Source organism: Crinia signifera, chromosome 12 (genome assembly GCF_055691185.1).
Source record: "Crinia signifera chromosome 12, ASM5569118v1, whole genome shotgun sequence".
Lineage (NCBI taxonomy): Eukaryota > Metazoa > Chordata > Amphibia > Anura > Myobatrachidae > Crinia > Crinia signifera.
In genome coordinates this window covers 23819759-24944229 of record NC_139228.1, presented here as the reverse complement: position 1 = coordinate 24944229, position 1124471 = coordinate 23819759, and the positions used below count along the sequence as shown (strand labels likewise).

The following is a 1124471-nucleotide window of genomic DNA, read 5'->3' as shown; positions in this document are numbered from 1 at the left end:
GGTGAGGGGGTTCAAATTCAGTCCAAAATCTCCCACTCTGAGGAATATTATTGCAGGCGCAGGATTCAGGGGAAGGGAACTACTAACTCCCTCCCCAGGTGACACTGGACATTATCCCCTTAATTAATTCACTGGTAATCCCGAGAATTTTCCGAGCTATGCCTTAATGCCCAGACTGGCAAGCCCGGAAAATTCTCAGGATTGTCAGTGTTTGGCGCCGGCTCCCTCTCCTCCTCCGCCTCACCCACACTCCAGACCCTGGTTTTTTTTAAGGTAGTGCTCCCCCTAAAATACTCGCCCAGTGGGGAGCGCTACCTTAAAAAAAAATAAAAAACACCACTGAAGGGGTTAATAGACATTATACACTGATAGTATAGGCTGTTTCAAACATTTAAATAATATAAATCTGTGCCTAGGAAAATGTTAAACATATCATTATAAAAAATACACAAACATAATAGAACATGAGCTAAGAAACTCGTTCTCCCACCTTATGGTAAGGCTCCTGTCTCTGTTTCCTGGTAGCTGCTCTCTGGTCCAGAGTGCACCGATTGAGGATCCACACACAGCAAACTTGATAGAAGCAGCAGCTACCACTAGACATGTGCAGCAGCTCCACTCTCTATCTGTATAATGTGACAGCAGCTTTAGTAATATTATATACCATTGCTATTGTTATAATTTGAACAACTTCACAAGAGGAGGGGTGTTTCCTTGGCATCTGGAACCCCTCTGCGTTTGCCTATGAGTCTGGGTCAACTCTGTCCTTTCAAACCATTACACGCCTGGGCAGCTTGTGCTCTTGGCATGCCAATGGGATAAGTTTGCAAAGTCCATCAGTTACTCAATTCATTGTTTACAGAAATGCAAATCTTCTACAGTGTGCAGTAACATGACGGTAACATCTATCTTTTGCCACACATTCTCCTCCTGGTCTCACACGGACAATATGCAGACATTGGCATCTCTTGCATCTGCCCACTCGGGAGAGTATCACAAATGGGAGATCTTGCATAGCTTGCAATACACCACATTTATCATATAAATATACACATCTAAATATTGTCTACCTTCATCAAATGTACTTCTATTAACATCAAGTATTGAAGAAAAGACCTGTTTAAACCGCTCCAGCCATTCTGGGGGGAAATCGCGAGTGACTTCAAGACGAGGAAGGATCTTAGCCTCGGCAAGACCTTCATAGGACATGCAGAGAACATATGATGGTTATAATATGCTTAAATTTCAAATACCAAATAAGGCAATGGTAACCAAAATGTTGGCTAGGACCCATTAGAAGAAGCACATACATGTAAGCAGGGTGACTAGGCCGAAGAAGGGCTGTATAAAAGAGATTGTGCAGCTTTTTATTATCCTGGGCAAACCGGTTCTGGCCTGCACATGTTCCACCATCAGAGGCCCTCCATCCTGATGACTTCATAGCACACAAATACCAAGCTAAGAAGTACAGAGGTCCACACCATCCGATGCAGCACACAGAAGGTGATTCTTAAAGTATTGTTAGTCAATTTTAAAACGTATTTATTTTGCGTTAGACCATGGGAAAGACAAGTCTTCTAATCACTTAGTTTGTAGCTAAACCTCTGTGGTCAAGTGCTAACCTAAACAATATAGCAACATTTCCCTCCCTTCCAAATGGATCTGATACGATTTGCCGGCGGTCGGGATCCCGGCGGTCGGAATCCCGACACTGGAATCCCGACCGCCGAAATCCCGACAAGGGGGGGACATGGATCGCCCCCCCTTGCGGGCTCGCTGCGCTCGCCACGCAGCGGGCCCGGTGCCTCGCTACGCTCGGCACGCTATTTTATTCTACCTCTATGGGTGTCGTGGACACCCACAGAGGGAGAAAGTTTCGGGATTTCGGCGGTCGGGATTCCAGTGTCGGGATTCCGACCGCTGGGATCCCGACCGCCGGCAAATTAACTGCATCCCCTTCCAAATGCAGTTAAAGAAAGACAATGATACCAGAATCTGTAACTAATAATTAGAAAGTGTAAAGTGTGACCGGAAAGTACCAGATCACTGTAGAATTAAAATAACTGGGCGGGGTGTCAGATTCCAGACAATAATCACCTGTGTTGCCCTCAAAATTTTGAAATCGTACTTAATATGTCCAAGTCCCACCCTCTGAAAACTCACCCTGCTGTCACTCTTATATCCAGTACAATTGCTGATAGGGGACCAGTGCCTGGGTGTGAATTGCCGCACAGAAAACATCTAGGTCGACTGTAGACTATCAAGCACATGGAAAAGGTTGGCACATGAAACGTTCAATGTCAACACATGCACACGTGGGCCCTCAATTAGCGTACGACATCTCCGTTGTACTTGCAGGGGTGCCTTGGGTTGGTGGACCAAGATCACTGACCTACACATGGTCAGCCATTGAATACCCCATTGCTTTCCTGCCAAAGACTGACTCTTAGACCATGGCCCGCCACCTAGTGACACTAGACCATCAATACTGAAGTGAAAACCGCTGAGTGACCAACAGATCCATTCCTTGCATGCATTTGTGCCTCACTTCTGACCCCCGGACCCTATCTATCCCTTGGAAAAAATCCATAAAGGGCGATGGCCATTGTAATGCAGACGTGATAACTATTTTTCATGTAAATTTGGAAAGTGGTAGTGAATATTTTTACTAAGATGCATTTGGCAAAAGATTGATAAGACCCCTCCTTGGCAAAGAGCTGGAAGCCGGGTGATAGCGTAAGGTTATTAGATGGTTTCGTAGTTCGGGTACCCAGCAGTCAATGTGCATGCATGGCTGGATCCCTCTCCGGTAGAATTTGTTATGTAGTAGCCAATTGACTATTTTGGAAATGCCATTTGGAGATGGCGATATCCTATCGATGGCAAGCATTCTAGAATTGGTATATCTGACCGTATTCTTGGTGCACCTGCATTTCTCTTTTCTTTAATGGTTTTGTCTGCCCTGAGAATCTGCAATACTAAACACAACGTCAGCTTCTCATTTGTTCAGGACATCTAACCAATTATATAGTTAAAGTGTTATTATTCCTGTCCAAGTGGCTTGATTCAGAAAAAAATGTCACGGGGTGGGTGGCGGTGGGGCACCATGACAGGAAAAGAGGGTCATTGGGGTGTGTTCAAGAGCGCTCCTGGTACACATGGGCATGGCCTAGCAACAAGGCACGTGTCCTCAATCGGTATAACAAAGATAACATAATACCTTGTAGAGAGAGAGAGTCGCAGAGGGCAAAGCAATAGGTACTGGGGAGAGGAAGTGGGAGATGGAGAGGCAGTGAGGGACAGGGGAGGATTAGGGTGACAGTGAGAGGCAGTGGGTGACCCCAGGGAATGGGTGATAGGAAGTGGGTGAAGCAGTGGGTGACAGAAAAGCGTGATGGGTGACAATGCAGTTGGTAACAGGGAGAAGCAGTAAGTGACCAGAAGGATGCAGTGGGTGATGCCAGGGAATGGGCGACAATGAAAGTAAGTGGCACAAGGAGGAGGCAGTAGGGGATGCAGAGGATAATGGGGAGAAATCGTACAAGAAGGTGAAGCAGCAAGTGACAGGAAAGGGTGACAAGGAAATGCAGTGGGTGACCCAGAAGATGGGGAGAGAGGAACACAAACAAGGAGAGGACAGAGAACATGGCCGTGGTTTATGGAAAGAGGAAGTAAGTGACAGGGAGAGGCATGGGTCACAGGGAGATAGTGTGTGACTGGAGAGGCAGTGACAGTATGGCAGCAATAAGGTGCTGCAGGCACACATACTGTTACTTACTATTTTGGATCTAGAGTCCGCAACAGAGCAGCATACAGTAGCTGGCTTGGCAGAGTCTGGGAGAAGCCTAGGACATGTACCCTAGCGACTAGGGTAAAATGTACAGTGATGGGACTGTGCTAAACAGTTTGTACCGTGATGTACTCATTACATGACCCATGTCGACATGGTTATAGGTAGACAGGTCATTAGTTCGACAATGTCTAGGTCGACAGTCAAAAGGTCAACATTGGGTTTTTTACTGTTTTTTTTTTTTTACCTGAATGTCAACATGGACACAGTTTAAAGTGCACTGCATCCCCTCGCATCTTCTGCTATGCGTCAGGCGCGGTGCCTCGCTATGTTCGGCACACTATTTTATTCTCCCATCACGCCCTAGTGGATGGTAGGGCCTGAAATCACGCCTGTCGGTACAGGTCGGCTCAAAAAAACAGTGAAAACCCCCATGTCGACCTTTTTGACTGTCAGACTAATGACCTTTCTACCTAGAACCATGTCGACCCTTTCCCATGTCGACCTAATGACTGTCAACCATCATGCTGTAGACCAAATTTATTTATTTTATTTACAGTTTCTTATATAGCGCAGCAGATTCCATTGCGCTTTACAATAGTAGACAAATGACCACATTCCCTCATTACTAGGGAAGAATTGGATCACAAAACCCATGACAACTGCCTTTTTTTGCTGTAAAGTGAGCCACACAAAGCAGTTTTTTAGGCGGTTTATTTTCTTATTTAGAAAATAGGAAACAGTTTTTGTTCAGGGCAGCAAATACAGATTCCTGAATATTTTATGTCTTTATCCTTCAGTTTTAAAAGAAAAAAGTTATTGAATGTATTCAACTTGTAGAATACGGAGACATGGTAAAGTCTGACATAGAAACAAAGGGCGGTATTCAATGAGGCTGATTTGTGCTGTAAGGCGATTTTGTGCTGTAAGGCGAATTTTTGACTAAAACGGTGAATCACCCTATTCAATGACCGGATGGCGAATACATTTCAAGGTTTTTTCGCCATGATTCACTGAGTACCAATCGATATCTTTTTATGGTGAAGTGGAATGTGAACTTTTAAAATAAAGTGTTTTGTTTTTTACATTTGGTCAAAAAATCCGGAATTTTATTCTGAGGAGGGGCATGCTATTTTTATTCATGTGCTGTAAGCACATGAATATATATTTAATTTAAACAAGAAATATATATATATATTTTTTTTTTTTACACAGAGCAGCCAGCAGGGGGCCGGGAGCCCCTCATTAGATATTCATATATTCACTGGACCCGATCATTACATATGCATGATCGGGTGTAGTGAATATACCCGGTCCCCTGCTGGCACCCCCAGGGGGCAGCCTGTGCTGCCTGGCACCCGGGGAGCCCACCTCCCCCCCACAAACGTTCTGGGGCAGGCAGGGAGACTTCCATCTCCCTGCCTGCCGCCGTCCTCAGGCTCCCTGCGGCATCGCCGCAGGAGTTAAAATTCACCAGTCAGGGGCAGTGAGCCCCTGACTCGTTGAATACTGGAGCCGGCGAGGCTCCGGAACGCAGCGAGCAGTGGCGATTGTGCAGCAAATCCTAAACAGGATTCGCCGCACATCGCCAAAATGATCATTAAATACTGCACAAAGACATAATTATGTGAAAGCATACCATGGGGCTCTATGTGATTGTTTATGACCACATAACGATGGCAATTGGTTAAAGGCTGGTTACCTAGAACCTCCTAAATTGCATCTTAAGATCTATTGCAAAAGTTGTGTCTGTGTGTGTCAGGAAATAAAGATTACTTGCAAATCTGACCCAATTAAAAATGGTTCCAAAAGATTGATTTAACATATAGACACTCCAATTGGGGAAAAACATAGGAAGCGTACGATCACTAGCCAAAAAACATTTTATTTAATAAAAAAAAAAAAGTGTCTGCAAATACCTACCCGATGGTGGTGGTGGTGCATGCTTTTCGTGTGGTGGTGGTGGGGGGCAACCCAGTCTTGAAGAGTGATCAAGTGGAGACAGAGGAAGTCCCATCCAATCAATTCCTAACTGCCGAGTTAAGCCGGCCATACAGTACATCTACAAATAGATTGGCTGGTTGGAACAAAAACCTGGTAATATCTGAATGACAGTTTTTGAGTTTTCCAGCATTTCGAAGCAAATGGTCAACTGTCACTTGCTCTCTTCCATTACCAGGTTTTTGTTCCAACCAGCCAGATCTGACAATAAATTTGTAGATGTATGGCCAGCTTTACAGGCGGTGTTCCAAAAAATGACAGGACCTGATTGATTCTTTATCTCTCTCCACTCTCCAAGGAATAGTACATCTGCCCCGTTGTGTTTATATTCCACTCACTACTGTATACACACCGTGTACACCTAGTATAGGTCAGATTTAGGCAAGCTCCTGAAAGAGAGCTATTCATTTTAATGGTCTTTCTTAAGCTCCCTTGCTTGGCCTGGCCAGATGTTTGGTTCCCTTTGATCTGAACAACACGTCAGGCTTCAGACAGTAAGATTGGTTTACAATTTATTGCGCCTTTGATTCCTGCACACTGAGGAGTTTTAAATTTGTTACCAAGCGCGCCGCCCGCACGAGGAGGGACCACAGAGGGAAATAAGGCCTGCAGGCACTGGGGAAAAAAAAGTGGATCAGGTTTCAACTTCTACTTGAAAGACAATTGAAAACCAAGACTGACTCACTCGGTAGCTGCCTTTTATACTGCAAATACATCCTGAGCGGTCAAAGGAGACAGGTGGAATACACGTTGGTATCATTCCCAAATCCTACATACTGTATTTATAGACACATGACTTTATATTGCAAGGACCTCAGAGATCCAGATGCAGGTATAAGACAAGGCTGTAATTGTTGGGGGAATTACTTGATCTAAACGGCAAACTTACTATTCTTAAACCATCCGAGTACCACAGCAGACACACAGAGAGGGGCTTATTTCAATATCTGTGGATATTTTAAGAAAGAATGTCCCTACTTACCAAACGGTGAACTTAAAAAAATAAAAACATCCATAGTGGTACGGACCACTGTCTTTTATTAGGTGGTGGTGCAGTTTTCATATTGTTCAAAAGTACATACTCTAACCATTTGAAGTTTAATTTTTATGGGCAATTCAAACTGTTCAAATTAATTGTAATTTTTTTCTTTTCAACAAGAGATAAACAGGTGATAAAGAGAGATAAACGTCCAGCCAATCACCTCCTAACTGCCATGTTACAGGCTGTGTTTGAAAAAAAAAAAAAAGTCAGTAAGGAGCTGATTGGCTGGACATTTATCTCTCTTTATCACCCTCTTGGTAAAGCTTAATAGAAAGAAGAAAAATTGCAGGATAGTGAAGATAATTCTTAGGAGTGCTGAATTGAAGATGGTATACAATCTACTGGAATCTTGTAAACTTAGCAAACACATTTTATGGTGTCCATCAGCTTATGGGCTTCAAGGAACACCATTGACAAATGTCAAACGTAGTTGCCTGCTCTTACAGAAGGGAGTTCCCCCAGCTTCCAGGGAAGAAGGCAACTCTCTATGAATTGAAACACTGCAGCCCCTACCCCCAAAATGCTATTCCAAAGTTCTTATCACTGCATCACAGGGCAAGGGTCAACAACAGAACAATTAGCTGCTCTCTTTATACCTTGGCCTGGTACACTGTACCCTTTGGACTTCCCAGGCCACAGTGGATCCCACAAAGACGACAAGGGAGTAAGATGTCACTCAAAACTAGAGATCCATTGTCATCACTGGGACTTCTCAGACACGTTGTTAATCATTCTTACCCTTCACTGACATTCCCCTACAATAACATAATTGGGTGGGATTGACCATCATTTGGGTTTCTTGAAGTCTACAACCTGGGGACATGATAATAGGTGCTTCCTAAGCACACATCCTCTGTTGAAGTGGGTGGCCAACCAATCAGAGGCAAAGAGCCAAAAAATACGTTCTGGTAAGACAAAGAGCAGATACCATGCAAAAGTGGGCATGGCCTAGCTCTGAAAGACCATGCCCCATTTTTAAATGGGTTGTGGCCTATATACAGATTGATCTGGTTTCATCTATCTGCCTGGAGCGCGATATCTTTCCATTTCGATGCGCTGTTCACTGAGCATGGGATGCGTGTGCATGTGAGACAACCAAGCGTCTCCGTCACGGAAACCAGCACGCCGAGATGGAAAGATGCAATGAACCGGCCATATAGATGAAACTGGGTCCACCTGTATATGTATGTATGTATGTATGTATAGATAAAATAAATAGATCGATAGATAGTGGGTGGTACCAGGGTGGCCCTCAATGGACTTCAAACATCAGAAATTGCAGACCACACCAGCAAGTAGTTTCAACGTTTTGGTAATTTAATACCGTTATCAAAGACCATCACAATCAAAATGATACTTACCTAAATAGAAGAAAGACACCCATGCAGGACGCCAGCACCGCCCGGCTCACTCCACATCGGTGTCACAGAGTGACGTCATCAGACACTGCCCTCTGCAGAGTGTCTTAACAAAAATAAGTAATAAGTAACGGTCATCGGTGGGCACAAAACAGAATGACTTCTCTGCAAATTAATGGTTCGCAAAGTAAATGGGATGGGATTCAAATTCATTGTAGATAAATTTGCAGTACAAATTGCGTTCCTGTTTGGCAAGTTCACTTCCACAAATTTGCTGTACCACACGGCATAAGAGTCACGTACACATGTTAAGGAGCTGGAAAAGGCAGCAAGCATGGGGTGTCCGATGTAGGGTTTTTTCCCCCCTCTGTTCTTCCTGTTCTAATTTCGATCTGGCTTCGGATTCTTTAACAGAATGACCCCATGATGTCTGAGCTTGGCAGTAAAAACGTCTTATGGCTTTGCCAAGAGAGGGATTTTGCAATATTCAAACCATCAGAGGATGGAGAGCCGCACAACTTCCCTCTAAAGTCTTAGAAGTCTTCCTACTTCTGTGATGAAGCAGTATATTAAGGGGAGGAAATTTAGAACCTCATAAAAACAAACAGCATGAAGCAACAGACACATGAGAGCGGGTTTTTATTAAAAGTGACTCAACATATTTACATCTGTATGCCATAAATATTGTGTTTTTTACAAGTTAAAAATATAAGTGTTATGTCAACTGGAGGTTTACAAAGAACAGCGAGAGCCTGCACTTGTGTGACATCATCACACACACACACCTCGCATCACTTCAATACATCCCAGACACAAAACAGCCAATCAATTAACCTTTCAGCAACGAGACAGGAGTTGTAAATTTAAATGAAAGGAACGGGACATCTCAAAGCTTTCAAATGGAGTTTATTAATGAGAGAATACTGATCCTCCAATTCCGCGGAATTCTTTATGAATCCACGTATACGAACAGTGCCATAGCTATTTTACTGTATGTACAAAAATACACTTAAATTAAGTTAACAATATTTTGAAAAAATAAAAAATATACAACTTTCCGATCATTTACGGACTACATTTCATCTTCTGAATGATTAAAAATAACAATACAAATATATATTTTTTTTTGGTTCCAGGCTAAGGCCTGTATTTTAGGAAAATAGCGATTCTTAAGGATTTCCAGACACGATACACGAAACTTCATATGAGCAGCTGTGATAGTATAATTTTGTAATTACTGGTGGAAATTCATACAAAGCTTTGGTTGACTTACACAATGGAGTTTACAGCAACTACTGCAAAAGTGCCACATTTGCTGTAACCCATGAACTCTAATAAATAAACTAATAGACCACAGAAAGATTGTTCCTATGGGCTCAACTACATTTTAACTTTGCTACCGGTACACCAGTTTTCATGAATGATCGCGGAACATTCCTAATATTTATAAAGTATAGACCAGTCCACCATATTTTATAATCCCAGTTTTTCCCAGTCCTCAAAGCAGCTAGCAAAGTATGTTTTTTAAAAGGACCACATTGTAGAGCAAATTACTTATTATAATCTATTGATTGAGGAGTATTTTTTATGCTGGAGATTCTGAATTTGAATTAGGCTTGTGTAGCAAAAACTCGAATGTCAATTCCCTGGTACCCAATAGCCTTGGCCAAGAGTGTCCTAGATTCTAATCCCCACTCTGATCTACCCATATCAGGAGCAAACGCAGGATTTCAAGAGTGAGTGTAGCGTGACCAAAACCAATCACAACGCCCGATACCCTACTGCAGGTATAGGGAACCTTTGGCCCTCCAGCTGTTAAGGAACTAGACATCCTAGCACGCCCTTGCCCTGCTACAGTTTTGCTATTTGGTGATGCTAAAACTGTTGCAGGGCATGCTGGGAAGCATAGTTCAAAAACAGTTGTAGGGCCAAAGGTTCCCCATCCGTGCTCTACTCGATCATTATCGAAAGTGGGTAACAGGGGCTGCCAGACAGCTCTCCTATATGCCTGTGGGTATGATCCTCACCTTAGCGGGTAACGTGGGAATAGAAGAGAAATAGTGCGCAGTTAGCAGCCAAATCAGTCCAACTCCCAAAGGTCTCTTACACCCTTCACCAAAATACCAAAAAACAAGTGGAGTATCCGCCGCTTTATCATCGGTCCATGTGCTGCACTGGCTCCATCCAGCAAATATTTATCATATGGAATATATATATATATATATATATATATATATATAAATATCATGGCATAGTACAACACAGATATTTAATAGGCATAAAAAACATACATTCAGAAACATATAAAACATAGGTGATATTCAGCGATGTCAGCATAAAAAGCTGGTAATTACCAGATAGAGAGAACTGCAACACACAGAGAAACAAGCACATGTGTTAAATGAAGGGAGTAGGGATCCCGGTACTCCTTCCTCCCTCTGTACGCTGATCGGCTCCCTCGGTCTGGCTGTTGTACTACACCATGATATTTTTTATATATATTTTCCATATGACGAATATTTGCTGGATGAAACAAGTGCAGCACATTGACCTGTGATAGAGCGCCCCGGATAAGTCATATGATCCTCACCTTACTGCATCAACAGTGACCGGTGGTGGCAAAACGGATCCCCCAGGCTCATCCACATTGCCCAGATACACCCGCTCATCCCTGAGTAACAAAGTTCCTCACGCCATGATCTTAATGTGCCAATTAATGACATCCTACTTCCAATATCAGAAATGTTGCGTCCTTGCTCTCTTTCCTCGAGTAGTCTTAATCATTTGTTGTTGCTGTCAATAATGGAATTTGCACCGTATTAAATGTCTCTTGTATAGACGAGGCTGGTGCTAAAGGGACATGTTTTTTGTTGGGACAAGGGACTGTGGAATGCGACACTGTCTGTGCTGTGTAATTTAAGATCTGTGCAGAACAACATTCCATATTTAAATGATTAAAGAGCCTTTATTCACTAGGATGAGAATGTACTGTTATTAGTTTTGAGTCATGTGGTTTTTATTTTTGTTTAGCAAACAGTGCAACAGTTTTAGCGGAAGAACATTTAACGTAATATAAAAAATTGACACTTTTCTGACCACAGAATGTGGTAGTTGTAGGCTTATTGCATACCACAGTGTGTTGGCTATGTTTCGAGGTAAACTAATATTCAGCCCGCCGGTTCACAGTTGTTAGTGAGATGACTGCAGTATGAGGCAATTTGCAGCTCATACCTTAGTGAGGTCAGGTCAACATTTATTTCATAGCACGCAACCCAGTTAGAAGATGCATAATTACAGTACAGGAACTGCAGCATAACACTTCAGGATAATACAAGTGTTGTAGTAAAAAGTTACAAGGGCAACTTATTCCTAATACAAGAAAGTCAAAAATAAGAAAAATGTAAAGTGGTAAAGCCAGGGGACGGTGTTAAAAAGATTAGGGGAGATCAGAAGGAAGGAAGGCCCTGCTCGCACTCAATTGGGGCGGTACACTGAACTCCTCCTCCTTAGAAAAGCAGTGCAGTCATTGGATAATTTTGCTTGAATGGAAACACTTTAGGCAGCCATTAACCTTCTTATTTTCCTGCTAATCTTGCATTTTAAAGGGTCAATAAAACTCTGCCACGTAACACCTGTACGGTGCAAGTTTTTCCGCCCGCCTCTATGGGTTCTGGATGTGTCAAGCAAAAACGGCACGTAGCAATCATGGTAGTCCCCACTCTCACATTTAATCACCATATTGGACCTCTATATTTGAAAAGGCATGTCAGGGAGATTGTGTAGGTGACACCTAGAGGCGTGGATGTGTACTGCTACATCTGAGAGGTGCCCCAAAGCAGTTTGTAATACCTGCTGTACTTGTTGAAGAAGAGACACTGATATGTGTTAGGGCTTGTAGTCGTAGAGATCATTGTGCTTTTTACAGATGGAGCGCCTCTCAGCCAGCCTTTAGAATCGCTAGAGAGGAGCTCAATCTGACGGGGAGGCGCGTGCGTCTCACATGCTCCCGCGTCCCCGTCAGCATGGTGGCTGGGAGCGGATTCCCTGCCCGCTTCAGGGAGATGGGCAGGGCAAGTGGGAGGTGCAGGGGGGCTACGGGGGAGGATGGAGGAGCAGGCAAAGGCAGGCTCTGACAGAATGGGACGCACGAGCGTCTCATGCCCACTTCTGTCAGCTGGCAGTGACAGGAGTAGCTCCAATGTGAGCTGCTCCATTTGTATCCAATGGAGGAAATGCCATTTGAATGTATATATCTCAGATTAATAGTTTTCTCCACCTAAATGTAAAAGCTGCATAATAAAGGTTAGGTGAAATCAGGGAGATTGCTAGACTCTGCAGGGAGTCGGGGAGATTGCTAGTATTTCAGGAAGTCTCCTGTAGAACGCGGGATGGTAGGCAACTATGGTACAAAGATTGCTACATCTGCAAATAGATGCTAGTAAGTAACCATAACATTTATTGTAGTAGATCAAAACAAAAAAGTCCCCTTAAGCTACTATACCATCAAGAAGATTTGGGTGTGTGTTGAACTCATTAGGAGCTGGGCGCTTGTAGGGATAGATTTCTGTCCCCAGTTAGTCACTGGTGGCGTCTCTAAGCAGTGTACACAGATAGAGTTACCCTGCTTGAAACTCCTTGTAACTCCCAGCACAGTCCAGTGACAGTCGATACTCCGCATCACAGGTAACTTATGTGAAAGGTCACCAAATGCCAAGGGTTAGATACACAGAACTTTCGGGACAAAAAAAAACATGACCTTTATGACCATTGACCTTCCCGTTGTTGGCCTAATTCTTGTGCTGAACTTCCTACCCTGTCGACCTATTTTATGTGTCCACATAGGCCATGTCGACCTTCATCTAGACCTGGACAGAACGAAAGATATAATATAAAAATAGGATAACTGGGTTGTAGTAACAATAATTCCTGAAAATATACATGAAGCCTAGAACACAGACTAGAACATCTGACAACAGCTGTAGTATCGCCTTTTCCTGTGAGGTTCTCTTAGATAGAATACAGAGACCACCAGGGTGACAGCAGCCTTATATATTTGTGGACTGCCTCCAGCAAAACACTGGTGATCAAGGGAATTAGTGAGCAAAGCAGTAAATCTTATTAACAACACTTACTGCCCAGTATCACCGTTTAACAGGGGCTGAGTTTATCGCCAGAGCAGCAAACCGAAGAGCACACAGATAAGGCAGAGGGCAAAGATCAGGACCGTGCCGCTCCTTATTGTACCCAGGTGGAGACAGTCCGTCTTTGCCTCACATAATACAGAAAGGACCTAAATAAAAGCCACCAAAGAGTATAGTTGCAAAATAGAGATAGTCGCTTCTTTAAGGATAGTTCTAAATTCCTCGTCATTAGCCAAAATAAAATATAAAAGGAAAGAATCCAATAAGAACCACACAAAAGACAACTGTACAGGGAGTGACTGGAAATATCCAAAATAACCACAGAACATGACATATAGTATAATCTTTGCCCAATGATCAAACAATAAATCACAGACCATATACAGTATGCACCTACTTAGATGTGTTTGGCAATGATATTCTGCTGTACTACTTCTATACTACAGGTAAATTTTTCACCTGTTTATAAAGGAACCGCGTCTTAAAGAGGAATCTAATATATTCAAGTATGTACAAAGTGGCCGGGGCAGCTTGTGAAACGCGTGAGGTTAATTACATAACTAAATGTGGATAGTAGTCTACATGCGCAGTTGCCCGCCTTCCCTATCTATATTCCTATCATAGTTACCATCAGTGTCAGTGACCACATGAGCTAGCTATATCGCCATTGCAAGTGATCCATCTGAAAGCATGCATATCTTCCAAGAACGCACAAGTCTACATAGACAGCAGTTCCAACAAGCCCATAGCTTTTCATATATGCAAATGCCCCATTACCACCCAGTTAAACATTTAAGTTGCCTACGGAGCATGTGCGGTGAAAACCACATGCAAGCTTAGACAGCAAAAATGCATGCAACTCTTGATAAACCCTGAAGAATGTACCAGTTTTCATTACTGCGCTTTAAGTGATCTTACAAGGGACACCATTAAAATAGTTTGGGTGAAATTCTTTGTTGCACATAGCAACATCTGTGAGTTACGGCAAATGTCGCTACACCTCACATGTGTACATCAGCCCCAACAGTGCCTTTGTACATATACACTAACGTATGCGTTGCGGAAAATCTTAGCACATGTGCAGATGCTAACAATCGCTGAATACATGCAGAAATAGGCGTGTGCGGCACATTTTATTAGGGCGTGTACCGTCAAAGGGTTGTGTGTAGCACCATCTATTGGGCATGTCAAACACTGCCCATTGGGTGTGTCTAACACTACAAATCAAGCGTGTCTACCATCATTTTTTGGCAAAGTCTCTCAGCCACACCATAATCTCCTGCCTATTTCACTTTTAATATAATTACTCTGTGTAACAGTACATGCAAATAAAGTAAAAACATCTATGGATATGGCAGGTATGTAGGGATAGGACAATGGTCTAGTACAATTAACAATGCAAAACACACATAACTGATTGATGGGTGCTTCTTTTAATGGAATACAGTTCTAAATGCAAAACTCTTTGGTAAATGGTATTGCTAGCTGCAGGAATGTGTTCATTGGAGTGGAAACAGCATTAGGGGGTGCCTGTGCACCCCTAACACTCAATGTGCGCACACCTATGCATGCAGATCATCAACATTGCGTGCAACCTGTGGGAGTCTCCGAGTCAGGGCTTTAATGTGTCTAGAACATTCTGCAGCAAAGTCTTTTTATAAGCTGCAGTTGTTTTTTTTACCGTTCTTCTTCTCCGGCAATTTCCAAATTGCCACATGTTAACCGATTGCGTTTATTGACCAAGCTCTCCTTTGGTGGTTGGGGTCATATTAGGGACCTGTGGTCTCAGGAGGTCCTATTACTGCAATAACTAACATTATGAAGACTCCCAGGGGAAAGTTGAATCGTTGGCAATGTGCCGCTAACCAAATATACCATGTACAGTAGTGTGGCATTGCACATTTCTCTGCACTTCTCTAGCGCGCAACGTCAATGTACAATATATAATTTCAGACTGGCACAAGCAGATAGCCAAATTGAATCCCATACCCACCCCAAAATAAATATATATATATATATATATATATATATATATATATATATATAAATAATAATAATAATTTTGTTATTTGTTCGCTTTACCAATCACGGTAACTGGCTTCTACCACAACCATCTAGGTCCTTGATGGCTATCCTAGACACTCCAGCTGTTGTTGAACTTACACATCCCAGCATGCTCTGCATCAGAATTAGCATGGCCAAATAGCAAAACTGTAGCAGGGCATGCTGGGATGTGTAGTTCAACAACAGCTGGAGTGTCAAGTTTAGCCATCAAGGATCTAGGTTCATTAACAGCAGAGCTCGATGGCAAAGAAACATAACAGCATCATTTTCTCTCTTAACTCACTAGGTGCAGCTTTACCATGGCTGTAACATCTGCACCAGGGGTGGCTAAACCGGTCCTCAAAATCTACCAACGGCCCACGTTTTCCAAATCACCTAGCCGGTGCACAGCTGCAGTCATTACTAACTGTCACATTTTCAAACCTGCTGCACTCATTGCTACTATAGATCCACAGGTTGTCTGAGACTCACGAACTGTTGAAAGATCTTGAGGACAGGTTTGGCCACCCCTGATGTACACGCTCTCCCACTGATATTGAAATGTAATATAGGGCAGGTGTAACTGTGAGCCAAAATACATGTCATTCATTTAAAACAAGAACTTTATTTTTGCGAATATAACAGTAACAAATATTGGATTTTATGGCAAATGGCAGCTACATAAAATGGTCTTTCAACATAAATGAGATGTCACAACACAATGATTGATTGCCCTGCATTTTTTGATGGATGGGAGAATGACAAACGACAGACACATCCATATCCGCTACTCTCACCTGCGGTACGATTATGATTTTACCTGCTATCACATAGTAGTAAGCCATTTGTTGCAGAAGTATTTTGTAAATATCTCAAACGGACGTTCGCCAATGGGAGAGGTCGCCACAGATATGGATGTCTCAATGCAACACTTACATGCCGCGCCAAATCACTGTTGTCGCAAGCAGACACCCAATCTTACATGGTGCAGTCCGTGACGGAGCTCACGAATCCTCAACGGTATCTGCGCATCTTATAAAGATAAACCAGAATTTGGGGAAAGAAAAAAAAAAAAAGTCCGTAGTGCAATTTTTTATCCGCTCAACAAATATGGGTGGAAAAAAAATAAATGGACTGCAATTTCCTACTAGGCCAAAATGAACCAGTTATTAGGATCACACAGCAGGAATCTTGCAACAGCTATAAAATTCATCTATATATTTAAACACACAGGGAACATTTAATTATTAACATATTTTATCCTGCATAAATAGATTTATATAGATATATATATATATATATTTATCTCACAAATATTTATACACCAATATACAAGTCTATAAAAAATAACAGAAAATAAAACAATCGTTGCAGATAGGTTTAGTAAAAAAAAAAAAGAAAAAAAAAATCTGGGACATTTCCAGCAGTTTGTTCTGTTCCAGATTACAGGAATTAAACCTATCAGCTATATAAAGCTCTTTTATTTTTTTCCTTCAGCTCAGGATATATACAGTTTGATTGGACAGCCCTCAACAGCTGGAAGAGGCCAAATAAACTCTAGGTATCTATTTACATGAAGAGAAGAGCGGTCCCCGATTTTAGAAATATATATTACGTATCTGCTTTATCCTAGCATTGTCGGGTAGGTTCCGTACTTCTGGCTCTCCACCGTGTACCTTTACAGCAATATTATTCTTTGGATGGTGTCCCGAATGATTGTCCGACCTTATTAATTACACAGTTCTGCAAGCCCCCTTTGGGTAATGTCAATTGTTGCTGACACCTGCTTCTTTTTGCCGCAGTCTTTCTTTCTGTATTTCAAGACAAAATAAAAATAAACTGTAAAATAAAGTCAAGGGATAACAAGGACACATATCTCAGGGTTTGGAGAAAATTTACATTTGCTCTCGGAGATAAAGAAATGTAATGCCATTTTGCCCGGGAATCGCCTGCTTGACAGATGTCAATGCGGCCAAGCCTGAGGCCAGGCAAAAGTTGGTAGAGAGAAACTTTCTTTAATAGGTTACAGACTTGTCTTGGTTCCTAGCACCTCAGTGAAAGTGGTCTTTAGCCACCTCCTAAATCGCATCCTTGGCTCTCAGACTGGCTGCTGCAACAGACATTACACAGAGACATCTCTCGTTAAGGCTGTCTAACGATTTCTTGCTCTCTGAACAGGATCAGATTCACTCTCAACGCTAGACGCATTTCAGGCACTGCTTGACAGCTTACCGCGAGGCTGGGAAATTCCTCTGCTCGGGAGTAAAAATCAGCAAAGACAAAACAATGATTCACATGGTTTTGTCCATTTTTGGACCATCTTAAAGGTCCCTGTATATAATCAGAGATCAGCTATACTATACAACCTGGGGAAAAGTCAAACATCCTAAACAGACTTTCTAATTTATTTTGTTGTTGTACAACTAGCTGTCATATTAAATGGGGAAAGCATGTCAGTATTTAATGGGGCCCATTTATCTATAAACTAATAGACTACTAACAGTACCCGAATTTCCCTGAATTAATTTGGGGGTTGAGCTTTCAGCGCTGTGACTCCAACTCTATGGAACTAACTTCCCCGCTCAGTTCGAGAAGCTTCCACTCTGGAAACATTCAAAAATAGACTCAAGACTTTCCTGTTCACCCAAGCAATTCACTAATATCCCTTGTTAGGTTTGTTTTGTATTTTGTGCAGTAAAAGGCTAATGCAAGCACTTTGAGTCTTATTAGGAGAAAAGTGTTCTATAAATAAAATTATTATAAACAAATTTTCATTGTGCTCTTGGCAGGATATTACTGGGCAAAATCGTAACGCAGAATGCACTAACAGAGAGAGGTTTTGAAAACATTGCATGACCGAGCTTGAGGAATCTGGCGGCATTGCATTCCCCAGGGAAACGTATAGGGGGTTGTTGCTGCAGTCGGGAATGGAGGAATTGCAGCTGATAAAGGAGATACAGTATCTGCTGCCATCCCCAAATCATACATTAAAGCGAAACTAAGGAATTGCAGCCACCTCCCCAAAACCGGGTGTTTTTAAGAGATAACGTGCAAATAAATGGGCCCCTAAATCCATCATCTCCCAAGAGGATATTGGATACTTTGATTTTACAAAAACCCAAAGTCAGCCAAGGCTAATAAAAAGTTCACACATAGAACCCTGCACAAGATCAGCATTTCAGACCTGTTCTGTTACAGAATAAACTACAGCGCAGGTGAGATTGGGATCATTATGCTTTAAGCTGGGTACACACAAAGCGGTGTACCCAGCAAGATCGGGAGTGACGAGGACTGGAAGCAACAAGTGCATTCACACGTAATGGTTACAACATCAAGGGTGAAATGTTACAGGGTGAGAGAATCAGTAAGTGAAAGATTTGGCAAGAAATCTCCAGTTTTTTTAAAGCGGTGATAATTTACACTGCAAAATTTAACTGGAGATTTCTTACCAAATCTCTCATACTATTAAATTTCCCCCAAGTGTACACACTGGACAATAGTTAGATTTTTGAATGTGAAAACCCAGATTTCTGGTCACCAGATGTTCGGATCAGTAAACATACAGTATAATACACAATAATTATTCATGTACATAAACTATAACAAATTGACGACCATGTGTTTTTATTCCTTCTTCAAATGCGATCAATGAAAAATGGAGCAGTCATTCTAAGGGACATGTTTATTAAAATTTGCCGTATTATCACAAATATGATCAGTCAGTACCGCTACATAGCGAGGGTACACTATGAAGTCCCTCTCGGAGGTCTGACGGATTTACAAGTGATTACTTACGAGTTGCCTAGTCCAAAAAAGTTGTAATGCACATGGCATTCAGTGCGAATGTGCAAAACATCCGCATCGCTCACATTTGTTATATAAGTTCAAATAAAAAAATGTTGTTGTTTAAAAAAGATTATATTTCCTATATAAGGTAACCATTACAGGTCATTATGATGAATTAGAAGGTTTGCGTGCCAATTTTCACACCTATTGTGACAAACTCACTTGGCGCCCAAAAGGGTTAACATCTCTGCAGTCACTATGCTCAGTGGAGGTGGCAGAGAGGTGCAGGGTCACCAGAAGCATTTACAGGAACAACCTTTTGCCAGCCAATCATTGCCATGGTGAAATTGTTTTATATCCTGAAAGAATTTCCCTATATGTCAAAATTCTGCTCAAGAAGGCCTGTTAGTGATGGCCAGCCAACATATATGAATAAAACTATACACATGACCAATTAGAGCATGTAACCCAGGCATGTCCAAACTATGGCCCTCCAGTTGTTGTGAAACTACACATCCCATCATGCCTTGCCACAGAGTTTTGCTATTCGGGAATGCTAAAACTATAGCAAGGCATGCTGGGATGTGTAATTTCACAACAGCTGGAGGGCCACAGTTTGGACATGTCTGATGTAACCTATCACTGGGAATCAGCACCTTGTGGATCTTAGGCCGAGACATCACCTAATAACATCATTAATTTAACAATTCGATAGACTGCACAAGAGTTTAAGGAATTTACTATTAGCACCTCGAGAGAGAAGGAAATTCTCGTTCGTCAAGGGTCCACAGCCTAGCGTGTAGGACTGAATTAGGCCATTAATTACCAGAGATGACTATTTTTCAAGCGTGCGATAGTAACTAGGGTTTCACAATATTTACCAGACTGGCTGTTGGGTTAATCTTTTTAGTTTCCACTTTCTTCTCTGCTGTCAGCTTGTTAACAGTCTCCTGAGCCAGACGGAGCCTGAAAAAGGTAAGAGACGAGACATCAGGACACATCTGAGATTAAGTGCCACAATATGGAGAAAGTAATCCCTCGTTACCGGAAAGCATGAGATTTGCCTGCAATCAAAATTATCCAAGTGCATATTAATGCTCGTGACAATTGTGCATACGTCTAAAATCACTATACTGGAACAATTAGTGACAGCATGTTACATTTTCAAACGGATAGTTCCCGGAGGGGAGGAGCAAGTCGCCACTAGCGGACGCATGTCCTTACGGCTTTGTGACATGCTCTCCCGTGAGCCCAAAATTTAGGAGTCTCTGGGAGAGAAGGAAAATAGGTGCTATAATAGCAGGTCCATTTTCCGTGACATACTGAACGGCAGCTATATAAAAAAGTCAGGCCAGGTTCTTCGTTCCCAATTGTAGCCAATCTGGACAGTAAAGTACAAAAAAAGTTCAAAAAATTGAAATTTTTTTGAAAAACTTATGACAATTGACCGCTTTGTGGTGGACAATGGTCCACCTGGTGCAACACTGTCAACGAATCATCCAGGTCCCTAACGCTTCAAATGCAAGTTTTTGAACAAAAAATAAAAAACACACAACAGTCTGGTACTTTTGCGTACAAGGTGCATAATTTATCCAGAATTTAGACAGAATGAATTTAATGTATTGCCAAGAACAGATGCTTTCAGTTGTTTCACTACAACTGGAACTCCAAGCAATGGCTAGAAGTTGTTTTTTCGGAGCCAGGTTCTCGCCAAGTGAGTGCCTTTGTTTTCTTATTCAAAAATGATAGAATCAAAAAGTATGGCTCCAACAACAGCAGAACGCTACAGGGAAAACACACTTCAGAGGTCCGTCTGCGTTTTGCACCTTTATTAATCAGCATTTATTCATGTAGTGCCTGAATATTCTATTGCACTTTCCAATCGCACCATAAAGCCAGGAGCACTAACCAATCTGTAAACTCCACTTATGTAAGGAATATATTTTCTCCTCCCACCAGAAGGCACATTTAATAATGGATGGTAGGGTTGTAACATTAGAACTAGTACACACTTCTTTAGAGGCATCTGCAACATTGCACATGGTGGCTGTAAACTCCTTCACAGAGAGTGGCCTTGTTACGTGCTAGCAAGGACCTCTGAACTTAAAGAGTTTTTTTTAATAAAAAATAAAAACAACAAAAATACTACAACTAAGCAAAAATGAAATGCAAAGGTGTAGGATGTTCTGCGCACCTATACTTCTGCAAAGTAGGTTGCGTCCATTTGGCTGGAAATATCTGCATTAAGTGTGTTGCCACAAAAACTTCCCCGCTCCCCTACTGGAGCTTAACATGTCCCATAGGACACTGCAGATTCGACTTCAAAACTATTAAATGCATCTGGTTACCCTTTTCCCACCACACTGCGTTACACTGTTTAAATCTCTTAATTGATTTATTTTAGTCAATAAAATAAATGCCACAGAGCCTCTCGCTGCTCAGTTTCCAGGTTTATGTCGGAGCGAGACGTTCGGACGGCATGAAAAGGCAGGGAGATGGGGACGGGGGACGGGGGGGGGGGGTGAGCAGCGGGCAGAAATCAGCAAGCGTTTTTTATTAGCTCTATATAAGGAAATGTGTAATGCATAGGTGTGTAAGAAGGGGATCTGGTGGGTGGTCACCTAATTGTTCTAGTTTAATCATGTGCACAGACTCATGTGAAAAAGGAACACAGAGTTGTAATCCTATTATTGGACTACTCAGGAATGTTGCTGTGCACCAAGGGCCAATGACTTAACCAAGATGGAGCTTTGAATTTACCGCTGGAATAATAGCCGACTGCTAGTAAGCAATCTGGCAGCGCTATCACTCCTGGTGATGACACGGTTCTTGAGGAGTTAAGTAACATTTCTATTTTTTTATTTATCTTACAGTGAAAAAAACAGTTGCAGAAAGTACAAGAAAGAAACACCTGTGGCCAAATGTAACAGCCTAAGAGGGGGTAGACCGTTAAAAATATGAGCAGCTAAGGTTTTCAATCCCAGCTGGGACTCGACCACTACAGACTGCCTCTGTACTGTCAGAAACGGCTGTGGATTGTCGAATCCAATCAGTTTTCGGCAATTCACAAACTTTCCGACACTCGACAGACGGAATATTGAATTACTGCTGTCAAGTTGCAGTCGAGAGGACTGAAAACGGCATGGGGACATTACAACAGAGTTCAGCAGATGTGCCGGATGTTTTTTAAAAAGGCAGTCATTTACAATGCAAAACCATGTCTTGTAAAATATTGCCCCTTTAAAAAAAACTCTGAGTCCCGCTGGCATCCCGCATGGATGTTGAACTCTAAGGCGATTAAGTCTGGAACCTGGTGTTGCAAAAATTGCTTGGTTATTGTGTGGACAGAAGACTATGACTATGGGGGCTTATTATAGTAAACCAGCAGAGAGGGCAATGTTCTGTGCGTGTAGCACAGTATATACAATCAGAAGCTGGAGCAGTCGGAAGGTGTTACATTTACAACCTTTACCAGCACGGTCTTCAAACAATGTAAATACAGAGAAACATGCCTGAAACGATAACCTCGGGAATTCTGCTATACAGTGTTCTAGCCGGTTACCCAATAAAATATATCATAAACTTTATGTATACTTTGAAACATTACATTATTAACAAATGTCGTCTGAACATTCAATGGCCCTGTGCAATACTTTCACTTGCGGTTCTGCATCCGCCGCTGAAGAGAACACATGAGTTTAATATCGGCTAATGCAATGAACCCATGATAAACATGCCACGGAAAACTACCGGAGCGTGCAGGGGAAAACAGCGACCGTTTGCTGCTTGGACGGAACACAGAATGGCAAATCTAAAAAGGTGCCAGAATTCAGCTGAATGCTAACTTGCTGCTCTTACAAAAATCAACAAAAACTGGTATCACTTTGATGGACGCGGCACACTTATATGGTGTCCATGTTAATTTAAGTCGACAGACACAAAAATACCCATGAAAAACTCATGACGATCTTTTTTCACGTTGACTTTTTCCATGTCCACCTAATGCTTGTGTCGACCCAAATGACCTCATCGATCTAATGCATGTCGACTTAGTAACCCTCAGACACCAGTGAGAATGAAGAGAAAGAGGGAAAAGAAAAAAAAAGATACTGGGGAAACGGCATCAGAGAAGGCGGTGGGATCTGTTCCAAATTAGCAGAGGTCTCCTTTCATTTTACTAGCAAGTAATTGGAAGCGGTAAAGAAAAGTGTAACTTATCGGATCTGGCGTGTTTATCTTTTCGTGAGGACAGGCAGCCGCTGGTGGGTTCCCTCTGGAGCCCTGGGGGGGAAAATCACCTTCCCTTGATGTCCATTTGATCCGAAAAGAAAACAAAGGCGCCTGTGGAACGAGTGACTGTAATTTGGGCGGCCCAGATGCTGTGTAATGCAAGGAAAGGGTCTTGATTGGAAACGTACCTTTCTGTCGAGAGGGTTTTGCTCTCTCGTTTCCACACACTCTTGAAGTCACCGCAGAATTCGTACCACACCACAAAGAAGGAGTTGGGGCTTACTTCCTTATCGCCAGCCTTTGGCTTGGCTCCAAAATACCCAACGGTTTCTTCAAAGCTGCGAGTGGGAAGAAGAGCCGTCAGCAAGCCTGATCTCTTAAGAAGATGCATTTCCGCACTGTCCCATTACTATCTCCACCAATAAAAAGGAAAAAAAAATTCACCCAAAAAACAAAAAAAAACTGGTATAGTCTTAACCTTGGGGGAAAATAAATATACTAGGTAACTCGAGTGCAGAGGAAACCATAAACCTAAACAAACATCATCCAATCATGATGGATATAGTCATAAATTAGATTCTAAATATATATTTTATGTTTCTAACCCTATGTTAAGACTTAAGGGTTCTTTACATCCAGTAATAGAAAAAACCTGTAAGTAGATTTCCAGAGTTAAAAGGGAACAACTCCCGTGCATGTTTATGAGACATATATATAAAAAGGTCCCAGCGAGCATGTTGTTATCAATATGCGGACCAGGTGCGCGGGCTCCACCAGCGAGAATGGTAAACGGATGTTACCTGCTCTGTGCTTTGCTCAGGTTGGACTCCTCTGTTTTGTATTCTTCTTTGGCTGCAAAAAAAAAAAAAAACACAAAAAGTTAATTAAGATGAATGTTAAAAACACACCAAAAAATAGCCTTATTAGAAGACTAACAAACTACATATAGGTTGGCATCTTCAAAACTGCCAAGGCGGCATGACTCATCCTGACTCATCTAGTGGCTTCCGACAGTATATTGACAGTCAGTATTCAATGTACCGACTGTCAAATATACCTGCCTATATTGTAGAATTAGCATCCGTTTCCGACTAAAAAGACGTGGATTTGCCGATCCATGTCTTTACTGACTTTCGGAAGGTTTCAGAAAGTCAAAAAAAAAAAAAAAAAAAACTGTAAAAACATTGAATAGGTTGAATATTAATTTGATCTATTCTAGGCTAAAACTGCCAATATGTCCGAATATCAGAAATATTGGCAGGGATTTAATAACCCCCTATAGGATATAAACTGCTAACGCACATTTGAGGTTGTGCCTCTGGGAACAGGGGTCCAGGGTGCCAACAGGTACTTAATGTCATACAAGTGACAGGAGGAGACAGAGCAGCAGATAGCGGGGATGATTGTGGGAGGGGGGGGGGGGCCCAGCAAGTCTACCCATCACAAAATGAACGATGTTCACGAGGAAGATATCCTTTTTGTACATAACGCAGTTGGCGGCTGTGGAACTTCTCCGCCACACTTTCACTTGAGTAATGTGGGAATTGGTGGCAGTGTGGGGTTGGTGGGTGGAGTACAGTAGGTTGAAGTTTTGCCTAGGGTACCTTTAAGTCTTACATCGTCCCTGGGTTTAGCTTCCAGATAATGGCATCTTGCCTAAAGTGGTGGGGAACTTTTCTTTAGAAGAACCCTTCAGTCCTGATTGACAACGTATGATAATAAAGCAAGCAGAATGAATGGTTAGCGGTTCTGCAGCTCTATTACCCACTGGTGGGAACAGCTTACAGCTGTTTCACGTCTACATGTTCGCTAAGAACTTGTTAGATTGGCTTCTTACAAATCCAGTAAAGTCTTTCTGACATCTCTCTCCAATCCACAAGACTCCGTCCAATAAATCTTATGAATATTTTTTCTGGCAAGAACATTCCACGTTACACCAAAACCGCTCTCTCAGCTGTTCTCTTACAGACCTCAGTGGTTGAGCAGGTTCCTGGAGAAGTTGCGCTTCCAGCAGAAACGGTTACAAGGTGTCTGAGCACAATTTGCATGTTCCACAATTGTAGGGATGTGCGTCCTCCCCGCTTGCATGCCATCTGTTCAAGACGATCTCCCTCACACAGTGAACTTCAAATACTATTTACGTGTACGTTGCCGTGCTTGCCAGAACATGTTGTAACAATAGGATTCTAATAAAAACGTTATCTCAGCAGAGGAATGGGACGAATTAGATAGGCTGCAGGGGCTTGGGTAAAACAATGGAGTGACATTCTCCCAAGTAGACCGAGCTGCCAGGACAACTGGGAATGAGAAATAGCACTGTGGCGTGGACTCCGGAAAAGAGAAGAGACACCAAGATCATATATTAACCATATGGTTAAGAATGGGGCAGACTAGATTGGCTAAGTGGTTCTTCTCTGCAGTCACATCCTATGATCCTGAAGGGCACAGTACAGTTAAAGGAAACAAGGAGATGGTTTAAGTCAGTGGTTCTCAACCTCGGCCCTCAGGGCCCCCAACAGTGCACGTTTTCCAGGTCACCCGGCAGGTGCACTCATTACTCACTGACACATTTTAAAAGATCACAGGTGGAGCTAACTATTTCACTTGTGATTCTGTGTGGAGACCTGGAAAACATGCACTGTTGGGGGGTCCTGAGGACCGAGGTTGAGAACCACTGGTTTAATTAAAAGAAGGAAGGGGGCATGAGGAAAGAGGGACCTGCTCGTGAGAGCGTACATTCAAAGGGGGAGGGGCAGACAGACAGGGGTGACACAGATGACTGATACACAATTGAAGTGCACTCACCTTTCTGGATAAACTCAGTCATTCTGTCTTTAAAGGGCTGGAGGTGGTTCTCCGGAGAATCCCTGATCACCATGTTTGCCTGCTTCTCACACACTACAGACAGGAAAAAAAGTGCTTTATCAGAAACCATACTCTCTACGTAAAGGTTATTCTTTTGGTATGATGTGTGAGATACCTGATGGGTACAGTGAGAAAACCTGCACCAGAAGTTACATAAGCGGGACAGCCACATTTACTTTCTAACTCTGCCCCCTTTCAGAGGCTCAACCTCCTCTACAGAGTCCCGCTCCCTGAGCTACAAATGTTAGTAGGTGTGCCGTGGAGAGAGAGAAATTACTAACCAATCAGCTCCTGCCATGTTTTAAACACAGCCTGTAAAGTCACAGTTAGGAAGGGATCCCTGCCCCAGTGGAGCTTACAATCAACATTCTCTACCACAGGGTAATATTGTTGTTCCCAATTAACTAATCAGTATATTTCCGGAGTGTGGAAAGAAATCGGAGTACCCAGAGAAAACCCACCCATCCACGGGAAATCAAACTCAACACAATAGTGGGAACCAAACTCTTCTATAGAAGTTTCACATCTTATTTATTGTAAAAACCACTGGATCAAGGACTTGACTGTAATAAGTAGGGGCTATATGAATAAAGATTAATGATTATTTATATCAGTGTCTGCCCAGACATATAAACAAAAGAGTTCTTTATGCACAATATCTTTCTACTTGCAAATTGTGTGCATTAATCAGTTGCCCTCCTTTACAATTTAGTTTAGGTGCAGTCCCTACACATAATGGCATCAAAAGGCTTTATATTTTGGATAAAAATACAGATTTGTCCTCATACATGTAGCCTCAATAAGCCATGTAGCGAGAGATGCCCTGTTTTAGAGCATTAAATAAGTCTTATTTGTGATGCATGACTAGGATGAGTAGAACTTGTACTGGAAAAATCTGTAGCTGCTACTGTGTACACAGATTCATAAATTTAGTTGCAAACCGATATAAAATTAACCAGCAGAGTCTTCGTTTTTCCACTAAAACACATTTGTACTCTTTACCTAGAAGGGCGCCCGTCGCGGGCATCGCGGGTACATTTATGTATGGCCGCGACGCGACCGACGCGATGCCCGCGATTTCCCATTGAAACCAATGTTAAACATGGAAATCGTGTCGGTCGCGTCGCGGCCGGCCATAAATGTACCCGCGATGCCCGCGACGCGATGCTCCCGATTTCCCATAGGAATCCATGTTAAAAGGCGCGATGGACCCGATTTTACTGTTAAATGGCTCAATCCACCCGATTTGGCCATAGGAATCAATGTTAAATGGGCCACAGAGCCCATTAACCCTTAAATGTCCCCCCAAATTTTTAACGCCACCCCACGATCCACGCCAACCCGAAGCGTGGCGAGCGCAGCGAGCCCGCGAGGGGCGGCGGTACGCGTCCTCCGACCTTTTCATGCCCTACTATCCACTAGGGCGTGGTGTGAGAATATAATAGTGTGGCGAGCGCAGCGAGCCACCGAGCCCGAAGCGTGGCGAGCGCAGCGAGCCCCGCGAGGGGACGCGGATACCTTCACAGTTATGCGCGTCCCCTCGCGGGCTTCACAGGTGTCCGTGGCGAGGCGGACACCTGTGAAGCCCGCGAGGGGACGCGTCTACCTGTGAAGGTATCCGCGTCCGCTCGCCACGCTTCGGGCTCGGTGGCTCGCTGCGCTCGCCACACTATTATATTCTCACACCACGCCCTAGTGGATAGTAGGGCATGAAAAGGTCGGAGGACGCGTACCGCCGCCCCTCGCGGGCTCGCTGCGCTCGCCACGCTTCGGGTTGGCGTGGATCGTGGGGTGGCGTTAAAAATTTGGGGGGACATTTAAGGGTTAATTTGGCCTATTTGGCCCCAAATCGGGTCCATTGAGGCATTTAACAGTAAAATCGCGGTCAATCTGCCGTTTTAACATTGTTCCCTATGGGAAAATCGCGGTGATCGCGGCCATCCCGATTTTCCCGCGATGCCCGCGATTTTTACCCCCGACGACCGCGATTTCAATCGCTGGCGCCCTTCTAGGTAAAGAGTACCGAAAAAACTCAGCCAGGCCAGTCCATTAAGACAAAGAACTTGATAGGGCTAATGAAATCCTGGCACTCTGCAAGTGTAACAGAGCATAAACATCAGCCTTATCTATAGATCAATAAGTGTCATAATCTCTTGGCCCCCAGACATAATCTGAAACATTGCTCCCCTACAGTAAAAGCTTCTATTGTACAAATCAAGTTAGGCTAAGAAATCAATCCCAGATATTTCAGTTTTGCAGGGCTAGAAACTTGGCTGTAAGTTATCTTGCAGGCATGTTTTTTTTTTCAATTGGCCTAAATTGCACTGGTTAACCTTGAGGCAATGAACAAACCCCTTGACCCGGTAGTATTTCATATAATCTGTTTAATGCCTGATATCTGCAGCCTAGGACCGGAAATCAGATTTGTATTGCAAAACATTTCAACAGAACTAAACCAGCTGGGCAATTTGGGTACCATATAATCTACAGATATGTCCTCATACATCTTTGCTGCAGTCACGCCAAGCACCCCATCTTGGCACGCCAGGTCGTATCAGAATTTTCTAGTGTCGGCCATCTTCTTTTTTTTTTTTTTTTGCTTATTTTTCTCCATAAAATGTGTTGGGTTTTTTAAGGGTTAATGGGCTCTGTGGCCCATTTAACATTGATTCCTATGGCCAAATCGGGTGGATTGAGCCATTTAACAGTAAAATCGGGTCCATCGCGCCTTTTAACATGGATTCCTATGGGAAATCGGGAGCATCGCGTCGCGGGCATCGCGGGTACATTTATGGCCGGCCGCGACGCGACCGACACGATTTCCATGTTTAACATTGGTTTCAATGGGAAATCGCGGGCATCGCGTCGGTCGCGTCGCGGCCATACATAAATGTACCCGCGATGCCCGCGACGGGCGCCCTTCTAGGTAAAGAGTACCGTTTTTTCAACCGGCTTCATTTTCAAAGTGACGGCTTACAGGTAAAATGGCATAACAGCCAGTGTAAAGCCGGCCTGGTCACGAGTACCTGCTTAAAATTTTCACCTCCAAGCCGCCACTTTGTAAATAAAGCCCGTAGAGTATGACGTCATGTTTTTCTGAAATTTTTATATTTTTCGTAGACACATTTTACCCTTAAACCTTGTTGTGATCAGTGACTATTAACCGTTAGAATTGTTTACTTTATTTTTCCACTAAACCACTTGCAAGAAACAGCTTTACATCAGCCCACTCTAAATTGTAACTAAAGGTCCATACACACTGGGTGATTTTGCCCAGTTTGTATGCCGAGCGAACATGGGGAAAGTCGCTGGCCGGGAAACCGCACAGCGCACACATACTAAATGTGATGAACCGTTTTCCAAAGTAGGAGAAAGCAGCTCACTCGGCCGGTGAAACAGGCCGACAGACGGTGGAGGCTGGCAATGATACGGGAGCGCACATCAGCGCTCATTGCTCATTGTCCGTTCATACCACTTGAAGATTTTAAAGACCAAAGTAGTTCAAAATGGGAAACTAAGCTACTTTGTGCTCAAAATGTCTTCTTACTTACAAGGGCTAAATATTTCCACACATCTGGTAATAGGTTTTAAGTATGTGTATTGAGCTTTACATTTACTTATAGGTAGAAATCTTATTCAGTAACATCACTGTCTTTTGGTCCTTTTTAATAAGTGAGCAATGTAGTGTTTGAAACATCACTTAAGTTTCCTAAGTAATTTAGGAATTACAGATTATAATCTTCTATAATGAAATTTAGTCTACTGTATATCAGGAAATGCTGTGGCCTAGAGTCCAGGTAACTTGAGTCCTTCAACAAATGATAATTAGGGTAATATTTACTATGCTGCAGCTTGAAGGAAAAAAACAAAAACAAACAAACAAAAAAAAAAGGTCACTGCCTCTCTATGGGGGTTTTTCAATCCCTGCCAGGGGAAATGGCTGCAGGCGCCTATTCAATGCTACCTTGGCCTACAACATTGAAGAGGCAGATTGAAATAACCGGCCCCACTTTAAAAGCAATCAGGACAGTTTTGTTGTTAACGGCCGTGAATTGTCACGATCACGGCCAAATCGCGACAATCCACGCCCATTTATGCGAACACGCCCCCTTTTCGCTGATCGCCAAGCAGGACATGCATTTTAATATTCCTTCTTACATACACCAAGAAATAGCAACTTGCTTCAGGGGGAATTCAATTAGCTCCAATAATTTATCAGGAATGAATAAAGGTGAATTAATATTCAAGGCTATTCATTTACAGCCCCTTTTTTGCTCAATGATCTGCTATGCTGGTAAACACACAAAGGAGTCTATTTACTAAGCCTTGGGCGGAGATAAAGTAGACGGAGATTTTTTTTAAACGCAGCCTGTGACATGGCAATTAAGAGCTGATTGGCTGGTACTGTCTCTCCATCCACGGCTTAGTAAATAACGTTCCCAGTCCTGCAGTTAATTCAATGTTTGCGCCTGATTACCGGCTAATTAACATGTTTTTCTTTATGGGTCTACTCAGTACCAAAAATAAATATGCATTAAGTGCAGAGATTCGGAATGATTTTGGGGTAATTTTATAGCGGCTATTTGAATTTCTCCTTAGTAAATTAACTCATGAATATTGGTGATACTTCTAAAAAAGGCACCATTGGCCTGCACAGAGTGATCCAAAACTACTACTAATAAAATAAAATATAACAAAAACCCTAAAATCTGCTTTTTTTGGAACAAAACACGAGCAATTTCGAGATCAAAGCTTAACGGCTTGATAATCATTTTGAAAAGTAACAGTAATTACATAAAATAAATATCTTGTACGTATGAACAGGGCGTGCACTTACAGTATCTTGGACTGCAGGACCCTCAGACGAGACATTATAATCAGGGAAGGCCCCCTTTTTTATTTGGAATTTTATTGTTCCAGTCTATGAGCTGTAGACATGCCTTCAGCCTGTTAATTTGCTTTTCGAAAATTAAGCCATGCATGATCTCACCTTCACTTGTTTCTTTGAACTAATTTCAATAGAGACTGTGATGTTGACACCAATACATAACTTTATTTGCCAATTTTAAATAAGCTTTGTACCGTTGAATTTAAACAGATCTAGAACATGTGCTTTATTTGGCGCCTTTACCAGATGACCGATGTCATTCAGAAAGGGAGGATACAAAGGATGTCCCATTATTCCAATCAATAAACAGGTAATTAAATTTTCCATTGCTAAAACTGTCAGCAGGTGGGAGGATATTTGTGAATTTAATTGTTTGGTAAGACAACTCTTCACAGCAAGATCTCTACCTCTCTGTGCCAAATACTATTATTTCATCTTATTTATAAAAAGGCACCACAAGTGGTTGGCAGCACTGTACATATGGTGCAAATTAGGAAATACAGGGTACACAGAGCTAGACATACTGTAACAGTAACTGAAAAAATAAAAACACAGCTAACAATTAGCATCACCAGTACAATTCTTAGTACACAACACAGCTTATATGTAGGGAAGCAAAAGGAGTTGTCAGCGTACTACTAGGGGCAGGCTGCCGTTGGAAGAGATTAATAATTACAAGTGAGAAGAGATGACGGTATAGACAGTCACTGAGAAGGAGAGAGCTGTAATTAAAATGAGAAGAGGGCTGCGAGAACAGGAGGGAAAAGGCCCCTGCTCCAAGGAGCTTACAATCTAGAGATCCAAGAAATATTATATATCTACAGCTATTAAGTTTCTTGGTCAAAACATGTAAATGGGCTTCTCTTATAATGACTGTATTGTACATAAAGTGTATGTCCAGTTTTCCTACGTGTTTGGAGAATAGTTTCTATTAAGCAATAGGCAAGTCAGTCATTGACATTTATTTTAAATGCCCCTATTCGTTTTCTTCCATATCATGAAAAGCAAATAATAAAAATAGAGATTCCCATTGACATGCGTACGAGTGGGAGTGAAAGTCATTTAGAGTCGTTTGTTAAAATTCAAGTGACCTTTGCTAATGAACGGTGGGGATTAGGAGCGAGGAACCCTAATTAAGAGCGGCAGCCACAACCATTTGTTAAATGGATCACTGGGTATCGGTCTAGTATCACGTTGGGGCAACCTTCCAGAGAAGGGGTCAGGAAATCTAGGAGGACAAATGGGGTCTAGGTTATGCAAACAAATCTCCAAGTCTTGGAAGATCAAGTAAACCTTTAAATTTCATCTTGTTAAAGGCTTATGTTTCAGTAGCCCAACGTCTCCACAAACACCAAGTTCTAAGAAGAACAACATTACACTACATATCTTAGACAAACATACAAGATTGTGCACTGTTCCTGGAGATATAATAACGGTAAGCAGAATGTGGTATGAATATCCGCAGTGTTCTCTATCTTTATTTATATTCACCAACCTGCCTGAATAATTCTAAAAATAAATGATTGACCTTTACATTCTAAAAAAAACAAAACCTGAGATTTTAGAACTCAAATAAAAATGAGTTGTTACACAGAATCATGGTGTAAACAAATGTATGGGTTGCCGTTATCTTTATTATTACCACTTTATTTGTGGAGTCAAAGGGTGCACACCATGCTGTACTGTGATCTTTAATAATGTGTTTAGCCATGTAAAAATGCAACTAGACAGATAAGGCTGGCAGTACACGTTACATGCTCCAATACAAAACGTCTTATTGGGGGAAAATTAATAATAGGCGGATTTACTAACCGCAGTAAAAACGGCCAGAAATATAAAAGTTTAGAAACAGCTGGCCGACACATTGCTCTCCTGCAGTTCTATTTGTATAAACTGTAAATCACCTGTTTTATCAAGAGGCAGCTTTGAAAACTGACAGTAAACACGGCAGAACCGGGTGCAACTTGTAGGGGTATGTTTAAGAAGCATGCTTCTGAATACACTTTTTAAGGCAATTATTATTGATGGAGGAAGAGGAGAATACCATTAATAATATGCTTATCGGGGTAATTGTATTTTATGATTTATTTAAAAAATTAATGTCTAATTTGACACACACACATACATACATACATACATACATACATACATACATACATACATATATATATATATATATATATATATATAAATAAATGATAGATAGATAGATAGAAATATATATATAGATCTCTATAGAAAGAGAGCGAGTGAAAAGAGATTTTCGACTTTAACTTGAAGCACACTTATACCCCTTTCACACAGAAAATGAAATACCCGGGTGAAGCAGTTCCACCCGGGAATTTCATTAAATACACGGGTCCTTTTTCTGTGTGAAAGGGCACACCCGTGTCATAAATCCCGTGTCTCCGACCCGGGAATTGACCAGGGTCGAGGACACGGGATTTATGACCCGTGTTGACCCTTTCACACAGAAGAATTACCCGTGTTATTCAACAAATTACCAGGTAGAAATTTTCAACCCGGTAATTTTGTTCTTCTGTGTGAAGGGGGGTCAGGCTGCTCCCGGCAAATTGACACGGCATTTGAAATGCCGTGTATTTGCCGGGATTTTCAGACTTTTCTGTCTGAAAGGGGTATAAGTAAGATTTAAAAAATTCCCAAGACACACACCATGAGATCCCCAAAGGATAAAACAGATTGCCTGCCCCCCCCCCCCCCCCCCCCACCACAGGAAAACAAACAAACAAACAAACCAAGTGGCCCCTATATAAAAAACAATCACACTGGTCCCCACAGGTAACAAACATTAAAATACATTGACCCTTTACATGAAAAAGAGGACCAGTAAATAACAGTTGAACTGGGGTGGCTGTAAACTGGTTTGGGCATCTCTAGATCTGGGGACACACTTGAGAACAGCTCACTAGTGTGCCATGGCACAGTAGTTGAAAAGCCCTGATCTAAATAGAGAGCATTTATTATTTTATGGCTCTAGAAATGGTGGTCCCTCTCCTAAAAAAATTTTTAACCATTAATATTACCCCTTTATTATAGGTAATGTATAATGTTGTTTTCTTAAATCAAATATGTTTTGCACCAAATTATTTTACTAGAATAATATTGTCCTTCTAGAGTACTGGTAATGCTCATTTAGAGTACATACGTAGTGACTGCCTTCATTAAAAGTGCATTAGGAGACCTCACCCTCCATTTAGCAAATAACTGCGGTGGCTTTATCAATTGGTTTACACCAAACTGCTGGTGTTTTGCCATTTTGTAACCATCCAGCATTGCTGTTGAGTTTCAATCCACCATCTAAACCAGGGAGTAGTGTATCTGGCAGTTTGAAAGTGAAAACCTAGAGCCTCTTGTTTATCTTATCAAATTGCGTGCATGTTACCACTGAACGCCCTTTTCATTGTATTAACTGGTTGACTGTCACCAAGAATTCCACTCTGTTTTTTTTTTTAAGAAGTAGCTTTGCTGAGATGATGCTCCCTGGAACCCCCGATCGTGGCCACAAAAGTACACAGGGCGACAACTTTCATAGAAATATAATTAGTACACATATGGGGGTTATTCAATCCCCTGACGCTATTTCCGATGGGGGAAATACCAGTGGGCACCTATTCAATGCTGTCTTTCCCGACAGCATTGAACAGGCATCTTGGCAAAACGAGCCTGACTTTAAAAGCAGTCCGGTTCGTTTTGCTGAGAACGGCCGTGGATGGTCAAGCTCACGGCCAGATCTTGACGATCCACGGCCATTTCTTGTGGCCACGCCCCCTTTCCGGCACTCAGCAGGTGGGACATTGAATCCCTCCTGCCGAGATGCAGTCGAGCGGACAAATAATGGCACCGGGATTGAATACAGCCCGCAGACTTTTGCAGCAAGAGCATTTTTGTTTTAAATCCCTTCATTTTGCATCTCCTAAAACTTACTGCCTGAGATTGCTGCCTCCGTGTAAGCTGCGATTATTTTTACAGACTGCACAGCAGGCATGTTACAAAACCCGAGACATTTGGTGGCTGAACTCTGCGATATTTCCACTATTGTAATGTGACTAAAGGTTACTGATATCATCCTGAGGATATGAAATCCAAAAACCATCCCCCAGTGATGCTGTAAATAAGAAGTCCAATCCAATCTGGCCACAAACAAATTGGAGTAGCTCAGGCATCACTGCCAGCTCCCTTACAGCATCAGAGAAAATTACTGACAAAGGCCAACAAACATCAACAGTCATTTTTCAAAAGCATCCACCAAACATATCCAAAAGTGATCCAATCAATTGTTATCGGACATGGAATCGCTTTGAAAATAAACAGTCTTTGACTCTCAGGCCAATTTTAAAATACTGTATTACAGCCAATCTCCTAGGCTAGAGAAACAACCACACTCAGGCTCCAGCTAGAGAGTATGTGATGCAGAGGAAGAAGGAACCTGTAAAAGATGACTCTGGAATAATTTTAGTGCAATAAGTGCTTAGCAGGGACTCGGGAGACATTGGCACGAATGTCCATCACTGCAGTGAGCAAGTATTTTTGGATCAGTGCAGAGCAGGTGTGTGTGTGTGTGTGTGTGTGTGTGTGTGTGTGTGTGCTTACGATAGCTGTGGCTTCAGTTTACAGGGGAATGTTAAATCAAAACTTTGATTAAAAAAATTATTAACTGCCACAATACTTCAAAGCTCCCCATTTATACCATTTTAGCGTAAAACCTTGAAATTAAGAAACAGAATACGTGCGTGGTTGTTAATGCAGCAGCCTTTGATCTCCGAGCCGCAAACATGTTTATTCTATGCCCCAATGTTAAAACTTAATCTCTAATTTTGGCCAACGTCCTTTGCTTCCAAAGCAAACCCCTTTCGCAGATTGAAAATTCTTTTCTCCGAGCTGTTAAGTAGCTGTTACACGAGTACGGGGAGAAGCATTTCTCTTATTAAACAAGTTCCGCAGAGTTAAACACATGGCCTGACAGATGACAGAGAGGAATTCCTACATGCTTGAAGACCATTTCCCACAGATTTGCAATACACGGGTAACTAAACCTCCCACCCCCAAGTTCAGCCTTATTATTGCTACACACATCATATATTAAGAGAGTACCCATGTTGTTTACGTTACCGTTATCATTTCATATTGCTCAGAAATTAAATAACCATTATTTTTTTGCTCGAGTTGTAGAAGTCAACTTTGGCGGCTTCAGATCCAAGGCTGTATATTGTTTTGCTTATTAATTTCCCAGCAGAGATTAGTTCATTTGAAAAATATTAAATGCGTATTGTAATGCCTTTAGTTTAAATATTTAACAGCTACAGATATGAGGGGTTGGAGCGGCAAGATAAAAATGACTCTGATCTTGGCCGAGAGAGTCAAATGTCTACTAACTGTTTAACATTCCCTAAATTTGGACCGAAGTTATTCAAAACACTGCAACCTATCTAAAAGGGAATGAGGGGGGACACCGCTTAGAACGTATGTTGCTAAATGTTACAACGCAAAGAGAGGCCATAGGCGTATTTATCAAAAATCAAGGTTTTACCTTCAATGTCTTTGTGCAGTTTTCGTAAATCCTTTTCAAGGTCCTCAAATTTCACCTGTGCGGCCAGGAAGAAATCCTGGGGCTCTAACAATGGAAAGACACTCTTCTCTGTTCCGCCATCCTATAAAAAAAAAGTACTAAATCTCAGCACAAGAAGAGGAAGCATTCCGATTTATTCTGAATAAATGTGTTTTTATTACGCGGATTGGCTATATCAGACCATAATACAGGCATTACATACGCCCACCATTGCAAAGTACTGATTTTCTGCACAGGACCCATTCTGTGTGGGGTGTGGTACAATTCACCGACAGTCGGGATTCCGACAGTCATTACTTAGACGTCGGAATCCCGACTGCACAGCGGGGGGAGCACAATGAAGCCCCTTGCGGGCTCGCTGCGCTCGCTATGCTGCGGGCACGGTGGCGAGCTGTGCTTGCCACCTATTTTATTCTCCCTCTATGGGGGTCGTGGACCCCCACGAGGGAGCAGTCGGGATTCCGACTTCGGAGTAATGACTGTCGGAATGCCGACTGTCGGGGAGCCGTCCGGCACCCTTCTGTGTGTGCACGAATGGGTCCTGCAATACAAGACCCACAGCGGCAGCAGACTGTCAGTGATTGACAGTCTCCTGCCTTCTGGGGGTGGCAACGGCAGTGGTTCACAGTCAACTGCCTTCTGGGGGTGGCGATGGCCTCAGTTTGTGAAAATAGAGGCGTGTGACCGCTGTGCAGAGGGAGGAAAGAGGCACTGATCTCCTTCATAGGATGGAGATTTACTGGCCTATGCAACGGTCAGCTTGCGTGCCACCATAGGTGCCGTAAACCAGCTGACGGGGAGTGATCGAATGATGCATTCTAGGCAGGGCCGGCGCCACCACTAGGCAGGACTAGGCATTTGCCTAGGGCGACGGCCGCTGGAGGGCGGTACTGAGCCGCCAAGGTACCATAGAGAGGTACCCGAAAGCAGGGAGCGGGGAGTAGGTAAGTCTGTGATCCATCCTTCATCCTCCCTCTCCTATCCCGTACGTGGCGTGAATCAACGCTGCTCCCCCCGCTCCCCGCTGGTGGGATTTCTGCGCGGCACCACCTGTGCTCTGGGGGGGGGGGGGGGATTTGTATCTGGGGCGGGGGGCTTGCACCGGCCCTGATTTTAGGAAGCAGGTCGGTTCACTACTGCAGCAGGATGCTACATTACCATACAGCGCTACCACTGCTGCTCCGAATAATGCAGCAGCGATAGCAACTCCAATCTGAATCGGGACCATTGTGTTAAGCACGTGAAGGAAATCCTCATTAAAGTATTTAACAATATATGGTCTCACCTGGTCAAAGTGTCGAATATAATAACGGACCACGTAGTCCACAAGGCTGATACCACTATCCTAAAGAAAAAACAAACAGGTTAAACATCCATAACATTTAAGATTAGAATAAGTTTTATCCGTGGCCAAACCGTACTCTTGCCTGGTGGCATCCTTAATAACCTAGTGTCTTTGCATCACAAAAGGTCACCTAACAGACTTGTAGTTAACCAGGGACGGAGGATTTGCACTTTTTTGTGGCAGTGTAAATTCGGTACTTGTGTAGTTTCACGGCGCCAGCATGGTGCCGTGCTACTTCCGGGTTGTACGCTCGCCACAAACTATGTAAAATAAAGTAACTTCACTCCATGCCAACATGGATAATTCATACCTCCACTATCCATGTTGGCATGGAGTTGATTTTAGATAGCGTGGTAAGCGTAGCGAGCCCGCAGCGTGGGCGAAGCTGGCGCCGTGAAACTACACAAGTACCGTAAATTCTCATAATACAGTGTGGCAGAACCAACAATCAGTGCAAAAAAAACTATAAGATACATATTGGGGAATTTATTAAAATGGGAGGAGTTCGATTTCACATAGGATGTTGCTATGGGCAACCAGATACTATTCTATTCTAGAACAGGGATGGGGGAACTTTGACCCGCCAGCTATTGTTGAACTATGCATTCCCTGCTACATTTTTGCTATTTGGCCATGCTAAAACTGTTGCAGGGCATGCTGGGATGTGTAGTTGAACAACAGCTGGAGGGCCGAAGGTTCCCCATCACTGTTCTAGAGGGTGCTAAATAAGTAGATTCTGATTGGCTGCCCATAGCAACATCCCATGTTAAATCGAACTTCCGTCTTCATATATTTCCCCCATATAAAATACATATAACATAGCTTATCAAATAATACAGCTATGAAAACATTAGTATTCTCAGATATACTGTAGGAACGGATGCATCTTACATGGCTTTCCAGACACTTACAGATCAAGTCATGCACTGGTCTTTCTTATGGTTAATTAATAAAGGCACCATGGGAGTAGTCTTGCTTTCTTGATGAGTAATGCTGGGTACACACCAAAACAATTTTGGCACAATCCCATCAATCTGGATCCAATTCAGACTGATTAGATGCAGATTTGGTTAAAATCGTTCGGTTGGATCTGAATTGGATCCGAATCCGATCCTACCCGCTGCATGTAGGATCTGTAAAAGATCCATTCATCTGAATACAGAGGGGATCGGATCGTATGCAAATCGTATGTAAATCGTATGCAAATCGTATGCTCCAATTTGCATACGATTTGCATCCAATCCAAATCGTTTTGGTGTGTACCCAGCATAACTTAGCCCAGAATGACCCTGTTTAACAAGCTCGGAAACTCACCCTACTTTTGACATCTTTTAATTTGGGCAAAATTTCCAAACCAAATCCATCCGCTTGTCCCCGTGTCCGGTTGCCTCCATTCATGTAGTTTCCAAAAGCAAGGATCAAACCAATTATGTCTTTCACACTCTCCATTTCCAACAAGCCCTGTCAACATAAGCATGTCGTTATCCCACAACTAAATATTTTAAAATAAGGACACGATAAAGCTGAGAAAATATCCTATTCCATAATTACTACACACTTCATAACTACTACACCCAGTCTCTGCGCAATGCACATAAATCCAAAACCAGGAACTAGCCCATGAAAACTTCATGCAATGCAGGCCAAATTAATGCTATCATTCTATTTGGATTCCAAACCAAAAAGTAAAAAAATATGAAAACAAATTTAAGAAAATTGTAATGTGTGTACACACGGTACAATTCAGCATGAGGTTTTGACTATATAGTCAAAATCGCATGTAGATCGCACAGTTTATTTACCTTGCCATCCCGATGCAAACTCCCGGGACAGCAAAAATCGAAACCCAGATAGACAGAGCAGCAATGACTATATAGTGGAAATCTAATGCAGATAGCATGAATTGTATGTAAATAGCACACGAGCTAGCAAAGATTGTATAGCAATCGAATCCTAAGTCGGTTAGGAAGGGAATCTCACCGTGTGTACACACCATTAGTTACGCAATGACTGTTCAGACAATGAACGGTATGCAAGCCACTCCTGTTAGGACCATGGCTGATGGAAATTGTATTTTGAATTATGATCGCTGTATGCAGCCACACTTACATTACAGGTCCGGATGACAATATCTATTTTCCTACGCAGTGAGGTAATTACTTCAGCGAAGACGGTTTGGAAAATAATACATTTCGATCGCTCTGTAAAGTTTGGGATCTGAGATAACTCATACAGGAACCTGGATAAAAATATAAGAATTTTTTTTATTATAAAATTTAAAAAACAACAACAGTACTTGCAGTAGAGTGACAAAAGGAGAATTACTAATTCTTCGTACAATAAATAATACTCAACAACAACGGGTGCGAATCACGGGGTAGATCGGAATTAGGTCAACTGTCTTGGGTGACCCAAAAAGGTTGACATGCAACATTAGCAAAATGGTGGGAAAGGTCAGTGCTCACCTGGAGTCGATAATGGCTAATAGCCGCTGGTCTCTGAATTGGGTGGCCGCCCTCTAAATACAAGAATGCAGGATCTCGCAATATTGTATATTCGTAGGTCGTGACCCTGGCTGGTTGGACACCCTATGAATCCATTGTCGCGTCTCATCACCAGACCCATTACAACCCTCAGATATCGGTTCTGTACGATTGATATCCCTCGTATCCCCCCCCAACCCTCACATTGCGGTGTAGCATATACATTATTAGAGCGCAAGTCTCTCTCCACCATTTTGTATTCTCTAACATTAGCAAAATGTATTATTACTCTAATTAGTAATGTGTGAAAGGTGCATTATTTCTTTTTAAGAAGGCCACGTGGAAATTATAGGATGTTTCACTTTTGACTTTGCATGAATTGAAACATCAAAAGCACGAAAACGAAGGACTGACAATGACAAAATAAAAGAATGCTCACTGTTCAGGTTTGTCCAATAACTTCACATCTTCTGCTGCGGAGGTCTCATAGTATTTCTTGATGGTTTCCAGCTCATCTTTCTGTGCTCTCTAGGATGATACAGTGAATATAAATATGTATAACAAGTCCGGGTATATTAAATATAAAAGTAGTGAACAAAAACCGTTAAACCTCAAAAGCGAAATGAGACAGCCTTAACATGCACAACAAAAAAACATGCGTAACAATAAAACTGAATAGAACAAAATCTGAGACCTACGCGTAAAGAGGCGCTCTATTAAATATATACATTTATATTGGGCATGTAACCTTTTTTGGATTTCTTTGGCATCGCCAGCTTTGATAAAGGTCTCTGTTTACGTATTGTTACACTCTTTTTACTTACGTTTTCATACAAGGCTTCTATTGTCTCCATATCTACAACAGAATCGTCTACATTTAGAATAGCTGCAGAAAGAAAATAGAGAATAAAAGGAAATAGTTTAAAGGTGATACCAATAAACAAAGACCAAAATGCTCTGTTCTGTTAAATTTTTTTATATATACATATATATATATATATATATATATATATATATATATATATAATCATTTGGTGTCTGATTAATATAAGAATAACTTTATAAATGTATTAATTAAATAACCCGATGTAAATTCAAAAATGTCTGTATTACATGTTTTACACTTCATCGTATCCATGTGTCGCCTCTCCTCTGGGATGCATTGTGACGACTACTGAAGGTTGACAGGCCTTAGGCCTAAAGGTGCCCATACACGTCCCGATACTGCCGTACTTTTTGTGCTAATATAGCATCGCATTGCATGCGTTGTGCACGCGATGTGATAAAAAGACAGTACAAAAGTATGTGCAGCACATACTTTTTGTACTGTGCCATGAAATGCCGTGGGAGTGCGCATCTCAAAGCACACATCGCATCGGCACCTTAAGAGCCATGTGAGGGGACACAGTGTCCATGTTGAGTGTGTGTCGACATTCATGTAAAAAAACCAGAAAAACTCATATCGACCTTTTGACCGTCTAATGCTGATCAACCTATTTCAGTTGTCGACCCAATGCATGTCGACCTAAATTGGGTCTACCGAAAAAATATTAGTAATCAGCGAGCCATGCGAGTGGACATGGTGCACTTTTTTATTGTCCGTGTCGATATTAGTTTAAAAAAAGTGACAAAAACCCCATTACCTTACCCAATGCTGACTTTCATGCATGTCGACCTAGTTGCTGTCCAATGATCCATACCCATTTCTACAATTTTGTGGGTATTGGCGAGACAGATTTTGGGACTGTGATAAAATAATTACTAGGTCAATACTGTGAAACCTACCCATTAACTTTCATCTTGCAATCAATCACTGACCACTTCCTTATAACCAAAATCTCCTAAGCATTATAGACATTGCATTAAAGCAGGGCTGGGCAACACCGGCCCTCCAGATGTTGATGAACTACACATCCCAGCATGCCTTGCATCAGTTTCAGCATGGCCACATAGCAAAACTAATGTAAAGCATCCTGGGATGTGTAGTTCATTAACATCTGGAGGGCCGGTGTTGCCCAGCCCTGCATTAAAGTCTTCCCTGAATTATCACATGTCCTGTAGTCATCAGAAATGCCAATGAGTGAAACAGCTGACTACTCGCATGTCCCAAAAGATTATAGATATGAAAAAAAAGGTACACCCCCCCCCCCCAAAAAAAACCCTTAAGGGCTATATTTATTTACTCCAAGTCTGTGTATAGCCTGTTTTAACGTTTCACCTCCAACCTTAAGTACAAAAGCAGACACTTACTAAATAAGTCCCTAAAATGTCTCTGAATGCACAATAGAACCTCAACTTCTAAAGACTGACTAAGCGTCCAAAGAATAAGAAAATGAAGTTGACATTTGAAATTTAGTACGTTCTATTGGAAGAAAAGGGATTTAAGTATAGTCATCACCACGACATAATGTGTTATATTGTACACATAGCAGGAATACCCTCGCTGTCCCGTATACAGTATGGGTGCTGAGCGGCCTCACAAGGTCACAGACTCTTCCTGCTTCAGGGCAGCTTATGAAAGCAGTAGGACGGAACATTACATTAAAGTTTTTCTAGGCCCACTAAGCGGTTCAGCAGGACAGAGCCGCTTCCCATTATACAAGGTACAAAAGATGACAAAGCACAGGTGACACCACTTTACATTTTCAAGGGCAATAAAAATGTCCCCCGTTTATCGCTGCATGCACGAAAACTTTTTTTCTTTTGCTGCAATTCATCTTTAAAGTAGAATACCTTTTGCCCCATTTAGCCGCCTGCATACTAATCTCGCAGGGCTCACACCTCCAACAGTCTGAAAAGTGCTAATGTTATGAAGCTCGTCTGCACGAAGCTTGCCATGTAATGCAAATTAGTCTCATTAAAGCCGGTCTCCCCTGGTGGGTTTTCACTTCCCTCCAACATACACTGTCAGCCGCCTGAATATCTCACCTACACCTCCCAATAACTCCAAAAGGAAGCAGACACATGCTGTGCGAGGCTGGTAATTTTATTGGGTTCCTCAACCTTTAAAAAAATCTGTTACAAGCCTGGTCTGGTTTTGGAGATCCTATTTTGCAGGGAAATTAAGGCAAACGTTTTTATGTGGCCCTACAGTGTCTGCTCGCTGCAAGAAGAATTTATATACAGCAGCATCATTAGAGCAGACCTGCTCCCATTAGGACATAATAGACGTCAGATGGGACACAAAGCAGAACATAGCCCAGCTCCCAGGCAGGCAAGCGCTCATAAACTAGATGAAGAAAAAAATAAAATACATGCCAGCTACATTTCACACGCTCTGGTTATTGGATTGTTTTAAGTAGAAACTTTACTTCACGCCCTGGACTTTAACGCACTAAATTTGAAATGATTACACAAGGCTGCCCTCTGTACAGGTCACACCGCTTGCAATACACTCTCAGGTGCCGCCGAGGGCATTTACGAGATCTGGGAGGACAAATAGGTCCGTTGAAAGAAAGAGAACTCTAATATTTGTTTGAAAGCTTAGTTAGATCACATGAATCCATTGACAAGGGAATGAGGCTTAACCGTTTGAGTGCCAACAATGCTGTGAGATGTGCAAAATATCCGCTAAAAATGACAGGGCTGTAGTCGAGGAATATTAAATCACTTTAGTTATTGCTGGCAAATGATCCATTAATTGAAGTTTAGTTAAATATCGCACCCAAAAAAAAAAATTGCTGTGAGTGAGGCTGCCATTTTTGGCGGATATTTTTCCCATGTCTCACAGCAACGTTGGCACTCAAGCGGTTAAAGATATGGAGGAGAGGTTTTAACTTTCAAGGTGTCAATACTTTCCTCCACAGTCAGTGCCTGGAACATCACATTAAAATCGGCTGCTGTTGGGTTCTACACCACTATGGCTTGGGCTGGTTTAGAAGAGCAATTCTTTATATTTTATGATGGAATGTGCATTTTTAAGTCATCTTGGTGCACTGGTTTTAAGCTGGATATCGGTCTATTGCCCCGTACACAGGGTTCAATGTGGTCTATTTTTTTATTTGATTTTACTTATACAGGTTGAGTATCCCTTATCCGACATGCTCGGGACAACGAGCATTCCGTATAAGGGAATTTTCCGGGTTTTGGAATAAAAGTTTGTTAGGCATACTAACCTGTCCCCTGGTGGTGCCCGGTGGTCCCTCAGCATCCACGTTGTCCCCTGGAGTCCACAGCAGGACTTCAGCATCCTCTCTGGCGTCTCCAGCGGTCCCAGGAGTGCTTTGCGCGAGTTCCCAGGCGCACTCACGCAAAGCACTCCTGGGACCGCTGGAGATGCCGGAGAGGATGCTGAAGGCCTGCCATGGACGTTGGGGGACTTGGTAAGTATTAAAAAAGGGTTAGGGGGGGACAATTTTTTTTTCAAATTATTCCCAAAAAAAACCACGGCTTTTGGAATAATTCGGATACGGGATGCACGGATAGGGGATACTCTACCTGTATAAGCAAAATCGAAACAAAAATCAAATACATTCAATTTGATCCTGATGTTCGGCATCGAAACCCAATAGAAAAATAGACTACGCAGGCAGGACTATATAGTACAGATCTGTACTATATATAGTGAGTTTGCCTCGCCGTGCAATTCAATCCCGAGAGAGAGAGGGAGGCAAATAGAGAGAGGGGGAAGGGGAGGGAAAGAAAGAGAGAGGGAGGGAAAGAAAGAGAGAGGGAGGGAGGGAAAGAGAGAGGGAGGGAAAGAGAGGGAGGGAAAGAGGGAGGGAGGGAAAGAGGGAAAGAGGGAGGGAGGGAGGGAAAGAGGGAGGGAAAGAGGGAGGGAAAGAGGGAAAGAGAGGGAGGGAAAGAGGGAAAGGGAAAGAGGGAAAGGGAAAGAGAGGGAGGGAAAGAGGGAAAGAGAGGGAGGGAAAGAGGGAAAGAGAGGGAGGGAGGGAAAGAGAGAGGGAGGGAGGGGGAGAAAGAAACAGACAGAGAGACCTTCATCCCACTGTAAGAGGGTTTTGTGAGTGGGGCATCACTCCAAGGGAGGGTCTGGGTACTAGCATGTATTTATAAATACAAATTAAATAAATACATTTTAAAATTCAAAAATACAACACCTAAAAAATATATGCTTGCAGTGCTCTTTTTGTATAAGTAGTCAAAGTAGAAATGCTGTACAAGACCACCAATAACTTCTCAGAACCCCTTTCTCAGTGTTTTGCTATATCAAGTATTAGCCGTTCCTCACTTTTATTTATCATTCACTACCTTGGCATACAGTACTATTAATCATGTACTGGACACAAGTTTAAAGTTACACTTACAGCGTTTACATTTTCACACACTCAGAACAGACAAAAATGCAACATTTCAGACAGCGCAGAACATTCTTTCACTTCAATAAAAAGGGACAGGAGTTTGCGAGTGGCATGTTGAGATGTTCGCTCTGAAAATACAATCTGTTACAAAATATATTACTAATATAAAAAGGAAGACACATTGTTTTATGATATTAGTGTTGAACACGAGTATGGAACGTAACTCTGTAAAAACAATATGCAGATTCTTTATTACAATTGGAAGAGATAAAGCAGATTTATGTGAATAACTCCAACTCTGAAAACGATACGCAGTAGACAACTTTCCTTAAAGTGCTGACAGCGGTTGACATCTACTGCAGAAAAACATATATGGAAGGCGTACACACAATAGCTATTTCACTACATACAACAAACATATTTAAACACCTTCAATATTTGCGAGTGTTGCAGGACTATAATTGATAGGCACTGTAAATGCCCTGCCAACCGACTTGCAGAAAGTAATGCTTTAAAGCGGCAGGTGTATTATTAGCAAACTTTTTGAAAACCACCAACTGACAGCAGCTCTGGCTGCGGGACTGAGACAGCGCGGGTTTTGCATTGAATATTATTGCCCTTTAAAAAACAAAAGTCAGAACTGCTGCCAAGCTTAGAAAATCTATTAATAATAATAATAATAATAATAAAATATTATTCAGTAAATCTAGAAAAGGAGAGACCTGAAATACTGTACTTGAATATTGACAACTACAGTCACACACAATATATAATCAAGTGTTTACTGGGTCAAAAATAGCACTGAGAATTATCTCTATGGGCCTTATTCAGAGATGCTTGCTAGACTGCATATATTCGCTGCATAGCGAGTGGGTAAAAGGTGCCGTGCCCCCGCACTAGCGAATTATGTCCTGCGCAATCAGGTCTATGTACTTCAATGACTTAACGACGTCTAGTACAAGAAGGGTATCCGGCTCCATGGTTCCCCATGGAACCAATAACTTAAATTTAAAAAAAGTGTGAACACCTTCCCATATATTGCAAGTGCTATGTGCAGTATAACAAGCAAAAAGCACACGCCTACAGGAGTAATAAGCTATGGCTAGGTCATACAGCGCAAAAGGTTCTATCCCAATGAATTGAACATCTTCAGATACACAAAATCTTCACGCGGCCCACATAAAGAACAGATCCAATTGCATAGAAATGACCCACATGAGTATAAAGGTGGAAAGGAGCTTCTATCTAGATTGGGATATTTCCTCATTTCCAAGACTCTCCAGAATTAAAGCTTATTTTGCACTTCAATATAAAATGCACCTGCTCAATAAATGTAATCAAGTTATCACAACAGAATTCCATCAACTGTGTATGATCCTTTGGCGGTAACGTAGCAGCCTACATTTCATATGTACGGTAGAAATACCTCCGTAAAAATTAGGATTTTACCAGCCTGCTGTACTTGTTTCAAGATCACCATTTTGATTCCACGAAAGGTTTTCACGATTTGCAGATCAATTTTTTTTTTTTAGCAAAAGCTATAGACATTTTTTTACATTTCCCTCTTCCACAGATACTATTCGGCCACAAAGCTTGGTCACGTAATAGCCCGACTCAAAAAACTTGGACTGAACAAAATGAGTGAAGTATGGAGCCGGACTGCCTATATGCAGTTCTGGCATATGCCAGATGGTTGATGGTATGGCCCAGTTGATATTCCTATGGCTGTGTTGTTCTGCCTCCTGGATAAATTTAAGGTTTAAAGGGATTTTACATTATAATAGAGAGGCTAAAAGCTGCTGGAAAAGCCAAGATTAAAGCCCCATAGATACTAGATCATTTAAAAAAGAAAAGAAAAGGTACTTGTGTAGTTTCACGGTGCCAGCATGGCAGCGCGATACTTCCGGGTTCTGCGCTCGCCAAACTTTCTAAAATAAACTAGATAAATGCCATGCCAACGTGGATAGTTCATAAACCCACTATCCACGTTGGCATGGAGTCTATTTTAGATAGCGTGGCGAGCGTCGTGAACCACTGAGCCCGTAGCATAGGCGAGTGTCTGAGGGACTCAGACGCACGGCCATGCTGGCGCAGTGAAACTACACAAGTACAAAAAACAAAAACAAAAACTCTCCTTTTGGTACTTCTAAACAATATTGTTTAAATAGTTTAGTGTGTATGCTTGATTCTGCATCGATAACTACCCCCCAAACCTGAGGCATGAAGCAGGGGATGGGTGGCATTGTTTACAGATATCGTTCAATGTGTACGCATAATATTGCTTGCCTGGGCTTACCGCCAATAATATTAATGATCGTGGTGATAGAGTCTAGTGTGTATGGGACATATGCTGGCCACACATCAGACCAACTTTCCTCCAACCATCCAACTGGTTGGTTGGATGGAATAAAAACCTGGTACTGGATAGGAGCAAATGTAATTTGTAATTAAAGTAATTTGTTTCCCAATTGTAAAATGGACAACAACTGTCACTCAGACAATGTTTTAAACAAATTCACTGAACGTTTTTGTCCATTCTCCTGAGTTTATGAGCAAATTGCTTATTGGCATTTGCCCCCAACAGTACCAGATTTTCAGTCCAACCAACCAACTAGTTGGATGGTTGGAGGAAAGTTGGTCTGATGTGTGGCCAGCATTAGGGCCTTATTTTAGTTCACTCTTAGAGGCAAATTCCTTCTTAGCTGGACAAAACCATATGCACTGCAGGGGGGCAGATTTAACATGTGCAGAGAGATTTAGCTTTGGGTGAGGCTGAAGAAATAACTCTTCCTTACAATAACCCTACTGAAGGGACTTTGTAAAAAACCAAAGAGGCAGCCAAAAATAGAGGCATACACTACTCATTTATGGGTACTATGAGACTTCATGGAATAAAATCAAAGAATATACATTATTTGCAGATTCAACCCAACAAGGAGGGACAAGCAATAGAATTAGGCCGTATAAATTTTGAACAGAGTATTTTTCCTTTGCGGCAAGATAAAGCAGAAATATCAGTAAATCAATGACAAGCTCTTACATATTTAATAATGTCTTTATAAATTACATTCTGATAAAGAGAAAACCATGTCAGAAAGTGTATCCAGCTGACTGAGTTAAACCCCTAAGCCAAATGTTCCCCTGAGGTTAAAATGTTTATATACATAAACAAAAAGAGTGAAGTGAACAGATTTGCCAGTTTCGGGAGCACAAAAGGGACCGTTTAGCCATATCATACCTATGTGACTGTAATGCGCGTGGAGTTCTAAGCTACAGATATGAAAATCATAAGAAGCGACCTTACCAGCTTCAGTTGACTGGTTACCAAATTAGGAAGAAGTTTTACTTGATGGCTGGGATTCCTCCAGTGAAGTCAAAGGTTGTCATACTAACCAAATGTTGATGGATACTTTAGGCCAGTCATATCCATACTATGGCCCTCCAGCTGTTGTAAAACTACAAGTCCCATAATGCCTTGCCACAGTTTTGCCACTAGGGAATGCTAAACCTATAGCAAGGCATGCTGGGATGTGTAGTTTCACAACAGCTGGAGTGCCATGGTTTGGACATGCTGATGTGATGCACCTGGGGGGGTTTACATTAAGGCACTTCATTTTAGAAGGACTCTTCTGATATAGTGAAAGTAAAGAAAAAAACCACTACTGGCTCTCACGCTTAAAAGAGAAGGTGACTTTGGAACTCCTATTTATAAAGCAGCTGGTGTGCTAATAAGATGGCTAGGCAAGATTGACACATTTTTCAGTTTTAATGGTAAATTCGAAGCATGGGGGCATACCGTGAAGATGGTTCTGAAAGCAGGGATTGTAAACACCTGGCCATCTCCATCACCTTCTCTTGGGCTTGGTAGGCGTGTACACTAACAGCATCATTGTGAGACTGACCACTTCTGGCCTATACAGTGATCTAATGCACAAGCTTTCTGAACATGGTATCTGTAAATTGAAATCCCAGGAGCCCAGGAAAGGCAGAGTCTACTTTACTTTGCAAGGCTTGTGGCAGGTTTCATTTGTGACAATGGGGCAGATGTATTAAGCCTGGAGAAGAGATAAAGTGGAGCTAAAGTGTAAGGAGATAAAGGACCAGCCAATGCACTGTGTTTGAAAATGACAGTTGGGAGATGATTGGCTGGTGCTTATCTCCATCCACTTTATCTCTTCTCCAGGCTTAATACATCTGCCCCAATAAGTATTATACATTTATATTCTATTTGGGTTCCATTGTAGTTTTATCAAATGCATGCTCGGAAGGGTCTCTGTGCTACGCAAAATCATAGGTCTCTGTTAAAATCAGCTGCTTGCAACGTGGCCATTGTTTGCAGGTTATAGTTAAAAGGCGGAATATTACTTTAGAGGAAATAAATGGTTTGAATGCCATTTCCCAGCGCTACCACCAATTTGTAGGAAATAAGATAATCATTACCCATTTTAAACCCAGTAGAGTTATCCACCAAGTCACCATCTGTGAAGTTTATAGCATATTGGTGCCAGTGTTGGACAGGCCAGTAGGGGTAAAGGGGAAATCCCTTCCTCGAATGTCCGGTTCCAGACTCTGTTCTCAAACCATACTCTATAAGAGTGTTGATAACATGTTGTCTAACGACTGGCCAAGGATCTGGGGAGCCAGCCACACCCCATATGCTAATTGACCACACACCTTAAGCATGGGCCTTTACCACTGCATTTCCCTGGTTGCCACGTCATGTTCCAGTCCGACACGGATTGGTGGAGACTTGGCAGACCCGCATTGCCTTCTCATTTGCAATTAGTCTTCTTTGGAGTCGTCCACTGTTATATGGGTATACTTATTGAAGTTTGATCTTTTTGAATGAGATCATATGCGGTTTTCAAACTGAAAGATTTGGTTGCATTCAGATAACTGAAAAAAAAATATACCGTTCTGCAGCTTTGCCAATAACTTGCAGGAAACATTAAGTGGATAAGATCAAGTACAAAGGAGATACATTTAAAAAGTAGAAAAAAAAGGATGGTATTGAATATATATTGGCGTTGCCAAACCCGAATACTGTAGATTAAAAATCTTACAAGGATTGCAACAGTTGAATAATCCAGGAATCAATCCCTGGAAGCAATTTTCTGAATTCTGAGAAATAAATTAACACATTACAGCAGGGTTTTATACTAACAGAATTTGTAGTCATTCATTACCTTTTGGCGAAATTAAAAACTCATACAAGAGTCATGTTCAATTAGTTTAACTAGTTGAGAATGCAAACAGCACATTCCGAGTAAATAAAGAAATGCAATCCTCTCTCCAAAAAAATAGCAAAACTCTCAAATCACAGTTCAACCAAGTAATCCAAATTTATCCCTGCGCTTTGGAGAATAAATATCGCAGCTTTGAAAAATAGTCTTCAGGAAGTATCAATCCTAAGTATTTACATAGGCAATCTAAAGCAAATCAGTGGATTAAGAAGAGCTGCACCACTAAGAAAAATCACTGTGGCGCAAACTTTGTTTTCTACTTTTTCAAAACATATATTTTACTACCTTTAATTTAACCCATATATTGTACAAAAAAAAACATTGCGTGAAATTACACTCACTATATCTTAAAACGAGACAGAAACTATTCCACAAACATCCATAGTTTTGAAAACTATTATGTTTTAACAGTCTTTAAAATGTGTTCCTTCGTTTCAGTGAAACAAAACATTTATAAGCGTTTTTTGAAACCAAACATGACCAATTGCTTATGTAGATTTGTGATTATTTATAAACATTTATATGGGTTGTAGTCAGGATCCTTGTTCATTGTTGGACTGTGGCATGATGGATAGTGTTGATTCTAGCACCCTGCTCCTTGTAAAATCCTTGTAGTTCCTCCTTCCTGCCTGGGGTGTCACTGTCTGCTGTGGTACTTCAAGAACAGTCTGGTTTGTATGTTGAGATACAAAGCAGACAGTTGTAGAAACACCACAGAAAAAAAAGAGTGACACCCCAGGCAGGAAGAAAAAACTGCAAGGATTTTTCAAGGAGCAGGGTGCTAGAATTTAGACTAATGGAGGACTCTCCAGGAGAAAGCAGTAGTAGGTGCCCATGTTTAGGGGTATGCCCAGTCCGGAAGAAAGCAGCAGTGCTCTGAGCCTGGTACATGCCTAATTATGTGTATTCAAATTACATCCGAGTGCTGCTGCTTTCTTCTTTTGGATATCTATTGCACGTTTATAGAGGGCAGCGGAGCCATTGTAGAACATGTATAATACATGTGCACAGTGTGGAACCTGATCCTTATAGGAGTCAGCAGTGGATACCCTGTACCCCTGTGGGCCAGTCCAACCCTGTCCTAGTCACAATATCAGCTACGAAATCCTATCAAAATACAGATGGATTTTAACGATGAGTGTTCGGTTTAGGGGTATGTGCTAGGGGAAGTTTTAGGGACAAGCAGCTGGAGGGTTGGGGTCAGGGTTACAATATTGACCAAAATCTGTTGGTATTCCGCTGACAGCATTACGGCAGTTGGTATGGTCATCGCCGATAATTTAAACCCAATCCGTTTATATTCTGTCAGCATATTGTACTGCACTTTAAAAACCACTAATTTAAACCATCCTTCCAGCCCAAATATTAGGCCAAAGAATTACATGGAGCTAACTTTCAGACAGACGTATGGAATTAAACGTGCTTCACGAACTATCAGGGCAAAAACTTCTTAGAGAAGAGAATATTTAAAATGAATGATGAGAACAAAATCAGGAACTGTTCTATATCATGTTCTAGAACAAAACCAGTTGATCTAATGGAGTCTCTATAAGGGCACAGAAAGGCAAAATAATCAAATGAACTGGAAATCCTCTTTCTAGTGAGTATATATTTGGAAAGATAAAAACAGCACCAGAGGAGGCAGCAAAGAGTAATGATGACCCTTCAGTTCTGTTTAAACGTCTCCTGTGAACTTGACTTATCAGACACTTCCCTCCCTAACAGTGTCTATAACATGCCTGGTGATTTATGAGGCGGGGAAGATGTAAGGTCTTAATGCGAGATCAGGAGACTCCCTCGTTACATAAAGTCGTCAGAAAGAAGACTCTGGCACCAGAGATACACAGACCACATCCAGACTGGTCCATCCTACAGCTCTGCACAGACAGTCTGTAGTTCAAACTCATAACCTGTTAACTGCTGGAGGGAGCAAAATCCTAGAGCAGAACCCAGATGCACTGTGCAAAGCTCGACAAAGACGCGTAAAATGGTAACAAATACATTTTTATGTAAATTCTCTATTACAAAACACTGACCGATCTCTGTGAGTGACTATACATGCTCTACGTAATAGGTATACATAAACTTATGCGGTCCTATAAAAGAACAATATATGGTCTCAAAAGATCTCATTCAAAACTTAACATTAGGAGCCAGATTAGGGGGAGGGGGGCGCTCTGTGGGTCAATACCCCTGGGGACCCCTCTCTGAAAGGGCCCCCCCCCCACCAGCCAGCACCAAATGTATCTGTCATAGATACGTTCCGCGGCACGTTCCGCGGCACTGTGCACTGTCAGCCACCACAGCTGCCGGTGCGGCAGAACCAGCACGGGTTGTGTGTGACGGCTGACTTCTAAACTGTAAGGACCCCCCCAGATCTCTCATTAGGCCCATACACACTAGAATATTATCTTCCCAATCTGGCTGGTTGGAATGAAAATCTGGAAGTTTTTGGGTGTAAATGACAATTTGCTCCTAAACATGAAAAAAAGACAAAAATTGGTCCTACAGACAAATTGGTTCAATTAATTTATGCAGATGACTTTCCAGCGTTTGGGAGCAAATGGTTGATTGTAATTTGTTACCAGAAATTTCCAGATTTTCATTCCAACCAGCCAGATTGGAAAGATAACCTTCTAGTGTGTATGGGCGTTTACCGATCAGATCTGCAGCGCTGTGCTCCTGGCTGCCCTGTCAGCCGCCGGGGCAGTATAGCAGAATAAACTCAGCTGTCCAATAGAGTCTGAAGCAGCAGCCTGCAGCTCAGTGATTGGCTAAGCATGCAGGCTGCAGGAAACAGAGTGGGAGAGGGAGTGTGGATCCAGAAGGCAGCCAGTGACGGGCAGGATGGAGGGGCACTCTGATGGACTTAATCACCAATAACACATCCAAGAAGCTGGACAGTCACTAGGTCCTGATCAACATTTTGGTTTTTAATAACCTTTGTCAAGATTGTATATATCGAATGTGCAGGTGTCCAAATTTTAGACCTTAGGGCCTTCCTATCTTTAGTACCCCAAGCCCCCCAAAGCCTTAATCCAGCTCTGTGGCGAGCCAATGCATGTCGAACTAACGATCGCTTTCCCCCCTGACTTCCAGCAGAGAGGTAACAAGAACAGAGCAGCCAAGTTTATAACCACAGAGGAGAAATCAATTGTACTAAAATACATCATCACCTATCTAAAATGCCTTAAATACGCTACATGTATTAGACTTTTGCATATAAATACACCAACCATGGTTATAAAATGTAACGGAAAAAAAAAAGTTTGTTTTCCAAATACCTGTATTCAATCAAAAATAAATAATGGTGGAATACATTTAAAACAAGAGGAATAAAAAGCCACATCAGGTGCAAATATACACATCAGTCAAACTTCTTGGTCACGCATATTAGCTGACCATTTATCATATTGCACCACATACTCCGCGCTGCAGAGCAGGTCAATGCTAAGATTTATTACGCAGTCAGGCAGATAGTTATGCATGATGAAGCAGCTACATACAAATAAAGACATATATAAGAGCCGCTACAAAATGCAACATAGATTAAACATGTGGACCCGGGTGGCCCTATCATTGACGCGTAACAGCGCAGTGATTTTCAGCAGAATGGCACTCGTACACCAAGGGAACATTGCAACTGTATGTTTAGAAGTTGTGTTATAAAACACAGAGGGAGATTGTGCGTCTCTTCCCGGAGAGAATGGCAATTTTACTTAGTCAGCTGCAGGAACGCACTTTGTCAGTGATCTACAATAGGAAGGTTAATGCACTGGATTCATCACATTCAATTGCAAGATGATCCTGGACAAAAACGTCAAGACAGTCACGTCAGTATCTTAAAACGCAGCCATTCCTCTTTGAATTAGCCATGCTCGGAGTTATTTTCAAAGGAACAACAAATCATGTGATTATGATTCTGCTCTAGAGATCAAAGCTTCGCTCTTCCTCCCTGACCCGAGCAGTCTTCCTAATGCAGGTCCCAGAAGTCCATAACCCCATCTCCAGAGCTACTTACGTGTCATAAGACTATTTAATATTAAACCCCTCGCAGCTAAACAGTTCTATGAAATACATCATTGGCCTCAACAATCCGGGATGGACATGTAAGTGGGGATAAAGGAGAAGTGGGAACAGAAAATCCTACTTTATTAGATATATAAAAAGGTATACAGGTTGGATATTCCCAAACAGAAATTTTCTGAAAACTGTACATTTTCTGAATATTTCAGGCTTTTATGTTTTGTCGTGTCCCCCCCCCCACACCGCACCTTTATTTATACTCCCCTCGTCGCCCATTGTACTCCTCTGCAGCAGCATCCTCGGTCCCAAGGATGCATTAGGTCCACAATGCATCCTTGGGACCGGGGATACTGCCACCGAAGAGGAGTCCGATGGCCGCCATAGAACACTATGAACGCCGGGGTACCATTGGATATTAAAAAAAAAAAAAAATATTTCAGAATAATCCCTTATCCAAAATGTTCGTGGTCCCGAGCATTGTGCATAAGTGATGCTCTACCTGTATCTGAAACATGCAGGAGATTTAAAAAAAAATGGATGAAAAAAAATTAAATAAACTACATTTTATAATGTGTACAAGATCTGGATGATAGCGCGACAGTGAATTGGTCAATGCACTAGATGGACAATGACAAAATATCGACAAGCAAAAATGTTGACATGACAATGGGCGGTACATGAAAAGGTCGAAATGAGTTTCACATTTTCTTTAGACTTTTTCTTAAATGCGACTGTACATGTTATTGGGGTTCCACTTGCTTAGGTGGAGAAATGGACACCAAAATAAACCAAAGCATGTCGACCATGTGCATGTTAATCTTTTCGTGTCGACTATAAAATTTGTTGACATTGACATTGGGGATTAATATTATATTAAATTACCTTTATTACCAATCAAGTTTTGAGGTTTTAGAAAGGCCTGAAAATGGGGAATAAAAAGTTTGGTACTTGTTTCCTAGCATGGTGCCCACTAAGCTATTTGCTTAGTGGGCTATTCTGCATAGTGACATTGCATCGCATCGCATGGGCCATGTGATCTGCGATGCAATGCGATTTTCCTATGTAATTTATTCACTGCTCTCTCAGCCCCGAGCCATCGCATCTGATTTTATAGGGTGTGTGATGCCATGACATTAGGTATACAATAATATGATTGTATGTCCCAAAAATAGGTTTAACGCACCCCCCCCCCCACACACACTATCCATACCACCCCGCGAGGGGCGGCGGAATGTGTCCTCCTACTTTTTCATTACTCCACGTCGGCGTGGAGTTTATTTTATATAGTGTGGCGAGCGCAGCGAGCCCCGTGAGGGGAAGCGGAATAAATGTAACGTAATCCGCGTCCGCTCGCCACGCTTCGGGCTCTATATAAAATCAACTCCACGCCGACGTGGATAGCGGGGTAATGAAAAAGTCTGAGGACGCGTTCCGCCAGGCTTCGGGGTGGCGTGCGTTAAATCTATTTTTGGGACATACAATCATATTATTGTATACCTAATGTCATGGCATCGCACACCCTATAAAATCAGATGCGATTTTGCGGGACATGCGATGCAATATAGTGGTGTACAATGAGTAATACATTAAAAAAATCGCATGCCGCTAAAATGGCCCATGCGATGCAATGTGATTTCCCTACGGTGCCGTACGTAGAAAATCTGGGCACCGTGCTAGGAAACAAGTACCAAAAGTTTAACAGCAAACACATCAAAAATAAAAAAAATTAGCACCAGTGAATGTACCCGTGATAAAGTATGAAAAACTTCCTGCTCCCCCCCGGCAGAGTGCCTCGCTGGCCGCTGATGAAAACGGGACACCCAGCAGTTTGGTCGCTGAGCAACTCATCGCTCCGTACACACAGAGCTTTAGATTAGAAAGGGGGTTGTAGATCAGCACTCTTCTCTGGGCCTAATTGGGTAGTAGCAGTATCTAAATGGTCATACAACCCCCTTTGCAATCTGCCAGTTGTACCAGAGACCAGGATCTTCTTGGACGATATCCGCAGCTAGCACTTCCGCTAGGCTTATAAGTGAGCGCAGGTCTACATCCAGGAGACAAAGTAAGCAAGGCTTGTGAACTATGTCAAATGTTTAGTTAACAAGTGAAAATCATGACATAAATATTTTAATATTTCACATATTTTTAATTGTTTGTTTAATAAATTTAGCTGAAGCATGTTCTAAAGTTCTGCACAGAGTCAAGAAAAAAATGGCGGATCAGATCTTTCACGTATCTAGAAGGTGCGGGAACTTTCATGTGGATTTATGAATGTAACAAATCGCTTTTCACACAGGAAGACTTATACTTTAGCATGGCGTGTTTAATAATATTTAGAAACAGAGCACTTTTAGTTTATAGGGAATGCAAAACTGGTGTGCAAACAATGTGCTCTAAAGGAGACACTTTTGAACTCTATAAACGGTGATAAATATTGTCTCCAAAGCTAAGACTGTAAATTTTAATATGTTCATTTATGCGTAATGCTGGAAAAATCCCATCACCGGCTGATCCTCATGTTTCAGACTTCCAGGTAATGTTTAAATACAACCGACCTTCTTTCTTTTGACCCTGTTGAGCTTTTGGAGTAGACCTATTGAATAAGGGAGTGGACATTTTGCCTACAAACTACATTTTCAATGACCGGTCAGGACTCCTGAGAAAAATGTGCCCTCTTTTTTTGAAAAATAGTAATAAAAACATTCACAAATATACAAGTCTTTTTTTAGTATTAAGCTGGGAATACAATATGCAAAACGCTCAGTCAACATGATCGATAACTACTTCCCTTTAACACCCCAGAGCTCCAGAATAAACGATATAATGCATACGCACTGAAAGATTTAACAAACGATAACGTTATATATCTTTGGTTTTACTAGTGACCATCTTGCATCGAGCCATCAACAAAATTTGACAGGGGTAGGGGGGTGGGGCTGTATTAAAAAGGAGAAAAAATAACTTCTTATGTTGATGAGAGGCCCAGCACGCTCCAAGTGGTCAAGCGGGTCCAAGCCATCATGCTGAAACTCACCAATGTGTTAAACTAATTAAAAAGTAGCTAAATCCTTAATAATGAGCGGCAAGAGGGCAAGGAGGGGGGGGGGGGTGCTAATTCCTGGAGGGACTGGAGGGGAAAGCAGTGTTAAACACGGCATAGCCCCTGTAATACTTCCATCTAAGTGGCCCTTGATCTAACGAGCTCTGTACATCAAAGACTAAGGTCAGTGCTGCTGTAATGGGATACAGATGAATCCGTAAGCAGTAGGTGAAGGGATTAGTGCACACCTTCTTCCCTGTCATTCGCTACACAAAAGCCACACATTTGGTCAAACAATGCTAGTGAATTTTTAACAGAACATCCCACAGATGCAATCAGTATGTAATAAAACGGATATTGAAGAAAATTATAGAGGATATATATTACTCTATCTTTAAGGCGAGACAGACAACCACCAAAACATTTTATTACATAGATATTTAGCATTACTGGGGGAGATAATGTAGTAGTAGTTTGTTTATTTATAAGGCGCCGCAAGGTGTCCGCAGCGCCGTACATAGCAAACAAAATACAAGGTAATGTACAGGGTGTGTTGATAAAATACAGCATAAATAGGGTATAGCTGGTAGAACTAAAATCAGCATCAGTTCTGAAGTAGGTGTCGAAATTGTCTAGGAGACTGAAGATGAAGTAGAGGAAGGGAAGAACAGGGCAGGAGCACTGGTGAGGTAAAGAGGTAGGGTGAGGAAGGAGGGCCCTACTCATAACAGTTAACAGACTAAAAGGAGGTGGGTGGACGAACGAAAAACAATAGGATAAGTAGGAACGTATGGGAACAGATGGAGGGGTAGGGTAGGCAGGATAGGAGGAGCGAAAGAGGTTAGGAGGAGGAGGCATAGGCTAGTCGGAAGAAGTGTGTTTTGAGGGAGCACTTGAAGGAAGTAAGGGAATCAGAAAGCCTGATGGGTGGTGGGAGGTTGTTCCAATGCAAGGGGGCAGCGCGAGAGAAGTCTTGGACACGGGAGTGGGAGGAGGTGATTAGGTGAGAGGTCAGGCGGCGGAGCGAAGAGGACGGGAGGGAGTGTGGATAGAGATTAGTGAAGAGAGGTAAGGAGCGGTGGAGGAGGAGAGAGCCTTGTAGGTGGTGGTGAGGAGTTTGACAAGAACTCGGAAAGAAAAGGGGAGCATGTGAAGAGATAGACAGAGGGGGGAGGCGGAGGTAGAGCGACGGGAGAGGTAGATGCGCCTAGCAACGGCGTTAAGAATGAATCGGAGAGGGGCGAGGCGGGTAAAAGGTAGCTCGGAGAGAAAGATGTTGCAGTAGTCAAGGCAGGAGATGACAAGAGAGTGAATGAGAATTTTGGTCGCGTCAGTGGAGAGGAATGGTTTGATGCGCGAGATGTTGCGGAAGTGAAAGCGGCAAGACTGTGAGAGAGCACGAATGTGGGGGGTGAAAGGGAGGGAGGAGTCAATGATGACACCGAGGCAGCGCATTTGGTCGGTGGAGGTGATCTCGGTTTCACCAATGCTGATGGAGATAGTGGGAGAAGAGGGGATGTTCGGGGGATGGAAGAATAGAAGTTCAGTTTTAGCCATAAAATGAAAAAGGATAGGGTCCCTCTACTTGCTGGATTGGCAAGGGAGGAGTCCCCTAGGGGCGCAAGGTGTGACCTGTTTCACTCTAAAGCAGCTGCAATACGATCAGGTGTGTCAAACCTGAGAATATACACAACAAAAGGACAAATTTTGCAGCGCTAGTAAAAATAAAAACCAATTAGCAGTTGGATTGACTTCACAATTTTATGTTAAAATATAAAAAGAATTAGCACAATTTAATAGGCCACATGGCCACACATATGATACATATAGTATTGAAGATAAAAATGCATGGGTGCAGTAGCAGAACTCGGATCCACTGTAATAACTGTCCGTTCCTATATTGCCTAGAAATGTATAATGGGACTGCCTCTGTGACCAGAGCGAATTTTATAGTTACCGTCCACCTTGCTCAATTGAGGGGAGAATGGATCCTGATGGAATAGAATTTCCCTTGATATGTCCAAAGTCCCTTATGAGTGGAGCATGGAGTGGGGCTTGCCACTCCAACACCAAAATTCGCTCTGGTCACAGAGGCGGTCCCATTATACATTTCTAGGCAATATAGGAACGGACAGTTATTACAGTGGATCCGAGTTCTGCTACTGCACCCATGCATTTTTATCTTCAATACTATAGGTATCATATGTGTGGCCATGTGGCCTATTAAATTGTGCTAATTCTTTTTATATTTTAACATAAAATTGTGAAGTCAATCCAACTGCTAATTGGTTTTTATTTTTACTAGCGCTGCAAAATGTGTCCTTTTGTTCAGTTTTAGCCATGTTTAGTTTCAGGAAGTGTTGGGTCATTCAGGCTGAGATGGCTGTGAGGCATTCGGAGACCTTGGACAGGAGTGATGGGGATAGGTCGGGGGAGGAGAGATAGATTATTAGGGTATCATCAGCATAAAGGTGGTAATGGAAGCCGTAGGAGCTGATGAGGGTGCCCAGAGAGGTGGTGCAGAGGGAGAAGAGGAGAGAGCCAAGGACTGACCCTTGGTGAACACCGACTGGCTGCGGGGTAGTAGGAGAGGAGGAGCTCGGAGTGGAGACGGAGAAGGAGCGATCGGAGAGGTATGAGGGGAACCAGGAGAAGACCGTGCCAGTGATGCCAAAGAAAAATGAGGGGTCACATGCAAGAAAAATGAGGGGGTCACACTGTGATGATCAGAAGTGTCAGCTTGCACTATTAACAGCTGGAATGCATATATCCTTATCAATAATGAATGCCATGTTCTAGATAAAAGTTAGTTAACATTGGTTTGGTTGCTACATCTGCCCCTATGCTCAGATAATAGAAAATGACAAAAAACATCACTTGTAGGTGAAGCATGTGTAATGACATACTTTTATTTTAATAATTTAGACCCACTGAACATTAATACCCAGCGACCACGGACCAGGAATAGAAGAGTCACTCACCATGTTGGATGTCCTTCATGTCCAAATGTAAACTGGATATTAAAATGCCCACAGCCTGCGATCGCTTCCCATCCAACAGTTTTATAATCTGGGAAAAAAAAAAGGATTTTCAACCTTTTTACCTTGCGGCACACTAAATAAGATTTTAAAACTGCCAAGGCACACCACGAGATTCCCCACAAGGCAAACCACATTGGCCCCCACAGGAAAAAAAACAAAAAAACCTAATGGCCCCCCATATAAAAAAAAAAACAATCACACTGGTCTTCACAGGGGGAAAAAAAAGAAAATTAGCCCTTTACATGAAAAGAAGGAACCAGTAAAATAACAGTTGAACTGGTGGTGGCTGTAAACTGGTTTGGCTATCTCTAGATCTGGAGGCACACTTGAGAAGAGCTCAAGGCACACTTGTGTGCCACTGCACAGTGGTTGAAAAACACTGGTATAGAGATAACGTAAGGAGTTTCTCTGTAAAACAGCAACAGTAGCAAACAATTATTAGCTAAATAGAACTAAAATAAATAAAAAAAAAAATTTTTTCTTAGAAACTCAGGAGCCAGAGGTGTGCTCCCTACCACCAGTGCTGTGACTAAACACGTGCAAAGGGGGCCGTGCGATCGAAGTGTGCTTTCTCCCGAAGGAGAAGGGCCCCGTTTTTCCCCTAACCCCTCTCAACCATAAAGCCGAAGAGGGGAAAATAGGGAACGGTGGGTCCTCTTGGCTGAAGCTTAGAGAGACCCTCATTCCTCAACCCCCGGAAGGGTTAGGACGATGGGTCCTCCGCAGCCGAAGGTTTGGAGAGACCCTCAGTAGACTTCCCTCCGCCTTGCGGCTCGGGGTCGTCATCGAGGGGACCGAAGCTCTCCCCAAAAGGCGAGAGCTTCGGCACATTGGGGAAATGGAAGGCCCGAAAGTGTCGACCACACTACCCAAAAAAACGTGACAAAACTACAAAAAACAAGGAACGTGAAAAGTGACGAACGTGAGAGGGGAAGAGAAATAAATAATAAAGATACTTCAGCCAGAAGGCCGGGGTGGGGGTGTGAAAAATTGTCCTAGCCCATCCTAAAGGACGAGGTAAGGACGTGAAGCGCTACCTGAAGGGAAGTGCGCAGTGCAAGTGCATGGTGATTTTGGGATCACCCGTGCATGTTCGGCACCCCCGAGTTTCCCTGGGGGAACAGTGCAGCCTCGGATTCCAAGCAACGGACCGATCAGCGTCCGACCAAGTGTTTCTCTGCTCCCATCATAGGGCACTTTCCAGCCCCTGGCATGGGAATGGGTACTCCACTGGGCTTTTCGACTTACTCCCTTAGGGACTGCGACCCCCTTGGAAGAGCAATCTACTCAGTCGCAGTGTTTCTCCAATCCCAAGGTTAAGGTACTAAGCTGGGCCTTTCGCGGTCTCCCCATCAGAGGCTACGAACCTCTGGCACAGGAGCCATCTGCTCAGTCCCAGCCTTTCTCCGCTCCTTGGGAATGGATACTAGACTGAGCCTTTCGCTGTCTCATCCTTCGGGGGCTACGAACCCCGTCAAGAGAGCCAAACTACTAGGCCCAGTGTTTCTCCCCCCCTCTCACCAGTGGGTTTACGGAAACAACACCTCCTACCAAAGGCAGAGGTGAAGGTACTCAGCCAGACTTTTCACCACTCCCAGGCAAAAAAGAGGGGTCCCACACCCTCTGCCCATCAGAGCAGCTACTCAGTCCAGCCTTTCTCTATTCTCTGCCAGAGGCCAGTCCATACCCACTGATAAGAACAGATACTACACTTGATCTTAGCCAAAAGGCAGAGAAGCGATACTAATACATCGATATGTAGCCATTCTGGGGTTAAAAGATGAATTTCTTCCTAACCACAGACTCTGAACCCAGAGCTCTTATTTACGGCTCAACGGTCCTGTAAACATTCAGTGGGCAAACTAGCACAGAAATCATCCAAAAGAGGTGCTGCAGCAGCTATGTACCTGCTAAATTTCCAGTTCTTAAAATGCTTAAACTCAGGATTGGGACAGTGGAAACAAATTGCAGGGACCATTGAAAACCTCACTGTTCTACATAGCCCGTCATAGGCTAAAATCACGTTAAAGTACTTGTCAATTACTAAAGTAGATTTAAGATGAGTTGCTTAGAAACATCTGTGGGTGATCCATCATTTTGGGGGGGAATGTTGGAAACTTGGGAAGTGTATTATACAGGGACACAGTGTCTGTGACCACGGACTTGTTATGGGAGAAAACAGCTGTCTCGATCTAGAACCTGCTTCTCCACAATGACTATGTATTAGAAGTGACAGATACAATGAAGCGATTGATTACAGAACTGGAGTCAGGCAGACGCTGCCTGTCTGTCTATCCGAAGGAGCGCTAACCCTTTCCTGCACTTCGTGTAAACAACTGATCGCAAACTTGGACACGGCTATGGAGTCAAATGTTTCCAAACTATTGTAGTCTTAACTTATATTAAACACAGATAAATAGGTTCAGTTATGTAATCCCACAGCCCACCATGAACCTCCACAAAACGGATATATGTAGCACTTATCCTCATGTATATAATCCCAATTTCCCTATAGGCAGTAAACGTGAAAGCAGGGCCCTCTTACCTCTATGTCTGCCTGCTATAACTCCGTCCCCTATTATGGTTCTTGCTTGTAAAGCTCAATAGAATAGGTTTGTGCTATAAGTAAATGTTAATAAATTAAATAATGACTGTGCCAGGGATATACATTATTATAACCCTTTACAAAGCATTTTGTAAGGGGATACGGTCACTTGGTCTACAAGTATTAGGCTGACAAGCATTAGGTCGACACCACTAGGTCGTTATGTATGAAGGTCGACATGACTGAAAGTAGAAATGGGTTAGGTCTACAGAGGTCAACAGTCAAAAGGTTCACATGGGGTTTTTCACCTTTTTTTGAGCCGACATGTGTCGACAGGTGGTATTTCATGCCCTACCATCAACTAGGGTGTGGTGGGAGAATAAAATAGTGCCAGCGAGCCATGCGGTGCTACGTTTCAGTGTTCATGTCGACATTCGGGACAAAAAAAGTGAAAAACCTAATGTTGACCTTTTTGACTGTCAACCTACATGTATGTCAACCTACATGTATGTCAACCTACATGTATGTCAACCTACATGTATGTCAACCTACATGTATGTCAACCTACATGTATGTCAACCTAAATGTATGTCAACCTAAATGTATGTCAACCTAAATGTATGTCAACCTAAATGTATGTCAACCTAATGATCCCTACCCTTTGTAAGCAGTGGTGAACAATGTTCTGCCTGTAGAAATCCTTAAAAGTAAAGATTAATTCAAGGATTTGGATCCAAATCAATAGAATCACCCTATAATCAAAAATGCTACAATGGGAGGAGAACTGTAGGCCCTGGATAGAATGACCATTCCTAATGTTGCCGGCTATATATTCGTACATCACAAGGTGTGTATTTTTAACCTATTAGCCACACCAGCCCAAAATGAATTCTAAAGCAATGATATGCGGGAACGGCCAGCGGCAAATAGTTAAATATCTACTGTATAATAAACACAGAAATATTCAGAGCAAAATAACTGGGTGGGTGGAGAGGTGGGGGAATCTCAGTGATAAACACCCCACACCCAAAATCCTTTTATTCTAAATATTTGAGAAGTCCACGTAATGCTCAGCCAAGAAGTTCAGGTCTCTAAACACAAATACACATGGTCACAATTACTCAGAGACTGGGCCCTCTGGGAGAGTAAGGGAATCATTAACACACTGTTGCCCAGACTGAACCATCCCACAGTTACTGTGGCGGTGCCAGGCTAGGGGGGCAGCACCTGAATAGTAATTCTGTAGACACATCTAAGGTTGTTTTTTTTTTTAATGGCCACCCGTGACCCTTCCACGCACAGCAAATTAATTCTTGCGGGGTGAATTCGTTTTGGAGACAAACGCCTTCCATACCCAGTAGGCATTCTGCACACCATTTGGAAGGAGTTACCTGCAATCTTTATTATCTAATATTATTCCCCAATTGCACCCAACGTGGAAACACCAACGGTTACTTTTGTTAACTTGATAAAGCACATTAATTCCTTTTGCGTCTTATCTGGTAAAAAATAAGGCTCCGAAACTATTAGCCATTTTATCGCACTCTGTTTATGCTGAACCCAACGGTCAATGCACACTCCCGTGGGTCGTTTATGACCCCCTCCGCACAGACGTAAGAGCGAATTGTTAACAATGTTAGATTGCACAATAAATGGGACCATGAATACAAAATATACTAATGGGTCAAAGTATTAAACTCCTAAATGTGAAAAGAGGAGCTGTTGTCCCTAACCCCAGATTCTAGCTATCAATTCTCGATTGCATCCTAGAAAATGAAAGACGGAATCTGAATGGTTGCTATGGGCAACCCAAACCCCCCCCCCCCCATGTTTTCCCTTTTAGAAGCTTTATTAAATGTACCCCTAAGTGTGTTGCTACACAAGGATTTGGTATTGAAATTCCCGGAATGAGATGAAAGCGCACATTGGAAATCTAGTTGTTTTCTTCTCATCAAGGACGTGAGGACTCGTTTAGGTAAACAATAAACTTGCGGCAAATTGTCTTCATTAAAACCATGTTCTATTTCTACACTGTTAGGATGGAACAATGAAACGAGACACTTCAGGATGATGCATAAGGAGTGGGTGATGGATAATTGACATATCTAATCTTTTGTGTCTGGTCTGGTGTAAATTCTCAAGCGAACGCATCACAGGCGGTACTCAAAGTTCTTTCCAGAGAGAAAGGTATCCACGTTAAACTTGTTAAAGAGCGCAGAAGATCTCAATACCCACTCACATGTAGAACTACTTAAAATTAGGCTGTTCTGCTGGGTGGGTGGGGGTGTTTGTATAAAATGTGTGGACAGATTTAAAGCCGGGGAGGGGAGAGTCCCATTTCAGTTCTAAAATTTAGCACTAAATAAAAGCTGGCAAATATTTGTTTGCTGTATACACAAGCAGACAAATTAAAAAAAAAAAAGACTTTTATAAACTACTGGTAGATCAGGCACATTGTAATCTATGAATCCACACGTGATAGAAAATCTAATACATATGGGTCCTAAAGCCTGCGTTTCATGTTGGGGCGGCACAGACGGTGTAATGGGTAGCATTACTGCCTCACAGCGCTGAGGTCATGGGTTCCATTCCCACCACAGCCCTAACGGTGCGTGTTTATATAGTCTCCCTGTGCTTGCGTGGGTTTCCTCCGGGTACTCCGGGTTCCTCCCACAATCCAAAAATATACTGGTAGGTTCATTGGCTCCCAACAAACTAAAACTAGAATTTGAATTTTCAACTGTTCTCTGTAAAGCGCTGCGGAATATGAGTGCGCTATAACTATCTGAGCACGACGTTCTAATGTGTCGACACTACGCAAGCATACTGGCCAATGTGTTATCAAACAAAACCCTACAACCCATGCTGTAATGATCAGCTGAACCCTGCTCGCCATACATTAATCATAAGCTCTGCGTACACATTGCCGAACACTAAACTCTTATCTGTGATCAGAGGCCAATGTTATTCGTGCTCCTGACCTAAAGACTCCAAGCTATGATTACATGACCCTCGCAAAAAGAATCTCTCTCCTGGGACTAGGACCAGTCAAGCGGCAGTGACACATCTATACTTTGACATAGGACCCTTGTCCCTCTGTTCCTAGGCTTATAAAAACACATGAAAGCAATTAGGCAGATTCAGGGGGGGAGACGCCATAAGGCCGCTATGCTAACCAAGTCTTTAGCTTTGATATGTTAATCATGGTGATGACATATGTAGGATGATGGATCACAAATCATCTCCCATAAAACATCCCAATGGTTGTTATCAGAACAGGTCACATGTCCACACTGGATTCATTTTTGTCACTCAGGCCACAGCAATGAAAGTATAATTAAATAATATACTGTGCAATGAATTACCAGCTTTCCCTGAGCGTCGCGGTATTTTCCATCTATACACACACACACCTTACTGCATGTGTTATTCAGCCCGCAGCAGTGCTCAAAGTGGGCCGCTATACAACGGTATGGCATACCGACACTTCACTTCGAGCACTGCTTTTAGGGCCACACTAATCCTGCTCTGACAACCCCACCAGCAGCACCGCCCTCCTGCTCTTACGACCCCACCAGCAGCACCGCCCTCCTGCTCTGACGACCCCACCAGCAGCACTGCCCTCCCGCTCTGACCCCATCAGCTGCGCCACCCTCCCGCTCTGACCCCATCAGCTGCGCCGCCCTCCCGCTCTGACCCCATCAGCTGCGCTGCCGTCCTGCTCTGACCCCGCTGTTGCTGGCAAGAGGGAGACCCCAAAGACCCAGTGACACTTTAGGTACACAGTACACTCTATACCCTCTTACTATCTCTCTCTCGCCCTCTATCCTCACTCCCATCTCTTAACTTCATTTTTCATTCTCACCCCCATCTCTTAACTCCATTTTTCATTCTGTCTCGCTCTGGCACTGCCTCTTGCTCTGTCTGTCTGACACCCTTTCTCACCCACATGTATGTCCCACCAGGCCTATGTCTCCATGTGCCCCTCCCCCCAGTGTGCCCAGTAGTACCAGTCCCAGTAGTATAAGGGATCCTACTACTATGGTGTATATGGTACATTACACTTAGCTATGCCCCCTTTTGTGTGGCCATGCCCCCTTTTCTGGAGCACACTCCTTTGGCACGCACAGAAAAACATGACTGACTTTTACATACCCCCACTAAAAAATTTCCACTTCGACCACTGGCCCGGAGTAAATGTGACTTCACTAGAGTAATCAGCCGACAAGACACGAACGGTAGTAATGCCTATAGGTATGAAGGCCATGGGTGATGTACAGTAGATTATTAGATAACCGTAAAGTTGGCTCAACAAATCTTAGTTTGACCTAGAAATGACTGCCTGCAACAAGTGTACTGTAGATAGAGTTCAATAGTTTCCTGTAACTGTCCGAGCCCATTTGGATATTGAAATCACAGCCCTAATAACACAACCCTTTGAGTGCCAACGTTGCTGAGAGAGATCCTCAAAATATCCATTAAAAATGCCGGCACCGCTCACAGCGACTGTTCTTTTTTTTAGGTGCGATATTCAATGAAACTTGAATTAATTGACTTGGCCGTAATTGTATTTATTTATACTAAAAGAACAGTCGCTGTGAGCGGCGCTGGCATTTTTACTGGATATTTTGAGGCTCTCTCACAGCAACTTTGGCACTCAGTGTTAAAGAGGAAGGTCCGAATTTCTCTATAGATTGAAAAAAAGTTTGAGTATTTTATGAATTATATTTTAAGAGAGCAAAATGATTAATTATCTATGTTATGTATTACCTCCATCTCCTGTAGTGTTCCCGCTAGGCTTATTTCACAGGGCGCTGCGCCCTGCCCCTTTTAAAGCCGCCGATTTCCGCCCTGCCCGTTTTTGCCCGCCCTGCACAAGTTAATAGTTGCTGCCGCGCTAGAGGTCTCCTCCCGCTCATAGTGTAAGCTTCTAGCGAGGCAGCCCAGACCCCTTTATATTCATTGGCCTCAGCTGCCTCTCCTCCTGTGTGACCCCACCTCCTCCCGAGCGCTGCATAGAACAGGTCCGTGTGGAATCACCTCCCCTGACTGCACATAGACTCTCTGTGCAGTCAGAGAAGGCTGGGCCACACGGACGTGCTCTTGGCAGCCATGCCACTTACAAAAGCAGCGGACGTGGCTGGCATCTCCCCCCCAACCAGTGGCTCCGCCCGGATGTCTGCCCACCCGCAGGTAGCTGACAGCCGGGCAGACTGTATGTGCGCTGCCCGGCTGTAGTATCCGGCAGGAGAATCTGTATTTTCACAGATCTCCTGCTGGACCGCCGGCAACCAATCAGGAGCTGCTATCAATGCCGCCGCTCCTGATTGGCTGCCCGGCGGTCCAGTGGGAGATATGAAGATACAGATTCTCCTGCCAGAGACTACAGTACAGCCGGACAGCGCACATACAGTCTGCCCGGCTGTCATCAATTACGCAGCAGCACACCGGTACTGCGGACGGGCGATTCGGGCGGGGGGGGGGAGAGACATTGCGGGCACCGGCAGTTATAGGGTTTACAAAAAAAAAAAAAAACAACACCCTTGGAGGGTGTCATTTAAATTGCTACAGGTGGGGGGGATGGAGGGACGGTGCAGGGGTATCACCAGGGGATCCCCAGCAGCAGTGCTGATTCCCATCTGATCTGCGGGGCCGGGGGATGGTACTCCGCATGGATTATATAGCATAAATGTGCTGATGGTGTGACGCATAGGTGTCACAAGATGGTTATATAGCATAAATGTGCTGATGGTGTGACGCTCAGGTGTCACAGGATGGGTTATATAGCATAAATGTGCTGATGGTGTGACGCTCCGGTGTCACAAGATGGATTATATAGCATAAATGTGCTGATGGTGTGACGCTCAGGTGTCACAAGATGGTTATATAGCATAAATGTGATGATGGTGTGACGCTCAGGTGTCACAAGATGGTTATATAGCATAAATGTGCTGATTGTGTGACGCTCTGGTGTCACAAGATGATTATATAGCATAAATGTGCTGATGGTGTGACGCTCAGGTGTCACAAGATGGATTATATAGCATAAATGTGCGGATGGTGTGACACTCAGGTGTCACAAGGTGGCTATATGCATAAATGTGCTGATGGTGTGACACTCAGGTGTCACAAGATGATTATATAGCATAAATGTCCTGATGGTGTGACGCTCAGGTGTCACAAGGTGGCTATATGCATAAATGTGCTGATGGTGTGACACTAAGGTGTCACAAGATGGATTATATAGCATAAATGTGCTGATGGTGTGACGCTCAGGTGTCACAAGATGGTTATATAGCATAAATGTGCTGATGGTGTGACGCTCAGGTGTCACAAGATGGTTATATAGCATAAATGTGCTGATGGTGTGACACTCAGGTGTCACAAGGTGGCTATATGCATAAATGTGCTGATGGTGTGACGCTCAGGTGTCACAAGATGGTTATATAGCATAAATGTGCCGATGGTGTGACGCTCTCAGGTGTCACAAGATGGATTATATAGCATAAATGTGCTGATGGTTTGAAGCTCAGGTGTCACCATTTTGACATTTTAAATTAAATGTGCCCTCGCGATTGAAAAATGTGCCCTTCCCGTGGTCAGCAGCCTGCCCTAAAAAACACTATCCTGGTAAGTACTATTTTAAAACTTATAGGTCATGTCTAGATGCCCATTCAATGGAGAAACCACGAAACCTTGCACAGTGTAAGTCTCACTAATAAAGTTTGTCAAATACAGATGGAGCCGCGGTCAGCCCGCCTATCTGATCGCCAGATCCCCCTAGCTGATGTATAAGGACGCAGGAGCATCTCACTCGCTCTGGTGTCCCTGTCTGCAAGGGAGGTGGGACCGGGTCCTTCCCTGCCTGTTTCCGCTTCAGGGAGATGGGCAGGGAGCAGGGACGGGCACTGAGCTGGTGATGGCTGCAGGGCTTCTGTGAGAATGGGGCACGCGGGCGTCTCATGCACACGCGCCCCATTCTGTGGCCTGGTGGAGGACAGTGTTTGAATCACCAGGAGCCGCCATAATGAAAGTGGCTCCATCTGTATACAGGATTAAGCATATTAGTAGTACAATACACAACCACCCTGATTAGTTCACCACCGCTTGGAGTGGGACGGGCCCTGCATTTTGAACCTGATAAATCCTCTCAATCTTAAGATACTTCTCCCTCCATTTACCAATCTGAACGCAGATATGTTGGAAATGCAACAGCATCTGAACTACAGGCATCAACGGGATTCCAAGACAAAAAAAATGGGGGAATTAACAAACATTAATTTAGAGCGCTCGTCACGTGCGGTCTGCTCAAAGCCGCTGCTCAGAGGGAGTAGTCAGCTCCCTATAACTGGCAAAATACAAGAAAAAGAAAAGAAAGAGCAGTGCTACACAAATAAATAACTAACTAAGTTAGTCGATCAACTGGATTCCAATGGGTTTTAATGTAGCAATGGTAGGTTTTGCTTTTTGAATGATTGCAACTTTAAAACATTGGGCAGCTTTGCAAGGAACCAACCTGGTGCATATATGTCAAAGCTTAGCAGCTGTAATACTAGTCTTTCTTGCGGTAAATTTGGACCACTGTTTGCCTTCTGGTGTCCTGCGGTTTAACGCCAGTGTGTTCATCCTGATTAACTATCCCACCCAATACACATCCCCCACCAGCAAAAGATGCTAATCAAATTTAACAAATGTAAAGGCCCCATACAGTAGGCCGTAACCAATCCAAATGAATGGAAAGCGGCCCCCCATTTGGGCTCTCAGTCAATCACTGGCTGCCCTTTTTTTTTTTTTTTTTTAAGTTCGCCCGCCTCCCGGCTTCCCTCGCCAGCCTCTCTGTGTAAGTAGTAAGTTTAATTTATATAGCGCACTCTCTCCAACAGGACTCAAGGTGCTTGACTATAGCACTTCCTCTGTGTGAAACCCCTCCCCCCACACACCTTTTTTGTTCCATGTTGTATTACGTGAAAGCTAAATAAATTAAAATAAAAAAGCATGTATAAGCTAGCTGCATGGAGATCTTAAGGTACAATATTTCCGTGCGTTTTGAACTAGATCACATCGCATGTGATTTGCGTACGATGCGATACAAAGCTAGTTAAAAAAACAGGAGCTGCATAGACTGTGTGTGCTGCGCGATGGGATGCCTGCAGGAGAGCACATTCGCATGGCACCCTTGCACCATGTATGGGCACCTTTAGATGTGTCCTAGGCTCTATAGTGACTACATTTTTAAACAGAGCATCCGCAGATCAAGGACAGAAGACAGTGCCAGTGTATGAGCTGGACAATGCTGCTGAGCTCCAATGGGAATGTATCTGTGGAATGTAGTTGTGTATTGTATTGTATGGATGCATGTATGTCTGTATGTCCATTTTCATATTTCATACAGTGCTTGTGTATAAATATCGCACAGACACACACAGTGCAATAAAACACAATTATAAATGATAAAAAAAGATATTTAAAAAAAAATAATATACAAGAAAGAAATCCAAAAAAAGGTCATACAAACGTCACTAGACTACAGTATGGACATTTAGTTATATTTATGAAACTTCAAATCCAGTGCTCCAAGGATACAATCAATATGCAGAATTTAGAGTACGTACCTTCCTCGCTTTCGTTTTCTTCTCATAAGACTCAGAAAGTGGCTTTTTCTTCTTTTGAACACTGGCTTTACAAAACAGCTCCTCAAACTCTTTGGTGTCTTCGATATCTGGTTCCTTCAGGGATTCCCACAGAGATGGCTGGGCACTAGTGTTATATAAAATATATGCATTAAAGTAAATACCTGAATATAGGAAGAGAAAACAGACGAAAAAAAAATACACCTCTGTGCTACTCTAACAACATCATAAATATAGTCACAAGTCCTTACTGTCCCACCATAAACACTTTTAAATGTAGACATCAGTAGCAAGGAAGAACCAGGACAGGAAAAAAGCAAAGATGGCATTGCCAAGCAAGTGTTAATGAAATATACACACATCCGGAACACGCTGTCAGACAGAAAACATGCCCCCCCGTTCACTCAAGACCATTCTTATATGAAATAAATGCAGAATAAAAATGCACTTTAACCCCTTCCTGACAGAGCCAGTTTTTGCGTTCCTGACAGAGCCCTTTTTTTCAAATCTGACATGTCAAGTGGGGATAACTTTTTTTTGCTTTTACTTATCCCAGTGATTTTGAGATTGTTTTTTCGTGACACATTGTACTTCAAATTAGTGGTAAATTTGGGTCAATACAGTCTGTGTTTTTTTGTGAAAAATACCAAAATGTCGTAAAAAAATGGAAAATGTAGCAATTTGCAAAATGTTAAATTTTCTGCTTGTGAGACAAATAATCATACCACTCAAAATAGTTAATAACTAACATAGACCATATGTCTACTTTATGTTGACATCATTATTTCAACTTCCTTTTCATTTTTTTGGACACTAGGAGGCTTACAATATGAATAGCAAATTCTCAAATTTTCAAGAAAATTTCAAACACTGATTTTTTTAGGGACCAGTTCAGTTCTGATGTGACTTTGAGGGACTTGTATGTGAGACACCCCCATAAATGATACCATTTCAAAAACTGCACCCCTCACAGTATTCAAAACAGCATTTTGGAAGTTTGTTAACCCTTTAGGTGTTTCACAGGAATTAAAACAAAGTGTAGGTGAAATTTCAAAATTTCATTTTTTTTGCAGATTTGCAATTTGAATACATTTTTCTAAGGAACACAGTACATTTTACTAGAGAAATGTGACTAAAAATTGATTCCCCCAATTCTTTTGTTTTCATAAATATCCTATATGTGGCCCTAGTGTGCACGTTGACCAAACCACAGGCTTCATAATAGAAGGAGCACCTACTTGATTTTGGAGCCTCCTTTTTATGAGATTATTTTTTAGGCACCATGTAGGTTTCTAGGCACCATAAGATGCTAAAAGTTAGGAATACCCCCACAAGTGACCCCATTTTGCAAACTACACCCCTCAGGGAATTCATCTAGGGGTATAGTGTACATTTCAAACCCCCAGGGGTTTCACCAATTTTGATACAAGTGGGCAGTGAAAATGAAAAATTACATTTTTTTACACAAAAATGCAGTTCTGGCTCAAAATTTTTCATTTTCAGAAGGTATGAAGGAGAAAAAGCACCCCAAAATATGTGCCCCAATTTCTCCCGAGTACGGCAATGCCTCACATGTGACCAAAAAATACCAGTTGGGTGCATGGCAGGACTCAGAAGGGAAGGAGTGATTTTTGGATTTTGCAGCTCAGATTCTGGTGGAATTTTGGTGGGTGCTATGTCGCATTAGCAAGACCCCCCAAGCACCAATACAGTGGAACCCCCCCACAAGTGACCGCATTTTGCAAACTACACCCCTCAGGGAATTCATCTAGGGGTATAGTGTACATTTCAAACCCCCAGGGGTTTCACCAATTTTGATACAACTGGGCAGTAAAAATGAAAAATTAAATTTTTTTACACAAAAATGCAGTTCTGGCTCAAAATTTTTCATTTTCAGAAGGTATGAAGGAGAAAAAGCACCCCAAAATATGTGCCCCAATTTCTCCCGAGTACGGCAATGCCTCACATGTGACCAAAAAATACCAGTTGGGTGCATGGCAGGACTCAGAAGGGAAGGAGTGATTTTTGGATTTTGCAGCACAGATTTTGGTGGAATGAATGGTGGGTGCTATTTTGCACCAATACAGTGGAACCCCCCCACAAGTCACCCCATTTTGCAAAGTACACCCCTCAGGGAATTCATCTAGGGGTATAGTGTACATTTCAAACCCCCAGGGGTTTCACCAATTTTGATACAAGTGGGCAGTGAAAATGAAAAATTACATTTTTTTACACAAAAATGCAGTTCTGGCTCAAAATTTTTCATTTTCAGAAGGTATGAAGGAGAAAAAGCACCCCAAAATATGTGCCCCAATTTCTCCCGAGTACGGCAATGCCTCACATGTGACCAAAAAATACCAGTTGGGTGCATGGCAGGACTCAGAAGGGAAGGAGTGATTTTTGGATTTTGCAGCTCAGATTCTGGTGGAATTTTGGTGGGTGCTATGTCGCATTAGCAAGACCCCCCAAGCACCAATACAGTGGAACCCCCCCACAAGTGACCCCATTTTGCAAACTACACCCCTCAGGGAATTCATCTAGGGGTATAGTGTACATTTCAAACCCCCAGGGGTTTCACCAATTTTGATACAACTGGGCAGTGAAAATGAAAAATTACATTTTTTTACACAAAAATGCAGTTCTGGCTCAAAATTTTTCATTTTCAGAAGGTATGAAGGAGAAAAAGCACCCCAAAATCTGTGCCCCAATTTCTCCCGAGTACGGCAATGCCTCACATGTGACCAAAAAATACCAGTTGGGTGCATGGCAGGACTCAGAAGGGAAGGAGTGATTTTTGGATTTTGCAGCACAGATTTTGGTGGAATGAATGGTGGGTGCTATGTTGCACCAATACAGTGGAACCCCCCCACAAGTCACCCCATTTTGCAAAGTAAACCCCTCAGGGAATTCATCTAGGGGTATAGTGTACATTTCAAACCCCCAGGGGTTTCACCAATTTTGATACAAGTGGGCAGTGAAAATGAAAAATTACATTTTTTTACACAAAAATGCAGTTCTGGCTCAAAATTTTTCATTTTCAGAAGGTATGAAGGAGAAAAAGCACCCCAAAATATGTGCCCCAATTTCTCCCGAGTACGGCAATGCCTCACATGTGACCAAAAAATACCAGTTGGGTGCATGGCAGGACTCAGAAGGGAAGGAGTGATTTTTGGATTTTGCAGCTCAGATTCTGGTGGAATTTTGGTGGGTGCTATGTCGCATTAGCAAGACCCCCCAAGCACCAATACAGTGGAACCCCCCCACAAGTGACCCCATTTTGCAAACTACACCCCTCAGGGAATTCATCTAGGGGTATAGTGTACATTTCAAACCCCCAGGGGTTTCACCAATTTTGATACAACTGGGCAGTGAAAATGAAAAATTACATTTTTTTACACAAAAATGCAGTTCTAGCTCAAAATTTTTCATTTTCAGAAGGTATGAAGGAGAAAAAGCACCCCAAAATCTGTGTCCCAATTTCTCCCGAGTACGGCAATGCCTCACATGTGACCAAAAAATACCAGTTGGGTGCATGGCAGGACTCAGAAGGGAAGGAGTGATTTTTGGATTTTGCAGCTCAGATTCTGGTGGAATTTTGGTGGGTGCTATGTCGCATTAGCAAGACCCCCCAAGCACCAATACAGTGGAACCCCCCCACAAGTGACGCCATTTTGCAAACTACACCCCTCAGGGAATTCATCTAGGGGTATAGTGTACATTTCAAACCCCCAGGGGTTTCACCAATTTTGATACAAGTGGGCAGTGAAAATGAAAAATACATTTTTTTACACAAAAATGCAGTTCTGGCTCAAAATTTTTCATTTTCAGAAGGTATGAAGGAGAAAAAGCACCCCAAAATATGTGCCCCAATTTCTCCCGAGTACGGCAATGCCTCACATGTGACCAAAAAATACCAGTTGGGTGCATGGCAGGACTCAGAAGGGAAGGAGTGATTTTTGGATTTTGCAGCTCAGATTCTGGTGGAATTTTGGTGGGTGCTATGTCGCATTAGCAAGACCCCCCAAGCACCAATACAGTGGAACCCCCCCACAAGTGACCCCATTTTGCAAACTACACCCCTCAGGGAATTCATCTAGGGGTATAGTGTACATTTCAAACCCCCAGGGGTTTCACCAATTTTGATACAACTGGGCAGTGAAAATGAAAAATTACATTTTTTTACACAAAAATGCAGTTCTAGCTCAAAATTTTTCATTTTCAGAAGGTATGAAGGAGAAAAAGCACCCCAAAATCTGTGTCCCAATTTCTCCCGAGTACGGCAATGCCTCACATGTGACCAAAAAATACCAGTTGGGTGCATGGCAGGACTCAGAAGGGAAGGAGTGATTTTTGGATTTTGCAGCTCAGATTCTGGTGGAATTTTGGTGGGTGCTATGTCGCATTAGCAAGACCCCCCAAGCACCAATACAGTGGAACCCCCCCACAAGTGACGCCATTTTGCAAACTACACCCCTCAGGGAATTCATCTAGGGGTATAGTGTACATTTCAAGCCCCCAGGGGTTTCACCAATTTTGATACAACTGGGCAGTGAAAATGAAAAATTACATTTTTTTTTACACAAAAATGCAGTTCTAGCTCAAAATTTTTCATTTTCAGAAGGTATGAAGGAGAAAAAGCACCCCAAAATCTGTGCCCCAATTTCTCCCGAGTACGGCAATGCCTCACATGTGACCAAAAAATACCAGTTGGGTGCATGGCAGGACTCAGAAGGGAAGGAGTGATTTTTGGATTTTGCAGCACAGATTTTGGTGGAATGAATGGTGGGTGCTATGTTGCACCAATACAGTGGAACCCCCCCACAAGTCACCCCATTTTGCAAACTACACCCCTCAGGGAATTGATCTAGGGGTATAGTGTACATTTCAAACCCCCAGGGGTTTCACCAATTTTGATACAAGTGGGCAGTGAAAATGAAAAATTACATTTTTTTACACAAAAATGCAGTTCTGGCTCAAAATTTTTCATTTTCAGAAGGAATGAAGGAGACAAAGCACCCCAAAATGTGCCCCAATTTCTCCCGAGTACGGCAATGCCTCATGTGTGACCAAAAAGTGGCAGGACTCAGAAGGGAAGGAGTGATATTTGGATTTTGCAGCACAAATTCTGGTGGAATGATGGTGGGTGCTATGTCGCATTAGCAAGACCCCCAAAGCACCAATACAGTGGAACCCCCCCACAAGTGACCCCATTTTGCAAACTACACCCCTCAGGGAATTCATCTAGGGGTATAGTGTACATTTCAAACCCCCAGGGGTTTCACCAATTTTGATACAAGTGGGCAGTGAAAATGAAAAATTACATTTTTTTACACAAAAATGCAGTTCTGGCTCAAAATTTTTCATTTTCAGAAGGTATGAAGGAGAAAAAGCACCCCAAAATCTGTGCCCCAATTTCTCCCGAGTATGGCAATGCCTCATATGTGACCAAAAAATACCAGTTGGGTGCATGGCAGGACTCAGAAGGGAAGGAGTGATTTTTGGATTTTGCAGCTCAGATTCTGGTGGAATGTTGGTGGGTGCTATGTGGCATTAGCAAGACCCCCAAAGTACGGTGAAATGATGAACCTAATAATCCATAGATGTGTGGTATATTTTAAAACACTCCTTTATACATAGGCCGGGTTTGTCGGGGCAAGTTTCACAGTGGAAAATAGTTTCCTTTCTTATTCCCTTTTTATAGCAAACTTTGCACCTTTTTTGTGTCCTGCCCTTTCTTGCAGTGGAGGGGATTTCGTTCGGAAAATGCTGCCCTGGTACAATACGGGGGCCAGTACTAGAAGTACTGGGGCCCTCTGCCTGCTGGTTCCCAAATACTAGGCCCTTTATGACTTCCTCTTGAAAGTGCATAAATGTCCCCCTCTGGCCGGTAGAACGGAATAGCACGTAAGCGTTATACAGTGCCATCTGGATGATATACACGGCCAGCTTCTTGTACCAGATTTTTGTTTTCCGCAGGGCACTGTACGGCTTCAGTACCTGATCTGAAAGATCCACTCCGCCCATGTACCTATTGTAATCCAGGATACAATTAGGTTTTGAGGTGTGGGTACTGGTACCTCGTACAGGGACGGAGGTGGTACTGTCTCCGTGAATTGTTGTCAGTATAAGGACATCCCTCTTGTCCTTATATTTGACCAACAACATATTTTCGGTGCATATTCCCCTGCTTTCACCCCTTCTCATTACTTGGGCAATGTGCGTTTTTGGGAGGCCTCTTTGATTCTTGCGCACAGTACCGCAAGCTGCTGTACCTCTTGAACCAAGGGCCTTAAACAGGGGGATGCTAGTGTAAAAGTTATCCACATAGAGGTGATAACCTTTATCCAGGAAGGGGTGCACTAAATCCCAGACAATTTTTCCACTAACACCTACGAGGGAGGGGGGGCATTCTGGCGGTTCAATTCTTGAATCCTTCCCTTCATATACCCTAAACCTGTGAGTGTACCCTGAGGTGCTTTCACACAGCTTATACATTTTTATGCCATACCTTGCCCTCTTACTGGGAAGGTACTGGCGGAATTTAACCCTTCCTTTAAAATGTATAAGGGACTCGTCTATGCAAATGAATTTATCTGGGATGTACATCTCTTCAAATTTGGCACTGAAATGATCAATGACCGGCCTGACTTTGAATAGCCGGTCAAAGGTGGGATCATCTCTGGGTGGGCACTGTGCATTATCGTTGTAATGCAAAAATTTAAGGATCGTCTCAAATCGAGCCCGGGGCATGGCCATACGGTAAAATGGGGTGCTGTACAGAACATCTGTACTCCAATATTGCCTAATTTCTGGCTTTTTTACTATGCCCATATGAAACACCAGACCCCAAAACGTCATCATCTCTACTGCATCTACAGGGGTCCACCTAGCAAATGATGACGTGGGGTTTTGAGCAATAAACTGCTGGGCATATAAATTAGTTTGGTCCACCATTAAATTTATAAAATCATCAGAGAAAAATAATTTGAAAAAGTCAATTTCTCTGAGACCTGTGGAATCAAATTGGATTCCTGGCATGGCCAAAAACTCAGGAACCTGGGGCTCAAAATTGTCTGGTGGTGGGGTCCATACGAGATCAATTATTGGGGGGGGGGTCTCAGCTGCTCTACGGGGGCGTCTTTGAGGGGGTCCCTCATCACCAGAGGAGGAAGAGGAGCTTAAGGCGAATCCTTCAAATTCCCCGCTTGCATCACTGGCTGTGTCAGAGTCAGAAGCAAGCATGGCATATGCCTCCTCCACTGAATACATTCTTCTGGATGACTGGGATGACATTTGGGATGACATTTGGGATGCCATTTTTATTTTTGTGTTACTGGTAGTGAAATGTTTCAACACGTGTATAGTGTAGGGGGGGGGTACAAACTTTATTTCAACCAGGGGGGTATGTAGTGTGTAGTGTGTATGTAGTGCAGAAAAAAAAAAATACTTTATACAAAAAAAAATAAAAAATGAAGGGGTTTAAAAAAAAAAAAAAAATTGAAGGGGTTAAAAAAAAAAAAAAAAAAGGTCCTGCGCCAAAAATTGAGCACAGATGTTGGTCAGTAACGTCCGTCACTGAACAGCGCTCAAAGGCAACAGGAATTTGATAAAAAAAAAAAAAAAATAGATCAACCCTGTGCCGAAAAAGATGATCAGTGATGTACGTCACTGATCAGCGCACAGCAGCCACCGGACACCCCCAAAATCACAGTGTGTGTAAAAAAAAAATTAAAAAAAGACCCCACAGCACACACACAAAAAAAAAAGGTGATCAGTGATGCGACACTGATTACCAGTGAGGGGCAGCAGGTGCACAACCTTTGGTGCAACTGACAGTGCAACTGGCAGGTATATATAAAAAAAAAAAAACCTCTGCACCCCTAAAAAGTTGCTGATCACCTCAGATATAGTGATCAGCACAAAAGGCGGGGGCAGCAGACACAAAATTTAGCACTCTCTATCACTCTCTGTCACTATCTCTCTCTATCTCTCTCTATCTCACTATCTATCACTCTATGACACTGCAGCAGCAGCACTGACAGTTATATATATGAAAAATAACCCCTGCACCCCCAAAAAGTTGCTGGGGGTGCACAAAAGGGGGGCAGCAGACAAAATATAGCAGTCTCTATCACTCTCTGTCACTATCTCTCTCTATCTCTCTATCTCTCACTATCTATCACTCTATGACACTGCAGCAGGTATATATATATATATATATATATAAAAAATACCCTGCGCCCCCAAAAAGTTGCTGATCAGTTAATTTATACTGATCAGCACAAAAGGGGGGGCAGCAGTCAGTTATATAAAAAAATATATAGCACGATCTGTCACTATCTCTATCTCTCTCTATCTCTCTCTCTCTATCTCTCTATCTATAACTCTATTACACTGCAGCAGCACAAAATATAGCACTCTCTGTCACTAGGCCTCTCTATCTCTCTCTCTCTATCTCTCTCTCTCTCTAACTCGATGACACTGCAGCAGCACAACACAGCACAACACAGCACAGGATGTCACAAGATGAAGCAAGATCCCAAGCAGTGATCAGGTAAGTATTGAGCAAGGTTCTGGTCAGTAAATGGCGACAGCTGGGCACGGTGACCGCACTGCACGCTATTCCAGACCGGAATGGCGTCTGCAGTGTAGTCCCCGTTAGTTTAAACCCCCCTCCATGGCTGTGATTGGTCCGTCGGTCCGACGGACCAATCACGGCCTTTGGGGGCGGGCGGGGTGAGGTGGGGTGACACCAGTGTCACCCTTACACCCCGCGGTGATTGGTGCTGTACTTTACAGCACCAATCACCTCCGATCCCGTGTCACCGGCGAACGTTATTCGCCGGTGACACAGAAAACGCTGTAATTGGCTGTTCACACTGAACAGCCAATCACAGCGATCGCCGACGGGGGGCGGCATCGCAGCCCCCCCTGGGCATGCAGGGACATGTCTGCTGTCAGGGACAGCAGACATCGTCCCTCTGTCACTGCGTCTCTAGACGCAGTGACAGTTAGAAGCCATGACGTATATATACGTCATGTGTCGGGAAGTACTTCCCGGCCATGACGTATATATACGTCAAATGTCGGGAAGGGGTTAAGCACACGGGAATTTTACCGAATGTAATACAATCTTGGTCTCTGGCAAACTGTACCAATATGTGGTCAGCTCATGTGGTACATATTTACCCAGTATTATTTTGCAATCATAAAACCATTTTTCACTTTGAAAACTTTGGCAAGTCACAGTGTGTACACAATCATAATTTTAAGATCATTACTATTATGTAATTAAATATTTGTTTTTATTACTCAAATGGTCTCATTCTATTGAACCCATAAATGAGCCATAGGTTTTCCAGTATACAGTATTATAACAGGTACTTTACTAAAAGAACCAAATACCTGTTACTTTTAAGTTGAATTCTTGTCCAGTAAAGTGGTTTCATTGGGCAACCCGGTTCTACAGGGGGCTTGCGTGGAGGTTTGTTTGTTGACATGAGTCCACCAAAGAAGGAAAGAGATGGAGGTGGTGGAAGACCAAAGCCTGGTGGGGGTGGTGGTGGAGGAGGACCTGAACCACCGGGTAGTGGAGGTGGAGGAGGCGGACCAGAACCTGGAGGCAACGGAGGTGGTGGGGGAACAAATCCAGGTAAAGGAGGTGGTGCAGGTGGTCTAAAACCTGGCAGTGGAGGGGGTGGGGGAATCGAACTAGTACCAGGAAAAGGAGGAGCTGGTGGAACTGTCCCAGAATGTGATGAGGTAGGTAGTGGAGGCACATTCAGAGATAGCTCCGGAGCTTCTGTAGGGCTTGCTAGGCTCTGAGTCAGTGATGGGATGTTTAGCTTCTTAGGAAGTATGTGGTTGTTCTTTTGAGTTTTGCTGTCCTGGTCATTGGGCTTTAGGAAGGTGTCTCGGTCAGTCTGAATATAAACATTGCGAAAGGTCTTTGGGAGGTTCTCATCTTCAGTAGAAATGCAGGCATCTCGGACTTCTCCCTTTCCCTTATTTAGTCTGTTTTCTAACTCCTCTCGAAGGCTCTGTATGCTATCCTCCAGCTTAGAGATTTGGACCGCCTGCTCTCCTCGTACGTTGAAAATGTCAATTTCAAATTGTGACTAAGGAACCCAAACAGAAAAAACAAACAAACAAAGGTTAAGATAATAACAGGATAGAAATCAGTTTAAACACTTAAAAAGTCTAAAAAAAATATAAACACATTATGGCATCTCAGAAAGCCACAAATTAATGTTATGTGGCTGTGGAATCTACAATGACTAGATCAACACCAAATGGTTGACCGGCATCAGGTCAACATTAACAGAAAGTTGCCACAAGGTAAAGATTGACATGATAGTGGTTGATGCGAGTTAAAAAAATTTTTTTTGGTATATTTTGTTTTACTTGAAAAAACTTTAATATCCAAGTGGACTATGATTGGAAATGGTTAAGGGAACAGTGCAGCAGTGCCGGAGCTACAATAATTGTGGGTCAAAGGGTTTGTCAGGTCAATGTGAATCGACATCCGTGGCTGGTTGTGTTCTGGTATAACGGCACGACAGTCAAATAGGTCAGCACCAAATGGTCATTCTAGACAAAGGGTCGACATGGAAAAAGTCGGCACACGAAAATGTCAATATTCGTTTTTCAGCTGCAATTTGGACAATTTGCATGTGGTGCAATTATTTTGCTGGGAGACCCAAGTAGAGGGAATTGCAGTGGTCTAGGTGTGATGATACAAGTGCATGTACTGCATTAAGATGTCCCATGAAATTTAATGTGGCTGTTGCCCAAGTTTAAGAACCATGCCACCATGGGCTTGACAGTTAATTGTCCCAATACGTAAAACACGTATTTGAAAGACACAACTGTATACCATGTAAGTGTTTCTAGTTCTGATTTAGTTCTATTGTATATTTCCAATCAGTTATACTAAAAAATCAAAAACCTTTAAAACTCTAAAGCCGAACAAAAAAAGAAAATGATGAGAAACAAGAGAATACTGGTAATTTAGAAAAGATCTGAAAGAAAGGAGTTCACAAATGAGATTTTCAGACCATCAAATAGAAATCCGAAACGTTGCTCAACACAGAACAGAATATGAGCATCGCATGCGACCAAATCTTATGCGATGGTCCCGATTTTTCCATAGGATTCAATGTTAAAATGGTCTGAGTCCATTTTAACATAGAATTCAATGGGAAAAAGGGGTCCTTTTCCTTTCCCCACTATCCAAGTGGGCATGGAGTCGGATATAAACCTGTGGCGAGGGTGGCGAGCCCGAAGCGTGGCGAGCATAGCGAGCCCCGCGAGGGGACACAGAATACTTTTTAAGAAATCTGCGTTCGCTCGCCACGATTCGGGCTCGGTGGCTCGCTACTCTCGCCACAGGTTTATATCCAACTCCATGCCCACTTGGATAGTGGGGAAATGAACAGGACCTTGTTAACATTCAATCCTAGACAAAATCGCATCGAATCGCACCTTAAGGTAGGGCATTAAATCAGAAAATCGGCAGCCCAGATACTACATAAGTACCATTGATGAGTACTTCATTATAAATGCTAAAAAATTGCCCAAACTAATTAGCGTAAGAGACACTATGCACACATCCTAAACTAGAAAATTGTTTATTTTGCTAGTGCGAGGTTAATGTCCCAGATCTTTAAAACACCCAGGACGCCAATCACAGAAGTGCATACAGCACAGCACACAGTGTACGGATGGGGCAGATCTTCACTGCCAATAAGGAACATAACTAATGGTTTAAATGATAAAAAAACTTTATGCACCGAAAATCACAGTATCAGACTTCATCCATGTGGAGAGTTGTGTACATTGGCAACATTGCACAAAAATAAAATGCGCGCCATAAAAAAAATAAAAAAAAAAGATTTTATTTTCCATATTGTAAACTTCTGTACTAAAGTTAATCTCTCCTAGTCTAACAAAGTCAACATATTAGAAATCTGGAGAACAGATGAATCGGCTGATAAAATGCCTCTTAGTTGATTTTCGTTAGGACTTAATAATGTATCATATTTTCCCCCCCGACAATGTTTTGGAGTCATAGAACGATTCTATTTGTGAGCAGGCTGGAACACAACTCTCTGTAATGTGGCATGGGTCATTAAATGGTAATTCTGCTGGGCCTTCTCATCATCAAATTGCCCTCAATTAATAATGTCTATCTGGCAGTTGGCAAGAGACTAAACAATTTGCATCTGGTCGGAATTAAGACGAGTAACCATTTTTTTGTTTGGAAAACATAGCAACCAATTTTTCAAGACAGGTTTGGTTTGAGAGCCTAAGACACATTCATACGCAATACTTTTTGGATGCCAAAGAACAAGGGTTTCACAGAATACAAATTGCTCCAGTTAACCGTCCCATGGTCACCGGGATACCAGACACAAGAATGAAGAATTACTTGCTTCGGGTATCTGCGCACAAGTGTTGCTGTAGCGTCGCCAACAGAAAAAAAAAAACACTGCCATCTTAATATCCTTAAGCCTGCTCTTGTCTATTGTAATATTGGGGCAGATGTACTAAGCCTGAACAAGAGATAAATGGGTACTTATTTCCTAGCATGGCGCCCATCGCATAATCTTATGCGATCACATACAATTGAAAAGATTTTTAATTGTATGTACAATATCGCATCTTATGGATCTCATCTTATGGATCTCATGGATCTTATGCATCAATAAGATGCATAAGATCCATGAGATCCATAAGATGCCATAAGATACAAGATCCATCAACACCAACCCGAAGCGTGGCGAGCCCAGTGAGCCTGCGAGGGGCGGCGGTACGCGTCCTGCGACCTTTTCATACCCCCACTATCTACAGCGGCGTGGAGTTGATTTTATATAGTGTGGCGAGCGCAGCGGGGACGCGTAATACCTGTGAAGTAATGCGCCACACTATATAAAATGTTGCTGGCTATGCAGACTGTGATTAATACACACATTCTATGCCTGACTGCCAGCCTCCAGCTGGAGTTATCCACCAATCAATGTGCTGAATGCCATCACTATGAGAGAATGTGGATTGACAGTTCCGAACTGCAGGGGTAATTTATGTCTTTTGTATATATTGTGACAGGGACAACAATGTGGAAGATCCAGTCCAGGTTTAAGAGCAGCAGCAAGAAAACTGATGATCAAGGTTGGGCTGATTACCAGCACCTGTGGCTTCCTAATAGAGTGTTACCAGGGCAGGAGGTCATTGCCCTTGATGATGGGATATCAAGCCAAGTGATAGGCTGCGGGTGTGGACTATGGTAGGGACCACTGGAGCTTTGTGAAGAGCTTGAACTATGCTGTGGTTACCTGTATTCCGCTTGCTGCAACTATACTTTCCTATGCTGTGTAGCTGGTTGCTGTGACCTGCTCCAAAAATAAAAGAACAATACATCTTGTATGTGATTCCTTGCCGTAAGAACTATAAAATTAAGTAGCAAGTCAAGTAACCTCCTAGGGACCCATAACTCATTCATATTGGAGGCAAGCCTTCACCTAAGGTCGATCTCTCAAATACATTGTTGAGTCAAACCAACGTATCAAGAAAAATATATGGGTCGGAGTATTAAAGTTTCTTCTTTATTTTGGATGCCATTTATATGACAGGGTTTGTGGTTTGCTTTTTCAGATTTTGGTAATCAAAATAAGACTGAAAATAGAGGATACTGGGAAAGTCGTAACAGAGATGCACAATTCATGAATGCGCAATGAAAGTTGTACCGGTCTTTCGCAATTATTTGAAAATCCCAAGATCTATTTTTATCCATCTATTCCAAACATTATAAAGCAGACTGTAAGCCTATACGAGCGCGGACAGGGTAAATGGAAAGGCTATATTGGCTCACAGATGGCTGAAAATAAAGAAGATAATGAAGTACTTCTCAGGAATGCTTTTTATCAAGAAAACAAGTTTTACCACTGTATGGATGGAGGCAGGAACGCCAGTGGAAAAACTGCGCCCAAACCGAATGCAGATTTGTTCAAAAGTTGCTTTCTGGACTGCATACAGAAATGTTATCGAGAAATCCATTGTGATGTTCCAAGTATCATTAAAACCATAGGAATCTAAACAAGATCTACAGCCAACCACCATTAAACATGCAAACTGTGAAAGATATAAAGCACGCCAGTCTCTCGAAGCTTTCATCAAGTCTCAGTTAGCAAACTAAAGCCAAGTTAGGAATCAACAAACGATTAGAGGGCTGAGAGATCAAACACACAAAGTATTCTGGTGTGAAACCTTTGTTTCCAGTTATACCCCTTTCAGACATAAAGGGGTATTCAATATGAGATTCCGACTGTCGGAACTTCTCGACAGTCGGAATCCTGGGCCATTTTCATTTTGACCAGTGGTGTAGCTAGGTGCTACGGTGCCCGGAGCAAGGGCATGTCCCCCCCCCCCCCCCCCCATTTGTAGTAGGCGGGGCTCTTGCGTGGCAAAAAGGGGGTGCGGTCTAACATTATACCACACACCGTAATGCACATTTTAGCAAACTTTGTAATGCTCATTAAACATAAAGCCACATGCCTTAATGCCAATTACACATAAGACCACACATAATGCCCATTACATACTAAATAACAAACCATAATGCCCAAAGTTCTTCCCTGCAATGTCGATCGCATTGCAGATCCAGGCATTAAGGCCCTTATTCAGATCTGATTGCAGTTTTGTTCTCAAAATGGGCAAAACCATGCTGCACTGCAGGTGGGGCAGATAAAACATGTGCAAAGAGTTAGATTTGTGCGAGTTATTTTGTTTCCATGCAGGGTAAATACTGGCTGCATTATTTTTACACTGCAATTTAGATTTCAGTTTCAACAGACCCCACCCAAATTTAACTCTCTCTGTACATGTTACATCTGCCCCACCTGCAGTACACATGGTTTTGCCCATTTTGAGAACAAATTTGTACTGCGATCAGATCTGAATAAGGGCTTAAGGGTAGCCTCCTGCATTCGCAGCCTGGCTGTGTAGGCAGACGCATTGCTGTAATTTTTGTCTCACAGCGGCTGCATGTGACATTATGCAGCTACCCCAAAGGAAGCTGCCTGAGGCTGTGACAGAAACAGTACAAAGAAAAAAGGGGGTTCAAACTGCGCTAAACTGACAAACATGCAACAGGTGTAAAAAGTAAAAGTAAAAAATATACTTGGTAATTAAAAAGCAATATTCAAAACCTTGAAAAAGCTTCACTGCGAAACCTACAGCATACCCATTCACCCACTACCACCCTGTCCACAAAGGATAACCTGTGACCGGACCAGCTCCCACACCACTCCACCAGCCAATTTCATTGGGACTATCTACAGCCAGCACAAATACGGCAGGAGAGCGCAGCCTCCCCACAAACAGAGCCCCAGGCTTGGAGAAAACACCTTTGCCTCAATTACTGAGATACAAAAAGGAAGAATAAAAGGAACGGACACTGGACAGGACAACTACACTGAACAGTGGGTGACTATATAAACCTTTTAATAATGGTTTCTTCACAAGAATAGCAGTGCCCTTTTACCTCCAAGCAATTGAATATTGCTTTTTAATTACCAAGTATATTTTTTACTTAATAATTTGTTACTTTTATACACCTGTTGCATGTTTGTCAGTTTAGCGCAGTTTGAACCCCCTTTTTTCTTTGTACAGTATTGCTGTCTGGGCTTGACACCCAGACATTTTCTCACTGCTGCTTCAGCAACACAGCTCCTCCCTGGGCGCCCCCCTGGGACACCTAGTGCCCCACAATCCCCCTTTTTTTCTGTGACAGAAACTGGAAGAGCCAGGGCTGATGCACGGAGTCCACTGTTGGCGGGGCCAGCATCAGGAAATCAGAGCCCTGGCTGCCGGTTTGTTTGCTCCTCCTACTAATCTAGACTTCCTCTGTGTGCAGACTGACTGAGCAGCTCAGCCACCGCTACCCACCGGGGCAGAGCAGGGAGTGGGCGGGTGAGCAGGTGGGGGGGAGCCGGCTGTGCATGGTTCCAGCGCCCCTTGATCACTCGGCGCCCGGAGCTTGTGCACCGCTGGCTCCGCCCTCCCTACGCCCCTGGTTTCGACAGCAACTCGACAGTCGGAATTCATTGTTCCTAGTGTCAGAAAGTCTGTGGATCGGATTGTCTAAAAACGGCTGTTAAGTAGACAATCCGCAGCCAATTCAGACAAAGCAGATGCAACTTTAAAAACAGTCGGATCTGACGCTCTTCAATGCTGTTGATAAAGGCATAAATGAATAGGTGAGTTCCAATATTTCCAGTCGGGAAATATCGCCACATATTGAATACTCCCCATAAGCCTAAAACCCGGGTAATGCACATGAACGCACATAGATTCGGATCAAGCTATGGCCTGAACCCCAGATTAGGTCTGAAAGGTAAAGACCCAGGTTATGCCTAAAAAAAAATTAATCGGCTGGGGACAGTTGCACTTAGAGATGACATGCTCTGCAAGCACTCAATGAATGCCAGAAGACCTAGGTCAGCGGAAGATCTGGGTCCGGTGTGAAAGGGGAGGGCCTGGCTTTATCCTGTACACTGAACCTATTGCCAAGGCTAAACAACTTTTTAATCATTAGCTTAGCAGTAAATGAGTGCTCCATGGAGTCAATTCAACAGAGAACCCCACAATATCCAGCTATATCTTATGGGCGTCAGAATACAACACGTATACACAGCTCACACAGTCAACTAATAGGCCAGACATGCAAAACTGTTCTCCGCCCTCTTTGGCAGGAAGGGTAGGACTTAAGATGGCGGGTCATAGACCTCAGAATGACACTATACCTGCAAACCGCTCTCATACATATATTCCCTGCGGATGTCTCAACAAATGTTCCCTCTAATTTTACGAAGGCTGTGTGCGGCAAAAGAGTTTGGCTGTGCAACTTTGGAAGGAAATTTTAAAAAATTGTGCGTCACATATATAAATGGAAAATGACGTTCAGCATTTGTGTTAAATTTACTTCAAAATGATGTTAAACATTTAAACATTCAAAACACATCACACAATGTAGTTAATGGGTGAAACACAAATTAATTGAGTCCACAACTGCAAAAATGGACCACTGCTGCTTTGTGCGCACACACGCGCACAGCTTAGAGCAGTGGTCGCCAACCCGTCGCTCACGAGCTACCGGTAGCTCGTCTGAGCGAAACGGGTGGCTCGACCACTGCTGCCTGCCCGGTCCGCCCGCTGTTGCCGCTGCCTTGCCCCGCTACAGCCGCCGCCACCTTCCCCCCCACTGTAGTCCTTGTACGGGGACAGAGGAGACAGCAGGCGCTAAGCACTCCCGGGTAACGCTGCAGCGTTGTGTTCCCGGTCATATGCAAATATGACTTCTAGCATGGTGTGGTGGAAGAACGGACGGACTCCATAAGCCAGCAAGGGGATGATGGAGCTGAGCTCCGAACGCGGCAGCAGCAATGACTAATTTATTATTCAGGAATTTATTATAGTGAAACTGCCCACTATGCCCATTTGAAGACGGGCATAGTGGAGGGGGCAAGCAGTGACCCCCTTGTCAATGAGCATTAACCCCTGGCAACAAAAATGAACCCCTGACAGCAAGCAGGTAATTTACATTTTTTTATTAGAAGCCTTACTGTGGGACATTGTGTGCAATATGTGTAATGGGCATCATTTGTGTGGCACATGTTTAATGAGCATCAAGGTGTGGGGCATATGTATAAAGGAGCTTCACGTTGTGGGTCATAGGCATAATCGGTATCACGGTGTGTGGCATATGTATAATGGAGCATCACGGTGTGTGGCATATGTATAATGGAGCATCACGGTGTGTGGCATATGTATAATGGGCATCACGGTGTGTGGCATATGTATAATGGAGTATCACGGTGTGTGGCATATGTATAATGGAGTATCACGGTGTGGCAAATGTATAATGGGCATCACGGTGTGGCAAATGTATAATGGGCATCACGGTGTGGGGCATATATATAATGGTGCATCACGGTTGTGTGGCATATGTATAATGGAGTATCACGGTGTGGCATATGTATAATGGGCATCACGGTGTGTGGCATATGTATAATGGAGTGTCACGGTGTGGCATATGTATAATGGAGCATCACGGTGTGGCATATGTATAATGGAGCATCACGGTGTGGCATATGTATAATGGTGCATCACGGTGTGTGGCATATGTATAATGGTGCATCACGGTGTGTTGCATATGTATAATGGAGCATCACGGTGTGTGGCATATGTATAATGGAGCATCACGGTGTGTGGCATATGTATAATGGAGCATCACGGTGTGTGGCATATGTATAATGGTGCATCACGGTGTGTGGCATATGTATAATGGAGCATCACGGTGTGTGGCATATGTATAATGGAGCATCACGGTGTGTGGCATATGTATAATGGAGCATCACGGTGTGTGGCATATGTATAATGGAGCATCACGGTGTGTGGCATATGTATAATGGTGCATCACGGTGTGTGGCATATGTATAATGGAGCATCACGGTGTGTGGCATATGTATAATGGAGCATCACGGTGTGTGGCATATGTATAATGGAGCATCACGGTGTGTGGCATATGTATAATGGAGCATCACGGTGTGTTGCATATGTATAATGGTGCATCACGGTGTGGGGCATTTGTATAATGGGCAACGTGTGTGTGTGTGGCATATGTATAATGGAGCATCACGGTGTGTGGCATATGTATAATGGGCAACGTGTGTGTGTGTGACATATGCATAATGGAGCATCACGGTGTGGGGCATTTGTATAATGGAGCATCACGGTGCGGGGCATATTTATAATGGGTATCACGGACTGCAATATTGTGGTCATGTGTATCTGGCAATAGGGGTTATGGGGATGACCCAAGCCACACCAGGTGACTATAGGTCATGTGCGCCTGATATGAGCTGTATTTACCAGCTGCTGCTCTGTGACAGGATAGTTAGTCCTGTACTGGTAGACAAAAGAAAATGTAGGGTGGGTTTGAGCAGCGCTAAAAAAATATTATATTAAAAAATGAGTAAAGATTGGTTAGATCTAGTACAAAAGATACTTTTATTATTCTAAAATACGAATAGCATATAGCCAGAATTTATAAACTTGTAAAAACAGAAATAAAATGTTCGTGTCTCACCAACCAACCAAGGCAGTCGGGTAGTCTGGGTAGTCCCGCAAGTCCACAGAGAGCTGAGATGGTGTCCCAAAATTGGGTTAAAGGGAGGGAGGACCAGATGTGATGTTAAGGAGTGGCCCAAGTTGGCTCGAATAACCGACTCCCTCCGCTAGATGGAGTATAGCGGGCTGGTGACCTCTACCTCTAATGGATGTTGGTAACCAAATAGGGTCAGGATCTGGTATAGAAGGTAGGTTGGTAGTCTTAGAATCTCCAACCAGCTGAGGGCTTGTGGTGACCTGGATGGTCTCGCAGGTCTGGACGGAGCTGTGGTAGCGTCCCCAATGTGACTGAGGGGAGGGAGGACTAGATGGAATATCCAGGAGTGGCCCCAGGTGGCTCAAATAACAGACTCCCTCCGCTTTCGATGGAATACAGCAGGCTGGTGTCCTCAACCTCTCCTTTTTTTAGCAGGGTATTTGTATCCAAATTGGATGGGAATCTGGATGTAGAATAGGCGGGTAGGTAGTCCCAGGATCTCCAGTTGGTAAGTATATAGTAATTGGGAAGGTTGGTGAGAGAATCCTAACCGGTTTCGCTGCTCCAGGCAGCTTTGTCACGCGCAGATGACTTCTCCTCTGCCTCCAGTGTTGGGAGGTATGTTTTGGGGCATTGCAGTGTGTGGCATAATGTGTCTGGGGCATTACAGTTTGTGGCATTATGTGTAAAGGGCATTTTTTGGGATATTATGCAGATTTTTAATTTTTTTTTTTACTTTAGTAGCTCTTCGGGCGGTTTATTTTGTCGCGAGTAGCTCCCGACCCAAAAAAGGTTGGAGACCACTGGCTTAGAGGGAACACTGGTCCCAACCCATCAACCGATACCTCCTTAGTCACATTTATATTGCTGCCTCCTTTATCGTTAATAACCAAAATTGAGCACAGCTTCCTGATGGAGACTGAGTTGCCCTTACTCTAAGATGATGATGGAATGGTATAAGCGGACATACACTATATGTGTATTCTGTAGTGTTCATTCTAGCACGAACCAGCTTTGAAAACCCATGCAGTTCATCTTCCCAGCCTGGGGTCGCTGTCTGCTGTAGTGCTTCTAGCACAGGGTAGACTGTATTTCAGCACTGATATGCAAACCAGACCTGTGCTAGAAACACCACAGCAGACAGCGACACCCCAGGCAGGGAAGAGGAACTGCATGGGTTTTCAAAGATGGCGGGTGCTAGAATGAACACTAATTCTACTAATGAGGGTTCTGGTACTATATAATGCTTTTGACAAATTATACTTTGTGAATCATTTTCCACTTACAACTGTATCGCAAAAGATATTTATTGAGCATTCATCTGTATGTAAGGTGTAAATAATATTTTATTTACAGTCACTCTTTAAATGTACTGTTATATGGTAAACCAATTACTATCTTTAGAACATAGGTGTCAAACCATATAGCAAACTATAGTATTAAAGGATTAACACATTTGCTAATATTTTTTGAGCTCTTCATATTCCAACATCCAATTCGTAAATCAATGGGAGTAAATTCATCCAAGGCCTTTTCTTCAGGTTTGGCAAGACAGTAAGCTCACAGGGAGCAAATATATGTACACAGCTACATAAGAAAAAAAAATTTATAGAGGCAATTCAATTGTTTTATTGCCCCCGATCTCCAAGGAGAGCTCATCTCCCAATAAAGTGCCTTTTGGGTGCCCAACCGGGTCACTTTTTCGCACATTTCAGCACATCAGTATGCGCACTGTGAGCTGAAACGTGTCTTTCCGTGGCTCGGAGCGCCCAAACCGAGCAACAATTGAATTACTCCATTGGATGCCATCTAGTGAGAAAATGTAATTCCCGCCATAGAATTGGGACATTTTTTCGGTGTAATGGAACTTTTATTTGTATAGCAGGACTAGAAGCAGAAGCTTTTGTTCCAAATGTGTTGTGACTGGTCAGGCTTGGTGGTAAGGAGGGTTAGATACGCAGCAGAAGCTACTGCTGGTTACTGTACACAGCAGTCTCATGCCCTATCCCACGTGAACACTGAAATATTTATTTCAAGATGACGGACCAAAACTACAACTATAATCTTAAATTTTAAAGAATCATCAAAAACTATTTATACTGGGGAAAAAAAAACAACTTCTAAAATCTGCTTAAGGGGATCCTTTAGATACGAAACAAGACAAGCAAAACTAAAAAAAAAAAAAAAAAGATACACAGATTCTCTGTGTCCCTGAACCAATACGCAAGGTCACACAACAACATCCGTGCACACGGCTGTTCGGAGAGCAGGATGATTGCTCCGCTCATTACGCTGTTCCCTTGTTAGATGTGTTTAATCAAAGTCTCTTCCACGTTGCTTGGAATCCTAGAGCATTAACATCACTGCTTGGTGAAGTAATCTGCTAACAATTTCACATTGCATTCCCCTTTGCAGGAACCTCTGTTTAGAAGAACATATATATTATATAGATGGGTAGTCCGAGACGCCACTACTAAGCAATATAGGACCCCTGTGTACACTAAAGTCGTGATACTCGGAGTCTTGTAACGGCAAACATTTGTGTATTGAAAGAGTCACATACTGTACAGAGCCAATTCAGGGCTCATAGCCCCTATGTCATACGAATAAATAATAATATATATGGTTGTTACATATTTTGCAAAATATCAGCATCTGCCAGAACTGTCCACATAACCTAATGTCAGATAACCATGTTCCCTGTTCCATAAGGGAGACTTTATGATGGTATGGCCTAGTAGCAGACAGCTGAACAAGCCAATATGAACATTTCAAGCCAAGTTACAAAAGTAATGTATGTACCTGAAGCAATCCAATTTATTCTGTGCCTACTATATAAACCATAGAACTTTACAGAAAAACAATACATAATAATCTGAAAAGAACAACCCCAGAGAAGTGATGTTGAATGCAGCTGCGAGGCTGATCTTCCTGGCTAGATGCTCATCATCTGCTGATCCGCTTGGTCAGTCAGTGATCGCGAAAACCCCCAAAAATGATGGGTCCCTGGGACCCCTCACTTAAAAAAATCGGGGTCCTACTTGACCTTTTCTGGGTCCCAACGGAATAAAGCCTCCTCTCCCCTTCCCCAGCATGGCACATACAGAAGCCTCCTCCTCTCTTCCATATGGCATATACAATGAGCCAAGGGCCAGACTGAGCCTATTTATTTTTTGACGAGCAAACATAGATTTGAACATCCCAAAACTGTGGCTATTGTGAGATGGGGGTGGGGTGGGGTGGGATGGGGGGGGGGGGGGGGTAATCAATTGGCAATTTGCCCACTCACATAAAGCAAGATACACATATACTTGAAAAAGGCATAATGTCGGAATAGGGACACCTGTGCTGCACCGATCAGAATTGTAAAAGTAATGGCAGCAGGAACAGGAGGGATAGGGTTAGTGAATTCCCAGCAGTCTATAGGCTCCTCCCCTACAGGCAGCTCTGCCTGTTAAGAGTTAATTGGTGACCTGCAGCCTCTCTGCCAGCTGTGCAGTGACTGGAGGAGGGGACGAGTGGGCCATTAACAACCAGCACTCAGAGCCTGGAGGAGGTGACAGTGACACACAAGAGAGCAGCACCGCGAGGTAGGAGAGGAGGAGGGAAGTCTGCAGCCCGAGTCCTGCTAGCAATAAATCCCCTTACATGACACAGCCAAGCAGCCTGCTAAATGGACCACGCACCCCTTTTACCTTTACTTCCTGCCCGGGTCTGCTCCGTCCTCACTGTCACACCTCGCTGGTTCTGGCCCCCAAATCTGGTGTAAGTTCCTCGTGCTCCGTCCTCACACCAGCCGCAGCTCTGTTCCCCTGCTGAGCAGCTGCTTCTGGTGTTGGCTCCAGGCGTCTGTTGTTGAGGCACAGTGCAGGAGCCAGCTTACGCGGCTTCCGTGCACTGCTGCCTATGACTCTGCGGTGACAGGGACCCTTTCATTTTCGCGCCCAGATGTATGAAGCGGCCACCCTTGTCACACTTATTAACACGGCGTGCACGCCGAAATGGCTCGGTCCCAGGGGACCCAGCCATTCATAAAAAATGAGTCCCTGGTGCTCCAAAGTGGGTAAAATACTCGCTATAGCGAGTATTTGCGAACTCTGGTCAGTCCCCCATTGGTTGCGTGTATTTTACCGCATTCAATATAAAATACTTCTACTTACATACAAAGCCATTACTCTCACTACACAGACTTATATCTATTCGCTTATCTCAAGATATATCCCTACCCGACCTCTCCGCTCTGCACAAGATCTGCGTCTCTCTTCTGCACGGATCACCAGCTCTCTTTCACTATTATAGGACTTTCATTGGGCTGCTCCCACCCTATGGAATACCCTTCCACGCACAATAAGACTCTGCTCTAGCCTCCAACTTTTCAAGCGTTCCCTGAAAACTCACCTCTTCAGGCAAACATATCATATTCCAGAACCCCCACATAACCTCCAGGAGCTTTCATATATAATTGCACCCCAACAGGACTGTCTCGTAATCTGGTGGGACAGGGTGCGGTCACAATCTCGGCGATCGGAATCCCGAAGGTCGAAATACCGACCACCTTAATCCTGGCACTGTCCCCCTCTATGGGTGTCCACGACATGTGCCGAGCTTAGCGAGGCACTGGGCCCGCTGCGTGGAGAGTCCAGCAAGCCCACAGGGGGGGGGGGAATCCATGGCCCCCCTTAACGGTACTGCGGCGGTCGGGATTCAGGCGGCGGTATTTCAGCCGCTGGGATTTAATACTGGTCCCGGTGGGACGGCCATGCTATGGAATTCTATCCTTATGTATCCCTCCTATTATCACTATAGATTTGTAATCTTGCGAGCAGGGCCCTCCTACCTCTATGTCGGTTTGTTTCTACCCAGTTTGTTTAATCACGGTTTCCAATTGTAAAGCGCAACGAAATATGCTGCCGCTATATAAAACACTGTAAATAAAAATGAAGTTCCAATTTCCCAGCGGCGGCCAAACCCAGTTATCTACAGAAGAACAGTCAGAGAAAGATTTCAATACTACTGATCAAAGTCTTTAGTTCATGAGGTATCTGAATGATAGGTTCGCAATGTCTAGGTCAACATGCATAAGCTTCACATTGACAAAAGGTCGACATGACACTTGTCCACACATATAAAGGTTGGCATGAGTTTTTCATGATTTTTCGAGTTTTGTTCTTCAAATTTTCACACCATACACAATTTTTTTTACAAAAAATCCACTGAAAAGCTCACGACTAACTTTTTGTGTCAATCTATTAACTATTCAGACATGGTCGACCCTTTAATCCATAGCCAGTACATGAGGACAGGACTATATTCTCCCCTACATCACTGAGGGAAAGCTGCGGCACAGCGTGTCCACAGGTACCCAGGATTCAGAGGACAGTATCCCATTTCTACTTGCTGATACCTAACCTGCCTATAGAACACAGCATTATAACTATAGGATCATTTTGCATAACAGCTTCACCGCCGAAAAATATAAGGTAAATATATATTATCTCATAACAAAGGCAACTGACAAGGGCTGGAATATATTAGGCAGCGAGTGAACACTCGGGTCTTGTGGTTGATGTGTTGGCAGCAGCAAAAGTAAAGGACCGGAGTGACATTGACCAGGACTAAAATTGTAATGGCTAGATGACCAGGTCAGGGCATCTCCAACATGCCAGGTCTTGTGGGATTCAAGGAAGAACAACCAATGAACAGATGAGAGTACAGTACACATAGTGCCACGCTGCTGGCCAAGTACGGTGCTGCGTAGCCGCTAACTAGTCAGAGTTCCTATGCTGAGCCTATCGCAAGGAACTACAATAACGACAAAACTGGACCATGGAGCAATGGAAGAAAGTGGCCTGGTCTGGTGGATCACATTTCACCAAGAAAACCTTGGGTCCTAGCAGTCACGCGGACGTAAAATTGGTACATACCACCTACAGTATGTGCAGGCCTTCAGGGTAGTGATGTTCCTTGATGGCAGTGACCTCTTTCAGTAGGACAATGCACCCTGCCACACTACAAAGACTGCGAAACATGACATGATTCAAGGTGTTGACTTGACTGAACTCCGAATGCCCCAAAACCCCATCTGTGTGCAGTGCTGGAGAAACAAGACTGAGTCCTGGAGGCCCCACCTCACAACTTACAGGATTCTGCTGCTAACTTCTAGGTGACAGGTATTATAGAACACCTTCAGATGTCTTGGGAAGTCCCTGCCTCAATGGGTCAGTGCGGTTTAGCTGGTACAATGGAGAACGGGACACGGTCATTAGGTCTACAGTAACTAGGTCGACAAGCAATGGGTCGACACCACTAGGTCGACATGCAGCAAGGTCATGGAGTCAATACTAGCGTTAGGTCGACATGGGCTCGGTCGACATTGGGTTTTTCGCTTTTTTGAGCCGGCAGGTGGTATTTCATGCCCTACCATCCACTAGAGCGTGGTGAGAGAATAAAATAGTGTGCTGAGCTTAGTGAGGCACCGTACCCAAAGCATCGCGAGCGCAGCAAGGGGATGCTTTGCACTTCAAACTGTTTCCATGTCGACTGTGTCGACATTCGGGTCAAAAACAGTGAAAAACCCCATGTCAACCTTTTGACTGTCGACCATGTGGACCTAACGCTATTGTCGACCTAGACCCACGCCGACCTAATGCTTGTCGACCTAGTTATAAGTCGACTAAATGATCCCAACCCTGGGAACTACATAGTACTAGGCAACTGGTTTTAATGTGAGAAACCTGTTGAATCGGCAGCTGGATCACATATGATATATCATACGCAGTCCGGGACATACATTATTTCCCGTTACACCTATAGGCATGCAAAGGCACAAGCAATATCAACATGAGTTTTTAACTTTTTGGGTATTAATTTGAACACATGGGTATCCGGATGACACACAGAAAATGCTTAGGTCTACAGTCAAGTAAGTACACACCACTATTGGTCCACATGCATTCAGTCGACATCAACTATGTCAACAAGCAAAAAGGCAGACAAGTTTTTCAAGATTTTTTTTTTTTTTTATACTTAATCAGCCATATGTACTATGATTGGAAAAGTAAAGTGTTCCAAGCCCAGCAGAATGAGGTACCCAGCGAGGTGACACTAATTGGGTTCCACATGTTCAGATTCAACCTGCGGACTGTTGACCTAGATATGGTCTGTGAGCTATACCACACCAATTCGTGTACAGCTTCGCTCTGCACGCTTTGGGACAGGGGCCTCTGGCTCCATTACCGCTGCTGCGCTCTATACACTTTACCATTCCGATCGTAGTTCATGTAGATGAGAACGTATAATAAAGTAAAAAAAAAAAATCATGGTTGACCTTTCCATGTGTCCACTATGTCAACTTAATGCATGTTGCCCAATAGTGGTCAACCCTGTTACGGTCAATCAAAATGCGCGTCGACCCAAGTCTGGATCAATACTGCTATATAACCAAGGGACGAGAAACCTTTAAAATAGAATAAGTGCTTTTTTTCTAAACCAATCAAGTTGCAGTTTAAGTTGAGTGAATAGAACACCGCTCAAGACATCTTTATGCAGGAATTCACCCAATTGCATAAATAAGTGGCTTAAGTGGAGAGTAATACTGCCCTCCAGTGGTGTACACAGGTGGTGCTTCTGTGCAATTACAAGCGGTCTGATCAAATGGGCAAAAAATACCTTCAGATTCTCCACCTCCTCCTTGTGCTTCCTCTTCTGTTGCAAGATTGCAGCTTGGTATTCTGAAAAATAAGATATCAGAGATTTACAAGTAAATCCACCAATCAGTCCCACTAACCTAATAATACGGAGACAAACAGAACAATAAAAAAAACATTAAAAAAGTTTGCCGGAACCCGAGTGTGAAATTGAATTAATCCCGGGTTATTAGGAAAATGATTAGTCCTCAAATCTTGGGTGGAAGTCTATAATACAGAGTAATGCTCTGGGGGTGGGGGGGGGGGGTGGGGGGTGGGGGGGTGGTTTCTAGAATATGCGTCCACCCCGTGGCTCATCTGCTGGTAATGCCTGTATGGCGAGCAGGGATGTACTGCGGCTATTTCAACCCCCCCACATACCTTATGGAACACTAATAGATTGATGCCCAGTTTGAACTACAACTGTCGGTTGAGCATAAGAAGGACATTTCTGTGCTGCACGTAAGCTCACAGACAATGCACATGCCAACTTCCTAACCACCTTGCACTTCTGGTGATTCCTTCTGCAGGGGGGTGGTGGTATGTCAATTATGTGGACACAAATCTGGTCAACATGAAAAAAAATGTCCATATAGAAAATGTATGTAAAGAAGGAATAATAAAATTTGAGAATATTTATATTTTAAATTCAAATTGTTCAAAAGTTTATCACCGCTATATAAAACACGGCGTATATCTGTAGGTGAAGGCTTTTGGTATAATGAAACACATGTAAGGCTTACGATTTAAATGAATTTCAGAGTCTCGGCTTTAAATCAGCTTTTCACATCTACAAATACTACAACAATCCTCAGTTTTACCAATATATGCACCTGGTTAAAAATAATTATTCTCATAATCCATTACGCAGTAGAATAAGGAGGGGTATTTAATCCCCGCCGATATTTCCAACGGGGGAAATATCGGTGGGCGCCTATTCAATGCTGTCTTGACAGTCACATCCTCCAACAACTGGGACCGCTCGCTGGAGACCCCCACAAACCAGCACGAAGCAAGTGCTATCTCCAAGGGTGAGCAATACAACTAAAACCTGCGACTGTATATCTGTAAACTAAATTATCACCTGACTCTGTATGAACTGGACATTTTTCCCCATTTATCACTACATTACCACCCTCAATTCTTGGTTATACAACCTCATTAAAACAAGCTACATTGCTGCAAGTCTGCCACAATTGGCTAAAGATATTTTTACTTATCTTAAAGGATCCCAATTCATGAGATACTTTTAGTATCATTGAATTGATTGTTTGTATGTATTAAATGTATGTATATGTATTAATATATTTTTCCATATAAAATTATAAATATAACAGTGTGTCCAGAATTCATTCATTTTTTCTCAGCCAATCAGTGTGTTCCTAAATTTTTCTAATCAGCAGCGCAATCCACTTCAACCCCCCCTTCTATTCTCTTTTTGTGTGAGTCGAGACGGGCTCACAGAAGTGTATGCTCCAGCTGTAAAAACCTCATTTATTATTATAATTCAATTTAACTCACTAAAACCGCTAAGCGCCAGGAGGTGTCTCTCAGAGTGATCTAATTTTTGGTCACTTCGATCCACACTTACCCCTGCCAGACTGGGCACTGAGGCACAGCCCGGAAAAGTCTCGGGATTGCCACTGAAGGGGTTAATAACTCAGGCACACACTTTAAAAAGAGCCACAGTTGGAGGTAATTCTATCACTTGTGATTCTATGAGGAGACCTGGAAAACACGCACTGTTTGGGGTGCGGAGGACAGAGTTTGAACACCTAAGTATTATACCTAAAGTAAACCTATTGGAACCAAAAGGCCTTTAAGTCATGTCCACGACTCTGTAATTAACTTGTTACGGCAAATAGTGGTTTTATGCTTTGAAAATCTAATGCTGCATTACAGTGACAACTAATGATAGTTATTTAGAAGGTCTTGTAGTCATTCCCAGATAATGCTGGAGGCAGAGAGAAATGAGGCAATACACAACCCCTGGATTGTCACAGCATACTGTTTATTGCTGTACTTATCTTGACATTCTGTGGTTTAAGCGGATTCCAATGCTCTACTTCTTTTTAGAAGTCATCATATTCCATTTAACTCCTGCAGCATTGAGCCTATTGTGGTACTTGTATATAGCCGGCCATATTCCATCATTAATGCCATTACTTGTGCACTACCCAAACGCTGCAGCAGAACGGACATTCCCTGAGAATAGCACGAGATGGTTTATTTTTTCTCACACAACAAAGGGGTATGGGTCATTGGATTGACAGCAACTAAGTAGACAAGCATTAGCTCAACACCACTAGGTCTACATGCATTAATGTCGACACGACTGAAGGACGGCACAAGCATTGGGTCAACATTAGGAAGGTTTTCAGCCAAAAGGTCGACATGGGGTTTTTCACGCCCCAAATTTCGAGACAGTCGACATGGACACTGAAACGTAGCACCGCATCCCCTCGCATGGCTCACTGTGCTCGCCATGCTTCGGGCGCGGTGCATCGCTACGCTTGGCACACTATTTTATTCTCCCATTATAATGTAGTGGATGGTAGGGTATGAAATACCACCTGTCGGCACATGTCTGCTCAAAAAAAAAAAAAAATTAAACACCCCCAGTCGACACACTGAATTTCCCCTCTTAGCTTTAGGGTGCCTACTTCAAAGCTCTCCTCATTAAATTCCTTTAATTATATATGGGATATTTGCTCAATATGGATGAACGGCAGTTAGGATGCCAGTGGTCAGAATACAGACGCCAGCATCACCAAGGAGAGAATACCGACAAAAGGTGGCCCATACTCTGCTGCGATGTCTCGCCGATACCCCACGAGCCGCCCGGAACAGTGTGTTGATGGTAATTACATCTCTACACTGGCTAATGTTTTTCTTATCACATTTGAATATTAGTCTGAGCAGCCTGATAAGCTGACCATTGGCAGGTAGTAATTTTAGCAGCACATTGCATAAGACAGGTAGTACAGGTCGTAGTCCATGGCTCAGAATAGTGCGCTCTCTCTGTACGATCATGTTTGCAGAAGGAGTTGCTTCAAATAGAAAAGGGTGTCAGCTACAGCTATCTGTGTTATATGCTGCTCCCATGTTATCTGGGTGATTAATTCAGCCACAGGTTTAATCATCTCATTTATCTAGTGGCTCCCAAAGCTAGTAACAGCCAGAACACAAGCCGAAGGGACGAATGTCAGCGTAGAAGAACACCCTTGTCCACTGTCCTGATAGGTATAGAGCATAAATGTTATTATAGAACAATGTATTCTCTCATTTTGGGGAATTCTAGGGAAATACACAGCTATGACTACACTTATGTATAAAGCCCCAAACCACCACCACCACACTAAGTGATCTCATAAACTAGATCACTCATTTCAGCCATTATGAACGTCATCGTGTGGATGCTCAATATAGTTTATATGTGCTCCTGCACATCGTTAATGATCCTCGTGGTCTGTACTGCATGCTCAGTGTTGACTAGAGCCCCATACGCACAAGGACAGGCATGTCCAAACTATGGCCCTCCAGCTGTTGTGAAACTACAAGTCCCATCATGCCTTGCCACAATTTTGCTATTAGGGAATGTTAAAACTATGGCAAGGCATGCTGGGATGTGTAGTTTCACGTTTGGAGGAAGTGTTTTTATTCCGCACAGAGTGTTCGGACGTACGGACCCTGTACAATTCCCTGCTGTTCCTTTATTCTTCTTATTTACATTCCACACTATTAGTTGTGTGTTTTCTTCTATTTTCTATTGTTTGACATGTGTAGTTTCACAACAGCTGGAGGGCCACAGTTTGGATATGCCGGCACTAGGCAATACACTCCACCACAATATCGTTGACAATCCTGGCAGTAATCCCGGGTGAAAGACCGAGCGCATACACAATGAACGACATCAAACGGTGACGTTACTTGGCATAGCCATGTTCAGCAGGGTCGGAAGGTTGACAAGCATTAGATTGACAATGTGAAGGTGGACAGTAAAAAGGTTGAGTTTTTCAGGTTGCGCATCGGGATAAGCCCTGTACACACACATCGATTTGCTTTTGATTCGACGTTAGATTCGATTTTCTATTAGATCTGGCATGAGATCTTCCAATTCGATTTGGCATTAGATCTGTACTTTTGCATTAGATATTGAATTAAATATACATTCATGGTACATTGTACACATTCAATTTACTAGATCGAATTCGATATTTCCTTGGATGCACAGTAGATTTTTCTGTTTGATTTTGAGAAAACAGGAGCGCGCATCGAATCGAATGCAGATCGAAAGTGTCCTAAAAACCATTCGATTTAGTTTAGGATTAGATTTTGCTTCGAATCGAAAATCGGGAAAAATTGATGCATGTGTACAGGGCTTTATACTGCTAACACTGAGCGATTCAGGATCAGTTTTGAGCCGATTTGGACTATCTAGTCCAAATCAAAATTCGAAAGTGACACTGAATCGCACCGTGTGTGCGGGGCGTAAGCCAGATACGCATGGTATGATGTATCAGCTCTGCAGCCGGAGCACGGAGCTTTAGAGCGCACCTGGACATTCCCAAGGAAACCTTTGTCTCTTGCTACAAAACAGCAACATCGGGAATAGAGGCACTCATGCCGGCTCGTCTTCCAAATAACACCTAGAGGACCAGAATGTCTTATCTCCTACTTCCTCCACAGCAGCCAGCACGCGTCGCCCTGTAATAATACTCACAAGCTTATTAATGATCGTGCCAGGCTAAAGTTAGACACGAAACAAACCCAGGTTAACTATATCCTGTAGCTGAAAAGCACGTTTCTATGCTCGTGGCCGGCCCCCCTTTATGTAGTAGGCATAGGTGCTTCCCATTTAGCTGTAAATGTAGGGGGGGCTGTAAATGCTGTAGGGGGGAGTAAAGGGTGCAATTTACAGCTGCTGCGGTGTTTGAACCCCTACAGGCTGCACTGAGTGGGGCTGCTGCCATGCTGATTTGGCAGGTGAAGTCATTGACCAGTAACATTTTATTTCCCAAAATGTGAATTCTAAAAATTGTGGGGAATAGCAAAGCAAAGGCAGACCTGTAACATTATAGCAAACACAGAAGGTCCAGCAGAGGCAGACCTGTAACATTATAGGTGACCCACAAGGACCAGCAAAGGCAGACCTGTAACATTATAGGTAACCCACAAGGACCAGCAGAGGCAGACCTGTAACATTATAAGTAACCACAAGGACCAGCAGAGGCAGACCTGTAACATTATAGGTGACCCACAAGGACCAGCAGAGGCAGACCTGTAACATTATAGGTGACCCACAAGGACCAGCAGAGGCAGACCTGTAACATTATAGGTAACCCACAAGGACCAGAGGCAGACCTGTAACATTATAGGGAACCCACAAGGACCAGCAGAGGCAGACCTGTAACATTATAGGTAACCCACAAGGACCAGCAGAGGCAGCCCTGTAACATTATAGGTGACCCACAAGGACCAGCAGAGGCAGACCTGTAACATTATAGGTAACCCACAAGCACCAGCAGAGGCAGACCTGTAACATTATAGGTAACCCACAAGGACCAGAGGCAGACCTGTAACATTATAGGGAACCCACAAGGACCAGCAGAGGCAGACCTGTAACATTATAGGGAACCCACAAGGACCAGCAGAGGCAGACCTGTAACATTATAGGGAACCCACAAGGACCAGCAGAGGCAGACCTGTAACATTATAGGGAACCCACAAGGACCAGCAGAGGCAGACCCGTAACATTATAGGGGACCCACAAGGACCAGCAGAGGCAGACCCGTAACATTATAGGTAACCCACAAGGACCAGCAGAGGCAGACCCGTAACATTATAGGTAACCCACAAGGACCAGCAGAGGCAGACCCGTAACATTATAGGTAACCCACAAGGACCAGCAGAGGCAGACCTGTAACATTATAGGTAACCCACAAGGACCAGCAGAGGCAGACCTGTAACATTATAGGTAACCCACAAGGACCAGCAGAGGCAGACCCGTAACATTATAGGTAACACACAAGGACCAGCAGAGGCAGACCTGTAACATTATAGGTGACCCACAAGGACCAGCAGAGGCTGACCCGTAACATTATAGGTAACCCACAAGGACCAGCAGAGGCAGCCCTGTAACATTATAGGGAACCCACAAGGACCAGCAGAGGCAGCCCTGTAACATTATAGGGAACCTACAAGGACCAGCAGAGGCAGACCTGTAACATTATAGGGAACCCACAAGGACCAGCAGAAGCAGACCTGTAACATTATAGGGAACCCACAAGGACCAGCAGAGGCAGACCTGTAACATTATAGGAAACCCACAAGGACCAGCAGAGGCAGACCTGTAACATTATAGGTAACCACAAGGACCAGCAGAGACGGACCTGTAACATTATAGGTAACACACAAGGACCAGCAGAGGCAGACCTGTAACATTATAGGTAACCACAAGGACCAGCAGAGGCAGACCTGTAACATTATAGGTAACCCACAAGGACCAGCAGAGGCAGACCTGTAACATTATAGGTAACCACAAGGACCAGCAGAGGCAGACCTGTAACATTATAGGTAACCCACAAGGACCAGCAGAGGCAGCCCTGTAACATTATAGGTAACCCACTACGAGCTTCGCAGCTTACTGAGTCAATTAGATGTGGTGCAAACTAGTACAGAAGCTTTCACGCTATAGGTAGTAAGAACACTGAGTATTCGCCTCTTATGCCCCGTACAGGGGGGCAAGTCAGCATTTGTGCTGAGTGATCTAGTTGAGCACAGATCGATCAGCACACAGCGATGCACCAGCGGATGGAGGATCTGACAGGGGAGTTCATGGGAAATCAGGTCCAATTTCTGCCTCAGACCACTCGCACCTGTGTATTGGAGCCTTTAAATTCACTGTGAGCAAATCCTTTGCTGGCCCTTTAACCAGCATGTCATAGGCAGAGGACAATAAATCTGCACAATGGCAGCCACTTCCTATAAGATTACCTCTGCTGTGGGTGAGCTGGGAGCCCTTACAGCAGGGGTGTCAAACACAAGGCCCGCGGGCCAAATCTGGCCCACGCAGCCGCCGCCAGCCTTCACCTTTTATTCTCGATTTTTTTTTTTTAAACAAGAAAGCCGCCTCTTCAGTGCATATGCGGCAGCCTACAAGCCAGAGAATGTCTGCCCTCTAGCGCAGTGCCGCCGGTCGTCAACCCCTCCTCCGCTCCCACCTGCTGTATAGGAGCCAGAGAGAGGAAAGAGCAGGTCCGCCGTGGTGAATGGTGCTGCTGCTGCTGTGTGCTCCAGGTCACTTACTGCTGAGTGTGCACTGCACAGTGACCGGGAGCACGCTGCCCCCCACTCCTGGATAGATAGTGCGAGGAGCGCTACTCACAGGAGGGAGGGGGAAATGCGCCTGTGTGAGAGCGCAGCTGTGTCCTTGGTGGTGGAGCAGCTCAGACTGGAGTGGACGCATCAGAGCGGGTAAGTGTCAAACTCTCTGCCTATGTGTGTGTGTGTGCACTGGCACATTGCAGCCCATCATTAATTGCTGTGTCCCATGATAATAAGCAGGACATATGCCCTAAGACTGAGTGCTGCCCCCCTGTGCAAGCAGCGTGTGCCCTAATGCACTGCAGCTCACAGCAATAGCAGGAGGGAAATGCTACTGCTGAGTATACAATAATTGAATGCAGTGACAATAATTTACGATAATAAAGAGTGGACACATAGTCCTACAGATACAACCGGCCCTTTGAGGGTGACCAAACTGCTGATGCGGCCCCCGATGAATTTGAGTTTGACACCCCTGCTCTACTGCATTGTAACTTTGTTGGATCCTGCATTAACTACAACAATAACTGCAATTTTGTTTTGAATCTGATTAAGTATCAAGTGGAGATGAGCATTTAGCAGAAGACAGTTGCTATTCACACATACATAGAACACATACACACCTATGTTTAAGACAATGAAGCATGTTAAACCATGTCACCAGTACACCACACATCACCGCCTGGGAACACAGACACCGCCCACTACTCCTCTTTCACAGATGCCAGACACACATAAAAGCCATCTGTCCTTCACACATACAGAGCTGGCAGTGAGCAGCAGCAGGCTCCTAATGGGGAACTGAAGAGAAGATGGGACAGATACTGTAGCTCCCTAAGCTCACTCAGTTATAGCTCGCACACAATGGAGGTAGCCATAGTCACAGCAAGTTTAGTGTAATTAAGTACGAAAGTCTCTGTTACACATTTGGGGTCTACGTTAGGACGAAAGCAAATAAAGCAAGTTACTTTGCACATAGAACAAACCAAGTTGCAATTCAATGGGTACATTTAAATTCTGCATGCAGAATATATACAGGCTGTTTTTTGCATGAGGTCCACAAATGCTGGGCCGCTTTATTAGCCTAAAGGGGTGTACACACGGGGTGATTCTCCCAGGCAATTTTTGATACATTATCAACATAATGTAAAGGTTAGGCAGAATCGTCCTTTGTGCGCACATCGGGTGATAGCGATGCTCGGCACTGCAGAGTCGCTATTGCCTGGCCAAATAGACTGTCCTGACAAGAATATTTTCACTAGATGCCACCTAAACTGTCACTTTCTGCGGCTGGGGAAGGCAGGATGTAGTTGGCCGCATAATCTCTGAAAGTTATCTACATCTTGATTACACATGGGGCTTAAGGTGCCCACACACTAGAAAGATCTGCGATCATAAGATGTGCGCATAAATTAGCCTTCAAATCTTTTGCCTGTCCTGGACAAAAGATATCAGGCCAGCACACATCTTACCAAAGATTTTTCTTAAGATCCCGTGTCCTATGGATCTTTTGGTAAATGTTCTGATCTTTCATGCAGCACGTAAGATCAGAAGATTTAGCAAAAGATCCACGGGAGGGCGCATCGTACCGAAATCAGCCGATTTTCGGTAAACACCGAACGATATATCGGCCGATTTATCGGAAATCGGCCAAAAAATCGTTCTAGTGTGTGGGCACCTTTAGTCTAAATTGCTGCACCAAGTCCTGTGTGTACACCCCTTAAGAAGAAGAATAAATTTGAGCTTTACTCATTTTTGTATATTGTTTAATATCCTTTTAGAGCAGGCATGTCCAACGATGGCCCTCCAGATGTTTTGAAACTACACATCCCAGCATGCTTTGCCAAAGTTTTGCTATTAGAGAATGCTAAAACTATTGCAAAGCATGCTGGGATGTGTAGTTTCAAAACATCTGGAGGGCCAACGTTGGACATGCCTGTTTTAGAGCGAAGCAACTAACACCCCTATGTTTTACTTAGAAAATTACGAACACAAAAAAGGCAAATATCCCTCAATCTAAATACTCAAATGGGTTATATATACGAGGATTGAAAAATAAGGCCTCCATGGCTATGAGTTTTTTATTTGTGAATGCATTTGAACACTTTATTTTTAATAACTTAGTTTATCCTCTGTGTAGTGCACTATACACTTTTCAATGTAGTCCCCATCCCTTTCCACTCATGTGCGCCAATGCTTGGCGAGTTGGGCAAACCAATCAGAGAAGAAAGCTGGCGGTTGTCGTCAACTCCAGGACTGAACGGCAGCTTTCACCTCGTTGTCAGAATTGAAGTGTTGACCCTTAATATCTATCTATCGCTAACTACTCCACACCTCTGAGGTAAAGTATCACCAGTGACCACTAGAGGCCAGTCAACAGAACAAATTGAAAGTGAAAGACATTTTTGCAGGGAAACTGATTTGTTTAAAACTTGTAGGATATGGAGAGAGGGAGTAGATAGGGACAGGATGGGGCGGAGAGTCACAGTTCAAAGTGAAAGTACACTGCAGAATCTGTCATTTTGATGGGCTTTTAACTAGTATTCACTTAAACTGGTGTTTCCCTGTAGCACACAGAATATGGACAAATTCCTGATACAACATACTGTACATGCCGATAACTCTCCAGTCATACACATATACCCCTGCAATTTACACATCTGTCCTCATACATCTTTACAGCAGTTGTGCTGAACAGCCCCTCTTGGTGCGCAGGGTTGCGCGAGAACCTTCTAGCAATGTGCAGGTTTTTTGCCGAAAATGCATCTTCATTGCAATGCAAAGCTGATAGGAGACTGATAAACTACGGTGATATGAAACTGCTCTGCACAGTGTGCGACAGTCTCTGCATCTGTATACGCAGCGTTACAATGTAGCAGCTGCAGATTTTTTCCAATACAAGTTCTGTTCAGCTCCATATACAGACGCTGCCACACACAATATACAAGTGCATATCACATTCACCAGAGAAGCCTCCTGCTGCGCCCTAGTCACGTTACGTTGTGATGATGACTGATTTTAGAGTTGCACGCGACCTGGATGCTTACTGATTGCCAGGCAACTCGCGCTATTGAGGCTACATGTATGAGGACACATCTGTAGCATCTACTCTCCAGTTCTCCAAACACAACACTGAAGCTTTGCTTTCCTCTGACGTGAATACTAAGGGATATGGTCGACATACATTAGGTTGACCACTGAAGGTCCACAGGGTGGGAAGGTCGACAGTAAAAGATCAACATGAGTGGTTAACTTTTTTTCGAGCCGACAGGCGGTATTTCATACCGTACCATCCACTATGGCAGGGCTGGGCAATTGCGGCCCTCCAGATGTTGATGAACTACACATCCCAGGATGCTTTGCATTAGTTTTGGTATGTGGCCATGCTGAAACTGATGCAAGGCATGCTGGGATGTGTAGTTCATCAACATCTGGAGGGCCGCAATTGCCCAGCCCTGCACTATGGCATGGCGGGAGAATACAATAATGTGCCCAAATGATGGTGAGGGCACTTAGATGGTGTCCATGTTGACTATGTCGACATTTGGGACAAAAAAGTTACAACCTTATGTCGACCTTTTGACTGTCAAACTTCTCATTGTCGACCTAATGCTTGGGTCGACTGGTCAGCCTTCAGTGGTCGATCCCATGTATGTCTACCTTTATACAGTTGACCCTATGACCCATAGCAAATACTAAAGCCCCTTAAATGAAAACACCAATAACATAACAATCACCATAGCTTCCGAGTTTTATAGTAATTTGTTCCAATCCAGACTAAATGAGAACCTGAACTACAATACTACACACATTACACTAGAACAGCATCATTCCTTACATACACCGTAAGGTCAGACCCCCCCTCACAAGGCAACAGGACCACCGGTCTCGTACGTCACATTAGCAATGTACTATAATGAAAGTGATAGTGCCTCTACCAGGACAATGCATAAAATTAGACACGCTCATATGTTTTCTATACTCCGCCAATTGGGTGATAAAATCGTTCCCACTTAAAAGCTCAAGGAATACATTATTCAACGATGCCGCACACATCTGGTAGCTTTGTAGATTAAACACCCCCGATCTATCGGCTATGGCAGTGGAACCAACAGGACTACTGTATGTGCTACACACGCTCACTTACCTGCTTCAGTGTACTTCAGCCCCACTTTCTCCTCCTCATCTTTGGGCTTTGGGGGTGGCCACACAGCCTGAAGTCTCCCTGGGGTCCGGTCATCTGGGTCAGAGGGACTATTGTCTGGCTGTAACAGATGCACAGAAGGATCAGATAACGGATCATGCAAATGATGAAATATCTAAAGCAAAGTATAAATCTGATCATTATTGCATATCAATGCCCTTGTAAAAAACAAAAGCCTGAACTCAGACAGTTCAAGACACAGCACTGTATAAATGTAAAGCTACAGGTAATATTATAGGTAAAGGTCTCTTACATAAATTCGACATCTCTCAATCCGCTACACTTTATCTCTTAATGTACCGTACTTAAAGCAGATTTTGCTATGTATCATATACATCAGGAATTTGATTAAGAACACCTCTAGAGTAATGCTAGGTACAGAACTAGCAGAATCCCCCCCCCCCCCCCCCCCAATTTCCCAATCGCGATGATTGAACAGGAGATTCAGGTAATATCAGCCACTTGACATATTGGTCCGATCATCCAGGGACTGACTTCGCAGCTGGGCGGGCAAATTCACCGGCCCGCCCAGCTGTGAAGTCAGTCCCTGCATAAATTACACAGGGGTGGTTGGCAGATAGTCTGTACACAAAACCAGATGCACCAATATATCAGCAGATATATCGGCCAATGTCTGTGCTGCAGAGCTGCTCACAATATATATCGACCGTTCCCTGGAATGGTTGATATATAGCCCAGTGTCCCCCAGCTTTACACACAAAGATTCAAGTCTAAGTTAAATATAAAAATAATATCGTACACTTTTCATTTCTGAAGACTGGTCAGGGTCTGTGGATCTTGGTTTTTCAAAGATTGACTTCAGGGACTCCTTCTCCATCTTCTGCTTGCGTTTCACAGTCTCGAGATCAGGAGAGTTTTTGGGAGACTTCCGAGGAGCACCTGTGAAAAAAGACTTAAATGCTTCCAGTGCAGACTCTTGTTTCTCCTCTGTGTCATCGGTGGCAGGAGAATTGTCCTCACTTTGCTTCGGAAGTGACCCTTCTTCACTCTCTTCTTGCTTTGGCGCATCAAAGCTCAACAGCTGGGAAAGTTGCTCCATGAATTTGGAGTTTGCTTTGGGCTCCACTGACTTCCTTACTTCCCGCTTCTGGGCCTGGGGCCCATTTGGAAGCTTAGACTTCTGCACTGGTTGGGTTAGTTTTAGCAAAGCTAAGTCGCTATCCCCTTGTTTAACCGGGACGGTATCCTTATCATCCGTAGATGCTCCCTTCTTGTGCACAAGAAAACCACTGAATATGGCTGGAAGCTGAAACGGCTTCTCTCCAGGGGTGTCTGGGGAAGAGGCAGATATTTGAGAACTCGGAACGGTCTCTACTACATTCGGATCAGTGGCGCCCATGTTGCCAACGTTCTCAACATTGGTGTCTGCATTTTCTGATCTGTTTAGGGCCAGTCCAATCTGGCCCTTTTCTTCAGTAACATCACTATCTTCAGTCTTCGGAGTTTCTGGAAACGGCTTCTCTCCAGGGGTGTCTGGGGAAGAGGCAGATATTTGAGAACTCGGAAGGGTCTCTACTACATTCGGATCAGTGGCACCCACGTTGCCCACGTTGGGGTCTGCATTTTCTAATCTGTTTAGGGCCAGCCCAACCTGGCCCTTTCCTTCAGTAACATCACTATCTACAGTCTTCGGAGTTTCTGGATTCTTTTTGAGGCCACTGTTCAACGATGTACGAGAAGACGATAAATTCTTGGACATAGCCTTTCTTGCTCTCTGGCCTGTACGTTCCTTTGAGCTCTCACCATCAGACTCTGAATCACTAGATATGTGGACTAGAGTACCACGAACCAGCATACCATCCTGGTCATAGTCTATTTGACCTGAGACAGCGTCGGCCATGGAAGGCACCTCAGGCATAGCATCCCCACAGACGTCTGAAGCTTCTGGATGCGGTGTGTACACTCCCTTCTTTTCATGTGTCTGCTCTTGTAAAACTTGAGCTTCTGTAACTCCCAGATTATCTATTTGCGGATGGTGTTCTTTGTTTTGCTCTGGGAAGCCGTCACTTTTACTTTGTCCCCCGGTGACTTGTGAATCCACTTCTTCCTGGTGTAAATCCTCTGCATTTGTCATTACTAAATCCTCGTGTAAGAGTTCCTCCTGACTAATTTGTCCATCTTTAATTGTCTCTTTTATCAACGCGTCATCGTCCATCTCCCCTTCGGGAGCCGCGTCTGGCCGTTTAATAAATTCACCGCTTTTTGAATCTTCTGCAATATCTGGTGGGTCAACCGGCACATCCGTTTTAGTACTTAGTGATCGGAATGCTTTCAGAACTGCACTTTCCTCTTTGGGCTTTTGATTTTCCATCTTTGTTGAAATACCAAAAAATGATTTTAGGGAGAATTTGGCATGCACGGTTGGTGCTGCAGTTTCGGTTCCATTGGCAGATGTAGAGCTGGGAGCAGGTGGCTCCGCAATATTTTCTTTGCCCTCCATGTCCAAGTCTATCTTTAAAGTGCAAAAGCAGGTTCACAATTTTAAGACATAGGCATCTACAGGAGAGCTGTATCCATCAAAACAAGAGTAACTTTCTTCTCAACACACAGTAGCTGGGGGAAAACAAAAAATAGCTGGTGTACTGTAATGCTGAAAACAGTTTCCGAATAGTCAAGCCATAACACAATAAAATATCGGGTCCTCTGCTACGGTCTGTAGTAACCGCACCAGCTTGCAGATCCCAGCTTCCTGGTTTCAAAAACGGAGTTCCTTAGTTGCTTGGCAGCTTAATTACATACATATGACACAGAGTTTGTAAGCAATGACCATCCTGACAGCTATGAAAAAGGTCTCTGTTCAACTCCAGCGCTCTGGTAATTAAAAGCCAGACAAAAAGTATAAAAACAAAAACAACCCAACAACATAAAAAGAAGCCAACGTGTCACCAAAGTTACAAGAAACAAAAAATAAACTTGTGTTCCACAGGCGTTCAAGTGCTTTCAGCTGAATCAGGAGGAGATCTCCCTCTTCCGTCTTTGCTGCAGTCTTTCTGTGGAATGTAAATGTCACCGTCTGGAGTCAGCCTGAAAGGAGGCCGGCATCAGATTACTTAACCTCCCCACTTTCAGGTAACAGGTATTTAATGTAATGGGAGTGCTTGCCACACCTACCCCCTGGGAAAGGAGGCGTGCCAAGCAGGTCAGATACTAGCTGACCAGAAAGCATTCACACACACACAGAGGCCATGGAACAAGCTAGTGTGACTATTTTACATACAGCCTGGCTTCCGAATGACAACCTCCGCAGCAGGAGAGGAGTTACCCAAGTTATTTCCAATACTGAAACATGCATTTTATACCATTTCAAAGTGACTCTGAAGCCAATGGAAAAAGATCTTTGCTTTAATACAGGCTGAAACCGTGCTGATATTGGAAAGCAGCAAGTTGTAAGAGAAAAAAAAAAAGTTTAAAAATAATTTACAATTAAAATGGTGTTGTTTTTGAACTTGTATTCCTGCTACACCTGGGACAAACTGTTCCACAGAACAGAGTTACTTAAGGCATTTCTTTTGTTTTACTGAAGAGTTAAACATACATATTTCCATATAATAAATCCACTATTTATTTATTTATTAACAGTTTCTTATATAGCACACACATATCCCGCAGCGCTTTACAGAGAATATTTGAACATTCACAGTGGAGCTTACAATCTATATTCCCTACCACATGTACACGCACACACAGACATTCTAGGGTTCATTTTTGTTGGAAGCCAATTAACCCTATCTGTATATTTTTGGATTGTGGGAGGAAACCGGAGTAAACCCACGCAAGTACGGGGAGAATATGCAAACTCCGCACAGTTAGCCATGGTGGGGATCGAACCCATGACCTCAGCGCTGTGAGGCAGTAATGCTAACCATTACAACATCCGTACTGCCCACTATTTGTATTTTAATAAAAAAGTTTTTACATATGGCTGGAGGTGAGAGATCCGCTAAAAATCCAGCAAAAATTATCCTGCCCCAGGGACCGTTGGCACACCACACTTACCTTTTCGCTCTCTGGTGGGGGGTTTTGGGATAGGATTGATTTGGGTGTTGTTATTATTTTTCTTTTTGTTGGTACCTGGATCTAGTCTATCTATTCTAACTCTGTTTGGCTATTGCAGTTAGCTAAGGTATTCATTTCAGTGACTCCTATTATACGGGAGGGTATTGTCCACGTTCGCCTACAAGTGTAATTTCATTCTACATACTATGCTCCCTTTTTTATTTGTGCCTGAATGGCACCTTCGGGTACTGATCCAAATACTGGGCGGTGATCTTCTGAGCCTCTTGTGCGTGATACAAAGACCCTTCTTCTCTATGTACAACTGTTGATTCCTGTTCTACATGTATTTTTGCCTGCTATACTGATATCTGTATCGATTCAGCTGCCCACTTATATATTTTTAGGGAGATTATTATGTAAAATTGAAAACTTTCAATAAAAATTAGTAAATAAAAAAAAAAGAAGAAGGTTTTACATGTTTCATGTGCAGATAAGCAGCGGTAAGAACCTGTAGAACATGGTGTCGCAGGGCTGCAATGTCACAATTTATGTACGCTTACATTTATTTCCAGAGTCAGGTGCAGAAGATTTCTATCAGGCCTTGCATGCTGATCCCGGCTTGTCAATACTCTTCCATCAGAACCTTCAACTTGTGAATCTATCAGCGACTTTGGTACAATGCCGCCTCCTATACAAGATAATGGGTACAAAAATAAAATAAAATTATGATAAAACACAAACCAATTTCCAGCAAAAAAAATGAAAATGAAGTACAGTAGCATTCAATCCATTTAAATTGACGCCAGTGTGACTAAAAAGTCTATGCTCCATATTAGAATTTGATTGGATTGTAAAAAAAAAAAAATATATATATTTTTAAGTGGACTGTACAAAGATTGTTCTCCCCTCCCCTCATCTGTAATACCAGCAGATAAGCGGCGGTGACAGAAAATGTTGCGGTAGTGCGCATCAGCGCTCATCGCTGCCCCGTACTCATTGGGCGGCTTTCAGCTCAAAATCGCCCACAAGTCGCTGTACAAGTACCAGACAATCTGCTCCAAACTGCTACATTACAGGCTTCATTTAACAAATGACAGTTGAAGCATATTGGGCCAGATGTATCAAGCTTCAAAAAGTGATAAAGTGGAAAGTGATTAACAGCCAGCCAATCAGCTCCTACCTCTTATTTTTCAAACCCAGCCTGTGACATGGCAGGTAGGAGCTGATTGGCTGGCTGTTTATCAATCGTTTATCAATCTCCATTTTATCACTTTAACAGGCTTAATACATCTGTCCCACAGGTTGATAGTTTATATTTCTCCACTTTACCTCTCTCCAAGGCTTATGCTGCTCATACACTTAAGCGATCGGATGCGATATAGAAGTACGATGACATCGCATTTGATCGCATCTTATGGTGCAAAAGTGCCCCCTTTCAGCACACTATGTCGCATGCCATCTTGGGTGCTTGAAGAGGGCGGCGGAGTAGCGTAGCACTGTGAAGGAGTGCTAGCAGGTGGCAAAAAAAATAATTGTAAAACACTGGGCGGCCCTCAGAGAGCTCAGGCAGCCAATCAGAGGGCCGCCCAGTGTTTTAAACACATTTTTCAAATTCTCCCGCTGCCTGCCAGTGCTCTTTCACAGCGCTAAACTACCCAGATACACACCACCAAAAGAGTTTCCTCCACCTTCCATCCGCAGATTGTATGTGGTTAAAACCACACGCGATTGCTCCTGCAATTCGATAGATATTATTTGCAGCTCATACTATCTAAATGACGTGACATTCGACTGGTGGCCTCTGCATTGCATGGTCCCTAAAATGTGCATACAATCATTCGATTTATCAAACAGATGAGGTCAAAATCGAATGATTGCATGCAATTGGGCGGATGTATTAAGCAGCCCATAACGACTGCAAAATATGTGCATAAGGAGAAGTGGGCACCCGTTATGGCCAAATCAATTAAGACACCCCCCCCCCCCCCCCCCGCCAGTAAGGAGAGCCGTTATGCCCATCGTTAACGACTCTCCTAACCGGCGCCCCAGGCAGCCCTGCACCTGCGAGAGATCTTGCACAGCCCGGGGCCAGCAGCAGGGCTGGCGTTGTCCCCGCAGTGGGGATAGGACAACGCTAGCCCTAGGCTGGCAAAGCGGCTGGGGCAGATTAACACCTTGAAGGCTGTTAATCCATCGCCACGGGCGCTAATTACTGGGGGGGATTGCAGGGGACAGCCCCGCCGTGCATCACTCAGCATGCTGTCCCTAGAGCACGTTAGGTGCGCTGTAAGTACAGTTAGTACGTAATCCCCCCCCCCCCCGTTATCTAACAGAAATGCACCTACAGCTAGTTCATACATCTGCGCGAACATCTCATAAGTGTATGGGCTACATTGGGGCAGATGTATTAAGCTTTAACAAGAGATAAATGCAAGGGTGATAAGGAGAGATAAACGCCCAGCCAATCACCTGCTAACTGCCATGTTACAGGCTGTGTTTGAAAAAAGTCAGTAAGGAGCTAATTGGCTGGACGTTTATCTCTCTTTATCACCCTTTCATTTAACTTGTTAAAGCTTAATACATCTGCCCCAATAGTACATAGACCCCTTAATCGTCCCTGCACCCTTTTAGCTATGCTGTAAGTAGGACATTGTACGTCATAAACTTTGTTCTACACCTACAATACCTGTGTATGGCACTACATAAACTGCAGGAACAACTCAAAACTTTTTTTTTTTTTTACACATACACCCCACTTTGATGTTGTGCTCTTTACCGAACCATTAGTGGTGTAGGGATCATTAGATCAGACATAATAATAATAATAATAATAATAATAATAATAAATTATTAGGTGGGATCACTCTCCTGGAACGGTTTGCAGACGATAGCGATCGCCAGCTGAAGAGGATTTTAGATACAGGGGCGAAGCTTCTAAAATACTTAATCCAAATCTGCCCAAAAACCATGTATATTTCGGTGGATAGCATGCAGTTATTTTCTATATTTATATAAAAAAATGAGCCTCAATACACAGCGGCAGTGTGGGAGGCCTGGCATGAGTGGGACGTTGGGTTCACAGCAATTCTGACATCCGACCATTTATGTACATAGATATACAAGTTTTGCATAATTAGCAGTGTCCCCTCGGAGCACCATCGCATTGATTCTATTGTTGTACAAAGCCGTAAACAAGATGCCTGTTGCTGGAATATTCTCACTTGACCTGGCTCGCCCGGCGGGGCGGTTTGGCATGACTGCAGAAAATATGTTATGAGGACACATCTGTCCACGCACAATTATCCTTATGGGCAAAATAATAATTTTATAAAGACATTTTTGCCAATAGACAAAACCATGCTGCACTCACATGTGTGCAGTGAGTTAGATTTGGGCGGGGTGTGATCAAACTGAAATCTAAATTGCTGTGTAAAAATAAAAGCAGCCAGTATTTACCCTGCACGGAAACAAAATAACTCACCCAAATCTAACTCTGCACATGTAACATCTGCCCCACCTGCAGTGCAGGATGATAAGTTATTTATATAGCACACACATATTCCACAGCGTTTTACAGAGAATATTTAAACATTTATATATCGGTCATGGTTTTGACCATCTGCAAAAATAAAAGCCTTGCCAGCGCCTCTGAATTGGGCCCATAGTCACATGCTTCAAAATTCAACGTAGTCACCTCATCTTTGTATTTATTATGGTAAGTTTAATTAACGATACATTATGTACAGATTTGGAACGATACTGTACAGTGTTGCTGCGGTAGCACCAAACAGCCCCTTTCAGTGTGCCGGGCCTTTTGAAACCCTGCTACAACCGGAAATCTTTTTACCTGAAAATGCATCTTTGTCACAAAACAACCAGGACACAAGGAAACTAGGGGGATTAATTTATATATCTCCGTGCGACTGAGTCTTTTAGTCTGTTTATGAAGTGCTAGGATACAGTGTCCGTGGCCTTTTTTCCATGCCTTGCGCTAAGTGGCGTATTGCGGCTAGATACGGCCAACACATCTGTAAGCAAATATCTCTTCCTACATGATGTGATGAATACAGAGGAACAGCAACTGGGCCCAGCAGTGTGGAGAACATGCAGGGATTTCCCAGTGTACAGCACCATTTTTGTATAGAATTTCACACACTTACACAAGTGTATTTACCCATTGTGTATGAAAACCTATTTTAGCCTGCATAAAAACGAAAAAAGGAAAATCTATTCAACGACAACTACAGTAACTCGTAGTCACATGGACAAAGTGACACCACCCCATAAACGGTTACCGCAGTGATTATGAAGATAGTGGCTCTTATGGGAACCTGTTGCTACAAATAGAGTGTGCACAGGCCCATAAAGAAATAAACTGCTAACCATTTACCGCAGAAACGTGAATAAAAAAATGATGCTATAGCCAGGAGCAGAGGAACGTGGAGGCAGCCGGGAGGGATCAGAGGATCCCTCTCCACCTATGCCCACCTGTAAGATTATACCACCTGACTATATCTTCAAAGCAAAATGCTTTGGAGTCTGGTAACTAGGTGAGACTGCAGTATGCAGTGCATGCTGGGTATACTCTTGACCGACATAACTCATTCATGTATCAAACAATATACAGTATCAGTATTTAATTTGCATCATTCACAGACTCATTAGATTGGCCCTGCCGATATACCACTGACCCGCAGACCGTCCCGTATGCCAGCCTACAGGACCCGCCATCATTGACATCACAGCTGCACAAAAACTCAAACTGCCCGCCCATTGGCGATAGGGCTGATTGGTAAATGAATATGCTCATCACAGTGTGTACCCAGCCTAAGGCCGGAGCTCGCGCTTGTAGAGCAGTAATAGGTTGCCATAAAAATGGTTCCTCTTACCACAGGGGGAAGTGATCTGAGGTTTCTTTCTAGGATACTTTAATCTCAATGCACTTAACACATCCTCTCAAACAGCCAACAGGTTACAGCTGTCTGACAAATGGTCTCCGACTCCGATTACAGATCAGTTTCAAACAAATGCAAATTCAGTGTACACAATCCGTTCTACCTACTGTGTACATAACTACATCGCTGCTGCGCTCTGTAGAACATGCGCCTATCACACAAACTTCATGCTTCCAACGTGAGTAGGGAACTCATTCTTCTGCCAACATCTCTTTTATGGGAGGTGTTTCAGTGGTACCGAGGATGCCCTAAATATTCACAGGGAGTCGTTTATGTCTCATAGGGGCCTGATCGCTGGATAAATATTTTATTCTAGAAACCTACATGTATAATGCAGCACTTTAGCATCTGGAGTCTTATTGGAAAAAAAAAAGCGCTGTATAAATTTCTACCATTTTGGAAGGTGGTTTATATTTAATCAAGAACCACAAAAGCATTTCTTGATGGCGGTTTAAGACACACATGCCAAAAAAAAAAAAAAACCTGGGAGGGAGTGTTAATGGCGCTCCTTACTGATACCCGAGGCATCCCTGCGCATGCATTCGATCGCACATTCCCCCTGGCCAGCTGTAATAGGAAGGAATGCGCAAGATCTCGCTATTATCGTGAGATCTCAAGCACAGCCTGGAGGGCTAGCATTGTCCCCGCAGTGGGGATATGACAATGCAGCCGGTGTGATTTAACACCTAGGCGGGTGGGGATTGCAGGGGACAGCCCCGTCGAGCATTACCCGGTGGGCTGTCCCTAGCGCATGTAATCCCCCCTCCCAGGTAATTAGAGTTAAGAAATGCACTTAACGCTGGTTAATACATATGCCCCATGGAACAATAGCAATGGGACTACAAGGGAAGGAGGAATCTCCAAATACCAACATACCAGGCACTTCTACCCAAGTCCCACACAGCACTGATTATTATTATTACCCATCAGTTATCAATGATTTAATTGTCTTGTTTAAATTGAACAATACAAGTTAATGAGACACCTCAACTCTAATTGCTGGGTAATGACAGATACATTGTAATGGGCAGAGACATTGCAATGGGAAGAAGATACAAAGAATAAGCGGTGAATGGTGTTGATGTGCCATAGGCTGGTATTATATGCTGATCTTATTTTAATTATAATGTAATGAATAATCATTAGGTTAAAAGGCGATGATGTCACCTGCCAGTACCAGTAACCGCTGCCACACCTTTAAAATGTACAGTGTATGCTTTCCAAAGCTCTTTATTGTGTCATAATACCGGACTTCCACTGCTACAGTCAGCTGCCCAAAGGACAGTCAGCACATCCCTCAGAATAGAACAACAATGGACGACAGGCTGTAGGAAACAAAAAGCAACAGAAAGAGATACTAAATATTGTAATGGCATTATGTATTTAATAGGATGTGACTGCAGTCCAATATTTGAGATTTAATATAGAAATAATAGGACCATATATTTGCTATAGTCTAGCACTCTCATGTTTTCAGCAGGTTCCTTGAATAAAAGTAAAAAGGTGTACACACAGGGCGATAGTGATGCGCGACCCCGCAGTGACGCTATCACCCAGCCAAAGAGTCAGTGTAGACCAGAACATATTTTGCTGCATTGTATTTGGCTGTGGCTCCCGGGGCTGGCAGGGTGTAGTTAGCCATGTTGGACGGCTTAACTACATCATTATACACATAGGGCTCAATCAAAATCACCAGGACAAGTCTCGTGTTTACACATCTTATGGCGTGTACACATGGTGAGATTCCTTTGCTATTCGACTTGCTATGCAATCTTTGCTAACTCATGTGCTAATTGGGTGTGGTATAGGGGTCTGACAGTCGGGATCCCGACAGTCATTATCCCGACTGGCCGGACCCAGACAGCATGGTGAGCGCAACTAAGCCCCTTTCGGGCTCACCGCGCTGCGAGCACGGTGGGCTCGCTATGCGAGCCACCTATTCTATTCTCCCTCTATGGGGGTCGTGGACCCCCACGAGTGAAAATAGCAGGTGGCCGTCGGGATCCCGACGTCGGGCGAATGCCTGCCGGGATCCGGACTGTCGGGACCCCGTCCAGCACCCGTGCTACTTACATACAATTCATGCTATCTGCATTAGATTTTCAATATATAGTCATTGCTGCCCTATGTATCTGGGTTTCGATTTGTGCTGTCCCGGGAGCATAAGGTAAAAAACCTGTGCAATCTGCATGCGATCCCAATGCAATTTTGACTATATAGTCAAAATGTAATGCTGGATTGTGCCGTGTGTACGCAGCATTAAAGGTCCATGCGATTTTGCACCCGTATATATGGATGGATAACAGTGATGGGGGGGAAATATCGCTGGGCTGAAAATTTTTAAAATTCACCCTTCTGAGCAATGTTCACAGGGGGCGGACAACTTTCCATAGCAGGACACTATGGAAATACCAGCAGATACGTGGCGGACACCAGCAATGATGCGTGAGTGTGCATCACCGCTCATCGCTGCCTCATACACACTGGGCGACTTTTAAAGTGAAAGCAGCTCGAATAAAAAAAGCCGCCCAGTGTGTATGGGCCTTATGACAGCACAAGTCATGTTCATATTCGCAAAACCTATTTTAGGACCGGTTAAATGTGTTAAACCCAACAAAAAAACAACAATGTAGCTTCTAGTGACTGGGGAGGTCTCTTGGTGCTTGTTATGGTCACACACTCTTTTGTTTAGTTTAATTTAATTGATACAGAAGTAACATTGTCAGGGCAAAGCTGTAAACAAACATTTCTAAGGGATTGGTCTAGGTCAGTTTCTTTTTTATTAAATCTGATAGAAATTAATCACACACCAGCAACATCCCGCTGATTACACCAGCAGAGTCAGCTTCATGATATGGAGAGAACTACCACTAAAAACAGTGGACAGAATTCTTGTGACCAGGACGGTAAATTAACATGCGATATGAAATATGGAGTACATGGTGGAGTCTGGGATCTGGAGCATACGATAACACCAAAAACGTCAACATGCACTAGCTAGTCATTGACAAAAGGTTGACACAAGCAAAGGGTCCACATGGCACATAAAAAGGTCTACATGAGTTTTTCACAATGGTTTTAATAATTTGGACTTTTTCATACGTAATGGGGCAGTACAGATGGTGTAGTGGTTAGCATTACTGCCTCACAGCGCTGAGGTCATGGGTTCTATTCCCACCAAGGCCCTAACTGTGCAGAGTTTGTGGGTCCCTCCGGGTACTCCGGTATCCTCCCACAATCCAAAAATATACTGGTAGGCTAATTGGCTTCCAACAAATTAACCCTAGAATGTGTGTGTGTGTGTGTGTGTGTACATGTAGTAGGGAATATAGATTGTAAGCTCCACTGGGGCAGGGACTGATGTGAATGTTCAAATATTATATGTAAAGCGCTGCGGAATATGTGTGCGCTATATAAATAACTCCTACTGCAGGTCTAAAATGGTAAATTGCCGATTTTTCAGCGCAATTTACCGTTTAAGGCTGCAGTGGGAAAGTGCCAGAGTTGAAATACCGGTTAAAGATAACCGGTATTTGAAGCAGTGGGAATGCCTCTGAAAAATCGGAGTGGGGTCCCACCCTCTGCCGTAACCAGCACCAGGCTGAAAGAGCCGGGGCTGGCATAAAAAAAAAAAAAAAAAAAAAAAAAAAAATCAGGAAACCCGACAAATAGGGCTTCGCTGATTTTTTAAATCCAGCCCCAGGCTCAAGGTCCGGGGCTGGTTCCCAAAATACGGGGGACAAAATGAGTAGGGGTCCCCCGTATTTTAAGAACCAGCCCCAGGCACAACCAGCCAGCAGGGTAATGCCACAGCCGGGGGACACTTATTATATAAGGTCCCGCGGCCAAAGCATTAACCCTACCGACCAGTCAGCCTGGCCAGGGGTCCTGGGGACCCCCCAATAAAGGGGTCCCCCCCCTCCAGGACTTACCTGACCAGGCTGAAGATTGATGCTGTCCCCGGTGGCTAATCATTGTGTAAAAAAAATAGATGAAAAACCTATTGTTTTAAACTGTGGAACTATGAGTCCCAGCAAGCCTCCCCCGCAAGCTGGGACTTGGAGAACCACTAGTCCCAGCCTGCGGGGCATTAAAAGGCCCGCTGCGTCTTGTAGTTCCACAGTAAAAAAAATAGATAAATACACACTGACACATTATAAAAATAAAAGTTTAATACATACATTACACAAACACACTGATACTTACCTATCTTGAGCCCGTAGGTAGGTCCCAGGGTCCGGTCCGGGGCCATGGTTCCGGGGCTGGTCCAGGTCCGAAGAGTCCGGGGTCCTGGATCCGGAGTAATCCAAAGGGGTAGCACAGCGGGTACCACAGCAGCCAGGAGCAGCGCGTCTTGAAGTGAAGATGCCGGGGTGGAGGCCAGAGGACAGGTGAGTAGGATTTCTTTCCCCAGGTACCCCTTTGGATTACTACGGATCCAGGACCCCGGACTCTTCAGCCCTGGAGCCCCGGACCAGCCCCGGAACCAAGGCACCAGACCTGACCCTGGGACCTACCTACGGGCTCAAGATAGGTAAGTATCAGTGTGTTTGTGTAATGTATGTATTAAACTTTTATTTTTATAATGTGTCAGTGTGTATTTATCTATTTTTTTTACTGTGGAACTACAAGACCCAGCGGGCCGTTTAATGCCCCGCAGGCTGGGACTTGTGGTTCTCCAAGTCCCAGCTTGCGGGGGAGGCTTGCTGGGACTCATAGTTCCACAGTTTAACACAATAGGTTTTTCATCTATTTTTTTACACAATGATCGGTGGCCACCGCACAGAGCCACCGGGGACAGCACCAGGCTTCAGCCTGGTCAGGTAAGTCATGGAGGGGGGGACCCCTTTATTGGGGGGGTCCCCACTCCCCCAGGGCCTCTGGCCAGGCTGACTGGTCGGTAGGACTTGTATAAAAAGTCTCCCCCCGGCTGTGGCATTACCCTGCTGGCTGGTTCTTAAAATACGGGGGACCCCCTACTAATTTTGTCCCACGTATTTTTGGAACCAGCCCCGGACCTGGAGCTGGTTGTTAAAAATCGGGGAACCCCTATTTGTCGGGTTCCCTGATTTTTAATTACTGGCCCTGGCTCTTTCAGCCTGGTGCTTGTTACAGCTGTGGGGGGGACCCCACGCTGTTTTTTTTTTAATCCCCCCCCCTCATTTTTTTATGGGTTAAACGGGTTTTTAAACGGCAGTGTGAATGTGCCAAAAACGGCTTTTAAACGGTAATTTACCGTTTAAAAGCTGCAGTGGGAAAGGGTCTTTATGGCTCTTGCCGTTTAAAAACCCTTTTAAAAAAAAACGAGTAATGACCCGTTTCAGCAGTGGGAAAGCAGCATAAGTTACCATCTATGTGGACTTCGATTGGGAATGGTAAAGCATAGCAAGCAAAATGAGACTAAGGGTCCATGTGATCAGGTGGACACCAAAAACAGCATGCTGACATTTTCATGTGTCGACCTGTTCCATGTCAACTTTTTACTTGTGTCGACCTATTGACTGCCGGTATTAGACATTGTCTATCCTTTGAGCCATACCTAAACCAATTCTGACATATTTAATAATAAAAAATAAAACACAAAGAAAATAGAATTGGGCAACTGGATACTGTCACTAGGTCGACCCGCGGGAAGGTAGACAGTCAAAAAGTTGACATGGGGTTTTCACTTTTTTGAGCTGACAGGCGGCATTTCACGCCCTACCATCTAACTAGGGAGAATAAAATAGTGTGCTGAGCGCAGCAAGGCCCCGTGCCTGAGGCAAGGCGAGCCATGCGAGGGGACGTGGTGCTACGTTTCGTTGTCCATATCGACATACGGGACAAAGATTGTGAAAAATCGCATGTCGACCTAGTTGCTGTCTATCCAATGATGCATAACCTTGGGCAACAGCCTGATTATTTTGATAGATGTGTAGGGTCATTCCGTTGCATTCGTCCAATCAGAGGAGGACACGGAGAGGAGGTGCTCTGTGCCTTCCCCACATTTTCTGCATGAATTAAAAAAAAAAAAAAAATTTGCTTCTGCCCCCAACTGCTGACAAACCGAATAAAAAGATTGAAAAAGAATTTGTGCCTAACCCTTACCAAACTTTAAAAATCAGCCAGCTGTTCCAGGGTGTACCCCACAAAGCATAGGTTTCTTTCAGCTCCGGCTGTATTAATTCCACACAGAGGCTGTGTAAACCCATATCCTTCCACAGTTACAGGCCAAAAAACAAGTTCCAGCTCCACCTAGTGGCCAAAATCAAAACAGACACGTTTTACTCATTGAAAACAGCACTACAACTGAAAACCGTCCTAAAAGATCATTCTCCTACCATTTGGATTGTTTAAAATGTGCGGTACTATTGTCTATATACTGCATATATTTCAAAGAAGCATATATTCTATATAAAAATATTTCCTCTGACCATCCCAGATCATAAAAAAGACAACGCTGCTCTCTACCTTTAGTCAAGTGTTTTTTGCGCCGGCGGCCACTAGATGGCACAAGCCAAGTGTTGCGCAGTTTGGGCATGCCGGCGATGAAGACCTGAACATTATGTCATTTCTCATTTGGTCAGGCTAGCAACTAGTATTGTATAAAACAGGACATAAAAAGTCGGGGACAGTCTTGTCATCGATGGCCAGGAATACAAACGATCACTATTCGCAGACGATCTGTTGATAGCTCTGACCAATCCCTCCATTTCAATCCCCAACCTCATCTCTGAATTCCATACATTCGGGGCTCTGTCGCACTTCAAAATTAATTTTTCCAAATCCACTGCCCTTAACCTCACCGCCCCCACCACTCTGGTAGACAACTGGAAACGCACCTTCCCCTTTGCATGGCATCCCTCAAAAATTTAATATTTGGGTGTGGATAAATAGAGACTTATCTCAACTATACTCAGACAACTTTTTTCCACTCCTGAACAAACTTAAAAACGAACTCCGGGATTGGCGTAAAGGCACATTTTCCTGGATGGGAAGAACGAGTATTATTAAAATGAATGTCCTCCCCAGGATTCTCTACCTATTCCCAAACCATCCCCATCCATATACCTAAAATATGGTTCCTTAAAATCCAGCGACTGATTCGGGAGTTTGTATGGGGCTCTAACAACCCCTGCTTTCGACATGACGTATTATTTCGCCGTAGAAATTTAGGAGGTTTACAGCTACCCCACCTACCCTCATACTACGAGGCGATCACGCTGGGGAGAGTCATGGAATGGACTAGACAAGCACCCGATAAACAATGGGTGATGCTCGAGAGCTATGGGCTGCCATCCCGACTCGGACTGGCTGCCTGGCTTCAGACACCACCCTTGACAGCTCACCCCACAGTAGGCCCAACGCTATCGATGTGGAGATTGCTCCGGAGGAAACCTTGTGTCTCTTCCCCAATCTCCCCACTGACCCCGCTATTGAACAATCCCGATTTCCCGTCCGGGAATGAATCCTTTGGCATACCGCCACTGGTCTCAGGCGGGGAAGCTACGCATTGGCCGGTTGGTGTCTCATTCTGAGACGACACCTTTCCCAGAGATGCGGGAGACTTGGAACTTGCCTCCGTCGGAGATCTGGAGGTACATACCTATCAAACACCTACTCTCCAGACAACCGTACAAGACAGCGGCACACAGACCACCCACCCCATTCGAGGCCTTATGTCTGGCCACATCCCCCCCCCAGCACTTTCTATCGACAGGGTACAAACTTCTAATAGACGATACCTTCGCTACATTGCCACGGTTTACCTCTGATTGGGAGAAGGATCTAGGTATTTCTTTACAACCAAAAGATTGGAGTAAAATCTTCCAGGTCACGCTATCTTGCTCACCCAGTTACTCAGTGTTAGAGACCCAGTATAAAATTCTATCCTGGTGGTACAGATGCCCCACAGTACTAGCGAAAATGTTCCCGGGAGTCGGGGCGACATGTTGGAGGTGCAATGCAGCCCCAGGCTCTCCGCTACATATTTGGTGGGAATGCTCTGCCATAAGGCCATTTTGGAATTCGGTGATCTCGATAACTAAAGAAATTATGGGATCAGACATACACCCTGAGCCCACATTCTGGCTGCTGAACAAAATTGGCCCATCCCAGCATATAAAAAGTCTTTACTCAAACACATAAATAGCGCAGCCAAGGCTGTCATTCCGGTTCATTGGAGGTCTACCTCCCCTCCAACCATAGTGGAATGGTTTAACCGCCTCGAGTTCTATATGTCCATGGACGACATAGCCCTGTCCGGCTCTTCTAACCATAAAACTTTCCAGACAATATGGGCCCCCTGGCTCTTTTTCAAAGACACCCTTTCCTACCTAAATTACACCAGGACTTAACCAAATAATAACAGCTAAACTACCAACATGTAAACCCCCCCCCCCCCCCCCCCCCCCGGGCAACCACCCCTCCTTCACCCCCAGACCCCCTGTTCTCATACCCTCTTATTCATCTTTCCCCCTTTGCTGCTTATCCTGACTGGTCTGGCGACTCTTTCTAGACCCCTTTCCTTCACAGTTATGATTACAATTTGAATATGTCTTTATTATCTACAGGTTAGTGCACCTATACCTAACAAATATTCAACTCTTATGTCTAGTAAAGACTATGTTAAGAATTTCCATATGCAAAGCCCGACTGCGTCGGTTGTTATGTAACCTAGGTTTCCTTTTTTTTTATGCACATTTCTTTCAATAAAAACTTTAATGCAAAAAAAAAAAAAAAAGTCGGGGACAGACATTTTGCAGCATACATGCAAGCTTTTAAAGTCAGTTTCAAAGGGGTAAATTAACCAAGCTGAGAGTTCTACTGAAGATGGGATGGGACTAATTGCTGCAAGCAGAGATCATGTGCAAACTACTTGTTGGCATCATATGACAATATTTGAGGCCCTTAGTTGTGTTCGAGGCAGGACAGAGACTAGAACTACATGTTCCATGCCAACACATTACAATTAATACAGGAAAGTTAATTTATATTTTCCTGCTAATCTACCAAAACGACATCATACGCAAGTTGATCACAACTGCACCAGTACATTTTGCACATGACTTAATGCAGATATTTTCCCACATACCACGTTCTATGGTGACCGCACCGCCCTTATGTGTCCGCTTGGTTATACTGCCACCATCATTACCGTTATGTATTTCCATCACCAAAAGCCTTAGTACTCGGACAGTCTGTGTACTGTAATATAGAGTCCAGCCTTTCACACCTCCCCCGTCCCCTTGCAATTTTCGGAATTTGTTAATCTCTGAATGCTGAGCCACAAATCCTGGCATTCTTGTAATAAATGACCGATAAATGTAACTGAATAGGTAAAAAAAAAAAAAAAAACTTAAATAAAGCAGCTCTACAAGTAAACCACTCTAGTAGCGACATAAAAATGAAGCCATTTAATAATGGTTAAAAATACAGATGTGACCGTGCGACTAGGGCGCGCCAGGCAGCTGTGCCAATATCTGAACTGATCTATCCATTAGGCCCTTATTCTGGTTCACTTGCAAAGGCACATTCCTTCTCAAATGGACAAAACTATGTGCACTGCGGGGGGGGGGGGGGGGGGGCAGATTTAACATGTGCAGAGAGAGTTAGATTTGGGTGAGTTATTTTGTTTCTGTGCAGGGAAAATACTGACTTCTTTATTTGTACACTGCAATATAGCTCTCACTTTGAAGTAAAACCCCACCCAAATCTAATACCCCTTTCACACTGGCCATCCAGCAATTACCTGGCATTTTTAAGTGCCGGGTAATTTTGCTGGGTGCAGCCGGACCCCATTCACACCACAAAGCAAATTTACCGGGTTAAACTTTTCAACCCTGTAATTTGCCGGGAAACCTGGGATTTTCGGTGGTGTGAAAGGGTCAACACGGGTCTGAAATCACGGCACTCCCACCCTGGTCAAGAGCAGGGTCGGACTGCCGGGATTTAAGACAACTTTTTTTTTTTTTTTTTTGCATCAGGCGCAGGTGGTCTTGATTTTTGCTGCTGGGACACATTGCATTATGGCTATAAAAGGTAATTTTTCTTCTTAGATTAAAGTTAAACCACTCCTGGTGGGCAGATTGGAAGCAGGGCCTTTCTACCTTTTTGACTATCTGTGTAAATACCCAGTTTGTTGTATCACTGCCTCCCAATTGTAATATGCTGGAATATGTAAGAAACTAAATAAAATAACCTGTAGTGCATTAGGTACAACAGATACTATTAAAGAGATACACGCACTGATTATAACTGGCAGCAAGGCAACCATACACATAGGGGATTCTCTTAGATGCGATAAAGGGTTTTTGCAGAATAACAAAAAAAAAATGCGTCCATTTGCACAAATTACTTTATTACAGCTATTCTTTTATTTACATGTGATAATTCTCCATATGGTTTATTGTGAATTCTCTAAACCTACGCTGAGCAGGTGAAAAGTTAAAAAGCCCTATTTTGGGAGAGGAGGGGGGGGGGATGAAGAATCCCCCCCTTAAATACAGGTTGAAATATGTGCAAGACAATGATTGCTTGCCATTCAAATTCAGTACCTGAGATAGGACACAAACTTTTACCGCTTTCACACTGCGAAAACGTTTAAAAAAATTGTATTTTTAAACGGTATTTAAAACGAGTCTGAGTCTTGACATTGCAGTAGATTACCGTTTTAAATACCGTTTAAGTACCATTCACATCAGCCAACCCGTTTAATCCCCTGAACACGTTTCAAGGCAAAATGCAGGGGACAGCCTATCACAGGTCTGTAATCTGTTGTTTTTACTAAATACCGTTTCAGAGCCAGTCTCACTGTATAAAAAATGGCTCTGAAATGTGTAGAAAATACCGGTTATCTTTAACCGGTAAATCAACTGTGGCGCTTTCCCACCGCAGCCTTAAACGTTTTGAAATAGGAAAAAAACGGCAATATACCATTTAACAAGTGCGGTGTGAAAGGGGTATTAGTTTCATGTTTTAAGCACAAATAAAATGTGTGAATTTCTTGTGTTTGTACAACATAAATGCAAAGATACATCATTGAAATATAAAAATATTCTGAAATACAGAATAATGCATTATCCAAGCATTTTGGATAAGGGTTGCTCAACCTGTATATACTTCTACACATCTTCAGTTAGCCCAAATTTTCTGAGCCTTTATTTTACACAGAACATGTTTAAATTGAAAACCTAGACATGGGAAAAAGCGGGCATGCGATCAATCCTGGTGGCCGAGCATGCACCCACACCTGCCATCATGATACATATGCCAGAAAAAAAAATGTAAAAAAAAAAAATATTACAAAAAAATTCAGTGAGGCACAGTATATGGGACAGATGAGTCATCACTGACTTACAGTGCCGCTGTCACGCCCTTACAAGTTTGATGCAGTTGTGTGTCTATAAATCATATAAACATACTTTATAGACTCTTAATAAAATATTTTACTTATTTGAGTGCATAATACAGTATATTATATGTTTTATCTTTCTTATAGTATATACAAATTACAAGTGTGGGCCATTGTGGTTGCTTTCTCTTTTCCAAATGTTGGACTTGTGACCTGTTGGAAAGAAAGCGTTCGCCTTTAATAAGAGGCAACTCCGTAAAATAAACAACACATTGAGGAACCATCCTTTTGCCTATTCAATTGTGCACAAAAACCCTGTGTGGTGACCCAAAGGGCCTTATTCTAGTTCACTCTGACAAAATCCTTCTTGGATGGACAAAACCATGTGCAGATGTAACATGTGCAGAGAGAATTAGATTTGGGTGAGTTATTTTGTTTCTGTGCAGGGAAAATACTGGCTGCTTTATTTTTACACTGCAATATAGATGTCACTGAAGTAAAACCCCACCCAAATCTAACTCTCTATGCACAAGTAACACCTGCGCCCCTGCAGTGCACATGGTTTTGTCCATCTAAGAAGGAATTTGTCAGAAAGAGTGAACTAGAATAAGGCCCAAAGTTTAGATTCATACGCCCATAAGACCTTTTTCCAGTCGTCCGTAGTCCTCTGGGAGGAGTTTCATGGCCTAGGGCCGGTATGTCCAAACTGCGGCCCTCCAGCTGTTGTGAAACTACACATCCCAGCATGCCTTGCCATAGTTTTAGCATTCCCTAATAGCAAAACTGTGGCAAGGCATGATGGGACGTGTAGTTTCACAACAGCTGGAGGGCCATAGTTTGGACATGACTGGCCTAGGTCAAGATGAGATGTCTCAGGTATATTCGGTATATCAGTGTTTGGGGAAAGGGTGCATCCTTGCTCAACTTCTATCAAGCCCGGTACGGGACACTGCAGATGAAGAGGGGGGACGCCATTTAGAATTTGTGTGAGTAAATTATACTTTTATGTTAAAAAAACAACTGTGTTCTTTGGCTGTATTATGCTGTTGAAGACTACTAGAGACCCTAGCACAGAAGCAGACAGAATACTCATACTTTTAGTTCAATAGTCAGAGAGCCACGGGGATACTTAGCGTGAAATCCATCTAGGAACTGTACTCGAACCGGATACTTAGCCAGTACAAATTCCCAGTTGGGGGATGTAAGCTCAGCTACAGCTGTAGAGTCACTGGGAAGCTGCAACTCATTCAGAGATCAGTTCTGTGCGGGCACTTGGGTTTGTGCTTGGTAAGAACGACCTCATGAAACCTCATTACAGCCAATGTTCAGTGACTCAGTAAATCAGATCTGACAGAGCAACCTGCACACAAGGAAGACTTACCATCCACATGCACCTTTTATGTAATGTTGTAGACATGGCGACCATGGGCATCGGCGTGGAAACATCAGCAAAGCATCCCAAAAATTAATCTGCCATGCTACTATAAAGTGCCCACCGGGAGTGGTTTAAATACATATTGAGTCTGGATATGAAGCTTACTACAAAAACAAAGTACTTTATTTTTTTTTTAATTTAGTAACAGAATACCCTAGAGCAAAAATAAAAGTAAAACTATAATTAAAACCCTCACCTGCCTTTCTGTGCGAGCAGTGCTGTAGTAACTATGCCAGTGGTTCCCAAACTGTGCGCCTAGGCTCCCTGGGGTGCCTCGGGACACTTGCAGGGGTGCCTCGGGTTGGTTGTCCAGGACCAATTCAAATTATTTATGATCAATTATTTCGGGCCAAAACCAGTGCTGGTGGCTGCCAATCATAAAATATGTACAATCAGAACCAAATCCTGCCCTTTACCACATAACTGAACCTAAGAAGCAGATATAAACACAATCTACTTAATTTGATATATATTTTTGGGGGCCTAGGGGTGCCGTGGAAAAATTCTGATACTCTAGGGTGCCGTGATTAGAAAAAGATTGGGAACCCCTGAACTATGCATTATGTCCCGCGCTTGGCAGGTTATAGCTGACTATAAAGCCAAGTCATATATACAAGACTGGTTGTCATTACACTTATATACAAAATAGGAACAGATGACTCTCTTTGTTGGGGCACAACTTTAAATTAAAATTTTAAATTTTATTAATATTTATTAAAAGTTTTTGTTATAGGGGAACTCTCTAAACACCTTCCAACACCGTTATTAGGGTATATTTTATTTAAGACAGAGAAAGGAGAGATACTATATCTGTATGTGACTCTGTAGGACAAATTGATACAGTATCAATTTGGATCAAATTGAGACTCTATCAAATAAAATTTGTGTCAGCCACGGTCAAACATGTTCTCAATGAAGGGATGTCATCCCATGAGGCATTATAATCGCCTGGCTGATTTTTATTTTTTGTTTGCGTGACAAAAAAAGAAATATCAGATTTTTACCTGATAATGTGTTTTCCTCTACTCCACCATGGCAGCCATCACTTATGGGTTCTTCCCCTATTGGGTAGCTTTGGAAAGGAAAAAAAGACGCCCCTTCTCCATAAAAAGGCTCCTCCTCCTTCTCTCTGTGTCTTTCGTTTTCTAGCTCTTAAACACAAATAGTTAATCGCACACAGAAATTATAACATCACTTGGGTCGGGAACTATGCTGCCATGGTGGAGTAGAGGAAAACACATTATCAGGTAAAAATCTGATATTTCCTCTACCTCCCCCATGGCAGCCATCACTTATGGGAAATGCCCCAGCAGTTCAATTCTCACTGGGCTGGGTACATAATCAAATTAATCAATTATAATAACAAAACAAGGATTTTTTTTTTTTTTTTTTTTTTTTATACTACCGCAGATAAGACTTTTCTTCCAAATTTGGCGTCTGCCGACGACATGACATCTACCCTGTAGTGCCTTGTAAACGTATGCACGGACGACCACCCTGCTGCTTTGCACAGATCTGAAATGGAGGCCGCCCCTTTCTCTGCCCATGAGGTTGCTACTGCCCTCGTGGAATGCGCTTTCAGGCCTTCTGGGGGTACCTGATTGCTTGCCTTGTATGCTTCTGTAATGCAGCTTTTTATCCATCTTGCAATTGTCATCTTGGAAGCTGCCTCACCTTTGTTCTTCCCTTCCGTTAGTACGAACAAATTTTTTGTCTTCCTAACTTTCTTTAACCTATCTAGATACACCTTTAACACTCTGACTACATCTAGTTTGTTAAGTCGGTCTTCTTTTACATTTGCGGGCTTCGCACAGAACGAAGGTAGTATTATTTCTTGATTTACATGGAAGTCTGAAACTACCTTAGGTAAGAACATGGGATTTGTCCTCATTACTACCTTGTCTTCGAACATATTCATAAAAGGTTCTTCTGCCCAGAGGGCCTGTAGCTCCGACACCCTTCTGGCGGACGTTATAGCTACCAAAAATGCTGCTTTCCATGACAGAATTTTTAATGGGATTTCCTGAATAGGTTCGAAAGGCTCTTTCGTAAGGGCATTGAGAACTAGGTTTAGATCCCATGGAGCTATGGGTTGATGAAACCGTGGCCTTATCTTTTTGGCCGCCTGTATAAATCTTTGAATATACTTGTTGCTAGCGATATTGATGTCTAGCATGGCTGATAGCGCTGATATTTGCACCTTCAGAGTGCTGACTGCCAGTTGTTTCTCCAATCCTTTTTGTAAAAACTCGAGAATAGTGGGTATCTGCTCTGGCAACCTCTTATTTTCCTTACACCAGTGTGTATACTTCAGCCAGACTTTGTAGTAAGATTTGGAAGTAGATGTTTTCCTAGCTTTCAATAAGGTATTCACTACTTGCTCTGAAAACCCTTGGCCTAGCAGCGCCCTGGTTTCAGTAGCCACGCCATCAAGTTCCAATCCTCTGGTTGGTGTTTCTTTACTTTGCCTTGAACCAGCAGGTCTGGTCTCTTTGGGAGTTTCCACGGCCCGTCTAATGCTAGACGTAGAAGCTGTGCAAACCATGCCCTTCTGGGCCAGTATGGTAGGATCGCGATCACGGTTGCCCTTTCCTCCCTTACTTTTCTCAGAAACTTTGGTATTATCGGAAATGGGGGAAACGCATAGGACAATCCCTTCGGCCAATCCGCCGTCAACGCATCCCACTGCTCCGCCTGTGGGTCTCTGAACCTGGACATATATCTGTTGACTTTCCTGTTCTGAAATGTTGCCATGAGGTCTATCTTTGGATTGCCCCACATCCTTGTCAGCGTCCTGAACACCTCTACATTTAGGCCCCACTCGCCTGGTAGACACATTGTCCTGCTCAAGCCGTCCGCTACTGCATTCTCCTCGCCTGCCAGATATACTGCCCGTATATCCTCCACGTTGTTTTCCGCCCAGGCAAACAGTTTCTCTGCTTCCATCATCATGTGTAGGCTGTGAGTGCCCCCTTGTTTGTTTATATATGATACCACTGCCTGGTTGTCTGACCTGACTACTACTTCCCTGCTGACCAGTTGTGATTGGAAACTTTTGCATGCGCATAGTACCGCTTTCATTTCTCTGAGGTTGGAGTGTTTTTCCCTTTCCTCGAGTAACCATGCTCCTTGGGCTGTCTGATCTTGACACACTGCTCCCCATCCTATCATACTCGCATCCGTGGTCACCACCACCTGAGTCGTCTTGGCGAAGGACCTTCCTCTTGCTAGTCTGCTTTTGTGGGACCACCACCTGATGTCCTCCTTTGCCCTTTTTGTTAACACTATCCTTTGTGATAGGTCTTTGCTGATTCCGTTCCACTGTGATAGGAAGCATCTTTGTAGCTTTCTGGTATGAAACCTCGCCCATTGCACGGTCTCCAGGGCCGACGCCATGAGCCCTAGCATTTTCATGCACAACTCTGCTGACACGACCGATTTCCCTATTGTGGATTCCATCGTCTGCACCATTTTTTGCTGTCTTTCTGGACTTAGGCTTACTCTCATATCTTGCGTATCCAGTATCACCCCCAGGTATTTTATCCGGTTTGTGGGCTCCAGCTGGCTCTTTTTCTGATTTATCAACCAGCCATGTTCCTTCAGGCACTGCATTGTCCTGCTGGTATGTCTTATGACCAAGTCCCTTGTTTCCGCCATTATCAATAGGTCGTCTAGATATGGCCAGACCATTATCCCCTCTTTCCTGAGGTTCGCCACTACTATGATCAGAACCTTGGTAAACGTCCTGGGGGATGTGGCTAGCCCGAACGGCAGTGCCGTGAACTGATAACTTACTCCTTCGATGTAGAACCTCAAATATTTCTGATGTCCCTTGAATATAGGTACATGCAGGTATGCATCTTTGAGGTCTATAGAGGTCATGTATGAACCTCGTTTTAAGTCCGGGAGTATACTTCTCACCGACTCCATTTTGAATGACCTTACTTTTAGAAATTGATTCAGTTTCCTTAAGTCCAAAATCGTCCTGTAACCCCCTGACGCTTTTTGGACCACAAAAAAGCGGGAATGCCAACCCATCCCCACTTGATCTCGGGGAGTTCTTATCACTACCCCTTGATCTATCATCTCTTTTAAACTCGTCAGCAATGCTTCTTTTTCTGATGAGACTCTCGGTATGGGGGATTCTGTAAAAAAATTCCCTGGAATCTTCCCGAACTCCAGTTTGTATCCTGTCCTTACTATCTCGAGGACCCACTTGTCCGTCGTGGACCTCTCCCAGGTGCTTACGTATCTCAGCAGCCTGGCTCCGACCTTCTGATGCTCGGCGTCATTGTGAGCTTTGCCCTGCGGCAAATCTATTTCCTCTCCCCCTTTGGGAGCGAAAATTTGTCCTGGACGACCAATTACTTCTGTGAAAACCTCTACCTGGTCGGTAGCTTCTCGCCTCTTTATAGTCTTGTGGTTGGTATCTAACCGACCTATTCACTGTTGACCCCTTTACTTTCTCCTGCGGCAGCCAAACAGACTTTCCTCCTGATATCTTTGTTATGATTTGGTCTAACTGTGCTCCAAATAAATAATCTCCTTGAAAAGGGAGTGACAATAACTTCATCTTGGATTGCACGTCTGCGGCCCAGGATTTGAGCCAGAGCGCTCTCCTGACTACCGTAGCTGTAGCATTTGCTCTCGCCGTCAGCCTCATTGCATCCAAAGATGCTTCACACAAAAATTCGACGGCCAGCTGTATATTTTGCACTGTTGTCAGCATGTCGGACCTCCTTAGACCATCCATCATATCCGCTTCCAATTGCTGACACCACTCTCGCACTACTCTGGATGTGGTAGCCATAGAGGCCGCCGGCTTCATAGCTGCTCCTAGTGTTAGGTGCTGTTTCCTCAGCCCCAGCTCCACTCTCCTCTCCATCGGATCTTTGAATATGTTCGCGTCCTCGAGAGGCAAGGTCGTCTTCTTTGATATCCTTGCTATTGCTGCGTCGACTTTAGGAACCTCATCCCAAGTGGACGTCTGATCTTTAGGGAATGGATACATCTTCCCTATCTTCGCCGGGACAGTGACCCTCTTATCCGGATGCTTCCACTCATCCGACACCACATCCTTTAATGTCTGAGGTAGAGGGAAAGTCTTCCCCTTCTTTCTTTTATCACGGAACAGAAGCTCCTGGAGTTTCACCTCCTCCTGCGCTTCTTCTATATTCAGGGATTTGTGTATCAATGTTAGTAGGTTTTCTACCATGTCCGCATTGAAATCCGTTTCTGATTTGTCGACAACCAGATCCTCAGCCTCATCTGCTGCTGTATCTGCTATATCATCTCCAGACTCTGCCGATGCTTCGCTTACTCTGGAGCGACTTCTCTTTCCTGTGCTTTTGGCCTTATCCTTTTTGGCCACAAAGGTGTCGGCAAGGGCTGTCTTCAACATGTCGACCAACCCCGTCATCTGTGACAGGGGTAACAATTGTGGGGTCTTGCATTTTTCACATACACTCCCCATGTATTTATCCGGCAGTGTTATGTTGCACATAAGACACTTAGCCGTGTGCATTTTCTTGTGCCTGGATTTCTCTCCTTTTTCCTTGCTGTTGTCAGATCTGTATAATAATACATACTATCAGCTGGATCTTGTCACATGCCCCACCGAAAAAATATATACCTCTACTTCTTGTGGCTTACCCTGACTTTTGAGAGACCTGCCTCCTCTCTTCCTCCATTCTTGTAATGACCCTTCAGGCTGTCTATAAATAATAGCAACCTATCAGGGCACTTGTAATAATACAGCATAGCCATTTCAATAGTGGAGCCGTTTGGCACACTTACCGCCTTTTGCTTTTTAAGTCCGGGAGTATATTGCCAAAATATGCTTCCTTGCAGACCGTGGAGCTGACCCCTTCGTTGGTGGTACAGTGTCCCCACACGCTTCCTCCTTTTAAAGGAAGCGTTCTTCCGCGTGTCACCGGCGACCGCGTCATCCGAGGGCGCCGGCGATGCGTCGTGACGTCACCGCGTCAGACGCCGACGCCGGCAATACTCGCGTCAGACGCCTGCCGCGTCAGACGCCGGCGCCAGCCCCTGCCGCGTCAGACGCTGCGTTGCCTCCTGCGCCCATAAGGACGCGCTGACTGGCCGCGCCGCGGCCCGTTTGTCTGCTTGTCACCCGCCGCGGGTGACGACGTCCGCCCGGTCTCACCTGGATTCCGGACAGGAGACCTCCACTCTGCCTCCTTGGACGCCACCGCTTGTTAGCCGCCCAAACCTGAGGACGGCATGCGGCTTCCTGAGGTTTCACCAACTGCCTGGTTACTTTGTTTCCACCTGAACGCTCCAGGCGACGGTGGAAACCAGATCCACTTCACAGGGTAAGCCACTGAAAAAACAAAAACCGTCTGCTACCCTCCTGGGAAAGGAAAAAAAGACACAGAGAGAAGGAGGAGGAGCCTTTTTATGGAGAAGGGGCGTCTTTTTTTCCTTTCCAAAGCTACCCAATAGGGGAAGAACCCATAAGTGATGGCTGCCATGGGGGAGGTAGAGGAAATATCGTGTATAATCATATAACTTCAATTAAATAAAGTGTATAATAAATGTGGAAAGAATCAAAAAAATATAATAATAGTCTAAGACCATAAAATTATGGCGAAAATATGATGTTCTTAGTGACTTGTCATGGGGGGTACCCACAGTGTATATTTCTGCGGTACTTAAGTGGTTTGGCTTATATTACTCATATGTCATATTTACACTGAGCATAAATTCACAACCTGTATATACATGCGGGATAGAATCAGAGATGGAGATATGAGATGCTCTCATTGGGCTCAGATCATTTCTACTTTCCGGCCGTGTGTCTCTAGGGCAGTGAACGGACCGAATGAGAGAATGATACAATTGAGGCCAAGATAGTGAGGGCACTTTGAAGGAAGAAAAATAGGGATCTGCTGTTGTTCACCAGTCTCATGTATCACCCCCTTTTAGTAAAAACCAGCGCAAGGGATCAAATAGTGACTGGGTTCAATGAGAGTCCCTTAATAAGAGGCAAGTACAGTCCCTATACATGGGTACATCATTTCCTCATATTATAATCATAACCTCATGGTATTCCTTCTATAATCTCATTATATCATTCTTCCCACATAAGAATCGTACTCCTGTAGCTCCCCATCAATATGAGAATTAGCTACACAAATAAGGCTTAAATGCCTTACAAACAAATCAAAGATTGGAGAAAATCGGTTCTTAGCAACAGGTAAATTGGAGATATAATCTCTCTGTGATACTCATCGTATGTCTGCTCCGTGTTCTATGCCCCAAATGGCAGCCTCCCCTCCGTGACAGTCACTCCTTCTGGACGCGCGTTTCGCCCCTGCTTGTTCACCAGTACCTACTATGTGTCATACTGTGTCTTTTTAAACACCGAGATTTCGCGGGGAAAGAGTAACTACCATTTTCATTGGTTAAACCCCCTCCATACCTCCTAAATTCATTGGTGGTTGCAGCGGTGTATTGCATTATGCTGCCTATCATGTCCGGCTCTTAGTCACGTGACCATCGCGTCATGTATACGCAAGGTACGTGATGTACGGCCGTCTCCCCAGCCGGAAGCTCGTCGGCCTTGGCAACAATCTCCATGATGCACCACTGCGTCACTCTTGTAAACATTAATCACGTGATGCATAGCCGTGTCTCCGGCTGTGGAGAAGACGTCACCCGTCACTGCGTGTGTTACGCTGTATACGGCCGTGTCTTCGGCCTGTCACCTAGGTTACTGGTGGCGTCTTTTAACCGCATAGGCTACATTTCCATCGCGGCGTAAGTTGCATTGCATGTGGCCGTATCATTTCTTGCTGGATGGTAAGTAGGTGCAATTTGGCTGTCATATATCCACGTAATCCCGTACTACTGGGTGACAGCAAAAGACACTATATTATGGACTCCTGTATGTCTTTTCTTTACTGTTTTTTGTCTGTTTGGCTTGTTTCCCTTCCTATTGTTTCCTTTTTATGTATTTCGCCAGATAAAAAGTCATTTACATGCTGCTCATGGCTTATTTCTATATGAGCATCTTAGCTATCCTAGGGGGTCAAGGGTATCTTGTTTTACTCTGCTAGCTCCTCCCATAGGGACCGTTTTGGATATAATACGCTATCTTGCTTATTTTGTGTGTGATGTATGTATTTTTATTTATTCACTGATTCATCTAAAATAAACAAAAATTGAAAAAGATTAGGAAAGATATGAAATATCTCTCTATTCCTGTTATTATTGTATCTAACTGAATTATGTTATGTGATACTTGTTTTCCTGGTGACTGAAGTGAAAGTGCTGAAAAAACATGCAAAGCCGTGACAAAATAATAATAGTGTTGTGCTCAACATATTTAAAAGAAAGAAAAACATATATAAAGATAAATAAAAAAATAAAAAAGTTTTTTCTATAAGTTTATCTCTTATAAAATACATATATATAAGGGGTATATATATGTAAAAAGATGTGAGTAGGGAACGCTATCCCATCCCTACCTGGTGACTATTTATTCTTACCTAATCTAGATTAAGTAAGATTGTGCGTGTGTGTGTATTTCAATCTCAATTGAACAGTGTGTGGTGGTTTTACTGCGGACCTATGCTTGTCCGCAAGATAAGAGCCACCATCTATCTGTGCTAAGTCTGTGTTAGTACAGTAAGAACTCTTACTGTCAATGAAAATGAGTTGTGAACCACAATGTTAGAGGAAATGAACATAAAATTGTGCATAACATGATAAAGGCCCTTATTCTGAATCGGACGGTACGGCCCGCGTGCGGCCGTACCGCCGATGTTTTTAGTCTGCACATGCGCAGAGGTCAATCTGCGCATGTGCAGCCCCATTCGCCGCAGACGTATTTCGTCCGCCGCAAAGGGGGCGTATAGGGGCGTGAGGGGCTTCATACCCTCATTTCCCTATGTATACGCCCCGCGTTTCATGGGCGTTCCCATGCAAACGCGGGGCGTATGCATGCTAATCAGGGTATGACGCCACTGATGGGGGCGGAAAGCTGACGTCGCCGGATGTCAGCTCTCAGCCCCCATACAAGCTATCACACGGACGATTGTCCGTGTGGTCTCAGCTTGCGGGAGCTGCTGTGGCGTGCGGCCCTGCCTTCGATGGTCTACGACCATCGAATGCAGGGGGCAGCTCCCACCATGGTGGAGGCGTACGCCCCACCATTTTTATGCGGATCGCCAGCCGTCCGTGTACGGACGGCCGTGGCGATCCGTCTCGTGGGCGGGGATTGGTTTGTGCGGCCGGAGCACCGTGTGCGGCTCCGGCCGCACCAACCAGAATAAGGGCCCTATATTGGAAATTAACTGGTTATTATCTCCTTCATACCTTCTGAAAATGAAAAATTTTGAGCCAGAACTGCATTTTTGTGTAAAAAAATGTAATTTTTCATTTTCATTTTCACTGCCCACTTGTATCAAAATTGGTGAAACCCCTGGGGGTTTGAAATGTACACTATACCCCTAGATGAATTCCCTGAGGGGTGTAGTTTGCAAAATGGGGTCACTTGTGGGGGGGTTCCACTGTATTGGTGCTTGGGGGGTCTTGCTAATGCGACATAGCACCCACCAAAATTCCACCAGAATCTGAGCTGCAAAATCCAAAAATCACTCCTTCCCTTCTGAGTCCTGCCATGCACCCAACTGGTATTTTTTGGTCACATGTGAGGCATTGCGGTACTCGGGAGAAATTGGGGCACAGATTTTGGGGTGCTTTGTCTCCTTCATTCCTTGTGAAAATGAAAAATTTTGAGCCAGAACTGCATTTTTGTGTAAAAAATGTAATTTTTCATTTTCACTGCCCAGTTGTACCACAATTGGTGAAACCCCTGGGGGTTTGAAATGTACACTATACCCCTAGATGAATTCCCTGAGGGGTGTAGTTTGCAAAATGGGGTAACTTGTGGGGGGGTTCCTAAATTTTAGCATCTTATGGTGCCTAGAAACCTACATGGTGCCTAAAAAATAATCTCATAAAAAGGAGGCTCCAAAATCAAGTAGGTGCTCCTTCTATTATGAAGCCTGTGGTTTGGTCAACGTGCACACTAGGGCCACATATAGGATATTTTTTAAAACAAAAGAATTGGGGGAATCAATTTTTAGTCACATTTCTCTAGTAAAATGTACTGTGTTCCTTAGAAAAATGTATTAAAATTGCAAATCTGCAAAAAAAATGAAATTTTGAAATTTCACCTACACTTTGTTTTAATTCCTGTGAAACACCTAAAGGGTTAACAAACTTCCAAAATGCTGTTTTGAATACTGTGAGGGGTGCAGTTTTTGAAATGGCATCATTTATGGGGGTGTCTCACATACAAGTCCCTCAAAGTCATATCAGAACTGAACTGGTCCCTAAAAAAATCAGTGTTTGAAATTTTCTTGAAAATTTGAGAATTTGCTATTCATATTGTAAGCCTCCTAGTGTCCAAAAAAATTAAAAGGAAGTTGAAATAATGATGGAAACATAAAGTAGACATATGGTCTATGTTAGTTATTAACTATTTTGAGTGGTATGATTATTTGTCTCACAAGCAGAAAATTTAACATTTTGCAAATCGCTAAATTTTCCATTTTTTCACGACATTTTGGTATTTTTCACAAAAAAACACAGACTGTATCGACCCAAATTTACCACTAATTTGAAGTACAATGTGTCACGAAAAAACAATCTCAAAATCACTGGGATAAGTAAAAGCAAAAAAAAGTTATCCCCACTTAAGTGAGACATGTCAGATTTGAAAAAAATGGCTCTGTCAGGAACGCAAAAACTAGCTCTGTCAGGAAGGGGTTAAGAGGCTATATGTTAATGATTTTTGTTAATGGTTTGATAAATAGATAGGTTGCGCAGAATTTGCGATAGGTTGCACAGAAGCAAGTGAAAAGCAAGGTTGCACAGAAGCAAGTGAAAAGCAAGTGAAATTGTGCCACTGAATAATGAATGCACCTGTGCACCTGCCGGGTGACCTGGAAAACGTTAACTGTGTGGGGTCCTGAGGGCAAAGTTTGGGAACCACTGTTCTAGAGAATACACCTAGGTTTTACACACACTGGATGGCTGTGACATTTCCATACTGTTCATGTAAAAAAAATTACCTGCCTGCATTATGCCATCTGTGAAGTTTGGTGGGAGGAGGGATAATGGGATGGGGCTGCTTTTCAGGGTTTCGGCTAGGCCATTATCTCCAGTGAATCTTATACAAGGAAAAAAAAAGGGACATACACTGCGCTAAAATCTGGTAAACAAATTGTTTCAATATTCAATAAAATGTGCAACTATGGTGCCATTGATATTCAAATTTAAATAAAAATACATTTATTACCATATATCAGTGGTTCCCAACCCTGGTCCTCAAGTACCCCCAACAGTGCACGTTTTCCAGGTCTCCACACAGAATCACAAGTGAAATAATTAGCTCCACCTGTGGATCTTTTAAAATGTGTCTGAATAATGAGTGCACCTGCCGGGTGACTTGGAAAACGTGCACTGTTGGGGGTACTTGAGGACCAGGGTTGAGAACCACTGCCATATAGAATAAAAAACAGTCAAGAACATATTACATTCAATCCTTCAATTTTCCTTGTATATTGTTTACCTACGGGTTTTGACAACCCTATCATACCCCTTTCACATCGCACTTTTAAAACGGTAAATTGCCGTTTTTTTCCCTTTTTAAACGTTTAAGCCTGCACTGTGAATGCACCACAGCCGATTTACCGTTTAAAGTTAACTGGCATTTCGAACCGTGTAAAAAGCAGAGTCCTACACGGTTCCTTGCCGTTTTTTGTGCAATGTGAATGTGTACAATGTGTCTGAAACGGTATTTCAGGCAAACAACACAAGCTCCCCTTTAAAATGACAGGCAATGTTGACACTCTGGCTTGAAACGTGTTCGGGTTGAAACGGTTTGACTGCTATGTTGAATGAGACTTAACCGGTATTTAAAACGGTAATCTGCGGCAATGTTAAGGCTCTGACCCGTTTTAATTACCGTTTTAAAATACCGGTTTTTAAAACGTGTCGGCGATGTGAAAGTGGTATCAGTACACCGCAGCTTGACAAGGCAGCTCAGTCCTTTTTGCGCCCATACTTGATAACTCGTTATCACCACCCTCCTCTCCAGTGAATCTCACTCCTCCAGCATACATAGACATTTTGAACAATGCAATGCTTCCAACTCTGTGGCAACAGTTTGGTGAATGCCCTTTTCTATTCCAACATGACTGTGCCCCAGTACACAAAGCAAGGACTATATATACATGGTTTGGTGTATAAGGACTTGACTGGCCCTCACATAGCCCTGACCACAAACAAGCACCTTTGGGATGAACTGGATCGCGAGCCAGGCCTTCTGATCCAACATCAGTGTCTGACCTCTTAAATGCTCTACAGCACAGATTATGAAACTCGGTCCTCAGAACCCTACATAGTTCCTGTTATCCAGGTCACCTGTGGATTTTTAACATGTGACAGTTGGCGACACACAGTGTAACTGCAGGGCGAACTGGAAAACGTGACCTGTGTGGGGTACTGGGGACCGAGTTTGAGAACCACTGCACAACAGAATGAATGGGCACAAATTCCCACGGAAACCCTCCAAATTCTTATGATCTGCCTTCCAAGAAGAAGGTAAGCAGTTATACCCAGTTAAGCGGTAAGACAATAGCCATTGGGAGAAAGCGCACAACAAAACAAACAAACAAAAAAATAACACTTTCGATGAATGTACAGTAAGTAACAAGTCTCCTAGGATTAAAAAAAAAACCAAACAAACAAAAAAACAATTACCATTCTGTTTCGCATTATATTGCAAAGGCTGGATATAGCTAGGGATGGCCATCGAGGTTTAGAAAACATTGATGGTTTGTGGCCGATGTTCAATAGTTTCAACATTGATGGAGGAGAACCAGATGGTTTCCCACCATCGATGTCCAGCTTAAATGAATAGTTTTGTTTTCTTTTTTTCCTGGGACACGGAGCAAAGCTCCGCCCTCGACACCCGTTAAGCCCCATCCCTGTATTCTGATCGTCTAACAAGCCAATCAGTCAAAGACAATGGATGACCATCAATATCTAAAAACATTGATAGTCATCCATTGCATAGTTATGCACCATCGATGGCCAGTTGCACTTTTGCAGTTGATGGCAAAGGCAAAGATGGCCATCCCTAGATATACTGTAGCTACTATTGTATGGGGTTAATCTCAGGCTTTAATCTTCTAGACTAGAACGTATTACAGCAGCTGTAATGCCACGTCCATGTTTAACAAGCTTATGGAGGACAGAATGCCTGACCTGGCCAAGTGATACTGTGAAAGTAGTGGACTACGGTGACATCGCTTTGAAAGCGGATAAAAAAGCACAGCCCTGCCCTCACTAGTTTTATCTAGTTTACCATCAGACGATAATCAGGAGTCAGGTATTTGCAGATGCTCTTTTACGCACCTTTAAACAATATGAACATAATTGCCAGACATAGCATAGGCTAGATTGTCTGTGCAACAATATATCGGTTCTAAAATGATTCATGTGTTTGGGAAATCCGTGTAATATGTGGGGAGGGAGGGATGGGAAATTGCCGTTTCCGCTAATGTAATAGTCAGGCATTTTTATATATGTGAAACAATATTGCAGGTATTTGCATAGCCACACCTTAACAAGTAAGACACACCCTGTCCTGTGACAAATTAATTACAGAACTACTTGTTTTTTTTGCTTTAGGAAAGAACAGTTCTCGCCTACCATAATGGCTGGCTGTCAACCAGAACAGATAGAGGGCCAGATTCTCTAAGTTTCCAAAGTGATAAAATGGAGAGTGATAAACAGACAGCCAATCAGCTCCTGCCTGACATTTTTCAAAACACAGTCTGTGACATGGCAGGTAGGAGCTGATTGGCTGGCTGTTTATCACTCTCCATTTTATCACTTTTGAAGCTTAGAGAATCTAGCCCCAAGAATGAAAACAACTCTGATAATATAAATGTTGAGCAAGTACTACATGTATATTTCTGAAGAGCTACAGTCATTAGGTCGACACTCATTAAGGTGACACCACTAACGACATGCTGAAAGGTCAACATAGGTCTAGGTCAACATGGGACAAGGTCGACAGGTCATTAGGTCAACACAATCATTAGGTCGATATGGGCTCGGTCGACAGTCAAAAGGTCAACATGGGGTTATTCACAGTTTTTTGACCTGACAGGCGGTATTTCATGCCCTACCATCCACTAGGTCATGGTGGGAGAATAAAATAGTGTGCCCGAAGCATGGCGAGTGAGGGGACGCGGTGCACTTCATCCTGTGTCCATGTCGACTGTCGGGTCAAACTCAGTGAAAAACACCATGTCAGCCTTTTGAATGTTAACCTAATGCTTGTGTCGAACCTAATGACCTGTCTACCTAGACCCATGTTGACCTTTCAGCATGTCGAACTGATGACTGTCGATCACCTTATGGTCGGCTAAATGATCCATACCCTTTCTGAATGTGTACACTTGTTAGTTTAGATGTTGCGTGAAACCAATATAACCTTGTATTTCATAGTTGTGTCACAAATTTGCGGTTGTGAACTGGGGTAGCGAAATATTGTTGCATGCTTGCAAAGTCTGTAGAGCAGAGGTCATCAAGAACGACCTTTACGTAGTGCATTTGACCCCAGGATAGTGCTTATACGAGTCTATTAATCTTCCAAATCAATGCGCCTCCAGTATCATTCCTGTAATGGAAAACCATATATCTACATGCAGGGCATCTTGTGTTACTACTAAGTGCTTTAACGTTTAAAGAGCATGTGGTGTAATAAATAACAAGGCGTGCCATTTAAAAACTAGACAACCTAATGGCATCAAATGATGGCACCCCTGAGTTTATTGAAGCCATGATGGGAGATATCCGGGCATCGGACCCTGCCCATCTGTGAAGGTCTTAACACTTTCTGTAATGTAGGGCGTTATGGCCTGGTGAGGACAAGACAATGTGCAGTATTCAATGCCAGTGCGAGCGGCCGGCGAGGGGGTTAAACTGCGAGGATCACAGAAAACCAGTGATCCTCGCAGTTTAACCCCCGCGCCGGCCGCTCGCACTATGCAACGTTCCGGGGGAATCCTCGCCGTCACAGAACTGCGAGGATTCCCCTAAACTGCGAGAGCCGCGGCTAGTGCAGCAAACTCGCTGTAATTAGCCTCGGCTCTCGCAGCTTTTGGAGGCACATTCGCAAATTCCCCCTCGCTCAAAAAACGGAGCGAGGGGGAATTTGCGAATGAGGGGGGGTCAGTTGAATACTGACAGGGTGAGCGGTGACTGCGAGCAAAAAGTCCTGCTCGCAGTCAGCGCTCGCCCACGGCATTGAATATATGCCAATAGCTACTGAGGTTGGTTTTCTGTAGTGTAGGTAGAAAGTTTCAAGAGAATACCACTAAGGGGCCACATTCTTTGAACGAGGGAAGGCTTTCAACTCAAAGTTCCCCTGAGCTCATGCAAACCAGGATGGAAGAGACACAGGATGGAATCTTAAGGATTTATTTATTATTAATTATCAGCAGGGGAGGCTCCAGGGGTGGAACTGCAGCACAGTTCAAAATTCAAATAGGTGAACCGCACCAACTGCCATTCCAAACGGACGCACTGGCAGTTGGTATTTCTCCCCTATATAAATTTCGAACTGTGCTGCAGCCCCACCCCTGAAGTTGCCACTGGTTTCCAGCCCGTGAAAATGGCAGAATTTTATACGAGTCATGTCAGCGCCGACAGCTGTGCACGCCCGAATGGAGCAGCACTTTAATTGCTCATTCAGGCGCCATCTATTGGCCTCTGTGCAAAACACTTTATAGAGGTGAGGGTTGCCATGGTGTTAAACATTATGAGAGAATAACTTGATGTGCAAGATTATTGGTGATAGAGCACTAAAAAAAAAAAAAAAAAGGCCTGTGTCTACATTTTTGTGTTGACTGTTTCCCTAAGACCCAGGGCCAGATTCTCGAAGCTTCAAAAGTGATAAAATAGAGAGTGATAAACAGCCAGCCAATCAGCTCCTGATATTTTTCAAACAAACACAGTCTGTGACATGGCAGGATGGCAGGTAGGTGCTGATTGGCTGGCTGTTTATCACTCTCCATTTGATCACTTTTGAAGCTTAGAGAATCTGGCCCCCAGACTGATTTTTTTATTGAAAAAAAAAAAAAGGAACCAATTGGATAGGGATAAACACAAAAACAGTTGAGGCTAATTGAATATCCCACTTAAGAGGCATACACACAGAGCGATTTTGTGCTATTTTCTAACCAATCTGACAAGATTGCTTAGAAAGAAAGCACAGATCTCTCTGTGTGTATGCTCCGAGAGATTAAATATCTCTTGCTAACAAAGTCAGTGCATGCAGTCAAAATCTAGTTAGATTGCTTAGCAAATCTAAGATTGCTACTGCAAATCTCTATGTGTGTACAGAATGAGAGATACTGATCGCAATCTCTCATTCTGAACCACTACCCGGCCTTTTTTTGCTTAGTAAAATGGTTTAGCACAAATCTCTGCGTGTGTATGTGCTCTCCATGGGTGATCTGGACCCCAGGAAATCGCCTACACTAAATAGCTTAGCAAAATTGCTTAGCACCCATCTCTATGTGTGCATGCCCCTTTAGGGGTAAATTTACTAGGATGGGAGTTCTATTGAAGGCTACTAATCCTTCTACTTATTTATTTAGCACAGTCTAGAACACAATAGATAGAATCTGATTGGTTGCTATGGGCAACATCCCGTCTTCAATAGAACTCCCATCTTAGCAAAATGTACCCCTTAGTGTTGACCAAAAAATAAAAAGCTTCATTGCATGTTCTTGCTCCCAGCAGTACTGTACAGTGGGTGACAGGGTCACAATGACGATTTATCACGCCACTCTCCCGCACCTACCCCTTCCCTATTCTCCTGGAGGGCAATCCTGAAAAGTCTGCAAAGATGGGCTAAATACCTCTTAATTATTTTATCATCTTTATACATATATCCCTTTATTGAATGCATGTTCGTAAAAAGAACCAGCAGCCAATCATGTTGTCAGAATGCTCACAAGAGTATTTTAGGCCATAAGTATGCAGATCTACAGTCCTGATAGTGTAAGACAGGCATTTCCAAACTGTGGCCCTCCAGCTGTTTAAAAACTACACATCCCAGCATGCCTTGCCATTGTTTAAGCATTCCCTAGAAGCAAAACTGTGGCAAGGCATGATGGGACTTGAAGTTTCTCAACAGCTTGAGGGCCATAGTTTGGACATGCCTGGTGTAAGATGATGAAGAGAAAGCATTATTGCCCAAGTACAGTGCATGGAGAAGCAATGTATCTACAGTATGTTTCACTTCCGTCACATTGGGCCTTATTCTAGTTCACTCTTAGAGGCAAATTCCTTCTTCGCTGGACAAAACCATGTGCACTGCAGGGGGGCAGATGTAACATGTGCAGAGAGATTTAGCTTTGGGTGAAATATTTTGTTTCTGTGCAGGGAAAATACAGACTGCTTTGTTTTTACACTGCAATATAGATCTCACTTTAAAGAAAAACCCCACCCAAATCTAATTCTCTGCACGTTACATCAGCCCCACCTGCAGTGCACATGGTTTTGTCCAGCTAAGAAGAATTTGCCTCTAAGAGTGAACTAGAATAAGGCCCATTGATTTATAGGCACTGTCCTGTTAAATGCGCTGCTATAGGATAAAAAGTTTATATACACAGCAATTTCAGTGAAGGAGATTATACACTTAACCCAAGATGAACGCCTTTTTTTTGTAAGCAGTCACAAGGTACATTGTAACACCCCATACTACTGTACCGTATCAAGATATTCATTTTTCCAAGAAGGCCGAGTCTACCCTGCAGTATAGAGCGGAACCAGGCAGCTCAGACACTGCAGTGCTCGGACACAGCCAAAGCTCACAGACCGCAGACATTCATTTTGATCCGCAGGCCTGCCAAAGTGAATGCTTCTCATCTGCTGCAACATAAAATATAACAAAATCCTTTACCCCTGGACTGCTCATGCGCAGTAGCATCCCTTGGTCACCCTGCACTACTTGGCTTTGAGCTGTAAGTCACATGTTACTCAATGTAAGCTCTGTGTAAAACATTTCCAGTTGCGGTTTATAATTTCCAAACAACATTTATAGTGCCAGGCCCTTCAGCAAAAAAAAAAAAAAAAAAGTGAAGAATTGTGCATTTGTAGCGTTTTAGAAATAAACCTGTGTTTTACCAGGTCAAAGAGTAAACACTTAAATGATAACAGCAGAGGATTCAGACAGGTTGCTGCATGCTCTAAAAAAGCTATGCAAATCGTTTATATGCCTTAAGTATTACAGAAAAGCCACACTCCCCGTTCCCAAACTATATATTGTGAAATAAATTTAGTACAGTACGTACTGGTCGTGAATCCCACATTTTCAGCCTTTCACTGGGAAAGTATGTAATTTTGCAGCCGACAGCAAAGTGCCGACGTGTTTGTGTGATTTCTTTTTTAACCCTTTGAGTGCCAACATCTGTGAGGGATATGCAAAATATCTGCTAAAAAAAAAAAAAAAAAAAAAAAAGCCAGCCTTGCTCAGATTTGTTATATAAATTCAAATAAAAAAATGTTATGTAAAAAAAAAAAAAAAAAAAAAATTATATTTCCTATATAAAGTAAGCTAACCAGAACATGTCATTATGATGAATAAAAATGTTTGCTTTGTAATTTTCACAACTATTTTGCCAAATTCACTCGAAGGGTTAAGCATTCTAAGCCTTTATCACCTGGTATCCAGATGATAGGAAGACAGGGTCTAGGTCAACAGTAAATCGGTCAACACTATGGTTGACATGGTTAAATGGTCGACATATGAACAGGTAGACTTTTTTTTTTGGAATGGTTTTTCCTTTTAGCAGATAAATGTCCAGAAAATGTTCATAAGAATGCTGATCATTTGGATTAATATTAGTAAGCAGTAGACATAAGCTCTTTCTAGGATAGTGGCCTATGGGAATATTAAAATGTATGGCAGACGTATTAAGTCTGTTGAAGTGATAAATTGGAAGGTGAAAACACAGCAGCCAATCAGTTCCTAACTGTCGCAGTTTGAAAGAAGACCGTCAGGAGCTTATTGGCTGCTGCGATATCACCTTCCACTTTATCAGGCTTAAGTAATCCGCCCCTGTGTTCCATAGCTCTAAACACTGATGTGATGTGAAAAGACAGTTGCATACCTGGAGGTGGTAGATCTAGCTGTAGGGCGGTGACTCTCCCATTTCCTGAATGCTTTAGCCGGGACTCCTCGTTAAGCCAGGAATCTGGGCCCAGGTTGCCAAGGCTGGATGCCTTGCGTCTAGCCCCCGCTGCAGAGAACGATGACGACTCTTGGATAAAGTCACGCGATGCTGGCCAAAGCATTTCTCTCCCCCCGGAGGGGCGACCACCCTCAGATAGTGGAGAGGGCAAAGGGGGAATTCGGTGATGGATCTGCGGGCTTGGCAGCCTGGATACGAGCGGAGAGGAGGCAGGAGACACCTCTTTATTGACATTATTACTGGAAGTGAAACGGCGACTGAGCACAGGAGAAGTTGCATACTTTTCTGCTTTAATCGTCTGCTGAGAGGACACTGGTAAATTTAAGGATTCCTGTGAACTATGCACCTGTTTCATTAGACTGGGGCTGGTACGGCATTGCTTCCCTCTGTGATCCAGCTGTCCCAGCCAAAACTCAGTCTCCTCCACACTTTCACTTTTAAGGACCCTAAGGAGACTTTTGTTGACAAAGCCATGCAATTGCACAGTCTCCTTATCAGCTTTATTCTCTGCACTAAGAGGTCTCCCAGAAATTGTGCCCCCCTCTGGGTGTCGCTCCACAGGCTCATGCAGGGTAAGAACATCCACTTTGGAAACAAACTCATTTGGCACGGCAGAGAGGACAGCAGTGACATTGTCACACGCACCTGTAGGCAGGTCATCTGAGAAGCTATAGGTGGTCACCACTCTCTGCACACAGGGACTAAGATCTTGCACTTTGGCCACAACCGTCCTGACATCTCTCTGGCTGCAAGACGGATCACAGCTGTCCTGTTCCAAGGAACTCCTGTTGGCTGAGCTGCCATATACCAATGCATTCCTATGCTGCGCCTGTATAATCCGGACAACATCCTGCAGGTCTCCCACAGGGCTGGAATTCTGAGGGAGCAAGTCTCCAAACACATCATTGTCATACAGCGATTGTAAACTGCCCATTGCCGAGTCCGGGCCGAGCACCCCTGAGCCATCACTGGGTCTACCGTGAGTGTTTCTCACAGAAAGCCCAGCCGCAAAGCTGTCCTTGTTCTCCACAGACCGGAGCCTCGGTCGGACCAAGTTCTCCACAGAGCCTGCCTGGGAAACCCTTATCGAGGGCGTCTTCTCTCTACCTTGTGCAATCCCAGCTTCCGGGGACCCTTTCCACTTAATTTTCTTGTTGACAAAGTCCTCTATGCTCTCTTTCCTCCGGCTGAACCTCCTGCCTTTTTTCCCCTTTGCTGAGGCAACCTTTTTCTCCATGGAGGACGTCAATGACTCGTGGAAATCAATGGGCCCGGAGTAGTCCTCTAGAAACTGGGATGCTTCGGGCAGGTCCTGAAATCTGCCGTCTTGGTTTCCCATCCTGAAGCCCGGGTTCTTGGCTGCGTGGAGGAGATCGATCAGCAGTTTGTCTTTAGCAGCAGTGAGCTTGTACAGTTCTCTCAGCAGGTCCCGTGTTGTGGATTTCTGTAAGGCCTCCGTAAAGCTTCCATAAGGTGGATCCTTGTGCTGTGCCTGCTCCGTCTCCTCCCTGACTAGAAAACAGTTATCAAAGCATGCTCTGGCTTTGTCTCGTGTTACACAGCACTTGTACGTGAATCCCCTGACATTACCCCGAGGAAGATAGAAGCTGATGTAACAGAGCTCCAAAATGGGCTTGTGCAATTGGAGGCTAGAGTTAGTGCCCTCCATTATACGCCTCTAATTATTCCAAAATTTAAATAATGTCAATGTTCTCTGTGCATCATGACACAGCATGTGATAACCAGGCGGGGAATCATCTGACCGACAGCCACAATAACTTGTCCTGTTAGAGCAAGAAGAAAAAAAAAGATATATCAGATACTCAGCATGTCAGACACACATACATACAGCCAATGAGTCATGCCAATCTCTGCCATTAACCATTTATTGTCTTATGTGCAGTCACATTAACCAAGGATGATAAAAAGGTTCATTTGAAAAAGCAAAAACTCTGCATAGAACACAAGTAACACATTTTACAAAACACTAAATCTAAATACAATTTGACTACAATCACTTTCCACATTCGCTAAGCCCATTCATGATGTGTTGTGTGCATTGTTCGTACAGCCTCTAGTCTAGTCAGGTGCACACAACATGCAGCCTAGCATCAGTGCGGCAACTAAAAGGTTGTGCTGCTGCCAAAAGATTTAGTGTCAGTGCTGCAATAAAGGCATCCACGACATCAGTGTTTATATGTGCTGCAGTGAAGCAGTCAGACATTAATAAACACACACAGATTAAAGTTCTGTAAATAAAAAAATAAAACAAACAGTGGTTTGGTGCCTGAGGATGCAGACTATCAAGTCTATCTGCATGAATATATTTAATAATGTTTTAGTATTTTAAAACAACAAAAATGAGCATTTCCTAGTGTCACAAAAGGAATAATGCATCTTCAACTCACCCTTAGAAAATGAGCTATGGGAAATGAAAGAAGTGGTCTCATCCTACTCTCTGCCGATAATTATAATAAACATCCAGGTATCTGCTGCTACACGAAAAAGCAGTAATCTGACAGCACCGTCCCTCTACGCTGGGTGGAGTAACTCTGAGCAATGGGCACAATACAGCTGCCAACTGGCAGTAATTCATACTCAGTATGACAGACCGCTACTGGGCTAGGCAGCAACAGTAGGGAGACCAGTTGCATTTCTCACAATGGGCTGCGGTCAGGAAAACAAAGATGAAAGGAAGATACTGGGAGATTATTTCCTGAGCAAAGGGGATAGTATCTTATTTTTCTTTAACACTACAATTACAGTAAAAGAAAAACGCAACAAAAATGTACCTTGTTCAGTGATTACATTAGAGGCGCTGCCAAAACTCTGCCGAACGTCTTGCCTGGATTTTTTATTCTGTTACAGACAGTCAGACAGCCCACAAAAAGTTAAACAAATTATTCCTCTGCTGACCTTTCCTGCCAAGATGCTGGCAGCGCACACACACACAGTCTGAGTCAGCCGGGTGGGCATTGCATCCTCTATCTCCAGCAGCTGGAAGGAAGCAGCTGATGGATATAGCAGATAGCTGGGGTGATATTATACAGTATTTGTGATAGATGCCAGGCTGCAGTCACTACAATCTTAGCGGGCGCTGCAAATTCAGTTTCAGCCCAAGTGTGGCCATCGGAAAAGGAATACGAAATTATCTAATCCCAGCATAAAACAACTTTAGTCAAAGGGATAAATTCCAATATTGTACGCTGTTGCAAATCCCTTAATGGGGTATACAGGTGATAGGTGGACATGCACAAGTCGACAAGCAAAGGTTGTTCAGACAATGGGCAGTATTCAATGAAAAAAAATCGCCGTGCATGACGAGATATTTTTTCTCTCGCCATGCACTCGCCGTGTTCCGGAGGGCTCGCTGCCACTCCTGCTTCCTCTATTCAATGTGGTTAAGACTCGCCGCCACTCGCGGCGAGTCTTATCGCCTGCAGCAGACGAGCGTCCGCGGCAGGGAGCCGTGGGACGGTGGCAGCCAGGGAGATTAAAGTCTCCCTGGCTGCCCCAGAACATATGTGGAGGGGAGGTGGGCTCCCCGGGACCCAGGCAGCACAAGCTGCCCCCCCTATAGCCAGCAGGGGACCCAGTATTCACTGCACCCGATCGTGCATATGTAATGATCGGATGCAGTGAATATATGAATATCTAATGAGCGGCTCGAGAGCTCCGGCCCCCTGCTGGCTGCTCTGTGTTTTTTTTTTTTATTACATATATATTCATGTGCTATAAAGCACATGAATAAAAATAACATGCCCCTTCACAGAAAAAAAATCCTGATTTTTTTACACCAAAATTAAAAAAAAAACCTTTTAGTTTAAAAGTTCACATTCCAGCTCTCCATGAAAAGATGGAGAATTGCTACACGGAGAGACACGGCGAAAATCACTTAGAAAGACGGCGAATATTTCACATTGAATAGGGTTGCTCGCTTTTGGAGAGCAAAATGCTCCGTCCAAGGCGAAAAAGGCACAAATTCGCCATAAAACAGGGCAAATTTTTCTCATTGAATATTGCCCAATGGGTCGACATGATATTTTTCACCTTTTCATCTACTGAAAATGAGAAGGAAAAAAATTTGGCGAGCACAGCACAAATTGGGGTTCTACGCGTTCAGGTGTTGACATGGACATGCACAAAAGAAAAAAAAAACCCTCATGTTAAACCGACAATGACTATTTTGTGCATGTTGACATATTGAATTACTTTTTGTTTTTTTGAAGCCCGAAGTGTGTGAATCCAAATGTGCTGGGGGCGTAGGACGATTGGACCCACTCCAAAAGGAGAAAGGCCTGTTGCTCCCCTAATCCCTCAGAGCCAAAAGGCCTACTGAAGGAAACAGGGGTAGGGTCAGTAGGTGCTCATGGTCGCAGCTCTGAGAGCTCAACCCCCAAAGGGGTTAAGCTGGCCATACATCAGAAAGATCGATCTTAAGATCGATTGCGCTCATACTTGTGTACAATTTCCCTTGAAATCCCCGGCAGTCCTTGGTGGTTTTTGGACACACAATCTACACACAATCCATCATACAATCCATCTGCTGCATGATTGTGTACACAAGATGTGTACACAATCTGCATACAATCCATCTTATGCTAGGTACACACCAAAACGATTTTGGCACAATCCCATCAATCTGGATCCAATTCAGACTGATTGGATGCAGATTGAATGCAGATTTGGTCAAAATCGTTTGGTTGGATCTGAATTGGATCCTAATCCTGTAAAAGATCCATTCATCTGAATACAGAGGGGATCGGATCGTATGCAAATCATATGTAGATTGTATGCAAATCGTACGATCCGATTTGCATCCAATCCAAATCGTTTTGGTGTGTACCCAGCATTACAATCAATTGAGATTGTATGATTGGGTACAATATCTTACTGATGTATGGCCAGCTTTAGGGTCAGTGGGCTTCCCTCTGCCTTGTGGCTTTCAAAGGTGAAATAATTAGCTCCACCTGTGATCTTTTAAAAAGTGTCAGTGACTAATGAGGGCACCTGTTCACCTGCCAGGTGACCTGGAAAATGTGCACTGTTGGGGGTCCTTGAGGACCGAGGTTGAGAACCACTGCTGTAGACTTTTCAATCCAGAACCCTTAATGGTGCAATACATTGCTTACACCAGACACATGGTTCTACAGTAGTGTTCATTCTAGCACATGCCATCTTTGAAAACCCATGCAGTTTCTCTTCCCTGCCTGGGGTGTCACCGTCTGCTGTAGTGCTTCTAGCACAGTGTGGTCTGTATATCAGCACTGATATGCAAACCAGACCTGTGCTAGAAACACCCCAGGCAGGGAACAGGAACTGCATGGGTTTTCAAAGATGGCGGGTGCAAGAATGAACACTACTACATTACTTTGAGACTAATGGCATTAAGTACCTCAATGGCTAAAATAGAGGTCAGATACTCATTGCCTCGAACAAATATTGGAGCAACACATCTGAATACTGTGCATGAACCGTTAATTCCTGGCAAAGATGTCACAAATTAAGTCACTGAAGACGTTTATCTACCCTCTACACAGATCCTTTAAATTCAGATTATGCAGATTAGCAGAGGCTGGCACAGGAGTCAAATTAAAAAAGAAATAGTTAAAAAGACAACAATAAATCTAATTTATTCCCTGAACAATAAAGCGGGATAACTGGTTCCCCACTAGCCCATATACTTCAGCCCGTTAGGTCAGGCCATAATTTTAACGTTAAACCAAGCCACTAGGATTTTACGTCCCCTTGATAGGAATAAGATATTAAATTGAATCCGATGTTGAAGAGATTAAAGCAGATGACTATTGAAGGGCCTACCACAGCTTCTCTACATCCAAACAACAATTTGAGACCATGAATAACCTTTTCACATACTGGCCCTTATTCTGAAGGAGTCGGGTGGCTGGCTGTGTGGTCGGTTGGACGGCCGATGTTTTGTGTTTGCGCATGTGCAGAGGCGTATCTGCGCATGTGCGAACGCCACGCATGTCCAAATACGGCGTGAATTCGGTACAGAAAACGATCGGTCAGAACAATCCGAACAGGGGGTGGAGAGGGGCGTGAAGGCCTGTTTTGGCTCATTACCATATGCTTACGCCCCGCGTTTCCTGGGGGTTCCCATGAAAACGCTGGCCGCACGTATGGTAATCCGGCCGTGACGCACATGTGGGGGGCGGACAGCTGACATAGCCGGATGCCAGCTGCCCGCCCATATCCCTGAAATGTCCGAGTGATCCGGTACGGTAGGCGGGGCTAAGAACACTCGTCCGAAAATACGCATCCGTCCAAGTCAACTAGAATAAGGGCCACAATCCCTAGCTGTCACCTCACTCGAACACGGAGCATAGGGCAAAGACAAGATTTCAGGTTATTCCCCTGGGCCCGAACAGTGTCGCAGATTCGGGACATCCAACCCGGGTCGGGTCTGTTCACATATAAAAAGGAGTCCCAGATCAAGGAGCAAGCCCCAGCAAAAACCATCATCAAAAGGCTATGGGCAGTACCCTATTAGCTGCAATACACTACTGCAGCTAATGTATTCTGGTGGGGCTATCCAATTAGTCCCGTAAAACAGCCCTTATTGGGGATTCTGCCGCGCGTGCCTGAAGCAGGATACCTGACAAGCTGCCCCAAGAGACCTGCTTCATGGCAAATAACAAGCCATTTACCGCACTGTAAAAAAGGCTATAACTGGATAGCCCAACAGTACTTTACTATAATAAATTACTGCATTTAACATAAAGCCCCACTAAGAGCGAAAGGTTACTACCACAGTCATGGCAGGAAAGGGTAAGGAGGGGCGATCGGAGTCAGGCATGGTAAATTGGCTACAGGATATTAGGCATATGAATTGTTTAGAAGACCTACAGATATAGCCACACTCATCATTGCTGTTGGATCCCAATGCTGGCATCCTTATCCTGCCATGAGAACGTCCCGTTATGGCGTATTACGGTGAAAGCCTGTAATTACCCTGCTGGGTAACGATTGCTTGAGTACAGTGCCGCGGATGGATATGGCACTACAGAATACAATGTACACCTACAGTAACGCGGAGACTGCATAGCACACATTGCAGAGAGAAGAGAGAAGGGATTCCTGCACATACTAACGGCACACAACGAGAACCACAGTGCTGTGCGAAGATTGCAGCACAGCAAGAAACTTATATGTGTGCATAGTAATTGTAATAAAAACCGGCACAGAGTCTGCTGGGGGATTGTAGTGAGAATTGCAATGATCAAAAACATGGACAAGTACCAGACTCCTGGAGGGTCGGGGGGAGGGGACACGGGACCGCATGACATGAATCACATCTTTGTAGCGACACCCACCACTGTGCAAAGCCTTAAACACCGACATTACATGGCGGGGTCTGTGTCCACGAGGACGTGATCGTGCTGGCCACGTCCCGAAACACGACAGCTCACTGTAGCCCCGCCCCTTTTGCGCCCCCCCACCTCTACCTCAAGGAACTGGCAGCCAAAACGTACGCAACCCTGGGTAATGTAATAGGCAAAACCAGTGCTTTTGGCTTCCCATCATAAAATACGTGAACAAACAGAAGTGAATCCTGTCCCTCACCAAATAACTAAAGCTGGGTACACATATATACAATCCTTATTTTTTGCAACCGTTCGGCAGACCGTACTCCCGTCGGACCGTCCACAAACAACAGCCGACACGCGCGTACACACCTGTACAATTTACTTGCGACGTCTGATGTACTCCCGTCCAAACAGTCGCAAGAAAAAGATTGTACCACCGTACACACTCTCCCGATTTGGGCTAGTGACATGTCACATGTGACCAAAATTATCATAATGGGCTGGGTTAGGGCATAATTATAGCAGTCACCCTCCTATTAAAAAAAAAAAAACGGCGTGGGGTCCCTGAAAGAGCCGGGGCTGGCATTAAAAAAAAAAAAAAAAATCAGGAAACCCGACAAATAGGGCTTCGCTGATTTTTTAAAACCAGCCCCAGGCTCCAGGTCCGGTTCCCAAAATACGGGGGACAAAATGACTAGGGGTCCTCTGTATTTTAAGAACCAGCCCCAGGCCAAACCAGCCAGCAGGGTAATGCCACAGCCGGGGGACACTTATTATATAAGGTCCCGCGGCCAAAGCATTCAGCCCTCTGACCGGTCAGCCTGGCCAGGGGGAGTGGGGACCCCCCCAATAAAGGGGTCCCCCCCCTCCAGGACTTACCTGACCAGGCTGAAGCCTGGTGCTGTCCTCGATGCCCCTGGGCGGTGGGCATCAAGCTGATTTCAGTGTAAAAAATAGATGAAAACCTATTGTCTTTTCCTGTGGAACTATGAGTCCCAGCAAGCCTCCCCCGCATGCTGGGACTTGGAGAACCACAAGTCTCAGCATGCGGGGCATTAAAGGGCCCGCTGGCACTTGTAGTTCCACAGAAAAAAAATTAGTTAAATAAATACACACTGACACATTAGAAAAATAAAAGTTTAATACATACATTACACAAACACACTGATACTTACCTATCTTGATCCCGTATGTGGGTCCCTGGGTCCGGTGGCTTGGTTCCGGGGCTCCAGGGTTGAAGAGTCCGGGGTCCAGGATCCGTAGTAATCCAAAGGGGTACATGTGGAAGGAAATCCTACTCACCTGCTCCTGTGGCGACCACCCCGGCATCTGCTGTTGAAGTCCCGCTGCTCCCGGCTGCAGTGGTACCCGCTCCGCCTCCGCTGTATACTAGAGACGCAGAGATCCTTCTTCCTCTGCGTCTCTGCTCAAAATGATTTCTGGCCAATCAGGACCGACAGAGTATGGGACAGCGTACACACATATACAATTGAACGGCTGTTCGACCCAGAACAAAAGAACGGCCCGACAATTGAATATATGTGTACCCAGCTTTACCCTAAGGAAGACAAACACAATTTTTTTTTTTTTTATAGTGCATCATGATTCCAAAAAGTATGGGAACCACTGACCTAGTGGTTAAGGCCATAGCATGTGCCTAGGTTTCAGATCCCACTGGGGACCAACTCAGTTTCTGTAATTCCACTGTTTTATTTATTTTTGTGTATATTAATAATGTGTATATATTTATGTTTTGCTTCCACTTAATAGTGTGTACACACTGTGAGATATGCCTTCCGATGTTGACAATATAGTCAACATAGTGTCGGCATCGCATGCAGATCGCAAAGGTTTTAACCCTTACGATCTGCTTGCGATCCCGATGCGCGTTCACGTATAGCAAGACAGATAGTCTTGGCTGCATTGACTATTTAGTGCAGATCTGCACTATATAGTCAAAATTGTGCAACTGCATGCATGCCGTGTGATGCGAGTCCCGATCCGATCTGATCATATCAAGACTCGCATAGCACGGCATATGTACAGTGTGTACACACCATTACTTGTGTTCATAAAAAGAAATGCTCGGTCAGTTTCACACAGAGTGCATTGTATCAGATATGTCTGCATCGTGGATGGACATCTTTAGTGAGCGAACTAGTGTTCAGGACTCCAAATCTAGGCTCCTACCCCCAATCTTTCCTCTCACTACTTTCCCATTTAAATGAAAATAATTTTTAAAAGGTTTATTACCAACTTGCTCTCATTTTGTACTGGTGTATTAATTTAAATATTGCCAATTCTAACTCACTAAAACATTATTTCTATCCCTAAAACCATATATTGACTGGTGTAATAAAACAATGCCAAAAGGGGGGTGGACATTTTTAAATAGCTAATGTACATAGTATTCCTACCGGTAGATGTATTACTATTTTATTATATTTGCTAAATGTTTTAGTAACAAAGAAAATTGCACAGAAATTCCCATCATTATGATAAAGTACTTAAAGTGCAAATTGAAAAAACATATTTGCGATATGAGGAACAAACAGTATGTCGGGCAATCACCCCATAAAGTCGCAACCCTAGACACACGACTTAAAATAATAAAGTGAACGAATTACAGACCCAGGAAATAAATGCTCAAATAAACGATCCTCTTTAAAATACAAAGCAACTCTGGATTTTTATGCTAATGTATTTTAAATCTCATTTCAGATTACAGCTACTGTCTGACTAAATCCCACATTTTAGTTTCCATTAAGTAAAAAAAAAAAAGAAGTTTAAATCTGGTGGGAAAATAGACCCAGTCTTTTGACATTAATTACTTGTCTCTTTGCAAAATGACCGGCTTTGAATTCATATACAAGAAAAGCTAAATATAAATCACAAAATGATTCAAAATAAATCTATTTCTTTTAACCAAGTCACGTAATCACAGGACGCATGGTCTCGCCAGTTATGAATGACTCATCCACGCAATGTAGTTTCATGTGGCTTGGTTGGGTAAATGTATCATTTATACATGAGGGCGCATGAATTTTGAGGGCTTTGTGTTCAGCAGACACAACTAGGCAATAAAAATATATCTGAATGTTGCCATAACATATACTAAAAACTCCAATGACCACGTAGCAAAGACAAAAAAAAAAACAAAACACTGACATAGCAGTGAAAAAATAATCTACACTAAGGGGGGTATTCAATGTCAGGGGCACGGCTGTCAAGCTAGCGCGACAGCTGTGCCCCTGTCCTGTGTCAGCTCGCCTGGAGCTCGGCAGTCGGGATTCAATGTCCCGGCCGTCGAGCGGCGAGAAGGGGGCGTGGCCGCGAGTTGATGACGGAAATAGACGAGCTCCGGCCGGGAGCTCGACTATTTCCGGCTTTTCCTCGGCAGAACGAGCCCGACAGCTTGTGATGTCGGGCTCGTTCTGCGCAAAACCCCTGTTCAATGCTGTCGGGGAAGACAGCATTGAATAGGGCTCCGCAGCCATCTCCCCCGTCGGGAGATGGCTGCGGGAGCTCGAATGACATTGCATACCCCCCAAAGAGACTTGTACGGGTTAACCACTGAAGGTCGACAATGGGAAAGTCGACAGTTAAAAAGGTCGACATGAGTTTCACGTTTATTTTGTCCAGAATGTCGATATGGACACCGTCTAAGTGCACAGCGTCCCCTCGCATAGCTCGCCATGCTTCGTGAATGGTGGCTTGCTGTGCTATTTTATTCTCCCACCACGCCCTAGTGGATGGTAGGGCATGAAATACCGCCTGTCGGCACATGTCGGCTCAAAAAATATACATGAAAAACTCATGTTGAACGTCGACCTAAAAGCTTGATTTGATCTTCAGACCCTGTTGACCTTACCCATGTTGACCTAGGGCTTGTCGACTCAATGCATGTCGATCTGATGATGGTATACCCAAAAAGACATATTTTGTCCAAAATTATTGGGTATGTGTCTGTAAAGCATTAGGTTGTGAATCAAAGGGTTGGCAGCATCAGGTGTGGTATGAGTGGCCGATGGTCAGGATCTCAACAGTCAGTCTATAGACATCGGAATCCCGGCCGCCAGTACCATGACAGGAGGGCTGTGCTCGCCACAGGTTCTATTCCCTCGATGGGGGGTCTCTGTTACAGTTGGAGGATGTCGGACACATTAAGTACAATGAGGCACTATGGCTTGAAAAACGTTATCGTAATTATATCATATGTATCCTTAAGCAACACTTACAGAACAGAAGATTAAAAAGATTGGAGACAGCAGGATCTGCAACCTTAGATATTGTTAATGATGGATTTGATTTCAGCTGGCTGTCTGCATCCACAATGAGGCTATGGTGACAGGCCATTTTCCCAAGCCTGACAAACACGCCACATGAAATCACTCTGCTCAATCTCTGATAACATGGGGTAAGGACACTTGCTATGGTTTTTGCCTTCTATTGTATTAACCCCTTGATAGGCTTGTCCTGTCCCAGAAAAAAAAAACACCAATCAGGGCAAGTTTGTACTGCCCGAGAAAAACCCACCATAGAACTTTAGGGCAGCCCCTCCCGTGTCACCTACCCCTAACCCCATTGTTCTCACCACCATCCAGTGCCGACTCCCCACCCCAGATTTTCCTGCCGCTGCCCCCGCCGCCATTCATAGCAGTGACCAGGCAGCAGGCTCGGGGGGGGGGGGGGGGGGGGGGGAGGCACTCGGGCGGCAGAACTTCCGCCGGTGCCTGCTACTCACGGCTGTGAATGGTGCAGCGGCATTGGAGCCCCGGCAATTTTTTTTTTTTTACTCACATTTGCATAATATCCATATTGATGGTATGCCCAAAAATTCCCACTCCTGCAGCGCGGCTCAGCCCAGAAAATTTTCGGGCATACCACCGAAGTGGTTAAATAGCTCAATGGAGTCACTAAGCCCAAGACTTTTACTTCACTACAAAACAAAGTGATGGCATAGACCAGGGGTGGCCAAACTGGTCCTCAAGATCTAACAGTTCCCGTTTCCACATCACCTACCTGGTGCACAGGTGTTGTCATTACTAACTGTCACATTTTCATACATGCTGCATTCATTCCTACTATAGATCCACAGGTTGTCTGAGACACATGGACTGTACTATATATACATAAAGTATAACATACATACATGCACATAGTTAAAAAGCCAGGGGCATGTCAGCACGATGACTAATCCCAGTCCAGATACCGCAGCTTTTTATCTGCTATTTGCTCAAATGTCAACTATAATTTTGGTGTGAAAGGAAGAACATGACAGGGGGGGCTAAAATACTTCTCATATGTGCAAATAAAGCCAAGAAAAAGCAGACAACTCAACTCTCTCTGTATATGCTGCCTTACCAAAAAACATAGGCCAAATCTGACATTATAAGGAGTGTCAAATTAAATTAATTAAGATTACTTTTGGGCAAATAATACGAATGGGGGTTTACGTAATAAGATCATAGTCTGCAGGATGCCAGCCAATGATTTTGACATGACTGCCACTACACGAAAAAAAAACAACACACACTGTATTTTACTATCTGCAATGATAATTCTTAATAAACAAGTTTAAGGCCAAACAGATAACTACTAAGCACTAAAGATTCAGCTTGTATAACCCAGAATGATTACAAGGATGAATAATACAGATTAACTAAACGGCAGAAAATTATCTGGAAGCAGACAATCTAATACAACGTCCTGCTGCCCATCTTGTCTCATACCCACCATCTGCCCAATCAACACAGAGAATTACCCTCAACCCCCTTACCCACAATCAGATAAGATTAGAGACAGCGCAGAGAAGTCACTCAGCAGTTGTGTGTGGCAGAAGCTGTGCGTTCACTAATAGGATACATCAGACTAACAGACATCCTGATAGAAAAGCTAACATCATGTGATTAATGTTCCTATGAACACAACTGCTTATCATACACCGATGACTACAAATTGTATAACATTGGAAAACTTGTGCTTCTTCTATGGTCAAATCAATAAAAATAAATAAAACCACAGCGGCCAATTCAATTAGTCACGGTCTGCATAGAGAAGGGCAGCAGCAGTAAATGCTATTCTATGCCCTTACCCTTTCACACCCACCTGCCTTATTGGGCATTATTATTATTACTATGTAGCATCAGGCACTTTGGGAGAGATTCAATTATTTGAGAGAACGTACACATGCAGAAATTTTGCTGAGCGATGCTAGATTGCTCAGCACACAGCGATCTAGTCAAATCGCTTAGAAAATGGAGGGAGAATAGAAGGTATTTGTTTCCTGACACGGCGCCCATCGCATCGTATACCATAAGACTAAATAAGGTATACTATGGTATGCGATGCGATGTTGTACAATAAAAAATTGTGTGGCATTGTATGCCATAAAATGGCATACGATTTTTTATTGTACAAGCACCCTGATGGGTCCTTACAATGTTAAATGCCCCCCACTATCAACGCCAACCCGAAGCGTGGCGAGCGCAGTGAGCCCGTGAGGGGCGGCGGTACGCATCCTCCGACCTTTTCATACCCCCACTATCCACGTCAGCGTGGAGCTGATTTTATATAGTGTGGCGAGCGCAGCGAGACACCGAGCCCGAAGCGTGGCAAGCGCAGCGAGCCCCGCGGAATACATGTAAAGTAATACGCGTGCGCTCGCAACACTATCTAAAATCAACACCACGCCGATGTGGATAGTGGGGGTATGAAAAGGTCGGAGGACGCATACCGCTACGCTCGCAACGCTTCGGGTTCGCGTTGATAGTGGGGGTGGCGTGGGGGTGCATTTAACATTGTAAGCACCCATTAGGGTGCTTATACAATTAAAAATTGCATCGCATCGCATGCGGCTATATGGCATAAGATGCCATAAGATGGAAACAAGTACCGAATAGAATAGTGTGCCCAAAGCAAGGCAAGCGCAGCAAGCCACGCAAGGGGGCGCGGTGCACCAATGTCAACATTCGGGACACAAAAAAACCATGTCGACTTTTTGATTGTTGACCTAAGCCCATGCCAACCCTTAAGTGGTGAACCCTATGACCCATTCTCCCTCCTGCAAGCAGATATATGCATACAGAAGAGCCTTGTGCCTGGTTAGGAGTACCTTACCTACAGCGCAGCCCAGCACTCCGAGAACCACTTAACTCAGCAAATCCAAAGCTTAAGGGAAGGTTGGTGGCCCAGAACCAATTAAAACTGTTTATGGTCAATGCAATACGCAAAACAAGTGCTCGTGATGCGTAAACAGTTCAGAATGTTCCAACACATTGGAAAACATGTGGATTTGTCAAAATAGCCACCAATCCGTGTGCATTTGTCAGAAACAAAGCCAAATTAGACAGATTTTGGTCCGTTTCCGACAATCTCAATGAGACTTAAAAAAAAAAGTTGGATTGAGGAGATGAGGAGGGGAGGGCGGCGTCAGTCGAGCAGCAGCAACAGCCAAATCAGACAGTCGGATCCATTCCTATTTTGAATAGGTATTGTCGGATCCATTCCTATTTTGAATAGGTATTGTCGGATCCATTCCGACACATGCATGTGGGAATGGATCAGACTCCAATTTTACAGACCCCGCACTGGTAGACGCTCAGTTACTGTAGTTTAGTGTTATCACTCAGGTGTGGGGGAAGGGAGGGGTAATCCTAAATAAGAAAATAATGAATCGTTTTCTTAGCACACTGAATAATATCAGTAACCAGATTTAAAAACCACATGGTAGTAGGATTCAATAAAATTCATCACTTGTTGTACATAGTTCTGGCTTCTTACCACTTTAGTATTTTCACTGGCGTGCCGCTCTGGGTTTTAGGACATTCGTCTGACTAATGACTGTCGGAATCCCGACTGTCGGGCACACCCTGGCGAGCCACACCCCACAATAGATACAGCAATAGGGTCCCCCGATAATCAGAAGCCTTGACGGATGGCTTGGGGGGCTTACCCATGTATATGCAAATATATGTAACAATGAAACAATGATCTTTGAATCCTATACCATGCGGTTTTTAAATCTGATTACAGATATCATTCAGGGGTAGATGTATGAAGCAGCAATAAGGGAGAAGTGATAAAGTGCCTGGTACTTGATCACTGGCCAATCCGCTCCTAACTGTCCCCTTTTACACCAAAATCCCGGATTTTGGTCCATTTACACCGTGGTGCCAATCCGCAGTCTAAAGGGGGGGCGGCGCTTGGAGATAATATAATCTACAAGCGCCGAAACCACCAATCACCGCACCCGGACCACCATGCTGGGGGCAAGAACAACACCAAGGTAAGCTGCTGGGCTGCTCCGAGCCACCGTCTGCGAGGTGAATGGATGCCGCACACCTCCTCCCTGCCTCTGTCCTCACAGTACACCGAACACAGTGGAGCTGTACGCGCCCCCTGCCCAACCTCCATGTGTGCACCCATTGTTGTGAGCGGGAGCCAGGTCCTGCCCGTGTTCTACCCTGGTCAGGACCTGGGTAGAAGTCCCGAGTAAAGGACACGAGTTAACCCCTTTTACACCACCGCTGACCCGTGTCCACAAGTGAAAAATCCCAGTTTTTGCGGTGGTGTAAAAGGGGTAATACATAACAGTCATGAGCTGATTGGCCAGTGATAAAGTACAAGGCACTTTATCATCTCTCCTCCGTTATCACTGCTTCAAACATCTACCCAGTGGCGTAACTATAGCTCCGCAACCCCCGCAGTGGCGGGGAGGCGCAGAGAAAGTTTGGGCGCTGGGGGTCTGCTGGGCTATAGTTACCCGCTGCTGTCTGCCGGTACCTGCCTGTCGTGCCGTCACAGTCCTGTCTCTCCCAGCGCTGGCTCCGCAAAATGGGTAGTTACGCCAGTTAGTTGTGCTGGGGGAAACTATTTGTATTGGGGGGGGGGGGGGGGGGGTAAAATACTGGAATAATATTAAACAGCTCTTATTCATTATAATGTGGAATGGTAGGATTAACCAATTTCAGGATCCAGGAAAAAATTACAACTAAAGAACAGGTATCAGTATACATCTCTCATCTGTAATCACTGTGAACAAAGTTATGTAGCGAAAATATGAGGAAGTCTGAAAGAATTTTCAGACTTTAGCACTAAACCTACAAACCTTATATAAAACCGGTACGGATAACATTTACAACCTTATAAGTAAATGTTTTGTATGCTGACAAAAAAGAAGATATTTAAAATAAAACTGTGGAAATACACATTTTCTTCCTATAATAAAATTAAAGTACAATTTACAAAAGGGGTGTGGTCAGGGGCGTGGCCAGGGGAGCGGTCATATGACACAAGGGGGAGTGGCTACATGACAAGACTTTATGCCCCCAGTGCTACACATATATGCCCCACGGTGCCAGATATGCCCCCAGTGCCACACATATATGCCCCACGGTGCCAGATATGCCCCCACAGTGCCACACATATATGCCCCACGGTGCCAGATATGCCCTCACAGTGCCACATATGCCCCCACAGTGCCACACATATATGCCCCACGGTGCCAGATATGCCCCCACAGTGCCACACATATATGCCCCACGGTGCCACACATATATGCCCCACGGTGCCACACATGCCCCCACAGTGCCACACATACCCGGATAAAATAAAACTGTGGGAATACACATTTTCTTCCTATAATAAAGTACAATTTACAAACAGCTGAAAAAGAATGAAGACATCAGACTCAACTGCACAACACATTTAATAGGACGAGAGCCCCCGATTCATGCACCTAAACACTGCATCATTACCTAGCTAAACACCAATGGATGGATGGATAGTTGTGCTTATACGTTTCCATACCCTAGCAGAATTTGTGATTTTCTGGCCATTTGTCAGAGAATATGAATGATAACTCACAAACTTTTCTTTCCCTCATGGTTAGTGGTTGGGTAAAGCCATCTGTTGTCAAACAACGGTGTTTACTCCTTTTAGATCATAATGACAACAGAAACTACCCAAATGACCCTGATCAAAAGTTTACATACCCCAGTTCTTAATACCATGTATTGCCCCTTTTAACATCAATGACAGCTTGAAGTCTTTTACAGTAGTTTTGGATGAGGCTTTTTATTTGCTCAGATGGTCAAGCCAGTACAGCTGGTATGGAGTAGCAGTACATAGGCAAAGATCTTTGCGAAAGCCGCCGATAGATGTAGGAGGGGAAACACGTCAGTTTTTTATTTTCTTGCCATCCAACAAAACACTGGCCGGCACACGGGAGTCTGGACTAGGGATGCCAATCCCGGGGCATTTTTTCAATCCCGGGAATCGGGATTGAAAAAAATGCTCAATCCCGGGATTCCGGGATTGGCATCTCTAATCAGTTCAGGCAAAAAAAAAATGCTACAGAGAAGCCCTGTCCCCCCCGCTACAGCCGCCGCGCACATTCATTTACTCACAAGTCACAACGGCGGCCGGGAGCAGGGCAGACAGGGCAGGAGGCGTCAGCGGCGGTAGGCGGCCGGGAGCAGGGCAGGAGCAGGAGGCGTCAGCGGCGGTAGGCGGCCGGGAGCAGGGCAGGAGCAGGAGGCATCAGCGGCGGTAGGCGGCCGGGAGCAGGGCAGGAGCAGGAGGCGTCAGCGGCGGTAGGCGGCCGGGAGCAGGAGGAATCAGCGGCGGTAGCAGCAGCAGCAGAGCCGCCCGGAGGGCGGGCGGCCGACGCTGCCAGGTCCGGTCCAGGTCAAAGATGATTCTGGAGCGGGTATGGGCAGTCCGACCTGCGCAGCGTGATGGTCAGAGGTCACGCTGCGCAGGTCGGACTGCCCATACCCGCTCCAGACTGCAGTCTGGGGATCAGGAGTGCTGCACGACGATCCCCCCCAGACTCTTGCAGCCTGCTGCTGCCTGTCACACTCACGCGGCTCCGGCGTCCTCCTCCGCGCTTAAGATGGCGGGCGGGGGAGCAGCTGAAGGGGCGGACTGTCATGACACATTCTGAGGCTGCGCCGCGTGACCTCTGACGTCACGCAGAGCACGCAGCGCTCAGCCCGCCCCGCTCAGCCGCGTAGCGCGGCAGCAGCATCTCTCTGCAGAACGGAGCCTCTGATGGCGGCGCAGGTAACATACATAATTAAAGGTACAGCAAATCCCGAAATCCCGGGATTGGGGACTACAATCCCGGGATTCAAATCCCGCACATTTTGGCCTTAAATCCCGGGATCCCGCCGATCCCGATCCCGGGATTGGCCTCCCTAGTCTGGACTAAACACCAGGGTATCGTCTTCAACTATCGAGGTACTCTGGCATCAATCTAGCTCGCTGTAGCTACTATTCAAGTTTCACCTGCCCCGACTCTGTGATCCAGCCACTTATACCCCATTCTCACTGCAGGCAAATTCCCCGGTCTAGTGTAGACCCGGATGATTTGCCCTATAACATGGGGTTTTTTTTTTTGCAGTGTGCACGGGTCACATACCCGGATCTCATAGATGGGTAAACCCTTCTTTTTACCCATGTTTGAGATCTGGGTATGCAGACACGGGTTGACCTGTTCTCACTGCATAAAAACCCATGTTAAAAGGCAAATTACCGTGTAGAACTTCTTCACCCGGGAATTTGCCTTGCAGTGAGAACGGGGGTCAGTCCTTGCAGTCCCCTGCATTTCAATGCCGGGTAAAAGCCGTGTATTTCTCACTCGCTGTGAGAACACGGTATTAATTGGAGGAATGTTAACACTAACAGATTATTAAGTCTGCTCCATCGTTACCATCATAGACTGCACCAAATTCCAACTTAATAACTGTGCATTAAGTTAAAAACAACTAATGGTTTACCATCTACTAATCAACTGAGTATCAGTGGACCACTGATCAGGCTTTTACAGCCAGAAATTTTTTGTATTTTATAGTTTTTGTATTTTTTTTTTTATTTTAATCTTATTCAACGTTTTAAAATATTTTTTTCTGCTGTATCGGCCGGTACATATTATTGCAGTTAATAAATGTAATGTTATTGCTATGTATACTGATTTAATTAATATAAAATGTTATATTGAAAATAATTTATTTCGACTGGCTTATATTTTAAACTTATCTGTTCATAGCGCTATCTTTATATTTTTTCTTTTCTCTTCTCGTGGACCAGAGAGTAGCTGCCAGGAAAAAAAGAGACAGGAGCCCTACCATGAAGTGGGAGCTTAGAGCTTGCAGTACTGGATCTATTATGTTTGTGTATTTATTATGATAGGTTTAACCTTTTCCTGACCACTTATTTAATATAAATGTTTAAAGCAGCCTATACTATAGACCAGGGGTGGCCAACCGGTCTGAGGTAAAGAGCCGAAAAATATCGGCAATCAAGCCAAAGAGCCGACATCATGAGCGCGCGACAAAAGGGGTGTGGTCAGGGGCATGGCCAGGGGAGTGGTCATATGACACAAGTGGGAGTGACTACATGACAAAACTTTATGCCCCCAGTGCTACACATATATGCCCCACGGTGCCAGATATGCCCCTACAGTGCCACACATATATGCCCCACGGTGCCAGATATGCCCCCACAGTGCCACACATATATGCCCCACGGTGCCAGATATGCCCCCACAGTGCCACACATATATGCCCCACGGTGCCAGATATGCCCCCACAGTGCCACACATGCCCCACGGTGCCAGATATGCCCCCCCACAGTGCTAGGTATGCCCCAGTGCTACACATATATGCCTCACGGTGCCAGATATGCCCCCAGTGCCACACATATATGCCCCACGGTGACAGATATGCCCCCACAGTGCCACACATATATGCCCCCACACAGGGCCGGCGCCACCACTAGGCAAATCTAGGCATTTGCCTAGGGCGCCGGCCACTGGAGGGCGGCATTTTGCCCCTCCCCCCCCCCCCTGCCGCCCGGGTACCTGTCCTACGGCGCTGTGTATTTAAATCTGGCGGCGGAGGCAGCGGGGGTCCCTGCAGTCCATTAGAAATAACGAGCGCTATCCGCCGGGCTATGCGGAAGCGCTTCTGTTGTGAAAACACTGGCAGCACGGCGCACGCTGATCTCAGCCAATCAGCCAGCTGCCAGTGTTTTCACAACAGAAGCGCTTCCACATAGCCCGGCGGATAGCGCTCGTTATTTCTAATGGACTGCAGGGACCCCCGCTGCCTCCGCCGCCAGATTTAAATACACAGCGCCGCAGGACAGGTACCCCCCTTCCCCCCCCCGGCACCGGGGCGCCCCCACCCCGACTCGCCTGGGGCGCTCCAGTGCCAGGTATGTCCCCACAATGCCACACATATGCCCCCACAGTGCTAGTTATGTGCCCAGTGCCAGATATGTTACCACAATGCCACATATGCCCCCCCCCCAGTGCTAGTTATGCCCCCAGTGATAATTTCCCAGCAGCAGCACTCACCATTGTTGCTGCTGCTGCCGGGTGGGGAGAGGACAGTCTGGCGTCCCCCTGCAGTCCTGTCACGTCGCAGAGGGGAGGAGAGCACACCACGCGTCTCCTTCCCCTCTCACTTCCCTGTGACTGGGCAGTCCACCAATCAAATCTCGCGGGCCGGCTCCTGATTGGCTGCCGGCCCGCAAGCTGTCATTGGCGGGCGGCCAAGTCACAGGGATGCACAGTGAGGGATAGGAGAGATGCGCGATGCGCGCTCTCCTACCCTCGGGAACCGGCAGCGGGTGATGGGGGACGGACGGTGGGCGCCGCGTCGGGCAGCAGTGCGAGCAGGAGCCGCACTTTAGAAGGGGGAGAGCCGCATGCGGCTCGAGAGCCGCGGGTTGGCCACCGCTGCTATAGACCATCTGTACTGATAAATAGTAATACTGTATTCCATACAGTGTCCAGTGCATAAAAAGACCAATTTTCAGGGCTGTTACAGCTCCCCTAGACTCACGTACTTACTCCAATGCATTGCAGTGTTAGGAGATTTTGGATTACGTTTGGAAACCCCCCTCTAAAAATCCTGCGTTTGCCACTGCAGTAACCCAGTGAAACTGTTAGAATATTAAAACAAGTAGTAAACCACCAAGAACCAAAACCTCTCATGATTGAGGGTGCGGAAGGGAACGCAGGGTTACCGAGCCTGTGTCAGAGAAAACTTTTCAATGATAAGTGACCAAAACTCCTATTTTCTCTATCAGCGAGGTTGGTGGGGCACTGGACCATTCAACAGACTACCCCAGGGGAGGGAACGCTTAGACTGCAGAACCAGGGAATACACCACCAAAAGAGGGCATCACTTGAGGCAAAAACATGAGGCTGGTAAAAACGCAAGGACAGATGATCAGTTAGCTGCAGACAGGCCTGTCGAAACCAGTGTCAGACTGCCCAAATCATCACCATATCTCTACTTGAATGAGCTCACAGTCGGTCAGGTGCTGGTTGCCCCACACTAATATAGGCTTCAGTGAGGTCCAAGTGGATCCAATGCGCAGTGGTCTACTTTCTACCTGGCCAATCGTATTTATTTGTGAAGGACAATCAGAGAACACACACACAAAATCCACACATTACCATCTATCTAGAAGAGATGCATAGCAGAATTCTAACATGCCCTACTCCAAGAGGCACCAAAAAAAAAAACATTGAGTAGTTACCACAGCCATCGACTTTATGGATGAAGCAACACTCTTAGGCGCTTGTAAAGGGATATAATGTCTGTGGTCACTTGAACTTGTGAGATGCTGGCAGTCACACTTCCCATTCATCAGCGCCTCATTCACAGACTGCACTCACTGCTGTTAGGAGTTATTGATTGATTAAATTTAAAGCAGCCCCTTAACTGTCACTTATAAGCAGACAACCATTTAGCTGTGATGCAGACAAGGAAATACAGCAAGAAGGCAGCAGATACAGATTATATTATACTGGGGAACAACTTAACAGCAGCATGGTGACAGCAGGGGTAGTAGTGTTTGAAAGAGGCAAGAGAGTTTAATTAAATCCAATATGTTCAGGAAAGCCAGTCAGAGTTGATCTAAAACTAATGTAGGAATACTAAAGGATAAATTTGTTTACAGCGGCCAAGTGCAGATTATCTACTCTGATGAAACAAAGGGAAGTATTCAATGCTCTTTTGCGAGCTGTGACAGGCGATTGCAACTGACCCCCTTGCACACGCCATTTCCACCACCTAAGCAATCCAGTGAGATCCTGAAATCGTCCCATGTGCGGAACCCCTTAGTTGCTTTCATTCCTCTGGACTCTCCTCGGTCCTGCCCCTACTCAGTCTCTTCCTCTAATCACGTTGGGAAACTTCCCCATGTTCCTCTGTCCGTTTCTCACCCCCTAGTTTAGCCATACAGTATCTTTTATTCTTCCACCCTAATTTGTCTCCCCTATTTTTAGGGATTACAGTGCCTACCTCCTCTGCAAGTGCTGACATTAGTTGCTGTGGGCAGGAGTTGTGCAAGTTGGGTTCCGAGTGCAATGTTCATTTTTATCAATTATATATTGGTCGTTACAGAGGGTCATACACAGACTACGCTTTTACTTTTCACTGTAGTAATCCCACATCACACACCTGGGAAGGTTTACACTACCCACCCAGACTAAAGACCCCCCCATACACCAGAACAACATTGGACCCAAACGTTCAATGTACAGTACATGATGCACAGTCCCACAGCACACTGTATGCACCACTCCCACAGAAAAACGGTTTTCTGTAAGAAACTGCAAATGTGGCCCTCAATGTAGCTGCATGCAAAAGTTACATAATTATTCTACACAGCCATGTTTCAGAATTATTGTACTTGCATACACAAGTATTTAAAACAATATACAAATAAGCCTTGTACACGATGATGCAAATTTGTGTTTATTAATTAGAATGTTAAAAGGCCTTATCCACTTTATACTAATCCTCTCTTTGTAGCAAAGTCTCATGACCAAGGTCAGAAAGCTATGATTACTTTAAAGGATAATGCTATATTAAAAAATATACACTTCCATTAAATATATTAAACCTACACATTCACATCTGGCAATAAGCCATGGTACAAGGGAACCTTCACTTTGAAAACCCTGTATTAAATGGCATATTTTAGTATTAGTAATAGGCAGGGTAACCAGAGGCATTTCAACCCCTATAGTACAGTATGTGTTATTGTGGCTGTCAAAAACCACACAGGTGTTGATTTGCTTTTCACTATTGTGCTGATAGCGATATTACAAGGTAGGCAACCTTGAGTAGAAGCAACACACCTCAAACCATCCATGTAGACATCAGTGCATAGTTGATATTATTGATTATTATAATATTGTTATTCTGTAGAATAGACACTGCCGTTTACCAACTTGACCCCATTTTTCATGTGCACATCTTCTGTAGGGGAACAATTGCATTTGCTTGGCCTCCAGTACTACCACGAACATGTAGAAATCCACCAGCTCTTCTACATGGATGACAAAGAATACTTCAAACCCAAAAAGTCTACAACAGAGCTTGTCATCTTCCCACCACCCACAGTAATCTCAAATCTCCCTCCCTGTCAATAACTGCAATGTTGACACTTTCCCAGGTCTGCTAAGGAGGTGTACACTGGACCATGCACTTTGGTTGCTCCTCACAGACTCTCCTGTTGACCCCACATTAGATTCAGTACATCACCACAAAAGGTCATTTTCTTACCCAAAAATGCTTCCCCACTATCACCTCCTCCTATTCTGTATTCCTTTCACCAATCCATCCTAAATGTCACAGCAAAACAGATTTTCCTCTCCGGTCATCAGATATCTGCAACACTGGCTCCACTCGATCTCCAGAACCCAAATCGCTCATTATCAGAATTTACAGGCCCACCAAAAAGTGGGAATTGCAACAGATATTTCAGATATCTGCTGAGGTCCCTTGCTAGATACATTCAGGGGATCTATAAATGTGCAGATATACCCGAAAAGTGGTGTTTACAATGGATAATTGACTTTGGTAAATAATGCCTTGTTAGAGCTTACCCTACTCTCGTGTACACTACTGACTTTTAATTGAACTGTAAATGCTTTGAGAGATTCAGATTTTATATACTTTGTGCGTCCTTATTTTACGCATGACCTGATTTTCTAGCTGTCTGGCACGGTGGAGCACTGCATCTACGTCAGCAATAGTATTTGGAAATGTGGAATAATGGTTCTGTGTCATTGTCCAGGACCTCTTCTACCCCAGCCATACCGCAAATGCCGGAGTCATACCCGGAATTAGGACATTGGTCCACTCCAGGAGCAACCAGACAAGCTCCGATGCCGACCTGGCTTATTGCCAGGTCGGTGATGTCACAAGGGGGTGGGGTGGAGCGATGGCGAGTCATTGAGGGACAGAAGGCAATGCTTGGAGCAGACAACGCTGCCTCCTCCATACTTTGAATGGGATTAGGGTCGCTCGACCTGGGTTACTCAATCACACCGCACCATGCCCCGGGTACATCCCGATAGCAACCCTGGTAGCTAGCAGGGTTGGAATGCTGGTGCATGTCTCCCTGGATTTTGGGCTAAGACTCATTCACACCAGCACTACACCTGGGTTGTTCTCAGGGCCAACATGGGAACAAAGGCTGGTGTGAATGGGGTATAACAATTCATCCCTGCCCAAATTGTTGCATGTAGAATACACTAAATTCAGTTCTACAATTGAACATCATCATCTTGAGTAAGTGCAGATACAAAACAAAAAGAACATTGCTTTGAGTTTATTTCTGCTCTAACCAACCAGCATATCATAGTTTAGATTTCACACAATCGTCTCTCCTTCCTTCCCATCAAAATTCTTGCAGGTGCTGAGAGGTGATTAGTCAGTGGGATAAGAAGGAAAATCGAGTGAATGTACCTAATGATGTGAGGCAGCAGAATGAGTCAGACAAATAGGATAACCTGCTGTGTGGCCATTTACAACATTACAGTATGTAAGAGCCGACAGGTGCCAAGCGGAAATGCCGAAGAGCTTTAATACATTATAATATGAAGGAAATACATTTGAGAACTGGAGTTAGAGAACAATTTTTGCAGACTCCAATGGATGATACTACGGAAATCTAAAGTAAGAGGCAACATGTTAATGAAGCAGAACCACATCAGTAATGGGAGGCATTATAAGCTCTGCAATTAACAGGACTTCAAACAAGTTAATGTTTGTTATAATATATAAACCAAAGCACAAATAACATAGAAGGCAAGATAAAAGCCAAGAAGACTTATCAGACGTCTATCTGCAGGAGAGAATGGATGCAACAAGTTTTTCTCCTGGATCCCAGGCTGGCAAGCTCCCGTTTACTTCATACCCCAGTGGGGACAGAGCCTCGTTTTAAAGAATACAGGAGTCACCATGGTGCTCTCAAGTCTAAAAGGTTAATCTTATTCATCCTTTCAAAGGACTTAAAAGAGGAGGCTTGACGGATATGGATAATGAAGCAGAAAAAATACATGAGAGAGGGCAGCCTAAGACCAAACACATTAATGCCCGCCTGACAAATATAGTTCACAACTAGTACAAAAGGACACAGTCCCAAACCTAACGAGCCAAATAAATCACAACAGGACAGATACAAGCAGGCCCTTCTTTATGAGGCAAACCCCCTCATCATAAAGCAGATCTATAAAACAGGGCAATAGAAGACTGTGGTTCAAGTTCACTCTAATCCTACACAATCAACAAGGAGAATCCTTCCACAGCTACAGTGAAATGTTCAGCAGTAAATACGTTAGACAGAATACAAACCCGCATAGATCAAGCATAGAGGGCCTGACATAGTTGTGTGCTAATCCAATGTTCATGCAAGTGAGCCATTATTTGTGGTGTGTGCATGCCTCACAGCTGCGATAACATGTGCAGGACTGAACTGCGATTAAGGTCACAGTGATGATAATTCCTTTGCAAGCAATTGACAGGAATCAGCTGTTTTTTTAGAAGATACAGGAGGGTGGCAGCAAAAATGCAGGTGCGTTGTTTACAGGGGTGGATCGCTCACTGGCTGCGACACTTTATCAAGTAATCCGCATGTCAGTTGTGGCAGCTATACTTATACCCCTTTCACACTGGGTCGACCTGGTAATTGGTGACAATGAAAGGGGTTACCAGGTCCAGCAAACCAGTAGCAACACGGCAATACGAACCGGTAAAAAAGAAGGGTACTTACCAGTTCATTGCCATGTTGCTGTGCGGTGTGAACGGGTTAATCGGGTCGAGCGACCCATTTACACTATGGAGGCGGCAGTGCTTGGAGCAGCGCCAGCTCTAAGCGCTGCCTCCTCCACCGATGATGCTCTGCCCGGCATGACATTAGTGAACCAGCAATATTGCCGGTACGCTGAAGCGATCGGAATAACTCAAAATGCAGGGTCGCATCGGGACTGAACCGTTTCAAAGTCCCAGTGCGACCCTGCATTTTGCGATGTGAAAGCGGTATAAGTGACCATAGACTCACTTATTAAGTCAATGGTTACATGGTTAAGTCAATAGGTCCACCACTTACGGTCGACAGTCAAAAGGTCAACAGGCAAGATGTCAACACATAAAAAGGGTCAATATGGCTAAAAGGTCAGCAAACCGCAATATGTCACCATAAAATAGGTTAAGAGTAATTTTTATGGGGCTTATTTGGTGTCTATGTGACCATTTTAGTGTACTACTTAGCTTGCCATGCGTCAGGCACTGTGACTCGCTACCCTCAGTACACCATTATAATCTCACTATATGACCACCTGGATAAAATAAATAAAAAAGTGAAACACTCATGTCAACCTTTTGACCGATCGACCGCATCCCTTCCTAGAGACCTACAGAACATTGCAGATTAACCCTGATAACCTCAGATATGGCAGAAACACATTAAACCATAGCACAAACAATATTTAATTAAAACATGTATTATTTATAAGAGTTCTTTAAAGCCATGCCAAATGGGGACTAACTGGACAAGACCTCGGAACGCCGGACTGAACCTCAAAACGCAGCATTCCGGAGCTTGTAATGTCCGGTCCAGGGGGTGTCTTGTCCTGGGGGATGCCTGTGATACTTTCACCATTGATATAGGGAAGGGGAGATTACAGCCTCCCCGTATGCTCTGGACTGTTCCATTTTTTTGCTACATGCCCGGACCATAAGTGGAGGCTTTATTCTCTCCCTGGTGACAGTTGTCACAAGCAGCCCCCCAGAAAGGACAGCCAACTCCCGGCCAGGACTATACAAGCTCCGGAATGACACAAATTGATGAATGGAGCCTGTTCGGTCCGGCAACCTGTCTAGTTCTGGTTTTCACCCATACCCCGCCAAATGCATGAATTCCACAGGAAACCCATATTATAAGCAATCCTCCCTACGGTGTGCCACACATGATGTGCCCTGCACTAAACACTGCTCCCAACGCCTGGGGTAGGACATGACAGTGTATGTACGCAGTGCTCCCAACGCCTGGGGTAGGACATGACAGTGTATGTACGCAGTGCTCCCAACGCCTGGGGTAGGACATGACAGTGTATGTACGCAGTGCTCCCAACGCCTGGGGTAGGACATGACAGTGTATGTACGCAGTGCTCCCAACGCCTGGGGTAGGACATGACAGTGTATGTACGCAGTGCTCCCAACGCCTGGGGTAGGACATGACAGTGTATGTACGCAGTGCTCCCAACGCGTGGGGTAGGACATGACAGTGTATGTACGCAGTGCTCCCAACGCGTGGGGTAGGACATGACAGTGTATGTACGCAGTGCTCCCAACGCTTGGGGTAGGACATGACAGTGTATGTACGCAGTGCTCCCAACGCTTGGGGTAGGACATGACAGTGTATGTACGCAGTGCTCCCAACGCCTGGGGTAAGACATGACAGTGTATGTACGCAGTGCTCCCAACGCCTGGGGTAAGACATGACAGTGTATGTACGCAGTGCTCCCAACGCGTGGGGTAGCGCATGACAGTGTATGTACGCAGTGCTCCCAACGCGTGGGGTAGCGCATGACAGTGTATGTACGCAGTGCTCCCAACGCGTGGGGTAGCGCATGACAGTGTATGTACGCAGTGCTCCCAACACCTGGGGTAGGACATGACAGTGTATGTATGCAGTGCTCCCAACGCCTGGGGTAGGACATGACAGTGTATGTACGCAGTGCTCCCAACGCCTGGGGTAGGACATGACAGTGTATGTAGCCAGGTGCATAGAGGGCAATTGTCTTCTATCAGAATCACAGGGCAGAAAAGGTCTACTTATGTTTAGGCATCTGCATTGCATTGCAGATACATAGACAAAATATTTGTCACATAAAAAACAAACATACAACTCTCAATCAGAATGCAGTAGTTATATATATATATATATACATATACATACATACATACATACATACATACATACACACACACACATATATGTATATACATATACACACACAGCCCGGGCTTCCCCTCGATGACCCCCAATATACTTCTATATACACAGATGCCGGCTTATCCTGCGCAGCTCTGCCCAGCACTAGTCCCCTGGATACCTGTGTCCGTTCCTGCCGCTCGGGGCTCCGGTCGGTGACACTGGCGGCGGTATAACGGCTCCCGGTCCCCCTCCCGCTGTGTGACACGCCGTACAGCTGGCTCCGGTGCCGCTGCTCTCCCCTCTCCCTGCTGTGCGTGATGCTGCTCAGCTGCTAGCTGACTCTCCTGCAGCCCCGGGATTACGGGAACGTCGCAGTCCAATCAGAGCGGCCGGGGCGGGGCCTGCTCAGGCACCTTTACAGGGGTTAAAAAACGCGGGAAGGGGACGGAGTCGTTCAGCTGCTGAGACTGGGAAATGCGTCCAACGCACACGGGCACCTGACCGTACATCTCAGCCCGCAGCTCAGGTGGACGCCGTGCAGAGGAGGAGGGTGTGTGTATCCGCTTATGGGATAGAGCCTCATTCTAGTCACCCTCGCACTCATCCTAATGTTCATTAGAGGAGGAGGTTTTTTTTTGTGTAAGGCATAAAAACCTAAAAAACATTCATTACAATATGTGCCCTGCTGCAACCGGTGCATGTGGTACCAGTGGGCAGCTGCAGCCGGTGCATGCGGTACCAGTGGGCAGCTGCAGCCAGTGCATGCGGTACCATCGGCCTGCTGCAACCGGTGCATGTGGTTCCTGTGCCCTGCTGTAACCAATGCATGCGGTTCCAGTGGCCAGCTGCACCCGGTGCATGTGGTACCAGTGGCCGGCTGCAGCGGGTGCATGCGGTACCAGTGTCCAACTGCAACCGGTGCATGCTGTTCCTGTGCCCTGCTGCAACCAATGCATGCGGTTCCAGTGGCCAGCTGCAGCTGGTGCACGCAGTACAAGCGCCCTAGTGTCCGGCTGCAACCCGGGACGTGCAGTACTAGGGATGTATTGTAAATGTGCTGGAAGAGGACCTAAGACGCATGGAGGTGGCATATCTTATGGGCATGTAGCTGAAGGGTTTGCATACACAGGGCCTGATTCCATAAGGATACCTAGCCACTCCTGGAAATTGGGAACAGCATCCATAGGTGGAGCTTATTACTTCAATTGTGCTTCTTCGTGACCTGTTGGTACGTTCCGATTTTCATGGGACAGTCCTTTTTTGGGGGCGGACTGTCTCACCCACAGGCAGCAGTGTGCTGGGGAAGGGGGGGTTGCGGCAGCAATGGGAGACCCCCTGCCACTCGCTGCTTTGCTTAGCAGAGCTGCAGTAATTAGATGCTATACCCAGAGGGGCTGGGGGCATGGCCAGCACCTCACAGAGCACTGCCCATGCCCCCATAGTGACGTAAAACCAGGAAATGGCCCATGGTCGTGGCATTGGGCCAAGGAGCCACACCACTTTAGCAGAGTCCACACGCATTGATGATGTTAGGGGTGTCTGGGACCACCACCCCAATGGCGTTATTCCAGATCCACAGATTATTACCCTATTTTTATAACGTGACGCACATGCACTGGACTTCTTTGGCTAAACCCAATCTTTTCTGAAAATCTTCTCATGGGAATAAGGCTTTGTTTTCCGATTACTAAATCCCCAGACAAGCCTATTACAGGATTTGGCAGAAAATAAAAGCCAGAGGTAAATTTATAATGAGAAAGAGTGAAGGCATCGAATCATGACGGCCAGCAAACTTGAAGACCGCGGTTTGAGAGACCCTGTTCTTATTTTAACCCATTTTTATTTGTGTATAAACATGGAGGTTGCATTTACCTGTGCATGGCACCATCAGTGGACTGCTATTGCGTCCAGTCTTGGGGTCCGGATTCATTTTTTTTTCTTCTGTGGATTTGTCGGACACACACAACCTTCTATATGGTCACTTGGGTACCTCTCATTTAGAAAGCACTTCTACACATCATGGCATCATTAGGACATTGTCACAATACAGGTTGAGTATCCTGTATCTGAAATATCAGAAATATTCCAAAAACTGTTATTTTTCAGAATATTTCAGGGTTTTTCTTCCCTGCCCTTTTTCTTATACTTAACACATCCCCCGGCATCCACGGCAGGCTTCAGGATCCTCTTCAGCGGCCTCACCGGTCCCAGGGGGTGCATTGCGCGAGTGACATCACCGTCGTGCCTGAAAACTCGCGCAATGCACCCCTGGCGGACACTGGATATCGAGGGACCAGCTAAGTATGTTTAAAAAATATATTCAAAAAATCTGAAAAATCCTGTATACAGTACGAAATGCTCGTGGTACGAGCATTTCGCATAAGGGTTACTCAACCTGTATAAACCAATTGATAATCCGCACTGATAAAGTGTTCACATAGCTCCTTATTCTGGTTCACTCACAAAGGCAAATTCCTTCTCAAATGGACAAAACCATGTGCCCCAATAACTCTCCCAAATCTAAATCTCTCTGCACATGTTACATCCCCCCCCCCCCCCCTGCAGTGCACATGGCTTTGTCCACTGGAGAAGGAATTTGCCTTTGCGCGTGAACCAGAATAATGGCCATACTACAAATGTTGGTGTGGTTTTAAAGGAAAGCTGGCATGTGTGTACCCAGCGATGTCTATAGCAACGGGAGACAGCATCGGCAAGGGCATATAAGTTTGATAACCCCCTAACCTTAATATTAACATTTTGACAATATTCTGTTAATGTCAACATTTTTAGCGGTGTGACATTTTGTGATACCATTTTTAACAGTTGTCAAGCTGACTGTATAGCATTGAGGTAGATGAATAGAGTTGATCTGTTATTTTTAGGTAAACTTGGGTGACCTTTTGGTGTGGTTTTATTTTTACAATTTGTTTGTTTCACTATACAGTATAAACACATTAAATGGAAATATGTATCCTAATATGCAACAGCAAACAAACCCCTAATTGTTTTAAGAAAATAAACAACATGCCATGGAATTTGTTTTGAGAAGCAAAGAAAAGAAATCAAAGTTGGCTTCCATAAAACCAAATCACATCATGACATAAAAATGGGTCTGATTATTAAGGTCAGGGGTGAATTAAGAGGAGTGGGCCAGTGTACAGCCTCCATCCCACTCACCCCTCCTCTCTAGCAAGCAGCGCAGTAGACTGAGCACAGTAGACTGCGCATGCACAGAAGAGCCGGGGAAATGGCTACAGCCGTTATTCTGGTGACTTGTACAGCAATGCTGCTGCAGACATGGGACTAGAAAGAGAACTATTGAAAAAGATAGGTGTATGGTGTGTGCTGCTCTGGCCCCAGTGAGCATTATACATACACCACTGCTTGATGAACAAAAATATTTGGGGGGGGGGGGGGGGGGGGTTATTCTGGTTTACACGATCGCATGTGAATTCACGTGCAAGTGCAATGTTTGTTATCTGTGCATGCATATTTCTGAGTGTTCGCCGGGTGCCCACACCCAACACTGCCAGCGTGCGGCGGCGGATTTGTTCATGGGCATTCCCATGCAAATCACCCAGTGACGCGGGGGGCGGGCAGCCAACATCACCGGATGGCAGCTGCCCAACTGGTTCCTGTGGAGTGTGCACGCAACCTGGAAGACTTTTTAATACCAAGTGCAATACTTTTATACGCGAATGCGGCTTCCTGTCCAGGAAAATTTACCAAGATGGGAGTTCTATTGAAGATGGGTTGTTGCCTGTAACCAATTAGATTCTATCAATTATCTTCTACAAGGTGTTAAATAAAAGAAGTACAATCTGATTTGTTGATATGGGCAACATCCCATCTTCAGTAGAAATCCCATTTTAGTACATTTACCCTAGAACAGGAGATGTGATACTGAAGACTCAACTTTTAAATTCCAACTGTGTTAAGTAATTATCATGTGATTTTCAGTTATCTAATAAATTCAAAAGGACAATTTTAAACACATCAGCTGATGTTTTAAAAATCAAAACATAAATCAATGTCAAAAGCATCCTTCTTAAGGGCTTATGTAATAACATCGTACAAAGCACAGACACAGACAAGCACAGACATATAGCAACTGACCCAATAGTTTTCTATATTACATTTATTAAAGCAAATAACTGTTACAAAAAGACAATAAATTGCATTGTATAAAATAAGCAGGTTATTTATCAAAGCTTGTAGAGATAAAATTGAGAGAGATAAAGTAGTTATTGAAAAAAATATTACCGTTTATGAGCTGCTTGGTTGGTATTTTATCTCACAATTTTATTTTTTACATAGTCTTAATATTAAGGGCGGTATTCAATGAGGCTGATTCGCCAGGTTTTTATGGCGATTTTGTGCTGTAAGGTGAATTTCTGACTAAAACGGTGAATCACCCTATTCAATGACCAGATGGCTAATACATTTCAAGGTTTTTTTGGCCATGATTCACTGAGTAGCAATCGCTATCTTTTTATGGTGAAGTGGAAGGTGAACTTTTAAAATAAAGTGTTTTGTTTTTTACAATTGGTGTCAAAAAATCTGGAATTTTATTCTGAGGAGGGGCATGCTATTTTTATTCATGTGCTGTAAGCACATGAATATATATTTAATTTAAAAAAAATATATATATATTTTTTTTTTACACAGACCAGCCAGCAGGGGGCCGGAGCCGAGCAGCTCATTAGATATTCATGTATTCACTTCACCCGATCATTACATATGCATGATCGGGTGTAGTGAATATACCCGGTCCTCTGCTGGCACCCCCGGGGGGCAGCCTGTGCTGCCTGGCACCCGGGGAGCCCACCTCCAACCCACAAACGTTCTGGAGCAGGCAGGGAGACTTCCATCTTCCTGCCTGCCACCGTCCTCAGGCTCCCTGCGGCGTTCGCCGCAGGAGCTCATATTCGCAGGTCAGGGGCAGCGAGCCCCTGACTCGTTGAATACCGGAGCCGGCGAGGCTCCGGAACGCGGCGACCAGTGGCGAATGTGCAGCGAATCCTAAACAGGATTCGCTGCACGTCGCCGGTATTCACATTGAATACCGCCCTAAGGCAGACGCTGATTGGCTGATATAGTCTCTTGCTGCTTTGAGAAATACACCCCTAAATACTTCTTTGAGAAATACACCCCAGCATCTTTTTCATTGGAGAAAAAAAAAAAAATCTGATACTAGATCTTTGTTTTAGGACAAAAACAATTCTTTAGTCAGATGAAAATGACATGGCGGAATTAAAGACTAATACCCCTTTCACACCGGCTATTTTGCCGGGTTGGCCCCGGAAACAACCCGGAACTAGCGTTGTTGTGAAAGGGTCCCGTGCCAAAATCCCGGGTTTAATGTACTAGGGTTTCGATTCTGCTAGCTAGGAAGGTTGCTCCCGGGACCTTCCCAAGATACAGGCCAGTGTGAAAGCTACTGACCCGGCTTCTACTCACCAGGTGACTGCTGGGGCGGAAGCTGGCGGGTCCTGGGAGATGAAGATGATGGGTGCTGTAGACGAAGCTGGGAGACTGCGGCAGCCAGGGTGCCAGACCTGGGGGATCCTGTCCGTGTGGGGGTGGGAGGGGTGCTAGTCTGGGAGGTCAGGGCTGTGGTGGGCGGGTGCCGGTATGGCCAATCCCAGGCGCATGCACACCCCCCGCATCCAACTCAGAGCTCCAAGCCAATCCTAGGCCGGCCCCGCCAGTATTGTCCCACTCACCCCGCCTCCTGACCCCCACAATAAGGGCAGTATTCAATGTGAATACTGGCGATGTGCAGCGAATCCTGTTTAGGATTCGCTGCACATTCGCCACTGCTCGCTGCGTTCCGGAGCCTCGCCGGCTCCGGTATTCAACGAGTCAGGGGCTCGCTGCCCCTGACCGGCGAATTTGAGCTCCTGCGGCGGACGCCGCAGGGAGCCTGAGGACGGTGGCAGGCAGGGAGATGGAAGTCTCCCTGCCTGCCCCAGAACGTTTGTGGGGGGGGAGGTGGGCTCCCCAGGTGCCAGGCAGCACAGGCTGCCCCCCAGGGGTGCCAGCAGGAGACCGGGTATATTCACTACACCCGATCATGCATATGTAATGATCGGGTGAAGTGAATATATGAATATCTAATGAGCGTCTCGGCTCCGGCCCCCTGCTGGCTGGTCTGTGTAAAAAAAAAATATATATTTTTTTTTAAAATTAAATATATATAATCATGTGCTTACAGCACATGAATAAAAATAGCATGCCCCTTCTCAGAATAAAATTCCTGATTTTTTTACACCAATTGTAAAAACCAAAACACTTTATTTTAAAAGTTCACATTCCACTTCACCATAAAAAGATAGCGATTGCTACTCGGTGAATCATGGCGAAAAAAACCTTGAAATGTATTCGACATCTGGTCATTGAATAGGGTGATTCACCGTTTTAGTCAGAAATTCGCCTTACAGCACAAAATCGCCATAAAAACCTGGCGAATCAGCCTCATTGAATACCGCCCTAACTCTTCCCCCCCCCCCCTCACATGAGAAAATGCAGGGACTAAGCTGGTGTAAAAGGGGCCAACCCGGTAATGTCCATGCATGATCCCTGGACTGTATTCCCGGTAAGTCCCTGCATTTTCTGTTGTGAAAGGGGTATAAGGCTACAAAATTAAAAACCAGTTTGATTAAAGGACATTAAATCAATTGGTACTAGTGCAAAAACTAACCTCTCTCTGATCATTTCAATGTTTCAGATACTATTGCATGGGCAGGAAGAGATAATGCTGTATATTGAGTAGAAGACAGCAGTGGCAATAGTGCTTATTGATGAAAGGTGAGGAAGCTAAAACTGTAGTGTAGACTACAAATTACACCTAAAAACATTTTGATAAGTGGTAATTCTGTAGTTTGAAACAAATGTTGGACTATTGCTATAACTCACAACTTGTCACGGGTAAGGCTGTTGGTCGACCTGGATAAGGCTGGGGTAAAGGGCCGTGACTAGAGGCGGCAACAACAAATTTAGCGAGTTTTAATACAGGTTTATTCATGCATTAAATGGGTAAGAAACATAATAGAAAAGCTATCAGACAAAATCAGTAACAGTAAGAAAGTCTTCTGTGCTGCAGGAGTGCTGGGAGGCTGCAGGTCAGGCACTAAGCCGTGTTGAGCAGGAATAGTAAACCGAGAATGCAGGTCAGCCACCAAATATATTTGTACACAGGTGGTGGACTGATACCCCTTTCACACTCGAAAATGCATGCACCCACCCGGGAATATGGCCCAGGGATCATGCCGGGGCATTCCTGGGTTGGCCCCTTTCACACCAGAAAAGTCCCTGCATTTTCTGGTGTGGGAAGATGGCGGCGGAGGCAGAGAGTACTCACCCTGAGTTGCTGGTCCTCGTGCAGGTCGGGGTCCACACAGGTGGCGGGCGTGGATGACAGGTCAGATGGCGGGCGCAGATGACGCAGCTCACCAGCTGCAGTGAGGGTGCCGGAGAGCTGCGTCATCTACATACGCCGCCTGTCCTGTCATCTGCGCCCGCCGCCTGTGTGGATCAACGGCTGACAGCACTCACGAGGACCAGCAACCCGGGTGAGTACCACTACCCCTTTCACACCGGCCTGGACACTGGGTTGAACTCTGGAACAACCCTGCTCCATAGCAGGGTTGAAATCCAGGGAAATTTTCCCGGGATTTTGGCCCGAGAACCTTACACACCAGCGCTAGTCGCGACTTGTTCCTGGGCCCAACCCGGGAATTTAGGCTGGTGTGAATGGGGTATGAGAGAATAAAGGTCAGCCACTTAATGAATAAGAAAGAGTATCTTGAGTGTTGAAGGCGTGTGTGAACTGTTTTGCAGAGCAGAACACTGGGATTGATCAATGAGCAGAGCTGGATATAGCAGAACACCGGGATTGACCAATGAGCAGATCTGGAGACAGCAGAACACGGGATTGACCAATTAGTAGAGCTGGAGACAGCAGGACACCGGGATTGACTGATGAGCAGAGCTGGCGACAGCAGGACACCGGGATTGACCGATGAGCAGATCTGGAGACAGCAGAACACGGGATTGACCAATGAGCAGAGCTGGAGACAGCAGGACATCGGGATTGACTGATGAGCAGAGCTGGCGACAGCAGGACACCGGGATTGACCGATGAGCAGATCTGGAGACAGCAGAACACGGGATTGACCAATGAGCAGAGCTGGAGACAGCAGGACACCGGGATTGACCGCACTGTAGAAGACTGGGATTGAACCGTCAGCAAACAGTATTGCAGGTGACCGTGATTGAACCATTGAGCAGAGCACCGCACTATAGGAGACTGGGATTGAACCGTCAGCAAACAGCAGTGCAGGTGACTGGGATTGAACGGAGATGCAAAGAAGTGCAGCACTCACAACAGGACAGCTATCCAGGGACACTGGGATGGACCGATGAAAGCAGCAGTGCAGCTACTCTGTATAGCCAGGCAGTGCAATAGCTGGCATTTGCACTAGTGTGATATGGCCACTCTTCATACGATTCCAATGCATTGCTGTGACATTGAATAAAAACTGACAAATCAGATGTCATATACATGCGATGTGAGGCACGTTCCCATGAATATTTGTCGCAGCCCAAAGCCCCTGCTAGGATCGCATATGGTACATTGTATACAAAAGGACTGAGATGGGGAGATACCGCATGCGATACCTTGCCATAGTGACATAGGAGATGGATTGCAGACTGGGTATGGACAACAAAGCACTGGCCTCAGGTAGTGTTGGTTGATCGGAATTATACCTCTGGGTGAAAGGGAATTGGCCACAGACTTTGTGAGCCTGATGAGTTGTGTTTCCGGAATACACACAGGTGGCTCCTCAACACATAGTCCAGCCTGTCAGCAGCTCACACTACCAGACAGTGAATTAAGCCCACAGAGAACACCCAAAGGTCCAGCACAAATGGCAGGGGTAAGTCACCAATGCTATGTATTTATGCACGAATGTGACACCACTTTCCTGACATACAAGATCTGTGCTGGAGTTTCTGACCATTGTGTCTGTACTGCCACTAACTAGAGTCCCTTGGAAGCTTTATTTTATTTTGGTTGGCTTTTATGGTTATGTTTAATGGGTGTAACATAAGGGTTGTGTTTATGATTATCAGGCACTCATTTATATATTTTTTTCCTTAGGCTACTCACCACCTTTCATTACACGCCTTGGATAGGGGCTGCAAATCTGCCTGAATGATTATAAGTGATAGAAAGTAGGGGAGCAAAAATTTACTAGTGCAATGGGCAGGTAAATACGCAATCATACAAAGGGGGGGGGGGGATAAAGGAGCAGGGAGTGCAGGTGAGGGGGGGGGGGAGGGAGGGTGGAGAAGCATAGAGGAGAAAAAGAAAGGAGAGGAAGCGCAGGGGAGAGAGGGAGGGGTGGAGGACCATGAGAGGGCAAAAAGAGAGGAGAATGAGCGTGCACTAGGGAGAAAAGTAGGTGAGAGTGTGCCACAAGAGCACAGAAGGGAGAAAAAAGAAAAACAATAAAAAACATGAAAAATGAAACAGAAAACTTCAAGAGGGTGCAGGGAAGAGCCAACTTGGTCTCCGGACTCCCAAGCCACAGGGCTCCATAGCAGTTGCATCGCCTATAGTTATGCCACTGTCCCCAACTCCATTACTGTACAAATGACAGGTTTTTCTTATCAAGTTCCACAGTGCTAGCTAGTACCTAGAAGCAGTGGCGTAACTATAGCTCCGCAGCCTCCGCGGTGGCGGGGAGGCTCAGAGAAAGTGTGGGCGCCGGGGGTCTGCGGGGCTATAGTTACCCGCTGCTGTCTGCCGGTACCTGGCCTGCCGTCACGGTCCCGTCTCTCCCGGCGCCGGCTTCTGCTGCTACATTGAAAACTGACCCTTAGAAAATGGCTGCCCCCATACTGCAGACAGTTTTTTGTCTGCAGTATGGGGGCAACCATTTTCTAAGAGTCACTTTTCATTATAGCAGCAGGAGCCGGAGATGGGACCCTGACCGCAGATGCGGCCGGGCAAGTACGGGCATGGGGCGCCGAGGGCAAGGGGGGGCGCTGAAAATTAGATAGTTACGCCACTGCCTAGAAGAGGCGTTTTCTTAACTATATTTGACATTGATCACATTGTTGGAGAATAGATTGGTCTCAATAGACTAGAGTATTATGCGTTGCATTTTTTTGTCAAAAATGTGTAATCTCTGGTAAATGAATTATCCACTGAGGTGAAGAATTGCAGCACATCCAAATTATGAATGGGTGACCTGTTTACATCACTCTGAATATTCTTCCCTTCTGTGTGTCCTGTGTTCCTGCAGCATTCTAAAGCAAAGTCTCACTCAGAACACATGTTTACCCATTGTGTATATATAGTAGATATTATACTATTTCCTGCATGTGTAATTAGAATTCTGCAAACTAATGTCATATTCCACTATCTAGGATGCAAGACTGTTATTCGCTCATGACATGCTACAATGCTGAGCACATTGGCCCTTATTCAGATCTGATCGCAATACAAATTCTTACTCAAAATGGACAAAACCATGTGCACTGCAGGTGGGGCAGATGTAACATGTATAGAGAGAGTTAGGGTAAATACTGGCTGCATTATTTTTATACTGCCATTTAGATTTTAGTTTCAACATACCCCACCCAAATTTAACTCTCTCTGCACCTGTTACATCTGCCACACCTGCAGTGCACATGGTTTTGCCCATTCTCAGAACAAATTTTTACTGCAATCAGATCTGAATAAGGGCCATGGTGTCTATGGACCAGGACCTAAAGTGGTCCTGGAGAGGTGATGGAACTCGTATCCCTCTGCCACCTTAAAAAAAAATTAGGCAGAGAAAATGGCTAGTGGGAGGGCATTTGGCTCCCCTGCAAACTATAATGCTTTCTGTTGGAATTATTGTGCAAGGTCAAGGTGGAGGCTAAACTAGTTCTACCGCTCATTGCAGGGGTTCCACCCTATACGATGCTTCAACATTTGCAACTTAGAAGCATTGGTACCTGTGGGTGAAGGGGTATAATTTGGCAGTAATGGGGCATTCACAAGAAGCAAAGTTGTACCGATGGTGTGTAGAAGGAATTATGGGACAGACAGTGTTCTGCATATGCAAAATTTCAGACATCTTGCACCAGGAATGGGCTTGGTGCGTATGCGCACTGACTATGATGACTACTCTTTAACCATGCATATGGATGGAGGTAGTGTAGTCTGACAGATGCATACAACTCTGCATTCAGGCGAATATATCTGTGTACACAATGTGAGCGTAAATAAGGTAATTTTGTTTTCAAATATCTATCTGCAGTGTCATGAATATGGAAAATGGTCAAACAATGTAAAACATATTTGCTACTCGTATACATATGTTCACTTGAAGTATATCTAGAGCAGCAACTTAGAAAGGGGGCAGTGCCAAAGGGAACCTTGTTATGGGTTGAATGATGTGGGCATGTATCTTGGGGGGTTGTTATGGTTGACTCGCAAGGCTGCAAAATCGCAGCCTTGCGAGTCCACCAAAACCCCCCCTCGCAGCGCAGGTTCACCTGCACTGACCACGAATGGATGTTTAACATAAACATCCATTTACAGGCTAGGGGGAACCACCCCCATCGAATGATAGCGAAGGTGCACACATATCTAAGTGACTCTCAGGTCACTTAAAGATATACGTGCACTCTCAGGAGGAAATGGGCGGGTAACTGACATCTGGTGAGTAACTGCCAGGAGGAAGAGACAGGAGCCTTACCATGTAGTGGGAGATTGTGAGTTTAGAAAGTGCAGTTCTGTTTCTATTATGTTTGTGTATTTAGTTATTATATGTTTAACCTTTTCCTGACCACTTATTTTATTTTAATGTTTGCTGCAGCCTATACTATAGACCATCTGTACTGTTAAATATCAATACTATATTCCATACAGCATCCAGTGTATATAAATACCAATTTTCCGGGTGCTACCGCACCCCCAGACTCACGTACTTACTCCAATGCCCTGCAGAATAGGAGATTTTGGATTACATTTGGAAACCCACCTCTAGAAATCCTGCGTTTGCCACTGTCCTGGATTATCCTTATGGCCACATGCTATCTTGTTAAATGCTTTTTTGGGGGTGGATGATTCCCCAGCCTTTTATGTACTATACATAGATTATACAATGCAATACCTGTGTCTCAGGGGGCTATTCAATGTCAGGGGTACGGTTGTCGAGCAAGCCTGACAGCCGTGCCCCTGTCCTGTTCTCGCTTTGCTCGACTTGAGCTCGGCAGAAGAATGCTACAGTATCTTTAAAAAGTGGAGGGAATCCTAAAGAAACTGTATTTGGACTATATACTATATCTATATTATCAACTGCTTAATATATGCATTCATGGGCTGAGTGTGATTTGTTTACAAAGAAAAAAACTTTGCACTTTGATAAAGTGTGTTATAATGTAAAGGGTGCAATTACACATCTCACATCTAATTCTCACTCCATAATTTGCAACATGGTTTTGACAAGATGCATGTTTTTTTTTCTGCTTTGATCGCAACACTAGGGCTGATTCTTTATTTGAAGATGTATTGCTCAGATCTTTTAGACCAGTGGTTCTCAACCTCGGTCCTCAGGACCCCCACATAGTGCAGGTTTTACACACAGAATCGCAAATGAAATAATTAGCTCCACCTGTGGATCTTTTAAAATGTGTCAGTGAGTACTGAGTGCACCTGTGTACCTGCCGGGTGACCTAGAAAACGTGAACTGTGTGGGGGGTCTTGAGGACTGAGGTTGAGAACCATTGTTCTAGACCAGGCATGTCCAACCTGCGGCCCTCCAGAGGTTGTGAAACTACAATTCCCATAATGCTTTGCCACAGTTTTGCTATTAGGGAATGCTAAAACTATGGCAAGGACGTGTAGTTTCACAACATCTGGAGGGCCGCAGGTTGGACAAGCCTGTTCTAGACCCTAATGAACATTTATGCAGTGTACTTTTGTTATTTATTTACACTTACATTTATTTAAAAGAAAAGCGCCCATAGCAATCAGTCAATCAGATTCTGTTTATAGGATGCAATTGAGTAATGATAGACATAATCTTTTTCATTGCTAAGGGAAAAATCACCTATTCTCATTTTAAAAGCCTTAGTAAATTTAGCAATAACATTATCAGAAGTGTTCCATGTCCTCTGTGTCCTTCAATGAATACCCAGCCTTGTTTTTTTATTAAGGTGTTTGTTCCAATTGTAAAACCATATTTGCTATATAAATAAACGTTGTTAGGAATAATAACAATGATACAATGCTACATGGATCTTACCAAAAGATGGGTATTTATACTTGTAACAGAATCCTCCTTAGTCGGAGCCAATTAACTAATTGTAAAACTTTTGATGTGAAACAAATTGCAATTAGTTTTAAATACTAAAAAGAAAAAGTGTCTGTTTTCCAGTTATATTAATTTGTGGGAAGGTCTTGCAATATTTTGATTTGACATGTACCAGTATTTTTTATTCCAATTAAGAGCGTGTATGTCACATTAATAGGGTAGTTAGGACTCTGGAGGGTACCACCAAACCTGACCCCTAACTCTGTTGCCTCTTTTCGTGGTTGACGGACACGTGCAGTGCTAGTCTTCACCTATAACAACCGCGTTAGAAGGAGCTGGTTATGCCAGCTCCAACCCTGATTTCGCCAGGCCTTACGTGAGACAATGTGTCCGCCAAGGCGAGGAGAGGGCAAGAGGAAAGCTGACTAAAGAGACACACATGATGGGGTACCCCCAGAGTCTACACAAATGTGGGTGCAACAATGCACTAAGGTGGTAAATAACAAATACAAGCCCAGACTACTGCCCACAGAATGGAATGGCCCCTAGAGGGCAATCAGATCCCCAGTGTGAGCCTCTGCAACAATGCAGAGATGGTACCGTACAAAATAATAATAAAAAGAAGCAGCTGCAGGGAGAAGCCCCTGACTTATCTGGGTATTACAGCAGACAGATCTCAGGAGGCTGCAGCGCAGGCAGGCAGGCAGGACTGCTGACCGGGACTAGGAACACAGACACCGTAGCACAGGCAAGGCTTGGGGCTCAGGATGCTCGGCAGGAGTACTTGCTGGAGTACACAGGGCAGTATCCGGGCTATGACAGAACTAGACAAGGCTCAGGACTAAGGCTAACAAGCAGCTAGGACAGAACTAAGACAGAACTCTGACTAGACTTAAACAGAACTATAACTGGCAGGGTAGTGCTGGACAGAATGCCTTATAAAGGACTCAGGTGATCAGACACCTGTGCACAATCCAGCCCAACTCCCAGCAGGGATAACGTGGTCATTACCTCACAGGCTTGTGAATAATCAAGTTCACAGAGGATTAGCTGCAAAGGCACAGACCCACCACCGAAGGCCAACAGAGAGTCAAATACCAACAAAGACTGAAAACAACACAGAACAGACCAGACAGATATGAGCCATTTATAATGGCTCCTAACAGTAGCTTATACCAATGGCTAGATCTCTATGGCTGCGGAGGACATAATATATAGCTGCAGTAAGTAAGAAGTACTCTGTGCAAGGTATATTTTATATGGAAACTGAAGCTATAGGGGGTTTTCGATCCGGGATTCCGACTGTTGGAATGTCCCGACCAGTGGCGGCTCCTACCGCTTACGGGGAGGGGGGCTGCCTCTGGCTGCAGGCACCCCCCTCCCCCTGTCACCGCCGCCGTCATTGCCTCTTTCCGTCCCTGGCACCTGTCCTATGATGACAGGTGCCGGGACTTGAGCATGCGCAGTACAAACATATGTACTGTGCATATGGCTTCACTACAGTGGCAGATTTTACCTGGGGGGGGGCTGCAGCCCTGCAGCCCTTAGGTAAAAACCGCCACTGGTCCCGACAGTCAGAATCCCGGGCCATTTTTGTTCCATTCAACAGGTATTTGAGAGCCGGAATTCAATGTTCCGACTGTCAGTGGAATGTCGAAAACGGATGTGTATTGATGAAAAATGGACGCAAATTCAACAATCTGCGGTCATTTCCGACAAAACAGATCCGACTTGTTTTGAAGTTGGATCTGTTTTGTCGGAAACTATCTTCAATGCTGTCGGTAACGGCAGCATTGAACAGGGGGGGGGGGGGGGGGATCCTATTTTCACTGGCAGAAATAGCGGGCAAGATTGAATAACCCCCTATGCGGTAAAATTACTAAGACGTGAGTCCTATTGAAGATGGAATGTTGCCCATAGCAACCAATCAGATTCTATTCCTTATTTATTTTACACCTTCTAGAAGATAATAGATAGAATCTGGTTGCTATGGGCAACATCCCGGGTCAGATGTAATGCTGCCTGTGTTCGGTGGCTGTGTAGGATGCTGGCCGAACTTGGACTTTTTTTTTAAAGGGGCAATCACTTACAGCACAAGGCAAAACCAAAGCAGATTTTGATAATTACACAGGAGAATGATATTAGTATGGTCAAAGCATTGTGCCAGGCATTAGGCCCGTGCATATCCTTTATACCATGGGTCTTCAACCTGTGGCCCTCCACATGTTGTGAAACTACATGTTCCATCATGCATTGCCACATTTTTTCCTATGAGAGCATGCCACAACTGTCAGGGCATGCTGGGACATGTAGTTCTACAACATCTGGAGGGCCACAGGTTGAAGACATGTGCTTTATACAGTCCAGTGGTCTGCTACACTTATAAAGTTACACAATGGCAAGAGCAAAAGAGAGCAGTCGGAAAACGCAGCAGCCTGGTCAGTACATAGAAAGTCAGAGAATCAGATTTACAAAGCTAGTCCGGACAGAGTTTGCTAATTGCACATATCTTTATATTCAATGGGAACAGGACCAAGGTTATTAGTAACTGCCCGCACTGCTGAACATCACTCATGCAGAAGCCAGCACCGATACAGTATGCCCATCTTTCTCCTTAGCACGTTGGCAATGTTATTAAATGTTTATTGACTAAATGTTGTTAACTCTCTTTTTTATAGTAGGCGCTTGAATGGCAAATCTGCAGCACAGTGCCACAGACTGGACCAAACTTCCTAACACAGGGGCAGCAAACTGTGAAAACTGTATTGGATTCAGAATACATTTTCAAGGTGCTTCTAAGCCTCTGTATCTTTCCCATCTAAAAGTATACAGGTCGAGTATCCCATATCCAGGCATCAATTATCCGAATTATTCCAAAAACCGTGGTTTTTGGAATCATTCGTATAAGTTTTTAAAAAAAAAAATTTCCCCCCTAACCCTCTTTTCATACTTACCAAGTCCCAGGGCGTCCACAGCAGGCCTCCGGCATGTTCTCCAGGGTCTCCAGCGGTCCCAGGAATGCATTGCGCGAGTGTGCGCGCGCGCCGGTGACGTCACCGGTGCGCGCGCGCACACCCGCGCAATGCATTCCTGGCACCGCTGGAGACCCAGAGAAGATGCCGGAGGCCTGCTGTGGACGCCCGGGGACTGCGTGGATGCCGAGGGACCACCAGACACCATCAGGGGACAGGTAAGTATGCCTTAAAAAAATTATTCCAAAAACCGAAAAATTCCCCTATCCGGAATGCTCGTGGTCCCGAGCATTTCGGATAGGAGATACTCGACCTGTACTAGATATGTTTATTTGAAACAGCTATAGGACCAGGGCCGCCAATAGGGGGGTCCTGTGGGTACAGCTGTCCTGGGCTCCGGCCTTTTGGAAGGGCTCGGGCAGCTCATTTTGCCCACCGCAACCCCCCGGACTGCCTCTGCTGTGCTGCGCACAGTGTGCTGAATAAAAGCAGGTCCCAGAGGGCAGGCTTATTCAGCCCAGGACGCCGGCGGCTGCCGGTACGTGAGCTCTGACTGGCTCACCAGCCAGTGCTGCATTTTAATTGGGCCCCTGGCATCCTGCGCTCCGGGACCTCTGGGCTGCATCTCAGCGGAAGAGTAGATGGGGGAGCAGGAGCAGGGTTACGTAAGTCAAGTGAGTGGGGGGCGGACTGGAAATTAGTCCCGGGACCCAAAATTCCTGATGGCAGCTTTGTATAGGACTATAAACTATATACTTCAGAACGTCTATTAAATAGAGCCCAGGATCACTTTGCATGTACTTATCACAGATTAGGCTACAGGTAACACCTTCCTTAAGCTTTCCAGCTTACAGGTTACAGAAGTGAAATCCCTTCCTTACATGATTTAGTCACGGGGTCAGTTCATTGAAGCTCATTACCCTGCTGTAATGTACATTTTGAAGCAATATTTATAATTTATGACGTCTCTCTGGATGCAGTTGGGCGCTGACTCTGACGTGGTGAGTGATAATTGCTCATACAGTAGATGGGAAAAATTGTTCTGCTCTTATTAACATGTGAGCTAGAAATACATTCGTAAACTTCAACAGTAATTACTGAAGACTGGACTAGAAACGGCAGCAAACATTTACTATTACTAATATGATAGACAAACGTCCATGTGTCTCTGATATTACACTTCTTTGAAATAAATATGCAATATTATGAAGAAGTGATACTATGTTATCTAGAAATGTGTGTATTTTTGTTTCTGTAATTAAGGTCTCATTTCAGCATCCTGGTACCCACACAGTTGTATTCAGGTTAATGTGACTTTGTTGCATGGACTGTTTCACCAAGTAAAACTCCCCAATCAGGAAATAAATAACAAATGTGTATTGTTAAAAACGAAATGTTAGTGTATTAAAAGACTTTTAAAATGCACCAATGTAAATGTTACTGTGAAAACTGTTTATAGACACGTACATGTCCTTTACAGAGATTTAGGATGAATGATCTTATAGAATAATGTCCCCGATTCCGTCTCGCTGGTGGGAAGTTGTCATCGTTGGGGTTCAATGACACAATGGGGAACGAAGAGTCTCCTTGTAAGAATGAATTTACTATACAAGGTACTAATTCTGTGAGTATTTCTGTGTTTTTGTATTACTGTATCCATAAGCTACTTTTGAAAGCTTTATACATGCATTGGTGAGTTATACACTTTTTTATGTATATTTTTGTCATGCATTAATAAGGTATAGGGACATGTATGGTAAGAGCAAAGACTGCATTCCCAAATACTAAAAACATAAAAATAGAGATGAAGTATAATATTGAATTCAAATATTGTGCAACCGTATCCTGATGGGGCCTAGACATGTGGAGATGTGCTGAGTGTACTACATCGCTCAGAACGCCCAGCAAGATCACCCAGCACCCAGCCATGTGCCAGTGTTGTGTGTGGAGCGATCTGAAAGGGCCAGTGCTCTCTGCTGAGAACACTGTCCTCGACTGATTAATAACCTGCGTGCGGGTTATTCATTGTCCCAGATATAGTCCCGCGGGGCCGCGCATTTACATTACTGTGTAGACTACACACACACACACCGCCATATTCAGGCATGTTCTGAGCAATTTAGTGAAATCATTTACATTTGCTCAGAAAATGACCGAATATCACTCCATGGATCTTATTCAGGTCCGTTCAGAAGGTGGTATGCATTCGCACGGGGAAACTTCAGCGCATGTGCAGACGCTGGGTGCGAACGCCCACGTTGAACAAACTGTTGGGTGCGGATGGAGGGCAGGGTTTCAGGTTTGCTCATTTGCATATGTGAACGCCCAGCACTTCATGGGCGTTCTCATGCAAATGGGCCGATGGTGTGGGGGGCGGGCAGCTGACATCACCTCTTCCTTCAGAATGTGCACCCACATCTAAGGTTGCTCTGAGCAACCTTAGATATGCGCACACGTTCCACATCATCCGATGGTCCCCGACCATCGGATGATGCGGGTGTTACCATACAGGCTGCGAAAATGGATGTTTATGTGAAACATCCATTCGCATGCTGTGCGAACGTACCACCACATTCACAAGGCGGGATCTGGTTGATTTGCAAGGATGCAAATTTGCATCCGAGCAAATCAACCTGGAATAACCCCCAGTGTATAGTAGTAACTTGAACTTTGACAGAGAATAATAACAGATAATAGAAATATAATGATTAAATAGAGGCTTTTACTTAATAGTTTGTCAAGCATGAACAGGTGAGCAGGACACAATAACATAAAGTATTTATTCTAAAGATCTTTCTTATACCTGGGAGTGCATGTGATGCTTTACTGCAGGTGCCACTTTCCACCTACCCTGGTGCTGATTTGGTGTTTACCATGTTCTGCTGGCCTGTCTGTTTAACTCAAGTGACAGGTGTCTCAATATAACGTATAGTCCATATATACAGTATTAGGTATTTTATATGTTTTCGTACAATTTACTAGAATTTTTCCCAAACTGTTAAGTACAGGGGACACAAGAGCGAGAGATCACATCCAATACTTGTCATACTTCTCTTGAGATCACAGATGAATGCAATTTAGTTTGTGTTTGACAGGGAAGCCAGATGCATGTGGATAGCATGACTGCTAAACTGGGTACATTTTTGAAAGCCCGGTACTATATATATATATATATATATATATATATATATATATATATATATATATATATATATATATATATATATATATATATATATATATATATATATATATATATATATATATATAATGTAGCAGTGCACATTTTACACAATCTGATCTATTGCGTGCGGAGAATGCTACCACATCATGGCATCATTCTGTCTGATGTGTAGCGCATCAGATGGTACAGATGGAGCAGCTCCCTTCGGAGCTGTTCCTGGCGATAGATTCGCCAGCCGACGGAAGGGTGCATCCTGTGGCAGCTATTTGGCCATAGAGCAGGCTGGCTGATTCAGGCTCCATCTGTAAGTTTCGACCACACAATTCCTCAAACAATGAATTGTGTACATAAAACACAAGGGTTGTATACAGTAGTCGTAGGCACCTTGGCTGCATGAAAATCACCTTGTGTCAGATCAATCCATGTTTATACGCAATGGCCGATGCAACAACGTTTATCTGCAGACTGTGCAGGTCAGAAGGACCCACAAGAGGGGCCAGTGCACAGTAAATTGCCACACCCATTAAGGACTGGTGGTGGTGGTGGTGGTGTGTGTGTGTGTGTGTGTGGGGGGGGGGGGGGGGGTGGTAGTGCAGCTGGAAAGGGGAATACCTCCATCTTGATTCTGCCCTCAGGAAGCCTGGATGATGGCCACGCTGCGCCCCCACCCACTTATTTTGACACCGATGCTAGCAGTGGCAGTTTTTACCTATGGGCTGCAGCCCCCCCCCAGGTAAAATCCGCCACTGTAGTGAAGCCAGATGCAGTCTGTGAGACTGCACTGGCTTCACTGTGACTGGCAGTGACTTCCAATTGGAAGTCTGACCTGCCAGTCACAAAGGCAGTCCCATTGGGAGGTGTTCCCTCCCTCCGGGACGCCTTTGTGCGGGCTGCCGTGCAAAAACAGCAATTGCGCATGTGCAGTACCCATGCCTGTCATTTGTATAGTACAGGAGCCGGGACCAAGATTGCTTCTGTGGGCTGTTGCCCGAGCAGCCCATAGAAGCTGGCCACATGTTTGTACTGCGCATGCGCCAGTCCCGGCGACTGTCATCAGAGCACAGCCGCCGGGAGAGGAGGTAGTGGCAGTAGCAGCGGCAGCGGAGACAGGGGGAGGGGGGTGCCTGCTGCGGCCAGAGGCAGCCCCCCTCCCCCAATACGGTACGAGCCGCCACTGGATGCTAGTATATGACCCACTACATGCATGCTGATGGAAATCGACTTGTCCCTTGCTCCTCCTTGTAGGCTATTGAAATACTGAGCCTTGATGCCGCAGAGGGAGATTAAGGGTCAATTTACAAAAGAAAAATGTATATTTTTATGTGTATGGCTGTATGCACCTTCATGTGTGCCTCTGCATTTTCTGCATAGGCGCCAGGTTTACAAGTTATCATTAGCGGCACAGTAAGTGCACAAGATACTCCCCTACCATTACATGCACGTAGGTGCTGGTCTGCGTGGGCCACATTTGCATGAACGTGTCCTTACAGAACTTTGCTACACCAGAATTCCGCTTTCACACCCAGTTATTGCCTCTCTGGTAGTGAAGGTTACTATACACAGCATGGGTGAGAGCATGCAGGCCCTTCCTGAACATGTACGGTATGAATGTGCTCTAAGTACACTGGCGTAAGGTGTACATTCAACTCTGTGCCAGTCTCGTAATGTCTGCAGCTTCTAATATTTTGTGTGTTAATGATGTTTGTATATCTCGATAAAATACTTTCTTGTTTCGCTGCAGGCAGTTGTCAGTAAAAAAATGTTAAAGTCCTGGATTATTATTTTTTCATATTGTTGAAAATACTTTTTTTTTTATAATAATGCTGACGAGGTGTACCGTGTGTTGCACATTATCTATACAACAGAGTGCCATTAGAACACTTCCATAGCTTTGCACAGAACGGCTGATTCACAATGTAGGGCAAATAGTGAGTGCAAAATCTAATCTCCCAGAACTCTGTGCTTCATCTGCTCTCAGCAGCATAATCAGCTTTTTAGTCAGGAACCTGGATAAATTCCACGCACTTGCACGCTGTACACTACATGCTGAAGCAAACCCTGTACAAACACGGTTAACCGTTTGCTCGGACAGTTGGGCTTTTATACATTATGTGACAGTTGTCTAGAACAAAAGTCTAAAGTCAGAATTCTGAAGCCTGCAAAGAAAAGATGACATTCAGTGTCTATGCAGTAAGTTAATATTAGTTTTAGAGTTAAACATTAAATATTATCGCTGATGGGTTTACCTTTTATTTTGCCCAAAAATGAATGGTACTTGTGTAGTTTCACTGCGCCACCTTACGCTATGCTGTCAGCGTAGGCCAACGGCAGCCTAGCGTAGTCAGCGTAGTGTTCCCGCAGCAGCCCTGCGTAGTCAGCGTAGTTTCCCCGTCAGGCAGCATAGTCACCATACTGTCTCCGCGACCTGCAGCTCTGTCACCAGGTGTCCCTGGCAAGCCTAGTGAGCGCCTCTCACACAGCGCCGGTAACCGAAAGATCCCCCGCGCTGGCGGACGCCGGCGGAGAGGCGCTCCATCTGCAAGTGCGTCTCAGTAATTCGTGCGGCAGGGTACGGCAACCCTGCCCGTGTCTGCTTCAGGGCGATGGTCAGGGTTAGGGGTTTAGTAGCGCATGCGTCTCATGCACAAAGGGGGGTGCAGGCACAAGTTCATCTCATGCACAATAAAGAATACATTTGCCAGTGCTCCATGTTGCATACTGGCAAATGCCTCCATTTCAAACTATCCACTATCCATGCCAGCCGAGTCCTCCTGACCTGTTCATACCCCCACTATCCAGGTCGTCGTGGAGTTGATTTTATAAAATGCGGCAAGCGCAGCGAGCCACTGAGCCCGAAGCGTGGCGAGCGGCCGCGGAAAACGAGCCCGAGGCGCGGTGAGCGGAATACACGCCAAGTACTCCACGTCCCCTTGCTTCTGGCTTGTTTTACGCGTCTCCTCAACGTGGATAGTGGGGGTATGAACAGGTCGGGAGGACGCGTACCGCATTCCCTCGTGGGACTCGCTGCGCTTGCCATGCTTCGGGCTGGTGTGGATAGTGGAGGTGTTTCAAGAACACATTCACACCTGTCATGTCAGGCAGGTTAAAAATGGCCAATGGTTCCCACACAATGTAAAAAGTGCTGACACAACGCTGACTGACTTCTCTAACTGCGTAACGCCGACTGACTACACTAACTGCGTAAGCTCCGCACACAATAAAATAAGCTGTGACACGCTGCTGACTAACTACGTTAACTACGTACACTCCGGTTAGCCGCGAACGTACTGACGACGCTGATTCTGACAGGGACGCTGGCTGCGGGAACACAACGCTAATGCTGACAGGGACACTACGCTGACTACATAAGTGGCGCCGTGAAACTACACAAGTACCAAATGAATTATTGTATAAATAATTGGTGATGGTAATGATGACAAGTCTGCTGAGAAAACAATATATGAAATGCCTACAGCTACTGCCAGTTGTACGGACCGTGTTTGCAGATACAGGCACCGTGCCAGAGGTCTTGGTAATTACATAATAAGGCCTCGTTGCTATTAGGAGAGAAATACAAGGAATGCAAAGGAGGTCCATTATGTTTCTCGGGGTTTTGTTCTTTGAATAATTGACCACTTGTAGCTTTACCTTTTCTCTAATGGAGAACATCCTTGGAGGCAGATTTACTGAATGAGTTCTATTCATCATAAAATAAATAATGATTGTCGTGCTTAGACTGTTTGCACAGTTAAATTGAGCGTGTGAGATTCGTCAAGCCACTGTATTTATCACTGGAGAGAGATGCTTTAAAATAGCCCAATCACTTGATTCACACACTGTATATTCTCTCATATATTTATGTTAATAATCATTGGGCAGTATTCAATTGTTTTTCACCAGCATTTCAGCTCGCTGTCCCTGGGGGTGGTCAACTGAAATGCGCTAATGCGTTGCCAAACCTGGCCATAATAAGCGTGATATGCTCAAAAAATAGATCAATTGAATACGACCTTATGATCTCCCACCATTTTAGAAGGTAGTTCAGGCGCGATCTAGCAATTGAATATTGTGTGAATCTCCCAATACAAAACTTGTGAAAGTGTTCCTATGTCACCGTTTCTCCAATCCTGCTCAGACTTTATCATCTAAACCAGTGCACAAAGAGGGTATTTAGAAGTGCGCGGCAGGGGCCTGGGGGGGGGGGGGGGGGTGGGTTCGAGCGATGAGATCGCTTATTCTATATCTCTGTTTTTATATAAACAGCAGTAGGTGAGAGGGTGACATGGAGATGATCACTCCAGGCAGAAGGTGACAGGGAGAGGGTGATGCCAGGCAGGGCCGCTGAGAGGTATACCAGGCCAGGTAAAATTGGGGGCATGACCTAATCAGCGAGGCGTGGCCACCTCCCACGATTAGGCCACACCCCTGAAATGATTACAGGGAAACGAAAAAAACCTTCTAAAATCGAGGGGGGGGGGGGGGGGTATTATCCCCCCATCCCTTCAGCAGCAGCAGCAGCACACACCTACTGCATGTGCTGTGCTGACAGCAGGCTCAGCATGAGCTCTCACACTGTCATTGAGATGCTTATGCTGAGCCTGCAATCAGTGCACCACATGCTGTACGTGTTTGCTCCTGCCACCTGGGAGGGACCAAGGGGATCAGACCAGGGCCCGCCAAGCCTGGGCCTGGGTAATTAGTACTCGCTCCCCCCCCCTCCCCCCTTCTCGGCAGCCCAGGGAGAGGGTGACAATAGGGAAAGGGTAATACAGTGTTATCATTTCTTACCTTGGTCCAGGTTCCCAACTCTGGTGGCAAGGACAGCTACATTAAGGATGTGGGAAAGATAAATCGGAGATGGGAGGGAGATCGCGGAACCTCCTCCTACTCTGTTCTACTGGTCAGTCGCGTAGTGAAAATGTCTTCGCTCTACATACTTCTAAACCTCTTTATGTAGTGTAGAAAATGTTGTTTGTATGCTTGAGAACAAGGGAAAAATTAGGTTGCGAGAATTTGAACTACCATTGACAACCCTTTCACAACGAACAAAAATACATGACTGTTTCTTGCCATTTCGACCCGGTAATTGGTGCGATGTGAAAGGGGGGGTGTTGTTGGTGTATGTAATGCGAGTGGGGCGGGGGGTTGTTGGTGTATGTAATGCAGGGGGTGTTGGCGGTGTATGTAATGCAGTGTTTGTAATGAGTGCAGCCTGTCCTCTCCCCTCACCTGCTGCTGTTGCTCGGGTCTCGCTCCCTGTCCGGCTGCATCGCCCCAGCTTTCTGCTCTGTGTCTGTGGGAGAGAAGGTCCGTGGCTACAGATGCGGGGCGGAGAGAGGCAGAGCTTCTGCAGCCGGGCCGAGAGGGAATGGGAGCTCGCTGTCGCCCCACTTGAAGTTTTAAAAACCTCAAGCATGCGCGTGCGGGCAGCGGTAGGGAGGAGAACTGAGCTCATGAGCAGTCACTCACTAGCTCCGCAAAGGCCCATGGGAGGCTCATGCGCAGCAACCCTCCGTGGCCATTTTGGAATTGGGCAAAGTGCCGCAGCCGCTAGCCGCTGTTGCGTGGCCCGCGGCCAAGCCAGCCCAGGGGAGCGCGGCCGACACTGTTTTAACGAATTTTGGGCCGGCCCACAGGGAAATTGCCCAGTTTCCTGGTGGGCCAATCCACCCCTGAGCCATAGTAGGGAGTCTGTTGAAAAAGTAAGCTCTCATGAGCAGGGTCCTCTCTCCTTATGTGCCTTTCTTAGAATATATAAACCTCTGCCACCCTGATAATTGCTTCAGTGTCCTGTCCCCTGGTGCACCTATCCATATTAACCATATGGATATAAACTGTCTTGTACTGTAGTTTGTTATGTGTTTTTGATTATAACTATGCTCTGTAAAGTGCCGCGGAATCTGTGTGCGCTATATAAGAAACTTTTAATAAATAAATAAATGTGTACAGTATCCAGTATTCCTGTTTCAATTGTCACACACACTCTCTCAGAATTCTTACAGTTTCACAGGATGCACTGAGCAAGTCTGGCTGCCATATAGTAAAGTTTAAAGTTTATGACAATAACCCCGAGATGTAATTTTTTATTTTATTTTGTTCATGGGTCAATGGGCAGATGTATTAAAAATCCCATTGCATTTTAAAAATAACGGGTCTCCTGCATATCGTGGAGAAGCGGGCACCGTATCGCCACAATGTATTTTGCAGGGGACAGTCGATAAGGAGAGCCGTTATTTCCTGTCTCAGCGGCTCTCCTTATCAGCAGCCTCGGCAGCCCTGCGCATGTGCATTTAAAATAACCCTCCCGCCACCTCCATCCGGCTCTCTGGGCATACGCGAGATCTCACTATTATCACGAGATCTCCAGCCCGGAGCCAGCAGCAGGACTAGCGTTGTCCCTGCAGTGGGGATAGGCCAACACTAGCCTTGGGCTGGCGAACCTTGAAGGCTGTTAATACATCGCCCCGGCCACTAATTTCTGGGGGGGATTGCAGGGGACAGCCCTACTGAGTAGCTTTACAAAGCAATACAATACAAAGTATTAAAGAAAAATACAATACAAAGTATAGAAGAAAAAACGGAGGCCCTTTGGGTGACCATAGAAACAGGGGAGAAGGCGATTCTTCGTATAGGGGTGATCTACAGACCACCAGGTCAGGTAGAGGAACTAGACAAGAGCCTATTGCAGGACATCAATAAAATGGCATTAAAAGGAGAGGTGATAATCATGGGAGACTTTAATCTACCTGATGTAAACTGGGAGCTGCCTGTTGCAAGTTCCACCAGAAGTAGGGACATGCTGAATTCCTTGCAAGGAGCATCCCTCCAGCAATTGGTGAGGGAGCCCACTCGTAAGGACGCAATATTAGACTTAATACTTACAAATGGTGACAGAATATCTGACATAAATGTGGGTGAAAATCTGGGATCCAGTGACCATCAAGCAGTATGGTTCAAAATAAAGACAGAGACTAACTCATCGCACACAAAAACAAAGGTGTTCGATTTTAGGAAGGCTGATTTTGTAGAGATGGGAAACTCTGTAAGGGATTCTTTGGCAGAGTGGAAGAACTTGGAAGGAGTGCAGGATAAGTGGGAAAAATTAAAAAGTGCAATTCTAAAAGCAACAGAACTTTGTGTCAAAAGAGTTAGGAAAAACACAAGAAAAAGAAAGCCGTTGTGGTTTGCAAAAGAAGTAGCAAGTATTGTGAGAGCAAAAAAGTTGGCCTTTAAGAAATTTAAGCAGAGGCAGAAGAATGAGGACAAAGAGGTACATCTTGTTAGACAGAAGGAAGCTAAGAAGGTAATCAGATGTGCAAAAGCACAGGCTGAAGAGAAAATGGCCCAGTCAGTGGGTAAAGGGGGGAAAACTTTTTTTTAGGTATATAAGTGAAAGGAGAAAAACAAAAAAGTGGAATAATTAGACTGAAGACAGAGAGTGGAAGTTTTCTTGAGGGGGACAATGTAATAGCAGATAATATTAATAATTATTTCTGCTCAGTATTCACTTCTGAAAGAGAGGGGAAGGGGCCACAGTTAAGTTGCAAGTATAGTCAGAAAACTGAGGGAGAGACAAGTACATTTACAGAGGAGAAGGTCCTCACAGAACTCTCAAAACTGAAAGTGGATAAATCAATGGGGCCAGATGGGATACATCCAAGATACTAAAAGAGCTTAAAGGGGAGCTGGTAAAACCAATAACAGAATTATTCAACCAGTCACTAGCTACTGGAGTAATCCCAGAGGACTGGAAAACAGCGAATGTAGTCCCACTGCACAAAAGTGGAAGCAAGGAAGAGGTAAGCAACTATCGACCAGTGAGCCTTACATCAGTAGTAGGGAAATTGATGAAAACACTCTTAAAACAAAGAGTTGTAGAATATCTCAAAACCAGCAATTTACAGGATCCAAAACAGCATGGGTTTACTGGGGGAAGATCATGTCAAACAAATCTTATTTACTTTTTTGACTGGGTGACTAAAGTAATAGATCAAGGTGGGGCTGTAGATGTAGCTTATCTAGACTTTAGTAAAGCTTTTGACACTGTCCCACATCGCAGACTGTTAAATAAACTTGAAAGCTTGGATTGGATTCTAAGATAGTTGAATGGATAAGAGCGTGGTTGCAGGACAGAAAACAGAGAGTTGTAGTAAACGGAGTACAGTCAAAGGAGGGAAAGGTTACAAGTGGAGTACCCCAGGGATCTGTACTTGGACCGGTGCTTTTTAATATCTTTATTGGTGATATTGCAAATGGAATTGAGGGTAAAATGTGCCTTTTTGCAGATGACACAAAGGTATGCAACAGGGTAGACACACCAGGAGGGGTAAAACAAATGATTGAGGATCTAGGCAGATTACAGAAATGGTCAAGAGAATGGCAACTACAGTTTAATGCCAAAAAATGCAAAATCATGCACTTGGGTCTCAGAAATCCAAAGACTCAATATAGTATAAATGGCACTATAATGGAAATTACAGAGGAAGAGAGGGATCTAGGTGTCACTATTTCAGGGGACTTAAAAGCAGGTAGGCAATGTAACAAAGCAATGAAGAAGGCAAGTCAGATGATTGGTTGCATAGGGAGAGGTATCAGCAGTAGAAAGAAAGAAGTAATAATGCCACTGAATAGGTCATTGGTACAACCTCACCTAGAGTATTGTGTTCAGTTCTGGAGGCCATATCTCCAGAAGTATATAAATACATTAGAGACTGTACAAAGAAGAGCAAGTAAAATGGTGCATGGCCTACATCCCAAAACGTACCAGGAAAGACTAAAAGATCTTAATATGTATACTTTAGAGCAGAGAAGGGAAAGGGGGGACATGATAGAAACTTTCAAATATATCAAGGGCTTTAACAAGGTACAGGTGGGAGACATTCTTCACAGGAAGAGGAGCAACAGAACACGAGGACATGCACTGAAACTAGAGGGAGGAAGATTCAGGGGAAATGTGAGAGAGAATTTTTTCACAGAAAGAGTAGTAGATAAGTGGAATAGCCTCCCAACAGAGGTGGTAGACGCAAATACAGTAGTACAATTTAAACATGCTTGGGATAAGCATATTGATATCCTTACATAAAAATAAGGATCAAATATGGTTTGAGGTAACATGTTTAAAAAAAGGGGCAGACTAGATGGGCCAAGTGGTTCTTATCTGCCGTCAAATTCTATGTTTCTATGTTTCTGACTAGACTGCACAGACAGCATCTACCAGCTCAGTCATCTGCTGTACATTACTAGAGGCTTGAGGGCCCACGGAGTAGGGCAGGGATGTGCAGGGTGCTGCATACTTTATAATGAGTCAGTTTGAGTCGTTGTAATGCTGTAGACCCCAGTGCGGTTTCCCATGTGCTAGTTTCTCCTCTGTGTCCCTCGCTCCGGCAGCACTATTAGCATCAGGGCAGGGGACAGTAGACTGTTAGCTCTCACCACTCTGGTGTCTCTGAATCACCCCCCATAGTTCTCTCACAATCACTATTCACTGCATATGTGCAAGAAAGATAGGACAAACAAGCTATTTCATTCTGTAGTGTTTCACTGGACATCAGATTCACAATACAGTTCAGAGTAGGCACCTCACATATCCTTTTTTAGATTACAATGAATACTGCAGCATTGCAGCACTGGTTTACAGTGATGTAAGTACAATGACAGCAGCACCACTGTAGAAATCACCAGGAAAATGGCACAGTTGTTACTTTTCTTGTATGGAAATCACTACCTTGCCATTTCCGAGGAGTGTTGGACGTGCACAAGACTCTGCCACAGTCTACTACTGACCCTAGTCTAGAGACACTGCTCACGGTCTAGTGTGCTGTTAGCTAGAGAGTAAGGGGGCTTGGATATATCGTGCGAACAGAGCAGAATAACCCCCATAGTTTGCTGCCAGACAGCGTTTGAAGTTGTTTCTCCCGTGCATTGCAAAAATGCTTAGTAAAAGGGGAATATGGGTCATAGTGTCGACACAGTGAAGGTCAACATACATTAGGTTGACCACTAAAGATCGACATTGATTAGGTAGACACACGAAGGATGAGGAGGTCTATGATGAATAACAACCATCTTGATCAAAAACAAATGAAAATGTTTTTTAAGTTTTTTTAATTGACCTGTTGACTTGGTATTGGAATAGTAGCAGTGGTAAACATCGACAAAGAAATAAAGGTCGACATGGGGTTAGGTTGCCCTAGTGGATGGTAGGGCATGAAATGCCACCTGTCGAACTAGCCCATGTCAACCTAATACATGTGTCAGCCTAATTACCCTGTTAACCCCATGTCGACTTTCAGACATGTCGAACTTCAGACATGTGGACCCGGCTTCCTTTTGTCGACTAAGTGACTGTATACCCTCTAAATGAGCTACAGTATTTTTCCCAGGGCCAGTTACTTATTATTTTAGACTACCAGTGATAGCATCTGTATTAGAACTGTATGTATTGAGTGCTTCTTGCATCATTTTGTGTGTATCTTATCCTAGAGTTTTATAGCTTCCGTATAATAAATACAATGGGCCAAATGTAATAGTGTGAAAAATTTTGGGAGAGTTTTCCCCTTTTTTTTTTAAAGCGGCAATCATTTACATGGCAAAATCAGTCTGGTTTTGCAGTGTAAATGATTGCCGCTTTAAAAAAAAGGGAAAACTCCCCCAAAATCTCTCACTTTCGGAAACTCTCATCAGCCAGGGGGTTAATGCTTTGGCCGCGGGACCTTATATAATAAGTGTCCCCCGGCTGTGGCATTACCCTGCTGGCTGGTTGGGTCTGGTGCTGGTTCTTAAAATACGGGGGACCCCTAGTCATTTTGTCCCCCGTATTTTGGGAACCAGCGCCGGACCTTGAGCCTGGTGCTGGTTTTATAAAATCCAGGGAACCCCAACTTGATTGTTCCTTTGATTTTATTATACCAGCACCGGCTTTTTGAGCCCGGGGCTGGTTATGCTTAGGAGGGGGGACCGCACGCCGTTTTTTTTCTTTTTTTTTGTTTTAACTATTTTTTTACAACAGAACCATGCACAGATCTCAATGATCTGTGCATGTTTCTGATAAAATCGCCAGGCAGAACCTGGTCTATTTTTTTTTGCGATTTTTAGTAATCGCAACCCATTAAATATGCGAGTTCTATCCTTTTTAATGGGAAAACATCTGGATGCGGTTTTTAGTCTAACTAAAAATCGCACCTTTAAAAAATGCGATTTCCCCCGCAAATCGCACCCTATAAAATATGCGATTTTCGGGAAATGCCCGAAAACGGCATATTTTGCGGGAAAACTCGCAAAAAAAACCCGCCTCCCATTACATTTCGCCCCCTGTTACATTTGGTCATTCTGGTCCGTACTCACTGTTGCAATTTCGCAATGGTGAACGATGTTTGGAGACAGTGCATGTGCATAATCATTTATGCGCATGTGCAGCTGTTTGGTGGCAGCGGCCATAGCGAATTGACAGCACTGTGAGTGGGGGGCTTGGGGCGGGGCTTGTCGTCGCACTCATGGGAACACCCACTGTTTCATGGTCATTCCCTTGAAACACTGGGCGTTCGCATGGTAATTCACCGATGAGATGATGCGGGTACGGGGGACTGCCAGCGGATGTCAGCTGCCAGCCCGCTTCCCGCACAGGGCGCTCGCAGATCTAAGACACCAGAGAATGACTTGGATCTGCATGCACTGTAGAAATAATTTGATGGTCGGCATAGGCGAATCTAAGGGGTGGTCCGGGGGTGCACCGGACCACCCATTAGCCGATTTTGTAGCTGAGGGATGGGGCTTTCCAGCGAGCCCAGCCCCATGTCTCTAGCCCCCTGGGAACCGGAGATACTGCCAGGCAAACCTGGAAAGTGTTCCCTATAGGATAACATGGGACCCGCTAATTCCGACCCCCACCCAGTTCAACGGCTGCCAGTTCCCCCTTCGGCATCACTGAAGCTTGGGGTTGATCTCAGTCTAACCCAAATCGCTGGGCCTTCAATCTGATACCAGGCTGGATCCATATGGGTTAATTGGTTCCTGGGATATTGAGGTTAAACCGTTTTTTTTTTTTTTTTTTTCTTAAATGTAATTTCATGACTGTTTATGCTCTTTGAGGGCAGATTTCTCTGGAACCAAATAGCCCAGTTTCACGGGACCAAAATCCTTCGAAACCAACTCAAAAGTTCTTCAATATGATACTGGTCTCATGTAAATGGGTCAGTTGGTTCCGAAGATATAGCTGGTTGGTTAAAGGGGGAGTGGTTGTCTCTCCCCCTCACACCAGAAAATGCAGGGACTAGGCTGGTGTATAAGGGGTCAGCCTGGGAATGTCCCTGCATGATCCTGGGACCATATTCCCGGGTAAATCCCTACATTTTCTGTTGTGAAAGGGGTATTATTTCAAATAGCTGTGACCTGCAGTGCTCTGAATACAGCCGGGCAGCCCCCTGCTCTGTCCAGCTGTCAATGACAGTCACCCCTGCAGCTTCCGCTCCAATTCTTCTCCCCACTTTCACCTCAGCCCGCCACCCCTTTAATCATGTGGTGCTGGCCCCCGGTGTGCTCCCTCAACGTCACGCACAACAACAGCGCACACAATATTTCAAATGTCCCCTCGGCTAGAGGGGACACCAGGAGGGGAGTGGGAGCATGCTCTGCGCTGCGCTCTGCTCCTCTCCCCATAGAAGCAGCTGCACCGCTCTCCATCTCTCCCTGCAGCAGCAGCGAAGGCTCATATAAAAACTAACACTTGGCGATATGTGGGGGCATTACGCATAATGTGTGGCTTAATTTGTAAGGGGCATTATGGTGTGCAGCATCATGTGTAAGGGGCATTATGTGTGCTGCATCATGTGTAAGGGGAATTATGTGTGCTGCATTATGTGTAAGGGGCATTATGTGTGCTGCATCATGTGTAAGGGGCATTATGTGTGCTGCATCATGTGTAAGGGGCATTTTGTGTGCAGCATCATGTGTAAGGGACATTACGTGTGTAGCATCATGTGTAATGGGTACTATGGTGCACGGCATCATGTGTAATGGGTACTATGGTGTGCGGCATCATGTGTAATGGGTACTATGGTGTGCGGCATCATGTGTAATGGGTACTATGGTGCCATCAAGCAAGAACCCCCTAGTAATGAGCACGTAGGTAAGCAGCACTTATGTGGCAAATGTGTAATGGGCATTACGGTTTGTTATATAGTATGTAATGGGCATCATGATGTGTGGCACAACGTGTAATGGGCATTATGGTGTGTGGCCTTATGTGTAATTGGCATTACGGCGTGTGGCTTTATGTGTAATGCGTATTACGGAGTTTGCTAAAATGTGTAATGGGCATTACTGTGTATGGTCTAAAGTGTAATACCACACCCCTTTTTGTGATGCCACGCCTCCTTCCCATGAGACCACGCCCCCTTTTTGCTGCGCGGCGTAGCCGCGCAAAGGTCCCCCTTCTGTTATGTCTGGATCTGGGACCACCCATTACCATAATTCTAGATTCGCCCATGCCTCCAAGGATATTATGCCTAGGATCCTTACAAAAGCCATGATGGGGGCTGGGACAGATGAGGATATGTTAATCCAAATTCTCATCACCAGGGCAGAGGTGACAGGCTATAGTTTGAGAATGGACATTGTGCTGCTAGGAGGACGTAGAGTGTTTCTCACTGATAACATCACAACATGTGCTCTAAGTGCACATGAGAGTAACCATTTGCTCCCAAACACAGACAATGGCCATTCACACAAATAAGGGCCCTTATTCTGATCTAATCGCAGTACAAATCTGTTCTCAAAATGGGCAAAACCATGTGCCCTCCAGGTGGGGCAGATTTAACATGTGCAGAGAGAGTTAGATTTGGGTGAGTTATTTTGTTTCTGTGCAGGGTAAATACTGGCTGTATTATTTTTACACTGCAATTTAGATTTCAGTTTCAAAACACCCCACCCAAATGTAACTCTCTCTGCGCTTGTTACATCTGCCCCACTTGCAGTGCACATGGTTTTGCCCATTTTGAGAACAAATTTGTACTTTCGATCAGTTCTGAATAAGGGCCTAGGTCAATCCATTTTATTTAACAATGTGATCAGAACAATTGTTTTTTTTGTTAGTTTATTTCACCATTTTTCCAATTTGCTGTATTATAATTTCTATCTTGTATAATTTCTGTTCTTGTCATTTGCTATAGATATGCCGGAGGAGGCAGCTAATACCCCTTTTACACCGCCGAAAAATCCGGGTCAGCGGCGGGTCAGACCCAGATCGTCGGCGGTGTAAATGGGACACGCCGTGTCCCTTTACACGGGACTTCTACCCACAACTTTTCATATAATCTCTTTTTTCGCTTACACATCCTCTTGACCCCAATATTGCTGTGTGACTGTATCATAGAGCCCACCAAAAGCCTTTGCAATGTGGCTCAACCAATTTGCAATATGTGGCAACCATGTGCATAACGGAGTGTAAGCCTGTGAGCAGGGCCCTCTGGGCTTGTACGTCGGATATTACCCAGTCTTTTTCTATTGCTGTTTGTTCCCAATTGTAAAGCGCAATGGAATGTACTAGTACTATATAAGTAAAATATAATAATTAATCATTTAATAATTGAGGATGTCAGGAATGTGCTATGAAGCCCCATCACCCATCTACTGGTAGTGTCCTAGCATAATTATTACAAGATCTACTGTATGCATCAGAATCAACTTTATTGGCCATGTGTGCTTGCGCACACTAGGAATTTTTTGTCGATCATATTACATAACAAGAATACAATAAAACCACTAACAGCACACATTATGTATAACTGACTGATGTACCTGGCATTGTCCTGGTTTAAGCCTTTAATTATCAATGAGTTGGATATAAAGGTTATCATTTATAAATAATTGGCAGCTCTTCCAACACACCCATGGGGTGGCTGCTGAGTGTCGTTTTTTTTTTGTTGGGGTTTCGCCAGTAGCCCTATTCCCCAGTTTTCCCTCAGGTGTAAAAGTGTCCATACACGTTACAATTATTGAATACAATATTGTATATAATACTGTATACAATAATTGTAACGTGTATGGGCACCCTTACTGCCGACCCAATTGCTGTTCATGTGTGCAATGTGTAGTGACCAACCTTGAAAGGGGTGTACACCTTAAGATGCTGTGGCGTTGGTCTCAAATTGCGGTTGGGGATTGATTGCCGGACACAGGGAGGAAAATCACGCAGCGGCTTTTCTCTTGTTGTCACTTGATAAATATTCCCAGACCTGGGCACGATCCCACAGCCAGGCTCTGGAGGATGAGGGACTTCCGGCAGCACTGTGATCCCTCTGACGCCCTCGGAAGTCTTATGAGGGACACAGACACGGTTTCTCTCCACTCGTGTCTTGATAAACTTGGCCTTGCTTCCGTAGGTCATTGTGCTGCGGGATTCTTCATAAGCACTATCCGTAGGGCTGATGTGCGTGATCATAACCAATCGGCTTTTCCCGCTCAGTGCTCCCTTAAGCAGCCAGGTCAGCTTGCTGTCCCGATAGTTTATATGGCTGCCTGGTCTGTCACGCAGCGCCATGATACACATCCTGAGGGCAAGAAGGGATCGGTTGATGTATCCTCCTTCTTTCATGGTCTGGCCGCTGTTCTTAGTCTGGCTTGCTCGTTCTGATCCCGCAAGGTCTACCATGTACAACGTGCCTGTGCTCACACCATCACTGGCTGTCTGCTTTATGGTGACCTGCAATACTGCATGTGAGCGGGATGAGGTCTTATTATCGGCTGTGCGAGCTTCTGTGCGCTGCTTGTTGCCCTTCTTCAGTAGGGCCATGGCTTCCTCAGGAGTGCTAAGGGAGAATGTAGAAATCCCTTCTATTTTGGTGTTGCCATTGGGATCCTCTCTGAGGACCAAAGACCTAGAGGAAGGTCTTAATAGGTCTCGGACGGTTTCATTATAGATCTCCGCGTATGATAATGATACGGAGAAATTATTTTTGTTCCCAGTCTCCTCAATGGCTTTAAACAGGTCCTTCAGGGTGCGATGCATTACTCCAGGGTTGCGGTCCTTACCCATCATGGTGAAGGTCTTTCCAGTGCCTGTCGGGCCGTAGGCAAATATGGCAGCATTGTACCCGGACAGGATGCCACCCAATAAGGGCTTCACTGTGGAATCATACACAGTCTCCTGGGTAGCTGCCTGGTCAAACACCTGGTTAAATTGGAATGTTTTTTCTCTTGTCCTGGTGGAGCGCAGGACATCGTAAGGATCCTCGCCGGGGTCCTGCAATAGCACTGTCTGCGGTCCGAGCTGGTGTGTGATGCATCGGGTGCGGTTCTTAGTCTCCGTCAAATTAACTGGACGGATGCGCAGAGCGACAGTCATTTGGTGGTCTATAGCTTTATTAGCTTTCGCCTTCTTCATTTTATATCAAACTTCAATCTTCAGAAAAGAGTGAAAAATTATCTATGTTGGCACAGGTCCAGCAATATCAGATATGACTCAGGAAGCAGTCAGCTGCCAGTGTTCTACACATCACAGCCCATTGTGACATCATCGGCCCATTGTGACATCACTAGCTGCCATGTGGCAGAAGGGCACTGCTATGTATATCATCCAGGGCCTGCTGTTACAGAATGGGATGTCTTACCTCTTACTTATTTACATGATAAAAGTTAATAGGCACAAAGAACCTTTTATCTCTGCATGTTTGTAGCCATTCACAGCAGTGGGAGCAATTGTATTAGTTCTGAAAGAAAATATATGTTGCCCACAGGTGCCAGTGGAAGTGTGCCTCCAGTGGCCAAATTATTAATTACTTTAGTATAGTGTGAATACTGCTTCATCTCTCGCGGCAGTGTCATTTTTATAATCAGGAGAAATATACCAACCTTGTACAGTTACCTTCTAATAAACCAGCTCATGTCCTATCTTTCTGCAGTACAATGCATTAAGGACCGCGAAGCATAGGCGAATCTAGGGGGTGGCCCGGGGGTGCACCGGGCCACCCTTTAGCCAACGAGTCCAGCCCCGTGTCTCTAGCCCCCTGGGAACCGGAGATACTGCCGGGCAAAGCTGGAAAGTTTTCCCTATAGGATAACATGGGACCCGCTAATTCCGACCCCCACCCAGTTCAACGGCTGCCAGTTCCCCCTTCGGCATCACTGAAGCTTGGGGTTGATCTCAGTCGAACCCAAATCGCTGGGCCTTCAATCTGATACCAGGCTGGATCCATATGGGTTAATTGGTTCCAGGGATATTGAGGTTAAACCGTTTTTTTATTTTTTTTTATTTCTTAAATGTAATTTCATGACTGTTTATGTTCTTTGAGGTGAGGGCAGATTTCTCTGGAACCAAATAGCCCAGTTTCACGGGACCAAAATCCTTCGAAACCAACTCAAAAGTTCTTCAATATGATACTGGTCTCATGTAAATGGGTCAGTTGGTTCCGAAGATATAGCTGGTTGGTTAAAGGGGGAGTGGTTGTCTCTCCCCCTCACACCAGAAAATGCAGGGACTAGGCTGGTGTATAAGGGGTCAGCCTGGGAATGTCCCTGCATGATCCTGGGACCATATTCCCAGGTAAATCCCTACATTTTCTGTTGTGAAAGGGGTATTATTTCAAATAGCTGTGACCTGCAGTGCTCTGAATACAGCCGGGCAGCCCCCTGCTCTGTCCAGCTGTCAATGACAGTCACCCCTGCAGCTTCCGCTCCAATTCTTCTCCCCACTTTCACCTCAGCCCGCCACCCCTTTAATCATGTGGTGCTGGCCCCCGGTGTGCTCCCTCAACGTCACGCACAACAACAGCTCACACAATATTTCAAATGTCCACTTGGCTAGAGGGGACACCAGGAGGGGAGTGGGAGCATGCTCTGCGCTGCGCTCTGCTCCTCTCCCCATAGAAGCAGCTGCACCGCTCTCCATCTATCCCTGCAGCAGCAGCAGCGAAGGCTCATATAAAAACTAACACTTGGCGATATGTGGGGGCATCACGCATAATGTGTGGCTTCATTTGTAAGGGGCATTATGGTGTGCAGCATCATGTGTAAGGGGCATTATGTGTGCAGCATCATGTGTAAGGGACATTATGTGTGTAGCATCATGTGTAATGGGTACTATGGTGCACGGCATCATGTGTAATGGGTACTATGGTGTGCGGCATCATGTGTAATGGGTACTATGGTGCCATCAAGCAAGAACCCCCTAGTAATGAGCACGTAGGTAAGCAGCACTTATGTGGCAAATGTGTAATGGGCATTACGGTTTGTTATATAGTATGTAATGGGCATCATGATGTGTGGCACAATGTGTAATGGGCATTATGGTGTGTGGCCTTATGTGTAATTGGCATTACGGCGTGTGGCTTTATGTGTAATGCGTATTACGGAGTTTGCTAAAATGTGTAATGGGCATTACTGTGTATGGTCTAAAGTGTAATACCACATCCCTTTTTGTGATGCCACGCCTCCTTCCCATGAGGCCACGCCCCCTTTTTGCTGCGCGGCATAGCCGCGCAAAGGTCCCCCTTCTGTTATGTCTGGATCTGGGACCACCCATTACCATAATTCTAGATTCGCCCATGCCTCCAAGGATATTATGCCAAGGATCCTTACAAAAGCCATGATGGGGACTGGGACAGACGAGGATATGTTAATCCAAATTCTCATCACCAGGGCAGAGGTGACAGGCTATAGTTTGAGAATGGACATTGTGCTGCTAGGAGGACGTAGAGTGTTTCTCACTGATAACATCACAACATGTGCTCTAAGTGCACATGAGAGTAACCATTTGCTCCCAAACACAGACAATGGCCATTCACACAAATAAGGGCCCTTATTCTGATCTAATCGCAGTACAAATTTGGGTACTTATGTAGTATCTGGGCTGCCGATTTTTTGATTGTATGCCTTAAGTTAAGGCATACAATCAGATGCGATGCGATGCGATATCGCATCGCATCGCATCGCATAGCATCCGATATCGGATGCGATGACCCGATTTTTCCATAGGAATCAATGTTAAAATGATTCCTATGGAAAAATGGGTCCTTTTCATACCCCTACTATCCAAGTGGGCATGGAGTTGGATATAAACCTGTGGCGAGCGTAGCGAGCCACCGAGCCCGAAGCGTGGCGAGCGAAGCGAGCCCCGCGAGGGGACGGTATTCGTCCCCTCACGGGGCTCGCTTCGCTCGCCACGCTTCGGGCTCGGTGGCTCGCTACGCTCGCCACAGGTTTATATCCAACTCCATGCCCACTTGGATAGTAGGGGTATGAAAAGGACCCATTTTTCCCATTGAATTCCATGTTAAAATGGACTCAGTCCATTTTAACATTGATTCCTATGGAAAAATCGGGTCATCGCATCGCATCGCATCGAATCGCATGGTCGCATGCGATGCGATGCGATCTCCCGATCCGACCCGATTTAGAAATCGGCAGCCCAGATACTACATAAGTACCCAAATTTGTTCTCAAAATGGGCAAAACCATGTGCCCTCCAGGTGGGGCAGATTTAACATGTGCAGAGAGAGTTAGATTTGGGTGAGTTATTTTGTTTCTGTGCAGGGTAAATACTGGCTGTATTATTTTTACACTGCAATTTAGATTTCAGTTTCAAAACACCCCACCCAAATGTAACTCTCTCTGCGCTTGTTACATCTGCCCCACTTGCAGTGCACATGGTTTTGCCCATTTTGGGAACAAATTTGTACTTTCGATCAGTTCTGAATAAGGGCCTAGGTCAATCCATTTTATTTAACAATGTGATCAGAACAATTGTTTCTTTTGTTAGTTTATTTCACCATTTTTCCAATTTGCTGTATTATAATTTCTATCTTGTATAATTTCTGTTCTTGTCATTTGCTATAGATATGCCGGAGGAGGCAGCTAATACCCCTTTTACACCGCCGAAAAATCCGGGTCAGCGGCGGGTCAGACCCAGATCGTCGGCGGTGTAAATGGGACACGCCGTGTCCCTTTACACGGGACTTCTACCCACAACTTTTCATATAATCTCTTTTTTCGCTTACACATCCTCTTGACCCCAATATTGCTGTGTGACTGTATCATAGAGCCCACCAAAAGCCTTTGCAATGTGGCTCAACCAATTTGCAATATGTGGCAACCATGTGCATAACGGAGTGTAAGCCTGTGAGCAGGGCCCTCTGGGCTTGTACGTCGGATATTACCCAGTCTTTTTCTATTGCTGTTTGTTCCCAATTGTAAAGCGCAATGGAATGTACTAGTACTATATAAGTAAAATATAATAATTAATCATTTAATAATTGAGGATGTCAGGAATGTGCTATGAAGCCCCATCACCCATCTACTGGTAGTGTCCTAGCATAATTATTACAAGATCTACTGTATGCATCAGAATCAACTTTATTGGCCATGTGTGCTTGCGCACACTAGGAATTTTTTGTCGATCATATTACATAACAAGAATACAATAAAACCACTAACAGCACACATTATGTATAACTGACTGATGTACCTGGCATTGTCCTGGTTTAAGCCTTTAATTATCAATGAGTTGGATATAAAGGTTATCATTTATAAATAATTGGCAGCTCTTCCAACACACCCATGGGGTGGCTGCTGAGTGTCGTTTTTTTTTTTGTTGGGGTTTCGCCAGTAGCCCTATTCCCCAGTTTTCCCTCAGGTGTAAAAGTGTCCATACACGTTACAATTATTGAATACAATATTGTATATAATACTGTATACAATAATTGTAACGTGTATGGGCACCCTTACTGCCGACCCAATTGCTGTTCATGTGTGCAATGTGTAGTGACCAACCTTGAAAGGGGTGTACACCTTAAGATGCTGTGGCGTTGGTCTCGAATTGCGGTTGGGGATTGATTGCCGGACACAGGGAGGAAAATCACGCAGCGGCTTTTCTCTTGTTGTCACTTGATAAATATTCCCAGACCTGGGCACGATCCCACAGCCAGGCTCTGGAGGATGAGGGACTTCCGGCAGCACTGTGATCCCTCTGACGCCCTCGGAAGTCTTATGAGGGACACAGACACGGTTTCTCTCCACTCGTGTCTTGATAAACTTGGCCTTGCTTCCGTAGGTCATTGTGCTGCGGGATTCTTCATAAGCACTATCCGTAGGGCTGATGTGCGTGATCATAACCAATCGGCTTTTCCCGCTCAGTGCTCCCTTTAGCAGCCAGGTCAGCTTGCTGTCCCGATAGTTTATATGGCTGCCTGGTCTGTCACGCAGCGCCATGATACACATCCTGAGGGCAAGAAGGGATCGGTTGATGTATCCTCCTTCTTTCATGGTCTGGCCGCTGTTCTTAGTCTGGCTTGCTCGTTCTGATCCCGCAAGGTCTACCATGTACAACGTGCCTGTGCTCACACCATCACTGGCTGTCTGCTTTATGGTGACCTGCAATACTGCATGTGAGCGGGATGAGGTCTTATTATCGGCTGTGCGAGCTTCTGTGCGCTGCTTGTTGCCCTTCTTCAGTAGGGCCATGGCTTCCTCAGGAGTGCTAAGGGAGAATGTAGAAATCCCTTCTATTTTGGTGTTGCCATTGGGATCCTCTCTGAGGACCAAAGACCTAGAGGAAGGTCTTAATAGGTCTCGGACGGTTTCATTATAGATCTCCGCGTATGATAATGATACGGAGAAATTATTTTTGTTCCCAGTCTCCTCAATGGCTTTAAACAGGTCCTTCAGGGTGCGATGCATTACTCCAGGGTTGCGGTCCTTACCCATCATGGTGAAGGTCTTTCCAGTGCCTGTCGGGCCGTAGGCAAATATGGCAGCATTGTACCCGGACAGGATGCCACCCAATAAGGGCTTCACTGTGGAATCATACACAGTCTCCTGGGTAGCTGCCTGGTCAAACACCTGGTTAAATTGGAATGTTTTTTCTCTTGTCCTGGTGGAGCGCAGGACATCGTAAGGATCCTCGCCGGGGTCCTGCAATAGCACTGTCTGCGGTCCGAGCTGGTGTGTGATGCATCGGGTGCGGTTCTTAGTCTCCGTCAAATTAACTGGACGGATGCGCAGAGCGACAGTCATTTGGTGGTCTATAGCTTTATTAGCTTTCGCCTTCTTCATTTTATATCAAACTTCAATCTTCAGAAAAGAGTGAAAAATTATCTATGTTGGCACAGGTCCAGCAATATCAGATATGACTCAGGAAGCAGTCAGCTGCCAGTGTTCTACACATCACAGCCCATTGTGACATCATCGGCCCATTGTGACATCACTAGCTGCCATGTGGCAGAAGGGCACTGCTATGTATATCATCCAGGGCCTGCTGTTACAGAATGGGATGTCTTACCTCTTACTTATTTACATGATAAAAGTTAATAGGCACAAAGAACCTTTTATCTCTGCATGTTTGTAGCCATTCACAGCAGTGGGAGCAATTGTATTAGTTCTGAAAGAAAATATATGTTGCCCACAGGTGCCAGTGGAAGTGTGCCTCCAGTGGCCAAATTATTAATTACTTTAGTATAGTGTGAATACTGCTTCATCTCTCGCGGCAGTGTCATTTTTATAATCAGGAGAAATATACCAACCTTGTACAGTTACCTTCTAATAAACCAGCTCATGTCCTATCTTTCTGCAGTACAATGCATTAAGGACCGCGAAGCATAGGCGAATCTAGGGGGTGGCCCGGGGGTGCACCGGGCCACCCTTTAGCCAACGAGTCCAGCCCCGTGTCTCTAGCCCCCTGGGAACCGGAGATACTGCCGGGCAAAGCTGGAAAGTTTTCCCTATAGGATAACATGGGACCCGCTAATTCCGACCCCCACCCAGTTCAACGGCTGCCAGTTCCCCCTTCGGCATCACTGAAGCTTGGGGTTGATCTCAGTCGAACCCAAATCGCTGGGCCTTCAATCTGATACCAGGCTGGATCCATATGGGTTAATTGGTTCCAGGGATATTGAGGTTAAACCGTTTTTTTATTTTTTTTTATTTCTTAAATGTAATTTCATGACTGTTTATGTTCTTTGAGGTGAGGGCAGATTTCTCTGGAACCAAATAGCCCAGTTTCACGGGACCAAAATCCTTCGAAACCAACTCAAAAGTTCTTCAATATGATACTGGTCTCATGTAAATGGGTCAGTTGGTTCCGAAGATATAGCTGGTTGGTTAAAGGGGGAGTGGTTGTCTCTCCCCCTCACACCAGAAAATGCAGGGACTAGGCTGGTGTATAAGGGGTCAGCCTGGGAATGTCCCTGCATGATCCTGGGACCATATTCCCAGGTAAATCCCTACATTTTCTGTTGTGAAAGGGGTATTATTTCAAATAGCTGTGACCTGCAGTGCTCTGAATACAGCCGGGCAGCCCCCTGCTCTGTCCAGCTGTCAATGACAGTCACCCCTGCAGCTTCCGCTCCAATTCTTCTCCCCACTTTCACCTCAGCCCGCCACCCCTTTAATCATGTGGTGCTGGCCCCCGGTGTGCTCCCTCAACGTCACGCACAACAACAGCTCACACAATATTTCAAATGTCCACTTGGCTAGAGGGGACACCAGGAGGGGAGTGGGAGCATGCTCTGCGCTGCGCTCTGCTCCTCTCCCCATAGAAGCAGCTGCACCGCTCTCCATCTATCCCTGCAGCAGCAGCAGCGAAGGCTCATATAAAAACTAACACTTGGCGATATGTGGGGGCATCACGCATAATGTGTGGCTTCATTTGTAAGGGGCATTATGGTGTGCAGCATCATGTGTAAGGGGCATTATGTGTGCAGCATCATGTGTAAGGGACATTATGTGTGTAGCATCATGTGTAATGGGTACTATGGTGCACGGCATCATGTGTAATGGGTACTATGGTGTGCGGCATCATGTGTAATGGGTACTATGGTGCCATCAAGCAAGAACCCCCTAGTAATGAGCACGTAGGTAAGCAGCACTTATGTGGCAAATGTGTAATGGGCATTACGGTTTGTTATATAGTATGTAATGGGCATCATGATGTGTGGCACAATGTGTAATGGGCATTATGGTGTGTGGCCTTATGTGTAATTGGCATTACGGCGTGTGGCTTTATGTGTAATGCGTATTACGGAGTTTGCTAAAATGTGTAATGGGCATTACTGTGTATGGTCTAAAGTGTAATACCACATCCCTTTTTGTGATGCCACGCCTCCTTCCCATGAGGCCACGCCCCCTTTTTGCTGCGCGGCATAGCCGCGCAAAGGTCCCCCTTCTGTTATGTCTGGATCTGGGACCACCCATTACCATAATTCTAGATTCGCCCATGCCTCCAAGGATATTATGCCAAGGATCCTTACAAAAGCCATGATGGGGACTGGGACAGACGAGGATATGTTAATCCAAATTCTCATCACCAGGGCAGAGGTGACAGGCTATAGTTTGAGAATGGACATTGTGCTGCTAGGAGGACGTAGAGTGTTTCTCACTGATAACATCACAACATGTGCTCTAAGTGCACATGAGAGTAACCATTTGCTCCCAAACACAGACAATGGCCATTCACACAAATAAGGGCCCTATTTTGATCTAATCGCAGTACAAATTTGGGTACTTATGTAGTATCTGGGCTGCCGATTTTTTGATTGTATGCCTTAAGTTAAGGCATACAATCAGATGCGATGCGATGCGATATCGCATCGCATCGCATAGCATCCGATATCGGATGCGATGACCCGATTTTTCCATAGGAATCAATGTTAAAATGATTCCTATGGAAAAATGGGTCCTTTTCATACCCCTACTATCCAAGTGGGCATGGAGTTGGATATAAACCTGTGGCGAGCGTAGCGAGCCACCGAGCCCGAAGCGTGGCGAGCGAAGCGAGCCCCGCGAGGGGACGGTATTCGTCCCCTCGCGGGGCTCGCTTCGCTCGCCACGCTTCGGGCTCGGTGGCTCGCTACGCTCGCCACAGGTTTATATCCAACTCCATGCCCACTTGGATAGTAGGGGTATGAAAAGGACCCATTTTTCCCATTGAATTCCATGTTAAAATGGACTCAGTCCATTTTAACATTGATTCCTATGGAAAAATCGGGTCATCGCATCGCATCGCATCGAATCGCATGGTCGCATGCGATGCGATGCGATCTCCCGATCCGACCCGATTTAGAAATCGGCAGCCCAGATACTACATAAGTACCCAAATTTGTTCTCAAAATGGGCAAAACCATGTGCCCTCCAGGTGGGGCAGATTTAACATGTGCAGAGAGAGTTAGATTTGGGTGAGTTATTTTGTTTCTGTGCAGGGTAAATACTGGCTGTATTATTTTTACACTGCAATTTAGATTTCAGTTTCAAAACACCCCACCCAAATGTAACTCTCTCTGCGCTTGTTACATCTGCCCCACTTGCAGTGCACATGGTTTTGCCCATTTTGGGAACAAATTTGTACTTTCGATCAGTTCTGAATAAGGGCCTAGGTCAATCCATTTTATTTAACAATGTGATCAGAACAATTGTTTCTTTTGTTAGTTTATTTCACCATTTTTCCAATTTGCTGTATTATAATTTCTATCTTGTATAATTTCTGTTCTTGTCATTTGCTATAGATATGCCGGAGGAGGCAGCTAATACCCCTTTTACACCGCCGAAAAATCCGGGTCAGCGGCGGGTCAGACCCAGATCGTCGGCGGTGTAAATGGGACACGCCGTGTCCCTTTACACGGGACTTCTACCCACAACTTTTCATATAATCTCTTTTTTCGCTTACACATCCTCTTGACCCCAATATTGCTGTGTGACTGTATCATAGAGCCCACCAAAAGCCTTTGCAATGTGGCTCAACCAATTTGCAATATGTGGCAACCATGTGCATAACGGAGTGTAAGCCTGTGAGCAGGGCCCTCTGGGCTTGTACGTCGGATATTACCCAGTCTTTTTCTATTGCTGTTTGTTCCCAATTGTAAAGCGCAATGGAATGTACTAGTACTATATAAGTAAAATATAATAATTAATCATTTAATAATTGAGGATGTCAGGAATGTGCTATGAAGCCCCATCACCCATCTACTGGTAGTGTCCTAGCATAATTATTACAAGATCTACTGTATGCATCAGAATCAACTTTATTGGCCATGTGTGCTTGCGCACACTAGGAATTTTTTGTCGATCATATTACATAACAAGAATACAATAAAACCACTAACAGCACACATTATGTATAACTGACTGATGTACCTGGCATTGTCCTGGTTTAAGCCTTTAATTATCAATGAGTTGGATATAAAGGTTATCATTTATAAATAATTGGCAGCTCTTCCAACACACCCATGGGGTGGCTGCTGAGTGTCGTTTTTTTTTTGTTGGGGTTTCGCCAGTAGCCCTATTCCCCAGTTTTCCCTCAGGTGTAAAAGTGTCCATACACGTTACAATTATTGAATACAATATTGTATATAATACTGTATACAATAATTGTAACGTGTATGGGCACCCTTACTGCCGACCCAATTGCTGTTCATGTGTGCAATGTGTAGTGACCAACCTTGAAAGGGGTGTACACCTTAAGATGCTGTGGCGTTGGTCTCAAATTGCGGTTGGGGATTGATTGCCGGACACAGGGAGGAAAATCACGCAGCGGCTTTTCTCTTGTTGTCACTTGATAAATATTCCCAGACCTGGGCACGATCCCACAGCCAGGCTCTGGAGGATGAGGGACTTCCGGCAGCACTGTGATCCCTCTGACGCCCTCGGAAGTCTTATGAGGGACACAGACACGGTTTCTCTCCACTCGTGTCTTGATAAACTTGGCCTTGCTTCCGTAGGTCATTGTGCTGCGGGATTCTTCATAAGCACTATCCGTAGGGCTGATGTGCGTGATCATAACCAATCGGCTTTTCCCGCTCAGTGCTCCCTTTAGCAGCCAGGTCAGCTTGCTGTCCCGATAGTTTATATGGCTGCCTGGTCTGTCACGCAGCGCCATGATACACATCCTGAGGGCAAGAAGGGATCGGTTGATGTATCCTCCTTCTTTCATGGTCTGGCCGCTGTTCTTAGTCTGGCTTGCTCGTTCTGATCCCGCAAGGTCTACCATGTACAACGTGCCTGTGCTCACACCATCACTGGCTGTCTGCTTTATGGTGACCTGCAATACTGCATGTGAGCGGGATGAGGTCTTATTATCGGCTGTGCGAGCTTCTGTGCGCTGCTTGTTGCCCTTCTTCAGTAGGGCCATGGCTTCCTCAGGAGTGCTAAGGGAGAATGTAGAAATCCCTTCTATTTTGGTGTTGCCATTGGGATCCTCTCTGAGGACCAAAGACCTAGAGGAAGGTCTTAATAGGTCTCGGACGGTTTCATTATAGATCTCCGCGTATGATAATGATACGGAGAAATTATTTTTGTTCCCAGTCTCCTCAATGGCTTTAAACAGGTCCTTCAGGGTGCGATGCATTACTCCAGGGTTGCGGTCCTTACCCATCATGGTGAAGGTCTTTCCAGTGCCTGTCGGGCCGTAGGCAAATATGGCAGCATTGTACCCGGACAGGATGCCACCCAATAAGGGCTTCACTGTGGAATCATACACAGTCTCCTGGGTAGCTGCCTGGTCAAACACCTGGTTAAATTGGAATGTTGTTTCTCTTGTCCTGGTGGAGCGCAGGACATCGTAAGGATCCTCGCCGGGGTCCTGCAATAGCACTGTCTGCGGTCCGAGCTGGTGTGTGATGCATCGGGTGCGGTTCTTAGTCTCCGTCAAATTAACTGGACGGATGCGCAGAGCGACAGTCATTTGGTGGTCTATAGCTTTATTAGCTTTCGCCTTCTTCATTTTATATCAAACTTCAATCTTCAGAAAAGAGTGAAAAATTATCTATGTTGGCACAAGTCCAGCAATATCAGATATGACTCAGGAAGCAGTCAGCTGCCAGTGTTCTACACATCACAGCCCATTGTGACATCATCGGCCCATTGTGACATCACTAGCTGCCATGTGGCAGAAGGGCACTGCTATGTATATCATCCAGGGCCTGCTGTTACAGAATGGGATGTCTTACCTCTTACTTATTTACATGATAAAAGTTAATAGGCACAAAGAACCTTTTATCTCTGCATGTTTGTAGCCATTCACAGCAGTGGGAGCAATTGTATTAGTTCTGAAAGAAAATATATGTTGCCCACAGGTGCCAGTGGAAGTGTGCCTCCAGTGGCCAAATTATTAATTACTTTAGTATAGTGTGAATACTGCTTCATCTCTCGCGGCAGTGTCATTTTTATAATCAGGAGAAATATACCAACCTTGTACAGTTACCTTCTAATAAACCAGCTCATGTCCTATCTTTCTGCAGTACAATGCATTAAGGACCGCGAAGCATAGGCGAATCTAGGGGGTGGCCCGGGGGTGCACCGGGCCACCCTTTAGCCAACGAGTCCAGCCCCGTGTCTCTAGCCCCCTGGGAACCGGAGATACTGCCGGGCAAAGCTGGAAAGTTTTCCCTATAGGATAACATGGGACCTGCTAATTCCGACCCCCACCCAGTTCAACGGCTGCCAGTTCCCCCTTCGGCATCACTGAAGCTTGGGGTTGATCTCAGTCGAACCCAAATCGCTGGGCCTTCAATCTGATACCAGGCTGGATCCATATGGGTTAATTGGTTCCAGGGATATTGAGGTTAAACCGTTTTTTTTTTTTTTTATTTCTTAAATGTAATTTCATGACTGTTGATGTTCTTTGAGGTGAGGGCAGATTTCTCTGGAACCAAATAGCCCAGTTTCACGGGACCAAAATCCTTCGAAACCAACTCAAAAGTTCTTCAATATGATACTGGTCTCATGTAAATGGGTCAGTTGGTTCCGAAGATATAGCTGGTTGGTTAAAGGGGGAGTGGTTGTCTCTCCCCCTCACACCAAAAAAAGCAGGGACTAGGCTGGTGTATAAGGGGTCAGCCTGGGAATGTCCCTGCATGATCCTGGGACCATATTTCCAGGTAAATCCCTACATTTTCTGTTGTGAAAGGGGTATTATTTCAAATAGCTGTGACCTGCAGTGCTCTGAATACAGCCGGGCAGCCCCCTGCTCTGTCCAGCTGTCAATGACAGTCACCCCTGCAGCTTCCGCTCCAATTCTTCTCCCCACTTTCACCTCAGCCCGCCACCCCTTTAATCATGTGGTGCTGGCCCCCGGTGTGCTCCCTCAACGTCACGCACAACAACAGCTCACACAATATTTCAAATGTCCACTTGGCTAGAGGGGACACCAGGAGGGGAGTGGGAGCATGCTCTGCGCTGCGCTCTGCTCCTCTCCCCATAGAAGCAGCTGCACCGCTCTCCATCTCTCCCTGCAGCAGCAGCGAAGGCTCATATAAAAACTAACACTTGGCGATATGTGGGGGCATCACGCATAATGTGTGGCTTCATTTGTAAGGGGCATTATGGTGTGCAGCATCATGTGTAAGGGGCATTATGTGTGCTGCATCATGTGTACGGGGCATTATGTGTGCTGCATCATGTGTAAGGGGCATTATGTGTGCAGCATCATGTGTAAGGGACATTATGTGTGTAGCATCATGTGTAATGGGTACTATGGTGCACGGCATCATGTGTAATGGGTACTATGGTGTGCGGCATCATGTGTAATGGGTACTACGGTGCCATCAAGCAAGAACCCCCTAGTAATGAGCACGTAGGTAAGCAGCACTTATGTGGCAAATGTGTAATGGGCATTACGGTTTGTTATATAGTATGTAATGGGCATCATGATGTGTGGCACAATATGTAATGGGCATTATGGTGTGTGGCCTTATGTGTAATTGGCATTACGGCATGTGGCTTTATGTGTTATGCGTATTACGGAGTTTGCTAAAATGTGTAATGGGCATTACTGTGTATGGTCTAAAGTGTAATACCACATCCCTTTTTGTGATGCCACGCCTCCTTCCCATGAGGCCACGCCCCCTTTTTGCTGCGCGGCATAGCCGCGCAAAGGTCCCCCTTCTGTTATGTCTGGATCTGGGACCACCCATTACCATAATTCTAGATTCGCCCATGCCTCCAAGGATATTATGCCAAGGATCCTTACAAAAGCCATGATGGGGACTGGGACAGATGAGGATATGTTAATCCAAATTCTCATCACCAGGGCAGAGGTGACAGGCTATAGTTTGAGAATGGACATTGTGCTGCTAGGAGGACGTAGAGTGTTTCTCACTGATAACATCACAACATGTGCTCTAAGTGCACATGAGAGTAACCATTTGCTCCCAAACACAGACAATGGCCATTCACACAAATAAGGGCCCTTATTCTGATCTAATCGCAATACAAATTTGTTCTCAAAATGGGCAAAACCATGTGCCCTCCAGGTGGGGCAGATTTAACATGTGCAGAGAGAGTTAGATTTGGGTGAGTTATTTTGTTTCTGTGCAGGGTAAATACTGGCTGTATTATTTTTACACTGCAATTTAGATTTCAGTTTCAAAACACCCCACCCAAATGTAACTCTCTCTGCGCTTGTTACATCTGCCCCACTTGCAGTGCACATGGTTTTGCCCATTTTGAGAACAAATTTGTACTTTCGATCAGTTCTGAATAAGGGCCTAGGTCAATCCATTTTATTTAACAATGTGATCAGAACAATTGTTTTTTTTGTTAGTTTATTTCACCATTTTTCCAATTTGCTGTATTATAATTTCTATCTTGTATAATTTCTGTTCTTGTCATTTGCTATAGATATGCCGGAGGAGGCAGCTAATACCCCTTTTACACCGCCGAAAAATCCGGGTCAGCGGCGGGTCAGACCCAGATCGTCGGCGGTGTAAATGGGACACGCCGTGTCCCTTTACACGGGACTTCTACCCACAACTTTTCATATAATCTCTTTTTTCGCTTACACATCCTCTTGACCCCAATATTGCTGTGTGACTGTATCATAGAGCCCACCAAAAGCCTTTGCAATGTGGCTCAACCAATTTGCAATATGTGGCAACCATGTGCATAACGGAGTGTAAGCCTGTGAGCAGGGCCCTCTGGGCTTGTACGTCGGATATTACCCAGTCTTTTTCTATTGCTGTTTGTTCCCAATTGTAAAGCGCAATGGAATGTACTAGTACTATATAAGTAAAATATAATAATTAATCATTTAATAATTGAGGATGTCAGGAATGTGCTATGAAGCCCCATCACCCATCTACTGGTAGTGTCCTAGCATAATTATTACAAGATCTACTGTATGCATCAGAATCAACTTTATTGGCCATGTGTGCTTGCGCACACTAGGAATTTTTTGTCGATCATATTACATAACAAGAATACAATAAAACCACTAACAGCACACATTATGTATAACTGACTGATGTACCTGGCATTGTCCTGGTTTAAGCCTTTAATTATCAATGAGTTGGATGTAAAGGTTATCATTTATAAATAATTGGCAGCTCTTCCAACACACCCATGGGGTGGCTGCTGAGTGTCGTTTTTTTTTTGTTGGGGTTTCGCCAGTAGCCCTATTCCCCAGTTTTCCCTCAGGTGTAAAAGTGTCCATACACGTTACAATTATTGAATACAATATTGTATATAATACTGTATACAATAATTGTAACGTGTATGGGCACCCTTACTGCCGACCCAATTGCTGTTCATGTGTGCAATGTGTAGTGACCAACCTTGAAAGGGGTGTACACCTTAAGATGCTGTGGCGTTGGTCTCGAATTGCGGTTGGGGATTGATTGCCGGACACAGGGAGGAAAATCACGCAGCGGCTTTTCTCTTGTTGTCACTTGATAAATATTCCCAGACCTGGGCACGATCCCACAGCCAGGCTCTGGAGGATGAGGGACTTCCGGCAGCACTGTGATCCCTCTGACGCCCTCGGAAGTCTTATGAGGGACACAGACACGGTTTCTCTCCACTCGTGTCTTGATAAACTTGGCCTTGCTTCCGTAGGTCATTGTGCTGCGGGATTCTTCATAAGCACTATCCGTAGGGCTGATGTGCGTAATCATAACCAATCGGCTTTTCCCGCTCAGTGCTCCCTTTAGCAGCCAGGTCAGCTTGCTGTCCCGATAGTTTATATGGCTGCCTGGTCTGTCACGCAGCGCCATGATACACATCCTGAGGGCAAGAAGGGATCGGTTGATGTATCCTCCTTCTTTCATGGTCTGGCCGCTGTTCTTAGTCTGGCTTGCTCGTTCTGATCCCGCAAGGTCTACCATGTACAACGTGCCTGTGCTCACACCATCACTGGCTGTCTGCTTTATGGTGACCTGCAATACTGCATGTGAGCGGGATGAGGTCTTATTATCGGCTGTTCGAGCTTCTGTGCGCTGCTTGTTGCCCTTCTTCAGTAGGGCCATGGCTTCCTCAGGAGTGCTAAGGGAGAATGTAGAAATCCCTTCTATTTTGGTGTTGCCATTGGGATCCTCTCTGAGGACCAAAGACCTAGAGGAAGGTCTTAATAGGTCTCGGACGGTTTCATTATAGATCTCCGCGTATGATAATGATACGGAGAAATTATTTTTGTTCCCAGTCTCCTCAATGGCTTTAAACAGGTCCTTCAGAGTGCGATGCATTACTCCAGGGTTGCGGTCCTTACCCATCATGGTGAAGGTCTTTCCAGTGCCTGTCGGGCCGTAGGCAAATATGGCAGCATTGTACCCGGACAGGATGCCACCCAATAAGGGCTTCACTGTGGAATCATACACAGTCTCCTGGGTAGCTGCCTGGTCAAACACCTGGTTAAATTGGAATGTTGTTTCTCTTGTCCTGGTGGAGCGCAGGACATCGTAAGGATCCTCGCCGGGGTCCTGCAATAGCACTGTCTGCGGTCCGAGCTGGTGTGTGATGCATCGGGCGCGGTTCTTAGTCTCCGTCAAATTAACTGGACGGATGCGCAGAGCGACAGTCATTTGGTGGTCTATAGCTTTATTAGCTTTCGCCTTCTTCATTTTATATCAAACTTCAATCTTCAGAAAAGAGTGAAAAATTATCTATGTTGGCACAAGTCCAGCAATATCAGATATGACTCAGGAAGCAGTCAGCTGCCAGTGTTCTACACATCACAGCCCATTGTGACATCATCGGCCCATTGTGACATCACTAGCTGCCATGTGGCAGAAGGGCACTGCTATGTATATCATCCAGGGCCTGCTGTTACAGAATGGGATGTCTTATCTCTTACTTATTTGCATGATAAAAGTTAATAGGCACAAAGAACCTTTTATCTCTGCATGTTTGTAGCCATTCACAGCAGTGGGAGCAATTGTATTAGTTCTGAAAGAAAATATATGTTGCCCACAGGTGCCAGTGGAAGTGTGCCTCCGGTGGCCAAATTATTAATTACTTTAGTATAGTGTGAATACTGCTTCATCTCTCGCGGCAGTGTCATTTTTATAATCAGGAGAAATATACCAACCTTGTACAGTTACCTTGTAATAAACCAGCTCATGTCCTCTCTTTCTGCAGTACAATGCATTAAGGACCGCCAAGCATAGGCGAATCTAGGGGGTGGCCCGGGGGTGCACCGGGCCACCCTTTAGCCCATTTTGTAGCTGAGGGATGGGGCTTTCCAACGAGCCCAGCCCCATGTCTCTAGCCCCCTGGGAACCGGAGATACTGCCGGGCAAAGCTGGAAAGTTTTCCCTATAGGATAACATGGGACCCGCTAATTCCGACCCCCACCCAGTTCAACGGCTGCCAGTTCCCCCTTCGGCATCACTGAAGCTTGGGGTTGATCTCAGTCGAACCCAAATCGCTGGGCCTTCAATCTGATACCAGGCTGGATCCATATGGGTTAATTGGTTCCAGGGATGTTGAGGTCAAACCGTTTTTTTTTTTTTTTTTATTTATTAAATGTAATTTCATGACTGTTTATGTTCTTTGAGGTGAGGGCAGATTTCTCTGGAACCAAATAGCCCAGTTTCACGGGACCAAAATCCTTCGAAACCAACTCAAAAGTTCTTCAATATGATACTGGTCTCATGTAAATGGGTCAGTTGGTTCCGAAGATATAGCTGGTTGGTTAAAGGGGGAGTGGTTGTCTCTCCCCCTCACACCAGAAAATGCAGGGACTAGGCTGGTGTATAAGGGGTCATCCTGGGAATGTCCCTGCATGATCCTGGGACCATATTCCCGGGTAAATCCCTACATTTTCTGTTGTGAAAGGGGTATTATTTCAAATAGCTGTGACCTGCAGTGCTCTGAATACAGCCGGGCAGCCCCCTGCTCTGTCCAGCTGTCAATAACAGTCACCCCTGCAGCTTCCGCTCCAATTCTTCTCCCCAATTTCACCTCAGCCCGCCACCCCTTTAATCATGTGGTGCTGGCCCCCGGTGTGCTCCCTCAACGTCACGCACAACAACAGCGCACACAATATTTCAAATGTCCACTTGGCTAGAGGGGACACCAGGAGGGGAGTGGGAGCATGCTCTGCGCTGCGCTCTGCTCCTCTCCCCATAGAAGCAGCTGCACCGCTCTCCATCTCTCCCTGCAGCAGCAGCAAAGGCTCATATAAAAACTAACACTTGGCGATATGTGGGGGCATTACGCATAATGTGTGGCTTCATTTGTAAGGGGCATTATGGTGTGCAGCATCATGTGTAAGGGGCATTATGTGTGCTGCATCTGCATCATGTGTAAGGGGCATTATGTGTGCTGCATCATGTGTAAGGGGCATTATGTGTGCTGCATCATGTGTAAGGGGCATTATGTGTGCTGCATCATGTGTAAGGGGCATTATGTGTGCAGCATCATGTGTAAGGGACATTATGTGTGTAGCATCATGTGTAATGGGTACTATGGTGCACGGCATCATGTGTAATGGGTACTATGGTGTCCGGCATCATGTGTAATGGGTACTATTGTGCCATCAAGCAAGAACCCCCTAGTAATGAGCACGTAGGTAAGCAGCACTTATGTGGCAAATGTGTAATGGGCATTACGGTTTGTTATATAGTATGTAATGGGCATCATGATGTGTGGCACAATGTGTAATGGGCATTATGGTGTGTGGCCTTATGTGTAATTGGCATTACGGCATGTGGCTTTATGTGTAATGCGTATTACGGAGTTTGCTAAAATGTGAAATAGGCATTACTGTGTATGGTCTAAAGTGTAATACCACATCCCTTTTTGTGATGCCACGCCTCCTTCCCATGAGGCCACGCCCCCTTTTTGCTGCGCGGCACAGCCGCGCAAAGGTCCCCCTTCTGTTATGTCTGGATCTGGGACCACCCATTACCATAATTCTAGATTCGCCCATGTCGGCGACACAATCTGCAAATAATGCGAAACATCCATTCGCATGTGTGCAGGGATATTCGGTCTGCGAGGGGGGGCGGGGTTGTGCGTGCAGCTTTTAAAGGACATGCAAAGCAGCTCTGCGTGTCATCCAGAATGAGAGCCTTGGCCCAATGTGTTTTATTATAAGAAATGGGATTGTATAGCCACAATATTAGCATCTAGTCCAGCAGATGGCGCTGTAGGACTAGTTGTGAGCACATCAATTAGACATAGTGGGCCAAATGTATTAAGCCTTAACAAGACATAAAGTGGTGCGTTATAAAGAGTGATAAAGGACCAGCCAATCAGCTTCTAACTGTCAATTCTCAAACACAGCCGGTAACATGGCAGTTAGGAGCTAATTGGCTGGGCCTCTATCTCTCTTTATCACACCATCACTTTATCTCTTATTAAAGACTAATACATCTGCCCACAGCATCTAAAACAAGATACACTCTTACAGATCTTTCCCATATAAAGTCAGTGGTGCAGTGGTGTTAAAAAAAATCAAAGTATAGTATAAAGGTGAAGTATATGAAAGTAGAAAAACAGCATTGCGAAACATCCATTAATGTGTTGACAATGAGTAGTAGCCACTAGCTGAGACATAAAAAAATCCCCCAAAAATATACAATTAACGTGTCATAAACGTAAAGCATGGTAACTCTATGTAATATCAAACCTTACCTGTATTATTCAATTATTACAGTAGCAGGAAGCAAGACTACAATTCAGTGGCGTAACTAGCTTTTGGGCAACCCCCCGCCGTTAAAGGGAGGGCGCCCAGGCACCCCGCCGCACCACCCCGCCACACCAACCCTCGCCCGCCGCACCAACCCTCGCCTGCCCCACCGCACCAACCCCTGCCTCGCCGCCCATGCAATCCCCCTCATCCCCCGCAGTCTTACCTACGCTCAGTACGCGCTGGTCCCGGCTCCCTTCTTCTGCTATGAGGACCACCACAAAATGTCTGCCCCCATGCAGCAGACCGTTTCAGAGAACTTTCTGCTACATGGGGGCGGACATTTTGTTGTAGCAGAAGAAGGGAGCCGGGACCAGCGCGTACTGTAGACTGACAGGTAAAGACTGTGGGGGATGGCGGCGGGGCGGCGGGTGTAACTATAGCACTGCAGCCCCCGGCGCCCACACATGCACAACGCTCCCCCCCCCCGCGCGGTCGCGGGGGCTGCGGTGCTATAGTTACGCCCCTGCTACAATTTTAATATACTGTAGGTAGACAATGCAAGGTAAATCCTCACATTGGGGGTTATTCTAGTCCATTCTTTCTGACAAAATCCTTCTTAGATGGACAAAACCATGTGCACTGCGGGTGGGGCAGATGTAACTTGTGCAGAGAGAATTAGATTTGGGTGGGGTTTTACTTCAAAGTGAGATCTATATTGCAGTGTAAAAATAAAGCAGTCAGTATTTTCCCTGCACAGAAACAAAATAACTCACCCAAATCTAATTCTCTCTGCACATGTTACATCTGCCCCCCTGCAGTGCACATGGTTTTGTCCATCTAAGAAGGATTTTGTCAGAAAGAATGAACTAGAATAAACCCCATTAACACTGAGGGCCTTATTCTAGTTCACTCTTTCTGACAAAATCCTTCTTAGATGGACAAAACCATGTGCACTGCAGGGGGGCAGATGTAAAATGTGCAGAGTTAGATTTGGGTGAGTTATTTTGTTTCTGTGCAGGGTAAATACTGACTGCTTTATTTTTACACTGCAATATAGATCTTACTTGAAGTAAAACCCCACCCAAATCTAATTCTCTCTGCACATCTTACATCTGCCCCCCTGCAGTGCACATGGTTTTGTCCATCTAAGAAGGATTTTGTCAGAAAGAGTGAACTAGAATAACCCCCTGAGTGAGAGGGAAGACGAGGTGGGGATTTGAAGTCAACAGCCATATTCCTTTATTTTACCAAGTGATTTTGGAGAAATACAGTATTTGTTAACATGAGTTTTAGTAGCCGTGGGCAGCAAGAAAATGGAGCTTTGTCCTGTGTATCACAACAAAGGCCCTTATTCTGATCGGTGCGTACTTTCCCGAATTCTTACGGAGCGGGCCGCACGCAACGCTATGCGGACATCGTCCGTAGAAACGCCCATTGAGCCTCCGCATTCGGACGGACTCACTCTTTAAGAACAGGGCGTGTGTACGGACGACATACAAACCTTGCGTGTGCGGTGGACACACACAGATTCGGCACGGTCTTACAGCGTAAGCACGGTCTTACCGCGTCAGAACGGACGGGAAGCTGGCCGTACGCACCAATGCGGAGTATTTACGCTAAATACAACACTATTTATCTAAGCACACACAGCGATCACATGACCCACTTATGCAATTAGCCAACCTCATTAAAAAGGGATTGGGTACTTGTTTCCTAGCACGGCCACAACGATCTTAATCGTGGTCATCGGGGGTAAAATCGGGGGCATCGCGGGCGCTAAAAAAATCGGGTGCGATGGGCCAGACACGATGCCCGCGATTTTCCCATAGAGAACAATGTTAAATGGCTCAATTTACCCGCGATGACCACGATTTCCCATAGGAAACAATGTGAAATGGCTCAATTTAGCCAAATTATCATAGGAACAATAGTAAATGGGCCAAAAACACCCTTGAACATTGAAATGTCCCCCAAAAGTAGTTGACGCCACCCCGCCATCAACGTGAACCCGAAGCGTGGCGAGCGCAGTGAGCCCGCGAGGGGCGGCGGTACGCGTCCTCCGACCTTTTCATGCCCTACTATCCACTAGGGCGTGGAGTGAGAATAGAATAGTGTGGCGAGCGCAGCGAGCCACCGAGCCCGAAGCGTGGCGAGCGGACGCGGATACCTTCACAGTTATACGCGTCGCCTCGCGGGCTTCCCAGGTGTCCATGGTGACGCGGACACCTGGGAAGCCCGCGAAGGGGCGCGTTTACCTGTGAAGGTATCCGCGTCCCCTCGCGGGGCTCGCTCCGCTCGCCACGCTTCGGGCTCGGTGGCTCGCTGCGCTCGCCACACTATTCTATTCTCATTCCACGCCCTAGTGGATAGTAGGGCATGAAAAGGTCGGAGGACGCGTACCGCCTCCCCTCGCGGGCTCGCTGCGCTCGCCACGCTTCGGGTTCACGTTGATGGCGGGGTGGCGTCAACTACTTTTGGGGGGACATTCCACTGCTCTGTGGGTTTTTTGGGGGTTTCTGGCCCATTTACCATTCTTCCCTATGCTGATTTGGGTAAATTGGTCCATTTAACATTGTTTCCTATGGGAAATCATGGTCATCGCGGGTAAATTGAGGCATTTAACATTGTTCCCTATGGGGAAATCGTGGGCATCGCGTCTGGACCATTTAAGCATTTTTAGGTGCACACGACGCGACCGACCCGATTTTTCACTGTTTTCAATGCATTTCAATGGAAAAATCGGGGGCATAGCGTCGGTCGCGTCGCAGGCCACTAAAATTTACCCCCGATGGCCGCGATTGTGGCCGTGCTAGGAAACAAGTACCAGGGATTGTTTTCTATTTAAATCAATTAAATCCTAATACATACTGAACCACATTACTACTACATTCATTACACACATTAACCCTTACAGCATGTGAACCTAACATACATCTATATACAGTATGTACATTTTGCTAATTTAAAAGATTATAAACAAGTTACACATATACTTTTCCATTAAAAAAAAAACACAGACAACTTCGAACTGTAACAAACTATTTATTAAAGGTACAAATGTATTGGGTGAAAAAAAAAAATTAAATGGCACCATCTAGCAGCTGGTCCAATTCCGCCATGACCTGGCGCATGTGTCCCCTGATTCTTAAGAGGGCCCCACGTAGACCCTCTTCTGCTTGGGCTGGCTCATCTGTGGACATATTAAAAAGGGTCAAATTACTAATGATAGTCATGCATACATTTTACATAGTCATACCTAAATTTTAAACATGCAACGTGACAGGTGTGTGTGTATATATATTTATATATATGTATATAGACACATATATAACTATATATATGACACATACAGCTATACATACATGCATACATACTACATGGAAAGCCTGTTTTTTCCCCTCTACCCTTTACTCTGTAGAACACCTCACAGTCATAGTGCTCCTTCTGAATCCAAACCCACCCATGACTAAGCTCTGAGAAGCATGTCATGCGCTGCACCAATCCCAACTCATCAAAAAGTGCTCAGTGTCTGTTATATGATGGAGCGTGGCATGGGACTTAGTCAACTCTCAGGAATGCTCAGTACATTTGTGCAATCAAGCATGGCTTGCCTGCTGATGGTCTGCTCCAGAAATCATTGTCATAATGCCAGTTAGGTGAAGCTGCAGCACTAACCCACTCCCATGCACAAAATCATTACTAAGACCAAATCAAGACACAATTATGGTGCCAACCATACATGCAGACCGCAGGGGGGTTTAGCTAGAGAAGGGCCCAGGGGCACTGACCACTTGTTACTCCATTCTATGGCACACCACACTTCATACTCCATTTATGTCATACGTAATCTAGGCCCTTATTCTGATTGACGCGTACTTTACCGCATACTTTCGGATCGCGTCTTTACGGCGTCTGCGCATGCGTGGAGAACGCAACGCGCATGTGCCACGCCTTGACTCCGTACCAGTTCGGCCAAATCCCGTCCAAAACTGTTCCCCGCAATCAGTCGGGAAATATGGGCGTATTATGGGCGTCATGCGGAATGACACATGGGCGTAGTTTCAAAGTGGGCAAAACGGGGCGGAAACATGGGCGGACACGGGGGAGTACACTTATGTTGGGGGGCGTACATTCGGATACCACTCCGAATGCACGCGATCAAAAAGGGCAGAAATGTGCGGTGTCCACAAGTGTACTATTGCTTTGCGGACACCACTCGTTCATGCGGTAGGCGAACGTACCGCCTAATGACTACAAGCATTAACACCTGAACCCAATAGAATCGACTCCTTTACTCATTACTCACTAATAGGCCGCTTGTCAGTGCTTTAATTGAAACCATTGCTGCTTCACGGAAACCGTACTAATCCCCCACATATGCTGTACTTGTCAGACACTTTAAAACTGCTAACAATGGACATGACTGAATATTAATACTATCAATACACATGTGTATTCGACATGTACTCATGAAACCACACATTTTTGGTAAAGTAAACAAATTTATTTCTATACATGTCACAGTCAATGCCACTGTGATGCAATGACCAAAAAATACAAAATCCAAAAAATAAACAACATGGCAGGAATGTACCAAAATAAATAATAATACAAAACAAATATAATTGCACACAGATGGACTCCAGCACCTCCTATGTGCCACTGCACATGCAGCCAGTGGGAAATGAGGAGGCTGCTGGCCCTTCTACAGCAGGGCAACCTGCACCTGACCATTCTACAGCAGGGCAACCTACACCTGGCCCTTCTGCAGCAGGCCAACCTGCAGCTGCCTCATATGCACCATCAGCAGAATCATTTGGAACACAACCGGGGACTTCACAAGATAGTACCATGGCCATCACTTCAAGTACAGCTGACAGTAATGGCAGGCAAAAGAGGGCAACAGGGGCACCAAAAAGGACATATGAAGCAAGGGCTCATCTGGGGGTGAGCTCTAGCCCTGATGGCATGGGCCCGGCCCCAGATGTCTGGCTGTGTTCCCACCGCTTGGTCATCTTCCTCTTCAGGTTGGTTTTGAAGTCCTGCCACCTGCAATGTAAGTTGACATATTAATACATGTCACTCCAGATGTTAGCTGTTGCAGCCATTGCTCTGTGCTACATATTACGACATGTGATTAATGTCCAAAAGATAATATTACATGCAACTATGATATCAACCGTTACAATACACATTCACAATCACCCTACTCTAACTCTCAACGAAATAACATGGCAATAATGTCTGTGTATCGTAACAACCTCACGGGCCATTTGCAAAATCCATCTAAGCATCAATTCAATCATTACTTGGCTATTACTGGGCACATGTATCACAAAACAACTTGCCTCTTCTTCACATGGTCCGTCTCACGAACTTGTGGCGCTACTTCATTAATCTCTGCCGTTATCTGTTCCCAAATCTTCCATCTGCGTGTGTGTGTCAGCTTCTCCGATGGACACTCAATCCAATCACGTGCTCGGGGAACCAGGATGGCAAGCTCCTGTGCTTCATATGCCTTATTTTTTTTTGGTGGTTCCTCTGTTGCCCTGGCTCTCCCCTTGCCACGTCCATGGCCACGCCCCCTGTCACGTGTCGCTGCACTTGAAGTGCTGGCCATGGTACTACCTTGTGAAGTCCCCGGTTGTGTTCCAAACAATTCTGCTGATGGTGCATATGAGCCAGCTGCAGGTTGGCCTGCTGCAGAAGGGCCAGGTGTAGGTTGCCCCGCTGTAGAATGGTCAGGTGCAGGTTGCCCTGCTGTAGAAGGGCCAGCAGCCTCCTCATTACCCACTGCCTGCATGTGCAGTGGCACATAGGTGGTGCTGGAGTCCAGATGGTCAAAAAGTTGCCGCAGCTCTGGGTCCACCTCTGGTTGTGATCCAGACATGTTAGCAACAACATTGTCACCTTCTAATACACCTTTATATACTGTTTGTGTATCCTGTTTGGCGGACATCAGCGGCAGCTGCGTTCCGTGCGTGAGCGTACGTCGCTGTTTTTTCGCGCCGCATACGGTGGCGGAAATTCCATTGTGTAAAACCTGGCGAAAGTTCGACATGAAATACTGGTCACCAATGCTAACATTGCATAGAATCTTCTGATACACCTGTGACTATTGCACAATACACATGCTATTTGCTAGCATGACATGACATTTGATTCATGACTACTGTGGTATTGTGGAGTTTGATTGCAAGCTAAAAGTAGCCCAATCCCTTAGATAATCCAGGCCACAAGTCATGCAATACTCATCTCTACTGTTATAGACCACACATGTGAGAGGCCTATAAATAGTGACTTGCTGCTAGAATCATTTGTCTCCAGATCTGGACTTGTCAGGGTCTAAGGTAAGCTCTTCCATGCTCCTTGTAGATATGATATCCATTAACAATGTAAGTGTATGAATGTATGCACCATTGCCTCACTGACTACAGATTGTTGGGCCAGCAAAGTGCGTGTAGCATTATTGCAACATGTCACATGTTCACTATTTCACTCACAGGTCTTAAACCTGTGTGGGTTCATCTATTGCAGGACAACATGTCCCAGCAATAGATGAAATGTCTCATAGTACATGATGTCGGCAAAAAATGCTGACACCTTTATCTGTGTGTTTAGGACGGTGTGTATTGAGTTCATATTATTGTTACATCATTATAGAGTCAAATGGATCTGCGGGATTTCACGGGGCGGCCATCTATTGTACGTATTGAAGCCTACAAATCTATTTGTAGTCGGATATGGCCATTATGTGCATAGGTGCATCAGTATTTATGTTCATTTCTTTATAGGTTGCTGAAGCAATGATGCGCTACATGGAGAGGAGGCTAAGGGCACTTGCGGCTCTCCCCACTCGTCGCCCAAGGAGGCCAGGACGTGCTAGAATCTATCGCACACGGGTGACTCTGTTTGCTATGCCCGATGATGAGGTACTTACTAGGTACCGGTTACCGCCACATGTAATTCTGGATCTGCTCACGTTAATTGAGAGCGATCTGGAACCTCTACACGGGATCACGACAGCAATTCCGCCTCACACACAGCTGCTGGCGGTGTTGCATTTCTGCGCCTCAGGATCATTCCAACAAGTAGTGGCAGTACTTGCTGGAATATCTCAGCCGGCCTTCTGCCGAATCCTGAGGCGTGTGACGTTGGCCATGTTCAGGCGCAAGGGGCACTTCATGGCCATGACATTTGCCACCGAGACCCTGCGCAGAAGCCAGCAGGCCTTCCATCAAATTGCTGGCTTCCCTAATGTGATAGGGGCTGTGGATGGCACCCATGTACCATTTGTGCCTCCATCTCGAAGTGAGAAGATATATAGGAACCGCAAATTGTTCCACTCACTGAACGTGATGGTGGTATGTGGCCCATCCATGGAAATTCTCGCCTTCAACTCGAAGTTTCCCGGAAGTGCCCATGACTCTCATGTCATCCGACAAACCGGGATATGGCAAAGACTCCAAGAGCTGGAAGGCCGTGATGCGTGGGTTCTGGGTGACTCCGGTTACCCATGTACGCCCTGGCTACTTACGCCGTACAGCTCCCCAGAACCGGGCCCACAGGAGGCATTCAATCGGGCGCATGTTGCCACCAGGCAAGTGGTGGAGCGCACAATTGGCCTTTTAAAGGGTCGATTTAGAGTGCTCCACCGCACTGGTGGTGACTTACAATATGCGCCTCAAATGGTGTCGAGGATCGTGGGCCTGTGTATATTTTTCCACAACATTGCTGTGCGGCGTGAGATACCCTTTGATGAGTGGGAGGTACCATCTGAGCCGCAAGATCCGCCCATGCGCCCATCCCGCGCCCCTGAATGCCGGAGGGGATACCAGCTGCGGGACTCTGTGGCGCAAAGATACTTCAGGTACATTTTATCGAGTTGACAGAACACACCAATTTTAGTAAAAATCACCCCTTCAAATAAGTACAGTGTGTTAGTTGTCAGTGTTACAAAACGAAAATTAGCCAGCCTGCCCTCCTAATGGCAAAGAAATAGTAGATATTTATCATATGTGCTTAGTTTTGGGGGAAGTTCAATATAGGTGCTCATTATTATACCTTGTACAAGGGATCTTATGTGTATGTTATATCTTCATTATTGTAGTTGATACTATCCCTGATGACTGGTGAGTACATTGATTTATTCTCTAATGTGTTGGGGATTTTTTCCTGTGTTGATGTATGATTTGTTTGCAGATATATATATATATATATATATCTATATATATGATATTTGAATTTATTAACATGTTTAAACATTTCAAGGAGCAGGCAGGCAGGCAGGCAGCCAGGCACCCAGGCAGGCAGGCAGGGCTGGTGTATAATGCTGGTCTCAGGATACCTGCAAGTATGTGTATGTGTCTTTTAAACATAAATGTACGCATACACATAGATGCATAGAGTAAGTAATGCTAACTACAGCTATGCGTTGCTAAGCTATAGCACGCGTTGCTTGGCGGAGCGAGGCGTCATTGGATTTGCTAAGTGCATACACACTGTGTTTTATATATATCAGATTTGTTCATTGCCATACATCAGCACTACTGTTTTGAAGGCATGCGAATTTGTCACCATTTGTGTTGGCGCAGAGACGCTGTTCATGTAAAGATGAACAATAAAGTTATTAACACAAATAACTGTGATAAACCAATGCCACCACCTGATTGGTTGATTGATGCCATTGTTAACATGGCGGAGACACGAAGGGCAGACCCCTTTTCACCTGCGGAGCTGAGGGTTCTGGTCTCCGTCATGGAGACAAGGCTGGGCCGTGCGGGGCCCTTTATCAGTAACCGCCATAAGCGGAGGGCCTATGCTGCGGCAGGGCGCCGTATTTACGCCCGCACTCGGGTGCGGAGGTCCATCGGGCAGCTCGAGAGGCGGTGGTCGGACCTCCGCAGGCGCCAGCCCCAGCTGTTACAGCAAATCAGGGGCGAAATAGCTGATTGTGAGTATTTTAGCTATGAAATTTCGCACTTACAACATAGCATATATAAACAATAAAATGTGTCTCATGATAAGTGGGTGTCCATGGGTTTAAAAGTCCATAGACTGTTATGTGTGCTTCTTCCTGGTTAACATGCAGTCATGTGGCTTTTATATGTAATGACATAGCATTGAGGATTCTGATGCATACAATGTGCCAGATGTAATATGTGTTACACATTGATAAATGCCAGGGTTGTAATGTTTGAACAAATTACTAACAATCACATAATAATTTAAATGTCACATTTTGGAGTCCATTAACAGTAAGGAGCTACTTTCCAGCATCGTTTGCCATCATTATCACCCTTCCATGTATGTCTTGTTATGGATTAATACATGTGCCCCAATGACCCGACATTGACCATGATTTTTTATTCTACCACACAGCACGAGCCCGAGCCCGACAGGCACGTGAAGAGGCCGAGGCAGCCCTGGCCGAGGAGGAGGCCCAAGACCCTAAAGGAGGAGGTGGCGGCAAGGGTGGAGGAGGAGGAAGTGGAGGAGGAGGAAATGTTGGAGGAGCAAGTGGAGGAGATGGTGGAGGAGATGGTGGAGGAGGTGGAGGAGATGGTGGAGGAGGTGGTGGAGGAGGAGGAGGTGCCTGAGGCGGTGGTGGTGGAGGAGGTGGAAGAGGAGTTGGTGGCAGAGGAGGAGGTGTTGGTGGCGGAGGAGGAGGTGGAGGAGGTGGTGGTGGTGGAGGAGGAGGAGGAGGTGGAGGAGGTGGTGGTGGTGGAGGAGGTGGTTGTGGCGGAGGAGGTGGACGAGGTCATGGTGGCGGAGGAGCTGGCGGAGGAGGGGGCTGAGGAGGCCACGGTTGCCCCAGAGGATTCCGAATCCGAGGGGGAGGAGGCGTGCCAGGCCCCAGAGTCCCATCAGATCGGTATGTTTACATAATGCATCATTCATGAAGTAGTTGTACTGGTATTTGTTATGTAGCACTGGTGATTAAAAATTTTGTTCCAATACTATTCATATAGACCCCAAAGTGGGTAGCTACAGATACAGGTACCGGTTAGATGGGGTGTCCAAGGCATCCCTTTCATCCAGGACACATCTGAATGACACAGGTTTGTGGGATGGGTTGGAGCTCCATTTTGACTGCCACATCACCGTTGTAGTTAAACAGGATCCTGGAGTAAAGGGATGAGTGGATCATTTGTGGATTAAATTCACCTGCTGCAAGCGTTGATTATGACCCAATCAAATAGTGGAATCTATATTTGTGGTGAATGTTATTTATAAACTATAGGATGTATGCTATAAATGGAGTATGGCCCAGCCTACCTTGGAATGGAGTCACAAGTTGCCAGTGTCCCAGGAGGCTCCTCTACCTAAACACCCCCTGTAGTTCAGATTTTTTTTTGCCCCGCACAGAATTGTAGGTTGGTTTAGACTGAATTATGATTTTGAGGATGTGTACTGTGCATTCCTGACATTTGCATAACTCCCATGCCACGAACCATCACTGAACTTAGACTGAGGAGATTGTGACAAGTTCTTATTGACGGAGCCCATTACATGCTTGTCATTGGTTAGTCATGGGTGGGTTGTGACTGAGAAGAAACACTATGACTGTTATGTCTTCTGCAGAGTAAAGGGTAGAGTGAAAAAAACACAGTATGTAGCAAATAAGTTTGCATGTATGTATATATGTATGTGTCATATCTATTTATCTATGTGTGTCTCTATCTCTCTACATATATATATATATATATATATATATATATATATATATATATACACACACATGTCACCTAGCATTTGTGCAATGTATGTAGCAGTATGTGAAATGTATGCATGAAAATCATGACTAATTTTTGCCCCTTTGACATGCCCACAGATGCCACAACACCGGCAGATGAGGGGATTCGTGGGGCCCTGCTGCGGATGGGCCACCACTTAAGACTACTCATCGCGGATCTGCAGGACCTGCGCGATTTGCTTTTGTAAATTTTTTTCTTTTGATTTTGAGATTTCATTGTTAATCATAATAAATTATTTATGCAAGTTGAAAGTTGTTGGTTTTCTTTGCACATTACACAGTATATGTGTAGATTGTTTATAATATTTGACACAGGGTCTAATACAAACCATTGCACTTGAATTGCTGTAAGGGTTAATGTCTGCAATGCATGTGTTAGGCATGCTTGTAAGGATATATTGGCATCTAATTGATTCCAATTCCAAATAAGCATTTTTTGATGAGGATAGGTAATTGAATAAGTGGGTCATGTGATGTATTGCAGAATATACATAATAGTGGGTTGTTTGGCGTAAATACTCCGCTTACGGGCGGTAGCACCGCTTGGCTCCCGTTCGGATGCGGTATTCCCGAGCATACTCTGTAATACTCTGTAATACCGTGCAGAATCGGAGTGTTTCTCCCGCACACGCATGGTTTGTATGTCGTCCGTAAACACGCCCTGTTCTTAAAGAGTGAGTCCGTCCGAATGCGGAGGACACGTGGGCGTTTCTACGGACGATGGCCGCACGCGGCAAAACACCGTGGCGTGCGGACCGCTCCGTAAGAATGCGGGAATATCCGCACCGATCAGAATAAGGGCCCTAGTTTAGAAAGATCAATCACCAGTAAACTCTACTCAACTATATGAGGCTACAGATTGTATGCTTGCAGCAGGAACATGTAACCCTTACATGAGCAAGTCATCCCTTTCTTCCAGGATACAGATTAACTACACAGGTTCAGTGGCTCTTACAATCGACCTGAAAGCCATCCGCACAACCTGTGTCATTAATATGTGTCCAGGATGAAAGGGATGGTTTGGCCACCCTATATAAGTGTGTCTGTTGGTACCCTGTTTGTTATATGAATTTATAGTTTTAAAAAACACAATTGAATCACCAGTGCTACATAGCAAATAGTAGATGACAAAAGGAATAATTAATCCTTATGTATACATACCAATTTCGGCCGCCTGCACGACCTCACAGGCCTCCACCTCCTCCTCTTCTTCAGGGGCCTCCTCTGGTGGCACCTCCTCCTCTGCTGGCAGCACCTCTGCCTCCACAGCCCACACCTCCTCCTCCACTTCCTCTGCCACCTCCTCCGCCTCCACTTCCTCCTCCATCCCTTCCTCCAAAACCTCTTCCTGGGCCACCTCTGCCTCCTCCCGGGCCTGTCTTGCTCGATCCCGTGCTGTGTTTGAGAAAAAAATGCCAATTAGGGGTCATTTGGACAGATGTATTAAGCCTTAAAAAAAATTAAATCCAAAGGTTATAAGTTGAGATAGCTGTACAGCCAATCAGCTCCTTAGTGTCTTTTACACAACACAGCCTGTAACATGGCAGTTATGATGTGACATTTGGGCCATTGTAAACATCACAATCTATAATCCTACACAATCACATATTTTATGACCATTACAGGGTGTCAAATAGGAAGTAGCACACATATAGTGTATGCCATGTTTAACTCATGATCAGGCTGGTTACCTTATTGGCTTAAATAATGTCATGTAAGCAATCATGTACAAATGGCCATTTAATGTATAAACACTCACATCTCGCAATCCTGGCCCTGATTTGCTGGAGCAAATCCGGCTGCCGACGCCTCAGGTCTGACCACCACCGCCGCTCCAGCTGAGCGATGGTCCGCCCCACCTGTGTGCGGGCGTATATGCGCCGGCGGGCCACCGCATAGGCATTCCGCTTCTGCCTATTTGTAATAAATGGGCCCGCCCGCCCCAGCCTGGTCTCCATAACGGAGACCAGTGTCCTCAGCTCCGCTGCTGAAAAAGGTGCTGCTCTGCCATAGGCCGCCATCTTAGCAATGGCACAATTCAAGCAATCATGTCCTGTCATTGGTTGATCAGAGTGATATTTGGTATTAACTTTATTGTTCATTTTGACAGTAACAGCGTGTATGCGCCACAACAGACGGCTAACCCATTGCATCGCAAACCCACACTTGCTGTACCTTTGCATAGTTGAGCAGACCATGCCATTACTTACTATCTCCTAAACAGACAGTGTAAAATAAGATGGGAACCCATTATATATAATCTATTACATTCACCAAACATGGGTATAAGCAACAGGTGAAATAGTCTGCATCACTAGCCACTTACACCTAACTCAACAAGGTACTAAACAGCTTTTTTATAGTGAAAGCTATGCAGCAGAAACATAGCAAATAGTGCCAGACCTTTTCCCAATATTAGGCCATGGTGCCATGTGTACACTTACCTTCTACTGGCCCACACTAGAGATGTGGAATGAAAAGTAGCTAGCATCAAGGCTGAATTTGGAGACCTTTCACATGTGATTTGGATGCTAGCACTGATTACTATTGCCTAAGTGGTGGACTGGATTTACATATGGAATGGGTATTGTCATTTGTACTACATACCAAACAAGTGCTCAGTACAGATGTACATTCACATATACATTTCATGTCTGACCTCAGTTTTATTTGGTCATTGGAGTATAAATCTGCAATTACCTACTAAATCAGACTTACTAAGTTTGCCAGTTTTTTTTGTGGTTTTTTTTTCGCAGCTAGGGGCGTGGCCTATGCACCGCACGGTCGACGCTGCCGTACGGAACGCGGCCGTACGGAACGCAGGGTGTCGCTGATGTACGCCAATTACAGAAATAGGATATAAAGGTGTGTTAGACAAATGCAATGTTGTTGCAAACATGGCTGGCTCAGATACAGAGGAAGACCAGGTGTTGCAGGACCTGTTTGGAAACATGGACTCCAGCACCACCTATGTCCCCATCAACCCAGAACAGCCATTGGGAGAACAGCAGCCAGATGGGCCATCTACATCAGGCCAATCGGCAGCTGGCCCATCTTCAGCCTCAGCAGAATCATTGGGAACACAGCAGGTGGCTTCCCAACAGAGTAGCCTGCCCAGCACTTCGAGTACAGCGACAGGTGGCAGTGGCCGTGGCAGTGGCGGTGCCAGTGGCCGTGGCCGAAATAGGGCAACAGAGGAACCAAGCAGCAGAAACATGGCATTCGAAGCGTAGGAGCTTGCCATTCTGGTGACCCTGCGCACGGGATTGGATCGAGTGTCCACAGGACCGGTTGACACACACAAGGAGATGGAAGATCTGGGAGGACATAACGGCGGAGATTAATGCGGTGGCTCCACAAGTTCGTGAGGCGGAGCACGTTAAGAAGAGGCAAGTTCATGTGTGTTACATTTGAGCAGTACAAGTCCAGTAATGTTTACATTCGATATTAGATGGAGTTGGTCAATGGCCGGTCACGTTGCTTGGAGGCACAGACATGTTTGCCATTTCATTTATTTGATAGTTATTGTAGGGTGAATGTGAGTGTATATTCTAAGGGTTGGTTTTCAAATTTAATATAATGTAAGTTTGGTGTCATGAGGCACATGTTGTAATCTGTTGCAGATTGCAATGGGTGCTACAGCAAACATGAGGAGTGACATGTATTAATATGTAAACTTTGATTGCAGGTGGCACGACTTCAAAACCAACCTCAAGAAGAAATTGACCCAGCGGTGGGAACACAGCCACACCTCTGGGGCTGGCCCCATGCCATCAAAGCTGAAGCTCACCCCCCTGGAAGAGATGGCAGAGTGCTGCATTGCAGTCGAGGAGGTCCGGGGGGTGAGCACCATGGACAGCGAGGCCCCAGCGGAAGTCATGGCTTCTTTGCTTGAAGGTAATTATTTGCCATGCCATAAGTAGCTGGTTCTAATTTTGCATGGAATGTGTTGTAATTGTAATGTTCTCTTTCACCAGCATCCCCACCGCTTGGTCAAGAATCTCTTGAGGAGGTTGAGGAGTCTGTGCCACCTGCCACCAGTACCAGGCCCGTGCAGCAGCCACTGACCGAGGCTGAATTGAGCAGGTGGGGGCAGGTGCTTGGCCATATTCAGCAGCAGGGAGAGTCGGCATCAGAGCGGGTGCGTAGGACCGAGGAGGTCTTGCAGGGTTTGGTCAGCAGCCACCAGAGTATAGCTGGGAGCCTGCAGGCTATGGCTGTCACCCAGCAATCAATTGCTGCTAGCCTGCAGGTGCTGTCTGATCAAGCCCTGCGGCAAAATGACCTCCTCCTCCACCATAATGAGCTTATGGTGTAGCTACAGTATGTTACTACTGCCATCCTTGCTGGCGGGTCGCCAGAACGTACGCGCTGGCGACCCGCCAGCAGCCACGCCAGCGAGGAGACTGAGACGCGTGTGCGTCTCACGCGCGTCTCAGTCTCCGTCGCTAGCGCGACGGAAACCCTGTCCGTCTCCGCCTCAGGGAGACGGACAGGGTTAGGGGGGGGTGCGGGCAGGCGGCGGGGACCCCGGGTTACCGCCGGCAAGCCGGCGGGGACCCGGGGGAACGGATGGAAGCGCCGTCGGAAGGGGACGCGCGCGCCTCTCGTGCGCGCGCGTCCCCTTCTCACCATCGCCATGGTGCTGGCGGGGGATGGCGGCTGGCGACGCCAGCGCCATCCCCTGCCAAGATGGGAGAAGACCCATCTGTAGTTGCCAGCAATAGGGTCCTATTGTCATCCGTTTCTGGTGCATTCCCACCATCAGCACTCCCTGCTGCCAGAGGGGGAAGACCATCCCCCCCCCTCCCCAGCATCTGCTCCACCTGGCCCACCATCTGACCGTGGCCGAAGAGCTGCTGCATGTGGCAAGGAGCCTGCCAGGGGCAAACGTGCCCGCAAATGAACTTGTGTCCGCATTAATCTCAACCCTTATGTCTTCCCAAATCTTTCATTGAGCTGTGTGTGTCAGCTTCCTGTGTCCAATTCCGTGCAGAGGGTCCCCACATTTGCCCTCGTTTCGAATGTCATGTTTGGTTCCCCTGTTGCCCTGTTTCGGCTACCATTACTGTGTGCTGTACTTGAAGTGTTGGTGCTATACTTTTGTTGTGAAGCCACCTGATGTGTTCCTAATGATTCTGCTGTGGCTATGTATGTCTACAATACATGGATTTATTATATATTATTTACTTTTATTCCTGATATGCTACCTTTTAATTTGTGACGGTTTCTATTTTATTTTATAAGTTGATGTAATAAATGTGTTTTTTTTCCCCCAAATGTGTGGTTTAATTGATACATGTAGAAGTGACATGTGTATTTGTATTATTAATATTAAGTTGTGTTCATTAGTTGCAGTGTAAAAGTGTGTGAAAAGTGCAGCATATATGTGTGTGCTTAGTAATGTTCCATTGAAGCTGCAATGGTTCCAATTGAAGCAGTGACAAGCGTGTAATTAACAAGTAATGAGTAAAGGAGGTGATTGTATTGTGTTCAGCTGACATTGGTTGAGGTGCGGCCGTCCTGATTAGGCGTTCCGATTGCCTAGCGCATGACCGAGTGGTGTCCGCAAAGCAATACTTGCTTATGGACACCGCATATTTCTTGCCTTTTTGTTCGCGTGCATTCGGCGTGCTATCCGATTGCACGCCTACCAAAATAAGTGCACTCCCCCGTGTCCGCCCATGTTTCCGCCCAGTTTAGCCCACTTTGAAAGTACGCCCCTGTGTATTTCCGAATGACGCCCATAATACGCCCATATTTCCCGAGTGATTGCGGTGCACATTTCTGTACGGTATTAGTGAGAACAAGTACGTAGAACATGCGTGGCACATGCGCATAGCGTTCCCCACGCATGCGCAGACGGCTAAAAAACGCCATCCGAAAGTATTCGGAAATATACGCGCCAACCAGAATAAGGCCCAAAGTGAGGAAAGTATTAAGTGTTGATCCATTTACTTTGCTAAAAGAAAAACTGGCTTCACAAGGTAGCGTGGATTGGGTGTTAACCCTTTGAGTGCCAAGCGAATTTGTCAAAATAGGTGAAAACTGCCAAGAAAACATTTGTATTCATCATAATGACCTGTAATGTTACCTTCTATAGGAAATATATTCTTTTTTTTACACAAAATTTGCATTTATATAAAAAATGTGAGCGACGCCGGCATTTTCAGCAGATATTTTGCACATCTCTCACAGAGATGTTGGCACTCACAGGGCAATATTCAATGCTCTGGCGAGCGGGGCACATTGTTCTCCATTTTTCGTTCGCCGTCCATTCTCCATTTTTTTTCTACTACACCGTGTCTCCTGTTTTCCCTATTCAATGTGTCAGCTGAAGGCGAGTATTGACCAATGCGTCGTATGAGGAGTTATGGCTCCATTTGTAGGCAGTGTTCAAATATTGCAGAGATATGCAGAACAATGCAAATTAGCCTAAAAAAAGTTTTCCAAAGCAGCTGATGTGTGACAAACTGCGTATCTCCTCAAAGGCCAAACGAAGGAGTGATGAAAAAGAGGTGAATCATGGGCAGATCGAATCGTATGCAAATCATATGCAATATAGCATACGATTTGCATACAATTAGCATGCAGTTTGCATACGATTCGATCCGCAGGGAAGTGCCGCGGTGAAACTAAACAAGTACCCAATTTTTGTTATCAGTACCTAAGTTCAGTTCACCTAAATAAAAATGCAGAGAGCAAAACTGAGGCAAGCCAAAAAATACGTGAGCAGCGTTCTCTATTTTTTTGCATTGAATACACAAATGGCGAAGTACACAAAATTTCCCATAAGAAAGCAATGTCGAACAACGGCGATGACCAAGTGGCGAACACAACAAAGCTCTCTGTTTATTTTTGTGGAACTGGTAGCGTTAAATAGGGTGAGGAACATTTTGGGAGAGAGGACATAACCCTTCTCGCCAAAAAATGAGTGCCCAGCGGGGGATGCCGGTGACAGTGGGGCGGGCGGCGGTGAAGTCTCTCACTGTGCAGCTTGCTTGCAGCAGCGTCTCTGGGTGCAGCGGGGGATGCAGGTGACAGTGGGGCGGGCAGCGGTGATAATCCTCATGCTGTCACTCAGCGGGCGGGCCACTGATTAGCCGGCCGCTGATTGGCTGAGAGTGCGCTATCTCAGCCAATCAGAAGGCAGATAGTCATTTGACATGTTATTTTAAAGATGTAATAGCCGCCGCTGCCCGCCTGCTGAGTGACAGCATGAGGATTATCACCGCTGCCCGCCCCACTGTCACTGGCATCCCCCGCTGCAAGAAGAGACACTGCTGCCAGCAAGCTGCACAGTGAGAGCACGGTGATTATCACCGCCACCCGCCCCACTGTCACCGGCATCCCCCACTGCAAGAAGAGACACTGCTGCCAGCAAGCTGCACAGTGAGAGCACGGTGATTATCACCGCCGCCCGCCCCACTGTCACTGGCATCCCCCGCTGCAAGAAGAGACACTGCTGCCAGCAAGCTGCACAGTGAGAGCACGGTGATTATCACCGCCGCCCGCCCCACTGTCACCGGCATCCCCCGCTGCAAGAAGAGACACTGCTGCCAGCAAGCTGCACAGTGAGAGCACGGTGATTATCACCGCCGCCCGCCCCACTGTCACTGGCATCCCCCGCTGCAAGAAGAGACACTGCTGCCAGCAAGCTGCACAGTGAGAGCACGGTGATTATCACCGCCGCCCGCCCCACTGTCACTGGCATCCCCCGCGGCATTCAGAGATGCCGCTGCCAGCCGCCGCTGCTCACTGGCACCGCCGGTGCCCGCCCCCACCCCCCCCCCCCCGCTCCTCACCGCCTGGCAGCTCCCTGGTTTATTTTATATGTGATAAATTTTATGCGATTTATCACATGTAAAAAATGGCACAGCAAGTGCCACATTGTATGTGAGCTTCCCGGGGAGCTGCCGGGCGTCTCGCAGGAGAATTGGGTCCGACTTGTCCCTAGGACAAGTCGGCCTAATGTATGGGGGCCTTTAGTCAAATTAAGTCAGATAACTTAGAAAATAGCCCTTTATCGCTACGTGTGTAGGCCCCATTACATACCACTATTAGAAATGCTTACATACTTTGGTATAAAAAAAATCACAGTAAATTAAATATTTATAACTTTTCAATACCTTGGGACTGTTGCTGTTCCTAATGACTTGGCAAAAATGGAATTCGAAGACCAGTAGTGCAGAAAAATCGTCCTTTTCTCTGAAGCAACAGGTTCCAAAAGAACATTTTGCATATTACGCTTGTAGAATATAAAAAAAAAAAAGAATTCATTCATTTAAGATTCACTGGATTCATTTAATATTTAAAGCAATATTATATTCATAACTATATACATAAAATTGACCATTGCTTCTCATTAATTTATTTTAAAATGAAAAGTAAGGGAAAGAAGATATATATGAATTAAGAGCAAGGCAAAAGAAGAGTTAGCATTTTAATTGAATGCTTAACTGTAGCAGGGTATGGATCATTAGTCAGACAGAAACTAGGTAGACAAGCATTAGGTCGACACCACTAGGTCGTCATGCAGGAAGGTTGACATGGGCTAGGTCGACAGGGTCATTAGGTTGACATGGGAAAGGTCGACATTGGGTTTTTTCCGTTTTTTTGTCCCGGATTTCGACACAGTCAACATGGACACTTAAATGTAGCACCGCGTCCCCTCGCATGGCTCGCTTCACTCGGGCACGGTGTCTTGCTATGCGCACCACATTATTTTATTCTCCCACCACACCCTAGTGGATGGTAGGGCATGAAATAACGCCTGTCGGCACATGTCGGCTCAGTGGGTAGGCACATGCTTTCTATCATAACGCCACACAGCCACTCAACCTGGATGATGGGCAGCGACTGAGCCAAGCACTGCTGATACTTAGCGTTGCCCGGCATAAATATGTAAAATATGTATGCGTAAACTGATCCCAAAATTCCGGCATTTAAATCCCAGCAATTCAAATCCCAGGATCCAGCCAATCCCAGTACTGGCCTCCCTAGTTGCAACATGGAGAAAAACTTAACAATGTTGACATTCTACATTTACCAGCAGTGAAAGGTTTGGTTTAGGCTATAGACAGGGAGGTTATGGTTATGCATTAGGGTCAGTGGCATCACAAAGGGGGTGCAGGGTTTTTTGAATGGAAAACCATAGTTTATTTCCAGCTCTCAGATTTGGAACCGCTCTTCTTTTTCTGTCCGCAACCTTTTATAATGTTTGCAGAGAGAAGCATGATCCTTATTCCAAATTTTAGAAAAAGTTGTAAAGATGCTTCTAACGCAGGTAAAAGATTTTGAAATTCAGGCTGTCGTGTACGTCTTCCATATACTGTAAAAAAAAAGGGAGTGGAACCAGATGAATTATATGATTTATTATGGCCAAATTATGGCCAAGGCAGAAGATCCAACCAGTCGTCTTGTAAAGAGGATATATAATCGGAAATTTTCAGATCTTGATTCACCAATTTGGTCTACCTTTAAGTTTATTGATGTTACATAGAAGAAAACTTGAGTCTAGCATGTAGAGCCGAGCATAGAGATCTCCAAAGCCTAGCTATGAACTAACTGTTTTTGTAAACAATCAGAGTGGGAAGTCCATGAAGCCTGAAAAGTATGGAAATAAATAGTTGTGCTAAGGCTGGAGTTTATGGTAAATTTTTAAGAGGGAAGAAATGTCATTTGTCTACTACTACCCAGATTATGGTATGATCTTTGGATGAAGGTAAATTTGTGATGAAGTTCATCAAAATACAGTATCAGTTCAAGAAGAGTGGGAATTGGAAGTCGATGAAGAAGTCCGGTGGTGGACTGATGAGGACACTTGGTACAGGATGAAATATTACTTGAAACATGGTATTCCACCAGTTCGAGCAATGTAGAAAAGCATGCGTCTTCTGAATACATGGATATCCAGCAAAAAAGAGGACTAGTCCCAGGTTAAGTTTCATCCAGTGTTGAAATGGAACAAAAAACTTCCCAATAGATGGAGACTCATCCATTTTGGTTTAAGACTATAGGGCTGAGAATTGGCTTCCTAACCTCTAAAAGGGTCTCGGAACCAGAGTAAAAAAAAATGGGAAAGAGTGTTACCTTTACTGTTTTGTATATTAGAATGATAAATCTGAAGTTGAAGTGCTCAAAAAGAGTGGCACGATGAGCTTGCTTGGAATTAATGCAGTGGGCATTTTTTAGAAAGGTAAAGTTCTTGTGATATGAATAAATGGTAACGGTGTAGTGCCCCCTCTAGCACCATTCTTCCAATGTCATCCTTTTGATGGTAAGTAACTCCTGCTTGCCAATGGTGTCATTATTTTCCATGGCTAGAAACTTTTTTTGAAAAATATCCATAAGGATGAAGCTTGATACCCTATAATTTTTTAGAGAGAATGGCTCACACTATTTTTGGGGAGGTGTCCACTTCTAAAAATAATGAAATATAGATGTCTGGTTGTATAAGGATTGGTGCAGAAATAAGTGCCTGTTTAATGAGTCAAAATTATTTTTTGCGCCTCAGGTGACCCATGAATTGGATGTGCCTCTTTAAAGGTTTAGGCAGTTATGGGTGCTGCCAAAGTGGAGAAGTCTCTAATGAACTTCCAGTAATAATTGGCAAAGCCAAGAAAGCTTTGAATTGCTCTAACGGTGGTCGGCTGTGTCCAACTGAGAATTGTTTGTATCTTCTCGAGATCCATCTCCAGCCCTGTTCCTGAGATGATATAACCAAGAAAGGGTATGGATGGGACCTCAGAGACACAATTATACCCCTTTCAGACATACGGCAAAATCCCGGGATTTTTCACGTGCATGCACACAATTCCGGGACTAGGATATGTCTGAAAGGCTCTACCCTGGATTTTAGTCCTCTAAAATCCCGGGTCCTGCGCACCTGCAATGGACCCGGGATTTTTAAAAACCCGGGTTTGAACCTGGTCTAAAATCCCGGGTAGTATGTCTGAAAGGGGTATTATTAAGTTTGCAGACAGATGATTCTTGTGTAAATGAGCTAGGACCTGCTTAACCATTTGTCAATGAGATTGTAGATCAGATGAGAAGATCAAAATATAATTTACTGTAGATATACCAAGGCAGCTTTATACAGGAGATCATTAAAGATTTAATTTACAAAGTGTTGCAAACAGCCAGGACATTATTTAGACCAAAAGGCATTATGCTCATCACAAGTGTTTTAAAGTGGTTGTTCCATCGCCTTGGCGAATGCAAATCAAATTATAAACACCCCTTAGGTTTATTTTATAGAAAGGATTAAGGCTCAGCGACAGCACGTGTTTTAAAAGATATATATATATATATATATATATATATATATATATAAATACCTTAAAATCAATAAGTATTTCATACCATGAGTATATAGAAAAATAAAATACGTTTATTTTAACAATGAGAAAGTATTAAAAATATAAGGTCAAAAACAATGCTAAAAAGGATGACAAATAAAAGTGAGGATAAATAATGTCTTATCTTTGTTCTGGCTAGAGGCAGGATATCCTACGCGTTTCATCTGTCAACTCCTTAGGTTTAATTTGGCAAATATAGTGGATCCCTTAACTCTTTTGAAAAGTTCTGTGATAAGTGGTAATGGGTAATGGTTCTTAATAGATTATTAAGGTCTAAATTAAATAACCATGAGAGGTCTTAGAGATTCTTAATGAAGAATAAACCCACTCCGTCATGAGAAGTGGAAGGACTTATTCGTCTTTTGTCAAGATTTTCCCTTTATATAGTCTGACATGGCCTCTGTTTCAAGGATTTAAAGCGGGTAGGTCCGAGATCTTGGAGGCATTTTTCCAGCAATTAAATCTATTGGAAATTCCCATTCCTTTTGGGATGGAAGGGAGCCCGCACCCAGCTTACAGAAAACATCAGAAGAGAGGAATTCTGGGATGGTAATTGAGGCTTTTTATCGGAGAAGGTTTGACAGAGTGGAACCACTCGTTAAATACAGGGCTAAAAAATATTTTTTTCCCCAAGACTTAATTTGCGTCGTGCTCTAATCAGTTTGTAGATTGTACTTGAGAACCAGGGTAATCACAAAACTATTTCTTGTTATGATTTAGGAATAACTAGCGTTTGTTGGATGACTTGATGATTAAGAATTGATGGGTAGATTTATTAAGTTCGGGATGTGATAAACTACCTGGTTTTTATCACTGGCCAATCAGCTCCTACCTGTCATTTTTCAAACCAAACCTGTAACTTCACAGTTAGGAGCTGCTGCCTGTGAAATAGAAGTGCCTCCTGAATTTTTATGTCTTTAGCTTTCAAGGAGTTTTCCAAATTTTTGGAAATGACAGACAGACTAAATTCTCCTTTTAGCATCTCAATGGTTCCTTTGGTAACAAATCAGCTCTATAAATCTACAATACGTTCCTCTTTTTTTTTTTTTTTGAAGACTGGAGTTGGAGTGCTAGCAAGAGGAAATTTACGTAGTTTTGGCTGCTCACTGCATCCTTTCTCTGCCTGAACCAGAAGTTTACCTTATTACACAAGGATATTAGATCATCAAATAGGTAGATCTTGAGGAGTATTCATTGCCCTGACATTGTTATCGGCACATAGAAGTGCAGATAACGCGCCGTCAGGGTATTCGATGTGTCCTCCCCTGTGGCGAGGTTCACTCGCCGTCTGCCTCCTCGTCTGTTCCCTGAGACAAGGTGGCAGCGGCGCGTGTGCGGCCATTAAAATGGTGAGGCTCGCCACAAAATGCGGCAGACTCAATGCATTTGCAGCAAACCTCGCCGTGTATGGGGATCCTCACCGGCCTCTCACGGCAAGGATTCGGCCCCATCATTGAACACTGCAAGGGGGTTTCACTGGGAGGATGGCTTATATTCATAGAGGAAAAGCCATTTTCGCCGTACAAACCCCCTCGCCAGCGGCATTGAATACCGCTACTTGTGTGACCAGATACACAAGAAGAATAGAAATGTAATTTCATGGTGCTCCCCAAAATATTAAAATACAACTTATATTAAGATCATATTTAGACTGCAGAATATTGAAGTCAAAATCAAGGGAGATATTAGAGAAAATAGAAAAAGATTAGCGTGTGATATAAAATCACCACCAGGACACTGTACAAATATTCATCAATTAATTAAATAAACTTTCAGCCCACTAGCGCAGGGGTCAGGGAACTTTTTTGACCCCAAAATATATTTAGATACGCCGACGTTACCACCTTGTTTAAAAAGGAAGGAAATCATATAATTGTAATACACACTGTACCCCCAGAAATGTATTATATATCCTGATAGTACGGTACACAGCCCGGCAGATTACCATGTATGACTGTGTGTGGTACAAAATTTGTACCACACACTGCCATACATGGTAATCATCATCATCAATGGCTGCCAGGCTGCGTTTGGTATAGCGATTGATAATGTGACGCCCAGACAACTATTAGTGTCAGTATTACAACAGTCTGCAATTTTTTTCTCCTAGACTAGAGATGGTTATACCTTGGCAGGAGCCTATAACCAGGCAAAGAACCTTGGCGCTGCCTCAGCAGTACAGACTGCGCGCTGCTGAGATGGCGCAGCAACTAGTCACCTCTACTGAAGAAGTGGGAAGACTTGGAGGCGGGGCCCGGGGCATCACGCAGGGAAGCGTATTATACACAAGGGCCTGATGCACTGCACTGCGTCAAGTCCTTGTACACTACAGTACTGTAACACACACAGCCGAGCATGCATATACTATAGAATCTATATATACATTCTATATGCTATGCAATTAAATTAAATTCCTGGGGCTAATGGACGGTCGTGCTGCCGAGAAACAGCCGGTCATGCATGTAGATTCACATGCATGTTTGACTGTGTCTTGGCAGCGCAAATGTCCATTAGTTTAATTTTTACCCCTGATCCCTGACCACTGCACTAGCATCTTATTTAATTTATTTTAAACTTGACTGTGTTACAATGCACACTCTATAATAATGTAAATAAGTTGTATTTTCTGGCAGCAAGGTTGCAGCTCTGAACCCCCGTATACACAGGGGGATATATCGCTCAGTGTCCCGTTTGCATCAGCGACCAGAGACGGTCGCTGATGAAAAAGAAACTGCCGGGGGAGCCCGGCAGTGGAAATCAGCTGGTCGCAGGAGCATGTTCCTGTGACCAGTGATCACTACGGGGGAGAAAATGGGAGCGATATATTGTCGGTGCACACTCCCATCGCGGGCAATATGGTCGCTCAGCGACCATATTGCCCGCGATATTAGACAAAATCACCCCCCGTGTGTACACAGCCTGAGTGAAGTGTACAGAGATTATTTGTGTGCATTTAAGGATACATTTAAAGTAACAATGTTGCAATGTCCTAATATATTGATTCTAATCCAGTGGTTAGTAAAGCTTATTGTGTAACTGCAGTTTACATCTAATAAGTCAATGTGGATATCAATATATAATATTTATCAACCTATATTTAATAAATTGATGAGTCCTGGTGGTGATTTTATATCGCACGCTAATCTTTTTCTATTTTCTCTAACATCTCCCTTTATTTTGATATTAATAGTTTGCAGTCTTAATATTATCTTAATACAAGTTGTATTTTGAGATTTTGAGGTGACATTTCTTTTCTTCTTGTGTTTATGTGTTTACTCGCATGCCGAGATCCCCCGTTCGCATGCAAATGGATTTTGCATATACATCCATTCGCAGCCTTGTATGCGGGGACAAAGTAATTCGATGGTTGCCGACAAGCGCTCGCAGACCTAAGACACCTCTGTGGTCCAAACATTAGTCCCCGTGCAAACAATATGTCAGTACAAACTGCTGATTAGGAAAGTCTAGTACCCAGAGAAACACGTAGAACAGAGCTGTTTTATTTACCACCAGAACTCTGCCTTGGTTAAGCCTTAATTATCTGGATAACATTTGGACATTTGTCATTCTCCACCTGAAACTCCATATTCCAGCTTACTGTACTTCTATGGGAACCTTCCCAGCGGCACTTCTTCTGCATTTTCCATCCAGGTCATCTCCATAATCCTACTGGACCACCCTCAGAGCCCATTGTGATTATAGGGGTTTATTCTAGTTCATTCTTTCTGACAAAATCCTTCTTAGATGGACAAAACCATGTGCACTGCAGGGGGGGCAGATGTAACATGTGCAGATAGAATTAGATTTGGGTGAGTTATTTTGTTTCTGTGCAGGGAAAAATACTGACTGCTTTATTTTACACTGCAATATAGATCTCACTTTGAAGAAAAACCCCACCCAAATCTAATTCTCTCTGCACAAGTTACATCTGCCCCACCCGCAGTGCACATGGTTTTGTCCATCTAAGAAGGATTTGGTCAGAAAGAATGAACTAGAATAACCCCCTATAATCTCATTTGCTCTCATCAGTTGGGGACTCCTATGGCCACCTAGTAAAACTTTGCTGCTTAATGGCATAATAAACAGATGGGGTACGGACAGCAGTCACAGTACTGTATAAACAGATGGGGTACGGACAGCAGTCACAGTATCTTATAAACAGATGGGGTACAGAAAGCAGTTACAATACCTTATGAACAGATGGAGTACCATCAGTCACAGTATCATATAAAAAGATGGGGTACGGACAGCAGCCACAGTACCGTATAAAAAGATGGAGTACGGACAGCAGCCACAGTACTGTATAAACAGATGGGGTACGGGCAGCAGTCACAGTACCGTATAAACAGATGGGGTACAGACAGCAGTCACAGTACCGTATAAAAAGATGGAGTACGGACAGCACTCACAGTACCTTATAAACAGATGGGGTACGGACAGCACTCACAGTACCTTATAAACAGATGGAGTACGAAGCTACGGAGAGCAGTCACAGTACGGGGGACAGAGACATTTTTTTTTCTTTTTTTTAACTTTTAATAATTTTATTAATTAAAAAAAACAGTGGGGTACGGCCTGCGGTCACAGCAGTACCTTATAAACTTATAAACTGATACGGAGCTGCAGACAGCAGTCACAGTACCCTATAAACAGATGGGGTACCAGCAGTCACAGTAACGTATAAACAGATGAGGTATGTAGCTGTGGACAGCAGTCACAGTACCGTATAAACAGATGGGGTACCAGCAGTCACAGTAACACATAAACAGAGGTACGGAGCTATAGACGGCAGTCACAGTATCGGCATATACTGTACTACACACAGTGGATGTACAGTATGCAGTGCACTGCACACACTGGGTTATGTGGAGTTATACACTTTAAAACAATACTGCTGGTGGTGCTACTAAACTTAAATAAAATTAAAACTTGTGGCCACTGCCTAAAGTGCCTATGAAACAAAGCTGGTGCCCACTGCCTATGAAGCCACAAAGCTGGTGCCTCTGCCCACTGCCTATGAAACAAAGCTGCCCACTGCCTATGAAACAAAGCTGGTGCCTCTGCCCACTGCCAGTGCCTTTAAAACAAAGCGGGCGCCCACTGCCTATGAAACAACAAAGCTGTCCACTGTAATGCTGCACTAAAGCTGCCCACTATCCCTCAGAGCTGCCCAATGTAGTTTTACTTTTTTTTTTGCTGTTTCCCCGTCTCTGGATCCCAGATAATGGCGACGAACTACGGGCTCGGCGCCTTATATGGAATCCAGGTCTCCCGAGAATCCGACGGCGGGAAGGCGCCGTTCGGCCTCGCTTTGGGATCCGAGTCTGGCGGGAATTGCCTCACCTCGGTAACACTCGGATCCCCAAGTTCGTAGCGGTTCGTATTCTTCAGAATCCGGACCGCACATCTCTAATAGATTTACCTAATAATATGTTGGTACAAACAGCTGCAACAGTGATCTGAATAGATTTACCGGTACTTATGTATTATCTGGGCTCCCATGTTAAATGCACCCCATTTTTTCATACCCCTACTATCCAACTACGGAATGGGTTTATTCGTCAGACTGCATTTAGGTCTACAGTCATTAGGTCGACCCCACTAGGTCGACTGGCAGGAAGGTTGACCTGACTTAAGGTCGACATGGGCCAAGGTCGACATGACTTAAGGTCGAATTTGCATAAAGGTCGACATGAGGAAGGTCGACATGGGTTTTTCATTGGTTTTTTTATCCGAATGTCGACACAGTCGACATGGACACAGTTGGCAATGAGAATCGGACCCTCGCATCGCTCGCTTCGCTCGCAATGCTTCGGGCACGGTGCCTCGCTGCGCTCGGCACACTATTTTATTCTCCCACCACGCCCTAGTGGATGGTAGGGCATGAAATACCGCCTGTCGGCACATGTCGGCTCAAAAAACAGTGAAAAACCCATGTCGACCTTATGACCAGTCGACCTTCCTCGTGTCGACCTTTATGCAAATTCGACCTTAAGTCATGTCGACCTTGGCCCATGTCGACCTTAAGTCAGGTCGATCTTCCTGCCAGTCGACCTAGTGGGGTCGACCTAATGACTGTACACCTAAATGCAGTCTGACGAATGACCGCATCCCCCAACTACGCATGGAGTTGATTTTATATAGTGTGGCGAGCGCAGCGAGCCACCGTGCCCGAAGCGTGGCGAGGGGACGCGGTCTCATAAGAAAAACGGAAGCCCAGATATCACATAAGTACCGATTTACCTAATAATATGTCAGCACAAACAGCTGCAACAGTGATCTGATTAGATTTACCTAATAATTTGACAGCACAAACAGCTGCAACAGTGATCTGAATAGATTTACCATAATATGTTGGTACAAACAGCTGCGACAGTGATCTGAATAGATATAACTGATAATATGTCAGTACAAACAGCTGCAATGGTGATCTGAATAGATTTACCTAATAATATGTCAGTACAAACATCTGCAACATTGATCTGAATAGATTTACCTAATAATTTGACAGCACAAACAGCTGCAACAGTGATCTGAATAGATTTACCTAATAATATGATAGCACAAACAGCTGCAATGGTGATCTGAATAGATTTACCTAAAAATATGTCGGTACAAACAGCTGCAACGGTGATCTGAATAGTTTTACCTAATAATGGGGGTGATTCTGGTTGGATTGCAAAAGTATTGCAAAAGTAAACTCCTTCTTTAATGGAAAAACCCATGCTGCACTGCAGGTGGGGCTGCTGTAACATGTGCAGAGAGACATAGATTTGGGTGAGTTATTTTATTTCTGTGCAGAGTAAATACTGAGTGCTTATTCTTACACTGCAATTTAGATTTCCGTTTGAACAAACTCCACCAAAATGTAATGATCTCTGCACATGTTACATCTACCCCGCCTGCAGTGCAGCATGGTTTTGTCCATTAAATAAGGAGTTTGGTTTTGCTCCACAATCAAGCCCAATATGTCCATCCCATTCACAATGTGGTGGCAGTTTTTTTTTTGTATCTCTGTGGGCTCTTTGCAAAAGACATAGGTAAAGGGAAAGTATTGAGACAATATCTGGGATTTTACATACATTGAGAATACCAGAAAACAAGAGTGTGGTTGAAACTTTTCAAGGAACTCAGTCACGTTACACATAATGGTAGGTATTCATTTAAAATATTCACTATGTGCAGGGAATCCTGATTCGCAGGGTTCCGAAGGGCTGGAGCATTGTCTGCCAGCTCTCCCTCTCCCCCTATTCAATGCGGAGATGGAAGCCTCCCTGCCTGCGCCGAACGCTGCACACAGCAGCAGGAGAGTGCTGGCGGACAAGGGGTCCCTACGGTGTATGTGAGATCAGCGGCGGGATCCCTACAGAACCCCTGCCCGCCAGCGCTACCCGACCTGACCCTGCACTGCCAGACCCCGCTGCATGCCACCCACCAGCAGGCAGGGGGTCCCTGCATTATTAGGGAGGAGAAGGAGGGCTGTGCTGGTCCCGCTCGTGCATATGTAATGAGCAGGATCAGTGCATTGAATATCTAATGAGCCGCTCCCAGTGTCGGTGCCAGGCACCGGAGCGCCCCAGGCAGGGGGGCGCCCCGGCGCTCACCCGCTCCAAAGGGTGGGTGGAGGGTTAATACGGCCGCTGTGATGCTTTGGGGGGGGGCGGGCGCAGTGTGCGGGCTAGCTCAGCGGGCGGGGCGAGCTGGCTAAGCAGGCGGGAGTGAGGAGTTCTTGCTTACCAGGCAGAAGGGAGCAGGGCTCACTGTGCTGTGTGTTCAGTCCCGGCGCAGACATCTTCCGTGTACAGCTGGGCAGCGTCTGAGGGTGAGCCAAGTGCTCAGCGCTGCCCAGCATTAACATGTGCCGCCCGGCCGGCGCGCTAATCCAGGGGGGAAGGGAGGCTGCACCCAACTACCTTCTGGGGGACCCTGCTCCCAACTACCGTCCCCCAGGGCCGCTGGCCCTGGCCGCTCCCTGCCCCCTGCTGACATCATGTGTAAAAAATAAAAAATATATATATATTCATGAATCGCATGCCCCTTCACATAATAAATTTACTGATTTTCTGACAAAAAAAACCCCTTTATTTTAAAAGAACACATTCCAGTTCACATTAAAAAGATGTCAAATGCAAAACGGTGAATCACGGCGAAAATCATGGTGAAAGCAGTTCTCCATCCTAGCATTGAATACACTCTCGGCGAATCACAGTGAAAACCCCATTGAAATACACCAGTGAATTGCAGCAAACATTAAACGGGGAACTGGCCGGCATTCACTGTTCGCTTTCGGCAAACAGTGAACATTGAATAGGGTGAATCAAATATTCACCGCAGGGAGTGAAAACAGCCTGATTCGCCGAAAAAAACCCGGTGAATCAGGAGCATTGAATACTGCCCAATGTGTGAGGTCTATGTGACTCGGTAGGACTGAGGGGTAAATTTAAAAAGATGGGAGTTCTATTGAAGATGTGATGTTGCCCATAGCAACCAATCAGATTCTAGTTTTCATTTATTAAGCACCTTCTAGAAGATAATATATACCATCTGCTTGGTAAATTTGCCCCTGAGCGTCTTTGTGTGCGTCTTTTTCTGTTACTCACAAAACAGTGCCAGTAGGACGCACAAGCATCTGCTGCTGATGTGTCTGCAGACAAAATGCTACATTAGTGTTTTACTGTAAAACACTAGCATTGCAATTTGTCTGCAGATACAGCTTTGGTTGCACATAGAAAATAGGCATGCTGCATATCATTAATCAGCAGAATCTGCTTGTGCGTCCTGTTTACACATTTTTGTAAATTGTAAGTGCAATGCTCTATGTGGTGCTTGAGGTAGTGTAGTACAGTACGTGATCCTTACCTTTTTGATTCTTAAGCCAGTGAAGCTTGTATGCTCCATTTAAAAGTGAAGACAACCCAGAAACACAGAATAAATGCAGTAGGTGCTGGCAACTTGATCTAATGGGTTTTGTCCTCACCCAACAAACATCTCAGCTTTTACAGTAATGACGTCTGTACTGACTCAAGCCAAGGATGACTAATATCTTACTAGGGTGGAGGGCACCAAGTTGAGTCTTTGCCCTGACTGACAGAATGCTCAGCTTCACCCCTGCATGCTTGAGAATACAGTCACATGTGAAATGAGTAGTGGCAGTTTTATAAAGGGTTTGAATTTAGGGTGCTAAATTTTAAATATTATTGCGCATATATAAATATTTCTGTCAATGCCCTATTTTTTGAAAATAGTCATTAGCAGGTGTAAATGCAATATTGATACTGGTAGGTAATTTAATCATTGCTTATGCCTGTATTATGGTTTGGTTGGGTTTTAACTAATATTGTTCATTAATGCTAAATAAAATATGCATTTTACAAGCAAAACCAATGCTTAGAAATGTTGCTTTCATTGTGTGTGGTGTATTCCTGGTGTACACTAGGTGCTTGTGGTTGGTACTAAATCCCGGCGGTTGGAATCCCGATGTTCAAAATCCCGACGCCAGAATCTCAACCGCCAAAATCCCGACAAAGCCATCCGCCCCCCCGCTGACTGTGCCGGGCAGGGGGTAAAGACGCTCAGTGTGTATGCACTGAGTGGCTCTCCCCCCAGCGATGACAGCGGTCATCGGTGTCCATACACGCTGGGCATAATCGCTCAGTGTGTATGGACCTTTACACTAGTCCTGGCCATACATATATCCAGCTATGTGGAAATAAGTTTATTTATCACCAAACCCGCATTAAATTGTCATCAATCAGCAAGTTTTTACCGACTAACAATGTAAGGAATATTATACTAGATATGCTATTATACAGATTTGCTATTTCACTTCAACTAACTGTTCACGATGCAGACGTCTATTTTATTCACATACCTTTCTCATTTGTGACATATCATATAATTAACAGTATCAATCTATATCCTGATTCACCCTATACACAAGTGTGAATTGGATACCGTTACAAATGTTTCTTGTGCATACTTCTGTGTCATAAAATATTGAGTTACTGGAGGCATTTTTAAAGAGGGGTTATATTTGTCATCAGGCCAGATCATACTATTTGCAGAGCTGGGATTTTTAGTGTTGACAGGGTGTAAATGTTAATCTGTGTTGGTGTGAATATAAATCTTCTAATATCATTTGAAACTCTTTGACTTGCTGTAAATGTTCACCACAGAACATACAAAGTTGGACCTCATAGTGCGATATATCCCCAACCTGGCCACGTGGCTGACTCCACGCAGAACACCATACCTGTCTAGCATTTAATAGATTATCCAGTTGGCCGATGACAGTTGACGGCCTGTATGTCAGTTATCTGCCAAACATAACACTCATCCAAGTTATCCACGCAGATCTGTACAATATGGCCACCCACGTGTGTGTTCCGAATTGGAAATAGTTCCCGTTCGTAAGAGCTTGGGATACACCCATGTGTACAGCACCAAGAATATAAGTGTCTCACAGTCATTCTTATTAACAAGCCTCTTATTAACTGCCTATTATCAGCACTGACCTAAAATGAACATTTGTCCTGGTGGAGAAACTTGTGAATAAGAGCTACCTTCCTTCTAGCATCTAACATAAATGTCTTTTATATAGGAGGAGTCCCCTCCGCTGCTAAGGTATACATGCCCTTGCAGTAGCTTTCCCAACTCCAAACTCTCCCCAAATCTCTCACTTTCTGATTCTCACACCATATTCAGGACCGGTTCAAGCCATCTGAGCGCCCCAGGCAAGAGGGGAGGAGGGCGTCCCGGCGCTCGTGCTCCGGGGGGGGGGGGGTGAGGTGATGCTGCCGCTGACCAGCACGGGTGGGCAGCGGGAGACACTGGGGCTCCAGGGGGGGGTTGGGCTCCAAGGGGGGGGGGGATTGCCGCTGACGATCATAGGGGGAGGGGGTGCGGGCGGGCAGCGGGTGCCACCCACCGATAAGCACTGATCCATGGGCGGGCTCCAGGTATGGCTTACCTCCTGCTGCTCCCTGCTGGGAGGATGAATAGTACTTGACACTGCAGCTGCTTTCTTCTTCCTGCTCTCCTCTGGTGGTGGGAGCTTTCCTGCTGCTGCTGCTCCTCCTCCTCCAGCAGCTCAGTACCGCCCTCCAGTGGTCGGTGCCCTAGGCAAATGCGTAAAGAGGCCTAGTGGTGGCGCCAGCCCTGACCCTATTACATTTGGCTCATGGACTTTATGCAGGATAACTACAGTAGATAGCTGATGATAGAAATGATCTCTGTGACATTTGGATGAGAGAATGTATTTACTTATGTTAATAAGGGGTAAGTGTCGTTAAGTTGACAGTCATTAGGTCGACCACTATTGGTCAACCTAATTGTATTTATTCACAGCGTTGTGTGTGGTCTAAAAAAAATTTGCAGCATTGCGTGTGGACTAAATGCCGCCCGCTGCCCGCAGTGCCCTCGGGGGAAAAAATCATTTTCTCCCTCGGATAGCAGGGGACACTGCAGTCATCACGTGTGGGATAGTATGGTGTACTGGAGGAGTCGGCACTTTAAGAAAATTTAAGTGTGGCTGGCTCCTCCCCCCTCTATCCCCACCCAGACCTCAGTCTTAAAAAAGTGCCCGGAGGAGTCGGTCTCCTGGGCAAGGGTCTCCTGAGGGAGATTAGGTTTTTTATTTCTGTTTTATTTTTATTTAAACTTTTATGTAGTGGCAGGCAGACAGGACGGTCTGCCTGTGAAGAGGAACCCTGGAGTGGTACAGTCGACGCTGCACGCAGTGTTCCTCTGTCACCAAAAGACCACCAGAGCACCCGCTCTGGGGACCCGCCGCAGCTGCACGCAGCGAGCGTCCCGGGTCCAAGGTCATCCCCCACCTGCCTTCTCCAGGAACACTAGGAAAGGGGGACCAGCCAGAAGTGAGCGCACTGGCTGGGGAGAGAGTGTCAGCGGCCGCAGCCATTTTAGGTCGCGCGCGCAGCAATGACACGGCTGCGCTTGTAACTCCCGCCTACAGATCGGCGCGGGAAGCGTCCGCATCAAGGAGGCGGAGCTTAACATCGGCGTCTCCCTCACACGGCCGCCATTGCTCGGAACGCAGCTTCTCTCCACTGATCCAGCAGTCTCAGACACCTGCAGTCCCGGTATACCGGATCCTGTGTGGTTACAGCGCTCCCCCTGGGACCTCAACTGTACTGTGAGTCATCAGGGGTTATCCCCATACACGATACACATCGGGGGGCAGGATTGGCTCCTCTCTCCCTATTGGCACTCAGGCCTCGGGCTTTTCACTGTGTGTAGTGGTGCTAGGGAATACTTGTGTCTGTGTAAGGGTGTGCGTGTGGGGTGCTGAATTAATTTGTCAGTATGGCAGGAAGGGCTACATCAAAGGCAGCACAAAAGGTGTACTCCTGTAAGGAGTGCAAGGAGCAGTATACACCACATATCAAGGGTGTTTCCCTGTGCGGCCCCTGCTATACTAGAATTCAGTCTTCTGCAAGGGTGCAGGTTGCTGTCACTCCCAGGTCCCCTGGGTCCCAGCCAAACACCCCATGTCCTGGGGACGTCTTACAGACCCTTCTCTCCAGCTTTACTGCAGAGATGGAAGCCTCTAGAAAAGACAGGGAAGTTTTTCACTCCCATCTGTCTCAGTTAACTACCTCTGAGCCTCTATGGGCTTCATCCCTCATTCAGTCGGTGGACTCCCTAAAACAGTCTGTGTCGGCATACTCCCAGACTAGACCTTCCTCACCCCCGGTGAAGAGAAGGGCAGTTCAGGCTATAGTCCTGGCAGACGACCCAGATGATTGCATTCCCTTAGAGGAGGGGGAATTTCCTCCTGATCTAGCTCAGGATCCCGCAGGAGACGATCTCCCAGAGGATGAGGCTCAGGGAGTGGAAGGTCTGATCAGGGAGATTCGAGATACTTTCCACATTGCCGACACATCCGCACCTCCTCAGGTGTCCATTTTTGGTAGAATCCAAAAGCAGCCCCTAACTTTCCCGGACTCAGAGGAGTTAGACAACCCTTTTTTAAAAGTCTGGAAGTCTCCGGACAAAAAGTTTCAAATGTCAAAAAGACTGAAGGTCCTTTACCCCTTCTCAGATGCATCCAGAGAAAAATGGGAGACCCCTCCCACCCCAGATGTGTCCCTTTCACGCTTATCTAAGAAAACCACACTCCCTATCCCGGGAGCGGTGTCCCTAAAAGAGTCACAAGACAGACGTTTGGATAGCTCTCTCAAGAACATTTATACCAACGTAGGAGTTCTGTTGCGCCCTGCTCTGGCATCGGCCTGGGTTGCAAGAGCAATGGAGAAATGGGCTTCTGAACTGGTTACTGGTTTAGAACAGAATACTCCCCGAGATGAACTAATTTCTTTAGCAGAATGCATCAGGGACGCGTCCTCCTACATAGGGGAGGCTGCCTCGGATATTTCTATCCTAGGAGCAAAGGCTTCAGCCTCTGCGGTAGTGGCCAGACGTTCAGTCTGGCTACGTTCTTGGCAAGCCGAACCAGAAATCAAAAAGGCTGTGGAGGCTCTTCCCTTCGGGGGTGACATGCTCTTCGGGCCTGATCTAGACAGGCTCATCTCCCAGGCAACAGGGGGGAAGTCTGCGTTTCTTCCCTCATCTGCTCCGCCTCCAAAACGGCCGTTTGTATCCACCACTTTTCGTTCCTTTCGAGGGAACGCGGGCTTCAGAGGCAGGTCCAGAGGAGGTTTCCCTTCCTACAGAGGCCGCCGTGGTCGTGGGGCCAGATCAGCCCAGCCCTCAGCGGCCGCCACTATTAGAGACACCAAGACCACTGAGAAATCAGTGGCATGACGGTCTCCCAGCTCACCTAGGGGATCCCGAGGTGGGCGCCAGGCTGTTAACCTTTGCAGACACCTGGAAGTCCCACTGCAAAGACGCCTGGGCTCTTCAAATTGTGACTCAGGGGTACAAGCTGGAGCTCACTGCCCCCCCTCCAAACCTGTTTTTCCCAATAGGACTCCCATCTTCAGAAGAGGCAGCTTCAGCCCTTTGTGGGTCAATTCAAACTCTCCTCTCTTCAAAGGTGATTGTCCCGGTTCCAGTGCACCAAAAGGGCACCGGGTACTATTCAAGCATCTTTGTAGTACCAAAGCCGGACGGCTCCGTCCGGCCCATTCTCAATTTAAAAAATCTGAACGAATTTGTGTTCTATCACAAGTTCAAGATGGAGTCAATTCGCTCGGTGGTGGCGTCCTTGGAGAAGGGGGAATTTCTTCTCTCCCTAGATATCAAGGACGCGTACCTACACATACCTATCTGGGAACCACATCAGAGGTTCCTCAGGTTCGCCATACAGGACAACCATTACCAGTTCAGGGGACTACCGTTTGGCCTCTCCTCCGCCCCGAGGGTGTTTACCAAGGTACTGTCTTGTATGATAACGGCGCTTCGTCTACAAGGAGTTATCATCATACCTTATTTAGACGACCTTCTTTTAAAGTCACCTTCCCCAGAAAAATTGGCAGCGGACGCCCTCCTAACCTGCAATTTTCTGGTCCAAAACGGATGGATAATGAACTTCAGGAAGTCGCAACTAAATCCATCTCAGAGACTTCAGTTCTTGGGCCTGATCTTGGACACTGTTCAGGAAAGGGTATTCCTACCGTTGGACAAGATCAGGACTCTTCAGCTAAGAGTACGTCAAATTCTGCAACTACGCACAGTCTCTGCACACCTTTGTACCCGCCTGTTGGGACTGATGGTAGCTTCATTCGAGGCCCTCCCATACGGGCGTTACCACTCCCGAACTTTTCAGGAAAACCTGTTATCCCAGTGGTCGGGATCACACCTGCAGATCCACAGGAGAATCTCGCTGTCACAGAAAACTCGCACATCACTTCGATGGTGGCTTCATACCCCACATCTGTTGCAGGGCCGCAGCTTCAGGCCGTGCACTTGGACAATGGTGACGACAGACGCCAGCCTCCGAGGCTGGGGAGCCGTAGCTCTAAACCACAGGTTCCAGGGAAGATGGTCATCACAGGAGGCCAAGCTTCCCATAAATATTCTGGAGTTACGGGCCATCAGGCTGACCCTGACACAGGGACACGATCTCCTCAGGGGACGCTCCATAAGGATCCAGTCCGACAACATGACAGCAGTAGCCTACATAAATCGGCAGGGGGGCACAAGGAGCCGTGCTGCCATGAAGGAGGTTCGACCCATTTTGGAATGGGCAGAGGCTCATGCGACGGACTTCTCGGCAGTTTTCATTCCAGGGGTGGAGAACTGGCAGGCGGACTATCTCAGCCGCCAGGATTTCCACCCAGGGGAGTGGGCCCTCCACCCGGATGTGTTCAGACAGATCACCCTCAGGTGGGGGACCCCACAGGTAGACCTGATGGCTTCCAGACTAAATCATCAGCTACCCCTCTATTGTGCCAGGTCACTGGATCCAGCAGCGTTGGCGGTGGACGCATTGTCCATCCCGTGGCCGTTCAGGCTAGTCTACATCTTTCCCCCTTCTTCCGAGAGTCCTCAAGAAGATAAAGAGGGAAGCCACAACTGTCATATTGGTGGCGCCAGACTGGCCGAGAAGGTCGTGGTACTCCGACCTAAAACTTCTGCTGATAGACGACCCCTGGCGTCTTCCACTGCGGCCAGATCTGCTTCAACAGGGACCATTCGCTTACCAAAGCTTACAGCATCTACATTTAACGGCCTGGCTGTTGAGGCCGACCTGCTAAAACGAAGGGGAATTCCATCATCTGTAATTCCAACCATGCTTAAAGCCAGAAAAGGGGTTACATCGGCCCACTACCATAGGATATGGAAATCCTATGTCAAATGGTGTGAGTCCAAGAAATTTCCCAGGGCGGTCTTTAGTCTATCCCGTCTGCTACAGTTCCTACAAGTCGGGTTGAACTCTGGTCTGCGGTTGGGCTCCTTAAAGGTGCAAATATCTGCCCTCTCTATCTTTTTCCACCGAAGATTGGCCATCATACCCGAGGTGCAGACTTTTCTAAAAGGGGTACTTAGAATACAACCCCCCTTTGTATCTCCAACTGAACCCTGGGAACTACCGCTGGTCTTGAACTTCCTCAAGTCAGACCTTTTTGAACCCCTTATTTCGGTTGACCAAAAATACCTCACATGGAAGACTGTCATGTTGTTAGCTCTAGCCTCTGCACGTCGAGTGTCAGAGTTGGGGGCGCTTTCGTGTCGGGAACCGTTCCTGATCTTCCATAAAGATAGAGCCGAACTAAGGACTTGCAAGGAATTTTTACCAAAGGTGGTGTCGTCCTTTCACGTAAACGAACCGATAGTGATTCCAGTTCTTTCGGGGGATTCAAAATTGCTGGACGTAGTCCGTGCTCTTCGAATTTATCTAAAGAGAACAGCTGCTTTGAGAAAATCAGATAATCTTTTTGTCCTTTATGGAGCTGAAAAAAGAGGGTGGCCAGCTTCTAAACAGACGTTGGCCCGTTGGCTGTGCCTAACCATCAGGGAAGCATATTTACAGGCTCACAGACAGGTTCCACCTGGCATCTCTGCTCACTCCACAAGGTCAGTCAGCACGTCCTGGGCCCTAGCTAGGGGAGTCTCCCTGGCTCAGGTATGTAGGGCGGCTACTTGGGCAGGTGCGAATACTTTCGCAAGGTTTTACAAGTTTGACACCTTCGCCTCCTCTGAGGCTGCATTTGGAAGGGCAGTGTTGCAGGAATCCCAGTGCTCTCCCACCCGGGAGTAGTGCTTGGGTATTATTCCCACACGTGATGACTGCAGTGTCCCCTGCTATCCGAGGGAGAAATAAGGAATTTGGTACTCACCGGTAATTCCCTTTCTCCGAGGTAGCAGGGGACACTGCACGCCCTCCCAGCACTAGTCTTCCTGCCATGCTAATGTTGTTATTCAGAAAATAAAACTTGCAGATTGAATGTTTTGTTAGAAGTTCTCCTCCTTCTTCTGTTCTATAAGTTTAAAATGTGTCTGTTGATACCTATGTTTGTTAAAACAGTTGATGTGTGTTGGCTTCTAATCTCCATGTTCTCTATGAATGGATGTGTCCTCCTCCTGTCGGGTGCTTGCCCTATCATCTTCCTCTCGGACACGGTTTTTTTTTAAGACTGAGGTCTGGGTGGGGATAGAGGGGGGAGGAGCCAGCCACACTTAAATTTTCTTAAAGTGCCGACTCCTCCAGTACACCATACTATCCCACACGTGATGACTGCAGTGTCCCCTGCTACCTCGGAGAAAGGGAATTACCGGTGAGTACCAAATTCCTTATTTATGTCAGCACCCATCAAATGATTTCTCCAACACTCGCAGATCAAAGACACCTCTATGGTGTCTCTGATCTGCGAGCGCCCTGTGCGTGAAGCAGTCTGGCTGCTGACATCCACTGCTCCCCCCCCCCCCCCGCACCCGTGTCACCATGAAACACTGGACGTTCCCATGGGCTGTGTCCCCCGCCGCTGCCCCATGCCTCCCGCCCACACTGCTAGGTGCGAGTGGGGAGGCGAACATGTAGTTCGCTGTTCCCACTTGCGTTCGCAGGCACATTTCATAAACATGCGCAGAAATGTGCCTGCGAATGCACAGGGGACCGATCAAATTAGAATAACCCCCTTAATGTATACGCTATCATCACCTTCACGGAAAGTGAGTTCCACACCTTTACTGCTCTCACCGTAAATACCCCTTCCTGCTAAGGGTACAAAACCTGCTCTCCTCTAGTTTAAGTGGATGCCCTCTTAAGGTACAGACTGTGCTTGATAGTTCCTTATATTGCCCCTTGATATATTTATATATGTTAAGCATGTCTCCTCTTAAACATCTTTTTTCAAGGGTAAACATTCCTAGTTTGGCTAATCTGCCTTTGTAGCACATCGTGGCAGAACCAGCATTCCCCCACATGAAAGTAATGTGGAGGATCCAGACCAGGTTTTTGTAGCAGTAGCAGAATCCCAGGTGTAATCAGCAGCACCTGGGATTTCCTAAAATAAGGGTTTCCAGGGCAGAGTCACCTTGCTCTCGATGGTGAAATATCTACCCGAGTGATAGGCCGGGGGTGTTATAGTATAGGGACCATTGGAGCCTTTTAAGAGTCTGCTATGCTCAGAGAGCCTGTATGCTAATGCCTGTGATACCAACTGCATATTAATTTAACCTGCTGTTGAGTATAAACAACAAAGTCGTCATCTATGACCCTGTGTTTGTGATCCTTGTCACAACATGTTCTCCAACCCTTTAATTAGCTTAAGTTGCCCCTCGAACCTTCAATTCAATCATGTCTTTTTTGTAGTGTGGGGCCCAGAATTGTACTCCGAACTCAAGATGAGGCCTAACAAGTGTCTTTAAGGGTGGCACAATTACGGTGTCATTCCTTGATTCTATACCTCTACAAGTATTTATTTATTGGCTAGTTTAATTTGTGTACCATGTGGTTGATTAGTTTTGTGCACTTTTGATATTTTTAACCACGTTGCCATCTCATCCCTTCGATTCTACATGTTACAATATTTCAGCATAACATAGATTTTCATTACTTAATTCAGTAATGTAATTATCTAACTTGTATACTTATTAACATAAGAGGAAAAATGATGCATCAAATATGCGCAATGTATTCAGAGATGTTGAGGAGTGGTTCCAAGTTGGGTTTGTAGTGCACGTTAAGGTGCCCATTCACTGAGCCGATTTGGGCCATTTCAGACGAATGTCCGACCGCCCGACCTGGGACCTCTCTCTCAGCGGCAAGCGGGACGGGGGGCGGGGATGCATGCAATCCATTATGACAAATTGTGATGGATTGCATGCGTCCTTGCTGCCCGGGAAGGCCCCGGGCGGCTTCGGGGTATCGCGTGGTGTTTACAGTTGTGCTGGCAGATGCCAATGTCACATAGTGCTTCTTTAAAAGTCATTAGCTTTCTGTGCAAAAGTTATTTAAATAATTGTATCTAGTCCATATAGAATGGGTGGGTCTGCTGTTTCAGCAGGCAGGCAGCTCCTGGAGATAAGAGAAGGGGGCCGGCACTTCCGGCTGTCAGGTGTCCCTGCAGCAACGCTCCCCCATGCAGACCCGGCACTCGAGTGAAGTTATACTGCGGGTCATGGGGGAGCGGCCGCGGCTAGCAGTGGCGGACAAGCCGTGCGGTCACGTGGTGGCAGGTGCGGCACCCCGGGCGGCTGCACCGCTTGTCTGCCTCTAGAAATGGCCCTGCATACACTATGTAATTTTGGGCCGATTTCAAGTGAAATCGGGCCAAAATCACATATGTGCGGTCCCGTGCACATCGGACTGGATCAGGAGGTCGGACGGGCTGGACATTAGATCATGTCTGACCTTGCATCGGGTGGTGCAGCGGGCGGTGAGGAGCAGCAAGGCGAGCAGTGGGTGCTGATTGCTAGTGGGTGTTAAGCAGGATGGGCATCGGCGGGTATTACAATTTTAAAATAACCCGTGAAATGACTAGCCGGCCTCTGATTGGCTGAGAGCTCTCTCAGCCAATCAGCAGCCTCTCTGCTGAGCGACAGCTTAATACCTGAGAGAGTGCTCTCTCTCAGCCAATCAGAGGCCGGACAATCATTTGACAGGTTAATTTAAATTTCTAATACCCGCCGCTGCCCGTCCTGAACACCCGCTAGCACTCGGCACCCGCCGCCGGCCCAGCTGTTCTATTTCACCAATAGCCTGTGCACAGTGCGCAGCCACAGGCTTTCACTTGTCTCCTTCTCTGGCAGCTGCTGGAGGCTAAGCAGACAGACCAGCTCTCTACTGCAATGCACTTGACTGACAGTGAGTGCCTGTGCAGGGGAGTGCACAGTAAGAGTGGCCAGGGAGTAGCTGCAGCCTCCAGCATTCATCCTGTCACTTCTCAAATTTCAGGCAAGTCTCTGCATCCCGACCCAGTGCCTCCGTGGTGTTGGCTCCCCACCCCCCCACGCCACCACTAGGGCTGCTGAGCCCTAATTATGTGTATGGGGACCTTAAGAAAAGATGCCCTTTACCTGGCTGGTAGAACAGTCTTTTGTCTGGGTTTCCCTAAACAGGAAAACACATGTGTAAATATGAAGACACCCTCACAAGTTAACTACATTAGGTTAAGAGGTACAGCAGCATATGGGATTTGGTTTATGACTTGATCGTAATAGAGAACCATGTAGAAAATAATATGATCCCTAGCTGAGGTTAATTGGCATGTGCGGTGCATTTTTCATAGCTCTGAAAAGCATAATTTTCCAGATATGAATCATGTCCCCAATACGATACCACAAGAACATGATGTTTATATTCATACTGCTGCTTAAATCACAAAGAGTTAAATGGACATCACAGATCTTAAATGATCAGATCAAAGGAAAAGTTATGGCCAAATATGTGACGGTGATCTAAAATCACAAGAACATGCCATTAATTTCCCGGGCTTAGCTATCGGATCTAGCAATCAGCCGGGCCTGGGTGGCCATCACCCAGATGCGATATTCTGGTCATAAAAAGGGTTGTCAAAAAGCTGTATTCTTGGTTGATAACTAAAGCTGGCCATACACTTATAGGATTTGGGTCCTTTTCACCCAATTTCGACATATTGGGCTGAGAAATCGGGTAAAAAGAGGAAAATCACATGTATTTTGTCTCCCATTCTGATATACTGCATGCGGCCCCATGCATGACGGATCAGTACCGGAGATTAAGAATCTGTTTGATTCGGCAGCTTTGGCTGAGATGGCATATGATACATCGTATGCAAAAGGTCTGCATACGATATATATCGTATGTGATCCAGCTGCCGGATCATTTGTCGGGGTATAGCATGCAATACTCGGCCTAGTGTATGGGGGCTGGGTTTTCACCTGTAGTCTCTACATAGGTTTCTTACTACTACTCTGCGGACAGACCTAGTTGTATGTTAAAGATGAAAGTTAACCTCATTATTATTATTATTTGCCCTTTGCTTACCTGGATGTAAATTCTATGTAACTCTTATATTATTTATTTTATTTATTTACAGTTTCTTATATAGCAGCAGATTCCGTTGCGCTTTGCAATTGTAAACAGCGATAAAACAAACTGAGTAACAACAGACAGACTTGGAGGTAGGAGGGCCCTGCTGCAAGCTTACAATCTATAGGGACATAGGAGGGAAACACAAGGACAGGCACCAGTAATAGCATAGCTTGTAGGTCCAGAAGGGAAGCTATATAATACATAAGTGCCTCAGAGGGTTATGCGTGTAGAACTTAAATATGATAGGCTTGCCTGAAGAGGTGAGTTTTCAGGGAACGCTTGAAAGTTTGGAGGCTAGTAGAGAGTATTATTGTGTGTGGAAGGGCATTCCATAGGTTTCTGGAATTACCTTGGTTCTGACACAGGTATCCAGGTTAGAGTTCAGACCAGCAGACAGCACTTTTAGTCCATACTGTCAGCTGATCCCAGGTGTCATGGCGGCGCCCATGCAGCATAGGCCCAGCGTGGAACCAGCAAGGGACGCCGCGGCAAGGACCAAGGGGACACAGGGAGCACAGGGGACATCACGCCATGAACCGCAGCCAGGGATGACACAGGCAAAGCCGCAGCATAATGGCATGGGGCGCGGCCGCAAACTGGGTTGCGCACTGTGGTTTGTGACAGGACCTGAATGAGGTCCGTAGTGTATAAATTATTGGGAGTACCACAACTGTCCTGGTTCTAATAGTTGTAAGATTATTGTGGGCAGCGCCAGCTTAAAAGCATTGTAGGCCCCGGGCAAAGCTATACATTTGGGGCAAAAAAAAATAATATATATATAACATGCCTCTCCTGTGATCCCGTGCCATCTCTTCACTTGCTTCCATACAGTGAATGGCTGTCAGCACTCTGATTGGTGGATGGCTCCAACCATCCACCAATCAGTATGCTAACAGCCATTCACTCTCTGGCTGCAGGAAGAAAATGCTGCCTGATAGCTCTGTTTGTGTGTGTGATTCACAATCAGAGCGACCAATCAGCATTCTCTACTGCCTCCCAAGAAGCTCACAATGTGTGTGTGTTTTTTCCGTTGGGGAGTGGGGACAGTGTGTCCTACTGTGTGGTCCAATGTTTGTGTTTTTTTCCCTATGGGGCATGTTTTTTTCTTCTCTTCTTTAGTGTTTGTTTATTCCATATATATTGGTAACTCTTGGGAAGGGGTGTTTGATGGTTATGTAAGTTTGATAAGAATACACGGTACTTGTGTACTAGCACAGCGCCCATCGCATCGCAGACCATAAGGCATGCGATGGTATGCAATGCGATGCGATGGCAGCCAATTTTTAATTGTTTACCATCGAATTGTATGGCATTGTATGCCATTCTATCGCATATACAATGGTATGCGATTTAAAATTGTATAAGCACCCTAATGGGGGCTTACAATGTTAAATGCACCCCCACGCCACCCCCACTATGAACGTGAACCCGAAGCGTGGCGAGCGTTTATAGTGGGGGTGCATTTAACATTGTAAGCCCCCATTAGGGTGCTTATACAATTAAACATCGTATAGGGGGCTTATACAATTTTAAATCGCATCGGGTGTATGGCATGCGATGCGATTATATGTTGTGCGACCAAATATCGTGGGCGCTGTGCTAGTACACAAATACCGAATACACTAAGGATTGTAAAGCAGTGCTTTAATATATTTAGATAAAAAACAAACCATAAATTATATTCATGGTTCTATAATAATAGCAGGTATATACTAGAGCTGGGGTAGCCAACCCTAGTCCTCGAGAGCTACCAACAGTGCATGTTTTGCAGGTCACCTCACAGAATCACAAGTGAGCTAATTAGCTCCTTCTGTGTATCTTTTAAATTGTGTCAGTATTAATGAGTGCAGCAGCTAGGTTGTCTGGAAAATGTGAACTGTTGGTAGCTCGGGTTGGCTACCACTGTACTAGATGATAACTCATGCTGCAGCAGTTACAGTTCTGATTTTTTCTGCATTCATAAATTAGTTTTTGTTGTAGTTTTCCAGATCACAGCACTAACACCTGGAGCAAATGGTATTTTTTACACCTGTCCTATTTTCCTTCCTTAGGATATACTGTGAATGTCTGATTTAAATTCCTGTGTTGTGATGCTGTGGATGTGAATAATCCACAGAAGACACTGAGTACAGTTACAGAAAACTGCAGCTGCAAGGTTTATCTGTTGCTGCCCCGGTGATTGATGTCTGTCTTGTGCTCAGCAATCTCCCTACTCTGTAGTAGGAAAATGCCTGTTCACAGGTCTCATTAGGAAGGAGCTAACCTGGCCGGAGAATTGCAGTCAGCTGTGACACGCCGCGCACACAGCACACGGTATATTGATTGTGTTGCAAGAGCTTGCCCAATGGGAAGGCAGCAATAATAGTATTACAGCATATCGCAGTGCATCACAGATCTGCAGAGGGGAACGTAATGATTTCACTGGGACGTGCCAGGCGCTCTCCACGTTTGCTACATGCTTGCTGAAATCAGCGAGGTCTCTGCAACACAGTTGTCAATGGGATTTATAGCTTTTAGAACAGAGCCATTTGCCACATTGTATCATGATGCATCACCTGTCTATACCCCAATAAAAAGCAGGTCATATACTGTACTGTAGCATTCATCCCCAACATATATTCTGGGTGTTTACAGATATATATATGTCCTATACCATATATATATATATATATATATATATATATAAAATATAGTGGTGCGTGTGACATAGAGCTTGCACGTTGTATTTGGCAATGTTGTGGTAGGCAAGTGATGTATTACCCTGATGTGATAGGAACAGAGAGAGAGAGTGTGTGTGTGTAGATGTGTGAGATTGTGCTGCTGCTGGCACTGAGGGGGTTGACGGTCTGCAGTGCAGTAGAGTTAGTGCACGGTAGCAGCTCCTGCTCCCTATATGGCTGTGGATTAGCTGTATGCTAATATCGCTGGGAGAAGAGCTGCACAGCTTGCTGAGCCGCCAGTGGAGGCAAGCGAGTCTTAACAGAGCTGACTCCTCAAGAGCCATGGCTGAAGGGGGCGAAGTGGAGGATGAGATACAATTCCTCCGCACTGTGAGTACAGCTTCCATTCATTGTCTGCAGGCAGCAGCAGCACCGTCCTAGCGTGCTTTCCAGGGGTTACTGTCATTATTCCATTTGCACCTATTCTGTACTAGCTGCTGCTATGTATATTATGCTGTACAGGCGTCTTGGGAGATACGGGATACAGCTGCTGCGCCGGTTCCATGGTTCTATCCATAGCACAGTCGCAAAGCCATTGTGTCCTGTGCCATTGTTACATAGGTACAGTTACTGTACGTGCCTGTCTCAGGATTAGCAGTCACAGGAAACTTTATGCTGGTGCTTGCTGAATCCCCAGTTGCTGGTGATAATGATGATTATTATTATATTATTACGATTATGTTGCTGTTTGGTGCATGTAATGGGGCACAGTATCTTGGAGCAGGTGCTTCTCCTACCGGTCTCGGATAGTTTGGCTGCAGATGAGGGAACCCTGTCTAATAATATCTAATATCCACCACCGCACAAGGCACATGATGACCTTTTCTCAAGACTGCAAGGAATCTTCTCTGCCATAGGGCCCTATAGCAAAAGGGAGCTACATCTGCAGTTCTCGCTCAGGATCGTTGTTTTGCTCCTGACCGTTATTTCTTTCTTTTCATTCGTATTTATAAACACGAGCGCCGTTGAGATGTCATTGTTGGAAGTGCTACAGTAGTTCTCTCTGGCACGTACAGTATGGAGAGGCCGCCTGCTGCTGGTGTACAGCAAGCAGAGCAGTCAGTGTCTGTCTGCGGCTCTGCAGAGAGAGGTGTCCTGCTCATCAGCATTGCTACAGCTCAGCATGCCCCCAGCCCCTTAGTGGGAAGGGAGCCCCCCCTGCAAGTGTCCAAAACGGAGTCCCACAGTAGTGAAGATGGCCTCACTCCCTCTACTGTCATGTTCATGTTGTCTGGTGGTGTGATACAGTGTGTGTGTGATGATAGCAGCTGAATTCCAGCCTCTGACAGCATAGCAATTCCTGCCTTGTATGTACAGCATGCACATGGCTGTGCTAGTAACCACAGATGCAGTCTGTTACCATCTATCATTGCCTGCCTTATCCAGATCACACATTCTTACTACCATGGTGTACAAGCTACAGTACATGAGGATTTTATACTACAGTGCTGCATTCATGTCAATGTACATACGATGTTTGATTTAATGCATTGTTGTGTAATGTACAGTATGAGACACAATAAACCTTTGTAGCAGCAAACAGAGAGGGGAAGTATTGTTTCCATGTTTACTTGTGTAAATACATGAGCAACATACTGCATAACATTTGTTATCTGAGGAAATGGTATATATATTGTTACAGTAGTGTTTGGGGGGAAAGGGCAGTGTTTACAGTACTGCAAATATTTCCCACTGATCTAGAGCAGGTTCCTGCATCAGATCCAGCAGTCAGCAACTTGCTACCAACTGGGCATGTCTCCTAGGTGCTGCTCAGTACTGCAGGTGTGTGCCATCAGCAACACAGGCAGGAATCAGATTGTTCTATAAGTGTGGCATATCCCCTCAAATATTAAGGATCCACCTGAATGTATAATATAGGTACAGCAGTCTATGCAGAGCCTCCCAAAATGACCCCCCATCCATCAGGTACAAAGTGTTCTGATCCTGGACTTCCCTCTTTATTTATGATTGTCGGCACCTGTTTAATACTCCATTCTCATCAATGAACTAGTTCAACACAGCTGATGGCAATCATACATTAAGAGGAAAGACAAGGAGCAGAACATTCTGTGCCTTATGCTAAGGCCGGTTTCACACACTCCGGCTCCTGCCGGACAGTGAAATCCCGCACGGCCAGGGAGCCGTGCCGCACACATTAGTTGTGAATGGACACTATTGTGTCCATTCACACGGGACGGCCACGGCCCGGCAGCACGGCTGCAGTCGGATCCAGCCACTGGAAGGGACGGCTGCCGGGCTGTGGCCATCCCCTCCATGATAAACTACTGTGTGCGGCACGGCTCCCTGGCCGTGCGGGATTTCACCGTCCGGCAGGAGCCGGAGTGTGTGAAACCAGCCTAAGGGTCATGTTGGAGGGTCTGGATCTTCTGTTTGCTGTGGGCCCTTCATTTCTCACAGCAAAAAGCAATGCCCTTAGCTTTCTATAGGGGGTGCTGCTAGGTGGCCAGAATTACCAAGCACCAAAATGTGAAGTATTCAATTCACACAAAGGGCCTGATTCAGCAAGGCTCACTTAGCTGCTATCGTTCGCTGCTTAGCGAGCCCTGATACGCCGCACGGCCAAAGGTCTTACCTTTCTCCGCCACCCAGCGCTTTCATGGGGACGCATCTGCCCGCCTCATCCCTCCCCTAAGCCATGCAAACACCTCAGCAACTGTGATAGTATCCGAATGCGTTCGTACAGCGGCCCTGCACATGCGCAAATATGAGAATACGCAGAACATATTCGTGCTGTGAACAATCAGTATTGAATCACCCCCAAAGTTTCGAGAGAGTTCTGTAGGAAAGCTCCCCATCAGCAGCTGCTGCCAATGGCGGATTCAGGGCGGGGGGGGGGGGGGCACCTGGGCATGTGCCCCCCTGTTGTGTCGCTAGCCCCCTGGGAACCGAAGATACTGCTGAGCAAACCTGGAACATTTTCCCCATAGGATAACATGAGACCCGCTAATTCCAACCCCCACCTGGATCCGACGGCTGCTGGTTCCCCCCCCCCTCCGGCATCACAAAAGCTTATGGTTGATCTCATTCGAACCCAAATTGCATTCAATCTTATACCAGACTGGGTCAATTGGTTCCAGAGCTATTGCAGGGAAACCAATTTTTATATTTCTGAAATGTAATTTCATGGCTGTTCATGTTCTCTGAGGGCAGATTTCTCTGGAACCAAACGCTCCAGTTTCACTGGACCATTATCATTCCTATAAATGGGTCAATTGGTTCTGAAGATATAGCTGGTTAAAGGTGGTGGTGGTGGTGGGGGTTTTCTACCCCAACAACAAAAAATGGCTGATAGGATCTAGAAAAATGAAGGGGCTAACCTGGGAATGTCCCTGCATGATCCAGGGACCATGTTCCCGGGTAAGTCCCTGCATTTTCTAGTGTGAAAGTAACCGGGACCTGCAGTGCTCTGAATACAGCTCGGCAGCCCCCCTCTCTCTGCCCGGCTGTCAATGGCTGTCACTTCTGCCCGACGGAAGCTGTCCCCCAGTTTCCGCGATCATGTATTCCTCCTTGGCAATGAGCATGTAATCCTACATGGAACCCCTGGCAATGAGCACGTAGGAAAGCAGCACTTATGTAGCATAATTTTTAATAGGCATTACGATGATTGGCATAATACGTAATGGGCATTATGGTGTAAATTTTTGACGCGCGCAATGGCCTTGTCTATTAAGCATATTGTTCACTTTGGATTAATCCGTGTAGCATTATGTGAAGTGTGTAATTATGTGAATTTTGGATCTGTCTGTGTGTCATTATGTGAATTTTGGATCTGTCTGTGTGTCATTATGTGAATTTTGGATCTGTCGGTGTGTCATTATGTGAATTTTGGCTCAATCCGTGCCAAAATTTGGCACGCACAGAACTACATCCTTCACTTTCAACGCCAAGGTGGGCCTGTGTACTTTAAATGCCAGGGCCTATTTTTAATCCCACTCCCGTCCTCTCTCTGCACTCCTCGCTCTCTAAGCATGTCCACTGGCACCACAAGCACCCCCTCCCATCCTCTCTCCTATCATGGTGCCCCCCCTGTTATTTTCTCCTGGATCCGCCCGTGGCTGCTGTGCATGCGCGGTTAGCAGACAGAACATGCTCATTGGTGCCGCAAAAACATAAAAGATAATTGATGGAGATTAACGATAATTTCCCCTTTTACAAACAGCGGGTAGGAGCTCCTATTGGAGTGTCTGTCCCTAAATGTGTATATTAGTACATTTTCTTTTTGCCACGAATAATGCTGGTAAGCAATTGTCAGTATCTTGTCTAAAACCTGGTAATTGCTGAATTAAATTAACACGTATTTTAAATATGTAAACGTGTATTTAGCAAAAACATTGCTTTTACTAAACTTGTCGAGCTTGTTGGTTCCGCCTAATAACTTCTAATCTTATTTACTCAATGGTGTAATTGGCCTATATAGGCATCAGGTGCTTTTGCCACGGAACGAGGATAATGAGCAATTTCTTCTACGTACAGGTGGTTATTCTGGTTGATTTACTCGGATGCAAATTCGCATCCTTGCGAGTCAACCAAACCCCGCCTTGCGAATGGTGGTGCACCGGCCCACCGCTTGCAGGGTGTGTTCGGGTGTGTTGCAGGGTTTTGCATAAACATTCATTCGCAGCCTGCAGGGGAACCCACATCATTCAACGGTTAGCCACCATTGAATGATGTGGAGCGTGCACGCAGATCTAAGGTTGCTCAGATCTGCATGTACATTCAGGAGGAAATGGGCGGGCAGCTGACATCCGAACAATCTGTGCACCATGGACGCACGCACCCAGCACATGCGCAGAAATGCACATGTGCAAAGGCCCCAAGCGAACGCATGCGGCTCTGTGAAAGGACCTGAGAAAGGTCCACAGTGTACATTGTTCCTTTATGCTGCTATGAAGACCATGTGCACTTTTCTAAAATAGACTACAGGTGGGTATTGGGCCTGATTCAGTTCTGTTTGCTCGGCGGCCGATTAGCGATAGTCTGCACATTTGTACGGTTGCTCACGGCCATCCTGCAACTAATTCTATACACATCGTTAGCAAGGTGATTGACAGGAAGTAGCTATCTGGCGGTGGAAACTGACCATTAGTGGAAGCGCTAGGCGTGCCGGAAAACACCGGGAGTGTCAAGGAAAACGCAGATAGGTAAGGGTGTGTGTGACATCACCAACAGGCTGGATACGGTATGCCCGTTTCCATGGCAGATGCTGAGTAAATGCCGGGCTACACCGCGCCTGCGATAAGTTGTGCTTAGTGTATGAATCTGTCGATGGTGATGGAGCCTGTTACGATGGGTTTGAACATATTCGCTGAGATGCGATTGTATGCGCAGCCGTACACATCTGTTCACACAGCCAGCTCATTGTTATGCAAGGTGGGATTTCACACTAGAGGGACGGCATCTTAACTAAACGCTGGGCGCGCAAATGTGCGTCCATGTGATCAGGTCTGAATCGGGCGCATTGTGCATTCAGCATTGTGGTGCAGGGGTTTTTTGTGTTTTTTTTATTGTTTCAGCTCAGGGTTATTAGATTCCTAATTTGATACTGCAAAACCTGTGGTGTTTAATGAATAATGCACAATTTAAACCCATTCAGTATGTAAATACAAATGTGTTATAGACCACAATAAGTTAAGTAAAGACCTATGTCGCAGGCTAAACACTGGGCCTGATTCACAATGTGTCAACGTACACATCCATACGCTCGTCAGATATTCCACTTCTATTCCTGATACCTTTTCTAAAAGCAACTTCAGGTTGTCAGTTGGCTCTTTTATGTGTGCAAAAGGAAATTTATTTATTTAAATGAGGACAATAAATTCCGCTCCCCCCCCCGTCAAAAAAAAAAAGAAAAGAAAAGAAAAAGAACACACAAAAAACCTATGGGGCTAATCCTATTCCATGCAAAGGGTATAATGTGCCATTGCTGCGGAGCTTCAGTGCTGGCAATGGCACTTTCTTGCCCTTCGGATGCTAAAATCAGCCCCACATCACATAATAGTGTTCAGAGCCCTACGGGCAGAGAACGCTTCTGTGTGTGTGTGTGTGTGTGTGTGAAAAGGGGGCAAGTTTCTGTTGAAAGCAGTGTATAAACGACAGCAGTGGCAGCGTGATTTTGTACTGGCCTAGCCATGTGGCTGCTAACAAATATCAGCGAGTCCAGCAGTACCATATGTTCGGCATTGAGACGATTCTACTTATGGAGCAAAATCATCTCCCCTAATTGAATTTGCACATTTTCGATGCGAGAATTCTTTGAATTGCAACATTTAAAACTCTCGTTTTTTTTTTCCCTCAGTTTGAAAGACAGACAGAGGGTTGCTGCTGGAATTTAATACTCATGATTTAGAATAATGCAGTAAGAAAACTAATGCTGGGTACACACTGAGCAATTGTATTGATGTATTTATATCACCCAATGTGTACCCAGACTAAGACCATATTCAAGTTTGTGTGGTTATCACTTACCAAGAAATCAGAAATAACACACAAATGGAGGGACAGAATGCAGAGTTTCCCTTACAGTAGCCCTGATTAAATTCCCGTCTTGCTGAGAGAGTATAAAGGTGTTTCCTGAGAGTAAAAGAGATCCCAATAACTTTATCTCTGTATAAGAGACTGTGGGGAGATGCATTGTGACAGCACATAGATACACTGACTGCATGTTACCCATCTCTCAGATAAGATGCTTCCTGCTGGTGAGCATGTGATGCGTTACTCTGAAATCTTGTCAGCAAAGTATATGACAAAATGTTTCCATGGAGAATTTAAATGAGGACTCTTAGTAATCGTAGGAAGAAAAAGGATCCATGAATTGTTTAACCAAATTTAGTGAGATAATGGGGCACTGTAAATATAATACTTATCTGCAGTGGTCCTTCTAAGGCAATATTGTGTTTATTTAAATAGGCTACATCAGTGGTTCCCAAACTGTGCGCCTAGGCTCCCTGGGGTGCCTCGGGACACTTGCAGGGGTGCCTCGGGTTGGTCATCCCGGACCAATTCAAATTATTTATGATCAATTATTTCTGGACAAAACCAGTGCTGGTGGCTGCCAATCATACAATGTGTACAATCAGAACCAAATCCTGCCCTTTACCACATAACTGAACCTAAGAAGCACATATAAACACAATCTACTTCATTTGATATATATTTTTTGGGGCCTAGGGGTGCCTTGGAAAAAATCTGATACTCTAGGGTGCCGTGATTAGAAAAAGATTGGGAACCCCTGGGCTACATATTGCTATTGTTTGTTGCAGAATCCAGATGCTTGATAGACAGTGCATAGGTCGACCGTCAAAAGATTGACAACATAAAGCTGACAGTAGTTTTTCAGTTTTGTTTTTTTAAATTTGTTTGAACTTTTTGGGGACTTTACTATAGAAAGTGTGCCGGGCGCTGTGGTAGCGGAGTGAAGTCACCTAGCCCAAGGCATGGTGAGTGAACCAGGACACTATTACCCTTTTCACACAGTACAAATAACCCGGGTCACCGTGCAGTGTGAAAAGCGCCAACAGGAAAAACCCGGGTCCAGCAACCTGGTATTCCAACCCTGGTTAACAGAAGGGTTTCACCCGGGTTAGACCCGGGTTGATGGGCAGTGTCATACCGTATTCTCACTGTGAGTGAGAACTACATGGCTTTTACCCGGCATTAAAATGCCGGGGACTGCAACAACGGACCCCTGTTTTCACTGCTAGGCAAATTCCTGGGTGAAGAAGTTCTACCTGGTAATTTGCCTTTTAACACGGGTTTTTATGCAGTGAGAACAGGTCAACCCGTGTCTGCATACCCGGATCTCAAACACTGGTAAAAAGAAGGGTTTTACCCGTGAATGAGATACGGGTATGCAACCCGTTCACACTGCAAAAAACCCTGTGTTAAAAGGCAGATTTCCGGGTAGACATGCTAGACCTGGGAATTCGCCTACAGTGAGAACGGGGTATCAATGGTCCCCGGGACTATAGGGAGGAGGCAGCGTCAGCTCCCTGTGCTGCCTCCTGCCCTGCCCCCCCCTAGTGATGCACCGTCACTCCGCCCTGCCCCCTTGTGATGTCAGCGACCTGACCTATTGCCGGGTCGCAGCCCGGCATTTGCGATGTGAAAGTGGTATCATTGGGGGTGCTGAGGTGTCAACATTAACACCAATGGATGGTTGTTGCAGCCACTACTATGAATTTGCAGCTGCTGGAGGAGTCTTGTGTAAATAGACACCTGCGCAGGCTTCTGCCATCTGAATGAACATCCGTCATCACAGCCACTGGTTTCAGCGCGCCCACATTCTTCCAATGCCGCTCGTTGCCGCCCCCAAATGCCTCAGAAAGTTACTCATGTCGCGGCCTGGGGGCACAGAGCATGACTGGAGGAGCAGTGCCAAACCAAAAAAAGTTACTGAATTGAATCCCTAATCTTTCTAAGTACTGTGTTAAGACGGATCAAAGTGTGTGGTACAGTACATACCACCTTTAAAGACAACCACCATCTCCTTTTCAAGTACTGTCACTCCCCCGCTAGCCCTAGAGATAACTCTGCATGAGAATCCAGCCCGCTAAAGCTCGAAGGCCTGTAGGCCATGAAGGAGGCTATTAAAAACATAGTATGACACTTCTTAATGACGCATTCAATTTAGCACATGGAATTCTCACAAGGCTTTGTATCATTTTTAAATAAATCTCGGCACGGCTGATGCAAATGTAGTTAATAACGTTGTCTATTTCCACTGCACGATGAACTGCAGGTTTCTTAAATCCCTTGGTTCTGTGATTCCTGCATATCATTTGTATGACACTCGTAGAAACGTAAATCTCATTTAGTTTTTGCATTAAAAAAAAAAAAAAAAAGTATTTTGCAGTCATTTCATTAGTACGATCTCGTACACATACGCATTCATTTCATCATTTAGATGTATTCGTTGTTGGCTTTGACAGATTTAAAACTGTCATCGGAAGACGAATGCTTATCAGTAATAAATACTGTATTCCCTTTGTAGATCCATCAATGAAAGCTGCCAATGATCTTCTGCTTTCACAAACCGCAACCTAGTAATCTGCCCAGCTAAAGCTATTGGTCTGATACAGTAGTTCAAATAATAACATAGGTGGCAGGGCATAGAAACTTTTACTCAGTAAAATACATGGGGGCATGATACAAATGGAAGATCAACATCTTTTTAAAGCTGCACTATCACCTATATTACGGTATAGGTGATAGACAATGCCCTCGGTGAGGGGGTGGGGGAGTTGGCTTTTTTGGCAAGGAAAAGCCATCCTTGCCGTCCAGCCCCCTTGCCGGACTTTTGCCGTATTCTATGTTCTGGGGAAATCCTCTACGTCAGAGGATGGCAAGGATTCCCCGGAATGGCGAGGTTCTCTGCAAATGCAGCGAGTCTGCTGCATATAGCAGCGAGCCTCAACGTTTTGATGGCCGCACTCGCCGATTCCCCCTTGCTGAAAAGAACCAGTAGTGGGGGTTAGTTAAATATTGACCCACGACGTTGCTGTGAGCGATCTGCATAATGGGCCTTATCTGAGCTAAGTACACATTTGTTTGTAAAATGGGTAAAACCAGGGCTATTTTTGTGCAGGCTCCAGCAGGAACTGTGGCCCTTATTCTAGTTCACTCTTTCTGACAAAATATTTCTTAGATGGACAAAACCATGAGCACTGCAGGTGAGGCATGTGTTACTTGTGCAGAGATAATTAGATTTGGGTGGGGTTTTACTTCTGCCTCACCTGCAGTGCACATGGTTTTGTCCATCTAAAGGTGCCCACAGACGCTACAATTATCGAATGCGTTTTGTACTTTTTAAGCACAAATTGCATCTTATGTACAATTATTGGATGGTGTTTATGTTCCCTGGAGCCCGATATTGTATGTCTAAAAAAGTACGTGCTGCACGTACTTTTTAGACTACATCTGAAATTTAACATTACAAACATGGGTTCATCACATGCATCCAAGTGCACATCTCATAGCAAGCTGGAAGAAAAATTGTATAGAACCATTGTACAGTCAAAAACGCATAGCACAGTACAATTGTAGCGTCTGTGGGCACCTTTAGAAATATTTTGTCAGAAAGAGTGAGCTAGAATAAGGGCCACAGTTCCTGCTAGAGCCTGCACAAAAATAGCCCTGGGTAAAACCATGTGCACTGCAGGTAGGGCAGATGTAACATGTATAGAGAGAGTTAGATTTGTGTGAGTTATTTTGTTTCTGTGCAGGGTAAATACTGGCTGCATTATTCTGACACTGAAAATTTAGTTTTCAGTTTCAGCACACCACCACCTAAATTTAACTCTCACTATACATTCAAAGTTCTGCACTTAATTACATTTTTTGCAACATTTCGCTCCTGGTTATTTGGGGAGCCACTGGTAAGGCTTACTAGGCTGATGGTGTCACTTGCTGCCCACGACTGATTTATCTGTTAACGTGGTAAGATTTATTTTCCCCTTGATCAGGCATTCCCAACCACGGTCCTCAAGGCACACCAACAGCGCAGGTTTTGTAGATATCCAGGCTTGAGCACAGGTGACTTAATTAGTATCTGAGGGATTCTGATTAAACCATCTGTGCTGAAGCCTGGATATCACTAAAACCTGCACTGTTGGTGTGCCTTGAGGGCCGTGGTTGGGAATGCCTGCCCTAGATGGTCAGCAGTACATATAAATTCAGCACGTATTTGATGCACATGGAATGCACAAAAATAAAATGAATGCGACTATAATTTCCCTGTGTTAAGCATGTAATTGCAATGTCCATGATAGTTTCAACCAGATCATGGTAGTATTTACAGTATTATTAATGATCCACTAAGAAGTTTGATGCAGGAACATTTGAATACATCCATGTTGTATTTGTATGTACGCTGACAACTGTATAAGCTTCCTGACAAAATATTGGTTCCCCATTATTGGCAGGGGGCTTGTCTACATTTTTGGCATTTTGGATTCATTTCCAAAACTCTTAGTGATGCTTCAGAGAGGGGATAGAGCTTCCAATACTGAGAAATGAGATCTCCAGATGAAATCTGATCTTTATTTGGATGTTCTACCCGTATCATAGGGTACAAACACCCCTCTCACGCAGAGGTTTAGAGTACTGAATAGGGAGCGGCTACTTTTAGTTTTCAAAATTCAGTTCCTCAAGAGGGCAGTTAGAGAGACACCTACTGTAATAATCTCTAGGATATTTTATATCCGGTCTGCAATTTTATTCCTTTGAATTTTGATATTTTGCTGCAGGGCCCTTATGGCGGCCTAAATTGTACTTTCTAACTTTGATTTATGTTAAATATTAATCTACTAATTATCTGAAATATCGAACTATTTATAAAATATAACCTTTCTGTAATCATCATTGCAATTGTGTAATTAACCAAGTAACTCAAATTTTTTTCCCTGTGTGTTTTTGTGTGTGTGTGTGCGGGGGCGGGGGCATCTGGGGAAAAAAAAAATTCAGCCCAGACAGGCTGTCCATACTGCCAGGGCCACTATCGGAGGATTGCCGGGACTCCAGTCCTGGGCCCAGACAAATAATGTTAATAAGATTGTGCTACTGTCTGCCACTATATGACACTGTCTGGCGTAATTTGAATTGAACCTTTGAACCTATTGCATGTCGACATTTTGTGGTAGACCTGAAGCAGAGATGGGCAGGGAATCCGCTTCCCTGCCCCCGTTCTGACGCGGACGCGCAAGTGTGTGGGACGCTCACGCTTCCCTGTCAGATGGCGCACCAGCTCAGGGGATCTGGTGATTCCTCAGGCTGTATATGTCATCCTTAGGTTCCATTATTTGGTGAGGGTCAGGATTCACTTCTGTTTGTCCACATATGTTATGATTGGCAGTCAAAAGTACTGGTTTTGCTTGATACATTGATCATAAATAATCTGACATGGTCCCGTGACAACAACCCAAGGCACCCCTGCAAGTGTCCCAAGGCACCCCAGGGTGCCACGGCACACAGCTTGGGAGCCAATTAATTAACTAATGGGGTCACTACTATGTGACCAAGGAGCCTAGTCAACATTATATAAATGCTATTTTCACTTATGTCTCCTGGTTACAGTGCACCCCCCATAGTGGACGCTGTTCTCTACTCCAGTATGCCGTTCAACAAGTTGAGGAGCTTCAGTGTAACATCTGCAGCTGCAAGAAACTTGCTGCTGTTATTATGTATAATGTATCACCACTAATTCATTTCAAATAAAATTTAGAACAGTAACAGTAGCAATTTTCTTGCAGCTGCAGATGTTACTCTGAAGCTGCTTCGCCTTCAATACCGGGTGCTGTGGGGAGGTGGATGCAGAGAGGGTAGTGATGTTTAACACGCACAGCGATGATTAAGTAAATGAAGGACGATGAGTGGGTACTTTTATTTATAGCAAACCCATATCACAGCGAGTTCAATACTAACTTTACACTGCTGAGAATTTTTATGAGTAACGTGCCCCTAGTGTGATTTGTAACCTGTTAGTGTAAGGACTGCATGTGCTAGTGGGTTCTGTTAAACCCACAATGCCGTTTATTCCATAGATTTCAATACAGACGTGGATATATGACAGATTCAGGCCTTTGTTGGTGAAAAATATACAGGTGACGGAAGCACTGTCACCAATCCAAAAACACGCTATTATTCACATAGTTTTGAAGCTAATGGTGGGCTGATGTAAGAGCAGTAGCCCGATTGTGGGAAAATGAGAAGACTGAACTTACAGTATGTCCTCCCCCTGTGGCTGTTGGTGGCTGTTGGCTCCGTAGAGAAGGCGCAGAGGAGTCTAATTCCGGCTGCTTGTATACTGTACAATGACTTGGTTGGCTAAACATAAAAAATATTGATAGCATTATATCTGCATACGCTAGTTGTTTAACCTCTTTTATCTCTCATCTCCACCTGGCAACATTTAAGAATAACTTGTCTATCTTGTAGAACCATTAACATAAATTCACATGTCATATGATACGAGCAGTAAGGAGAGAATGACAGAAAGAGGAGGAGAATCACCAATGTCTTTATGCTTTGTGGTTTCCAGTGGTGGCTCTTACCTCTGTGGAGGAGGGGGGCTGCCACGATGCAGCCTCCACCTCCGCTGCCGCCACTGCCGTTCCCAGCCGCTGCCGGCCCCGACACATGTGCAGTAGCTTCTTCTGTACTGCGCATGCGTTGGCCCCAGCAGCAGTCCACAGACACATATTTAGGGTAACTGGTCCAGCGCATGTGCAGTATCCAGAATCCATTTTTGTGGGCTGCCACGCAGCAGCCTATAGAGGCATCCCGTGGGGAGAGGACACATGCCAACTGCCTTGGGTGACTGGCAGGTCAGACTTCCAATAGGAAATCTCTATCAGTCGCAGGGAAGCCAGCAGACTGCATCTGGCTTCACACAGTGGTGGATTCTACCTGGAGGAAGGGGGGGGGGGGCTGCATACAATACGTAAAGACCGCCACTGGTGGTTTTACAGTTCGAATTGTAAATGTTTTCCGGATTATACACAAAAACAAGTTATTGTACTGTTTTCAGAGCTGCTTCTCTGTAAAGGCCCATACACACTAGATGATATTGGTCACAATATCGCGCAGAAAGGGCTTCCTGAGGGATATAGTGAACAATATCGCCTAGTGTGTAACATTGTTAATGATCCGCCCCCTCATCCAAACCTGTTCAGACGAGGCAGACCTCGTTAACGACAGTCATGCTGAACTTCGCTCCACCGCCGTCGCAAGCCAACGTTGCAACCCATTTCATACAAAACGAGATTCGGCAGCGATCTGACCAACTCTGAATCATAGGTGTACAAAATGTGTAATCTCGCACATGCAATGTATGGTAAATATTGTTGTTTGCATCTCGGAGGAGAGATCAATCTGACTCTGAATCAGGACCTCAGTCCATAAATCCAGTTATTTTTGTTACTTTTACAAAAAAAATTTTAAATCAATTTAGCCTGTTAATTAGCCATGCCACTATTCAGACTTATGTGAATAATGTTCTTATTACCCTGCCAGCTGCTCATTATTAGACTTTTTTTTATTATGTGGAGTCTACAGGACATTTCTATTTTGTTATTCTTCACTCAAAGAACCTTGGTAAAATGATCTTGTTTTTAATGTCATAAAATTTAACTATTTATCATCCATCCCAGTGGTTTCCAAACACAGGCAATCTAAAGCTGGCCATAGATTAGAGCTTTTTGGGCCCTTTTTTCCCCCGATTCTTAGGGACTGGGCCAAGAAGTCGGATGATAACGGTCAAATCGCATGTGATATCGTTCAGTGACTTCCAGTGGCGTAGAAAGGGGTGGCAGATAATTTTTGCCCAGGTCTGCTGGGCCCGGTTCCCGTTTCCCCCTCCCCCATTGCAGGGAGCCAGGCAGTGGGAGAGAGATGACAGGCTCCCGCTGGCCTTTTCCCCCAGCCCAGCACACGCTGCTCAGTGCCGTGTACTGAGCTGGGGAGAAGGGCAGTGGCAGCCTGTCCTGTCTCCCTCTCGACTATTTTTTTCCCCACGGGGAGTGGCCAAGCCCCCTCCCGAAGGCTACGCCCCACTGGTGCCCACGCTTCTCCATTTTACTGGGGCCCAGTTGGCGGCCCTGGTGAATTTGTCCTGTACTCGCTCCGTACATGCAGTTCTTGATGATATAGTCAAAATTGAGCAATATGTACAGACGATGGAGGACATTGTAACCACCTGCGGGGAGCAGTGTTATCGATACTGAGCATATACAGTGAACTTTATAACAAACAACATCACTCCAAAGTGCCAAAGTGAGCGATATAGTTTGTAATATCGCTTAGGGTGCATTGAGCACTGATGAACCCTATTTTTTTGTCACTTGGGATGGGTTTCCAATTACCCGCAGTAATTCACCCCAGGTAATTGTATCACCAGGGGCTATCCAATTGTCTCTGAAAAGCTGGCGTAAACCCAGGGCCGGTGTAACCTCTTGCAGCGCCCAAGGCGCCTGTCCTGTCCCCCGCCCCTCTCCTCTCTGACCTGGTCCAGGTGGAGGGGGGGTGCGCCCACCGTCTACCTGCTCCATGGCAAAGGACATGCGGCACTCTCCAGCTTCATTCCCCCCCCTTCTCCCCGCAGCGCGTCCAGACCAGGTCAGAGGCGTTTAAAGTGATCCACGGGGTGCGCGGATGCGGCACTCTCCAACTTCTCCCTACACTCCTCCCTCCTCCCCACAGCATGTACAGACCAGGTTAGAGGCGCTTGCTTGATCCACGGGTGGCGCGGGTGCGGCACTGTTCAGCTTCTCCCTACACTCCCCCCCGCAGGATGTCCAGGGAACAGGGGAACGCTCACCTGCCTCCTCAGGGGGTGCAGCGACTGCCGCTTCCGTACGGTACTACAAAGTACCGCCCTCCAGAGGCCGGCGCCCTAGGCAAATGCCTAGAGCTGCCTAGTGGTGGCGCCGGCCCTGCGTAAACCATGGCTTAATGAGAACGTGATTACGCGAGCACACATGTTTTATTGAACCTATGTGGTTTCGGGAGAGAATGGAATTTTTGGGGCCACCAAATCTGATTGCTTGTAAAAAAATAAAGGTTGTGGTAAAAGATTAATATTTTTATAAAAATGGTACACTTGTTGAGGAAGATTCACTAGTGCATACTTGACCTACGAGCATAAAACTATTTTTTTTAAAGCGGCAATCATTTACACTTCAAAAAAGTGGTTTTGCAATGATTGCTGCTTTTAAAAAAAACCTGGATTTCTTACCAAATCTCTCACTTTATAAATCTCTCACCCGATTAAATTTCCCCCCAGTTTTCCGCCAGGCATCACACTTTGGAGAACGTTTTAACGGTGGCAGTTATTGCTGTCTCTTCTGTAACGTGCCTTTGTGCAACCAAACATTACAGGATCCTGTAGGATGTGTTACTCTAGCAGTAGCCACTTCTACCAGCTGCTTGAAATATTTTTATATTGAAATATTTTGTTGTCCTTTTTATGATCAGTCAGTCAAGTTAAAAGGAATAATGTATATATTCGATGTGTTCAAAAGCTTTCCTCTTCAGATAGAGTGCATACTGACATCCTCTCAGAATGAAGAGCTGGTAGTGTTGCGAACCTGAAATGCTTTCCTCGGTTACTCAATTGCTCTGTCTGTTGGAAAAAAAAAAAGGATTGACAGGAGTTTATATGCTGGTCTTAGAATAGAGATAATGCCATGGTTCAAGAGTATGCTATTTAAGGATCCTGAATGCAAACAAATTTGTAACTTGAAAAGTTGTGGAAGTATATGTAAGCTGATCATTTCCCGGTTAAGGTAGATATTTTGGGATAACAAAATCTCAGATACCAAAAAACCGATGTGCTGGTGGAATACAAATCTGTATGCCGGTCAAAATGTACATTGTATACAGGAAGTACTGTTTCTGGAGAGTAGTTCCCGTACTACTCCAAATGCTTTCTTAAAGTGTGGATTTGAGTGATATTGGCAACACGTCATCTACTGATTATTTATATATCGCGCGTGAGACGCACGCGCGCCTCAGTCAGATGGAGAGCCGGGCTGCTGGCGGATCGCCAGCGGTGACAGTCTGGCGATTCGCCAGCAAGAGGGAGCCCGGCTCCATCTGTATATATGCTGGATACTCACTATACGATACGCTCCACGAGCAATATTGTTAACTATATCGCAAGAAGTCCCGGTCAAATGATATAGTGCTTACAAACTTACCGATGTCGTTCAGTGACGTCACCTGACCCTGCCGAACATGCAGTCGTTGACGTTCTAAGCAGATTTGACCAGGGCCGCCGAGAGGTATGGCGGGCCCGATAAAATTTGGGGTGTGTGGCCTAATCACAGGAGGCGTGACCAACTCCTGCAATTAGGCCACGTCCCAAATTTTTTAAGAGGAGGGTGAAAACAGTCAAGGCAGGGTTTTATTGTCCCCCCCCCCCCCCCCCCCTTAGCAGCAGCAGCAGCACACACCTACAGCATGTGCTGTGCTGACAGCAGGCTCAGCATAAGCTCTCATGCTGTCAGTGAGACGCTCATGCTGTCAGCACACCACATTGCAGTAGGTGTGTTTCTGCTGCTGCTAAGGGGGGGGACACAATAAAACCCTCCCTTGACTGTTTTCACCCCCCTCTTAAAAATTTTGGGACGTGGCCTAATTGCAGGAGTTGGTCACGCCTCCTGTGATTAGGCCACACATTAGGAGGAATAAAGGGGGGGTTGGGGGTCGGACCAGGGCCCCTGCCGGGCCCCTCCAGCAAGCTTGGGTAATTGGCGCCCGCCCGCCCCCCCCCCCCCCCCCCCTTCTTGGTGGCCCTGGATTTGGCTGCCTGTTCAGACAACTGGGGGGGTCGTTAACAACCTGCAGGAGCGTGCATCATTAACGAAATAGCGATATAGTGTGCACGCACTAGACAATATGTACAATGATATCGTTATCGTGCATATCATTTTAAAATTATTTATAGTGTGCGCACACCATAAATCTTTCAAGAGTGAAACATACGGCAGATCGAAGTTTCCCTGTAGTATTTATATCCTGCAAAGTAAGTTTCCCAAGTCATAATTTTCTTAGTTACTAGGGGGGTTGTAAATTAACTAGACTCCATAAAGTTATAACAACTCGATGTGTTGCAGTTACTTTTCTAATAAAAGTTACCTATGTCACACCGGGGTTATTTTGGCTGATTAGCAAGGCCGATGGTGTCAGCCTTGATGTCAACTGCCCACCCCCTGTGCCCGCATCATCAGCCCATGAAAAGATGGGTGTTGCTATATGCAAATGAGCTGGCCCCACGCCCCTCTCCTTCCACCGAATAACCTGTTCCCGTGGGCGGCATATACACAGAAATGACCCTGCGCATACGCCCACCATCGCTGCCCTTGCAAAGATTCTGGTTTGTGCGAACGGACCAGGATAAGGGCCTGAAAATTGTTCCTTCAGTTATCCTGATAGTTTATACTTTAATGATTCTGCTGTCTTTGCTTCCAGGCTGTGCTGTGCGTTACGCTTTAGGTTTAGGTCTGCACTTATACATAATTATTTTATGTATCATTTATGCAGCAGAAAGTGTAATTTGGTAAATAGACTAATGCCCCTTTCAGACCGCACTTTGAAAACGGTATATTGCCGTTTTTTTACCGTTTTAAAACGGTAATCTGTGCAGTCTGAAAGGTGCAGATCCAATTAACCGATTTGAAAATACAGTTTTTTCAAACCGGTTAAAATGCAGGGTCCTACCCGTTTCAGACCCGGTATTTTGGGATCAAAATCAGGTCTGAAACGGTATTTAGGACCCAGCCAATGAGCTGGGTCCTAAATTCAGCGCAGTGAATATTTAATGAGCACTCATTAAATATTCATAGCACTGGAGCCGCCCGCCGCCGACCCCCCGCGCGCGTTAACATTACCCGATCTCCCGGGGTAACATCCCCCGATCTCCCAGTGCAGTCTTCAGCCCCCCCTCCCCTCCGTACAGCCGGTACCTGAGTTCGGTTGCAGATCCCGGCAGTAGTAAGGACCGATGCGCTTATAAAAAAAAAGTGACTTTCGGAAAATGTCTGCCCCATAGGAAAATCCATTTTAAAAAACTGTCTTTCGTGTGGGGGCAGCCATTTTCCGAAAGTCACTTTACTTAAAAGCAGGAGGCTGCTTATAAGAAAAGTGACTTTCGGAAAATGGCTACCCCCACACGAAAGACCGTTTTTTAAAATGGATTTTCCTATGGGGCAGACATTTTCCGAAAGTCACTTTTTTTTTATAAGCGCATCGGTCCTTACTACTGCCGGGATCTGCAACCGAACTCCGGTACTGGCTGCATGGAGGGGGGGGGGGGGGGGGCTGCACGGAGGGGAGGGGAGGGGGAGGGAGGCGGCGCTGAAGGCTGCACTGGCTTTGACCCTGTATTTGGAAAGTTTCCAAAAACGGGTCTGCCAGTGTCAAAAAATCGGCACTTAAACGGTAATATACCGTTTAAGAGGTGCGGTGTGAAAGGGGTTTTACCTGGCAGACCCGTTTTTGGAAACGTTTTCAAATACAGGGTCAAAGCCAGTTATGCGGTCTGAAAGCAGCATAATACTGCTTTCACATTGCAGAAATGGGTAATGACACTGTATTCTTAAATGGGACTTTAAAACGGGTCAGAGCCTTGAGACCTTTCACATTGCAGGTGAAAACCGTTTTAAAAATCATTTAATACCATTCAAACATTCAACCCGTTTAACCCCCAAGGGACACGTTTAAAGCCATTGAAATAGAGCTGTTCAAACTGCCCCAAAAAAACGGCTTTAAAACGTGTAGGACTCTGCTTTTTAACCGTGTTGAAATACCGGTTAACTTTAACCGGTAAATCAACTCTGGCACTTTCACATAGCCTTAAACGTTTTAAAATGGGGAAAAAAACGGCAATATACCGTTTTAAAAGTGCGATGTGAAAGGGGTATAATCCAATTGTTGTTGTTTATATATTTTACGCCAGATTGACAACATTTTATGATGGACAGACTCTTGTCTACATTTAGTAAGTGAAAGTAATTTCTGTCAATCTTTCCAAAAGGTGTCAAATAAACACAGGGACTATGCAGAGAAGGGAGGGAAGTGATCTTTCCTATAGGTGTGGGTAAGTTTTTCCATACAGCAGTCCACATCCAAAAAAGAGCAAGGAGGGTGCCGGCATTCTTTATTTAGAAAAAACTCCTTGGTGTGAAGAGGGCATACTGTGAGTGAGTGATTGCTTGGCCTGGGTGATGTCATGCCTGTCGGGGGAGAAGTCAACCCATGAGATTGTGTTACAGACTTACAGTGCCAAGTCAGTTGGCCTTAAGGTGCAATGGCTATTTTTAATATGTTTATTTAAGTGGATAACTGGACAAGAGAGGGGCTAATCTGCTGCACTGTGATAACCCAAGTTTTTTAAAACTGTGAATGACCGTTTTCAGAGTGCCGAGCTGCTAAATTCCTAATACTTCAAACATCCTTTTAGTGCCCAAAGCATGCTACAGCAAAGTATTCATGTGGTACGTGTGCGTGTTACTTCTGTGTGGATCCTTTGGTTCTTTTTAGCACTTTGATAATAAAGTTTAATCTCTACACGAGGGACAAGCTCAAGTAAATATTTTATTTTGTTTATACGGAGCAAATATTTTAGAGTAGTGTAATTATTACCTTTCATCTGGGCAATTTACAAAAAAAAAAAGTTTTTGGTACTTTAGTGATACCCAGCTTACTGACCATACTGTCGGGCAATGGTTATTGTATTTTGAATGGGTTGTTGTTGACATCCGGGTAGCCAGGATGCCGGTGTCAAAATAAACAAGTGCCAGTATCCTGAATGTCGCCACAAGACTGGCACCGGAACTCCAAATAGATCAGGATCCCGATGCTGGTATACCGAAAGCTGGGATTCTGATTGGTAAATATGCAGGGGTCGCTAGCGCCCAGCAAGGGGATGGGGTGGGGCTCTGGGGGGTGGGGTCTTAGGGTTAGGTTACAGGGAGGGAGGCTTAGGAACAAAGAGTGGGGGGTTGAGGTTAGGATGCAGGTTGAGGGTGGGTTTAGGTTTGGACAGCAGGGGGGGGGGGGGGGGGGGGGGTGTGGAGGGGGGTGTGGAGGATAAGGGTTGGAGGGATAAGGATAATAAAGAGAAAGAGGAGAGTGGAAATGGAGAATAAATTATAAAGGTACAAATAAAATAAAGATGAAAATAAAAACGTGCGTAAATTGTTTACACTCTTTTGCAGTGTTGGAGGGAGCAACAGTCCAGTTTGCAATAGCTCTAGCTTGCCCTAGCTTGCTAACCTGTTTTACAGGAGAAGACGGCAGCGCTCTGCTGTTCAGCGTCTTCCGTGTGCTGCGGGCGGCTTGGGGTGACGTCACCCGATTCTCCGGCTTCTGCTCGTGGCTTGCGGCAATTGCTGGAGCGGGTGGCAGTGTGTCCCCTTGCTGTAGTGATGTCCCTCTCTTTTGGACCAACGCGTTTCACATCCACCAGGATGCTTTTTCAAGGAAAACAAAAAAAGAATACATTTTTCTATATAAATATATTAGCCATTTTGTTGAGGATGTTTACAGCTGCAGACGAGTGTATCTGTATATAGAGGCAGCTTGGGCTGTCAGGCCCAGGACAGAATTAACTGCAGTACCCCCTTAATGGCGGCCCTGCATACAGAACTGGAATTGCTATGAAATAGACTTGATTATACTTTGTTTTTATGAAGAACCTGTCGCCTGTTAATGTTCCAAATTATTTAGTTGCATTTCAGCTTGAATATATTTCAAAATCTAGCCTCTTGCTGAGTGCAAACTTTAATAATGCGAGAGAATTTTAATAATCTGTGAAACAACTAAAGCGATCCTGAATCGCCCCATAATCCATGTATATGTGAAAGAAACTATAAGCTCCTTTTATCCAACTATATACAGGAGACTTCTATTGATGCTTGCTATTTAGCTTTATTATATTTCACCAGTTACCAGGCCATCAAAGTGGCGGAACAACATTATGGGAATTCCAGCGGCTGTGCGCGCCCGAGCCAAGCAACACTTGCTGTCTGCCAGCATGCACAAAACTTGAATCCCCCCCCCATAAAGGTGTAGAGCCTTTTATTATTTTGGATGCACTGTGACTGGCCTGCTTCTCCAGGGGACATAATCTATAAAGTGGACGTTGGGTAGGTTCAGATCAATCTGGAAAGTAATATAACTAATGGTAAATCTTTCATTTGTCTCAATTTCAGAATAGACCAAATTGATTTGACTGCGCTAGTGCTAATTTTGATATATTTTAAAGTCACTAATGTAATTTTATGCAGGTGATGACCGGACTGATTTAAATGCCTACTGAAAATCCAGTAGATGTTGGATATCTATATAGTATTGTTATTTATGTATGCCAACATATAACAACCATGTGCTCATTGTAATATGTTTATTGAACTTCTTCATTTTAGTGTAATGTTTTTTTTTGTTTTTTTTTTTTAAAGCAATACTTAATTTAGTTCTATTAATTACTATTTTCAATTAATCTTGGATTTTCCCACATACTTGTTGCAATACCCACAGCTATTCAGTTGCGCCTAGTGGTTAAACCTGAAGGCTGTATTTATTGTGCATTCATTACTGTAGCTATTTCAAATGTTATCCAAGAGGAAATGTACATTGCAATGTGTAAATATAAAAAAAATGGCTCATTTATGGTAAATAATAGTAATAATACGGATAATTATTTTCAAAACTTGCAACTGTTCCTGGAAATTTGGCAGCTGTGGACATAGCAGAACGCAGTAACAGAGTAATATGAATGTAGAGAGGTAAGCAAAGGTGTACACCACACATGCTGCACCCATTTATTTGAAAACTTGGTCCTTCGGAGACCCCATGACGATGGCAGCAGTACTCTGCATTAGATCTGAGCCCTCTACTCTCTCTGCCGGCAGATTTGACAACCAGTCATCTGTTACATACATATGCGTCCACATACATCTAGCCCCCTTGCATATTCATCCTCCCTTCTAGTCGCGCATTGTCATGATGCATCTTTGCATGCAAGTTTTTCCGTTACAATGCATCTTATTCAGGAAGAGCTGTGAGTACGACACATACGCAGCTTCTGCTGATTAAAATTATATGCCAAATGTCTAAATTCTGTTTGCAATCAAAGCTGTATCTGTTTTCCATATATAGAGGGATGGGCACTATGCCCTCTATCAGCCCCATCATTGTTCCTGTACATGTAGCGGCACCCATATTTGAAAGAATGGTGCCCCCGCTTTTAAATGGCATGACCCCTTTAGTGTTATGTGTTCCACCCTGCGCTAGAGAATTGTTTTACCTAAGTTGGCAAGGCACTCCCATTTCTAACTTTCTCCCATACTAAAATTAACACAGGTGTGCTTAATTTTGAAATGGGCTCCACCACTTTCAGCAATGTGTCACCTTATTAGTTTTTATCTGGTTATCACCAGGCAAGGGCAAGCAAATAATTAAATTTTCCACATCCAGAGTCTAGTACTCAACTATCTTGGGTCAAATAAAGAATTGTTCCATATTTTAATGTGGCAGGTTTCCTAGTTTGAAATAAACTTTTAGGGTTTGTTAAATCATCAAGTTATTCCCACATATTATGGGGGCAGTCTATTCCGTTGTCAGAGTAGTTGCAGCCACGAGATAGTGCTAAATGCATACATTCAATTGTTTCTCTGTTCTGGAGCAAATATCAACAGGGATGAGGTGTGGGGTATTCGGGGGCTAGGACACATTTCAGTTCACTGCCTCCCGAGGTGCAGGCAAAAATGTGCAATAAATTAGCACAATTGCCCTCAAATCAGTATTGAAGATGGGTTTAGTCTCTTTGTGCTACCCCGATACTAATGAGCATGCAAAATGTATTGCTCTGATGGATACCCAAATCCTTTTGCAAGGCTTTTTCACAAATACCATTTACATCGCTATTGCCGGGACGGACCTGGGATTGAGATCCCGGGTCCAGCGCTTTTATATACTTTCTTATAAAAACTTGGGTCCCCCATTAAACATAGGGCAATAGTATAACCTGGATCGTATAACCTAGGTCGAATTGCCGGGTTGGTTGACCCGGGTTGTTCAATCTGTTGCTTTCACACCTCACCTCCACCCGCGTCGATCAGACAGCAAAACTAATTTGAATCCCCACGCTCCTTGAGCTCTGTGCATTTGCAGCTCACTGCAATGACATTTGTTGAGAAGTAAACTGACTCTTGACATAGATACTGTCAACTCTATGATCCATACCGATGTTACACAAAGAAATCCAGATGTCTATTATGATAAACCATTGTTGTATAACATGTCTTCTACAACATTTTCAGTTTTTCAATTAATAATTTATTTTAGTAATTGAGTTACAATTAATTGGTCCTTTATGCCTTTAACTATGTATTTTACATCAATCCAATTATTTATTGGGTAATAGGTTGTTGTGAACAGTTTGTAGAGCTTGTTAAACCAAGCATTCGGCATAGTGGCATGCTGCAGTGTTGTTCTATTACATGTTATGTAATGTGCGGAAATACTATCTGCCCACCTAGTTCATATACAGTATGCAGACTTGCAGAAATTAAACATACCACTCGACCACGGTAATAATAAATACTATTTACTGGATTGCCTGTAACCTAGCTTTAGAAGGATCACATTCTAGCGGCAGGACCCTGATGTAATGGAAACAGCTCCAGTATATTACTTGGATAGATTCTTTTCAACAGTGTGTTTGTTGAACTTGTCTGGTATAAGTGACGAGCAGCCAGGTTCACTGCAGTAAGCTGTGGCCTGCCTTGTAAATCCTGGAAATCACTATGTTGCTTTGGTGACCTTCCACTCTCCGCTGTGTAATTAAATAAATATGTAAAGCACATTTTCCTGTTGGATGTATAATCTTCCCTTTGGGACTAAAATTTGGATTTGATTTGCTAATGAATCCGTGAGCCTTTCTAGGGAAGGCGAAGAAGGAACTCTGGCAGAATGAACAGTCAGCCCCTGTGCCGATGGATACAGGGAAAAGGCAATTAAGGGAAGAAAGCAGTTGGAGAAATGATTCATCCCTTTTTGCTTTTGCTCATTTTTCTTGCATTTCAAATGAAAAGCTAATAAAATAAAGTGCATGAAAACAGCTGAGGTAGAAGAATGAATTGTTGTTTTAAAAGGGTATGTATTGAGTATTTGTCATTTACATGATACATCTAATGGCTGTGCTTATTTCTAAAGTTTTAGTTTGGCAAGAGTAAGCGCATCTGATTGTGGTATATGTGGACGAGACGTGTTCTTTTTAGGAATGCCAATCCCCGGAAAAAATTATTGACATCCCTAGATATTACCCATAGCAACCAATCCGATTGTACTTATTTATTTAGCACCTTCTAGAAGATAATAGATATAATCTGATAGGATGGGATGTTGCCCATAGCAACCAATCTAGAACTCCCATGGTAGCAAATTTACCCCAATGGGGTTGATTTATTAAGATAGGAGTTCTATTGAAGATTGGATGCTGCTATGGGCAACGAATCGGCTTATATCTATGGGCAATTCCAAAGCGACGTATGTAATTCTTAAAACTCTCAGAAACAATGTTTGTGGTTAACATCTGGATTGCTACAAATTTAAAATTCAAATAAAGAAGCAAATATTACCACAATTGTATCTACCAATGGTGAGTAAAAGGTGTGAACAAGCCTCACCATTGTTGTCTGCTATAAATGTAAGGGATGTGACCAGGATAGGACATGGTAATTTCTGAAATAAAATACATGTCTGATTTCTGTGAAACTACTACAAATATTCATTTCATACTTTTTAACAATAAAGCATACACCACACTGATTGTTTTAGTATAATTTCAGGAAAGTTTTTCTTACTATCTTGACAATATTTAAAGGATGTGTAACGGATGTAACCAGAAAATCGTAACAGATGTAACCATCAAATACATTATTCAGGAAATGAAAATACCCCTTGTACAAGGTAATTTACCTTTCTAACAATGTTTTTAGAATTCGGGTTATTTAAAAATATGAATTTCCCAGTGCATCAGTCTTAGTGGGGTATGCAATCATCCGCCGCTATTTCCGACAGGGGAAATGCCGTCATTCAATGCTGTCTTTACTGACCTCATTGAAGAGGGTACAAGGCAGAATGTACCTGACTGTAAAAGCAGTCGGGCCCGTTCTACCGATAACGGCCATGGATTGTCGCAATTCCGGACGTAGATTGACAATCCACGGCCGTTTTCACGGCCACGCCCCTTTTTGCCTATCGTCAGGCGGGACAATGATTCCCACCTGCCGATTTGATGTCGGACAAACGGGCCAGGATCACGGCTGCCAGGAGGAATCGACAGCCATGATCCTGGATTGCATACCCCCCATAGTCTATAGTCATAGTCTATAGTAATTTTAAAAAATCGGTTGGTAACCGTGTGTCACATGACATGCTGCCATTTTGTCTTATTTCAGTAATGGTTATCAGGCAGACACTGATTGTGACCAATGATTATCTATTGCTGTTTTCTGAAAACAAGGGTAAGAAACTTGATTATTGTAGTATATAACACAAGTTGAGTACATGTACTGTCAGAAAGTATATGTTGATAAGAAGTATTTCATGTGGCTTTAATATGCAAGAGAGAAATACTGTACAAAGAAGGAAGCTATGACACCTGCAGGGTGTCCATCACATGTACTGTTCGTGAGGCTTTTACTGTTTTTGTCAAGCAGCTAATATTGAAAGGATTGTGGTGACACAAATGATTTTAGGGACCCAATGATTAACAACTTCTCTTTTGAGTTTTTGCATTTCTGTCATTCTGTTTCTTGATTGGACTGCTTCTGTTTGCCTTCTGGCATGAGTCCATTTTGACCTCCTTTTTTTCCGGTCTTCCGCTTTTTTTTTTCTATATTTCTGTAGCCTTTTCTGTGTTCTGTCGGGCTCTGTATTTTCTCATTCTTTCTGCAGGTGTCATAGCTTCCCTCTTTGTATTTCTCTCTTGCATATTGTCCATCTGGGATAAGAAAGCTAATTTGTAATAACAGCTAATGATCATATGTTAATGTAACACATGTAATATAAACTGTTACATCCGTTACGTTGCATGTTACATAGGTTACAGTACAGAACTGGCAAAGGAATTTTTAATCCTCTCATAAACCATTAGAGATCTGGTTAAATATCATGCATTATACTCATCTTTTTAACCAAAATATGGAAAAAAATCACCAAAAAAAAATGTAACGGACGTAACACTTAATATGTGCCACATGTGACTCTTTCACTAACATAAAACCACATGAACTACTGATTATCAACATATAGTTTCTGACAGTACATGTCCTTGTGTTATATACTACAATAATCCGTTTCTTAACAAAAAAACACAATAGATAATCAGTGGTCACAATCAGTGTATGTAACGATTACTGAAATAAGACAATTTTTTAAATACTATATAGACCAGGGGTGTCAAACTCAAATTCATCGGGGGCCGCATCAGCAGTTTGGTCACCCTCAAAGGGCCGGTTGTATCTGTAGGACTATGTGTCCACTCTTTATTATCATAATAGTGTCCTTCATACAAGTATGTCCCAAATAATACCACTGTAACTCAGCAGTAGCATTTCCCTCCTGCTATTGCTGTGAACTGCAGTGCATTAGGGCACACGCTGCCTGCACAGGGGGGCAGCACTCAGTCTTAGGGCATATGTCCTGCTTATTATCATGGGACACAGCAATTAATGATGGGCTGCAATGTTCCAGTGCACAAACACACATAGGCAGAGAGTTTGACACTTACCCGCTCTGATGCGTCCACTCCAGTCTGAGCTGCTCCACCACCAAGGACACAGCTGCGCTCTCACACAGGCGCATTTCCCCCTCCCTCCTGTGAGTAGCGCTCCTCGCACTATCTATCCAGGAGTGGGGGGCAGCGTGCTCCCGGTCACTGTGCAGTGCACACTCAGCAGGAAGTGACCTGGAGCGCACAGCAGCAGCAGCACCATTCACCACGACGGACCTGCTCTTTCCTCTCTCTGGCTCCTATACAGCAGGTGGGAGCGGAGGAGGGGTTGACGACCGGCGGCACTGCGCTAGAGGGCAGACGTTCTCTGGCTTGTAGGCTGCCGCACATGCGCTGAAGAGGCGGCTTTCTTGTTTAAGAAAAAAAATCGAGAATAAAAGGTGAAGGCTGGCGGCGGCTGCGCGGGCCACATGAAGAGGTCTGGCGGGCTGGATTTGGCCCGCGGGCCTTGTGTTTGACACCCCTGCTATAGACTATGACTGATGCACTGGGAAATTCATATTTTGAATTTCCCAAATTTTTGTTTTCATGACCCATGTCCACTTTTTGTTGGAATTGCCTCTATTTTCTTCTAGAAGGTGCTAAAATATTAGGAAGTAGATTCTGATGGGTTGCCCATAGCAACGTTGTTTTATTTCCCATACTTTACTCCCGTCACCTAGAGTTGTATTAACAATACTCCATGATCCCTTTATAAACTTTTAGTTATGAGAAGTCTGGTCTTTCAATAAATAACTTGATACACTCCAGTGAATAAACATGTATATACCGGTAAAAACATATAAGCTGGCATATGATAAACCAGTGTCCAAACACGACAATAAAGTAAAAAGGAGACCAGGGTCTCAGGTGAAGTCTCGGAGGGCTGTCTGTTACCCATTACTGTAATAAACCGTACACAGACGTTGAACAGAGTAATTGTCCAGCAGATGGAAAAGCAGGCTACGCTCCAGGCTGTTTATAGTGATGACTGTACCAAGAGCAAATGCAGTAGGGCTCCTGGCGTGAAGCATGTTGATCGAAGCGGTACACTAGTTGGGAGTCTACATGCCCAGGTGTCAACAACTGACACCAACAAAAAATAAAACTTTTTCATATGTTGATCTTTTCCATGTCAACCTTTTGGGTTTGAACTAGATTACTTCAACCTAGTATACCAGACCCATTTTGGAGGTGTAACAGGGAGAGGTTGGGAAATCACAGGTGTTTCGTAGCTGCTTTTGGGGTATGTATCTGCTGATAGCTGTACGTGTAAACACATGGCAGTCTGCGTAGTCATAGACCTACACTTAGCCCTGATGTTCCTCGTTATTGTGTCTAGTCAGGGCCGGTGCTAGGGTGTTTGTGCGCACACAAATGCAAATAAGTTTGCAATGGCTCCATTGGGTGTCTTTTCATTCCTGGGTGGCTGCTACATAACAACATAGAAAATCACAATTGAAATTGCATTTGTGTTCAAACATTAGTTAGGCCCAGAGTGCATAATAATCGTACACCTCGGTGTGTTTAAATAGTATCATTTGGCTTATAAAGACATGAATGTCAGTTGGATTTCGCTAAAACCTCAATAATGGGTTAAATCGGATGTCCTCAAACTATTTTGCTCTGTGACCCCATCTATTATTCATAAAAATTATACTAATTCCATTTTATATCTTATATTGTATCCCTGAACATGTATCCATGATGACTCCAAAGTAAAGGAATGAAAAAGCTACGAGGGTGGCTCTCCCGGTATATAGGGATGGACAATGCAGGAATGAAGTACTGCAAAGTACGGTATTGAGGAGTAGCCACCTCGGAAGATTCCTATCATTTGCCCTTATTGTTGCCAACAATAAAAATGGCGGACGGGACATGCAGAAAATAATAAAGCCGAAATCTGCATATAGCCGGTATGAATGGAGACTCATCATGTGAACAAGGAAAAGCTTGTGTATAAATGAAATACAAAGTGAAAACCAAGATCGCTTGAAAACTCTGAATGCCGCCTGCCTGATACACTACATACGTTGTGGAACGCAAACAGGAAGTGCCGCGTGGAACGCACAGCACTTCCGGTCTATAGAATCGGCGGAAGTCCGGTCAGAGCATTCTTCACACGCTTGTGAAGATCATCAGACGAGGTGGAACGCAAACCGGAAGTGCCGTGTGGAACGCACGGCACTTCCGGCCCGCGAAAATTGCGGAGGTTTTCATTGGTTAAAGGGGGTACAAATACAGGAAACGAGTGTGAATATTCCCAGCTTGAAAAAGGAGACCTGTGTGTCTCCGAAACGCGTTGCTGACAACCTATATGGACACACTCTGATTTACTTGGACACTTTATTTGGAACGCACTTTCTGGCACCCTTGCACTTTATATTTGGGGACTCATCCAAAATCAAGCCTCCTGCGGTGGTGCCGCAGAAACTTCTGACGAAGTATAGCCCACCGCAGCACAAAATTATGGTGAGATGACTATTTGTTTTTACCCAGAATATATGAAAATCAGCGTTTCCATTGGAGGTCCATAGGATTTGATGTCTGTATATATTTTTAAATTTGTGAAAAATTGTGATTTTTTTTTCCTCCCAATTAAACCTTTGTTGATTCAAAAAGGTGTACATCTTTTCACATCTGTTTGAATTGTTGCGCCAAGCTACAACTGTCCTGTTGTTTTTAGAGTATTGCCAGGAGGTGGTGTACATCCTTTCAGTTGTAGCAGGCAGCACTCTTTCAATTATTTGCGCTAACTATTCCACTAAACCTTGTATTCAAAATCTGTGACCCCATCCGACAATAAAAATAATTACAGGACCCAGCAAGTTGCTGCAGAAGGTCATCCCATCACGTGTGTAGTCAGCAGACAGCACATGCATGGCAGCATTGTGGAGGCACAAAATGATGGGAGGAGTCTAAAATAACAGACAATTCAGACTTTTCAGACTCTTTCAATCACTGATTGAAGTCAGAAAAGTCATCAGCCTGATGGTCAGCAACATGGAGTTGGGGCCCACAGTTTGAGAACTGCTGGGTTAAATGATGATGGACAGTTATGTGGAGGGGTTTGTATTAATGTTTGAAGGGTTTTTGAAGTTGCAAATCAGTTTTTCCAAATTTTTACAAAACTGTAATAGAACATTAAAAAATCACTTTACAGTCATTTTCTGTCCCTCAAATGCTAGAAAGATTTTCACTTGCTGAAGAACACTTGCTACTGTATTTTCAACATTAATAACAAAACAACCCATCTGTTGCCACCTTTTAAACACCCCCCCCCCCCCTAGTGCTTTCATTATGGCCAAAAACTGTCACTTTTTTGGTATCCAGGATGGTGTCCCCACTTTTTAACGCACTTCTTCTTGGTTGCTTGTCGCACAATCTAGCAGCGTCTATCCCCAATTGCCATTTCTAATTGGATCTTGTATTTCTGGCGCACACACATTCATGGGATGTATGCAGATTTCAGAAAACTCCCTTTGGCAAACTCGCACCTAATAGCATTGATCCCCTAGCGGCAGTATCTATTTGTTTCTTGGCAGATACCGATATTCTGCCTGCTCTGTAGTTTCCCAGCAGCCCTCTGCACTGAGTGCTTTTATCCTGGCATACTACATAGCAGATTCCTTAGGGCTGAGGATTTACAAAGTGTTTAAACCAAATCCCCTTGATATGGTCCTATCTGCTCACTGACTGGACATAGTGTATCAGGAATCTGGAGAATGCCGAATATGTACTTAAGAACATGAAGGACATGTGGACAGTTCATAACGTCAGCATGAAATTATACTGTTCATGGGGTAGGTTCTTTAATCCATGGAGAGAGCTAAAGAGGAAAGAGATAAAGTGCTAACTATCTGGGTTTGAAAAATTAAAGGAGCCGATTGGCTGGTTTCACACTCACTGGGCTGTTCGCTCGAGGAGGGGAGGAGGGGAGGGGGCGGCAGCAGGGAAACTCATAAAAACTCTGGGCATTCCTCTGCAGATGCAGGAGTGGCGATGCCTGGTTGGGGCGGGTGGCTGACATCACGTGACTTCAGAGCTTGCTTTTGTCAATCTGCGGGCATAATAAAAGTCAGTCTAGACTGACTTTTATTAGCGTACAGTCGAAAAATCAATCGATTGACAAAGTCAAATTATTTTTCGGACGTGCTGCAGCTTGCAAGGGGGATGTTTTAGTATACACATCCTTGCATACAACCGAGGGGATTCGCGTGGCGGGGGGCGCAGGAGTTCGGCTGGGCGGCTGGCTGCATGTACCTGTTCGCAAGGCTGCGATTACACACTTTATTATGGATAGGCCACATCAATACTAGATTTTGTCACTTTTATGTTGTTCCTAGTATACATTTGTATTTGTCAGCACAAGTCAACTTTTGGTACAACATGAAAAAAATAAAGAAAAAACTATTTATTAAATAAATATTAATACACAGTTGTTGTTTTTTTTCTGTGTTTGTTTGTGGGTGTACTCAATCTGAACATTGAGTATAATCAGCCGATGGAATTCCTTTTTGGTCATTTTTTTCTCTTTTGACAGTTAGGGAGTTGCTATTTTTAAGTTTTTTTTCTGTGGGCACCAAAGTTCCCTTCCAGGGATAGCCGTGCTCCATTTGACTTTGAAATGTCACTTGAGCAACAGGTTATTTACTAACTAATGTGTTTCTGCTTTCTGTCTGTTGCGGGATTCTTCTCATTGTTTTAGATTACATAGCTGCAACATTTCCTCTTTTATAGAGCGGGTTTAAGCCGCTGATTATGCAGCAATAATAGAGCATACCTAAACGCCAAGGGCTTAACATATATTAGCGATTATTATCCAGACTAAGAACTCACTTTAACCAACCACATGAAGAGAAGTCAAAATAAATAAATGTCATTCACACTCTGAGTTAGCAGATATTTCAGTTGGTCCATGCTGATTTTTTTATGTCTTTCTTTCTTTGTTAAGGGGCCTACACACATAGCAATAATAAGACGTTTTCTAAGTGATTTTGCTTAAAGCAGTGTTTATTTCAACCACTGTGCCGTGGCACACTAGTGTGCCTTGAGCTGTTCCCAAGTGTGCCCCCAGATCTAGAGATGCCCAAACCAGTTTACAGCCACCACCAGTTCAACTGTTATTTACTGGTCTCTTGTTTTCATGTAAATGGCCAATGTATTTTATTTTTGTTACCTGTGGGGACCAGTGTGATTTGTTTTTTTCTATGTGTTTTTTTCTTCTTCTGTGGGTGCCAACGTGTTTTGCCCAGGGACTGGGACCAGAAATCGGCCCTGGCATTTTGAGCACACAGGCCCACCTGCAGTAGGCGGGACCCTTGCGTGGCAAAAAAGGGGACTTGGCCTCATGGAAAGGAGGCATTACACTGCCCATTACACATTATGGAACACACCGTTATGCCCATTACACATTATGCCACCCACCATAATTACACCCATTACACAAAATGCTGCACACCGTAATGCCCATTACACAAAATACTGCACACCGTAATGCCCAATACACAATATGCTGCACACTGTGATGCCCATTACACAATATTTTAGGAAATTTAGGAAATGTCTCATGTATTTGATTACTTGGATTAATGCAACTTTGTTGCATATTATCACTAGAGACCAAAACCCACTTCATTGTGTCCTTTGGAAGACTGGCAGCTATAAAATACACGCAAAAACTAACTTAACACTCATTGGGTAAAGTTACTGCGATGGGAGCTTCTATTGCCCATAGCAACCAATCAGATACTACTTTTTGTTTAGCACCTTCTAGACCAGGGGTCCTCAAACTATTTAGCTCTGTGACCCCATCAGACAATAAAAATTACAGGACACCAGCAATTTACTACAGAAAACGCCAGGTCAGCAGAGAGCACATACATGGCAGCATTGTGGAAGTACAACATGATGGGAGGAGTCTAAAATAACAGACAATTCAACAGACTTCTTAATTCACTGACTGAGATTAAAAAAGTAATCAGCCTGATGGTCAGCAACAAGGAGTCGCGACCCCATGCTGAGAAGGCCGGGACCCACTTCGGGGTCAGGACCCACAGTTTGAGAACTGCTGTTCTAGACGATAATATACAGGATCTAATTGGTTGCTATGGGCAACATCTGATCTTCAACATAACTCCCATCTTAACCCTTTGAGTGCCAATTTAATTTGTTAAAATTGGTGTTAAAATTGCCAAGCAAACATTTTTATTCATCATAATGACCTGTAACATTATTTTATATAGGAAATATAATATTTTTTTTACACCGCATTTTTTATTTAAGGTTACAGTATATAACAAATATGAGTGACATTTGCATTTTTAGCCGATATTTTACGTATCTCTCACAGAGGCACTCAAAGGGTTAGTAACTTTACCCAATTATATCTGCTGCTTTGCCACTTGTGATTAGTACCCCTTTTCCACTAGCAACCTGGGTCGGACCCGGTAAATTGTACCTGGTTCAAACCCGGGTTGGACATGGGTAAGAGACACATTTCCACTACAGTGCGACCCGGTAAATTGCCTGATCATCCCCTTTTACACTTAACCCGGGTAAGGCCTTTTTTCCCCTATAGATTACATAAGAAAAAGCCTTTTTAAAGGGCTTTACCATGGGAGGTCACAAAATAGGGCCACCATTACACCAAAAGGGCCACCATTAAAAATATTACGATATTAGAAGAAGAGACCACACTCATTTCTTTTAAAATAACTTTTTATTTTTTTATTTTACTGCGCTTCTTTCTGGTGTTATGCTGCCTTGCCTTAACCTGAGAGGGCTATTCCTTCTTCTTCGCCCCAATAGAAGCAATGCAAATAGGTTTTTTGGTAAGGAATCTGATGTAGTGCCTTATTCCTTACCAAAAAACCTATTTACAAGAAAAGACATGTTCAGGTAAAATGTTTGCCGTACACCTGAGCCTTTGGCATACATAAAATTGAAAAAAGTGCAAGGTGTAGGGTTTAACCAAACTGTGCCCACAAGGCGACTGAATGCAATAAATGTATTCAACATTCTTATTGCAATAATGCAATAAAGAATTTCAAAGAAAAAAAACAAGTATTTCTTATGACAAATTACGATACACCGTAATTTAGGGGAGTCTAGGTTTGGCAGCAGTGTATTAGACGTGTTGTCATGGCTAGTGGTGTTTGCCTCACTATACTCTGGGTTTAGTGGGGCACTGGTAGCAGTGCTGGAGGCATAGCTAGTGGAAGTGTTTGGGGCGTAGCTAGCACCAGTGGTGGGGTGGTAGCTAGTTGCTGTGCCGGGGGCGTGGCAACTGGTTCCTCTATATGGTAGAGGCTCTTGGTTTGGCTGTTGCTCACACAAAGTGCTAGGGGCGGAGGGAGTTGGCCCTCTACTGTATTGGCCATATGCATACTCATGGTGTGCTGGGTATGCTGGGGCCTGTGGAGCATGTGGCGGATACTGTGGATAATGAGGAGGTGGCATATACCCACGATTAAGTATCCGTTCCAAGAAGGACAATTGTCTGTCCTGCATGTCCTTTAATTGATCCAAGAAAGAGTACTGCATCTGTCTTTCATTTGCTAAAAACTTCTCCTTACGAGCATCCTCATTGGCCTGCATGTCGGAGTCCATTTCCCGCAGTTATTCTATTGTAAAAATGTTATCTGTTTTACTGACCACAGTTATGGCTCCTGCACCTTACGCACCCAGGTAGCTGCTTGGTATAAACTTGTGACTTCAGCTGGTATTGGTCAGCAGAGGACAGCTTAGATTACTCCCCTAATTTAATTATATCCAATGAGCTAACACTCGAAACGTGGAGCCATGTTCAATCTCTAGGGATGCTCATTGCTCGCCAATGTCAATGGAGCCCCTCATACCAGCCTCAGGTTCTTTTCCTTCTCTTGCTATCATCTATTCCAGTGGTGGCCAAACCTGTCCTCAAGATCTACCAACAGTTCATGTTTCTCAGGCAACCTGTGGATTTATAGTAGAATGCAGCAGGTTTGAAAATGTGACCGTTAGTAATGACTACAGCTGTGCACCGGCTAGGTGATTTGGAAAACATGGACCTTTTTTGTAGCTCTTGAGGATCGGTTTGGCCACCTCTGATCTATTCCATATAATGGTGCAGATGTATTAAGCCAAGAGATAAACTGGAGATAAAGTGGAAGTTGATAACACACTAGCCAATCAGCTGTGTTTGAAATATGATAGTTAGGAGTTGATTGGCTGGTGCGTTACCTCCTTCCACTTTATCTCCAGTTCATCTCTTCGCCAGGCTTAATAAATCTGCCTCATTGACACATGACCATTAGCTGCTTCCACCCTACTGCTTATTATGACCGCTGATACAAAGATATTTATATACCATGTACTTGTCCAGCATTATCTTGTACTGTAAGTCACTGTTTTCTTGTTTTGCTCATCTGTTTATGTACTTGTTTGGCAAAAACAAAACCCTTGTGCCACCATTTGAATAATAATTATGTGAAAATACTCCTGTATTTAGCAGGGCCCATTTCTTACAGCAGAAACATTTTTGGAGAGATAATTATTGTCATTTGGATGAAGTAAATTTTTCTGTCGGATATTTTTCATCCTAAAGGACCCGTGGTAGTGTTCTACTATTCTGGTCAAATGAATCTAATACTCCTAATTGATTCACTGATATTGCCCTTATTAACATGCAGCCCATTATTTGTTATCTGGGAAAGTTGATCTAGTCTTTCAATTAAAGTTATGGGGATAGCAAGGCTTTTTCACCATCCGCAATGTTCTGATTACTGATCATTCTCTGCTACTGTATATCACAGTAACTGACTGGGGGCCAGATGTATCAAGCTTTAAAAGTGATAAAATGGAGTGATAAACAACCAGCTGATCCAGCGTTTAATATGGCAGGTAGGAGCTGATTGGCTGGCTGTTTATCACTCTCCATTTTATCACTTTTTGAGGCTTGATACATCTGATGAAAGGAGGAGCAGGAATAGAATCATGCTTCTTCCTTTTGAATTTCTACTGTTTCGACTTTGTTGGTCCTCCTGCTCCTGTGAGCCTGTGCTCTTCCTGCAATCAATTTCTACTTGAGAAGGGAGAGGCAAATTGGAGCCAAAGGGCTAAATCAGAACATATGCAGAACAGAGGGGGTTTGCAGGTGCACTATGCACTCATTACAGTAATGAGTGCATAGTGCACCTGCAAACCCCCTCTAATCTGCATATAGCTAAAAATCTCAGCAAGGTAGCACCTCTCATTACAGGGTGTGCAGTCTAGGGCCCCCTCTTCCTAAATCAGGACATAGCCTCAGCCACTATTATGCAGCCCACACACGCACCGATTCCAGCGTGCGTTGTGGGCTTAACTAGCACACACAGCATCGCATCGTATGCCTTGTGCATACGATGTGCATGCGATGCGATGCTGTGCTAGAAAAAGCTAGTACAAAAAGTATGTGCAGCACATACTTTTTGTACTGTACGTTGAGGTGCCGCGGGAGCGCGCACCCCATCGTACAGCATCGCACCGCCGGCATCGGCACGTGTGTGGGCTGCATGAGAATGATGCACGCAGTCTACAACACTGATAGCCAGTAAATAGTCATTAAACTCTTTAAAATCACAAGTTATAATTCTTAGCTATGCATATGAAAATACATGCAAACTCTCCGCCACATCGCTGCAAATAGAATGATTCCCTTTAATGCTAAAAATGTCTAAATATACAGTATGTCCCAATATGGGAAGTCTTTGGGGGGTATTCAATGTGGTGTCACGGCTGTCGAGCTGGCTGTGACCCTGTCCTGTTCTTGGTCAGCTCGACCGAGAAATCGCAGATGGGATTCAATGTCCCACCTGCCGCGGGGCAAGAAAGGGGCGTGGCCGTGAATCAGCGAGCTGCAGCCGGGAGCTCATCAATTCCCGGCCTTTCTCGGCAGAATGAGCCCGACTGCTTGTGAAGTCGGGCTCGTTCTGCAAGATCCCCTGCTCGATGCTGTCGAGGAAGACAGCATTGAATAGGACCCGGTTGCCATCTCCCCCGTCGGGAGATGGTCGCCGGTGATTGAATATCCTCCTTTGTCTGTTGAAAGGACTTTTATTTCTTATTGAGTAATGTATACATTTTTTGGTACTTGTGAGTTATCCGGGCGTCCGATTTTTTGATTGTATGCCTTAAGTTAAGGCATACAATCAGATGCGATGCGATATCGCATCGCATCGCATCGCATGCGACCATCGGATGCGATGACCCGATTTTTCCATAGGAATCAATGTTAAAATGATTCCTATGGAAAAAGGGGTCCTTTTCATACCCCTACTATCCAAGTGGGCATGGAGTTGGATATAAACCTGTGGCGAGCGTAGCGAGCCACCGAGCCCGAAGCGTGGCGAGCGAAGCGAGCCCCGCGAGGGGCCGGTATTCCGTGTCCCCTCGCGGGGCTCGCTACACTCGCCACGCTTCGGGCTCGGTGGCTCGCTACGCTCGCCACAGGTTTATATCCAACTCCATGCCCACTTGGATAGTAGGGGTATGAAAAGGACCCTTTTTCCCATTGAATTCCATGTTAAAATGGACTCAGTCCATTTTAACATTGATTCCTATGGAAAAATCGGGTCATCGCATCGCATCGCATCCGATGGTCGCATGCGATGCGATGCGATGTACCCGATCCGACCCGATTTCAAAATCGGACGCCCGGATAACTCACAAGTACCCATTTTTTTGTTTGTTATGTCTGAGGTTGATTGCTTCTGACTAATACCCCTTTTACACCAAAAACCCTGGTCCGACCCTGGTCTTTGAACGCTGGAGTTTCCAGGGTCTGACCCTGCTTTATACTGCATTTACACAGCACTTCGACCTGGGTCGGACCAGGGTCTGCACCATTTACACTGGACCTGGGTCAGCCCTGCCTTGTCATTACAAATGGCCTGCAGCAGCAGCACCACATCACCCCCTGCACATCATCACCCCCCCCCCCTGCAGCATCACATCAATCCCCCCCTAGCAGCAGCAGCACCCCCCCCCACCTGTACATTATCACCCCCCTGCAACATCAAATCACCCCCCCCCCCTGCACATCATCACCCCCCTGAAGCAGCATCAAATCACACACCCCCTGAAGCAGCATCACCCCCTGCACCTTATGACCCCCCTGCAGCATCAAATCACAGGCTGCTGAGGGGGGAGACGGAGGGGATGCTCCCCGCTGCTGTAACTCCCCCCTGCAGCCGCGGGGCCGGGAGTGGAGGCAGCGGGAATCAGCAGTGCAGGTGGGCAGGGGACATCATCACCTGTAGAATCATATCATCACCCCCCCAGCGCGGGGTCCAGCCTCCAGGCAGCGGGGTCCGGCAGTACAGGCGGGGGATCCATTCAGCGTATACGAAGTTGCCGGCGGGGTCCCCCCAGTGTATGGGAACTAGTAGCGGCAGTTCCCAGCCGCCGCAGGGACGCTCGCTGGTTACTTCCCATACGCTGGAGGGACCCCGCCGGCAACTTCGTATACGCTGAATGGATCCCCCGCCTGTACTGCCGGACCCCGCTGCCTGGAGGCTGGACCCCGCGCTGGGGGGGTGATGATATGATTCTACAGGTGATGATGTCCCCTGCCCACCTGCACTGCTGATTCCCGCTGCCTCCACTCCCGGCCCCGCGGCTGCAGGGGGGAGTTACAGCAGCGGGGAGCATCCCCTCCATCTCCCCCCCTCAGCAGCCTGACAGTTCACCCCAGGCCCTTAGCAGCCGCAGACACCCCTCTCCTCCTGCAGCAGCTGGGGACAGCTTCCCCAGCGCTGCATGCCGTGCACGGACCCGCTGCGGGTGCCTGGACCCGCAGCGGGAACATTTACACCGGCCTCTACACGGGTCCTAACCGTGTTCTACCCAGGTCAGGACCTGGGTAGAGGACCCGTGTAAATGGACACGGCTTGACCCCATTTACACCGCCGAAGGTCCGGGTCTGACACGCCACTGACCCGGATTTTTCAGCGGTGTAAAAGGGGTATTAAGGTTGTCATGAATTCATGAGAGAAATGGTCTAGATCACAGGTGGCCAAACCTCTCCTCAGGATCAAGTTTCTGTTTCTCAGGCCACCTGTGGATCTATAGTAGCAATGAATGCAGCAGGTTTGGCAATGTGACAGTAATTGTTAGTAATGACTAAAGCTTTGCACCGGCTAGGTGATTTGGAAAACATGGACCGTTGGTAGATCTCGAGGACCTGTTTGGCCACCCCTGCTCTAGGGGGAAAGGTAGTTTCTTTCAAAACACTGGAATTATTGCTAAAACAAAACTATTGTGGGCAGGAACGTTTGTCCACACTAGTTTACACATCTCATGGTCCTCCTCCATGCTCTACATCTTTGTGATTTTTGCTTTCCTAACTTTGCATTGTAAGGTGCGAGAAGAAATTTGTGCCAAGTCCATGGTTCTTCTCGAAGTTATCCAGCCCCCTTGTCATGTAATGACATTTGTCACTGACTCTCTGACACTTCCCCTTCTGCTGCTCTTTCATATCAAGTTCTCTCCTTTACACATACTCCCCAACACAGTGACCAACAAGGTATTGGAGTAGGCAGGCTACTGAACCCTGCTTGCACTCTCTAAATCCTGCTTTGTTGTCAATTTGCTTACTATAGCTTGGAATGCTTGTATAAAAGCCTCCCAATATGTTATTACTGATAAGTTAATGTAATACTTTTAGTCAATGAACGATACACTTAGTAGTTAGATTAAGTGTACCGTGCGGCCTGATTGAAGGCTAGCAAGCTGCCACTGCAGCCCCTGAAGTGTATCAGGTTGCCTATCACTGGTATAATTCACCCATCTCATTCTCCTCCTCCTTTGAAGTCCTATACCATCTGTCTCTTCTCCTAAGCCCCAGTCTCCCAATTCCTTGACAACTTCACTTGGCTTTCTCACTTGCCTTCCACTGAGATAGTCACTTTAGTTCCAGGGGATTTCAACATCCCCATCAACAACTCTTCTGGCACTGCTATCTTAAAACACTGTGTTCTTTTGTTGTTTCTTCCAGGGAGCTCTTATCTCGCCTATCCTGTGGACAATCCTTTGTCCACTGGATTGTCCTATCCTTTGTTCTCTTGTCTCTGCCACTTCCAATTTTGCCCAATCACTGACCACAATCTCCTTTCCTTCTACTTCATCTTGCCTGTGGAACTCCTTCCTGAACCAAAAGCCCTTTCCAAGCCATGCGTATCATCAGTGCATAGTCACTGCACCAAATGGGGTGTTTTTAGAGAAAGGAAAGCTACAATTTACCTTGATGCATCCTTGTGTGTTATTCTGAAATAGAGGTATAGGTATGCCCTATTAATCATACTTTGGCCCTTATTGTAGTTGACTCGGACGGATGCGTATTTTCGGACGGCCACCGAGTGTTCTTAGCCGCGCCTACTGTAAGGATCGCTCACACCATCCGAATTCGGTAAGACGCCGAGCGAACGGACTGCGAGTGGATGTTTCATGTGAACAACTCCCCCATCTGTGGGAACCTCCCCCATCCTCCGATGGTCGCCGGCCATCGAATGATGGACCAAGCGGTCAGACAGCTTCATTTCTCTGTGTGAAAGCAGGGATATGGCTGAGCAGCTGGCATCCAGCCCCCACACGTGCGTCACGGCCGGATTGCCATACGTACGCCCAGCGTTTTCATAGGAACGCCCATGAAACGCGGGACGTACGCATATGGTAATAAGCCCAAACAGCCCTTCACGCCCCTCTCCACCCCCTGCTCGGATTGTTCCAACCAATCGTTTTCTCTACGGAATTCACGCCATATTTGGACGTGCGCAGCGTTCACACATGCGCAGAAACGCCTCTGCACATGCGCAGACACAATACATCGGCCGTCTGACCGAACACGCAGCCATCCGACTCAATCAGAATAAGGGCCTATATATGGTACTCTACTGTAATGAGAGGCATTTCCTGGAAACCCACATTCTTATTTGAGACTATATACAGGAAATCGTTGCCTGACCCAGTAATAAATTCAATTCATTAGTAGACTTTGGATTTCTGATTTCTAAAATTTTTGTTTAAATACAAGAGAAACTGTTACTTTACTATAAAACCTACCTACAACACACTCTTTCCCATTGACCTTTATAAGTGCATATTACCCAAATCAGGGCAGTTGAGTGTAAACACATAATATTTAGATTATATAGGTACAACAACATCATTAATCCTAATCATTAATGTCCCATTTGGACCATCTGGGCCAGAACCTATACATAACAAAGTGGCCACTTTCTTAATGTGTACATAAATCTTTCATGTTCAAACACTTCATTAATGAGTGTTACCCAGCATAGGCTAGGATACTTAGAAGCCAGCCAGCCAGCATCTTGCAATTATCACTCTGGAAAGTGCTAATATATTGAAGATGTATATTGCTGTATTCTTATCCATAACCTTGTGTACGCCAGAAAGTAAACCTATCACAAAAATAAGTTATTTTTATTTAAACACCTGTGCTCAAACATGGATGTCGCAAAAACCTGGACTCTACGTGTGCTTTGAAGAACGAGGCTTGGAAACTGTTCTAGTGGGAAATTTCAAGTCTGTCTCGCTTAACCACCCAGATTAGGGATGTACAGTACAACCACTTCAGTGGTATGCCCGGATGTTTTCCAGGCTGAGCTGTGCTGCCGGTACGGGCTCCCCTGGATTATTTCTGTGCATGCCACTGACATCTAGGTGTGTGCCAGTGGTGTACTATCTGGCAGCACCGCCCACCCAGAAACACCCACCACTGAAGGGGTTAATTTATTTTATTGAATATGTTGGTTTGTGCTGCCAAACCCTTTTTCCGGGAATAAAGCATATATTAGGGATGCTTCTTGCTTAAGTCCTAATCAACTTTTGCACTAGACACTTTGGGCCACACTAATCTACTCGGCTGGCTCTGAATTGGAACTGAGGGATACAATAAATGGAAATGTTACAGTCTAAGGGCAGTATTCAATGTGAATACTGGCGACGTGCAGTGAATCCTGTTTAGGATTCGCTGCACATTCGGCACTGCTCGCTGCTTTCCAGAGCCTCGCCGGCTCCGGTATTCAACGAGTCAGGGGCTCGCTGCCCCTGACCGGCGAATTCGAGCTCCTGCGGCGGATGCCGCAGGAAGCCTGAGGACGGTGGCAGGCAGGGAGATGGAAGTCTCCCTGCCTGCCCCAGAACGTTTGTGGGTTTTTTCCCCTTTCTCGCTGAGTGTTGCTGCTATCTATGGCCCTCCTGGGCTTCCCAAATCTAAATTTCTGGAAGATTTCTCTGCCTTGCTCCCCCATTTCTTATCCTCTGACATCTCCACTATCATCCTGGGTGACTTCAACATTTCTAATGACAGTCCACCATCTCTGCATGCCTCCAAACTCCTCTCTCTAACCTCCTCTCTTGGCCTCTCCCAGTGGTCCGACGCCTCTACTCATGAGGAAGGCCACTGCCTTGACCTTGTCTTCACCAGGCTGTGCTCAGTCTCTGATTTTACTAACACTCCCTTCCCTCTCTCTACTCACAATCTCATTACTCTCTCACTCTCCTCCATTACCTCAAGCTCACTGACACAGAAATCATGCATGAATACTCTAACCCGCAGAAATACTAATGCTATTAATTTTCCACAACTTTCCACCTCCATCCAACAACAGCTCTCACTAATTTCTACATTTACCTTTCCTGACTCTGCTGTTTCCCACCTCTACCTGACTCTTGAAAAAGCCATTGATGAAGTGACTCCAGCTACCCATTATACCCCACGTAGGCTTAGATGCCAACCGTGGCACTCCAAAACAACAATTCAACTATGAAATCAGTCACGTAAAGTAGAACGCCAATGGCGTAAATCTCGTAATATGACTGATTTCCTCACATATAAGACTAGCTACCACTCCTACTGCAATGCTTTGGACACGGCCAAACAAACATACTACAGATCTCTCATCTCTTCTCATGCCACCAACCCTAAGCGACTTTTTAACACCTTTTAAGTCTCTTTTGTACCCTCCCCCTCCTTCCCCACCGGCTACCATCAGTGCACAAGAACTTGCCTCCTACTTTAAGGACAAGATTGATAACATTCTAGATCCTTCTGCTGTGTTTGACACTGTGGATCACACTCTCCTTTTACAAACACTACACTCCCTAGGTCTTAATGATACAGCCATTTCCTGGTTCACATCTTGCCTATCTGATCACTCTTTCACTGTTCGCTTCTCTGACTCTACTTCCTCTTCACTACCTCTGTCAGTCGGAGTTCCACAAGGCTCAGTCTTAGGTCCTCTACTTTTCTCAATCTATACCTCCTCACTTGGCAAACTAATCAGCTCTTTCGGATTTCAGTATCACTTATATATGGATGATACTCAAATCTATCTATCAACCCCAGAGTTGTCACCAGTGGTTTTGGACCGAGTCTCTGAATGTCTCTCTGCCATCTCATTTTGGATGTCTTCTCGCCAACTTAAACTCAATATTTCCAAAACAGACTTACTTATATTCCCTCCAACTAAGAAAAGTTACCATCCCGATATCTCCATCACTGTTGACAACTCGACAATCTACCCTACCCCCACAAGCTCGTTGCTTAGGGGTCATCCCCGATTCTCCAAATCATGTTACATACATCTAAAAAACATATCCAAAATATGACCGTATCTCACACAAGACACTACTAAATCTCTTATCCATGCACTCATTATAGCCAACATTGATTATTGCAATAGTCTCCTAACTGGTCTTCCCAAGAACAGAGACTCACCACTACAATCCATTTTAAATGCTGCTGCTAGGCTGATCTTCCTTGCAAGACACTCCTCGTCTGCTGATCCGCTCTGCCAGTCCCTCCATTGGTTACCTGTATCTTACTGCATTTAATATAAAACACTTCTACTAGCATATAAAGCTATTAACCATACTGCACCAGCATATATCTCTCTACTTACCACAAAATACCCATCTCGACCACTCCGCTCTGCACAAGATCTGCGTCTCTCTTCTGCACGGATCAATAGCTCCCATTCACTATTACAGGACTTTCATCGGGCTGCTCCTATCCTATGGAATGCCCTTCCACGCACAATAAGACTCTCCGCTAGCCTCCAAACTTTCAAGTGTTCCCTGAAAACTCACCTCTTCAGGCAAGCCTATCATATATAAGTTCTACACGCATAACCCTCTGGGGCACTTATGTATTATATAGCTTCCCTTCTGGACTTGTAACTTGGTGGGACTGCTATGCTATTACTGATGCCTGTCCTTGTGTTTCCCTCCTATATACCTAATAGAGTGTAAGCTTGCAGCAGGGCCCTCCTACCTCCAAGTCTGTCTGTTGTTACCCAGTTTGTTTTATCACTGTCTACTATTGTAAAGCGCAACGGAATCTGCTGTGCTATATAAGAAACTGTAAATAAATAATAAAGAAATACATTTTAATATTAATAACTCAAAATCCACAGCATTAAATGATCATGCTTCAGTTGAGACAGTCTGTGCTTTGACTCCTTCTTTCCAATTTGCATGATATCACTCCTTATGAAGTACTTAGGTATTCTGACAATTCTCCCTTCTACTGTAGCACTACATCAGCTACCTAAAACACTGCGAGACCTGGCGCACTGGTTTATGTAAAAATGTTCTTGGCCGGGGCAGAGAAATATACTCAAAATTAATATGCTCCTTAAGTTGTTATGCCTCTTTCAAGCTGAACCCCTGAAACCTCCACCCCACATAAGGTAATAAGTAATTTTGTGGGGGTGGGGGGTAGAAATCTAGGGTTAACACCTTCATCTCTTTAAGTGAACACTCATGGTGGTCCAGAATTACCCATGATGTCAGCCTATTCCAAGGCCTTGATCCTAGACTGAACTTGGTGTTCTCATCTACGAGTCTTAGCCTACATACACAACCATGGTGTTCTTAAATTGTGGGCTCAGCTCACCTGACAATAGGCGCTACTTGGTTACTGTGGAAATATCTATGCCTTAAGCCAGGAATCTCTTCAGCAATAACCCCACTCACACCACTTGGCAATCCTCTGTACTCTCCTAGGAAATCGGGTCAGACGGCAGGTGTTACCAGGTTGGGTCACTTTGTCAATAATAGGGTGTTTAGGTTGTTGTTTATCTGTTGATATTCCTGAAAATTGATATTGTTATTTTCTCTAGGTACAGCACTTGGCCTTCTCTCAAGGGACACACTTTTGACTTAGATCTATAGATCCCTAAGACCATATGAGACTGTGCTACCATCCCACAAATCCTACTCATGATATTTCTGGTATCTAACAAATCTTATTACATGGCCATTTCCCTGATAACCCTCAATGTTGTAATGAATGGGATGGAGACTTTGTACATCGGGCATACGTGTAGACTGGAAAAAAGTGTGTCAGTTCACTTCTACGTGCTCCTTTAGCTTGGAGATACTTAAGACTCAGTGCAAACTTTTCATCAGGTGGTACAGGGCTGAGTCGCCGTACATATGATTTTCTATTCTTGTCCTCTCTATGGCATGATAGAGGTACTCTGATACATATATGGTGGGACTGCCTCCTGATAACCCCTTTATGAACCAAAATTATAGCGTTTTTGTATGACATCCTGGGCTTTTAGGTTCCATCTGGGCTGGATTTTTGGCTAATTTCACAATCCGGTATCCCTATATCCGGGAATAAAAAAAAATCCCTTAAGCAGATAAATAAGGCAGCAAGTGCATTTCCAGTTCCAGCTTTTCGTTGGCACTCAGTGGTGGCTCCTTCAACTTGGAATTGGTGCCAGCGATGAGACTTCTTTATGAAAATGGAGAATATCTTTTATACAGCCCTAGAGAAGCACTTTGTAGCTGTTTGGTCTCGATGGATAAGAAGTCCTCTTCTTCCTACAAAACCTTTGTACCTTCACACCAGATGTAGATGAATCAAAATAGTTCAGATCTTCCTAAACCATCATATTTCATTGGTTTTGCAGGTCACATATGCATTTCCAGTCTTCCCTAAATCTTTACCATACCTTCCCTTCATTACTTTGTGTTGTCTTCCCTATACATAGTACATGGTCTGTTATGTCTTGATTTTTGTTGTGTAGTGTAAATTGCCTGTTGGTAATTTTTACCATGTATTCGTGGCAATAATTCTGCTGATCAGCCACAATTAAGGATTCTTCCTCTATTTGTTTTACCAGAATTGGAATTCACTGGTGAATATAAATATGAAGTGTGAACAAGCCTCACCATTGTTGTCTGCTGTAAATCAATTCATTGTTTAAATATAACGGATGTAACCAGAATAGGTCATGGTAATTTATGAAATAAAATACATGTCTTATTTCTCTGAAACTACAAATAAAATGTATTCCATACTGTTTAACAATAAAGCATAAACCACACAGATTGCTTTAGTACATTTTCAGGAAATTTTTTCTTATTACCTTGACAATATTTAAAGGAATGTATGTGTAACTGATGTAACCATCAAATACATTAATCAGGAAATGAAAAAAGGCCCTTTGCATTAACTGGTAAATTTACCTTTCCAACAATGTTTGCAGATGGGTGCCATATCCATAACCACACACCTCTGGCTGGATGCATCACCTGCACACAGAAATCTCCATTCTCATTTATATCAGTGGCAGTTTCACAAAAAGTGGACATGGGTCATGAAAAAAAAAGTTGGGATAGTCAAAATATGAATTTCCCAGTGTATCAGTCATAGTCAATAGTAATTAAAAAAAATCAGTTGGTAACAGTGTGCCACATGACATTCTGCCATTTTGTCTTAATTCAGTAATGGTTACCAGGCATCAGGCAGACAATGATGCTGCTTTCCCACTGCAGAAATGGGTAAAGACCTGGTATTGTTAAATGGGACTTTAAAACGGGTCTGAGCCTGAAACCACTTTCCCACTTTTTGTACCATTCACAATGCACCCGTTTTGAAAGGTACAAAAATGGTAATTCACCAGTAATATACCACCCATCCCCTGGTACCTGTTCTGCCCCCGCTCCCCCCCTGCCCTGGTATCTGGTACCCCTCCCCTGGTACCTGGCAGCAATCCATCCAGTACCAGCTGCTAGGTACCAGGGGGGAGGGGGGGTTACCAGCTGCTGGGTACATGGGGGGTGGGCAGGACAGGTACAAATGGAGGGGGAAGACTAGTGTGGGATCTTAAATACCGTTTAAGACCCTTTCCCACTGCCAAATAAAACAGGGCTTAAACGTGTAGGACACTGCTTTTTACCAGTTTAACAAATACCGGTATTTGTTAAACGGATAAAGCACCCTGCAGCTTTCCCACTGCAGATCTACCCGTTTAAAAAGACAAAAAAAAAGAGCTGCAGTGGGAAAGGGGTATGATTGTGACCACGGACTACCTATTGCTGTTTTCTGAAAACAAGGGTAAGAAACTTGGGAACTTGTTTCCTAGAACGGCCACAGTCGTTACTACTCGTGTACCTTAAGTTAAGGTACACGAGTAACGTGATGGACCTGATTTCCTTTGAAATCTGGTTCATTTTTCCGGCAAAGGCAAAATCGCGTTAATCGCGTCGGTCGCGTGCATTAACATGGCACGTGACGCGATTAACGCGATTTTGCCATAGGGTTCAATGTTACAATATTTTTAACATTGCAATTGCGTTGATCGCGTCGGTCTTGTGCCATTATAATGGCACAAGATGCGATGGATGCGATTAACTACATTTTACATAGGAAACAATGGAAAATGGCCCAATATGGGCCATTTCTCATTTTATATGCCCCCGTCATGGGTATTAATTAATGCCCCCCCCCATTGTGAACGGCACCCCACGATTGACGCCAACCCGAAGCATGGCGAGCGGCGGCGGTACGCGTCCTTCGACCTTTTCATACCCCTACTATCCATGTCGGCGTGGAGTTGAGAATATAGAGTGTGGCGAGCGCAGTGAGGGGACGTGTATACCTGTGAAGTTATGCGCGTCCCCTCGCGGGGCTCGCCACGCTTCGGGCTCGGTGGCTCGCTGCGCTCGCCACACTTTATATTCTCATCTCCACGCCGACGTGGATAGTAGGGGTATGAAAAGGTCAGAGGACGCGCACCGCCGCCCCTCGCGGACTCGCTACGCTCGCCACGCTTCGGGTTGGCGTCAATCATGGGGTGCCGTTCACAATGGGGGCATTTGAGCCATCAGGGGGGTTAAAATTGGGGTCTGGGGACAATTTTACATTGAATCCAATGTGAAATAGGGTCCCAGGGACCCTATTCACATTTGAATCAATGTAAAAATCGGGTCCATCGCGTTGGTCGCATCGCATGCGATTTGGTCGCATGCGATGCGATCAACGCGATTTTTCCGACCCGATCAAAATCGGTGTGGCCGTGCTAGGAAACAAGTACCGAAAGTTGGATTATTGTAGTATGTAACACAAGTTGAGGACATGTACTGTCAGAAATGAGATGTTGATAATTGTATTTCATGTGGATTTAGGTTGGTGAAAAAGTTAAATGTGGCACATATTTGGTGTTACATCGTTATGTTTTTTGGGGTATTTTTTTCCTTATCTTGGAAAAAAGATGAGTAAATGCATGATATTTACTAGATTTCTAATGATTTATGATAGGATTAAAAATGCCTTGCCATTTGTTCACAACTTATTTCCTCTGGCAGTTTTGTACTGTAACCTATGTAACAAAATTTTGGCCATTAAGGGAATCCTATAGATATGACTTACTCAAGTCATTAGATAAAATTCAAATAGGTTGAACTCGATGGACCAACATCTTTTTTCGACCTTAATTACTATGTTATCATGTTACTGTATGTAACATGCTTAATGTAACAGACGTAACATAGTTTGTTACATGTGTTACATCAACAACATATGCCCATTAGCTGTTAATACAAGTTAGCTTTCTTATCCCAGTTGGACAATATGCAAGAGAGAAATATAAAGAAGGAAGCCAGGACATCTGCAGGGTGTCCATCACATGTACTGTTTGTGAGGCTTTTGTTTTTGTTAAGCAACTAATAATGGAAGGATTGCGGTGACACAAATGATTTTGAGGGACTCTTGTCAATTAATTACTGATGATTAACACCTTCTCTTTTGTGTTTTCGCATTTCTGTCATTCTGTTTCTTGATTTGACTCCTTCTGCTCACCTTCTGGCACAAGTCCATTCTGACATCCTTTTTTTCTGGTCTTCCGCATTTTTTTTCTTTATTTCTGCAGCCTTTCCTGTGTTCAGTCTGGCTGTATTTTCTCATTCTTTCTGCAGGTGTCATAGCGTCCTTCTTTGGATTTCTCTCTTCCATTTTGTCCATCTGGGATAAGAAAGCTAACTTGTAATAACAGCTAACAGGCATATGTTGTTGATGTAACACGTGTAATATAAACTATGTTACGTCCGTTATGTTAAGCGTGTTACATACTGTAGGTTACAGAATAGAACTGCCAAAGGAAATCATTTGTGAACAAATGGCAAAGGAATTTTTAATCCGCTCATAAACCATTAGAGATCTGGTAAATATGCATTTACTGATCTTTTTAACCAAAATATGAAAAAAAAAAAAAAAAAAAGATGTAACACCAAATATGTGGCACATTTTACTTTTTCACTAACCTAAATGCACATGAAATACTGATTAGCAACCTATATTTTCTGACAGTACATGTCCTCAATTTTTGTTATATACTGTACAACAATAATCCAAGTTTCTTACCCTTGTTTTCAGAAAACAGCAATAGATAATCATCGGTCCAATCAGTGTCTGCCTGAGACCTGTTAACCATTACTGAAATAATACAAAATGGCAACATGTCATGTGATCCACTGTTACCAACCGATTTTTTTATAATTACTATAGACTATGACTGATGCACTGGGAAATTCATATTTTGAATATCTCAACTTTTTTGTTCTGACCCATGTCCATGTTTTGTTGGAATTTACCATAACTAAAAGGCATCCTCATATCCTTGTGCACAATGGCATCTCTCGTCTCCTCCTCTGATTGTTTCAGCAGCTACTGGTATTTAAGAGTAAGAGACTACTGCAATGTGACATCAATTGTAGAATGGTGGATGATGCAAGGTTTAGAGTCTGGAAACATGACTACCAAGCGAACCTTTCTGCCATTGCTTTTATCTATTAATTGCAGCTATGTTTAGCTGCTGTACCTATATCTCACTACCAACATGAAATACAATAATTGATCTGCATTGTTGTAAATAAAGAGTGTGTTAGCGGCATCAGCCCTGACCCATCAGCATGATGTGATGACATCACATGTTTTGGGGTGGCACAGGGTGGAATATCAATCTGCTCCAACACTGGCCATTGTCACCACAAAATCTTCCTCATTTACACTATGGTTTAACCTGGGCCGGTGCCAGTGGCGTAAGTTCCTCCATGACGCCCGGAGGCAAGAAAAAAGTTGGTGCCCCCCTGATATATAGCTAGCTAGAGAGAAAGAATGTCAGGGGTTTCAGGAAAGTGAGGAAATGAGAGGGGAGAGTGAGATAGTGTCAGGGATAGATATAATGTCAGGGATAGAGAGAGTGGTAAGAGAGAAGGGAGTAAGGGAGGTCAGGTACAAAGAGAAAGGGGATGAGAGGGGAAGTCAAGCAGAGATAGTGGGTTTAGGCAAAGAGAGGTTGGTGACAGTGGGGTCAGGCAGAGAAAGGGATAGGGTGAGGTGGATCAGGCAGAGAGAGAGGGGTGTTAGGCATAGAGAGATAGGGGTGTTAGGCGGAGAGAGAGAGAGAGGAGTGTCAAGCAGAGAAAGAGCGGGGGTCAGGCAGAGGAAGAGAGAGGGGTGAGGCAGAGGAAGAGAGAGAGGGGTGAGGCAGAGGAAGATAGAGCGAGGGGTGAGGCAGAGCAAGAGAGAGAGGGGTGAGGCAGAGAAAGAGAGAGAGGGGTGAGGCAGAGGAAGAGAGAGAGAGGGGTGAGGCAGAGAAAGAGAGAGAGGGGTGAGGCAGAGAAAGAGAGAGAGGGGTGAGGCAGAGGAAGAGAGAGAGAGGGGTGAGGCAGAGGAAGAGAGAGAGAGGGGTGAGGCAGAGGAAGAGAGAGAGAGGGGTGAGGCAGAGGAAGAGAGAGAGAGGGGTGAGGCAGAGGAAGAGAGAGAGAGGGGTGAGGCAGAGGAAGAGAGAGAGGGGTGAGGCAGAGGAAGATAGAGCGAGGGGTGAGGCAGAGGAAGAGAGAGAGAGGGGTGAGGCAGAGGAAGAGAGAGAGAGGGGTGAGGCAGAGGAAGAGAGAGAGGGGTGAGGCAGAGGAAGAGAGAGAGAGGGGTGAGGCAGAGGAAGAGAGAGAGGGGGTGAGGCAGAGGAAGAGAGAGAGGGGGTGAGGCAGAGGAAGAGAGAGAGAGGGGGTGAGGGAGAGAGAGAGGGGGTGAGGGAGAGAGAGGGGGGGTGAGGGAGAGAGAGGGGGGGTGAGGGAGAGAGAGAGGGGGGTGAGGCAGAGGGAGAGAGAGAGGGGGTTGAGGCAGAGGGAGAGAGAGAGGGGGGGTTGAGGCAGAGGGAGAGAGAGAGAGAGGGGGGGTTGAGGCAGAGGGAGAGAGAGAGAGGGGGGGTGAGGGAGAGAGAGGGGGGTGAGGCAGAGGGAGAGAGAGAGGGGGTTGAGGCAGAGGGAGAGAGAGAGGGGGGGTTGAGGCAGAGGGAGAGAGAGAGAGGGGGGGTTGAGGCAGAGGGAGAGAGAGAGAGGGGGGGTGAGGCAGAGGGAGAGAGAGAGGGGGGGTGAGGCAGAGGGAGAGAGAGAGGGGGGATGAGGCAGAGGGAGAGAGAGAGGGGGGGGTGAGGCAGAGGGAGAGAGAGAGGGGGGGGTGAGGCAGAGGGGGAGAGAGGGGGGTGAGGCAGAGGAAGAGAGAGAGAGAGGGGGTGAGGCAGAGGGAGAGAGAGAGGGGGGGGTTGAGGCAGAGGGAGAGAGAGAGGGGGGGGGTTGAGGCAGAGGGAGAGAGAGATGGGGGGGGTGAGGCAGAGGGAGAGAGAGATGGGGGGGGGGGGGGGTGAGGCAGAGGGAGAGAGAGAGGGGGGGTGAGACAGAGGGAGAGAGAGAGGGGGGTGAGGCAGAGGGAGAGAGAGAGGGGGGGGTGAGGCAGAGGGAGAGAGAGAGAGGGGGGTGAGGCAGAGGGAGAGAGAGAGGGGGGTGAGGCAGAGGGAGAGAGAGAGGGGGGGTGAGGCAGAGGGAGAGAGAGGGGGGTGAGGCAGAGGGGGAGAGAGGGGGGGTGAGGCAGAGGGGGGGTGAGAGAGAGGGGGGGTGAGGCAGAGGGGGAGAGAGAGGGGGGGTGAGGCAGAGGGGGAGAGAGGGGGGGGGTGAGGCAGAGGGGGAGAGAGAGGGGGGGGTGAGGCAGAGGGGTCGAGAGGGGGGGGTGAGGCAGAGGGGTCGAGAGAGGGGGGGTGAGGCAGAGGGGGAGAGAGAGGGGGGGTGAGGCAGAGGGGGAGAGAGAGGGGGGGTGAGGCAGAGAGAGAGAGGGGGGGGTGAGGCAGAGAGGGAGAGGGGGGGTGAGGCAGAGGGAGAGAGGGGGAGGTGAGGCAGAGGGAGAGAGAGGGGGGAGGTGAGGCAGAGAGAGAGAGAGGGGGGAGGTGAGGCAGAGAGAGAGAGAGAGAGGGGGGGGGTGAGGCAGAGAGAGAGAGGGGGGGTCAGGCAGAGGGGGAGAGAGAGAGAGTGGGGGGTCAGGCAGAGAGAGAGGGAGGTCAGGTACAGAGAAAGGGAATGAAAGGAAGTTAAGCAGAGATAGTGGGTTCAGGTAAAGAGAGATTGGTGCCAGTGGGGTCAGGCAGAGAAAGGGATAGGGTGAGGTGGATCAGGCAGAGAGAGAGAGAGGGGTCAGGCAGAGGAAGAGAGAGTGGGTCAGGCAGAGGGGGGGGGGGGGAGAGAGAGGGGGAGGGTCAGGCAGAGAAATGAGAGTGGTGGGTACGAGCCTGGTCCTGCTACAGCCCGGATGCAGGCCGTGCACACAAAGCAGGGTCTGGGTGTGAGGTGACGGGAGGAATGAATGAGAGTGACAGGTACCTTCCCCATGTCCTTGGCTTGCTATGCTGCAGCTCCCCAGGACTTGCGCTGCTGCGGGACGGCTGACAGGAGTGTGTAGGGAGTCCTTGGCTGGCTGAGGCTTTTCCGCGGGTGGTGACGCTTCTGGGTATGAATCTGCCCTTCAACTGCCACTGATGCTGGGAGACTGGTGGCCAGGCTGACTCCCAGCCGCTGACACCACGCGGGGCTGAGCCAGGTCGCGGCTGGGAGCTTGTTTGGTGCGCTCAAGGGCAGAGCTGTACTTTTCTTCTGGGGGAGGGGGGTGATCATCCCCTTCTTTATCCCTGAGTGGCACCATCCCGAGTGGCTATGGAGTCTCCAGGCCGGCTCCTGTTGGCGCGCTGTCACGCTGACAAGGGGGGGGCTGCATAAGGGTACTGTATACAAATAAGAATGACATAGTAGGGGGGCAATGTAGTCAGTGCCGCCCTGTAAGGTTGGCGCCTGGCGGCAGATGACTCCATTGCCTCCGGGAGTTCCGCCACTGGCCGGTGCAAAAAATTACCGAAGTCCAGCACCTAGCATTCTGACCCGGGTTGCTGTGCAGTGTGAACGGGTAACCCGGGTTGATGTATCCGGGTACCGTTCACTCTGTAGAGAGGAGGTAGCGCCAGCTCAAAGAGCTAGCTCCTCCCTGGCCCTCTGATGATGCTCCGCCCGCCCCCTTTCTAATATCAATGACCCGGCTTATTGCCTGGTCGCTGTGGGGGACTTTCATTGCATATGCCGGGTCGCTTCCGGGACGGACCCGTGTCCAAACGGGTGTGACTCGGCATTGGCGATGTGAAAGGGGTATTGCTGAGGCAGTGCAAGCTCCCTGTTAATTTCCAAAGGTGATCATAAAACGGAATACAGATATATTATGACCGATTAAAACATTTCACTTCTTTTATTTTTTAAATGCATCAGCAAAACATGACTAAACACAGTCAAAATCTACTGCAATTTAGAAAAAAAACACATGGATCAGTGAGTAATTTATCTATCCACATATTATTTTGACCGTGATGGAGTTTTCGACAGTCGAAACGTTGCCACTTGAACAGTTCGACTGCAAATTCGACCCAAAAATGTCAAAAAGTACTGTTTTTTTTTTATTCACGTCTTAATGATAAAGTGTCCTTTTTTAAAATTTCAGCTTTAGTCAACATGTGCTTCAAATGTGACTCTAAACTTTTTGGTAACCCATTTAAAAGGGGAAAAACACTCCCATATAAAACCATGGCCTACTGTATATGTCATTGTCTCTGAGATCCTGAAGTGCAGGACATTTGTGTGAGTCTGCCCATTTTTATTAAAGCAGCGATCATTTAAAAGGCAAAACAATTTTTTTTTTTTTTTTTAATTGGTTTTATGAGGTAACACATCACCTGGCATGCGGGCAAAGGGGAGAGAAATCATTTCATGGTCTCAACTGGAAATAAAAGTACTGTAGGTCTAACTGACTATTATTTCCTTCTAGGGCGGACCGCTGGGCTGACGTCACATGATGTGCAGGTATACCCAGAGGAACGCCCATAAAATGCTTGGCGTTCCCCCTGCTCTGGGCTGAGTTTTACCCATAATCTCCTGTCGTACACCAAATATGCAGTAACACATTTTCCCTAATCCTATGCAGAAAGACAATTGGGTGCCTAGTCATACATACAGTACATAAACATATTCCGTATGCACAAAACTTGCATATGCAGGTATTTTTAGGCTATACCTGTGCTTGAATCAGTCACATATGTGTCCAGGGCAACTTAAGAAGCAACTATGTGTCAGGAAATTATTTGCCAGTGCAGTCTGCTAAGACGTCTCAGGTTACTGGTAATGTATGTATCAGATTTGTGTTCCTTGCAATTTTCTTGCACCTGTTTCTGCCAATTAATAGCAATCTCCATTAAAAAAGCGTTTTAAACCAAGGGCCGTAAAGCAGACTTTTTGTATACAGGGTATTAGTTTGTTGCACTGTACATTTCTCTTTATCGGAACTTTAAGCAACATAGTAAAGTTTTCGTTCTCCTTTCAGAGAATGTGTGTCGTCGTCCCCCTACCCCATGCAGTTGCTCTGATACAAGATATGGGTATATGTGTGTCACATTTTTGGCTGGGAACTGGTCCAGTTACTGCTGTTTAGGCAGGTAACTGACAGCAGAAACCCACACTCTATTTCCAGGTCCCTCAGAGGCTTATCGCACGCTGCTCTGTGGGATGTCATCATATTCTTCTCCTGTCATCAATGGTCTCGTGTAATGTTGGGCTATGTCGCACTCAGCACGCCCATTTCTCTATTAGATAGCGCAGCTCAGCACTCCTTAGTTCATGGGCAAATAAAATAATTCATTCACACCATAGATTGTGCGCTCAGCATGTTTGTTTAGGTTTTCTTATAGCTGTTGCTGGAGATTATAATATACAGTCTCACATTCTCTGGTATTATGGAAATGTGCATATGTTCTTAACAGAAAGCTGGGACACACGAAGATTAATTACTGACATTTCTAGAGATTTGTATATGTCAAATATATGGAATATTGTGACGGAATCCAGACTCATGATAGATTGACAGTCATTAGGTTGACCGTTAATTGTCGACATTGGGTAGGTTGACACCTTTAAATGGTCGACATACTCAAGGTTGACATTGGCAGTCCACACAAGCAAACGGTCGTCATTTTTCATGTTTTTTGTTTGTTTGTTGTTTTTTTTTAGACTGACTTGTTTCTTTCTTTACCATCCACTAGGGCATGCAGGGAAGAGTATAGTGTGCCGAGCGCAGTGAGCCATTCGAGTGGATGCGGTACACTTTTACAGTGTCCATGTCGACATATGTCTGCAGACACAAAAACCATGAAAAAATTGGTTTAGACCTTTTTCAGTGTCCACCATGTGTATGTTGACATTTTACGTGTGTCAACCTTCTGTCACTGTCGACCTTGCGTATGGCAACCATTTAATAGTGTCGACCTAGAGTCAATCTATTGTATATACCATAACCATTTTGACAGACCTATGAGCCCTAGAGCAAATCTATATTACATTATGAGAGCACATCGTTTACGATATTGACAGTACCCACTTGACGATATGCTCGTGATATCATTATCGATATAGTCCATATGGCTAACGATATATATCAGCCAGCGTGTGAATAATAGCTAAGAAGCAGAAAAGGTGCAGCACATGTGGAACCCGTGTGACAGACATAAGTGGAGTTATTTAGAAGAAGTAATTATTATTCTTTTCCTGATTCTAATTGGCTAAGGACCGTGAAGGGGCACAGACAGCTGCAGAATGCTGTGGCCTGAACAGTAACAGGTCTATAATTATAATATGTTCAGTTCTAAAGAGCCAAAAGTGCACATCATAAACTGTGAAGAGCGAACAGATTTGTGCTCTTTAGGAACCACTAACCCCGAAATACATGTTCGCTTTATATGACACCAATAATATCCACAGATCTATGTACTATTTAATAGCTTATCAAAACGTTTGAAAATTTCTCTTTTTATTTTGGGGATTTTTTGGTGGGGATTTTTTTTTTTGCGTCTGTGGTACATTTTGGTTTACTACAGTATACTCAAGTCAGAATTGGGCTCGTAACACAACTGTTCTATCAATTTGTCATTCCTCAACTTTGGGCCTAATTCAGACCTGATCGATGTGCTGCTAATTTTTGGAGCTCTCCGATCTGGTATACACTGCTCAGCCAGAGTGAAATCCCGCCCCATACAAGCCTGCAGATTGCTCAGTAGGGTTTCTGAAATTAGATGGATCGGCGATTCCCTGCAAATCCCTTCACAAGCCGCACACCATCAAATGATTTTCCCACTATGCGCAGTCTGTACGCAGCCCAGGACTTACTGTGGCAGCTGTGATGGAAACAGGCTGTGCTGGGCCAGAGCTGACATCACACTCCTCCCCTAATATACCTGGGCGCGCCTGTGATTTCAGCTACACTCCCAGAAAATGTCCGGGGACCACTGACAAACGCCGACTTTCAATCACCTTGCGTACGGACAGCGATAAAAAAAGTAGTAGGATTTTATCGCAGGACGGCTTTGCTCATGCGTATGATGGGGCATACACATAGGGCGGTTTTTTGATTCACCAGGTTTTTATGGCGATTTTGTGCTGTAAGGCGAATTTCTGACTAAAACGGTGAATCACCCTATTCAATGATCAGATGGCGAATACATTTCAAGGTTTTTTTCGCCATGATTCACCGAGTAGCAATTGCTATCTTTTTATGGTGAAGTGGAAGGTGAACTTTTAAAATAAAGTGTTTTGTTTTTTACAATTGGTGTCAAAAAATCTGGAATTTTATTCTGAGGAGGGGCATGCTATTTTTATTCATGTGCTGTAAGCACATGAATATATATTTAATTTTAAAAAATATATATATATTTTTTTACACAGAGCAGCCAGCAGGGGGCCGGAGCCGAGCCGCTCATTAGATATTCATATATTCACTTCACCCGATCATTACATATGCATGATCGGGTGTAGTGAATATACCCGGTCCCCTGCTGGCACCCCCGGGGGGCAGCCTGTGCTGCCTGGCACCCGGGGAGCCCACCTCCCCCCCACAAACGTTCTGGGGCAGGCAGGGAGACTTCCATCTCCCTGCCTGCCACCGTCCTCAGGCTCCCTGCGGCGTCCGCCGCAGGAGCTCAAATTCGCCGGTCAGGGGCAGCGAGCCCCTGACTCGTTGAATACCGGAGCCGGCGAGGCTCCGGAACACAGCAAGCAGTGGCGAATGTGCAGCGAATCCTAAACAGGATTCGCTGCACGTCGCCAGTATTCACATTGAATACTGCCCATACTCTCTATCGACAATCGCCCAGGCCTACTGTGTGATCAGGTCTGCTTTAGACCCTTTGTAAAGTTTTAAAAGAAAAAAAAATGTCTCCGCTGTATCATAGTAGCTATGTTTTTGTTGGACATTCCATTATGCGAGAATGCAGATTCTGTATAAAGGAGATAATGTGCTGTGGATGCGGATATTGTGCTGTAACATTATGGTGCCTGATCTGGCTTGTGGGAGTAGTTTAGTACCCATCAGGTTTGACTTTTTTTCTTGAATGTTATGAAACATTTATTTATTTACTACCAGGTATTTATATAGCGCACACATATTCCGCAGCGCTTTAAAGAGAATATTTGAACATTCACATCACATTGGGGGTGATTCAGGTTGGTTTGCTAATGGACAAAGCCATGTTCATTGTAGTTGTGAGGCTGATATAACGTGTATAGAGTTAGATTTGGGTTGGGGGTGTTCAAACTGATATCTATATTACAGCAGGGCCGGTGCAAGGCACCGGAGCGCCCCAGGCGAGTCGAGGTGAGGGCACCCCGGTGCCGGGGGGCGGGGGGGGGGTGGTACCTGTATAAAAAATTGCTGCCTGGCATCCCTGCAGTGCTGGGGCGGTCAGGGGTGTCCGTGCCGTAGGGGTACCTGCGGCGCCGTCATGTGTATAAAGCTGGCTGCGGCCGGCGGGGTCCCTGTAGTGAATAGCAAATAACTAGCGCTTCCGGCGCCGACGCGCGCATAGCGCTAGTTATTTGCTATTCACTACAGGGACCCCGCCGGCCGCAGCCAGCTTTATACACATGACGGCGCCGCAGGTACCCCTACGGCACGGACACCCCTGACCGCCCCAGCACTGCAGGGACGCCGGGGCAGCAATTTTTTTACACAATTCGCTGGGGGTGGGGGCGAACTGCCGCCCTCCAGGTGCCGGCGCCCTAGGCAAATGTCTAGAGCTGCCTAGTGGTGGCGCCGGCCCTGTATTACAGTGTTAAAATAAAGCAGACAATATTTACTCTGCACGGAAACAAAAAAACTACAACATCCAAATCTAGCTCTCTCTCTGTACGTTACATTTACCTCACCTGCAGTGCACATGGTTTTGTCAATTAGCAATTTTCTGAGTGTTCTGCGTGACGTTAGATCTCTCAGAACACTCAGCAAGATCACTTAGAAAATGCCCCTACATCACTATCTGTGTAGGCCCCATATGGTTAGATATATTTAAGCAAGAGCCATTCAGCCGAAGGGACTACGGGGGAGATTCTCTAAACAAGGAATGCGGTAAAAACCCCGTTATCGGGGTTTTTACCGCATTTTGGGATGCTGTAAGCATCCCCCGCCGGGTTAACGCGGCGGGGGGCATCGCCAGAAAAATCTGGCGATGCCCCATAGAAGCCAATGGGCTTCTACCACATCCCTCCGCCGCCCCCCCGCCGCCCCCTCCCCTGTGTCCGGGCAGCACAGCGCAGTGCTGCCTGGACCTGTGACCTCCTCCCTGCACTGATCCTCTTCCGGGTGCAGGGAGGAGGAGAGCCCGGCGCAGCAGCAGCAGCACCGGGTGTGTGAGGGAGGGGGGAGCCGCCGGGACCTGCTGGGACCCGGCGACTCCCACCGCAAAGGACAGCTCTTAACGCAAGAGCTGTCCTTTGCCTTAATTATCGCATATGTTACAACATATGCTATAATTAAGTATGCGATGGGCGGCGAAGGGGGGCGGAGATTCTTAGAGAATCTCCCCCTAAGCTTCAAAAGTGATCAAATGGAGAGTGATAAACAGCCAGCCAATAATCTTTTACCTGCCATGGTACAGACTGTTTGAAAAATGTCAGGCAGGAGCTGATTGGCTGGCTGTTTATCACTCTCCATTTTATCACTTTTGAAGCTTAGTGCATCTGGCCCATTATCACTAATCTCACTAACGCTATTTATTTAATGTTTTAATTACATTTATCACTTTTATATCACTTTGTGTAGCTCTGGCTTCTTAACAGAAACACTTGCTGATTTTTGGGTTGACCCCCAATACTCAGAGAAGCCTTGACAGACATCTTGGGGGCTTACCCATGTATTTGCATATATATGTAACCAAGATCTCTGAATTCTGCTAACATGCAGCGTTTAGATCTGGTTGGTATCATTCCGTGTGCTGAGGGAAACTATGTTTTTCTTCTCTCAAGAGCAACACGATTGTCTGCTTAAACCCCATGATAACATTAATAAAGAGCAAAGATGTGGCTTGAGGGTTTTAGTAGTAAAGGTGAAAGTTGCATAATTATATGTACATGGAATGTAATGTGTACATTATGTAATGTGTACATAATGTACATAATAATGTAATGGATCACACTTCACAACTTTTTCAGGTGGTGAATTTGAACAAAGCTGCACACAAGGGAAGTGTGGTTTTGGGGATGTCATGCATTTTCAATCCACTGAAGCCCTCTTCCACCTGCACACACAGACATCTTCTGTTCTCATCTCTGGAATGCTATTCCCCTTAATCATTCCCACTTCTCTGCATTGTTGAGACATAACTCCATACTTCCCAATTGTCCCGCTAAACACGAGAACGTCACGTTTTTTGGGGACATTCCCGTGGCCGGCAGTGTCCTGCTTTGGGCGGGGGGGGGGGGGCGGTTTGGAGTCCCCCCCCCCCCCATCTGACAGAATAGAAGCTGTCCATTCAGAGGAGCAGTGTCCGAAAACGAGGGCGCAGCCCTCATATGCATATGCCGTGCCCTCATTTACATGAGCCACGCCTCCTTTTCGGAGTGTCCCTATTCTACATATGGTAAAGTTGGGAGGTATGTAAAGGCCAATACACACACTACGATGTCTTCTTAATGATGATGAACGACCCCATTATAAATCACCTCCTAAACAACCCAGAACGACTTAGTTCAGGGTCGTTTAGGAGGTGAATCTTTTAACATCGTCTACTGTTTATGCTGTGAATGACGGACGACTACCCGTGGGTCGTTAAAGACCATAGCCATCGTCAATGCATGCAGGTCAATTTGGCTTTGGTCGTTAACATTGTTTGTTTTTTCAATAGAAAAGGTCCTGCATCGTTTGTGGTCGTTTGTCAGCCGTCGTGCACCAGTGATCACCTGCAATGCTGAGGTCATTCATTTTTGCACATCTCTCACAGCAACATTGGCACTTTCGGGCATCACAGACGGTGTAATGGTTAGCATTACTGCCTCACAGCACTGAGGTCATGGGTTTGATTCCCACCATGGCTGTAACTGTGCAGAGTTTGTATATTCTCCCCGTGTTTGCGTGGGTTTACTCTGGGTAATCCGGTTTCCTCCCATAGGCCAAATAAATACTGGTAGGTCAATTGGCTTCCAACAAAATTAAACCTAGAATGTCTGTGTGTGTGTGTGTGTGTGTACATGTGGGAGGGAATATAAATTGTGCGGAATATGTATGTGCTATATAAGAAACTGTTAATAAATAAAATAAAGTATTAAGAGAGGAGGGGGACCTGACAGCCACCGGCGCAAACAACAGGATTTCCCTCCAATAAAGTCTAGAAATATTTAGTATTGGTCATGCAGACAAGAGAACCAAACAAGGTCTTTAAGACACCCCAGAACAAAGAGGAAGAGAAAGGTAGAGACTTGGTTGGTACACTCTAAGAGTATTGGGTACTTGTGTCATTTCACGGCGGCAGCTCTACGCTAAGTTTGAATCCCGGCAGCTGTTTGCCAACGGCTGCCCCGGCAGCAGAGTTACGTTGTTCGTTTGAAGCTATGTTATCAGCGTACTCCAGTTTGTTTGAAGCTACGTTATCAGCGCAGTCCACTCACCACGCTTCGGGCTCGTTTCGCTCGCCACACTTAATTAGGTCAACTCCACGCCGACGTGGATAGTGGGGGTATGAAAAGGTCGGGAGGACATGTAACGCCATGCTTCGGGCTGGTGTGGATAGTGGGGGTGTTTCAGGAACACATTCACATGCTGTCCGCGAGAACAAGACGCTGTTTCTGACAGGGACGCTACGCTCACTACGTAGCTACCTATGCTGACTATGCTGGTCGCGAGAACACAGCACGCTACTTATGACTGACTATGCTGGTTGCGGGAACACAACGCCGATTCTGAAAGGGATGCTACGAGAACTACATAGCTGCTGCCGTGAAACTACACAAGTACCGAGTACTGGTAGGATTCCAATGAAAAATTGTGCTTTTTTTTTATTTAAAATGTAACTTTTATCATTTTTCCCTTAAAAAATTCCCTTCATTCAGGGTATATTAATATTAGTTTTTTATTTATTTATTTTTTTCTAAAAATTATTATAGAAACACCATAAAATAAAGTTGACAATAAAGACATGAGAAAACGTTCATGACGGAATCAACGTAAATTTTGTCACAAATATTGTGACAAATAAAATGTAGGTTAAAGACAAGACATTCATTTACCGTGTCATATATGTTGAAATAAATCAATATTCAGTCAATCAATACATAAATAGATAAGTATGGCCCAGGGCTGTCATAGATCAAAAACCGTGCGAGAAAAAATTAAGGAAAAACACTTAATCAGCCAAGATCACCGGTGGATCCCTGGAGATGAGCCGCATCATGTACCACTGAGTGTGTTTAAAAGAATTGTGAAGTTTGGTCCTTCGTGCCAAAGGGAGTAATGGTACATAGCTCTCCCATGTGTCAAAGAATTTTTTTTATATGGAGTTCCTTATTTAAAAGGCACTCAATCCAGTCCATGTTGAAAACATGAAACCGTTTAGATTTGAACAGTTGCAGTGAGGGCGGGGCTGCGTCGATCCATGTCTGCAGGATGGTCTTGCGTGCCACCGCACTAACAATCAATAAAAGTCGCTTACTACCTCTTGTCATTCTCTGATCCTCGGGCACAATACCAAATATAACCCAGTGATCTGCAAAGGGGATATAGGGCCTTATTCTAGTTCACTCTTTCTGACAAAATCCTTCTTAGATGGACTAAACCATGTGCACTGCAGGGGGGGAGATGTCACTTGTGCAGAGAGAATTAGATTTGGGTGGGGTTTTACTTCAAAGTGAGATCTACAGTATATTGCAGTGTGAAAATATAGCAGCCAGTATTTACCCTGCACAGAAACAAAATAACTCACCCAAATCTAATTCTCTCTGCACATTTTACATCTGCCCCCCTGCAGTGCATATGGTTTTGTCCATCTAAGAAGGATTTTGTCACAAAGAGTGAACTAGAATAAGGCCCATAGTTCACAAGGTGGTCAAGCGCAAATTTCTGAACCTGGTGCCAGAACAGTTTGAGCATAGGGCAGCCCCAAAAATAATGATATAGGTTCGCCTCACTAGTATGACACTTCGGACAAACCGCAGAGGAAGCCATCCCAGCGAGGAACGGTCTACGGGGGGATAAGTACGCTTTATAGAAGATGTTTAGAAACATCTCTTGGTTACTGTATTGCAGGCAGTAGCCTCTTGGAACGCAACAAAGCTTTGGATAGCAAGTTAGGGCGGGCATCACTATGGTTCAAGCCTTCATGCCAGTACTGATCGTATCGTGATCTATGATTTGCCTAAAGAAATTGTAATGTATGGAAATGGCTTTTTGCTCGGCCACCCCAGACAAGAGCATTGTGTCCAAAGTGTTCGTCCAATCCGCATCTGAGAAATGGCGTATCACTTCTGTTGCATAATGTTTAGCCTGGATATAGGCCAGTGGGTACCTCCCAAAAGAGGGGAAAGACTCTGAAGCCTTGTTGTATGACACAGGTTTTTTCAGATCAAAGTCAATTAAAGCTCTGACAGAGGACAAAGACTCTGATCCAAGACCATTAAATGGACGGCCTAGTCTTTTATTTTTATGTAAAAGCAAGATCGATATTAAGGAAGTGCAAAAAAAGTATTGTAAAAAGGTGAATTTAAGAAAACCGTTAAGACTGTTTGGTCGTGGTGTCTGCGGTTTCAATCTTAAATTATGTTTTCTGTGCTGGTATTGCCTCAAACATATGCCTTAAATAGATTTATTATTCAATGTGCTGTTTCTAATGTACTTGTTCGTTCTTGATTGCTGGGGGCTTGTATTTAAGGGTCTCCTCTTGGTATTGCAACAAATGTACTGGTAATGTTTCTAATTGTCCTTTCAAGTTCTCTAGGCTATTACAATGTTTCCAATGTGGATTATACTGACATTCTATTCTCAATACGGGTGTACTGCTATATTGTGTACACACAGTGAGATTCCTGTGCTATTCGACTTCCTATACAATCTTTGCTAACTCATGTGCTAGTTCCATACAACTTTTGCTATCAGCATTGGATTTGCACTATATAGTCATTGCTGCCCTGTCTATCTGGGTTTCGATTTGTGCTGTCTCGGGAGCGCGCATCGGGATCGCAAGGTAAAAAACCTGTGCGATCTGCATGCGATTTTGACTATATAGTCAAAATCTCATGCTGGATTGTACCGTGTGTACACACCATTAGTTAGGATTGCTTGTTTATTTATTGTAAAGGTAGTTTTTCAGGTTTTGTCATATTCTAATGCTCATCTGTAGGAATATTTATTGCTGTGTGGCAGTCACTTATTTGTTTTCAAAGTATCGCTTGAGATTAGCTGTTCTACCAGGGTATTCCCTCAGGAGTATGGATGCGGGACCGCCAGTCCGCACTCTTTAGTAGAGATGCCTGTTAATTGTATTATGCCTGTTTTAACTCTGACTAAAGCCTATCTGACAGATAACCTGCCTATCTCTATAATAAATCTGTAAATTGTTCTCGCAAGCAGTTTGTGTCGTTATTATGTATGTTTATTTAAGATAAACAGTCCATTGTGGCACACGCTGTTTTATGTCACCGTATTATAGCAACATACCCCCTGCACTTCCTTAATATCTATCTTGCTTTTATATAAAAATAAAAAAAACTAATATTGATATACCCTGAATGAAGGGAATAATAATAAAAGTTACATTTTAAATTAAACAAAGCTAAATTTTTCATTGGAATCCTACCAGTACTTTTAGAGTGCACCACCCACGCCTCAACCTTTCTCTTCCTCTTTGTTCCTACATGATATATTTAGAGACATGTAGCACCACCCCCCAACACATGAGGGGGGGGGGGGGGGGGAATATTATAATAAACAATTTATTATACATGAATAAAGATATTAGTGCGGATCTAGAAAATTTCCCTATACCCTCCCCCTTTTTTCCTAAACATTCCTTAAGACACCTCAACAGCCCAGTTTTTAAGTAGCTCAGCACAGATGGTTAAATCAAATTGACTGATTACTTATTAAGTCCTCTGTGTCCAAGCCTGGATCTACGTGAAACCTGGGCCATTGGGGTGGCTTGCGGACCACATTTTGGAACCTCTGCCAGTAGACCCTTTTATCTACTTTTACCTTGTGTAATAGACGTATATTAAATTTGAGTCCTTTAACACAGCAAGATGACCACAACCTTTATGACATGATTGAGCTTGTAGTGAGTAATATATCAGTAGTTTTTAGATATACCAGCTGAGCATACTGTAGATAACAAATGATATGTACAAGCAGAATGGTGTCATGTCCCAGATTCCCAGTTTGGGTATAATAATTAATGCTGTTGCTGTAGTGCTATGAATATATCTTATCACTTAGACCAAAAATGGCTTGCTACACTTCGGAGTGCATGCATTATATACTCCACGGATGTCACAGCATACAGCATACCTCCCAACTATCCCGATTTGTCATGGGATATCCCTATGTTTTGGCACGGTCCCACAGCCCTCCCGGGGCTGGCAGACCCCCACAGTGGGGGAGGCAGTTGGCAGTCCCCCCTGTCTGCTACTGCAGGCATTGCCGCCGACAGGGGGGTGCTGTGGGTACAGCTGTCCCGGGCCCCGGCCTCTGGAGGGGCCCGGGCAGCTGCACACAGTGACACCCCCCGCACACCGCCTCCCCCACCGGACGGCCCCCCAGCCAGGCATGCATGATACACAGTGCAGCCTGCAGAGCGCCGAGCCTAGGACACAGAGGGGCTCTGTGCTCTGCAGGCTGCACTGTGCCTGTGTTGTGTGTTCAACGAGAGGTCAGCTGAGGTGAGTTCTGGGGAAGGGGCGGGGGGCGGACTGAAGGTCAGTCCAGGGCCCCAAAATTACTAGTGGCGGCCCTGACTGCAGGGCTGATCAAAGCAGCTTGGAGTAGACACTGTGCGCATATTCAGTGAGACAGAGGGGCTGGGGGGTATGACCAGCAGTTAACCTTCTAACAAGGCCACACACCCTTTTCAGACAAGAAATCGGCTAAGCAGCATGTGCATCCGAATCACCCCAACATGATTTATAGTCTTAATATTAAGGGACTGATTCAGAGATGTTAGCAGACCACACAATTGTGTATTTGTAAGCAGCGGCTGTGGGATAATAATATGCTGGACGCACACTCAGTAAACAGGTTCAACATGCCCTATTTTATGCAACACTGCCTGTTGCCCTCAAATGCCAGCAGCACGTGAGTCGTGCTGCATCACGGCTCCGCATATGCAGGCACACAGAACCGAAAAACATCAGAAATGTACAGATTGTATTCATCGGGTCCTGAATTATGTCCTGGGTCAATAATATAATGCTACCTTTTGTTTGACAGAAATTAATTATTTGTTTATACTTTTTTAGGTACTTGTTTAGTTTCACAGCGGCACTTCCCAGCAGATCGTATGTAAATCGTGTGCAAATCGCATGTGATATTTGCATACAATTTGCATACGATTCGATCTGCAATGCAATTTAACACACCCCCACTATTCACGTCAGCCCAAAGCGTGGCGAGCGCAGTGTGCCCTGCGAGGGGGCGTGGTATGCATACTCCTGACCTGTTCATACCCCTGCTATCCACATCAGCGTGGAGTGATTTTATAAAGTCTGGCTAGCCACTGAGCCCCGAAGCGTGGCGAGGGGCCGCGGAATACACGTCAAGTAATCCATGTCCCCTCGCGGGGCTCGCTGCGCTCGCCACGCTTTGGGCTCATTTTCCGCATACCCTCGCTACGCTCGCCACGCTTCAGGCTCGGTGGCTTGCTGCTCTCGCCACACTTTATAAAATCAGCTCCGCGCCGACATGGATAGTGGGGGTATGAACATGTCGGGAGGACACTTACCGCATAACCTCGCCATGCTTCGGGCTGACGTGGATAGTGGGGGTGTACTAAATCGCATCGCGGATCAAATCGTGTGCGATATTTGCATACGATTTGCATACTATGTGATTTGCTGGGAAGTGCCGCCGTGAAACTAAACAAGTACCCTTTTTTATTTCAAGCTAATTTATAAGGTGCTACAAGTGGTCAACGCCATACATATGGCACTAATTCAGGCTTGCCTACCCTCCTGAAAATTGGGTCCAACTCCCGGCCCCCTGGGAGGGTGTGCCAGTCTCCCGCTTGGTGCCCAGATCCCCGCACTCCTCTTCCCCACTGATTCAATTACTGGAATTCACAGGTCTGCGGAGAGGGGCAGAGCTAAAATGACGCAAGTAATGACATTTTGAGTCACTTAAGCCCTGTCCCCTCTCCGCGGATCTGCCAATAGCAGTGTTTTGTGGGTATGGGGGTGGGGTCTAGTGATGTCAGCCTGGTCCCAGTCCCCTCGACGTGTTGCTTCTCCGTGCTTCTCCCGAAGAGGCGACAATAAAATTAGGTAAGTACGACTAATTAGAACCGTACAGGGCACACAGAACTTGATATTACATTACAACTGAAAAACTGAAACAGAGCACAGGTAACAATGAACACAGTGCTCAGCGCACCATACAGCTGAAATGTTCTGTAGTGATCACTGTAACACACTGCGTGTGGCTGGATTTATAGATTTGTTAGTTGTCTGTCTTCCTTATCTTTTACTCTGGAGGCAATGGCTTATAAAGTACGGTGTGTCCGATACAGAGCATAGTGACATGCAATGTGAGAGCAGTGCTATCAAAGTAATGTACAGGATTCTCTTATTGTCTCCCTGAGGGAACATATTTTTCTGTTCAACCGTCAGTCACGTCCAGCTTACTGACACCTGTCTTGTTTGTAAAACTCCACGCAAACTGTCCTTCTTGTAAAAAGAGCAGCAGCGTGCACATAGCTATGTAGAATTTGTGCTATGCAGGATACAAGCAAAATCGAGCTTTGCAAAATACGACTAAAGGCCCCGTACACTTGTGCGAGGTATCACGTGCTAGCATTGCATGTGATACACCGGCAAGTTACCCAGCAGCCCCCCGGCGGCTGGATCACATGTGATATATCGCATACAATGTATCATAAGTGATCCCAATAAGGGCATGGGTCTGATAAATATATAATGCAGTAATTGCAATCTAGGAGCTCCAATCCCATGCACATGGGACCAAGCATCGGATCGGATCAGAGGTAAAACACATGGGATTTACCACATTTCATCCGATTTCTCAGCACCTATAACATCTTTTCAAGAGGCATACATTTTAGTGTTCATTCTAGCACCCGCCATATTTGAAAGCCCATGCAGTTCCTCTTCCCTGCCTGGGGTGTCGCTGTCTGCTGTAGTGCTTCTATCACAGTGTGGTCTGTATGTCAGCACTGATATGCAAACCAGACCTGTGCTAGAAACACCACAGCAGACAGCAACACCCCAGGCAAGGAACAGGAACTGCATGGGTTTTCAAAGATGGCGGGTGCTAGACTGAACACAACATTTTGTAATGATGTGCTATAAGGCTTAACCATACAAAACACTAAGCATCTTTGTTGATATATGTGTACACGTTGTCAATGAGACACCCCTAAATTGCTAAATAAGCAATTGTGGGGCCGATGGTTTATTGCCGACTATAGTCGTGTTTTTTTTTTTTTTTTAAAGGCTTTTCTGTCGGATTTTCCTTTTAATAACTGCAACATCAGTGCTGCTTGTAACAGAATCAATCTCTCTATAGGGGTAATTCAATGTTTTACCACCCCCTTTAGATGGGAGATCAGGGTGCGATTTTCAATTGTTGCTATTTTTTCTATTTGTGCGCTTGTCTTGTTCATTAGTCTGGTTTACCCCCATAAAGCAGCTTAACCCAATGAAATAGGTCTGGTTTGAATTTTCAAATTAGTTACCTTTTGCTTATTTTATGTTATCGTCCCTGTGTTTTGTGAGCTGAAGCGCCGGCAGCCGATCACATCTGAACAGCGCTACAATTGAATAGCTTCATTCATTGGTCATCTGCTGACTGCCAGCGTTTTAGGAATTGAAATCCCTCTATGTATCTTTTTGAACTTTTTTGAAAAACAAGACACCAGTTTGTCTATTCTAGAGCAGTCTTATGCTGTGCACACACGGTGCTATAGCCTTGCTTTTCGATCCTGATTTGATCTGGATCGAATCGCACGGCAAGCCAAAACGCATGCATTCAATTTTGACTATATAGTACAGATCTGTACTATATAGTCATTGCTGCACTGTCTAATTGGCTGAACGGGAGCGCGCATCGGCATTGAATCGGGATCGAAAGGTTAAAAACATGTTCGTTCATCATTCGATGTCTATGCAATCCCAATTCGATTTTGACTATATAGTCCAAATAGAATGGCAGAAGTCCTCTACATTGACTCTAGTGGAGGGATAATAAGCATGCCTGTGTATCAAAGGCGTAGATTTGCGATTAGCTAGAATATTTCAGAATCTACTGCCATAGCTCAATATGGATTTCTGTAATGCAAATAGTTCATTTATTAGATTATTTTATGTAGCTACATGTACTGTAGGAAAGGTGTAAGTGTAACATTGCCCTGAAAACAGATGGTGTGAAATTGGTCACCAACACAGTCATTTATCACAGAGGATTGGTGTCTTGTGGGGTGAGGAGGACACCAATACTTTCATGTCACATGTACTCAGGTTTCTATACTATGTTTAGAGAATGCAGAGCTACACAATATGCTTATGTGTCATTCCGTTTAGAAGACAATATTAGCTTCTATATGTGCCATTGATCCAACTAAATATAGAGATCACCTACAATCAGATTTAAAGCAAAAATAATCCATGGAAAAATTGTAGGTTTTTTTTTTTAAATTTAAAATAAAGAGAGTGTGACGTCTATGCTGCTGCTAGGAGGGGGAGTCAGCCAAAGAAGTGATATCAACAGCTTTTAATTAACTGATTCAAACTTCCTGGGGATGAGAGGTGCCCCCTTGGCAGCAGGAGCCCAGTGGCAGATGACTCCATTGCCTCCCAGAGTTATGCCTCTGACTTGAAGCTGAAGAAGTATAACTGGGTGGGGTGACAACATTCTAGTGGAACTACAGGCAATACCTCATTACATTTGTTTTCAGGCATATTTATTACACCTGGTATAAGGCTCATGCAAGTGCAAAGCATACTGATAACTATGGCTGCTGTGTAACAAAACATATACAATGGTTAGACCAATATATTATAAAATATATAATGATTTTGTTTCTTAATAAGGTATAGGAACACCATTTTCATTTATTCTCCTTGGAACAGACCAATCCTGTTTGGTCAACAATGGAATCTTAAAACGTTCTTCATGGAAAATTTGTATAAGTTCCCAGACTGATGTGGGAGGTGGCTTACGTGGCTGAACCCTGTTCTCCAAAACTGACCACAGGGGGCTCTATGATGATGAGGTCTGGGTTTTCTGGTAGCCAGGGAAGAGGAGACACCTTGTTTGCATCCTCAGAAAAACTCATATAGATGCCACATGCTGTATGAATCAGTGAGTGATCATCTTGGTACCAGGCGTCACCTGCAGGAAACAATGTCTACACCACAGGTCTTCAACCAGTGGCCCTCCAGAAAAAATGTGGCAATGCATGTTGAAACATGTAGTTTTACAACTAATGGAGGGCTATAGGTTGAAGACCCATGGTCTATACCTGGGGTAGCCAACCCTAGTCCTCGAGAGCTACCAACAGTGCATGTTTTGCAGGTCTCCTCACAGAATCACGTGAGCTAATTAGCTCCATCTGTGTATCTTTTAAAATGTGTCAGTGATTAATGAGTGCAGCTGTGCAGCAGCTAGGTTGTCTGGAAAATGTGAACTGTTGGTAGCTCTCGAGGGCTAGGGTTGGCTACCACTGGTCTATACCATGGGATGGACCTGGTCAGCCAAAACGTCTACATAGCAATTGGCAGTGACCGGACTATGCATGGATATAAGGGGACTGGCTGAATACCATGATATAGGTGACCAAATAATCACCGATGACCATGTAACACTCTTGTCTTGGCACCAGACAGTTCTGATCGTTAGTTTGGCTCAGTATTCTCCATTCGTAAACTCCTCCTGCGGTTGGGAGCAGGGGACGGACAATTCATCCAACCAGATGACATTGCTCAGTAGTCCATGATTTCTGAGTGTTACACCACTCTTTCCACTCCTTGGCATTTGCTGAGTTTACCAGTGGTTTGACAACTGCAGATCACCTGTGAATATCGTACTTGTGGCATTCCCTCCTCCCTGTTCTTGTAGATACAGGGTGTGGAACATGGGAATTCAATTGAATTGCTCTAATGCACTACCATTACATTTACAAAATGCAGCTCTATTTGCCCATCCAGGGGACTTGCCCATTCTTCCAGAGGGCCATGAGAGCCGTCTGGTTTTAGGAGCCTTTTGCCGAATTCGGAAGAATAAGCAAATGTTAACTTTAATCTTCCCTACTACTTTAAACTGTTAATTATGACCTATTCAATGCAGACATTTCAAAACTACAACACAGAGATATGTCCAAGATAGGGATTATGAAGCCAATAAATTTCCTTGGCAGCCAAGCTTGAGGAACTTCCCCAGCCTTCGCTATTATGAGGAGGGATGGACTGTATCTCAGAAGTGGGATAACATGACACACTATCACAAATTGTGTATAAATCAAGTTCCCGTTTACTTTAAGCGTTTTAATAACGTTAAAGTTTCCTTTAAATGTTCTGTTGCGTGCCAGAGGGCACTCTAAAGTAACTCTCAGTGGTGTCCACAGCAGATGGGGCACAAGCAGTTTCGGAGTTGGTCTCTTAATGAAATCCTTAGGCGGAAATTCAATTGTAGACTATGACATCCACGCAGCTGAATTGGTGTGGCAAACTTTTATGTACGCTCAACTATCACAAAACTGCATGCTTGTCCCATAGGGCAGCAAGAATTTCTGTGTAAATTCAAGATTCGCTCGGACGGGCAAATGGTGTGAGATGTAGTGCAATTCTCACCCTTCAGCCGCAATTAAATTGTGAAATTGAATGAATAGTAAGAGCTAATGCCGCGGTCTACGAAATAGGTGATTGTTAAAGTTATTTCCAGCTACGCAAACTAGATGGAAAGAAAGGCTTCACCTGTTGTCATAGTGATTTTGAGTATTGAGCTGTTGATCTAGAAAATTTCTATGGTAATTGAGACACAGACAAAACATTCATCTTGCTTATATGTCTGTTAATGCTAGCCCAATGAAGCAAATTAGACCTTTGCTGCCCAAATCTTTTTTTTTTTTATTATAGGGACGATATATTGTGTCAAATCATATGTAATTTTCTTAAGATTCTGTTGTGATGCGCGGTCCCTTGCGCATTGGATCGTATCTGCAAATTGTCACTGCTGCACCAAGCATACATCATATCCCAGGGCACTTAATGGGATTGCATGTAATACATTGTATGCAAAATGACCATATATGTTGTATCGCACGAGTTTTCGAGGTATTGCATGCTGCATAAGCTCCTACGGCTTAAAGTGTGGGGGCCTTTACAGTTGTATATGTACATAGATTCTTTTCTTTGCAATATATACTTCTAGGGACTGTTTATGAATGGGATATGGTCATTAGGTCGGCCTAAGAAAGGTCAACACTCTTTAGTTCGACACCGGCGTTCGACAATGCAGAAGCTCGACACTGATTTTTTTTATTTTTTTTCCCCACTGTGGTTTCATAACCGGCAGTATTTCATGCTCTACCATCCACTAGGGCAGTGGTTCCCAACCCTGGTCCTCGAGTACCCCCAACAGTGCATGTTTTCCAGGTCACCCAGCAGGTGCACTCATTATTCAGACACACTTTAAAAGATCCACAGGTGGAACTAATTATGTCACTTGTGATTTCTGTGTGGAGACCTGGAAAACGTGCACTGTTGGGGGTACTTGAGGACCAGGGTTGGGAAACACTGAACTATAACGACAACAACAAAAAAATCTTGTATTGTAGTCTGTCTGTTCCGGCGTATAAACTGCTGGATAAATTTGGATCCATTTTCAATCTCTTACATATTTGTTGTCAACTATTTGTCTGTCTGGTATTCATTCGGAGGCTGTTGGACGAAATCAACGCGAGGTGTCTTGATTGGGTCACTTTCACTAAAACCCCCAATTCAGACCCTGTGGGGGTCCTTGGGGCCCAAAAGAGGGTCCAGCCACTACACAAAATGGGTCAAGTCAGCAAGATATGGCAAAGTTTCATAACCTGAGGGGGGAGAGGATATGGGGGTTTAAGAGAAAAATGTGCGGAGATTTAGGAGCGAACCACAGAGAGAGATGTTTGCCGGGCACACCATGGGCATGTGTCCAGTATGCATTGGACACTATTGGACCGATTTGGACAAAACCAGAGGTGCAGATGTATTAGGCTTTAACAAGAGATAAATGCAAGGGTGATAAGGAGAGATAAACGTCCAGCCAATCAGCTCCTTACTGACTTTTTTTCAAACACAGGCTGTAACATGGCAGTTAGCAGGTGATTGGCTGGACAGTTATCTCTCCTTATCACCCTTGGATTTATCTTTTGTTAAAGCTTAATACATCTGCCCCAATGTAAGGTGGCTTGATTGGTTCCAGATTAGGTTTACGGCCACTTAGACCCCCAATCCCGACCCTGTGATGTGCCCGAACAGGGGTCCGGCCACTACACAAAGGTCAGGGAATTTAAAATTTGCCAAAGTTGTATAACATAGAGGGGGTAGAAAAAAAGGTGGTGAGATCCAGGAGCCGACCACAGAGAGGTGTAAGTTGGGCACACCATTGGCATGTGGAGCATGTTCATCCCCTTCCACTGGGCGGATTTGGTTGAGAACATTAGATGACACTAGGCAGCCACTTCCTGGGGCTGTTGGAAGAGCGGTCAAGCATTAAACAAGAGAAGGATAAAGTTCAAGTAATGTTAATTGCACAACTGAACCCAAGCAACTCTGGGTACCTTAGCTAGTTATTATACAGCTGAGTGACCTAGGTACTGTTTTATGTTTTATCTCCATGTGATATCAAGGAGGGGAGCAATAAAAGGAAGAACGAGATTCTTTGGTTTACGTTAATCTCCAAATCAGAGACCCCATTCTATACTTTTGCTCAAGCAATAACCTACTAAATGATGTGTGTACCCAGCGATATTGGTGACGGCAAAGCCTCGTCGACGGCAGACATTGTTAACGACCCGAGTTATTGCGCACATCATTGACTTTTATCATCCTGTGTGTACGCACGTTGTCTATTTTAAATTATGGGCTCCTGATGGGCTTGTGTGACGCAATTAAAGCTTTTTTTTATTCAAACTTTTGAGATTGTAGTTAATTAACATGGCAAAACAAATATGACGGATTAAATGCTGGATTTGAATCACAAGGCAAGGCAAAAAGAAATTGACAAGTTTTTGCAAACCACTTATTAGTTAATGATATATAAATAGATGAATCTCTTTTAACCTTTATCGGCCTTCTATCTTAAAGGAATCCATCCAATAGGTCACTTGTTAAATTACCCTTTTGCTATTCTGAAACTGTGCATTTGTTTTGATTGGCTGTCAGTAAGTTCCTACTATAGAGAAGCAGAACAGAATGAAACTGTAATTAATTACTTGCTGCAACATGAGAAGATGCAGTCTGTGAATAAGGCTGGGAATACATGATACAAGGTTGTGGTTAGGTCTCATGTACTGGACACTGTGATGATCATTTTGTATTTGCGGTTTCATTCCAGTCTTATTTTAACACCGCAGTCCCACATACTGGTAGAAGAATATTCTATTATTTAAATACTGTAGAAAATGAAACTCCTTTAAGTATGCAGCTGATGTGTGATCGTTCTTACTAAATTATGATACCATTTTCCATACCTCTTTGCAAACCAGTATGGCTGCTTAAATAACGGCATTGCCTGTCATTCAGCGAAGCCCTGTTGTGGGGTTAATCCTGCGATTTCCAGGACGGTCATATTAGCCCTGCCTCAGAGCATTATGGGGCTGGTCAGACCTGTGTTGACTCACAGCCCAGCGAACATGTCCGCACTACCCGCCACCCCACGGAACGCCCAACCGCGCCGCCCGCATCCCCTCGCTACAAGAAAACATCCCCTCGCATGCGTCCGAAGGGGAGGTGACCATCAAATTATTTTTTTCTCCCCTTTGGTAATAAGTCAGTCTAAACTGACTTTTATTTGACGCCGCAGATCACTGAAAAGGGGGCAGGCCCTGACGTAATGTGACGCCTGCTCAAGCAGGCATCGACCCTCCTGCGTTTCCTGGGCAACGCCCAGATGGGCGTTCCTCTGCTTCAGCCTTTCACCCGCCCCCTCTTGAGTGGACCACCTACACCTCTGGTAGTCCGGTTTACTAATGACTTTGTTGCTCATTATTAATAAGTTACCATGCAAAAAGCAGTTAAACTTGTCAATCAATATTGAAGGTATTTTGCGTAAGGTGCTATGAATGAAGTGTACAAAATCTCATTATTTAGACATCAGGAAGTGCTCTTACCTCCTGTATAAAAAAGGCTCTCTGGCTGTCCAATGAGGAACAAACAGGTTTGTGTTAAATCCATGCAAAAGAAAAAAAGGTACTTGTTTCCTAGCACGGCCACCCCGATTTGTATGGGGGTGATCGTGTCGGAAAAATTGCGTCGGTCGCATCGCATGCGACGCGACCGATGAGATCGACTCGATTTTTACATTGAATCAAATGTGAATAGGGCCCCTGGGACCCTATTTTACATTGGATTCAATGTAAAGTATTCCCCAGACCCCCAATTTTACCCCCTCAACGTCACCCCACGATTGACGCCAACCCGGAGCGTGGCGAGCGGCGGCGGTGCGCGTCCTACGACCTTTTAATACCCCTACTGTCCACGTCGGCGTGGGGTTGAGAATATAAAGTGTGGCGAGCGCAGCGAGCCACCGAGCCCGAAGCGTGGCGAGCGCAGCGAGGGGACGCGTATAACTTCACAGGTATACGCGTCCCCTCGCGGGGCTCGCTGCGCTCTCCACGCTTCGGGCTCGGTGGCTCGCTGCGCTCGCCACACTTTATATTCTCAACCCCACGCCGACGTGGATAGTAGGGGTATGAAAAGGTCGGAGGACGCGCACCGCCGCCGCTCGCCACGCTTCAGGTTGACGTCAATCGTGGGGTGACGCTCACAATGGGGTTGCGTAACTTTTACACCATGACGGGGCCATATACAATGTGAAATGGGTCATATTGGCCCATTTCACATTGTTTCCTATGTAAAATGGACTTAATCAAGTTCATCTCATCTTGTGCCATTATAATGGCACAAGACCAATGCGATGCTCCCGATTTCAATGTTAAAAATATTTTAACATGGAAGCCTATGGCAAAATCACGTTGGTCGCGTCGGGGGCCATGTTAATGCACGCGACCGACGCGATGCCCCCGATTTTGCCTTTGCCGGCAAAATGGACCTGATTTCAAAGGAAATCTGGTCCATCGCGTCCATCGTGTACCTTAACTTTAAGATACACGATGGGCGAGATTGTGGCCGTGCTAGGAAACAAGTACCGAAAAAAATTACATTTGTAATGATCTCAGAAAAGAGATTGTCACTGCTTATGGAAAGGGTTTTAAGACTATTTACCATAACATTACTCAACAGTGAGAGGTTATTTACAGATGGAGAATGGTTGCAAATTGTCCTTGTGCTAAGATCGGACTGTACAATGCTCAGAGAGTTTGTGAAGAACCCATCCTCAGGGCTACAGGCCTCTTTCAACATAGTAAATGTTAAAGTGCCGGTAACGATGAGTGTCTGAAAGGAATAAATTGGAGTACAGCTTATGTTGGGTACACCCCAGAATGATCATGAGCAGATCGTGAGATGACCATATGATGGTCGCAGGATCTGCTGGAGCACACGCTCTGTTCATGATCTGCATTCGATCCGATTCTGATCTGTACCCAGTTGAAGGAATCATTTTCAAATTCTACAGTACCTGCAGCAGGTGGGATCTGCAAAATGACCAAACGACCAGCGGGGACGCAATCGGATCAGAATCTGATCCAAAACATGCACAGTTTACATACAATCGGTCAAGATTGTATCGAAATTGGGGGAAATGAGGCCAAAACATTCTAGTGTGTCCTACATTAGTTTTGCAAAGTTTCAACTGAATGAATTAAGACATCTGAAGCAACATCGACAGATGAGGCAAAACTACAGTTGGTCTGAGTGAAAAGAGACGCAAAAAACGTAATGAAACTTTTGTTCTGGGGGTGAGTTTTGGATTTAACCACCCATTGTCTGCGTATCCATTTAGTGACCCCCCCTTGTCTTCATACTCCATGTAGTGACCCCCCCCCCCCCTTGTCTGCATATTCCTTTTAGCAACCATCCTTGTCTGTATATTATGTGTAGTGATCCCTCTTGTGTGCTTGTTCTATGTAGTGCCCCCCTCCCTTGTTTGCATATTCCATTCAATGAACCCTAGTCCTCATATTCGATGTAGTGCCCCCCCCCCCTTGTCTGCATGTTCCCTGTAGCAACCCTTCTTGTCTGTATATTCTATGTAGTGATCCCCCTTGTGTGCACTTCTGTGTAGTGATCCCCCCTTTTCTGGATATTCCCTGTGGTGACCCCCCCCCCACACACCCCCATCTATATTATGTTTGATGAGCTCCTCAAAAATACCTAGCCTCATCCATGATGTGACCAAACCCTTTCAGCCACAGTCTGTAGGCCTGTATGCTTTATAAAGTCCTCACCCCCTCCACACGCGCGCACGCACACACTTTACAGGATTCTCCTTCCCCTTATCCAGATCCTATTAGTGCTTCCGCGTTTATTTTCCGCAGAAGAAGCGCCTTTGCTCCTGCTCAGTCTCTGCTCCTTTGGTCTTCACTAAGGTTACCCATCATCCATCGATGGTTTCCAGCCTATAACCAATAGTTTTACCATTGGTGGCTGAGATCCGCCATTGATGGCTGTCAAGGAGCCCACTGGTCTTCCCATCCCCACTCCCAACACAGTGCTTCACTTTGTGAATGGCCAGGGGCAGTGCAGGGCTGTCGACTGACCACTGAGCTTGTCAAGCCATCTATATAGGAGATAGGAGGAGCAACAGCATCCCAGAACACTGTATGCAAGACTGTCAGTCAGAAGACGTGTTCCACCCCCGGCTCTTACACGCATAGGGGTTCATTTACTAAGATGGGAGTTCTATTGAAGATTGGATGTTGCTATGGACAACCAATCACAATCTACTTCTTATTGAGTTAGCACTTTCTAGATATTAGATCAAATCTGATTGGGTGCCCATAGCATAATTCCATCTTCAATAGTACTCTCATTTTAGTAAATAAACCTCAAAAAGTATGCTGGGATCCTGAATCAAACCCTTTTCACACAGCACAAATAACCAGGGTCTGACCCGGGTTGTTGCTAGGTAGACCTGGGTCACTGTGCTGTGTGTGAGGGCCATAAAAAAATAAATAAAAAGAGGGTCCAGTAGCCCGGCATTCCAACCCTGGTTAACCGAAGGGTTTTACCCGGGTCGGACCCGGGTTGCTGGTCAGTATAAATGGTTAACCCGGGCTGCTCGACCATTTAATGTCTTAGGTGTCAACCCAGGGACCGGATACCTCAAAAAATATGAATGCGTTTTTATAGATGCCATATAGCGGATATTCAATTAATCACAAATCTCAGTCGGAACCTCTTGCACTTTTGGACTGTCTGCCAGAACATTAAGCATTCTCCAATTACCCGCAATTGGTGATCAATGGTAACTGTCCAGCTGGTGGCTATCCAATTAGTCCCGATAAGCCAGTGCGGAACAGGGGAAACCAAACCCCGACAGCAGCCCCGTTTTCAAACTAAAGCAAACGCGTTCCATATAAGAACTGTGTGTGTCAAACAATGGTTGAAAGATTTGTTTAGGTGTGAACTCTAGTTTGTAATATATTTAGAAATCTGATCAGAGTCACGGTAGATTAGGTTGACATGATATCAGCGCAGTGCCAGCAGTGAGTGAGGGTATGTCTTGCTCGCAGACATACCGAACATGACAGGGGCTGGATGTGATACTGCAGTGCTCTGAATTACAATAGCTGTTCTGTTCTGCAGTGAAAATAGCAGCTAAGAAATATGATGTGTGGCAAGTTAACCTTACTGCAGTGAGAGAACGTTTTCTATCCCTCCAGCAGAAAAGGGGTTAAATTGCCAAGCGACTTGGCTAGAGTCCCGACTTGATGTCATCCGTCTTGTTATGCAATGAAAATTAATAATCAATGCATCCACCTGCTTGAAATGTAATTCTTGTGAGTTTTCTCTCCCCCCCCCCCCCCCCACCCCCCTCCTGCAACTCATGAATTATTCAGCACATATTCACTGCTGAAAGATGCAGTAGAAACTGCATGATGTTTTCATTTGACGGAGACGTTTTAAATTACTCTTTAATCCGAATAACCGATCTTCCATTTTGAAAGCTTATAGCTACTGGCTACATTTATTATATTTCTTCATTGTGATTATTCAATAAAAAGGAATTAATGGGAAAACATGTCTACATAGTATGCAATAAATATACTGCTTATTCTGTAGATGTAAAAAGGGGACAAGTGACTGCATATATAGGTTGCCCTCTTTGCTACCTTCTTTATAGGGTTCTGCTTATCCTTGGGAGATATATAATCTATCTAGCTATGATTTCTTTTTCTCTATTCCTGTTAAGTCCCATACACACTAGGGGACCCGGGCTGCGGCCGATATTGTTAATTATTATTATTATTATCATCGTTTATTTATATGGTGCCACAAAGGTTCCGCAGTACAATACACAAATGAACAAACACACATAACGACTTACAGTACAAGACACTTTAGGACCAGTACATGCTAAATATGAATAGTTGGATCAGGGGACAGGACTCTAAAGCAATTATCAGGGTGGCAGAGATGTATATATTCTAAGAAAATCACATGAGGAGAGAAGGCCCTGCTCGTGAGGGCTTACATTCTAAAGGGGAGGGTTAGACAGACAGGGGTGACACAGAAGGGGAAGAAGTGAGCATAGACAGTAGGTTCGGATGGGAAATGGTCAGGTTTTATGCAGGAGGGTGGGAAGAGGTCAGCTTAGTCTTTGATATTTAAAGTCTAAAAAAGCGCTGGGTCATCCAAGAGTAGACAGCAGAGAGACAGTTGGAGATATGAGTGAGGATAGAGGGAGAGGGATCATTATTATCAGCATAGATGCGATAGTGTAAGTCGAGCGACCAAATGAGCTCACCCAGAGTGGACATGTAGAGATAGAGAAAAAGAGGACCAAGAATAAAAACTTGGGGGACACCTACTATCAATGTAAGAGCAGGAGAGGTGAAGTCATTAGAGCTACAGCTGTGCATTACCAAAACTGACAGTGCAAGTACAAGCATTAACAGTGATAGTAAAAGCTTTTTTGCAAACTCGAATCTTTGTTGGCGAAACTGTGGCCATGTAGGCTCCCTATTCCACATATTCTGGGAATGCCCATGCATCTCTGGATTCTGGGCTGCGGTTTTTGCACTTGTCTCAATGATATTGAAAATACCCATCCCTCCGACCCCGAAAGTAGCTATATTCCATTTGATAGGAGGAGGGCTTTCTAGCAATGATAGATATATTATGGGTCATATTCTAATCACCTCCAAAACTCTAATTGCGCAGTGCTGGCGCTCCACCAGAATCCCAACAATCCCTCAAATAGAACAAGCTGTTCAGTATCACTGTGAATATGAGACCGCAGGAGTACGCTACTCTTCCTCGACTACCAACCCATTAATCAAATGGCTTAGCTGGACTGAATACTGGACCTCTAAAACATGACAGGCCATGTCAGAATCCATACTGTGATGATTATCTATGCACTGTTCTCCCCCCAACAGCTTACTCTATGTATGTCAAGTACTGTATTTGGACAGTTCCTATAGTAATAGAAATATTGATTTGTTATGGAACGTTTGTTTCAATGTGTGCCCCCTTTATATTTTTATTTTCCCTCTCCCCCTAATACCTGTACTTCCCTACCCCCCTGCAATTTAATGTGTAAAACTAATAAAAATTAATCTTTAAAAAAAAAAAGCTTTTTTGCAGCTGTAAAAATGGTGATCTTACTGCTGATTAGCCAGATTATAATATCAGCTGCGGGTGGGCGATATTGAGTGTACACACTGAACGATATCGGTGAACAATATTGTTCAGTGACATCACCAGGACTCACTGAACATGCAGGTCATTGGCTATATATCCTTATTGACCTGCATGTTCAGCTGACCGCAAGGGTCGTTAACAATGCACGTGAGTGTGCATCGTTAACCATAGTTTGTGTACACACATGGGAATGTAGCAAAAGAAAGTGCTTTCTGAGCGGTATCTTTTACTATATACTCTATTGTGTATGGGGCTTTACTCCCCAGATCATTTAGTACCCATTGCACAGACATTAGTGGCAGTAACAATGATCTGTGCCGAGCTCACAAATTACAAATAACAACCGAATAGATTTCATTTATCTATGACCATGTAAACAGTGGCATAACTATAGCCCCGCAGCCCCCGCGGTGGCAGGGAGGCACTGAGAAGGTGTGGGCGCCGGGGGGAGGGGGGGGTGTGTGTCTTTGGGGCTATAGTTACCCGCTGCCAATGAGAGTGAGATGGTACGCTATCAATAGCAGCTGGCACTGGGTTGTCACACCCAAAAATATGTAAGGAACTAATGGGAAATGTGCCAGTGCTAGCTGTTCCAATGATTAAGACAAGACGGTTCTCAAAAATTAATATTGAATAATTACTAACATAATTGATGTACATCTAACACATACCATAAAAACATATAATAAATAAAATTGAGCAATAAGAGAACACTTGCTCCTGAGGAACCCGGACTCAAATTATCCGGGGCAACGCGTTGAGCTGATTTAACTACATTTGGACCCATTTATCCATCCATCCAAAGTGACCTGTCCACTCTCCCACTGGCATTCTCCACTCCTGTATTCACTGGACTTTTGCCATTTGGGACTTTTGCATGTTCCTAATCCAGCATAGAAGGAGGTTACCAATACGCCAAATCGGGAGGCTTGAGCCCTTGGAATCATAGGGCATACAAGGACAATTGGAGTCACCCCATACTGGACTCACTCATTTCCAGCAGATATAAACAGATGGTAATTTATCACAATATCTCATTATTTCCTAAAGTTGGAGATGCCAAATTGCTCAAATTCTCAGATCTGAGGTTTTTTTTGTTTTTTTTCTCTTATTGCTCAATTTTATTTATTATATGTTTTTATGGTATGTGTTAGATGTACATCAATTATGTAAGTAATTATTAAATATAAATTTTTGAGAACCGTCTTGTCTTAATCATTGGAACAGCTAGCGCTGGCACATTTCCCATTTGTTAGTTACCCGCTGCCGTCTGCCCCTGCCGCCGGCCAGTACCTCCTGCCACCGGCGCTTCTGTCGGGTCCAGGCTCCTGCAGCTAATAAAGTGACAATCCGAAAATGGCTGCCCCCATACAGCATACCGTTTTTAAGGTTGCTAGAGGAGGCTGCCGACTACTCTAGCATCCTCAAAAAATGTCTGCATTATGGGGGCAGCCATTTTCTAAGTGTCACTTTTTATATGCTGCAGGAGGGGGGGTTAACCCTAGGGGTTGGAGGGGGGTTTGTTAACAACTCCGCACAGTTAGAGCCATGGTTGGTATTAAACCCATGACCTCAGCACTGTGAGGCAGTAATGCTAACCATTACACCATCCGCATATCAGACCTGCACAACGGTCAGGATAAACCTTGCACCATTCCTCTTTACAAAACTGTTTCAGTTCAGCAATATTCTTGGGATGTCTGGTGCGAATCGCTCTCTTGAGGTCATGCCACAGCATCTCAATCAGTTTGAGGTCAGGACTCTGACTGGGCCACTCCGGAAGGTATATTTTCTTCTGTTAAAGCCATTCTACTTTGCTGCTTAGTCGTCGTCCTGTTGCATCACCCATCTTCTGTTGAGGGTCAATTGGTGGACAGATGGCCGTAAGTTCTCCTGCAAATGTCTTGGTAAACATGGAAATTCATTTTTCTGTCGATGATCGCAATCTGTCCAGGCCCTGAGCAGCAAAGCAGCCTCAAACCATGATGCCCCCTCATCCAAACTTCACAATTGGGATGAGGCTTTGATGTTTAAGAACATATAATTGTGTGTGTTATTAGTTTAAGCAGACTGTGTTTGTCTGTTGTTGTGACTTAGATGAAGTTGAGGAAACATTTTACGACGTACTGTATGACATTTCCACGTTTTCTGAAAGTCACATCATCTGCGTTTTCACAGTAGCAAAAACCATAGGATAATGAATCCTTTTAATGGGTTATGTGATTGCAAAGATAGTAAAAAGTCAAAACTGTATACAAAAATAAACGTATGTTATCTATTAGGAACAAAGAAATCATATGCCACCTGTTTTAAGAGTCACACAAACATTGGTTTTTAAAACCAGTATTGTAAGGTCTGAAATCCCAAAATGTAGTTTTGAATGTGTATTTATTGTGCTATAACCAAAGAGCAATAATACGAGTCAATGCAGAAATAATACAGGACAAGCCTGTAATTCCAACTAATAATATATTTGCTTATCCACAGCAAGACAACAGTAACTATTCCAAGGGTGTACTCAGGGCCGGCGCTGACCGCTCAACAGATCCTGCAAAGCAGGGAGGCGCCAGCTGGAGAGGCGCTCCCCTACTCTGCTGAATCTGCTGCTGTGCACTGCTGCTACTGCCCGCGCCATGGCTGTCAACCTGTATGACAGCGCCGAGAAGGCACAGCAGCTTGAACCGCTGTTCCCCCTCTCTGTCACTGCTGGCGCCATCCCCCCTTCTACCTCTCCACCTGGCGCCTACTGTCCGTGAGCAGCAGCCTACATAGCTCTGTGTAGGCTGCGGTTGACATCCCGGACCCTCCCCACAGGGCAGCTCAGCAGCACTATGCTATTTGCGCTTGAGCTGAGCCGGAGGAGAGAGAGCGGCTCTGCGCTGTATGGCAGCGCAGAGGACTGATGGGAGAGACCCAGCGGGATGAGCGTAGAGGCTGTCCGACGACGGCTCAGGCTCCTGTGCTGGGTGTAGTGGCAGGCAGGGCTGGGGTTGTGAAGTGCTTCGGTTTGGGGCTGCAGCCTGCAGGTGCACTGTGATCCACATAGCACACATCTTGCGGCCGGGAGGCATTATTCTGACTACACTTCCTGCCGCATTGGTCCCCTGGGAAAAGCAGCTTGACAATGATATTAACTAACGCTGGCTTGCCCATGGGACCAGACATAAAAGCTGGACCCTCCTACCTCTCTGAATCAGGTGAGTACCTGGAGGTGAGGGTGGGTGGGGGAGTTTATTGTACCTTCACACCAGCGGTGTACATATACTAATATATATTTTATTTATTTGATACTGTAGGCATAAATAAATGCATACCTGTTCCATACATACATACATACATACATACATACATATATATATATTCTAATTGCATTGCCCTGCTACAGTAGCCGGCCTGGTGCTGTCACACCCAGGAGCCACAGTGTCCTAGTCCAATTACTGCCACGTGAATAGATTCCATATACATGGGCACGGCATCTATTTACGCTAAGGAAAGTCCAGCACATACAGAAGTGCTGGGCACACCTCCAAGACTGACATCTATGGTTCTGCCTTTCCCTCCCCAGCTGGCCATGCCCCCTTCTAGGTCACTCGAGTAGCAATTGGCATTAAAAGCTAAGTGCCATACTGTGCATAATCATCCCCTGGTGATGGGCTGCATCCTTAGCCTGGTTGTGCCAGGTACATTGCCGCCAGCATGCCCACTCCAGCCATCTTCTCCTGCAGGATGGCACTGTACTGTGTATACCAGCAGGGAGATGAGGTGCACCCAGGCATAGCAGTCCCATGTCTGTAGTCTTGCAGGCATGGTGCACATGGTGATATATGATAATCCAAATAGTATAGGTGATTAAGGATACATTCAATATCCCTGAGGTGGCAATGGCAGCGGTCAACAGACCAATCCCAGAATCCCGATACGGAGTATCCCGACCCTTCTTACCCTAACCCCCCTTGTAGCAGCATAACACTCTCTGCTAGTGCCTATCCCTTACCCCCATAACCTAAACCTAGCAACCCCCACCCCGCAGCCTAACCCCCTTCTAAGTACCTAAACCTAACCCCCCCTCCCCAAAGCCTAAGCATTTCCTCCCCTTTTTCACAAAGCCTAACCCCACATTTCCCCCACTAGTTCCTAAACCTAACCCTCCCTTCGCCGGCCGCCTGCTACTGCGCCCGCATACTTACTGATCAGGATGCCCACTGTTGGTATTCCGATGTAGGCATCTTAATTCGTTTTCTAGTTGTTGGGATGCCAGTGTTGATTTATAGAATGCCTGCCATGATGCTGACTATATCTCAGTGATTGTAGCAGTATAACTGTGGAGGGTGAGAAGCTAATATCCTGGTGTAATGTTCACACTCTTCCAGTATGTGTGTGTGTGTGAGAAGGGGGTTGCCATGGCTCCACGCAAGATATATAAAATGCTTTTGCATAGACGACGTGGACCGCACAGTACTGGAGGAGGCATGACCAGCTGTCCACATCTGCTCCAAGCTCAGCCGGGCCACACATGGTCTAAACTGCCCTGACCCATTCCTCCTCAGCTCACGTTTGACTTTCTTCCCCATTCTTCCCCTACATGCTGGCTGGCTGTCTAACTGAGCTACAGTGGCAGATTGTGGTTCTTGGCTCTGACTTGGCATGCTCCTGTGTGCACATGTGCTCAGACCCCCCCCCCCCCCCACACCTTATTGCTTACTCTTGCTCCGGAGGGGCCCACACATCTTCTAGTAAGCGGCACTACTACTGTGGGCATTGTGTATAAGAGGTAGTACTGTGTAGCTTAACATAAAACAGGGGTACTACTTTGTGTCATAATGGGAATAAGATAGACTACTACAGTATGTGGTGTATTTTGAATAAGATTATGCTACTGTGTGGTGTAATATGAAACGTGAGTTCTATTGTGTGGCCATGCTTCTTGTAAGATCAAGCTCTTTTTTTGTTGCATGTGCCGAAAGTATGTAAGGGCACATATTTATATTTCGCAGGAGGGCGCAAAACACCCTAGCACCGGCCCTGGGTGTACTAGATTTTAATTGTAAAGTAAAAAGATAACATTTTATCAATTATTAGTCCGAAAGTTCAGTGTACAGAAAAACACTTTCATCAGGCTATGGACAGCTTTGCATAGTGCAGCGCATCCACACTGGGTGACTTTGAGCTGAAAGCCGCTCACACTGGGTGTTTTGAGAGGCTTTCAGCTCAAAGTCACGCAGTGTGTATGGGCCTTTAGAGTGCTGTCCTATTTTGTATTTCATATCCATGCATGCAGGGCCGGACTGGGACCTGAAATAGGCCCTGACATTTTGAGTACACAGGCCCATGCGCGGCGAAAAGGGGTCGTGGTCTCATGGAAAGTAGGCATAGCATCAGAAAAAGGAGGCATTACACATTATGGAACACACCGTAATCCCCATTACAAAATATGACACAATCTGGACCCCACAGGCTGCTCCCCCTGTTTACTAACAGGACACCACAGGCTACTCCACCTCTATAATTACAGGAAACCACACCCTGCACAATAACAGAACACCACAGGCTGCCCCCCCCCCCCCCTGCACAATAACTGGACACCACAGGCTGCTCCCCCAGCACAATAACTGGACACCACAGGCTGCTCCCCCAGCACAATAACTGGACACCACAGGCTGCTCCCCCAGCACAATAACTGGACACCACAGGCTGCTCCTCCTGCACAATAACTGGACACCACAGGCTGCTCCCCCTGCACAATAACTGGACACCACAGGCTGCTCCCCCTGCATAATAACAGGACTGAGAAGTCAGGACACCACAGGCTTCTCTCAGATAAATTCTCTGGGAGAAGCCTGTGGTGTCCTGACTCCTCGGTCCTGTTCTCCCCTATACATATGCTATTTAAGTAGGGGGCCATGTGAGGATCGGCACAGACAGGCTGCGCTGCTTTCTGGCTTCTCCTCTGGCCCCTTGTCCCGCCCATTGCCCCGCCCTCTGTAGCGGCCTCCTGCACTGTCTAAACATGTCCTCAGTGCAGGAGGCCAGTGGCCATGTTCCTTAAGCTATGGCCATATTCTTACATTTGCGGCCAGCGGGACTCAAATTTGACCCACCTGTTAAACGGCCCTTCTGGCATTTGCCAGATGGCCAGTCTGGCCCTGCAGCATGCATGAATCTTTAATGTATGACTTGGCACTAGGACAGAGTAAGTATGTGTGGTGTGGTGTATGTATATATATGTATGTGTGTGTATGTATATATATATATATATATGTATGTATATATATATATATATATATATATATATATATATATATATATATATATATACTTGTTTGGTGTGGCCGAGCACACTGCCCTGTTGCTGTAGCTGGTCGGGTGCACCGTCAAAGATTATGTAGACTGTGGCGGGTGTGGACGTAGCACTCCAGACATTGTAGTAATCCAAAAAAGTTTATTTGCAGACAAGCAACGTTTCAATGCATGTGCATTTTCGTCAGGAGCCTGACGAAAATGCACATGCATTGAAACGTTGCTTGTCTGCAAATAAACTTTTTTGGATTACTACAATGTCTGGAGTGCTACGTCCACACCCGCCACAGTCTATATATATATATATATATATATATATATATATATATATATATATATATATATATATATATATATATATATACACACACCTTCCAACATGATAACATTTTAACTCTGGATATATACAGAAGGATGTAATGTGTGGAGGCATCTTTGTCAGTTTGGGATACAGTACATACAGATGACCGGTGGTTGGGATGCCGGCGTTTAGAATACCGATATTGTGGTGCTCAGCTCCCAAAAATGATGTATATTTGAAAGAAAATATTTAAAGAGTTCCCCCAAAAGATCAGTCACAGCCCTGAACTCAGGAGCCTGATCTGGTAATGGAAATTAGGGGATAAGATTTTCTTCTATTTTATGTCAAAGAATGGGGACACAGTGTTGACTTAAGTACGGCTCAGTTAGCCAATAAGAATAACCCGGATTCTTATTGGCTGCTGCTGGACAATCCACCACAACTGAACGATTGAGTCTCCGCGGTCAACTGGTTGATCACAAAGATGCTTTTAGCCACCTCTGCCTTAACTATTATAATTTTGGTAGCCATACATTGGGGTACATTCAATGACTTTTGCGAGCTGTGACAGCGAGCAGTGCTGCGTGCCCGCTGTCACAGCTTGCAGGGTCAGTATTCAACTGACCTATAATTTCCTACGTTGATAGACATTCCAAATCCATCCATGTGTACCGAACATTAAAGTTTTTAATACATAGGGCTGTGATTTGTATAATACACACAGTGAAACTGTAGTCGCTAATATTCTTTATACTATAGTTAATTAAAAGAGGACAGATGATAAAACAGATGTGTACAAAGCGGATTTATGAAAATGTGCTACTACCAGTGTTTTTATAGAGACACCCGCTACCTGCTTCTCAAATGCACTGCTTGCCCCCACCATTGAAACTACATGACCAAACATACGGGGGAACCTCTTTGTGTTTCTGCCCATATTAGCCTTTTTATTGCTAACCGGTGCATTATATCAAGCATATAGCTTTGAAGCTTCCATAGTCCTGTATTAGTGGAGCGATGAGTCGTTCTTATCCGTTCAGTCAGTGCTTTTCAAAATGGCATTGTTAAACATTTTCAACAAGTCAAATTTATGTCCTGCTGATGCTGTCCGGATCCATTATAAATGTTGTTACTGCAAAGTGGGATTGTGAGGTGCAACGAAAGCTTAGCCACCGAGTGTTAAGCCACAAAAGCTCATAGAACAGACCGCTGAGTACTGAAGCATTGCCAGTAAGAATGGTCTGTCCTCAGTTGCATCACTCACCACAGTGTCAGAACACAGATTGTTCATCAGGAGATTCATAGATTGGGACTCCATGGCTGAGCAGCCTCTCACAAGCCTCACATCAGTGCACTGCTAAATGATGACTGAATTAGTACGGATGGTGTAATGCACATGTCTTCAACCTGTGGCCCTCCAGATGTTGTGGAACTACATTTCCCAGCACGCCCTGACAGTTTTGGCATGCTCTTATAGGAAAAAATGTGGCAATGCATGTTGGAACATGTAGTTTCACAACATCTGGAGGGCCACAGGTTGAAGACCCATGGTGTAATGGTTAGCATTGCTGCCTCACAGCGCTGAGGTCATGGATTCCCACCATGGTCCTAACTGTGCAGAGTTTGTATATTCTCCCCGTACTTGTGTGGGTTTCCTCCGGGTACTTCGGTTTCCTCCCACAGTCCATAAATATACTGGTAGGTTGTTTGGCTCCTAACTAAATTAACCCTAGAAAGTCTGTGTGTGCGTGTACCTGTGGTAGGGAATATAGATTGTAAGCTCCACTGGGGCAGGGACTGATGTGAATGTTCAACTATACTCTGTAAAGCGCTGCGGAATATGTGTGCGCTATATAAGAAACTGTTAATAAATAAATTAGTGTAATGACCCACTGCTAGCTGTCGCTGAAACTGTAGAAACGTGCTCTCTTGATCTCCAATCTGGGTGTGGCGGATGTCAGCATGCCTAAATGCACATAGCTATATAAAGTTTGTTGAAGAAGAAATGATGATCTGTGGTGGTTTTTCGTTTTTTTCCTGGTTTGGCTTGGTCTCATAGTTAGATCAGATAGAGGGACATCCTAATGCTACAGTAACATGGGTATCCTCTAGATTTTTGTTTCCATCTTTGTGGCAAAAGTTTATCAAAATATGGTTTGTGGAGTTTGCTGTGGAAGATCTTTGCTGGTTTGGAATTTGAATGGCGGCTACAAGAGAAGGTGAATCCTTTTAGCTCTGGGCCCCATAGCAGCTGTGTCCCCTGCACCTATGGTAGCTGCACCTCTGTATGTAACTATCAATGTCGATATTAGAATAACCAGATGAAGTGCGCAGTTTATGTACTGTGTCCGTAAATCAATTACCTATTATTCCTAGATACGTGCAAACAAAGCGTAGCGCAGAATAGCGCAGCGAACCTTGTCCGTGTATACAACACGCTATGCCAATACCAATGGAGCGGTATCCTTTCGCAGTACTTAAATGTGAGTACAAGTTTGAGGACAATTTCCTTATAACCCTTTGTCGCTAAATGAGAATAAAAGCCAAGACTCTGTATATATTACGGAATTAGGGGATAAAGTCCCGTAACATGTATTTTAGTCCCTAACGGACAACAGGGGGTTACAGAGATTATAGAAACAATATAACACAGTATACAGTTTGGTACACAATACAAAGTATGTTCTAAACTACTAAGGGAAAAACAACAGATATAAAAACAATCAGCCATTCTACAGAATATACATACAGGAATGCAACAGTTACTGTCTCATCAATAGTAGAGGAGGAATAGTGAGAGTGAGTTAAGGTCGTGCTTGAACTCTTATAGTGTCCAGGTAAAAGGGGGCAGTGAGGGTCTCCATTGGTCAGGATATCCGGTGTCGCTTCTCGTGGATTGGTGCAGGAGAATGCACTTTCTGTGTCTTTGTCTTCAGGTGTCGTCATAGGGGTCGCAAATCAACACTCTAAACCAGCAAGATCCGGATCTTCTTGTTAGACTGACCTCGTGGCAAAGTGACCATTAATTATGGAATTTATCCATAACTGTCGGCCGTTAGGAGTTGCGAACTTTTAGCAAGGACCGGAGCGCTGCACATGAGAGAGAGAACATATAGATGCGAAATATGTACAGGAAAGATCGTGTGATACCAATTAAACTATGTGCTGTGAATTAAAGCCAGATTATCTATATTTTATTACTTGTGAGTATGAGATATGAATTTATGTGTATTAGTATGGCAGCACACTGGGTTCGCCTGAATCCAAAACCTGGTTCCTATACGTTATTTGCGTAAACTCTGCGAACCAAGATGGTGGCCATACCACTCTAAAATGGCGTGTATTTAACTCTACTTCGACATAACACATGTAACTGTGACAGGGAAGGTGGCCCCTCTCAGCTCTGGGCCCCATAGCAGCTGCACCCCCTGCACCTATGGTAGCTACACCCCTGTATATAACACATGTAACTGTGACAGGGAAGGTGGCCCCTCTTAGCTCTGGCCCCATAGCAGCTGCACTCCCTGCACCTATGGTAGCTACACCCCTGTATATAACACATGTAACTGTGACAGGGAAGGTGGCCCCTCTCAGCTCTGGCCCCCATAGCAGCTGCACCCCCTGTACCTATGGTAGCTTCACCCTGTATATAATACATGTAACTGACAGGGAGGGTGGCCCCTCTCAGCTCTGGGCCTCATAGCAGCTGCACTCCCTGCACCTATGGTAGCTACACCCTTGCACCCACCCTCCAAGCTACCTTTATGATGCAGACTTTTGCTGCTGCTTGCGCCACAGTTTTGTAAGTTGTGAATGGTAGATGGCTCCGGGGGAGTGGGCTCAGAGCCTCAGAGCTCATGCAATATGGGACCCATAACCGTTGCTATCCTAGTAGTTATTTTAGTGTTAACAACAAGTTTTGGAGTTGACTTAGTCTTCAAATGTAGGAAGTTTGAAAGAACTTTAGATCTATGTGAGTACAGGTGGAGCCTTCTTCAACTAGTCTTCTCTGGTGAGCCACGGCTGCACCAATGCTTATTATCATCTATTGTTCTCAGTTGCAATACAATACATAGAACAATACAGTAGGGGATTAGTGGGGGGGACTAAATTGGCTCATTTAATGCTATTAAAGGGATAGATGAGGATGGCTTTATTGGTTTGAAGCTGCGATTTTATTTATTCTTCGTCAATCTTGTGTACATCTAAGTCTGCTTAAAGAAGTGATGCTTGCCCTTTAAGTATAACAAACCTGTCAGTCAATAATAGTTTTCTTTTGCTGAGGTCTGCAAACATTTTTGCTTCCTGATACTACTGGTAAAGATGGGACTGCAAAAATAAAAAGTGCTATGCCTGCGTTATCTGCAATACCAGGTGTGGTGGCACGAGTGACATCCTCCGACATATGGTCTAGTCATAATTATAGTAGTGAATATTTGACAGTGTCCAGAATTTATATTATCCAGCATGAGAAGGTTTTAAAGCCACTGTTTGAACTGTTTGTGTGTTCAGCAAATACATGACAGCAGATACAGACGTGTCTATTTTTGACATCCGAGTAAGTGTCAGCGAGGAATGCTTGCACACTCCAAGTCTTAAGGAAGCAGCAGTATGACAAGAATCTGATTTCTGTAGCCCTGCTGCAATAATGAGACCTTTGTCTGTTATCCATGTTGTTTATTTGAAGGACGGACAGAAAAGAATAATGAGGAGACAGAAACGGGGATCGGGGCGGATTCTGTGTTGGGAGCAAAGCAAAAAATCGCAGATTGACGTATTAGTAGAGTGATTAGGCATTGGATGGTTCCGTGTCAGAACAACAAGAATCCTCATAATTTCCTTGAGTGTTTCTTGTATCGTCAATCTTGTGTGGTCAATCCTTCTGTTTTGGAGGGTCCAAATGGAACTTTTTGTTTGAAATAAAAAGATGAGGATTTGCCCAGATTGTAACTTTCAAAGAAAGAACCGCTCAAATGCTGTAGATAATTCACATATCGGATATACAAAGCAAACCTGGACCGTTGGCGAGATGGAATATGGTGCGATTTCTTTCAGTAAAGTCTCACAAAAGAGTGTCCCCTGGTTGTGGCATGACACCGCTGACTTTTGGTGCCCGGTGCTGGTTTTAAAATAAGGGGGGACCCCAGTTTTTTGTCCCCCTTATTTTTGGAACCAGGATTAGTCCAAGAGCCCGGTGATGGTTACTTAAATACGGGGGATCCCTATGATCCTACCCCCCCCCCTATTTTTGAAACCAGGTCCGGCCTAATGAGTCCGGGGCTGATTTGGATCATGAGGGTGGGACCCCATGCCATTTTATTATTATTTTTTTTTCACTTTAGCACATTATTTTGTGGGCAGAACCATGCACAGATCCAACTGAGCATAAATCAAAGACTGTAAGGACCCCCCCCCCCCCAGCGTGCAGCACTGATATACTTGCTCATGGATAACAAATGTAATTCTTTAAATGTGGCAACATGCTTTGGACTGGAGAAAAGAGTGGCCACAAAAAAAGACACAAACAAAATTATGGCTATGGACACATAGAAGAAAATAGTGGTTTTTCACCCGCAGGTGCATGCTGTGCTGGTCAGGCCCGTATATAAACACCACTAGTTAGTGGAACTTATTTTTGCTTTAATTCAAAGCAGTGTGTATCTGTCTTTTTTTATTGCTATTATTCAGAATGTACAATACTACAATAGTTAATATATTTATTTTTTAGATTTTTTTCTCTCAGCTGCTGACATTTCAATTAAGGTCTAGTGATTACATGGTCGGTTTTTTTTTTTGGGCTAATCTGAGTATGTTTCCATGATTGCTATGACAACGGTTTTGTCATTTTGAATTTGTGCAGATTTAAATTGTGCACCAATGACCTACTGTAGTTCTCAACTGTCCCAATGTGAGGGGAGAGTTCAGAGAATTAAATTTGGCATTGAAGGGATGTTTTTAGTAGAGGAATGAGCAGGTGGGTGCAGCCTAGACCTTCAGGCACACCAGCAAATAATCACAGATACAGAGATGACCCCTTTTGGTTGTGTTTTTTATATTAAGTTTCACAATTTTGCCATAATTACCCGATAGGTCTGTCATCCTTATGCCCAGATGCATTTGCTCTAGGGACGACATGCACATTACTGCCTGCACACAGTCTCATTCACCTTTTTTTTTTTTTACTTATATGACGGTATAAGCAAATATACCAGTGTTCGCTGTTCCTGCAAATCCCTGTTATTTGCAAATGGTGGCCATGGTTGGTAATCCCCTTATTGCAGAGGTGCCCAAACACCGGTCCTCAGGGCCAACCTCAGCGGTCCAGATTTTCAGTATATCCGTGGTTCAGCACAGATGGTTAACCCTTTGATTGCCAACATTGCTGTGAGAGATTTTCAAAATATCCGCTATAAAATGCCAGCGCCGCTCACAGCGACTGTTCTTTTAGTATAAATAAATACATATACGGCCGAGTCAATACCTTGAAGTTTAGTTAAATATTGCACCCAAAAAAAGAACAGTCGCTGTGAGCGGCGCTGGTATTTTTTGCTGATATTTAGAGGATCTCTAACAGCAACGTTGGCACTCAAAGGGATAAATTAAATTGACCGGGGTACTAATTAAGTCACCGGTGGTCAAGCATGGCCATGCCTAAAACTGGGATGCCCTGAGGACTGTATTTAGTAGCCTCTGCCTTAATGTAAGCTTGCTGCTCTGAGAACCATAGGACAGTGTGGGCCTGCTAACAAGTAGTCTCTCTGGAGATTTCCGAGAGTCCCTGATCTACTGAAACAGCTGTTAGATAACTGATACAGCTTTCTCCCCATGCCTGCTAGCAGGGCAGGGAAATTGAATGAAGCATGCAACCTAGAGAAGAACATAACTCAATATGCCACTAGAGAATCTGGGTGCTGTGAGCAGGGCTGGTGCTACTATTAGGCAGCTGCCTAGGGGCTTTAGTATCTGCGGGGCAACCCTGAGTCTATTATATAATAAAGTTTGACTCTGAGAGCGGCAGCCTTGTTGAAAACGGCAGATGCTGAACAAAAACACCATCTACCAGGCGTGGATTGGGATGGAAAACCAGCCTGGGATATTTTTTGGAAGCTGCATCTATTGAGGGGGAGGAGGCTGTTGAAGGGGTGGGATCCCTACTTATAAGGCCTGTTTCTGAGTCGGACACAGATGCAGCCGTCCTTGTTCCTTTTCCTGCAGTTGTGCCTGTGACTTTATGCTAATTTCTCTACCTGGTTTCATGGGAGGAAGGTGAATGTTAAGTTGCCCAAAAAGTGGCCCCCTTACACACCCACATTGCCAGCCTGCCACTTTTACCCACTAACATACCCACACCAGCAGTGGCATAAGTTCATCCCAGTTGCCCGGAGGCAAGATGTATATTGGTGCCCCCAACACATACACACACAAAACCTTATATAATTATATATGTCTCTTATGAAATATTATATATATGATAGAGAGAGAGAGAGAGAGAGAACACTGTATATTTCAGAACGAAGCCACAGAAGCTATTTCAATGTCTTTCAATTAATGGATTTAAACTTGCAGGGGAAGAGAGGTGCCCCCTTGAGAGCAGGAGCCCGGAGGCAGATGACTCCATTGCCTCCCAGAGTTCTGCCACTGCACACCAGCATGCCAACCTGTACCCCCTAAAATATCCACACTACCAGTCTGTCACCCTCTCCCTGCCACAGGTGGATCCCCAGGCACATTGGCCCACCGGGACACATCCCGGTTGCTCCTACTGCCAATCCACCCCTGCCATCTACACAAATGAGGTTCTGCAAAGTCGGTATTGGTGTGCAGGTGGGGGGAGCACTAAGCTAAGTTTTGCCTATGGTGCCATAAAAAAAGCCTGATCGTTGGAACTTTATATAAAGTGAAATCCATCACTTCAGGTGATGTCATTTATTTGTACAGCTTTGTGACAAAATAAAAAAATGGATAATTCTTTTGGTTTTCCCATAACTTGAAGGTGGCTTACAGGAGCTGATGGCTTTTCAAATTAAGCAGGGTTGTCTTTGTAGCAAATACAATTTGATATACGCAGTAATGGCACCTGAATTGATACCCTTCAAAGGCTTAAATCAGCCCCACTTCTTACAATTGGAGCAATGAACACTTGTGAGCGAATATCAGCCGCTGTGATTACTTTTTAGCCTATTAGTAGTACAGTACACTTAATGACTTTATGATGAAATCCCTATACGCTGAATATGATTACTGATGTCTACCTTTCTGTTTGACAGGATGATGAAGTTGTCCTACAGTGTGTCGCTAATATACATAAGGAGCAAAGGAAATTTTGCTTGGCAGCAGAGGGACTTGGGAATCGACTTTGCTTCCTGGAACCAACGTCAGAAGCCAAAGTAAGTAAACGTCCCGTTAGATATTTGTCCAGTCTAAATGAGTACGAAGTAATGTATGACCCTCATCATTCTAAAAAATATTAACTGTGCACGTGTAGAAGATGGTTCAAGCTTTAGGGGATCAATATGCTGCCTTGACATTTTATATTGGACCACAGTTCTTTCCTTAGTGATGTCACAAATTAATGAGGTATGGGTATATTGTATCTCATTAACATTCATCCAGCCGGCAGCATGCTTGCTTCCACTCGACCTCATCTGCAAAGTGCTGTTAACACAGACTGCAGCACAAAATCACCTTTGGTGAAGTCACATGCCTACTTTTGTCTTCCAAATTGTATTGGCTTGTTGAGCAAGCTGTAGAAGCAGAAGTGTGCACCAACCAATGAGCGAAGTTCCGTGCTAAATGGTGGACTAGTTCCCCTGCGGCAAGCAATGAAAAGAAAAGATTTTGTTTTGCCAAGTGAGATTATTATAATTGCACAAAAAAGGGTGGAGCTAGTGCATGTCCAGAAAATGCCTTGCGTTATGGCATACATATTATTATTATTATTATTATCGTTTATATAGTGCAATCATATTACTTAATACTGTACAGAAAATATATCAAAGTTGCACCACCTTTTAGCTTATGTTTTAAAATCTATAACACAAATGCAGGTACGCGCAAAGAAACGCCCATACAATTTTTAGTAAGTAGCCACTTTCTAGTCTGGTTTTGAAATGTAGGAGGAAATGCCCAAACTGGGCACAGCATTCGGCTCAGTAATGTCTGACCATATTGCTGTGTCAGAACCGTTAACCAGTGTGACACCATGTAATTTCAGGGGTTATTTTGAATATACAGCAGAAATAGAACACCTATATTTCATGTGAGCTATTTAGAAATAACTGATAGAATAACATAGGGAGGGTAAGATGGTGATTCACGTGTTTTAAGTTGTCAGAAGAACTCAAAACACCTAAATTGCCCTCTTGCCGTATAGAAAGAAAGGGGGATGGTGAACCAGGCTTAGCGCCTCCCTTTTGTGGACACCAAGGGCCTTATTTTGGTTCACTCTTTCTGACAAAATCCTTCTTAGATGGACAAAACCATGTGCACTGCAGGGGAGCATATGCAAAATGTGCAGAGAGAGTTAGATTTGGGTGGGGTTTTACTTCAAAGCGAGATCTATATTGCAGTGTTAAAATAATGCAGCCAGTATTTTCCCTGCACAGAAACAAAATTACTCACCCAAATCTAATTCTCTCTGCACATGTTACATCTGCCCCCCTGCAGTGCACATGGTTTTGTCCATCTAAGAAGTATTTTGTCAGAAAGAGTGAACCAAAATAAGGCCCCAAGTGTGGTAATGAGTGGGTATAAATAAATAAACTTCCTTTAGGGGGGGTTTATCGCCTGATCAATACCATACACTATATCAAACAATGCCCTCTTACTCTCCCTATGGAGGTTTTGAGGACAGAGGAGCAACTGTGTGTATAAAATGTTCCACAGTGGCTGCACCCTTAAAAATGACCCGTCAGCCAGGAATAGAAGATTGGGTGTGGATGAAAGATTCTGGTCTTATGCAGAGAAGAGGGTTGAGTTTATTATTTTACACATGTGATAATCAGGTTCTGAGATGTGATCTTGTTGTATACTTGACATGCATTTTGCTCTTTCCAGTTGCAAAAAATGAGCGCGCAAAATTGTTGCATGAAATGGAGTCTGTCCCAAGGTCCCATCACTTGTGTTTAATTTAAGTCCTGAGTAATGCTAAAGTGCTTAGTAAACTAAAACGTTTGATGTAAATCTGATGTGACATTTGCATTTTTGCTTATTATGCGATTTCATCTTTTTCCACCTCACCGCAAACCTAGGTGTACATCTAGTGTGGCAGCTGTAGAGACAGGGATGTAGCTTTAATGGAAAACCTACAGTACAGTAGGTGCAAAGCAAATGTGCATTCTGTAAATGACCTGAATTCCTTCCCTGACTGCGTCATGAAGGGGACACATCGGGCAAATGCCGTGGTATCCGGGTGGCTGACAATGTCTAAAGCTGGGCACACACTAATAGATATATCTGCAGATCGATTGATCTGCGGATAGATCTATAGACTGGTCGGGGAGCGTGTTCTCCATTCACACTGCCCAATCCATAAGAACTGACATCACAAGTGGGTGGGCACATTTGCATGTACTTGTACACTGAGCCGCCAGTCACTGGTGGCTGTCAGTGCGGCTGTACGGGTGGTCGGTGGATCGCCTGATGCACAGATATATATCTCTAGATATATCTAGCCGATGCCGTACACTCATGAAATTTGTATTTATTATTTTTCATACTTTACCATCCATGTAGACTTTATATGGTCCAAAGCATGACGGGGGAAGCGGTACACTAATTGGGTATCCATGTACTCAGACAACCTTTTCATGTGTCAACCTTTTTTTCCATGTCCACTTCTGTCAACCTTTTAATAATGTTGAACTTGTGTATGTCAACATTTTGCTGTCGATCTAGACCTTGTCTGTGAGCTGTATTACACCCAGATGCAGTGGTAAGGGCCTATAATTAAGTGGTGTGGCCAGCCACCAGAAGGGGTGTGGCCATCCACCAAAGAGACTTGGCAAATATTTAGATATGGGGTGTCAAACTCAAATTCATCGGGGGCTGCATCAGCAGTTTGGTCACCCTCAAAGGGCAGGTTGTATCTGTAGGTCCCCCTGTATAATTATAATGCCATGACACCACAGGCTGCTCCCCCTGTATAATATAAAATGAATGCCATGACACCACAGGCTGCTCCCCCTGTATAATAATAATGCCATGACACCACAGACTGCTCCCCCTGTATAATATAATAAAAGTAATGCCATGACACATAAATGATTATACAGGAGGAGCAGCCTGTGGTGTCATGGCATTATTATTATTATTATTATTATACACGGGGACACCTCATGAAACCGCAGATAATTTTTTTTTTTTTTATTGTGAGTGTGATCCTCATCCTCACTTACTGTTTCTCCGTCTGTGCTGCAGCTGCTGCGGCTTCCAGCTTTTCTTCACTGCTTGCTGCGGCCACACTGTCCCCGACTCCCGGTCCAGCTTCCCTGCCTGCTCCTAATTCTCTACAGACGCATGGGCGGGCGGCGTCATCATCATGACGTCCCCACCCAGTGTCTGTCACTGCCGGGCATCAGAGGGAACAGGTGGCCGGGCCCTCCTCCACGTAGCCGTGGAGGCCGGCGGCCATGTTTCTGTAGCCGCATACATATGTGCCTACAGGAACATGGCCGCCGACAGTGGAGGAACAGGTAAGGCGGCCGCGGTGGGGTGGGTGAGAGGAGGTGGCCTAGGCAGAAGCTGGGACACACTGCCCTGCGTGCTATCTCCTCGCGCGGGCCACATGACGAGGTCTGGCGGGCCGGATTTGGCCCGCGGGCCTTGTGTTTGACACCCTTGATTTAGATGATCTATTAACAAGATTCTTGGTACAAGCGCACACAAAAGATCCTCTGCTTAGTATCCTGTAAGGAGCGCCACTCCTAAACACCATTTAACACCAGCAAACAAAATGATTGGTACCCCAGCGAAGATCTTTCCGGATGCAGAATTCATATGAGTATCCAGGACAATGCCTATGGAATGACATCAATTTCCGAGTTTCTTAAAGGACCACACTGACCTATGTTCGCACAAAGGCATATATTAAACATGCTAGCTTTATGTATTTTGGGGGTTATTCTGGTTGACTCGCTCGGATGCGTATTCGCATTCTTGCGAGTCCCTAACCCCGCCTTGTGAATTGTGGTACACCGGCCCACCATTCGCAAGGCGCATTCCTTTGCACTGGCTACGAATGGATGTTTTACATAAACATAATTTCGCATCGTGCAGGGGAACACCCACATCATTCGATGGTCTCCGACTATTGAATGATGTGGAATGTGCACGCATATGTAAGGGTGCTCTGGGGTACCATTACATTGGCGTGTACCTTCAGAAGGAAGTGGGCGGGCCACCACCCTCTCCGACCCCCATCCGCTGTCCCAGGTGTGTGCACCCAGCGATCCGACTATTCCCAGTGGGTGAAAAGAAACAAAACATCGGTTCCCGTGCGAACAAACGCCCTTTGCGAACGGACCGGAATAAGGTGCTTTTGAGTGTTGCTTGAGTGCTTCTGGCAGGTGAAGGTGGGTGTCACTGACATAACTTGACCTGAATTCAGGCAATTTATTCCCAGGACCCCAACAAGTTAGTTGCCATGAGACGTCCACAAACCTCAATCTAGTAAATTGCCGAGATCAGTCACAGTGAAGCTTCTTTACGTAAAAGCCCAAAACATGTCTTACTGTGCATATGCTGCATGGGTCTTCAACCTGTGGCCCTCCAGATGTTGTGAAACTACATGTTCCAACATGCATTGCCACATTTTTTCCTATTAGTACAGTGGTTCCCAACCCTGGTCCTCAAGTACCCCCAACAGTGCACGTTTTCCAGGTCACCCGGCAGGTGCACTCATTATTCAGGCACATTTGAAAAGATCCACAGGTGGAGCTATTATAGCACTTGTGATTCTGTGTGGAGACCTGCAAAACATGCACTGTTGGGGGTACTTGAGGACCAGGGTTGGGAACCACTGTATTAGAGCATGCCAAAACGGTCAGGGCATGCTGGGACATGTAGTTCCACAACATCTGGAGGGCCACAGGTTGGAGACCTGTGCTTTAGAGCAGGCATGTCCAACCTGCGGCCCTCCAGATGTGCTAAAATGACACATCCCAGCATGCATTGGCATCGTTCTAGCATTCCCTAATAGCCAAATTGTGGCAAGGCATGCTGGGATATGTAGTTTTAGCACATCTGGAGGGCCGCAGGTTGGACATGCCTGCTTTAGAGCATACATAGAAGATGATTGGTCATATTTGGACTCTATATTACCCACAAGCATTACTATGGTGGCAAAGTGTGGAATTATGCCAACAATGACAAAGGATATTCATTTAGATTTAGGTTTCCTAAACTGGAAGTGTTGTGTTAAACCTCGCTATAAAATACGTATGTACTGCACAAAGCAGAATGTGTGGGTCTTCCCTATCTGGTAAGCTTTTAGCATGCAACATTAAATCCTTAATCCGAACAGACAGTCTCTCAGAAAACATAAGTGTGTAATGTTTCTGTGGATAACATGAAAGCACCAGTGCACAAATCTGCATAATTACTTTTTCCGTGCAAGAAACTAAATGCACCATTAAACAAACAATCGCGTCTAGTACATCTTGTACGGATTCTTGTCTTATAAAAACAATTACTTATTACTGTCACCAACCACCCAAATAATAGCTTGATATGCATTTGCAAAAGTGGAATACTTTTAACTTGTCAAAATAATTGACTATTAATAATAGATACTGTATTATACAATTTCAAAATCTATTTTTTTTTGGTTTTGGTCTGCTTTCTGATCGATTTTGTGCCAGTTCAAACTGGATTGTAATTCTGTATATTGAACTTGAAGCGCTCTGTATGAAAATCAAGTTAATACATTTCATTATTTTTAGTTTATTTCAATGCATTTTGGTTTCAGAAATACAATAAGTGATAGAAAATGACTTAGATGTAATAATGCTAAAATTCCTTAATATAAATTGTCCTCTATGGTAGGACTACCATCGTTGCAAGGGAGCCAGCAGCTACAAGGGAGTTAGTATCTGCTGCACACCTTGTAGTGGCAACCACCACTGCTTGTATCCGCCATCATCTAGATCAGTGGTTCCCAACCTGGGGTACTAGTACCCCTGGGGGTACTCTGCAGACCAGTTGAGGGTACTTGAAAATAATATTGGTAATGGCGGACGATGAAAAGGTCTTTTGATGGCTGAAGAAGAACCATTGCCATGGAGACAAACCATGTTGTGTCATATGCCTGACCAGAAATCCAATGGGAGCTTCCCATGCTGCCCTCAGACATCAGCAGTCATCTGCCCTGCGCTGACACAGGTGGAGGAAGCAGCGGCATTAATCCTACTGGTGTTAGTGGGAATCCTGGAGATAACACACAACCAGTCTAGACACAGAAGGACATGATTCCTTGCTGTATACTACTCCTCCGCTTCTCCTTAATATGAGGACATGCATAAGGATCCGCATACCGCTAAGTACTGTCCATATTTCAAAATGAGAGGAGGGGGTACTTATCAATGAAAAGCCTAATCAAGGGGTACGGGAGAGAAAAAAGGTTGGGAACCACTGATCTAGATCAGTGATTCCTAACCTCATTCCTCAAGTGGGATATGATCATTAGGTTTATTAAGGCCGGCATGCATTGGGTTGACCACTGAAGGTCGACATTGCTAAGGTCAATAGGGTTGGAAGGTCGACACAAGGATTAGGCCGACAGTCAAATGGTTGACATGACATTTTCTCTTTTTTTGGAGCCAATAGGTGGTAATTCATGCCCTACCATCCACTAGGGCATGGAGGGAGAATAGTGGCCAGCGCAGTGGTCAACGGTACCCTCGACGGTGTCCATATCCACTATGTCGACATTCCGGACAAAAATGAAAACTCATGTTGACCTTTTGGCTGTCGACTTTGCCATTGTCTACCTAATGCCTGTGTTGACCTGCCAACCATGTCGACCTATTTCAGGTGTCACCCTAAGGCCTGTTGACCTTCAGTGGTTGACCCAATGGATGTCAACCTATGTCAGGAAACTGTCAGTAATTTACAGCCTGATGCCATTTAGGAGTGGAGAGGGGGCCGGACCTGGTGTCGGTGGTCAAATGGGACAGCAGTCCTGGGCCTTGACGATCTGAGGGGCCCAATGTTGGCCAGCCTTTTGCTCAGGCTCCTGCCCTCCCCCCTGCCGCTCAGGCACTCATCCTCCCATCAGCTCAGATGCCCATCCCCCACCAATGCCCACACCCACCTCCACCTTTAAAGTTACCCCCATCAGTCGATGGATGGAGGGTACAATAAAGGGGTACTCTCATTCGAGAGGCTGTCTGTGCTGGGGTAACTGTTTAAAAAAACACTGTCGTTTTATGCCTGCCAGAGAAAAACCATTGCATTCAGAAGGGAAACTAAAAAACAACAAGTTTTTTCACTTTAAACTCTGTCTCTGCTGCACCAATTCCACAGACATGCAAGCAAATTCATTAGCGACCACCAAATTCTCTCCAAAGGCCGTATACACACTAGTTTGTATGCACTTGCCACAAGCAGGCTCCCATCTCCAGCTATGGTGCACTGGGTACACAGCAGCTTGGTTTATATTAGGCACTTTGAGCCTAATTCAGTCTGGATTGCAATGGACATTTGTTTCTCTAATAGGCAAAACCATGCTGCACTGCAGTTAGGGCAGATGTAATAGGTGCAGAGGGAGTTAGATTTGGGTGGGGTCACGTGTTTTCAAACTGAAATCTAAATTGCAGTGTAAGAATAAAGCAGCCAGTATTTACCCCGCACGGAAACAAAATAACTCACCCAAATCTAACTCTCTGCACATGTTACATCTGCCAGGTCCATTGAGAATTATAAAAATGTTTAACCTGCTGTTTTATGTTGTAACTTTCACCCAATATTTAATTTTATAAATAAAATATGAGTTACATATTGTTTTATTGAGTAGTGAAGGAAATACAATTTTCCACACCTGTTGAAAGATGTTCTTGTTTTCTGTGCTGTTATTTGTGTACTATGTTTCCATATTTCCACAATACAATGAACATACTGAAGAATTGTTGATCTGAAGGAAGCGAGAACTAGTCGGTTATATAGATATGCTACTTTTGTTTCCAATTGTGGTTTGGTGATGCTGGTTATACTGTATATGTACAGTATCAACGTTTATTTAGGGATATTGGAATAGCAACTATTTATTTTCTAAAAATGCAGAACTAATAACTGTTCCCCTTGAGCATGTAAAATAGAAATGTGGGTTTACAGAAGTGCGCTTAGGATGAATGTTTTGCTGTTTATCTGATGTAAGTTACAGAACGTGCTCTGCAGTTTCCCACCGTTCTCAGATGTTGCCGTATATTAGTCTTTTTTTAATGCCGCTCCATCTCTGCACAGCTAAAAGGCAAAACGTGTTCTAGAGCAAAGGGAGAATAACGCACTGCAGAGAGGGTCATGATGAATTAATTGAATTGGCTGCAGTACATGCTATAAACACTAGCTTCTACTCTGCAACTGGATGCAGTAAAAAGGATTTGTTTTCAATTTTACTGTACATTTGGTTTGGATGTGTCATGTTATATGTATGTCTTACAATGGTAAAACAAGTCATGAAAGGGCACGGGAATCCCCCTGATTAAAGTTTGAAAGTCAGCCAACCCCAACAGTTGTTATTAGGATGTTCTAAAGGTCATAGGAAACCCAACTGCTCAATGTAAATATGGAAACATATTCAGGTGATATGCTGTCACAGGTTGTGTCTAGATCCACTTCTATTCTTTGATGAGGATGTTACGTTAGTTGAGGGCGGAAGTTGTAGATGCCCTCACGTCGTTTTTATTTTATCTGTAATTTCCAGTGTAGGTTATTTTATTGCTCCTGGATTGTACCCATACTTGCCTACCTGACCCTCTCCATGAGGGAGACAATGCTCTGTTCCTGGACTTCCCTGGTTATATATGATTGCCAGCACCTGTGGTGAGCTAGCTAATTGATAAGAAAGGTGTCACCACAAGTGATGGCAATCATACATTACCAGGGAAGTCCAGGAACAGAGCATTTTCTCCCTCATGGAGAGGGTCAGGTAGGCAAGTATGATTGTACCCTCGCTTCACTCCTTATGCTATTATATTCCCTCTCCAGGTATACGTGGACCCAGTGCATGATGGGATTTGTCACAAGACAGAAGTGGTTCTAGTCACAACCTGGTGTGGATGCATGTGGACCTGTGAACCTTACTTTCACCTCAAACTGTTTTTTATTATGTAAATTAATCAACTGTGAACCTATGAAGGGTAAACAAATTACAAAGAATTGCCAAATAATTTAATAATAATAATAATAATAATAATTATTATTTTATTTATGTAACACTCCAACAGGAATCAAGGCGCCTTGGCCACGTTTAGCTGCAAATCCATTCCCAAGCCGCTCATCAAACATATTTTTTTTCGATGTGCGCGGTCTGTGCATAGTTCAGGACTTACTCGGCGGCTGCGGTAGAAACAGGCTGATTGGGGCCACAGCTGACATCACATGACTTCTACTCATGTGGGAACATCTGCATATTACCCAGACATTTCCAGAAGACCTCCAATTACCACCCCCCATACGCCGGCTCCTGTCGCACACCTTGTGTACGGCCAGCGATTAAGAAACTGTTCAGGCTTTTTTTGTTGCAGGAAGGCCTTGTGCATGGGCACTACGGGCCGTGCACATGCACTCTTCATCGATAATCGCCGGCCTGCGAATTCGCAGCCATACGATCGGGTCTGAATTAGGCTCATAGTCTAGTGTACACCCTTGATATATCCGCTCCTTTAGGTTGCTAGCAATGTCTTGCATTGACCCTGCAGCAGAGCCAATGGGGATGTCCCTAGTGATGACATACTGCAGAAATAACATGTCACGTGGCAACCATGCGTCGGACCCCGCATCGTGTGTATGCACTTGCCACAAGCAGGCTCCCATCTCCAGCGCTTGGTACACAGGTTTATATTGGGCACTTTGGCCCTCAGTCTGGTTTGGAGGCTTATGTCCTGTGACCGGCATCGGTTGAGAAATATTTGGATGTTTCAGTTGTTCCTGGTAAGCTTGTGTGCATACCCAAAGGAGAATCTGGTGAGGAGATGCTTCTGAAGGCTTCACAAGGCAGGCTTACACATCATTAGGCCCTGATTGTATACTGGGGTCCTGATTACCGAATGTGAGAATCATTGTACTAGACTATTGAGGCAGCCCAGGGGTCACCAGCCACCCTAAGTTGTTTGAAAGCATGCTCAGAAAGCTTTTGAATAACAGTGTAATAAACAGCCTTTGTCCTGGGTGAGCTGCAGTGTAAACATATAACACAGGTAATTTGATTGGGACCTGTTTACAGGATGGAGAGAACCGCTCTCCTGGTGCAATGAGCAGGGCCGGCAACAGAAATCTTGGGGCCCCATACATTGATATTTCTAGGGGCCCCCCACCCCCTTCAGCACTAGTAGTTGTGTGGAGCAGGGAGGGATGGTGGGCATATTGGTGGCAAGAAGTCCCATTTAATGGCTGCCCCCAGTGCAGACAGTCTTACTTCTGAACTGACAGCTACTACATATTCTACCAAACATCGTAATGCCCGTTACACATTATGACACACACTATAATGCTCATTACATATTATGCCACACACTGTAATGGCCATTACATATTTTACCACACATTATGATGTCCATTACATTTATGCCACACACCATAATGCCTATTACACATTAGGCCACAAACCATAATGGCCATTACATATTATACCATACATGGTAATGCCCATTACTTATACCACACACCGTAATGCCCATTACACATTAGGACACACGCCATAATGCCCATTACATATTTATGCCACACGTTGTAATGCCCATTACACATTAGGCCACACACCATAATGCCCATTACATATTCTACCACATGCCATAATGTCCATTACATATTATGCCACATAAGTGCCACCTACATGCTCTTTGCCTCGGGTTGCATGCTCTTTGCCTCGGGTTGCATGCTCTTTGACTGGGGTTGCATGCTCTTTGCCTGGGGTTGCATGCTCATTGCCAGAGGTTTCTTGCTCCGTGACAGGGGGTTACATGCTCTGTGCCAGGGGGTTACCCTTGCCTGGGTTTTATGTTCCTCGTCATGGGGGCGTACATACTTGTTGCCATGGGGGAGTACATGTTCATTGCCCAGTGGGAATTACATGCTTGTTGCCCAGGGGGATGACATGCTTGTTGCCGGGGGGGGGGGGGTAAATGTTTGCTCCCAGGGGAATGTACATGCTTCTTGCCTCGGGAGGGGAAGCCTGTTTAAACACGCAGCTTCCGGCCACCACGCACTTACACATACTGACATGAGCTGGTGCTGCTGCGGCGCTCATGTCAGTGTGTGTAAGCAGGGGCCGGAAACTGCGTGTTCTGTCAGGTGTCCTCAGGCAGCTTACCTTCCCGAGTCCCTGAAGCGCCACTGCTGCAAAAACGCTTGTTAGGGGGATGGGGCGGCTTATGTGTCAGCTGCCCACAGCAGTGCCGGACGGCTGACTGCAGCGACGATATGACGGCTGATTCTGGGGCCCATCCGATCGTTGAGGCCTGGGTCAGCTTTCCCCTTTGACCCCCCTGTCGCAGGGCCTGGCAATGAGATGACGTCATATCCAAGCACTGCACCTGTATGCAGTGTGAATGGTGCCGATCTTGTGGAAAAGAGGCATAAGTCTGCCACTTGCTTGCCCAATTATTAAAAAGTAAAAGTGGCTTTTGTCGTAAAATGCTATTAAATTGTAGTTGTAGGGGGTTTTTTTTCTTAATTTTTAGGCAACGGCGTATTTTTATTTTACATTAAGCATAACCCTTGGAGTGCGAACCTTGCTGTGAGAGATTTTCAAAATAGCCGCAAAAATTATTTTTTTGGGTGCAATATTTAACTAAACTTCAATTAATTGACTTGGCTGTAATTGTAGTAAAAGAACAGTCGCTGTGAGCGGCGCTGGCATTTTTAGCGGATATTTTGAGGATCTCTCACAGAAACGTTGGCACTCAAAGGGATCATTTTGAAAGGTCGGTACTCTTTACCTAGCACGGCGCCCATCGCGGGCATTGAATGCACTAAAAAATCGGGTGCGACGCGACCGACGCGATGCCCGCGATTTCCCATAGGGAACAATGTTAAATTTCTCAATTGACCCGATTTTTCTGTTCAATACCTCAATCGACCCGATTTTTCCATAGGAAACAATGTTAAATGGCCCACAGAGGCCAAATAGGCACCCTAAAGTGTGAAATGGCCCCCACAATTGTTAACGCCACCCCACGATCAACGTGAACCCGAAGCATGGCGAGTGCAGCGAGCCCGCGAGGGGCGGCGGTACGCGTCCAACGACCTTTTCATACCCCCACTATCCACGGCGGCGTGGAGTTGAGAATAGAATAGTGTGGCGAGCGCAACGAGCCACCGAGCCCGAAGCGTGGCGAGGGGACGCGGGTACCTGTGAAGCCCGCGAAGGGACGCGTTTACCTGTGAAGGTATCCGCGTCCCCTCGCGGGGCTCGCCACGCTTCGGGCTCGCCACGCTTCGGGCTCGCTGCGCTCGCAACACTATTCTCAACTCCACGCCAACGTGGATAGTGGAGGTATGAAAAGGTCGTAGGACGCGTACCACCGCCCCTCGCGGGCTCGCTGCGCTCGCCACGCTTCGGGTTGACGTTGATCGTGGGGTGGCGTTAACAATTGTGGGGGCCATTTCACACTTCAGGGCGGCTATTTGGCCTCTGTGGGCCATTTAACATTGTTTCCTATGGAAAAATCGGGTCAATTGAGGCATTGAACAGTAAAATCAGGTCAATTGAGAAATTTAACATTGATCCCTATGGGAAATCGCGGGCATCGCGTCGGTCGCGTCGCACCCGATTTTTAGTGCATTCAATGGCCGCGATGCCCGCGATTTTTTACCTGCGATGCCCACGATCAAAATCGTGGGCGCCGTGCTAGGTAAAGAGTACCGAATGGTCTTTTAAATACCTCCGAACCTCCTGCTTACTGCGTGGTGGAACAGTCCTCTGAGATCCACAAGAGCCCACATATAATCATGCTTAGAACTACATACAGCCCTTTCCCATCCTTCTAAAGGGCCTTATTTTGGTTCATTCTTTCTGACAAAATCCTTCTTAGATGGGCAAAACCATGTGCACTGCAGGTGGGGCAGATGTAACATGTGCAGAGAGAATTAGATTTGGGTGGGGTTTTACTTCAAAGTGAGATCTATATTGCAGTGTAAAAATAAAGCAGTCAGTATTTTCCCTGCACAGAAACAAAATTACTCACCCAAATCTAATTCTCTCTGCACATGTTACATCTGCCCCCCCCCCCCCCCCTGCAGTGCACATGGTTTTGTCCATCTAAGAAGGATTTTGTCAGAAAGAATGAGCCAAAATAAGGCCCAAAGAGAGAGATTATTCCAATAGTGGACAAACACAAGTATGAACTTGTAAACCTATTAACTATCATTCATTAGGTTTAACGGACTACTTTTGTTCTAGATAACCTGTTATCACACAATATTATGAGTTTATATGCAGCTATAGTTTATGTAACTATAAATTGGATACTGCAATGATTTATCTTGTAACCACAGGTATACTATTCTCTACGTTATCCTAGAAATGTCATGTTCGATATTGAAACTGTCTTATATGTGGCTCCAAGAAATGTATTCAAAAAACTTTCCAGGTAATAAATAATGATGGTAAAACTTGAACAAGATATTTCTGGCAATGAAAAGACGTCTTGTGAAATGCGCACTTCTGTACTCTCTGCCTGGATCGTTGGAGCGCTGGAAGCAATAGTTCTAGCAAGCCGTTTTACAGCTCTATAATAATGTGGAAAGCGTCTATAGATCTGTAACCTTTAAAAAAAATTAAGCAGTAACTTTAATATCACAGTAAATATAGGTTACTTCCTTTTTACTAAAAGTACTGCCCCTAGATGTGCTTAGCATTATGAGGTTTACAACACCTGGAGTCTAGAAGATTGTCTAGTTTATATGTTCATTGTGTGCCCAAATTGTTGAACTCCGTTGTCCTGGCACGAAGTTTCCAGCAAGTAACGCATCAGCAGTCCTGTCTTACCGAAGGCCTCCCAGAGGATACAGAGACTAATAACTGGGAATGCCCTGGTAAATATAGCAGCAGTCCTAGTCAGGGCCTTGTGCAATCTGGATTTGCCTCCTTGACCTCTGGCATCAGCAGTGGGAGAAAGACAAAATGATATCTTGAATAGTACAGGAAAGTATGTCCTTATCTGACAGCCACCATAAACATGGTCATAGTTGGTGTAAATACAGTGCAGCCCACATGTTTCAAGGCATGTGGGAGGGAACCCCAGGCAGTTAAAAACCCTCGGACTTCATGGGGGCAGATTGTAGCTCTTGAACTAATCTACCACTTGTTGGCAAGAGTTCAGCAAAAACAACTTCGCCAGCGTTTATGTAGGCCCCTGCAGAATAAAGAGGAATCCTATTAATAAATGGTATGCATTGTTACGGAGCTAGAATGGTAAATAATGACTTCTTGGCAGAGGGAAGTCCCCTGAGGGTCTCTCCAAACCTTCGGGTGCGGAGGACCCACCGTCCTAACCCTTCCGGGGGTTGAGGAAAGAGGGTCTCTCTAAGCTTCGGCGAAGAGGACCCACCGTTCCCTATTTTCCCCTCTTCGGCCTTATGGTTGAGAGGGGTTAGGGGAAAAACGGGGCCCGTCTCCTTCGGGAGATAAGCCCACTCGATCGCACGGCCCCCTTTGCACGTGTTTAGGCACAGCACTGGTGGTAGGGAGCACACCTCGGGCTCCTGAGTTTCTTCAAACACACCCCCTGAAGCCTAACAATATCCCCTCCCTCAGCCTAACTCTAACCATACACCCCCCTTCCCCACAGCCTAACTATGCACCACCCTCCCCCTCAGCCTAACTCTAACCATACACCTGACCCTCCTCCCCCACAGTCTAACCTTAATTATACACCCCCTCCCCCACAGGCTAACCTTAACTATACACCCCTCACCTGCAGCCTAACACTAACTACAGTATACACCCTCTATCGCTTAATCCTAACTGTACATGCCCCATAGCCTTACCTTAATTAAACACTCCCATGTAGCCTAAACCTAACTATACATCCCCCCATAGACTAACCCTATCTATGCACCCCCTCCCACACAGCCCAACCATTCACCACCCTCCTGCAGCCTAACCCCACCCATCCCCCTCCCCACAGCCCAAACCATACACTCCCCTCCGCAGCCTAACTATACACCCCCCTGAAACCTATAACACAAACCAAACAGACACACACCGCAGCCTATAACCCTAACCATACAGGCACACACCACAGCCTATGGCCTTAACTTATACCCCCCACCGCAGCCTATAACCCTAACCATACACACACCCTGCAGCCTATAGCCCTAACCGTATACACACCCTGCAGCCTATAACTGTAACCATAAACACACACCCCGCAGCCTATAACCCTAATCATACACACACACCCACAACCTATAACCCTAATCAAACACATATACACACACACTCCGAAGCCTATAACCCTAATCATACACATATACACACACACACACACTCCACAGCCTATAACCCTAATCATACACATATACACACACACCCTCCACCGCGCGAATCCCTGCATTTGCTTGTGAGGGAATGTGTACGCTTACATATCCCCCCACGCCGCACAAGTGAAACATTATTCGATGGTCGCCGACCATCGAATTTGTTTTTTTCCCGTTCGCACATAAAAGTCAGTCTAAACTGACTATTATTTCTGATGGAGATGGCCGAAAAAGGAGTGAGCGCTGACGTCGTGTGACACCCCGCACCATCGGAAATCGGGATGACACCAATGAAACCTGAATCAGGCCCAATGTATGAGTTCGGTGTGATTTGGTATTTGCAATCATCTGTGTGTTTGACCCTTTCCCTTACAATATGTTATCTTTGCAACAAGCAGCTTCTGCTGATTAAAATTATATATGGCTTACCTATATTCTATGTGTGACCATTCTTGTTTCTGCATACGAAATGCTACATTACCATTGTTTTACTGAAAAACACTGCAATGTAGAACTTCGTATGCTGATACAGTCACGGTCGCACTCAGAATATAGGCATGCAGCATATCATTTTAATCAGCAGAAACTACAGATGGAGCGCCTCTGATCCTTGGCGGGGGATCACCAGCATGTCTCTGCTGGCGATCGCTGGCGCAGAGGTGCTCCATCTGACTGGGATGCGTGTGCGTCTCACAGGCACGCGCGTCCCAGTTTCAGGACGGCGCCACTGCGGGTCCCTTCCCCTTCAGGACGGGCAGGCATAGGGGGGACAGCGGAGTGGCGAGGTCCACCGGGGGGAGGCGGTGGGCGGCGGAGAAAGCTCTGTAGCCACGGGACGCGCGCGAGCATCTCGTCCGCGTATGCCCTTGGCGAGAGCCGGCCGCTGGTGGCTTTATCTGTACTTGTGGGTTGTATTTGTACCACTTAAGATAGATGCAGCATAATGAAAAAGTCACGCACAAAGATGCTGAGCACTACCATGTCACACCAGGGCATCAATGCACGTTACAAACACTGGTAGTACCAGTCCCCTAGTTAAGATGACTGATTTGACAGGAAAACCAGAGTATTTATGGACTTTCTCACGATAATGCAACTAGTCTTTGTAACCACCCCCGATTCGCTCCTCCTTATCGGTGTCCATGGCTGCAGTCACCATCGTGTGTTGGTCAAATTCAGCAGCGCACTACAAATAGACAAACCATATGATCTTGTCATTATCAATGAAGAGGTGTCAGTGCAGTCGCTTCAGAAATCCAAATGTGGCCAGCCGAATTTGAGTGACGAGCAGTTTTTATTCCAAGCTACAATAGACAAAGTTTATGCTGGTAATTACTGTCAACATTGAACATAAAGATGTGCTCTTGTTGACTTGAACTTTGTGGTTTGGGAATGACCTAATTTTAAGGACAAGCAATTAGTACAGAAGTAACTGTGACATGGTTACTTTTGAAAAAGCTATGGTAGAACATGTAGTGTTAAACACATTAGCATCTGTTAAATACCACAGAAGGCTTGTGAAATCTCACAGGCTTTTGTGCCAATGTCTGGCCCCCTGTTTGACCCGATACCAAATACAGACCTCGATTCTTTACGTGTATTAATCCTGGAAGGAGGCCAGCTCTGTGTGAGAGCTGCATTAAGGTTGTGAAGACAATGGCTACTTGCACACAGGTTGTGCTGAAAAAGGTTTATGTTCTAGCAAACGGTGTGTGGGTCTCTGCAGCAGACACAAAGTCAGCATGTACAGTATTAGCAGCATCTTGGCTGATTCAGCTTTAACGCTACCCCTCCATCATCACATTGACAAGTATACATGTGGCCAATACAGCCCTACTCTGTCAGTTTCTAATTTTACACTCGGAGGGAGAGTAAAGTACATGTTGAAGGTCGCAAAGTAATGATACTCTGTCAGACATGTGAACAGAATTCAGATGATATAACAGCATTAAAACACATGTTTAGGGATTTTAATTGTTCTAGCGAAAAATTTCTGGGCTAGGTGGGGGGCGCATGTGTTTGAATCGAAGAGTCTACAAGCGTCCTTTCCCATGTTATGGACTATTAGACATGCTAAGCAGAGCACTGCACAATTTTATGGTGCTACATAAATGCAGGCCTTTACTAGTAACCGTTTCATCCAGTTCATAAATAATGGTGGAAGAGTATTCTTAGGGTACGGGTCATTGAGTTGACTTAATTTAGGTGGACATGACTTTGGTCAACCACTGAAGGTTGACAGGGCTAAGGTCGACCATGGCAAGGTCGGCAGACAAAATGTCAACATTAGTTTTTCATGTTTTTGTCCCAAATGTCGACATACTTGACATGGACACGTCAAAGTGTACCGCGTCTCCACACATGGTTCGCTGCATTTGCCATGCTTTGGGCGCGGTGGATGGTAGGGCATGAAATACCTCTCGTCAGCCAAAAAAGTGTAAAACGCATGTTGACTTTTTGACTGTCGACCTTAGCCCTACCTATTTCAGGTGTCAACCTAAGCCCTCTCGACTTTCAGTGGTCGACTCAATGCATGCATATATACAGAATATATATTGTGGCAGTATCACCAGAGGGGGCGACCTTGAGCAGCAGATTCTGTGGGGAGCAGCAGAGATCCACCTACACAGAGAAGTAAGAGAGTGTGGGAACACACCTAGAGACTACCTTTTACGCAGAGCAAAGAAGGGGCTGGAGCCATCAGACAGTCCAGGTGGGACTACAGTCAGAGACCAATCTGGGCTTGAAAGCCACTGGTGGCTAGGAAGTAAGGTTTCAGACCTATAGGTGGTAGATTGAACCCTATAAAAACTTCAAAGACTGTGAGCTAATCTACGACTAAAGGTGTGGCAGACTGTCTGCCAAAAACCAGGTCAGAACCTGAGTTACTCTGCACCCTGTCAGGTTACCAAGACCTGCATGTCGGGTGCCGCAACAGTCCAAATCCCCTTGTGTAGATACCTGGTAAAAACCACCGTCTGGTTAAACGCCTCTGCTCTGGGTCTCCGACAACTACTTGGAGTCAACCCCAACAGCTGGAGAACCACATGTTTTATTTTTATATCAAGGATTTTTATAATTTTGTTTTAGTGATCCTTTAACAGGAAATTTAGGCAAGGAACTCCTCACTAAGGTCAGACTGGTTGGAGTTTCTTTGTCAATATACAATTACATAATCACTGATTAAAATACAAACAAACAAAAAAACTCCTCAAAGACCAGATTCTCCTACTGTATAACTCCTATGCCTGCAAATGAGGAATACCCATTTGCGGTGCAATGTGAGTAGTCCTATTACCTTCACAGACTTCAATGTCTGTCCATGTATGCCACATCAAAACCAAAACATTTTTTTTTTATATTTGATTTGTTTGGACACCAACTCTTTGTTTCAGTATAGTATATGGCTTTGAGCCATTCATAATAGACTGGCTAGCAAGAGGTGGGAGATACAGGTATTCAATGGTGTTGAATTGTTGTTGTTGTTAATGTAATATTGTATGGTACATTATTACATTAAAAACAACATTAACTTTAATTTATCGGCTGATACTGTATGTAACAGGTACATTATGTACATTATGTACCTGTTTCATACGGTATCAGCCGATAAATTAACTGGACTTTACAGAGGAGTCCTATTGCTTTATAACAAACTCCACAGATAATGGCGTCGGCAAAGCCTTGAAGCCAAGAATAAGATGAGGTTATAAGTCTTGATATAGATCTGGGCACTAAATTGTTACTGAGAACTTCCTAGGTGATTACCTTTGACCTTGAAATATTAGGCTTGTGTAATAGATATTAAGCACATTATGATGCAGTTGTTGAGTGTAAAGTCCGGCGTGGGAGTGACACACATGGGTGATGAAAACAATGTATGAACTTTTCAATAGATATGATGCAGGTAAATGCAGACATAGACTCAATGCACTGTATGGTGTAGTGAGGGAGAGCGATTAATACTGCTTTCACATTGCAGAAATGGGTAATGACACGGTATTCTTAAATGGGACTTTAAAACGGGTCTAAACCTTGAGACCTTTCACATTGCAGGTGAAAACCGTTCTAAAAATCATTTAATACCATTCAAACATTCAACCCGTTTAACCCCCAAGGGACACGTTTCAAGCCATTGAAATAGAGCTGTTCAAACTGCCTAAAAAACGGCTTTGAACCGTGTAGGACTCTGCTTTTTAACCGTGTTAAAATACCGGTTAACTTTAACCGGTAAATCAACTCTGGCACTTTCACATTGCAGCCTTAAACGTTTTAAAATGGAAAAAAAACGGCAATATACCGTTTTAAAAGTGCGATGTGAAAGGGGTATGAATAAGACATTTTGCCATTTGATAACACAAGAATAAAAAAATTGATTTGTTATGGTTTATTTAGTAAGAGAACAACCGTTGAGCTCCATGGAACATGGGGCAGCATGGACGGTGTAATGGTTAGCATAATTGCTTCACAGCACTGAGCGGAGTTTCGCATGCACAGCACTGAGTGGAATTTCGTATGCACAACCGCATTTCTGAGCATGTAGTAGTACGTTTATTTATAAGGCGCCACAAAGTGTCCGCAGCGCCGTACATAGCAAACAAAAAAAAAAAAAAAATTACTAGGTAACGTACAGGGTGTGTAGAAAGATACAGTATAAATAGGGGTATAGCTGGTAGAACTAAAATCAGCATCAGTTCAGAAGTAGGTGTCAAAATAGTCAAGGAGACCGAAGATGAAGTAGAGGAAGGGAAGAACAGGACAGGAGCACAGGTGAGGTAATGAGGTAGGGTGAGTACGTGAGGAAGGAGGGCCCTGCTCATAAGAGTTAACATACTAAAAATAGGTGGGTGGACGAACGAAATACAATAGGATAAGTAGGAACGGAGGGGAATGGAGGCAGGATAGGAGGATCAAAAGAGGTTAGGAGGAGGGATAGGCTAGTCGAAAAAAGTGGGTTTTGAGGGAGCGCTTGAAGGAGGTAAGGGAATCAGATAGCCTGATGGGTGGCGGGAGGTTGTTCCAGTGCAGGGGGGCAGCGCGAGAGAAATCTTGGACACGGGAGTGGGAGGAGGTGATTAGGTGAGAGGTCAGTCGGCGGTCAGCGATGGAGCGAAGAGGACGGGAGGGAGTGTGGATAGAGATCAGTGAAGAGAGGTAGGGAGCTGTGGAGGAGGAGAGAGCCTTGTAGGTGGTGGTGAGGAGTTTAAAGAGAACTCGGAAAGGAATGGGGAGCCAGTGAAGAGATAAACAGAGGGGGGAGGCGGAGGTAGAGCGGCGGGAGAGGAAGATGAGCCTAGCAGCAGCGTTAAGAATGGATTGGAGAGGTGCGAGGCGGGTGAGAGGTAGCCCAGAGAGAAGGATGTTGCAGTAGTCAAGGCGGGAGATGACAAGAGAGTGAATGAGAATTTTGGTCGAGTCAGTGGAGAGGAATGGTCTGATGCGTGAGATGTTGCGTAGGTGAAAGCGGCAAGACTGTGAGAGAGCACGAATGTGGGGGGTGAAAGAGAGGGAGGAGTCAATGATGACACCGAGGCAGCGCGTTTGGTCGGTGGACGTGATCTCGGTTTCACCAATGCTGATGGAGATAGTGGGAGAAGAGGGGATGTTCGGGGGATGGAAGATTAGAAGTTCAGTTTTAGCCATGTTTAGTTTCAGGAAGCGTTGGGTCATCCAGGCTGAGATGGCCGTGAGGCATTCGGAGACCTTGGACAGAAGTGATGGGGATAAGTCGGGGGAGGAGAGATAGATTAGGGTATCATCAGCATAAAGGTGGTAATGAAAACCATAGGAGCTGATGAGGGTGCCCAGAGAGGTGGTGTAGAGGGAGAAGAGGAGAGGGCCAAGGACTGACCGGTGCATATGACCGGTGCGTGCGGCCCCGTGGAACAGACTGCACCCATGGCTGCGGTCGGGGGGGGGGGGGGGTTTGCGGGGAGCGGATAGTCACACCCATGGGAACTCCCAGCATTTCATGGGCACTCCTATGTAAATGCTGAGTTTTCCCATGTTAATCTGGCCACCCCGTAGGTGGCGGTGGCGGGCAGCTGACATCAATGGATGTCCACTTGCCGCATGGAGCCAGGGGATGGCAACAGGCAGGGAGATGAAAGCCAGCGGGGGAAGGAGGGCTCTGGAGACAAAGGCCACAGTAGCTCCCCCCCCCCCACACCCCAACCCCGCTGAATGTAGATATTTACAAACTTTTTGATTATGTTTTATTAGTGTCTGTTCATCTGGCAAGTCTGGAATGTCTTTCTGCCATGCCATTATTGTACATTTCCAGAATCCTGATATATCAGTCTGGTTTGCAGTTGTATAAAAGTATTTTAGCCTGAATGTACTATTTTGTGACATTTGGAGAAGGGGGTGGACAAGGTCTGTGCGTGTTGTCAGCGGTAGGGCAGCTGGCATGGTTTGGATGAAAGGTCTCATCTGTAAATACATGTAAAACTGATTATTTGCTATAGGAAACTTTTCCTTTAAAGTCTCAAAGGGTACTACCCCACCTCCTGGGCCGAACACACCCCAAATGGAGCTGATGCCTACATCTCTCTAAGTGTTGAAGGTAGAATTGTGAAGTCCAGGGGTGAACTGGGGGTTCCCCCATAACGTTGTGTATGAGGAGGAGGAAGGGTTTCTTCCCAGTTTTTTATTTGTGCCAATCCATGCCATATAAGTGTTTCTAAATAAAATATTTTCCAGGGCTTGAGGTGGCAGGTGTTTCTTAGGGGTATGCGACAGAGCCACTGGTGAGTAGGGGTGAAATAATTCCAGTTCTAAATCATAGTTTACAAAGATCGAGCGTTTCCACACCCAATCCGTGACATATCTAAAGTGTGTTGCCCTTCCATATAGCACAGGATCAGGGACAGCCAGTCCTCCCGCCTGTTTTGTGAGCTTCAGCTTATTATATGCAATCCTAGGCTTTTCCCCTGCCCATAATAATTGTTTAAATGCTTGTTCTATTCTGGTTAGGTCAAATTTGGACAACAGAATGGGTAACATTTGTATGTCAATTTGGGAAATACGATTGATTTTAACACAGTTACCCGACCCATCAAGGAAAGAGGGAAGTCCCTCCAATTGATGAGTATTTGTATTATGGAGGTTATGATGGGCTTAATGTTCTTGTCATACAGGTCTTCTAATTTAGGTGGAATTTGAATACCTAAATGTTGATGCAATAGGGAACTGAGATAGGACTGGGTGTGAATTAAACCCTGAGGTGTCCCCACTCAATGTTATAATCTCTGATTTTGGTATAATTCACCCTGTAGCCCGCAAATGATCCAAATCTTTCTATTTCAGTCACTATGGCGGGAATAGACCCCAAGGGGTCAGAAACAAACAATAACATGTCGTCTGGGAATAGGGCAATTTTGCATTGTGTATTACCCACCTTAATTCCAGTATATGAGGGAAGATTTCTTACAGCTACTGGTAAGGGCTCTAGTGCCAGTGCAAACAGCAGTGGTGATAGGGGGCATCCCTGGCGGGTGCCTCTTTCAATATGGAAGAAAGGTACAAATGTCCTATTATTTGGGTTGTGGGGTTGGCGTATACATTTTGAGAAGCTTTACAAAATCTGGAGATGTCCCAAACCTGTCTAAGGTCGTGAAGGGATGGTACCAAGTCACCAGGTCAAACACCTTTTCTGCGTCTAGGGATAAGATAATATTAGACGCTGTACTCTCGGTTTTCTCCATTGTTGCACAGTCAGTATGTTTGTGATCGACTGGCGTCCCCAGATGAACCCAGTTTGATCTGGATGTACCAGAGATGGCATTATCAGTTTTAATCTGTTAGATATAATTTTGGTAAATGTTTTGTAGTCTGTATTTAGTAAGGAGATCTGGCGATATGACTCTGGTAACTCTGGATTCCTTCCTTGTTTGGGGATAATCCTAATATGTGTCAAATTAAAATGGGATGGTAGAGGGGTTCCTGACAGCATTTTATTATATAATTCTTTTAAGGCGTCTGCAAATTCTAGGTGACAGAAATTTACAATTTTACTTTGAAAGCCCATCCGGGCCGGGTGCCTTTTTATGTTTTTAAGACTACTTATAACTATTTGGACCTCCTCACTTGACACTGGGCAAGTTAAAGAAGCTACCTGTGATGCAGACATTTCGGGAAGGGATATTTTATACCAAAACTGATTTTTATTAGTATCATCGATAGTTTGGTTAGAGTACAATTTGGAATAAAAGGATCTAAGCAAATCTGTTATCTGGGCATTTGATCGAACTAGATCCCCATTCCCATTACGTAATGCCGGGATCACAGTGGTCGGATGATGACCCTTTAGCAGGCTGGAAAGGAGTTTGCTTGACTTACCATACCGATATCGTTACCATAGCGATAAAATGTTGTATCTCTATGGAGAGTGAACCTAGTCTCCATTTTAGACATAATATCAAATAGCGTTTTGTGGTAATAGTACTTTTGTCTTGAAGAGGGGTTAGGATTAGAAGTACATTTTTGGTACGCGTCTGTTAATTTGGGTTAGACCTCGGGGTATTCTGAATTATTTTGTTTATGGAGTGTTTTACAGTAAGAGAAGATTACCCCCGTAATTACAGGTTTCACTGCCTGCCAAAACCGTATCGGATCACTACTTTCACAATCAGCATTATTATGTTTATAATCCATCCACACGGCCTCTAGCATATTCCTGAATTTTATGGAGTTTGCCAGATGTGAGGGGAAACCTCCACTGGCATATAGGGCGTTTGTCCGCGCAGATGGATATCTTAAACCAACATAAAGCATGATCCAACAGGTGTGTATAGCCTCCATTTTTGCATTACTTATCTTGGGAAACATAAAGTCAGAGACCATCACATAATCTAATCGGGAGAGTGCGCCATGCGCCGCCGAAAGACACGCGTAGTCCCTCTCTGGCGGGTGGCAGGCCATCCAAACATTAACCACACCTAGTTCCTTCATGAATGCAGGAATTCCCAGTTTGGGCAATTTGGATCTCGAAGTACGGGGGGTGTTCCAATCCATTGCGTTGGACGCTACGAGATTGAAGTCCCCGCCCAGGATCAATTATGAGCCTGAGTGAAGGGCTAGTTTTGTTAAAATCTTGAGGGAAAAACTCCTGTGGATATGTGATTGGTGCATACAGATTACAGATCACATAGCGAGTTGTATGGATCATCACGTCTACAATGACAAATCTCCCATCAGGATCTATATCAGAGGAATGTATTGTTATGGGAATTTTGTGTTTGACCAGGATGGCCACCCTCCATGCTTTTGAGGAATAGGAGGCATAAACCACCACCGCCCAACCAAGAGTATTCAGTTGAAGTATTTCTGAGGTCAATAAATGCGTCTCCTGTATGAGCGCTACTGTATATCTATCGACATTTTATTCAGGTACATGAGGATTTTCTTCCATTTAATTGATAAATTGAAACCCCCTATATTCCATGTTCCTAATTTCAGTCATAGTTACTTATGGGGGGTATGCATAGACACAATCAGAACATCTTTATACATGGATATTTCTTGTCTTAAGGCTATACGTGAAACATAAAATAAGACCCAGTGAGACCTAGGGTAAGACACATGAGGGAAGATACATACAAGGGGAAGAGAAAAAAACATTATAAAATATATAAACATAGACATTTATAAAGTAGCTACAACCTGGAGCTTCAAGAGCTCTGTAGGTCTACGAGGCGTATCAGGGCTTCCGGGGTGTAATAGCAATATTTCTATACTCAGGTATGTACAGAGAAAAAGCTCCTAGCACAGCCCGGCTCTCGAGGAAGAAAAAGAACATCCGGCTAGCACGCAACGACGTGTCAACAGTCCAGCAATGAAAAATATAAACTTAGAGCAAATAAACTGAAAACATGTGTCCCCAATGTGTTCATACAATAAAGCAGGTGATAAACGTGATCATATCTTGACAGTAGTATTTGGGGAGGGCGAAGACAGTGACCCTGCAGTAAACTTACGTTTGTACTGTACCTCCCAAACTGGCAGAAATTTTTGTATCCTTCATAAAAATTCAGTTGTTTTAAGTGTCTGCGTGTGAGGGAGCGGGTGTGGGATCCGCACAGCGTTCCTCTCCTAGGAACATTTCGGCGTATGCCGCAGTAGAGAATTCCCGGTATGTATCACCCACAAATATGCGAAGTTTAGCAGGGTATAATAATGCAAACTTTTTAGAATCCTTAAATAAGCGAGTGCATATGGGGGTAAAAGCCTTGCGGGCCCTGGTGACCTGCTGAATAATCTTGAAAGATACATAATTTCGCCCCGTCCCAGGTGAGGTCAAGCTTTTTCCTGGAAGCATGCCAAATGGCTTCTTTGTGCTGGAAATTTAAGGCTTTAAAGATAACCACCCGCGGTCTCCCTCCAGAGCCTCTCTGAGTGGGTCCAATACGGTGTGCCCTTTCCACTACCATATCCCCACATATGTCCCGAATTTCCAGTAATTCTGGCAGGGTGGATTGGAGGAAGGTGTATAACTCTGCTCCTCTCACAGATTCAGCTAATCCCATACCTCCCAACTGTCACGATTACAGCGGGACAGTCCCGATTTTCGGGTCCTGTCCCGCTGTCCCACCCGCGGCAGGCATTGTCCCGCTGCGGGGGTGGCAGTTGGGAGACCCCCCAATCTAATAGAATAGACGCTGTGCGCATGCGCACAGAGTCTATTCTCGTATGAAAATGAGGTTGCGGCTAATTAGCATAAGACACGCCCTCATTTGCATACGCCACACCCCCTTTTCGGGCGCTTGCGCGAGTGTCCCTATTTCCCCAACACAGAAGTTGGGAGGTATGTAATCCTATCACTCTTAAGTTGTTTCCTCTTGAACGATTTTCCAGGTTGTCCAGTTTATTAAGTATATGCCAGTGTTCCTTATTAAGTGAGGCTGTGTCCTGTGTGAGCTGGGACACATCATGGAATAATTCTCCCACTCTGTTGTCTGTAATTGATAGTCTTTTATATACCCCTTTTTCACCGCCGCATAAACCCGGGTCAGCGGCAGTGTAAATGGGTCACGCCGTGTCCCTTTACACAGGACTTCTACCCAGGTCCTGTGTGCGGCATCCATTCACCTCCTGGACGAGGGCTAGGATGGTGCATGGTGGAACGGGGCAGCCCAGCAGATTACCTTACTGCTGGGCTTGCTCCCAGCGCAGCGGTCCGGGTTCCAGTGGCAGTGAACTGCGCTTGGAGATGATGTCATCTCCAAGCGGCGGCTCAGGAACCACCTGCGCCGGGTGGAGGGGGGAGTGCTGGTGTAAAAGGGTCCAAACGCCAGGTCGCACCCGGCTTGAAGCTGGGTCCAAAAAGCCAGGTGCAAACCGGCGTTTTGGTATAAAAGAGGTATAAGACATGTTTTTCAGCTGGGATTTTATGTCCAGCACTGCCTTATCAAACCTAGCAGCCTGTGCTTCCATCATAGGCTGCATGGTTTCCTGTATAGCTTTAACAATGTCTGCATATGTGGCAGGGGCTTCCCCAAGGGGGTTGGGGGCATGTGCAGCTTTAGGGCAAAGCGGTGCAGAGGTACCTGTGTCAGAGGAGGCTGTGCTGGTGCCTGCGCATGTGTCCTCATCCTCCGGCCGCATGTCAGCTCTGGCGGCGGCCATGTTGGATCCTACCGCCCGCTTCTCTGCCTAGGAGTGCTGCGTCTTCGGGGGAATGGAGGAGGACAAGAATTTGTCCATGGGGTGCCAGGGACTGCTGGGCGCCGGCGTCTGTGCCTCTGGCCACAATTGCGGTCTTTTAGCGGTGATTGAGCCGGGGTGTTCCCTCAGTCTGCAGCCAGCAGCATAGGAGCCGGAACCGGAAGTTAAATACCTTTTTAATAAAATGGGGAATGTTCTCAACTTGAAAAAAAAAAAAAAAAACAACCACCATGAAAGATATTTTTACATGGATGGGGAGCTTCATTGGAAGGTTTAAGACATAAGTACTTTTAGATGATTGCTTTATTACAATAGCGATTCTTGTGACATGACTGTTTTTGTACCACTTAATTGAATTAATCATTATCTTTGTTGTGGTTTATAGAAGCAGACTGATGTTTAATGTTAAATATTTACGCTGTAGATAGGGGGCTATTGAATCTTTCATATTACAGTATTTCCGATTTTGGAAATAACAGGATTCGACTATTTGATCCCTGAAGTTTTTGTAAGGGAAACAACCAAGAATTCGCATCTGCAGTTCTGGCTTTTTGAACCGCTGAATCTGCATTTGCTGAATCGTCGCAAATTTTTTGCATTAGCATCTGTTTCTATAATTCTTTTCAGATTGTTTCCAAAAATTGGAATTAAGGAAAAGCATTGAATACAATGCGAATTCCATCTATTTTTTTGCAAAAACAGACGCCATTTCACCATTTTTCTGTTTAAAGGGAACTTTGAATACCCCCATGATAAAAATGTCTCTATATTTTGCTTTGTCTTAATTTTCCTAATCATACTGAACTTAATCCTTGTGTTGTTTTTCTGCAGTATGTCCCTCCCGACCTTTGTATCTGCAATTTTGTGCTGGAGCAGTCCCTTTCTGTCCGGGCCCTTCAAGAAATGTTGGCAAACACAATGTCAAATGGCAACGAAGGGGTAAGACTTTTTTATATTTTTCTTTACCTTTTCTTTTAATCTGCATTCAATGAAGCCAGGAAAATCAATGGTTGCCCCAATGCTCAATAATGATGGAAAATGTGTAATACAATTCTAAATCTAACCCAAGTTTTTTAGGTCTGCATTGGAGATTATGATCTGCTTCTTGGCATAATTGTTACATTTCAAAGCACCAAATTAAATCAGACTTGTTCTGTTTCCATTCTAAACATTTTCTCCCTTTCACCAGATTGATGAAGACTGTAAAGCTAATGAATTGTTTGTTGAGATGATCACTTGCCTTTCTAGAATGCAGCTCTGATGTTTGACAACTGATGTTTATTATTGCTGTACGCAGAGCGAACAGCACATAACAATACGTCCTGAATACAAATTGCGAACGTTTTTTTTTTTTTTTCTCCGTTTTTATCTAGAACCAGGTTTAGGACCAAATTCACAAAATTGTTAATAATTTTTTTTGGTACTTATGTAGTATCTGGGCTGCCGATTTTTTGATTGTATGCCTTAAGTTAAGGCATACAATCAGATGCGATGCGATGCGATATCGCATCGCATCGCATACGATGCGATGCGATGCGATGCGATGACCCGATTTTTCCATAGGATTCAATGTTAAAATGGACTGAGTCCATTTTAACATGGAATTCAATGGGAAAAAGGGGTCCTTTTCATACCCCTACTATCCAAGTGGGCATGGAGTTGGATATAAACCTGTGGCGAGCGTAGCGAGCCACCGAGCCCGAAGCGTGGCGAGCGAAGCGAGCCCCGCGAGGGGACGGTATTCTGTGTCCCCTCGCGGGGCTCGCTACGCTCGCCACGCTTCGGGCTCGGTGGCTCGCTACGCTCGCCACAGGTTTATATCCAACTCCATGCCCACTTGGATAGTAGGGGTATGAAAAGGACCCCTTTTTCCCATTGAATTCCATGTTAAAATGGACTCAGTCCATTTTAACATTGAATCCTATGGAAAAATCGGGTCCATCGCATCGCATCGCATCGCATCGCATCGCATGCGATTTGGTCGGGTGCGATGCGATGCGATGGACCCGATTTCAAAATCGGCAGCCCAGTTACTACATAAGTACCTTTTTTTTTTTCATTCACACATTTAAAGTCAACATTTATTTTTAAGATCATTAAAGGACAGTCCAGTGATGGCTCCCATGTGCCGTAGATATGGTTGGAACTACTGCACCTCGCAACCACTAACGTAACACTTTGTCCCTCACACTCCATAGAGGTAGGCTGGAAAATGTTTGCTTTTGGGGTGCTGTAGATATCAGTGATGCTCACAGGCGTTTCACACAATTTTACACTGCTGAGAATTTAATTGCCCCATTGTTAACCCCTTCAGTGGTGGTTTTTTTTGGGGGGGGAGCGCTCCCCACTGGGTGAGTTTTTTATGGGGAGTGCTCCCCTAAAAAAAACCCACCACTGCCTCCCTGGCTCCGGGCAGCACCGCTGCACTGTCAATCAGCGGCTACCCGGACCTGCGCCCCCCACACCGCGTCCCTGTCCCCAGCAGCTGGCTTGTCATGAGCCGGCACAGGGGACTTCATACAAAACCCGGAAGGGAGGGGGGAGGAGGAGAGAGCCGGAGGCGCCGCAGAGGGGAGGGAGCCAGACAGCGCTGAAGCTGCCTGAGTTCAGTGATTAAACTCAGCAGCGCTGCCCGGCTGTAAACAGTAGCAATCCTGAGAATTTTCCGGGCTCGCCAGACTGGGCACTGAGGCACAACATGGAAAATTCTCGGGTTTGCTACAGAAGGGGTTAAATTGGCAAAGGTGTTTTTTTTGGCCTAGGAATGGTAAATGTTCATAAAGGTTTTCACTGCAAGCCTCTATTAACTTTCCCACACTGTTACTAAACGTGCTGATTGCAGGAAGACGCTCTACAGACTGAACTCTTCCTGCAATCACTAACTGCAGAGCATTTGGTGACAGGAGCAGTGTGAGAGGTAACCAAATCGACTCTGCTGTCTGTAGGATTCTGCTGCCTAAGTGGTTCTCGCCTCATGCGGGGAAATGTTCAACGGAATCTGGTGCCAAGAGGAATATGTGAACAGTTGGTATTGTGTACAGTATATTATGCTCCTCCCAGCAGGAAACATACTTTGTAGAACCATTTAAATATAAAATAATGACTAAAAAAAGATTAAGGAAATAATATATCCACTCCTGAGTATCAAACTAAGCAGGTAAGACTAAAACTGGCGCTCGCTGTGTTTATGCCACTCACCACTAATAGAGTAGAGCAGAGTCAGTAGAGCAGAGCAGGGACCAGACATCTAAACAGATGAGCTCTTATATTGGGCCAGATTCTCTAAGCTTCAAAAGTGATAAAATGGAGAGTGATAAACAGCCAGCCAATCGGCTCCTGTCTGGCATTTTTCAAACACAGTCTGTGACATGACAGGTAGGAGCTGATTGGCTGGCTGTTTATCACTCTCCATTTTATCACTTTTGAAGCTTAGAGAATCTGGCCCATTGTCTTTATTTGTTATCCATTCAATCGAGTTCTTTAGTTCCAGAAATCAGAAAACATTACTTAAAGGTAGTGAGCTGACCAAACTTCAGTCAGTCCGAGTGTATTACTTCTTAACCCTCTTCCTTGTCCAGCGATGGGAATTTTTGCTTTGAGTTGTTCTCTGCAACGGATACATTTAGCATGTTCAGGATTAATTTCCCAGTTGTTACACATGTACATATACATATAACACTAGCCAATGTAGTGTTTGACTTTTACTCCCCATTTGATCAATGCCTGAGTCTACATTCCTCTATTCAACTACCACAGGACATTGTCTCAAACTTAGGGCCTGATTCCTATCCTAGGAGGGCCGGATTCCTAGTGTAGGCAGGATAATGCTGCCCTGGCGAACACACTCCCTCCCCCCCCCCCCCCTTCCCCGTATGAATCTCCTCACATACACATCCACTCGCAAACTCCTGCTCAAAGGAATAATCCTTTGAGGGTAACTTACCATCAAATGATTTTTCCTCAGTTCGCAGCTGAAAAGTAGCCCAGGACTTCATTTTTTGGCTGCACAGTGTTCTGCGAATTGGGGACGGGCGCCCCGAGCAATTAGGGAAACTACTGCATTCCATGGGGCCCGCCCAGCATTTCTTTGGGTCACGCCCTGGGTGTCCAGCCTGGAATGCTCCCTGCCTGTCAATCAGGCAGCGGGCACCCAAGTGATTGAAAATTGCGACAAAGGTGCTCCCTGTGGGGGTCTGCACACCCCCACCATCGACAAAGGGGACGAAATCGCTGCTCAACGAGACATCATAAAACTCCAATAAAAACTACTTCATCTTATTGGAACATCATAGAACTTGGGCCCCTTCCCCTGCCACTAATACTTGAGCCATCTGGAGTGGTACTGTTAACTCGTCCAAACTACTTTCACATTGTCCATTAAACAGTATGAATCAAAAATGTTTTAGACCAGATTTAATGTGAAATTTTATGCCAGGACATTTACCTGAAAGTATAGAATGGTGTACAGAAATCGCTTTCATTGTGTGCTCTTTTTTTTATTTATTTTTTATTAATTTTAATATGCTTAGTTGAAGTGCATTTGCATTTTACATTTTTTTGTCCACCAGCTGTCATAGCTGGAACTGCAAAGCAGCTATCAAATGATAAATCTATCGTATCCTTTCAAGAGCAGCCAAGCCAAGAATAAGGGAATTTTTTTGAAAATTTCCCCTAGTTCTACACTTAAGCCAGGATGTGTTGTGGACACGTTATCTGTGTCATTAAACTTCCTGTATGTGTATTATTTCTCCTAGTCACCTGTCTTTTGAAATTTATTTTGTAACTGGAGAAGTACCTATTGTTTGTAAGGAATAAATAAAATAAAAAAATTCCTTATATTTTCTTATGCCATGGTAGTTGTGCGGAACTGAGTTAACTCGTAAGGCCCTGTTCACACTGGGCGATAAAATGAGCGATAGACAGGGTTCCTTTATGACTGAGGATTCTGTAATTGGACATATGGTAGAGTAAGTTTGAAATGAGTCCTTTAATACACTGATATAAGACCATTTACTATGTGTTGTGTATGAAGTAAAACAACTTGCGTAAACATGCTACTGTTATAGATATTTATTGACGTTTCTTATTTCTAGAATTCTTAATGTTTTTTATACTAAAAGTTTCCAGTGACCGGAAGGACTGAATGTCTTTAAATTTGGTCTATTTAGGACTCCATCTTCACCATACAATAGGCCTCCACTTTTCATACTGCAGTATGATAATTATATGTCTCCTTTTATTTGACCGCTCAATATAGTGGCTGATCACAGGTTCTCAAAGTCGTTCCTCAGGACCCCACACAGTACATGTTTTGCAGGTCTCCTCACAGAATCAAGTGAAATAATTAGCTCCACCTGTGGATTTTTAAAAATGTGTCAGTCAGTAATGAGTGCACCTGTCGGGTGACCTGGAAAACGTGAACTGTGTGGACTGAGGAACGAGTTTGAGGACCACTGGGCTTGATTATTTTTTTATTTTCTTTTATGTATTTATTTTCTATCTGTTTACTACCGCAGGCTAGCTCTATTTTTGATGCTATATGTTTTTCATTCTCCCGCATCCTGCTTTTTCATTGTCCACATTCTTGTACTGTAGATGTTATACTATTTTAGTCCCTATGATTTCCTTATGTCAACGTTTTTTTGTTGTTGTTGTTTTCCTTAAATGTGAAAAGATGTTGCTCAATGTCTTTCCCTGTACCTCTATTGTGTTAGATGTTAGCAATTAATACAAGAAACAAATTTACAATAACAGGCAATAAGTAACTTTCAAAAATTCTGTGATAGAAATAGTGAAAACCATGCATTATTGTATAATTTTTATTTAGTTAAAACCGATTTAACCTATTTCATTGTAATGTTGATGATCACACTACTCAGTTTAAGTGTACTCCGAAGTGCCCATGTGTGTGTCTACAACAGCCACTAAATGTGTTACTTACAAATGACTACAAAAATTTCTACAGTAAAGTCAAAGTAATCTTTTTTTTAACATTTTGTTTTCAACCTTGATAGCCTAGTGACCGGTCCAGATGGGTATGTTTACTCTCTCTCTCTCTCTTTCCCATCCTTTTCTCGTAGTTATGTACAGTATGTTTTCGCATGGAGATTGTGGTCATGGGGTCCCCTTTCACTTGAGAGAATCCAGTCAAGCACATCATCTGCTTCACTCTATAATCAATTCATGTTCATTGGGGAGATGTTATGCTGTGTACACACGGGGAAATATGATTGCTGGGGATATATTGCTAGCAATATATCCCCAGCAATCATATTGCTCAGTGTCTCCTTTTCATCAGCGATGAAAAGGAGACACTGCTACGGGGCGGAGGGGGAGCGCAGCAGCAGCAGACGCTGCTGCTGTCACTTTGATGGGAGGAGGGAGGGAGCAGCGGCACGGGGCTGGGGAGATCAACGCTGATCTCCCCGGCGCTGACCTCCCGGCACAGTGATCGCCGGGGAAAGCCGCTGGTCGCAGGAGCATGCTCCTGCGACCAGCGACCATTAGGCAGTGCACACGGGAGCGCGCAGCTGGGGATTTATCGCCACCTGCGCTCCAAATCACTGGCAATATGGTCGCTCAGCGACCATATTCCCAGCGATTTCACACAATATTGCTCCCGTGTGTACACACCTTTTGTCTATCCAAGCATCCACCACTTAAGGATAACTGTGGTATATTAAGTAAAAAAAAAAAAAACATGTTGAGTATAGAGTAGCCTACATCCATTGGTGATCTGGGTAGGCCTGTCATGGGGATGCGGTCATTTGGTCTACTGCATTATGGTCGACAGTCATTAGGTCGAATCCATTAGGTCGACATGCTAAAAGGTCGACATGACTCTAGGTCGACATGGGAAAAGGTCGACATGATTCTAGTTCGAAAGGTCATTAGTTCGACAGGTCATTAGTTCGACAAGGTCATTAGTTCGACATTGTCTATGTCGACATTCACAAGGTCGACATGGAGTTTTTCACTGTTTTTTGAGCCAACATGTGCCGACAGGCGATATTTCATGCCCTACCATCCACTAGGGTGTGGTGGGAGAATAAAATAGTGTGCCGAGCGTAGCGAGGCACCGTGCCCGACGCATAGCGAGCGATGCGAGAGGATGCAGTGCACTTTAAACTGTGTCCATGTCGACTGTGTTGACATTCAGGTAAAAAAACAGTGAAAAACCCCATGTCGACCTTGTGAATGTCGACATAGACAATGTCGAACTAATGACCTGTCGAACTAATGACCTTTCGACCTAGAATCGTGTCGACCTTTTCCCATGTCGACCTAGAATCATGTCGACCTTTTAGCATGTCGACCTAATGGATTCGACCTAATGACTTTCGACCATAATGCAATAGACCAAATGATCCCAACCCCCTGTCATGTATGCCAGAAATGATTTCAACATGAAGTTCTACTGTGGTGTAACGATGTTATGCTTACAGTATATTAAGTAATGGTGACATTACATCAAGATAGAAACCCCTTATTGCTACATAACGAGAGGAGATTTGTAGCAGCGCTACAGAAGGCGATAGCTGCGGCGGAGAAAGACGGTTCACCCCGCTGTCAGTGCCGGGTGAGCTGGCTCTGCTGCAGTAAGACCAGTGCTGGATCCTGGATTGGTAAGTATGTTGGTGTAAAAGTCCGGTGTGTGTATGTGTGTGAAATAAAGTTATACTTCTCTGTCTGTGTGCGTTTTATTTTAACATTCTTTTTACAGGTGGACTACAAGTTCCAACGGGCCCATTAATGCCCCGCATGCTGGGACTTGTGGTTCTCCAAGTCCCAGCATGCGGGGGAGGTCTGCTGGCACTTGTAGCTCTCCTGCATAAAGCAATGTTAGGAATGTGTGAATTAACCCTATCAGGCCGGCGTCCACTGGCCACGACCACTGTACCCCATCCAAGGCTGTCCAGCCACGGTGCTCATGTATCGGCCGGTTACCTTATATAAAAAGTGTCCCCCGGCTGTGGCATGACACCACGTGCTGTTGGAGCCCGGTGCTGGTTTGAAAATACATCGGACCCCCAGATCTGTGGTCCCCTGTATTTTTGGAACCAGGACCGGTCCAAGAGTCCGGGGCTGGTTTCAGAAATACGGGGGGGACACCTATGCTTTTTGTCCCCTGTATTTTTGGAACCAGGTCAGACTCAATGAGCCCGGGGCTGGTTATGCACATGAGGGGGGGACCCTACGCCTTTTTTTTTATTTTATTTTTTATTTAACACAGAACCATACACAGATCTCAATGATGGTTCTGTCAAATTCGCCAGTCAGAACCTGGTCTATTTTTTTGGCGGTGTTTAGACATGTTTTGGTGGCAATTTCCAAATTCGCACCCCATTAATTTGGCGATTTCTATATTTTTCAATGGGAAAACATCTGGATGCGATATGAGAAATCGCCACTTCTGAATGTGCGAATTTGCGGCCAAAAGTGTCATTTTTTAGCCGCAATTCATCCCATTAAGTTGGCGATTTATGAAAAAAGTGCGTTTTCGGCCATTTTGCGAAAAAAAACCACCAAAACCACAAAATCACTCCCTATTAAATCGTCGCCCATAGTGTTTGCTAATCCCGATAGACTAATGGATGGTTAGAAAACCCTTGGACAGTTATGTTAACACAGCTGAAAATGGGTTTGCTCATTAGAGAAAACTGGCCTTCTTTTGAGGTAGTTGAGTATCTGGAGATACTGTACATGAGAGAGAATCATTTTGTAAAGTATTACCTCATTGTCTCTCTATTATTTCCAAATCTCCTCTTATAGTTGTTTTGTTCCCAATCCTAAAACCAGAACTGTAATCTCTACAGAGCAGGGTTGCAGATGCAGTTCATGTGCTCTCAAGTGAAAAGGTTTATCCTTCAGACACAGTAGTATCTCTTTCCTCCCTTTTGACCAGTCCCTTTACTTTGCTTGATCATGTTTTTTTCTAGATGGATCTGTATGCTGACTGCTCCATGTAATCTTTTTTTTTTCCTTTTTTAAATTCTAACCAGTTTGAGAATTGCCATGTTACTGGATGTGAGGAAATAAATGACTGCAAATTAACTAACCAGTAAAGTCCTGACTCTGAGTTTGCATTAAAATATTTGTTCACTAAAAACTGTTATTATGGAGTAAGTTAAACAAAATATTATATGAGTCTTAAAGGCACAATTGATCATGATACAATGCAAACATAAATAAAAATGTTTATATATATATATATATATATATATATATAATATATATATAGATATACATATATATCTATACACACACACGCACACAATAAGATGTGAATATGAAAACACTATTATGGGATATCCTATTAACCACCATCAGCAATCGCGGCTCGTTCGGGGTTATCTAATTAGCCCCGATAAGCTGACATGTGCAGCAGTTTAGCAAGAATTTGAACAGAATCCCAAAATCGGCACCATTTTACATGAAAACACACAGATATCACCAAACCTGTGTGTTCTTGCATTAAAATGGGTCTTTTATCTGGCGATCCAATCAGATAGCCCGATAAAAACATTGGTAAAATATTGGTAAAAATAGCGAAAGTAGCGTTTTATTTCCACTCCCCATTTTTTATTTACTGGGGGTAATTGGATACTCCTATGAATTTCTATCTAGAAAACCATACAATGGGGATTTTATACCTGTGGCGGCCAACAGGTGGCTTGTAGGCCCCAATCACCCCATGAGCACAACCCCTAGCTCTAAGCCCCATTCTGAATAAGACTGAATGGGAGCAACTGGCTTCTGCACAATCTGATCTTTTCTCACACTTTTGGAAGGTCAGGCAGAGCAACCAATCAATCAGAGGAAGAGTAGAGTGTGCAGTGCATTCTCCACTTTATACATTCTCTCCTTCAGTGGTGGCCTCCATCTGAGCATGGAAGGGGTTTCAGATCTATGGGGGTAGGTCGTTAGTATGTCCTGTGGGGAAAATGTGAATAACCAATGGGTTGAAAGGTATGTTCCATTCAATGCTGCCCTACATAGAAGATAATCCATGAATATTTGCCACATGCATACAGTATGCCACTAATGTGGCAGGCATTTAAAAGAAGTTAAGGTATATCTTTGTCCCATTGCCTGGTGACATTGTATATATCCCTTCCCTGTATTATGTACAATTAGGCAAACAAAATGTTGACAGTTGAGACCATTTCATTATCATACTGAACAAATATGTTGCCTACAGACTTTAAACATCACCTAGAGACATTATTTTAATGCAGTCTTAGAACCAGACTACTGTTTAATGGACCATTGTGAATGAGGTTATATTTACAATTGTCCAAACTCGGAGTGTCTTCCTTCTAACTGTAGTAGTACTATACTGTATATGCCATGTCTGATAGAGGTACAGCACATTGTAACACCATCATACCATATTTCAGTACATGATTAGAAATATCTTCCGTCTTCAAATAGAAATACATTTATTATTTAGTTTTGGTTTATAGGGCTGTAAAGGTCCATACACACTGGGCGACTATGCCCAACGTGTATGGACAGCGATGATCGTGTTCATCGCTGCGGGAAAAGCCGCTCAGTGCATACACACTGAGCGGCTTTGCCCCTGCCCGGTGCCGACAGAGGGGGGGAGGACAGCATTGCATAGCGGAGCGCTATGCAAAGCCGCTCATCTGCTGGTATAACCAGCAGATGAACTTCTTTCCCGGCGATGTTGCGGGAGCGCAGCAGCGCTAACAGCTCATCGCCGGACCAAAACCTGCTGTTTTGAGCGACTTTCAGCTCAAAGTCACCCAGTGTGTATGGGCCTTAAGACTATTAGTGATAATTTTTCAATGCTATAACAAAAGCTAGGATTACAATTAGCTGATGTATAGAAAATATTTTTAAATAGAGAATGTTGGTTCCAGAGAAATCACTGTGCATTTTGGCCCTCATTCTGATCTGATCGGACGGGGGCTCTGCATATGGTCTATTTTGCGCATGTGCAGGTCCCCTTTGCGAATGGCTTCGGCAACTTCCATAAACGCCTAGCCTTTTGCAAGGATTGGGACGTGCCGGGGGCAAATGGTGGCGGGGACTGGGGCCCATGGCAACGCCCAGTGTTTTATGGGTGTCCCCATGAAAATGCTGGGCGTTTCCATGGGCACGCGAGTGTGAAGATGCCTGCCGGGGCGGGCGGAGGATGTCCTAGGGTGTCAGTCTCCCTCCCTGTCCTGGCAGCCGCGAAAAAAAATTAGTTGACTTCCCACTGACTTTTATTTGCAAAGGCTGGAGAATCATTCGATGGCCGGCGAAGGGATGTGTTTTCATTACACATCTCATTGAAAAAGGGGAATTAGCATTGGCGGGGGGGGGAGCATTCGGACAGTCGGGGGGCGACGTAAGCATACCGAGCAAACCAGAATAACCCTATTTGCATGGATTGGCAGTCACTCACCTATAGTTGCCAAGCAATACGCTGTTTCTCAGTAACCATAGACAGGAATCTAAATTGATCTCTCATACAGAAGGTGTTCTCATCCATTACGAATGCCATGGTGACACCCAACCCATCTTGGCATATTGTGAGACTCTACTGTACTTACACTGAGTGGCTTTTTTTGCCTATGCAAATCGCTACGATGCAGTGGCCACAGCTTTCCCAATGCCTAGTTCCGTTGTCCTTTCGTATACAGAATCGGACAGGTTCAGTTACACAACTGTTGCATATCAAATGAATTATCACAGTCTGTTTGTGCATCCTAATTACATTGCATTACAATGAAGATGCATTTTTGACCAACAAAAGACATTCAGCGCATGCAGAGTCTCAAGACCTGCCGGCTCGCCCCTGACAGGCATCATGGCATCATTGAGTACAGTGGGGAAGATGTATTAAGCTTGGCGAAAAGATAAACTGGAGTTAAAGTGCAAAGAGATAACGCACCAGCCAATCAACTCCCAACTGTCATATTTCAAACACAGATGATTGGCTGGTGCGTTATCGCCTTCCACTTTAAGGGGGAGATGTACTAAGCTTGAAAAGTGATAAAATGGAGAGTGATAAACGAACAGCCAATCAGCTACTACCTGACATTTTTCAAACACCGCCTGTGAGATCACAGGTAGGAGCTGGTTGTTTATCACTCTCCATTGTATCACTTTTTAAGCTTAGTACATCTGGCCCAGTATATGCTATTTGAATACTATACAAAGCTGTGATCTGCTTTTACTTTACTAAGATTCGTTATTTTCAGAAGTACAGTGCAACATGTGATCTTGAAGATAGGCAGCCATCTGATTTTGGGCAAGCACATTTTAAGGAGTGGTGTTCTTTTACAATTAAATAATTCACTTTAAGGCCTGGCCTATTGTGACATATAGCACCGGGTTTTAATTCAACATGATGCTCTACAATGTCAATCATTTCCATGACAGCCATAATATCCAAACACTAATCTTCCTGCACATCCGTGACGTCAGCTTCCGCTCTGCATTCAGCCATGTGCGGCCAAGTTAAAGGTCCGTTTTGACTGATTTTTATGTGCATTCGAGAGAAAAAAAATCTCATGATCAGCGACCATCAGATGATTTTTTCCTTTGCGGCCACATGCAAGGTGGTGTGTAAGCGGTACATCCCCTTGCATGCAAATGTGGAGATTAGTCTGCGGGGGGCGGGCGATGTTTACGTACGTGGCATAGGGCCTTATTTTGGTTCATTCTTTCTGACAAAATCCTTCTTAGATGGGCAAAACCATGTGCACTGCAGGTGGGGCAGGTGTTACTTGTGCAGAGAGAATTAGATTTGGGTGGGGTTTTACTTCAAAGTGAGATCTATATTGCAGTGTAAAAATAAAGCAGTCAGTATTTTCCCTGCACAGAAACAAAATTACTCACCCAAATCTAATTCTCTCTACACATGTTACATCTGCCCCCCCTGCAGTGCACATGGTTTTGTCCATCTAAGAAGGATTTTGTCAGAAAGAATGAACCAAAATAAGGCCCATAGTGAGCAGGTCCGAATCAGACCCTTAGTTCTTAAGCCACTATTCTTCTGGTCAAAATCCCCTAGAAGGTTTGACAGAATCGCCCCGTACGTACACAGCGGGCAATAGCAATGCACGGCCCCACGTAGCTATCGCCAGAAAATGTTGTCTAGATGCCACCTGCTCAGTGTATTTGGCTGTGGCTCTCAGGACTGGCAGGATGCAGTTAGCGGTCTCTCTGGCATCTTAACCGCATCTTGATTACACACGGGGCTCTGTCGAAATCGTCAGGGCGGAGTCCCGTGTGTACACCCCTTTAATCTCGCAAAGTAGACGTTGTAAAAAAACATACATTTCACTTCTGTAGTATGATATATGGTAATGCCAACTAGATTCTATATTAACAGTACCAGGTGAAACCCAGTGGAAACCGCAAGGCAGTCAAAATCTCAGGCGACCCAAGCAGATTATCTCCTGATAAGTTTTTAATTTTAGTAACCAACAGTCTACGATCTGGAAACTATAATATGAATCAGATGTCTGTAAACGATGTCCTTTAATTTGCTAATGGGAACATTCCATGAATACAGTATTTTTTTTATATAGAGTCTTTAATTTAGATATTTTGTTTCTTTAATTCGTATGAACATCTTTTGGAAACAATGTAAGAAAGCTTCATTGTCATTTTCTATCAAAATCAATTCAATATTGTTTTGATCCATTGTCACGCCCATAGCCCAGTGCCCACTCGGCCTAATCCGGCACTGTATATTAATAAATGCTTCCTTTAATTCCAGTAATCCACTTTATTACCTAAAGCATTTATTGTAAATCCTGATTATAACATGTATTCCTCATATAATATGGAGGGGTGTCAGCGTTCACAAAAACAAAACACAAAAGGAACGGGTGCCGGACGGGTTCCCGGCACTCGCCATGCTGTCTGACTCTGGCCAGTCGGGATCCCGACGTCGGGATGACTGTCGGGATCCCGACTGACGGGGTCCAATACCACACCCGGAACGGGTGCCGGACGGGTTCCCGACAGTCGGGATCCCGACTGTCAAAACGCCGACAGCCGGGTGCCCAACGGCCACCCGCTATTTTCCCTCGTGGGGGTCCACGATCCCCATAGAGGGAGAATAGAATAGGTGGCTCGCTTAGCGAGCCACCGTGCCAGCAAGGGCCTTTTTTGCACTCGCCATGCTGTCTGACTCTGGCCAGTCGGGATAATGACTGTCGGGATCCCGACTGACGGGGTCCCATACCACACCCAAAGGAACATCCCAGCTGTCAGTATTAATTTAGGAAACGGTGTCATTTCAAAATAAAACGGCACCAATTTAGGATGTTTGGCCTCAATGATAGAAACATCATTTGTACATAATGCATGATTTAGACGCTACATATTCTGGATGCTGTTTTGTGCATCTTTTGTGTTTGAAATGCTTCCCTTGGCGGTCGCTTTAGCTGAGCTGTCACGAGGAAAGTGGTGATGCAGCCCTTTTTATCTTCGTCTGTAATTGGCGTGTTGCAGACCCAGTGGAAGTAAATATACCCTTGGGAGAGAGTGCCGTGTGAACATTCGCTCATTTGAGTGTGCTAGTGGTGCTGAGATGAGACAATCTTGCTGAGTGTGCATGGCTGAGATCTCTATCGTCTTGGCAGGATTGAGTTCTATTAACTCCCTTATTCCTGTAATCAATCTCACCATCTAAAAAAAAAAAAAAAAAAAAAACATTCCTACCTACAGTATGCATTGCAAATTGTATTTCTTTTTAATGAGCGTTTGAATGCACTACTGATCGTTGGAGTTCAAAAGATTTAATAACATATGATAGTCTGATGCTGATATCACCCCTGTCAGATTTTAACTGACTGCACTGTTTCTTACTGCCCACTGACATTCATTTATTAATCTACTATTCAGGTTTATAGGGTAATTACCTACACTTCAACTTTAATTGAGAGTGTACTGCTGTTTACTAGCGTATGAATAATTACACCACTTAATTACTACGTTGCCAATCTATTGATTCATTAGTGTATAACATTAGGACATTTTTAACACTGTACATTTTTTAGGCTTTTTCACGTAGCAGTTAAACACTGGGGGGGGGGTGATTTACTAAGGCCACCTATTAGGACCGATCTGCGGTACGACCGGGATCAGACGAAAATAGGAACGGAGAATATGGCAAGTTTACAAAGCTGCCGTATTCTCCAGATTCGTATTTTGGCAATGGCGATGTGACTTTTATTTGGCTGCCGTATTTATTTAGCGGCAGCCAAATCCCTACGATGGGTAAAAAAACCCGACCCAAATCTAACTCTCTGTGCACAAGTTACATCTGCCTCACCTGCAGTGCAGCATGGTTTTTCTCATTTGAGAAGAAATTTGCCTTTGCGAGTGAATTAGAATAAGTGCCAAAGCACCTTGTTGTCATGACAACTGTGGACATTCACAAACTCAGTCTGGCAATGTCGACATTATAGAACAATATTCTACAACCTGAAATTAAATTAACAGCAATTATCACAATCCCCTCTCTTACAGTTATGTAGCATCTTAATGAGCCACATCTCCAGCTCTGGATGAGTATGTGTAAATGACTACTTGTGGACAACCCTGAATTGTCTACAGAGAGTTTTGAAATTACACACAATCCCTTTGTTCAACCGTAAAGTTAAGGACCGGTACACCGAGCGTTCACTAGTCAAACCAATTGTCTTTTTTAACCCCACGATCGTTTAATAACTTTATCATTATGCCATGTTGACTTTGCAACAGTTACCTGCATATGGCTTCTTGCCTTTCATTAACCAGTTAAATGTTTTAGATAAGGTAAATATGACTCTCTCATTATGTCTCAGTTGGAGGCAAATGCCAGCACAGTATGCATGAAAGGATCAGTCCACGTCCTGCCTCCTAATATGTCTGTGATCGATATGTATAATTTATCACTGTGTGATGGGCACACACACCTCGATTGTCAGACTAGTAGATTGAAGACCACAAATAATTTAACATTATTTTGCTCTGTAGGCTAGCCTAAAGAAAGTCACCAAGTATCACGGATGGTGTAATGGTTAGCATTACTGACTCACAGCGCTGAGGTCATGGGTTCAATACCCACCATGGCCCTAACTGTGCGGAGTTTGTATATTCTCCCCGTGTTTGCGAGGGTTTACTGTGGTCTGTGTGCGCGTGTACATGTGGTAGGGAATATAGATTGTAAGCTCCACTGGGGCAGGGACTGATGTGAATGTTCAACTATACTCTGTAAAGCGCTGCGTAATATGTATGCGCTATATAAGAAACTGTTAATAAATTAGCATGTCTTGACCTTGGAGATTAATTGTGAATCCCAGAATTGGGTACTTGTGTATTATAGCGGCGCCCATCGCATCGCATACCATAAGGCATGCGATGGTATGCGATGCGACGTGATATTGCGCGATATTGTACAATGTCATACAATTTTAAAATTGTATGACATTGTGTATAATTTTAAAATTGTATGACAATGCAAACCGATGCGATTTTAAATTGTATAAGCACCCACATGGGTGCTTACAATGTGAACCGCACCCCCACGCCACCCCCCCCACTATAAACGTGAACCCGAAGCGTGGCGAGGGGCGGCGGTACGTGTCCTCTGACCTTTTCATACCCCCACTATCCACGTCGGCGTGGAGTTGAGAACAGAAAGTGTGGTGAGCGCAGTGAGCCACCGAGCCCGAAGCGTGGCGAGCGCACGCGGATACCTTCACAGGTATCGGCGTCCCCTCGCGGGCTTCACAGGTATCCGCGTCCGCTCGCCACTCTTCGGGCTCGCTGCGCTCGCCACACTTTCTATTCTCAACTCCACGCCGACGTGGATAGTGGGTGTATGAAAAGGTCGGAGGACGCGTACCGCCGCCCCCTCGTGGGCTCGCTACGCTCGCAACGCTTCGGGTTCACGTTTATAGTGGGGGGGTGGCGTGGGGGTGCATTTAACATTGTAAGCACCCAGGGTGCTTATACAATGTTTCATCGCATAGGGGGCAAAAATCGCGTCGCATCGCATGCCATCGGGTGCATGGCATGCGATGCGATAAAAACATTGCGCGATGTACATCGGGGGTGCCGCTAAAATACACAAGTACCCAGAATTGTTTTAACATGCCACCTTTATGTACAGAGACTGTTTAGTCAGTCATATCATGTATCTAGATCCAGTGACTGAGTTTCCTGATTTCCCTATTTTTAATTGAAAATATAGATCTTGTGTTAGGTGAATTGATAAAAATATTTAAATGGGTCAGTGGTACTTTTTTCTAGGGAAAGAGTACTGTAACAGAATTAGAAGAGTATTCAATCCAGGATTGCAACTGTCGGGACATCACAACAGTGGAATTCCTGCCCATTTTCGCTTCTTCCGACTGTAACTTGACAGCGGCGATTCAATGTTCCGGTTGTCGAGTGTCATAAAGTCCGTGGCCGTTTCGGACAATGCAGACTTGCCTCCATAGGGAAGCAGGTCTGTAGCAGGCGAGTCCAGGCTGAATTTAATACTGAACTGCTGATAGTTATACTGGCAAAAAATGTCCACTGTAAACAGAGGATTTCACAAACATTGATTTAGCAAATGGGTTAGAATGAAATAGTAATAATTTTGGGAAAGCTGTCCTTGGTTTTTGCCTGTAATATATGAAACTACTATTATTAGAATATGCAATGGAATTATTTGGATTTATTAGAGTTTATTGGATTGAATAGAAGTCTATGATGGGGAAATTTTTAAAGTGCAATTCTAAAAGCAACAGAACTTTGTGTCAAAAGAGTTAGGAAAAACACAAGAAAAAGGAAGCCATTGTGGTTTGCAAAAGAAGTAGCAAGTATTGTGAAAGCAAAAAAGTTGGCCTTTAAGAAATTTAAGCAGACGCAATGAATGAGGACAAAGAGGTGTATCTTGTTAGACAGAAGGAGGCTAAGAAGGTAATCAGATGTGCAAAAGCACAGGCTGAAGAGAAAATGGCCCAATCAGTGGGTAAAGGGGGGAAAACTTTTTTTAGGTATATAAGTGAAAGGAGAAAAACAAAAAGTGGAATAATTAGACTGAAGACAGAGAGTGGAAGTTTTCTTGAGGGAGACAATGTAATAGCAGATAATATTAATAATTATTTCTGCTCAGTATTCACTGCTGAAAGAGAGGGGAAGGGGCCACAATTAAGTTGCAAGTATAGTCAGAAAACTGAGGGAGAAACAAGTACATTTACAGAGGAGAAAGTCCTCACAGAACTCTCAAAACTGAAAGTGGATAAATCAATGGGGCCAGATGGGATACATCCAAGGATACTAAAAGAGCTCAAAGGGGAGCTGGTAAAACCAATAACAGAATTATTCAACCAGTCACTAGCTACTGGAGTAATCCCAGAGGACTGAAAACAGCAAATGTAGTCCCACTGCACAAAAGTGGAAGCAAAGAAGAGGTAAGCAACTATCGACCAGTGAGCCTTACATCAGTAGTAGGGAAATTGATGGAAACACTCTTAAAAGAAAGAGTTGTAGAATATCTCAAAACCAGCAATTTACAGGATCCAAAACAGCATGGGTTTACTGGGGGAAGATCATGTCAAACAAATCTTATTGACTTTTTTGACTGGGTGACTAAAGTAATAGATCAAGGTGGGGCTGTAGATGTAGCTTATCTAGACTTTAGTAAGGCTTTTGACACTGTCCCACATCGCAGACTGTTAAATAAACTTGAAAGCTTGGGATTGGATTCTAAGATAGTTGAATGGATAAGAGCATGGTTGCAGGACAGAAAACAGAGAGTTGTAGTAAACGGAGTACAGTCAAAGGAGGGAAAGGTTACAAGTGGAGTACCCCAGGGATCTGTACTTGGACCAGTGCTTTTTAATATCTTTATTGGTGATATTGCAAATGAAATTGAGGGTAAAATGTGCCTTTTTGCAGATGACACAAAGGTATGCAACAGGGTAGACACACCAGGAGGGGTAAAACAAATGATTGATGATCTAGGTAGATTAGAGGAATGGTCAAGAGCATGGCAACTACAGTTTAATGCCAAAAAATGCAAAATCATGCACTTGGGTCTCAGAAATCCAAAGACTCAATATAGTATAAATGGCACTATAATGGAAACTACTGAGGAAGAGAGGGATCTAGGTGTCACTATTTCAGGGGACTTAAAGGCAGGTAGGCAATGTAACAAAGCAATGAAGAAGGCAAGTCAGATGCTTGGTTGCATAGGGAGAGGTATCAGCAGTAGAAAGAAAGAAGTAATAATGCCACTGTATAGGTCATTGGTACGACCTCATCTAGAGTATTGTGTTCAGTTCTGGAGGCCATATCTCCAGAAGGATATAAATACATTAGAGACTGTACAAAGAAGGGCAACTAAAATGGTGCATGGCCTACATCACAATACGTACCAGGAAAGACTAAAAGATCTTAATATGTATACTTTAGAGCAGAGAAGGGAAAGGGGGGACATGATAGAAACTTTCAAATATATCAAGGGTTTTAACAAGGTCCAGGTGGGAGACATTCTTCACAGGAAGAGGAGCAGCAGAACACGAGGACATGCACTGAAACTAGAGGGAGGAAGATTCAGGGGAAATTTGAGGAATAATTACTTCACAGAAAGAGTAGTAGATAAGTGGAATAGCCTCCCATCAGAGGTGGTAGAGGCAAATACAGTAGTACAATTTAAACATGCTTGGGATAGGCATATTGATATCCTTACAAAAAAATAAGGATCAAATATGGTTTGAGGTAACATGTTTAAAAAAGGGGCAGACTAGATGGGCCAAGTGGTTCTTATCTGCCGTCAAATTCTATGTTTCTATGTTTCTATGATATGTGGTCTCTTTGTAAGTAAATTAATGAGAGTGGATATAGCTTATTTAGATTTGGCAAAGCATATTCTACGGCAATGAAAATAAATGTTTAGACCAGTGGCTTCCAAGCTTTTCTGAATTACAGAGCCCTACAATATTGGACTTTTTTTTTCACAGCACCCTTAAGGCGAAAGTTTTTTTATTTATTTTTTTAGGAAACATTTTAACAAACAGATCACGTTACAAAACAGTACATAAATTATAAAGTCAACATTAATGCAACAAAAATATATAGTTGAAAAACAGACTTAACCCCCTTAGTGGTAATCCCGAGAATTTTCCCGGCTATGCTTCATTGACCAGACTGACAAAAATTCTCGGGATTGCCGCTGCTTAGCGCCGGGCATCGCCACTGAGCTGATCGCTAAACTTGGCTGACATAGAGCTCAGCGGTACTGCCCGGCCCAGGGAGACAGAGTGGTCGATTTTTTTTTTTTACATAAAAAAACACCACTGAAGGGATTAATGTGACCAAAGGGTGATCAAGTTTTTAAGGTTAAAAAATAAATAAATTAGAAAGCTTTCTCATAGGTGACAGTGTGGCTAGCCATCCAGGAGGAAGAAAGACCAATGGGTGAGAAAGAGGAGATAAGTAAAGATTGTGAAGAAAGACGAAAATAAAGTGGAGAGAGGTGAATAGGTGGGGTGTGGATTATTATTTATTAGATAAACAGTGTCTAGATAGACAGTGAATGTCTACCCCAAAGGTTGTCATGCAATAGGTCAACTGGCTTGTTCTTACTTCCAGTGTCAGGTCCACATATTAAGGTATCTTTTGTCCTTTCATCTGATAAAGTACCGTTTTTAAACAGTCTGTACCGGCTAAATCAAAGTGTACCAAATGTACTGGTTTTCTGGTGGCTCCCTCTCAGCTGTCACAGCCGTGGTAAACAGCCGTGCGCTGGTGTGACTGAAGGCACCGGGTAGAAGAGGGGCTGGCTGCAGTGCAGAGTAAGCTTTTAAACTGACAGCACTGCAGCCAATGGTAGCCCCCTCGACACACCGCGGCCAATCACAGCACATGGGACCAGAAAGGATTTGAATCGTGCCCGCCCCATGCATCAGCGGCGGCACAGGCAATGGGACCGGGGGCACCATCATCATAGGTAACTGGGGTACATATCGCCATGGGAGGTGTAGTAGTTGGTGCACAGTACACATTCGGATAGGAGACGTGCCCATGCCCCTTTGTTCATGGTCACGCCCCCTTCCTTAATGTGGTTTTCTGCATTTCAAATGTAGAAGGGTATGTAAACATGAGGTAAAGACTTTTGAAAACTGCAAGTATAGATTTATTCTTGGGGCTCCCCATGTTTTTAGAAAGATCTTAAGCAGATTTTGGAGTTATCTGCTGTGGTCTTACCCCAGGGTTGCCTACCCCCATGATTGTGCCCCCCCCCCCCCTGACCGCGGAACTTGAATGACCTAATCTGCAGATCTCCGGGGAGGGGCAGGGCTAAAGTGTCATAATCGCGTCATTTAGCCCCGCCCCCTCCATGGAGATAGTCAAATTGAGTCACTTTCCTTCATGGGGGCGGGGCTTAATGATGTCACGTTTAAGCCCCGCACCCGAAGTCCTGCTGAATGTCTCCTCTCCGGGCTTCTCCCGGAGAGGAGATTTCAAAAGTTGGCAACCCTGTCTTACCCTCACAGCAGTCTTGATAGAGGCTGTGATGTGCCCGCATACATATATAAGCTCCAGATTGTAAACTCCTCTGTGGCAGCTTGCTGTGGAATATGTGTGGTAAATAAATAAAGAAATACTACATTGAATCATCCTAGAAACTCGGACAGGATGTAAAAAAAATATATATATATTGTACTTCCTTGTGTTAACATAGAATCAGCCATGTAAGATGGCAGAGAGTGATGGCAGACTTGCATGTGTCACCGTTCGCAGTAGCAACAGACCTTGACCGAGGAAGAGATGACTACTGTACATGAATATAAACAGCGCAGTGTGCTAAGGTGGAAGTACTGTAGGTAACGCACTGAAGAGAAGACAGGATGCAGAGCCCCAGGGAGTACCGGACTGAAGTGGCATGGAATTTAAATATTATGCAAGGGCAGCAGCGAAATGCATGGAAAAGAGCGTAGAACATGGAAATGATGGATTAATGATTGCTGTATTGCTGAGCAGATGGTGTAAAGTGAGAGGGAATAGCCAGCAATGGCATGCATCAGACACATTAGAAAAGCTTGGAACAGGCACACAAGAAATAGAGCAATTTAGGAATGAACTAGAGATCCAGGTATATGACAAATTGAATTGTTTTTGCATGGAAGCTCGTGTGGCAAGGGGTATTTGACAGTGCACCACCATCCTGCTGAAACTACCTGGTAGAACTGAACAAAATAGTCTGCTACGTATTTGTCCCAAAAAAATGTTTGAGGTTTCGCTGGTGAAATCTGACTTTTTTCCCACTAGAACCACAACACACAAACAACAGAATGAACATTTACAATTGTCCCAGCTCTACTCAAAAGCTATATGTTCTGTAAGATGCCAATATCCAAATACAGCGTAGACTGGCATTTCACATCATATCGAGGCAAACGTGGAACCTTAGGTAGTTTCACTGGCACATCACACCAGACTCTTCTGCCCTATGCATCGTGATTTGTTCAACGTTTTTATGATCTCTACAAATTTTATATAATCTATGGTTATCATGGAATCTTTCTTCCTCTTCAAGGAATCTTAGGTGAGATTTAATAGGATGAGAGATTCAGAAAGTGAGAGATTTGGTAAGAAATCTCCAGTTTTTTTAAAGCGGCAATCATTTTGCAGTGTAAATGATTGCCGCTTTAGAAAAACTAGAGATTTCATACCAAATCTTTCACTTTATGAATCTCTCATCCTATTAAATCTCACCCCTTATTTCTTTGTGTAGCAGCATAAAGTTTCCTACATTTCCACATCACAGGGAAGACTGAATACATTTTGAGCCTTGCATACTGTAGTCTGGAACAGAGAGAGGTTAAACAAACGGTAGTGCTTTGTCCGAGTCTGACAGAGTGTGCTTAGTTAAGATTAGGTCAAGGCAGGACATGACAGGTCTTCCCTTTTAAAGAGATCATTTTATTTCCGTGTTGAAACCTCACTGCTGTCATTAAATCATCAAATTTAAATTTGCCAACTGAACTTTATGAGACTTATGTAATTATCTTTTATTACCTTCTGCAAAGTAACAGTAATAATGGACTTTTTTTTTTTAAAGAACTGGAATGAATTCCAAATACATAAAGTACCTGTTGCCTAATTACTTTTATTTCTTAACTAAAAGCAGAGTCTAAATTCAGCATTTTCTAGTTATTTGCAATTCACATAATCAATATTACGTTACAGCATGTTACAGGGGGCTCTACTAAACATTTAAAAAACCTGGAAAAAAATGTAATTAAATGATCATGGACGATAATAATAATCTTACTGGGATTTACAGTTGAGATTGTCTTAAAAAAAATAATAATGAGATTTGCATTCATTGCATTTCATTTAATGTAGAAATTCCACCAAAATGCATTTTTAAAATTAAAGGGACAATGCTCTGTTAAGTAAATAAATATGTATTTAAAGCATACGAAAAACTTGAAAGCCCAGGCAGCCTTTGGGGCGTGTAGAATTGCGTACCTTGTTAGCCTAGAAAAGCTGTAGAACAGTTCCACAACATTACATATTTTATAACTGGCCCCGATATTATTAATTGCTTGGAGTATGTGGGGTATGTGCTAGCTTAGCCAATCACAGCTGACCAGCATGGCAGCATGAGCATCTTGATTTTGATTGGTTTGAGCTTGCCCTATTCAGTTATAAAGGGTTTAACACAATGTTAACATAATTTTTACTATATTTGGAGACTTTGTATAATAAACTATTATGGGTTCAATTTACTCTGTAAAATGTACATATTTTATTTAATTCATATTAAATTACAATAATTGGGGGATACATATATAAAAAAAAAAAATTTAGCATTCTTTTTACTCTTTTATTAATAAATCAGTGCACGTATAACAGTTAATGTCACATGACCTGTCATACCGCACATGGATTTCACCTGGAGCCATTTGTTAAACAAAGCAATAATTACAGTATGAGCAGAAGGAGACCCAAGTGGCTGGCTATGTGACTATATCATAATTCTATGCTCACTGCTGCCAGCCAGTATCACCAGGCAGCTGAGCCTTTCTTTCACTGCCCTGGCAATTTTTTTTTTTTTTTTAATACATTCAAAAAAAGTTCCATCACTGCAATATAAGAGATCATTTGAGAAACCTTTTATTGAAAAACAAAAAATCAAAACAAGGTAAAGTGATTCAGTGTCTTTCTTTTCTAGTTTAAAGCGTAAGAGAGAGCTTTGTTTGAAGTGAAGGATAGAGGTGAATAAAAAATAAAAATAATATTAAAAAAAAAAAAAAAAAGCTTCCCTATTCTACTGCGACGTCTCACTTGCAGGATCGGGCGGCCTTATTTAATGTAAGTGGCCGCATATTCAGAGCGCAATAGGTGGTGCCCGGGGAGATGGCTGAGATCCCCCGCTGGAACAAAGCACTCTTTTATACATCTATAAATCTTTCAACACAACTAGAGCTGATCTTACATAAAACTTAAAAACTTTTTTTCTTTTTTTTTTTTAGTTATATTTCATCTTGAATGTGTTCTTCAAAAATAATATCATTTTTTTTAGCTTGAATTACATGACATTTGTTTAATTCCTGAATGTAGGGTTTTGTTGTCGCTTTCTTTGAATCTAGCACTGGTACTATTTCTGTGATTGTTGAACGTTAATGTTTGATTTTGTGTACCCTGATAAAAGCTCTGTTATGTTGCATTGTTTTTTTTCGCCTTTATATCTGAAAATCTGTCCTGCTTCATTGTAATTTGCAAATCGTTTACCGATATCTGTCTGCCATGTTTCTGCTCATTGTGGCAACAGTACTGCTGAGCTGTTTTGGTCATAAGTGAAATGTTATATACGAATGTTTCCCTCCAAGATGTTGTATCATTTAACATCAGTTTCATGGTGTTGTGGCGTTTAAATAGTGACCTCTATTCTGAGCTTTTAGAGCAAATACTTTTGAAGTGTTATTCTCTTAGATAATATTCAAATATTACAATGTCATCCGGAGTATTCTTTTTAAGAGCTGGAATTCCACACCTTTTTCGTTTCATCTGAATATGTATTCTTTATAGGAGAGCAGTAGGTTCCGTCATAAGCCCTTATTCAGGTTCACTCACAAAGGCAAATTCCTTCTCAAATGGACAAAACCATGTGCACTGCAGGTGGGGCAGATGTAACATGTGCAGAGAGAGTTCGATTTGGGTGGGGGTTTACTTCAAAGTGAGATCTATATTGCACTGTAAAAATAAAGCAGCCAGTATTTTCCCTGCACAGAAACAAAATAACTCACCCAAATCTAAATCTCTCTGCACATGTTACTCCCCCCTCCCTGAATTTTCCTTTGAGAGTGAACCAGAATAAGGGCCATAGTTCAATCCATGATCAGTAACAATAATAACCCTATAACTTACAGTAATGTTATAATGTATATATATTTTTTGCTTTATCAGATTGTTAAACAAATACCATAAAATAACAATCACTGGAATTGACAAGAAAATGATGAATGTATTTATTGTAAGCTTTATGTAACCTAAAATGAATTATAAGTTACACAGTGGAACTTTGCTGACCATGTATATTTTAAGGCCCCCACACACATACTGTACACACACACACTAGGTGATTTTGAGCTGAAAGTAGCTCGCTGTTCTTATTTTGAGCTACTTTGTGTGTATGGGCGGCTGATGAGCACTCCCGCATCATCGCAGGCCATCGCCCTGTATTACAGGACGAGTGAACCACTTTCCATAGTCTCCTGCTTAGGAAAGTGATCCACCTCCCGTGAAAATTGCTGGGCCAGGTGAAAATCACTCAGTGTGTATGCACTGAGAGATTTATCGGACAGCAATTTCCATTACATCGTCCATGGGCAGAAACACCCAGTGTGTGCACACCTTTACATACACCGACCGATAAAGCATAGCAATATGTACAGTACACATCACCAGCCTTGAGCACATGGTTTTGTATATCTTTACAATGGTGGGATAAGAATAAGATTCTAAGCTACATACTGCAGCCATGTCAAAATTATGATCCTCCAGCTGTTGTGAAACTACACATCCCAGCATGCCTTGCCATAGTTTTAGCATTCCCTAATAGCAAAACTGTTGCACGGCATGATGGGACTCGTAGTTTAACAACAGCATAGTTTGTACATGCCTGACCTACTGTATCAGCTGTTTTATTGTTTTGTAGTAGAATCACTTATGTTCAGCTGGACATGACCAAAGTACATTGTATTAACATGAATGTATGTAGAGAACATAATTAAAGAGCTTCTTTTGGAAGAAGTTACTTTGATCATGTAGTAATTGGTTAAGCCCTTATGACATTTTGTTTAATATACACTTTCTTTAAATGCTCCCCAGAAGTTTACCAGGAAGGTAAGAATAAATATAACTTCAAAAATAAAAATAAATGCTCGCTTTCCCAGAATGCACCTATCCTGGGTACATATTAAGCATATCAGACCAAGGTAATAGAATCAAATATGGCAAAAAACTCTAAAAAATTCATGAATTTTAAATGACTAATTAATAAATCTCATATTTCTCATTGTATATGTGTGTTCATTTGCCCCTTACCTTGTGTGTTCTCTTGTTTTGTGACACTTGATGTGCTTGATACGTAGCCGCTTGTCCCTGATCTGCCGCATGTTTTATTGGACCTGAGAGCATTCTATATTGCTGATAGAATGTGCAGTTCTTTGTCATTGGGAGGTGTTTGTGTTTTTTAGACTGTTGGGCTTATCCTTGTCTGTAAGTTGTAACATAATAGATATATAATAAGTATAATATTTTAGGATAAATTTACAGATGCCAGGATCACTTATATCTATGCGCATAAGTCACACAGACATCTGCCAATAATTATCCATATAAAATATTATTCTCTCTCTTTCTAGTCCTTACTAAAGAGAGAAGTTGCTTGGACACCTCTTGAACTTGATTTGGTCCCCTACCAATATCTTTGTAAATATTACAGTTTGGTTTATTTAATTTTATTTCTTATTACATTACAGGCATCACAAGGAGGTGGACACAGAACCTTACTGTATGGCCATGCAATCTTATTGCGACATTCATTCAGTGGAATGGTGAGCAGCCAAATTGAATAAGTGTCTTAAATATCAGACAACAATTGGATACGTTCATGTGAAATCTGTTTATGAGAATGCAGTAGCTTCATACAGCTTCTGTGACCCTACAGTGCATATCGTACATGTGCCGTAGTTATCAGCCCTGTGCGATTGATTGGGGTAAGTGAATTCAACAATAGGCAGGAAGCAGTGAGCAGACCCCGAAAGTCAGACGCAATTCATTTACAGCGGTACATTATAGACACCAGAGAGTCATTCGTTGTATAAGAAGTAGTATTGCCCCGGCAGCTATATGAAAGAGAAACCTTACAACTCCATAATGGGAGTATATTGTTCTCATACCAATATACAAAATAAAGGTTATCCCTTCGTTATAAAACCTGAGCCTTGATCGTTGTGATTTAGATAAGAAGATGTTATCAATTGGTAATTTCTAACTTTAGGTAAAAACAACTTCCCACTTCATCTGGTGTACGTTTTCATCTACACCACCATAAATACCCAAAGGCACATTGGGAAAGGACACATACACACACCTATGCCCTTTCCCCTCCATAGTCAAACCCTCCCCAATAATACATTTGTTAAGCTGCACCCCCTTCATTTGTGTCCAAATAATCCTTTCTACTGTACTTGTTATCAGCCTCTATGGAGGTCTCTATGGAGGCCAGTACTACTTACGTACGTCTTTGCCGATAACACGTGTGCAACGTAACAGTTACTGTAGGATAATCATTTTAAAAATCAGTATTGCAATCGGGCGTAAGTTCATCCCAGTCACCCGGAGGCAGGTTTGAGTTTGAAGACCCCCCCCCCCCCAAAAAAAAAATAAATAAAAGCTAAACAAAAATGATGTATGTGTGTGTGTGAATGCTAAATATAAAACACACACAACTTACAGAACTGTATAGATAGTGTTCTCAGCCACTCTACAGAGATAGGAGCCTTCGGTGAGTTTGCAGGGCTCAAGCTATGCTGTGTGACAATGGCTGTGAACCGCTCAGGTGCTGCTGTACATGCAGGTGCCCCTTCAGGACTTGGAGGCTGGGGTGTCCATTACCACTGGGAGTTATGCCCCCCTGATTAAAAATGACCCACATAATTCTGCTTCTGGGTACAGAATTCCAGAGTCAAGCACCGGTCCGGCTCTAGGGTATGTTTTACCTGGTTATTTAGGAAGCTGGTGACACATGCGTTCTATTGCCACAGTAATATTGGTGGTTCGTGTCGGGACTAAGCTTTTATGTGTTGAATCATAGGACATCACAAATTTCAGTGTCATATAACCACTGGCATTATTTAATTTCGAAGTATTTGATAATTAACGTAATACGTAATTAAATATTTATTAATGACCAACGCTGCCATAACTTCTTTTGTAGTACTTGACGTGTTTAACAACATCAAGATCCCTTACTGATAAACTTGCATTTGATGTTGGACTCCGAGATACTTCAACAGGTATGTATAGAAATGTTGTTGTTTTTTTGTGTGTGTGTTTTTTTTCTCCAAATAATAGTTACAGAATTTTTTTTTATATACTTTTATTAATGAAGTAGACAGGGTCTCAAAGTTTGCTATCCAGACAAAAGATTATGGGCCAGATGTATCAAACTTTAAAAAGTGATAAAATGGAGAGTGATAACAGCCAGCCAATCAGCTCCTGCCTGCCATGTCACAGACTGTGTTTAAAACATGTCAGGTCGGAGCTGATTGGCTGGTGGTTTATCACTCTGCATTTTATCACTTTTTGAAGCTTGATACATCTGGCCCTTACTATGAATTTGTGTGAACAATAATTAGCACTGGTGCTACCACTAAGTCCCAAGAATTAAGGGGGTGCCTAACCACTGCCTGATTTATGCAATGTCTCCCTATCAGTGTTGTTTTTTTACCCCGCAAGTAATTGACTGTGAGAAGTTCTCCATGTTGGTAATAGGCTGGGAGGTGTCACAACCCAGCGTTACAGTGTAAGAGAAGCAATAGAGGTTGATAGAGGAGGAGGGATGAATTGCATTTGTGAATATCTGGTATCAGTCTTGGCTGTAGTGTATAGGACAAGGAAGTTCGGAATTGAATTTATACAGTCTGACCTCACTGGTGTAGATCTTTTCAGAGATGCAGTTCATTCATATACAGAACAGAGCGCCCTCCCGTCCCCCAACCAGGGCCGCCAATAGGGGGTGCTGTGGGTACAGCTGTCCCAGTCTCCGCCTCTGGAAGTGCCCGTGCAGCTCATTTGGCCCACCACAACCCCCCAACTGCCAGTGCGCTGATCAAAGCAAGTCCCGGAGCGCAGGCTTATTTAACCAAGGACGCCGGCGGCCAATTAAAATGCTGCATCTGCTTCTGAGCCAATCAGAGCTTGCATACCGGCAGCCGATCAGAGCGGCTGCCAATTACTGGTGCTGCATTTTAATTGACCGCCGGCGTCCTGAGTTGAAGAAGCCTGCGCTCCGGCACCTCCGGACTGCAGCTCAGCAGAAGAGGAGATGGGGGAACTTTTTAGTAACATTTTCCATAAAGTACAGACGTTTCCTCATTCACCTGGCCTCAAAATGCCATATGGTACCTGGTACCCAGTGCAGCAGAGCCACTCCTAAGAGGAGTACTGCACCCTCTCTTTCTTTAAAGTTAGTATTTAATTCACATCACATACTCCGTAAAACATCACCACATAGGGCAGTATTCAATGTGAAAGTTCTCCGTGCATGGAGAGCGTTTTATTTCGCTCTCCATGCACTCTCCATGTTCCGGAGCCTCCTGCTCCCACTATTCAATGTTTTGAAGACTCGCCACCACTCGTGGCGAGTCTTAACCCCTGCAGCGGACGAGAGTCCGCGGCAGGGAGCTGGCAGGGAGCCGGGGGACGGAAGCAGCCTCCCTGGCTGCTACAGAGGAATGTGGAGGGGAGGGGGGCTCTCCGGGACCCAGGCAGCACAGGCTGCCCCCCCCCTATAGCCAGCGGGGGACCCAGTATTCACTGCACCCGATCGTGCATATTAACCATCGGGTGCAGTGAATATATGAATATGTAATGAGCGGCTCGAGCGCTCCGGCCCCCTGCTGGCTGCACTGTGTAAAAAAAAAAAAAAAATTACAATTTTTTTTTTTTTTAAATTAAATATATATTCATGTGCTATAAGCACATGAATAAAAATAACGGTACTCTTTACTTAGTTGGGCGCCCGTCGTGGTGATCGCGGGTACATTTATGTCTGGCCGCGACGCGACCGACGCGATGCCCGCGATTTCCCATTGAAACCCATGTTAAACATGGAAATCGTGTCGGTCGCGTCGCGGCCGGCCATAAATGTACCCGCGATGCCCGCGACGCGATGCTCCCGATTTGCCATAGGAATCAATGTTAAAAGGCCCGATGGACACGATTTTATTGTTAAATGCCTCAATGGACCCGATTTGGCCATAGGAATCAATGTTAAATGGGCCACAGAGCCCAAATAAGCACAATTAACCCTTAAATGTCCCCCCAAATTTTTAACGCCACCCCACGATCCACGCCAACCCGAAGCGTGGCGAGCGCAGCGAGCCCGCGAGGGGCGGCGGTACGTGTCCTCCGACCTTTTCATGCCCTACTATCCACTAGGGCGTGGAGTGAGAATAGAATAGTGTGGCGAGCGCAGCGAGCCACCGAGCCCGAAGCGTGGCGAGCGCACCGAGCCCCGCGAGGGGACGCGGATACCTTCACAGGTAGACGCGTCCCCTCGCGGGCTTCACAGGTGTCCGTGGCGACGCGGAGACCTGTGAAGCCCGCGAGGGGACGCGTCTACCTGTGAAGGTATCCGCGTCCCCTCGCGGGGCTCGGTGCGCTCGCCACGCTTCGGGCTCGGTGGCTCGCTGCGCTCGCCACACTATTCTATTCTCACTCCACGCCCTAGTGGATAGTAGGGCATGAAAAGGTCGGAGGACGCGTACCGCCGCCCCTCGCGGGCTCGCTGCGCTCGCCACGCTTCGGGTTGGCGTGGATCGTGGGGTGGCGTTAAAAATTTGGGGGAACATTTAAGGGTTAATTGTGGCTATTTGGGCTCTGTGGCCCATTTAACATTGATTCCTATGGCCAAATCGCGGGCATTGAGGCATTTTACATCAAAATCGCGCTCAATCAGACTTTTTAACATTGTTCCCTATGGGAAAATTGCGGTCATCGCGGGTAGCAGATTTTTATGTACCCGCGATGCCCGCGATGACCGCGATTTTTACCCCCGACGCCCGCGATTTCAATCGCGGGCGCCCTTCTAGGTAAAGAGTACCAAAATAACATGCCCCTTCACAGAAAAAAAAACTGATTTTTTGACACCAAAATAAAAAAAAAAAACCTTTTATTTTAAAAGTTCACATTCCAGCTCCCCATCAAAAGATGGAGAATTGCTACACGGAGAGACACGGAGAAAATCACTTAGAAAGACAGAGAATATTTCACATTGAATAGGGTTGCTCGCTTTTGGAGAGCAAAATGCTCCGTCCAAGGCGAACAAAGCACAAATTCTCCACAAAACACGGAGAACTTTTCTCATTGAATACTGCCCATAGTCTGGGCTGGATCTTTTACCATACATGAATAGTCTAAAATACGTATGAAGTCAGAGATGAAGCACAACAGAATTTGAGGAAAATCCGCTGCAGCGTAGCACATCGTATACAGATTAAGCCTCATTCACACACACAAGTACAAATGTCACACGTCTGAGTGAGCAGTGTAATCTAACAAAGCAATTTTGTCAAAATAAATATTGATATTTGATTTGCACAAATAAAGAGGCGCTTCGTTCTGCCAAGTTGCCTATGACCTTGGGCTCACTAAGAGGGACTGTTTGGTGCGACTGAAACCACAGTTTGAGGACACAATTTTGAGGGTTGTTTTTTTGCTTTGGTTATAGGAGAGGCTTGCTGGTGGACAATACATCCCGCGTCCAAACAGAGATCAGAAGGAGAAAAAGTTCGCATTGGGGATGATCTGATTTTAGTTAGTGTGTCATCCGAAAGATATTTAGTAAGTATCTACTCTGTTTACCATGCCACCATTGCTAATCTCCTCTTACTATACAACTATGCCACAGTATGCTGTCCTCTATACCCATTTAGTAAATATGGGATTAAGGGGGTGATTCAGCTGGGCCTGGTAAGCAACATAAATTTTCTGCTTACCGAGCGCTGACACATGCATTCGGATGCGGACGTACGGGTGAAAAATCCTTCGATGTTCCCGACCATCGAATTATTTTTTTTTGTCTGCTCGCAGATAAGTCAGTCTGAACTAAGGTTTATCTGCGTTGCAGATGGCCAAACAGGGGGCGGGTGCTAATGTCATGTGACGTCACCATGTGCCAGCCCCGGTCTGCCCACTGCCTGCCCCGCTGTGGGGTGTGGATCATTGGATAGACAGCAACTTGGTTGATAAGCACTAGGTCGACAGGCATGAATGTCGACATGGGGTTAGGTTGAAAGGCTCATTAGGTTGACAAAAGCATTAGGTCATCATGGGGAAGGTTGACAGTCAAAAGGTCGACATGGTTGTTGTTTTTTCACTTTTTTTTACCCGAATGTTGACATAGCTGACATGGACACTTAAAAAGTGCATCGCTACGCTCAGCACGCTTTATTATTCTCCCACCACGCCCTAGTGGATGGTAGGGCATGAAATACCACGTCGGCTCAAAAATAAGTGAAAAACCCCATGTCAACCTTTTGACTGTCAATCTTCCCCATGTCCTCCTAATGCTTGTGTCGACCTAATGACCCTGGCGACCTTCAGTCATGTCGACCTAATGGTGTCGATCTAATGCTTGTAGGCCTGGTGACTGTATCCCCGACTGTGTGCGAATCCCTTGGCGAATATTGTAGTCGCCAAAGGCGATCGATCTCTGGCCCTGCACATGTGAATATTCATCCTACACACATGCGCAGCGCTGCGCCATCGGTCCCCAGCTGGATACCGATCACTGCTGAATGCCCCCCCCCCCCTTAAATGTAATAGCCTGTGAGTTTCAGGCACCTGCCGATTGTCAGTAATGCCATCATATATACAGTATGTGTAATAATGGTATATAACCATGAAAGTTTAATTATTTGAAAATGACTGTTAATTATAGCAGTTGCATATTGTTTCGGCGGCTTTCCAGTAATAATGTATCATGCACTCATGAACCTGTTTGCAGAACTATCAATTTTCTATAGGACTGTCATACCGTATATAATGTTATCTTACAGTAATTGCACAATGTGGCCGCCAACAATTCTCAGGAGAGTACTTTGTAGCAGATGATTTAAAATGTAACATTACCGAAATGCTGCAATTCACTCAAATGAACACTTAAAATAAAGATTAGCCGCACCAATAATAAAATGGATAAAGATCGTGCGGCATAGATTTGACATTCCATGAATTAGGGCGCATATACAAGTATACTTACCTGTAAAATCTTTCCAAATTTGGGAAAGTTACATACCCGACATGGTGCTGGTGTGACACAATACCGCAATACACCGGCATACGCATGCGTCTTTTTACATGCGGCCGTTGAGTTTGCATTAGCCTCAGGCAGCTGCAGCCGGGCGTGAGGGCGACTAGCCACGCCATTCGGGCACATGCGGCAGCATCACTATGAGCGTATCTCAAGGAACACATTTGTCAGTATTTTGGGAATATATTATGGCAAGCCTGGCCAACCTGCGGCCCTCCAGCCTGCGGCCCTCCAGCTGAAACTACACATCCCAGCTTACTTGGCCCCAGTTTTAGCATTCCCTAGTAGCAAAACGGTGGCAAGGCATAGTGGGACTTGGATAAGGTTGACAGGGTCGGAAAGTCGACACACGCATTTGGTCGACCATGGGAAGGTCGAAAGTCAAAAGGTCAACATCAGCTTTTTAATGTTTTTTTTTTTTTTTTTTGAGCCGACTTGAAAAACTCATGTAGACCTTTTTGAATGTTGACCTTCCCATGGTTGAACTAATGCTTGTTTCGACCTTCTGACCTGGTTAACCCTAGCCCATGTCGGCCTCTTTCATGTGTTGACCTAAAGCCTGTTGACCTTTAGTGGTCAACCTAATGTATGTTGACCCTATGACCCATACCCTTGCAAGTCATCTCCTGATGTTAATGGAAACGTTAGAGTCATACAGTATTTTCTTTATAGAGTCTTTAATGTTTATTTCTTTGAGCCGATTCCTTTTTTTCTACCTTTTGGAATCAACTTAAGAAAGCTTCATTTGTCATTTTCTTTCCAGATCAAATCAACATTGTTTTGATCTATTGCCGTAGGGCCCTGAAAAATTGAAGGGCCCAAAGGCTAGTGCCTAATTTGCCTATTTCAGTAACGGCTAACCTTGACACTCCAGTTGTTGCTGAACTACACACACCAGCATGCCCTGAATCAGTTTTACTATTTAGCCATGCTAAAACTGATGCAGGGCATGCTGGAATGTGTAGTTCAACAACAGCTGGAGTTTCAAGGTTAGCCATCACTGGCCTATTTAGTAATTGGGCACTGGATCTATGTCTAGGTGACCTTTTTTCTTTCTTAAAACATGAACGGATGGAAGGTGGACGTGGATCTGGGTCTGTGTTCACATAATTTTCTTAGTTTTATATTTTTGTTGACCCGATTGAAGAACGCACTGCTTATTTAATATTGTTATATACTAGATACAGTAGTTGTTATTGATGCATGTTATATTGTACACACACTGAAAGTACTTTGATTCTTTATTTGTAATGCTTCGATAAAGAACATTTTAATTTCAAAAGAAATTTAAAAAAAGAAGTACATTTAAATCCCGTATCGTTTCCATGTGACAGATTTAGCTTTCATTTTGTTTGGCAGCATCTCTCCATATCCAATGGAATGGGCAATATCCAGGTAGATGCCTCTTTTATGCAGACCCTCTGGAACGTCCATCCTACGTGCTCGGGGAGCAGTGTGGCGGAAGGTGTGTTTATTTATGTACCCCAAATTATCTTTGGTATGGTGTTCCCTTTATTCTATGGAAGTGTGAATCATTACTGTTTAAAAAACAACAATATATGGCAAATATTGTTTTATGGTAATGTATAGTAATCTAGTTATTTTGGTTAAAATTTGTTATTCTTCATACAATGTGCTAGAGATTATTTTATTGTTTGATTAAATCACAACACCGTTAATATTTAATTCGAGTTACCAGGGCTTCCCCTTTGTAGAATTTGTTTGCAATTTTATGTCCATACAAAACATTTGTCGTTTCTTTTGGGAATTTGAAAATAACTGTTTGGTACAGAAAGTGACAAGTGTGTAGCTGCCCATAGACGGTCCGTTCCCGCTCCCGCGCATCTCATAGTACGGTACAAAAAGTATGTGCTGCACATACTTTTTGTACTAGCTACACATCGTATCGGATCGCAGTGCATGCACAAGGCATGCGATCCGATACGATGTGTACTATTTAAGTCCCAAACTGATCCGTTAAACAGACCGTGTATGGGCAGTTTATAACCTCTATCATACTATCTCTTACTTTTAGTTAAACGACACTAAACCTCCAAATAATTACTTTAACCCTTTGAGCGCCAATGGAATTTGTCAAAATAGGTGTGCAAATTGCCCAAGCAAACATTTTTCTTCATCATAATGACCTGTAATGTTACCTTTTATATAGGAAGTATAAGCTTTTTTACACAACATTTTTCATTTGAATTTATATAACAAATGTGAGCGACGCTGGCATTTTTAGCGGATATTTTGTGCATCTCTCACAGAGATATGTTGGCACTCAAAAGGTTAATATGAATCTTGAAGGTCAGTACAAGGAAGTTCAATGTTATCCTGACATCTTATCTGTTTTAAAAAGTTAAATATTATCTACACCAGGCATGTCTAAACTGTAGCCCTCCAGCTGTTGTGAAACCACACATCCCAGCATGCCTTGCCATAGTTTTAGCATGTTCTGATAGCAAAACTGTGGCAAGGCATGATGGGAATTGTAGTTTCACAACAGCTGGAGGGCCATAGTTTGGACATGCCTGATCTACACCCTCCATCACGGACAGTTTAATCTCCACCTACAGACTCAGGAACTTGCCCTGAAAGGATAAGGGTCAAAAAGCTGGCAATGCAGTCATTTTAGTTGCTGTGACATCACGGTTTCTATGTGTAAGCTTCGGACAAAACTCTTTCCATATATTTATGTATGTATATAAGTAGATAGTTCCAGTGTAGGTCACCAGAGAGGGCACTCACCACCAATAGCAGGTAAAAATCTTTTTAATTGACAGAAGTCAGCATGGGATGTCAATGTTTCGACCCCGGAGGGCCGTTTTCAAGACAGAGGTCAGCAATAAAGTCACCTGGCTTTCTCTTGGTGACACACTGTATTGCTGACCTCTTTCTTGAAAACGGCCCTCCGGGGTCGAAACGTCAATTAAAAAGATTTTTACCTGCTATTGGTGGTGAGTGCCCTCTCTGGTGACCTACACTGGAACTATCTACTTGTATTTGGAAGTTACATTCTTTAGTGGAGCACCCCCTTCTTTGTGGACATTGTCTGGATGTGAGTGCGGATCCCATGCACATTATGTATGTATATAAATATAAAAACACTGCAATAAATTTTCCAGGGTGCCTACCTTATAAAAAGATACTTGATCACTCCAGAAATAGGTGGCACTACATTTTTTGAAGAAATAACACCACAACATCAGTCTTGATATTGAAAGCTCTGATGAAATATTTCTATTATTTACTTGTGAGGCACGTAGTGAACCACAGTCTTTGTTAAATGGCCTGAAATGCAGGATCTACCATAAACACTGAAATTGACAGCAGCAGAAACATCTCTGTCTTTAGCCTTATCATGCTGAGTTCAGTCCCCTAAGGATCAAACTATGACGCACATTGTTAAGTGTCACGTCTATGTAACCTTTATTTATATCTGTATTGGGCTATTCAATTCTCATTTCATTTATCTTTAGTAAATGTCAGTTACGTCTATAACCAAGCAATTTGAACAACCTCACTACTGTACCTTGTGAGATCTCAGTGCTACATATTTAGTAAATGTACTTTCAAATGATTTGGAAATAAAGGGATTAAAGATGCAGCTTGTCAGAGGAAACAATTCTACTTAGGCACATTGAATGGAAAATAAAAGACTGAGGGCATAAATCAGGTTCATTACTCCAAACCTGTTCATAAATATATTTAGAAGGCAGTTTGGTGTTTTCAAATCAATACATGTTTCTGTAATGGCCGTGCAGCAGTGCTCAACAGATTTATAACGTTTTTCCGTATTGATACAACAATGGGGGTGATTCAAAATCTCTCGGTAAGCAGTGGTTCTTGAATTAACGCCACCCGGTCAAACAGGTTTATTTTCTAAGATGGGAGTTCTATTGAAGGTGGGATGTTGTTAAGAGCAACCAATCAAAATCTACTTATTTATTTAGCACCTTCTAGAATATAATAGATAAAATCTGATTGGTTGTCCGTATTATCATTCCATCTTCAATAGAAATTCCATCTTAGTAAATATACGCCAATGTCCTTGTACCTGGATTTAAAAAGGGCAAAAATGTTTCAGTTGCAATAAATCATGACGTACTGTAATCTGATTAGTAATGCATTGTTTGCTGTGAACAGCAGTAATTCCACATATTTATCATTTCAGGGTTTCTCCTTGGTGGACATGTAGTCCGGTTTTTCCATGGTCATGATGAATGTTTAACAATTCCGTCTACTGATCCAGCAGACGCCCAGCACAGGTGAGATGGGAGGACTGGGCGTTATATATAAAAGTTGTATCAAAATTTCCATAACTAGTTTAGGCAAGTATAATCTGATAAGACTTCTTTACCAAATAACATATATATATAGTCATAGAAAAATAGACATTTGTAATCTAGCTGCCTAAAGATAGGGCATTATTTATTACCAGTTATTTATATAGTTGAGTATAGTTGAACATTCACATCAGTCCCTTCCCCAGTGTAGCTTACAATCTGTATTCCCTACCACATATATACACACACACTCACACACACATTCTAGTTTTTTTTTTTTTTGTTGGGAGCCAATTAACCTACCAGTACAGTTCTGGATTGTGGGAGGAAACCGGAGTACCTGCTTGTTGCCTTGAGTGTCCATCTGTCTGCTCAGTACCTACATACTGTATTTTATAATAGTGTATCAGCGCTATGCTATGAGTAAGGACACACTGTGTGTAAACCGTGCAAAAGTGTCTGTGTGTCACTCAATTGTTTCACGCTAGTTTATTATTACTGTTGCATTGCATCTGTACAAAATGAACAATACCTATAGGACAGTAGTTTACAAACCTTTTTTTTTATCAAGGTTCCCTATAGTATCGGTTTTATCCACTGCACCCCTTAGGTCAAAAGGTTCTTACTGTGAAATTAAGAAAAACATTTTTTTTTTTAAATAAATTGTGTTGATAGGTCATCTTTATGCTTAATTATTTAGTAAGGGACAAGATTTGCTTCGGATTGTCCACATAATTTGTGATTTGTTCGCCACAAGCACTGGGATTGCCAATTATACAGAACATAATTAATTTGAAATTATCCTGGACAACAACCTGAGGCCTTCTGCACGTGCTCCAAGGCACTCCTTTATGGTGCCGCAGCACACCATTTAGGAACCACTGCTATAGGGTATTAAAATATATATTATGTTAAAAAGTTGCTAGCACAGATTCATAATAGTAATCAGGATAAGATTATTCTTGTGTTTTTCTTTCCAGGAAAGTTAATTATGAAGCAGGAGGAGCAGGTGTTCGTGCTAGGTCATTATGGAGAGTGGAGCCCCTCAGAATAAGGTAATCTCTATCATTTCCACATTATTCATGCACATCACTGCATCACCTAAAAACAAAGGGAACTCCATCTAAATTAACCTTTTTTGTTGAACAGCTGGAGTGGGAGTCACATCCGATGGGGGCAGACATTCCGCCTTCGCCATATTACAACTGGGCAGTACTTTGCACTGACAGAGGACCAAGGATTAGTGCTACAAGACCGATCAAAGTCAGACACCAAGTCATCGGCTTTCTGCTTCAGAGCATCCAAAGTTAGTACTGAAATCCTCCATGGATCATGAGCATTAACTGCTTTGTGCATATGGACATTCTGGTGTTCTACCACTATCGTATGCTTTCAAAAGTAATTTAAACATGGCAACCGTGCTTCATTAAATGCAGGACATAAAAGGATAGCTTCTGCTTTCCTCTATTGAATCCTCAGCTGCAGGAAAGTTTTTCTATAGCTGGTGAAGTTGTTTGAATGGGATACGGGGATTCTTCAAACTTTTACCGGTGACTTTTGTGCCTGCCGTTCTAGGTGTACTTTCTTGTTTTTTGGTCTGTGTATATGCCAGGGGTGGAAAATTGGGTTACTTTGTTATTCAACATCCTGCACTCTGGACAATAGTCTCTCGACCACAGGTCCCTACTGAGAGTTGTTCAATTGTTGCCACCTATCAGGGTACAAGGTTGTTGTAGTTGCATGGTTCCTGCTCTGGTGGCCCCTGTGACTAGGTTGTAGGATGTGGACAGAAAGGACATGGACATTTTGTTACCTCAGCTAAACCACAAGGTGGAGTGGGATTGCTCAAGGAACGGGATTTCTCAAGGAAGAGGGATTTCTCACCATGGTGGTTCTATGGGATCCCTCTTGCACCCAACTGGCCAAGGTGGTGTTCAGTGCACATAGAATGTTTCAAGATATCGATAGGTCTGTTGCGGTGTCTAATTTGAGATCTTTGATTGTTTTGACAAGCGTTATTTGCGTAAACAATATGGCAGTTGAACACTTAGGGGGGAATTTACTAAAGGAAATTTGTAAAAATAGGTGTATTTGTATCCAGAAATACACTTATTTTTGACATTTACTATCCCGAAAATATGGCAATTCGTATTCGTATTGATAGCACATCAATACGACTACGAATTGCCGTATTTTCAGAATAGTAAATGTCAAAAATAAGTGTATTTCTGGATACAAATACACCTATTTTTTTTACAAATTTCCTTTAGTAAATTTCCCCCTTAGTTACTAAGAGGAAATCTTAGTAACTAAGAGTGCACAATGCTCAAAGCTAGAGGACTGGTTAGAGGAAAAAAAAAATGAATCGTGGTCTGGAATACCTAAGTTTCGTGTGAGAATAGAAAGTTTCCAACTACTTCCTTGAGTTGGCCCTTATCCTATTGTTCCTGGGATAATGGTTAGAAGCAGAGTTCCAGAGGAGGCTAGAGCTCTTATTGGTCATGCAGACTTTTTTAACAGTCCGTGTGTCACATCTGAGTCCACCATTCTCTGCCTTTTTACTCTCTTGGGACTTGATTTTAATCTGGAAGGCATTCACACAGGGATCTCATATTCCTTACACGGAAGACTATCTAGGGTCCAAAAGGTGTCAGCACCAGTATGGGTCTTAGGGTTGACTGCATGAAGGTTGAGATGCATTAGGTCGACCACTTAAGGTGAAGGCTGTCAACCTCGGCCATGTCGACCTATTTCAAGTGTCAACCTTCGCCCTATCGAGGTTCAGTGGTCAACCTAATGCATGTTGACATTTATATGGTCAACCTAATGACCATATCCCGTCAGAACTGGGTGTTCTGGCACACAGTTGTCTCTACCTGTCTTCTAATGACTAAAGGGATGTTTTCCCATATGGAAAATTATTTTAAGGCCAAGAAGTTTTCTAAAATTAGTCACCCGAACCATCTCTCCATCCTAATTTTGTTTGCACACAGCGGGCATCTGTCATTCACAAATGAACATGATAAGTTGAGTATAACCCACTAGAATTAACATGCTCCAGTGCTTGCCGGCCTTCTTTATCAGAACGTGAAATGAGTCACAGACTACTGATTTCTGCAATGAAAGTGTCACTGGGGCTGTAATTATCCCAACAATGGGCTGCCAGTATCGCATGAATAGACTTTATGTATGCATTCAATTTAGGTACGTTTAAAATGTTTTTGAACATAGATTCAAAATAATTCAGTTTGTTTGTGAATCAATAACAGTCGAAACCACCTTAATAAACTAAAGAAAGTTACAGTTCTTGTTGTACATCTTACACTTTCTGGATATTTTCTCTTGACTCTTTTGTTTTTTTATCATAGGAAAAATTGGACTCTGGCCCAAAGAGAGACATTGATGGAATGGGAGTAGCCGAGATCAAGTATGGAGATTCAATTTGCTTTATCCAGCACGTAGACAGTGGTCTGTGGCTGACTTACAAAGCGCAAGATGCAAAGACAGCGCGATTGGGACCACTTAAAAGAAGAGTAAGTACAAGTATTAATGCACGCTGCATGTACTCCATTTCACTGAAACGTGTGCAAGTAATTTTATTAATAAAAAAAAAAAAATGCCCGATCTGTATTTGTAGTCAACCAGTAGTTCTGAGGTAGCGAGAGCTCCATTCCTGGAGAAACCTGCTAAAACTTTAGAAGGGATACCAGTAGCAAAACAGAGAAGAAAGGCATAGAAGAAAATAGAAAAATATAGTATGATTTGAAGGGAGATAAATCGGGAATTATCCTGGCTGCATCTAGTAGGCACCTGCGTAATTTTCAGTTACTGCACATTACAAATGCTGAAAATTTAAATGTAATGGGGCCCACAAACGGGGCGATTTGAGGGCATTTTCTAAGCGATCTCACTAGATCACTTAGAAAATGCCCCTACATTGCTCTGTGTGTAGGGACCATAGCAATAGCAATTCACGGCATGCTCGATAAATCTGGTAATTGCCAGTGTTCCCCCCGGGAGAACACTGTCCCTGACAGATCGCTCAATGGCACATGGCTATGCAACGCTCTGTGCTGAGCGATCTAGCATCGCTCAGAACACTCTAGCACATTGGTTCTCAACCATGGTCCTCAGGACCCCCACACAGTGCACATTTTCCAGGTCACCAGCAGCTGCCCTCTGTATCACCAACTGTCACATTATAAAAATGCACAGGTGACCTGGAAAACCTGAGGAGTGAGGTTGAGAACCACTGCTCTAGCACATCTCCAAGTGTGTAGCCCCATAACTCTCTTTACTCTTGAGTTCTTGGAACCAGAGTCATGGGATCCAGGTGGTGACATTAGCTTGGTGGTTTTTAGACCTATTTAATTGCAATAACTTTATTTACTTTTGTGTCCATTTGCCTTTAAAATAGCATACTTTGCTTTACTTGCTATGACATTAAATTTTACATGGTATACAGTAAGTTGTATCCATGATCAAATTAAGCAAGTTTAGACCCACAAAATCATGATTTTAACACAAATTATTTCAAATATTTATTTTTGCTCTGTTGTTTTAGCTCATTTGGATATTTTTAGCTTTTATTGTAATTTCCAAATATAGTAATTTGCTTGTTTATGCAATGTTCATAAGTTTGTATCCTACATTCCTACTTGGATACTGTAAAAATCAGCAGAAAATGGGAAGAAATGTGTGTTATCATACAAGAATCCTTTTAAGATGTTAATCTGATAACGCAACTTAATTTTTGTCCGGATTTGGTCATGATCTTGGTTGGCAGTTTCCCGATAGAATGCCGACCGCAGCATCCCGACATATGGGGAGGGTTAGGCTGCAGAAATGGATTTCCCCTTTGTTTTTTTAAACCTGTTATTGACAATGTAGCCTTCTATGGATTGCTTTTGAAAGCACAGGGTCAACAACAAGGTTTGTTAAACTGAAGTAATGCCGTCTCCGACAGCATTGAAGGCAGATTCCGACAAAACATCCAAATCCAGGGTCCGTCCCTTCTTAGCGAAGTGAAAGCGGTATAGCACCAGCTTTCCTGACTCCTATAATGGTCGCTAATAGACAGGGGCCACATTCATTTATAGCCTTTTTTTTTGTCCGCTTAACTCCGTACAATAAGATCCTACTTGTTCCGAGCTGCATGGCCACAAGAACTGGAAAATCCCCAGGCTCCTTTCCTCGTACATATGGCACTCAGAATAATGCTTTTCCCCTGTACCGAAGCTGTCTTTTAAATCTGTTTAAATGTGAACAGGCGATTCTGCATCAGGAAGGCCATATGGATGATGGCGTCACTTTACAGAAGTGTCAGCATGAAGAGTCCCAAGCTGCTAGAATCATCCGTAACACCACAGGCTTGTTTAGCAAATTTATCAGGTACAGGCCATTCAGCAATGTTTTGTTTTGCAACACAGCACATAAAAGTATTGTTCATGTACCTATCGAAAGCTTTCATAATCTTGGTTCACATTACAAACACAAATAGGACTATATTTATTAAAAGGAAAGCAGCAACCAATTAAAATGTACCACACTGACTCATCATTTCTCTCTTGCAGCAGATCCGCTGTATTGTTTGTCACTTTGATAACATCTAAAACATCTGCAGGGAACTGAAAACAATGTATAAAATCAATCTATCAAGTGTTCTTTATTTTGCAAAAAAAGTGGATACTTCATTCTAAATCATTATCACCACTGACAAAGCCCCCAGAGTGTGGTGTGTGTGTGTGGTGCGGCGGTGGCCAATTGTAACTTCCGTTGTGTTTTATCGCTAGTGATCTGGATTCTCTGATGGGAAACAACCGGACGGTATCAGCCCCCATCGCCCTGCCTATTGAGGAGGTAGTTCAAACCCTGCAAGACTTGATTGCTTACTTCCAGCCTCCAGAGGAAGAACTAGAACATGAAGATAAACAAAATAAGCTCCGTTCACTCAAAAACAGACAGAACCTTTTTAAAGAGGAGGTACGACATTGGGCATTGTTACTGAAGTACTAATGATGTGATTCAAATTCGTTCTTTCAGCTCACCCACTATGGGTTTTTTGTATTTACTGATACTGTACCTTTCAAAATGAAAAGAGATGAGGTTGCCCATAGCAACTGATTCTGTCTGTCAATCCATCCTAAAAAAATGAAAGACTGAAACTGATTGCTATTTGCAATGTCAGTGTTACTGCTGATGTGTACATTTCATTGTCAACATTATACTCATTTGAAACAACCCTATTAGGTTCCACTCACACCCTGATTACAAGTCCAAGTATTCATTAACTACTCTATATCAATAGTAATACAGAGAGGGGGTGGAACAGAGTTGTCCGGTCCATCCCTATAAATGGTGCCTGGACATAGCGTTCCACCAAGATGACATCGCTACCAGCTGAGAGGGGGGGGGGGGTACTAATTACCCGGGCTTGCTGGAGGGGCCTGGCAGGTGCCCTGGTCCAACTCCTCCCTTCCCCTGCCATCCCTCCCAGGCAGCAACAGCAGCACACACTTCTACAACATGTGCTGTTGTCAGCACAGCACATGCTGTAGGTGTGTGCTGCTGCTGAGTTTAGAGTTTTCTTTCACCCCCTCTAAACATTTTGGGGTGTGGCCCAAGTGCAGGAGGTGGCCACACCTTCCACACTTAGGCCACGCCTCAATTTTTTTACCGGGGCCCGGCATTCCTCTCGGCTGCCCTGACAATGTCTTAACATGTCTCCGTTGCCCATACCTCCACATTTAGCAATGCCCTCCCTAGTGCCATTACCTGATTGGTCGCTCTAAATGTCGATAGATCTAAATGTCATTTTTTTTTACTTTTGGTGTCTTCTACATATGATGCAACGGTGTTGTGTTACCAGCATAAAGCCCATACACACTAGGCAGATTGTTCACAGTATTGCCTAGTGTGTACACTCAATATCATTAACGATGCGTGCTCCCATACATTATTAATGACCCCCTCATCGCGTCCTGCATGTTCAGACAAGGGCTAACGACAGCCATTGCTCCCTTCCGTACAGGCCGGAATCGGCTAGTGTGGGCTTTTGCCTTGTGGTAAGAGCTAATTTTCCGTCAATGTATTTTTAAGAAATTGCTGTCTGTGCCTCCTGTGCAGGGTATGCTGGCTTTGGTTCTGAACTGCATTGACCGTCTAAATGTGTACAGCTGTGCGGCACACTTTGCTGAATTTATTGGGGAAAAAGCTGGACCAGCATGGAAAGAAATCTTAAACCTTCTTTATGAATTACTAGGTAAGAAGGAGTATACAATAATTACCCATTACATTGTCTTTCCGTCAGACCTGCATTAATGCATGAAATTCATTGTAAATCATGAATGGTACACGCTGGCACCTTTTAAAATAAATGTTAACAAATAAAAATGTTAATACAGTATATTACTCTCAAATGTTGCTTTCACTTCAACGTGGATACAATCTCTTGTGTATGGTAGGAAGTCCAATCTTCTACTTATTGTGACACCTGTGACCTGAATAAGCTCTGGTTTCTTGAACTAAAATGCATTGTTTGCCTATACTGTGATGCAGTAGGTGTAGGATTAGTACTTGTCTTCATGGTTTCAACCTGCAGCTATATTCTTCAATTTAATCTAGGGGGCATAGTTAGGGCTTCAGGGATAGTTGGGGTCCGTTAACATGCAATCAGAATGCAATTATTTATTGCTAGTTGTCTATCAAGTGTGTAAAGAAACCAGCCTGGTTGTATGAAACTGCATATGGGTCTGCAGCATGTTGGACATGGGGCTGTGGGTGGAATTTGTTTAATCTGTATTTACAATAGAAGATATGCCACTTAGGGGCAGATCTATGTATTAAGCCTGGTGAAATGATCAAGTGTCCAGTGATAAAGTGCCAGCCAATCAGCTAGTAACTGGCAAGTTACAGGCTAGGTTTTAAAAAATGATAGTTAGGAGCTGATTGGCTGGTACTTCATCACCGGACACTGTATCACTTTACCGGGCTTAATAAATCTTGCCCGAGTTAACATCTTGGCTACATTGAGTTATAGTTCAGTGTTTCTCTCAAAGGCCAGTGGACTGTATACAGTCAGTGGATAGACAATTTCTAGGTCAACCACTAATGGTCGTCGCCTGAAAGGGTCAAAATACCTTATGTCGATATAGGCAAGGTCGACCTTAGTTTTTCATGATTTGTCTTTGTTTTAAAAGGGTGTTTTTTAAACTTTAAAAAAAGGGGGGGGTTGTGTACTCGAGATGGGGCACTCAGAGTAGGAACAGGCGCCTTATGGGGTGTAGTGTCCAGCTGCTCCGACTCGAGGGGTGTCAGCCCTCTGTATGGGGGGTAAAGTGCAAAAAGAAGGTGGAGCGCTATGAAACTGATCAATTGGATATTACAATAAATTTATTAAAAAAGATAATAATAATAATATGGTTATAAAAACAACAACAATGACAATTGATGTATGTATATATGAGGGACAAGGAAGGTATACTTATGTCTCTGAAACGCTGCTGGGATTGTCCAATATGGAGAGTATGCTCCTGAATCCAATGGATGTAGGCCTTTGGAAGATGGTGGAAATATAATGCCATCCTGGAATGCAAATGATGTCGCTGGAGGAAGATCTTATACCCAGATTTGATGTGGGGTCCTCACAATATGCGATAGTTGTAATCCACAGTGGTTGGTCTCACGCTGGAGGATGATCGGATTCCTGCATTCAGGAAATGTCCTCACGATTGTGCGGAAATTGTAGGTCCACAGTGGAGTCGGTATATAGGTCCTAATACTAGGGATGGATGCAATCCAAAATTAGGGAGGCAAATAGAGGATCCAAAGGCCAACGGGGTGGAGATGGCAGTATTCAGAGATCCTTCAGAGTCCAAGTTAGAGTTAGCAAGTGCTGCCTAACATGTTTCGTCGTAGTCTTACGACTTTATCAAAGGTATGTTTTTTAAACTTTACAATTGGGCGTAGATTGGTGAAGAATGGCGAGCGAAGTGACAAAGCCATAATGCTGGTTATCATGTCTTGAGTCGCATTCTCCTATAGACAAGGTTGATGTCACAGTTTACCATAGCGCAAGACTGTTTCCCAAAAGATAGCAGTTTCATTTGTAGCTACCATTTATTTCCAATCAATAGAAGAGTTGCATTACCTGACTTCTTCCATTGATAAAATGATGTAAACCTTCAGCAGCTGATCTACATATTAGGAATCCTAAGAGGCATTGTCTATTGCAAGGCTTCCATAGCAAGCGATGTTTAATCACCATTCGTCATTGCTCATTGCTGGACATCATAGGATTGGGCTTCTACTTACTTGTGATCTCGGCTCTGTGCAGGGAGCAACAACTTCTTAGCCGCAGTCATTTGAAATAAGTGCTCATATCATGTCCACTGTCTCAGTCTAAATGATTGGATAGATAATGTTTGACTTTAAAGAAATATAGCGGTGCTGCCCTGTAATATAATATTCTGCACATTTTTACTTCATTTTATTGTTTTTTTATATTTTGTAGCTGCTCTTATTCGTGGAAATAGGAGCAACTGTGCGCAGTTTTCCAATAACCTGGATTGGCTCATTAGCAAATTAGAGCGCCTTGAATCGTCTTCAGGTATGTTCACCGATAGTTTTTAACAGTCTCTTCTTTAATTACCATGAAATAAATGTCGGCTACAGACTTAAAACTTTTATAAAGTGGCTAATGTTAGGGGGAACGGTGTACTAAGCCTTGAAAAGTGATAAAATGGAGAGTGATAAACCACCAACCAATCAGCTACTACCTGTCATTGTTTAAACACAGCCTGTAACATTGCAGGAAGGAGCCGATTGGCTGGTGGTTTATCACTCTCCATTTTATCACTTTTCAGTTTTAGTACATCTGGCCCTTCGTGTATATTGTAATCGGAGAAATCTTGGCTTTTGATCATAGCTGTTGGAAGAAGACAGACTTGGCTAGTTCTTATTCTGTTTAATTGCAGGAATACTGGAGGTTCTGCACTGCATCTTGATTGAAAGTCCAGAGGCTTTAAATTTAATAGAGAAAGGACATATTCGCTCTGTAATTTCTCTCTTGGACAAACATGGCCGAAATCACAAGGTACAGATTTATTTTCTTTCATTATCCATAGAGTGGTAGTTACACAACATTGGGGCAGATGGTTGAAGCGGTGATAAGGGAGGAGAAGTGGGACCCATGGCAACCAATCAGCTGCTCTGTCTAATTTTATATTATGCAAATTATAGATGTTACATCAGTGCTGATTGGTTGCCATGGGCCACTTCTCCTCTCACTCACTTCACTTCAATTATCACTGCTACATACATCTACCCCATTGTGCCAAGGCATATGTAAAGGCAAACGTTTAAGCGATATATAAGAAACTGTTAATAAATAAATTCAACATATTGATAATTTATTATAGAACATAATAATAGAAAATGATAATACATGTACACCTGAATAAAAAACAAAAATAGGGGGGGGGGGGAGAAAAAGGACCCACAACCCAAACAGACCAGTACTGGACATACAATACACAACAATATTCATTAAACACGAAGTCAAACCACAATACACAGCAAAGCATAATGCAGTATATGGTATAGTACATTATATTATATCTATAAGGTAGCCTACACTATACATCATGCATTGCGCTTTTCACTCATAACTTAAAGGAAGAACAACAGTTAACCAGGTCTGTGGGGGTGGTTGGTAAGAGGGCGAGGGAGGGAAATCACAAGCCTGAAGCTTGTATTACGGAATGTTCCATTTGCCGTAATTTTGTATATGGGTGACTCAACCTGTTTACACTTCCTGGCTGCCGCTGATACAGACAATAACCGTTTTCTTGCCACCTTACCTACACTTGTTCCTGGTAGTGTCTTACAATTAATAATGATACTGTCCACATCACGGTTATTCTTGTCTATCTTAAGTATAATTTATATTGCACCTGCCATATGCATGTAATATTATATTACAAGGGGGATCTTGGCCTTTCTGGAGTGACTTTAGGGCAATTTTAATTATTATAAGTGAAATGAATACCTCTGGTGTCCTACCATCAATGTCATAAAGATAATATGAAAATGTGAGGTCCGGAGGGAAAAAGGATTACTAAAATAATGTCAAGGTAGCGGGGGAGGGTTAATTGCTGCTTCATTGTGCACAAAGATCTCTGTAGGTTCCTGTTCCCTTGGTTTGTCCTTTATACTGTACATATTCCTCCCCCCTCAGGTTCTGGATGTCCTCTGTTCTCTATGTGTCTGTAACGGGGTTGCTGTGCGCACAAACCAGAACCTCATCTGTGACAACCTTCTGCCCAGGAGAGATTTATTGTTACAAACTCGCTTGGTTAACAATGTCACCAGGTATGTACCTATCTAGAATAATCCTATTTATTAGGTACCGCAGAGGGATCATTGCAAGCAACTCATTGTATTTACTATGCACATTCTTTATTTGACAATAACGGAAACTCCCTTCCACGTTGCATCTGTATTTATCGTGACAGCTGGCTGCTTGGCGGTAGCAGAGAATAACTGGCTAAACAGGGTTAGCCCAGCACTGCTTAGTATCAGCTGCCGTCATGTTACACTTGGCTATTCTCCATAAATATTGATCGGTATGCATCCTGGTTCCCCCCTTAGAGTACATACAGTATATTGGGGCAGATGTATTAAGCTTTAACGAGAGATAAATCCAAGGGTGATAAGGAGAGATAAACGTCCAGCCAATCACCAGCTAACTGCCATGTTACAGCCTGTGTTTGAAAAAAGTCAGTGAGGAGCTGATTGGCTGGACGTTTATCTCTCCTTATCACCCTTGCATTTATCTCTTGTTAAGGCTTAATACATCTGCCCCATTATGAAATATGATCTATGGTAACATTGTTCCTACAGATGGAGTCCCTCTCAGCCAGCGCCGGGGCTCGCCAGAATGCCCTCGCTGGTGGAGAGGCGCTCCATCTGACTGGAATGTGCGCCCCAGTTTTCGGGCGGCAGGGGACGGGAATTCTGTCCGTCTCAGCTTCAAGGAGAATGGCAAGGTTGGGGGGGGGAGGGAATGTGGAGGCGGTGGGGATTGCCGGACAGCAACAGGGAGGCGACGGGGACTGACTGTGAGCTCCATCGGAAGGGGACATGCAAGCGTCTTGTGCGCTCGTATCCCCTTCCGGCAGCTGGCGGTTGGCAATCCGACCGCCAGACCCCCGCTGAATGAGATGGGCTTTATCTGTATAAATAATTCTTTGGTTCCTTAAATTTAAAAAGAGGTTTGTTTCCGTTTCTTACTATGTTTTATACATTAATGCTTGCGGCGGAGTGCGGGTAACCTGGGTAATCCATTTGAACATAGTGCACCAGTTTGGCGCCCCTCTTTGTCCAAGTTTAAATTTGCCATGAAATTCTGGTTGACCTTTTTTTTTTTCCTAGCATGAGACCAAACATCTTCCTGGGTGTAGCAGAGGGATCAGCGCAGTACAAAAAGTGGTACTTTGAGATGTACATCGATCAGGTAGATCCGTTTCTGACACCAGAGCCAACTCATTTACGCATCGGCTGGGCTTCAACGTCCGGCTATGCCCCTTATCCTGGTGGAGGGGAAGGATGGGGAGGCAATGGTGTGGGGGACGATCTGTTCTCCTATGGATTTGATGGTCTCCACTTGTGGTCTGGTAAGTGTATTCCGTTACATACTGTATCTTTACACTAGAAGGCAATAGGTCGAAACATAAAAAAAAGGTTGACATGCAATAGGTCGACATTGACAAAAGATTGACAGAAGGTCGACATGCTAATGGTCGACACAGGCAAAATGTTGACATACATTTTTCATGATTTTTTTTTACTGACTTGTTCTTAGTTCTCCGAAGCATGGCAAAGCGAGACATGTTAGAGGACGCAATCCACTAATTAGGGGCCCATGTTGACATATGCCGACATAGACAGCAAAAAAGTGAAAACATATTTAAGTCAGCCTCTTCCATGTTAACCTTTTTGATATGTCAATCTTTTACCTATAGACTTTTGATTTAAACCCTGTGGGCCTAATGATCCAAACCCCAATAGAGGCATCTTTCTTGCAGTGTAATGAGGAGCTTTGACCATGTTTTTCCACGTTACCATCTCACAGATAAACCTGCACTACAGCATATTTGGTTCTCTGTAGATAACAGCATTTCCTCACGGAGTGCAGATGGTCATTGATGAATCACACAACGCCCAGTTATGAGGTCTCAGTCACCTTCATACACAGATACCGCTGTTGGTGCGATTTGTGTGGAGCAGTGTTTCCCTCAAAATTAGCCTTTTTAATCTGCTTTGTTGCTTGGGATGAATATATAAAATAGATAAATGTAATTAAATGAAAATGTGGTATTGGAATTCCTGTATGTTACAGTTGGATATCATTTTCCAGACTCTGTAATGTGTGATAAAGTGTGGTTTCATTTTTATTTATAGAGAATGTAATTTATGGTATTGAAAAATAAAAATTGTGACATGACCAGATGACGAAAACAATGATACAAGAAACAAACAGCTGCAAACATTATTGTTCAAGGGATAGGCAGTCACAGAAGCCTGGAAGTTAGATTTTGCCAAAAAGCCGTTGCACTTACTGAACTGAAATTTGATTGGTCAAAACTGACACACTTCTGCTGTAGCATATAAGACATTTTTGGGAAGGTATAACTCAGGGTAGATGTGGGGTTTGTTTCATTAGATAGATCTAGTTCCAGTATATTGGGCCTTTTGGTGCTAAGTTTTTCCAGAAAGCTACCGGCTTTAATTCAGTAAAGCATGCTCCATTATAAAGATAGGGCATTTAAATTTGTTGTGTCTGCGCTTTCACTGCCTGCATGCACGGGCGGGCTTACTCACATCCCTTTCTCGCCCCCCAGAGAGAGAGTGGTGGTGGCATTTTCAGCTTTGCACTGCGACTGCCTCCCTTGAGCCCAGCAACTTCTCCCTCTTTTTAAGCTCTTTTTGCAGGCCGCTGCAGATCCGGGGGTTTCCCCGCATTTTCATCCGGTGGCCAGTTGCCTTTAAGCTCTTTTGTTAGCTGCCACCCATCCTATGCTTCCCTGGCATGTTTTGTCCTCAGGAACACTTTTTCGCTCTTCCTCCACAATTATACTGCCTCCTTATCCTCGTTCTACCTAATATTAGCCAATACAAGGGGGCAGGGCAATGGCACGTCAATATAGATATATGAATAAAATATATATATATATATTCACAGTATTTTTTATCTAAGCTTATGAGTGCAGGTAGCTACATTGTATTTATGGGTGTGAGTTGTTTTGGAGAACACACATTTTTGGCATCACATTACAATCCACACATTTGCATGCATTTATTAGCAGGTATTATATTTTGCCCAGGCGGCACTATGCTGTTTCCCTCTGGGTATTAATGAAAGGAGTCACCACAGAGTTCAGAGATTAACACATTTTGGAGGCTTGGAAGAGAACACCAACACACATTTGCCAGTTGGAGGGATTTAAGCAGGGAGCTCTGTTCATAATACAACAAAAGCTAATTTCCTGCACATAATCCACAGTCTGTAACTACAACAGCTGTGTATAAGTGGGGAACCGCCAGTCTGCGCTCTGTAAAAGGCTGCGAAATGACTCAGGGATTTGAAATATGAAATATTACTTTGTATCAAGCTACCTATGTGTCAATAGAGAAAGGAGACATTGTCCAGGCTCTCTATATACGCTTATTATTGCAGTGAAAAGGTCACTGTACACTGTTCATTAAATACCGGTGAGAGGTTTCTTTGTATTTTTTTCATATTGCTTTAAAATGCAATTTATATGTCTGTATTTATATATACAAATGCAGCTGCGCCTTTAGATACAGTCGCCGGCCATGGCATGTTTACGTTCGGCTGAGCACCTACCTGTTACCACCCAGAAATGCCAAAATGTCCACCCCTAAATCAGGCCAAGTGTGTCTCCTGTGCACAGGGTACTTTTGGGCATAAATCAGGCGGTACTTGTGAGTTATCTGGGCGTCCGATTTTGGTACTAGATCGCATGCGATATCGCATGCGATATCGCATGCGATATCGCATGCGATTTGCATGCGATTTAGCATGCGATTTGCATAAGATTTGCTATTCATTTCATTACCCCACTATCCCCAAAGTGTGTCTATCAACGTGAACCCGAAGCGTGGCGAGCGCAGCGAGCCCGCGAGGGGCGGCGGTACGTGTCCTCCGACCTTTTCATGCCCTACTATCCACTAGGGCGTGGAGTGAGAATAGAATAGTGTGGCGAGCGCAGCGAGCCACCGAGCCCGAAGCGTGGCGAGCGCAGCGAGCCCCGCGAGGGGACGCGGACACCTTCACAGGTATCCGCGTGCCCTTGCGGGCTTCACAGGTGTCCGCGTCCCCTCGCGGGGCTCGCTGCGCTCGCCACGCTTCGGGCTCGCTGCGCTCGCCACACTATTCTATTCTCACTCCACGCCCTAGTGGATAGTAGGGCATGAAAAGGTCGGAGGACGCGTACCGCCGCCCCTCGCGGGCTCGCTGCGCTCGCCACGCTTCGGGTTCACGTTGATAGACACACTTTGGGGATAGTGGGGTAATGAAATGAATAGCAAATCTTATGCAAATCGCATGCAAATCGTAAGTACCCAAATCGGACGCCCAGATAACTCACAAGTACCAATCAGGCATATGTGGGAAGGGTTCGAAATGTAAAATGTGGGTTCTATTTTGCACAATTTGTGTCTGGTTTTATTTAGCATCTTGTGTATGTATCAGTATACAGTAAATATGGGAGCTATTGTTGGTGACAATAATAGCCTAGGAAACATCTGCAAACACAAGGATTCTAGGGGTTATCATTGTGGGGATATCAAAATAAAGGATAGATTGTTTTTTTTTTATTAATTTGCTAGTGACCCTCTCAATACGCCTCGATTGCCCCTGGGATTTACCCCCATGATTGACTGTGCAGGGATTTAGACATAACTTTCCAGGTCATTCCCCGTATTCCAATTGCAATATTGCTACCCCCGCCTCCCTCTATTCTCTGCCTACCTGCTACCACAAATGGGAGCAGAGAAATGACAAAATCGCAGTGTGTCTTAGCTACTCCAAAATGCAGCAACTGAGCTTGTGGTTAGTGAGCTTTGCATTTCTGGTTTCTGAAAGGATAAAATTACTTATTGTAGCTATAGTAGGTCTTAAAAGCCCCCATACACTAGAGCAGGGTTGCCCGAACCTGTCCTCAAGATCTACCAACAGTTCCTGTGTCTCAGGCCACCTGTGGATCTATAGTAGGAATGAATGCAGCATGTTTGAAATGTGACAGTTAGTAATGACTACAGCTGTGCACCGGCTAGGTGATTTGGAAAACGTGGACCATTGGTAGATCTCGAGGACCGGTTTGGCCACCTCTGCTCCAGAGCGAGGTATATAAAAGAATAGAATCAACTTTATTGGCCATGTGTGGTTGCGCACGCTAGGATTTTTTGGGGGATTACAGTGCAGCATCAAGCAGGGAGGAGGGGGGGGGGTTGGAAGAAATTACATACTGTACATTACATTAACACTTTACATGCGGGGAACACATGCCCGCCGAACTGCACAGCGCCTAGGCAGCCATCAGCGGCACCACTGGTCATTGGAGCAGCCAGGTAGGTGACAATATAAGCAGGGACATGACAGTTTATCACACAGGGAACACATACCCACTGAGCTTCACAGCGCCTAGGCAGCCATCCATGGTGCCACTGGTAGTTGCAGCAGCCAGGTAGGTAACAATATAAGCAGGGACAGTACAGTTGTCATGCAGGGAACACATACTCGCCAAGCTGCACAGCGCCTAGGCAGCCATACATGGTGCCATTGGTTGTTGCAGCAGCCAGGTAGGTAACAATATAAGCAGGGAGAGTATAGTTATCACATAGAGAACACATACCCGCCAAGCTGCAAAGCGCCTAGGCAGCCATCAGCGTATCACATGCAGTACACCGATTGTGGTCCTTTTGCATACAATGTACGGTATGCGATCCCAGTCATGGCTGTGGAATACGATAAATATTCAAGGCAGCCGTGAGGATCTGCGACTCCTATCTGAGGAGCACGCAGGGGTTAAAGTGAGGGGGAACGGGGTGAAACGGAGATCCACCACCTCTAATGGTGAGGTGGAACATTTAACCTCCACACTGGCCCTGCACAGTAATTCTCACAGAAAAGCATTCTACTGTAGTTTGCAGAGGGATGCCAAAAACCCTACCACTGGCCCTGTCTCTGCCTAATGTGGGTAGGGGAGGGGGTCATTTGGGGGCATAGAGAAATGAGTTCCCTCACCTCTGCATGACCACTTTAAGTCCTGGGAGCATGGAATAACACCTTGGATCAGAGTCGGAGGAAAATGCATACGATATGGCCATTTTTCATTCGTTCCAGAAGCTCGGAATCGGATGAAAAGTGTCCATATTGCACTAGTAGATGGGGCCTTTACATTTCCTTATATAATGTGGCATATACAGTACTGTATACTGTAGTTGAGTGTTCTTTATAGCATGTTGTTCGACTTTATTTTTCATATCGCTTGTCAAAGTTCATCATTGAGCCCAGTTCTCAAAATGAAAACATCTAATTAAAAAAATAATAATAATAAATGTAAATGTATTTGTTTAAGTTGAGATGTGGCCGTAGCGGTGCACCATTCACAAAGCGGCATAGTGCTCTCATTGTGGCGCATCAATATGTACCCTCTGTCCTGCTTTTAGCATTGACGTATAAGGCAGAAATTAAACTAAGTGCTTTGTATGTTGACTCACAGGAGAGAGGAATGATTATCCTGCTATTTGCAACCAAATTGCTTGTTACTTTGTATATGACTTTCTTCAGTAGATAATTAAGATAAATGCTGCACAAAAGTGATTGCTTTCCTATTCTTCTGTCATTGCTGTATATAGGTCGGGTACCCAGGGCAGTGGCTTCAAGTAATCAGCACCTATTGGCTTCTGATGATGTGGTCAGCTGCTGCTTGGACTTAGGAGTGCCCAGTATTTCCTTTCGAATTAATGGGCAGCCGGTCCAGGGCATGTTTGAGAACTTTAACACCGAAGGCCTGTTTTTCCCAGTTGTAAGCTTCTCTGCCGGAGTCAAGTGAGTAAAAGTTCTACGTCTTATGTTCTTCACCCATATAGGTTGCAACATTTTAAAACTGTGTCCAGCACAAATTTGCTAAGTTGATGCATCAAAGCCCATCACACGTACTTCAGTCCTGGAGAATTCCAGTAGTATCTACAGATATTGATTGTGGGTTTTTTTTTGTATTTGAAAAAACTCTTTTACGCTAGACTTTTTAATGGATTATGGGGCATACAGTATGTAATAGGGTCTCCGTTTGTTGGATGCCGAACTAATTTGAAAATTTCTTTAAGCGGCAATCATTTACATTTGTAAATGATTGCTGCTTTAAAAAGAATGTTTGAGATTGTTCGCCATCCGGCAAACTCAGAGCCTATTATACTGTATATGCCTCAAAGATTTTAAATCTGGTTCAGTCCCCACAAGTTGCAGTTGACAGTTATTTGTGACTATCGTTACATTTTACCATCTTGTTCTTATACAAATTGGTTTGTAGACTAGACTATTGTTTATTTAACTACACTTGCCCAGAACTTCACAGAACATTATTTATATATTAGTCATAGGCAGTATAGGCAAGTGCGTAGCAGTGCTCCCAGTGTGGCACCTTTACTCCATTCACTTGATGTTCCAGTCAACACCTGAGAGACGTTCAGGAGCGGTAGCCCATATAGACATATACAGATGGAGCAGCTCTCATTAGATTCTATCACCAATCACCGCTGCTCACCATCCGCCAGTAGGGGGCGCGTGTCCACGACCCGTTGTGACAGAGCCCACAGCAGGGATTCCACCACCCGTCGCCGAGTGAAGGGGACGCGCATGCGTGTGGATGCTTGCGCGTCCCCGTCCGATGCAGCGCCTCTCCCCCAACAATTGCCAGCTCAGGGAATATGGCGATTCCCAGGGCGGGCTGAGAGGCGCTACATCTGTACATACTGTTTTTTACAACAAATTCTAAAACTGACTATGTAGCTATCATTGTGTTGTGGCTGAGCTCTTTGTTACTCTAATATGCTTATGATACCTGGAAGCTGGCACGTAAAGCAAGCGGAGCAAGAACAAATTGAGACTTAATTACTGTGACCTCTAAACACAGTGATTCCTAAATACGAGGCCACTGGCAATCAAGAAAACGTATGACGGTACCCAGTGCAATAATCCAAATGCAAACTTGTGTCTCGAGGCAGACTCTCTTCCCTTGTAATGTTATGAGTCATGTAACACAGAAAGCCGGGGCAAGCAGTATTTAGGTTGTACATAATGAACAAAGGGTTCTAGATGTGTCTGTAGGCTATTTTCTTAAGTAACAATTCATAAGCTTACAATATGTGTTGACAGAATGTTGCACCAAGCTTCTGCCCAGCAGTATCCGCAAAGGATAGGGTCATTCCTCAGCACTGTAACATGTGGAGGATGAAATATGATTGTGTAATACATTCTAAAGATAGATATATATATATATCTATGAAGATGAATATGAAATGCTCACCTTGTAAAGATAGCCTTCCAACTGCTAATGCATAGGGGCCGATATATTAAGCCCGGTGAAGTGATAATGTGGCTGGTACTTTGTCACTGGTCAGTCCGCTCCTTACTGCCAGTTTTCAATAACCAAGGTTCTTAGTATATTCATTGGCCAAGAAATATTTGCCTACAAACCAGCATCAAGGTGACCTCATATCTCTGGTGGGTCCTTAATACGAAGATTGAATCTGGGGAACGGGACCCCCGAAAATTCCGGCAATTGCCAGTCACCCGCAGGGCAGCGCACAAGTGAAAACCTGGGTGTTAAGGTGTACATACAATGAGCCGGCTGATTCCGATGAATCAGGCCCTTGAAATCGGCCCAAATCGGCTCAGTTTGATGTCCCCTTATGTCCGATGCACGGTCCTTTTGCCATCGGACCTGAGCCGGTGGTCGGACGTGCTGGGCTTCCGACCACCCGATCTGGAACTCCTCCCCCCATGTGTTGAAGGGCAGGCAGTGTGGTCTGTGGGGTGGGCAGCTCACAGTGGCGGGATGCGGCTGTTAAATATTTTGAAAAGACTGGCCAGATGTTGATTGGCTGGGATAATTCTCTCAGCCACTCAGTGTCCAGCCAGTCATCTCAATATATTCAGCAGCCGCATCCCGCCCTGCCGCTTGGCAAAATCCGACTACAAGCTCCCAGCCGCCGCTGCTCGGACGGACTTCACTGCCTGCTACTACGAGCTGGCTGGACCCTGCTGCCCGCCCCCCCCCCCCCCCTTCCCGGCAGCAGCTCCCCGGGAGTATTACATGTAATAAATGGCACATCAAGTGCCAGGTTGACTCTGTGGTTTGTATTACAAAGGATTTGGAAACCCTCTGTTAAAAATAGTACAGTTGCCCCTCTACATCATACCTTCCATTGGGATGCATTCAGCATTCCGGGGGTCAGGATGCCAGCATTCAGTATACGGACGATCACAATGTGACTGCCTTCAGAAGACCAGCGGCCAAACATTAAAAACAGGTTGCTAATGCCACCATACCAGCGGAGAATACGTATAATTACATGAATTACATGACATTAAAACATAAACTCTAGGGACAGTTTGGCCCCCCCTGCATTAAACAATGTGTTGCACCTATTTTATGTTGTAAATTTCCCAGCATCAATTAAAGCGAACATGAAAGCTAGCTAGATGTTAGTAATTTGGGATGCTGCTTGGTGATCATGCCTAGGAATTCCTAAAACTTGTGTTGATGACTGTTATGTGATATTTTAGGGTTCGCTTTCTGCTTGGTGGTCGCCATGGTGAATTTAAGTTTTTACCTCCAGCTGGCTACGCACCGTGCTATGAGGCCTTGTTACCTAAGGAGAAGATGAGAGTGGAACCCGTGAAAGAGTACAAGAGGGATTGTGAAGGAGTTCGGGATTTGTTGGGTACAACGCACTTTCTGTCACAAGCCTCGTTCATCCCGTGCCCCATTGATACCAGCCAGGTATAAACTTTTTAAACTTTCTTTTAAAATTGTTTAATAGATCCATATGTAAAAATAACAAGTGATGTTTCACCAAACCTGGACAGGTGACTCTGTGGGTGCAACCCCTATAGCCGTATCCGCTTGAAACAAACTTATATTAAATCTGATTATGCTCATGATTTAGATCTTGCTACAGTGAAATGCGCATTTGTGGCTGTATCCGGGCAGCATGTCACGGTTCTAAAAACCGGGGTCACCTGAGAGGAGTTAGCAAGTATGGTAATATTTGATAGATTGCCTCAATGTAATGTCTGGTTTACCAACCGGCTGGGATGGAGCAATATACTAAGCTCTATAAATGAATAATTACACCTATATATGTATCAGCGTTAGTACCTATCTGCTGGAATAAGGAACTGTCCGCTACATATGGCGTATGCATCTGTTTAATGTGATGTGTGGCACCCTAATCACCCACTGGGACAGACCAGTACACTGAACTCTATGAACAGGGGCCCAGCTAAGGGTTCATGGGCCCTGGTGCGAAAGGTCAGCTTGGGGCCCCCCTACATACAACAAAATTAAAATCTCGTAACAAGACAAGAGAGTGGACCCCAAAAAGCGCTAATTCACAAGATCCTTGTTCGATCTGTCCTCTCTTCTCACGGCCCTTTTAAACCTCCACAGGTGGTTATTCGAGACACCGGAAAAAGAAAACACAGTCTACTAAATATCGTCAGCCAGTATTGTTGTGTCTATGACACCATAGGTTGCTTCTCCAACTCACCTAGACCGGCTAGGAGAGGTTCACATAAAGGTATCTTTCAATGGAACACTTGATAAAAAGGCACAATCAGAAATAGACTCACCTAGGGACAAGGCCCTATGTACATCCAAAGGTTTCTTTGGTTGATGGAAATAGGCACCGGGATACGTGACTTGTTCAAAATATAAAAATCACTTTTATTACATAAAACAGGACACTCCAAAAAATAGCCAAACGATACAGCTCCGTCAGAAAAGCCCTTATCCGGAATAGGGGCCCAATTCGAGGCTGTAAGTCCAAAGGATGTTAACGGGCAAAAGTCTTGGGGGTCCTGAATAAAATCTTGCAGCTAAACACCAACGCGTTTCAAACCGTATAGGTCCTTCCTCAGGGTGTAGACAAATTAAAATGAGGTCCTGGGGGGGTTTATATACCCTAAAACCTCCAGGCCTGACATAAAACCCGGCACAGTACATAATATTCCATTCCTCGCTAAGCCTATTTCCAACATATAAAATCCTATCATGATCCTAACAACACTTAATTACAATAAACATCAAATAATGGGGAAATGATCTTAAATAATTCATAGTATACTGCATCCGATATACAAACAACACCCAACAGATTTTTCATTCCGGTACTCCAGATTTTCGTATATGTCCATAGAACACTTGCGGGTCTCCATTTCCGGGGCTAGACATAACTTCCTGTTCAGGTGGAACGCATATGCGCTTCACCTGCTTAATGCGTCACTTCCACCCGGATGTGTCCCGGGGAACCTCCCGGCCGGCCGTTCGTACTACAGCGCTGTTACAGGAAGCGCGCCTCCACTTCCTTTAGTTGGAACGCATCTGCGTGTCACCCTCTTTCCGGCTTATAGATTATAGCCTCCGGAGCACAAGCCAAAGGTTGTCATGGATACCCCTTCAATCTTATAGTATTCATGCCGCAGAGCCCATTTGTTCAATGTAGTATTCTACACATACCTCACGGCATAGTAGTAGTCATAATCTCCATATGTAGGAATATACAAGAAAAAACGGTATTAGTCACAGTATATCAACCGCAATAGTCTGATTATACAAAAATACAGAAGGAAACATTTTAATTCACAAGGAAACATTTTAATTCAAAATCGGCGTTTAAGCCACGGGGGACTAAGGTTTTCAGATTGTAAATAAGGCGCATCTCCATTTGGGAAAGTTTGACATCCCTGTCATCCCTTCTCCAATTGGGATTTACAATCTTAATGCCGCAGAATGCTGTTATCTGGCTAGGATCACACCCATGATAGTTTTTAAAATGTTGTGATACATTATGGGTTTCCACCCCCTTCCTAATGTTCCTCACATGTTCTGCTAAGCGTATTTTTAAAGCTCTAGTTGTTTTACCAATATACTGTTTATTACAGGAGCAGCGCAACAGATAAATACAGTACTTCGAATCACATGTTATTAAATCTCTGATGGTAAAAGACTCTCCTGTATAACAAGACTCATACCCTATGATTTTACTACTACCAGACTTGCATATCTTACACATACTACAGGTCCCACACCTATAGAAGCCCTTCGATTTGATGTTATTTTTATTATTGGGTACATTAATGGCACTTCTCACTACCATATTGCGGATATTATCCGCTCTTCTATATATGAATTTCGGTGCTGGTCCTATATGTTTAGTTAGTAAGGGATCTCTATTCAATATCCCCCAATGACGCTTTATTATCTGTTCAATCTGTTTGTGTTGTGTATTGAACTTCGTTATAAAAGGCACTCCCATTTTTTGGTCTTTGTCCTTTCTGGTGGTTTTATTGATAGCTTCCAGTCTATTCAATTCAGCCCCCTCCCTTAGGGCAGATTCCACCATTTCTGGATTATACCCCTTTGCAAGGAACTGAGATTTGAGAGTATTTGCCTGTTCGTTGTAAGTTACTAAATCGGTACAGTTCCTCCTTATTCTAAAAAACTGACTCTTAGGTACACTTTTCTTCCAGTTGTCATGATGGTTACTCTCGTAGGGAATAAAAGAATTCTTTTATTCCCTACGAGAGTAACCATCATGACAACTGGAAGAAAAGTGTACCTAAGAGTCAGTTTTTTAGAATAAGGAGGAACTGTACCGATTTAGTAACTTACAACGAACAGGCAAATACTCTCAAATCTCAGTTCCTTGCAAAGGGGTATAATCCAGAAATGGTGGAATCTGCCCTAAGGGAGGGGGCTGAATTGAATAGACTGGAAGCTATCAATAAAACCACCAGAAAGGACAAAGACCAAAAAATGGGAGTGCCTTTTATAACGAAGTTCAATACACAACACAAACAGATTGAACAGATAATAAAGCGTCATTGGGGGATATTGAATAGAGATCCCTTACTAACTAAACATATAGGACCAGCACCGAAATTCATATATAGAAGAGCGGATAATATCCGCAATATGGTAGTGAGAAGTGCCATTAATGTACCCAATAATAAAAATAACATCAAATCGAAGGGCTTCTATAGGTGTGGGACCTGTAGTATGTGTAAGATATGCAAGTCTGGTAGTAGTAAAATCATAGGGTATGAGTCTTGTTATACAGGAGAGTCTTTTACCATCAGAGATTTTATAACATGTGATTCGAAGTACTGTATTTATCTGTTGCGCTGCTCCTGTAATAAACAGTATATTGGTAAAACAACTAGAGCTTTAAAAATACGCTTAGCAGAACATGTGAGGAACATTAGGAAGGGGGTGGAAACCCATAATGTATCACAACATTTTAAAAACTATCATGGGTGTGATCCTAGCCAGATAACAGCATTCTGCGGTATTAAGATTGTAAATCCCAATTGGAGAAGGGATGACAGGGATGTCAAACTTTCCCAAATGGAGATGCGCCTTATTTACAATCTGAAAACCTTAGTCCCCCGTGGCTTAAACGCCGATTTTGAATTAAAATGTTTCCTTGTGAATTAAAATGTTTCCTTCTGTATTTTTGTATAATCAGACTATTGCGGTTGATATACTGTGACTAATACCGTTTTTTCTTGTATATTCCTACATATGGAGATTATGACTACTACTATGCCGTGAGGTATGTGTAGAATACTACATTGAACAAATGGGCTCTGCGGCATGAATACTATAAGATTGAAGGGGTATCCATGACAACCTTTGGCTTGTGCTCCGGAGGCTATAATCTATAAGCCGGAAAGAGGGTGACACGCAGATGCGTTCCAACTAAAGGAAGTGGAGGCGCGCTTCCTGTAACAGCGCTGTAGTACGAACGGCCGGCCGGGAGGTTCCCCGGGACACATCCGGGTGGAAGTGACGCATTAAGCAGGTGAAGCGCATATGCGTTCCACCTGAACAGGAAGTTATGTCTAGCCCCGGAAATGGAGACCCGCAAGTGTTCTATGGACATATACGAAAATCTGGAGTACCGGAATGAAAAATCTGTTGGGTGTTGTTTGTATATCGGATGCAGTATACTATGAATTATTTAAGATCATTTCCCCATTATTTGATGTTTATTGTAATTAAGTGTTGTTAGGATCATGATAGGATTTTATATGTTGGAAATAGGCTTAGCGAGGAATGGAATATTATGTACTGTGCCGGGTTTTATGTCAGGCCTGGAGGTTTTAGGGTATATAAACCCCCCCAGGACCTCATTTTAATTTGTCTACACCCTGAGGAAGGACCTATACGGTTTGAAACGCGTTGGTGTTTAGCTGCAAGATTTTATTCAGGACCCCCAAGACTTTTGCCCGTTAACATCCTTTGGACTAACAGCCTCGAATTGGGCCCCTATTCCGGATAAGGGCTTTTCTGACGGAGCTGTATCGTTTGGCTATTTTTTGGAGTGTCCTGTTTTATGTAATAAAAGTGATTTTTATATTTTGAACAAGTCACGTATCCCGGTGCCTATTTCCATCAACCAAAGAAACCTTTGGATGTACATAGGGCCTTGTCCCTAGGTGAGTCTATTTCTGATTGTGCCTTTTTATCAAGTGTTCCATTGAAAGATACCTTTATGTGAACCTCTCCTAGCCGGTCTAGGTGAGTTGGAGAAGCAACCTATGGTGTCATAGACACAACAATACTGGCTGACGATATTTAGTAGACTGTGTTTTCTTTTTCCGGTGTCTCGAATAACCACCTGTGGAGGTTTAAAAGGGCCGTGAGAAGAGAGGACAGATCGAACAAGGATCTTGTGAATTAGCGCTTTTTGGGGTCCACTCTCTTGTCTTGTTATATGTTTTTTGGGGTTTGGTAGCCCCTATTTGTGAGATCCCATAGCAGCTTGTTCCGCGTGAGCGCAGGTGGTTCCCTAAAAATTCCATTTTCCATAAAATCTCGGTCTGTTTATATTTTAATACATCAAGTATATTATGTTAATAATAGAACTAACATTTAAACATAGGATAGTAGTTTATTTAAATAAAATATTAAAAGAACAAAGATGATAAAACTGGAGAGGCCCAGGTCTCTGGACTTTCCTGGTAATGTATGATTGCCATCACCTGTGGGGAGCTAGGTAAAGGTGTTTCACTACAGGTGATGGCAATCATACATGACCAGGGAAGCCCAGGAACAGAGCATCTTCTCCCGCATGGAGAGGGTCAGAGGAAGGCATGTATGGTGAGGAGGGAGCTGGAGACGGAGCAGAAGGTGAGGGACGGGTAGGTGGAACAGGGCCCAGGGACAAGGCGGCGGTTGAGGGGAGGGGGTGGGGGGGGACGGAGCGGCGGGAGAGGGAGGGGAGCATGACTCAGACTCACCTTGTACGTAAACGCGCCACAGAATAAGTTCAAATATAGGGGGTGTGCTCTTTTGTGTGGAGGGCGGGGCTCAGAGACGGCCGTTGCACGGCGGAGGGGGCGGAAACATGTAGTACGCACTCGCAGCGGCCGTTGCCTAGCAAACGTACTGGGCTCCGTGCAGTGACGTTGCCGCGCAAAGGAGCATGCTTCTGTACAGTTACGTCGCCGCGCACAGGGGCGTCGTTTAGTAGTGACGTCTTTGGTGAGAAGCGTGTTTACGCTCGGCTGCCCTATTATAGTGGCGGGGGTTACAGTGGCGGGGGTTGGGCCCCCTGGCTCAGGGGCCCGGTCGCAGGTGCGACCGCTGTGACCCCTGTAGCTACGCCACTGTCTATGAATGAATGATCACTCATGTACTTGCAGCTGCACTAACGTCACCTTAGCCGCATATCATAATTTGCCTAAACAAGCGACCGCCTCATAGCACCAAAAAAATAAAATACATATTCCCGGACCATATGTAATGAATGCTTAACCCTTTGAATGCCAACGTTGTGAGAGATCCTAAAAACATCCGCTAAAAATTCCGGTGTCGCTCACAGCGACTGTTCTTTTAGTATAAATCATTACAAATACAGCCAGGTCAATTAGTTAAAGTTTAGTTAAATTCCGCTGTGAGCGGTGCCGGCATTTTTAATGGATATGGTACTCTTTACCTAGAAGGGCGCCCATCGCGGCCATCGCGGGCATTGCATGCGCTAAAAAATCGGGTGCGATGCGACCGACGCCATGCCCGCGATTTCCCATAGGGAACAATGTTAAATGTCTCAATTGACCCGATTTTTCCATTGGAAACAATGTTAAATGGGCCACAGAGGCCAAATAGGCACCCTAAAGTGTGAAATGGCCACCCCAATTGTTAACGCCACTCCACGATCAACGTGAACCCGAAGCGTTGGCGAGCGCGAGCCCGCGAGGGGCGGCGGTACGCGTCCTACGACCTTTTCATACCCCCACTATCCACGATCAAAATCGTGGGCGCCGTTCCAAGTAAAGAGTACCATGGATATTTTTAGGTTCTATCGCAGCAGCGTTGACACTGAAAGGGTAAATAAAAAGGTTTGCTTGCCAATTTTCACATCTATTTTGACAAATTGCCTTGGCACTCAAAGGAGGGTATTCAATGTGTAGGTCACGGCGGTGGAGCTTGCTCCACCGCCGTGACCCTGTCCCGTTCTCTGTCAGCTCGACCGAGAACATGCAGGCGGGATTCAATGTCCCATCTGCAGTGGGACAAGAAGGGTGGCGTGGCCGTGAGTTGCAGCCGGGAAGAGGCGAGCTGCCGCCGGCAGCTCGTCACTTCCCGGCCTTTCTCGGCAGAACGAGCCCGAAAGCTTGTGAAGTCGGGCTCATTCTGCTGAGAAACCCTGCTCAATTGGGCCTGCAATTGAATACCCCCTAAGGGTTAATAAAGTATGAAAAAGTTTATGGCCATTTGAGTATAATAGCATTACCAGTAAATTCTAAATGTTATAATGAATTTTTTTTTCCGTATAAATTTAAATAAAACGTTCTGTCTGGTGCGACTCGTATTTCTTTGTTTAGGTTCTGGAATGAGCCAGACATTTTCCTTTTCTCATATAAAATGCAATACAATTTAACAATATACAATGTCATCTTGTCAGTACAGTATATAAATAGAAGTAAAATATATAATGCTTTCTGTTTTTCTCGGTTCCCCTGGTAATGCCCTTACTTTAACTGTGACTTATAATCAGCTTGGAATATGGGTCCTTGCACCTATATTATGTGTCCTAGTTCTCCACTCCCTTGGGAAATCCCCAGTTGGATACCCAGTATACCGTTAATGGAGTGAGCACACATTAATGGAATACTGTTTTAAATGGGATTTTATTCAAATGAAAAACCCAATTCCGTGTTTCAAAGTATAAAATAACTTTATGTGCAGTGTACATGATAATCCTTGTGAGGTACAGAAATCCCTAAGATAGTAAACGGGGTTCTAATTGAACAATATAGATCTGGGGTTCTCAAACTCGGTCCTCAGGACCTCACACAGTTCATGTTTTCCAGGTCACCCAGCAGGTGCATTCATTACTCATTGACCCATTTTTAAAGATCCACAGGTGGAGTTAATTATTTCACTTGTGATTCTGTGAAGTGATCTGCAAAACATGCACTGTGTGGGGTCCTGAGGACCGAGTTTGAGAACCTGTAACATAGATGATTCAGGTTCTAGTCATCCTTAAAGTCCCACTAACGCATTTTGCTCCATCAGCAGCAGGTCTTTGCCAAGGCCATGACTTGTGGCCTGTCATAAGCATGTATTTAAAGCTCTGTGCAATCTCACAGGTGTGTGTACAAGGAGGAGATGCCTGTTTCTAATAGAATCCCTTGCACCTAGCATGAGTTTGGTGCAAGTGCCTATACTAATGCTGACAGTTGCTGCATCAATGGTCGGCATGTTTATTCTCTTGTCGATGCACAGACCCCGCATTAAGGTAAATGGACTACTATTAGCGTAGGGTAGAAAATCAGGTTCCTGTAGCTGCCCAACAATACAGCCACTTTGCATGTGACTGTGAATCCGCCTCTAAGTGTAGGGGATACGGTCGTATTGTTGACTCGACTTAGGTTGACAGTCATTAAGTTGACAGGCAACAAGGTTGACAGCGTTCTAGGTCGACATGGATGAAGGTCGACAGGTGTCTAGGTCGACATGGGACAAGGTCAACAAATGGGTTAGGTCGACATGAGCCTTTTCACTGTTTTTTAAGGCGACATGTGCTGAGAGGCGGTATTTCATGCCCTACCATCCACTAGGGCGTGGTGGGTGTATAAAATAGTGTGCCCGACGCATAGCGAGCGAATCGAGGGGCTGTGGTTGACTTCCAACTGTGTCCATGTCGACTGTGTCGACATTCGGAAAAAAAAATGAAAAACTGCAACCTAAACTTTTCTACCTAAACCCATGTCGACCTTGTCCCATGTCGAAAAAAAAGGAAATAGATGTGTGCCAGCGCCTGCTGTCTCAATAATTCGCTACACAGTTCTCTAAAATAATTTTTTTAATAAAAAATTTATATAAAATACATACAATTACACATATATGAAAAAATAAAAAATAGTAAAATATTTATCTCGTATTGTGTGAATCAATATAACTATATCTCTCGCTTTGAGGTATAAGTAGCAACAGTCCCGTAATTGGGATGATATATTGTGGCTGACGAATATATTACCATCCAATGGCTCTGGTTGTTTGGTAGCCAGGAGTGCTGTGACGATTGTGGTTCTAGTTGCCTTATGATTTCAAAGGCTCAAGGGTCCCAGATAGGCAGTCCTCCTCTCCTTGGATAATTAGGGATGTTGTTGTAACCCAAAAATGGAATAACCAGGTAGTTTTCAAGGGGACGTCCCATGTCGACCTAGCCACGTCGACCTTCACTCATGTCGACATTGCTGCCTGTTGACCCAACGGTGTCGACCTAAGTCGAGTTGTCAATACAATCCACACCCAAGTGTAGTAATGTGTCTGCCTTTACACAAATCCAAAGTGGCTTGTAAAGGACTACAATAAGTGCTGACATCTTGTGTCACACCTAACAATGTTGACAAGTGCAAGTTGATATAACAAGGCAGTATATTAACGGTTGCTAGAGAGCTCATTCAGTGAGTACTGGTCTGCAGCAGTGTTATTATTTACAGGCTACTGGATTTAATTACCAGAGCGCTTTTTCAATCTGTGATTTATGAGCCTTATTGTTTCTTTTTGGGCACTTGAGGACTGATTTATGGTTTACCAGTTACCACCCTGTGAGTACCTTTTGGGCAGAAATCCTCAATTGTTACATATATATGTTGTTTATTTTTTAGTACATTCTATTTACTAAGGTTATTGTATAACATATCAACCAGTCTGGATACAAATATCTGGGTGAAACACTGTTGAAATTTTATAGCAATATATTACGGGGATTTCATTGCGGAAGCTCCCTAGGATTATGTGTTATAAATTATATGTTGTTACATGAGTCTCCTAAAAGTAATTACCCTGCTGAAATTCTACAGTATATTATTATTCTTTCACCATTATGGAGGATATTCTATCTGGTTTCACGACTGTCAGGCTGGACCAACAGCCGTGACCCGGTCCCATACTCTGCGGGCTCAACGTCTGCTTGGCAGGCCGGATTCAATGTCCTGCCTGCCAAGCTCCAAAAAGGGGGTGTGGCCGCGAGATACGCCTGTAAATCATCGTGCTGCGGCCGGGAGCTCGACAATTCCCGCCCGTTCTGTCGAGATCCCTGTTCAGTGCTGTTGAGGAAGACAGCATTGAGTAGGGCCCCGCCGCTATTTCCCCCATCGGGAATAGCGGCGTGGGGATTGCATACCCCCCAAAATTTACAAAATTTTATTGCATCAATAGATATGAGGGGAAGCGGTCATATAGTTTACAGCAATATGGTTGACAGTCATTAGGTAGACACCATTAGGTCGACATGGGAAAAGGTCAACATGGGTCTAGGTCGACATGGGAAAATTTCGACATGGTTCTAGGTCGAAAGGTCATAATTTCGACATGGTCTAGGTTGACAGTCCTGTTTTTTGAGCCAACATGTGCCGACAGGCGGTATTTCATGCCCTACCATCTACTAGGGCGTGGTGGAAGAATAAAATAGTGTGCCGAGGGGATGCGGTGCACTTGAAACTGTGTCCATGTCGACTGTGTTGACATTCAGGTAAAAAACTGTGAAAAACCCCATGTCGACCTTTTAACTGTCGACCTAGACAATGTTGAACTAATGACCTGTTGAACTAATGACCTTTCGACCTAGAACCAGGTCGACCTTTTCCCATGTCGACCTAATGACTGTCGACCATAATGCTGTAGACCAAATGATCCCAACCCAATATGAGATACTGTACAAAGATAATTTTAGATCATATTTTGTCTTATAAGAATTAAAAAAAAAAATAATAATAATAAAAGTTATGTTTTAATTTTATCAGCTCAAAAATGCCCTCTAAGCAAGGGTCTGCTTATCTTGTGACACAAGTAGTTCCACCTATAATCTTATTCCCCAATTTGAGCATCCGTTTGTAGAAGATTGTTTTTTTTGTTTGTTTTTTCAATTACAGTATGTGGTGGCATGGGGCAGGAACGCTGGGCGGCTTACAAATGGTGCGCTTTATATGAAATATATAGTGTAAGCTCCCTTGTAGTAGGGGCTGTGCTTTATATATATATATATATATATATATATATATATATATATATATCTGAATCTCTGTTGCAAACAGGAACATATCATGTGGGACTGGTATTATTTGGACTTTTATTCATCATAGTATTTATCTTTGCGCATTGTCATTTTTCTCTATTTATATATATATATATATATATATATATATATATATATATATATATATATATATACTGTATGGTTATAATTTTGTTGTGTTTACAAATTGTATGTAAACTTTTTCTTTTGTAATAATTGCTAAATTAGTACAGAAATGTTGATTTGTATTTGTATTATTCCACAGTTTGTGATTGGCTGATATGTTTATATACAGTACTACATAATGTCATAATGCTAAAGAGGAATGTGTCCAACTTTTGTAGATTGTTTTACCACCTCACCTGGAGAAAATCCGAGACAAATTAGCTGAAAATATTCATGAACTTTGGGGCATGAACAAAATTGAGCTTGGCTGGATCTATGGCAAGGTACTGTGATGCAAAATGCTCAACTATATAGTATGTTTAGTATTGACTTCTCTGTTAATGTATATCTTCAAGTTCATTATTGTATTTTTTTTTATATTTGTAAGGAATATGGAATATTACACAGGCCACCCCCTAGAAAACAAAAAAACAAAAAAAACATTATTCAGTTACTTAGGATATTTAAACTAATTTAGGATATTTTGGGGTTGCTGAATTCTAAAATGAAATTAGTTTCTCGCTCCTCCAAATATGTAAATCTGAACAGCACCGCTCGTGACTTGGGGGTCACTTTGGTCACACGGGTCACCTATATACGGTCATTGCCACCAGCACAAGCCCAGTTTTAGCTTACCGATTGCAAGGTGCGCTTGCACCTGAACACACAATACAATGTAGTGTATAAAAAAAGTTAGAGTGACGCTCAATAGACACGAATCATAAGAGCACAGATTCAGAACTAGAAATATTAATTATTTATTTCCAAGAATACTTCAGTGCTTTAGTTACAAAAATTGTTACAAAGATGATTAAATATATATTAAGAATACACACAGCGGAATACAATCTCAAACAAAAATTAAAGATAAAAGTACAGAATCCTAACATACAGCATATAGCAGTCTGCCATGGGGGGTGGGTAAAGTAGAGTCGTGCATTCCCAGCATGCATAGCTGATTCCCCCAAAGAATGGACACCCAGTGACTGAACATGGAGACAATTATAGCCCTCAGCTGCCCTCAATCTTGTTTTTCGGCTTTGTATCTAAAAAATTCTAGCCAAATCTATCAAGACCAATGTATTATTACGAATCCGCATTACAACGTTATCCCAAAATCTAATATGATTGCCATTAAAGCGAGTGTTGTTCAACGTTATATACGAGAAGTGAACTGCTGGTAAGATATATAATCATACGAATTGGTTCTAAATGTTTATAGTCACTTGTACCTATGGAATATATATATATGTACATATATTATAGGTCTTATTACTATTGGTTTATATTGTTCCAAGTTTCTACTTAATTTAGTCATTTCTATATTCTTTTTAATTTTCATCAAAAGGAAAGCTTGACCCTTTGTGACAAACATGGTGTGAAAATATCAGCGAATGGAAAAATTGGATCTTAAATTGTTCTTCTTTTTGCAGGTGCGGGATGACAATAAACGTCAGCACCCTTGTTTAGTGGAATTCTCTAAGCTGCCTGAAACAGAGAAGAATTACAATCTGCAGATGTCCACTGAGACCTTAAAGTGAGTTTTAATTTATGCTAAAGCAGGGGTGTAATTTCATACCAGGTCCCTCATCGAGGAAGTAGCACAGCTAAGGGGACAGGAAGAAGTAATGTGCCAGTAATCCTGCCACTGCCACTAAGTTCTCTCCAGCCTCATTCCCCTGTGCTTTTGCAGCTACAGATGCCCCCCCCCACCCCTGTCTCTCCAGCCCTCAAAATGTCAACAGTGGGGATTGTGTCACGATGCTCCACCCCCACAACTCTAGTACCTGCCCCCACCACTCATGCCTCTCCTTTTCGCCCCAGCTACACCTTGGGGGGGGGGGGGGGGGGGTTGGAGCTACACCAGAGCTTTATTCACCAAAGCTGCAAGGTTTGATTATATGAAGGTCACTGCAATGCTCTCTGTATAATGACGGGCATTGCGGCACTCCCTGATGCACTCCTTCAGTCATCTGGCCACACCTCTTGATCTGTGTGCCGCAGTCCTTTAGTGGTTCTGTACCTTTGCATTCCCCTCGGTAGACCGTTCATTCCCTGTGTGTAAGTATCCTAAAACAACATATTTCAATAGACTAAATTTAGACAAAATGTAAGGATAATCATGAAGCCCCATGGACAAATCTCCTGTAGTAATCATATCCCTTTGGACAACACCTGCCATAAAACGCTAGGCGTTCACCTGCTGAATCAGTGTGTGTGGCACTGTTAAGCTGACATTCCCCATAGAAGCTGCATCCCCTGCACCCTCTATAGTTACGCCCTGGTTTTACCTTATTCTGTAATAATGGGCTCCCATTGCAGTTCCTGCAGTGTATTGGATTACCTACAGTATCACTACTTTAGGAGGTATCGGAACTTTGTTTGACATTGTGGTTCTTATCTTATTAACACGCTTTCCCTTGGAAATCCAATCTTGTGCATTTTTCAATGTATTCATTTTTGTTCGCACCATACAAGTGATAATAATATGGGCTTGTTATTTGAAATACCTATTAACACATTTTTTTTTCTCTTCATAGAACATTGCTGGCTCTGGGGTGTCTTATTGTGCATTCTAACCAAACAGCTGAAGAAAATTTGAAGAAAGTAAAACTCCCAAAAAAGTACGTACTATGCTCTACTCTTCTCCTATCCTAGTGGTTGCCAAACTTTTTTTTTCTCTCCCGTGCCCCTTGATTAGGCTTTTCATTTATGAGTACCCCCTCCTGTCAATTTGAAATATCCACAGTACTTCTGAGGGGAGTGTAAGTTAGCGGTATGGGTATCCTTATGCTTGTCCTTACATTAAGGAGTAGTGTGCGGTCAGGAATCTTGTCCCTTTGTGTCCGGCCACTGACTGTACTGTTTCTGGGGTTCCCATTAATGCCTGTAGGATTAATGCTGCCGCTTCCTCCTCCACCCGTGTCAGCATGGGGCATATAATCACTGATGTCTGAAATAGCTCCCAGTGGATTGCTGGGCAGGCAAAAGCACAAGGAAACGTTGATTACGTTGCAGACGGAACCGGAAGTGATGCAATGGTTCATCTCCACGGCAATGGGAGACTTCTTCCATCATCGGAAGACTTCTTCTAACACCATTACCAATATTATTTTCAAGTACCCCCATCCGGTCTGCAGAGTACCCCAGGTTGGGAAGCCCTAACCGATAACGCCCAGATAGCTTAAAAGTTATCAATGTATGAAGCAAATAACGGAGACCAGTTTCCCGTTCCGCTTTTGGGAACATAAGTCTCAAAGGTGCCTTTTGAAATCACAGAAAGTAACCCAAGTAGCGGTGCCTAAAGCTTTGGTAAATAGTATGTAATCATGCTGGAGGGAAGAGGCTAAATCGTTAAAGCACCCTTACTCTCCTTCCTCTTAAATAAACATTTCTTCCCACAATCCTTTGTTGCCATGTGGGCACAATACAAGGAGTATCCGTGTCCCTGGCCAGCATTTAGCATGGCACACCCAACTTCATCTATTAAAAGGAGCAAATGTTTGCAACTCCTTCCCAATCACCTCCATCAGCGGGCACTAGCCTGCGAGCTTCCTGCATCCGCAGCTGCTCAGATGGCACAAATCTTTGTACTACAGGGTGGCATTTGTGCAGCTTTGTAAATGACTCCTATTTATATTTTATAAGAATAGTGTGGGCTGCTGCTGTCAATTTTACAATTTAGCAAATGCCTCCATCTACTGGTGAATCTTATGCACAATAGGACAAGAAATTTTGTGTGAATATTTCATACTTTATCGGAAATTAATTTGCATGTGAATAACTGACTGCATGGGTTTCAGAATCGAAGAATTATTTAGTAACAATATCTGTCCCCCGGGGATGTATTATATCTGTGCCCCGGGGATGTATTATATCTGTGCCCCGGGGATGTATTATATCCTGCTTGTTGGAGGCTGTTTAGCTGCAATGTTGTCATTGTAGATCCTGCGGAAATCTATTAGTAACTAGCGGCAGTGATGTCACTTCTAAGCAGCCCAAAGACTGTATAAGCATTGATAAATCAACTTGTCCCTAACATACATTGGGCCTAATTCAGGTTGACTCAGTAAGCAGCAATATTTGAGCTCTGAAACGTCGCATGGCCGAACGCTTGTCCATCGAATGATTTCTCCTGCCTTTTGGAAATAAGCCAGTCCGAACTAGAGATGTGCAGGTTCTGATTTACTCTGATTTACTCTGATTTCAAAGCAGGATCTTATTGGCTATCCCAAATCACATGACAGTTGTTGAAAGTTGATAGCCAATAAGATCCTGCTTTGAAATCAGAGTAAATCAGAGCCTGCACATCTCTAGTCTGACCTGACTTTTATTTCCTCCACAAAACGCTGTAGACGGGGCGGTCGCTGATGTCCTGTGGCGGCAGCCGCCCACCCCGAGCATGCACCGACCCCCCTGCCTTCCCAGGGGAACTCCCAGCATTTTCTTCGGGGTTCCCCTGCTCTGGCCCCCTCCCTCCCCTACCCATGTGAATGCCTCGGTGACTGTGACAGTTGCCAAAGGCATTCGTACAGCGCAAATACGTGCATGCACAGAGCCGCACCATTGCGCACCGGCGCAAATACGCTGGGGACTGATCACTTTTGAATCAGGCCCATTCTGTGTATCTTTCCTACATGTACAAGTTCTTTTTATTCCTGGGGTTGCGTTGACAATAGTGATGGTTATTCTTACTGCAAGTAGTGTTTTCCTGTCTCTGTAGCATTCCCCATTTCTCTTTCTTCAATTTGGGAGACACTGGTCCATGGGTTACTCAAATGGACCGTAGGAACTGACATTTATTAGACTAGTATATCTTGAAGAGAGTTTCTTGTTAGAACAGTTATTTTGATTAAATAGGCTGCAGAGTGAGGATTCTAGTACCCGGTTCAAACGAGTCCTGGAGCTTCTATCGATAGCATTCTCTCAACAGAAAGTTTGGAATATTCTGTTTTACACACGTGATTTGTCATATTACAGCTACGTGATGTCCAATGGCTACAAACCTGCCCCACTGGACCTCTCCGATGTAAAACTGTTGCCAGCCCAAGAAGTTTTAGTAGATAAGCTTGCCGAAAATGCACACAATGTTTGGGCGAAAGACAGAATAAAACAAGGATGGACCTATGGCATTCAGCAGGTAAGCACAGTGATTCCATGGGCGTGATTCATAGTAGCTGGCCAATGCTGCTGTAGATGTGATTTTTGGCTCAGATGATGTGTGAAAATATGCTAATTTGTAACAGCCAATGGGATTTGTATAGAGATGCCCCTTAGAAGCTTTGCAACTGCCTACAGCTTACGTGCACATTGCCAGCATCACTGCAGATCAGGCGAACATCAACTTCCTGAGTGGGAGTCTTCTAAGCCATTCAGACCTGCTGCCGCAACTGAGACGCTGGAGACCGGTTTCCTACAGGCAGGATCATAATCGCAGGCTGATACACTCCCCCCCCCCTCACATCACACAATACTGTTGCTCCCTTTAAATAACTTGAATTGAATCAACATTGCCACCGACCATTAATCACAGCACGTGTGCATTCCAGCAGCGACGCATTCGCAGGCTACAAATAATTGTTCAGTTGCTCACACCGCTGTGCAGCGTTGTGTGCTGAGCGATCTTGGTGATCTAGCATAACTCAGATCTCTCAGCACACTCACCCCATGTGTACGCCCCATTAGAGAGAGATTCTCTGTTACTTAAACACAAGACTTTTAATCAAAATTAAGGGGTAAATTTACTAAAATGATAGTTCTATTGAAGATTGGTTGTTGCTATGGGCAACCAATCAGATCTCTTATCTTCTAGAAGGTGATACATAAATAAGAAGTAGAATCTGATTGGTTGCTATGGGCAACATTGCATCTTCAATAGAACTCTTAGTAATGGATGCCTGTGTGCGGCATCCATTCATCTTGAGGGGCTAGGGGGTGCACGTATCCTGGGGGCAGCCCAGCAGCTTACTTTGGAGCTGGGCTTGCTCCCAGCGTGGCTATGACGTTGCAGGGGTCCCAGCTGGCGGATTTCCCGGCACTTGGAGATGATGTCATCTCCAAGCACCGGCTCAGGAACCGCCTCCTCCGGGGGGGGAGGGCGCCGGGGAAGTTTGCCGGTGTGGCCGCTGGTGTTAGAGGTAACAAACGCCGGGTCACACCCGGGTTGAAGCCGGGTCCAAAAACCCGGGTGCGACCTGGTGTTTTGGTGTAAAAGTGGTATCAATTTAACAATTTACCCCTAAGTGTCAATATTTAAGTATTTATTTGGACACTACATATTTGAGATAACTGTATGGTATTCTAGAGATTACTGTATTTTAAATATCTACAGAGTAACCTATAATAGCAATACATTATTCACTTTATTTAAGTAAGCATAAGCAATTTTAGTGTATTTGTAACATTCTCAAGTCTTACTTTGGGTACTTGTGTATTATCACGGCGCCCATCGCATCGCATACCATAAGGCATACGATGGTATGCAATGCGATATCGCGCAATGTCATACAATTTTAAAATTGTATGACATTGTATATGGCATACAATGCCATACAATGCGATGGGATGCGATTAAAAATTGTATAAGCACCCTAATGGGTGCTTACAATGTTAAATGCACCCTAATGTGTGCTTACAATGTTAAATGCACCCCCACGCCACCCCCCACTATAAACGTGAACCTGAAGCGTGGTGAGCGCAGCGAGCCCGCGAGGGGCGGCGGTACGTGTCCTACGACCTTTTCATACCCCCACTATCCACGTCAGCGTGGAGTTGATTTTATATAGTGTGGCAAGTGCAGCGAGCCACCAAGCCCGAAGCGTGGCGAGCGGACGCGCATAACTTCACAGGTATATGCGTCCGCTCGCCACACTTCGGGCTCGGTGGTTCGCTGCGCTCGCCACACTATATAAAATCAACTCCACGCCGACGTGGATAGTGGGGGTATGAAAAGGTCATAGGACGAGTGCTGCCGCCCCTCGCGGGCTCGCTGCGCTCGCCACGCTTCGGGTTCACGTTTATAGTGGGGGGTGGCGTGGGGTGCATTTAACATTGTAAGCACCCATTAGGGTGCTTATACAATTTTAAATCGAATAGGGGTCTAAAATCGCGGTGCATCGCATGCCATCGGTTGTATGGCATGCGATGCGATAAAAACACTGCACGATCAATATCGGGGGCGCCGTGATAATACACAAGTACCTTACTTTGTTGTATTCTTTCTGTAGGATCTGAAGAATAAACGTAACCCTCGCTTGGTGCCATATGCTTTACTAGATGAACGAACGAAGAAATCTAATAGAGATAGCCTACGTGAGGCTGTGAGAACATTTATTGGATATGGCTATAACATCGAGCCACCAGACCAAGAAATCAGTAAGATAGAGCAGCTTACAATTTATTTAGCTGTGTGCCTTTGCCCCCTCTGGTGCCTCAGTATGCTTACAGGGGTGCACTAGGTCCAGGACCAGTTTAAAATATTTATGGACAATATAACAGTCAACTCAAGTGTTGGTAGCAGTTATTCATAACATATGTGGTCAAACAGAAGCAAATCCTGTCCCTTACCACATAACTGACCCTTAAGGTGCCCACACACTAGAAAGATCTGCGATCTCAAGATGTGCGCATATACTAGCCTTGAAATCTTTTGTCCGTCCTGGACAAAAGATTTCAGGCAAGCGCACACCTTCACCACAGATTTCTCTTAAGATCCCATGTACATTCCTATGGATCTTTTGATAAATCTTCTGATCTTTTTAATGCAGCACGGCCAATTACCGGTAAAAATCAGCAGATTTTTCGGCTGATCGGTCAGAAATCGGACAGTTGGCAAAAAAAAAAATCATTCTAATGTGTGGGCAACTTAAGGATCATGGCTAAAAACCATTTACTTTATTGAATTATTTTTCTGTATTTTTCAATAAAAGAAATGTTTGGCCCAGGGGTGCCATGAAAAAATGTTGATGTTCTTCGGCTCCGTGATTCCACAAAGTTTTGGAACCACTGACTTACAGTAATGTAGCAACAGTAATTGATCTTGAGCTTTTAGAATAAGAGCTGGGCTCGAATGGGTCGTTTCCAAATACTGCCAATTCCTGGTCATTTCTCAAACGCCTGAACTTAAGGTGGCCATACACACGCAGATTTATCTTCAGATCTGGCTGGTTGGAACAAAAATATGGTTATGGATGAGAGCAAATGACAGTTGACCATTTGCTTGGAAATGCTGGAAAACTGACAAACTGTCACTCATCCATAACCATGTTTTTGTTCCAACCAGCCAGATCTGAAGATAAATCTTACTAGTGTAGGGGCACCTTTAGAGAGTAACTTATTTGTTCCGTCCTTGTTCTGAATATTGGCTAGTAAATCTTAACATACGCCGGATCTTGTGTGTAATTGCTATTATTCTCTACAGCTGACCAAATGATGGAGCGAGTTGGAATTGACAAAGTTCGCTTCTTCAGAGTGGAGCAGACCTATGCCGTCAAATCTGGGCAGTGGTATTTTGAGTTTGAAGTGGTGACTGGAGGCGACATGCGCGTCGGCTGGGCCAGGCCGAACTGTAGAGCGGATGTTGATCTTGGGGCAGATGATCGGGCGTTTGTATTTGAAGGAAGCAGAGTAAGTGGCTTCTACAGTTTAGCAAAAACACAGGCAGCAGCTCAGGACATTGATGCAGTTCTGGAACTTGTTAAAAATTTAGCCAATCCTTGTATTTGGGTGAAATTTTATTTCATTGGTAACTAATTTGATAATGTTACAAGAATGATGTATTGCCACACTATTATTATATACTAAGAAACCCCAATAAATGTATTTGGTTACATAGATATGAATAAGAACTCAAGATAGTTAAACTTCCTCCTTTTCAGTGACCGGGCCTTTACTTATTTGTCTGTTAATACCCGGTATTGTTTTAATAATGTTCTCTTACTGTTGTAAACCCCAATGGAATATGCTGTCACTTCATAAGTAAATGATTATGAAGATCATAATAATAAATCTACCAGGGCTAGATTTGCTTCAAAATCACTTTAATTCACTTGATGTCTAGGTGGTTTGTATAAGTGGTTGCATTCAATTAACCAGTTTATTAATGAACAATTAGAACGACTCAGCAGTGCACAACAGCATATAATTTGCACAATCCAGTAATGAGCGCAGAGAAGGGGGAATTCCATGGCAGGATAAAAGTTAAGTGATAGGAACTATGGGCCTTATTCTAGTTCACTCTTTCTGACAAAATCCTTCTTAGATGGACAAAACCATGTGCACTGCAGGGGGCAGATGTAAAATATGCAGAAAGAATTAGATTTGCGTGAGTTATTTTGTTTCTGTGCAGAATAAATACTGGCTGCTTTATTTTTACACCGCAATTTAGATTTCAGTTTGAACACACCTCACCCAAATGTAAATGGTTTTGTCCTTTAAAGAAGGAGATTGCTTTGCCAGTAGTATTCAGCAGTGCTTAATACGGATTCAGTATTGAATCCCGGCGGTCGGGATCCCGGCGTTCAGAATCCCGACGCCGGAATCCCGACAGCCGAAATGCCGACAAGGGGGGGGACGTGGATCGCCCCCCCTTGCGGGCTCGCCACGCAGCGGGCCCGGTGCCTCGCTACGCTCGGCACACTAATTTATTCTCCCTCCAGGGGGGGTGTCGTGGACACCCACGGAGGGAGAAAGTGTCGGCATTTCGGCGGTCGGGATTCCGGCGTCGGGATTCTGAACGCCGGGATCCCGACCGCCGGGATTGTAACTTCATCCCCTTAATACGGTAACCCTGTGGTAATACTATAGTAGCAATGGTGTTTGAAAAAAACTCAATTGTAATACACACAATTGTTTTTTAATATATTTACCAACACACCAACTTATCAGCGGGTTGGGATCATTTGGTCTACAGCATTATGGTCGACAGTCATTAGGTCGCCATGGGTCTAGGTCGACACGGGAAAAGGTCGACATGGTTCTTGGTCGAAAGGTCATTAGTTCGACAGGTCATTAGTTCGACATTGTCTAGGTTGACAGTCAAAAGGTCTACATGGGGTTTTTCACTGTTTTTTTACCTGAATGTCAACACAGTTGACATGGGCACAGTATAAAGTGCACCGCATCGCTCGGTGCACTCGCAATGCGTCGGGCACCGTGCCTCGCAACGCTCAGCACACTATTTTATTCTCCCTCCCAACACTCCCTAGTGGATGGTAGGGCATGAAATACCGCCTGACGGCACATGTCGGCTCAAAAAACAGTGAAAAACCCCATGTTGACATTTTGACTGTCGAACTAGACAATGTTGAACTAATGACCTTTCGAACTAATGACCATTCGACCTAGAACCATGTCGACCTTTTCCCATGTCAACCTATACCCAATGTCGACATTTTCCCATGTCGACCTAATGGTGTCAAACTAATGACTGTCGACCATAATGCTGTAGACCAAATGATTGTATCCCCTTATGTAATGTATTAAAGGTTCTTCTGTTGGATTAATGTGCCGGACACTGCCGATAAGGCTTATCGGCAGTGTCCGGCACATTAATCCAACAGAAGAACCTTTAATATTCTACTTATTTACCCAGCAGGGATGCAGTTACCATCCCGGCGGTCGGGATCCCGGCGGTCGGGATCCCGGCGTTCAGAATCCCGACGCCGGAATCCCGACCGCCGAAATGCCGACACTTTCTCCCTCCGTGGGTGTCCACGACACCCCTGGAGGGAGAATAAATTAGTGTTCCCAGCGTAGCGAGGCACCGGGCCCGCTGCGTGACGAGCGCAGCGAGCCCGCAAGGGGGGGCGATCCACGTCCCCCCCTTGTCGGCATTTCGGCTGTCGGGATTCCGGCGTCGGGATTCTGAACGCCGGGATCCCGACCGCCGGGATTCAATACTGAATCCACTCAACCGCATAGTACATTACTTCTATCAATATATATCAGAAATACTAATGTATGACTTCTTGCAGGGCCAGTGCTGGAACGTCGGAAGCTCTTTCTTTGGTCGAAACTGGCAGCCTGGAGACGTGGTTGGTTCCATGATTAACTTGGAGGATAAATCCATGATCTTCACTTTAAATGGGGAACTTCTCATCACCAATCAAGGCTCTGAGCTGGCGTTTGCTGACTTTGAGATTGAGAATGGTAAGTAATGCATTTACAAATTCCAACTAAAATGATATTATGCAATAGTAACAGGCAGAGGCAAATTTAGGGGTCAAGCCGCCCCTAGGCAAAATATTAGTTGATGCCCTTCATTAAGACATCCCTTTATCCTCACTAGTTACAGCTGATAAGTATAGCTGCAGAGCAGGGTTTGTATAGACATCATTATAGTGCCCGGGTCCAAGTCAGAAGTTATCACCGTTTCCACCAAGCCTGACGGTTATTGGTCACGTGTGAAGTCTGGCATTGCTGGCTGCTTCTTGGTGACAAGAGTCTAGTTCTGTCAGTTAATGTCTCACTGCAGCAACGGACTCCTATCACATCGGAGGATTCAGCAATTTGTTGTAGCCCCCTGGAAAAGTGACACCTGGAAGCGACCGGGTCACACCTCTCGTAACGCGACAACAGTTTAGTAAATTGCTAAAGACTACACAGTAATCAGTAATAGCATCAGGGGACAATAAATAGAGTGTTTATGGTGGAAACAGGTTCTAGGGTGCATTGGGGCAGATGTATTAACCCCGGCGAAGAGAAAAACTGGAGATAGAGTGGAGATAAATTGGAAGGCGATAACACCAGCCAATCAACTCCCAACTGTCATATTTCAAACACAGCTGATTGGCTGGTGCATTATCTCCTTCCACTTTATCTCCAGTTTATCTCTTCGTCAGGCTTAATACATCTGCCCCATTATGTGTACAATGGAAAATAAAATTTTAATCTGTTAAACAGTCTTATTGATAAATGCCTGTAGAATTGTTTTGTCTGCAAACTGTCATATTCCATCAGAAACCAGCAGGTTAATTGCTGCTTAAATAGATGAAAGTCCACATTTCCAACAATAATGTATTCTTTACTTACTAAATGGATATAACTAATTCATCCATGACAGTACATTTGCCTAATGACTAGATGCAATAAATGATCTCTGGTTGTTGGCCAAGTAGTTTCCTTACAGCCAGACGGTTTTGAGAGAGCTGTTTTAATGAAGTAACATAGTCCTCAACCGATACAGGCAGGACACCCGCGTGGTGAACAGAATACATTTACAATGTCTTTTATGTGCCTTGTTTTTTTGCTGATCCGGGAGTTCGTCACGATGAAATGTCTTTTAGTGAACAAGGAAGATTTGAGCTGCCAGCAATCTGATGTCCTTTTTGATAATCATTCTGTATGCGTTAGATTAAGTCCTACAATGACAAGAAGACTGAAGATCCACCAACACATTTTCCTGCAGAGCTTGCCATCTGTTCAACCTTTCACGGTCTTCTTTCCTGTGCATGTTTTATGCAGGTTTTGTTCCCGTCTGCTCCCTCGGGTTGTCCCAGATTGGTCGCATGAACTTTGGAAAAGATGCCAGCACCTTCAAGTATTACACCATGTGCGGCCTGCAGGAAGGCTTCCAACCCTTTGCTGTCAATATGAACAGAGACGTTGCCATGTGGTTCAGCAAACGCTTACCAACATTTGTCAATGTGCCAAAAGATCATCCTCATATTGAGGTAATTAAGAGATCTTCTTGCCCTGCAATCTGAATTATTCACTAGTATTTTCACTGTACGTCTAGTGTTTTGCCATTGTAGGCGAAGGTCACTCTGATATCTTTCTTTCTTTCTTCCATTCATTTTTTTGTTTTAAAGGGATGATCGCGCATTGAGCTTAGCCCAACCCTGGATGTGCCGCTTAGCCCTGCCCCCTTTACTGATTGGTCCACCACAAACATGTGACCCATAGTGGTGATGCCTATCAATGGTTCAAAAAAAATTGATACAAAATACAAGTACAAAAAATGCTCAATATAGATCGAAATAGACTAAATTGGAATTTGAGTCATTATTTTAGGGACCTGTGAGTTCCGCCATTGGATTAGTTTTATTAGTATGTGGATACCTCTGAGGGCACAGGGCATTTATTTTAAATCACACAGTGGAGTGTCAGAGGGAATCTTTTAGCTTAGTAGCCAGTTTGGTTCTGATCAGTGGCGTAAGTTCGTTCCAGTTGCCCGGAGGCAAGATACATATTGGTGCCCCCCCCCCCTCACACACACACACACACACACACACACCCCTATATAACCTTATATAAAAGATGGATGGGTGGATGATATATCTTTAAGAACTCGGATGGGTGGATGATATATCTTTAAGAACTCAGCCACAGAAGCAATATCGTTGGCTTTTAAATTATTGATTTAAACTTGCAGGAGGTAAGGTGCCCCCTTTTGAGCAGGAGCCCGGCGGCAGTTGACTCCATTGCCTCCCAGAGTTCTGCCTCTGGTTCTGATGGATAATAACTGTTGGTTATGTTTCATTTGTTCACCTGGACTTTGTGATTTTTCAGGTGATGAGGAAAGATGGGACTGTGGAAAGTCCGCCAAGCTTGAAAGTTACACACAAGACCTTCGGTACTCAAAACAGTAATGAAGATATGATCTACTGCAGACTGAGTATGCCGGTGGAGTTCCACTCCGCCTTCAACAATGAGGAGCACTTCCAGAAACGGTACGGTGCTTTGCTGACCATATTCTCAACTGCTTAGGTCTTCACCAAATGCAAACCACTTATCAATCGGCCACCAATGGTCATCAATCATAGGTTCAAGAGGCAGAATGAAAACCTTTCTATAAATGTAAACATGAAAATTAACATGTATTAATATTTTACTTCTTGTTTTTAGAAACCAACTTCAAGAAGCATCCTCGCACACCACCGCTGTGAGTTCTTAATCGTTTCTATTGCTTGTTATCAACTGTAAAGTGTCATGCAGTTCCACTTCCCTGCCTGGGGTGTCGCTCTCTGGTGTGGGGCTTCTAGCACAGTGTGCTCTGTATTTCAGCACCTTTGCTAGAAGCACCCAGGGCAGCTGAGAGGTATGCCGGGCCCCGGTACAGCAGGCTCAGCATGAGCTCTCGAAAGTCAGTGAGACGCTCATGCTGAGCCTACTGTCAGCACAGCACATGCTGTAGGTGTGTGCTGCTGCCTGGGAGGGACGGAGGGGGAAGGGGGGGTGGAGGGGGGTCATACCAGGGCCCCCACCGGGCTCCTCCAGCAAGCCCGGGCCCGGGTAATTAGTACCCGCTCCCCCCCCTCTTGGCAGCCCTGGAAACACCACAGCAGAGAGCGACACCCCAGGCAGGAAAAAGTAACTGCATGGGTTTTGAAAGATGCATGGTGCTATAATGACCACTACTAATATACTACTGCATTTAAATAGAATTAGCTTTCTTATTTTGGCAGCACTCATTGTTTAAGAATCCTTTGTATGATTAAGCTTTAGTTGTTACATACTGTACTCATTTTTCTTTTTTTTTTAGTTGTATTATTACTCTGTTCGAATATTTGCTGGTCAAGATCCATCTTCTGTATGGGTTGGATGGGTGACTCCTGACTACCACTTCTACAGTGAAAATTTTGACTTGAGCAAGAACTGCACTGTGACTGTCACTTTAGGTGACGAGAGAGGCCGGGTACATGAAAGGTACGACCCTTTTGTTGTGTGTAGATGTGCCAAAACTGCGGCATGCTGGTCCAGGTTGGGTGGATCTGCATTTCTCTCCTTATCTGTTATTTTGATCAATTGCTTTATCCCAATGGGGCCTACACACGGGGTGACATTGCTGAGCAATTTAGATCATGCAGATAGCTCAGCTCACAGCAGTGCACAGCAATGTGTCAGTGTTGTGTGCTGAGCGATCTCTCAGGGCCAGTGTTCTCTGGGGAGAACGCTGGCCTTGACCGTCGATCTCAATAGAGTTAAGGCCCATACACACTGGGTGACTTTGAGCTGAAAGACGCTCAAAACAGCCTGTTTGAGCGGCTTTCAGCTCAAAGCCGCCCAGTGGCCCGGCGATGAGCACTGGTGCGCGCTCCCGCATCATCCCTGGGAAAGCCGCTCATCTGCTGGTTATACCAGTAGATGAGCGGCTCTCAGGGCGGCTTTGCATAGCTCTGCACTATGCAACGCCGTCCTCCCCTTTCCATCGGCGCCGGGCAGGGGGAAAGCAGCTCAGTGTGTATGCACTGAGCGGCTTTCCCCGCAGCGATGATTGACATCATCGCTGTCCATACACGCTGGGCATAGTCGCCCAGTGTGTATGGACCTTTATCCTGCATGCAGGATATTTATCACTGGTCTATATCGACATGTGGGGCCGCACATCGCTATCGCTATGGCCCCTACACACGGAGCGATGTAGGGGCATTTTCTAAGCAGATCGCTTACAAAATTTGTGGAATCGCACCTCTGTGTGTAGGCCCCATTATAGCAAACGGGATTATGTATTCACTATACATATTACAAGTGAATGCAGTATACAATTCTCTACAGGCGATATCATTACTGACTCTGTTGTCCTATTTATTGTTTTTTTTTATCATTTGTTTTCTTTGCAACTTTCAGTGTTAAACGTAGCAACTGTTATATGGTGTGGGGAGGTGATCTCTCCACTGGCTCACAGAGGTCAAGTCGTAGCAGTGTAGATATTGAAATTGGGTGCCTTGTTGATCTGGCCACGGGGCTACTGTCATTCACAGCCAATGGGAAAGATCTTGGGACCTGCTACCAGGTATATTCTTCTTACTATTATTACTACGTGTGTAACTTCTGTTGTAATTACTAATAAGTTTCTGCTTTTTAGTAGACCGGTAATGTGCATTCCAACATACAGCATCGGCTTCTGTGTATTTTGAATTTTAAGTGATAATAAGGATTACATTGAAGATATAGCAGACTGCTGGTTTTCTCTGTTTAGTAAAGTACTTCAGGTGTTATATTGGGATATGTTGCGCATTGAGTAACTGAACATTATTGCGGCTCCAAGGAGGAAAAATCATTTGATGGTCGCTCACTACTTTTTTGGGGGGCGTTTTTTGGACACCCAAAAAATGCTATGCGGTCCCTCAGCATTTCACTAATATACACTGTTACGCTTTTTTTTGTGCTGTATAGGCAGGTGTAAATGTAAAAAGCACTGTGAGACATATTGGGAGAAAAGTGCTATATAAATATTATTTTGTTAATTTGTGTCTCTAAAGGTGACCATACACTTGGGCAATTTATCGGGATGCAGTGTAAATCCGGCGGTCGGTATCCCAGCGTTCAGAATCCCGACGCTGGAATCCCGATCGCCGAAATCCCGACACTTTCTCCCTCCGGGGGTGTCCACGACACCCCCGGAGGGAGAATAAATTATTGTGCCGAGCGTAGCGAGGCACCGGGCCCGCTGCGTGGCGAGCGCAGCGGGCCCGCGAGGGGGGGCGATCCACGTCCCCCCCTTGTCGGGATTTCGGCGATCGGGATTCCAGCGTCGGGATTCTGAACGCCGGGATCCCGACTGCCGGGATTTAATACTGAATCCAATTTATCTGATGCTTGAAATTGCATGAGATTTCCATTGAACTCCATGTCAGATTCTGTACTGGAGGGCTTATTTCTCATCAGATATAATGCATGCATTTTGTCAACCCATGTCTGACGGGCTGTACTTCAGGGTGCTAGGGGGGCTGTACTACAGGGTGCTAGGGGGGCTGTACTACAGGGTGCTAGGGGGGCTGCCTAAATAGTACTGCTGAATTCGGCCGGTATTTCAGCAAAAAATACAACTGGAAAATACTAATTTTTCAGGCGTATGTGGCTGAAGCCTGCACGGATTAGTCAGATCCATGCAGGCTTCTCTGTATAATGTAATAAAATAGAAATAAATTATAATATAAAAACGGCGTGTCCGGCTATAACCAGCCCCGGGCTCATTGAGCCAGTCCTTGTTACAGAAATACAGAGGGGGGGGTAAACTGGGGTCCCCCTATATTTCTATAACCAGCACCAGGCAGCCAGCGGTGTCAGCCCACGCAAGGTCCCTGGGGAAATTGGGACCCCACCAATAAAAGGTGCCCCCCCTGCCTCTCAAGGGGAACCCAGACCCAGGCTGAAGCCCGGGCCGGTCCCCGCCACCCCTGGGCTGTGGGTGGCGGGCTGATTGCAAATAAAAAATAATAATTATTAAATATTCTAAGCATTGGTGGCCAGTGTCAGCAGCAGCCTCATAAAGTGATTCTTTGTGGCTTCTGCACAGGCTGGGAGGAGGAGGGAGGGAGGGGCGAGACCTGCTTCCGTGCAGTGGAATCGCTGGGGGTGTGTAGGCACCGGCAGTGTGCGGCAGCAGGCATCCAGGGTTACTGAACCACCAGAGCCCCGTCTTCTTCTGCTGTTGTTGGAGGAGTGAGACCAGCCGCTGGGTTGGGGGGTGCAATCTAGGAGGTGCAATTCAATGCGCACAGGAATGCACATTGCATCGCACCTCTTGTCATGTACATCTGAGCACTGTACATGCAATTTATCACTGAAATTGCATGTAAATCGTACTAGTGTTTGGGGGCCTTAAGTCTTTAAATCGTATTGTGTACTACAATATCCTGTAATAATGTCCCATTGAGTTTTATGTTTCATATTTGTTATATTTGAGCAAAAATACTTTCTAGAAAGCAATACGATTTACAGAAGAAACCATTACAAGTTAATTGATTAAACAAACTGAGCTCCAGGGCATAGAGTGTTTATAAAGAATGTCATGGATAGTTGCAGCTTCCATAGCAGAGCCGGACCAGTGTGTGCTAAACTGCACTCATTATGTGGATACATTAAATATATGTACATACAGTATTATGTTTGCTGTACAGTATATACACATTGCTGTCATTCGAGAAGTGAATACTTTAATGTAGACCAAACACATTTTTGGGCCCCACTTGACATCTTTCGCTGCAACCTATATCATAATTTATCCATTATTTATCAAGATTATAGTTGTGGGTGTAAGTTTTCATATTTAAAACCCATTAATGTAACAGACATTATTGGCAGATCCGTACCACACAATTTGTAATATGGTTTCCCGCTTAGATAACTGGAAGTGTCCTGTTGAGTCTGAATAACACTTCACTTAGAGGGAATTACTACACTGTGTTAGATGATGGTTTTCACTAAAATAAATCCTTTTAACTTGTTAGGTTGAACCAAACACCAAGCTGTTCCCAGCAGTCTTCCTGCAGCCGACTAGCACTAATCTATTCCAGTTTGAACTTGGAAAATTAAAGGTATTATTATTATTTATTGTATTTATTTTTTCTTTAATAGTATTCTTTGCCTGCCATAGTCTCAATTTCATTTTCGTTGTTTTCTTAGTTGCAAATAAAATTTTCATAGTTCCCTTAGACCAGGGATGGTCAAACCTGTCCTTGAGATCTACTAACAGTTGATGTTTTTCAGGCAACCTGTGGATCTCTAGTAGGAATGAATGCAGCAGATTTGACAATGTGACAGTTAATAACGATTACAGCTGTGCACCGGCTAGGAGATTTGGAAAACATGGACCATTGGTAGAGCTCGAGGACCAGTTTGGCCACCCCTGCCTAATACCCCTTTTACACCGCCGCAAAAAGCCGGGTTTTTCTTTTGTGGACCCTGGTCAGCGGCAGTGTAAAAGGGGTTACCCGTGTTCCTTTACAAAGGACTTCTACCCAGGTTCTGACCAGGGTAGAACACAGGCAGGATCTGGGTAGAGGGCAGTGTAAATGGGTACCCAACTCCCGTTTAAAGCAATGGGGGAAGCCCAACCTCCAGACCGCAGCGTCCAACCGTCAACATGGAGGGCACACACACAGCCTCCGCTGCTGTCTGCTGTACTGTGCAGACAGCAGCGGAGGCAGCGAGGAGGTAAATGGATTCCTGTGTGCGGCATCCATTCACTTCAGGGGGCTAAGGGGTGCACTTAGGCTGGGGGCAGCCCAGCCCCAAGGTAAGCTGCAGCCCAGCCTAGCGCGGCTATAACGTTGCAGGGGTCCCGTCTGGCGGATTTCCAGGCGCTCAGAGATGATGCCTCCGCCTGGGGGGTGTGGCAGGGAAGTTTCCCGGGCAGCCGCCGGTGTAAAAGGCATCAAACTCCGGGTCGCACCCAGCTGGGTCCAAAAATCCGAGTGGGACCTGGTGTTTTGGTGCAAAAGGGGTATTAGGTAGTTACATTGTACAATAATTATTTCACAATTTTTTCAGTAAATGTAGAAAATATCTGAAGTATAATGGGTACTTGTTTAGTTTCACTGCCGCAGCTTACGCTATGTTTGAATCTACGCTAATAGCGTAGCCCAACAGCTGCCTGCGGCAGTATAAGCTACGTTATCATCATAACCCAACGGCTGCCTTACTTGTGTAGTTTCACAGCCAGGGGCGGATTTAGGGATGAGGGTGCCCCTAGGCATAACAATAATGTATACTAAGTAGGACAGTTTATAGGGGCAGTATCTGCATGTCCTATCCATTTGCACTCTATTTAAGATGGAATATGGTACAGTACAGTGGATATTTTGCAGTTATTGGTACATTTTGGGCTAACAGTACTATCACAGGCATCCAAGTGCCGCCCCCAAACATGTGCCGCCCCTAGGCCGGTGCCTCACGTGCCTAATGGGAAATTCGGCTCTGTTCACAGCGGCAGCGTAAGCTACGTTATCAGCGTAGCCTGCCGCCGTGAAACTACACAAGTACCGTGTAATGTATTCAGAGATTTGGAATTATTTTAATGAACTTTGTTGATTTTTTTTTTTTAATAGACTACATTGCTTAACAACTATTTTGTTTTCTAAATTTGGGGTAAAAAGAACTCCATGCCCCTTTCAGCTGGAATGTTTAAGAGTGAGGAGAAGAACCCAGTGCCTCAGTGTCCACCTCGCTTAGATGTGCAGTCTATTACACCCGTCCTGTGGAGCCGAATGCCAAATATTTTCCTAAAAGTGGAGACGGAACGCGTGAGCGAACGTCACGGCTGGGTGGTGCAGTGTCTGGAGCCCCTGCAGATGATGGCATTGCATATACCTGAGGAGAACAGGTCATTTTCCTATTAAAGTTGTTTGCTCTTTGTTTAATGTCCAGGAATAAAATAACTGTTATCTGTTATTTATAAACTAATATGTGTATAAGGCAGTGGGTAAAGTATAGTTTGAGCTGTTTAGAGAACAAGATCTGACTTATCTGGGCACTGCAGAACCCTTGTGGCGCCATATAAATAAAGGATAATAATAATAAATAATAACATTTACAAGAATTCTCCATAGAAATACAAATTTAAGATTGAATCTCATTGTTAATACTATTGAACTTCTAGTAGTCATACAGTTGTATTATTATTATTATAATTTTATTTATAAGGCGCCACAAGTGTTTCGCAGCGCCGTACAAAGGAACAATACAGGGAGACAAAACTTGGCATAACATTGAATAAATAACAAAAATACAGTACAAATAAAGAGCAACACAGTTCAATACACATTACAGCGTAAATGTAAGTAGTGAGGACCCAATCAACATACAACTAGAGGCTTGAGGCCAATGATGGAGATGAGTATGCAGACGAAGATGGTCACTGAGTGTTGGAGTAAAGGAGAGCTGTGAGTGAAATGTGAAGAGAAGTGGGCTTTGACAACAGGGGGGAAGAGGGCCCTACTCGGAGGAGCTTACAATCTAGTAGGAAGGGGAGACAGACAGATTACAAGAGGTGCAAGCGAGGGGGTGGTGGTTAGATAGCAGGATGTAAACAGGCAAGGGGTCGGAGAACCAGCTGGTTTATGCAGTGGAAGGGTACGCTTTGATGAATAGATGAGTTTTCAGTGCACGTTTGAAGCTTTGCAAGGTCGGGGAGAGTCTAATGGAGCGAGGGAGTGCGTTCCACTGAAGGGGTGCAGCACGGGCAAAGTCCTGGACTCTAGCCTGGGAAGCAGTGATCAGGGTGGAGGAGAGACGACAGTCGTCAGCTGACCGTAGAGGGCGGGAGGGTGTATGAATGGAGATGAGGTTAGAGATATATGGAGCAATGGAATTAGAGATGGCCCTGTATGTGAGTGTGAGGTGTTTGAAGAGGATTCTGTAGGGGAATGGAAGCCAGTGCAGATTTTGTTGAAGGGGAGTAGCAGAGTTAGAGCGGCGGGAGAGGAAGATAAGCCTGGCTGCAGCATTGAGGACAGATTGGAGAGGAGCTAGTTGGGATTGAGCGAGGCCAGTGAGAAGAGCATTACAGTAGTCAAGCCGTGAGATGACTAATGAGTGGATGATCAGCTTAGTCGCACTCTGTGAGAGAAAGGGCCTGATGCGAGCAATGTTGCGTAAGTGGAACCGGCAAGAATGGGCCAGGGCTTGGATGTGGGGTGCAAAGGAGAGGGAGGAGTCAAGAGTGACACCCAGGCAGCGGAGTTGGGGAACAGGGGAGATGATGGTGTTGTTAACAGTGATAGAGATATTAGTAGGGGGCATAGCTCTGGGTGGGGGAAAGATAATAAGTTCGGTTTTGTCCATGTTCAGCTTCAGAAATCGCTCAGACATCCAGGTAGAGATGGCAGCGAGGCAGTTGGAAACTTGAGAGAAAACAGTGGGGGACAGATCAGGAGAGGAGAGGTAGATTTGGGTGTCATCTGCATAGAGGTGATATTGGAAGCCAAAGGAGTTAATGAGTGCACCCAGAGAGGAGGTGTACAGAGAGAACAGAATGGGGCCAAGGACGGAACCCTGAGGGACCCCGACAGGAAGGATAGAAGGTGGTGAGGTAGAGCCAGAGGCAGAGACTGAGAAGGAACGGTTGAAGAGGTAAGAGGAAAACCAGTTGAAGACTGTGCCAGAGAGGCCAATGTTTTGGAGTGTGTGGAGGAGGAGAGGGTGATCCACAGTGTCAAAGGCAGCAGATAGGTCCAAAAGGATAAGTTGTATACTGTAGTTCTCATTTTAAAATGTTTGCACGTTACTTTGTACTGTAGTAGATTTCTTTATATTAATCAACATTTGATTTTGTTTTTTTTTGGACTATTGATCAGGTGTATTGACATTTTGGAACTATCGGAGCAGGAAGACCTGATGAAATTTCACTACCACACCCTTAAGCTGTACTGTGCAGCATGTGCGCTGGGCAATAACCGTGTGGCCCACGCCTTGTGTAGCCATGTGGACCAGTCCCAGCTTTTCTACACCATTGATAACCAATACCTTCCTGGCCTTTTGCGTTCCGGCTTCTACAATCTCCTCATCAGCATGTACTTGGAGTCTGCTAAGGAGGGCAAGCTTATGATGAACAATGAGTTTATTATTCCCATCACAGATGAGACTCGGCAGATCCGACTGTTCCCTGATGAGTCTAAGAGACACGGCTTACCCGGAGTGGGTTGCAGTACCTGCCTGAAGTCTGATCTGCGATTCACAGCACCCTGCTTTGTACTGATGGGTGAGGAGCGGCAACAACATGGCCCAGAAATCCCGGTGGATATCCTCAAATCTAAAGCCATTAGCATGTTGACCGAAGCAGTGCAAAGCAGTGGTGACCACATCCGGGACCCGGTGGGGGGCAGAGCGGACTTCCAGTTTGTGCCAATACTCAAGCTCATTGCCACTCTCCTTATCATGGGAGTTTTTGAGGATGAGGACGTGCGTCAGATTCTGCTGCTTATCGATCCCAATGTTTTTGGAGACCACAAGGAGGAGGATGCAGAAGAGAACTGCGATAAGGAGGAGGTGGCGCAGGATGAGGAAAAGTCTGTGGAAGCTGGGGAGAAGGCATCAAGAGATGTCAAGGCTCCTGTTAAAGGTTTACTGCAAACCAGGCTCCCAGAATCTGTTAAACATCAGGTGACTTATTATCCAGAATTTGTTGGGTTTGGTTTAGATGGGTTATTACTTTCTATATGATAACCTTGAAGCATTCTACGTAACTGTATGTTTCGGGTCCTCACACTTGAATAAATGACAGACTTTTTTTCCCCCTAGAATTTTGGTGTTATTTTAGGTGTATTTAGATGTTATTTTAGGGATGGAGGCCATAAAACCTGATTTCTATGGTGGATTCAGTTTGTAGATGTTACTGTCAATAATAAGTTGCTCAAGTTCTAGTCATTTGTAAGCTCGATTAATTATTCGTGTTTTTTTTATTTAAAAGGCACTACAAGGGTTATGTAGTCCCGTGCACATGCAGTCAGCATATACTTTCACATAGATCCACATATTTAGTGGTATTCAATGCTGCTGGCGAGTGGGTTTTTACAGTGAAACCGCCTTGCTGTATTCAATGATGGGGCCGGATCCTCACCGTGAGAGGCTGGCGAGGATCCCCTTACATGGCAAGGTTTTAATGGCCACACTCAGGGAACAGACGAGGAGGCAAAAGACGAGTGTTAAATACCCCGACGGCAAATTATGGGCACTTCTATGTGGCCATAACTCACCGTCAGGGCATTGAATACCCCTAATTAAGTGAGGATTTAGAGTAATTACTTAAGCAAAGAAGAGAAAATGAATAAGACCTACACATGTGGAGATTTCAGGGCATTTTCTAAGCGATCTCACTAGATGCCCAGAAATCTCCCCGTGTGTAGGCCGCATAAGATTTCAGTTAGATTTAGCTTTCAGAAGAACGATTCATTGTATAAATATTAAACCTCTAGCTCAGTGGTGGCCAACCTGTGGCTCTTGAGCCTCATGTGGCTCTCCCCCTTGTAAAGTGCGGCTCCTGCTACCACTGCTGCCCGCCGTCCACCATCTGTCCCAGTCCCCCCTGCTGCCGGTTCCCGGAATCCCTTCTCCTTCTGAGGGGAGGAGAGTGCGCATCGCGCATCTCTCCTACCCCTTACTGTGCATCCTTGTGAGTGGGCCGTCCGCCAATCAGAGCTCGTGGGCCAGCAGCCAATCAGGAGCCGGCCAGCGAGCTTCGATTGGTGGGCGGCCCAGTCACAGGGAAGTGAGGGGGAAGGAGACGCGCGGTGTGCTGTGCTCTCCTCCCATCGGTGACATGACAGGAAGACTGCAGGGAGACACCAGACTGTCCTCTCCTCGCCTGGCAGCAGCAGCAACAATGGTGAGTGCTGCTGCTGGGAAATTTGCACTGTGGGGGCATAGCAGTTTGTGGCACTGTGGGGGCATAGCAGTTTGTGGCACTGTGGGGTCATACCAGCTTTTTGGCTCTGTGGGGGCATACCCGGCAATGTGTGGTGCATACCTGGCACCGTGGGGGGAATATGTGTATCTGGCACTATTGGAGGCATATTTGTATCACACCCACCCAAGGGGTCAAAATAGACTACGCCCCTTTTTCTGGCGCATGCATGATGTCGGCTCTTTAGCTTGACTACCGATATTTTTCGGCTCTTTACCTCTGACCGGTTGGCCACCCCTGCTCTAGCTCCTTAGCTGTCTCTATAGCATAAATTTAAAATAAGATTGTGTGGTGATTGACCATTGTCTTATCTGGATTAACATACAGTACTACAGTCACTCGGCCACACATGACGTCCTATACCAGTGTCAACATGCTCTTATTCTCCTCAGATGTGTGAGCTTCTTCATCACTTCTGTGACTGTGAGCTGAAACACCGCGTAGAATCCATCGTTTCCTTCTCTGATAACTATGTATCAAAGCTACAGTACAATCAGAAGTTCCGTTACAATGAACTGATGCTAGCACTGAACATGTCTGCGGCTCTGACTGCTAAGAAAACCAGGGAGTTCCGCTCACCTCCGCAGGAACAGGTAATATTATGACCAAAGAAAGTCCATTCATTTCCAGCAGGTCTGAGCAAGCACATTAATTAACTAATGTCTCTTTTATATTTAAAGATTAACATGCTTCTGAATTTCCAACAACTAGAAGACAGCCCCTGCCCAGAGGAGATTCGAGATGAGTTGTATGAGTTCCATGAGGATCTTCTCATGCACTGTGGTAATTATATTATAACTTAATGGAAAGTCTTGCAAATGATTTATGCAAACGCCTGATCCTTTACCAGATGCAATAAGTTGCTACACTGAACACCATGGGCGGTATTCAATGAGGCTGATTCGCCAGGTTTTTATGGCGATTTTGTGCTGTAAGGCGAATTTCTGACTAAAACGGTGAATCACCCTATTCAATGACCAGATGGCGAATACATTTCAAGGTTTTTTTCGCCATGATTCACCGAGTAGCAATTGCTATCTTTTTATGGTGAAGTGGAAGGTGAACTTGTAAAATAAAGTGTTTTGTTTTTTACAATTGGTGTCAAAAAATCTGGAATTTTATTCTGAGGAGGGGCATGCTATTTTTATTCATGTGCTGTAAGCACATGAATATATATTTAATAAAAAAAAAATATATATATTTTTTTTACACAGACCAGCCAGCAGGGGGCCGGAGCCAAGCCGCTCATTAGATATTCATATATTCACTTCACCCGATCATTACATATGCATGATCGGGTGTAGTGAATATACCCGGTCCCCTGCTGGCACCCCCGGGGGGCAGCCTGTGCTGCCTGGCACCCGGGGAGCCCACCTCCCCCCCTCAAACATTCTGGGACAGGCAGGGAGACTTCCATCTCCCTGCCTGCCACCGTCCTCAGGCTCCCTGCGGCGTCTGCCGCAGGAGCTCAAATTCGCCGGTCAGGGGCAGCGAGCCCCTGACTCGTTGAATACCGGAGCTGGCGAGGCTCCGGAACGCAGCGAGCAGTGGCGAATGTGCAGCGAATCCTAAACAGGATTCGCTGCACGTCGCCGGTATTCACATTGAATACCGCCCCATGTGTCATGAAGTCAATTCTCCCTGTGTTTAAAAATCCTTCTAATAAATAATGCAGTCATTGCCAAATAAGCCAATAAGCTGGTCAGGATGTAGCCTGGGGTGCCAGGACAAGGGGGCGGATGGGACGGGATGGGACCTTGCAGGTGACAACCATGGAATACAATTAAGGCCTAATTTTTTATTCCATGCTTTTTAGCTATGACCTGTACCCTTTTTTTTTTTGTTGTTATGACCTTTACCCCCTGTACTGTGGGGGGTAAAGTTCTTACGGCGAGTGCGTGCCAATGTAACTTACTGATGGAACCATTACATTATGTACATTGTGCTACACGCCACAAGCATTAGATCCTACATGCCAGTTGTATAACCCTCCTTACTTACACGTGGACAGTATAACTGGTGAGTTCCTGAGCGCCCATACACGTGTGTTTAGTAGCATTAACCTTTTGAGTGGTATGGCTGGGAATTTTCCGAGCTCAGCTGCGCTGCCGTAGCGGGCTGTCCCAGAATATTTCCGGGTATACTACCAATATACAGGTGTGCACCACCTCTCGGGGCACCCCCACAGCAGTCGCTCCCGTCCTGTTGCTCCTCCTCCTCTGCCGCTGTCCCCGCCGCCATTCGCTGCATTGTGCATGCGCCGGCAGCAGGCCCTGCAGGGGAAAGTTTGGGAGCCCGAATCCCCTCAAACATCCCTTAGCCTGCCGCCTGGTTACTGCTGTGAATGGCGGTGACAGGGAAACTCTGGCATACGATCACCGGAGCAGAGGTGTAGGGGCAACAGGAGGGATGGGGAGGGGGAGTGGTCTACCCCATCTGTGGTGGGTATTTCTGGGGCAGGAAAAACATGCCCTGGTAGGTATGTCCTGCCCCAGAAAAACCCACCAGTCAAGGGGTTAAAAGGGGAGCTACATGTGTATTAGGGGAGCTAAATGTATATTAATCTGGAACCTTTTAATCAGGCCCTGAATACAGCAGCTTTAATAGGCCCAAATTAAGTATTTGTAATTGTAATCAAAGAAAGATAACTGATAAACAAGCCTATATGAAGTGTGGTGGGAAAGAAAATAATATAGGTTAGCGGTGCCCGAGACAGTGCACCGCAGTGGGGTGGTTTGGGAATTTAGTGGAGCAGAGAACATACTTTCAGAGAGGATACAGAGGATTTCTAATGTTGCCAATTCGGTAATGTGCTGTATTTGTTATGTGCGCCAAAGACTCTTGCACACTGATAAAATTGCGCAACTATTTGGTTTCTTCTATGAGACTGCTATTTGGCAGATCGCGGGAGGGCAGCAGTGACAATAAACCCAATAAATACCTTTTGGGGACACGTTAATGGAAATATGGGAGCAAAATATATAAAACAGCACTGGCAGCAATGGAAATTCCTTCCTTACAAAACCGCTATAATTCTGGGGCGGGATTGTCATTAGCGCTACATTTTTTTTAAATGGTGTTTTTTCATCTTTTACTATCCATGTGGGCATATAGCTGGCACATCGCTGTGTGCTGAGTGATCTTGTTGAGCGTTGTGAGCAATCTAGCATCGCTCAGAACGCTCATCGGGGATGCTACGCGTGTAGGGCCCTTTACATACAGGCTGCAGAATACCATACTATAGACAAGTGTCAGTAAAGGTAATTTATGTGTTAACCATCATACGATGCTAAGTCAGTGATTTTAAAGATTGATTAATGCCATGTGTGTATTACTGCATCGTAATATAATGTCCTTTTTTATTATAAAGGCATTCCGCTTGAGGAAGAAGAAGAGGCGGAAGAAGATACATCATGGACTACACGGCTTCGAAAACTGGTGTACAAAATTAAGGGCCGACCTAAGACAGAAGAACAGGACCCAGCGGAGGAGGAAGAGAAGTCTCCAAGTACGTCGCCGTCTGAACCACTCGTGTAAAATCAAATAATGACCAGTAGGAATAATAAAACCAGGTGCCAGAAGGGTGGCAACTATACAGCAGATATTATGTTTTATGCAAAATGAATAAACCACATGAGAGGAAGTGTTTATAGTGGTTTAAGCCCCTTGACATAACATCTCCTGACGCCTGGGGTTATTGGCGACGTGTCCGTAGATAGGCAGGTGCAGAAGGCAACCGACACTGTAGGTTAATCCTTTGCAATCTCTGCTAATATCTAAAGGTAAACTAAAATAAAAAAATTAGGGTGACAGTAAGCCTTCCCAAACTCAGTGCGTCACAGAACGTGATCAGCGGTCAGCTACCAGCGCTAATTTTAAGATCAGCTTGAGGCGTCGGATTTCAATAACGCAAGACATTCGTGGGAAAAAATAACTGCTTGTTTATGGCCGTGGAGAAGATGCTGCCACCTGTTGAGACCCCTGAAGCATCTGTACAAGGAGATGATCTGGATGCCTTCTGCTCTGCATACGCCTGGCTGCATAATTGAAATGCTCACAATCGTTTTTTACTCTAGGGCGTGGGCTGATCTAAGCAACATTCTATTGGGTATTAATACCGAGGAGATCTCCGTGTGCAGCCGTAAATCTTCACTGTTACAGATGCCAGCTTTCTAGCGTGATGGACGTGGGGATAAGTCCCTGGCTTCCATCTGCTCGCACTTACCAACCAAACAGCTTTCCCTGAACTCATCACCTGCATTCGTTTCCAGAAACGCCTCGGTCATATTATTAGCTCCTTAACGTGACAGATGAATGGGCAGGATAATGAGCCATTGACCATAACTGAAGAGTCCTATGGACAGGAATATTTCCAAAGCCATGTATTACTTAAATTAGCCATGATATAACACGAACAGCATAAATATTCATAAACAAGCCACCTCCCCCCAACCAGCCCAACATTATATTAATAGTATGCAGGTTTAATAAATAGGCCTCCTACTATTTTCAGTACTGAGATTACTGGATTAGTCCTCAGAATAAATATTCCCTGCAATGCACTATTAGCACCAACAATATCATTCCCCCCCCCCCCTCCAAACCTATATCACATTAATTGGGTTCACATTACATTACAAAACTATTAAGTCCTGCGGTCAGTTTACCCATTATGCAAAGCTGTAGTTCTTGAAGTATGGACACAGTGTAATTCACTGCCTGTAAACATTCTCCCAGAATGATAGGACGTATACCTGCAGTGACATGACCTGTTTTCTTCATGTCATTTATTTTGCGGATTCAGACTATAGGGGTTATTCAGTCGGGTTGGGATTGTTGGGTCTACAACAACTAGGCTGACAAGCATTGGGTCGACACCACTAGGTCGACATGGGTCTAGGTCGACATGACATTAGGTCGACACAAGCCTTAGGTCGACATAGGCTAGGTCGACGGTCAAAAGGTCGACATGGGTATTTTCACTGGTTTTTGACCCGAATGTCGACACAGTCGACATGGACACAGTTTGAAGTGCACCACATCCCCTTGCAAGGCTTCGGGCACACTATTTTATTCTCCCACCATGCCTAAGTGGATGGTAGGGCATGAAATACCGCCTGTCGGCACATGTCGGCTCAAAAAACAGTGAAAAACCCCATGTCAACCTTTTGACTGTCGACCTAGCCCATGTCGACCTAATGCTTGTGTCGACCTTGACCCATGTCGACCTTGACCCATGTCGACCTTGCTGCATGTCGACCTAGTGGTGTCGACCCAATGCTTGTCGACCTAGTTGTTGTAGACCGTATTCCATTCATGCAGCATTGAAGGCAGTTTCCGACAAAACAGATCCGACTTTATGACTAATTGGATCTGTTTTGTCGGAAATGGAGCAGATTGTCGGATTCTCGGATGTTTTCCGACAATCCGAGACCGCTTTCACCAATCTTGGGACTTTCTGACACTCGACTGTTGAATAGCAACAGTCCAGTCAAGTTGCAGTTGAGAGAAGCGAAAACTGCCCAGGATTTCGACTGTTGGGACGTTTCGACAGAATCACGTACTGAATACCCCCCTATGAAGGGGAATTGTAATAAAAAATTTCAATCACCTAATTGACTAATAAACCATCATCTCTCTTACCAGCATCCCTAACTTTTATGTTGATTTTCACTTCCATCCAGTAAGGAGGATTACTGCACTTACTGGTTGGAAAGTTGCAGCTGGAATTGCTGTATTTATTTTTGGGGGGTTTGTTTTTAAGCATTCAAATTGTTCACAGTGTGGTTGTCTTTGTTGTGGTTCTTTAGTATATTGCAGGTGGTTGTGTGGTGTGTTTTCTGTATTTGAGAACCACTGATATAGGCATTCCTCACTGATCACTAGTTAAACCGTAAACTGTTATGGGGCCTACAAACGGGGAGATTTTCTAAATGATGCTACTGTAAATCACAGAATGCTCAGCAAGATCGCTCAGCATACAGTGCTGTGTCAGCTTTGTGTGCTGTGCAATCTGTCAGGGCCAGTGTTCTCAGGTAAGAACACTGTCCCATGACCGGCAATTAAATAGATTTATCCAGCATTATGGATGTTAATCACTGGTTGTTAGCAATGTGCAGTTCCGCGCTTCACTATCGCTATGGCCCCAACATACGGAGCGATGTAGGGGCAATTTTTTTAAGCGATCTATTGCGATTGCTTAGCAAAAGCCCAAAAATCGCACTGTGTGTAGTAGGCCCCTTTTAGTGCTGCAACTTTGCAGATCATTTGCTTGTCAATTAGAGACATTGGTAAGACATAGATATGTCCTCAAACATTATTGAATATGTAAAATAAACAATATCTAAAGCAGGGCGGTGTATGTACCAACACCAGTATTGTGATAAACCGCTGTGTAAACTTGGATTTACAAATTTGAACAGTGCTTAGCATGTTGAAGGCTTTGCTGGAAGTGTCAGATGTGCATGAATCAAATCTGTCAGCAGTCTTTCAGGAATACTGTATATATCTGGTTTCATTCCAGGTCTGTAATGTGCGAGAGAATGAGACTGACATCTAGTGGCTGACCAACAAGTTACATTATTTAATGGAGATTACCTATTATTATTGTTATTATTATTATTATTTATTCATATGGCGCCACAAGGTTCAGCAGCACCTAACAATACATAAATTAGGGTGGCAGGGAAATTTACATTTTAAAAGGAAAGCATATGAGGAAAGTGGGCCTTGCTCGTGAGAGCTTACAGGGGAATCCAATTTAATTATTATTTGGGGATAAGATCTGGTTTTGTATAATACCGTAAGCAGTGGTGGAGTAATTTGCCGCCAGGCTCCTGGCCTAAAGGGGCACTGACTTCACTGCTCCCACTGGCTCTCCTCCCTGCCGGGGCTCTCCCCCCACCCCCCTCGTCGGGCATCCACATGTAGTGCGCCCGGCTCCCCCCCCTCCCCTTCCCTCGCCGGGCATCCACATGTAGCGCCCCCCCCCCCCCTTCGCTGGGCGTCTACATGTAGTGCGCCTGGCTCTCCCCTGCTCCTGCCGTGTCACAGCTGGCTCTCCCCCCCCCCCCTCCCCCCACCAGGCTCCTACATGTAGTGCGCCTGGCCTGGGTATCCACTGCCTCCACCGACTCTCCCCCTGCTCCTGCTGAACCGAATCCTTGCCGGGAGGCCAGAGGCAAGATGAATACTAGTTCCCCTCCAAGCCCCATACACATATGTGTTACACCTTTCTATTGATATATATGTTGGGAGTTTGTAGGGGGAATGGGGGGGGGGGGGGTGGCACCAGCATTCATCTTGCCTCCAGGCCCCTGGGACGAACTTACGCCACTGATAATAAGTATGCATGTAGTTGAGGACCTTCGGTCAGATGCACGAAGCTTCAGCTTCTAAAGAGATAAGATGAAGAGTGATAAACAACCAACCAATCAGCTCCTGTCTAACATATTTCAAACACAGTCTGTGACCTAGAAGTTAGGAGCTGATTGGTTGGTTATTTATCACTCTCCATTTTATCGAAGCTTAGTGCAGATATCTGCCATAGCCTCCCATTTTCACTTAAAGAAACAGTCCCCAAAGATTTATATGGGATCTGCTTTTTAGCTCTGGAATGCATTGCTGTAGCCTGTGGGCTACATGTCATAAAAACTACCAGAGATGGAGCAACTGTTACCGAAGAAGTAAAAACGCAAATGCAAATATTATCCCCCCACTGCCTACAAACCCACAGGTACGTGCTCCATTCGGATAGCGTTCTTCAAAAATTCCTTACGAAAATTTTTGATTGTCTTCTAAAGAGTAATTTTTCATTTGCTGTTGAGTGCTTTGGCCGGCCTGTGCATTTGCTTTTGTGACCAAAACGGCTTTCACTGTGTAAACACAGTAAAGACGTTATCCCAGCCAGCCGCCTTCCTTAACATCATTGTCTGATGAATGTGCTGGGCTTTGGTTCCTAGATTGTGGAAGGCCAGTGTTAGTACCATTATCCATTCACCACATATGTGACTGTGCTCTAGTCCTCTTAGTAAATGGGACTTTATGTTAAATGTCATTTTGTATATGGGTATTTTTATGACCAGCCTATTTTTTAAGTTATACCTTTAACAGCCTCCTTTTTCTCCCTACACTTCTCTCCAGCGACACTGAAAGAGCTCATCTCGCAAACTATGGTGCGGTGGGCTCAAGAGGATCACATTCAAGACCCGGAGCTTGTGCGTATAATGTTCAGCCTTCTGCGTCGGCAATATGACAGCATTGGAGAGTTGCTGAGGGCTATGCGGAAGACCTACACGATCAGTGCTGCCTCTGTGGAAGATACCATCAACCTCTTGGCCTCATTGGGACAGATACGCTCCTTACTAAGTGTGAGAATGGGCAAGGAAGAGGAGATGCTCATGATTGATGGTTTGGGGTATGGTATTCTAATTCTTTTAGCAAGTGTATAGGGTTCCCTGATGTAAAGGAGGTTATCTGCCTTAGTTTGACTTTATATTGGCTTTCTGGCATCATTCCATTCTTTCTTCCATGTAATTTTATGTTCCCAGCTGACCCTTCTGCACTGGATTACATGGGTTCGGTATGACTCACCAATGGTCAGTATACCGACAATGGAATCCTGACCGACGGTGTGCGGACAGGGAGGGGAGCACAAAAAAGCCTCTTGCGTAATCTCTGCGCTCACCATGCTGCATGTTCGGTGGGTCACTTTGCCCGCCACAGGTTATTTTCTTCCTCTATGGGGGTTGTGGACCCCGACGAGGTAGAAAATACCCTGTTGGTAAGGATGCCGACTGTCGGCATTTATACAGTTGGTGTTTCGGTGTCTTTATACTGACCATCGTTGAGTCATACACCAACCGATCATGTTGTGTGTGTGTGTGTGTGTGTATATATATATATATATATATATATATATATATACACACAGTGCTCGAAGTGGAATTTTAGAAGTGGGGGTATGATTCAGCCAATCAGCATGCGGCCAGTGCTTTTAAAGTCAGAAGCGCTTCCTGCGCCGCCGTGCGGCGGATAGTGCGTTGTTTCCAGGTCACTACAGGGACCCCGGCAACGTCATACTCAGCGCCACAGGGACCTCCAGGCTCTCCCTGACTGCAGGTACCCCCGTGCCGCATGGACCCCGCTGCTCGCCCCCTGCTGCACACACAAGGAGGGGGGAGCTGGGGGAGTAACAATAGTGCCCGCAGACCCCCCCGGCGCCTCCCCGCTGTTGCGGGGGCTGCGGCGCTATAGTTACGCCACTGATACAGACACATTACATATAAAGACAAGAAAAAGAAATGAAGATGATCCTGCTCAAATGAGCCTGTAAGTAAGAGATGTGGGGGATGCTTGATCCACATGATCGTTCTGGATATTAGAAAGCATTTCAATGACTCATAAACCAGCGATTAAAACTTTGCAAGAAATTAGCCAAAGTTAATGCTAATGTCACTGTGAAGGACTTAGTATAGAATTCATCCTGTTCAGTATTGCGGCTGCGAGGCAGCTGTCACTGCCGATCACTGTTAGAAATGAAGACTCCGCGGCCATGATCAAACTCAGATACTCCAACATGTTGACAGAGTATATTTCTTATATAATAAAGCAAAGTGGTGATAAAAGTGATGTCATCAGTCTTGTGTCATTGATCGTTTATGGAAGGTATCTGTATATTATAACATAAGGAAGATGTCTCTGTATACTGTTTCAGTAGGAAGGTATCTCTATGCTAGAGCATGGAAGATGTCTGTATACTATAATATCTGAAATGTTTCTGTGTAGCTGGTGTCTATATACTTTACCATATAAATAACAAATGGAAGGTGTCTATTTGTGTATAGTATATTCACTCTTTATGATAAATATAATTAGTTTATTTATTTATTATTTGGTACTCTTTTTTTATTTAGTTTCACACAATAATATAAAAGTATCCCATTCGGTTTTCATTAAAGTCAGTGATTTAAAGATGATGACTAGAGACAGGATTATATGCAACATAAAAAGCTTGAAATATGCATGCAAATATGCATGAAAAATACTTAAAATATGCATGAAAAGTGTTAAAATATGCTGCATTAAATAATAAAAAAAGTACTTTTTAACTTCTTTATTTAAAAATCAGCATAAAATAGTTGCAAATAAAGCTCAAAAATAGGCCCACAGCGTCTGCAGATGTCTAGTGCTGTACACAGGATTTTTTTCTTCCTGGCTGCTACAGAAGACTGCAGCGTCCTAGGCTCTTCTGGCATTAACTGCACGGACCCTCATCTCCAGCGCCGATGGATCAAATGTCAGCATAGCGTGTGAGGGTGGCGCAGTGGAAGGTTACCTCCCTGCGCCGCACACTCACTGTGACATGGCATTTCCTCCACGCCGCGTGATGTCACAACCCTTCCACCCGCCTCCTCTGCTTCAGAAGTCTGTCTCTTGGTGTAAAGTCCCAGGCCAGGGGCAGGCAAAGGTTCAGGAGCATGGCATCCTCCCCAACTGACTTTTATCAACATGGATTGGCAGCCTAGAGCAGTGTCAGACATAGCGTACATCCAAGGTTCCCCACTCTGTGCACATATTGCCCCAGCCTGCACACTCTACCACTACCTGGCCAACAGCAGCAGGGCAAAGCAGTGCTGTGACTCGCAGGTGGAAAGGGAGTGGGGCCTAAAATATGCACCACCACTAGATTTTAGGTAAAATATGCAATAACCAGTGAGAATGGGCAAAATATGCAAATACATATAATCCTGTCTCTAATGATGACATTTTAAAATTATTTTTATCAAAGTATAAAAACATGGTCCTGGCATTATCTAAATCACTGGTTCTCAAAGTTGGTCCTCGGGACCCCACACAGTGCATGTTTTTGCAGGTTTTCTCACTGAATCACAAGTGAAATTATTAGTTCCAGGGTCGAAATCCCGACAAGGACAAAATCCCGACAAGGACAAAATCCAAAATCCCGACATTTAAAATCCCGACTAGGTCAAAATCCCGACATTTAAAATCCCAACAGGGTCAAAATCCCGACATTTAAAATCCCAACAGGGTCAAAATACCGACATATAGAATGTACAGGTGAAACAGTCAACAGGACTTTCCGTTGACAGGTCGCGAGGTCGACATGGGTTTTTCACTGTTTTTTTACCCGAATGTCAACATGGACACAGTTGGAAGTGAACCGCAGCCCCTCGCATAGCTCACTTCGCTTACAATGCTTCGGGCACGGTGCCTTGCTGCGATCGGCACACTATTTTATTCTCCCACCACGCCCTAGTGGATGGTAGGGCATGAAATACCACCTGTCGGCACATGTCGGGTCAAAAAACAGTGAAAAAACCCATGTCGACCTTGCGATCTGTTGACAGAAAGTCCTGTTGACTGTTTCACCTGTACATTCTATATGTCGGTATTTTGACCCTGTCGGGATTTTAAATGTCGGGATTTTGTCCTTGTCGGGATTTTGTCCTTGTCGGTATTATGACCCTGTCGGGATTTTGACCCTGTCAGGATTTTGACCGTCGGGATTTTGACTGCATCCCCCTGATCTAAATGCATAATAACAGCATGCAATGTTGCTGCGAATTTTTAGAGCCAGATCACACTCGTCTGTTGTTGACTCTTAACACCTGGGTTATATTGGTTTTAATCATTCTGCGTGGTTGATCACCGAATACACACACCAGTATACAGTACTGTAATATTCTATGGAAAACATTTAAACCTCTTGAAGATGATTACACAAGTGATAGCGTTACGTCAGTTTGATCCAATTGACCATCTGGACCACTGTTGATGAATAAATAACCGGGTATATAGTATAACATTTCCTCGTCCCTTTTTAGTGACATTATGAACAACAAAGTCTTCTATCAACATCCAAACTTGATGCGAGTCCTAGGGATGCATGAAACCGTTATGGAGGTCATGGTAAATGTGCTAGGTGGTGATAAATCTCAGGTAACTCTCTCATTTGTATCGTTATTTAACAAAATTAAAAATGTTCTTAAATCTTTTTAACATGGATTTTAACTGGTCTATTACAGCAAATTGCGTTCCCCAAGATGGTGGCAAGTTGTTGCAGGTTCCTCTGCTATTTTTGCAGAATTAGTCGGCAGAACCAAAAGGCCATGTTTGAGCACCTTGGTTACTTGTTGGAGAACAGTAGCGTTGGTCTAGGTATGTATTTGCTACACGTGTGTTCTTGCTGACAGAATCAATTCACATGCATTTGGTTCTCCCAGGTGAACGGTTAATGGTCAGATGCCACAAGTGTTACAATACCAAAAAAAAACCGCAAAATTAATAACACTTACACCTTTCTTAACGGTACTGTGACCCAACATACTTAATTTCTGTATACTATACAAAACTTTATTATATGCACACACATGACAATGATATAGGACTCTCCCGGAGTTGTCTCTTCCTTCCTGTGTCTTACCGTGCATTGACATCACCACTTCAACTATATTTGGGTGACCCATTACAAAGGAAGTGATTTGACCCTTGGCCCAAATGACCTTCCTGTGTCCTATCATAAGACTTTGAGGTCCACTTTGGTCACCCATGTGAAAGAGACATTTAACAATAAAATGAAGGTCACTAATTCATTCTGACGGACAAAAAACACTAATATCCTGTAATAGATAAGGAATAACCTTCCATCTGTCCTTACTATTAAACTATAGGCCTGGTAAACACAGACACAGGTATTAGCAAATACACTAAAACCCCCTACTTCACTGATTCATTCAGACATGGTGGTCTTTAGCCTGTCTAAACAGCCACTAGAGAATACTCAATACATTCCATTAATGGACTCAAACTCTCCACTCTAGAACTTTCTCTGGAGGCACAGAAAGTATTCTGTCCTTGTTGTGTGGCTTACATTCTAACCTTTTTTTCTACCGGCACCAGACCTCTTACTTTACGCCTTCATTATTAAGCCCTTAGCTAGCATTATCCATTCAAGATATTTAGTATCAAATTTAATTTGTTGATGACAATGTCCTTTTCAGGGATGCGGTGAAAATCGAAATACCAAAGCCGGGATCCCGACCGCCACAATCTCGCCATATTCTGCCCCTGTGGGTGTCGATGACGCCCATAGAGGGATAATAAATTAGTTTGCCGAGCGTAGCACCAGGCCCGCAGTGTGGCAAGCGCAGTGAGCCTGCAAGGAGCGGCATTGCGCTCGTCCTCCTGTCGGGATTGGGGCGGTCGGGATCCTGGCGTTGGTATTTCGACCGCCGGGATCCTGACCACCAGGATCCCATACCGGACTCCCTTTTCACTCCCACCAAACCATTCACCCCAATTTCTTCAGGTAACTTTCTGAACCCTGCAACATTTCCAAGTCTGAAGATTTAGGTTTTCATCTCCTGGATTAGCTTGTGAAGCTTCTTTGACTTCAAATGGAAATCAGTCTCTCTCAAGTATCTTGTATCTTGTGTTAACATGACCAATATACAGTAATTGACCAGATTTATGGTGCTTATAATACTTATTGACTAAAAATGAACAAGGCTTCATTTACTGGAAAAACAATGTAACTCATAGGTAGGGTTTATCAACATATTGAAGATTCATTTTTTGTGACAGACATTTTGTGGGGCATTCAATATGTGCTGATATTCCCCGACAGGGGAAATATTGTCACTCACCTATTAAATGCTTCCAAAAAACGACAGCATTGAAGGGTATCAGATCCGACTTTTTTTTAAAGTCGGACCTGTTTTGTCAGAAACGGTTGTGGCTTGTAGAATTCACAGCTGTTTCTCGACAATCCAAGTCCATTTTCGACAATCCACAAACTTTCCGACACTCGACAGCCGGAAAGTGAATTCGGTACTTCTTTACTTTCACGGCGCCAGCATGGCGCCGCGCGTCAGAGTCCCCTTGCGGGGCTCGCTTCGCTCGCCCACGCTGCGGGCTCGGTGGCTCGCTACGCTCGCCACGCTAATTAAAATCAACTCCATGCCAACATGGATAGTGGAGGTATGAACTATCCATGTTGGCATGGCGTTAACTTAGTTTATTTTACTTAATTAGTGGCGAGCGTAACCCGGAAGTACGCGCGGCGCCATGCTGGCGCCGTGAAAGTAAAGAAGTACCGTGAATTCTGACTGTCGAGTTACTGTTGGATCAGATGAAAACGGCCTGGGATTCCGACTGTCGGGACGTTACCTCTTTAAAACATACCAATTTGGCATTTAGAAGCTGACTGGTTGGTAGTTTATCTCTCTCCACTTTATGACTCTCTAAGGCTTAATACACCTGCCCCCCAATTGCTGTATCTATCCATAGAATACAATCCCCTTGCTGCAATTTTGTCTGGAACTATAAAATATAATTTTTTCCCAGGACTTAATTGTGTATATATTCTTGGGAGTTTCTTTGTTACAATAAGACCTCATAGCTTTGGCAAATTATGGTATGGACACTGTATGACCCTCACTCCCGCTGTGAGCCCCATCTAGACAACTTGCTAAACACCGCACCATACTCGTCCTACACATTGCTTCTACTGCAATATCTTCATAATTGTCCTTCGCACACATTTAGAGATACTGATCAGGCTTGGTTAATTTCTTGGATGGAGTAGATCATCAGATGTAATGCTGGATAGGACCAATATTACCGTCGCAAAATGTTGTGCACCCTTTTCAACATCTCCCCCCCCCCCCAACAACAGTTATACACATTTAACTATGATTGGTGAATACCTCAGCCCTCCTCTTTCCCTTTTATTCTTTTCTCATTCATAACCTTTACTTGCTCTTTACGTATATAGATTTTGGGACAATTAAAATAATGTGCGTCATCGGCATGCCACAAAAAAATGTCAATTATGTTACAGTATCTTTGCGTCCTTCTTATGGATTGTAAAGCTGACCTTATAACGTAGTATACTGTACTGGTATATTTTAATTGTGACATTTTTTTTTTCAATTTGATGATTTAAACAAAATCCTCTTTCCAGCCTCTCCATCTATGCGAGGTTCCACACCCCTAGATGTCGCTGCAGCATCTGTGATGGATAACAATGAACTTGCTTTGGCTTTACAGGAGCCAGATCTGGAGAAGGTAATTCTTTGTAAAACATTGGAGAATTGAAACGTTTTTATCATGAGAGAGATATTTCATGTTCTATAGTCGCTGAATGCCATTTCATGTTGTGCTGTAGTGATGTATAATACTGTACATTAGGCTTTATTCAGATTGCTACTGGCGCTGTTGAAAGCTGATTAAACAAAGACGTGTTGTCAAGGTGGTCGCATCGTTGCCTAGTGTAGGTTTTACAACTAATCACGGTGCTTGTGTATTAGCAGGGCGCCCAATTAGCATACATACGCTAGCGTAAGGAAATCGCATCACATGGGCCGTTTTTATGTATTTTATTCACTGCTGTCTTGGCCCCGGCGGTTCGCATCGCATCACATAACACCACCCGCAAAAACGCATGCAATCTTATGCAATTTTATAGGGTGCGATGCCATTACATTAGCTATACACTTGTATGACATGCAATGAAGTTTTAGGCACCCCCCACTATCCACGCCACCCCCGAAGCGTGGCGAGCGGTGGCGGAATGCATCCTCCTGAACTTTTCATACCCCCACTATCCACGTCGGCGTGGAGTTGATTTTATATAGTGTGGCGAGCTCATGCTTCGGGCTCGGTGGCTCGCCACACTATAGAATAGAATAGAATAGAATCAACTTCATTGGCCATGTGTGCTTGCGCACACTAGGAATTTTTTGTGGATTACAGTGCAGCATCAAGCAGGGATGAAAAGGGGGGAGGGAGACATTACATATATTACATAAAGACATTACAAGCATTTAATTTCTAGCTACGACTATGGTGGTCAGGTCGCCAAGTAGGGACACGTTGTTTGGCTGTTGATATTGGGATTGCATTCGCTTTGATTGGATTGTTCAGGTGATGGACGGCTAACGGAAAGAAGCTTCTTGCTGATCTGGACGTTTTGACGGGGATGGACCTGAACCGTCTTCTGGATGGTAGGATGTCGAACAGGTTGTGACCAGGATGCAGCTTGTCGTTTGCGATCTTCTCAGCACGTTTCCTTACCCTGGATGAGAACAGATCCCTTATCGGGGGGAGGTCGGTCCCTATGATCCTTTCCGCAGCCTTCACTACCCTCTGCAGTTTTTGTTTGTCGTTCTCGCTTGCGCCACTTTATAGTAGCAACTCCACACCGACGTGGATAGTGGGGGTATGAAAATGTAGGCAGGACACGTTCCGCCACCCCTCGAGGGGCTCGCTGTGCTCCCCAGGCTTCGGGGTGGCGTGGATAGTGGGGGGGTGCTTAAAACCTCATTGCATGTCATACAAGTGTATAGCTAATGTAATGGCATCGCACCCTATAAAATTGCATGCGATTTTGCGGGAGATGCGATCCGTCGGGGTCAAGAGAGCAGTGAATATATTACATAGGAAAATCGCATCGCACGGCACTAAAACGGCCCATGCGATGCGATTTTCTTACGCAGAATCACCCACTAAGCAATTTGCTTAGTGGGCGCCCTGCTAATACACAAGTACCATAATCACAGTACCAGTGACATGGGCAGTAGTCTCGTCACATAATTGTCAAAAGTTACATTGCTTACTGACAATGATGGAAAGCCAAATAAATGATAAAGCATATACAGAGGGCAGTAAGGATGGTGTACTGGTCAGCATTACATGGGTTTGATTCCCATTATAGCCCTAACTGTGCAGAGTTTGTATATAATCCCCGTACTTGCGTGGGTTTACTCCCGTTTCCTCCCACAATCCAAAAATATCTCAGGCTTGCCTACCCTCCCGGAATGGCCGGGAGCCTCCCGGAAATCGGGTCCTTCTCCCCGCCCCACGGGAAGGTGGGCAAGTCTCCTGCTTTCTGCTGATACCCCCGCTCCCCCATGCCCGCTGGTTTAATTTACCATAAATCGCGGGTATTCGGTGAGGGGGCGGGGCTTAAATGACGCGATCACTGCATTTCGTGTCATTTAAGCACCACCCCCTCTCTGAGGCCTGCGAATCACTGCGTTTTTCGTCATGGGGGGCGGGGCCAAGTGATGTCAGCCTTGCCCCCGACGTGTTGCCTCTCCGGGCTTCTCCCGGAGAGGTGAAGTCAAAAGTAGGCAAGTATGAAATATATTGTTCGGCTAATTGACTCCCAACAAAATTAACCCTAGAATGTCTGTGTGTGCGCGTACATGTGTTAGGGAATATAGAGTGTAAGCTCCACTGGTGGAGGGACTGATGTGATTGTCAAATATTCTCTGTAAAAGCGATGTGGAATATGTGTGCACTATTTAAATAACTGGTAATAACTAATAATAAATAAAATAAGGCAATAAATGAAGCACTGTAAACCCAGTAACCCATAAGGTGTCTCATAGAATAATCCATTTAGCCTCCCCTTTGCAAAAGTAATTTGCAACTGTCACCAGCTCTGGTGAGTGGCGGTATATGGTCACTAATACCCCTTTTACATCAGCCTAAATAACCCAGGTTTTTGCATGGGAACGTGCAAAAACCTGGGTTTGCAGGTGATGTAAATGCTCCCATTTTAACTGAACCGGGTCGCAAGTCCCGGCATTTCCATCCGGGTAGTGAGCAGGGTTGAACATGGATTCAACCTGGTTCACTGTGCAGTGTAAATGGATAACCCAGGCGGATGCGACACGGGACCCGTTAAGTGTGATGCATTACCCAGTGCTGAGAGATGCTCTCATCTCTCTCATTTCCTATAGTCCAGTAAACAACAATTTTTACCCATTGTCTTATTTGTGGGTCACTACAACCTGAGCAAATATAACTGGGCTTTTTCTACTTGCTTTTCAAATTTCTTCATTTCCTCTATAATCGACATAGGCTGCCGCTGCTACATTTTGTCTGCACTGTGTAACGCCGACCTCCACAATAGGTGTTGAGGTCTAACCCACATACCATTATAAGAATTTCTGATGTGACCATATTACAAATGTAACATTTCGCTAATGTTTTGAGACTTAACAGTGTTCAGTCTGCTATCACCAACTGAGAAGACCTCTGTACCAATACCCAAATTTACAGGCTAAATTTATACAGTACTCACTATCTCAGATTTGAGGTGGTAGCGGGGTGCATCTCTAACTACTATCAGCTACCCAATGCTGGGTGAACTCATTTAAATTTTTTCCTACTGTAGATGCACTCCACCTTTAATTGTTTTTGTGTTGTTTGTCAAAAAACATTTTTTTTATAGATAAATAATAAATGTTATGTTTTAAATATTGTAACATTACATAAATCTAAGAAATCTTTTTCTCTAAGCGTGCCCCTATACAAAGGAGAGTACTTTTTTCTTGCTTTCATTAATTCTATGGGCAGTATTCAATGAGAATAATTCTCCGTGCATGGCGAGAGATTTTTCTCTCACCATGCACTCGCCCTGTTCCGGAGGGCTCGCTGCCACTCCTGCTCCCACTATTCAATGTGGTTAAGACTTGCCGCCACTCGCGGCGAGTCTTAACCCCTGCAGCTCGTCCGCGGCAGGGAGCTGGCAGGGAGCCGGGGGACGGTGGCAGCCAGGGAGATTAAAGTCTCCCTGGCTGCCCCAGAACATATGTGGAGGGGAGGAGGGCTCCCCGGGACCCAGGCAGCCCCCCCCCCCCCTATAGCCAGCGGGGGACCCAGTTTTCACTGCACCCGATCGTGCATATGTAATGATCGGATGCAGTGAATATATGAATATCTAATGAGCGGCTCGAAAGCTCCCGCCCCCTGCTGGCTGCTCTGTGTAAAAAAAAAAAAAATTAAAAAAATATTATTTTTTTTTATTAAATATATATTCATGTGCTATAAGCACATGAATAAAAATAACATGCCCCTTCACAGAAAAAAAATCCTGATTTTTTTACACCAAAATAAAAAAAAAAACCTTTTAGTTTAAAAGTTCACATTCCAGTTCTCCATGAAAAGATGGAGAATTGCTACACGGAGAGACACGGCGAAAATCACTTAAAAAGACGGCGAAAATATCACATTGAATAGGGTGGTTCACTTTTGGAGAGCAAAATGCTCCTTCCAACGCGAAAATAGCACAAACTCGCCATAAAACAAGGCAAATTTTTCTCATTGAATACTGGCCTATGACTCTTTACTCTCAGGGGTGCACCTCCACAAATGTGATATTCCTTCCTTAATTATACCAATCAATATTTCACCTTTATTGTGGATTCAACACTAATTTAACAGAAATTACTTGATACTTCTTATACACTATATTGAGTAAGTGCTACTTGTGCGCAGGTTCTCCACCCCAGTCCCCTTTCCCCAATCTTAAATGCTCTCATCTACCAGCACCGGCTCAGGACCGACCTCTGGTGATATCATCTGCTATGCATTATGCTGGATGGGGAGAGCAATGTAAAAGGGGGTCACAAACCCGGTCGCACCCGGTTGGAGCGGAGTCTAAAAATCTCAGGAGCAACCTGGCTTGCTGAGGTAAAAGGCGAATTATTTTGTATCTGATTGATGCCAGAGAGTGACTCCATCTGTCACAATGGAAATCCATAGATTGATCACAACCGCATACCTCCCAAAATGGCACTCTATTTAGTGTTCCTTCTAGGAACTTCGGCAGGCAGGGCACTGCTTCAAAGGGGGCAACGTGAAGGGGCGGACTGGGTCCATCGACGTCACTATATTGGGCGGTCCCAGGCCGCTGCCACCACAAAAGGAGCGTGCCCGGGCCGCGTCGTGATGAAAAGAGAAGGGGGTCAAAAGAAGGGGCGAGCCCGGCCGCCGCCGTCACAGAAGGGGGTAGGCCCGGCCGCCCCGAAGGCTTTGCACTGCCGGGGAAGTGCCAGGCATCACTATCTACAGCCGGGCTTCCCAGGTCTCACCTGCAGGGAGGAAGGCAGGCTGTTTTAGCGGGGCGCTGCCAGAGGGGCAGGGTGCATTTTGCCCTTTCAAAATCGGGCAGGGTGCAGCGCCCTGCTAAAACAGCCTAGCGGGAACACTACTATTTATCCGAATCATCTTTCGGGGAAATATAGTTTATCTTTTTGTTTCAATGTCTCCTCACTGAAGATGGATAAGACCTTCTGTTTAATTTAAAAAATAAATCTTTACTCGTAGCCCCTCTGTGTAAATAATTCTAGCATCCTGTTCATCTGTACTATCATCTTTATGGTCATTACAAAGTCTGAATAGAGATAAAAGTATAAAAGAATATATCTAGCAATGGGCTAAGTGCTAAGCTTCTTTTGCTCACCATCATGTCAAGGAAACTGATGAAATCTAGCTCTGTATTGTATCTGAATTTGACCAAGGTTATTATTATGAGTCTAACAGACATATTTATAGATCTTTTTTTTACTTTAATAATGTGAAAACGGTTTTCATAAAAACTTCCTCCAAGCCCTTCAGTTAGCATTCATTTATAAAGCAGATCACATTCCCCATACTTTTAATGGAAAAATACAATATGTTCCAGATTCACTACAAATAAATAGTTAAAGAATACCTGGGTAAGCCTTGAGATAATAATGCCATCTGAAGATGGCATTATCAGGATTTCCGTGCGGTTTCACCGACTCTTGCTCTGAAACTCATGTCTGCAGAACAGAGCATAGAGTCTGTGATCAACCATGTGTGTTAGAAAAGAGCATATGCTGATCACCCAGGAAAAAAATGTTAGAATATGAAATACAAAAATAGCACTTGCCTCCATATAAGGATCAGTGGATGATCTTTTGCATAGCTGCCACCCATCCAGGACTTCCGTGAGAAGTCCACGGTGTCTTCTATCTTCACCTGGTGGGTGGCAGTCTTTAAGCTCTCTGCATGGCTGCTGCCTATCTTGGAATGCCACAGAATCTGCTATCTTTAGGTTGCTCTTCAAAGCTCCTCCTCTGCTTTTGGACTGCTGCTTCTAATTTGTGCAGGCTAATATTACCCGATGCAAGGGGGCAGTGTGATGAGGTGGCGCGACCTGGCCATCTTTGGTTTTCAGGAGGCCACATTTTGAAAGATGGCACCAGTGAGCCAGCCGTGGCTTACTGCATCAAACGTCTAATATTAGACTGCGCTAGAGAGAAGATGAAGTCCAATGGAGAAGATGAAGTCCAATGGAGAAGATGAAGTCCAATATTAGCCTTGAAACGACTAATATTAGACTGCGCAAGAGAGAAGATTAAGTCCAATGGTGGAGAAGGAGCATTGAAGAGTTCCTGAAGATAGAAGATGCCGTGGAAGCCCTGGCTGGGTGGCAGCCATGCAAAAGAGCTTAAAGGCTACCGCCGACTGGGTGTGGCACAAGCAAGACAGCGCAAGAGGCAGTGTCACGGCGGCTCTGCAAACAACCTGCCACCTCCAGAAGGTGCTGCCAGTAGGCCTGTGCCTCATATGCCTAATGGAAAATCCGGCACTAGTCCCGCCACCTTCCCCCCTTGTTCTGCCTATGGCCTGGGCTATTTTGGCCCCATGAACAGGTTTTCTTTCCATCTCTGACACTGAGATTGTACATCTTGCACAGTCATCTTGGTGCCCAATCGTAAGCCCTATACGCACTAGATGACCCACACCGCAGCCAATATTGTAACTTATTTCAGACGTGAGTGGGCGAATTGAGCATACAGACTGAACGATATCAGTGAATTGTATCGTTCAGTGACTTCACTGGGACCCTCTGAACATGCAGATTATTGGCAATATAGTAAAAAAAGATCTGCATGTTCAGACAATTCTGAGGGCGCTTTTGAGTTATATCTCTCAAAAAAATTATCTAGTGTGTATGGGGCTTAACAATTGTCTTCTCTGATGGTTATTTAGTGTTTGAGCACTGTATGTCTTACACAGCTGTCCCATAGGGATGCGTTCAACGTTCACAATACCAAAGCTGGTATCCCGGCTACCGCCATGAGATCTAGGCTGGCATCCCGACATCAATAAGGAATACCAACTACCGGGATGCCAAACAGTGCGTTAGCCTGGAGCACTAATGTTCCCATATTCTATACATTTTAGATGATGACCATATCGGTGCTGTAGGTTATATTAAAAACCTTTGAGATACAGTATTACATTAATCTGTGTTTTTAATCATATTTTTTCGGATTGCTTTATTGTTTTATCTTTTTGATATAATGCTTATTTGTAAATTAAATAATCTAAGAGTCAGTGGCGTAAGTTTATAAGAGATGCCCGGAGGCAGAAGTGTGATGTTGCCCCCCCCCCCCCCCCCAAAAAAAAAACCCCTACTTTCTTAAGACTATTGGTTAGCCATCCTGTAATGCAGACACACCCACAGAGGCACATGCACACACACATATACACACAGCCACATGTATACACACTGCCACATACTGTACATCATATGTATACACAGACAGTAGCTACAGTGCATATGCACATACCGTAAACACACAATTATACACTGCCACAAACACACACAAACACATGTATACACACAGCTACACATGCACATACACCCACATGTATACACACAGCAACATACAACCACACACACATATGTATACACACAACCACACACACATGTATACACACAGCCACACACACCTCTGTAAACGCACAGCAACATATGCACACATAGCAACAAATGCACATAAACATAGCCCTATATAGATACACACACATACACACACAATACACATAAATAGTTTAACAAACACTACAAAAGAGTACACTACCTTCCATAGCATGAACAGAAGATCGTGGGGGGTGGAGAGCTGGACGGGCTGCAGGGCTGTCAGGAGGAGACAGGGGCTCTGTGTGTGACAGGAAGTCCCGTCTCCTCCTCTCACTGACTGAGCTCCTGGAGCAGCGCTGCTGATCACTGCAGCGCTGTTCTTATACAATATTCTGGCTGGCTGCTGGCACGCAGGGGCTGGAGTTCAGAGGCAATGGATGTCAGCCGGGTGTCCCCTTCAAACGTGGCGCCCGGCGGCAAATGACTCCATTGCCTCCGAGACTTCCGCCACTGCTAAGAGTATTTTTATAATGTAATAAAACATGTGTTTAGTTGTCCGCACAGATGGACCCCAATTAAACATATGACCTGTGAAGACGATTGGTTGTTCAGGGTATATTTGGGTTTATATTACCAATATTTTGTTATTTTTCCTTTAAATAATTAATTAAATATATTTGAGTTTTTTTTTCTTTTTGCTATTACAGAACATTTTGTTTTAATCAACTGTAAGAATATTTTGTGTTAATCGACTGTAAGACTAAATCCTTTTTGATACCCTGATTTAATGAAATAAACCGTAAAAGATGACAGAGGAAGAAGTAATCCCTACAGTGTGCACTCAATTCAAATGACGCCAATGTTAAGGAGCACAGTACCTCAGAGATTGCAAGCGCCTGCTCTGATGGTCTGAGCTTGACAGGTTTATGTGACATCTAAATGTGCTGCTTTCACCAAGTTAGGGATGTTTCAAGTTTCTAAAACTTGTCAGCTGTAGGAGTTGATTCAGACTGTGGAAATATAGGAAAGAAAATAACTAGAGAGCGTTTCTGTCAGTCATTGTTGTCCTCGCTGCCCTGCTTTTGTAAACTGTTGGAATCTCACATGAGGAATGTGTCTGCTTTTTCTACAGGTTGTGACATATCTGGCAGGTTGTGGGCTGCAGAGCTGTCCTATGTTAATAGCCAAAGGATACCCTGATATTGGATGGAACCCCATAGAGGGCGAACGCTACCTGTCTTTCCTGCGTTTTGCTGTATTTGTGAACTGTAAGTATATGCATTATATTTATTATTATTATTGTTATTATGTAAAGGTAACGCTACGCGGTTATCCAGGAGTATTTACTTTCACAAAGTAGTGTAATGATCATATTAAATATTTTAAAACTATTTGCAAAATGCAGCACTAGTTTAAAATATATAGTATTATAATAAAGGTTGAGTATCCCTTATCCGAAATGCTCGGGACCACCAGCATTGCGGATAAGGGATTCTTCTGGTTTTTGGAATACATTTTTTAAGGAATACTTACCTGTCCCCTGGCGGCCACAGCAGGCCTTCAGCACCGTCTCCAGCGGTCCCAGGAGTGCATTGCGTGAGTTCCCAGGCGCGCCGGTGACGTCACCGGCGCACTCGCGCAATGCACTCCTGGGACCGCTGGAGAGGATTCTGAAGGCCTGCTGTGGCCGCCAGGGGACTTGGTAAGTATAAAAAAAGTTAGGGGAAAAAATATATATTTTGAATTGTTCCCAAAAAAAACCCACGGTTTTTGGTATAAGTCGGATACGGGATGTACGGATATGGGATGTACGGATATGGGGTACCTGTACTAATAATAATAATTACTATAATAATAATTATTATAATAATATTTACTAATAATAATAATTTAAAATATACAGTTTATATTAATTTAAAAAAAGATGATACAATAATAAGGTATTGTTAAATCTGTATAGATCACAATATTATTATTTTTATTTAATATGAATTTTGGTAAATTGCTTAACTTTTGAACATAAGTAGTCTGGCGTTCCTAACCTGGCATCCACACATCTGGGTCATTCCATGAAAATGTCCTTTTCATGTAACGTTTGCTACCAGTTTTCATGACAAACTTGGTATCAAAATGAAAGCATATCAGGTACCACAGAAACATACTTTGCACAAAATAATCAAATCACATGCTCAAAAAATAAATTTCACATTACCTTTTTAGCCAAAAATGTAACGTTTGTTACCATGGAATGACTTATCTACTGTACTTAGTAGAGACCTGGCACTTGCATGAAGCCAGAACTTGGATGCTCTGCAACCCTACTACAAAAGGGGTGTGGCTTAATATAAGGGTGTGGCCTAGTTATAAAGGGGTGGTCTAGCAGGAAAACAATTACCTTACACCTCACTTTAGCAACCTGCATGACCAGACATTGGTTACCGCATGAATGGTCGTTGTCCTCCCATGCTTAAGTTGGTGGGCTGAAGGCCACACCGTGACGTGTATATATATATATATAGTGACCTACTATGCCTCACAGATCAAGCTCAAACAATGAAAGGCTACTATCAATATGCACTGTTTATCCGTAATGCCAATTACAGATTATGCCGCACACCGTGATGCCAATTACACAGTATGCCGCACATCGTGATGCCCATTACACATTATGCCCTACAGCATAATGTCCATTACACATTATGCCCCACACACCGTGATGCCAATTGCACATTATGCCCTACACCATGTTGTCCATTACCCATTATGCCCCACACATTGATGCTCATTACACATTATGCCCCACACGTTGATGCTCATTACACATTATGCCCCACACGTTGATGCTCATTACACATTATGCCCCACATGTTGATGCTCATTACACATTATGCCCCACAGCATAATGCCCATTACACATTATGCCCCACACCATAATGGCCGTTATACATTATGTCACATAAATGCCACTTACCTACATGTCATGTGCGAGGAGTTACATTCTCATTGCCACGGGGGATTTCTTGCTTGTTGCCATGGGGTGAATACATGCTCATTGCCACAGGGGATTTCCTGCTTGTTGCCATGGGTTGATTACATGCTCATTGCTATGGGGATTTCCGGCTTGTTGTAATGGGGTTATTACATGATCGTTGCCTAGGGTGATTTTCTGCTTGCTGCCATGGGGTGATTACATGCTCATTGCCTAGGGGGAATTTCATTGCCCAGGGGGTTACTGGCGCAGTTCATGCCCACTGATCAAATAGAGAAAAAAACAAGCTATCCATGGTTCGCAGCTGTCAGACAGCAGAGAATAACCAGAGGAGGTAAGCGCCCCCCTCCCCTGTGCTGACCCAGTGCTTTGGCGGGTCATGGGGGAGCTTGTGCCCCGGTGGCTATAGCAGTGGCGAAAAAGCCAGTGCGGCTGCACGGCTTGTCCGCCTCTAGAAATGGCCCTGCCTAGAACTCATGCAGGAGTGCTAAACTGCAACATTGGGCACAACAGAAAAATACGTTGTGCGTATTATCTTTAATATAGTATCTCTCTGGTATGCAGGGTAGGTGATGGGCTGACTATCCAGTCTTACTAAAACCAGGACTTAATTGAGTGTGAATGTATTGGATGTGGTTTAGAACACAGTCTGTAATTTCCAGTGCTGGATTTGCCATGAGGCACAGGCCTAGGGGCAGCACCTGCCTGGGGCATCACGTTGTTTGCAGGGCCATTTTGACACCACCCACTGCTCTGTCTTGTTTGTGCTTCACCCGTGAGTGCCAGCCATTAATCTCTTTTGCATGGCCGCTGCCCATCCAGGGCTTCCATGGCGTCTTCTTCTATGTTTACCAGGTGGGTGGGCCTTTAAGCTATTTTGTATGGCCACCACCTCCCTTTGGGACTTTCATGGCTTCTTCACACCTGGCGGGTGTTGGTCTTTAAGCTCTTTTGCATGGCCACTGCCCATCCATGACGTCTACTATCTTCAGAAACTCTTTAACTCTCTTCCTCCACCGTCGGACTGCCTCTTCTCCCTTGTTGAGCTAATAATAGCTGATGCAAGAAGGGGGGGGTGATGAAGCGGCAAGCCATGATTGGCTCCCTGTGGCCATCTTTGATGTTCAAAAATACTGACTCCTGAAAATTAAAGATGGCCGCCCCCTTGCATCGGCATTCAGTGTTCCCCATTCAGAATGCCACATATGAGTGCTAAAGAGGTGGGTGTAGATGGAAAGATAGAGACTGTGTTTAGGTTGACAGTCAGTAGGTCGACCACTATTGGACGACCATGAAAAGGCCAAAACATTAAGAAGGTCGACATTGAAAAAGGTCAACACAGGAAAAGGTTGCCACAATTTATTATGTTTTTTGGCGTGTCGACATCTGTCTATATGGACCTCCAATTAGTGTAACACGTACCCTCTCATGCTTGGGGCAGGGTACCTCGCTTCACATGGCACACTTTACTGTTCTCACTTGTAGTTGACATGGACACGTTGGAGTCCCCAGCCCTACTCCCACTGCTATCCAATGGCTGTTCATGCTACGGTTACAGCAGATCGCTGAAATTCTGCTTTAAGAAAAAACAAACAAAAATAATAAGCAATATATAATATGGATTTATTTAAAATTATGTATTTTTAATTCTCTATATTTCATGATTATCTTAACGTAGCATTGCTGGATAAATATTATCCGTTCACCTTTAGACAGGTGTCGGAATAAAATGTGTGTAAAATGAATAAGCCTAGCCTTTAAATGACAAAATATTGAAAATCATTAGTGGCATTAATTTAGGTAGAGGAAAGGGGGGGGGGGGGGTGTAGAGAGCCGGCACACAAGGCTGTGTGAGATGTTAATGTATGCAGAGGTGACATTCACATAATAAATCTACTTCTTCATATGCGGTGCTAGAATTAATAAGTGGTCATTTCTTAATAGAAAGGAAACCATATGCATTTCGTTAAGTGCGCTCCTACTGAAATATCGCACAGATTTCAGCATACTTTCCTGTGTTAGCAGAGTGATGGGAAAGTACTACACATTGGGTAATATTCAATGCTGGGGGCAGTGTTGACTGCTCGCTGCCACAGCTTGTGCGGTCAGTATTCAACTGACCCCCTGCATACGCGGTTTCCCCCTCACTCTGTTTTTGGAGCGAGGGGGAAACGGTGTATGCGGCCACTAAAACAGTGACACTCAAGGCTAAATGCAGCGTGTTCCCTGCCCTAGCCTCGCTGTTTGGGGGAATCCTCGTTGTCCTCTGACAGCGACGATTCCCCCGGAATGTTGAATAGGGTGAGCGGACGGCGCGGGGTTCAATGGCGAAGATTGCTTGTTTTCGACGATCCCCGCCGTTTAACCCCCTTTGCTGGCCGCATTGAATATACCCCATTGGGGCTCATTCGCCATGGCGGCAGGGTGGACACTCTGGGACTCGGTAAGCTTACTCAGTCAACCACAATAAGGCCCATTGGCTGTACATTCTCTTGTGTATTGCGGAATATACAGTATGCTAAGTGCAGGGATTCTATGTCTCCTGTATCCTGTCAGCAGAACATGTGTCACTGGCGGATATATTGTGTCCCCATTACCACCGCCCTATAACTGCTATGCTATGAGATCAGCTCAGTCTGCTCTCCTCCCAATTATCTCCAGAAGGCTGCGTTCATCTTCCTTGGGGAATTACACCTGCAGGTAAATACACGATTGATGTTACAGTACTGCAGGCCCTGGAGAGCTCAGTTTGGTAACCAAGGGCTGCTTTCGTGTCACTTGTTTTTTTCCAGGTGAAAGCGTAGAAGAGAACGCCAGTGTGGTAGTGAAGCTACTCATCCGACGCCCTGAGTGCTTTGGGCCTTCCTTGAGAGGAGAGGGGGGAAATGGTTTGCTGGCGGCAATGCAGGAGGCTATTAACATCTCCGAGAACCCAGCTCTGGACCTTCCTTCTCAGGTGTATCAGAGGGAAGTGTAAGTATGGGGCTCAGAGATGCTTCATGCATGAGAAGTTTATCTGCCATCCCTGCGCTCTCTGATTTACCGATTTCTTTTTACTGGGTTACATTCGGAAATCAGCAATTGCCTGCCCGGAGATTTATATTCTCTCTTATGAAGAGTTGTGCACATCTTTCTGAGCAGAGTTTCTTATCTATACGCTTAATTTGATCATCCATACACATAGGTTAATACCAGGGGAGGCGGCTCAAGAGGTTGGACTACAGTGGAGGTACACCAACTGCTACTCCAATTTGAATCACTGGCAGTTAGTGTTGCTCCCATTTTTGAATATTGGACTGTGCTGCAGCCCCTCCTCTGGAGCGGCCACTGGTTAATACTCATCATCATCATCGGTGCATTTACTCTGTGCATACTATAGTGGACATGATGCAACACACAGGGGTATATATATTTGACTATATGATGAATATATATCAGTAATGATATATCGTAAAGAGATTTGCTCGCTATGCTGCATTTATTTGGAGCTAGCGCCCGCACAGAGGAGAAATCATTCGATGGTTACTCACCATCGAATGACTTTTCCTCTGCTCGCCGCTGCAAAGTAACCCAGGACTTACATTTCGGCTGCACGGTGTTCTCTGAATTGGAGGTGGGCGCTGAGGTCATGTCATGACAGCCGCCTGCCCCGAGCAGGCAGGGGAACGCCTGCATTTCCTGGGGCCCGCCCATCGTTTCTATGGTCGCACCCACCGTTTTTGTGGGCACGCCCATGAAATGCCCTCTGCCTGCCTGCCTGCACGCTGGCAATTGAAAATATCGTTGAAGGTGCTTGCTGTGGGGGTCTGCTCATGAGCCGTAGCACCTATGCGCAGTCCCCCACCATCGGGAATGAATTCAGACCTCTGCGAGCAGGTCTGTATCAGTATGTGGCAAATTGTCATGATTAGACAGTGAATAGTCCTCCATAGTCCCGGTGCAATGTACAATGGCTGCACCGATGGTACATCTAAATCTACACATTGGCGTATTAGTGCTGCAGCCAATGAGCGTGTCTGTACGAAGATCATTGGTTTCCTCATTATAGGCCCTGTCGCTGCGGCACCACTACATAAGACGCAATATTGTCTTTGTCTTAACTTAGGGTCGAGGAAGATGAAGAAGAAGAAGAGATTGTACACATGGGAAATGCTATAATGTCCTTCTATTCTGCGCTCATAGACCTTCTGGGACGCTGTGCACCAGAAAACCATGTAGGTAACAAATAACAGCAGTTATTCACATCAATCAGTAGTCTAATCAAGACAAGCAAATAAAGAACATTTGTTGTTATGAAAAATATTTAAATGAATTAGATAAAATACACTGTAGATAATGCCACTGACACACGAAGCCAATAATGCGATGTACTAAAATGCCTCTGTTTGTACATTATATTTAGTGTGGGGTTTTTTTTGTGTTAAACTTTAAATAAACACTTTAGAACACCTAGGTAGCCAGCTTTAATTGGCTTTATTAGCTGTACGTGTAAATCCTAATTGATATAAATACAAGCAGGGTACATAAACAAGCTTACTTTCCAGTATGCAGAGACAATGCCTTTGCAGTAATACCAACTGCAATTACTGTTCTACTTAATGGATGCTTAATTATAAGTGTTGTGTGTGATGAACGCACCTGTGTGCACTCATGCTAAGTGCTGGATTCCTGTTGTGTCAATAGTTGATCCAAGCTGGAAAAGGGGAAGCTTTGCGAATCCGCGCCATCCTCCGGTCACTGGTGCCCACTGACGACCTGGTCGGGATTATTAGCATCCCCTTAAAACTACCCGCCTTTAACAAAGGTAAAACCTCATAGCAACTAATCTTAGTTGTTTTTCTCACTTGATTTGAATAATGACAATACAATGCCATATCTAATGTCTGATTTTAGTTGTGCGCTAGGTCGATATTGACAAAAGGCTGACATGGCAATGGTCGATGTGGGTTTTTAACGGTTTTTCTTTTGTTGGACTTATTTATGCTTTCCGATCCACGCGGACTACAACTGGGAACGGCAAAGTGGGCCGAGCGCAGTGAGGCACCTTACCCAAAGTATGCCTAGCCAGGCGCGGGTACACCGTACACTCATTCAGTGTCCATGCCCGCACAAAACCCGTGAAAAACTCCCAAACTTTTTTTTTTTTCCTGTCAACCTTTTGCTTGTGTTGAACTTTTGGTGTCAAACTAGACACCGTAGAACCTTTGATCCAGACCCAGATCAACCTAAGAACGGTCGACATGAGTTTTTCATGTTTATGTGGGTGTATATGTTGACATGGACCCCGTATAAGTGTGCCGCGTCCCCTCTCATGGCTCACTGCACTCGCCGTGCTTCAGGCATGGGCTTAGCTACGGTCGGCACACTATTGTGTTCTCGCTCTATGCCCACTAGGATAGTAAAATATGAAAAACCACCTTCTATTAAAAAAAAAGTGAAAAACTCATGTCGACCTTATTCATATCGACATTAAGCTTGTGTCAAACTTCTAGCAGTGTTCTACCTCTAAATTGTCCCGCGCCCAAATAATTTCCTGAATAGAAATGCAGGCTGATGTTCCTTTTTGTCACATGTGTAAGATCAGTGTCTGTCTGACAGATGGAAGGTGTCCCTTATACTATGACTATAGTCCACAGATCTCGTTTCTCATGGATTGGACACATTTGAATGTATCTGGGCACCAAATGTAGGAGCTGTTCTAGCGTGAAGTCTTATCTGTACGTTTTTTTTCAGATGGCTCAGTGTTTGAGCCTGACATGGCAGCAAGCTTCTGCCCTGATCATAAGGCTCCCATGGTGCTTTTTCTCGACCGTGTCTACGGTATAAAGGACCAAAGCTTCCTCCTTCATCTGCTGGAGGTGGCCTTCTTACCCGATCTCAGAGCATCAGCGTCTTTAGACACAGTAAGTCAGCGCTAGGACTAATACATTGCGTGCCTAGCAGTGGTTGCTTCTTTCTCACAGGAGAAGTGCCCATTAATGTTCTCCTCTGCCACTGTCCTTGGCGGACCATAGTTCCAGAGAAGAAAGCATGATTGGATCCACCTTTTTGAAACAAATACATGTTCATGTGTGTTAATAATGCTGTCATTCTGTCAATTATAGGTTAATGTTGGCTCATTTCTGCAGGCTTCCCTGAGTGTCACAGAGATGGCTCTTGCTTTGAACCGATATATCTGCTCGGCGGTGCTCCCATTGCTCACCCGGTGCGCTCCCCTCTTCTCTGGCACTGAACACTATGCAGCATTGATTGATTCCACCCTGCACACGATGTACAGACTGTCCAAGGGTCGCTCCTTAACCAAAGCTCAGAGAGACACAATTGAAGAGTGTCTGCTTTCAATATGCCAGTAAGTTGTCCTGTATTGCCTTACGGTCTTCCTTATGGCAATATCAAGTGTTGTATAACACTGTTCATTACATGCTAGATCAGAGGAGAATGCGGTCCTCGAATCAACCCAATGGTGTAAAGCAGGGATTCCCAATCTTTTTTGAATCACGGCACCCTAGAGTATCAGAATTTCAGAGTATCAGAGTATCTGCTTCAAAAAAAAAAGGAAGCAGAATAAATATAACGCTAAATAGATTGGGTTTATATGCGATTCTTAGGGTCAGTTACAGTATGTGGTAAAGGGCAGGTTTTTACACATTTTATGATTTACAGATACCAGAACTGGTTTTGCCCATAAATAATTAATAAGTAATAATTTGAATTGGTCCTGAACCACCAACCTGGGGCACCCCTGCAAGTGTCTCAAGGCACCCCAGGGAGCCACGGCACACAGTTTGGGAACCACTGGTGTAAAGTATTTCCATGGTCCAGCACAGATGGTTTAATCAAGTAACACTTAAGTCACCTGTAGCCAAGGGAGTTCGGTGGTGAAGCTCTGCTCATGTGCAGGGCTTCTATGTGGGCGCCTTCGGAGACTTGCACGGTGGCGTGTCGGAGATGGGCAGCTCGCGGGTAGGAGGCTGGCAGGGGAATATTGCATGCGTTTCCTGGGCGTACCCACAAAAATGCTGGGTGCGCTGGGCGGCTCCATGCAAGAGACATGGGGGTGGGTGGCTGATGTCACGTGCCCACCCAGTTCTCGAAGCAGGATGCTGCATATCTAAGTCAACAGAGACTGACTTAGATTTGCTAGCACTGCAGAAATCATTCGATGGTCACTACCATCGAATTATTTCAGGCCCGCACGCAAGCCTGCGAATAGATGTTTATGCATAACATCCATTCGTGCTCCGGGTATCTTCACTGGGCGATGGGGGTGGGTGGGGGGTTCCCGCAACAGTCGGGGTCCCGACAGTCATTTACCCGACGTCGGGATCCCGACTGTTAAAATACAGACACACGGGTTCCCAATGGCCACCGGCTAGTCTCCCTCGTGGGGGTCCACGACCCCCATAGAGGGAGAATAGAATAGGTGGCGAGCGTAGCAAGCCACCGTGCCCGCAAGGGGCTTTGTTGCACTCGCCATGCTGTCTGAGTCCAGCCAGTCGGGCTAATGACTGTCAGAATCCCTGTACCACACCTGGGTTGGGGCATTTTCATGCCCGGCAGGCGGCGATACAAGACTTGCAAAGCAGTGAAATACCACTGCTTTGTGAGCCAACCAGAATCAAGGCCCTGGACCATTGGTGTATTTTGGGGACCAAGTTTGGGAACCTCTGAGCTAGATAGAGAAATGGTCTGTAATTGTATATCATACCTTGTTTGAATGTAACCCATTATTATCCTAATAGCAATAACATTACAAATTTGGTTTGCTCATTTGGCACTGCCCATTATTGCCATGTATAAAGCTATTGGAAAGATGCCCAGCTTGCTTATTTCAGACCAAATTACCTTCTGTGTATGGGGCACAAACAGGCATCAGCCCCAATCAAAACCCCTTTGGTTGGGATCCACCAGATGTGGAACAGAACTATGCAGTAATGTGAAGCCAACATTCTGTCACATGACATCAGCTGCCCGCCCTGTCTTTGTCCCGGTGGCCGCAAACATAAGTCAGTCTCAACTGACTTATATTTGTGAAGGCAGGGGAAAGCATTATTTCTCCCGCTGCAGGAACATGTGAGGGGATGTGGTCTTCCTAACACATCCCCTCGCATGGTTGCGAGGGGATATGGCGGTGGGGGGGGCATGTATTTGACAGGGTGTTGTCACAGGAACTTGGTAAGCTGTAAGCTTCGCAGCTTACTGAGTCAATCAGAATGACCCCCAAAGTCTCCACCACGAGAAACCCCATCTGGATCCCATAATCATGCATGATTTTCTAAATTGGTCACCCATTGGTGGGGCCAAATTGGGCATTCATCCCTCATTCCAGATCTGCATTGTACAACGGGCAACTTTTCTTCTAATCAAAAGGTGCCCATACACTAGTAAGATTTATCTTCAGATCTGGCTGGTTGGAACAAAAACATGGTTATGGATGAGTGACAGTTTGTCAGTTTTCCAGCATTTCCAAGCAAATGGTCAACTGTCATTTGCTCTCATCCATAACCAGGTTTTTGTTCCAACCAGCCAGATCAGAAGATAAATCTGCGTGTGTATGGCCACCTAAAGACAATGACCCAATCACAACAGCTTGGAACAATCTATGCAGTTCAGTGCACTTGAAACAATGATGCATGAAGTAGTAGAAAGCAAAGTTCAATATGTACAGTACGATGATTATACGTAATGATATTTTCTATCTGAAGGTTCACATAGAAATCAGAACAAAAATGTATATATATACAACGGCGGCATCAGCGAAGTCACTGAATTCTCTTTCATGAAGCATTACCGCAGTTATTCATACCATAACATTATATAGCGTTTGACCTTTCAATCCTTCACTCTTAAAAATAAATCATTGAATCCCGATGTACATTGTAATCTTTCAGGGCTAATGTAGTTATGTCCACTTTAGTCACCTCTCCATTCACAACGCCCACACATTAGCATCACTGGTGCATAATGCGTACTTGCAGACATGAGCAGAGCAGATGTCAGGGCCGCGTCTGTGGTTGCCATGGAGATCTTTGTTTCGGATTGGTTTCGTTTTTTTTTTTTTAATGTTAAGTATCACTTATTATGTAAAGTGAAATATATTTAAGATTATCCTCTTAAATACTGGAGGGCAAGGGACCGTCATTAATCATGCAGCCTGAATAAAGGGAATGCGTAATTGTAGAACACCGTCACCGTTCTGTGATGTGTGATAGCCATTCTGAAGCCCTGGGTCGTCTCCAGCAAAATGAATTACAGGCGCTGGCAGTATTATAGAAATGGTGCTAATGTTTTTTTTTTTTTTTTTTTTAAATGCCAAACTGTGTGATCTCACTGGGCTTTGTTGGTTGTTTTTCAGTCACATGCGGCCTTCCATGCTTCAGCAGCTCCTGCGACGGTTGGTGTTTGATGTCCCGTTGCTCAATGAATACTGTAAAATGCCACTAAAGGTAGCTGATAATAAGCATGACTTATAACCTATCATGGTCTTAATGGGCTGCACAGCCGCAAAATTCTATTCTCATGTCTGATTATTGTTTGTTTATCCCCATAACAATATATTGTTTATTTTAGGAGGCGAAGATAAAAGCCGTCAGCCTAGTAACAATCACACAATTGCAATGCAAATTCTACATTCAGATTGATCTATTTATTTTGGGGGGAGGGGGGGGATATAGGGACTGACTTCCATGAGATATTTATTCTTATTGTATAACATTATATGTTCTGCATATAACACAGATGAACAGATAATAAACAGATCTGATGGGTCCTGTTATGGGGCTCCTGTGTATGCATAGGGCCACAGGAATATGTTGGTTGCATTATTGCAATGGCTGTATTATTTGTACACTGCAATTTAGATTTCAGTTTCAACACACCCCACACAAATCTAACTCTCTCTATACAGTACATGTTACATCTGCCCCACCTGCAGTGCACATGGTTTTGCCCATTTTGGGAACAAAATTGTTCTGCGATCAGATCTGAATAAGGGCCTTTATCTGATATAAGATGCTCCATGCCTAAAGCTTTGATAAATAGACACCAGGCTGTGTGCATGTTTGTTGAACCTCCAATAAAGTCTGTTGGCTTATGTACAGCAGCTAGTGCGTAGCGTCATAAACATGCTAAGGGTGTGAGGACCAAGCAGACTTATGCAAGATCAAGGGACAGATCATTATTTTTCGTTTTGGTGGTGGAATACCACTTTAATTGTAAATCAAACGCATCCTTTAATGTAGAGAGCTTTTTAGATGGGCTATAAAGCAGCTGCATTAAAGTGGATTATTTTGCAGACATCTGGCTTATTATATTTGTTGTTTTATATAAAGCCAATCATCAACAATAAGAACATTATCAAGCACCTCTAATAAGATGAAAACCATTGTTGTAATAAATAATAGTCACATTGATCTACAGTTGGTATGTATAAGTGCCAGGTGCACAACTGTATTGTGAAGGCATGCACAAAGGGGATGTTATCCATTTATGTTTTGTTTATCCATTACAATTGCTGGTGCTGGATTGCCTTTATTATATGATCAATTATTTCCCATGGAGATGTGGGCAGAATCAGTGGTGGAATAACCATTGGTGCAGCAGGTGCATTGCGTTGGGGCCCCTGAGGACTAAGGGCCCAACTGCTGCCACCCACTGCTGTGTGGTATATTGTGAACTTTGTTTGGAGTGGAGGAGGGGGGCCCAAATTATATTTTGACACCTGGGTCAACCACTCACAAGTTCCACCAATGAGCGGAACGCACCTTCTAGAACTGGCGGATAAAAGACGCAGCCCCTGTATAATTGTAACCGCCCTCTTGGCACAAATAGGAATGGAAATAATGACATCAGTAAAGGTGGCCATACATCAGAAAGATATTGTACCCAATCATACAATCTCAATTGATTGTAAAATGGATTGTATGCAGATTGTGTGCACATCTTGTGTACACAATCATACAATCAATCATAAGATGGATTGTATGACTGATTGTATGATGGATTGTATGCAGATTGTGTGCACATCTTGTGTACACAATCATGCAGCAGATGGATTGTATGACTGATTGTATGATGGATTGTGTGTAGATTTTGTGTCCAAAAACCACCAAGGACTGCCGGGGATTTCAAGGGAAATTGTACACAATCATGAGCGCAATCGATCTTAAGATCGATCTTTCTGATGTATGGCCAGCTTAAGTTTGCCCTTCTTGAAGTTTTCTCTTGACATACAGTCCAATTCCCAAGTGTAATAACTTCTTACTGGTAATATGGGACAAGTGTCAGTTGGGTGCACTCTAAAGGCCCCCATACACCTGAAAGACATTGTACCCAATCATACAATCTGCACGTCCAATCAGTTGGGATTGGGAGCAGATTGCATGTGTTTTTAAGCACATGCAATTTGTCTTTAGATGGCTCATACAACCATACAACCAGAGTCATGTGACACTCCCTCCCTGACTAGCAGAGAAGAGAGGTGCAGCTTGCGGGTGGCCCGTGGCAGTGAAGATGCTGGGAGTCGCAAAGGTTTCCAAGTGGCAGATGGGCGGGCGGCTGAAGAGAGCGGTGGACGTCCTCTGGCACAATTCTGTCACTACTACTTCTGAGGATTGCTGCATTAGGGCTATTTAATAATGGAAAGACAGGACTGTCCTGCTCCGATCTACATGTGAGAGAATTTGAACCTCACATCTCAGCCTGTAACTAATATTTACTGTAAGAGACAGAGCGTCTGGGACGCTGCCCGCCACTGATCTCCATTTACTAGTGAATATACACTGTGTCAATTAAAATACATTCCAGCACAGCTGCAACACTGGGAACATTGTATCATATCACGAAGCATAGATATGATATCAAGTATCAATGTTCACACCAGTGTTATATTGCGCACCAATCATTCTTTAGTAAAGCATAATAAAGGTATTACTGGCACGCTAACCCCCGCCACGTCAGGATTGTCATATCCTTTTTAAATTGTCTTTAAATGGTGTCTTATTGTTATATGTATGCTTTTAAATGCTTGCAGTCTTTAGTTTGAAAAATCAATAAAAGTTATAGGGACTTGTTTCCTAGCACGGCGCCCGTCTAGGTGATCGCATACCTTAACTTAAGGTATGCGATGAACGCGACCGACGTGATTTTAGGGCTATTTTTAGCCTTTTCCCCGACAATTAAAAAATTGCGTCCATTGCATGCCTTAAGTTAAGGCATGCGATGCGACCGATGCGATGGACACGATTTTACATAGGGAACAATGTTAAATGGGCCAATGGACCCGATTTTTCATTGTATACCCACCCTTATGGGTATTTTACATGTCAATTGCCCCCCCCCCCCCCATTGTTAACGCCATCACACGATGAACGCCAACCCGAAGCGTGGCGAGCGCAGCGGTACGCGTCCTCTGACCTTTTCATACCCCCACTATCCACGTCGGCGTGGAGTTGATTTTATATAGTGTGGCGAGCGTAGCGAGCCACCGAGCTTGAAGCGTGCGTTCGTCACACTATATAAAATCAACTCCACGCTGACGTGGATAGTGGGGGGTATGAAAAGGTCGGAGGACGCGTACCGCCGCCCCTCGCAGGCTCGCCACGCTTCGGGTCGGCGTTGATCGTGGGGTGGCGTTAACAATGGGGGGGGGGCATTTGACCCATCAGGGTTGGGAAACAATAAAAATTGGGGTCTGGGGGCCATTTAACATTGGGGCCAATGTAAAATCGGGTCTCAGGACCATTTCACATTGATTCCGATGTAAAAATCGCGTTAATCGCATTGCATGCGATTTGGTTGCATGTGATGAGATCAACGCGATTTTTGGGGGTCCCGATGGATACAATTTTTATCACTGGCGCCGTGCTAGGAAACAAGTACCAAGTTATATTTTAACAATTTTTCTTCTTATTAGTGCACCACCTACAGACATACTTTTCTTTAAACCTTGCATTTGATGTCATTGTTGTGTCTAGCGGTAGCACACCTCTACCACACATAGATCTGAGTTCCTATGGTGATAAAGAGGTTAAATCACATGATCTAGAGTCCCCTTTTTCCAGTGCGATTGACTTCCCCCCCCCCCTCTATCCTTTTGATCCTAGTAGTCCAGCCCTCTATTTAAATGAAGCTTCAGTCATACAATCTTGCAGCAAGTGGATTGTATGATGGATTGTGAGTACATTGCGTGTCCAAAAACCACCAACAACTGCCGGGGAGTTGAAGGGAAATTAGATACAATCATGATTATAGACCGGTCTTTCTGATGTATGGCCACCTTTAGCCATATTATGTTTGCAGTGGAATTATTACATTATCTGAACCTGCATAGGTTGGCATTGTGCTCAGGGCAGCCGAGAGGAATGCCGGGCCCCGGTAAAATTTTGGGGCGTGGCCTAAGTGTGGGGGTGGGGCACCTCCCGCACCAAAAATGTTTAGAGGAGGGTGAAAGAAAACTCTAAAAACTCAGCAGTAGTAATCTAGTAAACTCTAGTAATCTCAGCAGAAGCACACACCTACAGCATGTGCTGTGCTGTCAGCAGGTTCAACATGACCACTCATGCTGTCAGTGAGACACTCATGCTGAGCCTGCTGTCAGCACAGCACATGCTGTAGAAGAGTGTGCTGCTGTTGCTACCCGGAAGGGACAGAGGGGGAATGGAGGGGTCGGACCAGGGCCCCCGCAGGGCCCCTCCAGCAAGCCTGGGCCCGGGTAATTAGTACCTGCTCTCCCCCCCCCCCCCCCCCCCTCGGCTGCCCTGATTGTGCTACCATAATGCTGTTTTTTGTCAGGAATCAGAGTGTTAATCTGTGTCAGTAGCATTACGATAATGGTTTGGTAGTGCATGAGGAGCTGGTGGTAATGTTGTGCATGAACCTGTATTCATTTATAGACTGATATAGAGTCTATATTATATGCTTTCTGTGCAGTATGTAATATCGGGATACATACTATATACCGGCAGTGGTCCAAAGACCTACCCCGACATCCTGATATGGAAAATCCTGACAGGGGCCTCCTTAAGTAACCCAACCTTCTCTGACCTTTACCCTCCCCATTAGTGCCTAACCTCAATACCCCACAGCCTAAACACTGTTGCCATTTTACAGAACATTGTGCTTTTATTTAATCACTCAAATCCACGCTACGCAAAACGAGTATGGGTGAAAACCGGACCAGGACAAAACCCCCAGACCGCCGGAGCAGACATCAAACTGTGCATTTTGTAGCTTGTAGTCTCCGGTCCGGGGGGTGTCCTGTCCGGGGGAGTCCTGTCCAGGGCGGGGGGGGGGGGGGGGGCTGCCTGTTACCAGGTAGAGGAGGAGGGGTAGAATAAAGCCTCCCTGTATGGTCCGGGCATGTAGCAAAAACCGGATGGTCCGGACCACACGGGGCGTCTGTAATCTCCCCTCCCCCATGTCCCTGGTGATGGCTATCACAGGGACCCCCCCGGACAGGACACCCCCCGGACAAGCTCCGGACTGCAGATTTTGATGTCCTGTCCGGCGGTCTGGAGTGCAGTCCGGGTCCGGTTTTTACATAGTCCCACGCAAAACAGCCTTAATGTGCGGCGCAGTGCGGCCTTACATTATATAAAGTATATTTAATCAGCTCGGGTTGAAAACCTATACGGTACGAAAGCTAGAAATTCTAATGACGGCAGCAGTTGCACAATGCTATCATTAATTGTAACAAAGCTGCAGCATGAACCTTTGCATAGTTTTATATACAAAAGGCTTCGCTTTTAGTTTTGCTTATGTTCCTTTTTCCTATTAAATATTTGAAAAGCTTGTTCTTTGTCTATTGTGTGTGTGGAGTAAATTGTACATGTAAGAAGAATAAAACCACTCTCCGTTCCCTGTTTTGTTCTTATACAACTTTTGCAGCTCTTGACAAACCATTACGAACAGAGCTGGAAATATTACTGCCTGCCGTCCGGATGGGGCAGCTACGGCTTGGCCGCAGAGGAAGAATTGCACTTGACTGAAAAGCTGTTCTGGGGGATATTCGACTCCCTCTCTCATAAGGTATTTTCACTTTCTGATCTACGCTACAATATTTCCTACGTTGGATCAGTCGCTGCCCAATACTTGTGTTGTTTTTCAACTCGATATCCTGCTATTTTTTTTTTCATTTTGGAAAGGTATTAAAATTGCAGCCTAAGATTTTCATTAAATTCACTGAAGCCAAACAGAACAAAAGAGATTACTCTTTAATATTTGAGGCATTAAGGCTTAAATTGCGACTGAGGATAATAAAACACTTACTGTACAACTCCAGGAGCTCCTCTATCCTGGAGCTGCGCTAAACCAAATGGCGTATAAGCAGAATCTGCGGTGGGGAAGGTAGATGAAAAATCCTTCAAACCTATGCGTTGTGATACAAAATGTCATTTCTAACGTAACGAATCGCCTTATTGGAATATTTGCTGTATTTGTGAACTGTTCCGGCTGTATAATCAAGTTTTCCTTGAAGTGCTTTCTGCGAGAACCACTTTTTCTTTTTTATTTATTTTTTGCGTTCTAGTTCATCAAATAATGCATATATATATATATATATATATATATATATATATATATATATATATATATATATTGCAAATCTTGAGTTTTTTTTTTAAATGTGCATGAAATATCAGGCCAGTATGTAATCTTCAGAAGCTATAAGCAATTCCTATGAAGCATGAGTCACCTTGCGTGACATATTTATGACAAGATGTGACAGGTGTTCCTGAGGACCGTGTGAAGGAATGACAAAGTGACAGAAACCCTGATAGTAAATTAGAATTACATACGGTCGACATCGTCTCTCCCAGTGTGCTGAAGATGACGGTTCGGGGCTCCGCGTCAAATGAAACTGTTAATATTTAATTCACTTTCATAATGCACAATTTTTATTGCCGATATCCAATGCGGAGACATATTTACTCGAGCGGTGTTGGTCTCCTAGGAATTCTCTGGCACGGATCACTGACAGGAGATAATGAAATCATTATTCTCTATGCTCAGTTATTTCTAGGAAGAAAAAAAAAAAAACGCAGTTTGCTTTTTTTGAGCCTGCCATGATCTTTTGGAATCACTGAACATGGCTTGCTAGTTGTATACAGAGTCAGAGACGGCCTCGAGGCAAAAAGATTCAGATAAACTGCTGTTTTATAGCCCCAAATAACATGAATGCGCTGCTTAGAAAAACACATGGAAATCTTGGTAACGGGACTGTATTGGTGGCATGATTTCTGTCTGTACAAGAGCATGTGGATCTGTTTCTCCAGCCAGAGTTTGCATTAACATGCCAAGTGTGATGCATTGCTTTCAGTACTTATGTGTAGCACAAACGGAATGATTTACTGACAGGCCATACAGTACGTGGGGATATGGTCATTAGCTTAGGGTTGCCTACTTTTAAAGTCTCCTCACTGGGAGAAGCCTGGAGAGGAGACTGTCTGCAGCACTTCGGGGGGCGGGGCCTGATGTAGACATCATCAAGCCCCACCCCCAGTACGGAAAATCATGCAATTTGTGGGTCTTCGGGGAGAGGGCGCGGCCAAATGACACCATTTGCATGTTTAGCCGCACCCTCTCCAGGAAAAGCCGCAAATCGCGGGAAATTAACGCTGCCACATAGGAGATTCGGGGGGCCGGGAGGTGGACCCGATTTTTGGGATTCTGTATTGGGTCAACCATACTAAACCATTGAAGGTCGACAGGCCTTAGGTCGACACCTGAAATAGGTTAACATGGCTAAGATTGACATGATCGGAAGGCCGACACAAGCATTAGGTCGACAGTCAAAAAAGTCTAAATAATTTTTTCATGTTATTTTTTGTTTTGAGCCAACATGTTCCGGCAGGAGGTATTTCATGCCCTACTATCCACTACTAGGGTATGGAGGGAGAATAGAATGGTGCTCTAAGCATGGCGAGCGCAGCATTTACACTTAGACTGTGTCCATGTCGACGGTGTCAACATTGTGGACAAGTATCCCTTCCCATTGTTCACCTTTTATGCTTGTGTCGACCTTACCCATGTCGCATCTATTTCAGGTGTCAACCTAAGGCCTGTCTATATTCAGTGGTCGACGCAATACATGTCCACCCTATGACCCATGCGTGATGCTGTCAAATCTATATTAAGCACATTCAGAGGGATGTATCACGTCTTCTAAAGCGTAGATAAAAGGACAAGTGGAGAATTTGCCCATAGCAACCAGTCAGCTGCTACTTATCATTTTTATACAGTGTTCTTGATAAATGCATCCTATTGTTGAAGCTGATTGGTTGCTGAGTGTCCACCATCGCCACTGTTGCCCTTATTCACTCTCTGGAAAGCTTGATACATCTCTCTCATCGTTTTTTATCATTATCTGAAACACCAGCGTTATCATATTTTATATTGTCAGCCGTAACTCCTCCGCGCACTCCGAGTGAGTAATGATATTTAATATATCACCAGAATCTGAGCTCTGAGCGCGCCTTCTATTTTTAGTGGTGATTTCCGTAGAAATGGCAAACTGCAAAAGAATTAAAATGAAATGAACTTTCCAGCAATCGTTGCAAAAAAAGGACAAAAGTTTTCCTACCTTTACAAAAGTAATTAATGTGCAGATGTGTCCTCCTACACCTAGAGCTGACATGTTGAAACTGTGGCCCTCCAGCTGTTGTGAAACTACACATCCAAGCATGCCTTTCCATAGTTTTAGCAGTCCCTAATAGCAAAACTGTGGCAAGGCATGATGGGACTTGTAGTTCCACAACAGCTGGACATAGTTTGGACATGCCTGTGCAGCTAGAGGTACATTTACTAAAGCTTCTTAAATGAAAAGAGGTGTGGTTGGCAATAGCCACCAATCAGATTCTGTCTGTCATTTCCCAAGATGCAACAGAGAAATGACAGACGTATTCTATTTCTATCACCTCTTTTTATTTTTAGACGTTGGGGTTAATCTACTCCATCGATTCGGTTTCGGCGCTTGTTTTATTTGCGTGAATAAGACGCACATTTTTATGGCTGATTCGTCTGGTATATGGCATGCCGACAGTTGCTGTGCGGCGTGACTGGAGACAAAGTATATGAGGACATATCTGTAGTCTTGGTGCAGGTCTTCAGATGTGTTAGAAACATGACTTAGATTTTATGAATTCTTTGGGCCTGATGTATCAAGCTTTCAAAAAGTGATAAAATGGAGAGTGATAAACAGCCAGCCAATCAGCGTCTACCTGTCATTTTTCAAACCCAGCCTGCAACATAGTAGTTCAGAGCTGATTGGCTGGCTGTGTATTACTCTCCGTTTTATCACTTTTTGAAAGCTTGATACATCTGGCCCTTTATCTGTCAAAATGTTTAAATTGAATTATAGATTAGGAAAAAGTGGTTAGGGTAAGGACTATAAACTACAAGTCCGCTCTTAAAAGGCCTACCCACGGGACGATTTCAGGACATTTTCTGAGCAATCTCACTAGATTGCTCAGGAAATGCCCCTACATCGCTCCGTGTATAGGGGCCATATTGATAGCGATGCGATGAGTTGATACTTGCATGGATTTGCAGAGTGGTTTGTGTTGGGCGTGATAATGCCGGCCTTGTTGGCCTTGTTACGTTACTAAATGTCTTCTCCAGTTGTTTCTGTGGCCTTGCTGTGTTGCTGTCACTAACAATTTGCATGTTTTTCTGTGGGACTTTCCAACCAGTTCCTATCTCTCCTGCAGAAGTATGACGCTGAGCTCTTCAGGATGTCCATGCCTTGCCTCAGTGCCATAGCCGGTGCATTGCCACCTGATTATGTTGACACCAGAATTAAAGCAACTCCCGAGAAGCAGATGTCGGTGGATGCTGAGGGAAATTTTGACCCAAAGCCCATCAACACAGCCAAGTAAGTTATGGTTGATTCTACGTTGGAGGAGAAGCCTAAGGGACATTGGCTGCATTGATGTTGGAGCGAATACATTCAGGACTAGATAATAGAATTTTAAACAATACACTTTCATTCTAGACTGGTCCATCCATGTACATACAGAGCGCCATGGAAGCAGGTGCTAAATGCAGTATTAGTCAATGATTAGTCTGTAGTTACTATAGGGGCCTTGGCTATGTTCTTCTTAAGGTGTATGATGGAAGAGGCAAGATCTCTGTTCCGCACTCCGCTATGTAGAAATCGATCCCACTGATGTAGACTGGCAGGTCAGATTGCTGCTAACATCTAAAAAAAGAGTTCCATCCTCACAGAAGAAGTGATCACTACTGTAGGAATAACCACCGGCCATGTTCGCTGGACCCGTCAGCCAATGGTAGCCTGTTGTAACAACGCAGGGTACATGCAGGGCTTGTGCTGTGCTTGAAAATGGGAAGCTGGTGTGAAGTATTTGACATTGAGGAAACCAAGTGAAAATCATTTGCTGCAATAGGGTGGTAGGTATACAGTAAAGTAAAAGGTGAGGAGGATTTGGTGTCATACTACGTGACAAAGGGGGGGTGAAGGGGCACAAAGTGATCCAACACCTGGAGAGTGTTGTGTGGCAGTTTGAACCACATGACAAATGCATATTTGTGCATGGGTATGGGTCATAGGGTTTACAAGAGAAGTTGACATTCATTAGGTGGACCACTGAAGGTTGATATGCATCAAGGTTGACTTGTCTGAAGGTCGACATGGGGTTAGGTTGTCAGGGTCAGTAGGTCGACATGGGCAAGGTCAACAGTCAAAAAGTCAACATAGGGTATAGAGAGGCGGTATTTCATGCCATACTAGGGCATGGAGGGAAAATAAAATAGTGTAGCATAGCGAGGCACCCTGCCAGAAGCATGGTGAGTGCAACGAGCAATGCGAAGGGATTTGGGACCACGCGTTACATCACATGTCAAACGCTTTAGATTTGGCCACTTTTCACTTGATTTCTCGGCCCAATACGCTGGAATCGGGTGAAAACAGGACAAAGTGTATGAGGGCCTTTAGTTTACCATGCCCACTGCTTTGTTAAACAAGAGCAGCATTGCATGATTAAATTCAAATCACATGTTCAACAATCCAAACGACTGGTTATCAATCGCAACGTCTGTAGCAAAACAAATGCTGCTTCTGTACTTTGTAACAAAATCAGCAAGAACCTCTACCCATGTTTGTTGACCTATACATGCAGCCCCTCCCTTTATAGCTCTACTTGGGATCATTTTATGTTGTGTTAGAATGTGCGGGTGCTTGGTTTATTTACTGCTCCACGGCTGTGCCCCAGATCAGTGCCGGTTTAAGCACGGGGTGACGGGCAGTTGCCCGGGGCCCCCACATTGGCACTGCTGCAGCGATGGCAGGTGGGTGGCAGGCAGTGGGGTCAGGCAGCGCGGGGTTGGCAAGGGGTCCCTGCGGCAGCTGGGCACTGCAGTCAGCGGCAGGGTCCCTGCAGTGGATGAGAAATCAGCGACGGGGTCCCTAGCGCTACTAGTTCCCATCCACCGCAGGGACCCCACTGCTCATATCCCCGCTGTCCCCCCCCCCAAGGTACCACCTGCCTCCTATGTGCCAATGAATGCATAGCATACTGTAGCAAATGTGCACAAAATCGCTATTTATATCAGAACTACTACTGTACACTATATATTTACCAGGACAAAAACATTTTGTTAAGATGAATTATAATATTAGGACAGTACCAGCTTTTGCCACTAAAAAAAGGATAACTAAACATTCTCTGTTATAAATTATATTGACAAGAACCAAAGGAAAGTATCCTCTGCACACATTCGTGCTTTAAGTTCCTGTATTTGTTGCATAGTTATCTAATTAATAGTGGTTATATCAGCCTTGTGATAACATCAGTTCAGGACTTAGGTGGGTATTCAATTTGTGCCAATGTTTCCAACTGTCGGAAAATCTGGCCTTTTTCGACGATTCAGTCCAAGTGCCAATTTTTCGACTGTCTGAAAAATCGGTACGGTTCAAAAACACGTGGATCAGCAAATCACTCACTGATCCGGGTGTTTTATTTGAAAATGCAGCTGTTTTCAACTGTTTTCCGCCGATGCAGGTTTGACAACGGATGCATTTAATAGGTCTGTCCCAGATTTTTCTGAATACATTGAAGAAAAAAGTTGTTGTTATTAAGTAGCAAACATTAAAAATTAGACTTCACTTTTATTATATTTCAATTAAACATCCAATGATTGGATGGGATATATTGACATTGGGAATGCTTTACATGTGAACATTCTAAGCAATCTCTCTAGGGCCATATTCAATGTGGTGGGAGAGGGGGTTAAACGGCGAGGATCACTGAAAACAAGCGACCCTCGCTGTTTAACCCCCTGTGCTGGCCGCTTACCGTATTGAACGTTCCGGGGTAATCCTCTCTGTCAGAGGACAGAGAGGATTCCCCAAGCGGCAAGGTTCGCAGCTAATGCAGGGAGCCCGCTGCATTTAGCCACGAGCCTCGCTGATTTGGTGGCCGTACACCCCGTTTCCACCCAGCGAGGTGAAGACAGCATATGCAGGGGGGGGGGGGTAGTTGAATACTGAATGTGGGAGCTGTGACAGTGAGCAGTCAGCACTGCTCACTCTCACAGCTCGCAAAAAGCATTGAATACACCCCATAGAGTCAGCAATCCGGCTAATGTATTTTACAAACAATATAAAGATCTAGCAAACAGTATGGCTAGCACTACTTTTAGTATAAGTGACTCCTTAAAAAACTTCAGCACTCCACCATCGAAGGGAGAGCGTCTATTCTTATACCATAAATTCTTTATGAACTGCATGTAACTGGGGATTTTGTTTTTATTGCATCTGGATTAACATAGGAGGGTTTGGAAGTGTTTTTCTCCAAACAGTTCTATTACTGCTGCTCCAAGAGACTTGTGTTTTTCATTTAATTAAGAATTTATGGTATAAAAATAGCCCACTTTTCTATGACGGTGGAATATTGAATTTTTGTTTTTAAGAAATCACTTCTTCTAAAAGGTAGTGCTAGCTAGGTTCCAATGTATAGATCATTATGGTCAAAAGGTCGACAGGTAAAAGGTACAGTGATTAAGATTGACAGGTTCAAAAGGGGACATGACCGTATTCACACACCTATACAAAAAGTTTTTTGGGGGATAATTTTTGGGGGGATTCTTACATGTTTTCATTTCTTGCTTGATTTACTCTCAATGTGAATTATTATTTGGAATAGCAACCTTGCCCAAAACATGGCGCGTGTACAAGTTTACACTGATTGTGGTCACATACGATGGAACATACAGAATGTCGACCTGTTGATCTTATCCACTGTATACATTTTACCCGTCATCCTTTTGACCCTGTCTATCTAATGTTGTTAATAACATGGTTATATATTTACATAGCACCTTTCTCCCTGTAGCAATACATTTTCTATTCTGGCTTTTCCCTGTTTATTCTAGGTTATAGCCATCGATTGTCGATAGTAAAATATCATAGGTGGTCTTTGGCCAATGTTGAATACTTTTACAATTGATGGGAAGAATCACATGGTTTATTGCCATTGATGTTAAAGAAACAACTATTTTTTTTCCCTGTAAGGTGCTGGACCACCTCCAATGGCCCAGACTCTGATAGGCCAGCAGCCTAGTGTATTCTAAAGCAGGGGTGACCATTGGTCGGTGAGATTATTGATGAATCCTTTGCAGCATGTTTCACACCATCGAGGTTAACCATGAGTGGTACCATCAATGGGTAACCCACCCCATGCCATCCCTAGTTTGTTCGTTCTTGTGACCACAGTAGATATACCACATATATGGAAGAGGCAGATGTATTATTATCATTTTAACCACTATAACCAATCGGTAATGTAGCGTATTGCGTTGGAGTTGGCAGCAACCTCTACAATACGGAATTCAAATACTGTTATATAACTTTTATATGGTATTAATTTATTTCATTATGTGCATTGTATTTTGCGTTATGTCAAGGTCATAGTTGCAGAATATGATGATAAATTGTATATCTGAATACAGACTGTCAGGACAGCATGCATTGTTGCTCTGTCCTTGGATTATTGTAGCATTCCTTTCAGAAGAATAACATGATAAAATAAAGTGTTATGCTATTGTTGAATGGAGGAGATAGGAATCGCGCTGAAGCTGCTTTCTCAATACGGTCTAACAAAAGATTATTTTATGTTTTACAGTCTCACTTTACCAGAAAAGCTGGAATATATTGTAAATAAGAACGCCGAACAGGCGCATGATAAATGGGCCTATGACAAGGTACAGAACACTATGCTTGCATTTATTCTTATATGTAACAAAATGTCCATTCCAAAAAAATAAAGAACTGTCGTAGACAATGGTGTATATGGCCCAATGTTGTAAGGGTTCCCATGTACTATCAAACGGGGCTTCATCAAGGAAAGTGGTAGTACAGCTGTAGACCCGTGACATTTTGGCAAAGTTCGCCATTTAAGGGGATCCTCGCCATCCTTTGACGGTGAGGATTTCTCCCTAACATTGAATACGGTGAGGGTATTTGATGGCGAGGATGGCATTGAATACCACCCCTGGTCTTCAGGTCAATTCTAGATGTTTCTTCCTTTAACATATGGCAGTGTGCTTCAGAGGGGAGGAAGAAAGCAACGTGGGAATATATACTGAAACATGAACTTATTCTTTTATTTCTTATATTCTTCCTGAAAAATTAAGGACATACCGCTCTCCCTTTCTCCCACCTCATCCACCCAAAAAAGCAGGAGATTGGAACATCGGTTAAGTGTATAGAATAAGAGGGACCCTGACTGGTTGTTTTGAATACCAATCGCCAAATATTTGAACACATATCTACCACCTCTCTGTTAAGTTATTACATAGGTGGTCATGTCTAACGGTCATCAATGTTGTAGTTGCTCGCTATGTGTTTTAATAGAAGATCTGAAGTTTATAAAGTATGTTGCTAAATGATTTTTGTTTCCTTGCATTCCTTAGCTGCACAGTGGTTGGAAGTATGGGCCAGCCCTTGACGAGAACATGAAGACCCATCCACTAATGAGAGCCTTTAAGACATTATCTGAAAAGGTGAACATGCAATTATTTACTTTTCTTATGAAATGAGTAGACAAGCCGATTATAGCACATTATCGTAGTTGCCAAATGTCCAGATTTGCAGGAGACCATCTGGAGTTTTAATCTCTGCGCCCTGGTATTATATTTTTACATTTTAAAAAATTTTCAATTGGCGCTTTCCTTGGTGAATGTGTTAGACTTCTTCACCTGAAGTTAAAGGTGAATTCCAGACATATGTTTTTTTTCCCCCCGCAAACAAGGGGTGCCGACAGTGTGACCGGTAAAATGGAGGGGGCGTACCCTCTTCAATGGGCATAGCCACATGCCCTACAGCTGTCTCTCTCATCAACTCAGCACACAGCGTGGGCTCAGCATGGGGGAGAGGCTGTGCTGCAGCATCAACCTGTCACCCCTCTACCCACTGCCCAGCTCCCTGTAACGTGAGAAGGTGCAGCAGTACCCAGGTCAAATGTACCCCCTCCCATCTCGGACCACTACATACCACTATGCAAGCTCATTGCCTTACATTACCCTACCACTTTTTGTTTACTGTATTCTTCATTCTGCATGAAGTCTAAAGAAACCGGAAGGTGTGCAGAGCTTGTTATCCGATGAATGTAAAATATATTATTGGGAAGTATAGAAAGTTCTATAATATGATGATCTCATGTTTAGTAAAAAGGTATACGTATGTCAATGTTTACAGTATGTGCATATTAGTGTTAGTTATGTTGTAGTATATCTGGACAGGGGTTACCGCGAATAGCTTGCATTTACTTTGACAACATTAAGCTCTCCATAGAAAAAGATCCAGGACAGGTTTGTTGTAGATCACATGGGTTTAACTGCACAAATGATGTCTGATGCCCTGTTCTAAGTCCTATCAGAAATGACTGGATAGGTGTAGACACAGAGATGGCGGAGTGCTGAGGGTTCTACACACGCTGCACCGCAGTGTATAGGTTTGCCAATGATGAGATGGGATTGGGCTTTGCGCAGGAAAAGGTCAAAGTCACTGCACAGTTCAGCACTTTAGTCCCTGCACTGACTGCGGGTTTATGTGTTCAGGTACAAAGGTCTTGGTTCCCCTCACCAATATTATTTGGGAGCAGCTGAAGAATCAATGTCACGCGTGTTTGTAGTGTTGAGTTGTATTCTATTTGTTTTAATTTATTCTCTCATATCAAAAGCAAATGCAACATCTTGTAGAACGGTTTGTAGGTCTCCATAAAAGAAATGAATGTTTGTTTTCGCCGTTATTAATCTATAAAGCGTATGACAATTACATAAGCACTGATGTCTTTTTCCTTCTTCTGTGATCAGTGAAGGGTTTTGGGGGGTTGAGAGAGAGAGCTTTTTCTAATTACTAGGTTGATGTTTGTAGTGAGTAAAGTAGGCATGGCCATCGTTGCCTTTGCCATCGATGGCAAAAGTGGAACTGGCCATCGATAGTGTATAACTATTCAATGGATGACCATCAATGTTTTTGTATATCAATGGTCATCCATCTTCTGTGATTTAGTGGCCTGTGGGCCAATCAAAAATGTGGGGGCGGGGCTTCGCGGGTGTCGGGGGCAGAGCTATGCTCAGTGTCCCGGCACTTTAGGGAAAAAGCAAAAACGAAACTATTTGTTGTTTAATCGATGGTGGGAAAACATCTGGTTCTCCCCCATTGATGGTAAAACTATTCGACATCAGCCATAAACCATTGATGATTTCTAATCATCGATGGTTGATGGCCATCCCTAGACTAAAGGGGACTACACACATGGAGATTTGCTGAGCGTTCTAAGAGGTAAGCTTACCAATGTATAGGGAATGGAGAATTTAATATGAGGTTAACAACTACAGTACATACAGTATAGAAAGTAGTCCGTACAGTCCAGTGATAGAGCACTGCTGTCAGCAACTGTGTAGAGGGGAGGTAAATAGGTAGTGTACCATTGGAAAGTACATTTGGTGGTGGTGAATCTGATAAGCTTGCCTCAGGAGGTTAGTGTTCAGGGAACAGTTGAGTGGATGTTGAATACTTCATTCTGAGTTAAAGAGTTTAGGCATTTTAGTAATTAAAGTGCTACTTTCTCCCTTTCCCTTGGAATTTTTATGTAACCCTTCCCATTAATATACAGTAAGCATAGGTGCCGATTTTGTGGGTGCTCAAGGGCCCGAGCACCCACGAAAATTGATGAGCACCCAGGGGCCAGAGTCCCGCTGCTGGGCTGCCATATTAACTTGCTAATTTGCGACTGCAGCACCCACATTGCCGGACCCACCACCTGGGAAACAGTATGCCGGGAAGAGTGTATTCTGCCCGCGGAGTACCTGCACTATGGGGGCATTTATGTATGTGGAACTCTGTTGCCGTAATTTGAATTTTGGAGACAACTGTGCTCCGTAATATAAATTGGTATTATTTTGTGGCCACACCCCTTCCCCATGAAGCCACTCCTCTATTTTTGGCTTGAGCAACCACCAGCAAAAACATAAATTGGCACCTATGACAGTAAGTACAGGTTGAGTATCCCTAATCCAAATATCCCTTACCCAAAATATACCTTATCCATAGTTGGGACATAGTGGGACACCTGTAACAGTACTACTAAGGACATGATATGTAACTGGCACTACTGGGACATCTGTAACTGGCACTATTGGGGACATGATATGTAACTGGCACTAAATATGTGCAAGAAAAGGATTGATTGGTATTCAAATTCAGTACTTAACATAGGAAACTTTGTTTCATGTTTTGAAACCTTGTTTCATGCACAAATAAAATTAATTTGTGTGTATTTCATGTCATCTAAAGTGTTTAAACAACATAAATACAAGATACCCCGAGATACCTCAAGATACCTAATTCAAATATAAAAATATTCCAAAATACGGAATAATCCTTTATCCAAAATTCTTCTGGTCCCGAGCATTTTGGATAAAGGATACTGAACCTGTAATATAAAAATTAATGATTTTTTTTCTCTATTTCATTATATTTGTTATTGTTAAAGTTAAATGAAACCATTTCTTTTGCACAATTATACCGCTTAAACAAGAACAGCAGTCAAAGTTTAACAAGAACAGAAAAAAGGGTACTCTTTACTTAGTTGGGCGCCCGTCGCGGGCATCGCGGGTACATTTATGTCTGGCCGCGACGCGGACACCTGTGAAGCCCGCGAGGGGACGCGTCTACCTGTGAAGGTATCCGCGTCCCCTCGCGGGGCTCGCTGCGCTCGCCACGCTTCGGGCTCGGTGGCTCGCTGCGCTCGCCACACTATTCTATTCTCACTCCATGCCCTAGTGGATAGTAGGGCATGAAAAGGTCGGAGGACGCGTACCGCCGCCCCTCGCGGGCTCGCTGCGCTCGCCACGCTTCGGGTTGGCGTGGATCGTGGGGTGGCGTTAAAAATTGGGGGGGACATTTAAGGGTTAATTGTGCCTATTTGGGCTCTGTGGCCCATTTAACATTGATTCCTATGGCCAAATCGGGTCCATTGAGGCATTTAACAGTAAAATCGCGGTCAATCAGCCTTTTTAACATTGTTCCCTATGGGAAAATCGCGGTCATCGCGGGCACCCCGATTTACCCGCGATGCCCGCGATGACCGCGATTTTTACCCCCGACGCCCGCGATTTCAATCGCTGGCGCCCATCTAGGTAAAGAGTACCGAAAAAAGTTTGACTTGTCAAGTGAGGAGATCGACGGAACGAAAGGAGGGGGCGAGTATTAGAGGGGTTTAAGAACATATATCTTTCCAGCTCTTACATCCGGATACCAACTTAAACTACAGAGACTTTTATGAGTGTCAGAAATACTGACTGAATAAGCGCTACAGAAATTAGCAAATTCTTCTGATAAAAAAAAGAAGTCAATTACCAACAGAAGGAATTTAAATCAAAGCTAGCTTTTTCCAAGTTTGTCTGGTTTTGCCGCTTTCCCTCAGATACCTTAAGCGCACGCGGAGAATTGTGTAAAATGTAGGCTTTACAAATGAATAGAAAGAAATGACTGGTAGTGTTAAATGTCTGTCTATCACATGGGTTAATCCGGTAGATAAGCTTCATCTCTGTAAAGTCTCTGCCTGACAAAGGAGTTTATTCCTCAAAGCCTTGTCTACTTTGATTGACAGCTGTTCTAAGAAAGTCATAGCTAATTACCGCCACCCTCATTTATTCTGTGTGTGTATCACTGGATAGCCAAGGCTGTAAGAAGTGAGGTACATGTTGTAGGTAATTCCAGGATTAATAAGGAAATGTCTGAAGCAAAGACCAGTTGAGAAGCACGAAAGATTAACTTGGGAAGTGTGCATCGTGAAGGCCAGATAAACAAGCTGTTACAGCAATTTGCCTCTGCAAGGATGATTTGGGAATAGTTCAGTGAGTAAAAAAAAAGCAAGAAGGAACGTGAGCATTTTACGGGCCCTGTTTTATCTTGGCACAGACTGCCCGTTCATGGCTAAATCATTAGTGTGTGTTGTGCTACATCTGATAAACGCACAGTACGATTTCAGATCCTTGACACTAGGAAATGTAATAATGATTGCTGTTATGTGACTTAAATACAGAATGTAGTCCTTCTATTGCATATGGCAGAAATGGAGAAATGGTTATCCCATAATAAAAACACCTTAACGCAGTGGTTCCCAAACTGTATGCCGTGGCTCCCTGGGGTGCCTCAGGACACTTGCAGGGGTGCCCTGGGTTGGTGGTCCAGGACCAACTAAAAATATTAATGGTTAATTATTTATGAGAAAAACCAGTGCTGGTGGCTGCCAATCATAAAATGTGTACAAACAGAAGCAAACCCTGCCATTTACCACATAACTGACACGAAGAATCGCATATAAACACAATGTAATAAAAAAAATTTGGCCTGGGGGTGCCGTGAAAAAATTCTGATACTCTAGGGGTGGGTGCCTTGATTAAAAAAAGATTGGAAACCCCTGCCTTAACGGATTTGTTTATTTATTAACCGTTTCTTATATAGTGCAGCATATTCCGTCATGCTTTGTCTATCTCTTCACTGGCTCCCCATTCCTTTCCGAGTTCTCTTTAAACTCCTCACCACCACCTACAAGGCTCTCTCCTCCTCCACCGCTCCTTACCTCTCTTCACTGATCTCTATCCACACTCCCTACCGTCCTCTTCGCTAATCACCTCCTCCCACTCCCGTGTCCAAGACTTCTCTCGCGCTGCCCCCCTGCACTGGAACAACCTCCCGCCACCCATCAGGCTTTCTGATTCCCTTACCTCCTTCAAGCGCTCCCTCAAAACCCACTTTTTTCGACTAGCCTATCCCTCCTCCTAACCTCTTTTGATCCTCCTATCCTGCCTCTGTTCCCCTCCGTTCCTACTTATCCTGTTGTTTTTCGTTCGTCCACCCACCTATTTTTAGTATGTTAACTCTTATGAGTAGGGTCCTCCTGCCTCACGTACTCACCCCCTCTCTTTACCTCACCTGTCCTCCTGTCCTGTTCTTCCCTTCCTCTACTTCATCTTCAGTCTCCTCGACAATTTTGACACCTACTTCTGAACTGATGTTGATTTTATTTCTACCAGCTATACCCCTATTTATACTGTATTTTTCAACACACCTTGTACGTTACCCTGTCATTTGTTTTTTGTTTGCTATGTACAGCGCTGCAGACACTTTGCGGCGCCCTATAAATAAACGTACTACTACTACTACTGCTTTACTATAGGAGTATACTTATGGGTCCTGATTCAGATTTGTACTCAGCTCTGTCGTCCTACAGCTGACACTTCACTGTCTCAGGGCATTCGTGCCACATAGAGCAGTTGCAAGCAGTTCGTAGCTCTTGGTCATATCTCCACTCAGGGCCACCACTAGAAATGTTGGGGCCCGGGACTGACCTACAGCGATATATTCCTTCCCCCCCCCGTGCGCCCTCCCCTATTACCATTACTTACCATCACCTGTGTTGCGTCATCGCTCTCCGGCTCCTTCAGCCTCCACAGTCAGGTCCGGAGCACACACTGCACAGTGCAGCCTGAAGGGCACAGAGCCCCTCTGTGTCCTAGACTCGGCACTCTGCAGGCTGCACTATGCATTTTGCACGCCTGGCTGGGGGCCCACTAGCGCTGGGAGGGGAGGTGGTGTGCGGGTGCCCGGGGGGGGGATGCGGGTTTGGCACCGCTGTGGGCAGCTGCCCAGGCCCCTCCAGAGGCCAGGGCCCGGGACAGCTGTACCCAGGGCACCCCCCCTGTCGGCGGCCCTGTCTCCACTTGCAGCTGAATGGGTGTAACTGGACAGGCACTGGGTATTCACTGAAAGGTAACATTTGCTGTTGGATGGGCTTGGGTATTTAGAGGTCCACATTTATTTTCACCCATAGTATTATGGGTAAATTTACTAAGATGGGAGTTCTATTGACGATAGGATGTTGGATGTTGACCTTAGAAACCAATCAGATCATACTTGCTATTTATTGAGCACATTCTAGAAGATAGTAGATAGAATTTAATTGGTTGCTATAGGCAACCTCCCATCTTCAATAAAACTCCCATCTTAATAAACTTCGTGTCACAGGTGACCAGAGGTAGTCCTCCCTGGAAATTTTTGCTTCGATGCATTTCTTTTTTTGGTCAAAAACATACAAATAGCTCAAGGTCAGCTGGAGTCTTCGGCGATGTTTTATAACAAGTAGTGTTCCATGTATACACCGGCTCTCTTCTGTTCTTTATTGCTTGCGTATATGTGTGTAGTTTACTTCTTGATTGGGCCATGGTATTGATGTTTTGGCTCGACTTATTCAGAAATCTTTTCGGTCTTTCATAGGAGAAAGAAATCTATCGCTGGCCTTTAAGGGAGTCTGTGAAAACCATGTTGGCCATGGGCTGGAGTGTCGAAAGAACTAAAGAAGGAGAAGCTCTAGCGCTACATCGGGAGAATGAAAAATTGCGCAGCATATCCCAAACCAACCAGGTAAGACAGAACATTGACCTGCACCTGTAATAATGCAACAGACCATTATCTAATGCCGGTACCTCGATATTAGCAGGTCAGAGACAAGAAGCAAAAAAAAATGTCACGCACTCATGATTTTTATCCCCACCTCTAATTAAGGGTGATTTGTATCTTACAGGGAAATGGCTTTAATCCCACCCCAATTGATCTCAGCAATGTTGTCCTCTCCAGAGAGCTTCAGGTTTGTATGTTCATATTGTCTTTTTTTTTTACACTATATCTAAAATACTGATTAGGACTTCAATTAATGATGTTGGAGGGCGAATGGCATAAATGTAAGTGGCTGCCCCAAATCACATGTTTGTTTTTGAGGAACTCATTGGCTATTTGTTCAAGAATGCTCTCGTTGAATGGGTAATGCCAAGTAGGAATATGACCTACTAAAATAGTGATGTCATTTTGAGTCAAAATTGACCCATTAGCTTGCTTCTCCGATAAAAAACCAGGGTGAACCGTTCTCCCACGTTCTAGACCTTTTAATGGCTAAACACACAGCAAGAGTTAAAATGTTAAATAGTCATCTTTGGTGACCTTTTTTCCATTGTTGGTTTTGTGTAGGGGATGGTAGAAGTGATGGCAGAAAATTACCACAATATCTGGGCCAAAAAGAAGAAAGTGGAGTTGGAGTCCAAAAGTAAGAGACACATATGGCATTTTCTGTAACCCATGCATGTATTTTTTCCCCTAGAGTCTGTAAAGTAGGAAAAATATTCCTTGACAATGGTACAGACCTATACCTCCCCCTCCCCCTTACTTCTCCCCCAAGCACTTGAATCAAGTTCTCTTAAGCTGTCATTAGGTTAACTGTGCCCTACATAGAGTGCGGTGTCAGGACTCTGATGAACCAAATTTACAGTACCCAATCCAGTTCCAAAATCAGGCACTTGGAGATTTCCTACTATAAATCCTCAGTTGCTTCTGAATTGTCAATTGTATCATTACTTGCAGTAAGTGAGATAAATAATGCATGGAATAATTCTTCTCCCCGACCAAAAATAGTCCTTTATCGTCAGAACCCTTCACTGTTACCAATGAGATTGTTGGCAGCGCAATATTGAGCGCATTATGCTGACACATTACTAATTTCTAATACTAAATCACTGTAATCTGGTTGGCACTGTAACCAGTATTTTCCTCTACAGGTGCAGGCAGTCACCCTCTCTTGGTGCCTTATGACACCTTAACCGCAAAAGAAAAAGCTCGGGATCGTGAGAAGGCTCAAGAGCTTTTTAAATTCCTCCAAGTGAATGGTTATGCAATATCAAGGTACATGCATCTTCAGTTCACACGTGTTAAAGTGACCAGCAGGCTAGGTGTGTAATTATCTTAAAAAAAAAAAAATATATATATATATATATTCTTATAGTATGTGAATATATATTTAATTCTTATAGTATGTGAATATACTGTACAACTGACATCTAAAACTGAGATAGATTACTGGCTGTACTGGAGCTTACACATTTTATGGGTACTGTGTAAAGTGAGAGGACTATACTGTGTACAGTATGTATTATTTCAGTTAGTGTAACATTTTCCTATGTCCAGCAGCAGTGCACATAATATTCTTCTTGCTTCTGTACACAGAGATATTTTGTCATTTGATTAATCAGATGCCATCGACACCAGAGGCCACACACCACCTACTTAAATATACAGCCTGTGGAGGAGTTCATAGTAACATAGTATAACACGTGCAGGCAACGAAGACCTGAAATACCCATCAAGAATTCGTAAAGTGTAGTAAACAAACAATTATTGTTTTAGCTTACTTATGTTTGTTGTATTATTTAATACATGTGCAGATGATGACAGATTCATTTATGTGTATGAATAACAAATGGATGTTTGGTTTATTTTGTAGGGGATTGAAGGATATGGAGCTAGATGCATCCTCCATGGAGAAGAGATTTGCCTTTAAGTTTCTGAAGAAAGTTCTGCATTATGTTGATTCTGCGCAGGAATTTATTGCACATTTAGGTGAAATGTCATTTAGTATAAATAAGACTGGTACTATATATATTTATGTATCATGGATGTAATGTAAGGGGAAAACAAAGGTAGCGACTGAAAGCGATGACACACTATGTCTTAAATGTAATAGCCTGCGCGATGTCTTCAATTTAATGTGGCAATTTTTTAAAAGGCGAAACGGGTTGGTTTTGCCTTTTAAATAATTGCTGGTTGACTCCTAGGTGCTTAATCACAGACGTCTCGCATCCGCCTGCAGCTCGCTGGCTTCCAGCCTATTGGTTTTCTTGCTAGGAACCTCTATGCGGGTCTTTATTGTATTGAATTTTTTTGTTTTATTTTATTTCAAAGCTGAGCAGCCTACAGAATTACAGTAAATAGGCAGTCACAATGAAAGCCAGCAGTATGTCTAGGTGAATGAGGCACACAGTGAAATATAAAATATGAGGGCACTGTTAGTGTTCCTCGGCACAGATTGGCAAATGATGGGATAATGGGAGAGGGAAGGAAAGAGGGGATGCGGTCATTTGGTCTACAGCATGGTCAACATGGGAAAAGGTCGACATGGTTCTAGCTAGAAAGGTCAGTAGTTCGACAGGTCGTTCGTTCGATAGTTCATTAGTTCGACATTGTCTAGGTCGACAGTCAAAAGGTCGATATGGAGTTTTTCACTCTTTTTTGAGCTGTAGCGAGGCACCGTGCCCGATGCATCGCAAGTGCAATAAGTGATGCGAGGGGATGCGGTGCACTTTAAACTGTGTCCATGTCGACTGTGTTGACAGTCAGGTAGTGAAAAACCCCATGTCGACCTTTTGACTGTCGACCTAGACATTGTCGAACGAATGACCTGTCGAACTAATGACCTTTCGACCTATAACCATGTTGGCCTTTTCACATGTCGACCTAGACCCCTGTCGACATTTTCCCATGTCGGCCTAATTGTGTCGACCTAATGACTGTCGACCATCATGCTGTAGACCAAATGATCCCAACCCAGGAAAGAGGGGTTAAGGAGAAGAGGTCCTACAGACAGCGATCATGAGATGGCACGAGCAGGGTCGGACTGCCCCACTGTGGGCCCTTCTTCCTGGGCCCCAACCTCCTCCATTAGGGATCAGGTTCCAGACTGTGGTCTTGAATCGACACTACTGAGACTCCCAGGGCGTGGATGAACTAGAGGAGGAGCTGTTTAGCACGCATGGAGCTAGATGTATGGCGACGCATCTGTACCTCTCCACAACCTATCTGACATATTCCCAGAAACTTGCCATGTTGTTCTATTTAATCTTGCCTACTAAAATGACTGGACTTTTTTGATATAGACCACCTCCTCTATATCGGCAGAAGACTATAATATATCTCTCTTGTATTACTCTATCTCTACAGAGGCGGTTGTTGGCAGCACTAAGGCTGAAAAGTCACCACACGAGCAAGAAATCAAGTTTTTTGCCAAAGTAAGTTGTAGAATATATTCTTCTTTTTACCACTTCCTCCTACTAAAACTATACCGTAAGAGGTATGTGACCAGATACCTATATATACCAGTTACTTCTGTAGGTAAATTTATATCCGAATGACAATATATACCCTTTTGTATTTGCTGGAATTCATGAATTTAGTAAATTACAGTACAGTATGTATTTTCTTAATCAGAAGGTATCAAGCTCACACCACATACACATACAGATTTCTGACTGCTAATATTAACCGTTGTCTGCAGTACTGTATAGTGCTATCGCAAACTTTACAGCATTGTTTGGAGCTGTGATTTAAGATTAAGTTGGGGAATAGAATCTGCACTGGACAGTAGTAAGGGGAAAATAATTTGTATTGCCCAGTCTTATTTATGTATTCCCTAATTGGGAAATATTTTCTAGTAGGCGGCGCCCCCCAGAGTCCGATAAATAGACTCAAAAAGAACAGAATGCACAAAAAGGGAGAGTATCAATATCTCCTCTACTGGCGCCGAACGATACGTCCCTGCAAGTCAAGGGGCGATCCTCTTCTCCAATTCTAGGGAAGGCTATTTTATAAATACCGTACGCCCCTTATGGGGTGAGAGGGTTCCTCTTCTCCGGATATAATGAACTCAGACAGGTCTCAGGGGCAGCTGTCACACTGGTGGGAATAATTCTGAATCCCTGTGTCCCTTAAAGCCTCCGTGTATGATCGTGATGACCCAAAATGAGAGATGATAGGGGGGTATAGTGTAAAAACATTTATTGAACATGTAAACATAAACAAATGAAAAGGCAAATGGAGCTACTTGGCATAGTACCGTATATGATGGAGAACAAAGATGTTATCAAAGTTCTCAAAAAGGCTTGAAGCTGAGCGGGATTGATCCCGGGAAAACCAAAGTCCACGCTCCCTCCAGGTATCGGTGCAAGATACCAAAGGTCCAGAAGTCCTCAAAGAAATAGTCCAAAAAAACGTGCTCACCGACACCGCCGTTCGCTGCTGGGGACGCGAGACTTCCCGGCACATCCCGGTAATGTTAAATGCACCCCCACGTCACCCCCTCACTATAAACATGAACCCGAAGCGTGGCGAGTGCAGCGAGCCCGCGAGGGGCGGCGGTACGCATCCTCCGACCTTTTCATACCCCCACTATCCACGTCGGCGTGGAGTTGAGAATAGAAAGTGTGGCGAGCGGAAGCGGATACCTTGACAGGTATCCGCGTCCCTTCGCTGGCTTCACAGGTATGCGCGTCCGCTCGCCACGCTTCGGGCTCGGTGGCTCGCTGCGCTCGCCACACTTTCTATTCTCAACTCCACGCAGACATGGATAGTGGGGGTATGAAAATGTCAGAGGACGCGTTTATAGTGGGGGGGTGGCGTGGGGGTGCATTTAACATTGTAAGCACCCATTAGGGTGCTTATACAATTTTTAATCGCATCGCATCGCATTGCATGGCATTGTATGCCATATACAATGTCATACAATTTTAAAATTGTATGACATTGTACAATATCGCATCGCATCGCATGCCTTTTGGTATGCGATGCGATGGGCTTCGCTATAATACACAAGTACCCGTAACTTTTATTGATCAATTTAAAATGCATCAGCAACATAGGGATGGATGCCTTTATGTTGTTTGTTTCATTTTTAAATTGATCAATAAAAGCAAATTTTTATTATATCACATTTTCACATGTGTCCCCAACAAAGAGTCTTCTTTCTCTCTTTCCACTTTAGCTATGAAGGTTTGCAAGCTTGGAATAAGTATTTGATTTCTTCCCAGGAAACAAAATCTTAAACTGTATATTTTCTCCAGAGGGCTTTACCAGTTTAAATAGTGTCCATTCTAGCACCCGTCATCTTTGAAAACCCATGCAGTTCCTCTTCCCTGCCTGGGGTGTCGCTGTCTGCTGTGGTGTTTCTAATACAGTGGCATAACAATATCCCCGCAGACCCCTTGGTAGCGGGGAGGAGGCACTGTGTAAGTGCGGGCGCCGGGGGTCTGTGGGGCTATTGTAACACCGCCGCCGCGTCTGTGCTGCGGCCGGGACCCTCAGGTTTTCTTGTCTGCGCTGCGGTCCCGGCTCCTCTCCTGGCTTCTGCTGCTTTGGAAAAGGACGGACCATCTTTAAATGTCTGCTCCCATATAGCAGACAGTTTACTCAAAAACTGTCTGTTGTATGGGGGCGGACATTTTGTGATGTTCCGTCCTTTTCCAAAGCAGCAGAAGCCAGGAGAGGAGCCGGGACCGCAGTGCAGACAAGAAAACCTGAGGGTCCCGGCCGTTCATAGCTGCAGAAGCCAGGAGGCTCCCCTCCCCAGGACCGCACCGCAGACAAGATCCCTGGGCGGAGGGGTAAGCCATGGGGGGCAAGGGTGGCGCTGACAAATTTTCGACAGGGGGGGCATAGATTATAGTTACGCCACTGCTAGAATACTAGACTGTATACAATATAGACAAAATTGGCTTACCTGCACAGTCTATTTTTACTTGCGATGCCGATCCCAAGGGGATGCGCATTGGCATTGGAAGCTGTATACACACTAGGCAATTTGTGATAACTTTTCTTCCGAAATATGTACTACCATCTTTCAAACAACGCCGTACCAAATTTCAGATTGATTTATAGGTTAGTTTTTTTACACGACGACAATGCACCAGCTCCCTCATCCGGAATTGTTGCGGCCAAATTGCATGGATTGCGCTATGAAATGTTGCCGCATCCAACTTGGGTCCCTGCAACTTCTTTTTGCTGTTACTCTGTTCCGGTGGTAACAGAGTAATAACACAATATTGACTGACTGACATGACCTTTGTAGAAGGATTCCGACAAGTAAGCCTTTTGTAGAGCTGAAGAAGAACCGGCCAACATTTTCTGTTACCTGTTACTGAAATTAAGGTTAAGGTTAAATTTTTTACTGCAACCTAATGTTATTGTATGTTTTAAACATAATAAAAAAGTAATGCTGTGTACACACGGGGGCGATAGGGGATATAATCGCTGGGAATATGGTCGCAGGCGACCATATTGCCAATGATTGGAGTGCGCACCAGCGATAAATCGCCGGGTGCGTGCTCCCGTTTTTTGCCCCATTGTAATCGCTGGCCGCAGGAGCTTGCTCCTGTGACCAGCTAATTACCTCTGCGGCTCCCCCAGCAGAGGTTCCTTTTCATCAGCGACCATCTCTGGTCGCTGATGCAAAGGAGACACTGGGCAATATATTGCTAGCAATATATTGCTGAGCAATATATCTCCCCCCGTGTGTACGGGGCTTAAGAGGTGTAAAGAAAAAATAATAATCAACTTTTTATAGTATAAGTTGTCTCTGGAACAAGTAATCCTGCTGAGGAAGCAAATAATGTGTTCCCCAAAATAATATTTTCACTGCCTGGGGCAAGGCAGTAATTGGACTTTCTCCCACCCCTGAATGCACCTATGAGTATCACATTCAGCACCGGTGCAATAGACTACCCCCCCCCCCCCCCCCATGCAGGAATGCCTTATGCCTCAGTAATGCTGCTAGATTCTCATCAATTGATCTGCATCAGTATCATATATGCCCCCTCCTGAATGTAGGCATAGGGTGCTATTAGGGCTTCAGAGGAGTACTGGAAATCTAAAGGTCCCCTTTCCTTTCTGTTCTAGGTCCTCCTACCACTGGTTGATCAGTACTTTAAGAATCACTGCCTGTATTTTCTCTCCTCCCCGATTAAAACTCTCAGCAGTAGTGGTTATGCATCCAACAAAGAGAAAGAAATGGTGGCGAGGTAAGTGGGAAAACACTTTATTAATTTTTTAAAAATCTCAAAATATTCTGTGTTTCAGGGGATTTTATGGTGACACACCATATCCTCATACACTTCGCCTCTGTACGCACTGTGGCTTCAGATACCTGCTGTGAATGAGTCAAGCCAAGTAGCGTAGCATCTTTTTAGCTCGGCTGTTTGTCCTGATCACAATACGACGTGACAAAACTGCTTTGCAAGACTGCGCTGATTAATTTGTTAGTTAATTTAGTTAGTTAATTTGTTAGTTAATTTAGTTCTGTTCTGCTCCATATACAAACTTGCACAATAAACAAGAGCCACATATTAAATGAATCAGCACAGTCTCCTTGTGCGTCCTCGTCACATTGTGTTGTGACTAAGACGCATTCTTGACAAACAAGACGCCAAATGTTGGACCTGGTGGCTCACTCCCGCCAGGCATCTCTCGCTGCACGGCATATTAAGTCTAGGTGTATGTGTCCTCATACACCTAGACTTAATATGCCGTGCAGCGAGAGATGCCTGGCGGGAGTGAGCCACCAGGTCCAACATTTGGCGTCTTGTTTGTCAAGAATGCGTCTTAGTCACAACACAATGTGACGAGGACGCACAAGGAGACTGTGCTGATTCATTTAATATGTGGCTCTTGTTTATTGTGCAAGTTTGTATATGGAGCAGAACAGAACTTAATATTGGAAACAAACTGCACATTTGTATACAGTTTGACAGACTCAGTCGCACACAAGTGTCATTTATCAAATGAATCAGCACAGTCTCCTTGTGGGTCCCAGACACATAATGTTGCGATGAAGACATATTTTGGTAAAGAAGAAGGGAAAAAAAAAAAGATGCCCAATTCTAGAAGATACTCACGCCCCACGATGTGGCAAGATGGTCTGTTTGGCCAAGATACACGAGGACACCTCTGTATGTGACACTTGTGTATCCTGAGTCTGAATGTGTATAAGAATTCCAACAGGACTTGGGGGGCTAATTCAGGATCACGCGTTGCGATCCAAATTCGCACATGTGCAAACCTCAGCAGCGAACGGCTTTGGTGAGTTACACTCTCACCTGGCCGTTTGCTGTGGGAGGAAGAGTCGGGGGAGTGCAGGGGGCAGTAGCAGGGGAACGGACAGTGTTTAATGGGCATCCCCCAAAAATGCTGGACGTTCCCCTGTAGAAACAGGCTTGACGATGCCTGCTTGGGACAGGAGGTTGACATCACATGTCGTCAGCACCTGCCCTGTCTGTGTAACAGTGACAGGAATAAAAGTCATTATAGACTGACTTTTATTACCAAAGGGGAGAGAAATCATTTCATGGTCAGCGAACATGAAATTATTTCTCTCCCCTTCGGCCGAATGTGAGGGGGCTGAAGGGAAGTGTCCTGGCGGTGTTGACCCGCTTGCTAAGAAGCAAACGACCGCTGCTTACCGAGTGATTTCGAATCAGGCCCTTGATGTGGGATAGAACTGAGGCTACTGCATTGTGGCACTTCCTATAGAGATTCATACAGTAGTCTGCTACACAGAGATATACAAGCATAGCATTGCGACTAAGATGCACAATCGGGAAAATAGGATGCTCAACACAAGTGAAGTCTCGTGGGTGGGATCTGGAGCACCGACAAGGGATGTTTGGTGCAACTTCAGCAATAGTTTAGGAGCACACATCTGTATGTTTAAGTAATTTGGGTATCTCTGTGCCACTGCTATTTGTATAAACCATACCTCCCAACTGTCCTAATTTCAAAATTTGGGTATTTCTTGGTGGGTTTGGGTAGATCAGTAGCAGGTTATTCTTATTCTGTTCTCATTCCACATGTCAAAGTATGTATAAATTTATATATCATTATTCTTATTCAAAGTGTGGAAGAACGTAGATGCACTGTAAAGCCTTGGAGACTTCACCAAAATGGCAAATCTATTGTGAGATAGAATAATGGGCTTGATTCATATGTAGTCAGAGTTGCTCGAAGCAGCAGTGTTAGCATTAACTATTTGTACTGCTGGGGGATTACTAGTCCCAGCGGGCCCCTTATTGCCCCGCATGCTGGGACTTGTGGTGCTGTCTTGTTGGGACTTGTAGTACCACAGCAATACACAATAGATTTACCTTTTTTTTACACTTTAATCAGCACGATGCCCACCGGCCAGGGGTATCGAGGACAGCCATAGCATAGCCATAGTATAGGCAGGTAAGTTCTGGAGGGGGGGGGACCCCTTCTTTGGGGGGGTCCTCACTCCCCCAGGACCCCTGCCCATGCTGACCGGTCAGGGGGAGAATGCTTTGGGCGGGGGGGGGGGACTTATATAGAAAGTTACCCCCCGGCTGTGGCGTTACCCTGCTGGCTGGTTGGGCCCGTTGCCAGTTCTTGAAATACAGGAGACCCCTATTCATTTTGTCCCCTGTATTTTGGGAGCCAGGACCGGCCCTTGAGCCTGGTGCTGGTTTTGTAAAATCAAGGGAACCCCAACTTGTTTGTATCTGTGATTTTATGAAACCAAGACCGGCTCTTTGAGTCCGGAGGGGGACCCCCACGCCGTTTTTTTTTCTTATTATTTTTCCTTTTATACATTTTTAAGACAGAACCATGCACAGATCTCAATGATTTGTTCATGGTTCTGTCAAATCTTTTTTTGGGGCGATTTTTGGTAACGTTTACCAAAAGTCGCACCCTATTACATTTGCGAGTTGGATACTTTATAATGGGGAAAACATCTGGAAGCTAATTGAAGTGTGACTAAAAATAGCCATTTCAAAATGTGCAAATTCGCCTCAAAAAGTGCAATTTTTTTACCGCGAATCGCACCCTATTACATGTGGGATTTTCGGAAAACGTACGATTTTACCAAAAATCGCATATGTCTACAAAATCGCCCCCTATTACATTTCGCCCTGTGTGTCCACATATTTTAGGAACGGAAACCACAAGCACTGGTTTTGCCTATCACATTGACCATAAATCATTTGAACTGGTCCTAGAACACCAACCCAGAGTGTTAGTACCCCAAGGCACCCAAGGGTGCAGCGGGACCCAGTTTGGGAACTATTGACATAGACCCCTTTATTACTAGAGTGTGTACTGGTCAACCATGTGTTCTATGGGTAATATGTATTAAGACTGGAGAAGTGATGACGCTGGGTTTGAAAAAAATTGACAGGTGCTGATTGGCTGCTGCGTTATTACCTTTTACTTTATCACTTCACCAGGCTTAATACATCTGCCCCATGGTTTGGTTAGTTTTTTCCATAATCCTGTCCCTATATATGGCTGCTCCAATTAGGGAAATCACTAATTTATTGCTGAATGTGCAAATAAGTTTGGGCTTTTGCATGTACTTGTCTTACCAATTTCCGCAGTATTCTTTGCATCTTTTTTTCCTAACTTGTTACCATTTTTCTCTCATTTCCTCTGTACTTTTCCCTGTCACTTCAGTCTGTTCTGCAAACTGGCAGCTCTTGTCAGACATAGGATCTCTCTGTTTGGTAAGTTATTTTGAGTTAGGTCAGGCAAGGGACCGGCAGCAAGCGTTGTCTATGCTGAATAATGCATGGGAGATAGACCTTAACTTTTGTGTTGTGTGATAGATAATGTTCTGAAGATATTAGAGATCTACTCGGATTTACTCTGTTCTTAGCACCAAAATTAAAGCCGGTTCAGATTTACTTATTGGCTATCCAAAACATGTGACATCCATAAGATTCTGTTTTGAGATCTGGGTAAATCCGAGCCTATACATCTCTAGTATATATAACTAAATGAGACACAAATTCACATTGGTCTTCTGTAATCGGTTAGCTATCCTACATACAGGACACTTAAAGGCATCAGGAGATGACATCACTTTAAAATATGTCAGTACAGTAGATGCAATCAACCAGTCTGATGCTAATTCAGACATATCTGCCACCACTATTTTGTCTGCCTGTCATCCAACTGCACGTGCAACCCTTTCTCACCCACTGTTCTTATGTCTACCTCTGTCTTCATAACTATGTGGACTTACAGTACATTTAGCACCATGCTGGGTGCAGACTAACACAGACGTCCCGGCTCCATTCACAAATTGTGTACGAGTGATAGAGTCTTCCGACTCGCCAATGACACTCCCATGAAATGCGATTGCATTTACTTTCCATTTCACGGATAATGGGGGCGATCTGTATGTACCGTACCGGCAATGTGCCCCTCTGTGTGGATTCCTGATCGTGTGCAGGAGCCAATTTCCAGACCTGCAAGATCTACGTGCATTAAGGGGGTATTCTGGTTGGTTTGCAAAAGCAAACTCCTTTAACCCCTTTAGTGGTGTTTTTTTTTTTTTTAGGGAGTGCTCCCCACTGGGCAAGTTTTATTTTTTTGGGAGCACTCCCTAACACCCCCCCTCACCACTGCATTTCCTGGGTAGTGCTGCTGAGCACTCCATCAGCTGCTGCCCGGCCCCCGGCAACCCAGCTGTGTGCGGCATGACGTTAACAAGGCCATGCATCACACAGCTGGGGGAAGGAAGCAAGCGGTGCCACTCCCAATAACTTTTCGGGTTTGCCAGTCTGCGCACTGGAGCATAACCCGCAAAATTCTCGGGAGTACCAGTGAAGGGGTTAATGGACAAAACCATTCTGCACTGCAGGTGAGGCAAATGTAACATGTGCAGAGAGAGAGAGAGTAACATATGGGTGATTTATTTATTTGTACACTGCAATTTAGATTTCACACACCCCACCCATATATAACTCTCTCTGCACATGTTACATCAGCCCCACCTGCAGCGCAGCATGGTTTTGTCTTTTAAAAGAGGAGTTTGCTTTTGCAAACCAACCTGAATCAGGACCTGCGTGCTTTTGTTTACAGCAGCAAATGGAAACCCTTAGACAAAGGCCCTTATTCTGGTTCACTCGCAAAGGCAAATTCCTTCTCAAATGAACAGAGCCATGTGCACTGCAGGGGGGCAGATGTAACATGTGCAGAGAGTTATGTTTGGGTGAGTTCTTTTGTTTCTATGCAGGGTAAATACTGGCTGCTTTATTTTTACACTGCAATATAGGTATCACTTTGAAGTAAAACCCCACCCAAATCTAATTCTCTCTGCACATGTTACATCTGCCCCACCTGCAGTGCACATGCTTTTGTCCATTTGATAAGGAATTTGACTTTGCGAGTGAACCACAATAAGGGCCAAAGTCTGTTTTAGTCAGACGTTCATGCAGTTCTTGTTAAACAAGGGCTGTACTGCACAAAATAATATCCAAAAACTTGAACAAACCTCAGTTTTTTATATATTTTAATTTATTTGGAAAGATTCACAGATAATGAGTCACTAAGTAATAAGCGATAAAACGTCCTGTTGCAGCCGAACCCCTTTGTAACATTGTCACTGTTTGTGTATGTTTCATATCCTTTCTAATACTGCATGTCACCTGAGTCTATTGTCACATGTATCAAACACAAGAATGACACGGCAGCCAGTGCAAACACATTTAATTAACACCGTGTATTGACAATACTTCTGTGCCTTAAGATATTTACTCTGGTCCTTTGATTTCAGGAAGTGACTCTGTCACCATAGTGAGCTGTCTGCACATTCTGGCTCAGACCCTCGACACACGGTACTTTTTATCATTTTTATTTTATTGTAGTCTGCTCTGCCATTAAATTCTGCTAAACACTATTTTACCTGTCCAGATTAGTCAAGAGGGTAATTAACATTATGTATGCAATAAAGAAATTGAAAAAAAAAAAAAAAACATTCTCTGTGCACCTTAATGGTATTCGAAAACTGTTAGTACAAGTTATGTACTGCTGAGGGTCTCCTCTCCAGCCCTCAAGTAGCTACGACAGGTCTGTGGGTTTCTGTAATTATGCACAGGTGAGTTATCCTATGTTGCTTTCACAGGTGAAAATACTCAAGACATGACCTGTTGGGAAAGTTGTGGTTTGAGAATCACTAGGGAAATATGGAAAAGGAACAGTGAGCACAAATGTACTACACTTTCTTGTTACGTGTTAGAGTATTATTCCTATTGATTCGGGGGGTACGGCAATGCTTTGCAGCGTGGGATAGTGAGGAAAGAAAGGCATATGCTTTAAACAGTGATATGCAATGTAGTGAAAATAGATTAAGACATGGAAAAAAAGTGTAGAAGTGGTCCTGCTCATTACAGATGTTACCAGAGCTATGAGGTTATCTCAGTGTGGTGGCTGTGACAATAGTTACAGTAGGCTTGGTTTGATGCGGTGGGTGAGCCTGATCAGATGCTGTAGGGAAGCGGTTCTCAACCTTGGTCCTCAGGACCCCCCCCCCAGCAGTTCACGTTTTCCATGTCTTCACACAGTATCACAAGTGAAGTATTTAGCCCCACCTGTGGATCTTTTTAAAATGTGTCAGTGAATAATAAGTGCACCTGGAAAACGTGAACTGTTGGGGGGGTCCTGAGGACCGAGGTTGAGAACCACTGCTGTAGTGGGCAATGGTACAGTGAAAGTCTTGAGAATTCAGATGAGTGTATTGTTGAGGGCTTTGTAGATGATGGTAAGTCATTTGAATTAGGTTTTGGAGGACATAGAGACAACGCAGAGCAGTGACATAGGCAGGTTTGCTTTGCCATAGGATTTCAGACCAAAGCAGGAATATGTGGGGGAGGGGAGGGACAGACAGCTGAAAGATAAGACAAGTGTATAGGCAAGTTGAGGCAAAGACGTGAGCAGGGATAAGAGAGTTCTGATTGCATTTTGGTTAAGAAAAGGGCATACTCTAGTACAGTGGTTCTCAACCTCGGTCCTCAGGACACCCCAACCCCAACAGTGCACGTTTTCCAGGTCACCCGGCGGGTGCACTCATTATTCACTGACACATTTTAAAAGTTCCACAGGTGGGGCTAATTACATCACATATGATTCTGTGTGGAGACCTGGAAAACGTGCACTGTTGGGGGATCCTGAGGACCAAGGTTGAGAACCACTGTTCTAGTAGGTAAGGAATGTGCAGGTGACTAGATTGGATGTGAGGAATCAAACGGAATGTGGTCAAGTGTGACACACAGGCAGTGGTCTTGGGAGACTGAGGAAATTGTGGTGTGATGGTGAGAAGAGTATGTTATTCATTACACAACATACTGTAGTTCAAGGAAGGTATGCAGTCAGTGGATTGACAATGTCTAGGTGTCGACTGCTTATGGTCGACAGTGACTAGGTCGACACATAAAAGGGTCAACATACCTTAGGTCAACACAAGCTTATGGTCACTAGGCAAGCTCGACATGCCTATTTCATGATTTTTTTTTTATTTTTTAAAAAAGGCGGTTTTTCATACTTTACTATCCAATAGTGCTTGAAGCATGGTGAGAGAAGCAGTATATGTATGTGTATATGCATATATATATATATATATATATATATGTGGGAAAGTGGAATAGGGTGGATCCAATCAGCGCTAATTTGTGGTTAGCTAGCACCAGTCAGGAAAAAAAGGGGATATGTGCACCCTTTTTAAAATAGACACTAAAAGTTCCAAGTTTGAACTGCAGCTTCCTCCAAAGTAATTCCTGGGACTCACAGGAACAAGCGACAATCTGTACAAAAAGAAACACAGGAGGAGCGCTCCATAGTGTAAAACCAGATATGATTTAATAGACATAAAATATCCACGGTACAGTCAATCAGTACTCGTACCGTTTTAAAAACAGCAGTGGGCTGGTTACCACATGATGTATAAATAACAAGCCAGGCAAGCCTCCTACCACCATCCGGAGCAACTGCAGCACGACACGGAACCTCACCGAACACTCTGTGAGGGAAGCGGTGTACCGACAGGCTGGAGAGGATCAGATGCGGCAGGGGATTCCCGGCAGACACGGAGCTCGCCGTCACCAAGGCCCGCCCTAACGCGTTTCGTAATCCACTTCGTCAGAGGGCGACGAAGTGGATTACGAAACGCGTCTGGGTAACCAGCCCACTGCTGTTTTTAAAACGGTACGAGTACTGATTGACTGTACCGTGGATATTTTATGTCTATTAAATCATATCTGGTTTTACACTATGGAGCGCTCCTCCTGTGTTTCTTTTTGTACATATATATATATATATATATATATATATATATATATATATATATATATATATGGTGTCCATGTTGACATACGAATATATAGACACCAAAAAAATCATGACTCATGTTGACCTTTTGACTGCATAGTGCTTGCTATATGTGGTGTGCGGGAGCACACGTCCCATCTCAAGCCAAAAGAAACATTGTGCAAGCGATGTATTGTAAGCTACAAAGTTCAAACCGCATCAGATCATCGCACCTTTGGTGCAGAAACACTTAATTAGCAGAACTTTACACCAATTAAAAAAAAAAAAAAAAAAAAATATATATATATATATATATATATATATATATATATACTGTGTGTATATATATATATATATAATAAATTACAGAAATTATATCCATTTCCAATGTACCGCAAGTGACCGTAGTTTATGAACAACACACAAAAACAATAACTAGGATATCACCTGATTGTTCTAACACGATGTGACCGTTTTTCTTGCTGGTTTAGCACAGTGATGAAGTCTGGTTCTGAGCTGGTAAAGGCCGGAGTTCGGGCTTTCTTTGAAAACGCTGCAGAAGATTTGGAAAAGACCTTGGAAAATCTAAAGTTGGGGAAATTCACTCACTCAAGGACTCAGATGAAGGGAGTCTCTCAGAATATTAACTACACAACGGTGGCACTCCTTCCCATCCTGACTTCCATCTTCGAACATGTGGCTCGTCACCAGTTTGGTGTTGATTTGCTGTGTATGTTTCATTCTTTTTTAAGTCTTGACTTTATCCAATGGAATAACTTTTTTTTTCGGAAGCATTATCACCATGCACATCTTGTGTTAACTTCATAACATGTCACATTGCAATGTATACTCATATATACAGTGTATGTATATATATATACAAATTGGGGGGTAGCTGGCACTCGTTCCAAAACAGGTATACGCCCGGTGCCTTCACAAAAGAGGGCTGCGTCCGCAGGCCTCCAATGGATACGGGGGGGGGGGGAGTGCGGCACTCGGGACTTAGATCCAAAAGGACGACAAGATCACACAAGGTGTTTTCATGACGTTTCAGCCAATAAGGCTTTTATCAAACAGGTAAGCTGTTTGATAAAAGCCTTATTGGCTGAAACGTCACGAAAACACCTTGTGTGATCTTGTCGTCCTTTTGGATCTGAGTCCCGAGTGCCGCACTCCCCCCCCCCGTATATATATATATATAAATTGCATATCCTGTATTTAATGATCAAATCTGAGACACGGAGTGGGCACAAGCCATCTGAATGAAGATTTATAATCCCTTGTAGCACTCTGATATCTAATATCAGACATTCACAATGGGTCGGGCAGATGTTTAATGCAGAACTTTATTGATTTTAAAAGAAAAAAAACCAGTGATTACAGCAGCACAGAAAGACACAAGAGCACAGAGAAACGGTTATGGTATAAATAATAGATTGACTCTAGGTTGACCACTAATGGTCCACAGTGGGTAGGTCAACACCTTTTAAATGGTCAACATACTCAAGATCAACACAAGCAAAAGGTCGACATAGACATGGGCAACACTGGTTTTTCATGTTTTTGGGTGTCTATACCGCCATGGACAGTGTAGAAGTGTACCGCGACCCCTCGCGCTGCTCGCTGCACTTGCCGTGCTTTGGGCATTGTTCTGTTCTCACTCTATGTCCACTTGGATGGTAAAGAATGAACCAAGTCGGTCTAAACAAAAAAATAAATTCCAGTGCCGACCATGTCTACGTCGACATTTTGCTTGTGCCGACCATCTGTCATTGTCAACCTTGAGTATGTTGACCATTTAAAAGTGTCGACCTACCCACTGCACTAAAGACTGTTGACCAAGAGTCAATCTATCATGAGACCCGATACCCATAAACACAAGTAAGAGGAAGGATGGGCATGCTTTTTTGGTGAAGGAACATAGCTAACACCTCTACCGGCTCTGTCTGTAACAATGTATATGAAGGTTCATAGGAATCAATCATCTGAGTTCCATGGACTCTACACCTTCTAGAACGTGTCTGGGAAACAGTGGCGTGCGGTGGGGTGAGGCAGGTGAGGCACAGCCTTTCTTGTCATACTAGCGCATATGCCGGCATTTTGAATTGATAAAGTATGTCAAAATTACAAATAATTTATAACAAAATTCTTATTTTTATTATTCTAATCATTTTTATAGTCAAAACGCTGCAGTAAAAAGTGTATGGCAGTGAGGCTACCTTTTCTGCACATCTCTTATTAAAACTCAGCAAATCTCCAGCAGTATATACTGCTGCACATGTGTATAATGCTGGCATGTACCACATGGCTCATATATTGTGTGCATATCTGGCTCTAGTACTTGCCAGGGACGCTTTAGCCATTTACCGCACGTCCATGCTGGGATCTCTAGGTGAGAGAATTCGGTTTGTATAATAGCAGCCCTGTATTGACTGAAGATCAGGTCAGAAAAAACCTTGTAAATACTATTAGTACATTGCATTTCTGTTGTCCCTACTTTCTAACCTGTGCACAGTATCAGTCCTTTATAAAGTATATATGGGTGTTTGTTTGCCAGACCTTTAATGCTTTAAGGTTTAGAAGATTTGCACAATATTATTTTCACTCCCAGGCACTGGCCTCATAATAAGGGTGTTTTTGCTTATACTCTGTTCTTGTGTTATTGCCGCTATACAGATATACATAAATATATACGTGGAGGTTACATTCTCTATTCTGTAACATAGAAACACTTAAAAACAATGGCATAATTAGCTGGAAGACCGTTAACTTTTTGGCCCATCTTTGAGAGAATTATTTATGGCCAACATGTTCCACGTGCTGTACAATCTTCTTCTGGTATTCCTTCAGGACACCTCTGACAATAAGGAACTACTGTATACCAAATTCTCCATCAAGCCGGCTGAGAACAGGACAGGGTCACGGCTACCGGGCCAGCCAACAGTCGTGACCCGGGACTGAATATCCCCCTGTATCTGTGGCACTTGGAATTTGCTGCAGTATTTATCAGGGTTTCAAGTATGTTTCCGACTGTCGGGATGTTTCGACAGTTAGAAAGTGAAACCCGGTTTGAATACCCCCCTAAACCTTAAAAAATGCAGGTACTTGTGTACTATCACGGCGCCCATCGCATTGCAGACCATAAGGCATGCTATGGTATGCGATGCGACGCGATTGGCCCCCGATGGTATACAATTTAAAATTGTATACCATTGTATATGGCATACAATGCCATACAAAGCGATGCAATGTTAAATTGTATAAGCACCCTAATGGGGGCTTACAATGTTAAATGCACCCCCACGCCACCCCCACTATGAACGTGAACCCGAAGCGCAGTGAGCCCGCGAGGGACGGTGGTACGCGTCCTCCGACCTTTTCATACCCCCACTAGCCACGTCGGCGTGGAGTTGATTTTATATAGTGTGGCGAGCCACCGAGCCCGAAGCGTGGCGGGGGGATGCCCATTAATTCACAGGTATTACGCGCCCCCTCGCGGGGCTCGCTGCGCACGCCACACTATATAAAATCAACTCCACGCCGACGTGGATAGTGGGGGTATGAAAAGGTCCGAGGACGCGTACCGCCGCCCCTCGCGGGCTCGCATAGCAGTGCATCGGGTGTATGCGATGCAATTAAAAGTTGTGCGACCAAATATCATGGGCGCCGTGCTAGTACACAAGTACCAAAATGCACACTGTATATGAAACAGCACAATGCTGTATTACAACATTAAACTCGATTTTGTCGTATTAATCATAAGCTAATTGGGTTTGAGGGAACATAAAGACAATTAGGTAGTTTTGGTTATTTCATCATTGTAAATCACAGAGGGATCATGTAGGGTTGTACTCATTTTAAGTCAATTGCGCAGGAGTAAAATGCATCCAGAGAGGAACCCATTGCATGCGTTTGCTGAACTGTATGTATCTGATGATGCATCCAGATATGCAAGGGATATTACTAACGCGGTACAGCTATTGAGCACATGTGTTTTAGCCATCAGTAAATGTAAGCAAACAAAACTGTAGTGTAGATGTATGAAAAAGTGATAAGAGAGGAGAAGTGAGCCAGAGGAGAAGTGGCCCATGGCAACCAATCAGCTGCTCTGTATAATTTCATAGAATGCAACTTCTTGATTTTTCTTCGGTGGTGATTGGTTGCCATGGGCCGCTTCTCATTGGACCACACATTGTTGTAAGGTAAATGTTGACTTTGCTTATGATAAATTATACTTGATAGGCTTTAGTCCCGGGCCCCCTTTCTGTGTGGGCCCAGGACTCGAGGCCCAGCAGTCCCTCTTTAATGGCAGCCCTGCTCCTTATAGTCATAGTCCATGGAGAGTTGTAAAAACAATGTGTGGCAGTTCAGATAAAGAAACGGCCTATAAGAAGCAAAGAATTGTCATTTATTACATGAGTTTGGGTAGACTTGAACAATACTCTAGCGCACTGGTTCTCAAACTCGGTCCTCATGACCCCACACAGCGCATGTTTTGCAGGTCTCCTCACAGGATGACAAGTGAAATAGTTTGCTCCCCCCGCAGATCTTTTAAAATGCGTCAATGAGTAATAAGTGCACCTGTCAGGTGACCTGGAAAAGTGTAATGTGTGGGGTCCTGAGGACCGAGTTGAAAAACCCCTTCTCTAGAGATACTGTGTATGTGATCATTGCACATGTATTAGAAGCAGTAAATATTGTCCCTATTTTCCTCCAGTGGATGATGTGCAAGTTTCCTGTTACCGTATCCTCTGCAGCCTCTACTCCCTTGGAACGGGAAAAAACATCTATGTTGAAAGGTAATCTACTATACAAGTTTGAGTTTAGCAATATGCATGTATTTTTGCTTTGATAAAGGGGGTCAAACCCCGAAACGTTAGCACATATCTGTGTCTGGCTGTTTTTTTTGCTGAGCCCGAGGGAGTGCACCTCTATTCTGCCTATACATTCAATTTGTTGAGCGAGCACCCCGGCAGCTGATCTTTGACATAATGAAGTGCCCTTCCCTCCACTGTTCTATCTATCTATCTATATATATATATATATTCATTTATTTGTTTGTTTGTTACCAGCAAGTAAATCTGTAGGTCAAATGTCTGCTGTTGGAATTTAATTCAGTCAGTTAAATGGGTCATACAGATTACATACAATCATTGTCAAAAACTCAAAAACATGCAAACATTCTCTCCCAGACTGGAGCGTAATGAAAACTTTGTGAGCCCCGCAGCTACATTTTGAAAGAACCCTCGACCCAATACTTCTAGAGAGAGACACCCCTGTCCGCTCCTTAGCATAGTAGTGGCCTTGTTCATATCATGGCACACAGTACCTCTAGGGGCCTTGATGCAACAACTAGCATCCTCCTGGCGTCGTGCATTGCCATGATTTGCAGCAGTTAATCACACCACCTGCGTTTGAGTGGAATGATCAAACATGTTGACAGGTATTATTAAGAAGGCAAAGCATTCCCATATCCCACAGCCCCCTGTTTGTTATATATCTGTTGTGCTTATTTCTACATTTTTTCGGTAGCGTTCATATGTTTTTACTGCTGATTTGAGGATACGCATGCTTTAGTTGGAAAACACAGACACAGTATTTTTCCGGTACGAACAATAATGTTTTGATGATTACCGCAATTTAGAGACGGAGGAAGATACCCGGGAGAGTGTAACAATGACGTGTAGTTAGGGGAGATTCTGCAGACTTGCAATTAACCTCTGTTGCCTTGCGGGGTTGCAGCTTATTAGCAAAGCATCACACGAGCGGAAAACAGAGCGATTGTTCGTAACACTTCCCATCAGTGCACCCAGGAGAAGCGAAGGGAAAGATTCTCACTGTAAATTTCACCCAATAACGCATCTGTTTTATGATTCTGACATGTCTATTGTTGTTGGGTGAATAGGTATTGAATTTGTTATGAATTGTTTTCAGTATTAAAGGACTAGTTGGTAAATTGGCAATTTCCAAGGATACAAAAGCTCGCCGGGGAGTCGGCGCTCTGTAGGGTATACCCTAAGTACAGCAATTGTATTCCGCTTGCAAAACCTTAATAGATAAATGACTGCGGATCACAATGCAGTTTGTGCCCTGCACGCCTGTCTTTATTTTCTGTATAATCAGAATCAAGGAGGGGATTCTGGTTTGCTCGGTAAGCTGCAAGGCGCCGCCCGCCGAAGACGCACCCCCTCGTATACCGCCGCTGCAGGAGAAACCACTCGCTGGTCGCCAACCAACAAATGATTTCTCCTGCCATCGCGGATAAGTCAGTCTGAACTGACTTTTATTTGCAGGCGCCTGGATGAAGGCGGGGCCAGCGGCTGACGTCATGTGAGGGCAGCCACCCGCCCCCCCCCCCCCCCCCCCCCGGCAGGCATCGGCCCGCCCGCGTACTCATGGGAACACCCAGCATTTTTATGGGGACACCTGTAAAACGTTGGTCGTTCCCATGGCCAAGCGCCGACACTGCCCCGTCTCTCCCTCCCCGCTGCGAATATCCTGGCGAGTGGGTAACTCGCCGTGGCTGTTCGCAGTCGGTATTTGCACATGCGCAGAAATTCGTATGCGCAAATGCCGAGCAGTGCTTTCTTCTATACAGCTTCTCCCAGTGTTCTCGCTGCTGAGTATCTCATACTTGCCTACTTTTGAAAACTAGTTTCAGGGAGATTATAGTTGGTAGTAGAATTTTGCAAGGTGCTCCATTGAGGGTGCGTGTCATGCTCCACCGACTGGCGTGTCTAGTTCCATATATGGAAAGATTGTGAAAAGAGATTGTGAACGTGGCACCTAGAAGCGTGGGTGTGTACTGCTACATCTGAGGGGAATCTTTTAAAATGACATATCCGAATGTAGATGATCCCCAAAGCAGTTAGTAAGAGCTACTATACTTGGTAAAGTGCTGGGAAATGGCGCTGATGATTCTATGTAAATGTATCTGTCTCTCATTCCTTTCCCAAAAATATAACAGTGTAATATGAGCTAGGTGAAATGAGGGAGATTGCTAGACTAATGAGGGAGAGAGGGAGATTGCTGCTATGTCAGGGAGTCTTCTGCAGAATGCAGGAGGGGAGGTAACTATGATGTAACAGTGTAATGTGGGCTAGGTGACATGAGGGAGATTGCTAGACTAATGAGGGAGAGAGGGAGGTTGCTGATATGCAGAATGCAGGAGGGTAGGCAAAAATGGAGTATATGGAACAGGCGTCCAGTGTCCTGACACGTCCTATTTTCCTTCTACTGTACTTACTACAGATTAAATGCAAGGAGCAGGCTCTGTCCAGCATTAATGCCGACTGCTTCCATTGCTCAGGAAAAGGCTTCCACAAAGCAGACTGTCAAAACCCTATCTGACAGGCAGTAGATACCGTACCGTGTTATTAGTCTTTTACTTCTCAATACTCCAAGGCTGCACTTATTTACCCTAAACCCTTTAACTCCATCGCCTGTGTTCTTTTTACATAACTCTGCTACAAAGGCTGTAATATTGCACATTCTACCACTTTATGCGCGGACGGCTGAGAAAATTCCATCTGGATAAATTGCTTGTCTGTAGAAATGTCAGTTGTCAGAATGGTTTTTTTCCCCCCACCTTTATTGAGGCCGACATGTAGCAACTAAATTGCCTGTCAAAAAGAACAGACAGCAAGCTGTGAGATAGCCAATCAATGCAACGTTCCAGCAGCTTAATTCAGACAACAGGGAAGAAAGCCAGCGGGAACAGAACATAAATACCTCGAGCTGATTAATTGGGTTTTCTATCTCTGTATCATTCATGCCACATGGACAGAATCAAAGATTTTGCTTCAGAGCTGCTGATGGAATAAGTTAACCATAAGTACCAATATCCACTCGGTAATCAATTATGGTGTCAGCTGTGGTTATACAGAAGTATAACGGGAGGTGGAGCCCACGGTAATTTACTGTACGACACATTTGTATGTAGTCAATTCCAATAGTCTTGATTCTACGCTACTGACACCACCCTGTAAAATTGCACAAGACCATTCCTGTTTGGAACAGTTTGTTCTGATTTGTATGGATAATTTGTTTTATATCATACTTGAGTACAGTTTGTTACTCCACTCTGGGAAAGATGGGAGGGGGAAGGGGGAAGATGGGAGGGGGGAGGCAAGGGGCAGATTCAAGGTTGAAAGTGTTTTGAATTCTCATTGCGCTACGATGCTGCTCGCAATTAATCGTGTCATAAAGGCTCTGCCCACGTTAGGGGAAAGTGATGCGGGATTCAAGAGGGTGTCAAAACTCTGCCATGAGTCTGGGAACGGTCCTTGGTTTTGGGGAGAATACTGGACATTCTAGTGCAAATATGACTTACATTACATTTGGGACATTTGAGACAGATGTATTGACCCCAGTAAAGCGATAAAGCAGGGGTGCCTTGGGTTGGTGGACCAGGATCAATTCATATTATTAATGGTCAATGTAGCAGGCAAAACTAGTGCTGGTGGCTGCCAATCATAATATATGTGGACAAACAGGAGCAAATCCTGTCCCTCACCAGATAACTGAGACATATACACACAATGTGCATTTAATATTTTATTTCTAAATTACTCAATAAGAAACATTTGGCCGAGGGGTGCCTTGAAAACATTTTGAGGCTCTAGGGTGTCGTGATTCAAAAAAGTTTGGGAACCACTGCACTAGCCAATCAGCAATGTTTGAAAAATGACAGTTAAGGACAGGGCTGCCAACAGGGGGTGCCCTGGGTACAGCTGGCCCTGGCCCCGGCCTCTGGAGGGGCACAGGCAGCTGCCCACAGCCCCCCTACCCCCGCACCCGGCGTTCCTCACCTGGCAGCCAGCCCTACCTCCCCCCCCCCCCCCCCCCGCGCACCCACACCCAGCGTCCCTCACCCGGCGGCCAGGCACGCACAATACACAGTGCAGCCTGCAGAGTGCTGAGCCTAGGACACAGAGAGGCTCGCCGCACTGCAGGCTGCACTATGCAGTGTGCGCTCGGACCGTGGAGACTGAAGGAGCCGGAGGACGCGGCTGCGACATGATGGTAAGTAATGGGGACGGAGTAGGGGGATGCAGGGTGCTGGCAGGCAGGGGTGGGCGAGCGGGCGTGCCCGGGGGGAGTTCGGAGGTATGGCGCTGTGCCGCTGGGGGCCCGGACTGTAGGTCAGTCCCGGGCCCCAGCATTTCTAGTGGCGGCCCTGGTTAAGGAGTTCATTGGCTGGTGCATTATCACCTCACACTTTATCACCACTTTTTTATTTTACCAGGCTTACTACATCTGCCCCAATGTGTTATAGAGGCTACATTAAAAAATAGTAGTTTCTTTTAGTTCATTACTGTAGTTTATTTTACAGAAGGCACAATGATGATGAAATCATTATTAGCAGTTATATACAGGGTTGGGTCCATATCAGAATCAGGCCTTTAGTCCGTAAGATGAGTATTTTTTTTTTGTGGGGTTTTAATTTTATTTTGGTATTCATTTTGATTTTATCCAAGTCAGCTACAAACATTAATACTTTACTCCTACAGGCAGCGACCAGCCCTGGGAGAATGTCTGGCTGCTCTGGCTGGAGCGATACCTGTGGCCTTTCTTGAACCATCACTGAACCACAACAACCCGCTCTCCGTTTACAACACTAAATCTCCCAGAGAGAGAACCAGTAAGTACTCGTCTGAGTCCGGTGAGCCATCTTCTAGGCCAGACATGTCCAAACGATGGCCCTCCAGCTGTTGTGAAACCACAAGTCCCATCATGCCTTGCCACAGTTTTGCTATTAGGGAATGCTAAAACTATGGCAAGGCATGCTGGGATATGTAGTTTCACAACAGCTGGAGGGCCACAGTTTGGACATGCCTGTTCTAGGATAACCTTTGTCTCCTTTGAATTTAGCACGTTTTATTGAACTACAGTACATTACTGTACAGGTGACAAATGCAGTGTATATAGGTATGGTTTATATATTAGGTTGACCACAGAAGGTCGACATGGCTAAAGTCGATGGGGCTGGAAGGTCAACAATGGCTAGGTCAACAGTCAAAAGTCCGACATGCGTTTTTGGCGTAGGTTTTTTTTACCCGAAGGTCGTTGCGCTCACCATGCTTTAGGCACGGTGCCTTGCTACGATCGGCATACTAGTCTATTCTCCCTCCGCACCCTAGTGGATGGTAGGTCGTGAAATACCACCTGCCGGCACATGTAAAAAAAAACGTGAAAAGCTCATGTTTGACTGTCGACCAAGCCACTGTTGACCTAATGCTTTTGTCAACCTTCCAACCCTGTCGAACCTTAGCCATGACCAGGGCCAGATTAAAGGGGGGGGGGGGCAAAGGGGGTCAGTACCCCTGGGCCCCCCTCTAGCTAGGTGCCCCCTGTGGTTGGCATGTATTTAAAAAAAAGATTATTATTTTTTTAGCTAAAGGTTTTGTGCATGGGAGTGGGGTAGTGCTGCAGCTTCACCTATCTGCCAATGTGACAATAATTAATGGTGCTGAGCATCGGGTGCCAAGGGAGTTGACTAAGTCCCATGACACTTTGCACAAGAGGGCAGAGGCTGAGAGGTTTGTGCTGAGCTCTAATTGGTGGAGCTCATTACATGCTTCTCAGGCCCATGGAAGAGGACAGCAGCAGCAGCAGCCTAGTCATGGGATGGTTTTTAATCAGAGGCAGCACTGAGCCTGTGAGGTCTCCTACAGAGTAAGGTGCAGAGGGACAAACACAGGCTTTTCATGTGGTATGTACTGTATGTATGTATGCATATATATATATATATATATATATATATCCCCTCCAGTTACCCATTGACCAAGTTTAAACTGCCTTTACTATGTGTTTTGACAGTGTAATATTCTCCCATGCAGTTTGCAGACAGTAATGACAAGTGCAAGCTTGGGCTGCCGTCAGAAATCTCGGGCTCCACCCCCCCTTCATCTACTAAACACCCCCCCACCCCAGTGTATTAAAATGATACCTGCGGCCGCGGCTTCTTAGGCTCATCCTCCCGAGTCCTCTGGCATGCTGGGCGCCTGCACTGTAAGCCGCACAATGACATCACACCACGCGTGGCTTATAGTGCGGGCGCCCAGCATTCCTACTGCACGTTGCACTACCTGTGTATGTCCCTGAGCAGCGGGCAGCAGGAGGATCCGACCGGGTCTGGGTACTGTCTATGTTCGGCGGGCTGCGGACGACCGGTGGCCCGCCGCTGTGTAGTAGGGGAGGGCGGCTGCAATGAATGGGGGTGCTGGCTGGTTGCTGCCCGGGCACCTATCCTCTGTCAGAGCGGGCTGGCCCGGCACAGTTTTACCCATAGCACCCCACTGTCGGTGGCCCTGGTCCACACGGGAGCACATATCGGACCTGTGGGGACATCACACTGACCCAATTTGGGCAGATTTCTCGGCCCATTCCGTCTGCCCAAATCAAGTTAGTGTATGGGGGGCATTGAGTCTTGTTTCCTCATCTATAATCTGAAAGCAAAAAATATATATTTAAACAAATGGGAAGAAATAGGTAATCTCTTCCCTTTAACACTTCTATACTGTATGTGATTTTAACGATGCCTCTAACCCATCTAAGCAATGCTTCAGGTTAGATAACACAATTTCCTGATGCAGTTTTAGGTATGCCAGACACCGTTGAAGAGATGTGCCCAGAGATGCCACACTTGGAAGGGCTGATGAAAGAGATTAACGACTTGGCCGAGTCCGGAGCCAGGTATACGGAGATGCCACATGTCATTGAGGTTGTCCTGCCAATGCTGTGCAACTATCTCTCCTACTGGTGGGAGAAGGGCACCGAGAACGTGCCGGAGAACGCCAGGCCGTGCTGCACTCTGGTGACATCAGAACATCTAAGTGTCATCTTGGGCAACATCCTAAAGATCATCAACAACAATTTGGGGATAGATGAAGCTTCCTGGATGAAGAGAATTGCAGGTAAGCCTCCCGGTAGCAAACTGCACAGTCGAATCCCTGAAGGGCCATTTCACATCACTGCTCAGACGCTCGGTTTGGAAATCTTTCTTGGAAAGTATTAGGGGAATTATGTGCAAAGCCACTTGACATTTATCATGTCAGTGACAGTCCTTTTACTTTATATAATGGATTCACATTAATCTTAAAGAAAAGAAAAAAAGATTGAGCTAGGCTGCCTAAAAGCATTATTAGTTTTCGCTTTATCTGCTGCTATGTCTCCGCGTCGTTCTCAGGATCCAGACACAAAGTAATGAGCTACTTTTTTTTTTTTACGTTATTAATACTTTTATCTGCAATGTTTCCTTTTTATGGCATGACATAATGATAAAAGTGTATCCGCATTGCGAAGGGTTACGCCTTAATTAGAGTGCATCTGTGTTGTGCGCGCGTTGCGTAGGTGCCCATTTGACAGGCCGAGCAAACCCTTTGCAATGTCTCTCTTGTACTCATCAAATTGTTAGACTGCATTCGAAGGAGGCAACTGAATGAATGGAGATACGGATTAGGGGGCAGATGTATTAAGCCTGGGGAAGAGATAAACTGGAGATAAAGTAGAAGGTGATTACGCACCGGCCAATCAGCTGTGTTTGAAAATTGACAGTTGGGAGTTGATTGGCTGGTGAGTATCACCTACCACTTTATCTCCACTGTATCTCTTCACCAAGCTTAATACATCTGCCATTTGTAATGCCAGCACCTCCCAGCCACATAGATTGCACATATTAACTTATACAGTGCTGCTGTTGGTCTGCCATAATGCTTTGATATGTGTCAATTGCTCCCTAAGAGGCAGACGCACTAAGCTTCAAAAGTGATCAAATGGAGAGTGATAAACAACCAACCAATCAGCTTATGTCTGACTTTTTTCAAACACAGCCTGTGACATAGTAGGTGGGAGCTGATTGGCTGGCTGTTTATCACTCTCCATTTAATCACTTTTGAAGCTTAGTGCATCTGACCCTAAGAGAGGGAGCAGTTCACACACATATGAGTGTAATTGTGTTTTCAGAGCAGAGCTGGGGGTTCGGAAGGCTAGAGAGCTGTATTGTGACACCCACGGTTCTGGATCAGCAAGTCTTTGTTGCCAAGTATAGGGTAACACTATTTCTATATATGCTTTTTATTACATAGTAAATTGCATTTAGCCATAGAGGGGAACATCCATTATCCTGGCAATGAGGAAGCCAGCAATCAAAAGACCGTTCCTGGATTGCTGACTGCAGTCGGGGTGCCGGTGTCCGTATACTAATGCTGTCATCCTGACCGCCGGAATGCTGACCGTGGGTGTCGGCCCGACAGTCAGAATTCCGATGGTTAGTATACCGACATTGGAAACCCGACCGCCGGTTCACAAATAGGGGGGGGGGGGGGGAGAGCACAAGTAAGCCCCTTGCTGGCTCGGTGGCGCCCTGCACTCGACACGGGTTCTTGTCTGCCACTATGGGGGTCGTGGATCCCCACGTTGGAGAATAGCCCCTGTCAGTCCAGATCATCACTGTCGGTCATTTGAACAGTTAAGATTCCGATGTGGGTGTACTGACCACCGGGATCCCGACTGTTGGGAAGTCATCCGGCACCCACTGGCCCGCATTCCTATAGATATAAAGAGTGGCAACTAGGTGAGCACTGGAGTAATCTACATTGCATTTACTTACCTTTAGTGAGGGCATTTACTGCTGATTCTGTAGCAGCTGCTCTCATTACTTTGGGGGTGATTCTTGTTGGCTTACAATTTAGCAAGTTCGGCCCCATCCCGATGTTTTGGGGACTGCGCATACTCTTTTATGCGCATTTGGAGCCCCCCTTTGCGAATGGCTTTGGCGAGCTATACCCAAGCATCTGGGTGGGTTTCAGGCGCATGGGGATGCCTAGCTTTTCCTGGGCTTGCCCACAATAACCTGCGATCGCAGGCATCACAGGACGGACGTCAGCCGCCTGCTCCGTCTCCGTCCAGGCGCACGCAAATAAAAGTAAAAAAATCATTAGATGGTCAGCAACCACTGAATGACTTCTACTGCAGCGGATTTGTTCTCGTTACACAGCCCCTCGCATGTTACTGAGGGGAATCGGGGGGGGGGGGGGGGGGGGGGTCAGGCGTTCAGAGGATATAAAGCCAGTGTAAAAGATTGCCAGGATTTAGTAAAAGTACTTTTTCCCTTTGACATTTGCACTATTCCTGGTTTATAATGAAGATACATTTTTTGTGTAACTTAGCAATTTATCATCCACGCGCCATAGCGATTTATGTAATGGAGAAGATGGTTTCTGTGATCGTCATAACCACATTAAAGTTGCGGCAATTACTGAATTCTAGCAGTTGAGTGAAATATGCTTACACTACAGAACACAATATCAATCTCTACGTTCAAAATCCACGGCTGAGAACCTCCCCGCAGAGTGATTCTTTTGTTTCATGTCATTAATCTGGTGCTTGATGTTTGTTTGCAGTTTATGCTCAGCCAATTATCAGCAAGGCTCAGCCAGACCTCCTGAAGAGCCATTTCATCCCCACACTGGAGAAACTGAAGAAGAAAGCAATAAAGATTGTGCTAGAGGAAGAGCAATTGAAAGCCGACAGCAAGACCGACACGCAGGAAGCTGAGCTGCTCATCCTGGATGAGTTTGCTGTGTTATGTCGAGATCTTTATGCTTTCTATCCTATGCTGATCCGATATGTGGACAACAACAGGTATACGGAAGCGATACCTCTTCCTTTCGCTAATTGCCATATAAAGCGTTACTACTGTACACTTGATTCTGGATGGAATAACTTTCACTTTCTTGTACCACTTAGGTCCAATTGGCTCAAAAAGCCAGACGTGGATTCTGACGAGCTGTTCAGGATGGTTGCTGAAGTTTTTATTCTTTGGTGTAAATCACATGTAAGGGATTATTTTCTTACTGTGAGCTATTTTTCTTTGTGAGTAAATGGTAGTGATCATTCTAGAACCTTGCACCTTTTAAAACCCTTGCCGTTCTTCTTTCCCACCTGGGGTGTCGATGTCTGCTGTGGTGTCTCAATCACATTGTGGCCTGTATCTCAATACAGAGCAGACTGTACTAGAAACACCAAATCGGACAGCGACACCCCAGGTAGGAGAGAGGAACTGCACATGTTTTGAAAGGTGCAGGGTGCTAGAATTAACTAACTATATATATATATATATATATATATATATATATATATATATATATATATATATATATATATATATATATATATATATATATATAAACAAGAAGTATAGAGAGCGCTTTTACCACCTAATAGACCTTCCACCAGTCACAATATTTGTACAGAACAGTAACCCAACACAATGCACGATCTTAAAACCAGAATACTTTATTAATGTTTCCAGAACCACTACTGGACATTGTATCCTTTTCGGAAATGCGATTATAACCCGACGCGTTTCGTCTTAAAAAAGACTTCATCAGGGGTTTTACACTAGGTAGGACCCAAAAGCTTAAATAAGCGTGTTACACTTTCAAGGTTTATAGGCTGTTATGGCCTTCCCCTCAGTAGGGTAGATTCCGGATGTCCGATATTTCCACAGTGGAGTAAAAAAGGATGGTATACGTGATGTCCCAAACCTCCTTAGCCTATTACAATTGCAGGTAGATGATGTTTTAATTAGAAGGGACCATCCCATCTATGGAAAACTGCCGGCCAAAATCCGTGCAGTGCTGTTGGCCTGATCCACAGTATCCGATGTTCAGTTGTAGAGTGGATGTGATACGTGTGGGTACCAGCTATAGACAGCTCAAAATTCTGGTCACAATGGAATGTGCTGGACAATGCTGTCTGCAGTTAATTAACTGCACCGGTGAGGGAGGGGGGCAGCGGTGACCTGGGCAGGAGCAGGGGAGAGCCGGGCGCACTTTGTGGACACCCCGCGAAGGGAGGGAGGGGCAGTGGTGACCCAGCAGCAGGGGAGAGCCGGGTGCACTATGTGGATGCCCGGCGAGGGGGGGCGAGCCTTGGCAGGGAGGAGAGCCAGAGGGAGCAATGGAGTCAGGGCTCATTTTAGGCCAGGAGCCCAGCTGCAAATGACTCCATTGCCTCCCAGAGTTCCGCCACTGCTCTCTTTTCTCTTTAGAAGGTTTGATAAGTGTTACCCCACCTAGGAGTGAAAGTTTAATATTTTGTACCTAGAATACTCTCCAGAACATATAGGGGGGTATTCAATCCCCGCCGCTATTTCCGACAACATTGAACAGACATCTCGGCAGAACGGACCCGACTAATAGCAGTCAGGTTCGTTTTGCAGAGAACGGCCATGGATTGTCGAGCTCAAGGCCTGATCTTGACGATTCATGGCCATTTCTCATGGCCACTCCCCCTTTTCGGCACTCGGCAGGCGGGACATTAAATCCCGCTTTCTAGGATGCAGTCGAGCGAGCCGAGAACAGGACCCGGGATTGAATACCGCCCATAATCTCTTTTCCTCTCCACTCACATATTATGCTAAACATTACAGCTTAACAACCTCTCAAATACACTACAATACTGGGGCATGTGGCATTATTGTCCGTCAGTGTAATTCCAGAATTATATCCGCAACATCCTCACACTGATTGGCAGTATCTTAAAATATCTAGTTGTCCTCAATCTATTTCAGAAATATAGGACATCATGTGGGCAAGATGGCTGCATACAGTCATGGGGGAAATTTACTAAGATTTGTATTCTGCTTCACATGTGATGTTGCTAGGGGCAACCAATCAGAAACTACTTCTTATTTATTCAGCACCGTCTAGAACCTTGATAGCTAACCTTGACACTCTAGATCAGGCATGTCCAACGTTGGCCCTCCAGATGTTTTGAAACTACACATCCCAGCATGCTTTGCAATAGTTTTAGCATTCTCTAATAGCAAAACTGTGGCAAAGCATGCTGGGATGTGTAGTTTCACAACATCTGGAGGGCCAACGTTGGACATGCCTGCTCTAGATGTTGTTGAACTACACATCCCAGCATGCTCTGCTTCAGTTTTGCTATTTGGCCATGCTAAATCTGATGCAGAGCATGCTGGGATGTGTAGTTCAACAACAGCTGGAGTGTCAAGGTTAGCCATCAAGGCTCTAGAAGATACTGTAGTAGACAGGAGCTGAGTGGTTGCCCATACATCACATGTGAAGTAGAATAGAGTTTCCCCCGTTATGTTTTACAAATACAACAGCATATCAAATGTAAAGTCAGTAACATAGTTAAACATATATCTATCCCACATTGCTTTAATTGTATTGACATACGCTTTACAAGGATTGGTGCATAAGGATTAATTATAATGTAAATATGTAAGTATATTAGTATAAAATAACTGCTTTTTGTTCAATGTCCTAGAATTTTAAAAGAGAAGAACAGAATTTCGTGATTCAGAATGAGATCAATAATTTGGCATTTTTGACTGGAAACAACAAGAGCAAGATGTCGAAAGTAAGTCCGTTACAAAAGAACTGGAGACGTACTGTAAAATTGGGTGGAAATGAAGTAAGAGCAAGGCCCGCTAGGAGATTGCGCGATGCACTTGCATTATATAATATAATGCAAAAGGCGTGGCTTATTTTGGTGCAAGCACAAATGAAGCAATGTTTCCTACCTGTGAGGCTTCTACGGTACTTCACGCTGAAGGGTGATTAAGGGTGATCAAACATTTTATACTTTACAAGTTAAAAAAAAATAACACAGAAGTTGACATTGGGAGTTTCTGTATGTTTTGTAGTTAAGTTGCTTACAAAAATGAAGGCCTTGATTCTGCGGTGAATGCTGTTTTAATATCGGACACAAACATCCGATGTTTGTATTCTGCACTTGAGTACTGATGGTTGTCGCAGAGAGACACAGTTTAGAGGTGGGGGGTGTTTAGCCAGATGCAGACTTGTTATTGCCAGCAGTTGCACCAACACCGACAGGCATCCTGCAGTGTCTGACATTGTAGCTGATGTGTAAATGAAGTTCACAAGCCAAAGTCAGTGCATGTCTCAATGGGATGCAGCAATAGCATAAAGATGCAGTTTTGATGCACTAAAACAGTATTGCAGCTGCAATAGCATCCACCTATGAGTCTTGCCAAACGAGACACAATGTGTTTGTAGGAATAACATTTCTTGGTTATAAAATAAGCCCATGATTATCGATTATTCAAGTTGTTGAGTTCACAAGCGCATACATCAGGGGGGCTCAACATGCGGTCTTCCAAATGCTTTGAAGCTACACATCCCAGCATGCCCTGCCACAGTTTTACCTTGTCCTGCTACAGTGTCAGCATGCCCTAATCACAAATCTGTGGCAGGGCATGGTGCTATGTGTAGTTCCACAACATCTGGAGGACAGTATGTTCAATAACCATGCAAGACAGGAATATGCTGTATTTACTGGTTCCATCCATATGACTGTACAGCCAATTAGCATATAGGATTAAACACGTGGGTCACATGACTCCCAGGTTGTTATACTGTATATACAGCATTGGATAATGCTAGAGTGTATTCTTTGCATTGAAGATTTGACAAGGCTCACATCAAAATGGATAAAAGCAGCCAATGTATTTTGCAATAATTTTAAACGTATCACATTAAGACAAACAAATTGCCTCTTTCATTTAGAAGACTGGTTAGATGTCAGGATAGTGTGCTGGTTCGTACTGATTAAAGGTCCTTGATTTTTTTTTTAACCAGAAGCCAGGAAATCCTGTGACACCTAATTACTGCAGGTACCTACAACACAATGAGTGAAGAATGTCTTGTGGGGAAAACTAATAGAACTACAGTAACTTAATGAAATGTTGACAAATACGATCTCTAAACATTTATGACTTTATATCATTGTCATTTTCTTATATTGCATACATTGGCTGTAAAAAATGTTCATTTTCTTGCGTTGTTCAATTTTTATTCACTTACATACTGTAATGTATACAGAATGGAGGAATTCAGGCATTGTTACCTCTAAGCAACGCTAAATATTCTGTCAAACAAAGATAATCGCACTGACTACGTAATACTAGCCACTGTGCTGCCCTGCCTATATTTGAATAAGTAAAGTCAAAGAGAGTGAATCATTTTTTATATCCACTGTAAATGGCTCTGGTAGAAAAGATTTGGGGCCTTATTCAGCTTTGTTCTCAGAGCAAAAAAGCACGCGAATGGGTTAAAACCATGCTGCACTTCAGGTGGGGCCGATGTAATGTGTGCAGAGAGATGTTTGGGTGTGGGGTGTGTTTAAATTCTAAACTGCAGTGTAAAAATACAGTTGTCTAACATCTGTAGTCTACATGCAAAAGCAGCCAGTATTTACTCTGCACAGAGACAATATAAATGTATTTGCTCCTCTTGTATCACCATGACTTGTTCCAACGTTATTTGGCCCTTTGATCATTCGTACAACCAAGACTGTTCTAAATGAGCCAGATTGTAAAGATATAGAGTCACTTTGTAGTATAACTTTCATTTTCACAGATCTACAGATTGGTAGGTATGAAATATGGTCCTGAAATGTTTTTTTTTTTCCCCCCTTCCAAGAACAATCTGCTGTAACAGATGTTAGCAACAGACCTCAGACTAAAGACAGGTTTCAGAGCTAATGTTCATCTTTCCAATTCCGTTCCGTTGATTATTCACACAGTCCTGGACGAGGACTCCTAGATCTGTTTGATTATATAGTCTCACTTTAATATACCTGTTGATTGACTAATCATCTCACAAGTAATTAAGGAATATATGGTTCATTTTCCATCTGTTTTACTTACTTGTCTCCTGCATTTTTCTTTCACACAGCCCATACAAGTGAAGGTACAGCATGCATGACCTGTATATGTATTAGCTAGCCTGGCTCCATCCATCCTTATGTTCCATTGGTCTTAGCAGTGGCGTCACCAAGGGCAGTCACGTCCCATGTCATTTACATCAGATTGCTGCTGAATTTTGGTGTAAAGAATTCTATTCGATCTCATTTTTTTAGTAGAACCGTGGTGACGAGACTTTTCAAAGACTACGGGGGTGATTCACAATGCACATTGGTACATTCGCTGCTTACAGAGCGGTTAGACGCCGGCGGATCAAACCCACGTCCTACTTCTCTGAGCAAATGGCCGCGTACGCTCACACATCCATTCGCATGCGAGTGTACGGGGGAAAAATCATTGGCTGGTCAGCGACTATTGAATAATTGTTCCACCCGTTCGCAAATAATAGTCTAGGCTGACTTTTATTTACAAGAACCTGGACAAAGACTGGGTGGGCAGCCGGTTTCCTGTGATGTCAGCCACCCGCCTGAAACAGGCTTTGGCATGCCTGCAGTCCCATGGGGACGCCCAGTGTGTTTCTGGGTGCACCCGCCATTTTTGTGGAAATGCTGGGTTCTAGCCCCCAGCCTGCTCCCTGTCCACACCGCTGTGTGCGAACGCCTTATTCACACATACCGATATGCACAGACCCGCAACATCGGTCCCCAGACCGAATTCGCCTCTCTATATGAGTCAACCTGAATCACCCCCCATATGTCATTAACTCTACATAGATAGTACATTGTCCTGTTGGTTACTGGGATTGATTGAATACAATGCTTCAATACAATGCTTCAATCAATATTTTATTATAGTAACAATGAAGTTTATGGAGTTGGGTCAAACCCATATGCCCGCTGGTTGATATACTTGTGCTTTGTCAAACATACCTGAGTTTTTAACAGAGATGTGTTCCGGTTTCTTCTTCGATATTGGACTGTGCCGGCAAACTTTTCAGTTACATTCCTTTTCACATTGAGGTGACTGACCACTTTATTTACTGTAATCTGACCTGGACGGTTCCATTATATCTGCGTTATGTAATGAGCGGTGTAATTACTAAGCGAGGCCATTAACATTTTACACCCTTGTGACGCCACTGATGTTTTCTGTAGTATCTGTCATTTTCATGGGTACAGTTAATGTGTTGGCCTATTCTAGTACGTTTCATAGATCACTGTTGCAGAAACGTGTTGAAGGCACAAATGTAAGCAAAGCTTTGATGTCCAGCAAGTAGTTGTACTCCTCGTTCGCACACAGTTCTGCTCTGTATCATCATCGCAGTCCCACCAGAGGCACTCTGTGCGAAGAACACTAAGCTTGCAGTTGTTCCTGACCTCTAGTTTATATGGCCCTGTCCACAAGCAGTTTTACACAGGGGAACTCTGATGTAATTTTAAGAATAGAAAGAATAGGCCATGGGGAATAGCCATGCTTGACTTGCTATAGCCATGGCAGGTCAGCCTAGAGAAAGCAGGGCATCCGTGCCTGAAACAACACTACACAAGGGCAGCCATGCTTGAAGCAGCAAAACAAGGGAAGGCCTTAGCTACACCTCATATGCGTATCCCTGTCTGAAAAGGCATACAAGGGCGAATTCATTGCGTAAACAGCAAGCATTACTAACAAGAGGTTCACTCATAACCTGACATCATGGCACAATGAATGTGGATAAGTCCTTGAAAGTGAATTTGTATTTGTACGTGCCTGCTCTCTTGTGGGCAGACATTGCAGAAAAAAGACACAAATGCCTTTCAAGTTACGATATGTAAAAACATCTATTACTATTTATTATTTTTTTCCTTTGACCCTCGTTAAACATTTCCCTGATGGACTGATTCATGCAAACACATTGTACTCTCCCTTCTTTCTGGTGGACTGATTAGTGCAGGTACATTGTACTGCCCCTTTTTCCTGATGGACTGATTAATGCGGGCATATTGTACTGCCCCTTCTTCCTTGTAGACTGATTAATACAGGCACATTGTACCGCCCCTTCTCCCTGATGGACTGATTAATGCAGGCACATTTTACCGCCCCTTCTTCCTTGTTGACTGATTAATGCAGGCTCATTGTACCAGCCATTCTTCTTGATGGACTAATTCATGCAGGCACATTGTACCGACCTCTTCTTCGAGGTGGATTGATTCATGCAGGCACATTGTACCGTGCCTTCCTCCCGATGGACTGATTAATGCAGGCACATTGTACCGCCCCTTTTTCCTGATGCTTAGACGGATCAGAGCAAGCTGTAACATCAGTACACATGCCTGCCATTTTGGTGCATGCTAGTAAGCCTAGGTATAAAGAAATTATTAACAAACATTAACAGTTATATACAGTATATCACTATAGGGTTCAGTCCTGTTTTATGTACATTACATCTAAGTGACAAATCTGTAAAATCACCACACATGCTTGTGTAGCTCAGAGCTTTGACTTGCGTAGTCCTAAAGCATCAGTCCCTCTGTTATTGCGTGACTTCCTGTCTCTTAGATCATCCTGCATTTACCTGTTCATTTTTATTTTAAACTGAATGCATTATTTGATTCCCCACCTGTATCAAGACCATCCAAACCTTCCTTATGTAAGTACTGTAAGCTTGTAATAGTAATCACTTTTTCTGACATCCGTGTTGTTTATTACAAATAGTTTTAAATATATTTGGAATGCTTTTTTTTTTTCCTTTTTTTCTTTTTGTTCCCCTTTTTGTAACTTTAACCAGAGGGACTTCTGCTTTAAGACTCATTGTTTAGTTGATGTGCCTTGTTTCATGACTCTTGAAGTTTCACCAATTGTCAATCTTGTGGTTCCATTTAGTCTAGAGTCTACCCTGTATTGTCTTTTGTGTACGATAAGTGGTTAATATGTCATTGCCGGCTGTTGTTTTCTTTTTATTATTATTTTCTTATTTGTGATCTGTAACGTCAGTGTCGGTAAATATGTTCTACGGTAGAAGATAATCCATATAGTGGCTACAAACAGGGATATTCCTTTGGGTTATAATCCTATCATTATAATTGTGTAATTTGTATCGAGTAGTGTCGCCATTTGTTTTCAACAGAATTTTAATTGGGAAACCGTATTTAATGTTTGGGTGTAATGTACTCTGCAATACTTGGGATGGTGAGAAGCTATCAGGTGGGATTTTATTAAGGTAGCATTACATCAGTGGAAGAATGGTAAGTACTGTACTTGGTCTGAGTTATCAGTGACCTCACAATAAGTAAGTTCTGAGTACTGTATGCTTAGAATATGTGTGTATGCTAATAAAATAATGTAATATACAGTCATATGTAATGTAGAGTACACACACGCATTAGACTCTGTGTTTGATTATGAACTGTTTTTGTATTCGGCTACAATGTATATTGGTCCCAAAAATGAGATTGGAGGACATTTTGAAAACTGGTCCACAGAGGAAAAGGTGCTGTAACTAAAAAAACAGTTGGGTTTTTGCTTTCCTTGTCTTAATTACATTAGGGAAAAAAAAATAGTTTAAAAACGGCACTCCAGGTGTGACATTTGTATGCATTGATCGTCTACCCAGCATGCATAAATGGTCCTCACTTTCTATCTCCAGGATTGGTGGAGAAATCTTTGGCAAGGCAGTGTGGAAAAAGTGTAAACGTCACCACTGAGTGCCGCCTTCTACTTGTTGAGTTCTGTCACTTACAGTTGATTAACGTTTTCCATATTTCTCCTGCCTCTGTGGGAAAAGTGTCACAAATACAGTAGGTACCCTTCCCTGTGTTGCAAAGTCTAGGGCATTACAACTTCCTTTGGTCAGGGTAATTAAAAGATAGGGAACCCCCTGGAGGGGTATTTTCTGTATTTGATCTTTTTATATGCTCCCTTGAGAACATCTGGGTGCATTTGTGGATATTGAGGCACACGGTATTTCCAGCCCAATGCATTTCAAAGCAGCTATATTGTGTTGCCTAAATCAGTGGTTCTCAACCTCAGTCCTCAAGGACCCCCAACAGTGCACATTTTCCAGGTCTCCAAACAGAATCACAGGTGAAATAATTAGCTCCACCTGTGATCTTTTAAAATCTGTCAGTGAATAATGAGTGCACCTGTGCACCCGCTGGGTGACCTGGAAAACATGCACTGTTAGTAGCTCTCGAGGACTAGGGTTGGCTACCCCAGGTCTATATTATGTGACTGGCTCCAATGGTTTACAACCGTTTGTTCCGTGCACCAGTCTTCATGCATGTCCACTCTATCAATTTAATCAAACAAATTTGTTACATTGTTGGTCAAGGGTGGGTACAATAGAGACAACAGAATGGCGCCTTTTTTGGCTAAAGATTCATTAAGATCACATTCTTCATTATTGGACGAAGCAGTCACTGTGCTGCTGAATCGCAGTTACCAGCCTGTGTCAATCCTTGGTACGTGTAATGCAGACCCTAACCATTCCATGATGGTGTCCCCATTCTAGTCTGGAGGGCAAGACCAGGAGAGGAAGAGAACAAAGCGCCGAGGAGACCTGTACTCCATACAGACATCCCTGATTGTGGCTGCACTGAAGAAGATGTTACCCATCGGTCTGAATATGTGCACGCCAGGGGACCAGGAACTCGTATCACTGGCAAAGAGCAGATATAGTCTTGTAAGTCAAACTCATTTTCCTGTAATATTCCCAGGATGACAATTTCAGGATCTTAGCTGAAAAAATTGTGCGCAAGGAAATATGTGCATTGCTCTAGATTCATTTATAAACAGATTATGTTAGCCTCAAATTGCCGATGACTGCAAATAAATGCTATTATCATTTTTGGATGTGCATAGCCTGCAAATATCACATTAGCATTTCTATCTTTATGTAGGGATTAATCTGTCTGTGGCTAAAGTTGCCATGCATAGTATTCCCATCCTGCAGTATTAGAATGGAGACATTAACATGGATTCTTTCAGCAGGCCCCAAATCCTACTATTATTCTGACAGCTACTAGTACTACTCTGATTATCTGTGTGAGTTTGCACACGGATGATAACTGATTTAGTCACATAAATAGTCCCATTTATATGTTATAATGGAACATTTACAATCAGGAAAGACTAGAGGTCTGTGTTCAGTACCGTGGACAGCTCCAGCAAATAGCTGTACTGAAGTCTGATTAACCAGCTTCTATTTGCAATCCAGACAAGACGGAGATGTCCACACACACACACAACAATTGTATGAATTTTAAAGTTGTTTTCACATACAATATCTTGATGAAACTATTAGTTGGCATAAACCGTGATCTACTGCCAGGATGTAATAATGTCCTTTTTCGGATATGACCAATATAGGCAAGTAACATTAAAACCACATCCTACAAATGAATAAGCACTGGTTTGTGTAAAACCACTGTGGATGGGTGTTCGAAAAACCCTGAACAGCCTCTCTCCATTGGTACATCATCCTCATTGGTACCACTGGCCTGGCTCTGCTATGGCAGGTAGAGATCCCAGGCTAATCAGCAGTTTTTTTCTTTTTCAAAATAGGATGTGACTTTACAAACCTGAACTTTAATAAACCCCGGCCTACACCTTATACAGTCGGTAAAGTGGATATGCACATAAAAGACCTATTCATTGTAAGCCTTCCTTATGTAGGTACACGTGGCAATACATATACTTTAAAATACTGAGGTTTTCTAATGCTAGATTATATTTTAGATACAGTAATCTGATATTGCGCCACACAGCGCAATATATATGTAAGATTTCATCTAACGAGAAAGACGCGTTACAGGCACTTGCAGCATCTACATGTTTGTCCGTGTGCTACAGATAATAGTGTGACTGTTGTGAGATGCATACAGACATCTGTAATGGAACAGTTTGATGGTGCACATGCAGTAGAACCAGGTAAACAATCTCTGTCACCTATTGATTGCAGAAAGATACAGATGAAGAAGTGAAGGAACACCTGCGCAGCAACCTCCACCTACAGGAGAGGGTAAGTACTGACATGCAAATGCCCAACCACATTGCTGGAGATTTGTGTATAATGCGTCCAAGAAAAACAATATGGGTGAAATTTAATAGGATGAGAGATTCAGAAAGTGAGAGATTTGGTAGGAAATACCCAGTTTTTTTAAAGCGCCAATCGTTTACACTGCAAAACCAGTATAAAACCTATATAAATGTCCCATACTGGAGCAAACACCCCGGTGTGTAACTCGCCGAAGCCGTTCGCTCAGGTGATTGCACGTGCGCATATTTGCGAATGCGAAAAACCTGCACTATCGGCCGGGAGACAAATTTGTGTCACAACGACCGAGTCTGAATCACCCTCTTAGTACCTGCCTCCCATTTTTCAGCATCTCATCTTTATGGGTGTCTGGGATGAGATAATCTGTTGAGCGTTTAATAAAAAATGATCCACCCTCCCAGCCAATCAATTAATTACCTGTGCAAAGATAACTGTAACCGTAATATAATTGCGGAGTTTAAACTGGGAGAACTGGGTAATGTTGAAGTGTCTGCCGCTGCCACAAGTGAAACATGAAGCGTAATTTACAAGAAGCCTTGATCACAAAGGTGAAATTCATCAAGGCTGATAATCAAGACTCATGGGTAACGTGTTTGTTACTAATTTATTAATTACCATAAACCCCATTATTCAGTCTGTCGCGCTCCCCTCTGTATTCTGTTTGTCGCTGTAGTTGGTCCGGCTATCAGTCTCTCCGATCACAGTTATTACAAAGTTCTACTTGAATGAGAAACAGAAATGATTAAACACTTTGTAATCATTCATTTACATGACCGGAGACCTGTTCTGCATAGTGTTACATTGCTGCTCAGTCTACTACAGTAGCTCTGATTTTATATGTATTTTTGACACACACCTGGGTCCAATTAAATTGCTGTTCCCTGCTCACGCTGTACAAATTATCCTTGATTTCTTCAATTTAAAGCTAATTGATGTTAGCGAGTTTGTAGTTACGGCGAGCATCTGAGCCTCCCTCTCTTCCACTTGTCCTCCGCACCTTCAACACTGACCTTGTCCTTTCTGGCGAATCAGTCTGAAGACCCAGCGGTGAAATGGCAGCTGAATCTATACAAGGATATACTGAAAAGTGAGGAGAACGATCCCGAGAAAACGGTGGAACGTGTGCAGAAAATATCAGCTGCTGTCTTCCACCTTGAACAGGTAAAACATCTCTAACCTCATGTCTGACATGAGCCAAAACAGCCGTGTTAGTTACTTCTCAATGATCATTATCGGGGCAAACGCAGGATTTCTGTAGGGGGGGGGGGGGGTTCATTGGTTTTATTTAGAGCAATTGTCGCCTGCCCATGAAGGATGTACTGTATAATTAACATGTAACCAGCTATAGTCTGTCCCACACAAAGTGCAGTTATATGCAGGCTCAATGATCATCGTAAGCCCCCTTACCATATTGTCTGTCTGTTGCAATGATTGAGAACTCAGATTGACAGACACACATACAAGCAGATCAGGTAGTAAAATCTGCTGCCACTGGCTGTGGGGAAGAGCGGTATCTCGGCAACTGGAAACCCCCCACCTCCTTCACCCCTACACTTGCCTATGATTATCGCCATCTAATACTGTATTAGGTTTCCATTTCCCATGGCAACAGTTATCCGTTTTAATGCCCTACATATGGTGAATTGCACATCTGATTTGCACCCTTTTACCGCAGGTGGAGCAGCCCTTGAGATCTAAGAAGGCCGTCTGGCACAAGCTGTTGTCGAAGCAGAGAAAAAGGGCCGTCGTGGCATGCTTCCGCATGGCTCCTTTGTACAACCTGCCAAGGTTAGACTCCTGAGATGTGACCTATTTCCTTTAATTGTCATTACTTTTTTTTGAGCCTGAAGCTACTTGGGGTCGCTGGGTGTCGTTCTGTGAATGGTCTGTGCTAGAGAATAACCCACATGCAGCATTGTGCGTTACTCCTATGCTGTGTTTATAACGTTGCCATTTGCATTTTGTTTTGTTGAGAACTTGCTCTTTGCCTAAAACCCCCTATTGTCCCCCATGCTTACATTTGAAAGGATTTGCAAAAAAGGCAAGATTACTCATAAGTCACTCCTTCTAGCTCCCTATCTGCCTTCCTGTAGCGTCAATGTTACCGTATTATTATTATTAATAACTTGACTGTTGAGTTCCTATTTATGTTACTGATCTACATCTCCCGCAACGTCATAAACTGTCACAACGGAAAATGCCCAACGGCATCCAGCGATGCTCCCCTTTATAGTGTTAATATGAAAGATTGCAGATCTTTTGGACATCGTCTCATTCAGTTAGTCAGAATATATTAAAATCGTGATAAAATATTGGAATTGCTTTATGTGAAATTTTGCAATATATTAAAAAAAGATGAGACGGTGTAAAATATTCCCGAACACAAATACCGTATTTACCCAAACAATAGACCAGTGTGTTCCCAGTATGCGCACACTGACAGATCCGTTATAATTACCAGGCAGGTAAGAGGATACTGTGGCAATGACTTAAGTTTCCCAACAGTGCTTTTCGAGAATACGTTTGATATATGCATGAAGGGTATACATGAAACCATGCATTAGATATGCATGCGTCATGTATGCTGCGATGTGAATTCATGCATAAATTGAGTTGCACATGCATAGAGAATACATAAGCCTATGTGATGGTTCTCCGCAAGCATGGTGTTCCATTTGTCTGTAGTTTGTGTATGCTCACATTGCAGATGTCATATCAGTCTATACATGTAGCATAACTCTATGTCGTACCAAACCCGTTCTTTGGGTAATGTTTATGTCAGAGATTTGTACAGAAAGGGCAATGGAACTGATTTGGAGGAATGGCTAGTTGGAAACGGTCAGCCCTGTGCACTACAATCTAGACAAGGGGTGGACAATACGGTCCTCGAGATCCACCAACGGTCCACGTTTTCCAAATCACCTGTAGTCATTACCAACTGTCACATTTTCAAACCTGCTGCATTCATCCCTACTATAGGTCCACAGGTGGCCTGAGACACATGGACTGTTGGTAGATCTTGAGGACAGGTTTCGCCACTCCTGATCTAGACTGATTATTTGTATGGGCTTTGCAATGGTTTGATGTGCCCACGCTGCATAGCCATGTTCAGTAAAGACTGATCACCCTATAGCTAATCCTCTGTAACAGAATTCCTTGTAGGCCAGATGGGTTTAGTCTTACACTGGTTACAAAACTTTAACCTGGAAAATGGCAGAATGTACTGGAGTGTTGCAACAGTTTTTGCATCTGCATGTGCCACCGTTTGCGTTTTGGCAATGGAGAGTGTCGTACTTCAGTCCAGTCTGCCATATCCAGGAATACAGTACTAAGTGATATGCATGTGCAATACTTTTCTTTTACATAGAAAATGCACCTAACTGTGATTACCTTCTATTTTATTTCTTTACACTGGCCAATTCTTATCCTTTCTCATTGTAGGATAAGAATACAGTTGGTTTGAGTCATGTCCAATGCAAATAGTTTTTTTTTAGTTAATTTTTTATTTTTTTTAGAAAGTCATTTAATACTTGTGATTTTGTTCCTTGTGTTGCTGGCGCTTGAATAAAAACCTATATGCTTTTCTTCAGACACAAAATTAACAATTTCTTCCTGAGCTCCTACCAACGTATTTGGCTGGAAAAAGTACATGAGAACTCAGACTATGACAGTCTAATACTCGTGTTAACGGTAATGTAACTTGTGGCTACACCTGTCTTTGTGCGCACAAGTACTCCACCCCAGCCATGTTGTGATGTTTTCATTGGCTTGTGCAATTTTGCAGAGAGATTCTGATTGGTCAGATATCTAGTACTACAAATCTGGGAGGAGCATAAGAGAAGTATCAAATATTACTGTGATTTCACACTAAATCGGCATTTAGCTGTTTACACGATTTATTGTTCTGTACCAAACAAAGAAATAATGGTATACTTTTGTTCTCCTGACGCAATTGATCAACGACTGATTGATAACGAATTGTTCAAAGCATATGGTTCAAATGTTGCTACAATGTCTATGCGTACCTGCTTTAAGTCAGTACTGCTTGTAGACAGTGAATAGATGACTAATCTCAATACATTTTAATAATGACAACCTTACAAATCTACCTACAAAAACCTGGAAATTGTGGATTTGTTATAGATACCATTATAAATGGAATTATATCATTTTGGGAACCTTTTGAACAGAAAGCTGTACTGACCAATCAGGAGATCCCGAATTGTACAAGATTCCAAACCCTACTAATCACGAGTCACCTGAGCGTTTATTTTTATGTTCTTTTGTACCCCTCTTGAATCCCACTTTCACCCCCTGCCAGGCACCGTTCTATTAACCTCTTCCTCCATGGTTATCTGAGATTTTGGATAGAAACAGAGGAAAATTCCTTTGAGGAGAAACTAATTCAAGATTTGGCTGTAAGTACGGGATTAGCTGGAGTTTGGCTCAAAGCACAATTAAATAATGACTACAGCTTATTTATTGCTTCTCAAGAGTGACATCGCAAAACAAAGTGTGCTTCTTACACAGATTTTAAACATAAGGCACCATACTCCTGTGCAGATACTGTATTATTCACTGGATTTTCCTGCGATGATTAATAGATCTAATTAGTAGAGAAGAGCACGAGTTTCAGGTGAAGAAATTGCACATCATCTCACGGTGAAAACAGTTGGTAATTCAGCTTCCTCTAAACCACTGGGGGGGTACTAATTAGATCATTTATGAATAATAATTTTTAATTATTTTTGTTTTAGTGTTCAGAGGTATTTAATGTTACCTTACTTTATCATAGCTGGATAACATAACTAAGCCTCTCATTTTCTGCATGGCTAGGAATGTATAGTTCTACAGTCTGGTATGAAAGTGAAGCTCCCAGTTTTGAGAATAAAATATGTAGTAAATAAAACAAAGGTTTAAGTCTTCTTGGCGGACTAGGCAACGGTTTAACCACCTGCATCACCCCACCCCCACCCCACCCTGTCACCCAATACCCAATTCAGGCCTCTCAAGTGAAAGGTGGCATCTTAGAAGTTCCACAGCCTCCACCTGCATTAAGGTACGCAAGGATTTCTTCCTAATAGACATCCGTAATTTTGTGATAGGCAAAATCGCTGGCGCCCCCAGATCCTGGCACTGTATTCAGCTTCCTAATGATTGAGCTTGTCTGTAACTTCCAACTAAAGCCTCAATAGTCACAAGAGAAAGGTATTTAGTTAGCACCTGTAATTCCTGAATCATGAGGAGTCAAGAGTGTGTACCGTGCACCTAAATGTACTGGCCTTGAGACGTCCACGTCCTGCGGTCTTACCTGCACCTTCCATGGTTCAAGATAGTCAAAAATAGGCGTGCCATCGCATTCACCATGAAAATGTGCAACATTAGGCATTCACATGTGGGGTAATCCCTGCTGATGGAATTGCTCCATAGTTACATAGTTACATAGTAGGTGAGGCTGAATAAAGACTTGCGTCCATCGAGTTCAACCTAGAAGCAATGTAGCAATGAACCGCAATCCCCCCCCCCCCCTTAAAATTTGTAGGAACTGCTACCTCCAGCTAAATCAGATTTAGTTTGCTGTACTTCATATGATTGCTTTAACAGATTTTAATTACCGGTACATTTTGTGTAGAAAATCCTCTCACATTTAGCTTTGCTTACAGCTACAGACAGTCCAATAGCAGCTATTTTTGCTACATTCGGAAAAGATAATTTGAGCTCAGTTTATGCAAATGTATGCATTGTTTGTTTTGAATCTAAAGTTTTCTAGGACTCCAGTTCAAACAATTTGAATGCTACAATTTATTCAAAGGTCTGACCATTCATGAGCAAGATGCAGATGGAGATTTTTTAAATTAATAGTAGGTATTTGCCTACATTCCATAATGTATAGCTTCTAAGCTCTGGTCTATTTCTGTGAAATTAACAACTTTCCTTTGCCAAACTTTAGACTATTTGAACAAATGAGGCAGCAAATCTGGCAGCATCATAAGACTAAGTTCATAACCCTGCTTCTAACCAGGGTCATGGAGCAGCAAGCCGGGAATTGGTTGGTTTGCTAGACCCGGCAAATTCCCAGGTCACATGTCTAAAAGTGGCATTAGTGTCGTCTCTTTCCAGTTCCACATTGACACTTACCATGGATTCTTGATACTTTTAGTATAGTTTGGATTTCAGTTAAACTAGCCATTTTAAATGGGCCGCCTTTTTTTTTTTTAAATGATCATCTGACTATACAGGTGGTGGTTTCTACAGTGACAGTTGACTCCTCCTTTTTTATTTTTAATACTATTGCTACTCCTTTGTTTTACCCATTTGTAACTGCTACTCCATTAGGGCCTACACTACCCAGTTAGATTTGTTGAACACCATATTGGCAATGTTTTAAATTATTTTCTTACAGTGTTAGTTATGTCATTAATGATGCTACATGGACTACAGTACAGTAGCGGCATCAGGTTCAGTGACACCTGGTGCACCCAAGAAAAGCCTGCACACACTGAAAGAGCATACACCTGAACGGGGGTGTGGCTTTCTGTAGAGCAAACGCGGCATTGAGGAGCCCCAATGACATCACTACAGGTGATGGTTTTAGTGGGGGAAGCCCCACAATAACCTCACTCTGGGGGGCGTGCAGACTGCCCCTGGAGACACTTACAGTATTGCCGACTCCTCATTGACGGGAGGCAAGTGCTGCAGATTAATATCACACTGCATCATTGAGTTCTTGTCACTGTCAGCATTTTGGTGTCACCCCCTTGTGACGCTATTGCTATAATCTTTTTAAAGTGACAAACCTATTTAATATATATAATATGCTTCTTCAAAGCTGATACCCGTCATTTTATTACACACACAACAATGGCATAATCTGACGAATGCAACCCATAGCCTTGCCGAGGTGAAGAAAGTATCCATACAGGAGGTCATTTTGGTTGACTCGCAAAATATTTGCAGCTCCGCGAGTCAACTAAACGCCGCCCACACGGACGCCCGCCCCATGCTCGCACGGCGAATGGATGTTTTGTATAGTTGGCGACCAGTGAATGATATTGGTTGGCGACCAGCGAATGATTCCTTAAGCGCATGCAAATCTAAGTCACTCCCTGGTGACTCAGATTTGCAGCGCCTCGCCACGTGAACAGTGAATCTGGTGACATCAGCTTCCACCCCTAACATCCGCATCATGGCGCAATTTGCATGGGAACGCCCAGCATGTTCATGGGGACGCCCATGAAAATGCTGGGCATTCCCATGGGCGTGACCCTGTGCAAATGGGCCGGTGAATAATCAATTTGCCGCATCAGTTTGCCCAAAGAGCCTGCACATGCGCACAAACAAGACAAGAATGACCTCCACACTGTAGTATTATTATTATTATTATTATTATTATTTTATTTATAAGGCGCCACAAGTGTTTCGCAGCGCCGTACAAAGGAACAATACAGGGAGACAAAGCTTGGCATAACATTGAATAAATAACAAAAATACAGTACAAATAAAGAGCGCCACAGATCAATACACATTACAGCTTGGATATAAGTAGTGAGGACTCAATCAACATACAACTAGAGGCTAGATGCCAATGATGGAGATGAGTATGCAGACGAAGATGGTCACTGAGTGTTGGAGTATAGGAGAGCTGTGAGTGAAATGTGAAGAGAAGAGGGCTTTGACAACAGGAGGGAAGAGGGCCCTGCTCAGAGGAGCTTACAATCTAGTAGGAAGGGGAGACAGACAGATTACAAGAGGTGCAAGCAAGTGGGTGGTGGTTAGATAGCAGGATGTAAACAGGCAAGGGGTGGGGAAACCAGCTAGTTTATGCAGTTGAAGGGTACGCTTTGATGAATAGGTGAGTTTTCAGTGCCCGTTTGAAGCTTTGCAAGGTCGGGGAGAGTCTAATGGAGCGAGGGAGTGCGTTCCACTGAAGGGGTGCAGCACGGGCAAAGTCCTGTACTCTAGCATGGGAAGCAGTGATCAGGGTGGAGGAGAGACGACAGTCGTCAGCCGACCGTAGAGGGCGGGAGGGTTTATGAATGGAGAGGAGGTTAGAGATATATGGAGCAATGGAATTAGAGATGGCCCTGTATGTGAGTGTGAGGTGTTTGAAGAGGATTCTGTAGGGGAATGGAAGCCAGTGCAGATTTTGTTGAAGGGGAGTGGCAGAATTAGAGCGGCGGGAGAGGAAAATAAGCCTGGCTGCAGCATTGAGGACAGATTGGAGAGGAGCCAGTTGGGATTGAGCGAGGCCGGTAAGGAGAGCATTACAGTAGTCAAGCCATGAGATGACCAATGAGTGGATGATCAGCTTAGTGGCACTCTGGGGGAAATTTACTACAGGAAATTTGTAAAAAATAGGTGTATTTGTATCCAGAAATACACTTATTTTTGACATTTACTATCCCGAAAATACGGCAATTCGTATTCGTATTGATAGCACATCAATACGAATACGAATTGCCGTATTTTCGGGATAGTAAATGTCAAAAATAAGTGTATTTCTGGATACAAATACACCTATTTTTTTACATATTTCCTTTAGTAAATTTCCCCCTCTGTGAGAGAAAGGGCCTGATGCGAGCATGTGGTAGTTAGTTTTATGTCATCCAATAAATACAGTCATTCTTAAAGCTCCCTCAGAAGCTTTTCTCTGTAAGTTAATTAAAACTTAAATTGATTGTTCAATTTATTCTAATCCAGGTTCTTTAAGAAAATGTGTTTATGGAGTATATGTGAACAAGAATCCGTGTTCATAGTGTTCCTTTGCTCATAGTCAAGTAGACTTTCTTTTTTAATTCTTTTACACAAGACTAAAAGTTTCACCCAAGTTACCCCTTTGTTTGTGGCCTGTCTCCCTCTGTATTTTATATAGATAGAATACATCATTCCAATATCTAATTAAAACAACCACTGAAATGTTTTAAATCACGTTGAGAGGAACATTTTTCATGAGAAACACATTGTAGATGGACCAGCCTCACCTGCAATGTCCTTGTTGGAAATCTCTGGGCCTGTTGTTAACGTATTGTGAGCAGGGCAGCCGAGAGGGGGGGAGCGGGTACTAATTACTCGGGCCCAGGCTTGCTGGAGGGGCCCCGCTGAGAGATCATGCTGAGCCTGCTATCAGCACAGCACATGCTGTAGGTGTGCGCTGCTGCTGAGCTACAGTTTTCTTTCACCCCCCTCTAAACATTTTGGGGGCGTGGCCTAAATGCTGGCGGTGCCCACACCTCCCACACTTAGGCCATTCCCCCACAATTTTACCGGGGCCTGGCATTCCTCTCGACTGCCCTGATTGTGGGTAACAGCCAGTTGAGGACAGATATAAGGTTTAATGGGTGGCCCGGGTACCGCGCACTTCCTTTTTGGACACAAATACATTTTTTAAGAGCAGTCCAGTTAGTGCCCTACTTGCTTTCTATTTTCTTCACCATAACAGCCAATCTATTGTATAAAATCTGTGAATTAGCATATGCCCATAAAGTCAATAAGGAACTGGGTATTATAGACTAATACAGTACATCCCAATTATGCTCAACGTTTGTAAGTTACACTGGATGTACAGTAAGTTATAGTCACAGACCTGTACATGAGCTTTGTGCGATGTATTGATCCATCTGATTAAACAATCTCAGATAGAGAAATGTGTCAAGGTTACTCGCAATTCTATTTCACCTTTTCCGGAGATTGGGAGTTAATGACTCCAGGGCCACATGTAGCTGGTAACAAGATACTGTATATGTATTGTTCTTCCAGCTAATATAATATCACCTATTATGGAGCAGTAATAACTGGACAACCCAGTGGCGGAACATGTGAGTGGTTGGCCCGGGTGCAAACATATAATTGGGACCCCCCCCCTCCTCCCAACTGCCACCCCCCCCCTTCCCCGCAGCTGTCCCACTGCTGGCTGCGGGAGGGACGCAGGAACGCACACCCAAAAAAACAGGAAATTTCCGCAATAAGCGGGTCGGTTGGGAGGTATGCCTGAGGGGGGCCCCAGTGCAATGCACCTGCTGCACCAGCAATGTGGGAAAACTCCACATTGCTGGTGCAACTGGCTTAGTGAAACATACAATTTAAACCTGAGCTGTACTATCTGTACATAACCTATTCCTACGTTTTCTGCATAAACAGAAATCTCTTCAGTGGCAAAAGCAGGATTTTTAGATGGGGATTTCCAAATGTTAAAATGTAATCCAAAATCTCCCACTCTGCAGTGCATTGGCCGAAGTACGGGAGTCTGGGGGGGGTGGTAACGGTCCTGAAAATTGGTCTTTTTATACACTGGATATTGTAGGAAATACAGTATTTAGATTTAACAGATGGTCTATAGTATAGGCTGTTTTTAACATTTAAATAAGATAAGTGGTCAGGAAATGTTTAAACATATCATAATATATAAATACACAAACATAATAGAACCAGTACTGAACTTTCTATGCTGACAATCTCCCACTTCATGGCAAGGCTCCTGTCTCTTCCTCCTGGCAGCTGCAATTAATTCCTTAGAAAATCTGCCAAACGTCATACATGCATTTGTATCAACTTTATTAAACTACTGCAAAGCCTTCTACACTACCTTGGTCTCCCAGGAAAATAAGTATATTACTTGTACATACTCTAGTACAAAACACAGCTGCCTGGATGTTAACCAATCACCCCCTTTCCAGCCACATAACACCAATTCTCTACTCCCTCCACTGGCTTCCCAATAATATGGTGAATCCTACATGACCAGGGCCCAAAGTACCTGAAGCAGCTTCTGATTCCATATCACTGTGATCTGTAGATGAAGGACTTTTTGCAGATTCCAATATCTTCAATAATTCATCTGGGGGGGGGGGTCAAGCTTTTAGCCATGCGGCTCTGACTCTATGGAACTCCCTTCCCCGCACAGTGCAGGAGGCCCCCACTCTAGAATCCTTCAAGAACAGACTCAAGACCTTCTTGCTGACTATGCATTTCCGTAATGTCCCTCTAGTATTTCCATGCTCTCTAATAAATACTATTATTATTTTATTATTATTTATAGCACTAATAAAATCTGTATTCGGGGTCCTTGTTCACAAAAGTCTTCGTTTCATATTAGTTGAGTTAAATTCAGAAATACCTTCTCTAATGGAATTTAAAGGACATTGGGAAAACTGGCAGTGATTGGTTACATGGATGTGGGAGAATTTGGGGCTGTTGCAGTCCGGCTATGGCATTAACACATTTTTTACTTAATGACTTCAAAGTCTCATCATAACATGGTCACATCCGTATACATATGCACAGAACTAAATATATGACATACAGTATAGATCAAGTCCAGGGGGATCTTAACTTATGGGCAGATGCCCATGGCCATGCTATTTTAGGGGCCTTTGAGATGGGCCGGGGGACATTTAGCTCTGTCCACTGGAGCTTGTTGGTACTCTGATAGAGAAGTCTGCCACAACACTCTGATTAGCGGGAGCCATCCACCAATCAGAATGTTGGCAGATGTTCACTTTATGGAAGCATGTGGAGAAACCGTGTGCGACTGTGAATGGGTGGGTAGGGGCCCCTGTGCATTGCTTTCTTCCAGGACCTACAATGCTGTTAAGACAGCCCTGAGCACAGTTATAAAATGAGAAACCTTGGGGGGGGGGGCAGGTACTGAGATCATGTGACATCAGCCGCCTGTCCCGAGCAGGCAGGTGAATGCCTGCATTCCCTGGGGCCCACCAAGCTTTTCTGTGATCAACTGTTTTTCATACTTTTTGTTTGTCTGTGATTCAAGTTGCAGGTTCTCCCAGTTTGTATCCTACAGTAATGTAGCATTGCGGTGTTGTAGGTCTGACATCACTGGCCAGGGTAGATAAAATCTGTGTAAGAAGCCACTTTTTGCAATATATTAAATTTGCTTACAGATTAATATAACTGATGCCATTTTATACTATTATTTCATCCCTTTAATACTGTTTATTTTTATTTTTTTTTCTCTTCACAATTCTGTTCTGTTTCAGCTCAGCCAGTATGACTGGTTCCCTGTTTGTATCTTGAGCAGTTGACTTTGTCCCTGGTTTGTCTAATCCTGAAAAGATTATGTAGAAAGACAGGGCTGAAGCCAGCTGTGGTTCTGATACGGAAAACATTTCCTTACATTCAACCTCCTCATTCTATGTGCCATAATCCATTTTTCATGTACTCTACACATCCTTTTCCCCCGTCTCACTCTCCTGCATGCCCTGCATGCCCACAAAACATACCAGTCCTTTATGGTGTTAATACAAATGAAAACATTAAGCAAGTTGGTTCCAATTCCTCTCTAACCTGAAATATACTTTTTTTTTTTTAAATATACTTTTGTTTTCAGCAGAGCAGCCACATACTGCAAGTTTCAGTACAGAGATTGCTCAATTTAGCATTTAATCATGCAGCCACTTAAAAAGCGGCACCTTCCTCTGTGCCATCATGCACCTCTCTCAAAATATGCCATAAAGTGAAAGTAGAACCCCAAGTATGCCCGCGTAGATATCTGTTGCATCATTCGACAATTGGAAGGCCGACAGTGAAAAGGTCGACATGAGTTTTTTCCCTTTTATTTTTTTTTAGCCGACAGGCGGTTTTTCATTCCCTAACATCCACTATGGTGTGGTGGGAGAATAAAACAGTGTGCGTTTCCTGGGCGTGACCCCAAACATTGGGGGTGTGCCCAGGAAAATGCTGGTTGTGCCCATGCGAACGTAGGGCGACACCGTTCTCGGAGCCGGACGATGCAAATATAGTTCAGTTCATAAGACTGGGGGGGTGGGCATTCGCTCGCACGGAAGGTGGCGTTAGATGGCTCGCTAAGCAACAAATGTATGCTGCTTAGTGAGCCAGCGTGAATCAGAACTTCTAGTCAATTCTAGAACTTCGTGAATCCACCACTACTGTAGTGGATGCGTATTTCTATGGGATTTCTTAGTAAGGGCAGCTTTTGAAATAAAATATACAAATCTGTACATACTGCCTTAGCTATTTTGTCCAGCACATAAGAAACCTGTGTTTAATAATATTTAATCCGATGGCTGACCAAGAGAGATACATGATGGGCTGGAACCTACTGATACTGTGAAGGTCAGAAGGTGCATGAGTCCGTCCACAGAGCAATCGGAATACATCATGGTTGGACATTTAATTACGGTGCCCAGAGAGAAAAGTGCTGCTGTGCTTTTTTTTCTAGCAGCAAATAGGAAGTAGATATTGGAATGGTTGCTATGCGTTACAGTACCTTTTTATAATTGCACCAATATTCACAAATGTCCTTGCATGACTTATTCAAGTCACTTTTACTTTCATGAGCTGCATGATTAATTTATTACCCAATGGGTTACAGAGTATATTGAAGAAATTGTTTTGCTGCCGTAGCAATTGAAGTATTTCTGTTAGATTTGTGTTTACATTCTTGCTTCAGTCCTCATTAAATTTCACCAGTCTTAAGTTGTTGCTGTACGGCTGGAGATGTTCGGCAATAATGAAAGGACAGCTCTCAGATACCCTACATCATACTGTATGTACATGCACACAAAGTACTGTCTAAATATGATGTCACACACTTACCAGAAGGCACCAACGCAATCATCAATACTTTCGCAGTTCCCTTTATGTAGTGTTATCTGCATGCATCTTGTGCCATCTAGATTCTCTTCTAGAATGATAATATATGGAAGGTTGTTTTAGAAAGACACCACTAGATTGCAGTTTATGTAATGCTAACAGTCTGAAAACCTGCCAGTCATCTGGCTGATTCCGCTAGTGATGTATTCGTCCATGGTGATAATTGTGTGATAACTGTTAATGTGTCCCAGAAACCCAAGAGGACTGATGAAGAGGAGGAGGAGGAGACAGAGAAAAAGCCAGATCCTCTTCACCAGATTATTTTACACTTCAGTCGCAATGCCCTCACTGAGAGAAGGTAACATTCTGAGAACAACCGGAATGGGCTCATGTGATTCATACTAATACAGAATTTGTTGTCTAAAGTTGTTGTCGAGCACTTAGCGGTTTTAAGATACAGTATATATTCTGTTGGACTTTAACGCTCATAATCTTTAATAAATAAACACACGCACCCAAATTACTTTTAGACCTCTATTATTAAACACTTAGTACAGTGGTTCCCAACTGCAGCCCTCAAGAGTCGGTAATGTACCTGTCAGTTTGATTATACCATCTGCATACCTCCCAACTGTCCCGCTTATCGCCCCCCCGCCGCCGGCAGTGTCCTGCGGTGGGGGGGGGGGGCAGTTGTGAATCCCCCCAGTCACCCATGAATAGACGTTGTGCGCATGCGCACAGCGTCTATTCTTGCAGGCAGAGGGGCTGGGGGCTCATAGAGCTGCTGGGCATTCCCCCACCGCGGCGAAAAACAGGGAGCATGGCCTTGCGGCAGCAACGCAAGTATAGGCCACACCCTCTTTCTTGTAGGTCATGCCCCCAAATATTTGCCGCGCACCTTCGGCGCACACCCTGTCCCTCCCCGGCATCTACGAAAGTTGGGAGGTATGCATCTGTGCACAAGCAGGGATATTCCTTAAAACTGGACTGTTGTTCCTTGAGGACCTTGACCACATTTGGGAACCACTGAACTAGTCCAAAGGTTCTCAAGTCGTCCAAATAAATAAGTGATTTACATTTTTATCATAGATTAATATCATAGATTAATATATGATCAAAAATGTTGGTTAAAATATATAAAGCCTTAACAAGTGATACAATGGGGAGTGAGAATGGGTGATAAGGGACCAGCAAATCAGCCCCTAACTGGCATAGTACACAGAGTTTGAGATAGTTAGGAGCAGATTGGATGGTCCTTTATCACTCTCTTCTTTATCACTTGTTAAGGCTTAATACACATGACCCACCGTACATTATGGTGTTTCACTAAGATATAAGTGATGTCTTCTTTCAAAAATAAATATACTTGATATTAATCAACAATGTAATCCCTTCTTCACAGCAAGCTTGAGGATGACCCCTTGTATACAGCATATGCAGCAATGATGGCTAAGGTAAGTAACCTACAAAATGTAGGCCAATGGCAAATCTAGGGGTGCCAAATACTCCCCCCCCCCCCCCTCAGATTTAAAAAGTAATAGAGCTCTTCGTCTGCAGTGTATTTCTTCATAACTTTTGTACTTTGCATCCTGACTTTTTATCACCTGGTACTGTTTATTTGTTTTATATAATGTGATGCCTGTGTATATGTATCAGTCTACAGACATGATGTCTTGTACGCTGCTTTTGAATTTGGTTTGTTTTTTAGTTAAATGTGTGGATACACAATCATACTAGAGACAGCTGCTGGGCTAGGGTCGGGCAGTGCTCATCATTGGGCTTATAGAATCAGTAAGTCTCTGGATGTGCAGTACGTAGGTAGGGTAGACACATAATGGTTGTGAGCTGTAATATCTGACTTAAGTTCCTGTGAAATGTGAAAGAACAGAACCATATATAAGCAGCGCTGCTCACTGAAGAAGTCAGCATGTTCCTTCCTTCACAATCTCCTTATGGAACTCCGCTATGATCAAGAACTACCATCGTCCATTACTGGTCTATGGCAGCAGTTCGGTTTTCCTCTACCTCCCCATGGCAGCCACAAATGAGTTAAGTCCTGTACGGTAGTACTCTGTAAAGGAAACACAAAACAGAACACTCGGCCCTGTATAAGCTCCTCCCCCAATGTCTTTTTTTCCTTTCCAGGGTAGTAGGACAGAGCTTACCCTGATGCTGCAGCCCTCTCCGCTGCCTAGAGCAGTTGGGTTTGAGGCAGGGAGATATTAGGAAAAAGGTCCCCGCTGTCGAGTGCAGTTAGGGGTTACCTGAGGTCTGCTGAGAGCCGCTGGAGCTCCTAGCCGGGAGACGCAGGGAGCATAGGTCTAGGGTGCATCCTGGAGAAGGAGACGCCGGCGACCTCCTGGTGCGCGGTTTACCCGGAAGTTAGTGAGTGGCGTATGGCGTCAGGTGACGCGGGAGGCGACAGCCGACGGCGCCGGACGAACATTGAAGATTAGATGTCACATAGAAGGCGCGATCAGGAGACGGGGGAAACCGGAGAGACCCTAGAACAGGGCTGGGCAATTGCGGCCCTCAAGATGTTGAGGAACTACACATCCCAGCATGCCTTGCATCAGTTTCAGCATGGCCACATAGCAAAACTAATGCAAAGCATCATGGGATATGTAGTTCCTCAACATCTGGAGGGCCGCAATTGCCCAGCCCTGCCCTAGAGAGATGCAATTAAGAGGAGCCGGGCGCTTATACAGGCGTCTCACGTCAGCGGCGATTAGTAGCTGCAAAGGCTGTTGGATTGGAACAAGCAATAAAGAACAAAACAACTCAGCAGACCTGGTAAGACTCCAGACACAGCAGTGGCTGTAGGAGTATCCATTATGCTATATGCTTACATCATGTATGATTTTTGCTATTAGCTACAAGCTATTGGGCATTTGCAAGCATACTGGAGGAGGATAAGAGACAGCAGAAAAAATCAGGGTAAGCAAGGAATATAGAGAGAATGTATGTGTATTAAAAAGGATCTCTGGTGATAGTATTATCATATTATTTTAGATTGGATACCAGTAAGGATAAACCTGAGGTTAAGGCTAAGCACAAGAAACATCATGCAGCCAAATGTACTCTGTGCGACAAACCATTGTCCGATAAATGTACAGGATCCACATGTGACAAATGTAAGATGGCCCAACAGGGAGGGACACCACAGATGACAGAACCGGTAACCATGCTAAAAGCTGCACTGGCAGATACATTCGTTACAAAAGAGGATATGGTACAAATGTCATCCAAAAGGAGCAGAGCTGCCCTGTCAGAGGAATCAGAAGATTCCGGGGAAGGTCCATGTGTGAGGGAAGAAGATTTGGAGGAGGGAGAGCTTAGCCAAGAAATAACGGAAATGGACTTTAAGTGTTAGTGGAAAATGTATTAGCAATTATACATAAGTCCTTGAATATAGAGGAAACTCAAGAGCAAGATCTACTTTTCCGTGATAAGAAAAATGAGGAAAAGTGTTTCCCCTATCAAAGACTCTGAAAGAGTTAGTAGAGGAGGAATGGAGGCATCCAGACAAGAAGGTGGCACTACCGCTTAGGGTCGCCAAAATGTACCCTTTTGAAGCAGACCAAGTGCGTAATTAGGAGGAAGCCCCAAAAGTGGATGCAGCGGTCGCTAGAATTTGTAGAAAGACCACTTGCCACTAGAAGATGCCAACATATTTAAAGACTCCATGGAAAGAAAGATAAAAGTCAGTCTTAGAAAGCAGCATGTCACCTCAGGGGCTGCTATTAAGGCTTCTTCAGCCATGGCGGTTACAGCCAGAGTCTTGAGATCGTGGTGCCAGAACCTTGAATCCAACACGCTTGATGGCATCAAAAGATCCGAACTTGTTAAAGTTATCCAGTATATTCAAATTGCAGTCGAATTCCTTAGCAATGCATCTTTGGATGTAGTCAGGCTGGCGGCCAGGGCAAATGCTTCCACAACAGTAGCCAGAAGGGCACTGTGGCTTAAGCCATGGGCAGCGGACACTCAGTCCAAACAGAAATTAATTTCTTTACCGTTTCAGGGTCAGTACCTATTCGGTAGCAAATTAGACGAGATAATTATGAAGATATCAGGTGTCAAGTCGGTCTGACTTCCCCAGGATAAGTCGAAGAGGGGCACACCTGGCAGATACTTCAGATACCAGTCATCAGATTTTAAGGAGCCTAAAACCTATAGGCCTGGTAGAAGTTTCAGAAGACCCTTCAAGCAGACCAACCAATGACGCCATGCAGACAGTCAGGGGCAGATTGCTGGAATACGGGCAGATCTGGTCTCTTTCTGTCAAAGACAGGTGGGTGCTGGAAATAATTACATCAGGGTACAAAATAGAGTTCGTAAAACACCCAGGTTATTGGAAGACAGAATCTCCCGTCCCTTAGAATTCAGTAGAAAGATCAGCATTGTTTGCCAGTCTGGAGAATATGATCAATCAGAAAGTGGGGGTAGTAGTACCAAAGGATCAGAGGTCGCAAGGCTGGCATTCAAGGTTTTCCATAGTGGAAAAAGCGTCCGGAGGCTTCAGGATGATTTTAGACCTGAGGAAACTAAACTCTTATGTGTTAGAGAAAAAAATTCAAAATGGAGTCATTAAGGACGATTCTGCCTGACATAAAAGTAGGAGCTTATCCGTCAACAAAACATTTACAAGACGCCTATCTACACGTACCCATATTTCTCGGACACCACAAATTTCTCAGATTCAGACTCGGAGGAGTCACTTATCAGTTTGTCGCCCTTCCTTTCGGTCTGGCCACTTCCCCACGAACATTCACAAATGTGTTGGTTGTGTTGATAGCCAACCTAAGACGACAAGGGATCGCGTTATGGCCTTATCTGGACGACATCCTTATTATGGCACAGACAAAAGCAGAAGCCATAAGCCACACAAGAAGAGTCAGGTGGTATTTAGAAGAGCATGGGTGGCTAATAAATGTAAAAAGAGCCACTTGGAACCGTCTTGATTAGTAAGATACCTAGGAGTGCAAATAGATACCCGTTCAATGACGATAAGGTAACGGAAGAAAGATGGGAAAAACTAAGAAGGGAGGTACTCAGCCTTCTAGACAAGAGAGTGGCATCATCAGGGACCTGCATGAAGGTGTTAGGCCTAATCTCGGTGGCACTAGACTCTGTACCATGGGGCAAGTTTCATATGAGAGCGTGCCAGAATTGCTTCCTGAAACAGTGGGACGGCAACGGAAAAAAACAAAGATCAGCCTATCAGACTGCCAAAGAGAGCATGGCATAGTCTAAGATGGTGCTCTCAAGAAATAAGATTAAGACAAGGAAGAGGATTCTTGGCATCCAGGCAGGTGGTGGTGACCACTGATGCCAGCCAGATAGGCTGGGGAGCAGTTTGCGGAGATAGAATGGCCCAAGGTACTTGGACACAGGAGATGTCAGAGCCATTCCAACATCAGAGAGATGAGGGCAGTCCTCATGGCGTGCAATCCTCTTCAAAGCTGCTTAATAGGAAGAGATGTGGTGGTGAGGTCCGACAACCAGACGGTCTTGGCCTATATAAACAGGCAAGGGGGGACAAGAAGCCGGGGCTTATGTTGGAAGTGGCGGAGTTGTTCCTTTGGGCAGAATCCCGAGTAAACAGTTTGTCAGCAGTATTCGTAGCAAGCAAAGAAAATCAGCAGGCGGACAGCCTCAGCAGACATCTGGTGTTACCAGGAGAAGGAGAGCTCTCTCCGGAAGTATTCAGAACGCTAGTGGGCATGCCTCAGATAGATCTCATGGCCACAGCAAAGGATGCAAAGGTAAAGAGATTATTTTCAAGGTACTGGGAGCCGGAGGCAGAACAGTCGGATGCATTAACAGCAGAATGGAGGGCGGAGCTAGTTTACGTGTTCCCTCCATTTCTGATAATAGCCAGGCTATTGAGGAAGGTTGAGCAGGAAGGGGTAATGGGGATCGCGATCCTTCCATATTGGCCAAGAAGACCCTGGTTCCAGAAAGTGATAAGGATGTTGGTGTACAAACCGTGGACATTACCCGATCACAGCAGTTTGATATTGTAGAATAAGTTATGGCATGCTCAACCACCTGATTGGAACTTGATGGCGTGGTTGCTGAAACCCGAACGCTGAAAAGTAAGACATTGCTCAGAGCCAGGAAAAGATCAACATCAAAGATGTACCATTGAATTTGGAAAAAGTATGTAACCTGCAAAACAACAGAGAAAGAATCGAACAAAATCTCTACTATACTTGAGTTTCTGCAAGAAGGATTAGATTAAGAACCTATCCGCAAGTTCCATTAAAGTTCAAATATCAGCACTTTCGGCAATGTTGGACTCCAAGTTGGCAGAAGATAAATACATATAGAGATTTGTACAAGCAGCCAGATGGATAAAACCGGTGTTTCACTGTCCTTTAGCCCCATGGGACCTTAACTTAGTACTTAATACTTTGGTAGAGGCTCCCTTTGAGCCACTAGAGGAGATATCTCTTAAATGGCTGACCATCAAAGTAGTGTTCTTAGTGGCGATTACTTCGGCCAGGAGAGTGTCTGAATTACAGGCTTTGTGGGCACAGCAGCCATTTCTAAATTTCTTCGAGGAGAAGGTGGTATTAAGAACTAACCCTCAGTTCCTGACGAAGGTCGTCTCATCCTTCCACATTAATCAGGAAATCATTCTGCCCTCCTTCTGTTCAAATCCAACGAACAGTAGGGAAGAGACTGCACAAACTGGACGTGGTGAGAGCACTCAAAATATATTTAAACAGAACAAAAGATTACAGAAAGTCTGAGAGGCTTTTCATTCTGACGGAAGGCAAAGGACGCGGCCAGTAAAGCTACTATATCAAAATGGATAAAAACCTACATCTTAGAGTCTTACTGAATAAGAAATCAACAACCTCCAGTGGGTCTGAAAGCCCATTCAACTAGAGCTATGTCCGCCTCTTGGGCAGAGAAAGAGACCGCTTCAGTGGAAGAACTCTGCAAAGCAGCTTGCTGGTCGTCGGTGCATACGTTTACGAAACATTATAGAGTGGACGTTGCTACATCGGGTGATGCCAAATTTGGCAGAAAAGTTCTGAGTGCTGTAATTTAGAAAAAAAAAAGGTATTACTTTTAAGTTGATAATTAGGGGAGTTAAGGTGAATTAACCTTTGTATCGTTATTTCAGTTGTTGTTCAACATATATTCCCCACCCGTATAATACTGCTTGGGCATAACCCATTTGTGGCTGCCATGGGGAGGTAGAGGAAAGAACAGATTCCTACCTGTTAATATGCTTTCCTCTACTTCACCATGGCAGCATTATTCCCTCCCTATTATTTATTATGTATTATAGTGCATCATTAAGCTGTATAACCAAGACACTGAGGCTTCTGGGGGAGGAGTGGTTCAAGATGCTGCTTCCTCCCCAATAGCAGTTTGCAGATGATGAAAGAACAGATTCCAACTGTACCTGTTAATATGCTTTCCTCTACTCCACCATGGCAGCCACAAATGGGTTAAGTCCTGTAGGGTAGTACTCCGGAAAGGAAACACACAACAGAAAACTCGGCCCTATATAATCATATAGGGCCGAGTTTTCTGTTGTGTGTTTCCTTTCCGGAGTACTACCCTACAGGACTTAACCCATTTGTGGCTGCCATGGTGGAGTAGAGGAAAGCATATTAACAGGTACAGTTGGAATCTGTTCTTTCATCATCTACAAACTGCTATTGGGGAGGAAGCAGCATCCTGAACCACTTTGAGTGGACATTGTTGCCACCATGCGGGCCATAGTTGTGGTGAATGCCAGGGTGACTGTTGCCCAGTTAAAGAATGAGAACTCTATATATATATATATATATATATATATATATATATATATATATATATATATATATATATATATGTGTATCAGACAGAGAAAGCCCGGCACTCTGAAAGGCAAATACACTTACTGCATGAATACTTGGTGGGGTGCCTCCCCAAATAGTCCAAAGGACCTCCAATGTAATATCTCCAAGAAAGTGGCACTCTCTCAGGCTTGTGTAATAAAAATGTCCTTTAATCCTACAGTTTTGGGGTTTCCCCCCGTATTCAGGGACAGCAGCACACACACACACATATATATATTTAATGGCATACATGCAGCAACATAAAGTTTATACAAACAAACAATAGAGATTGTCCAACCAGTGCTCCTTGTGCACGGTGCCTCCGGCCACTGGCAGTCCAAGTCCCTGATGCTATAGCACTTGTTCCTACTCACTGGCTCCTTTCGAGCATCAGCTCAATGTGCACCAAACTGAACAAGGTATAAATCCCTTTACCTTCTCCTGCAATCAGCCCAGTTCCCACCTGTGGCTGTGCAGGTCTGAACACCTGGACTGGAGCCGTATGTTTGGCAGCCCATCCATCTATCCCCCAAACACACATCAGAGACCCATTCCTGGCTTTGCACTGAACCAGGTTCTGTCACCTGGCTGCAAAACTCTCTCTCTGATGCTGGACAGCTCCGTACCCCTTAACAGGGCAGCTGCGACCAGAGAAATCTATCACTTTCTGTTGAAATTAACCCTGTGTCACCACAATATACATACATACATACATACAATTTATTTCTGTTGCTTTTTGTAAAGTTTTCATGAAGTAAATGTTTGTATTGTGGTATTACAGCAATGTGTCTATTGTGGTAAAGAATGAGCAGGAAATCAATGTTTGTTGTCATAGCCTGCATCACACATGTTCCTGTTTCTCACCCTTTATAATAACTATGTCCTTAACTGACAATACCTAATGTGGGCTCATCTGCTTTCATTATAATTATGACAAAGGTCAACCTCATGATATTTTTCAGTCCCATTAGTTCCGCACAAACAATAATCTGTGACATGGTTCTAAGTGGATATGCAATTTCATATACAAACACCCGTACATGTTTGGGAACAGTTGCAGTGATGACGTGGAAAGGGCTTTGTTTGTTTATTACAATGCTTGATTATTATTTTTTTATTACTTTGTTGTACTAACAATTATTTTTAGTAATGGATTAAACCCTCAAATGTTCAGGTGATATTGTAATAGCTCTGTGCTATGTAAATTTCCTGCATAAACATTCTGAGAAGTGGAAGCTTTTGTATAACAGCACTTGTTGGGATTACAGATTAATGCATTCCATCATTTATGTAATTACAAGCAATTCGTACAAAAACTGTCCACTGTATGTTCAAATTGTGTAAAGGCCCATACACACTGGGTGACTTTGAGCTGAAGGCCGCTCAAAACAGCAAGTTAGAGCGGCTTTCAGCTCAAAGCCGCCCAGTGTGTATGCCCCCCCTTCCCACACACACACACAAAATGGGACAGCCTGGTTTTCAAGGCTGGTCACCACGTGAAAGTAACCAGTCCTAAAAACAAGGGCTGCTACCTTGAAATGTTGGCCTTCCATTGTATGGATATTCAATCCTGGGTCACGACAGTCGGGCTGGCCCGACAGCCGTGACCCTGTCCCATTCTCGGCTGGCTCGATGAAGAATCGGCAGGCGGGATTCAATGTCCCACTTGGCGAATGCCGATAAGGGGGTGTGGCCGTGAGATACGGCCGTGGATCGCCAAGCTGCGGCTTGTAGCTCGACAATCCACGGCCGTTCTCAGCAGAACGGGTCCAACTGCTTCTAAAGCTGGGTCCATTCTGCCGAGATCCCTGTTCAATGCTGTTGAGATAGACATCATTGAATAGGGCCCCGCTTCTATTTCTCCCGTCGGGAATAGCGGTGGGAGAATGAATACCCTCCATAGAAGCACAGGGCATTCGTATCCTTCGATCACTGATACTACTCTCTATACCTTGGCTACTGCTGTCTTCATATAGGCCAGTCTCTTCAGTCTGAAACCCTTCTGACTGCAATATTGTGACCATGTTTTATATACTGTAGTAGGGACTGTCAGGCCAAAATCAATGTTAAAGATGAGACCTGCTGAAAGCCATAACACCACTTGGTGGGACCCATTACTACATTTAGAAAGGTTCTCCTATGTATGATAATAAAACACCTATGAATATGGGGCTTACAATGGGGATAGTGTCCCCCCATTGCCTCAGCTAGTTACTAATATACGGTTAGGCCTCTTCTTTTTTAATATCTTGGTATTGCCATCACTATTATAATGCTACAGTGCAGACTGCGCCCCAGGTTGTAGCCAGTGACTTGCACTAATATAATATGGGTGAGAGGAAGAGGTCCACAGTGTTTCCTCTGTATCAGACAGTCACTGCACTAACAGGAATACATGTAAAAATCTATCATAATTTCAAAAGTTCCATCTCGATTTTGTTGCCTATTATCTCTGATCCTCAGGCGGCAGGAACCCCTGATGTGGTGACTTTATGCTCCTATTTATTATAAATATAAATAAGCTTCGGTCGCTATTCATGTTGAGCGTGGGCTTGTGAACATCAGTGAAAAAAAAAGCAAATCCCCGATGGGTTTTGTTAATGCGCATCACCCGAGCCCAGCACACGACATTCAGCACAATGATTCATTACCTAGAAACCGTCATGAAAAGGTAACCACAAATCCCAGTGTGAAGCCACAGTGCTGCGCTTTTCCATAGCGTCGGACATAATGATGTGCGGTCACACTGCGTGTGTATTATATGGGACATACTGTGTCATCATGCTGAAGACAATGCCTCTGAGAGCCGGCGTTTGCCACCTCGGTTACAGAGAGGATATAAGCTGAGAGCTCGGAATGTATGTCAGATAACACAGCGAGACACTGCTCTGAAGAGCTTATTAGATTTGGCATCTGCCATTGGAGGATGTCCAGTGAGCCACAGAGAGGACCCTTGAGATAAAGAATGACAAGAAAGTCAAATGATGCAAGCTGGCAGTGTAGCACATTTCCTATTACAACCTTTGTGAGACTGCGGAGTACCTAAAGCTCTACAGGCAATTAGAGGGCATCGCTAGATGAGCGCTGGACATATACGATCCTGCTCACTGCCCACAGTTGCCATCTGGCAGCATCCATCTGTAAGGAACAAGCTGACATGACAGCCGTAACTGCCAGTGTTATCTGCTCTGGAAACGAGAATCCATTTTCATCTTTTTATTCGTTCTTCAGAAACTGTGTTTATACCAAAAAACCAAACAAACTATCTTCTGTTGTTAACTTAATTTTTATTTAAAAAAATAATTATTTTATTTTAAAACTAATTCTTCAGTCATTATCAGTATTTTCAGGAAGCAGCTAGAACTTACTGATACCTTAATTGTGTCTAGGGTTACACAGAGCTGGCCGTAGGCATAGGGAATACTAGGCAAATGCCTAGAGGCATACTTGCCAAGCCTAAAGGTGCCCATACACGGTCCGTTAAACGGATCCGTTTGGGTCTTAATTAGCATGCATCGTATCGGATCGCATGCCTAGTGCATGCAATGCGATCCGATACGATGTTTAGCTAGTACAAAAAGTATGTGCAGCACATACTTTTTGTACCGTACTATGTGATGCGCGGGAGCGCGCATCGCATAGTACAAAACGGACGGTCCGGGAACGGACCGTCTATGGGTACCTTAAGGCCGGTTCAGCTTGACAGGGGCAGCAGCGGGTGTGTGTGTGGTGATTGTAGGGGACAGGCTGTGTATGTGTGTATAGTGACTGGAGGCAGGGCTGCCATCAGGAATTTTGGGAGTGGGGGGGGTGTTAGCGGTGGCTGCCCGGGCCTTCTGGGCCCACAGCACCCCTTATTGGCGGTCCTGACTGGAGTGGAAAGGCTCCACCTGTCACAGGTCTCTTGAGGCTGCATATGGCGGACAGGGGTCACCTTCCCTGGGAGTGTAAAAGAGCAAAATTTAAAAAGAGGCATACCCCCATCACTAATTTTTAATTGTGTGAAAAGGGGAGACTTTGTGGAGATAAGGTTACTAGGTCGACTCCATTAAGGTGAACAAGCATTGGGTTGACCACTGAAGGTCGACAGCGACAGGGCTTTTTTTTTTTTGAGACGACAGGTGGTATTTCATACCCTACCATCCACTACGGTAGGGATGGGGAACCTTCGGCCCACCATCTGTTGTTGAACTACACATCCCAGCATGCCCTGCTACAGTTTTGCTATTTGGTCATGCTAAAACTGTTTCAGGGCATGCTGGGATGTGTAGTTCAACAACAGATGGAGGGCTGAAGGGCTGGAGGGCTGAAGGTTCCCCATCCATGCACTACGACATGGCGGGAGAATAAAATAGTGTGCCGAGCGCAGCATGCCATGACATTCGGGAACAAAAAATTGCTTACCTCGACCTTCCGACCCTGTCGACCTTAGCCAAATGCATGTCAACTTAAATTTGGTTGACACTATGACCCATACCCACTTTGTGTGGGTCTGGCAATATTTGTTAAGTGTCAATCATGTGGCCACTTGTTGTGCGCTGCCCATCCTAGCTAGGATCTCCCCGATCCTAGCAGTAATAAACACAGGGTTCCCATTTTTTGATGGGTTATGCTGTTTAATTTGTAAATGATATGCCTTTTTTGGGCTACCATATTATTTCAACATATTATGCATTTAATTTAAAAAAAAAAACTAATAGAATATATGATTATTATTTCTAAGTGCAGATTTTATCATGTATCATTTGGCTGTTTTGGGAATGTGGAATAATGAAGAAACAAGGACACAAAGTATCTCCCTTTGGTGAAGAGAATAGGGAACAATTTTCTTATCACTTTGTTGCAATTCCAATCAAATAAAACAATTTTGGGGTAAAATGTATAATGTACTGTAAGTGCGGTTTGCGTTAACTTTTTTTTCATATTAATGTTAGAATATGATCAGTCGGTACTTGTTTCCTAGCATGGCGCCCCCGATTTCCATCGAAGTGCATCGCATTGCATGCAATATAGCCGCATGCGATGCGATTTTTAATTGTACAAGCACCCTGATGGGTGGGTTGCAATGTTAAATGCACCCCCACTATCAATGTCAACCTGAAGCGTGGCGAGCGGCGGCGGTACGCGTCCTCCGACCTTTTCATACCCCCACTATCCACGTTGGCGTGGACTTAATTCTAGATAGTGTGGCGAGCGCAGCAAACCACCGAGCCCGAAGCGTGGCGAGCGGATTACTTAACATGTATTCCGCATCCCCTCGCGGGGCTCGCTGCGCTCATCACGCTTGGGGCTCCGTGGCTCACTGCGCTCGCCATACTATCTAAGATCAACTCCGCGCCAACGTGGATAGTGGGGGTATGAAAAGGTCGGAGGACGCGTACCGCCGCCGCTCGCCACGCTTCGGGTTGGCGTTGATAGTGGGGGTGGCATTGACAATGGGGGTGCATTTAACATTGTAAGCACCCATCAGGGTGGTTGTACAATAAAAAATCGCATCTCATGCCATTTTCTGGCATGCAATGCTATGCGATATTTAATTGTACCTTCCGGGTCATTTACCCGAATATCGCATCGCATACCATCGTATATGGTATGCGATGGGCGCCGTGCTAGGAAACAAGTACCGATCAGTCCATAATGCACCAAACTTGGCTCAGCACTGAATGGGTTAATTTCATTTTGAACTCAAGCAAAGAATGATTTATTTTTGAACCATTATTAACTTGTGTCCAAAATAACACTGTTGCTTCAGCAAAACCCTTGTGTGCCAACTTTGGTGCTGACACAACTCTACATTCAGCAGACAGGAGCTGTTGTCACCCATTAGCCTAATTGATGCTTGCATTGCATATGTGGTTGAACAAACAACTAAGAGCACTGGAGCAATGCATGATTGCAAATGTAGTTGAGTTTAGAACAGTGTACAGTGACAGAACCTTAGAACTCCATGCCAGACATGAATGAGCTGTTTTCCGTCGCCAAGGTTAATAGCCTTGGGGGGGGGAATAGATTTTTATTCAGGTTTCTTATCATTGCTTGGGATCCTGTTTATTAAGCTGCAGTTTGGTAAAAGTCAATTTATTCTTTAGATGTTGTTTATGGTTAATCCTGGTCTATATATGACTACAGGGGGCGAATTCAGAGTAAAATGATGGAACAGTGAGACAGGGGTAAGAGTGGAGCGGGCTCCTGTGAAAATGGGTGTGGCCCCACCACATTTGGTGAGGCCTCCTTTTTTTTTCATCACGCTTCCTAACGTACTCCCCTTATGCCTGCCTTCTCATCCACTCACCAGCTTGTACCAACCTTTGTCTCCTCACTTCTCTCACATTCCCCCTCAGTGGCAAACGCAGGATTTTCAGAAGGGGGTTTCCAGAGGGGCGGAGCAAAGCACGTAGATGGACACTTAGGTGACCCAGTATATGCCGGGTCAGTTAAAGTATTATAGATAGACCAAATGTATATAAATAATAATAATTTAAAAATATATATATATATATATATATGTCCATGAATACGGATTAAGTTCAGAAACGCCGTCGGATAATAAAGGCTTGTTTTACTACACTGAAAGAAGACTGACGAGTGCCGCCTCATTTGCACACCTATATATATATACATACATATATATAAACATACAAGGGCATCAACAGCAGTGTAGACCCCTGGGCATAGCAATGTATTGGGGCACCTACCGATCCCACAGCGGTAGGGGTGGGGGAAGCTTTGCCCCGGGTGGTAGGGGGTATTATATCAACAGCTCAGCATGTAGGGCCTGGATCAGTAATTCCCACTAATTACCCCTTTACTGCACAGATGGTGAGAGATGAGGTGGGATAAGGGGGCTTAGGGCTGAATGAAGGGGCCCTGATACATAACTTCCAGGGTGGTAGAGAATGTTTAATACGCAGAGGAGGGGTGTATAGTGAAGTGGGCTTATTATTCATAATTTTCTGGTGGGAGGACAGCTTGCTTGACTGCAGATATCTCCAGTTCCCAGAAAAATATTTCTTAGATTGTAATGGAATTAAAAACTAGAGAATCCCACCTACCAAATGGTATTGGGGACTAGGGGATCAGAGTTCAGGAGGCAGAGCAATCTGCCAATGAGTATATAAAACTACATACCAGGTGTGTGGAGCTGGAGCAGTAACCAGCTGCTGGAAGGGTGATAGCTCTGATTTTGGGAAAAGTAGAGACAAGCTACTAATATCCATCAAAGGGAGAGAGTCCCAGCTTTTGGAATATACCTTCAGAAAAACTCTTAAGTCAGACAGAACCTGAAATATCTGACTGGGAAGAGCAATTAACCGGCTTGGATGGGGACCACTGCTTTGAAGTCAGATATCTCCGGTTCCCAAAGGCCAATTTTCAAAATTCTTGTACCCCTGGAAAGAGGGGACCCTCAGCTTTCAGTCTAGTGTCCTTAGACTCCTGGGGGGTTTCTGGGTACTCAGAAACCCCCCCTGCGTGCGCTACTGCCCCTGGCAGTCAAAGTCGTGGTCCTCTTCCAAGGCTGTGGTCTCTAAGTGGCAGTCCTTCCCACTTATGGCCCCTATTCCTGCACATAGCAATGCTCAGCTCTCACCTCAATCTCAGACTGTTTTTCTGAGTATAGTGAGAATTAAGGGGTGACGTCAGGGAGTTGTCGACACCAGGGAGAGAGTGACTAAAGGGGTGTACACACGGAGCAAATGTGTTCTATTTTCTAAGCAATCTGACTAGATTGCTTAGAAAGTAAGCACAGATCTCTCCGTGTGTATGCTCCGAGAGATTAAATATCTCTTGCTAACTAAGTCAGGGCATGCAGTCCCAATCTAGTTAGATTGCTTAGCAAATGACTGTAAATCTCTCTGTGTGTACAGAATGAGAGATACTGATCACAATCTCTCATTCTGAACAACTACCCAGCCTTTTTTTGCTTAAGCAAAATTGCTAAGAAAAATTGCTTAGCAAAATTGTTTAGCACAAATCTCAGCGTGTGTATGTGCTCTGCATGGGAGATCTTGACACCAGTGAAATTGCTTAGCAAAATTGCTTAGCACAGATCTCTACGTGTGTATGCCCCTTAAGTGCCAGATGCACTAAGCTTCAAAAGTGATAAAGTTGATGCCTTGATAAAGAAACCTATCTGTTTCGAAACGCGTTGGAAGTTGGAGGTAGCAGCCCGGTGGTACTGGAGCCTGGGAGACGATCAGGGACGCCTGGGATCCCCCACATTTGTAACATCTGCGTTGTAGTCTGCATCTTTGTGTGTGGACCACACGATCTGGTGAGAGTCCACCCTGCTGCTTGTTCTATATTATGTCCATGTTTTTAGAATAAAAAGCTGTATTGCACTATTCAGTTTTCTTCTTTTTATGGGCAAGATACAAACCTGACGTATCGGTGACGTGACCGCTCCCCTGTGAAACGCTATTGTATGCAATTAAGTAGACATATTAGTAGGGTACGAGTTTAACATATCATGAAAATTCACCATATATTGATATAACTAATATACATTGAAACTGTATCACACTATTGTACTTTTCTTTTTTTTCTTTTGGGTAACCAATAAGAGACAAAGAACCATACCACAATCAGCGCTAAGGGAATATATATGTAACTTTTTCCTGTAGGGATAGGCAGTGGTTGACAGGAAGAAGCAGTATATGATGGGGAGAGAGTGATGACAGAGACCAAGGGTGACAGGAGAGAGAAGATGGTGGATAGGCAGTGAGTGATGGGAGAGAGGGAGACGGAGAGGCAATGGGTGACAGGAGAGGATAACAGGGAGAGGCAGTGGATGATGAAAGGGAGAGGCAGAGGATAACAGGAGAGGTAGTAAGTGACAGGGAGATGGTGACAGGCCAATAGAGCAGGGGTGGGGAACCTCAGGTCCCGACATACGACATACCTGGAAGTCTGAGAAACCTGTATACCTGGACATCGGAGAAACGTGTAAAGACACCTCTCTGACAGGCACAGAAACCTGTTCTAACTGTGGTCCTGTCACCCTGTGGTTGCCCGCCTTCAAAGGAAATCTTATCCTGTGTTTATCCGGAACATCGTACCACTGGTAATTGGACAAGTGTGCAGTTGACTGCTGCCTCTTAGCCACCTGGAGTTAACAAGGAGTTCATACGCGGCAGTAAGTCTGTTCCTATGTGAGTGTCCGCCCCCAGCAGAGTGTGTGCAGACGGCTCGCTGATGCAGTAAGCTGGTTCTAAACTTCAGTCAGTTGGCTGTGAACAGCAGCCGTGTTAAAACACCTTGTCCTGCCATTAATTGCTATTCCAGACTGGATAACTGGAGTGAACTTTACAATTAAATCCATTAGAAAAGCTACTGAAAGTGGCTAAGCACAGTGGCAACCTTCACCTATACAGTATCATCGGAAGGGCAAAATCCCGATAGTAACTCCGTATGCATAGCTCAAAATTCAATTTTTGTATAGGAATTGGACGGTATTGACTGTAGATTCTTACCATTGAAAGTTATCCTGAGAGAAACAAGTTTGGATGCTACCTAAAATACATCACACAACGTTGTTAAATTGGAGAAAATGCCTTGTACACATCTAGTTAAAGATCAATTTGGCTTATGAGCTTATCAATTACTGCACGTTGCTGACAACTGTCCACAGTTTTTTTTTAGGTTTTTTAACATCAATTAATGTATATGTACCTGTTTAAGTCCTTTTTATGGGTGTGAATAATATTAATAAATTCTTCAATTTTGAAAAGTATTAGTGTCACATGTGCGCTCTCTAAATATAGTTTATATTATATTTTGTATACATTTGAATAACACTGGGGATTGCAGAGTTCCTCAATTGAGAGCAGCAAGTGCCACTAGCTTTAAATATCATTTTTAATAATTATACCAGATATTGTGCGCCCGATTTTTGGCCTTCTCCTTTTTTTTCCCTCCTCTGTGGGCCCGGTGGCCGTGTGTCTAAACATATCATACGGTTTCCGTGACACATTTGGAGGGGAAATTAAGAGACCAAATTTGTGTATGTTTCTGCCTTATAAATACAGTATAGATAATATCAAATAAAAATCTCTCCTAAATGACAGGTGTACAAGGGGGTAGGGGGCACATGCCAGGCTCAACCAACATTTAAACATTTTTCAAAATCCATGGTACTACAGAATTTCTGGTCTGGGGTAGTCTCTGTGCTGCCCCTTTCCCTTTTTTGGTGTACATGTTTTGGAAGGACCCTTTAAGCTGTTGCTATGGAAACCACAGAGTACTAGTTGTGCCCTGCATGAATCTACTGTGTTTGCTGACTGTGATTTGTGTTATGAAGTCTATGAGGTAAATTCGCTTAAGATTGTAAAAGTGAAAAGAGGGGATGAATAGATAAATGACAGACATATCTGATTGGTTGCTAGGGGAAACATCACCTCTTTTCATTTTTAGAAGCTTTAGTACATTTTCCCCATGTGATCGTACATCCGCACAGGAAGGGTGAGGACAGGCTGCTGCTGCAGCTGCCTTTCTCTCCCCAGCTCTGCACTGAGCCGCATGTGCTGAGCTGGGGAGAGAGGCTGTGCTGCATTGGCAGCCTGTCATATCTCTCTCCACTGCCTGGCACTTTGCTACGGGGGAGGGGGAGCAGGAAGACCCGCTTCAGCACCGCTGGCAGGGACTAGTCCGTGATAAAGGACTAGTGGGAATCAGCCAACACCAATCAGAAGCTGTGGCTGTGATCGATGCATAAGCTATAAATCGAATGGTATGTCAATAATCCGCTTTGGCTGGTTTATGAACAGAAAAATCTCCCCTTTTGTTCTAGGTGTGAGATAGCTCAATGGTATAATGCTGGGCATAGGCGAATCTAGGGGGTGGTCTGGGGGTGCACCAGACCACCCATTAGCCCATTTTATAGCTGAGGGATGGGGCTTTCCAACGTGCCCAGCCTCGTGTCTCTAGCCCCATAGGAACCGGAGATACTGCCAGGCAAAGCTGGAACGTTTTCCCTATAGGATAACATGGGACCCGCTAATTCAGACCCCCACCCAGTTCAACGGTTGCCAGTTCCTCCTTCGGCATCACTGAAGCCCAAATCACTGGGCCTTCAATATGATACCAGGCTGGATCCATATGGGTTAATTGGTTCCAGGGATATTGAAGTTAAACCATTTTTTTTTTAATTTCTTAAATGTAATTTCATGACTGTTTATGTTCTTTGAGGGCAGATTTCTCTGGAAACAAACAGCCCAGTTTCACGGGACCAAAATCATTCGAAGCCAACTCAAAAGTTCTTCAATATGATACTGGTCTCATGTAAATGGGTCAGTTGGTTCCGAAGATATAGATGGATGGTTAAAGGGGGGTAGGGAGAGGGGTGTGGTTGTCTGTCCCCCTCACACCAGAAAATGCAGGGACTAAGCTGGTGTATAAGGGGTCAGCCTGGGAATATCCCTGCATGATCCTGGGACCATATTCCTGGGTAAATCCCTGCATTTTCTGTTGTGAAAGGGGTATTATTTCAAACAGCCGTGACCTACAGTGCTCTGAATACAGCCGGGCAGCCCCCTGCTCTCTGCCCAGCTGTCAATGACTGTCACCCCTGCAGCTTCCGCTCCAATTTTTCTCCCCGCTTTCACCTCAGCCCGCCCCCCCTTTAATCATGTGGTGCCGGCGCCCGGCGTGCTCCCCTGATGTCATGCACAACAACAGCGCGCACAATATTTCAAATGTCCACTCGGCTAGAGGGGACACCAGGAGGGGAGTGGGAGAGTGCTCTGCGCTGCGGTCTGCTCCTCTCCCCACAGAAGCAGCTGCACCGCTCTCCATCTCAGCAGCAGCAGCGAAGGCTCACTTTTGGGGGCATTGCTTAAGGGACGCTACAAGTGGCGGTATGTGGGGGCATTACGCATAATGTGTGGCTTAATGTTGAAGGGGTATTACGGTGTGCAGCATAATGTGTAAGGGGCATTATGTGTGCAGCATCATGTGTAATGGGCATTATGTGTGCAGCATCATGTGTAATGGGTACTATGTACATCATGTAATGGGTACTATGGTGTAATGGGTACTATGTACATCATGTGTAATGGGTACTATGGTGTGTGGCATCATGTGTAATGGGTACTGCGGTGTGCGGCATCATGTGTAATGGGTACTATGGTGCCATCAAGTAAGAACCCCCTAGCAATGAGCATGTAGGTAAGCAGCACTTATGTGGCAAATATGTAATGGGCATTACGGTTTGTTATATAGTATGTAAAGGGCATCATGATGTGTGGCACAATGTGTAATGGGCATTATGGTGTGTGGCCTTATGTGTAATTGGCATTACGGCGTGTGGCTTTTTGTGTAATGGGTATTACGGAATTTGCTAAAATGTGTAATGGGCATTACTGTATATGGTCTTAAGCAGTGGTTCCCAACCCTGGTCCTCAAGTACCCCCAACAGTGCACGTTTTCCAGGTCACCTGGCAGGTGCACTCATTATTCAGGCACATTTTAAAAGATCCACAGGTGGAGCTAATTATTTCACCTGTGATTCTGTGTGGAGACCTGCAAAACATGCACTGTTGGGGGTACTTGAGGACCAGGGTTGGGAACCACTGGTCTAAAGTGTAATACTACACCCCTTTTTGTGATGCCACGCCTCCTTCCCATGAGGTCACGCCCCCTTTTGCCACGCGGCTACGCCGCGCAAAGGTCCCCCTACTATTATGTCTAGATCTGAGACCACCCATTACCATAATTCTAGATTCGCCTATGATGCTGGGTACACACCAGAACGATTTGGCCTCAATTCCCCCAATTTCAATACAATCTCAACCAATTATATGTAAATTGGGCATGTTTTGGATCCGGTTCAGATCCGATGTACGTCCCCGCTGGCCGTTTGGTCGTTTTGCAGATACTACCTGCTGCAGTCACCATCGTCTCACAATCTGCTCACGACATGATCGTTCTGGTGTGTACCTAGCACAAGTGACGGATTACAATGCTGAAGCCTGTGGTTGAAATACCAAGGTGTCCTCTTTTTGCCGTATATATTGTCTGTATAGCACACAACTTGTGAATTATGTCAGTGGGAAACATACTGGGGAGTCATGGTGAATTGTCTCTTTACCGCTGTCTGCCGTTTGTACCAATCTTTATTCATTTTTATTGCTGCCAAATGTAGTTTTAGTTGTATTAATTCATTGCATTATATATTTGGTCAACATGTTTTATTTTTCTTAGTTAGTTCATCCTGCTGTTGGTATTGCAGCCCACACAATCTGATTCTGTTACTCCGGACTACTTGCAACAACTGGAGCACGGTCTTATGTGTCCATATAACTGGGTGTCCAATTAGACAATAGTGAATCGTCTGGTGGATTAGCAACCTTTAGTGTGACCAATTCCAGGATCCGGAGCTGCGAGATCCCAGGATTTGGCTATAAAATTCTGGGATTTCAATCCCAGGATTCTAGTTTCCAGTCCCAGGAATTTTCTATTAGACTGCACATGTGCAGTCTAATGCGGGGCAGCTCGGCTGCTCCCATCTCCGGCATTGTGGCTCTGTGCAGGATGACTAGGTCAGAGGTCATGCTGCTCAGCCCAATGCCCGCACCGCTGCTTTCCCGCACCCCCATACTCCTGCACCACCGCTGTCGACTGCACCGATCCCATCCATCCTGCTCCTGGCCACATGTGTAAATGTGCGGGGCGGCCGGTTTGGAGGGGTGGGCGTGTTTTTTATTAGGGAGGCCAAACCCAGTATTGAGCATATTTCAATCCCAAATCCCGGGATTGAAAAAATGCCCCGGAATTGGCATCTCTAGCCCCCTTGCACATACATTGTTTGCACTGTCTCTGACCAGTTACGCATTTAGGTGAAGAGATAATAAGCATGCCTATAAGGCTTCATTCATTACCAGCTGTAGTGTCACCTATCGAGATCTAAATATTCAACCCAATGCTGCCAACAACAACCCTGGAAGCCCCGAATAAAGATCACTTTGACCGTAGTTTGAACCACATAACCGCAGTGCTGTTTATTTTTAAAATAAGTCAGTTTCTCATTTATTTGCAAGTGCAGTCTGGTGTTTGAATAAAATATTTATTTTTGGAGGACTCTTATAGAGGTCATGCAGTAACTTACCAATAACCAGAGTAGGAAAACTGGTAACCACAGCCAAACGTAATCAGCATCTGTCAATGAAACTGCCAACGTTGCAATGCATTGAAGCGGTTTATTACGGTTTTGGGGAAGGACAAGCAGTTCCCTCTCTAACAATATACATCTGCACAATATTGTGACCAAAGCACTGACATTTTAAGGCTGTTGTGTCTTGTGGAGGGTTTTTTTTTGTTTGGCTTTTGTCTGTATCTGATTGGATTACATTTGAACACCCGCGCTACAGATAAGCTGCTTTAAACCTAGCTTATCCGAGCTTGTGATGTTTTGTGGTCAGTGTTTACTTGCTACACTGATTGCTGTTTTTGTGATTGAAAATAAGAAATACGTTTTGTCTCTTCGGCAGGTATTTTTTGTTATCTTTTGTTAAAACAGAGTTTACCATTTAAGAAGAAAACTTCTGTAAGAAAGTAACGAAAGTGCATTACGGAAACAATGATTTTCTAGACTGGTAATTTGCAGACCTAGAACGTGGTGGATGTTTAGCTAGAAAGATGTCAATGTCATTGTGCAGCTTTCAAGTGAGCAAATAAATTTTTGGGGGAGTTACAAACTTATTTAAGCCGAGGGTTTCCTGAAACTCAGGGTGGGGGAGGGGGGGCATACAGTAGTTCTGATATACATGGAAATACTGACATACAACAAATTTCCAGTACATTATTCACAGCCACTAGAAACTATTTAAGAGAGATTTCGGGGTATCATTCAGAGATGTGTGTAAATGCGATGTGCCTGATGGTTTTTGATCTGCTCATGTGTAGGATTGGCACAAATCTGTGGGTGCAAGGACAGTCTCAGTGGCCCATTTGTGAGCGTTGATGGGGCAGGGACAGGCACGGTTATCCAAAACGGGGGCCAAAGCGGGAATTAAGTGACCATTTAGAGTAGACTTGTGCTCACTCAGATGGCTGATGCTGCAACCAATGATCGGTAGCGATTTTGATCCTACTTAATGTTGTATTTTTGGCTGCAGCTCTCGGATCTGAGATGCCGACAGCGATCGTCTTCTGGCTTCAGATGTTTCTTGAAGCATTACCATCCGAAGATGCACCATTATTCATCTCTGACTAGAACTATATAAGACATGTCGTTAATAAATAAGTTCATAGATGTCACCTGGGCCCCCACAGAACATGCAGTTGTTGACCATACAGTATAAGCAGATTTTAGTGCATGTTCAGACCTCAGGGGGTTCAGACATCAAGTGGAGGGGGGGGGGGGGGGGCAGGCAGTAGTTTTGCCTAGGGTTCCCAGAAGCCTTACACCGGCCCTGCCTATGCTGTAAGACTTTGCTCACGTTCTACTCTTGTCCATTACAGAGCTGCCAAAATGAAGAAGAGGATGAGGAGAAAGAGAAAACATTTGAAGTAAGAGCGTTGTTGTACTGTATTTTAACATAATATGACATGCTCAGTAATGTTCTTAAATAAGCCAATGGCTTTTCTGAGGTAATTACAGCCATTTTTCATCCCCCCTCTAATATAGTTTTCTAGGAGTGTAAATAGGATGTGTGTACCATGCTAAATAATTTTTACACAAAGGTTGCGTGTTCTGAAGAAGAAACCTACATCTCCCTCCCGTCTTACAGGAAAAAGAAATGGAGAAACAGAAGACCTTGTATCAGCAGGCCCGTCTGCATGAGAGAGGGGCTGCAGAGATGGTGCTACAGATGATCAGTGCAAGTAAAGGTAATGTTCTGTTTCAGGTGTATTAAATTAGGACAGACACTACATTCTAGTTCCAAGTAGCCATGTTCCATGTTTTGCAACCCTTTTTTTTTTGCAAAAAGTTTTTACCCAATTGCCACTGCAGTTGTTACATTTTGGTTTTATTTGAATTTTTTAATAGGTAAACCATTTTGTAATCATCAATATTGTGAGCCAGGACTGAAGTCCGTAAGGAAAACAGCTAGACCGGTGCGCAGCAGCCTCTAACTACTGTAGTAAATATGAACAACAGCACAAAGTGCCGATTTGATGCTTTTGCCAAACTTAAGTTTAAGTGCTGGTTATAACAATCATTGTTCAATGACTCCTGGTTTGATACACAGATGTGTCCTCATGACTGTGACTACAGTTATTTATTAGTTGGTAATTAACAATTTCTTTGATCGAGCAGCATATTCAGGCGCTCTTTACAAATGGAGCAAAAGTAATAGAACAAAACTGTGTAATAACAGACCGTTATAGAGCAGGGTTGCCAACTTTTACAATCTCCTCTCCGGGAGAACCATCTCTCCGGGTCAACATCACTTCTGGGGGCGGGGCCTGATGGAGACATCATCAGTCCCTGCCCCCAGAAATGGAAATACCGCAATATGCGGGTCTCCGATGAGGGGGCGGGGCTAAATATGCACGATTTGCATATTTAGTCCGCCCCTTTTCTCTGAAATGCCGCGAATCGCAGCAATTTAAAGCCTCCGCCACCACCAGGTACATGAGGGGGGGAGGGGACAGCCGGATCCGGGAGGGGCCTGCTCGCAAGCTTACAATCTATAGGGAAACACTCATTCATACACAAGGATATGTTATGTAAATGGCCAGCCAGACTGCAAAAGTTCTTAGCCACTTAAATCATGTATATTTCCTCAAAAATCCACCAAGAAATTATAATTTTTTTGTATTACTTATCAAGCATTAAAAGTATTTTAATAATATAATAAAATATATATTTTTAAGCATAAGATACAGGTGTATATATAGGGGGTGTTTTTCATGACTCTACTGCCCAGTAGCGCACGCAGGGGGGGTTTCCGAGTACCCAGAAACCCCCCTAGGAATCTTAGGGCCCTAGTCTGAAAGCTGAGGGTCCCCTCTTTCCAAGGGTACACGAATTTTAAAAATCGGCCCTGGAGAACCACAGATATCTGACTTCAAAGCAGTGGTCCCCATCCAAGCCTGTTAATTGCTGTCCCCAGTCAGATATCTCAGTTTCTGTCTGACTTAGAGTTTTTCTGAGGGTATATTCCAAAAGCTGGGACTCCCCCCTGCTTTTGCCCCTGCTGCCCCTTTCCTTTGTGTCCATAGACCCCCCCCTTCCTCCATTATATAATAACTTACACACACACACACACACACACACACTCACCCACCCCAGCCTTCATTAGCAATAGATCCACCAGTGGTCTGGAATCCTAATAATAGTACCCCACCACCCCTTAAGTAACAAATAAAAAATCTACGGTTCATAACTCCCCCTGTAAAAAAAAAAAAAAAAAACATAGTTTTGCACCCCCTTCCCATTGTATTTTTTATTATTTTGATTTTGACTGATTTGAAGAATGACAGTTGTGAGTATATGTGTATACTGTACAGATGTATCTGGATAGGAAAATTATGAGTTATGTGGGTGGTTCTGTAATATATTAAGCTGCCTGAAGAGGTGAGTTTTCAAGGAAGGTTTGAAGACTGAAGGAAAATCTTATTTTGCATGGGAGGGCATTCCACAAAGTGGGTGCAGCCCAAAAGTCGTGTAACTGTGATTGGAAGCGGGTAATGCATGTGGATGCAGACCGGAGAGGTCAGATAGAGATATACTGTATTAAGATAAGTATAGAGATGTACGTTTGTGTAGTTTGGTTAATAGCCTTATGTGTAAATAAAAGTATTTTATATTGAAAACGGTAGAATCCTTACTTAATAGAGAGACTGACAGAACGGATTAGAAGGTGATGAAGTTGGCTAGGAAGATCAGCCTGCATTCAATATGGGTTATAGTGGTGAGAGTCTGTATTAGGGAAGACCAGTAAGCATAGGCGGATTACCCACGGGGCGGTCGCCCCAGGGCCCTACACATTCTAGGGCCCCCACCCCCACCACCCCACTGCTGCGTCAGTGGCGGGTGGGTGCCAGCGTGTCCCTACGGTGTATATGAGCCGAGGTTCGCCGCGGGGTCCCTGCAGTGGATGGGAACTAGTAGTTCCCACTAGTTCCCATCTGCCGCAGGGACCCCGCTGCTGACCTCACATCCGCCGCAGGGACCCAACGCAGCACCGATCCCCATAAGGTACCGTCCGGGGGGGCGGGGGGTCTGTGTTTGTGTGGACTGTGCCAGCCCGTGGGGGGGGGGGGGGATGGAGTGTGTGTGTGTGGGGGGGGTGGGGCACGAACCGTGTTGCCCAGGGCCCCCACAAACCTTAATCCGGCCCTGCCAGTAAGGAGGCCATTGCAAAAGTCAATGCGGGAAATAATGAGTGCATGGATTAGTGTTTTTGCAGTGTCTTGTATAAGATATGATCGTATTTTGGATATGTTTTTAGATGTATGTACAGTATGAGACATAGACTTTGTGGAACTGATCAGAGTCAAGGATGGCACCTAGGCAGCAAGCTTGTTGGGTTGAGGTGCTAAAAATCGCTTGCAATATCATCAGATTGAGCGGCATGTGCTACCATCCTGAATACGCAATGTGAGTGATTATAAAGTCAGTATCGGCCACAAGATGCCTTACGCTAGCAGTGCGCGCGTGCGTGTATCCTTGTGGCTCACTTATGCCAGGCATCTCATGCTGCATGGCATATTGAGGCTAGATGCATTCATTAACCACAATACACCTAGCATCATAATAGTTTGTTTATTTATTTATTTAATTATTAACAGTTTCTTATATACTGTAGCGCACACATATTCCGCAGCGCTTTACAGAGAATATTTGAACATTCACATTAGTCCCTGCCCCAGTGGAGCTTACACTCTATATTCCCTACCACATGTACGCACACACACAGAAATTCTAGGGTTAATTTTGTTACAAGCCAAATAACCTACCAGTATATTTTTGGATTGTGGGAGGAAACCGGATTACCTGGAGGAAACCCCCGCCCCCCCCCCCCCCCCCGCCGTTAGGGGGGGGGCGCCCCCCCCTCGCCGCCGCCCCGCCAAGCACCCCTACCCCCCTGCCCTGCCGCCTCGCCACCTATGCAAACCCCATCCCCCCACATCCCCCACAGCCTTACCTATCGCGCTGGTCCCGGCGGCTCCGTTCTTCTGCTGAGGACCACCACAAAATGGCCGCCCCCATACAGCAGACAGTTTCAGAGAACTGTGTGCTATATGGGGCGGCCATTTTGTGGTGGTCCTCAGCAGAAGAACAGAGCCGCCGGGACCAGCGCGATAGGTAAGTCTGCTGGGGATTGGGGGGGGGGTTTAACTATAGCACCGCAGCCCCCGGCGCCCCCACATGCACAGCGCCCCCCCCGCGGTGGCGGGGGCTGCGGTGCTATAGTTACGCCGCTGGACCTGGCACTGTATTCTTTACATGCCATGTGGATCATTTAAGCCCAATGGTTTTTTGTTATTTTTTTCCTATAATTTGGGCTAAATAATAAGGTATAGGTTCTTATGTACAGCTGTGCCCAACTTCATGTTTAAGTAATAATTAAGGACACATTATTCTCCCATCATTTGTTTAGTTAAGTCAAAATGATCTGTAAAGGTTTTGTCACAGGGCATTTCCAAAATAAGAACCCATCTCGAAAGATTTGCTATATATAAAATGCATTCTATGAATAATTTTTCAACACATTTAGGTACAGTATGATATTTATATACAGTGTTGAGTAGTATGCGGTCAATCCTATTCCCTGCTGTGTTTTTGCAGCTGTGAGTAAGCCGCACAGGGCGTTATTCAAATGTTTTTCAACAGCATTTTAGCTCGCTATCCCTGGGGGAGGTGATCTGAAATGTGTGAATGTGTGACTAAGGGGGATATTCAGTCCTGGGACACTACTGTCGGGCTGGCCCAACCGCCGTGACCCTGTCTTGTTCTCGGCCGGCTCAACTAAGAATCGGCAGGCGGGATTCAATGTACCGCCTTCCGAATGACAAAAAGGGGGCGTGGCCGCAAGATACGGCCATGGATTGTCAAGCTGCGGTTGGGGAGCTCAACAATCCATGGCCGTTCTCGGCAGAGCAGGCCCGACTGCTTCTAAAGTCGGGTCCATTCTGCCAAGATCTCTGTCCAATGCTGTCGGGAAAGACAGCATTGAAAAGGGCCCGCCGCTATTTTCCCTGTGAGATTGAATACCCTGAGCATAATGAGCGCTACATGCACAAAATGATCAATTGAATATAGTCCTAAGATCTCCCATAATTTTAGATCGGAGGTTGGGCGTGATCTAACAATTGAATACCACCCGTATAATTCTGCCCTTTTACGGATTGTTGGGCACTAAAGAGGAGTGCAAGCTCAGATGCCATTGCCGACACTTACATAATGCGTCAACAGCTCCACACACCCTTGGCCGGGAATAGGATTGACCCCTAAGTAGTTCCTCACACTCTTCCTCCATAAGAGTAGTTTGCCGTTTTCTTCCCATCTGATTTGCATACTAGAGGATTAGATGAGTATATGCTGTTCCAAAATGTATCTTCTTATGTGTATGAGATTAGCTCTTATATGTTACTAGGGGGAACGGTGTTCTTATCTGAGTACAAAACTCATTTGGAGGTATTTTGAATTTGGGTGAAAGACATAAGCCCTCAATAAATTCTCCTGGGTAATCATTCTTATAATGTGCAAGTTAATTGGGTTTATAATATATTTGTAATCAGTCTGCGCAATCCTTTCCTGTACGGTTGAGGGTAAGTTGGTGTTGGTTCCTCTGTAATAGTTATCATGTTATCCCAGGCGTATGGGGAATTGGTGATACCTTTGGGGAGAGATTTCATGATTGCACTCACTTTGTCTGATATTCAAAGTAGGTCATCCAATGTTTTTTTATTTTATTTTAACTCAAGGCTAGGCAACTTCCGACTCTCCGGCTGCTGTGGAACTACACATCCCAGTATGCCCTGACACAATTGTAATAATCTAACAGCAAAACTGTAATTTTTAATTTAATAATGATTTGCCTTTTAATTGCTTTGCCATACAGTTTGCACATTTGCAAACATCCACTTTAAGTGTGTCTGTAACACCAAAAACGAATTTTGTCTAATTCTGAGAAATGTGTATTTTTCTTTATGTAGGTGAAATGAGCCCCATGGTTGTGGAAACCCTAAAGCTTGGAATTGCAATCTTAAATGGTGGCAACACTGTGGTGCAGCAGGTACAGTATTGTGGCTTCCTCTACTGATGTTATGTGTAGCAGGGAGAAACCGTTAGTGCAGTAGCTTAGTGGTTGGTGCACTACATGTACAGGATGTGATGATAGAAGAGGCAACATGGGGGTTAACCCCAGTGTACAATGCCACCACTTATATTCTATCTATAAGATGCAGTCACTGAAATAGGCCAGTCCTAGCAATACCAACCTATTAGCTATATACTATTATGCTTTATTTGTATGGTGCCACAAGGGTTCCGCAGCGTCCAGTTATAGAGTACACAAATAAGCAAAACAAGAAAACAGTGACTTACAGTACATGACAATGTATACAAGGACATGGTATATAAACAGCTGCATCAGCAGACGATACTGAATAAAGCATCAGGGTAGCGGCGTATCACCCAGAGGCAACGGAAACGGCAGCCACGGGGCTCCAAGCCTTGAAGGGGCACCTGCATGTACAGCAGCACCTGTGTGGTTCATACTGTAGATGGATCCAAGTGTGACCACGGCTCTTCCAACGGAGCTCTGCAGCACACCTGTTGCTGCTGCTACATAGATAATCAAACTAAAGGAGCCCATACACTCCCCTCAGAGAAGTCGCATACAATCCCCCTCCAGCCACCCGGGACCCAACCGTGCGGCAGGATCGCATGCATTACATTGCATGCAGCCATTCTGCGTGCGATGTATCGCATGCGATCCCTGTTTCCTGCCAACGGGAGAGAGTCCGTCACGGAGATCATATATGTAGCATGTATGATCTCTGGGTCTGATCTGAGATTGGACATCAGACTAATGCTATTTGGGCCAATTTTACCCAATTTCTCAGCGCGATGAGCTGGAATTGGGTGAAATCTGGCCCAAATTGCATAGTGTATGGGGGCCTTTAAAGTTGCCTCCAGGCAACTGGGATGAACTTACACCCCTGCATCCGGGGGTTAGAAAACTGATGGAATTGATGCTGATAGGGTTATTAAATAGAAGATACTTTAAATAAAAGTAGAAGAAGCACATGAGGGAAGAGGGTTTGTGTCAGAGATGTAACTATGGGAGGCAATGGAGTCATCTGCCGCTGGGCTTCTGCTCCCAAGGGGGCACCTCTCCTCCCCTCTGAGTGAATCAATTAATGGAAAGCCATCGATACCACTTCTATAGCTGACTCCCCCTCCTATCATGATTTTAGCAACTGTCACACCCTGTGATAGAATCCTATTTAAAGATTCCATTGTACAGTAAATGGACCAGGCAGCTGCACAGGGCTGATTTTCTACTGCAAAATTCTTTTTATTTTATTTACAGAAAATGTTAGACTACCTAAAAGAGAAAAAAGATGCCGGCTTTTTCCAGAGCCTGTCTGGCCTTATGATGTCATGCAGGTGAGTAAGTTTCTCTCATTCTCCATGGAGATATTCTACACCATACTGTGGCCTTGGCATAATGTAGTGCTGTTATTGTATATCGCTAAGCAAGCTTTGCTCACGATCATATACAACACTAAGTATGTCACAGTGACTAACGCTACAAGACAAGGTAATGTACTCCAGCCCACGCGCTTACCCTACATGGTGCACTAAGCACAACGATGAGCATTACTCTTGACTAACAATACAAATCTCAATGAGAGATGTCAGTTCATTTGAGGCTGATTCTCATTCTGTGTCTATAGTGTTCTCGACTTGAATGCGTTTGAAAGACAGAATAAAGCGGAAGGCCTTGGAATGGTCACAGAAGAGGGAACACGTACGTATGAGGAATCTATTTCCCTTTTAAAATAAAAACACTTCAGCAATAAATTGAGCAAAGTCAAGTTCTTTGGCCAACAGAGATTGAATTGTGATTTCTCTGAGATTTGAATATGCATATTATGGTTCAGATTTAGGGCCTTACTCTGGTCGCACGGACCAGAATATTCACAGGGTCTCCTTATGGCGGGCGTAGGCAAATGCACAGGGTCATTTAAGTGCATGTGCATATGCCGGGTGCGTGAGGCCACGGCGAACAGGGCATTCACCGGGCTCGCGCACCCAAGTGTGCGGGCAGGGGGCATTGATGGGGCGGCGGGCCGGGGCATTTGCATATGAGAAATCCCAGCGTTTCATGGGCGTTCCCATGCGAATGCCCCGATGACATGAGGGGCGGCCAGCTGACATCACCGGATATCAGCTGCCCGCCCACTTCCTCCAGAGCGGCCATGCATATGTAAGTGACTTGAGAGTCACTTTTATATGCGTGCACCTTCGCCATCATGCGATGGTCGCCGACTATCGAATGATGTCTGTGGATCCCACTGGGCTGCGAATGGACGTTACTATGTAACATCCATTCGCAGGTCCTGCGAGGGAATAGCCCTTGCGAATGGGTGGCAGCCCTGCGAACCAACCAGAAGTTTGTGGAAAGTATTTAATAAACTCTGGATTCCGTGAATCCCAGCTCTGATATTCCAAAAATGGTGCAGAATGTTCTATAAAGCCAGACAAGCTGTAGAGCCCTCCAAGAGCGAAGTCCTAGGTGAATTGATCTAATATTTCAATCAGTGAAAGTTGACATGACATCTGTAAAATACTTGGGGCTCAAAAGCCGCCCAGTACATCGCTGGAGGCAGTGATCCAGAACTAGTCCTCCCATCCATTTTTCTGAGTGTTTTGTCACAGCCTGATTGTGCTCTCACATCACTGACCAGGTAAAGAATGCATTACGGTCCGTTTTGTTATTTGTCGCTCATCTGTACTGACGGTACAACTGACATCATTCGTCACCAGCAACTTACTGTCCCTTTTCTTCTATCCTTCCTTTACGCAGTCATTGTCCGGGAGCGAGGTAGGTGACGCTTCTGCTTTAAGATAAATGCCTCGCTAATTACATTTTATTCCAGGCATTTGTCATGCGTAGGGCTGCTGCATGCTCACACAGTGATAAACTAGCAGACCAACTTCATCTTATCAGTGCACGCTTGTAGACATTAATTATCTGCTCATCGCTGATTATTCAGCTCTTACCTTTTTGCTGCTGCTTTTCTCTCATTAATTCTATGTTTCTTTGTGTATTTGTTACTCCATGTTGAATACAGTACATGCACAATAGACCAATTCAAAAAACCACATAAATGTTCACCTTATACCGTGCATGCAGTTACTAATAATTTCATTATAACGTCTGTAGAACATTGTACATTGTTTCTATAGAATATGCGTAAATATATATAAAAGCACAGCTTTCTATATTTATTCTATCTTGGTTAAGCACCATTAGACTGGCATCCGAAAATCTGTAGAGCGAGATGTAATAGGATGATCCTTGCACCAGTTGGAGAAAAGAGCCACATCAAATGCTTATTGAAGTTGCTATTCCATATGTATTCAACAGAATTACAAATATATAGTTGGTTAACTTCATATATTGTCATGTGATGTACAAGCCTGAGAAATCTGATGAAGGCCAACATCTTCATAAACTGGGCCTGGGACGTTGGTGAATTCTTATGAATTTTCTGAAGTTCGAAGTCATAAAAATAGATAAAGAGGAACCGTTTGATAAAATAACACATAAAAGTATGTTTTTCATTGATTTATGGATCAAAATGATCTAGCATTAAATGTATGTGTCTGAAATGTGAACATACAGCAGTGGCTTTAATAGAACGTTTATAAAATAGTTTTACTCGTTCAACACATTGGCATTGAGGTAATTCCCCCTTACAGAACTTGTAGCTATTGGTGGATTTTTTTATATACACCCCTCGACACAGATCCTGGTAATAGATTTCTATTATATTAAGACCTAGATTTTCAAAATGTGGAACTTCTACCACCACCATTTTTTCTGTAGTCTTGTGTGTTTGGAGTTCTTCAAGCTTGAGCAATTTGCTAATTCAGCATACTTCTAATGCTTGGCACATTTCCCAAAGGGGCGTAAATTAGCCCAAAAATGTTTTTGTGCAACAATGTTCCTTTTGTTAGGTTCTGAAAGATTGGGGGAGTAACTGATGGAGAGCCCAAACTTAAGACAACGGGCAAACTCTTAAAGCTTGAGATATCTGATGCAAAACATGCACATCAAGCGAGAGACCTCTCTTTTGCAGTATACTCCGTATTCTCGAGACATCTAAAGGGAGCACTCCAAAAATCTTTTTTTTATTTTTGTGTTTATGATGGATAAATAGGAAACAGCACAACGAAATTCTCATTCTTTAAGTTGTTTGAACGCATGTATGACCTCCTTTCAGTTTGTGTTGACCATGCTGTCTAGATGTTCGTGTTAACAACCAGTACCCAGCTACTAACAGAGGATAATGTGATTTTTCGGTAAAATGTCTCCGTGGTGCCTTTATTGTCTTAAAATGTCTTCACACTAATTGTCTTTCCAAGGTGAGAAGGTTTTACAGAACGATGAATTCACAAGAGACCTCTTTAGGTTCCTGCAACTTCTATGTGAAGGACACAACAATGGTAAGCTATTTATTGGCACAAACTGTCCTTTATGAGTAGCCGAAAGTGGAATTGGAAGTGAACATAGGAAGCCAAAGCCCTATATTATCTACCTGCCTTCTTGTGCAAATTAATTGAAACAAGCAATGAAAAAAACATTATTTTGATTTTTCACCTTGAATTTTATTTCAAACAACATTTTAGTAGTTTGTATGATCTCCTTTGTTTTTCAAAAGCATTTTTACATGGTTTGGCTTAGAATCCAACAAATTGGAACAGTCGTTCATGATTTTATGGTCATGGTACCGCACTTTAATCAGTGCCTCAATCCGCTTCACTTTCATCATACAGTCCTTTCCTCTAAGGCAGCGCTTGCAAATAGTCCACAGATTTTCAATGGGATTCGTGTCTTGTGAGTTCCCAGGACAGTCTATTCGCTTTATATTCTTTCCAGCCATGAAATTCTTGACCATTTTGGATGTATGGCATGGGAGAATGATCCTGTTGGAAGATGGCTGATCCACCCGGGAATGGTTTTTCCAGCTCTGAAACCACTTTGCTTTGAAGAATATCGATATACTTCGCTGAGAGCATCATACCATCAACTGGCTTCAAGCTCCCAACACCACCGCAGATAAAGCATCCCCAAACATTTTCTTTTCTGGCTGTTTCACACACTTATCAATGTGACCATCGCTGATCTACTCTACGGTTGATCTTCGAACATGTTGACTTCTCTGTCCCTGTAAGAAATGGCTTTCATCACTGAAGATATCCTTCTGCCAGTTTTCCTTGGTCCAGTTTTTATATTTCTGAGCCCATTTGTAACACTTTTCTTTCATAGTTTTTTTGAGCAGCTGTTGTTCCAACTGCTAGAAGTTTCCTGCGCACTGTAGATGAGCTAAACTGTATTCCTATTTCTTTCAAATCCATATTCAAGGCATCACTTGTTTTTCTAGGGTCCTTTTTGCTTTGGAAGTCAAATTATTATTTTTCGGAAGATGGAAATAGATTAAGTATCAAAAACAAAACAAAAAATCACCTCTTGTTTCAATACATTTGCATAAGGGTGATGGTCCTCCTAGTAATGGTACTATAGATAGGGGACCCATAATGTGTGCTGTAGAGGACTCACGTACAGATGTGTCGTCAAACATCTAGCCTGAATATGCAATGTACCACGAGCTGGCGAAAGGGAGCAGGCAGTTCCCGTTCAACTCTGTTAATGCTGCAAGGTTTGTTTTTTTGGCCGAAAGCACAAGCACACCTTGCTGATTAAATTGATAGGCAGCATACATGCCCATATTCTGTGTGTGTGATTGCGGTTGTATTGCATAGGATATGCTTGGTTACACTGTAACGTAGCATTTTGTATGCAGATACAACTGCAGTCCCACCCAGAATATAGACATATCATTTTAATCAGCGATGCAAAGAGTATGCATTTTAAAAGTCACAGAAATGTAAATAATTAATTTATACTTCTACTTATTTGCTCTAAATTGGATATGATATGAAAGATATACTGTTCAATACATCGGTACCAAAGACTGCTAAGCTGTATTTCTTGCATATATTTTTCAGACTTCCAAAACTTCCTCAGAACCCAGATGGGTAATACAACCACCGTAAATATTATCATTAGCACAGTGGATTACCTACTCCGTCTCCAGGTAACCAGAAGGTCTTTTCTTTTTGAACAATTAAAGTTTTTTCACTTGCCGTTTGTTCCATCCTGCGTTGATATTGCAGACACACACACACACACACACACACACACACACACACTATACAGTGGATACAGTAGCTGCAGGTGGTAACTACACACATGTGACATATGATCCTAGACATAAGACAATATTCACCATTCAGTGATTTCAATAACATTAAAACTAAATGTGGGAAAAAAAATATTACAATATTTCACTGCTAGGAAAAGAAGAACAAAAAAAAAGCAATCACCATGAAACATGAATATTAGCAACAAGAGAAATCTCCGCTAAAGCTGCTCTGTGCCAGTTTGTTTAATCAACAGGTTTATTGTGGTTTGGCCCGAGATCTCACAATGGGAATTTGATTCCCTGTATAATGCATGTGGGTATTTTACATCTGCTACTGTTTAGCATCAGAAATGTTATATTATTTTCAGTTAGCTGGAAATGCATGTGGTGCTTGTTGAACGTACAGCTCAAAACTGTAGGGTGTGGGAGGATTTCCCAGGCAAAGACACATTTAGGAGGATTTTTAGTAAGAGGGAATGTTAAGAAACAGAATATAATGTTGAAAACTGACACACTGGCTGTTATCCAATTACAAGAGATTATTTTGGCTGGAAGTATTGGCTGTTATTGCGATGTTAGCCCGATGGTCATTATCAAGCTATCCGATTATAGCCTTTGTTTTTCCTGCAGCAGCCTTATGGCCCCTACATACGGAGCGATTTCAGGGCAATCTGACTAGATCGCTTAGAAAATGTCCCTACGTCGCTCTGTATGTAAGGGCCATAGCGATATCGCGTCAATATCGCCCGGCAATTAATATCGAGCATGCTGGATAAATCTATAATCCCTGGTCAGGGCCAGTGACTGATCGCTCAGCATGCTGACACAGCACTGTATGCTGAGCGATCTAGCATTGCTCGGAACGCTCAGCAAATCTCCCCTTGGGTAGGCCCCTTTAGTGCAGACTCTGTTGGCAGGTGGGGCAGTCCAGGATCCTGACCTCAGCTGCACTGCGCTCCCTAATACTTCCTACAGCCAAGCAACCCTTACCCTGGCTCTCTTACTGCATCACCAGTGGAACAGTAGCTGTCACATGTGACAGCCTCAGCCAATAAAATTCAGCCTTCTTTTTATTGGCTGTTGGTGTCTACAGAGACAGCTACGGCTCCAACCTGCTATTGTTTTGGTGAAGCCAGCCAATAACAATCAGCCTGATTGATTTGCCTGTGGCTGGCTTTTGCAAAACGTCCAACGTGATTAACTGGTAGGGTGTCCGAGATTAACTGGTTGATTGCGACTTTGCCCCTTTGCTTTCTCCTTAGGAATCGATCAGCGACTTCTACTGGTACTACTCAGGGAAGGAGGTGATTGATGAATCCGGACAGCATAACTTTTCTAAGTCTTTGGCTGTAACCAAGCAAATATTTAATTCTCTCACAGAATACATTCAGGTAAGACTAGAGCTCTGTTTTACAAATTGTATGTTGTCCACTTGCTTTCACTTCATGTGTCCACTAGGTACGCTTGTGAGCAGGGCCTCATACCTTTGACTGTCTGTAAATACCCAGTTTGTTTGATCACTGTCTCCTATTGTAAAGCGGAATATGCTGCGCTATATAAGAAACTGTTAATAAATATTAAAATATTAGTACAGTGTTTCCTATCCTCAGTCATCAAGACCCACTTGATGGTTAAAGCAACATCATTTAGATACTAATTTATTCACCTCTGCTCAAGTATTCAGTGCAAAATTATCTTGGGTGGGGGGGGGGGGATTTTAAATTGTTCGCACTGGGAGCCAAATTGTCTAGAAACTGTCTTGCAAACCCCCATGCCCTAACTTAACTAACAGAGATCTGTTCAGTTGGATCTGTGCCTCTTCTGTAGCGGGCACAAGCAGCAGTGCCCAGGAAGCAGCTGTTGGGGATGTCCTGCTGAGGCAGCTGTTGCTGTCAATGAGGAACGGTAGAGCCATACAGAGACACACAGGAGAGACTTGTCACTCATCTCTTTGCTGCAGAGTGCTGCTACTGGGAGGGGATCATTTTGCTGGCCACGCCCTCTCCCTCTCACTGGCATCACAGTGGAGGTAGCTGCAACTCTGGATACCCCACTGGCTCCCCCTTAGATAAAGGCAAAGTAGGGTTTAGCAGTGTATGTTTTAGTGGCTGGTACACTATAGATGGCATGTGAATTCTCCATAACAGTCCTTTTACCACTGTTACAAATTTAAGGCCCTGCCAATATATATGTGTGTGTGTGTGTGTGTGTGTAGAAATATGTAACTGCCATATAGTGTCAGGGGCATTATGGTGTGCGGCGTAAAGTGTAAGGGACCTTGCAGTATGTGGCATTATGTGTAAGTGGCATTATGGTGTGTGGGGTAATGTGTACGTAGCACTATTGTTTGTGGTGTATAGTGTAAGTGGAACTATGGTATGTGGTGTATAATGTAAGTGGCAATATAATGTGTGTGGCATTATGGGTGGGGGGGGGGGGCGTCAGAAACTATTTTGGCAGGGGGGAGCAAATATTTAAAGAAAAGTGGGGTCAAAACAAAGGCAGAAATTTGTCTGAATACCTTGAATTTCACTTACAAAAATAATAATGATGTCTACAGTATCCGTCATTTATGTGTAAGTTGATTAATAGTTCATGTACTGACTTCTATTCTTCTAAATCATTTTGGAATTATGCTTTAGAGAGCACAAAGCAATTACGAATATTAAATCATCCTCCCTCCACTTTAAAGCTACAACAAATAATAAGAAATCTATGAATGGTAGTTGTTCCCCAGCAGCTGTCCATGTGGGTGAAGACATCTGCTCTGCGTTTTATCTGCATCCAGGAGACCTGGCGCACACAATACACTGAGTATAGTGTTGACTGCCAGGAAGCTGCTTTCATGGAATTCTCCAACAGATCTTTTCTTGATGCCTACAATCTGCACAGGAGCAGCAATTCGTTTGTTTATGCTGCGTTGACCGTTAACGACTGCTCATTGCACATCACAGCCGCACAATCTTCCGACACAGCCACCAAAGCGTTTCATGCAATGCTGAGTTTCACTTTTTCCCTGATAAGCCAGACAGGGTAAATCAGTGCATATTACGGCACATCTGTCCAAGGAAGTTTCTTCTTTCATATAATGTCATTCAAAAGATACTATTTTATATAAGCTGTTAATGCATTTTCAGGATATCCCGGTTCTACTGAGCTTGGTCTTGACAAACTTCAAATAGGAAAAAAAAAAATTATAATTGTAAACCCCCCCCAAGTAATAGTTTGTTGCATATATTTTAGCAACAATAACATATCTAGTTACTTATCTATTAGAAATATGCATAAATCACCCTTATTAAATGAAAGTGGAGGTTGGAGGCTGCGGGAAATGGGGTGTCCCTTCAGGCCCTACGGAGAGGTGGGCGAGCCTCCCGCATTCACCTCCTCTGCTGGTCAAATACTAGCAATCGCAACTCTTCTGGAAGGGGGTGGGGCTAAAAGGCAAATAATACATTTTGTAATATTGTAGCCCCACCCCCTTCTCACGAATTGTGGCTTTTACCTGTGATGGTACAGGGCTTGCAGGTGTCAGACTCCATCCCCCTACCTGCGAAGTGCAGGTGAACGTCTCCTCTTCGGACAAACAAGAAACCCCATATTGCAGGCACCAACATTGGTATCAATGCTTGCAACACGTTCAAAAATATATTGTTGTTAATGTTATATAGGATTAGTTCGCAACAAGCATTGACATGCCCATATATGGAGCTAGACACGACCTTTGGGAAAAGTATGACTCGTCCCCTCAGCGGTGTACGCAAATTTCCCCGATTCTAGTTTTTAAAAGTAGGCCAGTACGCCTTACAGAAAGTTACCTGCAAACTTGTATTTGTTTGGTAATGAGACAAATCTCATATTTTCACAAAATTACGCTAAAACCATTAAAAAAATTGCTCCATGGTATAAATTAAGATTAATGTGTTAGATGTACTTAAATGTTCTGCCTGGCACATGTAGGGTGCATGCCTACTTTCCTCACTGGGCAGTCACCTCTAGATTCTAGGCTAGCAGAAATGAAAACATGGGAATACATCACATCAATGGGTACATTTACAGGGTTTGAACCCCCTGGCTGTTCTGCAGCGGTTTATTGGGGGAAATGAAATCCTGCAAATGAACTAAGAATAGATCAGTGTTTTTCAACCACTGTGCAGTGGCACACTATTGTGTCTTGAGCTGTTCTCAAGTGTGCCCCCAGTTCTAGAGATACCCAAACCAGTTCACCGTCACCACCAGTTCAACTGATATTTACTGGTCTCTTCTTTTCATGTAAAGGGCCAATTTTATTTTTGTTACCTGTTGGCAGTGGCGGCTCCTGCCCCCCCTCAGACTTAAGGGGGGCTGCAATTCCCTGGGTTCTGCTCATTGCAAACAGTCATTAATTATTTGCAGGTTATTAGTTTGATTTGCGCTGTACACGTTTTTGAATGCAGTTACTGTAAATAAATGATGTACTTATATGCATACAAACACAGGTACAGAGCACACTTTTAGTAACTTTAATATTAATTAAAGTACACAAAATAATACTCTTAATAAAGATCTACACACAAATAGTATTAAAATAAAATAAACTTCCATGCACCTCTCTGGTGCAATGCATACCTTCCTTCAGCTGCATCACACTGACTCACTGAAGTCTGGGCATGCTCACTGCAGAGGATTTGCTTCTGCTGGGCTGCACAGACAGCAGCCCACAGAAGCACTGTAGCTCTGGAGATTTGCACAGAATGGCTTCCTGCTGGAAAGCTATTGCTCTCATTGCTCCATGTACTGACAGCCCAAGAAGGGGAGGAGCTTCCAGCTCTGTGTATGATGAGCAGTAGCAGCTTCCAATAGTAGGAAACTACTACATGCTGAACTCCTCCCCACAGGGTTGGGCTGTTGCTGTGTCTGCTTCATGGAGCCTGGTGAGAGGAGGTTACCAGCATGATAGAGACACAGCCAGCAAGCACCAGAGCTCTGGAGGTGTGTGTGTGTGTGTGTGGGGGGGGGGGGGGGGGGGTGCTGCCTCTCTGTGTCTCTGGTGTTGGGATTTTGACTGGAGGGGCTGCAGCCCTATAGCAGGAGCCTCCTCTGCCTGTTGGGGACCAGTGTGATTGTTTTTTATATGGATCCCCAATAGGTTTGTTTTTTTTCCTGTGGGGGCCTATGTGTTTTGCCCTGTGTGCATCTCATGGTGTGCCTTGGCAATTTTAAAATCTTATTTAGTGTGCCGCAAGGTAAAAAGGTTGAAAATCACTGAGCTAAGCAGTTACCACAATCTGACCAATCCATGCAGAAACATTGATTACTGTGGAGAATGTCCAGGAGTGACCTCGCTGTTGCATGTCAGTTTGTAGTTTTGCAAGGATCATGTGTGAAAAAAGTAATGGTAGGTGCAATGTTTCTTGACATATTTGTTCATCTTGATTGGTGCGACACTCACTCTGTCGCTTCCATTTGCAGGGCCCATGTATAGGGAACCAGCAGAGCTTGGCACACAGCAGGCTCTGGGATGCCGTAGTTGGGTTCCTCCACGTCTTTGCAAACATGCAGATGAAGCTCTCGCAGGTAATATTTTAGTACATTCGATTTAGTTGTTTGTTTTATTTTTAGCTACATTTTCCACGTGGCTTATTTTGCTAAAAATTAGAAATTTCAATTCCACGTGTTCATGCCATAGGTTTTAGATCCGCAGATGTCTTCACACTATACAAAGGACAGAGAATAGGATGTGGAATTATTTTTGTTTCTTGCACGTTAAACACTGTATATTCTTCTCTGGAGTATATCCAACAATCTATAAAAGTAGGAAAATAGATCCAAAGGGTCTAGACATTTACGGTTATAACAAACAAACCACAGTACTCGCAAATACGGTATGTAAATATCGTTTAATAGAACATATCATAGTCTACATCAGGGGTAGCCAACTCCAGTCCTTGAGAGCTACCAACAGGTTAAGTTTTCCAGCTCACCTCGCAGGTGGACAGGTGCACTCATTACTGATTAACACATTTGAAAAGATCCACAGTTGGAGCTAAATACTTCACTTGTGATTCTGTGAGGAGACCTGGCAAACATTAACTGTTGGTAGCTCTGGACTGGAGTTGGCTACCCCTGATCTACATTGATCATACTTAAATTCTTAGTTGAGTTCCAGATGAAGAGCGGTTGGTTAGGCTTAGGCCTGACAGTGTATTCTATAGCATTCAAGGTGATATAACAGAATGGCGGGGACAATACATCGGTGCTGTCATGTGGGGGTGGGGCCAAATGTCAATAAAAAAAAAAAACAGGCCTCACATATACTTCGGCCCACCGTGTACCGTCTAAATGAGCCCTATGACCAATCTCTGCCTTTGCACAGGAGTAAATAAAGCAATGGGTGTGTGAACCATGGCAAGGATTGGGAAGCAATGGATTATAATGATGATGTTAAAGTAAACCTCCCCTGGTCTTATGCTTCTCTCTGGGGCTCTCAATGAAAATGCCTGCATCCTAACTGTCAGGCTCTGGTGCTGTTGCATAGCCAATCGGCAAAGGGTCACTTCTAGTGCTAAGAGGAAATGTTGATGGCTCCAGGGAAGGGATGACAACCAATTTACTATAATGATTTGCTAATCCAGTGTGCCCCCAGATCTAGAGATGCCCAAACTAGTTTACAGCCACCGCCAGTTCAACTGTTATTTACTGGGCTCTTCTTTTCATATAAAGGGCCAATGTATTTTATTTTTGTTACCTGTGGGGACCAATGTGATTGTTTTTTATATGGGGGCCAATAGGTTTGATTTTTTCCTGTGAGGGCCAGTGTCTTTTGCCCTGTGGGGAATCTCGTGGTGTGCCTTGGCAATTTTAAAATCTTAATTTAGTGTGCCGCAAGGTAAAAAGGTTGAAAATCACTGTGCTAAGTAATAAATTACCCAAGTGAGGTGGTAATTTGTGATGCATGGAATCATTTGCTAATGTATTTTTTTTTAAGTAATTTTAAATCAAAAGGATTGATCTCTTTGGTCATATCTTGTCATATACCCTTTGTACGTGGTTGCTCATCTAGAAGAACCTCCCGTTGGAATATACCTCCACTGACCATCCTGGGGTGGTTTTGAGTTACATAAGGTTGTAATGTGAGGGGATTCCAGCACGGATAGGTATCATTTTTGGCTTTAACATCATCATTATAATCCATTGCTTCCCAATCCTTGCCATGGTTCACACACCCATTGCTTTATTTACTCCTGTGCAAAGGCAGAGATTGGTCATAGGGCTCATTTAGACGGTACACGGTGGGCCGAAGTATATGTGAGGCCTGTTTTTTTTAATTGACATTTGGCCCCACCCCCACATGACAGCACCGATGTATTGTCCCCGCCATTCTGTTATCTCATCTCAGGAGCACAACAACTCTGTCATCCAGTGATGCTGCCATAGCTGCAGAGCCAGTGGTGCTGGCCATGTCGGCCCACTTCTACTGCATTTTTCACTATTCGTTCCCACTCCTCCCCTGGTCTTATGCTTCTCTCTGGGGCTCTCAATGAAAATGCCTGCATCCTATCTGTCAGGCTCTGGTGCTGTTGCGTAGCCGATCGGCAAAGGGTCACTTCTAGTGCTAAGAGGAAATGTTGATGGCTCCAGGGAAGGGATGACAACCAATTTACTATTATTGAAAAATAAGGGGGCTAAGAAATTAATCTTTAATGTGTGAAATCTCATAAGTCCAAGCAAAACAGTGTATATTTATATGAGTAGTATAAGCTTAGTTTGGTTTCTTTCTGGTGCTTTATAATGGACTACATCCAGAATTACATTTTGCTTAAGCTAGGACGTCACTGGTTGCCTATCTATGTTCTGCAGACTTCAATTGAACAGTGACCCAAGTGACAGCATTGTAACGGCTAATAATAGAATACTTGGCATGTCTCACACATAAGAATAACATCAGGTGTATTCATACAAAACTGATAAGTTTTTCAGTAAAAATGTTCCTTTAAATGAAGCAAAATAAATGTTACTACGTGGGAGACTGTAGCGATCGGCACTAACAGCTGCTTTATTTAGATTTATTAATCAAAGTAAATGCTGTTTCGCCTGATGATCCGCTTTATATTACTTTTCACACCTCTGTGCCCACCACTGAGCAATAATTATCCATAAATAGCTCAGGAAATGGAGATCTAATAGCAAAGGCAGTTACAAGTGTGGGGTAACACTGACATTAATCCAGTCTTATTGCAGCTAGTAATAAATGGGGGCAATTCAATTATTCCATATGCACCCAACAAGGGAACAATTGAATTGCTTCAATGGGTGCCCATTACGTTTGAGCACCCAGTAAACAATGGCATTCCTCTCCATGTATCTAGTTTTATTTTCAGCCCTGAAATAATATAATTTTATGAAGAAAACACCCTAAATACTCCACCGCCTTGTGCATTGTGGGAACCATGACAGAAACAAAATGACAAAATACAAAATAAAAGATGGCCCCATCCGAATGAGAGTGCAAACAAAAAAGTGCCGAAGATACATTACTTACATACATACATACATACATACATGCGGTAGCAGAATAGGAATGTTAGCAGCTGTTTTGAATCCGTGCTCATGCATAAACGCACTGTGTTCCTGCAGGAAGCTAATAACCAAACACACTGAATTCCTGATGATGTAGCTGATGGTTTATAGTGTTGGGGCGGTTTGTACGATGAGTTGTTAATGTCGCTTTCTGACTATTTAATTCTTCTCCTTCAGGACTCTAGTCAGATTGAACTGCTTAAGGAACTTCTAGATCTCCTGCAAGACATGGTGGTGATGCTGTTGTCTCTCCTAGAAGGTACAGTAGTTATAGAGTTCTTTATCTGTAGTGTCTCTGATACTGTTGCATCCATTTTGCAGTAGGAAGAAAACATGCTATTGAGGAACACACACATCTCCCATTACAACCAATGTAACCGAAGAAGTTACTGAGTGCAGATGCCGTTGGGTTCTTTGCAGCAAAGATAATAAATGAAGAATTTATTGCGGCATAGAGAAACGGAGAATTGTAACAATAGGCTTTTGTTCCCCAGTGGACTTATTATGCATTTGTTAATATCAAATATCAGGAGCACAGGAGGTGTAGTGTGCACAGATCACTATCACTGGATATCATTTGTCATAACTCTGTTTATTTCCAATCAATAATACGTAAACTGCTGAACATCAAATTATGGATTAAACGCCAGCTGTCTTCTCTGCCAAAGATGAATCAAATCCATCTTATTAGCATTATGCTAACTATATTTGCATATACTTTGCATTTTAATTACTCATTCCCTCCAGCATACCATTTTCTGTAAACTCTGTATATGACTTAATACTGTTTAGATCATATTCATTTGTAAGATTTACAGAACAAAAAGTTTATCTTCTTATTGTTTTAATAGTCAACACTTACGAAAACTAGGGTAGAGCAGTGAGTTTGCCTGGCTAATCTGCCCCCCTCTGTCGTTCACTTTAGAGGGGGAGGACAGGGACGGACACTGAGCTGGAGCAGGGGTATGCCCAGCGTTTGAAGGGCGTCCACTTGAATCTATGGGCGTTCCCCTGGGTACGTAGGTGGGCCGAGGCCTGCTTGGGGCGTGCGGCTGATATCATAACATGTACCCCATACACATGCCCACCCCGTATTTGACCATCGAATGATTTCTGTCCCCTTCGGATGCAGGCGAGGGGCTGTGTTCTCGGACACATTCCCTTACCGAGGGGATGCGGGTGGCGCTGGTGGGGGCTGGGTATTCTTGCATGTGGCGCATAACACCCAGACATCCAATAGTTAGTTCAGTTTAGAGAATCCAATGTCATTTTGTAAAACACAGCCTGTAGAGTGAGAGCTAGAAGTGGATTGGTTATTGCTTTATATCGCTCCACTTAATCTTTCCCCGTGTTTTGTTAAATCACCCCCCCCCCCATGTAACTCAGGTGCACGTCTAACTACATCCTACTTTTCAAGACACTAAACGTAACCGCTTTAGATCTCTAACTGGAAGTCATTGCTGATCGATTATCTCGAAGTGGGGATACGTAATCCATCAGGTGCTGTTGGAGGTTACAAATTCTTGTCTAGAACATTTCAACACCACTTTGTGGTACAGAGAATATTTAAGTCTTTGCTAGGTTTAAAGGTTTATAAGCATTTGTTATTGAGAATATATTTATGGTCTTATGGGTTTATTTAGAGTCTTGATATACAATTCTTTACGTATTGTAGGCTAGATTTGGATTTGTTTCATTGAAACCGTATTCGTTATTATTTTACAGGCAATGTCGTAAATGGGACTATCGGAAAACAAATGGTTGATACACTTGTAGAATCCTCCAGCAATGTTGAAATGATATTGAAGTTCTTTGATATGTTCCTGAAGTTGAAAGACCTAACGAGCTCGGACACATTCAAGGAATATGACCCAGAAGGGAAGGGTATTATCTCAAAGAAGGAGTTCCAAAAAGCCATGGAAGGGCAAAAACAATATGCTCAGTCCGAAATTGAATTCCTCCTCTCCTGTGCTGAAGCAGATGAGAATGACATGTTTAACTATATGGAATTTGTAGACCGATTTCATGAACCAGCAAAAGACATTGGTTTTAATGTGGCCGTTTTGTTGACCAATCTTTCAGAACATATGCCAAATGATTCTCGGCTCCAGTGTTTGTTAGATCCGGCAAACAGTGTACTGAACTACTTTTCACCATACTTGGGCCGTATTGAAATAATGGGTGGTGCAAAAAGAATAGAGAGAGTATATTTTGAGATCAGTGAGTCAAGTCGAACACAATGGGAGAAACCACAAGTCAAAGAGTCCAAGAGACAGTTTATTTTTGACGTGGTCAATGAGGGGGGAGAACAGGAAAAGATGGAACTGTTTGTTAACTTTTGTGAGGATACCATTTTTGAGATGCAGTTGGCTTCCCAGATCTCCGAGTCAGACACAGCTGAAAGACCTGAGGAGGAAGAAGAGGAACAACCTCACCACATGATTGAAGTTGGTGAAGAAGATGAGGAAGAGCAGTCTTTAGAATCTTCATCAGCTTTTATTGTAGCTTGCACAGGACTGAAGAAAAATACTTCCAACTTCTTGAAAATGCTAACTTTGAAAAATGTTGGTAAACAGTTTCGGAAAGTGAAAAAAATGACGATTAAGGAACTAGTGAAGGTCTTCATCTCATTTTTCTGGACGCTGTTTGTTGGTTTGTTCCAGTTTGTGTTTACCATAATATGGGGAATATTCCAAATTCTTTGGAGTACAGTGTTTGGTGGGGGATTAGTTGAAGGGGCCAAAAATATTAAAGTCACCAAAATTTTAGGAGACATGCCTGATCCTACACAATTTGGCATCCATGACGATGTCTTGGAAGCTGAAAAGGCAGATGCCCATGAACACTCTTCATCCGCAGAGCTCGCCCGTCTAAAAGGAGACAAGGGAGATATGGACATGACTGATATCTTTGGCATACAGGCTAAAAAAGAAGGTTCTAAGCATGGACAAGAAATTGGTCTTGGTGATTACGCCGAGACTGCTGCTACGGAAAACACAACGAGTTTGGAGAACGCTGTCCGCAAGAAGAAAAAAGCTCTCGTGAGTAGATTAAAATCATATTACCATTTACTGTTGGCACACTGTATTGTCCTCCGCAAAGCATCCTCTGTGCCCTGTTTTTATTATTATTTAGAATACCAACTCTTAATATATTATCCTCATTTGCAGGACATTACCTCAAGTGGAGACGTCCGTTAAACTTTTGTTGCTTTCTTGGGGTTGTTCACTGTTGATCTCTTGATTATTCCAAGGGAAACATCAAAAGAGAAGAAGTGTCTAGCAATGTTGTGCTCCAAGAACACAGCAGTTTTTCATGTATTTTCAAAAACATCTTCTACAACTGTATTGAAACTGGAGCTGGCAGTCTTTCCTCCCCCTGATTGTCTAAAAGAATTAATGAAGCAGGCCTTGCTAGTTAGTTATGCATGTTAGTTGGCAGATGCTCTGTTGTGCTGCCTGAAGGCAACAGTTAATGTCTATTTTCATTTGAAAAATCCACATTCCTGCCATGGTTCTTTACAGTAAGAAGAACATTAGACAAGAGACAAGCTACTGTATATCTGACAGGGGGAACACTTTGATGTTCCCGGTCCACAGAGATGGAGGGGAAGGCAGTCAACTTGTTTATTTACTAGTGTAAAGGCCACATGCATGTAGAAGGCCAGCGAATCCGAACACCCCCGTGAAATGTGCCATTGTTTTCTTATCTATTGTTAATAATTAATGTTTCAGCTTTGGGGGGAACATTATTACAGAGGCAATTTACTGGCTGCCACAATCATTAAGGAATTGGGCCAAGGTCATATGATTAGGACAGTGCTGAGAAGTTATCTGATGTGGAAATGTGATGCTCATTTTGTGCTGGATAAAGACAGAGCAATTAAGGCTTAGACAGGGCGTATGTAATGTAATGACATGACCTGGTGCTGTTGTGATATTTCTGCATTCCTGCTCTGTTACAGTAATGAATCAGCTTTGCATTCTCCCTTCTGCGGTCGTATCCTTCACTGCAAAAATGATAGTTTTTAAGTATAATCAGAATCGTTTTCTGTCGCTGCTCTGTTTTATATTACAGTAATTCTGTCAGGGGAAATCACATGATGTAATTGTCTAATTTTCTTTTCTTCCCAATGGCGAAATGATGTTTACTGCAACATTCGTGGTCAATTTCAGATTGTATCAGTATATTGTCATTTAGCATTGCACAGAGCCATAAAGCAGCAGACAACTGAGTAGCAAGACAAGTAAACGGAACAAAGGCAGCATAGCTGTTCAGTGCTACCCTGACCACAAGGGGGAACACTACTCTTCACAGTAACAAGTGGCTTCATTGGTAGTTAGCTGCCGCAAGTAGAAGCTGGACAGTTTATATGTGGAATTGTTACCGGCACACTAGAGTGACAGTGATTTCATTCACTTATGATTTCACTGGACAGAAGGTGATTTCATTATCTAAACTTGGGGTGATCTCATCTCCTGTGTGGAAAGAACTCTAACCACCACTGAGAAAGAGATGAATGGTAAGATAAGATTATAGTGAGGGGGGGGGGGGGTAAAGGAGGCTGGTATATATATATATATATATATATATATATATATATATATATATATATTGGCTTGGCTATATATATGTGGTGGAATTTCTGGGGCCTGGACTTACAAAAGAGACAGGGTCCCCCACCACCACAAACACGCTAACCCATAAACACACACACACACACACACACACACACACACACACACACACACATAGTGCTTGTAACAGCCCTTTTCATTTCCAGCCTTACCTTTTACTCCCCCTGCACCCCCCTTGTTTTGGGACTAAGATGCACATTTCAACAAAGCAGAAGATTGACTCATAGAACCTAGAACATTAGAAGGGCTGTTTGTTATGACTGCAGAAATAATGTATGAGGACACATCCGTATGCTTGGGCATTACACATGAGTATAGTAAACTATGCACGAAACTGGCGGGCACAAAGCTGTAGTGGATGGCACAGTACTAGGCATAACAATGTATGTGACAAATACAATAGTCATCTCCTGAGCAAAGTGTTTTTAATGGTTGGGCATGGTGAGAATGAGGCTGTTACGCTGGTGGAGGGGGCGTGTCTATAGTAGGGTGGGGGTGTGGCCACTATTCTGCACAGCAGTGGCAAGTCGATAAGATATAACTTCCAACCTTTCTACGGCCTAATTAAGCCTCAAATCAGGAGTTTCCCACTGATATAATGACCGTTAGGAGGAGGGGAGGTCTGCAGCATAGTTCCAAATTCAAATAGGGAAGGTACAGCAACTGCCATTCCAAGCTGACTCACTGGCAGTGGGTGTTGCTCCCCTATTTGAATATTGGACTGTGCTGCAGCCCCTCCTCTTGAGCCAGCACTGGTTAAGAGGTATTCGTATAGAGCTGGGGTCAGTATTAACCTAGGCCCAGGGCTCTATATAAAGCCGTAATGGTCAGTGCAGGTCTATACCGGGCATGAGACTGTTGTGTTCAGCATGGGACAGTACCAGACCGGATTAATCTGCTATACAAAGGGCTATTTCACACACTGCGTCCCCTGCCGGGCAGCGAAACCCCGCACGGCCAAAAGCCATGCCGCACACAGTAGTTAATGACGGACGCGATTGTGTCCATTCACACGGGACGGCCACGGCCCGGACGCCCGGTTGCAGCCAGATCCCACACCGCCGGGCTGTGGCCATCCCCTCCATTTGTAAACTTCTCAGTGCGGCACGGCTTCTTGGCCGTGCAGGGATTCACCGCCCGGCAGGAGCCGGAGCGTGTGAAAGGGGCCATAGACTTTACTTTCTCACTTGTTATTCTAGGTATTGCACAGTATACTGTATGTGCACTATCCCATACACACGAATTACATTTTGCAATCAGTTATGGTATATTTAGTTCCGTAATACACTGGATTTGTATACTCATTGTATTGCTATCACATTGCATGTGATAGTGTTCTACCTGGAAACAGAGAATTCATTGCATTCAGAAGCCATCACAGTCTGCTTCTACAGTTGGTCTGGTTTTAATAGCAGAATTTAGCATTGCAGAAATAATACCTGTCTGTCAGAAAATCTCTAGTAGTCCTTGAGCGCAATGCGTAGAGGTCATGGTCAGCAGTATGCACTAAAATCAGAGATGTCTCCAGGGTAACAGAGAGCCGGTTACATGCTGGAGCCCTGACCATTGTACCCCTATGTGGGGTGCATTGTACGCTCAAGGACTGCACTATTCCCATGTCTTTTTCATACTGCAAGACAATTAGGGATGGCGTTCCCACCAAAGCCTACAGTATATTCCACATGTGCACTTTGCAGAAACCTGCTATGCTGTAATATTCCTACATCTATCTTCCGAATGATATTACAGGTTGAGTATCCCGTATCCAAAATGCTCGGGACCAGGAGAATTTTGGATAACGGATTATTCCGTATTTCGGAATATTTTAATATTTCAATGATGTATTTTGAAGTATCTTGCATTTATGCTGTATAAACACATAATATACACACAAATATATTTTATTACCACATAAAATACACACAAACATATTTTAATTGTTCAAAAAACAAGGTTTCAAAACGTTAAACAAAATGTGTGTACTATCTCAGCACTGAATTTGAATGCCAAGCAACCATTGTCTTGCACATATATAGTGCCAGTTACATATCATGTCCCCAGTGATGCTGTTACATATGTCCCCAGTGAGTTTTTAGCAAAAAAAAAAAATTTTTTCACTTTCTGGAATGTCCGTATTTCGGAATAATTCGGATAACGGATATTCGGATACGGGATACTCGACCTGTACTATATATGGAAAGGTCGCGTTCCCCATATGCACAGAGATAGATCTTTACAGCCTATGTCTGACAATTACAGTAGCTCCGAAAGTGGGACAAAAAAGGGATGATTCAGTGATAATTCATAAACACAGACACTGATGTCTATGTACTAAGCCTTGCAGAGATAGAGATGAAGTGGATGGGAATAAAGTACCATCCAACCAGCTACTAACTGTCCTTTTTTCAAACCAAGCCTGTAACATGACAAAGCAAGAACAGTAGATTTTGACTAAAATCTTGTGCGCTAAATTAGCAGCCCTAATACCACATCCAAAAATGTGGAGAACCACTCCAAAACACAGTTACATACAATACCAGACAGGTACCGGCCAATCAGCTCTTAACTCGTTACCATGGAACCGAGCATTGTCCCTCTCTTCATGCGCTGTTGTCTACCTCATATGTAGACTAAAATATTTGGTACGAGTTAACACCATTACCATTCAAATCTTCTGTATTGTTGAAACAATATCACACTATTGTGGCTTTTTGTTTTCTCTTTTGGGTCTCCTCTTGAATTATTTGTAATCGCCCGAACACCTGCCAAATCCCGTCTTGTAACCGGCCAATCAGTTAAGAGCTGATTGGCCGGTACTTTGAGCTTGATTCAGGCCAGTTCGTTAGGCATCATATATTCTAACATAGACCAGACATGTCCAAACTGTGGCCCTCTAACTGTTGTGAAACTACACCTCCCAGCATGCCTTAGCAATCCCAAATAGCAAAACTGTGGCAAGGCATGATTGGAATTGTAGTTTCACAACAGCTGTAGGGCCATAGTCTGAACATGCCTGGCATAGATCCTCATAAAGTGTTTTCCTATGTAGTTGCTGTACAGAGCGCTGCTTAACAATTTAATGATTATGGGACAGCCAGGGGTAATATGGTTTCAGAGACCAGCATTCTAGAAAAGAGATCTCTACTTGAAACCAGTTGTACCTTGTATGTGTAATTGGGTGGTCTCTTTTCTACACCTGCGTTATACACACTATTCTATCAGATTTATATTTGCTCTACATGCACGAACCATGCTACTACTGCATACTGTACCTCCCAACAAAGCCTGCAAGCAGGGCCGGCGCTACCCACTCAGCAGCTCCTGCAAAGCAGGGAGGCGCCATGCTGAAAAGGCCCTGTCTCCCTCTCTGCTCTGCTAAAGCTGCCTCAGCCCTCACTGTCACTGCCTCCTGCATGCCGCCCGCAGCGCCTTTCTGACAGCGGGTCGGCAGTATAAAGAGCTGCTCCCTGCATCGCGCACACACTGTCCACCTCCTGTGACCTGCCCCCTCTTCCTCACGGACACTTGCGCTGAGGCATGTAGCGCTGTCTGTGAGTGCCTGGATGACATGTCATGTCCGGATCATCCCCCTACCCATTGCTCCCTGCGCCTGTCAGCTGTCAATCAAATGACGAACAGGCAGCAGCGCCGCCTCCCCTTCCTTCCCTCTTCTCAGTGTGCTGTGCCAGTGCCGCTGCCAGTCCTCAACACTCCGCCCCCTCTATCTCCTCCCTTCTTCTTCCATCTCCTCCTTCTCTCACCTCCTTTCCCCCTCAGTCACAAGTGCTGCACATACTTTTTGTACTGCTTTCGGATCGCATCGCACACACATTGCATGCATGCCGTGCGATGCGATTTAGCCCATAACATATGCGATTCTCGCAGCGTGTATGGGCACCTTTAGTGCCTGCAACATTTTGCGGACACAGCACTGAGATGGTGTATGCACACATGTACATGCACCCGAGATCCTCCATAGGATCGCATGTTGCATACACTCCCACAATCGGGCTGCAGCTTGTTGCAATGGCAATGTGAAAGGGCGCAAAATGTATGGTTTGCAGGAGGGCGCCGGACACCCTAGCACCGGCCCTGCCTGCAAGTCTATTCACAGACAACAGGGGGAGGGGGGGGGGGGGAATCCCACCTCCCCATCCCACTGCCGGAAGCGGGAACGTCACAAAAAACTGGTACGTTGCCGTGATAAGCGGGACAGTTGGAAGGTGTGCTACTGTATTTATAACTGGTGCTTAATATTGTTGAAATTAGTTAAGTCAGGAAACCCTATGTTATGCCTGTAGCTTGTACTTATCTTGTTTGTCTGCTGAATTTCTAAACTTGGAAATGTAATTCAGTTTCCATTTCATCTTTTGAAATTGCAGTTATGTATGGTAATGAGAAACACACTTCATGCACAAGGCTGGATACACATGAGTTATAACCCGAAGGAGAGCTGCTCAAGTAAAAATATTAGATGCCTAAGTACTACAGATGTGTCCTCGTGTATCATTGCTGGAGGTGCGCCAAACAGCCCCGCTCCGTGCACCAGATCCTGTGCGACTGCGGGCTCTGGGCATCTTTTACCTATAAGGCAATGCAGCTAGGTTGCACCGAGAGACTCAGCCCTTGAATCTGTATATGAAGTGCTATGATGCAGCTGTTTGTATACAGCCTCAGTCACATCACTTCGTATTGCGACTAAGATGTATTTTTGGGGTAAAAAGATGCCCAGTGTTTGCAAAGTCACACAGGATCTGGCTGCTCACTCACGCCAGACATCCGGGATCACATGGCATATTGTGGCAGTTTGTATGAGGACACATCTGTTTTTGAAATCTGGGGTAGATGTATGAAGCAGTGATAAGGGAGGAGAAGTGGCACATGGCAACCAATCAGCACGGAAGTAACATCTATAAATTGCATAATATAAAATGATACAGAGCAGCTGATTGGTTGCCATGGGCCACTTGTCCTCTGGCTCACTTCTCCTCCCTCATGACTGCTTCATACATCTGTCCCGATATACCCGATTCATGTTTGGACACAATGCTGATGTTCTTGAGACTGCGCGATTATCAGTAGACAGAGCATGCACCGGGATCGCACTGCACACGCACCGAGATACTGTTGCAGTGCCGTTTGCAGTGAGAATGTAAATGTAGAGTGAGTGACAGGAAGGGGCCAATTGCGTTCTTAACACCATTCCCCATTACCTCATTGTGTCATGGCAATTTTCAGAGAAACAAAGCGCTAGTGCAGTTGTTCACAAACTTTTTTTGAATCACAGCACCTTAGAATATTCGCAGCTCATCCGGATATCATTAAACCTCAAATGCAGTACGGACGGTGTAATGGTTAGCATTACTGCCTCACAGCGCTGAGGTCATGGGTTCGATTCCCACCATGGCCCTAACTGTGTGGAGTTTGTATATTCTCCCCGTGCTTGCGTGGGTTTCCTCCGGGTACTCTGGTTTCCTCCCACAATTCAAAAATATACCGGTAGGTTAACTGGCTCCCAACAAATGAACCCTACAATGTCTGTGTGTGCGTGTACATGTGGTAGGGAATATAGATTGTAAGCTCCACTGGGGCAGGGACTGATGTGAATGTTCAAATATTCTATGTAAAGTGCTGCGGTATATGTGTGCGCTATATACATAACTGGTAATTAATATTTGCAGTCACTATGGTGCCTTCCCTCTCCCATCCTCCTTTGTAGTGCATTTGACTATTGTGCATGTGTTTGTCCTTGTTCTTCTTTGTGCTTTGTTTTCTGTTGCTATGGCTGCATCATCCTATTTTATCTGCCCAAACATCGCATCACTCACTTTCCACACGTCATCTCTTCACTCATCTTCCTTTTGCGATTCACACTGATAATTCCTGGTTTTCCACTTCTTTTCTTAGATCTTCCAGATCTTTGTAGTAACCCTATTCCTCAGCATATATACATAGGTGTGCGCACATTGAGTGTTAGAGGTGCACAGGCACCCCCTAATGCTGTGCCGCACCCTTATGAACACCTCTGTCGCTAACAATACCAGGAATACCCTTAACCAAAGACTTTTGCTTTTTAGAACTGTATTCCATTTAAAGAAGCGCCCATCATTCAATATTTGTGTTTGCATTGGTAATTGTACTAGACCATTATCATATCACTAAATACCTGCGTCATCCATAGAAACATAGAATTTGACGGCAGATAAGAACCACTTGGCCCATCTAGTCTGCCCCTTTTTTTAAACATGTTACCTCAAACCATATTTGATCCTTATTTTTATGTAAGGATATCAATATGCTTATCCCAAGCATGTTTACATTGTACTACTGTATTTGCGTCTACCACCTCTGTTGGGAGGCTATTCCACTTATCTACTACTCTTTCTGTGAAAAAATTCTTCCTCACGTTTCCCCTGAATCTTCCTCCCTCTAGTTTCAGTGCATGTCCTCGTGTTCTGTTGCTCCTCTTCCTGTGAAGAATGTCTCCCACCTGTACCTTGTTAAAGCCCTTGATATATTTGAAAGTTTCTATCATGTCCCCCCTTTCCCTTCTCTGCTCTAAAGTATACATATTAAGATCTTTTAGTCTTTCCTGGTACGTTTTGTGATGTAGGCCATGCACCATTTTAGTTGCTCTTCTTTGCAGTGGCGTAAGTTCAAACCAGCGGTCCGGAGGCGAAATAACAATGGTGCCCCTTCTTCCTTCAACACCATTGCAGTCTAGCCAAATTAAAGATCACATGGCCACATATGAACACACGCAAATCCACATACACAGCCTCATATACACACACACACAGCCACATTTACACACACACAGCCTCATATACACACACACACACACACACACACAGCCACATATGCACACACACACACAGCCACATATGCACAGACAAAAACTCCCCACACACTCAAAGCCACATATGCGCACACATACACAGCCAAACACACAAAAAGCCACACACTGAAAAGTGATCCTGGTGTGTGCCTTACTGTAAGCACTCTGTCACCGCTGAGGCACATCCGCCAGCCCCTCTTCCATTCTCAACCTGAGCAGCGACAGCGCGGATAAAGGAGCTGGGGTTGTTCAAGCGGGAGACGGGCACGGACAGCAGGACTTTCTCTGTCAGGAGGCGGAGTTTGCCAGCAGTGTCACTCAGACAGTGCCCCCGCCTCCTGACTGCCGAATCCTACTCGATCAACCCTACGATGCCGCCGCTCCGCGTCCTGTCGCTGCAGAGCTTCTGATGTAAGTGACTGGGGCACTGGAGGCAATGGAGATGGTCGTGTGCCCCCTTAAGTTCAAACGCCCGGCGGCAACCGACTCCGTTGTCTCCGGTACTTCCGCCACTGCTTCTTTGTACAGTCTCTAATGTATTTATATCCTTCTGGAGATATGGCCTCCAGAACTGAACACAATACTCTAGATGAGGTCGTACCAATGCCCTATACAGTGGCATTATTACTTCTTTCTTTCTACTGCTGATACCTCTCCCTATGCAACCAAGCATCTGACTTGCCTTCTTCATTGCTTTGTAACATTGCCTACCTGCTTTTAAGTCCCCTGAAATAGTGACACCTAGATCCCTCTCTTCCTCTGTAGTTTCCATTATAGTGCCATTTATACTATATTGAGTCTTTGGATTTCTGAGACCCAAGTGCATGATTTTGCATTTTTTGGCATTAAACTGTAGTTGCCATTCTCTTGACCATTTCTCTAATCTGCCTAGATCCTCAATCATTTGTTTTACCCCTCCTGGTGTGTCTACCCTATTGCATACCTTTGTGTCATCTGCAAAAAGGCACATTTTACCCTCAATTCCATTTGCAATATCACCAATAAAGATATTAAAAAGCACCGGTCCAAGTACAGATCCCTGGGGTACTCCACTTGTAACCTTTCCCTCCTTTGACTGTACTCCGTTTACTACAACTCTCTGTTTTCTGTCCTGCAACCATGCTCTTATCCATTCAACTATCTTAGAATCCAATCCCAAGCTTTCAAGTTTATTTAACAGTCTGCGATGTGGGACAGTGTCAAAAGCTTTATATGTGTATGACTATATAAGCATGTACTGTTACACAGAGTAATTAGAAGATCACAACTGAAATATGCAGGAGATTATGGTGCGGCTGACAGACTTTCTATATTATAGCGAGTGCCAATAGATGATGGAAGACACGCCTGATTGGCGGTGTTAGACACACGCCCAATAGGTGGAGCTATGCACACTCCTTTGACGGTGCACCCCCTAATAAGATGTGCTGCGCACGTCTATGCATATATATATATATAGAGAGAGAGCGAGAGAGAGAGATAGCATGCTTTTTTTGCACTCAGACATAGGCCCTTATTCTGGTACACTCGCAAAGCCAAATTCCTTCTCAAATGGACAAAGCCATGTGCACTGCAGGGGGGGCAGATGTAACCTGTGTGGAGGTGTTCCGGATGGAGGCCCGACAGTCATTTACCCGACGTCGGGATCCCGACTGTTAAAACACCGACAGACGGGTTCCCGACGGCCACCAGCTATTCTTCCTCGTGGGGGTCCACGACCCCCATAGAGGGAGAATAGAATAGGTGGCGAGCATACCGTGCCCTCAGAGTGGCGAGCGCATCGAGCCCGCAAGGGGCTTAGTTGCGCTCGCCATGCTGTCTGAGTCCGGCCAGTCGGGCTAATGACTGTCGGGATCCCGACTGTTGGACCCCTATACCACACCCGTGCGGAGAGAATTAGATTTGGGTGAGATCTACTGTATATTGCAGTGTAAAAATAAAGCAGTCAGTATTTACCCTGCACAGAAACAAAATAACTCACCCACATCTAATTCTCTCTGCACATGTTACATCTGCCCCACCTGCAGTGCACATGGTTCTGTCCATTTGAGAAGGAATTTGCCTTTGCGAGTGAACCAGAATAAGGGCCATAATCTGTTTGGAACAAAGTAAATACTATTTGTGTACACATTGCACACTGGGTAATATATATCACTCCATTTTGCTTGACAAGGAGCTGACTGAGACAAATGTACAGAAACATAAATGGGTCAGAGAAGTTTATATTCTGGGACAAATTCTGACTTTTTGGTCTAAATAAAGTACTATGAGTCTGAAATAGAAAGTATTTGTGAATAATCTAGCCTGTGTTCTGTCCTGGGGATGTGTCAGTATCACACTATTGTTTCTCCCTAGGAATAATACGATTTACTGTATATCAGAATGTACCTCAGCAGCGCATCTGCCATTGTGACACAATCTGCCTATTTTATTAGGTAGATGTTCCCATTATTATCTCTGCATCTGCTGAGGCTGCAACAATTGTATCTTCAGATGGAGAATGTGGGTGTTATGTGGCTTTAGTTCAGACTGATAAATAAATGCACTCATATTAGACAAATCTTAATTCAAGGGGATTATGGTGCTGGCAATTGGGATTCTGCTGGTCAAAATGTCAGTGCCAGGATCCTGTCCACCGGCCATATCACTGCCACCAGACTCTTGACAGCTGGCATCCAGATCCTAAGTATGCCGGGGTGTCGTAGGGTTAGGTTGCGGGGGGGGCAGCGTTAGGCACTTACGGGGTTGGTTAGGGTTAGGCTGCCGGTAGGCAGGATTACGGGCATAGGGGGAGGGAGTAAGGATACCTACACAGCACCTGTTGGGATTCTGTTCAGCACGATGCCGCTGTTGATCTTCTGACTGCCCGCATCCCCAGGGTCATCGAGAGGGGGGTATTAATTGCCCATGCCCGGGCTTGCTAGAGGGGCCCATCGGGGGCCCTGGTCCGAACCCCTCCCTCTCCATCCCTCTCGGGCGGCAGCAGCACACACCTACCTACAGCAAGTGCTGTGCTGACAGGCTCAGCATGAGCAACTCACTGACAGCGTGAGAGTTCACGCTGAGCCTGCTGTCAGCACACCACATGCTGTAGGTAGATGTGTGCTGCTGCTGCTGAAGAGGTGGGGGTTATTAGAGGGAGGTGGCCATGCCTCCCGCGATTAGGTCATGCCCCAATTTTATCAGGCCCGGCATGCCTCTCGGCGGCCCTGCGCATCCCATCTACCAGTCATGCACACTGAATCCAATTAAAAAATTGTAGAGGATGAACTTACAGTACTTTCTTTTGTCCCTGCTTTTGGCAAACTGCAAGCCCTGCTTGTCGCAGCATGGTCTGAGCGGATCAGCATCATGGAGATGCTGCACCTGCACACCTGGACTCTCGACAGGAAATCTTGACAATGGTCGGGACAATTTCCGATCACCCTATTCCATTGATGGCTCACCTTGACACTCCAGCTGTTTTACCTACACATCCCAGCATGCCCTGCATCAGTTTTGGCATGGCCAAATAGCAAAACTGATTCAGTGGAATAATATCTTGTTCTGTTCTTTATTAAACTACATGGTTCACACACATCTTCTGATTGGCCGTGCACCACAGCCAAGTAAGATGCCGTATACAACCCATGTGAGCGCTCAATTGGGCATACACATTAGTAGATATACTCATTTTGTTGTTCCGATATGGCAAATCGTGCTAATGCCACTGTAGTCTGTACCCAGCCTTTGTCACATTGGTCTTTGTTCTATGTCAGGCATGTCCAAACTGTGGCCCTCCAGCTGTTGTAAAACTACAGATCCCAGCATGCCTTGCCACAGTTTTAGCATTCCCTAATAGCAAAACTGTGGCAAGGCATGATGGGACTTGTAGTTTCACAACAGCTGGAGGGCCATAGTTTGGACATGCCTGTTCTATGTAGATCTAAAGAAAGATTTAGAGGATGGTTGTGTCTTTATTTATATATATATAGTCAGTGTCAGAGGTACTGTACTGTATGCTGTCAGTAGGCAGGGTTAAGATTGGATTCACTGCACAGTGTTGCCTATACAGTATACAGTATGTCATTTGTGTCCACACTTATTGTGTATCTCACCTGGAACTGCTTTAGAATTTCCAGACTAGACAATCTTTAAACAATCAGAGAAAAAGCCTCGCTAAGTAGGAGGAATGAAAGGAATTACCACAGGGAAAAACTACAGAAAGATTTCTTGTATCCCCTGCAAAATCTTGTCTCATTTAATTAGTTTAGCTGCAAAACTACTTTAGTCTGTATGACCAAAGCAAATGAAGGATCTTAAATATGCACTGACAACGCAGTTAATTGAATTCTTTTAACGGTAATAAAATAACGCAAATCAGCCTACAATGAAATCCTTACCTTGTGATTACAGGCAGAGGAAATTGCAAAAGAAAATGAGGACAACTCCAAAACGGAATCGGAGAAGGCTGAGTAAGTTCTTTGAAAAGTCTGCTACAGTATGCTACAATTACCACACTGTACAATAACAGCAACAATGGGAACTATGCAAGCAAACAGCACCTACAGCACAGGCAGCATTTGTTTGACATTTCATTCTAATAAAACATCTGTATTGGAAACTAATCTCACATTTGCTGTGAGGCTACTTGCAAATTTTTTAGCAAATGGACAGAACCATGCTGCACTGCAGGTGGGGAAGATGTAACACATGCAGAGGGAGTTCGATTTGGGTGGGTTATATTTTTTCTGTGCAGGGTAAATACTGGCTGCTTTATTCTTACAATACAATTTAGATTTCAGTTTGAACACAACCCACCCAACTCAAACTCTCTCTGCACATGTTTCATCTGCCCCCCTGCAGGGCATCGTGATGTTGCCCATTTGCTAAACAAAAAAGCAGCATTGCAGGTTTGAATAATTCCCTAGTCCATAAAAGCCCAATTACCTTTGCAATGTCACTTGCAACAAGGACTCCGTTGGCAGAGTGATTGACAATAATATACCATTTGGGGGATGTGTCTGTAAAAATGCAGATTAGTCTATTTGGAGAGTACCCCGGTGTATGACTGCAATGCTGTAGGCATAAAACATGGTGCCGACATAGCGGATCCTGCCTCTATTCTGAGTGGCCGTGGAGTCACTCAGGCAGTTGATGTTCCTCTCATCTGTGCTGTAGTTTGCTATGAATTCAGTATGCAACTCACAACCTGTGGGCTGCGGCTACACTTGAAATGCCTCACAGTTCTGTCGCTGCAGCATCGGCATTGGGACCGCATCTTAAACCGGCCCCATACCGTATGCTGAACTAGTAACAAATCGACTTCTACAATATCTGCCTGACTTGTTCGTCAAGTTGATTTGGTTTGAAGTTGGTTTTGGGTGGTTAGGGAGTATCCACTACTGCACAATCCTTACTGCCGGAGGACAGATCTAATGTTTAGGGAGGAATTCAATGATGGGGTTATTCTGAGTCGCTCGTAAAGGCACAATCACTCTCTAATGGACAAAACCATGTGCACTGCAGGTGGGGCTGATGTAACATGTGCAGAGAGAGTTAGATTTGGGTGGGGTGTACTTCAAACTGATATCTATATTGCAGTGTAAAACTAAAGTAGCCAGTATTTACCCTGCACAGAAACAATAAAACACCCAAATCTAACTCTCTCTGCAAATGTTACATCAGCCCCACCTGCAGTGCACATGGTTTTGTCCATTAGAGAGTGATTGTGCCTTTCCGAGTGAATCAGAATAACCGACTTAGCCATAGTAATTTTCCAGGTGCCAATTCATTTCCCGTGCGCTACCCAATTAACCCTGGCTGCAGGCTGCACTTAATGGGGATTTTCTTTCAATGAATTACCTGTTTTTGGGTGCCACAAATTAATGCTGTTCATGCATGGGTCAGAGAACGCACCCAGCATTATGTGTTTACATCAGTTACTTTGATGAGGAAGGTAAAAGGGCTCTAATTGAACAGCCCTCGTTAAAGCCTAAGGCTACCATCATTTTTAGCACCCGTCAAATTAACAGGGCTAAATGAATTCCCCCTTCTATTCCCTCTGTCCTTACAATAGTTTTTTATTCACATTTATGCACATGGTAGTAAAAGGCAAGCACCAGCCAATTGGTAATGAGGGTGTCAATACAGTAGCAGCCAGGGAGATTCCTTGGAACACTCCCACCGTCTCAAAAACCTTAAGCAGTCTTTCAACAAGGGGTCTTACAGCTTGGTGCATGTGCCTAGTGCTAATCTGCCACCGCTGGTGGCTTTTGTTTGTCTATGCTGCACAATATATTGCTACTGCAAATTCTATCACATCTAGACAACATACTGTATTAGTCCATACTGTACAATTTGATATAGTTTATTAAGTAAAAATGATAGCACTCCCATACCATTAGAGTATGTACTCATGTGTAGCTTTTAAAATGTCATTCTTTCTTTGATTGCGGGATATGACTGACATAAGCTGGACATACAACTAAAGATTGATTGTCCAGTTGGGATGTCCGGTTAGGACATAAAAGTAAATGACAAAAATGGTAAATCAGAGAAAAGTGTTAAGTCCATTTGATTTAACTAATTTGTCTGAATTACCGTTTTTGGCCATTTTCAGGCATTTTGGAGCAAATGGTCAATTGTCATATACTCCCATATATTACCAGATTTTTGTTCCAACCAGCTAAATTGGACAATCAATCTTTTTAGTTGCATATCCAGCTTTACAGCGTACCTGCATGATGATGTTTTCATATGGCTGGGTAGCACTGTGGTTGTAGAATGGATAGCGGGCCAGGTACTGCTTGCTTGGGTGATTGGGGCATCTGTCAGCTGTTCACTGGATCTAACCACCGTCAATTCATAGCATTGAAGATGGTGAGAAAAAGGACAAAGCTAAAGCGGAGGAACAGTCTCAATTATCGGAAAGTAAAGAGGGAATGAGGAAGAGAAGGAGACGGGGGCAGAAGAAAGAAGAGCGTGAGGCATTTATGGCAAATTTCCTGGCAGGATTGGAGATCTACCAAACCAAAATGCTGGTAAGCACTTCCAGTGTGCATGATAGCACCTACAGAACTTACACGTTACATGGTGCAGCATGAACGTGTAGATTGCATAGAATCAATTACTGGCCCAGCTACAGGAATAGTAATAAAGACCTTCGTATGCCTTTTATATAAATCATGGTATTGTAGCTATTGACTTGATCTAAGCATATTCAACAAACTATTACAAGAGTATGACATAAAAGCCAGGAGAGTGGGTGCTTGAGTACCCCTAATATGTATGCACCAACCATGACTGTGTATATGGGGGGGGGGGGGGGGATAACATGAACGCACCAATCATTTTTAGAAGCATTTTTAATGAGGATGGAAAAAGAGATCAACATTTATTGACATAAAAATGACACTACCCAGCAGAGTACTCTGAGGAGTAACATGGAAAAAGACCAATGTAACACGTGTACAAGCACCAGGAAGTAAGAGTAGGCATGGCTGACACTAAGGACAAAGAAAGACCCAAATAATTAAATGAACAGTAAACAAGGTAATTAGAGTGTCACAATCAGAATCTAGTTTCATATCATGTGGATATAAAGTAAAAGCATTTGTGCAGTTGCATTTTAAGGTCAGCCAACAATGAATCCATATATCTCTCCCAGACTATACCATGCTTGTTTCTGTGGAACTCTTTTGTGTACTGTAGTTTGCCCTTCAGTCACTGCCACAAAACAGAATGGAGTAATGTGAAGAGGGAAGGAGGATGGAGGGTTAGGGTTAGGTTGCTAAAATGGAGGGTAGTCGATGGCAGGGGGAGGGTAAGTACCTCATCTCTCTACGGATAGTAGTGGCATTGGTATTCTGATTGCCAGTCAACCTTATGTATCCTGATTTTTGCAATGGACCAATGGATATGGCTGAATTGGTGTATTCCTGTAGTTATTGATCCATTTTAAATTGAGTTCCAGTCCCCGAACCAAAATCACAAAGGTTGATTTTATTCATGACCTACAGTATGTGAGTTACAAGATCTGCAGATAAGACCAACACTAAAACCAAATTGTAGCTAATGTCCTACACATGCCAACTTTACTTTGTCAGCACAAAGAAAAGTTAAATGAAGACCGTTCAAGAGGTTCATTTGGATAAAATAGGAAATGTTTGACGGAGGTGGGCAGGGTGGGGCAGAAACCTAGCAGACATACCGGGGGAAATTTACTAACGGAAATTTGTAAAAAATGGGTGTATTTGTATCCAGAAATACACTTATTTTTGACATTTACTATCCCGAAAATACGGCAATTCGTTTTCGCATTGATGTGCTATCAATACGTATAGGAATTGCCATATTTTTGGGATAGTAAATGTCAAAAATAAGTGTATTTTTGGATACAAATACACCTATTTTTTACAAATTTCCTTTAGTAAATTTCCCCCAGTGGGGGAAATTTACTAAAGGAAATTTGTAAAAAATAGGTGTATTTGTATCCAAAAATACACTTATTTTTGACATTTACTATCCCAAAAATATGGCAATTCCTATACGTATTGATAGCACATCAATGCGAAAACGAATTGCCGTATTTTCGGGATAGTAAATGTCAAAAATAAGTGTATTTCTGGATACAAATACACCCATTTTTTACAAATTTCCTTTAGTAAATTTCCCCCACTATCTCTTTCTTCCGTTCCATGCATTGTGGACTCACAATACGTAATGTCTGCTTAAAAACAATTTAACAGCCCTTTGGGCCATTAATTAAATTGTGGTTTCGGCACAATGTTCTGTAGCTGAAATGGTGCCAAAACACAATGATTTGAAATGACCCATTCTGTCACACATGACTTTATTCTGTCTCTCGAGAGGGAAAAAAAAAAAAGTCAAGATAGAGATTTCATTTGAACTTATAGATTTCTTCTGATGTGAAGTATTAGATCTTCAAACCAGTTGACCGCAGGCAGAAAATACACATATCTCTACAGATGTTACAGTAAAACCAGCTCTTTGTACCAAAATATGGATAACAGCCATTATAACTGTTTTAATCTTTTTTTTTTTCCCATTTCTTTTCAGAATTATCTGGCCAGAAATTTCTACAATCTACGATTCCTTGCTCTGTTTGTTGCGTTTGCCATTAACTTTATTCTCTTGTTCTACAAGGTAATATTTTCTATCGGATGCGCTTTCTAGTGCTATATGATAAAGTGGCTTCCCGTCAGAGTACTTTAGGGACAGAATCTTTTCTTATATCGCTGAATCTATTGTGCACTTGTGAGGAAAGTCTCCCTTTGAAGACAGGACGTCTCAGTGTCTCTTCTCGAGACGAGCTTTTATCGTCCGAATCGTAGCAGAGCTCGGCTGGGCTTTATTCTGCCTCAGTCTGCCTTCTCGCTACTCATTACGTGGCTCTGCTTCCGTCTATGTGCTAGGAAGGTTAAACGTAAAAAAGAGAGAATGCATTTTTAGTCGCAGCAGACCGGAGTCTATTTTTTTTTTTTAGACCTTTTCGCTTTATCTCCGGAAACCAATGACTAAACAATCATTAGGAAATACTAGAGCAGGAAACTCTTCATTCAGCTAATTAGGATTGTGATCGTGTAAACAGTGTGATATACAGTACTTCCGTATAAAGAGCATTGTCCAGTTCATTCAGCAGCGCAAGCTCTTTAAAACCCAATTCCAATATTGCTCAGTCATTGGTTATAAGGTATCCTCATACCATGCTGTATTTTCCTAGGTGACGGAGGAACCCGCCAATGAAGACCCAGATGGCGAATCAAACCTATGGGACACATTTCAGGATGAGGAGGACACAGGAGAAGGAGCGGTTTATTTTGTCTTGCAAGAAAACACTGGTTATATGGCTCCAACCTTACGCATCTTGGCGATTATTCACACAGTCATCTCTTTCGTCTGTGTTATTGGATACTACTGTCTGAAGGTACGGGGAATGCTTATAGAACCGCAGTGCTGGAAACCATAGCTGCATTGTCAGTATTATCGCTGACAATATACTTGCTTTTCACTCTAATTCAAGCCTGTTCAACCATCATTCAATCTTTATGCTTACAAACAGTTGTAAGCAGTAAATGCACATTTTATTTGGCTGTGATATCGTTACCCACCATATAATCTTGATAATGGAGGGGTGACAGGACTGCTGTTTGACTCTCATCTAGTGTCTCAGCTGAATCCATGTATAATAATAATGTATACTGTACAATAATTCATGGAGCAGTGGGTGGCTCAGGATCAGTATATCACTGATTTCAGCTCACTAATGGGCCCTACATACGCAGAGATGTGTGCCAGAGATACATAACGGGAGATTCAGCACAAGAGATTTCACTCTTGTGACTCATTTCAGACAATGAGCCACATACAGAGAGATTTGTGTCAGAGATTCATAATGGGAGATTCAGCACGGGAGATTTCAAATCTGTCACAGAAAGTGAAGTAAAAACACTGCACTTCATCACAAAAATTTTATTATTACTGAACACATCTAGCACATAACTTTATGTCTTCTTTAATAAGTATTCTTTCACCTCCCCTAATATGCTACCCCCCCAAAAAAAAAAAAAAATCATGGTGGCTAGTGGTTCCCCCTGAACCGAATGCAAACCCATATGCAAACTATTAAACGTTGGTGGTACAGTGGGAGCTGACAAAAAAAATACTTACCAAGTCCGGGGTCCAGCGTCTCATCCTCTGTCATACAGACAATAATTTTGTAAAAAAAAAAATGGCATGGGGTCCCCCCCCCCAGGTATGACCAGCCCGGGCTTTTTGAGTGGTCCTGGTTCCCAAAATCCAGAGGACAAAGTGCGTGGGGTCCCCCGGATTTTGGGGACCAGCACCAGGCTCTTGAGCTGGCCCTGGTTTCCAAAATACGGGGGACAAAATGAATAGGGGTCCCCCATATTTTGGAGACCAGCACCAGGCTCAACTAGCAAGGGGTGTAATGCCATAGCCAGGGGACACGCTTGATGGTGTCCCGTGGCCAAAGCATTACCCACCCTAACTAGTCAGCCCAGGCTGGGAGTTTTTGGGGAGGTGGGGACCCCCCAAATAAGGGGGTCCCCCCTCTCCAGGGCACCCCAGGCCTGGGCTGCAGCCCGGGGCTATCCCCTGCACCCCTGGGCGGTGGGTGCAGGGTTGATTGCTTATTTAACAGTAATATTGTCTTTTACAGTAGGACTACAGGTCCCAGCAAGCCTGCCCCACATGCTGGCACTTGGCAGAACCACAGGTACCAGCATGTGGGGCATTAAAGGCCCGCCGGTACCTATAGCCCCCCTGTAAAGGAAATATTAAAATAAAACAACAAACACTGGTTTTAAATGTTTTATTTAATAAAAACACAAACACAGAGTTTTTAGTATTTTATTAAACTGCATCTGGTCTTCACCTGGGGGCAGCGGCCCCCTAAGCTCTTTTGCATGGCCGCCGCCTCCCAGGGCTTCGGCCTCTTCATCTGTGTTCTTCACCTGGGGGCGGCGGCCTTTTAAGCTCTTTTGCATTGGCCGCGCCTCCCAGGACTTCAGGAGCTCTTCTCTCCTTCTCCGCCGTCGGACTGACTGCTCCTTCCCCGTCTCGAGCTGGCTAATATAGCCAGCTCTAGGGGGCGGGGCAATGACGCGGCGAGCCGTGATTGGCTGGCCGCGGCCATTTTGAAATGTTAATTTTTTTATTTTTTTTTAAACATTTCCGCCCCGCTGCCGCCGAGAGGAGAGGTGAGGTGGGGGTGGCGATGGGGATGGGTGCTACTGCTGGTGGGGGAGGGGGGTCAGGGGTGGCGGCGGGTTCTGCGGCGCGGGGTGCGTCCGCAGTCGCTCGTCCCTGCTCATCTGCCCGCAGCCACACATGCGGGAGATGAGCAGGAGCTTTCTGAGCGACTGCTCTGAATTGAACAGCCCGTCCGTTCTGAATCTATGACAGATTCAGAACGGCGGGTGCGCGCATGTAAATCGCTGTGTGGGCTATATACACAGCGATTTACATGCATCTTCAGGCATTTTCTGAGCGATTTGTTAGAATCGCTCAGAAAATGCCTGAATATCGTGCTGTATGTGGGGGCCTTAAGCTTGTGTGTGTATGTGTTAGTGACACACTGGGTTGGGGGTGAGTTTGGGTGGGTGTTTGGCATCAATTTTACTTGTGGGGGTGCCCCATAACGGTCATTGCCTCTGGTCGCCCACCAGCCTTAATCTGCCTCTGCTCACACAGGCACCTCTGACACTAAATAAATTACAGTTCCTAAATGAAAACAACCATGAAAACGTATACTGCTAATGATAATAATCTAGACAATTGTCATGTGCCAGTGTGAGTGCCAACACCACTACATCCTTTCTGACCTTTAGAAAAAAAATAAAATAAATTATAGGATGCACAAGCAGCTTCTGTTGATTAAAATGATATCCGACATGCCTATATTTTGTTTGTGACCAAGCATATGACACGCAATACTCCTATTCGTATGCAGGTACAGGAGCAGTTGCACACAGAATATACTATATATTATTTTAATCAGAAGAGTCTGCTTGTGCATTATATGTACATAAGCATGTGAATAGGATGTATTTTCTGCAACAACAGGAAAAAAAAACATGTTGCCCTGGATGTGTCAGCTCGCTAATGCCAGGCATCCCCTGCTGTGTGGTGTATGGAGTCCAGATGTATGAGGACACATCAGTACGATGGAATATCTCAGTGCCTCAGCCTAGGAACACACAATGGCCCTTTTATGGTTGACTCGCTCAGGAGCGAATTCGCATCCTTGCGAGTCAACCAGAACCCGCCCTGCGAATGGTGGCACACCTGGCCCCCTTCACACGCTGGGTTCATGAGCCTGGCATGCGAATGGATGTTTTACATAAACATCCATCAAATGAAGTTGTAGGCGCACGCATATGTAAGAGTCGTCCAGACCACTCGTATCTATGCGTGAAGAAATCCAGGGAATTGGGCGGGCAGCTGACATACAGCTGTCTGTACCCCGCACGTGCGTCACAAACCCATTAGCATGTGTACGCCCAGCGTTTTCATGGGAACACTTATGAAACGCTGGACATTAACATATGCTAATGGACAAGCCCGGCACCCCACGCCCCTCTCCACACCCTGCCACGCCCCTCTCCACCCCCCTGCTTGAAAGGCAGGGAGCGTGCACTCGGCAAACAGATTTTTCGCCGAGTTCACACGCACCCAGTGTATACACATGCGCAGAAATGCTGCTGCGCATACGCAAAACATCGGTCTTCTTTTGCGAATTCGCGCAAGAGCGAATCAACCAGAATAAGGGCCAATATACTCTCCGTACAACTCTACATGCACTACACAGCTTTTTATGGATTTAGCCACATGTGCAGGTGAAGAATATCACCAATATCATTGAGACTACTGTAATCAAGGTCAGAGCTTCTACCTGTAGACTTATATGTCTGTACATGTGTAGTACAGAGTAGATAATTCTCTATTCATCAGATACAGAGAGCACAAACGTATAGCAAAGAGAGAGTTTCATTACAGTAGCTCCCTGGTATAGTCCGGGATTCACTCTCTGCCACAACCTTCTTTTCTTCTTCAGAGAATATAAGTGAAAAACTATTGTGCACATCATAAATAATCACTGCAATAATTGACGGATTCACTGACTCCCACCTGCTCCTGGTAAAAGGTGTGAATAGATAATACAGATAGCCAGATGTTTAATAACACAATTCCTTCTATTCTTTTCCCAAAGGTTCCCCTCGTGGTATTTAAACGTGAGAAGGAAATTGCTCGCAATGTGGAGTTTGATGGTCTGTACATCACAGAACAGCCCTCAGATGATGATATTAAAGGGCAATGGGATCGTCTTGTCATAAATACCCCGTAAGATCCAGCGCTATTATTACCTACACACGTTATTTTCTCTCATCTACCAGCTATTTATGTTTAGTAACCATGTGTTCATTTAAAGATCTTTTTTTTTCATACGCATCTGTTAGAAATGAGGCACCCTGGAAACTATTTTCTTTCAGCAATATATTTTATTATAAAACTGGCTTGCAGTTTTACCCTGTGTTTAAATAACATACTGTATGTTAATCTTACAATTAGAATAATAATGTTTTGAAGTATAACTACAGTAGTAGGGGTGTCACTTATCCAAATGAGGCAAATGCAACACTCGGAAAGCTAAATGCGTCCTGTATGCGTGCTGACAGGGGTGTGAAGTTGTGGAGTATGGCCTCATGGCCCGGACCCCCGTTTTTTGTCAGTCAGGGAGGTGTGGACTGTCCCCCCGGGGATTTCTGTGGTGACTTCTGCACAGTGACAGAGCCAGGTGCGGCACGAAACATTACAGTACAGAACCCAGCTCCTGCCACTGAGCAAGAGTTGTCACGTTGGTGTCATCCGCATCCCCCTTGTGACGCCACTCAGTATAACCTATACATGTAATGTAATAGCATCTAGAATTAATGTGGCTATTAGTGTTTATGTAAAACAAACCTAGTTTTGCTTTCAAAAGAAAAGTTGCTTTAAATAGACTTTTTGGGTAGTCCTCCGTGTCTCCGGAAGAGTAGGCGGATCTCCTGCACTCCACCCACTTCCTAGTGAAGTGGATAGGTCGGGGAGATAATGTGGGAAATCATGGGTTTACGTCCTAGTAATTTGAAAGCTGCATCTCCTCTCCTGGCTTCTAAATTCACCATAAATTTGTTTTTTTGGTTGAGTTAGACGAGGAAAATGAATAACAAAAACTCATTCACCTACTTTCCCTTTGATCTGGAAGGCCCCACAATGTCTGTGAGTCAGAGGATGGTGATGTAGCAGGTTCAGGATCTCATGTATGTACTTACAGTATCAGGGGAGCGCACTATTTGACAGCATCTTGCCGCTTAGTATGTACACTCAATATCGTTAACAATGCGCACTCCCGTGCATTGTTAACAAGCCCCTCTATTGTCTGAGCAGTTCAGACTAGAGCGGTCCTCATTAATGACTTCAGCATTGCTCCTCTTCCCCAGCCATTGCTCCCTCCCCGCCAGCATACACACTTGCCAATACCTGCACTGCACTGGGTCACCACCCCCGCCAATATCGGTGGGGATCCTGTAATGTGTATGGGGCTTTACTGTGACAGACTCCACCCACTACAGAGATACAGAGAGAGGAGGTACTTCTAAGTACCATCAGAGAAATCGTATTACAGGAATTCAGCATTGCTAGAGCAGGCTTTATTGCAACATTGATTATAATTCTACGTTATTGTAGGGGAGATTTATGGAGGCCAGAGGCTGATGTATTAGTACTTTAGCTTTGATGAATCTCCCCTATATTTATATCTATAGAAGCCTATTCCGCTAAGCAGGGGCTATTTGGTGTTAGCATACCGTATACAGTACATGAGAAGCTATATGTTACTCCTGACACGTCACTTTCGCTGCTACTGTACATGTGCCGGTACTTACCCCCATATAAACCATGACCTGCATTCTGCCTCTCCGTAACAGATACTGTCTGGAAAATCCAATTCAGGTCTAAGAAGAACAGGTGATCTTAGATCTTACTGAAGCTTTTAGACTAGAGAAAGTACCTCTGCCCCACAAATCTTCTGTTACACCTTCAATATACTGTGGGGTTTTAGCATCAAACGGGTAGGCACAGGTGAGGATTTGGCACAGACTTAGACAGTGACATCACGGCTTGGGTCCAAAACAGGGCTTGCCTGAGTTTTATTGCAGCACTCAGAGCAAGAAACTAACAACAGCCTTTACACTTCAGGCAAAACAGAAAACAAAAACCTGCTCGTCTGAGCTCTAACTAAACAGAATAAACGTCCCTCTCTATACCAGGGCCACACTATGTGACACTGGACACACACAGCAGATATAGATCAAGTAATGCAGTACTTACAGCCTTGTCTCTCTCTAGCAGCAGCTTACTGCCTCCAACACCCAGGGAGAGAGAGAGAGCTCTAAGGAGAGGGCTGACTCCTTTTTAAAGAATCAGGTGTTCTCCTGATTACCAGCCCAGGACAGAACACCCTTTGTAAGCCGGAGCTTACCACACAGATTGAAATAGCCTGCAGTCTATATGCCATAAGACAGGATTCTAGGGGAAAAGTACCTGCCGTCTATGACTTTCCCTGCCACTGTCTTACATACCCTCCCCCTCTGTTCGAACCTGTGGGGTCGGACACTGTCTGCCAACTGGCAGTATGTTCGGGATAGGACATCGGCATTACCCTGAAGCCTTCCTGCTCTGTGTTCCACTGTAAATTTGAAATTTTGCAAATTGAGAAACCATCTCATGACCCTTGCATTTCTCTCTTTGGCTTGGTACATCCATGTAAGTGGGGAGTGGTCAGTGATTAATCTAAAGGAGCGTCCTAAGAGATAGTACTTTAGGGATTCAAGGGCCCACTTGATTGCTAAGCACTCCCGCTCGACTATACTGTAGTTTCTCTCCGTAGGTGTGAGCTTCCTGCTCAAATATGTTACCGGGTGTTCCTCTCCACCAACTTCTTGGGAGAGGACAGCACCTAGTCCCACATCAGAAGCATCAGTCTGTACGACAAACTCTTTTTTAAAATCTGGAGTGATCAGGACTGGTTGATTACAAAGGGCCACTTTTAATTCTTGGAATGCCCTTTCAGCCTCTGGGTTCCAGCTGACCATAACTGCCCTACCTCCTTTGGTAAGATCGGTTAGGGGCGCTGCCATGGTTGCAAACTGGGGAATGAACCTACGGTAATACCCCAGAATTCCCAAAAAAGCCCTGACTTGTTTTTTTGTTGAAGGACGAGGCCAGTCTTGGATAGCCTCCACTTTATTTATTTGTGGCTTTATTATACCTCTCCCGATAACATACCCCAGGTCTAACATTTTCTGGACCTCCCCAGATATGGCCTGTCTACGCGCTTCTGGTACTCTATAGGGTTTTAAGCGTACCCGAACTCCAGGTTCGGTGACAATGTCATGTTTTATGGCTGTGGTGCGCCCTGGAAGTTCTGAGAACACATCATAATTCCTTTGTACTAACTCTTTAGTTTCCTGCTTCTGGGATTTGGACAGGGTCTCTGACACCCGCACCTCTGGGCTATCACTAGAGGGGGCACTTACAGCTGTCAGAGTCTCTCTGTCTTTCCAGGGTTTAATTAAGTTCACATGGTACAACTGTTCTGGCTTCCGTTTACCTGGTTGATACACTTTATAATTTACACTTCCCACTTTTTTATCTACCCGATACAGTAGATCCTGGTTAATGGCCATCTTTGGGAACTCTTTGTCAGCATTGGGGTATTGGGGCTCACCATTTATGACTTTAGGATTTTCCCTAGCTCTTAATAAGGTGGGATCTCTAAGTTGAGCAGTCCCAAAATTATCACGTGACATCTCTAGCTCAGGCATGTCACACGCTTCTTCCTGCTCCTCAGCTTCACCTGCAAGAACAGCTAGGGGAAAACGGTCAGATTCAATAGTGGTCACCCCTACCGTTTGAACCTCAGTATCCTGACCAAAAGGCTCAGGACTAATCACAGGGCACACATTCTCATTATTAACAGCATTTCTAGTGCAGTGTACATTCTGTTTCCACAAGTCCCAGAACAATGGGAAGTCTCTTCCCAGGATCACACTATGCATCAGGGTCTCTACCACGCCCACTTCATGGGACACAGTTCCACAAGTACTCTTTAGCTGGACTAAAGCTGTGGGATACTCCTTGGTGTCCCCATGTATGCACAAGACCCCTATGTAACGTCCTGTGAGTGTCCGAGGGTCTACCAAGCTGGCATGGATGAGAGTAACTAAACTCCCAGAGTCCAGTAGAGCCCTCCCGGGATAACCATCCACCTTTACATGACATATTTGCTGTCCAGTTTCTGAAACAGTCTCAGCAGAGAAAACAGAACGTGCATATAAAGAGCTTCGCCAGGTTGTATCACACTCCATTGGCTCAGAAGTAAGGGGGCAATTGGCAGCAATATGCCCAGGTCCATGACAACGCCAACACTGTATGCGGCCCCAGTCTTTTTGCGACCCAGGTTTGGACCCTACTGTCCCTTGGGAACGCCTCTCCACTGTTTGTTCCCCATCTAGGCCACCTCCCTTTACAACATTATTCACCCCTCTAGTAAACGGAACAGTCTTACCAGATGATCCGGCCGCTTTGCTGTTCTTGAGGGTGGAATGTCCAGGAGGCACTTCTTGGAGTAGATTTTCAGTAGCTCTGTACCTCTCAACCAAGTTGACAAGCCCCTCGGCATCATTAGGGTCGCCCTGACCGACCCAGCGCTGAACCTTTGGAGGTAAGGAACAACGATACTTGTCCAGCACGACTCTCTCCACGATCTGCGCTGGTGTAGACTCCTCTGGCTGTAGCCATTTCCTTACCAGGTGGACCAGGTCATACATTTGGGACCGCGCAGGTAACTGTTCAGAAAAAGTCCAGTTATGCACCTTCCGGGCACGCACACTCATGTTTACGCCTAAGCGAGCAAGGATCTCTCCCTTGAGTTTCGCGTAGTCGTTAGCATCCTGCTCACTCAGATCAAAATACGCCTTTTGTGGTTCTCCAGTTAGAAAAGGTGCTACCACACCTGCCCATTGATCCACGGGTAACTGTTCACGCTCTGCTACACGTTCAAACACCGCAAGAAAGGCCTCTACATCATCCGTGAGAGTCATCTTTTGCAGAGATTTCTGTACTGCAGCCCGTGTGGTTGGAAGCAAGGGTTGGGGTGTTTGCACACTCTGCGCCACACTCTTAGCCACATTCTGTATTTGCTCTTGTAATTGCAGATTAATTTGCTGCTGTTCCTTTAAGGCTAGTCTGTTGGATTCAAGCAGCAAAACATTGGTTTCAGCCTGGGCACGCATGGCCTCCTCATGCACCTTTTGCTGACATGCGTTTGCCTGCCGCTGCAGCTCATTTGCCTGCACCAAGTGTTTTAAAAGGTCCTCCATTTTAACAGTCTCCTGTTGCAGTGTTACAGCAGCCTTTAGCCAGGACATGCAAGTATCAGTGCACTCCAGACACTCACTTGTGGCTGGTTGCCTTTAGCAACAACTTCCAGCTTGCTGTAGCAAAAGTCCTATAGTTCGATGTATGTCTCTTTAAGTGAGATGCTTGCTCGCATTCTCCACCATATGTGGGGTTTTAGCATCAAACGGGTAGGCACAGGTGAGGATTTGGCACAGACTTAGACAGTGACATCACGGCTTGGGTCCAAAACAGGGCTTGCCTGAGTTTTATTGCAGCACTCAGAGCAAGAAACTAACAACAGCCTTTACACTTCAGGCAAAACAGAAAACAAAAACCTGCTCGTCTGAGCTCTAACTAAACAGAATAAACGTCCCTCTCTATACCAGGGCCACACTATGTGACACTGGACACACACAGCAGATATAGATCAAGTAATGCAGTACTTACAGCCTTGTCTCTCTCTAGCAGCAGCTTACTGCCTCCAACACCCAGGGAGAGAGAGAGAGCTCTAAGGAGAGGGCTGACTCCTTTTTAAAGAATCAGGTGTTCTCCTGATTACCAGCCCAGGACAGAACACCCTTTGTAAGCCGGAGCTTACCACACAGATTGAAATAGCCTGCAGTCTATATGCCATAAGACAGGATTCTAGGGGAAAAGTACCTGCCGTCTATGACTTTCCCTGCCACTGTCTTACAATACTGAATATCATTGCTTGTATTATCAGTAGTAGTACACGTTGTATGTAATGGCCATGCTGGCCACCTTCCTCCTCATTAGCTCTCTGGCTGCGGAACAGTAGGTATACTTCCATAGACCATGCTTCCTCACAGGCCAGCCCAGCACTTCCCATACAGTATGTTAGTGTACTTAGTATTCCTCTGATGCAGTTCTAGGGATGGCCCCACAAATGTTCTCCAGCTATTAAAGGGATAATTGTCGCCTCTTATTTGTACTATTCGGGCGATTGCAGTTGTGCAACGGTTAGCATATAATGGGGAATACACATTTAGTGATGTAGGGGCATTTTCTAAGCGGTCTTCCTATATTGTTTAGAAAATGCCCCTACATCGCTCCATGTGTAGGGCCATAGGGATAGTGATGCGTGGCCCCGTGCCACGCTATTGCCTGGCTAGGGTTCTCATCAGAGAACACAGGCCCTGACAGACCGCTCAGCACACATTGTTGACACGTTGCTGTGCAGGGTTGTGTGCTGAGCGATCTTGTTGAGCGTTCTAATTGATCTAGTATCCTGTAGAGAATACAGACGCTGTGTGGCTTGTATTTGAGATGTGGAACTTGTACTGTATCTGAATGATATATAATTCATGCCATACTGTACATATAAATGTGTAGCGCCTATAGTGTGTGCCAGTCAGCGTTGGCACACAATGGCTTTATCACCGTCTTTCAGGCATGAGCATTAGTCTTCAGAAGGAGACACACCTATTACGCAGCTGGGATTGGGTAAGGCAGCGAAGCACGCAGTACATATAATGTAGAGCATTTGGCGGTATATACCTGGGCTCTGCTTTAGAACCACCTAACCTCTGCTACTCGGAATTTGCGGACAAAGAATCTGAGTGCGTTACATTCTCTTGTGCTAAACTTGAGAATACTTTCTAGGAATTAGGAAGGCGGATTCGGAAATACTTTAAGCCTACCAGGCAGATGAATAAGTGCCCGGCTTTATATTGCTGTATTGTAGGCTGATAAAAACTCCTATTTGCAAGAATAAAACACACAGAGATTAATCCAGTGCCTCATTTATTGCGGAGATGCTTCCACCGTTGTCATTTAAATACATGTCACATGATTCTATTTTATGCTTTAAATTTGTGGAGATCTCATCATGGTGCTGCAGATGGTTTGAATAATGTGATATTTTATTATTCTGTTTGTAGGTCTTTCCCCAATAATTACTGGGATAAATTTGTTAAAAGGAAGGTAAGCTCTTTCTCATTTGGATGTAGATGTACTGTGAATTCACATTTTGCATTATATTAACATGACATTGAAGTAACAATATATTATGTAACACGTAGGATAGTACCGAGGATGCAGTGATGGCCAGGGGTTAAAGTGAGGGGGAACGGGGTGGAACCACCTCTAATGGTGAGGTGGGACATTGGCCCTGCACAGTAATTCTCACATAAAGGCAATTACTGTAGTTTGCAGGGGGATGCCAACAACCCTACCACTGGCCCTGTATCTGCCTAATGGGGGGGGGGGGGGTGTTAGGGGGTAATTCGGTGGCATAGGGAAATTAGTTCCCTCACCTCTGCATGACCACTTTAAGCCCTGGGAAGCACGTATTGTAGAAATGTTGGAAAGTGCTCTGATTTATCTAAAACCTGTAAACTGTTTCTTTGGGAAGCTATGCTGTACCCCATCACACTAATACACAAATCATCATTTTATCCTATATAACAAAAGGCGCTTGCTGTGTTTCATGCATTCATATTTGCTTTAATTTGTGTGTGCAACTCTACATTCTAATCAGTGTAACATCCACCAGCTAAGTTTACAAGGATATTAAGTCTTACGGAAGAGATGTTAAGCCCTGAGCACTAGGCGCATTTACTGTGCTGAAATTCTGGCTGCCATCTACACCTGAACCTTTACAACCTTCGGGTACATGGGGATTAGGAAAGATGCAAATATATGAATCCTACTTAAAATTCCATTCCCAAGTAGACAGAGACAAACAGGATTTCACAGCCAGCGAGAGATAACTGCTCAGTTTGGAAATACAATATTTTCCCAAATTAGACGATATATCAATCCAACTGCCATAAAAGCAAAATAAGCACAGATGCTTATATCAATATGGAGATTGAGAAAATACACTCCCAAAGGCCAGATCCAGCTAAACAGAATAAGTCATTGTGATGTGACAACGCTGTGAGGACCGATCGGCATTATCTGCTGTGAGTATGGGGGTCTCGGGAGAGATAGAATTATCACAATTAATGGGAAATACAGTAATAACAGATATAGTATGTACCATGATCTGGCTTACATTGTGCATTTCCCGTTATCAGTAATTCCCTGTGGACCACCTTCTGGGTGTTGGGTTTTACGAAAGTAATTATTACAAGAAAAAATAATATGGGACATATCTGTAGACATACATTATTAAAAACAGTATTCTTTTTTTTCTAGTATTTGTATCTCTATTATGCCTCGTACATAGTATTTCCAATTACGTAAATATAACCTCAGCGTTCAATTTTGATCATTACTGTGAAATTCCCAGTTGGGCACATATTGAATATCCCTATAGATCCACAGACATCTCTGCATCCTCCTCCGTAGACTTATGTAATATAATTCACCAGTATTCGCTGTAGAAAGTAGACAATAATGAGAGCACGCGGATATCCAGGTTTTAAGCAAGTTCATTTTTATTCAGGATTTTTTTCAGACAAGGAACCTTTTAAGCAAATGGTAATTTGAGACATTTCTTATTAATTATTGTGCAACTTGAATGCCACGTCCAATAGTCTTAACAGTCCGGGACTTGTGCTACATTATCTAGAATTAAACAACATATAATAAAGAATCCCATGTTTATATAAATGAGTGGTGTATGAGATTTTTCATTATTTACTAATAAATACAGTAATAATGTGTTTTATTTGCTAGTCATGGGCAATATTTCTGCTATTTGCGACTACAGTAACTGTTTTCTCTGAATTACTGTAAATAAGAACTGAAATTAAAATGATAGAAGTAATAGCACATAATGGATACCACCATAATTTAGCTGTTTATTTGCTTAGTGTTGTGTTTGTTGTAACTGCGCGTCATTACATTTCTAGTCGTTTTGTGTATACTGGTTTACAACTAATAATGGGCCAGATGTGTCAATCTTTAAAAAGTGATACAGTGGAGTGTGATAAACAGCCAGCCAATCAGCTCCTACCTGTCATGTTACAGGCTGGGTTTGAAAAGTAACCGGGAGGAGCTGATTGGCTGGTTGTTTATCACTCTCCACTTTGTCACTTTTTGAAGCTTGATACATCTGGCAATATTGCTAATAAGCTCTTATGGTTAGAGGGAAATCAGGGAAATATCAGATAAATTGTAGAAGTTGCCCATAGCAACCAGCATCTGCCTTAATCTCTGTGCTTGGTCCATTGAGGATGTGAAGGTTCAACCTACTATATTTTATAGGGCGTAGGAAGTTGCACATGCAGTATGCATACCACCCAACTGTCCCGATTTTCACGAAACAGTCTTATTTTTTTTTCTGACTGTCCCACCCGCGGGCAGCAGTGTACTGTAGAGTGTGTGTGTGTGTGTGGGGGGGGGGGGGGGGGGGAGGGGGAGGGGAGTTAGCAGTTGGGAGACCCTCTGTCACTCACTGGCGATGCCCCCATAGTGACTAAAAATGGGGTAGTGGATCGCTATTGGGGCACTTCCACGAAGCCACGCCCCCTCAGCCTGCAGGAGTCCCATTTAGAGACTTTTTTTTTTTAAGTTGGGAGTTGTGCATAGGTTCTCCATACGGCACAGGACTATGGTGTGTTCCCTACGGTGAATTGCTGTAACTAAGCTGGTACATTATCATGCATCCACTAGCAGTAAGGGAAATGTACCCTGGCATGGGGGGGCATGGAAGAGTATTGCTCTGCAGCCAGGTGACCTTCACCAATGTCATGCTATCCGGGAGGTCTTCGAGTACACAACAAATCCCTCTGTTCCTTTATCTACAAGCAGTGTCAGATTTAAAGGACAATGCACAATAATAATAATAATAATAAACATGGCTTTGAAGTTTTCACATGACATTTGTACGTTGTTTTCTTAGGTGATCAATAAATATGGAGATTTATATGGGGCAGACCGAATTGCAGAGCTCTTGGGACTTGATAAGAACGCATTGGACTTCAGCCCGGTGGAAAAGACCAAAATAGAAGAAGGATCCCTTGTATCATGGTGTGTACAAAACATATCATTTATCCATATGCAGATTACTCTCCTACCGTACAGTGTCGCCAAAGTCTTCTATTTGCCAATACTGGACTGCAATTGACGCACAGATCTTTATTACGCAGTGTAGTTCCTTATACATATTGGCTCCTGTCACAGTCCATTCGGCTGACATGCTAGATGTACCTCTAATTTACATATAGTCATTAGCCTTGGGATCAGACACGTTTAAATCGTTTGCATAATGTTGACCTTGAGGTGACATTCTAGAAAGAAATCTCCATATCATTTAAAAATGAACTTTTCATCTGTTGAAGTGAACGATCTTTTATTTCTTTTTTTTTTTTCTCCATCCCCTGCAGTGATCATATTGATCACAGACATCAATGGAAATTCCTAATTGGGAATCGCTGAAGGAAAACATTGCAGACACTAAATCTGAAAAACAAAATATGACTTCTCAATTGTGTTCAACTGTTAAAATAATGTATCTATTACAGGGATCTCTCCATCGTATTCTTTTATCTCCCAGTATTGATTAATACGTGACCGCATTAGGAAACTGCTAGACCTACTGTAGCTCATTGCAACTGCTCAATGTTCCTGACCAGGAGAGTTATACAGGCGCCGGGACCATGATTCCCTTCTATGGGCTGTGGTCCAAGTAGCCCATAGAAACTGGCCACATGCACAGTACATATGTTTGTACTGCGCTTGCGCAAGTCCCGGCGCCTGTCATCATAGCACAGGCACCAGGGCCCAGGAGGATAGGTGGCGATGGCGACAGGGGGGCGGGGTCCCTGCATTGCGGTACCCCCGCGGCGGCTGTGGCCAGAGGCAGCCACCCTCCCCCAAGAAGGTATGAGCCGCCACTGGTGTGATGTATTAAATGTGGCTACAGTATATTTGCCTTTATATTTATGATTTCATTATAAATCAAAGTGTATTATTATGTATTCTACAAGGACACAGACTATTTTGGGACTGATTTGTTTATCCTACAAACAAGGGCATAACTAGATATTTGTAGGTCCCATAGCAAAAGTTTGTAAGGGCCCCCTATTTAGCAACTGACTGTGATAAATGTATGTAAAACATATTAGTTAGAAAGCAGCTGCACCCCTTGCACCTATGGTAGTTACACCCTTGCCTACAAAATAAAAAGAGTTATATAATGGGTTCTCCAATTCAATTAACTTGGTGTAATTCTGAGTACCTCTACTTCCCCTCCACCCCAACAGAGAAGAGGCCAGACATAAGATTCCGAAGCCCTGAGCCATCGTAGCAATTGACATGATTTTGGGGTCAATGGGAAGGGGGTGTAGACACAATTCCACACCACATCTGCCCAATCTACTGAAGCCACAGTCCCAATGAAACCGTAATGCAGAACCACTTCTAGTACCAGATAAAGAATAAGAGCACCCACTAAGCCTTATGCCTTGAACAGTAGAAGTAGCGCTGGGTAAATCTGAAACACATACTTGTGTTTAGATCTATTGCGTTACATCGGTAATGTTTGTCTGTCATCTGCAGGTTAAGTTCCATTGACATGAAGTATCACATCTGGAAGCTTGGCGTGGTCTTCACTGACAATGTAGGTGTCTTCCTTCCTCATATACTGTACCATAAACTCAGCTATAGTAAAGATGGCTTTTCCACTCATTTTTGTGTTATTTCCTCCTCCAGTCCTTCCTTTACCTCGCTTGGTACACGACCATGTCAATACTTGGACACTACAACAACTTTTTCTTTGCTGCTCATCTACTGGACATCGCTATGGGCTTCAAGACCCTGAGAACCATTCTCTCCTCAGTGACCCACAATGGAAAACAAGTGAGTGTAATTGTGATGGAGAGCAGTCAGGCTGTAGATTATGACACAGATTACCGAGCTGATTGCAGCGTTGTCTGAAACGGACAGCACAATTCAAAAAAGCCTTGGACTGTAGCATGGCCTGGTTTATCCTGGTGGCATGCAGAGTGTATGACTCAGTGAATCCACTAATACGCTCACATTACTCATGGCAGAAAGAGTCCTGGCTGGCTGCAGACGGCTGAATTAAGTGCTGCTTGTTTCATTGCTCAGACCCTGGCATGGAACACTTAAGCCAGCCTTTATGAACAGCGCGACTACTAGGCAGGACAGATGGAAATGGATATCCGTAAAAATGTGTAAAGTGCTTCTGTAAATGCCTCTTGTACAGGTACGTGCACTATGGCCGGTGCATCTGTAAGGAGAATTGCTGTTTGGAAAGTGAATATACCGAACATTCTCCTCTCTGCAGAAAGTAAATCAAACTTTGTAAAGTAGTGAGATGGATTCAATGTGCTGGTAACGTTGGCACAGAACATTTACCTTCATTCTCTGAACTTCACCTGTAATCCTCCCTCCCTGCTCTACTGTGAACTCTCTCCCCCGTTCTCCCGACCGCTAGCTTCTAGTCACTGATGTTTGTTGTAGCTTTCTCATGAATTATTGAGCCCAAGCAGCTGCTTTAAACACTCACAGCATGCACTATTAATTCTTACCTGCTGGATAAAGAAAACCTGCAGATTCCTGCCATCCGCTTAAAGTGACAGTTTCTCTTCTAAACGACGTTTTATCCGCAGCGTAGTGACTGTCTCGTGTTGCTGTGCACTGTGTGTGTGTTCCGCTTCACAATAGGCAAAACGGCTACATTTTGGCCGTGATCAGATTTTGATTTATCCCAAGGGTAACAAACTGACCACATCAGATCATGGGTTCTGCTCTTCTCTGGTGAATGCTACTCTATAAGTGGCACTTATCAATAATAAAAAGGTTACTGTAACTGCACCTTTGGGCAGTTCTACAGTCAACAGTGCAGGCTGTGGTATCAGGGGAAGCACACCTAGGGTGACCAACTCATCCCTTTAATCCGGGACACATATTAATTACACAGGTTCTGTGGCTGGCTTTCACCTGGTTTTAAACTGCCACACCTCAAGACTCCATTTCACCTGGTTTTAAACTGCCACAGAACCTGTGTAATTAATATGTGTCCCGGATTAAAGGGATGAGTTGGTCACCCTAAGCACACCTCCATCTCCAAAATCCTGGGCTGACCCTGGAGTGATGTCACTGGGATTCCCATGTAGGACATTCCCCTTTATCTTGGACCATGCCTGCTTTTTGGAGTTCTATTTCAGATGGGATGTTGCTGTAGGCAACCAATCAGGTACTATCTATTACCTACTACGAGGTGCTAAATAAATAAGTAGATTCTGATTGGTTGCTCATGTAACATAGAACTCCCATCTTAGTAAATTTCCAGTGTCACCAGTGAGAGAGATGCGGCAAACTAACTGGTGAATAGGGAGTATTTACCAAAATGTCTTAATGAAAGGACACTGCCAAAGGCTGTGCAAATAAATCACTGATAGGGGCTACACATTTTTTGGATATCTACAGTATTATTATTGGTCAATACAATTTGGAAATGTCTCTTTGGAAATAAATAGGCCTTATGATCAGGTCAACATGGAAAATTGTCGACATTAGTTTTTCATTTTTGTTTGGTGTCTGTCAACATAGACTCCATATAAGTGCCGCATAGCACGCTGCGCTCGCCATGCTTCGGGAACGGTGCCGCCCTGCGCTTGGCACACTATTTTATTGTCCCTCTATGCCCACTGGGATGGTACAGTAGGAACAAGTCTGTTTTTAAAAAAAATCATGAAAAACTCCTGTCGAACTTTTGACCATGTTTACCTAATGACAACGTCCCGTACCAACAGAACCAAGAAATATTCTGTTATTTAGGGGGAAGAGGTATAAAATCTTTTAAAGAGGATACGTTGCCTATAGCAGCCAATCAAATTGTAGTTCTTCTTTATCTGGCACATCCTATAGAATGATGGCTATCATCTGATTGGTTCAGCATCGTTTCTACCTGTCCTCTTTAGAAGGTTGTATAAATCTCCACCCACAGTACTGTATATCACTGATACGTTATCACAATGTTTATATTGATGCCATTAAATATGGAGGGGCCTCGGTTACTGGAGCAAAATGTGAGAGAGAAAATTTGGCACGGTTTGTGAAAGAACAGTTCTAATAACCATTTTGCTGCTGGTTGTCATTAAAACCACCATTATTCTATGGAGCAAATTCATTTGTCGACAAAGGGGGAAAATTGCCATTGTCCTTGCACTTAAACTCCAGCGACGGACATCCAGTTTGCACTCTTTACTAAGGCCAATCTGCACCGTATCACGGTGAAAAGTACTCAATACCTTTTTGAGCTGGATCCTTTCCTATAAAGTCTGGCAGCGGTTGTGCTAATGATTTCCTCCCTTCATATCTTAGTGTTTATAAATGGTATATTTTCAACAGTATTACCATTAGGGATCTAACATATATAACCTATGTTCCCATGTTTTAACGCCGTATTCTCCTCCCCTCAGTTGGTGCTAACAGTTGGTCTACTGGCGGTGGTTGTGTATCTTTACACCGTTGTGGCCTTCAACTTTTTCCGGAAGTTTTACAACAAGAGTGAGGATGAAGACGATCCTGATATGAAGTGTGATGATATGATGACGGTATGTCCAGCATGTTAGACGTAATATAGGAACAGGGCAGATTGAGGTATTATGCAACCACTAGGAACACATTATCACCCCACATCAATAACATCACTGTGATGTGTTTTAATGATGACACTTGAGGTTAGACGTTGGGATCCCCTGCATAACGTGCTGGGAGTTTAAACTGAAAACTATTACTAACGAGATGCACATATATATTCCAGTAAGCCCCCGGTTCACTACTAGCCACGTACTTTTGGCCATCTAATGTACATCTTCAGTCTTAAGGTAATACTACACTATTGAATAAAACACCAGGATGCACATTTGGATCTGGTGATTATACACTCTACAACCACAAGTATCTCTTCATTACTATTGGCCAGTGCTTTAGTGATTAAATGTTTAACTTAAATGCCAGCATTTTCGTTGCTCTTCTGATTACCCTTTAGCAGCACACGCGATGTAATCCTTGGCAGTCAGGCTTTCTGCGCTCAATGATCTTGTACACCAGACTAATTAGAGCATGTTCTACTCGCAGTGTTATTTATTCCACATGTACGTGGGCGTGAGAGCTGGAGGTGGCATTGGAGATGAAATTGAGGACCCTGCCGGTGACCCTTATGAGATGTATCGTATTGTGTTTGACATCACCTTCTTCTTCTTTGTTATTGTCATCCTCCTGGCCATTATTCAAGGCAAGTGTGTCTCTCATTAATAATATACCTAGGTGATCACAGCCGTACAGCAGCTACACTGATATCCGGTTACAAGGTAGATAAGCCACCCCTTAGCCTACCAAATAAAATACTTTACTGCCCCAATCTCTTTAGCAGGATCACTGTGACCTTTCTGCTATAGATACTGAATTAAACAATTTCCATGCACCATTTAATGTATAACAAAGTCCATGAACAAATTCTAGTTGTTACATTTACACAAATGGTGAAACAAACCAGTTTGTTACATGAAAATACAGCTGCGTATGAGAGGCCAACGTGTGAGCACGTATATAATTCATTTGTACTTCCAAATACTCATTTTTTTTCCGTTATGAAACAGGTTTGATCATTGATGCCTTCGGAGAACTGAGAGACCAACAAGAGCAAGTGAGAGAAGATATGGAGGTATGAATACATTTTATTCTGCGAAATCCAGGACTGGATTATCTATTAAGCAACATATGCACAGGGTCATGGCATCAAGGGAAGGGGGCAACCACAGAAATATTCCATTGCTCGATTTTTCCAGTGACCATATGGTGCAAAACTGCAAATGGCGTAGCTGAACCAGCTTCCACAAAAAAAAGGCTTACACAATTAAAAAAAAAAACATGTATTTATTACAATAATAATAGAGGTTAATGAAATACATTGATTTTGGGAATACACCATTAAATAAGAATCTGGCACAGTAACTGGTAATCTGGCACACGGTCCGGCAAAGCTCACACAATCCTTCTTGTCTTGGTTATGTCGGCGCCCACCGAGAGTCCAGCAGTCTTGCACTGACACAACTTTCACAATCACCAATGTTATTATTTTATAAACAAAACTGTCCACATTGTAAATACGATGCCTCATTGTCAGCGCCAATGCATCACGATTGACGTCATCTTTATTATAAGTTTTGATAATGTTATTTTATCTTTTCTTATGCAGACAAAATGTTTTATTTGCGGGATTGGAAATGATTACTTTGATACCACGCCGCATGGCTTCGAAACGCATACTTTACAAGAGCACAACTTGGCTAACTACCTGTAAGTATATACAGCGCTCGATGTGTGATCTTTAGTGGCCGGAGATAATGTGCTTTGTCACAACTGTGTCAGATAGGGAAGGCAGGTGCATAGAGCTGATGAAAAGAATTGAAATATCTGCCAAGCCTGACATGTGCGGGCTAAGACGAAGCTGAAGGATTTCATCTACAGTGACCTTTCGCAGCAGACGCTGAGTGGCCACAGGTGTCAGATGCTAATTCCTACAGGAGATCTACAAATGTCTCTTGGAGTCAGCTCATATCGCGCTGATTTCCTTACTGTTTGCTGCTGCCAGACACAGCCACGAAGTGCTGGTGGCCAAAACCTCTTCCTCTGAGGGGCCTCAGCTGTCACAGCCCCCGTCACCTGCCACCAAACATAACAGTGTGGGTATCAGGGAAGAAAACAGCAAAAACTCAGAATTTTCCAAGTAACTGCTCATCTACTCCCTGTCTTTCCACCTAGGGGAATAATTGTGTGTGCAGCCACATTGCTCTCAACAGCCGGCTTGCTGGAGCATTAATATTAGCCGCTGGATTATCACAAGTATCCCACTCACTGGAGAAAGAACCAGTCATCCCTGTTATTACAGAACAGAGGGGATACAGTTACTAGGTTGACCCTATGAACGTTGGCATACATTAGGTCAACCCCCGCGCCCGCTGCTCACCCTATTCCGGGGGAATCCTCGCTGTCAGAAGACAGGGCGAATTCCCCCAAACAGCGAGGCTGGTGGCTAATGCAGGGAGCCCGCTGCATTTACTCGCAAGCCTCCCTGGTTTAGTGGATGCACAATCTCTGTGACAGCTCGCAAAATATCATTGAATACACCTAACTGTATGAGGAGACTGTGCAGATTACTGTGATACCTGTATATCATGTGAATGAGTCTGTATACATAGCAGTACAGAACTTTATGTACAGATGCAGATGCTCAGTTGCACACAGATACAGTATATTGACATTTTGGTTGTGTACATGTAGTAACGGTTGACATTGTATTGTCGATATTTGACTGTCTAATTAATATACCACACCCTGCTTAATAAATGAGACCGCCTCACCTTTTGCTAGCCCTGTTATGCAGCTTATCTGCTACAAGTGCGTACATATGAAGCCATACTTATTACGGGCACATTACCCATAACCACTAGCTGTGCTCATCAATCCGCTTCTTATCTCGTCCATTAATGTGACATGTATTTCCTTGTTTCAGTTTCTTTCTCATGTATATCATTAATAAGGATGAAACTGAACACACCGGCCAGGTAAGTACTTTCTGTCACTCTGAGAGGAGATTAAGTGTCCGCATGCGTCTCTCTGTATATTGCCACTTAGGAGCTTGTAAACATTTACAGACAGCAATTGCTTTTCTATACTGAAACACAGAGCTGTAACGCTTCATTGTGGAGGAAAGGTCATGCTGAAAGGAACAAATAAAAACAACACAAGAATCCCTTCCACTGTGAAACATTATTCTAATGATAATAGGACTATTTTAATAAAACATCAAAATAGCATACAATGATGTACAAGCCCTCTTGTGTTGTTATTCTGTAGAGACTGAGTATTCTATATAGCGTATGACATGATCAAGTGTCTTGTCTACTAATCAGTAGTATGTAATATGTGCAGCTAGTATTCTGGACTTAGGGGGTATTCTGGTTGCTTTGCATGGTTGGTTGCCGGGCTGTGCATGCTGACATCTGACATCACTGCCCGCCCATTTCTTCCCGAGGGTGCACACATATGTGAGGGTGCCTCAGAGCAACCTTACATATGTGTGGGCCTTCCTTATCATTCAATGGTTGCTGACCATCCAATGATGTGGGTGTTCCCCCGCAGCATGCGAATGGATGTTTCTGTTAAACAAGGAGGGGCAGGCGGCCCGGCATTCACCTGGTGGGGTTTGGTGGACTCACAAGACCAGAATAACCCCCTTATTGTACCCTGTCTAAAGATGGTTTTTCTGAGTGACTTATTCTCTCAGTTGTGTGATCTGAAGACTGTTTTGAAGGCTCATTTTCCAGTGTACAGGATGTTATATTGTATTACTGCTATTGTGTGTGCATAATGTGTAGGGGCACTACTACTACTCTGGGCATATTGTGCAAGGGGCACGGCTACTGTGTTGCTTAATGTGCAAGGGGCACGGCTACTGTGTTACTTAATGTGCAAAAGGGGCACTTCTTCTGTGGGCATATTGTGCAAAGGGCACTACTACTGTTTGATTTCATTAGAATTGTGGGTACTATTGTGGGGCCCATTTATCATTTAATATTTCTGCGTAATAATGTATTTATTGTACTGTTTCAAAAACGTAGGGGCATTGCTTCTTTTAGGTGATAGTGCAAACAAATCCAAATGCAGTATAACAGCAAGATAGTAACATTATAATGGTTTAGTTTCAATACAATTGAATAAGTGATTAATAAATTTACATTTTGAGGTACATTTACTAAGATGGGAGTTCTAATGAAGACTTGATGTTGCCCATAGCAACCGTTCAGTTTCTAATTCTTATTTATTTAGCTCCCACTAGATCAGTGGTCAGGGAACTCGGTCCTCATTACCCCACACAGTGCGGTAACCCAGCAGGTGCACTGGTGTACTAATTACTCAGACACATTTTATAAGGTCCGCAGGTGGAGTTAATTATTTCTGTGAGGAGACCTGCAAAACATGCACTGTGTGGGGTAATGAGGACCGAGTTCCCTGACCACTGGACTAGACGATATTAGTTTACTAAAACTTTCATATTAGTAAATGTACCCCTTTGGCCCCCATATGCTGTATGAGAAGCAAACCAAAACCTAAGGAACTGCAGTTTGCTAGAGTGATGGATAACTGGCAGACCATATACTGTAATGATGGAATAGTAACTTACTGTAGGTATGACATTAAGCTAGCAGCTCTTACATAAGATATTCCAAACATCTTTTAGGCATCTTAGTAGAAGTGTCTGTAAGAATGGGATCTGTATTTATTTATGTACAAAGTGTTTCTGTTCTTTTTATTATTTGATTGTGAACTTCAGATTTATTGAATTGTTATAGATCCCAATAGTGATTGAAGTTTTATGTCTGCATTGAAGATGTAATAAGGTTCCACATTGGTATTCATGACTACATCTGAATTTAGATTCAGTCCTGTTGGGATCCACCTTGACAGCTGAAAGGAATATGGGAAGATTGGGGAGAGAGGAGAGCAAAATCAGGGTAGATGGGAAAGAGAATAAAAATGCAATCTCCCCTATTCCTCCACACTCTCCCTTTTACCTCAATTCCTCCTCTCCTTCTGCAGTCTCCCCTTAATTCTCCACTCCCTCTGCCGACTCCCTGTATTCCTACTCTCTCTTTCGTCTCCCCCTATATTTCTCTCCTGGGGATCAGTATGAAATCCCGGCAGTCAAAATACCGACGCCAGAATCCTGACCACCGCAATGCCCACAAGGGGGGGGGCGTGGATGCCCACCCCCCTCCCCCTATCCCTATCATCTTTCTGCAGTCTTCCTCTATTCTTCTCTCTCATGGCCAGATGTATCAAGCTTCAAAAATTGAGAGTGATCAACATCCAGCCAATCAGCTTCTACCTGTCATGTCACAGGCTGGGTTTGAAAAATGACAGGTAGGAGCTGGTTGTTTGTCACTCTCCACTTTATCACTTTTTGCAGTTTGATACATCTGGCCGTCAATCTGCCATCTCCTCCTAGTTCTTCTTTCTTTCTGCACTTCCCCCCCATTCCTCTTTCCTGTCCCCCCCTATTCTTCCACTCTCTCTCTCTACAGTCTCCTCCTATTCCTCTTCCCTGTGTCCCCCTATTCTACCTCTCTCTCTAGTCTCCTCCTATTCCTCTTCCCTGTCTCCCCCTATTCTTCCTCTCTCTCTCTACAGTCTCCTCCTATTCCTCCTCTCTCTCTTTGCAGTCTCCCCCATTCTTCTGTACTGTGTCCCCATATTCCTCCTCTCTACAGTCTCCCCCTATTCCTCTGTTCTGTGTCCCTCTCTTCCTATACTCTCTGTGCAGTCTCCACCTGTTCCTGTTTTCTCTCTTTCTCTACAGTACAGTCTCCCCATATTTCATTTCTCTCTCCTGCTCCCCTTTTTTCTCCTCTCTCTCCCTCTGCAGTCTCCCAATATTCCTTTACTGTGTCTCCTCTATTCTTCCTCTCTCTACACTCCCTGCAGTCTCCCCCCCTATTCCTGTCTCGTTCTGCCATCCTCCTCTTCCTCTTTTTTTCTCTCAGCCATCTCCCCATATTTTACCTGTCTCTTTGCAGTCTCCCCCTATTCCTTTCCTGTGTTTCCCCTATTTCTCGTTTCTCTCTCTCTCTGCAGTCTCACATTGGGCAGATGTATTAAGCCTGGAGAAGAGATAAACTGGAGATAAAGTGGAGATAACTTGGAAGAGATAACGCACCAGCCAATCAGCTGTGTTTGAAATATGACAGTTGGGATCTGATAGGCTGGTGCGTTATCTCCTTCCACTTTATCTCCAGTTTATCTCTTCACGAGGCTTAATACATCTGCCCCATTATTCCTTCTCTCTACAATCTTCCCCTATTCCTTTTATGTGTCCCCTCCATTCCTCTCTCCCTCCCCATTCTTTCTACTCTCTCTCTCTCTGAAGTCTCCCCCTATTCCTCCTCTTTCTCTCTGCTTTTTTCCCTATTCCTCCCCCTTTTTCAGCAGTCTCCCTCTATTCCTCTCTTTCACTCTGCCATCTCTTCACATTTCTAGTTTCTCTTTCGACTGTCTCACCCCATTCCTCTTTCCTGTGTCCCATTATTCCTTCTCTCTCACACTTTCATCTCCCTGTATTCCTCCAGTCTCTCTGCTGTCTCCCCCTATTCTTCCCCTCTTCATGCATTATTCATCCCATTCATCTTTCCTGCCTCTTCCTATTCCTCCTCTCTCTGCTGTCTCCCACTATTCCCCTCTCTCTCCCTATTGTTTTCCTGTGTTCCCTTATTCCTCCTCTTGCTCTCGGCCATCTCACCCTATTCCAATTTCCCATGTACCCCTATTTGTCCTCTTTCTGAGTCTCTCCCTATTCCTTTTCTGTGTCTCGCAATCCTCCGCTCTCTCTCGGCAGTCTCTCCCTATTCCTCCTCTTTCTGCCCTTAATTACAATTCCTCCTTGTGCTCCTGTGCCTCTTTTTCTCCTCTCTTGCTCTCTCTGCAGTCTCCCACTATTCCTGTGTACCCTCTAGTCTTCCTCCCTCTGCAGTATACCTCCATTTCTCATCTCTTTTTGCAGTCTGCCCATTCCTCTGTCTCGTTCTGCCCTCCTCCTCTTCTTCTTCTCTCTCTCTCTCTCTCTCTCTCTCTCTCTCTCTCTGCAGTCTCTCACCTATTCTTCCTCTCTGCTGTCACCCACTATTCGTTCTTCTCGCTCTGCCCACTATTCGCCCTATTCCTCTGTCTCGCTCTGCCATCTCCCCCTATTCCTTTCCTGTGTCCTCCCTATTCCTCTCTTGGCCGCCTCATCTCTCTGTAGAGTTCCTCTATTCTTCCTCGCTTTCTGAAGTCTCTCTCCATTCCTTCGCTCTCTCTTCCTCAGCTGTCTCCCCATATTTCTCTTTTCTACATCCCATAATCCTCCCCATTTTCTACAGTCTCCCCCTCATTTCTCTTCCGTGTTCCCCTATTTTTCCCTTCTCTCTCTCTGCAATCTCCCCATTACTCTTTTCTACGTCCCATAATCCTCCCCACTTTCTACAGTCTCCCCTCATTTCTCTTCCCTGTGTTCCCCTATTATTCCCCCCTCTCTCTCTCTCTGAAATCTCCCCATTACTCTTTTCGTAGTCCCCCTAATCCTCCCCACTTTCTGCAATTTCCCCCTATTCTTGCACACTCTTTTTCTCTGCGGTCCTCTCCACTTTCTGCATTTTTTTCCTTGCAGTCTCCCACTATTCCTCCTTTCTATCTGCTGTCTCCCCCTATTCTTTTTACCTATGTACCCTCTATTACTCATCTCTCTCTCTGCTGTTTCCTCCTATTACTCTTTTCTTTGTCCCCTAATCCTTCCCCACTTTCTCTGTCATCTCCCCGTATTCATTTCCAGTGTCTCTCTCTCTTGGTCTCTCTGCAGTCTCCCCCCATTCGTTTTTCTCTTAGTCCCCTAATCCTGCACCTTCTCTGCCATCTCCCCCTGCTGTCTCCCCTAGTTACTAGTTTCTCTCTCTGCAATCTCTGCATATTCCTTTTTCTGTGTCCCCCTATTTTTCCACTCTGCAGTTTCCCCTTTTCTCTTTATCCGTATCCCCCTATTGCCCCACACTCTCTGCAGTCAGGACTGTTATTAATTGTTACTACCAATTAAGCATTACTGTGATTTTTATTGGATCTTTCTGATCTGCTGAGATTATTATATTGATTTTGGTTGATTTTTTTTATGCCGGACGGTACATATTGCTGTATATTTTATATTGAATAAATACAGTTTAGTTCAGTTTTAAATTTGTGTGCTCCCCCTATTCCTCTTTATAGTCTTCTCTCTCGCTCTTCCATCTCCTCCTACTCCTCCTCTTAGAGGTGGATTTTCAAAAAGGCAAGTGGGAGGGAGGACAGCAGAGAGAGGAGGAATAGGGGAAGATGACAGAGAAAAAGGAAGAATAGGAGGAGACTGTAGACAGAGGAGGAATAGGGTTAGACGTTGGAGAGAGAGATGAGGAATAGCAGAGCAAGAGAGTGGAAATGGGGAACACTGCAAAGAGAGAGAGAAGGAATACAGGGAGACATCAGAAAGATTAAGAAAAGGAATAGGGGGAGACTGCAGAGAGAGAGAGAAACCGTCAAGAGAAATGGGGGAGAGAGGGGGAAACCGGCAAGAGAAATGGCAGAGAGAGATAGGTTGACATTGGAAAGAGATGTAGGGGGAGACTGCAGAGTGAAAGAGAAGGAATAGAAGAAAATGGCAGAGCAAGAGAGGAGGAATTAAGGGGCACATGAGGGAGGAATAGGGAGAAAGAGTTGGAATAGGGGGAGACTGCAGAGATCGAGAGAGAGAAAGAGAGAGTTGACATAGAAAAGAGAAATAGGGGAAGACTGCAGAAACTGAGAAAAGGAATAGCGGGGGTTAGCAGAGCATGAGAGAGAGATGAAATAGGGGGACACATGAAAGCAATACGGGGAGAAATGAAAAACTGGGGGAGATGGTGGAGAGATAGAGACTACAGAGAGAGAGACAGAGAGTAGTAATAGTGGGAGACTGCAAAGAGTGGCAAAATAGGGGTAGACAGGAGAGAGAGGGAATAGCTGGCAATAGAAAGGGGGGACGCGGCAGAGAGAGGAGGAAAAAGGAATTGTGGGGACAACAGTGAGAAACTAGGAATGGGGGAGACCGCAGAAAGAGACAAGGAATAATAGAAGACTGCAGAGACAGAAAATAAATAGGGGGAGGTTTCAGAGAGTGTGGAGAAAGATGGTTGACCTAGGAAAGAGAAATAAGGGGAGACTGCAGAGAGAGTGGAGAAATACAGTGGGGGGAGATGGCCGAGAGAGTGGAGGAAGAGAAGGAGATTAACAAGAGAGAGGAATACAGGGAGAGAAGGAATAGAGGAGATTGCAGAAAGAGAGGAGAGGGAAAATGGGGAGACTGCAGAGAGTGGAGAAAAAGGGGGGGGAAGGAAAGAGTGAGGAAGAAAAAGAGGAGACTGGAGAGAGAGAGAAGGAATAGGGAACACAGGAAAGCGGAAGAATAGGTGGAGATGGTTGAGAGGAGGAATAGTGCGAGACGATAGACAGAGAGAGAAGTATCGGGGGATACTGGAGAGAGTGAAAGAGAAGGAATAGGGGGACACAGGCAAGAGGAAAAGGGGGATGTGGCAGAGAGATAGAGAAGGAATAAGGGAGATTGCAGAAAGAGAGGAGGAATAGGAGAAGATAGAGAGCTTAAGAGAAGGAATAGGGGAGACTTCGGAGATAGAGAGCAGGAATAGGAGGAGGTGGCAGAGAGATAGAAGGAAGAATAAAGGACACCGAAAAGATGAATTGATGGTAGAGAGATAGAGGAAAAATAGGGGGAGACTGCATAGAGAGTGGCAGAATAGGGTTATACAGGGGGAAGAAGGAATAGGAGACGTAGAAATAGAGAAAAGAGGGACACAGGAAAGAGGAATAGTGGGAGACTGCAGAGAGAGAGGAGGAATAGGGGGAGATTTGGGGTAGACAAGAGAGAGAGGAGGAATAGGGGGAGACAGCCATGTAAGAGGCTCCCCCTATTCCTCTTCCCTGTGTTCCCCTAGTCCTCTCTTCTCTGCAGTCTCCCCCCATGTGTCTTTCCTGTGTCCCCCTATTCTTCATATCTCCCTCTCTCTGTGGTCCCCCTCTATTCCTTCCCTCTCTGCTGTTTCCTCCTATTACTTCTCTCTCTCTGCCATCTCATCATTTTCCTCATTCCTGTGTTCCCCTATTACTTCTCTCTCTTTGCAAGCTCTCCCTGCCATTTCCCGCAATTTTTCTCTGCTGTCTCCCCGTATTCCTCCTCTCTCTTTCTGTAGTCATCCATCCTCTCTTTCCTTTCTCCCCGGATTCCTCTAGTGGAGGAATAGAGGAAGATGGCAGAGCGATTGAGAGAAGGCATAGGTTGAGACATCAGAGCGAGAGAGAAGAATCAGGGCGGGGGGGGGGGGGATAGAGGGAGACTGCAGAGAGTGGAGTAAAAGGGGTAGATGGCAGAGAGAGAGAATGAATAGGGGACACTGAAGAGAAATGGGGGATATGGCAGAGAGAGAGGAAGGAAGGAGATGATAGATGAGTGGAGGAAAAGGCAGAGATGAGAGAGAGAAAAAAAATAGGGAAAGACTACAGAGAGAACGGAGGAATAGGAGGAGATGGCAGAGCGAGAGAAGAATCTGGGGAAATGCAAAAAGAGATGAAGAATAGGGGTAGATTTCAGACAGAGGAGGAATAGGGTTAGATGTTGGAGAGAGAGAGAAAGACAAGGAATGGGAAGACTGCAGAGAGAGCGTAGGAATGGAGAGATTGCAGAAAGAGAGGAAGAATAGGGGACACAGAAAAGATGAATAGGGGGAGATAGCCGAGAGCTTGAGAGAAGAAATAGGGGAAGATGGTAGAGAGAGAGGAAAAATTAGTGGAGACTACAGTGAGTGGAGAGCGAGACAGGAGAATCAGGGGAAACTGCAGAAATAGAGGAGGAATAGGGGACACTGCAGAAATAGAGGAGGAATAGGGGCAGACTACAGAGCGAGGAAAGGAGAGATGGTAGAGCAAGAGAAGAATCAGGGGAAACTGCAGAAAGAGGAGTAATAGGAGCAGAGAGAAAGGAGAAATAGTGGTAGACTGCAGAGAAGGAGGAGGAATAGGGGGAACAAAGAGTGAGACTGTAAAGAGTGGAGGGAAAAAGGGGACACTAGAGAAAGAGAGGTGGAATTAAGGGGCTCAGGAAAGAGGAATAGGGGGAGAATGCCGAGAGAGCAGGAATATGGGGAGATGGCAGAGAGTGGAGGAATAGGGGGAACCATAGAAGATGGAGAGGGGAGAAAGAGATGTGAAAAATAGGGGGATATTTCAGGGACAGTGTAGGAGAAGATGGTAGAGTAAGAGAAAGCAATAGGGGAGACAACAAAGAGAGATAGGATGAATTAAGGGGCACAGGAGATAGGAATAGTGGGAGACTACAGAGAAAGAGAGGAGGAATACAGGGTGACAGCAGATTGAGATAGGAGGGGACTGCAGAGAGAGAAAGGAGGAATAGGTGGACACAGGAAAATAATAATGAGAGAGAGGGAATAGGGGGACATAGAAAAGAGGAATAGGGAGAGACTGCAGAGAGAGAGTGAGGAGGAATAGGGGGTGATGGCAGAGATGGAATACAGTGAGACTGCATAGAGAGAGAGAAGGAATAGGGGACACAGGAAAGAGGGAGATGAGAGAGAAATTAAAAATAGGGGGAGACTACAGAGAGAGAGGAAGAAAAGGAGGAAATAGCAGAGCGAGAGAGAAGACAAAAAGGGAGGACACAGCCATGAGAGAGGAGAAATAGGGGGAGAATGCGGAGTGATTAGCAATAGGGAGCAACTGCAAAGAGAGATAGGTGGAATTAATGGGCACATAAGAGTGTAATAGTGGAGAGAAAAGGAGTAGGGGGACACAGGATAGAGGAAGAAAAGGAGGAGTCGGTACACAGAGAGGAGGTATAGGGTTAGACATCGGAGAGAGAGACGATGACTGGGGGAGACTGCAGAGAGAGAGGAGAAATAGGGGGAGAAGGCAGGAATAGGAGGAGATGGCAGAGTGTGGAAATAGGGGGAGACTGTAGCGAGAGAGAGAAAGGAGGAATAATGGGACACAGAGAACTAATAGGGGGAGAGAGGAAAAATAGGGAGGAGACTACAGAGAGAGAGAGGAGATATAGTGGGAAACGGGCAACAGGAAAGGGGGAGATGGCAAATAGAGAGAAGTAATAGGAGGAGACTGCAGAGAAAGAGAGAGGAGGAATTAAGCGGCACAGGAGAAAGGAATATGGGGGAGAAAGGAGAGTGAGGAAGAAAAAGAGGAGACACTGTAAAGAGGAATGGGGAGAGAGGAAGAATAGGATGAGATGGTAGAGAGGAGGAATAGGAGGGACAGAAGACAGTGAGAAAAATAGGTACTCTTTACTTAGAAGGGCGGCCATCTCGGGCATTGAATGCACTAAAAAATCAGGTGCGATGCGACAGACGAGATGCCCGAGATTTCCCATAGGGAACAATGTTAAATGTCTCAATTGACCCGATTTTCCTGTTCAATGCCTCAATTGACCCAATTTTTCCATAGGAAACAATGTTAAATGGGCCACAGAGGCCAAATAGGCACCCTGAAGTGAATAATGGCCACCCCAATTGTTAACGTCACCCCACGATCAACGTCAACCCGAAGCGTGGCGAGCGGCGGCGGTACGCGTCCTACGACCTTTTCATACCCCCACTATCCACGTCGGCGTGGAGTTGAGAATAGAAAGTGTGGCGAGCCCGAAGCGTGGCGAGCGGACGCGGATACCTTCACAGGTATCCGCGTCCCCTCGCGGGCTTCACAGCTGTCTGCGTACGCTCGCCACGCTTCGGGCTCGGTGGCTCGCTGCGCTCGCCACACTTTCTATTCTCAACTCCACGCCGACGTGGATAGTGGGGGTATGAAAAGGTCGTAGGACGCGTACCGCCGCCCCTCGCGGGCTCGCTGTGCTCGCCACGCATCGGGTTGACGTTGATCGTGGGGTGGCGTTAACAATTCGGGTGGCCATTATACACTTCAGGGTGCCTATTTGGCCTCTGTGGCCCATTTAACATTGTTTCCTATGGAAAAATCGGGTCAATTGAGGCATTGAACAGGAAAATTGGGTCAATTGAGACATTTAACATTGTTCCCTATGGGAAATCTCGGGCATCTCGTTGGTTGATCGCACCCGATTTTTTAGTGCATTCAATGCCCGAGATGCCCGAGATTTTTTACTAACGATGCCCACGATCAAAATCGTGGGCGCCCTTCTAAGTAAAGAGTACCGAAAAATAATAGGGGGAGATTGCAGAGAGAGGGGGAATAGGTGGTCACAGGAAAGAGGGAAACGAGAGAGAAATATAGGAATAGGGGGAGACCACAGAGAGAGAAATATGAGGAAATGGCAAAGCGAGAGAGAAGAGGAGGTATAGGGTTCAACATCGGAGAGGGACGATGACTGGGGGAGAAGGCAGAGAGAGAAAAGGAATAGGGTGAGATGGCAGAGAGAGAGCAGGAATAGGAGAAGATGGCAGAGTGGAGAAATAGGGGGAGACTGCAGAGAGAGGAGGAATAGGGGGAAACAGGGAAGAGGAATAAGGGAGACGAGAGAGATATGAAAAATTGGGGGAGACTACAGAGAGAGAAAAGGAATAGTGGAAGACGATAGAGAGAGGAGGAGGAATAGGGTGAGATTTCAGAGAGAGTGGAGGAGATGGTAGAGTAAGAGAGCAATAGGGAGAGGATGTAAAGAGAGAGAGGAGGAATTAAGGGGCACATGAGATAGGAATAGTGGGAGACTACAGAAAAAGAGAGGAGGAATAAGTAGAAACTGCAGAGAGAAAGGAGGAATACAGAGTGACAGCAGGAAGGAATAGGGGGATACAGGAAAATAATATTAAGTGATAGAGAGGGAATAGGGGGAGATGGCAGAGACGGAATACAGGGAGACTGCAAAGAGATAGAGAAGGAAAAGGGGGGGGACAGTCATGAGAGAGGAGGAATTAAGGTGCACATGAGAGCGTAATAGTGGAGATAGCGAGAGAAGGAATAGGGGACACAGGAAAGATGAAAGGGGAGATGGAGGAGACGGTAGACAGAGGAGGAATAGGGTTAGAAATCGGAGAGAGAAAAGAAATAGGGGACTCGGAAAAGAGGAATAGTAGAGAGAGGGGGGGTGAAATAGGGGGAGACTGCAAAGAGAGAGTTGAGGAATAGAAGTTGGCAGAGCAAGAGAGCATAGTAAGGGAGGCTGCAGAGAGAGAGGAGGAATAGGAGAAGATGACAGGGAAAGAGAGAGTTGGAATATTCGGAGACTGCAGAGAGAGAGAGAGAGGAGGAGGAATAGGAAGACCCAGGAAAGAGGATTAGGGGGAGACTTCAGAAAGTGAGTGAAGGAATAGTGGGGGACAGTGAGAGAGAGTAGGAATAGAAGGAGATGGCAGAGAGAGTGAGAAACTAGGAATATGGGAGACAGCAGACAAAGGATGAATACAGAGTGACAGCAGAGTGAGAAAGGAGAAAATTGGAGAGACTGTAGAGAGAAAGAAAAAAAGAAAGGAGGAATAGGGGGACATAGGGAAATAATAGGGGGAGAGAGGAAAAATAGGGAGGAGATATAGTGGGAAACGGGGGAGATGGCAGATAAAGAGAAGTAATAGGAGGAGACTGCAGAGAGAGGAGGAATTAAGCGGCACAGGAGAAAGGAATAGGGGGAGAACGGAGAGTGAGTGAGGAAGAAAAAGTGGAGACACTGTAAAGAGGAATGGGGAGAGAGGATCAATAGGAGGAGATGGTAGAGAGGAGGAATAGGAGGGACAGAAGACAGTGAGAAAAATAATAGGGGGACACAGGAAAAAGGAATACGGGGGAGACTACAGAGAGAGAGAGATGAGGAATAGGATGAGACAGCAGAGAAAGCAAAAGAGAAGGAATACAAGGAGATGGCAGAGCAAAAGAAAATAACCAGTAAACTGCAGAAAGAGGAGGAATAGAGGTAGAATGCAGAGAGAGAAAAGGAATAGGGGGACACAGGAAAGAGGAATACGGGAGACCAGAGAGATATATGAAAATTGGTGAAGACTATAGAGAGAAAAGGAATAGGATGAGATGGTAGAGCGAGAGAGAAGAAGATAAACTGCAGAAAGAGTGGAGGAATAGGGTTAGACGTCGGAGAGAGAGGGGAGGAATGGGGGAGACTGCAGAGGAGTAGGTGGGACACAGGAAAGAGGAATAGGGGTAGACTGTCTCTGTCCTCCTATTCCTTTTCTCTGTATGCAAAGAGAAGGAATAGGGGGAGACAGCAAAGAGTGGAGGAATATGAGAACATGGCAGAGCAAGAGAGAGGAATAGGGGGAGACTGCAGAGGGAGACGAGGAATAGGATGAAGACTAGGGGAAGACAGCAGAGAGAGAAAGAGGAGGAATATAGGGGGAAATTGCTAAGAGTGGTAGAATAGTGGTAGACAGCAGAGCGAGGAGGAATAGTAAAAGACTGCAGATAGAGAGTGAGGAGGAATAGGGTGAGACAGCTGTGAGAGAGGAGAAATAGGAAGGAGACTGCAGAGAAAGAGAGAGAGAGGATGAATTAAGGGGCACAGGAGAGCAAGGAGGAATAGGTGGAGACGGCAGAGAGACTGAGAGAAGGAATAGGGGGAAACTGCAGAGAGAAAGTTAGGAGGAATAGGGGAAGACTGCAGAGAGAAAGGAGATATAGGGGGAGATATATATGAAAAATAGGGGCAGACTACAGAGAGAGGAAAGGTGAGATGGTAGAGCGAGAGAGAAGAATCAGGGGAAACTGCAGAAAGAGGAGGAATAAGGGGAGATGGGAGAGAGAGGAGGAGATGGCAGAGAGAGAGAGAGAGAGGAGACATAGTGGTAGACTGCAGAGAAAGATATAGGGGGAACAGCAGAGAGTGAGACTGCAGAGAGTGGAGGAAAAGGGGATACTGCAGAGAAAAAAAGAGAGGAGGAATTCAGGGGCTCAGGAAAGAGAAATAAGGGGGGAAAGCAGAGAGAGTGAGGAAGAATAGGTGGAGACTGCAGAGAGAGGAGGAATAGGTGGAGAAGAGAGAGAGAGGAATTAAGGGACACAGAAGAGAGGAATAGGGGGAGACTGTGTAGTAAGTAAGAAAAAGAGGAGACTGCAGAGACAGAGAAAATAGGGGACACAGTAAGGGGGAAGAATAGGTGGAGATGGTAGAGAGTGAAAGGAGGAATAAGAGGAGACTGCAGAGAAAGAGTAGAATAGAGGAATAGGGAGACACTCCAAAGAGAGTTGAGGAATAGGGAGAGACTTCAGAAAGAGAGTGAGGGTTGACATAGGAAAGAGAAATAGGGGAGACTGCGGATAGAGAGTAGTAATAGTGGGAGACTACAGAGAGAGAGAGAGGAGGAAGAATAGGGGGTAACTGCAAAGAGTGGTAGAATAAGGGTAGACAGGAGGAATATGTGGAGACAGCAGAGAGAGAGAGAGAGAGATAGGGGAATAGCAGAGAGTGAGAAAAGGAATAGAGTGAGACTGCAAAGTGACAAGTGGAATACGGGGACAGAGGAATCGGGGCAGACAGGAGAGAGAGAGGAGGAAAAGGAGGCGACAGCAGAGAAATGGAGATAGGGGAGACAGCAGAGAGAGAGAGAGGAATAGGGGGAGATGGCAGAGAGGAGAGGACCAGAGGGTGAGATTGCAGAGTGAGAAAGGAATAGGAGTAGATGGCAGAGCGAGAGAGAAGAATTAGGGGAAACAGCAGAAATAGAGGAAGAATGGCGTAAGACTGCAGAAAGAAAGAGGAGGAGAGAGATAGGGGGAGATGGCAGAGAGAGAGAGAGGAAGAATAGGAGGAGACTGCAGGGAGAGTGAAAGAGAAGGAATAGGGGGACATAGGGAAGAGGAGTAATGGAGACTGCTGAGAGAGGATGAATAGAAGGAGACGGCAGAGGTAGAGAGATGGAATAGGGGAGACTGCAGAGAGAAAGAGAGAGGAAGAACAACAGGAAAGAGGAATAGGGGGAGACAGCAGAGAGAGAGAAGGATGAGGGGGAGACAGCAGAGAGGAGGAATATGAGAAGATGTCAGAGCAAGAGAGAGGAATAGGGGGAGATAGCCATGAAAGGAGGAATATAGAGGAGACAGCAAAGAGAGAGAGGAAAAGTAGGGGGAGACTGAAAAGATAGAGAGAGAGGAATAATTAAGGGGCACAGGAGAGAGGAATAGGGGGAGACCGGAGAGAGAGTGCGGAAGAAAGAGATGAGACTGCAGAAAGAGAGAAGGACTAGGGGAACCCAGGAACGAGGAATAGGGGGAGACAGCTGCGAGTGAGGAAGAATAGGGGGAGACTGCAGAGAGAAAGAGGAGGAATTAAGGGGCATTGAAGAGAGGAATGGGGAAGACAGGAAATAGTGAGGAAGAAAAGTGGAGGAATAACAGCGCAGAGATGGCAGAGAGATTGAGAGTGTAGGTATAGGGGGGAGACTGCATAAAACAGGCATGTCCAAACTGTGGCCCTCCATTTGTTGTGAAACTACACATCCCAGCATGCTTTGACATAGTTTTAGCATTCCCTAATAGCAGAACTGTGTCAAAGCCTGCTGGGACTTGTAGTTTCACAACAGCTGGAGGGCCACAGTTTGGACATGCCTGGAATAGAGAGAATATGATAAGATGGCAGAGCAAGAGAGAGGAATATGGGGAGAAAGCCATGAAAAGAGGAATATGGAGGAGACAGTAGAGAGTAAAAATAGGGGGAGACTGCAAAGATGGAGAGAGAGGAGAAATTAAGTGGCACAGGAGAGAGGAATAGGGGAGACGAGAGAGATGAAAAATTGGGGGAAACTGCAGAAAGAGAGGAGAAATAGGGGGAGAGGGTTAGAGGTCCGAAGAATGGGGGAAACTTCAGAGAGTGAAAGGAAGAAATAGGGGTACACAGGAAAGAGGGAGACTGGAGAGAGAGAAGGAATAAGGGAGATTGCAGAAATAGAGGAGGATTAGGGGACACAGGAAAGAGGAATAGGGTGAGACTGCAGAGAGATTGGAGAAGGAATATGGGGAGATGACACAGAGAGAGCAAGAATAAGGGGAGACTGCAGAGAGAATGGAGGAAAATACTGCAGAGAGAGAGATATGGAATAAGGGAGATTGCAGAAAGAGAGAAGGAATTGGGGATACAGGAAAGAGAGAGGGAGACGGCAGAGACATAGGGCCAGATTCTCTAAGCTTTAAAAGTGATAAAATGGAGAGTGATAAACAGCCAGCCAATCATCTCCTACCTGACATTTTTCAAACACTGTCTGTGACATGGCAGGTAGGAGCTGATTGGCTGGCTGTTTATCACTCTCCATTTTATCACTTTTGAAGCTTAGAGAATCTGGCCCAAAGGCCCTTATTCCAGGTCACTCTTAGAGGCAAATTCCTTCTTAGCTGGACAAAACCATGTGCACTGCAGGGGGGCAGATGTAAAATGTGCAGAGAATTAGATTTGGGTGAGCTATTTTGTTTCTGTGCAGGGTAAATACTGACTGCTTTATTTTTACACTGCACTATAGATCTCACTTTGAAGCACCCAAATCTAATTCTCTCTGCACATGTTACATCTGCCCCACCTGCAGTGCACATGGTTTTGTCCAGCTAAGAAGGAATTTGCCTCTAAGAGTGAACTAAAATAAGGCCTAAAGAGAAGAAAAATAGGGACAAAGGAAAGAGGAAAAGGGGGAAACTGCAGAGATAGAGGGGGAATAGGGGGACACAGGAAATATGGGGAGATGAGACATGAAAAATAGGGGAAGACTACAGAGAGAAAAGGAATAGGAGGAGATGGCAGAGCGGGAGGAAGTAAAAGAAGAGAGAGCGAGAGAGAAGGAATATGGGACACATGAAAGAGGAAGATGATGAGAAAGAGGAGACTGCAGAGAAAGAGGAGGAATAGGGGGACACAGTAAAGAGGAATAGGGGGGATGGCAGAGAGAGCAGGAATACAGGGAGATAGGAAAGAGAAGAGGAATAGAAGGAGACTGCAGAGAGAGAGAGAGAGGGGTGAAATAGGGGATGACTACAGAATTTCAAACTGAACTAAACTGTATTAATTCAATATAAAATACACAATACAGCAATATGTACCAGCCGGCATAAAAAATAAATCAAAATCAATATAATAATCTCAGCATATCAGAAGGTTTTTAATAAGAGCTTATAGTCTAATATCCAATAAGGATCAACGTAATGCTTAGTTGGTAGTAATAAATAATAACAATCCTGGCAAACCTTTGTTAATAGAGGCAATTTTCAACCAAGCACACTGAAGAGAAAGCAGAGAGTGTGGGGGAGAGAGGTGAGAGAGGAGGAATCGGAAAAGACAGGTGAGAGAGGAGGAATCGGGAGAGACAGGTGAGAGAGGAGGTATCGGGAGAGACAGGTGAGACAGGTGAGAGAGGAGGTATCGGGAGAGACAGGTGAGAGAGGAGGTATCGGGAGAGACAGGTGAGAGAGGAGGTATCGGGAGAGACAGGTGAGAGAGGGGGAATACGGATGAAGAGAAAAGGGGCAGACTGCACAGAGATAGAGGAGGAGCAGTGAGACATAGGAAAAGGGGAGAATGTAGAGTGGAAAAATAGGGGGACACAGAAAAGGGAATATGCGGAGACTGCAGAGGGAGAGAGGAGGAATATGGGGAGACAGGAAAAAGCAGAGGAATATAGGGAGAAACTAGTAATGGGGGAGACAGCAGGGGGAGATGAGAGAGAGAGAGGAGGAATAGGGGGAGACAGGAAAGATAAGTGGAAGATGGGGCTAGCAACAGCGAGAATGAATGGGGTAGATTAGTGATTGCAGGAATAGGGGGAGACTGCAGAGAGAGAGGATAAAAAGGGGGGTGATGGCAGATAGGGTATGCAGTAATTATGCCGACAGTCAGGATCCCGGATGGTAAAATCCTGTCGCCAAAATCCTGACTGCTGACATTACTGCCAGCTGGAATCCTGGTGCACAGGGTCTATTCTCCCTTGTGGGGGTCCATGAGCCACATAGAGGGGGAATAGAACCTTGTGTACTGAGCCCGCAAGGTGCCTCTTTGTCATACCCATCCCCATTGTCGTCATTCCGGTGGCTAGGATACAGCTTTCAGGATTGAGATCCCAGCTGCCGGCAAAATATAGTGAACCTGCAGAGTACAGTGTGAAATAGGGGGAGATGAGCGTGAGGAAGAATATAACTAATTTATCCTGTTTGATACATTTGGGATTTTGTATTATCGCTACTGTGTTTCACAATTTGGGCATACCATATATGTATCACTAATGTTTGCTAGATATCGCCCACAATGTGGTATTCTGGGATGCTGCCTAATTTGTAGATGGTAAAGAGATCTCGGCTCCAGGAGCTGATGTCATCTTCAGATAGCTTTGGTTATTGTAGACTATGGGCTATTAGGAGACGGGTACTTCCCTATTGGCGTCTGCTAGCCTATGGGCAGTGCTGCAAGAAGGATCTGGATGTAGGATCAATTCACTACTTACTGACTGGGTTTTATTTGGGCCCCTGTTCTGTTGACTCAACCCTAATACGTTTAGGGAAGAAAAAAAAAAAGATTCCTTATTTTTGCAAGGAATATTTATTTTGGGAGGGCACAAATCTTAATAAATATGTCCCTTGGAGTCTTATGTTTAGTCTTTTTATAAATATTTGTTCTATTTTGGAATGGGAAATACTGCTATATATATGGTCTGCAGTCCCTTTCTTGTGGTCCAATTGAAGGGGTCGACTCGATTATCAATTCAATGTACTGGACTTGCTGATTTTTTTTCCCGTGGGCCTATAGGATTGCTTACAAAAATCAGTGAGTCTGGGGCAAGATGAAGTGCTTTAGCCTGTGTTTCCACGCTGTTGCTATGGCAACTCACCTTCCTTGCGGCTAATTTAAGTATAATCACAGCTGTTTGTCTTATTTTAGAAATGTATTTATATTATTATTATTATTATTTTTTTTTTTTTTTTTTAAGCACCTGTGTGTAATTGTATGTTAATTTGTCTTATGTCTTGCAGGAATCTTATGTTTGGAAGATGTATCAGGAGAGATGCTGGGACTTCTTCCCAGCGGGTGACTGTTTCCGCAAGCAATATGAAGATCTGCTTGGATGAGGAACTGAAACCAACCTGACAGCTTAACTCATTGGGAAGGGACTGAAACTGGAACGAACACTTGCCCAATGCGGCACATTAACTGATAGACCTCCTCTGCACAGCGAGGCTTGTGTGGATCCATGTATAAAACCAAGGATGTATATGACAGTACATACAAAGGTCTATAACGTGTGTGCAATGAATTACCAGATTTACAGACGACAAATCACTACAGTACATCAATAAATGGATGCTCTACCATGCTCAATGAAACCATAGTGCATTTGTTGAGTCACTAAAAAAAAAATAATTAAAAAATAAAAATAAATACTTATTTTGGCGCAAACCGGAAAAGAGCTACAGCCAAAAGTTTACGAACAAACCATTGATATTCAGCCTGACTGCACCCGCTCCCCCATCAACTCTTGATTTTTTTTTCTCAGTCGCATAAACCATGGGCAGACATCTCGTAATTAAAATGCCACATCTGGCTGCCCCAGAATTAAAGGGCTAATTAACACACTCAGTGCACAATATTAATCTTCATACTAACAGTTAAGTCCTCTCTGCCGTACTGATTCTGTGTTCTGGAGAAGCATGCAGAGTTTATTTCTTGGGTTTTTTTTACTTTCATATTGAGGCTTTGACTACGTCACTATAGAAAACAAAACAAAAACAAGTAAAATCGAATGCTAGTCACAGACGCCAAGTTTATTAAAGTTTGCTGCACCTGTTTCGGAGAATGTTTGAGCACTGGAGCCTGAAAGAATTCAAATGGGACATACGCAGGCTGCAACAGTCATGGCCTTAGGTATTACAGGTGAGCTGCTGGGTGCATCTGTTGCCCGGGGGTTCTGAACTATCCAAGTTTACCTATGTAAGATAGTCTAGTCTACAAAAGGTGGTAGGTGTGTAGCAGTAGTTGTGGAGCTTCAGGCAGTTGAAGGTAAAAGATAGTAAGGGAAAAGTTACTTCTTAACACTTTTTCGACCCTGAACTTAATCGATTAAGTGCCTTAACCGTCTGTAGACGTAGCTATGCAAGACGTTTTCTTTTTCATGTTAGTATATATTAGATTGACGAAATACACAAAGAATTGTGCTGTTCTTTTGTCTTACTGTATGAAATGAGGAATTGCATTAAGTTGCTATTTGACTTTTTCTTTCGATGACAGTTTGTTGTTATTTAAAGAAACTGGAATGTATCTTATAATTATATTCTCTTAAATGAAAATCTTATGCCAAATTCAAGCACTGCTTTCTGGTCATTGGTAAGTGCTGTAGTGAAGCTGCTACCTTTATGCATTTATCTTAAAAAAACAATAAAGTACCCATCGCAATAAATAAATGATAAACCAGCCGAGCTGTTTGTCTTACTGTGCAGACACGAGACACCTTCACGAGGGCTACAAAGCCAAGCGGTTCCTGGATATTCTGGAAATGATTAGTGGTTAGACGCAGAAAATACACAAGATGGCTTTTGGTTGTGCTGTAATGCATGTTTATCAGATTACGATGTATGGTACATGATTCAGTATTATGCAGAATGGTTGTTGACAGTTAGTGGTGCTTAAAGTCAACCAGCGGCAACGTGAAGGGAATAAGACACCCATGGCGGGCAACACTGCTCACATTATACGTCATCCGATCATACTGTCCAACCAATCCTCCAGATCTTCAGGTGTCACAGTTTTGTGTGCCTCCGCAGCAGCTGAGCTGAGGGTGGGATCTGTCATGGGAGAGGTTGCTGAAACACAGTTGGAAGTAATCAGAGAGAAGTGTATACACCTGGACAGGTCACATGTTTGCGCAGATTTACACCTTCACAAAAACTAGCGAAGAACATTCCTATTTTACAGACCGATGATAGAGCAATGTTTCTCATCTCCAGGCCTCAGCGACCTCTGTAACAATGCATGTTGTCCTGTTTTCCTCAGAGAATCGCAAGTGATATAATTAGATTAAAATGTGATTCTTAAAACGAACGCGTTAATAATAAAGACACCTTTGCACCTGCTAGGAGATCTGGAAAACATGCCCTGTTAGAGGTCCCTGTGGGATAGATTTGGGAAAAAAATATGCAGAGCAGGACTCTGCTGTCAGTAGCTGAAACCTAAAACTACACATCCCAGCATGCCCTGCCGAAGTATTGCTATTAGGAAATGCTAAAATGATAGAAATGCATGCTGGGATGTGTAGTTTCACAGCCGCTTTCAGTTCCGCAGGTTGCCTATCACTGCACTAGATAATATATCGTTAACGATATGAATAATAATGATATTGTTAACAAAATATTGTTCATATTGTGCAGTGTGTCCGCCCAATATGGTTAATGATGCGCGGTCCTACTGGTCGTTAATGATATCTACTGTCATCTGAACATGCAGGTTTGTGTCTATACGGCCAATGACTGTATGTTCAACCGGGGGCTGGGTGACATCACTGAGTGATATTGTTAATGGATTTAAAGTATTTAAGCCCCATACACAATAGGCCATTCGGCGGTTCTCCCGAAGGATCAATCTGTTACAAACACACTATCAGTGACATCACACTGCCCCCCCACTGAACACGCAGTTGTTGATGAACTGCATGTACGTTAACCATATTATGGGTAAACACTGGTTGATATGAAAGATATATCATTAACGATATTGTCATTGGTCACAATATTTATTATAGTGTGTGTGGGACTTTGGTGTACTTCATTCCTTTACCTTTCTGTATGGTCACCTGTTTCTACATGAAACGTTATGTTAGACTGATGATATATAGCGTTTAATATAAATCTCCCGGTAGACTACAGGCTGCATTTCTTCCGTCATGCTGTGACTAGATCTTGCTTTGGTTTGACAGTTCCCTGCCTTTACAGAGTCACATGTCTTCTCCCCTCTGAGTGACATCCTCCCCACAGAGTATGACAGACCAGCTTACACATATTGTCCTGGCACTACTTTAGCGGTTAATGTGGCATTCAACTACATTCTAAATAATGCACACTGAAAGAGGTTCATCAATCATGCATGTGAGGGTGCAGCGTGAGATTTCTATATAACCGGAGCTGATCTGGCAGCTTTTAAGATCCAGCCTTGTTTAATAGAAAAAAGCAGCATAGTGTCTGACAGCACAAGCCGCCTTTAAACATATAAATCTAAACTGGGCACAAAACAGAAAGGCAAATCCCAGGGTGATGATAGTAGAATGGAAGCCTGGTAAAGCTACAAACAACTATTACAGACGTGATATGTAAAGATCATTAACTTGGTGTTCACACGATGCTTACTCAGAGATCAGATTTTTCTGGATAAGAAACAAAAGCAGGTCCAGTGATGAATCTGGCACCCGGAACACTTACCATCTTCCTCAGAGGTCACCTGGTCGTCGTGCTGTTCAGTGCCACCAAGAGATACTGGCCGTTCATCTCTTACAGGAGCGTCTAAGCTGAGCAGGAAATCCAGCTCCTCGTCTAGGGCTGGCACGGAAGGTTGCGGAGCTGTTTGGGGTTCTGGTAGGGAAGCTGTTGCTTCATCTGATGCCAGTGTAGATCCACTTCCTATCTGGGCAGTGAAAGTTGGACCCAGGGTTGAAATGCCCTTCAACATGGATGGAGGAAGCTCCTGAGGCATCTCTTCCTACAGCAAAACAATGACCACTTTATGTTACTTACCCACACAATAATACATACACTGGTTTCTCCTAAATATTTATTTATTTTTTATAAAATAATAAATCAGTTGCCATTTGCTCAAGACATTATATGTAAAATCCGCCTCACTTCTGTACCTAATAGTACTACAGTATATACTATTTGTTTAGAAAACATGCAGTCGTTCCTTACATACAGTCGTTAGTTACACACAGTACTGTCAGTTACAGCAGAGATACTGACATCACAGGGACATTACACAGCAGGACTACACACTAACTGTACATTACACAGCACAACTACACACTGACATTACACAGCAGGACTACAAACTAACTGTACATTACACTACACACTGACATCACACGGACATTACACAGCAGGACTACACACTAACTGTACATTAACACAGCAGGACAACACACTGACATCACAGCTACATTACACAGTAAGTCTACACACTGACATCACAGGGACATTACACAGCAGGACTACAAACTAACTGTACATTACACTACACACTGACATCACACGGACATTACACAGCAGGACTACTCACTAACTGTACATTAACACAGCAGGACTACACACTGACATCACAGCTACATTACACAGTACGACTACACACTGACATCACAGCTACATTACACAGCACAACTACACACTGACATTACACAGCAGGACTACACACTAACTAAATTACACAGCAGGAGTAAAACGGACATCACAGGGACATTACAAAGCAGGACTACACACTGACATCACAGCTACATTACACAGCACAGCTACACGCAGACATCACAGCTACATTATACAGCACAACTGCACACTGACATCACAGCTACATTATACAGCACAACTGCACACTGACATCACAGGGACATTACACAGTAGGACTACACACTAACTGTACACTTCACAGCAGGACATTAAACAGCAGGACTACACACTGACATCAGAGGGACATTACACATCAGGACTACACACTGACATCACAGCTACATTGCACAGCTACACACTGACATCACAGCTACATTATACAGCACGACTACACACTGACATCACAGCTACATTATACAGCACGACTACACACTGACATCACAGTGACATTACACAGCATGACTACACACTGACATCACAGCTACATTATACAGCACATCTACACACTGACATCACAGGGACATTACACAGCAGGACTACACACTGACATCACAGGGACATTACACAGCAGGACTACACACTGACATCACAGGGACATTACACAGCAGGACTACACACTGACATCACAGGGACATTACACAGTAGGACTACACACTAACTGTACATTACACAGCAGGATTACACAATAACTGAATTACACAGCAGGACTACACACTGACATCACAGCTACATTATACAGCACGACTACACACTGACATCACAGGGACATTACACAGCATGACTACACACTGACATCACAGCTACATTATACAGCACATCTACACACTGACATCACAGGGACATTACACAGTAGGACTACACACTAACTAAAGTACACAGCAGGACTACACACTGACATCACAGGGACAGTACACAGCAGGACTGCACACTAACATCACAGGGACATTACACAGCAGGACTGCACACTAACATCACAGGGACATTACACAGCAGGACTGCACACTAACTACATTACACAGCAGGACTACACATTGACATTACAGCTACATTATACAGCACGACAACACACTGACATCACAGGGACATTACACAGCAGGACTACACACTGATATCACATGGACATTACACAGCAGGACTACACACTGACATCAGAGGGTCATTACACTGCATGACTACACACTAACTGTACATTACACAGCAGGTCTACACACTGACATCAGAGGGACATTACACAGCAGGACTACACGCTGACATCACAGCTACATTATACAGCACGACTATACACTGACATCACAGGGACATTACACAGCAGGACAACACACTGACATCACACAGCAGGACTACACACTGATATCACAAGGACATTACACAGCAGGACTACACACTGACATCACAGCTACATTACACAGCACGACTATACACTGACATCACAGCTACATTATACAGCACAGCTACACACTAACTGTACATTACACAGCACAACTACACATTGGCATCACAGCTGCATTATACAGCACGACTACACAGTGACATCAGAGGGTCATTACACTGCATGACTACACACTAACTGTACATTACACAGCAGGACTACACACTGACATCCGAGGGACATCAGAGGGACATTAACTGTACATCACACACTGACATCACAGGGACATTACACAGCAGGACTACACACTAATTGTACATTACACAGCACGGCTACACACTGACATCGCAGGGAATGGGATTTTTAGAAGACTCCACAAAGTAACAGGAGTCTTCCACAGAATGTAGAAGGGATGACAGGGCTAAGAGGGTAACCACCTTAGGCTAATTCTCTCACAACAAGCGTGTTTGTAAGACCATATCGAATGAAGGGACAACAGATACTGAGGAAGCTTGAACTACAATGGAACAGAGACATTCTCTCATTATGTACTGAAATGTCAGCGGCAGTATGAGGTTGTAAGACTGGAAGATAACACATCATCCATCACAGAGCCTGCGGCTTTACATCAGACATGTTAATAAAAATGCTTTTATTAAAATCAAATAACGCTGTATTTTCTTCAATTTAGTGTCTCGAGGCTGGTGGAGGCTCAGAAATTGATTATTATAAGGTGAATTAAGTCCAACATAGTTTAATTCAGGAAATGATAATACTCTGATGACTATCTTGTCAGAGCACCTACGGAATAGAGCGGGAATGACAGTACCTGGACGACATTAGCTTCAATATTCAGTCGGAGATGTAGCGGGAGCTCCTGTAGGGCCTTCACCAGTGACTGAGAATCCAGATACACAGAGGAATCCTGTAATGAGAAGATGATGACAGCAGTGACACAAGTGCACAGGCAACAGCAATAACGTACAGTAACGTAGGGACAATGATGCTCTTATAGAAATCCCTATATTTCTATACTAGTAAGCCTGCTCAAAGCAGATCTTCAAAAGCTAGTCTGCTGCCTTGTGATTGCCTCTGTGTGTGTGTGTGTGCGCATGCGTGAGAGAGAAAGAGATGTAGTTTCACTTGCTGCCAACAGATGGCAGTGTTTCGGGAACACACAAACAGACACTAGACATATATATAGATGATGATTTCTATGGAGGCATCAGTCCTGCAGAACCCCACATACACATTACTGCCATAGTAGGCCACACTTCCAGATATGAATAAGAGATTGCCAGTATTGTTATGTTCATGGCTGGATGAATGGGTGGTCAATAGAACAATTACGGAGCAATTTGCATGCTTGTAAGGAGAATTATTACTGTGATGTAATGTCCTTGAATGTGTTGTGATCCAATGTTTGCGGTTACAATGTGCAGCCCCCCTCCTGTTACAGATGCTCTAGCGGCAGGCAGGACTTCCACAGTGAAACAGAAAATGAGCTCGATGACCTGGGGCTTGCCCAGAGTATAATACCCGCCATGCATCATGTCCCCCCTGAGGACGGTAGAAGTGTGCTGTTTATTTCACAAACTTCTCTAGTAACAAAATGAAGGACCTATTAGGAATACAGATACGAGAGCTCTTTGAGCACCGCGTAGCATTTCTGGGGCCCTCTGGTCACTACGGTAACCACAATCTGCTCCCTTCTGATTCATACTTTTTAGAACACTTAAGCTTATGTATTCAATGATCAAGTGGAGAGCTTCCAGAGCGTACTGATCCTCCATCTGAAGTTACACAATGTTGCAGATGCAAAACTGCACCTTCCATAAATGTGTAAGCTTAGACTGCACAGGCCTATGATGTATATTGTACACTGCTTTGCTAGTATTCACCCGGTACATTATTCTGCATGCACAGGCAGTATTTATTATGTATATGTTTATTAAGGAGCCCCGACCATGCACTCTCTGTTACATTGAACATACACTACTGCAATTTGTTCCCTTTTTACCCAATTCTGACGCATCGTGCAGAAAACTCCCATTACAAAGTGGTTAAATCATGGGGGTTATTTTGGTTCATTCTTTCTGACAAAGTCCTTCTTAGATGGACAAAACCATGTGCACTGCAGGGGGGCAGATGTAAAATGTGCAGAGAGAATTAGATTTGGGTGAGTAATTTTGTTTCTGTGCAGGGAAAATACTGACTGCTTTATTTTTACACTGCAATATAGATCTCACTTTGAAGTAAAACCCCACCCAAATCTAATTCTCTCTGCACAAGTAACATCTGCCCCACCTGCAGTGCACATGGTTTTGTCCATCTAAGAAGGAATTTGTGAGAAAGAGTGAACCAAAATAGCCCCCATATGTGTTTATGCTGATTTCCATTCAATGCGTGACCCCCCACGCATAGAATCAGAGCCGGAGGTCGCCATGGCTGCCACAAAGCTTTATCGGATTCCGCAGCCAAGACTGGGATCCCAAACAACACATCCTATGCAAAAAAATCATATGCGGAGTATCGCATGCAATCCTGACACGCGGGAAGCTCTCGGGGGGGGGGGGGGGGGGGGGGGGTGTTTCTAGGGAAATCTCATGCGACTTCAATCCTCCGACAAGTTGCACTAGTATATGGAGAAGAGCTGTGGTTACTGTATTAAGTACTCTTCCCCTCTAACCCTGTTTGTGCTCTTTAAGCCTGGACTGATAGCTGCGACCGGCTCCTGTTGTCATTTCACAAGACACAGATCCGGATGGAGCTATTTTATCTCACTACTGATAGCTCCTGCATCTCCCTCTGTATGGAGTTATTTTAGAGCATTTACTGCAGGTTGGTGAGTCATTCACATCTCATCTTAACTCTTACCCATCCCTACAGCTCAGAACGCCTGCCATTCCCTTGGTGGTATAAATACCTAGGGGATATGAACTGTCCTTCTCTATCCTTTATACACAACTACTTACTATCTCATAATGGAATGAAAGCCACAAATAAATAAATACACTTTTATGTTTAGTATGTTGTAACAAAGGGTGAAAGCAGTTACTGTCCGCGCAAGTACAGATATTTACTAACACATCCTTTCCTGACACGTGACGGAAATACGCCACCACATTGCCCACCACGTGACTGCAGCCCAATGCTCTGGCTGGTAGTGAATAGCCATTGGTAAAGAAATCTATTTATCACATCTTCAACTTAAGTCATCCCCCATAGAGGCAAATGCAAGAAGTGGAATTTGGAAAAGAGATGACACTTAGACTATTAGTAATGGTGATACTTCGCTGAAGTGCCAGATTCTCATTACTGCCACATAATCCAATAGAATTTAGAAGTTTGCAAATAAACAAAATATTCTAAACCACAGGTTCTCAAAGTCGGTCCTCAGGACCCCACATAGTGCAGGTTTTCCAGGTCTCCTCACAGAATCACAAGTGAAATAATTAGCTCCACATGTGGATCTTTTAAAACGTGTCAGTCAGGAATGAGTGCACCTGTCGGGTGTCCTGGAAAACGTGAACTGTGTGGGGTCCTGAGGACCGAGTTTGAGAACCACTGCTGCAGCATGTATAAGATACAGGGTTTTATATTACATACACATCATTTATATAGTATCTGTAGGGATGTTGTTCTGGATTACGGTATATTTTGTATGTCTAGAGACCCGTGCCATCTTTCATTGCAAAGAATAGAAGCGGCTAAACAAAATTACGGTCTGTCCTGCAAAACGTACTGCGAAAACCAAGAGAGAATCCTGCGAAACCCATTAACCCCATTGAAACCCCAACGTGCCGAATATTTTGCACACCATGGAACTTGTGCATAACAACCATACAATAAATACTGGAATACATCATAATAAAAGAATACATTTCTCCTCTGATAATACCCACCAGTTCTAAATATGGAAGCAGCACTTTCAAAGAAATAGTAGTAATTAATTAAGTCAAGCAGCTCACTTGACTACAGATTCTAATTTATCCTGATCTTATTATCCAAACAATGCAATTATCCTGATGCGAACCTTAGCCCTACCTATAACAGCAAATCCCGTGCAGACTGTCTGCAGCGCCTTAGAGACTGTGCCGCAATGATGCTCCGTGGTCTACGGCGGCAAGGCTTACCTCAGTCACCTCCTACCTCCCTGCCTGACTCTGTGCCACAAATGCCCCAGAGTGCAGCCCAGCGGCGCAGAAACACATTATCTCTGTTTGGCATGTAAATGCAAATAAATGGTGTAAATGGAAACATTTTGTGTTTGTGCTCCTGTCTGACTAATGATATGTTAATAGGAGCACTGAGGCGGCTTTCAATGCAGCTTGGAGATTCTGTTAATATGTAAATATATAATAAATCACATGGGGAGCTGAATAAATACAACTTTAAAAACAGAGAAATTCATTAGGGCAACCGGCTGTTAAGATTGCTCTATATAGAATGGTAAACACATGGCGGCGTCTCAATGTGGCCGCAGACACAAACATGATCTGTGTTTGAGAGAGGATCAGGCAATAGCTCATTATCACTGTAGTGCTAGAGGACTGGAATATAACATGCTGACAAGTGAGCAACGTATTAGACACTGCAATTAAGTAACCGGCCTTCGAGAGTCTCCCCAGGGCCTAATTCATGTCTGTAGGCAGCGGACGACGTTCATGCAAAGGAGCGATTATGAGCAGACTGCACATGTGCTGCGATCACAATATACATGGGCGAGGATGCAACTGCAATCACCCTCGCAGAGAGAACAATGCCGCAGAGAGATTGACAGGAAGTAGCCGTTTGGATGTGGTGACGAGGAGTTTAAGGGGAGTGGTTGGGAAAATGCAGGCGGTTTTATGGTGTCATAAAATTTAAAGGGGACTAGTGAGAATTGTAAAATTATAACATTAGATCTCCATATATTTCAACACTACACATTGGAGTCCTTTTGTGTTTTATTCCGGTTAACCTACACATCATATCCAGAGCCACTAAATGATGAATCCAGAAAAAGAGAAATAGAAAAGAAACCTTGATAGGAGTATCTGCCATTTTTCATACGTGAGTCACGGTAGGATTGCCATTGAAACTTCACCCTGAGTAAAAAGAAACTGCTATAGGAGTCACTTTATATACTCCCTGTGAGTACCGGGTACTCCTCTTTGAATGAAATCTGCTTTCACATTTTAAAGATACTGTGATATATGTCTCAGTACACCCTAGCCGGTGAGTGAGGTATGCCATTAAGGGAATATATCCTTGTAAAATATCCCTTTAGGCCATGAAATAAGGAATCTACACATTGTTGTCTTTATTTATCTTTTATACCATCGGAGCACGTTCTGGATGGGACAACGTCTAGACCAGTGGTAGCCAACCCTAGCCCTCGAGAGCTACCAACAGTTCACATTTTACAGACAACCTAGCTGCTGCACAGCTGCACTCATTAATCACTGACACATTTTAAAAGATCCACAGATGGAGCTAATTAGCTCACTTGTGATTCTGTGAGGAGACCTGCAATACATGCACTGTTGGTAGCTCTCGAGGACTAGGGTTGGCTACCCCAGGTCTAGACAACCTGAATCAGAAAAACAACACACCATCGAGAGGACTAAGAAACCGTTACAGGTTTGAAAACACACGCCTCTAGAGTGAGTTGGGTACGCCCACCACCTTATCACAAGTTGCACTATTAACTTTATACTTTCACAAGGTCATCTTACCACAAATTAATTTTTTATCTTTCACTTTACGTGCATCACTGATCACATCACAACTGGGAACTATCACAATACGCAGCCCCTTTAACCAGAAAGGATACATTTCGACTCACAAATAATTATTATATTGTTTTATGATCAAATTCTTTTATTCTTGTATTTTGAAATCTTGAGGAGTCAAGAGTGACACCCAGGCAGCGGAGTAGGGGAACAAGGGGAGATGGTGGTGTTTTCATCAGTGAGAGAGATATTAGTAGGGGGTGTTACTCTGGCTGGGGGAAAGAAAATGAGTTCAGATTTATCCATGTTGAGCTTCAGCGAGCGCTCAGACAACCAGGAGGAGAAAACTGAGAGGCAGCTGGAAACTTGAGAGAGGACAGTGGGGGACAGATCAGGAGAGGAGAGATAGAGTTGTGAGAGGAAAGGTAGAGATTTCTGGCTGTAACGGGAGACTCATGCAGGAGGGTAGCCAATTTTGGTCTCCGATTCTACATTTATGACCTTCATTACCTTATTTATATAAGTAATGTAAAATATGTTTGTAATATTCATGATTGCGGAAAGGCCCAAAAGTAGCTGGTGAGATAACCGCTTGCAATATGTATAACGTGAAGAGATTTCCATGTTTCTCTTTAGTATTCAACTGTGGTTCATTTGTTAATCCTCAAATGTTGTGTAAATGTTTTATTAGCAACTCCCTGCAACTATTGGCAGGATTCATTTTAAGTAGTTCTATATTTATAGTTCAGTCTACTGGGAACATACTTATTACTTTAAGCACAGAAGACAGGACATAGGCGAAGCTTGTATACTCTCACCTGTTGTGTAATGCAGTTACGGAGTGTTTAATACTAGCTGATTAGTGCAAAGCATGTCTGTTGTCATGGAAACATGTGTGCCCTCGGCTACAGGCAGTGCCGCACTGCACACCGAAACAGATTGTTCAGCTGTGACTGCAGCAATGCTAGAATTGGATCTCCTGTCTCGTACAGAACACACAGAAATAGAGGACTTTCATTTGTAGATTTGACAGCATTTGGTTCCGGATATTTATTTCATTTTTGGAATTCCACAGGTTAAAGAACAAATTTCCCAGTGGATGGATAGTCCCTTGTTCAGGTATTGTATTACGCATATGGTTCCTGGCCAACTCTCCCTGAAACAGCGGCAATCTCCCCGACTCCCTGAGGAGTCTGCCGATCTCCCTGATTGCACCTTACTCGCAACTTACTTTTGTAGCTGCTATGTAAATATAAAAAATAAATCAGAGATCTATACATACACAATGGGATCATCATGGTCATTACTCTAAATTGGTTTTAAGGCACAATGGGGCAGATGTATTAAGCCTGGTGAAGTGATAAAGTGGAAGGTGATAATGCACCAGCCGATTGGCTGGTGTGTTGTCACCTTCCTTTATCACTTCACTAGGCTTAATACATCTGCAACAATGATCTTTTATGGCTACAGGAATTTTTAAATCAAGTTTCTTGTGGCCACTTATATGGAGCTTCATGTGAGTAGAACGCAATGCATGAACAAGTCCTGATATCCATCCGTGTCTTCTAATGAACAAGTGGTCCTCAGGAACGCCCAGACACAGCAGTACAAGTACACTTCGCCACCGAGATCATACAGATGTGCCTGCCGGCTCGTCCATGCGGCAAGATGGCGGCGGGCCCAATCCTGCCGACCACCTATGGTGGTGGATCATATAAGGAGAAAGCTACCTCGGAATGCACGCTATTTGGTGTGTCCGTTGCAGGGGAGGCTCCAGACATGGGGCTGCAGTGCAGTTCAAAATTCAAACAGGGGCGGCCCAGCAACTGCCACTAACTGCCATTCTAAACTGACTCAATGGCAGTGGGTGTGGCTCCGCTATTTGAATTTTTGACTGTGCTGCAGCCCTTCCTCTAATGCCGCCCACTGGTCTGTTGGTACAGAGGCAGAGAGGTTGACGTTTTGCCAAGTGACGAGAAGCCTTACGATGGCCCTGTCTACCTACTTTGTGACCAATAGCAACGTCCCCTATACATTAAAACTCTAAAAGTGCGTACACACGGGGGCAATTATAGCAAATATCGCTGGAAATATGGTCGCTGAGTGACCATATTGCCAGCGATCGGAGTGTGCACCGGCGATAAATCGCCGGCTGCACGCTCCCGTTTTCTACCCGTAGTGATCGCTGGCCCCTGCGACCAGCTGATTTTCACTGCCGGGCTCCCCCGGCAGTTTCTTTTTCATCAGCGACCATTTCTGGTTGCTGATGCAAACGGGACACCGAGCTATAGATCACCCCGTGTGTACAGGGTTTAAGGAATCTCTTATACAGAGTACTAAGGAACAGCTATGGACTGAGTAGAGTGCAGTCCAGCTGTAACCAATTCTCCACACCAGCATATGTGGAAGGGAGAGTGGAGGGGATTACTGTTGTCAATGAGGCAGATGTATTGAGCCCGGTAATAAAGTGGAAGGTGATAATACAGCAGCAAATCAGCTCCCAACTGCCATTATTAAAACCCAGCCTGTAATTTAACAGTTAGGAGCTGATTGGCTGCTGCATTATCACTTCAGCAAGCTAAATACATCTACTCTTTATACGGGAGCATGTCCATTTCAGAAAGGGTTATATAATTGTGCTATTTCTTTAGCGTCTTTGTAAATGACAGTAAATGGGTACAATGAGAAAACAGAAGATCAGACGGAGCAGAAAGTGTGATGAAAGGGAACCCTGCAGTGTACAATGCTAAATGGTGTATTCAGTATCACCATAGCACTGACCTTTTATCAGGGAACACTTTTACCTGCACAGTACCGTCTCCAGCAGCCAATGCACAATTTATTGTAGCCAACAGAATGGAACAAAATAAAAAAATAAATAAAAAAACATTTATTGAGAGACGTAAAAACCGCTACAGCATTATCCAACAAATGCTATGTAATGCATAATCCCGAATTCTAATTCAATCAATATATTAATATGTATACAAAGGGGCGAGCTTTGGCATTATGCTGGAACATATCATGCAGTCACAGAGAGCTGCCCATCAGCCTTCAACACTTTCTAAACTCATCATTGACATCCTATTAGTATGCAGCTGCAACAGGGAGGGAAATGCTAAGTGATGCAGACAGAACCACTGGGATTAAAGGCGACAGAAGTCTGTCCCTCTGCTGTGCTTTTAAAGTTCATGGCGTTTCAGGTGAGAATTATAGTCCCGCACACGGCTGGTTCTGAGACCTGGGCATTCCTGCAAACCCGTGAGCACATACCTCTAAGTCACCATAGTCATGGAGTAATGACTGGGGGCAACGTTGTCTCAGGTAAGAGGCAGCTGCTAATGATTGCAGTTTAGAGATCGCATCTAATTTCTGTAACCATCACTTGAATTCCTGCCATTTGGCTGTCACGTCGCCTTATCTCTTGGCAGACAGATCCTAACACACCTGCCTTCTTTCTATATTACACTTCACAGGAACGCTTTTCAATGCTCTGTACATCACCCCATGCCAAACTGCTCAGTTTATATAGGAATGTGCAAGCTCAGGTAATCAGAACTGTGGAATGGAGACAGAGACCGGATTCAGCCACACGGGGGTAACAAAGGCAGGATTTGTGTAAAATGTTGCAGTACATGGTTTGCCATGCACTCGGTAACATATATAAATAACAGTAATGTACATTATTGCCATTGCTTGACAAACAGATCCAAATGTATTTATTCATAAAGGTGCTATTAGACTTTATGGAGATTTCATTAAAAAGAATTTGCCTTTTACTTTCTAATCAGAACTAGGAAAGTGACAGCTATTGTAGGCTAGACTCTAATTGCTTGCTGTTCATAAATGATCTCAGAGCATATTTAGGTGATAGGAGTTTGCTGGTACCCTGGAGTCGGTTCATCCTGTGTGCTCACAGACTCTGCTCCCCTATTGGGACAGACTCTGCTGGTACCCTGGAGTCGGTTCATCCTGTGTGCTCACAGACTCTGCTCCCCTATTGGGACAGACTCTGCTTGTACCCTGTAGTCTGATCATCCTGTGTGCAGAGTCTGTCCCAATAGGGGAGCAGAGTGTGTGAGCACACAGGATGAACAGACTCCAGGGTACCAGTAGTGTCTGTCTCAATAGGGGAGCAGAGTCTGTGAGCACACAGGATGAACAGACTCCAGGGTACCAGTAGTGTCTGTCTCAATAGGGGAGCAGAGTCTGTGAGCACACTAACGCGTTTCACTGCAGCCCTGCAGCTTTATCAAAGGTTTGATAAAGCTGCAGTGAAACGCGTTAGTGGCTTGTACCCTGCCCAGGATTATCCAGTGCGGACTACCCATTGATGTGGAATTTATTCTACCTCCATCCATTCATGCTTCCCCATTGGCGGACACCACTCACAGGGCTCCATCGGTGATTATACTCCCCCACCAGTCACCTACATGGGATGACACTACCCCTGTGTGCGGAAGCCTACATCTCAGCCTAGTATTGGTTTCATTTTGGCGGACACCGCTCCATGGACTCTTCAGGTGACATACAATATATCAAGCCACCTTCACGAGTGGATATACATGCTTGTAGCGGAAGCCTATCCATCACCTCCAGCGGTAGCCTACAGCTCCGTAACAATTGTGAGGATATCCAGCATATGAAAAAGGGAAACAATCAATACCGCCCAATGGTATACAAGGATTGCTAACGTGCACTTAACTAAATTGTTTTGGGCAATCCAATATATCTTTATCCTTCTAATCCTGTGGCACGGAACTATTTCTGTTAATTTTAGTATCATTTATCATTTTTTGTTGTTTTTCATATTTATTGTATATGTATATGTAGTCTTTTTATATAAATATAAATTTTATATTGTTTCAAACACTGGTCATTGGTCATTTATGTCCTAGCGCTGCTCACATGCCTTGTGCGTCAATCCTGTTGTCTTTTTCTTTAGTGGGGACTGACTACCCCCACCCCATTGAGCAGCTGCTACACCACAAACACAGCTACTGTCTAGAAGCGCCTGACTATTCCTTGTGAATACTTTTCTCTCCTCCCTTATTACTGCTTCATACATCTACCCATAGTCATTTGCGCTGTACATAATCAATTCAGGAAAAATAGCAATATACTACATATAAAAGCGGCAGAGCTTATATAAAATTAACAAATTATCCGCCTGCATTTATACACAAATGTACATTTATTATAATATTTATATATATATATATATATATATATATATATAATCACACACATAAATTACTTCATTAAAATAACAGTGCTACATATTTAAAGGCAGATGATACATTAAATCTGTAAATATTCCAATGTATTATGAATGTTGATATTACTTGCATACATACATCCTGCTCAGTAACTGTATTAATAGACTTGGCACGATAATATAGTCACTATGTAAATGCTTTTACATTGAGTTTACTATTCTGCTTTGGATAGATAGGAATATCTCAATGCCAGGGAAGATCCTGAGGAGCACAATGAGATGTGACATAGCGCCAGGTACAAACCCTCTCGCTGGGCTACAAATTGATTATCGAACTACAGCGCATGCACCCGATCCACAGCGCTCATGTGCTGGGTCCCGCCTATGAATGCAGCCAGCCATTCACAAGTTGATTGACAGGCAAAGGTCGTTTGGGGGGCATTCGCATCCAGACTTACTCGGCATCTGCGAACAGTGGGAAATCCATTTAATAGGGATTACGAATGGATTTCCCTTTGTGTGCACGGTTGCGAACGCTGGTGGGATTTTGCGTGTCCAGGACGGCGTTTACCCGATCGATGGGCTCCGAACACTTGCAGCCCAGCAATCAGGACTCAATGGGGCCCATAGCTCTACACCCTAATAACATAAGCAAAGTTCATGGCATGATGAAATCTGTGAGTAAATATTAGGAAAAAAGAAATCGGAACTGGTCAACACAATTGTCACATATGTGGCATATGTGGCATATCTTACAGCAGAGAATAACAAATGACCATAATTAGAATTCCCATTTCAGGCTGCCAACACCTATCTCTCTCTCACACAAACACAGATGTACAGCAGTCTTACCTGTGTAGCACTCAGCTTCTCAGCACCCCAATCTCTTTCATCTGCAAACCGGAACTGGGTAAAGGCATCCCCTGAAAGACAAAATAAACACTCAAATAAGACAAAAAGGATACGTAGCGTGTGCATCAACAGCAAATAAACCAGTTTCCGCTTCCAGGATGGTTTATTCACTAAAAGCATAGTTTTTTTTTATTTTTCTGTCAAACCAACGATCAAAAGAGACCAAATGACTGACCAACTTTCCATTACTTTCCATTTTTACAAACATCACATTTACTAAGCATTGGTTTGCAAAACTGTCCAAAACCAACAAATGCCGATGGCCTACCCAACAAACCGATTAAACGGTCTATGGCGGCAAGGCTGTGTGAAGCATTGCACAGATCACCGTGATCACTATGATCTGTTTGAGTAATAGATTTAAAATATCTTATTTTTAACAGCCTACAGTCTACCCTAAATCAATAAACACCCCATATGTGCATCTGAGCCTAGGAAGTTATTGCAAATGGAGGGTTGGGGGGTGGTGGTTATTGGAAATGAGGTGTGCAATGCAATCACTGGGCAGCTGACTCTACACTGGGGGCACATAGTGTGGGGGTTCCCCTGCAATAATGGCAACCAGCCTCACAATGGAATCTTTAGAGACCATTGTGAGGACCCTGTTCAAAAGTAGGGACTCCAGTCCAGGGAGTATGGGGCTTGCCATTGATGCTGCTTTCGGACCACAAAACTGGCTTTGACCAGGTATTTTAAAATGTTTCTAAAAACGGGTCTGCCAGCTAAAACCCCTTTCACACCGCATGTCTTTAAATGGTATTTCAATGCAGTTTTTGTTCCTTCACAACACTGAACCCGTTTTAACCCATAGAAAACAGTGGATGAAAAAAAACAGGTCTGAAACGGGTAGGACCCTGCTTTATTACCGTAATTCTGGATTAGATAATGTCCATGTGTGGGACAAAAAGATGGACAATCGGATTGAAGTATTATTAGATTTTACACAATTAAGGTTCACAGGTTCCCCTTCTTTGGACCAGCTTTGGTAGGTACTAACCACCACATACAGTAGTGGTGGCCATACACACGCAGATTTATCTTCAGATCTGGCTGGTTGGAACAAAAACATGGTTATGGATGAGGGCAAATGACAGTTGACCATTTGCTTGGAAATGCTGGAAACCTGACAAACTGTCACTCATCCATAACCATGTTTTTGTTCCAACCAGCCAGATCTGAAGATAAATCTTACTAGTGTATGGGCACCTTAAGACCTGTGGTTTTGGAAATGCCATGACCCAACCCCCCAGTCATGCCAATTTGTTCCTCGTTAAAGTCGTTCAGATCTATACGCTTGCCAATTTTTCCTGATTCCAACACATGTCGGCAGATGCCATTGTAATGAGATAATGTGTATGTTCGTCACCTCGCTTGTCAGTGGTATTACTGTTATAGCTGATTGGTGTGTATATATTTTATATCTAATGTTTTTATTTTTATTTTAAAAGTTAATGAAGGAGCTGGAATGCGACGTGTCCATGACCAGCTTAAGACAGTAGCACAACAGCCATGTAGACATGCCTTAATTCAGTCTAATCTTATCTGGAAAAGGGTAATGAATGGATTAAATGCTTGCACGTCTCTACACAGTAAACATAATCAGCTCTTTCGAGTATGTTATCATATTTTTCCACAATGATTTACTGCATTAGAAAATATATTTTATCAAACTGAAGCTGGGAGCACTTAAACCAGAGCTTTAAAATTAATTTCTTAGCAAATAACCGGAAATGAATAACCACAGAGTATCTCCAGGGTGTCTAGCAGAGAAATCTGGAAGACCTGACTTAATCAAATATTAGGGTCATAGTTAATTTTGGTTTAAGTATGCCTACTGTAATATATATATATATGTAGAAACCAAAATATAGAGAGCGCTAAGTAGTATTCCACCACCTGATATGAGTGTAATTATTCACTTCATAAATTGATACATAAGAATTAGTATAAACAGGATATTTTATTAAAACTTTTTTTAAAAATCCAATGTTGTGTTCTTTCGAGATGTCAACAAAAATAAGCCAACGCGTTTCGCCTATCAGGAAGGCTTCATCAGGGTTTTTTTTATGCACACATGCACTGCAAGTGGTAGAAAGAATGCCAAACATAAATAAATAAATCACACTATTCATTCAATGTTTTTGGTTTAAAAATATACAATGATGTGGTTTAAACCAAAAACATTGAATGAATAGTGTGATTTATTTATTTATGTTTGGCATTCTTTCTACCACTTGCAGTGCATGTGTGCATAAAAAAAACCCTGATGAAGCCTTCCTGATAGGCGAAACGCGTTGGGTTATTTTTGTTGACATCTCGAAAGAACACAACATTGGATTTTTAAAAAAAGTTTTAATAAAATATCCTGTTTATACTAATTCGTATGTATCAATTTATGAAGTGAATAATTAAACTCATATCAGGTGGTGGAATACTACTTAGCGCTCTCTATATTTTGGTTTCTACATTTCTCAGTTTTGTCTCCCGCTAACAGGGGTGACATATAGAGTAGCTGCTTCCTGGTGGCGCACTTGGGGTCATCACCCATTTTTATATATATATATATATATATATATATATGAGAACAAGTGTGGAATGGCGCACTTCTCAACTTTAGTCCATAATATAGTAAACAATGTCCACAACTTGGTGTTATTCTCTTTATTAAAAGTCTTTTTAGACAAAAAGTGCTGTTTTCACCCAACGCGTTTCGCCCAACAAGGGGCTTCCTCAGGGGTATCAGCTTTATAGAATAACGTTGTGGTAAAACAATAAACAGGGTGGAAAGTGTGTGTGATTCTTTCCTCTAAGCCAAAAGAGAAGGGCACCCAGCCTATGCTACTGTCTCAATCGGTTGATAACTGGCCCAAAATGGCCCCGCCTCTGGTAGTAAGAGTTGTTTTAGGGTAATAAATGCCGGTATTCAAGTGGATCGCCCATACAATTGGTCACCTGGATAAGTGTTCACTTGTCTGGCTCAGCAATATATATATATCACATCCAAATCCCCTACGGCTGTAGGTTGAGCTGAAGACGGGGTTTGTCCCCCAAAACGTTCTCAATATATCTGCCTGTTTTGTCTATTCAAACGTCTCTTGAGTGCCAGTTATTCCCCTAGGGGATTTGGATGTGCTATTGTTGCTGCTGTTGGCACCTGGGGCAAGCTGCTTATTATTGAGGAGAGTGCCGGCATATATATATATATATATATATATATATATATATATATATATATATAGCCAAACAAAAAATCCGGCACTCCACAATTCAGTGTAAACAATACTTGCTCCGGTGCCCTCCCTGGTCAATGACCACATATGCAGTAGGTGGCAAAAAGGCGTCACTCAGAGACTGGATACAACTTCAAAGATTTATTATTTAGGTCACCACACAATAAATCTTTGAAGTTGTATCCAGTCTCCGAGTGACGCCTTTTTGCCACCTACTGTATATATATATATATATATATATATATATATATATACATACACACACACACACACACACACACATTTATTTTTATTCCCCAAAAAAAATATTTTTGCGGAAGAAAAAGAACTTTATATATATTAAAGGTCAAGAACGTGCAGGGCATACATACAGTTATTCTTCATTCCCGATCTAAAGTTATTACTGAGGTGCTTTGTTGAGCTACAGATGGAGTAGACTTTGTAACTTGCTTTCACTTAATAACCTCAAAACATAGGGGGGGGGGGTATTCTGGTTGATTCGCAAGGCTGCAAACCCCGCCTTGTGAATGGTGGCCTGACCGCCACCCATTCACAAGGACGATTCCCTCGCAGGGCCTACGACTGGATGCTCCACAGTAACATCCATTCGTAGGCCCTGCTGTGCGTGCACCTAGCAAACACCCTGTTCGCCGTGGCCGCACGCACTCGTCGTATGCACATGCGCAGAAATGACCCTGTGCATACGCCCACTATCAGCGCCCCTGCGAACACTCTGGTCTGTGCGAAGGGACCAGAATAAGGCCCTTAATGTATTAAGCGGATGATTCAGACCAGCACATAGCGGGCCAATTCGGCCCCGATTGTCGAGGGTTTATGAATATGCAATCTTGTTGATCTTGTCAAGGTCAACTAAGCCATTGAACAATTATTATGTCAAGGATTGACATGTCTATCAGATGGGGTATCCAATCCAAGTTCCATTGGCTTTGTATGTTCTAATATGCAGGGAGTGAAATCTCTTATGGAGACTTTATGCTAATGCTGCAGAAGCATCGGTGCATCTTCAGATGTACCATTGAACGCATCATCAAAACCTGCACCAACACCGTGTGTGTATGGGCCCTGTGTTGTTCGTCTTTAGAAGCAGTTGCGGCCAGACACCTACCTTGTTACCGCCCATAAACATTCATTTTTGTGTGTTTGTGCAGTAACAATAGGTGCGCATGCGCAGTGCGACTCGGATTTATAGTGTTCCTTCTAGGAACTGGGCTGGGCAGGGCGGGGGCAGAAAAAAAGGGAGGACCGGGCATGCCGAAGTCACCAAAGAGGGCGGGCCTGGGCCGCGACATCACCAAAGTGGGCTGGATGTCCCGCCAACATCACCAAAGGGGGCGGGCCTGGCACTGTGACATCACCAAAGGGGGTGGGCCGGTCTGCCGACATCTCCAAAGGGGATGGGCCAGGCCCTATGGAAGTAACTGCCTGGGAAGCGCCAGACTTCAATGGCCTTGAATAAAAACACTGATCTGAATAAAACAGCTGAAGAGTACAGAAGACCTAGGCGGTGATCGTGTCTGCCACTCTGGTGTTGGAAAGCTGAAAGAATAGCATCAATAAAACTTAATCTAATGATATGTTGAACAAAATTATTACGATTATTATTTTGATGGAAGAATTCGCAACAAAAGAGTGTGAGTCCCACAGACATGAAGCACTTAAAACATAAAAGGTGCTATGGGCGGGATACAGTCAGCATCCTGGCAGTCAGGATGCTGGAGTTCAGGAGATCGATGCCAAAAAACGTTAGTAGACTTGTGCCGGGAACCCCGATAGGATCAGGATGTGCATGCCGGAATACCTACAGCTGGCATCCCAATTGGTGAGTATGCGGGTGAGTTTCGTCAGGCAGGGGATGGGGGGTGTTAGGTTTAGGCACTAGTGGGGGGGGGGACTTAAAGGTAGGCTGCGGGGAGAGGGTGTTAGCGTAAGGCACCTAGAAGGGGAGTTAGGATTAAGCCGCATGCAAGGTAGGTTTGATTTACGCGGTGGGGTGTGGGTGTTAGGTTCAGGCACTAGCAGGTAGGGTTAGGGTCAAGCTGCAGGGGAAAGGGAACAGTGTTAGAGTTAGGCTGCTACAATGGCCCATATAAAGAGTCGGGACATATTCAATTGGTTTTCTTTTTGGCACGGATCACGCCTATTATGGTTGGCTTCAGCCAAACCAATGGTCGTGACACAAAAAGTCCAGTTTCAGCACTCAAACGGGTGACTTTTGGCACATCTCAGCTCGCAACCTGCCCATAACCAGCAGCTGAATGGAACTACTATTGAACAGTTCCATTGGGCACCACCCAGTTGCTGCCAGTGGCAAAAACTTTTGAACATTTGGCCCTATAACTTACGCATTCCACAAAAAATACAGAGCTATCTAATAATAAAAATAGCACTATCATGACATTTGTACCACATCAGGACAGATACGGGGTGGAAGAAACACAAGGGTCTATTTCGAGTACATTATAAAGATAAGGAATATTACGTAGAGTATAGTAAAGTTTTATATGTATAGATCATAATTGTTTATTTCATTGATGTGTTATTTTTGTAACTTTTACTGTGTCACTTCAGAAATGTCCTATATCCTGTAGAGTTTCAATTTATTGTTGAAGAATGCAATTTCTACAATAATATACTAAATAAATAAGAAGTAGAATCTGATTGGTTGCTAGGGGCAACATCTCATATTCAATAAAACTTCTATCTTACTAAATGTACCCCTTAGTATTCCTTGAGGACCACTTGGCCTAGTCAACGCAACCAATAGAGGTGTGACAAATTTTATACCATTTTTGCTTTGGAAAAAACGATCCTGTGGTCATCCACGGCTATGTATAAAATACTTTCTTCGAATACAAAACAAAAAACAAAAACAAATGTACAGGAAGCCTCTTCAATGCCACCAGGCCAAAGCAGAGCAGACTAGAATTCACTGGTACATAATGGTCTGCTGCCGGGATGAATGGACTGTAATCTTCCACTTACTGCTCTTAACAGACACTTCCAGGACCTTCTCTGATTCTCTATTACTATTGTATTTGGGAAATATTACATGGGTCATGCAGCTTTCTTTCAGATCACAAAGAAAAACGAGCTAGAGCAGGGAGAGAAACTCAAAACTAAAATGGTGAAGTTCTCCGATTACACATTGTATCATACCAAATAACTCCCCTGAAATGATTGCTGAATAACAGAGGACTACCCAGGACTCCAAGGAGATTGGACCATGCTCCTGCATGCTGCCCACTTCCCAAGTGAAGCGGGCAAACCATGGGGTTTGATGATGTGATTCACATTGAATGAAATCATTCTGGTGCTATCTCCCACCAAACAATGCCATGAGTCGCTGCAATGTCATGCCCCCTAATGAACATTTATGGAGGAGATTACACAGAAGTTGCCATTGCATTACACCATGAAGCAAACCATACAATCAGGTGCAATCGGGCGTGTTAAGAAGCAGGTATCTCAGGCTTTGTCTTACTCACATACAAGTGTCCAAGGAGTTAATGCAGGGTTTTAAATTATTTTATATTGTAAACCACCAGGTTCAAACCTCCAATCATTGGTGACTTTATGTCTTTACATCTTAGGCCACGCTTGATCCACCGAAGCTCCACCACCTACCTGCAGAGTTGGAAGGTTGACACAAGCATTAGGTCGACAATGGCTAGGCCGACATGAGTTTTTCACTTTGTTTTTAGCCGCCATGTGCCGACAGGCGGTATTTCATGTGCTACATCCACTACGGCGTGGAGGAAGAACAGAATATTGTGCATTGTAAGCACAGTGAGGGGATGCGGTACACTTTGATGGTTTCCATGTCGACATTCGGGACAAAATATGCGAAAAACTCGTGTCGACCTTTTGACTGTTGACCTAGCCATTGTAATTTTGTCAACCTCCCAACCCTGTTGACCTTACCTATGTCGACCTATTTCATGCCTCGATCGAAACCATGTCGACCTTCTGTGGTCGATCCAATGCATGTTGACAAAATATGTGTCAACCCAATGACCCATACCCCTATAGACAGTATTAGTGATCCCAATAGCTCTAGAGTGTATTAAACTCTTCACCTTCAGGGGCAGATGTATGAAGCAGTGATAAGGGGGGAGAAGTGATTATGGGGTAGATTTATCAAGGGTCGATCAGGGGAATATGCGCTAACCCAGTGCGTTATAGCAGGGGTGTCTAATGTGTGGCGGAGCGGGGCAGGAGGCATAGCGCAGAGACAATATTTTATACTGTGCGCCTGCCTCCTACCCAATGTATGAACGGTCAGCAATGCTGACTGTTCCGTCCCCTGCAGCTGCCAATGTCAATAGCTGCAGGGGACAGCGCTGTCCCTGCTGTTGGCTCTGGGCTGCGCTGGGGATCTCGCGTGAGTAGCGAGATCCCGCGCATGCACAGTCCAGCCAGCCAGGGGGGAAGTAGACAGCGCATCAGTGTTAACTGATGCACTGTCAGCAGGAGGAGGCATCGCCAGAGGGGGGAGTTAGCGCTCCCCCGCTTCGGCGGGCAAGATGTTCATACATCTTGTCGGTCCCCCCTCCTGCTTCGCCTCGCTAATGAGGCGAAGCAGGAAGTGTTATAGCGGTGCATTAAGCTGGTACTTTATCACCTCTTAACTGTCCCTTTTTAAACCCAGCCTGTAACCTAACAGTCAGGAGCTGATTGGCCGTGATAAAGTACTGTACCAAAGAAAACTGCTATTTTATTTGTATGCGTTTTTTTGGCAAACTCCCATCTTAGAAGGCTTAGAACTTTGATGGCACGCACGGAATAGTTTCCTTCCATCCGCTCTATGAATGCTGAATATGTAAATGTCTTTATAGCTGATGTTTTTTTAAAGAGGTTAACTTAACCTATGTTTGTTTTCTTTTTACAATGGATCGCTGCCTCACTGTACTGATGTGTATTGTACCATGTAATTTCGTCTGTCAAATTCCTTTGCTGATGACAATACATTTGTATTCGCTTGCACATATTATGTCAAGAAATCTTCTCTGATTTTCCTGTGTACCTCCATTGCTGGGTAATGCCTTACATTGTGGATAATTAAATCACTACCTTACCGTCTAGCAAATCATTTCAAAATAAGTAATTATTAGAGATCTTACAGGCTATTAGTCCATTTATAAAACAAGAGCTGGTACGAGCAAACCAAAATTGAGACACAGCTATAGAAAAAGAAAAACATCCGGGGAAGTATGCAAAGAAATACTAAAAAACAACAACTTTAAACTCTACACAGAACTGTCAATTCCATCATAACAATGTAGGGAGAATATGGAACAAACTCATTTGGAAATCTTGGATGGCTACATTACATAGTACTTTTAAAGTCTTCCATACATAAACATCAAACTTGAGTGTCAAAACAACTACAGAGTCATTCTCCGTATGAATTAAATAAAGGCACAAAAAGCTATACAATGTAGCCATTTAAGATCAAACAGGCAAATGTTACAAATTCGGGGTAAACACTACTTGGACACAAAGGTGTATAGAGAGAGTAGGTCAATCCACCAGGGCTGAACCGTACATAATGCTTTCCTTGGGTGTTAGTGTCCTTGGGTGTTAGTGCCCAAAACCACTTGTGACAACTCTGGGGTTGATAGATAGATTTGAGTATCATCCACATATAAATGATACTGAAATCATTATAGATTTTCCCAGAGAAGGGGTGGCAGAAGGCATCACCAGCAATCATGTAACTGCACGTTGTCCTCACTGAGGTACAGAATCATAGAACAGATTCCCAATCCCAAGAGAGGGGGTGACAGGGTCTAACATGATGTAGAGCCGAGAATCGCTGCATACAATCGCAAGATACTCTTGCCCCAAGGGGCCTGAATGAACATGCTGGTTTTTTTATACTTTTTATGAAATAAGGAATAGTGTAGTTTAAGTATCCAGTGTGAACTTCCAGAATGTTGTTTCCATGCTAGTAATTTGCTATATTGGCTCATTCTGCTGTAGACAGGTACACTATATTTAGGTGGCATTAGAGGCTATGGCCACGTTCTGTTTAATTTTTTGATATGCTCAATATATCACTGTCCTCGTTCACATTATTTGGGGTTGTTTTGGGGGTTGTAGTTTTAATATTTTTATGTTTTGTATATAGCATGGTGTTTTATGTACGTATAATATTTGTGGGCAGGTCTAGGTTTCCCTTTGCGTCGTCACTGGCTGTCCTGCAGAGGTGATGTCATAATACAGCGCCCGTTTGGACGCCGCCATGGATGCTGAATGGTCCGGAAAGACATATAGGTATGTGTTTTCATATGTGGTATTTGTCTTCTGCACCTTGATAAAGAAACCACACTGCCTTCGAAACATTGGGATTTATCCAGGGCTCTGGTGTCCTTTTATTTCTACGAGTGCTCCTATACATGCCTCAGGCTCAGGGGATCTCGGACTGAGTCATGGGGGGCACCGGCTTATTGGTATTTTCAAGACTTGCTGGTTTACCAGAACGGAGTGTCGATTTATCAATATGAGATGCGGTTAATTTCCCGGCGGCCAAAATCCCGACGCTGGAATCCCGACTGCCAAAATCCCGAAACTTTCTCCCTCCGTGGGTGTCCACGACACCCATAGAGGGAGAATAAATTAGCATGCCGAGCGTAGCGAGTCATCGGGCACGCTGCATGGCGAGCGCAGCGAGCCCGCAAGGGGGGTGTTCCACGTCCCCCCCTTGTCGGGATTTCGGCGGTCAGGATTCCAGCGTCGGGATTTTGAACGCCGGGATTCCATACCGAATCCATCAATATATCTATATATAGATAACACAATCTGACTATTTACCAAGTCCTTCCGGTATTTCAGGAACTGTTCAAAATGTCTACCCATGTGATGTACAGATCTACCCTCATACAACAACCCTTACCAATACGGCGCCACATAGCTGGCATGAGGGAGCCTCACAGAGAGGTACTGCGACTTTTACTTTAATTTAGCATCTTCTTTACGCTGCAGACACAAGCAAAGCACCAGAGATTTTTTTATTCCAGTTTCTTCCTGGACCCTGCACTGATGTAGATGGCTGTAATCTCACATTGAGAAACATATATGTTGAAGGGAACTTAAGCAAAGAGAAAAATGCTAGAATCGCAGCCAAGCTGCTGCTTCTGTTGACATTCAGGTGCAAGGAAATGCACTTCAAAGGTGGCGCGCTTGCAAAAAAAAAATAGGAAAAAAAAAAACAGAAGGCCTCGTTCTTCCATCTCCAATGCTCATTTTACCCTATCTTACTTAAACCGTTTCCCCTGCGGAATTCAAAAGAAAGCAGATAAAAATATGAAACTAAATTTTTTATTCTCTCTGATGCACTTTGGTCAATATAACCAGAAGGGGAGATAAAAAAGCCACATGTTCACGGAGCATCCTTAGGCTCAGGAATTTATCGAATTGCAAACAAGTGTTGCAGCCATCATGAACGGCAGAAAAAGATGAACAGTCAGCTCATCGCAACACAAACAGCACCCACCCCGGAGAGGAGGAGAGAGCCTCCGTAGACTGTAAAGCAGGGTGTTGCAAAACACCACCCATAAAGAAAAAGTTCTTGACTGTATCTGCCATGACGTTCAATAATTAGTGTTGTCACCATAAATGACAAGACCTACACACATTGGACCATACCGAAGCCAACTCTTCTGACCATATCATCCACTCACGCGTCCGGACCACTGTGCTCCATTATTGCTACAAATATCATCTGCTGCTCCCTGAAACATGTCAAATCTAATTCCATAATTTTTTTATTGAATGTACCACTGTCTTAATACTGCCTTATATGCCACTGTATTATTCTCTTACATGTTCTTCCTGTTACCCCACACCACATGCTACACCTCTACTATGCACAGCCTGCCAGCAGCAACCTACACTGTGGGCCTTATTCTAGTTCACTCTTAGAGGCAAATTCCTTCTTAGCTGGACAAAACCAAGTGCACTGCAGGGGGGCAGATGTAACATGTGCAGAGAGATTTAGCTTTGGGTGAGTTCTTTTGTTTCTGTGCAGGGAAAATACTGACTGCTTTATTTTTACAATGCAACATAGATCTCACTTTGAAGGAAAACCCCACCCAAATCTAATTCTCTCTGCACAAGTAACATCTGCCCCACCTGCAGTGCACATGGTTTTGTCCAGCTAAGAAGGAATTTGCCTCTAAGAGTGAACTAGAATAAGGCCCTGTGTGCCTCACTCAGATGGCTGCACGGATGGTTTGTGGCGGGCATTCCTGGCTTTGGTCCTCGGGGCACACTGGCGGTGGGCCACAGTGCAAGGCTGTTAGGGGTCAAGGGTGCAGGTGGAGGAGGGAGAGGACTACTTTGCCCATTCTCTCTACCTGCTGCCTCATGTCCTGACCATCCCTGCCATGCTCTCTTCTTGCCTCAGGTCTCCTTAACTGCACCTCATGTCACCTGTCTGTCTCCCTCTCCCTCTAGACTGTAAGCTCCTTAGAGCAGGGCCCTCTTCCCGCCTGTTCCCACAGCATCCTTCTTGCATTTAAATTACAGCTCTATTACTCACCTACCATCTATACCCGCATCTTTTCTCACTCACCTCCCTATATCTCAGCTGTATTGTGTACTAAGAATTGTGCTGTTAATTGTGCTCTGTTTTTGTTCTTCTGTTGCTGTTATGTCTTGTTCTGTGTACCCTGTAATGTTCTACTGGCTGACTAGGATCTGTGCTGCTAGCCAAATATGTACCCTTCGTGTCACCCCCGTAGTGACCTATATCTGTACAGTTTTTACTTGCTACTGATCTGGCTGGTGCAATCACCAAGTGGCGCTGCGGAATGGCTGCCTGGGTGCTGTACAGCTCAGTAAATATATGTTCCCCATGTCCGTGTTGCTCAATAGAGTACATCTAGTATATATCTGTACGTGTCCTATATCTGTACTGATTTACTTGTCTACCAATCTGTCTGGTGCAATCACCATGTGGCGCCACTGAATGGATGCCTGGGTGCTGCACAGCTCAGTAAATATATGTTCCCCATGTCCGTGTCCCTCATTAGAATGCGTCTAGTGCATATCTGTATGTGTGATGTATATCTGTACTGCCACAGTTGCTCGTTCTCATAACCCTTTGTATGTGTATTATTTTTAATGTCTGTAAAGCGCCTTGAGTCCTGTTGGAGAAAGTGCCCTATATAAATAAAACTTACTGGACAAGGCACGCGGGAAGATGGGTCAAACACAGGACAAATATGGAAATTACATTTAAAGAAGACATTTAAAAAGCTGTGAAACTCTTGGAATCTGTTGCTGAAGATATTAACATTTAAAATGTCCTTTAGGTACAGTATGAGAGGAGAAAATTCAGATTTCACCAAAAAGTCCCTAGTCTGGTAGATTGAAGCAGCAATATCTGTGGGCCACAGGCTGAAATCTAGGACCACATGTTGGAACCGCAATGCTTATGGACCACAAGCTAAAGCAGTGTGAAATGGGGGATCCAGGCTGAAGCAGTGTGAAATGGGGGATCCAGGCTGAAGCAGTGTGACATGGGAGATCCAGGCTGAAGCAGTGTGACACAGAGACCACATGCTGGAACATCATGATGTTTATTTAAGCAGTATAATACACAAAAAACTATAGAACAAGTTTTAAAAAGCATGTTACCTCTCAATGCACCTAAACAGTATTTTAACATGGCGAACCATTATTACTAAACTGATGATTCGTAAGTTTATGTAGGGTACACACCAGGACGACCACCGTCGTATACGACCGATAGACACTGGTGACTGTTGAGCATAGTAATCCAGGGGTGAAATTTAATAGGATGACAGATACAGAAAGTGAGAGATTTGGTAAGAAATCTCCAGGGTTTTTTTTTTTTTTAAGCGGCAATCATTTACACTGCAAAATCAAACTGATTTTGCAGTGTAAATGATTGCCACTTTAAAAAAAAAACCTGGAGATTTCTTATCTGATTCTCTCATCCTATTACATTTCACCCCAGGTGTCTGTGCAACAGTGGCAGAACTTGTGGGTTGTGGGCCCTCTTCTCCACCCCAACCCAAGTCCACAATATGCACATCACCTGCTGCACCAATGGTAGTTCCACCTTTGCCGTGCATCATATAAATATGTAAATGTCTTCCTGCGTACCCTATTTTTCTATGAAATACTCCTTATGCATGTAAGAGTTTAATATTTATTTATACTAATGGACCGGTAAACACTGGTTTCTGCATGTTTTGTAAGACGGACGATTCATTATTAGTGACCCAATAGGGCCACCTAGCCTTCAGCAAACTTGGAAAACTTTTGCAGTATGTCTGCTGGAACCTACTGTACACCATCTTCCGAGAGCCCAGCTCCTTCTTGTGGGAAAGAGGGTCAGGGTTACATCGAGGGCTCCCCATGCAGATACTCGTTACCACCAGCTGTTTTCCTGTGTGTTCTCAGTATGGTGAATACTGTAGGTAGCTAAGAGGGAGAACACTAGATTTGGTAATAGGCGCACCATGCTATATAAGTGCACACCCGGCTTGGGAGACAAATCTAGCATTTCACATGGCTTCCCCATCAGTCCCGGCATCAGCGAATTTGTATGCAACATGGTGCCTGCACTGCATTCCCGAGGACACCTCTATCGTGCACATGCAAATCACCGAAACCTTGCAGTGATTTTTGCTGTTGCGATGCCACAGGCGATTATAATTAAATGGGTGCAGGGTGTGTGCCCCCCCCCCTGGTTCCAGAGGCCCGTGTGTGCCACACACCTTACACCCATAGATATGCCAGTGAGCCCAAAATACAATTACAAAATACAAAAGAGCAAAAACGTCCAACCCTAGAGATCACCTTCACCAAGCATTCTGTAAACATAATTATCTATTCATGGGCTGCAACGTCTGTGCTTTAGCAGAGTCATTTAAAACCCTGCACATTGCCTGCCCAGCCCACAGTAGATTGTCATTTCCCAAATATAGTGCTCTGAAAAAAAAAAGCCAGAATGTTAAAAAAGGCTTTTCTGAGCAATTAGATTGCAATCATAGCAAAGTTCCACAAGAAGCGACGTCAAATATATCATTATACCATACTAGTTCCCAGCCCGTCAAAATGACGAAACGTAACAGTAATGTCATCGCTGTCAACCGTGCACGCCTGAATGGAGCAACACTTGTATTGCTCAGTGTCTGCTTGCGCGCAAACTGCTTGAATTCCCCGCCATAGATGTGAGGACCAGCGTTAGCCTTTTATGATAAGGATTCTTACTGCTGCATGTATAATCCATAGTTGCCTACCCTCCTGCATTCTGCAGGAGACTCCCTGAAATAGCAGCAATCTCCCTCTCTCCCTCATTAGTCTAGCAATCTCCCTCATTTCATCTAGCCCACATTACACTGTTACATTTTTGGGGATAAAAGGAACGAGAGACAGATACGTTTACAGTGAATCATCAGTAGCATTTCCCAGCACTTTACCAAGTATAGTAGCCCTTACTAACTGCTTTGGGGATCATCTACATTTGGAAATAAGTCATTTGAAAAGAATCCTCTCAGATGTAGCAGTACACGGCCACGCTTCTAGGTGCCACGTTCACAATCTCTTTTCACAATCTCTCCATATCTGGAACTAGACACGCCCTTTTGGTGGAGCATGACACGCCCCCTCAATGAGAAACTGCAAAATTCCATTACGAACTATAATCTCCCTGAAACTAGTTTTCAAAAGTAGGCAAGTATGAGTACAATCTGAAAAATATTTTCACACTTACATCAGGGTATGCAGGAAAATGTCAATGTCCAGACCTGTAACATTGGCAGTTTGGAAACACAGCTCAATAATGACCCTGATTAAACACAGAGGTCCAGATTCTTTGTGAAAGCAGATGGCCTGCTAGCAATGAGGCATTCACACATTTTTGTTTTCTAATTAAAATAAAGAGGCAGGAGGTCATCTGGTGAGCAGGATGCAACAAAGATGGATCTGTAGATAATAGATACGCTTTCTTGCTCCCTTATTTTTTTTTTTAATCGGTATACAGATTTCTTGGCCTTGGGATGAGGAACAAAGTTACTATCTGGATACAGCTCATCTATAATGCCGACAGCTACTGATTTGTGTCACAACCTTTTTTTAAAAGCAAAGTTGTAGCCAAATCAGGTTTCAGGCGATACAAGCTTCCCACCTCTATTTGTGTGTCCTCTTTTCATGCAATGCCAAGCCGTACCTTATTATGCAAATTTTTTTTTCATGTAAATTATTGTCTATTGGCAGGACTCAAAAAAATATCCGTCATTCCATTTGGCGGTGGTTGGATATGTTGGAACTCCACCAATATAATGTGCTGTATTTTTAAGCCAAATCTAGAACAAGGCGATTTTTTGCACCGAAATGGTCACCTGTCACCCACCCACACACGCAGGGCTACAACCCGGTACTCATTTTTTCAGATAAAACTAGGCTGTAATAAAATCACATGTAGACTTGCGGTCTTGGGGTATTTCCGCCTGTGGAAATAGCATCTGTCGCCTATTCAATGCTGCCGTTTTCTACAGCATTGAAGGCAGTTTCCTACAAAACAGATCAAACTTTTTCTTAAAGTCGGATTTGTTTCGTCGGAAAGGGCCACAGATTGTCGATTTCTCTGCCATTTTTTAATCGACGATCTGCGGTCATTTTTCAACAAACTTTCCGACACTCGACAGTCGGAACATTGAATTCCAACTGTCGAGTTGCAGTCTAGAGAAGCAAATATGGCCTGGGATCCTGACTGTCAGGATGTTGCGACAGTCGGAATCTCAGATTGATTACCTCCCAATGTTTTATGTAACGTTGAAGAACCACATCTAGAAAACAGGACTTAAGGCTTGATTCAGAGATGTACTTGCTGATAATATTTACAAAATTGTGCATTACGGTCGCACTGCTCACAAACCAAGGTACCATAATCATGTTGCTCGTATCGAGGAAGTCGTTGCAAAGTGATTGACAGTCAGAGACCATTTGCGGGAGGTAACAGGAGGTAACAGGGAGTGGTGGCAAAATTGTGCAACCTTTTTGGGGTGTGTCACATCACAACTGCGATCCCATATGCACAGAACATGGTAACAGCCTCTCAGTTCCTGCAACGATTCTGCTTGGAGGCACTCCGGGAATAGATCATCAATGCTCTGCAACCGTATACTAGTATGCAGTTGCTTGGATTTGCAGCACCATCTGTGGACATTTCCAGGAGGCTACATTAACTTATTTTCCCATATCCACTGCATAGTGGATAGTAGCTGCGGTGGCATTAGGGTACAACTCGGAAATAAAACCCTTACTTTGACCAAAGTGCACAATATAGAAATGGTGCAGTTACCAATACAACATGCTATGGGGTCCCAGAAATTACTGCATAAATTCCAAACAATGATGTCACACTGTCATAATGGAGAATGCTGGGAAATGCAGTCAATCTTACAAGGAGTTGCAGACTTAATCTATTCAAGTTAATTTATTCACAAAAGATGCCTAGAACTTGGCCAGAGCCAGCCCCAACAAATGTGGTGCCCATGGCACAATTTTGTCTGGTGCACCTTGGACATTACAGCCATATATACGCACAGACATTGTGATTAAATTCACAAGACCCTAGAGCAGTTGTGATCTGTCCAATAGGGGGGCACAAGCTTTGGATGCTTGTGTTGGTAGCATCAGTCGGTAATGCACCAATAACTGCAAGATAGTCCCTCTGTACTGTACCATATGCCATTTTGAACTGAGTTTAAATGGGTGGGACATACTGTCCCTGTAACCTGTAATATGTATACATATTTAAATATAAAAAATAAAATATCATAGTGCTTATGACCAATCAAACATACTAAAATCAGGCTTGAAGGCGACCATTACTGTTGTGTTTGGGGGCGCCCTCACCCCAAAACCCACCGTTGCCCAAAAGCGCACCATTATACAGTATGTTTGTTTTTCAGGATGTACAAGGGGTGGGGATAACTCTCATTTGGAGCTTATATATATATATATATGTATATAAACAGATCTCAGAGCGCTGGGCACATATTTAAATATTTATTCTGTTATGTTGATAGAACTGGATTATTCTTGTGGGCACGCGTCTAGATGGGCCCCACATTCTTTAATATGAAGATAGATAAATCGATAGATATCCTGGGATCCAGGTATGGGATATACATTACCTGCTATATGTATAATGCCATTTATACTGTATTAACCTTTTCACAAGAAAAGTCTCGGCAAGACGCTATCGTCATTTACATTGATCGCTGACATTTTCCTTTTCCTGCAGCACAAAAGGGTTAATTAAAGTACCGTCCCTGTCACCATCCAAGGTTAAAAGCAGCAGTTCTCCCTCATGGCACAACCGCAGATAAGGCACCGCGCTGGAGCCTTCGTCTCCATTGTGTATTCTGTTTTTTTGTAAGCGGTGGTATTAATAAAGCCTGCACTGAAAGGTTTGCTCTCAGAACAGTACATCCTTATTATCAGAGACCTTTTTATGGCTGGTTTACACAGATACTTATCTCCTTCTGTGAGCTCTGATCTCCCCACAGGCACCATGTCCCCACAATGGAGAGATGGACCATCCACATGGGGTAAGCAAGCACACAGTTTCCATGACACAATGTACAAAACAAGTAAATGGTAATAGTCAGGGGCAGAATAAGAATTTTGTGGGGCCCATAGCAAAATTGTGAAAGGGGGCCCCTCCACTCATTGCCACAACAATGCCCCTTAGGGGAGCAAGAGTGAAGATCTGTGGGGGGTGGGCACTTCACAGCATTAGGACACACCACCTCAATACCCACTGACTGAAACACTACCAGGAAGATGGCCAGGCAGGGGAAACCATTTCCGCAGTGTGGGGGGCCTGCTACACCTGCAGCTTGCAGAGTGCGTGCTATGGCAGCCAGAAGTCACTCTCTCCAGCAGGCATGTGTGAAAGGGGAGTGGAAGGCACTAGAAACAGCTTGGGCCCCATAAGAGCTGAACCCTAAATTTAACCTCAACTACTATGTTACTATGTTATGTTACCCACTGCATCCAGCCACTGGCTGTAACTGCTCAGGAGTCCCTGCTAACACCTGACATTGCCCCCCTCCATTTGTGGGATTCCTGACTGGAGAGACATAGGCTCATGATCACACAGGGTCTTCTTATTTGTGCCAGTGTGCACTCATCCATAGCATGCTGCTGGTACGGCTATGCAGAGTCAGAATTTTTGCTAGGTTTCTTTCTTTAGTTAAACAACTGGTTGGTTCCCAAACGGTCTGCCTAGGGACCCAGGGGCACCTTAGGACACTTGCAAGAGTCCTTTAGGTTGGTGGTCCCGGGCCAATACAAATTATTTATATTCAGTCATAAAATATGTAGACAAACAGAAGTAAATATTGTTCCTCACCGTATTATTGAAACAAAGGATGACATATAAAAAAACAATTGACTTAATATATATTATTGTGCAGCATAATGTGTAATTGGGCTATACAGTGTTATTGGTACCTTCCACATGAAGCCACGCCAATAGATTTTTGGAACGTGCCATCACCGCGCACTGTTCATATTTTGAGGAGGAGGAGGAGGGGGGGCTCCAATTGCCTTTCTGGCACAGGACAGCATAATGTCTCGTTAAGGCACCGTTAAAGATCCATAATCACCTACCACAAATCTTTCACCAAACAGAACGAAAATGTTCCCTCCGAGTCCAAGAACTCATAAACTTGTGAATGTGTGAGAAAAAGACAATAGGACAGTGAAAAGGTCATGTAGCGGAAATAGCCTCTCATTTGCCCTGGGACCCCAGACGTATTCTTTTCCAATGAAGGCTTATTGATTGTACATGGCATCTTATAATGACACTGTCACTTTGCAGTGACCAGAGATAGAAGACAATTACTTCAGTATCATCTATATAATTCAGTCTTGCCCCCGTAGGCTCTGGGCCTGCCGTTTCTATACATGCCGATTGAAGACACAGGAAAGAAATGAACAGAACAAATAAGATTATCTAACGATGCTTGTCATATGCTTGGTGACCAAATCACCTCATTAGGTTTTAATGTGCATTATATAGGAGGCTTGCTGATTATTTTAACATTAAGTATACAGCAGTGCTCTATATTGCCACTGTGCTACAATGGATCTTCACATTCCAATGTCCTATATACAGTACAGTGCGGCTTAACAGAGGCACAGCAGAGGTCATTAGCGCATCTCATCAACACCTCTGCATTAATTAATTTTGTCTGTCACCAGGCCAGCACAACAATGCGTACCCAATTAGTGCTGATCCTTGCTTGCAAGTTACCAGAATGCCAAAAGTGGCACAATTAGCAGAACCTATTGTTAATTAGCTGTATTTCTCAGAATGCCAGGTCTTCAACGAGGGACATGTAGCAGATCTGACCCTAAACGTGTGAGAATTAGTTTGTGTGTACAGAAGAAGAGGACTCTGGGGGTTTCACTGACATTCAGTCAAGCTTTACTTATTGAGTATGAAGCAATTTATAAAAGAAAAAAGGGCAAAATGAAATCACACAATGTTATGTCCATGAAAAGCTTAGGCTGGAGCCTCACACAGTGGCAGCAGTGCACACATGCTCCTATGCTGCCACCCACACATTCGAAGCGGGGGTCACAGCCACTGGGTCCTACTGCAGCATGCTGCATTAGGACCGGATGGCAGTTTTTCAGAAAGAACACATAGCGGTTGCGCACTGTGGGGGTTATTCTGCACATTTGCAGATGCAAGGTGCGAGCGGGCATGGCGAACTACATGTTCAATGTATAATTATGCAAATCAGTGCGGGCGGCCATTGATGGACTCGCAAACCTGCAAAATTCGCAGCCTTGCGTGGCAACCAGAATAAGGACCTGTGTTTCCTCTGAAATCCAGCCCACAGTGTCTGGAACCTGTTCTGCAGGATCCGGCCACAGCGCTGTGCTCCTTGCATCCAAGCTGGTCCCGCTGAATGGAACTCACTTTGCCTCTATTTGTGGCCCAAGCCTTACAGTTGGAGTATCAATGCTACATGCACAAAGCACCTTACAGATATACATCGCAGGGAACACCTACTTTTTGCATTGCTATGTTAAATGCCACGTAGTTACCAAAACGGGTACAAAGGGCCATTCTGTATTATATGGAAGGGTCTATTTGCCAAAAATAATGTTGAATTTACAAAGCTATCCTTAAGAGTGCTTGATAGCACCAAACGGTGATATAACAGAGATAAGCGTCCAAATGTAATAGCCTAAAACTTTGGCGGCCGTTCTGGATGCCGGACGAATTTGGAGGGGTATTTTCAAGGGTCAATCACTTACAAGGCAAAACCAGGCAGACAAAGACCCTCAGTTTCAGTTGCTATCGCTGCTGCTTCTATGTAATGCATGAAGGAGGCCTCACATCTCCGGCTGTGTTAGTGAGCAGAACAGCAGCCTAGGACCCAGTATCTGATCATCTCCAACACCACTGGCCAACTGAGTGACCCACGAGCTTTCGCAAGCCAGCCACCACATTTGCTACACAGAGGTCAGGAAATCTCCACCCTATGACGGAGATCCTGGCCTTTTCCTTCCCCCCACAATGCCAGCCACACACCTCTGTTATAAGAAACTAAGTACCTCCTCACCAAATGGTATCAGCCTGTCAATCACTGACAGTCTGATCCTGTCCTAAACCGCAGGCCCATACGGCACATGTACAAAGTACTGAAGATCGGCACTTTGCGTCAATTGCCCAAAAGATCCTTCGAGAACTGAATGTGGGCCTACGTTTAGTTGGCTAAACTCATTGTTTGTTACAGAAATCGTTCCATTGGTTAGTTGGGCAGCACGGATGGTGTAATGGTTAGCATTACTGCCTCACAGCACTGAGGTCATGGGTTCTATTCCCACCATGGCCCTAACTGTGCGGAGTTTGTATATTCTCCCCGTACTTGGGTGGGTTTCCTCCGGGTACTCTAGTTTTCTCCCACAATCCCAAAATATACCAGTAGGCTAATTGGCTCCCAACAAAAATTAACCCTAGAATGTCTGTGTGCGTGTACATGTGGTAGGGAATATAGATTGTACGCTCCACTGGGGCAGGGACCGATGTGAATGTTCAACTATACTTTGTAAAGGGCTGCGGAATATGTATGTGCTATATAAGAAATGGTTAATTAATAAATAAATAATAGTTGGATAATTATGTGAATTGTGCAGGGCCAGCTGCGAAGAGCGGCAATGGCCGCCACTTGCACGGTACTATTTAATATAGTGGGGAAAAAAGCACATAAATGCTCTGTTTTTCATTCGAACACAATTCGAATTTAGTTGTATACCTGTTAAAAATGTGCACTTTAAATATGTTTGTGTTTTTGATGCACCGTGCAAGGCTCCAATCAATGACAAAATCTACTTATTGCGTGTGCACAGCTCAGAAGTAGAACATCTCTTTCTATAGATTTCCATAAACAGGAAAACCCCATTGTAACAAACGTAAAAATATTAAATATTTGCTCACATTAGACATAGTCTCAAGGCAATCTTGTCCTTTAAACTGGGCAACCACTTGCACAGAAAGTCGATATGGTTCACCATCTCCGGATCATTCATTTGGGAAATTAGCTCAGGGTTGCCGACTTTCTTATTCTCCTCTCCTGGAGAAGCCCGGAGAGGAGAGATTCAGTAGCCGCTCAGGGGGCAGGGCTTAAGTGTGACATCACTAAGCCCCACCCCCATGCTGTTAAACCACCGAATTCAGGGATCTCCGTGGAGGGGGCGGGGCTAAAATGACGCGATTGTGTCATTTTAGCTCCGCCCCCTCCTCTGAGACCCGAGGATTGCGGCATTTTAATGCCACGATCCTGGGGACAGCGGGGGTCCCCCCTGAATCCGGGAGGGTTGCCCACCCTTCCGGGGGGCCGGGATGGGGCCCCGATTTTCTGGAGACTCCCGGAAATTCCGGGAGGGTCGGCAACCCTGAAATAGCTGAAAACTACTATTACTTACTACCAAATAAGTTAAATCTAATGAAAAAGGTAACTTTTAGAAAGAAATCATAAAGATCAATATTCCGAATAAAGCTACTAATACATGCAATTACATACAGACCTGAGTATAATAGATTTGAATTGGTTTTGTAAGAAAAAAAAAAAAAAAGATGAACGTGTATTGATTCTGGCAATACTATACCATTTACTATGCATCTAATGAAATGTACTGTAAAGTAGAATAGTATAGAATAGAATCAACTTTATTGGCCATGTGTGCTTGCGCACACTAGGATTTTTTTGTGGATTACAGTGCTTACAGTAGTTGTGGATCACAGTCAGAAAGCAGGGAGGAGGTAGCTGTGAATAACGTATGATATGTGTGGGAAAATAGAGGTAGAAATATGGTGCACATAATGTTACAGACGTTATGGGGTATATTTAATTACAGTCTAAATTGCCATCTTGTCAGAAAGACGGCAGTTTACGACTGATTTAGGTCAGAAGGAGTTATTCAATCATGTTTTTGTGATGGCAGAATAGCCGCAGATCCACGAAAAGTGGCCAAATCAGACGGGTTTTCTCAATCCGACTTTAAAAAAATGACAGATTGAGGCACGGAGGATGGAGGACGGCTCCTGGTGAGCATCAGCAGCTCACCTGGTGTTGTCCTCCCGCCCGCCTGCAGCATCTTTCTCCGTCGCTCACCAGGTGGGCCAGGTGGGAACAGCAGCAGCGCCAACTTTGACATTCGGATTTGGCCACTGATTGAATAGGTAGTGTCGTATCCGTTCCGACAAATGAATAGATCCTACACTAATTGAATTTACCTATATAACAGAAAGAAAAAAAACTCATAGATGCTAATTTGACATTATGAGACAGAAATAAATGCAACAGGGAAGGCACCGGTGGTCAGAATACCAACATTGGCATCTGGACAGTAAGAATCCTGACTGTCCTTCATAAGGAGGGCAAGACTAATCCTTACCCTCTCCCTAACCTTAACCCTTCCTCCCTCCCCGGATTTTACCCACAACCTTCACTGTGACTAAAGGCCCCCATACACTGAGCCGATGTTCTACGATTTTGTAAAATCGGACCAAATCGTTTGTCTCTGACATGTTGTCCGGTCCGATGTGCGGTCCCGTGCGCATCAGACCCGAGCAGGTGGTCGGACCGGCTGGCCGTCCGACCACCCTTCCTGGGACCTCCCTCCTGTCAGCGAGACGGGTGGGGAGCAGGGACGCATGCGATCCGTCACATCAAATTGTGACGGATCGCATGCTTGCAGGGTTTCGGGTGTCTATACACTGCTGCAAAATATTACAGAAGTGTATGGGCATCTTAACAATGACTTCCTATTGGGAGTCTTACCTGTCAGTCATAATGTTACAGACAGTCCCATTTGGGGGTGTTTCCTTTTACTGGGACTGCTAAACAGGGCTGGGATAAGCAGAGAGCTGGCTTCCTGTAGGAAGCCACTCCCTGCCTTTTGTGCAGCCCTAGCTGACTTCTATGTGCTGCAAACTATGCAGTCTATTGCAGCCAGTGTTTTGTGCATGCAAGGTTGCACCACTGCTTCTGCGCATGCACCGCTCCCAGCATCTGCAAGATCTATTGTGCCAGGACCTGGGTTATCTCCTCTCCAGGCACGCAGGGTTGCAGCAACCCCCCTTCTAATAGTAAGTAGGAGTCACAGATGGTAACTACCCTTGTTACTTAAGCATTTTCCAAATATTTGATCAGAATTCTGCCATGTAAAGAATTTTTTTTTCCTAAAGCTTTTAGGATAACCAATCCACAGATTTGAAGCAATTTCTCTTTATCTTTTGTATAACTGACACTGTTGCAAATTGTATAACCAATCACCATTATGTTTTAAAAAAAAAAAGCACTGACCTCTGCTATGTACAGGAAGTAATCTGCACCACGCATCAGATGAAACCATATATAATGTAATTTACTTTATGCATGTTAATACCGTATGCTATGTATTTTATCCACCTTTTGGCTACTCTTGTAGGAAGCGCAGAAGAGTCAGTGAATAATGCACGCATTGTCCCAGGAGAATGGTCTTACACACGGTTACTGTAATGAGGACGTGAGCATATTACAGTGCATGCCACTTAAACTGGGCTCGCCGCTCATCATCATTCTGTAGGGGCTTGTTATTATATGAAATATTAGGTGTAGCTGTGTATTGTATCCTCATCAGACAGGTGGCATGTGAGCAGGCTGGTGACCCCAGCAGCTCACAGAGATCTCAGTCAGGACCGCTCGCTCCAGTTGTGCTGCACCACAGCGCTGCTTCTCCAGAACATCCGACTGAACGTACTCCCAGCAAGTGAAGTCAATCGCCCTCAGCATCAGCTTTCATCTGGCTGTATACTGTATTTAGGATATATTGCTGTGCTTAAGATATATAGCTGCAAGGGTCTACAGAGACCTGTTGAAGAAACTACCTCATTACAAACCAGCCTGGAGAAAGACATTACTATAAAGAGATACTAGCTGCACATGAGCTATGGTTTTTACCAAGTTCCCGAGATCTAGTGCTACGATTCATAATATGACATTGACCACTCATATTTAAATGCTTTTAAAGTCCATTCATCCCTATGGGGCCACATTGACCACAAGAGATTAACACGAATGGTCGCACTGTTCTGTGTTTAGGACTACTAGCTCAATTTCATGGTAGGGGGTGTGGCCAGGGAAGTGGCCAAACCCACAGTCATGTTATAACGATTTTTTTGGTCAGATTTCAGGTCAGAGTGGGGCAGTATGCCTTGGATGGCACAGGCCGACCCCAGCATTGGTCAGGAGTATAGTGACTCTTGGAAGAGGTTGCCAGCACACAAGAAACTGTAGGATCACCCCACAGGTGTCGGAGCACTTGTGCTGGGCCCCGTTGCCGTGTGCTGATGGTGCAACCATTGTCGAAGACTCCATCTACCTCTCAGCTGCTGTTTGAAGATGTGGAATTGGCCTTTGGGGAAGAGTTGTTCAGCAAACACTGTAGTGAGTGGTGTACCCAGTTACAGGTGCGCACAGTCGTGGCCCTGCCTTAGCAGCAGGTAAAAACCCTACAGTTACTGCTTAGCCAATTAAACCTCAAATAATTGACTGCACTTCTACATGAGTAGAGCAGCGATTCCGGCAAGTCCTGTACTGTACAAAATAAGGCAGCACTGTTGGATGACTCTACTTGTGATAATGGCCTTGTACAGCCCAAGAGACCCCTTCTTCTTGGGAGTCAGGTACATTATATGGAGTGTATTTACTAAGATGGGAGTTTTATTGAAGATGGGATATTGGCTATAGCAACCAATTGGAATGTACTTCTTATTTAATTAGCACCTTCTAGAACAGTGGTTCTCAACCTCGGCCCTCAGGACCCCCACACAGTTCATGTTTTCCAGTTTGGAGTTCAGATCCTTATTATATACCATATATTAGCGCTGGTTTCATGGTTTTCCATGATAAGCATATTTTCTTACACATTTTTAAGCGCACAGATGTGGTTGGAGATGCTATCGCTGCTTCTTCCTTCATCATCGGATCACCCACTTTCTCCCCCTAAACTGCAGTGATGCGCCTCCGTATTCACAAATGTGGCCGTTGCCACCCCACCCTCACTGACAGTCTGCTGCCGCCCTGTGTAGCAGGATGCATTCGCACATGTGTAGAATGGGTGCCTATAATTGGTACTTTGCGGCTCACCTCTAATCACATTTACATCAGACCCAACTGAACAGTGATATTGGGGTTAAGACTCAAAATCTCAACAACCAAACATGCTCTCTGCCCAGAGCCACCTGATCAGCACCACCATGCCTCTGACACATTCGGGTGAATAAAGGAGCGTGCATGTGTGTGTGTGTGTCTGTTTGTGCATGTGTTTGTGTGTTTGGGGGGGGGGTTGTACAATCAACAAATGTCAAAAGTCTTTGTATTACCACTTCCACTTAAAGGAAACATAAGCTTCTGATCATTAAGTAAAGGTGGGTAAGTGCCTTAAATAATGCATAAAATTCAGCCCTGGTAATTGGCAAATAATATATATACATAAAGAAGTTGGTATCAAAATAACAGCGGTTGGGATCCCGACAGTCAGAATCGCAACAGATATATTAACCTTAACCCACCCCTCCCACAGCCTAAGCCTATCCATCCCGTCCCGCAGACAACCCTTAACTGCTCCCCTCCCCAACAGCCTAACCTTCCCACTAGTTCCTAACCATACAAATTTCCATAACCCTTGGGCATCTGCATTGTGAGTGTGGGGATTCCAGTGTCCGGATTCTTACCTTTGTCAGCGCAAACGGCCGCGGATTGACTTATGGACAATCCATGGCCTTTTCCGACAAAACAGATCCGACTGGTTTAAAGTTGGATCTATTTTGACAAATTCTGCCTTCAATGCTGTCGGAAATGGCAGCATTAAATAGGCGGCAGGCGCAATTTGCCCTGTCGGAAATAGCGCCCAACATTGAATACCCCCCCTTAAGTCTTAAAGATTAAAAAAAAGAAAGAAAATTCAACTGCATGTCCGCTATAAACAAACAAGGACACCCTGAAATCATGATATGATATATATTTGTAGTAAGCAGTAGTTACTGCTTACTACAGTCGTTCTGGATGTTATTTAAAAAAAAAAAAAAATACTACGGTACTTTTGAAATCAGCTTTAATGAGCTTTGTTCACTCATTTTAATGAGTGCAAATAGTATCAAGTACACGGCTCCAGTATACAGCATCATCACTTAAAGCTGGCCTAGAATGCAGCAGATTCCTCATCCCATTAATGTACCTAAAGATGTAATGACCTTTCGATGAGGCACTAGTGTGCTATTTTTGTACGGCATATACATTACAATATGATATACATATACTAATGATCAGCTTGACTGTTTGCTGCAGTCTCTCGGTTCTGCGCTTCTCCATCGATCTTCCTCTTTGTCCGCAGTGTACTTACTATATTTAGTGCCTCTCAATGTCAGGTTTTCATTTCACTCACTCAGCCCTTGACTATCCCATTTATGAGAACGACGGATGCACATGGCTTCCCGACTGTATTCCTTATTCCTCTCAGTTTTATTAAGATCTACATATAAGGTATACAGATAAGCTCTTTAAACACAGTTATTAAGTTAGACATTTCTTCCTAATACACAAGACCTTTTTTGGTAAAATTTGTCCCTTGGAAAATATTACAGAATAAACCCCCAACAATATTAGCAATGGATTTTGGGACAAGCAAGAGATCTGCATTGTAGGAGCTAGATGTGAGTCGCTCTGAAAATTCAGAATGGCCATTATCTCAACATCGGGGAAGGTGACGAACTCTGACCCTTATGAACAGGTCGATTTGAATCAGCCCCAATGTGTCAAATGCAAACATGGAGTATTGTTTTTTATTATGTATGCAGGAGGCTCACGAAAATCGGGTCCGCCTCCCGGCCCCCAGAAAGGTGGGTAAGTCTCCCGCTTGCTGGCCAGAGTCCCCGCACCATCCATCCCTGCTGGTTTCATTATCGCAAATTGTGTCTCTGCGGAGAGGGGGGAGGGGCTAAAATGACACGGTAGCAGCATTATGCAACTTTTAAGCCATGCCCCCTCTCCGTGGCCTGCTAATCATGGATTTAAATGGCATGGGGGCGGGGCAAAGTGATGTAATTTCTCCTGCAGAGGGGAATTCTACTTTTCAGTTTATTAGATTAAACTGTCATCATCATTCCTGATGACGGTTTAGTCTAATAAACCGAAACATAGAATTCACACTGGATTAAGTGTTTTCTTTCATACAAGTCCTATGAGTGCCGCTCCTTCTTCTATGGATATTATCTTCAGCGTTGAGGGCACCAGGCGCAATAATATATACTACTAACTAAGGCAAGAGTACCAGTCCCCTGGAGGTGATATATATATATATATATATATATCATACACACACACTTATATACATATACATACATACACTGGCATACATACATACACACTCTTTGCAAATACCTCAACAACTATGTTAGTCTGGCACTGTTTTAGTAACGTCTCCTGGGATAAGTGACCTCAATTTCACTGCTTGGAGTATTTTTAAGTCACCGTGTGACGCTCTATAAATGTTGTTACATTAATTCCATCAGGATTTTACATTCGTATCACATCTAATAATGAGAAATGGTAACTCAGGGGAAAGGGAGCAGGTTGGTAAAGGTGGCGATTGCTTTGTAATCGAAGCAACGCTAAATGATGTGGAAAAACAATAACTTCAGATTGCGACAATTTATACAGATTTTTTTTTTCTTTATCCAATTTGGGTTAGCAGGAAAGATTAACGCTTCCCCACAGGGCTCCTCACCCTTGTAGCACAACAAACAAGAGCATTATAGTTTTATAGACAATGATGGTATGTGCGACTGGGTCTGTTTTATACAGAACAATGTTTTACATCTCCCTCCTGCATCCGTTCATCTTTTAAACTGTGTGATAATTGATATGCAGTAAGTGTGAATATCTTATAATGTGTCCTATATTAATGTATGTACCTGTGTGCCAGTAAGATCTAGAAAACCTGTACTGTTAAAGGGCCCATGAGGTCAGGAGTTTGTCCACCCTGTGCTCAAGGCCTCAGAATTCAACACATCTATTTAAAATATGTAGACAATCTAAAGATTTCTATAGCTTTATAAGATTTAAAAAAATTAACTAAAATTGATTTCTATAGTTTCTGGGGTTCTAAGTGTACCCCGGACCCGCACCCATATTCCGCAGACCTTTACAGAGCATATTTGAACATTCACATCAGTCCCTGCCCCAGTGGAGCATACAATCTATATTCCCTACCACATGTACACGCACACACAGACATTCAAGGGTTAATCTTTGTTAGGAGCCAAATAACTTAACAGTATATTTTTGAATGTGGAAGGAAACCGGAGTACCCGGAGAAAACCCACGCAGGACCGGGGAGAATAAACAAACTACGCACAGTTAAGGCCATGGTGGGAATTGAACCCATGACCTCAGTACCGTGAAGCAGTAGTGCTAACCATTACACCATCCGTACTGCCTACGAGAGAAAGAGAAACACAAGTACAGAATTCCGCCGCAAAGCCCATTTCAAGGAATGGGGTTCACACCTGCACTGGGGTGTGGTAACCTGTGACCACATTGGTTAAATAAGAAAGGAACCGAGAACTCTGCATCCACTGTAGTAAACTCACTTTCCTTATTACAGAAATAAAATAATAATAACAATGGGGTCTTAATTCATGGAATAATTAATGCATTCTTGCTTGCAGCCCAATGTCAAGGGATGCCATTTTCCTGCAAATCCTACTCTAACACGAGACTTTTGAGAACCTGACAACTGCAAACACATCATAGTCACCTGAATATATGCTCTATGGCAGTGGTGGCCCACCCGTGGCTCTTGAGCCTCATGCGGCTCTCCCCCTTGTAAAGTGAGGCTCCTGCTCCCACTGCTGCCCGCCGCCCACCGTCCATCCCAGTCCCCCCTGCTGCCGGTTCCCTGAATCCCTTCTCCTTCTGAGGGGAGGAGAGCACGCATCGCGCATCTCTCCTACCCCTTACTGTGCATCCTTGTGACTGGGCCGTCCGCCAATCAGAGCTCGCAGGCCAGCAGCCAATCAGGAGCCGGCCAGCGAGCTTTGATTGGTGGACAGCCCAGTCACAGGGAAGTGAGGAGGAAGTAGACGCGCGGTGTGCTGTGCTCTCCTCCCATCAGTGACATGACAGGAGGACTGCAGGGGGACACCAGACTGTCCTCTCCCCGCCCGGCAGCAACAACGGTGAGTGCTGCTGCTGGGACATTTGCACTGTGGGGGCATGCCAGCTTTCTGGCACCACAGGGGCATACCCGGCACCGTGTGGTGCATACCTGGCACCGTGGGGGGCATATGTGTATCTGGCACTATTGGGGGCATATGTATATATGGCACTGCACTATTGGAGGCATATTTGTATCACACCCACCCAAGGGGTCAAAATAAACTACGCCCCTTTTTTGGGCGCATGCGCCTTCGGCGCGCGCATGATGTCGGCTCTTTAGCTTGACTACCGATATTTTTCGGCTCTTTACCTCTGACCGGTTGGCCACCCCTGCTCTATGGTTTAAGGCTCACCTGCCAACTTATACCCCTTTTACACTGCTGCAAAAACCCGGGTCAGCGGCGGTGTAAGTGGGTGAAGCCGTGTCCCTTTACACAGAACTTCTACCCAGGTCCTGACCTGGGTAGAACACGGCTAGGACCTGGGTAGAGGGCAGTGTAAACGGGTATGCCGGGTCATTCGACCCAGCTCCCGTTTACAACAATGGGGGAATACCAACCTGCGGACCGCAGCGTCCGCAGGTTGGACGGGGGCACACACAGCCTCTGCTGCTGTAAGCTGTACTCTGCAGACAGTAGCAGAGGAGGTGAATGGATGCCTGTGTGCGGCATCCATTCACCTCCCGGACGAGGGCTGGGGGGGTACACAGGGGCTGGGGGCAGCCCAGCAGCTTACCTTGGTGCAATCGGCGGTCCCAGCGAGAGTGATCGTGGTCCAGCGCTTGGAGATAATGTCATCTCCAAGCGCCGCTTCCGTCTGCACTGCGGGTAGGCACCACAGTGTAAACGGTGAAAATCCCAGATCCGAACTGGCTTGGATCCGTGTTCCAAATGCCGGGTCAAATCTGGGATTTTGGTGTAAAAGGAGTATAACTTATGGCTTTTAAAGGTGAGATAGTCACCCACACAGCTCCTGAATTACCACTAGGGAAGCAGCTGATGATTCAATGTAAATGTATCTATCTCTCATTCTTTTTTTCCACAAAAATGTAACAGTGTAATGTGGGCTAGGTGACATGAGGGAGATTGTTAGACTAATGAGGGAGAGATGGAGAATGCTATTATTTCAGGAAGTCTCCTGCAGAATGCAGGAGGGTAGGCAACTAAGGTGTTATATAAATGAGCTTACATAGGGGTGCATGAGAAGGATGTGATCACAGGAAAAGTAATTAAAAAGTAACCCAAATATACACATACAGGATTCTACTGCACTTATCATTCCCAGGAACAATAATGGAAACATAAAATTTTGACTCCATTAGCTAAGATCCTCCACAAAGTACAAAACTCTTGCATGGACAGTGGCGATGATAATAAGAGCCTGCCATTGTATAGTGCAATGAAAGCTTTTGCTCTCTGACATAACGGGTCCATTTACTACAACAAGCTCATTGTTAACAATGAATTTGCAGATTTGTTAACAATAGGATTTTACCTGCACTCATTGTAAAATGCAGCTATCTGTGGATCACTGACCATTTGGGATGTTTTAAATGCAACTCAGTAGTTGTAGATGACAGATATGGCATGGCGATATGGGAACCGCAATATCCCTGAAAGAAGTGGTGTAAGTTTGTCCCAGTTGCCTGGAGGCAAGCCAAATTTTGGTGTCGCCACACAAAGGCATGCAGACATGTTCTCTATAAATTTGTTACATTGCACCACATTTATTTGCAACATAATTTATTTAAAACAAATACATTGCTTAGCGTTAGAACTGACAGAGCTATTTCCACCTGCACTGTAAACATGCAGACAATGACTAAATACAGTATCATTCTTGCCTACCCTCCCAAAATGGCCAGGAGGCTCCAGAAAATTGGGTTCACCCACCCGGCCCCCCAAAAAAGGTAGGCAGGTCACACACACACACACCCCCCCGGCGGGGCTGAAATGACGCAAATTATTTTGTGTCATTTTAGCCTCTCCCCCAACCCACGGACCTGTGATTGGCCGAGTTTGAGTGGCATGGGGGAGGGGCGGAGAAAAAAAAAGTCGGTAAGTATGCTATACAGTATATCATTGTTAGTTTGAATTTGAAACCATTACTATTGAGCAGAGCTATGTAGTGCAGTACCTTCATATAGCTAGAATTCAGATACTTCCTATGTAGGAGGAAATAGCTCAATATAGGGCGTGACACTGTGTTTAGTAAAAAAAAAAAAACATTTATTGTCCGGCTAGGAGGAAGAACCAGCCAAATAAGCAATATCAATTGCTTTCAATTAACGGATTTAAATTTATAATGGAGGACAGGTGCCCCCTTGGGAGCAGGAGCCCGGCAGCAGATGACTTTATTGCCTCCCTGAGTTACCCCTCTGCCTGACAGTAATGGCTAATATTAGGGTAGTACAGGACTAGAAACATAGGTCAGACTTGACAACGTCCTGGATGCCTACTCCGGGAGATGGGAATCAGGTCGGCTTAGCTGGACGGTGTGTTGTGTTAAAGTCATCGGGCCAGTTGACATGATGACATAATTGCACGATTCTGGCCATGTGTCACACAGTGACATGATTACTGGCACTGTGACATGCAGGGCAGGGCCGCGATGACAAAGTACCGTATCATAGCTCAGACCACCCAAATTCACCCAATAAGTATGCGGCCGCTATGGTTGGCTCGGGAAGACTTGCCCACTCTTAGGGCAACACGATTTTTGGGAGTTTTCCGGACGTTCTCAAAGAGTATGCAACTATGAAAAGGGAGTATATAACACTACGAGCGGTATTCAATTGTTTTTCACCAGCATTTCATCTCGCTATCCCTGGGCATGATGAGCTGAAATGTGTGATGCATTGCTAAACCTGACCATAATGCGCACTATACTATATGCGCAAACTAATTTATCACTTGAAAATCGCCTTGCGATCTCCTGTCATTTTAGACAGGAGATTGGCTGCGATATAACAATTAAATACCACCTTTTGTATTTTGGACCCCAACAGTGAAGTGCACATTTAACAGCCATATAATGAATGCAATAGGATTATACTGTATATGACCATGGATTCAGAATGCTGAATTTGTGTAGCCAGAGGCGTACCTATATATTCGTGGGCCCCATAGCAAAAGTTTGTTAGGGCCCCCTATTTAGCAACTGATGGTGATAAATATATGTAAAACATATTACTATAGACAGCAAAGATGGGCCCCCTTCAGCTCTGGGCCCCATAGCAGCTGCACCCCTTGCACCTATGGTAGTTACGCCCTTGTGTGTAGCCTTAGCATTCCCGCAGATCAGTGAAATAGTTAAAATATTGTTTCATTGTGTTCGGAGAACCGTGACTAAGTCCCACTTCAAAATTCCTACTCCAATATTATGGACTACATGCATCAAACAAGCTCTAAATAAATTACAACGAAGTAACACGTACAGTAAAAGGCTTCGTTTAGGTCAGCAGCACTTAACCGAAGACTAAGCATTCCAGCGCTCCTAATCACCAAACTGCTTCGACACCTGTAAACGCCAGCCCAGACGGGATACTCCAAGGCTCTGTTCAAAACCAATCATTTCCCTAAATTAATTAGTTATATATTTATTTAATTTCTAATCACACTTTCATTTATTGCACTGTGCTTTAATTCCCATGCGTGCCTCATATTGAATATTGACCGAATATAATAAATGACATATAGCAAAAATATACTTGTCGATAATGGGCAGCTGTCTTCTTTAAAGAACTAAATGAAATATTGAACTAGAAAGCCAATGCAAATATAAAGCAATCACTCAGCGAGCGGATAGGGACCTGGGTATTTCATAATAAGCAGTTAATCAAAAGCACACCATAAATCTATGAAAAGGTGCAAGGAGCTGAGCAGACAAAGGATCAATCGTAGATGATCAAATTAGGAAAGATTAATTATGTGGTGTGAACATGTTAGAAATATCCACGTTTGCCAATACACTTACAGCAAAAGGAATATGCTGAAAGGTAGTATGAAAAAAGATTTAGGGTATACTGAAAGAAAGATAGATAGATAGATAGATAGATAGATACAAAGAAAAAGAGAGGAGATAATAAGGTCTCCTAGTGTAATATTAAGGCCCCTATATAGACTGGTCCGATTTGGGGCGATTTTACCCGATTCCGAAGGATCGGCCCAAGAAACTGTGTGAAATCGGATATATTTGACATACCATCGGGTCCGATGCACGGTCTGGCTCTCATTGGACGGTAGTCGGAGGTGGAACCTAGTGCACGCCCAACCACCGACTCAGACCCGATCTTTGCGGTGGGGAATGGGGTTGCATGGGACAGATCGCATTTCAAAGGCGCACATGTGATGAATCGCATGCGATTTTGACACCTGGAAGGTACCGGGCAGCTCAATGGTATCAGATGGCCAAACACTGTTGCGAGAAGTTGCAATAGTGTATGGCCACCTTTTAATTTCAATGTTTTCCCATCACTGATAAAAAGAGAAAAAAAAACACTCTTCGCAGGTGTTCTTTAGTTCCCAGATGGTTCACAAATCAGCATATGTTCCATTGTTTCTACATTAATTCATCCCATGGATCCATATCAGATGGAATGTAATGCCTCCCGAGTATGGCGGACATGCGGGATGCCAGCCGAACATGGATATTTATTTAAAGGGCCAATCACAAGCCATGGTTTTGCCTTGTAAGTGATTGTCCCTTTAAAAAAAAGTCAGAATTCGGCCGGCATCCCACTCTTCCACTGAACTCGGGTGGCAATATATTCCACCCAACATATATAAAGAGAGGAAGAGCAAGTATAATAGAGTAACACAATTTTACACAATTTAATGTATAAAAACAAACATACCTGTATGCCCATATATTTTAAAAGTTAAAAGTAGCTTATCTGTCCAAATGACGGGTCTCTGGCGGCTACTTATCAGGGATTCTGCTTTGCATGCCTGAGGCACCCGGAGCAGAATCCCCAATATGTGCGAGCTTACAAGTCTAATTGGATAGGCCCTCTGCTCTGACCCCCATCCCACTATGTGCCGCGCCACACAATGACATGATTACTTGCACTGTATCGGTTGCTCGGAGCACCTGCTTTCATTTGCACTTCAGCAAATGGAGTTGGGAATTTGGTCAGGATAAATGTTGTCCTCAATGCAGAGATATACAAACAGGTACTTATCCGTCATGCAATACCATGAGGGAGGCAAGAAGAACAAGGATTCCAGGAAGAGAATGGACCCAACAGTGCCCTGATTTCAACATCATCCGGTCTGTTTGGGATTACATGAAGAGACAGAAAGATTTGAGTTATCTACATCCACAGAGGATCTGTGCTTAGTCCAAGATGTTTGGCGCAATCTCCCAGATTGGTCAGCAGTTTGAGCACAGCTGCAGGACTATGCAGAAATCAGGGATAAGTCAGCTGTTTGGGTTTATTAAACACGGCTTTTCAGGGGGTAGGGAGGGTCACAAGTCTAAAAAGCCAAGTGCATTTGGACGAAGGGCGATAAGTAATGCAGTCGCGCCCAAATGACAAACCAACTGAGTTGGTACAGATGCCCAGCACTAATGGCTTCCCATAAAAACAATTACACTTTTCCCCTATGACAGATAGATTGCTGCAGAGGGGATTTCGTGTCAGCCAAGAGATGAATCAAAGCTGCAATGAAATCTCTGGTTCTCTCGCGCACACCGCCACCCCACAATAACCTTGACACACATATGCAGCATCACACAGTCCAAGTTTTTGGTTAAGACTGTTGTAAGAATAATGAAGAACTGGGATAGACAGTTGCACAGCGCATCCCTGAGGACTCCAGCGAGCAGGGACAGCAGGTTACTGAAATGTAATTTGTAGGTGATACTGTAATGCAGCTTTATGGGTTAGTGCTGTCACTGGGCACTGAATGACGCACTGTTCCACAAACAGCACCTCCAGGAATTGTGAGGCCGCGTTATATACATTTCAAAATCAAAGGTTTCCAGCACATACATTTAAATCTTCTTCAAATGAAACACCAAGCGACATTTGTCACAAAATTTAAGATATGAATATTCTATTCCTCGTGGTAAATATGGTCGTTTGTTTAGCAATTTGTAATAGCATCAGACACGTTATTTAATGAAAACATAAAAATGTCACTTATCCACACATAGCAGATGTACATTAAGGGGGGTATTCAATTCGGGATTCTGACTGTTGGAACGTCGCGACAGTTGGAACCCCGGGCCATTTTAATTTCGTTTGACAGTAACTCGACAGTCTGAGTTCAATGTTCCGACTGTTCATCATTGGAAAGTCGAGGATTGTAGAAAAACGGCCATGAATTCCGACAAAACAGATGTGACTTGGGTACTTGTTTCTTAGCACGGTGCCCACTACGGCATTTGCGTAGTGGGCTATTCAGTGTAGTGAAATCGCATCGCATGCCATTATTGTATGGCATGCAATGCAATTTTCCTATGTAATGTATTCACTGCTATTTGTCAGTGAATACATTACAAAAATCGGAGCAGATAAAAAAATTGCATCGCATGCCATTATTGTATGGCATGCGATGCAATCAAATATCAGTTCCGATTTGACATATAATAATGGCATTTAATGTGCTATACAATTAAAATACATACTGTATAATGTCATTTATTTAGGCCCCCCCCCCACTATCCACATCATCCCGAAGCGTGGCGAGCGCAGCGAGCCCCGCGAGGGGACGCGTAATACATGTAACATAATACGCGTCCGCCCGCCACGCTTCGGGCTCGGTAGCTCGCTACACTATATAAAATCAACTCCACGCCGACGTGGATAGTGGGGGTATTAAAAGGATGGGCGGGCGCGTTGGTATAGTACATTAAATGCCATTATAACAGGTAAAATCGCATCTCATCGCATCGCATGCCATACAATTAATGGCATGCGATGCGATTTCATTACATTTGCGTATGTAGTAAAAACGGGCGCCGTGCTAGGAAACAAGTACCGTGACTTGTTTTAAAGATGGATATGTTTGGTCAGAAACGGCCTTCAATGCTGTCGGAAATGGCAGCATTAAATAGGCGAGGGTCTCTATTCAAATAGCGGTCGGTATTGAATACCCCCTCTATGTGTAAATTGTACATACATTAAACAATAGACCAGTGGTTCCCAAATGGGACACTTGCAGGGGTGCCTTGGGTTGGTGGTCCTGCACTAATTGCACTAATTAAAATTATTTATGGTCAATGTAACAGGCAAAACCAGTGCTGGTGGCTTCCAATCATAACATATGTGTACAAACAATAGCAAATCCTGTCCCTAACCACATAACTCAGCCTAAGGATGACATCTAAACACAGTGTACTTCATTTCATATTTGTTTCTGAATTTCGATAAGAAACGTGTGGCCTAGGGGTGCAATGAAAAAATGTTGATGCTCTAGGGCGCCGTGATTCAAAAATGTTTGGCAACCACGGCAATAGACAACCGATAAGAATTGAACAAACACAATGAAAATGCCAAAGATGGAATTTATTTTTACGGCACTTAATGAATGCACATTGGAGACAAGCAAGCCTTAACGAGCAAAAACAGCTACTACAGGTTGAGTATCCCGTATCCGTATATCTGAAAAACAAAATATTCCAAAAACCGTGTTTTTTCAGAATATTTCAGGGGGTTTATTTTGGTTGTTTTTCCCCCCCTGCCCCTTTTTTCATACTTACCATGTCCCCCCGGCATCCACGGCAGGCTTCAGGATATTCTTCATCTCCGGTCCCAGGGGTGCATTACGCGAGTGCGCCAGTGACGTCAACGGCGTGCCTGCAAACTCATGCAATGCACCCCTGGGACCGCTGAAGAGGATCCTGAATTCCACCGTGGATGCCGGGGGACACCGTGGACGCAGATGGACCATTGGGGCACCACCAGGGGACCAGGTAAGTATGTTAAAGAAAAACTATTCCAAAAACCGGAAAAATCCCTTATCTGAAATGCTCGTGGTCCCGAGCATTTCGGATAAGGGATACTCAACCTGTATTTGAAATTAAAATTCATGGAGAAAATATGTCCAGTGCAGAGCTGGATACTATGCACAAAATAACCGCAGCTCTTGTACCTGAACACTGGGCTCTTATTTTCTTCCCTGCATGAGTTTGCACTGTTAGGAAGGATGTTCTTCTCTAAGGCTGCAGACGGCGAGTGTCTGACAGCTTGGCAGGCTCGCCTTGCAGAAACGCACTGGGCGGATTTGTAGACTCATACACAGGTCAAGGAAACTGATGATGCAGCAGCACCCATTAGGACACTGTCCAAAAGATGTTGGAGTTGCAATAATGGATTGGGAAGGTAATAATTAAATTACTAATACAGAGTTGTGAGCAGACACAGCATTTACTTTTCTCTAAGTATCTATTGACCAAGAAAAGCAATGCACGACAAATGTAATTTACTTCTCATACAAGACCATTTTAAAATTGTTTCATGATCAAACATGATATATTGCTATATTATTCTCTAAAGTTCCCAGATCGTAGTAACGGAGTGTATGGCAGTACCTGCTTATTGTCTCTGCCTCTAATATCTATGGTGGAACACCAATCTGTTAAAGAGTCAAGTCTGTCATCTAGGGCAGATCTCCAGGTTACTCCGTCTGCCTGAGGTAGGTCCCAGGTGGATACAAGGTCAATGATTCCTAGCTGATAAGGCTTTCTTGCTCCTTTGGGAGCAATTAGTCTGTCTGTAAAACAAATTCTACTTTTGCATTGATACAAACTGTTGTTAAGCAGATAGCTTTCTGCGGAGTCTCCCTTTTTACAAAGTATATCAGAAACCCTTCAGTAAAGCAACAATGTATGCATAAATTCCATAATCCACTACAGCTAACGCATAACTCCAAACGTTTGTCCCCTAGAAAAGGATTATGCAAAAATCCACAGTAATGTAAAATACCAGTTACCCAATAAACAAAACAAAAACATTTTAGGTCCAAAACATATTCAATGCTCACAATTACCATGTTTTTTTGGTAGGTTGGCAGGCTTGGCGTGCTTAAAGACAAATATTGTCCATGACAATGCCATGTGTTTATTATATTTACACAGTAGATGCTCTGACATTGAGTTTTAAAATAGTGTCACGATGCTACTTGTGTCGCATCAACCCCAAAGGGTACCACAATGAATCAACCCAGAGAGTCACTATTTCAGATGACTTAAAGGCAAGAAGGCAATGTAAAATAGCAATGAGGAAGGCATGTCAGATGTTTGGTTACATAGAGGGAGTAGCAAAAAAAAAAAAAAAAGTAATAATGCCACTGTATCGGTTTTTGGTACAGACTCATCTAGAATATTGTGCCCAGTTCTGGAGGCCATATGTCCAGAAGGATATAAATACATTAAAGATGGTACAAAGAAGGGCAACTAAAATGGAACATGGTCTACAGCACAAGACATATCAGGAAATACTAAAAGATCTTAATATGTATAGTTTGGAGCAGAGAAGAGAAATGGTTATAACAAGGTACAGGTGGGAGACATTCTACAAAGGAAGACAAGTATAGAACACCAGGACGTGCACTCCAACAGAAGGAGGTACATTCAAATGGAACCTTGAGGAGAAATTACAGAAAGAGTGGTAGACAAGTGGCACAAACATGCATCAGAGGTGGCAGATGCTAAGACAGTAGAGTAATGTAAATATGCTTGGGATAGAAGGAAGAATATCCTTACATATAATTAAGTATCAAATAAGGTTGAGGATACCAAAAGGTAAAAAAGGGGCAGGCTAGATGGAGCAAGTGGCTGTTATCTGCCATCAAATTCTAAGTTTCTAAGTAAAACCCATTAGACTCTGCCCCTCCAAATAAAATGAATACTACCTTAGGAAGACAGTGGTAAGAATGCCCAGCATCTCCAGCCCCCCGCAGCGGTGAAAACGGGATTTGTGCCACTAGCCTATGCCCCCTACCCCCAGGGCCGGAAACAGAAATCTTGGGGCCCTGTACAATGATATTTCTGGGGCCCCCCACCTAATCCCAAATCCACACAATGCTCTTCTGCATGAGCCTCATTTAACCTTTTGCTGCTCCAGATCCTTTTCAGGTGCGGACTTCTCTCGTTCTCAGTCCTGCTGGCCTGGCTCCTGGCTGCTGCTTCCTGCTGGCTCCTGCTGCTGCTGCCTGTCACTTTCACAAAATAATGCTAAGGCAGGGCAGGTCTTTTGCAGAGTGCGGAACAGACGACCCACGCATGCGCAGTAAAAGTACAGGAGCCAGAGACTGAGGCCACAGCTCCAGTGGTGGGTACGGCTGTGCGCCTGCGGCCCCAGGCCGTGCGCACACACAGAGTAGATGGCTCTGTGCGCCAAGTGGCAGGGCGCACACACAGTAGACGGCAGTGGCACACAGTGAGTCAGTTAGACTCAGCCAAAAACAGATGGTGCACAGTAGACGGCCGGGCCGCAAGGGTCATTAACAGGCCAGCTAGTACAGGCAGTGGTCATGTCAGGTCTCTGGGGCCCGTCACACTTGTCCCCCTTTACCCCCCCTGTCGCCTGCCCTGCCTACCCCATGAGGCCACACCCTAACAATGCAAGGACGTGCAGATTTTGCAATGCACGACTTTTACGCATACACTATGGGCGGTATTCAATGTGAATACTGGCGACGTGTGAATTCTGTTTAGGATGCTCGCTGCGTTCCGGAGCCTCGCCGGCTCCGGTATTCAACGAGTCAGGGGCTCGCTGCCCCTGACTGGCGAATTTGAGCTCCTGCGGCGGACGCCGCAGGGAGCCTGAGGACGGTGGCAGGCAGGGAGATGGAAGTCTCCCTGCCTGCCCCAGAACGTTTTTTGGGGGGGAGGTGGGCTCCCAGGGAGCCAGGCAGCACAGGCTGCCCCCCGGGGGTACCAGCAGGGGACCGGGTATATTCACTACACCCGATCATGCATATGTAATGATCGGGTGAAGTGAATATATGAATATCTAATGAGCGGCTCGGCTCCGGCCCCCTGCTGGCTGGTCTGTGTAAAAAAAAAAATATTTTTTTTTTATTAAATATATATTCATGTGCTTACAGCACATGAATAAAAATAGCATGCCCCTCCTCAGAATAAAATTCCAGATTTTTTGACACCAATTGTAAAAAACAAAACACTTTATTTTAAAAGTTCACCTTCCACTTCACCATAAAAAGATAGCGATTGCTACTCGGTGAATCATGGCGAAAAAAACCTTGAAATGTATTCGCCATCTGGTCATTGAATAGGGTGATTCACCGTTTTAGTAAAAAATTCGCCTTACAGCACAAAATCGCCATAAAAACCTGGCGAATCAGCCTCATTGAATACCGCCCTATATATTATCATATCGTGTGTCGTTAAAAAGGTAGGGATGCCGCTGATTCCTGGTAAAACTGTTCATAACACTTTACTAGGGAATATATATTTCCCATGTAAGACACTGTCATCTCGTATCAGCCATTTCAGAGACTACCTGCAGGGTCTGTCACTACTGACAAAAATATTTTTGATAAGTTGCTTAAGAAAACTTCTACCTACAGTATATATATCTGGGAAATGTGTCAAAGATTAACGATACAATTTTGCCACGAGTGCCACAACACTGACCTGGCATATCATCAAAATACAGAGAACAACAAATAAATGTCAGTACAGAAAATGGATTTTGTATTAACCACTGTAAATTAATTTTTACAATAATTCCTAACAGCAAAGACCTAATTTAAAGGTTCTGTCTTTATGTAGGAACCATATGGGTTGTGCAGCCAGCTCCAGGGTGTCAACTTTCCAGCGAGTGCCAGCTCGTCCTCAGTGACAGGCGCTAGCTAGTGTAGTCCGTTGGTGTGTCCGCACCACTGGCATCACCTATTTCCAGAGCTGAGAAGTGCCAGGTAGGAGAGGCGCTCTCCCCACTCTGCATACCCAGAAAGTGTCGAACAGGAAATTAAAAAACTCATAGAACAGAATGAGCGGCCGCTGACTGGCTGAGAGAGTTCTGGCCATGCCCTCGTTCTTGGCCACATGGTGTGCTATAGCCACAGCCGCGCCCCCATTTTCCATCACTATGCGGGCATGGCCAGGGCTGTGTAAGCTGCTTACCATGCCCTCAGGCCCTCTGTCTCTCTGAAAAGACACTGTGAGCATGCGCACAGTGTCTATTCCCCGCTCAGAGCAGCGGCAGGCATGGGGGAAACCCAACTGCCCCCCCACTGCAGGACACTGCCCCCCAACCCCACCACCACCACCGCGGGACACCGCCAGCCCCGGGTGGGGAGGTATGCTATTCTATGATCCATACCCCTTGAAACAATAGTGTAAACAAATCACAAAACTTCACCAAACAGTGTAGCAAACAGAAATGTGTTGGCTCAATACCAAACATGTCTGCTCTCTGTTCGGACAGTATAGGTACGGCTTAGTCACTGAGGATTTATCACAGTGCTTAACGATTTTCGGTACTTGTGTTTTAGCACGGCGCCCACGATATTAAGTCGTACGACATATAATCGCATCGCATGCCATACACCCAATGCACACCGATGCAATGCGATGCGATTTTAAATTGTATAAGCCCCCTATACGATTTTTAATTGTATAAGCACCCTAATGGGGGCTTACAATGTTAAATGCACCCCCACGCCACCCCCACTATGAATGTCAACCCGAAGCGTGGCGAGCGCAGAGGCCGCGTATTACTTTACATGTATTCCGCATCCGCTTGCCACGCTTCGGGCTATATAAAATCAACTCCACGCCGACGTGCATAGTGGGGGTGTGAAAAGGTCGGAGGACGTGTACCGCGGCCCCTCGCAGGTTCGCTGCGCTCGACACACTTTGGGTTGGCGTTCATAGTGGGGGTGCCGTTGGTGGTGCTTTTAACATACTAAGCACCCATCACGGTTAATTATCTTATAGGGGGCACTTTTACCATTGAAAAACCCATTAGGGTGCTTATACAATTTTAAATCGCATACCATTGTATATGCGATAGAATGGCAAACAATGCCATACAATGCGATGATATACAATTTACAATTGTATAACATCGCCTGCCATCGCGTAACATCGCATCGCATACCATCGTATGCCTCATGGTCTGCAATGCGATGGGCGCCGTGCTAGAACACAAGTACCTGATTTTCTATTACATGAGCAAAATAATTTCTAAAGATGAGCACAGTCCCATCAGAGGTGGTAGAGGCAAATATAGTAGAGCAATTTAAACATGCTTGGGATAGGCATATTGATATCCTTACATAGATATCAATATGCCTGGGGGCTGGTTGCCTATCTCCTGTCGATACCTGCTCCTGTATGTCTGTCTTTATCTGTTTGTACCCCGTTTGCTATAAATCATAGTTGCCTACCCTCCTGCATTCTGTAGGAGACTCCCTGAAATAGCAGCAATCTCCCTCTCTCCCTCATTAGTCTAGCAATCTCCCTCATGTCACCTAGCCCACACTACACTGTTATATTTTTGGGGAAACAAGGAATGAGGGATAGATACATTTACATTGAATCATCAGCACCATTTCCCAGCACTTTAGCAAGTATAGTAGCTCTTACTAACTGCTTTGGGGCTCATCTACATTTGGATATAAGTCATTGTAAAAGATTCCTCTCAGATGTAGCAGTGCACACCCACGCTTCTAGGTGCCACATCACAATCTCTTTTTACAATCTCTCCATATATGGAACTAGACCCGCCCTTTGGGTGGAGCATGACACGCCCCCTCAATGGGGCACCGTGCAAAATTCTACTACCAACTTTAATCTCCCTGAAACTATTTATCAAAAGTAGGCAAGTATGCTATAAATGCACATCTTATTTTAAAGATCAACCAATTAAAAGCTAAGTTTCAAGCATTTAACTATAACACTAGCTGTACCCAAAAAAAAGAGCTTCCTGTTTCTCCTTGTAAATCTATAGAAATAAGGATAAAATATGGTTTGAGGTAACTTGTTTTAAAAAAGGGGCAGACTAGCCAAGTGGTTCTGATCTGCCGTCAAATTCTATGTTTCTATGTATCACGTGACATCCTGCAGCTGCGTCTCTAAAGCGAAGGTGTTTCACAGATCAGAGCGTGCGTCCGACCCAGAGCAACTGATCAATGGAAAGGCCCAGTGCAGGTCAAAAATCGTAACACAACTCACTTTTTTTTCCAATAAAGCAAACACCACACAAAATAACCAAGTACAAATCTAGAACAATTACAATGGCAACCCTGTGATGATGACATGGTTTCTCCTATACAGTGGCGCAATTAGTAAGAATGTAATTAAATGTCACAATGTGCGTTTTGTTTTCTGCCTCCACTGCAGTCCATAACGTGGGGTATAGAATAGGAATATTTGTTCATGAGCTGGATAATTTGTACCTGATATTGTGCATACTCTGTCTTTGGTGTACCTACATTTGAAGTTAATTAAATGATGTAATTATTAAAAGTCCTCATCATATCTTTAGACAGAAGAAACTAATTAGGAGCGTATTCCAGCAATATAGGAGCGTATTCCAGCAGTATGATTCTAGCTTTCATTTGCATTCTTAGTGACATAGACCGACCTTTATTTAAAAAATAAACAAAAACAAAACGGAATGGATGTTATAAATGATTCTGTTATGTTAATTTTTGTGTTCATAAACTGTATTCTGTATTCTTGCTACCACAAGAAACATAGGACGCTTTTCTTATTACTATTCCTTTATTTTACAGAGAGAACATTCCCATCAGTCCCTGCCCCAGTGGAGCTTACAATCTATATTCCCTACCACATGTACACACACACACACATTCTAGGGTTAATTTTGCTGGAAGCCAATTACCTACCAGTTAGGGCCATGGTGGGAATCAAACCCATGACCTCAGTGCTGTGAGGCAGTAGTGCTAACCATGATACTGTCCGTGCTGCCCCCAAGTGGAGGCTTTCTCCCTCTCAATAGTAGCCTAATACTGCCAGTGAACGGTTATCCTGATATACACATGCAAGGATAATGTCTGCGCCTGCGCCAGTGGCGTAGCTACGTTTTGGCCCCCCGCCGCCGCCCTGCCAAGCAAATCCCCCCCCCCGCCACCCATGCAACCCCCCACCCGCCCAATCCCCCGCAAGCCTTACCTATCTCGCTGGTCCCGGCAGCTCCGTTCTTCTGCTGAGGACCACCACAAAATGGCCGCCCCCATTCAGCAGACAGTTTCAGAGAACTGTGTGCTATATGGGGGCGGCCATTTTGTGGTGGTCCTCAGCAGAAGAACGGAGCCGCCGGGACCAGCGAGATAGGTAAGTCTGCGGGGGATTGGGGGGGGGGGGGTGTAACTATAGCACTGCAGCCCCCGGCGCCCCCACATGCACAGCGCCCCCCCCACCCCCCGAGGTGGCAGGGGCTGCGGTGCTATAGTTACGCCGCTGGCCTGCGCATTCAAATTTCACCCAGACTGGATCCAGTGTAACTTCTGAAAATTTGTTGGGGCCTTAAACAAACTCAGGCAGCTGGAAACATCTAAAAAAACACAACCCTCCCCCCCCCAAAAAAGGGTACTTGTGTATTATCACGGCACCCATGATGTTGATCTTAGTACATCGCATTCATCGAATTGCATGCGATATAGCGGCATGCGATGCGATTTGATGCCATTTTTAATTGTACAAGCACCCTGATGGGTGCTTACAATGTTAAATGCACCCCCATTGTCAATGCCACCCCCACTATCAACGCCAACCCGAAGCGTGGCGAGCCTGCGAGGGGCTGCGGTACGCGTCCTCTGACCTTTTCATATCCCCACTATCCACGTCGGCGTGGAGATGATTTTAGATAGTGTGGCGAGCGCATCGAGCCACCGAGCCCGAAGCGTGGCGAGCCCCGTGAGGGGAAGCGGATAACTTTACATGTATTCCGCGTCCGCTCGCCACGCTGCGTATATATATTATTTTCCAGGACTAGGAATGTAAATGAAACGTTGATATAACCCTGTGATCTGTGTATATTATTTCTACCTTAGAATAAGCCGTGAGTGCTGATCATTATAAACACAAAAACGTGCACATATATATTCCTTTCATTACTCCAGCTTGCCCAGTCACCCGATATCTCCCTGTCACCCCAGCTTCCCTAGTCACCCTTTATCCCCATCACCCCACCCTCACCAGTCAGCTGCTATCTCCCTGTCACCCTCTATCTCCATCACCCCAGCTTCCCCAGTCACCCGCTATCTCCATCACCCCAGCTTCCCCAGTCACACGCTCTCTCCATCACCCCAGCTTCCCCAGTCACCCGCTATCTCCATCACCCCAGCTTCCCCAGTCACCCGCTATCTCCATCACCCCAGCTTCCCCAGTCACCCACTATCTCCATCACCCCAGCTTCCCCAGTCACCCGCTATCTCCATCACCCGCTATCTCCATCACCCCAGCTTCCCCGGTCACCCGCTCTCTCCATCACCCCAGCTTCCCCAGTCACCCGCTATCTCCATCACCCCAGCTTCCCCAGTCACCCGCTATCTCCATCACCCCAGCTTCCCCAGTCACACGCTCTCTCCATCACCCCAGCTTCCCCAGTCACCCGCTATCTCCATCACCCCAGCTTCCCCAGTCACCCGCTATCTCCATCACCCCAGCTTCCCCAGTCACCCGCTATCTCCATCACCCCAGCTTCCTCAGTCACCCTCTATCTCCATCACCCCAGCTTCCCCAGTCACCCGCTATCTCCATCACCCCAGCTTCCCCAGTCACACGCTCTCTCCATCACCCCAGCTTCCCCAGTCACCCGCTAACTCCATCACCCCAGCTTCCCCAGTCACCCGCTATCTCCATCACCCCAGCTTCCCCAGTCACACGCTCTCTCCATCACCCCAGCTTCCCCAGTCACCCGCTATCTCCATCACCCCAGCTTCCCCAGTCACACGCTCTCTCCATCACCCCAGCTTCCCCAGTCACCCTCTATCTCCATCACCCCAGCTTCCCCAGTCACCCGCTATCTCCATCACCCCAGCTTCCCCAGTCACCCGCTCTCTCCATCACCCCAGCTTCCCCAGTCACCCGCTCTCTCCATCACCCCAGCTTCCCCAGTCACCCGCTATCTCCATCACCCCAGCTTCCCCAGTCACCCGCTATCTCCATCACCCCAGCTTCCCCAGTAACCCGCTATCTCCATCACCCCAGCTTCCCCAGTCACCCGCTAACTCCATCACCCCAGCTTCCCCAGTCACCCGCTATCTCCATCACCCCAGCTTCCCCAGTCACCCGCTATCTCCATCACCCCAGCTTCCCCAGTCACCCGCTATCTCCATCACCCCAGCTTCCCCAGTCACCCGCTATCTCCATCACCCCAGCTTCCCCAGTCACCCGCTATCTCCATCACCCCAGCTTCCCCAGTCACCCGCTATCTCCATCACCCCAGCTTCCCCAGTCACCCGCTATCTCCATCACCCCAGCTTCCCCAGTCACCCGCTATCTCCATCACCCCAGCTTCCCCAGTCACCCGCTATCTCCATCACCCCAGCTTCCCCAGTCACCCGCTATCTCCATCACCCCAGCTTCCCCAGTCACCCGCTATCTCCATCACCCCAGCTTCCCCAGTCACCCGCTATCTCCATCACCCCAGCTTCCCCAGTCACCCGCTATCTCCATCACCCCAGCTTCCCCAGTCACCCGCTATCTCCATCACCCCAGCTTCCTCAGTCACCCTCTATCTCCATCACCCCAGCTTCCCCAGTCACCCGCTATCTCCATCACCCCAGCTTCCCCAGTCACCCGCTATCTCCATCACCCCAGCTTCCCCAGTCACCCGCTATCTCCATCACCCCAGCTTCCCCAGTCACCCGCTATCTCCATCACCCCAGCTTCCCCAGTCACCCGCTATCTCCATCACCCCAGCTTCCCCAGTCACCCGCTATCTCCATCACCCCAGCTTCCCCAGTCACCCGCTATCTCCATCACCCCAGCTTCCCCAGTCACCCGCTATCTCCATCACACCAGCTTCCCCAGTCACCCGCTATCTCCATCACACCAGCTTCCCCAGTCACCCACTATCTCCATCACCCCAGCTTCCTCAGTCACCCTCTATCTCCATCACCCCAGCTTCCCCAGTCACCCGCTATCTCCATCACCCCAGCTTCCCCAGTCACCCACTATCTCCATCACCCCAGCTTCCTCAGTCACCCTCTATCTCCATCACCCCAGCTTCCCCAGTCACCCGCTATCTCCATCACCCCAGCTTCCCCAGTCACCCGCTATCTCCATCACCCCAGCTTCCCCAGTCACCCGCTATCTCCATCACCCCAGCTTCCCCAGTCACCCGCTATCTCCATCACCCCAGCTTCCCCAGTCACCCGCTAACTCCATCACCCCAGCTTCCCCAGTCACCCGCTATCTCCATCACCCCAGCTTCCCCAGTCACCCGCTATCTCCATCACCCCAGCTTCCCCAGTCACCCGCTATCTCCATCACCCCAGCTTCCCCAGTCACCCGCTAACTCCATCACCCCAGCTTCCCCAGTCACCCGCTATCTCCATCACCCCAGCTTCCCCAGTCACACGCTATCTCCATCACCCCAGCTTCCCCAGTCACACGCTCTCTCCATCACCCCAGCTTCCCCAGTCACCCGCTATCTCCATCACCCCAGCTTCCCCAGTCACCCGCTATCTCCATCACCCCAGCTTCCCCAGTCACCCGCTATCTCCATCACCCCAGCTTCCCCAGTCACCCGCTATCTCCATCACCCCAGCTTACCCAGTCACCCACTATCTCCATCACCCCAGCTTCCTCAGTCACCCTCTATCTCCATCACCCCAGCTTCCCCAGTCACCCGCTATCTCCATCACCCCAGCTTCCCCAGTCACCCGCTATCTCCGCCTCACCAGACACCTGCTATCTCCTGGTCAACCACTATTTCCCTTTACCCATGGGGAAACTTTTGTGTGGCCATGCCCCTTTCTTGCGAGACCACAACCCTTTTTTGTGGCGCCTTCAGTGCACGCTGTCCCTGACCCATGACTGCTCGGGTATAGCATCAGACTGACCCCCGTCATTTTCGCTAGAACTCTGCCAGGCATTTTGCCTGTTACTTGCCTGAGACCCCGGCTGCTTGCAAAAAAACATTTGGCTGGAGTTGTCTTTGGTGCCTGTATTCCCCCTGCTAGCTCCATCCTTCTGCTTTTGAGTTAAGGAGCGCACCGCTAAGAGACCTGCGTCACTGTGAGTACATAACTGACCCTGGAAGGGGAGTGACTGGGGATGCCTCTCTCACAGAGCTGGTACTGCCACTCTTTACATATAACTCTGGGACATGTGATGCCAGAAACCTGGAAGTGCTCCATGTCCTGTCTGTCACTTGTACCCCATGCACCTCACCCTTGGGAGCAATCCCAGGACATGGAGATCTCTACAACCTTTTTCCCCCTAGCCCATTATCTCTGTAGGAGTTCTCTCCCCAACCAATCCCTGCCTTGGGCCCTTCCTTAACACTTCTGTGGCTGCAGGGTTTCCGTGTTTCTCCCACCACGTTGGTGTCTCCAGCATGCCCTAACTGACCTCTCCCCTTCCCTCTAACCCCTATTCAGCAAAAGTGGAGTCTCTCACTTTTCCTTACATCCTGAGACTCGTGACCCAACGTTTCTTTCATCATGGCTGAGCAAGCGATTTTCTGTTGTGCACAAAACTATGCTTCTACACCCCACCTTGCCTTCCAGTACTGTAACAACTGTTGTCTGCTTCTGCCCCCCTTCCTACCCACAGCACTCCCTGCCCTTACTCCTCTTTACCCTCAGTTAAACTTCCCCCTGCCTTCACACCAACTGTTGCTTGCATTTGACCTCCACTACCAACTGCTACTTGCCACAGCACTGTCTAGGCTGCTGCTAGCCCTCATCCCCATAATATGTGGCACAAAACGCCACCACAGGCAGCAACTGGAAAGTACTTACAGTTTTGAAGAGACCCCCCTCGTCCCACCGCATAACAGAATTTTGCATCATTCTGTGTGGCATAATGTGAATTTTGGCTGATTCTGTGTGGCATAATGTGTAAGGTGCGTTTTGCGCTGGGGGGGTATGTTGCACAGGTGGATGCCGGTAGATCATCGGTAAGTAAGTGTACAAAAAGTAGATCCTAGGTTACAAAAGTCCGGCCGCCCCTGGGTTAGAGGGTAAAGAGAGAGAGCTAGCTTTCTACAGGACCCTTGTTGGGATCCTCTGTCCCGGGATGCCGAGGTTTCCTGACTGCCGGGAGGTCGTATGTCTCCCAAGGCTGGTTTGTGGAATACTTCTAATCTAAATTTAATGAGATGTATTCTACTTGGTTGCTGTGCTCTTCCTAACCCGTTGCACCAACAATCCTGGCTTGCATCTGTCTCATCAACACGTAATGATGCAAGTGCCCTCTCTTATCCACACAATGGGCACCCTGGGACAGGATTCCTTCTGTACTCTGTGCCAAATCAGTTTGCCCAAGACGTTAATACATCAGAGGAAGTTATTAATTATCAAGTGAAACAAATCCAGCAGAGAAGCAAATCCTCTGCCCTTATGGTCAGTTTTCTTTTGTAGAAAGTAGTTTCTCTTACATTTAATTCAATATGACTTCATTTCCCACCACAAAGAGCCTTACACCTCCCTCTGCTACACACCACTTTGCCGTTTCTGCAGTGAAATGTCAATAAGATGCTGTAGGAGATAACAGACTCATTACTTTTTTCCCCCCTCTCAGTTCTTTCTAGTTGGGCAGCGATAAGATACATTTGATAAAACGCTTTTGCTGTGGGGCTTATTTAATAAGATGGTGCAATGTTCTGTAATCCGCAACAACCCAATCTGATTATAGCTGTAATTATTCCAGCAGAGGACAGAAAATTAATACTAACACCTGACAGGTTGCTATGGGTTACATTTATGCAAACTACACCTTGTTTTTAAATATACTGGTTAATCATACGCAATCATAAAAGAAAAATAACCTTATACCTAGCATAATATATAGTATTCTCTACGGTAAGAGTAGTACGTTTGTGGAATGTGCAGCCGCCTTCTTAACTGTATTGGCAATGCTACTGTATGTATGCGAATAGGCTACGAGCAGCGTTGACAATGTTCTCTCTAGAAATCTATATTTTTCCCGGGGCGGATTGGGATTCCGGATCGGGTCCTGCCCTGCTGGGCCCCCTGCTCCCCTCAGTGGCCAGTCTCCCTCCATGATTAGACAATTTATATAAAACCAAGACTGGCGTGATTGGAAATCCTGCACCTGTGCAGGAGCTCATTAAAGATGGAGCCGTAGTAATGTCCTTTATGTAGAGATGGACATCGATGTTTGCTGTCCATCAAGTTTATTCATGCAATGTCATCATTCCGATGTTTTCAGACCCTCGGTCGATAGTGGGGATCTGCACATGTGAACCTTGGGCGCTATTTTCCATCTCCGTGGCGCTCGCACAGTGATTGACAGGCAGGGGGCTTCCGGGATAGACACCCATTGTTTCATGGGTGTGCCCACAAAAATTGGGGGGTGCGCCCATAGAAATGCTGGCCGTTCCCCTGCCTGCTCGGGGTGGCTGGCTGACGTCACAAGACGTCAGCGCCCACCCCCAATTCACAGAAAGCCATGCAGCCGAAATGTAAGTCCTGGGCTACCCTTTGGCTGCATGCAGAGGAAAAGCCATTCAAAATGAGTAACCATCGAAGGATTTTTTCGGTACTGTGTAGTTTCACAGCGCCAGCATGGCGCCCTGCATCTGTGTCCACCTGTGGGGCTGTAAACTCCATGATAGCGTGGCTAGTTCCTACCCCCACTATCCACGTTGGCATGGAGTTGATTTTAGATAGTGTGGGCGAGCGCAGAGAGCCCCACAAGGGGTCACAGACGCACGGTGTCATGCTGGCGCCGTGAAACTACACAAGTACCATTTTTTCTCTATGAGGGCGCTACAGTGCGGATGTGTAAGTGTACACATCCGTTTGTAGCGTAGCATGGGGATTCGGGCAGTGGGGCATGCGTTTGGTGGGGCACAATCAACCTGCTTGCTAGGCTCAGAATAAACGCAGCCTAGCAAGCAGGACTGAATTACCCCCCTATATCCTTTTGTCCGGGAGTTCAGGGGCAATCGATGACAACACCACAATGCTTGCCCATTGTCTTGCGTGTACCCAGCTTTTAGTAGTCTGCAGATGTTCACTGATGAGGGAGATAGTCACTAGGCGATCTGCAATCAAATACCAACCAAGTATGTTAACTCTAGAATAATCAAAAAGCGTTGAAGCGGCAGCTCGTCAGAACGGACCCGACTTTAAAAGAAGTCGGCCCCGCTGATAAACTGGCGAGTGGGCCAAAAACAGGCCTGGGTCCCAACTGTCCGGACATACCGACAGTCGGGACTCGGGATTGAATACCCCCCCCCTAATACCCTTTTCACAACAGAATTCCCGAGTTGGGCCCGCGACTAGTGCTGGTGTGAAAGGTTCCCGGGCCAAAATCCCGGAAAAATTAGCTGGGATTTCAAACCTGCTAGCTAGCAGGGTTGTTACCAGGGTCAACCTGGTGTTAAGGGGGTATGGGTACTCACCCGGGTTGCCGGTCCTCGGTGCGGGCGGTCAGGCCGGGGATCCATACAGGCGGCTGACGCAGATGACAGTACAGGCAACGGATGAAGATGACACAGCTCCCTGGCGCCCTCACTGCAGCCAGAGAGCTGCATCATCTACGCCCGCCGCCTGTGTGGATCCCCGGCCTGACCGCCCGCACGAGGACCGGCAACCTGAGGTGTTTACTGTCCACCGCCATCCCACCTCCTGCCCACACCAGAAAATACAGGGACTTTTCTGGTGTGAAAGGGGCCAACCCGGGAATGTCCCGGCATGATCCCTGGGCCATATTCCTGGGGGGGGGGTTTCTGGTGTGAAAGGGGTATTAGAGTCAGAAACCTCCTATTCCATATTATGTATACAATATGCACAATTCTATGCTAATAAGATTTAGTGAATTACTTCAAGTACAGCACAACACTATTATGATCATGGGCCGATGCCTTGGCACGTGGGCAGTATACTGTCCTATATACACCTACACTGTGTCACTTATGATATTCATAGAAGCAGAGAAAGTGTCCATGGAAAATTTATTTTTGGCATCTATGCATATAAAACATTGCATACATTATCTAACCACAGCCACTACAATTCCAGAAGATCTAGGTCATTCCAGCGTAATAAAAATGGTCATGAAGATAAATGACTTCCACAGTGATTAATTCCAGATGCTATTATTATGAATGACTTTGAAGTAGAGAAAAGGGGAAGAATAGGCTACCCACCTAATAAAGGTATAGGTGCCTTGGTATATAACGTACATTGCGGAACGTTACAAGCTAGTGGTAGGCAGCTAGTCAAATGGAGACTTTATTCAACATCTCCTTTAACCTTCCCTTAATAACACTGTCATTGTTTTGATTGTTCTATTAACTAAATTATATTGGCTGATTTTTATATTGTGACTGTTCACAATAATTGTAAATTGTGTCTGGTTACCTTGAATGTTGAGCTAGATGGAATTGTGTTATTAAACCTTGGGGGGAGGAGGATGTATAAAGATTCAATTAAACCATAAAAAAATGAAATATTTATTTGTTAACTGTATGCAACAGAAATCTAATTCCCAGAAAGTGAAGCAATGATTGCCACGTACCTGTACCCGCAGCAGTTTTCCTTGGGAAAGATCTATGTTACACAGTTTAGACACTTTCTCTTGCTGAGAAAAATGTCAAAAATGGTGCAAAATCATGCATTGTACACTGAGGCAAGAGAGCCCCATGCTGGTGACAGGTATAGTATGTATCTTTTTTGCATGTATCGCTCAAAAAAATGATTGACAAGAACGAGCTGCCCCCTGAGTTACCAGACCAGAGCGGTATGGGATAATTTAATGCATCGTCGGCCCTGCTTTGCAGATCTGTGGGAGTGGGAGCCAGCTATCCCATCTTGCGTAAAAGGAGTCTAATGGTGAGCACAGATTTAAAGTTTGTTTTTTACTCAATAAAAAAAAAAGAATAATCAAATTTACTGGGAAAAAAATGAATCTAAAATCTTTGCAGGAAGCAATAACCACTCCCCTGGTGTGGCCACATCATATTTGGCCATGGTAGGCTTGGGTTTTCCCCGACAACATTGAATATGATGCGACCAATCAGATTAATGGTTTGGCCAGCTTCTGGAAGATCGTCACCAGAGCCAGGAGGTCCTCCCAGCCCCTCTGCATCCCACAGTGTCTGCAGATCACTGCTGGGCACAGTGATCAGACAGCCTAGCGGCACCCCCACAAACAAGGAGTCTCCACCCGGGAAATCTAATGCAATGGGCCACTTTGTCCCTGTGTATACCTGGCAGAAGCCATGCTATGAAAATGTACAAGAAGCACCCCATTGCCATAGCATACACACCATTTCATAAAAAAAAAAAAGGTTAGGGCTGTGTGCTTGCCGATAGGGGATACAATGACGCGGTCCACAGTTACAGGTTGTGGACACCCCCATGCTGACAGACATCTGAAAGGTTGCCATGTGAAATATTGTCACTCTGAGAATATTGATAGTCAGGATAAGGTGCCATTTGGTGGTGGTGGTGGTGGGGGGGGGGGTTTAGGTTTGGTCCAGAGCTTCTAAAACATGGTCAACAAGGTGCCAAAATTGACCAGGGTTTAGCTATATACAAGGCTTACCCTAGATCAGTGGTTCCCAAACTGTGCCCCTGGGGTGCCTTGGAGCACTTGCAGGGGTGCCTCAGGTTGGTGGTCCAAAACCAATACAAATTATTTTTGGTCAATAAAAAAAGGCAAAATCAGTGCTCGTGGCTTCCAATTATAAAATATGTGGGTTACCAGATGTGAATCATGTTCCTCACCACATAACTGGACCTAAGGAAAAACTTTTGGCCTAGGGGTATCGTGAAAAAGATTCTGATACTGTAGGGTGCAGTGATTAAAAAAATGTGGGAACCACTGCCCTAGATGGTTAAATCAACTTGACTGTGGTGCTAATTAAGTGGTCACCTGTGGGCAAGCATGAATACATTTAAAACCTTAAATACTTTAAATAACCTTAAAACTTTAAATATCATAAATAACCATAAACCATGAGATTGTTGGGGAGCATTGAGGACCACATATGGGAACCTCTGTGTTGGGCACTAGAGGAAGGGGTTAGGGTAGGGAGTAAGGTTAAGGGTTAGGGACAGAATACCTACTGGAACGCTGCTCCTTTGATACCTGCACTGAAACTGCAGGTCACATGACTGCCAGCACATACTGTAAGACAAAGTTCTAGTTGCTGCAGCCGCTGAGTGATGGATAGACATCACTAGACAACCAGGGAATGTTTGCTGACAGAATAGCATGTCTATATATCATTCATGTCGACTTGTCAAATGTCAACATGGTCAATGTCAACATGTTAAACATATAAAGATTCTGCTGTCGACAGTTCATTCAAGTATATGTGGACATGAAAAGCCGCTATAGGTTCCATGATGCTGAATTCATTACCAAATAGCTTTGGTCCCAATAGCTAATGCCATCAAAAGTAGCTCACACTATTTTTGGATAGGGATCCCGCTCTAGTAATGGCCACTTGTGAACACGGACTTATGTTATCATTTACCTATCAGAATTCATATCTGTAAATCTTTTTTTATTTTTAATACACTGCCCTGATGCACTGCACCAAGCCCCCGGAAATTAGTTGTTACATCCTAGGGTTGTGGCCACTATGATGCCTCAGATATATTGCTGAAGATGTCGAATTGAAAATTAAATAATGCTTACTAACCAATGCTTACTGGCATAATAAAGCAGAGAAGAAAGGGACTGCTTCAACGTCACCAACCACCTCTGTCATCCACTCTATCACCAATTGCCTCCTCCTGTCACCCCCTGCCTCTCCCTATCAACCTCTGCCTCCCATTCACCCTTTGCCTCTTCATCCCAAATTGCCTCACCCTGTCTCACTTTGCCTCCCCTTTACCAACTGTCTCCACTGTAACCTTCTGCCACTTCCTGTCATCAACTGCTTCCCGCTGTCACTGACTGCATTTCCCTGTAACCCTTTATCTCTCCCATCACCAACTGCCTCTCCTGTTATCCATTGACTACCACTGTCACCTATTGCATCTCCCTGTAACTCCCAGGTTTTCCCTGCCACCCCCTGCCTTCCCCATCACCTTCTTCCTTGCCTCTCTCTTGAGGCAACATGCGCACATTAGGAACTCGGGGTGAGGCAGATTGGGGCCCAATGCATTTTTTTTAGACTTGGGCCCACAAATCAATAGTTCCACCAATGGCCTACAGTATATCTCACTAAGCATACAGAGAAATTGATCACTTTAAACTTGCCTTCAATTATGTGCAGTTACTACCTATGCCCTTGCTGGTTCGCAGACGTATAATTACAGGTATGCCTTGTTGGACAGCTCTACCAGTAAACTGAATTACTATTACACTAGGTGTAATTACTTAGTGTGCAGCAATCATTGTGTTACTTATGTGACACACACCACTTGCTTACGCAATCAACTACATTTACCTTAATAGTCATGTCACAATTGATTACCAATACGGAGAAGCTTCTAAATCAACAGTTCAAACATTATTTATTGGTTGATGAAAATGTGCTCATTAAATGTGCCCATCAATCAAGACATAAGAAATCTTTGTCCAATTTAAATACATACAAGATTGCAATGTTTGCTGACAAAATGCAGCATCTATCACATACTTCTTTCCCCTCATTATAAAACAACATATTTCAACATTACAGCTTACGGCTGTGGCCCCTTTGATGCCCCAGACATATTGTTGATGTTATCATATGTAGTTGTCAAATTGAAAATTAAATAGTGCTTACTGGCAGAATCAAGAATGGAAGAAAGTGTCAGCTCTGAGGCACTAGGCTGTCTGACGCTACAAGTAAATCCGATTTTCACTCTGAATCCCCAAAATGAAGTTTTAAAATCAAAGGTGTTGCTATTGTTCTAACAAGAAAATAGGATTTTGCTCTCTGGACAAAAAAGGGTGATAAGGAGAGATAAACGTCCAGCCAATCCGCTCCTTACTGACTTTTTTCAAACACAGGCTGTAACATGGCAGTTGGCAGGTGATTGGCTGGACGTTTATCTCTCCTTATCACCCTTGCATTTATCTCTTGTTAAGGGATGTGTGATAAGTTTCCAGTTTGCATAGCACATAATTAGAGTAGACACAAGCTTAAACTGGGTACACAATGGGCAATATATCTGCATGTACGGAGCGGGGGGGGGGGTTTGTTGTGATGGCCGACAATCGCGGATATAGTTCTACCGCAGCCCTGTTGATATGGTTGACTGCCGCATTGCCCAGTGTGTACCCAGCATAACTGGGTGCAGACTGTAGTCTCTGACCAAAACTTCTTCGTCGGCATGTTCCCTTCCTTCACAAACTCATTATGGATCTCAACAGAGGCCACTAGAGCCGTGATCTTGTATGACAATGTTTCTGCCCTTGCGGCGCATACTTGAGGCGGACACCAGGGTGAACTTGGCCCAGGTAGAGAAGCAGATGGACCCTCCTCTCTCTGGACCTTATTCCTGGTCCACACACAACGAATTGGATTGTGTGTGGATGTAACGCCACCCGTCCTCTCTCGCACACCGCGATCCCCCGCAAGGCGCTGCGAATGGCGACCATCGAATGACTTCTCCAGCGTTCCCAGAGGTAAGACACCTCTTTGGTGTCTTAACCCTTTGCGCGCCACCAGGCCATTAGCATGGGAACGCCTATAAAGCACTGGGTGTTCCCATGGGCTCTGCCCCCCGCTGCCACCCCAGGCCCCCCTCGCTGTGCCCGCTCGCACCCAGTGTCTGCACATGCGCAGAAATGCACCTGCACAAACACTGAACATGCAGGGGAGCGTGTACATCAGAATAGGGGCTTCTGTCCAGGCCCAGGACTGCATTTCCGACAGTACCCTCACAATGGCAACCCTTGCCATGGGTCTCATTGCAGGCAATTAAAGGATTCCCTTGGCAGCCAATGAGTTTGTTATGAGCTCCATATGGTAAATAGAAAAGTGCCAACCATAAAAGGTCTGCTGAAGCCTAGACAGCCGGGGAGGAAGCCACCGTACAAACAGACTTCAAAATGTCATGTAGTTAGGAGTGATATGCTAGGAAACAGCAGGTCTTTCCTAGATATGGAATACCTCATCTATCAGCTGCTGCATTGTAAAGCAAGTGATAAATCAAACAAGTAGGTCAGTAATCAATAGGACTGCTTGTTCTTTATAAGGAGATCAGCTAGAGTAAATTAGCTAACAGGTAAACATATTGTACGTCCAAATCACTTTCTAGCGTGACTGTCCCTCTTCTAGAAAGATATCACAGCACTAAAGAAAACACAAGCTGAAATGAAATTAATTTTCCGCAGTGATTATTTGTGTCTGCAGTGGACTGACACACACACGTGACGTGCTTCCTCTGCTGGTATGGAGAGAATACATTGCTAATGGATAGTACTGTACAATCAAATGTAATATCAGGAGTGCAGCATTATGTTTCTCAATGCCAATGTCTCTCGTACGGTAGTTTGTGACCCATCTGTTCGGAGTGCAATAAAACCTTTGTTAAATGTTGTATATAAGCACTTTAGCAAACATGAGAAATGACACATTAGAATCAACAGCGTAAGGGAGTATCAAAAAGAACACAAATATGTAATAGCATTTTATATTGAAATTACAAATATATGCAATATAAAAGGTGTCCAATATAGGAAGAGGTAAAAAGCGGACCATAACTGCGACAATAAAAAGAATATTTAGCAGGGAATTTTTGTTCTGCTTAAATGTTGCACACACGCATACATTATATTATACCCCCCAACATGACCCATTCCAGGAGGATGTTGGGAGGTATGTTATATGGACAAAAGTATTCGGATACTTGACCATTACACCAACAGGGACTCTAATGACATTGTATTAATACACATATACTTTAATTTAAACCTGATTTTTTGTGCCCATTGAGGCTTTATGAGGTTGGGAGCAGATGTTGGGTGAGAAGGCCAGGATCGCAATCTCCATTCCAGTTCATCCCAAAAAAGCTTGGTGGGGTTGATATCAGAGCTCTGTGTGTGCCAGTCAAGTGTTCCACGCGAAACTCCTGTTCACTAGGATGCATATACTCATGCCCGCCGTCTGCGCGCTGAATGCCCCCCCCCCCCAGCCTGTGCCTAATCCCCTTACTAGAATGCTAGGGGATGTGTATTCAAACACATGTCCTCGCATGCAGGTGAAGGGGAGAGAACGCATTCGATGGTCGCTGGGACTGTGTGCGCCTCGATCAGGAAAGATTGCTCTGTCCGATCCTCATTGGCTCAAATGGAAAGGGAAGAATACTACATGACGCTGTAATTAAAGTTATTCAATAATTTTCTCTCCTCAAGTCTCACTCTCGCCTCTGTCAATTTAGAGCGTTGATAATGGTGAAAAAAAAAACATCTCTTGTAAGAAAATGTGTACATGTCCTCCCTCTATCAAAATACAGGCAAGGAAACAAAGGGAATTAGCAGGTGCAGTAAGTATATAGCAATTACAATTATTTGCAATATTTTCATCGTCAGCGAACTGAACCATACAGTACACGCTGTAATTAAGTTCAGGCAATAAAATGAGCCAATCTAATTATATTTCCTTCTACTGTATAATGTTATATGGACACATGCACATATATAATTTTCAATCTGTACAGTATTTCACATATATAATTATATATGTATGTTTTAGTGCATTTTAGGAGTACCTTGTACAAAACTAATTGTCCAGGGGTCTGCAGGGAACTATGAGTGTGTATTTGGCTCTTTAGGGAAGTTAAAGGGACAGTCACATGACCACTGCATGCCTACTTCTATAGCCTCCCAACCTGGCCTTCACTGTCTGTATTTTTGTATAAAGTATTCTGATTAAAGCTTCTCCATTCAAAATTGAGATTAAAAAAGATCATGACTGAATCCACGTTCTGTCACTGCCATCTTATTATAGGGAAAAACATCATTTTAAAAAATTGCTTCATAATTTGAATAAATCCGTTATTACATTGTTAATATTTTTTTTTTTAAATAAGTTTTTACACTAGTTATGTTATTTTTTTTTTAATTATTGAAACTGAAAATACAAGTCTGGGTTTTCAAAGCTCCATGTGCAGTTTAGCCAGAGAAAGTATGCAAGCACATATACCCCAAAGAATGGTTTGACGAAGCAGCAAATTAAGTCTTCCCACTCTAGGCTAGTAACGCAGAGGCAGCAGAGTATCGCTCTACTGCTCCAGAGACATTTAATTTATAAATGGCACGAATAACAGATATTCTGCCGATAGAAAATGAACACTATCCACGGATGATGGGTTTGACTCCACTCAGGAACCTTTCTGTTAGGATTTTGTATGTTCAGCCTACTTTGTGAGGGTTTCATCTTGGTTGTTCAGTGTCCTCTCATGATCCAAAAACACAGTGGTCAGTTAACAGGCTTTTGCAAAAAAGGGCAGTATCCAAGTAATACATGGCACCCGATTTCCCATCTAAAGTGATGGGAGATAGCAGGTTCAAATTATGCTTGAACTCATTAAGGTCGGGTTTAGCCATGCACAAACGTTTTTTATTTGAATTTATATAACAAATGTGAGCGATGCTGGCATTTTTAGTGGATACTTTGCGCATCTCTCACAGAGATGTTGGCACTCTAAGGGGGGTATGCAATGTGCCGCCGCTATTTCCGACGTGGGAAATAGCGGCGGCTCCCTATTCAATGCTGTCATTAATGACAGTATTTATGCGGGATCATGGCAGAACAGTCCCGACTCCAGAAGTTGTCAGGCCCATTCTGCCTATAACGGCCGTGGATTGTCGCAGTCCCAGCCACAGATCGACAATCCGTGGCTGTTTTCACAGCCACGCCCCCTTTGCGGGACATTGAATCCCGTCTGTCGTTATGCGGTCGATCTGACCGCAAACGGGCCAGGATCACGGCTGTCGACAGGGATCGACAGCTGTGATCCCAGATTGCATACCCCCCTATGGATGAAATACTAGCTAATAAAGAATTAACGGTACTTGTTTCCTAGCACGGCGCCCATTGGGTCCCATCGCATGGGTAATTTCTATGTCAAATGCCCCCCCATTGTTAATGCCACCCCACGATGAACGCCAACCCGAAGCGTGGCGAGCGCAGCGATCCCAGGAGGGGCGGCGGCACGCGTCCTCCGACCTTATCATACCCCCACTATCCACGTCGGCGTGGAGTTGATTTTATATAGTGTGGCGAGCGCAGCGAGCCCGAAGCGTAGCGAGCCCCGCGAGGGGATGCGTAATATGTCTGAAGTAATGCTCGCCACGCTTCGGGCTTGGTGGCTCGCTGCGCTCGCCACACTATATAACGTCAACTCCACGCCGACGTGGATAGTGGGGGTATGAAAAGGTCGGAGGACGCGTACCGCCGCCACTCGCCACGATTCGGGTTCACGTTGATTGTGGCATTAACAATGGGGGGGGGCATACAATGAAAAATGGGGTCTGGGGGGCATTTAACATTGGGGCCAATGTAAAATCGGGTCTCAGGGACCATTTAACATTGGTTCCAATGTAAAAAATCTGGTTGGTCGGGTCAATCGTATTGCATGCAATTTGGTTGCATGCAATGCGATTGACCCGATTTTTGCAACCCGATTGCATACAATTAAAATCGGTGGCGCCGTGCTAGGAAACAAGTACCGAATTAACTTAAAAATGCCACCAAACATTACCTATATATGAGTAAAATTACACTCATAAACATCTTAATTATTCGCAAAATTATATCTTTCTTGTACTACCATAATGAAGGTAAATACCACGTAACAATCAATAGCATTTCACCTAATTGCAAAACATAATACCCCATGTATAGAGCAGGTAATCAATAAGCAGAATATGTACTGTATAATTAGCTTCTCTAGATACAAAGTAAATAATGGAATGGATATTGATTGGAAGATAAAGCAAATACCATAATACAGTACCATAATAACTGCACTTTCAAAATAATCCGAAAACCAGTGTGGTGCACAATTTGAGGCCTATATTTTGTATGAGCCATTGTTTTTGGGAAAAGATTTTGTACCGCCGGTTTTCACAATGATAGGAAATCTATTATCACTGCAATTTATCAGTAAGAGGACTCCTGAGCATGTAGATTTGTGCTTCCAGTTCTACTTTAATGGAAAATTAATTCATAATTTTTAATATATGCATTTTTAGAAATATTTGAATAGAGCATTTATTTCCTTCACTGTGGCTGTATTTTCTATACGTAATGCCACGGTCTATAAGCTGTTGCCAAAGCAGGGGCTACCAAGAGCAATACCCAGCAAGAGCAAACAATTACTGTCCCCGGAGAAAGGGTCACGGTGCCATTGTTTTGGCATATTTATTAATTATTTATTTATTAACCATTTCTTATATAGCACACACATATTCCGCAGCGCTTTACAGATAATATTTGAACATTCACATCAGTCCCTGCCCCAGTGGAGCTTATCATCTGTATTCCCTACCACATGTACATGCACACACAGACCTTCTAGGGTTCATTTTGTTAGAAGCCAATTAATCTACCGGAGTACCCAGAGTAAACCCACGCAAGCACAGGCAGAATATACAAACTCTACACAGTTAGGACCATGGTGGGGATCTAACCCATGACCTCAGCGCTGTGAGGCAGTAATGCTAACCATTACACCATCCGTACTGCCTGCATATTGTATAACATAAGGTATGGACAAGTGAAGCTACATCCAGTTTTCCGAGCAATCGTGACGTCCATAAACTACTTATATATATTTTGGCCAATGCCAGGCTACTTTTGTAAATCGAAACCAAGCCCTGTACTGGGAAAACCACAACTGTTTGCAGGGATATTTTGCATTTTTTTGGAAACCCAATTTTTTTTTTTAAAGCTGAACACTATACACACACACACACACACACACACACACACACAAAATAAAAGAATGTGGTATATAAGGTCGACACAAAAGATTTCGACATGCACAAGGTCGACTGTCAAAAGCAAAGGTTTAACATGGAGAAGGTTGACACAAGAATCGGCCATTGTTTGTTGGTGTCGATGATGACACCTGAGCATGTGGAGCTCAAATTAGTGTACCGCGTCCACTCACCATGCTTCGCGCCACTATACCGTTTCCTCCACGTGGATGGTAAAATGTTCCAAAAAATGAATGATATCGTTAATGATTTCCCTTGAACTGCCTGGAACTCCCTGAGCAAATGATATAGAGCACACACATTAAACGATATCGTTCAGGGGCCACATCCAGGAGCATGCCGACGTTGGCGATATAGTGGAGATATTCAATTACGTCCCCCTCATAGTCTGGATTCAACTGCATGTACAGATAACAGAGGGTGTCGATAATGACTCACGGGAGCGCACATCGATACTGTTATAGTGCAAACACATTGGGGTGATTCTGATTGAACATTCGCCCCGTTCCTAGGAGATTAGAATCACCCCCATTAGCTGATATGCACAAGAATATTGTTGACAATATCTTTATCGTGCATATCGTTAATGTGTACGCACCTTTAGACATAAAAAAAAAGATAATTCAAAAAAATAGTTTGAGTGGTGTGTTTACAGCATCATTATTACTTTCTCCCCCCTCCAAGTCAATACACATAGCTAGTACAAATTTACATCCTGACTCTGTACAAGCATAAAATGTGCGCACAACTTCCACAGATCAAGGCGGTCACAGTCCACAGCGGGAACTTATAAACATTTAATTTAGCGATTACTCATATTCTTGTGTCTATTTGTCTCCATTTTTCATTTCCATTTTCAAGGTTGAAAGAATTGTTTGCACTCTGACAGGACTCGCTGTGACTGGATAACAGAGAGACACTACTTAGTAGACACTCTTGTAATACATAAGAGATAATAAAGCGTTTAAACATTTCGCAATCTGCTTGTTTTGATTTGGACTACAAAAGCGTGCCAGATGGCTGGGTAAAAATCCACCAGGGGACGTAATCAAGGTAATAGTGGTCAGGCAAATGCAGCAATCATCTTGTGTTATTTTCACATCAAACACATCTCTGGGTAATTAAAAGGATAAGCTGAGCTAATACATAAATGCAAACAAGAAAAAAAAAAAGTGTGAAAGGAGCACAAATGAATGGAAGTAATACATAGCATACGTTGTGCACAGGGCCCTTGGAGACAGCGCAACCTACAGTCCTGTACGCAGGTTTTACGTTGGAAGCGATTACCTACGCATGAGTTATCACATTTGCTTGTTTTCTATCACTGAGCAGAATAAACGTCTGGTACACCTTGTGCGCAATGTACAAACACATCAGAGACAGACTATTTTTTAATAATTTACTCAGCCCTTTGATGTTATTAAGGGCCACGAGTTTAGTCATGCTAACTCTTCAGGTGGGTATTTCATCACCTTTCATGTGGGTTCCGTAAAAGTATCCTAGATACATGCAGGGTGTTTTGATCGTTCTTTGAACTACTTACAACATAATCTTATTCTTTTGAATAAAAAGCATTGACTATTAAGGATACTGTGTTAGTAATACTGTAACGCTGAAGAGTACCATTATAGCCACCCACAAAAGCCACCCACAAAAAAAGCTGGTTTCAAAGTTCTACTAGACCAGGGGTGGCCAAACCTGTCCTCAAGATCTACCAACTGTTACTGTGTCTCAGGCCACCTGTGGATCTATAGTAGGAATTAATGCAGCAGGTTTGAAAATGTGACAGTTAGTAATGACTACAGCTGTGCACCAATGTTGACCGTTGGTAGATCTCGAGGACCGGTTTGGGCAGTCCTGTAAAAGAACATCATCTCTGTTCAACTGCTACTCCAACTGTAATGCTAGTTGGCATATCTATCTGACTGCTAGATCCATTGGGCACAACTGACACCATGTTTCCAATTGGCATAGGCTGCCCACACTTCATTATTCCGTCCAGTGGACAACGGGAGGATCCAAAGGCCCCACCACTCAGTGTTCCAGCCACATGTCCAAGCGACAGAGGTTTCCAACTCTATTAATGGAGAGTTAGAAACTGCTTCCAGGTCAAGCAGGTTCTGATATTTTTTAGGTACAGTAACTGTGACAGCCCATCACCCTAACCACAATGGCCGATGATCTCAAAGATTGCTAGGCAACCAGGACTCTCTGCAGCCGCACTGACTATTGGTATTGGCTGTTACTAGCAGTTGTGGTTTTCTATAAGTGCATCCCGATGGTCAATATACCGATCCCGAAATCCCGACTGTTCAACAGCCTGACAGTCAGGATTCCAACTAAAAGGGTCTATACTCCCTCGTGTCCACGAACCACAAAGAGGGAGAATGGAACCTGTCTCAAACAACCGAGCACATGAGTTATCACATTTGCTTGTTTTCTATCACTGAGCAAAATACCGATGTCGGTATAATGAATGCCAGAGAGTCATACCGGACTCAATTATGGAAACCGGTCTCTGTATGTACTCAGCTGCAGTTAAATTAATGGAAAGAGGTCCGTCTCTGTTCTGGGGGTTTTGATTGGCTGAATAGGTATAGCACAGTCATTGCAGGCTTCTGAATGCCAGGATACGTGTACTGCTACTGTTTGTTCAGTGGTTTTGCTGTGAATACTCTGCTGGACAAGGTAGCACCTTGTTACTACTTTGAACATTTCATCATCTCTTAATTTCTGCATTTGAATCCAGGCATTCAGAACAGGGACACTGGCATCCCGACTAGCAGAAACGAGAACGGTGTCAGAATCCCAAAACTGAGGAGGGTTCCGATGCCAGAAATCAGACTGCCAGCATCTGTCTAGTTCCTAGTGTTTCTGTTTTTTTCCCTTCTTGGTTTCCAACACCCACCTAAACCTATTCCATGTGCCTACCTAGGCTACACTTTCTCCTTGTCCTGTTGTCATACCAGTACTAGGCAAACCTTCTTCACCCAGGAAATGCAGCTATTCTAGCATGTGAGAAGCAGTGTGGGAGAGCTAGGTGGGTGAAACCAGGAAGGGGGGGGGGTTGATGCTAGGCTATGTAGAGCCACCTCTACAACCCGGCACTACTGCAATCTAGAATTATTTCCCACTTCTTCAATAACTACAAATCTACAATCATCCACATCTCACACTTGACTCCACCATGTACTCCCTCACCTACTCAAGTCCATCACGTTACCCCCCAAAAATCCTTGTATTCCATGACCTCAATGTTACAGGGCTTATGATGGGTAGAAGATAAGCAAGGATGACTACTTGATCAAGCAGTGGAAAACAAGATTGCTTCATCCATCAGTTACCACTTTCCTTTGACAACAGCTGAGCAGACACAGAACGGGCCCATATAAAATCACAACAAATTCCATCAGTATTTATTTTAAATGTTGGAAGTGAAGTGTGCTACTGCGCAGATTCCATATTGGTTCCTGTAGTGGAGAAAGTGGGATAGATGTACGAAGCAGTGATAAGGGAGGAGTAGAGAGACAGAGGAGAAGTGGCCCATGGCAACCAATCAGCTGCTCTGTATAATTTTATATTATGCAAATTCTGTGTTACTTCACTGCTCATTGCTTCACTCTCCAAATGCAGCACCTCATGGGCTGAGAAGGAAGAAGTGTTCTGGGAGCTGAGCACCTTGGAGCTCAGGATTCAGGGATCGGGACTCCTGCACCTCGTGCTCCAGAAAAAGAATTGTAGCCTCAATAATAGGGCCGTGGCTTCAGAATCACAAGGCCGTGGCCTGTGCCTTGTGTACTGCTGGCCACGCCCCCTTTCCCCATGTCTCCGGGAATAGATGCAGCGACAGGCAGGGGGGACTCCCAACAGCCATCCATCACCACGGGACACTGCCAACCCTGAGTGGGATGTGGGAAAGTCCCCCCCCCCCCAAAAAAAGGGACCATCCATCGAAAATCAGGACAATGAGAAGTATGGTTATGCTTTCATATGGCTACACAGCAGGAGGCTTTCTGGTATAAGTAGATGCCCCCTTTATGAATCTGTTATCCTGTGCTGCGTCCAAGAATGCAGCATTGGCTCACCTGCAACACCATTGGTCGTCTGCAGTAGGGGTCCAGCGCATGCTACATTACCACTACAGCAACCAAACCTGAAGGAGATCCTAGATATTGAACATAGTGAATCTAATTGGCCAGGCAGTACAGGCTTGAAACTTCATTATCTTAAGAATAAAGTCATAATGCTGGATGACAACTGGAGTCCTTTCGAGAGGGCAGAGTAGAACACTTGCCTTCAACACACCAGCGACTGACAGGAAAACACTAGGACGATAATTGCTTCAATCATGCCCACCCACTGTTTCCTGCTGATAAAAGCTCAACCCTTTTAGCTTTATTTCAGAGAGTTTATATTCATTTGTGGCTGTTAAATATTAATTTATTAGAGTTTAAATGTATTTAGTGGCACTATAATTAATTATCAGTAGGTTATGTTTTACTCGGAAGGTTTACTGATGGCGTCTGCATGCATTTGTTGCCTCTATGATTTGAATTGTATCAGATTTATCTGAAGAGGTTACATTTGAAACCCGGTATAACTGTGTGCTGTTTACTATTGCTCAATTACACCTGTCTCCATTATAGTGACAGATGAGGTCACCAAAGTGGATCGCATCAAGAATTTCCATTGTCGCTGGTCACAAATTATTACGGTGTATATTTTAAAATCCAAAAAGCATCAGAGGAGCAAACCATCAGAATCGTGCCTCTCCTTTGTAATTTCATGAAAACCTGAATTTGCTTGTGGTTTTATGATGGAAATAAGGTCATTTTATGAAGTACAATGAAGTGCACACAGTTTCTCTTTCCTATTTCCCTGCAGTTCCCTATTAATTTATGATTCCCCCAAACACGGGAGGACAATAGTGATGGAACAACATTGTATTTATTAGGAGGATCAGGATGGCCTAACAGGAACCAAACTGCGCAGTATACAGATACATTATATCCTTCTATGCGCAGAATCAGTCGGTCTCATGGCAACATCATTAAACATGTACTGGGTCTATTACACCTTTACTACCAGCATGTGTCAACGCTGTATCTGAAGTGTTATACTACCACAGACTGCCGTGAATGGCCCACATGCATACACATGTACATGTATGCTTTCTAGGGACAAGGAAGCTGCTTCTGTCCTAAGATTGTTTAATTATTCATCTTACACTTACGTCAATATCCTTGAAGCGATGATGAGTGACATTTAATAGGATGTGCTTGTTGAATTTGTGCAATTTTTAGGCAACAAAATGTCGTTTTCGCACATTTTACCGAAATCCCTTACTTAATAGAGTGCGTTAAGTCGCGTAATTCGCACATTTTGTGCGATAACTCGCACTCTCTCATTTGCTGGTTTCAATTTGCATTTTTATCGCATCCAGATGTTTTCGCATAGAAAAGTATACAAATCGCTTATTAAATGGAATGCGCAAACGGAATTCGCATTTCAATAGTGTCTAAAAATCACCAATGATGCAGACCAGGTCCTGATGGGCGAATTGGCCCAAAAGCAACTTTGGTCAAGTGCAGAAATGGTTAATTTTCCCACAGGTATCCTCAATTTTATTCATAAACTCCCCTACATATACCCCAACATCATTAAGGACAGCTGTGAGGGTTTCAGAGATGGAGATTGCGCAGAGTGGTGTGGAGCTGGCTGTTTGTGACTTTCATCGTTTGGATGCACAGTGGCCCTGTTGTGATGCTTGCCCAGCAGCCTGTCAAATACAGGGACTATGGTGCAGACAAGGGCTGCATTTTCCTCGTAGGAAAAATGCACATTTGGGTGCGGCCACTTTCTGCCTCCTCCTCCACCTCCTCTGCGGCCATGTCCCCCACCTCCTCCAGGGCAGGCTCACCCTCCTCAGCCCAATCAACCTCCACCTCAGGCCAGTCGACGTCAGACATGTGGTTATCCTGCAGCTCCTCCTCGGACTGTGTGCTGAACAGGTCCTATGTGAGTGGATGAGATGGGGAGGCAAGAGGGTCCTCCACCTCCTCCTGCTGGGCCTGCTCCTCCAGGGTGGCCTGGCCCAGGCCTTGATGTGGCCATGCTGGCTGGCTAACTGCTGCCTCTCCCTCTCACACTGCTGGCTTTTAGTGTGCCTCTGCTGCCTCTCCCCCTGGCTCCTCTGGCGCTGCTGCTGCCTGTGACTGGCCCACTGCTGCCTCTGCCACTGCGATCACTGCCACTCCTCTGAATGCTTCTCACTACCTTTCAAAGGTCAAAATGACGCCTGTGCCCGGTTAGGGGGTTATTTGTCATGCTGAGGCAGTGTTGTAATTCGCATTCTGGTTGGTCAGAAAATCGCACATGAACTGCACTTCACCGCACTTTTTGGGCGCATTATCGCATACCATTAAATATTCAATTTTGGAGGAAAAAATGAGAATTGAAAAAATTGCGATTTCGAAATGTTACTAAAAATCGCATTCTATTAAATGTCACCCGATATGTCGGAGGAATGGATGATGATCCAATATATACTACATTCAACATGTACAATAACACAACATCAAGATGATAGGTCTACTGTAAATAGGTGAACACCAAAAGATCGACAAGCACATGGTTGACTTTGACAAAGGGTCGACATAAGCAGATTGTCGCCATGGCTGAGTTTTTCAGAATTTTTTTTTACCATCCACATGGAGCCCAATTTGGAACGGTAAAGTGGAGAACTTTTCATGTATTTTCCCCGTTTCTTGTGTCCACCTTGTGCATAATGACCTTTTGTTAAAGCCAACCTTGTGCGTGTTGACCTATTGGTGTCGCCCATTTGACTGTCTACCTAGACACTGCCGACCCTTTGATCCTGATAGACACTGGAGGTTAAGTAGAACCTCTACATGATCTCTCTCTTCCTAGGCATTTTTGGTGGGCCATTTGCAGCAGATTCCATGCAGATGTTCAAACCGCATGGAATCCGTATAAAACAGTCTTCACCCCCAAGCCACCACTTGATTTGCGGTGGTATTGATCCCCAAGTACTGCGGATAAATTTATATCTAGAGAGAGAGAGAGAGAGAGAGAGAGAGAAAAAGAGGGAAAATAGAGATATACCCCCCCCCCCCCCCTCTCAAAATTACACTGGCACCCTGTGTATTTATGCCTGTCAGCCACCTGCATACTTCATGTATAATTATTGTTAAGCACTTCTAGTTAATTCCACCCAAAAGTCACCAAATCCTTTCTATACTTATCCACCACTCATAGATGTATAGATCATGTATTACTGGATGGAAGGGTTCGCAGCTGTAACGTAGGAACATGGTGGCACAGCGTAATGACCTAAACGCACACCCCAGTACAGCAGAGATACAGGATTACAACATTACGTTTATTGCTGTTGACAGGATGTAATGTTGGGACCACACTCTACAGTATAGAGACTGTCAGGAATCCCTTGTTTGCATCAAGTTACTATCCAGCACATTTAAATAATGAATTGCTCTTCTCGGGTTTTGCAGGTATTAAGAATTTATTCTGAACCATTGTTTGCAGAGTTGCAGAGTTCAAACTATCCAAAAGGAGACACAGTTATATAGGACTGTTTAAGGAATACCAAGATGAGAATCCAATATTGATAGAAACCTAAGACATGGAAGTCAGCAACAGATTAGTGTTCAGCACGATCCTATTACTCCTGAACGGTGCGGATGATTCGCGAGTGCAAATAGGGGTGCAAGCAATTTTCAACAAATTCGGCCCTGGAAGAGTGCGAGTTAGGCTTAATTCGGGTGCCGTTTTCAGCAGTTATAGCAGTACCCGAACGGCAACTCGCACACTTTGGGTGTAATAGGATCGACCCCTATGATCTTGAAACAATTGTGTTCTGTGGTATCCACTAAATCTGTTTTTGAGGACTTCCTGTGCAAACCTCTATTGATCTCCCATTGAAGGGGGGGGATGTAAAATAGCTCTTAATGAGACCTGAGAGGCAGAATGCATCATGTAGGCTTTCAAGAGCAAGGGTTGGCTGTGTGGGGTCACGGGTGCCCTTATTGCATTCAGCGTAGAAGTATAAATACTTGGTTGACATTTGCGCATCCTCATCTGGAAGATTGAGCAACATCTAACACAGCAATTCTCATTTAATAATTATATGTTTATGCCTGTTTTTAGCATAACATTGGCCAACAATCCTTAATGTGCTCTGAAGATGGTTTGCAAGTTATCATTCTTTAATCTACATAATTTGTTATGTAGTTCTATATATTTAGATCCATAGGTAGACATATGCAACGGCTCTCAGGGTACTAAAAAGGACAACCCCCATCTGCTTAGCCATAATTTCAATGCTAGAAAATGAAATGTTGGCCAGGTATCTGGTGGTTGTCCCGTTTGAATTTTTTGACTGCCCTCACATACATCTACATATCGAGCGGGCTGTTGACTAGTCCATCTAGCAGAGAGCATCTTTGTTTGTGCATAGGACTACCAGAACTACATGAGGAAGTATATTTATATATCTATCTATTCTATAGCTTTTTATTAGATTATGGGTTCCAAGGTGGAACCATTGGCACAATATATGTTTACTGCCCATTAATGGAAATTATGTCATATGATGATTTCCAGTTTTGACCACAATATAGCTGCGTACTGATACCATGCAGCTATGCAGGTGTGGCGCTAAGGTACTGTGTAAATACCCTGTTTAGATGTCTTGGAAAACATGTGACTATGCGGCATTCTATGTATGTGGGAAAACTAATTCCAGGAAGAAGGCTGTGTTCCGTAGTGGAACACATGCCACTTCCTGTATCATAACAATGTGATGCTGCGCTGTTCTACTGTACTGTAAATGTTTAATGTTGCTAAAACACCTTTCGGTGGTAATTTGTTCCTTTTTGACAGATGGACTTTTCTGTATAGGTATAGATGATCATTTGATACAATAGAGGGTATAAGAACACACATCTTCTCTCTGTCAGGTTCTCAACAGCTGAGTTGTCAGTAAGGTATTGGTGGTGGTTTTGCTCAATGCTTCACTGTTGATGACAATGTGATGTTGGTCTTAAGAAAAGTCTTTGCATAGACTGAAACATCAATCTGACCAACTTGTTCCCCCAGGTTATCTGCAAAGGACGGAGCCTGGACATATTACTCACATTTATTTTTTTAAGTTATAGTACTGAGAATTGATTATTTAAAAACACGCCAATTAAACAACATGATCATCAGAAATACGCACTCCGAGTGGTCAGCCTCAGGCTTCTGGTTGACTATACGCTAATTAATTCCTCAACTGGTTCTTCAGCTTTAGACAGTTTAACCTTTTGGGTGCCTTTGGGGCCAGAAAGAATCCGTAAAACAACATATTTCTGACCTTTCAAGTTAGAAAAAGTGCCACTTAAAATTGACATTTAAGGGAAAAAAAAGCATGTTGCCCATTACATGGTTTAGAAAACATTTATTTATAGGGCTTATTATTTTCAATCATAGAGTTTTGCTCAGTAAGCCACTTTGTTCCAAGGGTTTTTTTTTTTTTATGTATTGCCCATTTAAAAATAATAGTTAAAAAAAAAAATCCCATCATTATAAAAAAGGAGTCTTCCTGTAAAACACAAAAACCTGATCATTGTAAGACTGTACACCACTTTACCACATCACACTGCACGTCACAGCCACCAGAGTAGTTAGGCACTGCGCAGGCTAAATGGCACTTGGCCGTCCCTCAACACTGGCTGACCTAAACCTTTTCCAACCAGTTCTGAAAGCTTTTCGCTTTGTACTTTTAATAAAAAATGCTTTATTTAAATAAACACACAGCTTTTCCTTTTACCTGTGGTTGCTATCTTCATCATCACCATCATCTCCGCAGATGGCAATAGAGATAAGAGAATTGCAGCTGTAAAGTAGTTAGCGGATAGAGGAAGGCCATAAACCCAGCATTGGAGAAAGGGCTTCTCTCCCAATAATAAATCAGGGCCCTAGTCAATTATTTCTTGCCAGAAAAATACTGGAGTAAATAGGAAAGTCTATTGATCTGCTTAAAGAATATTATAGTAGTAAATAGTTGTATTAAACTGCTTAATAAATGAAATTGTATTAAACTGCTGAATAAATGAAATAATTATTTAAAATAGAAGACCTGGATGGTGTAATGGTTAGCAGTGCCTCACAGCACTGAGGGCCTGGGTTCTATTCCCACCATGGCCCTAACTGTGTGGAGTTTGTATATTCTCCCCGTGCTTGGGTGGGTTTCTTCCAGGTACTCCGGTTTCCTCCCACAATCCAAAAATATACTGGTAGACTAATTGGCTCCCAACAAATTACGCCTAGAATGTCTGTGTGTGTGTGTACATGTGCATACATGTGGTAGGGAATATAGATTGTAAGCTCCACTGGGGCAGGGACTGATGTGAATGTTCAAATATTCTCTCTACAGCGTTGCGGAATATGTGTGCGCTATATAAGAAACTGTTAATAAATAAATAAAATAAATAAGACCTCTACAACAGTTAAGGTGCGATGATAAATCGCATGAAAATCATCCACATCGCATGTGATTGACATCAGGTCCATAGCTATGCGCAGTCCCGGGTGCTTCTCACCAGAGTCTGGGAGTAGCACCGGCTGTAGGAGAGGCAGGCTTGGCTGGGATCGCAACTCAGCAATTAGAGCTATTTTGAAGTCCATCGATAGTGGATAACATATGAAGATATGTGACTGCTTTACATTCTATTTAACATTTCTCAGAAACAAGCTGCTGAGGAGAAGGAGCACTGGAGTGCATGAAGTATAGGCCTCACTCGCATTAAGTATAATGGGACTTCAAGCTCACGGGGCTTAGTTGCATATGGACATATCTGTAGTAATGTCCTACATAGTAGCCACATCCAAATACAGTAACTGTCCAGCATATAATACAGATAAAATACGGAGGTCAAAAGGATCCATTGCTATTTATTTATTAAAAGTATGAAAAGACTCGAAACTTACAAACGCACTGCAAAACACATAGATGTATCAGAGAAAGTGCCTCAGGGTAGAACCCAGTGCCGACAGGGCTAGGAGTTAGAAGTTCGTGGCATTATGATACTAGAGATGTGGACATGTACAGATGTGAGAAATTCCAAATGTACAGTATATTACTATACATGTGGCCATCATAAACATTGTCCAATTAATTGAGTCATTAAACGAAAGTATGTGAGTCTAATGCTGTGTGGTCAGGATGCCAACGTTCAATATACAGATTACTGCATCCCAACTGCCGTCAAAACACTGGCACCGGAACCTCAAAAAGGACCAAGATGCCAACAGCGGAATACTGATAGCTGCTTCTGGAATGGTAAGTATGCGAGGCAGGCTAGCATGCGGTCGGGGAAGGGGGGTTAAGTTTAGGCACTAGTGGGGGGGGGGGATTTAGGGTTCGGCTGTGGGTAGGAAGGATTAGGTTTAGGTATTTAAAGGGGGGGGGTAAGGGTTAGGCCGCAGGATGGGGGGGGGGGGGGGTAGGGTTATGCTGGGTACACAACAGAACGATTTGGCCTCGATCCTGTCAATTTCTATAATTTCGACCGATTGTATGTAAATTGGATATGTTTTTGCATGTATTAGATCTGAATCTGATCTGATCCCCGCTGGTCGTTTGGACGTTTTAGAGATCCTACCTGCTGCAGTCAGGATTTGTAAACTATCCCTTCAACTGGGTACAGGTCATTATGGGATCGTGATCGGATCGTATGTAGATCACGTGCAGGTCGTGTGCTCCAACAGATCATGGGACCATCGTTCCATCTGCTCACGATCATGATCGTTCTGGTGTGTATCTAGCATTAGGCTGCGGGATAAGAGGCGGAGTACAGGGGTTAGGTTCAGGCACTAGTGTGTAGGGTTGGGTTCAGGTTATGGGGGGGGGAAGAGGGTTAGGATTAGGCTGTTGCAATTGAGAAGTAGGGTAAGGGCTTAGTAATTAGACGGTTTCCTTACTAACAGAGCCGTTGTCAGGATTCTCTGTATCAGGATGCAGTGGTGTCTTTTTGACCGCCATCCTCACTGCCGGGATATCATATAATTAAAGGATTACTGCGCCAGTCAGCATTGTGAGATAAATTAGACAGGTGACAGGCGACCCTGTTCTTACATTGTCTCATAGTGGCAGCGAGCTGTCTAAGAGACATCATTTAACCCTGTTATGAATAGTTTAGTTCCTTACAATCTACCAAACAGATCACATGTCTGCATTAGAAGTTATACTGTATGTACGGCAGGTTCCTGTGCTGTAATGTACAATTGGGTGACAGCCATAATCATAGTTTCTGCCTCTAATGATGGACAACGGCCACTCAGTGCATACCACAGACACATTGAACTTCCAAATGCATTCCTAATTACAGCCTTCCATTTACCTCTATATTCCGGCATCACATATAACATCTTTGTTGAATTCTCCCCTACGCTCCATTCTACAAACTCATTTTTCTCAATGTGCTGCTGTCAATTGCTGCACGGTTCACCCACATTCTCTTTCAGGATCAGTAATAGCCTCAGCCAGACGTCCCCTTTTCCCTGTCACACAAATGCTAATCCTAACAAACCGCGAGTAACTGTCCTAGATGCCTATAGAGAAACCTTGCAGCGTCTGCCGAGGAATGTTACTCGCAGCCATGTACTCGCTGAGGATTTATGTGAGTCCATTCAGCTCAAGCAGTCTGTGCTTATTTAACTTCGATTTTCCATCAAGGATATCAGGAATTAAACATGCAAATCCGTCTGGTGAGAGTATCCCTGTCACAGACCACCTTATGCATGTCCTGTAGCAGACTATTGCTTTGTATAATTCAATTCAGTTACTGTATATATTATTACCATTACTAGTTAGTTATATAGCGCCCACGCATATTACGCAGCACTTTACAGAGAATATTTTCTCATTCGCATCAGACCCTGCTCCAGTGGATAATCTACAGTATGTTCTCAATCACAAATACGCACACGTTAATAAATTAGCTGTCTTTATAAAAGTAAACAGAGGTTCTCAAACTCAGTCCCCAGGACCCCACACAGGTCATGTTTTCCAGGCCACCTGTGCATTCTTAAAATGTGACAGTTGGTGATACACAGCGCACATTAGGACCAAGTTTAAGCAACCATTGGAAAGACAGCACTAACAAAAAAAATATATGAGTAAAGATGTCAAAAACTCTGCTCAAGGTGGAAAAACGTATCGCTGTTGTGCAAATTCGCAGGTAACTGGCTGTCAAATGACAGCGCATGTGTACAGCTCACAGAATGCATGCCCGATGCCAAAAAGCAACAAAAGTACAGGTCGGGTATCCCGTATCCGGGCATCCCGTATCCGAATTATTCCAAAAACCGTGGTTTTTTGGAATAATTCAATTTTTTTTTTTCCCCCCCTAACCCTCTTTTAATACTTACCAAGTCCTCCGGCGTCCATAGCAGGTCTTCAGCATCCTCTCCGGCGTCTCCAGCGGTCCCAGGAGTGCTTTGCGCGAGTGCGCCGGTGACGTCACCGGCACGCCTGGGAACTTGCGCAAAGCACTCCTGGGACCGCTGGAGACGCCGGAGACGGTGCTGGTGGCCTGCCGTGGACGCCGGAGGACTCCATGGACACCGAGGGACCATCGGGGACCCACCAGGGGCAGGTAAGTATGGCTAAAAAAAATTATTCCAAAAACCGGAATATTCCCTTATCCGGAATGCTCGTGGTCCCGAGCATTTCGGATAAGGGATACTCAACCTGTATTTTTATATTTTTCATTTCAAGCCGGCCACATCTATTAGGGAGGTTAGGTACCATCTGACGGGTCTCACCATGACAGTGTTTGGGGGGTGGTAACTGTCTGTTATCTGGGAGTGTCAGGGAAAATGCGGGCATGCCCGAGTGCTCTCTGGGTAGGGGTGAGACGTCAGCTCCGGCCTCGATCAGCTCGTTTCTAGCGCACAGATAGAGTAGGTTCTTGGTTAAGCACAGACTGCTCAGATCGACGGTGAGTAAGTTATGCATGGATCTGCAGCTAGAAGCCGTTCACCTTGATTTTCGCAAGCCATTTGCAGTCTTGCACAGGGTGAGTTTTCACTGTGGCGCAGCAGTGATCTGATCACAGGGCTGTGTAATTTAGCAGAGTAATGATCAGAGTAATGCAGGTGTTTCTCCAGCGCCAAGTATACTGTAGGTTTACCAAAGTGTGTACTGGTGATGCTGCCTTATAAGAAATCACGAAGTCAATGGGCGGTATTCAATGTGGATTTTGGCGATGTGCAGCGAATCCTGTTTAGGATTCGCTGCACATTCGCCACTGCTCGCTGCGTTCCGGAGCCTCGCCGGCTCCGGTATTCAACGAGTCAGGTCAGCCCCTGACCGGCGAATTTGAGCTCCTGCGGCGGACGCCGCAGTGAGCCTGAGGACGGTGGCAGGCAGGGAGATGGAAGTCTCCCTGTCTGCCCCAGAACGTTTGTGGGGGGGAGGTGGGCTCCCCGGGTGCCAGGCAGCACAGGCTGCCCCCCGGGGGTGCCAGCAGGGGACCGGGTATATCCACTACAACCGATCATGCATATGTAATGATCGGGTGAAGTGAATATATGAATATCTAATGAGCGGCTCGGCTCCGGCCCCCTGCTGGCTGGTCTGTGTAAAAAAAATAATAATAATAATAATAATTTTTTTTTTTAAATTAAATATATATTCATGTGCTTACAGCACATGAATAAAAATAGCATGCCCCTCCTCAGAATAAAATTCCAGATTTTTTTACACCAATTGTAAAAAACAAAACACTTTATTTTAAAAGTTCACCTTCCACTTCACCATAAAAAGATAGCGATTGCTACTCGGTGAATCATGGCGAAAAAAACGTTTGTGGGGGGGAGGTGGGCTCCCCGGGTGCCAGGCAGCACAGGCTGCCCCCCGGGGGTGCCAGCAGGGGACCGGGTATATCCACTACAACCGATCATGCATATGTAATGATCGGGTGAAGTGAATATATGAATATCTAATGAGCGGCTCGGCTCCGGCCCCCTGCTGGCTGGTCTGTGTAAAAAAAATAATAATAATAATAATATTTTTTTTTTTAAATTAAATATATATTCATGTGCTTACAGCACATGAATAAAAATAGCATGCCCCTCCTCAGAATAAAATTCCAGATTTTTTTACACCAATTGTAAAAAACAAAACACTTTATTTTAAAAGTTCACCTTCCACTTCACCATAAAAAGATAGCGATTGCTACTCGGTGAATCATGGCGAAAAAAAACTTGAAATGTATTCGCCATGTGGTCATTGAATAGGGAGATTCACTGTTTTAGTCAGAAATTCACCTTACAGCACAAAATCGCCATAAAAACCTGGCGAATCAGCCTCATTGAATACCGCCCAATGTATCAGTCAGCAAAATGCGTGGAGAAATGTATCACTGGAGAGGCAGCCTGCAGCAACCAACCAGCTTCTACTGTACCTATCATTTTATAGAACAAACTTGATAAATGCTACCTTAGAAGCTAAATGGTTGCAATGAGTAACCTTCCGCACTACTGCAACGGCTGGATACATTCCAAGTGTAGAGATAGGATGTGGGTGTACCATAAATCAGCATACTGGTTAATACTGTACACGCATTTCTTCCATGCAGGCAATGCCTATACACCGGGGCTCCGGTCAACTCTGCATAAAGAACATCTTTGTCTCTTGAGAATGCATTCAATTTTTTTTTATTTTAAAATCTTATTGTTTGAACCAACGTTTAAATAACTGATGTTCTAAATATAACTAAAATAAAATACTGGACTTTGGAGAACCTGCAAACGGTTTTACTTCTAGTATTGGTAAGTTCGATTTCTGACCGCTACGGCTGAAGTGGTTAATGTAGGAGGAAAATCCACAGAGATCACGGACAAAGAATGGAATTGAATTCAGTGTGCACTGCAATAAAATTGTTCAGTGTGCCAGAGGCAGAAGGCATCAGGGTGACGGATCAGTTATATGTTTTTCAACAGCCATAAATCAACAACCGCTCAAGAACGATGCAAAGAGAGAGGCTACAAAGGGGAAGGAATGGAGGACAGCAACAACCTATGTGACAAAAAAATACTGAGTCACTGATGGATAATTAATGTAAAGCCATATTGGAATGTAACAACCATGTAATAACAGTAAAATTGAATGTTAGAATAGCCAGAATTTTTGACCATTGGAAAATTAGATAATAGGGTCTTGTAGCAGCCTTAGTCAGTGGACCACTGCTTGGTGCCATTTAAAGATCTTTTTGGTCTCTTGCTATACATACAAAGTATTCATTGGGCTATCCAATTATAGCCAAAAAAAAAATCGTCAAGAAAGAGTTCTTCTCGATTGTCGTCAAAATGTGTTTTTTTTTTTTTTGTTTTTTTTTTTTTGGGGGGGGGTTGAGGGGGAAAATCAGGTGACACAAAATCCCCAATAAAGCACAGTACCGGATGGATTTTCGGGGACAATAGGATAGTTCCCGATGATACAATTACCCATGCAGGCAATTGGATACCTCCCATTTTGCCCTCACCTCAGCTTTATATCATAGAACGGTCTTCTCACTTTATCTTCTGTGGTCACGCTTCTTTTTCAGGCTGTATAATACAGTCAAAGTAACCAGATGCTCTTTATTAACGAACATTTGGAAATTCATGAGCAGGGTCTTTATCGCTTACGCGGTAAACACAGACAAGAGAGAAGGTTACAGCTACCAGGTGATCAGTGGGTGGAGAAAACGGCAAATCTTCACTTTGTTAACTTAATGTGAAAATAGTTTTGATTTTGTTGGTGCCGTTCATCTTTAAATGGATTGAAATAAACACCAGTATTAACAAGGATTTAAAGATTAGGAGATCTTTATAATAAGCTCATGTGTTGCACCACAGTTGGAGACAAACACCGTAGCGGTAAAAAAAAATAAAAGTTGTTTTTAAACTCCAATGCATGACAGCGATCTTGTACTGAGAACTGTTTTTTATTTTAATTTTATTATTATTAGAACATTATCCGAATAATGCTATACTGCGAGTGATTACATGCTAAAGCCGGACAAATAAAAAAAGGTCACATTCGCAGGAGGAAGTAATGATGATATGGTGTAACTGGTATGTGATGGTAGACATCCTTTAACCCCTTCCCGACATTTGACGTATATATACGTCATGGCCGGGAAGTACTTCCCGACACATGACGTATATATACGTCATGACTTCTAACTGTCACTGCGTCTAGAGACGCAGTGACAGAGGGACGATGTCTGCTGTCCCTGACAGCAGACATGTCCCTGCATGCCCAGGGGGGGCTGCGATGCAGCCCCCCCCGTCGGCGATAGCTGTGATTGGCTGTTCAGTGTGAACAGCCAATTACAGCGTTTTCTGTGTCACCGGCGAATAACGTTCGCCGGTGACACGGGATCGGAGGTGATTGGTGCTGTAAAGTACAGCACCAATCACGCGGGGTGTAAGGGTGACACTGGTGTCACCCCACCTCACCCCGCCAGCCCCCAAAGGCCGTGATTGGTCCGTCGGACCGACGGACCAATCACAGCCATGGAGGGGGGTTTAAACTAACGGGGACTACACTGCAGACGCCATTCCGGTCTGGAATAGCGTGCAGTGCGGTCACCGTGCCCAGCTGTCGCCATTTACTGACCAGAACCTTGCTCAATACTTACCTGATCACTGCTTGGGATCTTGCTTCATCTTGTGACATCCTGTGCTGTGTTGTGCTGCTGCAGTGTCATCGAGTTAGAGAGAGAGAGAGAGAGAGAGATAGATAGAGAGATAGAGAGATAGAGAGGCCTAGTGACAGAGAGTGCTATATTTTGTGCTGCTGCAGTGTAATAGAGTTATAGATAGAGAGATAGAGAGAGAGAGATAGAGAGAGATAGAGAGATAGTGACAGATCGTGCTATATATTTTTTATATAACTGACTGCTGCCCCCCCTTTTGTGCTGATCAGTATAAATTAACTGATCAGCAACTTTTTGGGGGTGCAGGGTATTTTTTATATATATATATACCTGTCAGTGCTGCTGCTGCAGTGTCATAGAGTGATAGATAGTGAGAGATAGAGAGATAGAGAGAGATAGTGACAGAGAGTGATAGAGACTGCTATATTTTGTGTCTGCTGCCCCCCTTTTGTGCACCCCCAGCAACTTTTTGGGGGTGCAGGGGTTATTTTTCATATATATAACTGTCAGTGCTGCTGCTGCAGTGTCATAGAGTGATAGATAGTGAGAGATAGAGAGATAGAGAGAGATAGTGACAGAGAGTGATAGAGAGTGCTAAATTTTGTGTCTGCTGCCCCCGCCTTTTGTGCTGATCACTATATCTGAGGTGATCAGCAACTTTTTAGGGGTGCAGAGGTTTTTTTTTTTTATATATACCTGCCAGTTGCACCAAAGGTTGTGCACCTGCTGCCCCTCACTGGTAATCAGTGTCGCATCACTGATCACCTTTTTTTTTTTTGTGTGTGCTGTGGGGTCTTTTTTAAATTTTTTTTTTACACACACTGTGATTTTGGGGGTGTCCTGTGGCCGCTGTGCGCTGATCAGTGACGTACATCACTGATCATCTTTTTCGGCACAGGGTTGATCTATTTTTTTTTTTTTTTTGATCAAATTCCTGTTGCCTTTGAGCGCTGTTCAGTGACGGACGTTACTGACCAACATCTGTGCTCAATTTTTGGCGCAGGACCTTTTTTTTTTTTTTTTAACCCCTTCAATTTTTTTTTTTAACCCCTTCAATTTTTTATTTTTTTTAACCCCTTCATTTTTTTTTTTTTGTATAAAGTATTTTTTTTTTTTCTGCACTACATACACACTACACACTACATACCCCCCTGGTTGAAATAAAGTTTGTACCCCCCCCTACACTATACACGTGTTGAAACATTTCACTACCAGTAACACAAAAATAAAAATGGCATCCCAAATGTCATCCCAAATGTCATCCCAGTCATCCAGAAGAATGTATTCAGCAGAGGAGGCATATGCCATGCTTGCTTCTGACTCTGACACAGCCAGTGAGGCAAGCGGGGAATTTGAAGGATTCGTCTTAAGCTCCTCTTCCTCCTCTGGTGATGAGGGACCCCCTCAAAGACGCCCCCGTAGAGCAGCTGAGACCCCCCCCCAATAATTGATCTCGTATGGACCCCACCACCAGACAATTTTGAGCCCCAGGTTCCTGAGTTTTTGGCCATGCCAGGAATCCCATTTGATTCCACAGGTCTCAGAGAAATTGACTTTTTCAAATTATTTTTCTCTGATGATTTTATAAATTTAATGGTGGACCAAACTAATTTATATGCCCAGCAGTTTATTGCTCAAAACCCCACGTCATCATTTGCTAGGTGGACCCCTGTAGATGCAGTAGAGATGATGACGTTTTGGGGTCTGGTGTTTCATATGGGCATAGTAAAAAAGCCAGAAATTAGGCAATATTGGAGTACAGATGTTCTGTACAGCACCCCATTTTACCGTATGGCCATGCCCCGGGCTCGATTTGAGACGATCCTTAAATTTTTGCATTACAACGATAATGCACAGTGCCCACCCAGAGATGATCCCACCTTTGACCGGCTATTCAAAGTCAGGCCGGTCATTGATCATTTCAGTGCCAAATTTGAAGAGATGTACATCCCAGATAAATTCATTTGCATAGACGAGTCCCTTATACATTTTAAAGGAAGGGTTAAATTCCGCCAGTACCTTCCCAGTAAGAGGGCAAGGTATGGCATAAAAATGTATAAGCTGTGTGAAAGCACCTCAGGGTACACTCACAGGTTTAGGGTATATGAAGGGAAGGATTCAAGAATTGAACCGCCAGAATGCCCCCCCTCCCTCGTAGGTGTTAGTGGAAAAATTGTCTGGGATTTAGTGCACCCCTTCCTGGATAAAGGTTATCACCTCTATGTGGATAACTTTTACACTAGCATCCCCCTGTTTAAGGCCCTTGGTTCAAGAGGTACAGCAGCTTGCGGTACTGTGCGCAAGAACCAAAGAGGCCTCCCAAAAACGCACATTGCCCAAGTAATGAGAAGGGGTGAAAGCAGGGGAATATGCACCGAAAATATGTTGTTGGTGAAATATAAGGACAAGAGGGATGTCCTTATACTGACAACAATTCACGGAGACAGTACCACCTCCGTCCCTGTACGAGGTACCAGTACCCACACCTCAAAACCTAATTGTATCCTGGATTACAATAGGTACATGGGCGGAGTGGATCTTTCAGATCAGGTACTGAAGCCGTACAGTGCCCTGCGGAAAACAAAAATCTGGTACAAGAAGCTGGCCGTGTATATCATCTAGATGGCACTGTATAACGCTTACGTGCTATTCCGTTCTACCGGCCAGAGGGGGACATTTATGCACTTTCAAGAGGAAGTCATAAAGGGCCTAGTATTTGGGAACCAGCAGGCAGAGGGCCCCAGTACTTCTAGTACTGGCCCCCGTATTGTACCAGGGCAGCATTTTCCGAACGAAATCCCCTCCACTGCAAGAAAGGGCAGGACACAAAAAAGGTGCAAAGTTTGCTATAAAAAGGGAATAAGAAAGGAAACTATTTTCCACTGTGAAACTTGCCCCGACAAACCCGGCCTATGTATAAAGGAGTGTTTTAAAATATACCACACATCTATGGATTATTAGGTTCATCATTTCACCGTGCTTCGGGGGTCTTGCTAATGCCACATAGCACCCACCAACATTCCACCAGAATCTGAGCTGCAAAATCCAAAAATCACTCCTTCCCTTCTGAGTCCTGCCATGCACCCAACTGGTATTTTTTGGTCACATATGAGGCATTGCCATACTCGAGAGAAATTGGGGCACAGATTTTGGGGTGCTTTTTCTCCTTCATACCTTATGAAAATGAAAAATTTTGAGCCAGAACTGCATTTTTGTGTAAAAAAATGTAATTTTTCATTTTCACTGCCCACTTGTATCAAAATTGGTGAAACCCCTGGGGGTTTGAAATGTACACTATACCCCTAGATGAATTCCCTGAGGGGTGTAGTTTGCAAAATGGGGTCACTTGTGGGGGGGTTCCACTGTATTGGTGCTTTGGGGGTCTTGCTAATGCGACATAGCACCCACCATCATTCCACCAGAATTTGTGCTGCAAAATCCAAATATCACTCCTTCCCTTCTGAGTCCTGCCACTTTTTGGTCACACATGAGGCATTGCCGTACTCGGGAGAAATTGGGGCACATTTTGGGGTGCTTTGTCTCCTTCATTCCTTCTGAAAATGAAAAATTTTGAGCCAGAACTGCATTTTTGTGTAAAAAAATGTAATTTTTCATTTTCACTGCCCACTTGTATCAAAATTGGTGAAACCCCTGGGGGTTTGAAATGTACACTATACCCCTAGATCAATTCCCTGAGGGGTGTAGTTTGCAAAATGGGGTGACTTGTGGGGGGGTTCCACTGTATTGGTGCAACATAGCACCCACCATTCATTCCACCAAAATCTGTGCTGCAAAATACAAAAATCACTCCTTCCCTTCTGAGTCCTGCCATGCACCCAACTGGTATTTTTTGGTCACATGTGAGGCATTGCCGTACTCGGGAGAAATTGGGGCACAGATTTTGGGGTGCTTTTTCTCCTTCATACCTTCTGAAAATGAAAAATTTTGAGCCACAACTGCATTTTTGTGTAAAAAACTGTAATTTTTCATTTTCACTGCCCACTTGTATCAAAATTGGTGAAACCCCTGGGGGTTTGAAATGTACACTATACCCCTAGATGAATTCCCTGAGGGGTGTAGTTTGCAAAATGGGGTCACTTGTGGGGGGGTTCCACTGTATTGGTGCTTGGGGGGTCTTGCTAATGCGACATAGCACCCACCAAAATTCCACCAGAATCTGAGCTGCAAAATCCAAAAATCACTCCTTCCATTCTGAGTCCTGCCATGCACCCAACTGGTATTTTTTGGTCACATGTGAGGCATTGCCGTACTCGGGAGAAATTGGGGCACAGATTTTGGGGTGCTTTTTCTCCTTCATACCTTCTGAAAATGAAAAATTTTGAGCCAGAACTGCATTTTTGTGTAAAAAAATGTAATTTTTCATTTTCACTGCCCAGTTGTATCAAAATTGGTGAAACCCCTGGGGGTTTGAAATGTACACTATACCCCTAGATGAATTCCCTGAGGGGTGTAGTTTGCAAAATGGGGTCACTTGTGGGGGGGTTCCACTGTATTGGTGCTTGGGGGGTCTTGCTAATGCGACATAGCACCCACCAAAATTCCACCAGAATCTGAGCTGCAAAATCCAAAAATCACTCCTTCCCTTCTGAGTCCTGCCATGCACCCAACTGGTATTTTTTGGTCACATGTGAGGCATTGCCGTACTCGGGAGAAATTGGGGCACATATTTTGGGGTGCTTTTTCTCCTTCATACCTTCTGAAAATGAAAAATCTTGAGCCAGAACTGCATTTTTGTGTAAAAAAATGTAATTTTTCATTTTCACTGCCCAGTTGTATCAAAATTGGTGAAACCCCTGGGGGTTTGAAATGTACACTATACCCCTAGATGAATTCCCTGAGGGGTGTAGTTTGCAAAATGGGGTCACTTGTGGGGGGGTTCCACTGTATTGGTGCTTGGGGGGTCTTGCTAATGCGACATAGCACCCACCAAAATTCCACCAGAATCTGAGCTGCAAAATCCAAAAATCACTCCTTCCCTTCTGAGTCCTGCCATGCACCCAACTGGTATTTTTTGGTCACATGTGAGGCATTGCCATACTCGGGAGAAATTGGGGCACATATTTTGGGGTGCTTTTTCTCCTTCATACCTTCTGAAAATGAAAAATTTTGAGCCAGAACTGCATTTTTGTGTAAAAAAATGTAATTTTTCATTTTCACTGCCCAGTTGTATCAAAATTGGTGAAACCCCTGGGGGTTTGAAATGTACACTATACCCCTAGATGAATCCCCTGAGGGGTGTAGTTTGCAAAATGGGGTCACTTGTGGGGGGGTTCCACTGTATTGGTGCTTGGGGGGTCTTGCTAATGCGACATAGCACCCACCAAAATTCCACCAGAATCTGAGCTGCAAAATCCAAAAATCACTCCTTCCCTTCTGAGTCCTGCCATGCACCCAACTGGTATTTTTTGGTCACATGTGAGGCATTGCCGTACTCGGGAGAAATTGGGGCACATATTTTGGGGTGCTTTTTCTCCTTCATACCTTCTGAAAATGAAAAATTTTGAGCCAGAACTGCATTTTTGTGTAAAAAATGTAATTTTTCATTTTCACTGCCCACTTGTATCAAAATTGGTGAAACCCCTGGGGGTTTGAAATGTACACTATACCCCTAGATGAATTCCCTGAGGGGTGTAGTTTGCAAAATGGGGTCACTTGTGGGGGGGTTCCACTGTATTGGTGCTTGGAGGGTCTTGCTAATGCGACATAGCACCCACCAAAATTCCACCAGAATCTGAGCTGCAAAATCCAAAAATCACTCCTTCCCTTCTGAGTCCTGCCATGCACCCAAATGGTATTTTTTGGTCACATGTGAGGCATTGCCGTACTCGGGAGAAATTGGGGCACAGATTTTGGGGTGCTTTGTCTCCTTCATACCTTCTGAAAATGAAAAATTTTGAGCCAGAACTGCATTTTTGTGTAAAAAATGTAATTTTTCATTTTCACTGCCCACTTGTATCAAAATTGGTGAAACCCCTGGGGGTTTGAAATGTACACTATACCCCTAGATGAATTCCCTGAGGGGTGTACTTTGCAAAATGGGGTGACTTGTGGGGGGGTTCCACTGTATTGGTGCAACATAGCACCCACCATTCATTCCACCAAAATCTGTGCTGCAAAATCCAAAAATCACTCCTTCCCTTCTGAGTCCTACCATGCACCCAACTGGTATTTTTTGGTCACATGTGAGGCATTGCCGTACTCGGGAGAAATTGCGGCACAGATTTTGGGGTGCTTTTTCTCCTTCATACCTTCTGAAAATGAAAAATTTTGAGCCACAACTGCATTTTTGTGTAAAAAAATGTAATTTTTCATTTTCACTGCCCAGTTGTATCAAAATTGGTGAAACCCCTGGGGGTTTGAAATGTACACTATACCCCTAGATGAATTCCCTGAGGGGTGTAGTTTGCAAAATGGGGTCACTTGTGGGGGGGTTCCACTGTATTGGTGCTTGGGGGGTCTTGCTAATGCGACATAGCACCCACCAAAATTCCACCAGAATCTGAGCTGCAAAATCCAAAAATCACTCCTTCCCTTCTGAGTCCTGCCATGCACCCAAATGGTATTTTTTGGTCACATGTGAGGCATTGCCGTACTCGGGAGAAATTGGGGCACAGATTTTGGGGTGCTTTGTCTCCTTCATACCTTCTGAAAATGAAAAATTTTGAGCCAGAACTGCATTTTTGTGTAAAAAATTTAATTTTTCATTTTCACTGCCCAGTTGTACCACAATTGGTGAAACCCCTGGGGGTTTGAAATGTACACTATACCCCTAGATGAATTCCCTGAGGGGTGTAGTTTGCAAAATGGGGTCACTTGTGGGGGGGTTCCTAACTTTTAGCATCTTATGGTGCCTAGAAACCTACATGGTGCCTAAAAAATAATCTCATAAAAAGGAGGCTCCAAAATCAAGTAGGTGCTCCTTCTATTATGAAGCCTGTGGTTTGGTCAACGTGCACACTAGGGCCACATATAGGATATTTATGAAAACAAAAGAATTGGGGGAATCAATTTTTAGTCACATTTCTCTAGTAAAATCTACTGTGTTCCTTAGAAAAATTTATTAAAATTGCAAATCTGCAAAAAAAATGAAATTTTGAAATTTCACCTACACTTTGTTTTAATTCCTGTGAAACACCTAAAGGGTTAACAAACTTCCAAAATGCTGTTTTGAATACTGTGAGGGGTGCAGTTTTTGAAATGGTATCATTTATGGGGGTGTCTCACATACAAGTCCCTCAAAGTCACATCAGAACTGAACTGGTCCCTAAAAAAATCAGTGTTTGAAATTTTCTTGAAAATTTGAGAATTTGCTATTCATATTGTAAGCCTCCTAGTGTCCAAAAAAATTAAAAGGAAGTTGAAATAATGATGGAAACATAAAGTAGACATATGGTCTATGTTAGTTATTAACTATTTTGAGTGGTATGATTATTTGTCTCACAAGCAGAAAATTTAACATTTTGCAAATTGCTAAATTTTCCATTTTTTTACGACATTTTGGTATTTTTCACAAAAAAACACAGACTGTATCGACCCAAATTTACCACTAATTTGAAGTACAATGTGTCACGAAAAAACAATCTCAAAATCACTGGGATAAGTAAAAGCAAAAAAAAGTTATCCCCACTTAAGTGAGACATGTCAGATTTGAAAAAAAGGGCTGTCAGGAACGCAAAAACTGGCTCTGTCAGGAAGGGGTTAAATCCATTGATGTGGGGGAACTCTCCTTCTATTATAGGCCTGAGGAAGAAACTTATGGGTCCACGTGGAAACGGTTTGTCTTTACAAGATGAGCAAATCTCCTGAGATCTAGTACATTGCAAAATTCTCCTGGCTGGATTTCTGCCAGAGAGAGTTTGGAATAAAAGCCTGTTCTCTACGGGGTAGCTAGCACTATATCACTAGGTTCTCCAAAAACTATTTTATCTACTTATGCTCTCTGTATTTGTATAAAGATTTGTCTTTACAAATTCTGATTCATAAGTACACACTTTATTAATCTCCTGGACATAGGTGAAAGGTGTTAAGGACTATTGGCATCATTAAGGCCCATACACACTGGGCGACTTTGAGCAGAAAACCTCTGAAAAAAGCAAGTATGAGCGGCTTTCAGCTTAAAGTTGCCCAGTATGTATGGCCTGGCGATGAGCGCTGCTGCGCCTTCCCGCGTCATCGCCAGGAAAACCGGCTTTGAGGATGGCTTTGCATAGCTATGCATAACCGCCCCCCCACGCTGTCGGCACCGGGCAGGGGGAAAGCAGCTCAGTGTGTATGCACTGAGAGGCTTTCCCCCAGCAATGATAGTGATCACCGCTGTCCATACACACTGGGCATAATCTTTAGGCCCACGCTAATTATTATCAAATCACATTATATTGGCTTAAAATGTTTCTTTATTCTGCTCACAGGATCTTTATTTAACTTATCCCTGAAGCTACATTAAAATTAAAAATAGCTTTTTTAAAAAGGTTAAGGCTGCTCCTCACCACTATGGGGGCAGCTAACATGTTATGGGTGCCAGTAGCCATTATGATGGCTCCCGTCGGAGCAGTTCAAGTGTTGCTCTGTTCACCAACGTACAGTACATTTATGCTGATTATTTTGACTGGCTGGTAACTAGAAACTGGGACTTTGCCGCTGAAAATGTAAACTACAGTTATAGACATGTAAAAAAAAATAAAGAAAAGGCTACAAAATATTAGCGAAGTGCTTTAATATTCCAGTGAACACTGTCAGATTGCGAGGAAACAGAAGCTGTGTGATATCACCTACTGTAGCCATTGCCCAAAGAAAGCTGTCCGTCAAAACTCAGAGAGGGTAAGGAGGCTTGTGAAGGAAGCCACAGCAAGGCCAAATATTACATTAAGAGAACTATATATTTTAGGAAGAAGTGATGAGTTGATAAAAGGACACTCACTCTGTCTAGCCATCAATTACAATTTGGGAGACGGTAGCAGGCTGGCAATGGATTCATTTGAAAAGGGATACACAACTTTTGAAATGGAGGCAATCACATTTCTCTCACTGTCATGGACTTTGCCAGAATCGGGCAATTTTATTGTCTTTTAAAATCATCCCCAAAGACAAGTAAGCCTTCCAAATATATAACAAGCATGCACGTTTGAGGCTCCTGTATGACGATGTTGCCAAATCACATTAGAAAAATGAACTATACATTATTATCGCAGTTTAAATGATACATATTTGGACAACGAGCACTTTACACTTCAGCCTCCCTTGTTAGAAGAGAAAAATAAAAAACAGATTTTAGCAAAACAGGCTCTATGAAAGATGTGCAAATTATCCACAGGAAAAACCAGTGTCCCTCATGTTTGTTATATAAATTCAAAGATAAATGCTGTTTAAAAAAAAATGATGCTTCTGATTCATACCTGCATGTGTTCGCAGCCTAGTGAACCGGTAAATGCCACCCGCCCGAACCCTTGCCCCCCCGCCCCCCCGAATCCTCTCTCAAACATATCCCGTGCCAGGCACCTACAAAGGTGCTGTGCTTTCCCCAAGCGCTCTGGTTAATGTGAACAGATGGTGGCATCTATTCATGCGGCGGGGATATTGGCACGGGCAGGATGTTTCAGCGGTGCACCTCTAAAACCGCCAGAAATGTCAGGGGGTAAAAAAACAGCCATACTTTACTGTACATAGGTGTTTTAACTGTTCATTTCTCATTGTGACAGTACTTGAAATAGGTTTCCTAAACTATTTCATCAAGGATGGTCATTTCCTTACTGAGCAGAGACAGGAAAAGCACCCTCACGTTTTATCATTCCGGTTTGTCGTCTGTGCCATCTTCAATAAGAAGATTACTATGTTTATTCCTTCTACTAAAAAAAAGGCTGAAAAGGATCCTGTGTAATCCTTACAAATCAAGAAACATATATATTTTTCCAGGAAGAAAAGAATGATTTCCAGGGAAAAAACATCATATGATCATCGTCCCTTAGGAGAGCATGTAGCAAATCTTGCACGGACAGCTCATATCCAGCAAGGAGCGGAGGAGATGGATGAGGAGTGTGAGAGGGCAGCAGCAGAACATTTAATCCTCATTAGGTGAAACCTCATCTTTGGCTTAAGGAAGAAGGACTTGGGTTCTCTGTTCTCTCCACGAAACAATTCTCATAGAGAAATCTTATTATTCCAGTGTGATGAATACTCTAGGAATACAAAGACAGCCTTAATAAATTACTTTATTCTGTGGGCAAAGTGGGAGGTACACATACAGTGGCAATATCACAGCTTTAGATAGTTCGCCACCTGTTCTGCGGATCTTCACCAAGGTGACACGGAGCACACGTCTATCTTTCATTTTTCTGTTCCCCATCAATCACCTTTCACTATCAAAAGTAGAAGTCCGACTGCCCTGCTAGCGAAACACGCTGAATCAATTCAGAGGCATGAAATAAGCCTCTTATCTCTGACTGTGCAGCACAGCCGCGGCACGGAGAACCATTACACCCCCTAACACCAGAATTACTCAGGCTTGACTACACTCCGTACTATGACATAACATTTTATGGCACGGCTTGACCCAAGTACTACAATATACTCCAGATCTTTGTATAAAGTATAAAATTCACAATAGCACCAACATCAAAACAAATCATAACATCACTCATATTTTTAAGGGGAGGGGGAGGATCTATATATTGTCAAGTGTTTCATTGCCATCAGAAAGAAGTGAAACAGAAATACATTTGCAACAATATGTGGCGGATCACCAAGACATGACAGTATGATGCCCCTTTCCCACTGCAGCTAAAAAACGGTAAATTGCCGATTTTCAGCGCAATTTACCATTTAAGGCTGCAGTGGGAAGTGCCAGAGTTGAAATACCGTTTAAAGCTAAATGGTATTTCAACCCGTTTTTAAAGCAGAGTCCTACACGTTAAAATAACGTTTAAGAGGCAGTGGGAATACCCAAGCTCCTGATGAAGACGCAGGCTAGCGTCGAAACGCGTTGAGCAGCTTTTCAGCACCCCTCCACTGCACCTTATTGCATATTTGCACTATACCAAGACCGCACAGCACCTTGCACTTTATCTCCGGACCAGTTTATTTTTGCTTCCAGGACAATCACCCTCCAGCAGCCATCAGCAATCATATGCCAGGTATACATATACCTTAAAGGACTGCCTATATTTCCCCTGGACCTACTGGGTACTCATCCGGACAAGGACATATTTACATACAGCTGTATCTTTAAGGAGAATCTGCATATCTTCCAGTCTCCTCTTGGTAAATATTATGTGCTAATGCTATATCCCCTTACCGACGCAGCCTGTTTTTGCCTTCCTGACAGAGCCCTTTTTTTCAAATCTGACATGTATCACTTAAGTGGGGATAACTTTTTTTTGCTTTTACTTATCCCAGTGATTTTGAGATTGTTTTCTCGTGACACATTGTACTTCAAGTTAGTGGTAAATTTTGGTCGATAGAGTCTGTGGTTTTTTGTGAAAAAAAACAAAATGTCGTAAAAAAATTGAAAATTTTGCAATTTGCAAAATGTTAAATTTTCTGCTTGTGAGACAAATAATCATACCACTCAAAATAGTTAATAACTAACATAGACCATATGTATACTTTATGTTTCCATCATTATTTCAACCTCCTTTTAATTTTTTTGGACACTAGGAGGCTTAAAATATGAATAGCAAATTCTCAAATTTTCAAGAAAATTTCAAACACTGATTTTTTTAGGGACCAGTTCAGTTCTGATGTGACTTTGAGGGACTTGTATGTGAGACACCCCCATAAATGATGCCATTTCAAAAACTGCACCCCTCACAGTATTCAAAACAGCATTTTGGAAGTTTGTTAACCCTTTAGGTGTTTCACAGGAATTAAAACAAAGTGTAGGTGAAATTTCAAAATTTCATTTTTTTTGCAGATTTTCAATTTTAATACATTTTTCTAAGGAACACAGTAGATTTTACTAGAGAAATGTGACTAAAAATTGATTCCCCAAATTCTTTTCTTTTCATAAATATCCTATATGTGGCCCTAGTGTGCACATTGACCAAACCACAGGCTTCATAATAGAAGGAGCACCTACTTTTTTTGGAGCCTCCTTTTTATGAGATTATTTTTAGGCACCATGTAGGTTTCTAGGCACCATAAGATGCTAAAAGTTAGGAACCCCCCCACAAGTGACCCCATTTTGCAAACTACACCCCTCAGGGAATTCATCTAGGGGTATAGTGTACATTTCAAACCCCCAGGGGTTTCACCAATTTTGGTACAACTGGGCTGTGAAAATGAAAAATTACATTTTTTACACAAAAATGCAGTTCTGGCTCAAAATTTTTCATTTTCTCAAGGAATGAAGGAGACAAAGCACCCCAAAATATGTGCCCCAATTTCTCCCGAGTACGGCAATGCCTCATATGTGACCAAAAAATACCATTTGGGTGCATGGCAGGACTCAGAAGGGAAGGAGTGATATTTGGATTTTGCAGCACAGATCCTGTTGGAATGAATGGTGGGTGCTATGTCGCATTAGCAAGACCCCCGAAGCACCAATACAGTGGAACCCCCCCACAAGTGACCCCATTTTGCAAACTACACCCCTCAGGGAATTCATCTAGGGGTATAGTGTACATTTCAAACCCCCAGGGGTTTCACCAATTTTGGTACAACTGGGCTGTGAAAATGAAAAATTACATTTTTTTACACAAAAATGCAGTTCTGGCTCAAAATTTTTCATTTTCACAAGGAATGAAGGAGACAAAGCACCCCAAAATCTGTGCCCCAATTTCTCCCGAGTACGGCAATGCCTCATATGTGACCAAAAAATGGCAGGACTCAGAAGGGAAGGAGTGATATTTGGATTTTGCAGCACAGATTCTGGTGGAATGAATGGTGGGTGCTATGTCGCATTAGCAAGACCCCCGAAGCACCAATACAGTGGAAACCCCCCACAAGTGACCCCATTTTGCAAACTACACCCCTCAGGGAATTCATCTAGGGGTATAGTGTACATTTCAAACCCCCAGGGGTTTCACCAATTTTGGTACAATTGGGCTGTGAAAATGAAAAATACATTTTTTACACAAAAATGCAGTTCTGGCTCAAAATTTTTCATTTTCACAAGGAATGAAGGAGACAAAGTACCCCAAAATCTGTGCCCCAATTTCTCCCGAGTACGGCAATGCCTTATATGTGACCAAAAAATACCATTTGGGTGCATGGCAGGACTCAGAAGGGAAGGAGTGATATTTGGATTTTGCAGCACACATTCTGGTGGAATGAATGGTGGGTGCTATGTCGCATTAGCAAGACCCCCGAAGCACGGTGAAATGATGAACCTAATAATCCATAGATGTGTGGTATATTTTAAAGCACTCCTTCATACATAGGCCGGGTTTGTCGGGGCAAGTTTCACAGTGGAAAATAGTTTGCTTTTGTATTCCCTTTTTATAGCAAACTTTGCACCTTTTTTGGGTCCTGCCCTTTTTTCCAGTGGAGGGGATTTCGTTAGGAAAATGCTGCCCTGATACAATACGGGGGCCAGTACTAGAAGTACTGGGGCCAGTACTAGAAGTACTGGGGCCCTCTGCCTGCTGGTTCCCAAATATTAGGCCCTTTATGACTTCCTCTTGAAAGTGCATAAATGTCCCCGTCTGGCTGGTAGAACGGAATAGTACGTAAGCGTTATACAGTGCCATCTGGATGATATACACGGCCAGCTTCTTATACCATATTTTTGTTTTCCGCAGGGCACTGTACGGCTTCAGTACCTGATCTGAAAGATCCACTCCGCCCATGTACTTATTGTAATCAAGGATACAAATAGGTTTGGAGGTGGTACTGTCTCCGTGAATTGTTGTCAGTATAAGGACATCCCTCTTGTCCTTATATTTGACCAACAACATATTTTCGGTGCATATTCCCCTGCTTTCACCCTTTCTCAGTAATTGGGCAACGTGCGTTTTTGGGAGGCCTCTTTGGTTCTTGCGCACAGTACCGCAAGCTGCTGTACCTCTTGAACCAAGGGCCTTAAACAGGGGGATGCTGGGCAATGAGGGAAGATGTCTGCTGTCAGGGACAGCAGACATCGTCCCTCTGTCACCGCGTCTATAGACGCGGTGACAGTTAAATGGCATAACGTACATTTATGCCATGTGTCGGGAAGTACATCCCGACCATGACGTAAATGTACGTCAAATGTCGGGAAGGGGATATACTGTGGAGCTTCTTATACATCAGAGAGCCTCTGTTCATCAAATTGTTTTTAAAACTTTTTTATTTCTGTATATTTTTATGAGAGCTCTCATTTACTATTAACTTGTATATTAATAAATGTCATACGTATATATATATATATATATATATATATATATGTGGTAGTGTATATTCTTTTCAGACAAACCTAGCGCTGTACACCCACCCATTTTCTTTGGAATGCCTCTTAAACGTTATTTAGCCTCCAGGCAGTCCCAGTGCCTGATGAGACCTAGTAGTTCTCACTTTGTGCATGTGTAATGAGTGCACATGCATAATAAAGAGCCGCTCATTACATATGTGCATATGTAATGAGCGGCTCATTATTATGCACGTGCACTAATTACATATGCGCAAAGTTAGAACTACTAGTTCTCATCAGGCACTGGGACTGCCTGTACCCTGCATGGACCCCTGCTGCCTCCCCACTGCCCTGCATCCCCGTGCAGGTAAGTACAAGGGGAGGGGAGGTGGGGGCACAGGGCAGGCACTCTTTACACTTGGGGGGGGGGGGGGGGATGGGATTAGGCACTCTTTACACTGGGGGGGGGGGGTAGGCACTCTACATTTTACATGGTTCACTGTAATGGGAATGATACTTAAATGGTATTTAAAACGGTAATCTGCTGCAGTGGGAATGCTAATACCGTTTTAAATACCATTTAAGATTACCAGTACTTGCTACAGAGCTACAGAAGCACAGTGCTGTTCATAAGATGCGAGCACAGAACCAACCGCCTAACAGTTCATAACAACACAGTTTGCACTTATTAGATTATTATTATTATTTTTGTCCAGGACAAGCTGCACTTCCAGCGATCCTTTACAGCACAGTCTGTCTGCAGCTCAGTTTTGGATTAAGACAGCGGCTCCCAAACTTTATTAAATCACAGCACCCTAAAATAACACTTTATTTCTCAGCACACGAGACAAAAGTTTAAGGTTACATTAAATTAAGACAATTGTGTTTAGAGGTCATTCTTGTTCCAGGTTGTGGTGAGGGACAGGATTTGCTTCTGTTTGTCCACATATTTCATAATTGGATGCCACAAATACTGGTTTCCCCTATTACAATAACCACAAGAAATTTGAATTGGTACTAGATCACCAAACAAGTGCACAAATGCGGGTGCCCCGAGGAACAACAGGGTAACACGCCCAGTTTTGGAACAACTCGATGAAGAAGCACTTGTTGCTTCTACAGGATACATACGGATGAGTGGCCATGGGGAAGCCGGTGGTTAGACGAAGGCATCCTGATGGAGGGAAACCCAACAGGGGTCAGGCAAGTATTTTTACCTTCCTCCTACCCCCCTAACCCTCCCTATCCAGAGTCTAACCCTCACTTCTAAGTGCCCAGCCCTCCCTCTCTGCAGCCTAACCCTAATCATCCACCTAACCCTCACTCCTAAATGCACAACCCTCCCTCTTGCATACAACATCCCGTGGTCGGGATCTGGCAGTTGCACCCTTATTGATGTCGGGATTACGGCACCGGTCTTCTGCCGGCTTCATTACTGTGAACACCGGCATCCATACTGCATCCCACCTACACATACGGGAGCACCATGTAAGAAACAGGGTTTGCTACATGGGGACAAGGGACTATTGTTCACCCTGCACAAATATCGGTTAGGTAGAGCCTCACTGATGTCACTAGCTTCTATTGAACTGATCAGGCGGAATTGTCATGAATAATTGGTTCAGTGCTTCCTCTGTGTATCGCTGACAGGTGCTCTTTCTAAATAGCAATTAATTTTTTTTTTTATTGGTCTAAAAGTTTATTATAAAATATGATTGATGGAAAGCAGATACTTGCACGAAATTATTGTACAGCAGGACTAATTGGCATCACTGATCACAGTTTTGCAAAACTATGGCTCCCAGGATAAGGTTCTCTAGAAATCTGTGTGCAATGGATAACACCAGAATAAGGGGAATCCATTGCTTTCTGCTATAGGCTGCTTAACCCCTTGAATGGTGGGTTTTCCTGCAGCAGGACAAACCTACCAGGGCAGGTTTGTCCTGCCCCAGAAATACTCACCATGGAAGGGGCAGACGCAGGCTTCTGCAGCAGTCCCTGCTCTCCAGGGGCTACCAATAGGGGGGTGCTGTGGGTACAGCTTTCCTGGGCCCTGGCCTCTGGAAGGGCACAGGCAGCTAATTTTGCCCACCGCAACCCCCCGACTGCCTCCGCTTAACTCAGTGCGCTGAAAAAAGCAGGTCCAGGACCACCGGCTTTTGAGCCAATCAGAGCTTGCATACCGGCAGCCAATCAGAGCGGCTGCCAGTACGCGAGCCCTGATTGGCTCACCAGCCGGTGCTGCATTTTAATTGGTCGCCACCATCTTGATTTGAAGAAGCCTGCTCTCAGGGACCTCCGGACTGCAGCTCAGGTGATGGGGTAGCAGGAGCTGGGTTACGGTAAGTCAAGTGAGGAGGTGGGGCCCGGAGTGCAAATGAGATGGGGGGGGAATGAGTCCCGGGCTATTACAGAAGGATCTGCCTGTTTGCATGGAATATAAAACAATCTTGTACAGTACATTGCAAATAGTAATTTCACCGCAATGATCCCTAATATGCATAATCATAAATGGGCATGCTGAATCGGTTATCTTCTAGCAGTTACACAGTTAATTCTAAAGGGACCAGTATATTATTCTTTGCCTTGCCGTCATTTACTTAGCTGCATTTCAAAACATATTTGCATTGGCCCGAGATGATGTCATGTGATCTGTTCTATAAACAACATCTGTAATAGATAAGGTCTGTGTAATGATCACAGTGGGTGGGGTAGGAAAGAGCACATATTGCTTCCGTTATTAATTGGATTAAGACATTCATTCGCAGAGGGGAAAGAAAAAAAAAATCTCATATTAAACAGACTTTTGTCACATGGACTTTATCTCAAGCAAAGATCTGTAACAGAAGATATTTCAGTCCGACTCCTCCATGTAATGAGTTATTCCAGTATGCAGATGGCTGAGTGAAGATTCAGAGAGAGGACATCATTTATCACACCTTCAAACGTTGATAAAAATGCAGATACATTTATTAGATCTATATTCAGTCTCTGTAAAGAACAGAGTCTGAGGTGGTATACAGATTCTTATCATCTTTACTAAGAATTGAATGTGCCCTCGGTAGGTCCTTATAGTCTTGCTACGAGAAAAGGCAACCTAGTTTTGGTAGGTTAATGTCTAATTATTAATACAAGAACCAGCTTCGTATATATTCTATTCTGTATGGAACAAATTTATCATATCTTTAACATGCTGAACTTTATAGAAACCACAACTATTCTATGAAGAATTTTGCTTTTAAGATGCATACACTATTTTTTTGGACCAATTTCGTTGAAAGACATTTCCCTTGAACCCAGTGGACGAAAGATGTTGACGAAAGATGTTGACGACAGACGAAAGACGAAAGATCTAGCTACAGTTTATAGGCTCTTTTTGAAAGATATCCAAATTGAGCTGTGGACAAACAACCTTGATGAACAACTGGCGGGTATGCGCATCATCATTCGCCGTAAACGCCCTGAAAGATATTTTGACCGATTTCATTCTGAATGGCAGAAATTGGTTAAAAAAAATTGTACAGTGTGTATGCACCTTTACTATAGTCAAAGGGTATACATACAATATCACTGGAGTGGCGATGTTGGCAGTAAAAAGACCAACCCTGGCATCCCCATATGCTGTAGAGCATCTTTGCTCATGTGCAAACCCGACAGTGAACGGCTTTAGCGAGGTACACGCTCGCCGGTCCAATTGTCAGTGGCGGCACTCGGGGGCGTTCGGATGCTGCTTAGTGAGCAGTAATGAATCACCCCCCCCCCCCTAAGCCATCCACGCTTGCACTTCCACAAGTGCTGAAGAGAAACGGATTGCATATATATTTACTACATGTGGAATCTACAAGATTCGTGCAAGAGGATGTACAGTAGTATAATCTAGGTTTTGCAAACCACACGGAACTATCCAGTCTATGTCGAGTGAGGGACAGAAGGTTCACACCGCAAGACAGCAGCTATCCCCGCTGTGATGGAAGTTTGTCATGGAGAGAAAACTCGATGTCGGCCAATGAATGCCAGGCACTTGCAGCAGATAAGCTTCAGAGGATAATGTTGGATTACACTTGTGCATCAGCGTGTGATTGGCAACTTCAAGTTGGATTGGATATTTCCCATTGTAAAATGTGCTCGAATCCATTGCAGAGATTGCCGTGTGCTCCATGAGACAAACACACTGTACTATCTGAGAAGTACTACACAATCCACTTCAATCATCTTCTGCAGAAAGCTCGGAACGGACATGAAATTACGGCGTTTTCTGTATATTCACTTCCTTTAGGATGACAGTTGCCCTTAAATCACAGAGAAAGCAGAAGTTCTCTCCCACTTACATGTACAATAAATAGTTGAATCTAATAAATAATTACCATGAAAACATATCCCCTCAAAATGTGCCTTACACAGAAACAAAATAAATAATTTGGAATACTTTTTGTTTAGCACGGCTTCACACTTATAATTCAAAGTGCCTAATCATTATGTATTCACAACTTTAAAATCACTATTTTTATTTATCATCTATATATATGTCTAGTGTCCGTGTGGTTTTGAAACACTGCCATCTGTTGACAGCGAGTGAACCTACATCTGTTAGCTTTGAAAGCATTTTCTTTAAACGGGTTTACACTGCCATCTGTTGGCAGTGAGTGAAACTACATCTACTAGCTTTCGAAGCATTTGCTTCGAGCGGGCTTACTACTGTAGTTTATAATATATCTCCTGGTCCGTGTGTCATCGCCCCAAGGGAAAACCTATATTCTGACCGCAGAAAGAAATGTAATGATCAAACAGATGAGAGTAGGACCAAACACAGGAGCATTGAGGATATATTCAAGCGCTGTCTGTATGTGTTCTCTTCACTTCTTCCGTCCTCGTGAGTCGATATGCGGAAAAAGAAAAAAGAACACAATGTGTGGGACTGTATTTTACTTTTCAAAACATACAGGGGGAATGGAAGTAGAACGTACCACACTCACAAAGGTAGTGTGTATTTCAAATACGTAAAGGTATCTTTTTTTTCGGTGATAATATAGCCTTCACCAAATCCACCCTGGTGTCCAATAGAATTAGATTGGGCGTACGTTTTCACTCACAGGATCAAGGTGTTACAATACATATAAAGGTTTCTTTTCAAGGCAAGCGTACCAATAACTCACAATTGGCAGGAATTTTCAAAGCACATCTGGGTTTCTTTAGCTTGAAAAAATTATTTTTAATGCCAAAATACAAAAATTAATAAAATACACTAAGACCATAGGTACACTGTAAAAAAAATTCAAAGGTGGGTGATGGATGTTGAATGGAACTCACACTAAGTATACACCAAAAAACTCTCCGGATAAGTTTAGAGATGTCGGTGAGTGAACACCCGGTACCTTTGTTTCAATGTCCAGCATAAACACAGAATGGTCCAAAGTTTAAAAAGAGGTTGTGCAGATCCAGAAAGCCATCCAACGCGTTTCGATTTAAAATCTTTTTCAAGGCTTTTTCGAGCCTTGAAAAAGATTTTAAATCGAAACGCGTTATAGCGCGCATCACTGCAGGTACCCCGCCGCCAGATCACACAGCGCCGCAGGTACCCCCCCGTAGGCACCGGGGCGCCCCACCCCCCCTCGCCTGGGGCGCTCCGGTGCCTTGCACCGGCCCTGCCTGTGGGCCATTTACTGAAAGAACAGGGATTTAACCATTGATGGTCTCCCATCACATATAGTGCTGCCTGTAACCATTCAATCACTGCTCCTACCCCACACGTGCGCTTAACCAGAATCCATGGGTTATTGTGCCTTACTCGCAACATTACCGGGCAGGGAAATTGGTTAGTAAATTGCTCCAAGCATTGAACCCATATCTATAGAAGCGTGGTAAGGCCAGAATCCAATTGCATTCCCTTTGCACTGTGAACGCACATATTCTGCTGAAGCTGGTGGCTTTACCCAGCGCTACAGGAGCTGCTGGCCACCTCTCAACATCTCACTGCACAATGCGAATGACGCATGCATGTAAACATTTGACTGCATGTACAGATGATGGGGGGGTCGTTAACAACCCATGGGAACGTGAATCTTTAATTATATAGTGTGCACACTCTATAGGATATGTATAATAACGTGTATATCTTTAAAAAGACGTATTGGGAGTATTTTTGTCATTTTTCGGCAATGCAGTGAAATTGCAGCAGCGAAAAATTACCAAAAACCTTCCGAAACTGCCGCAATTGCAATTTTTCCCGGCTAACCAAAAAAACAGACTTAATTAAAAACTCTCAATAGTGTCTATGCACCTATAGATTTTTGTGTGTATATATAGATATATCGGTGAACAAGCTTTACAGGTACAACAAGATAGACACCTCTAGTGGCTGCTTCAGATTACTTCTGTCAATCACCAAAACCAGTTAGAATTATACACAATATCACACACCTGAGATTAATAGTTCTCTCATGCCCCTTTCAGACCGCACTTTTTACTTGGTATTTTGAAGGTTTTTTTACAGTTTCAAAACGGTAATTTGTGCAGTCTGAAAGGTTCAGAGTGAATTTACCAGTTCTAAAAAAACTGGTATTTCTAACCGGTAATAAAGCAGCGTTTTACCCGTTTCAGACCCGTTTTTTTTTCATCCACTGTTTTCTATGGGTTTTAACGGGTTCAATGTGGTGAAGGGACAATATCGGCATTGAAATACCATTTCAAGATATGCTGTGTGAAAGGGATTTTAGCTGGCAGACCTGTTTTTAGAAACATTTTAAAATACCGGGTCCATGTGGGTTTTGCGGTCTGAAAGCAGCATCACATGCAGAGGTCTGTGTTGGGCTCATAGATAACTACATCCCATAATGGCACTGTATATTGCACATATTTTGGTTTATACATGGATAACGACCCTCTAAATGCCACAGTTAATTGAGAACATTTGTTTAGAATAACTGCAGCTAATTTGTGTCTTTTAAAAAGTTTTCATAAACATTTCTCTCGTAAGCTTTTCATAAAGATTTAAAAGAATATCAATTGTAAAATCCCCTAAGTACCTTATTACTGGGATTTTACATTGCCTTGGCAAGCACCAGCCGCTAATTAGTATCACTGTATAAAGAGGTTTACGTCTACAATTGTCAGTGCTGAATGCAAAGGAGAAGCAGGAAAAAAAAATCCAACCTATGCCGACACGTAAATAGCACAATTGAAAATGTAGAGGTAGTCGCCAGTTTTATTATTGAGTCATTTGGGATTTACTAAGTGAGAGAAACCAATTTTGTATTTGTAATCAGCAACTACAATGCTACCCCTTTCCTTGTGCAGTCATTATTTCCCCTGTATAATCTGGATGTGTCAGTGTACTTCTTGTAGTCAGAGTGACATGATACTGTAGGTACTGTAATAATGTCCTTCATTGTCTATAGTCCATTGTCCATAGATTCCAATTTGTAGGCAACGCCGGTATTTTCGCAGCTGACTATTGAATGATTGTACATGCGTCACGGCCTTAAGGTGCCCATACACTAGTAAGATTTATCTTCAGATCTGGCTGGTTGCAACAAAAACATGGTTGTGGATGAGTGACAGTTTGTCAGTTTTCCAGCATTTCCAAGCAAATGGTCAACGGTCATTGGCTCTCATCCATAACCATGATTTTGTTACCACCAGCCAGATCTGAAGATCAATCTGCGTGTGTATGGCCACCTTTACTGCTAGTACTTGGAGGTAGGCACTTTTTGCATTGCCGATTGCTGTGAGGATTTATTCTCAGATTGATTGACAGTCAGAGACAGTTTGTGGGAGGTAACGACCTTTTTCCCGATAACGTCTCTGCCTACATCTGCAATCACGCACGCAGAAAGCATGGCGCTTGCATCGTAACTTTTGTGGACAATGGTTGAGACCATAAGCTCAACTTGGGGGGGGGGGGGGGGGGGTTGCTCAATATTTGGCTAGTGTCATCATTTTGTTTTACTAATTTTGTTGAATCTATTGAGTGCAACTAATTTTGTTAAATGTATTGAGTAATTCTGGCATTAATCTCCTCATCTATGCTCAAAGGTATTTTGGTCTAGACTGAACTGTCCTGTCTTGGTTTTACATTTTTCTGTTTTTATACTTTACTATAAAGACTTTCTATAGATTGTAAACTTGCGGCAGGTACCCTCTTACCTCCAAGTCTGTCTGTTGTTACTCAGTTTGTTCTATCACAGTCTACAACTGTAAAGCACAATGGAATTTGCTGCGCTATATAAGAAAATTAAAATAAATAAATAATAATAAATACTATGGGGTCTATTAATCAAGCAGTGTAAAGAGCAGAGAAGTGAGCCAGTGGAGAAGTTGCCTATGGCTACCATTTAGCTTTACGTTAACATTTATTAAGTGGTTTCTATAAAATTATAAATAGCAGCTGATTGGTTGCCACGAGCAACTTCTCTACTCTTTCAACTGCTTCACGGATAGACCCCTATGAAAGGCAATACTTCTCTTATGCTTCATCTTTTAATTGGGTTACCACATATATGTGTGCTAATTAATACTGCTATCCTCATAACAAAATCAGTTTAGTAGTCACCAATTCCTATCTTTCTTCAGTGCACTTAATTATGAAATCCTGAGGGGTGTGAAATAAGAAGTGAATATGACATTATTCACCAGAGAAGTCCGTGCACAGAAATCACGTGGTGAAGCAGCTGGATTAGGCCAAAGGAGGAATGTCTTCTTCATGCTGGATGAAGGTCTCCACTGCGACGTCTGGCGACTCAAAAGTAATCCCTCTGATATGTAAGTCGCAGGGTCTAGCTTAGGACTGCAGCTCCTGGATGTGTTCATAGGCCAGAAAATCGACAACTTGTAGGCAGGTCTATTGTTGTGATAGAGAAAGGCACCACCAGTGTTGGCTTCCAGCATTTATGGCAAGGATTGGTTCGCATACGATTCTCCAATGCGCTGCTTCCCGTGTGGTATAGTTGCTACATGACCAGCCCTGGCCAAAAAAATAGCCACCAGCTACATGGATTCACCATGCTCCCGTCAGCACTCCTCCAACTGGGGTCCACTAAGCCGAGTGTTGTTTGGTCTCAGGTTCGTAACTGTAAATCCAGGATCCATCACCACTGATGATCTCCCAAAAAGAGTTTGAGGGACAATCATCAAACCAGGATCTTGCGGCACCAAGTCACTCAGGTCTTTTCCTACACTGGAGTCAGCATGCAAAAACCTTGCTCAGGCCAAGTAGATGTACAGTATCCCAATGAGATGCATATCTCCTTTTCTAACTGGGCCATGGTTACCCTGGGATCTACCTCAATTATGGCCTGCATTTCTCTCTGTGATAGCGGATACAGATTGGCCGCAGGGTCCATAATTCCAAGAACTCCTGGTCTCCTATGCCTAAATTCTGCACATGAGATTCTGGGAATCACAATTTCTGCAGTTGGATTATCGGAATTACCAAATTCCAGTAACATCCTTGGTCCCTCAAACTATAATCCCTAGGAAGGGGTCACGTTCTCTGTTTCAATTTTCCCCAAAAAACTATTTCCGGTACTTATATGTTAGTTGGGCGCCCACTAAGCTATTTACTTAGTTTTAAGCGCACACTCGCCACGCTTCGGGCTCAGTGGCTCGCTGCGCTCACCATACTATATAAAATCAACTCCATGCCGACATGTATAGTAAGGGTATGAGCGTACTAACTATAGTGGGAGCCCAACTAACATATAAGTAACCTATTTCCTGTATGATTACCTTACTGAAAACAATACCTGCATACTAATTTATTAAACATATATATATATATATATATATATATATATATATCAGGCAATTATTACATAATCTTTATTAGGTATCAGCTAAGGGAGTTATGCTCCAATCCATTTTCAATGTGACTGCTAGATTATATTTTCATATCAACTCTTCATTAATGCTTCGACCCTCTGTCAGTCAATGCACTGGCTGCCTGTTTCCGAGAAGTTAAGAAATCAATAATAATATTCTGGTTCTCATCTCCAGTGTTCTCCTCAAGGCCACTTTGCCTGCCTCTCGGTTTTTGTCTTCACTTATCCCCCCACCCACACTCTTGCTCTGCGTTGTGCAGAGAACTTAAACCTCTCCTCACCCCATTTAAAAAACCTCACTAATGCTGTACCTATAACTGGCAGCCAAAGAGAAAAACATATTCTAACCTAGCTCAGGTATTTTGTTTGCATTAACATTCGTGAGATTATTCCAGGAGAAAAAAGTTGTACATGGTAAGTATGATTATTATATCTAGAAACAAGCGCTACCATTTATTTCAATGAAGATAACATTAAAATAATCAGAAATACACTCTATACATAGTTAATGCGGTAAATGACAAACGTTTGGTTTTTAAAGGAATATCTGCATACAGATGGAGCGCCTCTCAGCCAGTGCTGGGAATCGCCAGCGGAGAGGCGCTCCATCTGACCGGACACTCAAGCATATCACACGCGTCCCCATTAACATGGCGGTGGGGAGCGCTTTCCCTGCCCGGCTCTGCTTCAGGAGATGGGCAGGGATGGGGGGGGGGGGCTGGGGGGACAGCTGCAGCGGGCTGCTCCGTCGGAACGTGCGTGCCCCCTTCCAGCAGATGGTGGCGGCTAGCGGAGCTACTCCATCTGTAGGTATATAGAGGCTCATTTCCAGCAAAAATTACTCCAGTGTTCTAATGGTATATTGGGTTTGCTAATTGCGTTAGAAGGCTAAAGGTTGATTAGAAAAACCCTGAAAACCCTTGTGCAATTATGTTAGCACAGCTGAAAACAGGTTTGCCCCTTAGAGAAGCTATAAAAACTGGCCTTACTTTGAGCTAGTTGAGTATCTGAAGCATCATGTTTGTGGGTTTGATTATACTCTCAAAATAGCCAGAAACAGAGAACTTTCATGTGAAACCTCAACAGTCTATTCCTGTTCATCAAAATGAAGGCTATTCAATGCGAGAAATTGCCAAGAAACTGAACATTTCCTACAATGGTGTGTACTACTCCCTTCGGAGAACAGAGAGTAGAAAGAGAAGAGGGGGGCCCCTATGCACAACTGAGCAAAAAGACAAGTACATTAGAGTCTCTAGTTTGAGAAATAGACGTCTCACAGGTCCACAGGAAGTGTGAGGTGAAATTTCTTCTAGACTAGAATGCCAAAAGTTTGCAATGCTGTAATTGCTGCAAAAGGAGCATTTTTTGACGAAAGCAAAAGGACAGAATTATTATTTCAAATAAAAATCATTATTTCTAACTTTGTCAATGTCTTGAGTATATGTTCTATTCATTTTCCAACTCATTTGATAAATAAAAGTTAGTTTTCATGTAAAAACATAACATTTCCTGGGTGACCCCAAGTACCACCTCATAACTGCACAGGTAAAAATGAGCATAAACCCATCGGTATAATTATCATACATGCGATTACAAAGATATGGACAATGTCATAGTGGCTCCCAACGTGCAATATAAACCCACACAAATGTAGTACAACACTACCCTGAACACAATTCCCATGGTACAAACACTTTCTGGCCACCAAGGGACAATTCCATGTGAACCTGATCCCACAACAGAGACAAAGGTTGCGGCAGATCCTGGCAGGCTTAACCAATGTACATCAAACCTTGCTGTTTCCTGCTCTTCCCCTGCAGTATGGTTTAGTGTACATTGATGTTTGTGCACCAAAACAGGTTTCTGTCATCACTACAAATGTAACGACTTTGGGTAATGTTTTGGTTTTGGGCGTGAACCCACAGCCGGTACCGCTGGTTAGAATGGCCATGGTGCACCCTGCACTACTTTTGTTGAGCCCCTCTGACAGATGACAGACACCTGCAGGAACCAAGGCTTCACCTATAACCACCACGTTTGGAGGGGAAAATTCGGTCCGCCCAAACTACGGTGCAACCAGGTCTTATAAGGTGACAAGGAATCAGAGATCAGAGGTGAAGGGTCAAAAGGAGATCTAACTATAGGGGCGTACCTGGGAAACCAACTACTTAAACGGCACCAGGCCAATGATGGGGAACAGCCAGCCTAGTCACAAAAGACAAGAGAACAGGGGTACCTCCAAAAACACCTAACCTGAGAAATATATTCAGTAACAATCAAAGACAGAGTATACCGAAGTACTAGCAAGGGTACCCAAAAAGACAAAGATATGGATTTCTGAGTTCCCCACTAAGCTGGGGAAGAACAGAACAAAGAACACCAAGAATAATAAGAACAAGAAGAATAATGAGAAAACTGAGAACAATGATAATAAAGAACCAGGCTCCAATGGAGCATTTACGTGACCAAAAGACGTTGGAAAAGAAACGGCAGACCTCCAGCAGCTGCAGATGGACAGCTGGCAAATTCTGGGGTGGTGGGGCTGAGCCAGGCCGCATCCCTTAAGAGATGCCATGGCCAATCAGCCACCACCATAGAAACCAGGCCCCAGAACCTAATTAGTGGCCGGTGGGCGAGGGCGCGATGCCTGGCATCCCCCGTCTCCTCGGATTTGAAAGAAGTTCACATGAGTTCTTTGGAAGAAGTGTATATGTATATATCCTTGTAGTTACAGTTCCATCTGGGTACCCACAGATATAAATCATTCCCAGGATGCAAGAAGGTGGGACCTCAGCAGATATCTGATATCTGTATATATCTGTTGTGGGGAATACATACGATATCCCGGCTTTGGGATGCTAGTGGTCAAAAGACCAAGGCAGGCCTCCCCATATAGAGAATCCTTACAGGGTCTCTGTAAGTGACCTAACACTCTCCCTTCACCCTCCTAACCCTAACACCCCCTACTGCAGACTGACCATAACCCTCCCTACTAGTGCCTAACCCTAACTCCCTTACCCCACTTCCTTAGCCTAACTCCCCCTATCTCCCCACAGCCTAACCCTACGTCTCCCCACTAGTGCAAAAACCTAACTCTCCCTTCCCCTGTCTTGCCCTAACCCTCCCCAGTATACCGGCTGTTGGAATTCAGGCGTCAGCATCCTCATCAATTGTGGAAGTTCCGGCCCCCGGTGTTCTGATGTCAGTCGGCATCCCGACCGCCGGTAATAAAACTGTATCCCAGTTGCGGACCCTCGCTTCCGACAGCAGCTACTGCCCATAAATATGAACAGAAATACCACTCGCAAGGAACAAACACAGTATGTGAATCATCAAGTGGGATGCACAAGGCCGTACATTGCGTGTATCATAAATATTTCCCCTTTACAAGAGACTCTTCCATAAGAAAGGCCACAATGTAAAGCATATTAACGCTGGGTATGTTAGACTGCAGCAAAAACATTATCTTCTAGTTACAAAGTGATAATAGTCTGTATTCAGGTTTGTTCTGGAATGGTAATGCAGGGTGATGAGTAACCGCGTTCTGTGCCTTTCCCAGTATGATCAGCAAGCCGGCTCTCCCGATGTTTTGCGACTCGCACGGCTGCCCCCCCCCCCCCCAAACATGTGAATGGATGATTTGCATAATCATCCATTTGCAGCCTTGGGTGCGGGGGAGAAATCATTCGATGGTTGGCAACCATCAAATGAATTCTTCAGCGCTTGCAGATCTGAAACACCTCTATGGTGTCTCAGACCTACGGGGGCGCCCTGTGCGAGTACAGGGTGGGCATCTGACAACCGCTGATGTCAGTTGCCCCCCCCCCCCCGCATCAGCATCACCGGGCAATTTGCATGGGAACACCCATGAAACGATGGGCGCTCCCATATGCAAATTTGCCCGGCCCGCTGACCCAAGCCCCTCAATGCCCCCCACCCAGACTTCTGTGTGCGAGCGCTGTGGCTGCACATGTGCATAAAAACCTATGCGAACGCGCGGGGGACCAATTGAATCTGAATAACCCCCACTATGGTCAATGAGAAAATTTGCTGTGTTTTATGGCGAGTTTGTGCTATTTTCGCGTTGGAAGGAGCATTTTGCTCTCCAAAAGTGAACCACCCTATTCAATGTGATATTTTCGCCGTCTTTTTAAGTGACTTTCGCCGTGTCTCTCCGTGTAGCAATTCTCCATCTTTTCATGGAGAACTGGAATGTGAACTTTTAAACTAAAAGTTTTTTTTTTTTTAATTTTGGTGTCAAAAAATCAGGATTTTTTTTCTGTGAAGGGGCATGCTATTTTTATTCATGTGCTTATAGCTGGGAAACCAACTACTTAAACGGCACCAGGCCAATGATGGGGAACAGCCAGCCTAGTCACAAAAGACAAGAGAACAGGGGTACCTCCAAAAACACCTAACCTGAGAAATATATTCAGTAACAATCAAAGACAGAGTATACCGAAGTACTAGCAAGGGTACCCAAAAAGACAAAGATATGGATTTCTGAGTTCCCCACTAAGCTGGGGAAGAACAGAACAAAGAACACCAAGAATAATAAGAACAAGAAGAATAATGAGAAAACTGAGAACAATGATAATAAAGAACCAGGCTCCAATGGAGCATTTACGTGACCAAAAGACGTTGGAAAAGAAACGGCAGACCTCCAGCAGCTGCAGATGGACAGCTGGCAAATTCTGGGGTGGTGGGGCTGAGCCAGGCCGCATCCCTTAAGAGATGCCATGGCCAATCAGCCACCACCATAGAAACCAGGCCCCAGAACCTAATTAGTGGCCGGTGGGCGAGGGCGCGATGCCTGGCATCCCCCGTCTCCTCGGATTTGAAAGAAGTTCACATGAGTTCTTTGGAAGAAGTGTATATGTATATATCCTTGTAGTTACAGTTCCATCTGGGTACCCACAGATATAAATCATTCCCAGGATGCAAGAAGGTGGGACCTCAGCAGATATCTGATATCTGTATATATCTGTTGTGGGGAATACATACGATATCCCGGCTTTGGGATGCTAGTGGTCAAAAGACCAAGGCAGGCCTCCCCATATAGAGAATCCTTACAGGGTCTCTGTAAGTGACCTAACACTCTCCCTTCACCCTCCTAACCCTAACACCCCCTACTGCAGACTGACCATAACCCTCCCTACTAGTGCCTAACCCTAACTCCCTTACCCCACTTCCTTAGCCTAACTCCCCCTATCTCCCCACAGCCTAACCCTACGTCTCCCCACTAGTGCAAAAACCTAACTCTCCCTTCCCCTGTCTTGCCCTAACCCTCCCCAGTATACCGGCTGTTGGAATTCAGGCGTCAGCATCCTCATCAATTGTGGAAGTTCCGGCCCCCGGTGTTCTGATGTCAGTCGGCATCCCGACCGCCGGTAATAAAACTGTATCCCAGTTGCGGACCCTCGCTTCCGACAGCAGCTACTGCCCATAAATATGAACAGAAATACCACTCGCAAGGAACAAACACAGTATGTGAATCATCAAGTGGGATGCACAAGGCCGTACATTGCGTGTATCATAAATATTTCCCCTTTACAAGAGACTCTTCCATAAGAAAGGCCACAATGTAAAGCATATTAACGCTGGGTATGTTAGACTGCAGCAAAAACATTATCTTCTAGTTACAAAGTGATAATAGTCTGTATTCAGGTTTGTTCTGGAATGGTAATGCAGGGTGAACAGTAACCGCATTCTGTGCCTTTCCCAGTATGATCAGCAAGCCGACTCTCCCGATGTTTTGCGACTCGCACGGCTGCCCCCCCCCCCCCCCCAAACATGTGAATGGATGATTTGCATAATCATCCATTTGCAGCCTTGGGTGCGGGGGAGAAATCATTCGATGGTTGGCAACCATCAAATGAATTCTTCAGCGCTTGCAGATCTGAAACACCTCTATGGTGTCTCAGACCTACGGGGGCGCCCTGTGCGAGTACAGGGTGGGCATCTGACAACCGCTGATGTCAGTTGCCCCCCCCCCCCCGCATCAGCATCACCGGGCAATTTGCATGGGAACACCCATGAAACGATGGGCGCTCCCATATGCAAATTTGCCCGGCCCGCTGACCCAAGCCCCTCAATGCCCCCCACCCAGACTTCTGTGTGCGAGCGCTGTGGCTGCACATGTGCATAAAAACCTATGCGAACGCGCGGGGGACCAATTGAATCTGAATAACCCCCACTATGGTCAATGAGAAAAATTTGCTGTGTTTTATGGCGAGTTTGTGCTATTTTCGCGTTGGAAGGAGCATTTTGCTCTCCAAAAGTGAACCACCCTATTCAATGTGATATTTTCGCCGTCTTTTTAAGTGACTTTCGCCGTGTCTCTCCGTGTAGCAATTCTCCATCTTTTCATGGAGAACTGGAATGTGAACTTTTAAACTAAAAGTTTTTTTTTTTTAAATTTTGGTGTCAAAAAATCAGGATTTTTTTTCTGTGAAGGGGCATGCTATTTTTATTCATGTGCTTATAGCACATGAATATATATTTAATTTAAAAAATAAAAATATTTTTTAACATTTTTTTTTATTTTTTTTACACAGAGCAGCCAGCAGGGGGCCGGAGCTCTCGAGCCGCTCATTAGATATTCATATATTCACTGCACCCGATCATTACATATGCACGATCGGGTGCAGTGAATACTGAGTCCCCCTCTGGCTTGTGCTGCCTGGGTCCCGGGGAGCCCTCCTCCCCTCCACATATGTCAGCCAGGGAGACTTTAATCTCCCTGGCTGCCACCGTCCCCCGGCTCCCTGCCAGCTCCCTGCCGCGGACGCTTGTCCGCTGCAGGGGTTAAGACTCGCCGCGAGCAGGAGTGGCAGCAAGCCCTCCGGAACAGGGCGAGTGCATGGCGAGAGAAAAAATATCTCGCCATGCACGGAGAATTTTTCTCATTGAATACTGCCCATGTCATGCTTTAAATAATGAATGCGCTTTATTTTGTCAGCTGATACACTGGTTAAGCATCGTTAATGATTGGAGATGAGGTCTATCGATAATTGGGTTTGTGTTATATTTGGGGAGACTGACACATATGTATACTTTCTGTACATCAAGAATGAATTCCTAATGTTCTATCTATTTCATAACACAAACTATTGATTGTTACCAGCGGTGAATGAAAATGAGAATAGAATAACACACAGTACATGAACAGTGCAGAACAGAAGGTTATCGGTCCAAATAACTTCAATGAATTTAAGTCCTCAAAGAAGAAGTATGTTCTGCACTTCGGGTCCTAAAGGCAGCCTTTCATCCGACTGCAGGTATACCACAAAAACACTTATTTCTGAACACAGAAGAACATGGCAGTGCACTATTTACACAACAAAGTAGTGACACTTCTCATTAGAGCAATGCTTCTCAAACATGATCCTCAAGACACGCTAAGGGGGGATACATATACATTTCAACAAAACCTATTCCGACGGTAGGAAAATACATGGATCGGACAAAGAACTCACCAATCCACGTGTATTTTGTCGAAAAGGGACAATTACAGATTTGCCTTTTAATAAAACAAAAAATGAAAACTGCCACATTGAATTGGTGTGTTATACCACTAAAGGTTAAATTTACTAAAACTTCTAAAAATGTAAGATATTGTCGCCAATAGCAACCAAATTCTATCATGCATCTAGGATGCAATTCTATCAGTTATCTAGGAAGCAATTGAGAAATGATAGGATCTGATCACCCTTTTAAGTTTTATAATCTTTAGCAAATTTACCCCTAACAGTCAATGTTTTAAGGCTATCTATGTTTGAACACATATGGGTGTATTCAATTGCAGTTGAAACTGCCGTCTTGTTGGAAATATGGCAGTTTCCGACTTGAATAGGTCAGAAGTGGTGTTGACCTATTGACCTATTCCATAAGGGCTGTTTTTTCCAGACAGGTCAGAATGCTCTAACTTGTTGGAAACTACGTGTATTGGCTGAACAGCCACAGATCCACATGCTTTTGTCAGAAACGTAGCCAAGCCTGGCCCCGTTTCTGTCAATCCAACTTAAAAAAAAAGTTATATTTAGGCAGAGAGAACGGTGCCAGGTGAGCAGCAGCTCACCCAGCGCCATCCTCCCGTCCTTCTATCGTTCACCTGGTCCCACCACCAGGCCAGTGAGCAGCAGCAGTTCACCCGGAGCTCTTTTCCCCGTCCCACCTCCCGCCACCTCCTTCATCTCTCAACCAGTCCCTACGCCGGCCGGTGAGCAGCAGAAGCCGCAACCAAATCCAAGAGTCGGATTTGTCCGCTGATTGAATAGGGCATGTCAGATCCATTCCGACAAATGAATGTCGGATCCATTCCGACAAATGAATGGTGGAATGGACCCGACTTTAATTGAATAGACCATATTTTTAAACCAAAATGGCTCAGGTACTAATAAAGTCATCTTTGCCCATACATGGATAGTCTTAAAACCTGGACTGTGTCCTGAGACCAGAGTTTGAGAAATGTTGCATTAGAGAACTAAAGAATCACACAACATCACGTATACAACATAAAATGTGCCAATGTCACACGTAGTCAAATGCTAAAACAGGAAACTTATTACGGAGCACAGCCACAATGATTTAATGACACAGAAAACAATTATACAACGGCACATTAAAAGCAAACACAATACAGATCGTGCAGAGTAATTGCATAATCTCCACAAAATGACAGAGACATTTTTAGAATGTTTCAATTTCGATCATAAAAGCGTAAAAGAAAGAGCAATGCTAAATGTTAGCAAGAATAGCAACTTCCATTTGAAAGAAAATCATATTTATATATGTAAAAAAAAAAAATATATAGAAATTTTTGAATGATGTTGTCTTTATGTTTCGGTGGGATGTTCTCTAAATCTGTGTGATTAATAATAAATAAAATGCATTACAAAAAGGTTTCTTATTTTCACGTAAATTTCATGCATGCGCACATTTTAGGTGGCAGGTACAGGTTGAGTATCCCTTATCCGGAATGCTTGGGACCACGAGCATTCCGGATAAGGGACTTTTCCGGATTTTGGAATAATTTTTTTTAAACATACTTACCTGTCCCCTGGTGGTACCCCGATGGTCCCTCGGCGTCCACTATGTCCCCCGGCATCCACGGCAGGCCTCCAGCACCGTCTCCGGCATCTCCAGCGGTCCCAGGAGTGCATTGCGCGAGTTCCCAGGCGCGCCAGTGATGTCACCGGCGCGCCCACACAATCGCGCAATGCACTCCTGGGACCGCTGGAGACGACGGAGAGGATGCTGAATTTTTTTTTTTAATTATAAAAAAAAAAAAAAAAACACTGTTTTTGGAATAATTCGGATACGGGATGCCCGGATACGGGACACTCAACCTGTAGAAAGGGTACTAGAGTGAAGATTTCAAATGCAATAAGCAGAATTATGTAAGGACGGGGTGGGGGGAGCTAGCATTAATTTACATCTGGAAGGGATATGGGTGGACACAATAGATAAAATGCAGTGTAGAGGGCAGGGAATGCAAATTTAGGAATAGGGTTGGTGGAATGGAAGTAGGAGTTACAGGGGCATATTTGATGGCAGACAGGCTTGATAAACATCTAATGGAGAGCAGGAAGGTATTCCAAAGCTTGGGAGCAGGCCGGGAGAATTCCATAATGCAATAATGATAAGAGGTGAGTAAGGAGGAGGTGAGGCAGCAGTCACTGGTGGAGCAAGGGAGTATGTGAGGAGAGAGTCTTCATTAGATTCTGGGAGCATGACAGTAACATCCCTTCATAGGGTTGGACACCAAAACTATTATAGGCATCAATGGTCCTCCTAGATGGTGCCATTGGCACTATAAAGATGTATCATTTATCATCATTGCTGACGTAACGTTAAAAAGCCCTTCTAGGTGTGCGAGCAAGATTACGAACGCTGGGCATCTTTTCAAGTGTCTTCTTCCCTGAACATGCATCATATTAACATCGCTTTACAAATAAGACACACAAGCAGACTTTGCTTACTAAAATTATTTGCCACGTGTGTATATTCTGTGAGCGACTGCAGCTGTATCTGCATATGAATTGCTACTTTACAATGTTTTCTACTGACATTGGAACGTAGCATGAAATTCACCATTTTCTGGGGGGAAAAAAAGAAAAGCACATCCGTAGATTGATGGCAGGAAACCATCATGGCTGATGGCCCGGGAATAACAGTCAAGACCCGATGACCAATTGGAAATTCTCATATCCATGTGCTACTGTTCCTGGCCTTTAAATTTCTTTTAGGGGTTATCTGGGTCTTGAGGTCGCACCATTTAGTCCTAAGCCAGGTTGTCTACCCTGGTCGCAAAGTCTCGGGACCAACCCTGCTAGCGAGCAGGGTTGTGCACCTGGAATGCTCAACTTGGGTAGACCCCTTTCAGACACAAGTGATATGCGCTCACATGCAAAAACCCAGGTTTTAGGCTTAAACGTCTAGCAGGGGTATAGGTAAATAAAACAGTATGGTGGAAAAGTACAGAAGAATGCTAGTATGGCAGTCAAGATAAGAGGACTTTGAGCATAAGTTAGTATTGTGGTACCCCATGATCTCTTAAATCTGTGCCTGGCATGATGCGTATACATGCAGTACAGAGGATTGCCAAAAAAATGTTAAGAACTCAAGGGCCGGATCAGAATCTGAATTCGGCAACTTCCCCAATGTTCGGCGGGGCGGCGGAAGGCGCTTACCTTTTCGCTAGGCTGCAAGTATACGCAGCCTGTTCAACGGGTCTGAATCAGTCCCCCAGTTGTCAAAAGGAACATCTGCTACATGTGCTCAGTTACAAACATGTCATTTGTCTCACTATTGTTCCTAAATCCACAGCTTATGAGAGTCCACAGTCAGAAGATACAGAAACATGTACAGGTCATTGTGAGCATGTAACTTCTTTTAACTTCTGGAGATGTTACTAAGGTCGCAGACTCTCGCGCATTTAATGCCCCTATCTGCTGAACATTCAGATCGATTTTGGTTATATAGCCAATGACCCGCATGTTCGGCGGGTCACTGAACGATAATAATTTACTGATATCATTCAGAGCGTACACTGAATATCGTTTGCCCAGGAGTTCAGAGGGAATGCTACCGATATAGCTTACAGAGAATATCAGCTACTGTGTATTGGGCTTAAATTGGAGAGAGCTCAACTACGAGCCAATCCACTTCTAACTGCAATGTTACAGCTGTGTTTGCAAAATGATGGGTAGGAGTTAATTGGTTGGAAGTTCTCTATCCACTTTATCACTTTCCATGGCTTATTATATCTGCCCCATAGCTCCCAACAGTTCTTGCCAATTGGTTACAAAATCCTTCAGTCAGGAATCCAGGACTAAAGCTGGCCATACACTTATCCGGTTTATCGCACATGTGATACCTCAGCATCTGCATGGTGGGGAGCCGCTGGTTTTCCGGGTGCTGGACCACATAAAATACATTGGGCAGTATTCAATGATAAATTACGCGATGTGCAGCGAACATTAGTTTGGACTGGACCCAGAGGGAGGAACAACACATTGGGCTCGGGCACACTGCTCGGCAGCTCGGCTCAACTGTCTCCGCCCCAGCATGCCCATTCTATACACATCAGCCAAAAGGCTGTGTGTATAGTATATTCAATGGGGGGCAGTGGCTCAACTCAGCCTGAGACAGTGAGCCTCAGGGATCGTGATTCATGTTGGCGGCGGCGCTGGTCACTCGCCGCTGCCTGCTTGGTCATGCACATAATAAAAGAGTCAGTGTCTCAGACAGACAGTCACCCGGAATAGGCCCGTGCAGCACTTGCGATCTCCTGATCCAATACAGGACCGCACATATATACGGTTTGGGCACTTTTCCCCTGAATTCTCGGCCCAATACGTCGGAATCGGGTGGAAAAGGCCCAAATCGTGTAAGTGTATGGCCAGCTTAAGGACAAAGTTGAGATGATTTTGAAGGTATGTAACTTTTTTTATTGTTAATTCTTCTTAGTGATGTTTTATTGTATATAAGAAACCCGAAATAATTATGCAAATCTCAAATGTATTTGGCAGATGAAAAAACTGTTCATTAAGTGTGGATAAACAGCGCTCTTTTCAAGTAACAGGCAGGCAGGAATTAACCGTAGCGCTAATCTTTCTAAATAGACTTTCTCAGAATAAATGAGTTATGGGATATTGAAAAATTAGGCCACCTTAGACTTTAGGCGTCCAAAGCTTCTGAGAGCAATTCTAGGTGTGCTGTTCTTTCTAATCAAAAATATTTCTTCCTATTGAAAAAAAAATAGATTTATGAAATGTCCTGAGCTACTAAATGCAATAAGCGTTCCACTAAATCGACTGACAGATAGTTTATGCCAATTTGCGAAAATGATGGAATTACAATTCAATGTGAGTCAAGCTCCCCATAAGGTTTGATGAGCAGAAAATACCCAATATTAAAAGTCAAATGATAAGTTGACTAGAACACTCTCTGCAAAAATTAATATATTTCTTTTTTCCAGCCGAGTTTCTAATGGGGCATAAAATTGGACTCTAAATTAATAGCATGAAAATATTATGCCCACTCGTGGAGAACGTTTGGGTCTTTGAGTTAACAACACAAAACTTGCACAAAATATTTTTTTATTCTCCAGCATAGGAAAGAATAAGGTATAGCAAACACTTGTATTTATTAGAGAGAGCCTGTTTTAAAATCGATTTACTGGTCATTGCGCGTGCATACACTAGCATAGAAATTTTATTTTTCTTGGAGACATTTTAACATATTTATTCCCACAGGGGGAAAAAACACACACAAGCTGCAATTTTTTTCATATATTTTTTTTTTTTTTACAATTTCATGCCCAGGATAGCATGTAAATGATCTACTGAAGAATAACAAAAAAAGATAAAAACCTAATTGGATATACAGGTTGAGTATCCCGTATCCGAGTATCCGTTATCCGAATTATTCCGAAAACCATACATTCCAGAAAGTGAAAAAATTTTTTTTTTTTGCTAAAAACTCACTGGGGACATTTGGAACAGCCCTACTGGTGACATGATATGTAACTGGCACTATATATGTGCAAGAAAATGATTGCTTGGCATTCAAATTCAATATCTGAGATAGTACACAAATTTTGATTCATGTTTTGAAACCTTGTTTTTTGAACAAATAAAATATATTTGTGTGTATTTTATGTGGTAATAAAATATATGTGTGTATTTTATGTGTTTATACAGCATACATGCAAGATACTTCAAAATACATAATTGAAATATTAAAATATTCCGAAATACGGAATAATCCGTTATCCAAAATTCTCCTGGTCCCGAGCATTTTGGATACGGGATACTCAACCTGTATAAAGATTGAGTATGCATAGAGCATACAACACGTTGATGCTTTTTATCAAATTGGTCACTACATAAGGAATATACAGTATGGCTTTAGAACACTTATTTGCAAAAATAAATGTATATAATTACCTTTTTCCCTTAATATTGATACATTTATCATTCATCCATGAGGTTTACACGCACAATATTGAGACTGCATATATATAAATGTTAATTAGTATAAGGCCTTGGTGGAACCATGAGGAATATTGGGCCTACCCTTGGGGCGATTTCAGCCTAAGGCCCTGCCAGATGCCCCATACTCCTTTTCTGCCAATAATCTATTAATTAATTGGTTTAGGAGGAGCAATTACAGAGCTACCTGTACGACAGTTACCAGTGCAGCTGCCATTTTCTTGTCCTATGTTTTTCTAAGGAGAGCTTGGTTTAAAATTAACTTTTTATGATTTTGAATTTCAGTTTTGTGACTTAAGAGACTTTACCTTCTTCATTACTGAAACGTGTTTCATTATTATATGTAATTGATAAGTCAACATTTTCCAATATTCATGTCTAAAGACCCATACACACTGGGCGACTGAGCTGAAAGTCGCTCAAAACACCAAGTTTGAGCGGCTCTCAGCTCAAAGCCACCCCATGTGTATGCCCCAGCGTTGAGCGCTGCTGCGAGCTCCCGGATCATCAGCGGAAAAGCCGTTCATCTGCTGTTATACCCGTCTTTCAGGACGGCTTTGCATAGCCCTGCGCTATGCAAAGCCTTCCTCCCCCCTCCGCCGGCGCCAGGCAGGGGGAAAGCCGCTCAGTGTGTATACACTGAGCGGTTTTCCCCGCAGCGATGATTGTCATCATCGCTGTCCATACACGCTGGGCATAGCCCTTTTATTTTACGTTGGTAGCCCTACTGGCAAGTTCCTGCTTAGACTCAGCCTAGTCTATGAAAACCCACCAGCTTCCTTCTCCATGTTTACAGATTAGCCAGGGAACCGTTAATTGAAACGGTCTGGCAATTTGTCAGAACTGGACGTTAATGGCTCCCAGGAGCTGATCAAGTAGCTGTGCACATAGTGTTTTAATTGAGGGTTATTATTTGCTATGGGTATTGATCAGCGGTGGCCGCATATATCAGCAGCGCCTACCATATGGACAGTAGGGAAACTGCTTAGCACATATAACCATGTGACCCATCTCTGGGACATTGCTGCGGCAGATTCTGGGCTAGTTGGACTGCTATTTCAGCCAGCCTGTTGGCATGATGGCACCTGGTGCTGCTGTCATGTGAGGAATGTCCACTTCTGCATGTAAACATGGACACGGGTCTACTTTTATGGCCGTGGATCATCTATATATAAAAAATGCTAACTACTTCTCACCTCTATGAGGTGAAGTACCTCCCAGTGACCACTAGAGGTCACTCGATGGACCTAAGTCAGGCATGTCCAAACTGTGGCCCTCCAGCTGTTGTAAAACTACACATCCCAGCATGCCTTGCCATGGTTTTAGCATTCCATAATAGCAAAACTGTGCAAGGCATAATGGGACTTGTAGTTTCACAACAGCTGGAGGGCCATAGTTTGGACATGCCTAACTTAAGTGGAAGCAATTTTTGCAGGCACACTGATCTGTTTCAAATTTGCTGGACATGGGAGAGAGGTCGCTGTGAATACAGCGAATGGAGGTAGGATCAGATAGAAACTGGGGGTGGGGTGGAGTTTGTGGGCTAAAAACTGTCAGAGCCCAAAGTGAAAGCAAAAACTGTCAGCTCAAAGTGACATTGCAGAAGCCGCCATTTTTACGTGCTTTTAACTAGTAGTACATAAGTAAATAAATTCTGTCCATTATGACAGTGCTGCTCATTAATAAAATATTAAATAGGTGATGGGTAAGCTTATTGCCCCCGCTCACTAAATTGCAAAAACGCTTATCAGATTTTAATGTCTCTTGACCCAGAAGTCAGTGGATCAAATTAACATTTATATTTTTTTTGCAAAATTACAGTAATATTAAAAACTTTTATTTTTGCTCATTTACATGTACTCACAGCAAATCAAATATTATACTCAATTACAAAAACAGGACAAGTTATCCAATTTTTTAAAAAGTCACTCCTTTAAAATGTTCTTTAAAACAAAAAGAAAAAATATATATAATTTTTTTCTTGAAAGTCAGCTCATAGTCTAAACAAAGTGGAACAAATCACAGGAAAATATATTCAGCCACCATGGTGTAACCGACTGTGGTGGCGGTGAAAAGGTTAACATTCCTACAATTAGAAAAAGCTTTGAAGTCCTCTGCAGGTTTCTTTTCTGAAACACTATGAACATAAGAAGCAAAACGATTTCTGTAATCATTTAAAACCCACAAGCAATTGAAAATTAGCTTTGGATTTACCCAGGACAGAATATTTCTACTCTTCATAGAACTTAAAAACAAGCCCTGATTGAAGGTATTCGGGCGTGAAATATCTTGTTTAACCACGGCTTGATGGCTTGGAAAAATCCAATTACAAATGGGTATGTAGATATCCCCCAAATACTATAAGGATGTGAATGCTGAGCATTCCATCAGTCTCGGGCACAACCAATGGGAGTTGGAAAGACTGAGGACAGTAGGGAGTGTCGAAGACTGATCCCTTAGAATCCTGACCGTACGACTGCAGTTGTACCTAACGAGCCACCCATTGCTCGTATACATTCTACATGCGATCATTAGTCAAACTAGCGCATGTGCTAAGGACAAAACCATTTTGGTATTAGGAGGAAACAAATTCTTCTTATATGTATAAACTTGCTTTAGCTAGTTTGCCTATTGTATTGTAAGACTATATTATGCTTTGGTAGCATATTACCAGTGGTGCTGAGAGGGGCAGGAGTGGGTACTCTTTATCCAGGCCTGTTGGAGAGGCCTAGAGGGGTCCCAGGACCCACAGCCACCCTTCCCCGCACCAGACAGTAGTCAGGCAGAAAGAGAGGACTGATTGCTGCTATGTACTAGGCTACATTGAGAGCCAGCAGCAGTAATCAGCCTCTCTCCTACGTGCAGTGGGGTGGCACTTGCATCTGCCCCTCCCCTCCCGCTGGCGAGTGCGGCCGCATGTAGAGACAATTTTGTAAGGAGGGAACCTGTAAATACCTCTTCCCCGTTGCCCACAACCCCTTCCATTACAAGCATCTGGCAGAACTCTCAGCTCCCCTGCATATCACCTGTACTGAAGTAGATAAGGGGGTTTAAGTAAATGTACTTGTTATGCAGATTTATATCAGCAATAATTTAAAAGGCAAAACCAAACTGAAGTCTGTAACCTAACAGCTTGCAAAGTACCAGAATTGGTGTTGGGACCTGGCCCACACACATTTTTGGGGCCTCCACCTAATCTTCCCCCCCCCCAACAGCAGCCTCCCTCACTTCAATATTTATGATAAATGTCGAAAATTTTTATTTAATAAATGTTCTTTCTTTTTTTCCAATCTGAAGATTTACTGTAATATTTTCAATAACAATATGCCAACATGAAGGTTTTCCCCAAAAGTCTGATGTCCAGTTCACAGCAATGAAACTAATGGTGAACTTCTTCTTTGGAGGTAACAGATCCACACACAATAGATTCTGTTCCCAGAAGAAGTTTTTGCAACACTGGCCATCTGACTCACAATCTCAGGAGACCATACAATATTGAATAACTGGTTTACAGCTATCTGCACACTCCTTATCACAGAGAAATCAATAGGAAAACACTGATTGGCTGAGAGCCATGAAATACAGCTCTCTCGGCCAATCAGCGGCCACTTATTGATTCAATGGGATTTTTGGGATCTCCTGCCTGCCCCCCTCTGTCCGTTCCCAGCTGACACTGTTTCTCTGCTCCTCAGTGCCGGCCTATCTGCCCACAGCAGCCATGCAGCACTAATAAGGCAGATCGCCTGTCCTGCTCGATGTCTCCCCGCTCTGCAGACTAGGTGTGTGCCAGCTGTGTGCCCACAGTGCAGACACGCTAGTTATGTGTGAGACATCAGCCTGTCCCTGTTGCAGATTTGTGGAAGGGTCAGAGTTATGCACACTTTTCACAGATCAGGGAAATCATTAGATCGTGAGTGAGTTGCTAATTGATTTGCATAACAGCGATTGATTCCAAAGCCATTCGCAGATTGCACGGGGTTGGACTACACTGTCGGGCGGCTATCTGATCGCAGACCTCTGCAAATTCGCACAGCAGTGAGCAGGGCTGAATCAGGCCCTATGGTCACTTCTATAGAAACTAAACCAAGAGGTTTCCCTCCTGCCAATGTGGGTGGTTACGATACACCGCCGTCACCTCCATTGATTGAAATTGCCTTGTAGCTCTGCATTAATTAACCAACCTATAAATATAGTCATAGAAGTGGTTAGAGCTTAGCAACAGTAGTTGAATGAATTGTGCTGATTGTTTTTATATAATAGCATGCATTTTGCCTTTATGAAAACCCATTGAGCTTCAGCACTGCTCACAATGGCCCGGTCGGCCAATGAGGAGGTGCCTGAGTGACCTCAGCACCATAGAAGCTTAGGGCCCTGTTAATGAAGATTTCCTTCAATGGCATAAATGGTCTAAAAAAGGGCCAGGCCCTTCCTTTGTTACCACCAGGTCCAACATGGAATTGCAACAGAAATTGGAAATTAAATCTTTAAATGTAAGCTTCTTTGAAGAAGAAACACAAGTCCAAAGGTTCCCGCGGAGTTCCTTCAAGAACGCACTTGTTATAGGAAACTGTGAATGCCAGAAACTTTTACATAATACATTAACAACTGAGACACACAAGATTTCATCTTTTCCCTCTCACTCCATGAACTGACTGTAACAATGGGCTTTGCAATTTAATCTATGAAAGCGTACAATGTACAAGCTATTGCTATTCACCTGTGTTAAAATGCAGGAGCTTCCTATACAGCCGCTTGCTCACAAAGACACCAGCAAGTCTCAGAGCAGCTTTAGAAAACACGGCAAAGTGACTGTTTCTGCCATCTCTGGGCAGAATAGTATTACTGATTAGCTCTGCGGCCACGCACAGGTCTGGGGGTAAGGAAAGTTAATACGGGCTGGCTGTAATTGACGCAACAATGAATTTGATGGAGCGGTGTCATTTATCCATAAAATGATGTTCATGGTGTGTGACATTCATTAAAGAATAATAAGTTACATTGATCTGCCTGCAAGAGATCTGCTCACCTCAGATCAATACTGTATTTTAATTTTCCATACAGATTTATATGCAATGCTAGCGGACATCTCTGCCATTAGGAGAAAGCCCATACACAGAGTTCCTGGGTAGTAACATAAAAGGGAAGACAGGAAATAACGAAGCTTGTAATATTTAGGGGGTTATTCTGATTCACTAATAAAGCCACACCCCCAGACAGCCCACCTTTGCCAGCCACGCCCCCAATGTGCCTACCCACGCTGCCCCCTCCCATAGGAGTTTTAACTAAACTATTAAGGGGGATATTCTGATTCACTCGGAAAGGCACAGTTACTCTCTAATGGACAAAACCATATGCACTGCAGGTGGGGCTGATGTAACATGTGCAGAGAGAGTTAGATTTGGGTGTTTTATTGTTTCTGTGCAGGGTAAATACTGGCTGCTTTATTTTTACACTGCAATATAGATATCAGTTTGAAGTACACCCCCCACCCAAATCTAACTCTCTCTGCACATGTTACGTCAGCCCCACCTGCAGTGCATATGGTTTTGTCCATTAAAGAGTGATTGTGACTTTCCGAGTGAATCAGAATAATCCCCTTAATCCTTTAGTTAAAACTACTATGGGGGGGGGGGGGGGGGGGGCAGCGTGGGTAGGCACATTAGGGGCATGGCTGGCAAAGGTGGGCTGTCTGGGGGTGTGGCTTTACACTCAAGTCATCTAGCCTCTTCTCCCCTACTATACAGCGCCAAAAAAGCAGGGGGCTGGCAGGGAAAGCGGGATACTTGCCCAAATTTCCAAGGGGACAGTAGCACCATAAGATTTTTGCGAGCCTCTCTGAATCAGGCCCAATGTTTGCAGCCACAAGAGGAATAAGAGAGAACACTATAATGCAAATAATTTATTATCATTGGCACAAATGTACCAGCTATATAAAGTTCTCCTTTGTAGTAACAATATCATCCTATTAGGATAAATGATAAAGGTACTTATCTGCAGGGTAAATTCTTTGTTGTATAAAATTCCGTAGCTCTACCCTGGTACTTCATTTACAGAAATACATTTGACGCGTTTCGCAAAACCACTGTTCGTTTCATCAGAAAAAATGTGCTGGAATTACATGACCTTCTTTTAGGAGATCGTATACATTTACACACTGTAGTTAATGAGCGGACAGTAATATCCGTAAAGATATGGAGATCTGCTGTATGTATAGACGTGTCCCTGCAGACACCTCGATCATTGCAACACAAGATGTACACAGTATACTATGGATGGTACATTTGTACCCAAAGACTATAAATACAGATGGAGCACCTGTCAGCCTGCAGGATCGCCAGGCTGGCGGACAGGAGCTCCATCTGATGGGGATGCATGAGCGTCCCCATCAGCAAGATGGCGAGGAGCGGCTTCCCGTCCCGTCTCCGCTTCAGGGAGATGGGAAGGGAGTGGGGGCAGCGAGTGGGGGTTGAAGGGGGCTGCAGGGAGCAGGCGGAGGGCACAGACTGAACGGGGCACGCGAGCGTCTCATGCCACCTTCTGTCCGAAGCTGGTGCAGGGAGGCGATTGGCTAGGCAGCAGGCAATTTCTGTAAAGAGATCAGAATTGTGGCTGTACTCCTTCGTACAGCTACAGTACCTGCTATGCCATAGTTTACCTGGTGCGATACATATTTCCCCATGTCCAATCATTGCATGAACCTTGCGCTAAGCGGGCATCCCGGGAAATATGTTTTCTGCCGGCAGCTATGCTGATCAGTAGGAAAAGTGGTTATTCTCAGGTGGGTACACCATTACAGTGCTGAGCTAGACTGCACACACTCTTGCTGAATACAGGAGCACAACAGTACGACGTGTCATGGTCACCGTGGAAACTGGGCTTCTGCTGGGACAAACAATGCGCGCTGTTTGATATGTATAAATATAATATTAACGTGTATTAATATGCAAATATTACAGCGTTCGGAGTACACACTGTAAATACGAAATGTTTCCATTAACGTATTCTGTATACTATAAATACGTCTTGTCTAGGCTGTTCTAGGTCCGATGAGCACACCATTTCTTTTTCTCTTAATGCCATGAACTATTTCTAAACCATTGCTGAGTGGGTGATCGATGCTGTGAAAAGGGGCAGTATTTCCATTAAAAGAAGAAGTGCAGTTACTGTATAACTAGATATCCGCCCTAATCTTCCAACACGCACCTGGTAAGCGAACGGCTTTGCTACTAAATCCAAAAGTGTGAAGAAATGAACCAAGTTAATCTTGGAGCGGGAATTCTGGCTTAATGTTAAATACTTAGAGAGGGAAAGGAGGATGCCATGTACAGCATATGAGGAAGATATTAAGTTAGAGCAAGTCTTCAAGTGCAATCCCTTCAACAGGGATGAGAGAAGAGGCACTGAGAAACAGCTCACAATCCCCAAAGCATCTCAGGAATGGCCGGGAGGCTCACGGAAATTGGATGGCTCCCCCCCCCCCCCCCTCCGGAAGTCTCCCACATCCACTTAAGCAGCAGAAGAAAAATCCTATGATTGTGATGCTTCAGGGGAGGGGCTAAAATTGTGCTGAAATGGGTGGAACAGAGCAACAATTGAACTGCTCCACAGGGCCCCTGGCAGTGGAAGCCGCCGACATAAACAACTGATTCACCCCCATAAGAATACGGAATAACAGTATTTTTTTGCTATATAAAGTACTTTGGTAGGAGGGGTGCAGCTGTTACAATGCCAGCAGCCAAATTCAGTTGTAGACAATGTATCATCTTCCCCCAGCTTACCTGAATTTGGATGGTATCACAGTAAAATAAAGCCTATGACTTGTAAAGAGCATAGTTAGGCTGCTTTCTACCAGCAGCCAGGAAGAGATCTGTAGAGGGAGCATCAGTAAGCCCCAGCATGTATAGCACTGTGCATATTAGCTTGTACATAATACAAATTTGTACCGGCATACAAATGTCTAGTTACAGCAGCCCTGCCTTGTTTAAAAAACCCCAGTAGTGCATTGGTTGCAGGCTGAATAACTTATTCCATTCAATGTAGTTTCCCATTATGAATGACAAATCTCCATGCTGCAGCATCGCCTCCTGAATTGACCAACTTTGTCTGTTGTGGTACAGAACACACAAAGCAAAGAAACAAGACATGCAAGATAACCATATAGAGACTCTATATAGATAACTATATATGCGACTCTGTACGGGTTGAAGGCAGTGCGGAGTTTCAGAAGTACAATATTTTTCATGAACAGAAAAACTAGTAATCAGGTAGTAATAAACATTGAATCGTTGAGCAAGGTAGTTTTGAGGGTGATTCTGGATGATCACAGCTTACCCAGCACCAGAGAGACCGCACCCCGCCGGTGTGAGAGCCGCGCCCCCTCTCTTTAATATGCGAGGGGGTGTGTCATGAAAACACACCCCCTCGCATGTCTCCGCAGCAGGAGAAATCATTTCATGGTCACCGACATCAGAACATTGCAACGTGGATGAATTCAGCCCATTCCGGGTAAACTAGAATCACTCCCTTCCTTCTGCGCAATCATCTATGTCACAGGTTCTCAAACTCGGTCCTCGGGACCCCATACAGTGCATCTTTTGCAGGTCTCCTCACAGAATAACAATTGTAATAATTAGCTCCACCTGTGGATCTTTTAAAATGCGTCAGTCAGTAATGAGTGCACCTGTCAGATGACCTGGAAAGCGTGAACTGTGTGGGGTCTTGGGGACTGAGTTTGAGAGCCACTGATCTATGTCACAGTGCACATGCGACTAGGTGTGCGCATAGAAACAGGGGCAGATGTATTAAGCCTTAAAAAGAGATAAACGTCCAGCCAATCAGCTCCTAACTGCAATATTATAGGCTGTTTTTGAAAAAAAAAATGGCAAATAGAGGCTGATTGGCCGGACATTGATCACTCTTTATCGCCCTCACCGATTATCTCTCTTTAAGGGTTAATACATCAGCCCCCCCCCCCCCCAGTCCCACAAATGCACTAAAAATGTAATGAGCAGTGACAGGAAGGTGGCTTTAGGCATGGGGGAGATGGTCGTCACTTGTGGGCCTGTTAGGAGCATAGGTGCCAATTCTGTGGGTGCGCAAGGGCCCGAGCACCCACGGAATTTGATGAGCACCCGCGGGACTGAGTCCCGCGGCTGGGCCGCCATATTAACTTGCTAATTTGTGGCTGCAGCACCCACCACCTGGGAAACAGCATGCCGGGAAGAGTGTATTCTGTCCGCGTAGTACCTGCACTGTGGGGGCATTTATGTACCTGCACTCTGGGGGCATTTATGTATGTGGAACTCTGTTGCCGTAATTTTAATTTTTAAGAGAACTGTGCTCAGTAGTATAAATTGGTATTATTTTGTGGCCACACCCCTTCCCCATGAAGCCACTCCTCTATATTTTTGGCTTGAGCATCCACCAGCAAAAAAACAAAAATCGGCACCTCTGGTTCGGAGAGTGTTACAGGTGTGTTCCTGAAAGTGGCTGCATGCACAGACTTTCATCTGCCCACATGCCATTCTTGGACCCTAATACTGCACCTGCCATAGGGCTGGGGCAAGTTTTGATGGTGCAACAGACGGCCCCATCCATGCTGACAGTGGACATCTTATACTGATGAATGAAATACATATACCAGCGTTTGGATCCGATGCACTAAAACAATGTACAAATATGTATGTAAATAGATAAGCATGTAAGAACACAAAAGGCTATGTAGGAGTAGGCTTCTATAACAACTAGGCCGAACTAAACGACATACCTTTATATATTTGTATGTTTAAATTATACATTAAATACATTAACAAATGTTACATCCTGTTATATTTACTGTTTAGTCCAACAAACAATGTTTATACCTATGGGTGCATACACACTGTACAATTTTTTTTGACCAATTTGGTTGAAAGACATTTCCATTGAACCCAGTGTCCTGGACTAAAGATATTGATGACAGACGAAAGAAGAAAGATCTAGTTACAGTTTATAGGCTCTTTTTGAAAGATATTCAAATTGAGCTGCATGCACAGTTGACGAACAATCTTGATGAACAACTGGCGGGTATGCGCATCATCATTCGTCGTTTGTTTGTTGACAATATCTTTTGTCAACATCTTTCGTCCAGGACACTGGGTTCAATGGAACTGTCTTTCAACCAAATTGGTCCAAAAAATTGTACAGTGTGTATGCACCTTATGAGCACAAATACATGATATAATAAATATACTGTAATAATCTGTTTATGAGATAATTCAGAACTACAGTGTACATTTATATCAATAATCTATTGATATATTTACGTTTTTCAGCAGCGCTCCTGTCTCGGAAACTGTTATATGACCCGGTTCATGCAGTAACGTTCCCAATTGATTTTTTATTCATATATTTGCTGACTTTCCCTGGCTGTCGGAAAGACTCTCTGATATAGCGGTGATTTCCCTGACACCGACACAAGAATTTTTTTCACCATGGAGAAGTATAATGAATTTGTTTGTTACAAGAAAAGGTCCATGGCTCTGGAGCACAGCGATGGCTACACGGGTGACTGTGTGGCCAAGTATGTGTGAGGAATTACAGATGATTTGTTCCTAATGAAATGCGTTCATCTACTGGAGATGTGGGGGTTCCATTGTAAGACATGTGTGCTGCATTGTGGTGCCGGACGACTCACCGACAGTCGGGATTCAGACAGTCATTACCCCAATGTCGGAATACCGACTGCTAGGCATGGCGAGCGCAGAGAGCCTGCAAGGAGCTTCGTTGCGCTCCCCCCCCCCCCGCTGTGCAGTCAGGATTCCGACGTCGGGCTAAGGACTGTCGGAATCCCGACTGGCGGTGTGTTATACCACACCCCTGTATTGCAGGGGACTTATGCACAAGAACTGGGCTGAATTACTAGGGATGTGTGGCACATTGGATTAACATGGTGGAAGGGTGTTCAGTTAATTTGCTGGCAAATAGTAGTAGAGCAATGGTAAAATATATCTTGTAAGTGGGTTAGTGAGCAGACATTAGCCACCGGTGTCTATGAGCATGGTTTCTACCAAAATAAATCGGAATACGGAAGGCGGATAAACCGGGTTCAGGTCAATACCATGGTCGACCACTAGAGTTCGTTTTTAGATCGGCAGAAGGTAAGCATCGACAGGAACCTGGTCCGCAAGCTTGACACAGATTTTTTATCTTTATTTTGTGTCAAATGTCAGAGTGCCCATGGACACGGAGTATGTACACAGTGTCCGCTCACCATGCTTTGGGCACTGTTATATTCTTACTCCCTGTCCATTTGGATAGCAGAGTAGGAACCAAGTGGACCAGCACCAAAAAAGACAAATGACCCGTATCGACCTTGGAACTGTTGACCAGGTTCCCGTTGAAGCTTACCTTCCGTCGATCTCCCGGCACTCTTTATCTAAATATGGAGGCCCAAGTATTGGCATATAATAAGACGCCGTCGACCTCTAGTGGTCGAACATGGTATTCTCGACCTAAACATGGTAGATTACATATACCATAACCAATAAATCACTACATACAGTAGTCTACCAGAATAAATTATATAGTCATGGCTACCACTGGTCAACTAGCAGCTGATTTTCTAGAATTTGGTAAAACGTACCAGATGGAACGTATGACTGATATAAATAATCTAAAATCATTCAGTAGAACATGGTATTTCATTACATAACTACCATTCCCCATGGATCTGGACATATTCAGGCAGTCTCCAGTCATGTGGTGCATTTTCCCAGCAAGCCAGCCCAACTGAGCAATGGAATTTAGGACAGTGCAGTGAAAATCAGAACTGGTGAGAGGGTTTAATTACAGAACAGCCACCATTGAATAATTCAGCAAACTGCTCCTCTGTCCTAGACATTATTAAATTGCTAATCTGAATGACAGCCCTGGACTATGATGTTGTTTGTGATGTGTAATGGGCTTGTGTCTGTGCAGCGCATAATCAGCCACAACGCATGCAGAATATATCCTAGGTAACAAGGCCGGAGTGCTCTTTCTCCGCATCACATAGATTTTAAAGAATCATTTCAATCAGTTACCACTTTAACCTTCACTTTATAGTTAGTCTCTCTGCTCTGTGTCACACTACAAGCACAAAGTGTTTTAGGTAAACACAAACCAGCACAGATCTCTATGTCGCAACATTAAATACAAATAAATAAAGACACACATTTATTGTCTGATATACCAAGTACAAAATGATGACCATTAGGATATGCTATATACTGGTGATTGCTTCCAATGTACTATTGTTGCTGTTGTCTCCATTTCTTCCATGCATCCTTATGGGAACCCATTATGGTGAATGTCAGAGGAGGCCCTAGCTAATTTGATGCCCTAGGCAAGATTTTGTTTGTTGCTTCCTAGCACTGTCATTAGTTCCATCCCTGACCCATTTGCTCCTTATTCACGTTACACCACAAAGTATTGCTCCTTATTCACACTGCAGGACACTGTATTGCTCCTTATTCACACTGGCTGGCTGCTACTGGCTTCGTTGCATGAGCTGCATGCCCCACAGCATTTAAAATGCCCTAGGCATTTTCCTCGTTTGCCTATGGTAAATGTAATTGGATGTAAATGTAGTTCCCAGTAATCGGAATCCAGATGGTAAACATCCCGACACCAAGATCCTGAGAATGACCAAGGATCCCTGAGGGTTTGGGTACTAGCGAGAGAGTTAAGGTTAGGCCGTGGATGGGGGAAGGGTGTGTGCGTGTGTGCATTTGGGGTAAAATACTTACCCAGAAACCATTGGTGTTCGCAGCATCAGGATTCCAACCACCGATTTTATTCCCAACCCAACGTAATGCCTCCAAGTTGGATGCAGCTATGTGATGTTATTCCAGCTATAGTATTTAGTATTCTACTATTGCCATGTTAAAAACAAGCTGCTGTTGCATTTACCCTATTGTGTACATACCTTCTAGGGGTTAGCAAGGGCCCATTCATTTCAGTAGTTGTGAGCTGCAGGTACAAATTAAATGCATCACAGAATGGATATCCGTTTCCCCCACAATGTTTGAGAGAGGACGCCTCTCTAATGATCTGCGATTCACCTTGACCGCCAACCAAGCACACTGAGGCTGATGAATAGTTGAACGCAAGCTCGTTTGCGGAGCATACTTTGCATATTTTAGCACGGTGCGTGCTTTGGAACCAAGCTTACACAAATTATGGATGAAACAGACAGAACTGGGATGTAATGAGCCTTTCTCACACAAGCAATGCTCACCGAGGGTGTGCTGATGGGACTGCTGGCAATGCAGATTTCTGCAGAAGCAAAACTAGACCAGTGTTCAGGTTAATCTGTATATGGCTGGTGAAATTGCACATCGATAACCATAATGGACATTAAACCAAGTGTACAGATAGAGGTGATTTAGTTTCAGGCATGTATCTATATAGGGGTGAATGTATGTATCTAGCTCCATTCGCCGCAATGGCAGCAATATGAATAAGTGGGATTCAGCTAATCATTATCCCGCAATGTGTCTTTTCCCATGACGATTGGCTGCTAAGTACAGACCAGGTCAATTCAGTTCACAGTCATTTTGTGACGCGGTTTCCAGCACAGACAGTTGCATCGTAAATTATGGCTTTCCTAATTTTATTCCCATGGATTACAAGAGGAAGATCTTACTTGGATTACTTAGAGATAAAAAAAAGTCTCTTATTACTACTTTCTTTTGCTTATAAAATGACGAGGTTACTTGGATTAAAGTGAAGAAGCTCACAATCAGCGGCACAAAGGGGTGGAAGTGAGCAGGTACTTATTACCCCCCTCATTTTACCTGGCAGCTGCGGGCTGCAGGGTTGCCAGGGAGCAGTAAGCAGTCCCATAAACGTATGCAGGTGGGGGCAGCAATCACACTGATTGAGTTCAAGTGCAATACAAAAGAAAAGTAAGGGTTCCTGAATTTCTTATTCACTTTATTCTAGAACCCAGTTTAAAAAAAAAATCCTAATACACTTGTTCAAATGTAGGGCTGGACGGAAGTATCTGTGATAATTAGCAGAGTGGGAGGAAAGGGTGATGATTCATAGGTCTGGGTACTCGCTAGAAGATTAAGATCAATTGATCTGCAGATAGACCTCTCATCAGATGCCTGATCCGTCCTGCCTGACGTCACAACCGGGTGGGCGCACTTACATGCACCTGCCCACACAGTCGGCCCTTGCTAATTTGATCCTCTAGGCAAGATTTGGGCTGCTGCCCCCTAGCACCACCACTAGATCCGAATCTGACCCAGCATCCCTCTCCCAATACATCACAGATCACAGCAGCATCCAGCAAGTCTAACCACCCCTCACCCATAGCAATCCTTATCCACAGAGCTGTGAGTAGACATTTTGGTGCCCTGTTCTAGCAAGAGAATTGGCGCCCCCATACTAATAATAGGAGATGGTCTTGCTGATTCAAATTATGCCACACAGTAGTGCAACCTTATACACATTACATGCGACAAGTGTCCCTTAATCCAGTGCTTCCCAAACTTTTTTTGAATCATGGCACCCTAGAGTATCAGAATTTTTCCCCGACATTCCTAGGCCAACATTTTATTATTTAAAGTTCAGGAAAAAATATTATAATAATTAAGTGTTGAGGGACACAATACTGTAGCTTTGGTTTGTCTACATATTTTAGGATTTGCAACCACCAGCACTGATTCTGCTTGTTACAATGACCACATATAATTTGAATTGGACCTGGGCCACAAACCCAGGGCACCCCTGCAGTAGTCATGAAGTACCCAAGGGTGCCACAGCAAACATGTGGGAACCACTGCCTTAATCACTTTACACTAAACAACAGTACCACTTAACACATTACACCTCACAGTAGTACCCCTTATTCACGTTTTGTCACACAGAAGTGTCCATTATTTCCATTATATATACAGTGTTGCCCTGTATTCACATTACACCACAAAGTACAGATGGAGCCGCTGTTATTCATCCCGACAGTGCGCCGTGTCAGCATGTCTCGGTTCGCTGGGACAGGGACGCTCGCGTGTACATTGCCACAAATGGGGCGTGCGAGCTTCACACATGTGCGCCGGCTTCATCTGTAGTGCCCTTTATACATGTTATGTCACACAGTAGGGTTTGTGTCTGTTTGTATGTATGTATGGATAGATGACCCACAAGCATGTATATCTGTAAATACAAAAACACAACTGACATTCTCCAGATTTTAAAAAGAGGATATATTATAAAAAGCTAACATCAAGCTCTTTATTATATAGGAGCGCATTTATCAAGATCGCATTTACAATGCGATCTGGGTGGAATATTACCGCCCAGGATCGCATTGTAAATTGCGATCACATCACCTGAATGTATCAAGTTTGAGGGCGCAGGGACAGGGCTACGAAAGGAGCCCGTCCCTGCGAAGCCCTGACCCGGAAGCCGGGGTGTCTGCGCATGCGTAGTTATGCGCTGATCCCCCCCCCGCGACCCCGCTGACCGCCACATTAGAATGGCTATAGCCCACGGCTGCGATGCCGGGCTGCCCTATTTTGATACATCGGCCAGCTTCGCATTCTCCATAGAAACCTATCGGGGATGCGGCCGGCAGCGCTGCAGGGACGATCACAGCAGGGATCGGAGATTACTGCTGCGGTCCCCTTTAATACATTTAGGTGATACTTAATATTTGCGGCTAAACCCCAAAAACGTGTGTTTTCGGGGATTTAGCAGCAAATATTGCTTGATAAATGGGCCCCATAGTCTTTTCAATTAAATCCAGGGAGTGGCAATAATGTTCTTTGATTACAGTTACACACATTAATGTATAATAAATGTTACCCACCCACACACATATATAGATGTTGTTTCCTGACATATATAACTTGAAGCTCCTCTCACTCCTTCCTGTTTATATACTTTAAGTTCATCATCCCCATTGCTATAATATTTGCCCATCACCCCCTTGTATGTTCTATGCTGCCTACGTTGATTTGCTGTTACTGGCTGGCTGTGGTTGGGGTTTTCCTCCAGGATAGCAGGTTCCTTCAGCTGCTGCTTTATGCACGTTGGGGGCAGGAAGATGAACAGAGAAGCCAGAACAAGCGCACCGCTAGTCTATCACATCAGGAACCTGACAGTTTGGCATAAGGCGGCTGGCTGCAGTTGGTCAGTGTGGTGGTTGGGCGGAGGCTCTGGGCACCCAGCAATCTCTGCGCTCTCCATGTGTTCCCTACAGTCAGTGCTGTCAGTGTTAGATACTGAGTTAGCGCAGGATTCCATGCAGTGGGTTCAGCAGCCCTGCCCCAGGAGACACTATTATAGCGCTGGCCATGAAACTGGGCATACACATTGCTTAGACGAGCATTGGGGTACTTCCCCTAGGTATTTGCCTATGGTTAGGGCCACCTATGCCTAATGTACATAAGCTTATACACTATACATATTCTTTTTGTGTCGTTCTTGATTACATGCTTACCCTGTTATATATGACATTCTATCTGTACTGACCCTACTTGGATGATATTTATTTAATTCTCTATGGCTACAAGCCCTCTGTATCAGCATTATCAGCCGGGTTCTTTCTACAGTTGTATTACTGCTGGTTGCAGTTGTGATTGGTTCTCTGCTTTGTATCATCCATCTTGTTTTATAAAATACAATGAACAGTTATTTATGTTTATATTTATATTAGATTTGGGTGGGGTTTTACTTCAAAGTGAGATCTATATTGCAGTGTAAAAATAAAGCAGCCAGTATTTACCCTGCACAGAAACAAAACAACTCACCCAAACCTAATTCTCTCTGCACATTTTACATCTGCCCCCTGCAGTGCACATGGTTTTGTCCATCTAAGAAGGATTTTGTCAGAAAGAACTAGAATAAGGCCCTATATTAGGGATAGGTGGGGTGGATAAAGGGTGTCTGGGAGAAACCTCAGACTCCTTAGTAAACTGCTCCATAAAAGCATTAATTTTGTGCACACTTTGAGCATTGTTCTGCGTGGCTTGTATAAATGCAGGGTCCCCCTGAGAGGGGGGGGGAATAGAGATCTCCCAGGCCATTGTGATGACAATGGCCTGGGAGATCTCGCCAACACATCTCTCTGTCTGGTTCAAAGCCTGTACTAAGGCAGACACAGACCTTCCCAGAGCAGCTGACCACGCAGGCTCAGGTTGCTCAGCCCTCTAGGCTTGCGCCCCACTGGGCACAGATTCACATCAAGTGCATATATCCCCATGGTCCATCTGTTCAGGAGTTAATTTGAGCCCGCAAAATTTGCAGTTATTACCATGGCGGACGCTCCATCCCCCAACACAGCAGCATTACACCTTTCTGTCAGGATTTTATGACAGTGCACTAAGTCAGGCGTTTGTACAAAGCTAATATCTGTCTGCTGTCTGACCCTCTGTGGTCACCGGGGATAGCGTTGCCTCCGAATAAACTTGTCACTCTGTCTGCAGGAAAAATCTCCTTCCAGCTCCGCACAGTGTGGGATGAAAGGGCGCCAGGGCAGAGTGAAGGAAGAGACCAAAGTCCCTGTTACAGCGGGGTGGGAGGCTCTTTGGTGCCTTTTTCCCCCTGTGAGCCGCTCCTACTGAATGTTTCTTCTTTTTTCTGTGTCTCCCCTTCAATGGGGACCACTTTAAATCACTAAGTAGCGCTAGCTCCTGTAACAGGCTGCAATCTCCTCAGAGTTCAGCCTGTAAACCCATTCAAGATGGCGGCCGCTATCGCGGGGTGCCCATCACCCATGATGTCCCCCTATGCAGGGAGCCCGTTCCGGGGTCCCCCAGGGTCCAGGAAACCTCACTAACTAAGGTGAAATATTAATTTTAAAAAAACCAACACCCTAGCTACTCTATCGTATGGCTGCTGTAGCAGCCCTTCAGCATAGTACCCACTCCGGTGGGCAACCTAAAACGAACTGAGGAATGCTGGGATGTAGAAGGGAGGAGCCTGCCTCTCAAAGCTTTAGCATAGGTGCCTGCCTCCTTTGGACCCTCCTACATGCCACGGTTGAGCTGTGTCACCTAGATGGATGAAAGAGAAACACTAATTGCCCCAGCTTTGCCACGAAAAGGATCCATTGTCACAAAGCTGAGCGTGGCTACATCTGTAGAATTTTCAATTTGGTGGTAAGACAGTTAATAAGATGGTTGGAGCCGGGAGAAACCTTAAATGAGGTAGACAGACAGCAGTGGAAATTAAAGTTGGCAGGTCTGAGAAGTGGGGAATAGGATGTGTTCACAGAAACTGTGGAAAGACTACAGCCTTAAGAGTTTCCAGGACCTTGGGAATAAATTAATTTGATTTCAATTAATTATTATGTGAAATCAATTTTTGTTTAGTGCTTTTTCAGTTAGCACTCAGTTTTCGAGAACAAATTAACATCGCTAAGCAGAGAACAGTGTTTTATTTGTAGAATTTATAGAAAGATATTCTTGTTTACACATATACTGGAACTTAGAGGTGGCAAAGATGATGCTCCAACAGGGAATCTTTTACTAGGGATCCGTTTGATTGGTCTACAGTAATTAGGTTGAAAGTCAATAGGTCAACAGGCAATAGGTCTTAATATCGGCCTTGACAAAAGGTTGGCACAAGTAAAAGGTCAAGGGGAGTAGCACCTTTGTTTATATATTTTTCAAATATATTTGAATACATTTAATTAAAAAAAATGTAATTTGCAGTTAGTGGTTAAAACCTGTATACTTATGTAAAGACAACTTGGGACTCGTGCACCCTAAACTCCCCACATCATATCAGTATTATTAATACCTATATTCAGTGATAAATATGGCAAAACAGTTATAGAAATTTTGAGGTCTAATTTATGTCATTTATAGATTTTAGGTGGGAAAACTGCTGAACGTCTTGGATGAAACGTGGAAGTCCACCTACTAGTGGCTGAAAACAGCTTTACAAAGAAGATACATCGTTTCTTACAGGCTTCTCCTATAATTTCTAAAGCCTATTTTTTTGTACATTAACCCCTTCAGTTTTTTTTTTTTTCTTTTTTTAGTAAGCTCTCCCCACTGGGTGAGTTTTTTACCTAAAAAAACCCCACCACTGTGTCTCCCAGGGCGGGGCAGCGTCGCTGAGCGCTATATCAGCCGCTGCTCTGTCCTGCCCCCAGCAACCCGGCGTGACGTTACACAGTCACGTCGTAGACTCGCACACAGCAGGGGGGGAGGAGGCGCGGCCGAGCAGCCGGAGCAGGGCAGAGCTGAAGCGGAGTTCAGCGATCAGCAGCGGCAGTCCCGGGAATTTTCCAGTTTTGCCAGTCTGAGCACTGAAGCATAGCCCAAAAAATTCGGTACTTGTTTCCTAGCACGGCCACAATCGCGGGCATCGTGTGTCATTTTTAGTGGTATACGACGCGACCGACGCGATGCCCCCGATTTTCCCATTGAAATGCATTGAAAATAGTCAAAATCGCGTGGGTCGCGTCGTATGCGGCTAAAAAAGCCTTAAATGGTCCAGACGCGATGCCCACGATTTCCCCATAGGAAACAATGTTAAATGGCTCAATGTACCCGCGATGCCCCCGATTTCTCATAGGGAACAATGTTAAATACCTCAATTTCACCAAATCATCATAGGGAACAATGGTAAATGGGCCAGAAAGCCCCAAAAACACCCCAGAACAGTGAAATGTCCCCCCAAAAGTACTTTACGCCACCCCACGATCAACGCGAACCCGAAGCGTGGCGAGCGCAGCGAGCCCGCGAGGGGCGGCGGTACGCGTCCTCCGACCTTTTCATACCCCCATTATCCACGTCGGTGTGGAGTTGAGAATAGAATAGTGCCCAAAGCGTGGCGAGCGCAGCGAGCCCCGCGAGGAGACGCGGATACCTTCACAGATAAACGTGTCCCTTCGCGGGCTTCACAGGTATCCGCGTGCGCTCGCCACGCTTCGGGCTCGGTGGCTCGCTGCGCTCGCCACACTATTCTATTCTCAACTCCACGCCGACGTGGATAGTGGGGGTATGAAAAGGTCGGAGGACGCGTACCGCCGCCCCTCGCGGGTTCGCTGCGCTCGCCACGCTTCGGGTTCGCGTTGATCGTGGGGTGGCGTAAAATACTTTTGGGGGGACATTTCACTGTTCAGGGGTGCTTTGGGGGGTTTATGGCCCATTTAACATTGTTCCCTATGATGATTTGGGTAAATTGACCCATTTAACATTGTTTCCTATGGGAAATCGGGGGCATCGCGGCTAAATTGAGGCATTTAACATTGTTCCCTATGGGGAAATCGCAGGCATCGCGTCGCGACCATCGCACCCGATTTTTTAGTGCTTGCGATGGCCGCGATGCCCCCGATTTTTCCTCACGATGCCCACGATCATGATCGTTGTGGCCGTGCTAGGAAACAAGTACCAAAAATTCTCAGGATTACCACTGAGGGGGTTAATGCACACTACAAGTATATGGTATGATCTGTAATAGTGCAAAACTGTATTGCTATAACCTAAAAAAGGGGTATGGGAAAGCACAGCACCACAGTATGTTTGAAACTACGTATTAGTTTCCATTTTTCCAGCATGTATGTGCGAAGGAGCCCAGACAGCACAGTAATATATTCCAGCATCCTACAGTACAGCCAAGCAGAGGAGACTTTATGCCCTTTCTAGCATTGATATAGTTAATGACATAACTTCCAGGAATGTCTGGAAATCCAGCATGCAGTCTAATTGTTCCTGTACCAGAGGACCTTTACACAAGCCACGAAGAGCTAATGACTGCAAGACAATTTCTCCAACTGAGGGAAGAAGTAAAGGTTGTGTTGTACATGTGATAATTATCACACCCTCGACACAGCCCTATACAATATATGACCTCATTACGCTAAGCACACAGAATACAATGATGGCAATAAAAGAAGGAAGATTTCTGTATTTTATATTAAGCACACCTCTAAATAAATTGCATTATAAATATATATATATATATATATACAGTATATATTAAAAGCCCAGAAAGGGGTTTGTCATTGCTCTGCTGAGAGCTTTTGTTACGGTACAAGCTGGATAATGGTCCCTAAGGTGTGGATGAGAGAGAGAGGAGAGGGGCGCCATCCACAAGACCAAGGGGGTTATTGTGGTTGATTCGCAAGGCTGCGTATTCGCAGCCTTGCGAGTCCACCAAACCCCGTCCGGCGAACGACCCCCCCCCCCCCCGCCCCCTCAAAGTGCGGCTTCGCCCGAACAGCTGCGAATAGATGTTTTGCATAAACATCCATTCGCATGGCTCGGGTCACCGCCCACATCTTTCGATGGTCACCGTCCATCGAATGATGTTTAGCGTGCACGTATATATAAGTGACTTTTTAGTTACTTACATTTGCGTGCACGCTGGCGTGGATATGGGCGGGCAGCTGACATCCGGTGATGTCAGCTACCCGCCCCCCACACACACACGTCACTGACTCATTACCATGAGAACGCCAATGGAACGCTGGGCGTTCCCATATGGTAATCTCTGCGCACCCGGCGAACCAAAAGGTCCCCGTGGGTGCACGCACCATACGCCTGCACATGCGCAGATACCCGACTGCGCATGCGCAGACGCGCAACATCGGTACTGCGTGCGAATGCACACAGGACCGATGTAATCTGGAAGAGGCCCCAAATTTTGAGAGCATATTAACAGCTAACTAGGTGCACCTGTCCTGCTCAGCGTCTCGCATCTGGGGGAACAGGTAGCAGGCATGTTATGAGGTATGTTTGTGGTAGAGGCATTAGGTCCTCCCACCCTGAAAGAAGGACACACACACACACACACAGATATTTTGGAACCTATTCTGGTCCATTCGCTCCCCTGCGTGTTTGCGCAGCCTTGCGAGTGAACCAGAATAAGGTCCTTTATGCTAAAATAATAGATGTGCTTCCTGATCAGTCCCTGATAAATTATCTAAAAGATCATGGAGAAACTATTCGGGCAAAATATTTTGACCTTTACGCACTAAGACGACATGTTTGTAGAACATAATGAACTGTCAATTCCTGAACTCATTCAACAATAATTGTTAATATTAGATTCGACAATAAGGAGGACAAGTTATTTCTGAGATAAAGTCCGTATTACATAGTGACGGGTGTGCTAGTGTATGTATGATGTATCAATAATAAACTCCCCCTCCACTACTCCCTCCTCTGACGGGCGCGATAGCATGGAACATCCCCCCAGACTACACACAAATCACATTTCAACTGCGGAAACACACTCGCTCACAGGGCACTTCCTCTGATGTCATAGGATAGGGGAGCAATTCTGAATATGGATGTCATCCGGGAGGGAGCAGACATTTGTCAACTGGCATTTGCATACAACACAGGGAACATATAGTTCTGTCTTCGGGGGCTGAAGACAGCAGGCGCTTTTTTGATCGCCAAGAGCAAAACAATATCAGACCTATTCAAGCAGGTCATGCATTCCCATATGGAATTCAGATTTTTCCTGATTCAGACCAGATTGCTGCTCTGCAAAACTGCAGATCCCTGCAGTCGGATAGCCGCCACCCATCCAAAGTAATCCCGCCCTGTGCAAGTCTGCAAATGACTTGCGAAAATCACGCTGAGCTGAAAATCCATTTGCAATTTACTCACCTAGAATGATTTTCCCTGTGGTCCATTTACCACCTACAAACGCCGGCTTCCTGTCAATCACGTGTTATCTGCGGACTTAACGTGCTGGAAGAATGCAGTATAAAGGTGTTAAACCCAGAGATCTCTCAGCATTCTTATAAAAAAAAACCTCTGAAATTAAGGCTCCTCTACTGGTGATTCCAATACCTCGTCTTTTTTCCCGTTTCCAATGCAGCAAATATACTGTAGGTATACCGCCGATAATTATATGCCTTACCATTTTTTTTTTCATTCTTCCTGTATGTAAGCTGGGCCTCCAACCCCACTTACTTCCTACCAAAAACTAATCATCACTTACGCGTTATCGTAAGGCTCTGGGATTCCAAATATATTGGAGTAATTAGGTTCCACTGAAGACAGTCAGAAATTAACTGTTTTCAAGCAACAGGAGGTGAAATTGGCTTAATGTTATTACAGAATTAAAGTTCTGCATCAAACAGACTGAGAGTGATCACTGCCCTCGGGACAGTACGTATTCCTAAAAGAAATTAAGGTACTTGTTTCTTAGCACGGCCACAATCGGGAGTAATCGTGTACCTTAAGTTAAGGTACACGATTAACGCGATGGACCCGATTTCATTTGAAATCAGGTCCATTTGGCCGGCTAGGATAAAATATCGGGGGCATCGCGTCGGTTGGGACCATTAACAATGGTCCCGACGCGACCGACGCGATGCCCCCGATTTCCCCATAGGCTTCAATGTTAAAAAATATTTTAACATTGAAATCGTGTCGGGAAAGGTAAAATATCGGGGGCATCGCGTCGGTCGGGACCATTAACAATGGTCCCGACGCGATGCCCCCGATTTTTCCATAGGCTTCAATGTTAAAATATTTTTTAACATTGAAATCGTGAGAAAATGTGAAAAATGTGAAATGGGCCAATATGACCCATTTCACATTATAGATGTCCCCGTCGTCACCCCACGATAGACGCCAACCCGAAGCGTGGCGAGCGCAGCGAGCCCGCGAGGGGCGGCGGTGCGCGTCCTCCGACCTTTTCATTCCCCTACTATCCACGTCGGCGTGGAGTTGAGAATAGAATAGTGTGGCGAGCGCAGCGAGCCACCGAGCCCGAAGCGTGGCGAGCGCAGCGAGCCCCGCGAGGGGACGCGTATAACTTCACAGGTCGGAGGACGCGCACCGCCGCCCCTCGCGGGCTCGCTGCGCTCGCCACGCTTCAGGTTGGCGTCTATCGTGGGGTGGGGTTTACACAGTTAAATTTGGGGGGGTTGGGAATATTTTACATTGAATCCAATGTAAAATCGGGTCCCAGGGACCCGATTTACATTTCATTCAATCAAAAAATCGGGTCGGTCGCGTCGATCGCATCGCATGCGACCAAATCGCATGCGATGCGATCGACCCGATTTTTCCGACACGACCACCCCGATGTAAATCGGTGTGGCCGTGCTAGGAAACAAGTTCCGAAATTAATGCACAGCATACAAACTTATACTCCGTATAATGTAATGTAGATCTTAGTAACGTTTTCTAAATGTCTTTAAAGATTACAGAAGACAAATCAATAAGTCTTATGAATGGATTCAGGATGCACGTTTAATGACTTCCTATTAAAGACCCATTGCACAAAATGACAGCTTTAAATACAAGTATAAGAGATGGCTGCAAGGGACACGTACTGGGGACTTTATGGCCCTTGAGGGCCTATTTATTATAAAACTGTCCATAATACAGCGACAGAAGGTCTTCTAAAGCCAACTGCAATGCCCAGGTGGGTGCCGGATGACCTCCAGGCTGTCAGTATACACATCCCCTCACGTGTGGCCGAACAGGAGAGAAATCATTAGATGGTCGCACACATTGATTCAATGATTCCAAATCAAATTTTATTTTTTTTCCTCTCCTTCTGTAATAACAGTCAGTCTCGACTGACTCTTATTCCGGATGCAGATTGACTAATTCGGGGCAGGCAATGATGTAATGCTCCAGCCACCTGCCCGCCCCCTTCCCTCCCCTTACAGTGTGAGCGCCCCAGCGAGTGTGATACTCGCCAAAGGCATTCGCACAGGGGGATGCACATGTGTATATTTTTTGAGGATGCTAGAGGATGCAGCATCATCAAAAACGGTCTGCTGTTAGGGGGCGGCCATTTTGTGAGGGACATTTTTCATAAGGCAGCTGAGCCAGGAGGAGCCCGGGACGCAGGCTACTAAATCTGACGGTCCCGACTCCTGGCCACAGACCATCATGGAGGGGTAAGGCTGGGCAGGGGGGGGGGGGGGGCACGAAATTTTCCCAGTGGGGGTGTGTGTGAGAGGCATCATTTATTGTTACAACACTGGAATATAGGGTCGAATTGTGAAAAAGTCATGTCGACTTTTACATGTGTTGACATGTTTCTGGTGTCAACCTATTATTTAAATCGACCAATAGTGGTAAACCTCTCAACTGTCACCCTTATGCATGTTGACCCAAAGCAAGTTCTTTTCTTATTACACCTAATAGAAACATAACGTTTAGGTTACCCACAAACCAAAACGGTTTCAACAAGTGAAAAAAAAAAAGTCACAGAAACAAACAAAAAACCAAACACGATATACTGTATCTCAGTAGAGGTATTAGTTCAATATGATGCAACAGACTGCAGGGAGCTGGCAGCAGCCGTACTAACAGTGGAAGCAGGTTGTCAGCCAGCACAATGAATACAATAAATGATCAGACCGTGCTAACGATGGCACTGCGGTAGACACAATATGCGATTCTCTAGCAGTTTATAGGAGATTAGAACATTGCGCCACCAACAAATGACATTTTATTATTACTTTGAGGACACAGCTATTGGCTCAAGCAATTGTATTACATGTAGCAGCTGTCACATGCTTTTTTTTTCCAACAAGGATGATACCCAGACATGTCCGCTATGAGGACTGCCAGCAATCTGGTTCCCTGGCACTTGTTGCTCCAGATAGGTCTGTAAACTTGACTTATCGGAAAACCGGATTATCAAATCACTGCAAAACAAATGTAATGAAAGGGAAAGAATGGTCAGCCGCAGCAGCACGGAACGTTTTACTCGAACATCCGCTAAATGCCAAACACTTTCAGGCATGTTACAGGCCAACTCCTCACAAATGTTACATTTACCATCTGTGTGGTATTACTATCTGATAAACATACGGTAATACAACCTGATCTATTCCTAAACAATGCTATAAGCAGATATTGCGATAAAATCGACTAACCAAGGCTGATTTTCAATACATCTGTATAATTACATTAAAACAAATACCTAATATCAAAGCAAATGTAATATACTTACCCCAAAAAAGTAAATGAAAAAGTGTCAAACTTGTCCATCAAGCAGCAATAGGAAATTTATGAGCCCAGTAAACACGCATTGCATCTAAAATGAGACAATTCGATCTGGCTGATTTTCATTTCTCCACGGAATACTCTATTTGAAAATGGATTCTTTCATCGTTCGTTCTCTAAGGACGTGTATCCAGTGTGCGGAGTGAGCGGGGCTCGAGGAAGCTGATAATGAGCCGCCTGACTTTTAAACAGTGGAATTCCGAGGACAAACCAGGACATGGTATAAGTACCATGGATAGGGGCAGAGTCGCAACCAACTGCCAATAAAGAAAACATCATGGAATTTGGGCCGCAATAGCACTTTGGGCCTTATTCAGACCCACTCGCTAAGCAGCGAATGTCCACACCCGTACACGAATAGATGTGTACGTTTACACCTCCATTCGCAAGCGGCCGAACGAGCGAAAACTCACTCGGCCTCCGACAATCGAATGATCCTTTACACGTTCACAAATAAAAGTAATTGTAGACTGACTTTTCTTTGACTCGGACCTGGCGAATTCGGGGCGGGCGCTGACGTCAGCCACCCGCCCCGTGCAGGCTTCAACATGCCTGCGTTCTCATGGGGACGCCCAGCATTTTTCTGGGTGCAACCACCATTTTTGTGGGCAAGCCCAGGAGCCAAAGGCGTTTGGACAGCAGAGCTGCACATGCGTATTTTCACTGATGCGCATGGATGCGCAGACCCGCAACAATGGCCCTCATACCGAACTCAGATTTTACTGAGTAAATCTGAATCACCCCCTTTGTTCTGTATGTGCAGGTAAATGTTAACTATATCGTCAATGGCCCCATGGCCAAGCAGAGGCCGGGTGGAAACACCCATGAAACGCTGGTTGTTGCCATGGAGGCGTCCACTCGCCGCCGCCCCACGACTGCACTGGTGCGTTCAAACGGGACGGTGAACTAGTAGTTCGCACCCGCTCACACCCAGCGTATGTGCATGATGAAAACATCAGTCCCCCATGCGAAGGGTGCGGGGGACCGAGCAGATTAAAATAACCCTCAAATTTAAATGAATCAAAAGTAGTTTTTCTTTACGTTGCAATTTAATATATATTAATTCCATAATTATGCATCGCCTTAAGCTGCCCATACACTTTTCACCCAATTTCGATGGATCGGCCAAAAAATCGGGTCAAAAGTGGTCAAATCGCTGGTGTTTGACATCCGATCCAATCCGCGGTCCTGTGTGCATCAAAGTCGGAGATTAGACCTGTTGACACAAGCAATAGGTCAACACTGCAAAGGTCATCAGTCAAAAGGCCCTGTGGACCTTAGCCATGTCGGTATAATACCTGTCGACCTCTAGTGGTCGACTTAATGTATGTCTACCTTGTGACTATATCCTAGGCAACACGAACATAATATTTACAAATATTACAGCTTAATTGATGTCCAGAATTAAAGTCTCCCATTCTGAAATCATTGCACATACTGTACTGTAGTATTTTCTTTGAATTGTAGGCTACTTGCGCTGTATCTACGACATGTTATCTCGAGTGGAATAGGAATTATGAGGTCATAAACTTTTATTGTACATTAAGTGGCACAAAAATATTATGTATTGTGTAAAATCGCCGGAATTCTAGTGGGGCTTTATTATCAGATATAGGAACACCTTCCAGCAGTAACAGTCAGCTTCTACCCTCAGGCAAACAAGACAGGAGCTTAAGAGGGCAGGGGATGAAGAATTAAACAGACGTCAAGTAAGCTTTGCACCTCTTTAACGCTTCAATGCTGGGGAGAGTATTTGAGAACCGTAAAGGTTAGATGTGCAGTATGCAGCGAAGCTTTCAGCTTTTATCCGATGACTTATACCAGTAATAATCGCTTCAGGGCTTCGGGGGGTTGCCAAGACAGCCATTTGAATATCAGATGTATACAAAATATATTGGCTGCCTAGCGCGTCTGCAATAAGCGCTACACAATTATACTTGTTGGACATTTAGACAATATAAAAGCAAACAAAAAAAAAACACAACATGCATCATTCTAATTTACTTATACCCCTTTCACACTGCACTTGTAAAATGGTATATTGCTGTTTTTTTCCCATTTCAAAACATTTAAGGCTGCGGTGGGAAAGCGCCAGAGTTGATTTACCGGTTAAAGATAACCGGTATTTCAAAACGTTTAAAAAGCAGAGTCCTACACGTTTTAGAGCCGTTTTTCATGCAGTGAGAATGGCTCTGAAATGGTATTTAGTAAAAACAACAGACTACAGACCTGTGACAGGCTGTCCCCTGCATTCTGTCTTGAAATGTGTTCAGGGGATTAAACGGGTTGACTGATGTGAATGGTACTTAAACGGTATTTAAAATGGTAATCTACTGCAATGTGAAGGCTCAGACCCGTTTTAAATAACGTTTAAAAATACTGGATCTTTAAACGTTTTGGCAGTGTGAAAGCGGTATTACAGAGACCATGTGTTTGTGTATTTCATGGGGGGATGCGGTCATCTATTAGAATGAACTTAGGTCTACAGTCATTAGGTCGACCCCACTAGGTCGACTGGCAGGAAGGTCGACCTGACTTAAGGTCGACATGGGCCAAGGTCGACATGACTTAAGGTCGAATTTGCATAAAGGTCGACATGCGGAAGGTCGACTGGTCATAAGGTCGACATGGGTTTTTCACTGTTTTTTGAGCCGACATGTGCCGACAGGCGGTATTTCATGCCCTACCATCCACTAGGGCGTGGTGGGAGAATAAAATAGTGTGCCGAGCGCAGCGAGGCACCGTGCCCGAAGCATCGCGAGCGAAGCGAGCGTTGCGAGGGTCCGATTCTCATTGCCAACTGTGTCCATGTCGACTGTGTCGACATTCGGATCAAAAAACAGTGAAAAACCCATGTCGACCTTATGACCGGTCGACCTTCCTCATGTCGACCTTTATGCAAATTCGACCTTAAGTCATGTCGACCTTGGCACATGTCGACCTTAAGTCAGGTCGACCTTCCTGCCAGTCGACCTAGTGGGGTCGACCTAATGACTGTAGACCTAAATGCAGTCTGACGACTGATCCCATTCATGGGTTACATTTTAAATGGCTGATACAGATGTGTCCTAATATTGTACAATGAGCATGTTTTTACCCTATATGGAGCAACCCTATATAGTAGTGTAGCATAGTAAGGCGGGATCCCACACTATTGGGGCTGCGCCCAAATTGGGCCCATTGTACAGAGATGCTACACAGAGTTTTAAATTGTGCAGAAATTGGTAGAACAGCTGTATATGGCCACAGATGAAGCCGGAGGGAATTATGCATGAGGAAAACCTCATACTGGATTCTGACTCCTATGTACTGAATGCTAGCACGGTAGTGCATTTCACTTTTATGAATAAGAAGCGCATTTTGAGCAAATAAGACACTCATCAGGGATCATTGGTGCGTAACTTGACAAACAATGAGGGGCTATCTTTTTAACAATATTACTGAGTAACATCACCCGGCCCCTGCTTGGCCATGGGGTCATTGACGATATAGTCAACATTTACCTGCACGTACAGACAACAGTAGATATGGGTAACGCCCCCCTGGATCATGTATCGTTAACGATATTGAGTTTATACACTGGATGCTATTAACGATATACCGTTGAGTGTGTTTGGGCTTTAGTATCCAACTTGCTGTGCAATCCTCGGGATTAGACTGCACATGTGCTGCCCAGCTGCTTCCGACCCGGCGTGTGGCCTGTGCAGCATGACAGTAAAAGGTCACACTGCGCGAGCCACACTGACGCACATCGTTGCTCTCGACCTCACCTCTCGGCCACACCGCACCCTCTGCTGCCTCGCACCTGGAAGCACCAGACACCCCCGCCCCGCTGCTGTCTGCCCCGATCCAGTAAACTAGCAAGATGGCCGGTGTGGGGGGACGGACACTTTTTTTTTTTTAGGGATGCCAATCCCAGTATCCCAGGATTGAGCATTTTTCAATCCCGAACCCCGGGATTGGAAGCCCTAGGCTCCAGAAATCAATGCCATCTGCAGATCATCAATACAAGGCGGTGCCAATCATGTGCCTAATAAAATCATGTGGGAACTAGCCTTTCCATATTTGTGACAGGCCAGTGGCATCACTACATGGGTGCTGGATGCACCCGGGTGTCATCCACTCATGGGTTTGACCAAAATGCCGCGTCCTGCTCAGTGAGAGAGAGACGGGTGCTCCTTTAACATTACATGCAGCACCTGTCTCCTGTCACAGAGCAGGAGCCGGCACTGCAGCCACAGCAGTATCTGGGGGGCAGGACACATATCTCAGACCCCCAGTATGACAGATGTGAAGCCACGCCCCCTCCCGCAATCCCATGTTCACTTTCTGCATCCATCAGTTTTCAGACTGATCTCAACAAACATGTGGCTAGGAGCGGTGCGTTCCATATGCGCACAGCTTTACATACTGACAAATAAGCCACATTTTATTTTGTGCACAAAATGCAGGTGTATTACAGACAGCTCTTCATTGGCCCATAAATCACTTATAAATGAATGAATAAATTCTGCAAATGCTGGTTATGATCAACGCTTGTTAAAAACAAGGTGTTGCCTCCCATGAGGTTATGGGTTCATAACTGGAGATAATCCCTGTGGATTTTGTATGTTCTCCCTTAGTTTGCGTGAGAATCAGGGCAGTCGAGAGGAATGCCGGGCCCCGGTAAAATTTTGGGGGCGTGGCCTAGGTGTGGGAACCTCCCACACCTAGGCCACGCCCCCAAAATGTTTAGAGGAGGGTGAAAGAAAACTCTAAAAACTGTAATCTCACACACTGTCAGTGAGACACTCATACTAAGCCTGCTGTCAGCACAGCACATTCTGTAGAAATGTATGCTGCTGTTGCTACCCGGGAGGGACGGAGGGGGAAGGGAGGGGTTGGCCCAGGGCCCCTGCAGGGCCCCTCCAGCAAGCCTGGGCCCAGGTAATTAGTACCCTCTCCCCCCCCCTCTCGGCTGCCCTGGTGAGAATCCTTGGGGTTCTCAAGGTCATACTGTACATATTGTATGAGAAAAATGCTACCAGAAAGATGTCACATGCAGAAGTCCTGAATTACCCAGGACCAACTTGAATAGGCAGTGAGCACAAAGGAGAGAGAGAGAGAGAGAGAGAGAGAGAGAGAGAGAGAGAGAGAGAGAGAGAGAGAGAGAGAGAGAGAGAGAGAGAGAGAGAGAGAGAGAGAGAGAGAGAGATGGAGAGAAAAAGTGAGAATGAGAGAGAGGGGGGAGGAGAGAGAAGCAGAGTAGGGAGAGAGTGAAAGAACGAGGGAACAGTGGTGTAAAGAAATATATCAAATGTGTATGAGATATATATATATACACACACATATTATATTTATAGCACAGCTGTTACGTGTGTATTCCTTTCAGTGTATACGTTATGTATGATTCCCCTGATGCAGCGCACCTATTCACAATTCCTCCTATTGTCTAAGCTTATATGTATTTTGCTTGTTGCATTGCTATGCAATATGCAGTCTGCTGCCAGAACCTTGACCAAACAAACGTACAGCATGAGGCAGATCTACAGGACGTACGTCACCACACACCTCCATATAACGCATGAGAGACATTTCCTCTTACATATGAATGTATTCCCTGCATCCATGCCTGTCAAGACTTACTGATTTAATGAAAAGTAGGCTTACAACAATGTAAATTGCCATAGGATATTTAGTGATGTGCTGTACATTAATCCCACTTGGGACAGACATTATTCGTCGTCATGGTAAGAATCAAAGAGAACACTAAAGTTTTCTGAAAATGATGAGAAAAAAAAAATTCCTCCACTTAAGCAGACTGGCAGTGACAAGGAAAGAGTACAGAACGCAAGGGATTGTTTAAAACTCTTCAGGAAATAGAAGCAGGTCACTGTCCTTAATTCATCTACTTATACAGGAAGGAATTGTTCTATGGTGCGATATAGCAAACCAAGAACAATGAACACTTAAGTTTCTTTTCTACAAATAATACGTCTAACATGACGAACAATCTCTAGTGACATAAATGAATGAAATGCCTGTATCCTTGGGATTGCTGTGCAGCTAAAAAGCTACCCGAGGGTTGCGTGAAACAGGAGACCCTCCCTCTACCTCAAACAAACAGAAAGCAATCCAGCGAGTGTCAAAATGACTGGTTCACCGTCTACCTGGTGGCAAGGGAGAGCTGCAGCCTCCTGATGTGTTTACGTATCCATGGAAAGGCTGTTCGATCGCACAGCACCTATTAGACCTCGTATCAGCTGCTTGTGCCTGCAGTGTTCCTAAGATGCTGTCCATCAGGAAAGTAATTAGTGGGTTTTATTACGTATAGAAGCGGCAGCCTGTCACTGAATCCTCATCAGTGAATAGCTTCTCTCACACACACACTTGTCTGTGCCTTCTGCCTGGTGTTGTCCAAACGGCTGCAAGACCATCGCAGCTTTCCAGGGATTTGCCCACCTACACTTTCAGGAGAGAGGAGGGAAGAGAACGTCGTCTGTGCGGAGAAATCATCACGAGCATCGGGGGTTAGGAAATCCTGAAGAATGTGGAAAAAGTTCAAGAAGAACTGTGGGAGACAATCGGACAATGAGATCAATCTTGTGACCAATGCATTTTCTCCCTATAACCAATTCCTTGCTGGAACTGCTGGCTCTACAGTTTGTTTTAGCCACCTTGACTGGTAGCCGGAAGGCTCGTGAAACACAGAGAGGAGCAACTGTGGATTTCCGGAGTGTTACTTGTTTCATTCAATTTGAATGTGTTCAGAACAGAATTCCGTGGGGTCAGTGCTTCTCCGCTTCCTCATAATAGATGCAGATTGGAGTTTGCCTGGGAAATACAATGGATTGGGGGCACTGATCACAGAAGCCTAGAGGTCTCTGCCACACAGGATACCTGGCGGCAGAGGGGGAACTCCAGGGTACAAATAAAGACAGTGAATGCACAAAAAGCCTAAATACTGAGAATATGTGACTATGAGGAGTGGGATGCTGAGGAAAAAGACTGCGAGTGAATGTGCAGGAGCCATTGTGAGACCTCACTGTCTACCTGCAACATCGCTGCTCCAGCTGTCAGGAGCAAGACGAATGAACTGCAATCTGCATCCTTTAGGGTAAGTTTTTTTTCTTCCGTTCTCCTTTAACACGTTAGCTTTGGTTGAGCTACAGTTTGTATATACACAAGGAACACTGCGCTCGCAGTCCAGGTGTAATTACTAAATAAGATGCAAGCCTGGCTCGGTCCATCTGGGGATGTGAATAGCTGCAAGGCTAGTGGCTTTGTTAAACTACACACAGCAGGCAGTGACTGTTCTCCAAGCACTTTCTGTCTCAACAAGACAGGGCAAAACCACCTCCTCCAAATTGCATTTAAATAGAAGTCAAAACTTACTCCGTCTCTGTGTTTTTTTTACCTGGCTGAATTTGTGTACATAGTTTAAGTAGCTTGGAGAAATATCAGACGTTCCTGTCACTCAGGAAAGCGATCTGAGGAGATTGTCGGTGGCAAGGATTCAATGATTTAAATCATATTAACAAACAGATCTCATGGGAGGTAGGAGGTGAAAGTGCTACGGTGATTTTAGAAGGAGCTCTCCCACTTCAAAGGCAGCAAGGTGAAAACGCAGCTACTAGGGGGATGACAGGTCTCTGGAATCTCCTGTCTAGACCTGGCATACTGATTAGAATTGAAAAAGAATTGTTTTGTTGCCATTTCTTGCAGCCTACCCGATTTCAGGATAGTGATTTGCAACCTGTTCTAGTTCATTACCTACTGTATATCATTAAAAAAGAAGAATATGGTTTATAGTACTTCCTGAGGTTGCATATGCAAAGTATACTTGGCAAATGGCAAATTTGGAATCCCCCCCCCCCCCCCTTTATTGAAATCCTGCACTTCCCCCTGACGCACTCCTAATTTATTATACAGCGGTGAACCACTGGGGGTTGATATGTGAGAATAGTGGTAACACAATCCTTGGTGATTGTGTAATGGAATGGGTGGCTCTACGCTCAGAATGCCAGCACCTCGTAGACACCAACATTGACCATCTTCACTTGCACGCTGTAGAGATTGCTTGGGAAAGCAATTGGTGCCGGGCTATCTTAACCAGAGAAGTTGCCCATTGCCACAATTGAATAGGCACCTCACAGTGGGATCACCAACAGAACACCATAAACTTTTACACAGTAAAGTAGATTTAGCCTAAAAATTATAAGGAAGGTGAAAAAGCCATCATCCAGCAGCAGATGGGTGTAATCACAATTAAAGAAGGGAAAACCACCCCAATATTTATTAACAAGGTGTTTCATTCATGGTCAAAATGTTGAAGTGTCTTCTGTAAATGTGAAATCTGTGTTTTGCGGAGAGCACAGAGAAGATGGGACCTGCAGACAGAGCCAGTGAGCAGAGTATTTAACTCAATCTGGAAGCTAGGGGGTTTCATGTTTTTGGCTTCATAACCCAGAGATTTTCCTTTCCCATTTAACCCCTTCATGACAGAGCCAGTTTGTGCCTTCATGACAGAGCCCTTTTTTTCAAATCTGACATGTCTCACTTAAGTGGGGATAACTTTTTTTTGCTTTTACTTATCCCAGTGATTTTGAGATTGTTTTCTCGTGACACATTGTACTTCAAGTTAGTGGTAAATTTTCGTCGATACAGTCTGTGTTTTTTTGTGAAAAATACCAAAATATCGTGAAAAAATGGAAAATTTTGCAATTTGCAAAATGTTAAATTTTCTGCTTGTGAGACAAATAATCATACCACTCAAAATAGTTAATAACTAACATAGACCATATGTCTACTTTATGTTTCCATCATTATTTCAACTTCCTTTTAATTTTTTTGGACACTAGGAGGCTTACAATATGAATAGCAAATTCTCAAATTTTCATGAAAATTTCAAACACTGATTTTTTTAGGGACCAGTTCAGTTCTGATGTGACTTTGAGGGACTTGTATGTGAGACACCCCCATAAATGATGCCATTTCAAAAACTGCACCCCTCACAGTATTCAAAACAGCATTTTGGAAGTTTGTTAACCCTTTAGGTGTTTCACAGGAATTAAAACAAAGTGTAGGTGAAATTTCAAAATTTCTTTTTTTTTGCAGAGTTTCAATTTTAATACATTTTTCTAACGAATACAGTAGATTTTACTAGAGAAATGTGACTAAAAATTGATTCCCCCAATTCTTTTGTTTTCAAAAATATCCTATATGTGGCCCTAGTGTGCACGTTGACCAAACCACAGGCTTCATAATAGAAGGAGCACCTACTTGATTTTGGAGCCTCCTTTTTATGAGATTTTTTTTTAGGCACCATGTAGGTTTCTAGGCACCATAAGTGCTAAAAGTTAGGAACCTCCCCCACAAGTCACCCCATTTTGCAATCTACACCCCTCAGGGAATTCATCCAGGGGTATAGTGTACATTTCAAACCCCCAGGGGTTTCACCAATTTTGGTACAACTGGGATGTGAAAATGAAAAATTACATTTTTTTACACAAACATGCAGTTCTGGCTCAAAATTTTTCATTTTCACAAGGAATGAAGGAGACAAAGCACCCCAAAATCTGTGCCCCAATTTCTCCCGAGTACGGCAATGCCTCACATGTGACCAAAAAATACCAGTTGGGTGCATGGCAGGACTCAGAAGGGAAGGAGTGATTTTTGGATTTTGCAGCACAGATTTTGGTGGAATGAATGGTGGGTGCTATGTTGCACCAATACAGTGGAACCCCCCCACAAGTCACCCCATTTTGCAAAGTACACCCCTCAGGGAATTCATCTAGGGGTATAGTGTACATTTCAAACCCCCAGGGGTTTCACCAATTTTGGTACAACTGGGATGTGAAAATGGAAAATTACATTTTTTTACACAAACATGCAGTTCTGGCTCAAAATTTTTCATTTTCACAAGGAATGAAGGAGACAAAGCACCCCAAAATCTGTGCCCCAATTTCTCCCGAGTACGGCAATGCCTCACATGTGACCAAAAAATACCAGTTGGGTGCATGGCAGGACTCAGAAGGGAAGGAGTGATTTTTGGATTTTGCAGCAAAGATTTCGGTGGAATGAATGGTGGGTGCTATGTTGCATTAGCAAGACTCCCAAAGCACCAATACAGTGGAACCCCCCCACAAGTCACCCCATTTTGCAAAGTACACCCCTCAGGGAATTCATCTAGGGGTATAGTGTACATTTCAAACCCCCAGGGGTTTCACCAATTTTGGTACAACTGGGATGTGAAAATGGAAAATTACATTTTTTTACACAAACATGCAGTTCTGGCTCAAAATTTTTCATTTTCACAAGGAATGAAGGAGACAATGCACCCCAAAATCTGTGCCCCAATTTCTCCAGAGTACGGCAATGCCTCACATGTGACCAAAAAATACCAGTTGGGTGCATGGCAGGACTTAGAAGGGAAGGAGTGATTTTTAGATTTTGCAGCTCAGATTCTGGTGGTTTTTTGGTGGGTGCTATGTCGCATTAGCAAGACCCCCCAAGCACCAATACAGTGGAACCCCCCCACAAGTCACCCCATTTTGCAAAGTACACCCCTCAGGGAATTCATCTAGGGGTATAGTGTACATTTCAAACCCCCAGGGGTTTCACCAATTTTGGTACAACTGGGATGTGAAAATGGAAAATTACATTTTTTTACACAAACATGCAGTTCTGGCTCAAAATTTTTCATTTTCACAAGGAATGAAGGAGACAATGCACCCCAAAATCTGTGCCCCAATTTCTCCCGAGTACGGCAATGCCTCACATGTGACCAAAAAATACCAGTTGGGTGCATGGCAGGACTCAGAAGGGAAGGAGTGATTTTTGGATTTTGCAGCAAAGATTTTGGTGGAATGAATGGTGGGTGCTATGTTGCATTAGCAAGACTCCCAAAGCACCAATACAGTGGAACCCCCCCACAAGTCACCCCATTTTGCAAAGTACACCCCTCAGGGAATTCATCTAGGGGTATAGTGTACATTTCAAACCCCCAGGGGTTTCACCAATTTTGGTACAACTGGGATGTGAAAATGGAAAATTACATTTTTTTACACAAACATGCAGTTCTGGCTCAAAATTTTTCATTTTCACAAGGAATGAAGGAGACAATGCACCCCAAAATCTGTGCCCCAATTTCTCCAGAGTACGGCAATGCCTCACATGTGACCAAAAAATACCAGTTGGGTGCATGGCAGGACTTAGAAGGGAAGGAGTGATTTTTAGATTTTGCAGCTCAGATTCTGGTGGTTTTTTGGTGGGTGCTATGTCGCATTAGCAAGACCCCCCAAGCACCAATACAGTGGAACCCCCCCACAAGTCACCCCATTTTGCAAAGTACACCCCTCAGGGAATTCATCTAGGGGTATAGTGTACATTTCAAACCCCCAGGGGTTTCACCAATTTTGGTACAACTGGGATGTGAAAATGGAAAATTACATTTTTTTACACAAACATGCAGTTCTGGCTCAAAATTTTTCATTTTCACAAGGAATGAAGGAGACAATGCACCCCAAAATCTGTGCCCCAATTTCTCCCGAGTACGGCAATGCCTCACATGTGACCAAAAAATACCAGTTGGGTGCATGGCAGGACTTAGAAGGGAAGGAGTGATTTTTAGATTTTGCAGCTCAGATTCTGGTGTTTTTTTGGTGGGTGCTATGTCGCATTAGCAAGACCCCCCAAGCACCAATACAGTGGAACCCCCCCACAAGTGACCCCATTTTGCAAACTACACCCCTCAGGGAATTCATCTAGGGGTATAGTGTACATTTCAAACCCCCAGGGGTTTCACCAATTTTGGTACAACTGGGATGTGAAAATGGAAAATTACATTTTTTTACACAAACATGCAGTTCTGGCTCAAAATTTTTCATTTTCACAAGGAATGAAGGAGACAAAGCACCCCAAAATCTGTGCCCCAATTTCTCCCGAGTACGGCAATGCCTCACATGTGACCAAAAAATACCAGTTGGGTGCATGGCAGGACTTAGAAGGGAAGGAGTGATTTTTGGATTTTGCAGCTCAGATTCTGGTGGAATTTTGGTGGGTGCTATGTCGCATTAGCAAGACCCCCCAAGCACCAATACAGTGGAACCCCCCCACAAGTGACCCCATTTTGCAAACTACACCCCTCAGGGAATTCATCTAGGGGTATAGTGTACATTTCAAACCCCCAGGGGTTTCACCAATTTTGGTATAACTGGGATGTGAAAATGGAAAATTACATTTTTTTACACAAACATGCAGTTCTGGCTCAAAATTTATCATTTTCACAAGGAATGAAGGAGACAAAGCACCCCAAAATCTGTGCCCCAATTTCTCCCGAGTACGGCAATGCCTCACATGTGACCAAAAAATACCAGTTGGGTGCATGGCAGGACTCAGAAGGGAAGGAGTGATTTTTGGATTTTGGAGCACAGATTTTGGTGGAATGAATGGTGGGTGCTATGTTGCATTACCAATACAGTGGAACCCCCCCACAAGTCACCCCATTTTGCAAACTACACCCCTCAGGGAATTCATCTAGGGGTATAGTGTACATTTCAAACCCCCAGGGGTTTCATCAATTTTGGTACAACTGGGCAGTGAAAATGAAAAAAATACATTTTTTTACACAAAAATGTACTTCTGGCTCAAAATTTTTCATTTTCACAAGGAATGAAGGAGACAAAGCACCCCAAAATCTGTGCCCCCATTTCTCCAGAGTACGGCAATGCCTCACATGTGACCAAAAAATTCCAGTTGGGTGCATGGCAGGACTCAGAAGGGAAGGAGTGATTTTTGGATTTTGCAGCAAAGATTTTGGTGGAATGAATGGTGGGTGCTATGTTGCATTACCAATACAGTGGAACCCCCCCACAAGTCACCCCATTTTGCAAACTACACCCCTCAGGGAATTCATCTAGGGGTATAGTGTACATTTCAAACCCCCAGGGGTTTCATCAATTTTGGTACAACTGGGCAGTGAAAATGAAAAAAATACATTTTTTTACACAAAAATGTACTTCTGGCTCAAAATTTTTCATTTTCACAAGGAATGAAGGAGACAAAGCACCCCAAAATCTGTGCCCCCATTTCTCCAGAGTACGGCAATGCCTCACATGTGACCAAAAAATTCCAGTTGGGTGCATGGCAGGACTCAGAAGGGAAGGAGTGATTTTTGGATTTTGCAGCAAAGATTTTGGTGGAATGAATGGTGGGTGCTATGTTGCATTACCAATACAGTGGAACCCCCCCACAAGTCACCCCATTTTGCAAACTACACCCCTCAGGGAATTCATCTAGGGGTATAGTGTACATTTCAAACCCCCAGGGGTTTCATCAATTTTGGTACAACTGGGCAGTGAAAATGAAAAAAATACATTTTTTTACACAAAAATGTACTTCTGGCTCAAAATTTTTCATTTTCACAAGGAATGAAGGAGACAAAGCACCCCAAAATCTGTGCCCCCATTTCTCCAGAGTACGGCAATGCCTCACATGTGACCAAAAAATACCAGTTGGGTGCATGGCAGGACTCAGAAGGGAAGGAGTGATTTTTGGATTTTGCAGCTCAGATTCTGGTGGAATGAATGGTGGGTGCTATGTGGCATTAGCAAGACCCCCGAAGCACGGTGAAATGATGAACCTAATAATCCATAGATGTGTGGTATATTTTAAAGCACTCCTTTATACATAGGCCGGGTTTGTCGGGGCAAGTTTCACAGTGGAAAATAGTTTCCTTTCTTATTCCCTTTTTATAACAAACTTTGCACCTTTTTTGTGTCCTGCCCTTTCTTGCAGTGGAGGGGATTTCGTTGGGAAAATGCTGCCCTGGTACAATACGGGGGCCAGTACTAGAAGTACTGGGGCCCTCTGCCTGCTGATTCCCAAATGTTAGGCTCTTTATGACTTCCTCTTGAAAGTGCATAAATGTCCCCCTCTGGCCGGTAGAACGGAATAGCACGTAAGCGTTATACAGTGCCATCTGGATGATATACACGGCCAGCTTCTTGTACCAGATATTTGTTTTCCGCAGGGCACTGTACGGCTTTAGTACCTGATCTGAAAGATCCACTCCGCCCATGTACTTATTGTAATCTAGGATACAATTTGGTTTGGAGGTGTGGGTACTGGTACCTCGTACAGGGATGGAGGTGGTACTGTCTCCATGAATTGTTGTCAGTATAAGGACATCCCTCTTGTCCTTATATTTGACCAACAACATATTTTCGGTGCATATTCCCCTGCTTTCACCCCTTCTCATTACTTGGGCAATGTGCGTTTTGGGGAGGCCTCTTTGGTTCTTGCGCACAGTACCGCAAGCTGCTGTACCTCTTGAACCAAGGGCCTTAAACAGGGGGATGCTGGTGTAAAAGTTATCCACATAGAGGTGATAACCCTTATCCAGGAAGGGGTGCATTAAATCCCAGACAATTTTTCCACTAACACCTACGAGGGAGGGGGGGCATTCTGGTGGTTCAATTCTTGAATCCTTCCCTTCATATACCCTAAACTTGTGGGTGTACCCTGTGGTGCTTTCACACAGCTTATACATTTTTATGCCATACCTTGCCCTCTTACTGGGAAGGTACTGGCGGAATTTAACCCTTCCTTTAAAATGTATAAGGGACTCGTCGATACTAATACATTTATCAGGGATGTATAGCTCTGCAAATTTGGCACTGAAATGATCAATGACCGGCCTGACTTTGAATAGCCTGTCAAAGGTGGGATCATCTCTGGGTGGGCACTGTGCATTATCGGTGTAATGTATAAATTTATGGATTGCCTCAAAACGAGCCCGGGGCATGGCCATACGGTGAAATGGGGTGCTGTACAGAACATCTGTACTCCAATATTGCCTAATTTGTGGCTTTTTTACTATGCCCATATGTAACACCAGACCCCAAAACGTCATCATCTCTACTGCATCTACAGGGGTCCACCTAGCAAATGATGACGTGGGGTTTTGAGCAATAAACTGCTGGGCATATAAATTAGTTTGGTCCACCATTAAATTTATAAAATCATCAGAGAAAAATAATTTGAAAAAGTCAATTTCTCTGAGACCTGTTGAATCAAATTGGATTCCTGGGATGGCCAAAAACTCAGGAACCTGGGGCTCAAAATTGTCTGGTGGTGGGGTCCATACGAGATCAATTATTGGGGGGGGGGTCTCAGCTGCTCTACGGGGGCGTCTTTGAGGGGGTCCCTCATCATCAGAGGAGGAAGAGGAGCTTAAGACAAATCCTTCAAATTCCCCGCTTGCCTCACTGGCTGTGTCAGAGTCAGATGCAAGCATGGCATATGCCTCCTCCACCGAATACATTCTCCTGGATGACTGGGACGACATTTGGGATGACATTTGGGATGCCATTTATATTTTTGTGTTACTGGTAGTGAAATGTTTCAACACGTGTATAGTGTAGGGGGGGGTACAAACTTTATTTCAACCCAGGGGGTATGTAGTGTGTATTGTGTATGTAGTGCAGAAAAAAAAAATACAAAAAAAAAAAAATTGAAGGGTTCAAAAAAAAAAAAATGGAAGGGGTTAAAAAAAAAAAAAATGGAAGGGGTTAAAAAAAAAAAAAAAGGTCCTGCGCCAAAAATTGAGCACAGATGTTGGTCAGTAACATCCGTCACTGAACAGCGCTCAAAGGCAACAGGAATTTGATCAAAAAAAAAAAAAAATAGATCAACCCTGTGCCGAAAAAGCTGATCAGTGATGTACGTCACTGATCAGTGCACAGTGGCCACAGGACACACACAAAATCACAGTGTGTGTAAAAAAAAAATGTAAAAAAGACCCCACAGCACTCACAAAAAATAAAAAAAGGTGATCAGTGATGCGACACTGATTACCAGTGAGGGGCAGCAGGTGCACAACCTTTGGTGGTACTGACAGGTATATATAAAAAAAAAAAACCTCTGTACCCCCAAAAAGTTGCTGATCACCTCAGATATAGTGATCAGCACAAAAAGGCGGGGGCAGCCGACACAAAATTTAGCACTCTATCACTATCTCTCTCTATCTCTCACTATCTATCACTCTATGACACTGCAGCAGTTATATAAAAAATATATAGCACAATCTGTCACTATCTCTCTATCTCTCTCTCTCTATCTCTCTCTATCTATCTATAGCTCTATCACACTGCAGCAGCACAAAATATAGCACTAGGCCTCTCTATCTCTCTCTATCTCTTTCAGTTATATAAAAAATATATAGCACAATCTGTCACTATCTCTCTCTCTATCTCTCTCTCTCTCTATCTCTCTCTATCACACTGCAGCAGCACAAAATATAGCACTAGGCCTCTATCTCTCTCTATCTCTCTCTATCTCTTTCAGTTATATAAAAAATATATAGCACAATCTGTCACTATCTCTCTCTCTATCTCTCTCTCTCTATCTCTCTCTATCTCTCTATCTATAGCTCTATCACACTGCAGCAGCACAAAATATAGCACTAGGCCTCTCTATCTCTCTCTATCTCTCTCTCTCTAACTCTCTCTAACTCTCTATCTATCTAATAAATCGCAGCAGCACAAGATGCAGCACAAGATGCAGCACAGGATGTCACAAAATGTCACAATATCAATGATCAATGATCAGGTAAGGGTTCTGGTCAGTATAGGCGGCAGGTGGGGCACGGTGACCGCACTGCACGCTTTTCCAGACCGGAATGGCGTCTGCAGTGCAGTCACCGTTAGTTTAAACCCCCCTCCACGGCTGTGATTGGTCCGTCGGTCCGACGGACCAATCACGGCCTTTGGGGGCGGGCGGGGTGAGGTGGGGTGACACCAGTGTCACCCTTACACCCCGCGGTGATTGGTGCTGTACTTTACAGCACCAATCACCTCCGATCCCGTGTCACCGGCGAACGTTATTCGCCGGTGACACAGGAAAACGCTGTGAATGGCTGTTCACACTGAACAGCCAATCACAGCGATCGGCGACGGGGGGGCGGCATCGCAGCCCCCCCTGGGCATGCAGGGACATGTCTGCTGTCAGGGACAGCAGACATCGTCCCTCTGTCACTGCGTCTCTAGACGCAGTGACAGTTTTAAGCCATGACGTATATATACGTCAACGGTCGGGAAGTACTTCCCGGCCATGACGTATATATACGTCAATTGTCGTGAAGGGGTTAAAATGTTAATGAAGATGTTAAAAGCATCCAGACAGAGGCTGCCAGTTCTCGGGGTGAAGCCATTCATAGATGCTGTGTAGCGCTGTACCCAGGCGCAGCTTAAAACCTGACCCCAGTGGAGCTTCCCAGGGGACGATGCCTGTGACGTGCGCGTGATCCAAATGCCAGGCAGATTCGTGCGCAGCTACCGTGTGCATATTAGATGTGCACTTAGCAGCAACCAATGCACTAAGCCCCAATACGAACATCGTGAAATGATGTTCCATTTTGCTGCTTGCTTTGTGTATTGATTATTTTTTTTTTCCTTCTTGCGGTTGAAAAAACAAATACATTAAAACCTTTTTTGCTCAACGTAGAAAACATGGATACACATTTATTTGGGATGAAGGACAGATGGAAAGGTGTGATTTAGTAAATATCTGGTTTCTTCGTGGTGAGTAAATTGCTTGTTACAGTTAAACAGTGTGATACATGCGATGGTTCCTGTAATATCAGGGACGCGGACACACTAGGATGTTATTGCTGGAACACAGGGGGCAGAGTGCAGCTGAACAGCTGGAGACTGTACCACAAACAGTTTGTGTTTAAGGGAGGGTGAGGTGATTGGTCTCCCAAATATGGTACCAGGTAGTGTCACGTCTTCTTTTAAATTAAAATGCTTGCTCTGTTTTGTTGTCATGCAAGTAAAGGGTTTTCAGTGTAGGTCAAAAGTCCAGAGTCAAGTCCACTATATATATATAACAATGCAGGTTACAGGGATTATTCGTTATAATGATAATTACTGAAATCTGACTTTTGGGTAATACAGTTCTTCTACACCGAAATATAACAGAACAGCAACATAATACATGGTACCCAGTAACGAGAAACATATTCCACCTGTACACACCGAAGATTAATTTTTACACAAACCACAGGATCCTGATATAAATTAGTTCTATATTTTATAGGTAAAGATTTAAATATCCTTTCTTAATGGCAGAAGAGTTATATTAGTCTTTAATTAAAAAAATGCTAAACGGTAAAGGTTAAATAATGCTCTATATGTGCCTATCATTATGTACTGGTTCTACTTCTTTCACACAATTTATTGCTAGTGCCTCTGTTATTGCTGTACCCTAGGGGTTAATAAATAGGATATGGGCCGATCACATGTAAAGTACTGTATGCAATTATTACGTTTTAAACTATCAAACATATAGGGCAGCACGGACGGTGTCATGGTTAGTATTGCTGAGGTCATAGGTGCCGATTTATGTTTTTGCTGGTGGGTGATCAAGCCAAAAATATAGAGGAGTGGCTTCATGGGGAAGGGGTGTGGCCACAAAATAATATCAATTTATTTTACTGAGCACACTGTCCAAATTTCAAATTACAGCAGCAGAGTGCCAAATACATAAATGCCCCCACAGTGCAGGTAGATAAATGCCCCCACAGTGCAGGTACATAAATGCCCCCACAGTGCAGGTACATAAATGCCCCCACAGTGCAGGTACTCCGCGGACAGAATACATCCCGGCATACTGTTTCCCAGGTGGCGGGTCTGGCAATGTGGGTGCTGCAGCTGCAAATTAGCAAGCTAATATGGCGGCCCAGCAGCGGGACTCAGGCCCGTGGGTGCTCATCAATTTCTATGGGTGCTCGGGCCCTTGAGCACCCACATAATCGGCACATATGGCTGAGGTCATAGGTTAGATTCCCACCAAGGCCCTATTGGTGTGGAGTTTGTATATTCTCCCCGTGCCTGAGTTTTCTCTGAGTACTCCGGTTTCCTCCCACACTCTAAAAATACAGTATACTGGCAGGTTAAATGGCTCTGTAAAAAATATAACTTTAGTGTGCAAGTACATGTGTTTAGGGCAGACTAGATGGGCCCATTGGCTCTTATCTGCTGTCAAATTCTATGTATGTATGTGTATATACAACAGAGCAGTGCAAATACACCCAAAGTGGGTGAATTTGCACACAACCACAGAAGCCAGATTTAGGGGATGATTCAGGTTGGTTTGCAAAAGCAAACTCCTTCTCTAATGGACAAAGCCATGTGCACTGCAGGTGGGGCTGATGTACCATGTAACTTTGCACATGTTACATCTGCCCCACCTGCAGTGCACATGGTATTGTCCATTAAAGGAGCTTGCTTTTGCAAACCAACCTGAATAAGGCCCTTAGTCTCATGCCATGACTCAGAATCCCAGACCTTAACCTACATGTCCACAAAGTTCCCATGATGCTCCCACAAGTGGTTCTGTTCAATCGCATCATTGCCACTCAGTTCCCTTCCAGAAACTCCCAATTTCACAGAAAGACCGATTCGGTCCAGTCCCATGAGACCAAAACTAGGACAGGAGACGGGGAACATGTGTGAGTTCACATCTGCATGTGCGTTGTACGGAAAAAAACTTTGCACCTGTGCACAGATATCCGGTTAATATTGGATTAACCAATCTCTCTGGCAATGAATGCTTTATCCAAATTTCTGAAGTTTTCTTTCTATTTCTGACTTCTGTAACCCTTTCCTGAACGATTGTGGTTAGTGTTCTCATTAACCATGTACCTGATGAACCTGTGTTGTCTTCCTTAAAAATGACAGTTGATTACAATATGGACACAGCGCTTTGTTTTAGGAACATGCTGCCATTGCCTGATACAGGTGAAAGTAGGAAGTATACAGGGGAACAGGACAAAATTAAACAGAGATCCAGGAAAACGTAAGAAGCTTGTGCTTCCCGAATAGAGTAGAACGAATCAAGTACGGCTCACAATCTATAGACATCTTCCATTTGTCTTAGCAAAAGCAACCAATCAGCATGCCAGATTAGTTCTCCAACCTTTTCCATTACCATAGACAGCTAGTTACACCAATCTTCTTTGTCGGGGGCTAAATGATCTAGCAGCAATTGTTTCTTTTCACAAAGGAGCAAGTATCTAAATTGCTTGCTGGGACATTATTCTAACAACTGCATTTGAGTTTTTAGAAAGATATAGATGTTCTATATTTTCTTTATGGACGAGACTTAGACAAGTTCAGACAGTGTTTCCAATCAGCTAGGGTATTGTCTTCTATCACACTACGGCCAGAGACAGTGTATAGTAGAAAAAAAAATGTCTGTTCTTACTCATCTCTACATTACAATAGCATGAAATGATACAAAGGGGGGGGGGGGACACACTGGGATCATAGCAATGTGCTTCAGGTGCAATGCGAATCAGCTCCCAGGGGAAAAGCTGGGATTCCATAATATACATTGTACTGTCAGATCACACCAGGCACAAGCGATGACATCTGAAATCAGTTTTAACATTTATCCCCTAGAGGTGCCATTATTTGCAGTAGGTGTTCCACTGACGTCGTCCCTGTGGCTGACTTCTGCCATGGCACGCTGATGGCTGCACAGAGCACAGACAAGGAACAAGTCACAGGACATACTAGTTCATCTCAGCCCTCCATTTGTCACATGAAATTTCTCTTGATCGTGGAGAAAGCCATGGATGCGTTTACAGAGATTAAAATGAACGGGTGTACCGGCTATTCTGTTTGTACATGCCAGCGGGTTTCATGCAGTCATTTTTGGTGGTTTCTAAGTGAAACCGAATAACAATACAGTGGATATGGCTATTGACACAAGTAGTAAGTAAAAGAGGTATGGGTCAAAGGTCAACTGCCATTAGTTTGACCACTACAGGATCATTAGTTCGACAATGTCTAGGTCGACAGTGACAACGGTTGACATGGGGTTTTTCACAGTTTTTTTTACCTGAATGTCAACACAGTCGACATGGGCACAGTTTAAAGTGCACTGCATTGACCGCGGGTCCAGATATTGCATGTACACACTAATATAGGCCCCAGACATCACCGTTCAGTGACATCACCGCGATCAGCAGAACCGGCATATAGCCAAATCGACCTGCATGTTCCGCAGAAGGCAATCATCATTTACGAAGCGTGGGAGTGCGCATCGTTAACGATAATGAGTGTACACACTAGATGATATTGCACAGAAGCCCCTTTCTGAACGATATTGTTCCCAATATACTCTAGTGTGCGTACGGGGCTAATAAAGAGGTGTCCTTAAATGTAATGTTCAATGGTTTGAGGGTTATAAGAGAGTGTGACTGGGTGCAGCAGCACAAAATCTTGTAAGCGGGAATAAAGCACGGTACACACTAGGCCAAATATTGGATCCTGGGTATGCACCAGAACGATGTATAAAACATGGACCAACATATCGTTCTGTCCTCCATTTACATAGAACTATGTTGCTAGTGTTATAGAGGCGGTAATTTTAAGAATTTAGAAAGTCAGATAACTATCTATTTAAACAAGCCGGGCGATGAGAGAGAGAGGATCAGAATGTGCCATTGGAGAGAGACAGGTTGAGGTGAGCAAGCAGTACGCACAAGGCAAGACAAGGGCATATTAAGAAAGAGGAAGACCTGGGTGTACACTCCTTGTGGACCCCCATCTCTATCACCAGCAGTGCTGGCGCCTGTGCCTTATTTCCCCGGCACATATCTAGCAAGTACGCGCATATCACCAGGAAAAAGACAGATGCTCCATTTCCTTTAATATTTATGTCAACAGTGCCAGCTACCCCAGGACACCGGAGAAGGGAGGGCGGGGGTGGGGGGTAAGTACAATTATACAGGTGCAGGGTGTGCTCCCATCATAGATAAGCCAATGTGGTGAGGAAGTATTGTTTGAGGAGTTTTACTGGAGGATACATTTGTGGAATGGTGTTGATTTTGTCTGTAGGTGGCAACGTCTTGGACTCTGAGGGAGGAGCACATGGGCAGAGCAGAAGCTAGCAAAGAGGTGACACAGTTTAGAAGACCGGGTTGATGTTGGAATTTGTCTGCTGGACAAGTGAAAGGGCAAAAAATGAAAGGATGAATCTAGAAAGGTGGATGTTGCCATGTGTGACGCTCATCAGTGCAAGAGGATTGTAGCTTCAGTTGATGAAATGAGTAGCGTCTTTAGAAAGAGGGGGGGGGGGAGTTAGCAAAGGGCCCAAGATATGGCAAAATGCTTCCAACAGCCACCAGATGAAGCAAAGTAATAAAAGAGTACATGCGAGGAGTACATATGTAGTCTAGGTTTAGGCACTGAGGGTTGAGAATTAAGGTTAGGCTGCAAGGGGGGTGGGTTAGGCTTATGTAGAAGGGGTTAGGGTTATGCACTAGCTGGGAGGGTTAGGGTCAGGTGGGAAGTGTTACTTACAGAGCCCCTGTTGGGATTCTCTGCATCAGGATGCCGGGGTCGGTCTCTTGACTGTTGGCATTCACACCACCGAGATATTGTATGTATTCCTCAGGGTACAGCTGCTCTTAAAAGCAACCATTGCCACAACACAGTACCCATCACTGATGATTTCACAGCTTATTAGTAGCGGCCTAATTTTACATAGTCTGGGCCTACCCGGCAGAGCATGCATCGACGGACGTCAACCATGCATACTGCCAGACGGATTGCAGGGCTGGGTCTGTTCTCTCTTTGCAATTAGGTTCTCCTTCCAATAGGAAAACAAATATTTATATAAATGTGATCGTAATAGAGATGTTAGAGACACATCTAACAAAGTTCTCCTGGACGTGGTGGATGGGCCCACATTTTTTGTCCAAATTTGGGCTTAGAACGTCACTTATACCCCATGTTAATTTAAAAAATATATCAAAAATATTTTAACTATCAGTATTTTTAGTGCTTAGAATGTGCACCTGCATTTTACTTTGACACCAGAACTGCCAGGTCGCACCCCAGTTTTTGGGCTCAAAAGTGACCCGGCAGTTGTTCCCTTTTACACCGGCATCCCCCCGGTAGTATGCCGGGTGGGCAATGCCAGCGAAGCTGGACCCTGAGCCGGCTCTTGGAGATTACATCATCTCCAATCGCCGGAAAACCAGCTAGCCGGGACCCCCGCGACATCGACCCAGGAAAGCTGCTGGGCTGCACCCAGCCTCTGTCCATCAGGTGAAAGGATGCCGCACACAGGCCGCTGTGGTCCGAAGGTTGGGTCTCCCCTATTGGTGGAAATGGCTCCCCGGGTCGGATGACCCAGGTTACCCATTTACACGGCCCCTGACTTCAGGGAAGCTCCGTGTCCGACCCTGAACATTTTCTGTGTCGGACCCCTGTGGAACAGGACTCAGGTTATTTTATTTTACCCCCTTTTACACCAAGCCCCGGCCCGGACTGGAGCGGCAATATCCGGGTTGAGGCTCTGGTGTAAAAGTGGTATTATAAAGTTTTAAGAATAGGGTGTGTAGTCTAGTACTTTAATGGGCAGCGGCTGATTCCTCTGCCATTGTGGGCTATGTAAAACTGCATATTAGGGTGGATATCTCCTTTAACTCTTTAATTTAACACTGATTTTGAAGAGAACAAAGGGCCTGATTCAGGTTGGCTCGGTCCCCAGTGTATTCGGGGACTGATGGTGCAGCTCTGTGCATGTGTATCACAGTCGGCGACTCATTTGCACAGAGGGGGTGGACTGGGGCTGACGCAAGTGAATGCCCAGTGTTTCCTGGGCATGCCCACAACAACAGTGGGTGCACCCATGCGAACGCAGACAGATCGATGCTGGGCAAATGACGTCACATGATGTCAGTGCCCGCCCTGTTTTTGGCCACTGATTTTATTGCGAACGCCTAAAAAAAATCATGTGCATTCATTCGCATGCCTCCGCGTATATTCGCGTAGTGGCGAGTGGTGGGTGTTCATTTGGCGAATGGCTGCCGCTTAGCGAGTAAACCTGAATGAGGCCCAATGTGTGGCCGTGTTTTTCGTAAGCCTCCAAAGCGTAAAAAAAACCCCTTTAAAGCCTATGTGAGTTTTAAGATTACTATTATCACTTAATGCACTTCTTAAAAGTGTCATAACAGCCTGACCTGACAGAGATGGTGCAGCATAGAGAAGTACGACCGCTACAAAATTCACCACTCCATCTAATACACGACATCCAGCCAAAAAGGGAAAAATGGGGAACAGGGCTGTCGCCAACATGAACCCATGGTACATTTTATTTTAAATGCTGTACAAACGGTCTAGAGAGAAAAAGAAAGTAAGATTGTGTTACAGAAGAGATTAAAAAAGGATTAATATTTGAAATCTATTTTCAGCTCTGTATCGTCCGCAACACAACGTCGGCCTGTGTGTGAATGATTAAGCGGCATCATAGGCGTGCGCAGCCCATTTTCTTAGGGGGTGCACCATTGGGGGGCGTGCCCATCGCCGCCTACTGGGCGTGTCCATCGCCGCCTACTGGGCATCAATGCAAACTAAATAGAAGGTGACTTGTATATGCACTTCAGCGTGAATCATTCTCCCACACATATACTAGACACAGGGACATTGCATGCCGAAGGCAAGCTGCAAAAATCGACACTGTAATGCCCATTACACATAATGGCACTCACTGTAATGCCAATTCCACATAAAGCCACACACCATAATAACCATCACACATAATGCCACACACATTAATGCCCATTCTACATAATGCCACACACAGTAATGCCCATCACACATAATGGAACACACAGTAATGCCCATCACACATAATGGTACACACAGTAATGCCTATCACACATTATGCCACCCAACATAATGCCCATTACACTTAATGCCACACACCATAATGCCCATCACACATGCCACACAAAGTAATGCTCATTCCACATAATGCCACACACCGTATGGCATTACGGACATTACACATTTTGCCAGGGCTTGCCAATTTTTAGTAAAATAGGGACAGTGCACGCCAAACATTTACACCGTGATGCCTATTACACGTCACACACCGATTACACAGTATACCACATGCTATAATGCCTATTACATGTTATGTCACACACCATAATGCCCATTACGCATCACACCGTAATGTCCATTACACATTACGCCACACACCGTTCTGTCCATTACACATTACGCCACACACCGTAATGCTGATTACATGTTGCGCCTCATACTGTGATGCCCATTACCCCTCACACCATGATGCCCCTTACACGTTACGCCTCAGACCGTGATGCCCTTTACACATCACGCCTCACACCATGATGCCCATTACATTACACATCGTAATGCCCATTACACATTACGTCACACACCATAATACCCATTATATGTTGCGCCTCACATTGTGATGCTCATTACACGTTGCACTTCACACTGTGATGCCCATTACATGTTGCTCCGCACACTGTAATGCCCATTACGCCTCAGACCATGATGCCCCTTACATGTTACACCACAGACTATGATGCCCATTACACATTATTTGACATACGTGATGCCCATTACACATTATGCCACATGCCTTAATGCCCATTACATATTATACTACACACCATAAGGTCTATTACATATGATGCCTCATAAGTATTGCTTACCTACATGTTAATTGCTAGGGGTTTCATGCTTGATGTCAGGGCTCGGAGGGCTCAGGGGTTCTCTGGTACAGCACACGCAGGGCTGGAGCACAGTATCACAGCACTTGCCATTAACTTACTGGGGCAGTGGTCTGGACATACTGGGACTGGCTGGACATGGACAGGCAACAATCAGTGCAGCCAGATGTCGGCCAGCCTTGTAAATTTAAATGTTGCCGGTTGCTTCCCCAGTGTCCTTCTTTAGCTTCTGCGCATGCGCCAGACACACAGTGGATGGGGACAGAGTGCCATGGAGAGGGGGACAGAGTGCCATGGAGAGGCAGTGTCAGAGAGAGAGGGCAGAGTGCCATGGAGAGGGGGGGCAGGAGATAGAGGAGAGTGCCATGTAGGGGGGGGGGGGGGAGCAGAGTGCCATGGAGAGGGGGGGGGACAGAATGCCATGGAGAGGGGGGGACAAAATGCCATGGGGGGGGGGGCGGACAGAGTGCCATGGAGAGGGGGGACAGAGAGAGAGTGGGAGCAGTGTCTGGGAGAGTGGGGGCAGAGTGCCATGGAGAAGGAGGGCAGAGTGCCATGGAGAAGGGGGGGGGGGCAGAGTGCCATGGAGATGGGGGTCAGAGTGCCATGCATATGGGGGGGGGTGTCAGTGACAGAGAGTGAGCAGTGTCAGGGAGAGGGGGGGCAGTGTCAGGGAGAGAGGGGGCAGAGTGTCATGGCGAGGGGGGGCAGACTGCATGGAGAGGGGTATCAGTGTCAGGGAGAGCAGAGTGTCTTAGAGAGGGGGGGGCAGAGTGTGTGAGAGAGGGAGAGTTTTAGGGAGAGGGGGCAGGAGGGAGAGCACACTACCTGTCCTTGTGTCCTGAATTGAGCTGATCGGATGGGGGCGGGCATTTCGCGGCATTAAGCCCCGCCCCCTTTCTACCCGCGAATCGCAGAACTCTCCCCCTCTGAGCGGCTGCAGCTTTGTGGTGACTGGGGACTTCCTCCCAGACCAGCGGCCACTAGTAGGAGGTGCTGCAATCGTGCGGGGGTGCCAGTCATTAGGAGGTGCCTGTGCACCCCTGGCACCCCCCGTGCGCACGCCTATGAGCGGCATTTGCCGGACTGAGAATACAATCCAAATATGGACTTTATGATATTCTGTTTAGTTTCACAAAATCAAAACAATTTTGAAGTTAAAAGTGTGAATTTTTGTAGTATTTAGATTTAAAGTAAAATTAATGTTTCTAATTTCTCGATCAGTTGTGATGTTTAATCTCTCCCCTTCCCCACCGAAGAAAACCCCCAAAAAAACAACAACTGTCAAACACTTATTCTTTCCAATTAAGAGATTTTATTGGTTTAATAAGGAACGCTCTCCTTAATTGAGATCCAGGCTATGTGAAGGTATTGACATTATAGCCGCTGGGGAGAAGATAATGTATGACATTTAAATGGATGCGCTTCTCATAATGAATCAAAATCATATCCTCTTTGCTCTGTTTATACCACATGGTATTTCAGGCAAACCAAGATCTTAGATATCATGTCCTTGGCGATTTTTGTTTTTTTCATTATTGTCCAGTCTTTTATTGTACATCTCAGGAACCATTAGAGGGGATATACATCCACACTGAGGCAACTTCCTGACTCACCCCCACCACTGACCTCGCACTTGGGGTGAAATTTAAAAGCCTTTGATGCATTTTACTACACTGCTTATATTCTTAAAGCGGCAATCACTTACATGACAAACCCACGGTAGCATGCAGGTGCTGGCGCTCTTTTATACCTATATCAAGCGGCAGAGACATTTTTACTGGCACACAAGCCACGCAGTGCCCTCCAGCAGCCAGTGCTTATGCAAATGCCATGCGGTCTAGCTGTCTGTATGGAAATCTGATGAAAATGTCCCTCCAAAAATGGCTGCTTGACCTATAGCGTCTATCAGGGAAGCACAGTACATACAGATTTTCCCGAGATTGCCAGGAATGCTCTAATAGTCTGAAGACTGTCATGAAAGCTCTGACAATGAGCATGAAACCCCTGGCAACATGCATGGAACCCAAAGCATGAAACCCCTGGCAACAAGCATGGAACCCAGAACATGAAACCCCTGATGAGTAGGTAATTTAACCCTTTCCAGTCCAATTTACTTTTATTTTTTTGCAATTCAGCCTGATTTAAATGGTTAAATTAATTGTAATTGTTATTATTATTCAAAAATGCTCTACACTGAATGTTGAACAATGTTAATGTTCTTATTTTAAAGAGGCTCACCACTGGATCTGCTACTAGTGCTAGGGCTGTTGAGCCTGACTAGACGTTGGACCTGAAAGGGTTGAAAGTAATTTGAAGCCTTACTGTGGGGCATAATTTTTATAGATAATTATTGTGTATGGGGCATAAAATTGTGTCAGGGGTATAACGGTGTGTCATAATGTGTAATGGGCATTACAGTGTGTGGCATAATGTGTAATGGGCATAACAGTGCATGTGGAATATTGTGTAATAGGCATTAGTATAAGGAGGAAAAACTTTGGATCCTTGTGATGGACAATGTCTTGGACGTGCAGGTTGCAAACCTGGAACATAAGGTAGTTTTTTCCTGGAAACCCACGCCCTTAGTGGAGAGGCCACGACCCTGCATCGAGGTAACACTCCCTTGCCCTCTGCAAATGTGTACTAATCGGATTCCGGCCTATAGTGCACTGAATAGATCTGGAGACCTACATTCAGTCGATGACTCACAAATGTTTGAAAAATTAAAAATGTATCCAGGTCTTTCGTGTAGGTCATGGAGGCAGAGATCTGGTACATAGTCATCATTCTTAGTCTGCCCTGTGAGTATATATACACACACAACGTACAGGAACAAGAATGACTTTTCCTATAATACTCTTAATTCCTGACCTCAGCTGCTAACAAATGAACAAAGGAGAATGCGTCTGAAAACAGCCATTAAATTACAAGTAAATTATCATCCAAACGCTTCCCACAGAACGCGGATATCAGATTAAGGATAAAATATATGTTTAATTATTTCTTTGCCCTCACGCGTCTCTGCAGATAACGGGGTTTCCAAAAGATTGTTGCTGCCAGACGTGGTTTACTACTCAATGCTTGGAAACATTCCTTCAATCATTATGCAAATCTTCCAAAACCCATTATGCAAATCACATAACATAATGTCACTACCTCTGTTCCATTCATTTCTAATTACAATTTTTTAGAGGATGATTCATTCCTGAAATGTCCAGAATCCAGAGGAGTGCTTGAACGCCTTGTTTTTGCCCAAACAGGTGCACAGTTGAAAACGAAATATGAGAGAGCGCAAAGTAAAAAACGAACTAAAGATGCAGGCAAAAGAACATCCTGTAACAATGATTCGGAATAGTAACTGGCGCACAAGCCCAAGAAGTTGAAAGTGAACATAGGACTGAGCAAACAGCCACGGAAGCAGCCTAGTCCTATGAATACATATATTAACATCACCATCACCCCATCCCAAGAAAACATAATATAATATAATAGGTACTCTTTACCTAGAACGGCGCCAGTCGCGGGCATCGCGGGTACATTTATGCCTGCCCGCGACGCGACCGACGCGATGCCCGCGATTTTCCCATTGAAAACCATGTTAAACCTGAAAAATCGCGTCGGTCGCGTCGCGGCCGGCCATAAATGTACCCGCGATGCCCGCGACGCGATGCTCCCGATTTCCCATAGGAAGCAATGTTAAAAGCCGCGATGGACCCGATTTTAGTGTTAAATGCCTCAATCCACCCGATTTGCCCATAGAAATCAATGTTAAATGGGCCACAGAGCCCATTAACCCTTAAATGTCCCCCAAAATTTTTTACGCCACCACACCATCCACGCCAACCCGAAGCGTGGCGAGCGCAGCGAGCCCGCGAGGGGCGGCGGTACGCGTCCTACGACCTTTTCATGCCCTACTATCCACGTCGGCGTGGAGTTGAGAATAGAATAGTGTGGCGAGCGCAGCGAGCCACCGAGCCCGAAGCGTGGCGAGCGCAGCGAGCCCCGCGAGGGGACGCGGATACCTTCACAGGTAAACGCGTCCCCTCGCGGCCTTCACAGGTGTCCGTGGCCACGCGGACACCTGTGAAGCCCGCGAGGGGACGCGTATAACTGTGAAGGTATCCGCGTCCCCTCGCGGGGCTCGCTGCGCTCGCCACGCTTCGGGCTCGGTGGCTCGCTGCGCTCGCCACACTATTCTATTCTCAACTCCACGCCGACGTGGATAGTAGGGCATGAAAAGGTCGTAGGACGCGTACCGCCGCCCCTCGCGGGCTCGCTGCGCTCGCCACGCTTTGGGTTCGCGTTGATCGTGGGGTGGCGTTAAAAATTTTGGGGGCCATTTAAGACTTCAGGGGGACTATTAGGGCTCTGTGGCCCATTTAACATTGTTTCCTATGTAAAAATCGCGGGCATTGAGGCATTTAACGCTAAAATCGCGGACAATCTGCCTTTTTAACATTGTTCCCTATGGGAAAATCGCGGTAATCGCGGGTACCCGATTTTGATGTACCCGCGATTTACCCGCGATGCCCGCGATTACCGCGATTTTACCCGCGATGCCCGCGATTTCAATCGTGGGCGCCGTTCTAGGTAAAGAGTACCATATAATATTAAAATACATATATTAAAAAAAAACTGTAATATGTATGCGACATCAGATTTGAACTCTTCCTCTTGACATTCATTTCCTTGCATATGTTGTGCTGTTGCCTAGACACAATGGAGGCAGACATTTTGTGGTCTGAACCAGATATCGTGAACACGCAGGGAAGGTATAACATGGCGAGACACCAAACGCCTCTGTGATGTCACTGTTTCCGTATGATTTAATTAATAGAAAAGATGGTTCAGACAAATTTAATTGGCTACTTTCTTAATACTCCTGCTTCAGCCACCACAATAGCAGCCATGATGTGTGCAGATTACAGTTAGGGTGGCCAATCCCGGGATCGGTGGGATCCCAGCATTTGGCCCCTAAAATATAGTGACTTCAATCCCGGGATTGGAGGTACTAATCCCGGCATTTCTGGATTAGACTGCCCGCATGCACAGTCTAAGGCCGTGCAGCGTCTTAACGGGTGTTCTTCTCCCGTCCCCGGCGGCAGTGCGGCTCTGCACAGTGTGACGAGGTCAGAGGCCACAGCCGCATAGCCTGCCTCTTCCTCTCGGCTTCACCGCCCTTTCGGCTCCCCCCAATTTACCGCCCACCCACCAACCAATCCTGGATTGAAAAAAATGCCCCGGGATAGGCATCCCTAATTACAGGTATACACTGGACACTGGCATCAGTAAGGAGGATGTCGCAAGGCACCTGTACGTCCCTGCAATGCTACTGTACTCTCCAGCAGGACTCCTTCCACTGGGTACAAAATTCTATGCTTCTGGATTTCCCTCTAAGTTTACGATTGCAGTCACGTGGTTCTGCGTCTTTCCCCACAATTACTCAGTTCAATACCGGTATCTACAAACGTAAATGTAGAGGAAAGCTGAGCATCTTGGTACCTGGTGGAAGTGACATGGAAGGTAGTTGATGAGATGTTACTGTGCTTGTTTTACTATAAAACATGATATTGATCTAAATGCAAGCTTGTATATGCAAACGGGTATCTCTGAGTTCTTTATAGCGGTCTTAATAACCCCAAAAAACCTCCAAATTCTATCTATAGCTAATTGGGAGCAAAAAATATATTTGCAATAGAATACTTGGTAGCTTGCTAAACATTTATATATCGGCACAAAAAGATTGAAAACTCATGGAAAAGATTAGATGCGACGGGAATGAATGAATCAAGCAAGGACAATTTACCAGATAATTATGCTTTAATGTTAATTCTGATGAAATAATGTGGTTTTATTTGATTTATTGCTGCTTTAAGTTGCCGTCTGTGTAAAAGTCAGGCACAATGCACTAAAGTTAGAAAAGAGCTCTCATTAGACACAAAATAAGGTTACAGCCTCCGAGTTACTGCATTAAGACGAGTACGTAGGAAGGATTTAAACAGATTGGCAGGTGATACTTATCTCTCATTAAGAAAGGCAGGCGAACGTAGTGTACTTTTGCTAGAAATAATATGAGAACGACTTTGGTGACACAAGGTTAGAATGTGACAGTGAAAAGGAATTGGATTGGACTGTGAAAGTGTCTCCCAACATCTATAGAGGTGAAGATGAATCCCCACAGAATATGGCCCCATTTGTATTTCACTAACAATTGCAAAATTATACCTCTCTATAAAATTAATGCATTTCCAGCACTTTGTACAGTGTGTGTGTATATACTGTTTAGTTAGCATTACTGCCACACTGTACTGAGGTCATGGGTTCGAACCCCACCACAGCCCAGGCCTGTGCAGAGTTTGTACAGTCTCCCCATACATGTGGGTCTCCTCCGGGTACTCCTATTACCTTCCAACAATCCAAAAATATACTTGTAGCTTATAAAAGTTAAAGATGAAAAAAAAAGTGCCCATGTAATCTCAACACTTTAGCGCTATATGTATGGAGACCATTGGCAGATTTTCAACTAAGCAACTGAGGCACCTGCCTTGTGGCACCACCTGCTGGGGTGGACACCACAGCAGGCTGTACCACTGCATCAGAGACGATTGGTTGGCATTATCCAATAAGAATTTTACTGATGTGTTGGCCCATGTAGGTTTCAATGTGTCTAACTCACTATGATAAATACTTAGGGGGTTATTCTGGTTTATTCGCTTCACTTTTTGAAGCTCGATACATCTGTCCTTCAGTGATTCACACCATCGTGAGTCAGCTCTCATGGCTTTGGGACTACATACAGTATAACATCATCATGCCCTGCCATGGGAGAAGTAAACCAGATCTAGGTGGGTTGCTTCCGCCCTTGGAAACCTGGTGAGAACTACTGTATGCTACTCCCCTAAAATGTTGTTAGAGTAGGCAAGTATGTCAAGAGCAAATAGTCATTTTTTATGAGGTTAGGGTTAGGCTGTGGGTAGGATTGTTTGCCCGCTGGAGCAGCCTGCCCTACGCCCAACTGGGAATAGTTGGGGTTAGCATTGACCCAACCGCGGAAATTGGAACAGTCGGCAGGCATTCTCAAGGAACTTTCAAACACTTCATCCCATGTCATTCAATTGGCTTTTCTGTAACATAATCATGTGGCACGGGGGGGTACAGAATACATATAAAGATAGAAAACAATAACAAAAACTTTATAAGGTTGAATTCTTTTAACCCCTTCAGTGGCAATCCCGAGAATGTTTCAGGCTGTGCCTCAGTGCCCAGTCTGGCAAGCCGGAAAATTTTCTGGATTGCCACTGTTTGGAGCCGGGCAGCGCTGCAGAGTTTTTTATTGAGGTCCCATGGTGCAGGCTTATGACAAGTCGGCTGCCGGGAACAGGGACGCGGCACGCGAGCACGGGGGGGGGGGGGGGGCAGCCGCTGATTGTCAGTGTGCAGCGGCACAGCCCGGACCCAGGAAGGTAGTGGTGTTTTTTTTTTAAGGGAGCGCTCCCCATAAAAAAACTCGCCCAGTGGGAACGCTCCCAAAAAAAACCCACCACTGAAGGGGTTAAAAACGTTTAGCTCTGCAATGCAGGACATATATTACTATAGCCCTTCTCCAGATCATTTTATCTTTTCCTCTATCTAACCACCATACCTGTACTATGACATTGAAGAGAGACTCAGCTCCAATCACCTGTTCTGCAAAGAACAGACAGACTATAGAAGTGGATTTTCAGATGTTTTGGATGCAAAATGTGTTCTTACTTTCCAATCAGCACCTTCTGAACGCAGTTGGGGCAACTCTGCATAATACAAGCCAGCCTTCATATATGCAGCTCCAAAACAGATATCAAACCAAACCAAACAACCTATACACTAGATGGTATCAGGCCCGAACTGGACATTGGACACTTCTGGCCAGTATGACGTAAAAGCCTGACTGTGCAGCAGCACTGCCCCGGTCCATCCCTGGATGATACACAAATAAAGTAGCATTGTTGCCTAGCAATGGCATTGACTTCCCATAGGCAGTGCTGCCTGACTAATCGCAGCTTCTACCATTTTTAGAATACCCTTTATAAATGGCAGCTAGACGCTGAAAGATGGCTTGGGCCAAATTCTCTTCTTGTCCGCTTCTCCGGTCTTTAGGAGGTTTGATACATCCCATCTGACTGGTCGCACCATTTGCGACCAGTTCAGATGACGCCCCGCCTGGTGTGGTCACAAACAATTGCGACCATGCCAGGCAAGTGGTTAAAGGAGTTCAACTGAAAACGTACACAATTCAAATTCAATGGCGTCATTGTTCGATGTATGACTCCTAGCATGATTTAATTAGACTATTCTCTTGATCTGAGTAAAATAGCAGAATTGTCTGTTTCTACCCATTCCATCAGCTAGATGATTCTCCTAAAGATGCCATTTCCAGCTGTGCCCTAGTGGATTCAGCTTTAATCTGTCATGAAAGAAAAGCTTCAATAGAGCGAGCTGGTCCTTCGGTCACAAAATAGATTCCAGTCTGCCTTTAAAATGTATGGGGGGGGAGGGAGGCGGAGGTTTATTTAGTCCCAAAAAAGACAAGGTACAGTAGCGTAATGCTAGACTTGGAAAAAGACCTGAAGAGATTTACAAACGGCTTAAGGGGCACAGAGCGGAGAGATGAACTCGGTCAATGGGCATATTCAGTTAGCCACATTAAGTTGTTCAACTTAACGCAGCTGGCTGCAAAATCATTTTATATTCACTTAAGTCACATACACACCGGGTGAGTTTGAGCTGAAAGCAGCTCAGTTTTGTCATTTGAGTGGCTTTTAGCTCGAAAGCCACCCAAGTGTGTACGGGGGAGCGATGAGCCGTGAGCGCTTATGTGTGCTCCTGCATCACTGGCCTGGACCACTTAACTGCTGGTATTATCTGCAGCTAAGCGGCTGAGTGGACGGCTTTCTATAGCGTCCTGCTATTAAGAGTCGTCCAACTCTGTGAAAACCCGGCAAAACGGGCGAAAAATGCTCAGTGTGTATGCACTGAGCGATTTCCAGCCCTGCGATTTTCCCCATCATCATTATCCATACACGCTGGGCAAAACTGCCCAGTGTGTATGTACCTTTACCCACACAAATTTTGCAGCGATTACCTTTAAATAGGATTGAACACCGTCTTGGAAAAGCCTCAGTTCAGAACCCCTGGAAGCCAACCTAATGCTTAATTAGGCACTTAGAAAGTGATTAAATCGTCCCCCCCGATGGTTGCAACTAGTTGGCGTCTGACTGAGCAATTCAATTGTTGCTGAGTACAGGTGCAAGTGCTCCATTTCTATGCACCTCCATCTGAGGTGGCAATCAATAAAAAAAGGAAATTCTTAAGTTTAGGTGTCCTAAACAGGGTTTTAAAGCAGCTGAACAGTTCGAGTAGTGTTTAGTTGCTTGCTACTTTGTTATATGTTTATGATATATACTGTTGCATTATAGCTGCAGTTATGCCCGATTGATGCGTACAATAAATATTTGTATTGTATCCTTGGAGTCATTTGACATCTGAAGTCATTCCATTTAGGTCTCTGCATTGTTTATTTTTCTTTATTCGGGTCTACAATTATTTATAAATCACACAGAAGTAGATTATAAACAGCTGCTAAAGCTTTGACAAATAATTAGTTCATTGATGTGGGACTGGTATTTGGGAGTGTTGTACTCATAGGACAGCTGTTTTTTTAGGCATGCAGGTGAAACTTAAGGGGCATATACAGGGAGCGATTTTATGCTCTTTTCTAAGCAATCTGACTTGATTGCTTAGAAAGTAAGCACAGATCATTCCGTGTGTATGCCCCCCCCCCCCCCCCCCCCAAGCGATGGCGATGCGCAGTACAGTACTCCGCTATTGCCCATTAGTTAAGTCAATGCATGCAGTCAAAATCTAGTCAAATTGGCAAGCAAGTGACTGCAAATTGCTGTGGGGGGCATGATTCTGGTTCACTTGCAAAAGCTAATTCTCTCTCTAATGGACAAAAACATGTGCCCTGCAGGTGGGGCCGATGTAACGTGCAGAGAGTTAGATTTGGGTGGGGTTTGTACTTCAAATATTGCAGTGTAAAAATAAAGCAGCCACTATTTACTCTGCACAGAAACAAAATAACTCACTGAAATGTAACTCTCTCTGCCCATGTTACATCTACCCCACCTGCAGTGCACATGACTTTGTTCGTTAGAAAGAGAATTTGCTTTTGCAAGTGAAACAGAATCAGTGCCTGTGTGTACAGAATGAGCGATTGCGATCGAGATCTCCGTCATCTCGAACCACTACTCTGCCTTTTTTTATTTTTTTGCTTAAGTAAAATCCCTTAGCACACATCGCTGCATGTGTTTGGGCTCTCTATGGGTGATCAGGACACCGGGAAAATCGCCTACCCTAAACAGCTTAGCAAAAACGCTTAGCACACATCTCAATGTGTGTATGTCCCTTTACAGAAACTTTTTCAATTTATAAAAGTGCTTTAAAATGAAAAAAAAAAAAATACAAAAACTTGAAGAACATGAATACCTTTTTAAGAGCCCCAATGACTTTGCTTTTGGCAATATACTACTATACTGTTATCCAATGAATGTTTGCCCTTTTGGAGGGTTGATGGAATGATCTCATTTTTATGGACACAACATAGCTAACATCATAGCAATATAACACAACCACTTTATACAATTTGTACTGTAATCAGGAGCGCACACTGTTGCGCTAACTGGAACGGACGTGCAATAGGTGCCTTACTCCAAGCCGTGATAAACATAGATCTTATTATGGCTAACTGACTATTCCCCAATGGAGTAAATGAGTTGGGTACTGGATGACGTGCCGACAATCGGGATTCCGACATTCAGTATACCGACATTGGAATCCCATCTGTAAAATACCCCCTCAAAGGGAGAATAGCCCCTTTGGCGAGCGTAGCCTGCCACCGAGCACCCTGCGTGGCGAGCACAGCGTATCTGCGCTCGCCTCCATGACTGTCGGAGCCGCATACCACACCCAATAAGCTGCAGGATTCTGTGACCTGTAATAATAGATACGTTGCTGGAGGCAATGGTGTATCTAGTAGGGAGTCTCATTATATAAAATTATGTGCTGGATTACCCTGATTTATTTTCTTTAGTTGTTTATGAAGCAGGTTAAGTACTTTGTTTTGGGCATCACTATCAAACTGCCCTGGTCTGCCCAAATACCCACCATTTGCTTGTATTACCTGCAACCTGCGCTTCACATAACAATCTGTTTATTTGCCTGTTTACAAGAGATTGTATTAGTAGTGACAATCACTATGAAACACATTTTAAAGCATATAACAGACACTCGTTGATCCAGAGATACACACATATATACATAATACCCAGCCACAAAATTACAATGTCACTGTATACAGTAACAGCAATATTAACATTTACTTCAGTCCGACTCCTATTGCTCTGATAGTTGTGGAACAGAGCAGGCGGGTACCAGTAGAGATGTCTGAGAAATAATAAGCAGCTATTTTGTATTCGTACAATACTACATTCTCTAATCAACTTAATTAAGACAGGAGATATGCAGAATTAATAAGAGAGAGTGTCGCCCTCTTACTGAGGCACTTCCTTCCCCACAAGACGCAGTGACCTCCTCACTCTGGGGCATCACAACCGCCGGAATAGACTGCCACAGCATAACGCATGGCGCTGTTCAGGCTCGTCACTGACTAATGATTTGTGTTTATTTTCAGCTCGTGATTACCCGATTTACTCAACAAAAATAACTCATTTTGCCAGTATTTGTTTTTCTTAATATTAGTGGTGGCAGTCATAGCAGAGGCGGAACTACCATTGCTGCAGCAGATGCAGTGCACCAGGGCCTCTGAGGACTAAGACAATAGGTTATATATTGTTATACAGGTCACTGTATACCAGTCACCAGGCTTTGCACTGTATACCAGACATCAGTCAATCTACTATGTTTAGTACAGTACTGTAGATGGGTATGGATCATATGGTCGACAGTCATTAGGTCGACACTACTAGGTCGAGATACTGCAAGGTTGACATGGGTCTAGGTGGACACAAGCATTTTGTCGACAGTCAAACGGCCAACATGGAGGTTTTCACCGTTTTTTACCCTAATGTCGACACAGTCGACATGTACACAGGATTAAGTGCACCACGTCCCCTCGCATGGCTCGCAGAGCTCGGCATGCTTTGGGAAAACTTTTATTCTCCCACCACACCCTAGGGGATGGTAGGGCATGAAATAACGCCTGCCGGCACACGTTGGCTCAAAAAAAAACATTGAAAAACTCCATGTCGACCTTTTGACTGTCGACCTAGACCATGTTGACCTAATGCTCATGTCGACCTAATGGCCTGTCGACCTTGTCCCATGTCAACCTAGCAGCATGTTGATCTAGTGGTATCGACCATCTTTAGGTCGACCAACCGACAGTATCCCCTGTAGACATTAGTCAATTTGCCATGTATTGCATACTAGAATTAGTGATCACCCTAGCACCCCTGCTTCTTCCAAATTCCATGCAGTTCCTCTTTCCTGTCCGGGGTGTCGCTCTCGGCTTTTGGAAGATACAGGGTGCAAGAATGAACACTACTAGAATTTGACCTTTTTGTATAGTAGACACCAGACAATGGACTCTGTATTGTATACTAAATACATATAAATAAATTAATAATAATAATAATATTCTAAATACCCCTTTCACATTGCAGCTTTAACATGGTATATTGCCGTTTTTTTCCGCTTTAAAACCGGGACAGCTGCAAAGTGAAAGCTCCATTGTCAATTTACCGGTTACAGAATACCGGTATTTTGAAACATGTTAAAAGCAGGATCCTACACGTTTAAGAAAGTGATGGGAAAAAACGGCATAAATGGTAATACAGGTTTCAGACTGCACTTAAACGGGTAATATACCATTTAAGCTATGCAGTGTGAAAGGGGTTAAGGCTGTCTGACCCACTTTTTTAAAACGTTTCAAATTACCGGGTCAATGCAGTTTATGCGATTTGAAAGCAGCTTAAGATGGGCTCTGTTGTACAAGTGTCTGTGCTACTGCATATATTAGTTGCAGGTGTGTAATTAGTATTCCATATACTATATTGGCATAACAGGTGAGATCATTTTATGCATTCTGAAACGGTTGTGTCTAGATCCACTTCTGTTTTTTGACCAGGAGGCGAGGGCGGAAGTTGTTAGATGCCCTCACATTGTTTTTAATTTGATCTGTAATTTATGTAGGTGTAGGTTATTTTCTTTTATTTCAGCTGGATTGTACTCTCACCGGCTCGCTCGCCTCGCTTCGCTCACCACAGATTTATATCCCCCCTCCAGGTATACGTGGTCCCAGCGCATGATGGAAAAATTAAAAAAACAGAAGTGGTTCTAGCAGAAACCATTTTAAAACCGTTACTGTTAGAATGGAAAACGGCTCTTGCTAGTTCCTACCTTAGTTCTTCACTTAAGCAAATGTGAGACCCAGTTAAAAAAAAAAAAAAAGAGAACAAAATGGGTACTTGTTTAGTTTCACGGAGGCAGCTCTATGCTACGCTGACAACGTAGCTTAGGCCGCCGTGAAACTACACTGGGAGCAGGGTGGTGGGTGGCAGAGGGAGCAGGGTGGGTTTTATACTTACCGATCCCCATGAGCGACGGTCACGGGCGACGGGCGGCAGCTTTCAGTCCCCCTCCTCCGGCAGTCACTCCCCGGCGCCAGCAATGTATGTAATTCAGCGCATTGCCGCTGGGGGAGCATCAATTAGCACTACGCTAATTGCGTACATTGTACGCTGGCAGTGCCGGAGAAGGGGGACTGAACGATGGTGCCGGGGAGTGACTGCAGGAGGAGGGGGACCCATCGGTTGATTGTGGGAACCCAGCGGACGCAGTGGCCGGGCCGGAGAAGGGTAAGTATAACACACAACACACACACATTTCCCCCACTATCCACATCATATCGCCACTATCCATGTCGGCATGGAGTTGATGTTATAAAGTGTGGCGAGTGCAGCGAGCCCGAAGCGTGGAATGCGCAGCAAGCCCAGCGAGGGGGACCCGTATTAGCGTCCGCTCGCCGCGCTTCGGTGTGGATAGTGGGGGTATTACGTGGATAGTGGGGATATCAACCATTGTTTAGTTTCAGGGCTACAGAAGCAATTACGTAGGCAGCATAGTGCTGTATTGGTATTCTCAATACAGCATTACGTAAACTACGTAACTGCCGCCGTTAATCTAAACAAGTACCACAAAATGATACGAATACAAAAAATATGGCTTATTAAAGACTAAAAAGTATAGTTTTAACTTTCAAAGTTTGTCATGTAAGCTCCAAAAGGAAAAAATATATATATTTAGCCTATTTATCCCATTTCCACAGGGTCCTCTGAAGCCAAATAGAATCATTAACAATTTATGAAGACTTGAGAACCTGATCAATGTAGAACTCCCAACTTTCCAAAATTGCAGACCTCAGAAGGGGTGAAGTTTCACCTCAAAGTTGTCCTTTCAGGAAGATCAGGGTAGATATATGGACAAAGTATGTTTTGCGAATAGACTACTGCGGAATTTCAAAAACATAACTGAACATACAGTAGGTCTGATTAATGTTTGCAGAGTAAACTGCCGAGGACAAGAAAATAGAAAGTGCCTATTAATGGCAAACAAAATGTGCAGAAAGCCATGCCGATCTGCAATAATTAGGTGCCTTATGGGAAGACGAAGCCTAAATACATCTTGTAGAATGTAGAAGAAAAAGGGCAACAATACTATAATATCAACACTTTCTGGAACATTTGTAATGACACAGTAATGATCTTTTTCAGCAAAAGTGTGGGAGATCTATATTTCACAGTGTGTAGCGCTGACATGTTTAATACTGGCATTAATCTGTTACTGATTTAGTAGCATTTCAGAAAATTCATTTGTATAAACACGAGTTTACCAGACATGACTACATGGAACGATATAAGAACTGATAATTCTTTCTGAATCATCGGGTTTCTTGTAAACCATATTGTACACATACTGGGCTTATGTATACAAATGGCCAAGAAGAAGGACTAAAGGAGTTTTTTAGGAAAAATAAAATGCAAAGTAAAAGACTCTATTGGGTATATTCAATGCATGTCGAAACTGCTGTCTTGACGAAAAGACGGAAGTTTTCGACATGAATAGATCGGAAAGGGTTTCTGATCTATTCAATGCTAGCTTTTTTTTTTTTCCCGCCAGATCGAAATGCTCCGACCTGCACAAAACCAGGTGGATTGAGGGAATAGCCACTAATCCACCTGCTTTTGACGGAAATACAGCCAAAACCGAACGGATTTGGCAATGTTTCCGGCAATCTCAAGCCGACATGAAAAGATGCTGGATTGAGGCAGGGAGGATGGTGCCGGGTGAGCAGCAGCAGCTTACACCCTCCCGCCACCAACAGCCGACTCCTGTACCCACTAGCCGCACTCACCTGCCCTGCTGCCGGGCCGCGTGAAAGCAGCTCACCTGACCACGTTCAGGCCCCTCCAGGCTCCATCCCAGCTCCCGCTGCCACACTCCCCGCGCTGGCCGGGTGAGCATCAATCAGCGGCCAAATCAGACATCCGGATTTGGCCGCTGCACTGAATAATGGATGCTGGATCAATTTTGGCGAAAGTATTTTGGATTAGATCCGGCATCAATTGAATATACCCTATGCACAGCAATTCAGAATTGTATGGTTATTATGGATATCTGTTTGAACAATACACTGAGTTATATGCGCCATACGTTTGTGCGTCACATTGCAAATCTGCTTGCCTCACTTCACCTCTCCTACACAAATAATTATTAGAATTGAACCTACTCTGAAACTTTACTACTCTCACTGTTACACCCCATACACCTGTACTGTACCAACCTCAACTCTGAGCCACACTTATTCCTATTGTCTCAAAAACCAGAGCTCCTCCTTGTTGTGTTATTGCCTGCCTGTCTTTTTATTTCTACCTTTTTTATACATGTTTTATTGGGTTGGGTAAAAAAATGCAGACAGCTAGTATCCTGGAAATCCGTATTTAAACAGTGGAATCCTGTCAATCACAATGTCGACGCATACTGTTAAGTATTGTAACCCTAACCCACTCCTCCTGAAGTCCAACCTTAAGCGTCCCCCTAGTGCTGAACTCAGAAAACTAATCTTAACCCTAGCACTCACCACCAAAATCAGTCAGCAGTGTGATGATCAGGATTCTGACCGCAGGGAAACAGACTACATCCTGCCTTATGTACAGTATATCCTGTTTTCTCCACACTGTCCAGCACTGCAGAGCACTGTAGCACGTTACAAGCTAAGGAGATCAAGTTAAGCAGGTCCCCTGCGTCCGCCCCCACCCGCCCCCTCTGGAGCAAATATCCAAGCGAGTGTGAAACTCGCTGAAGGCGTTCGCTCTGGGGGTATTCTCATGCGCATGTTCGTGCAAGAGCAAACCCCTAAACATCGGACAGGGGAGAGAATTCGTACCACAGCGAGCGAGGTCTGAATAGACCCCTTATTTATGATGGGTAGAGTAGTAAGAGAATAAATGTAATTTCTTCATTTGAAGCCCAAAAAAACCTCTGCTTTATGTACCAAAATGTGTCTGTTAAGGCTCTTTATAGAGGTTAGCATTCCTAACAAATCGAGTGCGGATATTAGGAGAACTTTTTCTAAAGAATAACTACAGTATAAGGATACAGATCTACAGTATATGGGTCAATACATTTATGAAAAATATTACCTGCACCTACAGTATGGTGACATTAGTAAAAAGTAAAGCTGCAAAATGTGCACCTCCGCAAAGCCGCGTTACTCAGTAGGAGTGTCACATTTAGGATTAGCAGAGCGACTTGGATGGTTACATAAAAGAGTCGCTATTTTTAGCAGCAGTAAAATCCCAGTGCATCGATTTAAAGTGGCAATAACCTTATAGACCAAAGCAGGCAGACTGTATCATTGAAATAACTGCAGCTTTAAATCTGCAGTCGAGATGCCGGCCAATAAGAGTTGGGAGAAATATATTCAATGTTAACTCTAAAGTGCAGTGTAAAAATAACGCTGCCCGACAATTTGTGAACCTCCGGTAAAATCAGACATCATTTTACCTGATTGCAAACACTGCATTTGGAATAAGTTTGGCCAAGTACATAAACGTGTATCATTTAGTTGGGTTTTCACCGAAATCTAAATGGGGCCTGTGATTATTAACACAGATAAAATAAGAATCATTTTTATGCACCATAATAACATTTTCCTGATTTAATAGCCTAGTTTCTTCAGCCAATCTCATTCTTGTTTCTAAAAGAGGATGCATGACAGCGGTATTTGATGGAGAAAGAACACTGCAATATCCCCCGGGGTCTGAGCCATGGAATATTATACTGTTTGGAGTAGGATTTAAGAGGTCTGTAAACTGTAATGTCAGACATAAATAGCAATCACAACCCCTAGCTACTTTCTCCAATCATTTGCACATCTGCATTTTTATCACATTCTGACCCAAACTTTTTTTTCCCCTCACATTTGCCACTTAACGTGGGACATTATTCATACACCTGCTTCTTTTCCACTTAAATCAGGATTCCTCACCACGGTTTTCGTACAACAGCAACAGCTGATGGGAAGTTTCTATATGCGGAAACAGGTAGGATAATTACTGACACAGCCGAGTAGACTCATGTGCCTATTTTTTTTTTTTTTTTAAATGCAGCGTTTAACGTCTACTTCAAAGAAACCTCTTACAAACTGCATTATCGCTGGTATACAGAGGGGGACTTTAGCTAGAGGCCGTAGTACTGCTGTACCCCCAATAAAAATCTGCCAACGCGCCACTGTCCCCAGGGAGTTCCGACTCTATTCGTGGACAGGCAGAAAATGAATCCTATAACATTAGTTATTTTAGAATGCTAAGCCATTATTATAAATTATACAATGCCCCATCATGTTGCTATTGTTAATTTATGATCCTCTGGATCCTATGCCACCCATCCTGCCCAATCCTCTTCGCTAACAATATTCTGAACATCAGGCATTAAGAGCATTAGACAAGAAATCTGAAAAGAATAAAAACTAGGACCAGTTCAATCTTCTCTCATAGGCCCTTCTTCAGATCTGATCGCAGTCCAAATTTGTTCTCAAAATGGGCAAAACCATGTGCACTGCAGGTGGGGCAGATGGAACATGTTCAGAGAGAGTTAGATTTGTGTGAGTTATTTTGTTTCTGTAAATACTGGCTGCATTATTTTTACACTACAATTTAGATTTCAGTTTCAACACACCACACCCAAATGTAACTCTCTCACCCGCCTCGCACCTCTCCAATCCATTCTTAACGCTGCTGCTAGGGCTCATCTTCCTCTCCCGCCACTCTACCCTCCGCCTCCCCCCTCTGTCTATCTCTTCACTGGCTCCCCATTCCTTTCAGAGTTCTCTTTAAACTCCTCACCACCACCTACAAGGCTCTCTCCTCCTCCACCGCTCCTTACCTCTCTTCACTGATCTCTATCCACACTCCCTCCCGTCCTCTTCGCTCCATCGCTGACCGCCGACTGACCTCTCACCTAATCACCTCCTCCCACTCCCGTGTCCAAGACTTCTCTCGCGCTGCCCCCCTGCACTGGAACAACCTCCCGCCACCCATCAGGCTATCTGATTCCCTTACCTCCTTCAAGCGCTCCCTCAAAACCCACTTTTTTCGACTAGCCTATCCCTCCTCCTAACCTCTTTTGATCCTCCTATCCTGCCTCCGTTCCCCTCCGTTCCTACTTATCCTATTGTATTTCGTTCGTCCACCCACCTATTTTTGGTATGTTAACTCTTATGAGTAGGGCCCTCCTTCCTCACGTACTCACCCTACCTCATTACCTCACCTGTGCTCCTGTCCTGTTCTTCCCTTCCTCTACTTCATCTTCAGTCTCCTCGACAATTTCCACACCTACTTCTGAACTGATGCTGATTTTAGTTCTACCATCTATACCCTTGTATACCTTACCTAAGTTACCTTGTAATTTGTTTTTTTTTGTTTGCTATGTACGGCGCTGCGGACACTTTGCGGCGCCTTAAAAATAAACGTACTACTACTACTACTCTCTGCACGTTACATCTGCCACACCTGCAGTGCACACGGTTTTGCTCATTTTGTGAACAAATTTGTTCTGCGATAAGATCTGAATAAGGGCCATAATGCGTTAGTATTGCAATGGATCAGAATCTCACAGACCAAGTCACCATATTGTGCACAGTAACAAAAAAACAAGCAGTTTATTCTCTGACCCTGATCTGCACTACAGCTCCCAGCAGGTTCTCCCAATTGTAAATTACAAATGCCACTAGGTGTTACCAGCTGGAGAACCAAAGGAAGCCACAGGAAGATGGCAGTGACCACAGAGTCATTCACCTTTAGTAGGTTTCTGAGCATCTAACTAAGGTGCAGTATTCAGATAATCATGGGCCTCACTCCCACAAGGAATTGCTGGCAAACATTTCAGCGATGAAATAGATTTTTTTCCCGCACTGAAAAATTGAGCCTCATACATAGAAACTCAGTAATTCTGTGTAATCTGCGGAATGAATGGGTGTTCCCCTCGCACGGACAACATTTTCGTGGGAGGGTTTTCGCAGACTTTTTCATGGAGCTGAAGGGTTCAGTCCGACTGTGAGGACTCAGCGTGTGGGTAATTCCTGCAGAATTACCCCCAGGTGCAGCAAATAGCCACAAGATAATGAAATACCCCCCATAGATACACTTGCAAATAATAGCCTCTGTCACAGGTTATACAAGTACTAGATGGCACTATGTAGGATGGTCTCAAATGGGTACATTTACTTGAAGATAGGATGTTGCCCATAGCAACAGCAGATTCTACTGCTTATTTATTACGCACCTTCTACTGTAGAAAATAATAGATAGAATCTGGTTGCTAGTGGCAACATCCTATCTTTAATGGTACTCCCATCTTTTTAAATAAACCCCAAAGGAGTTTTCCACCTGCCGACATGTGTCGGCTACAGGAAACACTCCATGCAGTAGGCAATACAAAGATTTTTATAGACACATAATACTTGACGGGAAATCTTGAATGACTGTCTCATATTAGAGCTTAAAAGGTGTTTCGGTACTTATGTAGTAACTGGGCTGCCGATTTTGAAATCGGGTCCATCGCATCGCATCGCACCCGACCAAATCGCATGCGATGCGATGCGATGGACCCGATTTTTCCATAGGATTCAATGTTAAAATGGACTGAGTCCATTTTAACATGGAATTCAATGGGAAAAAGGGGTCCTTTTCATACCCCTACTATCCAAGTGGGCATGGAGTTGGATATAAACCTGTGGCGAGCGTAGCGAGCCACCGAGCCCGAAGCGTGGCGAGCGTAGCGAGCCCCGCGAGGGGACACAGAATACCGTCCCCTCGCGGGGCTCGCTTCGCTCGCCACGCTTCGGGCTCGGTGGCTCGCTACGCTCGCCACAGGTTTATATCCAACTCCATGCCCACTTGGATAGTAGGGGTATGAAAAGGACCCCTTTTTCCCATTGAATTCCATGTTAAAATGGACTCAGTCCATTTTAACATTGAATCCTATGGAAAAATCGGGTCATCGCATCGCATCGCATCGTATGCGATGCGATATCGCATCGCATCGCATCTGATTGTATGCCTTAACTTAAGGCATACAATCAAAAAATCGGCAGCCCAGATACTACATAAGTACCGGTGTTTCTACCATTAAAATGAATGAATCTATAATACAATCATAGATCTCTTCCCTACTGTAGGTCCGGCATCACACACACTCACACACACACACACACATATATATTATGGAGTCACATATAGCCGGGCAGCTACATGTTAACATATAGGCACAATGGGCAGCTGCGCAAGGACCCATAAATCTAAGGGCCTTCATGCAGAGGTGGGTGGTTGTCATACAATCTGGGCAGTGAGGCAGTATTCTCTTTTTGATTCGCAACCTGAAGCCAGACAGTGCCAGGATACATGGAGCTATCCACCAATCAGAGTGCTGAAAGCCATTCACTTAATTGAAGCAAGTAAAAAGTTAGTGTGGAGGGGCATGATGGGAAGGGAGCATAGAAAATTCACCACAAGGTCAGTTGGGCAGAATACTGCACCAAAGTACTATTATTAGGAGGTGATTACCTATTTAAAGAGGAACTTACTTTAGCTTGTCAGTGTATGATCTTGTGTACATTACAAGTAATCTCCTTTATTCAACTCCAGCCCCCAGGGGAACCCTAACTGCTTGCTTTACATATCTCCTCAATACCACAATTTAAATAATTAGCAGCACCTGTGGATGTTTAAAACTTGTCAGCCAGTAATGACTGCACCTGTGAACCAACTAGGTGCCCTGTAAAACATGCACCGCTGGAGGTCCCCGGGGACCGGATCTATGAAACGTCGCTTTAATCTAAATGCTACTGACTATTTATAGAGTCACCGACTGAGCATATTCTAAAGACCAAATGCTGTTTTCCTTCTAAGAGTTATGATTTGGACATTTAAATGATTGACAGTTTCTGAAGCAAGCAATATACAGGTGTAATTAACGTGTAAAGGTCAGCAAAAAACACGGGAAGCAAAAATCCGAAGAAGAAAAAAAAAAACATAATATAAATTGAAATACTTGAGGCTCGCACAGTATATGCTGCAGAAGGCAAAGAACTCCTCCAATAGACATTACAATCCATCATCCCAGAGATTTAACATTAATCTTCAGCTGATTGGACACTCATAGGAAATCGCTCTCATGGGTATTTGGCCTCATTATCTATTAATAGTGAGGTTGGATTAGTGTATAAATGTATTTGGCATAAAGTGCCGCACTGACCTTTGCGTTACATTTATGAATGAAGCGAGATGAGGAGATGGCAGGTTGTGATTCACTGCATTATTCACTAACTATCGTGCAAACCATCTGAGTAATCAGTGTTAAATGACCAGTAAAGTTCAATATAGGGAGCGATATAACAGTCTGACAAACATTTGCAAAATACATTATTTGATAACTTGAGCAATGGCAACATTCATTTTGGAAAGAAATAAAATACAGGAAGTCCACCAAGGGACGGTCACACAATGTACAATATGGGCGGCGACGGTGTCTGTTCACAGGAAAAGGGGCAGGCGTTAAACATCGATATAGTATAGTGTATAGTAGGTATAGGGAATGCCGGTGTAAGAATCCAGACATCAATTGGAATGCTGAATCCCGAATGCAGGGATGGCGGAAGTTGAGTAACCAGTGCTGATTAGCATTTCACCAGAATAGGGGAGGTCTAGGCACTAGGGGTCATTTAGGGTTAAACTGCAAGACCTGGGGGGGGGGGGGGTTAGGCAGCTAGAAGAGGGGGTCAGGGTGTGGGGCGGTGGTGTTTAGGTGGCACGCTGTAGGGGTTACACTGCAGAAAAGGAGTGTTAGGGAAGGGGGGGGGGATGTAAGTATACGTACCTTACCCCTGTTGAGATTCCCTCCTTCGGTATACCTTCATTCTCACCGTCAGTCATCCACATGGAAAATTCCAGGAAAAAGTAATGCGGTGTATTTCATATGAAATGATTTGGCTAATATCATAACATAATCTATCATTTACACCACTTATCACATATTTATATAATTTTCTATATGTTCATATAGGAAGAACTGGTGAATTGAAAAAAAAAAAAAAAATATATATATATATATATATATATATATATATAATCCTGTAATTGGAACCAATTCTCTTTTGTAAGCAACCACATAAGAAACAAGATTATGAAGAGTGTTATGGCAGATTGTTTGGACCGCAGAAGCAGAATAATAATTATTTGTTTATATCTAGGGCACCAGGGTACCCTGCAGTGTCGTACAGCAGAGAGAATAGAATGTACATACAACTTTATAGTAACAGAAACAAGTTAGACCATACTGTACCTCCCAACATTGTGCTACAGCAGCAAGGGTTCTGACAACAGGTGTTGCCACATTAGAGTGCCTGCCCCTGCATCAAACAGTGAGCGCTGTGTCCTCATCCAATCAACCTCTGACTGTGACACGCACATCTTCCACTCAGTAACTGATAGACAGGTGATGAGCATGGCTGCACGAAACTGCCGAAAATGTATGGCAGTATGCGGATAGGGAAGAGATGAATTCAACTTAAGAATGTCAGGATACACAGGCATAAGGTGCACTAACAAACAGAACCTTTGCCCTCATTACACACAGGATACACGAGGGGTCTGCAATAAGTTTCTGGATGCACAAGAAGTATTACACTTACAAGCATAGGGAAAACAATTATTTTTAAAATAAGAGCCAGAGGAGACTACTCAAAGTTGCATACACTCCAACTACTAAGGGAAGCAGATAGACCAGTCTGAAGCAGGTACTGTAGGTCTTCTACACGCTGGATGAAGGTCTCCACTGCAGCTTCCGTTGTCTTAAACCGAATCTTGCGCATCTTGCACTTGATTTGTGTGAACACAAAGGAGTTGCTGGAAACTGGGTCTAGATTGTGTGGCGGATGACCAAGGTCCTGGATGCATTCATGGGCCAGAAAATCCATAAATCTCCTGTAGTTGTGGGAAGGTGCCTTATCATGATGGACAGCACAAGCATGAGTTATTGAATGGCACGGGAAAATGACTACCAGTACTTGCGGCAGCTATTGGTTGGTGTTCCAGTCCCTGGTGATGCTGTATGTATATAGTAGTGGTACAGTAGTTACAGTCTTGACCACAAAATCAGCCGCAGACACAACTGAGCGAACTGTTGTTTGGTCTCAGGAGTGAAACTGTAGCTCCAGGAATCCTTGCCACTGATAATCTCCCAGTTTGGGCAATCACCATATAACTTGTCCGGCATATTGTGGCACAAAGCCTCCCCCTGTACTGGAGTCAGCTGATGAGGCACCCAGCATGCAAAACCTTGCTCAGGCCAACCGTTTCATGAAGTATCAAATGGATAGACCACAATGGGAAGCCTATCACCTGTATGGCAGCAACGTTGTCCTCAGCGATGAGGGTAACTGTGAGGTTGGCCGCTGTGCTCCTAGTCTTCCACAGCCCCCAGTGCTGAGAGTCTGCAAACCACTATAACACAGTGGTTTGGGACTTTGCTACTCCCCCCAACCTTCGCCCCACCACCAGAGCAGCTTGCAGTTTGTCAAAGCCCTCCTGCTGTCTCAGCCAACTCTTGTAGGCATAGAGGATCATGGTCTTGCAGTTGACCTCCATAATGAGTGTGTGGCGGTGTGGACATCTTCGTGTGCAGGGCGGCTTATATATGAAGTGCTCTAACATTTCACAATAATCAGAGATTACAGTTCATAACCAGTCAGATTGTGTCTATACTAGGGCGGGGTATGGGTCATTTGGTCGACACAATTTAAGTTGAAATGCATTGGGTCAACAGGCCTTAGGTCGGCACCTGAAATAGGCCAACATGGGTAAGGTCGACAGGGTCGGAAGGTCAACACAAGCATTTGGTCAACAATGGGAAGGCCGACGGTCAAAAGGTCAACATGAGGTTTTCACTTTTCTTGTCCTCAATGTTGACACCGTCTAAGCCAGCGGTGGCCAAACCGGTCATAAAGATCTACCAACAGTTCCTGTGTGTCAGGCCACCTGTGGATCTACAGTAGGAATGAATGCAGCAGGTTTGAAATATGACAGTTAATAATGACTACAGCTGTGCACCGGCTAGGTGGTCTGGAAAACGTGGACTGATGGTAGATCTCGAGGACCGGTTTGGCCACCCCTGGTCTAAGTGAACCACAACCCCAACGCGCCATAGTGGATGGTAGGGCATGAAATACGGTCTGTTGGTACATGTCGGCTCAAAAAAAAAAGTGAACAACTCATGTCGACCTTTTGACTGTCCCATTGTCGACCTAATGCTTGTATCAGCCTTACGATCCTGTGGACCTTACCCATGTCGACTTATTTCAAGAGTCGACCTAAGGCCTATGGACCTTCATTGGTCGACCTAATGCAAGTCAACCTAATGACCGTAACCCAGAGGGTGTACCCGGATTTGCATTTTATATTACAAATCCAAGTACCCGTCCGATCCTTCCTACATTAAACAAACCAAAAGAAGAGCAAAGATCGTCTGTATCAAGTAAATGAAAACATTCAACGAGGAGGTAATTGAAGCAGTCAGCATTTACAAACCTCTAAACCAAGACAATTAGTTTACAATGACATAAATGTGAATGTGCTTCCACGATTACATATTCTTCAATTTACATATATAGTCTTGAATGCCTAACACTTCGCTCTTACAATATGTAAGTGGTAAATTCCCTCGGCGCAGATTATAGTCATCATTTGATGCTTCTCAAACAACCAAAGCTCTATTAACTGCGAGCCGTGCCTATAATTACCAGTATGATTTTTATGTCTAATACACCTTTCATGTACATTTGCTAAAACGGAGTTATTTACCTTGATTGCTCCTGTTATTCTTTGTAGATAACATTATGACAGCACAATAGGAAATGACAGTAAGTAAGCCATTACGGGAAAGACATCTGCAGCCCTCCCACAGTCACCGTTTCTGACGTTCTCTATGCCGGGAGATTATGTGGCAAGTGCCTGACTTGTCATAAATTCTTTTTTTTTTTACTCAAACAGAAGCATTGGGCCTTTGGTGATACATAATTAAACTATATAAATGGGAAAACGGTTAGAGAAAGCCAAATTGGTTTCAATGTTATTTAGCAATTATTTTGTGAAACAGAGAAACCCTACCTGAATACCAAACAATCAGAACAATGTTTTGGGTAATAAACATATTTTTAGATGAGTGAAAGTTTGCAGCTTTAGGTGCCCTGAGATACAATCAGGGTTAAATGAATCATATAATAAACAGGGATTGATGTAAATGCTGTTTACAGTATTAAGGGGTATATTCAATCAATGTCGAAACTGCCGTCTTGCCGAAAAGACGACAGTTTTCGACATGAATACATCGGAAGGGGTTCCGGTCTATTCAATCTTAGCTTTTTTTTTCCCGGCATGTCGAAATGTTTCATCATGCCGAAAAGCAGGTGGATTGACGGAAGAGCCGCTAATTCACCTGCTTTTGACGGAAACACAGCCAAAACTGCTGTGTTTCCGTTATTTTCAATCTGGCATAACAAGGACGGCGCCGTGTAAGCAGCAGCAGTTTACACAGCGCCATCATCCTGTCCGTCGCAGCACTTACCCTCACGCCGCTGCCCGCACCCTCCAGCACATACCCGTCGCCGAGCCGGGTGAGAGCAGCTCACCCGGCTCCATCCAGGCTCCCTCTCCGGTTCTCGCCGTCTCCCGCGCTCACCCGGTCCGAGCGCCGGCCGGGTGAGTGTCAATCATCCGCCAAATCCGACATCCAGATTTGGCCGATGAATTAAATAATGGATGCCGGATCCATTCTGGCAAAATGGATCCGGCATCAATTGAATATTGCGGAATGTATAAATTTATAAGCGGGTTGTTCTTTAGCAGACAAGTAAGCCAATGTTAATAAAAAAAAATGTATTTAAATGTTTCAACTGCTAGGTTAGTAGCCCTGGCAGGAAAACACCAGCCAGGTGCAGAATAGGGCGAATGTGCGCTACGCATGATCACATGGAGAGGAAGGACTGTGGGGGAAAGAAGTGGTTGAATAGAGGACAAGTACATTTTGAGCAAATGCAGGTCAATTTATGCAAGCAGCATACAGTGGGGGAAATTTACTAAGATGTGACATCTACTTCACATGTGATGTTGCTATGGAAAACAAATCAGAAGCTACTTCTTAATTATTTAGCACCCTCTAGAAGATAGTAGACAGGATCTGATTGGTTGCCTATAGCAACATCACATGTGAAGTAGAATACACATCTTAGTACATTTCCCCCAGTATATGTATGCTGGTGTATTTTAAGGGGGGTATTCAGTCGACTGTCGGTACGTCCCAACAGCCGTGACCCTGGCCTATTTTCGTTTTGCTCGACTGCAAATCGTCTGGTGGGATTCAATGTCCCGCCTGCCAATTGGTGAAAAGGGGGATTGTCCGCGTAAACGGGCGCGGACTGTCGAGATCCGGCCATGATCGCGACAATTCACGGCCGTTCTCACCAAAACGGGCCCGACAGCTTTTAACGTCAAGCATGTTTTGTCGATCTGCCCCTTCAATTGCCCCATCGGAAATAGCGGCCGGGATTGAATACCTCCTTAGTCTGCAATTCACCTGATTTTAGTCAGCAACTGAACCATTATCGTTCTTGTGTTCCTGATTGAAGAGATCTTATAAGAAAACCAATGCGTCAATCTACTGTAATTACCTAAGAAGGGGCAAGTTGCCATTGCAATGGTCTAGAAATGTAGCTGACAGCACCCTCTGCAGGCCGAACTCACCCCGGATTTGCAGACTTGTGCGTGTAGACTTATCTGGCTGTGAACAAAAATCTGTGAGTCTGGATGTACCGTAAGTGAATTATACAGCTTCAATTACTCGTGTCACGGGTGAACTTGTGTCTAATTGGATTAGGTACTTGTGGAGTATCACGGCTCCCATCGTATGCCATATGTAGTGGCATACGATGGCATACGATGCGATACGATGTTTTACCGATTTTTGAGCATTTTTGCTCAAAAATCGTATGCCATCGCATCCCCATCGTATGGCATTGTATGCCATATGCAGTGGCATACGATGGCATACGATGCGATACGATGTTTTACAGATTTTTGAGCATTTTAGCTCAAAAATCGTATGCGATCGCATCGGATGCCATACGATGGCATCCGATGCGATGGCACCCGATTTTGCACTGAAATGCATCAGAATGCATTGAAATGTGTATTAAACTAGTGAAATGCCCCCAAATGCCATTTTTCATAGTGCACCACCCCCACTATCAACGTCAACCCGAAGCATGGCGAGCGCAGCGGTACGCGTCCTACGACCTTTTCATACCCCCACTATCCACGTCGGCGTGGAGTTGAGAATAGAATAGTGTGGCGAGCGCAGCGTGCCCCGCGAGGGGACGCAGATACCTGTGAAGCCCGCGAGGGGACGCGTATAGCTGTGAAGGTATCCGCGTCCCCTCGCGGGGCTCGCCACGCTTCGGGCTCGCCACACTATTCTATTCTCAACTCCACGCCGACGTGGATAGTGGGGGTATGAAAAGGTCGTAGGACGCGTACCACCACGCTTCGGGTTCACGTTGATAGTGGGGGTGGTGCACTATGAAAAATGGCATTTGGGGGCATTTCACAAGTTTAATACACATTTCAATGCATTCTGATGCATTTCAGTGCAAAATCGGGTGCGATCGCATGCGATGCGATTTTTAGCATACAATCAGCATACAATGAAGGTCATGGGAGCCGTGATACTCCACAAGTACCTTGGATTAACCCCAAAGTATCTCCTATACCTGCTGTTCCCGATCCTCAGCTGATCGGGGTAAATGCTCCCATTCACCTGAGTGAGACTAATAGACAGTGTTGGCTGTGTGGGTATGTCCTCACTATGAAGGTTGACATAAATTAGGTCGACCACTGAAGGTGGAGAGAGCTTAGGTTTACACATAAAATAGGTCGACATGGCTAAGGCCGACACATGCATTTGGTTTTTCATGTTTTTCTTTAAATGTCGACGTAAGTAGACACAGACATCGTATCAGTGTTCCACCACACTCACCATGCTTCCGAAACACTATTATATTCTCCCCACACGCTCTAGAGGAGGGTAGGAAATAATGCCTGTCGGCACAAAAAAAAAAAAACATGAAAAACTCATGCTGACATGACTGTCAACCTTCACATTGTTGAAATAATACTTGTGTCAACCTTCCAACCCTGTCGACCATAACCATATCAACCTATTTCATGAGTCAGCCTAAGTCTGGTCTACCTTTAGAGGTTGACCGAATGTATCTTGACCTTCATAGTGTCGACCTAGTGACTGTATCGGGGCGGAAGAGCACAAAAGATGCGACCTCCTGAACCCAAACATTGCAGGAACGTTATAAGTTTTGTTTTTTTTAACAATTTTTATTTTATTGATAAAATGATAACATCACAGACCATTCAGAAGAGAATAGGTAAAGAATCACTATTCCAATGAAGGAAATAAAATAAACAACATAAGTACACATACTGTACATAATAAAAAGGTCACAACTTTGAGATTCAGTATCAAACAGTCCTGAAAAAAAAATCTGTTCAAAAAAGGGAGATTATTCGTCATCCTCTCCACTGTCAATCAAAAGAAACTGAACACTGTGATACATGGGGCCTTATTCGAGTTCACTCTTTCAGACAAAATCCTTCTTAGATGGACAAAACCATGTGCACTGCAGGGGGGCAGATGTAACTTGTGCAGATCTAATTAGATTTGGGTGGGGTTTTACTTCAAAGTGAGATCTATATTGCAGTGTTAAAATAAAGCAGACAGTATTTACCCTGCAAAGAATCACCAAAAAATCACCAAATCTATTTCTATCTGTACATGTTACATCTGCCCCCCTGCAGTGCACATGGTTTTGTCCATCTAAGAAGGATTTTGTCAGAAAGAGTGAACTCGAATAAGGCCCATAGTAAGATAGAAATCCAAACTAAAAATACAAAGACATACAAAATTTACACGTCAACACTTTAGTCATGTTGATATTATAGTTGTCAACATTCTGACCGTGTCGATATTTTGTACTAGTCAACCCCATAGTGTTGCCAAACCTTTCAATCTGGCAAATGCTGCCAGTGTGGCAACTGTTGTTGCAAATCCAGATTGGACAATTCCACATTTCCCTGGTTATTTAGGGGACCACAAAGAAAGCTATATATTTTTGTACCCAGCCTTGCAGCACCATTATTTGTCAAACATTTTGCCGCTACTAGAAACGTAACCATGATAACATACAACACAGATCAAGTGCATATTACAAGTGACATCGGCCAATTAAACTAGGACAGGGGGAATGACAAGAGAACTATTTCAACCAGTAACATTATTGCAGTCTCAGACTCCTTTAGGAATTAAGGATCTTACAGACGGAGATTTGCAACTTGTGAATTTATACAAAATACATAAAACAGATTACAGATTCCTGTCTGCAGCCTCGTTAGCAGACAAAATCCTACAAATCTGCATTACAATTTTACTTACAACTGCAATCTACTTTGCCCATGGATTAAGTCCCCTTCATGTTTAGAGAGATTCAATCCTTTTCTCTTTTTTTTTTTCAATAAAAGTCTATTATACATATATTTCATTGCTCCCTGAGACACAGACACACATACAAAACTACAATAACATGAAATGCAAGTTTCATGAGGAACAAAACAATGAACTCCAGTCTCCTCCCAGTATAAGCACTTGCATATAAAGGTCTAAAACAAGCTACCACTGACTGCTTACAAAAAGGGAACATAACAATAAATAAATTGCAGGACGTAAGCACACATGTATTAAATGGTCAATGCCAGTTATAAAAATGCATACTGTTGAGGGAATGTATACACGTTGTGGCTAGATTAATCCTTTGAGGGGTCTAGAGCACGTAAGACAGGGGGTTACCACTGCCCATTGGCTGTGCATGCTGTGATTGTGCCTCTCCTAACAGAAAGAGGAGCGAGAGGGCAGAAATAACAGAAGAGGGCAGAAATAACACTAAGGATAGAGGCGCAGCAGAGAAGAGGGAGAGAGGATAGATGCTGATAGATGGGTTGGGGGCTTGCTGATGGCGGTTCTCGCTAGGGTGAAGCAGAAAGCAGTGTCTCTAGGATCCCAAGCACGTGCTCGGTCTTCCAGAAGTAGCTTGTCTAGAACATCTGTTACAGAAGCCTGGATGTCATACCCTGACCCCCTCTACTACCACACGCCGGCCACCTAGATCCCATATTAGGAGAAGGGATGTTGCAGGGTCCACCTCCAAGACTCTCAAGAAGAGCAGAGGAGCCGTGACTGATGTAGGTGTCACCTGCCATTGTTCTGGCCAGATGCGCACATTTGCATATTTAAAAAAAAAAAACCATTTCAGCTACAACCGTATGTTGCATAATAGAAATAAATTAAATCCTAGAATTAAGAAGAATTGAATTGCAAAACTGGCACATGAAATGAAAGACAACGAATCATTGCAGAGAGATTACAATATGGTAATAGATATGAAATAAAAGCACAACATCATCTAATGAATTTCTGCACGGTGGGACGTGACAAACAGAGCGCGTTGTGTAATAGAGCCTGCACAGAAGGGGTTACTCGTCTGCTGTTTCTGAGCTGATTTGGTGATTTTATTAGTAAAGTAATAAATGTCGTTCTAGCACCACCAAGCTTTCTCTTCTAGCTGAATGAAGAGACATTGGCTGCAGTGTTCCCTATGGAGTGTTTATGTACAAAGCATTATCGCTTTACATCTTGTGCCTGTTTCTAGGGGAACACAATCACACATAAAATCGACACTAACAAAAACTGGCGGCATTTTTTTAGCACCCGCTGTGGCGCAATGAGACTTATAGTAAAACATGCTTAATGTTATTACACCTTATTCAGAGACCAAAGCAGGTGTATAAAGCCTGGTGAAGGGATAAAGTGGGTATGTAAAGGAAGGTGATAAAGCACCAGCCAATCAGCTGTGTTTTAAAAAAAAAAACAGTTATGAGCTGATTGGCTGGTGCTTTATCACCTTTATCAGGCTTAATACATCTGCCTCAGTGTTCAAAAACAGTACAATTCAATACAGTGCAGATGCAGTACAATGCAGATGTATTAACCTGCCCTTAACGTTTGACAAATAACGGTCCTGCTTCTCCTGCATAACAAGGAGAAACAGGCAACCGTTATGGCCAAATGTATTATCCCACCCCCCTTTGCCGATAAGGAGAGCTGTTATGCCCAGCATTAACGGTTCTCCTTATTGGCTGCCCCCTTATAAATGATTGCCGCTTTAAAAAATAAGGGGACGATTCAGGATCACTCATTTCTGCGCATGTGCAATTCCCGTCAGCGAGCGTCTTTGGCAAGTTACACACTCGCCGGGCCATTTGATGCGGTGAGGGAGGGCAGGGGGCGGGTACCGGGCCGGAACTGGGGAACGCAGGTAGGCCGAGGCCTGCTTGGAGTGGGCGGCTGATGTCACATGACGCCAGCGCTGGCCCTGTCTTCGGTGATATATGGAGGACAAAAATTACTTTAAACTGACTTATATTTCTGAAGGCAGGAGAAATCAGTGATCATCGAATGATTTATCCTGCTACCATGCGATAGGAGCAAAGGGATTCGGGCACCGGGTGGAGGTGGCTGTTTGGCTGGGCGGCGTTAAGGTGCTCTCTAAGAAGCGCACGACCTCTGCTTAGCGAGCTGACCTCAATTAGGCCTTGGGAGTCCTAGAGCAAGTTCCTGTAATTTTTTGTTGGATTTTCTAAGAGCCTAATGACGTATAAAAATACATAAAACAAAAAAAACACATAATAACTTTTTGGCAAAAATTAAAAATAAAATCTAACTAAATGTTTATTTTCAAAACCATTAGAGCTAGATTCTCTTATCCCGCAGCCATTCTTTGAAGCATTAGCATCTGGACAATCTTCTTCCACTTATTTCAGAAGAGGTCTCAGTATACTTACAGAAGCAAAGTCCCTGCAAATTAATTTAAACGCTATTCTAGGGGATAAGGATAATCCTAATTAACTTTTAGCCACTTATTCGATTTCTGGCCTAACTGCCAACAATGCAGATCTGCCAGCATCGCTCTTGTTCCTTTATCAGCATCTTTTCAGCTCCACACTCAAGCGCAAACACATTTCCTTATCTAGGACTTACCAAGCATTCCCACTAGCCCGTACAGGCCATACGATGAAGTCTGGAGTGCGATCTGCTTTGTAATATCTCGCTTTACATTTTATACAGTCAAGCTCCATTATAGCTATAATCAGCCTATTCATTTAAACCGATGAAGTTCTGAGGCCCTCGGTTCTAAGCCAAGAACACGGTGGAAGCTCGCAGCACAGAACAGTGCTCACTGGGATGAAACAGGCAGCAAAGGGAGTTCTGCTTGCTGCGACACAGATAATTGATGTCATATGTATGGACATCGCTCACGGTATTTGGGAAAGGTTACTGGTCTTTTAAGCCAGCGCCACATTTGTTATTTGAGTATTTTGGGGTTAATCTTCTAGAAGGGAGGAATGGGAGGCCAGGGGGAGAGTATACTGACCCGACCCCTGTCAGGATTTGCAACTGACTGCCAATTATTTATATGTACCCCTTTCCCATTGCACAAATAATCCCCTGACATCAGCTGTGGAGGACCTTGCATCACAAATGCCGGATCGCTCCCGGGATGGACCCGTTTCCAATTCCCATGGGCAACCCAGCATTTGCGATGTGAAAGGGGTATAAGGAATCCTTATTTTGTACATTTAGATATAAATAGACACTACATAAAGATGTAATATCCCAAGCGTTGTTTTGTTTCAAAATGAATATTTTGACTATTTAATGCCACAACCATCTCAATTTGAAGAACAAACCTTTCACACATACATCTCAATATGTATTAGAAGAGGAAAGCCTATTTAAACTAACTATTAATCAAAAGAATTCCCTCTGCTAACGAATACCCCTTTCAGACATGCAACCCAGCAATTACCCTGCATTTTGGGTGCAGGGTCATTTTGCCGGGTGCAGTCTGACCCCTTTCACACATAGCAACAAATTACCATCTAAAGATGTCAACCCGGTAATTTGCTGAATTACACGGGTAACTTGTGTAGTGTTAAAGGGTCAACCCAGGTCACAAATCCCAGATCAACGACCCTACTAAAAAGCAGGGTCGGTGACCCGGGAGTTAAGACTCGGAATGACCCTTTCACACTACACAAAATTATCGGGTACAACTGCTTCGCCCTGTAATTTGCAGTTATGTCTGATAGGGGTATAAGGTGGCGGGGAGAAGAAAGGTTCCCATTGCCCCAAGTCTCTTGTGAACTGGAAGAGTTAAGAATACTGTTTGCAAATGTATCTGCCAGAATTATCACTTGAAAATATCTTCAAATAAGAACTCCTCCATTTGGTCGCCTGAAATAGGCTATGAACACAGAGTTTGTCCTGGCATTAAACCCAATTACTGTATCTTAAACTTTAGAAGCCCTGGTTTAAATACTGCTCTGTAGTCCAATACAGATAAAACAGCGTGCTCTGTGCACTTTGCGCATGGAATCGTCAATTAGTTGTGATTGACAGCTCTTCTAAGCAAGATGAATGACAGCGATGGCTTCTATGTATGTACTGTCTTCTTTGGCACTTGCTTCCATTAAGGCTGTGTGCAGATGTGGGGGCGTTCACAGCAGCACTGACACTGGAACTATAACAGTATACCAGGCTACTATTGCAGCGGGCTGTTAAAAGGAATGTCAAGAAGGTGCCTGTTACCCCTGGCAACACGCTTTATGTACAGTTAAATACTTTGATCCATTTGAAGATGATGGTCACCCCGCAAAAGGGCTTTCAGGAGCCTTCAGATCTTAAAGTCAGAATAAAGGACTCTTTTCTGAGAGGAGCACCGGGTTTTTTAATTAACTGCAGCTTTGTAACTTGCCCTTTTGTGCGCCTCAAAGATACATATATATTTATGTGTGTATGTGTTAAAAGACCAAGGACATCAGAGTGTACAAGCTAGTGTTTAACGGAAAGAAGCCGTTAATATGCCTCTTTTATTCTTGAAGAGTTGGACATAAACAAGTTAGGCTTTTTTTTGGGTGGTCTTCAGAAAAGAAATAAGGCATAGAAGTCACATGTTACTGTATAGTGTTGAACCACATTACAAAGAACATATGCCGGACATTTAGCATACCCTTGATTATATATGATTGTGGCCAGATGTCCATGGCCTCCGTGTGGTGTCGGATTGAGTGCTTCAAACATTTTCCAGCATTTTGAAGCAAATGGTCAACTGTCATTTTCTCCCATAATGTACCAGATTTTTGTTCCACTCAGCCAGATTGGACAATAAATCTTTAGGTGTATGGCCAGCTTAACCCTGAAGATAGTGATTTTGACCCTCACAGCTCTGAAGCCGAACCCAGGAAATCTGCTTTGGAAGACAAAGACCACCTCCTCGGCACTCCCGGGGAATGGGGCAAAGTGACCACTCCAGCCTGTCAATCAGTGGGCACTCCACTAACAGCAAACAATTGGGCTAGCATACATCTCTGAATGAGACCCAGAGAGCTGAAGTCTTATTTCTTAGAAGTTTAAGTTACAGACATACAAAACCGAAATATCAATAAGAAGCACAAATCTTAATATAAGAATAAAGTAGAGTATTCATTTTACTACTATACGATCAGCCAACATTTTGACACTTTTGCTTTCAAAACGGTTTTACTTTAAGATCAGCAAAAATGAATGAGTGAAATAACTTCCTGAACAGCTATCGTCTGCTCATGTATAACCAACACCGTACTTTACAAACAAAAGCTGTGACGGATGGCCCCTCGAGCTGGGGAGCCCAGGAAGGTTCTTAATCAGCTAAGAGTGATTTTGAACTGTTTCTTCCGTTAGTTGCCAGAGGTGTTTGTGCTTGCCTCTCAGTACCACAAGAGTACACTCCGCCATTCCCACCGCAGGCGACACGCTGCTCTTTTCATACACTCGCTCCGATGCCTCTGCTGGCATACTACCAGATATGTTTAACTCCTGCAGCTACCGCTGCACCGCAGCAATGTTTATACAAACACCAGCACACTGCAGAAGCAGTCCAAAAATATTTAATTAGACCACTACATAACCTCCTATAAAACACTACAATGCACATTAAGCCTTAGCCTCTCATTTTTCACCTACCTGGTTCTTGAAAGCAGATGCAAAGATTATTTGCTTTTAAAGTATTGATAGGATTGCTGGTTCATTGCTGCTTTTACTAAATTAGTTCTATCTGAAAATCATCAGCTTTTTGCAACCAATTATTTTTTAAACAATAATATATTTACTGTGAACTGCTGTCTACTTGTATATGCTGTATTGCTATTAATAAACCAAATAGGTAGAGGGAGACTGTTAGTGCCAACACGCTTGCATTTGAGCAACCCAGCTTGTACTCTATGGGTTGGTCAGCTAAACAAATGCCAGTATTCAAATCTCCAGAGTGCACATAACTGTTAAAAACAGCAATCTAACATCACCAATATTAATTTTCACCCCTAAAGACCCATAGACACTGGGCGACTTTGAGCTGAAAGCCTCTCAAAACTGCAAGTTTGAGAGGCTTTCAGCTGAAAGCCACCCAGTGTGTATGGCCCGGCGATGAGCGCTGCTGCGCACATCCGCATCATCGCCGGGAAAGCCGCTCATCTGCTGGTAATACCAGCAAATGAGCAGCTTTGGGGATGGCTTTGCATAGTTCTGCGCTATGCAAACCCATCCTCCCCCCACTGACGGTGCCAGGCAGGGGAAAGTGGTGTGTATGCACTGAGTGGCTTTTCCCCTCAGCGATGATAGCGATCAACACTTTCCATACACGCTGGGCATAATCACCCACTGTGCATGGACCTTAAGTGTTGGAAGATCTATAGGTGATGGTGGTTGCAAACTGCCACTGTTCCAATAGTACTTGGCAGCAGCGGCAGCTCCTGCCTGACCGTAGGATGGGGGCTGCCACCCCTTCATGCACATACTACAACTTCTATGGGCTGCATCAACTGCAGCCCATAGAAGTCAGCTAGGGATGCACAGTACGGCAGGGAGTGGCTTCCTACATGAAGCCAGCTCTCTGCTTATTGCAGCCTGAACTGGCAGTACTGGAGAGAGAAAACATCTCCCAAAGGGACTTTTGTTACTGCGGGTGACTGGCAGGTAGGACTACCGACAAGAAGCCACTGCCAGTCATAACGAAGCCAGTGCAGACTCACTGACTGCATCTGGCTTCACTAAACCTAAGCAGGGTAGCCCTTAGGTAAAATCCGACACTGCTTGGACAGTCATCCTCCATAACTGAATCAACGCTATAGAGTCTCCCTTTGTGTATATGGCACAGAGGAAGAGGTTGCGGTGGCCAGGTGACTATGCCTCAAATGAACACGCAGACAAGATGGGGATTCAGAGTGCATCTCATTATATAACTATGTTACTACAGTAACCATGACAGCCGTGTGCCACTTAGCAAACTGTAAATCATTAATTGTAGCTAGAAGAAATAAGGTGACAAAGAAACAAAAGCGGTGTTCTCTTACAATACGACGCGCAGGATTGCAACATTAGGTTTGTGTAATGCTAAACATAACCAATGCCAACAAAACAACACCTAATCTAAATATTTTTATATTCGGATAATGATGTCTACATAAATTGGGTGTTAATTGACACATGCGAGTGCAAGCAATTCTAAGAAGCAAATATTGCAGTAACAATGATTCCAGTCGGTTCTCCTGTAGAAGGTATAATGGAATACATTTTCATATATTTAATGCAACAGTGCTCCCAGTGCTCAATAATATATCAAGCTCCACTTTTATTTCACTGTAACCTGAATGTCTCTTTAGAAATAATAATAATAGAATCTATCTAATTAGAATGATTAGCCGCCTGCTTCCTTACACTAGCCGCATACTGCTATTTAATTCCACGGTTCTACGTATCATTGTGTTTCCTAATAATATTAATTTGTAAGATTTCCGCTAAATATTTGTCATACTGCTACCTATTAATTGCAAAAAAAAAAAAAAACACTAAAATATGGTTAAAAAAAGAAATAAAAAAAAAAAGGTGGGCACCGTTGATTATTCACTACACTATGGCATAATTCGGGTTGGCTCAGGAAATAGAGAAATTCACTGCTCACCGAGCGCTGAAATGTCGCCGACCATCGAGTGATTTCTCTCCCCTTCGGAAATAAAATTCAGTCTAAACGGACTTTGATTTCCAGCGGTATATGCCAAAGAGGCACTCAACAATAATAACGATAAAAGGTGTGCTCAGTAGTGTGGTTGTATCAGAAGTTTCTGATACAACCACACTACTGAGCACACCTTTGGTGGTCTATTGTATTGGAGTTTGAATAGCCCGTACATTATATATGTCTAACTTTGGATGATTACTGGAGCATTATCATAGATTTATTGACAACCCCTTATGAAGTCATATATTGACGAAACGCGTTGGGTTTTATGTTTACTGCGAAAATATTCCATCTACGCACAGAACATCTGCCATGAAGTGAAATTTTATCAACTTTTATGAACTTTTTATGAAAATAAGTACACTTAAGGACTTAAGGACTTTGTATTATTATTGTTGAGTGCCAATCAAAGATATATATTAATAAGACCTGCCCTCAGGGTGCCATCTCATCATTGTTGTTGTATTCTTTGTTGTTTCCAATCCAACAGGAAACTGTGTGAAATTGTCTGCCTTTTTCAATTCAATATACAAGATATAAATATCTGTGCATTTAAGGAAAATTGTGGTCTATCTATCTATCTATCTATCTATCTATCTATCTATCTATATATATACACACACACACCAAAACATTTGGCCGTTCGCTCCCACGGTCTGCAGATGCACAGACAGCCACCCCCCACACCCACACACCCAATCGGATCGGGGCCAAATTCGACACCTCGGATCAGTGTTGAATCACCCCCTGTAATACAATGTGTCCTTATGTCTGATCACCACTCTCACATTTGCTTGCTGAATTAAGGGAGCTAAGGCACAAACCAGCTGGTATGAGCAGACTAGATGGAGAAGTGGGGTGCCTTTGGGCCCATACTTAGGCACCACCAGCCCATCCTGCATATAGCCATATCTACAGCTAGACGGTCAAACAGCGGTCAGCATTTCTTGGTGAAGACCAAATATTTGTATATTACAGTAAATGGTATACTTTTACTTGCATCCCAAACTCGTATCTAAACACCCAAATCATAGCCAAAATCCGCCTCGAAGCATCCGCAGTACGGTTTTAAAAATAACCCAGCCCCATTATTTGCAACATGGGTAATATCCTGCTGCGCTGGGCCTCCAGGAGACAATGAGGCATACTGTATACTTACAAAGCAGCAACAGTCATGTTAAGGTGCAACACGCTGACGGCTTTGCACTTAACAGTAGTGCCCAGTTATCATTTCCAGGTCAAACCTGCTGAGAAATGGCAGGTTACAAAGTCACTGTATCCCTGCAACCACTTGTTCACCACCAGATGCCTCTTCCTAACCTTCAGAACCATAAACACACCTGGCCCTTTGCTGCAAAATATTCACTCTGAGTCAAAGAAAAAGATTGCGAAAAAAGAGAGGTGCAGGAGGATATTGTATTCAAGAGGCATATAGGAACAGGGATTAATTTGGAATGAACATTTCCCAAAAACAGAAAAAAAAATGCACTTCTAGCTCAATGTGGAAGATGCATATGGAGGAAATAAATATGGCTTTGTGGATGGCTTTGCATAGCACTACATTCCAATGCCAATCCCCGCTGACAGTGCCGGGAAGGGGGAAAGCCGCTTACTGTGTATGCACCGAGCGGCTTTCCCTCAGCGATGACAGCGGTCATCACTGTCCATACACGCTCGGCATAATTGCCCAGTGTGTATGGACCTTGAGACAGCTAAACAATTCACTAAAGCAATTTCAGAATGATCATTCGGATGGATGCCGCAACGCTTCATCATTGCTTATGATGCAGAAAAATGTTCCCTTCTGATCCAGATATATAAAGATCAATAAATTGCCCCTGTTCAGCTTTCTTGTTTAAAACCTCATTAATTCTGTGTCCAGTAATCCGCCCGCCCTCCTCAGATTCATTTAGCTTCTTATTAGAAACATATTTATCGAATCTGCCATTATTATATTCTAATTTAATCATCGGCATCAAAATATAAACCATGCGTAATTGTAGTATGGCCACTAAATATAATCCCTCGTGCTCACGACGATGTTCATTTTAAACACTGTAAATCTCTGCGAGTTAATTGCTAAAACCTTATACACATACAGAGTATAGAACACAAATACACATGTTCGTTATGTGTAGAATTATGCAGCAAAATCACATGTGCCAGTACTTGCTAGATCCGTGAGTATATCACACTACACAATATTTTTTTTCTTAGAATTTATATAACAAATGCGAGCGATGCTGCCATTTTTAGTGGCTATCTTGAACATCTCTCACAGAGATATTGGCACTCAAAGGGTTAGGATAAAAGAACTATATTACATAAACACTGAAATCGGGTTGGGTATACAGTATGCAAAGGATTTCTGCTTACATGCATTGCAATTGTTGCAAATTAATTTTAAGCTCGAATAAAGAAAAATTGCATAGTGTTATGGAATGCAAAAAATAACATACAAATACAAAATGCATTGTGAATGACCTTTCATTTATACCCCTTTCACATCGCACTTTTAAAACGGTATGTTGCCGTTTTTTTTCCATTTAAAAACGTTTAAGGCTGCAATGTGAAAGTGCCAGAGTTGATTTACCGGTTAAAGTTAACCGGTATTTCAACACGGTTAAAAAGCAGAGTCCTACACGTTTTAAAGCCGTTTTTTTGGCAGTTTGAACAGCTCTATTTCAATGGCTTGAAACGTGTCCCTTGGGGGTTAAACGGGTTGAATGTTTGAATGGTATTAAATGATTTTTAAAACAGTTTTCACCTGCAATGTGAAAGGTCTCAAGGCTCAGACCCGTTTTAAAGTCCCATTTAAGAATACCGTGTCATTACAGGTTGAGTATCCCTTATCCAAAATGCTCGGGACCAGGAGAATTTTGGATAACAGATTATTCCGTATTTCGGAATATTTTAATATTTCAATGATGTATTTTGAAGTATCTTGCATTTATGCTGTATAAACACATAATATACACACAAATATATTTCATTACCACATAAAATACACATAAATATATTTTATTTGTTCAAAAAACAAGGTTTCAAAACATGAAACAAAATGTGTGTACTACCTCAGATATTGAATTTGAATGCCAAGCAATCATTGTCTTGTACATATATAGTGCCAGTTACATATCATGTCCCCAGTGATGCTGTTACAAATGTCCCCAGTGAGTTTTTAGCAAAAAAAAAATTTTTTTTTCACTTTCTGGAATGTCTGGTTTTCGGAATAATTCGGATAACGGATATTCGGATACGGGATACTCGACCTGTACCCATTTCTGCAATGTGAAAGCAGTATTACTTTGGCACAAAAAAAAATATACAATAATAGTACTACTACTCTGGTTCGAGAAATACAGTGGAATGTATTCAATGCGGCCGGTGAGGGGGAACACAGAAAAAAGCGATCCACGTTGTTTAACCCCTCGCGATGGCTGCTCACCCTATTCAACGTGCCGGGAAAATCTTTGTTGTCAGAGGACAGCGCGGATATCTCCAGACAGCGAGGCTTGCGGCTAATGCAGGAGCCTGCTGCATTTAGCCGCGAGCTTCGCTGTTTTAGTAACCGCACACGCCATTCCCCCCTCACTCCAAAAACCTAGTGAGGGGGTAACGGCGTGTGCAGGGGGGTCAGTTGAATACTGACCCTGCGAGCTGTGACAGTGAGCAGGCAGCACTGCTCACCGTCACAGCTCGCGGAACGCATTGAATACACTCCAGTATGTGCGAAAGATAAAAGAATTAAAGCGTGAAAAACTTCGTCTCAAATAAGGAATTCAAGTCGATCAGAGCAAATCAGGAAATTAGAAATTTATTCCTGAAGTGATTACTTACTTTTTCATATGTAAATACAGGTTTTCTGATTCAGACACAAATAATCCCAATCAATGCACAATCTAATTTGGCATTGGAAAGCAGTTATGAGAAGCCTCTCCACTTTGTCACCTGGACACAGGTGCGACGGCAGCGGCATTCTGCTGCTTTACTAAACGAAAGCCGTAATCGCTCACGGAGAGAAACTGCAGTGACATTTAAAGATTGAAAGCAGGAAAGTAGAGAGCCTGCGGGTGATCAGGACAATCGTGGACCCAATCCAAAGGGGCCTGGGGCAAACGGTGACTTTTTAGAAAGCGGTAGGACTGCTGGGAACTGGATGTATTAAGTGACCGAGAGAAGTTCTTTAAAGAAACAAACAACGGGAACTGTGGAACTTCTAAATTCCTTTCAAAGTCTCTTACTGTGTATCAACAAGTACATATAGCAAATAACTTTATTCCAATGTTTCAGATGTATGTTACATCTTTTGTCAAGGTCCTAAAGTTATATGCTATGGCCCTAATTCTGGTCTACTTGGTCTCAGCCGTGTTCACACCAAAGTTTCTGTCCTGCGCATATTCGCATAGTTGTCATGGGGCTTGCACTGGGGGGGGGGGGGGGGGAATGTAGTGGGCAATGGTCGTCACATGCAAATGTCCTACGTTTTGTTGGTGCACCCAGAAAAATGCTGGGCGTCCCCATGCAAACGCGGAAGGGCACCTGGCTTCTGGAGGCGGAGGGCTAACATCACTGAACTGTTCTGATTATAACCTCTACTGGGGCAGGGAAAGTTGATGGCCCACAAGATATATTTTACATAAACCTAATCCAAACCCCTTAAAGGTGAGCAGAACATTTTTGGGTGTGTTAATGCAATGCAAACATTCTCGGCCTGAACACACACAACCATACACATTTATACAATGGTTCCATTCGAGTCTCCAGAAGATTAGGAGTGAACAATCTCTGCATCAGCCAATAGGAAGTTCCGCAAGCTATACGCATCTCTGCTCCAACGCTTTGATCACCCTTCAAGAAGCATGTGCGGATGACACAACATCCTCCACAAGGCAATAATCTATAGAAAATGTTTGCTCAACAACTGATGAAACAGAAAGAAGCGATGGTAAATGTGTTATCATTGTTGTATTTTCCGAATCGGATGGTTTAACGAGGTTGTAAACCCATCTTCCACTTGAAAAGTCTACATTAGAAAGTGATATAGGCGAGATTGTAACGGTGGAATAATTGCTTTAATTATCTGTGCAATGTAAATGTTTCATATGTTGGTAAATGTGTGTGGATAAGAAATCTACACACAAAAAAAATAAGTAACCAATTAAATAAAACTACTGAGATTTTATGGGTGTTTTTTTTTCCTGTGAGCTAAGTCAGTTCTCTTCACTGTATATGACATCATAAAAGTATGACCAGTAATAAAGGTTTCAAACAGCCAGGGATTATTACAAGGCAAAAGAGAAATAAAAAGAAATGAACGGTATTTAAAAACAGGAATTTACAAGGGTGATTATCTGCTGGCGCTGGAAGGTCTGCAGAGCTCATGGAGGTGGCTGTTGTGCACAATGATTATGGACAATGTTGCTTAACCTGCCAGAACAAGCAGGTGTTGCCGTTTTTAAGCCAAATCCACTAAAATAGAAGCTGGAAAATCAACACACCGAGATAGAATAAAAACCAGGTCAGGTCATGATATCCGCACACGCAGTAAAAGTGGTTTTAAATTGTTAACCGATACTGGTGTATTTATGGGGTATATTCAATGCTTTTTGCAAGCTGTGACAGCTCGCACGGTCAGTATTCAGCTGGGTTTTTACAGCGACGTGGAAACGGCATGTGCGGCCGCTAAAACAGTGAGGCTTGCGGCTAAATACAGCGGGCTCCCTGCATTAGCCGCAAACCTTGCTGTTGGGGGGAATCTTCACCGTCATCTGACAGCAAAGGTTTCCCCGGAACATTGAATTCGGTGAGTGCCCGGCACGGGTGTCTCTTGTTTTCGGTGATCCCTGCCGTTTAACTCCCAGCTGCATTGAATACAGCCCTATGAATCCTGGATTACCCTCAGACTCTTATATGACCTACTGCTTTAAAAAAAGAGAGAGAGAGAGAGATCCCCCCCAGCATAAACAGTATTAGATTAGCCCCTAACTGTTCATAGCGCCGTAGCAGTGTAATGGTGCGCCAGTGTCATCACAAGGCACATCCAACGTGGGGAGAGTAATGCAGAGTGCGCACCTGGTATCACCACACCCAGTGATGCCTCTGCTGTGCCACCCTAGTTTTGCACCCCCTGGCCACTGCTTATGTGATGTAATGTGAGGATCAAGAAGGTGGCTGCAGAATACCTACCTGGCATGTGTAGGGGTTCTGCGCATCAGGATGCTGCATTCAACGTTCTGACCAACGGCATCCTTTACCTAACCCCCCCCCCCCCCCCCCATAAAAAAAAAAAGTGATGCATGTATAAAAACACAATAGTAATCTATATCTTGCTTAGCATTGGGGCACTGGTCTCATATAGTGAACAAGGAGGCAAAGAAACAAAAAGGCGACTCATGAAAAACGTGACCCTCTACTAGACAGTTGGGTGTACCAAGAAGGTACCTGGGGGCAGATCTATGAAGCAGTGATAAAGGAGGAGAAGTGATAAAGTGCCTGGTACTTTATCACCAGCCAATCAGTTCCTTTTTATACCCAGCCTCTTACTTAACTGGGAGCTGATTGGCCGGTGATAAAGTACCAGGCACTTTGGAGGTTATTGATTCACTCCGAAAGGCATAATCACTCTCTTATGGCCAAAACCATATGCACTACAGGTGGGGCAGATAACATGTGCAGAGAGAGTTAGATTTAGGTGGGGTTTGTATTCCAAACTGATATCTATATTTCAGTGTAAAAATAAAGCAGTCAGTATTTACCCTGCACAGAAACAAAATAACTTAAATCTAACTCTCTCTGCACGTTACATCTGCCCCACCTGCAGTGCATATGGTTTTGTCCATTAGAGAGTGATTGTGCCGTTCCGAGTGAATCAGAATAACCCCCTTTATCACTTCTCCTCCCTTACCACTGCTTCATACATCTGCCCTACAGTGGAGTCAATTTAAAAAAAAAGCTTAAAAAAAGGTGGTTGCCTATAGCAACCAATCAGCTTATGTCCATTATTTTCTAGGATGCAATAGAGACATGATAGACTATTTGCTATGGGAAACATCCCCAATTTTCATTTTTAGAAGTTTTAGTACATTTAATATAGTGAATACTAACGTATACATCGTGTACTGCAGAGAAACAGAATGCAGTTATTAGTCTCAACCAGATGTATAGACCAGAGTATCTGGTTAAAAAAAATGCTCGTAATACTAAACATAAATTGAAGAAGTCGGCCCAGAAATATGGGGGGGGGGGGGGGGGGGATAGTGTGCAATCTGTAAGGAGTTAAGTACAACCTATGGAGCTGTTCTATGTGCATCTCGGTAAGATTCAGACATCTGGAGATTTGGATCGATCTGGACAGATAGCACAGAGAAATTTAAGCTGAGCCAAAACATAAGCTTCATGGTACAGAGCTAGATCTGAGAGACGAAGACCCCCTTTAGCTTTGGGTAGAACCATTTTAGATTTTGATTAGTATATTTAGTTAAGGTATCATTGCATTCAGTTAAGTGTCAACACAATTAATTAAGAGAGAGCACGGTGATGATTCAATATTCAGTTTTAAATGTCAAAATAAAATAAAACAAATTAACAATGACATAAATCTCTCAATTTATACGGTTGAAACACAGATGAAATTCAATCTACAGTTCATCCTAGTATTAATAAGCCAAATAGCGGCAATGTCCAATATTAGACCTCCAAGCGGTATACTCAGTTAAGTATTTAGTTGGGACAGAATAAGGAATTGAACAGAACAAATACATTAACTTCGGTAACACAGATCGGCCATTTTGAATGCCGCAATGCGGCCCAGCCAGGAAACCTCGTAATTAACCCAGGATTGAGTCAGTGATGAAAGGGTCGAGAGAATGGGTGGGAAATTAGCCTCGAAGGCTTTTGAAGGGACTGCCGGATTGTTAATGCTGAGATATTTTATGGAGTCAGATTGCCAGCTACTTCTATTTTGTGTCATGTTTTACTGTAAAAGAAAGAAAACAATATGTGGGAGCATTTGTTATATACTCACCCACACCCATACTTACAGTATCTGGGCCGCTGCGTTATGTCCAAGGCACTCCAATAGTATATACATAAACATATAACAAGGTCTGATGCACAACCCATCAAGAGGCTGCACGACAAGCTGCATGGAGTAATTATTTGAAACATTAAAAACAAAAACAATTAGGAACCATCTGCTTAACACTGAGAACAATGTACTGTATGTAAGTGAAGGTATTGAATAGTCTGCCTTTATGACTAAGATGTCTAATCATATCTAGGGGCAAATGTACTTAGGTCTTCAGTATAATTCAGATGGAAACTCAGATGTTCGAAGTAGGGTACGAAACACTGTGGGTAAGAAAAGAAAGTTGCTGTCATCATATGGGCAACATTAAGTGACCTAGGAAGCCGCTTCCACTTAAACAGCAGGGGGGGTGGGGGGGTGGGGTATTTCTAATACTGCTTTCACATTGCAGAAACGGGTATTGACCCTGTATTCTTAAATGGGACTTTAAAACGGGTCTGAACCTTAAGACCTTTCACATTGCAGGTGAAAACCGTTTTAAATAGCATTTAATAGCATTCACACATTCAACCCGTTTAACCCCCAAGGGACACGTTTCAAGCCATAGAAATAGAGCCATTCACACTGCCTAAAAAACGGCTTTGAAACGTGTAGGACTCTGCTTTTTAAAGGTGTTGAAATACCAGTTAACTTTAACCGGTAAATCAACTCTGGCACCTTCACACTGCAGCCTTAACCGTTTTAAAATGGAAAAAAAATGGCAATATACCGTTTTAAAAGTGCAGTTTGAAAGGGGTATAACAGTCTCTGCTTCCTAATATTAACAGTGGGAGCAGCTACAACTTAGAAAAATAAGCTACACCACTTAAATGTACAACAGCTATCTGCTTGTAATACCGAGTGAACGCTGCATGAATTTTGTCCTTCATGGAAAGTGATCACGATTGGAGGCATCGGAGTTTGTGCTGGATCTATACAAGTTGCAAAGTTTACAATTGGATTTCTATTGGACGCTTCACCATTAAAAACGGAGCTACTGTAAACAAGTAGCTTTCACACAGAACAGCAAATTACCCGGTCAAACAGTTCTACCCGGTAATTTGCCGTTCAACATGTCTCCTTTTCTTGTGTGAAAGAGTCAACCCGGGTCACAATTCCCAGGACTTCAACTTCAACCCAGGTATTTACCAGAGTGGAAGACACAGGACTTTTGACCTGGGTAGACCTTTTGACACTTATGAAATACCATGTTAATTAGCAAATTACCTGGTAGAAATGCTTGACCGGGTAATTTGTTTTTCTGTGTAAAAGGGGGTTCAGGCCGGGACCTGCAAAACAACCCGGCACTCAAATGCCGGTAAATGCTGGGATTTAGTGGCTATTCTGTCTGAAAGTGGTATTAGATGGAGATTTAAATATAGTTGAACTGGGTACACACTGGGCGATTCCCACAGCCGCCGATATAGTGGTACTGTGGGAGAACGATATAGTGCATACCCACTGAACGATATCATTCACAATATCGGTCAGTGACGTCACCTGCCCCCCTCCCTATTTGCAATCACTGACAATTTTGGCAAATTGAGCTGCATGTACAGATGACAGGGGGGTCTTTAATGATGCGCAGGAACGATATTGAGCATATACACTGTTAGCTATATATAGTTAACGGTATCGTGGATATCGTTAAAAATATAACACCCAGTGTGTACCCAACCTTCACATGTGGTGTACATGGTGGGCTTTCATATAAACCTATATATCATGCAAGGGAAAACAATACTTATTCTGAAGTTCTCTGATTTTATTTTAGTGGGTTATAATGGAATCCTTTCCTCGGGGCACCTGGGAGTGTACTTACTGAGCAAACTACACTCCTCTATATGATTTAGGTCTAATGCTTAAGTACGAATAGTAACTTTTATTGTCTGCATTTTTATTATTTTGTACTTAAAAACAAATGGGTTGTACCAATTGCTGGCTACTAAAGCACCAAAAGGTACAATATATCTTGTATCTGCTAATAACTAACTGAATATATTCATTTTCAGTAGCATCTGAAAAAATGCCTCCACCTGCAACAAATATGCACATGCTTGTGACGATTAAAGGGCCCATACACCAGAAGGGTTGATCATCCAATCCCCCAACCGGCCGGCACCACCGTTTGGCCAACTGGACGACCAGTGATCCGTCAGGGGATCAGGGATAGTAAGCATGTTAAAATGTCCCATCGGGATCGGAGAACTGTGATTTGTACACGTTTACCCGATATCACGGCGTGACCGTCAGGAGATTGGCAGATTTGTCCCAATCCACAGCTAGTGTATGGGCCGCTGTGAGCAAATTTCAAGTAATCCTTAAATCAGGTTTCACTTTATTGGTTACCCAGCGTTTCCATAGCAACTCTGCCATTTTGCTAGTGCCAGTTATAGGCTCGGTAGGCTATAGCTGTGCTCTTGATCGTGCTGGAAGCTGTGTTCTGTTGATTCCTTGTATTTGATATGATTGTTTATTGGCTCTGTTCTTGTGCAGCCTGGGGTGACCTTTTAGTGGCCTTCTACTAGCTCAGCCCTTGACTTTATATCAGCCTTTATGACTTCAGTTCTATTTGTCATTTCTCTGGGTGTGTCAGTTGTCACCACTTGACAGTACCACTGCCATGGTATGCTGGTCATTATTGTACGTGTGATACTACTGAATGACCTCTTGTTAGAGTTTTTACTTTTATTCTCAATCATTATATTTAGATTGAAATCGGTCATATTTTTCTTGTATTTGCTTTAATATTCGATCTGATTTGTTTGACCCATATATTTCCTTTGGTAATCACACACAGGGCCGGCGCTACCCGCTCAGCACAGCCTGCAAAGCAGGTAGGCGCCGGCCCTTGAAGGCGCTTCCTCATCTCCTCTGAGCTGAGACAGACTGTAGCTGCGCACTGTCGGCTACCGCAGCCTGTGCCTGTGAAAGTGTATGACAGGAAGCGTTGCCGGCAGCAGCGCAGACCCGGGCGCTAGACATGGGGCACATTCAAATACATTTTGGCACCGGCCACAGCACACTTGGCCGCCCACTGCTTGCCGATCACCTCACCCTCTCACGCGCTGCTGAATAACGCTTCATGTGGGGAACTAGAGGGGAAGTAGATCCGAGCCGGTGGGTGGTCAGGTGTTTTTTTGCTGGAGCAGGTTGACGGTGCAGTGCGGGACAAACTGCGGGGGCAAGGATGCAGTCACGAGGCCACGCTGGCAGGAAACAAAGGTTAGTGCTACAGGGGCAATTATCAATGGGGCAGAATAGCGGGCCACTATAATAGATACTGCATTAACACAGAGGTGGCATTGGCACTCACAGAATTGATTAGAATTAGCTGAGATCAGAAGTGTCTCTAAGCGTTTATTCATATGCTTCATTCTGTGAGTGCCACTGCGACCTCTGTGTTAATACAGTACATTCAATTTTAAGGGCCAATAACAAGCTGTACCAATAGAGGAAAGTGTCAGGGACTTGCTTTCTGCGTGTATGTGTGTATAATATATATATATATATATATATATATATATATATATATATATATATATATGTGTGTGTGTGTACACACACATATGTATGTATGTACCAGTGACGTGCAGTGGTGGCTGTGACTGTCACAGCCACCACCTGTGGACACCACCAACAACTGCACAACCCCCCTTTTATTGTGGGCATTATGGGTCACTACATGTGAATAACATTGTGCGAACACAGCTCCTTTATTTGTGGCATGTGCCTCTTTTATAAGGTATGGGAGGGAGGGCGCAAATTTAGAGTTTGCAGGGAGGCGCCGAACACCCTAGCACCGGCCCTGATCACACAAACACTTAATAATACATTATGGAGTACCAGCGTGCATATCTGGTGTTAAGGGAAAGGCATCAGTTGAACAGGTGAATCACTTTCTTCTGGTTGTATAGACCGTTACAGTGTTACCAGTGTGCTTCCTAAGACACAGAAGAACTGTCCTTGATGGCATCTAAACACAGGAAGTGGGCTGTTTAGTTCAGTCTCTTCTCCCAGGTCAAGTGCCCAGAGCTATTCAATCAAGAGACCCGCCATCAACCCATGAGCAGCCCAAGGAAGCAGTTAAGGCTTATTTATGCTCAAATCCATTTTCAGAGAATCAGTACTGCTGGGGAATATTCAGTGGCAGTTTCTAGGATTGCTGCAAAATACTGCCTGCACCCTTTTTCTGCTTCTGTGTTAAACGTAAAAACAACCTGACCTAATGTTAAACAAGAAACGAGCTTGTATCGTCAGAGGAACGCTCTATCAAAACAAAAAGTTTCTGTTTGGAATCACCGTGACAAATTGTTTCAACCATATTGCTAGCATGCTAAGCAAAAAAAATTAAAGAAACAAAATCCAGTTACGCCTTTCTGGGGAGTGATATAGAAGATCTACAGAATTTAGATTGACACCAAATCGATATGCTTTAGGTGGACAGGTAAAAATGGTTGATGGCACAAATGGCCCCTCCCCAGCTGCATCACCTTTTCAAGTGCACGTACGGCCTTTGTCGTCTGCCTGCTGCCCCCATCCTAGTGTGATCACTAAGTTACATATATATGCAGGTGTGGCTCCCTTATTTCAGTTTCGGACTGCACTGCAGTCCCTCCTATGGAGCCAAAACTGGAAATTCCATACATAATTTTAATCAGCAGAAGCTGTTTGTGCGTCCTGTTCACTCTGTTTTGCCAATGAGCGCTACTTAAGGTAAAAAGTCACACAAAAACAAGATGCCTGGCGCTACAGATTTACATGGAGCTCATGCGATGTGTATAATGCGGCTTGATTAGCATATAGGATAGATGTATGTGGATTTGATAGAAAATCACTGGAATTACAGAGGAGACCGAGTGAATGAAGAAAAAAATATATTTCAGGATTAAAGACTTAACTTGTTCAGTGTTTATGCTTTGGCTTAGAACATGTTAATTAAGAGGAAGCGGAGGAATACAGTGGATACATCAATAATGTAAACAGCAAAACAAACATTTCCTTCGAACTCCTCTATTGTCAATAATTCTGCCTCACCGACAGTTCTGTATTTAATGAATCATTCATTACATCATTTACAAGATGTGGTTGTGGGGTGTTTAATCTTTAAATGCATAATGATTTTTGGGGTTTTGCATAGGACACTTCAATGACATTATGAGAAAAGTCATGGATAGGTTATTAAAATGATTGCAGGAAGTTTATTTGATCATTTTTTTACTTCCATCTGTACTACTTTGTTATATATTATCAAGCAGAATCACTTGTAAAAACAACAGTGAAAAAGGTAAAACAAGGTAACCATGTCATTTGGTTCTTAACCAAATGATCACTGTACACAACAATAGCTAAACACTGCCTCGTTTTTCCTCGTTGTCTGCTTGGTAATACTAAAAATATTACTGATAATGTGCCCAGCTAATTACAAAATACTGAAAATGACACAGCGCATAAAATGAAAGCGGCATTAAATTAGCGCTAAGTACACAATTTTATTTTAATTATAAAAAAATCATATTACCGAGCAGGAAGGTAAAAATGTATTGTCCTCGTACACTGTGTGACCAATTGTAAAGAGCTTTGGAATATGCTGGGAAAATATGCACAAGTCTTAAATATATGTTGACGTTCCATTGCAGTTTTGCTAGGAATTAGAGGATTTAGCAGTTATTAATATGTAATAATAACTGGTTAACTCTAATAAACAAGTCTCAGAGTGATAAGGATTTAAATCAGTGGGTGAGTCTGAGGGGTGATTTGTTGGGGACATATATATTAAAACTATTCCTAATCCCATCCAGAGATAAAAGAATAAAGGGGCCTAGACATGTAGTGATAGTACTGAACATTCTTGTAAGCATCCAAGACATGTGCACTAAAATCTATTCACCCCATTCAGTTAGCCCTGCATTAAGCACTATGTACAGTGCAATGAGCCCGATTCAGCAATGGATTCAAGTGTCGTTGCAGCTGCAATACAGAACAGTTCCTAGAAAATAGGCAAATGCTGCAACCGTTGGAAAACCAATTGGCAGTATGCCTTCATAAGGTGCTTCTTCCCCATTACCTCCCACAAACACCCTCTAACTGGGTTTCACTTTGCAAATAACTCCTCGATGAGACCGGCATTGCATGGCCATCTCTCCACTGTGCACAGCATTGACATTGCGTCCATATCGGGTTCAGGCCTGCAGTCCACGGGGGATCACAAACAAAAAAAATGCATTTCCTAGTTTCAAGGTCAGTGTTGCACACCAGCACAGTCAGGAAAGCCTCTATACAGCTGTATTATTTACAACTGAAAGAGTGGTGCTTCTTCAATTATTAACACTGCCTCCCAACTCATTCTTAGAGCAATTCTAGATCCTGTTATTTCTGCATGTTCCTGTCTCTCCTTCCAAGGTTATTGGCTTAGCCCACCCAGTGGCTGTCAAGAAAAAAAGCATTGTTACAAGGGTCGCCAGCCTAGAAGATGTGCTCTGTAGCCGTATAAAACGGGAGCGGGCACATGACTAGTGTATGGTGACAGCTGCTGTTTGAAAGCGAAAATGCTATTTATTACAATGAGAGTAATGTGTCATAAACTATAAAGCTGGATGAATGGCTAAGCAAATAGAAGTTGGAAACTATACGGCGCACATTGCTTGAGATTTCCTTTGTTATAGATGAGGGTTTCTGTGTTGTATTTATAATCTGTGAGTCATCGCCCCCCAATCTACTACAGGGTTGGAAGGTCAACACAAGCAGTAGGTCGACAATAGGAATGACGACAGTGAAAAAGTCAAAATGAGTTTCACATGTATCTTTTCTTCGGAGCCGACATGTACGGACAGGCGGCATTTCATGACCTACCACCCACTTGGTCATGGAGGAAGAAAAGAATAGTGCACTGACCAAAGCAGGCACCGTGCCTGAAGCATGACGAGCGATCGTGGTACACTCTGACGGTGTCCATGTGGACTATGAAGTCATTCAGGGAAAAAATTTAAAAAACCCTCTTACACCATTTGACTTTCGACCTTTCCATTGTCAACCTAAGGACGACCTTCCAACCCTGTCATCCTTAATGACCAATACCCAAAAATCGAAGGTGCCCTTTTTCGGAAGAATAGGAATGTTTACAATTGTTTAGAACCGCATTCTACCTACAACATTTTTATAGACTCCCCCCTGTTTTTTCAGTATGTAGTCAAAAATTCGACACTGACAATACCGACACTCATAACACTGAAAAAGATGTTGACAGGGAGCAGGGCGACAATTTTTCCAGAATGTTTACACGTGCAATGTCAACATTAGGGTTATGCTGTGGACAAGTGGGTTACGGTTAGGTATTAATAGGAAGATGAGGTTGAGCTGTGGTGGGGTGTTAAGCTGGCCATACACTTATCTAATTTGGCCTCTTTTCACCCGATGGATCGGGCCAAGAAATTGGATGAAAAGTGTCCAAATCAGATGTTTTGACATCAGATCCGATGCTGTTAAAATTCTTATGCAGTCTCACAGACTGCATCTGGCTTCACGTAGGCAGAGAACATTGGCAGATTTTACCTGGGGAGAGCTGCAGCCCTGCAGCCCATAGGTAAAAACTGCCACGGAGTGTATTTAAAGACATTGCAGAGAAGCTACTGTAGCACAAATTTATTAAACATAAAGGCTGTCTCTGAACGAACACTGCTGCATGCTGTACCAATGTGGACCCTTATCCACTGCTGGAAATGCCTAAAGTGGGCATATGAGCTTCATAGAATTTGAGGGAAGATAAGAAGCTCTTAGCCATCTAGACTGCCCACACATAAGGGTATATTCAATGCATGTTGAAACTGCCGTCTTGCCAAAAAGACAACAGTTTTCGGCAGATTGAAAGGGCATATAAAAGATCACAAACAGCAACAGCCCCTGTCTCCGTCAGTGATACATGATGGCAAGGAATCAGTGCGACTGCATTATTCAACACAAAACCCAGTGGTATCCAAGCATTATACCCCACATCTGCCGTCTGTCTAATCACTATGCAGATGTGAATTTGTAAAACCCAGTACCTATAGTCACAGCTTCCAGGGGAGTAAGCTTCTGGCAACAGTGACTTAACTGACAATATTTCCCATGTCTAAGAAGAGACTGACAGGGAGCGCTACTAATATAAATACAGAGTGAGTCGGTTGGGTCATATGACAATTTAAATTTATAGCAAATCCCCAGTGAAACACGGGATGAAGGAATATCGAGAGTCATCTTACAGTCACAAAACCGTTAACGTCTGTAACACGTCAGGACCAGATGGGTTAATATACTGTACTGGGAGGCAATGCATCTGTGCTATGTTATTAGCAGACTGCAAACTGTTCAGCAGGGTCAGTGAATGGTTACCGTGTTCTTTAATAGATTCAAAAGTTTAGAGATATTTTAGGCAGATGTGCACTGTGATCTTCAGTAGTGGCCCGTACCAGTAGCCTTAACCTTGACCTGCGTACAGCTCCCCGACATCCACATCTGCCAGCGTGCAGAGAAGTGTACTGTCAAACTAAAATCATCCTAATTACTCAGGAAGCGAAGATGAGACGGAAGATGTTGTATGCAGCAGCTCACTACACTGGCTGCTCTACAGATGTCAAGGTCATTGGGTGAGCTGAACATATTGATATAAATTGGGACCCCACCCCCAAACGTCTATCTCATGAATTTTTAAAGGTACTTGTGTATTATCACGGCACCAGCCTATGCTACGTTTTCAGCGTAGGCTAAGCTACATTGTCAGCATAGCCAAACAGCTGCCTAGCATAGTCAGCGTAGTGTTCCCGCGGCAGCCCTGGGTAGTTAGCGCAGTGTCCCCGTCAGGCAGTGTAGTCACCATACTGTCCCTGTGAGCTGCAGCTCAGTCCCCGGCATTCCTGGCAAGCTTAGTAAGCGCCTCTCACAAAGCGCTGGTAACCGCCAGATCCCCTGTGCTGGCGGACGCCGGCGGAGAGGCGATCATGCGGGCGCCGGCAGAGAGGTGCTCCATCTGTCTGAGACGCACGAGCGTCTCAGTAATTCTTGCGGCAGGGTACAGTAACCCTGCCCATGTCCGCTTCAGGGAGACGGACAGGTTTAGGGGTTCGGTAGCGCGTGCGTCTCCTGCACAAAGGGGGTGCGGTGCGCAAGTGCGTCTCATGCACAAAAAGGACGCATTTGCCAGTGCTCCATGTTACATACTGGCAAATGCCTCAATTTCAAACCCCCACTATCCACGCCAGCCCGAAGCATGGCAAGCACAGCGAGCCCAGCGGAATGTGTCCTCCCGACCTGTTCATACCCCCACTATCCACGTCCGCGTTGGGTGTTGATTTTGTAAAGTGTGGCAAGTGCAGCGAGCCCGCGGATTACACGTCAAGTAATCCGCGTCCCCTCGCCACACTTTATAAAATCAATTCCACGCTGACGTGGATAGTGGGGGTATGAACAGGTCGGGAGGACACATTCCGCTGGGCTCGCTGTGCTTGCCATGCTTCGGGCTGGCGTGGATAGTGGGGGTTTGAAAAGGTTGGGAGGATGCGTACCGCGTCTGCTCGTCACGCTTCAGACTGGGGTGGATAATGGGGGTGTTTTAGGAACACATTCACACCTGTCATGTCAGGCAGGTTAAAATGGTCAATGGTTCCCACACAATGTAATAATCGCTAACTGACTACGCTAACTGACTATGCTGGCTGCGGGAACACGACGCTGATACGGACAGGGACGCTGACTACACTAACTACGCTGGCTGCGGAATTGCCTTCCTCAATGCTTTATTACATTGCTTACCTGCCTTCAAGTTACCTGAAATAGTGACTCCTAGATCCCCTTCCTCCTCAGTAGTTCCCATATAGTACCATTAATTCTATTTTTAAGTGGTTGATTTAGCATTTTTTGGTTTTAAACTGTAGTTGCCATTCTGTTAACCATTCCTCTAGTCTACCTAGGTCATCCCCCATTTGTTTGACAACTCCTGGTGTGTCTACCCAGTTGTCTTTGTGTCATCTGTCACTTTCCCATCAACACCATTTGCAATGTCAGCAATAAAGATATTAAAAAGCACTGGTTCAAGACAAGTACAGATCCCTGGGGTACTCTACTCCTAACATTACACTCCTTTGAATGCACTCCATTTACTACAACTATCTGTTTTCTGTCCTGCAACCAAGATCTGTGAGTCATCTTGCTGCTGCCAAATGGATACCACCCAAAGTTTGCTTTAAAAAAATATGGAAATAAACCTTTTGTCGATATAACGCGCAAGTTTATTGGATATGAGAGAATACCATTTAACAGTTGGACAGGTCTCAAAATTCCTAGAACTAAAAATATTATGTTGGATACAGAAATGTGAAATTTCCTTCCCCTCTCCTGGACAGATGCAGTTATAAACTTTATCTATGAATTATCATTTTACAATAATTTCTGCAGATTTCCTATACCACCTTAATTTCATTAGCGTAGGTACAATTGAAATTACATAAAATATTTGTCTGGTTAGGCATCCCCCTCTCAGTTGATTATGTAGCACACACATACTCCGCAAGGATTTACAGAGAATATTTGTCTATTCGCATCGGTCCCTGCACCACTGGAGCTTACAATCTATATATCCGTACCACGTGTACACACATTAATTCTAAATGTAATTTTGTTGGGAGCCAATTAACCTACCAGTATAGTTTTGGATTGTAAGAGGAAACCGGAGTACCCGGAGCAAACCCACGCAAGCACGGGGAGAATATACAAACTCTGTACAGTTAGGGCCATGGTGGGATTCTAACCCATGACCTAACCGCGCTACCCATATTGTTATAATGTTTAATTAGGTATTAGTGAATACTATCTGACTATTGTCTTGGTATGTGTAGACTTAGGCGGCCTACACACGGGGAGATGTGGGAAGAGGAGCGTTCTGAACGATGTGTCGCTTAGCGATCGGTCAGGGCAAATGTTCTCCGTGAACACTGGCCTGGACACCGGTGACCCCAGCGATTAATTAGATTGATCCAGCAAGCTGGATATTAATCACTGGGGCAATAGCAACGCACGGGACCACACAACACTACCGCTATGGCCCCTACACACAGAGCGATGTACGGGCATTTTCTAAGCGATCTACTGAGATGCCCGGGGATTGCCACGTGTGTAGGCAACATAACTGAGACTGTCAGGAAATAGGTTAATGGTAAGCAACTGTAGAAACATAACTTTATGTTTCCTGTGGATTAGATTAGATAATTCAATTCAAATGAAATCTGTAAGTAGCACCACAATCTGCACTTTCCAGATGTAAACGCTAACCAAGTTGACCTTCCATCATTTCCATACAAAACTCGGTCTGCGTATTATGATTTATTTATACGGCACCAAAGGATTCCATAGTGCAAGACAGACACAGAACATTCAGGATAGATACAGACAGGTAGATGAATACCACTAGTATTATAATACCTTAGAGTTCATATATTTTATTCAACAGAGTATAAATAGTTGGCGTTCACGATAGTGCCCTGCGTAATTTTTAAGGGCAAAATGCACCCTTGCAAAAACAACCTGCCCGCTGCCGCCACATGAGTAGATGCCGGCATCTATTTACATTATTTATATTAAACAAAGAGCTTGGACGAAGTCTAGCACCTTCGTAGGTGCTGGAAACACCCAGGGCAGTGGAGAGCATGGATGGGCCGAGGTACATTTCAGAGGGCGTGGCCTAATCATGGGAGAATATAAAATACTGAGAACAATAGTACTTGAAGCACCTCACTAGCCACACCGCAACCCAGCACACAGCAGCATGCGCTGGGTTGAGAAGAGCTGCTGCCAGGTAACAGGGGCCCTACTGGGCCCCACCATCAGACCTGGTGCCATGTAATTAGGACCCCCTCTCTCATCACCACTGGAAACACCGCCATATTTGACCCTGATCGCTGGGGCATACCTCATTAGTTACATAGAGGGGCTGGCCCGCCCCCAACAGTGACAATGCCACGCCTCTTTCCCGTTTTCATGTGCTACTGCACAAACTACAGCCAGTGTATGATTTCATGCACAGCAACAAAGTTCTCAAGTTTGAAATGCTACTTATTTAGACAATTGCAATGGTTTAACAGTAAATAGACGGACGTCACAGCGGTGCTAACAATTACCAACTGTTCTTCTACAATTGCAGTTGTAAATTTGAAAAAAATAAATAAATAGATATATAAAAAAAAGTTGTGCATGAAATAGAAAAGTAATAACTTTACAAATGCCCAAAACGATGCGAAGTTTTCATCCACTGAAATCAAACCTACCGCTGAGCTTATAAATGATCACTAGCTCGATAAGCCTCCCTAATATCTATCTGACTGTCACAGGCAATCGTGTAAATAATACACTTCAGTATAAGTATTGCTTAGGAAACAGTTCTTGGGGGGGGGGGGGGGGGGGGATCATAAGAACAAAAAAAGAAATCCATTGAGACAAATCATCAATTCACAGCAGAATATTTCTTGCCAGCAACGGCCACTTAGACATAATGATGACATGAACTGACTGACTGACTGGGAATGCTTTCCCTACCCCGTCCCCCCGGGGCTAAATAATTAAATTTAAATTGAATTTTAATTTTACATCATTAGCCTCTGATTATTTAAGGCAGTCGTCGCATCATCTGTTGAATATCATTTTCCATCACAGGCGAAGGAATATCTGGTCTTCAAAACAGATTTACACAGCTCAACAGGCTGTTACGGAGTATCATCATCATTATTATAGGCAAGCTTGTGCTGTAACGGTGGCCGGAGATGGGCAGTGTGAGAGCCTTTTTCAGGAGGAAGAGCTCCAGTGTTGTTAGAGCGTATTTGTTCCTATGCTGGCACAATCGTACCTAGGGAGCACTTATCCCCCCACACAATTAGGCTTGAAGATGTTGTATGCTACAAACATGAAACAAGCAATAGATGACATGAAAGGGTAGACGGTTTTGTTAACAAGCCTGTAGTCTAATTGGTTTCCCTTCCAACAAATCCCTTTCCAAGTCTACTGCGTAGTGTCACACTACTTTATTATAACCTGATCATTCATTTCTACAAGTATGCATACCTCCCAACTTTCGTGCCGAAGCAATAGGGAAAAGGGGCAGGGCGTATGCAAATGAGGGCGCGGCTTAGGCTAATTAGCCGCGACCTCATTTTTATACATTTTTTTATACGAGAATTTTTTATACGAGAATAGACGCTGTGCGCATGCGCACATGTCTATTCTATTAGATTGGGGGGTCTCCCAACTGCCACCCCCCGCAGCGGGACAATGCCTGCAGCGGGTGGGACAGCGGGACAGGGCCCGAAAATCGGGACTGTCCCGCTGTAATCGTGACAGTTGGGAGGTATGAGTATGTTTCATTTTCAACTTTTGCCTATGGCAGGAGTGTCCAAACTGTGGTCCTCTAGCAGTTATGAAACTACACTTCCCAGCATGCTTTGCCATTTATTTAGCATTCCCTAATACCAAAACTGTGGTAGGGCATGATGGGACTTGTAGTTTCACAACAGCTGGAGGATTTAATGCTAGAGTTCCAGGGGGTATGGGTCATAGGGTGGACTCAATGATGGTCGACATATTGAGTCGACCACCGAAGGTCGACATAGCTTAGGTTGACAATTTCGGAAGGTTGACGCAAGAATTAGGTCGACATTCAAAATGTCAACATGAGGTATTCATGTTTTTGTCCTGAATGTTGACGTATTCAACATGGACACATCTAAGTGTCCCGCTGTGCTCGCCATGCTTCGGGCTCGCTGCCTTGTTGCGCTCGGCACACGGTTATATTCTTCCACCATGCCATAGTGGATTGTAGGGTATGTAATACTGCCTGACGGCACATGACGGCTCCACATTTTTTGAAAAAACTCATGTCTAAATTTTGACTGTCAACCTTCCCATTGTTGACCTAATGCTTGTATAGACCTTCAGACCTTAGCCATGTCAACCCATTTCAGGTGTTGACATAAGACCTATCGACCTTCAGTGGTCAACCCAATGTATATTGACTTTAGTGGCCATATTGGGTTCCAGGAGAGAAAGATAAAACACATGAAGGCCAGGGCCAAATTCTGTGACTCATCAGACCATGGAAGGCTACTAAGGTCTCAAAGTCATTCCGGAAGAAAAGCATTGTCTCGTGACAGCAGGGAAACGTATTCCTGCAACATTTCTTTTGTTTCCCTTATTGTTATAGTTGGCAAAGGCTCTGATGGTGCTTTTCCAGATTAAGTATCAGGAAATGCAAGAAGAGTATCATTTAAGCCAGGTATGTCCAACCTATGGCCCTCCAGCTGTGGTGAAACTACAAGTCCCATCATGCCTTGCCACAGTTTTTCTATTAGGGAATGCTAAAACTATGGCAAGGCATGCTGGTATGTGTAGTTTCATAACAGCTGGAGGGCCACAGTTTGGACATGCCTGATTTAAGCAAAGCAATTTTTTTTTCGTTCATAAGACAACAGGGAATTGTTTTTGCTGTATTTAGTGGATTTAGCAGTTGTATTGATGTCTAATAATGCATTTGCTCAAAAATAACAGTTAAAAATGGGCAAAATTGGCCCACAGGCATATAGAATGTGCACCTGGCATAAATTGCTACTTTTTTCCCCAACGCACTTTATAAGGTATTTGGCACGTTGCGAATATTAGCCAGTGCCAACCCTTCATTAGATATCAGTTTTTTAATGCCTACTCTAGTAGCAAAAAATGGATTACCGTTGAATGCAAAATCTAACTTCAAAAACTACATCAACAGGGTCTTTCTGAACAGTAGAGCTTTTTAAATATTCTGTTAGGGCGGATACTTTTAAAATGAAGTGGGGACAAAGGAAACATGAGATATGCAGGGCCAAGGAAGTATACAGATTTTATCCCTTGCCCACTTCTGGCAACCTCTGGATCTATGCAACATGTTTGAAAATCTGACAGTTAGTAATGACTACACCTGTGCACTAGGTGATTTGGAAAACGTGGACCATTGGTTGATCTTGAGGACCGGTTTAGCCACCCCTGATCTACATGACTTCCAAAACATCTTTATCCCAAAAATCTGCAAAACAGAGAGACTGTCCCTTTAAAGAGGGGTCACAAGGAAATCGATGGATTATTGTTTTTTGTGGCAGCAATAGGGACATTAGACCTGGAGTCTTCCCATCAATTAAAATGTTAATAAGTTTACATTACTGGTATATAGGTACAGTATGACCATTACCAGGCTGTAGGCAGTTGTGACCCGGTGAGCTTGTCTTTACAAACCTCTGCTTCCCGATGACACACTCATGGAGCCCTTCACGCCCTTTGGTACAGGTCAGCCTCGTCTTGTCACAGGATTTCAAACTCTAACAAATACCAGAGCCGGAGAATGGGAATGACATGCACGAGCCTGGGGGCAAGCGGCAGCCAAACTAACCCCATAAGACAGTAAAGTAAAAGTAAAAGAATCCTGAAGCCGGAGAATGATTCCGCATCATCTATATTTAGCATCCGACAGGGCTGATGGCAATCACAAGAGACAGCATATTCCAACGGCATTTCCCAGAACCGAGAGTATCAATGGCATCTTCGTGCCAGATGTACTCAGCGGATGGAGACAAAAAACAGCGGTGAATAAAATACAAAACTACTACTAACAGGGCAGTCAGAAATAAACCGTCCATTCTTTCCTAGAAGAAATAGAAGACATTCATGTATTGTACTTAGGAACAAGGACCATCTTAATATATGGGTGCAACGGGCAGCTACCCCAAGGGCCCCCAATTATAGGGGCCTTCGGGCTGATTGGGTTTGGGCATCTGCCTCCCGAGCTTCTTGGGCAGCAGTAGAGAATTATACACAATCAGAACGGCAAAGCAGTATCCTGCTTCCCAGCCTACAGCCAGATTTGAATTTCTGTCAGAATGCTTATTGGAGGTTGGCTGGAGCTAATCACCAATCAGATTGCTGACAGCCCTATTCACTGTATAGAAGCAAGTGAAGAGATAGCGCAAGACCATAGGATTTTTTTTTACAACACTATGCTACCTGTGTTGTCATAGCCTGAAGAGTATAATAAGACAATTACTGACATTTAAAATGTTTGTTTAATTACACAAATCAGTATTAGTGCTGGGACAAAAGTATTGTGTATTTCATACAGTGCCAAGTGCTTTGTCAGAGCCTCGAGCAACGCACATCACCCAACTGATTTTACACATCCTCCAAGCAGACAGAACAATACAGAACTCAGTAAGTACTGCAGCCTCTTGCAGACAAAGGGCATGCTTTACAGTCTTACTGTCACTCAAAGCAATAACATGATCACAAAGTCCCAATTGTTTTTCTGCCCTTGTATGCACTGGGAAAAAAAGCCTGCTGGGCAACTCAGCCCTTGCTCACAGAACCATCCGGGGGGGGGGGGGGGGGTGTTCGGGTTAGGGTTCTAGGCATATATAACCAGGGTGTTTTCCTCAGTTATTGGTGGTACACCAGCTGAATGAATGAATGAATCTATGCACTTTATTTTGTGGGGTTTTTTTGGATGAAAGATTAAAAGGCAGTGCGTGTATATGTGGCTCCGACAGTTGGAATTCCGATGGTCATTATACCAACATTGTAATCCCAACCGCCGGTAATCCGACAGGGGGACGAGCTCAGAAAAGCTCCTTGCGGGCTCACTGCGCTCGCCACACTGGGGACTCTGTGGCTTGCTGCGCTTCTCTTGGACTCCCACGAGGAAGAATAGCCCCTGTCAGTCGGGATCCCAACTGTTGGACATTTTACAGTCGGGATTCCAACTGTCTGGCATTTTACAGTCGGGATTCCAACTGTCTGGCATTTTACAGTTGGGATTCCAATATTGGTGTACTGACAGTCGGAATCCCGATTGTTGGGACCTCATCCGGCACCAGCAGGCAAAGTGTGTACTCAACAACATAATGACCGGTTTGACCCAGCATTGACAAGTGTGCGTGCACACACACACGTGCCGGCAGCAGTGGCTATGCTGCATTCCACGCAGCTACATATTGGGTACGCCCTGGATGAGGTTAAACAGTTTGACGTTCTGAACCATAGGAATCGGTAATACCATTCAAAATATCATCTAGTGTGTACTTAAGAAAGCAGAGAATAGCCCATTAAAGTGTAAAAAGAATGAATAAAAATTGTGGAAATTCCGTACTCCTGAAGCATACTGTGTTCATTGACGGAAAACAAGCACTGCGAATATTAAGTATGGGCAATCGGAGTTCAGAGTTTGTGAATGGTTTCCATAGTGTAGGAAATCTAGCCCTAAACAATGCTATGGAGACGTTCTGTCGCGTTAGACTGGCAGCCATGTATAGAACAGTGTTATTGCACATCTGTGCCGAACAGTAATAAAGGGGTTTCATTATTCCACAAAGCGCAGAGCGACGTTCTTCAAATATATTGGAAATGCTATTTCCGATAAAACATCCCACTGACACATTTTTGTTTCCCGTCGCTCATGTTCTGCCAAACCACAATAAACTGATGCGCTCGCTGCTTTGTAGCCATCGAGGGATTATCTATTTCTTAAAAGAAAATATTTCTTCTAAAACTCCACATTTTCAGCTCAAAAAAAATCCCTCAAGCACATGGCAGGGAAATCAGGTAAATGCCAGCTCCTGCCCACGCACTGTCAGAAAAATACAAACAGACAATTCACTGTGTTGAAAAAAAAACAATGAGTGACTGCACAAAATAATCCTTCCCTGACCTCTGTAAGTGAGCCAATAAAGACATATATGGGAACCTACATTACGTATATATAGGATACCATTAAGTGGTCTGAGCACCAACCTGCCGAACTGAGGAGGACACTGTAATCCGTCCCACGCTGCAACACTTCATTCTCCTTCTCTTTCTCAGCCGGTTCATAGCGGTCCCAGTTAGATAGGATTTTCCTCCTAGAGAATCCAGATGACTGATCCGCATTCTCTTCTCCTGGCTCCGCAACATTATCCGTAACCTTTGAAATAAGAAGAGCTGTAGTGATCAATCCATTGAATCAGACTCCTTTACTCCCAACATGTTAAAAGATATTGGGAAAGATAAAGTACAGCAATGATCTCATTAATCCTGGTTATCGGCTGGCTCTTATGGTTTCTGCGATGGGTTTTAAATGGGAATCAAATATTCTCACTTTAACTCATATCCTTGACTATACATATACAAAGGGAGAGATCATTCACATAACTAATCGTCTGTTTTGACAACAGAAATACAATCTGCCAAAAAATACAAAAGAGGAGACGCAAGAACAATAAAAAGCTACAAACTCTAACCTACGCGTTTCACCTGCTCCCCTAACAAGAACTTTTGGTTTACTACTCAGTGGGAACAGACCTTGCTGTTCAACAAATATATTTACAGTAACTGGCAAGATGTATTTAACTTCCGCTACGTCAAGAGAAGAATCTGTATTACCTCTTGCCAAGCACTAAAGGTGAGTGATAAACCACCCAGTGTCCCACTTAATATCGTTCTTGGATAGCTGAAGCTTATCCATTTGCAGATGAATGTACTCTGTGTAGGTATCGATGTTTGTGCAGATATCCACTCACATTGTGCAGAATAGATTTGGCTAATTATTGCCTTTTGCCAGTCACGTGCAAAAATGTTATCTTACCTTCCCCAAGCATGAAACGGCAACACACACTGTTTTACACAGGTGGGATAATTTTCCCTCAATGTTTTGTCTCATGTTACTTATAGTGTACTAGGCACTTAAGAGTAGTGTTTTTTTATAGCAAATTAAGCATAGTGATCTATGCATGGGTCACTCCTAATGTTCTGTTTTTTGCCTTTTTACCCCTAGAATGTGTGTGGTTCTTAGGAGTTTTGGTGTAGCTCTAGTCCAGGGGTGGCCAACCGGTCAGAGGTAAAGAGACAAAAAATATCTATAGTCAAGCTCAAGAGCCAACAACATGAAAAAAGGGGAGTGGTCTATTTGGACCCCTTGGGTGGTATGCCTGGAAATGTTCCGCAGCGAGCTGTCCCGGAAAATTTCCGGGCATACCACTAATATAGAATAGGTGCGTGCCAGTGGTGTCCAGGTGTGCAGCACCTCTAGAGCCCCCCTCTGTCACCCCCCCCCCTCCCCCCCCAGTCTCCCTCCCATCACCTTTGCTCCGGCGTACGCCAGAGCTCCCCTGACCCGGCCGCCATGCCGGGTCAGCTGCCACTCATTTTACAGCAGCAGTGGCGTCGGCGGCAGGCTGCGAACCCATCCCTCAGGCTGCGAACATCCCCCAGCCTGCCGCAGACGTCACTGCTGAATGTGACAGGCGGATAAGGCAGAGGGGGCAGCGGCGGCAGGGAAGATGAGTGTGTGGATGAGTGTGTGTGTGTGTGTGGGGGGGGGGAGGCTTCCAACGTCCTGTGGTGGGTTTTACTGGGGCAGGACAAACCTGCCCTGGTAGGATTGTCCTGCCCCAGCAAAACCCACCACTCAAGGGGTTAATGTATGAGAGGGGAGTGGGAGCAGGAGCCGCACTTTAACAGGGGGTGAGCCGCATGCGGCTCGAGAGCCGCGGGTTGGCCACCCCTGCTCTAGTCCATAAACACTGGGCGATTTTGCCCAGCTTGTAATGCAGAGGGATGATGGGGAAAATCACAGGGTTGAAAATCGCTCAGTGCATACACACTGAAGGATTTTCGCCCATTTTAGCGATTTGTGCACTATATAAAAAACTGTTAATAAATAAATAAAAATATGGAATTTACACAGACACAGACACACACGATTAGATAATTTTAGCTACCAAGGCTATACCCCAATACAGAGCTACAAACCAACAGGTTTAAATAGTAGAAACTGCAATTGTTTTTGGTTTGTATCCTTAAAATTTAAATAGATTAACAACAAGACACATAAGAGACCACAAAACCAATAAATAAGATGCATTCTAGGTGTCCTGTATTTGGTTTTGATCTAACTAAATTGAGAGCATTAGATTTATATAGTTTTACGACTACTGGAACTAGATCTGCTCATTACTGGCATTATGGGTTTTATGGTCACATCTGTTTGATAAAACTCAATAAACCAATTAATCTAATCTGTCATCTACATAGAAGACAAACCTTTATCTGCTATTACAACGGATATTCTAGATGAGCAAAGGTGATTTATGCAGAAAAGGAATCTTGGGGCAGATGTATTAAGCTTTAACAAGAGATAAATGCAAGGGTGATAAAGAGAGATAAACATCCAGCCAATCAGCTGCTAACTGCCATGTTACAGGCTGCGTTTGAAAAAAAGTCAGTAAGGAGCTGATTGGCTGGACGTTTATCTCTCCTTATCACCCTTGCATTTATCTCTTGTTAAGGCTTAATACATCTGCCCCCTTGCTCTTTCTTTGCTCTTTGCTCTTTCTTTGCAATATTATCCAAATTTAACCAGGTAAAAGTTCTGAACAGCGGTTTTCAAATCTTTCTAGATTAACGATGGTCTCATCTCTGACTACAGCTGCAATCTTTTTCTAACTTATGGAACGTGCTTTATACAATAAGTCACCACACAACAGAGAATATAAACCTTCTCCTAGGTGTGTTGTGGACGTGAGCTGCAATTCTTCCAATTTGTCAATATATATACGCTCTGTCCTGTACACCTTCAATTCCCAGTCATAGAAGCATTCTTATCACTTTATGTTCTCACCACTATGGTTTACAGCAGGGATGGGGAATCTTTGGCCCACCAGCTGTTGTTGAACTACACATCCCAGCATGCCCTGGAACCGTTTTATTATGGCCAAATAGCAAAACTGTAGCAGAGCATGCTGGGATGTGTAGTTCAACAACAGCTGAAGGACCAAAAGTTCCACATGCCTGGTTTACAGGAAAGTGGTCTTTCAAACAGTGTTTTCAAGTAAATGAACGATTGTTATTGCGACCATAAATGACCAGATATTCATATAACAGACTGTTACTATCAGGTGAAAAGAAGGGGAAATAATTCACCTTTAGTAGAACCAGAAAGAACCCACCACAGCCAATAAAAAGCATTAGAGAATGACAGCGAAATGACACAGCTATTTATCAGCAAATGAATGTAATAAAGATATTACATTCTCTGAAATTGACTTTACATGTATAATTAAAAAGTAATAGGAAAATCTATCCCCTATTGGATTATCATATTTTAGGCTAATCTAAATCTTTTTTTAATTCTAGAGAATTTTTCCATTGTATTTTACTACTTCAAATGTTCAAATCTGTACTAAAGCCTTAGCAACCAATTCAAAGAGGTTACGTTCTAGTTCAAGGTAGAGAAAGGAAGACTACTTCTAATTTGTTACTAAGGTTTAGTGCAAATCTGTACCATAGTTCGACATGCTCAATGACTGCAGTTATAGACAGGGCTATATTAAAGATAGTTTTAGTGAAGGTATGGATCTACGAATGGCAGGCCCTACAATACCTCGAAGGTAACATTTTCCTATGTGTAGAAAGAAAAAAATACTCTTCTGCTAAAAACAGTATCAGTGGGTAACAGGGCCCTTGACCAATAGGAATATATTCAATTGATGCCAGATCCATTCTGAAATTCTTTTGCTGGAATGGATCCAGCATCGTGTTTGGCCGCTGATTGATGCTCACCCGGTAGGCGGCAGGGACCGGGTGAGCGCCGCGGCGCTAGGCAGCAGGAGTTGGAACGGGTGAGCTGCTCTCACCCATCCCGACGGCAGTGGAATCCTGGAGTTGGCGGCGGGTACGGGAGTCGGTGGCGGGTACGGGAGGCGGTGAGAGTGTCACGGCGGTGGCGGACAGCGCCGTGTAAGCTGCTGCTGCTCACCCGGCGCCATCCTCCCTGCCTAAATCCGGCATCTTTTTATATCGGATTGAGATTGACGGAAACATGGCCAATACCTTTCGGTTTTGCCTGTGTTTCTGTCAAAAGCAGGTGGATTAGCGGCTATTCCGTCAATCCCCCTGGTTTTCGGCAGGTCTAAACATTTCGACCTGCTGAAAAAACAACAGATAGCATTGAATAGATTGGAAACCCCTTCCGATCTATTCATGTTGAAAACTGCTGTCTTTTCGTCAAGATGGCAGTTTCGACATGCGTTGAATATACCCCCAAATAGAGTGGCTAATGTACAATTGCGCCTTCCTCATGGTTGGCATACTATACAAACTCTCTCTCCCGGTTGCAATATACTGTATATGTCCCGTCCCCATTATTGACACATAATATTCTATTTCTGGACAGAACACTGATTGGCAGCCAAAGTACAGGAAATGAGGCGCTATCAGCCACTAATAGCACAAACTGGGCCACCCTGCTGGGAAGAACGCCATTGAATGAATTAGGTCATGCTCACTAAATTGCAAGAGCATCCAAATGCACACGTTCTAATTGGCTTTTCAATCAAGAACTGCTGAATGCATGAAAAGCATAAATAAAAAATATTTTATGTCTTGCAGTCGTTGATGATATAGGCAGATCTGACGGTGTGTTCAGATGATAGGGGTTATCGTTGATGATCCGCGCATCGTTAACGATATAGCGCGTACACACTAGTCACTAGGTCCACTACTAATGGTTGACAGTGACTAGGTTAACGCCTATAAATGGTCAACAAATCCTAGGACAATACTGACAGATTGACACAATAAAAGGTCAACATTGGCATGGTCGACACTGACATGGTCGACGCAAGTTTTTAACAGTTTTTGTTGTCTATGTCAATAGATGTTCACATGGACACGGTATATGTGTACCGCGCACGCTTGCCATTAGGGATGCCAATCCTAGGGATCGGGATTGAAAAATGCTCAATCCTGGGATTCCTGGGATTGGCATCCCTAAAAGAGCAACGCCCCCGTCTCCCACATTAACTAACTTGGGGAGAGAGCAGGGGAGCAGGTGGAGGCAGTGGGTGGGATGCTATTTGGCCAATTAGGCTAAGGGGGATATTCAATCTCCGTCGAGCATCTCCCGTGGGGGAGATGCTCGACGGGCCCTATTCAATGCTGTCTTCCCCGACAGCATTGAACAGGGTTTCCTGCCAGAACGAGCCCGACATCTCTAGCTGTCGGGCTCGTTCTGCAGAGAACAGCCGGGAAGTGACGAGCTGCCGGCTGCAGCTCGTCACTTCCCGGCCGCAACTCGCGGCCACGCCCCCTTCTTGCCCCGCTGCAGGCGGGACATTGAATCCCGCCTGCGTGTTCTCGGTCGAGCTGACCGAGAACGGGACTGGGTCACGGCAGGCGAGCAAGCTCGCCTGCCGTGACCTGAAGATTGAATATCCCCCTAAGTGTCAACAAGTTGTAAATGACAAATAGCCTTCACTACCACAGCTAGATAGACGTTGTTTTACTGATACATAGTGGATTTCATATACATGGTCTATAACATTGTGTTATGTAGCCCACTGCAAATTAATTGCATAAGATCTGTAATACCGCTAAATTGGCTACAAGCAGTTTGAGAGATGTGTGGTTTATAATATTGAGCCAATTGGTTAGCTAACTGGCTATAATAGACAAACAGCCCTAACCAGCAAAAAAAAATTGTATGTCTAATGAAAGACACACACAGATATTAATATATTAAGTGCATCTGAGCACCATATCTTGTGTTCAATCATTCCGCCACAATTTCCTAGTCAGGGCCGGTGCAAGGCGGTTCGGCACCCTAGGCAAAAATTCTAATAATGCGCCCCCCCAGTTTCGTTTTTCGTTAGGAATAAAGTATATGTATACATGTATATATATATATATATATATATATATATATATATATATATAAAAGAGAATAATAAGGAGCGCACAATGAGTAAATTTAAAAGCAATTTACTAAAAGGTGTAATATCTCACATACATCATAATAAAAGGCAATCAGCTCAGATGTCACCGTGTCACACGGCACACTGCAATCGGGATACGGGAGAGCGACTCGGGCAGATGGTGAGTGGAAGAACAGCGGCGTCAGCGTGTACCAGCAGGAGAGCTCAGACGGGACAGCGTACACAATCCTGTACGTCAGAAAACCCCGCCCCAATGCGTTTCGTCATTCAAGACTTCGTCAGAAGGCGTAAAGTCTTGAATGACGACGGTGACACGGTGACCTCTGAGCTGATTGCCTTTTATTATGATGTATGTGAGATATTACACCTTTTAGTAAATTGCTTTTAAATTTACTCATTGTGCGCTCCTTATTATTCTCTTCTACATGCACCTATCCCGAGGCTGAGGCAAGCCTTTGTTGAAGTTGAGCTGCACTACTCATTTGGAGACGGACATACACCTGAAAGTCATAGTAGTTGACTTTGTGCGGATTAAATCTGTATGTATGTATATATATATATATATATATATATATATATATGTTTCTGTGCGGGCACCCGGTGCGCAGCAATGTACTTCAAAGGAAGACCCAGATCACTCAAGACTATAATATATTATATATATATTTCCTTCCCACACCTGTACTTCAGTATTCCTCGCACACCTGTACCCCTGTCCTGCACGCTGCAGTTTCCCTTACTCACATGTAACCAGGCTCTGCACCCAGCCTCATCCCTAACACGTTTCCCAGCCCTGCACCTCCCCCAAACCACATGTTCCATCCCCAGCCCTGCAACACACATGTCCCCCAGCCCTGCACTTTACCCAACACACATGTCCCCCAGCCCTGCACTTTACCCAACACACATGTCCCCCAGCCCTGCACTTTACCCAACACACATGTTCCCCAGCCCTGCACTTCCCCCAAAACACGTTACCCAGCCCTTCAACACACAAGTTACCCAGCCCTGCAGTTTACCCAACACACATGTTCTCCAGCCCTGCACCTCCCCCAAAACACATGTCCCCCAGCCCTGCACTTCACCCAACACACATGTCCCCCAGCCCTGCACTTCACCCAACACACGTCCCCCAGCCCTGCACTTCCCCCAACACACGTCCCCCAGCCCTGCACTTCACCCAACACACATGTCCCCAGCCCTGCACTTCACCCAACACACGTCCCCAGCCCTGCACTTCACCCAACACACATGTTCCCCAGCCCTGCACTTCACCCAACACACATGTTCCCCAGCCCTGCACTTCACCCAACACACATGTCCCCCAGCCCTGCACTTCACCCAACACACACGTCCCCCAGCCCTGCACTTCACCCAACACACACGTTCCCCAGCCCTGCACTTCACCCAACACACACATCCCCCAGCCCTGCACTTCACCCAACACACGTCCCCCAGCCCTGCACTTCACCCAACACACATGTTCACCAGCCCTGCACTTCACCCAACACACATGTCCCCCAGCCCTGCACTTCACCCAACACACATGTTCCCCAGCCCTGCACTTCACCCAACACACATGTCCCCCAGCCCTGCACTTCACCCAACACACATGTCCCCCAGCCCTGCACTTCACCCAACACACATGTTCACCAGCCCTGCACTTCACCCAACACACATGTCCCCCAGCCCTGCACTTCACCCAACACACATGTTCACCAGCCCTGCACTTCACCCAACACACATGTCCCCCAGCCCTGCACTTCACCCAACACACATGTCCCCCAGCCCTGCACCCAACACACATGTCCCCCAGCCCTGCACTTCACCCAACACACATGTCCCCCAGCCCTACACTTCACCCAACACACACGTCCCCCAGCCCTGCACTTCACCCAACACACATGTCCCCCAGCCCTGCACTTCACCCAACACACATGTAAAACCATCCCTGCACTTCACCCAACACACATGTAAAACCATCCCTGCACTTCACCCAACACACATGTAAAACCATCCCTGCACCTCCCCTCCCTCAGATACATAAAGTATGTGCTGCCAGTCACCTTTGCTGTATGTCTGGATGATGGCAGGATCGGCTCTTGTGCTGGAGGGGGCGGAGCTACCAGACGATCTCTGAAGAGCAGCAGCAGGAAGCAGAAGAGCAGGGACACAAGCCTCATAACTGCCGGCTGCTGCTGCTGGAAGCTGAGCCCAGCAATCACCCACAGAATGCAGTACCTGCTCCCAGGCCCGGGTACCAGCATTCCAATGTGCAAAATGTGCTGGGGGAAGTGTCAGACTCCCCTACAATGCACAAAGTCCAGTAAAATACTTAATTTACATGATCACGGTACTGGGGCGCCCTCTAGTGGCCAGCGCCCTAGGCAGCTGCCTAAAGCTGCCTAGTGGTAGCTCCGGCCCTGTAATCCTAGTACATGGTAAATGACCTTGTTCTTTTTTCATTCTTCATATCTAACTATCACTGAGGCCACATCTAGGTCCTAATATTTCTGGGTCTTCACCCCCTGCCTGGTATCGCTAATTTTCCCATCAATACCATAGGCAAATGGGCAAACAGCAGCATCTAGGGCTAGGAAGAGGGATCATCCACATATCTTGTATCTAAAGAAATCTTTCTGGGCTCTCTCATTGGAGTCCATGTGTGCGTAGCTCACTTGCAAGGACCTAGGTTAACCAAGTGGCTCCACAGATTGGGCCCCAACAGCAGAAGCCCACTAACTCCTTAAGTAGGCGAAACAAGTCTATAAGCACTCGCTCACTTGCTATATTGGCATCGGTGTATTTCTCAGCAAGCAGCAGCAGTAGCTACGGACTGAAAGGAGACCTCTTTTCTTCTATTTATTTTTACTAAATTCTTCACCTTTTATGCCAAAATTACTGCTCACTAAATTGAAAAAACACATATACCATGTACTAAACCCACATCATTGTTATCTCTCTACTGTGGTCCACTGTCAATTAATACAGGCCATAGGCTCATAGCCATCAGGGTGTATCTGTGTCTATTTAAATCTTGGATAATAAGCCATCCAGTTGGTAAATCTCTAACCCATAGACCCAGATTCTCAGGGACCCTAAGAATTAAAAAACCAACCCACTAACATCGGAACTTATACTTATGAGTGGTCACAAATAGATAGATTTAGTTATCATCTATTGTAAACCTAATTATTGGCTATCTATTGTGAGACTCCCTAGAAACCAATTTTCAGAGGAGCACCAGAAGATATATAAGAAATATATAAGGAGATATTTTGCTGTACCTTCATCACAAAGAGCAAGCCCATCTACCCAAGACAAATTGTGGAGGTAGAAGGGTGTCAACTGTTCTCTTGCTCTTTTTTTAAAACATTAAATCTTATCTTGTTCTGCCTAGGGAGACGGACTCACCCAGGCAAGACCTTGCATGTTGTATGTTTTGTATGTGAAAGTGTTTGTGTGTTAATAGTTGGCTTAAATATTTTTACCGAAAATAATCAAAGGGAATTTTTAAACAAAAAATCATATCATAGACAAGTTGTGCCCCAAAAAAAGAGAGAGTCCTTCTCTGTTCTTTCTATGCTACATTACATTACTCTCTAGGGACCACCTCCACTTACGACTGTACCCACTATACTCTTTTTCATTGTGGAACGTTACATTAATCTCTAATTTTCTTTGAGTAATTACAGTGAATACTTGTGCGTGGACAAAAAAAAAAACCCTTCCCCTTTCCCCATACCAAGGAGGCAGTGGGTGGGTCAGGTGGAGACAGTGGGTGCATGCTGCGCCGGGCGGGGAGGTGCCGAACGGCTGAACTTCTGAAGTGGAGCCAGGATCGAGATGCGGAAGGGTTCCGGCGGCTTTGTGTGACCTGCGCATCGTGACCTATGACCAAATCACGTTGCGCAGGCCTCACGCCGGGGTCAGGAACAGCCGGGCAGCGTCTGAGCTCAGATGCTGCCCGGCATTAGACTGCGCATGCACAGTCTAATCCCGAAAGCCTGGGATTGGATACTCCAAACCGAGGATTAAAATCTCAGACATTTTGGGGCCAAATACCGGGATCCCGGGATTGACCACCCTACTCGCCATGCTTCGGGCACTGTTATAATCTAACTTTATACCCACTTGGATGGTTAAGTATGAACCAAGTCAATCTAAACACCAAAAATATTTAAAAAAAAATCATGTTGACCTTTTCAGTGTCGTTCATGCCAATGTCGTCCTTCTGTCAATGTCAGCCTAGGGCAGGGCTGGGCAATTGCGGCCCTCCAGATGTTGAGGAACTACACATCCCAGCATGACTTGCATCAGTTTCAGCATGGTCACATAGCAAAACTAATGCAAAGCATCCTGGGATGTGTAGTTCCTCAACATCTGGAGGGCCGCAATTGCCCAGCCCTGGCCTAGGGTATGTTGACCATTTATAGTCGTCGACCCAGGGACCGGATACCCGCTACCCCGGGGCACGCTGACCTAGTGCTGGCCGGGTTTCTGCTTGCACTGCAGTCGGGGGGTGCGAGCAGAACCGCACTAGTCGGACTTAGCAGCGCGCTGTTTAGAATATCCATGGGGGCTCCCTCCCGGAGCTTTTCACAACGCTGGGAATTGAATTGACCCCATTGATTGAACACTGGAAAACAGAAGCAACCTCACCTGTGACCAAGTAAGAAATGTTCTTAAAATCCAAAAGCCATAGGTTCCGCATTAGTTTTACTGCAGGACTATTTTCAGCCCAATCCATATAAATTTGCCAAATAATATTATATATAGTTTTTTTCTTTCTTACAGTCGTAAAAAAAAAAAAAAAATGCATGGCCAGAGATCAGTCTTTTATAAAGCACATATATATAGGTTACACAGCATGGAGACGCTGGAAAAAATATTTGGATTGTGATAGGAGATACAAAGCGCTCAATGAATTACGCCTCCATAGCATAGTCTGCGCCGGAGAACTGGAAGGACAGCTGCTTTGTTCAATGATACTCAATGAGTTATGCTGCGGCACAAAGCTCTGCAGGTCGCCGCGGTGCTGTCGGTGTTAAAAAACTTCAATGTCATGAAAGCCACAGAGCTTGAACAATGAAATCTGCATCTGTCAGGAGAGAGTCCCTGTTGATAGAATTGGCAAATAGCTCTCCGGTGCCCTCTTAAAGAAACACTTTCCTAATGACTGTGATTACAGAATTATATATTTGTATAGAGAAAGTTTTTTCCGCGTAGATGGGAACAGAAACTAAAGTCAGGCATGACGCCACTTTACAATCAGACGCTAGCAGGGCTTCTGCCTAAACATGTGGTCACTAATGACATCCGATTCATCAGAAACACACACTGACAGCCGGCACACGATAACCCTTGAAGTGAAGTACACGACAGACAAAGCACAATAAAAAAAAAAAAAAGACTGAATAAAATAAATCTTTCAGATTGCTGGATAGAAGAAAAGGAGGATTTTAAACTACATTTATTCAATTATGCCGTTTGCCTGTTGTTGTGATGAATAGGTTCACTTATAGAACACTGGGGCTTATTCAGAGGTGGATGCTATAGCTTACAGCACACTAGGGGGGGGGGGGGGTGATGTGGGTTGAATCAGTCAACGGCGTATTTGTGTCGGGGACCTTCAGGTGGGTGGAGTTAAGCTGCTCAGTAAGCAGCGAACGACTGCTGCTTAGCGAACGGCCCTGAATTACCCCCTAGGTGTTTTAAAATATACAAAAGCAAGCGTTTTGTGTTAAGAGGCTTCTGTGATTCGCTGCTGCATCCGAAGATGAAGCATTGCATCAAGTGCGGGACCCTTCAGGTTTTTCAGGATGTCAAATGAAATCATGCTGCGGGAGTCACTGGCTTTAACATGCCCAGAAAAAGGGTCTGAAACCCCCTGTCTTTTGTGGAACACAGCCCTTTGGTGCCCCCAAATGACAGCAGCATGTCAATCATAGCGTGGCTTTTGGGGCACTGTGCAGTGTGGCGCGCAGGTCTAAGAACAGAGTTTTGCATAAACATCACACTTATGTAAATCTCTGAATCAAGTCTAAGAAGGTATATGGCCCTAGAATACATATAGTGCATCAATATTATAACGGAGGTCTATATAATGCCAGTAAGGATATATATACATAGAAGCGTGGACTTTTCCAACACAAACAAACCTACAGGTCTACCGAGCCGGCCTTTTCGGGGTTTGTTTTCTAGTTCTCTTACTTGAAGCCTATTTGGACTAATGCACTTGTTTACTGTGTGATATCACACCAGAGCTGCTGTAGACCATTCTATGCAGTGGCGGCCCGTACCTATTCAGGGAGGGGGACTGCCTCTGGCCGCAGCCGCCGCGGGGGTACCACGATGCAGGATCCACCCCCTGTCGTCGCCGCCGCCAGTCCCTGCAGAGTTCCCGGCATCTGTGCTATGCCGGTACTGGCGCATGCGCAGTACAAACCTCTGTACTGCGCATGCACCCAGCTCCTATGGGCTACTTCGGCAACTGCCCATAGAAGGATATCATGGTCCCGGCGCCTGTATAATACAAATGACAGGCACCGGGACCAGTGAGTGCACACTACCGATATAGGTACTGCACATGCTCAATCAGCGATTTTGCATGGCAGCCCGCAGAAAGGTGCCCCAGACGGAGGGAACACCTCCCAATGGACTGCCTTGGTGACTGGCAGGTCGGACTTCCAATAGGAAGTCACTGCCAGTCACAGTGAAGCCAGTGCAGTCTCACTGACTGCATCTAGCTTCACTACAGTGGTGGGTTTTACCTGGGGGGGCTGCAACCCTGCAGCCCATAGCAGGGGCGCTGGAACGTTTTTAGGTTGGGGGGAGGCAAGATATAATCTCATTTTGGCGCCCCCTAAATTGCTATATGTTACCCCCGGGCACTATACACACTGGCAGCGGCATATACACGTGGGCATTATACACAGGGCAGCGGCATATATGCATGGGCATTATACACAGGGCAGCGGCATTTACGCATGGGCATTATACACAGGGCAGCGGCATATACACGTGGGCATTATACACCGGGCAGCGGCATATACATGTGGCCAGAGACACCAGGACTGACATTAATCCAGGGGTTGTCATTTACTCGTAAAAAGTGGAAAAAGTGGCAGTGTCACCCCCAAACAGATTTATGTGATTATGTCTGATTATGATAATCAGATATAATTACATAAACCTGTTTGGGTGTGAATCCAGGGGTAAATGACAACCCCTGGATCTGTCAGTCACTGGGGAAGGGAGGGTGAGAGGAGCAGCATTTACCTTTAAGTTTTAGTTGTGGCAGCACAGCGTGATGGCTGCTGCTGCTTCTGTTGTAGGATGCTCCCGCGGCTCCCGCCCATGCACTGATCCACGCGACCAGTCTCCCTCCCTACGGCCCGCATCACGCCCGCCAATCACTGTGGACGCATCACATCCACAGCCACTGTGATTGGCGGGCGCTGGTTCTCAACATCTCCCCGCAGCAGTCATCCATGTGGGCGGATGGCTGCGAATAGGAATCGGATTCTTGCTCGGCGGGCGGCTGCGATTAATCAGTAATATAGGCGGACGGGCGGGAGGCTGGATCAAGCTTAATCAGCCCACCGCCCGCCCGCCTATATTACTGATTAATCAGCCGCCCGCCCGCACAGCTATATTACTGCAGTAATATAGCCAGGCGGGCGGGCGGCTGTTAAACAATAAAATATGCAGCTGGACGGGCGGGCCGGACAAGCACCCCTGCTTTAGCACCTCAGTAATTTTGGGGGGGGGGGGCAAGCTGCCCCCTCGCCCCCCCGTTCCGGCGCCACTGGCCCATAGATAAAAACTGCCACTGATTCCATGGATCCACCACGCTTCCTGTAAAACATCTCTTGCCTATGTTATATCACTCATAAAGCCACCAGTTTTTATAGTGTACCCTTGTACTAGAAAATTATATATATCTCTTGTATATCATGAATATACAGTATTTGTGCGTTCGTGTCCTATCCTCTAATTTGAACACATTCACACATATGCCTCCGCAGATTGCACACCCTGCCAGCACTGACCTATGCAGTGCACCCAGATGGTTGCCTCAGATGGTTTCTCTGCGGGCAGGATGTGGGTCACGGGGATGTTTCTGTGCAGGGTTTATCATACTACTACACAAATATTTGCTTTCCCGTATCTGTATTGGGTCCTGGTATGGCTCGCCTCCTACCTCCTGTAACCTTCGTAGTGCGCCCACCATGGCTGCCTCATCTGGTGCACTTGTGGATGGGATGAAAAATACATGGACCTGAGTAAACACTAAAATCACCCATTTTGGGTAATTTCTTTTAGGCGTGATCTATTCCACCCAGGGTAATCCTAATCAGAGCGCCTAAAATGGCTGCCGCACCTGGTACCTTGTTAGGGTGGAGTACACAACCCATGGAAGTCATTATCCCAAATGCTGCCCCAACTCATGCATTATGCTTACTGTGTGCTCAAGGGTTTCTTTGGTCTGTGACTTGTCTGTTACTGTGCTACCAACATCCTCTGTATTATGTGCCTTGTCTGTTACTGTACTACCAACATCCTCTGTATTCTGTGCCTTGTCTGTTACTGTACTACCTACATCCTCTGTATTATGTGGCTTGTCTGTTACTGTACTACCAACATCCTCTGTATTATGTGCATTGTCTGTTACTGTACTACCAACATCCTCTGTGTTATGTGCATTGTCTGTTACTGTACTACCAACATCCTCTGTATTATGTGACTTGTCTGTTACTGTACTACCAACATCCTATGTATTATGTGCATTGTCTGTTACTGTACTACCAACATCCTCTGTATTATGTGCATTGTCTGTTACTGTACTACCTACATCCTCTGTATTATGTGCCTTGTCTGTTACTGTACTACCAACATCCTCTGTATTATGTGCCTTGTCTGTTACTGTACTACCAACATCCTCTGTATTCTGTGCCTTGTCTGTTACTGTACTACCAACATCCTCTGTATTATGTGCATTGTTATAAGGTCTGTAAAGCGCCTTGAGTACTGTTGGAGAAAGTGCGACATATAAATTAAACTTACTAAAAACAACCAACTAGGCATCTACCTCAATCTAACTTTGTGCATGGTATCTTGTATGTTTTACAGGCAATCTAGTCTAAAATCTATTATATTTGCAAGATAAAAAGGGTGTATATAGATGCAAGAGAACATGCTACTAATTCATGATGACAATGAGCCTTTGAGCAACTGAAGCTGCTATGGCAACACTTAGCATGTATTAACCGTGCAAGACAATACTGCGACTCAACACAGGTGCTAATAAGACGGCAATTAAAAATGAAGATTACCAATGGAAACAAACTGTGGTTTCTTATTCGGTTTACCATACTGATTACATTACACACACACACACACATCACAAACAATACTATACCGTAATTCTATCTAAAACAATGTAACAGAATGGAATTTAAAGTGAATTTAGGAACACCCACAACACACTGCTTAAAACAATTCTTGGACACAAGTACTAATTTGCTAATTGAAGCAGCGGGGTTATTCAATTAGTCCAGAAGGAAGCCAGTAGGCTGCAGTTAACAAGGATTTTTTTTCCCATGAAGCGGGAGCAGGTTGGAAAATAAACCCCCATTAAGTAGCCTGTTTGTGGGTGTTAACCCACTGGTTTGGGAATTCAGCCGAGATTCTATGGGTTTGCATGCATTAAGACGGTAATAGGCTAGAAGTACAGTTGTCTTCAAAATTATTCAACCCCCACTGAAATTGAATGTTTTGGCCAGTTTGACATTGATTTTGATCATTCAGTCATCTTGCTTACATTTACATGAAAGAGGCACTTGTAGGTCAGAGAAATATAAACTTAAGTTTATAATGAAATAACCACAAATGTCTTTTCTGTGCTCACATCATTATTAGTTTTTATTCAACCCCCAAGTGACATTCAATCTTAGTACTTAGTACAACATCCTTTTACAGTTATAACAGCTTTTAAACGTGAAGCATAGCTTGACACAAGTGTCTTGCAGCGATCTACGGGTATCTTCGCCCATTCTTCATGGGCAAAAGCCTCCAGTTCAGTCAAATTCTTAGGCTTGCGCACTGCAACTGCTTTCTTTAAGTCCCACCAGAGGTTCTCAATCGGATTTAAGTCTGGTGACTGCGATGGCCACTCCAAAATGTTCCAGCCTTTCCTCTGCAACCATGCTCTAGTGGACTTGGAGGTATGCTTGGGATCATTGTCCTGTTGAAAGGTCCAACGTCTCCCAAGCCTCAGGTGTGTGACGGACTGCATCACATTTTCATCCAATATCTCCTGGTACTGAAGAGAATTCATGGTACCTTGTACACGCTGAAGCTTCCCTGTACCTGCAGAAGCAAAACAGCCCCAAAGCATAATTGACCCTCCACCATGCTTCACAGTAGGCAAGGTGTTCTTTTCGTCATATGCCTTGTTCTTCCTCCTCCAAACATAGCGTTGATCCATGGGCCCAAACAGCTCTAATTTTGTTTCATCAGTCCACAGAACACTATCCCACAACTTTTGTGGTTTGCCCACATGACTTTTGGCATACTGCAGTCGACTCTTCTTATTCTTGGGAGACAGCAAGGGGGTGCGCCTGGGGGTTCTGGCATGGAGACCTTCATTACGCAGTGTGCGCCTTATTGTCTGAGCTGAAACTTCTATACCCACATCTGACAAATCTTTTTTCAGTTCCTCAGCAGTCACACGGGGACTTTTATCCACTCTACGCTTCAGGTAGCGCACAGCAGTCGAAGTCAGGATCTTCTTTCTTCCACGACCAGGTAGCATTTCAATAGTGCCCTTTGCCTTGAATTTGCGAATGATGCTTCCTATGGTGTCTCTTGGTATGTTTAACTTCTTTGCAATCTTCTTATAGCCATTGCCCTTCCTGTGAAGACAAATCACCTCTTCTCTTGTCTTCCTGGACCATTCTCTTGACTTCACCATGTTTGTAACCACACCAGTAAATGTCTAGAAGGAGCTGAGTATCACAGTCATTTTAAAGCTGCCTAATTGGTGCTTATTATGCTTGATTGGTGCTCGGTGACATCCACAGGTGTTTTCAATACCTGATTGAAAACACCAGAACTAACCTCTCTTCTTCAGAGTGGTAGTCTTTAAGGGGTTGAATAATTTTGGCAATGAAGAAACCACAAAATACACATTTACTACTGTGTTATATAAACAATTGATGTCATTTTAGTTGCATTTGGTTCTTTAAAACGTCCTTGTAGGATTTCATTCTGAATACAATTCCAAATGTACACTATAGTCCCTAAACCCCTTTACAGCATTGGGGGTTGAATAATTTTAAACACAACTGTAGAACAATAGTAACAATAGGGTGCTGGGGGGGGGGGGTATTAGATGAGATCATTTTTTTGACGGGACCTGGGATACAGTCCCGGGCCCAGTGGTTATTGCGGCTCCGACGGCTGGTTATCAGGGATTATGCTTCACATGCCTGAGGCATCCCAAGCATAATCCCTGATAAGTGCCAGTTATCTGGGCTAATTGGATAGCCTCCAGTCAACCTATTAGAAGCGGTAAATTACTGCTGCTAATAGGATCACCCACATAAAAACATATACAGGGTACAGCAACAACCATAACCAGAAAACTAAATCAAGTCTAAAAAATCTTCTTTACCATTCCTAATATGTGCATTCACAATATCACTGACAATGTTAGTGGAGCCACTTATATCAGCATTGGATAACAGTGACATCTAGTGACCAGAATCAGTTTATTTTTAAATCAAAACAAAAAATAGCTTTCCAGATATTTAGATTGCAGCAGCTCTCAAACTATATAACATTGTGTTAAAATGAATCTATCAGAGAGAGAATGAGGAAGAAAACATATATAGGGCCACATTGCATGCTCAGAAATTGGAATATCTTTGTCTTTATCTAAAAAATTGTCCACATCTACTGCACCACGATATCTCTCCACGCGTGAAAGTAGCCCACTTCTCAATCAGCGCGCACTCGAACCGATGCTTTTGTACAATCAGTCCAAGATCAGACAGATATCTGCATACGCACAACTGTATAAAGCCCGCAATTCCATCTGCACGCTCACAGCACTCTGACTCTATGGGGGTACATTTACTAAGAAGGGAGTTCTATTGAAGAGGAGAGGTTGCCCATAGCAACCATAAAAGGTACTACATAAAAAAAGTAGTAACATTTGATTGGTTGCTATGGGCAACATCACAGCTTCAATAGAACTCCTCCCATCTTAGTAAAATGACTCCACAGTGGAGCTGATTCAGACCTGCTGGCAGTGGGCCGAATTCATCCCTGTCCCCGATGGTCGGGGTCTGCGCATGTGCAGACCCTGGGAGCAAATGGCTTTGGCAAGTTTCAAACTCGCTGAGCCGTTCGCTAAATAGGGGGGCGGGCACGGGGTAGAAGCAGAGGAATGCAGAGGCAGGCGTGTTAATGTCAGCTGACTTCACACAACATAAAGCACCCGCCCTATTTTCGGTCAGCTCCGTCTAGGATAAAAGTAAATATATACGAACGAAAAAAAAAAAAAAAGCATTCAATGGTAAGCAACCACCGAAAGATTTTCCCTTTTTTGGGGGCCGCAAGCAAGTGAATGGGGAAGCGTACCCATCCCCTTGCATGCAAATGTGGGTATTTGCTCAGTGCGCGGGAAGAGGGGGCCTGCATTCAGTGGGGCGAGGTTTCATTTGCTCACTAGGCACCAGTGTGTCTCATTTTAACAAAAAATAATGAACTGATGTGGTTTTTGCGTTCATACGATGAACAATACAATATGAGGTAAATAATACATTCTTTTCTAATACAGATACAGTTGTTCTCCAGTATAGAAATGTAATAAAGTGTAGCTTTAATTAACTTATACACCAGAGAACATGATTTGTTTGGTTTTCTTTTTTTTAGCAGTATTGGATATGAACGTGGATACCTTTATGGTGCCTGAACGCGACAGAATGTTATGAAGAAGTACAAATACAATAACCAGTGGCGGATCCAGAGGAGGGGCTGCAGTAGAGTTCAAAATTCAAATATGGGAGAAACACCAACTGCCAGTTGGTAGCAGTTGCTGTACCTCCACTATTTGAATTTCGAATTGCACCACAGACCCAAATGGAAGAAATTGTGAAAAATGCATGGCGTCCTTTTGCGCTTGTTGACCTTGTGAATGTTGGCGATTTGTTGATGACCTAGACATTGTCTGTCAGCCATCCAGATACCATGCTAGATGTGGAGAAATCACAGGAGAATTTGTCTAGAAAGATAAAGGTTTTGGGTTGAAAAATAATGTTTTTACAATTTTCTTGAAAATAAGGGGGACCCTTCTTTCTGTCCAATGCAGATGTTGATTCTTGTTTTATTATCACCTATATATTATAGTAGAAAGAAGACTTTTACAAGTATTTCTACGACGCCCATGTCTGAGCAGGGAACATTATAAAACAAACTAATTCAATTTTGGAAAAAAAAATAAAAAACAAACAAACTAAAGATCTTGGTGGTAGATTTGCAGAAAAATATTGGTGTTGTAATTGGTTACTTTGTTTCAGAGTGATTTCAAAAACTCCACCTATAATTGACAATGTATCACCGCTGTGCTCTGGACAATGTGACAGTTGGGGAACTCTCCATATGCATCTACTGGGTGACCTGGAATATGTGACAGTTATTTGTAATTGCCCACTAAGCAGGGATTTTTCTAAATTCAACTCTTAAGTGGCTCAAAAGGGGTCAAATGTTCTGCTCAGCCAACCTTTGCCTGGTTTAATGGGCCCCATACATCAGCAATCACAATTAATGGTTTTCCAGATCCAGTGATTTTTTGGCCAGATAAATGGTTTCTACAATCTATTTGACTTGCCCACACATTACAGATTTATTTCAATTATCGGCAGATATTTCCCATCTAAAGATTGCATCTTCATATCTGGAAAGTGCCCATACATCACCTCAATCGATTGTCATTTCAGATGTTACTTCTTTTCATAATATAAATAGAAGAAGATGAAACGGGAATGCCAACACATATAAAAAACAACCGCAGATAATACCAGATTATTAAACATGTTTAAAAATCTGATTCAGCAATCGATTGGCCATACCGATACATTTTTGATCGGGATCGCCAAAAGGGGGAGCCCACACATTAAAGATTATGGCCAGTATTCAATGGCCGGGGGTCGAGGGCAGCAGCGAATCCTGTGTAGGATTCACTGCACTTTCGCCCAGATTCTCCCTGCTGGGAGATTCGCCGGCAGCCGCTCGTTCACATTATTCAACGCGTCAGGGGCTCTCAGCCCCTGATGGCGATAATTACCCTCTGCGGCGAATTGCACTCGGCTCTCTCCCCTGCTGCTGTGGCTACAATGCCACTGCAGGGGATTGAGCGGAGTCACAGCGGCGGAGCACGCTGATGCTGCCAGGAGCCCCCGCACAGCTTGAGGATGGGGACGGGTCCAGCAGCAGTAGCAGACCTCCAGCTCCAGCAGTCCCAGCGCTGACATCTGCTATCACCACGCTGGGGCTGCCAGAGCCGGAGGTCTGCTGCTGCTGGAGCCTTCCCCGCCCTCAGGCTGTGCGGGGGCTCCGTGTTGATCAGATGTCCGGGTGTGCCGGAGGTCTGCTGCTGCTGGAGCCTTCCCCGCCCTCAGGCTGTGCGGGAGCTCCGTGTTGATCAGATGTCCGGGTGTGCCGGAGGTCTGCTGCTGCTGGAGCCGTCCCCGGGCTCCGTGCTGATCAGTGTCCGGGCTCTCTCCCCTTCCCTCAGACCACCAGAGCCTGCCTGAATTACAAGGTACCTACACTGCAGTCATGACTGCAATTGCCTGTCAGCTGGCTGTGTCAGTTCACTGAGGGGGGGGGGATGTAATAAAACTTCTAAATATATTAAAGAGGCGCTAGTAACGAGTGAATATAAGCAAGACCCATCAGATTAAATTAAAACTGTTTTTTTTACATTAAAAAAAAGGAAATAAAACATTTATTTCTAAAGAAACATGTTCAGTTCTCCATAAAAAGCTGACGAATGCTAAATGGAGAATCATGGCGAATTTCACTGGAGAAAGCAGTTCTCCATTTCAGCATTGAATACACTCTCGGCGAATTCCACTAAAAACCCCATTGAAAATCACAGGCGAATTGCGGAGAATCATTTACGGCGAATCGGCAGACATTCGCTGTTCATTTGTGGCGAATTGCCTCCATTGAATATGGCGAATTGTTTTTTCTAACAGAAAATTCGCCGTTAACCCAGCAAATTGCCAGATTCACTGAAAAAAACGGCGAATCTGAGGCATTGAATACTGGCCTAATTGTGGCAATCATCTCCAGATCTGAGGATTGTCACAATTAATTGCTGATGTATGGGGCCCATAACCCAGCCCATCAGCTAGGAATTATGATTAAATACATAACGGTCTACAATCATGAATGGTTTTACGCCTTGATCGGCTGAAAACAGACAGGAAGAAAAAACAAGTCTGGAAGGAGTATTGTGAAAACAGAATTACTTCCAAACAATACTTTTTTCATAGATAATCAGAAGATACAGTATAAGGCAGGGGTAGCCAACTCTAGTCCTCAAGAGCTACCAACAGTTAAAGTTTTCCAGATCTCCTCACAGAGGGGTTTATTCTGGTTCATTCTTTCTGACAAAATCCGGTACTTGTTTCCTATCTGGGCGCCCACGATCAAAATCGCGGTCATCGGGGGTAAAAATCGCGGTCATCGCGGGCATCGCGGGTAAATTGGGATGGCCGCGATGCCCGCGATGACCGCGATTTTCCCATAGGGAACAATGTTAAAAATCCTGATTGACCGCGATTTTACTGTTAAATGCCTCAATGGACCCGATTTGGGTCCAAATAGGGCAAATTAACCCTTAAATGTCCCCCCCAATTTTTGACGCCACCCCACGATCGACGCCAACCCGAAGCGTGGCGAGCGCAGCGAGCCCGCGAGGGGCGGCGGTACGCATCCTCCGACCTTTTCATGCCCTACTATCCACTAGGGCGTGGTGTGAGAATATAATAGTGTGGCGAGCGCAGCGAGCCACCGAGCCCGAAGCGTGGCGAGCGCAGCGAGCCCCGCGAGGGGACGCGGATACCTTCACTGTGAAGCCCGCGAGGGGACGCGCATAACTGTGAAGGTATCCGCGTCCCCTCGCGGGGCTCGCTGCGCTCGCCACGCTTCGGGCTCGGTGGCTCGCTGCGCTCGCCACACTATTCTATTCTCACACCACGCCCTAGTGGATAGTAGGGCATGAAAAGGTCGGAGGACGCGTACCGCCGCCCCTCGCGGGCTCGCTGCGCTCGCCACGCTTCGGGTTGGCGTCGATCGTGGGGTGGCGTCAAAAATTGGGGGGGACATTTAAGGGTTAATGGGCTCTGTGGCCCATTTAACATTGATTCCTATGGCCAAATCGGGTGGATTGAGGCATTTAACAGTAAAATCGGGTCCATCGCGGCTTTTAACATTGATTCCTATGGGAAATCGGGAGCATCGCGTCGCGGGCATCGCGGGTACATTTATGTATGGCCGCGACGCGACCGACACGATTTCCAAGTTTAACATTGGTTTCAATGGGAAATCGCGGGCATCGCGTCGGTCGCGTCGCGGCCATACATAAATGTACCCGCGATGCCCGCGACGGGCGCCCAGATAGGAAACAAGTACCCAAAATCCTTCTTAGATGGACACAACCATGTGCACTGCAGGGGGGCAGATGTAACATGTGCAGATAGAATTAGATTTGGGTGAGTTATTTTGTTTCTGTGCAGGGAAAATACTGACTGCTTTATTTTACACTGCAATATAGATCTCACTTTGAAGAAAAACCCCACCCAAATCTAATTCTCTCTGCACAAGTTACATCTGCCCCACCCGCAGTGCACATGGTTTTGTCCATCTAAGAAGGATTTTGTCAGAAAGAATGAACTAGAATAACCCCCAGAATCACAAGTGAAGTAATTAGCTCCACCTGTGGATCTTTTAAAATGTGTTAGCCAGTAATGAGTGCACCTGTGCAGCAGCTAGGTTGTCTGGAAAACGTGAACTGTTGGTAGCTCTCGAGGACTGGAGTTGGCTACCACTGCTATAAGGTATCTAGTCCCCAAAATTGTTGGGTCCAGTTAATTTAATGTTAGACACTTGGGAAAGACATCTATCTTGCAAAGACTCGAAATAGAAGACATTACACTGTACCGGAGATCACACGGTTCAATAAAAGTCTTGATAGCAGGACCAAGTCTCTTCTTCGCTTAAACATAAATAAAACCAATAATCTGTCTTATCAGTGAAGTTCTTAGGATATATGTTCCTGTCGATCCTCTGGTTGCTCTGTTCTATCATACCCCAAATCCACTTCTAAGCTGTGATAGCTACCTGCTGGGCCACATTCTGATCTCTAATAAGGCCAGTATACAAACTATTATTAATAACAAACACTTTGTGTTTGAGAAAGCTGGCTGTAGATACTCTTCCTCACCCTCCTCAATTCATATAAAATGGTTTAAATGGAGTGAGTATCGGGAGAGACAGGGACATTCTTCGGTACTTGTGAGTTATCCGGGCTGCCGATTTTGTCCTTAAGTTTGATTAACTTAAGGACACCCGACCGACGCGATGCCCACGATTTAGCTCCAAATCGGGGGCATCGCGTCGGTCGTGGCCGTTATAAGGGGCCGCAACGCGATGCCCCCGATTTCCCATAGACAGTAATGTTAAAAGACACGATATCGGGGGCATCGCGTCGGTCGTGGCCGTTATAAGGGGCCGCGACGCGATGCCCACGATTTCCCATAGACAGTAATGTTAAAAGACGCGATGGACCCGATTTCCCATAGACAGCAATGTTAAAATAAAATTACAATGTGAAATTGGGCAATATGTTTTTAAAAAAAATGTTTCATGGCCCCCCACCACCGTTAACGCCACCCCGCTATTGACGCCAACCCGAAGCGTGGCGAGCGCAGCGAGCCCGCGAGGGGCGGCGGTACGCGTCCTCCGACCTTTTCATGCCCTACTATCCACTAGGGCGTGGAGTGAGAATAGAATAGTGTGGCGAGCGCAGCGAGCCACCGAGCCCGAAGCGTGGCGAGCGCAGCGAGCCCCGCGAGGGGACGCGGACACCTGTGAAGCCCGCAAGGGCACGCGGATACCTGTGAAGGTGTCCGCGTCCCCTCGCCACGCTTCGGGCTCGGTGGCTCGCTGCGCTCGCCACACTATTCTATTCTCACTCCACGCCCTAGTGGATAGTAGGGCATGAAAAGGTCGGAGGACGCGTATCGCCGCTGCGCTCGCCACGCTTCGGGTTGGCGTCAATAGCGGGGTGGCGTTAACGGTGGTGGGGGGCCATGAAACATTTTTTTTTAAAACATATTGGCCAATTTCACATTGTAATTTTATTTTAACATTGCTGTCTATGGGAAATCGGGTCCATCGCGTCTTTTAACATTACTGTCTATGGGAAATCGTGTCGGAAATCGGGTCCATCGCGTCTTTTAACATTACTGTCTATGGGAAATCGTGGGCATCGCGTCGCGGCTCCTTATAACGGCCACGACCGACGCGATGCCCCCGATTTCGGGCGCGATGAAAAAATCGGCAGCCCGGATAACTCACCCATTCTTCCATTTATAATGACCCCGTTGATATGTCTGTTTTACATTCACCTGAGCTTGTTGACTCCACCTAACTAAGGGGTAGATTTATTAAGCTCGGTGAAGTGATAAAGTGTCTGTTTTTTATCACCGGCCAATCTACCTGTCATATTTCAAACCAAGCCTGTAACTTCACAGGTAGGAGCTGATTGGCCGGTGATAAAAACCAGACACTTTATCACATCACCGAGATGAATAAATCTGCCCCTGAATATGATATCAGTCTTTGGTGTGTGATCTTTGTGTCCCCTTATTCCTCCTCCTGTGTCTGTGTTGTCTTGTCCTGTTGTGTTCAATACCCCTTTTATTGTTTACAGGATAAGTTTCAGTTCTAATAATGTCCCACATGCAGACGCTGATTTTTAAATACTTGTACTCCATTTTCTGATTCTGTATGTATCAAGTATATATAGTGTTCCTGCTATACTGTTTTAGCGGGGCACTGCGCCCTGCCCGATCTTTAAAGGGCAAAATGCGCCCTGCCCCTCTTGCAGAGCCCCGCTAAAACAGCCTCACGGGGAAGCCCAGCGTCGCCGTAGACGGCGATGCCCGGCGCTTCCCCGGCAGCATAGTGGCTTAGGAGGGGCTGGGCCCGCCCCCTTCGAAGACGGTGGCAGTCAGGCCTGCCCCCTTTCATGACGCCAGCAGCCGGGGCACGCCCCCTTTCATGATGCCGGCAGCCCGGGCACGACCCCTTTCATGATGCCGGCGGCCCGGGCACGCCCCTTTCATGACGCCGGCGGCCCGGGCACGACCCCTTTCATGACGCCGGCGGCCCGGGCACGGCCCTTTCATGACGCCGGTGGCCCGGGCACGCCCCTTTCATGACGCCGGAGGCCCGGGCACGCCCCCTTTGATGATGCCGGCAGCCCGGGCACGGCCCCTTTCAGGACGCTGGCGGCCCGGGCACGGCCCCTTTCATGACGCCGGCGGCCCGGGCACGGCCCCTTTCATGACGCCGGCGGCCCGGGCACGGCCCCTTTCATGACGCCGGCGGCCCGGGCACGGCCCCTTTCATGACACCAGCGGCCCGGGCACGCCCCTTTCATGACGCCGGTGGCCCGGGCACGCCCCTTTCATGACGCCGGAGGCCCGGGCACGCCCCCTTTGATGATGCCGGCAGCCCGGGCACGGCCCCTTTCATGATGCTGGCGGCCCGGGCACGGCCCTTTCATGACGCCCGGGACCACCCCCAGCTATGGACCGGTCCACCCCCCGGTCTCCATCCTACAGTGAACACTATATATATGCGTTCTTCACTGTATGTATATTAATACGTTCATTTTTCCATAACTAATAAAACATTTAATATAAAAAAAAAAAAATAATCATCAAATAAGATCATCAGACACTAGACTAGTGTCCTGAAACTAAGACACTAAGGGGGTGATTCATGAGGACAGCGGGTGGGGGTGGACACCGGGCTGGAGCGGGAGAATGCAGGTACGCTGATGCTTGCTCAGGGCGGACGGCTGATGTCACATGACATCATCGACCAGCTCCTCTTCTGTGATCTGCGTTTAGACTGATTTGTTTCCGCAGGGTAGAGAGATCATTCAATGGTTGGCGCCCATCAAGTGTTTATCTTCCCTTTAGCCGCATGCGAGGGGATGTGTTGGCATACATCCCCTCCCATGGCACTGAGGGGATTCGGCTGCCAGGAAGAACTAAGCATTCTCCAGGTCTATGGAGGTTTGGAAATATCCCAACTCTATTGGAATGAAAATAGATTCCATGTGATAGTGCCTTACATAAACAAATCGATAGTGCATCAACAAATTGAGAGTAGTTTGACAGCACTGATGACAAGACTAGGAATAAAAGCCGATTATTTTCTTGCCAGAAAACACCAAACTTTCCCTGATGATAGTCACCGGTCATCAATGGGCACGGATAATCCACCATCAATGCAGAATACCTATTTAAGACCTTTAAATATCCATCCCTAGCCAAAAGTTAGATCCTTGTTCTCCGCTTTGGTTTGTAAACAAGATGATCACCAAAAATGACCTTCAAATGGAATCTAGACTAAAAAAAAAATATGTTACTGTGGATCTATTCCATCTATTACACATGCCAGCTGTTTATGGGGCTAAGTTTACAATTTGTCTGGAACAGAGAATTATCCTTATGGTAGTATCATGGTATCCTCACCAGTGCTTACTGGCTAACGTTTCACACAATGGGCTCGAATCAGATCCCCAAAGAGCAGAAGACTGTCAATCACAGTCCATCTGCTGCCAAGCATCCAAACATCGCAGACCTGTTCTGCAAATGTGCAGTACAGGTCCTGCACATCGGACCGCAGTACCATGCGGCATGAGCGTCAGACTCAACAGGTTCTGAAACTAGATTACAAATCAGGCGCTGTGTAGAAAGCATGGATTATTATAAAGGAAATTTAATTCATTGTAAAAGAAAAACATTTTTATTTACAATACAAATACATAGGCAGCAGACTCCAAATGTGTCTGTGTGTACACACCTTAATCAATTGATGAATGCGTGTACATGCCAAGCCATCAATTGATGTCCCGGAGAAGAAAATAAAATGGATTCTGTGCTTAAAATTTATAAATGGCTGAATTCAAAACAAACAATACATTTATAATATTTATTTTAACAGTGAAAATATCAATATCAGGTGGTCACCTTTTACAAATGTATCTAAACAAACAATGCAAATATTGTATCAATAATCTGCATGACTGAATCCTAAATTACAATAAAATAGAGTACTGTATGGTATATGGTGTTACTGTATGGTTATATAGTATTACTGTATAGTTATTATGGTGTTACTGTATGGTATATGGTGTTAGTGTATGGTTATATGGCTACTGTATGGTATATGGCTACTGTATGGTATTACTGTATGGTATATGGTGTTACTGTATGGTATATGGCTACTGTATGGTATATGGTGTTACTGTATAGATATATAGTGTTACTGTATGTTATATAGTATTACTGTATAGTTATTATGGTGTTACTGTATGGTATATGGTGTTATTGTATGGTTATATGGCTACTGTATGGTATATGGTGTTATTGTATGGTATATGGTGTTACTGTATGGTATATGGTGTTACTGTATGGTTATATTGTGTATGGATATATAGTGTTACTGTATGTTATATAGTATTACTGTATAGAAACATAGAATTTGACGGCAGATAAGAAACATTTGGCCCATCTAGTCTGCCCCTTTTTATCCTTCAGGTAATCTCAACCCTTTTTAATCCTTATTTCTTTATAATGATATGCATATGCCTATCCCAAGCATGTTTAAATTGTTCTACTGTCTTAGCCTCTACCACCTCTGATGGTAGGCTATTCCACTTATTCACTACCCTTTCTGTAAAGTAATTTTTTCTAACATTTCCCCTGAACCTACCTCTCTCCAGTTTCAGTGCATGTCCTCGTGTTCTATTACTTCTTTTCCTTTGAAGAAAATTTCCCTCCTGTACTATGTTAAAACCCTTGATATATTTGAATATTTCTATCATGTCCCCCCTTTCCCTTCTCTGCTCCAAACTATACATGTTAAGATCTTTTAGTCTTTCCAGGTAAGTTTTGTGATGTAGGCCATGCACCATTTTAGTTGCCCTTCTTTGTACACTCTTTTAATGTATTTATATCCTTCTGAAGATATGGTCTCCAGAATTGGACACAGTATTCCAGATGAGGCCGTACCAATGACCTATAAAGTGGCATTATTACTTCTTTTTTTCTGCTACTGATTCCTCTCCCTATGCAACCAAGCATATGACTAGCCTTCCTCATTGCTTTGCTACATTGCTTTCCTGCCTTTAAGTCACTTGAAATAGTGACTCCTAGATCTCTCTCCTCCTCAGTAGTTTCCGTTATAGTACCCTTGATACTATATTGAGCTTTTGGGTTTTTGAGTCCCAAGCAGGGGTGGGGGCGCCCCGGTGCCGGGGGGGGGGGGGGGGGGGCGGTGGTGGTGGTACCTGTGTAAAAAACCTGCGGCGCCGGCGTCCCTGCAGTGCTGGAGCGGGCAGGGGTGTCCGTGCCGCGGGGGTACCTGCGGCGCTGTCATTGTATATAAAGCTGGCGGCGGCCGGCGGGGTCCCTGGAGTGAATAGAAAATAACTAGCGCTATGCGTGCGGCGGCGCGGGAAGCGCTAGTTATTTGCTATTCACTGCAGGGACCCCGCCGGCCGCCGCCAGCTTTATACACAATGACAGCGCTGCAGGTACCCCCGCGGCACGGACACCCCTGCCCACTCCAGCACTGCAGGGACGCCGGCGCCGCAGGTTTTTTACACAGTTCGCTAACCCTCCATGCTGGGGGTGAGGGGCGAACTGCCACCCTCCAGGTGCCTTAGGCAAATGCCTAGAGCTGCCTAGTGGTGGCACCGGCCCTGGTCCCAAGTGCATTATTTTGCATTAAACTGTAGTTGCCATGCTCTTGACCAATTCTCAAGTTTACCTAGATCATCAGTCATTTGATTTACCCCTCCTGGTGTGTCTACTCTGTTGCATATCTTTGTGTCATCTGCAAAAAGGCATACCTTCCCTTCAATACCATTTGCAATGTCACTAATAACAAAGATGTTAAAGAGCACTGGTCCAAGTACAGATCCCTGGGGTACTCCACTGGTAACATGTTTCTCCATAGAATGCACTCCATTTACTACAACTGTCTGTTTCCTATCCTGCAAACAGGTGCTTATCCATTTAATTGTTTTATAATCCTATTACACACTTTAAAGTTTATTTAGAAGTTTGCGATGTGGGACAGTGTCAAATGCCTTACTAAATTCTAGATATGCCACATCTACAGCCCCCCCTTCATCTATTATTTAGGTCGCGGAGGTAGCACTCCCCCTAAAAAAATTAGCCCAGTGGGGAGCGCTACCTTAAAAAAAAAAAAAACACCACACCACTGAAGGGTTTAAGATGTATTTACAGAGGGAAATATGGAAATAGTTTTAACAGTTATGTCAGATTACATTTCAGCATTACAACGACCATGCCATGTAATGTTGCATCTGTTAAAGCACGGTACAGATTAGAATTTATTTTTGAAGCCATAAAGTATCAAAGTGATGAGATGTAAAAGAAACACAAACTGCCCAGCCGCATTGGGGCATCCCTCCATCACCCAGCAAGACAACCTTAGAAGACCTCTCCCCCATCTAAGGAATTTAGGGGTAGATGTATGAAGCAGTGATAAGGGAGAAGTGAGCCAGATGAGAAATGACCCATGGCAACCAGTCAGCACTAAAGTAATATCTATAATTTGCATAACAAAAGCACACAGCAGCTGATTGGTTGCCATGGTCCACCTCTCCTCCCTTCACTGCTTCATACATCTACCCCTTATTTATTAAGCCAATGAGAGAGATAAAGGGGAGAGCGTTAAACTATATATAGTTATTATAATGTTACTGTGTGGTTTATCGTGTTAGCGTATGGTTATATGGCTACTGTATGGTTATATTGTGTATGGTATATGGTGTTACTGTATGGTTTATTGTGTTAGCTTATGGTTATATGGCTACTGTATGGTTATATTGTGTATGGTATTACTGTATGTTTATATGGCTACTGTATGGTACTGTATATGGTGTTACTGTATAGTTATTATGGTGTTGGTTATAGTCATACTTGCCTACTTTTGAAAACTAGTTTCAGGGAGATTATAGTTGGTAGCAGAATTTTGCACAGCGCCCCATTGAGGGGGCGTGTCATGCTCCACCCAGAGGGCATGTCTAGTTCCATATATAGAAAGATTGTGAAAAGAGATTGCGCACATGGCAACTAGAAGCGTGAGTGCATACTGCTACATCTGAGAGGAATATTTTAAAATTACTTAGATTCAAATGTAGATGAGCCCCAAAGCAGTTAGTTAGAGATACTATACTTGGTAAAGTGCTGGGAAATGGCACTGATGATTCAATATAAATGTATCTGTCTCTAATTCCTTTTTTCCCAAAAAATGTAACAGTGTAACGTGGGCTAGGTGGAATGAGGGAGATTGCTAGACTAATGAGGGAGATTGCTGTTGTTTCAGGGAGTCTCCTGCAGAATGCAGGAGGGTAGGCAACTATGGTTATAGTGTGTATGGTTACATGGTTAATTGGCTACTGTATGGTATATGGTGTTACTGTATGGTTATATGGCTACTGTATGCTATATAGTGTTACTGTATGGTTATATGGCTACTGTATGGTTATAGTGTGTATGGTTACATGGTTATATGGCTACTGTATGGTATATTGTGTTACTTACTGTATGGTATATGTTGTACAGTCTGTATGACTATATGATTATAACACGCAGTGGGCGCCCCCCAGTGGCAAGCAGGCCGCCATGACACACACACGCCACTAAGCCGATAGCAGCCTACACCCCTCCCTTTCCGGTCCTCACCTGCTCCTCGGTCTCCCGGGGCCCCGTCCGGTCTCTGGCTCCTCCCCTGTGCCCTCTGTGCACAAACTCCCTGTCACCGCCCGAGCCGCGGCCTCGGTACGGCCTCCGTCCCCCGCCACCTCCTCGCCGGTGTCTACTACGTCCACGTTCCATCCGCGAGTCGGTGCAACCATAAAAGCCTTCCCCTCACACACCTCCGGGTTTAAATAGAGCGCGGTGTGAGCAGTGGAAAGACTTCCCCGGGAAACATGGACTAGGGTGGGTGATTCCCTCAGCAGAGAGAGAGAAGGGGGAGGGGTCAGTGCGCCGCTGTCACCTGTCACAGCAGCAGCAGCTGATAATTAGCAGCTGTCGCTGCCCAGGACACCGACACCTCGCTGTACATCCTGAGAACTGCACATAAATGGATGTGATTGTGTCCAGTGACATAACTAACCCAGGTCAAGTCGCCACTCTGAAAGGGGTCCCAGCCAAGTTGCATCCGGGTTAGAGCAATGTACAAATCCCCAGCATTTTTAGTGTACATGTGGTATCATTGGTTCTCAAATGCAGTTTCTGTATCCATATTTACTACATAGGTAAATACTGTATATACAGTATGGGGGCAGCACACATTGTTTTGGCAAGCTGGAGACTTGTTTTGGCAGCATGACAATTACAATACTCTTAATTTCACTTACCTTTAAATAAATGTGATTTAGAATCATATACCATGTACTGTCTGCACACCAAAGATATTCCTTGCTATGAAATAGTTTATCTGTCTTCATGATTATCCTCTCTCCATTTAGTGATTACTTTATCTTCTGCTAGTTGGTCTACGGTGTACACACGGTGAAATTTTGGCAGGAGATTTGAGTAGTCAAAATTTCCTAGAAGGTTAGCCAAAATCTGCCAGTTTTTCTACTGCTTAGTTAATATTATCTAGCATAGATTGCTTAGCATATAGATTGACTGTGCATCAGGGATGGACAAACTGCTCCTCAAGATTTACCAACAGGTCATGTTTTTCCAGGCCACCTGTGGATCTGTAGAATGTCTGTTAGGAATGAATGCAGAACATGTTTGAAAATGTGACAGTTAGTAATGACTGCACCTGTGCTCCAGCTAGGTGGTCTGGGAAATGTGACAGTTAGTAATGACTGCACCTGTGCTCCAGCTAGGTGGTCTGGGAAACGTGACCTGATGGTAAATCTGGAGAACCGGTTATCCAGGTTATTGTCTAAACAATAAAAAAATATAGATGCAGGAGTCTTATGTAATAAATAACCAGAAATGATAACTATAACTGTGAATAGTAACATTGTCTTATTACCAACTAAAACAAGTGTTCTGCATATATCTTTGGGTCCCCGTTGCTATTCCTTATTGGATCTAGTAGATGCAGGGGTAGCCAACTCCAGTCCCTTTTGAGAGCTACCAACACGTCGTCTCACCAAATCACAAGTAACAAGCTCCACCTGTATATCTTTAAAATGTATCAGGGAGTAATAAGTGCGCCTGTGCACTAGCTAGGTGTTCTGGAAAATGTGAACAGTTGGTAGTGCTCGGACTGGAGTTGGTTAATCCCTGGATTAGAGGTTCTCAAAATCCCAGGTGTCACATTCCAGGTGTTAAGGGTTTCCATGGTTGAGCCCAGATAATTAAATCAAATTAGTAATAATTACATCACCTGTGATATAGCACTGGAATGTAATGGCAGATTTTGGGTAACTCTGCTACAGAAAACAATTCCTTAAGAATTGGAAAGGAATATCAACAGAGCAGCAACCATACGGTGAAGTAAGATACGGATAGTTTAATATTAACAAAAAATAACAATATTGCATGTGCATTCACATACATTATCTTTATTTAAAATAGGCATCTCAGAATGTAGGAGGCTATGCAGAAGCTGCAGGGAGACAACCTATCAGATGGGAACAATGCACCAAGTGCCTCATTCAGAGATGGATGCTATTAAGACAGCCACTGTGGCTTTGCATGCACCCGCTGTGCAAAAATATGCTAATTTCACACAGGTGTGAAGGAACGAAATACTCACTGCAGCAGAGCCGAATTTCCCATTAGGCACGTGAGGCACATGTTTGGGGGCAGCACTTGGATGCCTGTGATGGTACTGTCAGCCCAAAATGTACCAATAACTGCAAAATATCCACTGTACTGTACTATATTCCATCTTAAATAGAGTGTTAATGGATAGGACATGCAGATACTGCCCCTGTAAACTGTCCTACTTAGTAACTATGTATACATACTAAAAGAACATGTCACAGTTAGTGGCTTTTTTTTATAAATCCATTATATTGGCTATTATCAAATGAGGGCTTATAAGTAATCAATAAAAATAATACAGTTAGGCGCTGGGGGGTGCGAACATTATTGTTGTGCCTAAGGGCACCCTCATCCCTAAATCTGCCCCTGCACTGCAGGCTTCCCTGATCAGCTGCTGCTTTTGACAATGCAACATCGGATCACCATCAGCCATCAGCCAGCTATCACCCATCTGAGTAAGCTTAAGCTTACTCTGTATGGGCACCTGCCAGTAAATCTGCATTGCAAGATACAGTCACTGGCCTTGGAGCACCCAGAAAGGATCAGCATATTATCCAGCTACTGATCCCATACATGCCTCTCACAATGCTGATACACAGAATGAAAGCTGCTCAATCACTGTATTCACAGGTGAATTCAATGGAAGGGTTAATCTGAATCTAGACCATAAAAAATAAAATCTCCCCCAGCAAAGGCGACTACTGTATATTTTTACACAGTCAGTGAGTACTCACCCTACTGTCGTAGTAGCTGTGGTGCCATTAGCGTACATCTCCCAGTAAGGCCATTAGAGACATTTTTATTTTGTAGCAATTATTTAATTAATATCAGAACTCGCCTATTCAATGCTGTCATTAACTACAGCAATGTTGCCATTACCAACAGCATTGAAGCCCCTGTCCCGTTCTCGTTTTGCTCGCCTGGAGCTCAGCAGTCGGGATTCAATATCCCGGCCGCCGAGCGGTGAGAAGGGGGCGTGGCTGCCAGTTGATGACGAAAATGGACGAGCTCCGGCCAGGAGCTCGCCTATTTCCGGCTTTTCTTGGCAGAAGGAGCCTGACAGCTTGAGCTGTCGGGCTCGTTCTGCACAAAACCCCTGTTCAATGCTGTCGGGGAAGACATGCTTGAATAGGGCCCCACAGTCATCTTCCCCGTCGGGAGATGGCTGCGGGAGCACGCCTAACATTGAATACCCCCCAAAGAGTTAGCGCTGCTCTATAGAGAAAAAAAAAAAGCACACCCGTATGCAATTAATGATTTGTGTTAATTATTTGTAGGATAATTTGCTCAGAAAGCGAATGTCAAAAAACTAGGCTTTTATACACCTGACTGACTGGAAATAATGGGAGATAATTCAGCAACAGTTGTGATACAATCTCTTATTCCAATAAGTGTTTTACAGAAGAAGATAAAGGCCATAAGACTTATTGACTGCTCACTTTGTAATTAGTGTAGTCATATACATTCAGATCTAATATGCTTGAATTGACAGGTGGGGCTTGTGCGCAGCTCCAGGTGAGATTACTTCCAGCCGTCATTACCTACAGCATTGTGAATCTCTGTCTGTAGTTATCTCCATTGTAAATAAGGTCATTTTTCATGACAACAGCCAATGTATCATCCTCAAACAACACATAATCTATGCGTTAAGTGGGTATGCCCTTTATATGCATCATTTACCATCTATCTGCAGGAGATAACCGTTTACTTTGCTCTTTCGCTTGCCTGCTCTGTAAATGGGGCATCAATAATGGACAGTGTGGGTGGAATTGGTCATCCTCCCTCCCAGTGTTACAGTACAAGGCTGATAGTACTGCAAGGCTAAGGTGCATCTGCATAGCTGGGAGGGATCTTAGAAGTTTAGAGATCAGTGCAAGAAGAGGGAAATAACGATGAAGAGGAGGAACAGGTCATATTACAGGGGGAGTATCTATAAAGGTGAGGATGTAAATTGTAGGTTCGTTAACCTAATGAATGATGCCATATCTATTTGATTTTGTCTTGCTAGAAACCTTGAATCTACGTTGTGCTATTTGTTCATTTACCATACCTAGCTACCATTGGAAATCCCATCAGCTCCTCCTATCACTTGTGTGTGTGAGCCCCTCTAAAGTGTACGGTTATAGCTGGGAGTTTTTTCCGCTCCATTGTTGACCTTGATTATGCTATGCAAGCAGTGGCGGCTCCAGGGGGAGGGGTACTGCAGCACAGTCCAAAATTCAAATACAGCAGCCACACCAACTGCCAGTGACTTCCGTACAGCGTTAGATGGTAGCGTTTGAAACGGCAGTTGGTTTGTCTCTGCTATTTGAATTTTGGACTGCTGAACCCCACCCATGGAGCCGCCACTGTATGCAAGCACTCTTAATGTAAAGATCCCTTCCATAAGTAAAGGGACCCACTGGGGAGGCAAATGTCTAGACTTGGTTTTGAGACGCTACTGGAGGGTGCTGTTCAGAGATAATAGCCGAGAGAAAGGGGTAGGTGTAACTAAATAAGAGCTTATTTTACCCATAGTAACCAATCAGAATCTGTGTTATTTCTTTATTGCATCCTAGAAAATGATAGACATAATCTGGTTGGTTGCTATGGGCAACATCACCTTTTCATTTTTAAAAGCTTTAGTAAATTTACCGCTATGATATTCAATCTAGGCAGATATTTCCAATCCTCAGAAGTATCTTCAGTTTTCGCATTTGATCTATTCAATGTTCTTAATTTTTCACCCCCCGAATTTCGGGAACAAAAGATGTGGATCGGCGATTCCACGTCGTATTCTGCGGAAACGTACGCTAATTTGTTTTTCAAAGTCCCGAATCTGAAGCGGCGAGTCCCAGACAAAAAAGGCTGGAATTGAAAAGGGCCTAGTATCAGAAATATTGGGCCTGATTCAGGACTGCATGTTAAGCAGCAGTCATTTTTTTTATACTTTACATTGTTTGGGAATGGCGAAGTGAGCGGAGTGCAGCAGGCACCTAGGGGATGCAGAATACTAATTTGAGGTCCATGTAATGAGAGCTACAAATTAAAACAAAAGAACCCAAAAAAATCTTGCCGTCTTTTTTTCTTTTGTCGACATATTGACTGTCGTCCTAGATACCATTTACCCTTTATTCCATAACCATGCTAGGTATTGTACATGGTTTTTAAAAAGCCATGTTTAAAAGACTTGGTACAAGGGACCCAATTCAGACCTGGGCTGCGTGTGTTAGGAGTCCAGCGAGCAGGTTAACGCCTCCCCGCCGCACCCGCCAATGCACGCCCCCAAGCGGTCCGTGCACCTGTGCAAGGCTGCAAACAGGTGTGTACGGGTACACATCCGTTCGCTATCATTTGATGGTTACTTACTATCGAATAATGTTTCCTCCTCTGGGTTTGATGCAAAATCGGGGCATGGCGCTTCAGCCCCAAGCAGGCAAAAGAACGCCAGACTCTCCCAGTGTTTCTGTGAGCGCGCCAACCATTATTGCGGGCACGCCCATGAAACGCTGGGGGTCTACCCAGGATGCCCCCTGGCTCTCAATCAGGCTGGGAGCACCTTGCCAAGGATGAAATTGGTCGAAGGTGCTTGCAGCCGGGCCCTGCTCATGCGCATTACCGACAATATGCATCCGCGGTGGCCAGACCATCAGCCAGCGTCCGAATCAGCCCCAATATCTCAATTGGGGCCAAGAATTCATATTTTTACTTTTAGACTTTTATTATGTTTATTTTGTATAAGTGATCGCCATTCTCATATAATCTAAATATACCCGTCTTCTCATTTCAGAAACTGCATGGCTCGTTATTGATGTCCACATTTTTAGGATCCCTGAAAAGCAGGAACATGGAACCGAACTCCACATCTTTGAACCACTCTAATGGGACCTATGTCATGAAAGCTCACAGCCTGTGGGAGGTCATCACTATTGCCGCAGTCAGCGCAGTAGTTAGTCTGGTAACAATAGTGGGGAATATCCTCGTTATGGTTTCTTTTAAGGTAAATAGTCAGCTCAAGACTGTAAACAATTATTACCTTCTGAGCCTGGCCTGTGCTGACCTAATCATTGGCATCTTCTCAATGAACCTCTACACATCCTACATTCTGATTGGACACTGGTCCCTTGGCAGCCTGGCGTGTGACCTCTGGCTTGCTTTGGATTACGTGGCTAGTAATGCCTCAGTAATGAACCTGTTGGTTATTAGCTTTGATAGGTACTTTTCCATAACAAGACCTTTAACCTACAGAGCAAAGCGCACACCTAAGAGGGCTGGAATCATGATTGGACTAGCCTGGTTTATCTCCTTTATTTTATGGGCCCCAGCTATCCTATGCTGGCAGTATTTTGTGGGGGAGCGCACAGTGCCTCCTGGGGAATGCCAGATACAGTTTCTTTATGAACCAATAATCACCTTCGGAACGGCCATTGCTGCCTTTTACATCCCCGTGTCTGTGATGACCATTTTATACTGCCGAATCTATAAGGAGACCGAAAAGCGCACCAAAGATCTAGCGGAGTTACAGGGTTCGGAATCTGTGGCCGATTTTGAGATGATGAGGCCACAGGGGGCTCTTCTGAAATCCTGCTTCAGCTGCAAGCAACAGACGCTCACCAAGAGGGAGCGGTGCCAGGCCTCCTGGTCATCATCGAGTCGCAGTACCTCTGCCACTGTCAAGATATCCCACAGCCCCAACTTATGTAACGAGTGGGTGAAAGAGGACCAGCTGACCACCTGCAGTAGCTACCCATCTTCAGACGATGAGGACAAGCAAGCAAAAGAAGCAGTCTTCCAAGGGGCCTACAAAAACCAAACCACAGCTCAAAAGGAAGAAGAAACCAAGCACATTCTCACAAAAGAACAGCCGGTACTAAATGATTTCGATAGCGAAAGGTTGTTTTTAACCCCAGGAAAAAGTTACGCACAAAAGAGTCAAAAGTGCGTCTCTTACAAATTTAGGATTGTTGTGAATGATGATGGATCTCAGGAGGTCAACAATGGGTGTAGAAAAGTGAAAATCACTCCTTGCTCTTCGATGTCCAAAGGACACTCTTTACGAAGCATGGATCCTAACTTCAGTAACCATATCACCAAGCGCAAGAGGATGGTTCTTATCAAGGAGCGCAAAGCGGCGCAGACGCTAAGTGCCATTCTCCTAGCTTTTATCATCACATGGACCCCTTATAACATCATGGTTCTGGTCTCCACCTTCTGCTCCGAATGCATTCCATCAACGCTCTGGCACCTGGGCTACTGGTTGTGTTATGTCAACAGTACCGTAAACCCTATTTGTTATGCTCTGTGTAACAAAACCTTTCGTAAGACATTCAAAATGTTGCTGCTATGTCGTTGGAAAAAGAAAAGCGTGGAGGAGAAGCTGTACTGGTATGGACAACATCCTCCAAGCCACAACAAGCTGCCCTGAAAGTGGTACGATGAGGGTATTATGACAAGAGGTAGGGTTGTATGGTGCAATCAAGTTCATAGTTGACATGGGGACTACCGTAATACTACAGCTAGTTTTCTAAAGCTTTGTGGAGCTGCACATCTTCCCATGTTTAAATACTGTGCAGACGGTTGACCATGTAGCTGCGTTTGGCTGGTGCTGTGTGTGCGTTCATGGTGAACAGTGAAAAATGATACACCCGAACAAATTTCACTGTCCAGAGGAAGACTTATCCACTACTCTGCTGCAACCCAAAAGATCTTTATGGCCTTTTGGTATGAGCCTGGTTTTTGCATGCTGGCAGCTATAAACAGACTTTAGAGTGCTACAAGAACGTGCACCAGAACTGAGCTTTCGTTAAGCAAAGCTCAAGCCTTTTTCAGAGTTAAGAAGCCTATCAATTGTTTTCATGTTACTGTGCAAACAGTGGGAATGGGACGTAATCATTGTGAGTGCTACACATGATATGCTGCTTTTGTAAGATGACTCCTTAATAGTTGATGTTGTAAATGTCTATGGCAGTTCTAGATAAGTAACTGAGAATCGCTGTCTCTTGAAAAAACAATATATATATTTTAAATCAGTGGCAAAGTATCAAATGTTCTTAAATTGTACTATCTTAAAAAAAAAATAGTTACAAGAAACATGAACTGAAAAATATTACTGTTTTCTCGTATGGTGAGAAGTGACAAAATTGTACTGTCCAGTAATACCCACGTAAAGTTGTTTTACTGTACCCTGTTTACGTTTACATGTATCCCATCCTTCCTATCCTACGATGGGCTACGAAGAGTTGTCAATGTGACTGGTATGGGACTAGTATGGATAACTGTGACTGAACTGGGCGGCGTTGAGTTAGCAGATAAATGCGACTCACCTAGGAAGCAAATCATAAATTAAGAACTTGCCACAGTAGACAACCTTTGACATGCCAATTACGAAAAACTAGTCCGTTAAATTAAAATGACGGAATAACAGTAACGTCGGCAGTGGCGGCTGTGTACGCCCAAACGGAGCGACTCATGGTCAGTCGGCCACCATCTAGTGGACGCCAGTGCACACAACACTTGAATTCCCCCAATAGAGGTGAGGAGCAGCGTTAGCTTGTTCACTAATGCTTTCAAATGTTTTGTATGAGAGGTCTCAAACTTGAACAACATCTCACCATTAGTGATGCCACAATAAGTGGCACCAAATCTATTAGATTACACACTTCCTACAATTTTTTTTTTTAATGCTTTATAGCTATCAATGAGGTACACACAAGCGACTGTATTAAAGCCTGGTTTTGTAGTCCTTAAGCTGTTGGCGGAGTGTACTTGGAGTTGTAGATCCAATAGCAGGGGGCACACTGCATACTGCCATGTGTTACCATCATTTATATACAACTTGTACTCTGTGGAGGCATCAACCTTAATGAGAAAAATGCAGTCAGATGAACCATTACCGAAAGTCTTCTCATACTTCTTTTACATATATCACTTATTATCATTTTTATTTTTATTCTATTTATATAATGTGTTTTTGCATTGATGCATTCCAGTACAATTACAGGTTTATCACACACGTAATCAGTTTGTGAACTGATGTCACTTTGCCATTCAGAAGTAAAGTACTTAGGGGGTAATTCACATTGGTTCGATTAAGCAGCGCTCTTACGCTGCTCAGCTAGCGGTCTAACACCGCCGGACGCACGAACGCCCGCCACTGAGCTCCACTATGCAAATGGCTGTGTAAACTCTCATGCACGCGTACGGCCACACAATCATTCGCTAGTGTCCGAGAACAGGGCGGGCGCTGGCGTCATTTGACATCAAACGTCCGCCCCATGCAGGCTTCGACCCACCTGTGTTCGCCTGGGAACGCCAACTGTTTTTATGGATGCGCCCAGGAAATGCTGGACATCCCCATGTACCCACCTACTGCCTGCCCACTGCCCACCCTGATGTCTGCAAACACCTCTTCGACTGTGACAGTTGCACAGCGGCTCTGCGCATGCGTATATTCGCAGATACGCACGCGCAGAGCCGCAACATGGGTCAGCGGACCGAATTCGTCTTAGCGAGCCAATGTGATTCACCCTCTAAGTTTTAATATTAAAGAATTACTGATTAAGCAGGCATGTCCAAACTGTGGCCCTCCAGCTGTTGTGAAACTACAAGTCCCACCATGCCTTGCCACTGTTTTGCTATTAGGGAATGCTAAAACTATGGCAAAGCATGCTGAGATGTGTAGTTTCACAACAGCTGGGGGGCCACAGTTTGGACATGCCTGGATTAAGGGTTCCAGTTTGTGCATGACATTACCATATGCTTCAAACACAACTGAATGAGGTATGTGTCTGTGACGTCGACAGTGTCTAGGTCAACCACTATTGGTACACATGCAGTTGGTCGACACGTTACAAAGGTCGACACGCAATAGGTTTACATTGTCAAAATGTGAACATGAGTTTTTGTTCTTTTCAAAAAAATACGACATGGACACAAAAAACTAATTTTGACATTTTGCTTGTGTCGATCTAATGCACGTTGACCTTTTTCATGGGCCGACCTTTGCTGTGCTCCACACTACTTATATTTCCGGTGACTGAGATTCTGTTCCCTGATGTCCTACAGCAGGCATGTCCAAACTGCGGCCCTCCAGCTGTTGTGAAACTACACATCCCAGCATGCCTTGCACACAGTTTTAGCATTCCCTGGGACTTGTAGTTTCACAACAGCTGGAGGGCCGTAGTTTGGTCATGCCTGTCCTACAGTGAATCATCAGCTGTGGGTTGCTATATTATTATTATATGTTAGACTCGGATATCACACAATGTAATAGATGCAGGAATGTAATACACAGGAAAGCTGACTTGTCTTAATTCTGCTGAACCATTACCGAATTCACTTACATCCGGTACCAATCCCACACAATCCCAGATGAATTTTGGTTCTCACTCAGTGAGGTTTTCTTTTATACACGCATAATAATAAAAAAATGGTGTTTTTATGTTTACACTTTGTGTGGCTTCTGTTTGTCAATACGTACCAATCACCTGACCGTTCTCGTGCCAGTGTCGTCACATTTCTGGTCGTGTTCTGTATGTCAACAACATTAATATGTGGGGTTTCATTTAGTAAGATGGGAGTTCTAGTGAAGATGGGCTGTTGCTCAAAGCAACCAATCAGAATCTTCATATTTATTTAGTACATTTTAGAAGACAATAGACAGAATCTGATTGGTTGCCTATAGCACTGGCTCAAATGCGGCCCCTGACCCGGCGCGTGACTCTTCTGCGCAGTGTGACGTAACGTCAGAGGCTGCATAGGCCGCACCGCTGGCCCACTCGCTCCGCTGCCACTGGCCTTGCCTGCTCCCCAGCCACACCACCCGGCAGGTTGGCATTCCTACCTGGAACCATTCATTGTTCTAACATAACTGGCACTAATCAATTTCAAGTCTTTGTTTCATATGTCATGTATGTTATATGTCAATTCATAAATCAGGCTTATGGTGCCCATACACGTTGCGATAAGCAACGTGCATTGCGACGGGTCGCACAGTACAAAAAGTATGTGATGCACATACTTTTTGTACTGCTCGCAGATAACATCGCATCGCATGCAAAACACATGCGTTGCGATGCGTTCCGCCCGATAACCCTTTGCATTGCACGCTGTTATCGCAACGTGTATGGGCACCTTCACGCAATCTAAGGCCCTCTAGCTGTTGTGGAGGCTCAGTGAATAATGAGACTTGTAGTTCTACAGTTGGCGAGCCACAGATTGCTTACCAGTGTCATAAACACTACTTCCCAGTTACTCTTTCTGACAAAATCCTTCTTAGATGGACAAAACCATGTGCACTGCAGGTGGGGCAGATGTTACTTGTGCAGAGAGAATTAGACATGGACCGCTGGCAGATCTGGAGGACTGCGGTACAAGATTGTTTAAAGAATTTGGCAAAGGATACACCAGAGATAACATTTCATGATCATATTACTGCATAAAAGATCAGATTAAGGTTACCATAAGAAGCAATAGATGCAAAAGAAAAATACAATAGTAAAGTACATATAAATGTTGTGCTTGTATATATTGTTTCCCTCTGAGAATCTCTTTGTACCCAAGGAGGAAGACTACGCATCAGTCATACATAACATAACAAACTAAAGAAGTCCAACACATTCTTTAAAGGGACTCTACCTCTGCACCAATGTCTGGCTATAAAATCTGTCTCATAAAACATATAGCTGTACAGGTTGGTAGGTGCTGCTATAACTTTGCCTCCAGATACAGACTTGCCTGTGCAACTCCATTTCACAAGCCATTTGGTAGGATATTTGTGATGGCATCGCAATCAACTTCAGCCCACCAGGGAAGGATCAGAAGATCCCTCTCCACCCCTGTTGTTTCATCAAGGAAAGTGGGCCAACGGACAGTCCCAAAACACTTTCCCCATAGGAAGCTCTGGAGAAGGCCGCTGCAAGTGCGCTTATATATATGTGTTTGATATATAGGCAGCCTGTTCCATATGCACCTTGACCAGCATTCTACTAATAATCCATTTTTAACAATACATATGAAGGCTCAATGCAGAGGGCATACACGGTATAGTGATAATTAGTTGTTTATACTTGAATGAAACAGCTGTGCCGTACACGGACTCCTGTTGCCATGAGAATGTTTTCTAATATACTGACATCAAAGCAAGTCCAATCATAATGGAAGTGCTTTGTTGATTGCATTTTATTAAAATTAATTTTTACCACAATAAAAGAAGTTAAATGCATAAATCAGGCCTTGGATATAACAAAACAGATACATTGCATAATTAAAGTATTTATTTTGGCATATCCGAGCAGTAAATTCGTCAGAAGGTATTAATGCATTAAATCAACAAAGGAGAAACAAATGTATATTTCTGTGTATTTTGTGATATTAAAAAGTAGGTAACGAAGATAATAAGACTCATCTGTAAGTATTTTGCTGCTAGCAGCGCAGTTTATTGTCCGCAGTGACCCTTTCAATGGTTGGCTGTGACTATGGATCTGATTCAGGCTGCCATTTTTACAGATGGACAAAACTATGCCACACTGCAGGTGGGGCAGATGTAACAGGTGCAGAGAGTTAGATTTGGGTGGGGGGGGGGGGTGTTTAATCTGAAATCTAAATTGCAGTATATGAACAAAGCAGCCAGTATTTACTGTGCACAGAAACAAAATGACTCCCCCTTGAGTCTAACTCTCTCTGCTCCAGTTACATCTGCCCCGCCTGCAGTGCAGCATGGTTTTGACCATCTGCTAAAATTTAGTTATACCTTTCATGTTACCATTGTGAAATCTGGAAAAAGATGGTAGTTACAATTAGGGGTGTAAGTAGATATTTGAAGGCCACATAGAAAAAAAGCTTGTACCACCTAAATGTGAGAACTGTATTTAACTTTGCCAGACTGGCCCCCCTCCAGATCTGTGCCCCATAGCAGCTGCACTCCCTGCACAGTGGCGTCAAAAGGGTCGGTGACACCTGGTGCATCAACTGGCCCCTCTCACCTGAAAAGGGGGCATAACCTTACACGAAGAAGACATGCCTCTGTGGCACACCCCCAATGTTCCCGACTCCATGGTGTGCCTAGCATTCCCAGAGATCCTCGGCTGCCCCCAAACTGGGATAACGTCATTAGGACGACCTTATTAAGGTTGTAATGCACTGAAGGTCAACACTGACAAGGTCGACCTAAGGCCTGTTGCCATTGGCAACATCGACATTCAAGAGATTGACATGAGTTTTTCAAGTTTTTTTTTAGCCGACATGTGTTTACAGGCAGTATTTCATGCCCCACCATCCAATAGGGCGTGGAGGGGGAATAAAATAGTGTGCCGAATAAAATAGTGTGCCGAGCCCAGCGAGGCACCGCGCCCGAAGTATGGCGAGCGATGTGTGGGGACGCAATACGCTTTGACAGTGTCCATCAGGGACGTGCAGTCAGGGGAGGCAGTGCCTCCCCTGTCATAAATGATTAAAACAAAATACAAACATATTTAAAACACATATACAGTGCAATAAATATCTTATTGGTATTTTTTTTAATCATTTATGCTGTGTAGGAGTCTGGGAGGCAATGGCAGCCATGCCTCCCGCTGATAATGAAAATCTGACAGCCGTGGGGGGCGGGGCTTAGGACGGGCACAAAAAGAGGCTGAAAAGCCCATTAGAAAACAATGTGGAAGCGGCACCAACTCCTCTGCCTCAGTGACAGGGACTGTGCCTTCAGCCAACATCAAAGCACGCCCCTGTCACTGTGACAGTTGTGATTGGACAGCGGATCAGTCTGTCACACACTGACAGACTGATCCGCTCCGCTGTCAGGATGGCAGACACCCTGCCCCCCAGAGCCGTCAGAGTGTCACCCAGCTCATTACATATGTGCATCCCTGCTTAAGTTGCCCGGGAGCCAATAGTGTCTCTGCTAAATTTATTTTGCAGGGCTCTGCACAGGGACATCGGCAGCCGTCTCCCCGCTCCAAATATTAGAGAGGCGCTGACACTGGGGGAGCAGAGGACAGCCAGCATTACTACACAGGCACTGCTCTTTTGACAGCTGTCACACGGACAGCACGCAGTGCAGTGCTAGGCTGCCAGCGGTGCCCAATGCTATGTGCAGGGTGTCACTTTGCGCCAGACTGCAGTGAAGTAGTAGGGGTGCAGGAATATACAGTGAGTGTTCTTCTATAATCAGCGTCAGCACCGCTACTTCTGTACAGGCTGAGCTCAGTTTCCTATTCTGGGACTACATCTCCCACAATTCCTTGCCCCGCACAGTCCCGGACATTTTGAGAGTATGCATTAATATGCATACCTATTGGCTGGAGAGTGTAGACACAGAGTGGGCGTGTCCCGTGCTGCTCCCTGCTGTAGTCGCGGGAATTTCAACCAAAGAAGCTGCTATCAAGTGACCTCTTGACTGACCGTCCTGCCTGTAAGTAGAGCGGTGCTGCTGACAATGTTACAGAATGTATTGAGCAGTGGTAGTGTCAGGGTTAATCCCTGGGTCAAATGCCATCCATCCTCCCAGGAGTGGAAGGCACAGTAGCCTGCATGATGTTTTTACAGTTGGAGTTAGGGAAGGTGCAGCAGCGGTGGCAGCAGCGAGTGTGTTGGGAATGCTATGCTGCTTTTTTACTAGCCAGGAGGGGATTATCCAGTAAATGCTGCCTGGCAAGGAAGGGGTTAGGAGGCCTTGGTTCATGTTTTGTCTGTCATTATAGCAATTGGGGAGGGGAAATGATGGATGCAAGAGAAGTTCAGTGCCTGTGACACATTACACACTGACACATCCCTACTCTCTGCATTAACAGTTTCTATGCTTTCACACAGTCTTTATTAGCCATGTGTATATCCCTGATTGCAGAATGCAATAAAACCCAACTTTGACACTTTGTGACACTTAGGGAGTTATTCTGGTTCACTCCTTCTGGCAAATTCCTTCTTAAATGGACAAAACCATGTACAATGCAGGGGGCAGATGTAACATGTGCAGAGAGATTTAGATTTGGGTGAGTTATTTTGTTTGCACGGAAAATACTGACTGCTTTGTTTTTACACTGCAATATAGATATCAGTTTAAAGTAAAACCCCACCCAAATCTAATTCTCTCTGCACAAGTAACATCTACCCCACCTGCAGTGCACATGGTTTTGTCCAATTGCCAGAAGGAGCGAACCAGAAGGTACTTGTGAAGTTTCACGGCGCCACTAGATCGCATGCGATTTGACATCCGATATCGCATGCAATTTACTATCCATTTCATTACCCCACTATCCATTAGGGCGTGGAGTTGATTTTATATAGTGTGGCGAGCCCCCGCCACACGGCTATTCCGCTTTTGCTATTGCACGGGGGGCATACTCCAGCTCACCTGCTGGCTGCTCGCCCCTTGAGGGTGCTGCTGCAATAATAAAAATAGTGGCGGCTGCAGATCCTTACAGCCGCTGGTACCCGCCATCTCTGGCCCCACTGTAAACAATATCCCTGCATTGAGGCAAGTGAGACACAGGGGAGTGAGAAGGGGTACCTGGGGGATCACCACAGAGAAGACCACATTGTTCTGCGTGTCCTCTAGTCCCAAACTGCAGAGAAGGCTCAGCTAAGGCCGGAGTAGGACATCACTCATGAGGGAGGATACAGCAGAGAACAATCTGCAGCACATCAGTTACCCGGAGCACACACATGGTAAGGGGGGGTCCTATCCCTTGAACTGCCAGGGAGGGACATTAGTGCATTTACCCTTGCACTCGACACTGCCAGGATGCATAACCATTGCACTGCTATATACTGCATTCACAGGACAATTGCACTGCCAGTGTTAGACAGTATTACCCTATACCTTGCACTGGCCATGTACTGATTCATACCTTGGAAGGCAGTGGGACTCGTTCCCATTTGAAAAATGCAGAGCCTCACCAGTGACTGACCTCACCGCGCGTCACTGGTGTCCATGTCCACATTCAGGACAAAAAAGTGAAAAACTCATGTCAACCTTTTTGACTGTCGACCTAATGCTTGTCTCAACTTTCCAACCCTATTGATCTTATCTATGTCAACCTATTTCAAGTATTGACCTAAGGCAGGCATGTCCAAACTGTGGCCCTCCAGCAGTTATGCAACTACACATTCCCAGCATGCCTTGCCATAGTTTTAGCATTCCCTAATAACAAAACTATGGCAAGGCATGATGGGACTTGTAGTTTCACAACAGATGGAGGGCCATCGTTTGAACCTAGGACCTGTTGACCTTCAGTGTCAACCCAATGACCCATACCCCCCCCCCCCCCCCCCCCCAAACTCTCTCCCTGCACTGCCGAATCCTCCTCAGTGACAGGAGCATAATAATGTGACCCAAACCCCAGTCACTGAGGAAGAGCTGGCATTTTGGTGTCACACCTCGGAGGGTGACACCAGTGTGGGCGGTACCCCTAGTGAAGCCTCACAGGTACATCTCTGATATGTATGTTCTGAACTTCAATATAAATGTATACTTTTCTTTAATTCACTGGATATAGCTACTATGAAATATACAAACAACATTTGGAACACCAGTTTTTGTCACCTTGTTTATGCTGCGGAATGTTGTATGTATTCTTCCAGATTCCAGATCCATCTGTTTCTGATTCCGGATGATCCACACCATCGAGGGCTTTAAATGCTGTAAAATGTTTTGACTAACTGCCCTTATTCTATTCCTTTGAGCGGCTCATTAGCAGCACCCCTGTGAGGGGGAATGTACGCAGAAGACACAAGAACTATCAGCGATTTATGCAACAAAGTGTTACTGAATATCTAATATACAGTATGGGTGGGAATATACATATAGCACCTTTTAGAGGGAATGATATAAATGTGTTGCTTTCAGTGTGATATACAGGTGTGTAATTTCAGCTACAATCTATAAAGCAAACTTTTATTAATATGACTCCTGTCCATTTATTTCCAAAGAGCCCGTAACGAGCTGATCTTAATTAAACTGCAATTAAAGCTCAACAACCAGCAATGAATAAGGCAAATAGCATAAGATACACTAAACACACTTTACCGAATAAGGGCTGTATTTACTAAACAGGTGAGGTTCCCCATAGCAACGTCAGATAGACGGAATCTTATGGTTGCTATGGGTGATATCCCCTTTTCATTTTTAGAAGCTTTAGTTAATTTACCAGAGTGCGTTAAAAAGATGATGATACTAAAAATGGCTGATTGCGGTGCAATAAAAAGGATCATTGTGTAGCATTTGTCTGTCCAAATAAAATGTTGGATTGTAAACTCCCAAGTAGTGTAATGGCGGAGATCCCGGACATTGCGCAGTTGGGAATATTCACACTCCTGGCGCCTGTGTAATTATAGAGCAGCTTATCCACAATGTTACCCAGATGGCTGCAGCTGCTGTCCAATCACTGCTCTAGCCACAGGGTAAGTTATGATGCTTCTGATACAAATGGTTTTTGCCAAACACTGCAAGAACCTCATTGGCTACTGCGGAGTTCCAGATGCTGTTACTTCTTAGGTGCCATGGGCCATCGACCTTTGTACTTTAGTAGGCAATGGTAGGAGCAGAACCACTCCATTGGGTTAGAGCTTGTGTGCTCCCCAGAGGAGTGAGTAGGGGGTGGGGGCAGTATGGACATTGGCACACACACATATAAACACACACACACACACACACACTCGGTTCTTCTCTGATACTGCTTTCACATTGCAGAAACGGGTATTGACCCTGTATTCTTAAATGGGACTTTAAAACGTGTCTGAACCTTAAGACCTTTCACATTGCAGGTGAAAACCGTTTTAAAAAGCATTTAATACCATTCACACATTCAACCCATTTAACCCCCAAGGGACACGTTTCAAGCCATAGAAATAGAGCCATTCACACTGCCTAAAAAACGGCTTTGAAACGTGTAGGACTCTGCTTTTTAAACGTGTTGAAATACCAGTTAACTTTAACCGGTAAACCAACTCTGGCACTTTCACACTGCAGCCTTAAATGTTTTAAAATGGAAAAAAAATGGCAATATACTGTTTTAAAAGTGCAGTGTGAAAGGGGTAACCAGTTCAGAGGCCCAATCACTGGATAGGGAATTGATGAGCTCTCAAGCAAGGATTGTTATAGGGCTCATTTATACCCTATTCTGCGCCTGCTGGGTCAAATACCATATTTATATAGGTGAAAATATTCTATAAATGACAGTTGTTTCACTGGGTATGGATCATTAGTTCTACGTCACTTAGATTGACATGCATTGGATCGACACCATTAGGTTGACATGCAAAAAGGATGACATGGGTCTAGATTGACATGTGTGTAGGTCGACATGTCATTAGGGGGACACAAGTATTAGGTCCACATGGGCAAGGTCGACAGTCAAAAGGTCGACATGGGGGCTTCACTTTTTTGCCTGAATGTCGACACCGTCGACATGGACACTGAAACGTAGCACCCTGCCCCCTTGCATGGCTCGTTGCGCTCGCCATGATTCGGGCACACTATTTTATTCTCTAGCCACGCCCTAGTGGATGATAGGGCATGAATTACCGCCTGTCGGCACATGTCGGCTCAAAAAAAACAGTGAAAAACCCCATGGCGAACTAATGCGTGTGTCGACCTAATGACATGTTGATCTACACCCATGTTGACCTAGACCCATGTCAACCTTTCTGCATGGTGACCTTATGGTGTCAACCCAATGCATGTCGACCCAGTGCTTGTCGACCTAATGACCACAGCCCGCTTTGCTTCCTACATGCTTACCTAGATGTTTATCTATTTTGCTGATTACAGCACATCATAGCCACATACAGTAGATCTCATTTAAAGTATGGAAATCCTGCTGCATTACTTATGACACGCTGCCCTCTGCTGGACTATATCAGAATGTAAGAGTCTCTGAAAATAATAAAAATGGCTAAAAACTGTAGTACAGAGACCATCATTGACAAAATGCACTGGTTGGTGGCACTAGGGGCCCAATTCAGACCCATTCGATGTGCTGCAAATGAGCTATTATCGGACGACTGTGCACAGTATGCTGTGCACGAGAGCTGTCTGTATGAAGGCAGCCAACAAATGCTAGCCTTCACTGACTGCTCACAGGGTGAGTGACACCCTGTGGGCGTTTCGGGGCATAATGCCGGCAGTTTCTGGGAGTGTCCTAGAAAACGCAGGAGTTCCACAGCTATTGGGAGGGAGGGCCACTGATGTCCTTGGGGGCCTCCTTCTCCCCACGGCCTTCACAGTGAGTCTAGACTTACTCAGCACTTGCGAGCAGAATGCATTTGTACAGGGGCAGGACAACGGAGCATTGCATTGCCAGGGAGAATGGAGAGAAAAAAGTTTTGAGTTGAAAATAATGTTACATACATGTGCTGGACAAGATGGCCGCACTACCGCCACCAAGCTGCCTAGCCAATAAAGGGGGTTTGGTTGTTCCCATATAAACAGTAAGGAGCCTGGAGTTTCTCATTACTATACATTAATAGATGGCCCGGATCAGTGGTTACTCTGCTTTTTCAAGGTGCTACCCCCTTAAACTCTTGGCCCGAGCTCCCACATTAAGGAGAATAAAAACACAGGACAGTAACGCCCACTCAGCAAGGCCCTCTTTTGGAGAGTGGGGTCAATAGGTCAACAGTCAATAGGCTGGCATAGATTAGGTACAGGTACAAAAGGTCAAAATGTAAAGGTTAGACAGAAGAAAAGGTCAATGGGTCAGTAAGTTCATACCATAGAGTTGACAAGGATAAAAACAAATTCACCACCAGAGTATGATACTTTAATAGGAAACTGCACAATGAAACATAGTAAATGGTTGTGGGGCGGATGTATTAAGCCTGGTGAAGTGATAAAGTGGAAGGCGATAACGCAGCAGCCAATCAGCTCCTGTCATTTCTCACACCCTCCTAACTTAACACAGCTGATTGGCTGATGCCGTATCACTTCTCCCGCCTGGGATACGGCCCCTAGTACAGTCCTATGAAGAATGACAATGCATTAGGTCGATCGCTGAAGGGCGACAGGCGTTAGGTCGACATCTGAAATAGGTCAACATGGCTAAGGTCAACAGGGTCAGAATGTCAACACAAGCATAAGGTCGACAATGGGAAGGTCATTAGTCAAGTTGTCGACATGAATTTTACCCGGGTTATAATTTTTCGAGCCGACATGTGCCGACAGGCGGTATTTCATACCCTACCATCCTAGCAGTGCGGGCGGGGGGCATGGGGTGGCGAGGGGTCGCGCCCATGGGAACACCCAGAGTTTTATGGGCGTTCCCATGGTAATGGGCATGGTGACGCGGGGGGGCGGGCAGCGGACGTCAGCTGCCCGCCCGCTTCCTGCACAGGGCACGGGGGATCACAGAGTTCAAGGGGGGGGGGGTCCTGCGAGTGGCGTTTCATCCACACGCAACACTGCGAAATTTGCTGCGCTGCGTGTTGACCAGAATAAGGTCCTATGACCCGTACCCTCCAGGCTTAATCCATCTACCCTCGTTCCATCAGTTGTAGACATAAATATTCCATCATTCAATAGATCATGTTTATTGCAATATACAGACATGTGATAAGACAACTACTCAATGTGCATATTATAAGAGGGAGGATACCAACTCTATAAAGTAAAAGGATTAACATTTGATATTAGCAATTTAAAAAAAAATCGTTGGTGTTCATGCACAAAACGAGCCGTCAGTTCCGCCATCATTCCCAAGTGTCCCGATCCGTCATTGCTCTATCTCCAATTGAATCACAGTGCTGGTGAGCATGAGGCAGTACGCAGGAACCCTCTGTGTCTGAAAGAAACTGAACAATGCTCATTTTGTGCTAGCACTGTAACTCACTATATATATAAAAGTAGAAGTCCAGTGTTACAAAAGATTCACAGCTCATCCTGTTTGTAAAAGTCATTATACAGCACAAGATACATAGCAAAAGGGTTTCAGATCACGCAGACTTACTATTGCTGGTGCAAAACGAAATGACAGATGCGACATGTAACAACAGGCGGTGCTCTAGAACATCAGCTGGGAATAAAGTCTCACTCTCATCTCACACTGCAGAGGTTTACTGGCCTAGAAAGAAATCTGGAGCAGAGGATTTGCATGTTCTGTTTGGGGCAAACATGAGAGGTTCTTATGGTGAGTTTGAAACGAAGCTCTTCCTCTATGACGATAAACAGGCTAAATCGCATTGAAAGAGCAACAACAGTATAAACACCAAAGAAAATAAAGGCAAAAGGTAATACGCCTTTCATCATTCTGCAACAGACAACATTTGTAGAAATTCTGCCTTTGGTGCCGTCGCCCTAAAAAAAAAAAGTCAAAAAGTCGCTCTTCCTGCGCTGTGTACTCAGTCAGACACATGGACAACGTAGATTTGTACAAATAGTGTCAAAATAAATAAACACAAAAAGAAACAAACAAACAAAAACAGTTTCCGATATCCCATTTGCAATATTAGTTGCATGCCTGCAAAATCAAACGATTGTCCGGTGGACATGCAATTCTAGTAATGCAATCGTTATAAGAGCAACGTAAATAGGAGAGCTTATAAATTAGGGGGGCAGAGGGACATTTCCTACCCCCTAGGAAGAGACAGGCAACTTGTGGCTGACCACCAGCATTAGTAAATTGGTGGCTTTTTATAAAACAAAGTGCTCAGTGACACTCCATAAGTAGATGTCAGGTTTGAAAAATAATCAGCCTATCAATTCTATCAATTCTATATGCATTAATGCCATTTCTGGAGGTATGAGGCATTCTTCAGTGATGTCACAAGTCCCTACTAAACGGACAGGCTGCATTTTCATTAACATTGGTCCAGGCCTCAAAGTGCCTGCCTCCCTTCTGAATAAGCGATGACAGCTACAACTTAACGCAACCTTAACCTGTCAAATTATGTCGGGGCGAGTGGACCACTTTAAGAACTTAATTATTTAACCTTACGGTCTTTGCTAAACTGTGGTCATGTAGGGATATTCGCGAAAAAAATGGGTTATTTGCACAGTTGGATTGACATTGATAGTGGGACCAACGTAGCAGAGAAGTGACAGCACCATATTAGTGACGTTCCGTAGTTTGCACAGAACGTCACAGTTGCACAGAGAGCACACCGGAGGAAATCTCCGCTGCATGCACGCTGTCCATGTTAATAAGGAACACTTTGATTGTGCATCTTCCTACTGTTGTGTACACTATTTGGCATCTGGAACAAGACTGGAGCTCAGATCCATAGGATCTTCTGGGGGATGGGGGAGTTAGGCTGTGCTAAGAATCTACTTTAGGAAAAATACAAACTTTATTGTTCCTGCTTAATTTGCGTTCAGCTTTACATTTGGGCTGCTTGGTCTGGATAAGCTCCTCCGGTGTATTTCCCAGAGGAGGTAAAAGTCGTTTCTTGCTGTTCCGTTTATCAGACAACCACTGCGGCGGCAATTCAAAGGGCCCAAATCCAAACTGCATGGCATATTTGTCATTGAGCATTTCGGCTTCACCGGGCATCACAGGGGCAACTTGTGCTGCGGATTCGGCACTCGGTGAAATTAACTTTTGTACCAAAGTGTTTTCTACCTCTAGGCTTGTACTTGGCATTGTTTCCTTCAGTTTATAACTTCGGGAAGCCTCTAACTTAATCTCATTGTCCTCCTCATCCTCAACAGACTTGAAGATCTGTTGTTGCCCGATGTGGAACATCTCCAGAAGTTGGCTTCCCGATCGAACGCTGGGTTCCAAATTCACCTCTGCCACTGATCCCAGGTTGACCACGTTCCTTCGGCTATACCGCCGGTGAAGTTGCACTACGGTGCCCACCACACACTTGCGCACGGATTTGTTGACAGTCAAGAAGAGCACGGGATTGGTCACAAGGGAAACCTTGGGCAACCACATGGCTGTGAGCATTAGAACGTCCGAGATGTGAGACACATTGAGCACGGTGCGGTAAACAACCATCGTTACATAGGGAACACTGCAGAGGATGAATATCAGGACCATGGACAGCAGCATGGCATGTAGTTCAGCCTCCTTTTGGGAAACGTATGGAATCGATATAGAGTTCTGCGGTGTCCTTAAAGCTGCTATGATTACCTTCTTCTTCTGGCTGGCACTCAGTGCTCTGCGGATGAGTAACATGAATAGGAAAACCACAGCTACTGGCACTAGTACGGTGGTCACATTGTACACCAAGACATACACCAAGTGTCCCAGAGAATAGCCCCAAGACTCGGAGCAGGTGGACATAGCGTAAATGTCAGTCACATTAGTCACAGCGAAAACAGGGACACTGGCCACAACTGCATGAGTCCAGATGTAGATCAGCAAGTCCCTTGCCTTAGTATCTGATATCTTCCTTTCCAGAGGGTACAAGACAGAGTAATACCTGCAGTGAATCAACACAGGTTTATGTTAGCAATAAAGAACAAATACATTTGTCTTCATATAAGTGACTCCGAAACATTATACTATTTCCTATTGCACAAGATTTACATAAATCATTCTCAACATTTCCAAGCTGTGCTGATGGGTGGGGCTCTGTCCCACATTTGGTGAAAATGTCCAAATCTAACATTTATTGAATTACTAGTCTTCATTCCAGCACACTGCTTCTAAGAAAATCCTTGCAGTTCCTCCTTTCTGCCTGGGGTGTCACTCTCTGCTGTGGTGTTTCTACAACAGTCTGGTTTGTATCTCAGCATTGAGATACAAACCAGACCTTCTTGAAGTACCACAGCAGACAGTGACACCCCAGGAAGGAAGGAGGAACTACAAGGATTTTACAAGGAGCAGGGTGCTGGAATGAACACTATAATTACAAACCTAATTCTCATTTGAGCGTTCAGCACATTTTTTTTCTCTAATGTGCACTGCAGGTGGGGCAGAGCTAACATGTGCAGAGAGAGTTAGATTTGGGTGAGCTATTTTGCTTCTGTGCAGGGTAAATTCTGACTGCTTCATTTTTAAACTGCAATTTAGATTTCAGTTTGAACACACCTCATCCGAATGAAACTCTCTCTCCACTCATCTGCCCCACCTGCAGTGCAGAATGCTTTTGTCCATATGAGGGAAAAAAAAGTGCCCTGCGATCAGGTCTGAATTCTTCCTTATATCCTAAATGTATATTCATAAAATATATTGGCCATATTATTAGTGGTACATTTACTAAGATGGGAGTTATATTGAAGATGGGATATTGTCAACCAAACAGATAATTTATTTATCCCCTTCAAGAAGATAATATATAGAATCTTCAATAGAACTTCCATTTAGTAAATGTAACCCTTAGAGTTACACAGATGGAAAAAAAAAAAACTTCCACTAATCTGGAACCAGGCTGGAAGTGGTCATCACTGATGTCAAAGACTCACCCAAAAAAACACCAGGGCAAACACACCCAGAAAACACCATGTTTATGCACCTAAATGCTGGTTTCCTGTCAACCTGCGACTGCTATGCTTACAGATATCTTTTCACAATGGCCTTTATTCAGATCTGATCGCAGTACAAATTTGTTTTCAAAATGGGCAAAACCATGTGCACTGCAGGTGGGGCATATGCAACCACCTGCAGAGACCACCCTCTCAGAGAGAGTTACATTTGGGTGGGGTGCGTTGAAACTGATATCTATATTGCAGTGTAAAAATAATGCAGCCAGTATTTACCCTAGAGTTGCCTACCCTCCCGCATTTAGCGGGAGGCTCCCGATTTTTACCAGAGCCTCCCGGTCCCCCGCAAACCTTGATCAAGCTCCCGGTTTTTGCAGGTCCCAGCGCGAAAACTACACTGCGCATGCGCGAGGAGGTAACAAAACAGATGTTTAAAGTTGGGACGCGCAACGCCGCAACCTCACTTTACTTAGAAGCCGGCACTAGTGTATTTATGGGTAGCGGCTTCTCTGACAGGCAGTGAGAGGCTTATCTGCCGCCGCTGCCGCTGTCGCCTCCTGCTGCCGCTACTGCTGCAGCTGTCCGGCCCGGCTGACAGTGCAGGGTGACAGCTGCCCCTTCAGCCTAGAGCGGGCAGCCACAATCAGCTGGGGACTTCCACCCTGCACACGCCGGGCAGGCTGCGGCTCCGTGACTGCGCGTCCCAGGGAAGAGGAGGAGATCCCTGTCTTCCGCATCAGCCTGGCTGGCTTTACTCCCACATGGCGGCCAATGACAGAGCTCATCATCCTCCCAGCCCCTGAGACCGGATCCTCTGTTCCTCCCAGCCTCAGGCAGCACCACAAGGCAAAACGAAGGCTGCCTAAGCCAGAGTGTAGTTAAGAGCCCGGGGATTTAGGGGTTAAACGCAGATACACATGCAGCATCAGAGCTGTGTGTAATTCTTAGACAGGTTAGCATGTGGTGCTTATGGGCCAATCAGCACCCAGAGGGGAGGTAGCTTAAGGGGGGTATATAGGGTCCAGCTTGGGGGAGGAACTTCCTCTTGGAATCCGGATTTCACACAGTGCAGCACGCGAAGCTAAGTACCTTTTAACTTGTTTTTAGGCCTGTTTTCACTCGCGCAGCTGCAAGTATGTCCGGCCGCCCCAAGAGATCTGCCCCACCACCTAGGTGGTTGGCAGACGCAGCCCGCCCGCTGGTGACTGTACCAGCGCGCGGGGGAGGCAGGGGAGGCAGCAGGGCGGCCGCAACCGCGTCATCGCGGGTGAGCGCGCCGTCTCCTGCGCGTTCTACCTCTGGGGGACAGGGGTCCCCACCGCAGGGAAGCGTCTCCCCAGCTCAGCAGGGCTCTGCTGGGAGCGGGGAGCGCGCTGCGCCAGCAGCACATGGTGAGCACCCAGCAGCGAGTAGCGCTGCTGGGGACAGTGCTCTGGCGCCATCTGCTGGCGTTTCAACGCCAGTGCGGGGTAGACAGACCCCTATGGGTACCCCGCGCGCCTCAGGCAGCGGGGTGAGCGCTGGGAGGGTGTCACTCAGCGGGGGAGATGGGGGGTGCCCCTCAGGGCTAGCACCCCATTAGTGCAGGGTCCAGGGAGTCCTCTGCAGGTCATAACAGGGGGCCCCACATGGAGCCCCCTGCGGATGAATGCAAGTGGGCAGCGCAGGGCGGATCAGGGCCCTCTGGCTTCCCTGACAAACATACTGGCCACGGGGAGAGGCTCTCTCATCCCCTTGGGCTGGGACGGTGGCCGTGGGGACGCTTTCGTCGGCGGCCGGATGGATGGCGGTGCCCCCCCCTTCCAGGGTTGGCAGGCCCCGCAGCAGCAATGGCATCAAGGCCAGCAGCCTTTACCCGCGGCCTCTCAGGGCTTCGCCGGGGCCCCGGCGGGGCAGGGGGGACACCAGGGGTTTGGCCACGCGGGTTTTGGTGCGGGTCAACACGCATACATGCAACCCCCCGTGCAGCAGCAACAGCAGTGGGCTTTTCCGGTCCGAATACGGGGGGTTACCCGGGGTACCCCATGCCCAACCCACAATACGGGCCCTATACGGGGTCCCAGCAGCCCCCTTTCCCGTACTTTCCCCAAACAGCGGGGGCAGGTGGAGGGTTTCCCGGGGGGTATTTCGGGGGAGCATGGCAGGGTGCTGGTGCACCACAACAGCAGGGCCCCGGGGTGCCGCAGCAGGCTTTTCAGGGGGCGGCTTACACGCACCCAAACATGTATGCCCAGGCTCAACAGGTCAACCAGGTTTATGCGACTGGGGGCCTGGGGAGCTCTGGTACAGCAGCGGGAGGGTCTGTGAGGGTGACGGGCTCAGGATATGGTCCTAACACTGCACCTTTATCTCCCGAGGTATCCTCTGTCGGAGGCAGGAGTGGCATGTTCGGGGGATCGTCCCAGGAAGAGGACGCAGAAAGGTCCAGGAGGGCCCCGGAATCCAGACCGCCAACACCGGTGGCGGCTCCAGCCATACCCAGGGTCCTGGCTCCGGCCCCCAGGTCGTCCGAGACCCCTGCATCCACGTCAAGGGCAGAAGCATCCACTTCCGCAGGGACAGGGGCCACAGCACAGGCGGATCCAGTGGTCCAAGGCGAAGCTTCTGGAGATGGTGAGAATGACGATACTTCAGAGTGTGCATCCTCTTCCTCTCACTCCTCAGCCAGTAGCGACGAGTCTGGGTCCCCCAAGCGCCCGCGCAAGTTTGCTAAAATGGTTGCACGCGCGGTTGCGAAAAAAGTGGGTGGCACTAAGCGGGCTAGGAAGGAGGCGGATCCTGAAGTAGCTGCCACAGCGGGCGATATGGTCCATTGCACCAACACCGCCATGGCCAGGGGCCTGCGTAAGGGTGTAAAGGATAAAATAAAAAGGGGAAAGTTTGTCGACTTCTTTACACTGACAGTCGACATGAAAAAAGACTTTGAGGCAGCCAAGAAAGCGGGAAGTGGTAGCGAGGCGGCCTTTAAAGGCTTCCACAATTGGCTGAAGGGCTTTTTAATATTCTCCTCTTGTTACCTGAGCACAAGGCCTGGGGAGCACGTGAACGTCTTACGCTACCTGTTCCTTGTGAACGAGACGTACACTGATTATAAGGGGCTGGCGTGGCGGAACTACGACGAGAAGTTCCGCCTCGCCCACGCCGGGTCAAGGGTCATGCCCATGGGCTGCAAGCACGTGGAGATATGGCTCGAGGTCATAGGCAAAGGGCAGCACAGCTCAGATACATCGGGTAGGAAGCCATTTCCTGCGGCCAAACCCGGGTCTAAAGCCGGCGGCAAAGGGAAGTGCTTTGCGTACAATGAGGGCAAATGTGACAGGGGCGCCAAGTGCCGCTTCCGTCACGACTGCAGTAACTGCGGGGGGGCGGGGCACCCCTCCAAATCCTGCAGGTCAGCAGCCAAAGGTGGGGATCACGGGGACGCCGGCACTGGCGGAAAGTAAGGCCCCTTCCCCAATTGTGGTAGACGCCCTGGCCCGTAGGTTAATGGCGTACCCTAACAGGGCTGACGCTAGGTTTTTATTGGACGGGTTTAGTTTTGGTTTTCCCCTCCCCATCCCTGACGGAATCAGAGTTTCCTGCATTAGGAACCTCAAGTCGGCCAGGGATTTTCCAGAGGTGGTCCGCCAGAAGGTCCAGGCTGAAGTGGCCCTGGGCAGGATGGCGGGCCCCTTCCAAGGGAACCCCCTCCCTGACATGTGTTTTTCCCCTCTCGGGGTGGTCCCTAAGAAGACCCCGGGTAAATACAGGTTGATTCAGCACCTGTCACACCCCCACGGGGCGTCTATAAACGACGCCATCCCGGATGAGTTCTGTAGTGTGCAGTACCAGCTATTTGACGAGGTGCTGGGCACAGTCCGGGGTTTCGGCCAGGGAGCACTTATGGCCAAACTGGATATTGAATCCGCGTTCAGGCTCCTCCCCTTACACCCTAAGTCCTTCAGGTTCATGGGCTTTAGGCTAGATGGAGGCTGTTACATAGACAAGTGCTTACCGATGGGCTGTTCTGTCTCCTGCTCTTACTTCGAGAAATTCAGCACGTTCCTGCACTGGTGCATACAGAGCAGTACAGGCTGTGCGGGCGTAGCCCACTACCTGGATGACTTTCTCTTTGTGGGACCAGGAGACGACGGCACGTGCGCCCATATATTGTCACGGGCGGTTTCCCTGCTAGAGGAGCTGGGGGTCCCTATAGCTGCGGACAAGACGGAGGGACCCACCAGGGTCCTGTCTTACCTGGGCATAGAAATAGACTCGGCTGCGGGTTGCTGCCGCTTGCCCGAGGATAAGGTGGCAAAGCTTCAAGGGTTAATAATTGAGTGCTTGCAGAAGAAGAGGATACAGCTGAGACTATTACAGTCCCTGCTGGGGTCCTTTAATTTTGCTTGCCGCATCATTCCCATGGGGCGGGTATTCTGCCGCAAGCTCGAGAGGGCCACGGCGGGGGTTCGGGACCCCCACCACACGGTCAGGCTGTCACGGGAAATGCGAGACGACATGGAAGTGTGGTCCACATTCCTGGGGCAATTTAATAGGGAGCTTATATGGCCCACGGAGCCCGAATCCAGCAAGGAACTGCAGCTCTTCACAGATGCTGCTGGCTCCACGGGATTTGGGGCTTATTTCCAAGGGGAATGGTGCGTCTCACGGTGGCCACAGTCTTGGATTGACAGGGGTTTCACGGTCAATCTTTTGCTGCTGGAACTGTTCCCCATCATAGTATCAGTGCAGCTGTGGGCAGCGGAATTGGCAAATCGGAACATAGTGTTCTGGTGTGACAACTTGGGGGTGGTACACGCAATTAACAATCAGAGGGCGGCTTCCCCTGAGGCCCTCAGGTTGCTGCGTTACCTGGTGCTTCATTGTCTGAGGTACAATATACATTTTAGGGCTAGACATGTCCCAGGCATAGAAAACACTATAGCTGACGCCCTGTCTAGGTTTCAGTTTACAAAGTTTCGGGAGCTTGCTCCTGAAGCGTCACCCCTGGGGCTTAGGTGTCCAAATCTTGTATGGCAGATCATAGAATCGGCATGAAGGGTTTGGCACTGCTGTCACTGGCGCCCTCAACCCGCAGGGCTTACGAGGCGGCCTGGAGGGATTGGGAAGATTTTCAGTCTGTGCCTGACACTAGCGGTAAGTCGGTCGAGGACCGGTTACTCGCATTCGTATGGGGGCATTATGTAAGAGGCAGATCAAAGTCGGCTATGACGGCGGCTTTGGCGGGTATAGCTTTCCACAGCAGGCTGAGAGGGGAGCAAGATCCCACGGCCTCTTTTGTATTAAGTAAGGCTTTGAGGGGCTGGGCTAAGCAGCGGCCAGTGCCTCCTGACACTCGGCGGCCTATAGACGAGCGCATGCTGGGGGAGCTAGTGGCAAATCTGGACAAGGTGGCTGATAACCCTTTCGAGGCTGCGCTCCTGAAGGTGGCCTTTACATTCGCCTTTTTCGGGGCATTCAGGATTGGGGAACTGGTAGCTGCGAGCAAGAAGGCCCAGTCTGGTCTCAGGTCGGAGGACGTGGTTCTCCATGAGGACCACGTCCTGTGCAGGATACAGAGATCCAAAACAGACCAGTTGGGAAAGGGTAGTTGGGCCACCCTGCGATCCAGTGTGAACCAAGCCATTTGTCCTGTAGCATTGTGCAGGGACTACATGTCTCTTAGGCCGGTTGGAGCCATGCAGTTTTTGGTGCACACAGATGGTGTGCCCCTCACCCGTTTTCAGTTCGGGGCTGTGTTTAGACGGTGCTTGACCGGCATAGGCCTGAGGGCTCAGGATTATGGGACACACTCCTTTCGCATAGGGGCCGCAACATGCGCAGCAGCGGCGGGGCTTCCACCCTCTGCCATACAGAAGGTAGGGAGGTGGAAGTCATCGGCTTATAGGAAATATATAAGAATAGATAAGTTAGATAAGGTAGATAAGTTGTAGAATGCGCCTGTTGCGCCAGCCCAAAAACGTAAGTTTACAATCGGTTCTGGAACGGCTAGCGTTCGGGAATCGACGGTGTGGAGTGAATTTTTTACTTTTTCCTCTGAGATAGAACTAATTCAATTCGGCTGTCACCAAAGTTCACCGGAGGTTTTTTAAGTTTTTCACCTTCACTTGGGCTGTTTACTGTATTCTGGTTGTGTTACAGTGTATAATATATTGATGTTAACGTTAGGTTTTTTCTCTTTCAGCCTTTTCCCTTTCCTCATCACATCAGGGGAGAGTTTGGGTAGTGGGCCACTCATATATTTTTTGGGCGGCCAGGCATCCCATGGCCTCCAGAGCTTTAGGCTTGCTACGAGCTGACTCAGTGCAGTGGTTTGGGGTTAGGGGACTTCAGTGGGGTGGGCTTTATAGCCTGCTGGTTTCCAAGGCCCGCAGTTCAGGTCCCCCCAACACATTGATTATACATCTAGGGGGCAACGACCTGGTTAAAAATACGGGGCTCTCACTCATGTGTAGCATAACGGCTGACCTGGAGCGCATTGCGGCCCTTTGGCCAGGAGTGCGGTTAGTGTGGTCTGATATCGTCCCCCGGCTTCAGTGGCGGGGCTGCAGGAATGCAGTTGCCATAGATAGGGCAAGGCGAAAGGTGAACCACGCGGTTTCCAGGAGGGTGAGCGCCATGGGGGGTAGGGCAGTGCGGCACCCCACGATAGTTAGGGAGTCGGCCCACCTTTATAGGTCAGACGGGGTCCACCTGTCTGACGCGGGCATGGAAATTTTCTTGGGCGACATCTTTTCTGGCGTGACTCGGCAATAGGAAGGCATTAGGTCTAGTTGAGGGGTGGCGGGCCTGGTCCCGGGCGACCTTGTTAGGTCTGGGGAGCCTTGGCAGTGGCGAGAAGGCGCTCTCGACCAGCAGTCGGGTGAGGTGTCAGGTGGTCACCGTGCGGTATTACCCCCCCCTTGCCAGGACGGTGGGCGAGTCCCGAAATGAGCGGGGACGGTGGGCACTTCCTTGAGGTGTCCGCGCCTTACCTTAGAGGGGGCGGGGAGCCGTCACGGTGCAGGCTGTACCTTACGTAAGGGGTGTGTTTGTTAGATTGGAGCGAGGCAGTCGCTGCCATTGACATACACCTCTGACTGGTGCTGGTCTCAAGTGCTGTCTTGGCCATCCCTTTGATAGACTAACAAGGGTCATACCACCTAAATAAATAACTTGACCATTTTAAACTTATGCCATGGTTGTCTGAGTCTTATTTTTAGATAAGGTGTCCGCGTGAATTATTTCTAGGAGATTATTGTAAAGGTAACAACAAAGGGCAACCAATATAATCCCTTGGGCGCCTTAGGCAAAACGAAGGCTGCCTAAGCCAGAGTGTAGTTAAGAGCCCGGGGATTTAGGGGTTAAACGCAGATACACATGCAGCATCAGAGCTGTGTGTAATTCTTAGACAGGTTAGCATGTGGTGCTTATGGGCCAATCAGCACCCAGAGGGGAGGTAGCTTAAGGGGGGTATATAGGGTCCAGCTTGGGGGAGGAACTTCCTCTTGGAATCCGGATTCCCACCCTCCCATCCCTTCTTTTCTTTCCTCTCTCTGGTGCTCATTGCCTTCGGGCTGTCCAAACAATTCGGTTAAATTTAATTTAGTTTAAAAATCGGCGAGAAGGCGCTCTCGACCAGCAGTCGGGTGAGGTGTCAGGTGGTCACCGTGCGGTATTACCCCCCCCTTGCCAGGACGGTGGGCGAGTCCCGAAATGAGCGGGGACGGTGGGCACTTCCTTGAGGTGTCCGCGCCTTACCTTAGAGGGGGCGGGGAGCCGTCACGGTGCAGGCTGTACCTTACGTAAGGGGTGTGTTTGTTAGATTGGAGCGAGGCAGTCGCTGCCATTGACATACACCTCTGACTGGTGCTGGTCTCAAGTGCTGTCTTGGCCATCCCTTTGATAGACTAACAAGGGTCATACCACCTAAATAAATAACTTGACCATTTTAAACTTATGCCATGGTTGTCTGAGTCTTATTTTTAGATAAGGTGTCCGCGTGAATTATTTCTAGGAGATTATTGTAAAGGTAACAACAAAGGGCAACCAATATAATCCCTTGGGCGCCTTATGTATGTTACAATATACAGTATAACATGTGGGGGGGCGATAGGTGTAAAAAGAGTTTATATGGTGGGTTAGTGATAGGAAGGCATACATATTAGATGTGGGTGGATGATAGTCATATATGTGTATATAATGGAAGTGGGAGGGGGAAATAGTCATATATGTATGTATAATGGATGTGTGGGGGCTTCTAGTAATATATGTATAATGTATATTATGGATGTTTGTGGGGGATGTGTGTGTGTGTGTATAATGGATTGTGTGTGGGGGTTTATATACATGTATGTATGATGGATGTGGGGGGTTAGGTTTTGGCGCTAGCGGGAGTGTTAGGGTCGGCTGCAGGTGGGGGGTAGGGTTAGGCTGCAGGTAAGGAGGGAAAAACATCAAATGTTTACCATTTGATGGCGACAAACATCGTAATGCCACCATCGAATGGTAAAAATACTACCATCGGGAAAAAAAAATCGATGGTAGTGAAACATCGCGATGAGATGGCTAAAATCTCCCTGAAACTAGTTTTCAAAAGTAGGCAAGTATGATTTACCCTGCACAGAAACAAAATAACTCACACAAATCTAACTCTCTCTCTCTATACATGTTACATCTGCCCCACCTGCAGTGCACATGGTTTTGCCCATTTTGAGAACAAATTTGCACTCAGATCTGAATAAAGGCCAATATGCGTACATGCATGCACACGTGCAGTCGTTGGATAATCAGTTTGTACACTTGGAGTCGGATAATCTGCTGGACTGCAAATTCACTAATTAGTGATCCATGGCGAATTAGGCCAAATGGCTGCCACTTCTACAATCACAGAATATTCAAACATTATTATTATATCATCTCAATGACATTCATACATTTTGATCATTTTTAATTGTTTAATATAGTTATGTTGATACTGTGGTAAATATATTCTGTTTTCAGATACCTGCATCTTTAGACTACTGTATTACGTTTTCACATTCTGAACACAGTGTGGGAACCACTGATCTAGCAGCAACTTGAACATGGACAGGAAGACAATAATGTGGTGCTTTTCAAATACAAGAGCACTATGTATGCCACCAGGTGGTGCTGTAGCAACCCTTTAATTATCCTTTCTCTGTGTTTTATAATCAAAGCCATTGCAGAGCACATGAAATGAATAACGTGCGCTTTATGTCTGTAAATTAGTGTGAAAGCATTCTATACTCATACCCCTCAATTCTGCTGATTACAACTGGACATTCCGGTTATTTGGAGACTGTCCCGCTGTCCCTCTAGCGGATGGCAATTTCCCACAGATGGAGGGCAGTTGGGGGAGCTGGAGATCACTGCTGCTCCAATGCTCACAGAGCAGTGGTGATCACTAAAGAGAGAGCGGGGAGTAAGGGAGAGGGGGCACAGAGGGATCCGGGGTCTGCCCAGTCGCTAGGGGAGCGCTTGGGCATGCCCCCGAAAATGCTTAAAAACAGGGGTCACGGTGCTGGACCATGCTCCCTTTACACGAGGCCATGCCCATCTGCACCATAGCTCCACCCCCTTTTCAGGCGTCACGGTAGCTCGCGATTTGGGAAATAAAAAAGTTGCTTGTAAAGCCACATACACAATAACTGCATTGGCGGTAGCCCAGCGGGGGGTGCCGGCATTGGCAAGTGCATACACATGATGGCGGTTTCGAGGTGCGTGGTGGCAGGGGTGTGACGGCCGTCATTAAGGAGGACCTTCCTCGCCCAGACAAGGGAGGGGGACAAGGACAAGGGAGGGGGTCATTAACCCCACATGGGGGCGCGTTAACAACATCAACAAGTCGTTAACAACATCAAGCCGTACACACTAGAAGATAACGTAAAAGATATATTTCAGAACGGGCTTTCTGAAAGACATCCTTTACTTTATCTTCCAGTGTGTATAGGGATCTAAAGGTGGCCATACATCAGAAAGATATTGTACCCAATCATACAATCTCAATTGATTGCAAGATGGATTGTATGCAGATTGTGTGGACATTGTGTGTCCAAAAACCACCAAGGACTGCCGGGGAATTGAAGGGAAATTGGACACATTCATGAGCGCAATCGATCTTAAGATCGATCTTTCTGATGTATGGCCAGCATAAGACCCATACACATTAAGACGATCCTGCCAACACCGATATGATATGACCAATATCGTCTAGTGTGTATGGGGCTTTAGTTTGAACACTCACTGTACTACTTAGCATTTCCAAATGGGTATCACAGCATCTGTATTTACCTGTCCAAGGCAATGGCAGCGAAGCTGAGGATGGTCACAGAGCAGAAGACTTTGTGCAAGAATTTAATGGTCTTACAGAAGAGAAGCGTGTAAATCCACCAACAACAGTGTGGGCTGGCACTGAGCACAATGTCAAAAGGCACACACACCAGGCTGGCACAGATGCCAGAGCAAGCCAGGTTCTTCATGAATCTGTTGGTCACGGATTTGAGGACAGTTGTTCTGCAGGTTGACCAAAGGACAATGATGTTTCCTGCAAACAGAATATAAATGACATATATTAAATAAAGTTACATGGAAAATAAGGAGCCTTACAAAAATTGTATTCACAAATTGAAGAATGAACAGGTATACCACCTGTCAGGGGGGCCCTGGTCTGGACACACAGTTTAAAAAAAAATTGGTGGCGAGTACACCGGGTCTGAGTGCGCCAGATTTAGCTGTTCAGCAGCGGCATTGGGAGTGTGGATGTGGGTGGACGTGGGGGCAGCAGAATCACAGAGGTCCTTCTGAGCATTGCTCCACTCTCCGACTCCAGGGCCTGCCGCTTAACTTGGGAGTTTACTGTAAATCAGCAAAAGGAGGATACTTAGAGTAGGTAGTCCCTGGGTGCCAGGAGGAACTGGGTCAGACAGAGGCCACCTCCCACTGGAGTACCACCCACTCCGCAGAATCCAGCCCACCCGGCTCCCCACATTCCCATCCCAGCCGCCACCAGCAGCAGCAGGTGCCATGCCATGTCTCCAGCCCAGCAGTCCCAGACCTGGTTCCCCACCCATGTCCAGGTCACTGTGTTCCAAGGTGGAAGGTGGGTGGTTGCTCTGTGTCTGCTGCCTCCCTGCATCCGACTCTGGAAGTCAGCATGTAACCCATGGCAGAGCATGTAAATCCATGGCAACGAAAATGTTAACCCCTGGCACAGCATGTAACACCTGGCAGAGCAGGTTAATCCCATAGCAACGAGCATTTTAACCCCTAATATGCAATCAGTATTACGGTGTGTGGTATAATGTGTAATGGGGATTATGGCATGCGGTCAAATATGTAATAGGTATTACGATGTATGGCATAATGTGTACTGGGCACTACGGTGTGTGGCATAACATGTAATGAGCATTATGGAATGTGGTATTATATGTAAATTTTTGTCCCTGTATCCACCTTGGAAGCAGTGGCGTAACAACAGGTCCACAGAGGAGCTCCGTCTGTGGGGGCTCCAGGAAGTTGTTGTACCGGGGCCCAGGATTTCTCTTGGCGGCCCTGCTTGTCAGCAATGCAATTTACCTTCATACACATACAGGGATGGACTGGGGCTGCAACTTTGATTCATTTGCTTTCGGAGTCCCTGTCTTCAGAGACATCCATCCCACCAATAAGATCACATATTGCAATACAAACCTGGGTGGTCGCATTGTATATGCAATCCTATGGTAAATGGGCCCCTAAATCAGTCCAGGGGCATTGGTCCCACCTACGGTGGCGTGGACTTGCTCACAATGTGATTGGGCATGTGCAAACAATTAAAATGTCAGAAGGTATGCATATACTTCCAATTAGAAAGTAGCATATTGATTACTCGACCCAGGCAGATACATTTCCTACCGCAAGGTACAACACACAGATAGATGCAGTGACCGCAGAGTGTATTTGTTGACATTATCAATATTCACATCAAATTTAATTAAATATTGATTGGATAAGGAAATTCTTTGGGACCCCACCTAGCAATGCTCCAGGGGGAAATTTAATAGGTTGAGAGATTCAGAAAGTGAGAGATTTGGGGGCCCATTTATGAAGGATTGCATTTACAATGCGATATGGGCAGAATATTACAGCCCAGGATCGCATTGTAAAATGCGATCCCATCGGCGGGATGTATGAACCCAGAGGCGTTGGGACAGGTCTCCGAAAATAGCTCATCCCTGCGAAGTCTGGAGCCAGAAGCCGGGGGGGTCTGCGCATTCGCAGTTATGCGCTGACCCCCACCGGCGGCACTGACCACACTGCCGCCAAGGTGTGTAGCCCATAGGCGACAATGTGCTATCGCCATATCAGAATGGCGATAGCCCAGGGGTGCGAAGCCCTATGGGGGATGCAGCCGGCGGCGGTGAAGGGGTTTTCGCAGCAGGGATCGGAGATTCTTAATATTTGCTGCTAACCCCTGAAAACGGGTGTTTTCGAGGATTTAGACGCAAATATTACTTGATAAATGCGGCCCTTGGTAAGATATCTCCATATATATTTTTGGTACTCTTTACCTAGCACGGCGCCCACGATTTTGATCGGTAGCAGGTAAAAAAATCGCGGGCATCGCGGGCATTGAATGCACTAAAAATCGGGTGCGACGCGACCGACGCGATGCCCGCGATTTCCCATAGGGACCAATGTTAAATTTCTCAATTGACCCGATTTTACTGTTCAATGCCTCAATTGACCCGATTTTTCCATAGGAAACAATGTTAAATGGCCCACAGAGGCCAAATAGCCACCCTGAAGTGTGAAATGGCCCCCACAATTGTTAACGCCACCCCACGATCAACGTCAACCCGAAGCGTGGCGAGCGCAGCGAGCCCGCGAGGGGCGGCGGCACGCGTCCTAAGACCTTTTCATACCCCCACTATCCACGTCGGCGTGGAGTTGAGAATAGAATAGTGTGGCGCCACTGAGCCCGAAGCGTGGCGAGCGTAGCGAGCCCCGCGAGGGGACACGGATACCTTCACAGGTAAACGCGTCCCTTCGCGGGCTTCACAGGTATCCGCGTCCCCTCGCGGGGCTCACTGTGCTCGCCACGATTCGGGCTCGGTGCCTCGCTGTGCTCGCCACACTATTCTATTCTCAACTCCATGCCGACGTGGATAGTGGGGGTATGAAAAGGTCGTAGGACGCGTACCGCCGCCCCTCGCGGGCTCGCTGCGCTCGCCACGCTTCGGGTTCACGTTGATCGTGGGGTGGCGTTAACAATTGTGGGGGCCATTTCACACTTTAGGGTGCCTATTTGGCCTCTGTGGGCCATTTAACATTATTTCCTATGGAAAAATCGGGTCAATTGAGGCATTGAACAGGAAAATCGGGTCAATTGAGACATTTAACATTGTTCCCTATGGGAAATCGCGGGCATCGCGTCGGTCGCGTCGCACCCGATTTTTTAGTGCATTCAATGCCCGCGATGGCCGCGATGGGCGCCGTGCTAGGTAAAGAGTACAATATTTTTTAAAGCGGCAATCATTTACACTGCAAAACCAGTTTGATTTTAAAGTGTGATTGCCGCTTTAAAAAATCTTCTGATTCTCTCATCCGATTAAATTTCACCCTAAATCTCCATTACTGCTGGGGTGAATGGAAAGTAAGGGGGTCTTAAAAATGTGACCCCCTAAAACTGAACAAGTGATATAAACTAATGGTTCTCCTGTAGATTTGTATGTAGGTAATGGGAAAAGCCATCCAATAAATATTGTCCTTTATTTTGACAAAGAAAATAGCTTTGTAACCAAGCGTAACAAATCGGTTATTTGTCATTATTATTACGGTGATGCTCCTCATAGCATGGTTGCTATTGGTTACAAGTCTGCAGCTAAGTATATGAATTGGGCTTGCACTTGAACGATTGAACTGTATAAATCCATAACCGGTGTAAATCCATGCTAACGGCTTCATATTCTATTCTGTATAGAACCTAGGGCTTTTATACTACTCTTCACAATGTCTTAGCCTAGAACTAGCACATTACTTATACGGCCTTTCTGTACCCTTGATTAGCAACATGATTGCCATGGCTGAAGTGGATATTACAGAAAATGGAAGAAATCCCACCAGTGTAACCCACAGTCTGTCCCTGATAACTACATAACATGATGTTCTGTTCCTGATCACAGCCGTTAATTCAATGATCCTTTAACTGCATATTGCAGGAATAAGTGCAAAACATACTCCAGACACGTGGCACAATCTACCAGACAGTATAATGGAAAAAAGGGGGGTTTTCCTGGTATACCTGCGCACTGAATCTATCTAAGTGTGTACCTAGGACTAGCAGCGGCACTTCTAATGGATGACTGAGTCCGTTCGTGGTTTACAATATAAAGAGAATGGGTTTGGTGCCGCGCTCTGTCACTAGGATTCTACCAATGGTTGGGTGAAATAAAAGAGTATTTTTATTTATTGTATAAACAGTGTCTATGCAACAGAACACTTGCTCTTTTCAGTACATTGTCCAGTCTGTGAAGGCTGGAGGAATGTACTCCTTCAAGAGCAACGATACTTTACAAAAAAAAAGAAAAAAAAATGTATATACATATATATCAAGAAAAAATGTCAGAAATAACAAAAATTTGTCTACGATAATTTAGACAAAATCACATTAGCTCATAACTGATGTGTCTAGAACCGACAACACAGTAAATTAGGAATGAAAGTGTATAATGATGTGGGGGAAAAATGGGTAAATGCACGCAAATAAAATGGAGCTATGATTGTATGTCCAATAAATTGCGTGGTGTGTACACTCTAAAATAATGGGTGCACAATAATTGTCTCGGTTTCACAAAATAAATCCTTAGTGATGGTGTAGTGAATTAGTTCAGCGGCGTCCCGCTATTTGTAATCCTCTGTACAGTATAATAGACCACGAACAAGGCACCAGCAGTATTAAATATCATTTAGACCAAGACATAACAATCCCACCTGAACAGACCAAATTCATTCTAGACAGTATCACATTCATCCTAAAACACAACTATGTTTGGTTTGAAAACCAATACTACATTCAGACAACAGGGACAGCGATGGGCACGAGATTTGCCCCTAGGTACGCTAATTTATTCATGAGTTGGTGGGAGGACCACTACATATGGGTGGAGGACGGACCAGGGGCAAATATTGTGCTTTGGAAACGCTATATAGATGACATACTGTTAATATGGAGAGGAGACGAGACATCCCTACAGAACTTTTTACAATACATTAACAACAATAACAACAATTTGATATACACCAGCAACTACAGCAAAAAAGAAGTAGTATTCTTAGACCTGAAGATCTTTATTGAAGATGACAAAATACACACCAACACGAACAAAAAATCAGTCGATGTCAATAGCTTCATACTATCCACTAGCTGGCACCACCCAAACTGGTTAAAATCAATCCCAAAAAGCCAATACATCAGATTAAAATGTAACTGTACCAAGAACACAGACTTCATAGAACAAAGCAATAACATGATAACACAATTTACAGAAAAAGAATACAAGCTGACAGACTTAGAAAAAGCACGCAAAGAAATAGAGGGAGTAGATAGGACTGATCTCCTAAAATACAAAGAGAAGAACAGTGGGATATATCAAGAAACACCTTTCATCACCCAATACTCACAAGAATCCAAACAACTTCAATATATACTGAAAAAACATTGGCCGCTACTATTACAAGACGAAACACTTTCAGATATCCTTCCAGAAAAACCAAGAATAGTATACCGGAAAGCCCCGGATATAAAACAGAAATTGATTAAGAATCACATTCCCCCAAAAAAACAAACCCAGCAAACCATGAACAACAAACCCAAAAAAGGTTTTTACTATTGTGGGACATGTGCAGGATGTACAAATCAAAACCAAAAAACAACCCAACCAGTCACAACCTACACATCTGCATCAACCCAAGATACATACAAAATAAAAAATAGAATCACGTGTAATAGTAAAGGGGTAAGATACCTGCTAGAATGTGGCTGTAATAAACATTATGTGGGACGAACAACAAGACCCCTAAAAACAAGAATCAATGAGCACATTCGTAATATCAATAAGAAAAATGAGGAACACAATCTATCAAAGCACTTCTATGATCACTGACATTTATAGGCATCGCAGAAATTCAAAACAACTGGAGGGGAGGAGACTTTATACATAAGATCAACAAACTTGAACTCAAATATATGTATGAGCTGAAAACACTGAGACCGCGGGGACTAAACCTAGACAATGAGGTGAAAGCAATAGTAGGGAAAAAATGACATATATATGACAGTTGAGACAGATGACCACTTAATAAGCAACAATACGACCGCCCCCAATAAAACAAACCCTCAAGTCTAGAAGCACTCCAGAACAAGCACAATAAATACCATAGTGCAGGCCTGGCCAACCTGTGGCTCTCCAGATGTTGTCAAACTACAAATTCCATCATGCCTTGCCACAGATTTGCTATAAGGGAGTGTTAAAACTGTGGCAAGGCATGCTGGGATTTGTAGTTTCACAACATCTGGAGAGCCACAGGTTGGCCTGTCCTGCCATAGTGTTAGACAGATTAAATGTATAGATCTAATAATAGAAAAACTCACGCAATTAAAATGAACCAGTATGTAATTATCCACCAATTAGATGCATTGAACTCCGTGATTAACTACATTCCTAACAACTACCACTAATAACGTCTAGAATCCGTTAATAGAACACATTGTAATGGTTGTTAAGAAACAATAACATTGTAACAAACGGAACAGCGGTGGATGTTACACATAACAGCAGACTGACTTGCGCATGAAATTGCCCAATCAGAGACAGCGCACCAGAACCAATCAACATAGAGAGGACCAAAATGGAGGGACATTTAAACCCAGCGACACATCAAACAAACCATCTCCCTAGAAGAAGGCTAGATAGCCGAAACGCGTTGGAGGGTCCACAAACAGATCCATTTAACAAATAGCCATATCCGAGAACCGACATCCGTGATCATCACACTATCCAGCGGTCGGCGGGTGCACACGCCGCCACGCAGCAGAAGCCGGGACGAGACGGACACAGATTTGGGTGTAACGGCAGCGGTGAGTATCTGCAAGAGGGAGAGCGGGTTGAACCAGCGGGGTCCTGTCTAGGAGGATAACGGTCACCGCAAAGGAAACGCCAAGAGTCCTGAAACGGTGAGCCGTGACAACTCCCCAAGACTGGCAGCAGCATCTGTGTATCCTGTGGCTCGGTCAGCCGTGCACCACACGTAGCTGCCGGTGTCGAATGGGACACAGACGTAGCTTCACCTGTCCGGGACCCGGGGCTCCCCAGCCACCTCCACAAGACCCTTTCCGCTCCCAAACACGAATACGCACAGGTACCAACAATACTGTACAGAACTTATACCACAAAGGATTACAAATAGCGGGACGCCGCTGAACTAATTCACTACACCATCACTAAGGATTTCTTTTGTGAAACCGAGACAATTATTGTGCACCCATTATTTTAGAGTCTACACACCACGCAATTTATTGGACATACAATCATAGCTCCATATTTTTTGCGTGGAATTACCCATTTTTCCCCCACATCATTATATACTTTCATTCCTAATTTACTGTGTTGTCGGTTCTAGACACATCAGTTATGAGCTAATGTGATTTTGTCTAAATTATCGTAGACAAATTTTTGTTCTTTCTGACATTTTTTCTTGATATATATGTATATACATTTTTTTCTTTTTTTTTTTTGTAAAGTATCGTTGCTCTTGAAGGAGTACATTCCTCCAGCCTTCACAGACTGGACAATGTACTGAAAAGAGTAAGTGTTCTGTTGCATAGACACTGTTTATACAATAAATAAAAATACTCTTTTATTTCACCCAACCATTGGTAGAATCCTAGTGACAGAGCGCGGCACCAAACCCATTCTCTTTACAATCTACCAGACAATGGGGGTGATTCAACTGTGATCGCAAGGGGCCGAATTAATCCCTGTTCCGATGGTGGGGCAGTTTTAAGGTGCTCAGTAAACAGCGAATGACCAATGCTTAGTGAGCCAACCCAAATTATGCCCATGCATTTCTTCATTTATCACCTAAAAAGAGGTAATGTTGCCCATAGCAACTGGTTTCTATCACTTCTCTATTGCATCCTTGAAAATGATAGACAGGTTCTGAATGGTTGCTATGGACAACATTACCTGTTTTAATTTTTAGAAGCTTTGGTAAATTTAGCCCTAGAAGTGTAAAATATACACAGTATCCCGTAAATACATTTTTGCAAATACAAAGAACATGACGGCTGATACACATTGGACGAGCTAATGACTCATCAGCTGTGAGTGATTTGTTAGTGTACATTGATCGCCCCTTTTATAACGGATGAAGCTATATGAGGTGAGTCAATCAGGGTATTTCTAATGACTGACAGCGCAACGGTTCTGTTCGATCGTGGAGTTGTGCAACTAATCTCATCAGTAAATGAAAATCAGTGGCTACAGCAATTAATCGCTGCATAATTCACAGTTAATCCCTAATTAAACATTTATGGGATATTCCTTAACGGTGATCCCTATAGAGAGTCACTGTGGATTTGGCAGTGCTAGCACATGCGCTAGCCCCTGGGCACCATTCTAAGAGAGGACCAGGGGCATTGGAAGAAGTGGCATTGCAGTCCGCTAGGGGTGGCTGAAATATGTTATTGTGCCCCGGATGGTCACCCAGTGTTTATATGTGGCTATGTGCAGTGGCGTAACTATAGCTCCGGGAGCCCCCGCGGTGACTTAGAGGCGCTAGGTAAGTTGGGACTGCGGAAGCTATTGCTGCTAATGGGGCTGCCTCCACCGAGTCTGTTGCTTGCCGGGACCAGCAGAGCTTCCTGTCTGCAGTCCCGGCACAAATACCCCTCACAAAATGGCCACCCCCTCACAGCAGACTGTTATGCTGTAATGCGGCGGCCATTTTGCAAGTGATATTTTATATGTAAGAGGAGAAGCATCGGGACCACAGACAGGAGGATTTGCTGGTCCCAGCAGGCCAGCGGCTGCAGCGGTGAAGGGGTAAGGGGGGGGGGGGGTAAGAGGAGTGGGGGGAAGGCACACAAGTTTTAGTGGCTGGGGCACACAAATTTTAGTTACGCCACTGGCTATGTGTGTCCAAACAGGCAAATGCCGCCCCGTCGAACAAGGAGAAATCATTCGATGGTCGCTCCCATGGAATGATTTCTCCAACCTTCGTGCTGAAATGCCTATACTGACTTCTCAGATGCCCGCTATCCACCAAATTGGGAGCGGGCGTTGCCATCATGTGATATCAGCCGCCCAGAGAATGCATGGGCACTCCTGCGTTCGCAGTGGGACGCCCAGCATTTTAATGGGCCTGCCCACCATTTTTGTGTCCAATGCGCCCACCACTGATCAAATGCCGCGGCAAGTGTGAAACTCGCCAAAGGCGTTTGCCCCAGGGGGTGGTACATGCGCATATACCCCTGTAAGTCAGATCACGACTGTCGGGCATTTAACAGTTGGGATTCCGGTGCCGGTATACTGATCGGCGAAATCCCGACTGTTGGGAGGTCATCCGGCACCCATTAGGGTTGGTGTAGGTTTGGGTTAGAAGTTATGGTTAGGGTGAGGTGAGGCGTTGAGTAAGGGTCATAATTAGAGTAGATATTTTAAGTGTCAGTGGTTCTCAACCCCGGTCCTCAGGACCCCCCAACAGTTCACATTTTCCAGGTCACCCGGCAGGTACACAGGTGCTCTCATTATTCACTGACAAAGATCCACAAGTGGGGTTAATTACTTCACCTGTGATTCTGTGTGGAGACCTGGAAAACTTGCACGGTTGGGGGGTCCTGAGGACCGAGGTTGAGAACCACTGGTATGTGTCCTTGATTTACAAATCTAAAGTTCTTTAGTCCTGATATCCATTCTTGGGACTAAAGGTGCGTACAAACGGTACCAGGATGCGGTCAATTTCCCGGCGATCCACGTCCCCCCCTTGTCAGGATTTCGGCGGTCGGGATTCCCGCGTCGGGATTTTGACCACCGGGATTCCATACCGAACACACGGTACCATTTAGTGTGCTATATAGTACCGTGTGTATGCACTATCCGTATGATGCGCACCCTCGCAGGTTGTTTGAGAGGGAGCTGCTAAGATGAACAAGCTACTCAATTCTGGCTAGAAAGCATACAATAGTGTAGAATAGCTGTGACATCATATCGTACGCATATCGTACATTAGTTTATGCACAAATCTTATGCTTTTGACCACGAGACGTTCTTGGGAACGTACAGAACATGAATCATGCCATGGGTACGCACCTTTAGTACAAATCAGAACTGAACTAAGCCTTGAAAAGTGATAAAATGGAGAGTGATAAACCACCAACCAATCAGCTCCTGTCTGACATTTTTCAAACCCAGCCTGTAGCATGGCAATCAGGAACTGTTTGGCTGGTGGTTTATTATCCTCTCCATTTTAGCATGTTTGAAGCTTAGTACATCTGGCCCAAAGTCCCTGAATGCCTGACCGGACAGGTCATCAAACTGCCATTCCAAAGCTTGAAGTGTCAGGGGGGGAGCCTATGACAGCTGTCACCAGGGAGATGGGGAAGGAGAGATTTCACCCTCCCCATATAGTACAGACTGTTCTGGTTTTTACTCTCTCCTCCTCTCTATAGTGACAGCTATCACAGGCATCCCCACCGGGTGGGACATCCCCCCGGACGGGACACCGGCTCCGGTTTTTACCCATGCTCTCCATTCTTTCCCCAGCACTACTAAATAACATGAAATAAAGAGATTATTACTCCCCCTGATAGCACAGGGCAGCGGTACAATAACATCCCTGGGCCCTGTATCAAAACTGTGGGGGAGGATCCGCTCTGTGCCCTGGGGGTGACCCGGCGCTGCCTCGAGGGCAGCGTGATACAATACTGTAGATAATGACTCTATTTCCTCCTCTGTGTCTGTTTCCTGTGATCATACATTTATTCTGCACACATTCTAAATATAATCCGCCGGCTCTGTTTACTGAGGAATCACGCAGCTAAATATACATTTTTGCTTGCTTGCCCGCCTCACACTCTCCCCTGAGTCTGCCACTATCCCTGGCTCGGTTGCCCTGGTAACCGTGTCTTTTTCACACATCCCCCTGCCTTTATGTATCATTTGGAAGTATTTTTCCTTTAGTGAATCTTGTTACAATTACGCTCTTGACACATATTCCAACCATGAGCTCTCTATATCTATACCATGTACACCGTGTACTGTTGCTTGCACATGTAACACACAATGCTGTCTTTCACAAAGCAACAGTCTGTGCATTGTATTACATAATACCTCATAGAAATACTTGTGCTGGTATCACTGACACGTTGGTGCCATCATAGTCAAATTAGTATTAGTATACTATGTACTAACCCTTGTAACAAGGGGATGCGGTCATTTGGTCTACTGCATTATGGTAGAAAGTCATTAGGTCGAATCCATTAGGTCGACATGCTAAAAGGTCTACATGACTCTAGGTCGACATGGGAAAAGGTCGACATGATTCTAGTTCGAAAGGTCATTAGTTCGACAGGTCATTAGTTCGACAAGGTCATTAGTTCGACATTGTCTATGTCGACATTCACAAGGTCGACATGGAGTTTTTCACTGTTTTTTGAGCCAACATGTGCCGACAGGCGGTATTTCATGCCCTACCATCCACTAGGGCGTGGTGGGAGAATAAAATAGTGTGCCGAGCGTAGCGAGGCACTGTGCCCGACGCATAGCGAGCGCAGCGAGCGATGCGAGGGGATGCAGTGCACTTTAAACTGTGTCCATGTCGACTGTGTTGACATTCAGGTAAAAAAAACAGTGAAAAACCCCATGTCGACCTTGTGAATGTCGACATAGACAATGTCGAACTAATGACCTTGTCGAACTAATGACCTGTCGAACTAATGACCTTTCGACCTAGAATCATGTCGACCTTTTCCCATGTCGACCTTTTAGCATGTCGACCTAATGGATTCGACCTAATGACTTTCTACCATAATGCAATAGACCAAATGATCCCAACCCGTAACCAGGCCATGTAACAAGTGGTAAAGTGTATCAAGCTTCAAAAAGTGATAATGTGGAGAGTGATAAACAACCAGCCAATCAGCTCCTACCTGTCATTTTTCAAACACAGTCTGTGACATGGCAGGTAGGAGCTGATTGGCTGGTTGTTTATCACTCTCCATTATATACATTTTTGAAGCCTGATACATCTCGCCCAAGATGTGTTTAAAAAATGACAGTTATGCCAATCTTCAATAAAACTTGCATCTTAGTAAATAAACCCCTATTTATTAAATTGTGGTGAGGGGGATAAACTACCACCAAAGTACTAACCAATCAGATTAATTTTACAAGCACAGTCTGTGGGATGAAGCCACTCAGCTACAGTTTAAGGAGAGTTACAAGACATACCCCAAAAAACTGCACTTATTCGGTTTTTTAACATTCAATTTCTATACTTTGAGTACATTTATGCCCATTCCTCTTCACTCTTTCAACATGGGCAAAAAAGGACCCAAAATCTGTCAAAAATGGCCGCAAATTTTGAGCAAAAGTCATTGGAAACTCACGGTCAAAAACACCATGGATCGGAGAATTCGCTGACGATCCATGTGGTTTTTGTTCGTGCCAGAGTTTTTAACTAGTCAAAAAATCAGCATGGGCATTAAATAGGGCAAATCCAATTTGCCTTAAAAACTGCAGAAAATTGCAGACTGGTCGAAAAATCTGGCAAAGATTGTATGTAGAGTCCCTGTCACAACGCAATTCACAATCCTCCGCTGGTGCATCCTGCCACACGTTGCTGGGTCCCGCATTATCAATAATCACATACGCACTAACATATGCGATTATTAACACATAGGACAGCTCTTCCGATAAGAGCTGTCCTATGCAGAACGTGACCCGGTAGCCCCTCTGCACATGCGCAGAGGGACGAAGGCAGAACATGCTGAGTGGGATCTATGAAGGATCCCTCAAACAGCGCCCATAGGCCTATAGGATAACGCAGGCTTTTGCTGGCGATACCCTCCACAGCAAAACTTTGACATGCAGGTTTTAGTGCATCGGGAAATGCACAGTTCTTACAGTATTTTTCCCCCTGGTACATCTTGGTCTCAGTGAGGCAGATGTGGTGCGTGACTGCACTGGCTTTACTGTGACTTACTATTGGACGTTCTGTCAGTCACAGACACAACAGGCAATGCCATTAAGAGATGTTTTCATGTAGAGTGCTTCATGTAGGAGGCCACATACTGCTTTTCCTGCAGTCCTAGCCAGCATCTATGGGCTGCAGCTGATGCAGTCCGTAGAAACCGGTGTTTTGCGGATGCTTTTATTTATTTTTTTGCTGCGGCTTGTGCACATACTCTGACCCTTGCCAGATACATTGCACATGTGACGGGGGGGGGGGACTATGTAAAAAACCGGACCCGGACAAGACCCCGGACCACCAGACCGGCCATCAAAATCTGCAGTCCAGAGCTTGTAGTGTCCGGTCCGGGTGGTGTCCTCTCCTGGGGGGGGGGTGTCTTGTCCGGGGGGATGCCTGTGATAGCCTTCACCAGGGACATGGGGAAGGGGAGATTACAACTTTACCGTGTGGTCGGGACCGTTCTGGTTTTTGCTACATGCCCGGACCATACAGGGAGGGCTTTATTCTCCCCCTCTCCCTAGTGACAGCTGTCAGACGAAGCCGCCCCCCCCCCCCCCCCCCCCCCCGGAACAGGACACCCCCCAGACCGGACACAACAAGCTCCGAACTGCAGATATTGATGTCCGGTCTGTAGGCAAGGAGGGAATGCAGCCTACAGGTAGATGCTGCAGACTCTTCATATAGTACATGATATGAGCCGGGTGGTGAATCCATGATGATTCTGCAGCTATTGTGGCTACAGAAAAGTGTAACAGGATAGATTTGTGCAGGGATCCAAATATGTTCAAACATATATGGAAACCTGTAAAAAAGAATAAATATAGGAAATCTGTTGCTTAGGATGAGATACAAGGTTACAACAGAACAGTAAGGTTGGTAGAACAGGTGGGAATGGGAGATAAGGTTTTGGAGGTGCCGTGTGAGGGGAATGGGTGCAGTAAGTTATATATTGTGCAGTATCTATTGATGCTATAATATATAATGAGGAAAGTATTAATTAGCCTCATTATGAGGAAAGTATTAATTAGCCTCATTAACTCTAATCATTGATTGCATGTAGTTTTTATATCAATACATGGAAGGTAATTACATTACATATTAAACGCAATTGAATATAAAGGTGAAATACAGTAATTAGCAAGTCAATAGAAACACTTACTATGGGGGGTATTTATTAAACGTTAGTATACGAGTACTGTTCCGTCCTTCATTAACGTGCATATTTTTGAATGCCACTAGGTTTGAATTGTAGCAGATAAAACCTAGCATCATCTTGCAAGCAACTGCTGGAGAGAACATACACGATAACCAATATGCCAGTCTGATCTGTACCAGGCTTTAACGTCGTAGCAGTAGGTCCCACCGCTTTACGGAACTTTATATAGTAAAATGTCGACCATGTTGACTTTCATTATGTAAACAGTGATGAAATCTGAATTTGTTAAAATGACAACATATCCTCCAACGGTGACTTACTGGACCTGCTCCTTATGGTTACAGATCCATCTTCATGGTCCCGGTGATCATGTGATTGTGACTTACAGGCCAGACCTCCAATAATTCAGCATTCAGGCGAGTATTTCTGCCTTATTGCTCTTCGTCTGGGTTACCTCAGTTCATTAAAGTATTAGAACTTCATTTGCATAAACATTTCCTCACCATAGCGCTTCTCTGAGCATAAGGTGGAATGTTTCATATCTGCATATGTATGGAGGCGGAAGTTTTTATTGTTGGAACGCACAGTATAAATTAGCATATTCGGTACTTGTGAGTTATCTGGGCGCCCGATTTCTAAATCGGGTCGGATCGGGCACATCGCATCGCATGCGACCATCAGATGCGATGCGATGCGATGCCCCGATTTTTCCATAGGAATCAATGTTAAAATGGACTGAGACCATTTTAACATGGAATTCAATGGGAAAAAGGGGTCCTTTTCATACCCCTACTATCCAAGTGGGCATGGAGTTGGATATAAACCTGTGGCGAGCGTAGCGAGCCACCGAGCCCGAAGCGTGGCGAGCGTAGCGAGCCCCGCGAGGGGACACAGAATACCGTCCGCTCGCCACGCTTCGGGCTCGGTGGCTCGCTACGCTCGCCACAGGTTTATATCCAACTCCATGCCCACTTGGATAGTAGGGGTATGAAAAGGACCCCTTTTTCCCATTGAATTCCATGTTAAAATGGACTCAGTCCATTTTAACATTGATTCCTATGGAAAAATCGGGTCATCGCATCCGATGGTCGCATGCGATGCGATGCGATATCGCATCGCATCTGATTGTATGCCTTAACTTAAGGCATACAATCAAAAAATCGGGCGCCCAGATAACTCATAAGTACCGCATATTCTACTATGAGCAAATAGGCATACGGCCAAACCATCATGAGCCCCATTGTGTCTAAGCACCGACCTCCTAGTAATAGACCTAACCTCATGAATATTGCTTCTGTCCACAACATGGCCTGCCCCGATATGTAGCGGTAGGTGTACTTTTGTGTGAAATTTGTAGACTATGTGAAAATATATTCCGAAATTCCATTTTTTGGGGGAGCTGTTTAAAATAAAATACCAGATGGCCTCTAGATTTCGCTCCAAGCCTGATATTACTGCGATTGCGGTTAAAGATTCTCACTAATAAATGTAGGTACTTATGTATTATCTGGGCGCCCGATTTTTTGATCGGGTCGGAAAAATCGGGTTGATCGCATCGCATGCAACCAAATCGCATGCAATGCGATGGACGCGATTTTTACATTGGATTCAATGTTAAATGGTCCCTGAGAACCGATTTTACATTGGGTCCAATGTTAAATGCCCCCCAGACCCCATTTTTTATTGTATACCCACCCTGTTCATACCCCCACTATCCATTTGGGCATGGAGTTGATTTTATATAGCGTGGCGAGCCACCGAGCCCGAAGCGTGGTGAGCGGATGCGGAATACATTCCTCTCGCCACGCTTTGGGCTCGGTGGGGGTATGAACAGGGTGGGTATACAATAAAAAATGGGGTCTGGGGGGCATTTAAAATTGGACCCAATGTTAAATCGGGTGTCAGGGACCATTTAACATTGAATCCAATGTAAAAATCGCATCGATCGCATTGCATCGCATCGCCTGCGATTTGGTTGCATGCAATGCGATGGACCCGATTTTTCCCCAAAAAATCGGGTCCATCGCATCTAAATGTATGCCTTAAGTTAAGGCATACAATCAAAAATCGGGCGCCCAGATATTACATAAGTACCTAAATGTATCTTTTCACAGATGACATCCTTGTTCATCTTTCGAAGCCCCTTACCGCTCTGTTCAATCTCTTCCGCCATCTGAATTCTTCTACATCCGAGGCCCTCACATTTCATCTACCTGACACCCTTAAAAATCTACTAAAACTTAACTGTAACTTCAAATAGAGTAATTCCTCCATCAAATACCTGGGCATCCATATCACTAGGTCATATTGCCAACTTCCTAAGGCTAACGATCCCCCACTTAAAGAAAATAATCTATTAAGTATGTTCCATGGATAGGTCGTGTTAAGGCAATAAAAATGAATATACATCAGCATCTTCTGTTCCTATTCCAACACTTCCCATCCCAGCACTGATTGCCCTTCCCCGCTCTTTGTAAACTTCTTGTTCACAATTCTCATGGAACCACCAGAAGCCATATATTTAGCAAGAGCTTGACTTTTTTAACCACCGGAGGCCTAGGTTTTCAGAGATATTATGACATTACAAACCTCAGCCAGATGCTTATCTGGCACACCCCACCTTATGTTAAATGTTGGGGGGATCTGGAGGGTGATCTGGTTAATGACCCCCCCCCCCTCGGTCACTCCCTGGCTCTTAGCAAAACATAGCCCCAAATCCACATGACCAAGTCCAACAGTGACTCTTGCATTATCTATATGAGATAAGGACCACTTCTCTCCCATGAACCCTTCTGTGGAACCATCCACTGTTTCCCCCACTGCAACTGTCTGAAATGGCCTTTCAATAGGCCGCATTGGGTATCACAAGTGTCTAGCATGTCATAGGTAAAATTGCGCCGCATTCACTCCAGGAGCTCCAGAATTAAATACGGTATTTCCATGACCAACTTTTTTCACTATCGGTAATTGTCTCACTTCATTCGCTCCTCCTTCCTGACCTCTTCCATTCTAAATTTCTCATTATTGAGCATTGCTGTTTCTTTCTGCCCTATTGACAGTTACTTACTATTCTAGCCCCAGACCTTGCCCTCCTCTTGCACCATGAACATGACTGGGCTCTGTAGATTGTGAGCTTGGCCTGCAGAATTGGGCCTGCCTAATAGTCTCCAACTCTCAAAACCTCTATTAGAGTTGCAAGTAGCGAAAAATCTTATGAAGTCCTTACAAGATGGTATTTGGTCCCAGAATGCCTATCCAAAGTATGCGCTAAAGTTACTCCACTTTGCTGGTGGCATTGTGGCCAACCATGCTACATCTGGTGGTCCCTTCTCATCCTGGCATATCTATAATTGGGGCCTCTGCATCCAAGAAGGTCAATGCAGCCATTTAATTATAACCACCCCATCCTACATGTGCAACATCAATAAAACCCGGGACTGTGGTGCAGCAACCATGTTCATGGAGACCTACGCATGCGCAGTAGACTATGGCACAGTGTCGGAGACTACTACACCGCCAGAGAGGAGGGCGCCCAATCAGAGCCATCACATGGGCCCCCTCCTCTCTTAAAGCATCTTTACCTGCCTGGCTTATGTTGAACGATCAGGATACTCCCCAACACTGCCTTGCAGTCATAGACAGATTAAGGGGGTCATACAGGGCTTCCTGTACCCAAGGCCCCCCATTGCCAGGGCCCCCCCTGGCTGGAGTACAGCAGCAGCAGGACCATGCAGCCAGAATGCAAGCAGAGACACAGGAGTATCAAGTTTCATGAGCTGTACCTGGAATGGGTCATTTTAGGAGATATGCATAGTCTAATATAACCCACCACCATCACTTACACCAACTTCCACTAGGGCCCCCCTGTCTTAAGTGCTCCGGGCACCCCCAAGGCTTAATCCGGCCCTACTTGCAGTAGTTAGTTCCTCCTCCCACATGCCCTCCATAACCCTCCCAGCTTCCCTCCCTGCACTCCACCACTACCAGGCCCATCCTTTATAACAGTGCATGTTTTATAGGTCTACTTATTACAACAATTAAAATATTAGCTCCACTGCTGTTGAACACCCTTCGATTGCCTCCATGCGGTCCACTCCCTCAACGCTCAAATCCCCCCCCCCCCCCCCCCCTTCAATCTCCTCAACAAGTTAAATGTTTTCTTCTGGATGTACTGTAACCATTTATCCAATACTGCACTGTTTTACTGTTTGTCTTTAAAAAAAAAAATGTCAATGTCAATGGGAAAATGTCATGCATATCTGTAAGCGGCCTTTCTTCGTGTCAGTAACACGCCACTTTGCTGTAAAATGAATAACACTATTATACAATCATTTTATATTTCTATCACCTGTAGGAGTACAATCCAAGTCTAATACTAATAATATGAGAAATGTATAAAATATTTTTTTTAGAAATAAATGAATTAAATCATCTTTGTCAGTGTAATACGGACATGACAGCACACGGAGGTGATACAGTCCACAAGATCAAGACAAAAGGCTGTCACAGCAAGTCTGAGCTGATGAAATGAATTCAGTTGGAGGGATTCCATGTTTGTTTTTGTAGTATGGCAGGAGGCAACTTACACGGAACTTCTCCTGACTTTGTCGCAGCTCTTCAATGGCTGCGATGCAAATTTGGCATCTAAAACACTCGCTTGTCACGTTTTAGGAATTTCAGAGGGTTGTAAAAAAAAATATGGCTGCGGATCGTAGCGATATTCTTATGTACATGCCAGAGATTGTGACATAGGTATAAATGAACAAAAAGCTTCTAAAACTGAAGAGCTGATATTGCCCATAGCAACCATTATATTCTGTCTATCATTTTCTGGGATGCGATACAGAGATCCATAGAGCACCAAGCACTAAATAGGCTGTTTGATCACCTATACCATAGGGTAAAATTACTACGATGGGAGTTCTATCGAAGATGGGATGTTGCTATGGACAACAAATCACATTCTATTTATTATCTTCTAGAAATAAATAAGTAAATTCTGATTGGTTGCTATGGGCGACATGCCATCTTCAATAGAACTCTCATTTTATTACATACATCCCAATGACTCTATCAGGAGTGTTAAACTTACCCAGCAGAGACCCAATGAAGATGATAACTTGGACGCTGGTTGTAAAATGTCTGTAGCTGAGCCCATCGCTGCTGCTGCTGCTGCGGTTGCTCCAGAGCACTTGGGAATGAGACACGTTCCTGATCTCTAAGGCTCCGGCTTGCAAGAAGCCAATCTCAGTTCTATTCCTGAAGAACAGGCTGCCATTATAACCCATTGCGATGCTGAATTCCACCTACAGCATCCGCTGCTGCACTCACTCCCTCGCTGCTGCTGCTCCAGGAATTAAGGCTCTGTAGCCGGCAGCTCTGCAAGTCCCCTGGCTTTGTGCGGCCATCGCAGAGCATGGAAGGGCTGCACGCATCTTTCCCCTCAGCCTGTCTGGCTCTTTGCATGACAGGGAGAACACAACAAGCATCGTTCTCTGCTGCTCACCCCCAGCAGCAAGCAGCGTCTCCAGCATAGGATCATGGCAGAAGGAGGTGGGGGGGGAGAGCTGACCCTGAATCTCATTGCTCTGAGTCTTTGCCCCTGTGAGACTCTCTCAAAGCTCACTCCACCTCTAGCAGGAAATCCTCTGGCATGTGAGATCTTCTTTACCTACACAGGCTAAAGACAGCAGGGATAGGATGAGCAGGCACACACGGCACGACAGATGAGATGCTCTGCATGCAGGGACGCTACAGCCAATCCCTATACAGTAGGATACAGTTATCCATTCCAGATTTTTGATGTCCCTTCTAGAATAAAATAACAGAATGCCCTGAGAAACATCAGAAATGGAACGTGTCATGGCACTCCCAGGGGGTGATACTGGGTGGGATGCAGGGAAACAGTTGGACGCCGAGTGTCCCATGGTTTTCCTCTGCGCTTGCGTCAGCGCCGCAATGTGGTTGCGCCACTGTGGTTATCGCAGACAAAACGGCATGGGGATAACTGCGATTGCAACCGACGTTTCTGAGTTGCAACCGGGGAATCACAGGCGCGTCCCAGGCATGTCGTTGTCCGTTACTGTGACCGCCTTGGAATCATCCCCGGAATGTGCAAATCTCACCGTTTTCCATTTCATATCAGTTCTATCAATTGTAAGCAGGTTTTCACCTGGTTCTCTCCCATCAACGGCAAAATCATTCTACATCGGCCATAAACCATCAATGATTATGAATCATCGATGGCCATCCCTACCTCAGACTCCCTCTGTTTGTAGCAAGAGGACCCAATACAGCAGGATTTAATCCTACCCATATACCTTAGGCTAGTACACAAATCAGACAACTGTCTCGGAAATTCTAAAAAGAACTCAGAATTCACAGGAACTGATGACGAATGGCCTCCTTCCATTCATATATCTAACACCCACATTCAAAGTATTCATGTGGTTTATATAGGAATAGAATTAGCAAAGGACTTGCAGTAAATCAGGGGTTAATACTCGCTAACCAACTAGTTCCACGTAAACTGCAGAATCAATGAGTTTTGCCAACACATTAAACCCCGAAGGGCACGAGGCAAAGTCCTCCTTGTTAGTATAAGGGGGCAGGGGTTGGCCGGATAACCCAGCTAGATCGGCTTTGCACAGCTGCTGGGCTATCCAATAAAATAAGTTGTATTCACTTTTAAACATGTGATATGCCAATGCATTTCTATACTGGGCACAGTATTGTTCATCAGGTCTTTTTTCTATATACGGAGGTCAGCAAAAATTACCCGCACACCAGTTATATAAAAACTGTTGTTGGCCGCACTGTCTGATCAACGCTTTCCAAACTAGTGGCCTAATTCAGAACTGATTGTTGCAGAGGACTGTGATCAGATAGCAACCGTCCAGACAGAAAACCCGCCATGTCTCTGCCGATAGATCGCTGCCGCTGAGTGCAGCCCATATGCAACTCACTCAACATCGAATGATTTTCCCATCCCTACACATTCAGCCACTCTTCTTCCCTTTGAGGTCTTTAGTTACTGTCTTCTCTCCCACAGTACCATCCAAGCACACTCGCATCGTTCTCTCTACTATGATTAATTTTCTTCCCTTTCATTTTTCTTGACCTGCTTGTAATGTCTTTTAGCATTGTTGATGGGACGCAGGCCAAGTTAACGTATAGACACACAGGGCAGCTATACAGTGGCTGTCAGCATGCTGATTGGTGGATGGCTGCAGCTATCCACCAATCGGAGTTCGTTTAGCTGTGGAGAGATGGAGTAGGACAGTCATGTTGTATCTTTTTCAAATTGGTTCCTGTGAATGGCTGTGTAGGGCCCCAGTCAGTGGCATTTTCAGAGGAAGAATCCAAGGCCCCCCTCCCTGCCATGATGGAACTCCAGAAGGGGGAGGGAAGGGGTAGGGAAGGGAGTCATAATAAGGAAACTATCTACATGTTGTAATATAATAGAATGGTAGACAAAAATGGGTGTGCCCAAATGAAAAGGAGACTTGCTGTAGCGGCGGTGTACCTAATCACAGTGGGCTAATGTGTTTGCCGATAGATGGCGTGCCGTTTTTCCCAGTTGCGCATGTTTAGTGAATGGTTTCACCCTAAGTTTCTTCACTCCTGGAAAGTTGTTTTGCGCAGTCAGATACAGGATGGATTCCTCCAGATCAGCACAAAGAGCTGTTATCTAATTCTTTGCGCAGAAGGCGAGCGTGCTTCAGACATGTATCGCAGGATGAAGGCACGGTGATTCTTCCCGATGAATATAACCTGCAATAATGTGAAAATTGCTCAGTGCGTACACATTGAGCGATTTTCCCCCTGGCCTAGAGATTTTCCCAGGGGGTGGACAACTTTCCATAGCAGGATGCTATGGAGTAACATCCACGCCGTTGCTCATCTGCTGGTTTTATGAAGGGTAACGGCCGGGAGCGCTCATCGCTGGCCCTACACACTGGGCGACTTTTGAGCTGAAAACAGCTCAAACAGTAAAAGCGAGCTGCTTTCAGCTCAAAATCGCCCAGTGTGTACGGGCCGTTAGAGGTGGAAGTAATGGCAGGCAGCCATATTCCCCAGATGTAGTAATATCTAGGGACACCCACTATGCGCACATTAGCCTCCCTGATTCTTCATTTCCTTGTCTGAATTGGTCCAGAGAAACTTCATTAACAGAGGATAATAAGATCCCAAGTTTTGGAGCTATATTTAATTTATAAATGTGATTAACAGTACATCCGACATCAAACCAGAAACCCCGTGGGAAAATTATTATGAGCTGCCTACTGTGCCACGACTGCCAGATTTGTCATACTTATGTTCTGCATGTTCCACTTATGTGAACCAGTGTGGCAAGTGCGCTCCAGCTAGGGGAGACCCCAGTGTCTGTTTTACTATTAGTAAGTGGCATTGAGACCAGTGCTTTACAGCCTGGTGGCAATTCTGCAAGGAGGAGAAAGGAAGGGAGAGCTAAGTAAGACATACAGACAGAAGAAAGTACTGCACCAGGCAAAATCGAGGGAGACAAAAAAGAATTAAATCAGGAATTTTTGAAAAACTATAGGAAAACAGTGTGACAAAAAATAAGGATGGTAATTGGAAGATAATCTTTCATTGATTTAACCCATTGGTGGTTATTAGGTGCACATATAGGAGTAAATTCACTTAACCTTTTGAGGGGTATGCCCAGAAGTTTTCCGGGCTCAGCTGCGCTGCCGCAGCGGTCTGTCCCAGAACATTTCCAGGCTTACTCCCAATATGCAGCTGTGCGCCACTGGCACATCACCTCTTGGGGCACCCCCTCAGTGGTTGCTCCCCCTCCCCTCCACTTGTACACCAGAGCTCACCTGCCGCTGCCCCCGCCCCATTCACTGCATTGAGCAGTGGCAGGCCCTGCTCCCTCAGCAGAGGGAGGTAGAGGACTCAGAAATAGGAACTGTGGTGATACAATGATCCAGAGGAGACCCATATAATTCTGAATTGGGACTGGTAACTATAATTATTGCCTCACTCATAAAGAGACACTCAGAACATAAGCCTCAATAGAGACATTATAATACTGCCTCAATATATTGCCTCAAAGGATATAGTACATATTAGATGTTGTATGTCTTGTTTGTCTAATTTTAATGAGCCAGAGGAGACCTGGAAAATGTGAACCGTTGGTAGCTCTCGAGTACTGGAGTTGGCTACCCCTGATGTAGGCAAACAGAAGCCATGAAGAGGAAAGTCTCCAGGTACAGACGGAGCCCTTCTCTTCTAGCCCTTTAATAGGATTAATTGAGTAATAGGATAAAGGTGGCCATACATCTACAGATCGATTGTCAGATTGGGCTGGTTGGAACAAAATCCTGGTAATGGATGAGAGCAAATGACGACCATTTGCTTTGAAATTGCTGGAAAACTGTCATTCAGATATTACCAGGTTTTTGTTCCAACCAGCCCAATCTGACAATTGATCTGTAGATGTATGGCCAGCTTTACTCTGCTAATCCCCTACTGTATTGTTCTATGTATTGCATTGCTGCTGAGAACAATAGGATAGCTACAGTTAGCCACGACCTAAGGAAGATAGTTGAGAGGGGCTCCATCTGTGTGTCAGATGGGAGAACAGCTGCCCATTTCTTGTTAAAATCAACAGACAATGGCAAGTGTGAGGGAGAGAGAATAGTATAAGAAGCAGAGGGAGATTTAGCATCAAAATAGAAGAAAATCAGGATTCTACATATACGCTTTAATTAAAAGATGGTTCGGGGTTTAAGTTACAATGTGTAGGAATAATATAATTTAGCCCAACAAGGGCTGTTTGAAATGGGAACAGCCATATGTAGTATCTAGCCAGAACAGGGAATACAGGGGGCAATGTTCCCCCATGCCAACATCGAGAAAACGTATGTTATGCGTCTGACCAGGTAATATTGTCTAGTGATAGTAGGGGAGCATTAGACAATAACTACTAGGGGGCCAAATTATTTTACAGAGAGAATACCCTTCTTTCAAAAGCGGAGGACACATTTATGGAAGTCAGGTTAGGAGAGATCTTCCCCCAGACCTGGACTCCATGATTTATTTATTTATTTATTTTATTTATTTACAGTTTCTTATATAGCGCAGCAGATTCCGTTGCGCTTTACAATACAATGATTTGCCCGATGATCACACTGATTACTATGCAATAGCTTCTATGGGGGCCCCATATTTGTAGATGCCAGGGTATGGTAAGGGCAGAGCCTTAAAGGCCCTCCCCTATCCTTTTCACTGCAAATTACCACTGTCTAACAGCAGTGGCCTGGTTGGCATCTATATCGCCTGAAAAAGTGAAAATAAAAAAAAGCTACCGACATGCCTTTGCTTTAGCAGAGAATAAAGCAAAGAAACTGCGAAGAGAAAATCATTGCCTATTCTCCAAAGACATTCTAAACCAGGGCTGGGCAACACCGGCCCTCCAGATGTTAGTGAACTACACATCCCAGCATGCCTTGCATCAGTTTCAGCATGGCCACATAGCAAAACTAATGCAAAGCATCCTGGGATGTGTAGTTTTCTAACATCTGGAGGGCCGGTGTTACCCAGCCCTGTTCTAAACGGTCATAGACAAATATGTTGGCACTCATATAGGTAATATGGTCTACAGTGATATTTCAAACTGTTTTCTTGAATAAGCATCACACACCTACAATCCTGCAATCACTCATTCAGTCTGTTTAAATGGAGAATAGTAGTCACTCTGCTCACTGGTATCATCATGTGCACCACACAAAACATGGACCACAAAAAGCATAGGGATAATTACCTGAGGACAGAATTATAGACAAGCATGTTAAAGGCTATTAGACTATCGCCAAGCAGTTTAAACCCTTCAGTGTCAATCCTGAGAATTTTCCGAGCTGTGCCTCAGTGCCCAGTCTGGCAAGCCCGGAAAAGTCTTGGGATTGCCACTATTTAGAGCCTGCTGAGTTCAAGCACTGAATTAAGGCAGCTTTAGCGCTGCCCAGTTCCCTCCCCTCTGCCGCACCTCCTCCTCCTCCCCTCCCGGTTTTCTATTGAAGTCCCCCACGCCGGCTTATGACAAGCCGGCTGCCGGGGACAGGGACGGGGTGCCGTTCCGGGCAGAGGCTGATTGACAGTTCAGCGGCGCTGCCCGGACCCAGAGAGGCAGTGGCGTTTTTTTTAAGGGAGCGCTCCCCATAAAAAACTCACCCAGTGGGGAGCGCTCCCCCCCCCAAAAAAAAAACACCACTGAAGGGGTTAATGTTACTGTGAATTCAGTTGCAAATAACAAGATAAAAGATCTAGGGACTGTAGCTAGGGCCTTATTAAAGGTTCAATGTGCCATAATACAGATGTAGCTCCTCTTGTAATGCTGGCAAACACACGTGTATGGGTGCTCAGGAACACGCCAGACATACTGCCCATGTGCATGTAAGGAAGGGGATACAATTAGCATGTAGGATCTAATGCTTTTGGCATGGGAAGGAGCCTTTGTGCCACAAGGGCAGCTAGTCAACCTAAAGCCAAAGTAATGGTTCCACCAGTATGTTACATTTGTGCACCCATCTGCACAAATTAAGAACATTACGGGCAGTATGAGGGACACATTTCAGCCTCATAGTGTGTGAGCTAAAATATTCGGTAAAATCTGGAGTTTGGGCACCCTTGAACTTGCAGCATAGGCACTGCACCCAGTGTTTGTGTCTGTGTGTGTGTGGGGAGGCACAATAAAATGTGTACAGTTGGCGCCAATTACATTGGGGTATCCATAAAACAATGGAATGCCCCCCTGAAAATAGTAGAAAGAACCAAGAAAAACAAGCTGAACTGCAAAAGACAAGGTATGTCAGTGTCTGGTCGCACCAGCTGACGCTTTTTCAGTGACAGTGCAGTCCATGGAAGAAAAACCAGAAGGAGTCCAGCTTTGATAAAACCCAGACTTGAATTTGCTAAAACTGTACTTCTGGGAGATTATCCTTTGGTCAGAGAATTTTAGGAAGTCACATCAGCTCCGGCAGCCACCAGCACTGGTTGACGAAACATACTGCCCAGTACGAGAAAGTCAGTGTCACAGGTCACGGGTCCTCCGACAGGATAACGACCCAAATCACACAGCCGGAAGTATTTTATATAGCAACTATCTATGAACATGCAGGTCAGTGTGTATGCAATTTACGCAAAACCCACTAGGTGTCGCTGTTGAACTTGGTCCTGGTTTAAATATTTTCTCAGATAGAATTTTGAGACAAAGGCAACATATAAGCAGCACTAGTTAGCCTGCTGGAACCGAAAGCTTTGAAAGCTAGTCGGTTACCTTCTGGGTTTGTGCATGTGTGAGAAAGATGTAGTTTCACTCTCTGCCAACAGATGGCAGTGTTTCGGAGACTCACAGACACTAGACATATAGAGAGAGATGATAATTATGGAAGTCTTTATTATGCAGGAAAAAAATAATTTTTGTATATAACTTATTCAGCAAAGCTACAATGTGTGGAGATAATCCAAATACTGATGCCTACATCAAATATTGATACAAAAGGGGTAAGAACCATCCAGACTATTATTTTCTACTTCCATAACCTCATGGAGGCTTGTAAAAGAACACAAATTTTGAATCAAATTGTTTTAAGAGCCATCCTAAATCACATGGTATAAATAATATATACCGCAATGTAATGGTTTTCAACCAAACACAATGCACTTGGTTGAAACTCCCATTAATGGCACTATAAGCCAAGGTGGTTTTTTTTTTGGGGGGGGGGGGGGGGGGGGGGCTGTCGTTGTGGGAATCCCAAGGTTTTTCAATAATATAGCAATCAATAGTTACCAGCTGCTCCAAAGCCCAGGAAAACCGAGGTAGAAAATGTTGTTTTGCCACAAGAGATATTACACATTACAGAGAAAATCAATTGTTTTATTCCTTGGGGATCAGGAACATTCTGTTGAACTTTCAACTCCTGGTAGATGTTCATATTTCAAAGCATATTGACCGATAGCTCTGCTCCAATCCACTATAAAGACACAGGCCCAGTCCTTTAACATTTAAGCTTCTCTTTAATCTGAGTACAAATGATGTACCAGAGACAAACTAATTGCACAAGGTACAGCAATCAGATCACCAAGCTTGGCTACAAGATTCCAGCCTAACGCCAGCTACTCCTTAATGAGTCATGAGAAATTTTGCCAACAAGACAGTGACTAAAACAAGGTGGCATAAGATGCTATAGCTACCGTTGGCCAAAAATGTTAGGGACAAAAGTAAAACCAACCTAAAAGGTCTAAATCAAAGCTGCACACAATGCTGATGTCCACGTATTGATTCTGTGCAAATACCTACAGTATGCAAAATGTTCTAAAATCTGTGTTATAAAGCGCACAAAGACATGTGATTGGCACAGATGATATTAGAATTGGGTGGAAAAGCCATTGGCGGTGACTGGGAGGGGGCTAGAAGTGCAATAAATGCCAATGTATTTGATGTTTAATAGGAGTGTCGGGGGCGTGTCAATGCATGCAGCTGCGGCTACAACTATAGGGGATTGCTTATTGGATATATATATATACAGGGTTTATACAAATGAATAAAGTATATTAGAAGCTTTGAGATGTGAAGGTGGATTCTCAGTCACACACATATACAGGGATATCCTATACTTTACCAGGGATTACAGGTTCGTCGGGACTTCCCACAAAAAAGAGCAGTAATTGAAAAATCGGATAATGACCATGGGTCATATACTGTATCATGCAATCAGCCATTTTTGCGGAACACATTGGGGCCAGCAGGAGCCTTGGAAGTCTGTTTTATTTCTTTATATCAATGCCAGTATCCATACAACTAATGCAGGGATTATTCCCCTCCATGTACGCACCACTCCGAATCACACAGCGCTGTCCATACATGTCGACATCAGGGTGGTTATTTGTGAGTGCGTGGTCTCTGCCAGAGTCACTATTTTTAGGAAAGGACAGACGGAGCAGTGGCAGGAAACAGATAAGGTAGCAAGATATTTAAGGAAGATTCAAAGCCCTTGTCCTGCATTAACCGGTTGGAGGAAATGTAAAAGAATTGGGGAGAGGCCAGATGAACTCAAAATCAGGTTAAGTGGCTGATGGCACATCAAATTGGAACAACAAGGGGGCAGAAGCAGGGTCATAAGAAATCAAGGGCCGGATTCTGGTTCATACGCAAAACCAAATTCTCTCTCTCTCTCTAATGGGCAAAACCATGTGCACTGCAGGTGGGGCAGATGTAAAATGTGCAGAGAGTTATGTTTGGGTGAGTTATTTTGTTTCTGTGCAGGGTAAATACTGACTGCTTTATTTTTACACTGCAATATAGATATCAGTTTGAAGTACAAACCCCACCCAAATCTAACTCTCTCTGCACATGTTACATGTGCCGCACCTCCTTGGGGAATTCAAGGGAATTGCAACAAGGCTTCACCTTTATGGTGTGTCATGTCAAAGGGGTGTTTATGGAAGTGTAAAGGTCACCCCCTCATACCCCCAGCCAGATGCCATCCACAGGAACATAGAAATCAAAAAGTCAGGGTTACCCAACTTACTCGCTTAGGAACCGCCGGTTGTTGGAGTACTTTCCACGGGTGACTATACCTATATCTTTTACAGGTCTACTCATTGGACTGGGTTACCCTCCTCTTTTTAATATGAGATACAGTAGTCTTGTTACAGTATAACCTATAAGCATAAGAGGTTAACCTAGTGTGTGTGGCCGAGCGAATCGCTGCCAATTTGCCGAGGCAACTCAAATTGTAAAATTGATGCAATTTTGCTGAGGCAATTTGTTTAAGATTTATTATAGAATTAAAAAATTAAAAATTGAAAATCTTTTAAAAATAACTCCATGTAAAAATGTATGGATATATCCTGTTTAAATGTTGTATATGATCTTTTCCTTGATTGATGGTCAATGACAATGTATTGATAAGTCCATATGTTAAAAGTGTTCTTTCTCCTTGATTGATGGTCAAGGTTAATTTATCGATTAATAATGAAATGAGGAATGCTCCCAATTTTTTAGAAAAGAAGCCAATAAAAGTTATGTCTTAATGAATTAATCATATCAAATTATTGAACAAAGAGTGCGCCCAAAAAGGCACATTTGTCTTTCCTGTATGCTTCTTGCATACAATCTCCCCTCAACACAGTTACCCAACTTACTCCCCAAATAGGGAGCTTCATCACTAGAGATGTGTGGGTTCGGTTTTTCACAGAATTGCTTGGATCTCATAGTGGGATCTTATTGGCGATCCAAACCACGTGACAGCCAATCAGAAGAATCCAAACTGTCGGATGCACCACACAAGGGGTTAGTTCTCGGTCTGCAGCCACTTTGACAGCCAGGACTCGCATCACTTCTTTAAGCTGGGGGACAGACACTACTTGTAGTGCTAATGTTTAACCAACAAATTAGAATATAAGGAGGTCATTGTACAGCGAATCAGGGATAAGGGCCCAGAGACGTGGGCAATTAAGCGCCGGGCACCATCTCATTCACTTTTTCTGGCACTTGTGTGATGGCCGAGCGCTGTTCAGTCTGAAAAGAAGTATTTATTACCACTAATTAATGTGTTGTCTAGGGCCAGATGATTTCACAGATCATCAACAGACCCCAAAGGTAAATCTACTCATTGTCCAAGTGTCTTGAACAAACAACAAATAAAACCGGTAAAAACATTAATCTGACTTTTTTTTTTTTTTAAATGGTGTAGCATTCAAAAATAGAAATCAGCTTTATTTAAAAACATAAGGCCTAGTCCATTTTTGTACACACATCTGGAGGTTTGCATACAAATACGGCATTTACGTGGCTGGCACAAGACTTCTTCTGTACATGTGCAGCCCAGTCAGCCGCAGAATGCACGAGATGCTGCAGCATCTGGGGAGATGGAGTAGTTGGGCGCAGACTTCCTGGACCTGGGTATCTACATTACACCACCTGACTGCTTCAATCATGGTGATCTCAGGTGCAGCACTCAGGATCCTTCTGTCCGTGTTAGCAAAGAGCAATCTCCTACAGATGCTTCCTGTTGCATTTTGAGGACATAAATATAAATAAGGCCCAAAATACATTTAAAATATTTGAGGTCTTTAAAACTGCCTTAAAATACTAGCAGTCTGCATCATGCACTTAAGACAACGACTGTTCGTTATTTTTTTACTTCTAAAGTGAATTCAATGCAGGGGGGGATCCAATCCTGAATCAGAATGTCAGAGCGTTCCCGATAGTCCGATTCCCGGCCATTTTCGACCTGTTCCCACTGTAACTCGACAGTCAGCATTCAATGTTCAGACTGTCGATTGACGAAATGGCTGCATTTTGTTGGAAATGAAGACTGAATTGTCGGAATCGGCTGTGAATACGACAATTAGTGGCAGTTTCTGACAATTCAAATTCCACTTAAAAAAAAAGAAGCCAAATCTGAAAGCCTTCAATGTCAGAAAAGGCAGCAATAGTTGAGTGCCGCCATTTCCACCAGCGGACATAGAGTCACAGACTGACTACCCCCCAACATTATCCCCTGATTATCTCATGCAAATCCAAACAGCAAAAGTCAAGGTATGACTATATCCCACCATACGTAAAGTAACCTAGAAACTTAATGGGCAATTCATTTAATAATGTGTTCAGTTGCTGGTGAAACCAATGGAACTGGATTTTTATTATATATATATAAAAAAAAAAAATGATAAGAGGTTCAAAATGATCCATACAATGTAATAAAAGAAACACCGTCTAATATAACTTTAAAAGAAACTTTTTTTTTTTATTATTTAGAAATGCAGTTATATACATAGAACAATTAAATTTAAATTACTTTGTACAAATATTAAAATATTATCTTCAGCCCCACAGCAATGTCCAGGGTGACAGTCAGAGCAGAGGGAATAAAGCTGTGATTTATTTATAATGTATCATTCTGGCACCAGAGGGGTTAACCAGCCCTGTACACGTGCATGCAGCGCCCTATACTATACAACATTTGGTGGCCGCGACACTGCCTCTAGCACCTGGAAGACAGTATAGGAGGTTAGATTACCATCGTAGCGGTTATCTATTGTCATCTCTCATGCGACATCCAGGGCAGGAACCCTAATGCAAACTCTGCAGGGAGTGGGGATAAATTCAAATCACCTGATATATGTTAGAGGGCAGCATTCACTACCCCTATAGAAAGAACTAAAAGAGAACAATAAGACCCCACAATATGAAGCAAAGCCTTGGTTATAGTTGCAGAGGAGTCTGTAGTCAGGTATTTACAAGGTGGTGCATGGCTGCAGATCACGCAGCCCCATACATGTAATGGATCTATGAATATTGCACATCCGATTGTGGGAAAGAGAGAGACGGGTAACCAAACAAATCTGTAAAATTATAGTGAACGTGGCACAATGAAAACCAGCACTTAAACGGGACATCGCACCAACAAACAGTAGAGGCAGCCATACTGTGTTGTACCATCGGACTTTAAATGGTACCGGTGACATCACAGGTACATGGTCAGTAGTTCTTAGCGGAGTCATGGGCTGCGGTAATGGGAGTACTGGTTTCTTTCAAAATGGCTCGCGTATCTGTACGTGGGTGGATGTGTTCAGGTTAATGCGAGCATCTCGCCGGCGACTTGATACATTTGGTCATATACAAGACAACGGACAACGTTGCACAACCGGATCCTGGTCTGCTCTGGCACCAGTGTGGCCTCCGAAGCGTAAACCTTTTACATTTGGGAAATAAAGTGGCAAAAACCAAAAGGCCCTTCCCAAAAAATATAAACTGACAAAAACCATGTACACTTACATATATAAACACACTCACAATTATACACAAGCACCGTTGTGTAGGTGTGCACGTGACATTTGTCTGACGTTGTAAATGGTATACACACATACACACTAGCAAGAACCCAATCTCCCTTCCTGTTTGATATAATCCTCTTCCTCTCAGCAACAGTGAATCTCCGATGGCCACCTTCCTGCTCAACTCATGGGATTTTAGGTTTAGTTTAATGAACATAATAACATTGATAATACTTAGGGCTAAATGTCAATGTTCATAAGGCGTGTTTCCCACCCAATACCTGGCTCCGATGCGCCCCAACTTTCCTTTATAACACAATGCCTCGTGGGTTGCTGACTACAAGATGGCTACAACTTAGAACAAGACTTGGCAATTGTAATCGTCAAAAGGTAGGTCCATAGTCTGGAACTGTACGTTTGTGGCTTAAAGGGAACATATAGATGTTTTTGTGTTTTTCGAAAAATTTCTAAAATCTGGATGGAAATCATGTTGCCAGCGGTTAAAAACGCCACAGACAGCAATACCGAATGATTGTAAAGACAGATTCCACGCTACAGAGAATTGTACAAGAAAAAAAAAAAATCCCCAAAACATACAAAATCTAATGGTTTAAAACTACAATGCTCAAATCAACTTATTTTTTTCAACTATATATTAAAAGATGCACAGGACACAGGATCAGACAGACACTGGTGATTTTTGGTAAGGTTCAGGTCACCACCCAGTGAGGTGGCCAGCTATATAAAAGTGGGTTCATTATGCTTTAAAAAAAAGTTAGCACTTTTTGTAGCAAAAGTACCATAGTTAATTTTATTCTTTAGACCCCATGACATAATCCAAATCAGAATTGGTTCATAAGGGGGCAGAATCATTTAATATCTGGACAAATCCTATGATACGTACAGCACATCCCTCAATAAGGGTCACTGTTACAAAGATACTTTCCCTTTAAAAGCTGCCCTAAAAGCGATTCACAGCAAGACCTTGGGGTGTATTTACTAAAACATTTGAACAAAACCTCTGAGAATCAGGGGCTTTAGAGGCTGAACTTTAAAAGGCAGATAGTAATGTACACAGAATGAGTCTGACCGTTGTTATTACTACTGACCCCCCAATATTAAACACTCAAGGCCTCCGAGAATCGTCATCTTTAAAAAGCTGATGTTTAGTGAATACCACCGCCTAGCAGCAGAAACCGCAAATCCTATGAAAAAGCCAGTTCATTAGCCCGGGCTACCATAGAGTGGTACACATCAGTCTACACAGCCTCAACTCTCAACTTTCAGACCAACAATGGTGAAGGTTTTCCTAAATGGTACTTAATGTAAAGAACACCAGTCAGCCTGACCATAAAGGTGACAAAGTCTTGTGTTCTGTAAAGGGAGGGGGATATTGCACTGGACTCCATCTTTGTGGATCAGAGCACTTAATCTGGGGTCATCCTGAGACAAAAGGTCTCCTCTTGGGGACCATATATAATTCTGCACATAGCAGTGCAGACCGAATGGAAGCCAAGGTTTACAGTTGCAAGTGCGAAACTCTCTGGAGAGAACAAGAGGCATCAACATATTTAGCAAGGAGTAGTGCCAGGCAAAGTAAGTTCCAACTCCTACCACAGGGATATTCTTATAGCTGTATATAGCCTATAGTTTAACACATACATATTAAATATAGTTGTACACCTCTGCAAGCAAGGCTCAGACCATCAGCTCCCGATGCTCTGTAGATAGGGAACAGAGCGTCTGCGCTCAACGGGCTGATGTGGTGGTAGTGTGGGGGACAGGGACGGGGGTTGGTGAGGCAGGCACAAGTAATCAGCTCCAGAGCTCCTGCGAATACAGGAAGGGCCGAGCAGGAAGATTGCGGAGATCCTGCAGAGTTGAGTGAGGAGTTTGAAGTATTCAAGCTTCTTTCAGCAGCGGGATATCTGGAGAGGAAAATATAAAAAGACCAACTCAGACAAGAAGGTGCAGTATTCATGTTCCACTGCCATGTGCATAACATTAGATGGAGCAGAGAGCAAAACGTCCACATACAGAACTGGAACAGTGAGCGGATGCAGTTCCTCTATACTCACCATCTGTGTAATCCTCGGATGACAGTGACAGAAGACTCTGCACATCACTGTTATCAGACTCCGCTCCTTCCCTTCCAAGAGTCCTGCCCTCTGCACCAGACACCCACTGGGAGGAAGGCTGATGGACCAGTACAGTCTCTGAGCGCTGCGAGCGGCCGGCAGCGTATTGTGAGGTATGTGCAGTAGTTTGGCAAGTGACGTGTGTAGTCCCTGTGGATTGTCCTGGGATGTCGGAGCCAGGCACCTCCTGCTGTATGTCCTGCTCCTCTCCCGGTCCTTCAGACAACACGATCTGCACACGGGAGCTGGCCGATGGAATACAGTTTCCTGCACTGCCATAAACAGCTTCCTCGTAGGAAGGAAGGGCAACCTGTACGCCATCAACCATGATGGAAACCTGCTCTCCTGGTATGCATGCTTCACGCCTGAAAGAGACACAACACATCTGAAGGACTTCGCAGACACATGGAGCTGGTAAGAAATACTCAAATGGTTTTTCTCATCTAAAAGACGAAATATGGCAACACATAAGCGTTACATTCTTCATCAAAATTCGATAATGTAAAGAGGAGGGGGGCGGTGGAGACTAGGGCGTTGAGAGCAAAACTGAGAATCATTGAAGTTACTCACTTAAGGGCCAGACGTATCAAGCTTCAAAAAGTGATCAATTGGAGAATGACCTGAACGCAGAGTTCTACGTCCCTATACGCCCCAATAAATAACCTTTATTTCACATTTGCACTGTAACTGATTTTATTCCAAACGCAGACTTAATGTGTATAAATTGCAAATGCAGACAGTCTGCAGCAATCTTTTTGCAAAGGTCGGACACAATTATTGTCCTATGGAAGACGTTCTCGATCAGACCGCAAATGGGCCAGGACCACGGCTGTCGGCGGGGATCGACAGCCGTGATCCCGGTTTGCATACCCCCCTTAGTCCACATTTTCCACCACTTCATATAATAATTCTGAGTGGAATGTCTATATGTAATAAATGGCAAAATCTACCCCAGTGTCTGCAGACTCTTAAATAGGCAACAAAGTTTTGGATTTTGAGATCCAAAATATATAGAACACCCCTATGTCCACGTAACAAACAGATAAGACTAAATATATACGATACCTTTTTACCCCCATATTAAAATATGAACACTAAATTATACTTTTCTTATGACTGACATTTCTACACTGGCTGCAATGAGCAGACTGCGACTGAAGCAGGACAGATTAGGTTACACACTAAGCAGTGGTGTCAAGATTGCCCGTACTCACTGTGCAATGTAATGGGCGACAGAGCGATACCTCGTTCCATCCGTCATTATCATTACACTGCACAGAACCTCACACACAGGAGCAGCACAGCCAGCCCAAAGACCTTTTATGTGATCTGCGGTAGCATGCAATTAAGTCTACACACTTAACGATCTTCATGATTGGTTGTTCCAATGCGACAAATCATGAAGATATCGTTCCACTGTGTATTTAGCTTTATAGTCAGTGATGTCTATTTGTATCTCATTTAGGGGAAGATGGAGCCAAGCTTAAGGCCCCCCATACACTATACGATTTCATCCGATTTCGGCACTTTGGGCCGATAACCGGATGAAATCGCCCCAAAATAGCAGGTGTGTGATATATGATCCGATCCGATGCGCGGTCCCGTGCGCATCGGACCGGATCAGGGAGGTCGGACGGTCAGCACATAAGATCATCCGACCTCCCTGTATGCTATGCATATGCCTGCCCACCTGTCAGGCATATGCATGCAGACACCGGGGGGCGGGGGAGCACGGCGGGCGGGGGAGCACGGCGGGCAGACACACTGACCTGGCCGGCATGCTGTGATAACAAATAGCAGCGGCAGTAGTGGGGGCGGGCGGCGGCAGTAGTGGGGGCGGGCGGCGGCTCACAAATGAGTTCCCGGCGGGTGCGGCGAGTGATGCTGACCTGGCCGGCATGCTGTGATCACAAATAGCAGCGCTGCCGCTGCGGGACGGGACGCACAGTGGCGGCTATTAGATTTAAAAAAAACCTGTCAAATGACCGGCCGTTCTGTGATTGGCTGAGAGCTCTCTCAGCCAATCACAGAACGGCCGGTCATTTAACAGATATTTTGAAAATCTAATAGCCGCCACTGTGCGTCCCGTCCCGCAGCGCTGCTATTTGTGATCACAGCATGCCGGCCAGGCACTACTGCCGCCGCCCGCCCCCACTACTGCCGCTGCCCGCCCCCACTACTGCCGCTGCCCGCCCCCACTACTGCCGCTGCCCGCCCCAACCACTGCTGCTGCCCGCCCCACTGCTCCTCACCGCCCTGCAGCTCCCCATTTGTTTTACATGTGATAAATCGCAAGCGATTTATCACATGTAAAAACTGGCTCATCAAGTGCCAAATTGTATGTGAGCCTCCCGGGGAGCTGCCGGGCGGCTCACAGGAGAATTGGGTCCGACTTGTCCTAAGGACAAGTCGGCCTAATGTATGGGGGCCTTTAGAGAGAAACAAAGTCCCAACCAACCCCCCCAGACAACAGAATATGAAACGGTCATTCTAGCTCTTACCTGCTGTGGTGAAATGATTTGATTTTGGGTTGCAGTAGCACAAAGAGAACAATTAGCAGCAGTATCAAGGCCACAGAGCTAGCCGTTGAGGCAACAATGGATAGGGTTGAGACCCCAATACTGGTATTTTTGCTGGTTTCTGAAATAAAAAAAATAAAAAAATTAGAACTGCAGTCTGAAGCCATGCACTGAACAGAGGGAGGATGCATTCGGTAGCCATCCTGCCTTCGCGCACACACACACACGTCAAAAGCCACACTCACCTTGGCTCTGTCTGCAGCTAACACCCATAGGTGGGTTCCAAGCCCTGTTCTTGCACGTTAGGAATTTGTAGTCCCCTTTCAGCATGTACCCTTCAGCACAGAAGTACTCTATAACACTGCCAGAGGTAAAGGGCTGCTCACAATGTGGGGGGTGACACATGAATCCACCATTCTCTGGCTCCGGAGGAGGGGGACACTCTGTGTGCAATAGATGAAAGAAAAAAAAAAAAAAAAAAAAAACAGAAAATGAATATCACAGAATGTTTTGACATTAAATACACAATCCTATAGGGCCCTGCAGTATGAAAGCACCTTGTATGCCAAGTGACAAGATTACATTGGGTTTTGTTTTAAATAAAGTTTTGCAGCAATAAAGTTATTACACAAAGACAAGCCACAGGAATTCCTGCCGTGGGAGCTGTGAGTTTCAGCTTGTACATGTAAACAGATAAATCCATATATTCACTATAAGCATGCCCAGTTGTATGGTTAATATTTCACTCTTGGGCCTGATACATTGGTCTACGTAAATACACTTGGTGCGTACACATTATACGATACATAACTGTGGCACTATTGGGTGGGACTTCGTGTTAGGTTGCAGAAAGGGGAAGGTTAAGGTTAGACTACAGCGAGTTAGGGTTTGGATGGTTAGTATCAGGTTTGGATGGTTAGTATCCTTACCCAATTCCTGTGGGGATACCTTCCTGTGGAATGCCAGCGTCCGTATTCTAACATCCGGCCATCCCTATGTGTCCCATTTCTAGTAAAGCATAGCTTATAAGGGTAGATTTATGAAGCAGTGATAAGGGAGGAGTAAGCCAGAGGAGAAGCGGCCCATGGCAGCCAATCAGCTGCTCTGCTATTATATTATGCAAATTATAGAGGTTAATTCAGTGCTGATTGGTTGCCATGGGCCACTTCTCCCTCATCACTGCTTCATACATCTACCCCATAGTTTCTGATTATAAATTTGGATCTGAATGTTTGCGGAGATAAATGTACTTGTCAAAAGAACTGTAGAAAGACGCCTGGTATAGGTTGTATATGGGTCACTGCAGCCCGAGGGGCGAGACAGCTGTCTAACAGCTGGATCATCAAAGCCCCATCCTTAAAACGTAATATACTGGCCATCACTGGTACATTGATGTCAATTATCTACGTATAAGTTGTGACGGTTACACAGGATAAGAAGGCTGCACAGAGGAGGAAGTGCAGAATGAAAGAAGCGAACAAGTCCAGGCAGGAAGACTTGCCACAAATCTCTCTCATTTCTCACAGCAGATGGTCTGTTCCCTCAGGACTCCATATTTAGAGTAACTGTCCACGTGGCTGGAACAGCTGAGAACATGCACTGATCTCTACTAGACACAGAGCCACAGCTTCTCAGGAGAACATTTCTGTGGTTCCAGCAGCTGAGGCAGAACATCAATAACGGCAGGAAACCACACACACAAAAACAAACCAGCTGAGGGGGCAGGGAGTGCGAGGCTGACAAGCTGTATGTGCAGTCACATCCACCAGGCACGACAGGAGGAGGAGGAGGGGGGGTTGGGTGCACGGAGCCACCAAAAGACATGAGTCATACCAGGTCGCAAAAAATGTACTTTTATTGCCACACAAAATATCCCAAACAAAAGTGTCTGTGTCCCTGCCAAGTTCTTGTGGCGAAAAGTGCCAAAAGTTGTGATCTTACTGCAGAGTGCTCACAAACTACACAGGGACCTTTATTATAACCCACGCACGGCTTCTATGGGCCGGAAACGGAGGACAATCAGTTACCATTGTGGAGGCCAGATGTACCAAGTTTCAAAAAGTGGAGAGTGTTAAAGTACCAGCGAAACTGCTCCCAACGGTCGTTTTTCAAGAGAGAGAGAGAGAGAGAGAGAGAGAGAGAGAGAGAGAGAGAGAGAGAGAGAGAGAGAGAGAGAGAGAGAGAGAGAGAGAGAGAGAGACACACACACACAACATCTATATATTCATGATTTAATTGCTCAGTATAGATAACTGGTCAGTACTTCTCGTTAGAACTCTATTAGCTACCTTCGCTAATTGGATGCATTAGGAAACCTATTACACCACAGTTCTGTTAAGAATAGAAGGTCATAACTCTAGCAATTTCCCTGACTAATTACATCATTAAGACATTGCTTTCGCTCTGTGGCTATGCCGTACACTGTAGGTGGAGGTGGCTCAAACCTCGGGGATAAAGTGAAGAAGTCGCCCACAGCAGCCAATCGGCTTGTGACATTTATCTAGACAAATCTATACAAAGAAAGAGGCATATTCATTTTATACACTATGGGGTGGGGAGAGGATATATTTATAAAGTGGAGAGATAAAAGTACCAATCAATGAGCTTCTTCTTCAAGTTACTGGCTGAGTTTGTAAAAGGAGAACCAAGAGCGGATTGGTTGGTATTTTATCTCTCTCTCTCTCTCAAAGCTTTGATAAATCTCTGCCAAGTTGCACAATTAGGTTTTCTTATGATGTGGAATAACAGACGACAAGGGGCCAGATTCTCTAAGCTTCAAAAGTGATAAAATGGAGAGTGATAAACAGCCAGCCAATCAGCTCCTGTCTGACATTTTTCAAACACAGTCTGTGACATGGCAGGTAGGAGCTGATTGGCTGGCTGTTTATCACTCTCCATTTTATCACTTTTGAAGCTTAGAGAATCTGGCCCAATGACACCAGCTGCTAGGCCAACCTTCTTGCATCAAGATTATTATCATTATACACCAGATTTCCATTGCTTGTGTATCTTAAAAAAGGTTCCAGATATTTCCCTTCTTTCACAACTGGTTATTTTTATCCAGAATATAGACTAAAGTGGCATACACAGCTAATGTTTGCCAACAATATGCGCCATAATAATATATAGTTAACATTTTGGTACATATTGTCTAGAGCAGGGCTGGCCAAAACCGGTCCTCGATATCTACCAATGGTCCATGTTTTCCAATTTGTCTAGCCAGTGCACAGCTGTAGTCATTACTAACTGTCACATGACCCACATCACCTAGCTGGTGCACAGCTGTAGTCATTACTAACCGTCATATTTTCAAACCTGCTGCATTCATTCCTACTATAGATCCACAGACGGCCTGAGGATACATGAACTGTTGTGAGATCTCGAGGACAGGTTTGGCCACCCCTTCTCTAATGAGTACACACGATAATCGCCAACGATGTGACTTCCTGGAAAAGTATGACTGGCATAAATTCCCTAATGTGTAAGTAATCTTCATCTACTCTTATTTTGTCTAATGGATCCATGTCTGAGTCATACTAGGATACATGGAGCATCACAATAGACTGTAAAGGAAAATACAGCCACATGAGGTAATCTGCTGGACAGCTACCAAGTAATAGTTTCCCGTACAGCAACAGATTGTGTGTGTGTGTTTTGTGTAAGGTAGAGATGGGGGGGTCTTATGAGAGAGTGTGTCACACTAGATTCATGATAGGAATTAAAGAATACATATTCTGTAGGTCTGGGATTTGGATCCTCTATACAGAAGCTGTACTTCGCACGGTACTTTGTAAATTGTTGTTTATTACTAATTATGTAACACTGATTCTATGAAGGAAATTTACAAAAGCTTCTAAAAAAATGAAGAGGTGATGTTTCCCATAGCAACCAAATCAGATTAGGTCTATCATTTCTCTGTTGCATTCTAGAAAAGGATAGACAGAATCTGATTGGGTTGTTATGTACCCCTTATATGTTCATTTTTACTATATTTAAAAAAAAAAAAAAAAAAAGGAAGAGGAATCCCTCCCATCTGCTGCCGCCAAAAGCTCCCACATCTTCAGATAACCTATGGGCTACAGATAGAGGCTGTAGTTCCGGAAGAGTTAGTTCCCCCAGGGGGCAATTCCCCCTGCTGGAAATGGCCAGTGTGCACAGTGGTCAGCATGAGCAGACATGCACAGCAGCCCCCCCAGCACATCACAGGGACTGGCTCCTTTCAGACTATTTATTCACCTGATGTGACTGCAATTCAATCTTGGGTGCAACTAGAACACCCAGATCGGATTGCAAATGTGATCAATGATAAATGGGCCCACTCCCCAGGGAGAAAAGCGATCCAGGGCCAGGTTCACACACATGTATTGCTGATGAAGCTTTATTTTCCAATGCAAACTTTGCATCATTTTTCTCCTGAATTTCCTCCCTGATAATCCATGCTGGCTGAGATCAGGAACCTCGCAGTGCTGCATTCCGCACCTTATAAACACAGCTGCGCTGGCGGGGAAAGCAGCAGGGTGAAGGCCCCGACCTATTCCCTCATTCTCACAGGTTCCATCACGCTTTACAGAGGAATTACATTTCAGGTTTCAATTAACAACAGTTTCTCTCTACATAAGCAATCTGGAGAATGAACCTGGAAATCCAAAAATTGTATGTGGTAATTGTAAGAGAATGGAGAACTGAAGACAAAATAAAAACAGGAAAGAGGATGAAACCATACAGAACCCACTTAGCAACATATCTGATGGACATTGTTTTAATTTCCAATGATATCCAATGGAGGGGAGGTGGGGTGGGGGTCCATGCAGTCAGGGCCACCAGGAAGTGCAGGCCAAACAGGGGAGGAGTTGCCACATCCCCCTAATCAACACACGTAAAGTTCCAATATGCCACACAGTGGGTAAGGGGAAACCGCTCTTCCATCAGTTCTGTACATTCCCATGGTCTCCGCCCAGTTTCCGCCCCTTTTCAACCTCCATCTTTGTGTATATGAGGCACGCAAGTCAGGCCAATTCTGTAGTTGCAGGAAGTAACACTACCCTGGGGCCGCAGCGCTTTACAGAGTATAGTTGAACATTCACATCAGTCCCTGCCCCAGTGGAGCTTACAATCTATATTCCCTACCACATGTACGCGCACACACAGACATTCTAGGGTTAATTTGTTAGGAGCCAATTAGCCTACCGGTATATTTTTGGATTGTGGGAGGAAACCGGAGTAGCCAGAGGAAACCCACACAAGTACGGGGAGAATATACAAACTTAGAGCTGTATATGATATTCTAATGGCAGTTGTGTTCCTGTTTCATACCTTTTGCCGCAGTGCACAATCTATAGGTCCGTCTGCAATATTCTGAAACCACATCCTATGTACTTCTTGCAAAATCAGAAATTTTTCATTGGTGAATAAAAGACTTACTAGGTCCCCAGTAACGTCCCGCTACTTCTTGTTTTTAGAAGCATTAAAAAGGTCACAGACTGAAAATGTATGTTTGTAGTGTAATGTGGTTACTGTAGGTACAGTCATGAGACCGGAACAAAATAACTGACAAACCACATATAGAAAACGGCGCGAGTAGGAAGAAGAAAAAGAAACGGGTATTAAAGTGTTACTATACAGATGTGTTTGTCTATACACTCAGCGCTACATGGTGCGAGACACTTGGCACAGGCGCCACAGATTGTTTAGCATTGCATAAAATGGTTGTGCTACATAAATACACAAGAATAATAGTTCTACGATGCTAACGGGGAGGCAGACCAGTGACTGAACCATGTTGGGCCATGATATTGAATTGGTAAGTGCTGTATCAGAGCAGCTGGAATGTGGATTCAGAGACAGTGAAGAATACAGATACATTGGGTTTCTTTCTGCAATGACTACAATAACCAGTGTAGGCAGCATTCCTAGGCAAAGGGTGGAACATTCCAACCAGTGACATCACACAGGTACCTAATGACTGCGTCAACCCTTCTACCCAACCCAGCGATTAGCACTATAAAGCAGGAGAGTCACCACTATCAAACATATGTTGGAAGCCAGGGACATTGATTTAGCTACATTACATCAAAAAAACTGTATACTTATTGGAGGATTAAAAAAAAAAAAAAGGAAGAAAAGGTAAAACAACTTTGACACAATCCGGTTTAGTGGCCATGTTTGGTGAAGCGTGAAGAATTTGCACCAATATTTACTTCCCTTAAATGTCTTCTCTATTCATTGGTCACAACTGCTGATAAACACAGCGACCAATACCTGATGTATAACCAGACGCTGGTGAATTCCCAGGGGCCCGATGACATCTGATTGACCTTAGAATGCAGAACAGGAAATTCTAGCTTACTTTAAATAAGAGAGGGAGCTACAGATTCACTTTTGCAGGAATGATCATGTGACTATGTGTGCAGAATGATACAGAGATACAGTATATATTTAGGGTTATTGAGGAACATTGGGGGCAGATGTATTATTATTATTATTATTAAGCCTGGTAAAGTGATAAAGTATTTATAAAGCAGTGACAGAATGTATGGTGATAATGCACTAGACCAGTGGTTCCCAAACTGTGTGCCCTGGCTCCCTGGGGTGCCCCGGGTTGGTCGTCCAGGACCAATTCAAATTATTTATGGGCAAAACAAGTGCTGGTGGCTGCCAGTCATAAAACGTGTACAAACAGAAGCAGGCAATGTCCTTTACCACATAACTGATCCTAAGAATCGCATGGAAACTCAATCTACTTACTGTTATATTTATTCTGCTTTTCTTTTTTTTGATCTAGGGGCCGTGAAAAAAATTCTGATACTCTAGGGTGCCCTGATTCAAAAAAAGATTGGGAACCCCTGCACTAGCCAATCAAATCCTAATGGGTTTCAAACACGGCTGATTGGCTGGTGCATTATCAGCTTCCCCTTTATTAGGCTAAATACAACTGCCCCATTGTTCTAAGCACTCATTGTTCCCCAACTATTTGCAGCAGACTATCCTCACCGAAACTACACTAATTGGATACATCAAGCAGAGGGGTCGAATGGTGACACAAGCATTAGGTTGACGCAAGTGTTTCACGTTTTATGTCCTGGATGTCAACATAAGTTGGCATGGACACCGTATGGTTATGAATCTCCCTCCACGCTCTAGGGGATGGTAGGGCATGAAATACCACCTGTCAGCACAAGTCGCCTAACAAAAAAAAAAAAACGAAAACTCATGTCAACATTTCAGCCATCGACCTTTTCATTGTCGACGTAATGCTTGTGTCGACCTCCATATTGTAGGTGACCGTAAACAATATAAGTTAACATTACTGTATAGCAGGAGTAGCCAAACCGGTCCTCGAGATCTACCCACAGTCCATGTTTTCCGGACCACCTGTGGATCTGTAGAATGAATGCAGCACATGTTTGAAAATGTGAGTTAGTAATGACTGCACCTGTGCTTCAGCTAGGTGGTCTAGGAAATGTGACAGTTAGTAATGATTACACCTGTGCACCAGCTAGGTGGTCTGGGAAATGTGACAGTTAGTAATGATTACACCTGTGCACCCGCTAGGTGGTCTGGGAAATGTGACAGTTAGTAATGACTACACCTGTGCACCCGCTAGGTTGTCTGGGAAATGTGAGTTAGTAATGACTGCACCTGTGCACCAGCTATGTGGTCTGGGAAATGTGACAGTTAGTAATGACTGCACCTGTGCACCCGCTAGGTTGTCCGGGAAATGTGACAGTTAGTAGTGACTGCACCTGTGCTTCAGCTAGGTGGTCTGGGAAATGTGACAGTTAGTAATGATTACACCTGTGCACCAGCTAGGTGGTCTGGGAAATGTGACAGTTAGTAATGATTACACCTGTGCACCAGCTAGGTGATCTGGGAAATGTGACAGTTAGTAATGATTACACCTGTGCACCAGCTAGGTGGTCTGGGAAATGTGACCCATCGCTAGATCTCCAGGACCGGTTTGCATAGTATAGTATACACTGAAAATGGATTTAAACCCGCGTCCATAAACACCAGCTTTGGCCTGTGCATTAAGCTGGGGTTACATGTTGGCCATTGCTATGCTAAACTATTCTTTTCAACATTCCCCAAAGGATTCACTGACAATGTGAGGGATGTGTAGTGGATATGTAAAGTAGGTCTGTGCTGCACATTTACATGGAGGAGTCTTAGGACGGCTGTACTGGGACTTTCCAGCTGAGGAGAGCACATCACGCTGCCGATTGTGGCTGTAAGCTTCCGGAACGGTTTGCTCTGAGTGATCTCTTGGGGACATGTAACTGGCAGCGCCGCCCAGATCACTTCACACAAGGAAAATCTATCAGCGCCAAAAGAAGAAAGGACACGGGTGCATGGTTACAGAACAAAGACCGAAATCAGAGCGTGAAAGACCAGAAACGACTACTGTATTTTAAGCTAATAAACACAGGAATTTTAGAGATTTTATTTACGGTCATGTGTTTATTTTCTTTCTGTTTTGACAGTTGTTCCATGCACTCCTGTTCCCATCTAGATCTGCCAAGCAGGGGGAGACGTGTGTGGGGGTTCCTGGGAACAGACAGCCAGTTCCTGGAGTTCACAATGTGCAGCAGGGTGTGTACAATACAGATTGGAATGAGAGTTGTAAAAAGCAGAGGAACTTCATGAAGCAGCTTTAAAAAGGCAGCCAATGCTTAGCGCAATAGTGTTGGTTTGTAAATGTGTTCATTTATGGCCCCAGACATCTGTTCCGTAAGTGTCCTCCCCCAGTGTCACCATAGTTGAGGTCAGGACAACACTGACTCATTTCACCCAATCACGGCAGCTCTTACACTCTCAGTTCCCAAAAAGGATTACAGAAAAGTCCAAAGTGTGGTAGAATTCTCAGCGTGACCTAGCCCCCAGACGGAATGGCTTACAGTCTCACCATGTAACCAATAACCATTTTAGACAGGGACGGTCATTACAAATTAGAACACATAGGGGGGGGGGGGGGGGAATTCAATTGACCCCGGTTCATTTTCCAGGAACGAAAAAATGATGGTAGCATCGCGGTAAGTTCTTAGACGTGTGTGTGTGTGTTAGTTATTGCTTTTATGGATTTATTTAACTTCTTCGAATGTAAAATGTATTTATTTATATATCGCGAGATAGCCTGATTGGGTGAAGAGACAACAGGGCGGAACTACTCCTCTCTGGGACGGGGTGTTGGACTGGGATAAAAAGGAGGCCTGCAAGCCTCATATGAGTATATATCGTTGGGACACCTAGAAGTGTGTAAACTGCTGTAGTCATCTTGTATGTGGTACCCTCTGAGCAATGCTTGCAATGTGGAGGATCTGTTTTTTAGACTTTTTGAGCAAAGAGGTTTCTTGCCTTCAAGAAGAATGTTCTTCGTCTTGCGACTGACAGAAATACAACACAAGTGAACCCATTCTCCACCGGTCCTGGTTAGAGTCTAAACCCGGCCACTGCCAGCAATCAATACCAATGGTCAGAAAGGAACAAACTGATGCCAGTCAGGTGGTGTGTCAGCAGCCATGTCAACGCATACACAGCAGTAAGTGGTATACAGGTGCCGACGTGGGGAGCCTAAGCAGCAACATGGTTCCAGGTTATATGTGGTAGGAAACTGGTGGTGGCAGCACCATGCCTGATTGGCCCAGCTTCTAGCACAGGACTGGTCTGCATATCAGGGCTAAAATACAGTCCACACTGTGCTGGAAGCACCACAGCAGAAAAACGACACCACAGACCAGAGGGAAGAGGAACTCCACTGGCTTTGGAAGATGCAGGGTGTTAGAATCAACAATACTGGTAAAAAAAGGGTTAAATGACCCCACCATCTAAGCTCAATATTAATTGCCTGGGTGATACTAAATGTATACAGGTCCACAGGATTCCTGTGACAGTAACAGTTAAGTCAGAGAAGACGCTTCCCATTGTATGGGGATTGAGACACTCCTAGCTAGCCCTGGTTTTTTGACAATGCTGGCACCACAGATTGTTATTTTTGACTCATTAGAACATGTAAAATGAATAAGACGACAAATACAGAATAACTGCAGATCCAGCAAGTGTCATGCTGCCGGGGAAACACGTCCCAGTTAGGTGAAGGCTAGAATTTGCCCGTAGCTTTACTCATGTGGGTATCTGTTAAGCCTTAGTGGAACTAACACACACATATACAGTGTTTCCTTTTATTGCTACACATCCTGACATCACAGTGAGATAATACACACCTCTGTTTCTTTCTAGGTCAGTAAGCTATACAATCATAAAACACAATCAGATTTTATCCAGTAGTGTTTGCATGATGTCAGAATGAACAGACTAATGAAAAAAATCCCCCAAAGTTTTTCCCCTTCCTCATAGGTCATAAAACATCCAAGGAAGTGTTTTCCTCAAACAACTGAAATAAACCCATTTACAGACGATTTGATTATAAGTCTAGATACAAATCTGCTGACAGGCTGTCATGAAAAGTTTGTGTTTAACAGAGCGATACTAGAGGAAGACCTGCACGGATACGCACACTACAGTACTATGACTAGATCCCTTTCTAAGCTTCAATCATCAGGGCAAGAAAAAGAATGTCAGCCAATCCCGAATCAGCTGTGCAAGAAACGGGCAACATGTGGCCAAACACAGCTCCGCCCCATGCAAAGGGATTAGGCCCTAACACAGCTCATGGCTTTCACTCTCAATTAACTCTTAAGAGACCCAGTTTCTGCTCCCATTTGTATGCTAATTCAATGGAAGCCTGATCCCCCAAATACAGAAGCTGCTTGTATCCTCTGTAGACAGATGGCCGAGACCCTCCTATGCCTTAGGGCTACATTAAGCATCGATCACATCCGTAAACAGCTGGTGAGGAATTCACACTGTGGCCCAGGCACACTTCATATCCAGATGAGAACTTTAACCCTAGCTGTCCACATCAATGGACATTGCGCATTCAAGGTCAGATACAGAGATTGGAAATCGGGATACGAGAAATCATACAGGCATAATCTGTCCAATGGGGGGGGGGGGGGTCAAAAGCTCTAAAAATGTAAAACGGACAACAGATATTGTAAGCCCTCACTTCTCAGCTGTAAGCAGAATTCTGCATTCTTCAGGACGGCCCCAGATACAATTACACACAACCGGGTCATAAGCACAAGAAAAAAAGTGTTTTATAGGCTTTTATGAGGCGCAATTGGCTGTACTTCCAAAAGCGTCAGGCCATGAATTATGTAAATGCAAAGTTATAATGACGAAGTCTAGGATACAAAGGTGGCCACTTAAGATCTAGTTGTTAGGATAAGCAGGTCGCTGCTGTAGGCGAGAAATAAAACACTCCCAAGAAATACTAGAGCAGAAAGAGGATAACTGGTTTATCCGGTCACAGACGTATCCATGACATACCTACAAGCATTGGAACCTTTAAGCTCTTCCTTGCTTTGCGGTCCCCAGTATGTTCTACCATATATTCTGACCTGACAGTATCCCACCACAATGCTGCCAAGCCATTATGCAAGGTGTGACATTGTAAGAGAACTGCCACATGCAGATGAAGAGGAATCTCATTGAAGGTGGTATTGTACAACCAGCCAGAAGCATCAAGGGGTCTGTGTGTATAAGCGCTGGTTTCATCAAATTCATCAAAGCTTGGATAGCGCGATACAGATAAAGCATGAGCCCATCAGCTTCTGTCATTAACATGACAAGTAAGAGCAGATTTTTTTTGTACTTTATCTCTTTACTTTATCCTTCTCCATGTTTTGATGAATCAACAGAGAGGAAATGAAGGGATTAACAGGGAACACTATGGCGTTTACTTTTCCAATTTTACCAATACAAGGATAAAAACAAAGTTTCCTTGCTTAAAAGTGTCAAAAGATTCTGGAGAGCGGAAGCTCCGGAGACACCTTAAACGACTCTGGAAATACATTAAGTTAACACTCCACCACTTTGTACTGCAAACAATCTTTTCCCGACAAGACGGATTACAGAAGAACAGACATAAAGACAATATATTCTGCCGAACAGCTCTGAAGGGATGTGGGCGGAAAGTACTTTAAAAAGAATATCTAAGTAAATATATTTTCTATACTTAAAGTTTAAGTCACAACCTCCCCCCCATGTTACTTAACTTAATCTACCTGTATAGGCTCCGATAAACTCAGCGCCTAAAATGAGGATCATTATCTGGCAGAGAACACTACCTAGATGCCGGGGTTGTCGGCCAGAACAAAAAACATACAATAAGGCTTCCTAACAGGCCATAGTTACGGATTCTTAATGTCACAGATGATGGAGCGAGTTCATGAACAAGATGTAAAAGACGAACAGAACATCGCACCTAACATTTTGTAGTGTTCATTCTAGCACCCGCCATCTTTGAAAACCCATGCAGTTCCTCTTCCCTGCCTGGGGTATCGCTGTCTGCTGTAGTGCTTCTAGCACAGTGTGGTCTGTATATCAGCACTGATAGGCAAACCAGACCTGTGCTAGAAACACCACAGCAGACAGCGACACCCCAGGCAGGGAAGAGGAACTGCATGGCTTTTCAAAGATAGCGGGTGCTAAAATGAACACTAATTTTGTATCATCCCAATCATATGCCAATCCTTCAAGGCACATTCTGCTCAGTGTAATCTCACATGGATCCTTCATGTTTGGGATGAGTAGTCCATGGAACAGATAGCCCAAAATGGCTTCCTCATCTGGATCCTTCATTTTTAGGATTAATAGTCCACAGAAAGATCACCCAAAATGTCTGCCTCACCTCGGCGGTGGCCTAAAGGGTCGACAGTGTCTGTCGACCGCAAAAGATTGGGCTGAGGACCACATAAGTGCAGCAGACAGCCAACAAAGGCCAACATCGGAGCATACAGGAGAAGGTGGGAGATTTATCTGTCACAACCAATCAGCTCCTAGCTGTCATGTTACAAGGCTGTGTTTGTTTGTAAAACAACAATTAGGAGCTGATTGGCTGGTAGTTAAGTTCTCCCCTTTTTTAGAAGTCTGTAAGGAAACTGGGGCTCTCGGTGAAAAGCCTCTTAAACTTTGAGAGGTATGGAACTCATGACCTTAATACTGTGACGGACATCGTTCAAGGAGCACAGAGCGGATGAAAATAGGGATTCCTCTCAGGAGTTAAAACATAACGCTAGTGCTTCCTCAAAAGCAAGTAAAATGCAAGAGTCACAGATCTCTTCCTACCTGCTCCAGAAGAACAAACCAGAAAAAGGGTGAAAACCTGGTCCCTACATTTTATCGATGTGAGAAAGACTAGGTAAGTCAAATAAAGCAAACATGTCCTTACCTGAACTACAGGTGTATGGCAGAAAGGATAGCAGCAGTAACAGTAACCCACTTCTTCTGGAGGCCCACACGGTACACCACAGGCTTCCCTCTGGCGATATTCTGTGGCACATCTTCCCGGTAGTGGATCTGTGCAAGCCACAGAACTTGCAGGACAACCAGCAGCTGACCTGGAGGCAAGAAATGACATGTCACGACGAAGGAAAAAAAAGTGAACTGCTCAGCAGCAGAAGGCGCTACTGATAGCTGAGTCACACCATTACAAGCCTCCCTTTGTACTAGACCGACGAGGAGAAAAGAGAACACTAAATTAAACACTGAAAGAATGGAAGTAAAAAATAAAAAAAAAAAGTTTGTTGCATAATCTGCAAATTTAACAGAGACGAAACTGAATCTGCTCTGTGCCGCCCTCATGTCTCATCACACTGAACTACTTCCACTTACATGGACTATGCTTTTTTGACAGTGTGGTCTGTTATTTCAGGGCTCCAAAATTAATAAAACTCTTTAATCTGCAAGAGCGTTGCTGCTGTGTTCAAGTACGCAGAAAGCAGCTGTGCTGAGCCACACACCGCTGATGGCTGCGCTGAAGAAGAGCATGCTGGGAGTTGTATTCCTAAAGCCGCAAAACAAATTATCTTATCTCCGATGACGTTTCCTGCATTGCGACACGCCATTGCCTTGTATTATACAGGACACCACTATGTTATCATTTCCCCTCCTGCACTTAAATATACCCCTCCAAGAACGGCCCTCAGACACTGGGGGTTATTCTGGTTCACTCTCAAGGGCAAATTCCTTCTCAAATGAGAGAATTCGATTCGCTGTGTAAAAATAAAGCTGCCAGTATTTTCCCTGCACAGAAACAAAATAACCTACCCAAATCTAACGCTCTCTGCACATGTTACATCTGCCCCACCTGCAGCGCACATGGCTTTGTCCATTTGAGAAGGAATTTGCCTTTGCAAGTGAGCCAGAATAAGGGCCAGTATGCATCCTCGGTGAGACTGCCTTACGGTGCCCATGTGTACAAGGCCTAAACTGCTTTAGGGGGTGCGTGATCTACTGCTAGAGTCAAAAGATCATATGCGTAATAAGTGCACCGGTATGAAAGGTCACAATCCTGTCCTGCAGGAAACCTTTCTTTGTAGAATTCTGTCAATATGTAACAGTTTTACGACATTCCTGTACACATTGGGCTATTTTGAGCTCCCGCATCATCGCCGGTTGGCGGCACTCATCTATTGGTATTACCAGCAGATGAGCGACGGGGTGGACAGCTTTCCATAGTGTCCTGCTATGGAAAGCCGTCCACCCCTGGGAAAATTGATCAGAAGGGCGAAACTCGCCCTGTGTGAATTTACTGAGCGCTTTTAGGCACAGCAGTGGCATATTCAATTAGCCTTGGTAAAATCTTTGTTCACCGCAGCTTAAATTGATGCGTTTAAAATGCTCTAGTGTCACATCCTGCGCCTATGTGCGCTGCAGCTTAACGTGCAATTCACTGTAACCCGCCCAGCAGCTGCATTGTCCATTCTATGATTTCAGCTACGGTAAGTGTGCAGCGTTCAATTTTTTCATCTTAATGGCAGCTACAAAGAAAAATCTGCATTTTAAATTGTGCAGCCAATTGAATAGCAGTTGTCCATGTTAGAATGCAGTAAGATGCGTTAACCCCTTGTGGCTAATTAACTATTGCCTAGATGGTATTGATATATCAAGGGATCTTCTACAAGCACAGTTATTCTATCCATTACCAGAAACATGGATATGACACAAGGTTTGTGTTCATGCAACTATTTACCCTTATAAGGAGACTGTGTCCTTTTAAACACAGGACGGAAGAGGGGGTGCAAAAAAAAATATCAAGCTTCAGATATCTGGAAAAGATAATTCAGACAGAACTACCAAGTGTTCCTCAAGGATGAATGAGTCACTGTAAAAAGCAACATTTAGCTCATCAAACTGTCATATCAAATGCCAAAGATGATCACATACTGCATCAATTCCAATCTACACATCTTAACATCAGTGTCAATGAGCACTTCCTTTCCGTTTACAGCAAATTAAGTTATCGGCATTGCCCACAATGCCCTATGGCAGTGGTTCCCAAACCGTGTGCCTAGGCACCCTGGGGTGTCTCAGGACACTTGCAGGGGTGCCTTGGGTTGGTGGACCAAGATCAATTTATAAAATTTATGGTCAATGTACCAGGCAAAACCAGTGCTTGTGGCTGCCAATCATAATATATGTGGACAAACAGGAGCAAATCCTGTCCCTCACCAGATAACTGTGACACATACACACAATGCACTTCATTTAATATTTTTTTCTGAATTTCTCGATAAGCATTTGGCCTAGGGGTGCCTTGAAAATATTTTGATGCTCTAGGGCAGTGGTTCCCAACCCTGGTCCTCAAGTACCCCCAACAGTGCACGTTTTCCAGGTCACCCGGCAGGTGCACTCATTCAGGCACATTTTAAAAGATCCACAGGTGGAGCTAATTATAGCACTTGTGATTCTGTGTGGAGACCTGTAAAACACGCACTGTTGGGGGTACTTGAGGACCAGGGTTGGGAACCACTGCTCTAGGGTGCCGTGTTTCAAGAAGTTTGGGAACTACTGCCCTATGGCTATAGCTGGTGTGGGACTACAGCTCCCAAGTTTGGTCTGAATATTGTGCAACATAGCATATTTTTTTTAATTAAATATTAGGGGGGGGGGGGGGGGACGACTCTAAAATTGTTTCAAAGATAAAACCAAGATAAGGACTTTACTAAGGTAGAATTTGAGCTTTAGCAAGGCTCACTAATGCTATGGATCCCTCTACAGCGAGTGGGAACCTACCATGCAAGAATGCACACATCCATCACTCCAGGGTAGTATTCAATGCCGGGGGCGAGAGGTGACAGCAAGCAGGGCTGCCTGCTGGCTGTCACCGCTTGCCCGGTCAGTAGTCAACTGACCCCCATGTCAGCGAGGATTTCCCCGGAACGTAGAACAGGGTGAGCAGCCGGCGAGGGGGTTAAACAGCGAGGATCGCTGGTTTTCTTAGATACCTGTCGTTAACCCCCTCGCCAGCTGCTCTCCCCCCGGGGTTGAATACTACCGTAAAGCTGCGGTTCTCAAACTGTGTGGGAAGCAGCAGCAGGGGATGTATTGGTGGAACAGACTATAGGATATGCCATTCCCTATTCATACTCCTACATCCCAGTCACTACAAACCCACTCCACTGTTGCAAATTGATACATATCCACTGGCTACTTCTTTATTTTGGTGGTTATTCAACACGATTTTTATCTATGATTCCGATCGGAAGCGCGGTTCTATGTGCTTTGGATCAGATCCAGAGTTTGTCATTGCTGTAATAAGGATAAATTGTATCCTGCAGCAGAGTTTGGGGTCACAACATACGATACATCGCACGCAAAGTGACCCCATACTTCGGCAACTCCATGCGATACCTTGGCTAAGTGTATGGGGGCCTCAAGGCTGCCCACACCTGGTCATGGAGGGAGTTTCCATTCTTCTCATGACCACAGCAACTCTCTCAGTTCCACATGGGGAGTGTTTGCAAAAAAGGCGGAGCTACGCGTTAACGCCTTCTATACAGAACGTAGACATCAGCTGCCTGACTTACCCATCTCCTTGGCTCTCAGTTGAACTTACCGGTATAAGTAGGCGAAGTTTAACTGAATGCCATTTAAAGCACAATATTAGAAGTGGCAACCGGTTCTGATAAAATTATTTTATTGAAACGGCATAACTCCATTAGGGACCGGGAGTACTTTCTATAAAGGTGTGTTAGTAGAACAGTTTATTTTTATGACAGTTATGACTTTGAACTCTCCCATTGAAAGTCAATTCCAATCAGTTTTACTGTAATGTCTCTTACATAAAAGACAAGGGAATGACTAAAACTGAGCCAGGTATGACGGCAGTCTGTGTGATCAAGTGCTAAATGGTAAAGAAACATTGTCAGTATAGGCTGAACTTCATAACCTTTATACTGGTTACATGCAAGGGTATTAGGGGGCACACTGCCCAAAGATAGTACAGGTTAAGTATCCCTTATACAAAATTTTCAGGATCCAGAAGCATTTTGGATATCGGATTATTCCGTATTATTGAATATTTTAATATTTGAATGAGTATCTTGCATTAATGTTGTATAAAGACATCAAGCACATGAAATACACAAATTTTATTTGTGCATAAAACAAAGTTTCTGTACAATCTCAGGCACTGAATTTGCATGCCAAGCAACCATTTCCGGTACTTGTGTAGTTTCACGGCGCCAGCATGGCCGCGCGCTACTTCCGGGTTACTGCGCTCGCCCACGCTTCGGGCTCGGTGGCTCGCTACACTATCTAAAATCAACTCCATGCCAACGTGGATAGTGGGGGTATGAACTATCCACGTTGGCATGGAGTTTATTGTACAAAGTGTGGCGAGGGGACGCCGACCCGGAAGTAGCGTGCAGCCATGCTGGCGCCGTGAAACTACACAAGAACCTCATTTTCTTGCCAGGTACAGACCACGTCCCCAGTAGTGCCAGGTTGAGGGTCACTTATCCAGATTTCTAATATGCAAATTATTCCCAAAACTGTACCTGCCACTACGGAGGACATGACATGTACAGTTACTGGCACTAAGTATGTGCAAGACAATTATTGCTAAGCATTCAAAGCCAGTGCCTGAGATTGTACACAAACTTTGTTTTGTTTCATGTTTTGAAACCTTGTTTCAGGTACAAATAAAATATATTTGTTTGTATTCCGGGGCGGATTGGCCCACCGGGAAACCGGGCCACTTCCTGGTGGGCCGGCCCAAAACTCTTTAAAAAGGGGCCGGCCGCGCTGCCCCCTGGGCCACGGGCACTTTGCCAAAATCCAAAATGGCTGCGGGAGGCTGCTGCGCATGCGCGCACAGCACCTCCCAGGGCCTTGAGAAAGAAGAAGCAGCAGCAGGTGAGCAGCCGCCCACCCCGTGCATTACATACCGCCACACACCCCCCACAGCACGCATTACATACCACCGCACCCGCCCCACCCGTGCGCATTACATACAGTACCCCCTCCCGGGCCGGAATCAACTCCCAATCCGCCCTTGTTTGTACAACATAAATGCATTTTGTGTTCACACGTGTCCCATCCTCAAGATACCTCATTGAAATATATTAAAATATTCCGAAATATGTAAAAAAAAAAAAAAAAAGGAGCATTTTGAATAAGGGATACTCGACCTGTATTAGTTTGGATCCTGTGCCCGAATGAGGAACAGGACTGCATAATATACAATGTTTAAAACACTGTTGAGTTTAGGGATGAATATTCAGAGTACACACCTAACACGTCTTTCCATCTCGCAATTCTCAGATATTACAGTCTGCACTGTTTATTAGTAGTTTTAATTAGCACAAAAACACACAAAGGGACAAATCTGAGTATTACTCATGTTATAAATATAGGAATCTATTCACTAAGCCATGAAGATAGATGGTCTATGTACTATGGGCCTTATTCAGATCTGAGCTCGGTACAAATTTGTTCGGAAAATGGGCAAAACCATGTGCACTGCAGGTGGGGCAGATATAACATGTGCAGAGAGAGTTAGATTTGTGTGAGTTATTTTGTTTCTGTGCAGGGTAAATACTGGCTGCATTATTTTTACACTGCAATTTAGATTAGTTTGAACACACCCCACCCAAATGTAACTCTCTCTGCACATGTTACATCTGCCCCACCTGCAGTGCACATGGCCCAGAACAAATTTGTACTGCGATCAGATCAGATCTAAATAAGGCCCTTTGCCTCCTGTGGTGATGAGGTCAGGATAATGGCATTCAGGGGTAATATGAAGCTTGGAGAAGTGTTATCTATCCCTATAAAGAACAATGGGGCAGATTTATTAAGCCTTAACAAGAGATAAATGCAAGGGTGATAAGGAGAGATAAACGCCCAGCCAATCACCTGCTAACTGCCATGTTACAAGCTGTGTTTGAAAAAAGTCAGTAAGCAGCTGATTGGCTGGACGTTTATCTCTCCTTATCACCCCTGCATTTATCTCTTGTTAAGGCTTAAGACATCTGCCCTAGTATATGCAAAGTGATAATGCACCAGCCAATCCGCTCCAATATGTAAATTGACAGTTAGGAGCAGATTGGCCGGAGCATTATCACTTCTCTGCTTATAGCTTCATATATTTACCTCTCAGTATACAGGTGCAGGCCTCCTGACTAGCACCAAGTACAGACTATTAGCTGGTAGTACACAATAAATAGGTAGTGTCAGTACCACACCCCCATTGGCATGGTTACACACCCTGACTGGCATGTAACAAGCACACCCTGACTGGCATGGTTACAGCTGTTCTAGGTAAACACTGTACAGAAGATTCCGGTGTGAAAGGTTACAAAAAGGCATGTCCTGCTCACACGAATAAAACTCTGCAAGCTGTGCACAGGGGCTGATTCAGTGGTACTCAATGTAAATATATACAGAGTTCCGCGATTGCCGGTAGACTACGCAGGCACCGCGGTCTCGCTGTGCGCACACCAAAGTACCTTAGCGACGTCACTCTCAGAGAAGAGCTATTCTCAAAGTCAATGCCAGGGACTGCTTACGGAAGGTATCAGAGCGTTAAAAAGAGAGGGCATCTCTGAGCTCACACCTGATGTCCTGTGCACACAAAACATGGCACCTGCGTCTCAATTCACACAGACATTCTACGCCTCCATAAGAGCCTGCGCTGCATACATGTATACTTTACCAGTTACATCGGCTGCTTTCTCTAGTTCATGTACGATTAATACCGCCACAGAACACACAGTTCCACATAGATTATTTCCTTTGTTCCCATTCTCACTGAACTACAGATACCTCTACATCCGATAGTCCCGGTAAGTTAATCAGAACATTGGGATAAATAGAGAAAGGACTAGAGCTTCTGTAAAGGAAATAGTCTGCCAGCGTCCTCTGACCTCCGCACTGTGACAGTTCCATTATACTACAAGCCGCTCTGCAGAAGCTCACTTTAGTGTATACAACAATGAACAGAGCCCTGGCAGACTTTTAAAACACTTCAGACTGAAATAGGACAGCCAAAACCAACCTCCCAGGATTCCTAGGTCTCACCAAGGTGGGAAGATGGAAGAATTACTACTAGGTGGGTTTAGCTATTATAATAGGTAATGCAGTTTTGGAGACAACTATGTTAGGCTATATAATGGTGTAAAACCTAAATTTTCTCTTAAGGCCCCTTAAAGGTTTTCAAACATTAAGCAACATTTCACAAAGCTGAAGATCCGTTATTCTTATCTCTCAGCAAGGGAAATGTCCCCATCCGGGGACAAGCAACCACAGGGATGTTACTCAGCACACATAACCTTACAAATTGCTAATACTTTCCAAGATCGGAGATAATCGGCATCGGATAATCGTGTATCAGATAGGGCAAGGGTCTGTTCCTTGCAAGCAGGATATTACGAAGAAACATATCTGGATTTGTTTTTCCCAATATGCCATTAGCAGTTATCCGCAAATGAGCCTTCGAAAAGGCCTTTATTACTATTATTTAGGGTAAATTAACCAATATGGCCGATACAGATTACTGCGGCACTTGGAGTCGGAAACTGAAGGGGAACTTTTAAATTAGTGCCGATTTATATTCCCCTTCCTCTGGGACGGTAAAGTAGGAACAAGTCCTTTGTAAAAAATAAAAAAAAAACAACAAAAAAAAACTCATCCTGACATTTTGCATGTCCTATATGGGGGCCTTAAATCTCTCTACACGTTACTTGTCCCTCTTGTGCCCATTTAAGAAAGATTTTGGTTTTCCGATCAACTCCGAGATGTATCAAGTTTCAAAAAGGGATAGAATGGAGAGTGATAAACAACCAGCCAATCAGTTCCCACCTGTCATTCTTCAAACCCAGCCTGTAACATGGCAAGTAGGAGCTGATTGGCTGGTTGTTTATCACTCTCCATTTTATCCCTTTTTGAAGCTTGATACACCTAACCCTGAATTAGACCCAATGCACATCATATACATGGCCCAAGCTTACAAGACAGAGGTCTTCACAAAGGGGCAGTCCTTTTGTAATTCACCTGTAGATGCCCTAGGCCAGGACAGGCCAACTTGTGGCTCTCCAGATGTTGTGAAACTACAAATCTCAGCATGCCTTGCCACAGTTTTAGTACTCCCTAAAACTCTGGCAAGGCATGATGGGATTTGTAGTTTGACAACATCTGGAGAGCCACAGGTTAGCCAGGCCTGCCCTAGGCAAACCAACTACACACAGTGAAGAAATGCGTCAGTGAGATCTTCTCCGATACCCATGCTGGATTGCGATCAGAGTGCTGAGCAGTGGAGTTCAATGGTTGGCGAGAGTTGTCATTCACATGTCCCCTCATAGAAGGCTGCTTATACTTTGCACGGGCAGGGAGAGGACTTCTAACCCCACTCAGTGCTTCCATGTATACTACCTCTGGGTTTTCTTATTATAGAGAAAAGGTGATGCCATTGAGTTCAAATGTGGCTTATGTAAGTGCGCTAATTACATTATACTACAGTCTTTATACTTGTCCAAGCTACATTATATTACTTGTATGTACCGTAGTTAGTTTACCTTATAACCTATGTACATACTGGGACTGTTTTTCCTACACTGGGGTATATTCGATGCATGTCAAAACTGCTGTCTTGCCTAAAAAAACGGCAGTTTTCAACATGAATAGATCGGAAGGGGTTCTGATCTATTCAATGCTAGCTTTTTTTTTTCTTTTTTTGAGCTTTTTTTTTTTCTTTTTTTGGCAAGTCGAAATGTTTTGACCTGCCGAAAACCAGGTGGATTGACGGAATAGCCGCTAATCCACCTGCTTTTGACAGAAACACAGGCAAAGAACAAAAAGTTTTGGCTGTGTTTCCGTCAATCTCAATTCAACATAAAAAAGATGCCGGATTGAGGCAGGGGGGATGGCGCCGGGAGAGCAGCAGCATCTTACCTGGCGCCATCCACCTGACCACCGCAGCCCGCACCCTCCCGCCGACTGCCATACCCACCGGGCCAGGTGAGAGCAGCTCACCCGGCCCCGTCCCAACTCCCGCTGCCTCCCACCTGGTCCCCGCGCCGGCCGGGTGACCATCAATCAGCAGCCAAATCAGACCGGATTTGGCCATGGCATTGAATAATGAATGTCGGACCCATTCTGGCAAAAGAGTGTCGGAATGGATCCGACATCAATTGTATATATACCACTGACTGTATAACACAAGAGGATGTGCCCCTGTTTTATCTGCATTTTAGTAACAGAATAGTAGTCTGTAACATATCTACACGTGAGTCTTATGAATAAATGATCACCCAGAAGGTGTTTATACTATAATTAGACAGAACCATATTAATAATGTACACAATCCACTGGCTATATAGCGTATACAGATGAAGAACACACAATGGGGCCAACTCAAGACTGAATTTGACCCCAGCCTGATGGTCTGCGTTTGTTCAATGCACATTTCTGTGCATGTGCAAACCCCAGCACCGAACGACTTGCGGGAAGGTAGGGCCGGGGGCGTAAACGGGGCTGAGGCAGGGGAACTGCAGCGTTATATGGGCGTTTCCGGAAGAACGCAGGCGGGCCGATGTCTGTTGGGGGCGAGCGCTCGCCCCCTCTTCGGCGTACGCTGAGGGAAATAAAACTCAGTATAGACCGACTTATTACCGAAGGTCAGCGACCGTAGAATGGTTTTCTCTACACTTCAGCCGCATGCGGGGATGTGTTCGTGTACATCCCCTCGCATGTTACCGAGGGGATTCAGCAAGGCTAATTAACCGCTGCTTAGCGACTCTGTTCTAACACACTTATAAGGAATGGTTATGCGGACATCGCATTAGTAACAGCCACCTGCTTTACATTTCGATCAGCTCGTTACCTAGAACTTTTCTTCTAAAATACTACTTAAAATTTAAATTTATGTTGAACCCAAGTGCCAATCATCAGCCGATACATGGTGGCGTAACGGAGCTTTAACGCTGAATTTCCATTTCAAACCAGCTGATAGAATACGGTGTATGCACTCATCCGAGATGTGTCAGAAAACATTTCATTTGTATCCTTCCTCTTGGATTCTTTCAAAGAGGAAGCAGCCAACACGCAGCACAATCCGTTTGAACACGATTTTCAAAGAGCGTGTTCTGTGCTGCTGCTGCTGCTTCTCTCAAGAAAATGAAAACAAAAATCTTATACCCCTCTGCAAGTTTCTCCTGTCACCCAGCATTACCGGGAGCTCTAGTGTTGGCAAATGAGAAGATGAACAGTCTCTTCATAATAGAGATGGCAAGAATAAGAAAAACTGATAACTAAAAATAAGGTACTTGGGTAATATCTGGGCGCCCGATTTTTTCATTGTATTGCATCGCATCGCATGCAATATAGTGGCATACAATTCATGCGATGCGATTTTTCATTGCAAAGACCCGATTTTTAATTGTATAGTCACCCATGGGTGATTTCATACCCCCACTATCCAACTACGCATGGAGTTGACTTTATATAGTGTGGCGAGGGGGACGCAGAATACATGTAAAGTAATCCACGTCCACCCGCGGGGCTCGCTGCGCTCGCCACGCTTCGGGCTCGGTGGCTCACCGCGCTATATAAAATCAACTCCATGCGTAGTTGGATAGTGGGGGTATGATATCACCCACAATTAAAAATCGCATGCCTTAAGTAGTGGCATGCGATTAAAAAAAAAAATCGGGCACCCAGATAATACACAAGTACCAATAATAATAATAATAATAATAATAATAAATAATAATTTTAAGCTGCAAATGACCTACATATGCACCCCGACTAAAGGGGGGGGTCTTCAATCCTGGTTCACGACTGTCGGGCTGGCAAAACAGTAGGGACCCCGGTCCCGTTCCCGGCCTGCTCGACTTCATCTCAGCATTAAATTAAATGGGGGATTAAATGTCCCGCCTGCAGAGTGCTGAAAAGGGGGTGTGGCCGCAAGAAACGGCTGTGGATCATCGAGATCTGGCCGCGACCTCGACAATCCACGACCGATTTCGGCAAAACGAGCCCGACTGTTTTTACATTCGGGCTTGTTTTGCAGAGATGCCTGTTCAATGCTGTCTTTCGCACTATTTCCCCTGTTGGAAAGAATCCGAAAACATTTTGGTAAGCACATAAACCTTTACCCTTTCCCTAACCTCCCCCTCAGACTTACCCTAAAGCCGGGTAGACACTAGACAATTTTTTTACAAAATTTGCAGATAATGACATGTTTTTACAAAAAATTCTTAAAATTGAGCAGTGCGTACCACTACATCGTTAGCGATGCGCACTTCAATGGGTTGCTTGCGACATCCCCCATCGCTTGTAAACACAGCTCATAGTTTAGTACACAGGGGTGTAACCTCCAAGGATAATAAGGGGAACTGCAATCAGTAGTGGTAATTAGCATTCTGCAGGACATTTCTGCTGGAAGTGTAAAGTCACAAACCATACAATTACACAGAAACTTCAGGTTTCTACATAATATTATGGAACAAAAGCTTGATAAATAGGCTCCTATAGTATATGTGGACAGCATAGTAGGGCTCATGTGGACACATTTTGCACTCAAGGCAGCAGCGCACTGCCTGGAGCACTGAGAGCCCACGGAGCAGCGGCGCACACCCACATCGGTCAGTGATTGACACTGATGCGCTTTTGGGGGGTGAAGAAGCGACATCAAAGGCCTCTGATTCTCTAAATGGAGGTGTGTTGCGTTTTGGGAGAGGGAAGAGGCCAGGGATCTCAGTCATTGGACAGAGATTTCCTGGCCTCTGTGACGGGCACTTCAATCCGATGAGTAGCGAGAGTTCTAGGATTCAGGCCGGAGCAGCTGGTTGAACCTACATGATTGTAATAGGTGTTGTCTGCTCCATTACCATAAAGAACTCCAGTATGATGGAAACTTTAACCTCTGAATTAGCCCCATAGAGTAGTTGTGGGACCAATTCAGAGCTGTACACAAATGCCATTGCCATTAAGTCTTTGAATGTGGTGGCGGTGCATACAATGTTACAGTCGCCAAGACTCGCACTGTTATATGTAGAGATCTTCCGATGTAAGATGCCAGAGCGACTGGAATCGTTCCCGAGATCGCAGTGTTGAGCTTCAATGTCTCTATAATGGTCACAACACACCTGCGCTTAAGTTGTCGCTCCCCTTTTATCACCTGGCTGTCAGTCACTTTTGCAAATAAATCCACTCCATTACCATCTGCACAAAACCCACGCGACAGCCTGTGCCGAGCAACTGAAGAATTGCTCCACCACATACATCCACATTGTGACCATCCGTGAGGTAGTCCCGGAGTGGTGTATGCTGCATAGAGTCCTGTGAGTGCAGTTGTGCATATCGCAGAGCACAGTTACAGTAAGTACTGCCTGCAGCACTGGGCGTGCAGTGGTGCGAGGTGCAGATCGCCATTGTGCGCAGTTATCTACTGTCTGCAGCACTGTGAATGGAGATGAGCACAACACAAAATGCCATTGCGGGTGGTGCAGAGCACAGTTGTGTACATGCCTGCAGTGACATGAGCATAGGTGCGTATATGTGTATATCGCGCAGATCGCTGAATTCTCCATGCCCGCAGCACTGTGCGCACAGGTTGCATCCATGCCAACCGCACTGTGGGCACAGTTGTGTACATGCCTGCAGCGCTGTGGGCACAGTTCTGTACATGCCCGCAGCAGCGCTGTGGGCACAGTTCTGTACATGCCCGCAGCAGCGCTGTGGGCACAGTTCTGTACATGCCCGCAGCAGCGCTGTGGGCACAGTTCTGTACATGCCCGCAGCAGCGCTGTGGGCACAGTTCTGTACATGCCCGCAGCGCTGTGGGCACAGTTCTGTACATGCCCGCAGCGCTGTGGGCACAGTTCTGTACTTGCCCGCAGAGCTGTGGGCACAGTTCTGTACTTGCCCGCAGAGCTGTGGGCACAGTTCTGTACATGCCCGCAGCGCTGTGGGCACAGTTCTGTACATGCCCGCAGCGCTGTGGGCACAGTTGTGTACATGCCTGCAGCGCTGCGGGCACAGTTGTGTACATGCCAGCAGCGTTGCGGGCACAGTTGTGTACGTTCCTGCAGCGCTGCGGGCACAGTTGTGTACATTCCTGCAGCGTAACACACACACAGCGCAGCTGAGCACAGCACAGACAATGCAGCTGAGGCAGCAGCGCTTCCTGTTCCTGAGTCACATATCTGAGTGTGTACAGTATATACACAGCCCCCTCCCCGGCCATATACCGCCGCCCCGGACTCACCGGCTGCTCCCCGGACTCCGAGCTGCTCCCCCTGCGGATCAGAGCCGGTGTCAGCGCGTCCTAGCAGCTCCCGGGCACCAGCTCTCTCTCTCTGTCCGCGGCGGAGGCGGCTGCTGCTGCTGCTTCTGCTCCCGGAGGTGACGTCTCTCAGGGCTGCGGCGGGGGGAGAGCAGCTGCGGACGCACCGCCCTCTGACGTCACTTTCCATCCAGGGAAGAAAACTTGTATCACACACGGCGGCGGCAGCGTCCATGTTGTCATCTGCCCCCAGCCGCTGCCTGATGGGGCACAGCCACCAGTGTGGTGCTATAACAAATTACAATTTAGGGCTTTACTGTAGGTGCATTTTGAAATGTTAATACAAGTGTGTTGTAGCCCTGGAAGCCCAACATCGACTAAAGCCCCATACACACTAGGCAACCCTGGCTGCTGCAAATGGGTCGGTATAGTGGGTTGATAATGTCGACAGTCACTAGGTTAACCACTAATGGGGGACTAGGTAGACACTCGAAGATGGTCAACATACCATAGGTCAACATTGCCAGAAGGTCAACACAAATTTAAGGTCGACATTGTCGAAAAGTTTTTTTATGTTTTTTTTTTTTTTTTTTCTCATGTCGACAGGGACACTGTATAAGTGTACCACGTACTACCGCTTGGCTTGCTGCACTCGTCATGCTTCAGGCACACTAATGTATTCTCTGTGCATGCCCACTTGGATAGTAACGTATGAAGTCGGTCTAAACAAAAAAAAACATGAAAAATGTGTGTCGACCTTTTGAATGTTGACCATGTCCATGTCGACCTGTCAAAACTAGGGATGGCCATCATTGCCATCGATGATAGTGCTAAACTACAGATGGCGCCGGCTTTAACTTGGCAGGGGCTGGCGATTCTATCGCCAGCCCCTGCCAGCGGCCGGCTACCGCCAGGGGCGCCCGCGCACGAGATGCACGCCGTCACCGCCAGTCCCCCTCGCCACCCCGACCCCCCCCCCCCCCCGAACTGGTCTGCCCCCCCCCCCCCCCCCTGAACTGGGCAGCGTTTTCCTGAAGCAGAGACGGGCAGGGAGACGCTGCCCAGCCGCCGTGATACTGGGATGCGCGTGAGACGTATGTGCGTCCCAGTCCCTATCGCCGAAGATTTATTTTTCATTTTTTTTATGTTTTCATATTCATTCTCATGTGTCGACATGGACACCAATGAAGTGCCACACTTATGTCAACATTTACATGTGTTGACCTTTCTGTTTTGATTTTTTCTTGTGGCGATTCGCGTCACCCCCCCCCGCAACCCCACTCCCGCGATTCACGGCACACACACCCCCGCGACCCCCCCTCCCGCGATTCTCGGCACCCCACCCCGTGACCCCCCTCCCGCTTTTCGCGGCACACCCCCCGCGACCCCCCCCTCCCGCGATTTGCAGCAAACCCCCCCCCCGCCACCCCCCCTCCCGCGATACTCTGCAACCCCTCCCGCGATCCGCAGCAACCACCCCCCGCAACCCCCCTTCCCGCAATTCGCGGCACCCCCCGCGACCCCCCCTCCCGCGATTCGCGGACACCCAAGTTGCAATACAGGGCATCCTTCATACAATTCTAACCAGTGGTCGAAGTGGGGCGGTATACGGGGGTATGCCATACCGCCACTTTAATCTGAAGATAAAAAAAAAAACTTTTTTTTCCCCCCTCAGGATGCTCTCTGATCACTCAGCAGAGCATATTGTGCTTTTGTAATACCCCTGTACAACGGGGCAGTCTGGCAGGGGACGTTGATGGACAGGGGGGGTGTCCGAAGGTGCGCACTATATTCACTCTTTACTTTTCCATACCCCCACTTCAAAATTTACACTTCGACCACTGATTCTAACCATATTTCTCATATACAAACGTTCACAAATTAAGGGGGCGCAGCCCCTTACGACGGTGTGAAGAGCACCCGTAGGGCGCGATGAATCACCTAGTTATATATTATTTCTAGAAGGAGATATTTGGTGACAATCCTTTTTTCTCCCTTCATACTTAACCAATATCGATAAATGAGGAACCATTTTAAAGATTAGGTTCCCCGCTTCTGACGAATTGTTCATTTAGAATTACGCATTGTTTGAAAAGCGAAGTAAAAAATTGACTTTTAGCCCAAGAGTTCCTTTCCTGGATGCATCCATAAGGCGTGGGTAATGGGGCCTACACACGTAGCGATTTTGGGGCATTTTTGACCTATATCGCTTGCAAAATGCCCCTACATCGCTACGTGTAGGGTCATAGTGATAGCGCTGCGCGGCCCCACGTGTCGCTATCGCCCGGCATTTAATATTCTGCATTCTGGGCAACAGACTTAAGCACGATCGCTCAGCACATCGCACGCCACTAGTGATGCACCCCGCAATGCTGTGTGCTGATCAATTGTGCTGATCGATCGTGCTGAGCGGAGATTTGACTATTGTTTATAGGCAAAGCCCTGCAAACATGAGCTGTCTTTCCCTGCGGACGATGTCGCCATCAGAAGGACATAAAGTATATCACATCTGTACAGCCTTCTTGGATAATCTGTTATTATCTCGTTAGAATAAATGTAACTTGGGAGAAAACAACCACCATCTGCCAATATTATTTATTAATTTATTTATTAACAGTTTCTTATATAGCGCAGCATATTCCGTTGCGCTTTACAAAGGAGACAGTGATACAACAAAACAGGGTATTTACAGACAGTCAAAATGTAGGAGGGCCCTGCTCGCAGGCTTACAATCTATAGATTATTTAGTTTCACTTTGAGACTTTTTAAGGAATACATGTCCAAACTATGGCCCTCCAGCTGTTGTGAAACTACAAGTCCCACCATGCCTTGCCACAGTTTTGCTATTACGGGATGCTAAAACTATGGCAAGGCATGCTGGGATGTGTGGTTTCACAACACCTGGAGAGCCACAGTATAACCATGCCTGTATAAGGTAATTAAAAAAGACAACATAGCACCATCTGCTGGCAATACACAGAATTGGTGCTGAAATAATGGGAGCGTTCTTCAGCTGGGTACACATTATTCTATGGGCCTGATTCAGATGAACTCGCTGGGCTGCAAATTCACAGCCTGAGAGATTATCAAGGGATAAGTGAGCTGTCCATCTGAAGGCAGCCAAACTGTCAAATTGCAGATGAGTAGAGCTATCCTAAAATACCAGCCATGGCACCCCATCATGCACCCCTCGCGGCTCGCTCTCAGCCCGAATAAGTGAAATATGCAAATAATGCACCATGTTTCCAACAGTATATGGTCATTAGGACGACACAACAAAGGTCGACATGCATTGGGTTAACATTAATTATGTCGACATTTTAAACAGGTTAACATTGATGGAAGGTCGACACACGCATTACGTCGACAGTCAGACGGTTGGTGTGGGTTTTTCACTACTTTTTTTTTTGAGCCGACATGCGAGTATGACCTTAGGTTTGACAGGATTTTGGCAAATACCCTCCACGTAGGAAAGACTTCTTTCCCAACAGCCCTTGTACTGTGCCAGTATAGGATACTACCAACTCGGTTACACAGAACCCCTGCCAATTAATAGGATGTTGGTGCACAACTAGGTTAATACTGCTGCACATACAGACACTGTTATATACTCCTTGGACCGGAAGCCTATGGTGGAAGCCGTCTTAAGGTCATTGAGAACCGCATGGGTGACCACAAAACCACATGGATATAGCACTTTTACAAACTTTGAGCATATAAATACATTCTCATGTCAAGGGAAATATTTGGGCTATATCATTGTTACAGATCCAGCCAAGCCTCACGTACCTGAGGTTGGTTAGTTAGATACTGTAGTTACTATGAAGAGTTTACAAACTATTAACTGAGATATTGGTAACATTTGTGTGACACCATGGAAACTGCATTTCCTCATTTTTGGCTTGCACTCTGCTCGACTCTAGCCCTATAAGCCCCAGGTTATGGTTGTATACAGACGCTTCCTTCACATGAACCTCAGATGTAGTATGGTGGTTGTTTTGTCACAAGTTAGAAATGCAGTGGAAATCCAGCGTTACATGAGCCATAAAGAGCTTAGTGGATGTACTAGGAAGAAGGTATTAAGGAGGCGGACGGCATTTACCTGCTCGTTAGGCTGCGAATACACACAACTTAGGGGACAGGTCTGAATGACCCCTAAAAACGAGGACCTGAATCACACATAGTAAATGAAACATTTGTTGCATGGGGATTTATATTCTTTCTAATGTTTCAGTAGAACAAATCATTAAAGAAATAAAATTTAAATGGTATAAAAGAGAATATGTAAAACTAGTAAGCCTGCTAGAAGCAAAAGCTTCGAAAGCTAGTCCGCTACCTTCTGTGTTTGTGCATGAGAAAGAGATGTAGCTTCACTCTCTGACAGCAGATGGCAGTGTATCGTATACTCACGGACACTATATATATATTTTCCTAAATATATATATATATATATTATTAGGAGTCTTACTAGGTCACATCCCCCTAAATACAGGTTTGTGCTGGGCCTGGCATAGAGCGCCTGAGTTTTATGAAAGGTTTTATCAGTCATAGAGCAAGCTATAAATACATTACACCAAAGCAATGTCTATATATAACTACCGATCTGTGGTGATAAGAGAATTGGCAGCATGGCATAAATGAATGATACAGTAAGTTCAGCTGGCAATATGCTCAGTGCTGTTATAGTTCTACAGTAGTAGAAATAGTATTATGTTTCAATTACACCCGGAATATCCTTTCTGTATTAGAAAATAAATGAACAGTTCCATCAGACAGAGTCGGACGCATGCATATGCCTAGGGTAGGGTTAGAGTGTTCTTGTTACAGGCAAGCAGTTACAGCGAACAGGCCCTGGGTACCAGCTAAAATCTTTCCTGGGCACCAAATTGTGCCCAGGGCCTGATTAAAGGCAGGGCCGCTGACAGGGGGGGTGCTGTGCTTACAGCTGTCCCAGGCCCCGGCCTCTGGAAGGAACTAGGCAGCTCATTTTGCCCACAGCAACCCTCCGCTGTATACTGCCTGCGTTGCGCTTGGTACTCACTCAGCAGGTCCCGAAGCACAGGCTTCTTCAATGCTGGATGACTTCGGCCAGTTACAATTCTGCACTGGCTTTTGAGCCAATCAGAGCTTGTGTACCATCAGCCAATCAGAGCAGCTGCACACAAGCTCTGATTGGCTCACCAGCTGGTGCTGCATTTTAATTGTCCGCCGGCGTTCTGCATTGAAGAAGCATGTGTTTCGGGACCTGCTGAGTCTGGTGGTAAGTTAAAGGAGGGGGGAAATGAGGGGGGGGGGGGGGGGAGGATGGGAGCACACTGACAGCTCCAGGGAAGGGGGGGGGGGGGGGGGTATGGCCGGACTGGAAATTTTTCCCAGGCCCCAAAATTCCTATTGGCAGTCCTAATTAAATGTTCCATGTGCCCCAGGCTGATACACATGTAGCTCCCCTTGTAATGCTGCTGAACACAAGTGTATGAGCGCTCAGGGAACAGGTATCAAAGGTTATCCAACTGGCATGTAGGATCTAATGCTGGTGGAGTGTGAAGGAGTATTTGGCTTTAGGCTGCCCAGCTGGCACTGTAGCACAAAGTACATAAAGTAATGGTCCCATCAGTAAGTTACATTGGCACAGCCATCTGACAGTCACCTTAAGAACTTTGCCCCCCACAGTACCCCCGGATGGGTGATAGCTAACAAGCATGGAATAAATTAGCCCTTAATTTTATTCCTCAGCCGTCACCCGGAAGACCCCCCCCAGTCCTGGCACCCTAAGCTGCAGCCTAATCAGCCTATTGGTTAATCAGACAATGATTGTGCCAGAATGGTTCGCCCATCATATGTGCCAAAAAGCATCTACTTCTCCGCTACAGATGAGAGGTCTGTGGGAAAACACAACCCGATTGCAAATCTGTTCAAATTGAACCAATTTAATATCAAACCTGAAAATGACTTTGTTTTAAGGGGAAAATGAAATTCAACTGAATGCTTGCGATGTGTCATTCCGAAAACAGACGTTTTCTCTTGGATACCACAGAGTTGCGCAGGAAATCTTACGGAGTAAAATAAAGGGGTGGCAAGTGACCTGGCAGAAATGGGTGTAGCCGAACATTATGAAGTTCTCTACAGCGCATCAAACTGAATTGACTCTTAGGTTTGAAATGGAAAATGCACTCTGGGTATGCAAGTTATCATCAGTACTTGTACATATATTTTAGTCCTTTTTTAGGCACAGGGGTAAAATATACTGAAAATGGGTGTCTTGTCCAGGGGGATGCCTGTGACATGGGTCCGGACAGTTGTGTGGTCCGGACAGTTCCGGTTTTTGCAACATGCCCGGACCATACAGGGAGGCGTTATTTTCTCCCTCCTATCCCTGGTGACAGCTGTCACAGGCAGCCCCCCGGACATGATACCCCCAGGACGGGACACCCCCTGGACCGCACACCACAAGCTCCCGACTGCAGATGTCCGGTCCGGCAGGGTCTTGTCTGGGCCCGGTTTTTAGGGACTATGTAAATACCAGACCCGGACCAACCCCGGACCGCTGGACCGCAGTGACGTGCGGTGAGGACAGTGGTTGGTGAGGCACTGGCAGCAGAAACAAAAATTGTGTACTGCGCTGGAAAGTGGGCATCAGAAGTATATATAATGTTAGTATTTTAATTATTATGCTCACGCTGAAAACAATGAATACAGGACACTTATTTTTAAATAAAACACTTTATTCATTGTTTTCAGCGTGAGCATAATAATTAAAATATTAACGTTATATATACTTCTGATGCCCACTTTCCAACGCAGTGCACAATTTTTGTTTTCTTTGTAACCCTTTTTAGAGCCTAGTAGGCTCTTAGCACTTGCAGCAGCCAAAGGGGCCATTTCTATATATTCTCCTATTTAAGTCTTTATACAATATACTATTACAAGCGCCAGGGTTCTCTAGAGTGTGGGTCACCACTCTTCTAGATACCAATCCTTCACTTGCAGCAGAAAGCAGAATGACTTGGTGCAGGGGAGCGTCAGGTCCTACAAACATCAAGGGTGCCTTAGCAGCTGCATATCCTGCACCTGCCACAGTGTTCAACCTCCATATACACATAGTGCACCATACACTTATGCCCCACATGATTATAGCCCATATACACATAATGCACCATACACGTATGCCCCACATGATTACTGCACATAATGCCCCACATGATTAATGCCCACATACACATAATGCACCATACACTTATGCCCCACATGATTAATACCCATATACACATAAGCCCTTGTACACATATGCCCCACATGATTAATGCCCATATACACGTTTGCCCCAAATGATTAATGGCCATATACACATAATGCACCATACACTTATGCTCCACACTAATGCCCCATATACACATAAGGCCTTGTACACATTTTCCCCACATGATTAAATGCCCATATACATATAATGTACCTTACATATATCCACACTGCCTGGTCCCTGGCTCTCACTCATCAGCAGCCGGGATCAAACTTCCACACATGTAGCGCCCGGCACCTGCATTCTCCAGCCTCTGGCTTTCTCCCGTATACCTCATCGTCCCTGCCCTGGGGCTACCAATTGGGCTCAGGCTCCGGGCATGGCACCTACGTTGATGGGAGCCGTCTACGCCGGGCATACGGGGGCTGGGGTGCGGAGATCCGGGCTGAGAAGGAGGTACTTGCACACTTTCATCACGCACCAGTCGGGGACGGGGGGAGCCCGTGTGTCGGTACGTGTAGCGCCGGGTAGGGAAAGAGAGGAGGGGAGGGGGACGGGACGGACGGTGCAGAGGTTCTTGCACCCGCACGCAGTGTGGGGATGGCGGGGGGGGGGGGCTTTGGGAGCGGTGCGGAGGGTGAAGCTGGATTGCTTCTGCTGCGCTGACAGGCAGCAGAGTGACACCAATCATAGCTGCCTCAGTGACAGGGGCGTGCTATAATATAGGCAGAAAGCACCCCCTGTCACTGAGGCATCGCTATAGGTGCCGCCTATGCAGGTTTTTTTAATGGGATTTTTCAGCCTGTTGCTTGGGCTCGCCCCCTGCCCGCCTCCTCCTACTGGAAACTGAACATGGATAGCCGGCGGCACTGCTCCCAGTGCCTCCGAAATCAATTAAAAAACAAAACGATGGTGTAAAAATGAATAGGATGAAATAAAGCATATACTTATGACACATAATATGTGTCATAAGTATTTTCTTTATATTATTTTATTAAGTTTATCATTAATGACAGGGGAGGCACTGCCTCCCCTGCCTCCCCTGACTGCACGTCCCTGCTGGACCGGACATCAAAATCTGCAGTCCGGGGCTTGTAGTGTCCGGTCCGGGGGGTGTCTCGTCCGGGGGTGTCTTGTCCGCGGGGTCCCCTGTGATAGCCATCATCAGGGACATGGGGAAGGGGAGATTGCTGCCTCCCCGTGTGGTCCGGTTTTTGCTACATGCCGGGACCATGCAGGGAGGCTTTATTCTCCCCCTCCTCCACTCCCTGGTGACAGGTGTCACATGCAGCCCCCCCCCCCCCCTTCCCAGGCAGGACACCCCCGGACAGGACACCCCCCCAGACCGGACGCTACAAGCTCCGGACTGCAGAATTTGATGTCCGGTCCGGGGGTCTTGTACTGGTCCGGTTTTTACCCATACCCCGGTTTTTACCCATACCCGCAGTCAATGGCATCGCATAGGATACACATACCTCCCAACATGACCCTCTCCAGGAGGGACACATTGCTCTGCTCCTGCACGTTCCTCATAATGTATAATTGCCATCATCTGTGTTGAAACACCTTTCTTATCAATTAACCTGTTTAACACAGGAGATGGCAATCATATATTAAGAGGAAAGGGCAGGAGCAGAGCATTGTGTCCCTCCTGGAGAGGGTCATTTGCGAGGTATGGATACATCATATGCAAAAGGAGCACAAACAATGTATTGTAAGTGTTCCTGCTGCCCAGGTTACAGGCAGCCCGGCTGCTCTCTGTCGGACATTAGCCGGCGTATTCCATGCGAGTCAGCAGCAGATACCTCGGCTCAGTGTACGGGGGCCTTTATAGGGGTGCTAGAACCTTGATACCTTCCCACTGTCCCTGTTGTAATAATTCACACCATCGTATCTGGCTGTGCTAAACAATTCTTCGCCCTCCCTCCTGTTTAGAATCGCTGTTCTGTGCATCTGCCTCCCTCCCTCCCTCTCACCATTGTGGGCATGTATGCTATTCCAGCAAGCTACCACTCCTGCAGCTCTGTCTATTCTAGATCTTTGCCAGCAGCTCTTCTATAGCGCAGCCTCCTCCCTCATCTGCTGAGCCCAGGCTGTTGTGCGCAGCTGCCTCTTCCTGCTATCTGCTTGCTGTCCATTGCTGTGGTGCTGAAATCTCTCTCCTAAACACACCCGACAGTTGATCCTGAATTGGGGAATGAAGGTAAATGGTGATGTTCTATTATGTTATTAAATAACACATGTATCCATTTATCTTTGTCCTCTCTCTGTGTGTATATTGCTACATTTCCTGGATGCAGCTTGTATCCTTCCTACCAGTGTTCTGATTTGTGGAATTAAAATCTTACAAGTACAATACATGCTATGTGTGGTATGGTATGCTACGTTTTAAATATTGTCCATGTCATTTTTTTTTATTTAATCATAGATTACATTGGTTTTGGTATAATGTTACTTCAGTACCAGTCATTGGATCTCTGTGGTCTCCTCCTTAATTCCCACATCTAGTCTGCATTGATCTCTCTGAGCTAGTGGGGATTAGTCCAGCATCTGGCAGAGGTGCTGGAATTGATTTGGGCCTGGGGAATGTACAGGAGCACAGCATGCAGACCAGAAATGTATTTCATACTGTAATGTAACGCCTCCTTCGGTAGCCCAAGGCACGACCAACGTCTACTTATACCGCTTTCAGACCACAAATGCAGGGTCGCACCGGGACAGTGCAACGGTTCAGTCCTGGTGCGACCCTGCATTTTGGTCCGTTCACATCGCTTCAGCGAACCAGCAATATTTCTGGTTCGCTGATGTCATGTGGGGGCGGGGCAGAGTGGCGGAGCATCATTGGGGGTGGGGGGAGGAGGCTGCACTTAGAGCTGGCTCTGCTCCAAGCCCTGCCTCCTCCTATGTGTGAACGTGAAACGGACACAGCAACGCACTGGTAAGTACCCTTCCTTTTTACTGGTTCATATTGCCGTGTTGCTACTGGTTTGCAGGACCCGGTAACCCCTTTGACATTGCACAAATTACCGGGTCGAACCAACATGAACCCGGTAATTAGGTGTGATGTGAAAGTGCTATAAGTGTTCTTATCCCTTCCTCAACATTGCAATGTGTCAGCCAATAAGCTTTGTATTTTACCCCATTCCTAGTACCCAATAAACATCCTTACCACATAGCATAGATATTTATAAGCGATACTTCAGGGGCCTGATTCAGGTTGGTTCGCTAAGCAGCATATGGCCGCATTTGCTGTGATCATTTACACATCCATTTGCATGTGGCCATACAGGCGAAAAATCATTCGATGGTCAGCGACCATTGAATGATTTTTTTTGAACCGTTCGCAAATAAAAGTCTTTTATTTGCCATGGACATGGACGAATTCAGAGTGGGCACTGAGGTACAAATTCGTTCACCTGGCCGATGGTGCAGGTCTGAGCATGGGCGAATATGTTGGGGGGGCTTTCGATTGGTGGCGTTTACCTATTCGCTAAGATACGCAGCCCAGCGAACATGGATCCCTACAGGGGCCAGGTAAGTATACTTACCATAAAAGGTAAGGTATGTTAAGCAACTAGAAGGCAGACATTTTTATCAAACTCCACAAGTAAAGCCCCCTGGTGCCAGAGACCCAGCCAGCTCCATGTCTGTGCTCCATGCATCAGTATCAGTGAGGATGGGGAGAAGGAGCCGGTATCACACACTGCTACAGAAAGGTGAAGCCATAAGGCTCAGGAGCATAGTGTCTGAGTAGTGTGGTATAGTTACAATCCAGTATGTCAACATTCATTTATTCAACACCATAATGTTAACTTGGTCAGAATGATCGACATTCACAATGTTGACACTGACAAAATTTCGGCATGTTCAACATGAATATTGACCTTCGACTGTAGGAATGTCAATTCATATTTTAGTCTAACCCTAATTGCAGCCTAAATCAAAATGAAAAATAACCCCAACCCTAATGTCGGATTCAGTATGAAATCCCGGCGGTCGGGATCCCGGCGTTCAAAATCCTGACCGCCGAAATCCCGACAAGGGGGGGACGTGGATCGCCCCCCCTTGCGGGCTCGCTGCGCTCGCCACGCAGCAGGCCCGGTGCCTCGCTACACTCGGCACGCTAATTTATTCTCCCTCCAGGGGTGCCGTGGACACCCACGGAGGGAGAAAGCGTCGGGATTTCGGCGGTCGGGATTCTGACCGCCGGGATTTTAACTGCATCCCCTAATGTCATGTGTCAACATATCATACTAATATTTCAATATCATACTAATATCCCCCACCCCCAATGAGCTGCCCAGCCCTTCCAGAGGCCGGGGGCCGGGAAAGCTGTACCCGCAGCACCCCCCTGTCGGCATGCCTGCAGTGATTGGTCTATTATCGGGTTCCTGCCTCCTACTGTCTGTACCTTGTTCAAACCATACATACAGTAGCAGCACAGACATGCCAGCTCCCAAAGACTTTGTGCGGCCGAGGAGAGGGGTTTGCAGAGAGTGCAGGGTTCCAAAGGGATGTGGGATACTTGTTCACCATTCTAGGGGGGCCGGACGAAAAGCTGAATTTTTGGAAGCCTCCCTGCCATTCCATGTGTTCCGCACACCTCTTAAATTGTAAGATCCATGAATATCTCCTGATTTCTGTTACTGTATGTACTTTGTTTTAGCCATGTCACAATCCCTTAATCTAGTATTGGTAACATCTCTGTGATGGAGAAATTGTTTTTTGCATAGCCCTACTGCCCCCAAAGGCCTGGCTGGACTAAATATTTCTTACTCATATATTCATTATTTTATTTTTTGCTTGCTCTCCACATATTTTTATTTTGGTTTTCTTTTATATTGTTGTATATGACCATTGCCCCAGTCAGTCCATTTAGTTGCTACTTTTTAAGATGCGGCTGTAATGGTTTTTATACAAAAAGACAAAATTAGAAGTTAGTATATTGCATACTATGCTACTAATTGTTATATGTGAGAGGTAATTTCCACATTTATACACCTATTACGCCTTATTGGAAATATATTGTTACTTATCTGACACAATAATAATTATTTTCCTGTGAGGTTAAACCCCTTTACTATAATAATGTTGGTATTTTTGGCCACCAGTTGCCCCAGTCAGTCTATCTAGCTATTATCCTTCTTTGGGTGGTTGGGTGGGTAGGGGAGTGAAGGTTTAGTTTACTGTAGGAGGTAGATTAGCATTAGTGTAGTTAGTATATTAAAGGTGGGTAGTATGGGAGGGGTAGGTTAGATTTTTGGTACAATTAGCTACCTTAGAAGCTAAGAGCCACTAATTTACTTTCTCCTATAGGTTACGGGTAGGTTTCTTTATGGGATCCAAGTACGCCTGAGTTGGGGGTGGGTTGTACAGGGTGGGGGGTATTTTTGAAAAGGGATTCTTAGATAAATAAATAGTTGATATCGATCCTTCAACACTATTATAGTCTGTTCTTGATCCGTTGCTGTTTTGTTTCTATTTTGTAGAAGGCTGTTTTTGTATCATTTGATACACCAACAATCTTTGTTCTAAATACTCCTGCTTATATATAACTTGCTGTGCCCGAATGGCGCCTTCGTGTATTTTGTTTTTTATCTCCTTGACATGGGAATATTTCAAAACTGGTGACTATAATCTATGTCTCATGCCTGTTTGCAATATGCAGTTCATATGTTGTACTACAGCATATCATTTATGTCAAGTAAGTCTAACCTAGATTTAGACTTTTTGTTATGTGCAGAAAATCAATAAAAATTACTGAATAAAAAAGAAAAAGATGGAATTCCACAAAGACACAGATTAGGCGATATTAAAATCCCAAATTAGGTACAAGTCCTCCAAAAGATGTACTACGGATACAGAAGGGTAGGTTGTGGTCTCCAACCGATACAGTAGAATGAGGATTGTGATCAGTGTCCTATAGTCAGGGGTATATTAGCAATGGCTGCAGGCTGTGTAGTGCACAAGGACCTCTAAGTCCCATGTTGCCCTCCCTGAAACCAATCACGTGGGGATGGCAGCAGTAATGGTGCATGTATGTCCACACCCAGACTGCATTGGTACAAATGTTTTATCCCCCACACCCCAATGCTATAATGGGTCTAAAAGGTTGTGTGAGGAGGATATAAAGCTTGTGGGGAGAGCATAGCAAGCATCTTAAGAAGCTTTGAAGGGCATTGGGAGTTGAGGAATGGGATCGTAGATCTCCCATGAATAAAAGTCACATGTTTGAATAATGATAGAAAATACCAGTAAAGAGAATGAGATAAATTAAAGATGTCAACTAAGGCTGGAAGGAGCCAGTGATTTGTAAGGGGTCAAGTGGACAGTGCTGCCAGGTAGGTGTGAGAACGGAGCGCCCTGGCCTGATTCACCGCCACCACACCTTAAACTTGTCATGAGCAGATGTAACATATGCAGAGAGTTAGATTTGGACTTGTCATGAGCAGATGTAACATGCGCAGAGAGTTAGATTGGGTGGGGTGTGTTCAATAATAAAGCAGACAGTATTTATCCTGCACATAAGCAAAATAACTCCCCCAAATCTAACTCTTTCTGCACCTGTTACATCTACCCCACCTGCAGTGCAGCATGGTATTGCCCATTTTGAGAACAAAATTGTCCTGCAATCAGGTCTGAATTAGGCCCTTTGTACTATGCATATGCGTTTTATAGGCATCCCTGTGAAATTGCAGGCGGGCCGATGCATTTGACTTCCATTTCTGAAGAGGAGAGTAATCATTTGATGGTCATGAATTCTCCTCCCACATAATACCCATGCACGTAACCGGGAGGATGAGGGGGGGCAGCAGGGGGGGTTTCATTGGGGGGGGGGGGGGGGGGGTGGCGGCACTTACCCGCTCGATAGGCAGCGAGTGTACACTGCCAAGCAAGGAGGTCTGAATCAGACCCTTTATTTATCACTGTAAAACAACCTAGGTACAAGTACAATACATAGTAAATACAGTTGGAATCGTTTTTTTCACAAATATTGGGGGGGGGGGGGGCGGGAATCAATGTTGCTCATGTAGTGATTAAAGTTCTGATTCAGAGGTGGTCTTTAAGCAGTGGCAGCTGCAACTTTTGATGCGACTGCTGCTAACCCTTCGTTGCATGGTTTATTTTATCTTTTAAAATATTTTCATGCTTCTTCTGTATTGTACACAAAAAATAATGAAAAAAAAAAAAACTGCCAAAAAATAAAATATTTATTTTGAAAAAACAAAAACAAAACGCTCTGTAGCAAATAGTCCACAACATGAAACGATTGACTGTCTGAGTTTTAGATGTTTTATAGTGAGATGTTTGGGTATGTAGCAAATTTGCAACAGTATGCAACATAGGGTTAATGCTGCAGCTGATGAATTGTCTACAGTCCTAATCCACCATTGTGTTTTCACACCATCAGACTTCTGAGCAACCGTAAACATATTTAGCTAACGGTGTCAGAAGTCTTCCCATGTAAAACTTGGCACTAGCATGCACCTTGAGTGCCATCTCCCCAGTTACCACCTAGGAACACCTATGGATACTGCATTTGATCTCCATGCAGTTTCGATCTACAGTCACCGTCCGTAACCAACATGAAACAGCCCTATGTACTGTTGAAGCAGATCTCTTCTGAGATGATGACTGAGATAAATCTGTGGTAAGACAAGAACCTTGATTCAAATTGCATTCTGCCATAACAGGGAGGTGAGACTGAGGCGCCTGGTGGTCATTGATATACAGTAGTTAGATTACATTCCTAAGTGAGTGAGCAACAGGTGTGACACACATATAAATCCTCCATAAAGATCAAGGAAATCCAAAATGTGTTCACTGAATTGGCTTTGGTGTGTGAGTGTGTGATGACTGTGATGATAAAATAGATCAGAAGATCTCAAACTCGGTCCTCAGGACCCCACACAATGCATGTTTTCCAGGTCTCCACACAGAATCACAAGTGAAATAATTATGTGTCAATGAGTAATGAGTGCACCTGTCGTGTGAACTGGAAATGTGAACTGTGTGGGTTTCCTAGGACTGAGTTTGAGAACCCCTGAAATAGATTGTAAATACCAGATACAAGGAAGGATGCGGTTGATCGTCACAATTATTTTACAACTCCTTACGTATGCTCACCTCCAATTAATTCTAGTCATTATATAATATACATTGAACTAACATTATTAAATCTATTTAAAGTGTCATAACTATAGTCACATTTTGGCCTACAGAACATACAAGGTTGCAAAGTATATATATAATTATATCTATTTTCTGTCTGCCAGGTATAATGATGGCTGAACCCACAGACGATCCAGGAGGGGAGGAGGCCTCAGGGGGAGTGACCGTTCGGCAGAGAGAGCATTCTCCAATGTTGCACCTGGACCTCTATAACTTTGAGTCCCAAGATGCAGAAGGAAGTCGTTATGTGCTGACTAGTCCCCGCTCGCTGGAGGCCTGCGCTCGCTGTATGGTGAAACCTGTAGAACTGCTATCTAGAAGTCTATCTGATCTAGTTAAAGAGGCTCCAGGGAGATCCATGCGGGTAGCAACTGGTCTCTGTGAGGTATACGAGATAGAGAGACAGAGAAAGCTAAAGATGTGTAGGGAGGAAAGGGAACGGATTATACGCCAAGAGAAGAGGAGAATTCTGCCCTTGGGGCTGAGCAGCAACCTGAGCTCACCATCAAGCTCAAAAGCGCCTTCACGGGCTGAACCATCATCTGCTACAGAACCTAAGAGATCGGAAACTCTACCTTACTCAGATCATCAAAGACGTAAAAAAACACTTTCGAAGGATGCTGATAGCTACCAATCCCTACCTTCCAAAGTCACCCCAAGACGCAACCCTCCTATCATCAAAAAGAAACCTTCCACAGTGTCCAAGGCTAAAAAATGCTCCCAATCTGACGATGATCAGTGTACTGGTGATGCAATGACGGACTCTACTCCTCCTGTCCAAAGAAAGAGTAAAAGTCAGTCTTTGGACTCCCTGCAGAAAATGAGAGATTGTATCTCTGGTAGAACCTCCTCAGAGTCCATGACATCTTCATACAGTGGGGACAGTTCTCGTGGCAGGACAGAACAGTTGATCCCAAAGTCCAGAACACTGGACGCAGTTAATTCTCTCCTGGGTAGGAGCTTTAGTCTTGGAGATCTCAGTCATTCACCCCAGACAACTAAGAAGGTTGAGAAGATGGTAAAGGAGGTGAAGAAGAAAGGGGTTCAAGAATTGCCTCAGAGAGATAAGAAGATTGCAGCAATTATGATTGCCAAACATGAAGAGGAAAACATCAGGAATGAGCAGCGTTACTGGGCCCACCTACAGTGGGAAACCCAGCGAAGGACTTCAAATATAAGAAAGGAGTATGAGGAAAGGGAGAGATACAGAGCTATACAACAAGGTCAAAGAATGCTGGAGTCTCAAGTAAGGAGCAGACGTAGTAAAATGACAACAGATCATTTGCTCCGTGAGGAGCAGTGGGAAGGAGAGGCGGAAAAACTAAAAAGGGAGAAGATGATCAGAGGCAAAGTGGAGGGCAAACAAAAGATCTCAAACCAGGTGAAAAGTCAAAAGTCCAAACAGCAGAAACAAAATGATGCTTTGGACCTTAATGAGGAGTTCTCGCAAGAAAAATTGGTCGTAGCCCAGAGTAAGAAACAGGAGAAGGCTCAGCAGCTACAAGTCAACAAAATTTTGCAGAACAAAATAGAGAAAATAAAGCACCAGGTGCTTCTTCAGGATTTAGCCCAAAGAGAGGAGTCCGATAATGAAGAGCGCAGAAGAACACTTGAGAAAAACCTTCATAGAGCGCAGGAAAATGTGGAGCAGCTACTTGGTAAAAGAAACCAAGAACTGAAGAACAGGGCGGAGCGGGAGGAACTGCAAATCCAGAGAGCAAGACAGGCGGCAGAACGGAGAGAGAAGCAGCGTGTAGAGCATTTATTTGAACTCTCCAAGACTGCTGAAAGAAGACTGCAGCATGCCGCTCAGGTAGCTGATGAGGTAGTGCAGCACAAAGCAAGGAAAGCTGTGGAAAGCCGACTGGGAAAGGAGAAGGTCCAGAGGGAAAATCGTCAAAAAGTCCTGAAGAGCGAGGACATGAAAAGACAGGAACTGCTTATGTCCATAGAGAAGAAACTTGAGCGTAGTGAACAGATCTGCAAGGAGAAGCAGAGTGTGCTTGAGAACGCACGTTCTGTAGCCAGGGCTTCCTTTAATTTCCGAGATAGGGTGCGTTCTGAAACAAACACACGTACTTTTGCTAAAATGGCTTTGGAAGCAGAACTATATGCTAGCATTGATAAAAAATGAGTTTTCCAAGGTCACATTCACATCTATGCCAGTCTCTCTTGTTGCAGTGTTCTGGGTATGACATGTCCTCAGAGAATGCCCTCAGACATCTTCTGAACCACCAGGGCGAAGCAGCAGTAATGTGCTAATACGGTAGAGACAAAAACCCCTAGACCTTCCTCGAGGTCAGTACCATATGCATTAAAGGCAGAACTCACTAATTTAATTACCACATCTATCAAGTATATTGCTATCCTTAATGGTAAAAGGAAATTATGCCTAACTGCGGTCCCTTAAACATTTTATCTTAACTCATAATATTGAGTGGTTGGGAAATAGGAGCAGGCATTTACCGGAGCCCATACACTTACAGCTGGGACTTGCAGTAGGATGCTATAATTTAGCATGTGTAAGACACATTGACAATTGTGGTACTGTGGAAGTGTAATGAGGCTATGCATCACAATTATAGATTTGTGTTGAAATATGGGGTGACACTTGACAAGAATTGCATAACTGTACAGGATATGTTGATAAATTATCTCAATTAGAGCCAGCGGCGTAACTAAATGTTTGTAGGCCACATAGCAAAAGTTTGTAAGGGCCACTATGTACCTCCCAGTGGTGAAAAATGTATATAGCACATGTAACTGTAACAGGGAAGGTGGCCCCTCTAAGCTCAGGGCCCCATAGTCACGCCCCTTGTGTACAGCTTTCATAATCTTTCTCTTTACCGTACAAACTATACCAGTGATCCATTGCAGATTACTCAGTAATAATGAGCCTGGGGAAACCAACTACAGCAATATAATTAGAGGCTAATTCAGGTTGGCTAGAAAAAGCTCTCTCTAATGGGCAAAACCATATGTACTGCAGGTGGGGCAGATGTAACAGGTGCAGAGAGTTACATTTGGGTTATGTGTGGTCAAATCTAAATTGTAAACATAACGCAACCAGTATTTGCTCTGCACAGAAACAAAATAACTTACCTAAATGTAACTCTCTCTGCACATGATACATCTGCCCCACCTGCAGTGCATATGATTTTGTACATTAAAGAAGGAGTTTGCTTTTGCAATCACCCCATTATCGCGTTGTGAATGTTACAAATGTGGTCATCCTGTTTTCAGGGTTCTTTATTTTATTATCATTTAACGGATAAGTTAGAAGCCTACAGGTGTTACGTTACACGTCAGGCACGGGTAGTGCATTTGTAACTTCATAAACCATTGTTTAGTTCTACTGCAGAGTTAGTTGTTAGCATTTGCACATTCTCATTGGCTGAGCTGCTGCTTTGTATACATGCCACACTTACATGACAGCTCCTGTTCAGGATACAAATGTCTTTGGTTTTGACATAAATTGATAGATCATAATATTTTATGAATGCTGCTTTTTGAGGGGTTTAGAACATTCCAGTTGTGTCAAATAGACAAAGGGCCTGATTCAGAGATCGATGCATTGTACGGTACAATAATACGTTAATGTTTCAGCATGCGTCCTGTGTAACTAGACACCTCCTGCCGGCGTCTGCACAGCATTGGATTATCTTGAAGACATTCTTGTAACTTGCAGGGTGGTCTGCGTGTTTGATAACTGTCAGGACCAGTAAAGCTGCATCCACTGGCCTCGGCATGACTAGAAAACGCTGGGCGGCATCTCTCCTTCCCCACCCACAAACAGCAGCTGCAGTTTAGGGGACACTACAGCCATTGCTGCAGAAACAGATCTTCTCTTGCGGAGAACGGCGATGGGCATACCCGTAAAACATTGCATTTAAATACATCTCTGAATGAGGCCCAAAGAACACAAGTGCCCATATAAAATGAAATGGAATGTACCTTTAATACCTCTTTTTTTTTTACAAGACCAAAAGCAAAAAATAAACTGTTTTCAAACGGATTTCTCTTACACAGTCTCCATGATGATAAATGCAAAGTGCATCACATTTAAATGCTTACAGTCTGAGTTGGATGTAGTAACTGCTTTACATGCAACAATGCGGTTCATTCCTGGGGGTTGAACAACAACACACTTAAGGTGCGTACACACGGGGAAATATCTCTGGCAATATATTGCTCAGCAATCACATTGCCCCGTGTCCCGTTTTCATCTGCGACCAGAGATGGTCGCAGATGAAAATTTAAACACTGCTGGGTGAAGAGGCAGGGGATGTCGCTGGTCGGAGGAGCATGTTCCTCCGACCAGCGACCATTCAGGGGCTGAAAACGGGAGCGCGCACCCGGCGATTTATCGCTGGTGCACACTCCAATCACTGGCAATATGGTCGCTCAGCGTCCATATTCCCAGCGATTTCAGCCCCTATCGCCCCCGTGTGTACACAGCATTAGGGCCGGAAAGGTGGGCAACCCTCCTGGATACCGGTGTATGGAAATCACGCCATTTAGCCCTGCCCACTTCTTGAAGACCCAAAAATTGCGAGATTTGCCATGTTGGGGGGCAGGGTTTGATGATGTCTACATCTAGACCCGCCCCCTGAAGTGTCACTGACAGTTACCCGCAGAGGAGACTTTAAAAGTAGGCAACCCTGGTATACACATCCATTCGCATGCCGGTGCGGACAATTGTATGGCTTGGGGGGGGGGGGGGGCTGGCGTTCACTCGTCTGGCGGGTGGCGTTTCGACACTCTGAAAGCAGCAAATTTTGCTGCTTACCGAGGCAAGCGGAATCACCTCCCTTAATGGTTAAGCAAATGCACGGATGCAGGTCAGGATTTTGTAGGGTGGCTCCTTCCCTGCACAATACTGTACTGGAGCGTACAGAGAGAGAGGTCAGGGGAGGACAGGTGAATTTGGGTTTCACCAGTACATAGGTGGTACTGGAAGTAAAAAGAATTTGGTGAGATCTCCAAGGAAGGTGAGAATTGGCCAAGCACAGATCACTGAAAGCATACATGATACATCCCACAGAAGGGAAGTAAGAAGGTTCTGGTTACACATCAGAAAAGAACCGAGTACACAATAGGAAGTGTAGTACTTTATATGCATCTGATCATTATGGAGAAACTTACCAGAAATCTGGAACATAATCATTTAATAGTGCTAATATGTTTCTATTTAAGAAACAAACAGTGATGACATTTCTTGTTTTATAAATTGTGTATCACAGACAGTTATCATTATAAATGAACTTGGAGTTCGGATGCAAGAAAAAGAAATAGATGATTGCAGATTTTCCTCAAAAGTAAAAATAACAATTGCAATATAGGAAATAAACCAGGGTGTAATTGCGGGATTGGCTGTCACACAGCTGCAGCTGCTTTCTGGTTGCTCTGTATATCGCACTGTTACAGTGGGGAACACCAATAAATCAGTGTATGGAGTACAGTACAATTACATAGTGTTGTGATGATAGTTTTAGAACAAATAGATAAATAATGAATCAATAAATAATGACAGACAAGTATCAGTTAATGGATCTTCCATTTCGGGCACGAGAGCTTGGCCAATGTTATTATTTGCAGAAATATTTAGTGAAAATCTTTTACATAGTAACTTTAAATATAATGTACAATAGTTTGTCATTATTAGTTACCCTGATAGTGTGTGCGCTGTATGGGATTATACTGAGGGTTGTTCCCCAACTTAAGGAAAATAATCATTTTAACATGCAGAAATTAATTTATAGTTTTCCAAATTAAAAATGTATAATGTGCAGTATTTAAACATTGCAAATCAAGTCGCATTTATTATTTAACTGTCAGATGCTAGTTTTGTACCTGGGATCCATAGCAATGGTGCAATGTATCAATTGTCAGTTTATTAAACACTTGACTGCTAATATGTTGCCAGGTGAAAATACACAACCATAGAATGAATGTGGGGGTTATTCTGGTTCACTCCTTCTGGCAAATTCCTTCTCAAATGGACAAAACCATGTGTGCTGCAGGTGGGGTAGATGTTACTTGTGCAGAGAGAGTTGGGTTTTACTTCAAAGTGAGATCTATATTGCAGTGTAAAAATAAAGCAGCCAGTATTTTCCCTGCACAGAAACAAAATAACACACTCAAATGTAACTCTCTCTGCACATTTTACATCTGATCCCCTGCAGTGTACATGGTTTTGTCCATTTAAGATGGAATTTGCCAGAAGGAGTGAACCAGAATAACACCCTGGTGTGTGTGTGTGAGTACCACATTGTACACGCACACACATTCATTTTGGTTCATCTTGTTGGGAGCCAATTAACCTACCAGTATATTCTTGGATTGTGGGAGGAAACTGGAGTACCCGGAGGAAACCCACGCAAGCATGGGGAGAATATACAAACTCCGCACAGGTAGGGCCAGGGTGGGAATTAACCCATGACCTCAGTGCTGTGAGGAAGTAATGCTAACCATTACACCGTCCGTACTGCCAAATATAAAACTGCCACTTGATTTCACACAAACCACTGAATAACAAATACTGTGCTTTGTGTTTGCAAACAGCATCCAACTGAATAAATAGTAGTGGCTCAGCTTACGTAATGCCTGATTTACTACCTTATGCTAATGCAAGGGGTCTACACAGCTACAACAAGCAGGGAACTGTCCAAAGCAGCGATGCCACCACTAGCATCTGCACTTGGACCAGATACAAACTAGCTACCTGAGATCTGTCTGACACAGGCTTCTCCTCTCTCCCAGGACAGTTCCATCTGATTGCATCGTCCTCGCCCAGTTCTTGCTCTGAAAGCACCTTTACCTGTATACAGTGAACAGGTTGCTGTCTGTTAAAATGTTTAGTCATTTGCTAGATCAGAGAATAATAATATTTGACTCTTGAGAAATTATAATTGTGTGTGTGGGTGGTCAGGGGCTGGTGCGACGAATGGATTATGATGGTTCCCAGCACGAGCGCTAATGAGTGGCTATATTTGGACATTACCCAGTTGCTGATTGGCAGCATGTATGGGATGTTTTACTCATTTTCATGGAATGGCTCAAGTAGAGCATCACACAAGTATATTAACCAATAGTGGTCCGATGCAGGGGTGAATGTACTTTAAGTCCATTTGCCCAGTGTAGATTGCCAGTTTCCACTGTAACGGGGCATTCTCACGTAGGGTAGGTTAAGGTTTGCAGTGGGCAAAATTGTGGACTATGCATAGTTGTTATCACTGCTGTTTTTGGACAAAGCTGGGGCAAGATGGCACAGATAATAGTGTCTGCTATGACATCATATATACACATAAGGTAATCATGCCGCCAAGGTGCGCACGACTCTGCAGTTTGGGAAAAATATGCACTATTGTTATGTCTGCAATGAACAAACAGTATCGCTCATTGTGGCCCTTCCTAGCGATATTGTTTGAAATATCATCTAGTGTGTGAGCCCTGTATCGTTAACGATGCGTGCTTCCGCGGGTCATTAGCGACGTCCCCATTCTTCTGTACATGCAGCTCAATTGTGGCTATGTCTTTGATGACTGCATGTGCGGAGCAGGGACAGGATGATGCATAGTTGTCTACTCTCCTGGAAATAGCAGCAATCTCCCTCATGTCACCTAGCCCATATTACACAGTTACAATATAGTTACCGTCCCTCCTGCATTCTGCAGGAGACTCCCTGACATAGCAGCAATCTCCCTCTCCCCCTCATTAGTCTAGCAATCTCCCTCATGTCCCCTAGCCCACATTACACTGTTACATACTAGTTACCGTCCCTCCTGCATTCTGCAGGAGACTCCCTGACATAGCAGCAATCTCCCTCTCTCCCTCATTAGTCTAACAATCTCCCTCATGTCACCTAGATCACATTACACTGTAAAATTTTTGGGAAAAAAGGATGAGAAACAGATACAATTACATTGAATCATTAGCACCATTTCCCAGCACTTTACCAAGTATAGTATCTCTTACTAACTGCTTTGGGGCTCATCTACATTTGGATATAAGTAATTGGAAAAGATTCCTCTCAGATGTAGCAGTACACACCCACGCTTCTAGTTGCCACGTTCACAATCTCTTTTCAAAATCTCTCCATATATGGAAGAAGACACGCCCTTTGGGTGGAGCATGACACGCCCCCTTCATGGGGCGCTGTGCAAAATTATACTACCAACTATAATCTCCCTGAAACTAGTTTTCAAAAGTAGGCAAGTATGGGATGATGTCACTGTATGCACTATATCGTTACACAGAAATCATTAACGATATCGCTCGTGGAGTGAATCGTGTCTACCTGGCTTATTACACTGCTTCTACATTTTCAGCAAAAAAAACAGTCAATGTTTCTCTAACACACCGTTGTGATCCTACCATACACTGTCTCTCCTTTAGACCAGAAAATCTGCTGTTTTTGCCTACGCAACACATCACTTAACAAGATGATTTAAGGGTCTGAAATTGCCCTAAAATGTCCCCATATCTGGCCTGTCTCAACGGAGACAAAATGGATGGTTCTTTTTTCCAGATTTTTATTTTGCTCTTTACGGAAACGGCATAAAAACTTTTAGAATTCCAGAAATTGCATAGAAGCTGACTTTATGGGGATTGTAATATGACTTGCAGTAAATGCTATGTACTGCCTACAAGTAGGTGGGAATGGTCAGGTACGAGAGCTGTGGTAACAGGAGAGAAACGGGGAATGCTGTTTTTTTGCCAGCGAATGCAATGTTGTAAAGCACAGTATTGTATTATTATTGTACCTGCATCTGTTATCAATACATTTGAATGGTTGACATCTTACCTGTTGTTATATCGACCTACCGGACTATTCCAAGGGAGTAGGGGTGTATGCAGTATGCAAAACAAAATGTATACAGCCAATTTATAGAAATAGAAATTCCATTTTCTATTTGGAATTATTTGTCAGAAATGGTCTCCTTCATGCAGTGTATTGGGAACCATCTTTGGTAGATACTGTCACATGCGACCCATGGTAGAGCCCCTATACATCATGGGAACAGGAACTTGGAATAGCCTTTAGATATGACATCACGGTTCTTAGTGTACACTTCTGATGTCACTCAATGACATCTAGAAATGAAAATACGCCACAATCACTAAGTCAGTCTTACATATTCATATGTGACCTACAGCAGCATGACTGTCTTGTTCTTTTGTAATACTACATAGCTATGAGAGCTCTGTGATTGATCTGTGGAAATCTTGAGTATCACAATAACTGCGACCACAGTTGCAGCACTCTTTATTGCCACGCTTTCCTCGCCTGTACTTGTATTTGCAGACAGCAGCCGTGTCACGTACACCAACCAGGAGGAAATTTCTGTAAGCCGGAGCCACGACTCTCTGTTGAGCACATGATTTTGTACAATCACTTTGCACTGTTGTTGATTTATATTGGTTTGTGAAATATTCTATTTCTATAAATAAACGGACAATTGCTTAGTCTGCGCTGTCTCTATAAAAGCCAATGTGGTACTTTGAGTCATGGGCAGAGAAGAGTCGGGTTGAACACTATGCAGTCATTGCAAACATTATATTTCACATCTCGGTACTTGTTTCTTAGCACGGCACCCACGATATTCAGTCGTATGGCATCTTATGCATTGTATCGCATCGCCTGCCATATACCCGCATGCGATGCGAATTTAATTTGTATAAGCACCCTAATGGCTTTTTTCAATGTTAAATAGCCCCCTATACGATTTTTAATTGTATAAGCACCCTAATGGGGGCTTACAATGTTAAATGCACCCCAGTGGCAAACGCAGGATTTTCAGAAGGGGGTTTCCAGAGGGGCGGAGCAAAGCACGGAGATGGACACTTAGGTGACCCAGAGATGGTGACCCAGTATAACCAGGTCAGTTAAAGTATTATAGACAGACCAAATGTATATTAATAATAATACTAATACACACACACATATATATATATATATATATATATATATATACATATGTAACAGCAGTGTAGACCCCTGGGCATAGCAATGTATTGGGGCCCCTACCGATCCTCCAGTGGTAGGGGTGGGGGAAGCTTTGATGTCCCGCGGGTGGTAGGGGGTAGTATATCAACCGCTCAGCATGTAGGGCCTGGATCATTAATTTCCACTAATTACCCCTTTACTGCACATATGGTGGGAGAAGGGGTGGGAGAAGGGGGCATTAGGCTGAATGAAGGGGCCCCGATACATAACTTCCAGGGCGGTAGAGGATGTTTAATACGCAGAGGAGGGGTGTATAGTGGAGTGGGCTTATTATTCATAATTTTCTGGTGGGAGGACAGCTTGCTTGACTGCAGATATCTCCAGTTCCTAGAAATAGATTTCTTAGATTTTAATGGAATTAAAAACTAAAGAATCCCACCTACCAAATGGTATTGAGGACTAGGGGATCAGAATTCAGGAGGCAGAGCAATCTGCCAATGAGTATTTAAAACTACATAACAGGTGTGTGGAGCTGGCGCAGTAACCAGCTGCTGGAAGGCTGATATCTCTGGTTCTGGGAACAGTAGAGACAAGCTACTAGTGTCACTCAAAGGGGGAGAGTCCCAGCTTTTGGAATCTACCCTCAGAAAAACTCAAAGTCAGACAGAACCTGAAATATCTGACTGGGAATAGCAATTAACAGGCTTGGATGGGGACCACTGTTTTGAAGTCAGATATCTCAGGTTCCCAAGGGCCGATTTTTTAAATTCTTGTACCCATAGAAAGAGGGGATCCCCAGCTTTCAGACTCGGACCCTAAGACTCCAGGGGGGGTTTCTGGGTACTCAGAAACCCCCCCTGCGTGCGCTACTGCACCCCCACTATCAACGCCAACCCGAAGTGTGGCGAGCGGCGGCGTTATGCGTCCTCCGACCTTTTCATACCTCCACTATCCACGTCGGTGTGGAGTCAATTTTATATAGCATGGCGAGTGCAGCGAGCCACCGAGCCCGAAGCGTGGCGAGCGCAGCAAGCCCCTGAGGGGGTGCGTATTAATTTACATGTATTCCGTGTCCCCTCGCAGGGCAGCTGCGCTCGCCACGCTTCGGGCTCGGTGTCTCGCTGCGCTCGCCACACTATCTAAAATCAGCTTCATGCCGACGTGTATGGTGGGGGTATGAAAAGGTTGGAGGACGCGTACCGCTGCGCTCGCCACGCTTCAGGTTGGCGTTGATAGTGGGGGTGCTTTTAACATTGTAAGCACCCATTACGCTGCTTATACAATTAATAATCTTATAGGGGGCCCATTTAACATTCAAAACACCCATTAGGGTGCTTATACAATTTTAAATCGTATACCATTGTATATGGCATACAATGGCATACAATGCGATGTTATACGATTTAAAATTGTATAACATCGGCTGCCATCGCGTAACTTCGCATCGCATACCATTGTATGGCTTATGGTATGCGATGAGCGCCGTGCTAGGAAACAAGTACCCACATCTCTTAGCTCATGACTTTATATATCAGTGTTTCAGCGTTTCATACTCTTTCTTAAGTGATCCGTGTATTGAAGGGTCTAAAATGTTGGACTGCTGATTCGTGGATGTGCATAGTGTTCACTCTAGAACTCTGCATTTTTCCTCTTCCCAGCCTGGGGTGTCGCTCTCTGCTGTGGTGCTTCTACCACAGTGTGGTCTATATTTCAGCACAAAAATGCAGACCAGACCATTGCTAGAAGCACCACAGCAGAAAGCAACACCCCAGACAGGGAAAAGGAACTGGACGGGTTTTGAAAGATGCAGGGTGCTATAACGAACACTACGGGACAGATGGATTACGCCTGGTGAAGAGATAAGAGTGGAGATAAAGTAGAAGGTGATAACACACCAGCCAATCAGCTATGTTTGAAAAATTACGACCACTGAAGGTCGACAACTGAAATAGGTTGACATGGCTCAGGTCAACAGGGTTGGCAGGTCGACACAAGCATTAGATCGACAGTGGGAAGGTCGAGAGTCAAAAGATGTCCATGAGTAAAAAATACTACAGTATTTAGCATTTGGACGCGTAAATAATTGTTTAACCATTTTGAAGAAAGTTTTGTTTATCATACTATTATGTTGTGAACTAATTCTTATTCTTTTTTTTATTATTATTTGGCCACTTTTTAGTCACAATCATGGGATAATAACAATGTGAGACTAGGATCCCTGTCTGTGGCTGATGAGGAATAATGGTGGCCAGTAATCATGCTTATTGTTTATTATCCTCTCTTTTGCAGTTGCTGCTTTCTTTAACCTCTTCCCAAAAGACTAGATTATGTCTGTATCCAGCAAAACCATCAATATCAGTATAGACCGGGCGTAGCCAACCTGTGGCTCTCCAGCTGCTGTGAAACTACAAGTCCCAGCATGCCGTGCCACAGTTTCAGCACTCCTTAATAGCAAAACTGTGGCAAGGCATGCTGGGACTTGTAGTTTCACAACAGTTGGCGCCCACAGGTTGCCTATGCCCAGTATAGACAATCTTTAGGTTTAAATTGTAACTGACATATTTGAGATTATTACATTGACATACCAATAAATCATCTCCAAGCTGTGACACTAGGAGCTGATTGGTTGCCAGTTTATCTGTTTCCACTTTGATGCATATGCCCCTGAAACTTCTACTTCTTAGTAGTGTCATGCTTTGGGGAACTGTTACTTACTAATGGAACACTTTTCTGTACCTTCTCATTCCTGCCTAACACCTTTCAGTGACTGGAGGATATAGGGCACTTCCCTGATGCCTGTTCATCCCTTCCCTGACTGATCCCGCCCCCTTGTGTTTTCCCGCCTTTTTATACTGCAGCTGCAGTTGAGCCGAATGCAGCCTCTCTCTCAGGGGCAGAGTTATTAATCTCGGTGAAGTGAAAGTGTCAGTTTTTTTTATCACCGGCCAATCAGCTCCTAACTGGTTTTTATCACCGGCCAATCGGTTCCTACCTGTCATTTTTCAAACCAAGCCTGTAACTTCACATAGACTTTATCACTTCACCGAGCTTAATAAATCTACCCCTCAGTCCACTGGCCAGCACTGCAGACAAAGAGGAGGAGGTTGACAATAAAGAACATTCACCCTTTGAGTGCCAACGTTGGTGTGAGAGATCATCAAAATATCTGCTAAAAATGCCAGCGTCGCCCACAGCGACTGTTATATCTATTAATCTTGTGTCCAGCAATAGGTCAACAATGACAAAACCATACCTCCTTGCAGAGTTAAAGTGTAAGGGGACGTGGTGTAGGGAAAGAGGTTGTGGCTTCACGGGGGCTGCCCGAAGCCATGACCTTTTTCAACTGTGGGGGGTATGGCCAGCATCTGCAAACTGCTGGCCACGCCCTATGTCCCTGGGTCTATTCAACGCTGCTCTGCTGTGCACTACTGGATTCTGCCGGCCCCGGTAGGTACAGTCCTAAAAAAAACAGGACTGTCCCATGAAAATCGGGACAGTTGGGGATATGACAAGAGTTCGACATGTGGAAACATTTTAAATGAGTTTTTTGGGTGTCGATGTCAGCCCCTAAACATGTGGGCGCCCTTATTCCGATCTGATCACAGTACAAACTTGTTTTCAAAATGGGCAAAACCATGTGCACTGCAGGTGGGGCAGATGTAACATGTATAGAGAGAGAGAGTTAGATTTGTGTGAGTTATTTTATTTCTGTGCAGGGTAAATACTGGCTGCATTATTTTTACACTGTGATTTAGATTTCAGTTTCAACACACCTCACCCAAATTTAACTCTCTCTGCACATGTTACATCTGCCCCACCTGCAGTGCACATGGTTTTGCCCATTTTGAGAACAAGTTTATACTGCGATAAGTTCTGAATAAGGGCCATAGTGGAAACAGAGAATTCTTCCAATTGCAGAGAATAATAATGTGAGACGCTGGTCATCCTGAATGGAAGATTATGAGACAAATAACCTCTATGTAACATGAAGTTCCTGCACAGCATGATGACACGGGCTCATCGCATTGGGAAATCCGGTAGCCGATACTGCCTGCGTTTTGATATTTTAACAGAAAGA

The 1124471-nt window shown here is 44.4% G+C and overlaps 7 protein-coding genes and 1 pseudogene across 23 annotated transcripts; 3 read left to right on the top strand and 5 right to left on the bottom strand.

Moving 5' to 3' along the window:
- Positions 1–15980: 15980 nt before the first annotated feature.
- FMN1 (formin 1) lies at positions 15981–180672 on the bottom strand. The gene is made up of 19 exons (XM_083167847.1): positions 180536–180672; positions 151694–153558; positions 115300–115427; positions 110666–110783; positions 99176–99237; positions 81748–82460; positions 72325–72469; positions 61108–61195; positions 41384–41445; positions 40999–41087; positions 40186–40315; positions 39391–39537; positions 38017–38076; positions 36693–36813; positions 26197–26289; positions 24192–24243; positions 23580–23729; positions 20043–20127; positions 15981–17186 (listed from the first exon to the last, which is right to left on the bottom strand). The coding sequence occupies exons 2-19, from the start codon at positions 153441–153443 to the stop codon at positions 17142–17144; spliced, it is 4038 nt and encodes a 1345-aa protein (XP_083023973.1). The 5' UTR covers positions 153444–153558; positions 180536–180672; the 3' UTR covers positions 15981–17141.
- LOC146050901 (U2 spliceosomal RNA) lies at positions 62774–62909 on the bottom strand (annotated as a pseudogene).
- Positions 180673–189098: 8426 nt separating the features above from the next.
- RYR3 (ryanodine receptor 3) lies at positions 189099–716165 on the top strand. 13 transcript variants are annotated; one of them, XM_083167836.1, is made up of 105 exons: positions 189099–189299; positions 377798–377917; positions 405723–405830; positions 431244–431258; positions 431897–431971; positions 433357–433435; positions 436873–436985; positions 439816–439921; positions 442634–442727; positions 443726–443800; positions 443895–444051; positions 446114–446278; positions 448015–448136; positions 448538–448727; positions 449871–450006; positions 452257–452352; positions 452720–452838; positions 453982–454115; positions 455178–455419; positions 460689–460881; positions 463621–463837; positions 474995–475099; positions 476249–476352; positions 477356–477439; positions 479796–479955; positions 482042–482189; positions 483235–483440; positions 485789–485963; positions 487278–487486; positions 488325–488485; positions 488661–488697; positions 489298–489461; positions 490383–490548; positions 492989–493075; positions 494636–494862; positions 496835–497639; positions 499332–499532; positions 499620–499722; positions 502310–502447; positions 507082–507355; positions 510786–510900; positions 510987–511119; positions 513926–514029; positions 522567–522702; positions 527216–527396; positions 528529–528637; positions 529107–529227; positions 530157–530326; positions 530528–530772; positions 533779–533869; positions 539310–539450; positions 543110–543291; positions 547559–547637; positions 548349–548438; positions 555223–555369; positions 555530–555592; positions 555970–556045; positions 556554–556677; positions 557276–557391; positions 558769–558836; positions 562495–562616; positions 566059–566108; positions 568166–568226; positions 571182–571420; positions 575408–575489; positions 580203–580333; positions 582288–582608; positions 585096–585336; positions 585442–585529; positions 587995–588087; positions 590427–590441; positions 594882–595052; positions 596331–596390; positions 597459–597587; positions 598102–598214; positions 600017–600116; positions 610247–610353; positions 611398–611449; positions 633299–633346; positions 633568–633667; positions 638948–639027; positions 640330–640406; positions 640697–640770; positions 641830–641847; positions 643395–643475; positions 645039–645127; positions 646498–646626; positions 650687–650791; positions 653972–654053; positions 655520–656835; positions 669665–669723; positions 672120–672291; positions 674330–674416; positions 674994–675197; positions 679005–679135; positions 686137–686179; positions 689049–689176; positions 690707–690767; positions 690860–691006; positions 693598–693732; positions 694259–694415; positions 694780–694844; positions 695379–695479; positions 696696–696747; positions 714731–716165. In XM_083167836.1, the coding sequence occupies exons 1-105, from the start codon at positions 189171–189173 to the stop codon at positions 714824–714826; spliced, it is 14742 nt and encodes a 4913-aa protein (XP_083023962.1). In that variant the 5' UTR covers positions 189099–189170; the 3' UTR covers positions 714827–716165. The 13 variants fall into 13 exon arrangements, with proteins under 13 accessions (XP_083023962.1, XP_083023968.1, XP_083023965.1 ...); XM_083167842.1 differs by lacking the exons at positions 189099–189299; positions 600017–600116 and adding exons at positions 281561–281763; positions 600748–600844 and having other exon boundaries at positions 530552–530772; positions 543128–543291; XM_083167839.1 differs by lacking the exon at positions 189099–189299 and adding an exon at positions 281561–281763 and having other exon boundaries at positions 543128–543291.
- A 120-nt stretch (positions 716166–716285) lies between these two features.
- Positions 716286–997426, bottom strand: AVEN (apoptosis and caspase activation inhibitor). 2 transcript variants are annotated; one of them, XM_083167852.1, is made up of 6 exons: positions 997157–997426; positions 966100–966268; positions 732270–732340; positions 721312–721407; positions 718163–718439; positions 716286–716554 (listed from the first exon to the last, which is right to left on the bottom strand). In XM_083167852.1, exons 1-6 carry the CDS (start codon positions 997307–997309, stop codon positions 716448–716450), a joined length of 873 nt encoding a protein of 290 aa, XP_083023978.1. In that variant the 5' UTR covers positions 997310–997426; the 3' UTR covers positions 716286–716447. The 2 variants fall into 2 exon arrangements, with proteins under 2 accessions (XP_083023978.1, XP_083023979.1); XM_083167853.1 differs by lacking the exons at positions 966100–966268; positions 997157–997426 and adding an exon at positions 882909–883836.
- Positions 882365–1014087, top strand: CHRM5 (cholinergic receptor muscarinic 5). 4 transcript variants are annotated; one of them, XM_083167848.1, is made up of 2 exons: positions 882365–883855; positions 1002981–1014087. In XM_083167848.1, the coding sequence occupies exons 1-2, from the start codon at positions 883757–883759 to the stop codon at positions 1004613–1004615; spliced, it is 1734 nt and encodes a 577-aa protein (XP_083023974.1). In that variant the 5' UTR covers positions 882365–883756; the 3' UTR covers positions 1004616–1014087. The 4 variants fall into 4 exon arrangements, with proteins under 4 accessions (XP_083023974.1, XP_083023977.1, XP_083023976.1 ...); XM_083167851.1 differs by lacking the exon at positions 882365–883855 and adding an exon at positions 997174–997414; XM_083167850.1 differs by lacking the exon at positions 882365–883855 and adding an exon at positions 998860–998938.
- A 3464-nt stretch (positions 1014088–1017551) lies between these two features.
- On the bottom strand, positions 1017552–1051723 carry GPR176 (G protein-coupled receptor 176). The gene is made up of 3 exons (XM_083167503.1): positions 1051031–1051723; positions 1031844–1032096; positions 1017552–1020547 (listed from the first exon to the last, which is right to left on the bottom strand). Exons 1-3 carry the CDS (start codon positions 1051224–1051226, stop codon positions 1019437–1019439), a joined length of 1560 nt encoding a protein of 519 aa, XP_083023629.1. The 5' UTR covers positions 1051227–1051723; the 3' UTR covers positions 1017552–1019436.
- Positions 1051724–1062694: 10971 nt separating this feature from the next.
- SUSD6 (sushi domain containing 6) lies at positions 1062695–1095178 on the bottom strand. The gene is made up of 6 exons (XM_083167484.1): positions 1095018–1095178; positions 1081695–1081863; positions 1068652–1068849; positions 1068389–1068527; positions 1065828–1066252; positions 1062695–1065677 (listed from the first exon to the last, which is right to left on the bottom strand). Exons 2-6 carry the CDS (start codon positions 1081804–1081806, stop codon positions 1065652–1065654), a joined length of 900 nt encoding a protein of 299 aa, XP_083023610.1. The 5' UTR covers positions 1081807–1081863; positions 1095018–1095178; the 3' UTR covers positions 1062695–1065651.
- A 9152-nt stretch (positions 1095179–1104330) lies between these two features.
- CCDC177 (coiled-coil domain containing 177) lies at positions 1104331–1119244 on the top strand. Its single transcript, XM_083167282.1, has 2 exons — positions 1104331–1104475; positions 1110549–1119244. The coding sequence occupies exon 2, from the start codon at positions 1110554–1110556 to the stop codon at positions 1112576–1112578; it is 2025 nt and encodes a 674-aa protein (XP_083023408.1). The 5' UTR covers positions 1104331–1104475; positions 1110549–1110553; the 3' UTR covers positions 1112579–1119244.
- Positions 1119245–1124471: the final 5227 nt, after the last annotated feature.

What these genes read in the sequence shown, in the direction of transcription:
- FMN1 (XM_083167847.1), bottom strand. Translation starts at nt 153,443, where the DNA reads ATGGAGGGCACTAACTCTAGCCTCCAATTGCACAAGCCCATTTTGGAG. An exon ending in AGGAGGTGGAGAATCTGAAG is followed by an intron (nt 82,461 to 99,175) that starts GTATTTTTTGCC and finishes TGGGTTCCTTAG; the next exon opens with TCACAATTTGAAATTGACAT. An exon ending in TAGAAGCCTTGTATGAAAAC is followed by an intron (nt 41,088 to 41,383) that starts GTAAGTAAAAAG and finishes GTATCATCCTAG; the next exon opens with AGAGCACAGAAAGATGAGCT.
- RYR3 (XM_083167834.1), top strand. Translation starts at nt 281,626, where the DNA reads ATGCTAATATCGCTGGGAGAAGAGCTGCACAGCTTGCTGAGCCGCCAG. An exon ending in GTCTAATACTCGTGTTAACG is followed by an intron (nt 600,117 to 610,246) that starts GTAATGTAACTT and finishes AATGTGTCCCAG; the next exon opens with AAACCCAAGAGGACTGATGA. An exon ending in GGCCTTATGATGTCATGCAG is followed by an intron (nt 640,407 to 640,696) that starts GTGAGTAAGTTT and finishes CTGTGTCTATAG; the next exon opens with TGTTCTCGACTTGAATGCGT.
- CHRM5 (XM_083167848.1), top strand. Translation starts at nt 883,757, where the DNA reads ATGTGCAGGAGCCATTGTGAGACCTCACTGTCTACCTGCAACATCGCT. An exon ending in TGCAATCTGCATCCTTTAGG is followed by an intron (nt 883,856 to 1,002,980) that starts GTAAGTTTTTTT and finishes TTCTCATTTCAG; the next exon opens with AAACTGCATGGCTCGTTATT.
- AVEN (XM_083167852.1), bottom strand. Translation starts at nt 997,309, where the DNA reads ATGGAACGTGGACGTAGTAGACACCGGCGAGGAGGTGGCGGGGGACGG. An exon ending in CCCGGGAGACCGAGGAGCAG is followed by an intron (nt 966,269 to 997,156) that starts GTGAGGACCGGA and finishes CTTATTTCAAAG; the next exon opens with GTTACGGATAATGTTGCGGA. An exon ending in TGTCCTCCTCAGTTCGGCAG is followed by an intron (nt 732,341 to 966,099) that starts GTTGGTGCTCAG and finishes TTTGTCTTTCAG; the next exon opens with GGGATGCCTTTACCCAGTTC.
- GPR176 (XM_083167503.1), bottom strand. Translation starts at nt 1,051,226, where the DNA reads ATGGGTTATAATGGCAGCCTGTTCTTCAGGAATAGAACTGAGATTGGC. An exon ending in CTTCATTGGGTCTCTGCTGG is followed by an intron (nt 1,032,097 to 1,051,030) that starts GTAAGTTTAACA and finishes TTCTGTTTGCAG; the next exon opens with GAAACATCATTGTCCTTTGG. An exon ending in GCTGCCATTGCCTTGGACAG is followed by an intron (nt 1,020,548 to 1,031,843) that starts GTAAATACAGAT and finishes GATTCACTGCAG; the next exon opens with GTATTACTCTGTCTTGTACC.
- SUSD6 (XM_083167484.1), bottom strand. Translation starts at nt 1,081,806, where the DNA reads ATGTGCCACAGAATATCGCCAGAGGGAAGCCTGTGGTGTACCGTGTGG. An exon ending in GCCATACACCTGTAGTTCAG is followed by an intron (nt 1,068,850 to 1,081,694) that starts GTAAGGACATGT and finishes TATTGCACACAG; the next exon opens with AGTGTCCCCCTCCTCCGGAG. An exon ending in TAGCTGCAGACAGAGCCAAG is followed by an intron (nt 1,068,528 to 1,068,651) that starts GTGAGTGTGGCT and finishes TTTTTATTTCAG; the next exon opens with AAACCAGCAAAAATACCAGT.
- CCDC177 (XM_083167282.1), top strand. Translation starts at nt 1,110,554, where the DNA reads ATGATGGCTGAACCCACAGACGATCCAGGAGGGGAGGAGGCCTCAGGG.